The 948,443-nt window shown below is 42.5% G+C and overlaps 2 protein-coding genes, 2 long non-coding RNA genes and 1 other non-coding gene across 12 annotated transcripts; 2 read left to right on the forward strand and 3 right to left on the reverse strand.

Moving 5' to 3' along the window:
• Positions 1 to 94,723: 94,723 nt before the first annotated feature.
• TRNAQ-CUG (transfer RNA glutamine (anticodon CUG)) lies at positions 94,724 to 94,795 on the reverse strand. Its single transcript has one exon. It is a non-coding gene; the product is annotated as a tRNA-Gln (tRNA).
• A 209,446-nt stretch (positions 94,796 to 304,241) lies between these two features.
• On the reverse strand, positions 304,242 to 657,331 carry ZNF804B (zinc finger protein 804B). Of its 5 annotated transcripts, none has more exons than XM_075125868.1 (6): positions 656,421 to 656,505; positions 482,873 to 482,974; positions 482,515 to 482,747; positions 354,909 to 355,052; positions 316,661 to 316,791; positions 304,242 to 312,566 (listed from the first exon to the last, which is right to left on the reverse strand). In XM_075125868.1, the coding sequence occupies exons 3-6, from the start codon at positions 482,665 to 482,667 to the stop codon at positions 308,954 to 308,956; spliced, it is 4,041 nt and encodes a 1,346-aa protein (XP_074981969.1). In that variant the 5' UTR covers positions 482,668 to 482,747; positions 482,873 to 482,974; positions 656,421 to 656,505; the 3' UTR covers positions 304,242 to 308,953. The 5 variants fall into 5 exon arrangements, with proteins under 5 accessions (XP_074981969.1, XP_074981970.1, XP_048692908.2 ...); XM_075125869.1 differs by lacking the exon at positions 656,421 to 656,505 and adding an exon at positions 485,773 to 485,886; XM_048836951.2 differs by lacking the exons at positions 482,515 to 482,747; positions 482,873 to 482,974 and having other exon boundaries at positions 656,421 to 657,331.
• Positions 656,431 to 663,957, forward strand: LOC142071201 (uncharacterized). Its single transcript, XR_012667243.1, has 3 exons — positions 656,431 to 656,516; positions 660,410 to 660,524; positions 663,059 to 663,957. It is a non-coding gene; the product is annotated as an uncharacterized LOC142071201 (long non-coding RNA).
• Positions 663,958 to 664,445: 488 nt separating this feature from the next.
• Positions 664,446 to 823,700, reverse strand: LOC125631407 (uncharacterized). 3 transcript variants are annotated; one of them, XR_007354943.2, is made up of 7 exons: positions 823,450 to 823,700; positions 719,153 to 719,291; positions 715,196 to 715,417; positions 708,254 to 708,486; positions 676,958 to 677,181; positions 675,974 to 676,057; positions 664,446 to 664,533 (listed from the first exon to the last, which is right to left on the reverse strand). It is a non-coding gene; the product is annotated as an uncharacterized LOC125631407 (long non-coding RNA). The 3 variants fall into 3 exon arrangements; XR_007354942.2 differs by having other exon boundaries at positions 675,974 to 676,526; XR_007354941.2 differs by having other exon boundaries at positions 675,974 to 677,181.
• Positions 823,701 to 891,906: 68,206 nt separating this feature from the next.
• On the forward strand, positions 891,907 to 926,773 carry STEAP4 (STEAP4 metalloreductase). Of its 2 annotated transcripts, none has more exons than XM_075125872.1 (5): positions 891,907 to 892,305; positions 915,439 to 915,896; positions 917,723 to 918,250; positions 918,929 to 919,093; positions 921,529 to 926,773. In XM_075125872.1, the coding sequence occupies exons 1-5, from the start codon at positions 892,182 to 892,184 to the stop codon at positions 921,796 to 921,798; spliced, it is 1,545 nt and encodes a 514-aa protein (XP_074981973.1). In that variant the 5' UTR covers positions 891,907 to 892,181; the 3' UTR covers positions 921,799 to 926,773. The 2 variants fall into 2 exon arrangements, with proteins under 2 accessions (XP_074981973.1, XP_048694038.1); XM_048838081.2 differs by having other exon boundaries at positions 892,168 to 892,301.
• The last annotated feature ends 21,670 nt before the right edge of the window (positions 926,774 to 948,443 follow it).

Raw genomic sequence — 948,443 nt, forward strand, 5'->3', positions numbered from 1 at the left:
GGGAAAGCTTCTTTGTTTACAGCCCCAAGCCTCTTTAGCAAGCTTCAGACCTAAAAGCTCCCTGTAGGCCTCTCCAAGGGTCACACTGTGATTACAGACTACTGCCTGGCTTTCTTGCTGCCTCTGAGTCTCCTTCCTCTCAGTTTAGTGGGGGCCAGACAAGAAACAAATTCCATACTATAGACACTCCCCTGGTCAGAATAATAGCCAGTGGAACCCTCTGCCCACATGATGCTAGTTTCTAGGAAGACTGTGTAATGCCTTGTTTTAGGTATGTCCCCTTAACTGTCTCTTGTAGCAATCTTAAAGGAAGGGTACATCACACATTAGCTTAAATGAGGTTTTAACTTAACCCATAACAAGGTTTAAACACCCTCATAATATAAATCATAGTTTTATGAGCAGCTTAGTGTTCGGTCTCTAACTGTAAAGGTGCTGTGTAATATGGAGATACTAATAGTAAAATAGGACTGGGAGAAACTGTTAAATGACAATGCTACGACAGTGAACTGCAGGATTATAAAAGGTTTCCTTTTGCAATAATCAGTTGTATGTTTAAAAGAGTTGTCTTTCCCTCCTCTGCCTCCTAATCCCTCTAACAGAATGGGAGTGAACACACTATTAGGAAAATACTGTATTGTGTATATGTTTTATTTTAGTAAGGCTTCTGACACAGTTCCACATGAGGGTCTTATAAGCAAACTAGAGCAATGTGGTCTAGATGAAATTACTATAAGGTGCATAGGCGCCGACTCCATGAGTGCTCTGGGGCTGGAGCACCCATGGGGAACAATTAGTGGGTGCTCCGCACCCACCGACAGCTAAGCTCCCCTCTCCTTGTCTCCTTCTCCCCCAGTGTGCTGCTTCCCCGCTCCGCTGCCTCCCTCCCAGTGCTTCCCGCCGCTTAACAGCTGTTTGGCGGCACTTAGGACTTTCCAAGAGGGAAGGGAAGGAGTGGGGATGTGGAACACTCAGAGAAGAGGCGGAGAAGAGGCAGGGCAGGGGGGGACATGGTGGAATGGGGGCAGGAAGGGGGGGCTGGGGTGGGAAAAGGCAGGGTGGGGACTTTGGGGAAGGGGTAGAATGGGGGTAGGTCAAGGGCAGGGCCAGGGGTGTGTGTGGGGGGTCAAGCACCCATCGGGGCAGAGGGGAAGTTGGCGCCTCTGATAAGGTGAGTGCACAACTCACTGAGTCTAGTCTTTCAACCAGTAGTTATCAATGGCTTGCTGTCAGACTAGGAGGGTGTATCCAGTGGGGTCCTGCAGGGTCAATCCTGTGTCTGGTACTAGTTAATGTTTTCATTAATAACTTGGATAATGCAGTGGAGAGTGTGCTGATAAAATCTGTGAATGACACCAAGCTGGGGGCGGGGGGTTGCAAACACTTTGGAGGACAGGATTAGAATTCAAAATGACTGTGACAAATTGGAGAATTGGTCTGAAATCAACAAGATAAAATTCAACAAAGTGCAAAGTAGTTTGCTTAAGAAGGAAAAATGAAATACACAATTACAAATGGAGAATTACTGGGTAGGCGGTAGTACTGAAGAAAAGGATTTGGGGGTTATAATGGATCACAAATTGAATATGAGCCAACAATGTGATGCAGTTGTGAAAAAGGCTAATATCATTCTGGGGTGTATTAACAGGAGAGTTGTATGTAAGACACATGAGGTAAATGTCCTGTTCTACTTGGCATTGGTGATGCCTTAGATGGAGTATTGTGTCCAGTTCTGGAGACCACTCTTTAGGAAAGATGTGGACAAATTGGAGAGTCCAGAGGAGAGCAACAAAAATGATAAAAGGTTTAGAAAACTTGACCTATGAGAAAAAGGTTAAAAACAGGGCATGTTTAGTTTTGAGAAAAGAAGACTGAGGAGGGGACCTGATAAGTCTGCACCATCTTGTTTGTAATAGCCCTTAACATAGTTGATCAGTCATTCTCCATGTCCACTGAAAGTAGGACAAGAAGTAATGTGTGGCAAGGCAGATTTAGGTTCAATATTAGAACAAACTTTCTAACTATAACTATAAATGTCTGGAATAGGCTTCTAAGGGAAACTCCCTGTCATTAGAGATTTTTAACAAGAGGTTAGAAAAACACTGGTCAGAGATGGTCTATACTTGATCTTGCCTCATCAAAGGGGTTCAGGATGACGTCTTAAGGTCCTTTCCCGCTCTACATTTCTATGATTCTCTGTAGAAGAGGGAATAATGGCAGCAATGTAGACCCCTGTGTGTCTCTGAAAATGTGAATTGGCTGTAGTACAATATATGTCTTTAAAAACCCTTAATAAAGACAGAGTTTTTAAAATGAACAATCTAACATAAAACAGAACAATCTAAGGGCAGTCAGCTACATACCCTGAAAGAGCCACTCTCTTCAAAATTACAGTATCAGGTGTGTTAATCTGAGCCAGTGACTTTATAGGCTAGCTGGCTGAAAATTCTTTAAGTGCTTTCTAATGGTAGTGGCTTACAGAGCAAATCATAAACATTTTAAAGTTAAAAATAAATCTCAGCACATTCTGGTACCCAAACTGCTTCTGCTGAAATTTTGAAGAGTGCTGTTCACCATCATTTTGTTAATAACAATAATAGCAACCTGTTAAATATCCAAATGCAATTCAGAGTATTGTCAAAATATTATGCTTGATAAAAGATGCATAATAATAATCTAAATATTGCAATACAATTTTTCTAACATGCTTAATTTCAACCACTAATTATTTATATATCATAATATAAACAATATTTTGTTTGATTCTGATGCAGCTGGAAGAGAAAGCAGGGCAGCAAGTGCCTGTCTTAATGATGCTCCTTCTGTTGTCTCTTTAGATATATGCTTTTTTTTCAGTGCAGAGATTGAATACCATATAAGTGTACACTCAGTGTTGGGGTACTGCTCCAAGCGATGCAATTTTTCAGTTATATGAGAGAGAGCGCGTGCGCCAGGTTAGTGCCACTAGAGTTTGTAGACCTGGCTGGTGGGATGGAACCCAGAAGAAAGTTGTACCACGTGGAACAGAGGTACTCTCCCATAGATGTCAATCAAACCAGGATTTCACTCATTGAATCTTGTATGCAATTGCCCTGGTCAAGAAGTCCTGAGATGGTGGGGATTTGACAGACAAAGGATACTGTTGTTCTGAAATATTTATACATTTAATGTCTCTCTGCTTGGAAAACAGGAGGGCTGTGACCCAGAATGGCTGTTATACTGAACCAATATAGAAGATTTAAGAGGGTGCTTTGCTTTCACCTTGAAATGGTCCAAGTCTGTTAATGTACTGTTTTCACTATTTTAAAGCTTGCTGTAATTTTATTTCTTTGGATGCTTGATCTCTCATTATTCCCTCTGATTATAAGTTAACCCTCTCTTACCTCGCCTTTCAACAACATAAGAAGTTTAAAATGTAGAGAAAAAATTAGATATCTTTAATAGAATACAATATGATTACTCAAAGTGCAAAAGTTGACATTCCATGCACTTTGTAATTTGGCCATTTTCAAAGTATATACGAACGGTCAGATATGAAATCCTTCTAAACCATTAGGAATTGAAAGTCCGGCTATGTCACTGGAAAAGCAATTTCCCCTAGCTATGAAATAAAGTTTTGGTTTTGACCTATAATATTGTTGTCACAATTATTTTAATTTGCTCATTTTCTGAACAGGAATGTCCATACGTTTAATTTAATCAATAAAAGAGAAGCAATTTTGAGAAACAGTTGTTTCCTTTACGCTTTGAATGAATGCTAAATACTATAGGGTAATTATTTTTCCAGTAAATTCAAGAAATATTCATCTTATGCCAGCCCTATAGTCAGATAGCACTTTTAGTATCTGATGCTGGCTAAATTAAAATAGTTTTCCATTACTGCCAAGAAAAGTAATAACGCAAATGCCACATACAAGTCCAGTAAAAGATATTTTGCTGTGTGATAATTATGAGAGTGAACTGTGAATTTGAGAATAATAAAACATAGGGATAAATTATGGTCCATATCCTGCTAGAGCAGTTGAACTACAGTTGAGACACGACAAAAGAACCATCTTCCCCTCCCTACAGGAGCAGCTTCATAGGGGCAGCAGCTGTAAATCAGCTTCCAGCATGTGATTGAGAAGAGTTAGGCCAGGTCTACTCTACAAACTTACATTGGCATAACACCCCTGAGTGACTCAATTATACTGACCTGCACCCCTCTACATGTAGACAAGCCCTTAGGCTGATAGAGACGGTGCTGGAAGCTCTAGCTTTCCCACAGAGGGAGTGGGTAAGGACTGAGATCCTCCCGCACTATATGCCAGCAGAGCTATGTTGGTAGGGGGTGAACACTATAAAAGAATACCCAGGGCAGATATGCCAACACTGGAAGAGAAAAAAGCCAAAATGAATGCATTCATTTTGCCTAAATTATGCAATGTAGGTTAGGTGCTACATACCTCAACCAGTCCCACTTCTCACAACCATTCATTAGACCTCCCTTCTCCCAGGCCCTCAAGTTCCTTTCTCCTGGTTCATTAGTCCCTCTGCTGACTGCTGGGTTGTCCCTGAGGGGAACGGGGAGGTGGAGGTGCTGACTATCACCTCTCTGCCAGCTTTGCTTCCAGTACTAAGGAAATCGATTGGGAGAGAGGTTTTAGTTCTGCCCTTGGATTTCTGCCAGCTGCAGCTGCCTGTCCTCCTGCAGTTGCTTCTGAGACCTGGTGTGCTTCAAACATACTTTCAGATTATGGGACACAGCATGTGCAGTGCTTTGCTGTGTTTACAAGGTTAGGGGAAGGAGGCAGGAATAACCTTGGAGACAATTCTATTGGTCCACATTAAAAAGTCAGCCTTTACCAACAGATAAACATAGTAGCTAAGAGACCCCATTCTCTCCCCACATTTAGGACTGGACGTACTTTGTAACAACTTGGGAAATGCTAACTTTTAAATGGTGAATACTGCAGATAAAATAGTTTATTATTTAGTATTTCTGTCTTGCCAGTGGTGTGCCAGGCTATTGAATCCTGTAAGCTTTTCATTCCTTGAAGTTGGTAAAAACAAAAAAAAATACTGCACAGTTACTTACAGTGCAAGGCTTCTGCTTACCAATCCACTATATTTTTGAAGGGCTGTTCTCTGTCCAGTGAAGGAGGAAAATTCTTCCTTAGATTTTATCTACTATGCTGTAATTCTGTAAAGTGATATTAGTCGCTTCATTTCTATGAAACTGCTCATTGGAGTATGCGAAGATGCAGTCTTTAAAAACATAACCTTCAACACCCTCTATAGAAATACAGACCATTTGAGATACTTCCATTCAAAAAAAACCCCTACAGTAATTAATCAGACACAACACTAATATTATAAGTTGCTGTGCTTTGAAACACTACTATAGAAGATTGTAGATTTTTAATTATGGAACATTGGGGTCCATTGTCATTTTTGAACATACCTTCCAAAACACATCTCATTGTGGTACTGCAAGAAACATGAAAGTAGAGATACAGGGTAAAATTTTCATGAGCATCCAAGTCCATTGGGACTTTGAATATTTTTGCCCACAATAAATAATACTTCCAAAATCAACCAGGAAGAATTATTACATCAGATAGAACACATTTCTATCCACTCGATATCCCCACTCTGCCCTGAAAAAAAGAAAATCACAGCTACACAATCTAATATAAGTAAGGTATCCGGTAACTTGAAAGCCTGTATTTTTAAAAAAAACAACCTCCAAAATTCTTCACACAGATTTTTGCCTGTGAAATCGTTTATGTATAATTGGGTTAAAGAAAAGTCTTTTCCCCTCCAACATTTGCTTCTTTGTCCTTTTATTTATTTATTTAAAAAAATAAACTAGGGGGTTAGAGCTGCAGGAACAGAGTTACAGTGCTAATCAACATGGGACTTGAAGTGGAGACACTGGGACTGAATCCTATGCTCTAGAGTCTACCTTCGTTTTTTTTGTAACTCACACTGCGAGCAGTGCAGGATGATCCCGCAGTCCAAGTAAAGCAAGTCTTTAATTAAACATACTGAAAGTTAGTGGAGAACTACAGGTTAATATCTGTTGTCCTACCTGCACCCCTATCTCTGATAGTGCAAATCATCCCCAAATATGAACCATGGAGTATAGCCTCTGCTAAGCATAAGCAGACTAAGCAATTGCTTAAGTCCCAGAGCAGCTCAAGGGTGCCCCTTATTTGCTTTTTATTATGTGTTGTGTTTGGGGCGGGGGCCCAAAATATTTCTGCTTTGGGCCCTCAAAGGGCTAGCACCACCTCTGCCTTGGATGACCTGACTTGCAAACTGCATCCAAATTAGAGGAGCCAGAGAAATCTGTCAGTTTTTGTCATCTGCCACCAACAAAGATGAAATATATATCCATATTACTCAGTACTTCAAAAGCTGCAATTCCCTGGCTTTCATTCACTACATGCACATTCAAGAATAACAAGCTGCACATATACTTTTAGTGAATGCCCCCATAGGACTATAAGCCAGAGAGAAAAACTAAATTGATTTAACTGCTATCAAACTTTCAAAATTTGATCCATCAAAAGCATTCTAACTAAGATTAAAACACCCCCAAAGACTTCCAAAGCTACACGTTCTTTTAGACACAGTGCAGCTTTTTTCCTGCATATCTATATTTTAATCAGCCTCATACAGTATGTTCAGTCCTCCATGAAGGCAATTGAATTCCCAAAGCCAATGGTTTTATCATATTTTTTCCAGTTAGAGAGCTCTGACTAAAAGAAATAATTCCAAGAAATACTGGAAGGGATTGAAAAAATGAAACTTATTTCTGTAAGATCTCCCATTGGTCACAAGACCTCCCCAATTATTTTAAAAACAGCACAGGGAGCTGTAACTGGGGTAGTTTGTTGAAGATACTGGCTGACATAGGAGCTAAGACATTTACAAAACTGCTTGTTTTTGCCAGCTGATGGCCAGCTGTTTCAGTCCATGACTGAGGTTCCCCAGGCAACGGACCATGTCTGCTCCCTGTTACAAAGGTATAAATCCAGAATAACTACCCTGAGTTTAATGAAGTTTCCCCAGATATATGCCTGTGTAGGACTGGGCTCACATGTCCAGCACGTTACTACACCTGAGTCTCAAACCAAGATTCCTGTGATAAGTAGCTTAAACTGTTTTCTCACTGAGCCAGTGGACATGCTCATCTGAGGTAGGAGTAATTATTTATACATCTTACTCTGCCCTTATACATCTAGGGTGTTGTGACAAAGTTCCTGCGCTACCTTGGTGGGTCTTGCGCTTATTGGCGGATTTGCTCGCCTTGGAGCTTCACGGCCGCCATCAGCTTGGCTGTTTTTCTGAATTCACAGCCCAGGTCGACTCCTCCTGTGTCTGACCAGGAGTTGGGAGGATTTGGGGGGAACCTGGGCCCGCCCTCTACTCCAGGTTCCAGCCCAGGGCCCTGTGGAATGCAGCTGTCTAGAGTGCCTCCTGGAACAGCTGTGCGACAGCTACAACTCCCTGGGCTACTTCCCCGGGGCCTCCTCCCAACACCTTCTTTATCCTCACCATAGGACCTTCCTCCTGGTGTCTGATAATGCTTGTACACCTCAGTCCTCCAACAGTCTGCGTTCTCACTCTCAGCTCCTAGTGCCTCTTGCTCCCAGCTCTTCACACACACACCACAGACTGAAGTGAGCTCCTTTTTAAAACCCAGGTGCCCTGATTAGCCTGCCTTAATTGATTCTAGCAGCTTCTTGATTGGCTGCAGGTGTTCTAATCAGCCTGTCTTAATTGTCTCCAGAATGTTCCTGATTGTTCTGCAACCTTCCCTGTTACCTTACCCAGGGAAAAGGGACCTACTTAGCCTGGGGCTAATGTATCTGCCTTCTATTACTCTCCTATAGCCATCTGGCCCGACCCTGTCATATATCCCCCACCTCTGCTCAACACTACAGGGTTGGGCAACTTGGGACATCAGGCAGTGTACTCGTGACATGCCATCTGCATTGCCATGGTGGCTTCCAGCCTGGTGTTGTATGGTGAATTGGAAAGGTTGTAGGGACAGGAACCATCTGGTCACCCTTGAGTTCTTCTCTTTATTTCGCTGCATCCACTGGAGGGGTGCATGATCGGTCACAAGGGTAAACCGTTGTCCCAGAAGGTAAATACGTAGTGTTTCCATGGCCCATTTCACAGCGAGGCACTCTCTTTCAACCACGGCATACTTCTGCTGTCTCAGGAGGAGTTTCCTGCTGAGGTAGAGGATTGGGTGTTTTTCATCTCTGACCATATGCGATAGAACAGCTCCCAATCCTACTTCAGATGCATCTGTTGTAAAATGAATTCTTTGTTGAAGTCTGGGGCTATAAGCAGGTGTTTATTGCAGAGGGCTGTCTGTAGATTCATGAATGCTTTCTTTGCGGCATCTGTCCACTTCACCAGGTCTGGACCCCGGGCTTTTATCAGGTCTGTCAGGGGACTCGCTCTGGTAACAAAATGGGGAATAAATCGTCGGTACTGCCCCACCACACCCAGGAATGCTCGGACTTGCTTGTTCGGATTTGGCCGGGGCCAATTTTAGATAGCTTCTAGTTTGTTTATTTGGGGTTTGACCATGCCCCTTCCTACAATGTAGCCAAAGTATTTAGCCTCAGCTAGCCCTATAGCACACTTGGCTGGGTTGGCTGTGAGACCAGCCTGTCTTAGCATCTCCAGAACCACTTCCACCTTTCCTAAGTGGGTTTCCCAGTCAGGGGTGTGAATAATCACATCATCCAGGTATGCCGCTGCATAACTGGAATGGGGCCATAGGAGCTTGTCCATAAGACGCTGGAAGGTGGCAGGTGCCCCATGCAGTCCAAAAGGAAGAACAGTATATTGAAACAGACCCTCTGGTGTGGAGAATGCCGTCTTTTCTTTCACATCTTTGGCAAGGGGAATCTGCCAGTATCCCTTTGTTAAAACAAGAGTGGTCAAAAATCGGGCATTGCCCAGGCGGTCAACTAACTCATCGAAAGGGGGGTGGGGTATGCATCGAATTTGGATATCTCATTCAGCCGGCGAAAGTCATTACAAAACCTAGTGGTGCCATCGGGTTTGGGCACCAACACAATCGGGCTTGAACACTGACTGTGGGACTCTTCAATGACTCCCAGCTCCAACATCCTTTTTACCTCTGCCTTGATCTCCTCCCTTTTTGCTGCTGGGACCCGATAGGACCTTAAAGTTACCTTTGCCCCAGGGTCTGTGATAATGTGGTGATATGCTTCGGTGGTCCGGCCTGGTTTGGTTGAAAACACGTCCTGGTATCGGTTGATCATCTCAGTTACATCCTTTTTCTGGTTTGGTGTCAGATCAGTGGATATCCTGATCTGCTCCTGCATATTATTTCCCTGGATCAGGTCTCTTGGGCCACTACACATGCCTCTCGTTGGTGCCAAGGCTTTAAGAGGTTAATGTGATAAATTTGTTCTTGTTTCCGGTGTCCTGGCTGCCGCACCTTGCAGGTTACTTTCCCCACGGGTTCAAGCACCTCATAGGGCCCCTACCATTGGGTCAAAAGCTTGCTTTCTGCCATGGGTACCAACACCATCACCCGATTCCCTGGTTGGAACTGTCGGACTTTCACCTGGCGATTGTAATGGGTTTGCTGGGCCTCCTGCGCCTTTTCCAAATGTTCCCGTACAATAGGGGTGACCCGGGTTATCCGTTCTCGCATCTGCAACACATGGTCAATTATATTTCTCCCCTCATTAGGTTCCTCTTCCCAGATTTCTTTTGCAATATCTAGTATGCCATGGGGGTGGCGTCCGAATAATAATTCAAAGGGAGAAAACCCAGTTCAGGCCTGAGGTACCTCCCGGATTGCAAACATAAGGTAGGGTAGTAGGGTGTCCCAATCCTTCCCGTCTCAACTTACCACTTTCCTTATCATTGCCTTGAGGGTTCGGTTAAACCTTTCTACCAGCCCATCGGTCTGCGGATGATAGACTGAAGTTCTCAGGGTATGTATATGGAGCAGCGTACAGAGGTTCTTCATTAGCTTCGACATAAATGGGGTACCTTGGTCTGTTAATATCTCCTTTGGTAGCCCCACTCAGGCAAAGATCTCCACAAGGTGGATTAAGGAGCATGGTTCTGCCCAGTTCCCCAGGTTACACTGCATAGGCTCCTCGGCATTGGGACACTGTGCAGCTATGTGTCCCTACTCCCCGCAGGTGTAACATCTGTATGGAGCCCTCGGCATTCCCCGGTCTCTTGGTTTGGGCAGTCTACCAGCGTGACAACCTTGTTGTAGGTGGAAGGTTCGTTCTGGCTTACCCAGGTGCGAAAGTCTGGCGGTAGTCCTCTCATGTACCAGTTGATGACCAGAACCTCTAGTATCTCCTCTGGACTCCGGGACTCAGTTCGTAATCACTTTCGTGCAAGATGGATGAGGTCATATAATTGGGACCATGAGGTTTTGTTTTCTTGGTACCTCCACTCATGATATCACTGGGCCTGCACCACGGTCGTTACCCCAGATCTGGCCAGGATCTCTGCTTTCAGCTGGGGGTAGTCTGCCGCAGCCTCTTCAGGCAAATCATAGTAGGCCTTCTGGGCCTTCTCACACAGGAATGGAGCGAGGATGCCAGACTGTCCTCTCAAAGGCCAGGAGGTATGCCTCTACATCATCCTCCCGCGTCATTTTCTGCAGCCAATTTTCTGCAGCCACAGTTCAGCTCCATAAGGGCCTTTACTTGGTTTACCAGTTCCTACAACGTAGCCCGGCCTTGAGCAGCCTGGTCTATCAGCAGGCAATTAGTCTCTTGCTACAGCCGCACTGCCTCCTGTTGGGCGGCTGCTTGGACACGAGTAGCCTCCTGCTGGGCAGCCGTAGCTTGTGTCAGTGCCTGCACTACCTCCTCCATTGTGGTGAAAAAAATAAAAATAGACCCTCTTCCCTTTTTTCCCCTTCCAAACACCCTCCTTCTTTCGCCGCACTGTGGATGCCAGATCCCACTACTGACACCAGTTGCGACAAAGTTCCTGCACTACCTGGTGGGTCTTGCACTTATTGGCAGATTTGCTCACCTTGGAGCTTCACGGCAGCCCTCAGCTTGGCCGTTTTCCTGAATTCACAGTCCAGGTTGACTCCTCCTGTGTCTGACCAGGAGTTGGGAGGATTTGGGGGAACCCGGGCCCGCCCTCTACTCCAGGTTCCAGCCCAGGGCCCTGTGGAATGCAACTGTCTAGAGTGCTTCCTGGAACAGCTGTGCGACAGCTACAACTCCCTGAGCTACTTCCCCATGGCCTCCTCCCAACACCTTCTTTATCCTCACCATAGGACCTTCCTCCTGGTGTCTGATAATGCTTGTACACCTCAGTCCTCCAACCGTCCGCGTTCTCACTCTCAGCTCCTAATGCCTCTTGCTCCCAGCTCCTCACACGCACACCACAAACTGAAGTGAGCTCCTTTTTAAAACCCAGGTGCCCTGATAAGCCTGCCTTAATTGATTCTAGCAGCTTCTTGATTGGCTGCAGGTGTTCTAATCAGCCTGTCTTAATTGTCTCCAGAATGTTCCTGATTGTTCTGCAACCTTCCCTGTTACCTTTCCCAGGGAAAAGGGGCCTACTTAGCCTGGGGCTAATGTATCTGCCTTCTATTACTCTCCTATAGCCATCTGGCCCGACCTTGTCACAGGTGTTCAGTAATAAAAGATAGCAGAACACAAATGACTTGTCTTAAGAGTAACATTGCTAAAGATATTAGTAGACAACAAGAGCCTTATGTGACAAAGCACCATGCTATCATATAAAAATCTTGTGTGCCACGGATCCTTGAGTTCCTCCACAGCTTATCAGCATTGTCTCTCTTCAGTTTTGCTGGATTCCCTTGTTAGTGCAGGCTAGTAAGGACAGAATGTGTCTCTTTCTCCAGGAAGTCCTTTTGTTTTCTATGGAAATACGGTTCCTTTTTTACCCAAAGGCATTCAAAGGAACAGGTTTCCATTAGGCCCCAAGTCAGCAAGATGCTTAAAGCAGTGGTTTTTAACCTTTTCATTTACAAAACTCTTTGGAAATTTCAAATGGAGGTGCGGACGCCTTTGGCAGTCTATTGTCTATATACATAGTTGAATTCTGTTCAGTCAGTTTTCAGTCTAATAATTAGACTGAAAACTGACTGAACAGAATTCAACTATAAATGTTGCACAGACTTGGCACACTGAGAAAGGGCATTAAACTGTTGGCTTCTAAGGTAATGACACTTCTAGGTTTTGACTTGTAGATGGGGGTATTCACATACTTCTGATTGATCAGAAAAACAGAATGTCTTTTCTGGAATCTGAAACTTTATTTTCATGGTCACCTTTCGCAGACCCCTTAGACATAGTCTGCAAAGCCCTTGAGGTCCACGGACCACAGGTTGAAAACCTCTGTCTTAAAGCATGGTAGTCGTTCCAGTTCAGTTATGCTCATGCTTCAGGTTGTGTCTTCAATGGAATGGAATTCAGTGAATCTCGGTCTATACTTTTACTGATTGCTGGCTATCAGTGGGTTTTGGCTAAGGTCCAAACACCTTTGAAACTCATAACATTGAAACATGAGTTTTTGTTTGTGTAGCCACTAGACTTCACGGGACAACATGAAATTAGAAAGAAAAAAAATGTAGAATCCAGAGACCTAAAATCATCTTGTATAGGAGAAAGAACAAGGAGTACTTGTGGCACCTTAGAGACTAACAAATTTATTTATTACAGTATTGGAGACTAAATCATGATGATAAAGGGTGTAACAGGGAAGCTGGCTGTGGTCAGTGTAGCTGTGGAGAGAGCTGTAGCACCTGAAGACTTTGAAGTCTGGTTTCAGTGCTCAAGATATTAAGGGGTTTAGTCAAAGGATTAGATTGGATTAGATTGGATTAGAACAAGAAAAGGGTATGGGGAATCAAATTTGAGAAATGAGTGGGGAAACATTACAGGTCTTGTTTCTCTGACGCCTGGCCCAAGCTAGTGCCATCAGTCCCTTGCCTGTAGGATGCCATGCTCACTCATAACATTGAAACACAAGTCATTTTTTGTTATAATAAGAAAGTTTAAAGCCTCTGAACATGATTTGTTTTATGTGACATGGTGCAGCTAACAATCAAATTATATCTTTCCATCTGTGTTTTAAATCCAGCTCTTCTAAGTGACGTTGAATGACACACACGGGTGCAACCTCTGTCGAATGACTTCAGCATGCTTCCCTCAGTTTGTGAGGTTACAATATTTCTGATCAGCACTTTTTAAAAACTAGGAGACATCACAGGAAGACTACAAAATAGAATCTTCAACTACACAAATGCGGTGCTGTTAATAAAAACTCCCCAATAATTTATTTCCACAGGATACAAATAAGCTAGATTCATAGAGTTCCTTAGATTCTTCAGAAGGCTTTTACCTCAAGACCTAGTTTTCTATCAGAAGAAAACTTGTTGTAATAAGTCTTCAGCACTGGGCGTATGAAGAAAACAACAATGGTCAACTTTGCCTAATTATGCTATTTTTTTATGACTTGTCAACTAACACTGTAAAAGGCTACAGATATAAAAGTCAGGAGAAAATTAAATATCTTATATTTCAAGTTTCTTGCTCTTTTGATTAAACTTTTTAATTTTAAATAGTTTTGATTTTAAATGGTGTTTTGATGTCAAATTTGGCCATTTTTTTTTGGTTTGGCCCCTACATCAGAAAATGCATTAATTGTTCATCTTTAGTTCTGAGCAACTGTAGCTCTCAGATCCTGATTCAGAAAAAGCAGAAAAAGATTCAAGGCCCACTGAAACCAATGGGACTTATGCACATGCTTACAGTTAGCCACGTGCTCCAGTGCTTTGCTGAATTGGGGCACCATTGATTTCAATGGGATTTCTGGGTGATCATCAACCCTTCCGAAAAGTGCATAAATACAGATGTAAAGACTGCCTTTAGGCACCCAGGTTTTAAATGTTTGGCTGTAGTCCTTAAACAAATTCCATTGATTTCAAAAAAATTGTGGGTGATTAGTGAACCAGAGGATTTGATTATTTCTATCTAAATAGAAATTATTAAAAACTGAAATAATGATGTAGGCTTGTTGCCGTTCAAATACAAGACAGCACAAAGCTTTAAGCAAGCAAGCAGGCTGGTCTGCCAACGGGCTGCTCCTGTCAGCTTTCCACCCTCTCCTTTATTCTTTCTCCCCCCCCCCCGCGCATTACATTCTCCAACAGATAAAAGGAATACACTGGCTTTGTTTAACATTCTTATTTACCAGTTTCTATCTACCGCATTCCTTGAGCCCAGTCCTGGGAGGCTTCCCACGGTTCATGTCATCTGGGCGAGATTCCAAGGTTCATGCCCTTGAGAGGAGCCGTGTGTGCACTGCTCCTACACAACACTCCGGGTGTGCCCTGAATGTTGCCAAGTGCATGAACCTTGTATGAATGCTACATCGGCTAAGTCCTTTTTTACTATTTTAACCATGCTACAAAACACATAAATGGCTTTTTTTTCTTTTCACTGCATTATCTGGAGATGTGTAAATACATCCAAAGTAGGAAAATCAACCCAAACCTCCAGTTGGTTTGGTGATAGAATTTTAACAAGAAGTTCCCAGCAAGCCCTGGGAGCTCTCCCCAGCACCTTCTTGCGGGCAGCTGTCCTCTTCGGCTCCTAGCAGAAGGCAGGTTGCAATAACTTTGTTGCCCTAATCACTCCTAGGATGAAGTTTCAAGGCCAGGGGTGCAGTGGGTTTTGTTTGGATCTATGCTGTCAGAAGCTGGTACAGACCCTCAGCTGAAAGAGTGAGGGATCCTTCAAGTAAAAACTCTATAGACTTCATCAACAGGGATGTGAAGGAAGTGGATTTTTTTTTGATGTGCATGATTTAGCCTGTATGCCACAACCACTATAAAGCACTTAAGAGATATCCAGCCTGCCAGTCAGATTACTAGAGTGGTTAAATGTTCCCAGCCCTATAATCTGTAAATAAAGGGTATGTGAGGTTATTGAGTTAACTGCTCTTAAATTGTTCTACTTCAAGTGCTGGACTTGTCCTTGCTTTTTCACCCTTAAATCTTTTACTTTATTACCCAGTGAACTGTACCCTTGGAGCAGCTTGTTAACTTTGGGGTCCATATCCTTACCATCAGCATGCAACATACGTTCAGTACTAACACCAAAATTTTCAAAATGGCCTCCAATGTGGTCTGACTATATGAGGGTGTGGTCTGGGCAATCCTCTGTTTGTAACTAAACACGGACCGAAAAATCTCAGCTACAATTATCAGTGCTAGGCAGTATACCCATTTAAAAACAATAACTCAAAAATTGTGTGTGTACTTAAAACAATCATTTCATTTCAAGACATTCTATCAGTTTGGGCTATATTCTCTGTTTTCAGTCTAGGGAATCTCTCTGACACTTTCACTATCTCTAAAACTGGATTAGACTTTTAAAAATAATTTCACATGGAATTGTGCAACTGCAATAATGGAAGCAGAGAAGAGAACCAGATAAAAATTAGGACCTAAATTACACAGCTCAGGTTTTCTGCTACACTTTTTGTCAAAAATTTAACAGAATCTAGTCTAGAAAAGTAGTGGCGAAACTTTGTTGCTATTTAATATGACAAAACTCCTATTCCACATGAGCTTGGGAGTTGAATAAATAAGTCTTCCACCTATAACTGTGTTGTCTTTTACTTTTCAAGGCCAGGACACATGTGATGTTGAAATACACAAACATTTGGATTTTAAAATCTAATTTACAGGATGCAAATCCTCTACCTAGCACTCAACCAAATCAACTAGGCCAGGTTCTGGAAACTTCTGGGGTCCAAGGAGAGAGGAACTGTTCTTTATCCCTCCTAGGCTGCAGCCCTAGAAAGCCCCTACCCTTCCAGGAATCCGTGAGTATGACCCAACTGCATATAGCCAAAAAGCAGCCCATCAGTTAAGCTTCTAATTCTTTCAAATTACTCCCCCTGCATAGAAAATACAATGGGTGTTTGTTTTAGATTATAAATAAGAAGATGTCATGAGAAGGGGAGCTCAGTGCAGCATAGAGAATTTTAATTTCAAGGGACTTCTGCCTCAGTTTATGCCTCTTGGAATTCACATTTCAGTTCCCAAAATCAATTGGATTTTTAAATCTATCACAGTAATGTGAAGTTTTAGCCCTAGCTGACAACCTCTCTTCATTATGGGTGAAATCCACCTCTGTGCAGAAGGTCAGCAAAAGATCAAGGGAGCACTTACATTGGTGTCAAGCTATATTTTGAGAGCTGACTTGAGTGGTGTGTAGGGTTTCTATTGGTTCTCTGCACAGCAATGAGTTTCTCCCTACATGAATAGCCCCCTTAAAAATATCCCAGTACTAAGCAGTAATGACCTGAACTACAGCAGCATCATTACTGTATACTGTGGTGGCATGGGCAGTTACTGCAGATGCTGTAGCACTGTTTATTGAGAGCTGTTACAGATGGGAAGACAGGACTTCAGGTTAAAATCTTATTTGAAACACAGCACCTCTAATAGCTCAGGGCCAGGCTCTCCTGCACTGTAGCAGAAGAAGGGCCATCAGCAGCGAACAGGCAGAGCAGCTGCTGGTCACCTAATCAGGGACAACAAAGTGGTTAGTTTTCAGAGTAGCAGCCGTTAGTCTGTATTCGCAAAAAGAAAAGGAGTACTTGTGGCACCCTAGAGAGTAATCAATTTATTTGAGCATAAGTTTTTGTGAGCTACAGCTCACTTCATCGGATGCTTTCAGTGGAAAAAGTGGTTAGTGTTTTCTGACTATATGAGGGTGTGACAATTCCCAATATTCCCAATGCCAGTGCAGAAGAGGAGCTGAAGGGCAGGTACCCACAACTCTGATTTTGAGGTGAGAATTGGTGTGGTGAGGTAGAATGCAGCAGTCAGCATATGTAAGTAGAATTGCACCACGAACACATGACACTAGTGCTCCATGATCTGTACTGGCCTCCTGGAGTCTAAGGGTTGGTTTTAACCTTTAAAGCACTAAAAAGCCAAGAACCTGTTTACCTGAGAGACCAAGTTATTTCCCTCTGGCATATTGCTGCAGCTGTGATCAGAGAAGGCACTTGAGTTGGGTCTCTATTGGTATATCAGAGACAAAGAGCTGCCATTTTTGTGAAGGCCTCTTGACTTTGGAATTTGCTCCATCTCTTTTCTGTTTCTCCCTTTCCCCTCCCCCCCTCTTGCTCTGGTCCAAAATAGCTTGCATTTCTTGATCATCTGGGCATAGTTCAAAACCCCTCCTTTTGAACAGGCATTTGGAAAGGGTTGAGGTGGCTGGGAGAGAGATGTCTCATTTTTTCTTTTTGGTCACTGGTGTTTAGCTATTGAGGGAAACTGGAATGTTTTCACTGATTTAGACTCCAATTCAGGAAAGCATTAATGCACATACTTAAGTCCATCTCTGCTTAGGAATTTGATCTTGATCTATTTGACTTCATCGGGACTTAGGCTTCTGGTAAGTGGTGCTTAGCTGCTTTCCTATGTAGAGATGCTCTCTTGAATAGGGACATAAGATTTTATTTCTAATTGATGGCAAAGAAACCCAGAGATTTGGAGATATGTTCTTTTTAAGTTTCTAAACCAAAATAACTAAATAATGAAAAAATGAAGAGAAATAAAAATATAATTAACTTATTTAAAAACATTTTATTTCTGTCTAGGGTAAGCCTCACATTTTTATGAAAGTAAATACATTTTAATTTCTACAGCACTTATGGAATGATTTATGAGGAGAGGCTGAGGGAACTGGGCTTGTTTAGTCTGCAGAAGAGAAGAGTGAGGAGGGATTTGATAGCAGCCTTCAACTACATGAAGGGGGGTTCCAAAGAGGATGGAGCTATGTTCTCAGTGGTGGCAGATGATAGAACAAGGAGCAATGGTCTCAAGTTGCAGTGAGGGAGGTCTAGGTTGGATATTAGGAAACACTATTTCACTAGGGAGGTGGTGGAATCTCCATCCTTAGAGGTTTTTAAGGCCCGGCTTGACAAAGCCCTGGCTGGGATGATTTAGTTGGTGCTGGTCCTGCTTTGAGCAGGGGGTTGGACTAGATGACCTCCTGAAGTCTCTTCCAACCTTAATCTTCTATGATTCTATGATTCAACAATCATGGAAAACAGAGTCCCATATTGACCAAAAATAGTAAAATGTATAAAATACATGACAATTGTATGTGGACTGAGAGAACATCTGTCAAATTTCAGCTCCATGCAAATTAAAATGAATAAGTTATACAATGCCTTCTTAACAGGGTTTGCGTAACGTAAATGCCAACAGGTTAACCAGAGTGGCATACCCTTATTATGGCTTGAGTTCTGTACTGTACCTGTACCACCATATCATAGTAGTGAGGTACATCCTTAAACAAGTGAAAAAAGAAAGCCACTAATTTTTCTCTATTCTAATTATCTTTGTTCCTGCGGATTAGAAAATGGAAAATGTAGAAGTCAAGCTGGAGATGGTTCTGAACGCAATCGCCTGCCAAGTTAAGTCTGACAAATGGCAAGTGTGTATAATTAATACTGTCATCTTTCCTTAGACCAAAAGATGACTGCAGTAACTATAGATTGTAATTGTCATCTTTGTCACATAAAATGTGCTATTATTAAGTTCAGACTGAATTTTATTGCTGGGAATGCTCATAAATTGAATGGTCAGTCATTTAAATTACCAAGTACAGAGCTTTGTGGCTTGCTTTAAAGCTACTTTCTAAGACAATGTATTTGACTTTAGACCTCCAGAAACTAATTGCATTTCTTTAAACAGACGTTAGGTTGTAACCTATAAGTGAAGATGTTCTGATAGATGCACTGCATCCCACTCAGGTTTTAAACATCACTGCATTTTAATATCTGTTTTTTGTTAAAAGGCAAATAAAAGACGTGCTATAATGGCAACTTGTAAAATTGGATTTATTGCCTTGCTAGAGGGAAGGGTAGAGACTGGTTTGAAAAGGTGACAAACAAGGTGTTTCCATCTAAGACTAAAGGGAACGATGAGAAATAGACATACACATAGAAAGGAGGGAACTGGGAGACTACGGATACAAAGTCTTTCACCCCAAGGTCACTATATCCTTTTCTTTCTTTCTTTCTTTCTTTCTTTCTTTCTTTCTTTCTTTCTTTCTTTCTTTCTTTCTTTCTTTCTTTCTTTCTTTCTTTCTCTTCTCCTTCCCCCTCAGTTTGCTTAATTTGGTTGGGAGTTGTGGAAATGTTAAAAGGTAACGGTTGTGAAGATTTTAGAGAGTAACAGTTGTGGTGTTATAAGAGGGAAGTTTTTGGTTTGATGATAAAACCCAGTGATATAAATGTAATTATTTGTGCAACTTGGAACAATCACATTGGGTGGAACCCTGGTAGTTAAACAAATTACACAAGGAGGTGAGGTGGCTACTACCACCACTATGTTTTTGTCCCCAAGAGCTTTCATAGCTATTCTGAGGGAAAATGGGCCCTTTTCCCACTGAAATGGTCTGTAAAGGACTGGTGCAGGCAGAAAGCAGCCAGATACTCTGATCTATATTATTCGACTGTTGGCTGAATTAATCAAAGTCACTAAAGGAACGTAAGGAGGTTTTATTGGAGCTTACCTTGACTGTTTCTGACTGTACAAGATGGGAGTGTAATCTGGGTACAGTTGCGTAAAATATAATAACAGCAGTGCAAGGGGTGTTGGGCAAAAGAGAATTTTTGTGTGTGAATCTTTTTGTGTAATTATGTAAGGTTTAAAGGACCTAAAGCAATGCTCATGGTTTGTAAAATCCTGTTTGTAGGTTTAAGATGAATTGGTTTGGTTTGGTTTTTAAATAATGGCACTAAATCCATTTGAATCTTTCATTCAAAGTTGCAAAACTGACAGACACTTTTTGCCAGACACAGGGAACTAGTGTTGTTTGGTATTTAGCATTTAATCCTTAAGGTACCTCAATACTTTATAAAGTTTAATATGTTTTTAAATAAAGACCAAAGTCATGTCTGTGGTGGGAGGCGGCCAGGGTCAGGGGATGGGGGAGACATCTGGATCTTTTTTTCATGTGTGCACAGGAAAAAAGAGAAGGAAAAGGGGAGCAATGATGGGAACACTGAGCCTTGGGTGGCTCTTGGGTGATCCAGACTGTTGCTTTGGTGGGGGTGCATGAGAACTCTGGGCATGGGAGAGGCAGTTACACCTTGTGTGAAAGTCGATGTGGCTAATACAGTGGTTCCCAAACTTGTCCTGCCGCTTGTGCAGGGAAAGCCCCTGGCGGGCTGGGCCAGTTTGTTTACCTGCCGCAACCGCAGGTTCTCCCAATTGCGGCTCCCAGTGACCGCAGTTCACTGCTCCAGGCCAATGGGAGCTGCTGGAAGTGGCGCAGGCTGAGGGACATACTGGCCACCGCTTCCACCAGCTCCCATTGGCCTGGAGCAGCGAACTGCGCCCACTGGGAGCCGCGATCGGCCGAACCTGCGGATGCAGCAGGTAAACAAACTGGCCCAGCTCGAAAGGGGCTTTCCCTGCACAAGCAGCGGAACAAGTTTGGGAACCACTGGGCTAATATAATGTGGTATAGTTGAACTGTGGAGGGGGTGTGCATTTTCCCAGAACATGTGCAGAGTATATTGTAGAAGGGGTAAAAGAAATGCAAACAAAACATGCTACTTAATTAAAATCCTATTAGGGCTCCAAAGGAGCCACAATGGGCTGTGTTTTCTTTTTCAGATGTTTGTGTGTTTTAGAAGCAGGAGTTAAAAGTGAAAAGTAATCAGAACTCTGGTGCAAGTTAATTGTGTCCCTTTAAACACAAAGTCTCTGAGCTGCTAATAGCTTTGGATCCAAAAGCAAGCCAGAAAGCCTCTGTGTGGGTGCAAATTACTTAGCTGATAGGAGAAGGAGAGAACTGCCCATAAATGGCAGGACAAAGGAGCTGCAAATAATAAATATACCTGGTCAGCAAACAAGCTACTTGTAAGCAAGAAGACTCAGATTATGGCCCTCCAGGAAAGGGAGGTGGGAAAACAAGTCAAATCATCTTTAACAACCCTTAACTTTAATTTACAATCCTCTAGTAGCCTTTGCTGGAATATCACCAAACTTGAAAGATTACTGGCAGCTTCCCATAATGCTGCCTTTTCTTCAAACCTCTTACAAGTGGACTTAAGTGCCTCCTTTCCCTGGAAGGCATCCTGTCCCCATGGTCACGGACCTCCTTCCACTACCCATTTACCACAGAGGGTGGGCTCCTCAGCTAGCCCCCATCCCTCTGGGTCCCCTAACACTGCTCCCATTTCCTTCTTAATCTCATCTTAATCTGGAATGGGCCCTGATTCTTCCGTATCCACTTATCCAAAAAGACCATTACCCCAGCTTGCAAGGACCCACAACTACCATCATGAGAGCCTGCCATAGCTGCACAGACTGTTGGGGAAGGGGACTTATGTGGCTTCTACTTACCTGTCCAGTATGATGCATCGAAGTCACGGCACCAAGATGTTAGAGGGCTTTCCCTTCACCCCCTTCCCTGATTCTTATCACACAGACAGCAAGCAGCAAAAGACCAGAAGTCTGAAGCGTAGACAATGCAATGTTTATTGTGATTAGTTTCCAAGCAAGCATATTTCGGGCTTATCTCTATACGCCGATAAAGTCTGTTCCCCCGTGTTCCGTTCCCAGCTCTGACGCTGCAGAGCATTTACCCCGTGTTCCCCTCCCCAGCTCTGATGCCACGGAGTGTTTACCCCATGTCCCCCTTCCCAGCTCTGATGCTGCAGAGCCTTGCCTGTGTCCCTGTTCCCCATTCCTTATTCCCTGTTCCTGTTCCCGTCCCCCCCGCACTTAGCAAACATGATCCAATTTCCCTTCCACTTCCTGTTTGACCCCAGTTTATACAGTAATATTCTCAGCTATACCTTAACCAATCATCTTACTGAAATTTAACTAACCAATCCTAACATATTGTAACATAATTATCTAACTAATTATATCCCACTACCCTAATTAACTTACACCTAGCAAAATTAATTATATAGCAGGCAGAAACAATTAGAGAACCAGACAGATTAACAATAGAAAAGTGGGGGCCATAAAGATAAAACATACAGAAATGAGGGTTTCACAACCACAACCACTGATAAGTGATTTCTTGCCAGACTGGATGCTATAAAACTAAGTGTTCGTTAACCATCCTAAGATCTGTTTCTTTATCTGGTAGTGATAGGCACTATCAGGACAGGATTGTATTCCTAACAACCCAATACCACTTTATTTCAATGTGACTGGTTTGGTATGTGAGGATGTGACCATATACTTCCCAGTTTCTGGCTGCCCCTGCTGCTTAACCAAAGGCCTTAGCCTAAGAACAAGGCCTCAGACTATCCTAGTGAGAGAAGGCCCCTACACAGGTGGACTGTGATTTTGATTCTTTGTTTTTATACCCCTGTAACTAGCTAAGTGATAAAAATACACCCAAGTTCTTAAAGTATAGGCCTTCACAGGCAGGCCTAAATATCTATATTCTAACAATAAGAAAGACAGTGCTTGCAACAAAGAGCTCTTGCCTTGAAAGTTTGAGCTCATCCTATAGCCACTGAAAAGATGCGGATGCAGCTTTTATTTATATATCAGTAAAAGTATTTACCAGCCTAAGAGTAGCCATGTGAAGGAGAAGAGAGTTACCTGGCCAGCTGTCAAAATGGGATTACCATCTATGGGCTGCGTATCAGAGAAAAATCTTATTCTAAAGCTTTATTGCTTTGTTTGTTGTTTCTAATAAAAAGCAAACTTACAGTCAAATGCCAAAAGCAACGGCTATTTCAACAGGACAGCTTACTGATGTACTATGATTATCTATCTCATTAGCCATATTTGCACAAAAGGATTATTCTGCCTTTATCCAATGCATGCTCACAGATTTAGAACACTAAATATTCCCATAGCCAAAGCAGAACTCCTTCCACACACTAGACTGGGGAGACAAACTAAAAGCATTAAATTGGATCCCCAGAGCTTCTCTCTCTCTTTCAGATAAACTCTAAAATCCTTTTGTATTTTTTCCAACAAAATCCCTTGGCAGAAGATAAGGAATTTATGAAAACACTACCCTCTTCAACACATTAATTTTGCTTATTAGACAGAGGTGCTGTAATATGCTCCATTTGAGTAATGGAACTGAATAGTGGCCAGTACAAACACACAATTTACTGTGAACAGCTTGCTAGATTTAGGTGGTAGGATAATCTCCAAGTACAGAACTCAGAGTCTGTTTTGCTAGTTTCAGTAGAAACCGATAGAGAGTCATGATTCCAGCTGGCTCCAAAGGTTTCAATTTAGGGAATCTAACAACAAAACTTAAAACCTCCCTGTTGCCTCCACCAATGTGGGAGTAAATCTTTTTCTGAGACAGCAATAAAAGAACATACTTTTATTCAGACAATGTTTTACAGTCAGTTCCCCTAGCACCATCTCTTTTTCTAGGGCTGATCGGGCTTATGCATTGTGCGCCAAACACATTTAAGAACATAATTCTAGCATATATCCATAACTCGTTGTACTCACGCCGTACATAAATCATACAAGAATATTAATGATAGTGAGTGATCAGTTTTCCAATGATATCTGACCTGACACCTTTTAGATACAGATGGTGACAATAGTGTGTTAAGTGTAGTGAGTATGTCAGGCCTGACAAGAGCTGCTGACACAGAGTAATCAACCACCTGTGAGACACTGTGTCACAGCCACAATGATTTTTAATCTCAGAAAGTGTCTGCATGCAACAGCCCAGAGGCTTAAGTCTTTTCCACACCAGGAAAATGGGTTAACTGCAAGTGCAGAGTCACACCATATTCAGCACCATTTCAGAAGCCATGGCTGAGCCCTAGTTCAACCCTAGTTCCTGAAATAGTTCAGAACAACATTTGGTTTCACCTTTTCCATTCTGGTTTGGCAGCCCCATTGTCTGACATCCAGAGGGTAAATTTTCAGCATACTCAAAGCTTCGGAAGAAAAGAGAGAATTGCGGATTTAAAATAACTGTTTTGCACAGGAATTACACGCAATATATTCATTGCAATTCCTGCCTTAGAACCAGACTACATCACAGTATACAATGTTTTCTGCGAATTTACAGCACACTCAATTACTCATTAAAAATCACAGTTTTTCATGGGAAAGGAATATCTAATGTCTATTTTCCTTAATCCCAGATGAGTAATTGCTCTGGCCCCATTCCTGCTAACTCTTTCTTTTGTGGTTAATTTTACTCACATGAAAGATACATTGAATTCAAGAAGAGTGTTCATGAGAGTAAAGCTAAGGATGTGCATAAGTTTTTGCAGGATCTGGGCTTATAGACATCAAAAACACTTTGGGGTGAGAGTTGTCTGAAAGATCTTCTTGCTAAGGAACTTCACCTTCATGTTCCTTACCTGCCATTGCCTTAGCAATTTTTTCAGTTGACATAACCAACATAAAACATACCTTGTCCACAGAAATACGAGGCTTTTAAAAATGAGTTATTATACTCAACTATGAAAGCCCTTAAGAATCCTTTCAGAAATAAAAAAGAAAAATTAGTCCAAGGAAGAATATTATTTCTTATCTTTATTTTTTTAATTTGAAAGGTAGAATTAAAGGCAAATAGAAAACATAACAAGTCCTTGCCACTTATAAGCAGTAGAACAGCACATTATACCACATGGACTTTCTAAGTATCTTCTGAGAAAGTCGGAACTAGTGCTACCATGGGGATTTACTTTCTCTTGTAGTTTTTGGATTAGACCCTCTTATAAGCTTCAGTTACATTCAAATCCTCTGCCTTGGATGCTGCCTTGAAAATGATAGTGGATTTTTTCTAAAATTAACAATTAACCTGTACGTTTTCTATCAATATAGAGCTGTCAGTTGCAGCCTTCATTACTGTGTCTCTCTTTAAATTTATTGGATAAAATTATTTAAAACCCAGTTTTTCTCCATTTTGGTTGGTAAGTCAGGTCTCCCAGGGTCGGTCTACACAGCTTTGTAAACCCGAATCCGTGGGACTCACCTCTATGGAGCTGGTGTTTCCAAACTTGTGCTTGAGTGTCTTTATGGTGCTGTATTGGAGACCTTGGTTAACAATTGCTGGACCTGAGCTTCTGCTGTAGGGCCGAGTGAAGCTAGGCTTGGCAGGAAGTACTGCCCAGTAAGGCCTGAGTATTGGCCCCTCACAGTCCACTGATTGCTAGTATTTAAACCAGGAAGCCATCGTGAGCAACAACACAGCCTGCTTGCTTCTGCTTCAGACCTGCTTACTATACACCCTAGACTCCATTTTCTGATGTTGGTTTGTCCTCAACTGTTATTTTCCTACCACCTGAAACTTGGTTCCTGACTCCAATTTCCTGGCATCCTGACTTTGCTTTACTCCAACGCTACCATCTGCCTGCCATCTGGCACCAGATTCTGACTTCCTGGCATTTGGACCCAGCTCACTCCTGACCCCACTATTTATCTCCTAAGCAGCTGACCAGGGCCCACTGGCCACCCAGGGCCCGGCCCTGATACTGACCTGGTGGTAGTAGATTTTAAGTTGCTTGACTCGCTGCACTGATTTGTGGTCCAGTGGATCTCCAATGCTGCAACTTTCTTCAAGATTTCATCGTATCCATGATCATTTCTTGCAGTTTGAGGCTATAGCTACACTTGCATACTTCCCTGGGTACCTGTTCCTGTACCGCTAACACATGTACCCCTGCAGAGTGTCCACATGTGCAGAGCTGAGCACAGATACATGCTGTGAACAGGCATATACCTACGTCTACACTGCTGCTTTTCAGTATGTGACAAGGGACATTTCAGAGGTGCAGAGTTCTCTGCATCAGAGGAGATGCTCTGGGAACCTCTTTGCTGCATGTTGCTAGTACTGTATATCATTTTCCCACATTTGTTGATGGCAGCGCCCAGTCACTCGCCCTTCTGCTAAACTGCGTTGGAGACATGGCAAGTATATGTTGATGTGGTTATGCTACTGCTCACTGGGCAAATGTTCATGCAGTGCAGCACTGGATACTGAAGAGAAACGATCCAGAAAAAATTGAGACTGTGAAGACAGCTGACCCAGAGGGGGAATGAATATCCACTGTGGTCCCAAGGAACAGATGTGATGAGTGCTGGGATTGCAATGATATGCCCATGGGTGGATTCTGGTCCTGAGAACCAGTATGTTGCAGTGGGACCACATCTTCTTGGAAACCTGGGAGAATGACCAGAGGCTTCAGAAATTCAGATTGAGGGAGTAGACCTTCATTGAGTTGTGTGAGGAGCTTGTACCAACCCTCTAGCACCAGACATCTCAATTCAGAAACTGGTACCAGTGTGGAAGAGGGTGACTATTGCCTTTTGGAAGCTAGCAACACCTGACAACTACCTGCCAGTTGCAAACCAGTTTGGGGATGGGAAGTCAACTGTGAGGGGGATGGTTGCACAGGTTTATCAATACTGTGATGTACCCAAGCGTGGTTTTCATAACCCAAGTCTCTGAGATTATTGTGGGATTTCAGAGGATGGGGTTTCTGAACTATGTGTGGGCCATCGATGAAATACACATCCCTATGATTTGCCCACCAAAAGAAGAATGTGAATACATGAACCAAAATGGTTACTATTCGCTGGCTCTCTAAGGCTTAGTGGACCACTGAGGTAGGTTCATGAACATGAATGTTGGACACACAGGAAAGGTCCATTATGCCAGTGTGCTCAGGAGGTTGGGGTTGTACCACGGAGGTGAGAGGAAAGGGGAAGAAGGGACTTTATTCCCCTGAAATGACAGTACTATATTTCTGTGCCAACATTTTTCTTGGGGGGGACGCTGTGATGCTGATGGAATAGGGGAGACACTTTATGATACTGTTGATATCAATATTATAAAATTGCAAGGAATCTGACCAGATATGCTGCAAAAATGTTATAATTTGTCAAGTATGATAATCTTGTTTATATGTTTGTATCACCTTTGTATTGTGAGTTACAGATATATATATGGTATATCTGTATTTCCAAACTTGTGCTGTGTTTCTGGGTGATTCCCCCAGACAGTTTGGTATCAGCACTGCCTAGCCTGTTCAGTGGTCCATCAAGGGTCATCAGTTGTACAATGAACCCATTGAAAGGAACCAGGGATACACCTTCTGAGTCAGCAAAGCAAATGGTATGCCTGTGGATAGAGAACTCTAAGGCTTTTCCATGCCATGTACTGTGAAGTTTGGGTTTGGGACAAAGGAAGTACAAGCTGCATGGCAAAAGAATATAAAAGGCATCATCTCCATTTTGTCTTCATTCCTGATTTCTACCTCTGGAGTAACTTTTCTACAAATGAAGCTCTGAACAAAGGACTGAATGACTCATCCAAGCTGTGGAACTTTCAAACCAGCAAACTCATCAATACTGCTAAGAACCTGATATATGGAATTTGAAGTCTCTGTATATATTTGACTGCTTTACCATTTAAAAACTCTCATCTTGTTCTTTCTTTATTCCTTATCATAAACCTTTAGTTTTAGATGCTAAAGGATTGGCTGGCAGTGTGCTATTTTGGGCAAGATCCAACCTAATATTGACCTGGCAATGTGTCTGGCCCTTCAGGGTCAGAAGAACATTTTGTATAGTGAGCAGATTTTAAATAACTTCTCACTTTACAGGACCTAGGTGCTGATTGGGAGCCAGAGAACTGGAATATAATAAACAGTCTGTGTGATTTGTCTATCTATTTATTTATTTGCTTCTTGATAAGCAGTCTGGGGGATTGGAAGTACAGTTTGTGACTAGTTGGTGAGTTTAACTTCAGCGTTAACCACCAGTTTTGGGAATATCTGCTCTCCCTCTTGCAGCCTGCCCTGACCTGGGCATTTTCAGTGAGGGCTCCCCCAAGCACTCATGGTCACAGACCCCACATACCTGCTCCTATCATGGCTCATGAAGCTGTACCGTGATATTGGTGACCCAAGAAAAAGGGAATTCAACTAAAGACTAAATAACTGCAGAATGGTGATGTCATGCACCTTTGGGTGGCTGAAAGCCCATTGGTAATATCCTCAGCCCAGTGTGGATGCCAATGTGGCCAAAGTGTCTCAGATTATTGTGGCATGCTGTGCCTTGCACAACATATGTGAAGCTAAAGGGGACTACTTCCACAGTGAGTGGGCACAGGAAAGGTGTGTTTTTCAAAGCCTGTACAGGCAGCCAGATCCCACCCATGTGCACAGAGATCCTGGTTCCCAGCAGGCCAGGAAAATTCATGATATTGCATGCTTCTACATCATGGAACTCTAAGATGACTTGTGACTGTGCTGAAGGACACTATCGTGATGCTATGGTGCTGCTGGAAAAGCTCAATAGAACATTGCAACACGCTTTCGTTGTGCAATACCTCAGTGGATTTTGATCCCCTGCTGCCGACATTAATGTACTAACTGAAAGCAGACAATTTGAGGAGGACCATCAAGGCTAACACCTTGGGTCATTGTTTTATGCTGAGGAGAGTTTTAATGCACTTTAAGGGCTTCATTGAACAATGTTTTTGTTAGGTGTTCTGTTTCAGCTTGCTTTATGGGGTGTATTTAAGCATTGTTAGAGTAATTTTTAAAAAGCTCTTAAGGTTTGGAAGGGACTTTGTATATTCCTTCTTCACAACGTTTTCTGACACCATTACTGACAGCACTTATCAGGAGCTATGCATGATTACTCCCATGGTTTCCAGAGGTGACTGGTTGGAGTTGGGGGGAGGGGTTGTAAAAGCACTGTTCAGGGTCAGAGATCTTCAGCATGCATTTAGTTTTGTTTCCCTTGTGTGTATTATCACTTAAATCATTAACAAAACCCAAAAGACATTACAGTTAAATTGTCTTCTGTTTTTCATTCCGGTGCTCTGGACAGCAACAGTTATTTCAAAGCTTACTTCATTATCATGAATGCTTTTTTTTTTTTTAAGCATTAGCCAATTCATAGCAGAGGGAGGGAAAGTGTTGTGGAAAGGATGCAATTCTTTGAATTTCCATGGCACTAGTCCTTTAAGAAATCAGTCATGTGCTGTGATTTCTACTACCCCATCCCAAACCTCTGGGAAGTATCTCATTGATCATGCTCAGAAAACAAGGTGCTCACACAAGTGAAGTGAACAGTAATTTTTATTTACATACATACATTAAACATAGAGCTAAAATGGTGTGTAAAAGGAACAAATGAACCAAAAATAACAAGAGTCAAATTCCCTGAGAAGTGGGCAAACATTAACATCTGTGGACACAGCTCTTTGCCTTTCCCCTCCCCCTCTCCCTGAGAAGAGGGGAACAGCTGCAGAATATTGTGCGGGGTGGGGGCAAATGGGAATGTCTCCTGGATGAGGTTTGGGGAATGAACACAGCTTGGGCTACAGGGACTGAATCAGGCTAATTGTTGCCCTTCTGAATGCTCTGGCGGGATCCCAAGAGAGGTTTGGGGTACCTGCAGAGGATGTTATGCTGGGCATCCAGCCTGTTCCACCCTGTGAGGTGGTGATAGGATGCACCACAGGCACTGACTCTTGTTTTTGCTGGCGGTTGCTTTGGAAGAGGTGTGTGTGTTTGGAGGAGGGGAAAGGGACACTCTGCCAGTTTTGGGGGGAGGCTATTTTCAGCATATTTATACACTTCTTTCATAGTCTAATTACTGAATGTGTCTATCATTGCTATCTTTATTATTTTAATAATGATTAAATTGTTATGAACTACATAATTACATTATTATGAATTACAGTATATTAAAATCATTGCAATCATCTACAAGCTCTCTTTACTAACGTCCCAGTTTAAAGACATTATGTCTTACTGTAGCTTTCTGGGTGAAACTGTTAACAATCTTATTCACATCTAGTTCCCTGGTATTGTTTTGATGCACGTTAAGGACAGCTACATTATTCAGTTGCGTCTGTCCCATTGATGACTGGAGATAATTTTTAAGTCTTCTGAAGCTGAAGAATGAGTTCAGGATGATACAGGCAGAGTGAGAAGGATTCTGGTACATGTGCAGTACTCCGGAAACATAGTGCTTCCAGAGTACTGCAAATGACTCCAAGACTCTTTCTTGATGGGTTACAGCTAATTTAGGCACCATCATTTTGTATGTGTAGTTGGGATTATATTTTGCCATGTACGTTACTTTGCATTTAACACTGAATTTCATCTGCCATTTTGTTGCCTTCACCCAGTTTTGTGAGATCCTTTTGTAAGGATTCTCTGCTCCTTGAAATCTTTAAACCACGATTTGAAGACATCAATAGTTCAGACATAGGTGAGGTTTTTCACAGGAGTGGGTGGGTGAGATTCTGTGGCCTGCGTTGTGCAGGAAGTTGGACTGGATGATCAGAATGGTCCCTTCTGACCTTAGTATCTATGAATCTATGAATCTTCGCAGTCTGTTTTGGACGTAACTATCTTGAGTAATTTTGTATCATCTTCAAACTTTGCCACCTCACTGTTTACCCCTTTTTGCAGATCATGTGTGAATGTTGAACAGCATTGGTCCCAGTACAGGTCCTTGGGCACACCGCTATTTACCTCTCTCCATTCTGAAAATGGACCATTTATTCCTACCCTTTGTTTCCTCTCTTTTAATTGGAGTGCCTGGGAATGCTTTCAGGATCGTCTAATGATCCTTAATTCAATTTAATGACAAGCCTTTTGTTATCTTAATCACCCTGCCTCTGTTTAGAAACAAACTCCCTGCCCCAAGGGCAGAAGCTGGTAGCAGCACAGAACTCATCCCATTTCCACACTCACTCTCTGGCTCCTGCGTGCTGAGCACCCACTATTTTTTTCCCATGGGTGCTTGAATCCTGGAGCGCCCATGGAGACGGCGCCGATGGGACCCACCAGCAGCCTGGGTGGCAGGCGGAGGAAAAGGTGGTGATTATTCCCAGAGAGGAGCAGCAGCCAGGGCAGTGGGTGGGCCCAAAAATGTTGTGCCACTAGTTGGACTAGGGACTGCAGGAATGCGTGATCCTCTTCCCTCTGTGCGCGCTCCCATTGCCTGTGCGGTCTCTCCATGTGCAGGAATGACTCATCCTGGCTAAGAGCTCTAGCCTCCCTTCCTCTAAGAAAGTTGAACTTTGGACAGCAGAGGCATATTTGTACCCACAGACCTCATGCGTGCTAGCTTTTACTCACTAGTCTGTCCTTTAGGAACATCCTTCTGAGCTTCAGGAGTGGACGTTAGGGGGTTATAGCACAACAACACACATGTATCCAGGTACAGTTAGAAGTGTAGATGCACCCTAACTGAAGTCAACGATCTTGCTGTCTTTGCACTAGGGATTTACCAGAATTCAGCTGTGTTCCTTTGGCCAGGTAGCAGCACGCTTGTTGTAGGGTTTCTCCCTATAGGTGGCCATAGCTAATACAAGAGATTGTTAAATGTGTTTCCAGCATGGAAAGAAAGAATTAAACACTAAGCAGCTTCATTTGAATTGTGCTTGAACCAAATGGCATGACTTCCATTTCCTGGGAAGTTTTAGGGTAGAAAAATTGAGAAACACAGAGCCAGGAGCTTGGGGGATAGCACTGGTGGTATCTCTGGGCATGAGTCTGGGGACTGAGGCTTGAGCTGCATCCAGACTGCAAAATGACAGACTTGGACATGGGTTCTACTGGCACTCAGGCTCAGACCTAGGGCCCCCTGGGTGGGTCTTTGGACATGGGTCCTGACGGCTTGTTGACCTGAGTCAGAAGAATTTGGGTATGGACAGTGATGGTGGTAGTTGGGCTTAAACTCAGAGGTAAAATTAAGCTGGTACGCCCTGGTACGGTGCGCTGTACTGGGACCGGCTTTCCCAGATGGCAATTTAAAGCCCTAGGGTAGCGGCGGCGGGGCTCCAGAGGGGATTTAAAGGGATTTAAAGGGCCGGGGCAGTAGCCGATGGAGCTGATGGAGCTCAGGGCTCTGGCAGCAGGGCCCAAAGCAGGGCTCAGGTGGGGATTTAAAGGGCTCGGGGCTCCGGCAGCCACTACCACAGCAGAGCCCCAGGCCCTTTAAAGCTCTGCCAGAGCCCAGAGTCCCGGAGTAGCAGTGGCAGCTGGAGTCCCCAGGGCTCCTCAATGATTTAAAGGGCCTGGGGCTCCGCTGCAGTAGCGGCAGCTGGAGCCCTGGGCCCTTTAAATCGCCCCTTAGCCCCGGGGCTCCCAGCCGCCTCTGGTAGCTCGGGGGTGGTTAAAAGGGCCCCGGGCTCCCAGCCGCCACTACCGCAGCTGGAGCCCCGGGCCCTTTAAATCAAGATTTAAAGGGCCTGGGGATTTAAGGCCACGCCTATTCCGGTTGAGACCACGCCTCTTCAGGTTGAAGCCACGCCTCCTGCTCAGGACTCCGGCATACTGGTAAATCCTTTAACTTACTTTCACCCTTGCTTAAACTTGACTCTGAGTCTGTATTTACAGGGCCATGTAAACTTCTGTGGGTTTCAGCTGCCCAAACCAGTTCTGCCTGATTCATAATTTTCTTCCTTCTTCTTCTCTTTTTCTCTTCTTCACTTTTCCCTCTCATCTTCTCTCCTTTTATGTAGATTCTCTTCCACAACTCCTTCACTCCCACTGATAAAGTCCTGTTCTGCACTTTTCCACGCAAAAACATTGCTTCTAAACTTATCCCTGTTCCATCCCTCCATGTTTTCATTTAAAGTAGGGCTGTCAAATGGTTAAAAAAATTAATCGTGATTAATTGCACAATTAATTGAACTGTTAAACCATAATAGAATACCATTTATTTAAATATTTTTGATGTTTTCTACATTTTAAAATATATTGATTTCAGTTACAACACAGAATACAAAGTGTACAATGCTCACTTCATATTTATTTTTGATTACAAGTATTTACACTGTAAAAAAACAAAAGAAATAGTATTTTTCAATTCACCTAATACAACTACTATAGTGCAGTCTCTTTATCATGAAAGTTGAACTTATAAATATAGAATTATGTACAAAAAATGGATTAAAAAATAAAACAATGTAAAATTTTAGAGCCTGCAAGTCCACTTCTTGTTCAGCCAATCACTCAGATAAAGAAGTTTGTTTACATTTGAAGGAGATAATGCTGCCTGCTTCTTGTTTACAATGAAAGTGAGAACAGGCATTTGCATGGCACTGTTGTAGCCGGCGTCACAAGATATTTAGATGCCAGATACGCTAAAGATTCACATGTCCCTTCATGCTTCAACCATCATTCCAGGGGACATGTGTCCATGCTGATGATGGGTTCTGCTTGATAATGTTCAAAAGCAGTTCATTTTCATTATCTGAGTCACATGCCACGAGCAGAAAGTTGATTTTCTTTTTTGGTGGTTTGGGTTCTGTAGTTTCTGCATCAAAGTGTTGCTCTTTTAAGACTTCTGAAAGCATGAGCCACACCCCGTCCCTCTCAGATTTTGGAAAGCACTTCAGATTCTTAAACCTTGGGTTGAGTACTGTAGCTATCTTTAGAAATCTCACATTGGTACCTTCTTTGCGTTTTGTCAAATCTGCAGTGAAAGTGTTCTTACAATGAACAACATGTGCTGGGTCATCAGTGGTGGGTAAAACAGAGCAGGGGACATACAATTCTTCCCCAAGGAGTTCAGTTAAAAATTTAATGCATTTTTTTAACGAGCGTCATCAGCATGGAAGCATGTCCTCTGGAATGGTGGCCGAAGCATGAAGGGGCATATGAATGTTTAGTATATCTGGCACGTAAATACCTTGTGATGCCAGCTACAAAAGTGCCATGCAAATGTCTGTTCTCACTTTCTGGTGACATTGTAAATAATAAGAAGGCAGCATTATTTCCTGTAAATGTAAACAAACTTGTTTGTCTTAGTGATTGACTGAACAAGAAGTAGGACTGAGTGGACTTGTAGGCTCTGAAGTTTTATATTGTTTTGTTTTTGAGTCAGTTATGTAACAAAAAAAAAATCTGCATTTGTAAATTGCATTTTCATGACCAAGAGATTGCATTACTGTACTTGTATGAGGTGAATTGAAAAATACTATTTCTTTTGTTTATCATTTTTACAGTGCAAATATTTGCAATCAAAAATAATATACACTTTGATTTTAATTACAACACAGAAAAGAAAAAAACATCCAAAATATTTAATACATTTCAATTGGTATTCTATTGTTTTACAGTGTGATTAAAACTGCGATTAATCGCAATTAATTATTTAAATCACGATTAATTTTTTTGACTTAATCGAGGGAGTTAACTCAGATTAATCAACAGCCGTAATTTAAAGACATCTCTTCCAGTCCCAGTATGGACAATAAGTCCCCTTTCCCTTGTATCCAACTTTCTTACCCTCCCCTTACAGTTATGTTCCTTCCCTCACCTCAGTTTCCCACCTACAAATAACTTTTCTCTCTGCTCAGTTCATTCTGTCTTCAGATGAAGTTCCCAGAATGTCTTACACATAAAGAACCAAAGTTGCTGATCTCCAAAAACACCATGGCATCAGCTCCTCAAATGCAAGAGATGCTTCAGGGTGCAGATTGTGAACCATGAAGATACGAATGGTTCCTGCATGAGAGTAGAAGAGCAGAGGCAGTACAGAATGGGGTTAAAAGGGAATAAGCATCTTGGGTGTGAGCAGGCAATATGACTGCAGATATTACCCAATCAGCGTGAAAGCGGATTGTAAAACTTAAGTTTTGTCAGACTAACCGCTTTGTGTCTGTGTTAATTCTATGTAAATGCAGAATGCAGGCCTGGCCCTCACACATACTGAGAGTGTCTTTAACTCCAAATTCCTTTTAATTGAACAGTAGGTGACCTGAAGATTGGTCCTTATTTGTCCATATGGTAACTATTGGGCTGGGTTTATCTTCAAACAGCGAAGTCTGATGAGAATATTAGACCCAGCTGCTCTGTACATGTCTAAATCTCTTTTATCCTCTGTGGTTTCCCTATCACAGTGGATAAGACTCTAATGCTCATTGAGAATAATGAACTCTCGTAAAAGAGAATGCTTTAAATACAGGAAGCAGACTGTATGCCACTAATAAGTAGCAAAGCTTGGGTGATATTGTCAGCCTACCACTGTGTATTGTATTCCTTTATTTACATAAAACTAGATTATATGGGGCCTACTTCACCCACCACAGGATGCAAATAATTCCTTTGATCCTGTGGTGGGGAAATTGGGCCCCAGGGCTCAAAATTGCTCTTTTTCTTTTTGGGATCTCTAAGGAAAACTGAAAAAAGAAAGGTTTCAGAGTAACAGCCGTGTTAGTCTGTATTCACAAAAAGAAAAGGAGTATTTGTGGCACCTTAGAGACTAACCAATTTATTTGAGCATAAGCTTTCGTGAGCTACAGCTCACTTCTTCAGATGCTCCAGAGCCTTTTTGGAATGTACTAGTAAGGGGAACTTTTCTACTTGATGCAAGGATGTTAGGGTGCTTGTGTTTAAGCAGAAGCATGTTAGACAATGAACGAAAAAAAGTGTCCTGGCATTTACCTAAGAGTAGTGGAAAGCTGCTGCTGGACATGCTTGGTGAGCACCTACTAAAGATTTCAGCAGAGTCTAATAAAGCCCCACTCCATTTGTAAAATCTTATGGAGCTTGGCAAGCTGATGCTGGGACCACCAGCCTGAGGGGGACTCTAAAGTTTTGTTGTGAGATGTTGCAAAATCCACCAAAAAACCCTGCAAAATTCAGGGACAAGTGAAAATTGTGGCTCTGAAAAAAATTGCAGATACCCTGATGTAAAGGTCTCTCCTTATTTCTTGCTGCAGTCCACAGCTTTCCACAAATCCTAACCCATTGTCCTGAGCCTTTCGGCTATTAGAACTGCACTCTCTTGCAATGCCTTAGTGAATGGATGCCACCTACCACATCCCCCTTTGTAACATGTCCCATTACAGTTCCTGCTATCTCCTGTTCTGTCCATTTTCTCTGTCCTTTCACTGTCTCACTCTGCAGGCCCCTCCCAATTTGCTTTTTCCTCTCTCTCTTTCTCTCTCCCTCTCTCTCTCTCTCTATTCATGTACTTATTTTGCATTCATTTTTCAAATCTTTTGTCTTGTTTTTGTGCTCCCCTAGTGGGCCTGACTCTCATTGTCTTCTTAAGGTGGTGTTTTTTCTGTGAAATCTCCACCATATACAAAGCTGCATTTACCCAGCAGGCCATTTCATTCACTGAATGAGGCAGGGGTCCCGTGGAAAAAAACAGCATGTGCTCATGTAATTAAGGATTGTATCATAATGTATATGCACAAAGAGGCTGAATTAAAGTCATGCAAACAACTCTAATTCTGCCATTTCCTGTTCTGAGTGCTAGACTTTGTAATCTTAACATTCTTTTAACTTGGTTGGGTTGTTTTTGTTTCTACAAGTGTTTAAATGTATACACATGATGTATGTGTGTAAAAATGCAAAAATGTCTATATAGAGTGGCTATAATTACTACCAAAGAAACAAAAAAGGGTAGCATCCCCGAGCTTCTTTAAAAAATAAAAAGCTTTGCAAAGAAAAACAAGATCATGTAAAGATTTAACACAACTCAAAGTCAACACAATTTGGTTTGATACATGACCCTTTTATTTTGCTGCCTTAACACGTCTCCCTCCTGCCAAAACCATTTGTTACCTTTGTCCTTGGGGAAATATGCAAAGACATGCAGTTGCACTCAGTCCTCCCCACTGGAAGTTTTTATTTCAATTCTCTCAGCCTCTATTCTCACCAATCATTTTTCTTTCGTTCTCAGGATCCATTGTTTCCAGTAATTCAGTTGAGCTACAGTAGCCGAGAAAGACTGAGAGCCATTGTGATTTAATGGAAAAAGATCTCTGCAGGCTAATTTTGTTTCAAGCCGCTCTCTGTGAGAGAGTTTGGTTTGCACCCTGCAGACAGTTAAATACACTGAGTAAAGTTTATCGCTAATTAAGCCATATAATAATACTTTTTAATTTTATCTTTGGCAGAAAACGTACTAAAAATGTCAATTCATGTTGATTATAGCTAGTTGGTGAGTTATACAGTGAGGTCCATTTAAGTAAACACATGAGAGTCATCTGCAGCAACTGCAACAAAAATGTAATTATGGAGGCACAACTTCCATTGACTTCAGTGGGGCCAGGATGTCACCCCAGACTAGAATGCAGTTGAGTGTGGCATATAGAAAGAGGATTGGAGAAGGAACAGCCTATGCAGCCTTTGTACAAATCCGGGGTTGACTGGTCCATGGCCCAAGCAATGAACACTACACAGAACAGTCATGTGTACCCTGTATATTCATCCACTCCTCTTCAACAACGAACCACATGTATGAAACACACCAGAGGGGCCAAGAAAAACAGTAGGACAGGGGCCACACTGCAACAGTTAAACTGTTATGGTGGTAGTATACATAGTTTGACTGTTTTGTACTTCCGTTTGTTTGATTTCTTAATATGCACTTTTTTTAAATGTCTTGCTGGCAACTGGTCTGCCTATCAGGTTTTATATTAATTATTATTTTCATATGTGTTTAAAATAAACTGTTTAATTTGCACACAAGGCTACATATATGGGTTTTATTACATGTGTTAAAATAGGACTTCATCACAGTAATTCATAAGCTGTGTATTAGGTACATAACCAGTTTCTGGACCATGCATAACAAACTTCATAAAGCTTCATCACAGTAATCCAGAAATTGTGTGCTGAGGTACAAGAACACTTATCATAAAATGCCTAATAAAATTCCATTAAAATATTCCCGAGATGCCCAGCCCCAGAGAGAGTGGGGTGAGTATGGCCACCTTAATATTTTTTAGACAGACCTGCAAAATGATCCTTTGCTACCCCTAAATGGGGAGGGATAGCTCAGTGGTTTGAGCATTAGCCTCCTAAACCCAGGGTTGTGAGTTCACTCCTTGAGGGGGCCATTTAGGAATCTGGGGCAAAAAAAATTGGGGATTGGTCCTGCTTTGAGCAGGGGGTTGGACTAGATGATCTCCTGAGGTCCCTTCCAACTCTGATATTCTATGATTCTAACAAAATCCTACCATCGGCACACCATGAGAGACAAGGTGGGAGAGGTAATATCTTTCATTGGACCACTTTGTGTTGGTGAAAGAGACAAGCTTTTGAGCCACCCAGAGCTCTTCTTCAGATCTGGGAAAGGTGCTCCCAGAGTCTAAGCAAAATTTTAACATAAGTAGTTAGCACATATTGTAAGGAACCATTCAAGGCAGAATGACCCATTAACACCTCTACAGTCATAGGACAAAAAGCAGGTTACAGATTGTTGTTAGGTTTCAGAGTTGTAGCTGTGTTAGTCTGTATCAGCAAAAAGAACGAGGAGTACTTTGGGCACCTTAGAGACTAACAAATTTATTTGAGTATAAGCTTTCGTGGGTGGGTTGGGTTTTAGCCCACGAAAGCTTATGCTCAAATAAATTTGTTAGTCTCTAAGATTGTTGTTATAATCCATAAATACAGTGTCTCTGTTCAGTCCATCTGGACTTTGATTCTGGCTCTGACCGCTAGACTGGGCTGCATATGTCTCAATCCCAACACTGGGTCAACAGACTCCAGCTCCTGGGGCTTGAGCTATGGTGTTAAAAATAGCTGTGTTGGGACATGGGCCCTGAAGCCTAGGGAGAAGGGGCTCTGGAACAGGAGGGGAAAGGGGGCCATGGCCCCATCACTTTTAAAAGTGGGAGGGCTATGCAGTAAGGCAGTAAGGGTGAGCGATGTGGGGAAGGGTGGAGAGGAGCAACGGGGAGTGGGGCCTCGAGGGAAGAGGCGGCGTTGGGGCAGGGCCTCAGGGAGAAGGTGTGGTGCAAGGCATGGGGCCTGGGGAGAAGAAGCGGTGTGGGGTGGCAGGGTCACAGTTTGGGCGCTGGTGGCCCCCTACCCCCACTTTTAGGGATCTCCTGCTGCTCCTGCTAGAGAAATGGGCAGGTTGGCTTCAGAGCCCAAACTCCAGTCTGAGCCCAAACATCTACATAGCCACTTTTAGCACCATAGTGTGAGTCCCACAAGCCTACTACGTCTGTAGACCTGGGCTCTGAGACTCACTGCTGTGGGCTGTGGCTTCGTGTGTAGATGTACCCCAAGAGGACAAGGACAAATTACTTCTTCCAGTTTGGGTTCTGGTTTATCACAGAAAGGAATGATCATTACTGACTTATAGGTAGAGCTGGTCAAAATGTTTGTGAACAGTTTTGTCATAATTGAAACATTTAATTTAACATTTTTATCTATCTTGACGAAAATTTTCAACAGAAAAACAAGTCAAAACAAATTGTTTTGACTTTTGTGTTTTGTTTGGTTTCTACTTTTATGTTATAGAGTTTTGAAGATGTTTCCAAATTGACTTTTTTCAGCATTTCCATCCCATGACAAATTTCAAAACTTTGAGTTTTTGTTATGATTTAGCATGAACACAATTTTTGAAACGTAGGAATTTCCCTAGGGATGGCAAATCTGTTTTCCAGCCATACTTACTTCTGAGTGGCAAAATAATTTTTATATTAACGTACAAAGATTTCCTCTCTCTCAACCCATCCACTTCCTTGTCCATAGCTTCATTTCTTATATTTCTGCAGTTTGGCCAGATTTCTGCTGTTGGATCTGCGAAGAAGTGGCTCAGAGACTGTGGCGTTTGAGCACTCAGCAATTAAGCTGATAGCTGAGCTCAGCATGAGGGAACAGAAGAAAGAAGATTTAAACAAATCTTCTTTAGAAAAAGTCATATTATAATTTTTTTCTTTTTATTCTCTCTCTCTTTGTGTGATTGTAAAAATAATATTCTCTTGACAGTGCTGGGAACTGAAATTATCTATTTATCCATAGAGTGGGTATGTCTCAAGATCATGATTCAGTGCTGATTTCTAGCGTCCATTCAAGGTCAATGTATTTAAGTCTTTGTTCTCACTCAGTAATGAGACTGCTAATTAGTAGAGCTAGTTGGGAGTTTTCCATCCACATAATTTTCCAATGGAAAATTCCCCTTTTGAAAAATCACAATTTTCCAAGGGAAAATTACAATTTGGCAAAAAAAATTTTTTTTTAAATGGATTTTCTGCCAGGAAAACCTAAATAGTGGCTCCCTGGAAGGTTCTTGTCGATTTCACTTTCTGCCCACAGGGAACAGATTGGAGTTTTTCAGAATTTCTGTCCTGTGAAAATGCTGAGGTTTTTACTTTGTGTCCTGAATCAGGACAATTTCTTCTCTGAAACCTCAGAATTTTCCAAGGGACAGAAATTCTATTTTGTAGCCAGCTCTACCAATTAGTATAGTTGGTGGTAGTTTTCCTTTTTTCCTCTAACATTTTTCTGCATTGTCCATGAATATAGTTCTGAAATGGAACTGGGAGGGTAATGGAGAGAATTTTGGTTAATGTATATTTTGGGGACAGTTAAAGTGGGATACTTGATTGGGACAGAAAAGAATGAAATATAAAATTAAGTTTTTTAAAAGATACAGGATTTGAGGTTTGGTGTGAGGATGGCCTATGTAAGGAAATTATTATAGTGAAATGCATGTTTTTAAGTTTTAGGTAATGAATGGAATGGTGAGTTAAAAGATAAGGAAGAATAAAACTCCAAGGGAGGAAATCCTGATATCCTCCTAGTCTTCTAATGAACAGATAAGCCCTTTTACTGAGAAATAATCTGAGTATGTTTGCATTTTGATTAGCTGTTTGGTTCACAGCCTCAATTATGTAGAGATGAGTGAGCCTGATTCTCTTTATCACCTATACTAGCTTTAAACCTATATAATTACTCTGTCTTGAGTAGAGTTACTCTGATCCTGGGTTAAGAAAAGTTATAATCAGGCACTTTTGTTGCTTCCAAGTTAAAATTTCTATTATAAATCCAGTTTTGATGACCCTGCTAATTTACACAAAACAGCTAATTTGCCTGAAATCTCCTATATCAGTGTAACCCACTGAGGAGTGTATGCTAGTGTAGCCCATAGCTACAGAGCCTAGGCTCACGCTTTAGCTCTCGAGGTTCCCAGGTGAATCCCTGTTGTGTTGGCACACAGGGCAGCCAACCCACTAGGTCTTAGCTTACTGTGGAATTTGTCTGGAAAGTTTGGATTGGCTTTTACCTCCAGGATATTTTCCTGTTGAGCCAAAACAAGCAAACCAAAAGGCTTAGCTCCAAAACAGTTGAACGTAGATACCACAAATTGCTTTTGGTCAGATGGTCCTGATTTTTAGTAGTTTACTAGTTTTCCAGGGGAAATTCTATAGCTAAAAACAGAGGAACTGAGGTTTGTGCATATATATATATATATAAAATAAACTTTGCATAGCCAATGTGTGCTTTATAAAGCACACACAGGGGCTATGCACCTTTTATAAAGGTGTAATGGCAGATGTGCATGATGGGAACAGCTTGGCAGTCTTGAGAATACAGAGAAGAAAATTATACATGCAGGTGGAAAGGGCCTGGGGAGAAATAGGTTGAGTTACACACAAGACTATTTCAGTTAAGTGAAAGTTTTGCTTCTTGTTTTGCTTAGACGAAGATTCTCCTCTAAATTTGGCTCATTGGCCCTGATTCCACTCTCAGACACACAGATGTAAGTCAAGAGTGCCTGAATTGATGCTACAGGATGGTAGGATTTTCCTGGTGTGATTTCCTGATAGCAGGTTGGAGCCCCGCAGAAGCTACAGGTTAATTATTGTTGGTTCACTGGGGGCAGGTGTGGCTCATTAAACTGCATCATCAACATAAAGGAGATGGCAGGGGGCCCTAGTGTCCTGGATAGGCAGTTTCTGAGAGTCAGTATGTTAGGAGAGGCTAAATATTGGGAAGAGTTTAGGCTGCGGTTTGTAAAATGTTATGGTGGAGTTATCTTTTTTGTTAATGAAACTAGCCCCATTGAGGTGACTACTGAGATTTATAACGTGCAGAAAGAGCACCTGCCTAAAGCCCTGGCCACTCACCATCACTTGAAAGTTACACTAACTCTACAAAGAATGTGTCATTCTTATTTAGAGCTAGTGGGAGCCCTGCCAGCCTGCTATGGTCTCAAACAGGTAGGAAAACAGTGTAAGAGAGAATAAAATTAAGCCTACTGCATTCTAGAGGCCTCTGTGAAGGAACAGATCTAACTTACAGCTTTCACATAAGATAACTGCAGTATAGTTAACCAATGAGGTAAGATTAATCTGTGAATGTTCAAATTTTGTTAATCACGTAAACTGATTGTTTTCCATGTGACTTGCTATGTTATATGGGAGAAAAGGGTTACAATATTACTAGAATCTTTCTCCGTTGTTATATAATAGAAAAATGCAATATCCCTGATTGATAGAAAGTGGTACAATAACTGAACTGAAAAAAATCTGCTCCACAAAAAGAATAGGGGCTAGGTGTGGGAGTGGGGCTTCACCACTCTAGATGGGTTTGCAAAGATTTATTGGACTTGGAGCAATCTGCAGTCTAGTAAATTGGCATTTGTGGGGTGTCACAAACAATAATGTACTACATCTTGTACTACAACATACAGATGTCCAAAAGCTATTACAATCCAACCAGAAAGTAATAACACAGTCTGTATGTGAGTGGGAACCAGCAAACTTTTTTATTTTTCTATCTTTTTGTTACTACTATCCAGTGAGGCCCCTACCCAATAAAATTCCAGTGAGTGGAGAAATTAAATTTTCTGCTCCTGCTTCAGCAGCTCCTCTTGTCAGTAATAACTCAAAGGGAAAATAGTGGTATGTTGAGAGTGTATTCTGAAACTTTTTGTGGTTATGATTGCAAGCACTGGCAATAGATGGATGATACTGTAAGAACCTGAGCTGCTCTGTGGTATTACGAATGTGAAGCTGCTTTAAGAATTAAATGTACCTTCTTTTCATCCTAGTTCCATGTGGGTTGGCTTGGTCTCTCTCAAAATGGTACCTGTCACAATTTCCATGCCTGGTTGAGTCTGCCAACCATGACGGTATAGCATTAATGGTGGATGTGTTTCCCATCTCTAGTAACTTGACTGCCTTAGGCATAACCCCCTAGTGTGTGCTGACAGAAGGAGTCTTTCTGCTGATCTAGGAACACCACTTCTCCACACGGCATTGCCTATGCTGTCAGGAGTATCTTCTGTCAGTATGGGTGCATCTCCACTGGAGGTTCTGTTGCATAGCGATGTTGGTAGGGGGTGTGGTTGTTCACACCTCTGATTGGCATGGCTGTGCCAGTATATGTTTGAAGTGTAGACCAGGCCTTACTGGTTGAGTTCTCCTAAAAAGCTCTTGTGCTGGCACAAGATGTAACCCATTCTCATGGAAATCATAATGACATGTTCTCCTTAGAGGTCTTAATGATTACATCCAGTACAGTACTAGTGTTGTGCTAAATAATACTTCCCAAAGCAGTTCCTACAATCATCTTCCCCTTAACCTACAGTAAAACTTTGTTTTAAAAAGTTTAATGTTTAAACCTGTGTAATTGTAACCCCTTTGTAGGTCTCCTGCATGCTCTGTTCAGAGATAACCACATGGATGGTGCTCAATAAGTTTAAAAATTAAACATGTATATGAAGGGGGTATTCAGTTGAAAGCAAGAATGATAAGAGACAAGGGATCTTATTCATTTTCCTATTTAAACTAACTTTCTCCTCCTCCTAGCTAGAGGAAGCACCCCTTGGAGAACAAACTTTTACTAAGGGAAAAGTCAAGTTTTTGCTCATGAAAATCATATTAATAGGGTTGCCAACCCTCCAGGAACTAAAAAGTAATCTTTAATTAAAGATCAAGGAATACCTCCAACCAAAACTGGCAACCCTACATACTAAATATATTGATAGTGTAACACAGCAATCAGGATGTGTAACTTGTGAGTAGGGAAAGCACGAAATGACTTAGTAGCGGGAGCCAGAAGCATTGTCACTTCACGTACAAAAGGAATTACTTTGGGATTTCAAAATCTAATGAAGCCATCAGAATAACTGAAGGAATAATGTCCTAGATCAATGAGACCATTCAGTACTGCAGTGTCCATGAAGCACATTGGTATTAAGATTTTACATGGACAACTAAATTGTTGACTAACATTTGTACGCTAATGTGAGCTTGTTTCCATGTTCCAAAGACTTCCAGATGATCTAAACATTGGAAGAGGCTTTCTTTGGAGAGTGACTGCTGCAGTTCTGTATGTCTAAAATTGAAGAACAGATTAGCTAACTTACTGTACACACAAGATACTCTCAAAATCTCACTGTGAATTCCTGGCTAAGTTGGGGGTGGAGGGGAGGACAAAATATAAATGAGGATTTTCTCTTCCCAGTAGCACTAAAGGACAGTGTTGACAGGGAGGATTCAAAGAACTAGAACCCATCTACTGAAGCAAGGAGATCCAGCTATACTGAGTGTTTGTTAGTTAGATCTCCTACATATTACCAACAAAAACTGTTTGGAAGCAGTTAGGTTTAAGGCATGGTCTACACAGCAAAGTTTTGCTGGTATATCTGTGTCAGCCAGGGGTGTGACAAAACTGCATCCTCTGGGAGACAAAACTATGCCAGCAAATCCCCTGGTGTAGATACAATTATGTGGCCCAAAGTGTGCTTCTGTCAGCATTAGCTAATGTTGCTCATGGAGGTAGTATAGCCATAGCAGCATAACTCCTTCTGTTGACTTATGCGGCTTCTTCATGAGGGGAGTCTCCCAACAAAGGATCTGCAGACAAGGCCCGAGGCAGAGCATACCCCAACCAATAAAATCTTTAAAGGAATGGGAATAAGCTAAAGGGAAAGAATTGTACATTCCTTACCACCTTCATATTGTTTACAACATTGGTGATAGCATGTTCCATAGCGCTTTAACTTCTCTCTCCAACAGCGACCCCAGGTAATATGTACCCAAACTTTATCAAACTTCCACTCTACCGCAGAACCTTAACAGTGACTTCACATGTTTCTGTATGAATAAATAGCAATTCTTTTAACAGATCTGCCCATGTGATTGTCCCACTAGCAAATTCACTCCGGGGGGCGGGCATGGGAGGGTTACAAACTGTTTGCGCTCATCAATATTGCCAACCACAAACATTAAAAATCAAAACTGTATGTGAATTACTATGATCATGTTAGGACCCTACAAATAATGACATTTAAAACAAACATTTAAAATAAAAAGCCTTGAGTTTTTTGTTTGCCTTTTGGATGTTGAGCCTGGGAACATTTTCCAACTTTTCTCTGCATTTGTGAGGGCTAGAAGTTTCTGTCTCACATAATCCCTTGTCTCTAGGAGCTGGGGGGGGGGTTATGTAAAATATCAAGTATAGCAAGAGTCATAATGAAATCTGAATCATGCAGGTTGACACTGGCTTTGGATTGCCACTGTTTCAAAGCCAGAGAATGAAAACATATCTGTAAACCATCTTCGGCATACAGAGTGATAACAGGCAGTGGTGTTGGAACTAGGGGAGCTGGGGTTGCTGCTGCACCCCCTGGTTTGAAATAGTAATAACAAAAAGTGAATACATGGTTTCCATCATCAGTACTCTTACTGTAAAAATTGTTCCAGCACCCCTGATAACAGGTGTACATTGGTATTGCAGGAGCTGCTTCAGCTTTGGGATGCAATAGCCTCTGTGGAGTGGCTCCACTACCATTCTGAGACTGCCTGGGGGCAGTTCCTCTGTAGAACCTCACCGCTTGGTTGCATGTGAGGATTTCACCCCAAGTGATGTCAAGGTCTTGCACAGGGGTGAATTTCACTGCAGTGGACAAATGGGAGTAAATGTTCTCTAAAAGCAAGTTAGTGAGTGAACGCTGATACAGTAAGTTAGTGACAAATGATTGTTTCTTAAAGTAATCCCTAAAGCGCATTTTTATAAATGCCCAGAAATACAGTTCTGTAGGCTCAGCTCCCTTTCCTGCTTCAGCCAGTCTCTATCCCCCAGCTTTCTCTTATTTATCTGATTTCGAGTGTCTTCACCTGCAATAAATGATCTACACTACACCAAGGGTGCTTCTCTCAAGTCTCTTTACTCTGTTTTTTTCCATTGATTATGTTCTGTTCGGCTGCTAACAAAACCTGAATCAATGGTAGGTGCAGATAATTCACCTGCCACTCTAACAATATTCCCTTTGATTTACTATTCACACCCCACAAAGAGAAATCATGATTGTTTTTTCTTTGAGCCAGATTCTCTAACTTCTCAAACATCTCAAGCTATATGTTTGAAAGATTGCTTGCAGCAATTGTTTGGAGAATACCATGTCACTGTTCTTATTGATAGTTTGGAAAAAGAATTTATTACAAATGACTTATTGCTTTCTCACAACAGTAAAAGCTTGTAGATTACTTTTAGATTTACTTTTATGTTATGAATATGGGATGGACGGCAAAAGCTTACACAGCCAGTTACCATAATCAGTCTTGCTTGGGATCTGTATGATGAGCTTGAAAATTAACAAAGTAGTCTGTGTTCCATTTGGGCCTAAAAGTAATCAGATTATTTTTGAGGATTACATTTTATGGAAGGAATTTGACAACTGATAAAAAATCATTGTTTAACAAAACTGTTTAGGCTCATTCTCGAAACCAGCTGAATTATACTTGCTACGAGTTGGGGTGGGGATGGTAGAAAAGGTGATACTAAGTTGCTGTTGCAGTTCCCCAATCATGGGATGGTAGGATGCCAGGCTCATACACAGCATAGGAGAGAACAGCCTGTAGGATGCTCTATCTTTTGTCAGCTGCCAACACCAAACTCCACAGTAGCCTTTTCACCAGCTAGGGATCAACCAGTCACAGAGGCCATATTCCCACCCCCCCTCCTCCAGCCAAACCTCTAGGCCAGAGGCTAGAAGGGGGGTTGTATAAGAACCATTACACCAACTCTATGCTCTCATATTCTCCTATTTTTCCATTAGCCAATTATGTCAGGTGTAAGTCGGCTTGTGCGGCCAGAGCAACATAAAGCAGACTTAATGGGCCAGAGATTCTGGCCCTTAATATGTGCATATGCTTGTGTATTTGTGTGTGTATTTATATGGAAGAAATGGTAGTTTATTGTCAGCAGTTTATCATACTGTTCCAGACATAAATGGGCCAGAAACTCGGGCACTGAGGGTATTCACTTTGTATGGTCCAATAATGAGTCTGCGCTGACCAGGGTGAACACTTATACTTGGTGACATGGTCAAATCCAGCATCCACAGCAATATCCAATCTGTTTTTTGCCAAAAATCTCATGAAATTGTCTTTCATGTGGTATTTCAGCAGAGCAACTGGAATAACGGCTCATGCCTTAAAAGTGGTTTATCTTTCAACGATAAGATACTTGTGGATAAATGATCCAACAAATTTAGCCTATTCATAAATTTTTCATGAACTGATCCCAAGGAAGACAAGGCAGTTGTAGAGAAGCTAAATGAGATCTTTGCATCAGTTTTCTCTACAGAGGATTTGGGGGAGGTCCTCACATCTGAGCCATTCTTTTTAGGTGGCAAATTTGAGGAACTGTCCCAGACTGAGGTATTGATAGAGGAGGTTTTGGAACAAATTGATAAATTGAACAGTAATAAGTCACCAGAACCAGATGGTATTCATCCAAGAGTTTCGAAGGAACTCAGATATGAAATTGCAACATTACTAACTGTGGTATGTAACCGGGGTGAAAGTAAGTCGAGTGACTTACTAGTACTCTGGGGCCAGCTCTGGCCCCCGGAAGGGGCGGGGCCTAGGGCAGAAGGGGCGGGGTTGAGGGGGTCAAAGCCAGCCCCAGCCCACCCTGTAAGGTAAGTACCCCCCCATGGGGTAGCAGCAGCAGCCCGGGGCTCCGGGGGGCTATTTAAAGGGCCCGGGGCTCCCCTCTTCTACCACCTTGGCCCTTTAAATAACCACTGGAGCCCTGGGGAAGTGGTGGGGGTCCGGCGGCTATTTAAAGGACCGGGGCGGCAGAGGCAGCTGGAGCCCCAGCCCTTTAAATAGCCCCTGGAGCCCCCGCTATTCCAGGGCTCTGGAGGCTATTTAAAGGGCCCGTGGCTCCCCTGCTTCTACCACCCCAGTCCTTTAAATAGCCGCCGGAGTCCTGGAGTAGCGGCAACAGGGCTCCAGTGGCTATTTAAAGGGCCTGGGCGGTAGGAGCAGGGGAGCCCCAGGCCCTTTAAATAGCTGCCAGAGCCCTGTACCTGCTACCCCAGGGCTCCAGCAGCGGGGCTCTGGAGGCAATTTAAAGGGCCTGGGGCTCCCAGCTACTGCTGGGAGCCCCAGGCCCTTTAAATTGCCCCCTGGGGAAGCTGGGCTGCCCCAGTACGGTGCACCGGCTCTTGCCGGTATGCTGTACTGGCTTACTTTCACCTCTGTATGTAACCTATTGCTTAAATCAGCCTCTGTACCAGATGACTGTTAGAAAGCTAATGAACACGGTTTAAAAAAAAAGAGAGTTCTAGAGGTGATCCTGGCAATTACAAGCTGGTCAATCTAACTCCAGTACTAGGCAAATTGGTTGAGACTATAGAAAAGAACAGATTTATCAGACACCTACATGAACAATACAGTGGGGAAGAGTCAATGTGGCTTTGGGTGAGTCATGATTTCCCTTTACGAATCTATTAGATTTCTCTGAAGGTGTCAACAAGGATGTAGACAAGGGTGATCCAGTTGGTAGACTGTACTTGGACTTTCAGAAATTCTTTGAAAAAGTCCCTCGCTAAAGGCTCTTAAGTAAAATAACCAGCCATGGGATAAGAGGGAAGGTCCTTTCATGGATCAGTAATTGGTTAAAAGATAGGAAACAAAAGGTAAGAATAAATGGTGAATTTTAACAGTGGAGAGACGTAAATAGCAGCGTCCTTCAAAGATCTGTACTGGGATGAGTGCTATTCAACGTATTCCTAAATATCTGGAAAAAGGGGTAAACAGTGACATTTCAAAATTGGCATAGGATACAAAATTACTCAAGGTAGTTAAGTCCAGAGCTGACTTCGAAGAGTTACAAAGGGGTCTCACTATATTGAGTGGCTGGGCAATAAAATGGGAGATGGAATTCAGCGTTTTTAAATTCAAAGTAATGCGCATTGGAAAACATAATCCTAACTATACATACCAAATAATAGGTTGTATATTAGCTGTTACCACTCAAGAATGAGATCTTGGAGTCATTGTGGATACTTCTCTGAAAACATCTGCTCAATGATAATGGCGGCAGTCAAAAAGCTAGCAGAATGTTAGGAACCATTAGGAAAGGGATAGATGAGAAGACAGTAAATAGCATAATGCCAATATATAAATCCATAGTACACTCGCACCTTCAATACTACATGCAGTTCTGGTTGCTCCATCTCAAAATATATAAGAATTGGAAAAGGTATAGAGAAGAGCAACAAAAAATAACTAGGGGTATGGAACAGCTTCCATATCAGGAGAGATTAAAAAGACTGGCACTGTTCAATTTAGGAAAGAGATGACTTAGGGCTTGTGGAGAGGGAGGATATGGTAAAGGTCTATAAAACCATGAATGGTATGGAGATAGTGAATAAGGAAGTGTTATTTACCCCTTCATATAACACAAGAACCAGGGATCACCCAAGGAAATCAATAGGCAGCATGTTTAAAACAAACAAAAGGAAGTACTTCACAGAATACAGTCAACCTGTGGACCTTGTTGCCATGGGATGTTCTGAAGGCCAAAAGTATAACTGGTTTCAAAGAAGAATTAGATAATTTCATGGAGGATAGGTCCACCAATAGCTATTAGCTAAGAGGCAAGCAAACATGCTAGGTGTCCCTAAATCTCTGCCTGCCAGAGCTGGAACTGGGTGACAGGGGATGGATCATTTGAAATTGCCCTATTCTGTTAATTTCTTCTGATGCATCTGATACTGACCACTGACAGAACACAGTATATTGGCCTAGATGGACCATTGGTCTGACTCAGTGTGGCCATGTTCTGCAAATATTTGTTCACAATTATTTTCTGAATATTTTGGACAAATAATTTTGAACTAACTGGTTTCAATGGGGGTATTCGTGAGGAGTATTCATTACTTTGTTGTGTGATTGGCTACTTAAGTCCTATAAGATTGACTTGTATACCTGATTTGAAGACTGAAAACTTTAAACAGGAGAATAACAAGTGGCGAATAGTGAAAACTCTTGTTCATATACAAATACCTTTCCCATTTATGCATATAGGTTTTGGGACAGAAAACTGCAATTTCTCAGACCCTAGGGCATATAATAACCCGTTCGCATGAATACTCCTGAATAATGTGGCTCAGACATGTTTGATTCAAACAGCTGTTTGCAATCTGCATGAACACTTCTTTTGCAGCATTCACCCAGCTATGAGGGGAACATATTCAAAAATAAGCAAATGATGAAAAAAAGTAATTTTAAAAACATATTTTATAGTATAATAAATTGGCTTAAATTGCAATAGTATAAGTTGGCTGCTTATGTCTTGGATATTTTACTCAACTAGGCTTTGGAGTTAATAATCAGCTGGTTGAATGTATGATGCTCCCATTACTATCTATTCTGTTTCTCCACTGTGTATGTCACAAGGCAGCAGACTACAGATTCTGGGTCAGATTCTGCCCCTCTAAACTCATGCAGTTCCTTTGAATTTAATGGCATTCCAAAGGTGTCATTGAGGGCAGAACAGGACCCTTTATTTACAGCTGGAAGGAATGAGATTTTGGTTTTTTTTGAAGCGGGGGGGAGTTCGTCAATAAATCTTCTAGATAATAAAGTAAAATTTGTGGAAAACCCTATTCTCCTAGTAATCTGATTTCCCCCATCCCTGTAGATTTCTGTGAGGTGTTTATTAAAATGCCACGTAACAACAAAACTATTGAGGAAAGAATTGCTTTAGTGATCACAAATATTCTAAAGGGAGTTCTGAGGGCTTGTGAAAGGCCAACAGTGCTGGAGAATGAGGCTCTCCTTATTTACAGAACACATGCAGCGCAGAGGCAGTGGCTATGCAAGTTTCCTCCTGCTGCCCCAACGCTGTCCCATTGTCAGCAATGCCCTGGAGGGAGCACTTCTGGAAGTGAGGGAACTGTTCAGTTCCAGACCTCAGTGCTGTGACTGCCCATGAGAGTGCCAATTAATAGAAATATGTGGTTTTCGTTGGGGCTGTTGATACTTGTCCCTAAGTATGAGGAACTGGACTGAGAGCAACAAAAAAACCACCCGTCAAATCATAATGACTTTCAGACTTTTCTAGCCTGGGACTTCATTGAGCCAGTGACCCCAAGGCTTTGTATTGCATTATCCATCCTGTGAGCCATCTGGGATGGGGGCTGTATCATATTTTGAAAAGACTAGAATACTTTAAGTACCTAACAGTTTTATTTGGTGAAAATGTTTGTCTAAATGGGATGTTATTAATGACTTACTCATCCTTTGGAAGCTTATTAGGCGTCCCTTCCTGTAGACTCTCTCCCTTATCTAATGCAGCTCAGGTGTGCAATAGCCTTTTAGCCACAACTGCAGTGCCATGACTTTGAACATGCAATTTCCATTAAAAGAGAGGCTACCATTGGCTGGGTACAAACCAGACCAAATCCAAACCTTAGTCCTTTCTACAAAGCCTCAGCCCTGTCTATGTGTGAGAGGGGGCCACAGTTACAATTAATTAGCTTTCCATCAGTCTCACATGCTCACTGGGTAGGGAAAAACAACATTCTCTCTTCTTTGAGTGATTGCTCATGTGTATTCCACAATAGGTGTGCGTGCTCGCCACGTGCACCAGTATCGGAAGTTTCCCCCCTAGAAGTACCCGTAGAGGGGAGCTCCCCCCCCCCCCCGCAAACCCTTGGAGTGGCGCCTACCTGGAGCCAGTGTAAGGGGAGCTGCTCTCTCCTCCCACCCTCAGTTCCTTCTTGCCGCCACTGAAGGTGCATCAGAACTGCTCTGCTCCAGCTTTGCTGTAGCTCATCCCCAGAACTGTTTGTTCATTCAGCATTAGAATCTGTAGTTAGTTAGCTGTTTAGTTAATCAGTGAGCCCAGACCAGGGCATGCCCCGCACCCCGGGGTTTAAGTCGTGCAGCTCTTGTAGGCGTTCTATCCCAAGAAGTGACCCGCACACAGACTGTTTGCGCTGCTTGGGAGAAACCTATATCAGTGAAAGGTGCAAGATTTGCAAGTCGTTTAAGCCTCGGACCAAAAGAGAGACGGTTAGGCTCTGGGCCATCCTGATGGAGTCGGTGCTGACCCTGACCCCGGCACGCTGCTCTGAACCAGTACCTGGCACCATGGCATCAGTACACGGTGACCCTCTGGTGCCATCGACCAGTCGGCACCGCTCCCTGTCCACGGGGCATGCCAAGAGGGCCAGGAAGACTCTCTCTTTGCAGCGGCACTGAGGGAAGTCTGGGACAGAAGCTAGGCCCATGTTGGGCAGTCCTTGATCCCCACCGGGCCCAGGCCTCCGACTCAAGTTGAGCGGAGTAGCCTGGCCCCTTTGGAACAGGCCTCTCAGGATGCCGTCCATGCCTGAAGCCCTCCAGGTGGCCTGGAACGTTATGTCCATGCTGGTGCCTGGAGCGCCGCCAATGTCAGCCCCGCGCTCCAGAGGCAACCTGCCGCTGGGATCTCTGCAGTCGCATCTGGCCCGGTACTGGTCTCGGTCGAGGGAATGTTCCCGATGCTGCTCGGGGCAGAGTCCAGGTGAATCGCCCTCTACGCCGACCAGACTGGCTGGCTGGGTTCCGGCCCGCAGGCACTCACAGCACCACTCATCCTCAAGGAGCGAATGTCGGTGGGACCGTGGCAGGTGTTGCCATTGGCCCTCGTCTCGGAGAGGGTACCGCGGTCGATTATGGCACGGTTGTCGATGCCGTTCCTGCTCAGACTCCTGCTCCAAGTCTCCTCCAAGACATCGCCCGGGCGTCGATCGCTGGTGTTTCGCTGTTGTGGGTCTGCCTGTTGAGGTCATTTGTGGAGCACCTGTTACTGCCGGTACCAGTCCTCCACGTCGAGATCGTGGTCCCGTGGCCATCGTCGATCCCGGCACCGCTGCTCCTCCTGGTCCAGAGACAGCAGCGGATCCTACTCCAGCCCAGTCTCCATTTGTAGCCGTCCTTCGATGCCCCGGACCAGCCAACCCGAACAGCCGGCCCTGCCGGTGCCACAGCAGGTGCAGTGGCACCGAGCGTCATGGCCGGCCCAATGGTACCAGTGGGCACCGTGGCCTCCAGCGCAGTCCCCGGTGGGAGCTCGCTCGGTGGCCAGAGCTTCGGAGGCAACGTCGGCCTCCCTCTCCAGACCCCCGAGAAAGGAGGCAGTGGGACGTGTGTCCTTGGCACTGTGCCCGGAGTCCGACCAGGTGGTGGACCCTCCAGTGCCGGCCAACACCCAGGGCACCGCACCGACCTTTATGCCTTGCCCAGAGGAGGCGATTGCGGCACCGCCCCCCTCTGTCCTGCAGGAGGACTTCAGGGCCCACCAAGAACTCTTAAAGAGGGTGGCAGCAAGCCTCCACCTCCAGGCAGAGGAGATGGAGGAGCCCTCAGACTCCCTGTTTAATGTGTTGTCCCCATCGGCACCAGGTGGGGTGGCCTTGCCTCTCCATGAAGGGGTGGCTAAGATTTCAAATGTCCTGTGGCAAACACCGGCCTTGTTGGCCCCCATCTCTAAGAAGGCAGAATGCAAGTACTTTATACGCACTAAGGGTCATGAGTACTTGTGTACCCACCTGGGGCCCAACTCCTTGGTGGTTGAGTCAGTCAACCGCAGGGAATGGCAAGGTCAGCCAGCCCCGACCCCAAAGAACAAAGACTCTTGGAGACTGGACTCTTTCAGAAGGAAAGTTTATTCATCTTCGAGCTTCCAGTTACAAGTGGCAAACCATCAGGCTCTCCTGGGCTGGTACGAATTCAATCTGTGGGGCTCCCTGCCCAAGTTTGAGGACTCCCTCCAGGAGCGCGATAGGAAAGAGTTCAAGGTGCTAGTGGAGGAAGGGGCAGCGGCTGCTAGGGCGTCCCTGCAGGCAGCCTCGGATGCTGTGGACACACAGTCAATGGCCTCTGCAGTGTCCATGAGATGGGCGTCATGGCTCCTGCTCTCTGGGCTGTCCAGCGAGGCGCAGTCTTCCATGCAGGATCTCCCATTTGATGGGAAAGCTCTGTTTGTGGAGGAAACAGATCCAAGGCTGCATGGTATGAAAGACTCCCGAACGACCCTCCAGACTCTTGGCCTCTATGTCCCAGCTCCGGCAAAACCTAAGTTCAAGCCGCAGCAGACTCCCGCCCAGGCCGCCCTCTTGAAGTATGAGGCTGCCCACAAGAAGCAGTGGGACTATAGGAGACACCCTCAGAGGCAGTCTCGGCCTGCCCCCCAGCCTGGGTCCTCCAAGGGCAAGCAGGCAGGGAAAAGCCTTTTTTGACAGGATGCTCGGGGCACCTCACCAGGGATCCACTCCCAATAAAGCTTCCCTTCTCCAACTGGTTGTGTGCTTTCCTCCCGGAATGGTCGTGGCTAACCTCGGACCGATGGGTCCTCAACACCATCTCCCGGGGTTACACCCTCAGGTTTATTTCCTCCCCGCCCAACAACCCCCTCTCCCCTTAGGGAACCCCTCGCACGAAGCTCTGCTCGAGCAGGAGGTGGGGTGGCTCCCAGGTCTAGGAATGATAGAGGCGGTGTATGAGGGAGTTCATAGGCAAGGGGTATTACTCCTGTTATTTCCTTATCCCAAAGACCAAAGGGGGGTTCAGGCTCATCCTGGACCTCCAAGGTTTGAACCAGTACATGGTGAAACTCAAGTTCCGCATGGTCTTGGCCTCCATGATGCCCTCCCTGGATCCCGGGGACTGGTATGCTGCCCTTGATCTACAGGACGCGTACTTCCACATCCACATATTCGAGGGGCACAAGCGCTTCCTCCATTTTGTGGTGGGACAGAATAATTACCAATTCACGGTCCTCCCATTTGGTCTGTCCGCTGCCCCCAGGGTGTTTACAAAATGCATGTCGGTGGTGGCGGCCTACCTCAGATGGGGGGGGAGGGGCGGGGTCCAGATATTTCCCTATCTGGACGATTGACTTGTCTAAGGCACCTCCCGGTCACAGGTGAGGGATCACGTGGCGCTCCTCCTGTCCACGTGCACCACCTTGGGCCTGTTGGTAAACAATACCAAGTCCATGTTAGTCCCTGTCCAACACATAGAGTTTATCTGGGCATTCCTGTATAGTGCCAGGGCCTCTCTCCTGCCAGACAGATTCAAGACCCTGAAAGGTCTCATTGACTCGGTCACAAGGTTCCCGGTGACAACAGCCAGGGTTTGCCTACAACTCTTGGGTCACATATCAGTGTGCTCAGATGCGGTCCATCACGCCAGACTCAGGATGAGGCCCCTCCAGCTCTGGTTGGCCTCGAAGTTCTCCCAGGCCATGGACAGGATGGACAAGGTCCTCACCATCTGGACTCTGTGATCACCTCCCTACGGTGGTGGTCATCCCCAAACAACATGCTCCAAGGGGTCCCGTTCAGGGACAGGGCCCCATCATTGGAGCTGGTGTCCGATGCGTCGGACCTGGGTTGGGGGGCCCATGTGAGGAACTTTCAGACCCAAGGCCTGTGGTCGGCTCAAGACCTGACCTTACATATAAACGTCAAGGAGGTCAGGGCAGTGCAGCTGACGTGTATGGCCTTCTGCTCGTACCTGGAGGGCAAGGTAGTCACGGTCCTCATGGACAACACAGCCTCAGTGTTCTATATCAACAGGCAAGGCGGGGCCCAAACCTCTGCCCTCTGCTACGAAGCCCTCAGGCTGTGGGACTTCTGTATAGCCCACAATATCCACCTGAAGGCCTTCCACCTACCGGGCTCCTGGAATGAGAGGGCAGATCGCTTGAGCAGGAACTTTTCCTCACAACACCCGGAAGTCCCTCCACCCGGAAGTGGCCCACCTGCTCTCCCAAAGGTGGGGGACTCCCCAGGTCGATCTGTTTGGGACTCGGCAGAACCGGTGATGCCTCTGGTCCAGGCAGCATTGGTACAGGACCCTCATGGGCCTGGCGGTAGCTCTGATGTGGCCGTTGCCACTCCACTCTCCACTCACACACCTTTTGCCCTCCCCAAAATGCTTTGTGATGCTTGCAACAGCGTTAGCAATATACAGTGCTGATCTACCTTCTCAGGGGACTCCCTAAGGGTAGGGGGCCATTGGGTTGTGGCAAAGGAAGAGCCCCTGGCAATTCTAAAGCTGCATGATAAGCATAGTTGGCCAACGCTATCTGCCTAAGACCAGACAAAAGCTGATCACTATGGCCACACCTACACTGCAAACGTATGCCGACTCAAGTTATGTCAGCATACAGCTGCCGTAGTTTGTACATTGCTTATGAGCATGCATATTTGGCTCCTTGTGTTGGCAGTGTGCATACTCATCAGGAGTGCTTGTATTGATACAGAGTGCAGTGCACTCTGGATAGATATCCCATTGTGCAACTCACCACCATCCAGCACATGGCTTTTGGGATGTTTTGGCCGAAACTAATCGTACCAAGTTGACTGTGAGCATGGAGTCAACTTCCTGGTTTGCAACTGTCTCCATCCCATAATGTTATCTGTACCCCACAGTTTTTCACTTTTTCCCCCCAAACTCCCACAAACCCACATTTCCCTCCTCACTGTCAACCTTCTCTGAAAGAACCATGAAGCCTGCACAGCTCTGCACTATTGACATGAGCATTGCAAGCACAGGGTGAATGATCCTGAAGTATTTGCAGAGTTGAAAAAAGAATCAAATGAGTGGGGAACATGATGATTCCTTGGAGGACAGGTTACTTTGGGACATAGAGAGAATCGATTCAAGGTTGTTGTTGGCATTCACAGAGCAGCTGCAGATGGTGGAGGCCACTTCTCGGCCTGAGAAACAAACACTGACCAGTGAGATCCTATGGTAGTGCAGGTTTGGGATGATGAGCAATGGCTGCAGAACTTTTGGATGCATAAGGTTGAGTTCTTGGATCTGTGTGCAGAGCTCACCCCAGCTCTCCAGCACAGGGACACCAAAATTAGAACTGAACTGACAGTGGAGAAGTAAGTGGCGATCACACTGTGGAAACTTGCAACACCAGTTTGAGAATCAATTTGGAGTAGGGAAATCCACCACAGAGGTTGCTGTGATGCAGTCTGCAGAGCCATTAATCACCTCCTATGTGGGTTGTGACTCTTTGCAATGTGCAGGACATAGTGGATAGATTTGCAGCAAATCTGTTCCTGAACTGTGGTGGAGCGATAGACAGAACATACATTCCTATCTTGGCACCAGACCACCTTTCCACTGAGTACATTAACAGAAAGGGCTACTGTTCTGTGGTTATGCAAGTGCTGGTGGATCACAGGGGATGCTTCACTGACATCAGTGTTGGCTGGTCAGGGAAGGTGCAGGGCACTTGCATCTTTAAGAACACAGGCCTGTTGAGAGAGCTGCAAGCAGGGACTTTTCCCCCCAACCAGTGCATTACCATTAGGAATGTTGAAATGCCAGTAGTGATCCAGGGGGACCCAGCCTACTCCTTGCTCCCCTGGCTCATGAAGCTATACGCTGGTCACCTCGACAGCACCAAGGAATGATTCAGCTACCATCTCAGCAGGTGCAGAATGACAGTTGAATATGCTTTTGGAAGATGGAAGGGTTGCCGGTGGCAGTTTACTGACAAGATTGGATTTCAGTGAGAAAAATACCCCAATGGTTATACCTATCTGCTGTGTCCTGCATAATATATGTGAAACAAAGGGGGGAAAGTATTCACAGGGGTGGAGATGGAGTGGCTGTCTGTTGACTTTGAACATCCAGATACAGGGCTAATAGAATTGCTCAGCACAAAGCTATACGGCTCAGGGTGACTTTAAAAGACCATTTTAAAAATGGGCCAAAGTAGTGTGTTGCAGTGGCTCTACATGGCCCTGCTTTTTCTTGACCTGGTAGAAATCATGTGGTGATTGCGGTACATGTTAGAAATATAACATTGTCACTGTACCTGTTAATTTTGTTTTTAATGATACTAAGAGTTGTGAGAGAGGGGACCGCAAACTAGTGGATAGGGGACCGCGAACAGTGGAGTTTGAGAGCGGGATAAGGAGATCCCCCTGCTGAACAAACAAGGTGCAAGTACTAACTTTGGGGTGAGTGAGTTTATTTGGCTCTTCGTATTTTTCTTTCTCTTTCAGATTATTTCAGTTACTTTCAATTATTTCAGTTACTGGTTCAGTTGGGATTGTGTGTCTGAGGATTGTTTGAGCCTTTGTTCCCTGGGTAGGGATAAAAGGGGTAACAAAACAAGGGTGATGTCATGGTAGGGGTCTACTACAGACCACATAACCAGGAAGAAGAGGGGGGCGAGGCTTTTTTTAAACAACTAACAAGATCACCCAAAGTACAGGAATGGTGGTGATGCGGGACTTCAACTACCCAGACATCTGTTGGGAAAATAACACAGCAGGGCACAGATTATCCAATAAGTTATTGGAATGTGTTGGAGACAATTTTTTATTTCAGAAGGTGGAGAGAGCTATCAGGGGAGAGGCTGTTCTAGGTTTGATTTTGACAAATAGGGAGGAACTTGTTGTGAATTTGAAAGTGGAGGGCAGCTTGGGTGAAAGAGTTCATGATTCTAAGGAATGGTAGGAGGGAGAACAGCAAAATAAAGACAATGGATTTCAAGAAGGTAGACTTTAGCAAACTCAGGGAGTTGGTAGGTAAGATCCCATGGGAAGCAAGTCTAAGGGGAAAAACAATAGAAAACAGCTGGCAGTTTTTCAAAGAGACATTATTAAGGACACAAAAGGAAACTATCCCACTGTGTAGAAAAGATAGGAAGTATGGCAAGAGACCATGCTGGCTTAACCAGGAGATCTTCAATGATCTAATAATAAAAAAAAGAGTCATACAAAAAGTGGAAACTAGGTCAAATTACAAAGGATGAATATAAATAAATAACAGCAGTAAGAAGAGACACAATTAGAAAGGCCAAGGCACAAAACAAGATCAAACTAGCCAGAGACATAAAAGGGTAACAAGAAAACATTCTACAAATACATTAGAAGCAAGAGGAAGACCAAGGACAGGGTAGGCCCGTAACTCAATGAGGGGGGAAAAATAATAACAGAAAATGTGGAAATAGCAGAGGTGCTTAATAACTTCTTTGTTTTGATTTTTACCAAGAAGGTTGGTGGTGATTGGACATCTAATGTACTGAATGCCAGTGAAAATGAAGTAAGTTTAGAAGACGCTAAAATAGGAGATGTCTTCCCCCCCAAAATATCCCCCCAAGCCCTACACCCCCTCTCCTGGGGAAGGCTTGATAAAAATCCTCACCAATTTGTATAGGTGAACACAGACCCAAACCCTTGGATCTTAAGAACAATGAAAAATCAATCAGGTTCTTAAAAGAAGAATTTTAATTAAAGGTAAAAGAATCATTTCTGTAAAATCAGGATGGTAAATACCTTACCGGGTAATCAGATTCAAAACAGAGAGAATCCCTCTAGGCCAAATCTTAAGTTACAAAAAGACACAAAAACAGGAATATGCATTCCATCCAGCACAGCTTATTTTACCAGCCATTAAGCAAAAGGAAATTAATGCATTTCTAGCTAGATTACTTACTAACTTAACAGGAATTTTAAGTCTGCATTCCTGATCTGTTCCTGGCAAAAGCATCACACAGACAGACTAACTTTTTGTTCCCCCCACTCCAGATTTGAAAGTATCTTGTCCTCTCATTGATCATTTTGGGTCAGGTGCCAGCGAGGTTACCTTAGCTTCTTAACCCTTTACAGGTGAAAGGGTTTTGCCTCTGGCCAGGAGGGATTTTATAGCACTTTCTGTATACAGAAAGGTGGTTACCCTTCCCTTTATATTTATGACAACAAGTTTAAAATTACTTGGACAAATCAGATATCTTCAGGTCACCAGGGCCTGATGAAATGCGTCTTAGAATACTCAAGGAGCTGACTGAGGAGATATCTGAGCCATTAGTGATTATCTTTGAGAAGTCATGGAAGATGGGAGAGATTCCAGAAGACTGGAAAAGGGCAAATATATTTGCCCATCTATAAAAAGGAAAATCAGAATAACCCAGGGAATTATAGACCAGTCATCTTAACTGCTGTACCCAGAAAGATAATGGTGCAAATAATTAAGCAATGAATTTGCAAACATCTAGAAGATAATAAGGTGATAAGTAACAGTCAGCATGGATTTTTCAAAAAGAAATCACGTCAAACCAACCTGATATCTTTCTTTCATAGGGTAACAAGGCTTGTGGTTAGGGGGGAAGTGGTAGGCAAGGTATATCTTGACTTTAGTAAAGCTTTTGATACTGTCTTGCATGACCTTCTCATAAACAAACTAGGGAAATGCAACCTAGATGGAGCTACTTATAAGATGGGTGCAAAACTGGTTGCAGAACCACTCCCAGAGAGTAGTTATCAGTGGTTCACAGTCATGATGGAAGGGCATAATGAGTGGGGTCCTGCAAGGATCAGTTCTGGGTTCAGATCTGTTCAATATCTTCATCAATGATTTAGATAATGGTATAGAGAGTACACTTATAAAGTTTGCGGGCAATACCAAGCTGGGAGGGGTTGTAAGTGCTTCAGAGGATAGGATTAAAATTCAAAATGATTTGGACAAACTGGAGAAATGGTCTTAAGTAAATAGGATGAAATTCAATAAGGACAAATGCAAAGTACTCCATTTAGGAAGGCACAATCAATTGCATACTGTGATAGACCCAGGCCAGTTGGGTATAGCAGAGTAGCGTTATTGGGATCCAGGAAGTGGGTGTGTAAAGATCCCCCACCCCAGCCTAAGAGGGGGGGTCCACAGGACCGGGAAAAACAAATAATTACAGGGGACAACTAATGAACAACAGGGACAGGAGTGCGGTCAAAGGGTCAAATGAAGGGAACCAGACAGCACCCACTGCTCCTCAAAGGCATCAAGGGAGTCAGTAGATGCCGCCCAGAGGAACTCTGCCCGGATACGTGAACAGACGGAGGATCAGAAATAGGCCCCACAGTCACAGGAAACTCCATCGGCCAACCTCCTCACCCTGGTTTTATAGATGGCCACTTTAGCCAGGGCCAAAAGGAGGTTGACCAGGAGGTCCCGTGACTTAGTGGGGCCATGGATAGGGAGTGCATAGATAAGGGAGGTGAGGGGAAAAGTGTAACCAAAATCTGAACAAAATATTGGTGAGGAGCCGGAATAGGGGCTGCAGCCTGGCGCACTCCAGGTATATGTGCGCCAGGGTTTCCCTCACACCGCAAAAGAGGCAGGTGTCTGGGATTGGGGTGAACCACGCTAAGTACATGCCCGTGAAGGAGCCGCCAACTGATATCCCCGGTGGGCCTCGGGACCAGGGTGGCATATAGGCCGGCCCACCGGGGCTCCTCACCCTCTAGAGGTGGCAGGAGGTCCCGCCCCTTTGTGTCAGGGCAGGATGCGAGGGTGAGGATATGAAGGGTGTGGAGCACAAGTGTGTATGGATGTTTCCTTGGCGCGGTCCGAAAATGGACTGGCTGCAGCTCGTGTAGCTGGCTCATGGTGAAGGGGCAGGGGGGGTCGGTTGGGTCCACGGGGCAGGGGCCCGTTGAAAAGGTCTGGAGGGCCTGGGGTGGGGGGTGGGCGGGGCATGCCCTCTCTTAGGACCCGGTCGAGGTAAACCTGAGCAGCAGGCGGCAAAGCGGCCCTCATCTCCTGAAGTATGTGCAGGGGAGTACGAAGTCTGGAGAGCTCCATGTGCTGAGCGAGCATCAGGGGATCCAGCCAGTCTCCCCGGTCATAGTCCAGGAGGTCTCTGACTCTCGTGACTTCCGCCAGGACCAACCTCTGGTGCACCGAGGGGGACTCTGCCACCTGCACACGGAGCTGAGGGTTGCGTAGCAGGGGCTCCGCAAGGAGATCTTCCCCCACAGAGGCCGCCATGGACCTGATCGCTGTGAACAGTTTCCAGGTCTGGAGGAGGTCCTGGTAGAAGACCGGCAGCCCAGAGAGGTCTCGCGGAAGACCTCTCAGATGGAGATAAAGGAGCTGCCAATCATATCAGAGATCTCGGAAGTGGCACAGGAAGGCATACGCCAGTACGCTCCATGCGGGACTACCTGCACCATAAAGGAGCTTCTGCAGGGCCTGGAGGCGGAAAACATGGACCTGAGTGTGGAGACACTTCAGGCCCTGCCCTCCCTCCTCCAGGGGTAGATGGAGAACCCCTGCAGAGACCCAGTGCAGTCCTGACGAGAAGAACTCCAGAATCGATGGCCGGAGGTTGGCCAGGAAATCCGGGGCCGGGACCAGGGTGTTGAGCTGGTACCAGAACATGGACAGGACTAGTTGATTAAGCACCAGTGCCCTCCTTCAAAGGGAGAGGCACCGGAGTAGTCCTGTCCATCTCCAGAGCCGCTATACGACCCTGCCCTCTAAACCATGCCAGTTCTCTGGCGGAGAGGGATGCGTGGCAGAAAGGTAAACGCCAAGATAGAGCAGTGGACCCACGCTCCACCGGATGGTCTGAAGCGCAGGTCGGAGGGAGCTTGCCTGCCACCAGTCCCCTACCATCAAGCCAGAGCTCTTGACCCAGTTGACCTGGGTTGAGGAGGCTGCCAAGTAGATGGCCTGGCAAGCCTCCACCCGCTCCAAGTCACCTGGGTCCTGGACCATGAGGAGCACATTGTTGGCATACGCCGACAGGACCAGCTGCAGCTCTGGCTCCCGCAGCGCCAACCCCGTCAACCTCCTGCAGAGGAGACAGAGGAAGGACTCGATCGCCAGAGCGTACAGCTGGCCCGACAGGGGGCACCCCGCCATACTCCTTGCCCAAAGCTGACCGGTTCTGTCAGGGTCCAGTTGAGCCTGACCGGACACTCTGCAGAGGTGTACAGCACCCGGAGAAAACCCACAAACTGGGGTCCGAAGCCAAACGCTCGCAGAGTGCTCAGGAGATACCCGTGGTCCACCCTGTCGAATGCCTTCTCCTGAGCCAGGGACAGGAGGGCGCACGACAGACCGTCCCTACACCAGAGTTCCAAGAGGTCCCGGACCAGATACAGATTGTCGAAGATGGTGCAGCCCGGGATGGTGTGGGTCTGGTCTGGGTGGATCACATCCGCCAGCATGGACCCTAGCCGCAGTGAGATGGCTTTCGCTATGACCTTGTAGTCCGTGCTGAGGAGCAAGACGGGACGCCAATTTTGTAAATCACGAATTTATTCTTCGTCAATAAGGCAAGCACAGCTTGCCTGCACGAAAGAGGGAGGACCTCGCCCTGCAAAGACTCGGCCCAGACGGTGACTAGGTCTGGGCCGAGGATGTCCCAGAACACGCGGTAGAACTCCACAGTCAGCCTGTCCATGCCCGGAGATTTATTGGTGGGCATGCGGTGGAGGGCTTCCAAGAACTCTGCCAGAGTGAGGGGCAGCTCTAGCCGGTCTCGGTTGACCGCGCTGACCATCGGGCGTTCATCCCAGAGCACTCTGCAAGCATTAGGATCGGTCGGATCCAGAGAGAAAAGGCCTGCGTAGAAGGCCCGGGCCCTCCCACACATCTCCGCCAGATCCGTGAGGGGGGTGCTGTCCTCTGCTAGGAGGCAGGTGATGTGCTTCTTGGCCCCCTTCTTTTTCTCCAGGGCATAGAAGAAGCGGGAGCCACGATCCATCTTCCAAAGGAGGCAGATTGCGGGATTGAACAAAGGAACCCTGGGCATGATGGTCCTTGAGGGCCTGGAGCTCCTCCCGCTTCTCCCGGCACACCCCACAGAGGGATGGATCCTTGGGGCTGGCGGTCAGACGCCTCTCCAGCTCTAAGACCTCCTGTTCCAACTGCCCTATCACTGCATCCCTCCATCAGCTGGTGCCCCGGGTGTAGTCATGGCAGAAAAGCGGGGCGCGCGCCTTCCCCAGGTCCCATCACCGCCGTGCCGAGGGAAAGGCATGCCGCTGCCCTTGCCAGGCCAGCCAGAACTCCCGGAAGGATGCCACAAAGCCCATATTCTCCAACAAGCTATTAAAATGCCAATAGGCCAGCTCCGGCCTCTCTGCACAGAGAGAGGCCGTCATGGTGGCTAAATGATTGAGATCGGGGCCGGCCGGATGCTGGAGGAGTGGGCCCGCGAAAGGTGGAAACATGATAAGTAGATGCGGTCCAACCAGGAGTGGCGCGACCAATGGGCCTCCTCCTGGACAAAGGTGAACGTCGAGACATCGTCTGGGTGGTGGTTGCACCAGACGTCCACCAGGGAGTGATGGTCGACTATCTCCCGGAGAACGTCCGCGGCGGCCGGGCACTGCTCGGTCCCCGAGTGGTCCTGCTTCTCAAGGGTAGTATTAAAGTCCCCGCCCAGGACCAGGCACTCACGAGGATCCAAGGCGCCAAGGAAGGCGGACGCCTGCTGAAAGAAATGCAGCCTCTCCAGGCCCGATGTCGGGGCATAGACGTTAACAAGGTTGACCACGAGCCTCTCCATATGGACCCGGAGGTGCAGCAGGTGGCCCGGCACAGCCTCGGCGACCCCCAGCACCTCGGGCCGTAGATCGGGGGAGAACAGGGTCGCCACTCCAGCCGTACGAACAGTGAGATGGCTAAAGTAGACCTTGTCCCCCCCATTCCAGCTGCCAGTTGTCTTTGGCAGCCGGATTTGTATGGGTTCCCTGAAGGAAAACCACAGAGTACCCCCCCGCGAAGGAAGGAGAGCACCGGGCACCTTCGAACACCCATCCTACAGCCCCGGGTGTTCAACGCTGCAATGGTGAGAGGTGCCATGAGGAGGCTTGGGGGGATCCTCGCCGGCAGGGATGCTTGTGGCTCCCAATGGGCCGCGCAACGATCAGTGATCTACCCCTTAGGTGAGTAAGGAGTCATGGAAGAGGCGGACATGTTGGTAGGCCGCGGCAGCCTGCTTCCCGGTCCTTTTACCCTCCCCCATGCGGCCCGGAGGATTTGATGGAAGTCCCTCCATCGCTGGAGAGCGAGCTGCACCTTGTTACAGGAGCCCCGGACGTCCTCAAGGAACTCCCGTAGCTCCTCTCGCAGCGTATGGGGGGCCGGGGTCACTAGCCCCCGGCTTTCCTCTGGAGGGACCACTGACACAACCCTGTGGCCCACCGAAACAGGCAGGCAAGGGGCGGACCCCCGATGTGGCGTCCAATGGGCCGGCGCCACGCAGCCCCCCTCAAACCCTGGCTCGATTAGAGGCAGCAGAGGGAAGATAGCAGCCCCTGGTGAGTCGGAACTGGGAAATACAAAGGCCGCTCCCTGGGGGCTATCTAGGAACAAGGAGATGATGGCCCCAGGGGCGGCAATGATATCATGGGAGGTGGAGGGGGCAGGGATGGGGTTGACTTCAGGGGCAGGGCAGGGATCCAGAGTAGGGGCAAGGCAGGGGTCGGTGCAGAGTCAGGGAGAGGGGCAAAGGCAGGATCCTGGGCCCCAATAGCCAGGCCATTGGGAAATGGCCCCTCTCGATTGAGCTCAGAGAGCTGGGGGCGGGGAAGGGGACCCTCCGTGACTCTGGGCTCCGGCACCATGGCCGGCGTAGTAGCCATGGCATCTTCAGTGGGGTCTCCGCCCGGGAAGGAGGTCAGTCGCCCCACGCCCACGAGGGACAGCCCGTGGGGCTCGGGTCCCAGCTGCATGGCGCTGGCAGTCGCCTCGGTAGACATGGCGGCCAACAGCAGGGTGCCACCCGCAGCCGGGTAGATGGAAGAGCCCAGGGAACCCTTGGAGGCGGGAGCAGAAGCAGCGGTTAGGGGAGGGAGCATGGAGAAGGCGGGGCTGAGGTGAGGTCGCTCAGATCAAGGCCCGCTAGCAGAGGCTCGTCTTCCCCCTGGGTGACCAGGGTCAGACCCAGTGCCTCGATTTCCTCATAGATGGAGGGGAGCTCTCCTTCCACCACCCCAGAGGTCTCTCCACCAGTGCCCGAAGTGACGCTCGCCCCGGGGCTCACAGGGGTTCCGGATGGTAACTAGGCAGGAGGGGCTCCATCGGGGGCCTTGGAGGGAAGGGACTCCAATGGAGGGACAGTACTGCCCTCCCGTGCTGCCATGTTTCCCCAGCTGGTACCGGGGGATGGCATGCACCCGCGGGCAAGGCAGAGGGCTCGGCATCAGTGCCCCCCTTTCTGGTCTTCCGGGGGGCTTCCGCATCGGTGGAAAGGAGCGGAGCTCGAGCCTTCTGCTTGCCCCGCTTCCCCTGGACTAGGGCCTAGCCCTCCATGGCATCATCGGCTCCCACTACTACAAGCTGAAATCACTAAAGAGCTAAAATTACTAAGAGCTGAAATCACTGAGCACTGTGTCAAGTAGTGGGGAGCCTGAAGATCTAGAGCGCAGTGGAGCCATTCGTGGATGGGCTGGTGGAGGAGTTCGTGGGACAGCAGGAGGAGTTCGTGGGACAGCTGGTGGAGCGGAGCCGTTCGTGGGACGGCTGGTGGAGCCCTGTGGAGCTGTGGGGCAGTCAGCTTCAGGTCACTTAAGGTGCCCTGTCATAAATATAAAGGGAAGGGTAAACCCCTTTAAAATCCCTCCTGGCCAGAGGAAAAACCCTCTCACCTGTAAAGGGTAAAGAAGCTAAAGGTAACCTCGCTGGCACCTGACCAAAATGACCAATGAGGAGACAAGATACTTTCAAAAGCTGGGAGGAGGGAGGTTTTGCCTAGAGGGATTCTCTATGTTTTGAATCTAATTCCCCTGTAAGGTATCTACCATCCTGATTTTACAGAGGTGATTCCTTTACTTCTATTAAAAGTCTTCCTGTAAGAAAACTGAATGCTTTTTCATTATTCTAAGATCCAAGGGTTTGGGTCTGTGGTCACCTATGCAAATTGGTGAGGATTTTTACCAAACCTACCCCAGGAAGGGGGGTGCAAGGGTTGGGAGGATTTTGGGGGGAAAGATGTGTCCAAACTACATTTCCCAGTAAAGTTGGATAAAGTTTGGTGGTGGCAGTGGAAATCCAAGGGCAAAAGGTAAAATTAATTTGTACCTTGGGGAAGTTTTAACCTAAGCTGGTAAAAGTAAGCTTAGGAGGTTTTCATGCAGGTCCCCACATCTGTACCCTAGAGTTCAGAGTGGGGAAGGAACCTTGACATGGTGGCAGAGTGGTGGGATTAACCTGAAATCCTTTTGAGATCAATTTTGAAAATTTTTGAACCAGAAAAACAGATTTTAAAAAGGAAATATTTTTTTTCCTTTGGGGCTGCTGGAAAGGAGGTCCAACTGAAAGTAACTAGTTTTTTCTCTGCTTTGGGGCCAGAGCAGAGACAAAAGGGGATTATCTCTGTGAATTGCAGGTTTTCTTTGCCTGGGGGCAGAGTAGTTAACCTCCTGTAGGGAAATTCAGTCTTCCCAAACCAGAGGTGTTTTCCCCCCTAAAAGTAAATAGGGGGGTGTTCTACCCATTTGCCTGGAGACAAAAGTGACAGGGGTGTTTTTTTTAGGATTTTGATTTTTTTTTTTTTTTACAAGGAGCACAGGTTTGAAAAGGAATTTTTTTTCCTTTGGGCTGTTGGTAAGCAGGTTTCCAAGTAGTTGGAGGTTTTTTGCTTTGATTTGGGGCCAGAGCAGAGACAAAGGGAATTGTCTTTTTCTGTAGTCGGACAATCAGTATCAGAGAATAGGTATCCTATTCCAGCACAGCAAAATTTTACAGCCAAGTTTGTTTGTTTATTTCTAAACCTCGGGTGTAAAGTTAGTTAAAAACAGAGGTTAGGATGACAGAATCCACGGCTCAACAAAAGCTGGAATTAGCCAGATTTCAGGCTGAGGAAAAACAAAAGGAACATGAAAGACAGATAGAACTCATGCAGCTGGAGAAGGAGGTACAGGAGGCTGCCGACAGGAGGGAAATGGAGGTAAGGAAGCATGTGGAGGAGGAGAAGGTAAAGGCTCAGCAGAATATACCAACAAACCCTAGCAATCCTTCTCCCACTTCCCATCCCAGAAAGTTCCCCACCTTCAAGGCAGGTGATGATACGGAGGCCTTCTTAGAAAACTTTGAAAGGGCCTGCCTTGGGTACAGCATCTCTACCGACCAATACATGGTAGAGCTGAGGCTGCAGCTCAGTGGACCCTTAGCTGAGGTGGCGGCTGAAATGCCTAAAGAACACATGAACAAGTATGAACTGTTTAAATCCAAGGCGAGAGTCAGAATGGGGATAACATCCGAGCATTGTTGTCAGAGGTTCAGAGCCCTAAGGTGGAAACCAGACGTGTCATTTACCTGACATGCCTACCACATTGTGAAACATTGGGATGCCTGGATATCAGAAGCAAGTGTTGAATCTCCAGTAAATTTGCCCTTCCTAATGGAAATGGAACAATTCTTAGAGGGTGTTCATGAGGAAAGATAGATCCAAGGTGGGAAGCCCAAAACTGTAATCGAGGCAGGAGAGATTAGAGCCAGATGGGTGGAGGTGGCAGAGAAGAAGAAAACTGGTCGCAGTTGGAGCAGAGACCAGAAGGGACAACCCCAGACCACACCCTATTACCGGGGGCCGCCCAAGGCCCCATCTACCTCCCAAAGAACCCTCCAGACACATTATTGTCCCACCTCCCCATTCTCCAGCAACTCACCTCGCCCCAGTGACCCGTCAGCTGAACGATGTTTTAAATATAATGAGCTGGGGCATGTAAAGGCCAACTGCCCCAAGAACCCCAACAGATTAGTTCATTGCACCGGAATCACACCAAAGATCCGCAGGCACAGATACCTCCCAGATACCCTTGGAGTGGAGGGAAACTGTGAGTGTGGGCGGGAAGAAGGTCACCGCGTGGAGGGACACCGGAGCACAAGTGTCAGCTATCCATGCTTCCCTAGTGGACCCCAATTTAATCAACCCAGAGATCCAAGTGAGGATTCAACCCTTCAAGTCCAACTCTTTCAAGTTGCCTGTCCCGCACCAGGGCTGGTCAGGAACGTGGACTTTTACAGTCTATGATGATTATCCCATCCCCATGCTGTTGGGAGAAGACTTGGCCAATCATGTGAAGCGGGCCAAGAGGGTGGGAATGGTCACCCGCAGCCAGGCTAAACAAGCCATGAGGCTTAGCTCTGTTCCGGAAACTTCTATCAGGACCCGGTCAGAGGTGATGGACCCGGACCCCAGGCCAACGTCTGCAACAGCAGTAGTGTATCCAGTCCCAGAGACCCAGATGGAACCAGTCCCAGAACCGGAACCAGCAGAACAACCAGCACCAGACCCACTGCCAGCACTGAATCCAGTACTTACAACCTCAACACCAGAGGGCCCCACTGAACCTGAACCGGCAGCAGCCCATAACCATACACAAGAAGCTCAGCCAGAGCCTGAACCCCAACAGAGTGTCCCAGCGGAGAGCGGTTCACAGTCAACGGAAACAGCCCCGTCCCCTACATTGCTTCCAGAGGGACCAAGCATAGGTCCACAATCCAGTGAGGAACTGATGTCTCCAGCATCAAGGGAACAGTTCCAGACCAAACAGGAAGCAGATGAAAGCCTCCAGAGAGCTTGGACGGTGGCACGGAGCAACCCACCGCCTCTCAGCTCTTCTAATCGATCCAGGTTTGTTGTAGAAAGAGGACTTTTATGCAAGGAAACTCTTTCTGGTGGACACCAGGAAGACTGGCATCCTCAGAGACAGTTGGTAGTTCCAACTAAATACCGGGCCAAGCTCTTGAGCTTAGCCCACAATCACTCTAGTGGCCATGCTGGGGTGAACAGGACCAAAGACCATTTAGGGGTGTCATTCCACTGGGAGGGAATGGGCAAGGATGTTTCTATCTATGTCCGGTCTTGTGAAGTATGCGAAAGAGTGGGAAAACCCCAAGACCAGGTCAAAGCCCCTCTCCAGCCACTCCCCATCATTGAAGTTCCATTTCAGCGAGTAGCTGTGGATATTCTGGGTCCTTTTCCGTAAAAGACACCCAGAGGAAAGCAGTACATACTGACTTTCATGGATTTTGCCACCCGATGGCCAGAAGCAGTAGCTCTAAGCAACACCAGGGCTAAAAGTGTGTGCCAGGCACTAGCAGACATTTTTGCCAGGGTAGGTTGGCCCTCCAACATCCTCACAGATGCAGGGACTAATTTCCTGGCAGGAACTATGGAAAACCTCTGGGAAGCTCATGGGGTAAATCACTTGGTTGCCACTCCTTACCACCATCAAACAAATGGCATGGTGGAGAAATTTAATGGGACTATGAGGGTCATGATATGTAAATTCGTAAATGAGCACTCCAATGATTGGGACCTAGTGTTGCAGCAGTTGTTCTTTGCCTACAGAGCTGTACCACATCCCAGTTTAGGGTTTTCCCCATTTGAACTTGTATATGGCCGTGAGGTTAAGGGGCCATTGCAGTTGGTGAAGCAGCAATGGGAGGGATTTACACCTTCTCCAGGAACTAACATTCTGGACTTTGTAACCAACCTACAAAACACCCTCCGAACCTCTTTAGCCCTTGCTAAAGAAAACTTACAGGATGCTCAAAAAGAGCAAAAAGCCTGGTATGATAAGCATGCCAGAGAGTGTTCCTTCAAAGTAGGGGACCAGGTCATGGTCTTAAAGGCGCTCCAGGCCCATAAAATGGAAGCACCATGGGAAGGGCCATTCACGGTCCAGGAGCGCCTGGGAGCTGTTAATTATCTCATAGCATTCCCCACCTCCAACCGAAAGCCTAAGGTGTACCATATTAATTCTCTAAAGCCCTTTTATTCCAGAGAATTAAAGGTTTGTCAGTTTACAGCCCAGGGAGGAGACGACACTGAGTGGCCTGAAGGGGTCTACTATGACGGGAAAAGTGCTGGTGGTGTGGAAGAGGTGAACCTCTCCATAACCCTTGGGTGTATGCAGCGACAGCAGATCAAGGAGCTGTGCACTAGCTACGCGCCAACGTTCTCAGCCACCCCAGGACTGACTGAACGGGCATACCACTCCATTGACACAGGTAATGCTCACCCAATTAGAGTCCAACCTTACCGGGTGTCTCCTCAAGCTAAAACTGCTATAGAATGGGAGATCCAGGATATGTTACAGATGGGTGTAATCCATCTGAATCCATCTGCTGCTGTAATCCAGCAGAAAAGGGACACTTCCAATTTAAATATAAGCTTTTCACATGAGGATTATTAGCTGTGTTTTAATCTACAATAGTCGGGTTAAAAATATCCAATTTCCTTTTTTGTCCTGTGAGTTTACCAGTATTTCTTCAACCATTAGCAAGAGTAATAGCAATTAGTGACACCACTTCACAGCTCACAGCAATTTCAGTTTCAGCCATGCAGGTTTCATGTTTAATGAATCCAAACCCAACTAGGAAGACATGAAATAGAAAATGTAATAATGAAAGAGGAATGGCAATAATACCCCATTACCCACCAAAGATAGATATGATAGGCCTGATGCTTGGGGCTCCCTGGGCTTGGCACAGGACCAGAGGGAAGGGAGTGGGGAGTAGGCAAATTGGCATTATACCACCTTACCAGGTCTCCCTCAGTCCTGGGAGCAGTAGGGGATCAGTTTTGCCCTTTGCACCATTTAAAAAGGAGCCTCTGGGCTTATCTAAATTAGTCCAGCTGGTAGGAGCCCCTAAGAGGGCATTATGCAGCTGGAGAGCGTCAAAGCAAGATGCTCCATAGGGGCAGGGTTGGGAGAGGGCATCATAGCTGTATGGCAACTTTACATCATGTGCAGATTTATACACACTGGGCAAATTCACAGCTGGCTGATTAACCAATTTTCCAGCTCCTTTCACTGGAGGTGCGAAGAAGTGGGCAGGAGAGGCAGAATCTGGCTGTGTGTGTTTAATCCTGAAAAATCTTTACTCACATGCATGGCCCTGACTCATGCTTATAGGTTTACTGAAGTCAGTGTGATTAGATATGTGAATAGGAATCACTCACATGGCAGTAGGTGCTTGCTGAAAATGTTAGTTTTGATTTGTTAAATATTTCACTCCAAAGTGTGCCACTTGATGCTGTCTTTTTCTAAGACTATTAATAGGCTTCTGTTAATTTTCAGGTTTTATTTCCAATAAAAAAAATCTTCTTTTGGAAAAAAGCATTGTGTTTTAATCTGGGATACTATCTCGATAGGGCAAGACCCAGTTGCCCAGGCAACAAACAGATTGCAGACTCTGGTGGACCTACAGGTTCAACAATCCCATGCTTACCTCCCCTTGCAGCTCATTGAGAGCTCAATATCAGGACCTCCCTATACCTTCCCACACACAACATTCCATTTGGCATCAGGGATAAGTGCACTACCCCAACCACGCCACTCTAACGGACATTAAAGACAATCACAGCTTCACATACACTGGTCTAGTCATGTAGCTGAAATGGATATGAAAGTTCTTTCCCCTTAACAAATTAAGAGAACAGAATTTATGAAGTTGTATTAGTTTTTAATGTATTTGTTTTAAAATTGCACAGGGTTTTCCTCTTTTTTTGCACTGATTATGTTATAAAATAAAATTCCATTATTCATCCTTATTAGTTCACAATATATGCTGCCAAGTGCTCAGCAGTTCTGAGAGCAACCAATTACCTGATACTGCACAATCATAGAACTGGAAGGAACCTCGAGAAGTCATCTAGTCCAGTCCCCTGCACTTGTGGCAGGACTGATTATCTAGACCATCCCTGACAGGCGTTTGTCTAACCTGCTCTTAAAAATCTCAAATAATGGAGATTCCACAACCTCCCTAGGCAATTTATTCCAGTGCTTAACCACCCTGACAATTAGGAACTTTTTTCCTAATGTCCAGCATAAACCTCCTTTGCTACAATTTAAGCCCATTGCTTTTTGTCCTATACTCAGAGGTTAAGAAAAACAATTTTTCTTCCTCCACCTTGTAACACCCTTTTACATACTTGAAAACTGTTATGTCCCCTCTGAGTCATCTCTTTTCCAGACTAAAGAAACCCAATTTTTTCAATCTTCCCTCATAGGTCATGTTTTCTAGACCTTTAATCATTTTTGTTGCTCCTTCTCTGGACTCTCTTCAATTTTTCCACATCCTTCCTGAAATGTGGCGCCCAGAACTGGACACAATACTCCAGTTGAAGTCTAATCAGAGCAGAGTAGAGCAGAAGAATTACTTCTGGTGTCTTGCTTACAACACTCCTTGTAATACATCCCAGATGTATTGATGTTTGTTTTGGCAACAGTGTCACACTGTTGACTCATATTTAGCTTGTGGTCCACTATGGCCCCCAGATCCCTTTCCACAGTACTCCTTCCTAGGCAGTCATTTCCCATTTTGTATGTATTGTGGCAGAGCTCCGACCTTGTCCCTGTGGGTCCCACACTTTCAGGCGGCTTATGCTAGCTTCAGAGGCTCACTGCAACCCTCCATGTAGCCCTTCTCTCTTTAGGGCCAGGAATACAGTCTACTGATCCCTTTTCATCATAAGCCAGCAAGGAGGTTGGTGAGAGAACTCCCACAGTCTCTGCTGCTCCTACGGCCTCATGCCAAAACAGTTTAGCCTCCTGTCCTGAGAGGGGCCTATTTTCCCCTCCCAGGAGATGTTTCTGTAGTGGTGGGTTGGGAGGAACCCAGGCCCACCCTCTACTCCAGGTTCTGGCCCAGGGACCCTAATGGTAGCAGCTGTTGGCAGCCAACCTTTCACTGCCAGAGTTGCTACATTTCCCTGGGCCACTTCCCCACAGCTCTCCTGTTTCTTCCTTTTTCACTCTTACCTTAGGGCTCCCTTACCAATGACTTGGGGGTGTTTTCATTAAACCAGCCCTTCAACCACACTTCCTCTCCTCTACCTGACTGGAGTGAGCCCTTTTATAGTATCAGCGGGGCCTTAATTAGAGTCAGGTGGTCACATTAGCTTAATGACCTCACCTGACTCTTTGCAGGTTAATTGGAGTCAGGTGTTCTCATTAGCCTGGGGCAGCCCATGCTCTGGTCAGTAAGGGAACAGAAAACGGTTCATCCAGGAGCCAGTAGACCCGCCTTCTGCTCCTCTGCTGAACCCAACTGGCCTGGAGGCAGACTGCTGCTCCTGGGCCTTAGGCTCTTGCTCCTGCTGCTGCCACCGCTCCAGCTGCTCCCTTGGCTGGGCCAGACACCACCCATCCCCCTTCTCTGTGCAACCCTTCTGCCAGGCTGAGTTGATAGCAGCAAGGGCTGGGTTCAGTACACAGGGGTTCTCTTTCATCAAAGCAAATGCAAAACTGGCTTGAGCCCCCACCCAGTGACCTGGGAAAATCTTACACACACCCCTGGGCGCCTCAAAGAGGCAATACTTCCCCTCTCGCAAGCACAGAGTCTCGGTGTAGCAGAGAATCTTTAATAACATGAGGTAAACGACAACAGCATTAAATTGGGAAAACACCACAACTAGGGTTCATCAACCAAACCATGAGAAAAGACCCACCCCAGCAAATTGGGCCACGTCCTTTCCCTCGGGTTCTTGAGTCCCACAACCCAAACGTCTCTTGAGTCCAGCAATCCAAAAATCACCCAAAGTCCAAAAAGTCCAACAACCCCAAAAGTCCAGCCCCAGAGTTCAAAAGTTTATCTGCAGAGTGTTACTCCCCAGTCTGGGTAAAATGTGCGTGTGGGGGGGGAGAAGAGGTAAGGGGCATGTCAAGGTTCCTTCCCCACTCTGAACTCTAGGGTACAGATGTGGGGACCTGCATGAAAGCCTCCTAAGCTTACTTTTACCAGCTTAGGTTAAAACTTCCCCAAGGTACAAATTAATTTTATCCTTTGCCCTTGGATTTCCACTGCCACCACCAAACTTTATCTGGGTTTACTGGGAAACGTAGTTTGGACATGTCTTTCCCCCCAAAATCCTCCCAACCCTTGCACCCCCCTTCCTGGGGTAGGTTTGGTAAAAATCCTCACCAATTTGCATAGGTGACCACAGACCCAAACCCTTGGATCTGAGAACAATGAAAAAGCATTCAGTTTTCTTACAAGAAGACTTTTAATAGAAGTAAAGGAATCACCTCTGTAAAATCAGGATGGTAGATACCTTACAGGGGAATTAGATTCAAAACATAGAGAATCCCTCTAGGCAAAACCTTAAGTTACAAAAAAGACACACAGACAGGAATAGTCATTCTATTCAGCACAGCTCTTTTCTCAGCCATTTAAAGAAATCATATACACACACATACCTAGCTAGATTACTTACTAAAAGTTCTAAGACTCCATTCCTGTTCTGTCCCCGGTAAAAGCAGCATACAGACAGATACAGACCCTTTGTTTTTCTCCCTCCTCCCAGCTTTTGAAAGTATCTCGTCTCCTCACTGGTCATTTTGGTCAGGTGCCAACGAGGTTACCTTTAGCTTCTTAACCCTTTACAGGTGAGAGGAGTTTTCCTCTGGCCAGGAGGGATTTTAAAGGGGTTTACACTTCCCTTTATATTTATGACACACCCCCTCAAATCTCAGCTAGGGTGAAATGCTGGCTGGGATTTCTTCCTGGAGCTCTAGGAAAAACAGAGTTAATAAGACCTGTAAATATACTACCAAGTACATAAAGACTAACAATATTTTTCACATCTCAAGGACGATTTTAACCAGTTGATTCTGGGAAACTTTCACGGGAGAGTGCATCAGCCACTTTGTTAGAAGCTTCTGAGATGTGTTGGATGTCAAAATCAAAATCTTGGAGAGCTAAACTCCACCGAAGAAGTTTTTTGTTATTTTTTTTGACGGTGTGAAGCCACTGTAGTGCAGCATGGTCGGTTTGCAGGTGGAAACGCCGTCCCCAAACATATGGGCGTAGCTTTTCCAGGGCATAGACAATGGCATAACATTCTTTTTCACTGACTGACCAGTTGCTTTCCCTCTCAGACAGTTTTTTGCTGAGAAACACTACAGGGTGGAGTTCTTGATCAGGTCCTTTCTGCATTAAAACTGCTCCCACACCACGCTTGGACGCATCTGTGGTTACTAGGAACAGTTTGTCAAAGTCTGGGGCCCTTAGTACAGGGTCAGACATGAGTGTCGCTTTAAGGTGGTTAAAGGCCTTCCTGACACTCTTCGGTCCACTGAACGGCATTTGGCTATTTCTTTTTGGTTAGGTCTGTCAGTGGGGCGGCGATTTGGCTGTATTGCGGTACAAATCGTCTGTATTAACCGGCCAAGCCTAAGAAGGATTGAACCTGTTTCTTTGACTTTGGGACAGGCCACTTTTGGATAGCATCCACTTTGGCCTGTAGGGGGCTGATAGTTCCTTGACCCACCTGGTGTCCAAGGTAAGTCACTCTGTTTAGGCCTATTTGACACTTCTTAGCCTTAACAGTTAGTCCTGCCTCCCTTATGCGCTCAAGGACTTTTTGTAGATGTTCCAGGTGGTCTGCCCAGGAATCCGAAAATATGGCCACATCGTCAAGGTAGGTGACTGCATATTCTCCTAATCCCGCTAGGAGACCATCTACAAGTCTTTGGAAGGAGGCGGGTGCATTTCGCAGCCCGAAAGGGAGGACATTAAATTCATACAGCCCGAGATGTGTGGTGAAGGCTGACCTTTCCTTGGCGGATTCATCTAGCGGTACCTGCCAGTACCCCTTGGTTAAGTCCAAGGTAGAGATGAACTGGGCCCGTCCCAGTTTCTCTAATAGTTCATCTGTGCGTGGCATTGGATAGTTGCCTGTGTGAGTTATAGCATTTAGCTTACGGTAGTCCACGCAAAAAAGTATCTCCCCATTTGGTTTGGGAACTAGAACCACTGGAGATGCCCATTCCATTTAAAGTGCTGTTTGTTTGTGACTTCTCGTTAACCACACAGGGATTATGTATTACATTATTCTTAATAATGGTGGAGCAAAGGGGAAAAAACACTTTAATGAAAGGCTATTTATTTATTGAGGGTATGTATATTTATATCTTTTACAGTTATATAATCAAAATGTTTCTAAAATATTGAAAATTAAATGTTTTCATTGATTTTTGTGAGTAGGCCTAACTCAGCATTTAATTAGCAATTTTTATAGCTCTCCCCCTGTCCCCCCCGACATATACACATGGAAATAAGTCTATTAATTTGAATAGTGAGTGCTACACTTTTTTGAAACTGGTATGATGATTATTAGTTTGCTTGCAAGTGGTGTATTCTAGTAACTATTAAGCACTTCATTGCTTCACTTCCATTTGTTTCCTGTGCATTAGGTTACTGACATTTCGTCCAAAATTCCAGAAATTAATTAATCTTATATCCAACATGTAACTTGGACATGGGGTAGGGAAGAAGGAGGGAACAATCCTTTTTCATTTATGGTCAAAGATGATGTCTGAAAAAAGACCAACCCCAAAATAAAACAATCCCAGAGATGTCTTTACTCGTGGAGGGAATATGAATAGGTAGTCCCCAAAGATTGTCTGAGTGGGAATCTGAGACTTCCACAGTGCAAAGTTTCATGGAATATCCAGGTCCCCTTCATCTTAAAGTGATGACGCTATACTTAACATTTCAAAAGGCATTTGTCAGAATTCCTCTTAACAGATTAATGATTATGCTAACAAGCCATGGAATAGGACACATAGTTTAAAAAGATGTGGTAGATGGAAAATTGGGAAGAATAACCACTTAAAAAACGAGGGCCTAAATTGTAAATGATCAAAGCATTCCCTGGCAGCAAGCACAATCTTAAGGCATTTTTATTCTAAACTTATTTTTTAGTAGATGAGAATTATCTCAATCATTTTTTCCTTTATTGTGTATGTAACATGCATGGTTTGGATTGGTCAATTGAAAATAAGAGCCAGATCCTCCTCTTCTGGCTTCTTTGTGATGCTCTACAATCCTAGAAGGGCTGGAAAGTGGACAGATCACGCCACCTGGTAGACATAGCCAGCTCCTACATGAGATCCCTCATTGCCTACAGCCCCCAGCATAGGGAGCTTTTCAGGAATAGGAGTGGTAAAAAGTATTCTTGGTATTTTCTTTGGGAGCCAGCTAGCATAACTTAGAGCAACTCCAAGGCTGCTCTATGCTACATTGTGACCAGAAACATGTAGAACAAGTCTGAGAACCAGCAAGCCACAAACAGTTCCTTTGTGCCACTCATGCCCCGAGCCCACGCTCCTTGCTGCACCATCAGAAACTGGGACCGCAGAGAATTCAGTGGAAGATGTCCAAGTTACAGATGGTGCTAAAACTGAAGACAGAGCAGATACGAGGAGCAATGCAAAGAGATTCAAAAGCATTTTGCTTCTTAAGTGGTTATGGCGTGGCAATAGAGGTTAAATATATATCAATATTAAGAAATACAAAATAAGTCTGGGAGAGGAAGAATGTCAGAGAATATGAAAATCCTCTGGGGTGGTTCTTAAGGAAAATGAGAGCAATCATCTGTCCAGTACGCAACAGTAGTAGAAAACAAAGACACTGGGTTGCATTAATAGGAAGACAGAATACAAAACAAAATATAAGGCACTTGTCAGGCTCCATATGCAGCATTTTGTGCAGTACTAGTTACCTACCAAGGGGAAGAGCTCATGATAAAAGTTCCAAAGAATCTAATTTGAAAAGAAAGATTAAGGGTACTTTTTTTCCACAGAGAAAAGATGTCAAGATAGCATAATAAAACTCTTCAAAATTATAAGAGAGACACTTTTCACACTGTGATAACAGGGAATACAATTTTAAAGTTAGAAATAACTAGAAACAAGCATGTGGAAAGGTACCAAGAAAGGCTACGGAAGTGAAAAATGAAGATTGCTACACTAGATTTGTTTCTGGGAATGAGAGAGATGGGAGCAATGTAAATAGTGGTGTTAAAATAAACTATAATGAGACAATGGATGGCTCAAGGAAGTGTTAAACTCAACTTGTGGAATTCGTTTTTAACATAAAAATTATAAAAAAAAATCATGATAAAAACAGAGAAAGATAAGTAATTCTTGCAAGAGACTTTAGAGTTCAAGATTTTGCAAATGACAGGGATGTAACCCCATGTTCTGGGTGTCCTAAGCCTTTAACTGCCAGAAGCTGGGAGTTCATGACAGGGAATGGATCACTCAATAATTGCCCTGTTCTGTTCATTTCCTCTGAAGCATCTGGCATTGGCCACTGTTGGAAGACAGGATACTGGGCTACATGAACTACTGGTCTGACCCAATATGGCCATTCTTATGTTCTTTCTCCTCTATGGCAGTAGTTCAAGTCACCAGTGACTGGAAGTTGTTACCTCCAGAATGTGAGCTATGTAAAATGAGTTGCTGGTCTTAGTCCAGTTCCTGCACTGGTTACAGTACCCATTGCTCCATATTAGCTTCTCATCCCCCATAGGCAGTCTCTTAAGGTTAGGACTGAGGCACAATGGTGGGGCTGCATGTGACACTTACTGCTCTTGTTGCACCTATTCTGTGGATGAATGGAGGACTTCACCCTGAAAGATTTTCTATTTAGTAGGTACCTTTCACTGAAAAGAAAAGCACAACAAAAGCAGAGCACTTACTGATTTTTTTGGTTCCTAACACTTTTCATGGCATGTTTTTCTTATGAGATTTAAATTGGCACTTTTATTATTATTATTTTTCTAGAAATTAGGGCTGCAACAGGCTGCAGACAAGGAAAAATATAAGCAAATTCTGAACAACCTATGATTTTAAAGATAGCTGATACAAAGTGTACGGTATGGACAAGGCAAAAGGGTATAATTTCCATAATTTTGCACTGTAAGCTTTTTCTGCTCTCATGTGCAGCATCTTGAACTCTAAGGTCTTGCAAGAATAACTGATATTTTTCTAAGTTTTTATCATGACCTTTTTTTTTTATAATTTTGAGGTTAAAAAACAATTGATGTGGTTTAATTTATTGTAGTTAGAAACAGAGAGATAAACTAAAAGCTACTGTTGCTGCTTCCTGAAACTTCAAGAATCACTTGAAAGACTTAGGAACATATCTACTCTCTTCAATTTCCAAATTGTATTGAGATTTTTTACATCTTATTCAAAGGGAAATTGAGGGCCACATTTTTTGATGGAACTCCTTAATTCTCTTGGAAATAAGTTTTTAAAAGCAAGCAGTGCAAAAGCTCAGCCTGTCCTAGAGAAAGGAATGTTATTTCACCTGATGGACTGTCTCTAATGTAAATTGATCAAGGTGAGACCAGAAACAATGGAAGTATATTTAAATAGAAGATAAACAAAGCTCTCAAACTAGCAAGTGGGGGAGATGACCACTTAATAATTCTGAGTGGGGATGGAGGCTGTACCTCCAGGAAGCCATCCTGGCTCTTGAAACAAAGACAATGGACTTTGGGAGATATAAGCAGAAACAGAAAAGCCATTTTAGCATCCATCACCTGAGGGACACAAGACCAGAGCTCTTGAAATCTGAGAAAGATGGATCCTTCGACTAAGGGAACTGATTATATGTGAGAAACCTGCTTAGACAAAGATTGTAACTTGCTGAAGTTAAGTTTTAGTCACTAGAAAGTGAATTTTGTTTTGTTTATAACCTTTATATCTCTTTCACTTTTATTTGAAATCACTTAAACTCATGCTCTGTTTATTCCTGTTTGTTTAAAAACTTTTCAGTGCTGTTATATTGAAGTGACGTGTGGGTCTTCAGTTAACTTACCAGCCTGATGCGTGTTCTGTCTCTTTGGAGGCAGTGAACTTAATAACTTCCATGAGTGTTCAGTCAGAAGGACTGGACACCCCAGGAAGACATCTCTGGGGAACTCAGGAATTGGGGGTTCACTCATTGTTATCTGCAAGGCAAGGTATGGGCTGGCAGAGTCCTGAAGCGTTAGCTGGCCAGGCAGACAAACTGGTGTGTCAGGGCACTGACACATTGCTTTAGCAGCAGCAAAGCTGCGCTGGGTGAGGCAGAGCTCTAACACAGTGGGTTGCAGTTTTTGGGTAACCTGAGTGGGACATCACAATTGTTTAATAATTTGTTTCCGTATTTTTCCTGGTATTGAAGTTAGGCTGACTGGTCTATAACTCCTCAGGTCCTCTTTGTTTCACTTTTATGATAGGTAGTGCATTCACCCATACCCAGTCCTCTGGAACCTCTTTCATCCTCCATGAGTTTTCAAAGATAATTGTAATACTTGTGAGATTGCTTCAGCTAGTTCCTGAAGTATCCTAAAATGAATTTAATCCGACCCTTCTGTAAGCATTTTTGGATTAGAACGTGGATCTGTAGGGCCAGGGATAGCTGATATTCCTACAGTGCTACTGGGAGGCCAAGCAGAGCCACAGCCAGGGAGCATTGTGGAGAGTAGGTGCTACAGGAAGTACCACCCAAGAGACCAAGAGTGACAGTACCTTGGGGCTCTCTGATTGGCCAAGCACCATATTTAACCCTGGCGGGTGCCCCAAGAAGTTGTCTGGACAACCACACAGACTTCTGGCCTGCTGCAACTCCAGACCTCATCTCGTCTCCTGATGTCTGGTCTCTTACTCCATCCTGACCCTGACCCTGACCCTTGCTTATTGAACCCGGCTTTAGAGAGTTCTCTGACCCCTGCTCACCAACTACTGTCCTTGATGTGTGGCCCCTAGACCAGCTGTAACAGCTAGGCTGCCTCCATGATAGCAAGTCTATATCTGGAGGGGGAAAATGTCCTGTCACTTCTGGCTGTTATTCAGCTAGTCTCTCTCTTTCTAGGGTTTGATAGGTGTTGGTGAAGCTACAGGTTGTGTCCTGTGACTTGAAGTCCTGCCCTATACGGCTGTAAAATATAGTGTGTGTGTGTGTGGGGGGGAACTGGATTCACTCTTGGTAGCATGGTTTCAAGTATATGGTATAGTAGAGATACTATGCAGATCTATTCTACTTCCGTTGATTGGAAGGAGGTCGGACTCCATACTGGTATTTTTAGATCTCTGAGAAATCCTTGATATCTTTGTCCATGAAAGGCTGACACATCTCTGAACTCTGGCCAGATGGAGAAGGAGCTGAGGTTGTGTGGCTCCATTGTCTCCACTGGAAATGATACTGCATACTTGCTCATTTCTGAGAGCGATTTCTTGCATGGATTAGTGCAGAGTCTATTTTGTTTCCCTTCCAGCTTAAGGTCTATGTAGGGCCAGAAGTGATCATGTAGTCAGAGTATTTTGGCTCTTGAGCCATCTTTACACTGGTGATGCTCAGGTCTACCTGCCTTTTCAGTAGGATCTGGACCACGTGTTTGACCAAGATCAGGGCTTGGATAAAATCAAATTGGCTGAAATTCAGTGGAGGTATGTTGGTTGGATGGGGAACCAACAGTGAAGATAGAGGTGCTATCTGGTCCCATGTCTGATGGGATATGCCTGAGTTTTGTAAACAGTTTTTTTCAAGCTTGGGGCCTTATTGGATCTCTGAATCCTCCTGGATCTCCAGGAAGAAACATTGGACAATGATGCTTTTATTTACTTTCACTTGACAAGAAAAATACCATATATTTGACCTTTCTTTTCTGATGTACTATAGACCTCTGAACTTGCCTGCACTAGAAAGGGCTTGCCAATATAGCTGTACTAGTAGAGTTATAATGGCAAACACTCTGTGATGGGGTATGTACTCCACACAGTTAATGAAAGAGTTAACTGAAGACAGAGCATAGTTAATGCACCTGGTTGCACCGGGATGGTAAGCCAGGCCCAAATGAAGATGAAGCTCAGTTGGGAGAGAGCTGGGTGGTGAGCATAAAGGGAGGAAGCCAAGATGGGAAGGGGGGTTTCAGGGAAAGTTCCACAGTTTTTCTCTGGTTGTTAGAGAGAGAGAGAGTCCTAAAGAGAGGCAGACATACTGTGAACCCAGGGAAGTACTATAGAAAAGAGCCTGAAGGAAGGTCAATTTGGGAAGAAGTCCAGGAAGGCAGTGAGGTGTCTGAGTGAGCAGACTTTAGCTGCTTACCCTGGGTCCCTGGATGGGAACCCAGAGGGGAGGGAGGACCCAGATTTCCCTACCTGTCTACAGAAAAAGGTGGTACAGAAATGCCCTGACACAAAAGGGAGAAGGACTATTGAGTTTGGAGTTGGGGCTCCAGGGACAAAGCCTGGGGAAGCATCACTCTGCCCAAGAGTGGGAGGACAAGAGCCCAGAAAGGGGTGAAGACTCTGCAGAGGAGTGAGCCTGGATAGGGACAAAGAGTTATGTTTGTTCAAGTTTTGTTTATTGGACTCTGTTTACACCAGAAAGACTGGGACTAAAAAGATGAGCCTGGAGGGCAGAGTCACAAGAAAAGGCAGACCACCACAGGACTAAAGCAGCTGCGGGCAGGGAGCGCTAGTGGAGGAGAGTCTGCTATGTCGTGCCCAGCCATGAGAGGGTGCATCAGCCAGTGAACCAACTCTTCTATACCTTTTTAGAGACACAACTTACACACTGATAAAAAGACTCTTTACCAGTATAGTTCACACCCCTTCTCCAGATGAAAGAAGCTATACGGGCAAAAGGACTTCTTTGATGGTATAGCATGCCTATACTAGGGCTTTTGCTGGTGTAGGGTGATGGGGGTGGTAGGTTTTTTTTACTTTGTACTCCTAACCAACATCGCTATGCTTGCAAAATGAAGTATACACCAGGATTTTTGTTCAAAATCACAACCATTTTCGAATGAATATTGACCTGTTTTCACTCAAAATTGTTCCTTTTTTTTCTATTAAAAAGCCAAATAAAATTTCACGTTTTTTAAAAAGTGAAACTGGATCATTTTCACAAATTCAAATGAAATATAAAACCCTCACATTTCAAATGTAATTGTGCAAGGGCTGAGTGAAATACTCACAATTCATAGTACATTGATTTTAAGGTTAACAGTCTGAGCACATCCAGTGGGATAACCAATCTACTTCTGACAACTGGTTATTCCAGACAGCCCCCTGAGTTTTTCCCTTGGAAACAAAGGCTGCAAGCTGCACTATGCACAGAATGAATAGTAAAGCTGGAGATATCTGTTAAATATGTCTAAAGTTCATTGCCCTGTTGTAATAGATCTAAATCCTAAGGTCCTTATTCAGATATTACTCAGTCCTTACTCTAGCAAACTCTCAGTGTAGTAAAGCCCTGAAGAAAGGCAAAAGACAAAATTTCCAATGTAACAAGTGAATAATGGATCCAGAATTTGGTGCACAGAGAAGTAAGACTCAATACTGAAACTTGAACTGCTGAAGCAGATTGATGCAAACTTACAAAGTCACACTCAATGCAAGCAAGTTCCGATCTATAACAATAAAAAAGCACAGCCCTGGGCCACCATAAATTCAAATATTCAGATTTATAGTGCCATAAACATAACAGGCATCTGCAAGGGATTTTTTGGCAACACTATGATATAAAGCAGGATTTGCTGAAAAACACTATAAAATAAGTAGTGGAACCCTGCAGCAGGACAACACAATAGTAACTTTGCCAACACTGCTAAACTGTAAACTGCTGGAGCAGTAGATTTTCTGTGAAGTGCATGTTCCCAATTATAAACAATGACTTGACTTGTAAGTAACATGGTAAAATTAACAGGTTTTAAAATGAAAGAAAACATTAACCCTCTAGAAAACATTATTGGCAGAATGAGTATGGTATCTTGAATGGAACTGCATAATATCGACTTGTAGTTCTACTACAGCTTCTGATGAAACATTCTCCAAATGTTCAAGGTGAGCTCCACAGCTTGGAGAATAATGCTAAAACAGAGAGGCTCAGCAGGCAATACTTTCAGCCAAACATTCGCTGAACATGTTGAAATGCTACTAGAATATTTTAAAAAAAGAAAAGGAGTACTTGTGGCACCTTAGAGACTAACCAATTTATTTGAGCATGAGCTTGGCTCACGAAAGCTCATGCTCAAATAAATTGGTTAGTCTCTAGGGTGCCACAAGTACTCCTTTTCTTTTTGCGAATACAGACTAACACGGCTGTTCCTCTGAAACCTAGAATATTTTAGTATCTTCTCACCTACAATACTGGCCTCTTGGGCATCACACCTGGGTCGAATGATATTTGCATGTCAACCAGTGAGCATGCCCTCAGCAGGAATATGTTGATGAGCCCTTGTTCTAGGGTGGGACTCCTTATATTTATCAAAATCAACTTGCCATCCTTGTTTTGTTAAACACGAATGTCAGTCATTTCTCGGCCCTTGCAAGGAGGATGCAACAAGCCTTTCCCTCTCTTAGCTACTTCAACACACAACAGCTTTGTCTCTGCTTGGGGGAGCAGAGGGATGGATGCCCCAGTGAGCACAAGGCACTCTGAAGGAGATGAGGCCAAGTCCCTGCCTCTTCTTTCCCCTGGTTCACATAGCTGGCTGGGCATGTTAGCGGGAGCAGTGTGCATCCTCCAGCAGCTGTTGTAGCATTTGGATTCACCCAGAGTGTTACCTAGGGTTTTCAGAACCCAAAGCAGTGGTAACTTAACTGTTTCTCTTCAGGCAGCGTCAGGAATAAATCAAGGGGGACATAGCTCATCCGTCTGCTATATAATTGATACAAACCAGAGTGCTTTCATCTAAAACTACTTTTTTATAAGCTCTTAAGCAGACACACACACACACATGCACTGTCACAGTAGGTTTAGAGCATTTCAAAACATTTATATCTACCTAAAGTCAAAAGATGATTTTGAGGGATCAGTTGCCAGGCTTCAGCTGCCTGCCTTCCATCTAGGCGCTAGGGAATTTAGCTGCCAGATCCTTAGCCAAAGAAAGCTTCCTTGGACTGCTCCAAAGCAAATTCTTTCGCCTAATCTTTTATAGCTAACTCCAAACAAAGCACATAACCTACAGTGGCTCCTAGTGGGTCACCATCGTAACCCCTAGTGGGTTACCAATTCTCCTAATTTCAGCAAAACTACTCATCTCTTATCAAAACATTTTTAGTCATAACAACAAAATAAAACTTACATATCAAAGGTGTCAGTGGCACTCAAGACCAAAATTGGCCATCCAAACATTCCTTCTATTTTCACACTACATTCACTTCTTAGTCCATCCTCCCATTCTGATAGCAGAACTGCAAACATGCATTTATATGGCCTTGCCTCTCAAGGCCTAAGATTTTCCTACTTATGTGATGTTTGGTTTTCAGCTGGCAGTGACTGAACAAACAAAATTGCTTATTGCAGTACTGTCAAATTGTGGGGTACACACAGAAATGCCTAATTCTGGGGTAACAAGAGCACAAGAAAACAGGGGTAGTATTTGTGCCTCTTGAAGAACAATCCCTCCTGAGGCCCAAACTTCTCCTTTAGTGTCTTGAGGAAGTAAATCCAGGTACACACATGCAGGTTAGGACAGGCTGATAAACAAGAACTCCAGCTCATGGAAAATGTTGAGGTTTCAACATTTTGTTTTGCTTTTGGAATGAAAATTAAGACCTTTCAAATTTTTTCATGGAGAAACACACACAACTGAGACTGACCTCAGACTAGCCAGTATTCCAGTGGCTAGGGATCTCATTTGGGAGAGCTGGGTTTAAACCCCTGTTTTAAATCAGGTAAACTCAAACGTAAGTCACCCATATCCTAGGTCAGCAGCCTAACCGCCTGGCTACTTTTGAGAATCTAACTGTCCTCCTAACCCACCATATTCTGACCAGAAATTTTATTGGAGAAGACACTTCTGAGAAATATTCCTGTCAAAGGTAATAAGTTTCCATGAAAAGTTTCAGTTTTGATGAATTGGCATTTTCCAGTGGAAAACATGTTTTGTAGAAAAATTCCCAACCAGCTCTACTCAGGGAAAATGGTCTCTTGTACAGCTCCACAGCCTGCTCCACATTCTTAATGACCGCTTCACTAAACAAATCCTGAACAGGGCTGGCATTCTTAGGTTATGATATAGTATCTTTAAAAAGACAGGTTTCAGAGGAACAGCCGTGTTAGTCTGTATTCGCAAAAAGAACAGGAGGACTTGTGGCACCTTAGAGACTAACCAATTTATTTGAGCATGAGCTTTCGTGAGCTACAGCTCACTTCATCGGATGTGAAAAAGACAATTATTATATCCTTACTCCAATGCTCTACGCACTGTCCAAGGGCTAATAACGCTATAGTTTTGTCTTCATACAAAACTGTGTCTCTAATCCAGATTTGAAGGAATTTTACCATCAACAGACTTCATGGATCTTTTGTGGTTTTGTGCAACATAAAGAACTTGCTTATTTTCCTCTCTGGTATCTCTTAATGAACCAGACTGTAAGGTGGAGGATGCATTCGTCTGCCTGGTTCTGTCTTTTCTCTGCTGTATTGTCAATACAAACCAGAGTTCCTCCAACAGCAATTTGTTTTTCCTGTCTGTCGTTGCTATCAGTGTTAGGCCTGCGTGGTTATTCAATATTCAGGATCATGCTGGATATTAGTTGGATATTTCTTTGCATGCTTATTTCATTTTAAAAAATATACACAAATTCCCAAACACAGGAGGAAAAAACAATAGCAGGCAACTTCTTTGCTGGCAATTTCCAAGCCTGCTTTTCCAGCTGGTTCTGTGGCCACACCAGCTCTGTCTCTCTGCTATTTCTCAGGGCCACTCTCATTATGCGTCTCTTGGTTGGCTTCCTGGTGGCTTTCTGCTGTCTTTCTGCCTCTCTCTCACACAAACACACATAGCTGCAACCAATCAATCCCCTAGCCCCTGTAATTTGCATCCAGTCCTCAGCCCAAGCAGTTTAGCTTCTGGTAGGGCTTGCCATGTGGCTCATTGCCAAGGTGGTGAATTCCTAGTGTTTCCAGCTGTCATTACATAAAGAGATATTCATTTGCTCCTTCCATTGTGTGAAAGAAGGGTGCCCATCAGCTTTAACGTGGTTGGTGATTGTGTATAGCTCAAAAACCAGCTATTAAGACCTAAGTCTAAGAACACTCCCCTCCCCCATCTTGGCTCTGCCCATTATCCCAATGGAGATTAAAATGTTGACATCCTGAATGACTTCTCTCCAGACAGAAAGAAAAGAAATAATTTAACAAAGAACAAATTATGCAAGCTTCACTATTTATATATTTCACTAACAGCAGCAATCACAGCCCTGAGTGACAAATTATACTGAAGTAAATTCTAGCATAGACCAATCCTAAAACAGGATCAGTTGCAAGGGCCTTTCAACTCTGAAAATGCTAGGTCGTGCTCGGTTGGGTCCCCTTTCTTGGCCAATCTTTGGTTTTACAATATTGGCAAATCTGTGAATAAACCTTCTATGGAAGGAGCAGAGACCTACAAGACTCTGCACATCTAGGAGTGTCTGGGATTAGGATTTGTCTACTTTGTCACAGCTTCTTCACTCTGGCTTCCAATTTCCTCTTCACAGCATTATCTTTTGTGCAGTCTTCTTTTGCACAAGAATGATCCAATTAATGCTACTGTTGTCCTGGAGATTTTTTTTTTCTTCTAATGCTGCTGTCAGGCCACTGCAGCTCAGCCATGCAAAAGCCGTCCTTCAATCAACCTCTCTTGGTCAGTATCACCTTCTCTAGCCATTGCCTGACCAACCCAGAGTTCTTGCATCTTGGCTATATTTTTTTCCTTATCCACAGCAGATGTATTTTTCTTTTCCTGTCTTGGTTTTTGACCTGTATTATCCATGAGAGGAATTGCGCCATGAAGAGGCAAGCTGAGTATCTCTGCTCGGAGATACTACCTACCGAACTTCTGCATCCCTTTTGCAACTCAGTTACATTATTTGAGACTTAGCCATCAGGGAGTACAGCTCTGTTTTCTACGTCTAGTGCATGTGACTCTCATGCCATAGCTCATCCAAGTCTAAAAGGAGAGCTGTCCCGCAAAACTTAGTTGATGAGCAATTTTGATTATCTTGCATTTTGATTTCATGGTACAAGTCACCTGCAGCTCGCTCCACCACAAACAGCCAAAGACTAAATGAAAGCAGTATAACATCAAAGCACTTCAAGACCAAGCTAGCTGTGAGATGTTCCAGCAACACTGATCTGAAAAACTCTAACTTGCTTGATAATATCATTGACATTCAATAGCACTGGGATCAACTTAAAAATACCATTTACAGTGCATGGGCTGAAACTGTAGGATATTCCACTCGTCGGCACCAAGACTGGTTTGACAAAAATAATAAGAAAATCCTAGCATTAGTTCAACAGAAAAGAACTGCATTCTGTAACTGGCAAAATGATTCCTCTAACCAACAAAAACTTATCACCTGCTCAAAGCTGAAGTCCAAAGGAGGCGAGGTGACATAAAAAATAAGTGGTGGCAAGAGATGGACTCTAAGATCCAGGGTTTCGTAGATCAGGATAACATAAGCTTCTTTCAAGCAATAAAAGCTATATATGGGCCAAGCTCCAAAGGCCCAACCTGCTTACATTCCCAGGATGGCTCCACCCTCCTCAAGGACAGTGTCGCCATTAAACAAAGCTGGAAGGAGCACTTTGAGAGCCTGCTAAACTGCGAATCCACAGCCTCTGAAGACACCATCTAGTCTATTCCACAACGGTTAGCAATGCGGATCCCCCATCTTCTGAGGAAATCTGGTGTGCCATCACACAGACAAAAAATCACAAGACACCAGGTCCAGATGGCATCACCTGCACAAACTACTCTTCACACTACACAAATCACCATCAGTGGAGAATCCCTGGAAGATGTGAACCATTTTCCATACCTTGGCAGCCACCTCTCCTAAACAGCCAGCATTGACACAGAAATGGAATACAGGATCCGCTGTGCCAGCACACCTTTTGGAAGACTACTCAAACGAGTCTTCCATGATATGGATCTGCAAACACGCATCAAGATCTTGGTTTACAAGTTGTCATCCCCACCCTTCTCTGGGGCGTGAGACCTGGGTAACCTACAGATGACCTCTCAAGCGGCTGGAGTGGTTCCAACAGCATTGCCTCAGGAGGATTTTTAGGATTAGCTGGGAAGTCCGACGCACTAACATGAGCATTCTCTCTGTAGCCAACATCAGCAGTACAGAAGCGCAGGTCATGAAACACCAACTCCACTGGGCCGGTCACTGTGTACATATGGCTGACACTTTGCTCCCAAAGCATGTACTCTTCTCTCAGGTCTGTCAGGGAAGAAGGGTTCACAGAGGGCAGTGGAAGCACTTCAAAGACATAGTGAAAGTACATCTGAAAAAGGGAGGCATCATTCCAACAAACTGGGAGGACTCGGTGCAGAACAGAACACAGTAGTGCCACACCATACACCAAGACACAACTCACTTTGAGGAGAACAGATGTTCTCATGAGACTGAGAAGCAACAAAGGAGGAAAGAAAGGGCAGCCAATAACTATGTCTCCTCCAAGATTACACCTGTCACTTCTGTGGGAAAATCTGTAGGGAACGAATTGGGCTCCTCAACCACTTAAAAACCCACCAATGAACCCCCTTGGCAGACATCAACCTCGCATCAAGGGATAGCCGAAGACAAGTCACCAAACCCATAGGTGAGTGCTAGGTAGCAAAATTGTTCACTATTACCCATGATTCTTGACTTGCTCACCTGAAGACAAATATTTTAGAGCCCCTTTATTGAGAGAGAGAAGTGGTGAATCAGAACTCTAGGGACCTTTTAAAGGAGATATCCACCTATGCCAGGTGTATTGTTGGATGATAAATCATAATTGCAGCGTAGTTGCAGCCGTGTTGGTCCCAGGATATTAGAGACACAGGGGGTTGTTCACCCACAGGTCATAGGGTGTTTTTGTCTTTTATTACCACAAAACTAATGATATACCTGAGATACATGAATGACATTTTCATCCTCTGGACAGACAGCTTAAACTCCCTCATAGATTTCCACCACAACTTCATCAACTATTCCCTATCCATTAAACTCTCTCTTGAACGCACCCACACCAGCATCAACTTCCTGGATACCACAATCACCTTGAACAATGGAACCCTAAAGAGAACCGTATACAAGAAACCCCCAGATCACCATACTTACCTTCACAGATCCAGTAACCACGCCAAACACACTAAGAAATCTGTTTATCTACAGCCAGGCACTCACATTCCACAGAACATTCTCTGAAGACAAAGCCTGGGGTGTACTCCTTAACATACTCAAAACCACCTTCACCAAACAAGAACACTCCACCAGAGAAATAGATAGCAACATGGAATATGCCACCCAAATACACCCAGAGAACCCGCTTCAGTATAGAAATAAAGCCCCCTCTCATTGTTCACTCCTAGTTGTCATCTGTCATCCTACACTGGAACCCATATGGGGTATCATCAAACAACAAATCATACTCGAGGGGGATCCCATCCTGAAAGAAATGCTTCCTGAAACCCCACTTCTGGCCTTCAAACAATCCCCCGAACTCTCCAAGCTCATCATCAGAAGCAGACTCTCCATAAACCAGGATACCCCACCTCAGAGTGCCACCAAACCCTGCCAGAACAACAGATGCAAAACATGCAGACATATCCCCACTGCTACAATGATCAGCATTCCCCACAGCACCCCTTTCAAGATCAACGGGTCCTACACATGCCTAGCACATGTGGTGTACCTCATCCAGTGCACTAACCGTCCCAACAACTATTATAGATGAAACCAGACAATCACTATGCTCTTGAATGAACTCACACAGGAAAATAATAAGACAAAAACACCACATTACCTGTGGGTGAACACTTTTCACAAAGTGATCACTCTATATCTGACCTATCAGTCCTCATCCTCAAAAGAAACCTGCACAACACTTTCAAAAGTGTTCAAGCCTGGGAGCTTAAATTCATTGCTTTGCTAGACACCAAAAATCATGGACTAAATAGAGACACTGGGTTTATGGCTCATTAGAACAATCTGTAACCCACTAACTCCTTCCTTTTGTCCTATGACTGCAGAGGTGTTAATGGGTCACACTACCTTGAATGGTCCCTCACAATCTGTGCTAACTACTGTTGCGAATTATACCTGATAGGTCACGCGCAGTTCGAGTCTAGGCTGAGGCACACGAACAAAGTCCACAACTGCAGAGTTCTCAAAGATATTAAGTTTATTACGCTCGAGCGTGGTGCCCCCCTGCTAGCCAGAAGGGGACCCCGAATGCAGGTTATATAAAGATTATATACCTTTTAGCACAGCATGTAGCCCTCATGCATTGGAAACCTTAGCCAATAGACAAACCCTTTCCTTATCTACCACCTATCCCTGCTAGGTACATTCTCCGTGCTAAACCATTACTTCAGCTACACAACATAGCCCTAAAGCAATGCATCAGTAACTTTTCTTATCAGAATGGGAGGCCCACATCACAAGGCCAGGAGGCAGGGAGTTAGGAACAGAGAAAGAACAGAAACCGGGAGTCGAGACAAGCTGGAAACAAGGAGGAGGGTTTTCACAGGAATAGAGTATCTAAGGAACACTCCACCTGGTGCATGATGTGCTTGCTTTTAGACAATGGTGGGCCCCAAACCCAAAATGGAGTCACATATACTAACTTTTCCTTAACACTACCTAAGTTAGGTATCAGAGGGGTAGCTGTATTAGTCTGGATCTGTAAAAGCAGCAAAGAGTCCTGTGGCACCTTATAGACTAACAGATGTATTGGAGCATAAGCTTTCGTGGGTGAAAACCCACTTCGTCAGATGCATGTAGTGGAAATTTCCAGAGGCAGGTATAAATATGCAAGCATGAATCAGGCTAGGGATAATGAGGTTAGTTCACTCAGGGAGGATGAGGCTCTCCTCTAGCAGTTGAGGTGTGAACACCCAGGGAGGAGAAACTGCTTTTGTAATTGGCTAGCCATTCACAGTCTTTGTTTAATCCTGAGCTGATGGTATCTACACCAGCAACACCATCACAGGACCTAACCAGATCAGCCACACCATCACCGGTTCATTCACCTGCACGTCCACCAATGTAATATACGCCATCATGTGCCAGCAATGCCCCTCTGCTATGTACATCGGCCAAACTGGACAGTTCCTACGTAAAAGGATAAATGGACACAAATCAGACATTAGGAATGGCAATATACAAAAACCTGTAGAAGAGCACTTCAACCTCCCTGGACACACACTAGCAGATTTAAAGGTAGCCATCCTGCAGCAAAAAAACTTCAGACCAGACTTCAAAGAGAAACTGCTGAGCTTCAGTTCATTTGCAAATTTGACACCATCAGCACAGGTTTAAACAAAGACTGTGAATGGCTAGCCAACTACAAAAGCAGTTTCTTCTCCCTTGGTGTTCACACCTCAACTGCTAGAAGAGGGCCTTATCCTCCCTGAGTGAACTAACCTCGTTATCCCTAGCCTGTTTCTTACTTGCATATTTATACCTGCCTCTGGAAATTTCCACTACATGCGTCTGATGAAGTGGGCATTCACCCATGAAAGCTTATGGTCCAATACATCTGTTAGTCTGTAAGATGCCACAGGCCTCTTTACCTATGCTAAACAATCTGTTCCATCATGCATTTTGCTGTGATGCTGGGCGTTCCTTTCCCATACCTGCAGAAGAGCTCTGTGTGGCACAAAAGATTGTCTCTCTCACCAACGGAAGTTGATTCAATAAAAGATATTACCTCATCTACCTCATCTTGATAAATCTCGGATGACATTTGTGAATGGCAGGAGCAAAAGAGAAGGGAGATCAGTATGGAGCAAATGGTTTTTTAGCAGGGCTGCAGGAGTCCGGCCCTAATTCTAACAGCTCATGGAACAGGATGTTCTCCAGCAATGCTGGGATTTTCAGTTTATGATAGAGTGTCTTTAAAGAGTTGCATCTTTATAGCAACATTATCTTGCACAATTTGTCCCTAAATTTGTTGTTGAAAAAAGATACCTTGAGAATGTCGTAGTATCTCAGAGAGGCACTGAAAGGCACATAATTTTAAAAAGTGACGTATTTTCCTTCTTTGTCTACTACTGCCTCTAATTTTGCTATTTACAAATATACAACAATCCAAATGTCATAATAAAAACAAATGTCCTGTGCACATCCCTGTCCTATGGCTATAATAAAATGCAGATCTAATATTCCATCCTGGCTGGAGGAAAAATGCACCCATTTTGTTCAGACTAAGATTCTTAGGTTCATATTTTATTTTCTGATATGTAGAGACCTCAGCAGGCTGCAGTAGGAGGCTTGTGAATACCAGAGCAAGAGCTGGCCCTTTAAATTCAGTCAGCAGCCCATTTTAGCATATAAAATCTGAAGTGTTGTAGAAAATAAAGGTTTTAATTACAGTTGGCATTTCTGAGACTGCTGCTGGCAGTGACCAGCTTGTCAAAATGAGACATCATTTGTGACACCATAACTAAGGCAATGTAAGCAAACAGGACATATTCTCACTCACCCACCTACCCACACATGCTGTCATCCAACCATATATCCTCCCTCGCTCCCCAATCCATCTAGTTCTCTACTCACCCATCCACACATGGTCATCATTGCTTTTGTTATATTCTAAGTGACAGCTATGGTCTCATGTCATAACTCCTAATCTTTTCAGTAGAATAAACTCATTGCAGGCAACTGGAAGCCTGGGTAGGTGTATAGAATGCATTTAAAGCCCTCCATACCCTAAGAATCAACAAGCACATACAGGAAACAGCTGCAGAGCAAAGTTATTTTTTGAGTGTCAAACAGATTGGACAGGGAAGTAGATGCAAACGCAGTGGCTCTACCATAGACTCGAACTCTCTGGGGGTCAGGGAAGGGACTCTAAAACTACTTGACTGGGAGAACTCTGGACGTATTCAATAAGATAATAGAATATCAGGGTTGGAAGGGACCTCAGGAGGTCATCTAGTCCAACCCCCTGGTCAAAGCAGGACCAATCCCCAATTTTTGTCCCAGATTCCTAAATGGCCCCCTCAAGGATTGAACTCACAACCCTGGGTTTAGCAGGCTAATGCTCAAACCACTGAGCTATCTCTTCCACAAACAAGGTCCCACTGAGATTTGAACTCAGATCACTGGATTCAGAGTCCAGAGTGCTAACCATTACACCATGGAACCAGCATATATAGAAAAGCTGGACGAGCACAAGTCCATGGGTCTGGATGCACTGCATCCGAGAGTGCTAAAGGAGTTGGCACACGTGATTGCAGAGCTATTGGCCATTATCTCTGAAAACTCATGGCGATCGGGGGAGGTCCCGGATGACGGGAAAAAGGCTAATGTAGTGCGCATCTTTAAAAAAGGGAAGGAGGATCCGGGGAACTACAGGTCAGTCAGCCTCACCTCAGTCCCTGGAAAAATCATGGAGCAGGTCCTCAAGGAATCAATTCTGAAACACTTAGAGGAGAGGAAAGTGATCAGGAACAGTCAGCATGGGTTCACCAAGGGCAAGTCATGCCTGACTAATCTAATTGCCTTCTATGATGAGATAACTGGCTCTGTGGATGAGGGAAAGCAGTTGATGTGTTCTTCCTTGACTTTAGCAAAGCTTTTGATATGGTCTCCCACAGTATTCTTGGCAGCAAGTTAAAAAAGTATGGGCTGGATGAATGGACTATAAGGTGGATAGAAAGCTGGCTAGATTGTCAGGCTCAACGGGTAGTGATCAATGGCTCCATGTCTAGTTGGCAGCTGGTATCACGCGGAGTGCCCCAAGGGTCAGTTCTGGGGCCGGTTTTGTTCAATATCTTCATGAATGATCTGGAGGATGGCGTAGATTGCACCCTCAGCAAGTTTGCAGATGACACTAAACTGGGAGGAGAGGTAGATACGCTGGAGGGTAGGGATAGAATACAGAGGGCCCTAGACAAATTAGAGGATTGGGCCAAAAGAAATCTGATGAGGTTCAACAAGGACAAGTGCAGAGTCCTGCACTTAGGACGGAAGAATCCCATGCACCGCTACAGACTAGGGACCGAATGGCTAGGCAGCAGTTCTGCAGAAAAGGACCTAGGGGTTACAGTGGATGAGAAGCTGGATATGAGTCAACATTGTGCTCTTGTTGCTAAGAAGGCCAATGGCATTTTGGGCTGTATAAGTAGGGGCATTGCCAGCAGATCGAGGGACGTGATCGTTCCCCTCTATTCGACATTGGTGAGGCCTCCAATTTTGGGCCCCACACTACAAGAAGGATGTGGAAAAATTGAAAAACATCCAGCGGAGGGCAACAAAAATAATTAGGGGACTGGAACACATGATTTATGAGGAGAGACTGAGGGAACTGGGATTGTGTAGTCTGCGGAAGAGAAGAATGAGGGGGGATTTGATAGCTGCTTTCAACTACCTGAAAGGGGGTTCCAAAGAGGATGGACCTCGACTGTTCTCAGTGGTAGCAGATGACAGAACAAGGAGTAATGGTCTCAAGTTGCAATGGGGGAGGTTTAGGTTGGATATTAGGAAAAGGTTTTTCGCTAGGAGGGTGGTGAAGCACTGGAATGTGTTACCTAGGGAGGTTGTGGAATCTCCTTCCTTAGAAGTTTTTAAGGTCAGGCTTGAGAAAGCCCTGGCTGGGATGATTTAGTTGGGGATTGGTCTTGCTTTGAGCAGGGGGTTGGGCTATATGACCTCCTGAGGTCCCTTCCAACCCTGATATTCTATAATTCTATGAAAACTAGAGTATAGAGAAAAAATAGGCTATTCTCTACCTCAGACAGAAGCACTGTACTTATGACCAGATTGTAGCATTTAGACAAAATGTTCAATATTCAATGGGCTCAAAGACTCAGTCTCTTGCTTTCTCTAGCCTGGTGGCTAGGGCTCTCACCTGGGGTAGGGGAGAACTTGGTTTAAATCCTAGCTCTAAATCACATAGAGTGGGGGAAGATTCAAATACAGGTTTCCCATATCCCAGATGAATATCCCAACCACTGGACTATTGGGTATTCTGACACTCACTGACACACACACACATCTATAATAGCCAGCCCCCAACATTCCTAAGCTGCTCACCAGTTGCTGTCTGTCATAAATATAAAGGGAAGGGTAAACCCCTTTAAAATCCCTCCTGGCCAGAGGAAAAAATCCTCTCACCTGTAAAGGGTTAAGAAGCTAAAGATAATCTCGCTGGCACGTGACGAAAATGACCAATGAGGAGACAAGATACTTTCAAAAGCTGGGAGGAGGGAGAAAAACAAAGGGTCTGTATCTGTCTGTATGCTGCTTTTACCGGGGACAGAACAGGAATGGAGTCTTAGAACTTTTAGTAAGTAATCTAGCTAGGTATGTGTGTGTATATGATTTCTTTAAATGGCTGAGAAAAGAGCTGTGCTGAATAGAATGACTATTCCTGTCTGTGTGTCTTTTTTGTAACTTAAGGTTTTGCCTAGAGGGATTCTCTATGTTTTGAATCTAATTCCCCTGTAAGGTATCTACCATCCTGATTTTACAGAGGTGATTCCTTTACTTCTATTAAAAGTCTTCTTGTAAGAAAACTGAATGCTTTTTCATTGTTCTCAGATCCAAGGGTTTGGGTCTGTGGTCACCTATGCAAATTGGTGAGGATTTTTACCAAACCTTCCCCAGGAAGTGGGGTGCAAGATGTGGGGGGGAAAGATGTGTCCAAACTACATTTCCCAGTAAACCCAGTTAAAATTTGGTGGTGGCAGTGGAAATTCCAAGGGCAAAGGGTAAAATTAATTTGTACCTTGGGGAAGTAACCTAAGCTGGTAAAAGTAAGCTTAGGAGGCTTTCATGCAGGTCCCCACATCTGTACCCTAGAGTTCAGAGTGGGGAAGGAACCTTGACACTGTCTTTTGTATGGGTTAAGTATGCCCTGAGCACACCTACTGGATTAGCTACTGCTTGGGAGTTAGGTGGGAAATACCTAGTTTGAAAATCCTGCCGGGACTTCAGTGTGAGTGAGGGCTCTTAGCAGTTCATTAACTGTGGGGTGGTATCAGGATTTAGGCTGCTTTGTGTATGCCCATGAATGGAAATTTAGGCATCCATGGGGATTTAAGCACCTTCAGGGTAAGGCAGAAGATGAGTGGTGGTTTGGTGAATGTCAGTGGTGCCCAAATGTTGGAGTTACGTACCTAAGTCCATTGGTGACTCTGGTCCCTGGTATTTCAGTATAAGTAATAGAGTCTTATGGTTTTATAGCCAGTAGTTCTGGGTTCAATTCCCTACCAGGAAACCCAACCCCAGATTACTATAATGAAGTAATTCTTTAAATCCTAAAGCGAGAAGGGACCATTGTGATCATCTTGTCTGACCTCCTGTATAACACGAGCCATAGAACTTCCCCCAAAATAATTGCTAGAGCATTTCTTTTAGAAAAACAGCCAATCTTGATTTAACAATTGTGAGGGACGCAGAATCCACCCATGACCCTTGGTAAATTATTCCAATGGTTAATTACTCCTCACAGTTAAAAATTTACATCTTATTTCCAGCCAGAATTTGTCTAGCTTCAACTTCCAGTCAGTGGAAGATCTGATACCTTTCTCTACTAGATTGAATAGCCCATTATTAAATATTTGTTTCCCATGTAGTTACTTATAAACTGTAACCAAGTCACCCTTTAACCTTCTCTTTATTAAGCTAAATAGATTGAGTTTCTTGCGTCCAACTCTATAAGGCAGGTTTTCTAATCCTTTAATCATTCTCGTAGCCCTTCTCTGAACCTCTCCAATTTATTAACATCTTCCTTGAATTATGGGCACCAGAACCTGATGAAGTATTCCAGCAGCAGTCACACCAGTGCCAGATACAAAAGTAAGATAACCTCTCTTCTCCTACTTGGGATTCTCCTGTTTATGCATCCCAGAATCATAGTTTGGCCACAGCATCACACTGAGAGCTCATGTTCAGCTGATTATCCACCATAACCACCATATCTGTTTGAGTCACTGCTTCCCAAGATAGTTTCCCCTGTCCTGTATGTATAGGCTACATTCGTTGTTCTTGGATGCATTTATTTACATTTAGATCTGATTCAAATGCATATTGTTTGCTTGTGCCCAGTTTACAAAGCGATCTCAGCATCATTGCCTTATCCTCTTTGCTATTTACCACTCTCCCAATTTTTGTTACCTGCAATCTTTATCTGTGATGATTTTATGTTTCCTTTCAGGTCATTGATAAAAATATAAAATAGTGTCGGGCCAAGAACCCATCCCTGCAGGACTCCGCTGGAAATACACTCCCTCAAAGATGATTCCCAGACCTGAAGAAGAGCTCTGTTAGCTGAAAAGCTTGTCTCTCTCACCAACAGAAGTTGATCCAATAAAATATATTTCCTCACCCACCTTGTCTCTCTAATGATCATGTAGACAAAGGATAAGATGCTCTTAATCCAGGAAAACAGACAGATGGAGAGAACGTTAATTGTAACTGTTGAAAGGTGCTGATAAAAATAATCCTTGCCCGCAGAGAGGCCAGATTGTTTGAACAGCTACCATGTATTTAGGTGAATTGAGTTACTTTAATTAATCTGGACTGTTTTTATGCATGTTTAGAGCTCTTCAGAATGCTTCACACAGTGTTTTAGTGATCAGTGCTAATGCAACAACATTTGCTAAGAGTGTTACATTATATCCTCGCATTTGTGTGCTGTTTAAAAAATTGTCCTGTCACAGAAGGACACTAATGACTTAACAACCTAAAGCTAGCCAGTATGGAAAACCTTGGTGCTTAATCAAGATAAATGTCCTAGTTTCTAATCAATGTATGCAGAAGAGTTATGGTTTTTGCAGACATTAGCTCTGCTTTACATAAATACGTTTTATCAGTGGACAAATGCATCATTTATACAGCAAGGTACCAAAAGCAAAAATTTAGAATTTTAAATAAATACTTTCTACTGTGCTTTACATGGCATATAGAGTGTTTATAGGATGCAGTAAAAATTTGTCACACAGCCTCATGAATCATTCTAGCAAGTCATTGATTTCATGCAAATCAAAAGATTATTTGGCTTGGGAAGATTTGATATTTCTCAACCATTAGCTAGTTTGTTTACTCTCCTGACAAACGTGGTGTGTGACCAGAAATTCTTAAAAACAGTAGTAGGTGTGTGAGTGCTTTGTAAATTTGCCATATCATGTAAACATCAGCAATGGTTTAAAACTATGATTTTTCTTTGCACAGGCTATTGACACAAGGGTACTGTGGCTATCTGTTGCTGTGATCTCAGTGATAAGAAAAAAGAAAAGGAGTACTTGTGGCACCTTAGAGACTAACCAATTTATTTGATATGAAAATCACCAACGGGAACATAAATAAAAGCCTTGGATTTTTGAGACTGGTGTTTTAAAGTGTAAATCAACATATTGTTCATTGGAAGTGAGTATTTCATCAATACCTCTTCATTTTGATTTCAGAATGTTAAAAGGTAAATCACTTTTTGGACCAAGGAGTCTTTGCTGCTGGGATATAAAATCTATAGACCGATTTAAAAGCTTAAAGACATGGGGAACATAATTAATTCTGATGTAACAGAGAGGACTTGTTATATACCCTCTCTTAAGTGAATGTTAGTTTTACTCAATAAAATATCCTATGGGGAAAACCCTTGCCCCACTAAAGTCAAGGAGAGTTTTGACATTGACTTCAGTGGATCTAGAATGTCACCCCTTATCTATGACCAATTCATAGACTCTAGTGGCAATCCCTGTGGTGGGTGCATGAGCTGCGGTAATGGATCCCGAGAGGAAGTTGCAGCTAGTCCTTCTTGGGCAGGATGGAAATTGCTGTAATGTGGGGTCTCTAAGAATACATGGATATAAACAAACAAACAAAAAGGTGGGAGGACTGGGAAACCTCAGGGCTCCATCATCATGTTCTGAAATTTAAGGCAAGAAGCATGTCACTGGGGTGATGAGGAGGGAGATGTGGTTACATGGCTCAAGGACCATGTGTCTAGAGCTGCGTGAAGAACTGACTTTTGGGTTCCCTGGCAATTCCAAAAAATTGGAAAAATTGTTTGGGGTCAAACAATGTTTTGTTTCAATTGTGAGCATTTTAATATTTTTATTTGTTTAAAAAAATTAAACTGAAGGAAATCTGAAACAAACTCAGAGGAAACTCTGATTCAAAACTCTTGAATAAGCCACTTCATCTTTTGGGAATTTTTTTCCCCAGTTGAAACAAGTTGATGAAACTGACATGAATTTACAAACCATTTCAGTGCTGGGGAATCTGCATTTTGCACCAAGATAGAGCTTTGGCTGAAAAATGTCACCCAACTCTACATGTGTCTTGAGTCTGATGAGGTGCTCATTCCCCTGGGCTTTCCAAACTCAGCTTCTGCTTCTTCTCCGCTCTTGAGCCACATCCCTTCTCTGCTCTACTTATAGCAATAGGCTAAGCTGCTAGGGAGCTCCTGCCTCACAGTCTGAAAACCTCTGTGCTAAATGGAAGGCAGAAATCGGGGGTGAAGGGGAGGCACATGACCTGCTTGCCCCCCTTGTATTTCCTCTAGTTTGGGGGGGCAATGCCCGCCCTCCCCCAATCTTTGCCCCTGATATTAACAATAAGACGGTATGTGTGAGTTTGCATTGTACACTTATTGCCAAATACTTCATTCTTCTAAGTTGGTTGCTGAAATAATAGAGAATTAACCAGATCTCGGAAAGAGTGACTGCTAGTGTTCTAACATGGACATGGTGCACACACAAATCAAGGTTTCTGCATCCAAAAATGTAAGCATTAAAAGATGCTTATACAGAATTTTAGGCCCAAGTTCAGCAGTTTATCTGAAACTCCTTTGAAAATCTGGTTTCAGAGTAACAGCTGTTCGCAAAAAGAAAAGGAGTAGGTGCCACAAGTACTCCTTTTCTTTTTGAAAATCTGATTCTGTATATTGTGGACAAGCATATAGTAATTATTTTCCTCTCCTATTCAGAAAGAATACCGCACATAGCCTCCATATTTTTTCTTGCAACTGTGATTAAAATGCAGATTCAATGCAAATTGTTTATAAGCAGTTTAGAAATATTTTAAGTACAAGTTATTTGTATTCCATGCCTTGATCTCCATCCTCAAGACCCTGAAAATTCTGCCATTCGTGCCACTTTCTGTTGTTTGTTTGTTCATCCACACACATTAGTAACATTCCTTTTCTGTCAGTTAATTCTGACTCAACTTCTTTTAATTGAACAGATAGAAAATTTCTCCTGCAGTTTTCTTTTTTGCTCATTATTTGTGAATTACAGGAATTGAAAAAATTGCTATCATGGTTGGACAACACAGGCCACTTTAAAGAATTATTTGTCCTTGAAATGTCTGTTCTTCATATCTGTTTTAATTTCAAAGGTAATGAGAGGTTTCAGAGTAGCAGCCGTGTTAGTCTGTATCCGCAAAAAGAAAAGGAGTACTTGTGGCACCTTAGAGACTAACAAATTTATTAGCGCATAAGCTTTCGTGAGCTTCAGCTCACTTCATCAGATGCATGCAATGGAAAATACAGTGGGGAGATTTTATATACACAGAGAACATGAAACAATGGGTGTTACCATACACACTGTAACAAGAGTGATCAGGTAAGGTGATGAGGATGATAGAAAAGGCGATAATAAAACGCTATACTTACTTATTTATTCAGCTTTAGAGCGAACCAGGACTGAATGTCTGAATAGTCATAACCTTTTCAGTCCCTTAAAGGAAGACATGCATTAAAAAAGAATGTCTGATCAAACCAACTCATTGGGATTGAAAAAGGAAAACCTTGGAAGAAGTCCTATTCTTTTGTATGGCATTGGGATTGAAAAAGGAAAACCTTGGAAGAAGTCCTATTCTTTTGTATGGCCACTGTTCAACAGCACCCAGCTTCCTCTTAAGCTACATATGATATAGGGGTTGAAGTTTCAGCACATTTCTTTCATAGTGTGATTGGAAAAAACAATACAAATAAGAACTGAATTACCAGTAGATAAAGTTAAGATAAAGCTTTTTGAGTGTGGAGAGTTCAACTGATTCTCAGTCCTGTTTGATATTCCAAATGTTTAATCATTTCCAGAAAGGACGATATCCAGAAGCTATTTATGCTCCTATAGGCTTTACAATCTGGCAATGCATGTGTAATACTTATCTTTTTTACACACAGATTGGTATTCAGCAACTTGGCTTTCTCTGTGTGCAAGCGACTGCAGACAGGAAAAGTAAAATCAATGCCCTGGGAAAGAACCTCAGCTGGAATCAGCAGACTTGCATCAACTTCAGTGGATCTAAGCCATTGTTTTCAAATAATACCAGATGGACTTTTAGAGGATTCAGTTTAATAAATCATAGACTGTCATGTCTGTTAGTTGGGTAATGTAATATGTTTAATTGGACCACCTTCTGATGGTGAGGGAGACCAGCTTTCAAGCTTACACGGAGCTCTTCTTCAGTTCTTCAGGTGACCTGCAGAAGAGCTCTGTGTAGCTCGAAGGTTTGTCTTTCTCACTATCAGAAGTTGGTCCAATGAAAGATATTACCTCACCCACCTTGCACTAATATCCTGGGACCAACACGATTACAGCAACACTGTGTACATGTTCTTTCGTTAATATTTGTATTGTTGTAGCATATAGAGGCCCCAGCCCAATTGCACTGGGCATTATGGAAACTTATAACAAAGAGACAGCCCCTACGCCACAGAGCTTACAGTCTATGGCTTTGTCCCTGATTTGTGCACCATGCAGAAGGGATCTAGGAGTCTAATATTGAAAAGTGTCAAGTGTCTCTTGCCAGGTGCTGAACACCCCCTCTCATAACTTCCATTGACTTAAATGGATCTTGGGAGGGGCACTCAGCATACTGCATTGTAGCAGAAGGCAGAAGCCCAGGCCTGGGAGATGGCCCGAGCCTGGGAGGCCTCAGAGAAAAAGTGTGTGAGCCTGGAGGGGTGACCCTGGAGGGCTAATTTCGAGGAGCCCATGCCAAGAGGCCCCTCTACCCCCAGGGATGGAGGTTTAGAGGGGGTGGGGTGTAGCGGGGTGGTCACCTACTCCTGCCTGGAAGGGCTTAAAACAGCCCTGGGACACGGCTGGGGCAGGGGAAAAGCTGGACTGATTAGGAGGCAACCTCAGCTGTGTCTACGCCCCAAGCAGACCATAGCTGGCCCTTATAAAAGGGCTGAGGGCCAGGTGCTGAGAGAGTTCCCTCCATCTGTAGAGGGAGGTAGGCCTGGCTGCTGGGGAGCATACCATAGTACCTGAGGTGGAAATGGGCTGGGGGAAGGCCAGAGGAGTTGGGGAGCTCTGGCCCGGAAACCCCCCAGGCTGCAGGCCTAATAGAAGGCCAAATAGGTACTGGGGTTGTAGAGGGCAGCCCAAGGGGTAGGCAGAGGCAACAGATCCAAACCGCCCTTGCTTATAGTGAGTGGCATTCACACTCAGTCGACCCCAGGGAACGGGGGCTAGTTGAGAATTGGCACTGGCCATAGACGGAGGCGAGGTGGGGATAGAGGGTGGAGGTTCCCTGGGGAGGGGAGACCCAAATCTGTGGGGTACTGCAGGGGGCAGCAGCCCAGGTAAAGGGGTATGGTGGTCCGGGAGGGACACGGGGACCAGCGGCGAGCGGGACACCGGCCTGCAGAAGGCGCTCCGGAGGCTGGAAGAGCTAATTCCCAAGGATGACCAGCAGGAGGCACTGCAGGGGTGAGTCCCGCCACGTTACATGCATGATAAGGCCTTATTATGGGTTTATACTCTACATGGATTGTGAAATTCTATCTCCCGAACAAAATACATCCAAGCATCTTTTTTCCCCCTGCCAGACCAGTCTCCACAGCAAGGACTGGAGTTTGTGGAGGATAAGCTTAGAGTTCTGGGTGAGCTCTCCATGCAACTCAGAGCCCCCCGGCTGCCACTCCCAAACTACAGCACTGCTTCTCCTCAGCCTTGTATCCCCCCCCCCCCCCCCCCCCGCCCCTGCCCCCCACTTGAGGGGACTAATCTCTGACTTTTGCTTTGTACAAAAGGTCTCTGGTGATACTTCCCAAGGTCCATTGTCTGCTTTCTGAAGAGGATGAGTCTCGTTGTCATGAGTTCAGCTGCCATAACAGCAACTCCAATGAGATGACTAAGGGGGGCAGTGTGACCAAAGGAGTCCCTCCGTGCCAAGTGGCAGAGGGCACCCCATACCATAACTCTCGTCAGGCCTGACGCATTCATTGCCCCAACATGCTGCTGTCATAATCTTTCTCTAAGAGGTGTCATGTAAGGTGTCATATGTGAACCAATATTATGCAAGTCATTAATATTATCGCATGATGTGTGCACGGGTGGTGTATAAAGAATTATAGATGTGTGCTGGAAATCTGTTCTTAAAAGATATTTTGCCAGCAGTGCATAACCTCAACCGGTCCTAGACAAAGGAATGTTGTTTCGCCCGTTTTCTTGCGTCTCCGAAGTAACTTGAGTCAGGTAATACCTCAGAGGACAGTGAAAAGTATATCTACGTGTAAGATAAACAAAGCCATTAAGCTAAATGAATGATGGGGAAACGCGCTTAACAATCACAACAGGGGATGGAGCCTGAACCCCCAAGAAGCCATCATTGCTCTTGAAACAGACACAACAGACTTTAGGAAATATAAGCAATGGCAGAAGGCCATTTTGGCATCCATCACTGAGGGAATGATAGGGCAATACATCCTTCAAGCCTTTGAAATGCTGAGTCCTGGAAGGCAAGAGTTGCTGGCATTAATGCAAGTGAGAAACCTGCTTAGACAAAGATTGTAACTTGCTGAAATTAAGTTTTAGTGACTAGAAAGTGAGTTTTGTTTTGTTTTACTTGTAACTTGTCTGTCTTGTTATCACATAAATCTCTCTTGTTTTATTACAAAGCCAGTGTTGTATATTTACTGAAGGGCAAAGTTTTCAGCTAAACTCACAGGCTGCTGTGTGTTCTGTCTCTTTGGAGGCAGCAAACTTAGGAACTTCTGTGAGTATCCAACTAGAGGGACTGGACGCTGCAGGGGAGATGGTTCCGAGGAGACTCGGGATTGTTAGGGCTGTTGGCTGTTACTCCCTGCAAGCAGTAACCAGGCTGGTGGCAGCCAGGGTTGAGGCCATCGTGCTGTGAGCAGGCCGCTGGTGTCAGGACTCTGAGCCAAAGCTGCACAGCACAGAAGCACCCCTGGTTACAGGGTAGGTGTTGACAGAACCACTTACTAGTTTGGGTAAAACCCCAAAGCAGAGAAATGAATGAGAGTATTCCTTGTTTTTCCTATTGATCTTAATATTAAATATTAGTAACAGGAAAGATGAGGAATTTTTCTCATTTTGGAATATACTGGGGAAAAGGAAATGTGCTGTTGGAGAAAATCAGGACATATTTACCTAAGCTCTACAGAGATGGTATTACTCCAAGCCAAAAGATACTGAAAGGAAAGGGGTAGGGCAGGAGACTTCACTGAGACCTTGACTGCAAATAGAATCTATTCTATGGGATTCATTCACAGAATTCAAAAGGTCACAATGGATCTAAAATACAGATTAAAATGTGCTTTTATAAGAGACTTCTGGACAACATCGTTGATAGAGCAATAAGAGAAGAAACAAATTACTTTCCAGACTAACTTAATAGAATCACAAAGAGCCTCATAAGCAAGTGAAGGCCAATTGCCTAGATCTACTTTTTCAGAGTAACATACTATATAGCTTTTGAGACATATCTATAAGCACTGCCCCTGACAGGAGTATTTCAAAGAATGACATCCCTGTGTCAGGCTGGCTGATTGCCTGGCCTATAATAGCCAGATCTAGCCAATCTACATTCTTCACCAGAGACTCTAGGGCATTTCTATGAGATACCGGTAGCCATGATATTTCAGGGCCATAAACAAATTAATATCAACAGCTGCCTGCAAAAGGTGACACCAAAATCTTGATCTTATTCCCTGCTAACACACTGCTGAAATGAGCAATGCCGTTAGACTGCACCACCATCTCTTTCCTTTTCTCTTACAACTTTTTATACATTTTTATTTGTCTGTTCAATTTTTGATAATTGCTGTGCTGTTTCTTTAAATTATTTCTTTCAGGATAAAGAGGATCCTGCTTTAAACCCCACAGTATTTTAGGCTGTTACATTGCTTTTTATATATTGAATGGCTCGTTTTTCACCACAGTGATACATTTATAGTAAATTAAAATTAGATGGATTTAATTTTAAACCAACATTACAAATGCATTTCCTTGTGTATATGAAGTGTAGACATTTTTAGACAAAGCAATATGTATCGTTAAACACATGTACTAAGTATATAAAATATATACAGTTCATGCACTATATTTGATGGGCCAGATTCTGTTCTCACTGAAGTCAGTGTATGTGACACTGAGGGCTTGTCTACACTAAAAATGCGACAGTGCTCAGCGCTCCTGTAGCATTTCAGTGTAGACACTACCTGTGCTGAGAGAAAGGGTTTTCCCACTGGCATAGGTAATCCACCTCCCTGAGAGGCAGTAGCTTGGTGGACAGAATAATTCTTCCATTGACCTAGCACTGTCTATGTGGAGACTTGGGTCGGCATAGCAGCACAGCTTAGGGATGTGGATTTTTCACACCCCTGACCAACGTAGTTAAACCAGTCTAGTGTAGATCAGACCTCAGCAGTGTAAGGTTGACTCACTGTTCTGTAAACTTGGCAAGTATCCCCACCTGGGTGAAACTGAGGAGATAATTAACCAATTCACAAGGTGATTCAGCTCCTCAGCTGAGGACAGCTAAATGAGAGGCAGGAAGAAGAGGGGGAAGGCCAGAAGGAAGGAGCAAAGAAGCTCAGGATTACAGGGAGGTGAGATCTCTCCCTTCTCACCCTGTGCCTTGGGAGAAGGTAAAAGCCTCATGTTGTAGAGGCACAAGGACTTGTCTAGAACACTGTAAAGAAAGCCCTTGGTGCTGAACTTGCCACAGGAGGCTATGAGGACCGTTGCAGAGAAGAATCCAGGGTGAAGAACCACTGCCCTGGGATAGTGTAAATCTAGAATAAATCCACTGACTCCTCTGTATCTATGTTGGCATAACTGTGATCAGAATTGGACCCCATTTGCATATTTCATAGAGTACATAACAGTTTGAAAAGGCCTTTGGGATCTTTCTGGGTCAAAAGCATTGTTTGTACATGGATCTAGTGCACCAAAAGGCTCGCCACCTTTTTTAATCACAATTGCACTCAGCATATGCACCAAAGCTGGAACCCACTCACTGGGAAGGTCTTTTTGGCAGGGCATTCTCCAGGAGATGGCCTTGGTTTTGGAAGTAGCTTCCTTCCTTGGTCAGACAGAACCAGAATTTGTTAATCTTTCATGTATGATGCAAAGATCATCCTTTTTCTCTCTCAGACATTTAGGGTGGATGAGCCAAGAGATTAATGGATTTCTTTGTTATCACAGGGTATTGAGCACCTGTAAAAGTCAGTCAGCTTTACTGTATTTTTTTTAAAAAGGATAGGTGGTGTTTTGTGTTTTATTGAGACTGTTTCCTAGGGTAATATGCATTTGTAGTTTGGCAAAAAGCATTGACAGCACAGGGTAGGAGTCCTTAAACATTAAATGTGAAGAAATAATCAAAAGAAAATATATAAATAGAGCATGTGGGAGAGTGGGCAGGGTGGTTTCCTATGTAAAATTATATGCTGGAATCACTGAGTCCTCTAAGAACTATTGTACTGCAAATCATCATCAGCAAGAACTTGACTTACTCTCTCAGTTTAGAAACTATGGGAAATCATTCAAACATGGTTTCTGTTTCAATAGCTACCAACAGCTGTCAGTGGCTGCATTTCCCTCTTCTTCAAACCAGCCCCATGTTTGTCTCCTTTCTTCTTTCAGGGGCAAGCACATGAGCTGTCCTCCCTCTCATCAGCAAGAGCACAGTGGAGTTATGCAAAACTGTCACTAAGGAACCTAAAACCCCTCCAAATCTCTTTCTGGCTTGGGGTTTCTTAGCAACTGGAAAATCCCTCTAGTGTCACAAACCTCCACCCAGTTTTTAGCAAGGCTCATTTGCCAAAGTTCTTGCTGAGTTTTGTTTTGTGTTTCTTTTGATGGCTGAGTGGGATGGGAGGTGGTTCTGCTTCAATGTGTCAATATGTCAGCTCTGGTCTTGCCTGGCTTTGTGGGAAGACTTGTTGAGGGTCTGTGAGGATGTATTTTGTGAGCTCCGACATCCAAATTGTGGGGGGGAGGGTTTGAACCTTTAACCAAGTTTTCTCTTTATTCAAAATGTTAATTTAGTCATTGAAGTTCAATAAGTGTTAACAGCAAACAGAAAATAGAGAACTCTGAACAGTCTGGCTAAAAATTCCCTAATTACACTCTCTTGGGTCTTGTGGTATCATTTGATTAGTTCCCCAGTGACAGTAGTCTTGCAGGCTAGATAGAACCTGAATTTCTAAACGTAAAGAAAAAGCGGGGTGGGGATGGGCGGGGGGGTGGGAGGGTGGGGAGACAGGACCTGTACAAGTTCAGGCTTTCTTTAAATAAGTGTTTTTAAGGGAGGTGGGAGGAAGCCCTTTTTGGGGGGTCACTTTTAGCATCTTTTGTGCACACCTTCCTTGCTATGTATTACGGGAAATAGATTTTTTTTTCCCTCCCTCATCTTAAGTTCCACTTCTACCATCAGATCTTAACAGAACAATCTTTATGCTCATGCAGGCAAATGTTAATGCCTCCCATGGAAATCAGTAGGTCTCTGTATGGACTCGAGGGCCTGCTTGTGCAGAGATGACTGCAGGATCTGAGCTGAGGAACTGAAATCTAAGGTGGTCATTTCCTTACCTGGTTTATTTTTGGAGGTTACAATACAGTTTTAAAATTGTAAATCAAGATATAATTGTAAGTAAAATTAAAGGCACAAGCACCTCTCAGGATCATCCCTAAAGCAGACAAATGAAACTAGATAATCTTCTGATTATAAAAAAGTTGATTGGATCAGGCATTTAGAATAGCTATGAAAGAGTTGTAATGAACTGTTTCTTTACAACTACTTATGGACAGCCCTCCTTTGTTTGCTTTTACAGAGTTTCACTATGATACCACTGTTCCACGTAATCAAACAACCACATAAAGTGGGATGATTTAATTTGCTATTTCCATTGAATCGGGTTCTGGAAATGGAACAGTTTTCTCTTTCTTTCCTTCACACCCCACCTTTTTTTTGATTAACAAAAAAGGTGGGGGGCAGGGCAACACTACCCCAGACAGAATATCGCTTTGAGTGGATTATTCCAGAAGTGCTAAAATTGCTCCATTTTGCAGTTTTTATTCAGTTTCAAAGTTCATATTTAAAAGGCTTCTCTGTACAAGATAGAATTGTCTGAGGCTGCCTTCTCCCTTTTAAAACGGAGTCCAATTGCTGAACAATGTATCCTATTCATAAAGGGGATATTACGTTTTTCCTAAATACTTCCTCAGGAACATCTATTACCATTCAGCAGTGAATTAAATAAGTTGGAAATTTTCAGAGCCTATATTTTGAATCTTCTGGCAAACTGATAGGCCTATAAATCTTAAATCACTGGGGTTACATTAGATATCTCTAGAGTAGAATCTGTTGCTTGAAAAGTTTTTTCGCCTCTTCTAGTTGTTGTTTTTTTTTTTTTAACTGCAGATGAAACTTGGAAGACTTTTAAAGGCTTTAACTATGATGAGAATAAATAATGGAAGCAGAGCTAGTGAATTTGTTAAGCTCACTCATTGTATGCAAATCTTTTATGTCTTTTACCACCAAAGAATTGCAGAGAAGGCTGAGATGTCATATTATATACAAACAGACATACAAACAACTATATCTTTTGGCAGTGGATTCACCTCTAAAATCTTTGATACTTGTAAATCCTAGTAATGATGACCTGAGAGACATTATTAGTAGATCCTGAATCATAAATTTTATGAAGCTACCCATCAAGAAGCTTCTTTGCTGTCTAGCTTCAGAGTTGGACTGTAAAATCTGGAGAAATGAAATGAATGATGGATAGCTGGGGATGACAGGACAGCTAATTAAAAGATGTACAAAAAAAATCATTACAAGTAGGAAGGGTAAGTGACCAGAGCCTGTAATTCCACCTACATTTTCTGCAGACAATAGAATAAGCAACAGTCATCTGAGCTGAAAGAAGGGGGGGGGGGGAAGGGATTTTGATAATGCAGCTTGTAACAGTGCTTGAAACCTACAATGAATTTAATACCACTGGGAATCAATTCTGTGCTGGATCTGTAAGTTCCTATATCCAGTTTGTCTGATGATTGACAGTCATATCGATGAAAGCATTTCGTGACTCATGCATGATTGATAGCCAGCTATCAGGAGGAAATAAAGCACAACCTTCCTGCAGCCGTAGAACAAAAGAAAAAGATGTTTTTTCTAATCTCCATTAATTTTAGTCACTGATACTGTTTGCTTTCACATTTAGAAAGGCTGGATGTATTTACAAAGACTGAAAGCAGAACTTAAATGAAACAGGCGAAACCCCCTTTGTTCTATGAGAGTCTATGTTGTTTGTGTTCATGCCTCCCTGATCAGTAAGATAGTAACAAACCAGAACAAAGGAGGGGAAGAGCAAGAAAGAAAGCTCAAACCACTAAACATTAAATTGATTGATTTCTGAAGGAAGGCTGAATGTCTCAGGGATACCCAGCTTTCATTAATAGATGGGGTTCAGGTTTTAGTCCAAGTCAATAATGACTGAAAAGTTGTTACCATCTGATGGTTGTAATTGGTGCTCGTGAAGTGAATATCAGTCTCATTTGAGTTTCTATCCTACCCTAGGAGAAAAACCACCTCCATGATCCAACAGCCCCATTGACTCAAGTTGCAGTGGGGGAGGTTTAGATTGGATATTAGGAAAAACTTTTTCACTAAGAGGGTGGTGAAACACTGGAATGCGTTACCTAGGGAGGTGGTAGAATCTCCTTCCTTAGAGGTTTTTAAGGTCAGGCTTGACAAAGCCCTGGCTGGGATGATTTAACTGGGAATTGGTCCTGCTTCGAGCAGGGGGTTGGACTAGATGACCTTCAGGGGTCCCTTCCAACCCTGATATTCTATGATTCTATGACACTGAAACTTTGTTTACACTAGCCCTTTGTTGGCAAAACTTTTGTTGGTCAGGAGTGTGAACCCCCCCCCCCAACTGACATAAATTTCACCGACAAAGGCACTGGCGTGGACTGCGCTACGTCGGTGGGAGACGCTCTCCTCGCCGTTCATTGCGGGTGGTTTAATTATGCCAGCAGGAGAGCGGCTACATGGGGGACCTTACAGTGGCGCTGCTGCAGCGGTACAGCTGTGTCCCTGTAAGGTCCGTACTGTGAACATAGCCTAACTAGCTGGGAGGCTCAGCACAAGCAAAAGACTGAATGGGTCTGGTGAACTAACTTACCCTTAAAAGTGGACCCTTCAAATCAGGATATAGTTGGAGAACATGGGAAAGCTTTACAAGGTTGCTTCTCACACTGTACTTGTTACGTGGTGAGGAAGATTGTTCATGTAGCAACTGTAATTAGCAGTCAAACCAGACAAAAATGAAGGGGGAAATATCTTTAAAGTTTGACATACTCTCTATTTTAATTAAAAATCTCATTCATACTGGTATTGAATTCATGAAATTTATCATGATTCTAGAAATTCTTCCCTTTATTATCTGGACTGCTTTGAAAAATGCATATTTTGAATTTAATATAAAAGGCATAGAACAAAATGAGTTAAGTAGCAAGCTCTAATAGGGCTTGAGTTACTGTGCATTAATCCATACTGGATAAATCCCAAATGGTTTGGTGGTTTAATTCAGTTCAGATAATATTCACCCAGGCCAGGTAAGAGGCCTTTCTAGAGAAGTCACAAAACTCATGACATTTGAAAAAAGTAGTGGGGTCCAGAAAAGATTATTAGGTCCGCTAAGAAGTGAGCAGACTTTCAGCAAAGGTAGGAAACTTTTTTTTTTTAGTAGGGAAGAGAGGTAACTTTCAGAACTTTCTGAAACTCCATAATTGTTCTGCTTTGGTTATCTCTGTGGGCTGTTTGGGCTCACTGAGCTTTTCCAGAGTTTCCTTTTTCCTAATTTACAGAGAATTGTCAGTATCTCTCTCATTGACATTCAGGATACATTTATACTGCAATAGAAAACCCCAGCAATGAGTCTTGGAGTCTGGCTCAATTGATTTGGACTCACAGGCCTTGGGCTGTGAGGCTAAAAATTGCAGCGTAGACCTTTGGGCTCAGACTGGAGCCCGGGGTCCAAGACCCAGTGATTGGGGTGGGTCTCGGACCCCGAGCTTGAATGTATACACTGCAAGTTTTAGCCCGGCAAGCCTGAGTAAATTGACCTGGGCCAGCTGTGGCCATGTTGCAGGTCTTTTATTGCAAATCTACCTTCTGACACTGACCAAGACCTGGGTTAGTGCACTCTAACTCCCCAAAGTAAAATACTTGGCAAAAAGACATTACACGCAAGCATATGCCTTGTGGTTTGTGCTGAGCTGTTGGCAGAAGGAGGTATAAACGGATGTCTGGTTTTTTGGTTTTTTTTTCACCCAGGAATTGGTTTTGATCATATAGACCATAACAGATTGTTGTAATCTGGTACGCTGCACAAGGGGAAAAAATGTTCTTCAAAAGTATATGGGAGGAAGGTTTGTCTTGTGCTTAAAGAACAGGATCTTACACCATGTGTAGTCATTTAGGCCCCAACAATGAACCAAATAGATTAATTTAATCGCATAACCAAATGCCATTGAAATCAATGAGACAAGGTGGTTGGGGTAATATGGAAATCAAAGGCATTTAAGCATATGCTTAACTTCAACACTATGCCTGTGTGCTCCGCTGAATTGGGACCTTATTCCTGTGCAAAATGGGTGTAGAATGACTTGACAGTATTTTATACTCACTGTTTACATGTGTAGATGACTATACCAGCTGCCTTGTGGTAAGAATCTTAGATTATTTTCCTCCCTTTGACACACTCTTCCTATGGGACTACTCTGTACCTTAGTTTCCGCCTCTGTAAAATGGGGATAGTACTTTTCATCCTCTAGGTGAAATGTGGTGGTTTGTTCCTTAACGTTTGTGAGGAGCTTTGAGATCCTCAGATGGAAGGTGCTACACTGGGCAGAGTTTTATTATTGGGTCAGAGTCTCTGCTATGTACTAGCTGCTTTGTGCTGTTCTGAAAAGCAGCCATAAGCCCTATCTTAATTGGCCAGTTACAGTGTGTTTATGCCTGCTTTGTGTTGCCAGAGTGCCACAAGGCAGCCGGAGCATACCCATGACTCTGGCTGAGTATCTTCAACAGCCAATAATAAAAAGCATCTCTGGTTACAATATTTAATTCCACCAGAGGCAAGGGAATTCTTCCTTTCCTTTCCCCTCTTCAATTCAATAACTATTTTTGGAGTTGATTCTGTACTCCTCGTGCATCTCCGATTGGGTGTGTGAAGAATGCAGGATGAGATCCTAAATACATACATTCATGTGTGTGCTCTCTCTCACTCTGTCTCACTCACACAACTATTTTAAACCTCCTAGCTTTCCACTGTGAAAACCAGTGTATGGCAGAAGAGTGGAGCCAATAATAATTATACCATGAAGACACTAAAAAAAAAAGTTAGCCTCCTGTTTACTTTCTAATTTTCCTTAATTGAAAAGACAGTCTTATTGACTGACTGTAATACAAATGAATCTTCTGTGATGCTGCCTTTTGGGAACCCTATAACCGCTAAAGCCAGGATGAGCTTTCACTTTCCTTTCTGTTGAATCTACACTGGCTATCGCTCTTCAGGAAGCTTCTTTGAAGCAGTCGCAGCTATAGGTGAACCTAATAATTTTCTTCTTGAATGAGACACCATATTTAATTTCTAAATAGATAAGTTAAACTTCACAATAAGACACTGTCCTACTTAATTCCAGTAGCTCTTGTGGATACATTAGGAAGACAAACAATGATGTGGCGAATCAGTTCTGATTAGGTACAGTGGGTATGGTACAGTATGTTGACACTATAGTTTGGCATGGAATATTAATAGGCTTGAACAGAATTTGATTTTTATGGACATTTATTTTTAAGCATTTAAAAGTATTGATTTGAATTGCATACTTGTGTGAAATTATGGGGTTTAAGTACTTTTTTCTATTTTATCTATGTACATGTCTTCAGTTGGTGGAAGTGTCAGACAATTACTTAATTATCTACAGGGGGAGGTGTCAGACAATAATTAATGACAGATGTTGATTCAAAAATTCAGAGTTTTATAACCATTAAAACATAAATTGTCAACATCACATGTCAAGATACACAGAGTAAATATCCTTAAATCAAACTCTTAAGTTCTCAAGCAGTATTTTTCTTATTTTACCTTTCTGTAAATTTTGATTTCCTATGGAGTTTTTGTTTGTTTTGTGTATGGTGAAATCAACATTACCAATACAAATCCAATCCTTCCAAGCCTATATAATGTTAACACTAGTAGAAGTCTGAACTGCAGAGCTATGCAGTTCAATCTGTAGAATGAGCTGAACTGTGATACCTAATCTGTACAGCTGCCAAACTTTGGGGAAGCTGAGATTTGGATGTGAATCTGAAAACAAACATCAAAGTCAGACTGAGCAGTGTGGCCTAGTGAACTGAGCACTGGAGTGGGGCTTAGAAGATCTAGGTCTGGCTCTGCTAGTGGTTGCTAGATGACCTTAGGCAAGGTGCTTAAACTCTTTTTGCCTCAGTTTCCCCTTCTGGAAAATGATACTGGCCTTCTTTTGTAAAGTGCATTGAGATCTACTGATGAAAAGCATTCCATAAAAGCTACGTATTATTCTCTCCAGTTAAAATGTGTATTAATCAAATCCATCCTCCTGGCTCTGCTTCTTTTTAAGATGAGTGAGCATGGTGAGTGTTAAAACGATCAATGCAGAGAGCTGGTAGAAAAATGTCAATAAATTTTCATGGGAATTAAAAAAAAAAAATCCACAAAAAATTTGTTTTTCAGTGAAAAACTGAAACCTATTTGGTTTTATTTTTTCCCCAGAAATTGGTATTGGTGAGTTTTAAAAAAAAAAAAACACTGAAAATTTTTACCAAAAGCGTTTCAGTTTTTATTTTGTAGTTGAATTTCAGTCAAAATGAAAAATTTCCATGAAAAATGTTTTGACAATTTTTTTGGGCCACTTCTAGTCATGTCATGAGGAAGGGGGTACCACAAAGTAGAGTAGAAAGTCAGAGGTAAGGAAGAACTAGCTATGAGGAGGAGAAGGAGGGAACTGGAGGGCAGGAATATGGAGCATAGACAGGGAGGTAAGTGAAAGGAACAAAGAACTTAGATACAACAGCAAAAGTCACTTTTGAAATACCATAGGGTTCATCTTGCAAATGCTAATGTGAATAACTGTGTCATAAATATAAAGGGAAGGGTAAACCCCTTTGAAATCCCTCCTGGCCAGGGGAAAGCTCCTCTCACCTGTAAAGGGTTAAGAAGCTAAAGGTACCTCGCTGGCACCTGACCAAAATGACCAATGAGGAGACAAGATACTTTCAAAAGCTGGGAGGAGGGAGAGAAACAAAGGGTCTGTGTCTGTCTGTATGCTGCTCTTGCCAGGGACAGAACAGGAATGGAGTCTTAGAACTTTTAGTAAGTAATCTAGCTAGGTATGTGTTAGATTATGATTTCTTTAAATGGCTGAGAAAAGAATTGTGCTGAATAGAATAACTCTTTCTGTCTGTGTATCTTTTTTGTAACTTAAGGTTTTGCCTAGAGGGGTTCTCTATGTTTTTGAATCTAATTACCCTGTAAGATATCTACCATCCTGATTTTACAGGGGGGATTTCTTTATTTCTATTTACTTCTATTTTTTATTAAAAGTCTTCTTGTAAAAAACTGAATGCTTTTTCATTGTTCTCAGATCCAAGGGTTTGGGTCTGTGGTCACCTATGCAAATTGGTGAGGCTTTTTATCCAACATTTCCCAGGAAAGGGGGGGTGCAAGTGTTGGGAGGATTGTTCATTGTTCTTAAGATCCAAGGGTCTGGGTCTGTAGTCACCTAGGCAAATAGGTGAGGCTTTTTACCAAACCTTGTCCAGGAAGTGGGGTGCAGGGTTTTGGGAAGTATTTTGGGGGGAAAGACGCGTCCAAACAGCTCTTCCCCAGTAACCAGTATTAGTTTGGTGGTGGTAGCGGCCAGTCCAAGGACAACGGGGGGAATATTTTGTACCTTGGGGAAGTTTTGACCTAAGCTGGTAAAGATAAGCTTAGGAGGTTTTTTTCATGCAGGTCCCCACCTCTGTACCCTAGAGTTCAGAGTGGGGGAGGAACCTTGACAAACTGTAATCTCTGACTCTCTTGTGGAATGATGATTTCCAATGAAACATTGAAATAACTTTTAGCATTTGATTTCCTTGTTGGCTTTGTTTAAAAGAATAGTAGCAACACAAAAATGGGAGAAAGATATTGGTGTATTGACCTGAATGTACAATCATTTATCTCGCACATTCAAAGAAACACACCAACACATTGGGGGGGGGGGGGCGGAAGGCCTCCAAGTCTAACGCTGACAGACCCCAGTCATCAGCAGTTGGGATCAAACCTGGGCCCTCTTGTGCTAAATACACAAGCCTCTATTGCCTGAGCTAAAATACACCTCTCTTTTAGTCAAGGCTGTAGCACGGTCATCAATGTGTGCCTGGTCTAGCTACCACGAGAGGAGGAGAAAGAACACAAGCACTGTCTTCCCCTTCAAAGCCACCTCCTCAGGAAATGTTATTTATGAGTCACCAGAAAACAATCATACCCTTGAAATTCAATACAAATATACTGATAACAAAAAAACTGAAACATTTTGGACCTGATTCTCCATTGCCCTGCGCCTTGTGTTGTCTCTTACACCAGTGCAAACGGTATGTAAAATGCTACCAATAATGGTAACTCCTTGCACTGGTATTAATGATTACACAAGGTATTGGGGCAATGGAAGTTCAGGCCCTTTGATTTACAGGGTGTCACTTATCTGTTCTCCTGCTTGCTTTTCTTTGGGGATGGTACAGTATGGATGTAATCAGAATCAGTGATGAATGTTCTCCTCTGCAAAGTTTTCTTACTCCATTTGGTTTTAAATTCACCTCACCATTTTCTTGTTCTCTGTTGGGAGGAGGGTCAACTAATGTTTCAGGTCCACTCTGTCTTGATCATTCCACATCCTTTATTTATAAGGGTAAGTGGCAGTAAGTAATCAGAACATAGTTCTCGTTCATAGCATGAAGAGAGAGAAAAATGTAGGAAACTATTTAAGGTGTGTTGGCTTGGGAGAGGGAACTTTGTGGTTCATTTCTTCAGTGCCTGTTTTGTGGAAATGGTGTGTGCTGAGATACAGAAATTATGCAAAGAAAGTTTTTAAAAAACAGATGATAAATTGTTTCTTCTGAGTTTCAGCCCTTTTCTCTCATACGAAAAAGGACTTGGTCACCTCTTATTTATAGACATTGAAGAAGAATATAAATTACCAAAAAATGAAGTCATGAAGAAAGGGGAGGAGAACAGCCCCAGAAATGTATTCTTGAACACACACACAAAAATTATAAAAATAAGTCTGTAATTTACTGCAGCTCAGAGGCACCAGTAACTAATACACTGGAAATTTACCCATTTTATGCATCTATTTTGTTTGCTTTACTATTCTACTGTTCATAAAAAAGAGCATTTATTTCAGCAACTGTCATGTCACTTGGCATTTATGTGATTTCTGAGCTATGGGTGAAAAATGCACATTTTTTCCAGTTTCCAATTTTTATTGGAAAGTTATTTATTTTACAAACTAATATCAAAGTCATTTGTTCTGTATAACTTGTTTCACTGTCCTATTTTTATTACTTTCATTCTTATCGCTTGAGAATCAGGGTCATCAATCATTTGTTTTTATTTACTTTTAAAATCCTGTTTCCTATGATGGGATGTGTGTTCCATCTTCTTTACATTGGTATCTTAATGTCATTTAACCATTAACTGAGAGATTGAGATTAGTGCTTTTGCCTTACCTCATGTATGGCATGCTTTGGATTGCTCAATGGAGAGTACTCTTTGTTCATCATTACCTTATGCACACAGATTGCCATGTGTCACATTATTTCCCCTCCATTATTATTTATTTGGACTTCACTAGCCCCAGTCAGGGATCAGGGCCTCATTTAGCTAGGTACTGTACAAACACGGAACAAAAACAGGATCCCTATCTCATTTGGGCCTACAATTTAACGTGTATAAGAGGAGACAACAAGAACATACCATAAGTAGGGGAAACAGAAGGTGATCATGAAATGACTAAAAACAGCATGAACCCATGGGTTGTTCCACAGAAGGATTCAAAGGCAGACTAGGAGGTGGTTTGTAGATACTTCTGGGAAGCATGAGAAGTAGAATTTCGGTATTGAGTTATCAAGCGTGGTGGTGGTGCTGCTGCATACCTCTGCATTCCTTAGAGTCCGACCCTGAGTACCCCTTTATTTGATATGTCTTCTGCAGTTTCCACAGCTTGCATCCGATGAAGTGAGCTGTAGCTCACAAAAGCTTATGCTCAAATAAATTGATTAGTCTCTAAGGTGCCACAAGTACTCCTTTTCTTTTTGCGAATACAGACTAACACGGCTGTTACTCTGAACCCTTTATTTAAAATACATAACTATGGGTGTGTGTATACAACCTGTGGCAGCAAGCCAGCCCATGTTGACAATCTTGGGCTTACACTCCAAAAATAGCACCGTAGAAGCAAGTGCTTTGTAGTTGCAGCTCGGGCTGGAGCTCAAGCTCTGATGTCCATCCTTGTCCTTAGGCTTCAGAGCCTGATCTCTAGCCCAAGCAGCAACATCTACATATCTCTTTTTTAGCATGGTAGCATGAGCCTGAGTCTGTCAGCCCAGGCTGGAAGGCTTGCTGATGCAGCTGTGTGTGTGTATTCAGAAATAAAACAATGTAAAACTTTAGAGCCTATAAGTCCACTCAGTCCTACTTCTTATTCAGCCAATCGCTCATACAAACCTGTTTGTTTACATTTGCAGGAGATAATGCTGCCTGCTTCTTGTTTACAATGTCATCTGAAAGTGAGGATAGGCATTCGCTTGGCACTGCTGTAGCCAGGGTTGCAAGATTTTACATGCCAGATGCACTAAAGATTCATACATCTGCTCATGCTTCAACCACCATTCGAGAGGATGTGTCCACGCCAGTAATGGATTCTGTTCGATAATGTTCCAAAGCAGTGTGGACCAATCCATGTTCGTTTTAAGCATCTGAGTCAGATGCCACCAGCAGAAGGTTGCTTTTCCTGGTTCTGTAGTTTTCGCATTGGAGTGTTGCTCCTTTTAGACTTCTGAAAGTATGATCCACACCTCATCCCTCGGATTTTGGAAGGCGCTTCAGATTCTTAAACCTTGGGTCAAGTGCTGTAGCTATCTTTAGAAATCTCACATTGGTACCTTCTTTGCTTTTTGTCAAATCTGCAGTGAAAGTGTTCTTAAAACGAACAACATGTGCTGGGTCATCATCCGAGATCAATATAACATGAAAAATATGATAGAAAGTGGGTAAAACAGAGCAGGAGACATACAGTTATCCCTCAAGGAGTTCAGTCACAAATTTAATTAACATATCTTTTTTTTTTTTTTTTTTGAATGAGTGTCATCAGCATGGACAGCCCTAATTAAAATCATTGCAATCACCTACTAGCGGTCTTCACTAACATCCCAGTTTAAAGACATTACACCTCATTGTAGCTTTCTGGATAACTGTCAGCAACCTTATCTACATCTAGTTCCCTGGTATGGTCCTCATGCATGTTAAGGACAGCTAAGTTATTCAGTTGGGTCTGTCCCATTGATGACTAGAGATAATTTTTATGTCTTCTGAAGCTGGAGAATGAATGTTCCGCAGTTCAGGATGATACAGGCACAATTAAAAGGATTCTTGATAAATTTGCAGTACTCTGGAAGCACTATGCTTCCAGAATACTGCAAATGACTCCAAAATCTCTTTCTTGATGGGTAACAGCTCATTTAGACCCCCAAGTTTTGGATGTATAGCCGGGATTATATTTTGCCATGTGCATTACTTTGCATTTATTAAACATCTGCCATTTTGCTGCCAAGTCACCCAGTTTTGTCAGTTCTCTTTATAACATTTTGCAGTTAGCTCTGGATGTAACTTGAGTAATTTTTGTATCATCTGTAAATTTTGCCATTTTACTGTTTACCTCTTTATTGCAGATAATTTATGAATATGTTGAACAACACTGTTCAAGTACAGGCCCCGGGGGGACACCATTATTTACTTTTTTCCATTCTGAAAATGAACTATTTATTCCTACCCTTTTGTTTTCTATCTTTTAACTGGAGTGTCTGGTAATGCTTTCAGGATCATCTAATAATCCTTAATTTAATTTAATGACAAGCCTTTTGTTATCTTAATCACCCTTAAACTCCCTGCCCCAAGCTGTTAGGAGCACAGAACTTATCACATTCTACACTCAAGCTCCATCTGGGGCTAGGACATGCCCTGTGAGCAGACCTCAGGTACAAAACTATGGCTCGTGGATGCTGAGCACCTCCTATGTTCTTCCGTGGGTGCTTGTTCCCAGGAGCACCCATGGAGTCGGCACCTATGCATGGCTTCTTGGCAGCTGGGCTCCTATGGGCCCCTGCACTGGGGAGCCTGCCAGAACTCCCAGTAGAGCTGGGCAAAGAACAATAATTCCGTTTCAGGGAGGATTTTGAAACTTTGGGAGTTTGTGCTGAATTAGAATGAAACCAAATTTGAAAATCTCAAAATCCTCCAGGAAACAGAATTACTGGTCTCTGCCTGGCCAGTCTCGCAAGCAATAAAATAATTGCTACTTGTGGATACCAAAAGAATGTACTCTTATCTTAGACAATCTTAACAGCTAGATGTTGTCTGTGGCTATGTCTACGCTACCGCCGTAAGTTGACCTACACTACGCAACTCCAGCTACATTATTCATGTAGCTGGAGTCGATGTGCCTTAGGTTGAGTTACTGTGGGTCTACACCGCAGGGGTTGACGGAAGAAAATCTCCCGTTGACGTACCTTACTCTTCTCGTCGGGGGTAGAGTACAGGAGAGCGATCTGCAGTCGATTTGGCGGGTCTTGACTAGACTCGACTCGCTAAATTGACCGCCAGTGGATTGATCTCGGAGTGTCCATCCCCGCTGTAGTATAGACCTGCCCTAATATTCAAGCCAGGTGGTACTGCAGCTTAGGTATAAGAGAATATCTCTGCATGTGTATGTTCAGGATGCAAAAGTGTGAGAGGTTTGAATCCAGTAATCAAATCTCTGGAATAGTCACCATGGTTTCACAGAGTGTGCTTTTCCCATCACCTCACATCCCATCTTTACCAGCATTTTTAAATTTTTACACAAGGCAAAGGGCAGTGGAGAATCAGGCCCCTAGAGGAAGAGACTGTTTTGTTTCTCAATATTGGTCCCTTTATCCAGTTAAAAAATGACTTTTTCAAGTTTGAAGGTAATTCTTCTCAATTCTCCCTTGGCAGAAAGTTGGTGGCTGTGCCATCAAACCTTCTGGAGGTGCTGTGAGGGAAACCATGCCATCTCCTCACTTGCAGGCAGCTCCTACGTTCTTCCCACATTGGTAGCACTCCGTGAGGGTGGAACAACAGCCTATCCACAGCACTCTTAGAGGGGAGGCAGACTGCTTTGCTGGTGTAAATCAATGTGGCTCCACTGATGTCACAGCCAGCATCCTTTAAGGGAAGGTTCCACAAATGGAAGAGGTCACTTGTGAAACCTTAGCTCATGAAAGGCTTGTGGCTTCCCTGAAGCACTTTGCCCTCTGGCACATTTTTGATGGTAAGCCACAGAGAGCAGCAGTAATGAGTCCACCTTCCAACACCACAGTAGCAAAAGATGAGGGGAGACTTACCTACTACACCTCTGACGCCCTTCATGGCCTCCTTGATGCCAGGCCTCTTACCTGTCACCTTTCTTAGGCAGGATTTTACTATATCTCCCTGGAGACGTAGGCTACAGACTCCTGCAATTCACTGATTATCTCAGCAGGTCTGAGTATAGTTCAGCACCTACCATCCTGTTTTCGCATGGGCAATGACCGGGTTCACCAGTGACAAACTAGCCTTCAGAAAGCAAAGCACTATTTGTTCAGAGCTAAAGGATGACAGAGAAAACATATAAACAGCCTCCATGCAGGTCTAGCTTATCAGACAGTCACCCATCAGCCACAGGGAAACCCTGATTGGAACAAAATACTTCAGGCTCTTTCTACAGAAGCTGTGTCACTTGGCCACAGTTTCATGTCAGTTCTTGGAGCGAGTGTGAGTAATTCTTGTCCCTAGGTTAGAGTGGTCACTTTATACCATGTCAATTTCTTTGTATGCCAGGCCTCTTGGACCGGTCAAACCAGTACATGCTCTTTCCTCAGGGGGCGAAACTTCCACAGTCTCATTACCTGCATTAGGAATTTGCATTAATTACTCAAACACCCCCAAAGTAACTTTATCTTCTGCATGAAGTGTTGTTTAGCTCCCTCATTGGACCAGGAATATAATAACTAGCCACCCTATGTTGATTCAACAGTCTTGAATATCCCGTATGTCCACAGCACTGCATGTGTCACACCAACCTTCCCCAACTGCAAAAAAAAAAAAAAAAAGAGGGGTGGGGGAAGATTAAATTTACTTCAAAGGATGGTTGGAAGCCATCTTGGTAATGGAGGAGGGAGGGGAGAAATGTGGGGTAATGGTAGGGATAGGAGGAGGCAGTTGGGGATGGGGAGGTGGCAGGGAAGAAGGTGGGGCGGGGGATAAGGGCAGAGGGGAGAAGACAGTACTCCTGCAGCGGGACTTGGCTTGGGTCGGCAGTGCAGAGGATGCTAGCACAGGAGCTGGCCAAGGGATATCCTGGTAGCTCACTCCATGTTGCCTCCAGGACCATCCATATTGAGTAAAGACTATTCTTCTCCTGGCCCCCTTTTTCCTTGTAATTCCAGCATTGTCTATCTGCACCTTAGTGGTAGTTCTGAGATGCTGTCAGTTTAAGTGGCCTTGTTTCTGACATAAACCAATCCTTTTCTTGGTTACTTCTAAGCACAACTGTGACAAGTCTGAATTACCCTTCCAGCTCTCAAATTGATCACAGGAATAAGCACCAAATGGCTATTGACTGGAAAATCTTATTTGTTGCCTTGGCAGTTTCCAGTATATTTAGAATCTGAAAACTCAGCTTTGGGTTTTCACTGCTTATGACAAGGACAAACCACACCGCCAGTCTGGTAAAAATATTCCAAGCCCTTCATCTTGCATGTGACAATCCAGCAGCAGTGTCTATACCAGGCTCCCATAGCTTGTCCTGCTAGATTACAGAATTTGTGCTCAAGGGCTAATGATGGAGTGAAATCTAATTTGGTAGAGATTACTGTCTCCCAGCACCTTGGGTTGTTAGTGGTGTGACAGAGCTGATTCCTAGCCATGGTATTTCTAGAACTGCATTCCTGTTGCTGTGGTAGAACCCTTTGCACTCATTTGCAGCACTGTGTGGGAAGTCTTCAAACTGAACATGCATTACTTTTTTTGGCTCTATAATTAGAGCCTGGTCACTGGCCTACAAACAAACAAACAAAACTCTGGAGCTATAGTAAATTCACAGAGGCTGCTCATTTGCAAAGCTAGACTTATATTTACCCACAGCAGACAGTCAGACCCTAAAGTCAGGTCTTCTGCATGGGATATCCCCCCTCCTTATAATTTAGTGATGACTCCTGATGTTGAAAGGTGGTGAAGTGCAGTTTTCAACACACTTAATATCACACATACCTTTTACATTAGCTGTCAGTATTTCTTCTTAATCCTTCTTGCTTTCCTTGGCATTTAGACTGTAAACTAGAGAGACAGTTGCAGACCTCGGAATGTAACAACACTGGGTTTACCAGATCAGAACACTGATTCATCGAGTCTGGTATTCTGTAGCCAGCAGTGGCTCTTGCCCGATGTGTCAGAGGAAAGTCAAATACCTCAATTTGTGCAATGTTGTACATATTGAAAATATTCCTTGCAGACCCTGGAAACAACGGCTTATTCCCTAAAGCATGAGATTTGATTATATGTTTGTTTCCTGGGGAGAAGAGGTGAGTATTTAAGCCTTCCAGGCTGCAGATCATGCAATAGATTTAACCTGAGGAATCTGGGGCCTGTGTGAAACAGATTGTGGGATTCCCCTGGCTGAAAAGAGCAAAGCAGCCATAACTAGAGTGCTGTCATATTGCTAACTGGAGCCAAATGACAAATTCACAGGGAATTTTGCCTCTATTTCTGTTCATGAGTGGTCCCTGTTTTGTGTATAGTAGCAGTTTTCTCTGAATCAGAGGGGTAGCCATGTTAGTCTGGATCTGTAAAAGCAGCAAAGAGTCCTGTGGCACCTTACAGATAGACACACTGGAGCATAAGCTTTCGTGGGTGAATACCCAGTTCGTTGGATGCATGTAGTGGAAATTTCCAGAGGCAGGTATAAATATGCAAGCAACATAATTGCTTGCATATTTATACCTGCCTCTGGAAATTTCCACTACATGCATCCGACGAAGTGGGTATTCACCCACGAAAGCTTATGCTCCAATACGTCTGTTAGTCTATAAGGTGCCACAGGACTCTTTGCCACTTTTTCTCTGAATGTTTTCTATGAATGGTTGTAGACTTGTTGTTTGTTTGCAAACAGTTCATATCCCCTGTAGCAGGGAGGTCACCCTGCTCCGGCTCGGAAAGTGTTAAAAGACGGCCCTTGGAGAGGGCTGGGGCTGAAAGCAGCCAAGGGAGGTTGGTTGGGTAGGCAACTGCAGGTGTGGCCACACCCAATTAAGGTCCAGCTGGCCCTGATGAAAGGGCTAGGAGCTAGGCAGGGGGAGGCTCACTCTAGTGGAGTGGGAAGGACCTGGCTGCTGGCTAGAGAAGTGCTCAAACAGAGCAGTGCTGGGTAAGGACAGGTAGAGCTGGGGAGCTCTAGCCAGGCAAGTCCCCAGGCTGAGGTCAGGCTAAAAGGGCCTGTGGTGGTACTGAGGCTGCAGCAGTGCAGCCAGGCTAGAAAAAGGCAGGAGGTTCAAACCCCCTGCCAATGATGAGCAGCCATTTCAGACTATAGTTTTCCCCTGAGAAAAGGGGCTAGATGAAGACTGGCAGTTGATGATCACTGAGGCAAGGTGGGCTTTAGGGAATTGGGGGTTCCCCCAGGGAGGGGAGGATCCCTTAGTGTGGGAGCACTGCTGCGGGGCAGTACCCCAGAGAAGGGGCACCGTGGGCCAGGAGGGATGTGGGGCCTGAACTAAAGGGTGGTTCCAGAAGAAAGGGAGAAGCAGGTGGCAGCAAGTGAGACACTGGCCAGCAGGAGGTGCTCTGAAGCTGAAAGAGCTAATTCCCGGACTAACCAGCAGGAGGTTCCATGCCGGTGAGTGCTCTGCTGTGCTACATCCCCATAACTGAAGCCAAACCAACAATTTTGATTTATTTGGGTTCAAATTGTGCCTATAATCTTGGCGGAACAGATGTTCTCACACTATTTCAGGCAAGATGGTGGAGATTTTGTAGGAACAGCTGATCTCTTGAGATGTTCAGCATTTTGGAAATGAACAGTTCATGAGATTTTGGTGCCATCAGGTCCAAACACAAAACCAGACCCCTTGCTTATGCTGATCTTGGGTCTGGTTCCAGTCACTGCCTTCTTGTTCACCCACTTCTAGAGCTTGGAAAAACTGCTCCGCTGTGGCAAGTTTGGCTTTTGGAAAATCATGATACACCGTTCTGGCCATTGTGAAACTCCATGTTAACTAAGTCCAACGATTTTTTCTTGAAAATACTCAGAAATTCCCATCCTCTTTGGTTAATTTGTTTGTATCTTGTACGTATTACGTTACCGTTGGGGAATTCTGGCATGACATGAAATTTCATATCCAAACCAGTCCTTGCTGCTCTTTTTACCTGGCTATTGTTTAAAAAAAAAAGCTGCATTGTGTTTATGCTATATCTAGAAAGCAGTTAGAGAAGCAGTTAGGCTGCTTTGAAGAACCCTTCTATGATTGTAGAAAGATGAATTAGAGATCCTTGTTCAGGTTCTTGTCCTAACAGAGGAGGTTTAGGGTGGTCTGAGGCAGCTGATGGAGGGAAGAGTATGGGAGATATCCAGGCTTTAGCTGCCTTAGTAGCTAAAAGCCTGAAATATTTGAAAAAGTCTCCACCATACCTGTGATAGGAAATGAGATCAAATTTTAAAAAGAACTTGTGATAAGATAAACCATCTCGCCCTCATTCCATTTTAACCCATTTCATATAAAAAACTGTGAGTTGATAAATAGAATTTTAGGTGCTGAGGACTCAGTTGTGTTCCTTTGGGAGCTGGGGCATAAAGTGATCTCATTCAAAGGGCATAGCAGCCCATCAGAATCTAGCCCTGATCCTCACTCTCCACAGCCATCCTCCAATGATCGCTATGATCTAGTATGTTAGGACCCTGTTAGTGGTGACAATGTTGTTTTACTCTTTGGGTGACTCAAAAGCTGCATAATAAAAGAAGGTGCCAAAATGGCTGCCTCCTGAGCACAAAAATGGTGCCACCAAAATAGAAATACTGAATGTCCCTTCAAATGCAACCCTGAATATTGGAGGCTATGAAATAATGATTACGGCTAGATTGTCAGAGGAAAAGCCACAGAAGTTATGTTTTCGTTTTGTCTCCATTTGCCCTGGATGCCCCAATAGCTGGGCTGGGAGAACATGAAAGCAACTTAAAGAGCTTTGAAGTTGCTCTGAGGATTGGGGGAGCACAGGTGACATAAAGCCAACTTTTGCCCTGCCCCCGCTCTTCCATCCTCTGTGAACAGAGTTCAGCTGCACGTGAGAATGGGGCACTTCATGGTTTTAACCTGCAGTCTACAACTGGGTTTGTTTAGCGGTTATCAACACTCAGTTACACATCACTGCAGTTCTGTTTAGCAACTAAAATTAAATACATTAGTGAAAACAAACCATCCATGAAACCCCAACAGTCCAGCAGACTCTACATGATAAGCAGGGAGCTGAATATTTTTATAGAAGCATTTTCCTGGCTAATTCACTTCCCGGTGTTGTGCAGATGTAGAGTATCAAAGTCTGCCTCAGAACCTTGCTGAAGGCAAAGGCTACTTTATTTCACATTTCTGAAAAGGAAACACATTTCAGCCTTCACAGCACAACCATCAGATTGCAAAATACACAAAAGTCTTGGAATATGTTCCATATGTATGGCTGGAAAGCTCAAAACCAGAGTGAAGAAACGGCACACTTATCTTTTGCAGGCTCCGTTTCCAAGAACAGCACTCACATGAGCTCACTTTTTTTTACCCTTTTCCATTTTCTGCTCTGTGTATGAGCTTGATCTTTCAAGATGCTGAGCACATTCTCTAAAGGTGACAGAGGCCTTTTGGCTTCCAGTGGGAGCTGAAGGTGCTGAAAGGTTCTCCTAGCTTTTCAGGGCGTACCTCACAGGCTTGGGTCCCATGTGAGCACTCTTACTGCTTCCAACAATAAATAGGGACAAAGAGGTCGGGAAAGCACCAACTTTTACTTACATTCACTTGAACCCATTCCCAGGACTCTGAAAGCAGGAGGTTGTTGTATCTTCCTGTGAGTCAGACAGTTCTGGTTGAAAATGGTGGCTCAGGTCATGTCTTCTAGCTCTGCCCATGGTGAGAACCTTCTGCACGTGAATCTATTCCCATTTCAGCAGTGCAGGTGAGCTCAGTTGCCTCCACAGCATCATCTTTGCACCAGACCCTGTGAAGGCCTCTCCATTGGTCTCAAAGTTACACAGGAAAGGGTGATGACTACACAGGATGGGGAACAGGTGGGACTGAAGAACCACTGCCTTGGGAAATTCCTTGGGAAGAGCAATACAATCTTGGGAGGCAGGGGCTCTTCTGTGGTATGGTTTGGGAGCATGGGGAGGCTTTGGGAATTGCCAGGTAGTAATTCAAATGTAATGGAATTATGCCAGCAGAAAATTAGGCCCCACTGGGTGACAAGGTGGTGTGGAGGCTCAAGGCCTCTACGTGGATGATCCAAGATTCATAATGTCTACAATGGTCTCAAGGAATCTATCCTACTGACTTCCAGAGGTTGGGGCAGAGCCCCTTTCCTCCATGAGTAGGTCTCATTGTGAAGAGTTTCTTATGGAGATTTCTTCTGCAGAACCTCCACCAAGGGTTGTCATGGTTTAGGCCTGTAGCAGACTCAGCACAACTTCCAATCAAGCCCGTTTTTAATGACAGAAAAATGCAATCAACAATTCCAGTTTCAACAACAGGAAATATTATGAAAGAAAAGGAAGTAGAAAATGTATTGTTTCCAAAGAATCCCTTCTTCCCTTTATTATAGTTTCTTGGAGTTGCGCAGCTGATCTTGGTCCGTCTTGTCAACAAACTATTTTGGTTATTGTAAGCACAGGATATGTTTATATCCTCATACAGTTGGTCTGTAGGAATGCATATACTAACAGAACAAGAAGACAAAGTTAAACTTTTTAAAATGTTTTTCTGCACTAAGCAATTACTCTTGCTGACAGCAGGACTGAAATTGACAACCACAGGAAACCATAAAGTCAAATGTGGTGCTACAAAAATGCAGTATAAACTGACTGTAAACGAGACCACACCTTCCAACAGTGTGTCACCTTCCATTTGTTCAACACTAAAGCGTGTATTCAGATCTTGTTCCGTATACAGTTGCAAAACACAGAGCAAAGCTAATAGACCAGAACCATCTGTCTGTACTTATTTTGAACCTCCAATCAAAGTTCCTGTGAAGATTTTCTGTTATATTCTTGAAAGGAGTACAGTCAGATAACTTGAGTTCTAAATTTAGGTTCTGTTGGGGGTGGGGGAGGGAAGTTTCAGAAACCTAATATAAACAGAAATGCTTTCTTGAAATTAATACAAAATTCAATCCAAACAAATTGTTTTCCAATATTGCACTGAAGTGTTTGTAACCCAATTGTAACAGCTCATGGGACTCAAAGAGAAACTGACCTTCCACAATAGTGAAACTGACAAGTCTCTCTCTTCTTTGAAAGAACCAGAGAAACAAATATTTAAAAGATTCAAAGGCCCTTAGTTTTTTTTTTTTAATTATGTTTTAATGGTCCAGGGTATAATTAGTAAAATGGCTAATGGAATTGTTTTAAAAATATATGGGGGCAAATTCTCCTCTCAGTTCACTGAGGAAACTTAATTGATTCAGAGATGCCAAACCTTGTGATTAGTGTTTTTATTGAATAGCATGAGTTCCTAAAGCAGTCTCGCAAACTTTCACCCTTTTTCAGAATGGCCACTATCTTCCATTACTTTCAGTGACTCTGACACCAGACAGCTGTTTGCTGACATGGCTACCATCACACTAAAACCTTTCCTTGTGGATAAATATTTTGTTATTGGGTAGGTTTGTGAAGTTAAAAATAGAAAAATCTTAAAAGGACTTCTCTCTACTACTGTAACCTTATTTTATTTAGATTTATAAGAACCACCACCTATGTCACAAACTCCATCTTCTAACTTATTGTTCTTGCATCACAACAAAGGTCCTAGCCTCCGACAAGATGATATGCATGATATACTCTGAAAACTAAACAGGCAGCTTTTGGTCACCTCGTCAAGGCCTCTTCTTCATCATCTTGCCTTCTCCCAAGGTGCTTTGAGGTTTTCGACGTCTCCTACCACTAATCAGTAGATTCCAGGAAGTGTTTTCTCATCAGCTATTTTGTGAAATGCCTTTAGTTAAAACAATGCATCATAAAGTCGACAATAAATTTGCAAAACCAAATCACAACATGTTTTTCATGTGCTGTGTTTTGATTGGACAGCTGCGATCCTTACACCTTTAGAATTCGTTGTATGCCTTTGGCATGATTGGTACCATGTTTGATACCATAACCCCTGAAAATTTAAAAATAATACTGTTTCTGTTTTAAATAAAGGTCACTCAGTGTTGGTGATGTGATTCCAAATCAGAAGAAGAGCACAACAGTTCCCACCCAGAATTTAATAAGGAATCTTGTGTATTGTCATGACAACACCGAGCCCTAGTTGCCTAGTCTTTCTATGCAGACGTATTGGCTCTGATATTATTATTTTATATTTGGTAGTAAAGTGTCAAAATATAGGAGAATTTATCATCACAATCTCGCCATTTTCATGACATTTTGCCTCATGGGATGCTTGGTACTGTATTTATTAGGAAATACTTTGAACTCTATGTCCAGTACATCAAATCTTTTAATTATGTTCTTTAGCAATTTAATACAATGTTTTATTTCATTTATGTATGTCTTATGGTGATCAAAATATCACATGGGTTATTATTACTGAAAGGTGGTATAGCCTAGGTTATTACTATATGGCCTGATTTTACAAGAACTCTACTTATAAAATCCCCTTTGAAACTATGTGAGAGCAAAGAGGTCTCACAGAGGCTTACTGAAAGCTGGCATGCGTAAGGCATGCTTGAAGACAATCTCTCCTCTTGAAGCTGTTCCACTTTATATAAATACCTGAATAGTCATGGATCCAAAGGAAGAGTCATTCTCACTCTATCACCCAGTAGTTAGGGCATTCATCTGGGATGGGGGTGGGGGGACACCTGGGTTTCAATCCCAGTTCCAATGAAGATTTATTCAAAGTGGGACAGCTTCAACAGAAAAGACCGAAATGCATCCCAGAATACCCAATAGTCTGGTGGTTACCATGTGCTGCTCTAGGCATAGGCAAGCTGGGCAGCTGCCTAGGGGAGCAGATTTCTATATAAATGGGTTTACTACTGAAAATTTCCCTCCTTACCCTCTCCCACTGGCTCTCTCTGAGGCTCACTCTCCGCCCTGAAATGTCCATTGCGGAGATGCTGTAGGTGGGAGAGGTCTGAGGGGCATAAGCAGCCTGTAGGTAGGGCTAGATGGGGCTCAAAATCAGAGCTGCCATGCCACCTGCATGCACAGCCCAGCAGCTGGACAAGCCTGGAGTGTCCAAGGGACCCAACATGGTGCTGTGGGGACCATCTGGCCTAAGTGCAGCCAGCACCCAGTGAGTCATCCTCCTCCTTGGCCTGTCCCTCCCTGGTGCCACTGAGCAGAACTGGGGCTGGAGGGAGTGAGACAGAGGAGGATGGGACTGTGGAGGAGGGAACCAGACTTATCTACTGCCAGCTGTGGCTACCCGCGCCACTACACAACTGCCTATGATCCCAGCCTCTTACCCAACCCCCCACAACTCCTCCCACAGCTCCCACCCACCTTCCCTCAACCTCCACCAAACTCCCAGCTCCTGCTTAAATCCATCCAAACTCAGACTACCCCATCCCAAAATAACCCCAACCCCCTTCCCACCTGTCTAATAAACCCACATTCAGAGGAGCCTGCCACAGCAAATCTGCAGTGAGAGCTAATGGGCTGGAGTGAGGAGCTGGCTCAGACTCATGGGACAGGAGCCGCTGCTGTTCGGTAGATGTATATGAGGTAGGCTGGGCTCACTCTCCAATCCCGCACCCCCCGCACACACTCTGGAGAGCAGGGTCTGACAGTTTTCTCCAGCCACCTGTGCCTAGGAGGGTGTAGAATGGAGTGTGTGGGACAGGTGTGAGGAGGGGGCAGAGAGGAAGGGCAGGAGCAGGTGTGAGATGGGTAGTGGGGGAGAGAGGGTGAGTAGGGAAGAGGAGGGGAAGTGAGGGGTAGGTGTGAGGTCGGGAGAGGCAGGTTCACTCTGACCTCAGGAAAGTGCCAATAGCCACACCTCACACAAGTTGCTCAATCTTTATGTTAAATAAACTGTTCTGAGATAAATCCATTCCATTCATGGAACTGAATTGGTTCTGCTTGGTAGCTGATTATGTCCCCCTACTTCCATCTTTTTTGTTGCTATTGGGCTGTCAATGCAATTATACATTAATTCTTTTCTTCCCAAAGACGACAATCTAATAAAGGTTTCATAAATATATAAGAAATGTGCAGAAAAAGGCATCTTTTTAGCCTTGTAAAAAAGTGGTGTTGTGTGTACAGCCATATTAGAGAAAGGTTGGCAATTTTATACAAGAGAAAGTTAAGACTAATTACCACAGACCTCATATTTGGCTTTAGGAGCCTCAGGAGGAGGAACAAATTACAATAGCTTTAAAGATGTCTTGAAAAGCTGATCACATAAATAACGGACCTTCTCCTAACATAGAATACTATGGCTGTTTTTATAAATTCTACATCTTCAGATAGCTGGGACTGTGTTATTTATCTAAGTTGGGGGGGGGGTTTGGATATGGGAATTTTAAAAAAATGTTTTAACATAGCTAATTATGGGCAAGGTTCTGCAAAGCACACTTTATTCACCCTCCAGCATACCCTACTATGGCTCTGACTCGGAAGTCCATCCCTATTCGGTAAGCACTTAAGCATATACTTAATTCCCATTGACATGCTTAAGTACTTTGCTGAAGATGGATTTAAGAACATGTTTTAATAATTTGCTGAACTGGAGCTTATGTGGAAAATCTATCAAACAATTTAAGGGGAGTAAGGTTGGCAGACTCAAATACTGAATTATTTGAGAATTACGTTTCTGTGTGTTACAAATATAGATGAGGACTATTGTTTGCAGTGTTGTTGTAGCCATGCTGGTCCCAGGATATGAGAGAGAGGGTGGGTGAAGCAATATTTTTTTTTTTTTTTGTTGGACCAACTTCTGTTCTGGAGAAAGAGACAAGCTAGCTCAAAAGTTTCTTTCACTCACAGAAGTTGGTCCAGTAAAAGATATTACCTCACCCATATTGTCTCTCTGAGAATTCTTGGAAGAAGTTACAAAGATAATCACCTCTCAGATTATTACAAGGAAGCATGTGAACAGTTTGCATGCACACATTTTAAATCCTCTTTTGTGGTCGTATTGAAAGTTGCATTATATAGAGCATCATGTTTCTCCAGAATCAATTACACTAGAATCAATGTTCGGAGCGTGTGGCTCATGATGATTATCGATCTGTGCTTTGTGACCTTTCTTAGTATTATCTATTGACTCCTTCTACCATTCAGCTATTTTGACTCACAAACCACTTATTCACTAGAGATGTCGATAACCATTCGATTTCACTGTCTGGGTTTCCAGTTAAAAAACAAAAAAAACCAAAAACAACCCCCCTTTAAAATTGAGAGTTGTGCTTACCATCCCCATGATCCTGGGCACAGTGGGTGGAAAAACCTTCCTATTACGACCTAAGGTATTTTTACATCCATTTTGCACTGATGGGTATGTCGACAAAAGTGAGTGAAGAGTCAGGAGGACCCTCATGTTTTTCAAGGAGAAATTACTTATAAAGTTGTTTTTCTTGGTTTATGTTCACAGATCTTTAAAATTTCTGCAAAACTGATCACTTGCAAATATAAAAACACAAGTAGTATTAACGCTTTTTTTCAGAGACTATGCACAAACCTATATCATCTTCCTTTTGATTTGAGGAGTATTAGTCTGGATTAGCCTGTGAAACCTCTGAAACAGAGCCAGAATGGTAGAGCCTGTTGGAATCCAGTTCAGATGATTCACAGTTTTCATTAACTTCCATACTGCTTATTTCTTTATGTAGCTACATCCCTATCTCAATGTCAATCCTGATTCAAATCCCACTGAAGTCAACAGAGTTTTTCCATTGATTTCAGTGAGCTTTGAATCAGGCCCGTTGTGATTAACCATTTATATTATGGTAGCACCTTGAGGCCTCAGTCTCAGCTGGGCATTGTACTAGTTATTGTACAAACACTAGTAGGAGACAGTCCCTGCCCTGAAGACCTTACATTCTAAATAGACAAGAGGTGGGAGGGGAAACAGAGGCACAGAGAGGTTGTAGCCTGATCTATAGATTATGAATAAAAATTCCCAGTTATCACTTTGAGGGTTGACAGGTTCTTGTCCCAAGATCAAGCCCATATTAAAATTATTATATAGTTGGGAACCCCAATGTGCACAGGTGCAACACTCACACTATAGGAACTCTCCTACATTTACAAATTTATTAATACATTTAACAGTGTCATACACACTCTAACTCAGTAAGATAGATCGAAATATTACATACAGTACATCTAAACATCCATACTCACACCATCCCTTGAAGAACAACCTGAAATGTTATCCATTATCTTCCTCATCACTGTCACAAGTGGCCATCTCTGGCCCCTCCCAAGGGCGACATCTCTCTCCTCTACTGTCCTGGGATGCCACTTTTATTATATGTTACATTGACGTTACCATGCCTAATGCATATTCAATAGGGGTTTCTCCCCTCTTCCTTATTTATATTTCCTCCCCTTACCAATGTTAAGGTGGTTTCTATAGGTTAGTGTATTTATGATTTCACCCCATTATCATATACGTCAGTTTGTTGCCATGGCACTCTTGTGGTTGGATGTTCCATCCAAAACCTTCCAGAAGCTGGTATCAGTTCATGTTCTGTGGTTGGCTGATGTCATTATGGCCAAAATCACCCTACATTCTACTTTCAGTTCCCAAAACTTATGAGTTATCTAAGTTTATCTATGCCAAAGTTCATAAGCCTCAAGCCTCATGCTAACTGCTGAAGCCAACGTCTTACAGGATACAAGCCTGTAGGTTCCTTGCATTACTGCTGAATATAATAAAGCAGACTATAGTGCAAAGCAGTGAATATAATAGAGGTAAGCTGGCCCACTGGGCTACAAGGTGAAGTGACTTGCCCAAGATCACACAGCAAACCAGTGGCAGAACTGGGACTGTACCCCAGGAGTCCTCAGCTAGTCTGGAGCATGCTGCCTCTCATTAGAGCAGGCTGATTGACCTGTTGGGTTTGTAAGGTCAGTAGTAATAAGATTTGGTTTGATAAGAGAACTAGCATATTTTAAGAAATCATTATCTCATGGCATTGTAACTAGCTGTGATACTGCTATCTGGAATGTTTACCCATAATGAATATCTATCATAGGGTTTGTTTTTTTGTTATGATCCAGTTTTTAGTTATGATAGAAGTCTTCATGTGAGAGTCACGTGTGTCCTCAGGTCAGGATCTTTCTTAATTATTGAAAATAATGCAAGAACTTCTCATCTATCTGACTCTTCTGGCTAGTAAATACGTTACTTTGCTCTCCTGCTACTTTGTTTCTCCTGGCCGTTGCAAACACAATTTGATCTCTCAGAGAAGAAATGCATTGGCATTTAGATTGTATCAAAGGAAATAAAGTGCTAGGTCTCTGATTTTATTTTATGTCATGTCTTTAATTCTTTTATGCTCCATTGTTCTGTTGAGTCACTGTTATGCAGTTCACATGACTCTCTTTTGTCTCTTTTTGAAAAGCTTTTCTGTATTATAATTAGTGACTACCTTCTGGAGCTGAGTTTTTATTTTGAATATTTTATTCAATTGAGTATTCCATTAACCAAGAGAGAGGCGTGAAGCTGGCAGACATGTTAGACATGAGAGTTATAACAATGTAGTTAGTATTTAGATTTAAGGAATACTTGTAGGATGCTGCATGTTATATATAGTTATACAGTAAAAGCTGTGTTATCTGGCATGCTGAGGGAATAGGGGTGTATGTGTGTGTGCCGGTTAATCAAAAATTCCGGTTAACTAAGAGTTATACTTACCAATGGAATACCAATTTTCAAAGAATTAGAATACAATAAAACGAATAGAGTATAAAATAGTATAGAGGGACTCGCCAGTCTAGTAGTAGTACTGCACTGCAGAGTGGTTTGTTTCTTAAAGCACTTAGGTGTATACGGGTAAAGTTTTCTATACAGTGGGTTACCTTATGACACTTGATATCACTATGGGCAGCGCATGGCGTACACCCAGATCACTAAAAATACACTCAACACTAAAACTATGCTGAACATAATTTAATCTTTCTTTGAATCAGAAGCCACTTCAGGATCTTGCAGTGCCTCAGGATCATCAACATCAATAATCACTGTAGATGTAGAAGATGTAGGCGATTGGGCTGAATCTGTAATGACCCTTTGGGTATGTCTACACTACGAAATTAGGTCAAATTTATAGAAGTCGGTTTTGTAGAAAGCGTTTTTATACAGCCGATTGTGTGTGTCCCCACACAAATGCTCTAAGTGCACGTAGTTGGTGGAGAGCGTCCACAGTACCAAGGCAACTGTCGACTTCCGGAGCGTTGCACTGTGGGTAGCTATCCCACAGTTCCTGAAGTCTCCGCCGCCCATTTGAATTTTGGGTAGAAATCCCAGTGCCTGATGGGGCTAAAACATTGTCGCAGGTGGTTCTGGGTACATATCGTCAGGCCCCCCTTCCCTCCCTCCCTCCATGAAAGCAAGGACAGACCATTGTTTTGCACCTTTTTTCTTGAGTTACCTGTGCAGATGCCATACTTCGGCAAGCATGGAGCCCGCTCAGCTAACCATCACTGTATGTCTCCTGGGTACTGGCAAACGTGGTACTGCATTGCTACACAGCAACAGTTTATTGCCTTTTGGCAGCAGACAGTGCAGTATGACTGGTAGCCGTCGTTGATGTAGTCCAGGGTGCTCTTTTAACCGACCTCGATGAGGTCAGGGGTGCCTGGGCAAACATGGGAATGATTCAGCCAAGTCATTTCCCTTTTAAGTTTTGTTTCATAGCGATTCAGTCCTACCGGCAGTCCACTGTCTTTTAATCTGTAGCCATCAGAAGACGATGGCCAGCAGTCATACTGTACCGTCTTCTGCCGAGCTCCCAGGAGATGATGATGGCTAGTGGTCGTACTGCAAAGTCTGCTGCCAGCAAGATGTATAAAGGTAGATGAAGTGGATCAAAACAAGAAATAGACCAGATTTGTTTTGTATTCATTGTCTCCTCCCTCCCTCTGTGAAATCAACAGCTTGCTAAACCCAGTTTTGAGTTCTATCGTTGAGGTTTTGAGTTCCATCCTTGAGGGGGCCATTCTGTTTCTCACAAAGGCACCCCCTTTGTTGATTTTAATTCCCTGTAAGCTAACCCTGTAAGCCATTTCGTCAGTCACCCCTCCCTCTGTCAGAGCAACGGCAGAAAATCGTTCCGCACCTTTTTTCTGTGCAGATGCCATACCAAGGTAAGCACGGAGCCAGCTCAGATCACTTTGGCAATTAGAAGCACATTAAACACCACACGCATTATCCAGTAGTATATGCAGCACCAGAACCTGGCAAAGCGAAACCGGGCGAGTAGGCGACGTCGGCGCGGTGACGAGAGTGATGAGGACATGGACACAGACTTCTCTCAAAGCACGGGCCCTGGCAATGTGGGCATCATGGTGCTAATGGGGCAGGTTCATGCAGTGGAATGCCGATTCTGGGCTCGGGAAACAAGCACAGACTGGTGGGACCACATAGTGTTGCAGGTCTGGGATGATTCCCAGTGGCTGCGAAAATTTTGCATGCATAAGGGCACTTTTATGGAACTTTGTGATGTGCTTTCCCCTGCCCTGAGGCGCAAGAATACCAAGATGAGAGCAGCCCTCACAGTTGAGAAGCGAGTGGCACTAGCCCTGTGGAAGCTTGCAACTCCAGACAGCTACCGGTCAGTCGGGAATCAATTTGGAGTGGGCAAATCTACTGTGGGGGCTGCTGTGATGCAAGTAGCCAACGCAATCAAAGATCTGCTGATATCAAGGGTAGTGACCGTGGGAAATGTGCAGGTCATAGTGGATGGCTTTGCTGCAATGGGATTCCCTAACTGTGGTGGGGCTATAGACAGAACCCATATCCCTATCTTGGCACCAAGCTGGCGAGTACATAAACCTCAAGGGATACTTTTCAATAGTGCTGCAAGCACTGGTGGATCACAAGGGATGTTTCACCAACATCAAGGTGGGATGGCCGGGAAAAGTACATGACGCTCGCATCTTCAGGAACTCTGGTCTGTTTCAAAAGCTGCAGGAAGGGACTTTATTCCCAGACCAGAAAATAACCATTGGGGATGTTGAAATGCCTATAGTTATCCTTGGGGACCCAGCCTACCCCTTAATGCCATGGCTCATGAAGTCATATACAGGCAGCCTGGACAGTAGTCAGGAGCTGTTCAACTACAGGCTGAGCAAGTGCAGAATGGTGGTAGAATATGCATTTGGATGTTTAAAAGCACGCTGGCGCAGTTTACTGACTCAGTTAGACCTCAGTAAAACCAATATTCCCACTGTTATTACTGCTTGCTGTGCACTCCATATTATCTGTGAGAGTAAGGGGGAGACATTTATGGCAGGGTGGGAGGTTGAGGCAAATCGCCTGGCTGCTGGTTACACGCAGCCAGACACCAGGGCGGTTAGAAGAGCACAGGAGGGCGTGGTGCGCATCAGAGAAGCTTTGAAAACCAGTTTCATGACTGGCCAGGCTACGGTGTGAAAGTTCTGTTTGTTTCTCCTTGATGAAACCCCCCGCCCCTTGGTTCACTCTACTTCCCTGTAAGCTAACCATCCTCCCCTCCTCCCTTCAGTCACCACTTGCAGAGGCAATAAAATCATTGTTGCTTCACATTCATGCATTCTTTATTAATTCATCACACAAATAGGGGGATAACTACCAAGGTAGCCTGGGAGGGGTGGTGGAGGAGAGAAGCACCAGGAGGGGTGGTGGAGGAGGAAAGGAGAAGGCCACACAGCACTTTAAAAGTTTAAAACTTATTGAATGCCAGCCTTGTGTTACTTGGGCAATCCTCTGGGATGGAGTGGCTGGGTGGCCGGAGGCCCCCCCCACCGTGTTCTTGGGTGTCTGAGTGAGGAGGCTATGGAACTTGGGGAGGAGGGCGGTTGGTTACACAGGGGCTGTAGTGGTGGTCTGTGCTCCAGCTGCCTTTCCTGCAGCTCAACCATATGCTGGAGTATATTAGTTTGACCCTCCAGCAGCCTCAGCATTGAATCCTGCCTCATCACGCTGCAGCCACCTTTCAGCTTCAGCCCTCTCTTCAGCCCACCACCTCTCCTCCCTGTCATTTTGTGCTTTCCTGCACTCTGACATTGTCTGCCTCCACGCATTCGTCTGTGCTCTGTCAGTGTGGGAGGACAGCATGAGCTCGGAGAACATTTCATTGCGAGTGCATTTTTTGCCTTCTAATCTTCGCTAGCCTCTGGGAAGGAGAAGATCCTGTGATCCTTGAAACACATGCAGCTGGTGGAGGGGAAAAAAAGGGGGACAGTGGTATTTAAAAAGGCACATTTTATAGAACAATGGGTACACTCTTTCACGGTAAACCTTGCTGTTAACATGACATATGTAGCATATGTGCTTTCGTTCCAAGGTTGCATTTTGCCTCCCCCACCATGTGGCTAGCCCCTCATCCCTCTCCCCTCCCCTTGGCTAACAGCGGGAAACATTTCTGCTCAGCCACAGGCAAACAGCCCAGCAGGAACGGGCACCTCTGAATGTCCCCTTAAGAAAAGCACCCTATTTCAACCAGGTGACCATGAATGATATCGCTCTCCTGTGGATAACACAGAGATAAAGAACGGATGTTGTTTGAACGCCAGCAAACATACACTGCAATGCTTTGTTCTACAATGATTCCAGAGTATGTGCTACTGGCCTGGAGTGGTAAAATGTCCTACCATGGTGGACAGAATCAGGCTGCCCTCCCCAGAAACCTTTTGCAAAGGTTTTGGGAGTACATCCAGGAGAGCCGCGAATGCCAGGGCAAATTAATCATTAAACATGGTTGCTTTTAAACCATGTATAGTATTTTAAAAGGTACACTCACCAGAGGTCCCTTCTCTGCCTGTCGGGTCCAGGAGGCAGCCTTGGGTGGGTTCGGGGGGTACTGGCTCCAGGTCCAGGGTGAGAAACAGTTCCTGGCTGTCGGGAAAACCGGTTTCTCCGCTTGCTTGCGGTGAGCTATCTACAACCTCATCATCATCTTCCTCATCCCCAAAACCTGTTTCCATGTTGCCTCCATCTCCATTGAAGGAGTCAAACAACATGGCTGGGGTAGTGGTGCTGAACCCCCTGAAATGGCATGCAGCTCACCATAGAAGTGGCATGTTCTGGGCTCTGACCCGGAGCAGCCATTTGCCTCTCTGGTTTTCTGGTAGGCTCCTTAAGTTTCATGCGGCACTGCTTCGGGTCCCTGTTATGGCCTCTGTCCTTCATGCCCTGGGAGATTTTGACAAATGTTTTGGCATTTTGAAAACTGGAACGTAGTTCTGATAGCACGGATTCCTCTCCCCATACAGCAATCAGATCCCGTACCTCCCATTCAGTCCATGCTGGAGCTCTTTTCCGATTCTGGGACTCCATCATGGTCACCTCTGCTGATGAGCTCTGCATGGTCACCTGCAGCTTGCCACGCTGGCCAAACAGGAAATTGAAATTCAAAAGTTAGCGGGCCTTTTCCTGTGTACCTTGCCAGTGCATCTGAGTTGAGAGCACTGTCCAGAGCGGTCACAATGGAGCACTCTGGGATAGCTCCCGGAGGTCAATACTGTCTAATTGTGTCCACAGTACCCCAAATTTGACTCAGCAAGGCCGATTTCAGTGCTAATCCCCTTGTCGGGGGTGGAGTAAGGAAATCGATTTTAAGAGCCTTTTAAGTCGGGGAAAAAAAGGGCTTCGTCATGTGGACGGGTGCAGGGTTAAATCGATTTAACGCTGCTAAATTCGAGCTCAACTCCTAGTGTAGACCAAGGCTATGACACATCTTGGAAGCTGCTTTTTTTGAATGAATCTCTGATATCAGCTTGCTTGCTTGTCTTCTGCCTCTTTTGCATAAAAGTAGAGTGCAGAATGTGCAATTGTATAACCTCCTGGGCTGGTTACTAGATTGAAGATTTGTATTGGGAGGTACAGATACAGAAATGTCTGTTGTTAAAGCTTTCCAGTAGATAAAGTGCTGGATAACACAGCTTTTAGTGTGTGTGTGTGTGTGTGTGTGTGTGAATGGATGAAAATAGAATTGTGTGTGTGTGTGTGTATACACTGTGTGTGTGTATATACACACACACACATCTGATGTACATTAGATGTATAAGGCCAAGTACTCCTTGGGATGCTGAACCTAAATTCCATGCTAAGATTCTGTTGTAACAGACAGGAAATTCTGCAGCAACTTAAATGAAAAATTGGATCACAAAAATGAAACAGTTGAAGAAAGTGAAATAATTGGAGAACAACTGGAAATATACTTGTTTGCAGTGTTCATTGAACAATCTGGAATTGACAGAGTCATAAAATAATCAAAGTATATTTACAAATTAGCAAAAAGAAAAAATTTCTAGATTAATCAACTCAGTCACTCTATGAATAGATCACCCAGTTCTACTTAAGATATATTACTGTATTCTTTCTATAAAGGTTGTTTATTCTCCTCACATTGCAGGTGGTTATTTTAACAGTCATTTCTGGTTATGAGCAGAATGTATGTTGTAAATACAGTCAAATTAGTATAGAGTGAGTGAGTCAGAAAATCTACCTGGAGAGAGAAGGAGAGTGAGATATAACTACTACTAGGGAGGATGGGCTGTATCAATAATATTTCTGTTACATTAATGAAAGCTATTGCCTAGAAAACTCAATTAAGCAGCTATTCAGTAGTCTTAGAAACTGTAAAAACTAACAATCCCATAAGGGAAAACAGAAGCAAGAACTTCTGCAATAAACATGAGAATAAAGTAGGGAAATTTAGGATGTACTATCGTCTTCAATACAGTTGAAAAACAGTGAACCTATGCTAAATTGGGTCTTAAAATCTAAACAAATATGCTGAATTTGTTGGAAATGAACAATACACTCCCCAAAAGAATTAGAAAAAGAATACTAGCAGCTAATATTTACTGATGGAAAGAGACTGAGTGACCTGTGATATGCATGGTATAGGGAAGATAGACTCATAGAGGTAAATTTCCCTGTTGGCCAGAAGGCCAGTCCTAAGTTTGATGCACCACTTAAATTCCATGTAAACCTTCAGTTCAGGTTTAGGAAAAAGAGGCTGCGCTAAGTGTGTGCTTTACTATGTAGCTGTCAATTGCATGAAGATGCACAAACTTCCATCTCTAGGGCAAACATTTCAAAGGTGCCTCTGTCCCATTTTCAAAAGTGACTTGGCACTTAGAAGCCTAACCCCCGTTGGCTACAAAAATGCCTAACTCACTTTAGAAAATGGGTCTTAGGCTCCTAAATTATTTAGGTGCTTTTGAAAATTATATTCCTACATGACACAGCTCATCTAGGTCTCTATCTCCAGTGCCTATTATCTGTACCCTGTAATGCTTTTGTCTTCTAAGATCCTAGAGTATGTTCAGGGGTGCAATTTCCATTGCTGCCTTTGAGAGTCTGATTGATATTAGGGGCTAGGTTAGCTCTTGCTGGTACAAGGAGATACAAAGCTGACCCACTGAAGGATAATTTGTATCAAAGTGATTCATTTTAGGGCATATGGGTCGCTGCCCTTTGCCCAATAGTGTCACCCTTCTTTGGGTAGGTAGCTTAAATCCCAATATGGGGTTCGGGCAAAGCCTCACTAGCTAAAGCTTCCATGTGATGAGTTAAATCAGTGCATTTCCTGGCTGCTTTGACCACACTTCCTCTTCTACCACCAGTATATGGCAACATTGTCTGAGGAGGAAACATGATTGCACAGGTATTGCTTAGAGAAAAAGATTTTTTTCATGCAACTCATGGTCAAGAGATCTATGATTGATTCTGGAAAGGGTTCCAAATCTCAAAGGAATGTGAGAGGGCCACACTCATAGCCCTGGGGCATAAGTGGACATAGCTGTACTGAAGTCACTGAAACTGACTGTCATAAATATAAAGGGAAGGGTAAACCCCTTTGAAATCCCTCCTGGCCAGGGGAAAGCTCCTCTCACCTGTAAAGGGTTAAGAAGCTAAAGGTAACCTCGCTGGCACCTGACCAAAATGACCAATGAGGAGACAAGATACTTTCAAAAGCTGGGAGGAGGGAGAGAAACAAAGGGTCTGTGTGTCTGTCTATATGCTGGTTTCTGCCGGGGATAGACCAGGAATGGAGTCTTAGAACTTTTAGTAAGTAATCTAGCTAGGTATGTGTTAGATTATGATTTCTTTAAATGGCTGAGAAAAGAATTGTGCTGAGTAGAATAACTATTTCTGTCTGTGTATCTTTTTAGTAACTTAAGGTTTTGCCTAGAGGGGTTCTCTATGTTTTTTGAATCTAATTACCCTGTAAGATATCTACCATCCTGATTTTACAGGGGGGATTTCTTTATTTCTATTTACTTCTATTTTTATTAAAAGTCTTCTTGTAAGAAACTGAATGCTTTTTCATTGTTCTCAGATCCAAGGGTTTGGGTCTGTGGTCACCTATGCAAATTGGTGAGGCTTTTTATCCAACATTTCCCAGGAAAGGGGGGGTGCAAGGTTTTGGGAAGTATTTTGGGGGGGAAAGACGCGTCCAAACAGCTCTTCCCCAGTAACCAGTATTAGTTTGGTGGTGGTAGCGGCCAATCCAAGGACAACGGGTGGAATATTTTGTACCTTGGGAAAGTTTTGACCTAAGCTGGTAAAGATAAGCTTAGGAGGTTTTTCATGCAGGTCCCCACATCTGTACCCTAGAGTTCAGAATGGGGGAGGAACCTTGACACTGACAAGTTTATAGGAGAGCTGAATTTGGCCCAAAGTATCAACATATCACTGGTTTCTCTAGGAGGGAAAAATAGGCCACTCTAAATGACTGAAGAATCTTCTAGACAGATAAACCTCATCTTCTCCTTCCTCCGCCACACATTTTGAGCTAACAATGACCATCCTACTTCCATTATTCCATTAAAATGATGCTGGCGATTAAAGGGATGCTGCTAAGTAGAATCGGCACCTAGATCAGGAGTGGCCAAACTTACTGACCCTCCGAGCCACATACAACAATTTTCAGAAGTTCGAGAGCCGGGACACATCTGCCAGGCGTCAGCCCCGGGAGAAGCACCTGCCAGGACTCGGGGCTTCAGCCCTGCTCCTGCTGAAGCCCCAAGCCCTGGCAGGCACACCTTATGGAGTTGAAGCCCCAAGACTCCCCTCCCTGCTGGGCAGAAGCCCCTACCGCACCACCACTTTGGCAGAGGTCCCAAGCTCCCCCCTGCAGTATGGTTGGAGAATGGGGGGAGATGTCGGGGAGGGGGGCTCAGCAAGCTGCTCTTTAGCTGTAAAAGAGCCATATGTGGCTCACAAGCCATGGTTTGGCCACCTCTGCCCTAGATGTTACAGACCTTTAATACTTAAACTTTTATTAGCTGATGTACACTTGCTTAGACTCATGTCTTTTTGGTTTAAAAACCTATTGGCTCTAGCTCTGAATCATTTTTAAACAAATCAATCACAGCGTTTAATGTAAGTTCTTTACATAAAACTAAGTATCTAGATTGCATGAGAAGCAATGGTGTTTCTTGACAGACCTGCATCCTCGGCTAACCTCTTGTAGCTTGTACAGAGGAACCACAAAACTCATCACTCTGGTAGAGATCCACTTGGATTCCCAGTTTCAGACCTACGTACTATCAGACAGAATCAAGTCACTTTCCATACACAAAGGATGAAATCCTGGCCCCATTGAAATCAATAGGAATTTTGTCATTGTCTTCACTGGGGGCAAGACTGCATGCAGATTTTTTCACAAGGCTAAGAGAAGGTGGCATTAATATGTGTCACATGGAACCTTGCTGTCACAGGTCAGAGTAATAGCAAAGCTCTCGCTAATTGGCACAAGCTGAAACTTTTAATGTAAAGGAACATCATCCTGGTCAAACTTAGTAGCATCATTACAAGGTGTACAGATCAAAGCTTTCAAAACTGTGAGTCTAAGGTTAGGTGCCAAAATAAATGTTTTGAGATTGTAACAATTTGGCCTCAGTATCTGTAACAGATACTGAAGTCAATAAGGCCTGCAGGTTCTCAGCACATCTGCCCACTTCCATTTAGAGTCCTTGGTGTTGATTTAGGTGCCTAACTTTAGGCACCTGGGTTTAAACATTGGCCATAGTTTATATTTGGGACCAACAATAAAAGCAGCAATTATTTTTGTGCAGTTATTCAGGGAGGAATTGATTTAACAGAGAAACCAACTGCTTTAATTGGGGGAACATTTGCTGCCAGAATATTCATCTTTAGAGGAAAATAAATAGGATAAAGACTACTCAGCTGTTACACTTCATTTAATCTTATTTTAGATGCTCAGATACTCCTGTGATGGGTGCAGTGTAAGAACCTGAACTATAGAACTGAATCCAGGATAATAAGTTCCCTGTATTTTAAGATGTGTTGTAAATGATTTATTTTGTTTTTACAAAAAAAGAACATTTTCTCAGTTACAACAACGTATTTCAGCCCATCTGATAACTGTATTATAATAATGGGATAGCAAGGCTTTTAGATATCTTGTTAACTTGGTCCCAATGTCAAGGACACCAGAAGTCTGCCCAAATTCCTACCAGTGACAGAGGAAATGAAATAGTGTTTGACTGGTAATATTCTGTAGCACAGTTGTGTTCATTTCTCCCACTGACACCTTCTCATCAAGAAGTTACCAAGCATTGCTCATTTGAGCAACAGTACCTCCCCAAAAGCCAATTAAAATTAAATCAAAAGCTTCTCCAGGTATCTGTACAGTGGGTTGGTTGCTGGAGTGTTTAAGATTGATCTTCAGCTGGGTTAAGTCCTCAAGCCAACTTGAAATTTTGGATGAGAGCTAGATCACTGTCATTATCAGGTTAATACTGGGCTGCTTTTAGCTGATGAAAGCTCAGTTATCCAACTGAGGAGCATAGTATAAATGTATATACAATACAGTCAGATCCTCAGCTGGTTTAAATTAGTATGGATACAATTTTCAACAGTGCCTAAGTAGCCTAGGGTAGGATCCATGAAGGGAGTTAGGTGGGGCAAAAGTTTGAAAACTGCTGTGCTAGACAGTGAGCTGCCTAAGACACCCAGGGGAAGCAGCAAGGCCTCCAAATAGCAGCCATGTCTCAGACTGGTCCAAGCCCTAACCCCACACTGGTGATTATGCAGAACAGTAGCTCCAGTGAACTGTGTTCTAACAAGCTCCCCATCTTGAAAGCACAAGGACACATATGCTTTCTTCTAAAAACTCCCACAGTGCAAATTTTAGATTAAAGCATATGCTATTGCAAGGATACACTTAGGAGATATCTCCACCCCTCTCAAATATACCACTTCACCCTCCCCAAGGCAACACGCACCCAACCCAGCTGCCACCAGACATCATGGATGGTGAGTTCAGAGGTGAAACTAAGCTGGTATGCCCTGGTACGGCATACCGGCAAGAACCAGTGCACTGTACTGGGGCAGCCCAGCTTCCCCAGGAGGCAATTTAAAGGGCCTGGGGCTCCTTGCAGTGGCTGGAGCCCCAGGCCCTTTAAATTGCCTCCAGAGCCCCGCTGCTGGAGCCCTCGGATTGTGGCTGCAGGGCTCCGGCAGCTATTTAAAGGGCCCGGGGCTCCCCTGCTTCTACTGCCCTGGCCCTTTAAATAGCCGCTAGAGTCCCACCGCCACTACTCCAGGGCTCCGGCGGCTATTTAAAGGGCCAGGGCAGTAGAAGAGGGGGTGGGGGGGTGGCACTTACCTTACAGGGTGGGCTGGGGCTGGCTCTGACCCCCTCAGCCCCGCCCCAGACCCTGCCCCTTCCGGGGCCAGAGCTGGCCCCAGCATACTGGTAAGTCACTCAACTTACTTTCACCCCTGGGTGAGGTCAGAATTCCTCTGTAAAACTGCAGAGGGGCATGTGATCACAGAGAGGTGGGTTGAGTGGCCCAGGGGCAGGGAGAGGGAAGAAGTGAGTGGGGAACTGTGGAGGGACCTGAGCTGTCACATCAAATGCCAATTCCCTTTGTGATAGACCCATCCCACTCCACGCAAGGGACATCCTCCCCGAAGTCTCCCTCAATTTCCCCTCTCCTCCTGCCGAGCCTTGCATCTCATGTTTGAAGAGACCCCATGGCTCTATGTCCTAGAGCAGCTCAAGTGGCTGGTCTCCCCCAGACTCATCCACAAGTGGAGGGAAGCACTCTCCCATTACAGGACTTGAAACATCGCTGCCCTCTCCATGGGGCTGGTTTTAACCCTAGAAGATCTCATCTTCCGAAAATACGCAAGGGTACCAACAGCCCACTGGGGAAAAAAAAATCAAATCGACCATGTGATAAGATGATTTGCCCTCCTAAGGGCAGTGGTGCCTAGTGGTCAGCCCACTCATGGCTTGGTCCTTTAAGGTTTAAAAGTGTGTGTGTGTGTTGTTGTGTTTTTTTTTTTTTTAAATATACACCTCGGAGTTACTGATAGAGGGGGACCAGACCGGGGAATAAGTGATGGTAGGGAAAAGATCCTGCCCCTGTCTCTTTCAGGGCCCAGAGCCAGGAGCCTTGCTGAGAGGGCAGGGCAAGGCTCACCTCTCACCAAAGGGGACCAACATAAATGCTGCCTCCTCCCTCCTAGCAGGTCAGCCACTAGCAGGAGAAGGCTGCTAAGTGAGGCCAGCTGAGAGAGAAGCAGGTTGAAGTGCAGCCTCCTCCAGGAGGAGAGCTGGGGACATCTGGCTTAAAGAGAGAGTCAATAACTACCTGGTTTCAGAGTAGCAGCCGTGTTCGTCTGTATCCACAAAAAGAAAAGGAGGACTTGTGGCACCTTAGAGACTAACCAATTTATTTGAGCATAAGCTTTCGTGAGCTTATGCTCAAATAAATTGGTTAGTCTCTAAGGTGCCACAAGTCCTCCTTTTCTTTTTAATAACTACCTGGGTTACCCAGGCTCTAGTGGAGCAGTTCTGGGGCCTGGTGTTCCACAAGTGGAATTAAGTGAGTTGAGCCCAGCAGGGTGAAAGATGTTTTGTTTGTGTTAACGTGGGGCTGTTGTTGAAGGGTGTTTCTTTTGGGACTGAACCTTTAAGTGACCTGGCTAGAGGGTTAGGTCTCAGAAGACCCACACAGAGGCAGCCAAGAGGAGGAGGTTACTAAACGGAAGACTCCAGCAAACCTGCATCTAGTCACAAGGGGTTGCCGGCCAGTGAATTGCTTCTGTGCATATAAGACCTGCTCTGGGGCCAGCAGAGCCCTATAACCCAACATCTTCCCCCTGCTGAAAAACATTCAGCTCCAGGACCACACGGCAGCCTTGATCTGGCAGGACAGAGATCAGGTCCCCTCCACCCTCTCACACAGCACCCCGCTTGGCACCCAGCTTGCCACACTAGTAGCCCTGATCCGTGCACTTGAACTGTCAAAAGGGAAGCGAGTCAATATTTTTACTGATTCAAAATATGCTTTTGGTGTGCTGCATGCTCATGCTGGCCTGTGGAAGCAGACGGGAATGCTGACAGCTCAAGGCTCTCCAGTAAAGTACGGGCCCCAAGTTCTCCGGCTTCTAGAAGCAGTGCAACTCCCCTCAGAAATGGCAGTGATACACTGTAAAGCCCATCAGAGGGAGGATCAAAATGTGGCCGGGCAGACAGAGAGGGGAAGCGTGCTGCCACCCTGACATCCCCCCCCAGACTGAGAATGCCCATATGCATGCCCTTATCCCATCAGTGAGGGAGCTTCCAACTCCTCAGTACTCTAGTAAAGAAAAAAAATTAGCTGACAAACTCAGTCTTCAGGAAAAGAAGGGATGGCTCCATTCCCCGGAAGGGAAGGTCCTTCTACCAAAGGGCCTGATCCGGCCAGTATTGCAGAAACTGCACCAGACCACTCACGCTGGCAGGGAAGCACTTATCCAACTAATGGGAAAATACTTCCTAACTTCTGGACTGCGACTCCTGGCTACCCAGGTACAAGCTGACTGTTTAGTCTGCCAAAGAATAACCCCCGACCAGGACATCCAGTGCCACCAGCTGCCCTGGAACCCACTCCAGGCCCCGGACGGGTTGGCAAATAGACTTTACCGAGTTTCCCCGGACCCAAGGGCTCAAATATCTCCTTGTCATAGTGGATCGATTTAGCGGATGGCCAGAAGCCTTCCCTTGCAGTAATTGCACTGCCAGAACAGTGGCCCTCAAGTTTGTTAAGGCGATCATTCCTCGCTTTGGACTCCCCCAGTGGATGGAATCTGACAACGGGACACACTTCACATCAAAAATCATTCAAAGCATCTCAAATGCCTTACAGATCTCCTGGAAACTCCATACGCCCTGGAGACCGCAAGCCAGTGGGGTAGTGGAGCGGACCAATCAGACCCTTAAATGGCATCTCTCAAAAGCGTGCCAAGAAGCCTCCCTGCGGTGGCCTGATGCTTTGCCCCTCGTCCTACTCCGTATCCACGTTCTCCCAAAGGGTAAATTAGGGCTTAGTCCCTTTGAAATTATGTTTGGAAGGGCATGGCCTATGAATGGCACCCCGGTTCTGTCAGGGGAATGGGAGTTGGATAATGGTTTTTTGTCTCAGTATATGTGTTCCCTGTCTGCTGTTCTCTTGTCTCTTCACAGGTATACCAAGGATTCCCAGCCTCTCCCCTTGGACTCTCCCGTCCACTCCTTACAGCCCGGCGACTCTGTGCTTGTTCGTACCTGGAAGGACAAGCCTCTCCAAGAGAAGTGGAAGGGACCCCACACCGTCCTGCTGGTTTCCCACATGGCAGCAAAGGTCGAGGGACACAAGAACTGGATCCCTCACTCTCGTCTGAAGGCAGTACCCGCCCCCTCCTCAGCAGAACAGTGGACTGTCCAACCTGCTGACTCCTCATCTAATTACGATCTCGGGCTAAAGCTACTGTTTAAGAGACCCAAATAGTGGGCACCTTAACGCCAAAATGGGCCCACCCAGGTACTGGAGACCCTGGGTTGGGAAGACTCTGGTAATAATTAATTGGGTAACATTGTTATTCTCTGTATTGTTATTTCCAAACTGTGCATATCGGGAGCATAACTCCTTTGTTTCGCTTGCGCACCATGTTGCTACTTTAACAAGCCTTGTTTTCAGGCTGGGGTTTGTCGTCTTGGCTTGGTGGTTTATTTAGCCTGTTATTGAAACTTCTCTTTCCTGTATTGCTTGTATTAATGGTATTATGCTGTGCAGTATCATGTGTTAGGACCCTTTTGCAAAAGTTAATAAGTCATTCTCTTCAGGGCTATCACAAAGTGCTTATGCAAAGTCCTATTGTAAAGAAATAAGTAGCCCAAGTGAGAAAACTCAGAGCCAAGGCTGTTGAGTGTTCTCAAAGAAGGGAGTTGTTGGGGATACTGGGCATGGCCACTAGGTAACTCGAGGGGATGGAAGACCACGAGTGTCGATGAAGCCCCCTCGCACTAGACCCAAGTGTCCTTGGCCCCCGCACCCGGTGGCACTCGCAGCAGTTATGCTGGGGCTTTTGCAACAATATGTTGCAAAATCAGACTGCCTGAAACTAACAAGGCCAAACAGGGCAGATATGGCAGAATAATGCTGAACAAAGCAGCTTTATATCTATAGTTTAATAGATGGTACAGAGAACAAGGGAACTAGCTGGTAACTGGATTGGCTGGCTATATGGATACTTAGGTCAGCTTGCTATTGGATAAGTATGCTGAAGAAAGGATGTATAAAAGCCTGTGTAACTTCCTGCTCTGCGTGCAGGATTTGAGATTCTATTCTCCCTGTACCTTCTTTGAAGCTTCAAATAAACTTTTCTGCTTCTCCACCCCATTGTTTTTATTGGGTGACGCACACCGGGCAACGAACCCCTGCTGTTGCTTGCCTCTGGCACTGGGTGCCGGCAACATTAAGTTGATGTGATTCATCCTTGACAAATCCATGTGGGGTATTACTTATCACCTGATTATCCTCTAGGTGCTTACAAATTGATTGTTTAATAATTACTTCCAATATCTTTGCAGGTATCTAAGTTAGCTTGAGTGGTATATAATTCCCCAGGTCCTCTTTGTTCTCCTTATTTAAGACACGTACTATGTTTGCTCTTCACTAATTCTCTAGGATCTCACCAGAGCTCTATGAATTCTCAAAAATTATCGCTAATGGTTCTGAGATTGCTTGAGCTAGTGCCTTAAATACCCTAAAGTGAATTTCGTCCGGCCCTGCTGACTTGAATACATCTAACATCTAAATATTCTTTAACTTGTTTTTCACTATTTTGGCTTTTGTTTCTTCCCCCTTGTTAATATTAATTTTGTTAAGCATCTGCTCACAATTTACCTTTTCAGTGAAGACTGAAGCAAAATATGTTTAAACACCTCAGCCTTCTTGGTGTCATGTGGTGCACTTCTTCCCCTTTAAGTAGAAGTGATACACTTTCCTTTGTCATTCTTGTGCTTTTAATGTATGTATAGATCCTCTTCTTATTGCCTCTTTATGTCCCTTGCTAGGTGTAACTCATTTTGTGTCTTACCCTTTCTGATTTTGTCCCTACCCTCTTGCACAATTATTTTGTATTCATCCTTAGTAATTTTGCCATTCCTTTTTGATTCTTAGGTCATTAAAGAGCTCTTGATGCAGTTGTTCTAGTCTCTTGCTATTCTTCCTATCTTTCCTTTGCATTGGGATCATTTGCTGTTTTGCCTTTAATATTGTCTCTTTGAGAAACTGCCACTTCTCCTGAATTCCTTTTTCGCTTAGATTTTCTTTCCATGGGCTCTTGACAAACTCAGAACTGGTAGGTAAAGTTCCCTTTTTTTAAGTCAATTGTCCTTATTTTGCTGCTCTCACTCCTTCCTTTCCTTTGAATCATGAAATCTATTATTTTTGAACATTTTCATCCTAATTGACTTCAGCGTTCAGATTTGCAACCAATTCTTCCCTGTTAGTCTGAAGTCTGAAATGGCTGCCCCTATGGTTACTTCCTCCACCTTCTGAAACAACAAGGTGTTCCCATCACATCCCTAGAACTTATTGGTGGTTTTATGTTTTGCTGTATTACTTTTTCAACAGATGTCTGGGTAATTAAAGTCCTCCATTACTAGCTTGCATGTGATTTGTGTTTTGGATATTTCTGTTATGTGTTCTAGACATGCCTTATCCACCTCCTCCTGATTTGGCGGTCTACAGTAGACCCCTATTATGACATTGCTCCTGGTTTTCCCTTTTATCTTCACCCAAGTTTAAAGCTGTGATGTCCTGTCCCTTTAAATGTTTGAGCACTCCCCCTCCCCAGCTCTAAACCCTCCTTTTCATGTTGGTTTCTGTTTTGCTGCAGGAACAATGAAGTTTACCAACACAGCAGACAGCAGTGTTTCTGTCAGCACCCTCTGTGTCTGTGCTTAGTTTCTTCTCTGTGGGGTCCAGATATAACACTGGCGATGAAGGATTTCTACCACATGAGCAAAGTAAGCAATTGGTGAGGGCTCCAAGCAGCTCAAGGTGCCCCCCTAGTCACTTTTCTATTATGTGCTGGGGGAGGGGAGATTATTCCTGCTTTCAGCCCCCAATGGGCTAGCACCACCTCTGCCCATGAGTGTCCAGCACTGCCTCTGTCTGAAGAGGAAAAACAAGAGGAAAAAAGTTCACTAGAGACACAAGGGGACAGACTGCTGCTTTTTGCTGCTGGGACAGTGAGAGGCAGCTAGCTAAAGAGAGGAGAGTAGGCAACTAAAAACAGAATACAGGAATAGGCGGCTTCCTGGAGTTACTACAAATAAGCAGTTAGGGGCAGGTAAGCTGCCATCTTGGCTGACCTCATGAATCGCCCAAACACCTTAGCCTGCACTGAGGGTCTATAGCCAGCAGAGGGAGCCCAAGTACACCCAAAGGAAGAATTCTGCCATCTGCAGTGTTGGCACACAGCCAGAAGAGGCAGATCAAGTCCAGATAGGAAGAAGACATCCAGGAGGCATGACGTTCAACAGGAGAGCAGTGAAATGGCAACTTTTCTGGGCAGTGTTGATGAGTTTAATGAAACCCACGAATCACGAGTAGAGTACGTCAAATATTTTGAGCAATTTGTAACCTGAACACCACTCCAGATGGATAATGAGTTTCAACCTTGTTGACAGTGATGGCGTATGCACTGCTATGTGACCTACTGTGTCTGGCACGGATATGTATGCTGCCATTATTGCAGCAATGAAGGAAATTTTTTCTGCCCCACTGATAGCAGAACGATAACAGTTCCATCATCATCAACAACAACAGAGAAGTGCAGAGTTTGTAGCACAGTTTGTTGCTGATCTAAAGAAGTTGTCAGACCTTTATCAATTCTGACAAAGATTAAGCAATGCCCTGCCTGACCAATTTGTCTCTGGATTACCCAATGACCAGGTCTAGAAAAAGTTGCTGACTGTATCAGCGCTTCCATTCAACAAGGCTGTTGAGGTGGCTGTTGTCATGGAAACCACAGGATTCTCCAGAATTTAGTGTGAACCTAGAAGTTCACCTCCTGCATCAGTGAGACAGAGGACCATGCAAAAGAAAGGAATTTCCAGGGTCCATTGTGCACAAACTAGGCATGCTGAGAAGGATCGCTGGGCACACCAGGTTATCTCAAACAGTGCCAGAAGAATGGACACATTGCCATGACCTGTCTCTCAGCTCAGTGACCAGCAACAGAGAGTAACTGTCCATCCAAGAAGACACCAATGAAGATTGAACCTAACAAAGGATGGAAGTTGGGAATTCATAATGTGGACAAAGACAAGAGCTCTGCAGACACTGACCAAGATCTAGGACTACAAATGTTGCCAGAAGCTGGAGTCAGATGGCATCTGGGTCACACCCTTGATCAAAGGCATTCCTCCAAGTGTGGAGCTTGATACTGGAGCTGCTGTCTCACGGATTACTTCATTTACCTATCACCAGACTTTGTCACAGGTTACTCTAGAGGAAACCTCTGTAGTATTGAAGACCTATACCAGAGAAATTCCCAATAGGGATATGTGATGGGTTGGATCACAGAAACCCCCATGGGACTGCCACCTGATGTGCCAAGACTACTTCTGCTCCTGCTTTCCTGTCCTGTCAGCTTAGGACTTCAGTGCCCTGCCTGGTTTGAGCCAGACCCACTAGCTTGCTGCAAATCCAGACCCAGGTCTGAACCACGTCCCCTAACAGCTGTAGGCTTAACTGAAAGCATCTTACAGATGTGTTCCTGTCTTTGACACTCAGATGCCCAACTCCCAATGGGGACCAAACCCCCAAGAAATCTGTTTTACCCAGTATAAAGCTTATACAGGATAAACTCATAAATTGTTTGCCCTCTATAACACTGATAGAGAGAGATGCACAGCTGTTTCCCCCCCAGGTATTAATACATACTCTGGGTTAATTAATAAGTAAAAAGTGATTTTATTAAATACAGAAAGTAGGATTTAAGTGGCTCCAAGTAGTAACTGACAGAACAAAGTGAATTACCAAGCAAAATAAAACACGTAAGTCTAAGTCTAGTACAGTAATAAAAACTGAATACAGATAAAATCCCTTATAGATGTTTCAATAAGTTTATTTCACAGACCGGACACCTTTCTAGTCTGAGCACAATCCTTTCCCCTGGTACAGCCCTTGTTCCAGCTCAGGTGGTAGCTAGGGGATTTCTCATGATGGCTACCTCTCTTTGTTCTGTTCCACCCACTTATATATCTTTTGCATAAAGCAGGAATACTTTGTCCCTCTCTGGGTTCCCAACCCCTCCTTCTCAATGGAAAGCACCAGGTTAAAGATGGATTCCAGCTCAGGTGACATGATCACATGTCACTGTAAGACTTCATTACCCACTTACCAGCATACACGTATACAGGAAGACTATATATAGAGTGCAACGTCACAGGATACTCCAGGTGAAAGGTCAATTAGAAGGATAATTGGTCATTTTATCCTTGTACGTGACTGAAGAAAAGCATCCAACATTATTTGGCAAATCTTAGCTTGAGAAGCTCAAGGTGAATTGGACTGAGATCACAGTGATCATGAAAGCATTTCAAAATCTTCAAGAAATACTGGACAGATGCTTCAAGGGTTTTGAAAAAGAACTTGGACAGATGAGCAATATGTCAGTGAAGCTCACTGTTATGTCTGACAGCCAGCCAAAATATTGCAAGCGCAAAGTTGTGCCTTATGCTTTGAAGCCTCTGATAGAAGCTAATTTGGCCAATTTAGTGACCACATGAGTCTTGTCACTGGTTTCACATAGTGAGTGGGCTATACCCATCACTACCAGTGATAAAGAAGGATGGCTCAGTCAAAATTTCTGGAGATTTCACAGTGATGCTGCAGTTTTATTTTCAGACCAGTATCCACTACTTCATATTGAAGATTTGTTCACTACTCTTAGAGGAAGATAGTATTTGCTCATTGCATACTTACAAATGGAGATTGACCTGGCACATGTAAATATCTTCCAGTCCAAAAAAAAAAAAAGCTTATTTTGTTACATGTTGCCTTTGAGTACTACATCAGCACCTGCACTGTTCCAGAAAACCAGGGATGAGATTCTGAAGGCACTGAATGGAATTAAGTGCTTTTTGGATGATGATCTTATTATGAGAAAGAGTCAAGATAATCTTCTTCAAAATTTGGTTGCTGTCTTGCAACATTTGGAAGATCATGGACTGAAAATATATTGACAGGTTTCAGAGTAGCAGCTGTCTTAGTCTGTATCCACAAAAAGAACAGGAGTACTTGTGGCACCTTAGAGACTAACAAATTTATTTGAGCATAAGCTTTCGTGGGCTACAGCCCACTTCATCGGATGCATAGAATGGAACATATAGGAAGAAGATTTTATTTATATATATATACACACACACAGAGAGAGAGAAGGTGGAAGTTGCCATACAAACTGTAAGAGGCTAATTAAGATGATCTATTATCAGCATCATATGATATGATAGCTCATCTTAATTAATTAGCCTCTTACAGTTTGTATGGCAACTTCCACCTTCTCTCTCTCTCTCTCTCTCTCTGGGTGTGTGTATGTGTATATATATAATCTTCTTGTCTTTGCATCACAAACACTCACCACTTCTGAGAAGAACTGTGTGTAAATCACAGTTGCCAACTTTCACACAGTAAACAAGCACCCCGGCTTTCACAATAAGCCAAAAATCAAGGTAATCCCATTTCAAAACAAGCCAATCCCTAAGAACCCCAACTCTCTATGTAACTAGATCCTCCTGGCATGCAGTCTGGGATTGTGGGCCCGCTGTGCACCCATGACTCTCTCCTTCCCCTTGCCCCTGCTTGCTGGGAGCCAATCAAAAAAAAAAAAAGCAGCTACAAGACAAAAACTAGCCAACAAGCAACTCACAAGCCAATTAAGCCCAATTTCTGCAGGGTTTTTTCCATGGGTTTGGCTTGTCTGGTGTAAACAGACCAAGAAGCTGTCAGCATTATCTTTGGAATTCAGAAATTCTGTACCTGTCTTAGTGGTAGACATTTTAGCTTGCTGATGGATCATTGCCTGTTACTTTCAGTTTTTTGGACCAAAACATGAAATTCTATCATTAGCTGTTACTCATATGCAACGACAGGCATCGCTTCTTTCAGCTCATTCCTATACTATTCTATTCCATAAAGGGACTTAGGAATGCTGATGGGCTGTTGTGCCTGCCATGCCCAAGCTCCTGTTAATCCAAAGAAATGTTGGATGAAGTATTCTATCTCAGCTGGATGGATGGGTTACCCATCACTATCATAGATATCAACAAATAAACCACTAAGGATGATGTGGTTTCTTTTGTGAAGATAATCGTACTACAAGGTACAGTGTTGGATTATAAGAATCCCTAGTTTACTTGGCTGATGTCACATCAACCTGAATTATCTGTAATTTAAGGTTGCATTGTATGGGCAATGTGAGTGATCATTCTGAAATCACTTCAGTAAGGTTTTGGAAGCTCTTCACAAAGGTCATTTTGGCATTGTACGGAAGGCCATAGCCCACCATCATGCCTGGTGATGAGGAATTGACAAAGACATTGAGAGAAAAAGGAAGTCCTGTACTATGTGTCAGCAAATTAGCATGGTCGTGGCCCAGCTCATGTATACCCTTGCTCGTGGCCTCCGACTCCGTGGACATGTATTCATGTTGATTCTGCTAGACCTTTAGTAGGTTATATGTTTTTGGTTGTAGTTGAATCCCATTCAAAAATGGCCAGAAATTTTCAGAATGACTTCTATTACAGCTGCCAAGAGCATTGAACATCTCCATACCGTGTTTAGCCAATTTAGTTTACTTTTACCATTAGTGAGTGACAATAAACCTCAATTCTGCTCTGAAGAATTTCAGAGGTTCCTAGCTTCATATGGAACTCAGCACATATGTTTGGCCTCATACCATCCTGCTACAAATGGACTAGCAGAACGCTTTGGACAAAAACCTAAGCATATCCTGATGACTGAAAATAGATTTGTTAGCTCTCAAAAGAAACTGAATAATTTCTTGCTTGTCTGTGGGAATGCAACTCATGCCACTACCCAGCAGTCACATGCAACTCTTTTCTTGAAGTGATCTTTTGAGTACCTTCTATGTCCTGATGTTGTCTCACTTGGAACAAATCCCAAGATATGAAAACTGATTGATGTAAGACTTGTCATCCTTTTTTTCCAAGTAGGAGACTTAGTTTGGACTCACAACTATAGTTGTGGAAATGGGTACCTGGAGTACTTGTAAAATGCATGGAACCTGTTTTGTCTGTGTTAAAACTATCAATGGCATTTTATGGAAATAACATATGGACACATTGCAGGTACAGCAGGCACTAGACTCCAGGGATGTTCCAGTAAGACCTTTTGTTCTTCCAATTGAATCTCCTTCCATTATAAATCCTAATTTTACAACTTGGTGGAAGAAACTTTGGTACCAGATCCAGTTGATTCCTTACCTCTAGTGTTCCTATTGTTCAGAACACTGTCACATCTCCATCACCATGATATTCCAAGAAAGTGTGAAAACCAATTGTGCACTTGAATTTATAAATTAATTAGTTAGTGAGTTGCTAATCCAGGGCAGAATAATCCCTTGCAATTTGAGAGTCTGAGGTAGTCCACCCACAATTTTTAGTTAGATTATATAGTGTTTCATGTTAGCCATGTAAATGATTATCTATCTATTTGGGAAGTTTTTTAAAGTAGGGTGGAGGAATGTGATGTCCTGTCCCTTTAAATATTTTAGCAATGCCCCCTTCCAAGCACAAAACCTCACTTTCTTGTTGGTTTCAGTTTTGTTGCCTGAACAATAAAGGTAGAAACACAGCCATCAGCTGTGATACTATCAGCTTCCTCTGTGTCTTTCTCCTTCTCTGCTGGGTCCGGCTATAACAGCAGCCATCATTTGCCTGTCATATCTATTTAGACTGTAAATTCTTCAGGGCAGCGATGGTCTCTTTCACTATGTTTGTATGAAGACAGTTGTTTGCAAATCACTGTTTGATGGTTTTGCTTTACTGGTCCATAACCTCAAGGACATTCAGTTGCTCACTGACTGCTTTGCATGTGCAGCAAAAAGTTTTGGTTTAATGATCAACGCCACAGCAGTTATGGTCCAGCCTCAACTGGGAAGTATTGCAACTATTCCAGTTGTGTCCATTGACTACATGCCACTCAAGGTCATTGACAAATTTTTGCTACCTAGGCAGTGTCGTTTCATGAGATGCAATGATTGAGAACAACAATTCAGAGTGCACTGATGCAGCCAGTGATGCCTTCAGTATATTTCAGTGATTTCTCTGGAATGAACATGGTGTCAGACTGCAAACAAAAATTAATTTTTACTGTGCCATTGCTATCACACTCCTGTGACTGCAATATGTTGACTACTTATCGATACCACATAAAACTCTTGTACCAATTCCACCTACGATGTCTACAGTGGATAATGGGAATTAAATGGCATGATTTGGTTCCAAACACCCCATTGAAGCATTTATAGTTAGAGTGCAGCTGAGATGGAGTGGTGATATGGGCCATATGTTTGATAGTAAAATACCAAAGACTATCTTTTACTGAGAATGGGAAACTCAAACTCATTTTAGGGGCACACCAAAAAAAAAAAATTACAAGGACACTATCAAGGCCAATCTATGGTCTTCAGTGCACATTCATCTACAATTGTCTTCACTTGTGTGGCTGGAGGTCCGAAACTGGTTTTTGTTCTCATCTCAGGACCTACAAAAACTGATGACTAGCTCATGTAGCTCATCCATTGAACTTGACGGAAGAGTCCATCGTCTTCTTAGGAGTTCATTGTATTAATAAATGTTTCTTTATTATTGAGGGATTATATGTAACGTCTCTATATGGAATATATGACTGATGTAAACACCGAGAAGTGTTACGCACTTCAAAGGACAATTTGAAACAATGTTTCAAATAAGAATGAACTTTTAAAGTTAAGTGGGTTTCCCTGGAAATCCCTCAGGGGAGGTGTGTGCAAATGTATCCTTCTGTTTATGCAAGAACAAGTCATTTGAAGCTTTGCCATGAGGAGGGGCCTTTTGTCTGCTTATCACCTATTACATGAGGACAAGATCAGAGGGCCAAATTATATAAAGAAGTGGCTCGCAAGTGTGTTATAAGCCAATGAGCTTGTATCCACAGAAAAACCCTTTTGTGGGGTTTGAAGGACTGACTCCTACCAGAGCCCTTGTTGGGGTGATCTCTGGTAAGCTTATTAGCATTTGTGTAGGCTCTTATATTGTTTTCATATGATTTTTCTGTAATGCTTTCACCTTAAGAATAGTTGTGCTTGGTTAGGAAAAGCTAGCTCAGAGGTTCTCAAACTAGGGGCACCACTTGTTCAGGGAAAGCCCCTGGTGGGCTGGGCCGGTTTGTTTACCTGCAGTGTCCACAGGTTTGGCCGATTGCAGCTCCCACTGGCCGCGGTTTGCTGTTCCAGGCCAATGGGGGCTGCGGGAAGCGGCGGCCAGCACGTCCCTCGGCCAGTGGGAGTTGCGATCGGCTGAACCTGCGGATGCTTCAGGCAAACAAACTGTCTTGGCCCACCAACGGCTTTCCTTGATGGGCCACGTGCCAAAGGTTGCCAATCCCTGCTCTACACTTTTAAAGGTTCCCAATGGAAGCTACAGCTGTGAAAAACAAATCTGGGAATTACACATGCATTATCTGAGCCAAAACTGAAATGCTACTGGAGAAGATGTGTCGCTTCAGCCTGGTAAAACTACACCACTCCAACACAGCTGCAGAGAATGATGAGAGAGAGCAATCCAGGGCAGAGCCAACACTACAGAAACTGATTTCAAATGTATTTACAGATAGGGCTGTCTCAGTGGCTAATACAAGATACACCAGAAAGAAGAATAGTATTGAGAGCAGACAAAATCACTAGACCAATGTCTATTTTATGAACAATAAAATTTGGCAAAACAAAAAACCCACTCCAGGGACAGCTGGTAATCAGAAATCTCAAAAAGGCTCATTCATTAATGCCATTTACTGACCAAATACAAAATCTGAACAGAGAAAAAAGAAATTGCAGTCCATGTTTTAAATGTGATCACATATTTGAAATGTCTTTATAGCCAACTGAAAGAGCTAATGGTGGTAGGAACAGTGCCTGCATCTCTGTGGGAGAAGCAGGCTCAGACTGATTTCATTACCCTGTAAATGAATGGTCATTTGTTAATTATTATTCTAGCTTCCTGGAGACTACCATGCTGTCAAATGCAACATGAAATCCATGTGCTTTATTACAGAATCTCCAGGTCTCTGGCATGGATTCCCAGCAATAATAGCCAGATACAATACACCTGAGTTATTGCATTGTATAATATAAGTGCACAAATCAATAAATAAAACATCTCAGCATGAGTCTAAACTGTTTCCTTAAGTAAATGGCAAGGATCTACTTTCTCTAAGAGGCTTACTGCAAAACCTTTTTTTTTTTTTTTTCCATGTTGTGTGTACATGTTGGGAAGAGAAATAAAAGGTGTAGTCCCTCTACTTCCTTATGCCACAGGCAGATCAGCCCCAGTTTATGGATTTTTTCCCAGCAACTACTAAAATTAAAACGGGATGTTTGATTGGCCTGTAGTAGTACTGGAAGCATGCTTTCTCTGATCAAAAGTGACAGACAGAAAGGCTTGCCTGTTTAAGACTGATAGATCATATGACTCATCTTCTCCAGTATTAAGGATTTTAGAATAAGTGTATAGAAATATGATATTGCTGGCACCCATTTATCTTGAATATTTTTCATAGGGGAAAAGATAAAATCAGAAGCCTAAATGTTGTCATTACAAAGCAGCTCTATAAAACAGAAAATAAGGGTTAAACAAGGGCTAAATCACCCACAAGCCAGCCAACAAAGCTAGCCAGCTGTATAGGTGGTGGGATGGAGAAGAGAAAGGGCTGTCTCATCTCTGTCCCTTTGGAGCATCATGTAACTGTGAGGGAGCAATCCCTTAGTTTACAGACAGCAATTCTGCCCGTCCTTTACACAGGTTCCACAAGGCAAAGGAGATTTCGGCTTCCTTTCTCCCCCTGCATGTATATACGCCCATGTAAGGGTCAGACAGAATCAGGCCAGTATACTTTTCCCCACGAAGGGTTTTAGAATCATAGAAGATTAGGGTTGGAAGAGACCTCAGGAGGTCATCTAGTCAACACGCTGCTCAAAGCAGGACCAACACCAACTAAATCATCCCAGGCAGGGCTTTGTCAAGCCGGGCCTTAAAAACCTCTAAGGATGGAGATTCCCCCACCTCCCTAGGTAATCCGTTCCAGTACTTCACCACCCTCCTAGTGAAATAGTGTTTCCTAATATCCAACCTAGACCTCCCCCACTGCAACTTGAGACCACTGCTCCTTGTTCTGTCCTCTGCCACCACTCAGAACAGCCGAGCTCCATCCTCTTTGGAACCCCCCTTCAGGTAGTTGAAGGCTGCTATCAAATCCCCCCTCACTCTTCTCTTCTGCAGCCTAAATAAGCCCAGTTCCCTCAGCCTTTCCTCATAAGTCATGTGCCCAGACCCCTAATCATTTTTGTTGCCCTCCGCTGGACTCTCTCCAATTTGTCCACATCCTTTCTGTAGTGGGGGGACCCAAACCTGGATGCAATACTTCAGATGTGGCCTCACCAGTGCTGAATAGAGGGGAATAATCCTACTAATGCAGCCCAATATGGCACCAAGGGCACACTGTTGACTCATATCCAGTTTCTCATCCACTGTAATCCCCAGGCCCTTTTCTGCAGAACTGCCACTTAACCAGTTGGTCCCCAGCCTGTAGCAGGGCATGGGACTCTTCTGTCATACGTGCAGGACTCTGTACTTGTCCTTGTTAAAACTCATCAGATTTCTTTTGGCCCAATCCTCTAGTTTGTCTAGGTCACTCTGGACCCTATCCCTACCCTCCAGCATATCTACCTCTCTTCCCGGTTTAGTATCATCTGTGAACTTGCTGATGGTGCAATCCATCCCATCATCCAGATCATTAATGAAGATGTTGAACAAAACTGGCCCCAGGACAGACCTGTTGGGCACTCCGCTTGACACTGGCTGCCAACTGGACATTGAGCTGTTGATCACTACCCATTGAGCCCGACAATCTAGCCAGCTTTCTATCCACCTTATAGTCCATTCATCCAATCCATACTTTTTTAACTAGCTGGCAAGGATACTGTGGGAGACCGTATTAAAAGCATGTCCACCGCTTTCCCCATATCCACAGAGCCAGTTATCTCATCATAGAAGGCAATCAGGTTGGTCAGGCATGACTTGCCCTTGGTGAATCCATGTTGACTGTTCCTGATCACCTTCCTCTCCTCCAAGTGCTTCAGAATGGATTCCTTGAAGACCTGCCCTGCGATTTTTCCAGGGACTGCGGTGAGGCTGACCAGTCTGTAGTTCCCCGGATTCTCCTTCTTCCCCCTTTTAAAGATGGGCACTGTATTTGCCTTTTTCCTGAGCATTGGGGAGCACTGCAAGATTTCTGAATAGATTCTATTGCTCTCTGTGTAAGGGTGCAACCCCATGCTGCCCCCCAATGTAGAGTTGGAGCTAAATGGTGCAATCTAGCCTTCATTATTCTCTTCATCTCTTACCCAGGCAAACTGCTGTTGAGTAAAGTGGGAGTCAGCCCTCACTATTCATCCTGAGTAAAAGGCCTACCAGAATGCAGAAGAGAAATGATTTTTCTCTTGATGAATTTGATTTAGTCGGGAGTGGAGTGGTCTAAATTTTTCCATCAAAACTGTGGAAAATTGGGTTTTCAATTTTTTTGCTGAAGTATCTGTTTTCTGTGGAAAATTTTGATTTTTTTTTTTTGGTTAAAAAACAATGCCTGAAAACCAAAATATTTTGATTTAGATATGGTGCTACAGTGCTTGATAGGAGTTGTAGTTCAATTTGCCTTATGTCCCCAGTCTCCTTTATGTGTGAGACTCCCCAGCTGGACTACATCTCCCAGGATGCACCACTCCCCTCTCTAAGAGTAGAGACCATGGTGCATTGTGGGAGATACAATCTGTCATATATCTGTCATTATTCCCTTTTGGAGATGGGAAGACTGAGGCAAAGAGATTGTGACATGCCCAAGGTCACAACAAGTCAATGAAAAAAAATCCAACCTAAGAATAGTACCCCCCTAGCCTGACTCCTAGTACCATATTCTGCCCACTAGACCAGTGGTTCTCAAAGCCAGTCCACCGCTTGTTCAGGGAAAGTCCCTGGTGGGCTGGACCGGTTTGTTTATCTGCCACGTCCCCAGGTTGGGCCGATTGCAGCTCCCACTGGCCGTGGTTCGCCGCTCCAGGGCAATGGGGGCTGCAGGAAGGGCGGCCAGCATGTCCCTTGGCCCGCACCGCTTCCCGCAGCCCCCACTGGCCTCGAGCGGCGAACCGCAGCCAGTGGGAGCTGCGATCAGCCGAACCTGTGGACGTGGCAGTTAAACAAACTGGCCTGGCCCGCCAGGGACTTTCCCTGATCAAGCGGCGGACTGGCTTTGAGAACCACTGCACTAGACAATTCCCCAGTAAGTACTGGTCACAGCACTTAGAGTGCTGGATGGCATGGCTGGAACTAAATAGGATTTCAACATTTACAGCTGTATCATGATCAGTGCAATTGGAGACAGAGGGTCCATGTTCTCTGTGGGGACTGTTACTGAGGTGGAAAAAGAGGTAATCCAGATAGTTATACTAGTGAAGAAAAAAGCAGAATTTGGCCCATGCATTCTGCTGAGGGATATTTCCAGCAGTTCTCCTTGTCCTTGGTGGCCAAGTCAAAGACAGTGTCTAAGTGTAGGAAAGGTCTTCAGCTCCCTAGACAGACAGACGACTTTTGCTAGGGACTTAGGCCCTGATCCAAAGCCCACTGAAGTCTTTTCATTGAGTTAATCGGACTCTGCATCAGGCCCTCGGTGAGCTGACAGTCTTGGAGTGAGTGGCTTATAAAAGACTAAATGGAATCAACATGTTTGAAGATATCTGATGCCGCATTAAACCGTGGTGTACATCTACCGACACCTGTGGCAGTGACATTTCAGTAGGGTTGAATTTGGACCCTGGTTTTATTTTTTAATGGTCATACAAATTTATCAGGTGCACTTCAGGATGGGTACAAAAGAGAGAAAGTGAACAATGTGGTCAACTAGTCAATGTCTAGAACTTCATTTCCTTTTACCATATGGGAGATCTTCTCTTCTATTCCCCCTCCTTCCTCTCCTCTCTCTTTCCTCTGTTTAGGGGATTTTTCTCTCATTTTGTAACTTTTCTTTTTACATTAAATATTTTTCAGTAAAAACAATGATGTTCACTTGGAAGTGGTGGCTGGTAGATAATATCAAAGGTTCTCTATGATTGCATTGACTTTCTTGTATATACAGGAGTGCTGGAACAATTTGTGTAGCGGGAGTGCTGAGATCCATTGAACCAAACTGTAAACACTGTATCTGATGGAAGCCACTTCCAGCCAGGGGTGCGGTAGCACCCCGAGCACCCCTAGTTCAGCACCTATGTGTATATATACCTGAAGTCCGTAACCTTTCAAGGATGCCATTTGTTTTATAATTGAGAGCCAAATCCTGCAATCCTCTCTCAATGCCTAATCAGGTAAAATTGGGGTCTTGATCATCCCATCGCATGGCAACATCCATAAGAGGGGACTTTGAGAAGGAAAATCTCACAGAGCCTCCCTTTTCATTCCACTGGGAGTGGGGAGGAAAGGGTTGTCCCCAAACCTGCAGGATTGGTACAGATCTGTGGGAGGCCACTGCTGTCCACATTGAGCCTCTGTGCCTTTCCACCAGTTCTTGTCTCATCCCTAGTCCCTCAACAGTGAGGTTCTGCTGGAGCTGTGCTGTCAGGAATTTGTACTACCTGCAGCTGCTCTCCGGATCCTCAAGGGAGGGGACTCTGCAGATAGTGCAATAAATTTTCCCCCGTTGTATTATCTTTTCATGGGAAAAAGGAGAAAAGATGTACACTCCCCTGGGTCCCATGCCTCCCAGACCTTCAGGAAGAGGGAGACTCATGCACAGAAACTGGCATCTATTAACAGATCTGAGGAGGGACAATCCAGACCTGGGAGTTTTGCCTGAGAAAGGACTGAGTTTGGAAAAAAATACCTCAATAAGTAAGGATCTCAGAATTTGGCCCAAAGGGAGATTTAATTAGGAAGAGACTGAGTAAGGCCTGCAGAATTAGTCCTGAGGAAAAAGCAGGCCTGTATTAATGGGCAGTTAACTCAGAGTTTCCTTATGATTTGGTGTTTTGCAAAAATATCAAATTAACCTTGGCAAAAGGCTGAAACCTTCCATTAGCATTAAGTTTTTGGTTTATGGCTGCACTAGAAGAGCTTTGAAGTTAGCTACAGAGAATATCCTTAGAATGTGCCATAACCATTACTGTATCTGCAGCTTCATCTAGTCAGCATAAAAGTGTGTTAACAGAGAAATGGAGCAGAGAGCATGAAATATGTTGTGCATTAAACTTGATCAGAAATTGTAATTTATAAAGCTTTGAGGCTGTTTAGATTTCTAGTTTTATGAGCATCTATATCACAGTTCTTCGCTACACCAACACCACTGCTAACTCCTCTGGTTGCAGTAAAGGCATTTTTCCAAACCAGCAGTTGATCACATTTGTACCAATTTACAAGGAGAAAAGAGTGATATAATCATTTTTTGTTGATGACCTTTACATTGCAATCCCTGATACAAAGTAATAATTAAAAACCTCAAACCTCCCAATTCCTAGCAGTAAAACATGATGCTTCTTTGTGTATGCCACTGCTTTCCTGCCTGCATATATCAACTAAATGTTAACTATCTTTGCCACCACTAATGAATAAAATGTAGAGTCTTAAGAAGAGCTCTCTGGGGAATGGAGCACAAAATTCCTCCCTTTCTTTGCCTAGGTCAGCTTTAGATGCCTGTTTTTAAAAGAAAAGCAGCAGGAGCACAATCCTAAACTGTTCAGCACAAGTAATCTGACCTGACATTTTGTTGTTCTTGCAACCTCTTTAGCTCAATAAACTTTTCCAGAAATGTAAACTGCTGCATTTAGGCCCTGATCCACTGGCCTTTGAAGTCAATGGAAAGTCCTCAGTTGACTTCATTTGGTTTTTTGCTTGGGCTCATAAAAGGAATGGTAGGACAGATAGATTGGGTGAAGGATAGCGGAGGGCATGAGGCCTTAAAAGTCGTAGACTTCATAGAGTGCATGGCATCCTAGAAGCAACAGCCTGATTCCAAAAGAATTTGAGTGTAAAAATCCACCACAACCAAGCATCAGAGAGAGAAAGAGGCAACACTGCCATCCTGACATAGGCTTTTGGGAAAAGACACTGGGAACAAGGGACCAGATTCTCCTCTGGGTTACGACAGTGCACCACCATGGAGTCTCAGCAGAGTAAATGAGAAGAGAATTTAGCCCGACTTCTGCAAACGTAGTTGTTGCTGTTCCTTCTGGAAAGACACAGTGATGAGTGAGAGCCAGATTCATCATTGCATCTCTGAAGAAAGAGAACTATAGTTTATGCTCTCTTACAGTCAGATTTTATACTGAAATGTCCAAACTAGGGCTGTCAAGCAATTAAAAAAATTAATCACGCGATTAATCACACTGTTAAATAGAATACCATTTATTTATATTTTGGACGTTTTCTGCATTTTAAAATATACTAATTTCAATTACAACACAGAACACAAAGTGTACAGTGCTCACTTTATTTTTTATTACAAATAGTTGCACTGCAAAGAACAAAAGAAATAGTATTTTTCAATTCACCTCATACAAGTACTGTAATGCAATCTCTTTATCATGAAAGTTGAACTTACAAATGTAGAATTATGTACAAAAAAGCTTGCATTCAAAAATAAAACAATGTGAAACTTTAGAGCCTACAAGTCCATTCAGTCCTACTTCTTGTTCAGTCAGTCACTCAGATAAACAAGTTTGTTTACATTCACAGAAGATAATGCTGCCTGCTACTTGTTTACAATGTCATCTGAAAGTGAGAACAGACATTTGCCTGGCACTGTTGTAGCCGGCTTCGCAAGATATTTACGTGCCAGATGCACTAAAGATTCATATGTCCATTCATCTGCCAACACCATTCCAAAGGACTTGTGTCCATGCTGATGATGGGTTCTGCTTGATAACGATCCAAAAGAGTGCAGACCAATGCATGTTCATGTTAAACATCTAAGTTAGATGCCACCAGCAGAAGACTGATTTTCTTTTTTGGTGGTTTGGGTTCTGTAGTTTGCACATCGGAGTGTTCCTCTTTTAAGACTTCTGAAAGCATGCTCCACACCTTGTCCTTCTCAGATTTTGGAAGGCACTTCACACTCTTAAACCTGTAGCTTAAACCTGGGCTGTAGCTATCTTTAGAAATCTCACATTGGTACATTCTTTGCATTTTGTCAAATCTGCAGTGAAAGTGTTCTTAAAACGAACAACATGTGCTGGGTCATTATCTGAGACTGCTATAATGTGAAATACATTGTAAAATGTGGGTAAAACAGAGCAGGAGACATACTATTCTCCCCCAAGGAGTTCAGTAAAAATTTAATTAACACATAATTTTTGAAATTAGTGTCACTTTCAGGAGACATTGTAAATAAGAAGTGGGCAGCATCATGTCCCATAAATGTAAACAAACTTGTTTGTCTTAGCAATTGGTTGAACAAGAAGTAGGACTGAGTGGGCTTGTAGGCTCCAAAGTTTTACAATGTTTTGTTTTTGAGTGCAGTTATGTAACAAAAAAATTCTACATTTGTAAGTTGCACTTTCGCAATAAAGAGATTGCATTATAGTACTTGTATTAGGTGAATTGAAAAATATTATTTCTTTTGTTTATTATTTTTACAGTGCAAATATTTGTAATAAAAATAATAACATAAAGTGAGCACTGTACCTTTGTATTCTGTGTTGTAATTTAAATCAATATATTTGAAAATGTAGAAAAACATCCAAAAGTATATAATAAAATTCAATTGGTATTCTATTGTTTTAACAGTGTGATTACAAATGTGATTAAGTAATGTGATTAAGATTTTTTTAAGTTAATCACGTGAGTTAACTGTGATTATGCAACAGCCTTAGTCCAAACTAAGGACAAATCCCCCTGCCCTTGGAAGTAAAGCTTGGCGTGTTTGTGTAGGAACTACCCAGTCTCTATACCACGTGACTGAAATCAATACATAAGAAATTTCAATGTTCCCTGTTTAAAAAAAATAATATATTAAAGCAAGGTACAACTTAGCCTGTCATCGTATATTGACAAATATTTTCTTCACGAGATACTTCAGTTTTCCTGTTAGCACTACTGCATGTACATAAGAAGAGAGGCCCAAGCCCAATGTGAAAGATGGCTTTACTATCTGCATTCTAGGTACTACCACTACATTTCTGTCCATTGCATTACTTGCTATTTTGTAGCGCTCCCCATGGAGCTTCTTTTCCCACGTTTAACTAAAGCAGCGCAATGTCCTGCATGATCAGGCAACAATGGCACATATGTCTCATACATGCCTAAAAAATGGGGATAGTATCAAGAATACAGCATAGAATATTTCTAGAGAGGATGACTCACTCTGTTTGCCAGCTTTAATCATCAAGGACAACAATAGCCTGAACTTTAAAAGTGCTGCGTGCCTGCAACTCCCATTGTCTCAGCCTCGACAGGCCCAATCCTGTGAAGTACTGAACACCTCCTGAGAGTGCTTAGCACATTACAATTTCCATGGAAGTCAATGAGAGTTAAGTGTGTTCAGGACCTTTGGGGGACCCAGGCCTACTGGGAGAGCAGTTTTCCTTTTGCTGTGCACAGATAATTTCCATTTACACTTATAAGAATTACAGGTGTGCATTAAAGGGAGGATATTATTATAAATTAATTTTAAGGCATTTATACAGTGCTAGAAGTTTTTAGTGTACATTACAAGCATCAATAATATATATCCCTTGTCCTGAATACAGGTTTCAGATTAATGTTTTATGTCTTGTTTAAACACACTAGAAAGGTACAATTTGCTTGTATAGCTTTTATTCCCAACTGCTTATTGTAGCTCTTGACGGAGACATTTCCTGTGCTCCATCAGAGCACTTAGCGAGGGAGCTGTTTAAGTAGCTAATGACATTAATGCAAATGAAGATGCTGTAGCACATTCTTTTACACGTTTTACTCTCTTAAAAGTGAATTTAGGGATTGTGAATGGTGCTGGTTTGACAGGCTTGCAGTCACAAGATGGCTGGCCCCCTCTGATTGAAATAAATTCAGCAGCCCTATGCCAGAGCAGCTGCTCCCAACTGAGCCAATTAAGGGGGCAGGGCTGCACCTAGACTATCAAGGGTCAGGGAGAATTCAGGGAGGGCAGAGTTAGACGGGGAACTGCAGCGTAAAGCTGTGGGGTGGAAAGGTCTCCTGCAGTGGTCCCTGAAGAAGGGAGTTGGGAGTGGGTAAGAAGACCAAATTGAAGGCTTTGGTTTCCTTTGGGAGAAGGCAAGGAAGGCAGGCCAGATCTTGTCTCTTCTCCAGCGGCTCAGAGAGCAGAAAGGGATAGTACCTCAGGGACGAGGGGCTGTGCCCAGTTTAAGGCTGGGGGGGAAGATTTGTTTTTGTGTTTTGCATTCGGAACTTTGTGTTAATAAAACCCAAGGATGAGCAAGACTGCATGGAGTTTTGTTTAAGACTTGTAGGAAGGGGAAAATGGGGGCAGGGTGTTGCAGAGGCACCACTGGCAACAAGCGGTGATTGGGTGAAGGCCACCATGTTACATGAGGAACAAAGCCCTCTATTTAGCCTTAGAATAAATACAGCATATACAAAATGGCAGTGTCATCTTCTTCTTGGTGCCCTGGTAACACCCCTCCACCTTCATGTGGCTTCTAAGGAAAAGAAGGGATTCATTCTCCTTGCCCATTCAGTCCCTGTTCTCTGCTAATTAGGGTTGCCAGTTTTGGTTGGACATATTCCTGGATGTTTCATCACATGACATAATCTTTAACTAAAGATTAATCTTTAATTCCTGGAGACCCCAGGGCAATCCTGGAGGGTTGGCAACCCTAGTAAATACTTTCATGCACTTGATGTGGAGTGCTGCCAACTGGACTGAGACCCTCACTCACTGGACAAAGGCCACCAAATAGCCATTGGATGGCAGTGGCTTGATAAATACTGACTGAGGCTGGATTCAAGCCAGCAAGGTGAAACACTCCCAAGCCTCCATTCTCTCTACACCTGGTAATTAAAGGGCTGGTCTACAGTACAAAGGCTTTGCTTGTACATCTATACCAGAAAAGTCCTCTAGTGGAGATTTAGCTCATACCAGCAAAAGGAGTTCTTTTGCAATGTAGTTAAAAGAAAAGGAGTACTTGTGGCACCTTAGAGACTAACCAATTTATTTATGCTCAAATAAATTGGTTAGTCTCTAAGGTGCCACAAGTACTCCTTTTCTTTTTGCGAATACAGACTAACACGGCTGTTACTCTGAAACCTGTCAATGTAGTTAAAGCAGTTCCCCAAATGACATTAGCTATTCTGACAAATGGAGGTTTTGGGGGTTTTTTATTGCTGGTATGAGCGGCCTCTATGTGTTGTTTTTGCTGGCATAGTTATGTCCATCATGCGGAGAGGGGAGGTTTTTTTCACACTCCTAACTGACATAGCTATGCCAGCAAACCTTTGTAGGGTAGACCTGCCCTTAATGATGCTCCAGCAGAATATTAAATGGAGACAAGATTTTTAGGAGTGAAAAATATTAATACTGCTTATTTTTTATTAAATTCCTAACTCTGAGCACCTACTTCGTACCCCATCTCCCACTGAAGTCCATAGGAGTTTCAGATTATGAGAGCCATTCAGTACTTGGCATATTATTCTGTTTATAATATGCAACATCTAACTCCTTATTCACCCATTTGCCAGCCAGTCACACACACAAAATCTCTGTAGCTCTCAAAAGCTTATGCTCAAATAAATTGGTTAGTATCTAAGGTTCCACAAGTCCTCCTTTTCTTTTTGAAAATCTCCTATGTATTTTGTATAGGCAGGGAAATGCAACATAGTATCAACACCTTGACTCTTTCTGTTTGGCTTTGTTGTGATCCACATAGCTCTAGGGCATGCTTTTGATAAATAAGCAAGACCTAATCCTGTACACACTTTGTGCAAGGAGCTGCCATTTAAATCAGTGGTTGTTCTGTGCATGGAGCACTTGTCTATTGGGCCCTTAATCTTGCAGTGAACTAGGGAGACATTCATTTTGAAGCTGAATGTTCAGCAGGATAATGAAAACATACGGTACATAGATTTCATTCTTCATAGCTCTCTGCAGTGATTCAGGACTTTGTAATCCTCACACCAAGAACAAATACCAGTGTAATGTAGGGAAAAAATGTGTGATGAGAGAAGGTAGGTTTCTGGGAATAATATACAGTGTGGTTTATAAGAAGATTATTAGCTAGCTGTTCAGTAATTTGTTAAAACATTACTATGATATTACAATCATTAAAATAGTTACAATTGCCATTTTGTAAGTCATTAACACAACTGTGGTTTTCTCTATTTTTATTAAAAAGGCCACAGTAATTTGGCAAAAGGTAAATCTGTAAAGTTGTTAAGAGTGACAGCTGTACTAGTAGTCTAAAAATATAAAAGGACAAAATAACTTAGAAAAACCAAATGCGTTAGAATAGTAAATTATAGAATAAACTTCATTGAAATGCTGTAATTATTAAAATTCCAGCATGAAAAAAGGATGTGTATACTGTGCGCATCAGTATCTGTGTAATTAAAAAGAACCCAAAAACTAGTTCTTTATTATTACTGCTCAGTTTATCTGTGTTAAAAAACCTAACTAGTAGGCTGTGAAATATAGCGTAGAGTGAGACCTTTTGTAACGGATACACCCTGTACATAGAACAAGGGTGTTAGTACCTTTTATAATCAAAATAATCCATGCACATGTCATTTTCTTATGCTCTTTATGTATATAGGCTGGCAAAAAGGAAGTCTGCCAATGCCCTGTTGGCCTGAAAAGGCATTTTATGTCAAACAATGGTTGTTGCATCTGTGTGCGCAATCCTAATTGGCAGGGTTTCCTGTTCGGGGAAAAAAATTGCACTATGGAGATTACTCAACATCATTTTTATATCAAAGAAAAACTGTGATAATTGTGTGCAGCCCAAGCTGTCAAACTACCTGCTACTGTTCAAAGCACACTAATCCACTAAGGCCAGGCTTGCATTAAGATCAGCAAAGGAAGTAGACCCAGATCCTTATGGAGTCACAAAAATGACAGATACACATTGCTTCAGCTGTGTGAAATGATTTGCCAGCTGCTTTCATGTTGTCACTCATTGAGTTTCCTTTCTGTTTTCTTTCTTTCCTATTTGGGGGCCAAGCCTTGGCCTGGCTTGCACTCCCTTATACTGACTCCCCATACCACAAGCAGAGAGCTACGCCTTCCCCATCTTCACCCTGAAGGGTGGGAGGAAGGCAGAGAGGCTCCGTTCCCCCCACAACGTGTTAGCTGACAGAGCTGTGCTGCTGCACTCTCTAAAGTACACTGCATCAGGTGTAGGCCCAGCAGGGCCCCTTTGAGCATGATTGGTGGGGTGAGAGGCAGATTGTCACTGTCTGAGTCACAATCTGATTCCTGCTTTGCTCTGGGGCAGCCCAACACTGCACTGCCTGCAGTTGTTACCCACACTGAATGAAATTAAACACGGGGGCAAATTTTAAATAGTGAGGGTAATTAACCATTGGAACAATTTACTTAGGGACATGATAGATTCTCCATCATTTCAAGTCTTTACATCAAGAGATGTTATAGTTAGGGTAACCCTATGTCCTGTTTTGGTCTGCTTCTTAAGCGCTGTCCTGGATGTTATGAGTATTTTGGCAAAACTAGGCATTTGTCCCATTTGCTCTTGCTCTGAGGGTTCTTGTAGGAATGTTCAGACAAAAGCAAATGGAACAAATGCCCAGTTTTCCAAAACACTTGTGATGTCTGCAACTCTCCCCTGGCCTCCTCCAACCCTGGGCTGAGGACATATGCCTGGCCTCCCACACACCTGGGTTGGAGGAGGCCAGGGGAGAGTTGCAGACATCACAAGTTGGCAGGTTGCTCTGCTTGTGGATAAAGCCCCAGCCAAGCTGCTGCCCCCATCTTACCCATACCGGGAGTGCTTCCCCAGCAGTGGGAAATATTTCATGCTGCTCTGGCTGGTGGCTGCCCTCTTCCAGGCTCATTGCCCACCACTGCCCATAGAAGGACCCATGGGACATCTGAAAATCTGCTGCCTTAGGCAACTGCCTAGCTTGCCTACACCTACAGCAGCCTCTGCCTGATGCAACCCCATTTGTATGCCTTCCTGTTTGCAATTAGGTCTGATGTCTGCCCTTTGTCCGATGTGGTACTGGGAACTTCCCTCAGCCAGTTGCAATGCCTCCTTATTATTTCTTCCCTCAGATATTTTCCCAGCACGGAGCACCTTCACAAGGCATGCATTCCATCAACAGTTTACATTGCAGACAGGTTGGAGAGGCCAGTTCCTTAGATGATATGACTCTGTGTGGGGTAAAATACATGTGATGCTCTAAAATGTAACACACCATATAGTTAGTGTTATTGCAAATAATTTTTGTCAGATAGCATGGGCCAAATTTATCCTTGTTGTAACATCAAGTTTCATGCCATTGATCTCTCTCCCACTCTAACTCCACAGGAATAGACCCTTTGGTTATTAATTTTTCTAAGAAGTCTCAATTTTGCCATCATCTTCTCTCTTCCCTCTAGTTGTTTAAGTACTGGGAAAAAGCTTGGCAGAGCCTGAAATGTTATAGAGACTGCGTAAATCTCTGAAATCCCTTTTTAACTCACAGACTCCACATCTGATGCTTCTGATGTATAAATACTGATGCAACTGTGTATTTCTAATATTGAATAGAAGTTTAGTGAGACAAATTAAATAAAATGTCCCTGTATGAATAAATATTGTTCAAAATCTCACTGCTTTTGAGATTAACTTTTATCTAACAGCCTTCTGGAAATGTACTTAACTTCAAAGTAGAGCCAGAATGAGGCTGATATCAAACCCAGAATACATTTCCCTCTTACTGTAAGGCTGCTACCCAGATTGTATTAATTAAACCATTTGTAGAGCTGTATTGCTTAATCTGTTCCCTGCCCTGTCACCAGAATATTTTCTGTTAGACAAAGTCTGGGTGTGAAGCTCTCCCAATACTATCTACTATTGAGGCTGGTCTTCACCAAACCATGAAACTTTCAATTGTGTTACTAAATAGTAAGGGCTAGTTCCTTAGCTGCATCTGAAGTAAACTCTCCATAGGTTGCCACAACTGGGAGTAGGGTTGTAAAGGGGTCCTTTGTGTGATCCTGGTCATCTGATCCTGGGGGTTCTCAGTACTAGGCTAGTACCTGATGGCTGTTCTAAACTGTGCCAGCTGCCAATAGCTTGCTATGGCAGTGAGGGTTTGTCTAGGTATAAGGGAGCTTGGCTAAGTCCTCTCCCATCGCAGCCCCGAGTGGGGGTAGAATAGGAGCAGGTCCATCAGCTCTTTGTCATGCAGGCATCCCCCCTAAGATGGGGAGATCTTCTGAAGGCCAGATCCACCATGTGTGAGGCTGATTGGCACCGATGGATTGGCATAAAGTGGCCAGAACATGTCTCAGAAATTGAGCCAATACTGAGAAATATGGGGATGCCACATGTAACCTTTTGTTGACCCTCCTAGCTTTGAACTTTTCCTTCCTTGCAGTTTTTTGGCCCGAGTATAATATTCTAAAATATTTGGAACTGCTGACTGCTAAGAGGCATGGGTGGTTCATCTTCCCCTGGGTAGTTTTTTCCTTTTGAAAAAATCACAGAATGTATGTGGAGCAGCATGTGCCTGGAGTATTTTGCTTGGACTATTTCATGATACAACAGCACAGAGGTTGCTGGAGGAGAAGACGGGTGCTGGAAAACTGATAAATCCATCAGAAATTATTTAAATATTCAAACTCTCAGTAAAAACTAACATGATGTTGTAGCAAATAATGAATGGTAATAACCTCACTGTGGCATAAACTGAAATGGGAGAGGGAATTTGACTGTGTATCATATTAGAATTGCTTCTGAATCAACAGGAAGCCGAAGGCCTGATTTTTTGCTATGAAATGGCCTGAAACAGAATAGATCAGCATCAATTTCAGCCTTGTCTGGTGAAGGTTAATGGAATAACTTTTTGTGCCATATACAAGTAAGCTATTGAAGAAAAGCAATCCAGGGAGAGTAGCATCACTACTGCTGGACTTAGGTGGATAAAGACCTCTAATCTATCTGCTGAATTAAAAGCCTTCTGGCTTTTAAACCCTGAAATACTCCGGTGTAATGGATCTGTGAATAACTCACTTGAAAAATTAGAAGCGGCTATCACTTCTGATGGATCCTGTGGAAATAAGATCACTAAATAATGAGACAGAGTGTATAGTGTATCACTCCAAACCAGTAGGGGTAACTTTTTATTTGTATATTCTGAACCACAGGCGTATTGGAAGGGAATAGTGCTGTCCATATGTTTCCAGTATTTTTGTTGGTATCTTATAGAAAAAAAGCCATGTCTCATAAAAAGTGAGACATTGATTCAGCAAAAATAAAATAGGAAACAGAATGTTCAGTTGTCAAATCAGCAGTCTAGGCCCTGATTCTTGTGGTGAGTAATACCAATTTCAGTGAGACTATTTGTATACTAAGGTACTACTGAACCTGAATAAGTGTGGCATAATCATGCCCTTGGCATGCACATTACTTCAAATAATACTATCAATTAACTACATTGCATTTTACAGCTAAACCAATAGGTTAATGGATAATTACAACATCTCTATAAAAGAGGTCCTAGCTGACTGTAATGCTAATTTCCTTAATAAATAATACCCTCTGCTTTTCTAATGTGCGTGTTGCGAAAGTGTAACAAAATTATATATGCTCAGCTCCACTGGCTCTTGTTAATTCTTGTTGCATTTGGCCCTTCTGTAATAGCACTGAATGCCAAACATTGGGACAGCTTAGTATTATGCTAGCCTGGTTGTTGGCCCAATTCTCAGCTTAAACGCACCATCCTCAAGTTAAACGTACAATTGGTATTTCTCTGTGCAGGGGCGGCAGGTTTGTAGAAATTTTGGTGGTGCCCAGAACCCCCAGAACGCCCCCCAAAACCCCCTTCCCCCCCGCAAACTCCCCCCACACACATGCCTAAGGCTCTGGGAGTGAGTTTGGTTCAGGGAAGGGGTCTGGGGTTCAGGCGATTGGGGTGCACGAGGGGGTGGGGATGCAGGCTCTGAGAGGGAGTTTGGGTGCAGAAGGGGCAAGAGGTCAGGCTCTGTGAGGGAGTTTGGGTGCAGGGGGTTTGAGGGGTCAGGCTCTGGGAAGGAGTTTGGTGGGGGACAGGGTCTGGGGTGCAGGCTCTCGGATGGGGTTTGGGTGCAGGCTCTGGGCTGGGGCAGAGGATTGGGGTGCAGGAGGGGTGAAGGGTGCAGACTCTGGGCTGGGGCAGGAGATTGGGGTGCAAAAGGGGTGCGGGCTCTGGAAGGGAATTGGGATGCAGAAGGGGTGAGAGGTTGGGCTCTGGGAGGGAATTTGGGTGGGTGCAGGCTCTGGGCAGGGCTGCAGGAGGGGGTGGGTGTGCAGGCTCTGGAGGGAGTTTGGGGACAAAAGTAGGTGCAGTGGAGGGGTGGGAGTGCAAGAGAGAGTTGGGGGGGTGCGGGGTGCAGGAGGGGGTGAGGGGTGCAGGCTCTGGAAGTGGATGGGGGGGGTTCGATGCTCACCTGGGGCACCCCCTCCCGCAGCGACTCCTAGGCGGGGCAGGCCGGGGAGTCTCCTCACGCTGCTGTCTCCAGGCACCGCCCCCGCTGCTTCCCATTGGCCGAAGGGGCGTTTGGGGCGGGGGCAGCGCGCAGCGGCACAACCCCCTCACGCGGGCTGCAAGGACCTGGGGGCAGCCAGGTGGAACCAGGGCGCAGGAAGCCGCTCAGCCCCGCTGCGCTGCTGGGTGGCGGCGGGAGCCCCTGGGGCTGTTTTAAATCGCCCGGGGGCGGCAGGTGGGGCCGGGGAAGCGCGGGGGGAACTTTGCTGGAGCCGGGCCCCTGGGACAGGAATATTCCTGGTGCCCGGGCACCAGGGGCCCATAGAACTCGCCGCCCATGTGTCTCTGTGGTATCGCATTGTATGCCGTAGGCTTGCACACATTCACAGTACTGTGATTATTGCAGCCACCTGATTACAACTTTTGCCACTCATGTTCTTACAAAATTTCCCAGGCAGCTAGTGCTAGGCATGCTTCAGGGCCAGCCTCAAATACTCTCCAGTGTCTCGTTCCTCCTCTACTGTTCCAAGTATTCTCTTTGGTACTTAAATGTCAACAGGTATAAGCATGTGCAAAGAGGCGTGAGGCACCAGTGTGGTCCTGCTGTCACAAAGGATGGAGACTCATTTCATTTTTAAAGTTTTGTTTTAAAAAGATAATTTAATAACCCCAAAAGAGCTCAGATTGATGGTTCTGGAATACAATCTTCTGTTTATAATCAGAACGGGTATAGAAAACACAGAGGCCAGGAGTTTCTATATTCGATATGCTTCTATCTTCACTTTTTTAGCAACTGTCTCTAGGGATGGAATGGAATTCAGTCTCAAAGCTCACAGAAATCTTGGCTTTCCTGACCAGGTTGTCAAAAAGGGGGCCGCTTAGTGCCAATTGTGATGAATGTTCTGCTACAAGGATGGTATTTGCAATTTACTTTGGCTGCTCACTTAAATCTATATTTGGTTGGAACTAGAACTGAGCAAAAATTGGAATTTCCATCCCAGAGGACATTTTGATGTTTCAGTATTTGTTTTCATCCAGAATTGGGACAAAATATTGAAATATCGACACTTTTCACCAAATGAAAAGTTCAGAAAAATTTCTATTCAGAAATGGTAAAATGTTTTGTTTTGGCATTTTTTATTCAAAGTAAACATTTCAGTATTTCTGAATTGAAGTGTTTCATTTTGGTATGTTGAACTGACATCAAATGTTTCATTTCGAGTTGCTTATTACATTTCCTTTCCCCATGGTTGTGCATTGCCTTATGTAGTTCAGGTTCCTCATGCTTTCATTCTTTTCTATGGGGTGGGCTTCCTGGCGAGACAACATCTCCCATGTTGCATCCTCAACCATGGGACTCCCTTGATGCACCATGCCATTTGGTTAGATGGGAGATCACATTGCAGCATGGAAGATTTTATCCAGTTAGGGAGTCTGGCCCATGGGATAGAATGTGGTCATCAAGCATTCATACTCCTATGACTAGGGCCCTACCAAATTCATGGCCAGGAAAAATGAGTCACGGACCATGAAATTTGGTCTCCCCCTGTGAAATCTGTATGGAATAGATTAAAAGCACATAAAAGGACCAGATTTCACGGGGGGGAGACCAGTGTTTCTCAAATTGGGGGCCCTGACCCAAAAGGGAGTTTCAGGGGGTTCACAAGTTATTTTATGGGGGTCACAGTGTTGTCACCCTTATTTCTGTGCTGATTTCAGAGCTGGGCAGCATACCATACCATGCTACTCTTACTTCTCCGCTGCTGCTGGCAGTGGCTCTGCCTTCAGAGCTGGGCTCCCGACCAGCAGTCACCAGTCTCTGGCTGCCCAGCTCTGAAGGCAGCGCTGCCGCCAGCAGCAGCGCAGAAGTAAGAGTAGCAGTATCGCAACCCCCCTACAATAACCTTGCGACACCCCCCACAACACCCTACAATTACAGCACCATGAATTTTGAGATTTAAATAGATGAAATCATGAAATTTACCATTTAAAAAATGCTAGGACTGTGAAATTGACCAAAATGGACTGTGAGTTTGCTAGGGTGCTACCTATGATGCAATGCACCACCATAGGGAAATGCATTTTAATGGTGAGCTGACTCAGATGAAACATTTAGGGTCAATTCAACAAACAAAATATTTCAGTTGGGTAGAAGTGACCTGAAAAAAAATACAAATTGAAATTTTCTGCAGAAAAATGTCATTACTAGTCCTTACTGTTGACATGGCAATCCAAGCTGAGTTTTTATTTATTTATATATATGTGGGCTATGCCACCACTGCTCTCTTAGCCCAGCAGAAGAATCTGTCCTATCTCGGAGCCTCTCCTTCTGCCCCTCCACCCCCACGAACATGATACAGTTCTGTGGTGACCTAGAATCCTATTTTCTACGTCTCCGAATCAAGGAATATTTCCAACACACCTCTGAACAACATACTAACCCACAGAGACCTTCCTACCAACACTACAGAAGGAAGGATTCTGGGTGGACTCCTCCTGAAGGTCGAAACAGCAGACTGGACTTCTACATAGAGTGCTTCTGCCGACGTGCACGGGCTGAAATTGTAGAAAAGCAACATAACTTGCCCCATAACCTCAGCCGTGCAGAACACAATGCCATCCACAGCCTCAGAAACAACTCTGACATCATAATAAAAAAGGCTGACAAAGGAGGTGCTGTCGTCATCATGAATAGGTTGGAATATGAACAAGAGGCTGCTCGGCAGCTCTCCAACACCACTTTCTACAGGCCATTACCCTCTGACCCCACTGAGGGTTACCAAAAGAAACTACACCATTTGCTCAAGAAAATCCCTGAAAAAGCACAAGAACAAATCCACACAGACACACCCCTAGAACCCCGACCAGGGGTATTCTATCTGCTACCCAAGATCCATAAACCGGGAAATCCTGGATACCCCATCATATCAGGCATTGACATCCTGACAGCAGGATTGTCTGGCTATGTAGACTCCCTCCTCAGGCCCTGCGCTACCAGCACTCCCAGCTATCTTCGAGACACCACTGACTTCCTGAGGAAACTACAATCCATCGGTGATCTTCCTGAAAACACCATCCTGGCCACTATGGATGTAGAAGTCCTCTACACCAACATTCCACACAAAGATGGACTACAAGCCATCAGGAACAGTATCCCCGATAATGTCATGGCAAACCTGGTGGCTGAACTTTGTGACTTTGTCCTCACCCATAACTATTTCACATTTGGGGACAATGTATACCTTCAAATCAGTGGCACTGCTATGGGTACCGCATGGCCCCACAGTATGCCAACATTTTTATGGCTGACTTAGAACAACGCTTCCCTCAACTCTCATCCCCTAATGCCCCTACTCTACTTGTGCTACATTGGTGACATCTTCATCATCTGGACCCATGGAAAAGAAGCCCTTGAGGAATTCCACCATGATTTCAACAATTTCCATCCCACCATCAGCCTCAGCCTGGACCAGTCCACAGAAGAGATCCACTTCCTGGAAACTATGGTGCTAATAAACGATGGTGACATAAACACCACCCTATACCGGAAAGCTACTGACCGCTATACTTACCTACATGCCTCCAGCTTTCATCCAGACCACACCACACGATCCATTGTCTACAGCCAAGCTCTACGATAGAACCGCATTTGCACCAACCCCTCAGAGAGAGATAAACACCTACAAGATCTCTATCAAGCATTCTTACAACTACAATACCCACCTGCTGAAGTGAAGAAACAGATTGACAGAGCCAGAAGAGTACCCAGAAGTTACCTACTACAGGACAGGCCCAACAAAGAAAATAACAGAACGCAACTAGCCATCACCTTCAGACCCCAACTAAAACACATCATGTCCAATGCATCATCAAGGATTTACAACCTATCCTGAAGGACGGCCCAACATTCTCACAGATCTTGGGATACGGGCCAGTCCTTGCTTACAGACAGCCCCCCAACCTGAAGCAAATACTCACCAGCAAACACACACCACACAACAGAACCACTAACCCAGGAACCTATTCTTGCAACAAAGCCCGTTGCCAACTGTGTCCACATATCTATTCAGGGGACACCATCATAGGGCCTAATCACATCAGTCACACTATCAGAGGCTCGTTCACCTGCACATCGACCAATGTGATATATGCCATCATGTGCCAGCAATGCCCCTCTGCCATGTACATTGGCCAAACTGGACAGTCTCTATGTAAAAGAATAAATGGACACAAATCAGACGTCAAGAATTATAACATTCAAAAACCAGTCGGAGAACACTTCAATCTCTTTGGTCACTCGATTACAGACCTAAATGTGGCAATTCTTTAACAAAAAAACTTCAAAAACAGACTCCAATGAGAGACTGCTGAATTGGAATTAATTTGCAAACTGGATACAATTAACTTAGGCTTGAATAAAGACTGGGAGTGGATGTGTCATTACACAAAGTAAAACTATTTCCCCTTGGTGATGAAGCAAAGAAACTTGGTGATGAAGCAAAGAAGCACAAGAAGAGATAAAATATAAGAAAAAGAAGTTTAAACTCTGACAAAGGAGTAGGAGCGAATAAGATATGGAGGAATACAAGGATGTAAAGAAATTGGCCAAGAATGCAGTTGCAAAAGTAAAAACAAAGGTCTTTGAGGAACTTTATGCAAGACTTAGGACAAAGGATATGGAAAAAGACTGGCAAAAGCATGGAACAGAAATACCAAAGATATAAAGAAAGTGAGGTTCATCAAAGATGAAACTGGTAAGGAGTTGACTGATGATACTCACATAAAAGTATGTGAAGAGCATTTAAATGATGAAAACCCAGGAGAACTTTCATGTATTGGAGCCTATCACACCAGATGAAGTGACAAATGTTGTAAAAGACATTAAAAATACTAAGGTCCTATGCCCAGATGAAATCCCTATTGAGGCACGGAAAAAGCTTAGATTAGAAGGCATCCATCTGCTGCCATCCCTGTTCTGTTCAATCATGAGATGGGAAAGGACACCAAATGCATGGAGGAAAAGTATCTTGGTGCTGACATATAAGGGAAAAGATAATGCTGGCAACTGCATGAATTATAGAGGTATGAAGCTAAGTCCTACAATTAAACCGTGGGGGAAAGTTATCAAAAAGAGGCTAAGAAGTGAAGTAGGTATTAGCACAAATCAATATGGATTCATGCCAGGAAGGTCGACAATAGATACTGTTTTTGCACTGAGGCAGCTAGTGGAAAAATTTAGAGAGAAAAGGACAAATATTCACATTGTGTTCATTGATCTGGAATAGGCCTTTGACTGAGTTCCAAGAGAAGTCATCTGGCGGTGTAAGAGGGAGAAAATGATATCAGAATTTTATGTGTGGCTTGTGCAATGTCAATATTTAGGACTTTTAGCGGTGAAACAGACAAACTATTAGTAAAGATGTGAGTGCATCAGGGATCAACACTGAGCCCTTTCTTGTTTATCCTCCTCCAGTATACCATCACAGGGGACTCCCAGAAGAAAGCACAATGGCGTATGCTGTTTACAAATGATAATATTTTATTCAGCAAGGAGAAAGATAGTCTAGAAGAGGATTTTGATACATGGGGAGATGTGTTGGAGAGAGACAGACTCAAAATAAGCACAGGAAAAACAGAATATATGGCATGTAATTTCAATAATGTGAACACTGAAGAAGGATCCTTGAAAGTAGATAGGCAGACAATATCGAAACACAAAGTTTCAAGTATCTGGGTTCAAGAAAGACCATATGAGGAATCAGAGTAGCAGCCGTGTTAGTCTGTATCCGCAAAAAGAAAAGTAGTACTTGTGGCACCTTAGAGACTAACAAATTTATTTGAGCATAAGCTTTCATGAGCTACAGCTCACTTCATCGGATGTATTCAGTGGAAAATACAGTGCAGAGATTTATATACACAGAGAACAAGAAACAATGGGTGTTACCATACGCACTGTAATGAGAGTGATCAGGTAAGGTGAGCTATTAACAGCAGGAAACCAGGGGGGGGGAAAGCCTTTTGTAGTAATACCAGTCGGAGAACACTTCAATCTCTTTGGTCACTTGATTACAGACCTAAAAGAGGCAATTCTTCAACAAAAAAACTTTTTAAAAATAGACTCCAACGAGAGACTGCTGAATTGGAATTAATTTGCAAACTGGATACAATTAACTTAGGCTTGAATAAAGACTGGGAGTGGATGTGTCATTACACAAAGTAAAACTATTTCCCCTTGTTTATTTCCCCTCCTACTGTTCTTGTCAACTGCTGGAAATGGCCCACCTTGATTATCACTACAAAAGGTCCCCCTCCCCATCACCCCGCTCTCCTGCTCGTAATAGCTCACCTTTCCTGATCACTCTTGTTACAGTCTGTATGGTAACACCCATTGTTTCATGTTCTCTGTGTATATAAAATCTCCCCACTACATTATCCACTGTATGCATCCGATGAAGTGAGCTGTAGCTCATGAAAGCTTATGCTCTAATAAATTTGTTAGTCTCTAAGGTGCCACAAGTACTCCTTTTCTTTTTACGGATACAGACTAACACAGCTGCTACTCTGAAACGTGCTCTCCCTTACAGATGGACTAATTTAAACTAGTTCCAGAGTTGATCAAGATGAGTTTTGGGATTATGGTGACTAATCTTATGGTTGTGTGGTAGTTGGAAACCTTTACAATGATGCCTCCGTCTCTTTCCATGGAAGACCCCTATAGAACTAGCTGAAGATTCATTCTGAAAGAAAGAATTTCCATATTTGTGCTAATCAGATACAAGGCTAGCTCTTCATCTTAACACGTATTGAAGAGCTTGCTTTAAGATTCCTGCTGAATCAAGTCCCTCTCTTGACTCTGTTTAGTGAAATAGCAAAAGAAGGGAAGTTAAGAGTCTTACTAAAGGGTAAACATTGATTATATGATTACATTCTGCATAACCAAATAATTATGCTACGTCTTACTTAAGACTTTCATATTAAATGAAAATGCAGAATTACTTGAAGTACCAGTATTTTTAGTTTTGCTAATTCGCTGAATTTTGAGCTTGACTGATGCTAACCTTAGAAAATACCCAGAGTAGGTGGATAGGAATCATTCCCTGTGGTTGTTCCTCTTCTCTGGTTCTTTTGTGTGTGCATATGTGGGGGAATTGGATTGGGAGAAAGGAATGACTTAGACAAGACATGAGTAGAACTTAATTAGAATAGTAAATTATTTAACTACTCTACAGAACTCCTCTTTTTTGCACTGAAATTATCCTAATATTATTAGAGCTTTTTGTTTAAGGTCTTCACCCCAGTCTTGAGTAAGGAAAGATGCATAAGCTGTGTTATCACAGAAGTAGACCTGGGAGACTTTGTGTCTTGGTGCCCTTCTGAGATGCAATTCCCCCACTTCTTCTGCTGTATTTCAGGGGATAATAATTTGCTGCTGGCCAGTACCAGCAAAATATAGCTTCAGCTATGCAGGCTTGGCTGTGGTGGTTGGCAAAGAGAGAGCCAAGACTCTATCCATTGTCTGCCCATCCTTGCCCACCTGTTCAAGATAGCTGGCACCCCATTGTCCCCTGAGTTGAGATGTTGTCCACTTTAGCTCTTAATTTCCTATGTACTATTGTAAAGGTAGGGCTCAATTCTCCTTTTGGTTACTCCAGTATAAATCCAGAGTTACTCCAGTGGAAGCAAGAGCAGAGTCTGTCCTCAAAACTGTTATAAAAATAACATAAGATTTTGACTACTTTGGAGAACAGATTTTAGACAGACTTTTGGCATGACAGCTTCCTTTTCTTTTTATTATTTGTATTGTTTATTTATTTATTGCTGTTTAGAATTTATTTTGTCCTTCAGACAAGATAAAATAGCATAAAAATGTCTGGACAGCATGAATACCTTGTCATATGGGCAATAATATATTCTGTTCAGGTATTCCTGATTCATTTTGAGGTCCTAAGTACTCATACAACAATTGCTTCCTCCCACCTCTCTGTTCGGTTACTGCACTAAAATGAGGAGAAGGGATCTTTCCTCATGGGGGGAGGAAAAGGAAGCCTGCAGAGCTTTACTTTACAAATAAAGGAAAGTGACAAGTAACACTTCTCAGATATCTGTGATTTCTTGAAGAGTGCTACCTATATAATTGGCAAAACATCAGATAGAGAATCAAGTGTCTGATGGAGCCTGGAGATATGTAATCTTATATGGAGTGCATGTCTAGATAAAGACTTCAGGATTTAGCCAGAAAATGCCCATGAAAAATAAAGACCAAATCATAGAATCATAGACTTTAAGGTCAGAAGGGACTATTATGATCATCTAGTCTGACCTCCTGCACAACACAGGCCACAGAATCTCACCCACCCACTCCTGTAACAAACCCCTAACCTATGTCTGAGCTATTGAAGTCCTCAAATTGTGGTTTAAAGACTTCAAGGTGCAGAGAATCCTCCACCTATGCCTGTGCCCCATGCTGCAGAGGAAGGCGAAAACCCCCCAGGGCCTCTGCCAATCTGCCCTGGAGGAAAATTCCTTCCCAACCCAAATATGGCGATCAGCTAAACCCTGAGAATGTGGGCAAGACTCACCAGCCAGACACCCAGAATTCTCTGTAGTAACTCAGATCCCACCACAGGCCATTGGGCATATCTACTGCTAATAGTTGAAGATCAATTAATTGCCAAAATTAGGCTATCCCATCATAGCATTCCTTCCATAAACTTATCAAGCTTAGTCTTGAAGCCAGATATGTCTTTTGCCCCCACTGCTTCCCTTGGAAGGCTGTTCCAGAACTTCATTCCTCTGATGCTTAGAAACCTTAATCTAATTTCAGGTCTAAACTTCCCGAAGGCCAGTTTATATCCATTTGTTCTTGTGTCCACATTGGTACTGAGCTTAAATAATTCTTCTCCCTCCGTGGTATTTATCCCTCTGATATATTTATTGAGAGCAATCATATCTCCTCTCAGCTTTCTTTTGGTTAGGCTAAACAAGCCAAGCTCTTTGAGTCTCCTTTCCTAAGACAGGTTTTCCATTCCTCGGATCATCCTAGTCACCCTTCTCTGTACCTGTTCCAGTTTGAATTCATCCTTCGTAAACATGGGAGATGAGAATGGCACAGACAGCTGCACCAGCACAGGAGCCAGCAAACAGAGCTGTAAACAGAGGAGTTTGAGTGGAGTTCCATTGGAGGAGAAGGTATTTACTAACAGGATTTAGGTGGGAAGGCGATGACAGACACAGAGGCAGCAGTGGGAGTGACCCAAGTAGTGGAAGACACAGTGAAGATGACATGACTGCGGTATGTACATGATCCTGGAGGGGGTACCTGAAAAGAGTTTCATCTGCATGAAGTGCCACCTGATAAAGCTGATGGAAGAAAAGATCCGAGGATTGGAGATGCAGGTGGAAACTCTGGGTGAAGTTAGAAGCGGGTTCGAGTGGATGATGGAGCAAAGACATGAGGAGGCTGAAGGGAAAAGCTCAGACTTGCAGATGGAAGCAGGACCAAAGAACTCTGAGGGGATACTGCTGGGTGAGGGAAGTGGACAGTGGAGACCTGATTTAAGAACTCAGAAAGATAGCCGGCAAATATCCTGCACTGTGCTTGCCCTTGCCTTGTAAAAGACTATTCAACCAAAGGCTCCATACAACTACAGTGAGGCTATTTTCCAGCAGTGAAATTTATCCCTGTCCTTCTTTTTAATTGATCTTTTGAATCATTAGTGCAATAGAGCAACTTAATAGCACAGAGAAAAATTAATATCAGTGTCCTGTTTCCTGCCTCCAGGAAGCAATTTAACTTCTTCATGGAAATAGAAACACAATTAAATAAATAAGCAGATTCTACCAGGTTTGTGAAAAAATAATATAGAGTGCAATTAATACCAGCAGGAAACTAGAGATAATGTTATCTTATCTATATCCAATTGCAATCAATTATCAAATATTTATAGGACATTATAAATGGATATCATCCTATCTCTACATGGAATATTCATTACTTATCATTTCTTTCAATACTTAATCCAGCCTGGAAACACAAGCACACTGTATGATATATATATAGTACCAGAATACAAAAGGAGAAGCCAGCCAAAGCTTAAAAGAACTAATATTTCTTGATTAAAATAATGTGGTTGCTTGACATTTCAAATTAAATGAAATCTTCTTGTAGTCCTGCATTGTTAATTCATTTGAAGCCACAACTTTCATCATGAAAATTTCCTGACTATATGGGGTAGGTGCGAGGGGAAGAATGCCTATACTGAAAATCATGTCTGTGTTCTCTTCCTTGGGCACAGTCTTTCGTTCCAAACTAAAAGAACTCAATAGCCTTGCATGAAAATGGAACTCCATTAATGAGGAAATTTATAAGGATAGCCTCAATTCACTGGCTTGAGGGGAAGGGTAGTAAACTATTATTGAGGCATTTACAGGCCAGACTTAAAGAGTTGAGCTCAGATAATGAGCCAGGTCTGTGTGCCCCTGCTTTTAAAGTTGATCTTTTCTTTTATTCTTTCATACCATCAGCCCTATATTTGGCAATCTCTGTGTTAAGAGTTCCTGGGACCTGGCATGGTGGCTTAGGTGGGAATTAGAGCTAGAATTTCACATTAATTATTCATTCTCTCTCTCTCTCTCTCCTGTTCTGCTTTATTGATAAGAACATCTTTACGTTTGCACTTACATAGCACCTTTTATCCAAGGCTCTCACAGTGCTTTACAAGCATTAATTAAAAGGTGCGTCCCCCGTGCAGTAGGTAAACATTACTATACCTATTTTACAAATGAGGATCATCAGAAATAGGGAGGCTGGGTGCTGTATTTTGACTTTTTAAACCAGAGCCTGCAGAAGGTGGTGTGTGGAGAGACTCAGCTACAGTAACAGTGCTGAACTAGTGTAATTGGCTCCAGGAAAATTCGGAGAGCACATGCCAGTGTAGCATGCATCTTTCCCTTCCCCCCATGTTCCATTCCAGTGCTGGGAAAGGGGAAACAGAACCATGGCCCAGCTCCCATTACAGCAGCTTTGGTCCTGCACGAGTGTGTGCGTCCTCACTTCTTAAGCTCCAGGTGTGCAATGACTTAGATTGTGATTGCCCTTTCTGCAGCAGTGCAAGAATGGAGAGAAGTTCTTTACATGCTTTGCCCAATCTTGCACATCCCTGTAGGGCGAGCTACAATCTGTCCACTAATAAGTTGCTGAAAGCCACACAATGAATCAGAGAGAGTCAGAAAGCCCAGGTGTCCAGGCTCCCAACCCCCTTGCTCTTCTCACTTGATATCTTCCCTCCCATGCTGCTCTACAACACCTCTGAGGCCTTGTCTACACTGGCAGCAGCATGCAGGGTATGAGTAGCTACGTGCCTTATTGAAAAGCAGGATATGTTCATACTGCAATGTGTAGCTACATGTGGCAGTGAAAGGCCCTGGCAGGGGGAAGCTAGTGAGGAAAGGCTCCGGCAGCTCCCCACTTTCCCTGCTACAGGGCGGGGCTCGAGCCTTTCTCGCTGCCTCCCACTGCCAGAATCTTTTCCTGCAGTCCAAAAAGCTCTGGCAGTGGGGAGCTGCAGTAACCTGTTGCCTCCCTGCTTCCAGACCCTTCCCCATTACTGGAGCCTTTCCCTGTGGTGGGGAAAGGCTCTGGCTGCAGGGATACAGCAGCTAAAAATAGCATTGTAGACAGGGAGTCACTGCTTGGGAGCATAGGGCGCTGTGTAAATACATACCCTACATACCCTGGCATGTCTTTACTCTACTTGCCTACGCAGTGCCTCACACCTACACAGCAGTTTATACCCGTGCTAGGGGTGTGTGCACTGTACACCATGAGTGACTCTGCAGTGTAGACATACCCTCAATGAGCCATTTGTAGGGGTTGGGAGGATAGGTGACAATTCACTTCAATGAGACTTCTTTGGTGTGACAGATTACCAAGTGCAACAGAACGTTGCCCAACCATTCCCAGCAGTAAGCCCATCTGCCCAGTGCTCCCTGGGAGCAGTGGGTTGTTGACACCTTGTTTATCTTACAAATGCCTGTATAGATTGACTAGTGCTTCTGTGCTCTTGGAGATGAACAGTATTTACCCCAGTTACTGACCATCTTTCTCCTTGCTTTTGTATGCTGCTGCTTCTCAGTAGCACTCAAGAGAAGAGTCAAGTTCACTCTTGCAGAAGCTGACAATTATGGGGTTGCCAGCTGGCATGAAGGGGAGGGAAGCCCAATGTCTTTGGCTTTCTCTGAGGTGTCAGCCTCCAGGGAGTCAGCAGGAGGTGAGGGGAGCAAAGGAAAAAGGTGGAGTGATGTTGTGGGGAGGAGCAGTGAGGGGTGAAGAGATGTGGGATTGGAGAATGAGTGGCTGAGGTGGTGTTGTAAGGAGTGGAAGAAGAAAGGGGAGATCAGGTTATACTTGGACAAATGTGTTAGAGATTTTGGGGGTGCTTAGAAAAAGGAGAGTAGGATAACACTACATGTAGCAAAGATGTTTATAGATTAAAGAAAAGGATGGAAGTGGGACGTGGAAAGAGAGAAAGGAGGGAATAAAGAAAAGGACAAAGGGAGATTATGATTTGTAAATGTTTGTTTTATTTATTCCTGTCCTTACATTGTCTTTTCTGCTGTCCCACTGATGTGGAATTTTGTGGACAGGTCAGTGTGTGGGTTTAGGATCATTTTGCAATGTCGGTACCCGGTTTTACTATAACTCCTTTTGCATTGTAGGTGCTGTAGTGATCTTTGAGGTCTTTAAGAGCCATTGTTGCTAACTAACGTGAAAATCTAATGTGAACATTAGAGCTGGTTGAAAATTTTACAATGGAACAGTTTTTCTATAGAAAAATGCAGGTATGTTGAAATCAAAATGTTTCATAGGAACATGTCTTTTGACAGTTTTCAATGGGAAAAATTGAAACATTTTGTTTTGACACTGTCAAATGTTTTGATTAGGTTTGTTTTGATTTTACATTGTATGAAGCTATTTTAAATATATTACATTCATATATTTAATTTGTGTATGATATGTACCTCTTTAATATAAAAGTTCAAATGAAATGATTCAAAATTAAACATGTTGATGGTCCTAAATGAAATTTTTCAGAATTTTTGTTTCTCGGGAAACTTTAAAATTTTGTTCCAATTCAGAACCAAAAAAAAAAAAAAAAGTCAGAATTTCCCATGGATGGAATGGATAATTTGGTTCCTGACCAGCTCTAGCAAACTTCACAGACTGCCCTTAACACTTGCTGAGCTAGTCAATTTAAATTTTAGGGGGAACTCAAACTTTAACTCTATTACCTCTAGTCGGACCTCCTGTATAGCACAGGCCATAGAACTTTTCCCAAATTCCTGTTTGAACTAGAGGAGTCTCTCGCTGCCATTTTGTTTTTAGGCTTGCAAGCAGCAGACTTGTTACTGACATTCCGCACTGAGCAATGTTATTTGGTCCTGTGCTGCAATTGTGAAATCTGATGTTTTAGGACTAAGGGGCATCTGTTGCCTTTAAAAGAGGCTAAGAACAAAAGGGTTTATTTAGCTTTTTTAGCTGTATCTGAGATACTTCTATTGACCACATTTAGATAAGACTTTGAAGCCAAGGGTATGACATACTACAGTACTAATTCTGTATTAATATGCTTCTTCTTCCTTACATTAATCTCATCAAATGGGGTCCACTTTATGAGCCCTTTCTCCCCAAAGTGCTCTGTTCAATGCTATATCCTCTATCACATCGTATGCTAATATGTTTTCTTTGACGATATCCCTCCATTTCTTCTTGGATTGACCTCTCTTTTTCCTTCAATTTTGATCTGTTGGATTCTTTTAATATGGTTGCCAGGACTGTACTTTACATGATCAAACCATCTGAGCCTGCACTTCCTAATGCTTTTCATTTTTGGGTGTTATTTTGAGTATACCTCTAACATACACATTCCTCATATGAAAAGAAAAGGAGTACTTGTGGCATCTTAGAGACTAACAAATTTATTAGAGCATAAGCTTTCGTGAGCTACAGCTCTCTTCATTGGATGCATTCAGTGGAAAATACAGTGGGGTGATTTATATACACAGAGAACATGAAACAATGGGTGTTACCATACAGACTGTAACAAGAGTGATCAGGAAAGGTGAGCTATTGCCAGCAGGAGAGCGGGGGGAGGGGAACCTTTTGTAGTGATAATCAAGGTGGGCCATTTCCAGCAGTTGACAAGAACGTCTGAGGAACAGTGGGGGGAGGGGTGGGGAGGGGGAAATAAACATGGGGAAATAGTTTTACTTCGTGTAATGACCCATCCACTCCCAGTCTTTATTCAAGCCTAAGTTAATTGTATCGAGTTTGCAAATTAATTCCAATTCAGCAGTCTCTCGTTGGAGTCTATTTTTAAAAAGTTTTTTTGTTGAAGAATTGCCACTTTTAGGTCTGTAATCAAGTGACCAAAGAGATTGAAGTGTTCTCCGACTGGTATTACTACAAAAGGCTTTCCCCCCCCTGGTTTCCTGCTGTTAATAGCTCACCTTACCTGATCACTCTCATTACAGTGCGTATGGTAACACCCATTGTTTCTTGTTCTCTGTGTATATAAATCTCTGCACTGTATTTTCCACTGAATACATCCGATGAAGTGAGCTGTAGCTCATGAAAGCTTATGCTCAAATAAATTTGTTAGTCTCTAAGGTGCCACAAGTACTACTTTTCTTTTTGCGGATACAGACTAACACGGCTGCTACTCTGATTCCTCATATGGTCTTTCTTGAACCCAGATACTTGAAACTTTGTGTTTCGATATTGTCTGCCTATCTACTTTCAAGGATCCTTCTTCAGTGTTCACATTATTGAAAATTACATGCCATATATTCTGTTTTTCCTGTGCTTATTTTGAGTCTGTCTCTCTCCAACACATCTCCCCATGTATCAAAATCCTCTTCTAGACTATCTTTCTCCTTGCTGAATAAAATATTATCATTTGTAAACAGCATACGCCATTGTGCCTTCTTCTGGGAGTCCCCTGTGATGGTATACTGGAGGAGGATAAACAAGAAAGGGCTCAGTGTTGATCCCTGATGCACTCACATCTTTACTAATAGTTTGTCTGTTTCACCGCTAAAAGTCCTAAATATTGACATTGCACAAGCCACACATAAAATTCTGATATCATTTTCTCCCTCTTACACCGCCAGATGACTTCTCTTGGAACTCAGTCAAAGGCCTATTCCAGATCAATGAACACAATGTGAATATTTGTCCTTTTCTCTCTAAATTTTTCCACTAGCTGCCTCAGTGCAAAAACAGTATCTATTGTCGACCTTCCTGGCATGAATCCATATTGATTTGTGCTAATACCTACTTCACTTCTTAGCCTCTTTTTGATAACTTTCCCCCACGGTTTAATTGTAGGACTTAGCTTCATACCTCTATAATTCATGCAGTTGCCAGCATTATCTTTTCCCTTATATGTCAGCACCAAGATACTTTTCCTCCATGCATTTGGTGTCCTTTCCCATCTCATGATTGAACAGAACAGGGATGGCAGCAGATGGATGCCTTCTAATCTAAGCTTTTTCCGTTCCTCAATAGGGATTTCATCTGGGCGTAGGACCTTAGTATTTTTAATGTCTTTTACAACATTTGTCACTTCATCTGGTGTGATAGGCTCCAATACATGAAAGTTCTCCTGGGTTTTCATCATTTAAATGCTCTTCACATACTTTTATGTGAGTATCATCAGTCAACTCCTTACCAGTTTCATCTTTGATGAACCTCACTTTCTTTATATCTTTGGTATTTCTGTTCCATGCTTTTGCCAGTCTTTTTCCATATCCTTTGTCCTAAGTCTTGCATAAAGTTCCTCAAAGACCTTTGTTTTTACTTTTGCAACTGCATTCTTGGCCAATTTCTTTACATCCTTATATTCCTCCATATCTTATTCGCTCCTACTCCTTTGTCAGAGTTTAAACTTCTTTTTCTTATATTTTATCTCTTCTTGTGCTTCTTTGCTTCATCACCAAGTTTCTTTTAGAATAAAGGATTTTGCTTTTCATTCACCCGCAGGTTGCTTAACATGCTCCAATATGAAAAGGAGTACTTGTGGCACCTTAGAGACTAACAAATTTATCTGAGCATAAGCTTTCATGAGCTACAGCTCACTTCATCGGATGCATTCAGTGGAAAATACAGTAACCAGAGTGATCACCTAGGGTGAGCTATTACCAGCAGGAGAGCGGGGAGAGGGGAGGAACCTTTTGTAGTGATAATCAAGGTGGACCATTTCCAGCAGTTGACAAGAACGTCTGAGGAACAGTGGAGACGTTCTTGTGAACTGCTGGAAATGGCCTACCTTGATTATCACTACAAAAGGTTCCCCCCCGCCCCCCCCCCCCCGCTCTCCTGCTGGTAATAGCTCAGCCTTAAGTGATCACTCTGGTTACAGTGTGTATGGTAACACCCATTGTTTCATGTTCTCTATGTTTATAAATCTCCCCCCTGTATTTTCCACTGAAAGCATCCGATGAAGTGAGCTGTAGCTCATGAAAGCTTATGCTCAAATAAATTGGTTAGTCTCTAAGATGCCACAAGTACTCCTTTTCTTTTTGCGAATACAGACTAACACGGCTGCTACTCTGAAACATGCTCCAATATATTTGTCACCGAAAATCCCAAAATTTTTCCAGTCCTTTGCATGTGGTGCTAACCTCATCTTCTCCATAACCAACTTCCTAAAGTCCTTCATGCCTTACCCTGTAGTTTTTGCCACCTTACTTTTGGAGTTACTCTTTGATTTTCTCTGTACTTTTGTTCTAAAAAACATATCTAAGAGGTCTATGTTGACAAGTAAGACCTTCTCCTGCAGTCACCTTGTAGTCTTTTATATCTTTTATTTTTGGCTGGGAAACAAGTCAATCTGGCTTCTAATCCTTCCACTTTTGGAAGTAATAAGTTGTTTATCTGTTTTCATAAAGAATGTGTTGGATACTACTAGGTCATGAGCTTGTGCCAACTGCAATATGCTTTCCACTTCCTCATTTAAAGTTCCATAGCCATGGCCACCATGTACTCCACTCTGTCCATGTCTCTCCATGTCCATTTAATTTGGCACAAATAACTAGTTCCCCATTTGCTGGAATTTGCTGAAGACCAATGTCTAACATTTCCCAGAAACTTGTCTTCTCATCCTCACCAGAGCCAGACTGGGATGTGTTAGCTACGTTTATCAGGTCACATTCAAAAGCCAACTTGATCATAATTAACCTGTCACTGAATCTATTTATTATCACCACTCTTTTTTTTATTGACAGGTTTCAGAGTAGCAGCCGTGTTAGTCTGTATTCGCAAAAAGAAAAGGAGGACTTGTGGCACCTTAGAGACTAACAAATTTATTTGAGCATAAGCTTTCGTGAGCTACATCTGATGAAGTGAGCTGTAGCTCACGAAAGCTTCTGCTCAGATAAATTTGTTAGTCTTCTAAGGTGCCACATGTACTCCTTTTCTTTTTTTTATTATTTATTTTACTACTCCATTTCTTGAGATGGAGGCCCCATGTTGAATTGTTTTGCAACCTTTCCAGTATCTTTGGCTTTCTCCCCTTTTCATATTGTTTCCTGGATGTATGCTATCTGTACCATCCTCCTTTTCAGTGTCTCTGCCCAGCTCATGCTATGACCAGTTACTGTGCTGACATTCCAAATTGACAGTCTGATCTTAGTTTTCTGGGCTTGCTTCTTTAACTGTACACATCCAAAGTTGTACCCTAGCCCTTGCCTACTTTCCATAGTGCTCAGGTGGAGGCACTGTGTGTCATTTCTAGACTAGTCCCTCATTTTCTTGATTCATTTGAGCTCTCATAGTGTCAGTTTATGGCAACATTTTACGGCCTGCTGCCAACCCTTCTCCTTTTTAACTGGGCTTGGGACCAGAGATAGCAGTTTCTGTATTAATACACAACTTCTAATTATATCTTAAATAAGTCAGTTATTCTTTATTACTAATGAAGACTCACCCAAAGTATCTTATCCAGAATATCCAACTTGCTAAATTATATTGGTATGATATACAGTCACAATTCTCTGAGAACATGGGAAAAGATCATGAGGAAAATAATTAAGAAAGAAATGTGGATGCATAGCTGAAAAAGGATAGCTCAATTTGTGTCAGGGCGAAAGAAAATAATTATACAATCACATGTTACTGCTACTTGAACACTAGATAAATTGAGGCAAATTTCTAAGACATATTTTTGTTGGAAAGAGTGATTTTAGGCATGCATTCAATCATATCTGCTGAGAATGCAACATGACAGTATCAGGAAGAGATATAGTATACCATGAAGCTACACAATAGGAAATTACCGGCACAATAGTACTGGTTTTCTTGCTGGGTCCACCTACTATAATTCTGGAGAATACATTTCAAAAGGCTGTGACCTAATAAATCACTTGTTGATTGCACCCTGTTGTGTGACTGCCTTGAACTGGGAGGTGAGGGCCATGTTCCCATATACGCAATGTTTGCTGGGGGTTAATGGAACATTTGTATCTGCTATCTTAAACCCGAATGTTAAGGCACTGGGTGCCACAGCAATAAGCACTAAATAAACATCTAAATGGCATACTTACAAATTGAACTCATGTGTTTCAAGGAAATAAAGTAACTGTGAAAAATATTGTGTTTTTGGTGTATGAATTTTTATACAGTAAAAGTCATACACTTGTATCACTGTCTCTAATCCTTTACATAGTTATTGCTGAAATATAAGAAAAGGGAAGGCTATATTGATTTGACACAGGATGGCAAGACATCAGGCATTATATTTAAGGGGGTATCTTACAGTAATTGATACATGGTTATCCTATATAATAGCAAAGTAGAACTGACCGAATAACTGATTTTTCACTTCACTGTCAATTTTGAGGAAAATTGGGGAAAATGTCAAACCAAATGTTTCATTCAATCCAAAACAAAGCCTTTGTTTGATTAAAAAAAAATAAAATTAAAGGAAACTTTGAAATAAAAAGTCATTCTGAACTGAAAAAATCTAAATATTTAATTTAGAAAACAACAAAATATTTTGAATTTTTGGGGAATTTTGTTTTTTTTTAAACTAACAATTTGGTGAAACTGGTATGAATTTGCAAAACATTTTCATGTTGACAAATCTTCATTTTTTGCCAAAAAGAGTTTCAGTAAAAAAATTTCACCCAGCAATCTTGCCAAGCAAAAATGGCAAACAATGGGCTAGCACCTAAGTTGCTGTAAAACGCAGTAGTTCCATTCAAATCAAATTGAGGAACTGGCCCAATATATTTTGCAGTTGGGTTGAGATTAAGAATAATCCAGCCACCAAGACTCTAGTTTACTACTTTATTCCTCTTTTTGTATGTACCACCTCGAATTAACTCTATGCATATTTAATTATGTTCCTGTAAATTGGCTCTCTCAGTCGACAAGTTTTAATAACTTTGCCCAACATAGTTTATGAATAATTTACGCCTTATTTTATTCACCAGCACACAGAGAACACAAGAGATTCCTATAGGCAGGTCCCCAGTTTATAGGCTTCATCTTGCATTAGCCTTCTTACCCCATCAACAACCAGGACTATAGTTCTTTTGTTAAAGCAACAATGCTCAAAACATAAAAACAGAGAGACCCACATAACTAACTATAAGGACAGCACTACAATTTCTCTGCTACAGCATAAGCACACGCGGGAGAGACTGGTTTGCCAGATTTTATGCAATTTAGTAAGAATGGATTTAAATAAAGTCAGTTTGTGACCTATTTAGGACAAGGCTCTGGGGCTGAAAGGATGGAGAACAAAAAAGTTATTATTTTTCATGTAAATAAATCATTTTTTAAATAGGGTAGGATGAAATTGCATGTATCTAGAAAGAATGGGAAAGTATTTCTGTTCTTTAATTCCTGGTGATTAGTTAATGGTGTGTGGCAGGACACTTATAGTTGAGCAACATAAAGGAAGATGTTCAGATTTTCTAGAGCATGATATTCCATTGGACATGCTGCATGTGTGTGTGTGTGTGAATCTCTCAGCTGGTTGCAGGAGGGATAAGGAATGGTAACTCTTTATATTCATAATTTGCTAATTAAAGGTTTAGCATAGGATTTTGTTGATGTGATACAAGCTGAGGAAATGGAAACAGCATATTTAGATCCACCTTTGGATGGAAAAAAGTCTAGCTCCTGTATCAACAATGTGGTGAAGCAGGTTGATATTAGAGCAAATTAAGTTTTCCTCTTGGTCCTTGAACTTAGAGAGCTTTTATTTATTTTGTTAAAGAGCCTCCGCCTGTAACAGGTTTTGCTAGACTCTCATAGTGCCACTCCATTTACTACTGATATAAAGAAGATCTTGAATCAGATCTGTGCAGTCGCAAAAGCCATTGTGTATTAAAACACTTTGTCCCCCGGCATCTCTTTTTGCAACCTCTATTGTTTGCAATGAGCTAGTTAGCTAACCTTCCTCTGAGGCCAGCACAGACAAAATTCAGCTGGGGATTGTCTGACAAAGGCATGATTGATTACATAATCGTCCCTGTCTGGATATAATGTGTATCACCTATCAATTTGTTCTGTTCCTGCCAGCTAAAGAAGTGAAGGTCCTGACTCCACTAACAAAACAGCTGAAGGTCTTTGGCATGGCAGCAAACCCCTGCTCCAACTATCAGCCTTGGTTGACACCAATTTGTTATATGGATGAAAGAAACCGGGCTTCCTCAGCTGTTGGGCATTAACTAACCAGGTTGCATGTTAATGCTGTACTGCAGAGTAACTCATGCAGGCAAGGAACACAGACCAAAGGCATTTCCCTGCTGCGCTTGAATAGTATCTGTGTCCTGAGTCAGCAATATGGTTCCCAAAGGTTGCAATTTTACAGGATTTAAATACAGGATACATTTAAAGCATGGCAAACACACTTCAAGTTATTTTATGGAGCTTGCATTGCACTCATAACAAACACAGTCTGCCCTGAGGTGTATGGCAATTGGGTGCTTAGGCATTTGAACCCACAAACCAAGAGATATTTCTTAAAGTTGCCACCAGAAAGTCGGAGACATGGGAGGTGAGAGAGGGGAATGCAGGGCAGCTCACAGGTAGGGATTAGCAACATGATCACTGTAGCCCTGTTCAAACTTGGAGTTATTGGCCCGTGTCAGGCTAATCAGCAGCAGACAGTCCTCTACTCTGCAGGGGCCCTGATTGAGACTTGTTTCCTGTGAGATAGACTGGAGCCAGCTATGTTCTCACTGACAGATGGAATTATCCTGTTATTAGAAAGCCAAGGTCCTGTTCCCACTTTCACAGAGCTACAGTTTCACAAGTGTTACGAACTCTCAATTATTTTTATCATGAGTCTCACATTTTGTTTTTCTTAAAACTCCTGGAGACCCGTTATTATGTAAAAATATCAGTTTTCATTAAAAATAAAGTTTCTAGTCCTCATGCTTGTGAAAAAAATCTTGAAAATGTGAAACTTAAAGGCTCAAAAACCAGCTGGCAAATAAAAATAGCCCAACATTTATTATTTTCTAAAATCTTGTGATATTTTAAGTACATCTCATTATTTTTTTCAGGCTTAATTTTTTGTGTGTGTTTAATGTCTTAAGTTGGCAGTCCTGCTGTCCAGATACAGCATATGTTTCAGTGGAAAAGCAGATACAGGCCGCTGATTTGGAGCTGCTGATAATTTTGCTGAAAGGGAAGCATGTGCCAAAGCACAGGGCAAATAAAAATCAATGTTACTTTTTAAAAATTAAAATAAATGTTATCTAAATTGGATTTTTCAGTTTTGTTTTAAAAAATAAAAATTAAATTTGTTAAAAGTTAAATTTGAATTTACAACTCTGTCTGAAAGGTTAAATTCACCATAACTTACTTTAAATAAATTTACTGGACCTTTGTGACTTCTTCAGCTTTAGCTGGCAGCAGCTGAAGCCATGGCTGGAGCCTTGGCTGGGGCTGGGGTGCAGACTGTTCTCACTTTTGAGCCCTGGGCCTCTTACACTGTGGTGTGGTTGAGAGGTATATCTCCTCTTCTGTTCCACAGTGTAGATTCCTAAGGAGTGTAGTGTGGTCCGAGAATCCTTGAGGATGTGGAGAGAAAAATCTGTCTTCTTCACAAAGAGTTTGGCCCTTCAAATTGGAAGTCTGTAGCTCTTTGGGCAATCTAGAGAGGTGTAGCGAACAAACAAACAAAAAACCACAACCCACCTCAGTACCACTGTCATGGAGACTGGGCGGGCAGCTGTAACAGCTACATCCAGTGGTGTCTCTAGGACTGGTCTGGCTATTAACTGACCTTCTCTAAGAATGGTCTGAATCTGTTCTTTTTGTGTTTCCAGTAATGTTTCAGAAACATCCTGGGTTTCCCAAGATTAACAAAATTGTTTTGGCCATGACAGTTTGGTAATTTATGACTTTAAACAGTAATGTTGTCAATGAATACACCATCTTGCGAAGCCTGATCGTATGGAGTTGACTTGGCATTATGTTACTTGCTTCATGCATTAACCACATTCACTATGATGGAGTTGGGTTGCGGATGTTGAAAACAAAGTCTGCCTCTTTGGGAGAGATGTAGGGTTGTTTTTGTTTACACTCTGTTGCTGGTTGGTGTGATGGAGGCTGGCTCTGCCAGATGATTTTGGTAGGATCTAGAATCAGCTCATTAATTGGGAGGACAGTTCTAGATGAAAAGTTCTAGATGTGCAGAATTTCTACCAACTTGTGATGTGTGTCTGCCACCTCCTGTAACTGAGCACTTGTGTTATCATGGGCTCATCTGGAACCCCAGAGGAGTGTCTGTAGTTGGTATCTGTCATAAATATAAAGGGAAGGGTAACAACCTTTTTGTGTACAGAACTATAAAATCCCTCCTGGCCAGAGGCAAAACCCTTTCACCTGTAAAGGGTTAAGAAGCTAAGATAACCTCGCTGGCACCTGACAAAAATGACCAATGAGGAGACAAGATACTTTCAAAGCTGGAGGGGGGACGACAAAGGGTCTGTCTGTCTGTGTGATGCTTTTGCCGGGAACAGATCAGGAATGCTCTTCATAACTCCTCAGAACTTCTGTTAAGTTAGTAAGTAATCCAGCTAGAAATGCATTAGATTTCCTTTTGCTAAATGGCTGGTAAAATAAGTTGTGCTGAATGGAATGTATATTAAGGTTTTGCCTAGAGGGATTATCTATGTTTTGCATCTGATTACCTTGTAAGGTATTTATCATCCTGATTTTACAGAAGTGATTCTTTTACTTTTTCTTTAATTAAAATTCTTCTTTTAAGAACCTGATTGCTTTTTCATTGTTCTTAAGAGCCAAGCATTTGGGTCTGTGTTCACCTTGGCAAATTGGTGAGGATTTTTATCAAGCCTTCCCCAAGAAAGGGGGCGTAGGGCTTGGAGGGATATTTTTGGAGGAAGACATCTCCAAGTGGGCTCTTTCCCTGTTCTTTGTTTAACATGCTTGGTGGTGGCAGCATAGGGTTCTAGGACAAGGCAAAGTTTGTACCTTGAAGAAGTTTTTAACCTAAGCTGGTAAGAATAAGCTTAGGGGGTCTTTCATGCAGGACCCCACATCTGTACCCTAGAGTTCAGAGTGGGGAAGGAACCTTGACAATATCAATGGTTGGGAAGGTGCAGAACACTTAGAATCATAGAATCATAGAATATCAGGGTTGGAAGGGACCTCAGGAGGTCATCTAGTCCAACCTCCTGCTCAAAACAGGACCAATCCCCAATTAAATCATCCCAGCCAGGGCTTTGTCAAGCCTGACCTTAAAAACTTCTAAGGAAGGAGATTCTACCACCTCCCTAGGTAACGCATTCCAGTGTTTCACCACCCTCCTAGTGAAAAAGTTTTCCCTAATATCCAACCTAAACCTCCCCCACTGCAACTTGAGACCATTACTCCTTGTCGTGTCCTCCTCTACCACTGAGAATAGTCTAGAACCATCCTCTCTGGAACCACCTCTCAGGTAGTTGAAAGCAGCTATCAAATCCCCCCTCATTCTTCTCTTCTGCAGACTAAACAATCCCAGTTCCCTCAGCCTCTCCTCATAAGTCATGTGTTCCAGACCCCTAATAATTTTTGTTGCCCTTCAACTTCCTAGATGGGAGTTTTGTTGCATCTGGTACCAAAGAGTTTCTCTATGCCGCTCTTTTAGAGATGGTACGGTAACTGTCCCCTCTCATTAGGGGATGGTACCATCGCCTCAGAGCATGAAGGTGGAAGCCTCTGGTGTGTGGGTGCCGAAGCAGAGCTGACAGCAGGACTTCTCTGTGTCGCTCTTTTAGAGATGGTACAGTAACTGTCCCCTCTCGGTGCACTAGTTGCCCAGATTTCAGAGTAGCAGCCGTGTTAGTCTGTATTCGCAAAAAGAAAAGGAGGACTTGTGGCACCTTAGAGACTAACCAGTTTATTTGAGCATGAGCTTTCGTGAGCTAAGTGAGCTGTAGCTGACGAAAGCTTATGCTCAAATAAATTGGTTAGTCTCTAAGGTGCCACAAGTACTCCTTTTCTAGTTGCCCAAAGTAGAGCTCAGAGCAGCACAGAGCTTACAGAAGCCCCTTGTCAGCGGAGAGCAGAGCTCACAGCAGGAAACCCCTTCTCAGGTTTCAGCTTCCAGAGCTTCCTCTGCTGGTATTGTCCTACCGAGGTGACCGAGATGGCCACACTGGGGAACACCCCTCTGGCTGGCCAGTTGCTCAGAGGAGCCTTTCCAGGGGGAGTCTCCTGGTGGCTGCTGCTTCTTTTTCTCTCTCTCTCTTCTCCTCTTCACCACTCTACCCCTCCGGGGTCAACACCCACCGGAGTCCCCTGCAGACTGAAGTGTTTTCTCTATAGGGAGGAATTTTTACTTCAGCTCCCAGCTCCTGTGAGCCTGCAGTTTTCAGTGTGGCAGGTTAAATCACTTCTGTGAGGGTCTCCCAGGCACAGTGAGTGTCTGGCCATTACAGGAACTGACTCCTGGCAGGAGAGGCACCGCTTGGAGCAGAGAGAGCCAGGCAAGCCCCTGGGTAGGGGGTTGTCATCCTCTAGCAGGGAGGAATATCCTTTTTTTCTTTTTAACTGAAAAAGAAAATAAATTATGAGTCTACTAGATGCCTGAGGGGGGGAATGCCCCCAGACAGGGAAGGAAAGTGAAGTTCTTTTCCTTTTTCTCTTTTCTTTTTAAACCAAAGGAATAAAATAAAACAAAACACTAGCCTGAGTACTTTTAGGCAGAACAAAGGTAACAAAACAAACACTACTTATGCTAATGACACAGATAAGAAAGCGACAACTGCTCCTTCATCCTGAGAAATCCTACAGAGATAGAGAAGTCATTAAAGAATGGAGAGACAGAGAAACATCCATAGTCCAACCCTGCACGAAGGGAGGAAACTCCACAGAAAGATAGTTTTCTAGACTCGGTGACAGCAGCACAGAGATAGGTCACTCCTGGTGTGGTCACCTATTGAGGAGACCAAATTATCTCAAAGACGATGTAAAAAGCTGAGTTTGTGGTAAGGACAAGGGTTCCAATTCATCTAAAGGGACAGAGGTTGGGGTCCAGGCATCAATTATTTGTTGTTAAAGTTCATCTTAAAATATTTTTAGAATAGGGAAGATGTAACATGACCAGTGGAGCTGGAATCAGAGGGTCCATGTTCCCAGAGGAACTGTTTCTGATGGGACAACAGGAAAACTGGGAATGCGGGGAGTTAGGCTGGAAGCAACTCAGCCACATGGACAGAGCTGTGCACAGGGTTTAATGAAGGTCCACTTGTTCAACTTAACCTGCATTCAGCTTCAATCTGCACATGAAACAGTCAGCAACTGTTTATGCCTTCACAGCACAGAGACTTTTCAATATATTATACAGTGTTTATCATGTTTAACTGCCCATATTTATTCTGCGCTTTATCAGTAAAGTTCTGTCAATGGGGATGGGCCCAGTTGGCTTAGCTCTAAAATGACTAGATTTCAATTTAAATGGAGAGTCCGTTTTATGCAAGAGGCAGGGTTACTTTCTTGTGCAAAAGGAAGACTAGGGACACCAAATGAAATCAGGAACTCAGGAATCAGACTTTACTACATTCTTCTGTAAAATATTTTTAGTGATTAAGTTAGTTTATGTTTATGATGAAGTATTTAGAATAATAAAAATCTTGGACTAGGTATTTGTCATTGCTCCATCACCCTCTTTACAGTTCTTCCTAATGTGTTTGCCAACAGCTCCTTGCTCTCTGAAATTATATGTAGGGATCAATCAGGTTGTATACATCAACAGGCAGCCAATAACAATAAAAACGGACTGTCAAATACTCGTCATTTCATTAAAGGGCACAAAACTGATGCACTAGTTCAAAGCCTCAACTCTGAGAAGGCATTTGACAGCATTTCCTTGGATGTTTTATTATTATTTTCAGCCGAAGAAATCCTCAGTTTTGCCCCTAATATTTTTGTGCCTGTAACAATCACACCTGTCTGTCTCAGGGTTCTTATGCCCCTGTACCCCCAAGGCATCTGATACTAGCTGCTTTCGGAGACAGGCTGTGTCTTGGACTAGATGTGTGTTGGATCTGACCAAGTATGGCAATTCCTATGTTCCAATTTGTGTTATCAAAATCCAAGTCTAACAGGACTGATTCATGTAGAATCAGAACCTTTTAAGCATGCAAGAGGGACCAGCCACAGCTGCCCTTTATTCCCCACATTATATCCATTGATCATTAAATCCTGGGCCATCACCCTTGATCACCTTCATCTGCCATTTGAGTCAAAATTCATAACCACAAATATAGGTTTATGCTCTTTGCTGATGACTTGCAAATATATTTAACCTCTTGCCAAAACTCTGTGTCTTACCTATGAGACCTACTCCTTTTGCTGTCTGGTCTTAAAATTAACTAAAGTAAATCCACAATCATTCCTTCTGGAGTCTTCACAAAAAGATACTATTTTCAATTGCCATGGACACCCATATTTAAATGTCTAAGAGAAAAAAAACACCAACATGTGAAGGCTAGCAGGTCACAAACCTGTGGCCATGGGTTCCCAGGACTCTCTGGAACTACTGGAGAAGGAAGCTGGTGGTGAGCTGTAGCTCACAAAAGCTTATGCTCTAATAAATTTGTTAGTCTCCAAGGTGCCACAAGTACTCCTTTTCTTTTTGCTGGTGGAGCTGTAGCTCACAAAGTGTTCTTCCCATGAAGCTTCTGATTAGGGAGATGTCTGGCCCCCCAATTAGCTCAGAGGCACAACTTAAGTCAGAAGAAAGCAAAGGAACATAAGAACCTAAGAATGTCCATAGTGGGTTACATCAATGGTCCGTCTAGCCCAGTATACTGACTTACAACAGTGGCCAGAGCCAGATACTTCAAAGGGAAAGAACAGGGCAATTATCAAGTGATCCATTACCTGTCATCCAGACCCAACTTCTGGCAGTTGGAGGTTTAGGGACACCCAGAGCATGGGGTTGTATCCTTGACCATCTTGGCTAATAGCTAAAGCTAAGGTTTTGTCACGGTTATTTTTAGTACAAGTCATGGACAGGTCAGAGGCAATAAACAAAAATTCATTGAGTCAGTGACTTTTACTAATAATAACTATGCACCCCAGTCCATGACCTCTCAAACTGCCTCTTATAAGCACTTTGATGAGCTGGTCGCGGGTCTGAACAATGATACCTTATGGCATCAGCTGCCATCTATGCACCTGTCATGCCACTCAGAAGTCACCTTACTTTACTTCATAGCAGTTAGGACCAGCTCTAGAGCAAAGAGATTGATTTCTAGCCCTGAACCTACAGGGTGCCTACTTCCATATCTCAATACAATCATCGTACAGGAGATTTCCTACTGCTTCCCTTTGGGGCAGGATCATTATAGGTACAGACTGCTCCACACAGGGTAGTCTCCAAGATTCACTTCATTGTAGTGGCATACTAACCCCGGTACAGTGACTGGACTTTATAGCACTAACCTGATGCAGTACGAGTGAGAGCGCTCCTTTCACTATCCACATTCACCACCCTGGGACACATGACTTCCTAATATGCTGGGGAGCTCACCTACACAACAACAAGGTTCAGGACAAATGGCCTTCCACAGAAATGACCTTCCATATCACTCTTTTGGGGCTAGGAGCTGTCAGGAGTGCCTGTGCACAAACTCTGCCTTTCATCAAAAACAACATACAAAGGTTATGATGGACTTAATGTGACCTGTATGTTTTGTATAAACTGCCAAGGAGCTGCCGGATCTCCTTCCCTCTGGAAGACAGCATTCAAACTTTGGAATTGATGCACCCATCACAATGGACTCATCTCAGCTGTCTGTCTACAAGGGATACAGAACGGGATAACCAACGGGATAACCAACGGGATAATTCAGTTGGAATTTTCTCACAACAATGAGTGTGTACTGAATTCAGAGGTGCTTCAAGATATAGCCACCCTTTGGGGAAACATTCACTGGCAGTTGCCCTCATCTTCCCGGCAGACAGGGTCCGTTTGTATGTCTTTTCCCAGTTTCCTACCCTATCCAAGATTCTATTGAAAATTCAACAAAACAAAGTGAGAGTTACTGTGATTGCCCCTCTTGACTATGACAAGTCTGGCTCCCTTACCTGACGCAGGTGGCAATATGCCCTCCTGTTCCTCTGACGTCAGCCCATTCCTCCCCCGCTCTTTCAAAACAATGGCTGACCCTTCACCCCAACCCATGGGTCCTCCGCCTCCAGGCTTGGATCTTTCTTTGTTCCAAGGCTCAGAAGCAGAATGCTCTGACAAGCTGAAACACATGTTGCAACACAACCACAAGTTGATCACTCCGCATACCTATCTACAAAATGGAAATGACTCCAAGTTTGTACCATTCCAAAGGGACAGACCCGACCTCATCTTTCCTCCCTTTGATTTTGCACTACATTTTAAACTCTCACTCAGTTCCCTTAAGGTACATCTCATGGTGAAAATGGCTTCCCACTTGGAGTTTGCTCAGCCACTAAGGGCATTGGGACTCTCTTCCCCCATGTGACACGACCCGCTCCAGCCTGGGACTTTAATCTAGTTCTCAGGGCTCGGACTAGACCTCCCTCCGAGTCCAGGGCAACTTGTTCTCTCTTACACCTTTCCATGACAACAACATTTCTAATTGCCAGCACCTCTGCTAGGCACATAGGAGAAATAGCGGCCCTGATGGCACACCCATCATTCACGGCCTTTGTCTTTAAAATAAACAAATAAATAAATAAATAATAACTCTAAGGCCATATCCCAAGTTTCTCCCTACTTTTTCTGCACTTTCCATATTCATCAACAGATCCATTTCCCTGTTTTTTCCCAAAACCACATTGTGACAACTGGGAGACAATTGTGCATATGCTAGATATTAGAAGGACATTAGCATTCTACTTGGACAGGACAAAGGACTTCAGGAAATCCCCATAACTCTTCCTTTTGTCCACAGAAAGATCCAAAAGCTCTGTGATATCCCCTCAAAGACTATCCAGATGGGTCTCTAGTTGCATTAATCACTTAGCAAGGGCGCAACTTGCTTCCATCCATATGCACTCCATGAGATCATCTACCTCAATCACACTCCATAGGGATACTCCTATTTCCCCAATCTATAGAGCAATGACTGGGGCCTCTGTCCATACTGTCACAGAACATGCGATCACTGAAGATTTGGCCGCTGACACCATCTTCGACTCCACAGTACTCTCCGTAGTAAAAGAATCTGCTCCGAAGTCCCAGCCTCCAGTGGTGAGTACTGCTCTGGAGTCACCTAAAGTGGAGCACCCATAGGGACACTACTTGAAGAAGAAGAGGAAGTTACTCACCTTGTGCAGTAACAATGTTTCTTTGATATGTGTGTCCCTATCGGTGCTCCACAACCCGCCCTCCTCCCCTCTACTTTGGAGTTCTCTACAGGGCTCTGTGGTAGAGAAGGAAGTGAGGGGGGTTTGCCCGTGCAGTGCTAAATAGCCTCCAGGCAGACCACGAGGGAGGGAGAGCACATCCGCAGGCTCAACGGGACACTGCTACCAAAAATCTCCGATTAGAGGTGCAGCGGCACACAGACACCTAAAGTGGAGCACCCATAGGGACACACATCTCGAAGAACCTTCGTTACTGCACAAGGTGAGTAACTTCCTCATCTAGTCGCTCCTCTTTGGATTGGTCTCCAGTGACAAACCTGTGTTGTGCCACAGTTTTGTTCTGCTTTGCAGAGCAATAGTTCCCCAGGGATTCTAGCACAAAGTTGTATGGTCTTTAGCCCGCCAGGGTTGAGAACATATCATGTGCTGCTTAAATGTCATGTTTTATCTTTTTTGTGAAGATTCAAATGCACTGAATTCAAAAAGTGAAACAGGGTAAGGAAATTCAGTAGCTACAGAAAGTCCTGTCGTTCAAGGGTATTTCCTGCAACCCCTGCTTGTTGGCCAGGGCCTGAGTGTGTCGTCTTACTTCTGCTGATTTTCAACTGTTAGTATATAACCCGTTGGTTATAGCACTCACAGCTTTTCAGCCACATCTTTCAGTCCACTAGAAAACTCCTCCAGAACAAAGTGCAGACAGGAACGGAAAGATTTTTTCTCATTATTATAGTAGTTTCTGTGTAATTTCTTCCACATTTCTGTCTGCCAAGCTGGCTTTTGTTGCCCCAGTGGTGCTTGTGTTTGAGGAATTCCTGCTGCTGCTGTTGCTAAAACCATTTTGTTTCTTCTCTGTGCTGGGAGACTGCTGCTTCTCCTTCTGTTTTTGTGCTGAACTAAGTCCCAGATCTTTTTTTTAACAGAAATGAGACCGGGGATGTTTCTGCCATTGTAAAATCCTATTGTTGAGTATCCTGCTGTTTAAGATGGTGATTTTATGGGGAAAGGGAGCCAGAGCTCAGTGTAAATATAGCTGCTAGCTAGGTCTGCATGCACAAAAAACTTCACTGTGCATCAATTTAAGGTTTCTACACAAATAACATAAAAATAGGAAAAGTTAGGGCACCTAATTATATAAACACCGTATTCTCTCACTCACAGACATACACCTTACCACTAATACAATTATTGTATACCACAGACCACACACTTTGCCCTTAAATCTGCCCTTTCTTGGGATGGCAGTTTTCTAGCATCCTCCCACTACCAATACCAACTTGATAGCCACCATCTTGGCTGATATGCTGGGAACTGAACTGGAGACCTCCAGAGCTAAAAGTATGAGCGGCTCAAGCTTGAACTAAAAAAAGCCAATATTTTGTACCTGAGGTCTGCAACAGCTCAGATCCTCTGTGGGGACACACTCACCAATGGGTTGCATAATTCCTTTGATTAAAGGAAGCTCTTGAACAGCAGTTCAAATACCAGGTGAGCCCCCATTTATGTGATAGCCACCATTTTGGTTGAACTGATGACCTCCAGGGGTAAAAGCCTGAGTGACTACAGCTTGAGTTAAAGCTCTGAGGCTGTAACAACTCATATCCTCGGTGGACTGGCATAGAGGAGGACTTGTGAAACACTCACCAGTGGGTTACACCAACATTACTAGTTTTGGATATTTGGTGTACCAACTGAGTCAACTGAAGATGTATACAGGAGATTCACCACAAAAGGGCATGTTTTGTACTATGGGTGAATAATGTAAAACTATTAATTTTCATGTTTAAATGGATTGATTTAATCTGTAATTGTGTGTATTTCAGAGTTAATTTACCATGACAATTCAGCAATCCCTTTCACTGAGCTAAAAGTTTGTGAAATCATACTTTGTCCAGCATACCAGTGAGAGTAGGGGCTGCTGGAAGGAGGGCATGCCTAGGAGGACAGAGTTAAGGCTGGGGAGCATGGTCTGTGATGAACAGCAGCTGTGGTAAGGTGTGTGTATGTGAGTGAAGGAGGAGAATACATGAACTGTTCAGTCCCCTGTTTTTATGCAGGGATGTTATGTGAATAGCAACATAAACTGTTGCACAACTAAGTTTTTGTGTATGAATACCGTAGGTTTTTTTAATGTCTAAGCTGAAAGCTATACCTATATGGAAATGTAGACAACCCGCACTTTCCTCCTTATTTCCAGCTTCCTCCAGTAGTTAATGGCAGTTTTGGGCCAATCAACTTCCCTGTGGTTAACCACTGGTGATTGTCAGATCCATGGGATAACTCAGTAATTGATCTTGGAGATCTGCCTGCCAGTTTTCATCTTTTACTTCACCTTTTAAGGACTTGAATATGGGGGAAGAGGGGACAGAGAGATGGGAAAAGTGGCATACAAATTCCTCTGATAAACAGACCTTTATTGGGCTAGCTCACTTAAGGGTCTGACAAACTTCCCAAGAATATATATATATTGAGAATATTTAATTGCTGCTTATTAAGTGAGTACCATTTATCCTGTGCACTGAATGAGACAGGGGTCCTGGGTATAGCCAAGGATAAAAGATATCAGGTTTATTTAGGATATAGAGGTGATTAATATTAATATAAGTATTAATTAAGGTAGTAACTCAAAAAATTACAGATCACAAGCCTATAAGACAATATTTTAACTAAAGTAAATGAGTCCTAAAGACTTAATATAAACAACTAACCAGTAAGTGACCCTGTATCACAAGATAGCATGCTACATTAAGTAAGTGTTGCTAAACTGACTACATGTAACTACAAAATCCCTGTTTGTATCAGCTTTTGATATTTTAAGTTAGGCGTATCAGCAGATGTTTAACCACAAAAATGTCATGGTAACTAATTGATGTATATGCTAATATGCTTGAAGTAAATGGCCTAATTACCTATGGGAGAAGAGCACCTCATCATTAGTGGAGTGTGAAAGTGTAGACAACGAGAAGGGGGTTGAAACCTTCATAAATATGTATGAACCCCAGTGGGCATCCGCATAATACATTATAAAAACTGTATCCTGGCTTGTGTGCTGTGGGAAGTGCCAGGATAACCCCCGCTGGTAGTGGTGATGAAGATGAGGATGAAGATAATGACTGAAACTCTGGGGTTCCCTATTAGCAGAGGTAAGTGAGGGCTGAACACTTTGTCCTCTCTCTTGCTTTGTACTATCACTCTACCTGCTGTTGTATTTCACTGTTTGTGGAATTGTTCATCTGCTCAGTGGGTTGGTTAATAAGGGGACTTGTGATAAATTACAATGTTTTTCTTGTGTGTTCCTCAGATCTCTCATTCTAACAATATTGATAACAATCTCCCTGGTGCTGTGGCCGCTCAGAAGACTTAACCCTTATTGACTACTGTGGTCCAAGAGATTGATCAATATGCAGATCCATCAGTTAGGCTATATGTGGAAAAAATAGTATTTGATTATGTAACTGAAGATCTATGTCATAATGCATCTACACAGGCAACCTTAATTCTGACATTTCCTGCCTTTTAAATGCTTGTCTTTGCAACCTTAATAATGTTCTTTTTGTAGTTATCTGGTGTGTGTAATTCCCTAGGTTGTTCAAAAAGCAGACTGAACCCTGCACCAAATTCTATCATGTGGCATCGTATTGACAACAACATGGGTCATCAGAAGGGAAGAACCTTTAGATCTACTGCAGAGACTTCTACCACTTGAGCTAACTGAGTAACGGAGAGCAACAGTACATTGTCACTCTTTATGCTGGCCAGCACTAGAGGGAGAAGGAACACTTTGCCTGTTGGTTGCACAGATATTTGTTGACAGCCAAGGAATGGTGAGGCTCAGGAAACTTGGTTTCTACTTGGTTTCTATTCCAGGTTCTGGAACGGAGTGTACTCTAGTGGGCACAGTATCTTCTGTACATTTCCCCCCTCACCCTATGTTGAGCCCCTTCTGCCTCATTCCCTCCAATCTATCCCTGTCCCAGTTCTATCACATTCTCCTTGCCTAGTTTGTCACAATCACTACTATTCAGGCTTCTTATCCCTGTGGCAATTTTATTGCCCAGCATGTACTGATCTCTCCCCACAGGACTCTCTCTCTCTCTCTCTCTCACACACACACACACACACACACACTCCCAATCCCCAGTCTCCTTGCCCAACCAGTCCCAGTTTCCCCTGTCCCGTCTCGTCATCTGATCTGCGTTTCTCCTGTGAGCCTTGACCTCCATCCTGCAAAATCTCAGTTCCAGTTTCATTCTCCCACCCCACCCCCCTAGTCCCAGGTTCTCCTTACAGGGTCTTTGTCACAATCTACTCTTTTGCCCCTTTTGCATTCAAATTAGGCAGCTTTCTTCTCTACACTGCCACAGGCAAGCAGAGATCATTGAGAGCACAGGAGAGGCAGGCTTCCAGCTCTCAGATCCATTGCCTTCTCCCACTCCTGCCCAGAGCTGCAACTGCATGGAAAATCCTGTTCATTACTGAGTTGGAGCATGCCCAGTGAAGATGGAATCTTCTGGGAATTTAGTGGCTGAAGCTCTAGTTAGCCTCTACTGTGCATGTGCAAACTGTGATTTTTTTAAAAGGCTTATAACTTGGGCAAATTTGGATGGATTTTCATGGGAACAACTAAAAGTTACCTCCCTGATAAATTTCAAATTCCTGCTCCAAATCTTGGAGGCAGTAGAATTTCTTAAAAAAAAAAAAGTCACCAGGATTTTTAATATACACAAAAGAACATATTTTCTCCTAGCCTAATTTTCAGAAGTGACTGAATCACTTTGACTGAAATCTTCCAGAAACATTCATCCTGAGGCAGACAGAGAGAATGGAAAACTTCTGCCCAAAGGCAAAGTTATAACCAACTGACAGCAAGGTCTTATAATGGGAAAATGTCAGAAACCTTAATAATAAGCAATTCTCCCAGCCCCACATATAATAATGATATGGTGTTGCCCCTTCTTTCTGACACTGGTATTCTATTCTGATATCAGTGATGTCTCTCTGCCACGTGGTAGCAGAATGTTGGGGGTCCTGCCAGATAGCTTTGCAATGGAGGAGAAATTAGTGATGTAGAGTTTGGATATATCTAAGTGTAGGTGGTTGTATCTGCACATATACAATGAGCCTGGAACAAGAGGTGGTCAGATGGTATACATATGCAGGCAATGCCTTCTTGCACAAATCTCAGCCCAATACTAATGTTTGGCTCCAAAAGAGCAACTCTGCCTCAAGGATCAGAGACCAAGGCAGACACCAAACTCTCTTGCTGCTCTCATAGCTCTCTCTATCCTGAATGTGGGTTAACCAAAACCAACAGCATGCAGCATGTCTTCCCAAGACTGATCATTGGCTCACACACTACATCTACATTACGAAATTAGGTCGATTTTATAGAAGTCAATTTTTCTGAAGCGATTTTATACAGTCGATTGTGTGTGTCCCCACTAAGCGCATTAAGTCGGCCGAGTGCATCCACAGTACCATGGCTAGCATTGACTTTCAGAGCAGTGCATTGTGGATAGCTATCCCACAGTTCCCGCAGTCTCTGCTGCCCACTGGAATTCTGGATTGAGCTCCCAATGCCTGATTGGGCAAAAACATTGTCACAGGTGGTTTTGGGTACATGTCGTCAGTTGTCAGTCACATCCCTTCCCTCTGTGAAAGCAACGGCAGACAATCGTTTCACAGCTTTTTTCCTGGGTTAACCGCGCAGACGCCATAGCACTGCTAGCCGTCCTCATCAATGGTGTTTTGCTCTCTCCACCATTTCCACTGCAACTCTGCTATCCTGAGAGCTGGAGGCTTCTGCCTCAGGCTACTCTTCCAGCTGGCAGCGCCATGCAGTTGCACCTACCCCTGCCTACCCCTTGCTCCCATGGCTCATGAAGCCTGGACAGAAGAAAGGAGCAGTTCAACTATAGACTGAGCAAGTGCAGAATGTGCCTTTGGACGTTTAAAAGCTTGCTGGTGCTGTTGGCCAGACCTCAGCGCAACCAACATTGCCATTGTTATTGCTGCTTGCTGTGTGCTCCGTAATATCTGTGAGAGTAAGGGGGAGATGTTTATGGCGGGGTGAGAGGTTGAGGCAAATTGCCTGGTGTCCGATTTTGAGCAGCCAGACACCAGGGTGATTAGAAGAGCACAGGAAGGCGCACTGCACATCACAGAGACTTTGAAAACCAGTTTCCTGACTGGCCAGGCTATGGAGTGACAGTTGTGTGTGTTTCTCCTTACTGCAAACCCGCCCCCTTTGTTAATTTTAATTCCCTCTAAGCCAACCACCCTCCCCCCTTTGAAGTAAAGTAACTATTGTTTTGAAACCATGCATTCTTTCTTTATTAATTAAAAAAATTGAGGTAACAGACAAGGTAGCCACTGGTGGTTTTGGGTACATTTCGTCAGGGACCCCCCCCCCATGAAAGCAATGGCAGACAATCATTTCTCACCCTTTTTCCTGGATTGCCCGCGCATACGCCATACCACTGGAAGCGGGAGCCCACTCTGGTCACCGCTGCAGTTGTGAGCATTGTAAACACCTCACATTTGCCCTTGGAGATTTTGGCATATATACCGGCATTACGTCTTTTGGAACTGAGTTCTGATAGCACGGATTCATCTCCCCATACAGTGATCAGATACGGTTCCTCCCATTCGGTCCATGCTGTAGCTCTTTTGCGCTTCTGGGACTGCCTGGTCCCCTGCGCTGATGAGCTCGCCACGCTGGCCAAACAGGCAATTAAATTCAAAAGCTCCCTGGGCTTTTCCTGTGTACCTGACTAGTGCATCTGAGTTGAAAGTGTTGTCCAGAGTGGTCACAATGGAGCACTCTGGGATAGCTCCTGGAGGCCAATACCATCGAATTGCATCCACACTACCCCAAATTCGACCCAGGGATGTCGATTTTAGTGCTAATCTCCTTGTTGGGGAGGAGTACAAAAATCGATTTTAAGAGCCCTTTAAGTCGACCAAAATGGCTTCATCATGTGGACAGGTGCAGGGTTAAATCGACTAACACTGCTAAATTCGACCTAAACTCGTAGTGTAGACCAGGGCTAAGAAAAAGACCTTGGAACACTATACATACTGCGCTCTCTGCAACCACCTGCCCTAACAATATAATGCACATATGCACAGTCTTCTTTAGAGAAAATAATACATTAATTTGTCTAAAGCTCCTATATATAGTGTGTGAATTTGATTCGGTGCTTGATCAAATTTGCACCTTTTCCAGTTCACCGGATGTTATACTGAATTAAGTTTAACAAAAATAATGAGTTATATTAGTTATTTTTTGTTAAATCATGCTACAGCATTATCTGGCACTGACTATACACACAACATGATTCATTGCAGTATGGCAAGTCATCAGGAAAATGGAAAAAATCTATATCCCTCTCTGGAAAATGTGCTTAAACAAAACAGTTGTTTTTATTGTGATGAAAGGTGTCAAAATTGTAGAAGAGTATTACAAGTTATCTTTATGAGAAAGAACAGCCATTGTCCAGGGAATTGGCATATAGGGAGATAAGCCTGCCCTGCGCTGCGTAATCATGCTAAAAGAAAAGGAGTACTTGTGGCACCTTAGAGACTAACCAATTTATTTGAGCATGAGCTTTCGTGAGCTACAGCTCACTTCATCAGATGTTTACCGTGGAAACTGCAGCAGACTTTATATACACACAGAGAATATGAAACAATACCTCCTCCCACCCCACTGTCCTGCTGGTAATAGCTTATCTAAAGTGATCAACAGGTGGGCCATTTCCAGCACAAATCCAGGTTTTCTCACCCTCCACCCCCCACACAAATTCACTCTCCTGCTGGTGCTAGCCCATCCAAAGTGACAACTCTTTACATAATCAAGTCGGGCTATTTCCTGCATAGATCAAGGTTTTCTCACATCCCCCCCACCCCCATACACACACAAACTCACTCTCCTGCTGGTAATAGCTCATCTAAACTGACCACTCTCCAAGTTTAAATCCAAGTTAAACCAGAACATCTGGGGGGGGGGGGGGTAGGAAAAAACAAGAAGAAACAGGCTACCTTGCATAATGACTTAGCCACTCCCAGTCTCTATTTAAGCCTAAATTAATAGTATCCAATTTGCAAATGAATTCCAATTCAGCAGTTTCTCGCTGGAGTCTGGATTTGAAGTTTTTTTGTTTTAAGATAGCGACCTTCATGTCCGTGATTGCGTGACCAGAGAGCTTTCACCCTGACCACACCACACGATCCATCGTCTACAGCCAAGCTCTGCGATACAACCGCATTTGCTCCAACCCCTCAGACAGAGACAAACACCTACAAGATCTCTGTCAAGCTTTCTTACAACTACAATACCCACCTGCAGAAGTAAAGAAACAGATTGATAGAGCCAGAAGAGTTCCCAGAAGTTACCTACTACAGGACAGGCCTAACAAAGAAAATAACAGAACGCCACTAGCGGTCACCTTCAGCCCCCAACTAAAACCCCTCCAACGCATTATTAAGGATCTACAACCTATCCTAAAGGATGACCCAACACTCTCACAAGTCTTGGGAGACAGGCCAGTCCTTGCCTACAGACAGCCCCGCAACCTGAAGCAAATACTCACCAACAACCACATACCACACAACAGAACCACTAACCCAGGAACTTATCCTTGCAACAAAGCCCGTTGCCAATTGTGCCCACATATCTATTCAGGGGACACCATCACAGGGCCTAATAACATCAGCCACACTATCAGAGGCTCGTTCACCTGCACATCCACCAATGTGATATATGCCATCATGTGCCAGCAATGCCCCTCTGCCATGTACATTGGTCAAACTGGACAGTCTCTACGTAAAAGAATAAATGGACACAAATCAGATGTCAAGAATTATAACATTCATAAACCAGTCGGAGAACACTTCAATCTCTCTGGTCACGCAATCACAGACATGAAGGTCGCTATCTTAAAACAAAAAAACTTCAAATCCAGACTCCAGCGAGAAACTGCTGAATTGGAATTCATTTGCAAATTGGATACTATTAATTTAGGCTTAAATAGAGACTGGGAGTGGCTAAGTCATTATGCAAGGTAGCCTGTTTCCTCTTGTTTTTTCCTACCCCCCCCCCCAGATGTTCTGGTTTAACTTGGATTTAAACTTGGAGAGTGGTCAGTTTAGATGAGCTATTACCAGCAGGAGAGTGAGTTTGTGTGTGTATGGGGGTGGGGGGGATGTGAGAAAACCTTGATCTATGCAGGAAATAGCCCGACTTGATTATGTAAAGAGTTGTCACTTTGGATGGGCTAGCACCAGCAGGAGAGTGAATTTGTGTAGGGGGTGGAGGGTGAGAAAACCTGGATTTGTGCTGGAAATGGCCCACCTGTTGATCACTTTAGATAAGCTATTACCAGCAGGACAGTGGGGTGGGAGGAGGTATTGTTTCATATTCTCTGTGTGTATATAAAGTCTGCTGCAGTTTCCACGGTAAACATCTGATGAAGTGAGCTGTAGCTCACGAAAGCTCATGCTCAAATAAATTGGTTAGTCTCTAAGGTGCCACAAGTACTCCTTTTCTTTTTGCGAATACAGACTAACACGGCTGTTCCTCTGAAACCTGTCATAATCATGCTACTGACTCAGAAGCAATCAAGGTTGCCAGCTAAACTGTTTGACAAGTCTGCTAGTGAATCAGATCCTGCTGCTAAGGAAATATCTTTCAAAGCCCAGAATCTAGGTCCTTTGTTGACATCCAAGTAAAAAGAACAATGACTTTTCGGTTGGAGTGTGGTTGGCACAGGCTTAAGCCATTACTGGATTGTTTGATTTGCCACTGTCATTGTCTTTTTTTCAGGTAGGTCATTTCCTCTGGGTTGCTTATTTAAGTGGGTTTTTTTCTTTGTGATTTTTTTTCTGTAAAGCTTGTTTTTGATGGCACTGTATGTAATAGGGGTGGGCTGTCCTGCGCAACATACTGGGTGTAGGCCTTCCCTCTGTGTGCAAATGGAATCCACCAGTCAGCATGTGTTGTGTCCCCCTCCATGCCCCATCCACACAGGAGGTGAGGTTTTTTACAGCCCCGGATAGAGAGACTGGTTCTTTAGCTCAAGCTACAGCAATTCAGGTGGTCAGCTGTGGTTAATCCCCAGTGCTGACCAAGATGATGGCTGTCACCTACAGGCTATGTAGAATTTCTTAAAATGAAACATATAATGGAAGAGCACAGTCCATATCTGTGCTAGTTCATGAAACAGAAGATAGGGGAATACTTTGCAGCTGAGGTGCAAATGTGTTAGAGTGCAGTAAACCTGATTGGGTATATGGTAGTTCTTGCTGGCATTACTTAGGGCCAGACTCTGATTTACTTATTCCTGTTGAGAAGTACCTTAGTCCCATGCTGATGGAATAATGGGTTTCTCAGCATGAGGAAAGGGATCAGAACAGTAGGGGATTCATCTCCATATAGGGGCTAAATTGTGGCTTAAAGTGCAGTCTATGGGCACAGGTGACACATTGGCTATGTGGAAATTGGCACAGGTCTAGTACCTCCAGGAAGCACAATGACACCTGAGATGAAGCCACCATGTATGTCCTCTGAGAGGATGCTGTGTACATATTCCCCCTTTGGTGAAACCAGCTCTGCTGGGTGGAGTGCAGAGAGGGGGACTGTTCTTCTCTACCTCATTTGTGGGGACTAGTGACTGTTGCCTTGAGCTCAGGAAAGTGCAAGGATTGTGATGGTGCCCAGTTCCTGTCTTATGAGGTTCCTTGTGCTTTCTTTTCCACTTCCCTTGCACAGGGCTGGACATAACCTAGTCTAAGCTTTTTGTGACTCTCTGTGTTAAAGGCCTTCTATGAAATGTTATGTTTTTTTAATTATACGTAAGGGCATTGTGTCTAAGTGTAACCCTTCTTCCAGACAGAGTCAGCAGTGACAAGGGCTGGGTTCAATATCTAGGGGTTCCTCTTAACAGCCCAAAACAGATATGGCTTGAGCCCCCACCCAGTAATCTGGGAAAATTAAACACTACCCCTGGGTGCCTCTAAGAGGCAACACTTGCCCACTCTCAAGCACTGTGTCTGTGTATAACAAAAGAAAACTTTTATTAAAAATGGGAAAGCATTAATTTGGGAAAACACAACAACCACTTTCAAAAGCATGTAACCACAATTAAACACCCCCCTCTCCCCAAGTATGTTGGACAGTGTCCTTTGTCCAGTGTCCTCAGTTTCCCACCTTGCCATGCAAAAGTCCTCACAGCTGTCCCTTTTACATGCCAATCCCCTTTTCCTCTGCTGCACATCACATCACTCACAATTGGTTGTCCTTAGCGAAGACCCAGAATTCAGAGGTGCCTTCACATGGGTCCATCTCCCATCCCGGAAAGGGGGCTTGTCAAATAATGTCTGCACGGCTGCTGCCATTGTTACCTCTTCCACTGCTTGCCTCTGCTGCTGCTTGCCACTTGCTGCCACTTCTGCAATTCTATGTTCTGAGGTTCCCTCACTGAGCCCAGCTCTTTCAGATTTCCGCTGTTAGTGATTTCACTGGGTAGTGCAGAACCTCTGTGCTGCTGCCGCTTCTTTATCTTTCACTGCAGCACTGTCCTCATCCCAGCTCTCAGCCCCGAGGCTTGCTCATCAATGGTTTTGGCTCTTTTAATCACTGAATAGCAACAAGCTCCAGCTGAAATAACCCCAGAGGCCCACACTTTCACTAGGCATCCAGATAGTAAAAGAGGCAACAGCATTCAGGTTCTTTGGCATGCCCATGTGCTTATTGTCACCCCAACAGCTTTTAATACAGAAAATGGTGTCCTGTGGGGGTCTCTCGTGCCATGAACTTTGTCTGTGTGCCAAATCCCTTCAAGATTCTGTTCTTTGTTTGGATAGACATTTTTTTCTTGGTTTTCCTTGACTGTTTACAAAATATTTAGAAGGTGGATGGCTCTCAGCGGACCTTATCTTAATTTATCTTAACTAAACTGAATTAAGACCACTTTAATTCTGAATAACAGCATCCACACCGTGATTTAATGTGGTTTAATGAATCCACTTCATATTCACATCTTTAGTTAATTCAGATTAATTTTCTGTGTAACAAACCCTTCTATCATTATTTTGCTATGACCGTAAAAGGCAAAAGTTCAGATGGAACTATGAGGTCTTAGGGCAAAGGTGGGTGAGGCCCATGCACCAGGAATCAAAGTAGAGAGCTGCATAGGAGTTGGCCATTATAGAGGCTAGGACATTCTTCTTTCTTAACAGTGAAAAAATTCTTTCTGAAATAACATCCCCCATTCACTTCCGGGGCAGCTTTGCGGAAACAGAAAATAATTAAAAGCAGCCAATCCCTTGGCAGCTAAAAGCAATGAGTTGGTAGTAAAATGTTTGCCCATACTTTATTGAAGGCTGCTTCTCCATTGTTTAGAGAGATTTGAACTGTGGAATGGCCAATCTTCTGATTTCTAATTAGTTAAAGTTGCAGGAGTAGTTATTGAGGCTTTCTTTCTTTCTTTCTTTGGTCCCCTCTCTCTTTGGCATTTAAATTCTTTTAGTTAAATGTAAGCAATGTGCCAGTAAATGTTCCTTCCTTAAAATATTCTCTTGTTCTGACTCTCTTGATTATGTGAAGAGTAGCACTTGTGTTTCTCAACACTTTATAGCCCTCTTCATTTTGAGTACTAGTAGGTGGATATTTCAAACTTTTTGATTAGAAGAGTGTCAGTGATATATTATTTTCTCATCTCCATATAATCTACCCATTAGAGTAATAACGAGTGGTAATTGAGTATCTTCTCCTTTGGGTGTCCATTGCATACGTACCGTGCAGCTCCCAGAAAATGCTGATTGGTATTTGCAAATGGTCTGTTCTCCATCTGAGAGCTGTAACTACTGGATGCAGCTGCTCGCTGCTTGGCACATTTGTAAATATTTTAAAATATGCATGGTTATCTCTGGTAGATTGCTTTACTTGCAAGATTTACATGTTTTCTCTCCTCCTTTTCATATAATAATTTGCCGCTGTAGTTTCTTTTGTTACTTTATAATGGATTGGAAGAGCCAGAATTTTAGGAACTGAGAATATGAAATTATTGAAATGACTTTAATTCTGATGTTTAGAATTTGAATAATCTCACCCCTGGAGAACTTTTTTCTACTCAATGAGTCAAATTAAAACTCAACACCATTGTGCTCATACGTGTAAACTAGACAAGGAGATTAAAACCTAAACTAATCCATCTAGTATTGCTGAGTGATGTGCAAAAGGTAAATGAAAAATGGAAATAATAAATGATGAAAAGTATTTTTATGAATTCTTTTAGTTTTAATAATCCAATGTGTTATAACACATTTTAACAATTATTTTTACTTTAACAATATCCTTGTGATGGGGTTTATAAAACCCACACTAGAACTGATGGAGTTAAGGAGCAGCTCTGGGCCAGTTGATTCCACCCCCTGCTCCTGCAGAACCTGCTCCAGCTGGAGGACTAGCTTAAAAGGGAGTCAGACAGTTCAGAAGGGGGCAGACAGGGAAGGGAGAGAGACCTACTCTGAGAGCACCAGAAGAAGGGCGCTGCAGATTCCTCTTGCTGGGAGGGAGGGACTGCCTCCTGAGCCATGCCGAGCTTAAAGTTCATTTATTTTCTCCCCTTTGTTATCTTGTTAACAGACTTTGAAGTCTTTGGTGGGAAGGTGAATGTTAGGAAGTGGCCTAGGGAGGCAGCCTCAAGGCATTTCAGCGTACTTTAACCTGTTGCCTTTTACAGGCCCTGGGCTGGAGCACAGTGGAGTGGGAGGACCTGACCTCCTCTACCAACCACCTTTGTTATGGGGAGGACAAAGATCCTCACTTCCACCCCATCCCTCAGAAGTAAGGAGAGGGTGGAGCTGTGATATTCAGACTGCAGTTTGTGAGCCACAAGCAGCTCTTTAATGTGTCTCCTATGGCTCTTTGCAGCACATGAAATTAAAACACTGTGTGATTTAATTATTAGCCAATCTCATAGACTCATAGATATTAAGGTCAGAAGGGATTATTATGATCATCTAGTCTGACCTCCTGCACAATGCAAGCCACCAAATCTCACCCACCCACTCCTGCAATAAACCTCTCACCTATATCTGAGCTATTGAAGTCCTCAAATCATGGTTTAAAGACTTCAAGGTGCAGAGAATCCTCCAGCAAGTGATCTGTGCCCTATGCTGCAGAGGAAGGCAAAAACCCCCCAGTGCCCCTTCAATCTGCCCTGGAGGAAAATTCCTTCCCAACCCCAAATATGGCAATCAGCTGAACCCTGAGCATGTGGGCAAGATTCACCAGCCAGATACCCAGGAAAGAATTCTCTGTAGTAACTCAGATTCCACCCCATCTAACATCCCATCACAGGCCATTGGGCATATCTACCGCTAATAGTTGAAGATAAATTAATTGCTAAAATTAGGCTATCCCATCATATCATTCCTTCCATAAACTTATCAATCTTAATCTTGAAGCCAGATAGGTCTTTTGCCCCACTGCTTCCCTTGGAAGGCTGTTCCAGAACTTCACTCCTCTGATGGTTAGAAACCTTCGTCTAATTTCAAGTCTAAACTTCCTAGTGGCCAGTTTATATCCATTTGTTCTTGTGTCCACATTGGTACTGAGCTTAAATAATTCCTCTCCCTCTCTGGTGTTTATCCCTCTGATATATTTATAGAGAGCAGTCATATCTCCTCTCAGCCTTCTTTTGGTTAGGCTAAACAACCCAAACTTCTTGAGTCTCCTTTCATAAGACAGGTTTTCCATTCCTCAGATCATCCTAGCAGCCCTTCACTGTACCTGTTCCAGTTTGAATTCATCCTTCTTAAACATGGGAGACCAGAACTGCACACAGTATTTCAGATGAGGTCTCACCAGTGCCTTGTATAACGGTACTAACACTTCCTTATCTCTACTGGAAATAACTCGCCTGATGCCTCCCAAGAGCACATTAGCTTTTTTCATGGCCATATCACATTGGCAGCTCATAGTCATCCTGTGGTCAACCAATACTCCAATGTTACTTCTCTGTTACTTCTAATTGATGCATCCCCAGCTTATAGCTAAAATTCTTGTTATTAATCCCTAACTGCATGACCTTACACCTCACTGTGAAGTGAGCTGTAGCTCACAAAAGCTTATGCTCAAATAAATTTGTTAGTCTCTAAGGGGCCACAAGAACTCCTTTTCTTTTTGCGAATACAGACTAATACGGCTGCTACTCAGAAACCCATCCTATTACTATTACTCCAGTTTACCAGGTTATCCAGATCCTCCTGTATGATATCCTGGTCCTTCTCTGTATTGGCAATACCTCCCAGCTTTGTATCATCTGCAAACTTTATTAGCACACTCCCACTTTTTGTGCTGAGGTCAGTAATAAAAAGACTGGTCCCAAAACCGATCCATGAGGAACTCCACTGGTAACCTCCCTCCAGCCTGACAGTTCACCTTTCAGTATGACCTGCTTTAGTCTCCCCTTTAACCAATTCCTTATCCACCTTTCAATTTTCATACTGATCCTCATCTTTTCCAATTTAACTAATAATGCCCCATGTGGCACGGTATCAAACGCCTTACTGAAATCTAGGTAAATTAGATCCACTGCTTTTCCTTTGTCTAAAAAATCTGTTACTTTCTCAAAGAAGGAGATCAGGTTGGTTTGGCACGATCTACCTTTTGTAAAACCATGTTGTATTTTGTCCCATTTTCCATTGACCTCAATGTCCTTAACTACTTTCTCCTTCAAAATTTTTTCCAAGACCTTGCATACTACAGATGTCAAACTAACAGGCCTGTAAGTTACCTGGATCACTTTTTTTCCTTTCTTAAAAATAGGAACTATGTTAGCAATTCTCCAGTCATACGGTACAACCCCTGAGTTTACAGATTCATTAAAAATTCTTGCTAATGGGCTTGCAATTTCATGTTCCAATTCCTTTAATATTCTTGGATGAAGATTATCTGGGCCCCCTGATTTAGTCCCATTAAGCTGTTCGAGTTTCGCTTCTACCTCAGATATGGTAATAACTACCTCCATATCCTCATGCCCATTTATCATGCTACATTATCCCTAAGATCCTCATTAGCCTCATTAAAGACTGAGGCAAAGTATTTGTTTAGATATTGGGCCATGCCTAGATTATCCTTAACCTCCACTCCATCCTCAGTGTTTAGCGGTCCCATTTCTTCTTTCTTTGTTTTCTTCTTATTTATCTGGCTATAGAACCTTTTACTATTGGTTTTAATTCCCTTTGCAAGGTCCAACTCTACTTGACTTTTAGCTTTTCTCATTTTATCCCTACATGTTCTGACCTCAATAAGGTAGCTTTCTTTGCTGATCCCTCCCATCTTCCACTCCTTGTAGGCTTTCTGCTTTTTCTTAATCACCTCTCTGAGATGCTTGCTCAACCAGCTTGGTCTACAACTCCTGCCTATTAATTTTTTTCCCCTTTCTTGGGATGCAGGCTTCCGATAGCTTCTGCAGCTTTGACTTGAAGTAATCCCAGACCTCCTCTGCCTTTAGATCCATAAATTCTTCAGTCCAATCCACTTCCCTAACTAATTTCCTTAATTTTTGAGGATACTTTTACTATGTTATTAACCAATTGTAGTTGATAAATAATAATAATATTTGGTCAGTTGTTTTGTTGTGAGAATAATATATATATAATAGTAAACGGAACAATGAATTCACACTCCTGTGGCTCTTTTGGGTAATGCTGATCGCTAATTTGACTCCTGAACCATGAGGTCTAAGTATCACTGGGGCGGGGACTCTAAAAATGTTGGCTATTGCCAACTTTCTAACTGCTGAAAACTGAACACCCTTGCCCCACCCCCTACCTGCACACTCCTCTCCCCCCTCCCTCCGTTGCTCACTCTCCAGCTCCCCTCCCCCCCGTGCACGCCCCCTTCTCCTGAGACTCGCCTCCTGCCTACAAAGCCAGGCTGGGAGGAGCTGATGTGGAGCCTACCTGCCTGTCCAATCGGGGTACAGTGAGGCAGAAAGGGGGGCTGGGGCACAGTGGGACATGGTGGGGGTTGGTCCCCAGAGCAAGGGGGTGAGGAGGCGTTGGTCTCTGGAGTGAGGGACCAGGGCAATGGGGGCACGGGTTGGGAGAGCAGACAGGAGCCTCCCCCTCCGCCCAGCCGGCAACATCTATTCTTGGAGCCCGTATCGGAAGCCAGCCACTGCTCTTCGTCAGGCTTCAGCAGCTGAGCAGAGAGAAGCTTCTCTGTGTGGCTCCAGCCAGAGCTGCTGCTCTTCCTATCCCCACAGTGGCAAAGGCCAGTTACTGTGGCCAAGTAGCCTTTTCGTGCCCGGTCAGCTGTGCTGACTGGACGCTGCCAGGTTCCCTTTTCGACCTAACGTTCCAGTGAAAAACTGGACACCTGGCAACACTAGCCCATGCTCTGCCCCCAGGCGCCCCCTCCTGCTTCCCAGTCTGCGTGCGGCTCCAGTCCCCCTGTGTGGTGGCCCCAGCTGGAGCTGAGGCCGCACCGTCTGCCCTCCCGGAGCTCTGGGGCTCTGCGACCACACGCCGCTGGCACTCTGGGGCGGGGGGCTAGCCTGCCCCAGCTGGCAGTTCATGTGCCATCTATGGGAGGGAAGTAAACAGGTATTAGTTTGGAAAAATGCCACAAGCAAGATTCACAAACATAAAACCATGAGCAAAACACCAATTCCAGTGTCTTCTGCCTCAGGTTCTTGAGCCCAACAAACAAAAGTTCCTTTAATGTGTCCCTCCCTTCTCCCTCCACCCCACCCCACTCACAATTGTCGTCCTTGGTCAGTGAAGACTCAAGTTCAGAGGTGCATCTGCATGAGTTCTCCTCCCACTGTGGTCGGGGGGAGGGGAAAAGAGGAAGGCACCTTGCTTGCCCTACCACATGGGCACTTGCTCAGGCATAGGTTGCCTGCTGCCCTGATGGCCGCTTGCTGCTCCACCAACTGCCCTGCCAAACTGCTTACTGCTCTTCTGTGCTGCTCTGCTCCCTTGGCTCTCTTACCAACCACTCTGCCAGCCGCCCTGCTGTCTGTCACAGATGCACATTGTCACTTTCTGCTGCCACTTGCCTCTTTACTGTGATCTGTGTCGGTCAGTCACTTGAGGTTCCACACAGCTCTCAGTGATTTTCAGCTCTTAGTGGGGGAATCTCACTGCTGAGGCAGGCTGGGCAGAAACGCTGTCACACAGCATTTGAGGATTTCAGCTCTAGTGATCACTTAACAAATGGAGCCTTAATTAGCTCTGCCTTTGAACAGCGGGGAAGGGCAGGTTAAACAATGCCTAGGACTCTTAGGCAGAGCCCACACCTCTGGGCATGAGCCCACCCCCTCTCACCCTTCACAGGGGTCTGATCGAGTCCCCTGCCTTGCAAGTTCAGTTCAGTTGAGGATGACCGCCTCAATCAGGACAGGCTCAGTACAGTTCTGCTGCCCTTTACTCATTCAATAAGAATAACAACATTTCATTACCCCTGCATTAAAATTTAATTTTTTTATTAAAGCTCATGTTAAAACTATCTAATACACAGGTTAAGGAAAGAGTGGCTGTACATCTGGGTATTAAATTATACAAAAGTACAAAGTTTGGTTTAAAAATCATAAAATACATATAGTACATAAACTGCATATCCCAAATTAGGATTAATAAATTCAGTGATACAGTTAAAAGTGTTAGCATCCAAATATTCAGGCTCATCACTCATAAAAGGTTATACTAAGAGTAGGTTGTGGAAAGTAAATATAGCAATGAGTGCAGATTGTCCATCAGTAACTGAGAATTTAGGATAGGTTGTCCCTCAGTAAATACGATCCATCAGAGAAGTATTTCAGTTACTTTCCTGACTTCACTTCTCAATGGCACTCCAGCACATCTCTCCTAGTATTGCTGATGTCCGGTGATGTGTTCTAAATAGATGTCCCTTAACCACCTGATGGTGTCCGACACCAGGAGTTGCCGTATCAGCTGAGTGTAGCACTGATTCCGTATTCCCGCAACACTCATTTGTTACTGGGGTACCATGCGACGAGAGTGCCGACTAAAGTGATTAGTAATTCAACACCAGCCAAAACTGGTCACTTTGGCAACACAGCACTGTCTGCTCATACCTAGACAGAGTGGGAGTGTTCATGTAAATACAGGTTGGTTCTGAAGCCTTTTCCATCACTCGCTGTCAGGGGAGAGCTCATTCAGAGCCTGCTTAAACTTGTGATTCCAATCATCTGATGATTTTAAAAAAATAAAAATAAAATCAGTTGTCCTGGACTGCTGCACAACCTCTACCTTATTGGTTGGATGATTTTCTGTAGTTATCACAGCAGAAGTTCATCTTGATAGATTTGCAGAAGGAGTGGGTTGTGGATTTAACAATGATAAATCCATTTGTTTTCTAAAGGACTGTCTGCTATCCAGATAAAAAATTTAGTTAGAACCTATAGATATGAGCACATACACTTTATTTTAGTAAGGAATATATATATATAATACACAGACAGAGTATAGAGCTAAAAGACAGCAAAATATTATCATTATTCTACCCTACCCCAAAGATTTTCACAGCCACTTACTACCTAATCTGTATTCACTACTAAAAACATCAAAGCAAAAATAAAATTCTTGAACACTGAAAACTAGAGTTGGATTTTGATGTCTCTCAAAATTGCTCATCATTCTGAGGCTTACCCCATTGTTCAGGATGTTGTATAATTGACTTTCATAGGGAAAATAAGACAAGTTAATTCATATCTTAAATGGATTTCAAGGTTATCTTTTCCTGGACTACCCACTACTCTATGAAAAATATATTTCAACTTCTTCTGTCTCTCTGCCTTCAGGAACTGGAATCAATCTTATATTTCTTAATCTGAATTTATTTCCAGGTCATCAGTTTGGTTTCTCAGTGCTTTACAGTGCTTAGTATTCTTTAGATAACATCATGTCCATCAACTGTTATCTCCATTTTTTTTCAATTTACCTCTAAGCCACTTGCAATCTTAAAGTGCAGATTTCAAACTTTTTATCCACTGTAGCCTGAATTACATCTAACCTTCTACTTTTGTCTCCCAAGTTTTCTCCTATACCTGTTATCATTATTTTAAAAATGTAACTAAGATGTTAAATTGTGAAATAAAAGTCATCTATTATCTTGTACCATTACTTAGAATATAGAATATCAGGGTTGGAAGGGACCTCAGGAGGTCACCTCAGGAGGTCATCCTGCTTTGAGCAGGACCAATCCCCAATTTTTGCCCCAGATCCCTAAATGGCCCCCCTCACAACCCCGGATTTAGCAGGCCAGTGCTCAAACCACTGAGCTATCCCTCCCCCTAAACACAGGCCTTGCTGTGAGCAGGCCTCCCTCAATTTTCTTTTTTGGTGTGTGCAATGAAATTTGACATCTCAGATTAAAGTATTTCATTAATGCCTTCCGGAAACACATATCCATAGTATCTTACTTACTAAGCATATTCTGGCTTCTAACAAGGTATGCCACTCTGCTGAACCCCAAATATTCTACACCTCCATCTCACTCAAACCTGGTGTGTTAACTCACTTGGTTTGCCTGCAAACTTACTGACATAAGAGGTCATGAACCTGAGATTTTTAGCAAACAATATCTCTGCTGAATAACCCCACATCACCATAAGCTTCAACTTTCTTGTTATTTTTTTGTTGTAGTGTAACTCCTATGGAAGTCTTGCGAGATATTAAAGTAAGGGACAGAGAGTCAGGATGTGTGTTTTCTAATGGATTTGTTGTGTAACTGTGATGCTGGCAGGCCAAATGCCAGTTCTTGCTCTGGCTGCAGGCCTTAGTTAAGAACTGACAACCTCATAGCTAGAGACCAGACCAGGTCACCTGTATGTTAGTTTTGCTCAAAATAGGTATTAGAATTATAAGAATGTATTTAGTGTTTAGACTCTATGAAATCCTTGAAAGTTGCTGCATAAATCTCACTTGTAATGTCTGTATTCCATGCTATTAGAAAATATGTAAGGTTTGCTTTATAACTTTGAACATATTTGCCCTAAACCTGTGAACTCAGGCTCTTGACTTTAATGAGACTTCTTGTGCTTAAAGTTAAGCATGTCATGTTCACCTCCAATCCCCAGTGAACAGTCCTGGCTCTGACCTTGGCCTCAGATTTCTGACCTGACTGCAGCTTGACCCTTGGCTTTGGCATTTGGCATCTGACCTTGGCTATGACTCTCACCTTCGATTCCTGATCCTGATGCTGGCTTACTGGGAGTTGACTCTGGCGCTGACCCTTGGCTTTGTTCCCCAGCCCAGATGCCTGCTCCACCCACTAGACCTATCTCCTGCTCTGACTATTAGACCAGACCATCTATAACAACTATTTCAAATAACAAAATGAAAAAGAGTTGAACTGTTTCACAGCAAAATACTATCAGAAGTTTTTTCTTCTTCTTCTCGTAGCTTTAATGTTAAGTTAGGAAAAAAATCAACATTAGAACTTACAGTTTGGTTGCAAGACATTCTGTGACTGATTCATGACTGATATTAACCGAGCAGTTGAAATTATGGAAGTCATATCATAGCAGGCCATGATTATCCAACTTATTTTTTATGGTACCCAAATGCATGCAGATAGTGTCACTATTTATTATGTGTACTGTGTTAGTGTCTACAAGCTCCAGCCACAGATCAGTATCACATCTTACTAGGTGCTGTACAAATACAGAATAAAAAGACAGGTTCTGCCCCAAAGAGATTACAATCTAAGTACAAGGCAAGAGACAATGGGTGCATACAAATATATGGAGAGTACAAGAAAACAATGAGACAATATTGGTCAGCATGACAGGCAGCACTCACACTTCAGCAGTTGTGTAACTGTTGTAAAAAATTGTGGTTTGTTTTTTTTTGGAGAGTTTTAAGGAGGAACTTTGAGGACAATGAGGTAGCATTGCAGATATTTATGGGGAACTCCTATCAAGAGTGAGAGGTAGAATGGGAGAAAGCACAAAGGTACTCGTTTTGAGATTTAACAATTGGCCATTGAGGCTGGCATCATTGGACAATCAGAGGCAGAAGTCAACATCTTAATAGCATGTGAGAGATGGTAGGTAGGGCGGGGATAGGCTTTGAAAAGACAAATTGCTTATATTTGATGTGATGGAGAACGGAGAGCCAATGAGGGGATGTAAATGTACGTGTGACCTGGTCACAGTAATGAGCTAGGAAAATGATCCCTGCAGCAGCATTTTGGCTGGATATGAGTTGGGCCAGATTGCATTTGCCAGGGTTGGAAGAAAGGATGTTGCAATAATGGAGACATGAGATGATGATAGCCTGGGTGAGAGTTTTATCTGTGCAGATAAAGATGAAAGGGCATATCTTAGAGATGTTATGCAGAAAGAATTATCAAGATTTAGACACAGTCAGGATGTGAGGATCTAGAGAGAGGCCCGAGTCAAAGATGATGCCCAGATTACAGGCCTACATGAAAGGGAGGATGATGGAGTTGTCCTCAATGACTAAGAATGGAGGACCTGTGGAAAAGAAATGAGGAATTCTCATGTTGAGCTTGAGCTCATGACTAGGTATCCACAACGAGATGTCATGAAGATAGGCTGAGATTTTAGTTTGGATGGAAGGAGACAGGTCTGGAATATAGAGGTAGGTCTGTGAGTCATCAGCAAAGAGATGGTAATTCAATTTGTGTTTGTGGATGAGATTACCCAGAAATAAGGTGTAGAAGGTGAAGAGAAGGGGACCAAGGATTGCGCCTAATTGAACCACCACAGAAAGTTTGGAGGGGGGGTGAGGAGAATCCTCTGAAGGACATGCTGAAGGAGCAATTTGAGAAGTAAGAGACCCAGGAGAGGACTGAATCACAGATGCCACAGGAGGACAAGGTGTGAAGAAGGAAAAGAAGAAGAGTGTGGTAATCAGTGTTGAAGGTGGGGACATATTGAGGATGTAATTTTATTAAGATAATGTTGAAATAAGAAACGGTACAAAGTTCAAGCATAGAAGTTTCTGGTTGTCAGGGGATAAGGTACAGATTATCAAGGGGTGCGGAATTCGATTTAGGAGCTGGTGGAGTAAGGATTACATAATAATCTGCAATCTCCCCATCTGGGGGTAAAAGTTTAACCGGTCAGAGTACAGACATTGAGATATGGGGGTAAGTTATCCACATAACGGCTATGTTCAGGTGCGGAGTATAGTGAGTGGATACGATGGTGGGGATGGGTCTACCCTCATTTGGTGGGATTTAATGTTCAGTGGGTTTATGGTTCCAGTTCATACGGTCCAATGGGGAAAGCCTCTCAGTCCCTTTCCCACAGTGGGTGCACAATGTCGTACCGGCTCACTCCTCCTGGTACAGTCGGTGGCCGGTGATGTGCTCGATGTAGATGTCCCTGGACCATCGGATGGTGTCCGAGACCATGATGCGCCGCATGAGCCGTGTGTAGCATTGACCGATCCCGCAGGTCCGCAGCACACGCTCGTTACAGGAGTCCCAAGCGCCCAGGGCTCCGATGATCAGGGCATCCAGCTGCACCTCGTAGCCCTTTGCTCTCAGGGTGTCGGCCAGAGGGGCGTATTTTTCCAGTTTCCGAGCTTGGGCTTCTCGGAAGGCCGGGGTCCTGTTCTCGAAGAGGACCGTGATGTCGACGAGGATGATCTTTTTCTGGGCCTCGTCGGTGACAACCACGTCGGGTCGCAGCGGGCTGTCAGTACCGGGGATGGCACAGTTCACGGCAACCTCCCCCAGGCGCTGTGCGATGGCTTTCACCAGGCAATTCTGGATGGTGTTGTGGCGCAGCTACCAGGCTCTGGAGTGGGGCTTGTAGCTGCACAGGACGTGGGGCAGGGTCTCGTTGGAGTAGCCACACTTCCTGCAATGCTTGTCTCGGTTCCCGTGGCGGAAGGCTCCGTTGAGCGGGACGCAGTTGAGCCAGGCGTGGTGGATGAACCGCCAGTTGGCGAAGCGGGTGAAGCTGCCCGGGGCGAGGAAGTGGTTGCTGGCGTCCCACTTGCTGGTCAGTTTGAAGGCTTTTCCTTGATCTGGCTTACGCTTCAGGGCTTCTATGTACAGCGAATGGATGACTGCCTTCAGGGTCCTCTCCAGCAGGCCCCTGGCGCTCGGGGTGACGATGGTGTTGTCCTCAGACCTGATCTGCGGCACCGGGACTCCCAGCTCCTGGCGCTCCTCGCACCACTCCCAGAGGCAGCCGATGCGCTTCCCCAGGCGGCGCATGGCATTGCGGGCGCGGGACCACAGTGAAGCGATGTCGCCCCGTCTCGGCCAAATTCGCCATCTAGGGAACCGCTCAGGAAGCTGGCGGTGTCTTGGTTGGAGGGGGCTCTACCAATCCACTTTTGTGTTGCGTCATGGAGGGCTTTTGCTGCGATGCTCCTTACCATGGCATCGGGACATGTCAGCAGGCGGAAGGCGTGGGTGATCACCGCAATGTCACACAGGTCACCCATGCGGGGGACATTGGCACCGCCATGCCTGTGGGTGATATAGACCAGCTCGTTGCTGGCTCTCTGGGGAAGGAATAACCACTTCTTCACCAGCTGCTGGATGATCTTGTCTGCCTTGTTGAGGGGTACCTTTACCACGGCAGATCCCCTTAGGATGAATGAGATGCGGGGGATCAGGAAGGTGTTCAGGGCGTTTATCTTTTGCCACGGTGCTAGCAGTGAGGTGTTGATCTTGGCGGCATCCTGTAGGATCTCTTGGATGGTGTCCTTGGGTGTCTGTCAGACACGGAAACCCGTCGGTGTGCCAAGGTGTCGGTAGGCCTGCCCCTCTGCCAGGGGGATGATGGGCTCACCCTGGATCTGGAATTCTGTCGCCTGCACCGAGTCCATTTTGCTGCCATCTGTGTGGAGGGATGCGCACTTCTTTGCATTGAAGCGGAGCCCCATCCAATCGGCAGCTCGACTGGTGGCATCTAGCATACGCTGGAGGTTCTCTGGGATGTCTGCGGTCAGGACCAGGTCATCTGTGTAAGCCAGGACGCTCACCCTCTCACCGTGGAGGTTGAAGCCATCTGCGCCCTTGGAGATCGCTCGCAGCAATGGCTCCATGGCGAGGTTAAAGATGATGGGGCTGAGAGGACAGCCCTGCTTAACTCCGCTCCGGATCGGGATCTCGGCGGTCTCCCCTTTGACCGAGCGAATGGTGGTGCTGCGTCCCTCGAACATCTCTTGGATCACACGGAGGAAGTTCTCTGGCATCCCAAACTCCTGGAGCGTGGCAAAGATGTGGTGGTGGGGCATGGACCCAAAGGCGTTGGCCAGGTCGAGCCATGCTACCGTACACTGCCTCCACGCCCTTCTGGCCATTTCGATGATGGTTTGGAGGACAAAGTTGTGTTCATAGCAGCCCTCGCAGGACATGAAGCCTTTCTGGGTGGAGCTGATGGTCCCCCCGCACACCAACCACTCCGTGATCCTTGATGCCAGGCAGCTGGCATAGAGCTTGTACATCGTGGAGCAGAGGGAGATGGGCCTCCAGTTGCTGGGGTCATCCCACTCACCCTTCTTGTACACCAGAACCGTCATGGCCTTCTTCCAGGAGCTGGGAGTCCGGCAGAATTGCTTGCACTGGTTGAAGAGCGTGGCGAGGACCAGGCAGATGGGATCTCGCTTTTTCAGGATGCTGTAGCGGATGCCATCTTTCCCGGGAGCTGTGTTTTTTGTTTTTGAGACTCTGGCCAACACTTCCTTGGGCGTGAAGTCAGTTTCCAGGGCAGTTGCTTCGTCGATATGGGGCAGAGGGCGGAGGCAGTCTGGGCGCAGCGCGCCATACTGGGCTGTGTGGTCGAATGCATCCTTGAAGAAGCTGTAGAGGTGCTCAGATGGGATTGTGCAGTAGGGCGAGGGCCCGTCAAGGATCTCTCTCATGGCTCTCTTTGGAGTGGTTTGCCCGGTACAGCTTTTGGATCCTTGAAGCCACTGCTGAATCATAGCGGCGGTTGGCACCTCTCCTTCTGGCTCCCCTGGTGGTGGTGTTGAGGTTTGGAACAGGCGTTCTGTGGGCAGGCGGGGCGTTTTCCTGGCTGGGACGTCTCCTGGGAGCAGTTTCCACAGACAGTTCTTGAGTGAGCCTGTCTACGAGGAGGCTGAAGTCGTCAAAGGAAGCTGTCGCTTGTAGCTCCTCGGTCCTGGCAGTCTGCCATGGAGTGGCAGCCCTCTCCACCGGCTGCTGGCCCTCAAGGTCCTCGACCTCATCTGATGCAGACTAAACGCTTGCACGGTCGACCTGCAGACTATCTCGTGAGTCACCATTCCCTTCAGTTGGGTGCTGGGGCGGGATCTCTGGTGGGATGCTGGCATTACTAGTGGTCGGAGAGACACGGTCTGGCTCGGGGGTTGCTGGGACACTGCTGGTCCTTCTAGGAGTGGCTGCTGCCTGGGAGGTTGCTGCTGGAGCGTGAGATCTGCCGTTGGCAGCGTCCCGCAGGATGGATTCGGGGGCTGTGCTGGACCATCTGGTGATGAGGGCCCGGTGGTTTTCTGTGGCTCTGGGGTTGGTTCCTTCAGTAATATCTGGAGCTTGCGGAGCAGTCTGAGGCTTGGCACTGGCTCCCTTGGCTCCTGGAGTTTGCAGGGCAGTCTGAGGTGTGGCTCTGGCTCCTCTGGCAGTTGGAGTTCATGGCGTGGTCTGAGGGGCGGTGTTGACTCTTCCAGCGACAGGATCTTGAGCAGCTATGCGCGATGGGGCACTGATCCTTCTGGGAATGGGGACGTGCTGGGCAGGGGGCAAGGTAGTACTGAGTCATCTCAGTCTGGAGATTTGCTTGGCGACGTGAGAGGGTGAGATGGGCCTCCTGCTGGCGAGGACCTGGGTGGTGTTCCCCGCGGCAGCAGGCACCTTCTCGATCGCAGCACCCCGTTGCGCTGGTCTGGCGACGGGGGCAGGCTTCTTGACGGCAGCTTGCACAATCGCTGTTCTTTGTTGAGGCTCAGGAGCGGCAGGCTGGCACGCAGCAGCAGGGCTGGGAGCCGGGGCAGGAGGCTGTGTGGTTCCCTTGGGGCGTTTCCTGCAGGTGACTTGATGCATCTTGCATTGCTTCTGCGTCTCAAAGGGCAGGCTGCAGAGGGCACAGCTGAAGGCGACCCGCTTGCTATGGCATCTCTTCAGGTGCCTGGTGACGCCACCAAGGAGGTGGAAGCTTTGGGGAGGGAAGCAGATGGGGCAGATGAGCACGTCCGCCGCGAGGGGGTACTGCAGGTAGATGGTGTCCTCATTACCTTGCAGTGGGGGGTGCCATCAGCACCAGCGGTATCGCTGGCTGGTTCATCCTGGTGTGGGTGGGTGGGGTCGAGAGGTCTGACTGGGCGGGCATCTGGCAGGGGCCTGCGGTCTCTTTGGGTGATTTCGGAGGCTGGGCAGGCATCTGGCAAGGCGCTGGTGACCCTCTGGGTGGTCTCTGGAGAGATGCAGGTCCCATCAATGGAGATTCCTCTCTTGACGGTGTGTAGAGCAGTGAGAGCACCATCAGCGCCAGGGACCTGGGCAGCTGCGGGGGTGGGAGGTGGTCACCTGAGAGCCTCTTGCAGCGGCAGAGTGGGGGGGGCTCTCCATTGGCGGCTGGTGTTGCTGGAGAGCGGGGGGGCTCTTGGTCAGCAGCTGCTGTACGGCGGGGGGGCTTACCCTCGGCGGCTGGTGCTGCTGGGGAGCGGGGGGGATGTTCCTTCTGGCTGTGATGTCCCGACAGGCTGGCCTCCGAGTGCAGGATCTGTCTGGAACAACATCTCGGAGGGGGTCCTTCGAGCAGCCACTGGTCTTCCTCTTCGTGCTGCTGGTCTGTAATGTCCTGGAGGCACCGAGGACCTTCTTTGTAGTCACTGCTTGAGAGGCCTTCTGTGGAGCAACAGCAGTGGCGGTACACGGAGCAGCTGAGGGTGTCTCAGGAGCAGAAGGAGAATTTTCTTCCAAGGCAGCAGTGGTAGAATATACCTTCAAAGTAGCATCGATTTTTTCAAAGATGGCAGCCGGAGAATCCATCAAGTACTCAGGATATTTTGATACAGATAGATCTAGATCTTCCTTCGCTTCTCTCAAAACCCTCTATTTATCCTTTTGTCAGCACTCTGATATTTACTGTGAAGTTTCCCAAAACTGATGGAGGGAAGCCAAAACAAATGTATCCTCCTCAAGATCCGCTCGACTCAAGTCCATAAGACGATCACCTGGAAGCTCAGGCATGTGAAACGTGGATGGCTCATGAAGCAGAAAGCGGCGTGCGCACGCAGGAGTCATGTAGTTGTTCCTCCTTCACCTGGAGAACCCCCTCACAGAACTCAGGTTATAGCTCCTGTTTTCTAGCTCCGGCTTTGTCCAGGAAGGTCATTAGAGACTTTGGTGAGAGCCAATTCAGTGGAATGCATGGGGTGGAAGTTAGATTGGAGAGGACCTAGGATGAAGTTGGAGGAGAAGAATTACAGGCAGGGATTGCAGACAGTGCATTTAATGAGCTTGGAAATGAAATGGAAATGGAGCAGTATGGGCCAAGGGTGGATATTTTAAGATGGGATTGTCTAAAGTTTGCTTGTATTATTTGCTTGTGAGGGGAAGAGCCAGGGGAGAGTGAGCTTAAGGTGAAGGGTAAGGGAGAGGATGAGAGTGGGCACAAGATTGATCAGGAGATAGGATTGGGATGAGGTCACTGGATCAAGCGGACAAGTGAGAGGAGGAGAGTAGGTGAGAAACTTCTGTGTCCATGACAGGGGAGGAGGAGCCAGTTGTAGGAGAGGACAGGAAGCAGAGGGGATGGGGAAGGTAACATATTTTGTCAATTTTCACTTTGGAGCAATTGGTGAGATCCTATGGAGAGAAAAGTGGAGGCAGGAGGGCGAAAGGTTTGAAGAAGGAATCAAAACTGTTGAAAATACAGCTGGGATTCCAAGGACAGGATTCACTTAGGGTTGAAAAGTATTGCTGTTCAGCTAAGAACACAGCAGAACTAGAGGAGAGAAGAAAATTTGTAATGGAGGAAGTCAGTCTAGCAATGGTGTTTCCACCACAGATGTTCAGCTGTGTTAGAACAGGAGTGGAGGAAGTGGATGTTGGGGATGAACAAAGACTGGGAGTTTGTAGGATGGACCTTTTAATCAGGGGGAAAGAGTCAAAGGTAGAAGAGAGAGAAACATGGAGAGAATCAAGAACCATCAATGGAGCAAAGGGAAGAGAGGGCAAGAGCAGAAGAGAAGTCATTAGGCATTGATGGACTGGAAGTTATGGGAGGACTGAGTGCAGGAAGGAGGATGCTGATGGGTGATGCTGAAAAAAGATCTGATGCTGGTCAGATGAGGGAACTCAGCAACAGATTGTTCAGAAACAGCATGGTTTGGGAAAGACCAAAACAAGTGAATCACCCTTTTGTTGAGTGGCTGAGTTGAACTAGTTCTGCAGCTTGAATGAGAAGATGAGGATGATGAAAGGTGAAGTTAATGAGCAGATGGATCACACACATGGAAGCTGCATTCACCAAGGAATTGGAATGGGAGCCAATAAGATCAATAGCAATGACTCAGCAATTAATCAACTGAGACACATGATCATTTATTTCAGCAGACAATCCCACAATGAGTGGAGGTACAGTAAGCAAGGCCATAGCAGCACTGAGTAGTTAGTGTGAGAAGCTCAGGGACAGAACTGTTGCGAATTTTTCAGTGAAATATTTTTCCAGTGGAAAATACTGATTTCTCTGAAAGGTTTCTCAAGCACAGGATGAAATTTCTGGTAGAAACCAGAGAGAGAGAGAGAGAGAGAAAGAAATAAGCATTCTGTTTCACAAAAAATGTTGAGATTTTGACATTTGTTTTGGTCCTCACCAGAACAAAGTTTTAAAAAAAATTGAAAGAGAGAGAAAGTGCATATTTAATGGTTAGACCCAAGTTCAAGTCTTTGTTCTTCCTTATTCAGTCTTTCTCTTTGTCAGTTGTTGCCATTGGAGTTGTTCTACTTTGTATAAATAAATATATATTTATTGGGTCAGCAAGAGTGATTGACTCTATCATCTAGTAGTTAGTGGGAGATGTAGGGATTTGAATCTGGGTTCTCTCTTTCTGCATATTAGGTTCAAATCACTGCATCTCCCACATCAGAGATGAGTGCGTGATCACTGGGCTCTTGGTTATTCTGGAAGTTAGAGGCGTCTGCTTTTTTGTTGTTGTTTGTTTGTTTAAAGAATATTCATTAGGTCTTGGTTTCACACCACTGCGGAACAGGATTGTAATCTCAAAAAATTTTATTGGATGGGAAAACTCTGTCCCCCGCAGCTCTATTCCCTGAAGCAACAGAGCTGGGGACTCAGGAGCAGGGTGTGGAGGAAAATGGCGGTTGGTCAGTGAGCAAAATTTAGAAAGTAAGTGAATGCATAAATCCTACTAAGGAAGTTTCATTTGGATACAATTTGAAAGTTACAACTTTGTACTTCAGACAAATTTCAAGGAAAAAACTAAAGGAGTACTTGTGGCACCTTAGAGACTAACAAATTTATTTGAGCATAAGCTTTCATGAGCTACAGCTCAAACTGTCATTAATGTGAGAATTTTCAACATCAATATAATTTCCTCTTTCTACATATTATGAGCAAATATGAAAACATTAACAAATGTAACATGAGCCCTTTGTTGGTGAGAGAATAACAATTAAGGTGTCATAAGGATACCTTAATAGAAAATCTTTCCCTCGTTTCACTGTTCCTTTGAGACTGAAGACAGAGATCCGCCTTTTCACATTGGTATTTTGAGGCAGATAATTTGTTTCTTGGGCACTTTGAACACCACCTGTCTCTACTGAAAAATCATTTTGAAAAAAATTATTAGTGTTCTGTTGTGCTTCCTTTTAAAATAAAGAGGTTGAAAAGTTTAATTGACAAGGTAGTAATCATTACATATTCACAGGCATCCTTCATTCTTCACAACTGCCACAATCGAGTAACAATAATTCAGGCCTGCTGTGGGAAGTAATTTTAAATCCATGATGTTTCTCATTTTTCTTCTCTTTTGTTCCCTTTCTCATGTCTTAATGATCTCAAATGAAAACTTATCAGAACAAATGTCCACAAAATTGCTATCTTCTTTTCAACAGTGGGATACACAACGAAGCACACATAGCCCCATGTTTTCTATGCTTGATAGATAGACATTTCCCTTAATTGCCTGCTGTCAGAGATGTTATCTTCTCTTCTTAATAACAAATTATGGATTTTTCCAATAGATGTTTGGTTATATTTTTAACTGTTCACTTATAAGCAAAGCATGTGTTTAAAGCAGATGTCAGTATTTTGTATGATGACTTACCTACTGATAAAGTCACCTCCCATAATTCCAACCCCTTCTTCATGAAGTATGGTGGTGAGCTTTGCTCTCTCTGCTACGGTAACCAGGAAGGCTTACAGGGATTTACTTCAAAACATCCTGGTTATCAGGGCTCCAGCTGTACAGAATAGGCTGATTATTCTGGGTAACTGAGCGACTGGTCTAAGAGAAGGTTACTCTGAAAATAAATGTGCAGCCAGCAAGTCCTTAGTTGTTTTGGTTTATCTTGACACTGGAAATGGTCTTGTTGGCCAAGAGAGTGTGTGTGAGTTGTTGTGCAACTGCTCATCCACTTGAAACAAATTCTCCACAGCCACCAACAATCTAACAAGTCCTGTGGCAATGAGGGACCAGCAAAAGTGACAGGTGATGGGCATTGATAGGAATCATAGTTGTGATCCTGCACATGAGTGGGTCAGGATTTTGGTTGCGTTGACCTGGGATGATATCGTAGTCTGGCAGCATCTTGACTGACTCGGCTACTCTATTCAGGGACATCACAGTCAACCTCAATCTGAGGAGGGGCCTAGAAAAGGTGCCCTAAAAATTGCTCATTCCGAACAGCCCTGACCACCTTCCTGCATCTAGAGGATGTCCCATTATGTGGTCAAAATTCAAACAAGCCTCAAAGTTTATTTTTGTCTCAATGTTGTGATATTGAATGTCTGTTTCTTCCTTGATCATCCAAACCAAACTGATCATCCTGTCAATAGACTGCTGTAGTTGCTTGATAATTTGAAAGATACTGTATTGACACTGAGGTGCTGAGTGAGATACGTCTTGCTGAAGAAGGACAACTGATTGAGGAGAGTGCTGGGTATTCTTTTTTCTGGAAGGGATGCCCACAAAATGAGCCATGCTATTCAGAAGTCGGCTTTGCAAAAGAATATTGTATAAATGCTAAACTGATGAATCTCTGACTGCTTCTGAGAGCTGGCCATTACAGTGTACTGATCACAGCTTTTGCACTAACAGTTACTAACTCTAATGAGGGTGAAGAGGACTTTCATTCCGAACTAAATGACCTGATCTGATTGACTCCCCATAAAGACAAGTTGATTGTTTTAGGTGACTTTAACATTTATGTTGGCCATGATGATGCTACATGGCATGGCATACTTGGCAAACATGACGTTGGCAAGATGAACAGCAATGACCTATTTCTGCTGATGTTCTATGCCAAGCATCATCTAGTTATTACAAACACTGTCTTCTGATTCACCAAAAAATACAAAACGACTTGGATGCACCCTTGCTCACATCATTGGCATCTGACTGACTATGTGTTGGTCCAACAGCAGGACCTATGAGATGTGCTCATAAATCAGGTATTAGGCGAAGCTGATTGTTGGACTGACCACCGTTTTATTCAATCAAAGCTTTCCCTGTCTATTTGGCCAACAATGTGTAAAACCCCATCAATTAAGCATGTAAATATTGTCCAGATGAATGATCTGTCAATTGCCAAACAACATTAAACAGAGCTAACTACTGTTTAGAAATTTTCCCAATGATCAGTGATGACATATCTGCTGAATGGGTATCCTTGTGTGATGCAGTCTATAACATCGTTGTGGTTTGTGTTGTATATATGAAATGCCATCATGCAGACTGGTTCAATGATAATGAGCCTGAAATATTGAATTTCCTTGATGTCAAGCGACAAGCACATGCTGCGCTCTTAGCTGACCTGCTCTGTGGACTGAAAAAGATCAGATATAGTTTGATAATTTCCATTTGTGACACCTACAACAATTGCTGGATTGCAAATGGAAGGACTGAGTTTCCATCACTGACATCCTGGTGAAAGCTGGTTCGATCAGCATCAAAGCTCGTTTGATCTGTGCCCAGAGACGCACTGGCCAGATAATTCAAATGCCTGAGACCTGTCAATCAAAACAAGTCTTGTATTCTGAATTACACTCTGGCAATGGTAAGCATGGAGGGCAGATGAAATGCTTCGAAGACACTCTGCAACAAAATCTGCACAAAGCAAACATTTCGGACTCAACCTTTGAGCAGCTACTGATTGATCATATTGCATGCTACTGCACTGTAAGGGTGGGTGTCCATGATTTTGAAAAGAATCGCATGGAGCAGCTGGAAGCACAGCACCAAGCACAGAAACAACGTGCAGCTCAGTCAACACAACTAGGCAAATGGTTCTGTGGCCAGTGAGGTAAACATTCCCAAATTGGTATATGGAGTCACACAAAGACCCATTAGTACACACTATGACAGTCAACAACATCAACGTGATCAGCATCATCATCAGTGATATAGTCCCTTATAGTTTGAAAAATAAAATCTTCTTATTCCCAGAATTTCACATCTACATTTGTATGTTCATTTGCTCCAGTTTCACAAGGCAATGAATCTCTAAGGGTACGTCTACACTACAATTAGAAGTCTGACTGTAGCACATGTAGACGTTCCTGAGCTAAGGCCTTGTCCACACTACAGAGTTTTGTTAGCAAAAGGCAGCTTTTGGCGGCAAAACAGTGAATGTGTACACACTGCAATGCCACTTTTAGCAAAGAAACACTTCAGTTTTGGTGACAATAGAAAACCACCTTGACAAGACACATAAGGCTTTTTGCAGCGAAGTTAAAAAGACAAGGCATCAATGTAGACGCTGCCATTCGTTATATCGCCAGAACTGGAATTGGCTGATGTGATTGCAGAGCCATTGGCCGTTATCTCTGAAAACTCGTGGTGATCGGGGGAGGTCCCGAATGATAGGAAAGGAGCAAATATAGTGCCCATCTTTAAAAAAGGGAAGAAGGAGATTATGGGGAGCTACAGACTGGTCAGCCTCATCTCAGTCCCTGGAAAAATCCTGGAGCAGGTCCTCAAGGAATCCATTTTGAAGCACTTGTAGGAGAGGAAGGTGATCAGGAACAGTCAACATGGATTCACCAAGGGCAAGTCATGCCTAACCAACGTGATTGCTTTCTATGATGAGATAACTGGCTCTGTGGATATGGGGAAAGCAGTGGACGTGATATATCTTGACTTTAGCAAAGCTTTTGATACAGTCTCCCACAGTATTCTTGCCAGCAAGTTAAAAAAGTATAGATTGGATGAATGGACTATAAGGTGGATAGAAAGCTGGCTAGATTGTCGGGCTCAACGGGTAGTGATCAACAGCTCGATGTCTAGTTGTCAGCCAGTATCAAGCAGAGAACCCCAGGGGTCTGTCCTGGGCCGGTTTTGTTCAACACCTTTATGTTATCTGGACAATGGGATAGATTGCACGCCTCAGCAAGTTCGCAGATGACACTAAGCTGGGGGGAGAGGTAGATATGCTGGAGGGTAGGGGTAGGGTCCAGAGTGACCTAGACAAATTAGAGGATTGGGCCAAAAGAAATCTGATGAGGTTCAACAAGGACAAGTGCAGAGTCCTGCACTTAGGATGGAAGAATCCCATGTACTGCTACAGGCTGGGGACCGACTGGCTAAGTGGCAGTTCTGCAGAAAAGGACCTGGGGATTACAGTGGACGAGAAGCTGGATATGAGTCAGCAGTGTGCCCTTGGTGCCAAGAAGGCTAGTGGCATATTGGGCTGCATTAGTAGGAGCACTGCCAGCAGATCGAGGGAAGTGATTATTCCCCTCTATTCGGCACTGGTGAGGCCATATCTGGAGTATTGTATCCAGTTTTGGGCCCCCCAACTTCATAAAGCATGTGGACAAATTGGAGAGAGCCCAGCGCAGGGCAACAAAAATGATCGGGGGTTAGGGCACATGATTTATGAGGAGAGGCTGAGGGAACTGGGCTTATTTGGTCTGCAGAAGAGAAGAGTGAGGGGGGATTTGACAGCAGCCTTCAACTACCTGACGTGGGGTTCCAAAGAGGATGGAGCTCGGCTGTTCTCAGTGGCGACGGATGACAGAACAAGGAGCAGTGGTCTCAAGTTGCAGTGGGGGAGGTCTAGATTGGATATTAGAAAAAAACTATTTCACTAGGAGGGTGGTGAAGCACTGGAATGGGTTACCTAGGGGGGTAGTGGAATCTCCATCCTTAGAGGTTTTTAAGGCCCAGCTTTGACAATGGGATGGGCTGGCTTTGAGCAGGGGGTTGGACTAGATGACCTGCTGAGGTCTCTTCCAAACCTAATCTTCTATGATTCTGTGAACTGGCCTCCGCCAGTATCCCACAATGCCTGCCACAACTGTTTTGAACTCGGCTGCCCTGCAGGCATGCACCCCTCCCATTTCAAAGCTCCATGAAGTTCTGACAGCTCAGCCTGCTACTCTGCTTGGGGAACAAAGAGCAAATCATTAATGTGGAATGTGGTTGTCTCCCGCATGACAACATGACAAACACAGAGGCAGGCAGGGGAAGATGTGTGTGTGTGTGTGTGTGAGAGAGAGAGAGAGAGTGAGAGAGAGAGAGGAGCTGCTGTCCAGAGCCAGGGAGGGAGGCAGGGGCTGATGTTGGGGGTGTCCCCCTCCTCCTGCCTCAGGACTGGTTGCTTTTGCTGGCTGTCTGAACTTACAGACACACTCACTCTCCCCCAACACACACTCTGTCTCTCTCACATACACCTTGCCCATTCTCTCACACACTCCCCCCCACACACACTCTGTCCCTCCCCCCTCCACACACACATTCCCTGTCACACACTCCCCTTCCTTCCCCCCAAACACTTCAGTTGAAAAGCAGCTGGCAATCTAGTAGGATGCCCATGGAATGATGGGATTGAGAAACCTGCATGATGTGGTGCTGTACCTGCACCATGTGGCATTGCAAACCCTTCCCAAAGCACCCTGCTGCCAGTTGCACAGTGGAATAGCTACCCAGAGGGCACTGCTCTCTGTGTCGAAGCAAGAGCTGCGAGTGTGGATGTGCTCTGCTGACACAAGGAGCATAGTATGGACATGCAACAGTGGTTTAATTAACGCGCAGTGGCATAACTTTTGGCAACAAAACTCTGCAGTGTAGACATATCCTAACTTTGACATAGCTTGTTCGAGTAACAATAGTGGTGAAGCTATCCTGGCATGGATGGTGTCATGCCTAGCTGCCTGAATACAACCCTGCCCAGGACCTGAGTAAGTATTCCGACAGCTAGCCCATGGTGCCATGGTTTCACTGCTGTTGTTATTTGAGCTAGGTATTACTCGCTAGGTATATCTACTTGTGTTGCAATCACATTTCCCAATTGCTATGTAGACATACCCTGAATTTCTAGGCATCTGGAGGTAGGTACCATTTTGCGTTCAGTTCAGATACAGCCCATTACAGAGGAGACACACACACTATACTCCCTCATGGAGATTTCACTTATATTCTTTCTTCTTTTGAGGTTTTCCCTTAACCTAAAATAAGTCATTTAGACTGGAAGCATACGAGCGCTCTTTGTGTGTGTAAAACATAGCACAAAACATTTTTCTTTGCTATTTAAAATTTCTCTAGTAGCACTGAGGTCAAATGTTTCTGCAACCTTTTGTTGGGCTAGACTTATTTTTCTTCTCTTTCTTAATGAGAATTTATGCTCAGATTCCTTGGGAGGCACAGACTTCTCGGAGGCAGCTGCAGTACGTGATGATATTAATCCAGCTGTACTATTCTAGTCTCAGCAGTGTGGGCAGTAGATTGGCTTCTGGGATTTCAGCATGAGAAGTAGTGACATGTGCTACCTTTTGTATTTGCAGTCACCCAGTGAGCAATAACAAAAGGATTTTCCGGCTACATGTGTTTACTGTATTTCAATTTGCAAAAGTAATTTAGGGAAAGCAGTAGCTGGTTAATTGAGCTATTTTAGTATGTTATGAGGGAGCTGACAAGCTCATTTTTATTAATAGGTTTGATGTAACATGATATTAAAGTACATAATATTCTGTTTCATTTGATACATTGCATGAAATCACCCTGACATTAGTAGGAAACGTATTTCACCTTTCATCTTATATAAAATATCAAATGAAATTATAAAAAATATTCTATAAAAATATTCTACAATTGTTGAAAGTTTTAAAATATATGGCATGGCAAAATATCATCTCTTCTCCTGCCTCCTAGCAAGCCCCTGGTGTCATTACTTAGGTCCCATCCTTCTTTCCCCCTCTTTTCTCTCTCCTTCAATCTCCCCTCTCTGTGCAATGATCAAAGTTTAGTTAATGACCAAACAAATCATACATTTTCCAGAAATCCCATCTGGCATCCTCTTGTGGTGCTGGAAATGATTCCCAAATGCTGAAGTAGACGAAATGCATACCATATGGGGACCACATCCTTGTATTGCCTGGCACAAGATAGCACATAGGTTCAATTTTCCTTCTCTTCTTGTCCTGACAGATCATCAGGATCCTCCGTGGCTTCAAGTAATTTAGACTGCACAAAATTTGGGTGCAGATCAAATATCCTTGGGGGGAGGAAATACCCACAGAGGGGGTTTAGAACACCATGTGTTTCAACTTGTGGCATTCCTTACTGATCCCATCATGAGGTTTCCCTCATGGTGATTTTTCTGAGCCTATGGCCTCAAATGATCATTGTAAAGGGAGGGGGACACCTGTATTCACTGCCATTCATCTCCGTTTGCTTTAGCTGGGTTTCCACCATGCAGAAGGACTCTTTTAAAGAGATATTGTAAATTTCAACCTGTTTTGGGGGGAAATGATGCCGTGGAGAGTCTCCTGTCCTTCATTTCTTTGGTACTAATGGACTTTATATGCTACTCCCTGGCAATGTGACATGTAGCTATTGAGTTATGCATTCATTCCTAGTCTGATTTCATATTTCATCCATCACATAGTCCACTACAGTAGATTTCATTTGCATTTACCAAAGTGCCATGTTGTTATGAAAATACAAGATGGTTAAAAGCATCTTGATTGTATGTATGGCAGTATTCAGATGAGCAAAGCACAGATCCAGTCTCCTTAAGAGTACTTGCACTGTAGGTAATCTCTTGCTGTTATACAGGTAAGTGTGTCTAGGTCCCCTGTGTTCAGATAACATTGTGGCATAAAATGCAACTATTTTTACATTTGTTTCACATTACAGTTTATAAAATGTGGAGGCCTTCGGTGAGAACAAGTTGACAGATTTTGAAAATAACAGGCCAGATCCTTGGCTGCTGTAAATCAGTTAATGGAGCTACACCATTTTACTCCTGGACCAACTGCTCTGAAGAACTAATTCGCAGCTACCAATAAAGCATATTGAAATCTACATTTCTGTTTTCTAGACATTTCATAAAACTCTTTCCTGAATGTGGGACTTTTGGAAATTTTGTGCTGTCATAAATTAAAGGGCTAAATTTCCGAAAGACTCTCAATGAAGTTTCTATTTTTGTATCTATAATTCTGAAGGCATTATTGTTTTGATGAGAAGGATAGGAGTTGTTACTGCAGCTGCCTATTATGTGAAAAAGATGCCCCACCCCCTTTTTCTTCCTAGTACAGTTTGGTTTAACTGTGTCTATAAAGTAGTCCAAACCCATTGAGATTTATTATATGAAATGCATGAGCTAATGAGACCTTGTTTTCTACTATTTCATAATATAATTTTGCAATACATAAATAAAATAAAACAAAACTTCTTGGATATACTTTTCCAAGAACTAGCTGTGGGGTTGGCAAATTGAAACAAACAATCCCCAAGAAAATAATATTGTGTGGAAATTTGTGCAACAAAAAGGCTCAACAAAACATAAAAACAGACAGTGCAAGTGATGCATAACTGGCAGGAGTTAATCTCAAAGGGCAATAAATATGCTTGTAGAAAAGGCAAATTGTATATTACAGGTCAGTTGCTGTTTGTTTATGTTTTATTAAACTTTTATACCCAGTTCATACCAGAGATAGGGCCAACCTTCAAACCTTCCTACAGCTCAGATGGGGGAGGCATTGTTCATATCTGGAGTTTTGGCTCAGCCCTTGTAAAGAGAGAAGTCAATCACAAAGTTTGGATCTGATCTTTCCCAAAGTTTTGGAAATATTAGATCTAGAGCCGGCTGAAAAAAAAAATCTGCAGAAAATTTAAAATTTGGGGGAGAAATTTTAATACTGAAAAACTTCATCTGAAAACCAAAATATTTTAGTTTTCAAATGCTGCCATGGTGCTTCATCAGAGTTGTAGTTTGGTTGCCTCATGTTTCCATTCTCTATAGGCCAGGCTCCTAAGCCGGGCTCCCCAGCTGGACTTCATCTCCTATGATGCCCCATGGTCTTCCCTTTTGAAGAGGCAGTCCATGGCCATGGTGCACCAAAGGGGATGTAGGCTAGCTGGGGACAAGGGGGACAAGAGGCAACAGAATTATAACTCTCATGGTGCCCCATGGCAGCATTTGCAAATTGAAATATTTTGTTTTTCAGACATTTGGGTTTTTAAGAAGATATTGATGTTTTCTGTAGAAAGCAGACACTCTTCATGAAAAAAATTAATTGAGTTGAAAACCCAATTTACCTTCAAAAACAGCTTTGACAGAAAATTTTTGACCGGTCCTAGTGAGCGCTGTCATCTTGATTTGGGCCACTCTCTAGTTCTTATTACCAGGCCTGCCCAGAAAATGGAATATCAGTCCCACAAATTTCAGAGTATTTGAGATTTTGATTTGTTCTGAATTGGAACCTTGAACCTAGGAAATTTTCAGGAAAAGTAATATTATGATTCAGAAACATACTTGTTCTGATGCCTGTCCCAGGTCTCCCTCTCCACCAGCACAGCACCAAGGGGAGGGAAACCCCAAGGCTAATGATGAGAGGGGGCAAGAACCCCCTCAGGCTGATGGCAGGAGTGGGAGGGGGAATCCCTGGGCTGATGACAGGAGGACAGCCTCCCTTTGGCCTTCGGGGATCCAGGCAGCCTTCCAGGATGGCTGCCAGGAAGGCAGAAATCCTGGGAGTGCTGGCTCGAGAGCTCGCCACCAGGCAGGCTGTGGAGTTTGAGAAACAGGGAGTCTGAAAGCCCTGGGACTGCCAGCTAACTGAAAGCCAGGGCTTCCAAACTCTTGGCTCCCAGTCAGCTAGCCCAGGAGGACTGCTGAGGAGCCAAGTGGGCAAGCTGGCAGGAATCCAGGCAGGTTTCCATTGGAATGTAATTGATGTTGGCATGTTCCCATGAAACATTTCAATTTCAACAAATCAGCATTTTCCACAGGAAAATTTTCAACCAGCTGCACTTATTATACTTGGTCTTTGCAGTTTTCCCAATGATACCAATAAAGAAAGCATATCCAGAGAAAAGCATAGGGACTCGTAGAAGAATTTATACAAAGATTGCATTTTCTCAGACCAGTAGTGAATCTTTCCCATTATGATAAGGTCCTACCTGGTTCAAACATGCACAAGTACATTTCTTTTTCTACAGGGGAGCTTATTTACAGAAGAAATGTTCCAGTGAGCCAGGCACTTGTGGATATGACATCAGTGAATAACATCTTGTTTCCTCTACTGCTGTGCATATCTGTTCTCTAATGATGAATATTATGGACCATGAGAGGATTGAGAGCTAAAGCAGAAGAGCATTTAGACCATGAGAAACAGGAGGCAGAGTCAAGTCTAAATTAAGATTCTAGTTGTTGCTTTGTTTTGTAATTGCTTTCCTCTTTTGAGAATAATCTTGGACACCGGGGGAAAAAACTAATCTAAAGAAGGTTGCAGCTCAAAAGCAAAATAAAAAAATGCGATTTTAACTGTGGGCCCAATCCGGCAAACCCTCACACAGACCCACATCAACAGTGCCAGTGATCTTAATGGGACTATTCACCTGAACAAAGTTGCTCACGTACACAAGTGTGCAGGATCGAGCACCGACTGTGTATTCGGAAGTGATTTCTAAGGTTCTAGTGGGTAGAAAAGGGAAAATGAGTGAGACAGAAAAAATAAATATGGGGCATCTCTTTGCCACTACTGATGGTATATTTTTCCCAGTTGAAAGGGAAGAAGCCTCAGGGGACTCAACAGTATGGAGGGGCAAACAGAATTGTGTTCAATAATTTATTCTGCTGCTCTCTATACATGTGTGTGTGTGTTGCAGGGGGAGGGGCTGGGAATCAGGCAGAGAAATGCTAGCCCCACTCCTACCTCCCACCCCCGACATTGCTTTCTCCTGATCATGCCAAAACTGTGGAGCCATCGCTTCTCCAAAATGTCCATCCCCCGCCACATTCTACTGCTCCCAAGAGTAGATCTGCAGTCTCCTCTCCATGCACCAATGCCCAGGGGAACACGGGGCTGTAATATTTGCAACAAAATGCACAAAAATGATTCTGCTAAAGCACTACAAGGAACATGCGAGTTTGTCAATCACAAGAGATCTGTGAAAGGAGCTTAAATTGTTATAAAATGGGAAGTAATGTTACAGAGAATGGAAAATAGCTGAAGGATTAAATTAAAACAGTCAAGACTGGAGTAATTGGATGCTCAGTATAGCAGATCCATGTATCTAGGTAGCCAAAAACCATATGTAGCAATCAGCATTACTACTATTCCCCACAGCTTTGCCAACTTGAATTTATTTCTTAAACCAGCTGAAATAGTTTGTAAACTGATTCAGATTACCCAAGTGTGACTGACCTCTTGAAATTTACAGTAACTATTCTTATACATGAGGGGGTTGGTGGAGGAGACAAAGAATTGGCGACTGCTAGTGGCTGTTTTGTCTAATCCTTTATCCCATCAGGTTTTAAACTCAGTGAGGCAGAGGATTTATCCTGAATTGTTTAGCATATTTAAAAGAAAGAAATTATAACATTAGGACTAAAACCATGGAGAAGTCCCTGTATTCAATGGGGGTTTCAAAAAGTTGGAAATCAAGTGAAATATCTCTAATAGGGTAATGACTGTATAGAACCCACCAATTATTTAGTGCCTATACATCATCAATATGGACAGTGCAATTGACAGAAGGGGACTATCTGTGTGTGCTCTACTTCTGGCTTTATAAATGAGAAACAAAGTGGGTGAGATAATAACTTTCATTGGACTAACTTCTCTTGGAGAAAGAGACAAGCTTTTGAACTATACAAAGCTCTACACCAGCGCTACAAATGTCTTTGTACGTGACATAATTAACCCAGCTGAAAGGAATAGTTCAGAATGAGAGATGCTGTTGCTAGCATATTTAAAATTTTACTTTAATAATAGTAATAATTAATATAATAATAAAAATAAAAAAACCTTACCTGTAATGTACAGTTAGATAGAAAAACGATTTGAAAAGCAGAGCACACAGATTAGCCGTAGATGGAAACTTTTCGAATTGAAAAGTGGTTGAAAACATTCTGTAAGGATTAGATTATTTAGAACTTTTGTAGCTCATAAGGATTTGGATTTGTGTATTGAAAATAAAATAATACAATATATTTTCAGATGACCAGCTGTGATAGGCTATTGTCATAAATATAAAGGGAAGGGTAAACCCCTTTGAAATCCCTCCTGGCCAGGGGAAAGCTCCTCTCACCTGTAAAGGGTTAAGAAGCTAAAGGTAACCTCACTGGCACCTGACCAAAATGACCAATGAGGAGACAAGATACTTTCAAAAGCTGGGAGGAGGGAGAGGAACAAGGGGTCTGGGTCTGTCTGTATGCTGCTCTTGCCAGAGACAGAACAGGAATGGAGTCTTAGAACTTTTAGTAAGTAATCTAGCTAGGTATGTGTTAGATTATGATTTCTTTAAATGGCTGAGAAAAGCACTGTGCTGAATAGAATAACTATTTCTGTCTGTGCATCTTTTTTGTAACTTAAGGTTTTGCCTAGAGGGGTTCTCTATGTTTTTGAATCTAATTACCCTGTAAGATATCTACCATCCTGATTTTACAGGGGGGATTTCTTTATTTCTATTTACTTCTATTTTTTATTAAAAGTCTTCTTGTAAAAACTGAATTCTTTTTCATTGTTCTCAGATCCAAGGGTTTGGGTCTGTGGTCACCTATGCAAATTGGTGAGGCTTTTTATCCAACATTTCCCAGGAAAGGGGGGGTGCAAGTTTTGGGAGGATTGTTCATTGTTCTTAAGATCCAAGGGTCTGGGTCTGTAGTCACCTAGGCAAATTGGTGAGGCTTTTTACCAAACCTTGTCCAGGAAGTGGGGTGCAAGGTTTTGGGAAGGATTTTGGGGGGAAAGACGCGTCCAAACAGCTCTTCCCCAGTAACCAGTATTAGTTTGGTGGTGGTAGCGGCCATTCCAAGGATAACGGGTGTAATATTTTGTACCTTGGGGAAGTTTTGACCTAAGCTGGTAAAGATAAGCTTAGGGGGTTTTTTCATGCAGGTCCCCACATCTGTACCCTAGAGTTCAGAGTGGGGGAGGAACCTTGACATGGTGGCACAGTGGTGGGATTAACCTGAAATCATTTTGAGATCCAGTTGAGATTTTTTGAACTAGAAATACAGATTTTAAAAAGGAATTTTTAGGAAGTCCAGAAAGCAGCTTTGAAACTGAAAGCAGCTTGGTTTCTCTCTGCTTTGTGGCCAAGCAGAGACAAAAGGGGATTATCTTGTGAATTGCAGGTTTTCTTTGCCTGGAGGCAGGGTACTTAACTCCTGCAGGGAAATTCACAGTCTTCCAACCCATTGGTTTTTTTTTCTTTTCTTCCTAAAAGTAAATAGGGGGTGTGTGTTCTACCCATTTGCTTTTTCTTTGGGCTGGGTAAGCAGGTTTCCAAGCAGTTGGAGGTTTTTTGCTTTAATTTGGGCCCAGAGCAGAGACAAGGGAATTGTCTTTTTCTGTAGGCTGACAATCACTATCAGAGAATAGGTATTCTATTGCAGCACAGCAAAATTTTACAGCCAAGTTTTGTTTGTTTATTTCTAAACCTCGGGTGTAAAGTTAGTTAAAAACAGAGAGGTTAGAATGACCAAATCCTCAGCTTGGCTACAGCTCGAATTAGCCAAATTTCAGGCTGAGGAAAGACAAAGGGAACATGAAAGACAGATAGAACTCATGCAGCTGAAGAAGGAACAAGAAAGGGAGGCAGAACAACACCAAGAGGCTGCCCACAAGAGGGAAATGGAAGCAAGGGACAAAGAAATGGAAGCAAGGGCCAAAGAACTGGAGGAGAAGGAAAAAGAGAGGAAGCATGTGGAGGAGGTGGAGAAGATAAAGGCCCAGCAGAATATACCAACAAACCCTAGCAATCCTTCTCCAGGTACCACTTCCCATCCCAGAAAGTTCCCCACCTACAAGGCAGGTGATGATACTGAGGCCTTCTTAAAGAACTTCGAAAGGGCCTGCCTTGGGTACAACATCTCTACTGACCAATACATGGTAGAGCTGAGGCTGCAGCTCAGTGGACCCTTAGCTGAGGTGGCAGCTGAAATGCCTAAAGAACACATGAACAAGTATGAACTGTTTAAATCCAAGGCGAGAGTCAGAATGGGGATAACACCCGAGCAGTCTCGTCGGAGGTTCAGAGCCCTAAGGTGGAAACCAGACATGTCATTTACCCGACATGCCTACCACATTGTGAAACATTGGGATGCCTGGATATCAGGAGCAAGTGTTGAATCTCCAGTAAATTTGCCCTTCCTAATGCAAATGGAACAATTCTTAGAGGGTGTTCCTGAGGAAATAGAAAGATACATCCTAGATGGGAAACCCAAAACTGTAATCGAGGCAGGAGAGATTGGAGCCAGATGGGTGGAGGTGGCAGAGAAGAAGAAAACTGGTCGCAGTTGGAGCGGAGACCAGAAGGGACCACCCCAGACCACACCCTATTACCGGGGGCCGCCCAAAGCCCCACCTACCTCCCAAAGAACCCTCCAGACCCCTTATCGTCCCACCACCCCGTTCTCCAGCAACCCTCCTCGCCCCAGTGACCCGTCAGCTGGACGATGTTTTAAGTGTAACGAGCTGGGGCATGTAAAGGCCAACTGCCCCAAGAACCCCAACAGATTACAGTTCATTGCACCGGAATCACACCAGAGGTCCACAGGCCCAGATACCTCCCAGATACCCTTGGAGCGGAGGGAAACTGTGAGTGTGGGCGGGAAGAAGGTCACCGCGTGGAGGGACACCGGAGCACAAGTGTCAGCTATCCATGCTTCCTTAGTGGACCCCAATTTAATCAACCCAGAGATCCAAGTGACGATTCAACCCTTCAAGTCCAACTCTTTCAATTTGCCTACAGCCAAGTTGCCTGTCCAGTACAAGGGCTGGTCAGGAATGTGGACTTTTGCAGTCTATGATGATTATCCCATCCCCATGCTGTTGGGGGAAGACTTGGCCAATCATGTGAAGCAGGCCAAGAGGGTGGGAATGGTCACCCGCAGCCAGGCTAAACAAGCTGTGAGGCCTAGCTCTGTTCCGGAAACTTCTATCAGGACCCAGTCAGAGGTGATGGACCTGGACCCCAGGCCAATGTCTGCAACAGCAGTAGTGGATCCAGTCCCAGAGACCCAGACGGAACCAGTCCCAGAACCGGAATCAGCCGAACAACCAACACCAGACCCCTTGTCAGCACTGAATCCAGTACTTGCAACCTCAACACCAGAGGGCCCCACCGAACCTGAACTGGCAGCAGCCGATAACCCGACCCAAGAGGCTCAGCCGGAGCCTGAATCCCAACATAGTGCACCAGCGGAGAGCGGTTCACAGTCAACAGAAACAGCTCCATCCCCTATATCGCTTCCAGAGGGACCAAGCCTAGGTCCACAATCCCATGAGGAACTGATGTCTCCAGCATCAAGGGAACAGTTCCAGACCGAACAGGAAGCAGATGAAAGCCTCCAGAGAGCTTGGACGGCGGCACGGAGCAACCCACCGCCTCTCAGCTCTTCTAATCGATCCAGAGAATTAAAGGTTTGTCAGTTTACAGCCCAGGGAGGAGACGACGCTGAGTGGCCTGAAGGTGTTTACTACGAAGGGAAATGTGCTGGTGGTGTGGAAGAGGTGAACCTCTCCATGACCCTTGGGCGTATGCAGCGACAGCAGATCCAGGAGCTGTGCACTAGCTACGCGCCAACGTTCTCAGCCACCCCAGGACTGACTGAACGGGCATACCACTCCATTGACACAGGTAATGCTCACCCAATTAGGGTCCAACCTTACCGGGTGTCTCCTCAAGCTAAAACTGCTATAGAACGGGAGATCCAGGATATGTTACAGATGGGGGTAATCCGCCCCTCTGAAAGTGCATGGGCATCTCCAGTGGTTCTAGTTCCCAAACCAGATGGGGAAATACGTTTTTGCGTGGACTACCGTAAGCTAAATGCTGTAACTCGCCCAGACAACTATCCAATGCCACGCACAGATGAACTATTAGAGAAACTGGGACGGGCCCAGTTCATCTCTACCTTGGACTTAACCAAGGGGTACTGGCAGGTACCGCTAGATGAATCTGCCAAGGAAAGGTCAGCCTTCATCACACATCTCGGGCTGTATGAATTTAATGTACTCCCTTTCGGGCTGCGAAATGCACCCGCCACTTTCCAAAGACTTGTAGATGGTCTCCTAGCGGGATTAGGAGAATATGCAGTCGCCTACCTTGACGACGTGGCCATATTTTCGGATTCCTGGGCAGACCACCTGGAACATCTACAAAAAGTCCTTGAGCGCATAAGGGAGACAGGACTAACTGTTAAGGCTAAGAAGTGTCAAATAGGCCTAAACAGAGTGACTTACCTTGGACACCAGGTGGGTCAAGGAACTATCAGCCCCCTACAGGCCAAAGTGGATGCTATCCAAAAGTGGCCTGTCCCAAAGTCAAAGAAACAGGTTCAATCCTTCTTAGGCTTGGCCGGTTATTACAGACGATTTGTACCGCACTACAGCCAAATCGCTGCCCCACTGACAGACCTAACCAAAAAGAAACAGCCAAATGCTGTTCAGTGGACCGGAAAGTGTCAGAAGGCCTTTAACAAGCTTAAAGCGACACTCATGTCTGACCCTGTACTAAGGGCCCCAGACTTTGACAAACCGTTCCTAGTAACCACAGATGCATCCGAGCGTGGTGTGGGAGCAGTTTTAATGCAGAAAGGACCTGATCAAGAATTCCACCCTGTAGTGTTTCTCAGCAAAAAACTGTCTGAGAGGGAAAGCAACTGGTCAGTCACTGAAAAAGAATGTTATGCCATTGTCTACGCTCTGGAAAAGCTACGCCCATATGTTTGGGGACGGCGTTTCCACCTGCAAACCGACCATGCTGCACTAAAGTGGCTTCACACCGTCAAAGAAACTAACAAAAAACTTCTTCGGTGGAGTTTAGCTCTCCAAGATTTTGATTTCGACATCCAACACATCTCAGGAGCTTCTAACAAAGTGGCTGATGCACTCTCCCGTGAAAGTTTCCCAGAATCAACTGGTTAAAATCGTCCTTGAGATGTGGAAAATATTGTTAGTCTTTATGTACTTGGTAGTATATTTAGAGATGCATGTGTCTTATTAACTCTGTTTTCCTAGAGCTCCAGGAAGAAATCCCAGCCAGTGTTTCACCCTAGCTGAGATTTGGGGGGCGTGTCATAAATATAAAGGGAAGGGTAAACCCCTTTGAAATCCCTCCTGGCCAGGGGAAAGCTCCTCTCACCTGTAAAGGGTTAAGAAGCTAAAGGTAACCTCACTGGCACCTGACCAAAATGACCAATGAGGAGACAAGATACTTTCAAAAGCTGGGAGGAGGGAGAGGAACAAGGGGTCTGGGTCTGTCTGTATGCTGCTCTTGCCAGAGACAGAACAGGAATGGAGTCTTAGAACTTTTAGTAAGTAATCTAGCTAGGTATGTGTTAGATTATGATTTCTTTAAATGGCTGAGAAAAGCATTGTGCTGAATAGAATAACTATTTCTGTCTGTGCATCTTTTTTGTAACTTAAGGTTTTGCCTAGAGGGGTTCTCTATGTTTTTGAATCTAATTACCCTGTAAGATATCTACCATTCTGATTTTACAGGGGGGATTTCTTTATTTCTATTTACTTCTATTTTTTATTAAAAGTCTTCTTGTAAAAACTGAATTCTTTTTCATTGTTCTCAGATCCAAGGGTTTGGGTCTGTGGTCACCTATGCAAATTGGTGAGGCTTTTTATCCAACATTTCCCAGGAAAGGGGGGGTGCAAGTGTTGGGAGGATTGTTCATTGTTCTTAAGATCCAAGGGTCTGGGTCTGTAGTCACCTAGGCAAATTGGTGAGGCTTTTTACCAAACCTTGTCCAGGAAGTGGGGTGCAAGGTTTTGGGAAGTATTTTGGGGGGAAAGACGTGTCCAAACAGCTCTTCCCCAGTAACCAGTATTAGTTTGGTGGTGGTAGCGGCCATTCCAAGGATAACGGGTGTAATATTTTGTACCTTGGGGAAGTTTTGACCTAAGCTGGTAAAGATAAGCTTAGGGGGTTTTTTCATGCAGGTCCCCACATCTGTACCCTAGAGTTCAGAGTGGGGGAGGAACCTTGACAGCTATATAAAATAAGCAAACATTAGAAAGTCTGGAAATTAAGTATTTGGCCTATTCCACTCTTCCATATAATTTTTCATCATTCATTCTGACTTCACCTGACCAGCATCTACCAGGCAATCTTACTTTTTGTCTTTTTTTCCCTTCCAATATGGAAATAGGGTATTGGATGCACACCATTGATATTATGTACTATCAAATGTGTAATAAATATTTCACAAGGGATTTAGTCCTTGGGTACCTTAAGATATTTCAGCTTCCTGCCTGTTTTCTCATAGTGTTGTGGACTACAAAAATATTTCTATGAATACAATTGGAAAAATTGATCTGTTTGATGTTGCAGGTTTATGTAAGCATATGTAGTCCTTGCAAATTTGTATTTGTAACTGTATTACTAAAATGCAACTCAACCATGTTGTTAGTGAGGAAGATACTGTGATTCAGTTTTTATAATATATTGTGAATGAATCCTTGAATAAGAAATAGTCTTTTGTAATTAATATTTTTTTATTTTGACTTTGGCACTTTTTTTGCAAAAATAAGGGGGTAATCTTTCAGTTGGTTGGGTGTTGTAAATTGGGCAAGCTAGTAATGGATGATGAAGGATTATATGGGGCTGGTGAAGTGGACGGATCCATTAGCTGCTCATTTGCAAATATTTTCCAATTCAGGATTTTTAAACCATGTCAAATTTTTGTAAAGTGGTTGTTGGGGTTTTTTGTTTGTTTGGTTTTGGTTTTTAGTGATAGCTGGATTCCACTGAAACATACTTTCAACTTTAATTCCTCAGCAAGTCCATGTGGTATTGTACCAGGGTGCATGTGTGTGTGTGAGACCAGTGTTCTTCCCAAGCTGGATATAAGGTAGGGAGTGTCAGAAGGATATGCAAGAGTTTCGGAGGCTTCTATCCACAATGAAAACTTTAAGTAGTTGAAGTTTTGTACCTTCAAAATTATAATCATTTAAAATATCAACATGATGAAAGGCTCTGCCTTTCCTCCCCCCTACACCTTCCTAGCTCTCCCATTTCCCTTCATGTTCCCCAGTCTCCTGTGTCCCCTTCATGCCTTATTAGTCTCCTGCTCATCACTGCGTGTCTCTCCTCCTATCTCCCCTGAAGCACCACCATTCTGAGAATGGGAGCACATTTTCACGTTTGTACCACTCAGTGTGGTCCCCAACCCACTGCCCGCCTAGACCATGTCCCTCCTGGTCACCTCCCTCACTCTCCATGACCCACTTCCAGGCAGTAGAGAATTCAGGCACTAAAACAGATTGGATTTATGCATAGAAGAATTATTATAAGCAAGGCTAGTAGCTCGGCCTATTATTAAGGTTGCCATTATAAAACACTATTTTCAGTTGCTTATAACTTTGCGAAACTTTAACCATGCGGTTTGAAATTTTTCATGCCAGGTGTCTGCCTCAGGCTGGTTTTTTTTCTTTGGCAAACTTCAGCCAAAATAGTTCATCCATTTTCATCCAAGCAGTGGTGTTGTTCTTCACAGCTAGCAAATAGTACTGCATGCAGACTTTTCAGCCTGGCCTCCTTGTGCAATAGATAAATTTTTAAAGAGAGCCCAGCCAAGTGCCTCACAGAATGAAAGAGTGAAGAAGGTGACCTGCAGAAATTATGACTGCAGCTATTTAACTTGCGGTTTTACAGCAATCAAAAATAAACCTCATTGTGTTGTGTGTGGTGAAGTGCTAAGTGCTGAAAGCATGAAGGCTTTGAAATTAAAGTAAATGTCCACAGTCAAAGAACAAGCCTCTTGAGTTCTTCAAGAGAAGACTGAACAGCTTGAATAGCCAGCAAACACTGATGTGGAATACAAGTAACGTCAATAAGAATGCTCGTGAAGCTTCAGATCTCATGTTACATGTCAGGCACGTACAATAGCTGAAAATCTCATACTTCCTGTGGCATTAGATACGGTTACAAGCGGGCTCGGCCATGAAGAGGCAAATAAGCTTAAAGCTATTCCTTTATCAAATGGTATAGTTTTGTGACATATTAATGAAATGGCATTCATGAGCAAGTGAAAGAAAAGTTAAAATGGTGTGAATTCCTAGATCTTCAATTTGATAAATCAACGGATGTTTCAAGCTCAGCACAGTTCTTAGCTTTTGTTGGATATAATTCAGATGATTCTGTGGAGTAAAACATGGTCTTCTGTAAAGCTGGTTAGCCACACAACCAATGAATGTCTCTTTAACATGTTTGTTGAAGCTACCAAATATTTTGAAATTTATTGAAAAAAATGTATTGTTACATGCAGTGACAGTGCCAAAGCAATGATTGGCAAGAACAGGGGACTTGTGGCAAGATTAAAAACAATTATGCTACATGCAATTTGGACCCGTTGCTTCTTATATTGGTTAGCACTTGATGCAAAAGGAATGTTTTGTGAGTTGCATCAGGTAATCGATGAGTCTGTAAAAGTTGTGAATTTCATAAAAGGCTGGCCTCTATCAGCTCGTCTGTTTGCAGCTTTATGTGATGAAATAGGTGCACTTCATAAAAGTCTTCTCTTGCACACTGAAGTGAGGTGACTTTCACAGGGAAAAGTGTTTACCAGACTTTTTGAATTGTGAGCTGAAGTACTTATGTTCCTACAGGATCAAATGTCTCCTTTTGCTATATCATTCAGTGATCCATCTTGGCTTCTTCAGTTCAGTTCTTCAGTTCTTACTTCACTAAGTAAGATGTCTTCAGTCATCTAAATGAGCTGAATATGAGTTTTCAAGGATGGCACAAAAACATAATTGTGTTGGGAGACAAAGTGAGAGCCTTTGGAAAAAAGCTTGGAGCCTGGTCTGTTCAGCTTCAGAATGAAACTTTCTGTCATTTCCTCTGAGAAGCGAGTTCATGAAATTTATTGGCAATGACAAGAGTGTAGACATTGAACAATTAAAAAACATTACGATTGAGCATATACTTAACCTTAAAAAGCTGCTCCAGGTTTATTTCCTTCCTGACAACAAAGAACTTGGCAAGAGATGGATAATTAATCTGTTCAATAAAAGAGTAGTCGAGTCTGCCAAATTTACAGGAAGTCTGCAAGCAAGATAAACTGATCGAGCTTTCATCTGATAAAACACTTCAGTGTTCATTTCCCTCTAAGACGTGTGCACAGAAACATGACTATTCCGAACTTGTAACTGAATCTTTGAAAGTTTTAATCCCGTTCGCAACATCATACTTATGTGAATTGGGATTCTCATCGATGGTTGCAATAAAAACAAAGCAACAGAATAAATTATCCGTGGAAAATGACCTGCTGCTAAGTGTTTTTTCAGTTCAACCCAGCATAAAATAATTAGCTGGTACAAAACAAGCACAAGTTTCTTGTTGAATGACTCTGAAGACTTGTAGTTTGTAAAAAATGAATTCATAGTTTGTTTCTGTGTAAAAATAAACTTTGATCTGGCACACAGATGTTTTTGCTTACCTACAATTGCATTATTCATAATCTACTTAATGATATTTAAGGTAGGGGGGTCACAATTTTTTCAAGTCTTTGTAGTGGGGGGTCACTGTCAGAGTGATAGACTCAAATTACTCAATCTGTTTAGTTTAACAAAGAGGTTAAGGGGTAACTTGATTACAGTCTGTAAGTATCCAAATGGTGAATAAATATTTAGTAATGGGCTCTTCAATCTAGCAGAGAAAGGTATAGCACAATCCAATGGCTGAAGGTTGAACCTAGACAAATTCAGATTGTAAGTAAGGCATACATTTTTGACAGTGAAGGTAATTAATCACTGGAACAATTTACCAAGGGTTGTGGTGGATTCTCCATCCCTGACAATTTTAAATCAAGATATGGCTGTTTTTTAAAAAAGGTATATTCTATAAATTATTTTGGGGAAGTTCTATGGCCTGTGTTATACAGGAGGTCAGACCAGCTGATCACAATGGTCCCTTCTGGCCTTAGAATCTATGAATCTATGAATATGAATACTCAGTCTATATGTACTCAGTCTGAGACCTTTCCATTTGCTTATCCAGGACACCTCATCCAGTTCTGGGATAACACTTCATCCAGTCCTCTGGGATCCAAAACACTCAGTTTGACTTCAGCTTGTCACTCAGATTACTTTAATAGGAATGTAACAGCTTGGATGCAAGAAGCTGATACCGCAATTTCAATTTACGTCACACACAGCACAGTTTATATATATCTTTTCTAGCTACTAACATCTATCTTTCTTGCATATAATGACCAATCGCTTATCAGTTCAGGTGTTTCTGCCTACCTTGTTTATTATAAATCTACTCACAAAACTTAGTAGGGTTGTCAACCCTGCAGGATTCTCCTAGAGTCTACAGGAATTAAAGATTATGTCGTGTAACGAAATCTCCAGGAATTCGTCCAGCCAAGGTTGGTAATCCTAATAGTTAGTTTAGTTAGTTTCTGCCTCCCTTACTTACTACAGCCATACCCACAATAGTGAATTATTTCAGCAATTACTTGTTTGGGCTTGTGCAGCAGTTACTTGTTCAAGCTTGTCTTATCCCAACCTGGCCCTGATCATGTCAGCCAAGCCAGTCCTGAAGTAATTATGTAATTAAAGATTGTAATAATGCACAACGGGACCAAATGAAGGTTTCACAGATATTCTGGCAGTTCCTAACTTCTGAGTGCTTAACTTCATAACATTAATGTTTTTAATGTAGTTTTTGTGAGTGTAAATATAAATATAAATACAATATATAAAATATTATAAATATAAATAAATATTGCTAATGAGTTACTATAAAAGTAATCCTTGGATCTGCTCTATAGGCAAAAGGTCTTCATAAATTAAAACTGTTGACCCGGTGCAGGACTGTTGGGGCCATAAAGCCCTGGGTGAAATAAAACCAATATGATACAAATATTTATATCTGCCTGATATTATTAGAATCTTTGACATTATATGCAGACTCAGGCATTTGTGTCAATTCTCCTTCTTCAGATAATGGGTCTTGGAAATCTCTGGCCCATTGGGAGCGTCTAGTTAGCGGGAGAAGAGGTGCAGCATCCAGGCTCTGACAGCAAGTAGATATGAATTATTTCTGCTGCCTGCATGTTAATAGCAATCTCCCAGCAGGTGAGGAGGAATTGTTTCATATCTAGATGATACGTTTGTGATGGGTTGGACTCCCCTTTCCTGGGTGCCACCTGATGTGCTGGGGTCCCACTGAGCCTGCCTGCCCACCAGCCTGGGTCCCCCGCACTCTGTGCTGCTGTGACAGGCTCTCAAGACCGCTTTCCAGCATACACGCAGGTAGGGACACACCCAGCTGTAGAATCACACAGAATCTGCAATCAGTTCTGTGTGGGAGGGCTCAGGTCGGGGAATTGCCCAGCACTCTGGGGCATGTATCCTCTGGAGTGTAAACCCAAAATTATATTGTCTTTCATTGTATTGAGATTTATACAGTGTAAGCTCATGAAATTCGCCCCCTCCCTCAATGTGGTAGAAGATATGTACACCTTTTTGCCCCCCCCCCCCACGGTTAGGAATTGGACAAACTAGGTTTATAATAAACAAAAAAACAAGTTTATTAACTACAAAAGGTAAATTTTAAGTGATTATAAGGGATAGTAAACAGAACAAAGCAGATTACTGAGCAAATAAAACAAAATATGCAAACTAAGCTTAATACACTAAGGAAAACTGGCTACAAATAATAATTTCTCGTCCTAAATGTTGTTTCAAGAAGGTTGCAGAGTTTCTTGGGGTAAACTGCACTGCTTGCAGCTTAAATCTCCAGGGATTCCTTTTACAAGCTGATCTGATGGATTCACCAAGGGAAGGTCATGCCTGACTAATCTAATCGACTTTTATGATGAGATTACTGGTTCTGTGGATGAAGGGAAAGCAGTGGATGTATTGTTTCTTGACTTTAGCAAAGCTTTTGACACGGTCTCCCACAGTATTCTTGTCAGCAAGTTAAGGAAGTATGGGCTGGAAGAATGCACTATAAGGTGGGTAGAAAGCTGGCTAGATTGTCGGGCTCAACGGGTAGTGATCAATGGCTCCATGTCTAGTTGGCAGCCGGTATCAAGTGGAGTGCCCCAAGGGTCGGTCCTGGGGCCGGTTTTGTTCAATATCTTCATAAATGATCTGGAGGATGGTGTGGATTGCACTCTCAGCAAATTTGCGGATGATACTAAACTGGGAGGAGTGGTAGATACGCTGGAGGGGAGGGATAGGATACAGAAGGACCTAGACAAATTGGAGGATTGGGCCAAAAGAAATCTGATGAGGTTCAATAAGGATAAGTGCAGGGTCCTGCACTTAGGACGGAAGAACCCAATGCACAGCTACAGACTAGGGACCGAATGGCTAGGCAGCAGTTCTGCGGAAAAGGACCTGGGGTGACAGTGGACGAGAAGCTGGATATGAGTCAGCAGTGTGCCCTTGTTGCCAAGAAGGCCAATGGCATTTTGGGATGTATAAGTAGGGGCATAGCGAGCAGATCGAGGGACATGATCGTTCCCCTCTATTCGACATTGGTGAGGCCTCATCTGGAGTACTGTGTCCAGTTTTGGGCCCCACACTTCAAGAAGGATGTGGATAAATTGGAGAGAGTCCAGCGAAGGGCAACAAAAATGATTAGGGGTCTGGAACACATGAGTTATGAGGAGAGGCTGAGGGAGCTGGGATTGTTTAGCCTGCAGAAGAGAAGAATGAGGGGGGATTTGATAGCTGCTTTCAACTACCTGAAAGGGGGTTCCAAAGAGGATGGCTCTAGACTGTTCTCAATGGTAGCAGATGACAGAACGAGGAGTAATGGTCTCAAGTTGCAGTGGGGGAGGTTTAGATTGGATATTAGGAAAAACTTTTTCACTAAGAGGGTGGTGAAACACTGGAATGCGTTACCTAGGGAGGTGGTAGAATCTCCTTCCTTAGAGGTTTTTAAGGTCAGGCTTGACAAAGCCCTGGCTGGGATGATTTAACTGGGAATTGGTCCTGCTTCGAGCAGGGGGTTGGACTAGATGACCTTCTGGGGTCCCTTCCAACCCTGATATTCTATGATTCTATGATCTGTCTTGGCTGGACTCAGCCCCCACCTCCCCCAGCTTAGTTCCTTTGTTTCTTCAGCTGTTTTCAGCAGTCTTCCTTCTTGGGTGGGAAGGCAGTGGAAAAGAGCCATTATTAACTCACTCCTTAGCCTTAAATGGGATTTGCATATGGCGGGAATCTTTTGTTTCCCAGTTTTGACCCCTCACCCCCATTCCTGTGGAAAAGTAACAGAATTTCAAGATGGTATTCTGTACCAGATGACACGATGACATGACCCTGCCGTGTCAAAGCAGCATCCCAGGAAACTTCTCAGGAAGGAGGGTGATTAGTATCTTCAAAGCCCTATTGTCCTTCCTAATGGCCTATCCAGGCTGATTGCATATTGTCTGGTGGGCGTTCCCCAAGAACACACACAGTTGTAATTATTACATAGTCAATATTTCTAACTTCAGATACAGAAATGATTCATGAATACAAATTGGATAATCACATTCAGTAACTCATAATCTTTCCAATGATGCCCCACATGATCCATCTTGCATAAAACATATCTTCATTATGCCATATTCATATCATAATATTTCTATGAAGAATATGGGGCGTAATGTCACAGTGTTCTTTAACAAAAAGTCTGTAATGTGGAGATAGTAAAGAAAGAACTTGGAAGTTTACAGTGTGTTCTACCACCATCCTCTGTTAGATGCAATTTCATTCCTGCCTATGTGTTTGCAGAAAGACAAGGTAGGTGAGGTAATATATTTTATTGGACCAACTTCTGTTGGAAGCTTTCAAGCTTCACACAGCTCTTCCTCAGGACTGGGAAGGAAATCAGTGTGTTTGCAGTTATTCCACCTTACAGTTCCTGCCCTGAAAAGAAGATAAAGTCCTCCATTCTGACCACGAATGGAGATTTCCACTTTAGTTCATTGGGGTAGAGACTGTGTTTCTGGTGCAAAAGTTCACCTGCTTGACATTGCTCTGTGTGATTTAGCTGATGACTGTAACAGTGTATATAGCTATGAATCATTATAGAGTAGCATTTGACTTCTGTAGTAAACTCTTGTGAATCCCAGATGCTCATGAATTATCTCTGCTGGGAGATATGTACTGTACTGACCGGTGTCTACGTGAACTATTGCCCTCTTATCTGATAGACTCAGACCTGCTTGGGACAGTGTGTATGTACTTATCTTACCCTATAGCAATTAACTTATAAAATAAAAGAATTTCTCTAATGCTAGATAACAGTCATACTCTGTTAGCTCAAGGGATGAAGATCTGTGTTCTTGGAGTTTTAATCACTATAAACACTAATGGGGTTTTTAGTCAATGCCCATTTAAGGGGCTTCAGGTTGTTACAAGTGGCCTATTAGAAGTTTTAAAAAAATACATAAAGGAACTTGTAAGGCTAAGAAACAAGGGTTTTATATATCCATAGTACAGCTGGTGAGAAATGACATTTCTGTTTCACATGAAATTCTAACATTTTGAAATTTGTTTTTGTCACGAATCAGGACAACAAATTGAAATGTCAACACTTTTCGTGGATGGAAATTTGTGATTCAGAAACATCAAAATGACCTTGTCAAAATGTTTAGATAATGTAAAATATTATAATGTTAAATATTAAATATTTTATATAGTATAATATAATTTAATGTTAGAATTTAATAGAATATAAAAATCAAAATGAAATGCAGAATTTGGAACAAAATACTCCAAATTATTTTGAAAGTTTTCCATCAAAAATTTATCAAAAGCTATGCGTTCCCAGAAAATATTTTGATTTGATGAAACTGAAATTTGTTCAACCAACTCCATCCTAAAAGTTTTGAAAACTATGGGAGATTACCCCTCCCCAACCCCCCCCCCCCCCAAAATTAAGGAAAGAAGAAGATAAAGTATATAAATAAGCCTTCACTGATTCTTATTTATAACCATGGCCCTGTGCCTAGCACACTTCTGGGTGCTGTAAAAATAATTGATGATGATAACAATGAATAATGGCCAAACAATTGAAAAGTTTGTCTGAGCTTCTGTAAATAAATCTCTTTTACACAACCTGATTCAAGATGGGTTAAATGAACAGATGCTTCAGAATCAAACTGTTAAATGCAAATTTGTTTGAGCTGGATGGATCCAAATTCATTGTTTAGTTTCTGTTCTCACTTGACAGAACCTTGATTCAGAATTTAGTATTTGCTAAATATAACCCTGTGGGTGTACATTCTGTCCGTTTTATCCCAATAAACCAATGGGGAATGCTAATCAGAACGAATCAGGAAGACTCTTTGACAGTGGGCCATTTTTTATATTGAACTGTTAGTTGGGGTGGAGAGGAAGAAGGCGGAGAACAAAAAAATCCTTTAATGGCTTAAAATTGGGGCTATTGATTAATCGCAGTTAACTCACACAATTAACTCAAAAATGAATTGTGATTAAAAAAGTTAATCATGATTAATCACAGTTTTAATCACTATGTTAAACATAGAATACCAATTGAAATTTATTAAATATTTTGGATGTTTTTCTACATTTTCATATAGTATTCTGTGTTGTAAATGAAATTAAAGTGTATATTGTTTATTACAAATATTTGCACTGTAAAAATGATAAACCAAAGAAATAGTATTTTTCAATTCATCTCATACAAGTACTGTAGTGAAATCTCTTTGTTGTGAAAGTGCAACTTAAAAATGTAGAATTTTTTTGTTACATAACTGCACTCAAAAACAGAACAATGTAAACTTTCAGAGCCTACCAGTCCACTCAGTCCTACTTCATATTCAGCCAATCGCTAAGACAAACAAATTTGTTTACATTTATGGGAGATAATGCTGCCCACTTCTTATTTAAAATGTCACCAGAAAGTGAGAACTGGCATTTGCATGGCACTTTTGTAGCGGCATTGCAAGGTATTTATGTGCCAGATATGCTAAACATTCGTAGGCCCCTTCATGATTTGACCACCATTCCAGAGGACATGCTTCCATGCTGATGACGCTTGTTAAAAAAATAATGTGTTAATTAAATTTGTGACTTAACTCCTCGGGGAAGATTGTATATCCCCTGCTCTGTTTTACCCGCATTCTGCCATATATTTCATGTTATAGCAGTCTCGGATGATGACCCAGCACATGTTCGTTTTAAGAACACTTTCACTGCAGATTTGACAAAACGCAAAGAAGGTACCAATATGAGATTTCTAAAGATAGCTGTAGCACTCGACCCAAGGTTTAAGAATCTGAAGTGCCTTCCAAAATCTGAGAGGGATGAGGTGTGGTTCATGCTTTCAGAAGTCTTAAAAGAGCAACACACAGAAACAGAAACTACAGAACTCGAACCACCAAAAAAGAAAATCAACCTTCTGCTTGTGGCATCTGACTTAAATAATGAAAATGAACATGTGTCGGTCCACACTGCTTTGGATAGTTATCAAGCAGAACCCGTTATCAGCATGGACCCATGTCCTTTGGAATGGTGGTTGAAGGATGAAGGGACATAGGAATCTTTAGCGCATCTGGCACATAAATATCTTGTGGCATTGGCTACAACAGTGCCATGCAAACGCCTTTTCTCACTTTCATTGTAAACATTGCAACATTATCTTCTGCAAATGTAAACAAACTTGTTTGTCTGAGTGATTGGCTGAACAAGAAGTAGGACTGAGTGGACTTGTAGGCGTAAAATTTTACATAGTTTTATTTTTGAATGTAGTTTTTTTACATAATTCTACATTTCTAAGTTCAACTTTCATGATAAAGAAATTGCACTACAGTACTTGTATTAAATGAATTGAAAAATACTATTTATTTTGTTTTTATACAGTGCAAGTACTTGTAATCAAAAATAAATATAAAATGAGCACTGTACACTTTGTATTCTGTATTGTAATTGAAATCAGTATATTTGAAAATGTAGAAAACATCTAAAATATTTAAATAAATGTATTCTATTATTTAACAGTGCGATTAATCATGAATAATTTTTTTATTGTACGTTTAATTGCAATTAATTTTGTTAATCGCTTGACAGCCCTACTTAAAATGTAACTAGAATTCACTGCTTTTTTGCCAATTTATAGTTTGCAAATAGTTTCCAGAAACTCATTCCCTTTGGTCTAATTCCATTGCTTCGCTACCTTATAAAAATGTTTGCTGAAACAGTGGGAGTTGTAATATCTGTATTCCTTGTTCTTCTCTTGATTCAGCCTGTTATAGTTCCTGATAATTGCAATTATAGCAGGGATGTTTGAGTCCATATACTTAAAGATCCATTATTGTAGTTTCCATGGCACAGACCTATTTTCTGAGATGTATAATTTGACCATAAACCTTTTCTCAAATCTGAATCTTGACTGACATATTTTTTATCCTGCAAAACAATCTTGGGTTTTTATTTTATTTTGTATTATGGATTATAACTAGCTGATCTTGTGCTGTTAATATAATCCTCCATGCACTTTTTATCTTCATCTGTATAATTTAGAGGGGGGAAATGTAATCTATTCATAGGGCTGACTCCTCTGCTGTTCTGGAGAAGGGACGAGAAGGTGACTATAAACTCCTTTATGAACTGTAAAGTGCATACTGGCAGTCCATAGGGATTGCTATGCTGAATAAGATTTGGGAAGAGCACTGTTTTCTCAGACCACATGCCTCCTGCCCCCAGCCTCTGTCTCTCTTGGCCCCATCCAGAGGGAGTGGAGAGCAGAGGGCATAGAGCCCACTACTCCAGTTTTACACTACCCAAGAATTTTGTTACATCAGTTTCCCTAATCTTGACTGCCCCTTTAGGGCAGCTTCCGGTCTGCATTGAACTGCCTGAGTAATGCAACACAGAAGTTCCCCAAGCCTTATCTTTGAGACCAGGGTTTCTGGCCCAGGGTTCTCTTTGTATATGGTACTTAGTTAGTCTCTGTCCTCTCCCAGCATTGAGAACCTTAGATCTAAGTTGATTTTTCTAAATTGTCTGATATTTCTTTTTGCTGTGTAGAAATTCAATTGTCCCAACTTGCAAGTGAGGATTTCTAGTTTGCTCAATTTTTCCCTGCATTTGTCAAGAGATCAATTTTGCTTTCTAAATTGGACATCTTAATTTGTCCATATCTTACTATTATTGTCGATAACATTGTCTTTATGCTCAACTTTACAGCTTCTGTCTTGTGTTGCTCTTGTGGGTGGTACGGCACTGCTCAACAATTCTGTATCTGATGGATACAGACAAGACATCAGGAATGTGGTTGAACTAGCTGCAGCTTTGTTAATTTAACACATCTGGGAACTATCCCACAATAACTTGTCCAGGTCAGCTGATCCTTCCTTCCATCAGCCAGACCACCTGGGTAAGGGCTGCCCCCTACCTAGCCCTCTTTAACCTTGAATTTTGCTCCATCACTGTTGCTGGGCCCCCACTGCCCACTCCTCCTATGAAGACTGAGAATATGGGGAAAAGGTGTTGGCCCCCCACTGTACCAGATATTAATAGTCCCAACCCCATTCCCCACCTTGTTTAAGGGCCTCCCTTAATCCTGCTTTCAGTTACAGTTGCACTGGGCACCAGCCAAGCTGCAACAACATGAATACTTTATAACCTACCCTGTCCACTGGGTCTCTGGGCTACTGAGGAGAAGGTGAAAAACCCTGTCTGACAGTGAGTGAAGCATTCCCTCCCAGACCTAAAAAAGACAAGTCGCATGGTGGCCGCAGCAAAGACCCCAAAGCAGGTCCTACTCTAATCCTGAATGGACTTGGGTGCAGGAAGAGAGAAAGGCAACAGCTGTAACCCATCAGTGCAGAATAGCACTCACTGGCAGAGGAAAGGTTCCTCCCCTTGGGCTCAATGGGCATCCATTACATTTTTCAAACCAGCCATTCAGCTAGGAAGCTCCCTTTTCTCTGCTGTGCCCCCGGCCCAAAGCTCACGAGGAAGCTGAGCACCCCTGAGAAGGTGGGCAGACGCATGGGGGCAATCCTTATAGGGGTTCTCTTTCCTCTACTGGCCCAGAGAAAACCTCCCCAGTAAACTCAAAGTCTTTAATCTGAGGTGAGAGGCACATGGCAGTTAAAATGGTACAAAATGATGACAGCTGTTTTTGGTAGCAGCTCAGTTGAGTCACACTCCTTCAGTACTTTCCCCTGAATGGCCATTGGTTTCTTCAGTTGTTTCATTTGCCTCTTGTTTCAACATTACTACGCTCTGTAGAGGGTTACATTCATTAGCCAAGAAGAGTAATGTCAGGGTATGCATTTCTCCATCACCTGAGTGTGACTTAGATAAAAATGGGGATATCCTTTTGTTTCAGTCAGCTTTACTCAGTGTTCCTGCTTGGTTTTTCTTTCTCTCTTTTATGGAGCCATCCAGTGGTTATTTTTAAATTAAGCCATCTTTTTTCCCTGAAGACACTTGCATTATTATGTGGAGCGGGAGCTCCACTATAGTTACGACTGCAACCAGCTTTTGAGCTTTCTACGTTCTCTGAGAGCAACATGCTTAGTCTGATTCTCTTGAAATGTAGTATGCCTCATGAGGATGCAGGGTATAGAATCATAGAATATCAAGATTGGAAGGGACCTCAGGAGATCATCTAGTCCAACCCCCTGCTCAAAGCAGGACCAGTCCCCAATGTTTGCCCCAGATCCCTAAATGGCCCCCTTGAGGACTGAACTCACAACCCTGGGTTTAGCAGGCCAATGCTCAAACCACTGAGCTATCGGGTTTAGTCATGCTGGGGTCACTTGACCAGGGATTCCCAAGATACCCCCCAAAAGCCCCGATATTTGTTCAAAGTTTTTACCTTCTCCCCTCCACCCCCACCCCCTGAATTAGGGCTCTGATCAGGCTCAAGGTGGCTTCCATTGCTTGAGTTTCACTCCAGCTAGTGCATGGCATCTGCTAACTCTATGGGAGACCCAAATTGTGAATGTTGTTCCAGAAAAAGTTCTTCTTTTCGGCTCACCTAACTACTCTGTCTGCAATATGTGTACCTGTTAGCAGATGGCGTCAGAGAGCAAGGGAGATTATTTAGAATGTTATTGCCTTTCCAAGTTCCAAGAGAATGTAGGTGGAATGGGAGGAGAACCTGGAAATGTGGGGAGAAAAGGGCATGCGTGGAAGCGGGAGGGAAAAGGTAAGAGAGACGGCAATATTTTTCTCACCAACCTTGTCAGCAGCTCCACACTCCAAATATTTCAAAAGCATGACCAACCCTCCGATCCAATTACTCCATAGTTCACAGGACTGGGGAGGAGGGCACATCTGGAAATCACATATGTGGCCCAATGGAGAGAACACTAGACTGGGACTCAGAAGACCTGACCTCTCTTCCTGGCTTTGTTGCTGGCATGGTGTATGACCTTAATCAGATCACTTCAGCTTTCTGTGCTTCAATTTCCCTACCTAAATGAAATTACACCAGTAATGTTTCTGGGGTTTTTTTTAAATAAAAAACTAGGAAATTAAAGTTCAAAACCTTTGTTAACTCAGATTTAAGGTTGCCCAGTGGAATGTTGCCCTCTTGCAGAATGCTGATTTCAGCAAAACTTCTGAAAACAAGGAAATGCACGGTTAAGGTTGCCCACATAACCTTAACTCTGCCTTCTTTCAGCAATGCCCCAATACGGACCATTAACACATATACTTTTACTCTGCCAAGTTCACAGTTGCCTAAATCTACAAGCTTTTCACCTTCTTTTGCAACCCATTCATAGGATTCTATATAATGCTATCCTTTCACTTATTCACCATTAAAGGCATTGAGAGCTCTCATCTCCCACCTCGCAGTTGGCAATCTCCATGCCAAGAAGACCCCATGTGCACTACTGCTGCCTCAGCCTAGAGAACTGACTACAGAAACTGAGCGTAATGGTTCCCTACAGTTACACATGCACTCCTTTCTTTGAACATATACATGGGAGAAGGGAGTTAGACCAACCCACAGATTTCCTTGTATCACAGTCACAGCTCTGGCATGCTCCTCAAGCTACTCTGTGCTATACTTCACCAAGCTGCTGCAAGAAATCCCTCCTCCACTAAATACAACTACACCTAACACAATGAAGGCAGCTGGAGCGCGCACTAGCAGTTCCAAGTGGCTATTGCTAGCTCCCCAGAATTATCAAGGAGCTACACCTAACACACTGAACATTGTGAGACTTAGTATGTACCTGTTTCTCCAGCAAACAGCACATTAACTATAGATGAAATACTATTACCAGTATTGTGGTAGTAGCTGGATCAACCTGGTCCAAGCACTAAGGGCTTGATTCTGCACACAGTGAGGTCAGTGTAGCAGCTCCCACTGACTTTTCAATGGTACAGGAGCAGGCTTTCTATCCATGGAGCTACCTAATCTAGCTAATTGATCTGTCATATTTATGTGGCCCCCATCACCATAGTATCTGAGCGCCTCACCATCTTTAATGTATTTGTATTCACACGACACCACTGGGAGGTGAGGAAATATTACTATTCCCATTTTTTTACAGAATAGTCACTGTACACTTGGTCAGTGACAATCCCTGACCTAAAGTGTGTACAGTCCAAAAACATGAGTGAAATAGACAAGTGAGTGAGGTAGGGGGAAGGCAGGGCAGTAAGAAACACTTGTTTGATTAAAAAGAAAAGGAGGACTTGTGGCACCTTAGAGACTAACAAATTTATTTGAGCATAAGCTTTCGTGAGCTACAGCTCACTTCATTGGACACATTCAGTGGAAAATACAGTGGGGATATTTATATACACAGAGAACATAAAACAATGGGTGTTACCATACACACTGTAACGAGAGTGATCAGGTAAGGTGAGCTATTACCAGCAGGAGAGCGGGCGGGGGGGGGGGGGGAACCTTTTGTAGTGATAATCAAGGTGGGCCATTTCCAGCAGTTGACAAGAACGTGTGAGGAACAGTGGGGAGAGCGGGGGAATATACATGGAGGAATAGTTTTACTTTGTGTAATGACACATCCACTCCCAGTCTTTATTCAAGCCTAAGTTAATTGTATCCAGTTTTCAAATTAATTCCAATTCAGCAGTCTCTCGTTGGAGTCTGTTTTTGAAGTTTTTTTGTTGAAGAATTGCCACTTTTAGGTCTGTAATCGAGTGACCAAAGAGATTGAAGTGTTCTCCGACTGGTTTTTGAATGTTATAATTCTTGATGTCTGATTTGTGTCCATTTATTCTTTTACGTAGAGACTGTCCAGTTTGGCCAATGTACATGGCAGAGGGGCATTGCTGGCACATGATGGCATATATCACATTGGTAGATGTGCAGGTGAACGAGCCTCTGATAGTGTGGCTGATGTGATTAGACCCTATGATGGTGTCCCCTGAATAGGTATGTGGACACAGTTGGCAACGGGCTTTGTTGCAAGGATAGGTTCCTGGGTTAGTGGTTCAGTTGTGTGGTGTGTGGTTGCTAGTGAGTATCTGCTTCAGGTTGAGGGGCTGTCTGTAAGAAAGGACTGGCCAGTCTTCCAAGATCTGTGAGAGTGAGGGGTCGTCCTTCAGGATAGGTTGTAGCTCCTTGATGATGCATTGGAAAGGTTTTAGTTGGCGGCTGAAGGTGATGGCTAGTTGCGTTCTGTTATTTTCTTTGTTGGGCATGGGGGCATTATTTGAGCTCCCCGCCTCAGGTGCCAAAATGTTGTGGGCTGGCCCTGCTTCTTGGTATGTTGTCCATCGCCCTGTGGTGTCTGGGAAGTTGAGATATCCTATTCAAAATTCATAAATGCCTATTTTTACTGCACTTTGTAGCAAATCTTTAATGGTTTCCTCTTTGTTCCCACCAAATGATTATTTGGCTGGCTGTCTTCTAATCTCAGTCCACACAGAGCTTTTAAAACAAGAAAAAGATCACTCAACTTGTGTAGATCAGTCATGAGGAAAATGTTTATCTAATTGGCATTAATTCACAATACATATTGCACGTCCTTACTAATTCTCACATTTATTTAGAAGCATGATTTAGCACCGTGCTGTGGCGGTAATCTGACTGAATTCAAACAACGCTTCATCAATCTATAGAAGAAAGTGACATAAGCCAATTTAGCCATGTGTACAATAGATAAAACTAACCTTCTCTGGAGGTTTCTATTCTGGGAAAACAATTATGTACCCTGAAAAACCCTATACCTCCATCAGACCTCTAGAGAAAACTTGTTCATTTGGAGGACAGGCTCTGTGAAGGCTACTGCCATTGAATTTGGCTTGTCACTGTATTGATTAAAGGGAGATTATTTTTGTGCTTGATGTTGTGCCAGTTTTTCATGTTATTAAATACCTTCAGTACAGCCTGTATCTCCTGTAAAAATCAATGATTATTTTCCCCTCACTATTTCCATCCAGTTCACAGAAGGGAATGGTCTGTACTCTCCTTGCATTTTTAAAGAAAATTAACATAATTAGAAATAAGTCTATATTTAAATATATAACATAGCTGAGGAGGGTGATTGCTAACAAACAAAGGCACTGCAGATAACAGCTTAGCTTGCAATTGTATGTGTCAGTTAGGTCTTTGGTATTATCCAGAATGATTACCTTACTTATTAATTAGCATTTAAGAAGATTTGGGGCTAATTTTGAGGTAATATAAATCGATTATTGCTCCACTGACCATAATGATAATACACCCATTTATATCACCTGAATATCTGGCCCTTTTCATTCTTTGTATTTACTGTTGCTTGCCATAAATACACATGGGGCAGGGGTGTGGGGGGAACAGAGTAAAGCACTTAATAATCAGGAAAAATGCTTTTAAACTGTGATAAGAACGTGTCTCTTATCCTCTATCTCAATGAATAAGCTTACTAGCAGTGTTACAGGGAACTTGGTGGAACAGGGAGAATAGAGTTGTCCATCTCTGGCCTGCAGGTATTTGAATATTCCATAGTTGGACAGCAGCATCTAGAACAGTGGTTCTCAATCAAGGGTACATGCTGAGGTCTTCCAGGGGGTATGTCAACTCATCTAGATATTTGTCTAGTTTGACAACAGGCTACATAAAAAGCACTAGCAAAGTCAGTACAAACTAAAATTTCATACAGACAATGACGTGTTTATACTGCTCCATATACTATACAGTGAATGTAAGTACAATCTTTATATTCCACTTGATTTATTTTAGAATTATGTGGTAAAAATGAGAAAGTAAGCAATTTTTCAGTAATAGTGCACGGTGACACTTTTGAATTTTTATGTCTGATTTTGTAAGCAAGTAGTTTTTAAGTGAGGTGAAACTGGGGGTACTCAAGGCAAATCAGAAAGAGATACAGTAGTCTGGAAAGGTTGAGAACCACTGATCTAAAATCTAGGTAATGATTCCTAGTTGTGCCACAGAAAGTGTTGTCCACCCAAAATAGTTTGTGTGCTTTGAGCCTCAATATCATCAGTTCATTTCTGACTCTGTCTCTAGACTTTAATTTTCTCCACCATTTGCTGTCAGATGCCTTCTGTGTTACCCATTTAATTCCAGCCTAAGATATCAACCACTATAAGTTGTTTGGCTGTTCACAGCACTACAGTAGGCCTTGGTTCCCGGCCTCTTAACACGTTGTTTTGGGAAGAAAGAGAGAGATGCAGTGAGAACTGACATTGGTGGTTTTCAGTAGTTTAATTGTTGCTTGCATAGCAATGGGGATTGGAAAATGATATTATGCTATGTGACAGCAACCCAGCAGCACAGGGGACAGAGCACCAATACCAGGAGCAATTGCAAAAGCTTGTCTTTCTAACTGAGGTTTGATTGTTTTTGCAGATGCCCATCAAAACAAATGAGTGTTGTCCCTATACTGAGTGCGGTCACTCGACAGTGTATTGCCATTGTGCTTTTACATCTTTGCCACAGAAACCTATAAAGCAGCAGTGGCAAAACATTGTGAGCCTGATGGCTACAAATTGCCAAGTGCTCAAGGGCCAAATTTAATTTGCGAAAATGTGTACAGTTGACATGAATTTATACGTAGCATTGTGTATGTTATTTGTCCATGGACACTATCTGTATCCAAACAGTACCCCAAATGTCAATGTGTGACAGTAAAAAAAACCACAAAACAGTATCAGTATTACCCAACAAGACAGTCCTTCAGAGCATCCTTCCTACAAAAGTCCTGAGTAGAACTGGGGTGGGCTGGAATGGGTTTTCCCATTCTGTGAAAATGTTCAAGGTGTCAAAAATTTTCCCAGTTGCATCAGAATGAAGTCAAGTCCTTTTTACAGAGAGAGCAAGAGCGAGACCAATAGCCTGGTTCGAGCACTCCTCTAGTATGGAAGCAACTAAGGTCCCTGCTCTCCATCAGGTGAGTGAGCTGATTAATGGGCCATGGGTTATTCTGAGGTGCACATGCCCTCTATCGTGTCAACTCAGTATTTTCTGACAAAAAAACCCTATTTTGTCAAAAAATTCCCTACAAGCTCTAGCCCTGAACAAAAGATGGATCATTACTTTTTGCTCCAAATGTCAACACATTCAAGAGACCAGGTGGGTGAGGTAATATATTTTATTGGTCTGAAGAAGAGCTCTGTGTAGCTCGAAAGCTTGTCTCTCTCACCAATAGGAGTTAGTCCAATAAAAGATATCTCCTAACCCACCTTGTCTAATATCCTGCGACCACCATGGCTACAACAACACTGCACACATCAAATTCAAGCTCAGTTGAATCAAAAAAAGGAAAATGAGTTCCACAAGCTGAGGACCCTGCACACAGTCCTCCTAAAGTTTTGGTATGCAGGGATTGTTACCAGAAGTGCTTTAGATTACAAGCACTGGCACAGGAGAACATAGTGAAATATGATCTGTTGGGTACCCAAACTGTGTAGGGCTGTAAAGATCTCAGAAGCAGCTAAAAAATTTGTGCTGCATACAGTGGACTAGTATAACATATTTCTTGGCTGCCCACCAGCTGTATTCTAAATTAGCGTGACACTTCCAGGTGATCTTCAAGGGTCAGGGTCCGTCCTATTTCTGATGTTCACATTCATGTGGGGCAGATAGTGCCCCATAAATCCTTAGTGTGAGCATCCCAAAGCATTTTGGGGCCATGGGGGGTGGGCAGTGTGAAGGTGTGGCACTATTCCTTGCACAAATGCATGATCTTTCCTTTCTAACAGCCCTTAACATATTTGAAAGCTGGTATCAAGTCCCCTCTCAGTCTTCTTTTATCAAGACTAAACATGCCCAATTTTTTAAATCTTTCTTTTATCATTTATTTGCTCTCTGGGCTCTCTCCAATTTGTCCATATCTTTCCTAAAGTGTGGCACCCAGAACTGGACAGAGTGCTCTAGCTGATGCCTCACCAGTGCCAAGGAGAGTGGGACAATTATTGTCTTACATGTGACACTCCTGTTAATACATCTCAGAATGATATTAGCCTCTTTGCAACTGCATCAGATTGTTGATTCATATTCAATTTGTGATCCACTATAACCTCCACATTCTTTTCAGCCAGCAATTTCCCATTTTGTAAGGAAAGGTTACTCACCTTGTGCAAAAAGAAAAGGAGTACTTGTGGCACCTTAGAGACTAACCAATTTATTTGAGCATGAGCTTTCGTGAGCTACAGCTCACTTCATCGGATGCATACCGTGGAAACTGCAGCAGACTTTATATACACACAGAGAATATGAAACAATACCTCCTCCCACCCCACTGTCCTGCTGGTAATAGCTTATCTAAAGTGATCATCAGGTTGGGTCATTTCCAGCACAAATCCAGGTTTTCTCACCCTCCACCCCCCCACACAAATTCACTCTCCTGCTGGTGATAGCCCATCCAAAGTGACAACTCTTTACACAATGTGCATGATAATCAAGTTGGGCCATTTCCTGCACAAATCCAGGTTCTCTCACCCCCCTCCCAAAAACCACACACACAAACTCACTATCCTGCTGGTAATAGCTCATCCAAAGTGACCACTCTCCCTACAATGTGCATGATAATCAAGGTAGGCCATTTCCAGCACAAATCCAGGTTTTCTCACCCCCCCCCCCCCACCCCCATACACACACAAACTCACTCTCCTGCTGGTAATAGCTCATCCAAACTGACCACTCTCCAAGTTTAAATCCAAGTTAAACCAGAACATCTGGGGGGGGGGGTAGGAAAAAACAAGGGGAAATAGGCTACCTTGCATAATGACTTAGCCACTCCCAGTCTCTATTTAAGCCTAAATTAATGGTATCCAATTTGCAAATGAATTCCAATTCAGCAGTTTCTCGCTGGAGTCTGGATTTGAAGTTTTTTTGTATATATATATATATATGAATGTATATATATGACATAATTGGAATATGTTTTATGCTACATATGCCATGTAACATATCTTTGTAGAGGTTATGATCTACTGAATCTATTAATCCTATTTGTATTCATGTATCATTTTTGTGTTTGAAGTTATGAATATTGGCTGTATACTTGTCTGATTCTAAGTAGGTTTTAGTGAAGCAGTTGGTCAGCTTCCTGAGAAAAGACTATTCTCAGTAAGTGCCCAATCAAGAAGCCCTTAAGCCAACAATAAATTTGGAGATGCCAATCCACATCTGAGCTTTCCCAGGAATGTGACTTGGCTGGTAAGGAACTCAGTCATGCATAGACATGTGACTTGCCCAGGTGACTCCAAAAACTCCATTTTGTTGCTGGACTTTGCATAGGAGAGAGGAGGAGGTCCCCACCCACAAGAGAAAGTCTATTTAAACCCCTGGGAGACTCCTCCATTTTGTCTTCAGCTGGCTAAAGAGAGAGCCTCTCCACCCCCAAGGATACCTGAAAGAAACTGGAACAAAGGACAGTAACTACAGAGGGTGTGAGCGATTGCTGGACTCAGACTAGATGGTGACTAGTCTGTAAAAGGAAGCTTACTGGAACTTGTGAGGTTTTATCTGTATTCAGTTTGATTAGACATAGACTTGCGTGTTTTCTTTTATTTTTTTTGGTAATTCACTTTTTTCTGTCTGCCACTACTTGGAACCACTTAAATCCTACTTTCTGTATTTAATAAAATCACTTTTTACTTATTAATTAACCCAGAGTATTATTAATACCTGGGGGGGGGGCAAACAGCTGTGCATATCTCTCTATCAGTATTATAGAGGGTGAACAATTTATGAGTTTACACTGTATAAGCTTTATACAGGATAAAACAGATTTATTTAGGGTTTGGACCTCTTTGGGAGTTGGGCATCTGAATGTTAAAGGCAGGAACACTTCTTAAGTTGCTTTCAATTAAGCCTGCAGCTGTTAAGGGACATAGTTCAGACCTGGGTCTGGGTTTGCAGCAGGCTAGCGGGTCTAGCTCAAACCAGGAAGGGCACTGAAGTCCTAAGCTGACAGGGCAGGAAAGCAGGAGCAGAAGTAGTTTTGGCACATCATGTGGCAGTCCCAAGGGGGTTTCTGTGATCTAACCCATCACAGAGGTGTCCGCCGGCATTGTGATCGTTGATGCTGGTGTTGGTTATCATATGGTCACTGTTGATTGAGGAGTCTCTAGGTCTCTGATATGGTTGGTATCTCCTTCTTTTTGCAGGGGGTGTGTGTAAGTCCCCAAAGTGCAGAGCGTGGCCTGAGAGTCCTTCACTGAATGAAGCACCTCGTCCGTCTTCTGAGAGAAAAGTTGTTCCCAGTTGAAAGGTAAGTCCTCTACTTTTGTCTGGAGTTTTTTTGGTATCCCCGCGGCCTGAAGCCATGAGGCTTGGTGAATTACTACAGGTGTGACTGTCATTCTGGCTGCCATGTCTGCTGTGACTAATGTCACCTGAAGGGCTGTTTTGGATATGAGCTGGCCCTCAGTGACAATGGCCTGGAATTGTGTCTATTTTTCCTCTGGGAGCTCAGATGTGAACTGGGCAAGTTTCCCATAGTTGTTGTAGTCGTATTTGGCCAGTAGTGCTGACTAATTGGCCACTCAAAACTGAAGGGTGCCGGAGGAATATACTTTGTGTCCAAACAAGTCAAGTCTTTTGTGTTGTTTGTCATGGGGTGTAATCCAAATTGTGGCTGTTTGTTACAGTGATTTACTGCCTCAGCAACTGGGGAGTTGGGAGGTGGTGCGCAAATAGAAAGTCTGTCCCTTTGGATGGTAAGTAATATTGTCTATCCGCTCTTTTGCAGGTGGGCGGAATAGAGGCAGGCGTCTGCCAGGCTGTCTCCACAGGATCCAAGATGGCCTTGTTGATGGGAGGGGCAATCTTGGAGGTGGATGTGGGTTGCAGTATTTGTACCAGTTTGGGCTGGTTTGTCTTTACCTCCTCTAGTGAGATGTCTTGGCTTTCTGCGACTCTCTTGAACAGCTCTTGAAACTGTTTAAAGTCATCTGCCGAGGCTGGTGGTGGAGGCATAATCCCCCCATCTGAGGAGGAAGATGAATTGTGTACAGGAGATGTGTCATGGTCCGTACCTAGCTCTGTGTCCTCTCCCCCTTCCTGTGTCTCCGAGGGTTGTGGTGTGGGAGACGCTGGGTTAGAGCGCAGTTCACGTCTATGTGCGGTTAAGCACTGGAATAAATTGCCTAGGAAGGTTGTAGAATCTCCATCATTGGGGATTTTTAAGAACAGGTTGGACAAACACCTGTCACGGATGGTCTTGATAATACTTAGTCCTGCCTTCAGTGCAGGGGACTGGACTAGATGACCTCTTGAGGTCCCTTCGAGTTCTATGATTCTATGATTATATTTTAAATTCTTAAGTGAAGGACTTTGCGCTTGTCTTTATTGAATTTCATCTTGTTCATTTCAATCCAATTCTTCCATTTGTAAAGGATATTTTGAATCCAAATTCTGTCTGACAAAGTGCTTGCAACACCACCGAATTTGGTGTCATCTGTACATTTTATAAGCATACTCTCCACTCCATTACCCAAAACATTAATGAAGATACTGAATAGTAGCAGACCCAGGGCAGACATCTTTGGGACCCCACTAGATATGTCCCCCCCCCCCCCAGTTTGACAATGAACCATGGATAACTACTCTTTGAGTAAGGTCTTACAATCAGTTGTGCATTCACCTTGTAGTAATTTAATCTAGACCACATTTCCCTAGTTTACTTATGAGAATGTAATGTGGGATTGTGTCAAAGGTCTTATTAAAATCAAGATATATCATGTCTACTGCTTTCCACCCATCCATGAGGCTAGCAACCCTGTCAAAGAAGGCAATTAGGTTGGTTTGGTGTCCTTTGTTTTTGATAAATCCATGATGGCTACTCCTTATAATCCTATTATTTTCTAGGATTTTACAAATTGTTTAATAATTTGTTCCAGTATCTCTCCAGGCATCAAAGTAAGGTTGATTGGTCTATAATTCCCCAGGTCCCTTTTGTTCTTCTTTGTAAAGATAGGTACTATGTTTGCCCTTCTCCAGCCCTCTGGGACCTCACGTGTCCTCCATGAGTTCTCTAAGATAATTGCTAATGGTTCCAAGATTGCTTCAGCTATCTAAAACTTGAACTAAATAAACCCCTTCCTGTCTTGCATTGTTAGAGTTAGTGTGACAGAATGTAAGGTTCTAGTACCTGGCAGGGGAATGCAGAGCTACATAGCTGACTCTTCCTGACAGCCAAAGTAGCTGGGTCTCACTAGCATCAATTCAGGAGGATAAAAGTTAGAGAGAAGGGCTGACATAGGATTTTTGAGGGAAAGTTCTGGCTAACGTTTATATTTGTGTTTTAACTTAAAACAAAGAATATTTCAAGGAAGGGGCAGAATTTTGGGCATGTAACCCAATGTGTGTGTGGTGATGGGACCAGTGTGGAGACTGATCTCCTCCACAGATGATGAAATAGGCTTTTACCAAGCTACAGTTGAAAAATAAAACATGAGGCATTGAAATCGCAAGCTTTTTTTGGTACTGGGTTGTTAAGGTACAGTAGATTTTGCTTGGCTTCATGTTGTGCTGAGTTGATGAGGTGTTACTAAGCTTACTCTTCTGCAGTGAAACAAAATGTGTGTCAAAATGTAACTAAATATTCAAAGTTTTTAAACAGCACTAGTTTTTCTTCTCTTCTTGAGCTTGTCTTCTCTTCTGTATTTACTAATTTAAATACACAACTTTGCTGTCAGGAAGGGCAACGAAAATGAAATTGGCAACTGTGCTCCCCAATGTACCTATCCTATAGCTTTCTCATTATCATTTCAGTCTCCGGATTTGGAAGAATCACTGCAGTTGTAAATGCTCTGGAAAATGAACAATTCTTGGCCACCTACTACAAAGAGGGAGAATGCAAATAGTGCTTTGCAGTTACTTGCTGCTTTCGGCTATTAGCTGAAACACATACAGTTACTCAGACATAGCCAAGAAAGGCCACCAAATCTAGAGGATTTGGAAACAAAAGATGTGAAAAATGTGTCACGTTTTTTATTTTATTTTATTTTTAGTGCCCCACCATCGTTACAAAGGAAGCATTGAGAATCCTATAAATTAGATCTGGGGAAAACATATTAGGTCATCAGTCTTTCCTGCTGCTGCCAAAGCAAAAAAATGATCTCTGCAGTATGTTCTGAAATGCATTGTTCATTCTTCCGCCTCTCTTGGGAGATTATTCTACATTCCACACACCTCACAGTTAGAACATATTTCTTAACACTCAGTTTTATTTTTTTTCTCTTCAGTTTAAACCTGTTACTTCTAGTTATAGCGAGACGTCAAAATGGGCAAGCTTAATGTATGAACGGCCAAACTGGGTCCATCTAGCCCAGTATCCTGTATTCTGATCATGGCCAGATGCTTCAGAGGGAATGAACAGAGCAGGTAATCATCAAGTGATCCATGCCCTGTCACCCATTCCCAGCTTCTGGCAAACAGAGGCTTAGGGACACCTAGTGCATTGGGTTGCATCTCTGACCATCTTGGCTAAGCCACTGATGGACCTATCCTCCATGAACGTGGCTAATTCTTTTTTGAACCCAGTTATACTTTTGGCCTTCGCAACAACCCCTGGCAATGAATTCCCAGGTTAACTGTGCTTTGTGTGAAGAAGTACTTCCTTAGACCTGCTGCCTATTAATTTCATTTGGTGACCCCTGGTTCTTGTGTTTTGTGAAGGGGCAAATAACACTTCCCTATTCACCTTCTCCAGGCCATTCATGATTTTAGAGACCTCTATCCTATCCCCCCTTAGTCGTCTCTTTTGCAAGCCGGGCACTCCCAGTCTTTTTCATCTCTCCTCATACGGAAGCTGTTCCATCTCCCTAATCATTTTTGTTGTCCTTCTCTGTGCCTTTTCCAGTTCTAATGTTTCTTTTGTGAGATGGGGTGATCAGATCTGTACACAGTATTCCAAGTGTGAGTGGGTGTATGATGGATTTATATAGTGGCATTACGATATTTTTTGTTTTAATATCTATCCTAACATTCTGTTAGCTTTTTTCACTGCCGCTGCACATTGAGCAGATGTTTTCAGGGAACTATCCATGATGACTCCAAGATCTTTCTTAAGTAGAAACAGCTAACTTAGAGCTCATCATTTTATAAGTATAATTGGGGTTATTTTTTCCAATGTTCATTACTTTGCATTTATCAACAATGAATTTCATCTGCCATTTTGTTGCTCAGGAACCAGTTCTTTGAAGTTACAAAGGGCCAGCTTTTTGTAACCTGTCACAGTCAGTTTTGGACTTAACTGTCTTGAGTAGTTTTGTATCATCTGCAAACTTTGCCACCTCATTGTTTACCCTCTTTTCCAGATAACTTATGAACATGTTGACCAGCACTGGTCCCAGTACAGATTCTTGGCGGACCCCACTATTTATTCCTTTCCATTGTGAAAACTGACCATTTTGGGGTACTCTTACTGTTTTTTAAATTTGAGGTATACATTTAGTTTGACCATCTGTTATGGTGTTATTAAATAGTTTCCATGCAGCTTGGAGGCATTCCTTTTACTTTCCATTGAACTAGCTTCTTCATTTTTGTGTAACTCCCCATTTTGAAATTAAATGCTATTGTTGTGGGATTCTTTAGTATTTCTCCCCCTTATAAGGATGTTAAATTTAATTACATTTTGGTCATTATTATTGAGCAGTTCAGCTACATTCACCTCTTGGACCAGATCCTGTGCTCCACTTAGGACTAAGAATTGCCTCTCCCCCCCGGTGGGTTCCAGGACTAGCTGCTCCAAGAAGCAGTGATTAGAATGTCAAATGTTATTGCTGCATTCCGTCCTGAAGTGACATATACCCAGTCAATGTGGACAGGGCCAGCCCTAGACCAAGTGACGCCCCAGGCGAGGAGCATCTTCTGCATCCCCCTTCATTTGTTAAACTTTGAATACCTTACAGCACCCTGAGCCCAGGACCCTCCAGGCCTGGCACCCCAAGTGGTCACCTGGGTCATCTTCCCCTAAGTCCAGCTCTGAATGTGGGAATGGTCCCCCATTATTATTGGGTTTTCTATTTTTATAGCCTCTCCAATCTCCCTGTGCATTTCACAAGCATGCCACCATCCTGGTCAGATGGTTGTTACTATATTCCTTCTGCTATGCTCTTATTATTCAAGCATGGAATTTCTATCCATAGAGATTTTACGGGACAGTTTGATTCGTTTATGATTTTTATTATATTTGACTCTACGCTTTCTTTCACATACAGTTCCACTCCCACACCAGCATGACCTACTCTGTCATTCTTATGTACTTTGTATCCTGGTATTACCATGTCCCATTGATTATCATTGTTCTACCAAGTTTCTGTAATGCCTATTATATCAGTATCCTCATTTAATACCAGCCACTCAAGTTCATCCATCTTAGTAATTAGACTTTTGGCATCTTAGCAAGCCTGTACACTTTTCTCAAGGTTATCTTGTACGTTGGAATTAGAGCCTTCCTTAAAAAAAGAAAAAAAGAAAAAGAAAAAAAGAAAAAGGACTGATTTTCTAAACACCCACAGTTCCCATTGAAGTTAATGGGAGCTGTGGGTAGTTACCGCACTGGAAACTAGCCCTTATAAAAATCATAAAGAAGTGAATTGAGTGTAAACTAATGCAGTGCTGCAGAATTTGTTAGGTTTGTTATAAGACAAAAATTGAAAAAGTTTAATAAATAAAGTGTTTATTAAGTTATACCAACAAAAGCAGATTATTGGCATTAGAAGTGGCACCTATAACTAGCAAGGTTACTGGTATAGCTTTCCTAGTGTTGACTTAGGGTATGTCTACATAGCAAAGAAAAACCCACAGCTGGTCCTAGCGCCTGGTTTCCAGTCCAAGCCCAGAAGTCTACACAGCATGGGCCAGTCGCAGCTTTTCTTTGCTACTGAGCTCTGTCCTTCAGCTCAAGTGACAGTGTTTCACAGCCCTAGATGCGAAGGTACAGGGCTCAAACCCATCTCACAGTTCAGATGGCATCAGTTCTACATCCTTTACCCAGGAAAGGGGGCCAGAGCTTTCTCTTCCTGTGCGTCAGGCTCTGGCCAGCCCCTGCTCAGAAGTGCAGGGGTTGGGGAGGACTCAAGGAGCATCTCTGCTTTCGCATCTCTTTGCAGTAATTGGACAGAAGCCAAAGGGATAATAGTTGTCCTGCCCTCCTAGCTCCACACAAGCCCTAAGTGTCCCAAAGTGGGAGGAGGTGGGTTGAAAGCAGGCAATAGCACTTTCCTTTTCTCCACATTGTTGTGCAGAGCTGGCCAGGCACAGAGCCTGTACTCCATGGCAGCCCCACAAGAGGAATTCTTGCTGACTCCTCCAGAATTTCTTCTGTGGGATCTAGCTGAGGTTCAGCTAGTGTGACCAGACAGCAAATGTGAAAAATCGGGACTGGGGTGGGGGGTTATAGGAGCCTATATAAGAAAAAGAGCCAAAAATCGGGACTGTCCCTATAAAATTGGGATATCTGGTCACCTTAGGTTCAGCCCCAATTCAGCTCACCTTGCGAGCAGAGGGCTGCAGCTTGCTCTATTCACTTAAAAACTGCAAAATGATAAAACTGTCCATCTGAACTGGTAAGAGACACACATCAGCAATACCTTAGATGTGATAAACGACCCCTTTCCTGGCTATTTGTATTGCTGCACCACATATGCTTCAGGCTTAAATATCATGTGACTATAATACACTGTCTGAAATGCTAGCAGTGAGCCTAAATAAAAGTGTCACATTGAATCACGTTATGAGGGGCCATCCTCCAGACACATCACACTAGGACATGACACAGAACATCTCAATCCAATTCTTTAGCAGTTAAATAAGATTATTTCAGTGTCCTATCATTTCAGACAGGAAAATGATATATTCCTTATTATTTTTTCTCTCTTCTTCTCAGCAACTATCTCTTCCACTCACCCTCTATTCTCCTTCTCCTTAGTGGATTATCCCGTTGTTTATAGACTGCAACCAGTGAGGTTTTCTGGGAGGCAGGGGGAGATATTGGAATAGACCAACGGTTCTTAAACCGTGGGTCGGGATCCCAAAGTGGGTAGCAACCCCATTTTTAGATTTGCTGCAGCCTGGGGCCAAAGCCCTCAGGCTTCAGCCCTGGGTGACAGGGCTCAGGTTACAGGCCCCCCAACCTGGGGCTGAGCCCTTGGGCTTTGGGCCCCCATCCTGGAGCAGCTGGGCTCAAGCAGGCTCAGGCTTCAATCCCCACTCCTGGGGTCGTGTAGTAATTTTTGTTGTCAGAAGGGGGTTGCAGTGCAATGAAGTTTGAGAACCCCTGGAATAGACTAATGCAGAATCAGAGATATTGCAAAGTATGTGCGTGAGGTGGCAATTCAGCAGAAGCACCAGTTTGGGTGGTTCTAGGAACACACCCTCTGGAATCCCTGGGGAAGTTCAGCCTATGATATTGCATGGTAGAGTTACTATTTTGGTGGGGAAGAAAGGAAGATGAAGAAAACGAAATGAAGGGGAGAAGTAGAGTAGGAGAGACCAGAGGAAGGGAAGGATGGATATGAAGGAGAGGAGAAGGGCACTCAGAGCAAGAGAGGGAAATAAAGAATATTGTTGAATATTTAAGACAGAATTTGGACTGCTACACAGTGATGGCACTTTTCTAGCCTAAAGGCAGCTTTGAGCAGTCATGGAGTCTTGGTACTGTTTCTCATCTGCAGAGAGTCCTCACAAATTTTTTCTTGTCTTTGTTTCCCTGATTTTCCATCCAGTCTTCAAATAGCTACTATCAGGACACTGTCCTCCTCAATTGTTCATCAAGTCTTCCTTCAGTCTCCTGAATATGAGCTTTTCTGTGGGAGCAGTAGACAAGGTCCAACAGCTACCTTTGATAGAGCTGCATGAGGGACTGCGGCTTGCAACTGGCAGTCATCCGCCATTCTGAATCTGTTGTTGCTAACGCCAGAGAAGAGAAAGTGTTGGAATGGAGCTAAGAAAATATTTGGGGTACATTTCAAAAAGAAATGTGTGTGTATATATATATATATATTTATATTTATTATATATAAGATTAGACAGTTTTAGACTGTTAATAAATAACAAGAAACCTTTGTAAAGAAGCTATTTTAAAATATTCTCTCTACCTATTAATTTCAAATCTGAAGATTTTTTTAAAATACTCATGAAAAAATTCATGAGAAAGCTTTCATTTGTTTTTTATTGTTGTGTTTTGTTCTGCTCTTCTGCAGTGTGCAATCAATTCTGTAGCCAGTAGTAAAAGAGGACTCAAAAAGGTTAACATTTTTGTACAATTAACACCTGGACCAGGAATAGCCAATTTATATTTGTCTTTTGGCAATGTGCTCTGCGTAAAATGGCACAAATCTACACATTCACTAAGTTCATAACTGTTTTACATATCATGCATCCTGCATTCAGTCACTTAATTCTTCATTTGTGGCAGAATCAAAGTAACAGCAGTCTGCTTTAAGAAGTTGCCTCATTTGAAATTTTTCTGCTTAGAAAGAAACCTGAATGATCACCTATAGAAGTCAGTAAGATTGTTCCCCCCCCCTTTAAATCAAAACTCTTAAGTCAAGAGTGCCTAGTACATTTTGTTTAATGCCAGTGAACAGTAAGGCCTCCTTATAATTTTTCCATGCATTAGTACTAGGTAAGTGCCTTTTTCCATCTGTATCATCCTCTTTAGCACAAATGCCAAAGAACATGTAATTTAGAACAACCTGATTACTGGAGCACTACTAAATCCCTCAGTCATAATAAGGATGGGCATGATTAATCTGTGTTTGAGACTGAAAATGAAAGCAAAAAGTTCTGAAAGCATTCTGTTCCACTGGCAACCTATAAAACATACTATTTCTGTCATAGCACACGTGTATTGGCTAGTCTATTGTTAATCTGATAAAAAACTGTATGTTTGTGTATATCTGTGAGCACATATGATATGTGCACCACCTAGGCCCCTATCTTGCAGCAAGCTCTGAATTCGTGCAGCATCCATCTGCACAGATCAGGGTCAAAGGCTGTAATGCACCCATCTGACCACGTGTACTAGCAAATAACTGGTTGCTGCATGCACATTGCATCTTAGTGGTGTACATTAATTAGGTGTTATCAAATATACATGTATGAGTGCCTGGTTTGAAAACCTGGCCTAATGTGGAAAGGCAAAACATAAAACTCCCAAACAATTTTAATCTGCAATTTCCTATTTTCAGTAGCAATGCCATTCTTTGGAGCCAGCATCTGGGGCCACAGTGCAAAAGTAATCAGAAGTCTTACATTTTTTAAATATGGCTCTAAAAACTTGTATATCTTTGTATCATGACAACCTGCACAGGGGAATGAAAGAGGTCACTGGAGAATGTCAGCGGTGGAAGGTTGTTCAGCCAGAAAGCACAAGCTCCAGTGGGCGTAGGCTAAGAAGTCAGAGACCTGTGTAGCTAAAAGGATCCCGGGTAGTAACTACAGAGCTGGGTTCAAGATGAAACATAGAATCATAGAAGATTAGGGTTGGAAGAGACCTCAGGAAGTCATTTAGTCCAACCCCCTGGTCAAAGCAGGACCAACCCTAACTAAATCATCCCAGCCAGGGCTTTGTCAAACTAGGCCTTAAAACCCTCCAAGAATGGAGATTCCACCACCTCCCTAGGTAACCCATTCCAGTGCTTCACCACCCTCCTAGTGAAATAGTTTTTCCTAATATCCAACCTAGACCTCCCCCACTGCAACTTAAAACCATTACTCCTTGTTCTGTCACCTGCCAACACTGAGAACAGCCTAGCACCATCCTCTTTGGAACCCCCCTTCAGGTAGTTGAAGGCTGCTGTCAAATCGCTCCTCACTCTTCTCTTCTGCAGCCTAAATAAGCCCAGTTCCCTCAGCCTCTCCTCATAAGTCATGTGCCCAAGCCCTCTAATAATTTTTGTTGCCTTCCACTGGACTCTGTCCAATTTGTCTGCATCTTTTCTGTGGTGGGGGGGCCCAAAACTGGATACAATACTCCAGATGTGGCCTTCCCAGTGCTGAATAGAGGGGAATAATCAGTTCCCTTGATCTGGTGGCAATGCTCCTACTAATGCAGCCCAATATGCTGTTAGCCTTCTTGGCACCAAGGGCACGCTTTTGACTCATATCCAGCTTCTCGTCCACTGTAATCCCCAGGTACTTTTCTGCAGAACTGCTGCTTAGCTAGTCGGTCCCCAGCCTGTAGCACTTGGATCTAGTTTCAGATTTTGAACATTCCAAGGTTCTGGGATGCTTGGACTGAGTTTTTGGGTTGGCCCATCTCTAATGACAGGAAAAGCAAGCTAAACTGCCACCAGAATTATTCAGAGCAGTAATATTCAGACCTCAGTGGTTCAGGAGCCAAATTAGCAATCAACATTACCCAAAAGAGCCACAGGAGTGTGAAAAACAGGGGAAATATTGTGTGTGTGTGTGTGTGTAATATATATATATTTATATTGTGAAAGGGTCAGGCCAGATGACTACAGGAGAGTGTTAGAAGGCAGATATATTAGTCCCAGATTAAGCAGGTCCATTTTCCCTGGATAAGGTAACGGGCAGTTCCAGAACAAGAAGGAACTTGCTGGAACAAATTCAGGCAGGCAGGCTAATTAGGACACCTGGAGCCAATTAAGAAGCTGCTAGAATCAATTAGGGCAGGTTGGCTAATCAGGGCACCTGAGTTTAAAAATGACCTAACTTCAGTTTGTGGCATGTGTGTGCGAGGAGCTGTGAGTGGGAAGGGGTAGGACTGGAGGAGGACTGAGGAGTACAAGCATTATCAGACACCAGGAAGAAGATCTTGTGATGACGATAAAGAAGGTGTTGAGAGGAGGCCATGGGGAAGTAGCCCAGGGAGTTGTAGGTGTTGTGCAGCTGTTCCAGGAGGCACTCTAGACAGCTGCAGTCCACAGGGCCCTGGGCTGGAACCCGGAATAGAGGGTGGGCCCAGGTTCCCCCCAAACTTCCCAACTCCTGGTCAGACACAGGAGGAGTTGACCTGAACTGTGGGTTCCACCAGAGGGGAAGGTCTCTGGGCTGTTCCCTGACCTACATGGTGGATCAGCAGAGACTGTGGGGATTATTCTCCTTCCTTTTTCCCATGCTGGCCAGTGATGAGGTTAGCTGAGTGAACGGCGGGTTTGAGCAACTAGCAAAAGTGGCCAAACTGAGGGCTGCCGTGAATCTCTGAGGCAAGCAAATCTGCCAATAAGTGCAGGACCCACCAAGGCAGAGGAGGAACTTTGTCACAATATATATAATTCTCACAGCAAATAAGTTAATAACTTAGTGCAAGTTGATAACTTAATTGGTTAATAACATAGCAAAAGTGTCCTGATTGGTTAATAACTCAGCTGGGTTAATAATTAAATCACACAGTGTTTTAATGTCATGTGCTGCAAAGAGCCGCGGGAGACACAGTAAATAACCACTTGTAGCTTGAGAGCCACCGTCTGAGGATCACTGATTTAGATGATTGTCTTGAGTAAATGTTCTATATACAGTTACATGGCCTGTAGAGTTACATTTCTGGGCTATCTGGGCACCAACACATCATATAAGTATTATGGGGGTACCTACTTCGCTCCATTGTCTCAGATAAATTAGTTCTTTTAAAATTATTAACGAAAGGTCTGCAAGGGTGGCAGAACACATGGAGCCTTTCCACTCCATGTACAATAGCAGCTCTTGTGCTCCCTGAAGTGCCTGGACTGCTAGTGGCTGGCACCGCTAGGGCTGTGTGAATTATAGATTTCTTGGTTTGCTGGCAGTTCCGAAAAATTAAACAAGCACTTAGTTTCAGGTTGACCTGAAAATTGATTTGTTTGACATTTTCAGCAAATGAAAAAGTAAAAAAAAGCTTCAGTTTTTGAGTAAAACAAAACGTTTTGTTCCACCTCAAGTGAAACATTGCATTTGGATTTTGCACATTGTATTTGCGGTTTGTGCATTTTTAAACAAAATTGAAGAAAGTTTGGAAAGGAAAAGTCATCTTGACCCTCAAAAATGAAACATTTCATTTTGAGTACTTCAAAGTGAAATGTTGCAACGCTTTTGGAATTTTGTGTCTTGTGGGTTTTTTTTTTTTTTTGTATGAGCAATTCGGCAAAACCAGCATGAATTTTCAGAACGTTTTGGTGTTCCTGAATCTGTATTTTTTTTTAAATTAAGTTTGGGCTCAAATTTTTGTCTGTCTCTACAACAGTGATGTCAGAGGGTGCAATCAGGTGCCAGAATCTGCAAAGGGAAGAACACATTGTACCGCTTTAGGAGTGTTGTAGCAGGTACTTTTCTCCCATTCACTGGTGAGACTCCTGAAACATTTCCATTCGTGCTGGGTTCATACTTGGGGCAGCTAGACCCTCCCACCACTTACACCACGGCAGCTACACTCTGTGTTTAACATACTAGCTCAATCAGAGCTAGCGTGGGTATGGCTCCTCGAGCTGGATTTTACACTTCCAAGTCCAGTGTAGACACAACCTTAGTTAGGAAGCCTGAGTTCTGTCCCTTGCTTTTCCAAAGTTTTCCTGTGTGATCTAAGGGGTGTCACTTAAAATCTGATTTCATAATTAAGTGCATGTGCCTGATTTGCACACACAATTATCACAGTATTGTACACCAGCTGCATAATTACACAAACATGGGACTAGCCTGGTAGTAACTGTGTGAAAATTAAGTGCACATTGTCACACACATTTCTGCATGCACGTAACTTTTAAAATGAGCCTGTTTATGTCACTCTGCCTTATATTCTGCATCTGTAACCTGGGAATAATAATACTTACCTTCTTTCAGGGGTGATGTGAAATTAAATTCTTTAAAGAGCTTGGATGGAAGGGTTTAGATAAATTAAATATATTACTATATTCCCTCCCTAGATTTATTACTTAGAATTGAAAAGTGCTGGGAAGCCTGGTACTGGACCGTCATCAATTGTTCTGAGGCCTGCAATATACAATGTTGGCGAAAGGCAATTTCACATAAAATGAATCTCATGTACTTTCTCTTTCCATTCTGCAGCAGTTTATTTGCTTATTTGGAGTGATTTAGCTAGCACATGTAGTGTAATATGTGCTCTGAGCACTTTGTAATTAAGGTTTTGGGTATGATGGGAGCTACCTGAGACATTTTAATCTTCAGACAGTTCTGTAGCAGCTTGCAGTAGTTACTTTGAGGGAAAATGTAGCTAACTGTCACATTCGACCACTGGTTCCATTCTTCCAAGACATCAGTAATGAGCTCCACACTGGTCTCTTCTGTACTGCGTACAAAAAAGCCACTCCATCTTGGAATTAGCTCTCTTTATTTTAGCTACACTCAGTTTAGTAGCAGCTATTTTGGAGCTTGTTTAGGTGGTTTTCTAAAAACACTGATGTCATAATTGAAATGATGATTTTAGAGCTTTTAGGTATTTAAATTAACTTTTCAGGGCAGATTTTTGAGATGATGGAACCCAGGCTTCAAGGTCTCACTTGTAGAAAGGCCACCTGGGGAGGGGGCATGGCACCTCCTATGGGCACAGCCCATAGGGTGACTGACCTGGATTTCACAAGTATTCTCCACCAGAAGAATTCCTTTGGAGCCCAAACTAGATTTTAAAACTTCCCTGCCATGAGGTGATATCACTATCTGCCCCCTCTGAATGAATGTCCTCATTGTCTCAGCGGCTCATGTTAATGCTAAGGAGGTTCAATACACACACCCCTGTGTATTTGTGGGTTTTTAAATTTTGTATCTAGTCTGATGTCTAGCAACAAGGCAACAGAGGTGGACCACTGGGTCCAAGAAGAGTCCTGTGTGAATTAAGATACCTGTAACAGAGCTTCTAGAGCATGGACTGCTTGGGGAAGATCATGATGCATCCTCACGTTAAGTCTACTTAAGGCAGTCACTTTCAGCTATAATATCCTCGAACTTCTCTTGCTGAGGGATTATAGCAGATGCTTTAGTTTTCTTCTGTAAGTGAAGGTCATGACATGAAGAATATAATTTTCTTTTGTAATTCCAACTCATTTTAAAAATTGTTCAATTCCAGCTTCTTTGGCCTCGCATTTTATTTTTCTGTTCTTATTGTTTTAGCTGTACTTGTTACTATAGATGTTGTTTTGGTGGCCCAGACCAGAGATATTCACACATATTCCTTTAATGAAACATTCCATTTGTGCATCACTCATTCTTAGTTTCTTTTCACGCTACTAAAGTTTATCAAAAGCAGACATTCTCTACAGAATCTATCTGGCAGATAGAACATTAATGAAATGGTTTCATATTAGCTATGAGCAAAATAGAACTGAAGGTGTAACTGTTTGATAACAAAGAAGGTTCACCTATCTGTCTGGAGAAATGGAAGGTGAGAAATTAATCTGTCATACATTTTGGTAGTGTGTACAGATGCATGTAAGTACCTAACTGAATTATAATTAAAACTGAGAAAATAATTTGCAGCTAATAGTCTATTTGAATTTAGCCTATTCTTGTTGATGAATTGTTCATTAAATGCTTTTTGAATGCATTTATGGTTATACATTATTAACTGAATAATTTTGGCAAATAACTCTTGCTCATTACAATTCTGTAAGCATTTTGGATCTGAACTGCCCCTGCTGAAAGGTCAGAATTTCCATTGACTTCAATGAGAGCAGGAGTACGGCTCATTTGTTCAAAATAATAAAATATGATTCAAAATAACAAGCTGTAGTAATCAGAGTTGACGAAAACTTGGAATTACCAGTGTGACAGGATCCCCCCAGGGTATCGCCTGGGACTGTGGGACTGCTGTGCCCCCTTAACTCTCTCCAGCCTGGGCTGTCTCTCACAATGCCTTGCTAGTGACCAGCAGCCATCCTCTCCCGGTGCTGTGATCACTCAGCATAACAGCATGTGGAGCCCCACACCCGGCTAGGTTGAATGAATGCTCCCAGAGCCACTCATGAATCATGTAGAGAAAGGCACCAGAGCCAAATCCCCGCAGCTCCAAGCAATGTACCTTAGGAATATACCGTCTTGCACTGCTCAAGATGGGCAGTGCACATTTATTAATTGGTTCACCACTTCATCAATGGAAAGTGGATATACACCAGCTTTTGTCAAACCTGAGCAGATTTGCCCCACGATTCATACAAACTCACTGATAAAGATAAACAATTAAACACATTTATTGACTATAAAAGGTAGATTTTAAGTGATATTAAGTGATAGGCAAAAAGTCAGAGTTAGTTACCAAAAGAAATAAAATATAAGCACACAGTTTGAACTCTCAACCCTATTAGACTGGACAGCAACTAGATTAAGCAGTTTTTTCTCACCCCACTAGATATTGCAGTCCTTAATATACAGGTTTGTAAACCAAGGCCAATCTCCTCTCTTGGAGTGTTGTCTTCTTCTCAGTGTCTTGGTTGATTGCAGCGTAGGTGGGAGCAGGAGAAGGGCCAACCATGGGGCCCCTGTGGTCTCTTTTATACCCTCAGTGCCATGTGCTTGGAGAATGCAAGTCCAGGCATGTCTGGGGGCATTGCTGAGTCTACAGGCAAAGTTGAGCAATTCCCCTGGTGTGGCCTCATGCGGGTGAGTCACTGAATTGTAGCTCCTTTGCTGGACTATGGCTGCTGACACCCCACCCAGGCATTGGTTACTCTCCTTGCTGTTGTCTCTGGGAAGCTAATATCTGGCTGATTCCCCAATTTACATCATACTTTAGTTGCAACCATACAACACATTCACATAACTTCATATGCATTGATGATATACATTTATGGATAGAAAAATGACTTTTGGCAGATCATAACCTTTCCCCGATACCTTACAAGGCATGCTTTATATGTAAGATCATGATTATATAAAAATGGAATATTGGGCTACAGGGGGTTCTGCCAAGGTATAGAATGTCACAACCAGTTTGTGACATTTAGATATTTGAGTTTGTTCGTTTGGACCAAAATCATTTTTTTCCAAATTTCCTGTGAACTAGACATTCCAAAAAAATTTCAGTTTGGTAGTACTGACACATGAGGTCTTCAAAACGAAAAAAGGTTCCCTAGGAGTCCAGCAGCGGCTGTGTGAAATTGACATAATTCTTATCAGTCTCACTGCTGCTCAACCCTGTGTATCAGGGATGAAACTGACAAAAATCATGTCAATCTCATGTACAGCTGGTAGGGCTTCCAAGGAAGCATCCACGCCATGTGGACTGCTGTGGACTGGTGACCCTATGGCTTTCAGGACAGCTGGCTGCCTGAAAGTTGGCCACACCTGTGGCCCCTTCCCCTGGGTACCTGGCAGCCCTGGATATCATGGGAACCTGGTTCAAGATGGGGCTCTCTCAGAGTCCCTGGTCCCTGTTAGGAAACCAAACATGCAGGGTTCCATCGGAGCCCTGCCTTTGGTTTGACAAAAATTAGTGAAACCCAGTATATTTCTACCAAATGTTAAAGCTTTAATGAATCGGCATTTTCTGTTTAAACTGTTTCATCAGAAATTTCCCAACGAGCTGCAGTCCTAATCTGTACTACCTCTCTATAGCTGGTCTCTTCTGCTCTTTAAGATGACTAGTATAGTTAATGGACCAGATCTTCAGCTGGTATGGATCAGTGTAGCTCCAGTGATTTCAGTTTGGATTTCAATAAGAGCAGGTCTGAGTCAAAATGATTAATGATTCAGACACAATACAGATAGCATACTGGTTGCATAGGCACATACTGAATAAATCCAATGAACTGTTCAGCCACACTCTACACAGCAAGAGAGATTTTTTGGCAGCCCAAGCATTGCAATAAGTCAAGCAGCTCTGTAAATCCATTCCTTTGTCTGCATTAGAATCAGCCATACTTAGGATCATTTGGGTTTGGTCCATAGTTATCGTAACATGGCAATAATGGGGTACTACGCCTCTTATAACCACACACCACATTGGCAGGCCAGGATTTGGCTGAAAGTGATTATTGAGAGGGACTCTGTACTGATTACTTAAGTTGTACTCTCAGAAATTACTAGATCTGTAAATCTTGTAATGGAAGGGACACACAGTAAAATACTCTCAGTTCTAGAATACAGAAGATATTTTAAGAAAAAGTGTAGTTAAGTTTTGCAAATAGGCAACGATTGAATAAATAAAAACGATGCGGTTACAGAATGTCAGAAACTTGGATATTGCTTTTAATTTTCCAGGCTGCCAAAAGAAACTTTCCTAGGGAATGAGTTGGGGCATGTGTGTATCTGCTTGAAGCCTTTAATGCTACCTTCCTGCAAGATCCCCCAGAGAGTTTTAAAAACAGTGATGGTACATATTAACCCATATATTTTAAACATAAGATGTACGTACTCTTGAATTCTGTTGACCTTAATTGGAATCATGTGGCTAAAACCCATAGCTCAGCATTGAAAATGTACCCCTAGCAACAATCTGCTGAGAATATTTTCTGTTTCCAACCCCAGATGAATAACCTTTAGAAAGAAAAGAGCACAACACATTTAATCCAAATAGTTATTGAATGATCAGTTGGGTAAAAGAGCACGGTGATTCCGTACATTCATTTTATAGTGATTGCACAGCCACACCATCATGATAACAGAGAGCGAGGATTTGCGTTATATGGGGATTAGAAGTTTTACAATATGATTAAAGTGTTTATATATTATACAGCGCTAAAAGGATTTTTCAGGTTAACATTAATATATATGTGCTCTGCCCAGCTGTAATAAGAAGTTTGAAACTAAATTTTTAAAATTAAAGTGACCCTGTTGGTTTTAAATCCACCATGTTTTTTTCAAACATACACGTTCTTTTTGGAAAATGGTCAAAATGCAGCCAACTATGATTGGAGTGTTGTCATACTATCACCTCAGTATTGTTCTCTTTGGTGTTGATGAAAATTTTTACAGTAAAAAAATGATTATTTCCTCTCTCCATTCTGAAACCTAACTATTTATTCCTACCCTTTGTTTCATTACGTTTAACTAGTTTCTGATCCAGGAGAGGATCTTCCCTCTGATCCATGACTGCCTATTTTGCTTAAGAGCCTTTGGTGAGGGACTTTGTCAAAGGCTTGCTGAAAGTCCAAGTACACTCTACCAACTGGACCCCTCTTGTCCACATGCTTGTTGACACCCTGGAAGAATTCTAATACATCTGTTATGTGAATGTCAGCTGGTCCTGGTAACTTACTGCTGTTTAATTTACTGATTTGTTCCAAAACCTCTTCGTATTGACACCTCAGACTGGGACAGTTCCTCAGATTTGTCACCTAAAAAGAATGTCTCAGGTGTGTGAATCCCCCTTACATCTTCTGCAGTAAAGAGTGATGCAAAGAATTCATTTAGCGTCTCTTCAATGGTCTTGTCTTCCTTGAGAGCTTCTTTAGCACTTGAATTGTCCAGTGGCCCCACTCACTGTTTGGCAGGCTTCCTGCTTCTGATGTACTTTAAAAAATGCTGTTTGTTTTTATGTCTTTTGCTAGTTGCTCTTCAAATTCTTTTTTGGCCTGCCTAATTATACTTTTATACTTGAATTGCCAGAGTTTATCTTCCTTTCTATTTTCCTCAGTAGGATTAAACTTCCAAATTTTAAAAGATGTCTTTTTGTTTCTATCCGCCTCTTTTACTCTGTTAGTCATGGGGCAGTTTTTTTGGTCCTATTACTGTTTTTTTGTGGGGCTGAGGGTAAACTTATGGCTTGAGCTTTTCTTATGGTGTTTTTAAAATGTTTCCATGCAGCTTGCAGGCATTTCACTCTTGTGGGTGTTCCTTTTAATTTCTGTTTAACATTTTTGTGTCATTCCTCTTTTTGAAGTTAGATGCTGCTGTGGTGGATTTCCGTGCACAACATTTCATTATTTTACATTATTCCCTGTTCTTCTATGTCTCAGGTTCTGGCTTCGTCTGGATTTAAAAAAAAAATCAGAGTGGGTGATTTTGCAATATTGACAGTCTTCTATGATCAGGAAGAACCATAAATCTTGCAAAAAGCCTACTTAGAAATTTCCAGCACAATTTTATAGACACTAATGGTTGGAATAGTTCAGATGAGGTTTGAACTGAACTCCCTAGTTTTACCCATCCTTAATCTTTCCTCCATGTTCTCTGAAGCCCTTCCCCACCGCTCTCAGGAGTCACTGTGCCTTTTTCATCAGTTATCACAATTGTCTGGCTATACCGAAAGAAGGACAGGAGACATTTGACATGGGTTTAATTAGGCCGCAACTTTATTATTAAATGTCTGGGACTACCAGGCAGATAAAAGTGTACAGTGCAGGTAATCCCATGTTCATTCTGTAATTACCCAGGGGGCTTTAATCAGCTCCCACTCTTTTTCATCCAGGTCCCTACAGCAAATGTATTGCTGGGACCTTACCATACCCAGGGGCTCCCACCAGCTCCCACTCTTTTCCATCCAAGTCCCTCCAGCAAGTCCATTGTTGGGACCTTACCATATGCAGGGGGCTTCCACCAGCTCCTCCTCTTTTCCCATACAGGTCCCTCCAGGAAATCCATTGCCAGGACCTTACCATCCACCCCCCTTGTAGGAGGGTTAAGTTGGGCTATAAGAATTGGGGGTTAGCTCCCTGCCATACCAATCATAGCAGTCCCCAACCACCCCCCATTCATTCCTTTAAAAACCACCTCTTTTAAAGTCCTTTTCCAAGCCATTTATCCGGTCACTGTATACCGTTCCTATGGAGTACCTGCCCTGGACATCCACCCCACACTTAAATAATGAGTTTTGACGTACAGCTTACCTCCCTTCATACTATGCATGAACAAAGCCCTTCCTGAACCCGCCGTGGGGAAGGCAAAAAAACCCCAACTGCACCCAAGCCAATATGGTGGTAAGGGAAAAATTCCTTCCCAGCCACCCTAAAAGGGGCGGCTAGCGTAATGCCCACAGCAGGTCTTGACCAAACCTGGTATTTTACCACATAAAGGGGAGGAAGGGTGGGTCCTGGTTCAGCGTGCTCCATGTAAAGGGAGGCTTCAGGCACAGGGCTGCCCCTTTTAAACCCTGCATTCCTAGCGAATGAGTCAGCGACCATGCTGACCCCTTTTGCAGCAGTTTTCATCTTCCCCGCCCCGCAGCCATAAAGCACAGTTCCCTTCATTCAGCCAGCCAGCCAAATACTGCCCTGCTTAAAGGTGCAGGGCGGTCAATCTCACCTGTTCTTCAGACCTTTGCACACACCCCTATACTAGTTTAATCATTTGTAAATAGCCTTCACTGTCTTTACTCCATTTCTTCACCCTGCTTTTTTCCATTCAGGTCCCCCTACTCACTCTTGGCATTTCAGTCTCTCTCTAGCCCTTATTATTATTTAAAAAAAAAAGTTGGTGGGTCTGGCAGGTTTGAGTTAAAAGGCAAAATTGTTTCCTTCAACTTGCAAGCTCTGATCATAAACCCACAATAAGATGAATCATTTCCAGTGAAAGTCATATGAGAAATAATTATCCCACAAATTATTTAAGAAAAATAATTCTACATTTGAAAAAAATATAATTTCTTTAAGGAATTATATGTATATATTTATATTATACTCCTAGAAGGGAAGCTCATAGTTAAGGATTAAATTTCTAATATCTACATAGGGTAGGACACAGTAGAATAAACATCCTCAGTTCTTTAATTACAGATGGTATTAATAAAAGCATTAAGGATTGTAAGTCACATGGATTTTTAAAAAAAAAATTACTGATAAACTAAAAAGTAGACTAGGGATCAACTTTTTTAATTATGTCAGTGTTCTTCACAGGCAGCTATATTAAATTTCTCAGAAATGGAGACGTATACAAAAGAGGTCTGCAAATCTTCCCATATATTTCAGGACTTGTTTCTTTTTTTTAATATGGGTAGGCCTTAAAAAATCCACGTGACAATGGTGAGTAAAAAGATTTCCCGAGAAGATGACCTGGGAATGATGTACAATTTAAGCTTTTGTATGTTTGTAAAAACAATTTTAAGGTCAAAATTTACAAATGTGGGTATCTAAATTTAGGCACCTACAGAAGTTTAGTCCAAATTTCAGAGGTGCTGCCCATCTGCAATAGATGCTAAAAGTGTTCTGCACCACTTCACAAGAAGCAAACACATACAAGGATGAAAAGGATATTGTTATTATGGGTTTCCAGCAAAGCACATGCTTTTAAATTGTCCACCTTAATATTTCTGTATAAAGTTAAAAGAAAAGGAGTACTCGTGGAACCTTAGAGACTAACAAATTTATTTGAGGATAAGCTTTCGTGAGCTACTTCTCACTTCATCAGATGCATGTAGTGGAAAATACAGTGGGGAGATTTTATATACACAGAGAACATGAAACAATGGGTGTTACCATACACACTGTAACGAGAGTGATCAGGTAAGGTGACCTATTACCAGCTGGGGGGGGGGGGGGGGGAGGAGAGGGGAAGGGAAGGGAAGGGAACCTTTTGTAGTGATAATCAAGGTGGGCCATTTCCAGCAGTTGACAAGAGAGTGCGAGGAACAGTGTGGGGGGTGGGGGGGAATCCCCATGTTAATTCCCCCCCCTACTGTTCCTCACATGCTCTTGTCAACTGCTGGAAATGGCCCACCTTGATTATCACTACAAAAGGTTCCCTCCCAGCCCTGGTCTCCTGCTGGAAACAGCTCACCTTACCTGATCACAGCAGGAGAGTGAATTTGTGTGGGGGGGTGGAGGGTGAGAAAACCTGGATTTGTGCTGGAAATGGCCCAACCTGATGATCACTTTAGATAAGCTATTACCAGCAGGACAGTGGGGTAGGAGGAGGTATTGTTTCATATTCTCTGTGTGTATATAAAGTCTGCTGCAGTTTCCACGGTATGCATCCGATGAAGTGAGCTGTAGCTCACGAAAGCTCATGCTCAAATAAATTGGTTAGTCTCTAAGGTGCCACAAGTCCTCCTTTTCTTTCTCCATACAGTGTGTATGGTAACACCCATTGTTTCATGTTCTCTGTGTTTATAAAATCTCCCCACTGTATTTTCCACTGAATGCATCCGATGAAGTGAGCTGTAGCTCACGAAAGCTTATCCTCAAATAAATTTGTTAGTCTCTAAGGTGCCACAAGCCCTCCTATTCTTTTTGCGGATACAGACTAACACAGCTGCTACTCTGAAATCTGTATAAAGTTAGGTAATGTTCCCCTAACAGTAGCTGAGGTTCCATCTAGCAAACAGTAAAGGAGATTTCCATGTTTCAAGAGAACAGACAGGATGCTGTTCTTTTGTTTTATTGCTTATTTTACCATACATGTGGGATCTCTGCTTGACTGAGATTTAAGTAGTCAAAAACCCTGCTCTGTGGAGTTTAACAATCTACATAGACTATGTTTTTGTGCTTTCACTTTCACTTTGAGCTCTATAGGCCTGAGGTACTGTAGATTATATAGCTGGTTCAGTCAGATGTGTAAATACAGCCTAAACCATTATCTGAGCATCCTGAGTCCTATGTGACTTATTCTGGGGTCAACAAGGCACAATAGTGAGTATTCCTAACCTTTTCGACCTCCCAGATAGGACATATTTTTTTCCTTTTTGTAACAATCCTATAGAATACGATGCCAGGGATCTAATTTTCTATTGAATTCTATAGGGTGGTCTAAAAATATTCTATAGATGTAATCTATTTCCATTAAATTCTGCAGATTTTTTTCCATAGGGGTTTACAGAAATCAGTTGTCTCATGAATGCTTTGCAAATAATTAATGTAATATGTGTACGTTTTACTCTATTTGACCAGCTATAGGATTATGGAAGACTGATCGCTATTTGGAAACTCATTGGTTTGTTCAATTAACAATGATTTATTTATAAATCATACTGATTTGCATACAGCAGTTAGTACATACAGAACTGGTTTATATGCAAAATTGATAAGTACGTTTAATATATTGGTTTGCAAGTGCTAGATTTATTTTGTCTGAAAAATTTAGTGGCTTATAGGAATGAAATATTGATTTTTATGTGTGATATAGTTTGATGTTTGCAAATAGAGCAGGGGCTGCTTGCATTGCTAGTTTAGAGTCTATCAACCTCTTCATCTTGATCTCTGATTTGATGGATTTATAGGGAAGGTCATTAAAAATGACTTTGGGCTGAGTATTCTTCTAAGATGTCTATTTAGGAGCCCTTCTAAACTTATTTAGAAAATAGTTTGGCTATTGTTAAAAGTAGCAGATGTTGAAAATAAAGAGCCATTAGTGCTGTCAGGAGGTTTATTTCTGTCTATAATTGCTGCAATTCATTTTTTTCCAAAGAAAGAAACATCTGAATCAGAAGGTATAATGAAAAGTACTGACAAAGTGCTAGGTCTTTTCTAAACAAGTACAGTGCAGCTCTTCCAGAGCCCAGAGCTTATGCTCAAATAAATTGGTTAGTCTCTAAGGTGCCACAAGTACTCCTTTTCTTTTTGCGAATACAGACTAACACGGCTGTTACTCTGAAACCTGAAGTCAACAGGAGTCTTTCCATTGACTTCAGTGGACTTTGGCTGGGCCTCTGACACCCTGATTCAGCAAAGCATTGAATTATGTTCCAAAATTCATCCTCATTCCTGAAAGCACTTAAGCACATTAAAGGCAATGGATCTGAAGCATGTGATTAAAGTTATACATGTGTTTAAGTGCTTTGCTGATTGAGGATGCTTTACTGAATTAGGGCCCTAGAGAGCAGTTTAGTGCCTCATGGCAAACTATGAAAAACCTATCTGGAAGCAATTCTTGTTGCTATTGCACATAGGACCTTAATTATCTCAGCTGTTCTTGCACTTCTTCCCCACCCCAGTAATCACTCTATTGACCAGTAAAATAATTTCCAGCTAGCTCAGAAATGCTTTGCCAGTTCCCACATATCCCCTGTGTGCAATAAGGTAGGACGGTATCCTGTGCCTTCCTTCAGTAGCTTGAAGAGATACTTGCCCGAGAAAGGGAAGCAGTGTGAAGGACAGGGAGCTGCAGGAAGGGGCCATAATTGTTGGGAAAAGTCACAGTTCTGGAGATTTTCTCAACATTTGCCATTATGCCTCGGTATGACTTCTTTTTTCATGTTTAAAAAATGATTTTCATGACAAACTCACTGTCCTTTCAGTAAACAAAGATCTAGTATGAACAGAAGTGGAATTGTTTCTAAATGATGCTATGGATGAACTGAGAAGAATGTCTGGATCCAAGTTAGGCTTAAGCTAGGCATGAAAAAGGAAACAGATCTAGGATTCAGGTTTGGCATATGGACAGTATTTATTGCATATGTTTAATGTGCCAGTACTCTGAAATAAACCATGCCTACTTGCTGAAGAATTGCAGTACGTGGTGTCCTTTTCTGCTTATTTGAATTAGTATATGCAAGCTCCATTGATGAACACCAGCGAGTTCTTCCAAGAGTAAGAAGCAACGTACAACCTCATATCCATGCATGTGTTAGGTGCTGTGTTCGGATAGCACTTACTCAATGGGCCCTGATCTCAGTCAAAAGCCTCTTTGTAATATAAATAATAATATATAAACAGTTTTCCATTTCAAGCCAGTTATAACATTCAGGGACTGCATATTTTTAGTGGAACTGGTCAAAAATTTCTGAATTTTGATTTTTCAATTTTTTTTTTGGCTAAAATATCAGATTTCAATGGAAAAAAGGGGAAAAATGCAGAAATGTTCATACTCTGATTTAAAGTTTTTCTTGAACATAGTGAGCTAAATACATCCCTGCTGAGACAATTAAGCCAAAGGAGTGACATAAGGAGTTCATTTGGGCCGGTTCTTCTCAAATATATAGACAGATCTCATAGTCTATAGCCTGCAGCCATGTATACACACCCAGAGCAGAATTCAATTCATTGCATTCAATCCTGTGGTACAGTAAACTTTTCTCTATTTTTTGGACTATGCTATGGATCTACCAAAATCCAGCCCTTTGCAAACAACCTGGAAAATGATGTGCTGAAACAGATTACAGAGAGTTATTATCATTGTTTTGTTGTTATTTGTACTGTGATAGTGCTAAGAGGCTTCAATCCCATTGTGCTAGGCATTGTACAAACACGTAACAAAAAGGGAGGCCGTGCATCAAAGCATAAGATGAGACACAACAAGTGGATACAATAAACAGTTTTGGGAAGCACAAGGCAAAAATGAGACTCTTGTGATTAGTGTAATAAACTGCAGTCACAGAATAACAGCTGGCCTAACCACGGTAGGCATCTAGAAAGAGGCAAGTTTTAGGGAGGCTTGAAAGAGAATACTGTAGTGGGCTTTTAGATTTTTATGAGGAGCTATTTGCATTCGTTAGGGATGGCCTGGGTCAAAGCACAAAGGTGTTGGCAAATCTGACAAATGGGTTACCAGAATAATTCTAAAAAACCCTAATTATTTCAGTAGGCAAACAAATTCCCCTAGTACATTGCTCTATTAAAAGTGTTTGCAAAGAACACATCAGTAGAATAATTTTTTAAGGAATATTTATTTTCAGTTCTATTTAAACAACCCACTTTTGTAACACATACTAAAATCTTTAAGGAACATTTTAAGAAATGTCAGCATTATAGCTACAGGTATAAATTCAACATATTTCAATTCTATGGATTAAAATACAGAATATGTTCACATAATTCTGCATTTTACTTTGTTGCTGCCTTATGCTTTACATTAAAAATACATGACTGACACTTTTGATACCATCAAGCCTTTTTATTGAAAAAAAATATTATTGCATTAAACTACATTCCCAGGAATTCATTGATTAAACTAAAAACAAACAAACAAAACAAAAACCAGCTGCATTGCATGTACAATAGTGCAATTCACTTAGCTACTGTATAATATAAAACACTTTATACAGAGAATACAAAACAAAATTACTAGTTTACATATTATACTAGTCAGAGTATTAGTTTTAATATAAACTAAAACACTTTTAAAATCAATCAGGTCAAATGGCATGTTTATGCAAAACTGCACACCAAATGTACACGTTAGGTATTTTACAGAAATGCCTCAGTTACAAAAAAAATAGACGTTTCATCATTGTGGATCAGGGGGCTCAGTTTTGTTATTGGAATTGATGTTTATTGTACAGAATGGATGACACATATCTCTTTGACCAAGGGCCAAAGAATATATAATTATGCTAAAATATGTATTGATTTTGAGTGCAGATACCACACTTTCCCGTGAGATAACATCCCAGCACCACCCACGTACTGTAACTTTCTTTAAAATAATTCTGAGTAAAATCGGAACAGGAGCTTTCCTGCACACATCAGATCTAAGAATGCTGGTATTAACAAGGTATATATGGTTTTAAAAATAACATACTGAAAACCAAAGTGTGGGAATAAATTCAGCAAAAAAGTCATATTGAACTACAACGGTACCAAACATTTTCAAGAAAATCCACCTAAATGCATCAAGGAATCAATTTTAGCCTCCCTTTAAATGCAGCACATAGTGACTATTTTACTTTCACTCTGTTTCTGTTCCTTTTAATCTCTACTTTTCCCATCAATAGCTTTACTTCTGTTTTTCACAGTTCTACTTACTAGGTTTTATTGTTTTAATTTGGGTTTTTGGATATTTGTTTCACAAGCTCGTCCATATTTATCTGAAGGAATGACTTTTTCTTGATTTTTTTCTTAATTTGATTCTGTTTCAATTGTTTAATTTACTTTACACAAACAGGTGATGTGTATAACTAATTTTTTAGATTTTTATAAGCAATCTGATACTATATGGACTACCTTTTTTTGTTTGGTTGATTTTTTTGCTATCATAAATATTTCTTAATTAGTATTGTTGCCTTTAAAAAGTGAAGACTCTGATCCTGAAAAGACTTATGCATATATGCTTAACTTTACAGAAGTGAACAGTCCCATTGAAGTCAGTAGGAGTACTCAAGTGTGCAGAGATAAACATGTGCCTCAGTCTTTGAAGTAAGACCTTGAGGTTCATATGTAAAAATGTATGTGAATTTGCACATATACCTTTGTGCAAACAGTTACTGCAGTTGCATGCACAGTTGGGTATTTAGGCATCTATCCATTTGCAGGTACAATTGCTCAGCATACGCATGCAATTGTGGTAACTACACATGCACACTTTTGCTCGTGAACCTTAGGCAGAGACTGATGCCTGCCGATGTGCCTGCCGATGTGGAGAGGGGGGCACAGTGAGGGCAGCTGGCTTCGGCATTGTTACTGAGCATGCTCAGGCTGTGCGAGCATGCTCAGTACAAGCCACACAGCAAATCTGGGGGGCACATGACCCCTCATTCCCTCCCCCTCACGCGTTGCCGCCTCATGACATATATTTGTAAAATTTAGCCCAAGTCATTTTAATTGGCTTGAAAGGTAGTGCATTCCTGAAGAATCCATAATCTAGTTCTCCTCCTTTTTAATTCGCAAACAGAGTTGAAATAGATACTGAGAATTAAGAATTATTAAGAGCCTGCTAATATGTATTTATACTTACATGGGCGGGGGGAGGCTGATAGATATGTTAACTTCTGCATCTTCTTGAATAAGTTTAATTCATGTTTAAAACCCTTATATATCACTGATTATTATTGGTGGTGAGGTGTTTTTATACCTTGTCTGTTTTTCACAAAAAATGATGTTCCGGTTGAAATGGGTATCATTTAAAAAAAACACAGTTGGTTTACTTTAAATTTTTTTGATTGATTTTAAAGCCCTAATTCAGCCACGCACCTAGGCACACGTTTAAGCCCAGCCTTGTTAACAAAGCACTTAGCACATTTTAACTGCATAGCTACTTTACTAAAGAGAAATAGACTTAAACACAGGCATTGCTGGATCAGGGCCTAAAATGTCAACATTTGCCAGTAGTAACCACAGTGACATGTGAGATATCACACTAATTTCCAGTTTAGTGATTGTATAGTAAATGAATGTGGTTTCTCAGATATCACTGGATGTGGTCACTTAAAATGCTTGCCTTTTTAATAGTTGTGCCCTGTCCTTCCCTGATAATCCATATGCCGTGAGCTCTTCCTAGACCCAGTTTGACGTCATCCCTAAGTCACTCTATAATTACCATTCTTAAAGGAGTTTTATAACCAATAGCCCATCTACCTCCCTTGTTTTGGAGATTATGGAATTTTAAAAATTAAACAAAACTATTGTTGAGCCCCCCGCCCCAGTCACTCAGACTGTCATTTCTCCCCTTCCCCTCCTCCTTTTGTCAGTGTGTTGTCTACATAAGTCCCAAACTAACTCTGAAAGAATGGAATCACTTGCCTTGACATTAATGGATGCTGGATTGGCCCCTCAAATTGTAATCTCTTTGGGGCAGGAAACTTGTCTTATTAGGCTGTAAAATGCCCACTGAACTGTAGTAGCTATAGAATTAGTCCAAAAGTTTCAGATGTGTCTACTAATTTTGGGTACCCATTCAGAGTCACTAAAGACAGGTTTTCAGAGGGGATCAGCTCCCTGGCAAGTGGCTCTCAACATCTCTGAAAATCAAGCATTAGTTGGGTCAAGTTGAGCATCCAGAAATAGTGGCCACACTTGAATGTTGTGGTCTAATAACACTAGACCACTCTGGAAAAATTCATCTGAAGCTGCAGTTTTACTTGATTGTGACTAAATTATTTTCATTCCAGGTTGATTAAAACTAAGTTAAAAAATTCAGCTATAGATTTTGCTTTAAAAACTTGCTTTCTTCTAACCACAGCTACTTTCCTCTCTTTCTACAGCTAACCGAATATCATGAAAAAAAATTCCTCAAAAGTTTGCTATTATATGTATAGGGAATTAATTCTGGGATTGTAGATTATCAACTCTGTACTAAATCCTTTCAAATTCATTATCTTTTTATCCAAATTAACAGGTGTAATCTGTCAGCTGTTTTGTTGGCCAGTGATATTGACAGGCATAGTTGTACTCTTAACTATAACCAAGAACTTCATTTAATACAGAGTATCCAGTGTTCAGTATTAGACCACCATAAAATATAATTGGTTGAGGCTCCGTTGAAGCACATAGATAACTCTAGGTATTTGAGTACTCCCACTGATGTCACTAGAATTACTAATGTGTGAAGGTTGGGCACTTGGTTCACTGCCTTGCTGAATCACAGCCTTAACTTTGAGAATTTTGGAAATTATGTTAGGAACTTCATTGCATGTTCATTGTTTACCAATTGTTTTTTTCAGTCCAGTTTTATTTCACACTGCTGAGAGTTTTCCACTACAGTTGTCAATTCTGCTCTGCATTATACCCATGCATCACTATTCACTTCAGTGGGACTGCATAGGACAGAGGTAGAATCTGGCCCTTCTGGTGAAATTCTGGTTCCCTAACCAAAGACCACATACAGAGAATTATTTGCAAAAGGTAACCGTGTTGATGTTGGGCCTAGCTGAGACCAGTACAACATAATTTCCAGCAAACATTTTCTGAGAAGGGGTGCATATTTTTTTGAGAAAAATATATAGAGATTCTTTGGGCACGATTCTCTAGAGCTCTGTTTGGCAGGGGAGAAAACAAAGCATCAGGGTGTCAGGTACGGTTCCCCACATCTCAAGGCCAGCTCCAGCCCCATTGAAACTTAGAGCTACTGAGTTCTGCCAATATTCCAGAGTGAATTAGTCTCTGCAGAACTAAGTTAGCATTACTGCATCTTTCTAGTTTTAGTTTTCACTTGGTGCTTGTCTCCACTACGGGGAGATTGACACTGCTGCAATCAGTGCAGCAGGGACCGATTTAGCAGGTCTAGTGAAGACCCACTAAATCGATGGCAGAGTGCTCTCCAGTCGACCCCAGTACTCCAGCTTTCAGAGAAAAGTAAAGGAAGTTGACCAGAGAGCATCCCTCATTGATGCAACGCAGTGAAGACACTGGGGTAAGTCGACCTAAGCTACATTGACTCCAGCTACATTATACATGAATAACGTAGTTGGAGTAGCGTAACTTAGATCGACTTACCCTGGTAGTGAAGACAAGCCTTTGGTGGTGTGAAAACTAAATCAACATTCATATTCTGTCAGCCATAACCTTGACTTTTAAATATTGCTGATGTGCCCCTACTACTTCCCTCCGGATGTGTGATTGATTATGAAATATCAGTTTTTCTTCAGATTTTTTTTTGGAGCAAAGGAGTAATAGTTTTGCTAATTTAAATAACTAGAAACCTTGAAAATGTCTCTCAGTCCAGGTAACTGCTGGGTCTAGCTAGAGCAAGAATGGTGGTGAAGATCTTGTCCTTGGAACAATGGATGAATTAAAGGATTCAGATGGAGGGCAGCAGCTGCAGCTGCATTCAGGTGTGGAGTGAATAAAGTAGGGATAAATGCAGTATGTGGCAATGATGGGAGGGTCAGATAGGAAGGGTGGATGGGTGTGGTGGAGACCAAATGCAGTGGGCGTCCTGTCAGTAGAGTAGGGTGGGAAGGAATGATGGTTGGAGCTAATGGGGAAAGTGATATGGGAGTGAAATATGATTCAGAGAGTGGGTGCATGTTGGTCAAGGAAAGATGGCTGCTATGGGGATGTACAGAAGTGGAGACCGCAAAGCGTTGCAGAAGGGTATGGTGGATTGAGGTGACAGAAGCATGATGCTGACTGGGAACAGAATGAACTGCTGGTGTTGCAGAGAAGGCAGATGGTCCTGTGGCAGGCAAAACTTTAAGGTGCTTTGCCAGGAGTTGTTTCTGCATATGCTGCTGGGCTTGCAGCTGAAGTAACCTGTACTTGTCTATTTCATCCGGTGAAAATGTGATAGGCTGTTGAGTTAAAGGAGGGGAGATGGATTTCCTGTACATTTCTAGCTCATTTTCTGTCTCATCACACTTATGCATAGCACTGTCACAATAAGTGTTTACATTTCCTTCCACTCGATGCAAGTTCACGCTTACATCATGTACTTCTTCTTTGGTCTCTGCTGAATTAACAACAGAATATCTATTAGAAGGAAAAGCACCAGGGAAATCATTTGGTACTGGGTCACAGCTTTGTATAGAGGGTTGTACTTCACTAATTAAGAGATTTGATTGTTCCTTTATTGCTGTGTTCCTTTTTATGCTGGGAGCCTGATAGCCTATTCCTATTTGAATTATGTCTTTAAAAAGACAATTATCATAATTAGTGCCTGTTGTACTAATAATATTATTTGTCTGTGAAGCTTCAAAATTGTCTTTCTTTGCACTGCTTTCTAACAAACTGGTTTCATCATTTCTTAAAACATTTTCACTTATATCTAGGGCTTTTTCAGGCATAAGTAACATTGCTATGTCACCTACTGATGATGAAAATTTACTAGCAAAGTGACTTTGTGAGTGATCCTCCAATTCCATTCCACAATTGTTTGAAAATCCCTCTGAACCATGTGCTTGTTCTTGGCTTTTCTTGGATTGCACTCTTTCTAAAAGTAGCCTGGCTGTCAATGACGTTCTCTCTCCCACTGTGTCTTTTGCTGAGTTTTCGGAAGAGCCAACATGAAATTTTTTTGATTGACAATTTACATTCTGCAGATCAAAATGTGTAGATTCTGTTTTTCCTGGTTCAGTGCTGTAACAGCCTTCTGTCTCTTCCTTGCTTTTATTCAAATAATATACTGTTTCTTTTGAGAAGGATCCTGAACTACTGACTGTTGATCTTCTGCAACTAGATGATCTTCCACTGCTTCTTGAATGTCTGGTGGAAGAACTTTTGGAGCGGTGGTATCTTCTATTTTTGCTGTATTTTCTGCCAGAATGTCGGTGTGTATTTCTGCTTTGCTTTGATCTGTCTCTATGGTGTAAACCTCTACGTCTTGAATGTCGTTGATATTTAATTGTATCCCTCTGTGTACAGTTTCTAGTTCTTTGACTTTTACTGTAGAAAAGGTAATCCTCATCTGCATCATCAGAAGAGGAAATAAAGTTGTGCTTTCCGTGTTTACATTTGTGCCTTTCATCTGTCTTGTTTTTTCTTTTACAACAAAAGAGCAAGTGACTTCTACTGTGATCACTTGATCTGTGACTAGAGGAGCTACTTACATAGCTAGTTGAACTGCTAATGGAAGTGTTGGAATAGCTAGAATGTCTGTCAGAAGATGACTTTTGGGAGGATGAAAATCTCCAGTATCTTGTATAAGCTCCACACCCTTCATTTTCTGAATACCTGCTTTGAGAACTTGATTTATAACTAAGGAAACTTCCAATAGAATCTTTTCCACTGTCACTTACATCACTGCTGCACCTAGGCCAGTTTTGAATGGATTTGCAGTTGTTTTGGTTTTCATGTATTTCTTCAGAATAACTTAAATCACATTTTGCAGCTTTATGCTTTTTAGTCCTAGACACACAAGGCAAAAAGGAAATGCTTTCATTTCCACCACTGTGTGTTCTTTCACAGCTATGCAAATGGTGCTTTAAAGATCTCCTAGATGTTCTGGCATGGAGACTTCTTTCTCTGGTATAATCCTTTTGTGAGACATCAAGGAAAACAGGCACTTTGGGTATGTTTTCATTCGAATAATGTGAAATGTACTTTTGACCACTTCCATTCATTTCTTTCTCTGTGTCTGAAACAGCTTTTTTCTGGGCCTTGTTATGGGTTTTGGAACCTTTTGTCTTCTTTGGTTTCAGTGACTGAGTATCTTGTTCCGTTGACATTTGCTTGTCTTCTATTAAACCTGAGGTTTCATTTTCATCTGCATTCAGATTTGTAGGGGGCTCACTACAGTTTTCTGTGTTTGTTTCACGCTCTTTACGATCTCTATGGTTTAGAGAAAGTCGAAAGTCAAAATATAATGGATTACAGCCATAGGAAATACAGGGTGCAGTTTTTGTAAACAAAAGAAGTTCTGTGGGCCACTGAAGGGCAGTGCTCCCGTCTTTGCTCAGTACATGAAGAAATGGCAGTGCTTTGGGCTTCATCTCATTAACCACTGTCTCACTTGGCAGCATTTCTGTGTTTCCGTTCACAGTTCCTGAACTCTCGAAAAATGTCTCTGTCTTGACCACATTGGGATTATAATGCAGCTCACTTGCATATCCCTGCTCAGCTGGGTGTTGTGGTGGGAACGCCGTTAAGAGGTCACTTAGCATGGTATCACTGTGCTTGTAAGGGTTCTGCTGGGTACAAAGATTGCTAGTTTGGCTTGGAGGTGAAATGAGAGTTTCCAACAATTTCTCAGTCTCATTCAACTCACCTTCTTGCGAGCCAGTCAAATCTAAATTTGAAAGCTGCATTTTGGTTTTGCAGAATGAAGGATGAGTGCTGACAATTTCTTCTAATTCCTTATTGCTGTTTTTCTCATTTTCTTTTAGCGTTTTAGTTTTTGCAGCTGAATTGCTTGATGCAATGATATCCATTTGACCTTGTGGGACATTTAATCCTCTATCCACAGTTGCTTTTGTATCCTCACGCAAAACTGTGCAAGACTGACCGCCATCAGGAGTTTGTTTTGTTTTATGGTTAGGTGATTCACTACCATCATACGCTTCTTCAGTGTTCTCACTGAAAACTGATGCTGATGACTCTAACTTTAAATGGGCTTTTTTAGAGAAAGAAAAAGAAACTCCTGTCCTGTGACTAATATTGGTGCCATCTGAGAATGCTTGTGAGGCTTGATTTCCAAGCGAACAGGGTCTCTCGGTATGAGATTGGTGCCTGCTTAGTGTAAGCGCCTGTTGTTTCTCTAACATGCTTCTGGAGCGACTTTGTCCTTCACACACAACCATGCTCTTGGTACCTGCTGTGATTCTGCCATTTTTATCTATGAAAATTCCTTCCTGCAGTTGTTGCTTTTCCACCACCAGGCTGGGAGCTTTAAACACTGGTCTGCTGCCTGTGATGCTATAAATAAAGAAATAAAATGAATGGATTAATTAAATAATTGAAATAAGAAATTATTAACATTTCTCATGCTCAGTCTGTTGAAGGAGGGAGTCATTAATGCTATTGAAAGTGAAAACTATTAGATTGTTTCTATATCCTATAAATGCAATTCACCCCGGCCTAGGCCACCTCTAAAAAAGCAAGAAAATCTTTATTCTCAAAAAGAAAAGGAGGACTTGTGGCATCTTAGAGACTAACAAATTTATTTGAGCATAAGCTTTCATGAGCTACAGCTCACTTCATTGGATGTATGCAGTGGAAAATACAGTGGGGAGATTTATATACACAGAGAATATGAAACAATGGGTGTTACCATACACACTGTAACCAGAGTGATCAGGTAAGGTGAGCTATTACCAGCAGGAGAGCGGGGTGGGGAAAAAAACTTTTTGTAGTGATAAACAAAGTCCCCCCCCACACACATACTCTCCTGCTGGTAATAGCTCACCTTACCTGATCACTCTCGTTACAGTGTGTATGGTAACACCCATTGTTTCATGTTCTCTGTGTATATAAATCTCCCCACTGTATTTTCCACTGAATGCATCCAATGAAGTGTCTGTCCTTCTAATAAGTGACTGTCATAAATATAAAGGGAAGGGTAAACACCTTTAAATCCCTCCTGGCCAGAGGAAAAACCCTTTCACCTGTAAAGGTTTAAGAAGCTAGGATAACCTCACTGGCACCTGACCAAAATGACCAATGGGGAGACAAGATACTTTGAAAGCTGGAGCAGGGAGAAACAAAGGTTCTCTCAGTCTGTGTGTTGCTTTTGCCAGGAGCAGAGCATGAATGCAGGTTAGAACTCCTGTAAAGGGCTAATAAGCAATCTAGTTAGATATGCGTTAGATTCTGTTTTGTTTAAATGGCTGATAAAATAAGTTGTGCTGAATGGAATGTATATTCCTGTTTTTGTGTCTTTTTTGTAACTTAAGGTTTTGCCTAGAGGGATTCTCTATGTTTTGAATCTAATTCCCCTGTAAGGTATTTACCATCCTGATTTTACAGAGGTGATTCTTTTACTTTTTCTTCAATTAAAATTCTTCTTTTAAGAACCTGATTGCTGTTCATTGTTCTTAAGATCCAAGGGTTTGGGTCTGTGTTCACCTATGTGAGGATTTTTATCAAGCCTTCTCCAGGAAAGGGGGTGTAGGGTTTGGGAGAATTTGGGGGAGGGGAAGACGCTTCCAAGTGGGCTCTTTCCCTGTTATGTATTCGTTAGACGCTTGGTGGTGGCAGCAATAAAGTCCAAGGGCAAAAGGTAAAATATTTTGTACCTCGGGGAAGTTTTAACCTAAGCTGATAAAAATAAGCTTAGGGGGTTTTTCATGCAGGTCCCCACATTTGTACCCTAGAGTTCAGAGTGGGGAAGGAACCTTGACAGTGACCAACTGGGAACAAGAATGACTGCATTCGAGATCGGACTTATATGATTACTGGACTAATGGTCTCTTTACTTATGCTTTAAAAATGAGTTTTGCTAGACAAATATCTGTTCTTGCAATCAATGCAGTGTAGCAGAACTAGTACATAATACATCCATGCCAAGCATTGTGGACAGGAAATCAGAGTTTGAGTGAAACTGGAAAATATTTTAACTCAGTACAGGGAAAAATTCTACCTGTGTCTAAAAGTATGAGGAGAGGGAGCATGTGGGGAGTCCATTTATTTGCTTTGCTTCTGACACCACTTAAAACCCACAGAGAGTGGCTCTGCAGGCATTCAGCAGTGGGAGCCAATAAGGAACGTTCTGGGTTAGCATTAGAGGCATGTTCCAGTGCTGTGTGTGCACATGCCCCTCATTTAGCAAAGGGAGCTCCTATGCCATCCCCATGCCATTTATTGTGTCTCATGCAAGAATAATCTCTTAGGGGGGGCAGTGAGTGGCGGTGTTCTTTTCAGGGTGCCGCTCTGGTCAGAGCAGAGGTGCCTACTAATGCTGGTGTGTCAGTATGTATCCATGCATGTGCTAGTAGTAACTTTGAGTCAGCCAGCATTTAGACTCAGAGGGAGCTCAGCTCTTGTGGAACTTGCAATACATTACAAAGCGCTAGCTGTGGCTCTGGTGACAGCAGGACCTCTGTTGATGGCCACCCTTTCCCCAGAGCAACTGAGAGCTGGCAATACGACACCTAACATGGGGGCAGCGATGCAGCACTGTCCTGCCACTCTCTGCACCCATTATTCCAGCCACTGTGGATAGAAATGGCAACTGTTTTTCTTTGCTCCCTATCAAGAGTTAGGGGTAGCAGGATCTTTCTAAAAGCCAATGTATTGGTTCCTTCCCAGCCCAGCCTTGGCCTTACCTCCCTACTTTATCAGTCTGTCTGGGGACGGCACAAAATTTATCCCTCTGCCGTAGAAGGGCATAAAGAGCCTTTTCACAGATAAGTGTATTTCATTTAATTAAGTTGTATGAAAACCCAACTTTACCCATAGTCTATTCCCCTGCAGTCATTCTTAGTAGAGCAGGTCAGGAATTTTTTTCAACAAAATGTTTTTTGACGGAAAATGCTGATTCACTGAAGCCTGATTTGCAGCAGGGTCTCGAAGCGGGGTCGCTCATATCCCACATGAATGCTCTAACCACCAGGCTGTGGCGTCAATGTCTCTCATTCTGTGTCTATGCATTGAGAGGAGGTGTCATTTCCAGCTGGAGCTCACATACACATTCTAGCTTTGACTGAGCTAGCACGTTAAAAATAGAAGTGTCGCTGCAGCGGCTCAAGCGGTGGGAAGGGGGGGCTGTCTAGCGTACTATCCCATCTGAGACACAAGGCACATACTTCAGCAACTAGACCCACCACCCCAGTGCTTAGGCCATTTTTAACTATTTTTAACACTCGAGTTTGATCAGTGGGTGTGTCTCCTCAAACTGCAAATTACAGCTTCCGCTCAACGTGTAGATGTGCCCTAAAACTCTCCTGTTGGAGCTGCTCCACTTTGTATAAGTCACTGAATATTTATGGGCCAAAGAAAGAGAGAGAGATTGATGCCATAGCCTGGTTCAGAGCAGGGGCCTGAAATCCGCATTGTCTATATCCGATGTGAGTGCCCTACCTACTGGAGTATTGGTTATTGTGGGCTCTTGCACTCATGTTTTTTCATGAGGAATTTCAAAAGGTCTCATTTTTGTTCTCCATCGGAAAGAAAACAGATTCTGAAACCCTGAAGTTTTTCATGAAACAGAACTCTTCTTTTTCCATCCAGCCCTAATGCATAGTGCTAAAGTGACATACCTCAACCTTTTACTCCACAAAGGTTACATTGGCCTGAAATCGTTGCATAGTACACCATGAATGTTGTTATTTCCACTGTACTGAAAGCTTGGTTTGTTGTTAACATAAGAATGACAGTTTAATTAACCCATTATGGTCATAGATTAACATGTGTTGGAGGTCTGGGAACAACCTAGTCTGTTGAAGCATTTAGTGTATGTAAGTGTCATTAAACAAAAGAGAGATTTGTCAGACATAAAGGTTTATTAGTATAAACATTGTACTGTACATCTATTATTATCATCAGTTTAACTAACAGTACTGGGTAAATGTAACTGAGCTAATTGCATCTGTTTTTCACTGACACAATGATACTGTCATTTACTCTGGGGAGAAAGTACCTGAATAGCCTAAATCTACTAAAAGTAATGAAAGAGGATTTACAGGCTAAACACAGAGACATTAAGGTCTGTTTAGCCTCTTCCTTTCACTCTCTACAAACTACTAAGAGTTATACTAATCTATTCAAGTCAATTTTAATAAGATAAAATGCTGATATTGTAAAATGATCTTCAACTCACTCAATTCAGAGGCGATTAGATTAACAAGCTGCAGGGGAGAAAACACAAAACCTTCAGATGCCAAGTAATTAATTCAAGGACTTTCAATTTTATGGTTTTCACAAAAGGAACATTTGGAGTCAGTGATAACTGAAAATGGGTTACAGTATATGTGATCTCTGTACATTATAGAAAGCAGGACTAAAAGTTAGAGATTTCTTCTGCGAATGAGGAAAGAGCGTGTTAAAATGTAACATAAATTTCAAATACTTGCCATTCAGACTGCTTCCGTAACTCGGCAAGCCGGTGGAGCTGCTTGAGTGCTTTTTCCTGTTTCTTCTCATCTTTCCATGACTTTGAAGCCACATTTCGAGCAAATTCCCTTTGTTTTAAATCTTTCAGTCGCTGTGTGAAAGGAGTAAAAGGGAAAGGGTTAAATATGTACGGAGCAAATGCATTTCTTCTTACTACATTCCTGTGCTCCTGCTGAAGGTAATGTGCAACAGGAGATAATAAAAATGAGCTTAAAATAGTGTCTTAAGTGAAGATTCAAAATACTATTTTCATATGATGTGACAAAATAACGAAACTGTTTATGGCTGGTCTCACACAGGCTTACATTAGATGCAGATACACACATGCACATCCACTTATGGATGGTATGTGTGGATGTACATCATATATATGAACATTATGCACACACATGCATAGTGAAATCCTTGCCCAATTGAATTCAGTGGAAGTTTTGCCATTGGCTTCAAACAGATCAGGATTTCCCCCATAATATGTATAAATCTACTTGTGTAAACTCATATGTGTTTGTATATAATATAATATGTGGCATAGAGATATTTGTGTGGGGATGCATACTCACATGTGAATAGTTGTGTGTGCATGCATGTGTAGTATTTAAAACTCCAGTTGTAATTGAAGGGGGGAAACGGGTGGCCAAAATATTTAATCAGGTGTCTTAAATCTCTTATGATCAAATTCACAACATTTCTGTATACCTGATATGCCTAGATTTCAGAAAACTAATGCTGAGAAGTTTATAATGAAGCCATATTATATAGGGTCTTTGAATTCTTTGGGTCCCCGGTGTTAATATTTTAATTACAAAGTTTTGCACAGGTGATACTGTAGGAAAAAAAGAAAGAAGCACTCAGCACAAGAAAATGATGACTGCGTTCTTAGGGAATCTGATGATTGTCTAGCTTAGAACTAATAAAAATCTTTAAAACTCATAGGCTGCAGTGCCCATTTATAAGTAGCTTTGATATGAAGCCAAGTAGCCCTTCTAAATAATAGGTGATAAGGCCTTTGACTGATGGGTTCCATTACTGTATACACAGTATTTTACTGGTTGCCAACAACTGTCAAGTTCAACTGGCAGTGGAGTATATTTGAACCAAACGTTGGGGAGGACAGAGACTGCAAGACCACCTCCCGTGACTGACTGGAAAAAAATTCTAATACAAATTACTTTCTCCCTGGCTGCCTTCAGGAAAACATAATGGCAAGTTTCACCCTGTCTTTAAATGCCCCAATTTTCCTTCCCCACCCAGACCTCTCTCTATGTGACATCACCCCCCAGTTCTTCTACTTCCCACAACTCCTCCATTGTCTCCAGCAAGCCCCCTCACTGAAGACTTCTCTACCCTCAAATCTCCATCTGCCTCTGAACCCATAACACACTTTCACTCCCCTGTCTGTCTGTTACCAGCAGGTAGCGCGCCAAGGGACACAGGCCTGAGCACTGCTGCTGAAGGCAGCCTCAGACTGTCTTCATCCTCCACTCTTATGATTCCCCTCCTTCTTCTCTACAGCCCACCAAAAGTTGGTGGATTACACGTTGTCATCTGCCAAGCCTGAAAGTTGGGAGGAAGTGTCCTTTGTCTCTCCTTATATTTATGCCCCAGGATCAGCTGGGCTAAGGAAGAAGTGGAATGCAGTAACTGTGTAGCGGATACTTAATGACGCTATAGTCAATGGCATTAATAGATTTGAGGAATGGAGATAGGGGCTGTCACATCATGATGCTCTAAGGACAAAAGCAGAATAACTATGGAATTGATGGTGGCTGCTGACATCCCACTGCCAGGAGAGGTAACAGAGCTGGCTTACCAAGTAGTATCAGAAGCACTGGTCATGGAAGCAGGGATAACTGTCTTCTAAACCCATTGTGCCAAATCCATCCTTGGAGGTCTTTAATTAAGTTATACCTAGAATGAATGTGGCTAACTGGGTTTCATTCAAAAGCCCTAAGTGTTCTGTGGAAAGTACTCAGAGCTATATTTGAGGGCCACCACTAGGAGTTTCAGACTTAATATTGTAGCATCAGGGTAACTGAATGGAGACTGCAACACCACATAGTCTAAAACAGAGTTTCTCAACCTTTTTGATACCAGGGCCTGGCTTGATACCTTCCTAAACTGTGTCAGGGAAAGCTCAGAGACTCGTGCCAGTGCATGGAATGGTCATTGAAAAACACTGGTCTAAAATAGCCAACACTTTAATGCAATCACAGTCCTCACACAGCAGTGTCTGCCTCCCTATAGCTGGCAATATGTGTTTCAATCCTATTCCCCCTTCTCTCTCCAAACCACACTCACAGTTAACCAAGCTATTGGGGAGGAGGAAGCCCATTACAATATTTATCCCTTTCATATGAAGGGCAAATCTAAAGTAAAAAGGTGCTGAATGCCAGGATCCCATCTGCGTTTTGTAAAATAATAATTAGTATGTATTGTTCAATGATAGATCATATATAGAACCTTTAAAAACAAAGTTAGCCCCTCTCCTTACCAAAAAAAAATGGGTAAAGGGAAAGCCAAGTGGCATTAGTATGGTCTTACTTGAAGCCTATTAGCAAAATAACCATGTTAGTCTTTCCCTTCAGAGCGTCAAGGCTAAAAACTGAGTACAGGGCAATTAAATCTAGTTTTATAGGAAAAATTAGTATTAGTAATAATCTGTCTGATATCGTTTCCCCTTTGCTGAGCAACAGCAAATATCTGAGCCTTGTGGTTCAATTTTCCATTGGAGGAGACATCAGTGACATAGTGTCTGGATATTGTTTTAATTACACATTTCCATGAGTTCTGGAATGGAGGTGGTCACAAACAGCATGCAGGAAAACCTTTTTCCCCACAGAAAGCTCATCCAACAGGCAGCAACTCTTCCTTAAGAATTTATACTAATCAGAGACCAAGTACGACTCTTCTGTTTCTCACATAGTTCCCTCTACCCAGAACCTTTCATGAGTAAAAGTAACAACACATAGCATGTCTTCTCAAGACTGAGCATTTGCTCACGTGCTAAGAAAGAGAGCTTGGAAGAATATATGTAAAAGCACCACCTGGAGACATCTGACATAAGGTGGGGAAAATATAGTAGCACTCCTCCAACTCCACCCACAAATCAAGCCCCACCTACTTGAGACACCAATGTCTCAAAAAATCCCCCCATGGGTTATTCATGAGCAGCTAACATGTTTTTAAATACAAGTTTACCTTGTCCATACTAAGGGCAAACTAGTGATTAACATTGTGTTAGCTGATTAACACATTTTCCAACATGATGCATTTTTTCTGTGGACACCAGCCAGCCCTCACAGTAGGTTGTGCACATTCTCATAATATGATCTTTCCTTTCCTTTCTTACCTGCTTTGAACAGAAATGAATTAGTTAACAATGTTGACATTTAAATTATTGTAACTGAATAAACACTACATAAAGAAAAATGGGGCAATTCACACCTTTCAGAGCTATCATTCCACCCTCTCTGTATTCTTGGACAGATGTCACTGCAGTGGTCACATTTGGGTCCAGATTTTTAAAAGTATTTGGTCATTGCTCCACTCAGCATTGCAAGGCCTAAGTGCCCTAGCTAACTAAATACCTTTTTCAGAAGTGACGTCAGGGACTTAATTGACTTTCTAGGATGTGTCTGTCTCTATGGGATGTCAAGTTTAGTAGAACTTGAAGGTGCTCAGTTGAGCTGCCTGGAAAATGGTATTTCCTTCCCACAGAAAATTTGGATGTTTTTGGATAAACATTTCATTCCAAAATGGGCAGAAATAGCAAAAAATTGAATTTTTTCACGGGAAGAAACATTCCAGAAAATTCCCTTTTGGGTGAACCAAAATGGAAATTGTCAGCTTGCTTCCAGCTGCACGACTCTCCAGGCAGTTGCCTCCCTGTGCTGCTCAATTCTCAAGGGATCTGGGTGCCTGGGCAGTTGGGCAGCCCTAAGAGGCAGCTACCATGGGAGTTGAGGCATCGAGGGTGCCTGGTGTCCATTAAAAGTTTTGTCAGAATTGACACATTCACACAGAACATTTCTATTCTGTGAGATCAGAATCTTCCATTGGAAAAGTGTTCCCCTGGAAATTGTTTGACCAGTTCTAGTGCTCAGTACCTCAGAGGACTGGATATTGAAGTTGCACATCTGCTAATCCCTATTTAAAAAATCAATCCAGCTTTCAATTCCTTGAAAACTAACTGTGCACTTTTCACCCACTTTCTTAGATTTCCCCTTTCCCCCATGCTCGTTCCCCATTTCCCACTGCAGTTTGGCACAGGTATCCTGTGGTGCCCTTCTCTTCTGAACACTTCTCACTCTCTGCAATTTATGATAATACAAATTAATGTGTAAAACAAGATTTTTTTTAACCCAAGAAAGAAACTTCCATTTTAAGAATACTTTAGAGACCAAACTGTAGAATAGATTAGAAAAAAATAAAAACCACATTTTTCTGACATCTCTCCAAACTTAACAAGAACATAAAGTTACTCAAACAATGAAGATCTCATTCTCCACAGAACAATGCAAGAAGCCCTTATTCTTATTAACCTGTTCTACTTAAAGAAAGGGCAAAGAAACACCTTTCAAAAATGTCCTTTGGTGACACTTGCTGTGTTTTAGCTGTCACCATGAGCTGCTCAGTGGCACACATACAGTATTCATGAGGAGAAACAGAAACAGTTTCTACCTGTCAAGGAAACAAAGAACAATGTGAAAGCTAGTACTGTGGAAGCAGGTACTGAAGAGTGGTGCCATTTCACTTCTTTGACAGTCAGGATTATAATCAACAAAGCAAATGGACCAGCACTAAGAATAGAACAACTAAGTGTATTTTTGCTCTCTAATGGTGTACAGCAAGTGTCAATGAAATAGGAAAAAGAACACAAAGAATATAGCTACAATAGACAGGTAGTTGAGAACTCATTCATGAGAGATGAAATCCAAAACTTAGAACAGGTGGACAGAGTCTTTCTCAGCTCATCCACTCCTCAAAATAAAAACTTGCAGTGGCACAGCAGCCATTATATGGTCATCTCAGTTCAGTGTGTGGGCTATATTTGTAAAACAATGGGCCTGCATATTGCAATTGCTGCTGTAACCTACTGATGTTAATGACACGTAAAACCATACTGACATGCACTTGAACAACATAAAAATCATTGTGTACCTAAGTGAGAGTATTGAACCAAACAGGCAAACCTGGCAATTAATATCTATTTAAATGTATAGTCGCATTTTTCATGTAATTAGGTGCTTAACTGGGCATCTAAATTGAGATATGTGTAATAAATTATGATTCACTTAATAGCACTCTAGTGCTTTGTCTTACACCTCCTACAAGTAGCATTACCAAGGAATTATCGATTTTTAAAAAATCTATGTATCACTTTTTCTAATTTAAAATTTTCCTTTGTGTTGAACGTTTACAACATTGAAAAGATGGCTGCCATAATGAAAGTTACTCTTGTTATATAAGCATGGAATATTAAAAACAAAAAATATTCACTATTATGGAAAAATATGAATGATAACACATCTTTGTTATGTTGCAGCCTATATCTAATACTCTTCCTCTTAGAAGCTGATGTGTACTGATTCTCCGCTTACTGTGTCTAATAGCTGGTGTAATAGCTCCATTTATGTCAGTGGAATTACACAGGTGTATATGAATGAGGAATCAGACCCATAGACTAACATTCAAATTATATCTCACAGTCCAAGTAAAAACAAAAAGTCTCCCAAGCCTGTCTTGAGGACCTTTTTATTCTGTAAGACACTGGGCACAGTGCAATGATCTTGCCATAAAGTTACATGGACCTGATTGTATAAAACCTTAACTGGAATTTTACCATTCTTATGTGAAGTGCATCAAGCCAGACAGTGCAAAGCTCTGGCTAGATGTATGTGCTTCAGTGCCTCTGTCCGACCTGCACAAGTGTTTGTGATTGTTGCTCTCTAGTGGCTCATCTGAAGAAAAGATAGAAGTCCTAATGTTGCAAACAGCTAGTGCCAGTTCTCCTTTAGCGATAGTAATAGGGGGCCTGTCTTGTCAGAGTTAAACCTGGATCTATGCAGGAAATAGCTCGACTTGATTATGTAAAGAGTTGTCACTTTGGATGGGCTAGCACCAGCAGGAGAGTGAATTTGTGTGGGGGGGTGGAGGGTGAGAAAACCTGGATTTGTGCTGGAAATGGCCCACCTGCTGATCACTTTAGATAAGCTATTACCAGCAGGACAGTGGGGTGGGAGGAGGTATTGTTTCATATTCTCTGTGTGTATATAAAGTCTGCTGCAGTTTCCACGGTACACAACTGATGAAGTGAGCTGTGGCTCACGAAAGCTCATGCTCAAATAAATTGGTTAGTCTCTAAGGTGCCACAAGTACTCCTTTTCTTTTTGCGAATACAGACTAACACGGCTGTTCCTCTGAAACCAGAGTTAAAGTCCTGAGTTTTATTCCTCAAACTGCAGATGAGTGGTTTAACTACTGTCTGTAAATTTGCAGCCCTATATTGATTAAAACAGCACCACAAAGAAGTAAAATGTATGATTGTATGTTTTTGGCACGTGTCATGGAAAAAAATGAGGAGAGGGGGAGAGAGAGAGAGAGAGAGAGAGAGAGAGAGAGATTGAGATCTCTTTTACCCTGTTCATATAGTATCCAGAAGACGGGTTAGTTTTTCAAAGTATATTTTCAGAATCAGCATTTCAAGGGTATAAATATGACAAATGATATTAGCTGTTAAAAATGAAAGGCTGTCTTAAACTCCTGCAAGAATACCCTGCATCACAAGGTGCGGGGAAGATCTGATCTCCTGATCCCTACCCTAGCTCTCTTTCTGCCCCTGGGGGTGGATCTCTGACCTTCAGTATTCACTCTCTCTGGAGGTTCAGGGAGCACAATGCTGGGGAGGCAGCTGACTATCTCTTTGCCTACACTGCTAGGGGTGATCTTTGGATCATGTTCCAAACAGGTTTGATTGAGCCCCTGCATACAACTGTCCTGGAGATGTCAGGCCAAATCAATCCAGAAGTGGCATAAATGGTGATGTAAGTTATTCAGTGAGGACTAAATTCAGTTCCCCATTTACACTGATGTAAATCTGAGATAACTCTACTGAAATTGGAGTTACAGTGATGCAAAGAGGAGATAAAACAGGAGATTTGGTTCCACTTTCCATACCCACTTAATGCTAAATGGCAAATTAGTCCAAGTTATATTACTGTGTCACTTACATTCTGTTTTTTATCAGTTTACACCCAATCTATACTAGTAATATTTATCATTTTATAATCCGCTACTAGCCCAGAAATAAACCAGGGAAGTGCTTCCACTTTACGCAGTAGTTGGCTGAATTTGGCCTGTCACGTACAATGAGATTATCATGTTTGAAAACGAATCCGCAAATTCGTGGGTTTTATACAAAGCCATATATGTTTTTACTTTTTAGCATACTGATTACTTTGCTCAAAAGCTGGGTCAGTGTCTTCTGAACAAGGTCATAGTACAAGGGTCAAACATTGAAACTAAAAAGACAAGATGCTTTTCAATAATTTTATTCCTTTTAATGGCCCTAAACTATAAGAAGAATATATTGGAACCAATAATATTATTTGCAAATTAACTTCAAACTACAAACCATCAAATGAATATGATAAAGTTACTACAGAACATAATTAGGCTCTATGTCTGAAGCTTACAGTATTAGCTGTCTAAGCAGTGGGGGGGGGGATGAGGGAGTAACAGCAATGAGGGAATTTGCTTTTACCATGGCAACTGACATTCTAAAAATAAAATTGAAAGGCTATTATGTACAGGAATTAACCATGAGAAATGTAACTTAAAAATTAATGCATAATTTTTCATTTGTTTTAATTATAACAAAGTACTATCACAGATTACTTTAAATGTATGGTGGTGATATTTTGTGTGGTAGACTGTAGTACAGTCAACCTTAGCAGATAGGCAATTGTTACACGGAAAGTTTAAAAGAAAGCATGTATTCTCACAAAAGAAATGTTCCAGTTATAATACTAAGTGATAGGAGAAAGAAGAAGAACTCAATTATCAACCATGGCCTGGAGAACCCATCCTGCTAAATGAGATGAGGACCACAGTACCAAAGTGGCTGCCTTGCATATTTCTTCCATAGTCTCTTTGTCACTCCTGGCCCCTTGTTATGGGGCTAGATCCCAGAAGGCATGAGAATACACAACTTACTATGTTTCTTTAGTGCAGGAACTTATCCACTTAATTATGGTGGCCTTCAGAGTCTCCTTGCATCTGAACCTTGGATGAAGGGAGATAAATGTATCCTTAATCTTCCTTAGCACTTGTATATTTCATATAAATTATGAGTTTCATCCTAATCTCTAGCTTATGCCATTTCACCTCCAGATATTCTGCTACAGGACAAGGAGGAAGGTAAAATTACATCATGAGATTGATAGGGCATTAGATTCAATTTGAGAATAAATTCCAAAGATGGTTGAAGAACCACATTATCACGGTGGATGGTGCAGAATTGCTTTGTTACTAACAAAAGTGCACACTCAGGTATATGCCTTGCCAATACAATGCCCACTAAGAAAGCAATCATTGTTGACAGGGAATAATACATTACTAAGAGGTTCATATGGATGCTCACACAGATGTTCAGCCCTGGAATTCATTCTGGAGTTCTGGAATTTCCTGAACAATGGCTCCCATGAGTCTTAGAGAGAGAGAGAGAGAGAGAATATGTCTTTATACAAGTCCCATGGTAGCTATTGAACCTTAATGGAGATATCCATACCTCCCCCGGCCTTGGTTAGCTTCTGCATCTGACCATTGATTCATTCACTGACTATCACCAGCAAGGAATTTGGAGTTGTGGTGCTTTTCCAGCAGAGTCATTTGGCAGGAAGATTGACAAAGAGGTAAACTGGCCAATTCAGCAGCCAAAAGTGTGTTGGTTTGAACTGATAAGCTTGAGAGGTTGTTTTAACATTTAACAGTGTAGGCCAAATCTTGGCCCCCCGTGCAGAGTTTAAGTAAACAGACATTGTGCCAGAGAGTTCCCTGAGGGTTGGGGGTTAAAGAGCCCACTTTGCAGCCACTCTCCGTCTGCTGGAGGCTTTTGTAATTTGTGGATTTAACATAATGATGGAACTACTTTGTCACACTCCTGCCTCTCTTTCTCCCTGGTCCAAACCTAGGGAATGTTTTACATTCATGGAGCACTGCTCTGCACTGTGAGTCCACTTGTTCCAGTAGCGGTTGAAACATTGCCAAACATACAGGTAATATAACCCTCCTTTCTTCTACTTGATATTTCCTCGTTTATTCATCCAAGGATTGCATTAGCCCATTTGGCCACAGCATTGCACTGGGAGGGAGCTCATGTTCAGCTGATTATCCACCTAAAGCCCCAACTCCTTTTCAGAGTCAACTGTAAGTATGGCCTACATTCTTTGTCTGACTTTATGTTTGGCTGTATTAAAATACATGTTTGCTTGTGTCTAGCTTACCTATTCATCTAGATCTCTCTATATTAGTGACCTGTCCTCTGTATTATTTACCACTCTCTACTATTTGTGTACTCTGTAAACTTTATCAGTAATGATTTTACATTTTCTTTAAGGTCATTGATAAAAACGTTAATTAGGATAAGGTTAAGAACCAACCCCTGCAGGACTACACTAGAAATACACCCACTCGATTATTCCCCATTTACAATTACATTTTGAGACTAATCCATCAGCCAGTTTTTAATCAATTGAACGTGTGTCATGTTGATTTTGTATTGTTATATATTCTTAATCTAAATGTCATGTGGTAAGTCTTACAGCAGTCTCAGTACATTTCACCAACACTATTGTCTTATCAACAAAACATATCACCTTTACCCTCCTTTAATTCTTTATTAATTCAATCCGTATCAGCCATTCTATTATTTTGCCCAGTATTGTCGTCAGGCTGACAAGCCTATAATTAACCAGGGCATCCTGTTTATCCTTTTAACATATTGGCACGTTAACCTTTTTTCAGTCCACTGGAACATCTCCAGTTTTCTAAAACTTATTGAAAACCAACAGTAACAGCCTGAGAAGTTCTTGGCCAGCTCTTTTAAAACTCTTGAATGCAAGTTATCTGGACCTGATGATTTTAAAAATGTTTTGCTTTAGTAGATGCTATTTAACATCTTCCTTAATTACTGGTGAAATGAAAAGTATTTAATCATTATATGATATAGCTACATCATCTGGCTTTCCTCAAATATAGAACATAAATATTTATTGAACACTTCTGCCTTTTCTGTATTATTATTGCCATTTCTGCCATTTACATCTAGTAATGAACCAGTACCATTGTTAGGCTTCCTTTTGTTCTTTAATATACCTACAAACTTCTTATAATCCTTAACTCTGCTGGCCATAGAGTTTGATTTATGTCCTTTTGCTTCCCTTATCAATTTTTTCATAGCTCCTGATTTATGTTCATTACTGTCAACTTCCCCTTTGTTTGTTTTATACATATATTATTTTTATAACTACTTTCACTTCATAAGCCACATTAGTATTTTTTTAAACAGTGTGGCCTTTCTTGATTGTAGTTTTTTAGGGCATCTAGTAAAATATTCTTAAACAGTTCCAAATTATCATTCACATTTTTTGTCCATATTCTGTCTCTCAAGTGATTTTGCTCATAATTGTTTTCAGCTTTGTGAAATTGGCCTTTTTAAAATACAAGGTAAATAGCTCTTTGGAGTCTATTCTGTTTATACATAATAAAGGTAATCAAGTCATGATCAGTTGTGCTACTGTTGTGTTTAGGTACATCACTGCTGTAATAATAATGTATATTTTAAAAATCAGCTTCTAGGAGTTCAGCAACTGTGAATGAGTTCTGACTTATTTATCTACAGCTCTTTTCTATCATCTGATCTAATGAATGTATTCGGCTTGACACAAGGAAGGTACACATGGGGCAGCAAGTTTAGCATGATAATCTGTTAATTTTAATCTTGATATGTACATATTTGGGGCAACAATTTACATTCCAATCTTTGGCTTGATTTCAGAAAAAGATGAACAGATGCCCCAATCTTGCAAGGAAAATTCAGTAATGACGTATTCTTCCAATGCCCTGATTTGACCTTTTGACCAACCTTCCAAGCATTCTCCTCAGTATATTGCACTGATTAAAAAAAATGCTGATTTCATTTATGGATTAATTTTTCAAAAACTTTATTCAGCTCCCACTCCTCACCTTTCCTCCATTGCTTTCTGTGCTCCACTGTTCAATAGCCCCTTCCCTCTTTTTGCCCCATTCCCCCCCACCCATCTTGCTCCTCAATTCAGGAGTGTCGCCCTTTGAAAAAAACATAGACAATAGGATTCTTCCTGTACAGTGAACAATGTATTAATTAAACGAGCCCCTTTCATTTTTGTGAAGGTAAACACATTTTAGCCCATGGATTGCTCATTTACTGCAAATATCACTTAGGGTACTGGCTTTCTGCAATTTGGTCTCATAGGTCACATGGTATTGTTTTTGTTGCCTGATGGAGTGACTGAAGGTTTTATTGAGTGAGGGAGAGATTTCTCTGGTGTGGTTTTTTTTTCCACATGAGTTGCAGCCAGGACACTCACAATACACAGAAACCCTTTAAGTACAGGTGTACACACAGGCACCAACTTTCTGATTTTTGCAGGGGTGCTCAACCCCTGCTCTGCCCCAGGCCCTGACCCCACTCCACCCCTTCCCCTATGGCCCCACACCTTCCCTGCCTCTTCCCTCCCCTGATCTGCCCCTGCCCCGCCTCTTCCCACCCCTTTCTGCCCTCTCCCCCAAGCGCACCCCATCCTCGTTCTGCCACTTCCTGCCTCCGCTCCTCCCCCACTCTTCCAGTGCCTCCTGCCCGCCACTGAACAGCTGATCACTGGTGAGCAGGAAGCATGGAGGTAGAGGAGGAGGAGCTTATTGGCAGGGTCAACCAGTGAGTGCTGAACACCCGCTATTTTTTTTCCATGGGTGCTCCAGCCCCAGAGCACCCACAGTCGGCGCCTATGGGTGTACATACACATTAAGTTAGACTGTAAAGTGCAATATGCAAATCCTGCCCAGATCCAGGTCTTTGTCTATACATCTGCCAAAAAAGAGAAAGAAGCCCCCCCATTTTCCTGTTTCAGGGCAGCTCAGGAAAGCACAGAGACTGTATTAAGCTGATCCTCCATCACCAACACCCTAGGAGCAACTCACTGGAAAGCAGATGGCCAGTAGAAAGCAAGCTGCACCCTTTAAAGCCCTGTAGAAAATGATTCCTCCCATACTTCCACTTCATGCTGTGGAACTCGCATAGGCCTCTGGGAGGCAACATCTCTCTCTGTGGCAGAATGCTTCCCCGTGTTCCCCCAACAGTGTGTCTCTGCACAACTTCATCATCAAACGAGTGGTGCCTTAAAGGCACATCTAGCCCCTAACATACACACCAATATATTTAATATTACAAGAGAGAACTGTTTAGTAGCTCTGCAATATGTTTTGCCTCTTCTTAAATTCTTTGCCTTTTACTTGACATAAACACCCTATTAGACAAGTGTTATTCGATTATTGTGTTACAGAGCAACATGGGGTTTTTTTGTAACATTTAAAGTGGATCTTTTGTTTATACAGTGGCATGATATTTTTGAAGTCTTGTTAACTTGCTTCTTAGCCCTGAATTTGAATCCTTTATCATTAAAAGGAAAGATTGTGATTTTATATACTCAGAGCCACAATCCCCTTAAAATATGCACCAGCACAGATTCAACATGGTGACAGTGACTTTATAGCCTTTTGACTAGGTGAGACAGAATGATATAAGTTCTTCATAGATAAGGAGAAACAGGGCAGGTGATTCCTATTCATCTTACCATTGTATTTTCTGAAACAATATGTCATTGCTACTCTATGTATTATTGGTCTAACTCTTTACAATAACCTTGTGCAGCTCTGTGAACTCTGGAAGTGATGAAGTATTGCATGAAAAATACTCTTGGCCTCTAAGAAGATTTTGCTAAAATAATTCTTATGTGTTTCACTTGGCTAGTAGGCCAATGTAGATTGACTGTAATGAGACTTGCGATTTTGCATACCTGTTCTGAGGCATGGTTAATGTTCGTTATCAGTTTCCAGGATAATTTGTTTTACTTTTAATTGGAAGACAAAGTATTCTCAGTGTGCACATACAGGATCAGATTCTGATTACTTAAAATTAAATGGTATTACTCCTGCTTTATTTTCACAGTGGTGGAAATCAGAATCTGGCCCATGCCGTCTATTGATCTGGAGAAGCTGAATGTCTGACATAACTCATGCTCAAATAGTATGAGTGAAAGTAACTACAAAGCCAGAAAAGAAAAGAGGATCACAGGACCTGCTGAGAGAACTGAGTTTTGCTGAGAGGCAAGAATGAAAGTAGGCCGGCAAGGGCCACTAAGGTATACTGGTAAGAATCCTAGAATCCTAGAATCACAGAATATCAGGTTTGGAAGGGACCTCAGGAGGTCATCTAGTTCAACCCCATGCTCAAAGCAGGACCAATCTCCAACTAAATCATCCCAGCCAGTGCTTTGTCAAGCCTGACCTTAAAAACCTCTCAGGAAGGAGATTCCACCACCTCCCTAGGTAACGCATTCCAGTGCTTCACCACCCTCCAAGTGAAAAAGGTTTTCCTAATATCCAACCTAAACCTCCCCCACTGTAACTTGAGACCATTACTCCTTGTTCTGTCATCTGCTACCACTGAGAACAGTCTAGATCCATCCTCTTTGGAACCTCCTTTCAGGTAGCTGAAAGCAGCTATCAAATCCCCCCTCATTCTTCTCTTCTGCAGACTAAACAATCCCAGTTCCCTCAGCTTCTCCTCATAAGTCATGTGTTCCAGTCCCCTAATCATTTTTGTTGCCCTCCGCTGGACACTTTCCAATTTTTCCACATCCTTCTTGCAGTGTGGGGCCCAAAACTGGACACAGTACTCCAGATGAGGCCTCACCAATGTCGAATAGAGGGGAACGATCACGTCCCTCGATTTCCTGGCAATGCCCCTACTTATACATCCCCAAATGCCATTGGCCTTCTTGGCAACAAGAGCACACTGTTGACTCATACCCAGCTTCTCGTCCACTGTAACCCCTAGGTCCTTTTCTGCAGAACTGCTGCCGAGCCATTCGGTCCCTAGTCTGTAGCAGTGCATGGGATTTTTCCATCCTAAGTGCAGGACTCTGCACTTGTCCTTGTTGAACTTCATCAGATTTCTTTTGGTCCAATCCTCCAATTTGTCTAGGTCCCTCTGTATCCTATCCCTACCCTCCAGCATATCTACCTCTCCCCCGCAACTTAGTGTCATCTGTGAACTTGCTGATGGAGCAATCCATCCCATCGTCCAGATAATTAATGAAGATATTGAACAAAACCGGCCCCAGGACCTACCCTTTGGGCACTCCGCTTGATACTGGCTGCCAACTAGACAGGGAGCCATTGATCTAGCCAGCTTTCTATCCACCTTGTGGTCCATTCATCCACCCCATACTTCTTTAACTTGCTGGCAAGAATATGGAGACTGTATCAAAAGCTTTGCTAAAGTCAAGGAATAACACGTCTACTGCTTTCTCCTCATCCACAGAGCCAGTACCAGCTCATACGCAGCCGATGTTAAAGCGCTGCTGCGGCAAAGGCCCCTCCTTAAAGCGCTGCCATGGCAGTGCTTTAACATCGCTGCCCCTTTTGCGCCCCCCCGGCCCCCGTCTGTGGCCCTGCCAATAGGGACCTTACCGACAGGAGAGGGCAAAAGGAGCAGCTGCCCGGGGGTCGGCAATTTAAAAGGGCCAGCGGCAGCAGCTGGAGCCCCAGGCCCTTTTAAATCGCTGCCAGAGCCCCAACGGTGCGGGCCAGGCAGCATGGATGGGCTGGTGGGGGAGGCTGATCCCCCCCAGCCCCACCCCTTCCACCTGAGGCCCCGCCTTTTCCAGGGGGCCCAGAGCCAGGCCCCCGTACCGGTAAGTGTTTAATATTACTTTCACCCCTGCTCAGAGGCAAGAGCAGTCTGAGACTTAGGCTATATCTATACTACAGAGTTAAGTGACTTAAGTTTCATCGACGATCATAAATCGCTGTAATTACATCACTTCTTCATGTTCACACAATGCTCCTTGTGTCGGCGGAGCACATCCACAGTTAGTGCTCCAGCACTGACAGAGAGAGCAGTGCAACGTGGGTAGCTGTCCCACTGTGCAAATTGCCACCTTCTCCTACTAGGAGTTTTGGAAATGGATCGCAGTGCATCATGGGGGTGGGATCACCGTTCCAGGATGCACTTTTCTCCAGCCCATAATTCCAAGGGCTTCTGACTGTGTTTTGCACCATTTTTTGACTGCCCCTGTAAACTTTGCATCCACCATTTCTGCCTGAAAGTGTGGATCCAGCACTGCTCACCAATCTTGTGATAAGCGTAATGAACACAACACAGCTGATCCTGCAGTATTTCATGAACTGCGAATCTGAACAGGAATCTGTATTGCCTGCCCTGCTGTGTACCATGGAAAGAAACAATTCAAGATTGATGTTGGCATTCAAGAGCAGCTGCAGACCATCTCTGTTGGGCTTGGGAAACAAGCATTGAGTGGAGGGATTGGATTGTGATGCAGCTATGGGATGATGAGCCGTGGCTGCTGAACTTTTGTATGTGCAAACCCACCTTCCTCAAACTCTGTGTGGAGCTTGTCCTCACTCTCTGGTGCAAAGACACCAAAATTAGAGCTGCCCTAACAGTGGAAAAGCATGTGATCGCTTTAAGCTGGTAACTCCAGACTGCAAATCAGTTTGGAGTTGGGAAGTCCACCGTGGGGGTTGCAGTGATGCGAGTATGCAGGGCCATTAATCACCTCCTGCTACGCAGCAATTGGATTCCCTAACAGCGGCAGGGCGATAGATGACACACACATCCCAATTTTGGCCCCAGACCATCTTGCGGTAGAGTACATCTACAGAAAGGGCTACTTCTCTAAGGTATTGCAGGCTCTGGTGGATCACCAGAGTTGTTTCACTGACATCAGTGCGTGATGGTCAGGGAACATGCATGATGCACACATCTTCAGGAACACTGGCCTGTATAGAAAGCTGCATGCAGGGACTTTCTTTCCAGGCCAGAAGATTCCAATGGCAAGCTGGACATGCCCATCGTGATCCTGGGAGACCCAGCCTACCCCTCACTCCCATAGCTCATGAAACTGTACACCTTGACAGCAGCAAGGAGCACTTCAACAACAGGCTCAGCAGGTGCAGAACGACTGTAGAATGTGCGTTTGGCAGATTAAAGGGTCCCTGATGCTGCCTTTGTGGCAGATTAAACCTCATTGAGGACAATATTCCCATGGTCATAGCAGCCTGCATAACAATTGTGAAGTCAAGGGGGAAAAGTTTCCACAGAGGATCTCACAGCCGTGTGTAAATCCTGTTGTCATTATGGTGATTTCCAGGGGGAAATCATTATGGAAAATGTCCCTAGGGATGGAGTGCAAGGGGTACTGCGACAGGCTGGGAATGTGAAAGGAATGTATGGTGGGAGATTGGGGAGGGCAAGGAAGTCAGTCAAACACACTTGCAGTACAATCAGGGACCTCAGCATCTCTGTTTGGTCCTCCGTGGATGTCTGCTCTCAATCCTCTATTATCTAATCCTGGCCCTGTCTCCTCTCCTGGCTATCCATATCTAGTTTTTCATTTATTGTTTCTCTCCAGGCTCTGTGCTCACTATTGGCCTGATCTGACAATTGCAGTGCTTCACGAAACATGTCCTCCGAACGCCTCCTTGTTCACCTCCTTATCTGACAGAGGCGCTCCGCTGGTGTATAGGAGCTGGCCCTCAAGGGCACAGCTGCATAAACAAAAGAAACAATCCACAGAATCAGCATTGTGTATGCACTCACAGTCTTGAATCATTAAAGTTACAAACATCTCTTTCTCACTTTCCCTTGGGAAGAACACAGCCTGGCTAGAGCACTAAACATGATGAGTTCTTATTTGGGGGTGGGGGTGGGATGCAAGACAGGACAAAGCGTCTGGGTGGTTTCAGAAGGGGATCAGTACAAGTGCCTAGGGACGCTATTCTGAATACTGGTACCATTTTCCACAGATGGGGTGATCAAAGCTGAAATCATACTACTGAGGGTGGCTGAAGGTGTAAGGGTGCATCTCCTGCATGCGTGTGGCTTCAGACTGGGTCGGTATGATTAGGGTTAGGGTTGCTTTGGTTCCTCCAGAAGTAATTGCTGAGTGGTGAGCAAAGTGTCTTACAATGGAGGAAGAAACAAAGCAGCTCTGCCAAGGAATCTTCAGCAGAGGATTGCAGAGTATCTGCAGAAAAGTTCCCTAGAGAGGACTATGCATTAACAAACCTTTCTGCAGGTCCCTACTGTGCAGTTGCACAGGGCAGCTGCAAACTGTACCTAATGTTAATTTTGAGCCCTTCTCCCACGTGCACCATGTAACAAAACAAAGGACATCTCTACCTCATGTAACCATGCGCAGTTGAAGCAAAATGATTTCTTACTGGAGCACCCCTCTCCTGCTTCAGGCATGCCAGAGCTAGACTGCTGGGACTGGCTAGACCCCTCTAGAGTACAGAAGAGGTCCTGGCTTGCCAGGCCACTGGATGAGCCTGTCAGCTGTGCCACATCCTTATCCAACTCGACTTTCTTGTCCACCACGTCGTCCTTGGGGTTGACTCCACTGGCCGCTGGCTCCAGTCCCCCTGTGTATCCACAGATCTCTTGGTGATGGAGGTGGGGTCACCGCTAAAGATAGCATGCAGCTTCTTGTAGAAGTGGCATATTTTTGGTGCCACACCAGAGCAATGGTTGGCCTCCCTTGCCTTCTGGTATGCCTGCCTCATCTGCTTGATCTTATCACAGCACTGCTGCGTGTCCCTTTCATGCCCCTTCTCATCCATACCACGAGCAATCTGCTTCTAGGTGTCAAAGTTCCTATGGCTGAATTGGAGTTACGACTGCACAGTCTCCTCTCCCCACAGACCCAACAGATCCTGCAACTCTGGTGTACTTCAGGAGGGAGAACCTTTGCTGCAGAAAGCTGGCACGGTCAGCTGGGAAGTTGCAATGTGAACTGTCCATGCTGAGCAAACAGGAAGTGGAATTAAAAAAAAATTCACAGGACTTTAAAAGGAGAGGTACCTGGCTGCGGAGTAGGACAGCGGAGTAGAAAGTGCTTACCAGAGCAGTCATGATGGGCATTGTGGGACACCTCCTGGAGGCCACTTCGGGTGACATAAGCAAGCACACTGTCTGTACTGACATTACGTCACTCTAACTTTATCGCAAAAATCTCTATGCTGCTCGTTGAGGTGGTTTTATTATGTCAGCACAGCAGGAGAGTTAAATCAGTGGGAGGAGCATTGTTGTATGTACACCTCAACCATTTTGTCGACAACAACTGACTTTTGTTGACAAAACTTTTTAGTGTAGACAGGGCCTTATTTCAGTATTGTGGTTACCTTGCAAAGGCGGAAATGATGATGTAACCTTTAGAAATATTTTCAGTAGAAAAATACAGTTGTTGATAACTATATGCAGTAGTAAGTGACATTTTCTTACCCTGTCATCATGAGATTATATCTTCTAGCCATGTTTGTAAAGTGCCTAGCACAATGGGGTACTGGTTCATATCTGGGGTTCATAGGCAGTACCACAATTCAAATAATATATAAAAATAAGTGCTTCTGGTGGGTATTACTTCCTACCCATTTGAACAGCACAAATCTGCAATTGCAGGTACAGGTAGAGAGTAAAGAGAATGAAAATGAATTTTCCACAAGAGTCATTAACATGCATAAGTGAAAGCACATTTATAAATGGAGGGTGGGATGAGATGCCTTTCACCTTCTAAGTCCCTGCTCCAAAGCCCATTGCAGTTCAGTGGAAATCCCTGATTTCCAGGGACTTTGGATCAGGCTCTGTATATTTAGTTATTAGTACAGCAGGTCAGGAACCAGAATTTCTGTTCTGTGGGAAAATGAGACATTTCAAATTAATATTAATATTAATAATTTCAATTATTAATTGGAATTTCTCATTTAAATTAAAATTTTGAAAGATTTTAATTTGAGACCATCAAAACATTTTGTTTCAATAAAGTCATTTTGATTAATTTTGTTTTGACTTTTATATTATATTTACATATAAAATATTATATATGTAAAATATTATATATATATATATAACATAGTATTAATATTAATATTTAAATAATATACATGTCAAAAGGAAATAATACTAGCTCAACAAAAAGTTTCAACCTTGTTTAAATAAAACATTTTGGCACCATCAAAACTAAATGCTTTGTCTTCTTCCTAACACAAATTTCATTTAAATCAACACATTCCTGCAGAACATTTAGGGTATGTCTACACTACGAAATTAGGTAGAATTTATAGAAGTCGGTTTTTTAGAAATTGTTTTTATATATTCGAGTGTGTGTGTCCCCACAGAAAATGCTCTAAGTGCATTAAGTGCATTAACTCGGCAGAGTGCTTCCACAGTACTGAGGCAAGCGTCGACTTCCGTAGTGTTGCACTGTGGGTAGCTATCCCACAGTTCCTGCAGTCTCCGGAAATGAGATTCAAAAGTTTGCGGTTCTTTTCCTGTCTACCTGGCCAGTGCATCTGAGTTGAGAGTGCTGTCCAGAGCGGTCACAATGGAGCACTCTGGGATAGCTCCCGGAGGCCAATACCGTCGAATTGTGTCCACAGTACCCCAAATTCGACCCGGCAAGGCCGATTTAAGCGCTAATCCACTTGTCAGGGGTGGAGTAAGGAAATCAATTTTAAGAGCCCTGTAAGTCGAAAAAAAGGGCTTCATCGTGTGGACAGGTGCAGGTTTACATCGATTTAACGCTGCTAAATTCGACCTAAAGTCCTAGTGTAGACCAGGGCTTAGATTTCAACAAAGCTGCATTTTTCGACAGAAACTGTTCCACTGAAATTTTTTTGATGAGTTCTAGTCCTTAGGCTTTTATGTGGTATTCACGGGAACAGCATCAGACATACTAGATTCAATGGGTATTTACATGAATGTCATCTTCATTTCCTTAGGTATTTCCCTGTAATTTAGTATTCATTAGAGACACTTAAAGAGTCATCATTTTCTTTGATGACTAATGGTGACGTCCAAGTCTCAAGAAATTGCTATGGCAGTGAAATGAAAATTAGTCTTTTTTATTTTTCTCTTGGAGAGGTATGAAAGGATGTTAATTAATATTTCTAACTCACTTTGTCTAATAAATTACTAATTCCACCATTTTATTGCAATCATTGTGACACAGAGACATGGTTTGTTTTTTAAATATTTGTTTCTTCTATAAGTGTCCCTTAAAGACACACTGCACATTTCCTCAAACACAAGAACAGTTGATTAGCATCGCTTTAAAGCTCCACAGGATTCAATTATGCAGCTATGTTATGTATGTTAACCACAACATGGAAGTTACAGATAGTCAAAGTTGGCAAAATATGTCTTACATGCAGATGCTAGGCAGGTGTTCATTGGGCCAGATCCACCTTTGTGTGTACAAATTGGATTAGAGGAAGGGATTCATCACGCAGAGGCAGGGAAGCCACTGGAGAAGGGAGGCCAGCTTTAAAGTTCTGCAAGCATTTGTGCCAGTAAAATTCAATTGCCCACCAAAAAGCTAACCTAATTGAGGCACAAAATTGACCAAAGGAAAAATCATGTTTGGATCTGAACTATTAGTCACTGAAGACCTAGTTCTGATACCGTCCTCGGGCTGGGTAACCTTACTCCACAAGTAACTCCATCAGCATGAATGTGGTTGTTAGATAATGATAACCAATGTGCATCTGATGAAGTGAGCTGTAGCTCACGAAAGCCTCTGCTCAAATAAATTGGTTAGTCTGTAAGGTGCCACTAGTACTCCTTTTCAATGTGCATAAGGTATCATGCCCTCTTTCATTAGTGTTTGCTCAGCTCTACGGAAAACTCTTGTAAAGCCAAATTCAGTGGAGTTGTGCTAATTTACATCAGCAGAGTATTTGGCCCATAAGTGCTTATTTATCCCTCTACTTGGTGCTTTGCCAGGGTCAGTCTGTAAAGCAGTGGTGCAAGAGAAGTGATACTATATGTCTGTTTTCAGACCTGTAAATGCACGTGTTTGACTTTCACACACCACTTATTCACTTAAAATAGTGCACTTTGGACGGATATTTTTATAGGAGCAGTGGCATTCTACATGAGAGTAGTTCAAGGGTATGTTGTACCTCTTTGTTTATTTGTTATCTACATTAAGAACCATTGGTTTAAAAAAAAAGGTATTTTTTGGCATGTACTTTTTTAAAGGGCAGCAAAGCCTATGTGATTCAGCAGCTTAAATAATACCAATGTGTTACTAATAAAACTACCCCAAAGGTTTATTGAAAACAAGGACATTAATCTAAACCTAAACATTTTCTTAGGTCCTTAATGCTTATCCATCTTCTGACAGCATTTATGTCCTGTATATATTAGCATGTCAGAACTGAAAATCATAGAGTGAATGCAGACTGCATGCTCAGGCTCAGATTCAATTGTGAAATACTCCAGGTGGTTTTCCTACTGCAAAATATGATCTCCATTTTATAAGATGCTGGGCACTCTGGCCAAAATACAGCAAAGTACTTAAGCAGGTGCTGATCAGCATTTGAGCAGTCCAATTGATTTCAGTAGGACCTGGGTATTTAAAATTAAGTATGTGCTGTAAGCATTATGACAGGTTTCAGAGTAGCAGCCGTGTTAGTCTGTATTTGCAAAAAGAAAAGGAGTACTTGTGGCACCTTAGAGACTAACCAATTTATTTGAGCATAAGCTTTTGTGAGCTACAGCTCACTTCATCTGATGCTTCATCTGTAAGCATTATGTTGGATTGCAGTCAGAGTGCTTAGCACCTTGCAGGTCAAACCCCATATCAAATGCATACTGTGTATATTTTATGTTATCCAGGAGACTTTATTATAAATACAATTAACATTAGCATGTGCACCTTATTCAGGAAAGCAACTGGGAGAGTGATATTTTAACTACTGATTTTTAATACTTTATTATTTTTCATTTTGTAAATATTTAGTACATAAAGGTGGACGAACAGGGCTAGCTAATTAGGCTGTTATTTTAAGTGGTCTCAAAGTTAAGTTCCATGCTATCTTTCTGCAGATTTTCTAATCTGGCTTCCATACTGATCACTCATGGAACAGAAGGTTCTTGAATTTTTATGTCTGCATCACTGAAATACATGTAATCTATCTAATGTCCAATGCCTTTCAGCTTGGGTAGTCCCTTAGATCTGTGCCGGTTGAGTGCAAAGCAGGGGTAAAGCACTACATCAAATGTCCTTTAGAGCTTCAATCTGTACGTGCCAGCTGAGTAAGCAGTGCTTGCAGATATAGAAGAACTGACTATGCTGAATTTCATTATTTCTTCTTTCATAATTTATGGAAGCAACAGGGCTGGAGACTGCTGAAGTCAGTGTTTGATTATTTAGGTTAAACAAACATACTGCATTTAAGTCTGTGTAGCTGCAGTGAAACCTGTTAATTAGAGCCGGTCAAAAATGTTCTGCAGAAATGATTTGCTGTTGGAAAATGCTGTTTTATTTAAATTGGAACCTTTTGTGGGACTGTGCTGCTGACATTTTATTTAGAAAATAAACTGAAAAAAGTGTTTCAATAAGGTCAAAACATTCCTTTTTCCCTTACTGGATTTGGAATGAAAGGCAATTTTGAAATGCCAGAATTTTGTACAGAATAGAAATTTCAAATTTCCACCAGCTTCACTGTTCATTATGTCAAAAACTGTGGTCAGTGTGCACGTGTTTCTTCATACTGTTCACTGTACATCAGGTGGGGAATTATGAAACTAAACTCAAATCCAAAACAATTGCAACTTTTCAAACCCCAGAACAAGTATTCCTAATCAGACTATCTAGGTTAGGGATGCCTGGTTTGGGGTTTGATTGGCTGCAGATGTGTTAAATTTGAATTTAGCTTCATAATGATTATAGGTGGTGGAGCTTCATCACTGCTGCTATGCTCCATTGTATGTGTGTAAGGATTAGAATCAAGCATCATCTAACCAAACTGGAAGGGTTTGTTTTGGCTGAACTCAAACCAGACACCTCGGGTGCAAGTTCAGTGGTCACCTTTGTTGTCATATTGTGGTATAATGCCATAATAATGTTACCTCAGAAAATCCCTGTGCCATGGGATACCATCCCCAAAATGCAGAAAGAAGCCCCCTACTGGTCCCCATGTGGCTGGCCATTTCCTACTACTTGCATTTCTTCTTTGAAAGGGGAGCTTTATAAAGCCATTGTTGTGATGCTAAGGCTCTGTATATTGTGATGTATTGCTCTATACACATCATCACATTAAGGGTGGAGTTTACCAAACTGTGCAGTTGAACCTAACCGCCTCAGATCTGCTTATCTTGAGTAAAAGTAAAACCTAGCCATGTCATGAAGGCCCTACTCTGGGTGAGATTTTCAACAAGTTATCTAATCCTGCTCCCATTGAAGTAGCTGGTAAAACTGCCATTGACTTCAGCGTGAGCAGAGTTAGGCCAACACTAAGTGCTTTTGAAACTCCCGAACTCTTAGTTACTATGAGGTGCTTGAAGTCAATAGGCGTTTAGCCTAAGGTTATCAGAATTTGTTTCTTGCATTTAGAATTAAGAAGTTAGAATTCCAAGTTGATTTGCAGGACTTTAACTATAACACTCTTATTAGTTGTAATAGGATTTATGCATTTAAAGATTTGTGCAAACAGTTGAAAAATATAGCCCTTCAGATGCTTCATTTATTTAAGTAACCAATGCCCTAGACTGGACGATTTTGTCCATTCTTCCTGCTTGCAAGACAAGTAATAAATTTTCAGTAATTAAAAAGTGTACCCTCAGAGAATACTGGAAAGGAAAATAACACAAACATTAATGTAGAGAACTTCTTCTGACAGACACATCTGATTATTGCTATGCTTTAAATGCAAAATCTGATAATATACTTCTGTAATTCCTTGTATAATGAAATACTTAAGAAATATATTACAGTCATTGGATCATCATTAACAACTATGAAATTAAGTGTCCCGTGGGTTTTTTCCAATTTAAAGAGGGTTAAATTGCTAATTTTCATGTTAATTAGCATTCATTCTGAAGAGAAGCAAACGTAATTCCATAGCATCTAGCATTTAACAATTTAGCTTATCTAGACATTAAATTTAAAGGAAGCTCTGCATTATTTGCTAGAGATTTCTTAAGTACTAATGATTAAGGGAATCTCATTATTCTAACAACATGAAATTTCCAAGGATGAATATTGTTAATTTATATACTTTATCTCTGCATAATAAAAAAGTAACACAGCACTTACAGTGTGGCAGGTGCATCGGTTCTTATTAAAGAACATTGGACTTCATAGATTTGTGTGTTTAAAATAAAATCATTTTGTATGCTGACATTTAGAATTGGAATTTGTTGCCTCAAGACCTACACCTTCACTGAGCTGTGCTCAGGGGCATTTGATCATTCCATTTCTGCTACCCAAATACATGCAGTCACAGTTATAGAATCATAGAATATCAGGGGTGGAAGGGACCTCAGGAGGTCATCTAGTCCAACCCCCTGCTCAAAGCAGGACCAATCCCCAATTTTTGCCCCAGATCCCAAATGGCCCCCTCAAGGATTGAACTCACAACCCTGGGTTTGGCAGGCCAATGCTCAAACCACTGAGCTATTGAAACATCTTCATATAACACAAAAATTAATGCCTCCTTTCTTAATGTTTAAAAAATGAATCCATCGTATTAGTAACTACAAACTGCAGATATTAATTATAAAATTAATTTGAATTGAGGCAAATAAAAGTTATGGTTCAATTTAGTGTTATGCATACTGCTCTCTCTTATAGCATTAGCTGCATACCACCTCTTTTTTTTTTTTTAAAAATGCTGATGTAATTCAGTGGGTGTTTTCCCTTTAGTTACATCAGGGTTTGTGATGTGTCAGAACCTGATGGCTTGTTTCACTACATCATAAATTCATCACTGCTGGATTGCAGTAGGTAGACGATAAGATGCACCATGCAACCCTTCTGGACCATAGCAGCCGTGGTGTAGAGATGATTTGGGAAATGTAGGGACTCTAAACATGCTAATTGAAATAAGTCAAATGAGAGCTCATAGCATGAAGGTAGGATGGTGATTAGGTCAATATAGTATCCAGGAGAAAGAACATACAGACAGCTAGAAGGCAGCAATGCTACTATATATGTCTTTTTTTTTCTCGGGCCCTTATTGAGGGCTCTTGGTGTTTACTATATTAAAAACATACAATTTTGAGCCAATATAAAATCTGTAGTACACTTGCTAACTGACCTGTTTGCCCAAAAATGCAGTTCATCACTGAAATTTAAGGTGCATTTGAATCGCAAGTCAGGAAAATCTGGTGTTCATCTCCAAGTTTCAAAAAACTGTGACATAACCTGGAAGTATTCTAATGCCAGAATAAATTGGATGCCTTTCTTCTTTTCTTCTCCTTTGATTTTTATTTTCTAGCTTCCGTAGCTTAGGTTTGGTGATTTGGGTTTTCCCTTTCATCCAATGCCTTATTAGTTTGACAAACTGACCTTCCTGTCCATAGCTGACAATACAAGGTCTTTCTGACAGGACCTCTTCTCCTATGCTTTCTTCCTGTCTTTCTATCGTATTCTTGGCCTCCTCTTCTGTTTTCTCTATGTCTTTCCTTTTTCACATCTCCTTGTTTTTCTTTTCTTCTTCTAGCAACCTCTTTCTCAGACCCAGTTTCTCTCTCATTCTCTCTTTTTCTTTCTCTTTGCTAACTCCCTGCCATTCTCCTTGCTGCCTTTTGTCTCCCCCCCCCCCCCGGTCCACCACCTTGCTCCTATCCCCATGATCTCTTCATAACCCCATACCTTTCCTTTTCCATACTCTATATCCTTCTTCTCCTATAGTTTCCTGCATTTTACTTCACCTTTTTTTCTGTAGACAAAAGCCTCATTCACTCCACAACTCTGATTGAGTCCCTGAGTAATGTCTACCCAATGAGGCAGTGGTGCTGTTGAAGAAAATGTTATGTGGTCATGTAATTGAAGAATCTATCACAATGCATAAACACTAGAGGGATGAATTAAGATTGCACAGGCAATCTTAATACTGGAATTTCCTAACTTTTGAGTGCTTGACTTTGCAACCTTCATGTTCTTTTAATGAAATTTTTAATGTAATTTCCTATTTGTTTTTAAAAAAAGCAACCCCCCCCAAAATAAAAATTTTATTATGTGGAGCCATACTGATTTCCACATATGTCATCAACCAGGCTGGAACATTTAGATCCACAGCACAGATAGCTACCTCTTAAATTAATGGAGTAACTGGTAGCTGTAATAGGTTGTTATCTTCTGTGTGGACCAGACATTAGAGGGAGATGAAACATAGTGCCAGTGGGTTTCAAAGTTATTTGCCAGGGATTAGAGGAATGTTGACACTCAGGAATCCTGGGTTCTGGCCATAAAGCTTCTCAACAAAACTTGGAAGAATTTTTTAACATGCATGGGTAAAATGATGTTGTTTTCCCAACTTCATTCTGAAAAGTAACTAAACCATTTTTGCTAAAAATTTCCTAAATAGTCAGCCTGCGGCAAAGAGCTGGCAAGGAACATTTCAGCCCAAACTCTTAAAGTATGGCAAAGTTATAAGCAATTGAAAACAAGATCTTATAATAGATAGCGTTAGGCCACCTTAACTATAGGTGCACTGCCAACTCTGCCTCTAAAAAACCAATACGAACCATGCATTAATCAAGTTGTAGTTAAATCTAATTTGAGAACAAATAGGAAGAGTATAAATAATGAATTTCACTTCAGCAACTTCTGGAAGAATGAGAACAATTTTGAGTAGCTTTCACTGTGATAAAGCAATTATGGGAAAGGTAGAGTGAGGAAGTGGAAAGTGTTCAACAAGAAATTACCATATGCCCCAAGGATCATGCATGTGTACTCCTTAGTAATTATTACATTAGGAGCAGAAGTAGCCTCAGTGAGGATGAACAAGAAAAGGCAAATTGTAAGAAAGAAAAAAAGCAAATGAAATGAACAAAATATCAAATACACCAGTGGAAAAGGGGGATTGCAGAGTCAATGTCTGATATAAAGTAAAGACAGGTTTCAGAGTAGCAGCCATGTTAGTCTGTATTCGCAAAAAGAAAAGGAGGACTTGTGGCACCTTAGAGACTAACCAATTTATTTGAGCATAAGCTGCATCCGATGAAGTGAGCTGTAGCTCACAAAAGCTTATGCTCAAATAAATTGGTTAGTCTCTAAGGTGCCACAAGTACTCCTTTTCTTTTTATAAAGTAAAGAGAGTATGAAAATTAAGCAGAGAATATAATGGAGGGCATAAGAACAAGCTACAATAAGAAATGCATCACTTTTACAGTGAGTGAGAGATCAGTGAGTCAGTGATAGCAGAGGAACTGGAATGGCAGACAAATTAGCTTCTACAAACAGTATAAATGAATTCAAAACTTTGGTTTTCACATGGATGAAAACAAGACTGATGCCAGAAACATAAAGAGTATACCATTTCTACGGGAAGAAAAATACATGCTTAAAACAAGGAGCAGAAATATTGAATCGCAATGTAAGAAAACAAAATGAATGAAGACTGAGTTTTTTTAAAAAAATCCCTCAAGGATACAACACAATAGCATTTAAAAAAATAAAGGTATGTTGATGAAGTAGCATTGCCTAGCAAGGCCAGGTATCCAGATCATAATTCTAAAGCATCTTCTAGCGGTTATTTTAAATATCATTGGAAATAAATGAGGTGTCAAAAGGCTAAAAATAAGCTGATGTTGCACTCAAATGGAATAACAGGCCAAAGTTTCCATATTTTGATTTATGTCTTAGAGGTTTCTAGCATGTCTAAGTAGGTGACTATTGTTAATTTTTGTAATCTGAAATAATAAACAAACACAAATAAATAAAGTGTCCTCTAAAGCCCTAATCCTGCTAAAGCAATGCACGTTCTTAACTTTATGCATGTGAATAATTCCATTAAAGTAAGTGGGACTGCCTATGTACTTAAAGTTAAGCAAGTTCGTACATTTTTTATTGTTCAAGACTGGGGATTATTTTGCATACTTACCGTTGCACATGTTATCATTGCACATACATAAAAAGTATTTGCATACAAAAATCTAGTGACTGCTCAAATTGTGTACTTAAATATGTGGTTTGAATGTAAAAATTGGTGCAAATGTAAAATTTGCATTCATCTACTTATGTGCTGCCTACACACCACTATACACACCTACTTAAAAACCAGCTGTTTCAATCTATCTTTCCTATCCCTTACAATTGTATTCTCTATATAACTGCTGTAATAGGAAAGCATTAGTATAACAATGGTTCAGTCTTAGCTTCATAAATGGGATATGAAGAATGGGGAAGAATATTATGTGGGTTTCTATTGATTTCAGTCCAGTTGTGCTGTCTGCTACATGGGTGCAAAAAGTTAATTCAGTCCTGGATAGTTTTTGCACATCTGAAGGACCAAAACTCAATGTCTTTTAAACAGCCCCAATCATTGGTGCTCAACTCACTATACAGGTTGTGACTCTAAGAGCCCCTTTGTGCCAACTAGCATAGGCAAACCCAACACACGGATGTCAGAATATTTAGCCAAACAGCAACTTATAGGCTATTATATAAAAACTGGAAATATGATGATCATGAATATCATCATATGGTTCATGTACAGGCTTTTTTATAAAGAGTTATGTATGTGAGCTGTATTATGTTCTTGAAATATATTTTGGAGGCTGCCCTAGACAAAGGCATGTTGTTTTCCCTGTTTGCCTCTGCCTCCAATGCAAATCGATCAAGGTGAGGCCAGAGATTCATAGACTTTAAGGCCAAAGGGACCATCGTGAACATCTAGACTGACCTCCTGCACATTGCAGGCCACAGAACCTCACCCACTCCTGTAACAGACCCCTTACCTCTGGCTGAGTTACTAAAGTCCTCAAATCATGATTTAAAGACTTCAAGTTACAGAGAATTCACCATGTACACTAGTTTAAACCTGCAAGTGATCTGTGCCCCATGCTGCAGAGGAAGGGGGAAAAAAACAAAACAAAAAAACACCCCAGGATCTCGGCCAGTCTGACCCAGGGGAAAATTCCTTCCTGACCCCAAATATGGCGGTTAGACCCACATCATATGGGGAAGATCTGCCAGCCAGATACCTGGGAAAAAATTCTCTGTAGTAACTCATGGCCCTCCCCATTTTATGTCCCCTCTCCAGCCATTGGGAATTTTTGCTACTGGCAGTCGCTTATGGGCCACATGCCATTGTTAGCAGTCTCATCATACCATCCCCTCCATAAACTTATCAAGCTCAGTCTTGAAGCCAGTTAGGTTTTTTTGCCCCCACTGCACCCCTTTGGAAGGCTGTTCCAGAACTTCAGTCCTGTGATTATTAGGCAGCAATCCCAGGAAACACGGTTGGTAAATAGGTAGCCTGGACACCCAGTGTAAAAATGGGGTGAATTGCAGGATTCCACTCTGAGAGAAGTGCATACCTGTCACTTGGAAGGGATGCCCACAGACAGGGAGAGGTTAAAGGTAAAGCTAACCCTGTTACAGCAACAGAGAGCAGCAGCTGTTGTGCTTGGGCAGCCATGCACAGTAATTGGTTTTAAAGCTGAAAGGCAATTAGCCCCCTTGATAGGAAGGATTTAATCCAAGCTTTTTAGTGTGCCTTTCATGTTCATGAATGGTTAAATTTTCAGGCAGGGCATTACCTGGCCTCCACCTGGTGTTGCACGTACTTCAATGTGCATTTTCTAGTTACAGACGGCAGCTAATCTTTAAATACATCTGCTTAGCCTTTAAAGAGTGTAGCAGCTGCACAACTTCCAGTACTGGAGTTTTCACCAACAAGTCCCATTGACATTAAAAGGAGCCAGCAGTCAAAAAGTGCACAGTTGTATGTGCCTAGGTGACAGATTATGCATGGCATGCACACAAGTGTTAGCATGCATCTGTGTGTTTCGATCAGGGCCAGCTCTAGGATTTTTGCTGCCCCAAGCAAACAAATTTTTGGCCGCCCCCACTTTTTTTGTGCCCCCCCCCAGCTCCCTGACTCCACCCCTTCCCAACCCCTTCCCCAAATCCCTGGCCCCGCCTCCTCCCCCGGGCATGCTGAATTTCCCCCCCTCCATTGCTTCCTGCGACCCCCCCCCAACCCCTTGCCCTAGCTCACCTCCGCTCCGCCTGCTCCCCTGGACACGCCGCCGCTCTGCTTCTCCCCCCTCCCTCTCAGGCGAGGGAGAGGCAGCGCGTTCAGGGGAGCAGGCGGAGCGGAGGTGAGCGAGGGGGAGCGCAGAAAGTAAGGGGAGGGGTAGAGGAACCGCTCCCCGCCCCAGCTCGCCTCCGCTCCACCACCGCCGCCTCCCCCGAGCGTGCTGCCACTCAGCTTCTCCTCCCTCCCTCCCTCCCTCCCTCCCTCCCAGGCTTGCTGCACCAAACAGCTGTTTCACCCACGGCAAGCCTGGGAGGGAAGGGGAGATGCGGAGCGGCGGTGACGCGCTCAGGGGAGCAGGTGGAGGTGAGCTGGGGCAGCGGGGGCACATTTCTAGGGGCAGCATGGCCGGCACCGGAATGCCGCCCCTAGAAATGTGCCGACCCGAACACCTGCTTGTTTTGCTGGTGCCTAGAGCCGGCCCTGGTTTAGATACAAGCATGTGCACAGGTGTAGACTGAAAGATCCTGCCCAAATAACACAAACGTATTCTTAGATTCCAGACATACTAAGAACTGACTGCATTTTCATTAGGGTGATCATCACCAGCTTTAGTATCTCAAAAATTGCAAATAAATACCTGTGATGTCACCAGAAGCCCCAAGATGGCAATACAGCCTTGTTTTTCTTAGTGGCTTATTTGTATCATTATGGTTATTATTATACAATATATGGATCAGATTTATATTTTACAACTTTCTCTTGCTGGTTTCTAAGGAGGCCTTGTTGTTTGCCAAGAATTATATATACAAAATTGGAACTCTCCAACTACTACAGTACTACAATAAATGAATGGATGAATGTTGTGAATGACCTAGAGCAGTGGTTGTCAACTCTGGTCCACCGCTTGTTCAGGGAAAGACCCTGGTGGGCCGGGCCGGTTTGTTTATCTGCCGCATCTGCAGGTTTGGCCGATTGCGGCTCCGACTGGCTGTGGTTCGCTGCTCCAGGCCAATGGGGGCTACAGAAAGCAGCATGGGCGGAGGGACGTGCTGGCTGCCCTTCCCGCAGGCCCCATTGGCCTGGAGTGGCAAACCGCAGATGAAGCAGGTAAACAAACCGTCCCAGCACGCCAGGAGCTTTCCCTGAGCAAGCGGTGGACCAGAGTTGAGAACCACTGACCTAGAGGCATTGAAAGATTTCATTTGATGCCACCAATAAAATGGATATCTCTAACCAAATTTGGTCTCTTTTCTATTGACATATGTATGTAACTAAGGAACTCCCTTTAAGGAAATATGCTGCCTTATATTATTTTCTATTTTACTTATAATGATTTTATATAAATGTGTATGCTATATTTTCAAACAATAGCTTGTATTGCCTTCCATACTAATCCCTTCTTTGAACCAAACCAAGGGTATTTGACCCCTCCAGTATTGGTATACTTTCTATAGCTCCAGTGAAATGGCTTCTAATTCAGTCTATCTTCTTTGCAAAGAATAATGAGAACTCCTTGCAGCAGGGATCATTCACCTCAGATGCTTGGTAGGGAGGCATTGTGGTTTTGTCAAATGGGACACTGCCCAAGCAATTCTGTTGCCCAGGATTCACAGATTCCATAGCACAGGGAAAAAAAGAAATTGCTAGACTTCAAGAATGCCACATACAACTGCAAAAACTCCCTGTTGCATAGCTGGTCAGAATTTTGCCATCAGTGCTGTAATAATCTTCCTTTTCTCTTTGTTACAGGTAATCATTAAAACATGGTGACCTATAGGTTGCTTTGTTTAGTAGCCAGGGAATCAGTACTTGCATAAAGCTGGTCATTTTAATGTGCTAGCAGAGAATTCAAATCCTGCTCTGGAGACACATATGCTTCCCCCCCCAGAAGCTTCTAGAAAATAGTTGGATCCATTACTTGCTGAGAGTGGACCATCATAACAGATCCTTTGCTTCTGTTGGGAGAGTGAAAAGGCCCTGACCCAGTCTGTAAAAGTGGTGATTATTTAGTCCATGATAGAATTGTATTCAATATGGGATGAATCCTGAGGTTGTTATTCTGGCAAACCCACCCCTATTGAACTCAATGGGATTTTGCCTAAGAAAGATGTGAATTAAAACTGAATAAAGACTTGATAATTTGATAACTGTGTTTTCAACCCCAACCTCCAGGCCAAAGTCCAAAATGTACCCACTTGTATGTGTCAGGCCAGAGAGATCAGCTACTTGTAAGCATATGGTTGTTATGATGGTCAAAGGTCCAGGGACCATGAATTCAAGCTCTCAAGAGTACATATTGGAGCCCCTCTGCCCTCCTCTCCTCTCAGAACAATACCAAACTTGATACCAAGTTTAAGAGCAGATAGCTCACGTAGAGAAGCCTTCGGAGAGATGGGAAGGTCTGCACACAACCAGAATTTCCACACTCACTTTATACTAGGATTTGCAGTCAAAGAACTTAATCTTCAGAAAGGGGATCTTCTCCATGTAGGCATAGCACAGTATATCTGGACTATGTAATGGGTAAGACGTTGGTGATATGAACTAACAACGAGATAAAAGAGCTATAGAAATAAGAATGGCTAAAAACTAGTCATAATTACTGAATTATGTATAAATCATATTTGCCTATGCTAGATGGATTTTTGTTAGACGATACTGCAAAAACAGACATTGGTGGAGAACTTGTATTTGATAAAGCTTCTGATAAAGTACTATATGGTTAACTAATGTATAACATTAGGATAGCACACGAGTACAAATTAGTTAAGTGAACAAGGCCAAGCTGTTATGGTTAAACCTTAGAAGCCTTCAGGGATGAGGAAGGTAATGAGTACCATACTAAGTATTAGGGCCAAGACTTTGCACTTTAATGAATGGATAAAATCATAAATGGAAAAATAGCTCATGAATTTCATTTTAGAAAAGTATAATGTTTGGAGATTTTGAGTCAGTAATGATCCAACAAAATCAGTGTTCTACAGAACATAGCAGAGGAGAAGAACAGTAGGATGTATGGCATAATGCTCCATTAAACCATCAACACCTCTGCTTTTAATCACTCCTGTGCTAAAAATACCCTTCTGTATTTTATTTCTCAGTTACTGGATATTACCACAAGCTGTGAAACTGGATCGATTTGCTGGGTTCCCTAGCTCGAATGTTTCACATTATGTTTCCATATCTGGTGTATAGTAGCTGATCCAGTTTGAAAAGGTTGGCCCATGTCTAAGAGACACATTGCCTTGCCTTGATAGGTACTATATACAGTATGTGGACAAACAATACAATTTTCTTTCCTTTGGCTTAGCAGACAGTCTTTCAAGGTAAAAAGCATCTGCAGTATAATGGGCATCCTTGTACACAACAATACTGTAATAGCCTATCTTTTAGTGGTGGAGTAATGTAGAAGTAGTTTGTTTTCTCTATTATTTTCTGAATGGGGCTACTTTGAAAGTTCAGACCCAAATTGATCAGGGTCCTGGTCAGGATCTTTCATACTCTAACTCTGTGCAGCATCAAGTTTATGGCTTCTTGAGAAATTAATTCCATTTGTTGCTTTCTCATTCGAGTGAATGATGAGCCCCATAACATTTGGGGCAAGGACTATTGTTGAAAGAGTGAGTAGCAACCTACAGATGAGAGGTAAGGGAGCAGCAGGGAATGACTTTTTTGTTCATAAACTATCCCTTTGGTCAATTGTAGAGATTTCTAATGAGCTCTGAAGGGTCACTCTTTAATTCAGCTCCAATTAAAGAAGACTGTTGGCTGTGACAAAAGTCTTTGCAGGTGATGGTGTGAGATACACGAAGTGATGGGGAATCTTCCTTTTTATGATAGAGAAACAGAGGATCTGCTCTATGGGAAGGAAATTAATTTGACATATCAGAAACTTTTCATGTTTGGTGACCTACTATAGAAGTTGAAGCAGAGGGGTGTCCTTGTCCCAGTTCTTCTGCAAACTAATGTTACTGGCATCTTGGCATAGGGGTGAAGAAGTGAATGGGCCTGCAGGACTAAATTACCCTTTTCCCAAAGTGAGTAGTTACTTCTGAGCTAATTGAAACACTACTGCTTCTGAGCTATATTTGAAAGGGCAGGGTGGAGGAAATTTGCACTGACACTTGATGTACTATACATGTTGTGCATTTAAGTACAGGCTGTTAGTCCTGAGTACTGTCAATCTGGCAGCTTTCAGAGCACTAAATTTACTTTAAAATTAAAAAGAGTTTTATTGCTTAAACATTATCTTTTATGATGGAAAGCAGCCAAAAAAAAACTGGTCAGTGCATCAAAACGGCAGTTTTATTTTGCATAAATCACAGGGAGAGAGTAGTGTTGGGGGATGTGGGGAGCTTGTTGCTATGTGCTGGGACTGGATCGGTTTGAGTTCAGATACAATCCTGACAAGTGGAAAAACACCGAAGGGGGGATATTTATATTAGCTTCACAGGTTTGAGATCTGAAAATGTTTTTGTTGTATATTATTACATATGTTTGTGTGGATGAATTGAGTGGTGATGTGAAGAACTGCTATTGTGTCCCTAGCCTCTATTTGTCAGAAGCTGGGAATGGGCTGGGAGCCCAGCTGTGCCCCCACCCAGGCTCTCAGCTCCCTGCTCCCGGATGCAGCTGGGTTCCCAGGGGGGAGCTCTCAGTGGCTCCCAGTGTGTAGTGGGGAGCGGGGAGTCCAAGGCGCAGCCCAGCTCAGAGCTGAGAGTGGGGGAGCTGGGCAGGTGCAGCCTGGCAGCTGTCTGGAGACTCCCCACTCACTGAAGGGAGCCTGGCAGCTGCACTGGGACTCCAGGCTCCCTGCTGTGAGCTGCGGGGGCATTTGGGCTCCCAGTGATGGGGAGTGGGGAGCCCAGGAATCAGCTGGGCTCCTGTCAAGGAGCTGCCTGTGGATCTGAGAGCCCAGGCTCTTGGCATCCCACATTGCCCCTCTTAAGTCACTTCTGGTGAGGACAAGCACCACTGACAGAAGGAGGGTAGTGTGGACATAAACCACTGCAGTAATTACTAACATAGGTCAACTTACATTTTAAGTATAGGCATGCCCTTAGTCAACTACATCGTAAACTAGACTCTGACCCAAAAAGTGCTGAGCATGCACCATAAATTAATGGATTAATTTGGTGAGTATTCAGCCCCTCTCAGATTAGTCCCTTTGTCAATAATGTGCCTGCCTTGTAGTTAGAAAGTTGTGAGCTAAAATTCTCTTGAGGTTTTGTCTTGATTAAATATTCTGAATATCTCTCTTCTCTGTTAGATACGGATGACTAAATACTTACCCCTTAATTATCTTTATCACCACAACATTTTCTGCATTTGACTAAATCATTTCAACAAACCTTTTCGTTGCAGAAATAAAACCACATCAGTTACATCAGAAAGTCTGAATGCTCACAGATCTTGGCATGACTTTTCGGGGAACCACTTTGTCTGAACTCTGAAATCTTTGTATGAAATAATAGCACTTTTCCTCTTTGCTGCCATTTTAAATTTACATCCAGTTAAAATCAGTAGCAAAGCAAGATGTCAAAGGCACATCTAGCAAGACAGCAGGCACCAGCTATGGGTTTAGCTAGCATATATAGCAGTGATTAACTTATTACAAAACAAATGATAATAAGCAATTAGAAAGTATTATCTGTTTCCTTAAATGACAAGCTGTGTTGTTCCATAACATCAATTATGGTCTGCATGCAATGCTGTAAGAGCTCCACCCTGAGAAATCATAGAATCATAGAGGTGTAGGAATGGAAGGCACCTCAGTAGGTCATCTAGTCCAGTCCCTTGCACTCAAGGCAGGACTACGTAATAACTAGATCATTCCTGACAAGTGTTTGTCTAACTTGTTCTTAAAAACCTCCAATGACTCAGATTCCACAACAGCTCTAGGCAATTTGTTCCAGTGCTTAACCGCCCTGACTGTTAGGAATTTTTTCCTAATGTCCAACCTAAACCACCCTTGCAGCAATTTAAGCCTATAGCTTCTTGCCCTACTCTCAGAGGTTAAGGAGAACAATTTTGCACTCTCCTCCTTGTAACAACATTTTATTACAGAAAACTGTTATCATGTCCCCACTCAGTCTTCTCTTCTCCAGACTTAACAAACCCAGTTTTTTCAATGTTTCCTCATAGGTCATGTTTTCTAGACCTTTAATTATTTTTGTCACTCCAATTTCTCAAATTTGTCCACCTCTTCCTGAAATTTGGCTCCCAGAACTGAACATGATATTCCAGCTGATGCCTTATCAGGGCAGAGTAAAGCAGAAGAATTCTTGCATCTTGCTTACAACACTTCTGCTGATACATCCCAGAATGATATTCACTTTTTTTTTGCAACAACTTTACATTTATATTCAGCTTGTGATCCACTATAACCCCCAGATCCATTTCTGCAGTACTCTTTCCTAGGCAGTCATTTCCCATATTGTATGTGTGCAACTGATTGTTCCTTCCTAAGTACAGTACTTTGCATTTGTCTTTATTGAATTTCATCCTGTTTACCTCAGACCATTTCTCCAGTTTGTCCATCTCATTTTGAATTTTAAACCTATCCTCCAAAGCAGTTACAACTCCTCCCAACTTGATATCATCTGCAAACTTCATAAGTGTACTCTCTATGCCATTATCTAAGTAATTGATGAAGCTATTGAACAGAATCAGATCCAGTACCATTCCTTGCAGGACCCCATTTGATATGCTCTTCCAGCTTGACTATGAACCACCAATAACTACTCTCTGGGAATGAATGGTTTTCCAACCATTTATGCACCCACCTAAGAGTAGCATCAGCTAGGCTGTATTTCTCTAGTTTGTTTATGAGATGGTCATACGAGATAAAAGCCTTACTAAAGTCAAGATATACCACATCTACCACTCCCCCCCCCCCACACACACATCCACCTGGCTGGTTACCCTGTCAAAGAAAGCTATTGGGTTGGTTTGACATGATTTGTTCTTGACAAATCCATGTTGACTGTTACTTATCACCTTATTATCTTCTAGATGTTTGCAAATTGATTGCTTGATTATTTGCTCTGTTATTTTTCTGGGTACTGAAGTTAATCTGACTAGTCTGTAATCCCCCGGGTTGTCCTTATTCCCCTTTTCATAAATGGTTATAAGACACATGTTTCTGAAGTTGAATCAAAATGTATGCTTTTATTTTTAAAACAAAATGTCTTCTGCTCTTGGTACAGCATGATCAGACTGTACATTGACCATCTGAATCTAAAGGAGGGACACTGGATGTTTGAGAAAGCGCTCCTTCTCTAGGCTGATAATCCGACAATTAGAGATATCATTATCACTACCCATACTCACCCATTATCTTACACTGATGGCAATGATCCTTCGGCTCAACTGGTTAACCCTTGAGAATGCTTAAAACTCAAAAATATGTCACATCTGATTTTTATGAAAAATATTAATTTAAAAATAAGCTCTGTGTTGCATTTGATCATTCCCAGGCTAGCTAGTCTTTAATTTGAGTTAATTTAGATCCTGTCCCTTTAAAAGTATCAACCAGCAAAATGGGGAATAATTGAGTCCTTTCAGGAGCCTGGTCTAAATCTGTTATCATCATAGAACCTCGTCTGTGTTAGATATTAAATAAGAACATTAACATGGGCAGCTTGTTTTCCATGGGTCTGATCGAAAATCCATTGAAGTCAATCTAAAAATTCCCATTGATTTCAATGGACTCCGGATCAGAATCAATGTGAGTGGGTCTGGGACATATGAAAAGTTACTACAAACAATATTTCTAACCATGCCGTTCAACGTTATTTCCAATCACTTTGTGCTGTATTCTTCCTTTATGATGGAATACCAATCACATGCATGACTTTTCAAGTTTACCTGCTTGTGAGCATGGTCATAGGAATTGATGTGGTTGTCAAATTCCTGGTGTTTGTGATACTGCTTGTCACATAATTCACAGTAGAAGTTAGCCTTCACATCCTCCAGACCCTTTGCTGTGGCCTTCTCCTTCTCAGCATAACCCTACAAAGGCAGAGGGAAAGGGTAGCATTCTGTTACTAGTAGTATTGCAGATTCCTGATCTCACACTTAATTAGCCACATTTTACGTTATGCAGTAAGGAGCATTTAAAATGTTAGGTCTGTTCCTAACAGACCGAACTGATGATTCACAAAAATCCGCAAAGATATGAAAATACATTTTGATCTAAAGTTACTGACATCAGACTTTACTGGACATAATTTTTTTCCCAGACAGATTAAGGAAACATTTACTCTCTGGACTAATTACTCTTTCAGCCTGACTTAAATATTATACCGAACGAAGTGCAATAGTACAAGGATGAGGAAAGAGCTAAAAATAATGAGTGGGCCCTTAATCCCTTTACTGGGAAGTAGAACAGTAAAGAGGATACAAATGAATGTGTGGCTACACACTGGATGATAAACCTATTTGTTCCAATATCTTTAGTTTGCCCATTCAGGTGTCTGTTTTTTCATATTATTGCTTAGAGGAAGCAAATTTGTACTATATAGTTGCATACTGGGTCAGATTCTCATTTGTGTTCTGCCCTCTTTACACCACATGAGTGGCTCAGAAGGGCCAGAAAGCAGCTGGATATGGCCAGCAGAGAATTCTCCTGGGGTAGGGGAACTCTCGTCTTGAGCAGATCCTGCACGACTCCTTACTGCGCTCAGCTTCAGCATGAATGAGCTTGCCAGGTGGCTGAAGTACACTGCACTGCAAGTAAACTCAGCTGGCATTCAATCCCATAGGGAGCCTAACCTGTCAGTTTAAATGAACAGCCCCTTGGCTGCGTTGATCTGTGACCAGCACTCCGGACAGCAGAGATCCACCCTGAGAATCAACCAGCCATCACTGGCTCTCTAATGGTCCCCTGCTGTGCTGGGAGGAAGCACAGGAAAGCAGGGGTTGTGATCCATTGTTTTTAACATTTGTTGTATGTATATAGATGGGCCAAGGCCTTCAGAAACAGTGGCCTACAGTTAATCTCCTGAAGTCATATTCAGGCACTTAAACAAATGGCCTGATTTCTAAAGTAGCAGCAGCTCCCAGTGTTGGTCATTTTAAAAGTATTTTATAATATAAATATATATATTATTTTCTACACTATTTTATTTAGGAGCTTTAAAAGCAAACTTCCAACAGGAAACAATTATTTTTAAAAAGTTTTCAAAATATCAATTTGATCTCCATTGTTACATTCACAATGACCTATTTGATGCTATTCATGTGCATGTAATACATTGCCATGTGAGTCATGTAATTAAGCACTTACTGTAATTTTTATACCCATTTTTGGATGGGAATGTGGCACATTACTTTTTATAATGAGGCTTCCACAACTGCACAGAACTGCTGTCTGGTTTCTATGTGCCCTCACCTGGAATGCAAATTTTGAAATCTACATGACAGGCGTTCCAAGGCTTTACTCCATGAAGGTCAGACTTTGCAAGCTTTGAGACTTGAATGTGCATTTTTTTCATAGTAACATGGACATGACCTCTTAGGGCTAGATTCACAAAGGGACTAAGGCACCTAACTGCCACTTTAGGCACCTAAATCACAGAATCAGACCCCAGTGGGATTCATAAAACCCCAGATCAGCTGCCCCAAACTCTGTAGAAAGCTCTAATCACTCAATGCCTAAATTTTTGCAATGAAAGTTCCCTAGGCATCTATATTTCTGCCGGTGCACATGTGCACTCTAGCCCCAGACAAGGTATCTGGATGCCTAAGCCCCCACGTGGTGCATGAAGTGAACCTAGGAAAGATAGGTATTCCTCCATCTAACCTGCCTGTGGGACCTGATTTGGTAGGGGTGTGCTGAGCTTGCCTAGTGGATCAGACTGCTATGGGGAGCTTACACAAAACTGGGAAAAGGGGGTGAGCTCCCATGTAATTTTTAGCCCAGTCATTAAGGTATTCACCTGGGATGTGGGATATCCTCAGTTGAATTCCCTGGAGAGGAAGGAGGGATTTGAATAGGGGTCTCCACACTCTCAGGTGAGTGCTGAACTATGGAAGTCTGATGTGCAGGATCCCTCAATCTTTCCTGTGGAAGCTGTTCCACTGTGGATAAATAAATATAGCATCATTGGCTGAGAGAGAGAGCAAGCACAAGAATGACCCTGTAGCTTGATGATTAGCCCACTCACCTGGGATGGAGAGACCTAAGATCCAGTCCCCCGGCACCAATTATTTTTTAAATTATTTATGCAGGTAGAACAGTGATATTGAGGGAGCCCCACATCAGAATTTAGAGTGTTTAGAGTGCTCTTCTGAGAGGTGGCCGACACCTGCTCAAATCCTTTCTTCCCTTCTGGGGGCAGGGAGGGGAGGAGAGGGTGGACTTCAGCTGGGGGTCTCCCACATCCTAGGTAAGTGCCCTAGCCACACGGCAAAAAGTTCTGAAGGTGGTCATCTTCCTCCTCCTTCCCACCCCCAGCCTCTTGCAAAAAACAGCATAGATGCCTAACTCCAAGATGGGTTTGCAGCTGGGAAGCCCAATCAGAGGCAGACACCTCCATACAGCCCAAACTAAGGCATGGAACTCCCTGAGAGAGGTGGAGCTTAGGACACACCCCTCTCCTATGCATCTCCCATTGGTTATCTGAGGTGAGGATCTGCCTAGCATCCTGGTTTTTATGAATCTCCAGTCTTAGGTGCCTGTCTCCTTATCTCCCACAGTTCATTGTGTAGGCATCAAACTCATCCTTTGTGAATCCCAGGGATTTTCTGGGTGCCTAAAAGTTAGGTGTGACAACGCTGAGTGTTATGCATCAACTTCTGGAGAAGTCTCTTTCCTGAGTTTGTCTACTCTTCATCTGGCCTGGATGGGCTCACTGGGTCAATCTCACCTAATAGTTTTGAGGTCACCATTTAGTTTCCTTTTATTCTCCTATAGGAGCTTTTATCTCTCAGCAGGATAGGGTTCAAATGCCCACGTGGGAATGCTGCTCTGTGACTAGCAGTATGTTTGAAGGTGCGGGTGTGTAGTGGGAAATCTCACTTCTAAACTTTGGCATTCCCATCTCACATGCCCTATGGATGGCAACCCCCAGCCCTTCCTACGAACTTGGACATCCAAGCATCACCAGTGAGACATAGCTGAGTTCCTGTGGCTCAGGTGGCTGAAAAAATTAGGAAGCTCACATGATCTCCCATCACTGAGCAGGCTAATTAATTCTCAGCACTTGTCTGTAAAGCTATTGTAGGAAAATATTCTTGCACTCAAATAGTTAAACTGTTTCATTAGTTATGTGAAATCCACAAAGACCATTAAAAAGCATTTCAGTGATACTTTTTAGCTTTATGTTTCAGACCTATTGTTTTCCTAACATTAATTATTCACTGGGCCGTTGGTATAATTAAAATGCATAAATTAGAATGTGCATGCAATAGCACTAATTATGCAGAGATGCTTTCCCTGGAAGTCAAGTATCGGGGACAACATATTCTTATTGTAAATTTGTAAAAAATACAAGTTTCTGACTCATTGGCAACCAGCCAGAGCATAATTGTTTTTTTTTCTGGTTATGAACTGTCAATTAAATGTTCACAGCTTCATCACTGCGTGCATAGAAGAAGCAGCCTAATTGTTTGAGGTGGGCTACATTATTCTCTCTGAAACACAACTGAAACTGCTGTTCATGAGCATTCTAAACTGTCAACTTCATCTTCTCAGCAGAAATTAATACACAGTTCCCTTACCATTAAGATGTTTTTAAAAAAGCAACAAGGCAGCTTCCAGGTGCATCCAAAGATAATCACAACTACCTCCATTGCCTTCTTGCTTAATTATGCTTCTCCGGCGTGAAAAAAGATATAATTTCCTGCCTGCTTATCGATCAGATGCAGGGAAATTGAATGCTACAGCACATACTTTATAAAGGTCATGGATTTTCTTTCCCCACAAAGGAGTTAAAACTTCCAGCGCAACACTAAATTGTGTATAGTCAAATGAATTTACACTTCCAGACCACTAATACTGTTTCCTCTGTTCTGCAAAAACAATGCTCATGTTTGGGTGCAATAAAAGAATCGTGTGAAGGAAGGCATGCAGAATTATATCTGACATTTCATCTGTTAATATAAAGCCTGATTCCTTCTTAGATCTCTCCTAGGTAGCTCAAGAAAATAGTAAGAAAAAGCTGTATATTATGTGTCTGAGGATCATCAGATTCACTGGAAATGTGTGTCACAACCTAATGAACTTCATTCTGGGTCACAGGGTACGTCTTGGTGAGACGTAGGCGTGATAAAAAAAGCATAAAGGTGAAACTATGCAAGTTAGTGATGCTTGACACATGGACAGTCTGCAGCTAGCAGCAAGTAAAGGAGGTATGATGATGATGCAATCATTATAAGTAGAAATTCTTAGACCCAAAGGGTTAATTACCTAGTGTATATGCTGTATAAGGCTATGGGAATGTGTAAAATATATGTGAATGATTTTCTTGGTAGAAACCTGCAGAGCTGTTCCATTTGTAAAGAGAGTAATTACATTCACATCAATTTAGCCCACAGATGCATATTACTGTAATAAATGTTGATATATTGTATTCATTTACAGTGAATCCATCCATTGTGCATTAGACTGGAAGTGCTTTCACTTAGCAGTTTCTTTAGCTGTTGCTCTTTATTGTGAAAATGCAATTAATGGTATCTGACATTTCATTTTCTAATATAAGGAAAATCAATGAAAAATACTGTGTAACTGAGTTTTCTAGAATGTTCTTGATGACACCTAGTCAATTAGAAATCATTTATTAAATGCAGAGTTTGTAAGAGATATTTAATAGACTTGCATGGCCATTAAAGAATGCTGACCTAGACAATTCTACAAGTTGTTTCTGAAATTGATCACAAATATCTCTGCTCTATCCAAGTGGACTAAGGTGATGAGCAGGTTGGTTCATACAGTGAAACTTGCAAAGGCAGTTTTTTGTATTAGTCTGAGCATTACTATAAATATGTTCTGGTGGAATAAATACAAATTAATGGCAAATTGAAAAAACAGAACAAACAATAAAGACTTAGGCCTTTTTTGTCTAAACATTTCTGAAATTAAATGTAAAAATAGTAGACATTCTGCTTTCAAATTAGCGTTTGTTATTTGCGGTCAACAATTCGGATGAATGTTGCTTAAATGGAGAGCTAAACAAGTGAGGGATTGCTCTTTCTTGAGGGATATAAACAATTGTATCTGGTTTGAAGTGCTGTTACAGCTTGCTGGTTTAAAGGTAGGTATATGTACCACATCAGAGACAAGGGCACTATTGGAGCCATTGAGTTGCTGGGTTATCTTCATGGAGTTGTTCCAATGTTTCATTAAGGAGCAAATCCTCCACCTACTGACCAGTAGGACGAGCAAGGAGGCACACTGGGCAGGTGCATAAGGGTCCTGGGAGGAAGTCTCCACCAAAGTTGTCTGAGCAGCTGCTGCACAGAAACTGCTTTAGCCAATGGTTCTACTGCCCTGTCCCCACAAAGGGAAAGTTCAATGACCAGAGGATCACCCCCCATCCTGATCATGTCTTTTCCCCAAGTGCCTCCATTGCATGCTGTGCCGGCATCTTCTTGAAGCCGTATTGTATAAGGGGTGTGCATAGAAACGTGCCCCACCCCCTTTTACAGTAGAAAAACGCCAGTTCTGTAAATAAGACCATCTCTGTGGAGGCCTGAAGTTGGGTTTGCCCCTAGTTATTTACATTATGGTTCATATTTTCAAGAAATCTTGCATGTGCAGAGGAGCTTGTAGATGGCCAAGGTCTGAACAAGGACATGGATTTAGGCAGCATGCCCCAAACTTCTATTTTGAGTAAGGTGCTTCTGTGTATCATCCAGCTCTAATGCTCATACCTTCACCTATTCCCAGGACAGCTGCAGCTCCGATTATCTCCTTTCCACGCTTCCCCCCCCCCAAGCTACTGAAAAGTATGTTGAAATGGGGTCCAGACAGCTCATTAACTGGGCACAAATAGAAGAATCCCAGAAGTAATACTCATATATTTGGATAACTGTATGTTCTAGAACTAGGCAAATGCTGCAAGTATTGGAATACACAGGAGATGATCAGGCTGGCTGTGTCGGTGTCTTATCATGGACATATCTTTTCTGTGAATTTTCATGGTTTTCCCTGATAAGACCCTCATTTTTTAACCAAAGAACTTTATATGGTCGCAGCACAGGGGATTCTTGATTATAGTTCATCATAATATGGTAAATATGATTTTGATTATTTTAATAAGAATTGCTGGGGAGGCTTACTGGTGTAGATGAGGCAAATAAGCAAGACTGATTCATTAGAAAAAAGAAAAGGAGTACTTGTAACACCTTAGAGACTAACAAATTTATTTGAGCAGAAGCTTTCGTGAGTGTGAGCGGTAGCTCATGAAAGCTTCTGGTCAAATAAATTTGCTAGTCTCTAAGGTGTTACAAGTACTCCTTTTCTTTTTGTGGATACAGACTAACATGACTGCTACTCTGAAACCATTGATTCATTAGAGAATTTCATTTGCTGGCCCTTTACAGCGGTACTAAATGGCCCAGTAGACATTTGAAATGCTGATGGGAGATCATCTCCACTTGCACCACCTCACTTGCAGCTTCCTAACCAATGACTTGCTTATATCTGAGCACACTGGGTTACGTCCTAAGGCTGGAGTGGAATATGCCTAAAACATCGTGGGAATCTGAAAATGCCTGAATCTCATTTGAAAATGGGACTAAGGCTCAGAACTTCAAAGGTATTCAGGCCCCTGACTCCCAGAGGAAGTTAAGGCAAATATAGGAGTTAGGTGCTGATAAGAGCTAGGTGACTAAATGCCTTTGAAGATCTGGGCCTAAGTTTCTTTTGGTACTTTTTGAAAATTTTACCCCAAATCTTGAAGTCCTAACTCAATTCTTACTCCAGCAAAACTTCCATTGACTTCAGTGAAAATTTTACTTGAGTAAGAACTAAGTAAGGACTTCAGGTCTTAGGAATTCATTGTATTGAAAGTATCTACACCTATTGCTTTTTTGAAACTGACCAAATGCTATTGCACATTTCTTTAAATGTAGAACTTCATAGAATCTGTGACTCCCTCCCCTCAGGATATTCTAATTTTCATTTCGTTTCACTGCATCTCTCTTCCTTGGATATCACTTTATTATTGTAGCTTCTGCTCAGCTCATTTCTCCAAGCTTGCTCACAGTCATTTAATGGTGAAAATTTATTGTCTGCACTCTGAATCTATATTACATATTCTACGCTTGTGAGAATCCTCCACGAGAACAAGTATAGAAAGCAATGGTTAGCATTTGACTCCTCCAAGCCAAAGTGTTTCTCTACATTAACTATTTGCATGGACAGTGGGTGGAACCCCCCTCTGGGGCGGTAAGCCCCCAGCTCTGCCCCTTCCACCCGCACCCTCTCTATGCCGGAGACCCGAGAACCCCTACCACCTCCGCCCCCCTGCAGCTGGAGAGTGCCCCCCCGACCACAGGAGCCCCAGGCTGGCGAAAGCCCCGAGCCATCACCCAGAGGAGCCTGGGCTGGCCGAAGCCATGCCGCACCTCCCCTCCCCAGACCCAACCCACCCAGGGGAAATTGGAAATGCATCTGTGACACAAGACACTTTTAGTATGTCCCCTACAGGTTCCAGGGCAGCTGAGAAGGTGGTATGTGCCTCCTCAGCTGCCCTGGAACCTGCATGGGATATAATAAAGCAAAAACTTTGCCACCAAACCTGCAACCAGGGATTCGGCGGCCGTGGCAGCACAGGGGAAGGTAGAGCCTCCCCTGGCCTATAATACCCACCGCCCATGACTATTTGCACTTCACAATGCTCATACAAGGGTGGCAGATACCACTGCAATTTTATAATCAGAGACACAAAGCCAAAGTGCGCCTCATGTTGCCAAAACTAGCATAAAACTTTAGGGGCCAAAGTAAATCCTGGTCTAACTCTTTTGAAAGAAATTGTATTATTATTAATTATTATTATTTATTTTATTTATTATGTAGCAAACAACTATGTTTAAAATGTTGAGAAATCTAGCACTCAAATGTTAGGAGATGCCAGAAGACCCTGTGGAGCTTCCAGCCCCCTATGGACATATTGCTTCATAAGGGCAAGATCTTTGCTCTCACTTTGGTATCAGTCTCAAGAACCTGCTTTGGCTTCAGTGAATTACTTCAGATCTGCAACAGTGTGACTAAGCCCTGGTCTACACTGGGGGCAGGGGTCGACCTAAGATATAAAACTTCAGCTATGCGAATAGCGTAGCTGAAATCGGCATATCTTAGGGCGACTTACCTGGCCCTGAGGATGGCGGCGAGTTGACCTCTGCCACTCCCCCGTCAACTCCACTTCTGCCTCTCGCGAGCTGTAGTTCCAGGAGCGCATTCGGGGATCGATTTATCGTGTCTAGACGAGATGCGATAAATCGATCCCTGATAGATCGATCACTCCCTGCCGATCCGGTAGGTAGTGAAGACCTGCCCTAACTAAGAATATGGTCTAATAAGACTACTCCCTCAAGTCAGGGCAACTTGCATGGGCAGAGATTTGCAGAAGTGAGCTCCTACCTGTTATGCAAAAAGTGCAAACTAAAAAAAAAAAAAAAAGAACGACTGCAAACAGTAGCGACATCATTTACTTCTTTAGAGTCCTGCTTTTGTGCACACTGTTGATCATGACATTATCATCAGGTGTTACCCAGGGTTTTCAGAACCCAAAGCAGTGGTAACTTAACTGTTTCACTCCAGGCAGTGTCAGGAATAAATCAATAGGAACACAGCAATTCTGTCTGATGAAAGATGAAAACAAGTAAGCGTGCTCTTATCTAAAACTACAATTTATTAGATTTAAGCACACAGAGACATAAGCAATAGGTTTAGAACATCCCAAATAATTACCTAGCATCTGAGATGGTATTGAATAATTATGGTAGGTCCGTGATGGCTGGTCGCTTCCCTGCCAGGGAGTAAGGTGTCAGGAAAAAGCTCTCTGAGGATAGCTTCAGAGGGCTGCTCCAAAGTACACTCTGTTATCTAGTCTTAGCCCTGGTCTACACTAGGACTTTAGGTCGAATTTAGCAGCGTTAAATCGATTTAAACCTGCACCCGTCCACACAATGAAGCCCTTTATTTCGACTTAAAGGGCTCTTAAAATCGATTTCCTTACTCCACCCCTGACAAGTGGATTAGCGCTTAAATCGACGTTGCCGGCTCGAATTTGGGGTACTGTGGACACAATTCGATGGTATTGGCCTCCGGGAGCTATCCCAGAGTGCTCCATTCTGACCGCTCTGGACAGCGCTCTCAACTCAGATGCACTGGCCAGGTAGACAGGAAAAGAACCGCGAACTTTTGAATCTCATTTCCTGTTTGGCCAGCGTGGCAAGCTGCAGGTGACCATGCAGAGCTCATCAGCAGAGGTGACCATGATGGAGTCCCAGAATCGCAAAAGAGCTCCAGCATGGACTGAACGGGAGGTACGGGATCTGATCGCTGTGTGGGGAGAGGAATCCGTGCTATCAGAACTCCGTTCCAGTTTTCGAAATGCCAAAACCTTTCTGAAAATCTCCCAGGGCATGAAGGACAGAGGCCATAACAGGGACCCGAAGCAGTGCCGCGTGAAACTGAAGGAGCTGAGGCAAGCCTACCAGAAAACCAGAGAGGCGAACAGCCGCTCTGGGTCAGAGCCCCAAACATGCCGCTTCTATGATGAGCTGCATGCCATTTTAGGGGGTTCAGCCACCACTACCCCAGCCGTGTTGTTTGACTCCTTCAATGGAGATGGAGGCAATACAGAAGTAGGTTTTGGGGACGAAGAAGATGATGATGAGGAGGTTGTAGATAGCTCACAGCAAGCAAGCGGAGAAACCGGTTTTCCCGACAGCCAGGAACTGTTTCTCACCCTAGACCTGGAGCCAGTACCCCCCGAACCCACCCAAGGCTGCCTCCTGGACTCAGCAGGCGGAGAAGGGACCTCTGGTGAGTGTACCTTTTAAAATGCTATACATGGTTTAAAAGCAAGCATGTGAAAGGATTACTTTGCCCTGGCATTTGCGGTTCTGCCTTTGCAAAAGGTTTCTGGGGAGGGCAGCCTTATTTCGTCCTTCATGGTAGGACACTTTACCACTCCAGGCCAGCAACACGTACTGGGGAATCACTGTAGAACAAAGCATTGCAGTGTATGTTTGCTGGCATTCAACCAAAATCACGCGGTGGGAGGAGGCAAAATGCGACCTTGTAACGAAAGCACATGTGCTATGTATGTAATGTTAACAGCAAGGTTTACCCTGAAAGAGTGTAGCCACTGTTTTATAAAATGTGTCTTTTTAAATACCGCTGTCCCTTTTTTTTTCTCCACCAGCTGCATGTGTTTCAATGATCACAGGATCTTCTCCTTCCCAGAGGCTAGTGAAGCTTAGAAAGAAAAAAAAACGCACTCGCGATGAAATGTTCTCCGAGCTCATGCTGTCCTCCCACACTGACAGAGCACAGACGAATGCGTGGAGGCAAATAATGTCAGAGTGCAGGAAAGCACAAAATGACCGGGAGGAGAGGTGGAGGGCTGAAGAGAGTAAGTGGAGGGCTGAAGAGAGTAAGTGGCGGGCTGAAGACAGGGCTGAAGCTCAAAGGTGGCGGCAGCGTGATGAGAGGAGGCAGGATTCAATGCTGAGGCTGCTGCAGGACCAAACCAGTATGCTCCAGTGTATGGTTGAGCTGCAGCAAAGGCAGCTGGAGCACAGACTGCCACTGCAGCCCCTCTGTAACCAACCGCCCTCCTCCCCAAGTTCCATAGCCTCCACACCCAGACGCCCAAGAACGCGGTGGGGAGGCCTCCGGCCAACCAGCCACTCCCCCACAGAGGATTGCCCAAAAAAAAGAAGGCTGTCATTCAATAAATTTTAAAGTTGTAAACTTTTAAAGTGCTGTGCTTAAAGTGCTGTGTGGCATTTTCCTTCCCTCCTCCACCACCCCTCCTGGGATACCTTGGTAGTCATCCCCCTATTTGTGTGATGAATGAATAACGAATGCATGACTGTGAAGCAGCAATGACTTTATTGGCTCTGCAAGCAATGATTAAAGGGAGGAGGGGAGGGTGGTTAGCTTACAGGGAAGTAGAGTGAACCAAGGGGTGGGGGGGTTCATCAAGGAGAAACAAACAGAACTTTCACACCGTAGCCTGGCCAGTCATAAAACTGTTTTTCAAAGCTTCTCTGATGCGTACCGCGCCCTCCTGTGCTCTTCTAACCGCCCTGGTGTCTGGCTGCGCGTAACCAGCAGCCAGGCGATTTGCCTCAACCTCCCACCCCGCCATAAACGTCTCCCCCTTACTCTCACAGATATTGTGGAGCACACAGCAAGCAGTAATAACAGTGGGAATATTGGTTTCGCTGAGGTCTAAGCGAGTCAATAAACTGCGCCAGTGCGCCTTTAAACGTCCAAATGCACATTCTACCACCATTCTGCACTTGCTCAGCCTGTAGTTGAACAGCTTCTGACCACTGTCCAGGCTGCCTGTGTACGGCTTCATGAGCCATGGCATTAAGGGGTAGGCTGGGTCCCCAAGGATACATATAGGCATTTCAACATCCCCAACAGTTATTTTCTGGTCTGGGAATAAAGTCCCTTCCTGCAGCTTTTGAAACAGACCAGAGTTCCTGAAGATGCGAGCATCATGCACCTTTCCCGGCCATCCCACGTTGATGTTGGTGAAACGTCCCTTGTGATCCACCAGAGCTTGCAGCACTATCGAAAAGTACCCCTTGCGGTTTATGTACTCGGCGGCTTGGTGCTCCGGTGCCAAGATAGGGATATGGGTTCCATCTATAGCCCCACCACAGTTAGGGAATCCCATTGCAGCAAAGCCATCCACTATGACCTGCACATTTCCCAGGGTCACTACCCTTGATATCAGCAGATCTTTGATTGCGTGGGCTACTTGCATCACAGCAGCCCCCACAGTAGATTTGCCCACTCCAAATTGATTCCCAACTGACCGGTAGCTGTCTGGCGTTGCAAGCTTCCACAGGGCTATCGCCACTCGCTTCTCAACTGTGAGGGCTGCTCTCATCTTGGTATTCATGCGCTTCAGGACAGGGGAAAGCAAGTCACAAAGTTCCATGAAAGTGCCCTTACGCATGCGAAAGTTTCGTAGCCACTGGGAATCGTCCCAGACCTGCAACACTATGCGGTCCCACCAGTCTGTGCTTGTTTCCCGAGCCCAGAATCGGCGTTCCACAGCATGAACCTGCCCCATTAGCACCATGATGCATGCATTGTCAGGGCCCATGCTTTCAGAGAAATCTGTGTCCATGTCCTGATCACTCACGGGACCGCGCTGACGTCGCCTCCTCGCCCGGTATCGCGTTGCCATGTTCTGGTGCTGCATATACTGCTGAATAATGCGTGTGGTGGTTAATGTGCTCCTAATTGCCAAAGTGAGCTGAGCGGGCTCCATGCTTGCCGTGGTATGGCGTCCGCACAGAAAAAAGGCGCGGAACGATTGTCTGCCGTTGCTCTGACGGAGGGAGGGGCGACTGACGACACGGCTTACAGGGTTGGCTTCAGGAAGCTAAAATCAACAAAGGGGGTGCCTGTACATCAAGGAGTATTTCAGGCAGGACTGCACGGAGGGTTCCAATAAGAAATGGTGCACCTAAGTTATCGTTGTTATTGGAACAAGGAGGTTAGCCTGGCCTCTGATTGATACATGGCTAGATTTACCTCGCTGCACCTTCTCTGTGAGTGACTGCAGTGTGACCTAGAGGAATGAGTCCCCTAGACAGGGGAGGAGGCAAATGAGTACAAAACAAATCTGGTCTATTTCTTGTTTTGACCCACTCCATCTATCTTTTACATCTTTGGCTGGCAGCAGACGGTGCAGAAGGACTGCATGCCATCCACATCTCATGGCTGCTCGGCAGAAGATGGTACAGTACGCCTGCTAGCCATCCCCATCTCTTGCCTGCCTGGCAGAAGATGGTGCAATACGACTGCTAGCAATCCTCATCTCTTGCCTGTCTGGCAGAAGATGGTACAGTACGACTGCTAGCAGTCCGTATCGCCTGCCTGCTCACCATAAGACGGTTCAATAGGACTGACTGCAGGACTAAAGAGAATGACCTGGTCAAGTCACTCCAAATTTAGTCCCTGCGCCCATGTCTGCCCAGGCGCTCCCAGCCGACGCGGCCAGGAGCACCTCGGACACGATGAGGACGACTACCAATCGTATTGCACCGTCTGCTGCCAGAAGGCAAGGGGTTGCTGCTACTGTGCAGCAAAGCCGTACCGCGTCTGCCAGCACCCAGGAGACATAGGGTGACGGTTACCTGAGCGGGCTCCATGCTTGCTGTGGTATGGCGTCTGCACAGGTAACTCAGGAAAAAAGGCGCGAAATGATTGTCTGCCCTTGCTTTCACGGAGGGAGGGAGGGAACGGGGGCCTGACGACACGTACCCAGAACCACCCGCGACAATGTTTTAGCCCCATCAGAGCGCTCCATTGTGACTGCTCTGGACAGCATTCTCAGATGCCCGATTGTTTGCCATTGCTCTGACGCTGGGAGGGGCGCTTACAGGGTTGGCTTCAGGGAGCTAAAATCAACAAAGGGGGTGGCTTTACATCAAGGAGTATTTCAGGCAGGACTTCACAGAGGGTTCCAATAAGAAATGGTGCACCTAAGTTATTGTCCTTATTGGAGCAAGAAGGTTAGCCTGGCCTCTGATTGATACATGGCTAGATTTACCTCGCTGCACCTTGACTGCAGTGTGATCTAGAAGAATGAGTCCCCTAGACAGGGGAGGGGGGGGAAGCAAATGAGTACAAAACAAATCTGGTCTATTTCTTGTTTTGACCCACTCCATCTATCTTTTACATCTTTGGCTGGCAGCAGACGGACTGCATGCCATCCACATCTCATGACTGCTCGGCAGAAGATGGTACAGCACGACTGCTAGCAGTCCGTATCGCCTGCCCGCTCACCATAAGACGGTTCAATAGGACTGACTGCAGGACTAAAGAGAATGACCTGGTCAAGTCACTCCAAATTTAGTCCCTGTGCCCATGTCTGCCCAGGCGCTCCTGATCGACCTCACAGAGGCGACCAGGAGCACCTCAGACATGACGATGACGGCTACCAGTCGTACTGTACCGTCTGCTGCCACAAGGCAAGGGGTTGCTGCTACTGTGTAGCAATGCCGTACCGCGTCTGCCAGCACCCAGGAGACATAGGGTGACGGTTACCTGAGCGGGCTCCATGCTTGCCATGGTATGGCGTCTGCACAGGTAACTCAGGAAAAAAGGCGCGAAATGATTGTCTGCCCTTGCTTTCACGGGGGGAGGGAGGGAACGGGAGGCTGACGATATGTACCCAGAACCACCCGCGACAATGTTTTAGCCCCATCAGGCATTGGGATCTCAACCCAGAATTCCAATGGGCAGCGGAGACTGCGGGAACTGTGGGATAGCTACCCACAGTGCAACGCTCCGGAAGTCGACGCTTGCCTCGGTACTGTGGAAGCGCTCCGCCGAGTTAATGCACTTAATGCACTTAGAGCATTTTCTGTGGGGACACACACACTCGAATTTATAAAACCGATTTCTAAAAAACCGACTTCTATAAATTCGACCTTATTCCGTAGTGTAGACATACCCTTATAGCTAACTTTTACCAAACACACAGCTCATAGTGACCCATACCTGGTCATCACCTCTCCTAACTCCAATAAGCTACTTAACAACAAACATTCCTAATAATCTTAGTCATAATAAGCTTCTATATCAAAGGCGCGCAAAACTTCAGGTTTCCATCCACTTATTTTCTTTCAGTCTCAAATTGTTGACTCTTTTTCTCCCTTCCTCCTATTCTGATTAGCAGAAACTGCAAACCTCCAAATGCATTTGACCTTGCCTCCAGAAGCCCTGCTTGTTCAAATTAACCCTTAACTATGTGGTGATCTATTTTATTAATTCATGGCAGCTGAATACACATAATATGGTTGCAATTAGCTTGATCAAAATCTGGGGTACACATAACCCTCAAATCCAGGGCAACATAATTTTCCATTTAAAGTCAATTCCTTCAATTTGTTCCCCATTTAATTCTCTCTCTTCCTCTTCAGTGATCTTTTTTAAACTTTCTCTGATAAGTCCAGCATTATCAGTTAATCTGAAGAGAGTCAGTCCTTCTCCATTTATCTCTTAGCATTCTAGTTCTTCCAACTGCAATTCTTAAGTACAATACACATTTCAGCACAGCATTTTATAGCCTGAGTGATATTGTATCTCAATGGCTGATACCTGTTTTTGAGCTGAAAACCTACTTGACATAATCTTAAGGTCCTCATACATTTCAACCCAACAATTTGTTCTATGAAAAGAACATAATGAATTTTCCCTTATATGTAGTGTCTTTCATACTCAAGTTAGTGCAAAAGTACTTTACTATAATGAGCTAGATACTGTGAAGTAACTGTGTCGGCAAATGCAGCATCCATTATGCTCTGAGCAATAGTTAGCACACAGCCCTTTTTTAAAGTGCTTTCCTCATAAACTGTAGGCTAATCATATCAAATAGCTTTTTATAGTCCTTAAACATCAATAACTTAAAACATTTACATTCTCTTTCCTTTAAAATAGTTTGATTCAGACATTGCAGATGCTGTAATATTAAAGCCAATTCAAATTGGCCAAGTCAATGCCATAACGGACACTGTCTTGCATCTAATGTCTGTGGGATTTCATTGCTCAGAGCCATGGTGGACAACTTGCACATTTGTGATAAAAGACTTGTCAGCTATTAATAAAGCCATTTTCTTTTTGAATAATATGTCTAATATATTTTCACTCTACTTTGGAAACTTACCTTTAGTCTTAGCATCTCATGTCATAAATTATCATCTCATTTAATTAAATATATGTAGTCCATCTTCTCTTGCACCTTTCCTTTGTAAGGCTGACTTGTCTGCATGTTGTACTAAATTTGATGAAAAACTTTATGAAAACCCAGTATAACTTGTGTATTAGCTTTACACTGCTGCTTACAGAACTTTCTGCAAAAGAAGTGGCCCAAGTAGGGCCCGAAATCTACACTTCCCCGAAGTTCCCCATATAAAAAGGCCCATTTCTAATTTGTGGTCATGAAAAGCTCAAAATGGGTGTGGTAAAGTAATTGAGTAAACTACTCCATTCTGCAGTCCTTTAGGTGGGCAAAATTCTCAGAGGTCAACCAGAGAAATAACATTATTCCTTCCCAAAATTAAAGCATAAGATTTGTTGGAGATCTGATAAAAACTGTAATAGTATTTAAAATGTAATGGAAAGAAAGGGATCTATCCTGGTCTTTTAAACCAAACCGTATCACCAGCTGACATCACCGGCACCTCAGTCAATTAACTTGAATCTGAGTTGCAATCTTATTTCGACCCTAGAATTGCTGATTAACTGCACCATTCTGGTGGTGACAGAATAGAACTCTGTGAAACCCTCTGTTCAAGAGCCCTTAAGCGGAGGAATAATTACCCAATATTGGAGGAAAAGAAAAGACCAACTCTGTCTATCCCTGACAGGATGTGCAGGCATCAAGAAAAACTTATGGTCAAAAGTAGCAATAACAGCTGACAGATTTAAAGGAATCATCATGGACCCTTAATCTTCACCCACTGCCTGGAGAAGATCATTGATCGAGATAACCAAATCAGTCTTTCTGTCATACTCAGGCCTAAAGTGTAATTAAAAGTGATCAAGTAAATCTGAGAACTCCACTTATTGTCTGAGGTTTCTTCACTACCTCCTCCTCAGTAACTTTCCTCTAACAGGGAGATTTAGAGATACGGTGATAACTGAGATTCACAGCTTCAAGAGATGGTTTCTTCAGTGAGGACTGAGAGATAACTTCTTTAAGATGTGCTGGCATTGTACCCTCCTGAAGGGAGGTACTTACAATCGACTCCAATATTAGACTAGATTTATATTGTTTTTTGTTTTTTCCAGATGCTGCCTTCACATCCAGTGTGAAAAAGGGGGCTGGGCTTTACAATGAAATAGACAACAGAAGAATACAAAGAGCTTTGAGTTGATAGGGAGTGTCTGAACTGCTATGTTGCACTCTATCATAGGTTAATGGTGCTTCTTCTTAGAATGATTGGCCATATGGATTGCACTCTTGGTGCACATGCTCCCCATCCATGCAAGATTGGATTCCTCTGGCCAGTGCTGTCTGCTGGGTCTGGCTCTGCACCCAACCTGACATGGTCTCACGTTCCTCATCCAAGAGCAGAGTGGGCCCAGTCAGCCTTCAGGTCCTTCTTACTGGACCTGGCAGCAAGACAAAACCTTTGTAGTGTTCACCAGACACCTCTGAACGCTGTGCTAGCTTTTTAGTGGTAGTTAGTTGTTAGTTAGTTGTGTTAGTCATTTTACCCCATTGGAGAACAAAAAACAAAATGTTGGTTAGCTTTTATTTTAAAGACACACTCTCCCTGTATAGGGACTCTAGCAATATGGCTAGAAGGGTTCAAAATCTGCCTCTAAAGTGAAGCTTCAGTGGCACATAATGATGAACATTCCAGGTGCCTCTTCTGCCTCAGAAAGGAACATATTCCTGAATGATGTTCCTACATTGCTCCTTCTCTAAGCAAAACTCAGAAAGCTAGAGAAGAGTGACTAAAATTATTCCTCATGGGGCAAGCCTCCTCAGACAAAGACAAAGCTAGACCTCAGTCTTCTGGTCTGTCCCTCTTCACGAGCGCCCTGGTGAGCCAAGATACCACCCCAAGCTCCTGAGCTACGTTGACCAACAGGGCCAAGTCACCTGCTTCCATTCCATCACCCACGATCTGTGACAGGAAGGAAAGAGCACCTCTCCAGAAATGAGCCAATGCTGAAGTCAGTGGGAGTTTCAAAGTCAGCCATAATTATGAGAAGGCAAATAAATAAAAAAATAAATGCTAAAGCACAGGCCAACAATTCAGGTGAAGGAAGCATTGTGAAGATTATTAATAATGAGGAAAATGATGAGGGTTTTCTTGAAGGGGCAGACTTACAAGAAATATTTTAAGGGAGGAAAGAATTTTTTTTTTAATCAGTGACAAATTTCCTTCTCCTTTCTGCTATACTTTAAGCAATACAATAATATGGTATCAAAATAAAGGCAGACTTTGGCTGCACTCTTGAATTCATTGGTGCACAGTTGTTAGTTTTAGGATTAACATTGCAAAACACAATTTATAATTTAAGTATCTGCCAGTGTCTGGGGCACAAAGATCCTAAATAAATATTTTGTTGACCAAGTAAAACATACTCCATCCTCATCTGCCCTCAGATGACTAAACTATAAAATGTGGAGCAGCTAATACTATTATAAATACTTGGTTCGGAATATATTATCCAGACAGTAATGAGCACCGCTAGTGGTGCCATAGAGATCTGTGGCTTTGTGAAATGATTCAAGCAGCTGCTTACAGTTTGATACTGTTTCATGAGGCCTCCTGGGGCAACAATTAGTCCCGTGAACTCATTCTGTCCCACATTTATTTACCAAAAGGACTTGGAATGAATGGCAATGTAGGTTCTTGGTCTCAGAAAGATGATCTATCCTTGCTTCTCTCTCTTGAAAAAGGTGTTTCAGGCTCTACCGTCAGGTGTTATAAATATATTTGGAAGTCTCAAGTCCGAGGTTACAAGTATTTAACTTCATACCTTTATATAGAAACTGTCTGCAGAGGCTTTCATTGGTCTTAAATATCAATTGATTTTAAATCTAGCAGTTCTTTTCTGGTTTTTTTCATTTATTTTTAAAATGTGATTCTCTAGTGAATATTAAATACTTTTTTTATTATGGCAGTCAGCAGAAGAGCTTTATAGATTTGATTTTAAATCAAAATTTTCTACCACATACAATCTCCAATAAGTACAGGTTTATAGATCAGTGTACAATTTTATTAGGTAATACATTCTAGAGCACATGCCCTTAATGAATATAAGTGTGTAGGCTCTCTAACTGGTAAATTAATTAAATAGAACTTTCAATGAATTAACAATGAGCAGATATTTCCTTTCAATATTTAAAACCCCTATAGTAAACTGCCCATTCTTGAGTAACGCATAAAACAACAAAACTCTAGTTGTACACTGGCATAATGCCACTGGCTTCACTTGAGTTACTCCTGATTTACATCAGTGTAAATTAAAGCAGAATCTGGCTTAACAGTAACATCCCCTAAACCTAGTTTTATTACTTACCTATTTATACTCATTGTTTGAATTCGGAGTTGGTGTAAGTAAGTTGAGATCTCAGAGAAATGTTGGGGCCATGTTCAGTACATGGTGGTGTACATAACATGTTGGGCTGTGCTGGTTAAAAATGTGCATAATTTGTAAAATGCAGTAGTATAATTTGTATGGTTTGGTATTCAGAAGGTGGGCAAAACAAGCGTAACAGGGAAGGAGTTGATGAGGCCGTGCAGAAGTAAAAGCTTTATCAGATGATGTATAGCAAATAAATGTCTTTCTGGAGGAGAGCTGTTTTATAATGCACTCTGCTGTGAGTTGTTTTTCCTGTTTTGTACTCCCCCACCATGTAAGTTGTCCTGATTTTGCACACCCACTGAATTCCTTATGCAGATTACACACTTTACTACTTACATCTTTTTTATAAACTAACTTAAACTAGTATTTATATCACCACTGAATTTGGTCCATTATATTTAACTCATTTCTGAATAGCCTTCTCCTGTACTAAATATAAATAGCTCATATGACAAAAAGGCATAGACCCATAGATTCCAAATGACCACTGGATCATCTAGTCTAATCTCCTGTGTAACACAGACATAAGGACATAGAATTTCCCTGAAAAATTTGTAAAGTATATGTAACACCGACAGACCCCTGTTGTCGGCAGGCAGGATCGAACCTGGAACCTCTGGAGCTTAGTGCATGAGCCTCTACCGCATGAGCTAAAAGCTAACTCACTGTTAGTTAAGGCTGTAGAGCAGATTCTTTTTAGCTCTGTCTTAAGTGGTCTTGGTGCCACTAGATGGGACAGAACACCACACTCAGAAGGTGTGTGGGTTACACATATATTTTAGAAAAACATTCAATCTTGATTTAAAAATTGATAGTGATGGAGAATCCACCATGACCCTTGATAAACTGTTCTAGTGGTTAATTACCCTCACTGTTAAACACCTATTCTTTATTTCCAGGCTGAATTAGTCTAGCTTCAGCTTCCAGCAAATGGATCATATTATATCTTTCTCGGCTAGATTGAAGAGCCTTCATCTAATATTTTCCCTAAAATTTTATAGATTGTAATCACATTACTCCTTATCCTTCTCCTTGTAAAGCTAAATAGACTGAGCTCCCTGAGTCTATCACTATAAAGCATGTTTTCTAATACTTTAATCATGTTCATGGCTCTTCTCTGAGCCCTCTTTAACACTCCTCTTGAATTGTGGACAGCAGAACTGGACACAGCATTCCAGCAGGAGTTGCTCCAATGCCAGATGCAGAGGTTAAATAACCTGTCTCTCAGAGGCATGCACAAGAATAAAAATGTGGCTGCTTTTGGAGGGGCACTTTCTGTGGCCCCTGCAGCCAGAGGAGCTGGTTCTTCCTGGCTCTTCCTTCCCACCCTCGCAGGCGGAGGAGTTGCCTCTCCTCCCCACCTGCAGCCAGAGGAGCTCACTCTTCCCACCCCAGCCCCAAAGGAGTTCTGTGCCCCTGCTGACTGGTAAATTTGGGATAATTAGCTCATACAAATTCTACTCTGAACCAAATATAGAACTCAAATACACACACATGATTCGAGGTGGAAATAATGGACATTGCCATCACAGAATCTAAGAGCAGACTTTGCACCTAACATAATCCAATGTTGTAAGTACTGTGCATTTTGGAAGGAGAAATAGTGTTATACTGTTTGTTGTGAACCTGATGGCTAATGAATTGCATTTTCATTAATCACTTCAATTATAAATGTATGGCTACTTAATCCAGGATATTAATAAATTGGAATGTAGCAAAGTGCTGCTTTTATTCAAATAAATACTGCAGATTAGTATGAATGCTTAGAGCTCTTGTTTTTAAAGATTTTTTGCTTTTACTGTTACTGCTGAAAAACATCTTTTTGCAGTTTCTTTAGTTTTTATTTAAGCTGTCATAAAAGAGGCTACTTATAATAATATGTGACTTTATGACAAGTTGTATAATTTAATGATCACTACTTTTGTCCCTCATTTTTCAGTTTTAGCGTCTATCCCTGTCGAATAATGAATATCATAATTTGTGGTCGTACCCAAGATAAAATGTGCAGAGGTCAATGAACTGAAGTAATTTTTATCATAGTTACTTTTTTTTAATTCTCTTCATAAAGATCATACTTTAATTCTGGCAAACCTTATCACCACTGTTCAAGATGTACTGTACCAAACCATCACAGCAACAAGCACATACTGGCTTTGCATGCATAATAAACTGTTGCTCTTCCTGAATTTGCTGCTCCTCTCCATTTCTTCACTGGCAAATGTATCACATTCTTGCATGCCGAATAGGATAATGAAAGTAATTTTATGCTGATATTTCCAACAAAAAAAAGATGAACTATACAATAAAATTATCGAAAACTAAAATGACAAAGCAAACAAGATAGCCATACAACAGACACAAAAATGACTCATTTCATGAAAAGAAAAGGAGTACTTGTGGCACCTTAGAGACTAACAAATTTATTTGAGCATAAGCTTTCGGAATAAATTTGTTAGTCTCTAAGGTGCCACAAGTACTCCTTTTCTTTTTGCGAATACAGACTAACACGGCTGCTACTCTGAAATCTCTCATTTCATGAAGTAATTTGCAATTACTCTATTTGGAAACACTCCTCCTGCCCGCAAATATATTGTATATACAACCCCAAGATCTTTTTTATTAAATAATTCACCAACATATATTGTAGAGTGCAATATTGGAGAGTTAATTATATTTCCCAATAATAAGATAGAGTGACAGTAGCAGCTTGTTAACGGTGAAATTACCCCAGTGTAGATGACCTGTACAAGGTCCTGTGCACCACACATTAAAAGTATAAATAGTGCAGAGGGTCTTCTACATTAGGGTGAATTTCATTCATAGTTAGTGTCTGTATGGGACAGATTTGCAAAGTTACTGTAGGGATATATTCCTGAAATAAAGACTGTATATGGTCTGTATATGGTCTGGATTGGATCATTAGGCTTATTAAGCTTATTGTCCCTTTGTCTTCAAACTCTTACAAAATAACCAGAGTAGAATTCTGGATTAGTATTGCAACATGTAGGAATTTTCCCTATTGGTTGGCTTTTATTTTGCTTTCATTGAATTGGGTTTTAGGCATTCTAGTGTGGCGAGTTAGACTGCCTTTGTAAGAGGTCTCCACAACCCTGCAGGGCTGCTGAACTGAATCATAGAATCATAGAATATCAGGGTTGGAAGGGACCTCAGGAGGTCATCTAGTCCAACCCCCTGCTCAAAGCAGGATCAATCCCCAATTAAATCATCCCAGCCAGGGCTTTGTCAAGCCTGACCTTAAAAACTTCTAAGGAAGGAGATTCTACCACCTCCCTAGGTAACGCATTCCAGTGTTTCACCACCCTCCTGGTGAAAATGTTTTTCCTAATATCCAACCTAAACCTCCCCCACTGCAACTTGAGACCATTACTCCTTGTCCTGTCATCTTCTACCACTGAGAATAGTCTAGAACCATCCTCTTTGGAACCACCTCTCAGGTAGTTGAAAGCAGCTATCAAATCCCCCCTCATTCTTCTCTTCTGCAGACTAAATGATCCCAGTTCCCTCAGCCTCTTCTCATAAGTCATGTGTTCCAGACCCCTAACCATTTTTGTTGCCCTTCGCTGGACTCTCTCCAATTTATCCACATCCTTATTGTAGTGTGGGGCCCAAAACTGGACACAGTACTCCAGATGAGGCCTCACCAATGTCGAATAGAGGGGAACGATCATGTCCCTCAATCTGCTGGCTATGCCCCTACTTATACATCCCAAAATGCCATTGGCCTTCTTGGCAACAAGGGCACACTGTTGACTCATATCCAGCTTCTTGTCCACTCTCACCCCTAGGTCCTTTTCCGCAGAACTGCTGCCTAGCCATTCGGTCCCTAGTCTGTAGTGGTGCATTGGATTCTTCCGTCCTAAGTGCAGGACCCTGCACTTATCCTTGTTGAACCTCATCAGATTTCTTTTGGCCCAAACCTCCAATTTGTCTAGGTCCCTCTGTATCCTATCCCTACCTGCCACCGTATCTACCACTCCTCCTAGTTTAGTATCATCCGCAAATTTGCTGAGAGTGCAATCCACACCATCCTCCAGATCATTTATGAAGATATTGAACAAAATCAAGAGAATCATTCTCTTATCAGGTACTTGAACCTTGCATGCAAATGCAATGCAATTATTGCTGGATCATTCCAGCCATGGTATCCAATAGTCTCAGCCAGGTATGTAGTGAGAGAGGCTAGAGCCTCTTAAGGCACAAGGAATTAAGGTCTGGCACATAGAGCTCCTGCAGGGCAAAGCCTAGGAACAGCCACATTTGGGGAGAAAGTATAGGCTGAAGTTTACGCTGTGGTTGTGTTTAAGTTACTAATATAGTCAAGCTCCGGGAGGAGATTAAACTTGGATATTACACAGTATGTATGTATTCTGTTCAGCGCAGGGTAGATATTCCACTGGCTCATAACCTCTTTTATCGAACTCCATTCCAAATTCGGTCCTGACTGACACCTCAAGCAACTATATTGCCTTTCAAAGACAATCATTATGAACTTGGTGCGCATCCTGTCTCACACATCACTTTTCCAGGAGACATCTTAGTTGTTGGGTTGCTCTGTAGTTTAATGGGGAAAGGGTGAGTTTAGCCTTTTTCAGGTTAATTGTTTATACCAATTCCACTTCACAGCCCCATATGACTCAATTCACTCTGTCACCCTGGAGCTGGGGGCTACACGCACAGGGTCACCCTGGACAGGAGTAAAGAAGCATGTCCATTAACAGCCTGTAGTTTTAAAGCAGTAAAAAAGGTCAGCTCTCAGAATGGGAGTGCTAGTTCTGACAATATAAGAACATGTGCCTTGTGTCACCAGAGCATTAAGGTGACTAAGCTCAGAGATTGATTTTTTTCAAGCAGTCATCAAATGTAGTTTAGGTGCTATAAGCTGTACATTTTGATAACACTGCTGTTAAGTCAATTCAAGCAGAACTGGGACAGAAACACTATCAAGCATCATTTCAATAGTCTGTGGCTGTCTTCCAGAGGTGCAAATGTCATTATGCTGTAGCAAAGCAGTCTATGAACTGAGTTAGGTGAACAGCTGTTATCTACACTCAGGAAAATGAGATCAGTGACAATGACTTCACCTGCCTGACTAGTTAAATGCCCTGCCTTTCCACACTGATAACACTTGGCATAATTTGTACAGGGAAAGAAGCATGACTTTGTTTGATCCAATTATAGAACCATAAAAATTTCAGCGATAGAAGCCATACAGTATAGATCATCCAGTCCATCTTGCAAATGTAGGACTGTTTGGTGTTTAGATACATGGTGCATACTGGAGTAAGTAGTATTGTTCTTTTACTATGCTCTTTTCTGTGAGTGTGGCTGGAAGGTTAAGTTGACCAGGGTGTCATATGGATATTAGGGTCTCTAGGACAAAAGATGGCCTAGAGACAGGATCATCAGCTGCTGCTACCCTTTGCTGCAAAGACTGTTTCTTGTCCTCTTAGCTTGTTTTTGGCTGATGATATGTATTTATTGAATAAAGTTTCAGCTTTTGTGTCATTAAAACTCTATGAGAGAATAAGGTGTCTTTTTCGAACGATCCCCTCCTCTGAGCAGTGCAGTGTTACTGAAATAATTGCCTGAATATGGCACATTATTTTAGTCTCTGTTACATCTGTTACAGTAGATTCATTCTGACTAGTTATAACTATCTGTAGGGTAAGTTCTGGTGTAAGCAATACTGTGCTGTATACATAGCATGGGTATTTGGTAAGGTATTGCTGTTTTGTTTATGATCTCATCATTTGATACCAGGACCAGTGTGTAGTAAGTTCCCACAATATAGTAATTCATTAGTCAGTAGATTCACCCATTGTGTGTGCACATTGGTGGAGTCTGCATTATTGTAATACCTCACTCATTTTAGGCACAAAAACGTTCATTAAAGATTAAACTGCAGTAGCGTATTAATTACTGGGGAAAGGAAGTATAGAACCTAGACACTGACCTTCACTACTCAGCCAAGGTATCAACAGACTCCACTTTACATCATCTATTAATAGCTGCAATTTAGTTTTCAAACCTACAAAACTAGTTTATAAAAGGCAGCACCGGCTCATCATTGCAGGGTAGTAATTCAAAAGGAGGTACAAGTGGGAGTTTCCGTCATTGTCACCAAAATGTTATATTCCAGGCAAATAACTACTTTTAGATAATGTTAGGGTTGCAAAGTTGAGCACTTAGTAATTGGGTGCAGAAGTTGATGGCTGATTGCACAGCCTTAATCCTGGCCACATGTACAGGTATACTGTAGTAGTCTTTAACAGCAAGGCCACATGCTATTCCTCACGGGGGGGAAAATCACATACAATATTTTCTACAGCCATCTATGGCTGACTAGGGTACTAAGCCCCATCTTGTTCAAAAAGAGTTCATAAGATTTTTTCTTTAAAATGAGACAAGTCTTTTTTTTAACTCTCCACTCACCAAAACATTGTTAAACCACTTTTGCTCCAACTTTCAACAAAACATTCCTCTTGGGGCAGAGACCAAACTTGGACAATTTCAGCATAAAAAGGTCAATGCTTCTGAAAGTAAAGAATGACTGAAAATGGGAAGGGGTAATGGTAACTCGTCTCAGAGTAGCAGCCGTGTTAGTCTGTATCCGCCAAAAGGAAAGGAGGACTTGTGGCACCTTAGAGACTAACAAATTTATTTGAGCATAAGCTTGCATCCGATGAAGTGAGCTGTAGCTCACGAAAGCTTATGCTCAAATAAATTTGTTAGTCTCTAAGGTGCCACAAGTCCTCCTTTTCTTTTTGCGGTAACTCGTCTGTTTCTCAACCTTTGTGATAGGGGACATTATGTGCTGTATCTGTTTTCTTTCATGTCCTCTTGTATAGGAACTTAGCATTATGCTGCTCTGTGATTAGAATAGATCAGTTCAATAGTCCCTCTTTTCCTGAAGCTTCTAATCAAGAGCAAAGATTGTATTCCAAACAGTAATATTAGTATAGCAAGATATAAGAATGCTCTAGCATCATCCAGCTAACTCTCAGCAACTACATTTATTAGACATTACTGTAAAGTTTTAAAAAGTACCTAAGTCATGTAGGGCCCAGATTCTCAACATATTTAAGTGCCTAACTCCTACTGAAATAGGAGCCTAAGTCCCAATTCATAGATTCCAAGGCCAGAAGGGATCTAGTCTGACCTCCTGTATAACACAGGCCATGGAACATCCTCCAAAACAATACCCGAGTCCAGATCTTTTAGAAAACCAGCCAATCTTGATTAAAAATTGTCAGTGATGCAGTACCCACCACAACATTCAACAGTGCCTGAGGGGCTTTTGGAAATTGGATTTTGGCTCCTAAGTCACTTAAATGCTTTTGTAAATTTTACTAACACAGCTGAGAACAAGTAAAATAATAAGAGCTTAGTTTTGTACCCACTGAAGTGACATTGACTTTAGTGCATACAGGTTTAGGTCTCTAAAGAGACATTAAACAATGGCAAAACTTTTGTTTGAATTAGAGTGTCTATGATTTATGGTAAATACAATTCTACACAACTTTTTACAACTAATGGTCAGCTATGCTAATTTACAGCAGCTGGGGATCTGGCCAAATATCTTTTCTCATAGCAATATCAGTATTGTGTGGCCACATTCACAGAATGTTGGACCATTCAGTGCAAATATCAATTATGAAATACACCAAAAATTAATGCCAGTAGGGAAGAGCTAAAGTTCAATGCAAAAATTCTACCAGACGAAAAAGCACTCATTCTCTCAGAGACGCAAATGCAAAATCAAAAAGGGGGAAAGGTACAGTTAGAACATTTAATGTAACTCAGTAACAAAAGAAGGAGAGAAACAGAAAATCTGGAAAGAATAAAAATAATCTTATTGGGAAAAAGTAGGATGAAGTGCATGATTTATGCCACGAGGACCAAAGGAAACAAATTGCAGTAGACTCAGCTATTTCATCAAACTTCTGAGCATCGACGTGACTCTTTTCTCCAGTCCTTGTGGCACTGTAGAGCATTTGTGTATCTCTATTTTTCATACATTTTTTCTCAGATTTGTTCACATACAGTAATATTTTGTCACTACCCTGCAACTGGAAGTCTTTCTCAAGGGCTTTTTCTGGGACAATTTTTCATTTTACTTTTCCTATATTTTATTCCTTCCTCATATTTTGTTGCTTTCTTTTTATTTGTTCTTGAATTATGTTAACTTTATACCAGGCAGATGTACTTGAAAAGGCATGTTACAAGTTGGGAATTAGTTTTATGGGTAGAAAGTATGAGGAAGATTGCACAGTACCAGTCTGCACTGGCTGGATCACAAATTCCTGAGCACTAACAATACACAACATTAATTTTAAAAATGTGTGTATGAGACCACGATGAAATTCATCACACCCTGGCTATGAAGTCAAAACTATATCCTTGCCACAAACCCTACCCTTCTTCATCCCTCACTCTCCAGATGCCTGGTAAAAGATGAGATGCGACTATATGATAATCGGGTCAGTCCAAAAGGGGAAGAAAGTTATAAATAAATAAATGTTCTGTCTCCAGAAAAATATTATATGCCTGACAGTCATCTCTTTGTTGAGTGGAATTTGGTGTCATTGTAACTGCATGCAATGCCTTTCAGTATTGTGACTTCTGCTTCACCACTCATGAGGCTGATGCATGAGACAGACAAGATCAGAATTCATGAAGAAATAGGATCAATATACTGAATGCTTCTCTGTGGTTTTATATATTTCATTTTATAAAGCCCAATTCTTGTGAAAAACTATTTTTTCCCATTGGTTTACAATATCATTCATTAAAGTGCCTAGCTCCTGCTATGGTTGTATACCTATATGCCCTCACAAAATACTGATAACACCTAAATCAGCAATCTGTGACAAAGCTCTGTCCTTGCTTCCATGGGTCCCGTGTTTCCTGGTGGATTTCGCTAGCCTCAGAGGCTCACTGTGACCCTCCATGTAACCCTTCTTTTCTCTAGAGACAAGGGTCACAGTCTACTGAGCCATTTTCATCATAAGCCAGCAAGGGAGGTGAGGAGAAGTTATCCTTCCTTGCACAGTCTCTGTTGTCTCCCAGTCTCAGTGATTAATTGGGGGGGAGCAAAGGGGGGAGCCCAGGCCCACCCTCTACTCCAGGCTCTAGTCCAGGGACCCTAATAGTATCAGCTATGGTAGCTGACCTTTTAGAAACATGACATGTACAATTCCCTGGGCTACTTCCCCCACAGCAGCACTCACTTCCTCAAGTTCCACTTCACCCTTACCTCAGGGCCTCCTTCCTTGTGCCTGATATGGTGTGTACTACTCAGCCACTCCAACAGCACAACTTCCTCCCACAGCTCCTGACATCCACACCCACCTGACTGACTGGGAGGCTTTTAACTAGTTTCAGCCAGCCCCTGATTGGCTTCAGGTGTCCCAATCAACCTAGCATTCTCCCTGCCTTCTGGAAAGTTCTTAATTGGCCCCAGGTGTCTTAATTGACCTAGAGCAGCTTCCATTTCACTTAACCTGGTACCAGGGATTTGTTTAGCCTGGAGTTAATATATCTATCTCCCACTACTTTTCTATAGCCATCTGGCCTTGCCCCGTCACAGCTCATACAATCGTACTGAAGTAAATATTGAATCTGTGACACTCAGGAGATTAGATTATCAAATTTTCAGGGACTAAACGTTGCAAAATTTCTAAGGGATTAAGCAAATTATTTCCCCCCTTGTATATTCCACAATACTCACCAACTCTATGTAGGGCCTAACCTTGGGCACCTGAGCAAAGCCTTTTACCTTTAGGAATTACGAAGAAGTTGGACATGGGAGAAAGATTCCCCATTTCCAACCAGATGTACAGCCCAGTCGCCTGCAAGACTACACCACATCCACCTGTTGCTATGCACATCTGGGGAGCAGCACAGAATTTGGTACAGTGTTTTTTCTTGTGCCATTTCTTTACATTTGCCCAGATGTTGTGTTATAATGTGATGCATCATGGGTGAAATTCTGCTTCTATTGAAGTCAATGGGAGTTTTGCCATTGAGTTCAGGGGGCCAGGATTTTACCTCATGTTTCATTCCATCAGTGAGATGGAATATATTGTAACATGGCTGACATCATTCCACCTGATGCCTTACAAAGGAACACTTTATCTACGAAATATTATGCAAATGTCTGAGAACTACAGTCTAACCCCCCCCCCCCTTCAGTTCCTTTAAGTAGTAGATTTTAAAGGTTGGTCTTATATACTACTCTGTGTATTTTTAAACTGTAGATAATGATTACAATCCCTCTATAGTGGTTGCTGAAAAGTCTTTCCATAGTTGATTAGTTAGTCAGATATGAACTACTGCACAAAATTCTGATCTGCATCCAAACTCACTTCTCAACAGTACCAGAATTCCAGGGTTGTTATGATCCAGAATTTGGGAGCTGTTGGCTTCACCTATTGGAGAAGTAAGTAGTAGGCATGAAGTTTGGAACTGGATATGAAATTCTCCACAATTCAGAGGCGTCTAAATCTTCAGTGTTGGTTCAGGCCCATCCCTTTTATGGACACACCTGTGTTGCCAAAAGGCATGCTGGAAATCCCTGTTACTTTAAAAATATTTAGCAGTGAATAACAAACAGCATTGTATGAAGTGCATATACAAGATATGGCATCTCCATGGCAATAGTCAAATACCATGTGAAAGAAAGCTCCTCAGTCAGGAAAAAGGCGCATGACATACAGGGTTAGGATGAAGCACCTGATATTGCAGCGCTAGTGATAGTAGAAAGTTATGATAGATAGTTCAGAGCAGCACTTCACTTATGTTTGGAAATTTGAACACCAGATCTTTGAACAAATGGCAAAAGAATCTGTAAACTTTTAATCATCAACAGCCTTTACAGGCCATTACGCAGGTTCCCTCTTCCTCTCCCCGCACTCCTGAGAGAATCCACATAGCAGTGAATCTTCTAACTGCATAGCCCACTGATGGCACAGATGGGCCAAACATCGTTGCGCAGAGAGCTGATCCGCGGCACGCTGCGTAGGGGAAGGGGAGTGAACCTTTTGCATGGCTCCTCAGAACACAGTTGGGTGGTGGAACTGCTCTACGTCCACTGCCAAGTGTCCCTCTGTGGCCTCAGAACTGTCTGGATTTGCCCCCACATGAAATGTAGCCATTTTATCCAAACCGGAATAGAGCATTTGAGCTATTGCTCAGTTCCATTTCCTCACAATCCAATGTTAAAAGGTGATCATTAAATTGTATTGAATGATAATTGCTAATCATAATGGCTAGAATACTCAGGATCACATCTAAAGGCACAGTTTAGCCCATTATGATTAACAATTGCCACTCCTATGAGGCACAATCCACCCTTGCTGCCCTCTTGGACTGGGGGAATTAAATTACTTCAGGTCTTGAGAGGGTGCCGCTTACTCCTACCTAATGCCTACACAGCAATTCTTGCCAGAGAGTAGAAGGATGGCACCAAGATCTTAGTCCCTCTCTGGCCCACAAGCTCAGAGATGAGTGTGCCAGGAATCAGATCCATACCAGATCAAAGATCCACGTAGGTTTTAATCAGTTGTGCAGGGGTTGAAGGACCTTACACTGTCATCCTCCACTGCCCAGTGTTAATTTGATTTGCTTTTCAGTTTAAAGTAAGGCTAAATATTAGCTCAAACAAATCCCAACACTTTCACTATTTGGGCCACTGTAGATAATGCCAGTGAAAGACAAGTCATGCATTAGCCTTAAAGAACGTGGCATTTCATTTTTATTAATCAGGCAGTTTTAATTAAATCGCATGTCATCATTCATTTTGTTCGGCTGCATACAGGATGGTTACAAAAAAGCACAGTGGGGAAGCAGGTAGATTAAGATGGTGGTGACCTACACAGTGGACATTGCTGTTTGAGCCATTGTCTGATTCATTTATCAGTTAACATGGTCTTTTGGTGACTGTTTTAAAAGTTAATAAGCATTATGAACACACAACCCAATTTTTACTCCACTCTACAATAAATAAATAAATGTAGAATCTGCGTATCTTTGGCCGTTCCCTTTGCTGGACATATTCCTGAGGAATACAAAACCCACAGACAGCAAGGAAAAACCAGACTTGGATAAGCACCTTTGTGTATAATGTGACTGAGAAGAAAGAGGCTCTCAGGTGTACTGAGTTCTTTGATAATGAAGCAAGTAACTACTTATGTAACACTCAGTATTATGTATTTTACACAGTGCTGTTAATACAGAACTTTATGCAAACAGATGAGACCATGTGCCTTCCTTCAAGATCAGTGCTATCTATTACAGGCCACATTTTTGCTAGAATCCCCAACTCACTGTCCTTATGTGTGTACGTATACTTTCATAAATAACGTTGCACAAGCACGCATAAAGGCCATATTTTGAAAATTCGGCCCACAATTTTAACGCTTCAGGTCCCCTTATCTAACAGCATTCAATTATTTGTGTCAGTGGTGCTGCAGAATGGTCTTGAGGATATAACTGATTAAATGGCACACCATCTAGCAGTGACAGAGCAAGTGGCGCCTTCAAAGCCAAGGTCGTTAGAAGAACTGTCTGGTTTCCTGAAGAAACTGAAGCCAGAAGCAGCTTTTAAGTTTGCATGGAAATGGATTTAATGTATGAGCACTTGTACTTTAATTAACATAGTGAAGAAGACCCAGCCAATGATCTTTCACTTTTATAACTATTCCTGCAAAATGGAGTTTCTGAGTACTGTGTCTGCTGATCTTGCTAATCAGGATTTTTTTTTAATTTAAATCAGTTGCTGTTGCCTGTTAACACATTAGAAAAAGATATTTAAGTTTACTTTTTGCTACTTGAAAGAGAAGAAATCATTATGATGTGCAACTTAGATTTTTGGGGGTCAACAGGGCCAAAGTATTTCCTGTAATTCTGCTCAATAGAAAGAAGGTCCTGGAACAGCTGTCTCACAGTCCCCCTTGGTTGAAATCATGGTCCCACTAAAGTCAACAGGACATAAGCACAGGCTGAAAGTGAAGTATGTATGTATGTGCTGGCCTGATGTTCTGAGGAGGGATGGACTTCAGCTCATGATCAAGTACTTTCCTGACTCAAGGCCCTTGTTCAGTGCAAGGCAGACAAGGTTAGCCACTATTGTATATCTAAAACTAGATGATGAAAATTGAGTTTGGAGTTAGCCTTGCTTTACAGTGAACTTTGATCAGTCCTTCAGTATTTCACCATTTGCTCTGGGGGAGGGGTGGCCTATGCAAGGCCATGTGAAAATACAAGCAATGTGTCAGCATTTCAATATTTATCCCTAAATGTTTTATTGTGAGGATCGTTTGTTGTTTACCATCCCATGACCAGGAGGCAGGGATTTAGAGCCCGTTATCCATCCTACTTTCTTAGTTATTTTTTTAAACCTTGGAGGTGTTTTTAATTGTGTCTTATCCCCAGAGTTCAATAAACTGTCATATTCTAATACTTTTGCAACCAGATCTAAAGTCTAACATGTACTTTATTTTGTTCCACAGTGAGGGATTATATCATCTTCTGTCTAATTCCTAAATGAAAAATTTGTACTTTTCCCCGATAGCTACAAATCTTTTGGGTATGGTTAAATAAGAAAACATATCAACATTTCTGGCCAGATCAAGATGTTTATGAATGTTAGCTGTCATAAATGCAAAAATACTCCTAAGGGATGGTAATTTAGTGTTTCTTTCTTAGGGGATAATGAGTTTAAACACCATTTGGTAAGTCAATAAATGATCTCATTATTTGGAGACGGATCCAGGGCCTGCTGTTTATTCTGGTATAATGACTTCATAGCAGGGCTAGCACAGTATAGAGCTAAGGAAGGAATAAGCAACATTCTGATTCTTACGGTTTTGGCGTGATGGGTAAGAGATCAGGGAATGCACCGCAATGGGTCAGAGAATTTCACTTATCTCTATGTTAATTTGTTCTCAAATAACTCAGATGAAAGGATGATGTATTATTTTGGGAATTCACTACGAGTGCTGGTGCCTTGGTGAAATGGTAAAGGGAACACAAATAAATAATATTGGCCTACAATTATACGTCAAGTATACAGTCAATCTCACTGGAGAAATTTGCATGTTAGAAAGCCATGATAAGATAGATTGCTAGGTTACTTTTTGTTTCTTATAACCATCTGACCTCCCATACCAGGTTGGGTGGGTGGAATACTGTTAATACCTCCATCTCATCTGCAGACTCTAAATTTCCGAGTTATAAATTTAACTTCATTTATAATGTGCCTGCCATCATAGAATCATAGAATCTCAGGGTTGGAAGGGACCTCAGGAGGTCATCTAGTCCAACACTCTGCTCAAAGCAGGACCAGTCCCCAACTAAATCATCCCAGCCAGGGCTTTGTCAAGCCTGACCTTAAAAACCTCTAAGGAAGGAGATTCCACCACTTCCCTAGGTAACCCATTCCAGTGCTTCACCACTCTCCTAGTGAAAAAGTTTTTCCTAATATCCAACCTACTCCCCCACTGCATCTTGAGACCATTACTCCTTGTTCTGTCATGGTGTCTAGTCCCCCATTGTCTATGCAGATGGCTATTTCCACACCCACAAACGAGCCTATGCAAACATATGAAACTGTTGTTGAGGTTGGCTGAAAATGTTGCCTCCAATATTTTAGCAATAAAGAATTTAACTAGCAAGATAATTATTTAATCTGAAACCTATTAGAAGTTCTTACAACAATTCAGTAGCAGCTTGTGATGTAGTGAAAACAGTGCTAAAACTATAACCTGTCACTTAAATTTCAAGAGTTTTCTTCTCGTCTGCTTGTGAACTCGGTAAGGAAATGTGATCTGGGTCCAGCAGCAGTCAGTCTGCAGCCAGCCAGTCTTTAGTAATGTGTGGTGTTCTAGGGAGCAGCTTGCTTTATCTCTCTCTGTTTTGGGGTTATTGTTCTGAATTCTAAGAAATAAAGTGGTGTTACATTTCAACCTTCCAGCAAGAGTATTTATGTTTTTAGCTAACTTTTCTTTGTGTGCCATGAGCATAACACAGCTCACCTTCACTGGTGTTTGGAAGAAAATCTGGGGATACATTCAAGAAAGGGACAAGTAAAACATTTTTAGTTAATATTTTATTATTGGTATTACGTTGGAGATATTGCCTCCCTAGGAATCATAACTCCTCAATGGGAAAAATGTTTCAGTTTAGTTTTTTCTTAGAATTATATTTGTAGCTTATTTTCTCACCACTTACAGTTTACTGTTGTTACAATAATCTGTTTGTGTATATATCTGTTGTTGTTTTAATAGTGTTTTACATCACATTTGTCATTATTGTGTTAACATTTTAAAACCTCTCATTAAAAGTTTTCATTAAAATGGCAACATCTCTATAAGTTTCTGCTACCTTATATATGCTGTACTGTATGCAACTGTCAAATCAAATTAGCTGAGAAAACCTTTTGATTGTAAGTAGCAAATGACACATTGAAGAGCAAGTCAAATAGTAAATAAAATATTTTTGACAATCTGCGGGGCCAGTTTTTACAACATCACATTCCCTTTACTCGTACTGCAGGAGGCTGTCATATGAAAAATTGTTAGCATCATAAAAGTGGGCATTTTGAGGTCTGTTTCCAAACTAGAGCAGGGATAATGAAAAATCACAAGCTATTTTGCCAAAGGAATAGCAATGATTAGGGTTATCATTGTGTCATTGTTTCCAGCAGCCGGATTGATAATTAGATCAATTGTAATTTGGATACCTAGCCTGCCTTCCTATGTACTCAAAACTTCTATTAATTATTATAGTTTTAGTTAATTAACCATTCACATTCCAGCAGCACCTGAGGAGTCCAGTCAAGATCTGGGCTCTGTTGCAGTTGGCAGTGCACAAACACAGATGAAGAGACAGGTAGGAAAGTTTACAGGAGTTTTGTTTCAAGGAAGAGTGGGCCATTAGAAAACTGTTGCTGATCAGGAACGTATATAATTTGTTGGAATTATAGGGCTAAATCGTGAACGTTGAGGGCTTCCAAAGAGCTCTGCATGGGCACAGGGTTCTGCCTGTGTGGATTTTATTATAAATTCAACCTAATTTAGCATCTCAAAACATGTGTTTGTGCAAACACCTAGTTGTGCCACAGGCGTGGTTAAAACTACAGGTTCAAATGTCAAGATTAAGTTGAGAAGCTTTTGAAAATTTGGCCCCCACAACAGATCAAAGACCTCTGTATCTTAAATTCATGAGAGCAGGGATTTAACATGCTTGAAAACTTTCCCAAAAAGTTGAATGTGGTTTTAAAGCTAAATCTGGTCCCTGTGAGCAGTATATATATATATAAAAAAATTGTTAGGAAGGCATGATTAGAGAGTTTTTCAAGATACTTTTTAGTTCTCAAAGTGCTTCACACCTGACTCCTATATCATGCTGGGGTGGGCGGAAGACAGTTAAACCCTCCGTCTCATCTGCAGTCTCAAAACTTACAAGAGTTTTTAATCTTCATTTATAATGTGTCCATCATCATGGTGTCTAGTCATCAGCTACCTATGCAGATGGCTATTTCCAAATGATAAAAAGGTCTGTGGACCTTAAAACCTATTGTTGAAGTTGGCTGAAAATGTGGCCTCCAATATGTACATTCTGCAGATAATTATGACTATTGTAATGTGAATAATTCCTTAAGGAAATAATAAAATTTATGAACTGTTCCACTGCCAGCCTTACAGTATTGGAAAGCTTGTTAACTAAAGAAATGGAATAAAGATAAATAAGTGTTCTATAAATGAAGATGGAGTACTCATAAAAAAGGAAATTGCATTATCAAGTTTGTGCATTGAAATCCTTCCTGTAACAGAGAAGGAGCCACAAATATTGCTTGCTACTGTATATCAGGATAGACCAAGATTGCATCTTGGTGTCCATTCTAATGAATTACATCTCTTTGTTTGCACAGAGGATGTACAAATTTACGAAGTCATTTCATTGTAGTTTGCAAGAGCTCATACTGCATTGTAATTGTAGGTTTGTGCTCTGCATAAAGCATAAAAAGTCAAAATACTATACAAGAGCATAGCATAAGGTAGTAATAAAAGAGACTACAGTCTCTTTAAAAATGCCTCTTGCTGTGTTTCTCACTAGCACTGTGACCATTTGGGGTATGTTCATTAATCCTCTTGTTTAATATCAGAGAGGAATATTACTTACATTGTATATTAGCAACAGTGCTGAATTACTCTGGATGCCTGCACTCTCATTCCTGTACATGGTGTTCTGTAGCTTAAATCAAGAGCATTCTGCTCTGAGTTGATGTGAAAAGGCTCATCTGGTATTACCTGTATGACAATGAAATGGATTGTATTGTTAATGTACAAGGCATAACCTTACCTGATGACCACTTTTGTAGACCATTAAAGCAATGGTTTAAGGCACATTGTGATTGTGTAAGGTTGTTGGGTTTTTGTGGGGAGGGGAGAGGAGTTGGTTGGTTTGGTTTTTGGTTTGATTTTTCCCATCTAACTTTTGGGTGAGTCCAACATAAACCTTGTAACTGGAATTGCAAAGTACTGTAACAAATAATCCTACAAGATACAGCACACATCAAAAGAGGAAAAAATTCTATCCCTGAGAACTGTGGGAGTAGCTATTGAAATATACATCAAAACAGTCTATTCAGCCACTAAGCTACCACAGTTCTCCCGAATGGTGGAATCTTAGCTGATGATGCTACTAGAATTGATAAATGTACAAGCATCTATACTCTGCAAGGATTGTATTTATTACTTAGTATTGTGGGTCACAGAAACCAAACTATTAATAATAGCTAGTATCCAATTATGTAGTACTACTGCAGTCAATAAAGGTACAATTTTAAAAGTCTATAGATTGTGTCTATACATTCTGTACAAGATTTTAAATACCTATTCATATGCACAGCTACAGAGAGATTATGTAAATGATGGGAAAAGAGGAAACAGTTCATTGCTACTTTTTGCTTTTTCATTATTAAAAAAAAAAGATGTGTTTGAAATTGCTCAGAGGTTTGAAATGCTGTTAGTGGTCTCTGCAAAGATGGCATAGTGGACAGATTGCAGATTAAACAACCAAAGACGATTTAGAAATGAAATGTATCATATGTGTTTGCAATTTAGTACACAGTTATTACCGCATTTTAGGGGAATTTGTGTATGATGGCCAAAAATCTGAGGGTGAAATGTGGGTCAAACTAGACATTTCAAATGAAAAGTTTTTGAATTTTTTGCAGGCAAATTTTAAAATTACACAAAGCTAAATGTTCTATTCAATTTGATTCAACTCAAAAAATGTAATTCCATTTGGTTTTTGAAAAGCAAAAAATCTGATCACAGTTGGACCCTAGCTCAACATGCTAACAACTCAATGTGCTTATGAGAAGGGACTGCTCATTCGCACCCTTAGAAGGGTCACTCCAGACTGGAGTAAAAGCACATTAACAGGGAGGAATAAGAAAGTTTCTATTGCCACTACCTGTACAATGCCATTCTGTCAGTAGAGATTTCATTTTCAGATGATCAGTTTAGCAGCTTTCACAAGCATGATATTTTCTAAAAATTAGAAAAAGTGACAAACACTCCTCCTAGTAATGCCACTATTTACTGCTTGGGTCTAAAATCTCTCCCTTTTACATTATGTATTCTTAATTTAAAAATGATAGACTCATAGGACGTGCCTCATTGCTACCTCAGGGCATGGGTGGCTTTGTCTTGTTAGCTAACACAGCTGTGGTATTAAGCAGATTTATTACATTGATTTAATTATTATCTGAGCTTTTTATATATACTTAATAATATATTATTTAAACACATATGACAATCTTCAAAGAAAAACTGACGTGAAAGAAACTGAGGTCTTTATTGTAGGTCATGCTACCAGCTAATGACCGGCACAGTAAGTTCAGCCTAGGGCTGTCAATCAAGGTGTCCATTGTGTGACCTTTGTGGGTCTGCACATGTGAAAAGGGGACCCCTGGCCAGAGCTAAGAAAGCCTCCGAAGCTTGCTTATGATTATTATTCAAAGTAGCTGTCTGTCTAACAACAGCTCTTGATTAGTTACTTTGTTACTCAACAACAGTTCGGTCTGTATTGATTGGTTACTTTGTTAATATATATACTGTATATTGTTACAAGCTCTTTGGGCTTATCTGTTTGCTGGGTTGCTCCACTGTGACTCTGCCTGACCAACAGAGATTCAGTGTTAATGATTTCATTTCTATAATAAAAGCTGTTGTTTAAAATACATACCAAAGACTCTGGAACTGGATATTTCGAACCAGGCCGGTAGCAGGAGGAAACTGCAAAGGAGCACTATTTCCTGAGAAGGGAATGGCTCAGCAGTGCCCAACATTTCTATTTAAACAGTTAGGAACGATCCTTTTAAACTACTTGGTAGTCAAAATAAATAGACTTTCCTAATAATTGAGGTTGTATGTCAGAGACATTCTTGGTAGGCATCAGGGGCCAAATATATCATTAATGTGACTCCATTGAGGTCAAAAGAGATGAATTTATCCTTTTTGGGTATATTATCTGTTGTTTTAGTAAAGACTAATACAAATTGTTCTCAACCATGCTTAGTTTTATAGGCATGTTACTTTCAAACAATATTACTATATGTCATTCTGTACCATATTTTCATTAACAAATAAACATAACAATATCAGAAATATACTGGGTCACATTCAGCCAAATGCTGAGTCAAATTAAGCAGAGGCATAAACAGATTTATTAAAAAAGATGACTATGAAGATGAGCATGGTATAAGTATCTGAACACAATAGAGTAGGTATATGTTCCTCAGAAAATATCTGACAATCGATAGATGTGGAAAAATGTATCACATTTATATGCCAAAGAGGATTTGTAGTAACAGGTACAAAATAAAGAATTCCATCTCTAATACTATGAGCACCCAGTTCAGTCCTTTTGTAAAATGGACACAAATCCTATTGGCTTGAAGGTGTCACCAATGCATTTGGCCTATTGTATGCAGCTTAGAGTCAAGGCCTGATTTTTCAAAGGTTCCTTAACTCAGCTTCAGCCTGCGTCTGTGCAACTTAGTGCATGTGCAGATCTGCGCCTGCACTTTTGGTGCATGAACATCTGTGCTCACAGGTGATAGACTCCAGCATTTGCATACATGGATGATACAATTTCTTTAATCAAAAACCAGCATCTGCATGTGAAAGTACATCAAGCGTTTGCGTTGCAAGGTGTGTGCAGTCCAGTGTTGTGGGTGGATAACTGGAGGCTGCTTGATGGTAATCAGGATCTAAAAATGTAAAAGAAGGGTACAATAATATAACAAAATTCGGAAAGAACTCATCTTACCTAGGTTTTGCCAGTTCATTTATGCTATATAGTACATAGATCTAGCAGATGCTACACATTTTCTAAAAATCATAAAGCAAAGACACAGATTGCATGAGAATTACTCTTCCATATGGCTTGTATAATATGTACAGTACTGTGCCCAGTACCATGCAATGTTTAAAATATTCAATCACATAACCTTTTCTAGGGCAGTCAGTGATCCTTGAGCAGCTCCATGACTCCAGCCAGAAAAGAAAATATGACCTAATCGAATGTGGCCTTAAAAATCAGTTTAATCAGGCTTCCCAAGCACTCGTATGTATTAATTATAATTGTATGGTTATTTCAGGGTATTTCTACAGGGCAGAATTAAGGTTGCCTTAGGTGTGTATTTCCATACCTTAACTGGTTTTGATTTCTTTGAAACTTAACCTTAACTACAGATTTCCTGGTTACATAATGCTTTGCTTTTTTAAATAATTACAACACCACTGTAATGTTTTTGCTGTAGATTACTGACATGTATTTCAATCTTAACTCCCTCTAAACTTAGGTTTTGTCTGGGAATTTAAATTCTGCTCTTTCATTTAAATTATTTGAAAAGCTGAGCAGAAGTTATTGTAGCAGAATATTGGTTTTAAACATTTGCTTGCAAACAGAAGAATGTAAGAGAGCAGTATGCATTTAATGAAAATGCAAAATTCACCTCAGATGCATCTACCTTAAAAACTAACCTGATTACATTTGTATGACGGGGTATATACTGTACTGAAAAGCAGTATATTGACTGCAGAGCACTGCTATTGAAGGAAGACAATGTACTCTGTTATCATGAATGCAGATGGCAGTGATTGTGAGAGGACAAGAAACTTTTTACTGATTCCATTTATTCTAGATGTAATAACAAAAGGAAACCAAACACAGAACTTTTCTCTGGAGTTGCTCTCAGTGTTCTTATTTGTAATGACTTTTCATTTAAAGAAATACATCCTGTAATGGGGTACTGTTGACCTGAGACTGGAATGGCAACACTACATAAAACACTGTCAAATATTCTGTCTATTTCACAATAGGGCTATTTTGGTATTGGTTTTAAACATTTTTTTTAAAATGTGATTGGTCCTATTTTTCATGTTTGTGTAAAGCCAACTACGCTCACTATCCTACACAGAAATGGAGGTAAAATCTCTTATCACTGACCTCCAAAAGTTTATCTAAAATATCTTTTCTGTGCTCTGTTTCCTATATAATGTCATGACCCTAACACCCAATATCTTAAGACTTACAAGTGCTGAAAATTAAGAATTTCCCCTTCCTCACATTTATTTCTCTGATTAGACACCTTAATTCTGCCTCTAATGCAGCAGTGAATGTCAACTCTTCAGCACTTTAGATCATAGTATACAGCATGGTTAAGAGTGTAGCATTTGCCTAGAACTCTTAACTGGGACTCAAGAGACCCGAGTCATGTTCATGAGTCTGCTACTCTCTTGCTGGGTGACCTCAGAGAAGTTTTCCCTCTGTTTTCCCTTTCTATAATATGATCTTTACCTACTTTGGAACTTAGGGCTCAGTTCTGAAAATACCACCATGAATAGTCCAATTGACTATGCCTCATTGTGGCTCATTTTTAGGATTGGGACTTCTGTCCTACAGTGCATGTGACTCCACATCGGTCCTACATTGTTTCTCATCATCTCTCCAGAACAGAGAAACATGTGCAGTGGAGTGTTCTGTTTTGATGAGTGTGTTGGGGGGGTTAGTTTCGGATTTTTTGGCGGGGGGGGGATAGGGATTAATGTTGCTTGTTTTTTTAAAGATATCCTTCATTTGGACCGGCTACTAACACTTCCCACAGTATGCCAAGCAGTGTCTTAATAAGTGCCTTATGAGGTGGTTTATCACCTGATTTGTTTTATATTCTATCCCTCTGCTAATACAACCCATTACTTTGTTCACACTCTTTACTGGTGTTGTGCATTGTACAAATGGTTTCAATAATCTTTCCACAATACCCCTCACATCATTTTCCTAATCAGTATGCTGGGTAACAGTTCAATTTAGCATATATTCTGTAGTTTGCTTCCGTGCTCCCAGGCTAATTATTTCACATTTTTCTACATTTAATTCCATTTTCTGTCAGTTGGCCCTGTCACCTACACTCTGGTTGCATTGAGCCTCATTATTTCTTCTGCCTCCAATTTTAGTATTATCTGCAAACCTGGAAATTTGCTTTCAATGCCTTCATCTAAATCAATTATATAAACATTATTATGAATAACACAGGTCCCCAAACTGACCTCTGCATTGATTGCAGAAGAATAAGCTGTCAGTTGAATCAAAGCTAACAAATATGTAAGATGATGAGAGAAAAGGTGAGGCAGACTGTGGATAACTTGGAAATAACCATTCCTCATTGTGGGGGTGGAGGCTGGTTGGGGTGGAGAGCGTTTTTATACAGGTGCACACACACACAGACACTCACATAGAATCCCTCTTATACATATCTAGCAATCATCTTTGTTTCTGTGTTTGGCAAACTTGTTCTTCCCTTCAAACCAGTTAGGTCTTTTCCACTTTTGGTTAGTCTAATTCTGACTTCTGCTGGGTGTTAAAGGTACCTTACTGTGTCCGCCTGCAGCCATCTGTTACTGGGGATGGGGAAGGCCTGAGAAGGCTCACTGAGCATCGTCCACACTGAACACGCAGAGCCTACAGGCCAACCCAACTCACTGTGTAACTATAACATCGCTGCTCTTAAGTTTCCACAGGTAACATTTTCAAAAGTGCCTAAGTGTCTTATGCATTTAGGAGCCTAAATCCCATAGTAAGTCAGTGGGACACAGGCTTCTTAATCCCGAGAGCACTTTTCAAAATTTTACCCCAAGTCTGTAAAAAGAACATTTTTGCTTCCTTTGTTTGTAAACTGTACTGAGCTGTGCACATGGATATACAAGTCCTAAGCATTATTACATGGCACATGGGGCTTGCAGCCACTATTTCTGCCCACAGCCTGGAATAACAGCAGCTGGGGGCTGCAATGAGGTGAAAGTTGCCTTCTGGACCACTTCCTGCCCTCCTCAGTTTGACGCCAATCCCATCGATTTCCATGAGAGTTACACATGGGAAAGAATGGCAAATGCTGTTTTGTTGTTGTTGGTGAGATATTTAGATCAGGAGAAGAAATATATATTTAGATCAGGAGGAGAATCATTTAAACAGCAATACTTTAAACAAAATCCACCATTCTCATACCAAAGCCTGCTCTGGAGGGCAACAGTGCAAACTGATCACCAGAGATCAAATCCTGGTACCCTTCCTCAGGCCAAACAGTAACCAATCCTGAACTAGTGTCATTGAAATCAAAGGGTCTTTTTGAGGACCAAGGTGCTATTGTAGATGAATAAGGGTACCATAATAGGATTTATGAGTCCAGTTCTGTCAACCTTGAATTATTTAAGTGGGATTATTCAATGTTTCTAGGACTTTCAAGGTGAATACAGTGTAGGCATGTCAGGTGCAGGGAGAGATCTCTGAATATGATAAATAGTACAATTAAAATGAGATCTATGAAAATCAAACCCTTACACTTCTCAGAGACTTTTCCTTGGGTCATGTCAGATGCTCCAAGATTCAGCATACTATAGAACATCTGTCGCATATTTAACTTGGGCTGTTTGGCCATTTAGATCAAACTGGATATTAGTCTGTACTTCAGGAGGGAGCAGATGCTATTGACCATGTGAGAACTTACAACATTTAGATGCTATCTGAAAAACTGAAATTTTGCCCCTACTATTTTTGATCAAGTGGGATGTTTGCGTACAACTTTGACAATCATCAAAGAAGGCCAGTAGGGAGGTCAATTTCATGCTCTGAGTTAAGAATGGAATCTCTGGAAGTGAAGTAATCTCTATTACCACACTACAGTTGCAGCACTGCATACAAGCTAAAGTCTTGCATTTGAACCTGGGACGTTTATGCTGAGAGGTGAGAGTGTTAATATAACCTTTGGGTGGGCTCGAGTTCACTTCATTGCCCTTCTCCAGTGCCTAAAACCTCTCCAATTCCCATAGAAAAGTAGCTGGAGACCCAGAGTTCAGTCTCTAAGGATTTTCAGCAAGGATTGCACAGGGGCAACCTCCCCACACTCAAGTCCCAAAAGGAACTAAAGAAATGAATGTAATTAAATAACTTTATAAAATCTGATGAAGAAACAAATAATCTAATTTTTCAGCATAACATTTTATAATCCACAGACATTATCTTCACAGTTATACATAGACATAAATAAAGAAAACAAATTAAAATCTGAACAGTTCAGTCCCCACAGAAACATAGTGAGAAGAAACTGAGAGTTCCCAAAAGCTTAGGCTTAGTTCACCTAAGTCTCAGTTAGAATCTTGGATCACCAAATCTATACAGTTTTCTGAGTCTAAAACAACATCTTCCCTCCACTTGCTTGTAGCAATCTTCAGCTGGAATCCACGCAGACTCTTCCTCTGCTGCAATTACTGTTACCCAATCAGCTAACTGACTAACCAACCACTCAGTTAAGTCACAAATGTATAGATTTAAAGAAAACCCTGCTGCAAAATGCTTCGGAGTTAGGGACAAAAGCCTGCTTTCTGCTCCTGGGCTCAGCTTCTCCCAAGTCACACAAGGCACATGGACCTTTGTAAAGCATCTGCCCTGGCTGCTCACACTCCTGGAGTCTGACCCCAGCAACAGGGAACCTATGGGAGCATACCCAAAACTACCACACCCAATTCCAGAAAGTTCTGGATGTGAAGGGCTAAATCTGCCTAGCAACAATGACCCAGACACAACTCACGCCTATCTCCCCCCAGTGGGTCTCTTAAAGAGCTTCTCCCTATTAGGCACATGGATTGCACAAACACGTTAGTTGTACTGGGACACTGCGAAGTTGTAGCCTGAGTTCCACAAAACATTCATTCAAGCCTTTGTAGCTCAAACAGAAATTCATCAAAACCCTTAAAAGCCTCAACATAGGAATTAAAGATGTTTCAATGGGATGACACTTTAGTTGCACCAAATGATTTTTAAATTGTTATGGTCCTATTTGTTCATATATCCTGTCTTTTGGGGGGCCAGATATAAAAGCAGTATTGATTTCTTTCTCATCTCCTACTAAAAATGTATAACATTTACCAACTGATTATATGAAACAGTATGGCAGGGAGCCACTAGAACATTACGTATCAGTTGCAGCTAGAGCTGGCTGACTGCTCGTCATTGAAAACATTATTCAGCAAACATTCCCAGTTTTCAATGAATAATTTATTGAATTTTATTGCTGTCTTTGACCAGTTTTAATTGTAGCCTGTCATGCAGTGCTTGTGTAGCCTAGAAATGAAACTGATAATCCCAGTTTTTGCTAGGGTATCTAGAGATCTAAGGCATCAAACATCACTGGGTCTAGGTTGAAGTTATGAATCCTGCTGTTTTGAGCTTACAATTACTTTACCATATTTATGTATGTTCTTCTCTATTCCTTCCTTTCATATTTTCTTTTCTCTTCCTTTACCTTTTTCCTCTCTTCTTGTTCTTTGTCAACTTTCTGTTACCTAGCAGCTCTGTGTTCTTGGGGAACCAGGGCACAGTACCCAGACTGCTGATTCACGAAAGACCTGCCCCCACAGCCTCTGCTTGAACCAAATCTGCATCAGAAGAAAGACTTACAAAAAGCAATGAAAAGGCAGTGGGAGACACACCTAAACCTCTGGGATAAGGATGACAGAATTAAGGAAACTTCCCTAGCCCCATTTGCATCTAAGATAGGACAAGGAGGCATCTCCCTTAGCATAGAGACTGGAGAACAGAGATTCCAAGGCAAGAACTGCATGGAACTCTGGGACCAGAAAAGCAGGGAAGCACTGCATGATGGGGGATCTCTGCTCCAGAAGTTAATGAGCCCACGCCTGCACACACCCAGCTCAGTAGTTATCAGACCAATTCTAGTAATAAATCCTTTATTGGTATCCAAAATACTGAAGCTCCCTAACTGTACTGTGAGTGCCCTCCAAGAAACTCTGCCCAAAGCCAGGAATGATCAGCTCCCATGTCTAGCCTGAACAAAACAACTTAAGTATTTTCCCTTGTTTAGTCATAAACAAATCTAGTGTTCTCCCTTGAACCATTGTTGTTTCTCTACAAAAACCCCTATCCATGCTCAAGTAAGTGTTCTGATGCCTGGATCCAAAATCTGCATCAGTTCCATTGGGACTTCATCTTCTCCTGACTGATCATGCCAGAGGCTCTGCCTGTCTCCAGCACTCTAGACCCTCAGCTACCACCACCATCTAGGACCGCCGATCAATTCAAGCTTCACAGAGTGGTGAGAACCCAACTCTCTCTCTCTCTCTCAGTATAGCCTTCTGGCCCTGAATTGTGTGATCAGTTATAGTTTTCTAAACCTGACTTTTATAATCAAGTTTAAGTTTGATTTAATGTTATAACTGTTTTGTTTGTTTGGCTCCCCTATGGTTATTAACTGGCAATAAATAACTTTAATGATTAAGCTGGTTGCTTCTCTCTCTCTCTCTCTCCCCCTCCCCCCGCATGGGTATTTTTTGGTTTCTGCATTCGCTCTGCAGCAACGCTCCTCGTATCTAAGCTAAAAGATCCCTGCAGCGACCAAAAATCCTGTGGGGTTTGCTCATCAAGTGGGTTACTACCAGAACAATTGTAACGTAAAAGTGGGAATAGAGACGTGCTGAACCTGGGCCATATGAGAGTGGCAGCTTGGAAGTGCTGCCTGACCCAGCCTGCTTGGGTGTACTCTATTCCGGTGCGGTGCCCAAGCTATATGAGGGTGGCAGCTTGGAGGTGCTGTTGGCCCAGCCTGCTGAGCCCAGGGACATATAAGGGGTCAGCTTGGGAGTGCTGATTAACCCATTCCTCTAAGATGCACTCTGTTAATGTGTTCATCTGATTCTGAGGCTGGAAGAACCCAGCCCTGGAGAACCTCGGGCCTGCAGGATAGTTCCACTGGGAGAGAACTTGCAGCAGGGATAATTAGAGCCCCGTATGAGAACACAAGTGACACAAGCAGTACATTGATAGAAGACAGAATCGCTCCCCCGCCCCCTCCCCCAAGAGTAATCCTAATAAATGAGCATACTCCAAAGTAACAGGCAAAGCTGGTAACACTTTCCATGGTCCCATCTTTAATGTCTTTTCAATGCCCATTTTTCTCTTGCCTGTGCACTGTATATTTTCCCCTCCCTACCATATTTTCCTACCCTTTATTTATTAATATTATTATCGGCCAATCAACGTTTTCTCTGTGAATAGGTCCTTCAGCAAACACTTTTAAATGGATGAATTTCCCCTGTGCTGATGCAGCTCAATGGAGTAAATGCACATTTAAAGAGAGAGTTTCTCTGAGCCATTTGAATTCCCTGTAGGTTATGGGTAAATATTAGTGGTTATATGACTCTGATAGTATAATGGGTCCCTTATGATACCGTGATTTTCTGTAGCCTCTTCACATTAGAATTTTAGATTTAGATTTTAGATTAGATTTTCTGCAGCCTCTTCCCTGCCCGGCCTAGAAAAATATGTGTAGATAGATATACAGAGTATGTATCATAACATCGATGAATGCAAAATAAATGGTACCAACTGGAGGAGGAAGAGAAAACTGAATCAATCAATACCTCCATGCCAAGCTGCATCAGCCCATAGTAAGTCACAAAGACAGCTAACCTATCCAAGTGTAGAAAAAACAGATACAAACCCTGATCCTGTTCCTGGAGGAGTCAGAGTCAAAACAGCCATTCACTTAAACTGAGTAGAAGTGGGATCCTTACATACAAAACTGTCTTGGAATGAGGGTGGAGGGTTTTTTTTTTTTAAAAAAAGAAAAAGTAAAGAAATAATGTATGCTAATGAGCTTTGAACACCACACCCACCCATGCCTTATATGTCCTTCTGTGCAATACAGTTGCCCATGATGTGGTTTACATGCCTATCAAAAAACAAGATGAAAAAATAGATGGCAAAGCCCGTGGCCTCACAATAAATCCTGTAACGAAAGAGAGCAGTTGGAATTACAAAATATTCTTGTCACAATGTTGAAGATGTCGGAGGAACTGTCTTAGATTGAGGTGTCAATAAGATGAGGTTTTGGACTAAACTGATAAATTAAACAGCAATAAATCACCAGAATCAGATGCTATTCACCCAAGAGTTCTGAAGGAACTACAGTTAGTAGGTCTAACTGACCTACTAACTGTAGTATGTAAACTATTGCTTAAATCAGCCTCTGTACCAGATGATGGAACATGACTAATGTAATGCTGATTTTTTAATAAGGCTCTAGAAGCAATCCTGGCAATTACAGTCTGATAAGCCTAACTTCAGTACCAGGCAAATTGGTTGGAACTATAATGAAGACCAGAATTATCAGAGCTATCATGGCTTTTGTAAAGGGAAATCATGTCACATCAATCTAACAGCAATCTTGGAGTACCTGGACAAAGGTGATCCACTTGATGTAGTGAACTTAGACTTTCAGAAACCCTTTGAAAAGGTCTCTCTCGAAAGGTTCTTAAGCAAACTAAGTGGTCATGGGATAAGTGTGAAAGTCCTATGATGGATCAGTAACTGGTTAAAAAGTAGAAAACAAAGGGTAGGAACAAACAGTTAGTTTTCACAATGGAAGGCAATAAATAGCAGGGTCCCTCAAGGATCTGCACAGGGACCTCTGTTCAACATAGTCAGAAATGATCTGAAAAAGGAGGTGTACAGTGAGGTGGCAAAATTTGCAGATGGTACAAAATTACTCAAGAGAGTTAAGTCCAAAGCTAACTGTGAAGCATTACAAAGCAGTCTCACAAAACTGGGTGACTGGGCAACAAAATGGTAGATGAAAGTCATTAGAAAACATAAACCCAATTATACATACAAAATGATGGGTGCTAAATTAGCTGTTACTTCTCAAGAAATAAATCTTGGCGCCATCATGGATAGTTCTCTGGAAACATCTGTTCAGTGTACAGCAACAGTCAAAAAAGCTAACAGAACGTTAATACTCATTGGAAAGATAATAAAATAGAAAATATCATAATGCCAGTATATGAATCCATGGTATGCCTCGAATCCATGCCCTCACCTTGAATACTGAATACAGTTCTGGTCACCCCCATCTCAAAAAGAATATATTAGAATTGGAAACGTTATAGAGAAGAACAACATAAATGATTAGGGGTATGGAACAGCTTCCATATGAAAAGAGATTAAGAAGGCTGGGACTGTAAAACTTAGAAAAGATACGACTAAGGGGGGATATGATAGAGGTCTATACAATGATGAATGATCTGAAGAAAGTGAATAACCAAGTGTTATTTACTCCCTCCTGTAATAGAAGAACTAAGGGTCACCTGATAAAATTAATAGACAGGAGGTTTAAAACAAACAAAAGGAATATTTCTTCACACAGCGCATGGTCAATGTGGGGAATTTGTTGCCAGGGAATGTTGTGAAAACCAAAAGTATAACTGGGTTCAAAAAAGGTTTAGATACATTCATAGAGGATAGGTCCATCAATGGCTTAGCCAAGATGGTAAGAAATGCAACCCAATGCTCTGGGAGTCCCTAAACATGCAACTGTCAGAAGCTGGGACTGGGGAACAGGGAATGCATCACTTGCTAATTGCCCTGTTCTGTTCTTTCCCTCAGAAGCATCTGGCCACAGTCGGAAGACAGGACACTGGGCTAGATGGACCATTGGTCTGACTCAGTATGGCTGTTATGTCTTTATGCAGAGAATCCATATTAAAAAGCCTTTTTTGAATATACAAATGGATAAAAAATATAGCTTCAGTAAACCCATCAACCCAATTCCTACCGACTTCCATCTTTGAGTTAATGTCTGTCGTAGGCTGATTTCCTGTCCAAATTCCTCACCACCATTTTAGAATAACAAGAGTATATACTTCCCTCAGAGAATCCGCTGCATATTTTACATCAAATCCAGTTCATTCTAGGACAGGAATTTAGGAATCACACTTTCTACAAACATGTTAGAACTGTTATGCTTTTGTATTGTTCTGTGATTGTACAGTATCCAGGATGTTAGGATCCTGGTCCGTGACAGGGGCTACTACTTACGGTATCACAAATAACAATGAATAATGATATAATAACTAGATATAATAACAAAGAAGTAGTTTTCAAAAAATTATATGATGGTTCAAGGGAAAGTAATCATATTTGATAAAGATTATTTTGGTGTCTATACATCTGTATTCAATGAAAAAATTATTCATCCAATAAATAAAAGCTCTACTATTCTTACTGTGAAAACATGATGAATGAAGCTCACACTCATGTACCTCAGTATAGTAGTGATTCTTAATTCTCTGATTTTAGGAGACCCCTGATAATCAAGTATATGAATATACCCCTTGTTGAAGTATCTGATTGAGTTAAATGGACTGCAAATTTTCTACACACACACACACACACACACACACACACACATTTTCTACACACACAATTTCACTTCTAGAGAAGTACATAAAAATTCAAATTAGATGTTTCACCAAACACATACTAGTACCTACTTCTCGGTGAACACCATTAAACCCTCTCCCCCGCCCCAAACTCAGATTTAATACAACCATTGCCAGACATTTGTTTTCTATGATTCATTGTTAAGATTTGCTGTATTTGCAGTTCTGATATTTATATTCGTGGAAATGCATCCATCTAATCTTTCTATCATATGGTACATAAATAATACCTTTCTGCGTCACTAGTGCAGTTTTAAAACAATAAATACATCTGCTGTAACATGAAAATTGCACATAGTTTTAGGTTTCAGAGTAGCAGCCGTGTTAGTCTGTATCTGCAAAAAGAACAGGAGGACTTATGCTTATGCTCAAATAAATCTGTTCGTCTCTAAGGTGTCACTCTTGTTCTTTTTACATAGTTTTAGAGAATCTCTTCAGAGTAAAATTAGAGCATTGCACTAGTACCAGCTTATATTAAGACAAATGCTTGTTAAACTGTATTGCTGTATTGCTCATATACAACTCATTATCTGACTCTTGGGCAAATTAACTCATTGGTATAAACATACAATAAAGTATACTCTAGCAAACTGAAAAAACAGCTCATATAATGCTATAATTCTGTTCCGTAGCTAAGTATTGTATACCCTAACGTCGGGCAACATGGTTGAATGTCACAGCTGGACAACACATCACAAAAACAACAAGGAGTCCGGTGGCACCTTAAAGACTAACAGATTTATTTGAGCATAAGCTTTCGTAGGTAAAAACCCCACTTCTTCAGATGGACAGCTGGACAACACATCACAGACATTCTCACCGACATTTCTTATACTGTAGTAAATGACACCCTACAATAGTTCATTCTCTGAACCTCAAAAGGACACGCTCTTCATCATCCAAATATTATTCTATGTATAACCAGTTTAATCTTTACAGTACCTAATTGAAACAATAATCGTGAGGTGTCTAACATATATTCTATGATTATTTAACAAGGCTTTTATACTGGATGACATTAGCTTCAAAATTATAATCAATTTATCGTTCTTCTCTATAATATGGAAAAAAAAGTACAGTACCGGAAAACTACGTAAAATAAATAAAATAAATAAATAAGTATACAGGCCTCAAACCCACACATACTTCTGCTGTACATCTACTGTGAAGAACACAATAGAGAAACAAATCCAGTATAACCATAGGGTCAGAAGACCTCAGGTAAGTTTCTGAATAACTTTCAGGTACCTTTATCATCTGTTAAAAGGACGGCACTGCAGGTATGTAGTTTTTAAACAGAAAGTCAAAATCACAGCTGAAGAGCAGCCCAGAAAATGATAACAGAGCTTTTGCTAGCTCCCTTGCCAAATGTCTGTTGCATTTTTTTGATAGATTAAGTCATGGGAGATTAAGACAGAAGCTTTGCTCAGGGTACCTACCAGGCAAGAGAAAGCAAAATACTCCACTAAATTTGCAATAATGTACCATGTAAAAGCAGAAAAGCTGATTGGCAAAGCAATCATCTTAAAAATGTCCCTGAAGTCTATAAATATAAAACTATTATATTTTATCCTGGATCTCCATGGTATGAAGACACCCCATTAACTCAATCAGAATAAGGACACCAGGGCCATCAGGGTGATAAAGCCGTTTTAATGAAATGCAGACAAAGATTAAAAAGAATTAAAAGTGACAAGTAAAATCCATTAAAGGACAGCCTTTAGCTACTGTAATCAAAGGATTATTATTTACCTTGTCAATGAACAGCTGTGTGCCTATTTTTTCATGCAATACAAAAGACTGTGCCAAGTGTCAAAAAGTCATTATTAATAAGAGGCCTCTATTTTTAATTTATTTGGCTTGTGCATATACATAGATCTCCAAATGAATCATGTGCATAATTTTAGAAGCCAAAACGCTGGGTGCTATTAACCAACACAATTAGCCATAACACTGTGTGCTATTATTGCACTTACAATTGAGCATTATTAGAGAAAGAAAGGACTCATAGATGGAATTAATTGCAATTTTATTTATCAATGCCTGTAACCTGTGTTGTGTCTAAGAGTAGAAAGCACTGGCATATGCAAAAATGTTGTATGTATCACAACGTGGCTTCACTATTTTATCTCTAATTGGCAGCTGTAGTTGATATAACACAAGATTCCATCAATAGTTCCAGGTTGCATCCTGGGAAATACTGTGACAAAGAAACTTCCAGTTCAGAATCCTTGCAATTAATTATTTGAAAATGGAAACTAACATTTAAGAAAACCCACAGAAAATAAAACTTAACTTCTCAAATATAATAGACAAACTTTTGCCCTTACTTATTTGAAGTTAAAGAGGACTTGTATGGTGGCGTAAGTCAGTGCAGAATTAGTCCCCAGACTAATACTTTGCACTCGCACAGATCCTTTCATTTCTGGATTTCAAAGTGCTTTACAAATATTACCAATTAACGTGGAGTAGGCCTTTCAAATGCGGTGGTAAAAATATCAGAGTGGGGTTCCTGATTTGTATCACCTCCTTGACTTTCAAATAAAATTGGCTCAATTTATAAGTAAAACCATGGGGGGCACGTACAGAGGGGCGCGTGCAATGGAGCTAGTTATGTCTCCCTGGTCCTCAGGGCTAGATGCAGTCATGATGCCACTTAGTGCTGCTGCTATAAGAGCTTGTCCATCTGGGAACATTTACTGTTATAATTATGCCTCTATGGGTACAGATATAATTTCCAGCTTGAGGAGACTTACCAGCGCTAGCTTTGATCCAGCTGCTGTGCTAAAAATGGAAGTGTAGCTGTGGTGACATGAGCAGCAGGAGGGGCTAGCTGCCCCTCATACATACCAATCCAGGATGGTAGATATGTACTCGGACAGCTAGCCTCTCCCATCACTCACACTGCCAGGGCCTATGCTTCTATTTTCTTACCAAGCTAGCCGGATTAGAGCTAGCATGAATATCTCTCCTCGGGCTGGAAATTACTCCTCCAGCTCCAGCACAGACATACCCAACATTTATATTGTTACAACTCCCCATGTGGTACTCTGATTCTGGAATAAGAGTGCATTTTTCCAGTATAGGTTATACTTAATAGGAATACTTTAGCTTTTACTGACCATTCATATTTATTCAGCCCTCTGTGCAAAAACACTTGTCAAATAGAGTTCAGATTGCTATTAACATTCCAGTTCTGGAATAAATAAAGCTGTTTGGCCAAACAATATGCACCATTCATGGGGTGACGAGGAGCTAAATCTGAGACAAGAGCATTCGCAAATAAATAAAGTTGCCAGCCTGTCTTTCTGAACCTGTTCAGCTAAAATAAGGATCAGCTTGGACCTTTGTTTAAAACATCAACCAAATCCACATCTGAAATTGTCCAGAGAAAAGTTGAGCTAATTTGTTCACTTGTTGTTTTTCATCTCCCTATCTGTGCAGTCCCTAATTCCAGACAGACAGAATCGAAAGTACTGAAAACCATAGAAAAGACTATTCTTGGAGTATTTCTGGCCATCTGGGAGTAAGAAGTGGTAGTACATTTCTTGAGAGCTCTTGTTCTCAGATTGTAAGAGAAATACCAAGAACCAAAGAGTTAAACTGAAGAAAACTTGAGCTTCATGTTAGATGGTAAAAATGGGATATGTTATGGCGTGAAATTAAAACTAGCTTAATAAACATAAAGCACAAACAAATTTTTGTCAGTGCTTAACATACATCATTACAAGAACTCTCCAAACAATAGAGCTTGTCAGAAAGTAGTAAGTGTTTTGTATTAAATTTTTTGAAAAATATAAAAAAAATGTTCACTTGTCCCCCACGAGTTTTAAAGGAAAATTCTCTGTTTTCTGATGAAAAAACAAAAACTGGATTTTTTTCAATTTTTGAAAACCAAAACATTTTTGGGTTTTCATGGGAACACTAGAACATTTTTCTACAAAAAATTGTTTTGAAAAAAGGCCATTTTTCTTTGGAAAAAAAAAGTGAAAGAAATGTTTTGACCACTTCTACCATATACTTATTGGGTTTAAGCCTCAGCTGTCAAAGATGTAAGACCCAGAACTTGCATCTGTTGTGTGTTTGTCTGAAACAAAAAAGTTTTAGCATATATCATCAAAACAATACCCAAAGTAATACAGCCATCCCCTTGTGCCCCAGGGTTTGTGTCCTATGTCCTAATGTCAGGACTAATAGAAAATATATGCCAAATACAGTGTGTCCCAGATAGTAATTTTATTGTCCTTTCAAAATACAGAATTATTTCGTTCTCGAAATCGTCACACCCTTTGTCAGCAAAACAATGGTGTCACAAGAGATATGATATTATTCAGTTGGAAGGGGCCTGTTAATCTGGGATTATCCCAAGTGCACACAAATGCAACACATTTCTGGATGACTGATGAACTGTGTACAGCATTATCTGTAAGTGGAACAGTCACAATATTCATGTATAAAGGTAATATAATATACTTCACCAGGCTTATGGTCAGAAAAGCAGTCATCATAAAACTATGGGCTAGATTTTTAGCTGGTGTACTCCATCTTAATGAAGTCAGTGGAGCCATGCCATTTATACCAGCTGAGGATCTGTCACAATAAAAGCAGAGGGAATTTTTTAAAATTTCAAATGGCACCCTTCCCGTGGCTTGCCATGCAAATTCGAGTATCGGTTCCTGTTGTTAAACTGCACTTCTGAAAGCCAGTGCAGATGAGAGCACTAATATTTTTGCCCATAAAAAACTCCACAATATGCAGTGACACATCGAGCATGACATTATTTCTTTTGGTAAATAAACATTTCATAGGGACTCACGCTGAAACTTGTTTGCTGGGTATGGTGGCAGTCATTACCAGCTGCATTATTGAAGGGGATGTGCTTTATAGCTTGGCAAATTGCATTGGAATATACTTCCCATTTTCATCATATGGAATTGCTGACTGACATCAGGACATCACCAATACCACAGAGAGCAATTCTGAAATCAGACCAAGAGCATGACATTGATGATCTGATATTAGTGCTAAGCAGCCCAAGATGCAACAACATTGGGGATTTATTCATTTATTTTGTTGCTGCTTCTGCTAAATTGTGGTTTACTGGTAACATCAGTTTTAATAAACAATCATACAAGTGTTTCCGTTCTTTTTCTCATCTATATTCCTTGTCAGCAATATAAAATGTCCATGGCCAGATTAAACTGTGTTAATACTGGATTTATCTGATGCATAAAGTATGTGTATTTATAGGTGCTGGAACTAGAGGTCCTAGGGATGCTGCCGCACCCCCTGGCTTGAAGTGGTTTCCATTCTATACAGGGTTTACAGTTTGGTTCAATGGCTCTTAGCACCCCACTATACAAATTATTCAAGCCCCCCTGTGTGTATTGCGTCTATACGAAAAGGACTGAGTGATTGATAAAGCACAGCTTGTTTACTGAACTGTGTACTTGCCAGGAGCCTGTAAGGTAAATGTGGCATACCTGTAGTGCATACCAGCAGAGGCGCAGAGGAAGCAAAATGAGAACACAAAACTAGAAGGCAATCCAAAATCCTCCTATTAATTCTGAATCTTTATATACTCTTTAAATTCAGGGTTTGTCACTTGAGAAGTTTAGAAAAAGAAGCTGCAGGCCACTGGAAATAACCTTGTTTTCACCAAAGCACATTATAGAACCAATGTTTTCTATAATCTCTCTCCAGTTTAGGAGCTCTCTGTGCTCATATTTTGTCCTCACTGTAATCATTGCTCCAGTGAGTCACAACCTACCATTCCAGTGAATTATTTTCTTCACCATCTGCCTCAGGAGTGGCTGCAGCAGTAGCAGGCTGGAAGATCTTCAAGAAAGACTCTTGGGGGAATTCTCTCTTTTGTTCTCACTTCAATTACTTGTTCTGTGTCTACTGCTATCACTAGGTAAGTGCTATGTTCTTTCCTGTTCCCAATATCTCCCTAACTCTCCATTCCCTGCATTGTGTTTCAAAGCACTCCACTCAATTTGCGCTGGGGTAGAAGAGTTTATTTTTTTTGGTTCACTTATCCCACCCTAGAATGACATGCCCATGGAAGGATTCCCCCCTCCCCGTTTTGAGTTTATCCTCACAATAGCTTTCTGGAGGTCTGTGCATAGTCTTTTCAGAGTGCCTAGAGGAGCTTTCTCATCAGCATTCAAATCTCTGGAGAACAGCTCACTGCAGTGCTAGTTTTTAGTAAGACACATATCCCTTGGCTGTTTGTTGAGGCTCATGCAGTATGTTACACAGGCAGATGTTACAGAGAGCTTCCCACTGATTATGTAGAGTACTAGATTGGAGACTACTGGTTTAACAAAGCTGTAGATTTTTACAGCTTCTGGACGTACATTTGTAAAATCAAAAAATCTCTGTAGCTTCTCCATCTTATGTCTACATCTGTCAGCTTTCCCTAGCAGCTCTGCCCTTCCTCTTTAAAGCAGTAGCAATGCCCAGGAATTATTCACTAAAACCCAAAATAGTGTGTATTTATAATAAATAGTGGGGAAAATGTGCAGTTGTGGGAATTTTTGTTGTGCGGGGAGAGATTTTTTTGCATACATTTTATTACCATAAGTCTTACAGCAGACATTAAGTCTGCTACACCTACTCAATTGTCTACGTTAATCTTATTTTTTATAAACATTAGCTGGAAATGTCTGCAGACCATCTCACTGAGGTTGTTACAGGACGGTACAAACTAGAACTTTGTGCACCACAAGCTAAATCCGGTGCCCACTATAATAAATGAGAATATCTCCACTGACTTTAGCAGACGTTGGATCAGTCTCCAGCATAGCCCACTGGCTGTTATTTTCTGCAACAGCCTGATGAAATGCCTGATAGCACTTCTGCATATGATTGTTCTCTGACTGGGTTTCACTTAAAGATAATGCTGCTGCAGCTTTCCATGAAATAACTCAGAACCTTCAGTCTAGGGTTTCAAAAGTCATCAGTGATTTTGGGTGTCACGAGGTTTAAGTGCCAAACCTGAGTCATTTCAAGGAGCATTGCTATCAGAAACTTCTGAACACACATCCTGTCAAAACCATTCCCCCTCAGCCCTTTAAACCAGTCCTTTCAAAGTGGGCATCCAAAAATCACTAATCCCTTTTGAAAATGTAGGTCTTTATTTTTAATTCTTCTTGTAATTGACCATTTTATATTTAAAAAGCTACTTTCAGCCAAATGACTTTAGCCCCCATTTCTTCAAACAAATTAATAAGCATATGCCCTAACTTTAAGCATGTGAGTAATAAATAGGTCTATTCACATGATTAAAGTTAGGCACATATTTAAATACCTTGCTGAATCCAGGCATATACTAACTCATTTCTAATAATAGCAAAGCAAAATGCAACTTCCTGTGCTAGTTAATGGCAAAATTAGACTATAAACTTAAAAGTAAATAATCTAATGAGAGAGAGGGCCCAGGCAATACAAAATTAAAGAAATAATGAACTAATATGTGGCAAAATAAAAATAATCAACATTGATTGCAAGTTTTTTAAAACATGTCTTAGCATATTCTTTTTATGTTAATAACACCAGTATAAAATTATATTGTGCCATAGTAAAATTGATGCTGCGTTTCTTTTTGTTCATGTGAAAACATTATATTTTATGATCTTTAAAACAATTAGAAAACTATAAAGGAAGAAAAATCATTATAAAAGAAAGTGAACTTGCTAACCCACACCGTGCCTATAAGCTTTTTTAAAATGTCAATCTTTAAACCTTCAGCAAATACCTTCAATCACATACAATAATGTGATAGTAACATTGCCCAGCCTGAAGCCACAGTTAGAGGGAAAATTCTGCTCAGTCTTCTGTAGCCCTGTGCTGCCGCATGCTCAGTGTGGACAGAATCTTGGGAATTTGGTTGTGAGGTTTTAGCAAGTCTTCACTGAGCACATGAAACTGCAGTTTTTCAAAGGTTTATAACTTGGGCAAATTCAGGTAGGTTTTCACAGGGATGGCAAAGCCCACCTACCTGCCAAATTTCACATCTTTGCTCCAAACCATGAGGGAGCTAGAGCTTCTGAAGAAAAGGTCACTAGATTTTACTAGCACTTGCAAAACAATGTATTTTATCTTAGCCTTGTTCTTAGAAATGGCTGGACAATTCTGACTGAAATTTTCCAGAATATCCAGTCTGAGACAAACATTTAGCATGGAAATTTCAGCCTGAACAATTAAGAGTTGGGAAAGTTATAAGCAATGTAAAGCAAGGTGTGACGCTCTGTACCTCAGGGGAACACCCAGCACCCCCATGTTCATCCTTGTAAAATGATTGTGTGGTATCCAATGCAAAGTTTGTCATGTTGGGTGTCTTTGGAAGGCTCATGATGCACTGAGCATTGTTGTTATAGTGATATTATAGTAATTGTTACGGTAATGTTTTTGGTTATAATTTCATGTATATAGTTATGAGGCTGAAAATGTGTCCTCACAGCTTAAAATAAGCCCAGGCAAAAACTCTCCAAGACCAGAGAGGCAGTTCACACCTCATCAGGGCAGATATGAGACAAACCCAGCCCAGCCTCACAGGAACAAAGGATGCTGGCCTAGGCTGCAACAAAAGGATCTGTTTGAGTGAGTCACTCCCGCTTCCTTTGATCAGTATGGGACTGTGAAAGGGAGAGATGTTTACCATACTCTCTCTCTCTCTTCCACCTACATCTACAGACACCACCACACCAAGCGACGGAAGTGGTGATCAAAGGGGAGAGCCTGGCTGAAGAGCAACCAGCCAGCCTGTAGTGAGAAGCATCTACATTTGTAAGGGCAGCGAAAGTGTTAAGATCAGTTTAGAATGCATTTTGCTTTTATTTCATTTGACTAAATCTGACTTGTTATGCTTTCACTTATAATCAAAATCTATCCTTGTAGTTAATAAATCAGTTTGTTTATTCTACCTGAAGCAGTGCATTTGGTTTGAAGTGTGTCAGAGATTCCCCTTGGGATAACAAGCCTGGTACATATCAATTTCTTTGTTAAATTGATGAACTCATATTCTTGCAGCATCCAGTGGGCATAACTGGACACTGCAAGATGGAGGTTCCTAGGGTTGTGTCTGGGACTGGAGATATTGGCTAGTGTCATTCGGTTACACAATCCAAGGAGCAGCTTACATGCCAGAGGCTGTGTGTGAACAGCCCAGGAATGGGGGTTCTCACAGTAGAGCAGGGTAAGGCTGGCTCCCAAAGTCAAGGATTGGAGTGACCTAGCAGATCACTTGTCTGGATAACACCAGAGGGGAACGTCACACAGGGTCGTATAATAGGATATGTCTGGTTACCTTAATAATAGATGGGTAATTATCCATCGTGTTCAATGAGCTATAGAATATATTTATAGTTAAGTGAAATCAAGCCAAGGTCTCTCAGGTTTTAGTAAGACGAATAAATTGGATTTTTGTAAAGCACTCCTAGTTTTCTGTGCGTGTAAATGATGTCCTGGCAGCAGTGGCCTTAAAGGGTCAGTAGTATGTCATTTTCCTCTCTTCAGATGGAAGCTGTCCACTGCATTCGTGCCTCACACATTGTGGTGTTGGCACATCTCTGAGTGCCAGCATTTGCCTTTGTAACTAGCTGTTATCAATAATGTTGGACCTCTTAGAAGGGAATGGGGAGTCTTTCCATTGACTTCCATGGGTATTGGAGCCAGAAGCAAGATTTGGCTGGGTTTGTATCATCCTTGGTATATACTGGCTTTTCTTAAATACCTTATTTTTTAATATTGTTAATAAACATCACCCAGTATTACATCTATTAAACATCACCTCTATAAACATCAGTAAAACATTAGTATTACATCTAATAAACATCACCTCTATTACATAAAAGTTATTTATACTGATAAAGAAACTGCACTCAATATGGAGAACAGCCATTCCTCAACATTTCTGTTTGCATGCATGCTTGCAAATATTGCAAATATGATTATGGTGTAACTAAGTGTCCATTTGGTATTTGAGAACAATATTTGCAAACACTGGTTTTGCAGTATTCATCAAGCTATAATAGTGACCTCTTTTAAAAATGAAAGGATTGTATGTCTGAGCATGTTAAAAACATCTGTCATTTCCTCTGGCAGTAGGGTAAAGCCATTTTATGTCATCAGATGCAGTTTTAGCCATACAAAATCATGTCGATATAGAAACATATATAGTACAGTGCCTGACACAGCTTTATAAAGGAGACATTTACATCATGATGCCATATGGTGTAATTATACAACATATTGATATTAGAACTGGACAGGAATTAGATTTTCTATTTCATGGGAAATTCTGTGATTTTTGAATTTTTTTCCATTCCAAAATGGAACACAGCCAAGAATTTTTGAAACTTGGGTTGATCAAAATGTTTCTTTGATACAATCTAAATGTTTCATTCTGATTTTGTCTGTTTTAATTATATATTACATTGTATAATATACAATTTAAAACCTTGAAACAAACAGCTGTTTTGATACAGAAAATTGAAATGTTCTGTTCCAGAAAAGCTAGATTTTATTGGAATACTACATTCTGTTTTGTTTTGTTTTTTGTTTGTGTTAGGGCTGAGTTCTTGGCCCTACACTATCAATGACCTAGAAGAAAACATAAAATCATCACTGATCACATTTGCAGATGACCTAAAATTTGGGGGAGTGGTAAATAATGGAGAGGACAGGTAATTGATAGTTACTGGATCTCTTGGTTAACTGGGAGCAAGCAAACAATATGCATTTTAATATAGGCAAATGTTAAGATATACATCTAGGATCAAAGAATGCAGGCCATACTTACAGGATGAGGGACTCTATCCTGGAAAACAGTAATGCTTAAAAAGATTTGCAGGTCATGGTCATGGTGGATAATCAGCTAAACATGAGCCCAGTGCAATGCTGTGGCCCAAAGGGGTAATGTAATCCTTGAATTCATATTCAGTGGTATCCTGAGAAGTTGCAGAGAGGTTATTTTACCTCTATATTTGCCACTAGTGTGACCACTGTTGGAGTACTGCATCCAGTTCAGATGTCCACAATTCAACTGTTGATAACTGGAGGGGATTCAGAGAAGAGCCACGAGAATGATTAAAGGATTGGAAAACATGCTTTATAGTGACAAAATCCAGGAGCTCAATCTATTTAGTTTACCAAAGAGATGGGTAAGGGGTGATTTGATCACAGTCTATAGGTACCTACATGGGGAACAAATATTTGATTTAGTGGGTTTTTCAGTCTAGCAGATAAAGGTGTAACATGATTCAGTGGCTGGAAGTTAAAGCTAGACAAATTCAGTCTGGAAATAAGACATACATTTTTAATAGTGATGGTAAATAACTTTTGTAACAGTTAACCCAGGGTTATGGTGCCTTCTCCATCACTGGCAATTTTAAAACCAAAACTGGATGTTTTTCTAAAAGAGATACTCTAGTTCAAGAGGATTTGGGGGTGAGTGGGAGGGAAGGGTGAGAGTTCTATAGCTTGTGTTTATACAGGAGGTCAGACTAGATTATCCATATCCTGTGGAAAAGGATATAATGAAAATTTTATATAAATTTTGTATATTTTAATCTATGTGTTATTTTAATATAGATTAATAAAATACATTCTGCCCCACTGTGGCCCAATCCTTTTAATGGTTAATAATAACTGTATTGATTGCCAATTGATATTAATTAATGGACTGTGGGTAATAGGGTGCCTGTACCAGAATCAGGCTCCACAGAATTAAAACTGACAAATTTAATATCTTGTAGGGAACCACAGGGTATACAGCAAAGACCCTCACACTGAGGGCAAAGCAAAGCTATTTTTATTAAAACAATCAGTAAAGACAGAGACGCTCAAAAGCACATAACCAGATAGCAGTAATACAGTATTAGGGATATCTTTGGTGTCATTCCCTGCATATGCTCAGATACTTATATACTCACATCCTTCTTTGGGAACCTGGTGGTGAGAGACACAGCACCAGTCCTGTCTCTGGCATGCCAAATGAGTCTGATGATCCAGGTTCCCCAATGCCCAAAGATTGATGGTAGATAATGAAGATTTGAACTCTATGTTTAGGTATGTGACCTACCCTGGGAATAGACTGATAATCTCAGATAAATATGAACATTTAAAAGGTTGAAAAAGTGTCAAGGAAATAAGTGTCAGTACAATAATTTCAGGCTGAAAGTGAAGTTTTTTGTAAAAAATTGAGGTATTTTTAACAAAAAAAGATCAATCTTGTAGAAGTTGTCAGAAGAGAAAGGGAAAAAAGAAATAAAATGGTCTGACCCTGGTCAGGCTGAGTTTTTAAGATTGAATTTTTTTAAAAAAAGTACTTTCAGCTTCTGATAGTTTCTTCTATATGTTGCTCCCAATTCTCATTTATTCTGCAACTGTTTTACAATACTCTAGCAGTGTAAGGTCCATAGAATGGGTATGCATTAGAGTGGTGTAAAAGGGCCCTTACTGAGACTCAGGACCTTAATTCTCTTTTACTGATGAGAAAAAAAGCCTAAAAGGAATTTGTTTGTATTTATAACTGGAAAACAAATTTCAAAACAAAACAAATACTTATTAACATATGATCAACATTGCCTGATACAATTAACAAGCCACCGATTCTTAACTTTTACATTAGTATTAACTTGAATAATAAACCCATTTGTATGGGGCACTTTATGGAAGCAAACAGCATTTTAAAAAAATCTACTAATAAAAAGGTCAAGAAATAATTTTTCTCCAATCTCAGGGAAAAAGTGTCCACAGAGATGAAACCAAAGAAATATCTTCCTGAAGTACTTGATCAAACATGGAAGACAACTAATAGACCTCAGGTTTCAGAGTGGTAGCCGTTTTAGTCTGATTACCACGATGGTCCCTTCGGGCCATGGAATTTATGGCTATGTCCACATTTGAGCTGGGAGGTGTGATTCCCAGCTTGAGTAGATGAACATGGACTAGCTCTGCTCGTGGTAGTGTGCTACAAATAGCAGTGTAGCTGAGGTATCATGGGCAGCAACTTGGGCTAGGTGCCCAAGTATGCACCCAGTGGGCCCAGTGAGTATGTACTTGGTCAGCTAGCTAGAGCCACCGCCTGTGCTACCCATGCTACACTGCTATTTTTAGCATGTTAGCTCAAGCAGAGCTAGTGCAGGTTCACCTGCGTAACCTAGGAGTGACACCTCCCAGATCAAACGTAGACGTGTCCTATGAATCTATACCAGCAAATCTGTGCTTTATCTCAGTATAGTAAATCCCACCCCCACTAGCAAAACAGACTATATCAATGAAGGCACACTTCTGAGGTATCTGACCTCTCACACCCCTGACTGACATAGCGATGCCAGCAGATGTCTGTTATGTAGACCTTGCCTAAATTTGGAAATAAGATATGAAAGGGTTACAGAAAACATAAGAACCTAAATTCTTTATCTAAAGCAGTGGTGGCAGCCCTGAATGACTTTGGAGAAGCATACAAGGGACACAGCCAGACTAATACGCCCCTCTGCAGAGAGACGAAGGTGGGGGGTGTCTGGTATGATAATGAGCCAGGCACATGAAAGGAACCTGAAAAGAAGAATAGTGCTGTGAGTCAGGTAGAAGAGGAGGAACGATGACAGGAGACTCCCGAGACTACAAGCGGTGTAACTGATCAGCTGCCTGCAAAGGATCAGAGGGGACAAATGTAAGAGGTGGCTGGCTTTCCTGTAATGACACACAGAGGATCTCTCCAGACTAGATTTTGTAGCATTAAAGACCAGATATGTTATGCAGTTTATTCTTTTCGTTTTCTTTTAAGTTGATCTCTCTCAGTTTTTAATATAGCTTTTCCTACAATCCCTGTGGTTTTCGGCTGTTATTGGGAATGGACAGTTTTGAAGAAGTGAAACAAGCTTTAGCCTGCTGGGGATTCTTGGTCAAAAGGGTCCAAACTAAGGAGTCCTCTGAGGTGTGCTGCTTGCAGGACCATAGTCCACCCAGTGCTGAGGAAACACCTTATGATCACAGATGAAAACCAAGCTGAGATTGGGGAGGGTGATAGTTTCTCATAGCAGAAGTTAAACTTGTAGGTCTACAGTGATTGTTATTATTATGTATATTTCTGTAGAAACTCTAGTCTTAGACCAGGACCCTGTTGTGCTAGGAGCTGTACACGCTCAGAACAAAAGAAATGGACCCTTTCCCAAAGAGCTTACAATCTAAATACAAGACAAGAGACAATGGATAGATTCAGACAGAGAGTTATGTTGGTCACTCCCAAAATGTCAGGAATATATTTTATGTCCAACCTCCAGTACAGCAAAGTGCTTAAGTGGGAGCTTTGCTTTGATCATGTGACTTCAACAGGACTATTCACACACTTCAAGTTAGGCATGTGCTTAAGTACCTTGCTGAATCAGACCCCTAGCAAACAATACTGATGCTATAGCATTTTGGAGCAATACTGTAAAATAGTGTAGTATTAAGGTTAAAAACCACATTAATACATGGTTATGATATATGGTCTCTAACATTCTTTACTAGCTATAGTAAGGGTAGGCAAACTTTTTGGCCTGAGGGCCACATCTGGGTATAGAAATTGTATGCTGGGCCATAAATGCTCATGAAATTGGGGTTGGGGTGTGGGAGCAGGTGAGGACTCTGGGGTGGGGCCAGAAATGAGGAGTTCAGGGTGCGGGAGGGAGCTCCATGCTGGGGTAGGAGGGTTGGGTGAGGGGGGGGAGGAGGAGGGCTCCAGCTGGGGGTGCAGATTGTGGGGTGGGGCTGCGGATGAGGAGTTTGGGATGAGTAGGAGGTTCTCCGGGCTGGGACCCAGGGGTTTGGAGGGTGGGAGAGGGATCAGGGCTGGGACAGGGGTGTGGAGGGAGGCTTAGGGTGCAGGCTCTGGGCAGCGCTTACCTCAAGAGGCTCCCAGATGCAGCGGCATGGCCCCCCTCCAGCTCCTATGCAGAGGCATGGCCATGTGGCTCTGATGCGCACTGCCCCATCCACAGCCACTGCCCCGGAAGCTCCCATTGGCCACGGTTCCTGGCCAATTGGAGCTGCGGGGGCGATGCTTGGGGTGGGAGCAGTGTGTGGAGTGGAGCCCCCTGGCTGCCCCTACACGTAGGAGCTGGAGAGGGGGCCATGCCACAGCTTCTGGGAGCCACAAAGAGACCCTGCTCCCCGGCTGGAGTGCCAGAGCTGGGCAAGCCCTAGACCTTGCTCTCCAGTGGGAGCTTGAGGGCCAAATAAAATGGCTGGCGGGCTGGATCCTGCTTGTGGGCCGTAGTTTGCCCACCACTGAGCTGTTTTCATCTGTGATTTGCTCTATTATTTCTCAGACTTTTGGTAGCAGAGCCCGTTTCAGGAAAATGAAACCAAGCAGAACCCCCTTAAAGGGTGTCATGTGTGTTAAAGGTCAACACATCTAATATATCTATCTTCTGTGCTACCCAGCTAGTCCTTCATGTCCTACTGGGTGCCATGCCCTATACCTAGGGAAACACTGTTATACTATTGTAAGACATACAGGTTTAGGCAGACTGTAACAGTGAGCCAAAGGTTAACATAGAAAAAGCAATGAGGAATTGTATAATTATTATTTGCGTAAGGACATCTATAGACCCAGTGACAATGTATGTCTTGAGGTGTTTGATGACATTATAAATCACTTTAACCCCACAGTTTAATAGTCTTGATGAAATTGTGCTACCTAATAATTTCCGATTGCCTACAAATTATTCTGTGTATTTTGATGTAATCTGAGAAAAAATATTAAAACAGGGAACATTTTACAGTGGGTAGAAAACGTGTTCAAAATTTCTTGGGCTTCCAGTAGTTCTCTCCACATTGTTTGACATCACTCCTTGATTTGTGTGTTTCTGACCTTTTCACTATTTTTTATTAGTATCAGCTTTTAAAATACTGAATACTTTTCTACCTTCAAGAATCAACATTCCTCCCTGTGCACTACAAGACCAGGGAGACCATTGAGTGGAATATTTTTAACTGTAGACTGGAGGAATCAAAATATTGTATTGAATCTCTTTAAATAATGCAGTTTTAAAAGTATATTCAATTTATTAGTAATAAATAATATCTAGTTCTAATATAGTAGTTTTCTTCTGTAGATCTCAAAGTGCTTTACAGAGGAGATCAATATTATTAGCTCCAATTTACAGATGGGAAAGCAGAGGCCCAGAGAGATTAAGTGACTTGCCAGCAGGTTGGGGCAGATCTGGGAATTGGACCCAGGTCTCCTGAGTCCTGGACTACTGTGCTATCCACTAGAATCCTGGAGTGTCATTTTATAACCAGAAAAGTAGCAAGCTACTGACTTTGCTGTACTATGTAAAGAATCTCATTTTATTTTCTTATACAGTTACACCATTTAAGTTCCACAGTAGGAGTGTCGGCAACAGGAAGAGAAGGGTGACAAGAAATAACTATGAGTTCAGCAATGACACTTCAAATGCCTATCAAATCACCAATTATGAATAGCAGTTCTAAAAAAAGGCTCAGGAATTAAATGCAGGAGGGGCATATTTTTGACTAAAGCAATGTCAACAAAATGAGAAGGCGACAGGCAGTGATTCTGACAGCTTGTTGTTATAGAAAACACTGACTTTGATGCCTTATAGAAAGTGTTTATAGAATCATCCCTACCATGATATACCGGACAGGCTAGTAAATTGTATGCAGTGTAGTTGTAACCATGTTGGTCCCAGGATATTAGAGATAGAAGATGGGTGAGGTATTATCTTTTATTGGCCCAACTTCTGTTGGTGAGAGAGATAACATCGCAAGCCACACAGAACTCTTCTTCAGGCTAGTACATTGGTAGTTTAGTACCTACACGTTAGTTGGTTGTCAGTATATCTGTTGTTGATACAATCTGTAGAGACACGTAATGAGGTCCCTGCAGGGCCCTCCTGGCTCCTGCCGCCACTGGGATGAGAAAGTCACACAGAGACCTTAGCGCCGTGCTCACCTGGTGCTTTTATTTACAGGCTGTGCTCCCACCACCCTTCCACCATCCACATAGTCCCCTTCTTACAGTCCACTGGCAGGAGAGAGGGGGCACACCATCTCTCTCTGCTTTCCCTGACTGCCTTTCCTCTACTGCAGCTTCCCTCTTTCCAGCTCCTCTCCCTAGCTTCCTTCCCCTGGGGCTTTTATCCAGCCCCACCTGATGAGACAGCAGCTGTTCCAGCTTCCCCAATCAGGGCCAGGTGATCTACCCAGCTCCAATTCACCTCCCTTAATTGGAGCTGGAGTGACACAGGGTTGGCTAAGCAGTTTTCTGCTTAGCACCCTGTCACAAGACGCCATGGAATCTTGTACAGTTTCCTCATGCAAACTAAGTATGCAAGCATTTTAAATGTTTACCTTGTCTAAAAACTGAACTCTTACTCTAAAATTACATACTGAAAAACAATATTGGGACCAGCTCAGTTAGGTGCTGGGAACATAAGAGGTTTGAAACTTCCTCCACTCTCAGTGGGAGTACAGCACGCAGAGCATCTGGTGCTGGGGAGCAATGAAATAAACACAGATGTTTAAAAATTAAAAATGCAGTGGGACTGTTGAACAGTCCTTTCCAGAAGAGAAGAAGGGGCAGAAAATATGTGCTTTAAATTCAAGGTCTTCCTTCCTCAGTAGAAGACTGCAATACATATTCAAGCCATTATTATTTCTGAACTGGACTACTACTACTTCATACCACATTTGATATCTGATCACCTCACTCTAAGTTGAAAGCAACTTAATTGTCTTAAAGTCAAGAAGCATTGGGGTTTTAGTTGAACTGCTCAGTTTTAAGGCATTGCACAGTCTTGGTCAGAGCTGCCTAGAAAAATTGTTTCCCTGTGAAATTCAGTGCTGTTTTTGCAACTATGCTCCCATACCACAGTGCTTAGCAATAGTACAAAACCTTTAGATAAACTGAGGTCTATTAGTTGTCTTCCATGTTTGATCGAGTACTTCAGGAAGATATTTCTTTGGTTTCATGTTTCATCTCTGTGGTCACTTTTTCCCTGAGAATGGAGAAAAAATTATTTCTTGACCTGTTTATTAGTAGATTTTTTTTAAATGCTGTTTGTTTCTATAAAGTGCCCCATACAAATGGGTTTATTATTAAAGTTAATACTAATGTAAAAGTTAATAATCAGTGGCTTGTTAATGTATCAGGAAATGTTGATCATATGTTAATGAGTATTTGTTTTGTTTTGAAGTTTGTTTTCCAGTTATAGATACAAACAAATTCCTTTTAAGCTCTTTTTCTCATCAATAAAAGAGAATTGAGGTCCTGAGTCTCAGACCATTTTATTTCTTTTTCCTTTTCTTTTCTGGCAACTTCTACAAGATTGTATGATTTTTTTTTGTTAAAAATACTCAATTTTTTACAAAAAACTTTGCTTTCAGCCTGAAATTATTGTACTGACACTTATTTCCTTGACACTTTTTCAACCTTTTAAATGTTCATATTTGAGGTTATCAGTCTATTCCCAGGGTAGGTCACATACCCAAACATAGAGTTTGTTTCAGTATTAGACTTTAACCTATTTTGAGGGCGACTGATTCCCACCCCACACAACTCTCTTCTTTTTCAACCTTCTTCCAGACCTCCCTTGTCCATGAATATCCACACTGAGTGGATCCCTGTGGCATCTGTCCTCTCCTCTTCCAACTCCCCTCTTAAGTCCCACCTCTTCAGTGATGCCTACAAGAAACCACCCACCTAATAATAGCTATAGAGTTAGCTTAGCCTTTTATTTCACTCAGCTGTACTGCAAGGAACCTACAGGCCCATAACCTGTAAGATATCTGCTTAATCAAGTTACATAAGTAAATTAGGCCTATGAACTTTAGCATAGATAAAATGGCCCAACAGTTACTCCAGATTTTGGAGACCTGGGAATAGCTTGTTCAACAGAGGGAGTTGGTACATAATGGTACCAGGCAACTGCAGGAACATTGAACTGATACTGGGCCTGGATATTTCAGGATAGAATCATTGGCAGATGTCTAACCACAAACTTGCTTGAGCAATAGGTGACATATATAATAATGAGTGAAAAGGTATTAATATGTTAACCTATAGGATAAGTGCACCCTGATATGATGAGGATGATACAGTTAAATTCGGACATGGCAGGCTGGGCATCAGAATGAATATTCATGATAGTTCCAGGCCCTAAAATAGGCCAAGCAACGTAGTGGAGGCTAGCTTTCCATCACTGACCTTTCAGGTCTTCATTATCTACCATCAACCTTTGGGCATTGGGGAACCTGGATCATCAGACTCATTTGGCATGCCAGAGACAGGACAGGTGCTGTGTCTCTCACCACCAGGTCCCCAAGGAAGGATGTGAGTATATAAGTATCTGAGCATATGTAGGGAATGGCATCAAATATATCCCTAATACTGTATTACTGCTATCTGGTTATGTGCTTTTGAGCATTTCTGTCTTTACTGATTGTTTTAATAAAAATAGCTTTGCTTTGCCCTCAGTGTGAGGGTCTTTGCCGTACACCCTGTGGTTCCCTATAAGATATTGAATTTGTCAGTTTTAATTCTGTGGAGCCTGATTCTGGTACAGGCACCCTATTATCCGCAGTCCATTAATTAATATCAATTGGCAATCAATACAGTTACTATTAACCGTTAAAAGGTTTGGGCCACAGTGGAGCAGAATGTATTTTATTAATGTATATTAAGATAATGCATAGCTTAAAAAGTATATAAAATTTTATATATTTTCATCATATCCTTTTCCATATCCTTAATCATACTGCATGCCTTTGATTGCAATCTCTTAGGGGCAGGAACTACATATTGCTACATATTACTAGATATTGCTGTGCATGAGCATACAAACAACAACAAAAAATAGTATCCAACCACTCATTCAGGTCACCACACAAGAAGGTTCTCAATTTCCATCTCCACATGGAAATGTCATTGTGTCTCATTAGGAAAGATTGCTTAGAGAACGCAGTGCATCATAATAAAACATACCACTCTTGTAAGTGACATATCATTGAATCATTAATAGAAATCATAAGGAAATTTCTTAATAGGTCTCACAAAGAAGCCATACAAACATCATCTGGTGGTGATCCATAAATGGAGAAAGTAGGCACATTTTCCCTATTGATAGTTTGTAGAGCAACCACTTATTGGCCTATCGCAATCTAGGCCATAGAAGAGATTAATATAATAAAATGGTCAGTAATTTTGAGCAATTTTAAGAACTATTACTTGATCTTCACTGGAACATTGCAACATTTTGGCTTCTCAATCAAACCTTTGAGCTTAACTTCTAAAGCTGGATGAAATTTTATTGACAAAACAGTTTTCTGTCAGAAAATGCAGAGTCCTTGAAATCAAAAATGTTTCTGGGAACATGTCAGTTTCCGCAAGAAAGCACTGAAATTAATCATTTCTACTTTCACATTTTGTTTTGATAATATTGAAATGTTTAGTTCTGATAATATCAATGTTTCATTTCAGTAAGGTAAAATGTTTTAGTGTCAACTTTATCATTTCAATTCATGTTGTTCTTACTTTTATATATTAAAGTATTTTATAATATAGATGTTTTGACATTATTTGTATGAGATGTGTTCATCTTATAGGAATAAAATGATTCAACATTATCAAAACTAAATATTTTCATAGCTGCAAATTCAAGTTTTTGGGGATTTGCATTTTGCAAGAAATTTTATAAGAAATTTAGTAAGAATTACTAGACTTCTTAAAAGATCCAAGGATTTAAATTACTATTTCTTTAAAGATCCTAAATCCTAATAAACTTTTTTCCCCTTTAAACTTCTGACCTTGGACTTACATATCCTAGATACTACAAAAGAAAGAATCTTAGATCCAAATTAGTCTGAGCATCATTAAGAAAGGGATAGATAATAAGATAGAAAATACCATATTGCCTCAATATAAATATATGGTACACCCACATCTTGAATACTGCATGCAGATGTCCCATCTCAAAAAGAGATATGGGAATTGGAAAAGGTTCAGAAATGGGCAACAAAAATGATTAGGGGTATGGAACAGCTTCTGTATGAGGAGAGATTAATAAGACTGGGACTTTTCAGCTTGGAAGAGAGACGACTAAGGGGGGAAATGATTGAGGTCTATAAAATCATGACTGGTGTGGAGAAAGTAAATAAGGAAGAACTAAGGGTCACCAAATGAAATTAATAGGCAGCAGGTTTAAAACAAACAAAAGGAAGTATTTCTTCACACAACGCACAGTCAACCTGTAGAACTCTTTGCCAGAGGATGTTGTGAAGGCCAAGACTATAACAGGGTTCAAAAAAGAACTAGACCAATTCATGGAGGATAGGTCCATCAATTGCTATTTGCCAGAAGCTGGGAATGAGTGACAGGGGATGGATCACTTGATGATTACCTGTTCTGTTCATTCCCTCTGGGGCACCTGGCATTAGCCACTATCAGAAGACAGAATACCCGGCTAGATGGACCTTTGGCCTGACCCAGTATGGCCGTTCTTTTGTTCTTATGATGTTCAGTTGGCACTGGTGCTCTGTCAGCAGGGTTCATTCCTCCTAGATCTTCAAGAGATGCTCTCATATACCCACACTCCCTTACCCTGATCTCTTGAGGAAGCAGTATGAACTCTCACCTTGCCTTGCCTAACCCTTGGGCTCTTAGAGTATGGTGTTTGGATGAGTAGGACTCCTTTGAGACTGAAGAGCAACTATTGACTGTGTGGCAGTTTTGGAGGAAGAGGAAAACAGCTGGAGATTTTCATGCAAGAACATGGTATGACTTCTGCAAATTCTTCTTTCACAGACCTATGGCTCTTGATTTACATTCCAACCCCAGGTTCTATGAGTTGCATATATTAGTGGCTAATGACAGGTTTCAGAGGAACAGCCGTGTTAGTCTGTATTTGCAAAAAGAAAAGGAGTACTTGTGGCACCTTAGAGACTAACCAATTTATTTGAGCATGAGCTTTCGTGAGCTACAGCTCACTTCATCAGATGTATACCGTGGAAACTGCAGCAGACTTTATATACACACAGAGAATATGAAACAATACCTCCTCCCACCCCACTGTCCTGCTGGTAATAGCTTATCTAAAGTGATCAACAGGTGGGCCATTTCCAGCACAAATCCAGGTTTTCTCACCCTCCACCCCCCCACACAAATTCACTCTCCTGCTGGTGCTAGCCCATCCAAAGTGACAACTCTTTACATAATCAAGTCGGGCTATTTCCTGCATAGATCCAGGTTTTCTCACATCCCCCCCACCCCCATACACACACAAACTCACTCTCCTGCTGGTAATAGCTCATCTAAACTGACCACTCTCCAAGTTTAAATCCAAGTTAAACCAGAACATCGGGGGGGGGGAGGAAAAAACAAGAGGAAACAGGCTACCTTGCATAATGACTTAGCCACTCCCAGTCTCTATTTAAGCCTAAATTAATAGTATCCAATTTGCAAATAGAACACTTCAATCTCTCTGGTCACGCAATCACAGACATGAAGGTCGCTATCTTAAAACAAAAAAACTTCAAATCCAGACTCCAGCGAGAAACTGCTGAATTGGAATTCATTTGCAAATTGGATACTATTAATTTAGGCTTAAATAGAGACTGGGAGTGGCTAAGTCATTATGCAAGGTAGCCTGTTTCTTCTTGTTTTTTCCTACCCCCCCCCCCCAGATGTTCTGGTTTAACTTGGATTTAAACTTGGAGAGTGGTCAGTTTAGATGAGCTATTACCAGCAGGAGAGTGAGTTTGTGTGTGTATGGGGGTGGGGGGGATGTGAGAAAACCTTGATCTATGCAGGAAATAGCCCGACTTGATTATGTAAAGAGTTGTCACTTTGGATGGGCTAGCACCAGCAGGAGAGTGAATTTGTGTGGGGGGTGGAGGGTGAGAAAACCTGGATTTGTGCTGGAAATGGCCCACCTGTTGATCACTTTAGATAAGCTATTACCAGCAGGACAGTGGGGTGGGAGGAGGTATTGTTTCATATTCTCTGTGTGTATATAAAGTCTGCTGCAGTTTCCACGGTATACATCTGATGAAGTGAGCTGTAGCTCACGAAAGCTCATGCTCAAATAAATTGGTTAGTCTCTAAGGTGCCACAAGTACTCCTTTTCTTTTTATTAGTGGCTAAGACTCCTCTATGCAGATCTTTAAAATCACCCTCATTTTACTTCGAGACATTCAATTGTTCTTTTTTTTTCCTATTAGTATGCCCCGGTGACCACTGGCATTCATCAGTAGTAATGTCAGACAAAACTGAGCATTCCTTTAAAAAGTCATTTTTATATATTAAAAATAAAAGCGAGAGAGAGAGAGAGAGAACTTCTAGAGCTCTAGCTTTCTTCAGTTTGTCCTCAGTTTATGTTACAGTTGTCCTTGATTTCCATTGCATGAGTTTTAAACCTTTTATTAGAAAAGTGTAGCTATATGTAAGTGTAGAAACACAAACCCTCCCCACACTTTATTTTTTAATCCTCCTTTAAGTAATTAATAAAAGTACTGTTCTTTCAGACCAGAAATCTGAGTATACAATCAAAAGTGACTTACTCCATGTACGCAATATACATTTTGTTAATTAGCTTCCCTCTGGCACCTCAGAACAAAAATCAATTTTTCACTAGATTTTTTTTTCTCTTTGTTGTAATAAATAACATTTAGTAGTTGCTGGAAATGTATTTTGAGATATTTTTATGGAGTACCAAATTAAATGTTTCAATTACAGCTATAGTGAGCTGTTTAGCAAAGATTTGAATGAAACCCTGTGGGCTAACCTTAAAAAGAATTCTTCCGGCCTCTATTTGCACGAACTCTATGAAGATGTGTCAGACTCACAATTTAAATAATCTTTTTTTCCCCAAATGAGCTGAGAGTGATCACATCTCTTTTGTTCAATTACCCCTGTTTCTTTTCGTTTCTCTTCTTCCTATTCCATTCTTCTGCCCAGGCCTCTCTGGAGCAACAGATCTTGATCTAGGATCCATAAGTCCAAGGTCAGAAGTTTAAAAGGAAAAAAAGTTTATTTTGGAAATCTTTTCTCATGCTCTTAGTTTTTCCTTTAGTATCCATCACCATATTATCTATCTAGGCCAGGGGTGGGCAAACTACGGCCTGCATCCAGCCCTCCAGATGTTTTAATCCGGCCCTTGAGCTCCCCCCGGGGAGAGGGGTCGGGGGCTTGCCCCGCTCCCTGTGGCTGCCAGAAGCAGGGGCACGTCTCCCCTCCGGCTCCTATGCATAGGGGCAGCCAAGGGGCTCTCCATGCTGCCCCACTCCCCAAGTGCTGTCCCCGCAGTTCCCACTGTCTGAGAGCCCGCACCTCCGGCCGGAGCCCTCACCCCTTCCTGTACCACAACCCTCAATTTTGCTAGCATTCATGGCCCAGCATACAATTTCTATACACAGATGTGGCCTTTGGGCCAAAAAGTTTGCCCCCCCCGATCTAGGCACTATCAGGCCCTCTCACATTTCATGTTGTTTCGTGGATAAAGTAAGTTCATTCATCACACCATGAGATTGTTCCCCACTCACCCACCCAAGAGCATTTCCCTGTTTGCCCAGTCTCCTGCCTCTGTTCTTGTTACCTTATCCTCCTCAGACTTGATTCTCATATATGGTCATTAGGTATTCTCTGTGTCTGTCAGACTGAAGCCCTGTGAGTGACAAACTTTAGGAGAGGATGTGACAGGGTGCTGTTAGCAGCTGTAAATAGAGCCTTTGGGAAACCAACACACTGGTCACTTAGAGCGCCCAGGTTACTGGGTGTGGTTGGAGTAGGAGGAGATTAGGTAGTTTGAATTGGATTGAAAGATTAGAAGGGATCACTTGCACCTGCAGAGAACATAATGAGCTAATTAGCTCACTAGCTGGATAGCTGGGAAAAGAAGGCAAGCACTATAAAATGCTGAGCCAATTCAAACTGGCCCTGTCAACTCTGGTTCTCCACTTGTGAGGTTACTCCCTTCTCTTCATGTGTCGGTATATAATGCCTGCATCTGTAATTTTCATTCCATGCATCTAAAGAAGTGGTCTTTTCACCCACGAAAGCTTATGCCCAAATAAATCTGTTAGTCTTTAAGGTGCCACCAGACTTCTTGTTGTTTTTGTGGATACAGACTAACATGGCTACCCCCTGATATTAGACAAATTAGATGTCTTCAAGTCACCAGGGCCTGACGAAATACATCCTAGAATACTGAAGGAGCTGACATCTGAGCCATTAGCAATTATCTTCAAAAAGTTTTGGAAGACAGGAGATATTCCAGAGAACTGGAAAAGGGCAAATATAGTGCCCATCTATAAAAAGGGAAATAAGGACAGTCTTGGGAATTACAGACCAGAGAGCTTACCTTCAATACTTAGAAAGATAACGGAGCAAATAAATTAAGCAATCAATTGGCAAACACCTAGACTATATAAGTTGATAAGTAACAGTCAGCATGTATTTGTCAAGAACAAATTATGTGAAACCAACCTAATAGCTCTCTTCGATCAGGAAACAAGCCTTGTGGACAGGGAGGAAATGGTAGATGTGGTATATCTTGACTTTAGTAAGGCTTTTGATCCTGTCTCGAATGACCTTCTCATAAACAAACTAGGGAAATACATCCTAGATGGAGCTACTATAAGATGGGTGCATAACTGGTTGGAAAACCATTCCCAGACAGTAGTTATTGGTGGTTCACAGTCAACTTGGGCATATCAAGCAGGGTATTGCAGGGATCGGTCATGGGTCTGGTTCTGTTCAATACCTTCATCAATGATTTAGATAATGGTATAGAGAGTAAACTTATAAAGTTTCGGATGATATCGAGCTGGGAAGGGTTGCAAGTGCTTTGGAGGATAGGGTTAAAATTCAAACTGGAGAAATGGTCTGAAGTAAATAGGATGAAATTCAATAAGGACAAAGGCAACATACTCCATGTAGGAAGGAATAATCAGTTGCACACATACAAAATATGAAATGACTGTTTGAAAACGAGTACTGTGGAAAGGATCTGGGAGTCATAGCGGACCACAAGCTAAATATGAGTCAACAGTTTTGCCAAAAAAGCAGACATCATTCTGGGATGTATTAGAAGGAGTGTTGTAAGCAATATACAAGAAGTAATTCATCTGCTCTACTCTGAGCAGATTAGGCCTCAACTGGAGAACTGTATCCAGTTCTGGGCATCACATTTCAGGAAAGACATAGACAATTTGGAGAAATTCCAGAGAGGAGCAACAAAATTGATTAAAGGTATAGAAAACATGAGGGAAGATTGAAAAAACTAGATTTACTTTGTCCAGAAAAGAGAAGACTGCGGGGACACATAACAGTTTTCAAATACATTAAAGGTTGTTACAAGGAGGAGGAAGAAAAATTGTTGTCTTTAATCTCTGAAGATAGGAAAAGAAGCAATGGGCTTAAATTGCAGCAAGGGCGGTTTAGGTTGGACATCAGGAAAAAAATTCCTAACTGTCAGGGTAGTTAAGCACTGGAACAAATTGCTTAGGTAGGTTGTGGAATCTTCATCATTGGACATTTTTAAGAGCAGGATAGACAAACGCCTGTCAAAGATGGTCTAGATCAGTGGTCTCCAAGTACAAGATCACTTTTTAAATTTAAGTGCAACCTAGGATCTACCTCAAAGAAAATGTAGAAATAACAGTAATCACAGAAACCCAAACACTCTTGCCCTGCCCCGAGGCCATGCCCCTGCCCCACCTCTTCTTTGAGGCCCTTCCCCACTCATTCCATCCACCCTCTCTCCGTCACTCGCTCTCTCCCACCCTCGCTCAATTTCACCAGGCTGGGGCAGGGGGAGGGGTGCAGGAGGGATTCAGGGCTGGGGCAGGGGGTTGGGGTTGAGGAGGGGATTGGGGTGTGGGAGCAGGTGCAGGAGGGGGCTCAGGGCTGGGGCCTGGGGTTGGGTGTAGGATGGGGTGCAGGCTCTGCGAGGGAGTTTGGGTGCAGGTGGGGGCCCAGAGCTGGGGCATGGGTTTGGGGTGCAGGAGGGGGTTCCGGGCTGGGGCCGAGGGTTAGGGAGGTGTTTGGGGTGTGAGCTCTGTCCTGGTGCCGCTTACCTCAGGCAGCTCCTGGCGGTGGTGCAGTGGGGCTAAGGTAGGCTCCCTGCCTGTCCTGGCCCTGCCCCACTCCCAGAAGCAGCTGGCATGTCCAGCAGCAGCTCCTGGGTGGGAGGGGCAAGTGTCTTTGCATGCTGCCACCATCCGTAAGCACCACCCCCACAGCTCCCATTGGCCACAGTTCCCCATTCCCAGCCAATGGGAGCTGCGGGGGTGGTGCCTGCAGATGCGGGCAACGCACAGAGACCCCTGACCCTCACCCTGTTATTTCTACATGAAGCCCATAACCTCTGTTGGGAACATTAATATTTCAGAATTCATCAGTTTTTTTTAAGCCTTACTCACGTTAGCCCCAGTTGAGGTAAGCAGTGACACCTGCAAATCCCACAGAAGTCAGCGGGACTTAAGCACGTGCGTATGTGCTTCAGTTCTTCCAGAAAGATCCAAATATGAGAGCAAAGAAAAAAGGCTGATTAGAATGTTCATTTATTATTTAATAATGTACTTTTTAAACTAAGAAACAAAAAAATGGCAGACATCACTCTAAAATTGAATATGTCTCTGCAGTCAATGGGCAAGGATGGCACAAATGACACCGTTGTAGGATATCTCACAGATAATAGATGATTTCAGGGAATTCAGTAGCATGAGGAAGAAAAAACTGTCCAAATGATCTTCTCTGAGATCCTTCCTTACCCATGAGCTAAAGAAGACAGAAGATTCTAGAAGTGAATTACTGGCTAGGTGAGTGGTGTAGGGTGGAGGCTTTAATTTTGTGGACATTGGTTCACTTTCTACTGAGATGGAAGCCATTTAAACTATACAGCCTCCTCTCCGCACAAAAGATCTCCTTGGGGACAGGCTGGCTAGAGTACCCAGGAGGGATTAAGCTCACAACAAAAGGGGGAATAGAAAGAGGGAAGATATGAACACAGCACAAAAATCAAGATCTTGGGAACAAAATTAATCAAGGAACCGAAGGACATGAAGAGCAGAAATTCTATACGCCAATGCTAGGAGCCTGGGTAACAAACAAGGGCGACTGGAATTGCTCATTTATTAGCATGAATTTTATCTAGCTGGCATTACTGAAACCTGGTGGGATGATTCCTGGGATTGGAATGTGAAAACTGATGTTTATAAATCATTTAGGAAGGATCGAGTGGGCAAAAGGGGTGTGGGAGTGGCACTGTAGGGGAAAATAAAGGCATTACCTGTTTCTGAGTCACTAACAACTCAGAAGACAGTGATCCTGAATACTCATGGATCAATATCCTAACCGATGAAGCAGAAGATGGGTTACTAGTTACTGACTGCTACAGATCACCAAATCAAACTTGGGAACAGATGACAAATCACACTAGGGAATAGATGACTAGCTCCTTAAGCCCCTCTCTCAAATGTGTAGCTGTGTGATCATGGGGGTCTTCAGTTTGAGTGACATATGCTGGAAGTCTCATGCTGCCTGTCCTAACAATTCCTACAAAATTTATTATAGATGACAATTTCCTAAATCAAGAAGTATTGCACCCAACATAAGGGAATTCTATATGAGACCCTGTCTTGAAAAATAAACGGGAACTGATTACAGGAGTAAAATTTAGTGGTACAAATTAAGTACAAGTGATCACAACTTGATCATATTTATGATCTGCAAACGGATCAAAATTAAAACCAGTAATATATACATGGTGCATTAAAAGGGCCAATTTTAAAAAGCTGAAATCATTTATGATTCAAATCAGCTAGGAGGAAGAATTTAATGAGAAAAATGTGAATGAAATTGGGAATTGTAAAAGAACACTTTACTAGGTGTCCAAACAGCCACAATCAAGAAAGAGGACTATACTGGTTAAAAAACCAACATGGTTTAGAGTGGAAGTGAAGGCAGCTATAAAAATAAGGCGAGTCAACAGCAATGGATATAAATGAGAAGCATAGGCATAGGAATTTTAGAAAACTGATGAGGGAGCAAAGAGACACAAAAAAGACCTATGGTCAACACAGTTAAGGATAATAAGGTGTTCAAGTACACAAAGAACAAAAAGTTTCAGAGTAGCAGCCGTGTTAGTTTGTATCCGTAAAAAGAAAAGGAGTACTTGTGGCACCTTAGAGACTAACAAATTTATTAGAGCATAAGCTTTCGTGAGCTACAGCTCACTTCATCAGATGCATACAGTGGAAAATATAGTGGGGAGATTTTATATACACAGAGAACATGAAACAATGGGTGTTACCATACACACTGTAACGAGAGTGATCAGGAAAGGTGAGCTATTACCAGCAGGAGAGCCGGGGAGGCGGGGAGGAGAACCTTTTGTAGTGATAATCAAGGTGGGCCATTTCCAGCATCTTACAAGAACAGTAGGAGGGGAAATAAACAAGGGGAAATAGTTTTACTTTGTGTAATGATACATCTACTCCCAGTCTTTATTCAAACCTAAGTAAATTGTATCCAGTTTGCAAATTAATTCCAATTCAGCAGTCACGTCTGATTTGTGTCCGTTTATTCTTTTACGTAGAGACTGTCCAGTTTGGCCAATGTACATGGCAGAGGGGCATTACTGGCACATGATGGCATATATCACACTGGTAGATGCGCAGGTGAACGAGCCTCTGATAGTGTGGCTGATGTGATTAGGCCCTATGATGGTGTCCTCTGAATAGATATGTGGACACAGCTGGCAATGGGCTTTGTTGCAAGGATAGGTTCCTGGGTTAGTGGTTCTGTTGTGTGGTATGTGGTTGCTGGTGAGTATTTGCTTCAGTTTGGGGGGCTGTCTGTAAGCAAGGACTGGCCTGTCTCCCAAGATCTGTGAGAGTGATGGGTCGTCCTTCAGGATAGGTTGTAGATCCTTGATGATGCGTTGGAGAGGTTTTAGTTGGGGGCTGAAGGTGATGGCTTTAGTGGCCTTCTGTTATTTTCTTGTTGGGCCTGTCCTGTAGTAGTTAACTTGAATCCTAACAGTGGTATTGGTCCATTACTAAATGGAAATGATGCTATTATCAATAATGATGCAGAAAAGGCAGAAGTGTTTAATATATATATTTCTAAAAAAAAAAAATTGTGGGTCACAGTGGATAATCAGCTGAACATGAGCTCCCGGTGCATCTCTGGAGCCAAAAGGGCTAATGTGATCCTTGAATGCATAGACAAGCAAATCTTGAGTAGGACTAGAGAGGTTATTTTACCTCTGTATTTGGTCTTGGTGTGACTGCAGCTGTGTCTAGTTCTAGTGTCCACAATTCAAGAAGGATGTTTATAAATTGGAGAAGGTTCAAAGAAAAGCCATAAGAATGATGAAAGAATTAGAAAATGTTTTTTTGTGACAGACTCAAGGAGCTCACTCCATTTAGTTTACCAAAAAGAAGGTTGAGGGGTGACTTGATCACATTCTTAAGTACCTACATGGGGAACAAATATCTGATAATGGGCTTTTCATTGTAGCAGAGAAAGATATAACATGATCTAATGGCTGTAAGTTCAAACTAGACAAATTCCATCTGGAAATAAGGTGTAAATTTAACAGTGAGGGTAAAAAGAAAAGGAGTACTTGTGGCACCTTAGAGACTAACCAATTTATCTGAGCATGAGCTTTCGTGTAGCTCACGAAAGCTCATGCTCAAATAAATTGGTTAGTCTCTAAGGTGCCACAAGTACTCCTTTTCTTTTTGCGAATACAGACTAACACGGCTGTTCCTCTGAAACAGTGAGGGTAATTAATTGGAAGAATTTACCAAGGGCCATGGTTGATTCTTCCATAGCAATTTTTAAGACTGGACATTTTTCTAAGATATGTGCTCTAGTTCAAAAGGAATTATTTTGGGGAAGTCCTGATGATCAGTGGTCCCTTATGGCCTTGGAATCTACAAGATCAAACTGGCTATACATTCAATGCTGTACTGCAATGTTAACTTGGCCCTGTTGCACATACATATGATTCATGATGTTTTCTTTGTAGCATGTAAACATTAATGTGCTACTTTGCTGTATAACATCCACATTGGGGCTGAGTTAAAATTTTGATGGAAATCTCGGGACCAATTCACCTCTACTGTAACGCCACTGAAATCATGGCAATTACTCGTGAGCTGAATTTGACCCTCTAACTTTTGGAATGTCCTCATGACTTCTGAGTATTTGATTTCTCCACCCTAACACTGCATTAACAAAAGTAATTATATTGCTGTATACTTGAAATATTACCATACGTTGATAGAAAGTGGTAGCTTTTTCTAAAGCATTGTTATATCTTTCTAATTTTCAGTATAATAAGATGAGGAATGTAAAATGGCTAAAATCCTAGTTAAGTGTTAATGGAACCAAAACTGTGCCACAAGGTTAGAAACACTAAAGAACTATGCTTCATATCAAACACCACATTGAATATGCTTCTAGGCTTTCATTCTGACAATTTAGTTGTTGCTTGACTTATATCTTCTATCACAAAGTTTACATCTGCATACATCTTCCAGCATATAATCATAATAAAAAGTGAATATTGCTGCTAAAAATACAGGATTTTGTTGTGCTAATAGCACAATTGGCTCCTGTGGCAGGAAATTAGACATCACACCCAGAGGAGTATTTTGAGCTATAATAAAATGAAATAAAAAAAACTCTCTTCATCGCTAGTGGCAGAGCCTAATAAAATGGTTCATACTAAATTGCCTTTGATGCATCTGTACGTAGAATTAATTATGCAAGTAATATAATACCTTATCTTTATGGATAATTACAAGAGTAATCATGTTTGCATCTTTTTCATGTGTGAACATTTCCAGCATATGTCATTCTATTAAGCAAAGTATCAAAAAGTGATTAAAATGTTCAGGATCAAACTTTCCTCTCATTATCTTATGTATGTCCAGGTTCAATTAATCAGAAAAGGGATGACTGTAGAAAGTTAAAGGTCCACAAAGATCTTACAAATTCCTACTCACACAATTAGCCTTCTCCTCTATGGAGCTCTGACCAGTTGAGAATTTGCCCCAAAATGCCTGGAATAGCCCATTGGACCATGTGCACAACACATCCTTACTTCCCTCCTTCAACTCCTTCTTCAAAAATCACTTCTTGTGATTAGCCTTCCATTGCTGGCTATAGCCCAGTGGCCACTTACTGCCTCTTGGTCCCTCCTGGTAGCTGGGGGTGTTTCTGTGGCCATTCCACCTCTATTTCCCCTTCAGCCAGGCCCCTTCTTCAAAAATTCAGTCTCCAGTGGTCTTCTAAGCCCAAATTATTTAATTCACTCTTCACAATTCTCCTCAGGCTGCCAACAGATAGTCAAAAACAGAACACAAAAATCCAAAACAAGCCAAGTTTTTCATCAGTTCTTTAAACTGGATGCAGTCCCTCCTTCCACCAGGCCCAGAACATAGTTATCCACTTCCTGCTTCTGGCAGTCTCAACTACTCTCTCAACCACACTCTTTTCTGCAGCTTCCTGCTGCTTTTAGAGTGGTATCACCTGATTCCTCTCAGATGGGGCTGATCTTGTAATCAGGGCTGGCTTAGCCCCAGACTCTCCAGACCTCAGGCAAGCCACCCTGTTGCACTCACAATCCTTCATTCCAGACACTGCCCCCATGCTTTAATAGATCTAATTTATTAATTTTAACCAAAACAAAATCAGAACTAATACAGTATGTACCAAACAAAAGGCAATTTTCTCACGTTTGCCCTCCGCATTCTCCCACCTCCTGCCTTTGTTCATTGTCATCCCTTGCTGTGCTAATTTAGATGGCAAGCTCCTTGAAGTAAGGAGCTGTCATTTTTTATCTGTCTGTAGAACACCATGCACACCTATGGCACTATATAAGTAATGATAATGAGCACACACAGTGACAAAGAGTACACTGTAACATAGCTTCACATGTTGCCTGTATTGATTCAGAAATATATGCCAGTTTTCTAAGACAGTTAGAATGATATGGTTTTTTTTCTTGTTGGTTGACCTCTTACTACGTTCTTTATATAAAGACAAAATATACTATTATTACCTTCTTGATGCATAACTCAGATTTACACATGCTGCTCTTTAGAAATGAGAAGCTAGTTTTGCAGTCAAATAACATCACTAATTATATATATATTTAAATTTTTCTTTAGCCAATGTAACTTAGTTGAATGGGGAAGCCAGGAAGTGGGAAATCCTAAATCCCTATTCTGCTGGAACTTCCCTGAAGTCAGTGGGAGTTATTAATTTCCTCCGCCAGGAGAACAGGACCCTTTGCATCTAAGGAGGTTAGATAAATTCCAATGACCTACATGTCATTAGCTTACATATATACAAGTTCAATTAATTGAAAAGGGAATGACTTTAGAAAGTTAAGGATCCACAAAAATCTTACCAATCTTGACTCATGCAATTAGCCTTATTCATGTGTAATCCCATTAAAGTCTATGAGACTATTAATGTAAATAATGATCACTCATGTCAGTAGAGTTTGCAAGACTGGGTTTGATATCACTAGTTAGTATATTTGGTTGAAGAACCTTAACATTTTCAACAAAAAACTGTTCAACATTTTGAAGGGATTTTTTCAAAATCAAAAATAATTTTTTAAAGAAAAGATTCATCAAAAATTCAACATTCAGCAATGTTACCCAGCTCACCTAGCAAGTGAGCATCCTGAAACTGTTTGGAGTGTATTGCATATGTGTGGGAGGTGAAGCGACAAATATTGTCCATATACAATCTGATATACTAATTATTATCATGTACTTTTATTAAAACAAAGGGAATAATGTTTACTAGACCTGGCCAAAGTATTAGCTGGGAACTACGTTTTAAGGAAATTTAGCTTTTTCTCTCTGTGAATTGTTGGCAAACAGATCACCATTCTTTTATGAACTTGTTATTTGAAACTGTACAATAACTAGCTTGCTGGAATGTATATGAAGTATGGAATGATAGTTGTGAATATTCAGCTGATTATTCAAGTCAAAGTTCACAACACAAATTTGTCACAAGTCACCTAAATCACATGGTACTGTTTCCTTGATTCAATGTCCTAACACTGGCGCAGTTGGGCCAAAGATAGGTTTGGAACCTCTATGCTCTATTGTAGTACAAATAAGGATTAATAATAATTACCTTTATGAAGTACTTCTACTTCACATTGACGTTTATTTAGTCATAAAAATAATTTTGTATGTTGTTTTAGATGTCTTTTGGCTATGGACCCAAAATTCCCTGTTTGTGAATATTCTGGTACAAGTTTTCTTGTACAATTTTGGTAAGATGAGTTTACCAACAGGCAGAATCAAAATCTAAGTGCTCACATCGTCACAAAGAGGTTTGCACACTTTTTGGACAACTTCTGTAGCTATTGTTGAATCTTTGATTCTGTTGCTTTTCAAGGTGGTTGCAATATGAGCCCCAAAGTGGAAAAAGTGATGATAAAGCTCCATGAAAGTAGAAATCCGCAGGGAGAGCCAGAGGGCGAACTGTTGTCCTACTATGTGGACCAGATTTTTCTTTAAAGAAACTTGAACCCCTGCATCTGACTAAGTAGGAACCACAAGCTTTATTTATCAGGACTTTTTCAAATATGCATTTTTTATAACAGCTACAATCAGACATTTCCATTCTTTGCAGTCTTGATATTACAGTTTGACGTGCTATTTTCAAATTGAACAGTGTGATAGTTTTCTGTAAATGTTTCAGAAGATTAGTTTAGTCTTATCATATTCAGCAGCTTAGGGTTTCTTTCAAATAAGAATTGTTTTATGTGCTGACTCTATGCCAGAGAAGCTAGCTAGTGTTTTATTAATGTTTCACAGAGAAGACTCAGTTCAAAAGTGAGACATAAGATATAGATGGCTCTAAGCGCTGAGTACAAAGTGCATGAATACAAAAGATATATAAGCACGTAAACACCACAAAAATGCCTGCTTATTGAGCCAGGTTTGTTTATGACTCATTCCTGAATGGATGGGAATGTACAATGTCCCAAGAACAAAAGTTTGAATGAAAGCATAATAAGTATAAATGTGCAATGTGGCCTAGACACAAGAAATGTCAGAGTAAGAAAGGAGCTTTCTCTGAAGGAGATACAACTGATATATTCAAAATTATATTTACAGCAGTTTATTAATAATATTAATAAAAGCAACAACTATATCTTATATTTATAAAACATATAAATGAAAGGGCTTTACAAATGTTAATCAATTCTCCCAGCCCAGAAATGCAGCCACCTCTAGGGAAATCAAGACAGATGTTCAACCGTGCACAATAACTCTAGTCAACTGTTTAAGGAAGGAAGTGAACAATTCCTTATTCAATTAAATCTGGGGGAAAAGGAGGAACTTAAGTAGGAAGAATGTGGACATCCTTTAAGCATTTGTTTGAAAATTTTCAGGACCTCAGTCTGGGTGAGAGTGAAATTTCACTTCTTTTAGATCTAGGAGTAAATATAATATTTACACCAATGGCAAACAGACAAAACAATTGGAATATTGGGATTTTCAGATATGGAATAGTGAGAAGGATATATGAATAGAGTTGACCAACACTCAGGGTTCTCAGTGGATGAAAAGTTTTGCTGGAAAATTTCCAACCAGTTCTAGACATGAAAGAATGCATAAGGAGTTACTGGGAGACTACAGTACGTGCACAGCCCATTTGAATTATTGTTGCCTAAACTAATAGTTATTTAAATAATTATTTAACAAAGGTGCTTTGCACGATATGTGAGGTATTGGGAATTGCAATGACCATAGGCCTGAATCCCATTTACACTAGGGTCCTTTTATGCCACTCTGTCAATGTAAAGGGCCTGAAACTGGATGCAGATTATGTTGACTTTAAGATCCAGAACAGTGTGAAGTAGGGCCGGCCAGAAAAAAAGATTTCTGTTTCATGAAAAATCCCAATGTTTGATATATGTTTCCATTCTGATGAGGAATGAACCCATGACCTTTAGAAATTTTTCATGAAAAAAGTGAGAGAGAGAGAGAGAGAGAGAGAGACCTTAAGATATTCAATAAGCTGGTGGTTAGCAGTCACCTGAGATGTGGGAGACTCAGGTTCAAGTCCTTGCCCTGCCTGGGTCAGACCAGGTGAATGCCCTAACTGCCAAGCTATTGGTTATCCTGTGCAATCACTTGCTCTGGTTTAGACCAGATATTCCATCCTAGACTTGAGAAACCTTCCCAATGAAAGTTTAATCAAAACTGGTATATTTCCATGAAAAGTTTTGGTTTAGATTAATCAGTATTTTCCAATGAACAAATATTTTGTTGAAAATTTCCCAAGCAGCTCTAGTGTAAAGCTACCTTAGTGTACTTGAGAATTGGGCCTTGTGCGCGATTACTGCATCTTTAAGGTCTGGACCATTCTGGCCTGTCAGAGTTCAAAAGATTTGCCAAGTGGAAGTTGCAGTTGGTGACACATGGATACTGAACTTAAGAAAAAAATGATGCTGAGGATAACTAAAAAATTAGGTTTTTTTAAAGCCATATGGGAATACATATTGTTGCATGGTGTTATTCCTTTTTATGATAACTATTTTCTTCTAAACTTAATGCAAACATCAAAGAGATTTTATTGACTGGTTGTTACAGATGTATTTGAGCTCTCTCTATTTGACACTCACCAGACTACTGTGAGGGGATCCAAATACTGAATTTTTGAGTGCTTTAAGCTTCCAGAGTCTGAACAAAGTCCAGGCACTACTCTTTTCTGGGCACACTCTCGGGATACAGATCCTCTGTCTACCTTCCTCCTAAAAGCTGACACCTTGATGTCAACTGCCCATCCCCTGAGACCAGTGCTGACCTCTCACACTCACCAGTAGCTTGAATATGCCCTCTCTCTGAATTCCAGCCATGAAAGTGCTTTGGATTTACAGTTTCCCTCTTCCGGGGCATGTGATGGGGTAACACAGAACATACAAACAAACAGACTTTGCACAAGACTGTAAACCCCCATTGTTCTTTACTTAATAACACAAGAAATACCCAGAGCTCATTTCCCTGCTTCAGTTTCCTCACTACTGAGTTGGAGTTTAGGTCTTCTAGGAGGTGTCCAGAATCCTTCTGCTTCAGCTCATGGCTAGACTTCTAACCTCTCTCTCTCTCTCTCCTGGATCAGTTTGCTTTCTCTGACCTTGGTTAGTCCAGCAGCTAAACTGGACTCCCCACTACAGAAGTGTTCCTCTCTCTCCTCAAAACTTGTGTCCTGTGTGTCTCCAAAGCCTTCCCCAAGTTCTTAAATCCATGCCTTGTCCTGTTTGGGAATTTTCCACTCTCCAACTAGCAGCCCCCTATTGAGGGGTTGGAGAAAACTCATTCTCCTATGTTCAGCCAACCTCAGATTCCCTAAATTGTCACAATGGTACATTTCTATATCAAGTTTTAGATCTTTGGCAGAGGCAGAGTTTAGCCTTTTTGAAGACCTGCCTACAAAATGGAAAATTGTGTAGCTGTCTGAATGGCACAAGGGAAAAGGATCTTAGTTCTGCTGTCTAGTTTTTCAAAGGACTGCAGTGGGAGATCCCCCTAGGGACAGAGTTTTGCTATCAACATTTTGATAGAACAAATACAATGGTGTTTAAACATACATTACCCACTTACACAGGCTTTGATCCTACAGTTCTTGCACATCTGGGGTGAACACATGGTCCCAATTGAAGTGAATGGGGCCAGGATTTCATTCCTTGAAGAGCTGCAGGATTGAGCCTATAGTTTCTTACTCATACATTTTTATACCCACAATGTGCTTCATTCTAACTGTTAAATACAAAATTACCTACAGTAACATTACCCATTGCATTCACTCTTCCTATGTACAGCAGCACTAGAAGTGTAAGCATCAATGTTCTGATAAGAATGACAGTGTCCATACAACTAAACCTGAGCCACATTGCTTGACAGAGAATCCTGGTAAAATAAAAATTGCATTTTGGATGCAGTTAGAGACTATGTAAATCAGAGTTCTGTTGATTAATATTCTTTAGGATTAGCTTTTGGAATTCCTGGCATTTCAATAGAACATTTTTTATTCATCTGCTAATGCTAGCTGCTAGCCACAGTTAGTAAGACAGTGCTGTAAAATTTCTCAGCCTGAAATATGTGACAGCCAACACATACTCTTTGTTTTAATGTAATATTTCATTTTTGATGAACTACGGAAAAGAGCAATGTGATCTACAGTTGCCCCAAATCTCTTTGAAACCCAGATGTATTTTTACTACAAAGTGTGTGTTTATATAAAATGTTATAATAAAATTAGAAATATGAAATAGATGTTAGAGACATCCCTATAAACATAGGGAACCTAAGCTTGTGTGGTGAGGTATAAAGATGGTGTTGGCATTAATTTAGGAAGGTTGCCTAACTCACAAGTGGTGAAGTCATGAGTGGACTGTGGAGTTAAAAAATAATATACCACACTACATCATCATGTATCTTGTATACATCACATATGTTACAGAAATGATACTTCTGGAATGTTTTACAGAGGTTTTAAAACATTTTATTGGAACTATTTCTTGGTTGCCAGTGCCTTGGAAGCAGATACTGGAGAGCCTGTCCACATGGGGAGTTATACTGACATAGAGATAGCAGTATAATTATACAACTATAGTTTTGCCAGTCAGTGTTCCCATGTAGACAAGTCCTTAATTAATACGACTAAAATTTTCAAAGGGGGCTAAGGCATGAGATGCCCAATTACTATCGAAATGTAATGGTAGTTTGTCACCTGATGTCCTCGGGCTCCTTTTAACATCTCAGCCCATAAGTCTAACATGCACAGGGTTCAGAGGGAGAGGAAAAATCAAACCCAATTAACATAAAACCTCCCCAAATGGCCTAAACAACTTTTTCTAGACACAAAAAGACACACTGGTATCTTGAGCCCCTCGCAGACTAGACACAAATGGTGCTCTGATTAGAGAGCTGGGAATTCCAAAGGGGATAACATTCCTGTGAATAGCCCTGTAGAAATACAAGACACCAGACTTTAGAGATATGACGTTTTAACATGTAGAAAACCGGTCACTGGTCTGGAGCTAGATCTTCTCTGTCTTGGGCCTCAGGCAGGGTAGTTTGAGGTGAAAAATTCACATTTGTGGGGTGAATGAGTAGCTATTTCAAACAGAGGTTGAATGAGAAAAAAGCATATTGGCAGCTATTTGAGGCTGCTCAGGGGGTTGAAACATCAGAGAAAGTCCCAGGAATATGGATTATGGACAGGTGATAAAGTCATAGGCATATGATTACGTTGTTACCACCTGCACATGTATGATGTAGTCTATTTATCTGTAGGTATATAATGCATATGTATATTTTATACCTCTGTATCTAAATATAGGTACAATCAGAGTTTATGTTCTAACTGTATTAAAGTCTAACCAAAAATCAATGTACCTTAGGACTTGGTTCCTTCCTTTCCTCACCGGTGGAAAGTCTACCTAGATTATGGTGTAGTAATGCAAATTTTCTACAAGACCCGCTCCACAGAGGGGCCCAGAACCATCCAGTTCAGCACACAAAGCAGGCAGGGCCAAGGCACATGAGACGCACTAATTCATAGCTCTCCGGGGCAGCCTCTGCCAGCAGAAGTCACATGAACTCATAGCCAGAGTTCAAAGATTGCCAGTGACACCACTGCCTGCTCTTCATCTCAAGGGCAGCTTTGATTCCCAGTGCCAAGTGCATCACCCTGGGCTCGTGGGGGTGAATCAAGCCTGGTAACCCACAGTGCTTTTAGACTGAAAACTTCTCTATAAGTAATTTTTATTCTGATGTGTCTCTCAAAACATTGTGTTCTTACAATATTACGGAAAATTAAAATGCTGGGATAAGATGACATCTTTCTCAGACTGATTGTTGATCATTAGTAGAATATTTAGTGTACTGTGCAGTGTATGGCATGTATCAGCTTCTGGACTCTCAATCCTCCAGGGAGTGTCATGTGGGTCTGAGTCCAAGGATTTGCAATTAGATCAGTTATGGCAAAAAGCTAGTACAACATTCTGTCATAGCAGCATGGTTATCTTTAGTTTACAACAATATAGTGAATCCATGACGTCGGGGACTCGAACCCCAGACGGCACGGTTCGTTGTCTGACCGCAGAGAGACAGGAAACACCAGCAAAGTCCAAGTATAAGCTCTTTATTGAAGAGTGCACACAACAATAGAGAGCAGCCCGTCTCCAAAGAGAACCACCTACCTCTTAGGCAAAACTAACAGTTTTTTATAGACAGGTCTGTCGCGTCACAGATTATTCATGAAGTAGCCCAACCCCCCCGTTTGTTAGTTAAAAGTTCTCTATTATGCATGTATACCTATCCCCTATTGTATATAACTTTTAGCAAGTCGTTATGCCTCCCCAACTTTCTTATCAATCCAGTTGTTGAGCAGGAGACGAGGAGTTAAGAACATACATGAAACAGAAACAGGGAGTGGAGACAGTGTGTCTCCTTCTCTGAACAACCCGTTCTCAGAACACCTGGTACGAAAATGCAGGCCTCCCCTTTTTTCTTACTCCCTGCAACTTAAACAAGTATTCTTTTATTCTATTTATCTCGTTCAGGGACTTTCCCAGCAACCTTTATTGGCCTGACTTTGGTTCGGTTGGCTTAACTGCTTCATATTTAATTTTTCTCACCTAACAATGATATCAGTGTAATAAGACTAACAGCACTGTATCTTTCACATATGAATGCATTGTCACATTTTGTTATGTGGCATAGCGACTTATTGGCTGGAGAGGAAATGGTCCATGTAAAGGGCATTTGCTGATTTTTGCATTTCCTCTTTCTACATCTAAACAAAGATTGATATGCAAATAGTTGTCATAACAAGAAATCTCATCCAGTAAGGTATACATCTGAAGGGTCATGGGCCAAGAGATTTAAAACACAAGCCTCTTCTTAACTAATAGCCTGTGAAGGCTAAGAAAGGTAAATTACTTCATTCAAAATCAACTGCAATATCTATGTACGAAATTATCTGAATCCAATTGAGAGACTGTAGCATAGCCTTCAGTGATGCATACATACTTCAGAAGCATTCTTCAATGATGGAAGGTTGTTTTCCTAAAATAACAGTAGTTAACATTTTCTCTGTTAGAGACCAATAGTAGCCATTAGTAATACTATCAATGGGAGAGATCCTGAAAGTCCTTAACCAGTTTTTGTTCAGTCTTTCTTTGGGCAGAATTCTCTTTGAAGTCAATTAGAGGTGGGCCTGATTAAGAGTTGAGTAAAAGCTAGGTTAAGGATTTTAAAGTCCTTGTATAATTAGGCTTGTGTTTAAAAGAAAGTGATTACTAATACTCTCTGGCCAAATTATGCCCCAGTTACCCGAAGTTCATATCCAGAGTAACTCTGGGGACTTTAGTGGAGATAGTTGAGCTTTCATAGAATCATAGAATATCAGGGTTGGAAGGGACCTCAGGACGTCATCTAGTCCAACCCCCTGCTCAAAGCAGGACCAATCCCCAACTAAATCATCCCAGCCAGGGCTTTGTCAACCCTGACCTTAAAAACCTCTAAGGAAGGAGATTCCACCACCTCCCTGGGTAATGCATTCCAGTGCTTCACCACCCTCCTAGCGAAAAAGGTTTTCCTAATATCCAGCCTAAACCTCCCCCATTGCAACTTGAGACCATTACTCCTCGTTCTGTCATCTGGTACCACTGAGAACAGTCGAGCTCCATCCTCTTTGGAACTCCCTTTCAGGTAGTTGAAAGCAGCTATCAAATCCCTCCTCATTCTTCTCTTCTGCAGACTAAATAATCCCAGTTCCCTCAGCCTCTCCTCATAAGGTATGTACTCCAGCCCCCTAATCATTTTTGTTGCCCTTCGCTGGACTCTTTCCAATTTTTTCACATCCTTCTTGTAGTGTGTGGCCCAAAACTGGACACAGTACTCCAAATGAGGCCTCAACAATGCCGAATAGAGGGGAATGATCATGTCCCTTGATCTGCACCAGTATAGCTGAAAACAGAATATGATTTGCACCAGTTTTGCTGAAAACAGAATATGGCTCTTACACAGGTAAGTAAGTAAGTAAATAAATAAATAAATATTTACTAGGGGCCTATAGAGAAGTCCTTCCTTAACCAATTACCTATGAAGTTAATGGGAGTTCACTTGAGTTTAAGACTTTGCAAAACAGGAGTATAAACCAGATCAACTGACCCATTCTTGTATAAATATTTGTCACTGTTTTGTTATCCCTAGTCAGTCTTTACTCAGTTTTTACTCAGTCCTTACTCAGGTAAAACACCCAATAAAGTCTAAATAAAGATTAAAAAAAACTGTAAGAAATTCAGGATATGACCCTGAGTGAATAGTGTAATAGGGTCATGATATTTCCCAACATGGATTAAAGTTTAATGACTTAATGTAGGACTGACAATACCAAACCAGATCTTCAGCTAGTGAAAACTGGCATGTCTCTGTTAATTTCAGTGGAGTTACTCCAATCTGCTGAGCATTTTTCCTATCCGAAAGCATAGAAAATCAGAATGTTTCAAAGTTGTTCTGACATAATTTATTTGAATTCTATTAATATGTTTATAAAGCACTGATTAGATTAGAAATAATACTGAATTGGAATAATACGGGTGTGGATTTCTTGGAAAATAAATTTGTCACTTGGATCTGCTCTGTGGTTTTTCCAAATTATCATAGCTAATAGGAGCAGAGAATTGACACCATTCTGATATTTAGCCTGTATGTAACCCTAAGTTTCCTAAAATTGATGCTTTTCAAAGTACAATGCAACTCACAAAAAAATAGAAGCTTGTTAACAAGAAAAAAATAAATATAAATGACAATTTGCACAGAGCCATTTATTCAACCTAGGAGTCTAACTCTCTAGATCAAAGTGATAGAAAAGCAATTCTGTGGTGGGAAATTAATAGATCTGAATGAACTTTCCAAGGATCAGTTCATGTGGTTTCTGTGGCTTCTGCCCACTGCAAGTTCATTTGTAAGTGTGATTTCTGTAGAACTGTGCCTCATTTGAAGAACTCCAACCACTTCCTCCATGGAGAACATCTGTCCTCTTACAGGCCTTAGGGATGCCCTTCTTCCCCCCACCTCTCAACCTTACTGGAAGAGGATGGATGCCTAAGACTTGTGGCCTTTCTCTTTCCAGAGAGCAGGTATATAGTCATTCCCCCTCTCAGGTTCAGGAAAGAAGGGACCAGAAAGGGTCTTCCATGGGAACAGGAAGTACCTTTTTTAGAGGTTAGCTGTAACTGACCATGTCTCCTGTGTCTCCTTGCACCAGCTGGTAGCCTGAACAGAATGGGTCAAGCATGGGAACTTGGCAACTCACTGATTGACGGATCCTGAGATGGAGGGATAGAGACATGAACTTCAACAGCCTATCCACAGTTAAACCTTGTGGACCTGGATTGTTTGTTCATGGGATTGGCTCGAACCCAAACCTATCATGACTTTGTGTGAGTTACTCTTCTAGACAAACTTTTGCACATCCCTAAAAATGAATCATTCTCTAAATGAATCTCTGAGCCCAGGGTACCAGTACCTAACTAACCTGGAAGGTGAGCTATTAGGTCTATCTCTAGGAAGCATCTGACAGGAGGCCAAGATTTACATGGCCACTTTAAGGCCTGCATGATTATCCATAACTTTCTTTACACTGTATGAGTAAGTAGAGAGGATTGTATTCATAAGTCTGTTTGCCTCTCCAAACCGTTGACTGATCTTCCACCTGTCTTTCCTAATTAAATATGAAATGTTGCTGGCAAAAAATTCAAATATGTATGCAATGTGTTGTTCCCACAAAAAGGCCTGCAAAATCCTAGCTGAGCAGGCACAATTGCGTATTCATACTTGCACCTCAGGGCAGCTGTGTGGATAACTGCTCACTTAACAGATGCAATTGCTCCATCTGTGAACATGGAATCATGGAGATGTAGGGTTGGTAGGGATCTCAGGAGGTCACGTAGTCCATCCTCCACATGCTGAGGTAGGATTAAGAACTCGATGAGGACACAACTGCTTTGAAAACACTGGATCTAGCAATCTACCTTCTGCTAACAAAGTCTGATGTTGTCCATCCTAGCCACAAAATCTGGCACGTTTGAGACAAAGGAGAAAACCTGGCAAAAATAAATCCAGTGTCACTACTGGAATATTTACAGTGTAATTAGAAAAGAGAGAATTGTGTGGCTAAAAATGGATATGTCCATATGTTTTTTTGTTTGTTTGTTTTTGTCACTTAGCATAATAAGAATAATGCGCCAGTGGCAGAAATGATCGGAGTAGGCTGTACTGATTCCCAAGCCGGTGCTCATTTCTCTAGACCACATTTCCTCAGTCCAGACAGCTGCTCTATTGTATGTCTAGCATCCTCGATGGGCCTTTTTGGTGGGCAGAGACTGCCAGGCTGTAGGGACTCTCTAATCAACTCCTCTCCACCCAGGGGGCGTTCTTAGGGGATAGGAGTTTGAAAGCCACTATGGCAGATCAAGACCATCTGCTGTGCAAACCCTCCTGGGGCCAGTTCTGCTAGCTTCACAGCTGCTTTCCACAGGTAGAGCTGCACAAATCAGCCACAGAAGGGTCAATACATCTGTGACTCTTCAGAGTGACATAAATCTCAGAGTAGTGAAAAGAGAACACAACAGTATGCTTAACTCGCTGTATGAACCCAGTAATAAACTGGGGCATTGTGATTAGGAAAAGCCACAGGAGTGGCACACCATCTTCAATGGCTTAATGCTTACCATGCATCTCTAAGTGAAGCATCAGTGTTTCAGTATAGACAAATCCCTTCTCTGTGTTTATTATGCAGATGGACATGCATGTCTCGTGTAATCATCTTGGCCATCTTCCTAACATTGGGCCAAAGCCTGAAATGTTGAGTCAGTCTTTAACAAAGTCCTAAATTAGACAAAATTGACTGTGAATTTAGAGGGGGGCGGGGTTTCCTTAAATAAAGACAACATTTCAGGATCTGGCCCTGAACTATTAAGGTAAATTCTACCCCAATACATAGCTCAAATAGCTAGGCTCTTGAGGGAGCCATCCTGTGTAATGGAATCCTGCCTTCCAGTCCTTCTCTGGCCTTGAGACTCTGGCTGGGGAGGCACAGGGGAAAGTAATAATGGGATGGGGGAAGATATAATTAAGTGAAGAGTTTAAAGAGAATTAATAGGGAGTCAATTATAGAGGAGGAGAGAGAATTAAGATAGATGCGAGTTAAAGAAAAAAACAACCAAGAAGAATCAAAGACTTGAAGAGAGAGTTCAGAGGGAACTCACGGAGAACCAGGGATGAAAGGAAGTAAAGACACAAAGAGAAAAAAGATAAGGGTTGCCATGGGGGGAGAAGATTTATAATTATGGGGAGAGTCAAGGTGGAAGAGAGGGAAATAAAGAAGGGGAGACAGAGAGAAAAGAAAGACAGTTCAGCAGGAGGCTGGAGAGAATTAAAGGTGAGGTAATTAGTGAACAGAGAGACAAAATGTAAGGGGGAAAGATAGGATGTACTAGAAAAAAAATAAAGGAAATCTGGGAAGAGGGACAAACAAGGAAAGGCATAAAATTGAGGCATTTAGAGAGGGGAGAAAGTGGATTCGGAAAGAGAGAGTATAGAAGGCAGGATGAAAGAGAGATCGGCATAAAACCAGAAAATTGAGCTTAGAGTGAGGGAGGACAGATAGTAACACTTTGGATGGGAAAGAAAAAAAGTGTGAAAACTCGGGAGAGTATAGTGACAATGGGAAGGGGAGAAGAGATAGGTTGCCTAGGGGCATATGGGGAACCAAAGTGGGAGGGGAAGAGGGAAAAAATAAAATACTAAAAGGTAGATAGGCAAAATAACATGGAGATGAAGGTGAGAAGTGAGAGGAGGGGAAAAGAATGGAATGATAAAATGGAAGTAAAATTACACTCAGCTTTAAGATTAGGAGTTTGATTCTTTTCATTCATCTTCCTACCGTTCTTGTCTCCATTATCTGGTAGAAAGGGGGAGCTGAAAGGAGATAGGAAGAAGGTACTTTAAGCCACAGAAGGAGTGAGGATATCTTCGAATTGGTTACGGCCTGGCAGGTATTGGGCACAATAACTTTTCAGCCAGTCAAGCCCAGGGGGCAGAGGTTAAGATTGTTTGTGGCCCAATAGTTGGGGAGCCTGCACATTAGCCTGAACATAGTATTGACCAGCAATTTATTCTCCCCCTTCTTTTGTGCACTGATTAAAATATTAGTGAGAGAACAGACTGCAAGGAAACAAAATGTGACTTTAAAAGAAAAGCATCAAAGCTAAGAACTGTACTCATAAGCAATCAATCAGAAAGCAATCCTATCTCTGCAGAGTGTGAGCGGAATAGAAAATTCTATATGTAAAGATAGTTTGAGCTTCATGTCATACTGCATATGCGCTTGTTGTCAGTAGTCATAAACATCGATAAGGAGAGCTGAGATAGTTCTAGTATATTTAGTATCTCATTTTTATATTTACCCATACAGCGAAGCTTTATAACCATTTTATAGTCAGCAGCAGCAATCTCCTAATTCCCTGGAGTCTGTTCTCAGTTAATTGCACTCATGAGTACAGCTAGTTTAGAATTACTATTCTCCAACAAATCCTCACAACTCCATGGCCAGGCTGTTGCTGGTATGAGTTAGATAATATAAGTTACATTATCACCTTAAAATTCTCATCTAATATCTTAATGGATTTTTAACATTAATCTGCTGAAACACCTTGAATCTCACATACAAAGGAAGAAATAGTAAAATATATTTTAAGGAAAGTTCAAAAAATAGGACGTGAAACTTTGCAGGGAAGGTGCCGGTGATAATCGATGAGCTCTGTTTCTTTTTAAGGCAATGTATCATCTCGACCTGTTGGAGATGGCTAATTCTATTAACCACTGGTTTTATGGATTCTTTCTTAATAACAAGACTAAAAAAAAATGTTTCAAAGTGTCCAGGGCCAGATTCTTAGTTCTGTTGACTTCAGTGAAAGAATGCTGATCTACACCTGCTGAGGATCCTGCCATAGTTGTTTTGAAGGAAGTGGTAGAAGTCTAGATATCTTGAAGTCTGTTCTGTCAGAGATTCTGTTGCTAACTGCCTGAGCTTGAAAACTCTCTTTTTTCTTATACCCTACCAGTTTCTGTGAGGATGTGTATACCATTTCTTCAAATCTGTAGCAGGAAACCAGACAGTAGAAGGATGTGGGAGGCAAAGTTGTTAGTGTTAATATTGTTTCCTTATTCTAACAAAGTCCCGACTACTAGGTGATCACTCTTGTATTCCGCCTTACTGAGTCCAAATGCTCTGCTTGTTGCTATAGAGCCTGCATAAAGGTTTCCACTCTTAATCCAGTGCACCCTTTGGTATAAGATTGTGACTGCCCCTCATGTGCAGGAGAGCGGGCCATGCAAGAACCACTCACAAACGGATCCCCTTGGCTCAGAATGCACATCACTCTGAAGAGGGAAAATAGAGGAGGAGGCTGGGCATGGTCTTGTCTAAAGCACAAACTTACCAGCCAGTGAAGCAGGCCAATGACACTGAGGGAAGCAGGCTGCCCATCAGTGTTCCCCTAAGTATTCCCTCCTGGAGCAGGGCTGCTCTGATCTGCCCTCAATGCAGAGCAGTGGCTAAATGCCATAATTTGGTCCCTAATTAATTACAATTGCAAACCATGCTAAAAGAAATCCTTGGTATTTATATGGGAAATGTGTGGGTTGTCTTTTTTAGTATCATCTCAAATGCTCTCATTTTAACAAGACTTTAACAGTTCACAAATAATAATTGTATTACAATAATGCTTAGACGCTCCCCTCAAGACTACGGCCCTGTTGTGCTAGGCATTGTTCGTAAATACAGAAAGAGGCAGACCCTGCCCTGAAGAACTTGCAGTGTAAGTAGATGTGACAAAGTGTGGAGAAAAGGACAAAACATACAGACAATGTGAACAGTGTGGTAGTTTACAAATGTCATATTTGTTCCGTTATGCGTGGTTTTGTTTATAGGTAAACACTTAAGAAGTACAGGCTAAGCATATCTTGATGCACATAGTCTTTTCTCTTACCTTACAAGACAATTTTCATCTCTCTCACTGCTACTTTGGTGTGTCTCTCTTCTTCACCAACCCTACATCCCTTATGGAGTGCCCAGGTTGTCCTATCCTCTTTCCCCCTATTATATCCTACCAACCTGGTAGCACCACACTGCTGTCCCCATTCTTCCATGTTCGGTCAACGGGCTAGGACTCCCTACTTGACCCCATGTGATGGAAAACATTCACTTTATTGATTAAGGCCTGATCCACAGCCCATTAAATCAATGGAAAGACTTCCAAATGACTTCAGTGGGCTTTCGATTGGGCCCTTAAAAGATAAAGGGCCCTACTCTTCTCCCATTTAAATCAATGGAAGATTTGCAGTTGACTTCTTTGGGAGCAGGAGTGAGCTTTAACTGACAGAGTCTCAAAGGCGCTCCCTTTGCAGTTTAATGCTCTCAGCACTTTTCAGGGGGTGCTCACCACCTCACAGGGTCAGGCTCAAAGTGAGGCGGTGATGTCTAGAAGTGATCACTCAGTTTCATCAGCTTTTAACAGGTGTAGTAGCACTGTCATCTCTAAGTCAGATAATTTTCGCTTTTCCCTCTAGCCTCTTTTCATACTCAATAGCACAGCCTAAAATTAAGGGGACAGTGGACAATTCTGAGTGATTCTCTATTAGAGGAAACTTTTATATTTGAAGGATTTTTTACTTTAAAAATATAATCTAATGTAACCACTAAAAATATTCACAGCTGCATAAAAAAGCAAAGTAGATTGAACAATAGTAGTAGCCATGGTTACATGCATACCATCACTACGCTGTGACCCTACAATTCATTCCTGTGAATAACACAATTATAGTCTAACATAATACAAAATAATCTCAACCAAAATAAGAAAAAAACATAGCACTGTAACAATTTAAATCAACGAGGCGTCTGGCTTCATAATAAAACCAGCACACCCTGCATGACTAATTCAAGTATTTCACATGTACACCTTCAATTTTAGAATCACATTCCAAGCAACAAAATGAATAAGCAGATTTTTTGAAGTAGGAAGTTTACAAATCATTGCAAAAATGGCAAAGAACAGCCTATTTAGGGGGAACCCCCCCACAAAATTAGATTTTCAGCACCAGATGTTTCCATGAAAGAGGATGGCTAAGTAATTATAATTGGAGTCCCTAATTTGCATTGAAGCTTCTTGACTAGTACATATTTCATATTATAACCATGGTGTACCATTGCTCTCTAGCATCCATTGACTATATAAAGCCTGTGGAATTTTCCCAAACCAAATTTTGGCTTTTTTATAACTTACATTGTGTACCAGCAAGTTTACAATATTGTCTTTTATACAGTGTCTTTCAAAAACTGCAGCCCAAAATGCCCTGTAGAGTTAAGTATAGCAGAGGGAAAGAGGCATTGTCAAGGGAGAGAAGATGTTTTGAGACTTAAAAGCCAGAGATAGTCAAGGAAGGAGAAATAGACAGGCAGTTGCTTCAAAATGGCAGGAGGGGCAAAGAAGAGAGTTTTACAGCAACACTGCTAAGTTTGTATGAAGGGAAAGAGAGGGGCCTAGCACTCGGGAGAATGGTAGTGAGGCTGGACTATAGAGAGGTAAAGTCCAGGAGATAAGAGAGAAAATATATAGAGAAGTTTTTGAAAATGAGGGCCACAAGCCTGCAATGACCATCAAATGGACAGATATCTGTGATCTGAAGAAGAACAGTCCTGTGATTAGGACACTAGCTAGGATTTAGGAGACCTGGGTTCAAATCTCTATCCTTCCACAAATTGCCTGTGTGACCTAAAGCAAACCACCTAGCCTCTCCGTGCTTCAGTTCCCAGTCACTAACATAGGAAAGTGCTCTTCTCCCTAGCTCACTGGGGTGCTACATGGATAAATACATTAAACAGTGCAAGGTGCTCAGACATTATGGCAACCTGGACTTCCTAAAATAAGACTGCTGGATCAGCACCTGGAAGAGTGATTTTTGAAAGAATCCCCAATTGAATGCCAAGAGCCCGTGAAAGTGTCTGAGTCCAGGGATGATGGAGTTGTGTTGTTTTGTATATGCGAAAAAGGCAGGCAACAGCATTCACGGTGGAACTGTCCACTGAAGGCAAAAGGAATTCTTCCATTGACTCCTCTGGGCTTTGAATCAGGCGCAAAAAGCTTACTTGTAAGATGCACTTAAAAAACCCCTTGGTCTCGTACACAAAAGCATGGTTTTCTCTCTCTCTAAACACAACACTGCATACTGCAATCTCTGCTCACCTAACAGCACAGCTCATAATACATTTCTCCTACTGTAATTTCTTAGAGCAGCTGAGACGTGTTTATAAGTGAAAAAATAACATCGGGGTACCAATTATGCTCTGAGAGTGTTATCTTCTGTGTGGACCCAGAGAAAGAACCACAAAGCAAAGATGAAGGCATTTGGTTTACATAGCGTAAGGAAGATGACACATCATAAGAGGCTCCTAGGATGATAATACTTTATTAGAAATAATGATTTTTCATAAACATAGATGCCATTCTCTCCATGTTTTTGTTTACAGCACTTTTTGAAATGGAGTCCACCATTTGGAATCTACCAGGAGGAAAGCTAACATCCTTATCGGCTAGTCAGGATTCTTCCCTGATGTGTCTGTGAGCTGGTGGCAGACATTAAGTTGAATTTACCCAATTAGTGGAATCCTGCTGCTGAAGTCATAGGGCCAAATTCAGAAGTGATGTATAAAATTGGATGCAAGGGAATCTAAGGGATAATAAGTTGGTTTAACTTACACATCAAAAGGAATGGAATTGAAGGTATAACGCAAGAAAAGCAACCTCAGGAAGCTGTAAGAAGATGTATGTTAAAATAGCCTCTTCTCCCCCCTTTGCCTCCCCACTTAAATACTTACTTCTGGCTCCTTGGTGGGCGAATTACAGCATTTTAGAGTCCCATACACCCACTTACTGATAGGTAACTCACCTTTGAATTTGGGCCATTGTGTTTGTGAATCTTCCCACACTGAATATTGCCACAGTCACAACTAGAGCTGGTCAGAAAACAGAATTTCCATTCCATGGGAAATATTTCAAAACTTCTTTTTTTGTTCCAAATAGGGACAAAAAGTTGAAATTTTGACATTTCTCACTGAACAGAAATTAAAATAAAAAAATCTGAAAACATTTTGTTTTGAAAATGTCACCAGTTCAGTGTGATAACATTGAAACATTTTGTTTCAATAAGATAAAACATTTCATTTCAACGATTTCAAAACATTATAGTATAAAATATTAAATATAGATGTTAAAATTAATAATACAAAAGTCAAAACAAAATGCAACAATAAAGTAAAAAGGACTCATAATGAAATGATTTTATCTTATTGAAATAATACAGTTTGCCATTTTTGAAATGCACTGAGAAAGTCTAAATGATTTCTTTTGACATTTTCCTTTCAAACTTTGTCAAAATCACCATGTTTCTGCAAAACATTTAGATTTGAAACTGCATTTTTCTTGACAGAAAATTGTCCCACTGAAAATTTGACCAGCTCTAATTACATCTCAAACCAGAACCAGTTGTAATGCCAGCTGCACAAAAAGGGAACCCTTCTTTTGCCCTTCCTTGTGGAATACTGCTAATGCCATCTCAATTAGACGTTTGTCTTTGCGTATCTTGCAATTTTTCATTGATTCCAGGAGTTGCACATGACAGCTGACCCCATTCCCTTTGCTGACTATTGTATCTGCCTAAATTGGAATTCAGTTTTTGCATATCATACACCCCTGTTTGTGAGTTGCCCAGGACAAGACTTGTACTGAAATAACATTACATTTTAAAAAGTCCTGGATGTAGCTTGACTAGTTGGGAGGTAAAGCTTTAAAACTGTCCTGAAACAGCCTCAGAAAATGTTCAGTGCCAAAATCTGGATCTGCTGAAGTGAACAGAACTTGCACTTGTAACTGACATTGGAACTTGGCCCTTCAGTCTTAATTTTAACACATCTGTTTACTTGGCCTATGGTCCAGTCATATTCCCATGGAGTTTTTCCACTGACTTCAGTGGGAGCAGATTCATCCAGAGGTCTTTATAATTGTGGATGCTTCTGTAGTGCTTATTTTATGTGCACAAATGAGAATAAGAATGAGACTCCAAAACTCACTTGTTACCTAAGCCAAGATTTAAGCCTAAATATGATTCAATTTAATATAGTATTATGAAAGAGTTGTTTAATGATGACTTCTACTTGTAGGTCACTGCCATATCACTTACGATAGCTTTTGTATCTTACTTTTAACAAGCACATTCTGAATTAGCGTTTTGATTTTTGTCTTGAATTATTCCCACATATTACATTTTTGTCCCAAAATACAGCTGTAGCCATTTGTGCCAGGCAAAAAGGCATTCAAAGATAAATGAATACTTTAGTGGCTCAAGTGAAAGGCAGTACAAAAAGATCCTAGAGAGAGTGTAAAATTGTTTAATGAATAAACACTTCTGCCTTTATGTATTACTCTAACATTTAAGGGCTACAGCTGTCATGGCTCAATTCCGCGGGATGAATGGGAAGAAATGTTAATTCTTTTGGCAATATTCACAGGCTTGTTAATCCTAGCTGAGGAATTTCCTCTTACAAAAAGTAACCTCTTTAATCAGTCTGGTGGTCTGGGAAGAAGTACAGATGTACTTCTGAACCTCTGGGATGCAACTCTGGCCAGTAGACCTTGCTTAACATGCATTCTCCAGACAACTGTGTGATCCAATAAAAACATGTTTCCCAAATCAAAGCTAACATCTGAGGGCTTCTTTTGTCACTTAAGCCATTCAGAACATCTGGTTCTGACTTGTGAACTTGTAAAATGTTGATATGGGAGTGAATGAGGACAGGTTTATGACTAGAGGCACCACCCTGAATTGAGAAGATTTTGGGGGACTCAGAACAGCCAAGCTGCAGCAGGAATACGAAAGGGGATTCTAGCCTACTCATCGTTGTTACTCCTGGGTCTCTCCAGGACAATACACAATGGATGCACTCTGCATTCCCACCTGTGCCCAGCTACCTCGCTGTGAAGTGAGGCCAGACTTCGGCCCTCACCCTGCCGCTTCCTGTTAGGGAGGGTAGCACTGGCTGCAGCATGTCTGGTCACTGTGCAGGGCCACATGCTGGGATGGTTCCTCTCATCCTCTCCCCACTTTCATGCACACCTGCCCAGGCTGAGCCACAATCTGGCCCTAAACCTGGAGAGACCAAATGCCATTTTCACAAGTTTAGATAAATTAATATGAGTGAAAATGCTTTGAGCCGGGGTCCTAGGAGGAGCCTGCTCCTACTGTGAAACACATGGACATGCATTACTGTGTCTTTTGCTATAAGAATCTTCACATTTATTTACAAATATATTGATGAGTCTGATTTTCAGGCTGCCGAGTCGAGCTGATATAAAAATGTTGGGTTATTTTTAACCATGAAAAATGTTCATCTTTTTTTTCTGCAAGAATTTCAATACTGTTGTAAGCTGGGTTAAAACTGATCTGTGAACAAACACACCCTTCATTTAAGACTGCTGGGAAGGACAGTTAAGGGGAGACACCTTAAACGAGGCATAATGGAGTGTTCCCATTCACTAGCACCGTGTGGGCAGAAGGTTCCACTGGATATTGTTCTGACTGGGGGTGAGCCTGTCTGTGGGTATGTGGGAGGGGGTGTTTAATGGGGAGGGAATAGAGAGTCAGTGGCCGGAAAAAATCCAAGCCGCAGCCTGTAACCTCATTGTAACCCTGGGAGAAGCTTAGCAGAAAGTTCTGGATTGAGGGTGCTGAATAAAGAAGCTTGGGCTGTAAGCAAAACAAGCTATCTCCTGGTTTTGGTTCATCCTGCATTTGAAGAAGCAGGACTTTGCACTTTCCTTGTAAGTAAACAAGACTGCATCAAATAAAATACCAGGCTCCATCATCAATTTCTACTCCCATCTGGAATATCCCCAGGGCCCTGAACTTATAAGGCGACCATATTTCCCTATGCTGAATATGGGACACTTGGTAAAGTTACTCGTATTCAAGTGAGTTCAATGGCAATCAATCAGAACTATGCAGTACAAATGTTCAAATTAACATCAAGTTGACTGAGCCCCCGTTAAAAAGAAATACTATGTAGTTGTATTCTTTTTATTTACCTTCTTAGCCTTAAGGCTTTAGAGTTCACACAGGGAGAGGTGACACATACATAGTCCCATACACGGGGGTGACTGACTGACCTGAACCTCCCTGCCCAGCGCTCTCTGCCTTCCATGCCTGGCTGGGTCTCCAAGACGGACCCGCCTCTCCTGGTACCTGGTGCTGCGTCTTCCCAAGGCAACATGTGGCGGGGGCGGGGGGCACGTCAGGTCACATGCTCCTCTCCCAGATTTTTGCCAGGTTTCACACTAGAATGTGGCCAGCAGCAGCCTTTCGGCACTGTGCAGGAGGGAAGGGACAGAAGCTACTTCCAGCCATGGTGTGTGTGGGGGAGGAGGGGAAGGCAAAGGGGCACATGACCTGGCCCATGATTTGCAGAGCTCATCTCTTCCGCTTCCCTCCGTCCCCCCACCCCCAGCTAGAAGCAGTTTGTCCCTTCCTGCCTGCACTATGTCAAAAGGCAGCTAACATCTCCAGGCTGCTGTTGGCCATTGACATAAGGGCTCAGAGAGGGCTTGCAGGCTAAGATGAGATCCCAGTTGGAGCAACAACTACAAAATGTCTGGACAGATTGGGAAATCCAGCCGAAATGGCAAAATAGATTGAGGTGACCAACAATCTGATTGCCACTGACCAGAAGTTTTCCACAGGATAATGGAGACCAGCAAACTGAGGGGCGGGAGCGCAAACTGGGAATTTGCTAACAGAGATAAACTGCAACAAGGACATAAGGAGCTGAAAATACAGCTGCAGAAGGAAATCAAAGAGTCACAGATCACAGTGGAAGGCAGCCCCCTGGACAAGGAATTGAGGACTTGGTTAAGTGTAGATATTTACAACTGATTTCTATCCTGTTTGTAAACCTCAGAAGCCCAGAAGGGAGAATTTGAGCAGTCTGAGCTCAAATGATGCAAAAGCCCACTGTCTTTGAGGGAAAAGTCTGAGAGGCTTATTTGGCCCAATTCAGCATCAAATGAATGGCTGGCCCAGCTCTGACTGCGCTGCAGAACTTACCTCCACAAAAGAGATTGATGCAAACCCTTCACATGTGGCTTGGAGCTACCATCAATCTCAGCTTGCCAAGGCACAGCTAAAAGCAAGGAGAGGGAAAGAAGAAACCATAGCTGAACTGGCAGAGGACCTGTGGAGATTTGTGTTCCTGGAATACCCAAATACCACAGAGTACATAAGAAACATAAACATAAGAATGGCCCTACTGGGTCAGAACAAAGGTGCCTATATCCCAGTATCCTGTCTTCTGACAGTGGCCAATGCCAGGTGCCCCAGATGGAATGAACAGAACAGGTAATAATCGAGTGATCCATCCCCTGCCACCCATTCCCAGCTTCTGGCTTACAGAGGCTAGGGACATTATCCCTGCCCATCCAGGATAAATTGTCAGTGAACCCAATTTACAAATGCACACCCCGACTTAGACCTCTAGATCAAGATCAATGAAAACAGACCAAAGATACTCCAAAAGGCTGTGGAATTTGCCACAGAACTTGAATCTTTCCTTGCAGCAGTGCACCAGAAGAGGAAGCTGCCACTAGTGAGGAAGATGGAGTCTGAATGCCATGAGTCCTGTAAGTACAACTCTGTATCTAATGTGTATAGGGAAAGGGGGATTCTTATCTGGTTCATGACCTTATTGATTAATTAGAAAAACTGATAAGTTTGGTTTTTAAAAGGGAAACTAGCAAATTTTAAAAGAAACAGTTCAGTTACATGCAGTTCAGTTGCATCACTTGAGCTGACAAAACTGGCCACAAAAAGGATTGTTATAAATGTAAGGCAGGCCAAGACAAAGTGTTACAAGTATATAGGGAAAAGCCTCTCTCCAAGTTCAGGAGATGGGGGAACACCAAGCTGAAGGGGCAAAGCTTGATGGTACAAGGATCATCAACACCACTGTTTTTGTTTAGAGCTGGGCAGTTGAACAACAATAATGGGAGTTTGGCTACTGAGTGTGTAACAGAATCTGTGAAATGCACAGCAATGTTTGACACTGGCTGAAACAACAGTTATTAGACCAGATATGCTAAAACAGCTAAAGAATCAGGGATCCAAAACTGAACAACCTAAAACTGTTTTGTGGGACTACTGACAAAAACCCAAGGGGCTTGTGGAGTTGGCGGGGTGGGGGTGGTGGCTACTCTCAGCAAAGTCTAAGTTCTCCTAAGAGATTTGAGTGGAAGTAAATTCTTTTGTGTTGGGGATGTGAAGACATTCTGACATGTATATTGATGTAAATAGTTAAACTTGCAGCATTTGTAAATTGTTATTTCTTTTGTTTCTGTTTGGGCTTGGTTATTGGGTCACCATTTTAGGCCTCATCAAGGTGGTAAGTGAAGCAAAGGTTGGGATGTTGTTATGAGCTGGGTTAAAACCTCATTGAAACTGATGTCTGAGTGCACCCTTCATTAAAGATTGCTGTAAGGGATGTTAAGAGATGACACTTAAAACAAGGCATAATTTATGCCCAGAAATTAGCACCATGTGGGCAGATGATCCCACTGGTATTGTTCGGAGTGTGTGTGTGTGTGTGTGTGCGTGTGCGAACGTGCATGTGCAAAAAAGTCTGCCTGGGGGAATCGGAGGCAGACAAGAAACATGGACTCAGAGACTGCAAGAAAGCCACGCAGCAGCCTGTAAGCAGGGTGTGATTCTAGAAGAAGCCTAGAGAAAGGTTTTGGGTCAGTGTGCTAGCTGAAAGAGCTTCTTTGTTTACAGCCCAAATTTATCTCCTGGGTTGGGTTCCTCCTGTGTTGGAGAAGGAAGGCTTTGTACATTCCTTGTAAATAAATAAGAGTGCGTCAAAGAAAATACCAAACTCCATCATCAATATCTACTTCTGTCTAGAAATCCCCAGGGCCCTGAATTCTGACTAGCTGCTCGGATCTAAAAGGTGTAACAATACTGAAATATTTTGGCTGAGAACCAATTTTGATTTGGAAATGCTGCCACAGTGTCTCCTAGGTGTTTTAGTTTGGATGTTTCACATTCCCATTCTTTACTATGGGCCAGCTTCCTGGTTGTACTGCATCTCCCATGAAGCACCACAGACAATGCATCCTGGGAATCCCTGACCATGGTGCATCATGGATGATGTAGTCTGGCTGGGGACCCCACTCTGTGGAGAAGAATGAGGACACAAAGCAACTACAACTCCCATGAGGCATCATGGGAAGCATTTCCAGATCAAAATATTTTGGGATTTTTGTTGTTGTTGTTAGTTTTTTTTTGTTTTTGTTTGTTTGTTTTTGACTGTTTCAGTCTTTGAACATTCAGTTTTTCATTGCAAAAATTATTTTTTCCATGGAAAGAAGACACTTTTTGTGAAAATTGTTTTGTTGAAAACCAAATGGTCTATCAAAAATGTACACGTAAATTTGACTAACCTTACTTCTGAGCACCCACTGCTCACATTGACTTCACTGAGAATTGTGGATGCTTAGCAACTCTGAAAATCTGGGTGCTCAAACTGATTTATAAGTTATAAAGCAATATGTATTCCCAGGATTGAGCTCTATTCTAAAAATGATACCAAAGAGAGAATTCAATAGTCTGCAGCTTGTTTGATGCATCTTGTTGTGTGATCTAAACACTGTACTAAGGCATTATAGACGAAGGCTCTTAGTGATTTTGTAAATTTACATAATCCTTTGATATCTTGGTGACCTCAATACCCTGCTGCAGCTATAGCGCTGATGGTCTGCAATAACATTCTGTGTATTGTAAGCTCTTTTCAGGTCTCATATGTACTTTGCATTCTGCACAGTTCTTATGAGCGCTAACTGGTAATTGATATGACTCAGACACTTGAAAACAAAAAGGGACTATCCACTGCCTCTCAGCAAAGATGATGTTTTTTAGGCTTGGCTCAATTGTGAATTATATTGTTGTGGCATACCATTACCTTTTTGTAAGTAGGCAGAAAGCATTGACTTTGGGGGTTGAGCAAAGGAGGCTGAACAAAAATACAGCTGGCCCTGATTTTCAGATGGTACATATTTTCACATTTTCAGATGGTAAGTGTGGGTTACTACTATGTCTTATTTAACTTTTCATGCATTTTGTACCTTTTAAATTAGTGGCCCCTGATATATACAAGATATAATATCACTAGAGAGGTAAGTTGTGTTTTATTTTATCTATCTGTGTTCTTACATTATTACCATATGGCTAGAGAGAGGTTGAATTTGAATTTGAAGCTAGGCCCTAGAGGTGCAGGACTCTGTGTGCTCTATAGAGACCAGAGCCAACCGATCTCTTCTAATTACAGATAAGTCTTTTTAAAATGCTCTGTGCCAATTCTGCTCTGTTTCTGTGAAATCATTAGAGATCCTGATGTATAACTGAGGATGGAATCTGGCCCTCTGTTTTTAGAAAATATTTCAAGGAAACACATTTCCATTACTTTGTTCTTGGTGTATGTTTACACCTCAATAAAACATATTCACTGACATCCATTTTTTAAAAATCTCATTTGTTTTATGCTGCGCTAAAACATGTCTGATATGCATTGAAACGTCAGGAACATTATATGAGAGGGCATGACATCACAAGTCAATGACAATAATTCACCCTGGAAATTTGCATGGGAAAAGAACAGGACTCTCAGAACTGCAGTATGTGCTTTGCCAGCTTGTTATCGTCTCTGTTGTCACAAAAGTGTTGTGCACAGCAGTAATCAAAACAATTGAATTTACTGATTCCTTTGTCTATACAGATTGCTGTAAAAGTGCTATTTTCATTTGAGTTTGCATACAGCTATATTTTCCCCTCGTGTAAGGAAGAGGAAGGATGGTTCAGTGGTTAGGGCAGTAGCCTGGGAGTTGGTAGACCTGGCTTCAACTCCCTGTTACATCCCAGACTTCCCGTGTGACCTTATATAACTCACTTCGTCTCTCTGTGCCTCCTTTTCCCATCTGTAAAGTAGGGGTAATAGCACTTCTCTTCCTCACTGGGCTGTTGTGAGGATACATTAATGATTGTGAGGTACTCGAGTACTACAGTAATAGGGGCCATGTAAGTATCGTGGATAGAGTATCAACTCTAGGTAGAATAGGATAATAAAACCTCTTTGATTACATGCACTTACTATTTCATTGGATGGATTAAATGGACCAACACATTCCATTTTGGAGATTAAAAAATAAAGCTCAAAGCAGCAGAAATCACACAGCATTTTATAGAAATTCCCTTGAACACAGGTCGGCCCATTTACACTCACTTGTGTTTCTACTATCCAATTTTCTCATAGAAACACTGAAACAACCTAATCAAAATGACAAATTAGTGAACCACAGGACCCTTTTCATGCTTTGACAGCCACACTGGTAGGGCAAAACAAGATATGTGCTGATTTATCACTTTATTGAATGTAGAGACACAAAATGCTGATCCTAATAGTATACAAAATAAGCCATTCACCCCTTACAAGCTGTCACTCTATTTATGCATTTCCACTTTTGGATGAAACTTCTCAGTATGTAACTGGCTAAGTGTGACCCCCCCTTAAAAACAGCTACTTAACACTACTAAACTTAACTTGGGCTGTACTCTCTGAAATTTGGAAATACTGGGAGCTCTAGGCTTTAATTAGTTTGAAACTGTCTCTAAGAATTCTATATTCATTTGCATTTGTAGTTAGTACATTTAAGGCCTCAACAGATGTCGGAATACAGCTGGCCAAGTTATTTGTTGTGAACAGAGCTGGCAAGGAACTGGAACTCCTATTCCATGGGAAATTCCAAAATTTAACAACAACAAAATTGCTCCAAAACCGATACAAGACATGAATTTTTGAAATTTCGCACAGAACAGGAATTCCAATTTCCATCTTAAAACAGTCAAAATGACATTTAATTTCAACTTTTTCTAAATGATTCCAAGCTCCTTGAGTTGCCCAGAGCACTGGCAGCCCAGCAGGCATGGAGCAGGACAGCTCGGGGAGCCTGCAAGTCCTGGGAGACCCAGTTCTACCCCCAACAGCAGGGGACCCCAGAAGCCTTTGAAGTCTCTGCTCAGAGGCAGTTTGCCTGGTGGGCTCCCATGGCATTGAAAAGGCTTGGAAATCTGAGGAGTCAGGTGGTCAAACCGGCAGGAAACGAAGCAGGAATCTGATGGAATTTCATTAAAGTCACCACATTCCCGCATAATGTTTCAGTTTGAACACTTGTGGCCAAAAAGTTCCAGTGGAAAAATTTTGACCATCTCTAGATAGGAATAATATTTGTTATGAATTTAGCCCATTTTATGGTTAGTGAGTCATTCATAAACCAATCCTGATTTTCTTTGACGATGTTTATTTGTAAGTATTCTTCAAATAGTTTGGATGTATATTTTTCAAATTCCAGATTGCCACAAACTGCTTCAGCTATTGATTATTTGTTATTATTTGTGATTGGTTACTGAAGTCATGTGTACTATTTCTGATCCCTGATTAGATAAGCTGAGTTAAATGTTCTATGTATGGAAAAAACAAAGAGCAAATGGTGAATAGTACAGTTTATAGAAACACAGGGATAGACCATCATAGGCCTAAATAGGGTAACTGGGGGACAAGAAAGCCACATTTATTCCCTTGTTTTCTCCTGCTCAGATTTTGACTCAATCCACAGGAGAACAGTGGGTACTTGCCTGATACACCCACCCGGCAAGTGAGTGTGGAGACTGAGAAGAGCCCCCATTCATCCCACCCATGCAATCCCTGCCATTCACCAGCCAGGCACACCAAGGGGAGAAAGCTGCTCCTTGAAAAGTGGTTAAATCACTAGCTTCCCCTACCAGACCAAGAAGGGAGGACAGGAGGAATTGTGACTGAGTCATAACTGGAGTTGTGTCAATAATTGATTTTCTTGGTTCACTAGCCAAACAAAAATTAAACATTTTTTTTAATTTTTAGGCAAACCAAAAAAATTGATATTATTTTATGTTGAAAAATAGTTAGTTTTCAAGGTTTTTTTAAAGATTTTTTTAAAAAATAAAATTGAGATAAAATTTGAAATGAAAAGTTGTCTCAAATAAAAATATTTTGATTTTTTTTCCCAAACTGTGTTTTTTTACAAAAACAAGCTGGTGAATTTGACACAAATTTGCAGAATGTTTTGGTTGACTCAAATCTGCCTTTTTCAGTCATAATTTGTCCTCTGGTATGCTCTTTGAGCAGTACAGCTATGTGTTCCCCCTGACTCAGGGCACATTGTTTAGCCTGTACTGAATAACAAACTTAATAGATGGTTTATTAAGCCTCACGGATCTGCAGTGATCCCAAGGAGACCAGGGCCATCTGCACAAAGGCTCTCTGCCTGGGTGTTGACTCTAGGGTACCCTGCTACTCTCTCATGTGTTCCCTAGCATCACAACTGCAGTATCACGGACTCCCCTGCTGACCTTTGTTCCAAACCATGGGAATGCCCCAACTTAGAAGCACCTGAAATAATTAATGCTGCATTAACTGTTGACTAGTATTCCTAACAGTGTCCAGGAGCTGCAAAGGAGAAGGTCCTCACACCAACATGATAAGATTGTGTGAAGGGACTGAAAAAAAGCAAGATTAAAACAGAGTTCACTTAACAACTGAAGAGGAGGTAATGGGAGGAGATGTGTTACAGAGTGACCTCATACAAGCAAAGGAAGAAATGAGTTTTGCTGAATCAGTCCATTAATTCATCTAGCATTTTCCTAACTGTGGCACCAACATGCTGTCAATGGTTTAAATAACTAGTTGACTATGGAACATTGTGAACGGAGAAAATGCCTTCTTAACAAACACAGGCTTAAAATTCCTAAAACAGAGGTTTGATAACCTACATCATTATGTTTGCTTATATGGCTGCATATATTGTTAATCATCACAAAATGATCCAGGCCTTTTTAAAATCAATCAGTATTTGTCTCAATGGTAGTGAAGTCTACAGGTTGGCTACACCATGAATAAAGTAGTATTTCCTTTTGCTGGTTATAAGTTTAGTACATTTCAGTTCATTGACTATCTTCTTTATAACAATTCAAAATATGTAACTGACATTCCAGGTTGATGCATTTGAAAGGTGAGCTGTGATATGTTGATTCTTCAGTTTTCCTTTCCTCCAGTAAAGAATAATGAGCCAAATTCTTCAAATTGACAATTAGGAAATATTTTTCCTCTTGCATTGTCAACCAAAACTAGCACTCTTATCCATTGTTTATTGAGACTTAGGTTTTAATTATAACTTCTAGTGATAATTATTGACCTTCTAAACATACTGTAAACAGACACCAGCTTTCTGTGTTCATCAAAATCCAGGAGATATGTGAAGAACATATCTTTAATATTTATGAACTTGTGTTTAGCTAAATGATAAAGGTACATTTTAGTGTTGTAACATTTCTTACTGCACACTATGCTACTTTTAAACACCTGCACTAAGTTACACAATTAAAGCTGAGAATTCGGAACAACGTTGGCACTTCAGACTTCTTCATGTAAATGACCCTGATGTGATACTTTTGTTAAAGAAAAACAGTCAAAATAATAACAGAAATAAGAGATAGAAAATCCCTGCTGTATAAGATCATGTCCATCCCCCTATAAGTGCAGGGATATTTCCTATAATACATTTCTAATATGCTGCTGGGGCTAATGTTAAATATCTCCAGGCCCAAACCAGTGAGAGTTTATTCTGGTTGCATTAACTCCCCATGTAAAGGGAGTAGAGCACAGATCAGTTTTAGGTAGAAGATGCCTGGCTACCCAAGAAGCTCTGCTGCTATGGAAGAGAGAGGTTCTGGAGAGAAGCATAGAAGTGGCCTTCTTCAGTGGCTGAAGCTTTCATGGCTCACAGATGCCCGAGGTCCTTGAAGGGAGCAATTTTCCGGTACTCTGTGAGATAAACCAGTTTTTTTGTTGCTGTGCTGTGGGTTTTAACAATATGGCCCTTTATAGTTAGTTATTGTCAAGGAATATGCTCAGATAGAAGCTTTCGCAGCTTTTAAGGCAAGAAGGGGACAATTAGGATCATCTAGTCTGACCTGTTGCATAATAGATGCCATAGAACATCATCCACATCAAGTCCAATTACAACTGGTTGAACTAGAGCCCATCTTTTAGACTGACATAGAATCTTGATTTAAGGATTCCAAGTTATGGTGAATCCATTTCGCCACTTGGCAGCCTGTTCATACATAAGAAGGCCCTACTGGGTCAGACCAAAGGTCCATTTAGCCCAGTATCCTGTCTTCCGACAGTGGCCAGTGCCAGGTGCTCCAGAGGGAATGAACAGAACAGGTAATCATCAAGTGATCCATCCCCTGTCCCAGCTTCTGGCATATAGAGGCTAAGGACACCATTCCAATGGTTAATTATTCTCAGTGATAGAAATATGTGTTTTATTTCCAATTCAAAATAATCTAGCTTCAACTTCCAGCCTTTGGATCTTGTTATGTTTTTGTCTACTGGATTAAAGAGCCCTCTAGTATCATATCTTCTCATCATGCAGGTGCTTATAGACGATGAACAAGTCACCTCTTCTGCATCTCTTTGATCCCCTTGGTTCATTGAGCTCCTTAAGTCTCACTGAAAGACCTCTTTTCTAGACCTCTGACTGTTCTTGGGACTCTTCTCTGAATGCTCTCCAATGTTTCAGCATTCTTTTTAAAGGAGGGATGCCAGATCTTGCCAGACACAGTATTCTAGTAATGATCTCACCCATGCCTTACATAGCAGTAAAACTAACTCCCTCCTCCCATTTAATATCCTGTTTATACAGCTAAGAATCACATTGTACCAGCATTGTACTAGCAGCTTATTTGATAGTCCACTGTGTCCCCTAGTTTGATGTATGCTATAGGGCAACCAGATGTCCCGATTTTATAGGGACAGTCTCAATATTCAAGACTTGTTCTTATATAGCACCTGTTACCCTCTGCCTTGTCCCAATTTTTCACCCTAGTGTGCTGAAACCTTCTTCTCAGGGCCCAGCTTTTGACTACTATTCAGCCTAGCTCCTCTGACATCCAAGCCCCAACCCCAGTCTATTGGGAGATCAGAACTTTACTTTGGCAAATCTTCAGAGGTTTGCCAGACAGAGAAGCTGCCTCGATAGTAAAACAGTGAGCTCTACTTCGGCTCCAGCTCTCCTCAGAGACGTCTGTTGCTGATGGGCCTAAGGCATGGTAGGAGGGGTCAGAGAGAAGTGAAGATTTGCAGGCAAATTTGTCTGAGAAGCACAGCTTCCAGGTCTGTAATGGAGGCAGATTTTCTATCTGGTAAATGGTTCACCAGAGTGAGATCCCAATCTGATTTAATCTTACCTCATCCATCAGACCAGGACTTAAAACTCCCGAAGACTGTCATGTAGCAGAGGTGGGTAGGGGAAGGACTAGAGCAGCGAGTCAGGATGGACAGAGTAGTGAGCCAGGCAGACAGCTTAAGAAAATGGAAGAAGCTAGCACTTCTAGGCTATCTGTAAGCTTTTCTTTGCAGAGCTAAATTAGTTTGTGATGAACAAGGGAAATAACTCTTTTTGTGGTAAACTGAAACATTGGAGAGCTGGCCTATGTCTGAGAGTTTGTGAGGATGGACGTGTGGGAAAGTTTAGAGTTTTAGTGACTTGTCCTTTTTTTTGAAGAAAGAAGAGAGTGGCTGTAAGGACCAAAATTTCAAAACTGATTGTTAAATGTTATTTGAAATGTTAGGGACTAATTTATCCAGATGTCATGGAAAATCTAAACTATATTCTGGTCATTAATTATAGTAGATTCAGACACTAAATTCAATCACTGAATTGTGAAAGGGACTTTAATCTTACTTCCAGAGAAAACGACCTTAACCATGCATTTACTACCACCACTATCAAAATGAAACCTACCCATACCACTCTTTGGACTTTGCTTAGTTTACGATGTTCACAGCTTGCTGAGCATTTTGTCTAGATAATACATTATGTCTGTGGTGTTAGTAATAAAGTATTTATACTGTACACATACTATGCGCACGCTGCCATCTATTTACTCTTTTCAGCTGGATGTGTGTGTGAATTATTAACAGTGGTATCCAATGCCATTCTTTGGTAATGAGAATTGTAAACAACATCTCCCTTGTCTTAGAAAATATCAACCAACAAAAAAGATACTATTATGCACGGTATTGTAGTTTCCGGGTCAGCTTTGATCTGTGCCTTGTGTTATTTTGATTTCATCCTGATTCATCTATTTTGAGTGCTACTTGATTCTATGCTTTCATGATCATAGTCTTGCTTGTTTTCTTGTTCTTCCCCTCCCTGCCTTGTCTAGGTTCCTAATGAGCCGTTATACATTTCAGACTTGTAAAGACTGCAAGTTAGGATTGTGAGAAAGAACAGTTCTGATAACAAAACAAGTTATGAGAATGAAGCAACTTGCAAAGCCTTCTGAAGAACGTCAATGACTCATCATCTAAATTATGAACACTGCAAGAAAAAATGTGTCATTACTTTGTGTAGAGGCACAGTGCACATTAAGTTCAATCCATTTAGAAGAACATTAGGCTCTTCACTAGTGCCAGAGCATGCATATAGTATGGCAACACTTTTGTATGGAATGTCCATCCAAATGTGTGGATCCTATGGGGAAAAAACAAGTCTGGAATCAGACCTGCTGCTGCAAGCACTTTTGAATATCTGCCCTAAATGCAAACACATTTACTGGATTTCCTGAGCAAGCAATCTGATGTAATACAGTGCAGAAGAGGTTAACAAACTGAATTTAGACTTTTAGATTTTGAATAAAATATTTAGACTTTGTTAGTTTGAAGTAAAGAATTTACAACAGCAGAAGGACAGTTTGATGAGTCCAGTTTCACAGAAATAGCAGGATGTTTATCATTTGAGTGAAGGTTTGCTAGTTTCAATACCTTGAAATATGTGCACTGATGTTGCTGCCTATATTCTATTCAATGCCAAAAAAGCCTCCACCAACCCCAAACAAAACCTATCTTAGTGGTAAAATCAAGGCTAGGGTTCAGAGCCACAAAAGCAAAGAGCTTTAGAACTCAGACCCCAATCCTGTATGTGGGTTGTGCGCTGCCCTGCATGATTCTCAGTGCAAGAGTAGACCCTATGTTTGTTCATTCTCTCTCTCCATCTCACCCCACTCATTCTGGAATCAGCCCAGCTCCTGGATGTCCACATCAGGCACCCTCCCACATTTCCCTGCCCTACATTTCTATGACTTTATGTGCCAGCCAGTTTCAGACTTCCTGGTGGAGCCAGGATTGTGGGAAGCTGGCACTGTTGCATCCTGCTCCAGACAGACTTTCTACTGCCAGGAACCCACAGCCTGACAGCAATGCATTTAGCTGATAATGTTGAAGTAGTGCAATGAAAATTGCTCTAAGACAGCAGTTCTCAAACTAAGGGGAAGATCTCCCGAGGGAGGCATGGGAATGTGTCAAGGGAGGTGTGAGCTGGGGAGGGTTTTTGGTTTTTTTTTAAGAGTTCTGGCTGTCAGCCCCAGGTAGCTGGGGCTCATGCAAAAGGGCCATGCACACCCGGGAGGTGGAAATAAAGGGGTCAGCCGGAGCCCCATCACCCGGGCTCAGGATCTCCTTCCCCTGCACCCAATCCCTCACCTGGAGGCAGTGGGGCTCCAGTTAGCAGCCCCAGGGTGGCAGCGGCAGGGCAGAAACACGAGTGGCAACGGGACAGTAAGTTTGCTGTGAAAAGTGATGACAAATATAATTTTTCACATTGCCTCCCTTACTTATGAGCTGCTGCTGGCACATCCCTGCCTTCAGAGCTGGGCGCCCGGCCAGCAGCCACTACTCTCTGCTCTGCCTTCAGAGCTGGGTGCCCAGCCAGCAGCCACTACTCTCTGCTCTGCCTTCAGAGCTGGGTGCCCAGCCAGCAGCCACTACTCTCTGCTCTGCCTTCAGAGCTGGGCGCCCGGCCAGCAGCCACTACTCTCTGCTCTGCCTTCAGAGCTGGGTGCCAGTATGTGTAATTGGGAGGGGAGGGATGTAAACAACTATAGACACAAAGAAGGGGGGGCCTGATCAACTAAGTTTGAGAACCACCACTCTAAGAAACACACATCCAGTAGCATCCCTTCTCTAAATCACATGTATAGCATATATGTTTTACTTACATAATACAAAATGCTGCAAGGTAAGGTTGTAGTTCTTGCATTTTATTGCTCTACGAAGTATGCAAGTGAAATGAACTTGAGCCATGTGCCCAGCAATTTATTGTTAGCTGCAATATTTTCTCCTCCGTGCTGCTTCTTAGTTTGCCTTCATTTGTCTTAAAAAGGAAGATAAAGAGAAGTGCCACTTTAAAGCCAGTAATTGTTTCTTAATGGCAGACACTGTCAAATTAGCCTTAGCACCCATCTAACAGAAACCTTTGATGCGATTTGCCCAACTATTAAGGCTATTAGTTGAAACTTGAAATTGATTAATTTTGCCCATTGCATTAACCTTCTCTTGCACGTTCATCAGTTTCTTATATAAAGCAAAGTAAATGCACCTTGCTGTTTAAGCATTTTAAAAACCTGAACACATGTAATCTTGTCATAAGTAGAACGGTACTAATAAGTGGGTGACTAAGACTGCCCAAGAATCTTCATCACTGGCAACTAAAGAAGTTTTGTAATAGACCATATTAGAAAATTAATTTGATATTATATAGCAAATGTAATTAGTAGCAAGCAAGTTTCATATTGCAGATATATGGGGATCTGTGGCCTATAAAGCAAAGATAAGGGGGAAAAATGTAAAGTACCAGTACCAGTGACGCAATATAGGATTTCTGTTTTAACAAAAACTTAATTTATCTAAAGCTCAGTAGACTGACATGCTAGTAGAGAAAACTCGTAACTGGAAAGTAGAAAGATACTACTACAGAAGGGAACTGGAAAACCTGGGACTATATCCAGCCATTATTTTGTAATGTGGAATTTATTTGAAACCAATAGTAGCTCTGCATAAAAACCTAATGGCAGGGTGTGAGTAAAACCTTGAACCTAATGAAGCTGTACAGATCAGTGTTCTGCACCAGAAAAAAAGGTACAGCTTGGATTTCCATATGAGAGCCATCTGTTCAGTTCCTTATGTGCAGATCAGGAAGACATTTCAGTGTAACACACACAAGATATCCTATCCTGAATTCAAAATTTATGTTCTTTATATTTCTTCTGTGTACACAGAAAGTTGTTTGAGATAAAGTTGCTTGAAATGTCATCTCATCTGCCTACTACAATCTCCTCAAGTTACATAGCAAAAAATAAAATGCAGATTTTAGTTTTATAAATTAAGCCTGTAGGACCAAATGTCTGTTTCATCTCGGTAATATTCAACTGGACCGTATATGCAGTGCAAGTGTTCAGGTACTGTGGTCATGAGGGGCATATAAGTACTTGATCTGCAACCCAACTATCCATCCAACCAACAGTTTGAGTTGGGTGTTGAGCCTGTGCATAGTCCAATAATGGAAACAAATTCTCTATTAAGAAATAGCAAAACTGTTCCCTATCAGGCATCACTCACAGACAGTATTTCCAAGATTTCAGCCTGATACATGTTATCCTTTACAGAAAGAGGATGTATCGTAATCACTGTACCATTCACAATCACAAAATGTCACCTTCTTAGCACCCTTTTCTCTGCTTCCTCCACTCTCTTCCTTGCTGCAATCTGTGATTAACACTTGGTGTTTCAAGAGAATACACAACCAGATCTTGCTGTTTTGCTTTCATATTTTTCTTGTTGTTTATCTTGGTTTTTCTCTGAAATTGCTTTTGCTTCTTGGGGACTTGAGAGAAGATCTGTTTTTTAGACAGCATTTTAAAAACAACTTATTTGGGCTTTCTGGCACTTCTGTTTGACAGAGGCAGAGAAATAAGCCAACTAATTTTTACTATCCAGTGACCCACTGCATGTAGTTGAGTAGTAACCTGTAAAAATTAATAGAGTCACGGAGTTTAAACTATCAGCTGTCCTGCTTCCAGCATAGAACTCCAGGATAAAATAAGGGGTAAGGAGGAAGTGTCTTGTGAGTTGTGCTCCTAACAGGGTTTGTTGGACAGGGAGAATTACCAGCAAAGACTGGCATGCTATGATGGTGAGTTTGAATCCTGCATTAGATGGGGGAGGTCACAGCAGAGGATGTGCAGAGTCAGGGTGGACACAAATCCTGCAAGCAGCTGCATGGCTGCTGTTGCAAGAGTTCCATGTTAGCCAGTAGGGGAAGCTGCTAGCAAGGAACTCCAGTAAATATTGTCACAGCTGTGAATACTGAAAAGAACCATCCCTGAATATTTGTGTGCCCTAGGGCGGGGGATGGGACTTTTTTCTGCTGATCACTTGTTTTACTTGTTCAAAGACAAACTGTACAAAGGAGTACCTTACTTACTCATGAACATGCTAGTTATGAGCTGAAACTGTGACGAACTTATGACTATAGGAAGAACCTGGTGGGGGGGGCCTAAAAGACTTATCACCAACTACAGCCCTTGTCAGAATGAGGGGTTAATCTCTGGTAAACTTATTAGCATGCACGTACATTCTTTTATTGTTCTTAATATGTTTTCCTCTGTAATTATTTTACCTTAAGAATAAATGTGCTTGCTTGGAAAGAGCTGTATGGTAATTAACTGTAACAATTGCACTGTTTACCATCGCTGAGGAGAAGAGTAAAGCCTGACTTTGCTGGGAAGGTCACAGTACAGGCAGGGAGCTGTGCACTCTGGAAATATTCTGTTCAGGAGGAAGAGAGACATGACAGAGGAGGAGCAGACCGCCTCAAGTGGGGGCCCTTGCTGGACCACAGAAGGTGGAATACAGATGCAGTTGCCCAGAACTGTGACACTTATGGCTTAGTTTGTGGAAGGATCACAGGATTTCACTTCATATTTAAGTTTCCTGTAGGAATCCCTTTCAGGATTCTATTGTCAAGAAGTGGTGGTTTTTAGTAACAAAATGCATTAGTGGTTCTGTACGTATCACACTGGGAATGATTTTGAAGCAGTCCTGAGGGAGTCATAAGGGATTGTTTTTAGCAAATGATAGTCATAAGGGAGTCCCTTGTGCTATCACTCAAGTGTTTTAGGACTCAGTAGCAGAGAATGTAGAGGTAAAAAAAGCACTTTGGCATCAGGTGTGGTACTAGCGGGAGCATAAGTAGCTGTTGGATGTGTTAAGGTAGGTGATCTACTGATTCCTTGTTCACTTTATGCTAAATGAATTTGTCAATGTGAAATACATCTATTAACCTGCAGACTTTCATTGTTCCTTTATACAGCCCTCTGAAAAGAACATGTATGTGAGGATACAGCTATTTATTAGAGCTGCTTTAGTACGTATGACACCAGTTCTGCTGGATAGAAGATCCAGAAGAGGTTTTGAGGGGGAAGTACTGAGTATCTTGAGGAATGTCAGCAGGAAACATGCTGTTGCTACCAAAACACCAAGCCTCTATGGCACATGCACACTGGTATTTCCCAACCCCACTGTGTTCCCAAATATTTGGAAGTGCCCAAATATTCGCAAAGACATCCCATTGTTTTAAACTGATTGAGTTGTGCTCTCTGACACTGGGTTCACACCAAGTGACTGATATTTTACAAGATATACAGCAATGCTGACCTCCTGTCTACAAGGAACTCCAGTAAATAATGTCACAGCTGTGAATACTGAAAAGAACCATCCCTGAATATTTGTGTGCCCTAGGGCGGGGGACGGGACTTTTTTCTGCTGATCACTTGTTTTACTTGTTCAAAGACAAACTGTACAAAGGAGTACCTTACTTACTCATGAACATGCTAGTTATGAGCTGAAACTGTGACGAACTTATGACTATAGGAAGAACCTGGTGGGGGGTGAAAGTCACCCTTGTGCAGAGTGCCATCTCAAGGCCTAGGCAATATGAAGTCTCACTTAAATGGCATGTAGGCCTGGTGATGGCCAGAGGTGAACTCCACCATGTAGAGGTGGAATGATCCTTTGAATAGTTATCTTCTGTAAAGTTTAAACACAACTAATTGGGGGCAGAAGGAGTCAACTTTTTATAATACAGGTCTAGGAGGCCTTTAGAAGAGAGGTATCTTGTTTGAGAAGGATGAAACCTTTTTGCAGTCTGTAGAATATAAACATCACACTAAATGCCGAATACTTCTTTCTGAAGCTTTCTGAAGCAAAATGTAAAGAACAGTATTCTCCTGAAAAATTTACTGTTTGGTATTCCCTAAGTGCCTGTGAAGTCCCCTTTTCACAGGAGATATAGCTCAGAAAAGATTTATGAAAAGTGGCAGGGCAACATCAAGGCCTTAAAACCATTAATTTAAAGTGACTTTCTCCGTCATTCTCTAGTATAAAGTGCTGAGCAATCATGATTTCTTTTTACTGCTTGCTCACAGTAATATAGTTTGTGTCATTGTACAGTCAGAGTTCCTTGACATTAATTATACACAACTAAGATACACTCTTTTTTTTTTATCTCAACCCCATGAGGGAAAATTGTGTGAAGAGGTACAAGATGCACTGAACAGACTAGCTGTTCTTACTGATTTTCATTTCAGCTGTGCACTTTTTTTAAACCCTGCTTTGAAAGCTTTTTCATTTTCAAAGCTGTAAAGGGCTCAGTGCTACATTCAGAGCTGCTTGCTGTTGGGTGTCTTAAAATATAGGATGATAATGTAGAAAGAGAGTCCCTCTGGACTGTTTACTTCTGTGTAACTACACTTAAATGACATGGCAAGGATAACAATCTGATCTTAACCTAAAAACCACAGTAATAATAAAATAGAACCATATAAGTCAGAGATGAAAAACACCTACAGTATTAGGTCAACAAGGCAGTCTCCTGCCAGTGCAGGATTGCTACATCTGGTATACTCTGCCATGTGAATTTAAACCCCTCTATATTTTTAATTATAATTTCACATTATCATGATTCACCATTATATTAACAGTAGTGAAAAAGGACAGCATATTAAACTAAAATAAATGCTAAAAATGTTTTTAGCAATGTACACAGTTAATAGGACCAAATTCTGTGCTCAGTTGGAGGTATGCAAACACATCAACTTGATTCTGATCTCGCTTATGCCAGTCATAAACTGAAGGAACAGTATTGACTTCAGGTTTCAGAGTAGCAGCTGTGTTAGTCTGTATTCACAAAAAGAAAAGGAGTACTTGTGGCACCCTAGAGACTAACAAATTTATTTGAACATAAGCTTTCGTGAGCTACAGCTCACTTCATCGGATGCATTCAGTGGAAAATACAGTGGGGAGATTTATATACATAGAGAACATGAAACAATGGGTGTTACCATACACACTGTAACAAGAGTAATCACCTAAGGTGAGCTATTACCAGCAGGAGAGCGGGGCTGCGGGAAACCTTTTGTAGTGATAATCAAGGTGGGCCATTTCCAGCAGTTGACAAGAACGTCTGAGGAAAAAGTGGGGGTGGGGTGGGCGGGGGAATAAACATGGGGAAATAGTTTTACTTTGTGTAATGAGCCATCCACTCCCAGTATCTATTCAAGCCTAACTTAATTGTATCCAGTTTGCAAATTAATTCCAATTCAGCAGTCTCTCGTTGGAGTCTGTTTTTGAAGCTTTTTGTTGAAGAATTGCCACTTTTAGGTCTGTAATCGAGTGACCAAAGAGATTGAAGTGTTCTCCAACTGGTTTTTGAATGTTAAAATTCTTGACGTCTGATTTGTGTCCATTTATTCTTTTACGTAGAGATTGTCCAGTTTGACCAATGTACGTGGCAGAGGGGCATTACTGACACATGATGGCATATATCACACTGATAGATGTGCAGGTGAACGAGCCTCTGATAGTGTGGCTGATGTGATTAGGCCCTATGATGGTGTCCCCTGAATAGATATGTGGACACGGTTGGCAACGGGCTTTGTTGCAAGGATAGGTTCCTGGGTTAGTGGTTCTGTTGTGTGGCGTGTGGTTGCTGGTGAGTATTTGCTTCAGGTTGGGGGGCTGTCTGTAAGCAAGGACTGGCCTGTCTCCCAAGATCTGTGAGAGTGATGGGTCATCCTTCAGAATAGGTTGTAGATCCTTGATGATGCGTTCGAGAGGTTTTAGTTGGGGGCTGAAGGTGATGGCTAGTGGCGTTCTGTTATTTTCTTTGTTGGGCCTGTCCTGTAGTAGGTGACTTCTGGGTACTCTTCTGGCTCTGTCAATCTGTTTCTTCACTTCAGCAGGTGGGTATTGTAGTTGTAAGAAGCTTGATAGAGATCTTGAAGGTGTTTGTCTCTGTCTGAGGGGTTGGAGCAAATATGGTTCTATCGTAGAGCTTGGCTGTAGACAATGGATCGTGTGGTGTGGTCTGGATGAAAGCTGGAGGCATGTAGGTAGGAATAGCGGTCAGTAGGTTTCCGGTATAGGGTGGTATTTATGTGATCATTGCTTATTAGCACCATAGTGTCCAGGAAGTGGATCTCTTGTGTGGACTGGTCCAGGCTGAGGTTGCTGGTGGGAGGGAAATTGTTGAAATCATGGTGGAATTCCTCAAGGGCTTCTTTTCCATGGGACCAGATGATGAAGATGTCATCAATGTAGCGCAAGTAGAGTAGGGGCATTAGGGGACGAGAGCTGAGGAAGCGTTGTTCTAAGTCAGCCATAAAAATGTTGGCATACTGTGGGGCCATGCAGGTACCCATCGCAATGCCGCTGATTTGAAGGTATACATTGTCCCCAAATGTGAAATAGTTATGGGTGAGGACAAAGTCACAAAGTTCAGCCACCAGGTTTGCCGTGACATTATCGGGGATACTGTACATTGGTCAAACTGGACAGTCTCTACGTAAAAGAATAAATGGACACAAATCAGACGTCAAGAATTTTAACATTCAAAAACCAGTTGGAGAACACTTCAATCTCTTTGGTCACTCGACTACAGACCTAAAAGTTGAAATTCTTCAACAAAAAACTTCAAAAACAGACTCCAACGAGAGACTGCTGAATTGGAATTAATTTGCAAACTGGATACAATTAAGTTAGGCTTGAATAGATACTGGGAGTGGATGGCTCATTACACAAAGTAAAACTATTTCCCCATGTTTATTCCCCCGCCCACCCCCCCACACACTTTTTCCTGAGACGTTCTTGTCAACTGCTGGAAATGGCCCACCTTGATTATCACTACAAAAGGTTTCCTGCAGCCCCGCTCTCCTGCTGGTAATAGCTCACCTTAGGTGATTACTCTTGTTACAGTGTGTATGGTAACACCCATTGTTTCATGTTCTCTATGCATATAAATCTCCCCACAGTATTTTCCACTGAATGCATCCGATGAAGTGAGCTGTAGCTCACGAAAGCTTAGGCTCAAATAAATTTGTTAGTCTCTAAGGTGCCACAAGTACTCCTTATATTGACTTCAGTGTAACTCCACAGCCTACCTGACTCCACCATTTGTGTGAGTGGAGAATCAAACCTTTTCACTTTAGTACGTTTGCATCTGAGCAACTAGAAATTTATGTAAGAAAAATGTAAGTGACAACACACAGTCTTCCTAACACTTCCTCTGTGCATAGTGAGTTTGGCAAATAGAGAAAGTCGGTTGCAGTCATCATAGCAAATATCTTTCCAGACAAAATAAACAAATGAATGGGAATCCGTCTGTTTTGTACATAGATCTTTGTTTAAATACTTCTGGATAGATATGGTGATATTTTAAAGTAGGATTTCATACACACGCCTTTTTTAAATTTGCTTTGCATGGTTTATGGATCCTCCAGAATTTTTTTTGCTATGAAATTTTTGGGGTTCCACAATTTCTGGATCTCATTTGTAATTAGATTTTTAATTTCAATCTTTGCTTGAATTTCCTGTTTCTTACAATTCTGTACACTTAAAATTTCACACAAAAACATTATGGCAGCAATCTTTGGCAATTCTGACTTGTAGCAAGACAACAGGGAAAGGTAACTCAAGATACAGAAAGTCACATCTTGTGACTGGGCAAGGCCAGATGGCTATAGAAAAGTAGTGGGAGATAGATATATTAGCTCCAGGCTAAACAAATCCCTGGTACCAAGATAAGTTAAATGGCAGCTGCTCCAGGTCAATTAAGACACCTGGGGCCAATTAAGAACTTTCCAGAAGGCAGGGAGAATGCTAGGTTGATTGGGACACCTGAAGCCAATCAGGGCTGGTTGAAACTAGTTTAAAGCCTCCCAGTTAGTTAGGTGGGTGTGGATGTCAGGAGCTGTGGGAGGAAGTTGTGCTGTTGGAGAGACTAAGCAGTACACACCATATCAGGCACAAGGAAGGAGGCCCTGAGGTAAGGGTGAAGTGGAGCTTGAGGAAGTGGGGGCTGCTGTGGGGAAGTAGCCCAGGGAATTGTATGTGTCATGTTTCTAAAAGGTCAGCTACCATAGCTGATACTATTAGGGTCTCTGGGCTGGAGCCTGGATTAGAGGGTGGGCCTGGGCTCCCCCCTTTGCCCCTCCCCCCCGATTAGTCACTGAGACTGGGAGACAACAGAGACTGTGCAAGGGAGGATAGCTTCTCCTCACCTCCCTTGCTGGCTTATGATGAAAATGGCTCAGTAGACTGTGACCCTTGTCTCTAGAGAGAGAAGGGTTACATGGAGGGTCACAGTGAGCCTCTGAGGCTAGCGAAATCTGCCAGGAAATGTGGGACCCATGGAGACAAGGACAGAGCGTTGTCACAATATATATTTGTAGAATTTGAAATATTCAGAAACATGCCAGAGTCCTGATCCTGCAAAGCACTTAAGCCCATGCATAACTTTAAGCACAGGTGTAGTCTTATGAAGACAGTGTGACTACTCAAGATTTGCTGAATCGGGACCTAGGTCAGGAAAGAACAAAAGTAGCCAAGGAAATATGCACTGTGTTTCCACTTCCAAAAGAGGAAGCCAGAGGGGAGCGGGGGTTGCACAAGCCAGTAGCGTTGTATAACTTTAAACCAGAAGTTTGGACAGCCAGAACAAGGGAAACAAGTTTCAAGTTGACAGATACAATAGTTATTGTTACTGCTATTTTAATGGTTTGGCAGCACTTAAGCAGTCCATTTCCTTGCCAGTATACTGCAGTACTAATGCTTGCAAATTTTACTTTACAGGCTTTACAGGCTTCATCCCTCCCTCTTAGGCACAAGGAAGTGCAATTTACATGCTTGCTTCAGTGGGAACAAAAGTGGCTAGGAAGAATTCACCCCTGCAGTGATCAGGTGGCAATACTATGCAGGACAGGGGGGAGTATGATCCCTAGATTGCCAACTCAGGTAACGAGCTAATTTACATGAGGCCTCCAAATCCAAATCCGCAAAGCTGTAGGGTCGTGTCTCTGGAACAGGCATAATGCAGCAATTTTAACGCTAGTTGCAGCTACATTCTATTGTTAGCACACTAGCTCAATCAGAGCTAGCTCAGATATGTCTCCTCAAGCTGGGAATTACACCCCCAGCTTGAAGTGTTGACAGGCGCTGTGTGTATCAAATGTGAGTTGGTGTAAAAATTCCAGTTTGTATAACATTATATATTGTACAGGATATAATGCCTGATTCAAAGCCCACTAAAGGCAACAGAAAGACTCCTTCTGAATTTAGTGGCCTTTTGATCAGGCCCGTACAGAATATACTTAAATTCATATTAAGGCACCTATATCGGTGGCTTGATTTTCAGAGGTGCAATATTTAGACTAGTGTAGAGGTACTAATACTTTAAGGTACATTGAATCTTAATGTTTGGAATTTTATTTGATTAGAGTGTATTACAATTATTTTCTGCAAAAATATAAAGATAAAACAGTAACTTAGTTTAGTATTAGTAATCAGCTGGGTGATTATGCTACAATATTGTATCTTATATTGTGCCAATGTGTGTTGTGTTCTTCCATAGGTAAGTTCTTGCTGACAATTCATGCTTATTTATTAGTTCCTTATATGCTTTATGATTCTAGCATACATGATAAAACTATCCATTTCTAAAAATTTTAAAAAATAGACAAATTCATCACTTACCGTCTTGAATGCACAAATTCCCACTTTGGACAAAAGTACTTCAAAAATAGTCATACACTTCCTTAAATTCTTCAGTTGTTTAGCTAGTGGGGTTTGTTTTCTGTTTTGAGGTATCCAAGTTGCTGCCATGGGGTTGCTTGACTTCCTGTTCATGCTCAGACATTCCAAAATTCAATAACCTGGGGATGTTAGTATCACCGCTGATCAGTGATGGAGGAGGGAGTTTAGTCTGCCTAAAAGAAAAACGTAAGTCAGCTGTTCTTCAACATTGAGTGGATCTATACCTACAGGATACAAAATAAGAATATTAAATAAAACAAACAGAGACCCGCTCAGTATTGAAGAAAAGCTGACTTACCATTTCCTCACAGGTAGACTCATGCTGTAGTGGTGCTAATGATGTCACTTAGTCCATTGCATGCTGGGAAGTCCAAAAAGCCCAAGCAACAACTTCAGTAACCTAAAGCAGAAAAAAATGCAAAGTAATAAACTGAAGAATTTCAGAATTTCATGATTTTGGGGAATTTAGGATACTAAAATAAATTAATAGATTTCAGTATGAGAAAGGACCATTGCAATCTGATCATCTAGTCTGACATCCTGCATAGCACAAACTATAAAATTGTACCAAGTGATTCCTACATCCGCCCCTTACTTTTGGTTGAACTAGAAGATATTTTCATGGAGAATCCACCACATCCCTTGGTAAAAAGGAAAGGAGGACTTGTGGCACCTTAGAGACTAACAACTTTATTTGAGCATAAGCTTTCGTGAGCTACAGCTCACTTCATCAGATGCATTCAGTGGAAAATACAGTAGGGAGATTTATATACACAGAGAGCATGAAACAATGGGTGTTACCATACATACACACTGTAACGAGAGTGATCAGGTAAGGTGAGCTATTACCAGCAGGAGAGCGGGGCTGCGGGAAACCTTTTGTAGTGATAATCAAGGTGGGCCATTTCCAGCAGTTGACAAGAACCTCTGAGGAAAAAGTGGGGGCGGGGCGGGAATAAACATGGGGAAATAGTTTTACTTTGTGTAATGACCCATCCACCCCCAGTCTTTATTCAAGCCTAAGTTAATTGTACAATACCCACATGCTGAAGTGAAGAAACAGATTGACAGAGCCAGAAGAGTACCCAGAAGTTACCTACAACAGGACAGGCCCAACAAAGAAAATAACAGAATGCCACTAGCCATCATCTTCAGTCCCCAACTAAAACCTCTCAAACGCATTATCAAGGATCTACAACCTATCCTGAAGGACGACCCATCACTCTCACAGATCTTGGGAGACAGACCAGTCCTTGCTTACAGACAGCCCCCCAACCTGAAGCAAATACTCACCAGCAACCACACGCCACACAACAGAACCACTAACCCAGGAACCTATCCTTGCAACAAAGCCCGTTGCCAACTGTGTCCACATATCTATTCAGAGGACACCATCATAGGGCCTAATCACATCAGCCACACTATCAGAGGCTCGTTCACCTGTGCATCTACCAGTGTGATAGATGCCATCATGTGCCAGCAGTGCCCCTCTGCCATGTACATTGGTCAAACTGGACAGTCTCTATGTAAAAGAATAAATGGACACAAATCAGACGTCAAGAATTATAACGTTCAAAAACCAGTTGGAGAACACTTCAATCTCTTTGGTCACTCGATTACAGACCTAAAAGTGGCAATTCTTCAACAAAAAAACTTCAAAACCAGACTCCAACGAGAGACTGCTGAATTGGAATTAATTTGCAAACTGGATACAGTTAAGTTAGGCTTGAATAGATACTGGGAGTGGATGGGTCATTACACAAAGTAAAACTATTTCCCCATGTTTATTCCTTCCCCCCTCTCCCTGCGCTGTTCCTCAGACGTTCTTGTCAACTGCTGGAAATGGCCCACCTTGATTATCACTACAAAAGGTTTCCCGCAGCCCCGCTCTCCTGCTGGTAATATCTCACCTTAAGTGATCACTCTCGTTACAGTGTGTACGGTAACACCCATTGTTTCATGTTCTCTGTGTATATAAATCTCCCCACTGTATTTTCCACTGAATGCATCTGATGAAGTCAACTGTAGCTCACAAACGCTTATGCTCAAATAAATTTGTTAGTCTCTAAGGTGCCACAGATCCTCCTTTTCTTTTTGCAGAGACAGACTAACACGGCTGCTACTCTGAAAGCTGTCATCCCTTGGTAAGCTGCTCCAACATTTAGTTATCTTGACTGTTAAATATGTGTACTTTATTTACAGTTCGGATTTGTCAAGCTTCAGCTCCAGCCACTGGATCTTTCTATACTTTTGTCTGAGAGATTAAAGACCCCCTCTACTAGCCAATAATAGGCAGGGCTGTATTGCATGAGTGTGAAACATCATTTCCATTCTCTTTTAGATTAAGATAATTTTGTTACTTGTCAAAATACAGGTTAGAAAGCTCTAAAAATTCAGGGGGGTTCTATATGATTCCCATTTCCTCCCATAAATAATGTAACAACATATAGAAACTGCCTTTATGCCATCAATAGATTATTAAACCAAATTTCCTTCTTTCAAGCGTTTGTTGCCTAGGAGGAAAAACTTAGCACCAGCCTTCTACAGGTAAAATTTGCAAGGCATTGCAGAACAAACACATGTTTCTGAGTAAAGCAGGATTCATATATATGGAACCACTTCACCTTCTTCATCCTGCCCTGAAACTTTGACTAATAGTAATGAAAAAGTTTTATTCCCATAAGTAAACCTATTGCTGTGACTGTTAATCCACAGATTTCTTGAGTACAAAAATATGAAACAGTTATTAATGTATAACACTGAAAACTTTTGCTTGGGTGTCAAGACGTGGCATCAAATACAGACTTCAAAAGAGATGCATGCAAATTATAGTCATTAGTGTTTGAATCTTTTGCAACCAAGATGTTGCAAAAGAAAAATCTCATTAATATGTGGGGTAACAGGAAGACGCACTGTACATGCTCTTTGTCTCCAAAACAGATTAGTTGTTGAACAGTTGAGAAAAATAGAGCCACGTCTGCATAGTTCTTAGTATTCGCTAAAAATGATTGTGTAGAAGTCCGTTCTCATCTTGGCTGATTTTTCACAAAGAATCAGATTATTTGCTGTGTGTACAATCTGGCTTCATGAATTGGACTTTTAACAGGCTGATTGATTTTAAAGGTGAAATCCTAGTTTTTATCACCTTTGCCAAGGGTATTCAAGTAAAATAAATGCCCAAACCTCTCATATCCTTACCTCTCATTGTTCTCAAACATGGCTTTTGTGTAGCAACTCAGTTGTCATGGAGAGCGCCGCTGCAAAGTGACCCTAAAGCCACCATAGGCAGTTATGTGAGTTTCACCCCAGTAGGGACTTGTCCCATGGCATAGAGCCAATGTAGAGTTCCTAAAAAGGGTTTGAATGTTTCCTTTGTTAACAACGCATAGCAACAGTATATTTGTTTCCCATGTCCTTTCACAAAGAGGTTACGAATGTCATTAACAGTATCAAGTGTAAAGGGAGACCTCTCTCCATTTTTAAAAGTGCCTCACAGGTTCGAGAGGGAGTAACTTCGATTACATGAGAGAAATCTTCAAGGAAAACATCAAGAGGATATTTTTATTTTGAGCTTTCCCCTGACTCGAGATAAAACCACCGAATTGCTTTTCATCCTTTATTGAATGAGTGAATAGTTGGGAATTGGTGAGCTTTTCCAAGTCAGTCTAAAGGGCGTTGTTCCCCAGTGTTAGAGAACAGCACTATGATCTGATCTATTTAATATATTGTAGGAGTCTAGTTTACTGAACTTCAATTGGTTTAACAGTAATGTAATAATACACAAAGGGCGGAAAGGGTGGCAAACCAAAACAATTCACATAATTATTTCAGATGAAATGGCAAATAGCTTCTGTCAGGCTCTGCCAGCCATTCCTGCTAGAAAAATCAATTTTCATTCCCTTTTATAAGGTAGTTAGTTTGAAATTAAAAGCAAATAATTAAACTAGTAAATTCAGCATTCTTTACATTTTAGAATGAATAAAATGTTAAACATTTCTAGGGAGCATGTACTGTACATGGTCAGTTGTGACAGGCCTCTTTGGGTCTCTTTTTTGTTCTTTTTACTCTCTCTCTCTCTCTCTCTCTCTCTCCTGGTAACTTGCATGCATGCGGTATTTGACTCTATAAGTGGACTGCTGTAGTGCGTGCCATATAACACAACTAAAGTATCTGCTCGATTGCCCACAGTAGGTGAAGAACATGGCAGTGGCAAGTGTTGTCAGGAGAGAGCAGAAAAGATGCCGCTTATCTGCTGCTTCGTGCTCTGGGCTAGTTGTTGGTTGGTGCACAGACTGAATTCAAACTCCTTATTTTAACATTAAGATTTTAAACGGGTTCCAAGGATCCTGGTTGGTTTCTCATGACCCATCTTCCATTTCTGCCTCTGTATTTATAGGGAGTGAGATTTTTAGTCAGAGTTTTGAAGCAGAGAGGGACAGTCTAGTATTCTGGATACATGATTGGCAGGCAAGAACTTGGAGTTTGAATCTTAGCACTGATACTGAACCTATGGGCACTTAAGCAACTTGCCTAAGTATTCTCCCTATCAGTAATCTCAATTATTTGAAACTTTGTTATCTGAAACATGGGCATGTTGCCCGATATCTCTGAAAGTATCCAGAATTTTATTATAATCCATACTTTTTATTCGGTGTCTCCCATGATTATTTGGATAATCAAGGTCTCACTGCATGTATGTGTTAGGTGATGTTATTGCACAGATAGACTAGGTAATGCTCTTACTTTTGCATTTGCAGGCTCAGGTTTTTATGGAAGATCACCCTTCCATAATTGAGACTACCAAAGACTGTTTCTTCTCAAAGTGGCATTAAGCCTGATCTTTCTCTGTAGAAGTGTCTACAGAAAGGCCCAAGAATTTAGTGGACAATAACACAGAAGGATCTGGTCCCACACTTACTAATATAACCAGTGTTGCACTCACTCGCTACTTACTTATATAGCACCCATTACAGAAGTACGTGAGCAGCTCACATACAAAAATTAACGTATTACAACACCTGGATTTACTTTCCCCATTTTATAAGTGACGAACTGAGGCACAAAGAGACTAAGGACCTGATTCAGCTCCTGCTGGACTAAGTGATTTGTCTAAGTGCGCTCAGATCTCCTGAGTCCAGTCAGTGTCTTAACCACTGAACCACCAATCCTCTCCATTGGGGAAGGTTCTGGGAGACCACTTTGCTTTAAGATATTGAAGATAGACAGACAGAAATGGGCATACCTCCAAACACAAAGCATTTTGGATAGTCTGGCTATTCTGCTACCAGTGCCACTGCATATTTTCAGAAGGGACTTCATATCCAAAGAGACAATCATGCTAAGGTTGGGGAATATCTGCCAGTTACTTCCAAAAATGAGACTTTAGGCCTTGGCACACTGTTCTGTTGAAGCTGAGATATTATTCCTTAAAAACCACTCCTGGTCAGAGTGTACTTACAAGTGTAATTGTAAGTTAGTTTTAATGATGTGCCTGCATAGTTTGGTTTGGTCTTTTGTTATTGTCCAAGCAGGTATTAAAGATCCTGGACAGATTTCCTGGACAGACATCAGGATATGCTTCTACGGGCACAATATTCTGAAGATTCAGAGCAGGCCGCGCAGCGGGGACAGGAGGACGGTGAAGAAATTTGGCAGCATGTGATCTCCAGAAGAAGAAAGGGGAGCGTCCATGTACCAGCAGCACAGATACAGGTAAGCAACCATTTCCATGTTCTCTCCACAGGTACTAATGTGGAGAGTGGACTAGATGATACATCTGAGGGAAGGGAACAGAAGGAGACTCCGCTGATTGGAAGGCATGAGATGCACTGTTCTAGGGATGGGGGTTCCACGACCACCGCTCCCAAGAGGAGGAGGCGGGTGGTGGTTGTCGGGGACTCTCTCCTCAGGGGGACTGAGTCATCTGTCTGCCGCCCTGACCGGGAAAACCAAGAAGTCTGCTGCTTGCCAGGAGCTAGGATTCACGATGTGACGGAGAGACTGCCAAGACTCATCAAGCCCTCGGATCGCTACCCCTTCCTGCTTCTCCACATGGGCACCAATGATACTGCCAAGAATGACCTTGAGTGGATCACTGAGGACTATGTGGCTCTGGGAAGAAGGATAAAGGAGTTTGAGGCGCAAATGATGTTCTCGTCCATCCTCCCCGTGGATGGAAAAGGCCTGGGTAGAGACCGTCGATTCATGGAAGTCAACGAATGACTACTCAGGTGGTGTCGGAGAGAAGGCTTTGGATTCTTTGACCATGGGATGGTGTTCCAAGAAGGAGGAGTGCTAGGCAGAGACGGGCTCCACCTAACGAAGAGAGGAAAGAGCATCTTCACAAGCAGGCTAGCTAACCTAGTGAGGAGGGCTTTAAACTAGGTTCACCGGGGGAAGGAGACCAAAGCCCCGAGGTGGGATACCGGGAGGAAGCATGAGCAGGAGAGCACGAAAGGGGAGGACTCCGGCCTCATACTAAGAAAGCGGGACAAACAACAAGTTATCTCAGGTGCCTATATACAAATGCAAGAAGCCTGGGAAACAAGCAGGGAGAACTGGAAGTCCTGGCACAGTCAAGGAATTATGATGTGATTGGAATAACAGAGACTTGGTGGGATAACTCACATGACTGGAGTACTGTCATGGATGGATATAAACTGTTCAGGAAGGACAGGCAGGGCAGAAAAGGTGGGAGAGTTGCCTTGTATGTAAGAGAGCAGTAACTGAGCAACTGCTCAGAGCTTCGGTATGAAACTGTAGAAAAACCTGAGTGTCTCTGGATTAAGTTTAGAAGTGTGAGCAACAAGGGTGATGTTGTGGTGGAAGTCTGCTACAGACCACCGGACCAGGGGGATGAGGTGGATGAGGCTTTCTTCCAGCAACTAACGGAAGTTACTAGGTCGCAGGCCCTGGTTCTCCTGGGAGACTTCAATCACCCTGATATCTGCTGGGAGATCAGTACAGCGCTGCACAGACAATCCAGGAAGTTTTTGGAAACTGTAGGGGACCATTTCCTGGTGCAAGTGCTGGAGGAACCAACGAGGGGCAGAGCTCTTCTTGATCTGCTGCTAACAAACAGGGAAGAATTAGTAGGGGAAGCAAAAGTGGATGGGAACCTAGGAGGCAGTAACCATGAGATGGTCGAGTTCAGAATCCTGACACAGGGAAGAAAGGAGAGCAGCAGAATATGGACCCTGGACTTCAGAAAAGCAGACTTTGACAACCTCAGGGAACTGATGGGCAGGATCCCCTGGGAGAATAACATGAGGGGGAAGGAGTCCAGGAGAGCTGGCTGTATTTTAAATAACCCTTATTGAGGTTACAGGGACAAACCAACCCGATGTGTAGAAAGAATAGTAAATATGGCAGGTGACCGGCTTGGCTTAACAGTGAAATCCTTGCTCATCTTAAACACAAAATAGAAGCTTACAAGAAGTGGAAGATTGGACAAATGACCAGGGAAGAGTATAAAAATATTGCTTGGGCATGCAGGAGTGAAATCAGGAAGGCCAAATCACACCTGGAGTTGCAGCTAGCAAGAGATGTTAAGAGTAACAAGAAGGGTTTCTTCAGGTATGTTAGCAACAAGAAGAAAGTCAAGGAAAGTGTGGGCCCCTTACTGAATGAGGGAAGCAACCTAGTGACAGAGGATGTGGAAAAAGCTAATGTACTCAATTATTTTTTTTGCCTCTGTCTTCACTAACAAGGTCAGCTCCCAGACTGCTGCACTGGGCAACACAGCATGGGGAGGAGGTGACCAGCTCTCTGTGAAGAAAGAAGTGGTCTGGGACTATTTATAAAAGCTGGACGAGCACAAGTCCATGGGGCTGGATGCGCTGCATCCAAGAGTGCGAAAGGAATGGGCGGATGTGATTGCAGAGCCATTGGCTATTATCTTTGAAATCTCATGGCGATCGGGGGAGGTCCCGGATGACTGGAAAAAGGCTAATGTAGTGCCCATCTTTAAAAACGGGAAGAAGGAGGATCCTGGGAACTACAGGCCAGTCAGCCTCACCTCAGTCCCTGGAAAAATCATGGAGCAGTCCTCAAGGAATCCATTCTGAAGCACTTAGAGGAGAGGAAAGTGATCAGGAACAGTCAGCATGGATTCACCAAGGGCAAGTCATGCCTGACTAATCTAATTGCCTTCTATGATGAGACAACTGGCTCTGTGGATGAGGGGAAAGCAGTGGATGTTTTGTTCCTTGACTTTAGCAAAGCTTTTGACACAGTCTCCCACAGTATTCTTGCCAGTAAGTTAAAGAAGTATGGGCTGGATGAATGGACTATAAGGTGGATAGAAAGCCAGCTAGATTGTCAGGCTCAACGGGTAGTGATCAATGGCTCCATGTCTAGTTGGCAGCCGGTATCAAGTAGAGTGCCCGAAGGGTCGGTCCTCGGGCCGGTTTTGTTCAATATCTTCATTAATGATCTGCAGGATGGTGTGGATTGCACCCTCAGCACGTTTGCTGATGACACTAAACTGGGAGGAGAGATAGATACACTGGAGAGTAGGGATAGGATACAGAGGGACCTAGACAAATTAGAGGATTGGGCCAAAAGAAATCTGATGAGGTTCAACAAGGACAAGTGCAGAGTCCTGCACTTAGGACAGAAGAATCCCATGCACCGCTACAGACTAGGGACCGAATGGCTCGGCAGCAGTTCTGCAGAAAAGGACCTAGGGGTTACAATGGACGAGAAGCTGGATATGAGTCAACAGTGTGCCCTTGTTGCCAAGAAGGCCAATGGCATTTTGGGATGTATAAGTAGGGGCATTGCCAGCAGATCGAGGGACGTGATCATTCCCCTCTATTCGACACTGGTGAGGCCTCATCTGGAGTACTGTGTCCAGTTTTGGGCCCCACACTACAAGAAGGATGTGGGAAAATTGGAAAATGTCCAGCGGAGGGCAACAAAAATGATTAGGGGACTGGAACACATGACTTATGAGGAGAGGCTGAGGGAACTGGGATTGTTTAGTCTACGGAAGAGAAGAATGGGGGGGGGGGATTTGATAGCTGCTTTCAACTACCTGAAAGGGGGTTCCAAAGAGGATGGATCTAGACTGTTCTCAGTGGTAGCAGATGACAGAATGAGGAGTAATGGTCTCAAGTTGCAGTGGGGAAGGTTTAGGTTGGATATTAGGAAAACCTTTTTCACTAGGAGGGTGGTGAAGCACTGGAATGCATTACCTAGAGACTATATGGAATCTCCTTCCTTAAAAGTTTTTAAGGTCAGGCTTGACAAAGCCCTGGCTGGGATGATTTAGTTGGGGATTGGTCCTGCTTTGAGCAGGGGATTGGACTAGATGATCTCCTGAGGTCCCTTCCAACCCTGATATTCTATGATACTATGATCCAATGAATTGTCAATATTTGCATTAATTGGCATTTATATAACTTTTGACAGTTAAACACAGATGGTGAGTGCCTGAAGGCTGTTTTGCTTATGTACATATGCCAGCACTGCGGTATAAGTCATTGGTCTCAAACTCTTGGAAAAACAAAGCAGTGAAAAGTGTCATCTAAATGCAGCACAATTACCTTTACAAGAAACAAGTTCCTTTCAATTTGACAATTGCAAAGCACAAAAAATTACTTTAATATGTTATCCAGCAGCAGTCACTAGCTACCTAAATAGAACAAACAGCATAAAATATAAGAGGGTGTCAGGTCCAATTCCTATGAGCAAGTAACCACATGAAAAAAACCACCACCCCTTCTGGTAGTAATCGGAAGCCCTACTGGGAGGGTTGGAAGAAAGGTTATTGTTCAGATGAGCCTGGACACTGAATAAGATTGGATGTCTTTCTACAAGTTATGATCTAGCTCAGCCAGAAGCGATGGACTTGTGGCAGGGATTACTGTGTGGAATTCCATGGCCTCTGTTATGGAGGAGATCAGACTCCGGGATCATAACAATCCCGCCTGGCCTTCAGACAGAGGAACAACTCTCTTCGTTCTAGATAGGGGAAGTGCTGGTGTCTGTGCTGCACCTGTGGCTAACGTGGACTTCGGGCTCCAGCCGTGTAAATCCAGCGCCTTTCACCACTTCTAACATTACGTATTTTTTAAAATTATTTTAAAAAGTGAAAAGAGCAACTAGCTAAAGCAAGACTGGATAAATATTATCATCTGCGTTCGCAAAACCAGTGCCATTCTGCTCATCAATTTAAATAACTATATGAAGCAATTAATGTGGCCACCCACAATACTCCAAAGTGGATAACAAAGTTAATCAGTCACGCTAGGTAAAATATGCATGTTACAATCCTCCACATCTCTTCGTCACCTGTGCAGCAGCTGACATGCCATAAATTAGCCTCCATACAATAGGACACCATGAATGATTCAAACAGTATATTGCAAAAGTCTAGACACACATCCCCACAAATGTGATATCAGCTGCCTGAGAATTTGCTGTTGAAGTCAGTTACATATTTCCGGTAGGCACGATGGCCCATATGTCTGTCTAGCATAAATACCTCCCGGAAGCAAGTCATCTCTGACAACACCAAATGCTCCTGGCAGCTTGCTAATCTCCCTTTGTCACTTACAGGGATTTTAGTTGTTTTTTCCTTCACCTCATTCAAATCCTTCCCTAAAACTAAAAGTCTTCTGATGTTTTGCAGAAGGGGAGGGAAAGGCAGAAATGAAGTGAGGGGAAAGAACGGTGATAAGAAAACAGTGGGACCATCAAATCTCTCCATGGAATCACATGTTCTTTTTATTGTTCCCCTGGTCCTTCCTCTCTCTTTTGACATTCATCATTGTTTTGTGGCCCTTATTTTTTGTGTCGGGTTGCATTTAGATTGCAAATTCCTTGGAATGGGACCTGTGTTTTACAAAGTGCCCAGTAAAGTTCTGGGCCCTCGAGAGATGCCTTGTCTCACAGTTTTTTAATTAAAAGATTCTTTTAACAAAATATTTTCTACGCAGTATTTTTATTTTTGTTTATTGTGTTTTTCACTGATCCACTAGTGCTGGCACCCTACAGTTTATTTTCAATAATTTTGTAATTATTATTATTATAGGAGAGTCCAGAGGCCTTGATATCAGAGCCACGTTCATTGCTATCAGCACAGCAAAAGTGTGAGCATTGTTATGCCTATAGCATTAATCAAATGTAATTTACCATCTGAAAACTTTATTCATGATGCATGTAACTCAAATTTTCCTATCATTTGCTCTGAATCCCTAATTATGAAATTTGATTTCCATGAAAGTGACCGGCTAATAGCACAGGCTCAAGTCAGCTATAATGTCAATAGGGGTAGTAAGTCAAGGTTCAGCTAGACTCATATGATGTCCCCAAATACTGCTGAAAATAATTGTGGCTGATTAGTATTGAGTACTAAGTATGAACCAAATTCAAGTTACTTATTCTAAAATTATACCCTGCTTCCCTATCAAGGCTCCAGTTCATCAAAGCATTTAAGCATATGCTTAAGCACTGTGTTGAACTGATGGGAATTAAGCTTTATGCTAAGCTTTAAGCATACACTTAAGTGCTTTGCTTGAGTCAGGGCCTAATTGGCTGTGTTTGTGCAGTGTGGAGACTGGGTCCCTGCTCCTGAGTAGGATTTCTTGAAGCTTCTGTAATCTGAATAGTGTGACATTAGGGGTAACCAAAGGAATGAGGTGAGACCACATTGTCTAAAAGTTCAACAGATTTGAATGCAGCCAGAGCCCTCACTCAACAGTGCCTGCCTTTCCTAGACCAGAGAACACCACCTATCATAGAAACACTTCGCGCCATTATCCTGTTCCTGGGGAATATATCAATATCTCCCTTATCCTGGGGAAATCCTGTTCCCTCACATTCTTTCAAGTACCACCCACCAGCTAAGGGAGCGGGGATACGCTAATAATTGTGGTAGACTACTGAGGACTAGCAACACAAGGTCTGAAAAAAAATGGAAGCACCAAGTATTCTCATGTTTTGAGAGCAGACAGGGTAGAAAGCAGCAGAACTGGGAACAGAACATGGAAAGAGGGGTATCCCACAGGGATTGGACTCCATGGTGGTGATGGTGGGGTGGGCATTTGCTTTCCACAGGCTTGTCCTGGGCTGGTGGAAAATGTTTCATCAACAAACTGTTTTTGACAGAAAATTTGGTTTTCAATCAACTTTTTTTAAAGTGCTACTTTCCATGGGAAATGTTGGTTTGTCATAAAAAAACCCAACCCCCATAAAACTGAAAAGAAATATCACTGTGGCATATTGTTTGAGTTGTAATGTGGCTGCCTAGAGGACCCATTCTCCTCTAAGGGGCAAGCTGGATTGCATCTCCAGTGATGAACCATGGCAGCTCAGCAAGTGGGGAAATCCGGAGCAGTAGATGTACATGGGAGATGCAGTCTGCCCAGGAAGTCTAGCCCAGAAAGGAGAATGGGCACATGGGGTAACTGAACTATAGGTTCCATGAGGCCCTGCAATTTTTTGTTCCAGCTGAAAGTGTTGATTTGCCCCTGAAAGTCATTTTTTTACAGAAGAAAAATTCCAATCAGTTGTACTGTCCTCCTTCAAATTTGGAACTAGTAAGAACATAACTTAATGCTGCTCCCATTGGCATTCATTTACACAGGTTTCCCATCTTACATCAGAACCATCAGGCAGGACCCTGTGAAGCCATGTGCACAGGCCCTAGTCTTCCTTAGCTCTCAGACCAACAGACTGGACATCCTAACCCCTCTGTGTAGGGAAGAGAGATGGGCAAACCACAATGGAAAAATCAGGTGCAAATTCAGGAAGTCCAAACACTCTGGGTTAAAGTCCCCCATGCAGGAATAGCACATGTGGTAGTCTGTCACAGAGTGGGCTAGCCCTTTAAAGGGACTTGGGCTCAGCCTCACCTCTAGGGCCAAAATTCGGGGTAGGCGACCCAGGCGACTGCCTGGGGTGCTGGGCTTAGGGGCACCAGGCTTGGGGTGCTCCTTTTGTTGTTAGTGACAAAAGACAAAATAGAATGTTTGAAGTATGTTTCAGGTATTCCATATGTGGATTCATTTTTCACTAACCTCCTAGAATGTTCTGGGCCTTTGCAGAATCTCATGGAACCTTCCAGACTTTCTGAGAACTACATTTTCCTTAAACCTTCTAGAATGTTGTCAGCCACGCCCTCACACATATATAAGGGGCGGGACATTGCCAGTCAGTCAGTTAGATATAAGAACTAAGTGAATGAAGTGAGAGCCCAGCTGAAATATTGTGAACCTTGTTTTATTGTGTAATTGTGAAAGTGTACCTGTGTTTTAAGAATTGAAGCGTGTAAATAGTGATTAAAAAAAATTAAAATTTAATGACATATTTAATGAGACATCAGAGATATCTATCGAACCCCTATCTACATAACAATATAAAAGAAATACTGTTACTACTTTTGCCATGCTTAACCTGTAATGTTTGATGACTTTCTAAAACTGCAGAACATAGTCTTTTGCTCTCCCTAATACTGTCTGTTTTCCCACATAGAAAATAAAAGATGCCCCCAAAGAAGCCTTCAGGAGCTCCGTATAGGAAGCAAAAAGCTCAATTACAATTTAATTTGCAGCAAGGGGCAAATTTGATGGGAAAATATCTGAAACAGAACAGCATAGACCGGGCTTAGGCAGTAGCAATTGTCCCAGTGCAGAAGAAACTGAGGAGCAAAGGGTAAATGATTGAAGTCCTATTACTAAGGAATTAGCTGATTTACTTGAAGATAAGAAATGGAAATGTGAGGAAGCTGATGGAGAAATGTCCAGTTTTCTTGGCAGCATGAAGGAGAGTGCTGATAAAGAAAAAAGTGGTTCACATAAAAGAAGAGAAACGATAAATAAGCATCAGCCTTGCATGATGACAGAAACAGCACACCACAGATAGATACACCACAGATAGATACATCAGATCCTGCTTTATGGCTGGCCAGCCTAAATTCTGCCAATATTGATTGGACAATTTTGAATGGGCTGGGCAAAATCGAAGTTAGAACGTTTCCAGTAAATGAGCAGAAGAGCCATGTCTCCAAGTCACACTGCGAAAGAGTGCTAGAGAATGGTGAGAAACTGAATCAACGTTGGCTAGTTTACTCAGAATCAACTGACCAAGTGTTCTGTTTTTGTTGCAAAATATTTGTCAAGAATGACAAAATGTTGTTTGCACTTGCCGGGTACAATTACTGGCATAACGTAGCTGATGCTCTGAAGCATCATGAAAAGTCACCCAGCCATTTTACAGCCTACTGCAAATGGATGGAGGTCAAATCCAGGCTCAAGCTGCACAAATGCACAGTTGCAGAAAACCAGCGCATTATGAATGTAGAAACCGAGCATTGGAGGAACGTTCTTGAGCGTCTGATCTCAATTACTCTCTTCCTTGCAAAGAATAATTTGGCTTTCCAGGGCTAGTTGGATAAGTTGGTCACTGAACATAATGGTAATTTCCTTGGTTTGATAGAGTTCCTTGGGAAATAGGATGTCATGCATAAGCACCTATGTCGAGTTGTTCGTAAAGAAGCTACGGACCATTACCACAGCAAAACAACTTAAAATGAATTGATTGACCTTATGGCAAGGAAAGTGCTTGACAACATATTGATGTGGCTCGGTAAAGTGAAGTACTATGCCATAATAATGGACTGCACTCCCAACATTAGTCACAGTGAAAAGATGTCATTTACAGTAAGATTTGTTGACGACGAGGATGACTGTATCCAAGGAACACTTTATCTGTTTCTGGACTGTGGAAAAGGCCTAACAGAACTGTTTATGAATGTTTTGAGTAAGAATAAAATAAAGCTTCAGGATTGTCATGTTCAAGACTATGACAGTGGCGTGATCCTGAAGGAAGAAATGGTGATGTTCAGGCAAAAATCCATGCACTGAATCCAAGAGCTTTCTTAGTGCCTTGTGGCCGCCATTCCCTCAGCCAGGTTGTATCAGATGCAGCAGCATCTTCTTTAGATTCAGAGTCTCTCTTCAGAGTACTGCAAAGGATATACGTCCTGTTTTCAGCATCAACTATCAGGTGGAAAATCCTCATAGACAATGTTACAAATCTGACCATGAAGCCACTAAGTAACGTTCACTGGGAGAGCCATATTGACAATGTAAGACAAGTGAGGTAGCAAGTGACTGAGGTTTACGATGCCCTGATGGAACTGATGCAATCGAGTGAAGCCAAGGTCAGAATCTAAAACGAGGCACAATGCCTGGCAAACTGGATCACTGACTTCAAATTTCTCATTTCAGTTATGATTTGGCACCTGTTCTAAGTAAATGTTGGAAGCAAGGCCTTACAAACTCAGTCAATGGACATCACAACCACTACTACTTTGATAAGAAGCTGCCTTGATTTTATTGTGGCCTACAGAGACAATGGATTTGAAGATGCCATCACTGCTGCCAAAGAAATGTCAGAAAACTTAGGAGTTGACCTTGTCTTCAAGGAAACTCATATTCATCGGAAGAAGAGACAATTTGGTTATGAGAGGAGAGATGAGGTTTTGGGAAGCTTGGGAAAAAAATCAAGAGGCTTGTATGATCTTAGTAAGCTGCTGGTGGATGGGAAAAGACTCTTGAACCATTGTACGGATCTTCACCAGATGCTGGCACATGGGGAAGTTTGGACATCAGTGATAAAGACCTCTATGTCGAATTGGACGTCATCCATCACATTTAACAACACAGGAAGCACTCTCCACTCCAAGTTCTCCAGTTCATTCATGATGCAGAGCTGAAGGACACTTTTCTTAATGTGTAGATAGCTTTGAGGATTCTGCTCACACTGCCAGTCACAGTCGTGAGTGGTGAGTGCAGCTTTTCGAAGTTCAGGCTCATTAAAACATATCTTCGATTGACGATGGCCGACGAGAGACTGACATCACTTGCTATTTTAGCGCTTGAAAATGCCATTGGCCAGTCTTTGGATCTCTCTGACGCTGTGCTTCAGTTCACAAGCGCAAAGGCAAGAAAAGCGACCTTTTGAACTAAAGGACTAAGGTTAACATTCTAAGGCTGGTCCACCCAATATTGGTGCACAGTTCAATTTCTTAATGTTAGTACATTTCAGTTATTCTTAAAATTAAAAAGTATCTATAAGCTTAGAGGAAAAAAATATTTGCTTATATATGGCATGAATAAGTACAGATGTACAGATCCTAGTGTGCAAATTTATCATCTTATGACAGGGATAAATCATGCATGCAAATTGTGCATCAGAGTCATGAAATGGGCTACAAAGCAATAAAAACTAAGGTATTCAAAAGTTTAATAAATGGAGGGGTGGGGGTAGTGCCAAAGATGCTCCTCACCTGGAGCACCATTTGGTCTAGGTACAGTCCTGATCATCTCTGCCTAGTTATCTGCATCCCAAGAGAGGGATACGGGTTGGTGGTTGGGTGAGAGGATCAGGCATCACATGATGAAGCTGGGGGTAGTGCTTCCTGCAGAGAGAGAGAGACCTATAGGGAGTAGGTAGGATCTCCTGAAATAAAGTCAGGTGGGTGACAGGTGTACTTGGGTGGTTCTCTATACTGGTTTAGGAAGCCCAAAGCTGGATCCCTGATAGAAGTGATCAGTCAGACCTGTGAGGCCCTGGCATAAAGGTGATTGAGTAGGCCTGGGAAAGGGTCAAAAGAATGTGGGAACCCTGCGCTGAAGGTGAAGCACTGAGATGAATTTGTTTTGTTGGACTTCTTGTTTACTCCCACAAGGGAGGATAAACTTTGCAATTTGGTTGGAGGACTAAATCATTCAGAAGGACTGGAACTGGCCCATCCAAGAACAGGAGATTGAGGTGTCTGAAGCTGGAAGAGGGAAAACTGAGGCACAGAGCACTGGCTACAAAGAGGGTGTAAAGTGACCTTATCACATGCACAATTATGAAATCTGTTGAGAAAGTAAAACAGTTTTAACGAGAATTGAATTTTTGTTTTTGAAAAACAGCCCCATTTAATCTAAAACAACTTTGAATGAAAAATATTGACTAGGTCTAGATAATCTTGACATTGGACAATGTACCTTCACAATTCCAAAGAGCATGCAGAAGCAACAAAAGCAGACGACCTCAGCTTTCTGGTCATTTGAAATGACAGCACCCGAATAGTAGTGGAGTTACATTGCACAGAGTCAATTCAAAGATGCATCTCCTACACATATGAATGAGGCTTCAAATCTGTTAGACTATTTGGTATCTAATAAATACAATGGGAATTCCAATGACCACCCTTATTTCTCAAAACTATATGTTCACATCAGAAATAATTTATATCTTCACATTTATTTAGACTTAGTACTAAATTCTAAGTTATTCCTTTCCCACAGTGTCAACCTACATTACTTTTTAACTGCATGGAAGTATACCTGGCTTACAGTGGAAGTATTATTTCATTAATAAACAATGTTACCATTTGGGGAATTAAAAGGGATTAGTTCTGTCCTGATATTTCCATATTCAGGTATTAGTGCATTAGATACATTTGGCCAGGTGAAACTTAACTTGCTGTGCTTTTTTTTCAAATTGAAACAAGATCTCTGCCTTTCCACATTACTATATTTGTTTTCTGTGCAAGCGGTAAGATAAATGAAAGTCACACCGGTGTCAATTAAAAGTAACTCAAATGTCAAGAAGAGGTATCCATTACAATTGAAGTAAATAATGGAACATAAAATATGCCTGCTTGAAATAGAACAGGTGATCACCAGAAGAAATGAATCAGCTAAATAGTAATTGTTGTGGAGATGATTGTGATATTACAAACAGAGACAAGGACTTCAGATAAGCAATAAGCAGCAGGGTAGATGAACTCTTGAGAAACAAATTTCCTATTCATGAAAGTTTCTCTAGAGGCTTAAAGTTTGGTAAGAACCCCCTCCATCTGACAGAAAATATATACTGTATACATAGAATTGTTTCTTGACTGGATCTTACTTTGAAAGTTTAACAAAACACTATTATGTAAGTAAGTAAATTCATGTTTCTCACTCTCCACCACCAAGTTTTGATTGATGTTCTGAGATCCACAGTTCACAGTCTGAATTTTCTGCCAAGGACTATATTGCCAATAGGCCCCTCTAGAATGCACTGTGGCTTTTGTTTATTTATAATATTATAAATAAATATCCCTCTTCCAGCTTGGGGGGAAACATATGGTACAAACATATAACAGCATTATGTCAACCCAAATAGCAATAATTTGTGTTGAGAGAGGAATCTTCTCTAAAATAACTAAACTGTATCCACCATTTCTGTCTACCAGCCTGATGCTTTTATGCAGCTTTCGTGCTTGGGTTTTTGTTAATATAAAGTATAATATAGTGAATAAAAGATAATATACCACCAATTTTTCCCCACACGGATACATTTTGTTAAAATCACCCTAATTTAAAGGAAGTGTGCTTCACATTGACTTCAATGGGAGTTCACCTACACATGCCAGAGTTAAATTTAGTCCATTCTTCTTTAAATGTAAATGCGAACTTATTATTTAATTTGAAAAGAAAGGGATAAGTGTATAGCATAACACAACTATAAAGAAACTCTTCTGCCAAGGAATACTTCATCCTGTATATGCAGCTTACACACTAAAGGACTGCAATTCAACTGACTTGTTGAAAAAAAATACAAGTCAAACCTGGCTGATATAGTGGCTGAACACACAGGCAGCAACATAGACTCTACTGAATTATAAATGTCATGGTTCAATTCCCATGCCACTGACCAGACTGGGAAGAGTAAAGCAATGGCTAGCAATAGCAGAATATTATCTATTGAAGCATCCTGCATTAATGTCACTGCCTTTCAGTAAAGAGAAATCTGTTCATTAACCTGCAAAACATTCTGCCCTCAGTTACACCACTGCAAATTCGTTATAGTTAGTGAGGTTGTATGAATATGACTGAAGGCAGAATTTGGCTCTGACTTCCACAAAACTAGCAATTATTTTTACTTGAAATAATTAAACTATTATCAACTGTTATGCAAATTCTTCTGTTCCATAAGCATAGGCCACTATCATTTCAGTTACAGGAGCATGGCTAGTAGCTGTTACAGTATAGCCCCTATGACACACAGAGCTGAGCTGGTCTAAAGCTATCCTGGAGAGGGCAGTGATAAACTAGCCAATTACTTACCACATATTGACCATCAATTATATAACCTCTTTTGGAGCTAAACCAGTGGTCCCCAAACTGTGGGGCATGCCCCCTTAGGGGGCTGTGGAGGAATGTTCAGGGGGCATGACAGGGCCCGGACCAGCCCCCAAAAGAGGCAGGGAGGGAGCGCCACACAGCCCTGCTCTGCCCCCAGCCATGGCCCCAGCTCACGGCCCCAGCCCTGCCCCCAGCCTTGGACCCCAGCTGTGGCTTCACTCCTGGCCCCAGCCCTGCCCCCAGCCCCACTCCTGGCCCCGGTCCTGCTCCCAGCCCCAGACTTGCCCCCAGCTTCAGCCGCAATCTTGGCCCCCTTTGTCCTGTCCATGCCCTCCCAGCCGCAGCCCCACTCCTGGCCCAGGCTCATGGGGGGTCTGAAAGGGGTAAGGGGAGGTGTGATGTGAAAAGTTTGACGACCACTGAGCTCAACAAATCTGGTACCCTTATGCGTTTTCCAAGGTTTAGGTACCCACACCAATAAACCTCCTGTGTAAATTCTGGAGAAGACTGGTCAATTCTCAGCTGTTCAATCTAATGGGACTCGTTGTTTTGTCCCTACTGAGTACTGTTGACAGAATCTAAGATTCTGTTTCAATTTATAAAAAAATCAACCTGCTACTTTAAAGCTCACCAGAAAGTCCTGGTAAAGCTGAAGACTTGAAAACTGATGAGAGCAATGAACAGTCATACTCAACAGTGAGTGAAAATGACATACAAAGAAAAATTTAGAATTAACATGATTAGACTTAACAGAAGTTTTGTTATTCGGGGACAGATCACTCCATCTCACCAAAATCCGCAGAAAGCAAGGTTCCTACATGGAGTTTTCTATAAAATCTCCTCCTCCAGGAAGAGGGGCTAAGGTTTGGGGGAAAGAGAAGAGGTCCTAGGGAACTATAGACCAGTCAGCTTAACTTTGATATATGGAAAGATACTGGAACAAATTATTAAACAATCAATTTGTAAGAAGTGAGGATAATAAGGTGATAAGTAATAGCCAACATGGATTTGTCAAGTACAAAGCATGCCAAATCAAGATAATTTCCTTCTTGGACAGGATTACAGGCTTAGTGGGTTGAGGTGGGAAAGCTATATCTTGATTTTAGTAAGGCTTTCGAGAGCGTTTACGTGACATTCTCATAAGCAAACTAGGCAAATGGGGGTCTCAATGAAATTATCGTGAGGTGGGTGCAAAATTGGTTGAAAGACCCACTCAAAGAGTAGTTATCCATGGTTTGCTGTCAAACTGGGGCCCTGCAGGGATCTGTCTTAGGTCTGGTATGAGTCAATATTCTCCATTAATAATTTAGATAATGGAGAGGAGGGTGTGTTTATAAAATTTTTGAACAACAACAAAGTGGGAGGGGTTGCTAGCACTGTGGAGGACAGGATTAGAATTCAAAAGACTTTGACAAACTGGAGAATTGGTCTGCAATCAACAAGATGAAATTCAATAAAGACAAGTGCAAAGTACTGTACTTTGGAAGGAAAAAAACAAAAGCACAAATACAAACCGGAGAATAACTGGCTATGTGGTAGTGCTGCATAAAAGGATCTGTGGATCACAAATTGAATGTAACAATGTGATGCAGTTGAGAAAAAGCCTAATATCATTCTGGGGTGTGTTAACAAGAGTGTCGTATGTAAGACACAGGAGGCAATTGCCCCACTCTCCTCAGCACTGGTAAGGCCTCAGATGGATACTGTGTCCAGTTCCTGGTGCCGTGCTTAGGGATGATGTCGACAAATTGGAGAGAATCCAGAGCAAAGCAACAAAAATGACAAAAGGTTTAGAAAACCTGACCTAGAAGGGAAGGTTAAAAAAAACTTGGCATGTTTACTCTTGGGAAAAAAGGGGGGGAGGGTGTGCAGGGAACCTGATATCCTTGAAATATGTTAAGGGCTTTTATAAAGAAGAGGTAATCAATTGTTCTCCATGTCCACTTCAGGTAAAACAAGAAGTCATGTGCTTAATCTGCAGCAAGGGAGAGTTAGATTAGATATTATAAGAAAAGTTCTATTTATAAGGAGATTTCCAAGGGAGGTTGTGGAAACCCTGTTGTGGAAGTTTTACAAACAGGTTAGACACACACCTGTCAGGGATGATCTAGGTATACTTCAGGGTGGATAAAAATCAATGATTTTTTTAAAAATAAAAAAAATGGATTTTTTTTAATTTAAATTGGATTTTTTGATAAAATGTTTTTTGAGAAAAAAAGCTATCTAAAGATCATTTTAATTAAGATACATTATAGCTCAAAGATATCTCATCATGGAATAGGGATTATAAATTCTAATTCTATAGTATGAGACAATATATTCATGTAATGTTTAAGAAAAGTTTTATAAATGAGTTCCAATAGTTCATGGATTAGGGACCCAATCTTATGGGGTTCCACAGGCTTCTGTATAGATTATTTAGGTTAATCACTCTATCTACCCAGTGGGACTCAGTGCTCAGTCTAGAAGATACCATCAGAGATGTTTAGTTTTGCAGTTCTCAAACTGTGGATTTGTGTCTCTAGAGGTAACATGCTTGTTAACAGCAAAAATGTTTTAAATAAATAAATAAATACATAATATTTCGAGGTGAGAAATAACAGACCTCAACTCTATTGTCCCTCTGCAAATTTGTGTACACAGAGTCAATCCCTTACCTCTCTCTAAAAGTGCAAAGTTTCAGAAAGTTCAATGAATAGAAGATTGCTGTGGGTGGAATAGATCTGGACAAGGAGAAGAAGTCTGGAGATAAATGTGTGAAGTGATGGACATATGCTTTTTTGTTTAAATTTTCTATGTTTGCTGTTGAAGAAAAAAAATCCAGAATATTTAACGTTGTTGTTTTAGTGAAATAAAACAATTTAAATGTCTGTCTGGTGATGTTCTCTTCCTAATACAGCATGGCAAGAAAATCCTCCAAATATTAATGATTAACCTATTGAATTGGAGATAGTTCACCTCCCAATGACTTCATAAATATCTGCTTCAATTACCTTTGGTAAATGAAATAACCAATCATTCATTTTCTGATATAGCTGTAAAACTAATCTGAAAGATTTCAAAATAAATCACTGTTTAAAAATGTGTAATGTGTATCTTCTAAAAATGAAACCTACATCTATCTCTGAGTTGTGAAGAATATGTATTAAGGTTATAACAACCAACAAGAATGCACTTTTACGTGGAAAACCATGAGTAAATCAAGTCTTCCTGACTAGTGATTTAAATCATGATTTAAATCAAATCCACCCTGGTATACTTGGTTCTGCTTCAGTGCAGGGCACTTTACTAAGACCCCTGGAAGCCCCTTCCAACTCTAAATTTCTATACTCTAATTGCAGGAGGCAAGGATCTTTGGTGAAGGCTGTCCCTGAGTTCTACGACCCCGGAGCTGACCTGTACGGACTGCTATGCTTTTCTGGAGCTTTGCCGAGTCATCGTCCCCCTGACAGCTCTGCTCCTCCAGAAGCTGCAAAGCTATCGGCAGCCTCATCTGGATGCTCAATAGCAGCTGCAGTGAGATGTCAAAGGTCCCGCGCTCACTCAGAAAAGAGGCACAGTTTCAACATGTGTTAACAGCCTAGTTTAGATAAAGCACACAGCAGTTTCAATGCATTTTAGCTGGTTGAGATAAACCCTAGAGAGGAACCTAGACCAGCAATGTGTTAAAACGACAAGTCTTATCTACACTAGGATGATAACATGTGTTAGCTGACACTTTAAAAATGCACCTTTCCCCCTAGCATAGATGTGGCCAGAGGGAGTTACATAGATCTAAGTTGTATTAAGATTTCCATGCAGTATACAGCCAGCCTCTTCCCACCCTCTAAACTGAGTGTACCCCGGTGCTCCCTGAGCACCCTCTGAATGACAGCTGCAGGGTTCCAGCGAGGGAGAGGAATCACAGGAACCTCACTCCTTTCACAGTTGTGAAAGGTCTCTCCATACATGGAAGAGCCTTTCCAGATCCAAACCATTAGCTAGGGATGGTCCTGAACCAAAAGCCCAGATCTGAAAAAAAATCCCCAAATTTTGGAGGTGTTAAAAATCTGGATGCAGCGTCAAATTTTGTGGTGTGAGCCAATTTCTGTAACAGCATTCACCATTAGAAAATCAGCCTTCACCACATAGTGGAATCTGAGATGCTGTACTTTGAATAGGAAGTACTGGTATTTTGAAAATTGGTATCCTGTGAATTAATCTCAAGCAAAAAAAATTCTCCCAAGATATTTTCTCCTAACTCCTGTATTAATTCAGCGGGAAGACCTCTCTCTTTTCTGCATCACTTTCTTGACAGATGGTCTCTCTAGTTTTATTTCACCTGTAGAATTTAACCCATAGACCAAAGTGCTTTTTCATTATTTTATTCCTATCTGTTTTCAAAAAAGATGCTGTACACTGAAACTGCCATTTGTCTGAGACTACTAGAAGAAAATATTTTACACTGCATTACACAGATCTCCAATAATTTTTTCAAACTTTTGGATGCCTAAAACTTAGGCTCCTTAATCTATATTTAGTTACCAAAGTAAAAGTGATCTGAAAACAAACCCCCACTATAAATAGGGGTCAGGAGTTCTCACTACCTCTGTAAATCAAGCTACTTTTATTTAGATACCTATATAGGGATTTAGGAACCTAACTTTAGGCACCCAATTTGGAAAATGCTGATTTCATGCTCTAGGGTAGGAGTCTCAAAAAAGCTCATTGTTGGCCTAATTCTGCTCCCATTAAAGTCAATACTAAAACTCCAGTTGAATTCCATTGGTACAGAGAGATCAGCATTGAGTGCTTTTGAGAATCCCATCTCTAGTAGGTTTGTATTATTGCCCAACTGAATACTTTATGCGTTACCTAGGGAGGTGGTAGAATCTCCTTCCTTAGAGGTTTTTAAGGTCAGGCTTGACAAAGCCCTGGCTGGGATGATTTAACTGGGAATTGGTCCTGCTTCGAGCAGGGGGTTGGACTAGATGACCTTCTGGGGTCCCTTCCAACCCTGATATTCTATGATTCTATGATACTTGGTAATATTTGGTAAACAGAAATGTCTAAATTCTATTTTCAGTCATACTGCTTGTAATGCTGGAATAATTTCACTGAAGCTAATGATGTTACTCTGGAATTCTAGAGGTGAAAGTGAGAACAAAATTTGTTCCAAGAATTCCAGTAGGTTTGTATGCATATCTTCCTTTAATATTAATAGGGGTTAATTATTCTGTCCAGAACACAGAGGCTGCACATACAGTGTGCAGGCTTATAGATCAAACCACTTAAAGTATTTTAAGAGAGAGTGCACTACAAAAAGAATAGAAGCTAGATTCTGATAGGACATCATCAAATCAGAAGCAGGATATTGTCCCCTCTTGTCCTATTGTTCCTGTGATTGCCAGGCTGTAGCCCAGCTTAATTGAACGACCCTTACAAATTCCAATTTATAGTACAAGATTAGCTGTTGTGGCTCTCACTTTAATGGTATGCCAACAATCATTATTGCTGTGATTTATAAATGACTCTCACAGGGGCAAGGAGTGCTGTATTAAAAGTTTTATTCCACAAAATGAAATTTAGTGAGCAAGAGCACTGGGTTTTTTTTGGTAAGTGTTCTGCTTTGCAAAAGTCTTTCTTTTTACCAGCTTTCTATTATGTTCTAAGTCAGGGGTGGGCAAACCGTTTGGCTTGAGGGCCACATCTGGGTATGAAAATTAATGGCGGGCCATGAATGCTCATGAAATTGGGGGTTGGGGTGTGGGAGGGGATGAGGGCTCAGGCTGGAGGTGCAGGCTCTGGGATAGGGCCAGAATGAGTTCAGGGTGCAGGAGGGGGCTCCGGGTTGGGGAAGGTGGTTGGGGTGCTGGGGGGGGGGGTGAGGGCTCCAGCTGGGCGTGCAGACTCTGGGGTGGGGCTGGGGATGAGAGGTTGGGGGTGCAGGAGGGTGCTCCAGGCTGGGACCAAGGAGTTTGGAGGGCAGGAGGGGGATCAGGGAGAGGGAAAGGGGTTCAGGTGCAGGAGAGAGTCAGGGATGCAGGCTCCGGGCAGTGCTTACCTCAAGCAGCTCCCAGAAGCAGTGGCATGTCACCTCTCCAGCTCCTATATGGAGGCGCAGCAAGGCAGCTCTGCGCACTGCCCTGTTCACAGGCATTGCACCTGCAGCTCTCATTGGCTGAGGTTCCCAGACAATGGGAGCTGTGGGGGCGGCGCTTGGGGCGGGGGCAGTGTGAGATGACCCTTGGCTGCCCCTACATGTAGGAGCCGGAGGGGGGACATGCCACTGCTTCTGGGAGCCATGCGGAGCAGGGCAAGCTCCTGACCCCATTCCCCAGCTGGAGTGCTGCAGTGGGGCAAGCCCGGGACCCTGCTCCTCTGCGGGAGCTCGAGGACCAAATTAAAATGTCTGGAGGGCCGGATGCGGCCCCTGGGCCATAGTTTGCCCACCCCTGTTCTAAGTGAACCAGTTGTCCTGGAATAAATATTTATCTATTTTAGGGTTTTCTATTGTACCACAGTATCTAAGCGCTTGGCCATTTTCTAAGCAAAACTGTAAATAGACTTAAAAAAATAGATCCAGCAATACCTAACCTATTTCACCATTTCCAATTGCTTCAGGTCAGGCTCTCACAGAGTAAGATACTAATTAACACAAGTAAGAGTGCCCAGAGCAGGCTCTAAATGATTAGAAATGGTTATACAGGGATTGATCAAGATATGTTTATTTTGGTTTATTTACAGCTTCCCTATTACAGTATAATGAATAAGAATGAGAATGAGAAACTTTAACATAGAAACAGAAGTAAACCCATACCCAGTAAGTCAGTACATAAGTATTAGAGTTTAATCTAGTTTATGTTACTGCCTATAAATTTCAATTCAGAAAATATAGGGCCTCTATCAAATGGATTCTGCCACCCTTTCTCACCCTTACTCCTGCCAGGGGTCCCAGTGAGTTCTGTGGCAGAAAGAGACTACTGAATGAGATGAACGTAAGCGAGAAAGTGCTAGTCAGACATGAGTAAGGATAACAGAGTTGGGCCCATTGTGATGAACTACACTAGTTATAGTTACTATAGTATGTATCTTAGCAGTCAGTGGTAAATGCTGTACTGTATTTACTGCACTATCGCAGATATTACACTGCACTGGTAAATCCAAGTGCGTCAGAGCTTTATTGCCCTTAGTAGTACAGCTGAGGCTCACTCCACTGAAGCTAGAGCTTTGCCATTTGAATTCAGTGAGAGCACCACTGTGTTCAGAGTTCTACAGAACCAAGTTTGCTTCTGCAGCTCCCATGGACTTGCTAGGCTCCAGCGCTTCCATTTCATTTTGATCTTTAAATGCATTTTCGACCAGCAGCAACCCCTCATTATGGATATAGCCATCAGTTTTAACATTTTTAGACAATCGTTTTTAACTGACTATATTTTAAAAAAAAAATCAATTCACGACTGAGTGTAATTAGAGATCTCCCAGGACAGCAACAACCACTCTGAAATGTAACCTAACAGGTGTCCTGTGTATAAATAAGCAAAAATGACTGAATTTTGCCTTTACAGTAAAAGAGAAAAACCCAAACGCACCTGAGCAAAAGTTGGAAGAAAAAATAGTTTGTGAAAGAGAAGAAAAACAACTCTATTATTTTATATACTACTTTTTTTTTCTTGCCACTGTTGTACTTTTTCTTACCAACTCATCCTGTGTTTTCTCTATCTCTCAAAATATTCATGAGTCAATATGTGGCACATCCATTGGTAGGGGAACTCTTAATACTTATTTTTATAAAAACCTTGCTTTAACACACTTGAATTTAGAAGCAATTCTTTTAGAAATAGAAATTAACCACAACTGATGCAATGACTTTCATACCCATTGAAATTACACTCTTTAAATATCCTTTAAAGTCTAATTGTGAACAAAAAAACAACTTGTGTTTTCTCTGGACCAAATTCAGCCCTGTCCAAAACAGGTTTAACTCCCAATGAAGACAAGGGGAGTTGCTCCTGTGTCAGTCAGAGTTTGGCCTTAATTTGCCCATGGGCTTAACTGGCCCTCTAACCTTTCACTTTTAGGGTCCTTCCAGTCAATGACATTTAGAGGCATTGCAGATGTGTGCAGAGGCAGAGGGGCTATGTGTACAGAAATTCAGATAAACACAGAAATATTTATTAAGCTTACTGACAAAGGCAATTCAAAGTCAGCTCTTCAGCCTGGGAGCCCAAGTCTCCACCCTCAAGAAACTCCAGGAACCCCTAAGGTTTAGTCTTCTGTTCACAAGTGTGGCAGTAGGCAGTATCAGATGTTTCAGAGAGAGATGTAAGAACCCGGTGGGGGACAGTTATGGAAGAATTTGCCGATAGATAAATGTCTTCCTAGCTGCCATCATTTAGTGGTTGTTATTATTACCATAGCATGTAGGCACTCCAGTCTGGCACCAGGACCCCACTGTGCTAGGCACTGTACAAACACAAAACAAAAAGAAAGTCCCTGCCCCAAAGAGTGTACAATCAGCTTAACTCTGATGCTGCAGGGCACTATATTTTTAATGTTATTCTTTCCAATGTAATTTTAGAGGTCCTCATTATCCATATCAATATCTATTTATTTTTGGAATCTGACTAAGCTCTTCCTCCCAATGACATATAGTGACAATGAGTTCCATAGGTTAATTAGGCTCTCTTGAGAAGAATACTTCTCTTTATCAATTTTAACCCTTTCCCCCCCCCTTTTTCCTGTCAGTTTCAATGTTCTCTTGTTCTTGTCCTGGAGGAAAGGGTAAGTGGGAGCACCCAGCTTACCTTCTCTGTTTCATTCAATAGCTGGTTTTAATTGTCTTGAACTTCGGTAACCAGGTGTTGCAGCATATGCAGCACCTTATGTGAAAGAAAGACAAACCACATATTGACCCGAAGGACCTGAAACACTAGGCGCTAGAAGGTGAATTAAGAATGATCTGTAAGCTTCTAGAATCACATTTTATAAAAGTAGCAGCAAGGCCGGAGGGTAATAAAAGGCAGTCAAACAAAAGATCCGGCAGAAGGTGAATGACATGAGGCAGCAGTCTGACCACTGTTTATTGCCTGCTGGCTAAATAAAATGGGACATAACTTATTGCCCAGTGGCTTTTCTGCCAGTTTGATAACATGCACCAAAAACCAATGATATACCTGAGATAGCATGAAAATATAATTGACCCCTGGGCAGATGACTTAAACTCCCTCATAGAGTTCCACCACAACTTCAACAACCACCACCCACCCACTAATCTCTCTCTGGAACACTCCCACACCAGCATCAACTTCCTGGACAATATGGAACACCTACCACATATCACCACACCTACCACATATCACCACACCACTCCTACCACATATCACCACACCTACATTCTTTCTCGCACACACTCTCTCTCTCTCTCTCTCTCTTGGCCACTGGATGTTGTTCTTGGCTCACTGTAGCCCTTGGTGTGTCTGGAACATAGGTACACAGGGCACTATCATCCATTATCACAACATGTACAAGTGTAAATATTGGATACCAGTACTATTTTCCCAGTAATATAAATCTCCCTAGTAGTTAACTAGTTACAAATGCATTTACTAGTATGTTGGTTAAGACTGCAAGAATCATTCATGACACAGCCTTAGATAAGATGCTACTACAGCTTAATACTGTATTTGGCATCACAGACAATTTACTTATTCTTGGAACAGAATGATCTGTGGTTACAATAGATTATCTCATTGTGAACTGCTTTCATGATGGAAATGTATGTACAGTGTCAAAAAACTAACTCATTATTTGCTGTTGGTTCTGTGTTTTTCTTGAGAAACAAAAATGTTTAACTACTCCTTGATACAGCTGAATAGTTCTCTTCAAAGTAGCAGAATCTGAATTTTAAATATCATATCATGTGATAAAATAATAAAACCATGGCCACATAGGAACTTCAGTCATAGTGGAAACAGAATTCTGATCCTTTTCCAAACTGAGGCTGCTAAGGTGAGCTAAATAAGAATGGCAGTTAGTTATTAGGCCTGTAGGCCTGACCCTAATATGGACTATACTCATTCCATCCAGCAGAGGGCAGTAACACACACACACAAATATGTAGCAGTGTGGATGTTGCTGCTTGGGTGGCAGCTCGGACTCTCATGCCAACCTGACCTGCTGGGTCTGAACTCGGATGGCTAGCCTGAGTGTTCGCCAGAGCTGCAATATCCACACTACTATTTTTAGTGCATTAGATTGGCCCCAACAGCGCGAGTCTGTCTACCCGGGCTGGGAAATATCCCAGCTGCAATAGAGACACATCCTGACAGTTCACAGAAGTTCAAATTTTGCTTCTGACACCAATGTAACAAATCCATGTCTACCTAAGTATCCTGTGATTCTTACGGTGGCTGTTTAGATCTTACTGGAAGCAATGAAGATAGAACAGATTCTCCTGCACAGAGCGAGTGGATGGCAGTATATAGCACATGCCACAGTCCAGCCATTCTGATTCCTTTCTGTAGGTAGAAGTGGTACGCCTACACACTAGCCAGTTCATTACAATATTATTAGGATTCTCTTGTGGAAAATATTTGTTAAAACGTCTCTTGCTTTTTATTGTGGCACTGTACTTATAAATGCAATTTTTATACATGCTGCATGGGTGTAATTCACTAAAAAGTCCTGTCCCAAAAGTTAATTAAATATTTAATACATACTACACTTTTCATCCATTAGTATTCATTTCCAAAAGCACAGGACACCTCACCCATTAAGTCCAGATACATATAATTTATTCTTTATGTGCGCTCATTATTTTCTGTGAGAATATGAGTGTCTACACAAAGCTTTTGTTCAATATCATTCCATGCATAGGCAAATAGGTTTTATAAATAGCACTGCTTCTGTATTTAAAATGTTACATCACGCGGGTTCAGGTTCCAAGCACCTGCATTGTTAGATTGCAAGTTTAAAATCTGTGCCATCACAAGCTGATTCATGAGCATCCATTCAGATGATAAGCTGTCACATAGGAGCCAAGTGCTGTTTTAAAAATAACTTCCTCAGGCACAATCCAAATCTACAGAACTGTCTCATATCTGCGCTTTTCCAAACCTGACTTTCAACAACCCTTTATTACCTAAGAGTTAACTATTTTATTGACTACGTTAATGAAAATATTTGCTTATGAAATTTCATAAATATCATCTTTATATAATGATGGTAATTTATACAGGGCAGATAAACTATTCCTATCTGCAAATTTTTGAGATTTAGGTAGAATTGTTATGCCAGGAAGTAAAGCCTCCTCTCAGCTGATCCTACATTCTATCTCCAGTCAATAATTCCCTAGTGCTAAACATTGGCTAACTATCCTGTGCTAAGAACAAATCAATAAAACTCCTCAATTAATCAATAAAGTGCAGCAAGATGGGATTTCTAAATGTGTAGATTTGACTCACATATTCAGAGTAATGGCAAGAGAACTAGCTCTCTTGTCCTTAAAAGCAGTCCCATTGAAAAAGGAGTAAAACACATAATCTCCCATCTCTCGTGAACGTACTGCACTATCACTAGCCTACTGGGGTGGTCCACACATACATTTTCCACAGCATTGCTGTACAGTCTCTGGACCCCAGCATTTCATGAAATGCGTAATGCAATTTATGGAACCGGAAATGGATGACTTTCCCTTCACTAGATGAGAAGTCACAAATTCCAATCCCTGAAAAGACACTCCAGATTTATCAATATAGAAAGCTTTGTCTAATTTAACTTTCCTTATTACTTTGGGCAGCAGAGGCAGAAAGGGGGAAAGTACACAAACTCGCATCTTTGATCCCTTTTTAAAAAGACAGAATTGGCTACATTTAGCTAATGTAGAACCATTTTCCAATGTGTACCTTTTCACAGTCTGAATAGTATATCAGTGGAAGTATGACTATCTAAAGTATTATTTTCAAAGGAAAATCAATTGGCTGGTTATGGAAATTCTCAAACTGTCCACTGAGGCATCATATAAAAGCTAGCAGTTAATCAAATACCTTTCTATGTTTCTTGGAGTCTTTTCTCCTGTATGTTTGAAGTGAATGCAGCTATCAAGAAAGGCGCTAAACTGACAGCCCTGGATGCTGAAGTTTTTTATTTGTCTGAAGACTGGATGCAACACAAGGAGTGCAATTATCTCTACACATGGAGAGTCCAGGGTGAGAGATCTAGTCAGTCTCACCTTGGTCTATCATATGCTGACACTTCATAAACTAGTGTAGGCTAGTGCTATTTATAATAGTATTATTGGGACACAGACAACTGATGCATTGGCAAGTGAGTTACTAACTTATTTTATATTAAGGGCCATCAATAGGACCACTTGTCCAGTACGGTGCCACTCAGCAGGACAGAGCTGTCACAGGCTGGTGCTAAATGAATAGTCATGAGAGGGCCCTACTGAGCTGCATTGGATTCAGCCACTAATCTAATAGTAAAAGGTTCTATATTGTATTATCAGTCCCTAAGCCATGTAGTTCCCCTTCTGAATCCTTTCTGTGAAAAGTCTTGTTCTGCAAAGTAGGAAAGTGAAGTGCATTCAGAGTGGGAGAAGGACTTTTCAGTGCTCGGGCCTATGAAGGTACAGGCTTTATGGAGCAGGGATACCTCAATCCAAATTGATAATCTGGTCATTGGCAAATAATCAGTTGTTTAAAACCACAAATTATGTACCTCATCTCATGAGAATTGAAGGGTATTTCTAATGGATATGAAATTGTTTGCCAGAGTTGTGCAGGATGCCAGGCAGTCTTCCCTGGCTGCATGTAACCGCTCCACTTGACTTCAGCTGGAAAGTGCTTTCTTCCAGCTGCTGTGTGTGGTCTGTGTTTGTGAGTGAGAGCTACCAGAAATTATGAGTTCACACATGTCAAATGAAAGGCTAAAATTTGTCATACTAAGAGAATGACAGGAGAGAGTCGAGCGAAAGGTCACAAATCAAATGCTGTCAGAAGTTAAATGTAGATGAGTGAATCAGCCACACACAGTTAAATGTAGATGAGTGAATCAGCCACACACAGATATGCCTTACCAATATCCATTGCAATATCCACACTCAAACGTCCCCCACTGAAATATTCTAGACCCATTAACATGATTCCTTTCACAGTGCAAACATGTTCTTTATGCAGTGGTGCCTCCAGAGAAATTACAACCGGAGGGATTTTCTTTCTTCTCAGGAGCACTGTCAGAGGAAATTATGCTAATAAGTCTGCACAGAACCCTTCAAAAACAGGAAGAATGCTCCTTCATGGGAGGAGACGAATGAGAACTCCAGGAGATATTGGTGCTGGCTATTTGTTTTTGCTTCTTGCTCGAAGCACTCTGAGATTATGTTAGGAGAATTTAAACGGTAGAACCAAAAGACAGTTTCCATTTATATTTCTGGCAATTTAGTGTTTGTCAAACTGGAAAACATCCAGATTAATAGAGCTGCTAAACTCAGAAGCATCCGGTTTAACAAATTAGTCTGGACCAAAGAGAGAGAGGTCTGTAGTGCCCTCCGCAACTTTTTCCTGCCTCCTGGGCTGCATACACATTAACCAACTCACCTGTCTAGTAGGGCTTTAGGGCCTGATCCCAAACCCAATATGAGGCTTTCCATTGACTTCAGTGGGCTTAAGATCAGACCCTAGGGTCTTGGTCCTGTAAATAGGAATGTTGCCACTGAATTTAATGGGAGTAGGATCCCTTGGTGAGGGAAAGCTTGGCCAAGATTCCTGGAGTCCGAAATAGGCTGAGAGGGGGGAGACCAGTGGCACAGAATCTGGCAGGAGGAAATCGGTCTCGGGGGCTGAGGGCAGGAAACAGATGTCCTTCTTGAGACCTGCTTTACCACGGCGTTTCAAAGAACAATCTGGAAAGTCTATTTTTAAAGTTAAGAAGGTAACAAGCCCATCAATGTCATCTGAAATCCAGATCTGCAGCAGAGCCTGAGATAAAGGGAGAGGGCAGGACCCAGATAGAGTCCGGTGGGCACAGTAGTTCTACCGAGCACACACTATAGATTCCCTACTGATTTCTATACTTATTTGCACTCCATCTTTTTTGAATAAATAGGGCACATTTAGGGCAGATTGGTTCAAATCAGCAATTTAAATCACCAGCTGGAAAGTCTCAATTGAAATAATAGATTTTAATCAACTTTTCCATTTGTCCTTGAGTTCATTTTCTAAGAAAGGTGCATTCTCATTGGTTGATATAACCATTTAAAACATGTTGATTTACAGCCAAATACAACCTTTACACTAGATTTGGTACATCTTTTTGCTACCTAGGAGATACACTATAGCTGTATACATTCAAGCTTTATATTTTCAGATTCTTATTGATAGTACATTTTATTATCATAGGAAATTGTGAATGTTATTGCTTATTTACTAGATAATTAACTTTTTACTCATAATTTGTGTCAAGCTGCACTTGGATGGTAACTGCAATTTAATTAAACACACAAACCAGCATATACATTTATTTTTATTAGACAAAATAACCTTCAATGTCGTGACTATATAACTTCTCTTATCAAAACATGTTTCACATATACAACTAAATCAGTTAGTGACTTAATTTGATTATTTCAAGTCAGCCTGGGAAAATTTTCAAATATGCCTACTTAAAAGTGACTGGAGCTTACGTTCCGACTTGCCTAAATCTCTTTAAAAAAAGGGACAACAGGTTCCTAAGTTATGTAGGCAGTCCTTCAAACTTTTAAAACTAATAGATCTCATTCCCTCCCTCTTCAGTTTTCATTCGTAGACTGGAAGAGAAAGACAAGATTTTCTGCTTTTTCAACTCCCAATCAATTTCTTAACTTGAATGAATTAGTCCAAATGAAGAACATATTCTTTGTGTGCCTGCAGAAGAGATTACTGCTGTCAAAAGCTGGTTTAGCACTTCAACTAACTCTGGTTACAGGTGCTTAGCTAGTGACTTCCAACAGTTTAGTGATTTGACTTTCTTTAAATCATCCTAAGCAAACATGTACTGCTTAAATTGTTCGCCTCCAGCCCTGAAATTTATTATGGCTGGCATGACTGATGGGTGATTATTAGATGTCCATGTCATAGCTGCATCTCCTTCTTCAGCAGTAAGTCATCTACCCTGGTACTTTGGTTTGAGAATATTGTCAAGAAAATGAGGTAGAGTAAGTGCTTGATCCATCTGCTTCTTTACTGCCTGAACTGTAACGTTGTGGTTTGATATTTCTTTCTAAAATGTCACTTGAAGTTCTTTTGAAACTTTCACAGCATGAGCAATACATCAGCAATCTTTCTGCAGTTTGTCCAAGGCGATGTCCAGGGGAGGTTGTGAAGCCAAAAGTATAACTGGGTTCAAAAAAGAATTTGATAAGTTCATGGAGGATAGGTCCATCAATGGCTTTTATTCCACATTGTCAGGGACTCATTCCTATGCTCTGACAACTAAACCTCTGACTGCTAGCAAATGGCACTGGATGACAGGATGGCTCACTCAATAAATTGCCCTGTCTTGCTTGCTCCCTCTGAAGCAACTGGCCCTGGCCACTACTGGAAGAGAGGACACTGGGCTAGATGGACCATATTGGCTTGATCCAGTATGGCCACTGTTATATTTTTATGGAAATAGGTTCAGTATAGTCAGCATATCTTCTACACTTCTCTTTAGTCCAATGCTGAGTACTTTGGCTGCGATAGTTCCATCTATTTTGTCATGATTTGCTTCACAAAGTGTCATAAGAAGAGGTCAGAGTTCTTAATAATAGCTTAAAATAATCAACCACTGAATTCCATCATACATCTTTGGGGAGAGTTAATTTGGATCCTCCTGCTCTCTTCAGTGCAGCTGAAGCAAAGTGGGTGTTACAGAACTGTTTTGCCATTTCAACAACATTTTTCTTTATTCCTGGAGTGGTATTTAAATCTTTGGCTAAAAGGAGTATCAAATGAGCACCGCACCTGCATGTTATAAGCTTCAAGTTCCCTTCGTTATCTTCTTCTAGATTTCCTCTCACCCTTGCTACATTTGCAGCACTGTCTATAACAAAGCTATGCATTTGATATTAAAATTTTTGTTCACAGTTTGTTATAGTTTTTATTGCTACTTCTTTTGAGTATTCTACTGTATGGGCATTTCCTGATGTATCTATTTTTCATGTAAGATATATAACCCCATCTTCTGTTGTCACAATACTCCACCCAACAATGAATTTCCAGTCAATATTTTTTGCACACTGTTCAATTTCCTTCTCATACACTGTATCTAGCAGCCTTCCAGCAATGTCTGTTCTGCTGCATGGAATGTAGTCAGGTCGTAATGACTGAACCACGCCAGTGAAATGTTTGTTCTGAACAAGATGAAAGGGACAATTTGTTGCATAAATTAAATGAGCAATCTACACAGTCCTGTTGGAATTTGCTGGTCCTGATTATCAACTCATCCATGGTTTAACTAGATGATGAAAGAAGTCTTTTTTTCCCAAATACAGATAATTTTCCATCTGATGTACTAAACAGAATGAAAAAAAAAACAGTTTGAAATGTTAAATATTCATAAATTCCCGCTAAAACTTTACCTTTAAACAAGAACTTTTCACCTGGGATGTTTGATTATACTGAGCAATAAAAAAAAAAATTCACAAGTCCAGCAGTAACAATAAAAATGTAATTACCAAATACTCCCACCACAAACCAACATACCAATTGTATTTTGAGCACAACCTTTTGGAAATTCATAAGTAACTAATCAACCCAAAACACAAATTTATGATGACAATCTAAGTTATCATTTACTAGGATAGTTAGACATGGTAGGCAGTCCATAAGAATGGTGCGAAAATAAATTTACTAACCAGTTGATCCAGATTGTTCAGACATTTTCACTTATCATCCTCGAAGGCATTGCCTTCTAAGGAGCATTTTTCATAATGCTGTCCAGTTCTGCCAATCAAGCCTCGAGTCTCTTTGTTTGCACTATTTATATTTTGCACATGTTCCTTTTTTACTGAGAAGTACAGGAATTTCTTGACATCTTCCCAAATAGGGTATTTTCTGCTACCTGCCACTATGACAGTTATTTTTAACTCAGGTTCCCAGGTGTTGAAAGCAAAAATCTAGAAGCTGCACCGAGCAGAATGTTGTCCATTCATCCTATAGTGTCCAACTTTGACGCCAGTCTTGTTCCTTTCTGGTTTCATATTCTGCTCTTTCCCACTTATTACATATCTCCTCCACCCCACCCCCAGAAAAACAAAAGCACTAACAACAATCCAGAATGTCTGCTTGTGTAACCCACATACTATTTGTATTACAGAACTTTATTTGGTTAGAGGCAGAGGGGGAGACAGTTGAGAAATTAATAGATTTCTGATTATATCTCTTTCTGCAGACAGAGCAAAGCCATTTACTTGAAATGCCCAGAACTGTCCAGAAGCAAGGTCTGCTCATTACTGGGTAGATCAGTGTTTTTCTATGAGCTGCAGAGTAGGTTTCCATGGTAGATGGTGTTGCGGACTGTGCACACCATGTCCTATTTCAGGGTGAGGTTGGGTTGTGATATCACCGTAACTACCATCTATCAGACCCTCCTCAGGCTGGAGGCAGCACAGCTCAGTGTTCAGGAACAAGATGGCTGCCCTCGGACAAAGGGCCAGGCAGACTAATTTCTGGAGTCTATACAGCCGCCCTTGGGTTCACGGCTGTGCGGCCTAGTAGCTGGAGTCAGTACAGCTGCCCTTGGGTTCAGGGCTGTGCGGCCTAGTAGTCGGAGTCAGTGAAGCAGGCCACCACCTAGGGGTGAGGTGGGTGGCAGCTGGGATGGGGGAACCTGGGCCTGTTGGCAGTGAGTATGGTCACGACCCAATCAGTGAGGACCCTACTGCAACACACTGACTTTCCTTGGATGGGAGATACCACTCACCCCACCGCCCTGGGCCACTTCCTACCATGAGTCCTGGAGCTGGAGTCCATTCATCATTGTCAGGGTCTCCTAGCTCCCTGATGTCAGTAGCTTGTTGGGACTCTGATTCCTGTCGGCTGGCTGTAGGCAACCATTCTCTTGTCTGGACATCATGGTCTCTGGTTCCTGCAGTCAGGGCCTGAAGCAGCTCTTGGGCTGGAGCCTCCACCGAGTGTCCTTCCTCCCCAGCAGTTAGCCTAGAATGAGCTCCCTTTTATACTGAGGCTGCAGTTGGAGGATGCCCAGCACTGTCTGAGGGGCGGGACTTCTGCTGCCCATAATATAGGGCTAATTCTATCTCGCCTAGTGCGGGCTATGTATACCCTGTCACAGATGGAATCATAAATATCTATAATTTGATAACTGAGCCAATCAGAGAGAAGCTATAAAATAGGAGTTTGAGATCACCCAGACGGGTGCTCAATGGGTAATCCTGTTGAGATACATGATGGTGTCTCTCAGAGTCTGCTGGGTCCCAACACTTGTGATGACTTTTCCAGTTTCTTGCACCCTGTAGCACAGCCCGCGGGTCCCCACAGGATGAAACCCTTAATACAGCACATTGTGCCAAATTTATAAAGCTTGACCTCAAAAGTTAGATGCTTTTCCCCTGATTCTTTCTTTATATAGAAAAGCAACCTTCAAGTCAAAATTTTTGATAGAGATTCATGGAGTCAGCATACTTTTTATTTAAATGTTTTACGAGATTGTAAATTTAGTCCTTAATATAATTTGTGTTAAATTCAGATTTCATTTTAAACAGGTTTATTTTAAAAAATAAAAATTTACTATAATTTAAATAACAAAATCAGAAAAATCCAATTTAAAAAAAAATCCTGAATCCATTTTTTTTTCAAAAAATCATCAATTTTTATCCACACTGATATTACTGCACACAAATTATTCTCCCCTTGTTTCTCCACCGCCGGTAAATAAATACACCTTCGAGTTAGTTGGATGGGTTATCTTTGATCAACAAGTCTCTAGATAAAAGGCCAAATCCTCAGCCCAGATACACTCCCTTGTTCTGCTGCCATAATCGCAAAACTGGCAGCATAGCTTTAAGGATGGGCTGTGCCTGGGTTTGGGGCATGGCTAAAATGCTGTAGGAGTGCCAATGATCCCTGACCAATGCTTTGTTCCCCAGGGGCCATTTGAGAGTACAAATTAGAGCAGCCCTGAAGCTGCAGTAACTTGTGCTGGAGCTGGAACCAACCCAGCAGCCCTGGGGTTTCAGAAGCTCAGCAACTGCATACAGACCCCTTTGCTCCCCATACATCCTGCAAAAGCCTTGCCTCAAACAAAAAGAGCCCACAATAAAAGGAATATAAGTCTTTATTCTCTTTGATTTCTCCTGGGCAGAATCTACCATATTCATATTTTGCACCCTTAGCTACTTCAGTGATGTGCTCTACAGAAAACCCTAATATTCACTGAGCACAAATGCATAGGTGCTTGTCTAAACGAGATGGAAGTACAGTACAATAGACACTAGAAGCCGAACATAATTTCAGCTGAGAGGAGACCTAGACAATGTGTAATGAACTGTGGTCACATGTACACCAGATTGGTGAAGGGGATGACGAGAAAAAATGGCTTGCAACTTTTCATTCTGTTGTAAAATAGTAATGCAATTCCTTCAGTGTATGAAAAATAGTTTTTGCATCACTGTAATACATATTTCCTAGCTATTGTCTGGAGCTGTTTGCATGTTTAAATATTTATTGTCATCTAAGGTGACATTTCAATGAGATAAACATAACATTTATCTCGTCTAAGAGACAGGAAGACATTTACTCAAGCACCTCCTGGAACTATGAAAAGTAGAAGGTTGGAAAATGAATCCTCTTAGATGGACCGACTCTGCTTTCAGTCTTGAAGTCAAGGGAGTAGCCATAGCTTTCCCATCAGTGGAAATAAGAGCAGGCCTATTCTTTTACCTCCCCATAAACTAGGCATAGGCGTTCAAGCCACAGACAATCACAAATACTGGGAAAATTACTCTGCTTATCACTGGTGACCAAAAATTACTTTTCGAAACAGAGAATGTCTTCAGTGACCTAGTAAAAAAAAGTAAGAGATAAAGTTGATGTACAGGTTAAGTCTGCTGTGTGCTGAGATAGCCTAACGCAAAGTCTGCACTTTATCAGCTTCACTCACTATGTTTATTCTTTTTATCTGTTTGTTTTATAGAAGTTGCAGTATTTGCTTGATAGAGCAACATTTTTATATCATAAATGTTAATTGTTTTGTACGACAACTGAGCATTAAATTATATCAATACAAGGAAGAAAAAACTGTATCTGAGAACAGGCAAAACCCAAGGGATATACTGAGTAATGCAGAATGGAAAGCATTTGTGTACTAAAAAGCCACCCCTGCAATGACACCAATGCCAACTATGCCAGTAAAGCCAAACCCTTGCTGCACATCAACACATGCTAGGTAATTAGTGCTGTTAAGCAAAGTGCAGTATCAACAGATCATGTAATAAATAGTAATCAAGCCAAACTGACTGCTGGAGATTTGAAATAGAGGGGAAAAAAGACCAACAAAAAATAAATTCCAAATGAAAGAAACTTACTAGGTCACATAAATATGAAGCCAAATTGATTGATAGGGAACAGGAACATTAGCAAGGCAAGAAAGCTCCATATACCTGACATAAAAACTTCTAAGCAGACATAACCACAATACAGCATGCAAATGACTTTCATTATTTATAGAATTTGAGACAACTACAGTGTATTGCATACTGCGTAGGCTATCAGATAAGGTACTACGATGTAGAAGTAATATAATATACAAAAGTGGGATAAGCCTACTAGACTCTTAGTGTGATTAAAAAATATAGATTGAATGACTGAGACACAACAGACAAAGTTAATTTGACATAAGAGAACATGCAATTAGACATACTGGGTGACAGAATGTTCGTTATTCCCAGAAAGCCCAAAAGAAAGCAGGAAGTACCAGTAATTTCATGTGAAAGCCTATCATAGTCCTGTACTAAAGGGATGGATTATTATCCAATTATTTGTATGCTTATCTGAATGGAACCTCCTAAATCCTGATCTTTTGAGGTTTGACAAAGACAAATAAATACAGGAACAATGGCATAAAACTCCTGTGTTTATCAGTAAGGGCTTCCAGCCTGCCAGGTGAGAAGGGATTGAAAGATGAGTGTGAGGCAAACCCACAGCCAGACCAGAGCTGCTTACTCAACTGCTATGATTCCCTATTTCCGCTCTTCCCTGAAGTTACGTCACCAGGCAGAGTTCCTCGAGGCCATGTCCAGTGGCTCCCTGGATGCCTTCGAGGAGCAGTAGGTGCTGTCCGGGGTTCTCTGCTCAGCATCCCCTTCTGGCACACTGCTTTTGACTCTGTAACCTTCACTCCCCCATCCCTGTTTTTTTTCATGTGTTGTCCCCATATTTACTTGAGACCTGGGTTCAGTAGCTCCTCCCCTTAGGCTGGGGGAGGGACCTTTAGATGTGGGCAGGCGCACCAGAGCTTCAATAGGTGCCATGACTCACGCCTCCAGTAGAGCCTGCACCCTCCACCTACCCTGGGAGATGCACCCCTGAGAGCGGGGACACAGGCCAGGGGCTGCTCTTGGGATGCCTGGCCCCCAGCCCAGGGCAGGTGGAGGGTCCAGGGCTCCCCACAGCAGCCCAGGCTCTCTGGACAGCTCTTACCACTGCCCTGCTCCAGCTTCTGGACTGTCCAGGGGGTGGGACCTCAGGGGGAAGAGAAGGAGCAGGGGACGGGGCCACAGAGTGGGAAGGACTCCTGTATATGTCCTGTTTTTGCATTTCAAAAAGTGGCCACCCTAGGACATACAGGTACATGGCGGCCACTTGGAGAAGTGGGGAACTGGCCACTGTTAAAAGTTTCGGCCACGTTCTTTGGCAGAGGCTGTTCGTGCCCCATCCCATAACAGAGAAGGAGAGAGAGAGAGAGAGAACAGAGTAGTTGTACTCTCAGTAGAAGCAATAGACAATATAATCACACTATCTCATGGATTATCTATAACTCACCAACATCCTCTAATAAAAAATAGTTCAAAGGAAAACAAATAACATCAGCTCCAGTGTCTGCTGTGAAAGAAAACCCTCTAAAACCTTCCAGGAGAGGAGCGGAGGAAATAAAAGAAAGCTTTTTTGCCATAAAAACACATTCTAAAAGATACCCATGGTATTAATGATGCTTTCCTTTTCTGTTCCTCTGCATCCTAACTGTAACTTCACACTCTCCTTAAAATATAATATAATCAAATGTAAAAAAACACACTCATAAAAACCAAAACAAACAAGTTCTTCCTCCCCCCAGACTTCCACAAATAGCCCTGCTATCCAGGATACAGTCGCCCATTCCAGAGGGATGGCCTGGCATTCCTTGTTTCTAGACGTAAACTTTTGCATTTAGCTGCATTGGAACACATTTTGTTTAAATGGGACCAGGTTAACAATCTACTATCCAGACCACTCCGTATGACTCTCCTGTCCTCACTATTTACCACTCCACCAACCTTTGTGTCATTCACTAATTTTATCACCAGTGACTTTATACTTCCCAGATCATTGATGAAAAAATTGAATCGCACTAGGCCTAGCACTGGTCCCTGCAGAAACCCACAAGAAACACCCATTGGATGATGATTCCTCAATGACCTACCACTTTTTGAGATCGGTTAGTTAGTCAGGTTTTAATCCATTTAACATATGCTTTATTCATATAGTACAGTGCTTTTTAAAAAAAATCCGAATGGTGTGTGGTACAAAGATGATTGTCATCTTTGACTACAGGATGCCCCAAACTAATGGGATATAAATACTCTGCTGTAATCATTCTAAGATAAAAATGCGTGGCTCTCCTTTAAGTTCAAACACTGAAGATTTCAAAAGCTATGGGTTTCTATAAGTATGCTGGATTTTTAAACTCCCTAACTCAAGGGTGGGCAAACTATGGCCGGCGGGCTGCGTCCAGCCTGTCAGACCTTTTAATCTGGCCCTCAAGCTCCTGCTAGGGAGTGGGATCGGGAGCTTGCCCCACTCCAGCGCTCGGGTCGGGGGCTTGCCCCGCTCCATGTGTGCCGTGGCTCCACACAGCTCCCAGAAGAAGCGGCATGTCACCCCTGTGGCACCTACGTGTAGGAGCAGCCGGGGGTCTGCATGCTGCCCCCGCCCCAAGTGCCAGTTCTGCAGCTCCCATTAGCTGGGAACCGTGGCTCCATGTAGGATCCAGAGGGGGGACATGCCACTGCTTCCGGGAGCTGCTTGAGGTAAGCGCCGCCCAGAGCCTGCACCCCGACCTCCTTATATGCCCCAACCCCAGCCCTGATCCCCCTCCTGCCCTTCAAACCCCTTGATCCCAGCCTGGAGCCCCCTCCTGCACCCCAAACTCCTCATCCCCAGCCCCACCCCACAGCTCACACCCCCAGATGAAGCCCTCACCCCTCATACACTCCAACCCCCTGCCCCAGCCTGGAGCCCCCTCCTGCACTCCAAACCCCTTAGCCCCACCATGGAGCCCTCTCCCCCACACCCCAAACCCCTGCCCCAGCCCAGAGACCCCTCACACACACATAAGCCCTCATTTCTGGCCCCACCCCAGAGCCCTCACCCCCAGCCCAGAGCCCATACCCCCTCCCAAACCCCAACCCCCTGCCTCAGCCCAGAGCCCTCTCCCATACTCTGAATCCCTCTGCTCCACCCCCATCCCACAGTCCCCTCCTCTACCCCAAACCTCTCGTCCCTGGCCCCACCCCATAGCCCCCACCTCCAGCCAGAACCCTCACCCCCTCCCATATCCCAACCCCCAAATTTGTGAGCATTCATGGCCCGCCATTTGCATACCCAGATGTGGCCATCAGGCCAAAAATTTGCCCACCTCTGACCTAAATTGTTTGCCATAATTAAATAGCATGAAAGTCAGAGCAGTCAATGCAAACAGCACCACCGTATAAAAAACTAACACTTTTTACTCCAAATGACATCTCTGTTGGAATTTGTTGGTGGAACACACACACCCGTTTCAGAAGACCACTCTCTCCTGCTTCTGAAAAGGATGGAGGAGCTAAATATGGGTCAACAAAGAGCTAAATCAGACAGCTAGATATAAAAGACGACACAGGCACAGATAACAAAGCAAGAAGCAAAATCTACAAGAAACTGTCAGTTCATATAGAAAGAAAAACTCAGCATAAGGAATGAAGAAGCACTGGAAACAAAGCAGCAAATTGGTCAACTTCAGCCAATGAAGGAGGAAAATAATGCAAAAAAAATGAAAATCAATCAGACTATGTCCCAGCTCTGAAAAGGACGTCTGAGATTTAATTTAGTGGCAGCTTCAGTACAGGGGGAAAATAAAATATCCCTAAAACCTCTGTTCTTTTAAAAGAAATATTGAGGGCTTCAAGGTTATGGATCGATGGAGGAACAAATTTGGAAGTTCAGGGTCTTCTGTATTTAAAGGAACACCACCAACACCCAGGTGGATAATAAAAATATACCTGCTAGCCTTTGAAATTATAGGGTTGAACTGAGTTGCAGTGGTGTAGTTGAGACCAGAATCTGCTTTATAATTTTCAATAAGTGTAAGAAAGGAGAAAGCAGTATTGCATTTAAATAGTTCTCTGAAGATAGAAGCTTAAATACAAAAGCAGACAACACATGGATCACAGACAACAGTGCATGACTAAAAAGGATCAGAGATAACGTTATAATTTTTCATACAAAGAGCCAAGCTGTGGGTGACTTCTCCATAGGTGTGAAATGTGGGATAGGCGACAAGGCACCTGCCTTCCACCCTTTTGCCCATCCTCCAAGTGGTTCAAGTGGATTGAACAAGGCAGAGAGGAAATATGGTTGCTCACCCCCAGGGGTGAAAGTAAGTCAAGTGACTTACCGGTACGCTGGGGCCAGCTCTAACCCCCGGAAGGGGCGGGGCCTAGGGCAGAAGGGGCGGTGCTGAGGGGGTCAGAGCCAGCCCCAGCCCACCCTGTAAGGTAAGTGCCCCTCCCCCCTTCTTGTCCTCCTCCCCCTCCCACCAGGGTAGCAGCTGCTAGCAGTCCAGGGCTCCGGAGGCTATTTAAAGGACCGGGGCAGCAGAGGCAGCTGGAGCCCCGGCCCTTTAAATAGCCCCTGGAGCCCCCGCTATCCCAGGGCTCTGGGGAGCTATTTAAAGGGCCTGCGGCTCCCCTGCTTCTATCGCCCTGGTCCTTTAAATAGCCCCTGGAGTAGTGGTGGCAGGGCTCCAGCGGCTATTTAAAGTGTCGGGTCGGTAGAAGCAGGGGAGCCCCGGGCCCATTAAATAGCCGTCGGAGCCCCGCAGCTGCTACCCCAGGGCTCCAGCAGCGGGGCTCTGGAGGCAATTTAAAGGGCCTGGGGCTCCAGCCACTGCTGGGAGCCCCAGGCCCTTTAAATTGCCTCCTGGGGAAACTGGGCTGCCCCAGTACGGTGCACCGGCTCTTGCCGGTATGCCGTACCGAGGCCTACCAGCTTACTTTCACCTCTGCTCACCTCTAAAGGAAAAGAAGGGGGAACTCCCCTCTGATTTTACTAGAGAAGAGACAGCTTCCCCTCTCCCACCCACTCAATTAAGGAGCCAGCCACAGCTGAAATTATTACACTCACCCTAAAAAGAACGAGGAGTACTTGTGGCACCTTAGAGGCTAACAGATTTATTTGGGCATAAGCTTTCGTGGGCTAAAGCCTACTTCATCACCATGAGTTCAAAAATTTCCATCCCACCATCAACCTCAGCCTGGACCAGTCCACACAAGAGATCCACTTCCTGGACACTACAGTGCTAATAAGCAATGGTCACATAAACACCACCCTATACTGGAAATTTACTGACCGCTATACTTACCTACATGCCTCCAGCTTTCATCCAGACCACATCACACTATCCATTGTCTACAGCCAACCTCTAAGATACAACTGCATTTGCTCCAATACCTCAGACAGAGACAAACACCTACAAGATCTCTATCAAGAATTCTTACAACTACAATACGCACCTGCTGAAGTGAAGAAACAGACTGACAGAGCCAGAAGAATACCCAGAAGTTATCTACTCCAGGACAGGCCAACAAAGAAAGTAACAGAAAGCCACTAGCCGTCACCTTCAGCCCCCAACTAAAACCTCTCCAGCGCATCATCAAGGATCTACAACCTATCCTGAAGGATGATCCCTCACTCTCCCATCAAGCTCCACTGACATTAAGAGCAGACAACACATCACAGGAGTGCTCAGCAGGCCTTGGAAGATCAGGCCTTGCGATGGGACATTATACTTCCGTAGTATTTCAGATCAGAAAATGCAAAACATACCTGATGCAAATTATAAGCTAAGAGTCCATTTAGGAGTCACAACCTTGCAAAAATATACTTGCCACACAAAACAGTTGTCGGAAGTGCAGATATAAGTATTGATCCATAACTGTATAAAACATGAAAATATCTACAGTGGAATTCAGCTATTACAAGCATTTAGCATAATTAGACTGCCAGCTTAGAAGCTGCCAGTGGAGAAATGAGACAAGGCATTAGAGTATGCCAAAGTATAGCACAACACAAAATCCCCTGCTCCTTATGTATTACCGAGTGTCCTTAAACCCTACATCATGCCCTCCCTGAGGTTGAAACAAAACCATGAGGTTCCCAGGGTGGAGTTTCTCTGTTAAGTGGGAAAGAGGTTGCAGCCTTGCAGAAGGAAGCACAGCCTTCAAACCCCATCTGAGGCTGAAGATCTGTAGAAAAGGAAACTCCATCTTCACAGATATTGAGAGTGACCACATGAAAGGCCTGCCCCTCCATTCTTCAATGCAGGCTATCAATACTCCACAGCAATGATGCTTCAATCCTCTCATCTCTCTCACAGTGCCAGTGTCCTGTGCTCCACCAAGGGGAGTAAATGGCAGGAAGAGAGTTAATGTGGCTCCTGGTAGCATGATTGTCTAGTGTTTCTGCTGAAAAAGCATCAGGTGTGGAAAGATGCCTGGAGATCACCTATTCCCAACTCCCATCCTGGACCTATGGAGTCCAAACCATGCAGTGCGGTTTGTAGGGGCCTGGGAAGGAAAGAGCATGCTGCTCATGTTCCATTCCCGTTTACATGGTTTCAGAGCCTTTTGTAGCCTTTTCCTTGATCCATTGCTCTCCTCCATGGCAGATTGCAGGATAGGGCCCAAGAGTAGACAGTTGGATTGTTATTTTTGCCTGGATTTAAAGGAAACTGTATGAAGTTGATTTGTTGGGGACTGAGATGCTGAAGGGTTTGAGGGAAGATAAAATGAAAATGAGTACTGTCTCAGACTAGGATCATAATATTTGCATTCGGAAATGAATTACTGGGTCAAAATAAAAAAAGATCTAGGTATTGAAAAGGCAGCACATCTTTTTTATCTGGATGTAGAGAGAGGAAATATGTTATCAAACAAATATGTCTGCATTCAGGAGCTTCCAATTTTTCAAATAAAAGGGGAGCAAGCTGTTTGTTGGTTAAAAAAGGCTGCAGTGTTCTGATCTGATATCAAAATAGATCATCCACATACATCATCTTGAGAGAAAACAGTAAGCGGGGAAAAAATGAATGACAGTACAGATACTATGACTAAGATGGAAAGGCACAAATCACCAGCCAGAATTGTGTATTGTTAAAAGGATATTTCAGTCTGTGATTTATAACCACAAGAATGTGCCTAAGACTTCTCTCAGCATGAGTCAAACAAGTGCAGTTATGCATTTGCAAATACTTAATCAAATTAAATTAGACGAAATAAGACAAATTCATATAGCTAAATATCCCCAGGATAATATTTCTCCCAAGTGCTATACTATACTATTCAGCCTGGGATCTGAATCCACCAAACTTTTGCCCTCTTCATCTCATCACTCCAGCCACCTACTACACCTCCTGAAGTATTCATCCTTCCACACCCCTGAGCCCCTCCCTTACCCCCTCAGTGCCCCATCTTCCCCCTCCAAATCCAAGGCTTCCCTAACTGCCAGTCTGACTGGACGGGAACAACCACAATTAGAAAAAAAATCAAAGTACTTGTTTCCCAGCTGCCTTTTCTCCATTGCTTACCATCCGCTCACTGTAGGAGTAGGAGAAAGAGGAGTTGGTACAGGAGAGCTAACAACAGGAATTATTAGTCGTGGGAGGTCAGGAGGTCCAGTGAAAGGGAGAAAAGCTGAGGATTTGTATTCCCCAGACAGAGAGCTGCAAGGAGCAACATCATGTTCCTGTAGCTGGTGACAGTCATTTAGCAGCCTGCTGCACCCCATCGACCTTCCATCAGGACAGAGCATGACACGACTAGGGGAAACATGTGCCTGCCCTGCCTAGCCTCTGGGCTGGCTTCCATTTCAGCTGAGTTTCATTTCCCTCTGGTCCTGCCCACAGCTTCTGTATGGTGGCCTGTAAGGTCAGGACTACAATCAATCGCAAGAGTAGCCTGCCTGACTCTGCTTCAGCCCTGAACAAACACTTGCAGCAGGGTAGGGTAACTTACCTTTGACCCCTCTGGATTTAGGGTCAGTATCCACAGATCTGCCCCAATCCACTTCTGTCATTGTGAACAGAGAGATGGAGAACTAGCTCTCTCCTGGTCTGTGTAACTACTTGCTCTGCTGAACAGATAAACTTCAAAAGGGGTTTCAGCCCTTTTACTAATGATTGGTATGCCCCAAACTCCAGCAATCTCAATCAACAATTATCAGCTCCCTGACTTCTCCCTTTAAGGTAGGTTACTACATGCACAATACATAAAACCCATGAATATATTAAGTGCACTTCAGATTCTAGTATAGATACTGAAATGACAAACATTGTGCTTTACTGATGTGGGTGTTAACCTGTGGGTTCCTGGCTGTCTATTCATTTGAAAGATAGGAAATCCCAAATTTCCAGCTAGCCTTAATTCTCAGTTCTTCTCGTATGAGTACATACATAAATGTTTAAAAGATAATTTAACCTATCTGCATTGCCATGTCTTTGCTGATTCAGTTATATTTTGCTATCATTGTAGTTTTTATATGTTGCACTGTTTGAAATTATTCTTAACTGCATTTCAAATTATTTAACTGGTGATTTCCAAACCAGATGCAGAGTGAGGCCAGGAAGTGGGGCGGGGGATCATCCCTGAATGACATCATGATGCCTGCCAACCACTGGCAGCCCTCCCTTGTTGGAAGGGCTTCTATTCATCAGTTCCTCCACTTCTAATAAGCATCTTTGAGTTCAGCTGAGATGAAAGCTCAACAAACTTTTCAGAGGTTGTTTTTACCATGTTAAATTTCCATAATTCACTTGCTGCCAACCAGTTGGCAAGAAATCAAGCATAAATTAACCATGACTCTTTGGTACAAAGGAAAAACATAAATTGCTACTTTGGTACAGGATACTGAATTAGGTGCGCAGCAATTATGCAATTCTCGATGGTCATAGTGTGCTTAAAAACGCTAATTAAATATGTAGTCTGCCAGTCAAGCAACTTTTTTGAGTGACAAATGCTCAAAGTGGTAATCAAGCAATATCCTACAAGCAAAGGATCATGCTGGCACTGTATCTGAACAGATTAATTTGTTATAGAACATGAATAGTTTTGGTGGGTGGCAACGGCAAATTTGGCAGACCATAAAGTACTTGTCCTTGAAAAGGCTCCCTATTCTGGGAGAAATGTCATCGAGGTGTGGAAAATTAGCAGAGATAATAATGTTTTAATTGCCAAAACATTTCTTCTATGCATAAGCAGAGCTGGTCAGGTATGTTCCAGAGAGACAGGGTTTCAACAGAAAATGCAGATTCATCAAGCCCAAAATGTTTCACTGAAACGCAGCTGGTTTGAAGAACTTTTGACAAACCAGTCAGGTTTTTGTCAGAAACCTGCCTGGTTTTCTACCAGTTTGCTTGGTACTGCTGTGGGACGCCAGGGCTTGTAGCGTTCATGGCTCCAGGGCAGCCCCACCAGCCCCCACCACACAGATTCTCCCAGGGGCTGGAGACCCAGGGGCTTCCAAAGTCCCAGGACAGATGGCTTCCCAGGCTGCCCAGTTCCCACAGCCTTGGGAGCAAGCTGTGTAGAGTCTGGAAGCCTGGAGAGCCAGCTGGCATGGCAGCCTGGCAGCCCTGGGAAGTCCCAGCTCAAACAGGGCTCTCAGAGTGCAGGTTCCTGGCTCCTCAGCAGGGAGTCCAGGGATGGGCTTCCAAAATCCTCAGATCGGAGGCAGCCCCACCATACAGACTGCCCTGGGCTGAGTACCACAGGGCTTCCAGAATCCTAGGCCAGCTGGGTCCCCAGGCTGTGAATCAGAATAAACTCACATTTTAAAATGCCAAAGTTTCCCACAAAATGGAAGTTCTGAGTTACGACTAGCTCTAAGTATAAGTGTCAAATAGTATCCAATAGATGCCTGTATTTTACGAGTCCAAAGAGGAGAAGCACTGAATTGTGAGTGTAATTCAGGCAACAGAACAAACTAGTGAATAAGTACACATCCTTTGCTCTCTGTGTAATGGGCAAAGGGGGTGTTGAGGGAATATTATGTTTAACTCTATTACACTCCCCCCCTTTTTTTCTCCCTGTACTCAGCTTAACTCTTTGCTGAAATGTAGGCCCCAGTTCTGTATTTTCCAGACTTTTCTAAAGCATTACACAGAGTTAAATCTCAGAGTTATTGTACGTAAAACCCTGAATGTAGGGGTAAAATACTGTTCCCAGTCAGCTTAAGAGAGATACAATTTTTTGGTAAAAAAGGCATTTTAATAATACAAAAGCATTGTAATTAGTATTAGGAATAGTTTTAAGAAAAAGCTATTAGGCAATAAACCTACTGGTGTTCTTTACATAGATTTTGTTGTTATAAATATTTCAGTGTTAGGTTTGACAGACTATTTAGACTTTAGAACACACATACACACACATCCCCCTCTGATCTCCCGTCAGATGTTTTCTCTGTTTCTACAGTGAAGCGTCAAAAGGCATGTGTGCATGTCACAGAGGGACTCCAGGACCTGTGCAGAATTGATTGCCTCCAAACAGCTCGAGTCAACACAGCAAGCAACAGTCCGAAGCTCTTCACACCCAACCGTCATTTCAGTTCCTGACCCAAGAGCCTACTATCTCTTTGGTTATCAAGAAGATATGGGGTCTGCAGACTGCATCCAAAGTGATACAGGCATTGAGATGCGATTCTGCAACTTCCATATTTATAACCTTTTTCCCCTGAGCTCTGATTGGATTAGCTCTCAGATGGTAGATGTGTGGAGGCTTCAAGGCTGCTTGCTTTGCATATAAATCCTCTGTATGGCTTCAGAAACAGCTGTGAAGCATGTCCAGTAACTATCAGATCCCTCCTCTAAAAGGCTCTGGGCCTTTCTAACTAAGTTACGCTGGCACATGTACAGAGACAGAAAGGGTTCAACTAAAACCCATGTCTCCATCCCACTGCTTCTCTCCATTTCTTTGGACTTAAACAAATCAACTACCTTCAAATGCTGCAGCATAATAAGCACTGGGGATTACATCTGCTGGAGAGGCATGACAGAATCTGGAGTCCTCTGGGGAAATAAGGTACAAATCTCCTGGGACCAAATTTATCTTGCCTGTAACTGTATAGACTTAAGTGGATTTACACCAGAGATGTACTTGGCTGCTCCTGAAAGACTAAGACAAGGGTGAATATGATGAGTGAGATGGTACTGTAGTGATATATTATTGAAAAAAAATAACTAATCATAATGAGGTATATAAAGACCAACAAAAAAGAACTGCTTCAAGCTAGAACCTTTGATGTCTGATGTTCTTTGAATAGGTACATAGGGAATAGATTCTTTATATCTGGATAAAACCTCTCATTTATTCTTTAAGACCATTATCCTCACCACATATTTCTTTAGCCTATGATATAGAGCACTATCAAATCCCTTGCTGAAGCTGAGATATGTCTACTTTATTCACCCTTTCTACCAAGCTTATTATCTTGTTAAAGGCAGAAAACAAGTTAGCTTGAGATGGTTAATTTTTATGAATCCATACTGCCTTACTGCATTATCTTCCTCAAAGTGCTCACAGATTGACCACCTTGGTGTTTGTTCTAGTATTTTAACTACTATTTAGAGCCTGTAACTTTCAGGACTTGCATTTTTACCCTCCCTTTCTTAAAAATATGTAACTGCATTTGGTCCCTCTGATACTTTGTCTTGAATTAACAAGTTAAAACTTCACACTGATTGTTGGCTACCAAAAGTCATTCCCATCACAACCTAGGTAAAATAAGTGGATGCCTTCGGTCCAGTTTCTAGGGGGCCATTGTCTGTATCTTGGTAACATTATCACAGCTGATACCTAGGGCTTCAATCTTTCTACTGCCGCTGCCTCTGATTCTCTTCTGTTCAGACTCTGATATCGTGCTGAATATGGTATCTGAGCTCCTGACTGATCACTTCTGTGGATAAACAGATAGCTTCATTTTTCAGTGCTGTCATTCTGACACTTTTTAACATTACTAAAATTCACTTTGAAAAGAGAAAGAAGAGGATGTAGGCAGAAATGGCTATTAATTGAAGTGTCTAAAGATCAACAGACAAGAAAAATATTTTGCATACCTCACCTACCTTCCTCAAAGTTGAGCATTTAATCCTTCCTGAAGATATTGACTCTGAGAGAACTACTGTGGAGGAGTAAGCTGCATTAGAAGACTTGGCTGGCTGAATACTTTCTAGAGGCATCCCAACCAATAATTATGTCAAAATATAACACACTACCTGAGAGGAAGAGAATGCATTAAAAATTTTTAAAACCTGTAATGCACTGGATACCCTCTGAGGTACGTAATAGTGAAATGCTTAAACTGTATGAAAAGTTCATGTATATAACACTTATTAACATTATAAAAATACTCTGTAAAAAACAGCACATATGAAATTTATGTCACGTCATTCAAAACTGTATGGACAAAATCCTGATGTTCTTACTTTGTTTTTTTTCATACATTTCTATCAGTGAGACGTTTTTCTGAGTAAAGAAGGAGTAAAAGCCAAGTAAGCACTCCACAGTCTAGCTCATTGACTTCACGACAAGTTTTTCTTAAGGCATGACGATAAGCTGAGAGCTGAATTGTGCCTGAAAGGCACAGTCCTGCGTGTGTGTGTGTGTGTGTGTGCGTGCGCGTGCGTGCGTGCGTGCATGCCTGCACAGGCATATATATAGAAGAGCCATGATACAGCAGGAGCCCCAAGAAGAACTGTGGCTGGCTGACTGTCCGACTGCACAGGGACTCTTCGTGGAGCACACACTGTACTGACAGCTCTTGCTCCCCTTTGAAAGGAGGCAGCATGCCTTCCACTCTGCGTACGGCAAGCTCTGATCCCCACTGTACAGGGGGTAGGGCCACACCTCCCCCGTTCCCTGTGGGGAGGGTAGTCCCAGTGGCCTTAACAGCACAGCTCTGTGACTGTGCTCCTCAGGCACGTTTTTTATTTACTGAGTAGCTAGACCCTGCACCTGAGTTCAATAGACATTCATGATATAAAGCATCAGAGGAGTAGCCGTGTTAGCCGGGATCTGGAAAAACGGCAAAGAGTCCTGTGGCACCTTATAGACTAACAGACGTATTGGAACATAAGCTTTCGTGGGTTAGTCTATAAGGTGCCACAGGACTCTTTGCCATTCATGATAGAGTTTACAGTAGAGGGGAGAGGCTTCTTTGTGCAAGGCCAGACACAGCCTGGCCCTGCGTAAGGACTTCAGGATTTGGATCATTCTAGACTTCTATGGTGAAAAGGAAATGATTGTCAATAAGCCATAGCTGTCCTCTTGGGTTTAAAATGCAGTAGTCAAGCACATTCAGGTGTTTACAGAATAAAAATCCCTTTGAATGTACAACGAAACTACCCAAGAACATACAAATATAAGATATGACTATATCATGAATGTCTAACTGGAGCACACGTAATCTGCCATTTTTCTGACACATTATTTGTCAACAAGGAACAGAGAGAGAGAGACACCTGTCTCGGAACACTCTTATCCATTCTTGGGAATCAGACAACAGAACATATGAGTTGATTTCTTGACCCATATGACACAGCCACTGTATACAAGGCAACTCAGTGATTCATTTTAATCTGGTGAAGAAAACCGTATTGTCAGCAGGGGCAGCTTGTTAGTACCAATTACATTATTAGTCAAAGTACATTAGGCTGAAGAAGAATTTGTTTAAACTGATGTTTCAGCATTTCTGATTCACTATTCTGGACTGATAGGTTACTTGCAGCATCCAATAATGGCAGAACATTATGTCTTATGGTAGAATGTTATGATGGGTGGACTCAGGGCTGCAGAAATGAAACAGTCCTAACTAAACCAGAGCTGATGAAAATCTACCATCCTTTTGTGGCTGATTAAATTGTGAGACTCAAATGTAGATCACCTACAAGTCCCCAGTACTGTAAAAAACAGGTTTCAGAGTAGCAGTCGTGTTAGTCTGTATCCGCAAAAAGAACAGGAGTACTTGTGGCACCTTAGAGACTAACAAATTTATTTGAGCATAAGCTTTTGTGGGCTACAGCCCACTTCATCAGATGCATAGAATGGAACATATAGTAAGAAGATATATATATATATAGATATATAGATATATATAGATATATATATATATACACATAGAGAGAAGGTGGAAGTTGCCATACAAACTGTAAGAGGCTAATTAATTAAGATGAGCTATTATCAGCAGGAGGAAAAAAAAAACTTTTGTAGTGATAATCAGGATGGCCCATTTAGACAGTTGACAAGAAGGTGTGAGGATACTTAACAGGGGAAATAAAAAACAGAATTTTTGAATCACACGAGTGAAAACATCAATATAATTAATATTATTTTAAACTATTTTCACTACAATTACACCACTCTTATGTCAGAATGAACCTTGAAAATTCATAAACATACAATTATCCCAAATTACAAGCATTTTCTGAAATATAAATTTTATTATAACAGTAATTATCGTATTAGTTTCATCCACCTCACAATCTAACGATGGAAATGGCAAACTTGTGTGCCACGTACTAGATAATAATTTTGATATCATGCAGGGAGCCACGAAACTTGTGTAACGTCAACAGAGCCTGGTTGTCAGCGGGTGGGATCAAACTGGGGAATTCTGGAGCTTAGTGCATGAGCCTCTACTGCATAAGCTAAAAAGCCAACTCTTAGCTAAGGTTGTAGAGCAGACTCAGTTAACTCTCTCTCTTTAAGTGGTCTCCGTGCCACTAGATGGGACAGAACACCATACCCAGACCGTGTGTGGGTTAGACTTGCAAACATCTCCTGCCCCTGGAAAAATCTGGTCTAGTTGGTAACCAAATACCGAATCCCTGAAACATTGTTTCTGCAGGTGTTGGTGTCACACTGCCTTCCATTACGGTATCATACCATAACCACTTTGGAAACATTATATTCAATACAGTGTGCTAAATTTTCACGAAATTAAGCCTTTTAAAAGGCCCTGCTTGTGTGAGGCTTGCTTCTACTGAAAACAATGAAAGTTAGGAGCCTGAGTACCTTTGTGGATCTGGGCCTTTGTGCCAGCGTTTTACACTAACAAGAAGTAACTGTGGGGACAAAGTGTACTTCTAACTACTCAACGTGTACCCACAATTCAGCACATATGGGCACAAGTACTTTGAATTACATTTGAATTCTCAGTGCAAATTGTACCTGCAATTTTTTGGGGGGGAGGGGAGGGTGAGGGGGTCAAATTGTTCCAACAAACCAGAATAAGAACATAAGGATGGCCATACTGGGTCAGACCAAAGGTCCATCTAGCCCAGTATCTTGTCTTCCGACAGTGACCAATGCCTGGTGCCCCAGAGAGAATGAACAGAACAGGCAATCACCAAATGATCCATTCCCTGCTTCCCCACTCCCAGCCTCTGGCAAACAGAGGCTAGGGACGCCATCCCTGCCCATATTGGCTACTATCCATTGATGGGCCTATTTTCCATGAATTCTTTTTTGAACCTGTTATCCAGGATCTGTTGAAAACCTGGACATTTGTGAGACATTAACCTATTTTTCTTTAGGACAGTTATTAGCTGAGCCAATCATGTGTTTTTAATTTGAGCTCTAAGAAGGTAGTAGGAGGTTATTTGTTTTTTTATGTAGCCGTCTTCTGGGGACCCCTATCCTCAAGTATGGTAGTGTCCACTTGATCCTTTCTCCCACTTGGCTGTATCCCACCTTAGCACCAATGGGCACTGATTTCTTTGTGCTCCTTGGGCTGATATCTATTGTGAGACTTCAGCCCAATGACCTCCAGTGATAAATTGCATTCTCAGCCCAGACTCTCTCTACCTAGTGCCAGATGAATAAATTAATATGAAGCCCTATGGTTTTTAGGATATTACAAATCAAAAGAAGTCAAGAACCAACCAAGTTAAAAAAAAACAAACACCATATTAGTGGGAAGGACAAGGTTAATATAAAAAGTATAAGGATAGGAATTCAGTAAAAGGGCAGAGGAACCAAAAGGAGAAGATTATTGAATGAACTGGCTAAACCCCACAAAAATAATCAGATCCTCCCTAAATATTCAAATACCCATACAAAATATGAAAACAGGTGAGTGCAACTCAGAACCTGCCCACGGGTCCCAGGTGGCTGACACACTGTTCTTGTGATGAAGCTTTATAGGATAGGCAGAGCAGAGGTAAGTTTGTCCGGTAAATCAATCAAAGAAAGGCTGTAGGCCTGACGGTGGTGGTGTTGTACCATGCACACCTTTACCTCCAGGTGAGCTTTCACCTGCCTATGCATTGACAGAACAGAATTTTCTTCACCACTGGAGTCCTTTCCTATCTTGCTCAGTGAAATATCCCCAGTATACCCTGGTAAAGCATCAAGACAGATCCCTGATTGGGTTGAGTAGGGAAAAGGCAGCTTTCCCTTGCTTCCAGAGCAAGGCATCCTAATGGGTGAGGCCTGCAAATGATCTTCTTCCTCGGAATATGGAGTCTGGGAGATCTTGCTCTCCCTTTTGAGTCTAGCATGTGACTGATGATTGTGTTAGTTAAGGCACTGGCCTCTCTCACTGCCCTATAATTTCAACAGCCAAGCTGTTTCAGAAACAGCTAGCTGACAGACAACTCCCCCTGGGAAGCCGTGTGCTTCTAGTCGGCTGGGTCTCTCTGGGTGAGCTGCAAACTAGGATTCTCTCACTTACTCTGTCACAAGCAACTCAGGACGTCTGTCTCCATTCTCTTGCTAGTAGCCATCTGCCTTGCCCCAAACACCGAGTCTGTCCATGCTTAGCGCACATCGCTGGGCAGTCTCAGCGATATATAGGCTATCAGGGCTTGCTCTTGATTGCCCTGGCAGGTCATTAAAGCCTCTGGCCTGGTAATCCTTCATTTCCTCTCTCCCACCCACAGTGCTGGTTGGTGTCCAAGCACAAACCAGGCAATTTCAGTTTCTGCAGCCTCTGCAGCGTTCTCTTTGTGAGCTGCTGGGAGCTATATTTCTCAAGCCATCCAAATGGCAAGGGGATTACATTTATGCTTCTGATAGAATTTGTATTTATTTTTATGAGCACCTTAGTTCTGTTGGGGGGGTTATGTAAATAGACTATTTATTGATAATGTCAGTAGACTTCATCTGCTTTTCTCCAGACTATTTGGCTATTTGACAGTAGATTTCAATACTCTGTGTGAATGCACAAGCTTCCATGCTTGAACATATCATGTGATTATATGCTAAGAGGGTCCATCCTAATTACAACTGTTTTCCCTGGAAAGAAAGACAAGTGTAAATTCACTGGTACTATATTTAATCAAAATTGGGTAATATTTTATGTTTTCCTACTAGCCTGGTTTAATAAAAAATGAGTTGGAAAAGTTCAGCTCTCCTTGTCAAATCCAATTCACAGCTTCTTTGACTGCTTTGTGTTTGTTAATTTTGGTTTAGTAATAATTTCACTGGCAAGCCACTGCTTGCTTTGCTTCCTAATCCACTAAATATTTCACACCAAATGTATTCAAGCAGCTTCTGTGTTCTCTTCATACCGGGATTCTCAGATCCACAAAACAGATCAAAGAGAAAGCTACAGCTCTAAACCTAAAGCAAGTTTGCAGGCTAATCTTGTTGCTCTGAAATAGATTTTTTTAAACCTGTATCTTATTGTTGATCTGAAGAGCCATCAGAAATCTCAAAACAGCTGCAGTGTTAGATGAAGCTTTAGAAAAGAAGCTCACTGGCTTCTATATATGGCTCTAAATGTAGGATTCTTAAGATTTAGCACTTCTTTACACGCACATATCCTTGCTTCTTTTGCAGAGCTTTTATGCAGCTGTTGAAGTGTGCATCATACATGTGTAAGCAACTGCAGCATAGACTACATGAATAGTGTGTAGACAAACCAGAAGCTGGCCTGTGTGCAAATTTAAAGAGCCAGGGGTCAGAGAAGGTGATTAGCACTGCCAGCAAGGAGCACCCGTACAACGATCCTCTGGGCTCCTTAGGCATCGTGTCTTGAAAAGGTATGCAAGGGCTGCTCCTAATACAGCAGAGGCATAATAAAGATTTGTGTTTAAAGAAACAAAACAAGCTTTGTAATCCATCTGTTGTCATTACTTTTTAAGAATAAAGCATTATTGTTTAAAAAATGGAAAGGATTTAATTGGCTGTAAAAATGTTGTATGTTATTTGGAGCAAAGTCCATGCAATGTATTACTTGCAAATCATTTTGCCTATTGTAAAATTCAGTACTTTATCTAGCACTATTTTCATTAATATGTATGTGATCTGACTTTCTGGTGAGATTTTTTTTTTCTGTTTACATTATTGTGAGTGACTGTCACATTACCTCTACAGGGATTCTGGCTATTTGTGAGAATGTGAGAAATTCCTGTAGCATTATCCTGTACAAGTGAGCATCACATAAGCTGAAGCTGCCTGGGGTCAGCTTTCACTTCCATGACAGATTTCTTTGCATTTGACCATTTTTGGATGGAGGTTGAGGGGGAGCAGAAAGAGAGATGTTCAAATTGCTAGGTTTCACCAGTTTTACCTCTTTTTACCTGGTTTCTGCCACTTCTCTGGGCTACTTCCCTAACTATTTCATAAATACCAAGAACAATGTAATGCCAAGAACTTTGGGGAAGACAAATATCAGTACAATTTGGCTAACTCACCAACTGTACATTTTCATGTAAATGTATATATAAATATAAATAATGATGTGTATAAGAGGAGAGACACCTACAGAAGTCATGTATGACTGGAAACATAACGGAAGACTGGAGGAAAGAAAATGTGATACCAATATTCAAGAAAGGAATGGAAGAATGATCTTTACTATCTGTTAAAACTAATCCTGATTAAGCAGAAGTCATCAGTAAACATTATCTGTAATGCTCCCAACACTGACACAAAAGTGAACACCAACCCCAAGACAGACTGTTAAAAACCAGGGGACAAACCCCAAATTGATTGTGAGTTCTAAACTTAGATTTCACCAACCAACTGCACCAAGTGCAAACTCCTCAGGCACATTAACAACCTAAACATGGAGTCACAGACAGTCCCCTTGGATACTGTGGTCTGTCTTGCCACCCAGATGAGCGTATCTCTGTGACAGATGGCCTCTTACACCAAGAATGACAGCAGTATTCAGGTTACTCCTAATTCCAGTGGACCAGTAACTTACCCCAGGTCAGTTGTGCCTTAGATCAATGCTTGTAGCCAATTCTATAGTAAACTACATGAAGATTTATTAAATAGGAAAAGGAAAGAGAGAATTATTTACAAGGTTACAGCAAGAAAACATAGACACCCAAATGAGTTACAGTTTTAGGTTTCAACAGGTAATATGGGCTTCTGTAATCAGCAAGCTCTATTTGTCCTTTAGGGCTAACCCAGTCTAAGCAGCTGGGGAGCTCTAGAAACACCTTGTCCTCTCCTTAGAGGCCAAGCAGCATAGAGATACCTAATTGTTTTTGTCTGGATTTTTATCCTCCTCCTGCCATGAGTTCTGAGCTGCAAACTCAGTTGATGGGAGGAGTCTACTTGCATCATTCATCTTCACCAGGAGGAGAGCAGAATAACAAGAGTCTTTAGTCTTGTTGACAATTCTGCAGTCCAGATGTGGGGTGTTTTCAGTTGTAAGATACACCTATAGTCGGTCTGGTCTCCTCTTTTGGAAGGGGCATAACAAATTCTGTAAAAGAGCAGCTCTTCACACTAATTAATGTCCCTCTCCTGTATGGCAAATCATACAGTCATAGAGGCTCACAATACAACCGCATTACAATATGGAATGCAGATATTACAAGTAATGCAGGCAGCAATGCTCAAGCATTTAATGGAGTCTAAACACTTTCTTATCATTCTAATACCTATTTTATCCATAATAACCCACAAGTGAGCCAGACAGATTCCAGCTATGTATCTGTTAGTGTTCAGTTGAGACATGGGGATCTTGGCATGATCTGGCAACTGGCCCACTAGCATCACACTATCAGAGGGCAAAACCAGTTTCTTAGAAAATGTTTGATTAATTGATTAAGTACAATCTAATTAAATCATATATGTTGTAGGAGGCTTGATCCAACTGGCCAGAATGGTTTTAGAAGCTCAGACCGCCATCTTGGAGCCATCCCAGATAATGAATAGATCATCAGAAGACATGGAATATTTAGAGGATGTTTCTGTGAGATGCTGATGCTAAGTATTATGAAACACTTAATGCTCATTCTCTACAATGGCAGTTGATTGTGCTCAGCTCTATAAAGATCAGGCCCTTTGCAACAGAACTCCATTGTCTGTTTAACATGCAAGGCACTCCTTGGGATTCAGGTAAACAACTGGTAGGATTAGGTCCTAAATGAAAAGGGAATGAAGCCTCAAGGGTAAAAGATGGGATGATCTGTTTCTGAAGACCTGTTTACGAAGAGGACAATAGTACATACTGAGGAGCGTTTAGATTCCTAGAGCAAAGGAAATGCTTCTCTGATGGGAGGCAACTGGCATTCTCCAAGTAAGCAGAAGGAATACCAACCTCCTGGGTTCATAATGACAAGACCCATTAGATGGGCTTTAAGGTAGGAAATGAGGGGAGGATGAGGTTTTGCTCGACACTCATAAAAATAGCAAGAATTTTCACGAATTTAATGTAAAGGAAGCAGATTAAATTACATGAAGTAGGAAATGTACTGAAGTATCTACGCACAAATTCAACCCATATGAGAAATAAGCAAGAAAAACTATATGTGTTACCAAAGGATAGAGAAGCATAGCAGGCTGACTGATTTAAATTGGAATGGGGATGGGTACACTCTATATACCAGTGAGCAGAGAGGGAATGGTGGCACTATCTATAAAGTATCTACATTGCCAAATGACTTGAATGCTTTGCTTACAATATGTATATTCTGCATGCCACCTCTCTTTTATCCTCTCCAGGTAATTCATGAATAGACTGTGCCCTTTTGTCTTAGAAAATATTACCTTAGTTTAATTCTTACTGAGAATTCTCTGTCTATAATAGGAAAACATGGCATTTTGAAATATCCTGGGTAATCAAGACAATATGCACGAAGATTAACTATGCTTTAAGTACTTTAGGTCATCCTCTTTTAATCTGATATATTGAACTCAGCCAGGATAAATATTTTTAGCTGTCAAAATTTTCATTCCATTTGCTGTCTTGTTCTGTCTCCGACCTTTTAATCTTTATTTACATTAGGGTTGCCAACCCTGCAGGATTGTCCTGGAGTCTCCAGGAATTCATGATGAATCTTTAATTAAAGATTATGTCATGTGATGAAAGCTCCAGGAATACATCCAAACAAAACTGGCAACCCTAATTTACATATCTTGAGGCTTTACAAAGTTTATGCAACCTGATCACTTTCTCCGAACAGGAGCTATAAATCAGCCTCAGGTCTTTGTGCTTGGGGTTTTAATTTTCTAATGCTAGAAGGCAATAAGCCAGCCAAAATATACCATGAAAATGAACACATTCTGGCTTTTTAAATGACATGTATAATTATATTTTTATTAAAATAAAGTTAAACATTTAAGGCACAAACTTGCATCCCTTACTCATGTGAGTACTCTTTATTCAGGCAAAAAATCCGATTAGAAATTGACATTATAGCTGTGTGTGTGTTGAGGCTGGATGATTCCAGCTGTCACTTGTGTGATCATTGCATGTTTACCCAATGAAAGAATTTTGCCACTATCACTTGAGACAGATCCCAGGCCATCACAATAATATTGTGAATGGAAGTACACTCTACTGTCAAAGGGAGTGTTATGAAATCTTATGTTGCAAAAGAATGTGTACACTCAGAATTTCAGGGCAAAATGAAAAGCAAAGTTATAAAGAGATGCTGTTCATAAAAATGCAGAGCCAACTGAGAAATACACTATGCAGTAATTCAGCATAACTACTGTACTGTAACTGTAAAACAAGAATTTTTAGAAAATGTTGTATTTTGACTGACATCCAAAAAATAACATTCTTTTATATTTCTGTTCTGCAAATGGACCAAAAACAATTGTAAATGAAACTAATGTTAAAGCATGGTGACATTTTGTATTTAATTTTTCAGAGGTAAACAATAGGGGACGTATTGTTTTAAGTATAGTTCACTTCAGCTGACATCAGAGAGAGCATTCAGTAATCAATAACACAAGTCCCCTTGATACCATATATTGTAAAGAAAAATGTTTTGTATAGTTGAAAAAATGAATCCCAATATACGTATTTCCTTTCCAGGAAAATTCAAACAGTCTTCAAACAGAATAAAAAAGCAGTTAATTCCTTTCTACCATATATTATTTTATACAAAAGAAGTTAAGAGAATATTGAAGTTGCACAGTTAAGCACTTCATAGTTGAGAAATGCCAGAATTAAGGCTGAATGTGTATCCTTAATGCCTTGTGTATATTAATTACAATATAGCATGAGGGGTGATCACATTGGGTATGTCTATGCAGCAAAGAAAAAACAATGTCTGGCCCATGCCAGCCAGGCTTGTGGGGCTTGGGCTGTGGGGCTGTTTCAATGCTGTGTAGACTTTCGGGCTCAGGCTGGAGCCAGAGCTCTGGGACCCCCCCACCTCACAGTATCCTACAGTCGGGGCTCCACCCTGAGCCCAGAAGTCTAGGCAGCAATGAAACAGCCTCGCAGCCGGAGCCCCATGACCTCGAGTTGTCTGGCATGGTCCAGATGCAGTTGTGTAGTTCCTGTGTAGACGTACCCATATTTTATGTATTATTTGTAATGCACAGCTCCCAAAGACCCCAATCAGGATCAAGGCCATGTTGTGTGAGGTTATACAACAGAGTGTCAAAGATGTACCTTCCCCAAAGAGCTAATTTATGGGAAAGACATACAGAAAATGATTTACCCATTTATATTGATCAAGAAAAAACCTAGGGTCAAATTCACAAGCTAGCATCTAGTAAATGGGTGGTACAGCAGTCTCAAATGTTAAACTTCATTATCAGTTCTGCAGATTAAATTTATATTGTAAGCTCTTTGGGGCAGGGACCATCTTTTTGTTCTGTAATTGTATCGTGCCTAGCAGGGCTCCTGGGTGCTACTGAAATATAAATAAAATAATAAAAAGATATGATAGTCTGGTTAATGTAAACCCCTATGAAGACACTAGCACTAATTTAATTAGAACAGAATCTATGTCCAACAGTAAATATGAGGTAGTACCAGGGACCATCCCAACAAATTCCAGCCATCTAGGCATTTTTCATGATTTAATATTTATATTACAGTAATGCCCAGAAGCCAGTAGTGGCGCACCCCCGGCAGTGCATGTGGAGCAGGCAGCATGACTCCTGGTACGGGTCTGCTTTTTGGAATTTCCTGTGTTACGTTCTCCAACGGATCAGGGACATTACACTCAGCTCAGTTTTGGGACTCCATTGTGGTAGGTGCTGTATAAATGCTTATGAAGAATCAGCCCTCACCCTAAAGAGCTTGTGGGAGAAAATCTGCACAAAACTGAGCTCTTTTCCTTCACCCATGTCTCCCTTGAACACAACATAGGCTCCAGTCCTGCAAAGTACTCTATGCAGGTGGACCACTTGAGCTCTGAAATGGTGCCAGCATCCACCTGCATGAAATAATTTGCTGGATTGGGAACACAGAATTTAGCCCTTTCCCTCTCCTCTCAAAAATGCTGGGGTCGGGGGGGGGGGGAGCGCATTGAGAGGGTATGGGATGAGGTTGGAATTATTTGTTCAAACGGGAGACAGCTGTGAGGAGGGAAATTTCAGAAAAAGAACAGGCACAAATATGGAACAAAGGGGCACTGTCCTCCGTAGTTAGGAACATTGTTAGAAGACCCTTTTCCAATGTTTCCTCAATCCTACTAAATGAGACAAACTTGTGTATGTGGAGAAGAAGATTTTCTCTGTATTTGGTAGACATATTGGGCTGTCTTAGAGCAAATACATTTGATACCTCCTACAGTCTTCCAGATAATCTAGTATTTGGGAAAGTATCTGGCCTGCAGACTCCATTCCATGCGAATCTCACACTTACAGCAGGGAAACTGGGCTATCCTGACAACTACCCACTGGAAATGCAGGATCATGGAGATCTTTACAAAATAAGACAATGGAGACCAAAAATGGTATATCTCTAGACCTCTATTTGCCTTTTATTCAGAAAAGGAACAGTCACTTCCTGTTAGGACACAACAGCTTCAATCATTCTTTGAATATTTATAATTATCTGAAACAGATCCTTGGAAGCTCAAAGTCTAGTCCAGATTCACCAGGAATACAAAAATGAATAGTATTGTATACTATGTGCATTGTAACTCAGACAATACTTAGAAATGTATAGAAATACTTATTATGCTCCTGAAAGAAGATGTATATTTCCTTAAAGGAAAGGTATGAAATCAAATACATGTGTGTATGGTATTGTTTCCACCATATCTTATGTTATGTCCTTATGTATCTGTTGACAAATTCAGAAAAAAAATACAAAGTTTTTTGTTGTTGTTGTTTTAAAGAAGGAACTTATTTAATCAGAATCGAGAACTATCTGTCTATGCAGCAGCAAAACCCTGTCCAACGCCGTTTAGGAAGCTGACATGATGGAGCCTTCTTTTGTATGCAATTTAGATGGTCCACAAGAAAGAACCCTTCTGCTGCGAACCATAGAAGCATTAGAGTATGGCTTCCGCCTAGGTATCTATCAGAGCAGACCTTTCTTGTGAGTTGATCTGGGTGGTAGCTTTTCAGCTATGGTGTGGGGTTTTTTTTGTCAGAAGATGCTGATTCATTGAAACCAAAACTGTTTGTGGGAAAGGGTAAGTTTTGACGAATTTCCCATTTCAACAAAACTTTGAAAAAAAATTTTGAAATGGTCAAAAAGCTCTGTTTTTTGACTTTTTGAAATGAAAAAGTTCCATTTTTTTAAAAATGACTTTTAATTTAAAGATGTAAATTAACTTATGGTTAAAAAAAGGTTTTAAAAAGGTCAAAATGAAAACGAAACATTTCAATTGAGCCAAATTGTTGGGGTTGGTTTTTGGTTTTGGTTTTTGGATTTGGATTTTCATGTCACAGTTTATTTTTTTTTAGATTTTGCCTTTTTGTCCCAATTTAAGATGGGAAAATTTTCTGAAATTTTGAAAATTCTGGCAGGACAGAAAAAACTTTTCCTGGCTGCCTGTACTTTGAGCACCTCAGCAGACTAGACTTTTCCTATGCAGCTAAATAATCCACGTACTCAAGAACAGTAAACCCTTTCTTTTCTAGAGCACTTTAGACCCAGTCCAGCTCTCATTCAAGTCAACAGGAATACTTCCACTGACTTGAATGGGAGCTGGATCGGGACCTTTAAATTTAGGGTCAACTGTGTCTTTAGGGCAGTGTGAAGCCAAACTTCCCCTGGGAGAATGCACCCTCTGCTATGAGATATCATTTAAAGGGCAGCAGTTTCACTGGCTGATCCATAGTAGAAGTGGAGCCATGACCTCACCTGTCCTGCCCATCCCCAACCACTTTGTGCTGGAGTGCAGGACAGTGGTGCTGGAACTAGAGGTGTTGCTGTGCATCCTGGATTGAAGCAGTAATTACAAACACCAAGCACATGGTTTCCATCATTAGCACTTCCATTATAAAAATTGTCCCAGAACCCCTGGTGCAGAGGCTGCAGTTTTATCACTTTGCTGTTCACAAGTGCAAAGGATGGAATCGTGTGTTCTACCCCACCCTCACTTGAGCGAGCACTAGTTCTGGAGCTTGTATTATTGCTATTATTACTTTAGGGAACAACAGATGTCCACATCTGATAAAACCCTATGAGAAGACACCACAGGTGGAAAACTGTGCATGCAAATTGCTGTAATGTAAATATTCCTGTGCTGCTGACAGACCAGGTGTGACCTCATGCCCAGGTCACTGTGCTCACTGAACACTGACAAATGCATAACTGGAAACCAATCTGGATTGCCTGTGTGTTAGTATTGTTAAAATAGATATTAGACTTGTAAGAACACGTTTAGACTTTATGGAAGGCTTATAGAATGCTACATGCATTAATCATACATATACCTTATATATACCTTACTTATAAGGTAATATTTAAGTGTTTGCTCTGTAACTATAAAAATATTTGCTAAGACCGTAAACCCCCCTCCCGAGTCAGGGGAGAGGCATTGCCAAGTGCGAAATACTAATTTACCACAAGAGATGTCATCTCTTCTTCAACAAAAGAAGGCCTATAGACACCTGGCAAACCATTGTGGAACATCAATGAATAAAATATGTTGTTGATTGCTTCCCTCACACCCATGAAGAGGATACTGCACAAGCCCTTGTCCCATCACAGACTGATCACTGGGGGAAGGGAATAAAATTCCTGTTAAGAAGAAATCATTATCCCCGTGCTGCTTGAACTTTGAGGGGTGAAGAATTCAAAACCTAAGAAAGGGATCCACAGCTGTTTAGTTTAGGTTAGCCCTAAAGGACATATAAAGCTTGCATATTACAGCACCTCCTATCATCTTTTGGAACCCATCACTGTATCTCATTTGTGTGTGTATGTTTACCTGCTTTAACCATGTAAATAACTCTCCTAATCATTTTTTCCTAGTTAACAACCCTTTAGTTAGTTTATTATAAAATTGGCTACAGCTATTGTCTTTGGTGAGAGATCTAGTGTACACTTGACCTGGGGTAAGTGACTGGTCTTTTGGGACTGGGAGTAACCTGAATATTGATGTGATAATTGGTGTAAGGGACCATTTACAATAAAGGTAAGCATGCCAGGGTGACAAATAGACCAAAGTATGCAAGGGGACTGTCTGTGACTCCATGAGTAGGCTGTTACAGTGCTTGAAGAATTCACGCTTGTTACTTGGTTAGTGAAATCTGAGTATAGAACTCACAGACAGTTTGAAGTTTGTGCTCTGTTTCTCGACAGTCTGCGTTGAGTTTGGCACTCACTGTCATGAGCCACTCCAGACAGCTTGACAATTCTGCCATGCATTTAAGATGCAAATAAAAATGGCTTGATGGATGAGTAGTACATCTCATTTCTTTTCAAAATATTTTTATTCATGAACTACAGGACTATGGAGGCTGCTCCTTGTTAAGACAGGGCACTTTCCCCCCTCACAAGTGGTGCTATAATACCACCTAAGCCTGCTCTCTTCCTTAAAACGGAGTCAGACTCGTCCCAGACTGTATGCAATATGCAGGAAAATGAGGGTTGCTGTGCATGGATACTGAAGAGCTTGTCTACATGAGTTCTCTGTACACTCCACCTCCCCGCAGCTCTGCAACTCCCTGGCATGGAGCTGAGTTTATACTTTTTGTTTTCTGTTTCACAGAAAGCAGATGTCTTCCTGGGTACTTCAGTCTAGTGCTTCACTAGTAATGAAAGAGGTGCTGGGGCTCAAGCAATTTTTCTACATTCATAACTGATGCAGCAAGCCCAGAAGTGCCAGGGCTATGAACTACCAAGCCTAGATGTGCCGGGGCTCAGTCCTGGCAAGTGCTGGCACAAGTAAGCACTGCATCGGCCCTCTACACAGCCACCATAAACAGTCTTCTAGGGCTTACAGGCCCCTGAAGACTGTCTATGATTTTGTTTGGATAGGGATCTACGTTCTTTCACTTTCTTGCCTACTCATGGTTTTGTTACATATACTTCCAGAACATTTAGCATTCAGCACACTGTCTGATTTTCATGGTTTCCAGGCCAAATGATGTTTTTTTCCCCTCACTTTCATAGTTGTCAGTCTGCTCATAGTTTTAAGATCATCTAAGGCTGAGTGTGTTTTCTAAAAGGCTATCGTGGTCATCTTCATCAAATTATTGGAAAGGAATGAAAAAAAGCTGCATTAGTCAAAGTGCCAGATTTCCATTTTAAATCCTCTGCCCTGTTGACATAAAATGAACAGCAATGCACAAGATTACCTTAGAAATCTAACAAGGATTGCTTAACTTCTAGAATATCAATCTAACCCAGTTCTGCTAATGCAGCGTTTCTCAAACTGGGGTCCACAGATCTCTGGGGGTCTACGAAGGCACTGCCAGGGGCTCTGTGGCCCACTGATCAACTACTCCCCCTCCCTCTCAGTGCCTCCTACATGCCAGGGAACAGCTGTTCAGTGGCATGCAGGAGGCGCTGGGAGGGAGGCGGAGGAGCAGGGATGGGGCATGCTCAGGGGAGGGGGTGGAAAGAGGTGGGCAAGAGGAGTGGCAGGGGTAGAGCGGGGGTGGGAAGAAGTGGGGTAGGGGGTGGCATCTTGGGGAAAGGGGTAGAGTGGGGGCAGGGGCTGAGGCTGAGCGGAGGGCTTGGGGGTCTGCAAAAAAATTTAAATCAAAATGGGGGTCTTTGGGTTGCTAAAGTTTGAGAACCGCTGTGCTAATGCATCAGCCTTGACAGGTTACTCATGTACAGTATGTAGAGAGTAAATCACAACGGCATCTTGCATTGTAGAGCTATGAACAGAAGGTCAAATTCTGCCCTTACTTTAATCCATACTGAATGTGATTGTCCTATTTGTATGCTTATATCATTTTTTTTAATCTAAGGTTAGGACTATGAACTATGTAACAATTACAACTGTGTTTCCACCTGGGGAACACCCACCAGACAGAATGCAATCAGCCTGGATGGGCCATTAGGGAGAACAATAGGACTTTGAAGATGCTAATCTCCCTCCTTCCTAAGAAGTTTCTTGGGATGCTGCTTTGACACTGCAGGATCAGGTGATCATGTCACCTGGTACTGGACACCATCTTGACTTCTAGTGTTTTTCCACTCAAAGGGGGTGGGGGTCAAACTGGGAAACAAATGATTCCCGCCAGATGAAAATCCTATCTAAGGCTGGGGAGTGAGTTAATCTTGGTTCTTTCTTCACTGAATCCCCACCCACGATAACTGTTGGAAACATCTTAGAAACAAAGACAAAGGGGCAAGGCGGGGGCGGGGGAGTACTGAACCCGGCCTAGGAATGGTATCTGGTCCGTGAATGATATACCTGGAATTTTAAGCTGCAAGGAAGAGCAGTTTGTCCTCAAGAAATTCTGCAACTTGCCTAAGACAACAGTTATGGTGAGAAATTACTATTTGTAGCCAATTTCTTTAGTGTATTAAGCCTAGTTTGCATGTTTGTGTTATTTGCTCAGTAATCTGCTTTAATCTGTTTGCTATCCCTTATAATCACTTAAAATCTACCTTTTGCAGTTAATAAACTTGTTTTTTGTTTATTCTAATGCCAGTTTGTGTAATTCATAACTGGGGAGGGGGGGAAGGGGGCAAAAAGCTGTACATATCTTCCTCCATACTGAGGGAGGGGGCAGATTTCATGAGTTTACGCTGTATAGATTTCTGTGCAGTGCAAGAGAATACAATTTTGGGTTTACACTGCAGAGGAGGTGTACACTTGAGTGCTGGGCAACCCCAGAGCTGAGTCTTCCCACACAGAGCTGATATGAGTGTCTGTGTCCTTTTGCAGCTGGGTGTGGCCCTACCTGTGTGTGTGCTAGAGGAGGCTTGAGGGCCTAGCACAGCAGGACAGGGGGAAGGAGCCCAGTCTGGTGGAACGGGCGGGTTCAGTGGGGCCCCAGTACATCAGGTGGCACCGGGGAAGGGGGGCAATCTGTCATGGCCAGATTCTGCCTTTTTTCATAGATTTTAAGGCCAGAAGAGACCATTAGCCTGATCTCTTGTATAACACAGGCCAGGGAATTTCATCCAGTTACTCTGCATTGAGCCCAATACCCTTGTTGAGTAGCACTTTACTCCATGTATTGCCCTATTCAATTGATGGGGCTAATAGTGGAGTAACAGTGACAGAATCTGTCTCTTAGATTGGCCTCCAGCAGTATTTGGGGTCAGAGTCTGAAATCAATGGCACTACTCACGGAGTAGAGTGTTACTCAATGTTAATAAGAGTGGTAGAATCTGGCCCCAGATAAAAATCTTCCCAAAATGTGTTGAAAGTAAACTAACTAATTAAATAAAGAAATAAACAAAAGAAAATGCAATCCAAGACTAAATATTGTCATGTCACTTGGTACAGTGCAGCTGCCAGGACTGCTGGAGCCCATCAGTTCATTGCCATCTCCTGCTACCACCACAGTGCATCTTCACTCAGAGGTTTTCTCTTGACCAGAGGAGAACGCAAGAAGGCCCTAAATACCGTGCCTTCGACAAAAGAAGAGTACAATTCTGTGACCAAATCACTGAAGTCAATTTCTATGGGAAGAAGTGAAGAAACTGGTTGTAAAAAGGGAGGAAACTGAGGCCTGAGTCACTGGAAAGATTTGGGGGTGATGCAGCGAGAAAAGGGGCACAGTCAGGGAGATCAAATAAAGATTCAAAGTTTGGCTAAGCTCTAACCTCTGGCTGCATATACATATCAAACTGCCTCATTTTTTGAGGGTTGCTCATTAGGGCTGTCAAGTGACTAAAAAAATTAATTGTAATTAATCACGCTGTTAAACAATAATAGACTACCATTTATTTAAATATTTTTGGGTGTTTTCTACATTTTCAAATATATTGATTTCAATTACAACACAGAATACAAAGTGTACAGCGCTTGCTTTATATTTATTTTTGTTTACAAATATTTGCACTATAAAAAACAAAAGAAATAGTTCACCTGCACATCTACTAATGTGATATATGCCATCATGTGCCAGCAATGCCCCATCTGCCATGTACATTGGCCAAACCGGACAGTCCCTACATAAAAGAATAAATGGACACAAATTGGACCCCAAGAATACATACAAAAACATAGAAAAGCCAGTGGGAGAACACTTCAATCTTCTTGGACATTCTATAACAGATTTGAAAGTAGCTATACTTGAACAAAAAAACTTCTGAAACAGACTTCAAAGAGAAACAGCAGAACTAAAATTCATTTGCAAATTTAAAACCATTAATTTGGGCTTGAATAGGGACTGGGAGTGGCTGGCTCATTAGAGAAGTAGCTTTGCCTCTCCTGGAATTGACACCTCCTCATCTATTGTTGGGAGTGGACTACATCCACCCTGATCAAATTGGCCCTGTCAGCACTGGTTCTCCACTTGTGAGGTAACTCCCTTCTCTTCATGTGTCAGTATATTTATGTCTGCATCTGTAATTTTCACTCCATGCATCTGAAGAAGTGGGGTTTTTACCCATGAAAGCTTATGCTGAAATAAATCTTTTAGTCTTTAAGGTGCCACCAGACTACTTGTTGTTTTTAAAAGAAATAGTATTTTTCAATTCACCTCATACAAGTACTGTAATGCAATCTCTTTATCATGAAAGTTGAATTTACAAATGTAGAATTATGTAAAAAAACACCCCTGCATTCAAAAATAAAGTAACATAAAACTTTAGAGCCTACAGGTCCAATCAGTCCTACTTCTTGTTCAGCCAATCACTCAAACAAGTTTGTTTACATTTGCAGAAGATAATACTGCCGACTTCTTGTTTACAGCATCACCTGAAAGTGAGACCAAGCATTCGCATGGCACTGTTATAGCTGGTGTCGCAAGATATTTACGTGCCAGATGCAGTAAAGATTCATATGTCCCTTCATGCTTCAACCACCATTCCAGAGGACAGGCATCCATGCTGATGATGGATTCTGCTCGATAATGATCCCAAAGCAGTGAGGACCCTCAGATGTTCGTTTTCATCACCCGAGTCAGATGCCACCAGCAGAAGGTTGATTTTCTTTTTTGGTAGTTTGGGTTCTGTAGTTTCCGCATCAAAGTGTTGCTCTTTTAAGACTTCTGAAAGCATGCTCCGCACCTCAGATTTTGGAAGGCACTTCAGATTCTTAAATTTTGGTTCGAGTGCTATAGCTATCTTTAGAAATTCCACATTGGTGTCTTTTCCGCATTTTGTCAAATTTGTAGTGAAAGTGTTCTTAAAATGAACAACATGTGCTGAGTCATTGTCCGAGATGCTATAACATGAAATACATGGCAGAATGTGGGTAAGACAGAGCGGGGGACATACAATTCTCCCCCAAGGAGTTCAGTCACAAATTTAATGAATGCATCTTTTTTAACAAACGTCATCAGCACGGAAGCATGTCCTCTAGAAGATGGCCAATACATGAAGAGACATATGAATCTTTAGCATGTCTGGCATGTAAATATTTTGTGACACCAGCTACAACAGAGGATAGATGCACAACAGTTCTGGATTAAAGGAGGAGCCCCGCTGCCCCTGCTGCATATGGGAGCTGGAGCCAGACTAAGCTGATTTTTTAAAAAGGCACATAGTGGTTTTATTGTAAGGAAGCAGGTGTTCTGTGGCTTAACTTGGCATTAGCAAAGTAAAGCAAATGGGGGAATCAGTATATTAGTCCTCATAAATGTCACAATCCCACTTGGGCAACTGAAATGCAGTGGTCTGTGCTTCAGTGCCTGTGGCAAAGCCAGGGCAGCGTAAGGAAGATGTCAGAGTCCTCTGCTGCAACCATTCCGTGCGGCAACCCATTCGAACACGCTTCTGGTACTGTACGCCCACATAGAGCAACACGAGCGATAGACTAGATCCATCAGGGGCATGACATTTCATATCCCTTGGAGGAAAACATAATAATCCATCGATATTAACTGACTGGAAAATGGTCCCAGGCATAAAGGTCCCTCTTTAAGTTGTCAAAACAACCCCCACGGTAAAGCAAATGAAAACACCAGGAACAAAATTACCAGAAGAGCCAATTAATCCTAATCAAGAGCAGTATAAAAATCATACATGACCCTAACTACTATAAATTAAATTCAAAAGAAGGCTTGAACCTGCTTTGGAGCCTACCCAAGATCTCATTAGTCTCAAGATGCACCTTTATTTGAAAAGCCAGTATACACTCAGGCTCCTACCCTAAATGGCAGGCATTTGATATTGCATGGTAGCTGGAAAGCTCTCAAGCATGGATTTCTGTTAAGACAAGAATATTAGCACAATCCCCTTGCTAAGCAAAGCACTAATTTATTCAAATGTCTGACCATATCCTGAGGAAGGATCAGCATTCACAGTTCTGCAGGCATATAGGTCCTCAGGTTGTTCTCAGAGCTGCTGAGAGCTGATAATTTCTGTAAATAATAGTTGCACAGCCATGTCTATAGTTTTCAGTAGCCAGATGGGAAAAAACTACAGACATCAGCACAAAAGGATGGTGAACCCAACTGCGGAGAACAGTCTATTGCGAGATTGCAATTCTAACAATCAAAAGGTCCATTGAGTACAACCCAGAATCTCTTGATCTTCTCTGCAAAAAATGTAGCAAGCTCACCACAGTTTACTATTAGGAAACTAATAGTAGTGAGAATCAGTCTAGGTTAATCAGTGTGACCTACAGAAAAGAGGTCAGCTGGAGGGTTCTATACCTTGTCTATAGCTGAGAACGAGGAAAACCTCCCATGGCCTCAATGTTTACATGGTACAGCAAGGGGCCAGGAAAGCAAGAGCTCCCCATTACAGCTGATAATAACTGTTGTTTAAACATCTACAACCCATACAAAAAGGGTGATTTAGTTGGTAACAGAACCACTAAAAGAACTGCAGAAATCAAACGGAATCAACAACCTACAGGACCAGTCAGAAACAGAGAGACATAGGCATTGATCAGGGGTGAATTAGTAACTTCTATGCTGAAATGCTGATGATCACTGAGCTCAGGTCACCAGCAAAATATTCAGCCGAGGTTGAAAGCCTAGTTTAAGTATATAGCTGGTATTATGGGAGTATTCCTCAGCCCTCCAAGGAAAACCCAGAGTCCATCTCTTCCTTGAAGATACATTCTAACACACCTCCAAAATGACAATAGAGACAAGAATCCTCCAGGATTCCAACAGAAAGAAGTTCTAAGGCGATGAAATGCCTCCAAACAACCTCAGAACCTATGTGCCTGCAGAACTGTGAATTCTGGTCCTTTCTCAGGATACAGCCAGACATTTGAATAAACTTGGCTCAGCTGTTGGCAATCAGGATGAAACATACCTCTATTATTCATATACTAATGAGACACATAACAAAGGGTCATATCAAAACAGAAATCTGTGTATCAGTAAAAGTCTAGGATGCAGGGCAAAGAGTAATAAAGGTGGTCTGTGTCTGGCTGTAGAGAGGAGGGGAGGGTGAAAGGGAGGGGAGAGTGAAAGATGCTTTCCCTCTTACCCTGCACACTTCATGTAAGAACCAGACACAGCACCACTCCCTAAGCACAGAGCAGTGCAGGGACCACTCCTTCCTAATAAGTCACATCAAAGTGGTATGGAGGAGACAGTGATATGGGATGCTGGTCAGCTTCTCTGGTAATGAGAAAGTTGAACCATCCAAAGGGATGGTAAAGTGTGTAGACTCCCCCTGTGTACAGGCAGTGCTGGGAGCAATTGTGACTCATGAGGCAGTATTCCTTTTAGAATTCCCCTTGAGGCACAACAGCTCCAGACCTCCCCCATTGTGTACGAGTGCCTATTTGTCACAATCTGGCCCCAAAGGTACCTTCATCATTGGTCAACAAATCATCTACTGCCAGGGTTCCTGGGTAGAAGGCCTGCAACATACAATGGTTAACACTGGTGCAGTTGCAAATGCTACATGCCGTGATGATTATGAGTCACATTTTTCAGCAGGCAGTAAGCATATCTACAGAATATTTCCCCACAATCCCAGGCAGACCTGATTTTGTCATGTCCCATTTTTATCACTCTAATTTCTAGCATTAAACCATGGTGAGGAAATATCACTGAAAACCCAGGTTCCACTTATATATGATTTCCACTTTGTTTGGGGACTATTGTGTCCCCAGTTGGTCCATATTTCTCACATCTTAAAGGACAATCATTACATATCTGCTCTTTGATAGACTGAAAGGGATGGCTGATGAGGATCACATACTCACATTTTTCTGGGAGATTGGCTTAATTTACTTTAACGTTTCTGCGAGCAAATCTAACTCTTAGCAACAATATGACCTTGGTAACACAGAAAACCAAATACAGAGTATGCAACCTCACGCTATAAAGTTTTAACACTTTGTGCCAATGATATTAATAAAACACGACACATACTTCTTTAGTTATCACATTTTGCAATCTTTGGACTTACTGAAATGTTAATCAAATATGAATTGTGCTCTCAGATGAAAAAGAGACAGAACAAGAATCTTTTATAAGTAGAGCATTTGCAACTTTTCACTTAGACCTGATCCTGCAAACACTTATGCACATGGTATACTTTATGCACAAGTTTCAGAGTAGCAGCCGTGTTAGTCTGTATTCGCAAAAAGAAAGAGTACTTGTGGCACCTTAGAGACTAACCAATTTATTTGAGCATAAGCTTTCGTGAGCTCCGATGAAGTGAGCTGTAGCTCATGAAAGCTTATGCTCAAATAAATTGGTTAGTCTCTAAGGTGCCACAAGTACTCCTTTTCTTTTTATGCACAAGTAGTCTCATTGAAGCCAATGGTTCAACTTGTGCATAAAGTTGAATGTTTGTAGAAGCAAGGAGCCAGTTTGTAGCTATTTCCAAAAACAATGGGATGGGTGAAAAATGTGCCCATCAAAAGTTAGTAGATTTCAATATAATCTACAATTTTACAAGTTAAAAAACATTGTGGGCTTTAAAGAAGAATGTGTACTTATTTGGCATTTCTAATGCTATCATAAACTCAAACATTGTTGCACCATATTTAAAAGATAGAAGACAGAAGCTAATATACAGCATTTCTCATACTGTGAGGCTAAGTATCCCTGAGGAAGCCTTGACCTCTTCCAAAGGAAGTGCAAGCCACAGTAGGAAAAAATCAGAAGGGAGCAATATTTTTCATTTCTTGCTGCAGCATTATTACTGAGGGTTCAGCAAAAGTGGCACAATCTATTGACTACTGGAGATTAAATACATGAATATTATCTACTCAGTAGACAGTTTTGCTAAACTCTACATAGCAATGACCCACCAAAGAATATACAGCCAAATACATCTATTTTTTCTTTCCACATATTTTCCAAGGGAATTCTCCTTCATCTATTGTTAAAATGTTTCCATTAGAGAAAGCCAGTAATTACAGGAAAAATATCATAGTAGTATTTGATGAACCCTACTTCAGGTATACATCAGGGGAACATTTATAGAATTGTATTTGAAAAAGCAGTTCTTGTAATATCATTCCTCTGAAAGACTCATCTTCTGTGAGACAAACACTAACCTCCATCATGCACCCTAACCACTCCATCATTCCGTTACTGAAGAAGAGGGGTAGATCAAACTAACTTTAAAAAAACCTAACTCCCCCTCTGGGCCCTCCAGTGTATCCTATTCTTTTCTATATTCAATTTTTGGACACCAATCAAGCAACTACTTAAGCACGTGCATAAATGAGGTTGTGGTCCTCTGGAAAAACAGTATGTGATCATGTAATTAAACTCTGTACCATCATGTATATGCACAGGAGTACTGAATTAAGGTTTTCTCAACCAAAAGGTTGAAAGAATGTTTAACATGGGCAAAACAAGGTATTCTCCCCTAACTTTGTTTTTCATAATGGCTCAACAGTTTTTGCTGAAACTTGAGATAGAAACCCGGCCTGGAAAATTTCAGCCCAAATGGTTATTGTTTTGCTATGTTGTAAGTAACTGAAAACATGGTTTTATAATGGAAAGTATTAGGCAACCTTAACTATAAGTTTCAGTACCAGCACCACTATAATTCTGGAAGCATTAGTTGCAACACCATGAGTAATGTTGAATTCCATTTTGCACTGAAATTAGGCATTCAACTGCTTCATTTTGTATGAAAATTATATAGAGAGTATCCTCCTCAAACTTACAGTACTTATTCTTTGAGTACAGAATGAGTTTTCTGAGAATTTACAAATCAATCAATCAATCAGTTTAAGTTCAAGTTAATTAAAAACTGGATCCTTTAAAAAATGTAACCTGTGTCAGTGTTTTGTTAGTTTCAAATGACTGTAACAATGGATAATTCAGATACTTTAAACTTTCCATATAGTTAAAATTAATCGAAACCTTATTGAATCTTATTGAAACTTATTCATGGACTATATTTGAAAACAAATCAGTCTGTTATTATTAACAATTATTTTAACAATTATTTTGTCTAATTGTTATTATTAGAGAGGCTCAAGTCAACAGCTCAGGTAACTCTAAAGTGAGGTCATTGTAACATCAGAGATAACCCAACTAATCACCACCCTTCCTCTACAGATAATTTGCAAGCACCAATTCTGTTGGTTGTAATGATTCAGCGATATGAGGGAGACTTGTCCACATATGCCAAGAGTTCTCATTGGCAGATTCCATGGCCAACTGTCACTGTACTTCAAAGATTCTATGGCTGCATGCTAGCTTGGTCAGCAGTGCTTGAAAGGCTCCCCAGAGCACTGCTTCCTTGACCCCATGGCATAGTAAGACAGTACTGCCATGGGAACTGAGGCAGGGAGTGCAATGGGAGCCTTTAAAGAAGAGAGATATTTGGACTCAGGGACTGAGCTTCCCATCGTTCCTTTCACACAGCACCAGTCTTTCAACACAGCCCTCCAAACCAATAAGTCTATTGCAAATTAAGAAGCAGATTCATCAGTACACTTTGGCTGCTTTGTGTTGTTCTGGTGATGCAAAGCAACTGTACATCCAGCTTAACTGGCTTGTGGATTCTGGCCATTTTGCAATGCTCTGGCATACCAGTGAACCTGGCATTAAAGTCTTTAAAAACTGATTTAAGACTTCATATCTTCAAATCAATAGACGTATTGTATGGTAGCATTCACTTTGGGTTTCTTGTTTAGTATTTGAAAATGACATTTATAATAATATTTAAAAACTAAGAAAATTCCTAGACAAAAACCTAAGTTAAGATGGTGTTAAGGTTGAGAGTATGTATTTATAATATAAGGGTAAAAATCATTACAGGGATATTTTAATTATCTCAACAACAAGCATTAAAAACTCAGGAAATTCACAGTTAACGTTACACTTGTAAGAAAATCAAATATGTAAAGTGTTATGCTCTGATACACTCCCAAATAGAAATCCAAAAACATACAGAAATGAAACAAAATATACAGATAGGTTGTCAATGAAAACATGTAATAACCATGAACTAGTTAGCTCAGCAACTGTCTAAAAAAACATGATAACAGCCCAAACAGCTGATATATAGCAGCGGGCCATGAGTAGCTGCATACACCCAATGTTATGCATGCAAACACATTCTTAAACAGGATCAGGAACACTGAGTTCAGGCAGCAAGAACCCAGAAACAGAACAGAAACAAGGAGCAGGAAGCAGGGAGGCAACACACACCAGTCATCACACTTTGCTTCCTTCTCCCACAGAGTTCAGCGGTGCCTGGCTGAAGACACCAGGTGATCCCACAGCCATAGCTTATACTTCTGATTCAGCTCGAGGGGTGGATGCTGGTGCTGTGGTGCAACATCACCCAACTGGCCACATGACATAATCATATGCAGAAAGAGCATCCTCTTCTCTATCTGTTGGCCTTTCAGTAGGCAGTAGATCTCTCTAGTGAACAACGTATTCTCCCTGTGGTTCTTGCCATGCTCTATACCCTGCAGCCCGCAAGATCACATCATGAGTATTGAAAATGCTTCCAGACCCTTGCATAACAGACACTGAGTGTCCAGGATAGAATGTCTGGACACTTCCATGGATATGCTTGTTGAAACTCAGATATTTCCTAGTCAGCTTCAAGGACAGCAATGGGTTGGGATGAACCTTTTCCATCAGCACAGAAAACTTTTTCCTCATAGGTCAGCTGAAAAGCTGATGGAACAGGGCCTCTCCAATATTTTCATGAGGTGTATTCTGAATATTATATAAAGCGTGACTTAATGCAATGGGGAAGCATGTACCTTGACATTCCTCCAGTACACAAGCTACATGCTTCTTCAGAGTCCATGCAGTCTCTCCATTATCCCATTTCCTTGGAGCTGGTATACAGCAGATTTATAATGTACTGTACCAATACTCATCAGAAAGCCTTCAAACTCTTCAAACTGAAAAAGGTGTCCCATTATCTAAAACAAGGCTTTCTGTAGGCCAAAACTGCAAATAAAGTGATTAGGCAAAAATTGAACTCCTTCGAGGTGCTTTGTGAGATTATGAATGCAAAGGGGCAATGTGACTAATAGTCTATAACAGTGTAACCATGCAGTGCAATCGAGGAGCTAGTAACATCCATTTAAGTTCTCTGCCATGGTCTTTTTCCAACAACTGGTTTCAAAGGAGCTGGAGGAAAAGTAGTTCTATGCGTTGTCACACGAGGCTCAATGTCTGAGTGCAGCCCTAGGCCACCAAGCATAACTACAAAGAAGTTCTTTCATCTTCATTACTCCCAAAAGTCCTTCATGAACCACATCCAGGATTGCTTGTCAAAACACTGCTGGAATGATCACTCTGTCTCCTGTGCATAAGACATGTTGAGCAGCACGTCTTCACCATGAGCTCAGAATGAATTTTGTAGAATGTAGACAAAATTTTCTTGTAAAGCACATATCACCTTGCACAGTTCAGCATCTTGAAGAGTGGCATCAGCAGTCCATCCTAAATCAATTGTTGTATCTTTCTGTAAAAAGCATATGGTGCACCATTTCAGTATATGAGCTTACCAACCTAGCAGAATCTCTTGAAAGAGCTTTGGCAAGTAAATGATATCTTCCTTTGATACATACCAAATCAAAGTCATACTTCTGCAAATGAATAATCCACCACTGCATCCTCATGCTCGGCAGGTCAATGAACTTATGATAGAGGCCCAGAATATCATTATGCTCAGGAAGAGTCTTCACAAAGACAAGAATGTCATCCAAATAGCAACATACTCCCTGAATATTATCCAGGAGTTGAGAGACCACTCTCTGAAATACCTTTGGAGCACAGAGTAAGCCAAAAGGGAGTAATTGATAGCAGTACCTCCCAAATGGCATGCTACAAGTCAATAAGAGCTGCAAACTTCCAGCCACGGGTATTTGTCAATAATCAGATTGGTAGTCTAACAGAGAGAAAATCCAGGATCTGCTTACCTGGTAAATTACCTTTTTGAAGGTTGGTAACTGAAACTGCTCACCTTTCACATATTTATTAAGTGCCCTAAAATCTGTGCACTCAAATATCTTCATTCTTCTTATATACGATCACCATGGCTGAGCGCCAATCTGTAGGCCTTCCATCTCCCAAATGATACTATTATCTTTTGTGAGCTGTGCTTCTGCTCAGACCTTGTCCACAAGTGCAGGAGGTACACAATGTTCAGGCAGTACAAAGGTCTTGGCATTCAAATCCAACTGCAGAGAATATGCATATCCCATGGACAAAACACCATCACCTTTAAATAAATTACGGTATCTCTGAATGATACTTTGCGTATCCACTTCTACTCTAACCAGCAAAACACCTGAGTTGTCCTGTGTGAGTTCATGCATAATGCCAAGCTGTAAACATAGACCGTAGGACAATAACGGAACAGCATTCACAGCCATGACTTCAACAATGTAAAATTTTGCAGTCAAGGCTACGCTTTTGTAGACCACAGGGCATACAAGTTCACCCACTGTCTGCAAGAACATCTTGCAAGAAATTTAACATGGTAAAGTAAGAAATACACTGTTAAGGTACCCAAACAACCTTGACTCCACTCGGAAGTGATGCCATAAGGGGAAAATATATAAAAGGAAAGTTAGTCTTTAAAAATCAGTTTAATCTGGATTCAAACATTAAAATGTCAATCATGATCATATGGTAACATTTCTTACCTTACCACTAACCTAAACTCCAAATTTCCTGGGTTTGTAATGCTTGACTTGGGGAGAATTACAATATCCCTGTCATATGTTTTTAGCTTTAATTTACTGAAAATTTTGGCTATTTGGGGGATTCAGAAGCATCCACTGAGAATATTTCCCTTATTCTAAGTGTCAATGGCCCTTTAATGGGTTTCAAGAATGTTTGCCTGTTTCAGAGTGGCTGGCATTGATAGCACAATTATTTTGAGCTAGTTGAATCTGATGGAAAGGCTTCTGAGGCAGAAGGATTGCTCTAAACTTAAGACTCTGGAGTAGTCCTTTTAAGGCTGGCTATAACTTCCAGGGACCGAGAACTTTTTTTTTCAAGGCTGGGAAAGTATAACACACAGCAGAGGGGGCTAGACTGAGCACCAAACTCTAGAACTGTTGTTTGCTGTTGCCTGTCACTCAAGCAGAGGAAAGAACACCTAGCATTCAGCAATTGGTGAGCTGATGGATGCATAATAGCCTTTTGTTCAGTTCGAAAGCCATAATTATTTAACAACAGGTTTTATTTCCTGTTGGAGGTTTGATCTGAATATATATATTATGGTAGCACACGGAAGAGCTGCATATATATGAGCTCTTCCGTGTGCTACCATAATAACAGGCTCTCACACAATAATAATTGTGGTATCATAATGTCAGCTCTTCCATCATTCCTTTGAATGACATTTTTAGCATGACTATTACTTTTTAAATATTGTTTTAAATAACTGTTAGATTTGGAAGGTGACATCTGAAGTGCCACAGGGAAAGGCATTATGTACAATCAGTGATCTGCGGAAAGGGACAAACTGCAGTAAAGTGTGTATGTTTGCAGATAAATAAACTACTTAATACGAAACAGAAAAATAACCATACCCAAAGTGATGTGGAAATAATGGAGACATGATTAGACACATGGTCGTCTCATTTAGTATGTACAAATCTAAAGAAATAAGTACTAGGTCAACAAATGGCAAAATGAATTATACCTTAAGGAGAAATGCTTTTCTAAACTGATTTTTTAAAAGATCTGGATGTTGATAGCGGAAAATAGTAGCAGCTAGGAAAGCAAACAGAATCCTGAGGTATCTAAATAGAAGACGAGAGCACAAATTAGAAAGGGAGTTAATTTTGGCACTGCATAAACAGCTGATGGAACTACACCTAGATTATAGTGCATAATTATGGGTTCCAAGGGCTGTTTAAGCAACTGATTAAAGTAATGAATTACTTCTAAATCATGAGAAGTAGTATGATTCCTTTTCGGGATGGAGAGTGAGCTATATTATTGTCAGCTACTTTCCTTGGCATTCTTTTCACTTTTGTCCTTGAGAGTGATAATTTAACAATACAATAGTTAAAACTCTACTCAATGTGTAACTCATAATACAATGCAAAAATAAACAGCAACTTACCATGATGAGTACTCAGGTACTGTACCATAGTGATGATAGGCATGATATAAGAACATTAATCAAAAGACAGACAGGCACACAAATAATAAAGTAACCAATTATGTATTTGTGATAATTTTTCAGACCCAACAATCCTTTATTTGTGACACCTTTGATTTCCAATACTTTTAGAACCAAATGGATAATACATTGCAGGAAGAATATTGGAAAATTGAAAATGATGTAAAAGAAGACAAAGGCTGAGGTAGTTATGAGGAGAGGGGAAGAAAATTAAGCTTGTAGTTACCACCAACCTGTCCCTAATGATATACACAGAATATTTCCTAGCTATCTAATTGTGTATTTTATACTAGTCTGATCATCATGACATCTGAACAACTATTTCAATTACTACAAATGTCTTCAATCCCCCCTTTCAAGGGTGGAGAACCTTAACCTGCTCTTCAATTCATCCTGCAGCACTAGTTCTGTTTTCCAAAATGGCCCACCTTGCATTCTTATTCCACCCTGAGGTCCAAGCCATTTGACACTGCGTTTTGAGTATGGGTTAAGACAATTCATACCCAATACCCATATCTTTATCTTATAACAATCAACTTATTTTTACTAAATAAAACCATGGATACAGATGACAACCCGCTGAGTCTGAAGATAACTTAGGGCAACCAACTAATAGATGGTTCTCTTAGCCTTTGGATGGTTTTAATTGGTTTACCATCATTATACCTGACAATTGATTCATACAGCAGGATTGCTATAAATCTTGACCAGAGTTTTTCCTGGTTTCACCCTATCTGGGCATATCTGACTACCTTTCAGCACCTAGAGTGTCCTCTCATCCTTACTTTTTTTAAATTTCACACTGTAAAAGCCCAAATTTCATCTGCTCTGACCAGCCCACAGATCCCCACTGCTGTTTATTATCTACTCTAATCTCTTCACCATAAAACAAGAGCAGATTCGTGGTCCTTTCTTCTCCACGGAGAGGCAAGAGAGAGAGAGGAGATGATGTTAAGGAGGAGAATGAGATCATTGTATCCAGCGGATATGCTCAGAAGTGCTCCAATAGGTCCTTGCATGAGCCTTACTACCTTAGGTAGATAGATAGTTGAATCCAAATAAGCCTATGTATTTGCAGTTATTTTGTGAAAAGGAGTACTGTCCATCAATTACTTAGTCAGGATAATCTAAAGTTTTTTCCTGTGAGACCTTACATCAGATTTAACAAACAAATAACATCATAAAAACTTTAAATGCCTGGTTCTAGATAGACTAGTGAAATTCAATAAGTCAGAGGTCTAAAGTTAATTGTCCTTATTATATTTTCTTTCTGCCCTTAGAACTAATTGATACTTTTCAAAATCAGCTCATGGTTTCAAATACATCATATCCAATTTAAATTTTCCATTTGATTGCACACCATTATATTACCTTTCTCAGATGGACAAGCAAAACAAGAATATGATTTGCATGATATTTCTGTAATAAATTATCCAAACCTTTGTGCTATGGATCATTGCCTTTTTTCATCTTTTTTCCTCTTATGTGTTTATTGACTTATATTAGATCTGATTACCTTTACTATGTAAAAAGTAATAAAGCTAGCAAGAATTCACTCAAGTGTATAGTGACATGTCTTTGAAATGCAACCAAAGCGGGAACCAGATTTCCAATATATAAAATCTGCTTATGCTGTTGTGGGAGCTTTCATCCCAAATGGTCTTCAATGAGCAGAAGATTAAACCTCAGCAATGAGAAAGTATAGAGAGCGAGTAAACTAACTCTTTAAAGGCCTGTGCCTACTCCCATAGAAGTAAAAGGGAACTTTGCCATTGACTTCAATTAGGATCAGGCCCTAACAGATGTTCATGAAGATAAATAGATCCAGTTCTGAGGAGTGGTAAGTATCCACTCCGCCTCTAACTAACCTGGGCCCTGAAGCTACACCCCATAAGGCTGTCTGTAAATGAATACAGTGAATACCATGACCAAAGGCATCCTGGCAATGCGCTATTTGCATGGAATACTATAAATGATTCCTATACATCAGGAAATCTCAACAGTTTCCAATGGGAATTTATCCATGTAACTGGAAGTAAAATTTGGCCAAAATATATGAATTTTACTTATCCTCTTACAGACACTACAGCAGTCTATCGGAACATATTTAAAAGCCAGGATGCGTAGCCTGATTCTAATAGTTCTTCCACAGACAATGACCCTTTCAATGTGGAAATATATAAAGAGGGAAGAAACACTGTGCACTAATAGAAACCTCATGGCTCAAGGGCTGCTATAATTCAGATTAATATGACCCTGAAAAATATTCTTTTTTCAAACATAAAGAACACTACTAAGACCTATAAACTAGATTTTTGATCCTGGTTGACTCTTCATTATTTTACATCCACTTTTATTTATTTGTATTCCGGAGGGGTTGGGGTGGGGGGAGAATGCTAGTCAGGGGCATAGCAAGAATAGGTTAGGGGCCCCATCCCCAATTCCAAAATCTAAAATGTTGCAGGCTTTACCATCTTGGAAAATCGGAATATATCCATCCAATCCATAAATACACAAACACAATATGCCGGCTCTCTATACACAGAAAAGTTCTATTTGCACATTTATACAAATTGCTCCCTGGCAGTGATGTAGTGCTAAATTTTACTGTGCAGGAGCCCTGCAGACAAGATCACAAGTTGGTAATTCTGTCACGTGTGAGACAGTCTCCAAAATCTATCTTGGGTTTGGCATAATCTTCAGATAAAGCACCCACATTCAGAACCTAACTAAGATTTTACCTGTTTATCTAATAGAAAATCTGCACAACAGCAATTGTGAGACAAAACAAAACACCCCAAAAACCACAAAACACATGCAAACCCAGCTTTTATATGCCAAACTTTAAACTAAGGCCTGGTCTACACTTGGTGGGGGGAGGATGAATCTAAGTTATCCAACTTCAGCTACGTGAATAACATAGCTGAAGTCAACATACTTAGAACTACTCACCGCAGTGTCATCACTGAAGTAAGTCGACAGCTGACGGTCCCCTGTCAACTCCCCCTGCGCCTCTTGCTCCGGTGGAGTACCGGAGTCGACAGGAGAGTGCTCGGCAGTGGATTTATCACGTCTAGACTAGATGTGATAAATTGACCCCTGCTGGATTGATCACTGCCCGTCAATCCTGCTGGTAATGCAGACAAGCCCTACGTAGCAAGGTATATCCAAAGCACACATATAGTCAAAAAGCGCAGTCACTTGAGTCAGTATTGTGTTACTCCAGTTTCAAATGGGTGCAAATCTACTGGAACTAAATGAAAGGAGCTACACCACTGTAAAAGAGAAGTAATGCAATGGGGAATCAATCCCTAAATCTTTATACCTGAACCCACAATTTTGCCTATGGAAAAACTTGCAATTCAAGCACAAACAGCATTTACTTTGTATTTACCAGTCATGTGCACCAAATGCAAAAAGGTGTTGTCACAAATATACAGACTACTCTTGAAAATGTGGTCTCCATGTCAGAAAAACAAAACATAAGAATCCATACATCCATTCAATTAAAAAAAACCCTATTAAAACAACTATATCCTCAGCATTTTTCGAAGATCACAATAGCTAATCCATTTTACATCAGTCACTTATGATATGTCTGCTTCTATACCATAGAAATGTTACTTGACCAAGATAGAAAGCCAGACTCACGCACATCTGTAACATCATCTAATTACCTCTAAGGGCATGTCCACACTACCGCTGCTGGCCAATCTAAACTACGCAATCTGAGTTAAGTTAGTAGCATAACTCAAGTCAACATATCTTAAATCTACTTACCGCGAGGTACACACTACGCTATGTCAATGGGAGATGCTCTTCCACCTACATTGCTTTCGCCTCTTGTTCAGGTGGAGTACAGAAATGGATGGGAGAGTGCTCTCCCATTGATTGAGCATGTCTTCGCTAGACCAGCTAAATGATGCCACTGCATCAATTGCAGCAGCACCGATTTAGCTCCATAGTGAAGACAAGTCCTAGGATGCACACACTATTCAGATAGGCTTTGACCCTACCCCATGTGCAATAAGGTTCACTGGCATGCTCCATCTACTTTTGGACCACTCCATCACCCAATTTAACTGGCTGATTAGATCAGGTTGACAATGGTTTGTCAAAAAGCTTCATAGGACCTAGAGTGCACCAGTGAATCTAGCCTAGTTAAGAGAAAGACAAGGTGGGTGAGGTAACCTCTTCCATCAAGAGAGGTTGGTCCAACAAAAGCTTTTACCTCACCCACCTTGTCTCTCACATCTGCTGGGACCAATATAGCTACAACACTGCAAACGACAATAGTTAGGAGAAACACATTCTAACAGAGTAAAGAGACTAATTGTGAAATGGGGCCACTCCCCATCTGCCTCCTGCAATCTTCCCCCCAACTTATTCCTCCTCCATCCAACAGGGTTGGGCACCCCTCCTTGTCCACTCCCTGCAAACCTTCCTGGCCTCCTCCACCCCCAAAGCCAAACCTGGAACCTGCTCCCCATCCATCCTCCACAATTTTCCCCCAACCTTCCCCTCCACTGTCCAATTTCCCCCACAACCTCCCACAGCACCTGACCTGCCTCCCACACCCTACATCCCCCACAGCCCATCCCAGCCTGCACCCCCCCACCCAGCCCCCAGCAACCCCAGACCTCCCAGTCCACCCCGCACCTTTCTGGATGAGCTCCTCCCTGTTGAAGTGATGGCCTCAGTATGAGTCCAGGGTGGCAGCAGTGATGGGGTAGGCGCTAGCCGGGCAGCAGAGCCCACAGGGAACAGGCACAGCGAGCAAAGTCCACAGGGAACAAAGGGACAGCGAGAGCTGGCTGCCACCGGGAGCAGCCCATGCTGGGGGCAGGGAGCAGCTGGGGAGGGTATGGGGGCACTCCCCTGCAACCCAGCTGGCAGGAGGTCATTTCCTGTGCCTTTAAGCTGCATGGGGGAGTGCTTAGAATGATAGATATCAGGGTTGGAAGGTCATCTAGTCCAACCCCCTGCTCAAAGCAGGACCAATCCCCAACTAAATCATCCCACCAGGGCTTTGTCAAACTGGGCCACTTGCTGACAGCAGGCCGCTTCTCGCTTCTCAGAGCCATGTCTGCCTATAGACATGTCTGCCTATAGACTTTGTGGGCTCCGGTATGACTGTTCCACTTGCACCATTATAGCTAGGTCCCTGATGCTAGTCAAATAAATCTGCATGGAGACTTAAGGTCTGAGTTTACAATCTGAGCATAAAAATGTTTAAAATTCAGGACCAGTTTTTCCGCCATTGTTTGAAGATAGCTACCCACCCTTGACCAGTTTTAAACAGGTCGACAAAATAAGAGTAATGTTGAGATTTGAAGTACAGCCATGGGAAAAGATTTTTTTTAAATTAATTGTTCTTAATTCTGTTTCATTTCACACTGACAGTTTTTTATTCTCTTTTAAAATTTATAACATTCCTATAAGCAACTTGAATTGCAATGAATAAAATGTTTCAGACACAGAAAGAGAGATCTGAATATGTCAGAGACAATAAGTGTCTGATTTTCAGCAGGTCAGGAAGGAAAATGCATGAACAGAAAATGTGTGTGCATTTACACCATAATTTGCACGTGCAATATCCATGATTGCGTTCAGATAACCATTTATGTGCCTAACTAGTCATTTGTGCAGCAAATACTAGGTGTAATACCACTTAAATTAGAAATGCGTATTCGTGCACATCTTTGCATGCACAATTGCATGCCTGACTTTAGAAAATCAGCTCCTATTTTGCTGTGATTCACCCACCAGGTGGGTGCGGTTTTTGTATTACAGTGGAATCTCAATGATCTAGACTGGCTTATGTCTAATTAACACATAATCAGTATTCACTTTGGCCAGATCTGTACTACTTAGTAACATACTTTTGCTGGTGTGCAAGGGGGTCAGAGAAATAACAAATAGGATAAACTCAAAATGACAAATGAACAGCAAATCCTGAATAAAATAAACTTGGAAATATTTTTTTGAAAACAAAGCAGTTGAATGAGTTAAATTCTCCCCAGCAGCGAACACTGAATACCCTGCCACTTTAGAAGACAGTGCTATAAGAGTTACTCAGAGCCAGATTCAATAAAATCTTCATCCAGCTCCTGTAGCATAAAAGGATGTGGAAACCTTGAAAAATCTTTTTTTTAGGGATTGTGCAACCTTGCCCAGAAGTCAGCAGCATAGAAATTGGGCAGAATTCAACAGAATTTAGCGATCAGTTATGTAGAAATACAGGGCTAAATTCAGAAATGGAGAAGCAAAAAGGGATTATATAAGTAAATTAGTCTTTTACATGGGGCAGAATGTACAAAACAAGGGCCTGATAATAAGAGGAGCTGAACTCCCACCATTCCCCTTGATTTCGGTTGCAAATAGGACTTCCATAGGAATTCAGGTTTCTCAGCATCTCTCAAGCCCTAGCTGTTAAAACAGGTGTAAGTCCCATGGCAGTGGATGAAGGACGGGAGAAAAATAATGTGATTGATGGATGTGGAGTGTTGCACAGTGGAGGCTGCAGAAGCCAATAGAAAGCTGATCACTGACTCAGCAAGCTGCATTTGTGACAGGCAGACAGCTAAAGACAGAGGAAGAGAAAATGCTACCTTTGTAGCTGCTCAGACCACTTCAATAAGAAATTCCAGAGAAGGTCACCTAGATATTCCAGGACAATCAGAACCCTCCCTTCCCTACTCCAATGGGAGAAATATTTTATTATATAAATATATAAAATCTGAGTAATACCTTCAGTGTCTGCCCAAGTAAAATTATTTAATTATAACAATTCCCAGCTCTTATCTAGCACTTTTCATCAGTCAATCTCAAAGCACTTTACAAAGGAGGTCAGTATCACTAGCCCCATTTTACATATGGGGAAACTGAGGCACATAGCAGTGAAGTGATTTGTCCAAGGTCACCCAAGAGGCCAGTGGCTGAGCCAATAACAGAACTCCAGACTTCTGAGGGCCAGTCCAGAGCTCTATCCACTAGGCCACTCGGTGTAAAGGAGACTACTAAAGCAGTATAATAGTACATCAAACATATGCATGAATACTCTGTAAATGATATATTTAAGAAAAATAGATGGCTTACAATATATTTTCAATATCTGTCACATGTTTAAGTATTTTACAAAGCTGTCAGATTTGTAATCTGCTTTTAATAGTGTTAAAAAGCTGCTTAGTCTAATAGCAGCCTTTCTTGAGAGACTGTGACCTAATGTCAGCTTTGATTGTGCTGCAGGAAACGTCTAGACGTGAGCCGTGAGCAGTGCTGGAGTCCTAAAGCAGGAAGCACCAGAATGCAGGCTAATGGGAGGCCCCAGGAGGAAGTAGAGGGGAGAAGAACCACCTGGGGAGTCGTAGAGGGAGCTGGGAGGAAGACAGAGACAATGAGGAAGCTCGGGGAGGCCTAGGGAGCAGGGGATGAGTCCCCGCAGAGTCTGTCCTGTACATGCCTTCCCTCACCTGTGCCTGGCTGCTTTTCTCTGTTGGGGGCTGTGCTGTTGGGGGCCTGGGACCAGCAGAAGTACTGGGATGCTATTTGGGCTCCTAAAATCAGTGCCAAAATGGCATTCTGGAGCATTCCAGCACAACTCAAGTGCTGGTTATGAGTTAAAATAGAGGTCAGGATTAATTTCTCAATGGTCTCGTTAGTCACATTTTGTGGCTTGCACCACAGCTGAATGACTTCCCTCTCCAGCCCTACTGTGTCCACACCCGATTTTGCAGCTTTCACCTTCCAGTCTCTGAGTGACCACTAAACTTCAGTTCCTCTTGCACAGCTGATAAATTCCAGATTGCTGCAAGTTAGACTACTGTGGTACTTACACTCTTTTTCTGACTAATTTACATCCAGTGCTCAACCCACACCACCAAGAGCACTGGTGGATATAGCTCATTTAACTATTGCTGGAAGACCTAATCCTGCTGCCATTGCTCAGTCCTTACTTGGGCAAAACTCTCCTTTACCTCAATAGGAGCTTTGCCCCAGCAATGGCGCTAACACTGGGTCCTTACATTTTACACTGCCATGTATAATTAGAGATATAGTACTGTACACAAACCTATACCCTACTGAAACATTTGATGTGTGAAAAAAATGTTCAGTGGATTTTTAATCCATATTTTATTTTTATATTGATACATTTAGAAAACAATCTAAAGAAAACGCTACATGTATGACAAAGAACCTCAGACTTTGTTTCTGATGTTTATATAGCAGGGAAGACAATAATCTTAGGGGTAAAAAAGCCATTGTTTTAAAATAGTCAAAACCACAATATGCAATTACTGATAGAATTCTAATTTTCTTACAAAATGTCGGTATTTTAAGATAAATGTGTTATTCAGACACCTGACTATTGTGACAATTCAGGTAATAATAAGCAGCATGTATATCTTGTTGAGCAGAATTTCAGTTCCTTTCCTGATATCTATTCACAGCGCTCAGTAGAGAACCAGGAGAATCAGGTCCCCTCAAGGAGTGCAGAACTACAAACCCCACCTGTTCAAAAACCACTGGGGGGGGGGGTGTCATGAAATTAGCTTAAAAATCCTGAGAGTTAAAAAATTATACAAGTAGGGTTCTATTAATTTGCTTTCGAGTGTTTGAGTGTCTAAGATTCACATTTTCAAGCTATTCTCTGCAAACACATCCTAGTTCTTTTTTAAATGAAAGCTGAAATTCTCACGTAATAAACTGATTTCAGCAGCTGGGGAAACACCGCATCTCACAAGACTAGTGATAAAATCACTGGCTACATAGAGTGTGGTCTGTAGTTAAGTCTCGTCTCATCACCCTCCCCAAACTGACGAGCAGGTGCTTTTCTCAGCACTAGAGATCATATGCTGTTCTTTGTCAAAAAAGTGAATCCTCCACTTGAAGTATATGACTTTGTTTGGGAAGTTCCCCGTGGCAGTGGGTGCACCAGGCAATATCTCTCTATGCCCACACTGTACCTGCTAGCATAGTATACCAGCCATTTAGTATAAACCGGATCATCCTCTCTGGAGCCACATGCATAAGGGTAAGAAAAAAGAAGGTAATGTCACATCTTCAGTGCTGCTCCCTTTTCCTGCATGGAGCTTCATGGAGTTTAGTGTGGGGCAACAGACAGAGGATGTGAAGCAAGAGAAGTGCTGCTCCTGTGGGCTTGTCCCTAACAGAATCTGCGGATTTCCACATGGAAATCTGGGCAAGGAGTAATATACTTCAGAGCTGTGATTTTAGTCCCCCCGCTTCCCTCTCTTGGCTCTCTCCCACATGATGGTGAGAGGGGAATGGTTCATCTGGCCCACTGCTAACCACTCACTGTACAGAACACTAGATTCTCCCACTCTTAGACCAAGCTCTGGGCCACAACACCCTGTGTATCAACCATGCCTACCCAGAAGGTCTGACTGAGTTCTTGGATCTTCCCTTGAGAAGTCTGTGTATATAGTGACCAGACAGCCTTCTTATAACCAAAATTCTGTTTATTCTCCCAAATCAAAGTATAGAATCAAAGTATAGAGAGAAAGGATTTTAGAACAAACAGTCTCAACACATCTCTCTTATTGAAGATTTAGCATCCCCGGATAGCAACCTACTCAAGCCTACCATTTCTTCTACCACCAGCTGATTGTGTATCAGTTTGCCTTCCCACAACAGCTCCCCAATGGCTCCCTCCTCTCTTGAGGAGAAAGTCAGTCCCTTATTCTCCAGCCAGGGGTCCTTTGTTCTTTTTAGCTCCCAGGCTTTTGCGCTGCTTGTCAGAGTCAATTCAGTAGGTTCAGCAGTAGGTCGACCCGGAGTCCTCAGAGCCAGTGGCCAGAGGCTGCTCAGGGCAATCTGCTTTCTTAGGCAAAACTTCATCGTGTCACCCCTCTCCTACCCTTTAAAAGAGAGGGTCTCAACCATGGTGCACATCAGACTTTCAGGGTGGGCACAGGAAGCCTTCTGATAGGGTTCCAAGGTTCTAAGGGCAAGCACCAGCTCTCAGTGCTACTCACTCAGATTTGGCATGACCAAATTTGAGAGATTGACATTGTCACCTGGTGCATAGGGTTGCAGTGCCATTCAGGTTTGGCATGGCCACTCTAAGCAGAATATGTCACCTTAGGCAGCTGCCTAACTTGCCTATAGCTAGAGTGGTGTCTGCCATTTTCCCATTATAACCTGCAAGCATTTGCTGAAGGGTTTCTTAGCTTAAGCCACTCGTCTTCCCTTCTGCATGTTTTCCTTACAGACTGCTGTTAAATGAAACCAATATATTCATTTAATAAATATCCCAATAACCAGGTCAACATACAGTATTAATAAATTGTAACAGGGCGGTTCTGCATCCATCACAGCCTCTATTTTAAGGCACTTTAAACAAAAAACTCTTTGGACTATGAATTTTCATGCCCAAATATGAACTTTGTTTTGGAATAGCTGGTAAAATTCCATTTAAAACTGTCCAAGTGAGACAGAACCTCATTGCGGTGTATGCAGTGCACATTAGCACAGTATGTTTCCTATAGGCAGAATCAAGTCTGCTTTAAGAGTTATATTCTATAGCCTTATGGTTAGGGTGCTCACTTAGGTGATGAGAGACTCAGATTTAAGTCCTTCCTCTGAAGTTATTTTTGTGTCGAAGAATCTATCTCTCACTCACCCTTCGAGCAGAATTTCCATCCTGGACATGAGAAACCTTTCTGATTAGATTTTCATCCAAACCAGTTCGTTTCCACAAATCTTTTCAGTTTTGACTACTAAACAAAATATTTTGACTGAAAAAAGTTTCATGAAGTATTGACTAACTCTTGTTTCACTGTATTGACATTGCTGTCTCTAACAGCCCAATAAACCCCCTTCTGTGGAAAAACCCATGGGAGGCAGGACCGGGGGAGAGAAAATTCCACAGGATTTTCTTCATTGAGTTTTTCTAGATTGTAATATATAAGGAGGGCTGGATTTGCCACCTCAGGAAATGTTCAGCCCACAAGCCCAAAATACACTGGTGGCCAGAGCCATCCTTTGGAGGCTGGCAACTTCAGTAGCACCAGATTGTCAGGGGCTGCCTCCATAGCCTCCCATGGAGTTGTACTTTGCAGAAGAGAGTCACAGAAAAGCAAATACAATCTGCGGTTAAATTATCTTTTTTCTTGATCTCCCAAATCTCCCCGTCCAATTGCCCTCCTACCTGGATACATGGAGGGTGAGCTTCAGGGTCTGGTGCGAAAGAAGACAGAGGAAACAGTATCATTGTGGTGACCGAAAAAGCCTCTTCCCACCACTCACCAAACACACTCCATACACACAGGAGGGATTAGAGCCTCACGCTTTAAATTGATATCAGGGCAATGATCCCCCACACCTCCCCATATCTGGGTTGTTTGCAATTTCTTCTGCAGATCAGTGAGCAGCCTGCTTTTGCTTCACCAAAACAAATTATCTCATTTCAGAACATCCTTTTTGTAAAACAATACAATTTAGCTAAAAAGGAAAATATTTCTTCTCATCTTTCTTTTTTAACAGGAATAGGGATCGTCCTCTCTTCCCCTACAGTCTGTCTCTTTCTGTCTGTCTCAGTTCTTATGTGGCCCCTATGAACATGCTCTATCTTGCTTCTGTGTACAAGGCTACCCATTATTCGAAGTAAACTAGCAGGATTGAACTGCTAGAAATACTATGAAACACTGCACCACACTGGTAAAACAATTATTTATAGAAGAATTATTTACAAAAAATATTGTGTTTCATTGCTCTGTGAATAGCAGTAGTTACAAATGTTCAGAGTTGCAGTGTTCATAACTGATCTGCCCAGCACCTTTGAAAGATTCTGTACTTAGTTAGCTTTCTCTGTCTAGAGGGATCTAGACTTAGATGTCATGTTTGCATTCTACAGGGCAATGCTTCCAGACAATATTTTAAACTGCACAGCCCAACAGATCTGTATACTTTCCCACCTGCAGGGAAGAGCGTGGCCAATTTACCAAGGCACCATGTCAACTAACAATGTGTAATAGGACACCTAATTAGAGAGATTTGGTGCAGAAGTTCAGTCAGTGACATTATATATATATTTTTTGATTTTGTTAATAATTAATTATAAGCGTGCATCTTTTCTGGCCATAGCAAATAAGCACGTGTAAGCATTTCCACTACAACCTTCCATCAAAGAATTATAACAACCATAACAATTTGCTTTGGGCTGAAATTTGGCATTCATGGTTTTAGAAATGTGCAGAACTTACATTTTAAACTGGGAACTAGCAAGTTTTTGAAAGGGTTAAAGTGCTTATGTACTCAATTGTACATATATACTTACATTAAACAGATGACATCACATAGTCAACATTTATCTACTGTTGCCACACAATATCACTATCATTTCTCTATATTTAGAATAGGAAATAACTACAGTAGCTAAGATGCTACTGTATGGTAGCAGTTGGTAAATATTTATTTTTTAAAGGTGACCTCTATATTGTACATCATAATATATATTTACCTAAGTGAACAAAGTATGAAGGGCCAGATTCTACCACCCTTATTCACTTCTAAGTAGCGCCCTATTCTGCAAGGAATCCTACTGCACAAACTCAACAGCAGAAGTTGAGCCTCTACCAAACTATTGAGTACAGATGCAGGAGTAGAGTTGCCAGCTTTGTAATATTTAAAAACCGGACACTCAAGCACGAGTTCTGTAACTTCCCCCACCCTTTCCCCGGAGGCTCCTCCCCTGTCCTACATCTTCCCTCCGAGGCTCTACCCCTGCCCCACCTCTTCCCCCGAGGCCCTGCACCTGTTTGCTCCCTGATCTTCCCCACCCTCACCAATCGCTCACTGGTTTTTCTCTCTTCCCCGTACCATCTGCCTGGTTCGGGAGGGATGCACCTGCGGAGCCGGGGCTGAGACAGGAGCTGCAGCCACCCAACACAGGTAGGAGGCAGCCCCAGTAGGCCCGGCGCCTCCCCACATCTCCTACTTGCAGTGAACGGACACTTTCAGGTCCCCTTTTTGACTGGACTTTCCACTCAAAAACCAGGCACCTGGCCATCCTATGCTAGAGCAGCAGTTTTAGTACAATCATATTGGTTACAAATAAATTGTCATAACTGAAACTTAAAAATTGCATCTGTGGTCATGAAGCAAAGGAGAAATAGCAATCTCATGTAGTAGTTAGGTTTTTGTTTTTTGTTTTGGAGCCAGAAACTGCCAGCATTATTTACACTAAGTAATATTTTTTTCTTTGAGGACTCTTTCTCATTATGAGCTGGATCTGATTCTCATCTCACTTACACCAGTTTTATATCAGTGAGACTTTCTGGACTTTACTAGGAGCTCCTGATTTACACCAGTGAGAAAGGAAAATCAGGTTAATTAAATTCAGTTTACTCCTACTAACTGTTTGCTCACCTCAGTCACGATACATGTAATTTATATTATATATCAAGTCTTTTAGAAATGTATTCTTATCCCGAGAGCCACAGGAAATGATTGGCTAGATTTTGATGAAAATGTAAATGTTTCTAAAGGTTAACAGTATGACAAAGTAGCCTGTTTCCCTGATAAATGGAAAAATAGGTACACATTATAATTTTTCACTCAAAAGTGAGACAATTTTACAAAGATAAGATATAAAATCTACTATACAAAGCAATTATATTTTTCATAAAAACTGTCAAATATGAAGCCAATCACCTATATTAAAAGTTTAATAGAAACACACATATTAATATTCAGTGTACAGTAACATACAGCAATCTGTTTGCCCAGTAAGGAACAAATGATAAAACTGTATGGTTTTGTTCCTCTGCATCTCATTAAGCTTCAGGGAAGGTTTCTTGACTTTGTTAGATGGTTGCATTTTCTCCTCAAAATAAATCACATTAACACAAAAGAGGTAGTGAAAAAAACAAATTCAATTAACATAGAATTGAAAAGTAATGCAAAAAGGAGATAAGATTGCACAGGTAACTCTACTACATACAGTTACGACTTCTAAGCTACCAGGAAGATTTGGACTCAAACAAGGGGTTATCTCCTTGCAGGGAAAAAAAATGACCTGACACAAACAATGGATACTTTATACTTGTCTTTGTGTTCCACATGTACATCTTTGAATAGAGATATTAAACGGCAATAGCAGGACACAGTTTACAGTTCTCTGATCCCGCACCCTACTCACAGAGATGCAAGGACCAAACTCGTTCATACCCACAGCCAGTCAGTTTGGGCCAAATCAGAATGGCAGCATTTCATAAACACTTTGCTCATGCATAAATGACTACCAAGGAGCAGGACAGTGAAGAATGAATTCCATAATGTAGCCAGAGGTCACACAGCTGACAAGTATCAAGATAGATTAGGGGAGCGTTAAAAAACAAAAGAAAGACTGACTTTCCAAACTATTATATTTAAACAAAAATAACATTGTAATTTTTTGAGATTAAGTTTCTTCTTTTTGTTTCTTACTTTTTAAATGATCATTGTATCTGCATTTATGTGCACCCACTGTTTGAAACAAGAAGTTGCATAGGCACAAAAACAAATGTGCAGAGTATCACAATTCACAGTGTTATATATAACTGATTCGTAATATATTTGAACTCCCCATGATTTTTAGTTTAAATTAAATAAACATTAACATAGCCTTCTATGATATTAAATAGAGCCTTACTTCAGTGAAGTTCCAATTTTTTAGTTTATCATACATTTTACATTGAAGGTTTTCATTCACGGTAAAATTTTGCCCATTTAATTAAGTGGATTTTTGTCAGAAACGTCACTGGTGTAGCCCTGCTGAGCAAGGATTGAAAGTCTATCAGCCACTCAGTGCAATTTTAAATTCTTCTCTCTATATAGAACTAACAGCTGCCAACATTCTGCTTGCTGTTTGGAAAATGACTGAGCCGGGGAGGGCGATAAGATAAGTCTGCTTGAAAAATAATTTTTTCCCTTTGACTGGATTCAAGTTTTTAGGACTTTAAAACTTGAGTCCATTCAGAAAATCTTGCTTTCTGAAAAAACAGGCTTTTCTCAGGATAGTCATTTCCCTGACATTCTCAGGTATCTTCAAAGGTACATGAGTGCACAGTGTTCCTTTAGACGGAGCTAGAAAATGGACAGGGCATCCGTGATGTGATCACATCTGGTCCACAGTGTAGATCCCAACTGTCATGTTTAACCAATAGCATTCCAGAAATTTTTAATTCTGTATTATTTTATTCAATGCCCAGGGAGCAGGAGTAGCCAGGGGTGCCTTTTTCGTTTCCATATGACTAGAAGATTTCAGTCGAGAGGATCTTGTCTCTGTTATCCAGACCTTTGTCACCTCCACACTAGCTTACTACACCATGTTCTACGTCAGTCTACACTTCAAGGTCACGTGGAGACTGTGGCTGGCGTGCTTATTTAGTTGTGTTTCACAAACAGCATATGATAACTGTGCTCCATAACCTAAACTAGCTTCTAGTTCATTTCCAGGTGTAGATTAAGGTGCTGATTTTGACCTACATAGCCCTTCATGGTTTAGGACCCGGCTACTTTAGATGATGCCTCTCTCCTTACCCTCTTTCCTGACAGCTGATATCAGCTGAGGTGCTTGAGCTGACAGAATATACTGCTGTATCTTTTGTTGTAATTCACATTGAAATCTAACTTGTCTCCCAGAAGCAGTCCAGTAGAGGGATAAGAGGGTTACCTTGTTCAATGAGGTTTCTCATGTCTACTACCTGTCTTGTCCCTCCTTCTATTAGAGGCAGTTAGGTGTCAGCCTGTAAGATTGCACTGGCCAAAGTTCTGTCTCCTCATATATGATCTCACTGGAGGCTGTTCTCCATGGTTATCACATTGCTCTTCCTTTAGGGAAAAATTAGACATGAAGCCCCACCCTGCAGCTTTGGTTATATATGCCTTATCCCTGCACTTACAAGCATAGTGTCCCCTTGCCTTTGGGGCTAACACACAGTCAGGTCAAAACAACTAAGTTCTCAGGTTAATCCACTGTGTGTGGTGCAGCTTTGCTGCAACAGCTTATTTACTGCTCATTTCAGCTCATGTTCATTTACTAACCCCCTGTGCTCATGAGAGTTCCCTTCACTCCTCTCTCTGTTCCGCTCTCAGATCGTAAGCTCCCCTGGCTGTTTCCTCAGAGGCTCTGTCCAAGACTTCTACGCTGCTGCTTCTGTCAGCAACAACCTGTCACCCTGATGAGCTTTCTGCTTTTCATGTCCAACTCCCAGGCTGCCTAGTGGTTGGCTTTCCTCCAAAGCTAGCTCCCAGCCTTGTGCCTTGAGCCTGTTGCTAATTCTCACACACAGCACTCCTCTTCAGCCTTTTCCCCTCTGGATGTCATTCCCTTATCTTGCTCACTAGACATCACGGAGCCCTCTACTGGCAAGATGCTGAACAGGGTCTGAACGATCCCAGAATGATGTAGGAGTCAATCCTTTCCCTCCAGTGCATTCTGAAGGGAGAGGAAGTACCCAATACTGAGCCAAAAGGTTCATTACGGTATTATTCTCTGTCGTCTCAACAGTTTCCAAATGTATCATCTCTACAAACTTAATTAAACCAATACTTATTCCTTCTTCCAAATCATTAAAAGATATTAGATAAAAGTGGACTCAAAACCCTGTGGCACCACTCTACACGCTTACCTAGAAATCAGTAAATTGTCATTCAATACTGACAATTTGTTTACAGTCCTTTAGCTTTAAATCCATGAGACGATCTGAACTAAGCTTTTTTTAAACAACATTTTGAAAGACAGTACAGCAAATGTTCTATTAATGTCTCAGTATATTACTTCTAGAACATTCTTTTCCTCCCTTATTGTTGCAATTTGATCAAGGCTTGATTGTTCTGGTTTGTTGGTTAAAAACCCAAGCTGCTAGTGGCACAGTTAGCTTCTAAGAATTTATGTAACCCATAGTGTACTTACAGATCTTTTCTCTTAATACTTGACTCAAATTCATAAGGATTGGTGGCTTCCCCACGGGCCTTCCAAGTAAAAAACTTTCATAAACACTGTGCTAGCATAAACAACTCTGAAACCTACAATATTCATTAGGTAGCTCCACACATTGGAATTCAGTGAAATGTCTTATAATTAGCATTGGTGGTATTATGGTAATCACACATGATCATCCAAAGCTAATGTATTAAGGATTTCCTTTTAGGAAAGAAAACAGATCTTTCAAGTAATGATATCTATGCTTAATTTTGATAGACATCTGACTATGGTGAAACACTACACCATATTCATGAACGCTTTATTCAGACTAACACTTTTATTTTTATTTTTGTTATCAAATAATAATAAAAATGCAAAATGTTCTCATCGTACATCAGTTTTTGTTATGAATCCACAGAGATTTTGTTCATTTAGAGAAGTTTAAAAAGTCAGTTTCCCATAGGCTACGTCTACACTTATGGGAGCGTTAGAGTGCAGTGGCTACATGTGTAGCTACATGCGGCAGCGAGGAGGCAGCAGGGAAAGGCTCCAGCAGCTCCCCGCTATGGAGTTTTTCACTGTAGCAAGCAAAGCCTCCAGCAATGGGGAGCCTTTGCCCACTGCCTCCCCACTACCTGAGTCTTCCTCTGCAGCTTTCCCCACAACAGAGCCCTTCCCCTGTTGCCAGAACATTTCACTATGGCAGGGAAAGGCTCCAGCAGCAAGGAGGCAGCAGGCCACTACACTGCTAAAAACAGCAGTGTAGATGTGGGAGGCACTGCTTGGGTGTGTAGTGTGCAGAATACATACTATAGGGTTTGGGTGTGTAGGGCACTCTACTCACCTAAGCCATGTCTCACCATGTGCACTGCTACTTATAACCATACTAGTTAGGCATAGAGCCTCTGTACTCTACAAGCCGCCATAAGTGTAGACGTAGCCATAGACATCTTGGGCCAGATTCTGGTCCCTGGTGAAGCCTCTTTATGCCACTGTCCCTGGAACGGCACAGATTTAGGAGTTGCAAAGTTGCAAAGTTTAGGAGTTGCAAAGTTGACACTGAACAACCTTTGCCTCCTCTTTGCTGAGCTGTCCCTTCTGTGTTGTGCTACTTCAGAGGTGCAGTACAGAATCTGTTCCTTTGGACTGTGGTTATGGAACAGATTCTTAGCTGGTGTAAACTGGCCTAGGTCCAATCTGTCAATAAATCTCGCCCACAACATTTGAGAAAGGCAAGTATTTCAGATATCTTCTGGAAACTGTGGGGTCCAGCAAAGAGAAAAGTATGATATACTGAGTATATATTTACTCAGATACCCTGTTTCTATAAAAAGAAAAGGAGTACTTGTGGCACCTTAGAGACTAACCAATTTATTTGAGCATAAGCTTTCGTGAGCTACAGCTCACTTCATCGGATGCATACTGTGGAAAATACAGAAGATGTTCTGAAGTGAGCTGTAGCTCACGAAAGCTTATGCTCAAATAAATTGGTTAGTCTCTAAGGTGCCACAAATCCTCCTTTTCTTTTTGCGAATACAGACTAACACGGCTGTTACTCTGAAACCTGTTTCTATAAAGACTGACAAGGCAGTATTGCAGGGCAGTTTGCCCCTGTAAGGGACTGCAGAGCCAGGGAGCAGCAGGTCCTTGCCTAAGGAGAATCCCAGGAGACCGGTGCAGGGAACCAGCTGATCCTGCTAACCAGCAGCTAATCATTGGCTCTGATTCCCTATAATAGAGGACCTCTCTCCCCAAAGGGGGCTGGGCCAGAAAAGACAAACACTTCCCTGGCTGTCAACAGTGTGGTCCTACTGAGGCTCAAGAAGGGCCGGGAGCCTTGAACTACTAGGGGGCAGAGAACCCTGAATTTAAGTCCAGGTCAGCGCTATCACTGCTGTTATTCTTCCATATTTTTCCATTTGTGTGGCAGAAGAATAAAAGAGCCTGGGCAGAAGGCTAAAACAGAGTTCATAGAGTCATAGAAGATAAAGATTGGAAGAGACCTCAGGAGGTCATCTATTCCAACCCCCTGCTCAAAGCTGACTGCGTGGGGCTGTCTGTTTTTTTGCCCCAAAGCTGGTGGACAAATCCATGATATTACAGCAGGTTACAGCAGGATCAATTAATGAATGTCATTACTGAGGCTTGGGAGTCTGTTGCTATCTATGTACAGTATTGCTATTTGCAGTGTTATAATGAAGTGCCACAACATCTCCATTTCTATCTCCAAATCTGGAGTTTATAATTCAATCAACAGTTTATTAGTCAGGGTATTAATACTAGATGTACAAAGTTAGGTATAATAGAATTGGTAGTTAGATAAAATGTCGCTCAAGCACATAGGAAATAGCAAGCTTCTGTACATTTCAATTTTTTAAAGAAGACGAGAAGATGTTTTAAGAAGGGTAAAGGGTCGATTTTTGACCTGCCTTTTTAATATAGATTATTTGCATTAGAGTAGTAAAGTTGAATCCTAAAATTTCCTGATTATACCAAAATAGGAGGCACATATGAAAAGAGAGAAATTCAAAAGAATTTAGACAAGACACACATAGCAAAAGTCCAATGCAGTTTAATGCCAATGAATGGTAAAATACGGAGTCAAAACCAAGGAAGTAAAACTGGGAAAATGCATGGAAGTGAACAATCATACATCATAAGCCCAGGAGAAAATATCTAAGTATAACTGAGAAAATCTTGGTAACCTTTAGCCTATCACATAAATCCAGGAAATGAGTAATGAGGTATTGGCTTCTATAAGCAGAAGGATAGAATTTGAATCAAAATATGTGATATTGCTACCATACCAAGTAAATGGCAAAGTATGTCAAATGTATTCTATTTTTCTTATCACCTAATCATAGTAAGATTTTTACATAAGCTATTACCAGCAGGAGAGTGGGGTGGGGAGAGAGAAAACCTTTTGTAGTGGTAAACACCCATTTTTCATGCTTTGTGTGTATAAAAAGATCTTCTATACTTTCCACAGTATGCATCCGATGAAGTGAGCTGTAGCTCACGAAAGTTTATGCTCAAATAAATTGGTTAGTCTCTAAGGTGCCACAAGTACTCCTTTTCTTTTTACAGTACTAGAGAAGGTGCCATAGAAAGTAGGAAAAAAGGTAGCAGGTCTCAAAGAATCAAGACTGTAACTCAAAAGTGATAAAGCAAGTTGGGTTTATTCCCCTTATGCAGAAGGAAACTTGGATCTGACCTAAATGAATCTTAAATTTTGGAAGGCAGATAGTTAAAGCTAGAAAATAAAATAAAGAGAATTGAAACCAAACTTTTCAGGGACTGGAGAATGAAATATACTGAAAGTAAGTAGTATTTCAGCAGAGGAAGACAGAAATGCCTGGTGTATGCTACAGAATTAGGTCGGCATAAAGCAGTTTACATTAACCTAATTCTGTAAGTGTCTACACAAAAAAGTACCTCCCACCGATGTAACTTGCCCATTACACCAAGCAGTGTAATGCTTAGGTCGATATAGTTAGGTCAATGCAGTGTCAGTGTAGACAGAGCATTGTTTACATCAACGGTTGCTGCCTTTCAGAAGCCTTCCCACAATGCCCCACAGTCAATTAAATTGGTGCAAGCGCTCCTGGCGAGGACACACGCTGCTGACACAAGGAGTGTAGTGAGGACATGCAAAAGCAATTTAAATTACTACAGTGGTTGTACATTGATGTAATTTAGGTCGACTTAATTTTGTAGTGTAGACTTGCCCTGAGACACATACAGCTGAGTCTTGCTAATCTGTACTTTGCTAAATCACACACTTTATAAGCAGCACAAAAATTAATAGCCTCTCTCCACCTCTCAGCAAAGATTTAATAACTGGAGCTATAGTGAGATCTCATTTTAGTAAGAATATTCCAGTACACTTATAATATTGGGATGACCTGGGTTGGATTAAAATAAAGAAGAACTGATGTTGCTTAGGAAAATGAGAACAAAGCTACCAGTGCCCTTTTAACAGACTGAAGAGAGGACAGAGAAGAATGAGGGGAAATGCAGACACAAGACTGTGTTAAGAACTTGGCAAAGGAATATGATTGGTTGGGAGGAAGAGTCATAAGCATATAAACAAAAACAGGATGGGTACGAGTTTGGCCTGAGAGAGAGAACAGATTGTTCAGCAGAGAAGAACTAGGGGCCAGTATACAGGCAGACTGTTTTATAGCCTGTTTGAGCTCAGAGCAATGGAGTAATTCCAGGGATAAATTTGGACCCTTATTTTCTAGAATAAGATTAACAGATTCATCATTTTTTAAGGCCCAAAGGGATCATTGTGATCATCTTGTCTGACAACCTGCATAACACAGGTTATAGGACTTCCCTGTATTAATTCCAGTTTCAGGTCAGGTAGCTATACTTGAATTAAAGCATGAAACCTTTAGAAAAATCTCCAGTCTAGATTTAAAAATTTGCAGTGATGGAAAATCTAATGCAACCCTTGGTAAATTGTTCCAATGATTAATTGCCCCCACTCTTGAAAATTTGCACCCTATTTCCAGTCTGACTTTTTCTAGCTTTAACTTCCTGTCTTTGGTTCTTGTTATATCTTTGTCACTGGATTGAAGAGCCCTCTGTTATCTATACAATTACCTGGACTTAGCGAAGTCTTTATTTCTTGGAAATTTCAGGTATGCTCTCTTTTTGTAGTTACAGTGAAGTCATAATATTAATAGCAAATCCAATAATGATGCATATTTAAACATCTTTATTTTATTCTTCAAATCTAGCAGATAGAAATAACCATGACATATAGATCCAGCTTCTAAACAGAACTGTTCCTCCTCAAACACACAGTCATATCTCTAAAAGGCTCTTTCATTCATTCAAGACATTATTACTGAAATACCTATCAATAGGTTGTAGTTAACTCTAATAATTTAACATTACATTACTGACTGTTCATCCTATGCAACGTACAAATACCAAACATACACTTTTTAAAAAAAGAAAACATTCTGATTTCTGACAGTATTCATGTAAATCCAAAAGTAACAGGACTACAAAAAGAAATCTGTCCATAAACTAAAAGAACAGACAAACCATAAATGTTAACAAAACAAAAAAAAAACATTGTTGCATAATTGTGAGAGCATATTGTTTCTGATGCCAAGACAGAGTCCATTTAGAAAATGTTTGTTCAGATGGAGCAAATCCATTAGAAAAGGGCCATATCATGAAAGTGAGCAAGCCACCTCTTAGAGGAGTGGAAGTATCAGAAACATTACAGATAAAAGTCTCTTAGTCCACCTCATAAGCACCTAAATATTACAGTAGTGCCCATGAATGACTAGAAAGGAAAATGACAGACATCCCCTACAAGGATAGAATTTTTTTTTAAATGCCTTCATGGATGGGGCTTCTACCATTATCCTTAGGAGTCTATGCCATAACAACATATATCTCAGTGTCAGGAAGTCGTTCCTGAGATTGACCAAAATTGTCCTTTTTTATTAAAATTACATCCCAAGTCATATTCCTCTTCCAATGTGGTAAATATGGCACTGGTACTGTTCTAACTGAAATTAGTGAGCAGAATTCAGCCGTGATACTACAGCTTCCTGAGTATCTTTCATATCTATATACAGTTATGTCACCATCAGTCATTGCTTACCCAAGCTATACATATTTAGGGTTTTTTTTCTTTAAGTCAGTCCATCCAGCCCCTTAATCATTTTAACTGACCTTCTCTGAACTCCCTCGAGTTGATTTTTTTTGTTTGTTTCACACTTTTGGATAAGAAGATGCTGAAAATAAACATTGTATTCCCAGCTTCATAATTCAGTGCCTTCCCTATGCAGCCAAAATTCACAATGGATATGGCAGAAGAAAATAAAGCCAGCCACCAACTCGGATTCAATTTGCTGATGGAGCAATAGTGTTGATGAGAAAAGGCAGCAAGTGAATAGCTAAATTTTCTACATATGTATAGATCATAAGATATAATATCTGTCTTTCCCACCCCTTAGTTTGATGTTTAGTTACTTCCTTGCATCTGTTATATATGCAAGTGTAATATGCTGAGCACTACTTAGGGACCTGTGCATTTTAAGTTTAAAGAGTTGAATTCATTCCCTTCAGCGTTCAGGTCCTGAACAGTTTCCATTAACGCTTTGATCCTGGAAGTACTTGCATGGTGCGCAGCAGAGAACATGAGGCTGTCAGACCCCTGTGTAAGTATGGCAGGCTGCTCACACGTGCACATTAAATTAAGCACTAGGTGTCTTGCTTCCCACTGGAGCAAAAAAGGCAGAGTGTGGGTACATCTCAGAAGACATGCAACAATCCTCATCCTTAGCCCTGCTCTACACTATGAGTTTAGGTCGGATTTAGCAGCATTAGATCAGTTTAGCCCTGCATCCATCCACACTACGAAGCCATTTTTTCTGACTTTAAGGGCTCTTAAAACCGGTTTCTGTACTCCTCCCCGACGAGTGGATTAGCGCTTAAATCGACCTTGCTGGGTCCAATTTGGGGTAGTGTGGACGCAATTCAACGGTATTGGCCTCCGGGAGCTATCCCAGAGTGCTCCATTGTGACCGCTCTGGACAGCACTCTCAACTCAGATGCACTGGCCAGGTAGACAGGAAAAGCCCCACAAACTTTTGAATTTCATTTTCTGTTTGGCCAGTGTGGCAAGCTGATCAGCACAGGAGACCATGCAGTCCCAGAATCGCAAAAGAGCTCCAGCATGGACCGAATGGGAGGTACTGGATCTGATCGCTGTATGGGGAGATGAATCCATGCTATCAGAACTCCGTTCAAAAAGACGAAATGCCAAAATATTTGAAAAAATCTCCAAGGGCATAAAGGACAGAGGCTATAACAGGGACCCGCAGCGATGCCACATGAAACTTAAGGAGCTCAGGCAAGCCTACAAAAGAACCACACAGGCAAATGGCCACTCCAGGTCAGAGCCCCAGACATGCTGCTTCTATGATGAGCTGCATGCCATTCTAGGGGGTGCCCCTACAACTACCCCAGCCCTATGCATGGACTCCATCAATGGACTCTCACACAACAGGGATGAGGATTTTGGGGATGAGGAAGATAAGGAGGAGGAGGAGGTTGAAGCACAGCAAGCAAGTGGAGAAACCATTTTCCCTGACGGCCAGGAACTGTTTTTCACCCTGGATCTAGTACCCTCCCAACCCACCAAAGGCGGGCTCCCAGACCTAGAAGACGGAGAAGGAACCTCTGGTGAGTGTACGTTTGTAAATATAATACACGGTTTAAAAGCAAGCGTGTTTCAATGATTAATTTGCCCTGAAGACTTGGGATGCATTCGCGGCCAGTACAGCTACTGGAAAAGTCTGTTAACGTGTATAGGGATGGACTGGAAATCCTCCAGGGACATCTCAATGAAGCTCTCCTGGATGTACTTCCAAAGCCTTTGCAAAAGGTTTCTGGGGAGGGCAGCCTTATTCCATCCTCCATGGTAGGACACTTTACCACGCCAGGCTAGTAGTATGTAGTCTGGAATCATTGCATAACAAAGCATAGTAGCGTATGATCCCGGTGTTTGCTGGCATTCAAGCAACATCCGTTCTTTATCTCTCTGTGTTATCCTCAGGAGAGTGATGTCATTCATGGTCACCTGGTTGAAATAGGGGAATTTTATTAAGGGGACATTCAGAGGTGGCCGTTCCTGCTGGGCTGTTTGCCTGTGGCTGATCAGAAATCATCCCAGCTGTTAGCCACGCAGTGGTAGGAGGGGTGAAGCAATCATCCCAGGGAATTGGGTCTGTGTGCGTGTGTGTGTGTGTGGGAGGGGGGGAGTCAGTTGGGTTTGTGCTGCACATAAACCCAAAAACCGCAGCCCCTCCTTTTAAATGGCCAACCCATTTTAAAGGGCCAACCCAATGGGTGCTTGGTATGTGAAATGAGGGCACTGCTGTTTGAAACCATTCCCACATGTTAGGAAGGTTAAAGAAGCCAAAAGACTGTGGCTTACCATGTCTGCCTGCAAGCTGAATTCTGTTGCCCACCGGCCCTGTGTGTGTGATCTCTCACACCATACTGGCAGGCCCTCGACATAAGAGGCAAAATGCGACCTTGTAAAGAAAGCACACATGCTATGTAATGTTAACAGCTTGGTTCATCTTGAAAGAGTCTACCCATTGTTCTCTAAAATGTCTCTTTTTAAAGACTAATCTCCCTTTTTTCCCCTTCCGCAGCTGCAAATGTTTCATCGTTCCATGTATCATTTCCGTCCCAGAGGCTATCAAAGATTAGAAGCTGAAAAAAATGCACTCGCGATGAAATGTTATCTGAACTCATGCAGTCCTTTCACGCTGAAAGAGCCCAGCACAATGCATGGACGGAGACAATGTCAGAGTCCAGGAAAACAAAAAATGAATGCGAGGACAGGAAGGACGAGCAAGAAGAGAGGTGGCGTCAATGTGATGAGAGGAGGCAGGATGCAATGCTGAGGCTACTGGAGGATCCAAGTGATATGCTCCGGCGTAAGGTGGAGCTGCAGGAAGGGCAGCAGGAGCACAAACCACCGCTGCAGCCCCTGTGTAACCAACCAACCTCCTCCCCAAGTTCCATAGCCACCTCACCCAGATTCCCAAGAATGCGGTGTGATGCGGGGGGCCTCCGGGCACCCAGCCACTCCACCCCAGAGGACTGCCCAAGCAACAGAAAGCTGGCATTCAATAAGTTTTAGAGTGCAGTGTGGCCTTGTCCTTCCCTCCTCCCCCCCTCCACCACCCCACCCGGTGCTTCCCTCCTCCCCCACCCCTCACGGGCTACCTTGGCAGTTCTCCCCCCATTTGTGTGATGGATTAATAAAGAATGCATGAATTTGAAACAACAATGACTTTATTGCCTCTGCAAGCGGTGATCAAAGGGGGGAGGGGAGGGCAGCTGGTTTACAGGGAAGTAGAGTGAACCAAGGGGGTGGGTTTTCATCAAGAAACAAACAGAACTTTCACACCATAGCCTGGCCAGTCATGAAACTAGTTTTCAAAGATTCTCTGATGCGCAGCGCACCCTGATGTGCTCTTCTAACTGCCCTGGTGTCTGGATGCATGTAATCAGCGGCCAGACAATTTGCCTCAACCTCCCACCCCACCATAAACGTCTCCCCCTTACTCTCACAGATATTGTGGAGCACATAGCAAGCACTAATAACGATGGGAATATTGGTTTCACTGAGGTCTAACCGAGTCAGTAAACTACGCCAGCGCGCTTTTAAATGTCCAAATGCACATTCTATCACCATTCTGCACTTGCTCAGCCTGTAGTTGAACATCTCCTGACTACTGTCCAGGGTGCCTGTGTATGGCTTCATAAGCCATGGCATTAAGTTGTAGGCTGGGTCCCCAAGGATAACTATAGGCATTTCAACATCCCCAATGGTTACTTTCTGGTCTGGAAAGTAAGTCCCTTGCTGCAGCCATTCCCAGAGTTCCTAAAGATGCAAGTGTCATGTACCTTTCCCGGCCATCCCACACTGATGTTGGTGAAATGTCCCTTGTGATCCACAAGTGCTTGCAGCACCATTGAAAAGTATCCCTTTTGGTTTATGTACTGGCTGCCTTGGTTGTCCAGTTCCAAGATAGGGATATGCATTCCGTCTATCGCCCCACCACAGTTAGGGAATCCCATTGCAGCAAAGTCATCCACTTTGACCTGCACATTTCCCAGAGTCACTACCTTGATAGCAGCACATCAGTGATCGTGTTGGCTACTTGGATCACAGCAGCCCCCACAATAGATTTGCCCACTCCAAATTGATTCCTGACTGATCAGTAGCTGTCTGGCATTGCAAGTTTCCAGAGGGCTATCGCCACTCGCTTGTGAACTGTGAGGGCTGCTCTCATCTTGGTATTCTGGCGCTTTAGGGCAGGGGAAAGCAAGTCACAAAGTTCTATGAAAGTGACCCTGCGCATACGAAAGTTTTGCAGCCATCAGGAATCGTCCCAGACCTGCAACACTATGCGAGCCCACCAGTCTGTGCTTGTTTCCTGGGCCCAGAATTGGCATTCCATGGCATGAGCCTGCCCCATTGCCACCAGGATGGCCAAATTGCCAGGGCCCGTACTTAGAGAGAAGTCTGTGTCCATGCCCTCATCACTCTCCTCACCATGCTGCCGTCATCTACTCGCCTGCTTTTGCAGGTTCTGGTTCTGCATATACTGCTGGATAATGTGCATGGTGTTTAGAGTGGTCACAACTGCCGCGATGATCTGAGTGTGCTCCATGCTTGCCATGGTATGGCATGAGCGGGAGAGCAGAGTGGCAGTGGAAGCGGCGGGTGGATGACAATGCTGACAGCAATATGGCACCCGCACGGAAAAAGGCACAAAACGATTGTCGGCCATTGCTTTCACGGAGGGAGGAGCAAGGGGTGGGCTGGCAGCAGACTGTGCTGCTAGCTTACCAAGGTCTGCCAGGAGCACCCATGTCTGCCCAGGCACCCCGACCGACCTCACTGAGGCTGGCCAAGAGCACCCAGGAGACGACGAGGATGGCCACTAGTAGTACTGTACTACCTGCTGCCACAAGGCAATGAGCTGCTGCTGTGTAGCAATGCAGTCCCACGTCTCCCAGCACCCAGGAGACATCTGGAGTACTGTGTCCAGTTTTGGGCCCCACACTACAAGAAGGATGTGGATAAATTGGAGAGAGCCCAGCGAAGGGCAACAAAAATGATTAGGGGTCTGGAACACATGAGTTATGAGGAGAGGCTGAGGGAGCTGGGATTGTTTAGTCTGCAGAAGAGAAGAATGAGGGGGGATTTGATAGCTGCTTTCAACTACCTGAAAGGGGGTTCCAAAGAGGATGGCTCTAGACTGTTCTCAATGGTAGCAGATGACAGAACGAGGAGTAATGGTCTCAAGTTGCGGGGGGGAGGTTTAGATTGGATATTAGGAAAAACTTTTTCACTATGAGGGTGGTGAAACACTGGAATGCGTTACCTAGGGAGGTGGCAGAATCTCCTTCCTTAGAGGTTTTTAAGGTCAGGCTTGACAAAGCCCTGGCTGGGATGATTTAACTGGGAATTGGTCCTGCTTCGAGCAGGGGGTTGGACTAGTTGACCTTCTGGGGTCCCTTCCAACCCTGATATTCTATGATTCTATGATATGGTAACGGTGAGCTGAGCGGGCTCCATGCTTGCCATGGTATGGCATCTGCACGGGTAACCCAGGAAAAAAGGCACAAAACAATTGTCTGCCATTGCTTTCACGGTGGGGGGGGGAGGCTGACGACATGTACCCAGAAACACCCGTGACAATGTTTTTTGCCCCATCAGGCATTGGGCATTCAATGGGCGGTGGAGACTGTGGGAACTGTGGGACAGGGATAGCTACCCACAGTGCAATGCTCCGGAAGTCGATGCTAGCCTCAGTACTGTGGACGCACTCCACCGACTTAATGGTCTTAATGGTTTTAAGTGGGGACACACACAATCGACTGTATAAAATCGCTTTCTAAAAAATCGACTTCTATAAATTCGACCTAATTTCATAGTGCAGACATACCTGATATGCACTCCTCTCTTTGGCCTTACTCCTGTTGTCAAGTAGGAGTAATTTTGCCGTTGTACAGCATTACTCTCATTAATGGAGACCCAGGTTCCTGAGCTCCCTGACCTGCTCATCCCTTTTTACCTTGGGTTTATCGATTACCCTCCTCACCTGCACTACATAGGATTGAGCCCAAAGTGGTGTTCCATGCGTGAAAGGAAAAAAACTCTCTGTACATTAACAACCCCAAATGATGCTGACAATTACAGATCAGGAAACTTTACTCCAACAACTTTGCACATTCAGTTTAGCCAACCACCTGGAAAGCTTCTTTTATAACTTCTGTTCCCCTTTAATGCCATTTTAGTTGTAGTTCCTGGTCAACATCAGCAACACACATGGGCAGTCTCATAAGATGCTTTTTGAAATCTGAAATGTGGAAAGCTTCTTGTACTGAAATGATATATAAGCAGGGTCTGAATGAGCTCTCCCCTGACATCTAGTGATTAGGTGGCGGGAAAGACGCCTGGAGCAGACCATGTTTGCATAGACACGCCTATTCTGCCTACGTGTGAAGCAGATGTAGCCACTTTGCCAAAATGATGAATTTTGGCTGGTTTTGGGTTACAAATCAGTCTGTATTTGAATGCAGGGTAATGAAATAATATTATCCTTACTGTATGAGTAAAGGGCAGCAGAACTGTACTTTGCATGCCCTGACTTGCTAAGCAGGAGATAGGGATGCCAAATTGCAGTGAAGATGAGAGGGGGGAGAGGGACAGGTGTTCCTATCTCATGGTGTGAACTCTGCCCAAAGAGTGCTATATCTCATTTGACCAGCCACTCTTCAGCACTGAATGACAGAGATGATTAGAGTCAATTGAGAGTCCTTGTGTCTGGTTGGTGATTCCCAGAGCTATCATCATTGCTGAGCAGATATAGCTGCTAAGCCTTAGACCTCGTGTGGGGCAGTGAAAGACAACAAAGAGACTGCCCTGGCTGTGAGGCTTCCTGCTGAAATCACTAAGAGCTGGGTGAAGTGGCTAAACCTCAGAACATGGCCTCATGGGAGCAGCAAGCAGTGGCAGTTAGTGACAGCAGTGACCGGCAGCAACAGAGAACCAGCAGCTGTAATGAATCCGTAAATCCAGAGGATGCACCCTCTGACTGGAGAATTGCTAATATAGTTCCTATTTTTAAGAAAGGGGAAAAAATGTTCCAGGAAACTACAGGCCTGTTAGTTTGACCACAATTGTATGCAAGATCTTGGAACAAACTCTGAAAAAAAGGAGTTAAAGACAAAGAGGAAAATGATAATTGGGATAAAATGCAACATAGTTTTACAAAAGGTAGATCATGGCAGACCAACCTGATCTCTTTCTTTGAGAAGATAACTGACTTTTTTAGACAATGGAAATGCAGTACATCTAATCTACCTGGATTTTAGTAAAACATTTGATGCAGTTCCACATGGAAAATTATTAGTTAAATTGGAGAAGATGGGATTTAATATGAGAACTGAAAGGTGGATAAGGAATTGGTTAAAGTCGACTACAACAGGTCATACTGAAAGGTGAACTATCAGGCTGGAGGGAGGTTACTAGTGGAATTCCTCAGGATCTATCTTGGGACCAATCTTATTTAACATTTTTATTACTGATGTTGCACAAAAAGTAGGAGTGTGCTAATAAAATTTGCAGATGACACAAAGTTGGGAGATATTGCCAATACGAAGGCGGACTGGAATATCATACAAGAGGATCTGAATTACCTTGGTACCTGGAGCAATAGAAATGGGATGAAATTTAATAGTGCAAAGTGCAAGGTCATGCATTTAGGGATTAACAACAAGAATTTTGCTATAAACTAGGGATGTATCAGGAGGAGAAAGACCTGGTTGATTAGTTGATTACAGAATGATTATGAGCCACCAATGTGATGTGGCTATGAAAAGGTTGATGCAATCCTAGGATGCATCAGGTGAAGTATTTCCAGTAGAGAGAGGGAAGTGTTAGTACCATTATACCTCATCTGGAATAGTGTGTGCAATTCTGGTCTCCCATGTTTAAGAAGGATGAATTCAAACTGGAACAGGTGCAGAGAAGGGCTACTTGGATGATCCGAGGAATAGAAAACCTACCTTATGAGAGGAGACTCAGAGAACTTGGCTTGTTTAGCCTAATCAAAAGAAGGCTGAGAGGAAATATGATTGCTCTCTATAAATACATCAGAGGGATATATATCAAGGTGGGAGGGGAGTTATTTAAACACCAATATGGACACAAGAACAAATGTCTATAAACTGGCCATCAACACGATTAGGCTTGAAATTAGGCAAAGGTTTCTAACCATCAAAGGACTAAATTCTACTACAGCCTTCCTAGGAGAGAAGTGGAGGCAAAAAACCTAACTGGCTTTAAGATTGAGCTTGATACGTTTATGGAGAGGATGGTATGATGAGACTGCCTACAATGGCATGTAGCTGATCTGCGACTGCTAGCAGCAAATATCTCCAATGGCTGGTGATGGGACACTAGGTGGGGAGGGCTCTGAGTTACTACAGAGAATTCTTTTCCAAGTGTCTGGCTGGTGGGTCTTGCCCACATGCTCGGAGTCTAACTGATCTGTATTTGGGAAGGAATTTTTCCCCAGGCCAGATTGGCAGAGACCCTGTGGGATTTTCACTTCCTCTACAGCATGTGGCAGGGATCACTTGCAGGTTTAAACCAGTGTAAATGGTGAATTCTCTGTAACTTGACGTGTTTAAATCATGATTTGAAGACTTCAGTAACTTAGCCAGAGGTTATGGCTCTATTACAGGAGTGGGTGGGTGAGATTCTCTGGCCTGTGATGTGCAGGAGGTCAGACTAGATGATCATGATGGTCCCTTCTGACCTTAAAGTCTATGAGTTTATGAGCAGCAACAGTAGCCAATGGCAGCAGCAGAGAAGCAGTGGCTGCAGGGGCCAGCAGCAGCAGAGAGATAGCAGTCAATGGTGGACAGCAGCAGCAGCAGAGAGAGGGGGCAGAGAAGAAGTGGCAGCAGGGAGCCAGTTGCAGAGGCAGCAACAGAGATATTGCTCAACATCCCCATGCCCATAGGTGGAAGTGGAACCCTGTGAATGTACCTTTGAACTCTGGGTCTTCGCTAACCAAGGACAGCCAGCTGAGTGGGGTGCAGTGGAGGGAGTGGGGAGTGTCATGTTAAAGGGACATTCATTTGTTGGACTTTCCCACTATAAGGTGGGAAACTGAGGCAAAGGACACTGCCTAATGCACTGTGGGGTTGGGGTTGCTTATGGTTGCATGCTTTTATTGTGGGTGTGGTGTTTTCCTGAACTAATGCTTGGTTCCCTTTCCCTTTTAATAAAAGTTATCTTTTGTTATACACTGACTCAGTGCTTGCAAGTGGGGAAGTATTGCCTTTTAGAGGCATCAAGGAGTGGTGGTCATTTTACCCAGATTACTGGTTGGAGGCTTGAGCCAGTCTTTTGTTGTATTATTAAGAGGAACCCCTAAATATTGAACCAGGTCCTTGTTGCTGCTGACATCACCTGACAGAAGGGATACAAATAAATAGCAGCATATGCTGCAAGAAGACCATTAGACTGTCTGGGTCTTGAGGTGCTCAGATCCTGCAGTTATAAGTATTTCAGAAAAGCCTATAACAATTACATGAGATGGAAGAAAGAACTAAAAGGAAGCAGAGAATTCTTTCTTGTCTAAAGCTAGTTTTATAAATGATTTTTTATGTAACCCTAGTCCTGAAGCATGGCTCAAGGCTTCTCCCTGTTGCCAAATGATATACTAGGAGTGCAGTCCAATACACAAGGAATAAAATAACTATCACAATCCACAAAGTAAACTTTATTAGGTATAGGGAACAAATGATAGCAGATAAGGAAAGAAACAGAACAACAAAATAGCAACAACACATTAAACCCTTCCCTTGCCAACATTTACGGCAGACCCAAACCAACCAGCTCCCTTTCAGCACCTGCCTAGGTAGAGAGTGAGCTGAGAATGAGTTCTTTACTGGGAGATGCAGCACTGTAATCATCCCTTGACTTAAAAGTCACAGGCACAATAAATAGACATGGTATGTCTTACAAGGTCTTCACCCCTAAAAGGATAGTATCCCCCTGCAGCTCCCTGTCCTGGAGTGGGATGGCCACTGACACATCCCCAGAACACAGGACATCCCTTTGTTTGTTCCCATTCCCACCTGTATGACCCCCCCTCTCTGCCACCAACGGCATGACCACACACAAACCATGTATGCAAGGTTATGCCGGTGAGGGCAGACTGACACACACTGCAAAATGGCATCCTCAATGCATGATATCAGACAAAACCATATCTAGTTTTGTATCAGTACTGGACAGGGAAAGGAAAGTTAGGCTGGCACTTGGTAGCACTGATCAGGAATCACTCCTCAGCCTCCAAGGTTGCTAATCTTTGCTGGGCTGACACCCTTCAACAATACAGTAACCACAGAGTTCAAAATTTCCCTTTGGGTAGGAATAGGAAGCTCAAAGGTGACCTCCCAGGCTTCAATGAGTTCTCTCAGCTCCACTCCAACTACAGCCAAAACCAAAAGTAAAACCAAACCCTTTGTCTCGGAATTGTGGCTTATGATTGTTGTTATGCCCGTTTTATGAGGAGTTTGACCAGATGCTGGGCACTGCACCCAGCACAGAACCAACCAGGGTGCAGTATGACCTGGTCAGCCAGAAAGGTGTCCTGCTGGCCCCAGAATCCAGCACGGGGACTGATGGGAGCTAGCGGCAGGCACTGAGTGGGAACAATGAAGTCACTGTGTTGCTGTAACCAGTTCCAGGGGCGTTAGTTGACCCCTCCGATGTGGATGTCTCTACCTCCCTAACACAACACCATATGCATGGCAAAAGGGGAAAGAAGGGAAAAGAAAACAGATGGGAATTACAGACCAGTCAGCTTAACTTCAGCACCTGGAAAGATAATGAAGCAAATAATTAAGCAATCAATTTGCAAACATCTAGAAGGTGATAAGTAATGGTCAGCATAGATTTGTCAAGAACAAATCATGTCAAACCAACCTACAAGTGTCTTAGACAGGGTAACAAGCCTTGTGGATGGGGGGAAGCAGTAGATGGCGTATCTCGCCTTTTGTAAGGCTTTTGATAATGTCTCGCATAACCTTCTCATAAACAAACTAGGGAAATGCAACCTAGATGGAACTACTATAAGGTGGGTGCATAATTGGTTGGAAAACCACCTGGAGAGTAGTTATCAGTGGTTCACAGTCAAACTGGAAGGGCATATCAAGTGGGGTCCCACAGGGATCAGTTCTGGGTCTGGTTCTGATCAATATCTTCATCAATGGTTTTGATAATGGCATAGAGAGTACACTTATAAAGTCTGTGGACGATACCAAGCTGGGAGAGGTTAAAAATGTTTTGGAGGATAGGAATAAAATTCAAAATGATCTGGACAAACTAGAGAAATGATCTGAAGTAAATAGGATGAAATTCTATAAGGACAAATGCAAAGTACTTCTGGGGAAAGGGATCTGGGGGTCATTGTGGATCACAAGCTAAATACAAGTAAACAGTGTAACACTGTTGCAAAGAAAGCAAACATTATTCTGGGATGTATTAGCAGGAGTGTTGCAAGCAAGACACAAGAAGTAATTCTTCCACTCTATTCCATGTTCATAAAGCTTCAACTGGAAAATGGTGTCCAGTTCTGGGCACCACATTTCAGGAAAGATATGGACAAATTGGAGAAAGTCCAGACAAGAGCAACACAAATGATTAAAGGTCTATAAAACATGATCTATGAAGAAAAATTGAAAAAATTGGGTTTTCTTAGTCTGGAAAAGAGAAGACTGCAGGGGGACAGGATAACAGTTTTCATGTACACAAAAGGTTGTTACAAGGAGGAGGGAGGAAAATTGTTCTTGTTAACCTCTAAAGATAGGACAAGAAGCATTGGGCTTAAATTGCAGCAAGGTAGGTTTAGAATGGACATTAGGAGAATCTTCCTGTCAGGGTGGTTAAGCACTGGAATAAATTGCCTAAGGAGGTTGTGGAATCTCCATCACTGGAAATGTTTAAGAACAGGTTAGACAAACATCTGTCTGGGATGGTCTAGATAATACTTAGTCCTGCTATGAGTGCAGGGACTGGACTAGCTGACCTCTCGAGGACTCTTCCAGTTCTACGATTCCATGATTCTACAGCCCAAGGACATGCCATGGTAGGGGATTTCTATCTTGTACATGGTTTCACTGTTTGCACTTGTTCATGAACTTTGTTTTTATTGGATTTTTTTTTCTGAAAGGTCCTGTTGTTACTGATGTTTTTGGTGTGGTAATGACAGGGGGCCTGCCTGGGAATGTGTGAATGTTGTACTTCTATAATACATATTTATAAAGGTTATTTCATCAAGAAAGTTTATTTCTATCACTGTTTCACACCATATGATGTGTATTCAAAATAATAAAGATAAACGCATGCTTGGGACAATTAAGAATTAGTGTGCAAAGACTATCCCTCATATAGTTATCTATAGCAATTCATACTTCAATCTCTTCCTTACATGAAGCCATACTGTGAATAGCTCCCCTCTCATTTCATAAGTGCATTGCATTGCACTAAAATTCCACACCTCTCCCCACAATCAATGAGCCCCCATACAACCTGCACCCACACAAGCCATTCATAAAAGTACTATTCCCCCTCTTCCATTGGGCCATGCAAGTCCATAATGTGAGAACAACCAAGCATCCCAGACTTGTGTAGCCCAAGTGCATCTAGCCCCAGCTGTGGTAGGTGCACGTTTTGGCTGAGTGTACCAATTCAGCAGCCCCTCGCTGTCATAGGCCCATTCAGGGGGAAATGGCTTATCCTGGCATCACAAAGATTGTGAAGGGCACAGCAAGCCACAGTAATGCAGACAACATCAATGGCACTGGCATCCAAATGGGTTTGTAAACATCTCCAAAAAGATTTCACATCGGCTAAAGGCACATTCAGTAACCATTCTTCACCTGCTGAGAGTGTAATTAAACCATCTTTTGCCAGAGCTCTGAAATCAGGGTATGGTTTCAGAAACCAAGGCAAAACGAGGTATGCAAGATCCCCCAGAATAATGGTAGGGACAGTAACTCCATTTATGACAATGTGATTTGGTGGGAATAGTGTCACAGCCTGTCCGTGAATGTAGACTCCTGATCAGTGGAAAACTGATGAATCATGAACTCTTCCAGTGTAATCCACATTGACATTCGTAAACCGACCTTTGTGGTCCATGAGGGGCTGCACAACAATGGAGTAGTACCCTTTGTAGTTTATGTGCTTCTTGAGGACGACAAACTATGGACATGAGTCCCATCAATGGCCCCTGCCACTTTGGGGTAAACCACACACCTGATTGCTACAGAAACTTACACAACCACTTAATCCAAACTGGTTTGCAACAGCTCTCTAGCAGTCTGGGGTAGCCAGCTTCCAAACAGCTTTAGCAACCCACTTCTGAACTGGCAGGGGTGGCCTCATGCATGTGTCTTTATGCTGGAGGGTAAGGACTAGCTGCTCACAAAGCTCTAGAAATGTAGCTTTCTTCATGCAAAAGTTCTGGATCCACTGCTGATCATCTCAGGTCTGCATGGCAATGTGATCCCAACAGTTTGTGCTTGTGGCCCTGCTCCAGAAGCATCGATCTATGTAAGGAGCATCAGAGGCTGTACCGACTGTACTGAGAAACATCAGCCAGTTTGTCTGCCATGTCTGGGTACTCCTCCTCCTCTGCCACCTCTTCCTGCTCCATCATAAGCTGTGTCACGTAACTTTGTTGGGTCAGAAAATGCCACTAAAATGTCCACCAGCATCTCACAAAAGCTCTGCCCATTTCCTGACACAGGAGTGAAAGCTCAAGCAAGAAAGCTCTTCAAAAGGAGCCTTTCCATGTGCTGGATCCAGCAGCTGGGAGCACACAGACCAAAATGGCAGCTCAGCAGGATGTGTTGGCAGGCTGTTCAAACTTCCTGTAATGTGCAGGGTGGGCAATCAAATTTTCCCACAGTGCACCACAGTCAAAGGACTACAGTAGCCACATATTGGGCAGGTGCTAGTGCATCTTGGATATGGCTGGTTTGACTCAGATCTGCATGTTGCAGTGTATGCACCAAAGCCCCAGGTTCAAGCCCAGGTCAGAAAATTCTTAATCCAGAGTTAACAATCACTGTAGATGCTAAAGCCCTGGGTTCTCTAACCAAGGGGCAGCTGACTCAAGTCCCACTCACCCTGGGCTTCCATCACAGTGTAGATATATGCTTAGAGTAATATGTCAAGAACAACCAGCTCAAGAGGGCATTACATTTAGTAGAAACATAATCTCTCTATACAGGTAAATTATCCCTTACAACAAGAAGGATCAAACAGTGAGGAAAATTCATCCGCCAAAAATTCAACCAGATCAACACAAAGAACTTAATATTAAAATATTAGTGGACTTTCACATTATCTATCCTATGCTGGAAATATTCTGTGATCTCTGTTTTCTTATAAACCAGAAAGTGTTGCCCAAATTGTTGGATACACAAACACAATTTCCATATAAGTTTATTTTATTTTTTTGTGTACCTTCAGATGGAATTTGGCCTTTTGTAATTAGTCAGACTAGCGAATTAGCAGAGGAAAATGGTGTATTCGTTGCCTGTTCAGCTTTCCTGTATGAGACAGAATAAAAGTCAAAATAGCTGGAGGCCAGAAAGGGTCTTGGAAGAATCTTAGTTATCTTCAAATGTCTACTTAATCACCCAGTTGCTGCTTCAGGCAGTACAAGGTGCTCTTTCTTTAGCAACTACAGTGCCATTGTGAAACTTGCAGCCGTTTCAGTGAGGATGTGCATTTTACATTAGTTTATACTATTAATTGAATTTAACCTTTGGACAGTAGTTAATCTTGGATGGCCTCTATGGAAACTAGGGAGTGTTGTGACACAGAGAAAGCAGGGATTCTGGATGTCAGGCAGCATGCCAGGTCAAGGCTCCTCATGAGTAAGTCTCAACTGTCTCCACCTGACAGAACTCCCTCCTTCCTTTGGCCTTCCCTTGCAATGTGTCCGGATTCCCCACACAGCCAGTTTGCATACCCTCCCTTGGTAAGGAAACTACTAAGGGAAAGCAAATGCAGGTAAAGCAGGGATAGGGGAGAAGTAGAAAACTAGAACAGATTCCAGATTAGCTCCTGTAGGGTGATGGGGTCACCAGGAAGAGTCAGGTGTACTAAAAAAAAGAGATGAAGGCCCAGTTATCTGGACTTCCAAGTTCACTTTGCATGACTTATAGAGGGGGATTCTTGGCCAGCGTCAAGCATAAGGAGAGGAAGATGATTGTCAGGGGCACAACAGAGCAAGGTTCTGCTACACCCAGTTCTCCACTGGCATGAATGACCTCGCATTAGCAGTGTGAGTTAAAGCTGTACCCCTGAAGCTTTAATTTGCATTGGGGTTGGGTTGGGCAGCAGAGAATCAGAGAGCCAAGACCAGCTACCTGCCAGGTCCAGTGCAATGAAGAATCAATCCTGGAAAGAATCTCTTTTGTTGTGAAGGCGTGAGAGGAAAAAGGAGTGGAGAGAGAGGCAGAGCTCAAGTTAAAGAACCGGGAGAACTGTAGTGAGGAGGGCTGTACTCCTTCCCAGTATTTCAGAGCGGTATGCATAGGGCATGCATACTTGTCTTTGTTGCCCTAAGGATTAACTAAAAGCAACAGCCAAAACAAGCAGATACCGTTCCAATTAGAAATGTTCCCCTCGCCCCACTCCTGGCACACTCCCTCTAATTCAGGGATCGGCAACCTTTGGCACACAGCCCACCAGGGAAATCCACTGATGGGCTGGGACAGCTTGTTTAACTGCAGCGTCGGCAGGTTTGGCCGATTGCAGCTCCCACTGGCCACGGTTTGCCGTTCCAGGCCAATGGGGGCTGCGGGAAGCAGCATGGGCCAAGGAATGTGCTGGGGGGGGGCGCAAGGTTATTTTAGGCAGGTCGCAGTATTGCCATCCTTACTTCTGCACTGCCTTCAGAGCTGGGCAGCCAAAGAGTGGCAGTTGTTGGCCGGGCGCCCAGCTCTGAAGGCAGCGGCCCACCGCAGCAGCACAGGAGTAAGAGTGGCAAAACCGTACCATGCCACCCTTACTTCTGCACTGCTGCCTTCCGAGCTGGGTGGGCAGAGACTGGCAGCTGCTGACTCAGGGCCCAGCTCCGCAGGCAGCAGCGCAGAAGTAAGGGTGGCAATACCACATCATGTCATCCTTACTTCTGCGCTGCTGCTGGCGGCGGCTCTGCTTTCAGCACTGGGCTCCCGACCAGCAGCCGCCACTGTCCAGCTGCCCAGCTCTGAAGGCAACGCCGCTGCCAGAAGCAGTGCAAAAGTAAGGGTAGCAGTACCACAACCCCCCGTACAATAACTTTGCAACCCCCCACCCCACAACGCTGTTTTGGGTCAGGACCCCTACAGTTACAGCACTGTGAAATTTCAGATTTAAATAGCTGAATTCATGAAATTTACAATTTTTAAAATCCTATGTGAAATTGATCAAAACGGACCGTGAATTTGGTAGGGCCCTACCTGTGAATCCTAAACATCTCTTTCAATGGTATGAATACTCACAGCAATTAATTCACAAACAAGCCATAGAACAAAACACATTTGTACAAACCACTCTTCAAAGTGTAAACAAAGAAAAAGTTAAATGTCAAATCTTATTCTCAGATAATCCATGGACAGAATAAAGGGATAGATTTGTTGGATACATTATTCACTATTAATAATTTGAACAGCTCCATCCAGGGATACAGTTGAGATATTGTTACAAATGAAAACGTTCATACTTTCAAAGGATCTTTGATGACTGATGGAATTTGGTTCAGAAAAATAATTAAACTTTTTTATAATAGAAATATTTCACTGTAGACTTTGTCATGTCTCTTTTCCTCTCCCTATTTGCTCCATATGCTTCAGGTTTCTGAACATGCTTTCACCTTTAAATATCTATTTCAAAGTGCAACAGGGCAAAGTTGTCTGTGAACCACAAGTATAGGCTAAGCGAGAGAGGGGGAGGGATAGCATAAGTAAGAACTAGAACCTGAACAACAGCTCTGTAGCTTCTCGTGACTATGCTCTGCCTCCCACACTTCCACTCCCAAAAGACACATTTAACCAAAGCTCCATGGTTTTTACTATTAGCACTCCAGTGCAGTGCTAAGTTACTATTTGGAGTTGCTTATTTTCCTGAGTGCATCTCCTGTGTTGACATATACGGAGATGTTCTACATCAGCATTTAAAATAATTGTGCCAAACTAAAATTCTTTATTTCAACACTGGTAATGATGTTTCTCTCTTAACTTTCCTGATTCACTATGCATAGTGTGCAGGATCAATGTCATAACATAAATAGTAGATATATTTTGTAGGCTCAGAATATTAACATCATGAATCAGAAGTTTTAATTATGACAATACGATTAATCAACTTAGGGCCAAATTCACGCATGGCATAAGTAGGCACAATTCCATTGGCTTTAAATTGATTGTTCACATTGAATTCCACTGGCTTCTTCCCAGGTTGATTTTGACCCACAGACACAAATGGCTTCAGTGTCTGGATAATACCTGGAAGAAGAAGAGTCTTTATTTGTATAAATGTATTCTGCAATAAAACAAGTTTCATGTGAATGCTGCTATGCAGTGAACAAGATAAGTCACATGAGATAGCATCCTGTCACCTGCTTCTTGCAAATCACAAACAAAACATTCCACTTGTAGTTCTGCTAGACAGGGTGTGCAGGAGGCCAGACCTAATACCTGTGTATTTTTAGAAAGAATATATTAAGGCTTCAATATGACATAAGATGAGTGGGTAGTGGTAGTTTTTGAAAAAAACATCTACTAGCTACCCGTTTGAATTGAAAGTTCCTTTTTGGCACCTCTTTCAGCATCTTGATAAATAGGCAGTATATGTTCACTATCACACGAGAACTACTACTGCAATATGTTCACAGTTGTAATTGAGCTATTGTAGTTGATAGTTATTTGATAATCTTATTAAAGGGGCAATTCAGGTTTATCCCATAGCCCCTTCAGTCAACAGCTGGTTTATGCCCTGAAGCACGAGTGTTTTATATCCCATACAAAAATCTTGTCCAATGTAAGTGTGGATGTTCTTCCTATTCATATACATGTCTCATCCTCTTTTAATCTTTCAATATCTTGAAGCAATGAGTTTGATATCTTATGGCAATATGCTGTGTGAAAAGATATTTCCTTTTATCTGTTTTAAAATTAAATATGTTGCCAGTAAACCTTGGTTGCTTACATGTCCACAGAAAGATGAGGAAGTGGGCTCAAGCATGGTTCACTGAGTAAATGAGTTCACTGAAAAATTCGAACCAATATTAATGAGACTGTTTTGCATTAATTACTCAGTTTTAGGGAGTGCCATCTTTTCTGGGTGTATGGCTGCCTTATAACAAACATTTTTACTGCCTTGAGGTCCCATAGGATCCATCATTGTTTAGGGATTTTCCAGATAGCAAAGCCTATTCCAGTAGTGCCTATTGTCATCTACAGCTGGTCATGAGGTAGAATTCTTTTCTTTCTGATTCATATCTCACAAATGTCATACATACCTTTGTCACCTCTACTTCATTCTTCTTCAGGCCAGCTTTGAAATCCATTCAGTAACTACTGCTGAATTGGATGAGATATAATTTCTGTGCTCCACCCTTTGCCCTGGCTTCCACTTCATTTCTGAGCTCCATTCAAGAAGCTGGTAATTATTTACAAACCTTTTATGGATTGAGAGACAGTCTGCAACCCTAGGCATGCCACTGTACGTAAAATCAACTTATAGAAGGCTAACGGCATATTGGCTGCATTAGTAGGAACACTGTCAGCAGATCGAGGGGAAGTGATTATTGCCCTCTATTCGGCACTGGTGAGGCCACATCTGGAGTACTGCGTCCAGTTTTGGGCCTCCCACCACAGAAAGGATGTGGACAAATTGGAGAGAGGGCAATGAAAATGATCAAGAGGTTGGGGCACATGACTTACGAGGAGAGGCTGAGGGAACTGGGGTTATTTAGTCTGCAGAAGAGAAGAGTGAGGGGGGATTTGATAGCAGCCTTCAACTACCTGACGGGGGGTTCCAAAGAGGATGGAGGTCGGCTGTGCTCAGTGGTGGCAGAGGACAGAACAAGGAGCAATCATCTCAAGTTGCAGTGGGGGAGGTCTAGGTTGGATATTAGGAAACACTATTTCACCAGGAGGGTGGAGAAGCACAGGAATGGATTACCTATGGGAGTGGTGGAATCTCCATCCTTAGAGGTTTTTAAGGCCCAGTTTGACAAAGCCCTGGCTGGGATGATTTAGATGGTATTGGTCCTGCTTTGAACAGGGGATTGGAGTAGATGACCTCCTGAGGTCTCTTCCAACCCTAATCTTCTATGATTCTTCTATGATAAGGCTATTGGTGTAAATTGCTAAAGTAAATTCCTCCTGTGCTAATGGCAGGGCTTCCATAGTTGAAGGTCCCACCTTTGAAATTAAATATCCGTGACTCTTTACTAGTGAGCTTGAGGGGCATGACACAAGATATGGCTTTTTTATTTTTTTGTTAGATGTTTTATATATTTATTTTAATTTTGCAAATATGTGCCTACTTGCTATGGAAACAGGTGCTTTGCAAATCATAAAGATAAATAAGCAAATGTCTGAAAAAGTAACTCACCAACTCACTTTTGCTCAGTCCTGCCACACAGGATATTATGCTCTAGCATAAAAAAAATAGGTGGGTGGAATCATGCATACAAATAAATCTGAATATAGCACACATGGGTACAAATGAGAGGACATGCTGTGCACATTCATACTGAACAGACAGGGGGATGGAAATAAAACATTTAATTGTGTTAGTGCACATCACACATTCAAAATTCCTTTCACTGTGATAACAGATCAGTGGGCTATGTCATCAATAAAGTAAAAACTCTGGAAAAGTAACAACGGCAGAGATTACACTGGAGGCACTTAACATTGACAAATTGTGCTGGCATAACAGTTTATTCAGAATGTATTTGGCCATCTTGAGTTGTCTGGGAAAAAATTAGACATTTTTAAGGCAGTTTGAGCTTTCAGATTCTTTGTTCTGCTTCATAGGTTTTTGGATTGGTGGTATGATTCTGACTGTCTAGCAGGAAGAGGTTTATAATACATATTGTAAGATTTTACATATTTTGTCACCAATAAAAATTACAGTCTTTGGTTTATTTGTTGCGTTGCAGAGTGCACTGAGTAAATCAAAACTTGCCTGAAACTTATGCTTCACATCATCCACTTGAGTCTATAATGTGAGTCTCTTATACGATTTTTTCCTAAGTGCTCTGGTAAAAGCATACCCTAATCTCATGTTACTAATCGAAGAAAATCACTTAAAGATCTGATGCTCAATTTACATGATATAAAATACATCAATGTTGTTGCAGCTGAAGTAAAGAATAGATAACTCCCAAATACTAGAAGGTACCTTCCACTGAAATAATTAAATGCAACAAGCACAGAGGGGCCAAACTACCTGTGAAGAAGCTGAGTATGTATTTTTACCCTTCTGCACTTAACCTTATGAGAAGGAAAAGGAAAAATAGCATAAGCAGCTCATTTTTTAAAATGTCCTAACCTGATCTAGGGAAATATAGTTGTGATTTTTCTTGCCTCACTTTTAATTTCTATCTTATCTATGGCCACATGCTTCCCTTTGCTTTGCTGAGGGTGGCAAAGAGAGGCAGGTGAGTCCCCAAATGAGTGGAAGAGAGTGACTGCTGGTTATTGTTCTGTTTGAACAGCACCTAGCACAAAGGGGTCCAGGTCCATGACTAGGTAAAACAAAGAATAAATAATCAGAATAGTAATAACGGCACCTAAAAGCATGCTGCCTATGTCTCAAGACACTGAGAATGAACCTCTTTGCAAAATCCTATGAACTGAAGTCTTGGAGATGTTTTGGAGGAAGAAAAGAGGAGAAGCTGGGGAAACTAACAGTTCAAAAGCTGTCACCCTACCAGGGAGGTGCTGTTGGAGGTTATGAGGAACAAAGAAGCCAAAAGCAGATTGTGATTTTCCCTTTGAAATCCTCTCCTATGCACCACATTTAGCAATACTTTCCTTGAGGCTAGACTAATTCTAATTCTGTTACTGAGTTTGTCACGAAAGCTGTATTGTGAGCCAAACAAAACAGCGGCCTACAGCAATAAAAAGTAAGATTAGCAAATCAAAGCTTACCCAGGTCTTCAGTGAGACTTCCAGGACTGCCAGGATTAAAGAGGCTAGGACTTTTCAGCTTGGAAATGTGGAGACGAAGGCAGGATACGATAGAGGTATATAAAATCATGAGCGGTGTGGAGAAAGTGAATAAGGAAAAGTTATTTACTTGTTCCCATAATATAAGAACTAGGGGCCACCAAATGAAATTAATGGGTAGCAGGTTTAAAACAAATAAAAGGAAGTTCTTCTTCACTCAGCGCAGTCAACTCCTTGCCTGAGGAGGTTGTGAAGGCTAGGACTGTAACAGGGTTTAAAAGAGAACTGAATAAATTCATGGAGGTTAAGTCCATTAATGGCTATTAGCCAGGATGGGTAAGGAATGGTGGCCCTAGCCTCTGTTTGTCAGAGGGTGGAAATGGATGGCAGGAGAGATCCCTAGATCATTATCTGTTAGGTTCACTCCCTCTGGGGCACCTGGCATTGGACATTGTCTGTAGTCAGGATACTGGGCTGGATGGACCTTTGGTCTGACCCAGTATGGCCATTCTTATGTTCTTATTTAATGTATAGAAGAGGCCATCTGGGGAGATAGTGAGACTAATAGGACTGTAGTGCTTTCAGATAACACCTATCTGGTAATATGTTACGGGGGTGACCTTATAATATGTTACGGGGGTGACCTTATAATATGTTACATTAAACTGAAATGATATGACTGCACTGCAATAGGCTTGAGAAACTTTACAAATCACATTTGGTGTGTAAACCTCTTGAAGAACATGCATTTATATAATTTTTTTAAGTTACAAATGTATCTTGAAAAGAAAAAATAATCTATAAAAATACAATATAATTTGGTTGGCATGAACACTGTAGAGCCTATTAACACATGAACTTTAATAAAATCACCCAAATTTCTTTCTGGATATGTAATCTGGCATTTAAAGTGTGCACTTTTGTGTCCTACCACTGAGTAGCTAACTATGGGACTTAGACATCTTATTGAGGCACCCACCTTTGAAAACACAGTATTTACTTTAAAAGAAACTTGGGTGTGTGATTTTTCTCTCTTTTTTATTTTTTGTTTAATTTTCCAAAATATACTTCACATAATGGCATCTACAGTGAGTCTAACCTTCACCCATCCCCAATGGTATCTCTGAGTAGTTCCTTAAATTCTGCTGAGATATTTGCAATATTTTATTTTCCTTTCTAGTCACTTTTGAACAGAATAATTAAAACAAATCATGCTAGTGCAGTTCTAGAAATACCAATGAGCACAACAGAGATAATAGAACCATATATCCATCCATGGAATACCAGACTGGCCACAAAACAGCAGCACTCTAATTGACAGGTGTATTAAACTTCTGCAATATTCAAAGTCTACAGGCAAATTAAAAGAATTAAAAAATATAAAACTCTTATTAAGATAAATAGTGTAAAGTTAAATCAAGTCTCCTGCTTAGACCCATTTCAAAATACAAAAGAGCTAAATACAGTAGTTCTGGAAGATCAAACATTATAGGGTGATAATTAATCTTAGAATTAAAAAATTATATATTATGGAACAATTTTTAAACTGAAAAACAACAATTCATTTTTCTCCATAAAGAATGAACTTGAACAAGATGTAAACTTCCATCTTAAAAGAACTTTTTCTTCAACATCTTTTTTGAGCTACATAGCTAAGGATCAAGGCCATGTTAAGGTTTTCTGGAGCCCTTTGCAAATCAGATCAAAGAAAAGAGCATTAGAGGCATCCTGGTCAATCCATTCATGGTCAATGGATTCAGAAGTGTTCCCTCTCTTGTTCTTTCTAATTTACTTTACATTTACAGCCTGTAATCTTAAACAGGAAAATTTCTTGACAAAAAATGGACCAAGATAAAATACCAAAGGTTTTGTTTTCTAGGTAGAAATAATTTTGAAGTTAAAAAGGGGATTCTTGGCCTCTCTCTCTCAATCCCTCCCTGAATTCTTCTGGATCATATTGGAATTGTGTGGTACAATTCTTTGCCAGACAGGGAAAGAAAAAGCCAGACTGAATATTAGGTCTGTGCTGATGTTGAACTATTTCTTCAGTAAGACAGATTTGCCTTTCACAACAGGATAAAAGAAAGTTGAAGAGAACATGAATTTAGAAGCTGCACCTTTATAACATCATAGTGATATCTTCCTTTGTTAGCATAAATCTGACATTGTCACCCTACTACAGGGCAGTACAGTACATGTATATTAATAAAAAAAAACTACCAAAACAAGACTCTCCAGTGCAGATGCTTCTCCCCCTGAAGAGAGGATGAGGGAACAAACAACACTTGACAGATACGTAGTCACAATGCTTAATGCATTAATGGATGGTGCTCAGACAGTATGGTAATGAGTGTGGTATAAAATCCCATTAATATAGAACAGAAGAGAGCAGAATAGTTTCCAGATTGGTTCAGAGAAACTATTAGAAGAGCATTTTTTCCAGCAGGACAAAAACCTCTTTTCTGCTTTATTTCTGAACACAAAACCAGAATTTTAGGAACTGCGAAGCATTGCACTACCGGAAAAGCAACATGCAGGACTAGACCTTGCCATGCCAAAGTCTTCTAACAAAGAATGTATTTGGCAATGGCCAGACATCCAGCTTACAATTTCTGGCAAATGTACGGTCTGAATTTCAATCTGCATTCCTGTACATATAGAGGTCATAAAGCTAGTGATTTTGTCATGAATGTTCTTAAACATGCTGCCAGGCAAGGATTTTGTAATAATAAAGCAGGTTGAGATATTTGGACACATTATAATAATACTTTGCACTTATGTAATTAAATGTGATACCAAAAGGATAGGAGTCCTCTGATTTCTTGGGACCTCACAAAATATATTGAACATATTTATCCAATAACTTTTTGGCCATTCCAAATCAAACAAAAAAGATTGACTTTTCCTGAACTGTGCCCAGTTGGCTTCTAACAATGGATTTTCCTTTCCTTCAGCAATTTCAGGTTTAAACAAAAGAATTGCAGTACATTGATTCATACCCCATGAAAATTTGAATTCGCCTTTGGGATGAACTTCAGAGCTCAGAATCATTTTGTCCACATGAACAGATAAACTTTCTTTTATTAATAAAGCTAGTAGATAAATGCAGCTATAAAAGTAATCTTCCTTCCCACCAGTTTGATCACATCATTCTCCTCTTTGAATCCTTCCAGTCACTTTTTTTATCTTCTACATCAAGTTGAAGAGTCTGATTCTCAGCTGAAGTAAATCAGTGCAGCTTTGACTTAACAGATCTAAGCCAATGTGCACCAGCAGAATACCTTCACCTTCAAGGCCCTACAAATTTTAACCTCTCTCAACATTTCTGCTGTCCTCATCTCCGCTACCACTTCTGCAACTCTCTTATTTTTCTCCTATCATCTTTTCTGTATCTTTCTCTTACTGTGGTCTCTCATCTTCTGAAGAATGGGCTCAGGGGGATCACGTAACACAAACTGACCAGTGGGTTACTAATGCACAGCATTAAAACACACTGTAGATGCTACATTAATAATTAAAATAGTTCATTGCATAGTGCACCTGGCTGAGCATAAAGCAATTAGAAAAATGGTGTTAACTGTTATGTAGAGAATTTAATGATAATGACTCAAATTTGGGGAAAGTTAGTGCCCTAAGAACGAAATGTATTTTTCAGGCAGTTGAGTGTTAGCTGGCATGCTGCTTCAGGAATATCGCAATACCTGGGTGAGCTATGCTGCGAGTCTCTCTCAATCATGCCTTTTGAAGCTGATCCACTTTTCATAAATGATTAAATAGTTATTGTAGCAAGGACATGCTCTTGGGACTCCCACATCGCAGAAGGGTACACTAGCCACTAGGCTAAAGAGTCACTCCTACTCTCTCTCTGGCTCAGTGACTATTTAATTATTAATACACAATAGCTTCAACAGGAGATACCTGCATCTGAATATCCCATAGCCCAGTGGCTAGGACACTCCTATTGTGTGGGGGGCCCAAGTTCAAATTCTAGGCAGAGGGGGGGAATTGAACCAATGTCTCACACATCCTATGTGAATGCCATAAGTGCTGAGCTAAAGTTTAAAAGGGAGGCAGATCCTTCTCCTGTTTTGTGAATGGCACCTACATTTTCCCCCACACACACATAAAAAATGTGCCCAAAACTATTTGGAGAATTTGTGTCAAATTGTGAATAGTTTTGGTGCTCCCAAAAATGCTTTATTGGGAGGGGGGCAAATTTACTATTTGCTGAAAAAAACTGCACAGCTTTACTTCATAGTTTGCATAACAAGTAACCATTCTTGTTCTCTATGCCACTAGGTGGAGAAAACCATCCAGGTGTGGTCACACTGTTGGGCACTTCAAGTGGCAAGCTCTGCTTAGCACAACCTCCTTCCGCCAAAAGGTTCCTGAGCTTCCTGTGACAAAGCCTTCTCCCTGACCTGATCCTCCATTGCCCAAACCCTTCTGCAGTACGTGTATGACAAGCCCTCCACCATTCCATAGTTGGTCTATGGCCCCCCACAATATTAGAAAATAGTAATCTGGCCTTTCTACTTGTCAATGTATGTGAGCCATGGCTGGCAAGCTCTCACTACTTCCATTTTAGCTCCTTTCAAACACTCCTCCAAAGAAGGCATTATTATCCTGACCTTACAGATTTGACATTATTACCCGTTTGTGGTCTTGCTTGCAGTCCTTCCCCTCAGTGCTGTCACCTAAGCTCACTGGTCTAGCACAGTGAGATTCTCTGGATATTCAAAATGCATAATTTGTTTGAAAATATAGTTTCCACTTTGTGCATATATATGGCAGGGGTGGCCAAACTTACTGACCCACCAAGCTGCATGCGACAATCTTCAGAAGTTTGAGAGCTGGGGCTTGGGGTTTCAGCCCTGCTTCTGCTGAAGCCCCAAGCCCCAGCAGGTGTGCCCCATGGGGCTGAAGCCCTGATACACCCCTCCCTGCTGGACCTAAGCCCCTACCCCACTACCCAGTGCAAGGCAATGGTCCTGAGCTCCCCGCACCCCAATCTGCTGGGTGGCAAATGGGGAAGGGCATGTGGGGGGAGCAGCTTTGGTCACTCCCTGGAGCTTGAGGAGGGAGGAGGAAGGAGGACTTGCTGCCTTGCAGACTGAAGGCAGCAAGCACCCTGGAAAGAGCAGTACTGCAGGCAGAGACCGAGGGATCTGCAGGCTGAGGCAAGGGCAAAGAAGGTGCTGGGGCTGTGGGGAAATGGCCCAGAGAGATCTACAGAGGAGTTGTAGCAAGTGGTTGCCATCTATAGGGTCCCTGGGCTGGGACACGGAGTAGTGGGTTGGCCTAGCCTCCCCCTCCCCCCGCTTGCCACTGAGGAAGTGGCCAGACATTGGACTGCAGTTGCCACTGAGGGAAGTGGCTGGACTGTCAGACTGCGGTACATTCCCCCCCCCCCCCAGAAAGCGGGGAGCATAGAGTGTGGCACAACCAGAGGGCTGTGTCATGAAGAGGACGCCGCAGTCCTGGGAGTGATGTGGGTCCCTGGAGTAGAAGTGACAACGGTGAGATGCCACCAGAAGAGGGTGCACTGGCTAGCAGGGCTGATCCCTGGGACATCCAGCAGGGGGTGCTGCAGTGGTGAGTCACACCCTGTCACACACCCTATCCTTTACTTACACACAATTATATTTGGTAGTACCATCTACCTATCTTCGGTACTTACAGGGCCCCCATTACAGTAGTCTCTGAAAGTGTCTCAATAGTCCTGTGATGTACAGAAGTACTATTAGACCCAATTTACAGATGAGGAACTGCAGCCCAGAGAGGATAAGTGACTTTCCTGAGGTCACACAGGAAAGCTGTGGTGGAGCATGGAATTGAACCTTGGTCTCTTATGTCCTAAACTAGTGCCCTCACCACAGGACAACTCTTCCTCTCACCTTAAATATGTACAATATTAAGCTTACTACTAAAGTTGTGTGGAATTTGCAACTCAGAATCATCCTTTAAAAATAATTGGATGAAAAACTACATGTTCATGCAAGCAAATAAGACTTACTTTCACAAATTTTCCATTGGCACATTTCTTCTTTTGTACTATCTGAATGTCCATGAATATTTTCAGACAGCTTTATGCAAATGCATTTTGCGTTTCAAGTGAGTTAGTTGGACTGGTCATATTGTAGAAGTCACATGGTTGATGCCACAGGGTATTTCTTCTGGTTCCCTGATTGGCTTATCCTAGTATGTATTTCATATGAATCGGCAGAAGCCATTCTTAATCTACTTTCTCCGAGGAAGAGGCTATATTTAGTATGTCCTCTCCAAATCTTATTTAAAAAAATACAGAAAAAAACCCTAAGCCCACATTATCTACTTCTTTTTTATTCTGATAGACAGCTTAGTACTGTACCTTTTACATTCTTCTAGTTCTCTCCAGCTGGTGGGAACTACATTATTGTTGGTTGGTATTTTGCATGTTACATCTTATACTTTTGCAAGGGAAATTAGGGGACCGGTATTTAGTTTTACTGTATTACTGGCATGAATTAACTCCTATAAACAATTAGTTCTGCATTCCAGAATTCCTTCACCATCTGGGCACAGATTTATTGGAGAACAATTTGCGGTTGCTTCACATGTGTGGGCATAGTAATCTCTATGTATGTGCCAGGACCACCTCCCTTGCACAATGTTTACACTATGCCTATTAGACACCCTGTGCCACAGGGTAAAAGGACCCTATGCCTTGGAGTGCATTATGCTCAGTCCTGTATCAATAACAGCTGCATTGACAGCCTTCTCTCCCTCTACTACAATACCAAATATATGTATGTAGATATGTAGTGGTGTTGTAGCTGTGTATACACACACACACAGATACATATTCATATATGAATATATGTATACACATAGCTACATAACACAAGACATCTGCAAATTCCTCCTAATTCTTTGCAAATTGAACATTAAAAATAAGAGTTTTGCTACACTGTTTGACATATACTGAGAATGTCAGATAGAGAAGAAAAATAAATGCATGGCAGAATAAAGTGGTTGCTTTTATCATTGCAAGTGTTATTTAGCAAGCTCCATAAGTGTGTATGGTGCTTTACAAAACATTTAAATACACAAAGCCCCTGCTGGTGCCAAGATCAATTCTGGAAGGACTCTCAGAAGTAATGGCTTTCAAGCAGAGGGTTAAAAGAGAAGAGTGAGAGCCCTTGTATGGGAAGTGGGAGGCTGTTCCAACAGAAGGGGGTAGCATGAAAGAAGGTGCATATCAGAGAGGAAGGAGAGAAAGGAAGCAGTTCTGAGAGGAACGGTTTAATACTAGGAAAATTAAAGTTTATGGCATGTCCCGCAGAGCAGCAGATGTGATCTGAAGATGAAGATAATGAATAGCAGTTGACATTTAATACATGCTTTTTTTAAAAAAACTACATCATTTTGGCTATCCCTTTTCCATCACCACATCTGCCCAAGTTCATGCAATGACTTTCTCCCCTTGTGGTGCAATATTCTACAGCAGTGGTTCTCAAACTAGGGGCGCCACTTATTCAGGGAAAGTCCCTGGTGGGGCTGGGCCAGTTTGTTTACCTGCCGCATCCACAGGTTTGGCCGATTGCAGCTCTCACTGGCTGCGGTTCACCGCTCCAGGCCAATGGGAGCTGCAGAAAGCGGCGTGGGCTGAGGGACGTGCTGGCCGCCCTTCCTGCAGCCCCCATTGGCCTGGAGCGGCGAACCGCAGTCAGTGGGAGCTGCGATCGGCCAAACCTGCGGACACGGCAGGTAAACAAACCTGCCCGGCCCTCCAGGGGCTTTCCCTGAACAAGCGGCACCCCTAGTTTGAGAACCACTGTCTTAAGTAGTGCATAAACCTTGAGCTGGCCTTCTGGCAAAGGTGAATTTTATCCTGGAAGAGCAATTCTACACTGTCACTTCCAAAGACAGTAAGTGGACAATTTTGTCCTTTTAAGCAGAAAACAAAATATCTGAATGTGAATTTTGGATGTACATGACTCCGACCCTCTCCTTTTTCTTCCTGATTGCTGGTAGAGGTCCACACAGTTATACTCCTACAACAGTGCAGGTGTGGGGTCAGCTGGAGCAGCAGTGGCTGGAAGAGAAGGTAAGGGTCTTTTCATACAACATCTTCAAAGACCTACAGTCCTAAGGCACTCAGAGATAGATGGCAGCTGGGTAGCCTATTTTCTTCTGAACTACTGCTATCTACCTACCTAAATTAGAGTTTTATTAAGCTATTGAATACTTTCCCTGATCTCTGTGAGGAATCCTTGTTGACAGTGGATTTAGCTGTATGAGGAAACATTTAAAGAGCCATCCTGACATTCAGAAGATTTAAATGTTAGTACAAATTATACAGCAGCACTATGAACTACTCAATCCATTTGTCAGACACCGTGTGACAATATGCCTGGAGGAATGGAGCATTAATGCCTAAGGCCTGATTTTTAAAAGGTGCTGAGTCTTGTATCTCCTGCTGATATCAAAGGGAACTGCAATGCTTAGTACTTTTGACTATTAGGCCCTGGATGTACAGTAGCTTACATGCCGTTGCCTAAAAAGAACAGTGTAAAGTACAAAATATACATACACTTACTTGAAAAAAACCCTTTGGGTTCTTTTCTTTCTTTGCTGAGTACTTTAAATTACAACTAAACACCATAATTTAAATCACAGAATCAGAGATGCAGGCTGGAAGGGATACTGAGAGGTCACCTAGTCCGGTGCCCAGCAGAGTACACCTAGATCATCACTGACAGGTGTTTGTCCAACCTATTCAGAAAAACCTCCAACGACAGGGATTCCACTTGATAACCTATTCCAGTGCTTAACTATCCTTATTAGTTAAAAAGTTTTTTTCTAATATCTAACCTAAAGCTCCCTTGGTGCAGACTGAGGTGTTCTTGCGTTTGACTTCCTTCAGTGGGCTCACTTTTACATGATACAAATGACAGGTGAGGAACCATTCTTCATACATCAGTATATGGTTGCTTAGGGTTTGTCTACATGAACTTTTAATCTGTGGAAAGCTGGGATGTGAATCTAACCCACACTACCCTGCTGCTCTCTAAGTATCCAGGTGGATCCTGCTGATGTGTACTAACAGTTCTTGCACTTTGATCTACTCCTGTGTCAAAGCAGGATAAGATCAATGAGCACCAAGGAACTGTTAGTGTGCACCAACAGAGTCAGGTTAATGCAAGGTAGATTCATATCCCAGCTTGCCAGAAACTAAATGATTGTGTATATCAACTCTACTTTAACCAGGCAGGCACTTGTGCTAATGATCCTAGACTAGCCTTTGGATATGTAGTTACCATCCTCTGAGGTACCTGAACTGCCTTGTCTTAGAGAGCACATTCTTACTTTGATATCTTGCAGCTTTGCATCCTAAGAAATGTCTGAGCATTATCCATTGGAATGTATCTGTAAACCTTTCATCATATCTATAGATACACTGGACTTTTCTTGGTAATAAAAAGTAGTTAAGTGTTTACCTTTGCTTTCTGAACATCTACGGCAGGCAAGTGATGTTCATTATGAGCATGAAGTTAACTTCCCAGCTCTCGGACACATGAATAAACTAGGCAATATTCATTCTATTGTTGGTTAAGGAACTTCTTTGAGATTGAGGACCGAAGTGCATTCTTTGGCATCAGTGTTAGTAACAACCCTCTATAGACCTATATACTAATTATCGAGGGATCATTCAGGCTGCTATAGCTAAGGGTCTTCCTACATTTCTATTTAAGTCTCCATTTTCAGAGGTCTCAACTCTGGCCCAAATGTTTTCGTTACTGCTCAGAAGGATAAAGAGTCCTCTGATGATGGTGCACCAGATATATATCTACAAATCACACCCTCGCATTCTTAACCTGTACCCTGCAACTCTCCCAGTGGTTCAAATGTAAGTTCTGGTGTCTATAATTTTCCTGCTTTTCTGTCTCACACCACCATGGAGCCTCCTTATCTGTCTGTAGAAAATAGGACCACGGCAAATCAAACCAATGGTACATCTAGTCAAGTACCCTGTCTCTTGAGAGTGGCCGATTTGAAATACTTCAGAGGGAGGGGCAAAGAACACCACAATGTACAATCAGAGAATAACATACTTTAAGTTGCTTCCTACCTTTGTACTCCCTACCCCCATCTGCTTCGGCCTTGCTGACACAACACTAGTTTAGAGTTCCCTACCTCATGTCTGGGCTTTCCGCACCCTTACCTGCTCCTGCCAGTTGGGCACTGGTGTGCAGTCCACTCTGTCCATATTTAGGCTCCTAACTAAAGTCCTGACACAAACCCATTGAAGTCAACAGAAGAGACTCCCACTGGTTTCAGTGAACTTTTGAATAAGCCCTAAGAGACCTTATCATGGAGCAGGTCCTCAAGGAATCAATTCCGAAGCACTTAGATGAGAGGAAAGTGATCAGGAACAGTCAGCATGGATTCACCAAGGGCAAGTCATGCCTGACTAATCTAATTGCCTTCTATGACGAGATAACTGGTTCTGTGGATGAAGGGAAAGCAGTGGACGTGTTGTTCCTTGACTTTAGCAAAGCTTTTGACACTGTCTCCCACAGTATTCTTGTCAGCAAGTTAAAGAAGTATGGGCTGGATGAATGGACTATAAGGTGGGTAGAAAGTTGGCTAGATTGTCGGGCTCAATGGGTAGTGATCAATGGCTTCATGTCTAGTTGGCAGCCAGTATCAAGCGGAGTGCCCCAAGGGTCGGTCCTGGGGCCGGTTTTGTTCAATATCTTCATAAATGATCTGGAGGATGGTGTGGATTGCACCCAGACGACACTAAACTGGGAGGAGTGGTAGATACGCTGGAGGCTAGGGATAGGCTACAGAGGGACCTAAATTGGAGGATTGGGCCAAAAGAAATCTGATGAGGTTCAACAGGGACAAGTGCAGAGTCCTGCACTTAGGCGGAAGAATCCAATGCACCGCTACAGACTAGGGACCGAATGGCTAGGCAGCAGTTCTGCAGAAAAGGACCGAGGGGTTACAGTGGACAAGAAGCTGGATATGAGTCAACAGTTGCCCTTGTTGCCAAGAAGGCCAATGGCATTTTGGGATGTATAAGTAGGGGCATAGCGAGCAGATCGAGGGACGTGATCGTTCCCCTCTATTCGACATTGGTGAGGCCTCATTTGGAGTACTGTGTCCAGTTTTGGGCCCCACACTACAAGAAGGATGTGGAAAAATTGGAAAGAGTCCAGCAGAGGGCAACAAAAATGATTAGGGGACTGGAACACATGACTTATGAGGAGAGGCTGAGGGAACTGGGATTGTTTAATCTACAGAAGAGAAGAATGAGGGGGGATTTGATAGCTACTTTCAACTACCTGAACGGTGGTTCCAAAGAGGATGGATCTAGACTATTCTCAGTGGTAGCGGATGACAGGACCAGGAGTAATGGTCTCAAGTTGCAGTGGGGGATATTTAGGTTGGATATTAGGAAAATCTTTTTCACTAGGAGGGTGGTAAAACACTGGAATGCGTTACCTAGGGAGGTGGTGGAATCTCCTTCCTTAGAAGTTTTTAAGGTCAGGCTTGACAAAGCCCTGGCTGGGATGATTTAATTGGGGATCGGTCCTGCTTTGAGCAGAGGGTTGGACTAGATGACCTCCTGAGGTCCCTTCCAACCCTCATATTCTATGATTCTATGATTTTCTAAAGGACTGACCACACAGTAGTTCTCATTGAAGTTACATCTGCTCAGTGCTCAGCCCTTGTAAAATCAGGTCGCTAAATTAAGCTCCTACATGTTGATTTAGGAGCCTAACTTTAAGCACCTTTTTTTTAAAAAAAATCATGGTCACTAATTTTTAATTTGCAGTAACATTAGATTTTTTTTTCTGGACTGCATGAATCTTGAGGTGTACTATGTTAGGGATTGTTTTATGCACAATGTTTTGCTGATCCATTTGCCACAGCACTGTTGTGTTATACTCAGGTAACTAATTAAGCATCTGTATTGTGTTCTTTGAGTTCTGGAAGGAGCTTGTTTAAATAATTTCACTGGACCAGATCCTTCCCTGCATTAGGGCAGCTTTGTCCTGCTCTGGTGATGCAAAGCAGCCCTGAAGTTTTCTTAGCTTGTCACTGGAGGATTTCTCATGCACAGAGGAATCCTTGGGTAACAAAGAAAAACTGTAGTGGCTCCTGCATCTACCCTCCCAGCTGCTGGTGCAAAGATTATGACAAGGACCATTGGCAAGAGGCAAGATTGTTCCCAAGACTGGCACCCAGACAGCCCTAGTATGTGGGGAGCATAAAGGTAAGTCAAAGCTACCATTGGCCCCTCAGTTAAACTGCATGGAGCTCTCCTTGGCTGTAACTCAGGATGTGGAATTTGTCCCTTGGAAATCTATCTTGTTGGTTTTGCTTTTTTGCAAAGTGTAAATTTCATTGACTTAAAGTTTCTCCCCTGAGCGCGGTGTAAATAATGGTGAAAAGGGGCCTTCATAGAGATGAGAGGGACACAGTTAGGTCAGCAAATTAATTATGAACATAACTTACAGTGTGCACAACTAGTTTCTATTTATTGTTTATTAGTGTTGTTCTAGTGCCCAGAAAGCCCAGGCAAGATTGCAGACCCTATGTAATAGGCATGGGACACACACATGCAAAAACATGGTCCTTGCCCTGAAGACTTTACAATCTGATAGTGATGAGCAGACACTTCAGGTTTGTGATCAGTGTCACATTTGACTCCAGGGCAAGCCATTTTAAGAAGATGACAAATTAAATTAAGGGATATACATAACAATGTGAAGTGCTGCAACTAAAGAGTAATAAGCGCAAAGTAAGAACAACATTAGCAAGACAAATAGGCCAAATGAGAGAAATGCAGGCAGGTGTAAAATGTTACTATGTGGAAAATTTCGTGAATCAAAATTAGTTCTTGGTTCTAGTCCCCAATAATTTAAAAGGTAAAAATGAAAATATTGCTTTAGGTTTCAAAATATTGAACAACAAATATTTGTAATTATATATATACACACATACAGAGAGAGAGAGAGATTTATAATGTCAGACATTGTGAAGTATAAAGTAGATATTTTTTAAAAAAAATCTATGTAAGCTGTTGGAAACTATTAAAGTTATAAATTATAACTGGGGTAAAAATGGGAACGTTTAGGATTTGCATTTTCTCAACTTTTGAAATACCTTGGGATATAAATTCAAGGAAAAGAGGTGACTGGTGGGAATGGGGTAGAAGGTAGATTACAATCTGAGATTTAGAGTCAATAAATAAAGCTACATTTTTATTTGCTGGCTATTATTGTCAGATACCCTCAGCATTTGGATGAAAAAATACTGGCTCCTTAGGGAAAATTCTTCCACACACACTCACCCCTTTTTTCCCCAATTTTCTTGTGATTTTTATATATGCTGCCGGAGATGCTGCATGATCTCTTTACTCAATTTTTTATTATAGTATTTAGGGCCTCATCCTGCCAAAGCTTGCTAACCGCCTCCCCGTCCAGTTTTGGAACAAACCTGGAACTAACACTGTAGAGACATGCTCAGATCTAGAGATTCAAATCCAAATTCCTCCTTGCCACCTCAAATTTGAAAGGATTTAGATCCAGCGTTCTAATTTTGTCTCATGTTTACTATAAGACAAAGCACAACTAACACTAAAGACACCACTGTACATTTAAAAATGCCAAATAAGTAAACAGCTGTTGTCGCAGATATCTACTTTTATTTTCTATATCATTTCCTGAACTGAGAAAGCTTAAATTCCAACCGTATGCGATGAGATTCATGTATTTTTCAAGTATCTGCTAATTCTAGAGAAAATAATCAAACATAAATTGTTAACAAGCTTTAGCTATAAAATTAATGTATAGGAAACAGTTACAATACTTTATGTTTACAGCTAGCATGCTTCAATATATTTCAGCTGTAAGAGTTCTCTGGTTTTATGTCTGCAGCATGAATGTAAAAAAGCTGGCACCCAGCACCAGGATATCAACTGCCTACTCAGAGAATGATTAATTTAAGATAAATAGATGCTGGCTTCAGCCACGCTGATTATATTTCCCATCCTGATGCTGCAGCATCAGTGTTTCCACTCAGAAGTTGTAAAACATATTCAGGAATCATTCTTTTCCACTCACAAATGCATCACAGATATTATCGAGCTTTCTGTACTTTTAGGCTGAACTTAATTTTACTTATGCCATCAGCCAAATAGACACAAACCTTTCCTTTTTATTTTAATTCATAAACTTTAAACTCATGTTATTCTGATTTTTTCCTGTTTGATATCTTGTACAAAAGCAAGAAATTCATACAGCCTAACTCTAAATACAGAAGCATAATTAGACCACTTGAAACAAAGTATTACATAAATTGTAACATAATTATAGCATACTAATTGAAAACATTAGTAACTTGGTAATAGTCAGGCCCAAATGGTATACCCAAATGACAACATCTGCATAGAGTAAACTGAGATAACTTCATGTATCTGTTTTCTACCATCAGGGATCGAATTTTCCCTGTGAAAGAAAGTGAAGCAGAACCTTGCAAATACAATGGTACTCCCAGGACAACTCCTAAATGGGACGGGGGGTGAATCTGCATTGTTGAGGAAGGGCCATTATGAATGTAATACATCCTCTAGCCATATTACATTTCTGAAGGAATCTCTTCGTGACATGATATATTTCACTTCACCTTTGTTCTTGTCTCAACAAGGGTCCCCAGGTCCCTCTCTGGTGTCAAGGCATAAGTGAGGTAGAGGAGATCCATTCATGAAGTGGACCTTGTGCATGTAGATCAAAAGGGCATAGCCTGGCCCATAGTCCAGAGAATTTCATGTTTGTAACATGATTTGTTTTGGGACCCCGTGGAGTGCTGTTTGTTGACAAGCAGGATCTGATGTGGTTTAGATTTTCAGGGGATGGTACTGTAGGTATGGCCATTTCTTGGTATGAGCGCAGCAACAACTGGGAGCTCAGAGGAGAGAGAGAAGAGTGAGTGAACTCCTGTTTAATCGGTTCATTTTGTGTTGCATCTGAAAGCCTGGAAAGTAGGCTGGAAGAATTTGTTTAGGCGAGGTTCTAGTGTATTGGAAATTTAACCATTTCAAAATATAATTTTGCTTTGAGAGTCTTTTTCTTTTATGGTCATCTTTGTAGGTGATACCATGGCAATAGGGAAGAGTTCTCACAGCTAATTTCAGGAGTCTAACTATTTCTGGATCTGACTGTGAACCCCTTAATCCCTGGTGAGCAGTTACTTGCCTAAGTAGTTACATTGTAGTCAACAGACCAGAGCTTCAGCTATGTGTAGGTCTATTGAAGCTCATTAGGGAAAAGGGAGATACTAATTGTTTGCCTTCTACAGTATTAGTAAGTAAACTTCTGTTTTTATTTGTTTTCTTCAAGTGGAGAATTTCATAAGACAAAATCTGTCAAAGGATAAGTGTAAATTATTTAAAATTTACTTTAGGAAACCCAAAACAAACACACATATGTGCATGACTATTATGATGACAGAACCAGAATCCAAAGTTCTCACTTAAAAAAACAAACAAAAAACTTTAAGTTCCAAACTTTACAGATATATTGTGTAGTTACTGACTGTAACTGGTCCCAGCTATGAACTTTAGGAACCACGCCCATGGATGAGAGGGTAGAGTAGTCCTCATGCCCATTTATTCCCTGGCAAAGAGGCTGCCAGAAAGGCTGCCAATTAGTACCAAGTGGAGAGCTGATTTGGGGATATGAACCTCTGGCCACAAGAAATTAGCATGAAGTCAATAAGTCATTTTGTGTAAACTACCAAACAGCCATCAGATGATGGTAACAAATTTCAGCTAAGAATTTCTACTTGAATCCATGTGGGCAAAACTAACTCCATATCAAATTGCTAAAATCATTATCAGCAAGTATTATTTAACTATGTACATGATTTTAATATTTGTTTCCCCCGCCTAAAAAATAATGGAAGCTACATCATGGGAATATGTAACGCTTATGGCCCCTCTGGCCATGGCTCCTTGCCAATGTACTGTATGATGTAGCAGCTGGAATTAGCCAGATTTCAGGCTGAGGAAAAACAAAGGGAACATGAAAGACAGATAGAACTCATGTGGCTGGAGAAGGAGGAGAAGGAAAAAGAGAGGAAGCATGTGGAGGAGGAGAGGGAAAAAGAGAGGAAGCATGCACTGGAGATGGAGAAGGTAAAGGCTCAGCAGAATATACCAACAAACCCTAGCAATCCTTCTCCAGGTACCACTTCCCATCCCAGAAAGTTCCCCACCTACAAGGCAGGCGATGATACTAAGGCCTTCTTAGAAAACTTCGAAAGGGCCTGCCTTGGGTACAGCATCTCTACAGACCAATACATGGTAGAGCTGAGGCCGCAGTTCAGTGGACCCTTAGCTGAGGTGGCAGCTGAAATGCCTAAAGAACACATGAACAAGTATGAACTGTTTAAATCCAAGGCGAGAGTCAGAATGGGGATAACACCCGAGCAGTCTCGTCGGAGGTTCAGAGCCCTAAGGTGGAAACCAGACGTGTCATTTACCCGACATGCCTACCACGTTGTGAAACATTGGGATGCCTGGATATCAGGAGCAAGTGTTGAATCTCCAGTAAATTTGCCCTTCCTAATGCAAATGGAACAATTCTTAGAGGGTGTTCCTGAGGAAATAGAAAGATACATCCTAGATGGGAAGCCCAAAACTGAGGCAGGAGAGATTGGAGCCAGATGGGTGGAGGTGGCAGAGAAGAAGAAAACTGGTCGCAGTTGGAGCGCAGACCAGAAGGGACAACCCCAGACCACATCCTATTACCGGGGGCCACCCAAGGCCCCACCTACCTCCCAAAGAACCCTCCAGACACCTTATCGTCCCACCACCCCGTTCTCCAGCAACCCACCTCACCCCAGTGACCCATCAGCTGGACGATGTTTTAAATGTAACGAGCTGGGGCATGTAAAGGCCAACTGCCCCAAGAACCCCAACAGATTACAGTTCATTGCACCGGAATCACACCAGAGGTCTGCAGGCCCAGATACCTCCCAGATACCCTTGGAGCGGAGGGAAACTGTGAATGTGGGCGGGAAGAAGGTCACCACGTGGAGGGACACCGGAGCACAAGTGTCAACTATCCATGCTTCCTTAGTGAACCCCGATTTAATCAACCCAGAGATCCAAGTGATGATTCAACCCTTCAAGTCCAACTCTTTCAATTTGCCTACAGCCAAGTTGCCTGTCCAGTACCAGGGCTGGTCAGGAACGTGGACTTTTGCAGTCTATGATGATTATCCTTTCCCCATTTTGTTGGGGGAAGACTTGGCCAATCATGTAAAGCGGGCCAAGAGGGTGGGAATGGTCACCCGCAGCCAGGCTAAACAAGCCGTGAGGCTTAGCTCTGTTCCGGAAACTTCTATCAGGACCCGGTCAGAGGTGATGGACCCGGACCCCAGGCCAATGTCTGCAACAGCAGTAGTGGATACAGTCCCAGAGACCCAGACAGAACCAGTCCCAGAACCAGAACCAGCGGAACAACCAACACCAGACCCACTGCCAGCACTGAACCCAGTACTTGCAACCTCAACCCCAGAGGGCCCCACCGAACCTGAACCAGCAGCAGCCCATAACCCTACACAAGAGGCTCAACCAGAGCCTGAACCCCAACATAGTGTCCCAGCGGAAAGCGGTTCACCATCAATGGAAACAGCCCCATCCCCTACATCGCTTCGAGAGGGACCAAGCACAGGTCCACAATCCAATGAGGAACTGATGTCTCCAGCCTCAAGGGAACAGTTCCAGACCGAACAGGAAGCAGATGAAAGCCTCCAGAGAGCTCGGACGGCGGCACAGAGCAACCCACCGCCTCTCAGCTCTTCTAATCAATCCAGGTTTGTTTTAGAAAGAGGACATTTATACAAGGAAACTCTTTCTGGTGGACACCAGGAAGACTGGCATCCTCAGAGACAGTTGGTAGTTCCAACTAAATACCGGGCCAAGCTCTTGAGCTTAGCCCATGATCACCCTAGTGGCCATGCTGGGGTGAACAGGACCAAAGACCGTTGGGGGGGGTCATTCCACTGGGAGGGAATGGGCAAGGATGTTTCTACCTATGTCCGGTCTTGTGAAGTATGCCAAAGAGTGGGAAAACCCCAAGACCAGGTCAAAGCCCCTCTCCAGCCACTCCCCATCATTGAAGTTCCATTTCAGCGAGTAGCTGTGGATATTCTGGGTCCTTTTCCGAAAAAGACACCCAGAGGAAAGCAGTACATACTGCCTTTCATGGATTTTGCCACCCGATGGCCAGAAGCAGTAGCTCTAAGCAACACCAGGGCTAAAAGTGTGTGCCAGGCACTAGCAGACATTTTTGCCAGGGTAGGTTGGCCCTCCGACATCCTCACAGATGCAGGAACTAATTTCCTGGCAGGAACTATGGAAAACCTTTGGGAAGCTCATGGGGTAAATCACTTGGTTGCCACTCCTTACCACCATCAAACAAATGGCATGGTGGAGAAGTTTAATGGAACTTTGGGGGCCATGATACATAAATTCGTAAATGAGCACTCCAATGATTGAGACCTAGTGTTGCAGCAGTTGCTCTTTGCCTACAGAGCTGTACCACATCCCAGTTTAGGGTTTTCCCCATTTGAACTTGTATATGGCCGTGAGGTTAAGGGGCCATTGCAGTTGGTGAAGCAGCAATGGGAGGGGTTTACACCTTCTCCAGGAACTAACATTCTGGACTTTGTAACCAACCTACAAAACACCCTCCGAACCTCTTTTGCCCTTGCTAAAGAAAACTTACAGGATGCTCAAAAAGAGCAAAAAACCTGGTATGATAAACATGCCAGAGAGCGTTCCTTCAAAGTAGGGGACCAGGTCATGGTCTTAAAGGCGCTCCAGGCCCATAAAATGGAAGCATCGTGGGAAGGGCCATTCACAGTCCAGGAGCGCCTGGGAGCTGTTAATTATCTCATAGCATTCCCCAGCTCCAACCGAAAGCCTAAGGTGTACCATATTAATTCTCTAAAGCCCTTTTATTCCAGAGAATTAAAGGTTTGTCAGTTTACAGCCCAGGGAGGAGACGACGCTGAGTGGCCTGAAGGTGTCTACTACGAAGGGAAAAGTGCTGGTGGTGTGGAAGAGGTGAACCTCTCCATGACCCTTGGGCATATGCAGTGACAGCAGATCCAGGAGCTGTGCACTAGCTACGCGCCAATGTTCTCAGCCACCCCAGGACTGACTGAACGGGCATACCACTCCATTGACACAGGTAATGCTCACCCAATTAGGGTCCAACCTTACCGGGTGTCTCCTCAAGCTAAAACTGCTATAGAACGGGAGATCCAGGATATGTTACAGATGGGTGTAATCCGCCCCTCTGGAAATGCATGGGCATCTCCAGTGGCTCTAGTTCCCAAACCAGATGGGGAGATGCGTTTTTGCGTGGACTACCGTAAGCTAAATGCTGTAACTCGCCCAGACAACTATCCAATGCCACGCACAGATGAACTATTAGAGAAACTGGGACGGGCCCAGTTCATCTCTACCTTGGACTTAACCAAGGGGTACTGGCAGGTACCGCTAGATGAATCTGCCAAGGAAAGGTCAGCCTTCACCACACATCTCGGGCTGTATGAATTTAATGTACTCCCTTTCGGGCTGTGAAATGCACCCACCACCTTCCAAAGACTTGTAGATGGTCTCCTAGCGGGATTAGGAGAATATGCAGTCGCCTACCTTGACGATGTGGCCATATTTTCGGATTCCTGGGCAGACCACCTGGAACATCTACAAAAAGTCTTTGAGCGCATAAGGGAGGCAGGATTAACTGTTCAGGCTAAGAAGTGTCAAATAGGCCTAAACAGAGTGACTTATCTTGGACACCAGGTGGGTCAAGGAACTATCAGCCCCCTACAGGCCAAAGTGGATGCTATCCAAAAGTGGCCTGTCCCAAAGTCAAAGAAACAGGTTCAATCCTCTTTAGGCTTGGCCAGTTATTACAGATGATTTGTACCGCACTACAGCCAAATCGCTGCCCCACTGACAGACCTAACCAAAAAGAAACAGCCAAATGCCGTTCAGTGGACCGAAAAGTGTCAGAAGGCCTTTAACAAGCTTAAAGCGACACTCATGTCTGACCCTGTACTAAGGGCCCCAGACTTTGACAAACCGTTCCTAGTAACCACAGATGCATCCAAGCATGGTGTGGGAGCAGTTTTAATGCTGAAAGGACCTGATCAAGAATTCCACCCTGTAGTGTTTCTCAGCAAAAAACTGTCTGAGAGGGAAAGCAACTGGTTAGTCAGTGAAAAAGAACGTTACGTTTGTCTACGCTCTGGAAAAGCTACGCCCATATGTTTGGGGACAGCGTTTCCACCTGCAAACCGACCATGCTGCACTGAAGTGGCTTCACACCGTCAAAAAAAATAACAAAAAACTTCTTCGGTGGAGTTTAGCTCTCCAAGATTTTGATTTCGACATCCAACCCATCTCAGGAGCTTCTAACAAAGTGGCTGATGCACTCTCCTGTGAAAGTTTCCCAGAATCAACTGGTTAAAATCATCCTTGAGATGTGGAAAATATTGTTAGTCTTTATGTACTTGGTAGTATATTTAGAGATGCATGTGTCTTATTAACTCTGTTTTTCCTAGAGCTCCAGGAAGAAATCCCAGCCAGTGTTTCACCCTAGCTGAGATTTGGGGGGCGTGTCATAAATATAAAGGGAAGGGTAAACCCCTTTAAAATCCCTCCTGGCCAGAGCAAAAATCCTCTCACCTATAAAGGGTTAAGAAGCGAAAGGTAACCTCGCTGGCACCTGACCAAAATGACCAATGAGGAGACAAGATACTTTTAAAAGCTGGGAGGAGGGTGAGAAACAAAGGGTCTGTGTCTGTCTATATGCTGCTTTTGCCAGGGACAGAACAGGAATGGAGTCTTAGAACTTTTAGTAAGTAATCTAGCTAGGTATGTGTTAGATTATGATTTCTTTAAATGGCTGAGAAAAGAACTGTGCTAAATAGAATGACTATTTCTGTCTGTGTGTCTTTTTTGTAACTTAAGGTTTTGCCTAGAGGGATTCTCTATGTTTTGAATCTAATTACCCTGTAAGGTATCTACCATCCTGATTTTACAGAGGTGATTCCTTTACTTCTATTTACTTCTATTTCTATTAAAAGTCTTCTTGTAAGAAAACTGAATGCTTTTTCATTGTTCTCAGATCCAAGGGTTTGGGTCTGTGGTCACCTATGCAAATTGATGAGGATTTTTACCAAACCTTTCCCAGGAAGTGGGGTGCAAGGGTTGGGAGGATTTTGGGGGGAAAGACGTGTCCAAACTACGTTTCCCAGTAAAGCCAGTTAGAGTTTGATATTCCAAAGACAAAGGATAAAATTAATTTGTACCTTGGGGAAGTTTTAACCTAAGCTGGTAAAAGTAAGCTTAGGAGGTTTTCATGCAGGTCCCCACATCTGTACCGTAGAGTTCAGAGTGGGGGAGGAACCTTGACTACATCCAAAGTTGAAGGATGGACAAAGCTATAGTGACAACTGCAAGGTAAAGCCCGTTCTACAAGCAGGCTCAATTTGGGCCTCAGGAAGCCTCTATACCTCACATAGTTCCCATCGTTAGAGCCCTGCAACTCTGCAGATATCTACTCTATATCCATGGACCATTTTTGCGGATCGCAGATTGGATGCAAATACAAATTTTGTATCCATGCAGGGCTCTACCCATCATGTACCAGAATTATTTCAAGGGTCAAATTCTAGTCTCAGGTGCATCCATACCAATCTATTTACAAAAAGAAGGCAAAAAATGTGGTCATCTGGCGCAAGAAGTCAATGCATGGATTCAAGTGTTTCAGCATCTCAGATGTCCAATGAAAAAGTACATGAAATAGATAGTAAAATGCCCACTGTAATGTCACATAAATGCCCACATAGACACCAGCATATGCTTGAGTACCATAGGGCATGTGAACATAAGTCAATAAGATCAACAGAGGGGTCAATTATGTAAATCTATAGATCAGAGTATGTTGCTGGTAAAGCATATTGTGAAAGAAGAGGCAGACAACCTTCAACATAAACAGAATTGAATAACATCAGGGGCATCAACTGGGTTAACCATGGGCATAATGAAGGAAGATCTTAGTGGGTTTTTTTTTTATATTACACTCATCAACCTATGAATTCAGGTGCCAAATGCCCTGTCTTGTTATGTCTTCCAATAAAAACAGTCCCTTTATTCACACCAATAGTATATATTTTCTGTATGCAGCAATAATTTCAACAAACAAACCAAAAAACTCTAATCCTGTATCTTGCTGGTGAGAAGGAAGAGGCACATCACTTTTGTAACTTTTTATTTTTGTGAAGCATTCAGCTATTGTGGAGAAAAGTGCCAATATAAGAAACTGTATGGATAGACAGATTGTATAGATAGACAGAAGTTAAGATCAAACCATTAGATTATTAAATAAAAGTCAACAGTATTTTTTCATCAGTAAATGACAAGCTGCTCCTGAATTCACTATACAGGCTATGATTTTAAATACAAATTGTCTTGGCAAACATCCAGATGACTGAGTATCAAATTCAAATATATTAAAGAGAATTGATTTATTTTAAAGATGTGTGAACCTAGGTTTTTTAATTTAACTTCTATGTGTGGAGGGGAGAGAGGGGTTGTTATATTTTTTAAAAGACTGAAGTGTAGCAGTAGCAATATGAAGCTGTGCACTTATGTTTTACACAGCTTCATAAACTGTAGCCCCCTGTATAATACAAAAATTCTCCCTCCATAATTTTCAAGTTGTGCAATTGTTGTTAACAATTCTACACATTTTAAAACACCCTCTGCAGCCACACATCTTAACTGGGGTACTATGGAGTCCTATGAGGCACCACAGAATTGCAATGCCATAAAACTGCAGTCCACGGAATACAGAAAAACCTAACTGATGTGTATTTTGTTGCACAGATATGAGCATGAATGTTTAATAGTTTAGAATTCTTATATTTTATAAAATTTCAAACTTGCCCCGTCACTATTCCTTAGTATGGTCAAGTGATATGTAATATTTTATGTTTTAAAGTTTAAGCCATGTTTAGTTGTGTGGGGAAAAGTCTTATTTTTTAAGATAGGAAGAATATACATTTTGCCACATGGCTAATTTAATAGCATGGACTATTGTGGCCAAAAAGGAGAATTTTTCAAAATGTTACAAGAGAGTGAAATTAGGGGATTATACTGATTATACTAGTCCTTACTCATAAAAGTAGTTCCTTTGACTCCAAAAGGAACTACTAGCAAGAATAAGTGCAGGATTGGGTCCTTATTTCTGAAAGCTAAGATACATTAACAGTGATGTAGTTTCCATATCACAATTATCACAGTTGGGAGCATTATTAATTGTCTGCTCTGTGAATGCGCCTACAGGGAGTTCTAGTATTAGTGGCAGAGAATTGGATGGCAGCACAAATGGATTGGAGATACGCTGCCAGGGAGCTGATGAGGAGGAAATAAAAGTCTAAAAGCTAGTTTGAAGGCAAAGGGTCTCATCCAGATGGTTACGTGCCTCCAGCTGATCTCCTGAAATCTGTGGATTTGAGGGGGTCAAATCCTCTTATTGTGTGTATATGGCAGGGCAGATAAAATCCCTTCCCCAAAGAAAGAATTCAAAGGGAACCCCATGATGGGAACATCAGTTTCCAGGATCTTAGTTAGATATTTTCTGCATAGGCATAGAGGCATAGGCCTCTATTAGGATTTATATTGCAATATAAAATGCTTATTTTCTATAGCCTTCATCCTATTGAAGATGGTAAGATCCTGCAATTATCTGCCAGCAAAGAAAAAGACGACTGTCTTTATGTAAACAGAAAGTCTGTCGGTTGTGCATTTAACTAGCCCTATGATTAGTAGTTTCCCAATATTCCACCATCAAGAGCAGCACAGAGCTCTCTGGATAGCTCACCTCTAAGACTAGCCTGGAGCATGCCTGTACTCTGTTTCAGATTCAGTCTGTTTTTACCCATTAATGTTTTTATGTCAAGTGTTCTAACCATTTAAGCTGATTTCACAAACTGTTACAATAGATAACCATTAATGTCTGGATCACAAATAAGCAACTTTTACTTAGATTGCCAAGCAGGCCAAGGCTTTTCTTAGTGATATTCCAGGAATGCAATACTCAAGAAAATGAGAATATAATAATGGCCATACTGGGTCAGACCAATAATATGCTGTCTTCTGACAGTGGCCAATGTCAAGTGCTTCCGAGGGAATGAACAGAACAGGCAAGCAGAGGGATGTTGTCCATGCCCATTATCAGAGGCTCGGGACACCGAGAGCATGGCATTGCATCCCTGACCATCTTGGCTAGTAACCACTGATGGACCTATCCTCCATGAACGTATCTAACTCTTTTTGATCCCTGTTATAGTTTTGGCCTTCAAAACATCCCCTTGTAATGAGTTCGACAGGTTGAGTGTCTTTTATGAAGAAGTACCTCCTTTTGTTTCTTTTAAACCTGCTACCTATTAATTTCCTTGGGTGACTCCTGGTTCTTGTGTTACGTGAAGAGGCAAATAAAACTTCCTTATTCACATTTCCCAAACTATTCATGATTGTATAGATTTCTATCATATCCACCTTTAGTTTCTTTTCCAAACTTAAAGGAGGGTTGGAATGATGATCTTTTAAGGGAGAGAGTCCCTGTCCCAGAGCACCCTTTATTCCCTAAAATGACAAAACTTGCTTCTGCTATATCTCCTCCTACCCCAATTACCTCCTATCTACAGATTAATCAAACTCCTCCACAGAGTGTGTTGACCCTGTCCTAACTGGTAGGGGAGGTTAGCCAGAGTCATGTTGGTGTAACAGCTGCTACTCCCAGCTGTCAGTGTAGACTCTGGTTGTTGGTAGGGTAAGAATCACATTCACAGCTAGGGAGGGCCAACCTGGATCCATTCTGATGCAGTGATTCCCATTTCTGGCTCCAATTAGAATCTAGTTTATTGGCTTTCTCTAGGGAGAGAGTGACAATATACTGATGCTCCATATCTGACAGTCTATTTTCCACATCTTTCATTTCTCTGTGATCTCTATTTTAGAACCAGTGGCATGCTGCATAAGTATAATCTTGGAGGTGGCCTCCCACTAGTAGCAGTTGCAGAGTAACCTTACTTGGCAAACAAAACCCAGGACATTCATATTTTGCATACCATCTTCTCCTTTTTACTTCCTCCTCCTGTTTTCCTCTCCTTTTTTTCTGTTTCCTGCTCATTTTCTTCCCTTACCCCAGTTCTTCCTTCCCTTTCCCTTTTCTCTTCCCCTTCCCCTCCCTCAGGCACTTCTGCTTTCCACTCCCCTACATTAGCAGACCCAGGATTCTTCCTGCTGAAGTGGTGATGACCCAAAGATCTTCTCAGAATGCTGGCAACTGGAACACATCTCCACAGCTCTCTGTTGTCCAGTTGACAGTCAGTATCAGTTCCCCATTGCAGTTTTTGGAAGCCAGTAGCAGAAGAGGAGGACTAGCTACTGCCTGACTGTCAAAAATGCTTACAGCAAGACAGCACTAGTGGAGGTTCAGACAGCTGAGCAGGCAAAGACAGCTGACTATATCCCAGGGTTATACCGAAACTGGAGTGGTCCCTCAAAACCTGGGACATCCCCATAAATTGTGACATCTAGCCACTTTAAGCAGGTGTGGTGGCTTCCCTGGCACTAGGTTGGAAATATTTATGAAGTCTGGATAATAAACTAAGCAATGAGGGGGCAAATCCAGCTCTCATCTCTGTGAACATAGCAGTTGCCCCAACAGTGAAACTGGCAGTTTCACTATGAAAAGGGGGTGGAGATGGGATTTAGGAGGAGGGGTTGTAAAGGGTGCACATCCCCTATGCAGCAAAGGGCCTAGCATCAAGTGTAGTCAAAGAGTGCAGAAAGGCAAAGAGAGGGGCCTGGGCAGGGTTAGAGCATTCACAGCTAGAGGCTCCAGTCCTCTCACACATGGCAAGAGCCATAATGGGCTATTTCAGCCATAGAACCGAAGTGGCCTTCACAAACAAGATGCAGAGCCACTCTGGGTGCTGGGTAGAGAGGCAAACAGATACTCTGCAGTGATAAATGCCAAGCCTTTTACTTCATCCAAGTGGAGGATCCTAACATTGGGCCCTTAAAATGTAAAATGCCCTCTCCAGTCTCCTTATAGCTAATGGCTGTCGGTTAGTCCCTACTACAGCTTCTGTAAAAGGAAATGATCAGAGGGTAAGATGAGCTTAGAACTCTGAAAATAAAACTAAAAGGATCACAGTAATATCAAACTTGGAAAATCCATCTTATATTGTTGATAACAGTCACCCAGTAGATTTCAAAACAATATGAAGAAGGCACTTGTGCTGTAGTAAACAAGTCATGTTACCAGATCTTCAGCTGGTGTAAATCAGTATAGTACCAGTGAAGTCATTAGAGCTACACCAATTTATATCATCTGAGAATCTGGCCTTTGCTGTCCAAAAATCTGTTTTTTTTTATTTTAAGCCTGATAAAGATTTTTAATTTTTTAGAACTCTATTCCCCTCTCCCTCCTCAGCTAAATTTCCCATTGGCTTTGCTCTGGTGAGTAACTACAAAATACCGTAATTATGCTTTTCACTGAAATCTGATTTATTCCAACCAGCCATCCTGGACCCTGAAAGCAAGTGACACTGGTGCAATCATGCATAATCAAAGTATGTTACATAATAGCACTCCATAGTGAATAAAGCCAGAATTGTTCCTCATAATAGCAGTATGAGGCAAGTGGAAATGAATTGAGTCAAACTGTATGCCACCATAAGAGTTTGCAAACCAAAGAACTGCTGAATAGCCAAGTCATCTGATGACAGTGAGACTACATGATAAGCAGCAGTGTACCACTGCTCAATAGTATAAAGAAGGTAGGCACTGTGCAAGGAGTCCTAAAAATACAGAGGCATGATTTTGGAATTTAATTTGTACTGCGGTAGCACCTAAAGGTCCATGTCAGATCTTTCTTATTAAAATTTCTATAACTGACCCAACAAGGGATGCCTTTTACCATGAACTTGGGAGGGCATAGTTATCTTGTGTTCACCAACTTTAACTGACTCGCTACCTCCTAAATAAACTCTGAGGGCCAGAGCCAATACTAGTACACCCATGGGAGGTTTTGGATTTCAGCTAAACCAAGAACATGGAACTGGGACAAAGCTTCACACCTGTTATCGTGCGAACTCTGGACATTAACTAGGCTATTTGTTTAAGGGTTCCTTAAGCCATTCTTCTATTTTGCAGCTTACGGTCTGAGCACTAAAGTGGAGTTTTCTTTTATAGAGCTGTGCATCTGTGTTGTGTTTATGGGGATTCCTGGGACAGCACAGAGGTGATTCCTCATATTAGAGCAATAAATTAGGTTACTAAATGGTAATATTGTACTAGTGGGTAATTAACTGGGAGTCCTAGGTTGATGAAACCACACCAGTGCACATAAGGTTATATCGGTCTTCCTGTCCTTCTGCACTTCACTATATTGCTCTTACCCCCTTCTGCTTCTCTCAGTGCATTATTTGCCACACATTCAACTAATACACAGTTATACTGAGTGTTCAAATCCTTCTCCACCTTGACCTTTCACTACTGTCCAATCACACATCTCCTTCTGAGTCACTGCCATGTCAGATTTCGCATGTCTAAAACTGAACCTTTCTTCCCATTGTTTCTATATTTGTTGATAAAACAACCATCCTCCTGACACCCAAGATAGCAACCTCTAGGTAATCTTTGACTTCTCTCTTTCCTTTCCCCCCCACTCATCAAGTCCCTGGTATAACTGACAGTTCCCCCCCCCGCCCCTTTATGATATCTCCAGTAGTCATCCTTTCCTCTTTCTCTCCTCCTGAAACACTAGTCCATACTCCAGTCATTTCCCACTGTGATTACTCTAACCTCTCTATTCTAATTCTCCCCTTCTTTGAGTCTCAACTCTGGCTTACACTCTTTCCAAATAACGTTCAGGCATTTTCTTACTTTCAAAGCATTCCACAACTCCACTCCTGCAGCATCTCTGTCCTTACTACCTCCTAAAACTCTACTGTAATCTACCTACACACCACACAATCTTCCCTCCATACTGCCTTTTATCTTAGAGACAGAATATGCTCTCAGGTGCGCCTGCAAAAATCTGGGGTAATTCCACTATATCCATTGAGTTACTCCAGATTTACACTGTGAAATAATAGCAGAACTTTATCCTTAGTGCTCTCTTTAAAGCCTCCCGATTTGCATACATCAAGCCCACTCTCTCTCCTCTTTCCAGTCACTTCTGAAAAACAACCTGTTCTGCAAACCTGCTGGTAATATCAGCATGAGATGCTTTGTTCACTGCACTGTGCCCTTTAGATTGTAAGTACGGATTGTCATTTTTATCAAATATATTCTACCTGTTGTAAAGGACCATGTACAGTTATGGCATTATATGAATAAATAATAATCATAGTGCTCTGTGGGTTATTCTGTTTTTAATATGCATGTATAATCAAAATTTATGAGTGCCTCTAAACAGAAAATTGACACCTTTATAATTCATAGCATGCTGCATATACATTTTAACTCTGAGGTTTGAACCCTACAATTTACTGTACAGCATATGCTATAATCAGAAGCCTAATTTTAAAGAAGCTAATGAAGTCTAATGTCTAATGCATGCTTTTGCCACCACTATTAGCCACATGATAGTAATATAACCATGCAGTAGACCCTCAGAATTATGATCTGACCAGTCAACCATACACCTCATTTGGAACTGGAAGTACACAATCAGGCAACAGAGACACCCCGCCCCGCCAAAAAAGAAGCAAATACAGTACAGTATTATGTTAGCCATAAACTACTAAAAAATAAAATAAAAGCAGCATTTTTCTCCTGCATAGTAAAATTTCAAAGCTGTATTAAGTCAATATTCAGTTGTAAACGTTCAAAAGAACAACCATAACATTTTGTTCAGAATTACAAACATTTCAGAGTTCTGAACAACCTCTATTCCCGAGGTCTTCGTAACTCTGAGGTTCTCCTGTAAGTACATAAAGATGATATCAAAGAAAGCAGTTTTTGTTATACTGTATAATATGAGAGAAGTACTTTTTTATTGTAAGGAGACAGCTCCGACCCACTTTAAATGTTTAAAGGTCTTGCATGTATGACACCGTAATTACTGCATCAGTTATCACTCAACTTGCATGAAGAGACACTAATTAGGATTCGCATACCTGCTCTCAGGCAAGTGGAAGAACAAGTTTACCTGAACAGACCAAGAAAAGAAAGGCAGGTAACTGCATCTCATTCTTACTGATCAGCCTGGTACATTTTCTTGCCGTATTTTTTGCAACTGTTTCAGAATTGAAGTATTAAGCAAAAGAAACAAACAAAATTAGTTGAAACTTTTAGAAAAACTGCTGGTTTTGACAGCCTGAATGTCACAACATAAATTGTTAAACTAATGAGCTACAAACCCTTGTGTGATCCTGTACTGAAAATTACCTGAAAATTACTACTACTTTACACTTATTACCTTAATCATAACTAACTGGCGGCTTTCCTTATTGTTTGTTTAAATTGTTCTCAGAATGTAGAATTTAACTAGCTCAAAACCACTAAAAAGGCTTGCAAATATCACTTTGTCCGACTCACTATCAAATACAATCACTAAATATTTAAATATGTTAAGCTGTTGGGACCCATGATTTTCATCAGAATATTGATCGTTCCTCTGAGAATCCTATGCAGAGAGTAAGCAAAACAATCAGTGCTACTGCAGGGAAATATTTCTGCCTTACCCAGTGGGTGAACCATGGTTTTTTGGGGTGGTGACGGAGAGGTTGGTAAGACTTCATTTGAGTGAACTCTGCACAAACACAAAGATTTCTCTCAGTGACTGAATTTTTCTGCTCATGGGTGCCAAATAAATAAGTGTACATACCATAAATATAACCTCCTTTACTAGAGCCTGAAACATCAGCCTCTTAAATAGACACAGTTGTCCAAGTTCTGCCCTGAATTACCCCCATGTAACCTCACTGACTTCACAAAGGTTCTGCTTGTGTAACTAAGGGTAGAGATTCTCAATGGAAAAGGCCATAAAAATTGTGTATACATAGATGCTTTTTGTGATGTTACAGGTCTGTGGCCTGTAACATTTGAAAAGGATCAATTTCTTCATACATTGACTCAACTATGGTATGATCTCAGATAAATCCAATATATAAAACTAAAGTTTCTTCTACATACACGTTTCAAATGTGCATTTTAACCCCCCCTCCCGCCCCACGTTCTGTGTGGGTTGACCTAACATCTCTCACTTCTCCTCCTTTCCCCTCTCTTCTTCCCTGTCTGTTCTTCCCCCTTCTACATACACTCCTGTGTGTGCACAAACATTCTCCTAAACTACTTCTATGAGGGGAGGTGCCCACTTTCTCATGTGACCTTCAAATCCTTCTCAATTTTTTGAGCCTCACCTACTCTAGTGATCTCACTCTGTGCAGTTTCCACACCATAGGCTGCCAAAACTTAGAATGACAACAAGCTGTGTTCTCTACCCCTTCTGCAAAAAAAAAAAAAAAAGAAGTTAAAACAAAACAAAATATTTTTTCTGAGTCGCTACATCCTCAGAAACAGCCCGATCCACTAACATGTAACTTCTGAAAAGGGCAGAATACTGGTGGTGTGCAGTGATCCATGAAAATGTTACACTTATGTGTTAAGGGTAGAATTTTGTTGAATTTCCCTAAGAACATTTTGATAAATTTCTGTTCCATTCCTTTAGACTGGTACAATTGATGAGAAATGTGAACATCCTGGCTCACAGGCAGTGTAGAGCAAGTTATATTGTATCCTCTGCTATAAGAATCACAGATTTATTTTTCTGATGTATAAAATATGCCTTATTAACATACCTCGGGTGCATGTACAAGTTTAACATACCATTTTTTTACCTCTTATCTAAGATGCAAGAGTAAAAGGACATTCCACAGATATCACCAGGCACTCAAACCTCTCCACTCAAGCAAATATTTTTAAAAAAAGAGATGGATCTTATACTGTGCCCTAATGCGCAACAGAATTGGGCTTTGTCAGATGAGAAAAGGAAGTGAATTTCAGAGTCAAGCACACTCTACTGAGAACACCTTCAAGACATATAAATAAAGGTTATCAAGTGTCTCAGCTAACCTCATCTGCTACTGTAGTATGTGGAGAAAAAGAGGCAGCAAGAACATTATAGATCAAAGTCAATTTACTACCAGAATCTCTTCCCCCAAACAAACAGCATCGCCTCCATTTTATCCAAATTGAGCATCAGTCAGCCAATTTGTTCTCAGCCAACCCCAGTCTCTATTTATCATCCAGTCGTGAGAAAAATATAACAGAATTACGTATCATGTACATACTGATGACACTGCATCTTAAATTATTATTATTTGTTAGTGCTGGCAGAGTGCTTGGCACTGAGTAACCCACAAGGAGTTTACAGTCTGGCTTAAATAAGACGGGATGCAGTGGTAATGGAGGAGGGAGGTTTATGCAAATTAATGTAATGAGAGAGTTTGCTTTCAAAAGCCACACATCATGCTAGTTCCATTAATTCTGTTATATTGAATGGAAGGTTATAAGATCATTTCAGGCATGAACAAGAGTGGGCAAAGGAAGCACTGAGTTGGGCATTGTTGGCAAACTTAAGTGAGGAGAGGTGTTAATTATGCAATAAGAAGCAAGTGTTGCTACATAAGCGGGTTGGAATTTTTCAGAGCTTCATTGGGGAGGAGGAGAACTGTAACATTCTTTTAAATTGTTACATTACTTAGTTTTGGTGAGTCTTGTTTACAAGCTCCTTAAAGGGAGCATGTGACCAGGCCCACATAAAATGTTATTAATGCAGGCACATAATTTTTCTGCACTCCAGCACTCAGGATGGCAGCAGAAGAGGCAACTCTTTGATTATATTGCATGATCTTTTCTAAAAACATTGGGGTAAATTGTGCCTCGGTGTTACCCAGAGCTCCCTGCTAACTGGTATGCTAACTGGTATGCTAACTGATATGATAGAGGAGGCAGAGGATGGGGCAGCATAGGCTTTGTTTCACCTCTTCCCTACCCCTCCTCTATCCAAGGGGTTATACCAAGAAGCCGTACCTATGCTCTAGGAGGTATGACACCCAGGAGTGCTAGTAAAACCTTATTTCCTGGCCCCAGTCAGGACATGGGTCAGGATTACACCAACATCTCACATTACAGGAGTCAGAGTAGTCTGGCTCCAGTAGTTACTGTTAGAGGGATGGCTGTTTTTGTTGATCTCTGTAGAGCTGACAACAAGAGGAAGAAGGTTCCATGAACCATTCTTACCTTGTGTATTCATGCAGGGGCAGGCCACCTGGGTGTAGCTTGCTCACTTTCTTTCCAGTGCACACTGTGCAACTGACAGGATGATAAGGTCCTATGAATGTAAACTTTCCTTCTCTGGCTTTCAAGCGGATTTCTCTGGTTTTGGTCTTGTGCTATACAAACATTAGCAAGGATCTATGAGCTAATTGATGTAGTGATGTAGTGGTGGGAGTCTGCTATAGACCACCGGACCAGGGGGATGAGGTAGATGAGGCTTTCTTCCGGCAGCTCACGGAAGCTACTGGATCGCATGCCCTGATTCTCATGGGTGACTTTAATTTTCCTGATATCTGCTGGGAGAGCAATACAGCGGTGCATAGACAATCCAGGAAGTTTTTGGAAAGCGTAGGGGACAATTTCCTGGTGCAAGTGCTAGAGGAGCCAACTAGGGGGGGAGCTTTTCTTGACCTGCTGCTCACAAACCGGGAAGAATTAGTGGGGGAAGCAAAAGTGGATGGGAATCTGGGAGGCAGTGACCATGAGTTGGTTGAGTTCAGGATCCTGACACAGGGAAGAAAGGTAAGCAGCACGATACGGACCCTGGACTTCAGGAAAGCAGACTTCGACTCCCTCAGGGAACGGATGGCCAGGATCCCCTGGGGGACTAACTTGAAGGGGAAAGGAGTCCAGGAGAGCTGGCTGTATTTCAAGGAATCCCTGTTGAGGTTACAGGGACAAACCATCCCGATGAGTCGAAAGAATAGTAAATATGGCAGGCGACCAGCTTGGCTTAATGGTGAAATCTTAGCGGATCTTAAACATAAAAAAGAAGCTTACAAGAAGTGGAAGGTTGGACATATGACCAGGGAAGAGTATAAAAATATTGCTCGGGCATGTAGGAATGTTATCAGGAGGGCCAAATCGCACCTGGAGCTGCAGCTAGCCAGAGATGTCAAGAGTAACAAGAAGGGTTTCTTCAGGTATGTTGGCAACAAGAAGAAAGCCAAGGAATGTGTGGGCCCCTTACTGAATGAGGGAGGCAAACTAGTGACAGAGGATGTGGAAAAAGCTAATGTACTCAATGCTTTTTTTGCCTCTGTTTTCACTAACAAGGTCAGCTCCCAGACTGCTACGCTGGGCATCACAAAATGGGGAAGAGATGGACAGCCCTCTGTGGAGATAGAGGTGGTTAGGGACTATTTAGAAAAGCTGGACGTGCACAAGTCCATGGGGCCGGACGAGTTGCATCCGAGAGTGCTGAAGGAACTGGCGGCTGTGATTGCAGAGCCATTGGCCATTATCTTTGAAAACTCGTGGCGAACCGGGGAAGTCCCGGATGACTGGAAAAAGGCTAATGTAGTGCCAATCTTTAAAAAAGGGAAGAAGGAGGATCCTGGGAACTACAGGCCAGTCAGCCTCACTTCAGTCCCTGGAAAAATCATGGAGCAGGTCCTCAAAGAATCAATCCTGAAGCACTTGCATGAGAGGAAAGTGATCAGGAACAGCCAGCATGGATTCACCAAGGGAAGGTCATGCCTGACTAATCTAATCGCCTTCTATGATGAGATTACTGGTTCTGTAGATGAAGGGAAAGCAGTGGATGTATTGTTTCTTGATTTTAGCAAAGCTTTTGACACGGTCTCCCACAGTATTCTTGTCAGCAAGTTAAGGAAGTATGGGCTGGATGAATGCACTACAAGGTGGGTAGAAAGCTGGCTAGATTGTCGGGCTCAACGGGTAGTGATCAATGGCTCCATGTCTAGTTGGCAGCCGGTATCAAGTGGAGTGCCCCAAGGGTCAGTCCTGGGGCCGGTTTTGTTCAATATCTTCATAAATGATCTGGAGGATGGTGTGGATTGCACTCTCAGCAAATTTGCGGATGATACTAAACTGGGAGGAGTGGTAGATACGCTGGAGGGGAGGGATAGGATACAGAAGGACCTAGACAAATTGGAGGATTGGGCCAAAAGAAATCTGATGAGGTTCAATAAGGATAAGTGCAGGGTCCTGCACTTAGGACAGAAGAACCCAATGCACAGCTACAGACTAGGGACCGAATGGCTAGGCAGCAGTTCTGCGGAAAAGGACCTAGGGGTGACAGTGGACGAGAAGCTGGATATGAGTCAGCAGTGTGCCCTTGTTGCCAAGAAGGCCAATGGCATTTTGGGATGTATAAGTAGGGGCATAGCGAGCAGATCGAGGGACGTGATCGTTCCCCTCTATTCAACATTGGTGAGGCCTCATCTGGAGTACTGTGTCCAGTTTTGGGCCCCACACTTCAAGAAGGATGTGGATAAATTGGAGAGAGTCCAGCGAAGGGCAACAAAAATGATTAGGGGTCTGGAACACATGAGTTATGAGGAGAGGCTGAGGGAGCTGGGATTGTTTAGCCTGCAGAAGAGAAGAATGAGGGGGGATTTGATAGCTGCTTTCAACTACCTGAAAGGGGGTTCCAAAGAGGATGGCTCTAGACTGTTCTCAATGGTATCAGATGACAGAACGAGGAGTAATGGTCTCAAGCTGCAGTGGGGGAGGTTTAGATTGGATATTAGGAAAAACTTTTTCACTAAGAGGGTGGTGAAACACTGGAATGCGTTACCTAGGGAGGTGGTAGAATCTCCTTCCTTAGAGGTTTTTAAGGTCAGGCTTGACAAAGCCCTGGCTGGGATGATTTAACTGGGAATTGGTCCTGCTTCGAGCAGGGGGTTGGACTAGATGACCTTCTGGGGTCCCTTCCAACCCTGATATTCTATGATTCTATGATTCTATGATTCTAATTTTGAAGAGCAGATGGTTTTAAAGCTTTTCCTAGAAATCAAATGTTATTTAAGATTTTAAAACGTTACCTCTCTAGCTGAAACTTGCAATCTGGGTAAAACCAATATGCACATTTAACAGTTACCAACTGAAGGACTGATCCTACAGCCTTTGGGCACCCAGGCTGTGCCATATGAAATCAATGGTTCCTTCAGGTGAGACAGAAATACATACCCTGAATAGACAGTATGAGCTTTAGAGATAACCAGTGTGAACCATTAAAAGGACCAAACCCTGGCCTCACTGGAGTCAGAATCAATACTCCCACTTACTTCACAGGATGAAAATTTCCCCCCCATATATAAGAGGAGACTTCCAAATCCACATTGCACAGATGTTAGGCTTTGCGCCATGCCTAGAATGTTATCTTTTCCCCTATTTCTTATGGCTGTTGAGGAGAATGTGGGCTGTGATAGCTAAGTTTAGGGGCAGTCCTTTGGTTTATGTTGTATTTTTAAGCTGGCTGGGTGCCCATAGTTATATTTTAAAAATCTGAAGTGATAAACAATAAATAAATAATATAATGCATTACTGAGCAATTAAAGCTGCTACATTGTCCAAGGAATATTAATCCCTGTTCTACAGGGTATTCAAGACACCATAGAGATAAACTGATCTTCAGTAGGGAAGTATACATCCAGAAGGTTCACATATTCAATATTTATTTTGATACTGTTTTCATTTCATAGGGTATGGATATGATTTCAGCATAAAGAGGCACAAGTTTATGATTTTTCTATCGATTATTAATAACTAATAGACATTTTTTTCACTCACCACAGAAGGTAAAACTACCTAAAACAACATCCACATTGTGTATAAATCATTCTGCAATGTTGCAAAGCCCCTCTTAGGTTGTCTATTTGCCATAGAAAATAGCTTAGGATAGATTTACCACTTCAGCAGAAGTTTAAAACTTTTATTCAAAGGCTCTGTGTATAGCACAGATCTTACTTGGTTGAGGTCACTAAACTTCACCTTTCCATTTGAGTTTTGGTTTCCTTTACTTTAAAACAAAATAGAATGAATGCTATATAAGACCATATGCTATACAGATGCATGCTGTGTAACATCCTTACTTCTATGAAGAAACAGCATAGTGTAGGTTTATAAAGGCTGTTAAGCATTTAGACAGCTAGGAAAAACTGGACTTAGCTGCATATTCATTCAGTGACATCACATGGGGTGTGCATTCACCAGTTGATACATGTAAACTGCTTGGGTGTGCATATACACTAATCCATTGTGTGTGCATATTGAATTGTGTATCTACATGACTGGACTTCTTAATTTTATTTTTCTTTTATGAAAAAATAAATCAGGAAAATATTTCTTACTATCTCTAGGCCAACTCCTGATGCTGCTGCCCAGCAAGTGTGGGACCCAGCCAGGCTGAGAGGAGAAGTTACTACCTGGGTAGGGCCCACAGAGCTGCTCCATGGCTGCCCAAGCCTTGCCCACTCCTCAGACTCTTCCCCCACAAACACACTCTCCTACATTGCAGTAAGAAAAGGAGGACTTGTGGCACCTTAGTCTCTAGTCTGCCACAAGTCCTCCTTTTCTTTTTGCGGATACAGACTAACACGGCTGCTACTCTGAAACCTACATTGCAGTGAAGTTCTCAGAGTCACATTGGAAGGAACGCAATGCCTCTCCTACCTAACGTCCCTGAGGGAAGCATCCAGCCAGATGAGTGAAAGATAGTAAAAGAGAAAGTGGCCAGCTACTCTCCCACAGCAATGGAGTCACCTGACCACCTTGAAGTGGAGTCTTCGGCCACCATTGGGGCTTATTGGGATCAAAGAATTTCTCCACTCAGTGGGCAATCAAAGTAGGGAGAGAGCATCACAGGCCTCCTGGAAAATCCTCTGTAATACCCATAAGTGCTGCTTCGAAGACTCACACTAAATCCTCTAATCCAGCGGTTCTCAAACTGTGGGTTGGGACCCCCACTAGGGCTGGCTTAGACTTGCTGGGGCCAGGGGCCAAAGCCCGAGCCCCACTGTCTGGGGCTGAAGCCTGAGGACTTCAGCCTTGGGCAGTGGGGCTGAGATTACAGACTCCCTACCTGGGGCTGAAGACCTTGGGCTTTGGTTTTATCCCCCCCCCCCCCCGCCCGGGGCAGGGTTTGGCCCCCCCACCCAGGGTGGCAAGGATCAGGCAGACTCAGGCTTCGGTCCCACCTCCTGGGGTCATGTAATAATTTTTGTTGTCAGAAGGGGGTCGTGGTGCAATGAAATTTGAGAACCCCTGCCCTAATCCATGAGCTCCCTCCCATCAGAACCACATTTTGCACGGATCTTGTCTAGTAGAGAGCTTAGAACGACATAGTTAAAGGCAATAGTCCACGAGTGAGGAAGCCTAAGGAGCTAATTTAAGAGACACTCTCTCCCTGCTGGAACGCCCCCACAAAAAACATCAGCGTTCAGAGCTTTTCACAGCTCACATCGTTGCACTCCTAAACTACTCCGAAAGTCCCGAGGAACTGGTGATAAGTACAGACCAATTATCTGTATTGTTAACTTTTAAAACACATGCGAATCATGATTACAAAAAACACCACCACAAATTTCCACTGAAAATGTCATTGAAAAATACGTGAAATGGCAGAATTATCAGACTTATGAAGAAGATGCATATTCCTGGCATATATGTTCACTGGGAGATAATTGCCTGGGCTTGAATTTTCAGTACTGAGTGAGATCACAGTCTTTATCTAGGTTATAAATATGAATTTAGACATTTATTTAATTTTTAAAGCAAAACTCCTTCTGTAAAAATGTTCTCCTATCAAAGATAATATGTAAGGAAGTTCTGTTTCTTATACTTTGTAATCGAGTTTCACAAGCCTTCCTTACATGATACAATCTAAGCTGGAAATGCATGCTGCAGATTTATCGCCGATTACAACTGAGAATTTTCTCACCAAGATCAAATACTTCTCTCCAGTTCAGTCTGGGCAGAATATAGATAGAACATTTCTGTTGACACAAATGTACTAAAACTGTTCTAGAGGGTAATGTGGGAAAAATATCAATTGAAAAATTGATAGCAACTTGAGTTGATTAATGTATGCATTGTTTCAGAGCTGCATGCAATCTTCTTGGCAATAATTCTATTTCCCTACTTAAGCCAACTTGCCAATTATCATTATGCATAACTATGAAACTGGGACAAAAAAAACTTTGATGATAATGTTTACATCTCATCTGGTATGCGCATAAATTTAATCTAGTATAACAGAAAACCCAAAAGCTGCCCTTTTATTACCAAAGTAGTAATGGTTATCTTGCGGAGTATAATCATAAACCAAGTATTTTTACACTGTTAACTTCTGAAATGTTTTTTTAAAACATATGAGTGAACAACAGAGCTAGTGGAATACTGCAAATACAGTGTTCATAGATGTTCATTTGAATTTCAAAAATCTGTTTGGTTCAATCATATTAAAGTCCCTATTTATTTGCTGTTCAGGAACATTTGCATGGATGGACTTTTGCATGCATACATGTTTGGGGCATTATTGTTCTTCCTTATGGGGATTACTTATATCCTGCAGTTGGTGAATCAGACTCTTAATGATGCTACACTTGAGGTTGAGGGTTCCAGTTTTCCGCAGGCTCACTTATGTACATCTAGTGGTCTTTGGCAATGACTTTACACTTTGAGGGCAGATTTTGACTCTTTATGTAAACCACAGCTGACTTAGGAACACAATATTGTTTTGCGGTGATGTCCTAGATTGGAGTGGGCAAACTTTTTGGACCGAGGGCCACATCAGGGAATATAAATTGTATGGTGGGCCATGAATGCTCACAAAATTGGGGTTGTGATGCAGGAGGGGGTGAGGGCTCTGGTTCGGGGTTCATTGTATCATTACAATTAATTGTGGATGAAGGAAATGGCCCTTTGCTGATAGCAGACATTGGCTGAAGAAGGTTAAATTGGATTGTAATGCCATGCAAAATGTGTTGAATCCAGTGACAGAATTAAAAACAAACTATGAAGCTGTATATAACACATATACAGGGTTAATAAACGGTATAACAGCAAAGCTGCATGTGGCTAAGAGTGCATTTATACATTTCTAAAGGCCTGTCCTGTTCTTTATGCTTTGCAGGAACTCATAGAAGAGCAGCAAGAAGAACTGAAAAATCGGGAAATCATTTCACCTGTGAAGTTCAGTGAGTGGGCTGCATGATTGTTTATGCTCCCAAAAGGGGTAGAAGTGTTAGAATTTGTAGGAAATACAGCACAACTCAGCAGGAGACAGGAAAACCTCTGGTGTGTAAAATGTCTGAAGTTTAGAAATATCTAGATGTATGTGGGAGTGACTTTACCTAGTTATTGCACCTATGCCTACAAAGGTGCATAGTTTTGTAAGTGTGCTGTATGTTTTCCTTCGGGAGGGAGAGTTTCCTGGCAGGTGGCCACAGTCTACTGCTCCTGAGATAGCTCTCAGAGACTTTTGTCACAGAGGAATGTAAATACCGTTTTCTTTTTTTCTTTTCTGTTGTTACTTCCCTCTGTTTTGTTGCTTTTTGATTATTTTGTAACTTTGATTCCATTTATCCTGCCTTTTCACAGAAGCTGAAGAAGAAACTCTACATATTAGTTTATTTGTTGCAGCTGTTGGTTCATTGTTTGTTCCTTTTTATGGATTTTTTTTAATCAAGAGTTTTATTTTTTATTTCTGTGCCTATAATATTTTCCCTATGGTTTCTATGGCAGACCAAAGAGCAGACCCATTTTCATTGCTGTCAGAACTGCTAAGGGCACACAGCATTGTGGGATGATGTGTTTATGATGAGAGATATACTGGCTATGTGGCCTGTCAGCTACTCACTCACACTTACTTCTCTCAGGGGGATCCCTCCTTTCCAGCAGCCACCATCTATTTCTAATGTCATATACTGTGTGTTGGACAACTGCCTGGCCCTTAACTTGCTTTCTTAGTGTGCCCCATAGTGGTGCTTAGTGCAGGTCCCTCCTTCATGGTGGCCATGAAAAAGAACTTTCTTTGTTCAGGTCCAAAGTAGCTAGCAGCTCCACAGTAAGGGAAAATTGAGAGCTTCCTGTGACCTGACCCATCCCTGCTGTTTTGTACTTGATGTCCATAATTCCACCATCCTCACACCATCTCCTACTTCCTGAGATGTTTTTAAAACTCCCATTGTTGCTACTTGCTACATAGAGGGATGGGGAGAGGAGACAGTTGTAGAGTCCTTATCGCACCTGCTTGTGTGCCTGGGCCCACCTTATATTATTTCTAAGTATGTTTGAATTATTTTTATTTTTTTAACTATTGGAACAACAGTGCATACGCAGACTCTAGCCTCTACCTACAGAATGAGATGTGCATTTTTGAAAATTTAGCCTTTTAGAACTGAGAATTCACTTTGCACATTGGTGAAATGAAGCCACTGTTGAAACATAATATACCAGCCCTTTAACCCTTACTACAAAACAGTACGGGGAAAGGAGGTGAAAAATACTGTATTCAATTGAAGCTGCAGGAAAATTTATCAAAGAAGTTGAAATTTGAGACATTGGATTTAACTCTGTTTTTGCAAAAATTACCAAGGATGTTTTTACTAACCATAAGTAATGTGGTTTATATCTCAAAGTTTGTATCTGAAAACCTTCAAGCTGCATACTGCACACTAACAGCTTTGGCCGAGAGCTGGGAAGAGAACCATCAGCGGAATCACCAGCACCACTTCCTCAAGAAGCCTGAGTTCTCCTGAAAGTTTCATATCCAAGTCCTTACCTTGCTAAGCCTGTGAGACCTGACAAGATGACTTTCTGAGAGGGTTGGCCGCAGATCAGTATCACAGTATATCCGTCACAGATGAAGAAACTACATACAGCGCATGGATCAATGTAATTCATTCAAGGCCATAAAAATCCTCCAGAGAGTGTTACAAATCCCTTGTAAATGCTTCATTTTGTGTTTGGATCTCATTGCATTTAGCTAAGAGATGGGGAGGAAGTCTTGTAGTCAGAAAATTTCCTACCACCAACACATGAAAGGCTCAAAACCTAAGTTATTCCAGCTAAGGTCAGAAAGACTAAATATCTTAATGACAGAAGGGCTTCTCTTGGACAAGATATTTCTCTTCTCTGTTCAGACCACCCATTCTTTTCCATCACCTTGACATCATATTTGAATCTGAAATTTTGTGGATTTCCCACGTTCTTTGTGTCCATTAATAAACCTCTACTGCCTCTAAAACACTGACCATATACAACTCCATGGGTATGTCTACACTACAGAATAAGGTCGAATTTATCGAAGTCGGTTTTTTAGAAATCGGTTTTATATATTCGAGTGTGTGTGTCCCCACAGAAAATGCTCTAAGTGCATTAAGTGCATTAACTCGGCGGAGCGCTTCCACAGTACCGAGGCTAGAGTCGACTTCTGGAGCGTTGCACTGTGGGTAGCTATCCCACAGTTCCCGCAGTCTCCGCTGCCCATTGGAATTCTGGGTTGAGATCCCAATGCCTGATGGAGCTAAAACATTGTCGCGGGTGGTTCTGGGTACATATCGTCAGACCCCCCGTTCCCTCCCTCCCTCCGTGAAAGCAAGGGCAGACAATCGTTTCATGCCTTTTTTCCTGAGTTACCTGTGCAGACGCCATACCACGGCAAGCATGGAGCCTGCTCAGGTAACCGTCACCGTATGTCTCCTGGGTGCTGGCAGACGCGGTACGGCATTGCTACACAGTAGCAGCAACCCATTGCCTTCTGGCAGCAGATGGTGCAATACGACTGGTAGCCATCCTCGTCGTGTCCGAGGTGCTCCTGGCCACGTCGGCTGGGAGCGCCTGGGCAGACATGGGCGCGGGGACTAAATTTGGAGTGACTTGACCAGGTCATTCTCTTTAGTCCTGCAGTCAGTCCTATTGAACCGTCTTATGGTGAGCAGGCAGGCGATACGGATTGCTAGCAGTTGTACTGTACCATCTTCTGCCAGGCAGGCAAGAGATGAGGATGGCTAGCAGTCGTACTGTACCATCTTCTGTCGAGCAGCCATGAGATGTGGATGGCATGCAGTCCTTCTGCACCGTCTGCTACCAGCCAAAGATGTAAAAGATAGATGAAGTGGATCAAAACAAGAAATAGACCAGACTTGTTTTGTACTCATTTGCTTCCCCCCCTCCCCTGTCTGGGGGACTCATTCCTCTAGGTCACACTGCAGTCACTCACAGAGAAGGTGCAGCGAGGTAAATCTAGCCATGTATCAATCAGAGGCCAGGCTAACCTCCTTGTTCCAATAAGAACAATAACTTAGGTGCACCATTTCTTATTGGAATCCTCTGTGAAGTCCTGCCTGAAATACTCCTTGATGTAAAGCCATCCCCTTTGTTGATTTTAGCTCCCTGAAGCCAGCCCTGTAAGCCGTGTCCTCAGTCGCCCCTCCCTGCGTCAGAGCAACGGCAAACAATCGTGCATCTGAGTTGAGAGTGCTGTCCAGAGCGGTCACAATGGAGCACTCTGGGATATCTTCCGGAGGCCAATACCGTCGAATTGTGTCCACAGTACCCCAAATTCGAGCCAGCGAGGCCGATTTAAGCGCTAATCCACTTGTCAGGGGTGGAGTAAGGAAATCGATTTTAAGAGCCCTTTAAGTCAAAATAAAGGGCTTCATCGTGTGGACGGGTGCAGGTTTACATCGATTTAATGCTGCTAAATTTGACTTAAAGTCCTAGTGTAGACCAGGGCCATGTGTGCTACTGAGTCTACTCCACTTCTGCTAAAATCCTCACCAGTACTTTCATATCCCGCCTTTTTTACTTCCATATTTGAAGGTCCTTACATAGCCCCTTTCCCCTAAGAGTGAGGGATGGTGGGGGGCAGACAAACCATTATAGTACAAATCCTATGCCACTTCCCCTCCCCTGAATCAATGTCATATCACCTTCCTCTATACAGACAGAATGCACATCTAGTAGTAGTCTCCCACATATTGCCACGCTCATTATGCCAAAGGACCTTCTACACACATGGAGGAGGGGCTGGATTTGCTTACTGAACAATAGCAAAATACACTAAATAAATACTATGAAAGAATCCAATCTGAGAAACCCTTGTTCACATAGCCATGAAATTTGATAAATGTATTTAAAATATTCACTACTGTTCTCATTTCTGAAAGCATAGCCTTAAGCCTACTGACATTTCATGGTCTGTTAATACAGAACTCTTTAAATATAGAAAAGTACACATTATACATTAAAGACTATGTAGACTCATGCATAATTATACTGTATCAACCTAGGATTACTTAATGGTGCAAATTATAAATATTGAATATTGAAGACTATTGCCATAAAAAAATACCACAAATTACATAAACCTATATCTTTCACAGTTAAATTTTGTTATTAAGTAAAATCACAAATACAATATAGTACAGAAGACATACATGTCTCATGCTCAGAACTTCCCTTCTGAAACTTTAAATCATAACTCATTCCAGGTTATAATGTAGATTACAAGGAAGGTTTCAATCCTGCAAATACTTAAAAGACATGAGTAATTTTACTTACGAATAATAACACTGGAGTAAATTGGAGTTTTGTGTGGGTAAAGTGAGCCAGTCTTGGCCTTGAGTGACCACAGATGTAATTATGTAGGTACTGGTTATTACTCTGTTGTTAAAGTTTGGTTCAATGTTTCCACTTAAAATAGAGATTCTTGGATTAAGTGTAAAAAAATAGTGTTGATGCAATATTCAGATTCAGAAATTAAGCACTCCGAAGTATAGAAATTCAAGACTTAAGCTTACTCCCAACATTAACTCAGCAAAATTACACATCGTATACACTTTATGGTGTATTTTAATAAAAAGCAATGATACATTATTATTTACAGGTAGCACTGAGAGCAAGAAAAGAAAAATAAAAAAACTACTACTTCCTAAAAAACCTTAACTTTTGAATTTTCTGACATCTGAGTGCTTGATTTCTCCACCTCATTTCTTTATACCAGCATTTTCTTTTCCTTTTTGTTTTTTTAAAGGAATAGCACATTAATATATAGATATAGATTTGATTGGTTTGGTGTGATTACAGTCCAATAAAACTTGTAAATTTCTTGAACTAGACCAGGATTAAAGTCAGTGCAACTTAGCTAAGTTTTTATTTAATGATGTTGCTACAAGTGAGAGGAGAATTCTTTATAAAGCTAATTTATCATACACCTGTGTTCCCATCACTTGCCTACTAAGCCATCTCCCCATGACTTAGTCTAATCCAGCGGATCTCAACCAGGGGTCCGGGACCCCCTGTGGTGCCGCAAGCAGGTTTCAGGAGGTCCGCCAAGCAGCACCAGCATTAGACTCGCTGGGGCTCAGGCCAGAAGCCAAACTATTTATTTTTAATTATTTTTTTAAAGTTTCTTGTTCATTGTGCCTGTTCTTCTGTCTGATACTTGTATCAAAACAAAAGTTACTTCTGGGTTCCCAAACAATCTTACATGATTATCTCAAAGGAAGTATATGCTAATGAAAAATAAAAATGTTACATTTATTTCATTTGGTGCCTAGATTCAGAGGACTGGTATCATACCCCACTGTGCAGGGTTGTAGGCTGAAAGAAAGGGAAACAAGTTGAAAACAGAGGGAAATAGTATATTCCAACTATAGATTCGTAGATTCATAGATATTAAGGTCAGAAGGGACCATTATGATCATCTAGTCTGACTTCCTGCACAATGCAGGCCACCGAATCTCACCCACCCACTCCTGCAATAAGCCTCTCACCTATGTCTGAGCTATTGAAGTCCTCAAATCATGGTTTAAAGACTTCAAGGTGCAGAGAATCCTCCAGCAAGCGACCCATGCCCCATGCTGCAGAGGAAGGCGAAAAAATAGTATATTCCAACTATAATTTTAGGGTGCATATTTCCAATTACTTTTTTCCAATTTGAGCACTGATAAATTGAATACAAGGAAAGTTCTACTAAATATAAAATGAAAAGGAGTACTTGTGGCACCTTAGAGACTAACAAATTTATTTGAGCATAAACTTTCGTGAGCTACAGCTCACTTCATCGTCACGAAAGCTTATGCTCAAATAAATTTGTTAGTCTCTAAGGTGCCACAAGTACTCCTTTTCTTTTTTGCGGATACAGACTAACACGGCTGCTACTCTGAAACCTAAATATAAAATGTTACAGTTAAACTATCTCCCACTTAGATAATATTGGATCCTTTTGGGGGAGTGGGTGGAAAGGGTATTCACCACTTTTTACCTCTCTTTATAACTTGGATAGAAATATCATTTTAAATACACCACAAATAATCTATTCATAGAGTTGTAACACCTTGTGCTAGGAATGTATAAATGCAAGAAATGCAGAATTGGGCCTACGTATTAGAATGCTACCAAAGTAGTTTGAAAAACATTTACTATGGATATTAGATAATCTATCATTGAAAAGTAGGAGAAAAAAATCCATATGTGTTTTCTATTTCTCTGTTGCATGGCACATACAAATATACATATTTCATGCACGCAGAGACACAATTCATTTGTACATGCAGTCATAAACAGATAAATTGTTACTGAGGATTTTTACAAGACCTTCTGTTACAGAGTTTTACATGAAATACTGTGAGCTTGATTCTGCTATTACTAGCAGTGATGTAAGCCAGGAGAAGCTCCAATGAAATCAATAGACTCATACTGGTGTGAAACTTGTGTACATGAGAATAGAATCAAGCTCATTGTATAAGGAAAATATATATATATATACACACACACCTCTACCCCGATTTAACGCAACCCGATATAACACAAATTCAGATAGAAAGCGGTAAAGCAGTGCTCTGGGGGGCGGGGCTGAACGCTCTGGCAGATCAGCGCGTCAGCATGTCTGGCTCTGACATGCTGCTCTGAGCAGTGTGTTAAGGGTGCCGGGTTGGGGCCAAGGAGTTGAATAAGGGGCAGAGGGTCTCAGGGGGCGGTCAGGGAACAGGGAGCGGGGGGGGGGGGTTGGATGGTTCGGAGGTTCTGGGGTCAGGGCAGTCAGGGTACAGGGAACAGGGGCATTGGATAGGGCGTGGGAGTCCTGGAGGGGCCTGTCAGGGGTGTGGATAGGGGTTGGGGCAGTCAGGTGACAGGGAGCGGGGGGGGGGGAGGAGTTGGATCGGTCAGGGGTTCTGAGGGGTCAGTCAGGGGGCGGGAAGTGACTATTAATAACGGAAATGCTCAAGGCCAAAGCAAGTTCAATATAACACAGTTTCACCTATAACACGGTAAGATTTTTTGGCTCCCAAGGACCACGTTATATCAGGGTAGAGGTGTATTTTTATAAATATTTAAAGCTTGATCCACAGACTTCCACTGACTTCAAAGGGGTTTGGATGAGGCACTTAGGTCAGAGATCCTGAAACAGTTCAAAAAGTATTAGACTGTGGTGAATACAATACCAGCAGTTTTACTATACTGGTGATAAAAATAAAGCAATGGAAGTAAAATCCCCACATGTGAGGTCTCAGCACCCTGCCCTCTTACACTGTGTAGATTTCAGTTACGTATGGAATTATTATTCAGATGACTCTATTGAATTGTTTTTGAATTATGAAATAAATAGGAAGCAGGGACTTTAATTACAACTGCATTTTCTAAAGTGCAGACTGATACACATCAATTGGGGAAATCTGGCTGTATTTAAGTCAATGAGAGTTTTGCCAGGGACATCAATGGGAACAGGATTTCACTTATTATACACTAGCAGTGTACTATAATTATAAGCTATGTTTATGTTCTCTGAGCTTCAGTATCCATATGTAGTTTACACCTTCAGCTTTAATAGGTTTGTGAATGGAACAATTACATTTCAGTCACTGAACAACTTAAAAATAATTATGTCACCATAATTATTCAGATTAAAGCATTACAAAGAGACCGTGCATTTTAGTCATTCTTATAACTAACAAGCAACAACCGGAATCAGACCTACAGTACCTTCTCTTGGTATGATTCACAGAATCATAGAATATCAGGGTTGGAAGGGACCTCAGGAGGTCATCTAGTCCAACCCCCTGCTCAAAGCAGGACCAATCCCCAATTTTTGCCCCTGATCCCTAAATGGCCCCCTCAAGGATTGAACTCACAACCCTGGGTTTAGCAGGATTCTCTACCTTATTTTTACAGCCATCTTAAAGAAGGGGAACTAGTACCAAACCTGTCCCATGAATTCTTAGTCTTTAAGGTCACCTACCATGTCAGATACTAAGTGGTATAAAATGCCTTTTAGCAACCCAGAAATGTTTTGTTTAAACATCTTGACAGCCTATATTTTTAGCAACCTACCCCCAAACTTGATAAATTCGATATCATCTTCCAGGATTGGTCTTGATAGGTAGTGCTTTTACCCCAAAGTCAAATAGATGCGACATACAAGTTCAGTTTTAACAGACAGGAAAACAAATAAAGGTTGAGCATTCCTCTGTCTACACATTGCATAATCTACTAAGCCAGTATACCTGAATCTGAGCAGGCAAACGTTACAGCGCCTCATCTCACCGGCTAACTTTTCTGTAAAACAAAAAGCTGCTGCAACTCAGCAGTCATCTACAAAAATAACCCCAACAGCTTTCAGTTTGTTTCACCTGGCTACAAAGCGTTAAGGAGGAAATCCCCCCCCCATCAAAGCAACAGAGCCACTGCAAAACCCCTTCATCTCAGCCGCTCACATCACAAATAACTGTCTCGGGAGAAACTTTTCCAAGTGGCACACAGAGGCAGAGTGACAGAAACAGCAGATCTGTGTAAAACACGCAGATGACCGACTCTCGCTCGTGCCTAGGCAGAGCAGTACAGAGACACCCCCTCCTCCCCGCTCCCGGTGCGCGGCTATGTGGTGATACACGATCCTGGTGCGTGTCCCCCCCCCCCCCCCCCCTTGGTGTGTCTACCTGACGGAGTGTAAGGGAATGAGCAATGCCAGTTACCGGGGAGCGAGCGCCTTTCTTGCAGAGCGGTCCCCTGAAGACTCCTTTAATGCCACGGTAGTGCCCGTTGCTGAGATGCCTGGAGCTGATGACCAGGTAGCACGCCATGCGGGTCCGGACGGGCCGAGGACGGGGCAGGGGCTCAGCCCCGCCGTGCGCTGCTTGCGGGGGGGAAACGCGGGCTGGCCCCTGCTCAACACCAGCAGGAGCAAGTGCTACCCCCGCTGGGGACCCCGCGGGCGTGAAGCGGCGACGATCTCTCCCCCAGCGCCCGCCTTACAGCTGCCAGCAGCAGGATGCGCCGAGGGCAGCAGCGGCAGCCCGAGCGCGGCGAGGGGAGCCGGGAAGCGGCCAGTCCGCATGCTGTTCCGCGGGGCTCCGGCAGCTCCGCCAGGAACCAGGGCAGGGCGCAACTTCCAGGCCGGGGGCGGCACCTCGCTAGCCCCGCACCCCCCAGGCGCGGGCACCGGCAGGCGCAAGCCAGGCGGGGGTTTCTCCGCGGCAGCCGGTCCCCATGGCCGGTCCCGCCGCCCGGCGGGGCGCTGCCTGCAGCGGGCTGGCTCCGAGTCCTGGGCACCAAAGTCCTTCAGGTGCCGCCGCCGCTGCGGCCAGCGCCTTAGCGCGGGGCGGGGCGGGGCGGCGCCGGGAGAGCCCCTCAGCCGGCCCGCGAGCGAGGCAGCAGGTGGGAGCTGCCCCTGGCCGCTGCGCTGCCGAGCGGGCTCGGAGCAGCAGGGACAGCGGCGGGAGAGGCGCACACGGGCGGGGGCAGCACGGCCGCGGCTGGCCCCTGCGTAACGCGGTCAGCCTGCGAGGAGCCCCCGAGCGCCGGCACCATCCTCGGCCCAGCTCCTCTGCTCAGGACCGGCACTGTCCTCTCAGCCGCTCCCTCCGTGCCTGTCTCTCCGCCCCCCTCTCACTCCTTCCCGCCCCCCTTCCAGGCTGAAGGCAGCCGCCACAGCTCCCCAGCTGGCTAGGACTGAGCTCCTCAAGCCCCCCGGCTGCGTCCAAGGTATGGTATCAAAGGGGGACACGATGGTCTCCCAGCCATTCCTACCCGATGAGTGGCGCTGAAGTGCAATGGGGCCCTTCCCTGTGAAGCAAACCAGCCGGGAATCAGGCTGCTTGTGGGGGGGTTGGACTCGGGCTGCTTGAGACGGAAGGAAATTCCTCTCTGCAGCCACCTGGTGTAGTAGCCCGGGCCCCCGCAGCCGAAATTAGGCTTTCTCCTTCGCCCTGGCTGTACTAGGGAGGGATGAATGATCGCCGTCTCCCAGCAGCCGAGAAAGGAAGAGATTCCTGCCACTGTTGACTAGAAGCGCAGATTTACAGGGGACAATGATGAGAGAGGCTAAAGTTGCACGTGTCTCACAGTTGAGCAAACTGCCTGGAAATCTTCCCAACTTCTGTCTCTGCCCTTGTCATGATTTCCTTCCGCCGGCCCCCCCTCCCAAAAAAAAGCTCACGAGTTTAGGTGGGTGGTGTCACTTACAACCTAAATAATTTACATAGTACTATAAGCATGAAACGTTTCCTGCATTAGGCAGCTAAAACAGGTTGTCACTTTCCTCTTTGCACGGTACACTCACCATAAATCTCCTAGCTTGCTATGCAACCTGAGCTTCATTTCATCAATGGATAAGCATTGTCTCTGCAGATGAACTATAATTCAGCTAATTCATTAAAAAATAAAGCACGAAGTGTTAGTAATTACCTGTAAGTTGCATATTTGTTTCCAGAATAGTGTTCTATATTTTATATATCCAGTATAAGTAGAAACTGCTTAGGAATCCTCCTTTTACAAACCCAATAAGATCCTCTGTACTTCCAGACATAGTGAATTAAAGTAGTAAACCTGGCAAGTTCTAGTTTAGGAATCTGAAGGTATATATTTCTTTTGCACAAGACAAATGCTGTAATAAGGATATCAAAACTTAGAAGATCATATGGCTGTGACAGTTCAACTGTCTTGCTTTGACTTTCTCAATTAAATAGTGTTGATAAGGTATTCATGTACTACATAATCTTGATTGAACATACTTGAAAACATTTCACGTACTGTATCTAACACTAGATTTAATATATAGATATATACATACATACACATATATACACACACCTAGAGAGAGAACAAAATAGGGCTGACAGCCTTGCAAAATGAGTCTTAAAAGGCAACTTTAGAACATAAAAATTAACTATACAGAAACAATAATATTCTACATTTATGTAGTGTTTTTCATCCTAAAGGATCCTCTATGTTTTTTAAAACTATAGGCATAGTTGAATTCATAGAGAATTATTGAAATTAAAGGATCCTGGGGTGAAGAGTGACAATTAATCACCATACTGTCAGTTATTGGGGGTGTGGGTGGGGAGAAATGCTGGTCAAGCACACAAGTAAAAATGCTATATTTGGGCCCATTAATATTTATATATTTTATATTGGGAAAAGTGACTTGAGTCCATTAATATTTTTATAAAACAAACCAGACTTTGGGACCAAATTGAATTGCATCTGAAAACAATGTCCAAACTATCATTGACTTTAATGGAAGCAGGATTGAGCCACTGTTTTTTAAGTTTCAGAGTAACAGCCGTGTTAGTCTGTATTTGCAAAAAGAAAAGGAGTACTTGTGGCACCTTAGAGACTAACCAATTAGTTAGTCTCTAAGGTGCCACAAGTACTCCTTTTGTTTTTTAAGTGTGGTTCTACTATGGAAAGTGATATGTGCAAATGGTAGTCTGTTACCCAAAAGGCCTGATTTCTGTGTTAACTAAGAATGACATCCTTTTATGCTAGTGACAGAAATGTTTTTACTATTTTTCTCCTGTTAGCACTCCATAGCTAACAGAGCTGTGAGAGTGAGCCAGAAATTATTCTTTCTATGATTTATACAGCTGATTAACAGAATTGTTAACCACATTCCAATGGTAGAGGTAATTCTTCCCTAATTTATTTCTTTGCAACCCTATTTCAAACAATAGCATTGCAAAGATGTAACTTTAGGTAGAATTTTGGCCTGCAGCTTGACTTTCAGATGCAAGGCTGAGTTTGCAGATCTGGCAGTTAGAAAAACATCTTTCTCAGCTGTGAACTGAGTAAATTTGCTTTGTGTGTCATTTATATCATGGAGAATCATTCTCATTTTCCAGATCATGAAAGCAATTTAAGGACCCATCTGAAAGATCCACACAGAAGGCCAGATTCCTTCAATCCATAAAGTGCCATGAACAGCCTCCCACACTGTGGAAGTGATGCAATTCCACTGTGAAGTTAAAGAGAGGATGTAGAGCAGTTCACACCTTTTACACCCCAGAGACCTGTACTCTTTCCACTCTAGAAGGCAGAGGGGTTTGGTGGGTGGCAACGACACAGCTGGATTGGCTAACCCATACCACCTGCTTAGGGAGCTACAGCCTTGAACATGTAGCAGTGGATGTGCAGTAGCTTCACGGCCTGGTAGGACAGGGAGAATATTTTCCTCGTCAAACCTCACAAAGCTTGGCCAGTTCATTCCCCGAGGTTGTGTGTAAGGAACATGTTTGGCCACAGAGTGGAGTGCACAGTACTCATTTTATCCACCTGGGAAGGGCTCAATTGACTCTGCTGTATTTTGATAACTAAAATTCATTTTAGGCTCATTCCAACTTGCAAGATCGGGGAATAATAAATATTACTAACTGGATCTATTTTATGAACAACTTGGTAGATACAATCATGAGGAGACTAATAGTTGTTAAATGGAACAACTAGAAATTGTCAGTCTCTAAACAGTACATCAAGGCTGTGGAGGTACTATGCCATCCTTTCACTAATCACAGGTAATCCAGAATTTTGATTCTTAATTATATTCAAGATACTTTATACTGTCTGGGCCTAATTCTCCACTGCCTTGGACCACATGTTGTCATTTCTAGCTGTGTAAATTGGTGTAAAATGCTACTATTCTGCTTTGGTAACATTTTACACCCACTCTATGCTCCCTTTGCAGATGTGTAAGTGACTTCTCAAGATGCAAGGAAGCAGGGAATCAGGTCATCTGTCTGTAATGTTAATTGGAATAATGAAATGTTCTCCAGCTCATCTGTCCACTCAATTTACATAAGGTTGGTATTATTAATAAGTGCACTTAGCATTTATTACCTTGAAATTGCTTTATAAACATTAATTAATCCTTACAGTCTCTTGAGAGGTATTATTATCTCCATTTTACAGAATCAGATCCTGAAATCCCTATTCAAGCAAAAGTCTCATTGAAGTCAGTTTTGTCTGAATAAGGAGAAGCTAAGACAGAAAGGTTTAGACCAAAATTTTCAAACTTATGTCTGAAGTTAGCTACCTACATAAGTGTTTATCTTCACTGAAAAGTTAACTCAAGTGTTGTTCCCAACTCAGATTCTATCCACACACTTTTAACTCAAGTTAGCTGGCCCCTTAGGAGCTATTGGCTAAATTCCAAGTGAACACAATTCATCAGCAGCTAACATGATCTCTCTGCCATGGGGATGCAGGCTAGTTCCACTCAAGTGCCACTATTCCTCCAGTGCCTTCCCACATTTCCTTCTAGTGCCCAGAAAGGATAGACAAGTCCTCCCATAATTCCCTGGGAAAGAAATGAAAGAGCAGCTCAGTTTAAAGCAGTGCAAAGAATGCCCCCCTGGGATATGCCTCCAGAAATCTTTAGTGCCATACCCGAATGAGTACAGTGAGAGTGTGGCTACACAGCTTGAGTGTTATTTCAGTGTGGCAACTCTCACTCAAGTGAGGCTAACTTGAGAGAGTTAATTCTACAGTGCAGTCATACCCTAAAAGTGATCTGATTTTCATAGGTGCTGCTCTCCTCTAAACATCTATTAAAGCTTTAGGAACCCTGAACTTCTGAAAATTAGACTACATACTTTGGTGCCAAAATATATCTGTAAATGCTTGACTTTAAGCAGCCAAGTTTGATAACGCTGGCCTAAAGTACATGTTACCTGCTGCCACAGAGGAGATAAATATTAAATCTGGGATTAAAATGTTTGAGTTCCTTGCAACTAATTGATGCCCATTACTAGACCATAACCCCAACACCCTTGTATCTATATATTTTTAATATCCTTAAAACAGTGTAGATAAATTAGGTTGTTTTATTCATTGGTTACTGTGGAAACTGACATCACTTTACCTTGGGTGGAGCATTCGGAAATCCACAAGTGCTGACTAGTCAGTTTATATATTATAGCTTGCAATTCATTCCATAGTTGGTAAAATGCCACACTCTGAATGGTGGTTGCGCTAAAGCAGGAGAGTGGTAGGCCCATTTTCCTTATTGGCCCCAAAATCCCACTGACTTTGAGAGGGGTCAGATGTAGTAATTTGTGTAGCTGACTGAGAATTAATTCACCCACTTGAGCTCTAACTCTGCTGTGACATGGAATCTTTTCTGTGGCTTTGGGCAGCCACTCTGCATCAGTTTCCCCATTATTGATAAAAAAAAAAGTGAGATGGTACTTGTTTTACTCACAAGGCTACTGTGAGGACTAGTTAATTAAATAAAAATTTTAATAAGGAAAGTGTTAAATATTACATAGGTAATAGCCACTCAAACTGACCATTTCTTAACCAGCTAAGTACTGAACAGTTAATCATCTATAATTTTCAGAAGAATGCTGAATAAATCCCTTTCACACCAGTGAGCAGTTCAGTTAAGGACTCCACAGCAAAAGCCCAATATTTCCAGTGGGTAAGAGTGTCCACTGATATCATGACCCTTTCCTTTAAGAAGTAGTATTCATTGGTTTCTCATCACTGTTAGTTGTGCTGTGAATTAGGAAAAGCTAAAGAATAATATGTAGCCACTGGTGTGAAAATTGTAGAGAATGACTCCAATGTTACAATTCGGTCCTATCTTTATAGCAAAGAGGTTCTTTATATAAAGATCAGATGTGAAAGTGATGAAGATGTAGTAATGTTTTCATACACTTGCCAGTTTAATATGTTTTTATAAATATTTAATACCTCAATCTCTTTATGAAGAACGAACATACTCTTCATTTCAATATATCTCTTTATATTACATTTGCCTAATAGTAAATTTTATAAAGAAAAGTTCATTAGACAGACATCTGTAAGAGAGGTAACTCAAATTTTGATTTCTCTGTGATGGTCTTTACTCTGTTCAGTCTCCTTGTATTTGCAAACTATAGATGTGCTGATGATCTGGATATCGAAAAACTGCATAAAGCTGCTTTATTATATTCTTGTCCATATGAATGGGGAACTAGAACTGAATGTTAAATGCAAAACAACTCTATTAAAATGACATTAAAGCTTAGATGTAAACAGAAGGAAAGGTTGTCTAAGCTGTTACTCTTAGCTCTCCCATATTATGCAGAGAAAGAAAACTGTGGAAGTACAGGCGAGGCGACATCTCCTCCTTATTCCAGGAAGACTCTGTCAAAGAGTTAAATTAAAATCAGGGTATATTAACCAGCACACCTTTTAAATCTGGTGTTAGGCAGGGGTGTGTCTTTACCCCTGCACTCTTTTTTTGGGCAATGGATTTCATAAGGTAGCATTCCATCAGCTCCATAGGCATTAAAATTGGTGATTTCTTGCTCTCAGACCTTGACTATGCTGATGACGTTGCTCTTTCTAGTTTACAGAGCCCCGATAGGTTTTGCAAGGTACTCCAGCTAATGGAGGAGGAGTCGGCTAACGTTGGCCTACATGTTTTGTGGTCAAAGAGAAAGCTGCACCCATCTAGGATCAGATCCACACATGACTCCAATCTCTTTGAATAATCAAACTGTCGAAGCAGTCTCCAACTTTTCCTATTTGGGTTCTCTACTCACGAGTTCCTCCAACCCTCACATGGAGGTTCTCCACCGGATTGGCATCGCAGCATTTGCCATGGGTCGTTTAAAACCAATAAGGAGTCAACATCATCTTGGCATGACAATCAAGTTCAGGATCTATTCAAGCTGTATCATCTTTGTACTGTTGCGTAGTTGTGAAACATGGACACTATGCTCCTCAGACTGGGCAAACTTGGAGGCTTTTCACACAAAATGCTAATGTCATAAATTGAGCATAAAGTTGAATAATTTCATTTGTAAGGTAGATGTTTATGGTCACTCCAGTCTACAGACTACTGGGGCTATTGTCCACAGTTGGCTTCTTACACTTTTCAGACATGTTGCGTGCATGCATGGCGCAAAATGTTCCAGCGAACACCATTTTACGGGTGGCTTGTAATATCTGGGATAAAATTCTACCAACCAAGGGGTGGAGGCAGCACATAGGTGGACTCCCTATTACATGGATGCATCAAGTCTGCTCTGACATTGGATTCTTAGCCAGGGCAGGTAGGGAGCCTGCCTTAGCCCCGCTGCCCCATGGAGCTGGCAATCCCGTGGGCTGGATTGAAAGCCCTAATGGCCAGATCCAGCCCACGAGCCATAGTTTGCCCTCCCCTGCGCTAACAGATCCTCTCTGGGGCCAGAACTCCCTAACCGTTCTACAGTGGAGCAAAACCTGCCTACACAATAGAATTATGAAGACTTCCCTCCTTTGGATTTTTCCTAGAGGTAAGGGCATTCGATCTCCTCCTCTCCTGGTATTATCTGCATTGATATTTATGTTACATGGTCAAGATGTCACATATTCATGTATCTGCCCTAATATTCACAATATTGTCCCCATTGACTGGCACTGTGTTTTACTTTATCTTGACATTTTAGTCATCATCCATGTTGCCCTGCCATCAGACATCCACAAATTGTCCACACACATAAGTTAGTTTAAAAGGGTACCGCCGAAGGCTCAGGGGACTGTGAACTGGCCGTCGTGCCTGTAAGGTTTATGAAGGACTCAGGAGTCATGTTTGCCAGTAAAGAAGGTGCAGCACTTTTTATTAAGTTCACAAGAACGCAACTCAGGAAAAGGCGTGGAGAAGTTGGTGGAGGAAGAATGCTGAAGATGCAAAGCACATGACTTTTCTGCCACTCCTGTGGCAACAGTTCACGTATATTCCAGCCACAGGAAGCAAACATATCAGTGAAGGGGGACCATCCACTTCTTTATGGGTGGGCACTTCACATGGCAGTTCACCAAGTGCCTCTGGCCAGAGGCCTGAAAATGAGTAAACAACTATTTAGTATGAACACAATAGGAGAAAAGTTAATGTAAAGTCTGCTAAACAGCCACTAATAAATCTGGCTTATGTCTCTCGCCCTCAGCCAGGAACGGACAGAGATATTTTAAAATCTGGAATCAATATACAGCCAAATATAATGTTCTTTATTATGAAAAAGAAAAAGGCTTAAAATGGCCATAAATCTCCATGCCTGTTTATTTCCTGCTCTCTCTCTCCCCCTCTGGAGTGCTCCCCCCACAACCCTGTCAAAGTACCTTTGGTATTCCAGTCCTTGCTTCCCTTTAGCAGTGGCTGTCAATCACACTGAACTATCATTTTGGGGTTGGGGGCATGATATTGGCAAACTTCCACTGAGGACTACATTTAATCAACAAAACTCACATCCACTAAACTAGATGTTTACTCAGGCACCACTTGGACTGCTGCACGACCTACAGCATCTCTATATATTTCTATAGATTTTATTATGCACCACCAGGAGACCACGGTGTTAGTTATGCACGTATCATGGTGACAGCATTTTATCAGTAGTCCTTGATAGTTCATCAGCAGACAACCTTTAAAGAGCTTTTACAAAGAAAGATATCGCACACCAGAGAAATTTTAGGTTGACAGCAGTTTTGCCAGTTGGCGTTCTTCATAATTCTGATACTAATTGAACATGAATATCCCTACATTATTAGTTGTCTATGAAAAAATAGTTTTAAGATTCCTTATTCCTGGATCATTGTAGAATGTCATTGTACCTTGGAGTAGAACAGGGGAGGAGACAGAATTTTGCAATGATGTAAACATTTCAATGATAATTGAAAACAGAAAAACAAATGAGTGATGAGATCAGTGTGTGAAATTCTCCTCTGAGCAGAGGGCTAGAAGAAGAACAGCTCCCCTGTAATTCCAATTTACAACCTCAAAAGATGGCTTAAGTGGACTTCTGCCGGCTTCCTCACAGTGGTGAATTTCACATTAGGTATATTACAGTGACAACTTGCTTTGTGGCCAAGGGTGTCACAGTACTGAAGAGCAAAAGTAAAATAGATGCTTAATTAAATATAAATTCAGTTTTTATTTTTGCAGTAATTTTGGGTTCTAATTATAACACTATAATTTGTAAACAACACATGCTGAGGTTTTGACAGTGAAGTTCTGATGAAACACAGTGTACACATTTTAATTACATACAGTTCTAATAGAGTGAGCACTGCAGCATTTCTGTCATCTTTGAAATGGTAACAAAATGAAAAAAAGTTTTTGAAATATGAGCGTGAAGGTAATGAGATCAATAAATGTCAACTAGAAAAAGTAATCACAACTCTGGAGACTCACTAACCTTTCTACAAGTTCCAGAAATAATAGACTAGCTTGGGATGAGGAATTCTTTAACCATGAGAATCAGATACAATTAGAAGAGGAAAGAGAACCAGGTGAATTTAACTAAATAATTATTTTGTTTTTCTCCTAAGCTCTTCACTAGTCTAGACTTCTGTCTACTCTGGTCTTGAAACCCAAAAGTGTAATGAATAAACATATATGGATAATTTTATTGTCAGAAGTAAAAAGGAAATAGGAGCGTAGCATTTCATATTGAGGGTATGTTTCTGCTCCCATTGAGGTAAATACTAAAAATCAGCTGATCTCCATAGAAATTGTAGGTTCTCAGTACACCTCAGGATCTGGCACTAAATTGGCACCTAAATATAATTTATGCAAACTCAGTATTTGAAAATGAATTAAATAAAAATTAGAAATTGTATGCTATGTTTTAATGCCCCGTGGTAGGATTTAACTTGAATAAGAGAAAATTTAATATTCAAAATGTTAGATTAGATAATATTTGAAATGGGAATATTGGTATTTATTTAATTTTATTAAAATGTGCAAGTGGCATTGAACCTCAGGTGAAAAAGCAAAGAAATAACATTTTGTTAAACCTATGAAGAAAGGCAATAAATTCCTCAACATGAGGCATACAATCTTCTTGAAAACATTAACATTTAATGAAGGAACGTTCAAAATTCACTAAGGATTTATATTACAAATAGATGGATTTCAGGGAAATTTACTTAAAAAAAAAAAAGAAAGGAACAGAATACACAGGAATCAATCCATAATGTAGATAACTTATTAGAGAAGCCCTCTTCTCTTTTCAGAGTAGCAGCCGTGTTAGTCTGTATTCACAAAAAGAAAAGGAGTACTTGTGGCATGTTAGTCTCTAAGGTGCCACAAGTATTCCTCTTCTCTTTGTATCTATGCTATTGAGTCCCACCACATGGTGGTGACAAAAAGGTAGACTGAAGCAAGTATATATTCTCCAAAGGCCTAGGGCCAACTTAAAGGTGCTTGTAGGACAAAAACAAATGCAATTTTTATTTATCATCATTTTCATTAATAAAGTTACTTCTAAATGCTACTGTGTGCATTGAACCTGCCTTGGGACACTGCCAATATATATTTCAATTCTACTGTGCTTGCCAGAGATGATTGTGTGAAAAGCATTCTGCAGATTATGAAAGAGCTCAACATAGAAGCACACACAGTACATGAAAGTGGGATTTTCAGATTCTCAGTTATATCTCTTTTCCCCCTCAGAACATTTTCCTGTTAGAATCATAGAATCGTAACGCTGGAAGGGACCTTGATAAATTATCTAGTCCAGTCCCCTTCACTCATGGCAGGTCTAAGTATTATCTAAACTGTTCTAATTGTCATATGTCCAATTTCCTTACAAAGAACCAGGTGAAAACATAGGCCCCAGTCCTCCAAACACATACTTATTTGCCTACCTTTAAATATTGAGTAATACCATTGGCTGCACTGGGACTATTCACATGAGTAAAATTATGCACATGCATAAGTCTTTGCAGAATTGAGGCTTTAGATTGGGAAGAAGATGTGCAGCTTGTAGGCAACCTGAACCATATCTAATATCAAACTAGTTTCATGCTGAGGTACTCTGTTTTCACTGTGGGACCTCAGAACAGAGAATTATGAAAACAGGGTAAATATGTTCTGGAAATCTGTGATTATTCATTTCAGAGCTAAATAAAGCTATTTTCTCTTGCTCATATTTGCTTGTCAGGTGGCTTTTAAATACTCCTGGCCAGACACTGCTTACATGCTCTTCTATGTTTCTCACACTACATGTATATATTATATATATGTTTTATGTGGGAGAGGCATGGTCAGGGCAAAAATCACAGTGCTGTACCCACGGACAAAGCTTATGCATGTTTTGAAGTCCATATGCAGACACTGTGCTAAGTACAAGAGTAACTTATAATTCACGTTTGAAGATGTCAAGTACAGAAGGCCGTGACAGTGCAAGGACTGCATATGTGAGCAAGCAAATGAGGGAAAACATGGTTGATGGAGAGGGCTAGCTTTACTATTGAGCTGTGTGTTTGCCTCACTGGCAATATGTGGGCAAAAACAGAGTAGTCTCTGAAGACTCATGGTAACTCAAGAAGTACCCCCCTCAGGCCAGGTCAATACATGGACTGTCTGCAAAATATAGATGGTGGGCCAAATTCAGCCTCACCTCAACTCCATTGAATTAGATGAGCTTACTCCATGGATGGATGTGGCACAATGCTACATGAAAGATTAATATGTTGTGTGTTCCCTTATCAATTAGAAGCAGGAGGAAGTTCCCTGGGATAGTACAGTGTGCCACTGTCAGTGTTACAGGCTGGTTGGCTGTTAAGGAATAGTTAAGACGTATCCCATAACTCAGTTTGTCCTTGCTCTCTAGCAGAGCTGGTCAAAATTTTATGAATTATTTTTTCACCCTTTAAAAAAAAAAAAGCCCTTTTCAACAGAAAGACTTTTTGTGAAAAAAATGACTATCAGACTGTTCCATTTTTTGTAAAAATGTGGGCCTTTCATATATTTTTGATATTTTTTCCCAAAATCATTGCAATGTTTGGATTGTTTGTTCATTCACCAAACAGCAGGCTTTCTTGTGTTCCAATATTGTACCTATTCTTAACATAATCTCTCATTTACATCAGTGGCCTTTATCCCACTCTGACCAAGTCAGCCCCTCTTCATATTCCTCCATTGGTTCCCTCTCAGCTCCTGTATCTTGTATAATTTTCTCATCCTAGGGCCTGACTCCCAGGTCTGGTAAGGCCATTTTATGCCACATTAGTGTCCCAAAGAGACCAGAAAAGTCCAGTGGAGAATCCTCCCTGAGCAGGGGCAGTCTACTGACTAAGGCTGCTCTGCTACCTCCTGTGTTCTTACCAGCCCCAGTGTAAAGGGAAAGGGGAGGCACCTAATGCCACTGGTAAAAGACAGGGTTGCTGCTGTACAGGCCCTAATCTGTGCCAGGATTAGGTGGCCTTGAATCAAGGAACTGCAACCAGCCTTCCATCCACATTATCTCAGCTGCGCTCAAAAGGAATGGAGAGCAAATAAATGACTTCCCCATCTCCAGTTTACATTTCTGATTAAGTTTCCCCATCCCACTGACCCTGCAGAGATGGGGAGAGAGCAACTGCAGAGCTAGTCAATAAAGGCTACTCTGACATAATCAGAAACTCATCCCATACACATGGCTTGTTTCCCTCCATGCAGGGAGATAAAGTCCATAGTGGGCAAGGAGTACAGTCTGTCTGTGAGAATCCATCTACTCAAGCCACCTCTTGTGCAGGAGAACACTGGCTCTGCTTGGAGAGGGGACCTTCTCAGCCACAGAGCTGGCTTGCCCCCTAAATGGCATCCTTTCTATATTCAAAACACACTGCTTCAAAGCAGCATTTCAGAGACAGAACCTCAAAGAGAAAACTGTTTGTCAAAACCAAATCAAAAGTGATGTATCTGCCCCACATTGAGCTTAGACCTTCAACCGATAACCTAGTCTGTAAGAGTCTGAACTGTAGCGTCTGTCTGAATTAGAAAGAAGAAAAGAACTGGTTATCTTCTGTGTTCTGTATAGCACCAACCATAAGGCTCTCTTCCGTGGAGAGTGCAAAGCTTCTGTTGTCATGTGGCACTCACCCAAGTTGAACAATTGCATTTTAAAGCAGAGAGAGGTGTTCACGCAAAAGCACACACACACACACGTTAAATCTGTATCTGTGCTAGTAGTCAACTAAGGTAACTGAAGAAGTCTGCTTTGATGTTTTAGCTTTAAGAAATGTTATTTAATAGTGCAATGGAATTATGTTAATCGAGAGTGTCTGCTGTGACAGGTATATATAAGTAGTTAGAATTCTGGAAGCCTAAATACTATTATTTATTTACAGTATGAACAATCACTTTATAGAAGCACCGTGCCTCCCTGACTCCTTCAGGAAAGGCAAGTTCTTTCTGCTGTCAGCCAGGCAGAATGAAGGGGTCAGATGGAGAAAGGACAGCCCTAGCTGACAACTGCAAAATGGAATCTGAGAAAAGTCAGAGGGGTTTTGCCCTACTAAGCGTTGTGGGATCAGGTCCTATACCTAGGCAGATCTGTATAATCATAATATTTTTGGATTTAATTTTGGGAGAGTACTAAAGAAGATCAATTCCTCAAGTTTACCACAAGATGGAGGCACTGTAACTGTCAACCACTCATTAAGCAGTCAGGAAGATGGTGGGTGTTGTACGGAAGACTGCAGGATTTCACAGAATGTATTTAAGAATGCATTCTAAAATAATTATGACATTGCCATTATTTTATTATTAACACATTTCAAATGAACTGTGGGTCATTTTAATATATCAGACCCTTGGGACTGAAATTTGCTACACAGAATACATTATTTGAAAATGTGATAGCTTCAGATTTGCATTTCTGGCCAAAGACTAGAATTAAAAATATCTGTAAATATTGATTCTGCATCTCAGATCTACCAATGTGGCTGGACATGTAAATTCTCTTGATTGACAAGCAACAGCAATCAATGCCAGTGTCAAATTGCTGGCATTTTCCATTCTTCATATGCTTTCCACATCCAAGGTGATTTCCCCCCCAAACTGAGCAACCTAGCACTCAGTATAAAATATAATAGAACAAAAAGCAAGTTGTTCTCTGGTACAGAGATGGTGCTGATTGTGCCGACAGATTTTCGTCGTATGGCTTTAGGCAACGCATCCATGATAATGTTTGCTTGAGCTATCAGCAGATTTTGACACCAGTCAGTCAGTCATAAGGTACAGGACTATTGACTTGCCTATGAGACTTGGATGGAACGGACAGAGTCAAGTCAGGTGGGCTACAGTTGTTTTTCTCTGACAGAGCCCAAAAAGTTGTAATGAGGAGCTGCTCCTCTTCCCTAAAAGCTATCTAGAGTGGGATTACACAGGGCTAAATCGTGTTTTCCTCTCTCTTGATCTATATAAAGCCACTAGAGGAAATTGTTAGACCCCATGTATTACAGTGCTATCAACCCCATGCTGTCCCTCCCTTCTTCAAGAATGAACAATATTGTCTCCTAGCTGTTTTACCGTTTCAGCGGGTGGGGGTGGAATTTGAACTCTGGATGAAAAATAGCTGGCTCAAGATGTACTGGGATAAAATAGAGAGAATACTAATCAGAAAAGGAAAGTATTTTGAGGATCTGGTAGAGGGCATCTGCTTGCCAATAGTTAAGATAGTGTCTCAGGGCCCTATGGATGCTCAAATAAACTATAACAGCTAGAATGTGGCTCTACCTAGCTAAAAATATTCACTCCTTGCTTTGTCTTGCAGACCTGGGCATAGTGATCCATACTTTTTGTGTTCCTAGATTAGATTACAGAAACTGGGAATGGGCAACAGGGAATGCATCACTTGATTACCTGTTCTGTTCCTTCTAGGGTGACCAGACAGCAAGTGTGAAAAATCGGGACGGGGGTGGGGTGTGGGTGTGTGTGTAATAGGAGCCCATATAAGAAAAAGACCAAAAAATCGGCACTATAAAATCAGGCATCTGGTCACCCTAGTTCCTTCTTTCTGAAGCACCTGGCATTGGCCTCTGATGGAAGACAGGATACTGGGCTAGATGGACCATTGGTCTGACCCAGTATGGCCATTCTTATGTTCTTGATTGGGCTACAATGTGAAGGCTATTTGGAAGCTGCAACTGCCCATTATGCTGCAGCCAACTGATGAAAGATAAAGAATAGGTGAGAGAAAATAGCACCGATGCTCTGCATGTTCTCCTCACCCAATTCCAATTTCTATTTAAATTATATTGGGCTAACCATACAATAGAGGAATATTACTATGAAAATTTTGAGTTCAAATAAATACTAACATCAGTTGTGCTTGCCTTTTGTGTTCACTTTCCCACAAACATTAGAGCACTCCAGTTTTTCTAGCACAGTATCTCTTGATTTCTGTAACTAGCCAACATAACACATTTCTAAGTCTGAATATCAGACAACCACAATATGGTACGTGTGCTATTCAAACTGAAAGAAGAGATTCATGAACAATTCTGAAGAACAACAATTCAAGAATTTCAGTATCTGCTCACTAGCATTTTGCAAACAAACATTGGAGGCAAAATTGTAAATCATTCACCTGCAGTGTCATGATCCTCAGAGTACCTAATTTATCTGGCACAAAGTGATCTTGGTGACCGCCTATCTCTGCATAACCGACTGCCACAGCTGTGGCTGATGGGCCCCAGTGTGGGCCCCAGAAGCTCACAAATCTAGGAAACAGAGCAGTCTCACTATGGGGTCCTAGGCTTTGATTCCTGGATACAAGAGATCAGGATGAATGCAATTCTTTCCACTTTTATGATCCAGTGCAAGATTCATATGTTTGGTCATCCCTTCCCCCGTCCAAACAGTAAAATGGGCAACAACTTCATCCTGGCAGACAACCACCAAGATAAATCCTTCAGAGTTCCTCAAAACAATCCCACTCCATTATACTAAGTTTATGCTGATAGAATCATAGACTTTAAGGTCAGAAGGGACCATTATGATCATCTAGACTGACCTCTTGCACAACGCAGGCCACAGATTCTCATCCACCCACTCCTGTAACAAACCCCTGACCTATGTCTGAAAATTCCTTCCCGACCCCAAATATGGCGCAGTTTCCTGCCCCTGAACTAGGGTATCTACTGTCCCACTAGTAACCCAGAGAAGGGTAGTGGAGAGGAAGGGACTTGGGCCCGCCCTCTACTTCAGGTCCCAGGAGCCCTAGGGATAGTGGTAAACCACTTGAACTAGTGCTTCCTTCCCCTGAGCTACTTCCCTCTCCTGATCTTCAGCTTGTGGGGCTTCCTGCCCTCTCTCTCTGCACAAGCCATGTGTCTCTTTACCTAGGGTCTTGCTCTTCTAGCCAGCCATGGCACTTCTCCAAACTCTCCTCTACTTCAACTCCTTCCCCTGGCTAATTGAAGCAGGGGGGTTTTATCAGGTGACTAGCTTCAGGTGCTCTAATTGGCTTCAGGTGCTTTTAATTAAATCGATAGAAACCTTTCTTCCCTCTACAGGGAATAAGGCTTCTCCTCATCCTGGGACTTACATATCTCTCCTATATCACTCTCCTGCTGCCTTCTGGCCAGGCTGTATTACAGCTTGTCTACACGGTGCATTAGCTGGGGTATAAATTCTAGTATGCACTAGTATGTCATGCACTAGCTGTCTGCGCGGATCCCCTGCTGCACACTAAAAGTTCTCTAGTATGCATTTATGTAGTTCCATTTCAAACCGTACTATGTCAATGCACATTAAGGAACTTTTAGTGTGTGCCAGCGGGGTCCACAAGCATGGTTATGGCACATCTACACTACAAACTTTTGCCAACATAAGTTTCATCAGCATAAGGCTCCTGCAGTTAGTATATCACTTGTCTGTGTTCATGCTTGGCTCCCTGCATACTCAGTGCTTGTTTTGATGCACAATGAAGTGCACCGTGGCTAGGTATCCCAGTGTGCAACTGTCCACCATACTGCATGCACTGTCTTTTGTGAAGTTTTGGCAATGCATGATGGGGCAGAAACAAGTTATGCGGGGTGACTGGGATGGCAGGGTCAAATTCCCCATCATGTAACTTTCTCCACTCCATAATGCCATCTCATGCCCATAATTTTTTCACCTATTTTTAAAATCCCACAAACCTGTGCAGAATTTGTCCCGTCTACCATCGCTGACAGGGCATGGAGTCTACACAGCTCTGCACTATTGCCTTGAGCATTTCAAGCACAGGACTCACAATCATCCGATATTTGCAGAGATGCAAGAAGAGCCACAGGGAACATGACAATTTTCTGGAGGGCAGATTGCTGTGGGACATAGCAAGAACCAATTCAAGGATGTTGGTGGCATTCATAGAGTAGTTGCAAAAGGTGGAGCACTGCTTCTGGGCTTAAGAAACAATCACTGACTGGTCGGATCACATCATATGCAGGTTTGGGATGATAAGCAGTGGCTGCCAAACTTTCAGATGCACAAGGCCACGTTCCTGGATCTCTGTGCCGAATTCACCACAGCCCTCCAGCATAGTGGACATAAGAATGAGAACTGCACTCATAGTGGAGAAGTGAGTGGCGATCACACTGTGGAAACTTGCAACACCAGATTGCTACAGATCAGCAGGAAATCATTTTGCAGTTGGAAAATCCACAGTAAGGGCCATTGTTATGCAAATGTGTGGGGTCATTAGTCATCTCCTGCTACACAGGAGACTCTTGGCAACATGCAGGATATAATGGATTTATTTGCAGCAATGGGGTTTCTGAACTTAAGTGGAACAACAGATATCACATATATCCCTTTTTGGCACCAGACCACCTTGCCACAGAGTACGTTAACATAACTATTTTTCTATGGCTATGCAAGTACTGGTAGATCATAGAGGATGCTTCACTTATAGCAGTGTTGGCCGGTCAGGGAAGGTGCAGGACACTTGTATATTTAAGAACACAGGACTGTTCAGAACACTACAAGTAGGGACTTTCTTTCCTGATGGGCAGATTTCCTTTGGCAATGTTGAAATACCAACAGTGATCCTGGGGGACCTAGCCTACTTGTTGCTTATGAAGCTGTAAACTGGCCACTTCAGCAGCACCAAGGAGATAGTCAACTACCAGCTCAGTAGGTGCAGAATGACAGTTGAATGAGCTTTTGGTAGATTGCAAGGGCACTAGCATTATTTACTCACAAGATTGGATCTCATTAAGAAAAATAGCCCAATGGTTATAGCTGTCTGCTGCATCCTGCATAATATCTGTGAAGAGAAGGGAAAGTTGCTGCTGTGTGGAGGGCAGCGGCTGTCTGGTGAGTTTGAGCAGCCAGACTCAAGGGTTATCAGAAGAGCACAATGCGGCACTATACAGCTCAGGGAGGCTTTGAATGAGCACTTTAACAGCAAGCCACAGCAATGTGTTGTGTCTATCTGGCCCCGCAGTTTGGTGGCCCGTTAGGAATGGTGTAGTGCTTGGTGCACATTGTTAGAGGGCTTTCCGGCCACCCTCCTACTTCCCTGGTTCTTGCCACAAAAGCAGCAAAAGACCAGAAGTCTGAAGTGTAGACAATGCAATGTTTATTGGGGTTAATTTCCAGCAAGTGTGATTTCAATCTCCCTACCTACTTCCTGGTTGACCCCAGTTTATATAGTAATATTCTCAGCTATCCCTTAACCAATCATTTTACTGAAATCTATCTAACCAATCTAACATTGTAACAATTCTCTAAACAATTATATCCCACTACCCTAATTAACTTACACCTAGCAAAATTGATTCTACAGCAGACAGAAACAATTAGAGAACCAGACAAATTAACAATAGAAAAGTGGGGGCCACAAAGATAAAACAATACAGAAATGAGCACAACCATTGATAAGTGATTTCTTGCCAAACAGGATGTTATCAAACTAAGTTTTCTTTAACCATCTTTCTCTGGTGGTGATAGGCACTATCAGGACAGGATTGTATTCCTAACAGCCCAATACCACCTTATTTCAATGTGACTGGTTTGGAATGTGAGGATGTGACCATTCGCTTCCCAGCTTATGGCTGCCCCTGCTGCTTAGCCAAAGGCCTTAGCCTCAGAACAAGGTCTCAGACTATCCTAGTGAGAGAAGGCCCATACACAGGCAGACTTGTGATTTTGATTCTTTATTTTATACCTCTATAACTAGCTAAGTGATAAAAATACACCTAAATTCTTAAAGTATAGGCCTTTACAGGCAGGCCTGCATATCTATATTCTAACACACATCTATAAATGTAACAATGATAATGCACCTACTAATTTTGTGGTGCTTGCTGTACATTTATGATTATTACATTGTGTTTGTCACTGATCCAACAAGTTATGTCAAAGTGCATAATCACAAGTTACGTGGGTGCCTTCAATACTGCCAGCCATTCTGCAGCATATATTGGGAACTGTAACAAGTTCAGCACTCACTTCTCACAAGCACCCCGCAGTCTAGTGCATGTGCCTGCAGTCACTCAGTTTGTGGAATGGGGTGGCACCCACCTCTCAATAGCACCCCACATTGGTCTATGGTTTCTTCAGTGGGTCTTCAGTGACTCGGCCCTCCAGCTGAGACAAACACACCATCTGTAGGTGGAAAAGAACAAACCCCTTCCAAGGCATACAGTCTTTATCTTCTCCCAGCCCTGGTATGGGAATGTACCTCTAGGGCTTCCTCCCTGGAGACACTGTCTTCCTGCAGCCCTCCCTGGACTCAGTCTTTACCCAGTCACAGCAGCCGGCCAGCAGCTCTTTCATTACTCCCCTGGTCCCTACCCGCACTGAGCTGTCCATGGTCCTGCTGTTCTTTTAGCAATCCAGGAACATGATCCTCTCTCTTTCAGCTCCAGGCAGCAACTGACTGACTCTGTCTCTGCTGCTCCTTTTTATATGGCCTTCCTGGCTCCTGACTGACTGATCCAGCAGCCCCTCTGATTGACTGTTTCTCCTGCAGCCACTCTAGGCTGCTTGGAGGACTTCTCTTCTGCTCCTCTCTGGGAAGAGGTGTGGCAGGACACTGAGGCCTCCATCAGGGAGCCTCTGGGCCTAATCCACCCTGTGAGAGGAACTAATAAAAATTAATTATTTTCCAAACAATAGAGTTGTATTGAGTAACACTTCAACAAATTCTGTGTAAGTTAAAAGCAAATACATTAAAACCTTAATAAATTATGGAACAGAGTTTAAAGAAGGGGAATTCATGTCCATTTTAGCTGCACATATATCAGCTGTGGCTGTCACAAGTCACTGTACATGAAGTTGTGTTTGTCCTTAATGTCCCCCTAGGTGAAGTGGTAGGCGTAGTGATGTGGCCCCTGGTGCCACATGGAATGTTCAGGGAGTGTAGGAAGATGCTAAAATGGACTTCTCTATGGACTGCAAAGGGAGGCAAGTATGGGATTGTTGAATCTGTAGATCCACAAGAGCCTGCAACACCTGTGTTTGCTTATGGAGAAGCTCCATTATGTCTTGGTGCATCTTCCTTACCTTTTGCAGCTGGGAGTCCTAGGCCTTTCTTCTGTCTGCACTTTCCTTCTACATATAGTCTACAGTATTCATCCTCCAGGCTCTCTGTTTGTGGTCTGATGCAGCACTGGCTCACAGGATCTCTCTGAACATGTTAACCCAAGTCTGCTTCTTTCTCCTCCTTTTCTGACTCTGGTGTTCCGCAGTTGTGGAGAGAGAACCCCTCAAAGCTGTAATGGCAGCAGCTACAGATAAAACATACAGAGGTACCATTGTCAGTATAGTCACAACAGGAAGTGAAAGTTAAGATTCAGAACTCCCTTCTTTGCTCCCCTAAAGTATTAAACACGACATGATTATTGACACTTCTGCGTCAGAGTGCTTGTGCATGGCACCACTCACAGCTCCAGCCATGGTAAGTACAGCCTGCCAGGCATCAGGGATATGAGCAGGGAATTGCCCACTTGCATGAAACTAAGAGTCTAGGGCAACAGTACTGCATACTTGCACCGTTTCACACAGGCAGTGGTGATTTTAACTGATATCTCATTCCTGAAGGTAACAAAGGCATAGAGAGCACAGCTGCTACTGGCATCCCTAAGCTGCCGGGCCTGAATGCTGCTAACCCATTTACTGCAACCCTGCCAAAGTTATCACTCACTGGAGTGGGAAGGGTCCTTCTGGGGGAAGAAATAAGGCTGCCATCCATAGAAATCTTTGGGAGACCATTGCAGAGTACCTCCATGAAAGCTTCTTTGAGATCTCTCAGGAGGATTCAAGGACATACCTGCATACATAAACAAACTGCTCCTTCCCCACTTCCCCTGCCCCTGCCTAACTCTGTCGGGGAATGAGAAGCAGACAACTCTAGCTTTCTTTATTTTACTGCTACTTCTTCTAGTATGAGTAAATTAATGAAAAATCGATAGCTGTGTTGGGGGCTGTCAAGGTTCCTCCCCACTCTGAACTCTAGGGTACAGATGTGGGGACCTGCATGAAAAACCTCCTAAGCTTATCTTTACCAGCTTAGGTCAAAACTTCCCCAAGGTACAAAATATTACACCCGTTATCCTTGGAATGGCCGCTACCACCACCAAACTAATACTGGTTACTGGGGAAGAGCTGTTTGGACGCGTCTTTCCCCTCAAAATACTTCCCAAAACCTTGCACCCCACTTCCTGGACAAGGTTTGGTAAAAAGCCTCACCAATTTGTCTAGGTGACTACAGACCCAGACCCTTGGATCTTAAGAACAATGAACAATCCTCCCAACACTTGCACCCCCCCTCTCCTGGGAAATGTTGGATAAAAAGCCTCACCAATTTGCATAGGTGACCACAGACCCAAACCCTTGGATCTGAGAACAATGAAAAAGCATTCAGTTTTTTACAAGAAGACTTTTAATAAAAAATAGAAGTAAATAGAAATAAAGAAATCCCCCCTGTAAAATCAGGATGGTAGATATCTTACAGGGTAATTAGATTCCAAAACATAGAGAACCCCTCTAGGCAAAACCTTAAGTTACAAAAAAGATACACAGACAGAAATAGTTATTCTATTCAGCACAATGCTTTTCTCAGCCATTTAAAGAAATCATAATCTAACACATACCTAGCTAGATTACTTACTAAAAGTTCTAAGACTCCATTCCTGTTCTGTCCCTGGCAAGAAGCAGCATACAGACAGACACAGACCCTTTGTTTCTCTCCCTCCTCCCAGCTTTTGAAAGTATCTTGTCTCCTCATTGGTCATTTTGGTCAGGTGCCAGCGAGGTTACCTTTAGCTTCTTAACCCTTTACAGGTGAGAGGAGCTTTCCCCTGGCCAGGAGGGATTTCAAAGGGGTTTACCCTTCCCTTTATATTTATGACACGCCCCCCAAATCTCAGCTAGGGTGGAACACTGGCTGGGATTTCTTCCTGGAGCTCTAGGAAAAACAGAGTTAATAAGACACATGCATCTCTAAATATACTACCAAGTACATAAAGACTAACAATATTTTCCACATCTCAAGGACGATTTTAACCAGTTGATTCTGGGAAACTTTCACGGGAGAGTGCATCAGCCACTTTGTTAGAAGCTCCTGAGATGTGTTGGATGTCGAAATCAAAATCTTGGAGAGCTAAACTCCACCGAAGAAGTTTTTTGTTAGTTTCCTTGACGGTGTGAAGCCACTTCAGTGCAGCATGGTCGGTTTGCAGGTGGAAACGCCGTCCCCAAACATATGGGCGTAGCTTTTCCAGAGCGTAGACAATGGCGTAACATTCTTTTTCAGTGACTGACCAGTTGCTTTCCCTCTCAGACAGTTTTTTGCTGAGAAACACTACAGGGTGGAATTCTTGATCAGGTCCTTTCAGCATTAAAACTGCTCCCACACCACGTTCGGACGCATCCGTGGTTACTAGGAACGGTTTGTCAAAGTCTGGGGCCCTTAGTACAGGGTCAGACATGAGTGTCGCTTTAAGCTTGTTAAAGGCCTTCTGACACTTTTCGGTCCACTGAACAGCATTTGGCTGTTTCTTTTTGGTTAGGTCTGTTAATGGGGCAGCGATTTGGCTGTAGTGCGGTACAAATCGTCTGTAATAACCGGCCAAGCCTAAGAAGGATTGAACCTGTTTCTTTGACTTTGGGACAGGCCACTTTTGGATAGCATCCACTTTGGCCTGTAGGGGGCTGATAGTTCCTTGACCCACCTGGTGTCCAAGGTAAGTCACTCTGTTTAGGCCTATTTGACACTTCTTAGCCTTAACAGTTAGTCCTGCCTCCCTTATGCGCTCAAGGACTTTTTGTAGATGTTCCAGGTGGTCTGCCCAGGAATCCGAAAATATGGCCACATCGTCAAGGTAGGCGACTGCATATTCTCCTAATCCCGCTAGGAGACCATCTACAAGTCTTTGGAAAGTGGCGGGTGCATTTCGCAGCCCAAAAGGGAGTACATTAAATTCATACAGCCCGAGATGTGTGATGAAGGCTGACCTTTCCTTGGCAGATTCATCTAGCGGTACCTGCCAGTACCCCTTGGTTAAGTCCAAGGTAGAGATGAACTGGGCCCGTCCCAGTTTCTCTAATAGTTCATCTGTGCGTGGCATTGGATAGTTGTCTGGGCGAGTTACAGCATTTAGCTTACGGTAGTCCACGCAAAAATGTATTTCCCCATCTGGTTTGGGAACTAGAACCACTGGAGATGCCCATGCACTTTCAGAGGGGCGGATTACCCCCATCTGTAACATATCCTGGATCTCCCGTTCTATAGCAGTTTTAGCTTGAGGAGACACCCGGTAAGGTTGGACCCTAATTGGGTGAGCATTACCTGTGTCAATGGAGTGGTATGCCCGTTCAGTCAGTCCTGGGGTGGCTGAGAACGTTGGCGCGTAGCTAGTGCACAGCTCCTGGATCTGCTGTCGCTGCATACGCCCAAGGGTCATGGAGAGGTTCACCTCTTCCACACCACCAGCACATTTCCCTTCGTAGTAAACACCTTCAGGCCACTCAGCGTCGTCTCCTCCCTGGGCTGTAAACTGACAAACCTTTAATTCTCTGGAATAAAAGGGCTTTAGAGAATTAATATGGTACACCTTAGGCTTTCGGTTGGAGGTGGGGAATGCTATGAGATAATTAACAGCTCCCAGGCGCTCCTGGACCATGAATGGCCCTTCCCACGATGCTTCCATTTTATGGGCCTGGAGCGCCTTTAAGACCATGACCTGGTCTCCTACTTTGAAGGAACGCTCTCTGGCATGTTTATCATACCAGGCTTTTTGCTCTTTTTGAGCATCCTGTAAGTTTTCTCTAGCAAGGGCTAAAGAGGTTCGGAGGGTGTTTTGTAGGTTGGTTACAAAGTCCAGAATGTTAGTTCCTGGAGAAGGTGTAAATCCCTCCCATTGCTGCTTCACCAACTGCAATGGCCCCTTAACCTCACGGCCATATACAAGTTCAAATGGGGAAAACCCTAAACTGGGATGTGGTACAGCTCTGTAGGCAAAGAGCAACTGCTGCAACACTAGGTCCCAATCATTGGAGTGCTCATTTACGAATTTACGTATCATGGCCCCCAAAGTTCCATTAAACTTCTCCACCATGCCATTTGTTTGATGATGGTAAGGAGTGGCAACCAAGTGATTTACCCCATGAGCTTCCCAAAGGTTTTTCATAGTTCCTGCCAGGAAATTAGTCCCTGCATCGGTGAGGATGTCGGAGGGCCAACCTACCCTGGCAAAAATGTCTGCTAGTGCCTGGCACACACTTTTAGCCCTAGTGTTGCTTAGAGCTACTGCTTCCGGCCATCGGGTGGCAAAATCCATGAAAGTCAGTATGTACTGCTTTCCTCTGGGTGTCTTTTTCGGAAAAGGACCCAGAATATCCACAGCTACTCGCTGAAATGGAACTTCAATGATGGGGAGTGGCTGGAGAGGGGCTTTGACCTGGTCTTGGGGTTTTCCCACTCTTTGGCACACCTCACAAGACTGGACATAGGTAGAAACATCCTTGCCCATTCCCTCCCAGTGGAATGACCCACCCAAACGGTCTTTGGTCCTGTTCACCCCAGCATGGCCACTAGGGTGATCATGGGCTAAGCTCAAGAGCTTGGCCCGGTATTTAGTTGGAACTACCAACTGTCTCTGAGGATGCCAGTCTTCCTGGTGTCCACCAGAAAGAGTTTCCTTGTATAAAAGTCCTCTTTCTACAACAAACCTGGATCGATTAGAAGAGCTGAGAGGCGGTGGGTTGCTCCGTGCCGCCGTCCAAGCTCTCTGGAGGCTTTCATCTGCTTCCTGTTCGGTCTGGAACTGTTCCCTTGATGCTGGGGACATCAGTTCCTCATGGGATTGTGGACCTAGGCTTGGTCCCTCTGGAAGCGATATAGGGGATGGAGCTGTTTCTGTTGACTGTGAACCGCTCTCCGCTGGTACACTATGTTGGGATTCAGGCTCCGGCTGAGCCTCTCGTGTAGGGTTATCGGCTGCTGCCAGTTCAGGTTCGGTGGGGCCCTCTGGTGTTGAGGTTGCAAGTACTGGATTCAGTGCTGACACGGGGTCTGGTGTTGGTTGTTCGGCTGGTTCCGGTTCTAGGACTGGTTCTGTCTGGGTCTCTGGGACTGGATCCACTACTGCTGTTGCAGACATTGGCCTGGGGTCCGGGTCCATCACCTCTGACTGGGTCCTGATAGAAGTTTCCGGAACAGAGCTAGGCCTCACGGCTTGTTTAGCCTGGCTGCGGGTGACCATTCCCACCCTCTTGGCCTGCTTCACATGATTGGCCAAGTCTTCCCCCAACAGCATGGGGATGGGATAATCATCATAGACTGCAAAAGTCCACATTCCTGACCAGCCCTTGTACTGGACAGGCAACTTGGCTGTAGGCAAATTGAAAGAGTTGGACTTGAAGGGTTGAATCGTCACTTGGATCTCTGGGTTGATTAAATTGGGGTCCACTAAGGAAGCATGGATAGCTGACACTTGTGCTCCGGTGTCCCTCCACGCGGTGACCTTCTTCCCGCCCACACTCACAGTTTCCCTCCGCTCCAAGGGTATCTGGGAGGTATCTGGGCCTGTGGACCTCTGGTGTGATTCCGGTGCAATGAACTGTAATCTGTTGGGGTTCTTGGGGCAGTTGGCCTTTACATGCCCCAGCTCGTTACATTTAAAACATCGTCCAGCTGACGGGTCACTGGGGCGAGGAGGGCTGCTGGAGAACGGGGTGGTGGGACGATAAGGGGTCTGGAGGGCTCTTTGGGAGGTAGGTGGGGCTTTGGGCGGCCCCCGGTAATAGGGTGTGGTCTGGGGTGGTCCCTTCTGGTCTCCGCTCCAACTGCGACCAGTTTTCTTCTTCTCTGCCACCTCCACCCATCTGGCTCCAATCTCTCCTGCCTCGATTACAGTTTTGGACTTCCCATCTAGGATGTATCTTTCTATTTCCTCAGGAACACCCTCTAAGAATTGTTCCATTTGCATTAGGAAGGGCAAATTTACTGGAGATTCAACACTTGCTCCTGATATCCAGGCATCCCAATGTTTCACAATGTGGTAGGCATGTCAGGTAAATGACATGTCTGGTTTCCACCTTAGGGCTCTGAACCTCCGACGAGACTGCTCGGGTGTTATCCCCATTCTGACTCTCGCCTTGGATTTAAACAGTTCATACTTGTTCATGTGTTCTTTAGGCATTTCAGCTGCCACCTCAGCTAAGGGTCCACTGAGCTGCGGCCTCAGCTCTACCATGTATTGGTCAGTAGAGATGTTGTACCCAAGGCAGGCCCTTTCGAAGTTCTCTAAGAAGGCCTCAGTATCATCACCTGCCTTGTAGGTGGGGAACTTTCTGGGATGGGAAGTGGTACCTGAAGAAGGATTGCTAGGGTTTGTTGGTATATTCTGCTGGGCCTTTATCTTCTGCACCTCCTCCACATGCTTCCTCTCTTTTTCCTTCTCCTCCAGTTCTTTGGCCCTTGCTTCCATTTCTTTGTCCCTTGCTTCCATTTTCAGCCGCATGAGTTCTATCTGTCTTTCATGTTCCCTTTGTTTTTCCTCAGCCTGAAATTTGGCTAATTCCAGCTGTAGTCGAGCTGAGGATTTGGTCATTCTAACCTCTCTGTTTTTAACTAACTTTACACCCGAGGTTTAGAAATAAACAAACAAAACGTGGCTGTAAAATTTTGCTGTGCTGGAATAGAATACCTATTCTCTGATAGTGACTGTCAGCCTACAGAAAAAAACAATTCCTTTGTCTCTGCTCTGGGCCCAAATTAAAGCAAAAAACCTCCAACTACTTGGAAACCTGCTTACCCAGCCCAAAGAAAAAGCAAATGGGTAGAACACACCCCCTATTTACTTTTAGGAAGAAAAGAAAAAAAAACCTCTGGGTTGGAAGACTGTGAATTTCCCTGCAGGAGTTAAGTACCCTGCCTCCAGGCAAAGAAAACCTGCAATTCACAAGATAATCCCCTTTTGTCTCTGCTTGGCCACAGTTTCAGCTTTCAGTTTCAACTGCTTTCTGGACTCCTTTTCAAAGGAAAAAAAAAATTTCCTTTTTAAAATCTGTATTTCTAGTTCAAAAAATCTCAACTGGATCTCAAAATGATTTCAGGTTAATCCCACCACTGTGCCACCATGTCAAGGTTCCTCCCCACTCTGAACTCTAGGGTACAGATGTGGGGACCTGCATGAAAAACCTCCTAAGCTTATCTTTACCAGCTTAGGTCAAAACTTCCCCAAGGTACAAAATATTACACCCGTTATCCTTGGAATGGCCGCTACCACCACCAAACTAATACTGGTTACTGGGGAAGAGCTGTTTGGACGCATCTTTCCCCCCAAAATACTTCCCAAAACCTTGCACCCCACTTCCTGGACAAGGTTTGGTAAAAAGCCTCACCAATTTGTCTAGGTGACTACAGACCCAGACCCTTGGATCTTAAGAACAATGAACAATCCTCCCAACACTTGCACCCCCCCTCTCCTGGGAAATGTTGGATAAAAAGCCTCACCAATTTGCATAGGTGACCACAGACCCAAACCCTTGGATCTGAGAACAATGAAAAAGCATTCAGTTTTTTACAAGAAGACTTTTAATAAAAAATAGAAGTAAATAGAAATAAGAAATCCCCCCTGTAAAATCAGGATGGTAGATATCTTACAGGGTAATTAGATTCCAAAACATAGAGAACCCCTCTAGGCAAAACCTTAAGTTACAAAAAAGATACACAGACAGAAATAGTTATTCTATTCAGCACAATGCTTTTCTCAGCCATTTAAAGAAATCATAATCTAACACATACCTAGCTAGATTACTTACTAAAAGTTCTAAGACTCCATTCCTGTTCTGTCCCTGGCAAGAAGCAGCATACAGACAGACACAGACCCTTTGTTTCTCTCCCTCCTCCCAGCTTTTGAAAGTATCTTGTCTCCTCATTGGTCATTTTGGTCAGGTGCCAGCGAGGTTACCTTTAGCTTCTTAACCCTTTACAGGTGAGAGGAGCTTTCCCCTGGCCAGGAGGGATTTCAAAGGGGTTTACCCTTCCCTTTATATTTATGACAGGGTCACCATCACTGTAATGGGAAATACATTTGCACACTTAGGGTATGTCTACACTACGGAATAAGGTCGAATTTATAGAAGTCGGTTTTTTAGAAATTGGTTTTTAATATTCGAGTGTGTGTGTCCCCACAGAAAATGCTCTAAGTGCATTAAGTGCATTAACTCGGTGGAGTGCTTCCACAGTACCGAGGCTAGAGTCGACTTCCGGAGCGTTGCACTGTGGGTGGCTATCCCACAGTTCCCGCAGTCTCTGCTGCCCATTGGAATTCTGGGTTGAGATCCCAATGCCTGATGGGGCTAAAACATTGTCGCGGGTGGTTCTGGGTACATATCGTCAGGCCCCCGTTCCCTCCCTCCCTCCGTGAAAGCAAGGGCAGACAATCATTTCGTGCCTTTTTTCCTGAGTTACCTGTGCAGACGCCATACCAGGGCAAGCATGGAGCCCACTCAGGTAACCGTCACCCTATGTCTCCTGGGTGCTGGCAGACGCGGTACGGCATTGCTACACAGTAGCAGCAACCCCTTGCCTTGTGGCAGCAGACGGTACAGTACGACTGGTAGCCGTCATCATCATGCTCCTGGCCACGTTGGCTGGGAGCGCCTGGACAGACATGGGCGCAGGGACTAAATTTGGAGTGACTTGACCAGGTCTTTCTCTTTAGTCCTGCAGTCAGTCCTATTGAACAGTCTTATGGTGAGCAGGCAGGCGATACGGATTGCTAGCAGTCGTACTGTACCATCTTCTGCCGGGCAGGCAAGAGATGAGGATTGCTAGCAGTCGTATTGTACCATCTTCTGCCAGGCAGGCAAGAGATGAGGATGGCTAGCAGTCGTACTGTACCATCTTCTGCCGAGCAGCCATGAGATGTGGATGGCATGCAGTCCTTCTGCACCGTCTGCTGCCAGCCAAAGATGTAAAAGATAGATGGAGTGGGTCAAAACAAGAAATAGACCAGATTTGTTTTGTACTCATTTGCCTCCTCCCCTGTCTAGGGGACTCATTCCTCTAGGTCACACTGCAGTCACTCACAGAGAAGGTGCAGTGAGGTAAATCTAGCCATGTATCAATCAGAGGCCAGGCTAACCTCCTTGTTCCAATAAGGACAATAACTTAGGTGCACCATTTCTTATTGGAACCCTCCGTGAAGTCCTGCCTGAAATACTCCTTGATGTAAAGACACCCCCTTTGTTGATTTTAGCTCCCTGAAGCCAACCCTGTAAGCCGTGTCGTCAGTCGCCCCTCCCTCCATCAGAGCAACGGCAGACAATCGTTCCGCGCCTTTTTTCTGTGCGGACGCCATACCAAGGCAAGCATGGAGGCCGCTCAGCTCACTTTGGCAATTAGGAGCACATTAAACACCACACGCATTATCCAGCAGTATATGCAGCACCAGAACCTGGCAAAGCGATACCGGGCGAGGAGGCGACGTCAGCGCGGTCACGTGAGTGATCAGGACATGGACACAGATTTCTCTGAAAGCATGGGCCCTGCCAATGCATGCATCATGGTGCTAATGGGGCAGGTTCATGCTCTGGAACGCCGATTCTGGGCTCGGGAAACAAGCACAGACTGGTGGGACCGCATAGTGTTGCAGGTCTGGGACGATTCCCAGTGTCTGCGAAACTTTCGCATGCGTAAGGGCACTTTCATGGAACTTTGTGACTTGCTTTCCCCTACCCTGAGGCGCATGAATACCAAGATGAGAGCAGCCCTCACAGTTGAGAAGCGAGTGGCGATAGCCCTGTGGAAGCTTGCAACGCCAGACAGCTACCGGTCAGCTGGGAATCAATTTGGAGTGGGCAAATCTACTGTGGGGGCTGCTGTGATGCAAGTAGCCCACGCAATCAAAGATCTGCTGATATCAAGGTTAGTGACCCTGGGAAATGTGCAGGTCATAGTGGATGGCTTTGCTGCAATGGGATTCCCTAACTGTAGTGGGCCCATAGACGGAACCCATATCCCTATCTTGGCACCAGAGCACCAAGCCGCCGAGTACATAAACCGCAAGGGGTACTTTTCGATAGTGCTGCAAGCTCTGGTGGATCACAAGGGACGTTTCACCAACATCAACGTGGGATGGCCGGGAAAGGTACATGATGCTCGCATCTTCAGGAACTCTGGTCTGTTTCAAAAGCTGCAGGAAGGGACTTTATTCCCAGACCAGAAAATAACTGTTGGGGATGTTGAAATGCCTATATGTATCCTTGGGGACCCAGCCTACCCCTTAATGCCATGGCTCATGAAGCCGTACACAGGCAGCCTGGACAGTGGTCAGGAGCTGTTCAACTACAGGCTGAGCAAGTGCAGAATGGTGGTAGAATGTGCATTTGGACGTTTAAAGGCGCGCTGGCGCAGTTTACTGACTCGCTTAGACCTCAGCAAAACCAATATTCCCACTGTTATTACTGCTTGCTGTGTGCTCCACAATATCTGTGAGAGTAAGGGGGAGACGTTTATGGTGGGGTGGGAGGTTGAGGCAAATCGCCTGGCTGCTGGTTACGCGCAGCCAGATACCAGGGCGGTTAGAAGAGCACAGGAGGGCACGGTACGCATCAGAGAAGCTTTGAAAACCAGTTTCATGACTGGCCAGGCTACGGTGTGAAAGTTCTGTTTGTTTCTCCTTGATGAAACCCCCCACCCCTTGGTTCACTCTACTTCCCTGTAAGCTAACCACCCGCCCCTCCTCCCTTCAATCACCGCTTGCAGAGGCAATAAAGTCATTGTTGCTTCACATTCATGCATTCTTTATTCATTCATCACACAAATAGGGGGATGACTACCAAGGTAGCCCAGGAGGGGTGGTGGAGGAGGGAAGGAAAATGCCACACAGCACTTTAAGCACAGCACTTTAAAAGTTTACAACTTTAAAATTTATTGAATGACAGTCTTCTTTTTTTTTGGGCAATCCTCTGTGGTGGAGTGGCTGGTTGGCCGGAGGCCCCACCACCACGTTCTTGGGCGTCTGGGTGTGGAGGCTATGGAACTTGGGGAGGAGGGCAGTTGGTTACACAGGGGCAGCAGTGGCAGTCTGTGCTCCAGCTGCCTTTGCTGCAGCTCAGCCATACACTGGAGCATACTGGTTTGGTCCTGCAGCAGCCTCAGCATTGAATCCTGCCTCCTCTCATCATGCTGTCGCCACATTTGAGCTTCAGCCCTGTCTTCAGCCCGCCACTTACTCTCTTCAGCCCGCCACCTCTCCTCCCGGTCATTTTGTGCTTTTCTGCACTCTGACTTTATTTGCCTCCACGCATTCGTCTGTGCTCTGTCAGTGTGGGAGGACAGCATGAGCTCGGAGAACATTTCATCGCGAGTGCATTTTTTTTCTTTCTAAGCTTCACTAGCCTCTGGGAAGGAGAAGATCCTGTGATCATTGAAACACATGCAGCTGGTGGAGAAAAAAAAAGGGACAGCGGTATTTAAAAAGACACATTTTATAAAACAGTGGCTACACTCTTTCAGGGTAAACCTTGCTGTTAACATTACATACATAGCACATGTGCTTTCGTTACAAGGTCGCATTTTGCCTCCCCCCACCGCATGGCTACCCCCTCAACCTTCCCCCCTCTCTGTGGCTAACAGCGGGGAACATTTCTGTTTAGCCACAGGCAAACAGCCCAGCAGGAATGGGCTCCTCTGAGTGTCCCCTGAAGAAAAGCACTCTATTTCAACCAGGTGACCATGAATTATATCTCACTCTCCTGAGGATAACACAGAGAGATAAAGAACGGATGTTGTTTGAATGCCAGCAAACATACACTGCAATGCTTTGTTCTACAATGATTCCCGAGTACGTGTTACTGGCCTGGAGTGGTAAAGTGTGCTACCATGAAGGACGCAATAAGGCTGCCCTCCCCAGAAACCTTTTGCAAAGGCTTTAGGAGTACATCTAGGAGAACCGCGAATGCCAGGGCAAAGTAATCCTTTCACATGCTTGCTTTTAAACCATGTATAGTATTTTAAAAGGTACACTCACCAGAGGTCCCTTCTCCGCCTGCTGGGTCCAGGAGGCAGCCTTGGGTGGGTTCGGGGGGTACTGGCTCCAGGTCCAGGGTGAGAAACAGTTCCTGGCTGTCAGGAAAACCGGTTTCTCCGCTTGCTTGCTGTGAGCTATCTACAACCTCATCATCATCATCATCATCTTCGTCCCCAAAACCTGCTTCCGTATTGCCTCCATCTCCATTGAAGGAGTCAAACAACATGGCTGGGGTAGTGGTGGCTGAACCCCCTAAAATGGCATGCAGCTCATCATAGAAGCGGCATGTTTGGGGCTCTGACCCGGAGCGGCCGTTCGCCTTTCTGGTTTTCTGGTAGGCTTGCCTCAGCTCCTTAAGTTTCACGCGGCACTGCTTCGGGTCCCTGTTATGGCCTCTGTCCTTCATGCCCTGGGAGATTTTCACAAAGGTTTTGGCATTTCGAAAACTGGAACGGAGTTCTGATAGCACGGATTCCTCTCCCCAAACAGCGATCAGATCCCGTACCTCCCGTTCGGTCCATGCTGGAACTCTTTTGCGATTCTGGGACTCCATCATGGTCACCTGTGCTGATGAGCTCTGCATGGTTACCTGCAGCTTGCCACGCTGGCCAAACAGGAAATGAGATTCAAAAGTTCGCGGTTCTTTTCCTGTCTACCTGGCCAGTGCATCTGAGTTTAGAGTGCTGTCCAGAGCAGTCACAATGAAGCACTCTGGGATAGCTCCCGGAGGCCAATACCATCCAATTGTGTCCACAGTACCCCAAATTTGAGCCGGCAAGGCCGATTTAAGCGCTAATCCACTTGTCAGGGGTGGAGTAAGGAAATCGATTTTAAGAGCCCTTTAAGTCGAAATAAAGGGCTTCATCGTGTGGACGGGTGCAGGTTTACATCGATTTAACGCTGCTAAATTCGACCTAAAGTCCTAGTGTAGACCAGGGCTTACTCAAGGTTCCTTCACCTGCATCAGGCTCACCCATGCTCAGCTGCCATGACTGACTGGATTGCAGCATAGCTGGATTCCCCAACTGGATGTCCCCCATTCTCTTCCTCCACCTCCTCCTTGTCCTTGCTGTTCATACCAGGGACCTGTGACTTGGGTTCCTCTGAGATATCCCGGTGGGGTCTCCACCAACCATGGCATGCAGCTCTTTGGAAAAGTGGCAGATCTGCAGCTTGGTACTGGCCTCCCTGGCCTTCTGATACGCCTGCTGCAGTTCCTTCTCTTTCACGCAGCACTTCTGCTGATCCGTGTTGCGCCCATTCTCCTGCATCCCCCATGAAATCTGCTTGTAGATGTCCATGTTTTTCTTCTACAGCTGGTCCATAGCTGTGCTTGCACAGCCTCTTCTCCCCACAGGTCCTGGAGATCCAATATCTCCTGTCTACTCCAGAGTGCATCTGGAACGTGTAGCTGGCATGGTCAGCTGGGAAATTGCACATAACAGTGGAGAGATGCTAGGTGTTCTTGCCAAGCTGGACAATCATGAAAAGACATTCAAAAATTCAGTTTTAAAAGGGGGGCTTCCAGTCTCCATGATCCCTGGACAACAGAATTCAGAATTGTGACCAGAGCAGTGAGTGTCAGGCATTGTGAGACAGCTGCTGGAGGACTGTTAGGGTCAACATAAGTAACGCAGTGTCTACTTTCATGCTGCATCAACCTCAATACATTGACAATGGTTCAACGTCAGATGGGAAGGTGGTGTTACTATGTTGGCATAATGGGAGATTACATCGATGGGAGACAAATTTAAGTGTAGACACATTTACAACTAGGTCAATGCAAGGCAGCTTACATTGACCAAACTTTGTAGTATAGACCAGGACTTAGTGGTGCACACTAGAATTCATACCATGCAGACAAGCCCTAAGCTATACAATTTTACAATCTGGTAAACTGATTCAGCAGTCACATGTGACCTCCCGCTCCTCTGAAACGGAGTTCCATCTAAAATAAATCTGTCAAGCAGCATGGCCAGAGTACAATGTTTGGTTGTACCTCCGCTTCATTTTTAGAAACCTTTTGCCCTGCTTTCCTGGCCCCACAATATCTTAGATTTTTTCATCATATTTATTGCAAGTAAAAATGAAAGTGTCCACAAGGAAAACTGAAATAGAGAAGGAGCTATTTGATGCAGAGCCAGTACTGTCATAGAAGAGAGGATAAGAGGGGACAATGAGGCAGGAAAGCCCCCAGAATATTCAGTACTTCTATTAATTGCTGTTGTGACTATTAGTTATGAGTCCTAACTGGTGGACTCTGTGGTTACAAAATTCTATGTGCTAGTGAAAGGTTCATTTGCTCAACAGCCAAAACTGCAGTGTGCACTATGATGGTTCTGTACAATGCAGAGATACACTTCATTATGTGATAAGAAACTACATACAATAGCAAGAAATTGCAAAAGAGCAGTGAAGATGCAAGGTAGAACCCTGTAGTGATTGCAGGCAATACCTAAATCAAAGATCTAGCACTGCAATTCTTCACAAATGAGGATTAATTTGAATCAATGATCTTAAAGTAATTCTCATTGTCCCTGAGATGATGATGATCAGTCCTGCAGGGCTTTCAAAAGTATACATAGATTGGGTGCCAAATATGATTTCAACTACAGAGCTGCTGTCAGATCCATATTACCTCTTGTTTCCAGTACATTATTAGAAATTGAATTAAACGTAAGTTGCCTCTGATTACACTGCCAGACAAAAAAAAGTCACCTGGTGTGGGAATATAAGTACAGTAAATTGATCAAAGAATTTAACTGAGTGTCTAGAATTAAATTGAAATATTTCCAGTCAGTATTAATCATTTTGCCTTGGACATACCAGCATGCAGCAGTGGTAGTATCAATAACTCTCCTGTGCCCCAGCATATCTTCTGTATAAATATAAAAACCTAATGTATAGAGGTGGTTGGAAAAATTCTAATGAAATGTGTTTTCAGAATTAACCCATTTGTTGAAATCTAACAGATTTGTGGAGACAGTTTGATTTTGACTAAGTTACTCAAGCAGCCAGGCAGAGGTCCTTCAGAACCCTGTCAATCAAGTTTTCTGCCAGCTTTCCCACCGAGCTCCTTGGCATCCTGCCTGGCTGACTGCCTCCAACTTGGAGCCATGAACCCTAGAAGCCCTGGGGTCCCAGACAGACTGCCATGGAGCTGGGGCTCCATTCCCTTTCAGGAAGAATTTCAAATCTTGGGTTTTGCTACAATGAACGAATTGAACAAAAGTAAATTTCAAAATATTGCATTCTTCTGTGAAAGGGAATACCTTTCTCTGCCCAGCTATATTGCTGTATAATTCACCTTCTAGATTACTACACTAGAGCCATTGTGGACTCAAAGTTAAGGCTGGGTCCTATTTAGCACTTAAAGCCTCTGTTTTTTAAATGACACACAGTGTATCTACTAATACCTTTCAGCACTTAATCTGAGTAAATCTTTTCATATTTAAGTAAATCTATGAGCTTTCAAGTTGTAAGAAGTTACAAACTGGCCAAAAAAGTTCACATCCAAGACTTTTGACTTTTCAGGCTCCTCTAGCTTAAAAGCCATAAACTGTAGCAAGTCAAAACAATCCTACATATGAGAAATAGCTGATCTCTCGGGGGGGAGGGGTCAGACAATTTTTTTAATTAACAAAAATGCATTATTCATCATATCTGAATTTTATGCACTGCAGTTAGCAGAAGGAAAGCATTTTCGATACTGGCTACTTCTGTTCTACAAAGCAGTAGGCAGAAGCCTTTTTAAATGGCTTAAGACAGGGATATAAGTCTGCCTTTTGTTGTGTGTCCCTAGTAATGGTCCCTGCATCCAAAATTTAGGGCTATCATAACATATGGGGAATGGATTTAACTAGTCAAGGGGCATGTGTGTTGCTACAAAGGAGATTTTTGACAAAACAGCTTTGTCAAAACCAGGATCTCACAATGTGGAACAAAGCCAAATGCTGAAACCTTGACAGTTGATGAAGAATAGAATTCTTGTTTCTGAGCCAGCTCTACTTAGGATCTTCACAAAAAAGCCCAGTCAACTCAGAGCAGAATCCTGTTCTTTGTGCAGGGAGCCATTTAGAAGAGAAGCCCAACGCTGCCTGTTGTCACAAACCCCAATAAGGTGTGCCCTCCATCTGAAACTGGGAACTAAAATGGTGGAAGGGAACATGTTTTCTTACTCCAGCAGCATATGCAATATGTTGTAGAGGAAGATCGTTGACAAAATAGCAGCTACTTTCATATGTTAAGGGCTGTTATAAAAAGACCTGTGATCAATTGTTCTCCATGTCCACTGAAATAGGGCAAGTAGTAATGAGCTTAATCTGTAGCAGGAAAGATTTAGGTTAGATAATAGGAAAAATCTTTGTAGCTATAAGAATAGTTAAATTTCGAATAGCCTTTTGAGGGAGGTTGTAGAATCCCCATCACTGGAGGTTTTTAAGAACAGGTTGGACAAACACCTGTCCGGGATGGTCTAGGTTTACTTGGTCCGGCCTCAGATGACTTTGAGGTCCCTTCCAGCCTGACATTTTTACAATTCTATGAAAAAGTGAGCTTTATGAAAGCGCCCCTTCCTGAAAGTGGAGCTCTTGAGCCAGCTGGTACATCAAGGAGCTCCAAGTCCCAACAGTCCATCAACTTCAGAAAGTCTGGTGTTTGTAAATGCGGCCATTGCTAGGCTAGGAATGATTTCTTAACCTAAACACTGGGAAATGAATACATGAAAACACTATGTTATATGAGTGTTAAGGGTGGTTTCTATATAACTTAGCACAAACCCACTAAAGTAAGGAAATAAAACTAGGCATCTAACAATATTTAACGCTACTTGTTTATCCGGAGACATGCCTTGTGCCCCTAAAACAAACACTATACACCAGAAACAACACACCACGGCCTAGGAGGGAGTCCAGGCTTCCAGCACATCCTTCCCCAAACTTCAGTGAGTGTGGCTTTCCAGAGACATTCAAACGAGAGTCACATCTGTTTATGGTGGCTGGGAGTTTGCACAGACCAACTTTAATATGCTCCACCACCCATGTGTTTTTGTGTATTAATTACACAAATTAATACAGTGTATACTAACCTCTACTGCATGGACTTGATTGACTGCCTGGTGCCTGCAGACTCCAGGCTGTGTATTTCTCTGTTGGCAGAAAGGCAAGCAGCCTTTATCCATCACTCCATGGGGGGCCTCAGATCTAGCATGCACAATTTAGAGCATAGCTTATTGGGGTGGGAGGTCAAGATACCTTAGAGATGTCCTAGAGACGCATTGAGTCAGCACAAACTATTACAAGTGCTATCATAAACATCAGATATAAAAATAAAACTGTCTTCCCTTGGTAAAAGCCCTTAGTGATGCCCCAAACTGCTCGCCTGCCCCCCACTAATATAGGAATATAGTGCAGGAATATAGAATTGCTATACTGGCCCAGACCACTGATCCTTCTGGTTTGGTATCCTGTCACTGACGGGGACCAATACCAGACGCTATAAAGGCCAGTTAGTGATCTGTTTACATGGTTAATCTCTCTTTACGTCTGAGCTACACATCAATTTTGTACTATTTCAGTTAGGAGTGCAATTAAAAAAAACATCACAATAGTTGTTCTAGTACAACTCCTAGCATTGGTGCAATTACACTGCTAAAAAGGTGCCTTAGAATGGTATAACTTACTCCCTTTTCCATATGGAAATAGCTACACCAGCGTAAACATTCTTATACCAATAAAACTGCATCCCCGCTGGCTGAGAGGGGGAGTCGTGCCATGTTATTTACACTGGTATACTTAAAGCAGTAACACTTTTGTGTTTAGACAAACATTTAGAATTTATTTATATACTGCCTAATGCCACTGTCAACGTCCTTGTGAGGAGTGCCAATGTAGGATTCAGGTCTGTATTTTTGCCTGAGATAGTATTTTATGTTTTGCTTGCCTGTTTGATTTTTTGATACGCATTCATGCTTACTAATATGTGTAAACAAAGGACAAAGACACTGTGTATGTTGCTTCTGCCTAGCCAGATGGGTTTGTTAGTATAATGGGAACAGATAAGAGCAGCTAAAACGTTACTGGGCATGGTGGGAGTATAATATATGGGAGCACACTTTAAGACTGCCTCAACTCCTATCTCAAGGCAAGGTCAAGCAACCAGTTGGGAGGGGCAAGGGGAAATTGGGGGACAGTAAAACACTAAAAGGCCAGAGAAATGCCTGCTCCAGGCTGTAGCATCACCCCTCACTTCTTACCCCTGCCATGGGGTATAAAAGAGGTGGGATGAAGACTCCAGACCCACGACCCCCCAAAACGGAACATGACTATAAATTGTAAGGGGTGGGACTGTGGGTGTGCATTTCAGGTATAATTATGCCTGCTAAGGAGGGGGGGAAGGCACACTGGGAAACAAGGCTCAGTGGCGTCAGGGTTATGGGACACATGCTTGCTGGTAACTAACCCCAATAAGTATCACATTGCCTGCACTTCGGACTTCTGGTCTTCTGCTTTCTTTCTGCATGACAAGAACCAGGGGAGAGAGTGAAAGGAAAGCCCTCTAACAGTCCTTATTGGCCACGTAAATGTGCAATCCTTTCCGGAATCCTCCTAAGCATTTTTGCTCAGTGTGAGAAGGTGGCCCCTTCCTGAGGTGCCCTCCTGAGGCAAGCCATGGCATAATTAGTGCATGTCTCAATTCCCCTTTTCTTCCAGAGCCCCCAATAACTCCACACAGGCTTTCCAAGTATAAATAGCCCTTTGTGGGGTTAATTTATTACAAAAGTGCCACAACTATACTACAATTACTTAGTACAATCCTACCAGTCTCTCTTTCAAGTCCCGACAGCCTATCACCACCAAGTACAACTCAGTATCTCTCACTACAGCTCATGGTGACAGATGTATGGCTCTGCCACCTCTCACCACACAGTATTCAAATATGCAAAGATTTCAATCTCTTTATATTAAAGTATCACTGAAAAAATGTCAAACACTAGTTAAAACTTTCCAGTTACCTGGGTAACAAAGTGTGGGTATTTAGGCTTGAACTCTGCCGTCAAGTACCCTGACGAAACACCACTGGGTCAATGTAAGTGATGGCAGAATTTGCCTCATTCTCTAGCAAATATGACTATTCTGCAAACTAAACAGAGGGGCAGCGGTAAATCAATTTTTAAGTGATTCAGGAAGGATATTGGTTTAAAACATTCTTTGAAAGTCCACCATTTAGAATTCTGAGTCTTTGAAATCGTAAGCCAAATATGAAAATTAAATTGTATTAACGATAACTTAAGCTATTTGCTGATTAAGCAGAAGACAGATGAAGATGAACAAAAGCAGAACAAGCACAGGGTGAAAGAGAAAAATGCAGAACAGGTATAAAACCAGTGGATCACAAAATTACAGCTGAAAGCAGCTAGAAAAACATTATGTAGCCTTCCCAGTACTGCCCTCTCATAAACCCATTATGTATAACTCACTGTCTTGATAAACTACACTTATATTTCCGGTGAAATGTGCTGGGGAACCCCAACATTGACCATGGAACCACTGAAAGTAAAAAAAAAAACCCAAAGCACTCTTTGAGGGCCAACCTTAAAATAATTAGAGAGTGTCCAACTCTTTCTAGGAGACGTTTGTTGAATATCGTTCCAAGAGCACAGCACTATTTTTTTTTAAAAAAAAAAAAAGCTTATATGTCTTTAGTGAGGATAAACCAGACATTTTAGCACAAAACCAAGTATGTATCGCTAAAGTTTCACCTTTGCACATATTCTGAAGTTATTATATAATAACTTCCAGGCACTATGGTAATAGAGAAATTATCTTATATTACCATAGTGCCTGGAAGCCCTAGCCACAGACAGACCCCATTCTGCGAGGCAGTACAGCAATTGTTTGACTTACAATATTAGATTTTTGTTTCACTTGAATTCACTGTAAAGTGGTGTTATACAGTAGGTCTGGATTTATTTACGATTTATAATGAGCTTGTTACATTAAGTGGTTGTACTCTGTACACTGGAGTATTTTTAAGGCTTAATAGACACTGCACTAATAAAGACGAGCACTACACAGGTATATTTTTCTTCTGAAATGGAGCCAATTCTAGGAATAATTCCGCCTTATTTAATTATGATAACACTATCCTAATTAAAATTAGAAAACAGCCTCCAAATACCTTCTGCCTGGAGAAGATCATGTGTGATATTAATACCATAGTAATTTCTTACTCAGTAATTGTACAAGTACAGTAGATGGTTATTAATAAAGATGCCCTTTTCACCATACACACAAATCAAGCCAGTCACTGGAGAGTATAATAAAAATGAACAATTAGAGGTCTCAGAGATAACCACATAATTTGTTAGCTCTTTGTCATCAGTTCTATCCAGTTAAAATATGAAGAATAAATGTGTACAGAATTAAGGAGGCTTTTGTAGACTCTTACGTGAAGATGGGATAGTCGAAGGATGAACACTGCATGCATTCCTCCTGGACAAAAAAGCAGTTCTAGCACCAAAAATTTAATTTAACAGAGAAACATTGCATTGAGAAGGGGTGGAAATTTCTATTGAAAAGTGGATTTGATTGGGCCATATCATGAGCCTGGGAAAGTTTCCCTGAATGCATGTGTGCATTGGGCAACTGGTCTGCAGCTGTTTCTTTTGTAGCAACAGAGTAAGTTATAATCACATATCCATATTATGATAGCACCTACGAGCCCGGTCAAGGATTGTGCTATTCCATACACAGACGAGTGTAGGGAGACCCAGAGGGATGTCCTCCATCCAGTCCTGGCCAAGACCACTCATATCTCTGACTCCAACCAGGAAACACAAGAAAGACAGAAATCAGCAGCTCAGTGACAAAGCAAGACAAGCAATAATAAAGTGAGAACATAAAAAGTTATGGAAGTAGTTAATGAAAATCATAAAATGAAGCTCCACGCTTCCTAGAGCACCTCCAAAGTTGATGGTGCTCATCACAGATTTACCTGCTCTGGAATCTGCATAGCAGGATGTAACCCCTGTCTCTTGACCAATGCAAAGCTCAGCACACAGGACAGTCATTCAAAGCATTCTGTGATGAGGTATCTACTGACTGGGTTTCCCAGAGCCCCCCCCCCACCCCCACACACACACACAAAAGCTGATACAGGGCCAATCAAGTAGAACCACAACCCAGTTTTCTCACCAGGTCTCCAGGGTAGGAAACCAGGCCAAAAAGCAGTGTTGTGACCAGTGGGAGCTGTGGGGGTGGCACCTGTGGGTGCTAGAGCAGTGCATGGAGCTTCCTTGGCTGCCCATGGGCCTAGGGGCCACAGGGACCGGGCGGCCGCTTCCTGGGAGCCACAGTAAGTGCTGCCGGGACCCCGCACCCCAATCCACATCCCACCCCCAACACCCTGCCCCAGCGCAGAGTCCCCTCCCGCACCCACACTCCCTCCCATAGCCTGCACCCTGCACCCCCCAGCACCTCAACCCCCTGCCTCAGCCCTGAGCCCCCTCCTGCACCCCAAACCCCTCATCCCCAGCCCCACCCTAGAGCCCGCAACCCCAGTCGGAGCCCTCACCCCCACACACACACCCTAACCCCCTGCCCCAGCATGGAGCCCTCTTCCACACCCTGAATCCCTCATTTCTGGCCCCACCTGGAGCCCACACCCCCAGCCCAGAGCCCATACCTCCCCCGCATCCCAGCGCCCTGCCCCAGTGCAGAGCTCTGTCCGTACCCCAGATCCGTCATCCCCGGCCCCAGCCAGAGCCTTCACCCCTCTCCCGCACCCCAACCCCCTACCCCAGCCCGGTGAAACTGAGTGAGGGTGGAAGAGAGCACGCGATGGAGGGATGGGGTGTAGAGCGAACGGGTGTGGGGTGTCAGAGAAGGGGTGAGGCAGGGGCGGGCCTCAGGGAAGGGGTGGAGTAGGGGTTGGGGCAGGGGTGTTCAGTTTGTGCAATTAGAAAGTTGGCAACCCTAGTGCAGGTACTTTTAAAAATTACTTTAAATCTGCGTAAGGGGAGAGAGAGCTCTTGTTTGTTTTTTTGGACGAGCAACCCTCATTGCTGGTGAGAGGATCTGACCCTGTAACAGGCATTGGCTCAAATCAAAACATATGGACATATTCAAGTGTGCGCTAAATGCTATAGGTGCTATGCATCTGCTTCAGAAAACTGTTCCATGCATTGTGAGACGAGTGCAAAAATCCACAGGCCCTGGAGTGTTTTCGGTGCTTTGTGGATGCAGTGCATAGCATGCATCCAGAACACCACGCTTCCGGTGGACACACTGCACCGCTGGAGCTAGCATGGGTTCACTGGCATCAGTGCATAGTGCAGTGGTGCGAGTCTCCAAAGTAGGTACACCTGTGGACTGTTTGGCATACACACAGCAGTACACAGTACTAAAATAGGTTACTAGTATATCTGAGATCGTAAAAAAAATTATTATAAATTCTCAAATGTCGTTAGACTTGAATTTAGGGTAATGCACATGTACAATATGGCAAAGTTAAGCCTGTAAATATAAACGGTCATTTCTCAACTTCTGAGCAGAAACCAAGTAACCTTAACATTCTTTTGTCAATAACCTTGCTAATAGATCCAGAAATAGCTTTCTGCAGAAAGCACAAGCTCCCAAAAGTTTTGACTGCTGAAGAAATTTTGGGCTAGATATTCATTAAGGAAATGGCTATTTATTGCGTTAAGCAAGGTAAATCTTGTGTCTACTTCAGGAGAATTCTTTCATCGTCTTTGTAAAAATATATGTTTAGTTGTATATAGTATCTTTGTCTAGCCTAAACTTTGTATTTTGACATTTGAGATATTTACCATCTTTACTGCTGTACATTGCTGTCAGATTACATGTCACGATAGTGAACTCAGAAAAAGGCAGACTAATTTCTTCAGCTTTAACTAATACTATTTATGTCAACAGAAGGATTGCTCTCCCTTAATGATTCATCCCATGCCCCATTTCTGTGAGTAGAAATCTAAGGGCAGGGATCATTCTGTAATAAATGTCAAAAGCATGTTTTATCCAAATAGCTCAACATACTGTACTGACAAAATTTAGTTAGGGATAATTTACACTCTTCAGTGGCCAAAGCAAGCTATGGGTTTTCTCAAATTGCTTCTGTCTATAAAATAAACTCAGTTTGCATGAAGCAGAATTTAGAGCATTATTTCACAAATCTGTCACTGGAGATTAAAGTAATCTTTAATTTACGAATGCTGCTGCCATTTCTCTGTGTTTACTTTGAAAACCCAAGACCAGATTCTCAAAGATATTTAGGAGCCTAACTCCCATTTATTTTGAAGAGTTTGCTCCTAAATACCTTTAAGGATCTCATTTCAAGATTCTGTCATCTCTCATGCACTATAGAGATGTTGACTCCTGCCTTTGACTGACCCTTATAGGACTGGGAGGAACCTTGCATCGAGGCAGGACTAAGTATTTACTAGATGATCCCTGACAGGTGTTTGTGTAACCTGGTCTTAAAAACCTCCAGTGATGGAGATTTCACAACCTCCCTCGGTAATTTGTTCCAGTGCTTAACTACTCTTACAGTGAGGAAGTTTTCCCAAATGTCTAACCTTGCTGTAATTTAAGCCCATTACTTCTTTCCCTGTACTCAGTGGATAAGGAGAACAATTTATTACCCTCCTCTTTATAAGAATCTTTTTACATACTTGAAGACTGTTATCATGTCTCCCCCATCCACAAAGCTTTTTGCTCTGTCAAAGAAGGATATTAATATAGCGTGACATAGTTGTTTTTAACAAATCCATGTTGACTCTTACTTATCACTTAATCTTCAAGGTGTTTTCAAACTGATTGTTTGATTATTTGTTCCATTATCTTTCCAGGTACTGAAATTAAGCTGACTGGTTTGTAGTTCCCTGGGTTCTTCTTACTCACCTTTTCATAGTTAGATACCATATTTGCCCTTTTCCTGTCCTCTGGGATCTCTCCCATTCTTTACAACAGTGGTTCCCAAACTTGTTCCACCACTTGTGCAGGGAAAGCCCCTGGTGGGCTGGGCCAATTTGTTTATCTACCGCGTCCACAGGTTCAGCCGATCGTGGCTCCCAGTGGCTGCGGTTCGCTGCTCCAGGCCAATGGGAGCTGCTGGAAGCGGCGGCCAGTACTTCAGCCCGGCCGGCCAGGGGCTTTCCCTGCACAAGCAGTGGAACAAGTTTGGGAACCACTGCTCTACAAGTTCTCAAAGATTATTGCTAATGGCTCAGTGATCTCTTCAGCCAGTTCCTTAAGTATTCTAGGACATATTTTGTCAGGTCCTACCAATATGAAGCCATCTAACTTGTCTAAGTAATTCTTAGCTCATTGTATCCCTACTTTAGCCTCAGATCTTACTCCATTTACTCCAGTGATGTTCACTATGGCAGTCGCCCAATCACTGCTAACCTTTCTGGTGAAAACTGAAATAAAAAAGGCATTTAACACTTTCGCCATTGCTGCATTTTCTGTTATAGTCTTTCCCTCCTCATTGAGTAATGGGCCTACCCTTTTATTGGTCTTTCTCTTGCTTCCATTGTATTTGTAAAATATTTCTTTTTACCCTTTATGTCCCTAGCTAGTTTAATCTCGTTTGGGCCTTGGCCTTTCTAATTTTGTCCCTACATGCTTTTGCTGGTTTTTTATATTCATCCTTTGCAACTTGTCCTAGTTTCCTGTTTTTGTAGGACTCTTCTTTGAGCTTCAGGTTGTTGAAGATCTCCTGATAAAGCCAGAGTTGTCTCTTATCAAACTTCCCATCTTTTCCATGCATCTGAATAGTTTGCTCTTGTGCCCTTAATAATGTCTCTTTAAAATGTCTCTTTAAAAACTGCCAACTCTTGTGAACTCTTTCTTCCCTTAGACTTGCTTCCCATGGGATCTTGCCTACCAATTCTCTGAGTTTGCTAAAGTTTGCCTTCTTGAAGTCCATTGTCTTTATTCTACTGTTGACAATCTCAGATTGCTCACTTGTTACATGTTACAAATAAGCACCTTTATACTTTCTCCTGCATGCTTGGAAGAATTTATCCATAAACATCTACAATGCTACCTTATTATCCTCCTTAAAACTCTCCTTTGCCATGATGCCTATGAAAAACTTGACAGTGATTAGGCCATTGGTGAGCCAAGACCAGTGCCTATGATGCCAATCAGTATTGTCTCAATGTTAGCTTGTATTCCTCTGTGTCTGTATCCAACTGTTGTCTCTTGTTTTATATTTATATTGTAAACTCTTTGGGATAGGAACCATCTTTTTATTCTGTGTTTGTACAGCACGTAACACAATGAAATCCTTGTCCATGACTACGACTCCTAGGAGCAATGGTAATACAAATAATAAATTACCACAACATAATAAACAGCAATACTATGTTTGGTAAAACCAATTATGTCATTGTGTCCTGCTTCCAGATGCATTGAAGAACTATGCAGTAGTTCTGGTGGAACAGGTTACAATTTCATTAAAGTGAAGGACCACATAAATGCTAATATTTATACAAATACTTTGTTTAATGCAATCTCCACGAAACCCCCATTAAAAAAGCCTGTGACTATCAGTTTGTGTGACTGAGCACAAACATACCACCACATTAAGTGGGAGTTATGCATACATCATAAAGAACCACAGTTTTCAAACATCACTGTTTGTGCATGTACAACTTACAGGTGTGGTTTCTGCCACATGTAGATTTCTTTGCACTCTATCACTTGTGCATCCAAGCATATTTTTCATATGTCAATTCTGTCATCTACATACACAAGCGTGAGTGCATAATAACTATACAGGCAATTTGATAGGCAAACCTGTTCATGTACAAATGGAGCCCAGATTGCAGTCTTCCTGAAGAACCCCTCCCCTCAACCAACAGATTCTTGGTTGAAGTTAGTCTCCACTGCCCACTTGGTTCAGAAATTTAATGAGCTAAATTACTTAAGATATACCATCTCCTCAGCATCTTAGCTACAACAGTCAGCTATTCGCCCCTGTCAAATGTCACCTGATGGTGGCTTTCTGTACTACCAATCTGTTTGGTTGATTGAAGACAAAAATGTTTCAGAATGATCGAAATAAGACAATTAGTATTATAAACATGAGAACTGATCCTACATTGCTTAACAACATCGAAAGTCCCTTTTGTCATTGTAAGGACTGCACAGTCAAGCCCGTAAGACGAAAGAGCTTGGGTTATCCTGCCTTCAGAAAGTTGCCATCATGGAGCCAACCCAGTGCTGAAGAAACCCAAATCTGGAGTGGGTGAACTGAAACACAAACTGGACAGAACCTACATAGGGTTACCTTATCCTGATCACCAATTAATTATGTTTTAATGTTTATATTATTTTATTTTGTGGTAAGTTACTATTCACAGGGGTAAAACCTCCTAAATCTGTTAGTGTTAAGTAGAATAATGATTTTTATGAACCAAACAGATATGCAGGCATGGACAATACACATTATATTATAAACATGTTTCATTATTGTAAGTATCAGAAAACAGATTGTTTTAAAAATGAACATAAGTTTAATATTTTCTACTTCTTTGCATTAAGCATTTCAGTCAGTACCTTTTCCGATTAAATCCAATAAGATAATTACAGAGCACAAAAAGACCTTTTCACCATTTCACCTTTTTTTTTTTAGTAATTTATTCATGAAAACCACAGCAGATGAAAAGACCAGTGTCTCAAAGCTTGTGCTGCTGTGAATGACAGCATTGTGACTCAGCTTACTGTGAAGCTAGCTGCAGATCCTTCTCTCTCTCTCTGTGTACACTATGGTTTCATCTTTTTAACTGACAAAGCAGAGAAAGTGTAAATACTAGAGCAGTCTGGGAAATTGGTTCCTCTTAGCTCCATCAGAAAATTCCAATCTTTCATCAAAACAGTGAATGCCAGAATGCCAACAATGTTCTTGTTATTGGGGTTGTTGCTCTCTCTCTCTCTCGATAAGCCCTAGTAAATTCCTTGGTTTTAGTACTTTCCTTAAAAGGGTAACTAAATTTCAAAGACTAGGAATTTTGGACTCCTAAGTGATCTTCACCCAGGAAAACTCTCCTAATCACTTGCTAACTTTGTGCATGTGATGAATAGCTAGGGACTAACTCAAACATTTAAAGCTGAGCATGTATCTTCAGTTCTTTAAAATTGGGTCCATGAGTGAAGATCTGAGGAGGACATTTTTAGGAAAAAAATCATAGGGTTTTTAGGATCATCATGTAAAGGGCAAAAGTCAATAGAAACAGAGGGAAAAAAGGGGCAAAAATCAAGGCCTGAAATTGAATGGATTCAACTGGGGCAGTATAGATTATGTTTGGCTGAATCCAAACTTCTGGATTTTGGCCCTCAGTGCATCAACAAGTACCCTTTCTGTTCTAAAATCATCTAAAATACCACAAGAAAGTAGGCCAGATATATCTTCACATGGTGCTCTCTGAAGGGTTTGTACATGTTGGAGGTGATTCCTTATAATTACATTAAGGTTAGTATGGAAAAATGCTAGTCTAACCTGCCTGTGAAATGGCCAAGAAATGTGCCCTGTACATTCAGAATCCGGCACATGCTCTTTCTTGGACACACAGTATCAGCTGCCTTGAGACAAACGTGAATCCAAAGGTAAGAAATGTCTGGGAATTAGAAAACCGTTCTTGCCCATTCAAATGGTGCAACAAATCTGTTGGACAGATAAAAGAATGAGGGTTTGATTTACCTTAGCTTTGCACTTTGGGTTATCATTTACACCAATGTGGGAGCAAAATTTGGTCCTTATGTTTCCCAATCCCTTATACATCCTTTAGGCTTACTGTATGCTGGGGTCCAGTTCATTCCTAGTGAAGTTAAGATAGTCTGTGACCGTGCCAACTTCAGCCCAGCTGTCATTGGCCTTTATATGTAGGATGCATTTGTCAAGGTTCCTCCCCCACTTTGAACTCTAGGGTACAGATGTGGGGACTGCATGAAAAACCTCCTAAGCTTATCTTTACCAGCTTAGGTCAAAACTTCCCCAAGGTACAAAATATTCCACCCGTTGTCCTTAGACTGGCCGCTACCACCACCAAACTAATACTGGTTACTGGGGAAGAGTTGTTTGGACGCGTCTTTCCCCCCAAAATACTTCCCAAAACCTTGCACCCCACTTCCTGGACAAGGTTTGGTAAAAAGCCTCACCAATTTGTCTAGGTGACTACAGACCCAGACCCTTGGATCTTAAGAACAATGAACAATCCTCCCAACACTTGCACCCCCCCTTTCCTGGGAAATGTTGGATAAAAAGCCTCACCAATTTGCATAGGTGACCACAGACCCAAACCCTTGGATCTGAGAACAATGAAAAAGCATTCAGTTTCTTACAAGAAGACTTTTAATAAAAATAGAAGTAAATAGAAATAAAGAAATCCCCCCTGTAAAATCAGGATGGTAGATATCTTACAGGGTAATTAGATTCAAAAACATAGAGAACCCCTCTAGGCAAAACCTTAAGTTACAAAAAAGATACACAGACAGAAATAGTTATTCTATTCAGCACAATCCTTTTCTCAGCCATTTAAAGAAATCATAATCTAACACATACCTAGCTAGATTACTTACTAAAAGTTCTAAGACTCCATTCCTGGTCTATCCCCGGCAGAAACCAGCATATAGACAGACACAGACCCTTTGTTTCTCTCCCTCCTCCCAGCTTTTGAAAGTATCTTGTCTCCTCATTGGTCATTTTGGTCAGGTGCCAGCGAGGTTACCTTTAGCTTCTTAACCCTTTACAGGTGAGAGGAGCTTTCCCCTGGCCAGGAGGGATTTCAAAGGGGTTTACCCTTCCCTTTATATTTATGACAGCATTTATGATACGATATACATATTTTTTCCACCATTATTAAAAGTAACTTTCCTGGTATTCAAAAGATACCTTGGCCCACTATGCAGTAAGAGGACAAATGAGTGTGCTAAAGCATTAAAACTAATTTTTTTTTAAGGCAGTGAATGGCAAAATGCAGAGAACATTCAAGCCATTATTTTATAAGTCCTCTTCATAGACTCTCCTTTGAAAGGTAACTATTCTCAGAGGGAAATGGTTCAGGCCGAATTAAATGGCACAAAGCCATTTGTAAAAAAGAAAAAAAAATCTCAATAATCAATTCTGTATCAAAGGGATGAATAGCAAAAGAAAAAGGCAGCCTCAAATAAAAGGCTGTTGCTGATGTTTTAAAGGAAGACTTATTTAAAGCAGTCTTTTAAAGAAAATATTAAGTACTTAAATATACCCAAACTATATTAGAAGTACTACACAGTGTATGTAACAAAAAGATCTTTGCACACTACAGTATGAATTGAAAGAGTGCATGCACTGAAATCTAATTCTAGCCCAGAATAGTCACAGCCTCACGTATTAGATTGTAGGCTCATTATTTCCAGGAGCATGATTGTGGTATTCAAACAGCATATGCAAGTTAAATCTACTGTATGATGAGTTATGATTATTAGGCCAAATGCAGCTCAGTAACACTGGTGTGAATCAGAAGTAGGAATCTTTGAATTAAGAATATTCATTACAAATGTAGCCCCTTTGTACTTTTATGCATCATTCACAAGCTTATCTAAATTTCTTCATATATATTTGTTATTTTATTCACTGAATACATTGGATGAGTAATCGTAAGAATAGGGATTGTTTGTTGATTGTTCACTTAGCCTGGAATTTCCAAAGGCATCCATCTTATACAGGTTTCTTTGGACATCCCAGTCTTAGACTATTAGCCAGTTTTGATGTTGATGTTGTATAGTTGACTACCTAGTCTCATAGTATTGTTTCTAATGCCCAAATAGCTGGCCAAACTTTTTTAAACAGCGAATGGTGAATAATGAACAACAAAGTGAATCAAGAACTTCCGGTATGAACTTTCTTAATGAGTTGTCATTTTTCTAAGGTTTATGAAAATTTTAGGGATTCACAAATTCAATAGTTGCCTGGATTTTAACAAATAAGACTCCACATGTAGCAGGGCTCAGATTCTAAGTGAATTAGTAACTAAGTATTTTACTATTCAACCAATTTTAATTGGAGTTGCTCTGGATTTACACCGTTGTAATTTAGAGCAGAATCTAGCCCACTACCATTTATATTAAATTAACATGGGGCCAATGGATTCTAGCCTTTGAAGCTTTTACATGTGCTTCAGAGTCTAATTTAGCAAGTTATTCTAACAGTTAATAATAATAGTAGTTACATGCAAAGATTATGTAGAATTTTAGGCAAATAGAGACACTTATTCTTTGCTCACAGGGTTTACAAGCTGAAAGGACAGGTGAAACAATATAGCTACAACAAACCAGAAGAAGGTAACTATAGCATTGCAGTGATTTTTAAATTGATAGGCATGTAACAGCATATATTAGTGCAATCTGACCCTTTTTAAACCTCAAAATACTGACTTTTTTATTCTCTTTTTAGAAAAGAGAAAAATTCAGAACAAAATTTAATTCCAGACAGTGACTTGAAGGTTTCAGCTTCAGATTTTAAGTTTTCCTCAACCATGGGCACAATTTGAAATAAGTAAGTGCCACAATTTCTAAAGTAGAAGACTAGATTAGGTAATCCAGTTATTTTGTTTTAAACAAAAAAAAAATTCAAGTCAGAAATGACACAAGAACACTAACTTCATGCCAATTCAGAAAAGCTTTTAAATCCTATAGACTTTTATTTTTATTTAAATAACTAAAAGATGCCTATCCAAGGCTTTAGGTCTCCTAACATAGTTATTAGAATTAAATCAGTATGATCAGTTCAACAAGAACCCAGCCAGATACATACGAAAATTCATTTCCACCTCTTCACTCTTGGAAGCATAGCCTCCATGTTTTCTAAAAACCCCTATATAACCATGCTTTAGTGGGTCACAACTGAGGATGCCAAATTCAGGATGAACTGCTGAGAAATAGGGCAAACAACCCAAAACTGGTGGTTATTCTTTTATAAAATATACCAAACCAGCCACAAAAGTAAACTCCTGTTTCACCACACTGACTAACAAGAAAACATAAAGGCATTCCAGTTCTTACATCACCATGAAAAACACTGGATTCAGAGATGAGTGGTTCTTTACAGCCAGTCTCATCAAATAATAGGTTCTTCTGATCCCAAAGGATGAGCCACACACCCAGGTAAATATATAATCTAGATCTTACCCAAAAATCACACTGGTGCCAATCCTTCTGTATCTAAAATCAAAAGGTTTCATAAGAAAGAAAGAAAGAAAGAAAGAAAGGTAGGTTAGAGTTAAAATTGGTTAAAGGAATCAATTACTTACAGTAATGGCAAAGTTCTTGGTTCAGGCTTGTAGCAGTGATGGAATAAACTGCTGACTTAAGTCAATTCTCTGGAGTACATCCACAACTTGGATGGGTCATTCAGTCCTTTGTTCAGAGCTTCAGTTTGTAGGAAAGTTCCTCCAGAGGTAAGAAGCAGGATTGAAGACAAAATGGAGGTGTTTCCAGTGCCTTTTATAGCTTTTGCCATGTTGAGGGCATCCTGTTGTTCTTACTGTGGAAAATTTCAGCAATGAGATGGAGTTTGGAGTCACATGGGCAAGTCCCATGTCCATGCCCAGTTTCGCTCAGTCATTGCAGGAAGCCATTACCTACACTCCAGACAGCACATTTACATGACATTCCACTCAGTTTAGATGGGCGTCTCCCATGGTCAATTGTCAACCAAGTGTTTCTTAATGAGCCACTTAATTTGAATAGTCCCTTCAAGATGTGCTGGCTAGCTACCTTGTGGGCGGTACCTCAGGAGCAAACATTTGAAATCCAGGTATAGAGCCAATACTTATAACTTCAAATACAAAAATGATACATACATACCGACAGCATAATTGTCACCAGAAAATCATAACTTTTTCAGAGACACCTCAGTTGACAACCTTTGTACAAGACTTGCTGCAAATATATAACAGTGGTTGCAACAATGATCTATATGGTCATATTTATATCAGATAGTGTCACACCCTATCAAACAGAAGGCGTTTTCCAGCATGCTCAGAAAGTCACTGGATTTGGGCTATTTTGAAATAAGTGAAGGAAGAGCTAGTTCCAGAGCTAGGAGCCCTGACTGAGAGCATCTTGCCTGCCTTTTACCACTGGAGTTCCCCCTACTGACCACAGCTGTGGTAGCATGACATGGAAAAGGAGGTGATCCCTTATTTGCACTGACTTCTGAAAAACACAAGTTTTTGTAGTTTTATTCAGTATTTCTAAATATAAAGTAGAGTGGTGACAAACATCAATTGAGCTACTGAAGACTTGTAATAAAACAGCTTTTAACACATTAAACATAAAAGCAATCTTCAGTTTTTAACATCTATTTTCACTAATTCCATCCAATCTACCTGAACATATTACAAAAGGCAATTTTTAACTCTGCTCATACATAAGTACAATGATAAGTCCTGTCATTGTTGCATCTTAAGTATATTTATAAAAATAATGGCTCTGGCAGCTTAATTACATGGAACAAGCTTTTTCTGTAGATTTGTTTTAATTTATAAACCCCTTTTTCAAGCCAAAGTATAACCTGGGACATACAAATAGCTCCAAAAGATGAAGCAATCGATTATTTCATTATGTATTGAAGCCTTGATTCAGTAAGGCACAAGCCTAAACTCCATTGAAACTATTAGTGAAAATAAGTTTTTTTAAAACCGGAAAAACTGGTCTTCTGCTTAATATTTTAAAAACCATTTTATTACACATCTTTAGCCGCTCCGCTAATGTTTGTCAGCACTTTATATTATACTTAGAAAATGCATTTTACTGAATAAAACTGCAGAAACTTTCTGAAGAGCTTACTTTAAATACATCATGCCTAGCACTCACTCAATTCAATTGGGACCGTTGGGTGCGCACCACTTCTGAAAGATCAGGCCACTTTTTAGGTGCCTATACATTGATTTACTAACCACACACATTTTAATAATTTTTTTCTTAGATACAATATGCTTGGTCCAAATATTCACTTGCCACCCGAAGATTCAGCATTCACAATAATACCATATCATTGTAGTTACGTTAAACGTTATTTGTAAATGATGTACAGCAAGCCTAACATTGTAAATGTGTTAGGAGTGCTTCAAATAAGCAGGTAAAGGGAACATTCACCAAGTTATTAATAATTTAACTGTGCCCCTTGTTCTTTTTTGCTGATTCAGAGGGTCACTGATCTCTGCTTGGTGTGATGTCCCAATATGCACTAGGATGATAGAATTTTACGACTACTGATCACTTCTAAATCCTTATAAGAGTTAAGATATTCAAATTATTCTGCTCGCTGGAGTTGGTATAGTCACATCATGAGGATGTTTATACTGAAGTTGACCCCTATGACAATCTGGTCAATTGTTCTTGTAACTGAAATGGCCATAAATTTCTCTGCAGCAGAGGCCAAAATGACCAATTAAACCCAAAGGTCCATTCAGGATCCCGTGTATTGGTGGCAAAGGTCAGACTACATTAAGGACCTAGCCAGAGATAGATCAGGGTGGCACTCAAAGGAAGCCATGTCTCTCTTTGGAATTTGCCATGATGATGATTCAAATTATTATAGCATGTATGAGCCTTAGTCGTGGACCAGGACCTCATTGTTCTAGGAACTTTAAAAATACAAAACAAAACAAAAAACATTCCTTGCCTCAGAGAATTTACAATCCACGTATAAAAACAAGAAATGGATACAAATACAAGGGAGTACAAGGAAACAATGAGACAATATTGGTCAGCATGATAGGTTTTCTGTAGGCATCATTTTGTGGGGAAGGGAAGAGCCAGAAGAGAGCAAGAGATTAAGGAGAAGAGTAAGGGAGGGGATTTGCGTGAGCAATCAAGAGATAGGATCACTAGGGAAAGTTGAAGGACTAGAGGAGGAGGAGAGCAGATGAGAAGGATCACTAGGGAAAGCTGAAGGACTAGAGGAGGAGGAGAGCAGATGAGAAACTTCTGTGTATATGACTGGGGAGAAGGAGGGAAGAGTTGTAGGGGAGAGAAGGAATGGCTACATTGTATTCTGTCAATTTTTTCTGAGAAGAAATTGCCAAGATCCTGTGCAAAGAGAGCAGTGTAGATGGAGGGTTTGAGGTGTGAGACAAGGATGGTGAAGAGACAGCTGGGAATCAATTAAGTTGGAGAAGGAGATTTGTTAAGCCATGAATACCGCAGAACAGAGAGAAGATCATTTTTAATGGGGGAAGTCAGCCTTGTCACAGGATTTCTTAGAAAGATGGTCTGGAGCATGAGAGGAGGAGTGGAGAAAGTGGATGCTAGGTGTGGGCCCGGGTAAAGGATGGCAGGGCAGACCTTGCAATGGGAGAGGGGGGAAAGAGTCAAGGGTGGAGGAAAGTGAAGCATGGAGAGAATCAGCAACCATATCAGTGGAAGAAGAGGAGGAGAGGGCTAAGAGCAGATGAGAAGTCATCAGTGCTATTGGACTGTAAATCATAGAAAGGCCAAGTGACAGGGTGTGCAGGAGGCTGATGAGCAATACTGAAAGAGACCAGGTCATGTTCAGAAACGTAGAACTCAGAAACAGAGAGATCTGAGAGAGCAGTGTTTGGTGAAAACCAAGTCAAGTGAATGGCTCTTTTGGTGAATGGGAGAGTTGAACCAGAGCTGAAGGTTGGATGAAGAGATGACAAGGGCAAGGAAATGTGCAGCTAAGGAGTCAGATGGGTCATCACCATGGAACTTGAAGTCACCAGGAATGAATGTGGGAGATTGTGAAGAGAGAAAGAGAGACAGGAATTGAAATCAGAGAGAAAGGCTGATAGGGAGGAGCTGGTTAGATGGTAGATGACAGCAACATGGAGGAGGGGAAATAAAGTCAGATACAGTATTGCTCAAAAATGAAAAGCTGGACACAACATGAATGGGAGACATGCCCCAAACTCCCACCATTATCTGATCTAGGGTGGAAGTGTGAGAAGGCTTCTTTAAGAGACAACAGCTGCAGAGGCAGTGCCAGAGATCTAAATTTGTCTGAGAGCCAGGAGCCGGAGGGAGCAAGCTATGAAAAGATTATGGATGACTGAGATCTTCAGGAGCTAGCAACAAAGGAGCCAGCAAACAGAGCTGAAAATGGGGGATGGGAGGGCGGTGAGTAGGAAGGTGTGTGAGGCGTTCCCAGCCACTTCCTTCCTTGACAGGAGTTTAGAAGGGAAAGCTATGACATACACAGGCAAAAGTGGTAGTGACCCAAAGAATGGAAGAGACAATGCAAATGGCAGGATGTGGAGAATGTGCAGAATGTACATTATTCTGGAGAGGGTACCTGAAAGGTGCTTTGTATGAAGTGCCACCAGAGAACTGATGGAAGAGAAGATCCAAGGTTTGGAGATGCAGCTAGAAACTATTATTGAGTTTAGAATGGGGATGCGAGCAGATGATGGAGGGACCGAGAGAGAAGGGTGAAGGGCAAATTCAAGACTTGCAGGTGCATCCTGGACAAGAGAACTGTCAGGATGAAGACAATGGCCTATAAAAACCTGTGACAACAAGAACAAGGGGGAGAAAAAGATAATCTGACAAGGGAGAAATAGAGCTGAGGAACAGGTTCGCTGAGTTGGAAAATGAAGGGGAGAGGCAGGCAGTAACAGAAGATGGAAAGGCATAAGGGCAGCCAGGGGGCTCTGCACACTTCCCCCACCCCAAGTACCACCCCTGCAGCTCCCATTGGCCGGGAGTCACAGCCAATGGGAGCTCCAGGGAAGGTACCTGTGGACAGGGCAGCGCGCAGAGCTGCCTGGCCATGCCTCCACGTAGGAGCCGGAGGGGGGGACATGCCGCTGTTTCTGGGAGCTGCTTGAGGTAAGCGCTGCCCAGAGTCTGCACCCCTACCCTCCCACCACACCCCAACCCCTTGCCCCAACCCTGATCCCCTTCCTGCCCTCCAAACCCCTTGGTCCCAGCCCGAATCACCCTCCTACACCCCCAATCCCTCATCCCCAGTCCCATCCCGGAACCCTCCCCCCGCCACACACACCCCAACCTCCTGCCCGAGCCCAGAGCCCCCTCCTACATCCTGAACTCATTTCTGGCCCCATCCCAGAGCCCGTTCCCCCAGCCAGAGCCCTCACCCCCCCCCCGCACCCCAACCCCCAATTTCATGAGCATTCATGGCCTGCCATACAATTTCCATACCCAGATGTGGCCCTCAGGCCAAAAAGTTTGCCAACCCCTGATTTAGTTTAGACTAAATGGAAGGAGAAATAAAAATAGGACTGAAACCAGAGTCCTTGATTTAAAAAAAAAAAAACTTAAAAAAATTGAAGGAATTAGTTAGGAAAGTGGACTGGACTGAAGAACTCAAGCGTCTGAATGTGGAGGACGCTTGGAATTACTTTAAGTCAAAGTTGCAGAAACTATGTGGACTCTGCATTGCAAGCAAGGAGAAGGGTTGTAGACCTAACTGGATGAACAGCATCTCAAACAGGTTATTAAGAGAAAGCAGACAATCTACAAGGAATGGAAGAAGGGAGGAATCAGTAAGGAAAGCTACTTCTTGAGGTCAGAAAATGAAGGGATAAAGTGAGAACTGCCAAAAAGCCAAGCAGAGCTGGACCTTGCAAAGGGAATTAAAACCAATGTTAAAGGTTCTTTAGACATTTACATAAATAGAAAATAAGGAAAGAAGAAGAAGTGGTACTGCTAAGCACTGAGGATGGGGTGGAGATTAAAGATTATCTAGGTATGGCTCAACACCTAAAAATACATCGCCTCAGTTTTTAATAACAATAATGAGAAACTAGAGGGCAGTAGCAGGGTGACTAATGGGAATGAGGATAAGGAAGTAGAAATTACCACTTCCAAGGTGGAAGTCAAACTCAAATAGCTTAATGGGACCAAATCAGGGGGCCCAGATAACCTCCATCCAAGAATATTAAAGGAACTGGCACATGAAATTGCAACCCCAATAACAAGGATTTTTAATTAATCTGTAAATTTAGGGGTTGTACCTCAGGACTGGAGAATTGTACATATAGTACCTATATTTCAGAAAGGGGATAAAAGTGATCCGGGAAATTACAGACCCATTAGTTTGACTTCAGTTGCATGCAAGGTCTTAGAACAATCTTGAAAAAGAGTAATTAAAGACATACTGGTAAACAGTAATTGGGATAAAATACAACATGATTTTACAAAAGGTAGATTGTGCCAGATCAACCTGAGCTCTTTCTGTGAGAAGATACATGATTTTCTAGACAAAGTAAATGCAGTAGATCTAATCTATCTGGATTTCAGTAAAGCTTTTGATACAGTTCCACAGGGGAAATTATGAGTTAAATTGGAGAAGATGGGGATTAATACAGGAATTGAAAGGTGGGTAAAGAAGTGGTTAAAACGGTGACTACAACAAGTCATGCTAACAGGTGAACGAACTATCAGGCTGGAGGGAGGTTACTAGTGGAGTTTCTAAGGACCGGTCTTTGGACCAGTGCTGATGGGCTGTCACATCAGCCATGCCCAAGCTCTAGTTGACCCAAAGAAACTTCGGATGAAGTGTTCTATCTCAGTTTGGTGAATGGATTACCCACTAGTACCACAGACATCAACAAAGAAACTGCTACTTGAGAGTCTGTGGTAGTCCACTCGCAACTTTTAGTTAAATTATATAATGTCTTATGTTAGCCATTCAAACGATAATGTATATATATTTGGGAAGATTTTTAAAGTAAGGTGGAGAAATGTCCCTTTAAATCTTTGAGCGCTCCCTCTTCCCCAGTGCAAAGCCTCACTTTGGTGTTGATTTCAGTTTTTGCTGTCAGAAGAACAATAAAGTCACCAGAGATTTCTATCAGCTCCCTCTATGTTTGTGCCTATCTCCTTCTCGGCTGGGTTCAAATAAAATAATGAAAATGCTTGCGTACCAAAGACAGTGTTATAAAGAGGCCTGCTATAAATTACTTTCTGTTAGCAATTCAACAATCAATGTGATTAGTAGTAGTTCTTTAGGTTTTCATCTAAGTGTTTAAATCTTAAACACAACCCCTAGCAATCATATTCTTTCTTATTAAAAAAAGAACCTGTGAAAAGTGACTTGAAATAGCTAAAATAGCCTTTGAAGTTCTCACATCATTGCTGATCAGGAAAAAGAACTGAAGTGTGATACGTGGAATTTCATCACATTAAAATGCACTGAAAACTTTAAAACCTTGTGGTATGTGTCATAAATGCGAAAGGGTACACAACAAATAAAACTTTACCTGAGGAGAGCTACTCTTTTGAGGAAGAAACTGCCAACCAAACCTGAATTTAACTAAAAAGGAAAAAAAAGCAACAGCCTGCACACACATTTCTGTAGCTGCCTGAGGGATAAGCAGATGAAAAACAAAGCATTTGTTGCAGTGTTAGAACTTTTTGTCCTTTGACAATACTCTTCTCCACAGTCTTTTCAATATGCCTTTTGGAAAAGGTTCATGCAGTATCTAAGCCAAAACATAAAAAGAAAATCAGGTGAAAAATAAATTAGAGTTTCTTTTCAGTGCAATTGCATCAAAAAAGTTTTAAGTGTATGCAAGATGTGACTTTAGGAACAGTGAATGCAATTAAATATAATATCATTAGTACTTCAACTTTATTTGAGGAATTCTCACATTTTTATATTAGGGTTTTTTTTAGTTCCATTCCCCTGTTTTACTTGATGGCATTAATACATTTTCATTAAATAAATATTTAAAGAGCTATATACCTGCCTGCATCTAAATGCTGAGCAGCCTAAAGCATTTGTTAGCCAGCAATCAGTCAAAATAAGTGTGACTGGTTGTTGCATATTAGTCCAGAGCATTAGTCTACTTCTGCTGGCAATGATAAACAATGCAAATAATCTGATCAGCCATTTAGCTAATGTGGGAGAATTAACCAGTCTTGGGGAACATGCATGCACTAGGCATTGTGACAAAGTTCCTGCTCTACCTTGGTGGGTCTTGCGCTTATTGGCGGATTTTCTCGCCTTGGAGCTTCACAGCAGCCCTCAGCTTGGCCGTTTTACTGAACCCACAGTCCAGGTAGACTCCTCCTGTGTCTGACCAGGAGTTGGGAGGATTTGGGGGGAACCCAGGCCCGCCCTCTACTCCGGGTTCCAGCCCAGGGCCCTGTGGAATGCAGCTGTCTAGAGTGCCTACTGGAACAGCTGTGTGACAGCTACAACTCCCTGAGCTACTTCCCCATGGCCTCCTCCCAACACCTTCTTTATCCTCACCATAGGTCCTTCCTCCTGGTGTCTGATAATGCTTGTACACCTCAGTCCTCCAACAGTCTGCGTTCTTACTCTCAGCTCCTAGTGCCTCTTTGCTCCCAGCTCCTCACCCACACCACAAACTGAAGGGAGCTCCTTTTTAAACCCAAGTGCCCTGATTAGCCTGCCTTCATTGATTCTAGCAGCTTCTTGATTAGAACACTTGCAGCCAATCAGCCTGTCTGTCTTAATTGTCTCCAGAAGGTTCCTGATTGTTCGGGAACCTTCCCTGTTACCTTACCCAGGGAAAAGGGATCTACTTAGCCTGGGGCTAACATATCTGCCTTCTATTACTCTCCTATAGCAGTGGGTGCTGTCTGGGGTTCTCTGCTCGGTGTCCCCGTCCGGTTCCCTCCGTCTGACCCTCTGATTGAGGGAAAGAGCGAGAGCCTCCAGCCACAGCCGTTAGTTGCTGTGAATACCATCATTACTGTCTTCTAGGAGGGGTCCTATAATACATGGGTGTACCCCCCTCCCTCCCAACCACCCACCCCGCAGCCGTGCCCATCTTGTCGGGCACTCTCAGGAGAGGGAGGGTCGGTGACCCTGGGCGTGGCACTAGGTAACTCGAGAGGGTGGAAGACCACGAGTGTCGAGGAAGCCCCCCCGCTCTAGGCCACCAGGTAACTCAGGAGGGTGGAAGACCACGAGCGTCGAGGAAGCCCCCCCGCTCTGGGCCTGGGCTAACCTGAACACCTCTCCCTCCTGAAAGCTGTTGTGTTATACCTTCTGATTGCGTTGTTTTGTTGCTAAGTTTTTCTTTATCCTTTTGTACTCTCTGTAACTGTTACAAATAAATTTCTTTTCTGTTTTAATAAAAAAAAAAAAAAAAAAAAAAAAAAAAAAAAACCTTCCCTGTTACCTTACCCAGGGAAAAGGGATCTACTTAGCCTGGGGCTAACATATCTGCCTTCTATTACTCTCCTATAGCAGTGGGTGCTGTCTGGGGTTCTCTGCTCGGTGTCCCCGTCCGGTTCCCTCCGTCTGACCCTCTGATTGAGGGAAAGAGCGAGAGCCTCCAGCCACAGCCGTTAGTTGCTGTGAATACCATCATTACTGTCTTCTAGGAGGGGTCCTATAATACATGGGTGTACCCCCCTCCCTCCCAACCACCCACCCCGCAGCCGTGCCCATCTTGTCGGGCACTCTCAGGAGAGGGAGGGTCGGTGACCCTGGGCGTGGCACTAGGTAACTCGAGAGGGTGGAAGACCACGAGTGTCGAGGAAGCCCCCCCGCTCTAGGCCACCAGGTAACTCAGGAGGGTGGAAGACCACGAGTGTCGAGGAAGCCCCCCCGCTCTGGGCCTGGGCTAACCTGAACACCTCTCCCTCCTGAAAGCTGTTGTGTTATACCTTCTGATTGCGTTGTTTTGTTGCTAAGTTTTTCTTTATTCTTTTGTACTCTCTGTAACTGTTACAAATAAATTTCTTTTCTGTTTCAATAAAAAAAAAAAAAAAAAAAAACCTTCCCTGTTACCTTACCCAGGGAAAAGGGATCTACTTAGCCTGGGGCTAACATATCTGCCTTCTATTACTCTCCTATAGCAGTGGGTGCTGTCTGGGGTTCTCTGCTCGGTGTCCCCGTCCGGTTCCCTCCGTCTGACCCTCTGATTGAGGGAAAGAGCGAGAGCCGCCAGCCACAGCCGTTAGTTGCTGTGAATACCATCATTACTGTCTTTTAAGAGGGGTCCTATAATACATGGGTGTACCCCCCTCCCTCCCAACCACCCACCCCGCAGCCGTGCCCATCTTGTCGGGCACTCTCAGGAGAGGGAGGGTCGGTGACCCTGGGCGTGGCACTAGGTAACTCGAGAGGGTGGAAGACCACGAGTGTCGAGGAAGCCCCCCCGCTCTAGGCCACCAGGTAACTCAGGAGGGTGGAAGACCACGAGTGTCGAGGAAGCCCCCCCGCTCTGGGCCTGGGCTAACCTGAACACCTCTCCCTCCTGAAAGCTGTTGTGTTATACCTTCTGATTGCGTTGTTTTGTTGCTAAGTTTTTCTTTATCCTTTTGTATTCTCTGTAACTGTTACAAATAAATTTCTTTTCTGTTTCAAAAAAAAAAAAAAAAAAAACCTTCCCTGTTACCTTACCCAGGGAAAAGGGATCTACTTAGCCTGGGGCTAACATATCTGCCTTCTATTACTCTCCTATAGCAGTGGGTGCTGTCTGGGGTTCTCTGCTCGGTGTCCCCGTCCGGTTCCCTTCGTTTGACCCTTTGACCGCACTCCCGTCCCTGTTTTTCATTAGTTGTCCCCCGTAATTAATTGGCTCTCCAGGCTCTGTGGATCTCCCCCTTAGGCTGGGGGGGGCTCCTTTCGTAGTGGACGAGCTCCGCCCGCCCACGTCCTGGATCCCAATAGGATTACTCTCCTATAGCAGTGGGTGCTGTCCGGGGTTCTCTGCTCGGTGTCCCCGTCCAGTTCCCTTCATTTGACCCTTTGACTGCACTCCTGTCCCTGTTGTTCATTAGTTGTCCCCCATAATTATTTGGTTTTCCAGGTCCTGTGGACCCCCTTCTTAGGCTGGGGGGGATCCTTTAGTAGTGGGCGGGCTTTGCACGCCCACTTCCTGGATCCCAATAAGATTACTCTCCTATAGCCATCTGGCCTTACCCTGTCACAGCATATAATAGCCAACTGTAAGTGCTACAGAAAGAAAACACGCCTGAAATACCCAATCATACCAGTACACAATATTATCTATAATGTTTGTACATTCTTGAATTTCCTCTAATGCACAGCCTGTTTCCAGCTTTCAGTGATGAGTTGTCTTTTTCATCTGACCAGATCACACGTTAAAATAAAAGACTGCTCAAAACAAGTTTTAATGACTATATGAAAGCTAGAACATACAGCAAGACTTCTTCCTTTCTTAAGCTCATACAAAGCAGTGTAAAAGGAAGACTCAAACAAGCGACAAACTTACTTCTGCTTACACGTTTCATTTACTCCATATCCCACCACTCAAGCTGTAAATTTGCCTCTCCAGGTCTTCATGTTCATGGAGGCTTTAGTCTAAGAATAGCTTCTTCTGTTGCAGGTTCTCCTGATATTTCCAAACTGTCCTTCAAAAGATGAGTAATTGTAATTACTAATACGGTTCTATCACAGAATGTTGAAATATCACATTAGTCTTCACATTATATAGATGCAATTTGTGCAATTTAATAAGATTAACTCATCTTGTTCTCCTTTTCCTGACTCTGCCTGTTTGTCTTTAGAATGTGAGCTCCTTGGAGTAATAAAAAGAATGATTGCTTGACTTTCAGATCCCTGTTTGAGTTTTCAGTGATGACAGAATAAATAGGATGGAGACAAAGGTGACATGACAGAAGCATATCAAAATATCTCATAGTATGGACAATTTTACTTTAATTTTGTAGCACTCTTTAGGAGTGACTTAGCTTACCTTTTACAAATGGAGAAGTGATAGAAACAGGTAAATATTGAATAATTAATTTTCATGTGTTTTCTATAAAAACAGTAGGTTTAATTTCTCCAAATTCTAGTTAGGATTATGTAGGCTTCATTTAACAAAACTTTGTGCTATGCATATTTGTATCATGCTCCCAGCTATTTGGAGGAAGTTAACTGAAGCATGAAAATGACATTTAATATTTGATAGGAACAAAGTAAAAAATATCATCTGTCAGATTATATTTGTATATATATATATATATATATATATATATATATATACAAATGATTATATATGATTATATATGATTATAAGGCACTATTTTACATCTATTACCAAACTCAGTGTGATAATGCAAGTTACAAATTACTCCCTTTTCATTAAAGTTTTTGTTTTATAAGAGGCAGGATTTCTGTTTGCTACAAATACAGGAATTGCTATTTTCACCAGTAGGTGGTGAAAAAACTAGCAATTTTTTATATTCAATACATTACAAAATATGAATGTGATGCGGCAACGTAGCTAATAGCTGGTTTCGATCATTTGAAATTCAGCTGTGAGTGATTTCATATTTGAATATTTTGAAAAAGTGGGATAGAATTATGCAGTTAGAAATAGAAGAGACCTCTTCCATCTTTTCAACCCATCCCCTTGCTAGATCAGTCTGTAATCTCTTAGGGCTGGTCTACACTACTGCTTAAGTCGATGTAACTTAAGTCGCTTGGGATATGAAAAAGACACCCCCCTTAGCAATGTAAGTGACATCGACATAAGCGCTGTCCACACCAATGCTAAGTCAGCAGTGGATGCTCTCCTGCAGACATAGCTTCTGCCTATTGTGGAGGTGCATTAATTATGCCAATGGGAGAGTGCTCTCCCATCGGCATAGTGAGTCTTCACCAGACACGCTACAGCGCACAGCTGCATCAGTGCACCTGCACCGACGTAGCACTCTAGTGTAGACTTGCCTTCAGGAGAAGACATTTCAAATTAATATTTGTCATTACACCTTTGGAAAAAATAAGAGCCACAGAGTGATCATGGGAGGCTAAGAAGCATCACGGACCATGAAATCTGGTCTCCCCCCAAGAAATCTGGTCTTTTGTGTGCTTTTACCACATACTATACATATTTCATGGGGAAGAACAGCATTTCTCAAACTGGGGGTTCCTGACCCAAAACGGAGTTGCAGGAGGGTCACAAGATTATTTTAGCGGATCATGGTATTGTCACCCTTACTTCTGTGCTGACTTCAGAGCTGGGTGACATACCATACCATGCTACCCTTACTTCTGTGCTGCTGCTGGCAGTGGCTCTGCCTTCAAGGCTGGGCTCCTGGCCAGCAGTCGCAACTCTCCAGCTGCCCAGCTCTGAAGGCCGTGCCTCTGCCAGCAGCAGCGCAGACGTAAGAGTAGCAATATTGCAACCCCCCTACAATAATCTTGCGATCCCTCCCCATAACTCCTTTTTGGGTTAGAACCCCTACAATTACAACACAGTGAAATTTCAGATTTAAATAGCTGAAATAATGAAATTTACCATTTTAAAAATACTCTGACCATGAAATTGACCAAAATGAGCCGTGAATTTGGTGGGGCCCTAATCATGGGACTACCCACATCCTTAAGTACCTAGTTGAACTGGGGTCTGTGAGTAGGAAATGAATTCTTTCAGTCCCCACAGCACACACACACACACACACACACACACTTCCTTGCAGCTCTCTGCTCCTTTTTTACCCTATTTTCCCTTTTCTCCTTTTGATACATGTTTCTCTCTGGCCTCTTCCAGCCCTCAAGGCATCACTGTTCATTTCAGAGTGTGCATGTTTTTGACTTTTTATTAAATGGACATCTTTTGCTTCTGAATGAACTATAGCTCTTTGTGAAGCCTCTATAGGTCTTGCTGGGAGTTCTGCTGGTGTTTTTGTGAGTTAAAAGTAGTTTGATTAAATATTACACTTAAATATTACATTTATAATGAATAATTATAAATACAAAATGAAATGAGCACAGCAAATTGATATTTGAAAAGTTTGATACTAGAAACAAGCCATAGTATATGGCTTTAAACAGAAGGTTTGTGTCACTAACAGCAGCAGGAACCAATGATGATTTACATTACACGATAAAAATGATGTGAAAAGAACATCACGGTTGCAAAGTCAAGCACTCCAAAGTTAGGAAATGTCCGCATTAAAGTTGCCTATGCAACCTTAATTCAGCTCCTTTGAATATATGCATTTTGATATACCCTTTAATTACATTATCACACATTAGTCCACCCCCTCTAACACACAGGATGGACCTCATTCAGTACACAGGATGGACCTGCTTTGGGGATGAATCAGGGTTGTGTATTGAAGGAAACCTATCTGTAGGACTCCTGCCTCATTTGTTGCAGAAGTTGGAAGGTGAGTAGTGAATGAAGCAGGGGATTTCAGGAAGAGGAGGGACAGTCTCAAGGTTAAGGCACCTGAATACTGCCCTACAGAACTGGATTCCATCCCTGCCTCCGCACCACAGTGTTGCCATGGGATGCTGGGCAAGTCACTTCAAACCAAACTGTTCAGCATTGCTCACTGTTTGTGTCTTCCTCATTTTCTGGTTACCCAACTAGATACCCTGGGATCTGATATGCAGAAGTGCTGAGCACTCGCAGCTGCAGAAGTGTTGCCTGAACTTTTCCCCAAAAAATTCAGCCTGAGGCAGACACCCAGCATGTAAAATTTCAGACTCAATGGTGAGAGCTAGGCAAAGTTATAAGCAACTGAAAGAACAGCATCTTATAATGAAGACTCAGGAGACATTCATAGGTGCTCCTATCAGCCGAAATCACAGTATTACAGGGCTAACTTGCAATAATCTAATTCATGCCGAACAGTAAATTGATCCACAAGTGATCCCATTGATATTGCTGCAACTGATTGTAAGAAAAGATAGTACTTCATGTAAACTTATCATGAATCAGATTAATAGTTATCCTTGATGTTTAAATCAATTAATCAGCTTACTAATTAGTGTATTTTACCTTATACTTGGGGGATGTGCAGGATAGGTCGGGCATGTTTTATAAAAGTCATCATGGAAGGTAGCTGTGAAGAGGGAGGCCACCCAAAATACATTATTCAGATGCAATAAACAGCATGTCAGACCAGTGGTCATAATTCATAGATCTGAATTTTAAGAAGTGATTTACATGACTAGACACAAATATGATGATTCCTCCACCTAGGCAAAGCACCAGGCAATGAAAAAATAAAAAATGATGGTGTAAGTTGTCGCACTAGAGCAGTAACAAGCTTTTCATTTTTACTTTCTGAATGTGAACTTTGATTTTTACATGTTTGAGAATTTGCAGATATGGAGGAAGGAGATTTTGCCATTTTGACCACTTGAACACCATCTTTACTGTAACTATGACACAGTTTCAGCCTGAGCAAAATCATGTTTTTCTCAGGGTGATGTTTCAGTAAATCATCAATAAATATTGCTATTTATGCAATGAAGCAGTTGGTCCCATCTTCAGTAACAAAATCAAAAATAAAAAGCAAGGTGAACCAGTTGTAATGTGAAAAAAGATCAAAGTTTTACATTTCCATCAGTTTTTCCGGCTGTCAGACTGTTTTAGCAAAGCCATATTTAATGCTTCACTTATGCCTCTACTGTTCCCCTAAAAACTGTCTTCCTCCAAAACTCATGGTTGCACCTGTTGGCTGCATTTTTCATAGATCATTTGAAAAGGCTTTGTCTTGACCTTAAATGGGAAGAATGATCAAAAGTTTTTACCACTGCTCCATAATACTGCTCTGTAATGGTTTTTCATTAGAAAAAATGCTCTCCTTTACTCTTTTTCAGCAGCAGAGGTAGGAAATATTCATGGAAGAAGACCCACGCAAAAAAACCCACTGAAAGGGGCAGAATAATGGAACCTCTTTCTTGACCCTTTTTAGAACAGCTAGGATCCTGAATCAAAGTAATAGAGACCTTACCCTCAGATTCAGGGTGGGGTAAAATATCATACAACCACCCCAGCATGACAGCTAGGAGGATTTAGATGGAGGCATCAAAAGACACAGAAAGAACCCTTCCAATTTCCTGCAGCTGGGGTTGATGGGAGGAAAGGAGAGTTTGGCTTCTTACAACAGAGCCTCCTTCCCTTTCATTCCTATCTACCCATGACTAGATCAGTAGGTTTAATCCTGCAGCTATGTAATGGGGGTTACAAGCCCCATACTGAGCATAGGCAGAAGGGAGAGGAAGGTGTCTCCTGGTTGCAGGCAAGCAGCCTGATCACACTCCCACACAGCAGCCAGAACTGCCAATCATGGAGACAAGCACCCACAGCTGTGACCAATAGAGAAAACAAAAGCTGCTATAAATAGGGTGACCAGATGTCCCAATTTTATAGAGATGGTCCTGATATTTGGGGCTTTGTCTTATATTCCCCCTTGTCCTGATTTTTCATGCTTATTAGTTGGTCACCCTAGCTATAAAGCTGAGAGTCCACCTACTCCCTTGACGACTTTGAGGAGCAGTGGGCGCTGTCCGGGGTTCTCTGCTCAGTGTCCCCGTCCGGTTCCCTTCATTTGACCCTTTGACCGCACTCCTATCCCTGTTATTCATTAGTTGTCCCTCATAATTATTTGGTTTTCCAGGTCCTGTGGACCCCGCCCCTTAGGCTGGGGGGGGATCCTTTAGCAGTGGGTGGGCTTTGCCCGCCCACTTCCTGGATCCCAATATGGCTATAAAGGTGAGAGAACAGAGAGGGAAGAGGAGGCCTGAGATAGCAAAGGGGCAACAGCCCTGCACCAGGCTGCTTCTGAGAAAACAATAAGGAGACAGAAGAAGACTGTAAGCTCTGGAATTGAAGGGCTGATAAACTCAATTTAAGGTGAAGGTCCATGAATTGATCTAATTGAAAACAAACTGAGGAGGGTCAGTTAGGAGATGCTGAGACCCCTAGAAAGATCACACCAAAAGATGATGACAAGATAGTAAACAGCTACATTTTCCAAACCCTGATCCTGGACAAAATAGAGTTAAGAAATGTGTCTGTTTGGAAAGAGGGAAAAAATAAACAAGCCATATTTTTGTAGATTCTCCATTGATTAATGTTCTTTAGTATTTGCTGTTGGAGACATTGGTGTTTTCACAGAGTATTGATTATTCTTCAACCCTAGACACAGTTATTAAAAGAGCCAGTGCTACTGTAGGCAAATATTTCTCATGTCCAACAACCTTTAACCGCTAACAAAAATTGTTTTTGTTTTAATGGACTTTAATTTCTGAGCTACAAGGAAATAGAAAGATCAATATGGTCTGTACTTCTCTAACAATTCCTTGGAGCCAACATATACATTGTGTTAACAGTAGGAAATGTAATAAGTAGATATCCATTCTGACAGCACTTCATTTTAAATTTGATTAAAAAACCCTTAATGATCAAGAGTATATCTCAGAGGTGGAAAAAACATTCAGGGTCCAATCCTGTTGCTAGTGAAGTCTACAGAAGTTTTTCCATTGGCTTCCACAGGAGCCAGACCCAATACAGCAGTATAATCTGTTCACTGATGGACTTCAGAACTACTAGGCAGTGTCGCAAATTGCTAGTTCAAGATTTTGAATTTGTCTCTGCATTGGCCTTACGAGGTTGGTAGTAGCATAAGTCCATACAACTTGATGTGAAATCAGTACAGAAAGCAGTTCACAACAATGTGACAAATGATTAGGGCAGTTCTAAAGTGAATTATTAAACAGAATGATCTAAATTCCTCCCTCAGAGGTCTCTGTGTCGCTCCCATTTAATTCAACGGGTTTATTTTGGTTTCCACTAAAGATAAGACTTGCCATCTTAACCTAGCAAATACCTAAACCAAAACCCCAGACATGAGCTCTTGAGTTCTGAGAGAGCTAGAGGACAGAATCTACACCAGGCTGGGTGGTCCCAATTTGTATATTAGCCAGAAACAAACCGGCAGATTTTTCAGAGTTCAGAATCTGGATCTGAATTTTGCAGCTCTAATCTAAAGGGGCAAGCCTGCAAGAAGCGCATGGGCATGCACTTTTAACATAAGTTATCTGTACTACATGCATTCCTTTGTTTTTTGATACAGAAGTTCAACTGATAAGACATGTTTGTGCAGCAACAATTGTATCGGCACGTCCTCTTTATCATAATTGTGGCAATAGTAGTTTAGCAATAGCATGTTGAAAACCTGACCTCTGTTAGCACATTAAAATTTCACTCTCTGTCTCATGAAATGTTCAGTACTGCATACTGTGCATAGAACATAGCATGAACTATGTAATATTCATTTTGTGCATATATTCTGAAACTTAATTCTGTAACAATGGGCTACACCAGCAGTAATTTCATACAACTATTTTCATGTATAAATTGGCATGAAGATACACTAAATGACTTGCAGTCAGTGCTCAGACAAGACTCTCATGCTTGCATCCCCATTCCGGAGCCACTGCTAGCTTGAAACCTCTGCTCCCCAACCACTCCCCAGGCTAAACTGAGCCAAGAAAGTCTTGCTACACTGCAAGTTGCAAATGAGCCAGAGTTTCCCATTTAGGGCTTTGTTCCCCCTTGTTTATCAGGGCATCAATAAAATGTAGTGGCATAAATATAAAACTGTTCATATAAATTCTGTCCTTAAAAGTGCATTTCTCTCTTGCTATTTTATTCCCCTCTTCATATTATTTTCCGTCTCTCCTCCCATTTTTTACTCTCTCACTATCTCTCTTTTGCTCCCCCTTGTGCAGATCTCCCCCATCTCTAGTTACCCCAATTCCTTTGTTTCCATCAACTTATTCCTACTTACCTCCAGAAGACCTCCATGCCACATCCACTGATCAGATCTCTTCAAGGTTCTGTTATCCGCAGTGAAGATCTCCACCCCCCCATCTGATGAAAGTGGATCTCTTCTTTCCCTACTCCTTAGGGTGTGAAGAAGGGAAAAGTGGGAAGATGAGAATATGCTCCATGAGGGAGAAGACTAATTGAATTTGTATCTCAGATAGAAGAGATTGTTTCTGCCTACTCTTAAGAAGAGAGTCTAGCAGGAGGCCAGAGGCTAGCAAGGAGTAGCTGCTAGCATTGGTCTTAGAGCATAATGCAGTAAAATCTCATTCCATGAGCAAGTTAATGATAGGTAAGAGAGGTGTCATTTGATTCATAAAAATCTATGGAAACATAATTTCAATGGTGTCACCCTTTGTGATGTGGCAACCTTTAATTATACTTTAACAAAGGGATGCACTGACTTTTGTTAATCCCAGGGAAGTGATCCTTGACATGCAAAATTGAAAACATTTATCCATCAAACTAATCAATAGTGTCATCTCCATCTAGGGCACCACTGCTAGACATGTTATCACCCTGATCCTCATCCATGCTGCACTCATACATCTCCATACAAGGCAGGCTTCTGGCCAAACATTTGCATGGTAGTGAGCATCTGGTCTATGCAAATAAGCATTTGTTTAGCTGAAGGATTGATTTGAAAGCTCATGGTAATTCATGCGTACCTGATGTGATCAGGAGATCCTCCAAGACTCAGCTATGCCTGATCGAGGAGGATAGTTTTGGATGTGCTCAATCATCCCAGAGCCATTAAATAGCTTGATAATTTGCCCTTTTGATAGCAGGTATAAATGTGCCCCTTGTCAGTGGAAATTTTTCCCCATTTTTCTGCTTGTTGGAAAACGTCCACCAAAGTAGCTCTGCAAGTGTTGTAATGTTGGTCTTCGAATAGTAAACTCAGTGTACGAATGCCTTCAGTGCGTTTATGGCCTCATCAGTGTCTGTCTCAGCCACTCTGAGCACCTTCAGAGTGAGGAGAGAGTCTTTGGAGGCTGAATCAAAGGCCCTCCAGTAAGATAGTTTGGTCTTTCCAGCCTGCCTTCCAGTAGTGTTACCTCCCAGCAGTGACACGTCTTTTAATGTCCCCCAGCAGCAGGCACAAAAACAGAATCTTGTGGAAGTCTTACCTACCATGTCACAGAGAGCTCTAGAACATCTGTGTCATGTGCAAAAATCCGGAGTTTAGTAGTTCTTTTCTCTGTGGCACTAATGGCATGCAAGATAATTTTAATGTCAACCTTCTCATGGGAACCACGAAGAAACTCCACTGAACAGAGCAAGGCACCAGCTTTGTTATGCCGTGTGATGACAAAACTCTTCCAGCAAGGTAGATTACGCATGTTCCACAAAGTTGTCATGTATGTGTGGCAAACCTGCATTTCACTCAAGCACTTGTACATGAGGCTTTGTGAGAAAATGGCAGCCTTGTGTTCCACTAGCTTACTGTCAGACTTGCTGGTACTGGAAGTCACTGCAACCACCAGTGCACCAGGTAAAGAAGTAATAGAGGTTATGCAGTATTGTTTTTTTCAAGTTTGGCATTGGCATTGATCCCTGAAACCATGTACTGCAGGACAACAAAGTTTAGCAGCTGCAAACAGAGTCCTCACATCAGCGATTTCTTCCACTTTAGCAGCTTTCAAGGATATGTGCTGTGATTCATTTTTGTGGATAGGATTGCTAAAAATTACATTCATATCCCACAGTTCATCTTCAATAAGTGCTTTAAGAGTCTTTCTGCTAAGCATTTGTTCCTCTTCAATCCTGTCCAAAGCACATATTTCTCTGTACTTAGCCTCTGCATTGGCCATAGCCACCACTGTCCCAGCCATCAGAGCCTCTGCGAGGCAATTTATGAACTCCAGCTGAGTCACACAAGAATGCAATGTGTTACCCTCGATGCGATATGCAATATTTTAAGTGTGGGCATCTTTTGGGGCAATGCATCCACTTAACTTTACTTTCCACATAACGTTCTTGCTAAGAGTGATTGCTTCATACAGTTTCCCACCTGTTTCATATGTGTTGAAATTGTGCTTAATGGATGCTTTCGGGCTTCCAGCATACTGCAGAAGAAGCAGGTATTCTTGAAATGCATGCCATGGGACCTAATATAAGGCAAGTATCACTCACAGCTGGAATTTGTCCTGATTACATCAACTGTTCCTGAAGCTCAGTGTATTTTTCTCGCCAAACTTGCCAAATTCAGTGTACAAGTGCACTTCTTATAGCATGGAAGGTGCCACTAAGCATTGTTTTCAACCAGGTCTGCCACAGTGGTGTTCTCTAAAAATTCAGCTACTAGATGGTACTCTTTGTCTTTCCATTGACACCTAATAATGATTAAGACCAAAGTAACAACAAGAATTTTGTACAAAATTACTTTAGGATTGTAATTAATTATGTAATGTAAGTTATGTATCTATGTGCATCCACTAGCCCCTTATGTGAAAGACAGAACAGCTTTAGTTTGCAGGGCTGCCAAATACCTTGTATGAACATTTAATCCCCCTACAAACTGTTTCTAGAGGACAAGACATCAACAACACGGGTAAATACAAAGTAAGTGTGTTCTAGTTGCAGAATCTCTAAGTGTAATGATTACTACTACCTCTGTTTTCAAAAGGGATGCGGGAGGGAAGTTACAGAAAAGCGGGGGGGACTTAATAGTTTTAACCATGCTGTTAACATAATGGTAATGCAAACTCATATTTGGTTTTTGTGACAAAAAAACTAACTTAACATGGAATGCTTCTCCCACTCATACTCCAAAAAAACAGCTAAGTAGAAACATATTTCCCAGCAGAGCAATATCAAACATTTATGCTTTTACAGCTCAGCTTGTGTCAAACATGCAGAATGCAGAACAACATTCCCAAGTTCAGCTTCATGAACAAATTGCTGAAAATGTTTTATACAAACAAACTGGCTTGACACAAAAAATATTAATGATCTCACTGTAATTAATAAAACACAACATTCCATTAAAGCAAAATGGGAAACAACTATTGTGGTTTAACATAGCCATGCTAATAGGATCTGAATGTGTACAATTCCTTAGCTCTGGAACTATGTCAGATTTTTTAATAATGCAGAGCATGCTAACCAAACAGGCCACAGATAAATGTAGGAAAGTGATATCGCTATAACCACTCAAACCCCATTTCTGAAAAGACCTGTCCGTAATACAAGCAGTTCAGCACACTGGGGATTAGAAAAGGAGTTTTCAATAAATTTGCAGTGGCGTGGATGTTAATGTTTATCACTACACAATAATATTACTCATACAGTTTAAGTGGGAATATAAAATGCTTGAGTAGTAATTTGTACATAGAAGACATTAAAATAAAACTTTTTTCCTCTTGTACTGTCACAGTTATTGACAATACACCATGGAAATTTGGGCTGTTATCTGACTCTTGAAAACTATCATTTCCTTCTAGAGTGCTCATGAAAAGAACACTCCTTTATAAAGCAGTAATCTTCTTGAGTTTCTGTAAAATCTACTTTTCCATGTTTCTTTCAGAAGTTACTGTCATCAGCATTATCTTGCAGATAGACATGTTACAGATGCACCAGATAGATGTGAAACCTACCACTGAGTCCTACTAAAGTTAAATTTGTGCCCAGGATGTGATTATAGTGGTGTGATCGGATACATTCATATGTGAATTGAATTAACTGTTATCTGAATTAGCTCCTGTAGATTGTTTTCTCTAGCCATGAGTATGGGGGGAAGGAGGAAGAACCATCAGGGAACTAGTTGTGGCTTCCTAATCCCACGCTGACCAGCCCCAGTGCAGGTTAGAACTACAAGGGAGAAACTAACACTACTCTTTAAGGTCCTTTATTCTAGTGGAAGATCTGGCCTAAGAGAACTTTGTTCCACCGTGTCCCCTCACTTTTTTGCCCCATCCCACCCACAGAATGTCCCCAACAAGCAAAATGTTTACAAACAAGGGCACTTCCTGTTTAGTCTCATCTGAAAGACTCCACGCAGAGCACATGGCACAGCAATAAGTTATTCTGCGTCAGAAGGCTGAAGGGCCCATTGACCCCTCTCAGTATTTGACCTGGTTCAAGAGGGTAATGGAATCTGTGGCATAGGCCACAAGGTCCTCCTGCATAGATTGTACAATGTGTAACCCTGTTGTTTACAAAGACACCTCTTGTAAAAAGTCTGAATTTTCTGCCGCATTATTTGCTGCCCTTCAGTTAGAAAGGAAGAATATGGTTAACTCCTAGAGCAAGATGCTAGAATGGAATCAGCATCTTCCAGTTTGCTTCTGTCAATGGTAACTTATTAATCTTTTCAATTTACAGATAGCAGAGGGCAGACCGTGGACGTTTGCAGTTTTTTGTTCAGATATAGTGAATGTGAGTCTGTGAGAAGGTCATTTATTACGTTACATTTTTCAGGACAGAGGGGTAAAATCTGAATGGCCAAATTCAGATCTTGGTTGCTGTGGTGCAATGCTATTAAAGTCAGCTCAGGTGACCAACACCAAAATTTGGCCCATTATTCCTACAAACAGTGTAAAAGATGTGTAAGAGAATGTTTTTGTTTCCATTAATTTTGGATTTCACATTTGATAAAAACACACTTAATTTGCATAGTAAGGCCTCACTCTAATAAAGCACTAAAGCACGTGTTCAATATAAGCACATGAATAATCTATTGGAGACAGCAGGACTTCACACAAGCTTTAAGTTAAGCACCTGTGTGAGTGCTTTGGTGGATTAAGGCCCAACGGAATTGTCATATGTAGTCTCATCAACAAATCTCTGTATTGACTATAAAAGAAGTCAAGGCTCGGCAAAAGGGGCATGTCTAGTGCTTCCCTGCATCCAAGCACACAAGAGCTGGCAACCTGCATAATTTAGAGCAGCCTTGAGGTTCTCTATCTTACACCAGGAGCCATCCTGGAGCACAGCTGGCCCAAGCTCAGGTGTCTTACAGCAACCTTGGGATGAACCCTGCAGGCTAAGTTGTGCTGTGTCTTTCTCAGCCACAGCCAAAGATCTGGGTCAGAGGCAGATACACTCTGTTGCAACTGTTTAGTTAATGCAAATCTTTTTTGTACCCATCACACAAAGATATGCCAGTGACATAACTTATGAAGTAGTAATAACAGGCACTGCCAATTTCCCACAGGTGCTGTGTACAGAAGATTTATAAAAGCATCTACTTCAAGTATCTGAGAACAGGAAAAGGTATGTGATCAGTGGCTCAGTGCTTAAACTCTGTACCAGACAACCAAATTGCACATGCTTATGTCAGCACTTAATTTGGCTCTAGATTAATAAAAGGATCTAGGTATTGATCTGATTCTTATTAGTGCTTCACACTGCAAATAAAGCCACAATTTCCAATATGCAAGGGCCTGATCCTCTTCCCATTGAATCAAGGGAGTTTTGCTATTGACGTCAATAGGAGCAGCAACAGGCCCATACTTGTAGAGTCCCTTGGTTGTGATCTCTGACTTTTGTTTCTCTGCAGCCAAGAGAGGCTCAATAAAAGCATTATTCAACTCAGTAAAAATAAATCTATTGCCTTGGATTTTATTGCTTTCCTCGTGGTTCTTGTAGGATATTATTCCAGCAAAATCCTATTCTTTGGTCTCCATCTCAGAGTCAACTTGTGACTATTGAAATCACCCTTTTGACTAATTTATATATGCACCTTGACTTATTATAGCATTGTCCTCCCATTCCATCCACTCTTCACCTTTCTCTAAATCATTTAGAAATTGTAAGCTGTTTGAGGAAAGACAGGTTTTGTGTTATTTATTTATATGGTGCATAGATAAAAGGACTCCAGTCCAAACAGAGGGCCCCCAAGGTGCTACCACAAAAGAAATAATCATAGTTAATAAGATACTTCTATTGTGCTTATTTATCTAAGTTGTATGTGTTTGAAAGGCTACTAAGTTTAAAGCTATCAGGATGCAACAGACAAGTTTCTAAAAAGTTTTGTATCTAGTTAGACAGGTACATAACGTTTTAAAAGCTGTGTTGTAGCACACTAGAGCTGTGGGTGAAAAGAGCATTAGACCTCAGATTTCTCACTAATAAAAATCCACGCTTCTGTAGCCAACATGATGTATCATGTTTGGACTAGTATATGAATTACTTTAATGCATCAAATAGAGAGACAAATTAAGGGAATTGGTTTTAAGTACTACTCCCCCTCCATTAGAGCCCAGCATGAGCTTTCTCTATCTTTTATCCAATGCATGATTTGTTTTAATGTTGAATGAGTCATGATACAGTATAACTTTACATTAGGAAAGCAGGATCCTTTCTATTACTTTGGTTAGATAATTTAGCAAGAGATCATTTTTTCCCCTTGTGCCCCAGATTAAGCTCTGACATCAGCTATTTAAATCGAGAAAGTATTTAATACTTAATATATCAAATTAATGCATAGTTTTTTAGCCAATTATCTATGCTCATTCCATATATTAAAATGGTGTTGTGCCCACACTTTTTCCATGGGATTTATGGGCACCTGAAGCTGCCATTACAATTCAGGGGCATGATTCAGCTAAGTGTAGAGTGCCCATGATTGGATTCTCCAAAGCTAGGGAGAATCCTTATTCAGAAATCCCATGTATCCTTTTTTCAGAGGGACATAGACTCTTACCTTAGAATGAGGACACACATACCCAACAGACTGCTGTACAAAACTAGATATGCCAGTGATGGCCCTACATTCCCATTTGTTCTAATTTGTTTAGAATTAGAAATGTTTAAAGGTGTATTATACTCAAAATATACTGGCACTGTCTTACTACCTGGTGGGCTAGAAGGTGGATAGAAAGCTGCCTAGATTGTCAGGCTCAACAGGTAATGATCAACGGCTCGATGTCTAGTTGGCAGCCGGTATCAAGTGGAGTGCCCCAGGGGTCGGTCCTGGGGCTGGTTTTGTTCAACGTCTTTATTAATGATCTGAATGATGGGATGAATTGCACCCTCAGCAAGTTTGCAGATGACACTAAGCTGGAGGGAGAGGTAGATACACTGGAGGGTAGGGATAGGGTCCAGAGTGACCTAGACAAATTGGAGGATTGGGCTGAAAGAAACCTGATGAGGTTCAACAAGGACAAGTGCAGAGTCCTGCACTTAGGACGGAAGAATCCTATGCACAGCTACAGGCTGGGGACCGACTGGCTAAGCAGCAGTTCTGCAGAAAAGGACCTGGGGATTACAGTGGACGAGAAGCTGGATATGAGTCAGCAGTGTGCCCTCGTTGCCAAGAAGGCTAATGGCATATTGGGCTGTATTAGTAGGAGCATTGCCAGCAGGTCGAGGGAAGTGATTATACCCCTCTATTCAGCACTGGTGAGGCCACAACTGGAGTGTCCAGTTTTGGTCCCCCCACTACAGAAGGGATGTGGACAAATTGGAGAGAGTCCAGCAAAGGGCAACGAAAATGATTAGGAGGCTGGGGCACATGACTTACGAGGAGAGGCTGAGGGAACTGGGGTTATTTAGTCTGTAGAAGAGAAGAGTGAGGGGGGATTTGATAGCAGCCTTCAACTACTGAAGGGGGGTTCCAAAGAGGATGGAGCTCGGCTGTTCTCAGTGGTGGCAGATGACAGAACAAGGAGCAGTGGTCTCAAGTTGCAGTGCGGGAGGTCTAGGTTGGATATTAGGAAACACTATTTCACTAGGAGGGTGGTGAAGCACTGGAATGGGTTACCTAAGGAGGTGGTGGAATCTCCATCCTTAGAGGTTTTTAAGGCCCACCTTGATGAAGCCCTGGCTGGGATGATTTAGTTGGTGTTGGTCCTGCTTTGAGCTGGGGATTGGACTAGATGACCTCCTGAGCTCTCTTCCAACCCTAATATTCTGTGATTCTATCATAGATACAGTCCAAAGCCTGCTCATATTGTAGTCCCATTAGCCATCTCATTATGAAAATAACACAATGGTCACTCTTAATGCATGGCAAATCATTTTAGACTGGTATACTGAAAAGATCTCTGCTATTTTTTCTTGTTTCAAATGTAACTGCAAAATCTCTTTTTGCAATTCTTTTCTAATAAATGATAGTTACCATAATGTCTCTCTCTTTCAGATGAGATGTTAAACAGATGTCTTGTGGAACTGTGGCGTTTAAGGATCCCATTGCACTGGAAGACTGAGCCAAGGCACCTTAGCTGAATTCCAGTATGAGTCAGTGTTTCGATTTAACTTAACTCCTACAGTTTAAGGCCCTGATCTTGCAAGGGGAATCTGACTGCACAGAGCTCATTGCAGTATCAGGGCCTAAATGTGATAGGATTCAAGATCTTATTTTTTACTTCCAAAATTGTTAGGACGTGCTGCAGTAGAGTGTCAAACATTTTCATGTGCCTCTTCAGAATGGCTACATTTCAGTAGTGAATGATTTGATTCCTGTACATGTTGTATATACTGTTATGCTGGGTTTGGGTTAAACCTCAGAAACTGGTAGGCATCTCTGCAACCCTTTGTTCAGGATAAAAGTAAGAAACAAGCTTCTTTATGGAAAACTGAAACTATAGGAATCACCACCCAAAACATAGGGCATGCGGGGCTGGTCAGAAAATGAGCTGTGTGGGTGGATGGTGTTCACTAGGTATTGTTTTCTGGGGCTCTGTGTGTGGGTGAGAAGATGCAGTGAGAAACACACAGCACCAGACATAGACGCAGAAGCACTGGTGGTGTGACCCTGAGAAAAAGCTAATAAAACTTTTGGGCTAAAAGCTATGAGCAAATAAACTCTTTCCTGTTGTTTATTCCTGCTGTGTTCAGGGAAATACAACTTTATGCACATTTTGTAAATAAATAGGACTGCATCCAAAAAAACAACAACCTGACTCCATCATCAGTTTCTCCTCTTACTGAGAACAACCTTTTAGACCTTGAAAACCAGCTAGCTGCCCAAGTCAAAAGGGCTAACAGTATATTTTAAACACAAAAGTCTATGTTAGAAGGATGTTACGATGGCAAAGTAAAGTACTCAAAAGCAGAGAAATCTCTAAGATTGCCTGTCCTTCCACTGAGTTTGGTTTTGTCATCTTCATTCTTTAACCATTTATGACTGCAGTTTGCCTAATAATTTGTTAATCTTTCTCCTCAATGATACTGCATTACATAGCTGGGTAAATACAACGTCCCTCAGACACTGATCTAAAGTGATGTCATACTTGAAGAAAATTTCTATTGAATGGAAAAATTCATTGAAAAGGTTATCTTGTGGATTTTTGAGGAACATTTCATTTTGAACTCAGACCTAGCAGCGCAATTCTGCTTCATGTGAAGTGTTTGAAGCAGAAGTAGTTATGTCTTATAAGTTGGGCTATTGTACAAAGGTTTCAGAGTAACAGCCGTGTTAGTCTGTATTTGCAAAAAGAAAAGGAGTACTTGTGGCACCTTAGAGACTAACCAATTTATTTGAGCATAAGCTTTCGTGAGCTACAGCTCACTTCATCGGATGCATACTGTGGAAAGTACAGAAGATCTTTTTATACACACAAACCATGAAAAAATGGGTGTTTACCACTACAAAGGGTTTTCTCTCCCCCCACCCCACTCTCCTGCTGGTAATAGCTTATCTAAAGCGATCACTCTCCTTACAATGTGTATGATAATCAAGGTGGGCCATTTCCAGCACAATCCATGGTTTAACAAGAACGTCTGGGGGGGAGGGGGTAGGAAAAAACAAGGGGAAATAGGTTACCTTGCATAATGACTTAGCCACTCCCAGTCTCTATTCAAACCTAAGTTAATTGTATCCAATTTGCAAATGAATTCCAATTCAACAGTCTCTCGCTGGAGTCTGGATTTGAAGTTTTTCTGTTCTAATATCGCAACTTTCATGTCTGTAATCGCGTGACCAGAGAGATTGAAGTGTTCTCCGACTGGTTTATGAATGTTATAATTCTTGACATCTGATTTGTGTCCATTTATTCTTTTATGTAGAGACTGTCCAGTTTGACCAATGTACATGGCAGAGGGGCATTGCTGGCACATGCTGGAAATGGCCCACCTTGATTATCATACACATTGTAAGGAGAGTGATCACTTTAGATCACATAAACCTGTGAAGTCATAAAGAGAACACATATCCAGTGCAGTAAAAAGATAGGTGCTGTACTTTAATGTCACATGAGAAGGGGTATTCGCTCATTTCTGATAGCTGACCATCTAAAAGTTATTACATAACCATTGTCCGGGGCAGTATTCCTCAGATATATACAAGACAACGGACAACACTCAGATATCCACTCCAAATACATGGCTAATTTTCATCCTCAACACCCACAACAATTTTACATTCAACAACAAACACTTTGCCCAAACCATGGGAACAGCCATAGGTACTAGAATGGCTAATCTCTTCATTGGCCATCCTGGAGGAAGAATTTCTGGACAAATGCACCACAAAACAAATGATATACTTGATACATCAATGATATTTTCATCCTCTGGACAGATGACCTAACCTCCTTCATAGACTTCAACCACAATTTCAACAACCACCACCCATCCAACTCTCTCTAGAACAATCCCACACCAGCATCAACTCGCAGGACACGACCATCAGCTTCAACAATGGAACCCTTCAGACATCTATAAATAAGAAACCCATGGAGTACCACACTTACCTCTACAGATGCAGTAATCACCCGAAATACACCAAAAAAATCTGTTATCTACAGTTAGACCCTCAGATACCACAGAATATGCTCCAAGGAGAAAGTCTGGGATACACATCTAAAACACACTTAAAACCGCCTTCACCAAACAAAGACAGGTTTCAGAGTAGCAGCCGTGTTAGTCTGTATCCGCAAAAAGACTATCAAATTTATTAGAGCATAAGCTTTCGTGGGTCACAGCCCACTTCATCGGATGCATAGAATGGAGCATATAGTAAGAGATATATACATACAGATAAGTTGGAAGTTACCATACAATCTGTGAGAGGCTAATTAGTTAAGATGAACTATTATCAGCAGGAGAAAAAAAACTTTAGTGATAATCAGGATGGCCCATTTAGACAGTTGACAAGAAGGTGTGAGGATACTTAAGGAAATATATTCAATATATGTAATGACCCAGCCACTCCCAGTCTCTATTCAAGTTAATAGTATCTAGTTTGCATATTAATTCAAGCTCAGCAGTTTCTCGTTGGAGTCTGTTTTTGAAGCTTTTCTGTTGCAAAATTGCCACCCTTAAATCTTTTACTGAGTGGCCAGAGAGGTTGAAGTGTTCTCCTACCTGTTTTTGAATGTTATGATTCCTTGATGTCAGATTTGTGTCCATTTATTTGTTTGCATAGAGACTGTCCGTTTTGGCCAATGTACATGGCAGAGGGGCATTGCTGGCACATGATGGCATGTATCACATTGGTAGATGTGCAGGTGAATGAGCCCCTGATGGCGTTGCTATTGTGATGAGCTCTTACGATGGTATCACTTGAATAAATATGTGGACAGAGTTGGCATCAGGTTTTGTTGCAAGGATAGGTTCCTGGGTTAGTGGTTTTGTTGTGTGGTGTGTGGTGAGTATTTGCTTCAGGTTGGGGGACTGTCTGTAAGCGAGGACTGGTCTGTCTCCCAAGATCTGTGAGAGTGAGGGATCATTTTTCAGAACAGGTTGTAAATCTTTGATGATGCATATATACAACCTATCCTGAAACTTGGGTTTGAATAGAGACTGGGAGTGGCTGGGTCATTACACATATTGAATATATTTCTTTAAGTTAATTATCCTCACATCTTCTTGTCAATTGTCTAAATGGGCCATCTTGATTATCACTAAAAAGTTTTTTTCTCCTGCTGATAATAGCTCATCTTAACTAATTAGCCTCTCGCAGCTTGTATGGTAACTTCCAACTTATCTGTATGTGTGTGTGTGTGTGTGTATATATATATATATATATCTTACTATATGTTCCATTCTATACATCCGATGAAGTGGGCTGTGGCCCACGAAAGCTTATGCTCTAATAAATTTGTTAGTCTCTAAGGTGCCACAAGTACTCCTGTTCCAAACAAAGACAATCCACCAGAGAAGTGACTGCATCATGGAATGGGTCACCCAAATACCCTGAGAAAACCTGCTTCAATATAGGGGAAAAAAACCTTCTGACTGCAGACCCCTAGTTGTCACCTATTACCCCACACTGGAACTTAATGGGGTATCATTAAACGATTAAAACCCATACTCAATCTTTCCTGAACCCCTTCTTCTGACATTCAAAAAAACCAAAAAGTCCAATCTCATCAAGCTCATCATCAGAAGCAAGCTTCCCACAGACTAGGCTACACCAACTCAAAGCAGCATCGGACCCTGCCAGAATAATAGATGCAAAACCTGCAGACATATATCCACTGCTACAGTGATCAATATCCCTCACAACACACTTTTCAAGATCCATTGGTCCTACACATGCCTATCACAACCTGTGGTGTACCCCACACAGTGCACTAAATACCCCAACAACAGCTATGTGGGTGAAACCAGATAATCACTACAGTCTCAAATTAACTCTCAGAAAAATGGTAAGAGACAAAAACACCTTATCACCCAGGTCGCAAGATGATCACTTCATATCTGATCTCTCAGTCCTCAACCTCAAAGGAAAACTGCACAACACCTTTCACCAACAGAAGTTGGTCCAACAAAGGATATTCCCTCAACCACCTTCAAAAAGAAAAGGAGTACTTGTGGCACCTTAGAGACTAACAAATTTATTTAAGCATAAGCTTTTGTGAGCTACAGCATCGTGAGATGCATGCATCCGATGAAGTGAGCCGTAGCTCATGAAAGCTTACGCTCAAATAAATTTGTTAGCCTCTAAGGTAACACATGTACTCCTTTTCTTTTTGCGGATACAGACTAACATGGCTGCTACTCTGAAACCTCAACCACCTTGTCTCTCCAATATCCTGGGACCAACACGGCTCAAAACTGCAACTTACAAGAGATGTAGTGTGAAAGTACATTGTAGCTTTTGATCACACTAGCTATCCTCCACAGTGACGTGAGTATCATGCCTTTTCTTCAGTATCAACTTCAAAGTCACCAATAGCTGTGTAGAATTGGACGTAAACTAACATTCTAATTATCCAGTATATGTTTACTTCCCTCAATCAGAGACCCGTTGAATAGTTCCCAGTTACTAGATTTGGTTGAATACCACAATCTGAGGCTACCTCTAGACTAAAAGTGCTACAGCTGCACCAATGCAGATGTGCCACTATAGTGCATCCAGTGAAGATGCTCTAAACTGACAGGAGAGAGCTCTCCCATCAGCTTAATTACTCCACTTCCCACAAGAGGTGGTAGCTCTGTTGGCAGGAGAAGCTCTCCCACCAGTATAGTGCTGTCTACACCGGTCCTTAGGTAGATATAACTTAGGTCACGCAGGGGTGTGGATTATTGACACCCCTGAACAATATAAGTTATACTGAAGTAAGTTCTAGTGTAGACAAGGTCAGAGTGGGCTGATTCCAAGATGTGCCAAAATAAGTTAGGAATGCTCTACTTTGTGCCAGCAGATATAGCTCCTGAGGGCTCTCTCTGCCAGCCACAGTCCCTGGAGAGAAATGCACCCCATTCCTTTTTCTGCCCCAAACCCTCCCTGAAATACCCCAGAACAAGGGAACTCTCAGCTGCTGCCTTAACAAAGCTTTCCTTATGAAGGGCCATGGCTCTACCTCAGTGTTTAACATTCATTCAGATTCCAAGTGGCTGTTCAGTTCAGCTATGTTCATATCTCTTATAACTTGATATTCATGAGTATTCATACAAACAGGTTTTGTTCACACAAATGCTTGCTGAAGGGCTGTTTTTCATATGAATACCTGTACTGGCATGGAAACAAAAGGTATTCACTCATAAACAAGAGTAATTGCTACCCATTATTCACTACTTGTCATCTCTTATTCTCCTGTTTAAGAAGTTGTAGTCATACATTACAAACAGAGAGCCGGATTCTGATACCCTTATTCAAGATGCGTGGCACCATTGACCAAACTGGAGTACTCAGGGTAAAGTACTACTCCACAGGAAGAAGTGTAGCAGAATCTGACCCAGGAAGTACAGCTTATCAATAATACACAGGATGAAAATTTTTCACTCAAACTATGTTGCAGAAGTTTAAAAATCAGAATCAGTTTGTAAACAGCCCACTAAACAGATAAAAAGGGCTACATTCACAGAATGATTTATTTGCCATGAATAATTTGATACACTCTGCCTATTACTTTTCCTTTTTTTTTGAACTGGTAAATATTGCAAGTAACGACATTCCTTAAATAGACACTATTAGCAGATCTCCTACAAGTCCACTTTGAGAGTTCATTTGTGCTATGTAGGTTAAGGCGCTTAATTTGCAGAGTAGTAGAGAATATGCAAACGGAAGTCCAAAGCACTGGAGTAGAAATGAGGAGCATTTTGGAAATATGGGTTTAACTTGCTACAACACTATATTCTATATTTTGTGATGAAAGAGATCCAGGACCTGAACCTGTATGCAGAAGATGAGCACCCACAAATTCTTTTAAAGTCAATTATGTTCAATATCTCTCTGAATCAAACACATTTCCCCACTGTAAATATTCTTAACGTCTTTCTTACAAAGCTGTTATTAATAATCAAAATATTTTTCATATAAAATGGTGCTGGTGAGAAGATGCAGTCCAAACCAGTAAAAGATAAATCTACCCAACAGATGTCTATATGTTTCTAAAAGCGTTCACAATGACTTCTAGAGCTGAACAAATAATTTATTCAGTAACTTTTTCTGTTCATGGGGTGAGCGAAACAGATTGTAATTTTCTCTACTTAGTTAATTGAAATTATTCAACCTTTTTTGCTTGTTTTTTCCTTCAATGTATCATTTTTTATTCAAAATTCTAAATCTGAAATTTGAGTTGTATGGTTTAGTTGTGACTGGTCACAGAAGTCGCATGCTATTATTTCTGTTCCTTGTTCGGTGGAATTCAAGTCTTATAAGCAGGTGCCTGGTGTCAGTTCTTAAAAAAAGTGAATTTGAAGTCTGTTTTTCATGAGTATTTCCGAGTATAACTTTCAGAGTTTACTTTCTCTGAGCATTCCTGTTAGTAAAACCTAGATATATTCATGAAGAGTAGACACAAAGAGGTGGTGCAAATGGCAAAAACAAATTTGAATAATGTTAAAAAAGTGCTTTGTAATAAATATTTGAAGAGGTCTAACGATTTAGTCCACTTTCCCACAAAAGCTAAACTAAATGTCAGAACTGAGTGAACTATTCTGATTACCATTAATTATGTATTTAGACCCCTTTTTGGCTAGTGAAACATTAATGAATTAATCCCGATTTCTGCAAGTGTATTGGTTATTCATAATATTCACCAAGAAATTTGAAAAATAATTTTTAGCCCATTGGTTATAATGCAAACCAAATAGTTGTTATTCATTACTTGTGTTGTTTAGTCACACAAAGGTCATAAGGCATTGTCGCCCAATCAGAGAGCAGAAACAAAGTTTATAAAGTGAATAATGAATCATAGATAACAATGATTTTAAAAATACATTTTTGGAGAAATCATTCATGCCAGTTCAGTGAGTTTCAGGTTAATCATCATTTAACAAATGCCCGGTAGTCACCCAAATACTAAATAACTGAAGCATGGACTTTCCTGGTCTGACTTTGGCCTGACCACTGCCTCAGTTTCTGTCAATATACTGCCTTTTATGATCATGTGCCAGCTTCCAGTGCTTTTAAATCACTGAGAAAAAAGAAAAGGAGTACTTGTGGCACCTTAGAGACTAACCAATTTATTTGAGCACAAGCTTTCGTGAGCTACAGCTCACTTCATCGGATGCATACTGTGGAAACTGTAGAAGATCTTATTATATACACACACAAAGCATGAAAAAATACCTCCTCCCACCCCACTCTCCTGCTGGTAATAGTTTATCTAAAGTGATCACTCTCCTTACATTGTGTATGATAATCAAGGTGGACCATTTCCAGCACAATCCAGGGTTTAACAAGAACGTCTGGGGGTGGAGGGGGTAGGAAAAAACAAGGGGAAATAGGTTACCTTGCATAATGACTTAGCCACTCCCAGTCTCTATTCAAACCTAAGTTAATTGTATCCAATTTGCAAATGAATTCCAATTCAACAGTCTCTCGCTGGAGTCTGGATTTGAAGTTTTTCTGTTCTAATATCGCAACTTTCATGTCTGTAATCGCGTGACCAGAGAGATTGAAGTGTTCTCTGACTGGTTTATGAATGTTATAATTCTTGACATCTGATTTGTGTCCATTTACTCTTTTACGTAGAGACTGTCCAGTTTGACCAATGTACATGGCAGAGGGGCATAGCTGGCACATGATGGCATATATCACATTGGTGGATGTGCAGGTGAATGAGCCTCTGATAGTGTGGCTGATGTTATTAGGCCCTGTGATGGTGTCCCCTGAATAGATATGTGGGCACAGTTGGCAACGGGCTTTGTTGCAAGGATAGGTTCCTGGGTTAGTGGTTCTGTTGTGTGGTATGTGGTTGCTGGTGAGTATTTGCTTCAGGTTGGGGGGCTGTCTGTAGGCAAGGACTGGCCTGTCTCCCAAGATTTGTGAGAGTGTTGGGTCATCGTTCAGGATAGGTTGTAGATCCTTAATAATGCGTTGGAGGGGTTTTAGTTGGGGGCTGAAGGTGATGGCTAGTGGCGTTCTGTTATTTTCTTTGTTAGGCCTGTCCTGTAGTAGGTGACTTCTGGGAACTCTTCTGGCTCTATCAATCTGTTTCTTCACTTCCGAAGGTGGGTATTGTAGTTGTTACCAGCAGGAGAGCGAGTCTGTGTGTGTGTGGGGGGGGGGGGCGTGAGAAAACCTGGATTTGTGCTGGAAATGGCCCAACTTGATTATCATACACATTGTAAGGAGAGTGATCACTTTAGATAAGCTGTTACCAGCAGAAGAGTGGGGTGGGAGGAGGTATTTTTTCATGTTTTGTGTGTATATAATAAGATCTTCTACACTTTCCACAGTATGCATCCGATGAAGTGAGCTGTAGCTCACGAAAGCTTATGCTCAAATAAATTGGTTAGTCTCTAAGGTGCCACAAGTACTCCTTTTCTTTTTGCAAATACAGACTAACACGGCTGTTACTCTGAAACCTGTCATTATGTAAATCACTGAGGTAACTTAGTCCTGCGGCTAAGTCAAAAAAAGCCCACGACTTTCAGAGATAATCTGAGTCCAAAGAGGAAACAAAAACAAAGTCTTCCAGCCCGTATTCTTGTTGGTCATAATCTTTCTTCTCAGTGTCTTTCCTCTCCACCTTAGCCCTACTCTTGTCCTCAGCTTCCAGCTCTCCTGGGCTTCAATTAGTCCCGTCTTCCCTTGTTAACATGCTTCCCATTATGTTGCCTTTGTTTTCATTCCCTCCATCTGGAAAAGTGGACTAAACCAGGCCGAGCCCCAAGGCCCTTAAAGGGTAGCTCACCCTGTGATGATCACCAGAGACATGAATGACAGTGACCTAATCTTGGCATTTTTATTCAAAAAATATTTATGGATCAGAGATTACTTTGTTTCAACAGTTTTAGTTTTAAATTTAATTTAATTTTAAAACGTACCTTTTACCATATTCCCCATATGCCCATAATTAAATGAATGGCCATGGCTGTGTTTGGTACCAAAGATTGAGTTTAATTATTGCTTTGTGCTATGAAAAACATTCATATTTTTGGTGAGAGATAACCGTGCATGGTGCTAAAATTCATCCTCCATAATGCATAGGTTAGCCCCCTGCAGCAGCCAGATAACATTTTTGAAGCAGTTGAGGTACTGAGGGGGCGGCAGTATATTATGAAGCCATTTATATTTTGTCAGATTGTTAACAAGATTTGTGTTATCTGCACCATGCAATAGGACTGTCTCAGCAGAATCCATAATAACTTCTTACTACCCATGCCAAATTGTTGGTGCATTTGGCAAAGAGAGGAAAGGAAACAGAGAATATTACTTACCCCCTTTAGACAGCCTACATGAATTGGAAGTGAAGTGGCCCTAACCCTCTTTATGCTGTAGTTTAATTAAATTCACACTACACCACCAGCCCATCAAACACTTGCATTACCACAGATCTTTAAATATTGTATTTACTAAATTCTTGACGTCAGAACAGAATACATGGTACATACAATTCTGGCTACCAAAAACACATTAGATTATGCTTTTTTTATCAATCCTGCACATGCAGATTACATAAATAACGTCATCACAAGAATGATTGGTTACAATGATTCCATTCTTACCTATCTTTTTAGTCTGAATACTGAAAGATACTATGTACCCTCAATTTCTGTTGCCTTCAGCTGGAGTTCAAGGTACTCAGCACCATGCAGCATCAGGCCCTCTATTGGGAATAACACATGTAAACTATGCCAGTGTTATTAGACCTCTTAAACCTAAATACTGCTGGCACGCTGCCCTAGTCAGGATTTAACCCTTTTTTAAACTAAAAATGTAGTCTCCCCTGCACTTAAAGGGCACAGGCATGCCAAGTGCTGAGCATTCTCCCCTCTAACCTGAAAAGTGTGTGCAGTACTTTAAGTAGATGAGCGCTCCTATCGAGGTCACTGGCACTACACACATGCTTAAAGTGCTCTGCTAAATAGGGGCCAGAGTGCTCTGTGCTTTGCAGGATCAAGCTCAGAGGCAGGAAGTTAAACACTTGCTCTGCTTTGGGTTTCCTAATTTAATAGAATGGAAACAACCAAACAGGCAAACACAGTGTCCAAATAAAGCTAAGAGAAGGGAGACAGAGGTTCAGTAAAACACTCTGCAATTCTATGTATAGCACCAACATCTGCCATCAGGTTATCTGTGGGGGATTGAACACAGGCTCTAAGAGAAATAAGCCTCAAGTGCTTGAGCTAAATGACCATCTTCATTAGCTTACATGCAGTAGCAGACTCATAAACCTCTGTCCATGGTCGAGCCACACACTGCCCCAGCTAGGGAAAATCAGTCTGAGTTTCAGAGGTCCATACCTGTTCAGCTCCACATATGGACTATTGCTTGTAATGCAGCACCCTTGGAAGAGTCATCTGAAAGGAAGGAACACAGACTCTCTGGATCAAAAAGCACAAGCTGCTATTACCTGCATTGACCAGGTCCATTAGCTTGAATGCAGTACCAGATACTTAAACCTCTATACATTATCCAGCCAAGAGAGATGGACAAAGGGACACGCTGTTAGTGTGGGTTACTGCTGCATGGCCTTACACTGTAAAACTTTGGCTCCTTTTACAGGGATAAAGAACACAAATTTCTTTACTTCCTTTATTGTGAGAAATCAGACGAGGAGGCAGACCCCATGGACCTCAGAGAGCGAGCTCAAAGTGCACAGAGGGACTGTCCCCTCCTCACTGCCCTCTTGGCTCTCCCTCTATCCCTGCTGGCATGTTTGTCATTCTCCAAATCATCTCATTCCCACAGCTAAGCCTTACACACATGCAGAATTAGATTTAAAACAACAGTACTGTATTTCCACCAGGATAGATGAATCACATGCTGGGAAGAGCTACTGCTCCTTGGCCCTACCACCTCACAGCCCAGTCAGAGCCCAGACTACACAGGAGATTCTGGCACAGGAGACAGGGCAGGTGGGGGCAAAGTATGCTGAAGAAGCACTGTTCCTCCTTTCTGTACCTCCCCCACCTGATTTCTCCTGGTTTATGGTGTTCTCTACATTTCCATCAGCATAAGTGGAGGGCACCAGACATCCCTAAGCAAGCACTTAAAAATTGTAGGTGTATAAATGTACTTATTGAAACTAAACATTTTCAAAGTTTCCTTAATTCTGTGACTCCAAGATGATGCCATCAGACAATGCTGGTGGAACCATCCAGATCTGTCACTGACTGAGCCAAGAATTACAACTCACCTTCTAAATGAGAGGAAGTAAGAGTGAAACATGACACAGGTGATAAGAAATATATTACTGCATTCTGCGCATGTGAAGACAGCCTGCCACTCCCCACAAGTGAAAGAATATCTCATGACAATAGCAGCCATGGATATTGATTGATTTCAGTAGACAGAGCCTTTTCACCAGAAACTCAGTCGCAAGTTCAAGACTAACTGAAGCCATTTGGTTACTTGACCCCAGTTGGGCTGTTAGTTACAAACCCTTTGCAGAACAGGTTAAGCTTACCATGAGCTTCGTTTTAATTATAATACTGACTTTCACTATGCTAAAGGTAATATCAATGTTACTGAAATAACACCTAGCCATTTTTTTATATGACCATTTTAAAATGTTAGCAAATAACACAGTATAAGTTCCAAAGTCATATTATGGCATTTTCATATATGCCCTTTATTCAAAGAAGTTTATGTTCAGTAAAAGGATTTTTGTGCCAAGATAAAACTAGAGATAGCAATTAAGTAGCTAACTATATCATTTGCTGGTATCATATTACTCTTAGTAAATATTTAAAACTTATTGTGGTAATTGCTTATTAGCTCTATAAATATTGTTGATTTTTAGACTGGTCTAATTCACTTGATAAAAAGCTTGATATGAATTATTCAGTTGCTAAATGAGCCCCATGAGTAAAAATGTAAAATGTAAAAATGAAAAATCTGTTTTTAGATTATGGTTAAGGTTTTCCGCCCCACTCTGGGACTAGAACTACGTATTTCCACACATGAGTTTACAGTGCTTGACCCTAAGGTCCTAGCTCTTTTTAAGACTGTAAGTGTTTCTAAGCACTTGTCTCAGTTCCTTGCATTGATGTGGTTGTATCAGAATTTTCTAGACATTTTTACATGCTGGGGAATACCAGTGGGAGATCCTTCTTCTTTTCTCCTGCACAAGGCAGTAGAAACTTTCAAAGAGACATTCTTCAAAATCCCATCCCCAAGCAACAGCACTTTAAAATTTACTATAAATCCCTGCTCAAGTTCTTCAATTCTTGCTCTCTCCTTTGTTTGTAAAGAAAGCAAGGCAACTTTTCCAAGTGGGATTAATACACGAGAAAGTTCTCTTTTGAATAAGGCCTTATCTTCACTAGAGAGTTTTATTGCTTTAACTATGGCCGTACAGTTAAAGTAGTACAATTCCCGCCACAGCGTGGATGCAGTTATATTGGTAAAAATGTGCTTTAAACCTTTATCACTATTTCCCTACAGGAAAGGAGATAACTCATACTAGTATAAAGGTGCTTTATACCTCTATAGCATACACACTAGGGGTTGTATCAGTCTAACTATATTGGTAAAAACAAAAGGAGTACTTGTGGCACCTTAGAGACTAACAAATTTATTTGTTAGTCTCTAAGGTGCCACAAGTACTCCTTTTATATTGGTAAAGAGTCACACTCCCGAACTGCATAGTTAGACTGGTACACCTTCCTAATGTAGATCAGTCCTAACTCACTCTAGTACATACAGAAAAATCTTGAGGGCTTGTGCTATTGAATCTTGTCTGGTAGAGCAGCTGCAGGTGCCAAAAAAGCCTTGCCACATTGGCACAAAGTGACACTGATAGGTGGATGTGAACTGACACTGTGGAGTCACAGTCATCAGCTGTGAGGAGCTCATGCTTGGCACAGCTGAGGTGGGGAGGAATAGTGGCCGCTAGAGCTCCCTTAGACTCCCTTGATCCTGGGCCAGCCAAGGGACCAAAGTCGCCCTGGTGCAAGTTAGAGCAGCCACAATGTTTCTTTGACTTGCAGGGTATGTCTTCACTGCAGAATTAACCTGGGTCCAACCACCTGGGTCTGGGAATCCAGATTAGCTTAGCCTGAGTGTGAACAAGCCACACTAGAGTCATATCCTGTAGCTGTGTCCACACTGGTGCAGTACCACCCAGGTGGGGCAGTAGGATTTTAGGGGACATATCCCATGGTCCTTAGCTCTTCACTAAGCTGTGCCACTCTATTAATTGTTTTGCAGTGTACAATGTCTGCCCTTCCTGGGCCCCGCATAGAAATGTTCTTAGCCTGCCATCTCGGTGAAGAGCACTTCTAGCTCAACATGCTCCAGATTGCTAATTGTCTCATTTACTTCCTACTGCAAGAAAACATTGCTGGCATATATGTACTATCCTGAAAGACAAACCAATATCCCAAATAAAATAATGGAACAAATAGTGAGAGAAGAAGAAAAAAATCATCCAAAATCCAGAAAAGAATAAAACCATGAGCAATAAACAGCATGGAAAGATAAGAACAGATCTTACCAAACAAACTTAGAGGCTTTGCTGGTGCAGCACGTAACACAACCTCAAAATTAGTAGAGAAAGGAAAATCAGTGCATGGATTTAGGCTTGTCAGAATTTGATTTTTTTAAATATAATTTTGACAGATATCAATATTTATTTTTAAGGATTTTTTCCAATTTTGATCAATTTACATTTTCACAGTTGCACAAAATTATGGGTTTTAAAGCATTTCCCCCCGCAATTTTTATCTATTTCAATTTTCCCAGTAGTGGGAAATTATGGGAGGGTCAGACAATTATTTTGTGACAGCAGACATTGAAATTCATAAAGTTAAACCTTTATAACTGTTAGAGCACCAACTGTCAACATCACATGTCAAAATATACAAAGTAAGTATCCTTAAATCAAACTCTGATAAGGTCTCAAGCAGAATTTTTGTTACTTTGCCTATCTGTACATTTCAATTACTATCGATGGAAGTTTTTCTTCAGTTTGTGTATGCAGTGAAATCAATGTTTATCAACATTTACCAATAAAATTCTAATCCTTCCAACCCAGAATATATTTGAATATAAATAAGGCATTTGAGACAGTGACTAATGAAATCTTGCTCATGAAATTAGTGCGGACTTGGATATGAAGTGTGTCACATGGATTACAGACTGAAAAACTGTAAATAAATGTTTATTCGCACACAAAAAAACTTTGTGAAGATGGAATTAAAGGAAAGTGTCAATAATTTAAAGGGAAAAATTAAGTGTTGCAGTTTTAAAAATGGAACTGATAAAAGGTAGGAAATATGTTAAAGTTAAAATTTAAAGAAAAGGTTTGATTGTAAGGAACTTCACACTTAAGGAATCCTGAACCAATCTAAAGTTCTTATATACCCACTACCCCATGCACCTTTTATGAATAGTACAGAATCTGCGACAAGTACCTTGTATGACAGCTAGTTACTCTAACAATTTATCCTTGGAAATTCAGCCAGTAATCTTAGAATCATTAAGACCCCAATTCAGCAAAGCATGTGCTTAAACTCCATTGACTTCAGCCAGAATGGCTGCTTGTTACATCTACTTTGCACTGGTGAAAATGACTACACAAGGTGCAGGGTAACAGAATGTTACCTATGTACACAAAGCCCTTTGAAATCAACTGGGATTTCTTCACTGTCATCAGAGGGTTTTGGTTCAAGTTCCATATTATTTATAAGTCTTCATGCTTTTGGTGTTTTAGGCAATTGCACTGTTTGTGGAAGAAAATGTAATGTGAAACATGGATTAATATATTTAAATTGGTGACTGAAAGCATAGGAAGTCTAGAGCAGCAGAAATTCTGTATTTTTTTAAAAAGGAGGGTGCTATCTTCTATCAACTGGGAAGTCTTAAGAGAATGATTTTATACAAATATTTCTTGAAAACAGAAAAAAATTATTTAAGAAAAGAAAAGCTAGGCTTGTAATCCTCTAATATTGGGAAACTGAATTACCAGTTACTAGCACACTAGGATATTTTGAAGTAAATTATAACTGATAAAGAGCTGTGTCAAGGTTCCTTCCCCACTCTGAACTCTAGGGTACAGATTTGGGGACCTGCATGAAAAACCTCCTAAGCTTATCTTTACCAGCTTAGGTCAAAACTTCCCCAAGGTACAAAATATTCCACCCGTTGTCCTTGGACTGGCCGCTACCACCACCAAACTAATACTGGTTACTGGGGAAGAGCTGTTTGGACGCGTCCTTCCCCCCAAAATACTTCCCAAAACCTTGCACCCCACTTCCTGGACAAGGTTTGGTAAAAAGCCTCACCAATTTGCCTAGGTGACTACAGACCCAGACCCTTGGATCTTAAGAACAATGAACAATCCTCCCAACACTTGCACCCCCCTTTTCCTGGGAAATGTTGGATAAAAAGCCTCACCAATTTGCATAGGTGACCACAGACCCAAATCCTTGGATCTGAGAACAATGAAAAAGCATTCAGTTTTTTACAAGAAGACTTTTAATAAAAAATAGAAGTAAATAGAAATAAAGAAATCCCCCCTGTAAAATCAGGATGGTAGATATCTTACAGGGTAATTAGATTCAAAAACATAGAGAACCCCTCTAGGCAAAACCTTAAGTTACAAAAAAGATACACAGACAGAAAGAGTTATTCTATTCAGCACAATTCTTTTCTCAGCCATTTAAAGAAATCATAATCTAACACATACCTAGCTAGATTACTTACTAAAAGTTCTAAGACTCCATTCCTGGTCTATCCCCGGTAAAGACCCAGCATACAGACAGACACAGACCCTTTGTTTCTCTCCCTCCTCCCAGCTTTTGAAAGTATCTTGTCTCCTCATTGGTCATTTTGGTCAGGTGCCAGCGAGGTTACCTTTAGCTTCTTAACCCTTTACAGGTGAGAGGAGCTTTCCCCTGGCCAGGAGGGATTTCAAAGGGGTTTACCCTTCCCTTTATATTTATGACAATCTGTATGTTTTTTCAAAATAGACAATGGGTGTTTTGTTGCATCTGAATTCATACTAGAACACTAAGAGCCCTGGCCTCCATATCCATTTAATCAGTCATCAAGCTGTTGCTGTCTTCTGTAGACCACTGGAGACTGGGGAATCCCAGTTTGGATTCTTTGTTCGTCAAAACACTATATCATAGCAGTGAGTTCTCTTATCTATATTTAATGGAATATCTCCCAAAATCTCAGGGTGACTATGCATGTATACAGATCCCTCGGTATTACAGAATGACTGGTAAAAAGGGTATTCTTAGAGGGTCAGATTAGAGATATCAAACAGCACAAAAGCAAAGCAACGAAAGAACACAATAGAAAGAGAGCAGGAAAAGGGATGCTTATAGCAGCATCTTACCATTTTCCATTGTAATTTATAACATATGCTTTGGCTTACCAGGTGTAATTTTTTTAAACATGGTATTTTGAATGCAATAACATGTGCCCATCTTGTATGTATATTGCGTTTCTTATTCATTATAGAATAAGGTGACTGAGAGCAACTCTAAAGGCTGTGCTCATGCCTCATTTAAACATCACAGTCTTCACAGATGAACAAGGTGTTAGACGCTAAAGTGGGGGGGGGGACGACACTCCACAGTCATCCACTAACCAGCAAGAATTATGCTATTCCTGAAGCAACTAAGGTGACAGGGATATACTATTTTACTCACTGACATGTCATTAGGGTGAATCAGCCATGTGCCCCTCTAATTGTTTCTTCCACAGAAATAAAAATTGACTGGAATTGTTGCATTAACAGTTGGGTTCAATTGTCTTAGGTACTGAAGCTTCCATAAAACTTTTGTTTATCTGTGTTAATAGATGATAGGATGCGTGGCACTAATATCTATTGTGGCAAAATACCTTGTTCGCCTCAGTAGGCTCAGTCCTTTTTAGGCTTGGAGACTCAGGTTTGGGGCAAGGTGAATCCTTATAGGTGGCACAGAGTCCTGCTAATCCTCTCCTCAGTCAATCCCTTGTGCTTGTTTTCCTTCCCTTCTGGGGAGTGAGTGCAGCCTCCCTACTGGGAAGGGCTGGTGTCTTTCTGCAAACAGCCTACTGGCAACTTTCCTGCTCCTCTCACTCCCTCACTCTCCCCCTCCTACCACCCAGGGGAGGGTTTAAAAGGTCCCAAGTAGTTGGAGTCAGCGGAACCTAATTGGTTCCCTAGCAACCCCTTTTCCAGCTGAACCTTTTTGCCCCGTGGTTCTCTCTCCTCAGTGGATAGGGAGGGGCCTTTTAATCCCCTGGGACTAATTACTACCCCCCTTTTGTAGCTGTTTGTCCTGGGTTTACCACAATATCTCTATAGCAATCAACTTACTACCAGAAACTAAAACACATTATACAGGAAGTCTGCTTTTTATAGTTGCTAGATTACAGGCGAATTAATGCTAGGTCTCATTCTTGAAGCAGGATACCCATTTCTCTGAAGGCCCCACCCATTACAATCTTTCTCGCACATGCATATGGCATCTGAAGAGCAACATTCTACACATACAATTGTAGGTCCATAAGCCATTTTGAGGTCTCTCTGTGACATTGTGTATACCATCCATTTCACCACTAAGGTCAGGTCAGAATTGAAAACCTGCTTCTGCTATGACCATAAGCGGTACAACCTGTACTGGTCAATGCCAAGTGCTGGGCGGCAGTTAATTAACCCAGAAACTTCAGGAAGTGCCAATGACTTCGGGCTGATGAGTGCCTGAGGAAGGTAGTGGAACCCTTGATGGAGGAAATACAATTCAAAAGGCGGATGAGCAAATTCACGCAGTGTTTTTGCCAACAACATCCACACAGGACAGATTGGGCCCTTCCGCTGTGGTTGATAACCAATCTAGGAGTTAAGAGCCAAAAGGCAGGCAGATGGAAGATCTCTGCATTGGCAACTCCTGCAGCGTAGCTAGTTCCAAATGTAATGACTCCCATCCTTCCTTTGGTCCAAACCAGTGAAGTCAAGAGCGGGAAGCTAACAATGCAACACCTTCATATCAACTGCCCAGGCTGTTGCAGCCAAATCACATGGAGAGACCACTCCATTCTTGCAGGCAACATGGACACAACACAGAAGGTGGCAGTTATGGGTTATAAGCTCTCACTTGATTGGAGTAGAGGAGGGCACCATGGGTCACCTTCGACGGTGGGAGGAATCACTGCATTCCATTGGACAGCCACCACCCGCCACAAAGCCGGGCAGCCCCTGGACTGTTAGGTGCTGATCCACCATGATCTGTCTGCCTCACGGGGAGCTGTGGCACTAGACCAAAAGTTGAAAGGAAAACGGAAACCTGGCACCACGCAAAAATAAGAAACCAACAACTTTCTGGCTTGGAAGCTGGAATGTCAGGACCATGTGTCCAGGATTGACAGACGATGGTGACCTACAATACACAAGCAGCATACAGAAACCAGCTTTGGTAAACCGTGAGCTGTACAAACTCAATGTTGACATTGCAGCACTTCAGGAGACAAGACTTGCAGATGCTGGTTCTGTCCAAGAGGCCAATTACACATTCTTGTGGCAAGGTAAAAGCAATGAAGAAAATTGTCTGCACAGTGTCGGTTTCGCTGTGAAAAACAAGTGGGTAAAGCGCCTAGAAACACCCATTGGGAAGTCAGAATGTATCATCTCACTTAAACTTCAGATGACCATCGGCTCCGTGAACATCATTAGTGCCTTTGCACCAACACTCAAATCTAGCCTCGAGCAGGATACATTTTACAACTCTTTGCATCAAGTCGTCAAAAAAAACCATAAACTGAGCAACTTTTCCTCCTTGGTGACTTTAATGCAAGAGACAGTGCAGACAACAACTCATGGCCAGTTTGTGGACATTTTGGCATTGGCAAGATGAATGAGAACGGCCAACAACTTCTTGAATTCTGCTCCCAAAACCAAATGTACATTACCAATTCATAGTTTACAGGAAAAGATCACCACAAAGTGTCACGGTGACATCCACGATCAGGCCACTGGCACCAATTAGACCTTGTTATCGTCAGGAGGAAAGACCCCTTACTGTAGAACACTCACATGTTCCACAGTGCTGACTGTGACACTGACCACTCCTTAATTATTAGCAAACTGAAGTTTACAGTCAAGAAACTACATAGAGCAAAACCTAGGAGCAAGCCCAAAATCAATGCTATTAACACCAGAAACCAGAGGGAAAGCCAAGACTTTGTGAAGGCTTTTGAACTTAGCATGCATGGGAAGTCATTACCAGAGAAGGCAGAGGAATTTTGGGAAGATTTAAGAACAACAATCCATGAAACAGCTTTAGCTACATTTGGGGGAAGAGACAATCAAAAAAAGACTTGTTTGAAGAAAATGAAGTGGAACTATTACCTCTCATCAACATTAAGAACACAGTCTATCTGGAACACAAGAAGCAGCCAACAGAGAGCACCAAAGTAAGACTACAACATGCAAAATCTCAGGTGCAGAGAGCAAGCAGAAGCTGTGCAAATCATTACTGGATGAAGCTCTGTGAAGAGCTACAGACAGCCTCAGGCACGGGAAACCTCAAAGTCATGTATGATGGCTGAAGAAAGCTCTGAGTCCCACTGTCAACAAGGTTGCCCCTCTCAAATCGCACAGCAGTGAAATAATTACAGATAAAAGCAAGCAGTTGTCTCATTGGCTTGAACACTATTCAGAGCTATTCTCACAAGAAAGAAACATCACCAGCGAATCACTGAACCAAATACCAACTCTACAGATCATGCCAGACCTAGATGTGGAGCCCACTGTAGAAGAGCTAAACAAGGCTATTGATTTGCTATCAAGTGGCAAGGCTCCTGGAAAAGATGGCATCCCAGTGGAAATCCTCAAGCACGGGAAAGACAGCCTATTACCATATCTTCATCAGCTGCTACTTAAATGCTGGAAAGAGTGTGAGGTACCACAAGAGATGTGTGATGCAAACATCATCACTTTGTATAAAAATAAAGGTGAAAGGGGCAACTGCAACAACTACAGCGGTATCTCACTACTAAGTGTAGCAGGAAAAGCTTTCACAAAAGTCATCTTAGTGCACCTACAACAGCTGGCGAATCACGTCTACCCTGAATCACAGTGCGGATTCAGGGCTGGAAGATCAACTATAAACATGATATTTTCTCTGCGACAACTCCAAGAAAAGTGCAGAGAGAAAAACTGACCATTGTACATCGCCCTTGTGGACCTAACCAAAGCATTTGACACAGTCAGTAGAGCAGGTCTATTTGCAATACTAGAAAAGACAGGATGCCCACCGACCCTGTTAAGTCTTATACGTTCATTCCACAACAACATGAGAGCAACTGTCCAGTTTGACGGGTCCACTTCAGACAACTTTGAGATGAAAAGCTGAGTGAAGCAAGGATGTGTTCTTGCCCCTACATTCTTTGGAATCTTCTTCTCAGTAGTCTTGAACTGTGCATTTAAGGAATATAAGAACATAAGAATGGCCCTAGTGGGTCAGACCAAAGGTCCATCTAGCCCAGTATCCTGTCTTCCGACAGTGGCCAATGCCAGGTGCCCCAGAGGGAATGAACAGAACAGATAATCATCAAGTGATCCATCTCCTATCGCTCATTCCCAGCTTCTGGCAAATGGAGGCTAGGGACACCATTCCTGCCCATGCTGGCTAATAGCCATTGATGGACCTATCCTCCAAGAATTTATCTATTTCTCTTTTTAACCCTGTTATGGTCTGGGCCTTCACAACATCCTCTGGCAAGGAGTTCCACAGGTTGACCATGCAGTGTGTGAAGAAATACTTCCTTTTATTTGTTTTAAACGTGCTGCCTATTAATTTCATTTGATGACCCCTAGTTCTTGTGTTACGAGAAATAGTAAACAACACTTCCTTATCTAATTTCTCTACATCAGTCATGATTTTATAGACTTCAGACATATCTCCCCTTAGCCATCTCTTTTCCAAGCTGAAAAGTCCCAGTCTTATTAATCTCTCCTCATATGGACATGAAAGATGGAGTGTATCTCCACACAAGATCAGATAGGAAACTCTTCAACCTGTCCCGAATTAAGTCAAAGACCAAAGTCAAAAAGGTACTAATCAGGGAACTTCTATTCGCTGATGATACTGCCCTCATAGCCCACAATAAAGATCTACGACAAGCACTCATGGACCGCCTTTCAAGTGCCTGTCAGGCATTTGCTCTCACTATCAGCATCAAGAAAACTGTTTATTAGGACAGGGCGTTCTACAAGATCCTTCAATTACTTTAAATGCAAACCAGCTAGAAGTAGTCCAGAAGTTCAGCTATTTAGGTTCTACAGTGACACCAACCTCTCACTGGATGAAGAACTAAATGTTCACATTGGAAAGGCTGCCACCTCCTTTAGCAGACTAACTAAAAGAGGATGGAATTACTCAAAGCTCACCATCAAGACCAAAATGCTAGCTTGTATCCTCAGCCCTCTCATGTATGGTGGGGAAATATGGACAACTTATGCTCATCAGGAGAAAAGGTTAAACAGTTTCCACCTACACTGTTTACACCACATACTCAACACCAAATGGCAAGATAAAGTCACCAACGCAAAAGTTCTTAAAAGGGCAAATTTACCAAGTGTGACAGCCCTGATCAAGCAAAGACTATTGCACTTGTTGGGCCATCTGAATGGGTTGGAAGACAGAAGCATACCCAAGGACATGCTACACGGGGAGGTATCAGAGGGAACAAGAACAACAGGACGCCCCAAGCTTCACTATAAAGACACATGCAAGTGAGATATGAAGGAATTTGGAATTAATCGTGACCAATGGGAAGTCTTGGCAAGTGATCATAACAACTGGCGCCATCATCTCCATCATGGTATCAAAGTCCATGACAGAAGCTGGCTCCTACAGCTTGAAGAGAAAAGAGCCCATAGGAAGCAAGCAGCTTCCAACCAAGATACATACATTTGCAATAATGCAAATCTCAGATTAGATTATTCTGTCACATGAGACATTGCAAACCATCTACATCATAGGCTGCAATTCCCACCATTTCTCGCAGATGAAAGGATGCCACCATTTCACCACTGAATCCATATTTGGGACACTGTGTTATGATGTTTTTGCTGGTTTGGATGTTTTTGCTGCAGTCACACAAAAGGAAGTTTTTGATTTCCCACTTGTGCATCAAGTAGCTGTATCTTGCATGGTTTGTTCAGATGTGATTCAGTGTGGACCAAAGTATGCATGGCAGGTCAAAACTGGGCAGGTGGCTTATTGGGTCAGTGATAATGTGCTTAGTTGAAATGGTGGATGATGTCCAGACACTTTGCTACTCCCAAAGACAAGAGGTGGTCACATGTGGGCCAAAGCAATTTTCTCAATTTCACCCATTGTTGGGGTATGTTGCCCACAACCTTCTTCATGGGAATTTCTAGGTAGTCTTTGCACATTTAAGTTCTTGTTCTGTGGCTCTATCTCGATGGATAGCTACAGGTTTGGTGTTTGCTAATACAGAAAATCACATTAAAGCCGTTGATTTTAAAGTTTCCGTGATGATTCACATGGTCTGATTCAGCTGCCTATCCATAAGTTGGGTCTGACAGTTTCTTGTCCACAGCAGTGCACAGTACCCTGCAACTGAGTACACCAGGACCACGGCTGATGTTCATAGCACTACAGCAGTTGATCCCCAGCTTGTTCATGCTAACTTTAGGATAATATCAAAGTGAGTCTTCACTTTGGAGGCTTCTTTCTTGAAGTGGTCATGAAAGGTGAGTGTGCAGTCAAGAATGACATCAAGGTATGTTGGCTTTACAACATTACAGTGATGAGCCTTTACTGCCTAACATAATTTTTCAGTTATTATATTTCATTAGTGTAGTACTGTGCATAGATGCAAAAATATATTGACTGTTTATTAGTTGTGGTCCCTTCCCAAAATGAAGAGAGAATGAATATAAAACACTGCCATTAAGAAGAACTGTTACTACAAATACTATTGCCAAGTTTAGCCATAGTTTTGATATTGCACAGTTTAGTCCCAATCTAGATTTTTCCAGTAAAAAATCTAAGCTTCTAGTCATTAAATATTCCAAGCATTCCATCAGCCAGCTACACACAACACTATTTGATGGATCTTTGGTGGATCTTTGCAATGAAAAGTAAAATAAATCAGGGTTTCCTGAAGCCAGCCAACACCCATTTTTAACCATGACTGCTTTTGTCCACATTAGATGCTAGCTGTTGTTTAACTATGTACTAATTAACACATTAGCCAACGTGTTTGCTAAAAACATACCACAATTTCCTACTCTTAGTAAAGGCCTTAAAGGTCAAATACACAGCTTGCTTTATGCCTGTTTATTCCCTAGAATGGGCTAAAAGCCTCGAGAATGTGATTTTTCAAAGGAACCTAAGGCCTTGACTTCATTAGAGAAAAAAGGTGTTTTCTTACCATGTGTTAGTCAACACATGATAAAATTCAACTCGAAGCTGAGATTCAAAGGAAAACCCACAAAATGAAGAACAAAGGTGGGAGAACAAAGCGAAGGAGATCCAACAACTCACTGACACCTATGACATGCACAGATTCTTCAACACCACCAAAGTCTTTTATGGTCCCAACACCCAAGGGCTAACCCCCGTCAGATCCAAGGATGGAGCCAACTTTCTCGGGGACAATGAATCGATCAGTACTTTGAAGAGCTACTGAATCATGACTCCAATGTTGACACAGAACCACAATGTGGATTCAGAACATCTCAAGGTACCACCGACATGATTTTCACTGCCTGCCAACTTCAGGAAAAGTGTCACAAGCAACATCGACCTCTGTACATGGCTTTCATCGACCTCATGAAAGCATTTGACTCCATCAATCATGAGGCTCTGTGGAGAATTCTCCTTAAATTTGGATGCCCGCCAAAATTTGTTGCCATCCTCCAACTTCTCCATAACAACATGTCTGTGATGGTCATCAGCAATGGATCCAAAATGGACCTCTTCCTAGTAGAGACAGGAGTTAAGCAAGGCTGTGTCATTGCTCCAACCCTTTTCTCCATCTTCCTTGCTGTCATCTTCCTTCTCATCGATAACAAGCTCCCCTCTGAATTTGACATCCAATACAGAATGGACAGCAAGCTCTTCAAGCTCAATCGTCTTCAGTCCAAGACAAATCTAAATCAGTCATTGAACTCCAATATGCAGGTAACTGTGCCCTGTGCACCCACTCAGAAGATCTTCAAAAAACAGTCGACACTTTCTCTGAGGCCTACAACCAACTCAGCCTCACACTCAACACCAAGAAAACCAGATTACTCCACCAAAAAAGGCTCTGAATCACCAGGATGCTGCTTCTGTAATTCAGATAAATAAAAAGACTCTTGAAAATGTTGAGCACTTCCTTTACCTCAGCACTATCTGTCGCAGAAAGCTGATATTGATGAGGGAATTCAACACCACCTTCAATGCATCAGTGCAACTTTTGGACACTTGAAAAAATGTGTCTTTGAAGATCGTGACATCAAGAATCAAATGAAGCTTCCTAAGTACGAGGTCATTGTTATCCCTGCTCCCTTGTACGCTGCCAAAACCTCGGTCATGTACATTAGACACCTCAAGACTCTTGAATGATACCATCAGTTGTGCCTCCGCAAGATTTCCTAATCAAGTGGGATGACCAACGCACCAACATCAAGCCAAAACCTCCAACAATGAAGCTATGATCATCCACCTCCAACTCTGTTGGGCTGGTCATGTTCTTTGAATGCCAGAAAAAAAACTCCTGAAGCAGGTCATATTCTCACAACTGAGCCATGGCCAACAGATGAGGGGTGGACAAAAAAAGTGTTTCAAAGACACCCTCAAAGCCAATATGAAGTGCAATATTGGCATAAACTTATAGAAAACCTAAGCTCTCGACTGACCAAACTGGAAAATGAGCTTGTGGCAAGGATCCCAGTATTTTGAGATCCAATGGCAATAACAGAAAATGGAGAAATGAGAAAGGAGGAAAGAATGCACCACAGCCTGCCTCAACACTCCATATCTGCCCCTTCCATTGGGAAATGTCTGCCCCAATTCTGACAAGATCTCTGGATCCCAGATGCGTCTCATTAGCCACCTGCAGATCCACCAGCGATAACTGGCAATCATTTTATGGAAGACAATCATCATCAAATTTCTAGGGATCACCACCAACGTGTATGTGTGTAGGGAGCAGGTTTCCTGGTCCTGCTTGCAGGTTGGGGGCTCTGTGGCAAACTATTTGTCTGACTCAGGCTGGAAATAGCCAGTTTAAATTAAAGTGAAGTAAGTTGCACTTGGCTGCCTTAGGGAGCAGGCTGTTTTCTCCCTATGGGTATGTCTACACTACAGAATAAGGTCGAATTTATAGAAGTCGGTTTTTTAGAAATCGGTTTTATAAATTCGAGTGTGTGTGTCCCCACAGTAAATGCTCTAAGTGCATTAAGTGCATTAACTCGGCGGAGCGCTTCCACAGTACCGAGGCAAGCGTCGACTTCCGGAGCGTTGCACTGTGGGTAGCTATCCCACAGTTCCCGCAGTCTCCGCTGCCCATTGGAATTCTGGGTTGAGATCCCAATGCCTGATGGGGCTAAAACATTGTCGCGGGTGGTTCTGGGTACATATCGTCAGCCTCCCGTTCCCTCCCTCCCCCCGTGAAAGCAAGGGCAGACAATCATTTCGCGCCTTTTTTCCTGAGTTACCTGTGCAGACGCCATACCATGGCAAGCATGGAGCCCGCTCAGGTAACCGTCACCCTATGTCTCCTGGGTGCTGGCAGACGCGGTACGGCATTGCTACACAGTAGCAGCAACCCCTTGCCTTGTGGCAGCAGACGGTACAGTACGACTGGTAGCCGTCATCGTCATGTCTGAGGTGCTCCTGGTCGCCTCTGTGAGGTCGATCAGGAGCGCCTGGGCAGACATGGGCACAGGGACTAAATTTGGAGTGACTTGACCAGGTCATTCTCTTTAGTCCTGCAGTCAGTCCTATTGAACCGTCTTATGGTGAGCGGGCAGGCGATACGGACTGCTAGCAGTCGTGCTGTACCATCTTCTGCCGAGCAGTCATGAGATGTGGATGGCATGCAGTCCGTCTGCTGCCAGCCAAAGATGTAAAAGATAGATGGAGTGGGTCAAAACAAGAAATAGACCAGATTTGTTTTGTACTCATTTGCTTCCCCCCCCTCCCCTGTCTAGGGGACTCATTCTTCTAGATCACACTGCAGTCAAGGTGCAGCGAGGTAAATCTAGCCATGTATCAATCAGAGGCCAGGCTAACCTTCTTGCTCCAATAAGGACAATAACTTAGGTGCACCATTTCTTATTGGAACCCTCCGTGAAGTCCTGCCTGAAATACTCCTTGATGTAAAGCCACCCCCTTTGTTGATTTTAGCTCCCTGAAGCCAACCCTGTAAGCGCCCCTCCCAGCGTCAGAGCAATGGCAAACAATCGGGCATCTGAGAGTGCTGTCCAGAGCAGTCACAATGGAGCGCTCTGATGGGGCTAAAACATTGTCGCGGGTGGTTCTGGGTACGTGTCGTCAGGCCCCCGTTCCCTCCCTCCCTCCGTGAAAGCAAGGGCAGACAATCATTTCGCGCCTTTTTTCCTGAGTTACCTGTGCAGACGCCATACCACAGTAAGCATGGAGCCCGCTCAGGTAACCGTCACCCTATGTCTCCTGGGTGCTGGCAGACGCGGTACGGCTTTGCTGCACAGTAGCAGCAACCCCTTGCCTTCTGGCAGCAGACGGTGCAATACGACTGGTAGTCGTCCTCATCGTGTCCGAGGTGCTCCTGGCCGCGTCGGCTGGGAGCGCCTGGGCAGACATGGGCGCAGGGACTAAATTTGGAGTGACTTGACCAGGTCATTCTCTTTAGTCCTGCAGTCAGTCCTATTGAACCGTCTTATGGTGAGCAGGCAGGCGATACGGACTGCTAGCAGTCGTACTGTACCATCTTCTGCCAGGCAGGCAAGAGATGAGGATTGCTAGCAGTCGTATTGCACCATCTTCTGCCAGGCAGGCAAGAGATGGGGATGGCTAGCAGGCGTACTGTACCATCTTCTGCCAAGCAGCCATGAGATGTGGATGGCATGCAGTCCTTCTGCACCGTCTGCTGCCAGCCAAAGATGTAAAAGATAGATGGAGTGGGTCAAAACAAGAAATAGACCAGATTTGTTTTGTACTCATTTGCCTCCTCCCCTGTCTAGGGGACTCATTCCTCTAGGTCACACTGCAGTCACTCACAGAGAAGGTGCAGCGAGGTAAATCTAGCCATGTATCAATCAGAGGCCAGGCTAACCTCCTTGTTCCAATAACAACGATAACTTAGGTGCACCATTTCTTATTGGAACCCTCCGTGCAGTCCTGCCTGAAATACTCCTTGATGTACAGGCACCCCCTTTGTTGATTTTAGCTCCCTGAAGCCAACCCTGTAAGCCGTGTCGTCAGTCGCCCCTCCCTCCGTCAGAGCAACGGCAGACAATCGTTCCGCGCCTTTTTTCTGTGCGGACGCCATACCACGGCAAGCATGGAGCCCGCTCAGCTCACTTTGGCAATTAGGAGCACATTAACCACCACACGCATTATTCAGCAGTATATGCAGCACCAGAACATGGCAACGCGATACCGGGCGAGGAGGCGACGTCAGCGCGGTCCCGTGAGTGATCAGGACATGGACACAGATTTCTCTGAAAGCATGGGCCCTGACAATGCATGCATCATGGTGCTAATGGGGCAGGTTCATGCTGTGGAACGCCGATTCTGGGCTCGGGAAACAAGCACAGACTGGTGGGACCGCATAGTGTTGCAGGTCTGGGACGATTCCCAGTGGCTGCGAAACTTTCGCATGCGTAAGGGCACTTTCATGGAACTTTGTGACTTGCTTTCCCCTGTCCTGAAGCGCATGAATACCAAGATGAGAGCAGCCCTCACAGTTGAGAAGCGAGTGGCGATAGCCCTGTGGAAGCTTGCAACGCCAGACAGCTACCGGTCAGTTGGGAATCAATTTGGAGTGGGCAAATCTACTGTGGGGGCTGCTGTGATGCAAGTAGCCCACGCAATCAAAGATCTGCTGATATCAAGGGTAGTGACCCTGGGAAATGTGCAGGTCATAGTGGATGGCTTTGCTGCAATGGGATTCCCTAACTGTGGTGGGGCCATAGACGGAACCCATATCCCTATCTTGGCACCGGAGCACCAAGCCGCCGAGTACATAAACCGCAAGGGGTACTTTTCAATAGTGCTGCAAGCTCTGGTGGATCACAAGGGACGTTTCACCAACATCAACGTGGGATGGCCGGGAAAGGTGCATGATGCTCGCATCTTCAGGAACTCTGGTCTGTTTCAAAAGCTGCAGGAAGGGACTTTATTCCCAGACCAGAAAATAACTGTTGGGGATGTTGAAATGCCTATATGTATCCTTGGGGACCCAGCCTACCCCTTAATGCCATGGCTCATGAAGCCGTACACAGGCAGCCTGGACAGTGGTCAGGAGCTGTTCAACTACAGGCTGAGCAAGTGCAGAATGGTGGTAGAATGTGCATTTGGACGTTTAAAGGCGCGCTGGCGCAGTTTATTGACTCGCTTAGACCTCAGCGAAACCAATATTCCCACTGTTATTACTGCTTGCTGTGTGCTCCACAATATCTGTGAGAGTAAGGGGGAGACGTTTATGGCGGGGTGGGAGGTTGAGGCAAATCGCCTGGCTGCTGGTTACGCGCAGCCAGACACCAGGGCGGTTAGAAGAGCACAGGAGGGCGCGGTACGCATCAGAGAAGCTTTGAAAAACAGTTTCATGACTGGCCAGGCTACGGTGTAAAAGTTCTGTTTGTTTCTCCTTGATGAACCCCCCCGCCCCTTGGTTCACTCTACTTCCCTGTAAGCTAACCACCCTCCCCTCCTCCCTTTAATCATTGCTTGCAGAGCCAATAAAGTCATTGCTGCTTCACAGTCATGCATTCGTTATTCATTCATCACACAAATAGGGGGATGACTAGCAAGGTATCCCAGGAGGGGTGGTGGAGGAGGGAAGGAAAATGCCACACAGCACTTTAAGCACAGCACTTTAAAAGTTTACAACTTTAAAATTTATTGAATGACAGCCTTCTTTTTTTTGGGCAATCCTCTGTGGGGGAGTGGCTGGTTGGCCGGAGGCCTCCCCACCGTGTTCTTGGGCGTCTGGGTGAGGAGGCTATGGAACTTGGGGAGGAGGGCGGTTGGTTACAGAGGGGCTGCAGTGGCAGTCTGTGCTCCAGCTGCCTTTGCTGCAGCTCAACCATACACTGGAGCATACTGGTTTGGTCCTGCAGCAGCCTCAGCATTGAATCCTGCCTCCTCTCATCACGCTGCCGCCACCTTTGAGCTTCAGCCCTGTCTTCAGCCCTCCACTTACTCTCTTCAGCCCGCCACTTACTCTCTTCAGCCCTCCACCTCTCCTCCCGGTCATTTTGTGCTTTCCTGCACTCTGACATTATTTGCCTCCACGCATTCGTCTGTGCTCTGTCAGTGTGGGAGGACAGCATGAGCTCGGAGAACATTTCATCGCGAGTGCGTTTTTTTTTCTTTCTAAGCTTCACTAGCCTCTGGGAAGGAGAAGATCCTGTGATCATTGAAACACATGCAGCTGGTGGAGAAAAAAAAAGGGACAGCGGTATTTAAAAAGACACATTTTATAAAACAGTGGCTACACTCTTTCAGGGTAAACCTTGAAAGTTAACATTACATACATAGCACATGTGCTTTCGTTACAAGGTCGCATTTTGCCTCCTCCCACCGCGTGAACGGATTTTGGTTGAATGCCAGCAAACATACACTGCAATGCTTTGTTCTACAGTGATTCCCCAGTACGTGTTGCTGGCCTGGAGTGGTAAAGTGTCCTACCATGAAGGACGAAATAAGGCTGCCCTCCCCAGAAACCTTTTGCAAAGGCAGAACCGCAAATGCCAGGGCAAAGTAATCCTTTCACATGCTTGCTTTTAAACCATGTATAGCATTTTAAAAGGTACACTCACCAGAGGTCCCTTCTCCGCCTGCTGAGTCCAGGAGGCAGCCTTGGGTGGGTTCGGGGGGTACTGGCTCCAGGTCTAGGGTGAGAAACAGTTCCTGGCTGTCGGGAAAACCGGTTTCTCCGCTTGCTTGCTGTGAGCTATCTACAACCTCCTCCTCATCATCTTCTTCGTCCCCAAAACCTACTTCTGTATTGCCTCCATCTCCATTGAAGGAGTCAAACAACACGGCTGGGGTAGTGGTGGCTGAACCCCCTAAAATGGCATGCAGCTCATCATAGAAGCGGCATGTTTGGGGCTCTGACCCAGAGCGGCCGTTCGCCTCTCTGGTTTTCTGGTAGGCTTGCCTCAGCTCCTTCAGTTTCACGCGGCACTGCTTCGGGTCCCTGTTATGGCCTCTGTCCTTCATGCCCTGGGAGATTTTCAGAAAGGTTTTGGCATTTCGAAAACTGGAACGGAGTTCTGATAGCACGGATTCCTCTCCCCAAACAGCGATCAGATCCCGTACCTCCCGTTCAGTCCATGCTGGAGCTCTTTTGCGATTCTGGGACTCCATCATGGTCACCTCTGCTGATGAGCTCTGCATGGTCACCTGCAGCTTGCCACGCTGGCCAAACAGGAAATGAGATTCAAAAGTTCGCGGTTCTTTTCCTGTCTACCTGGCCAGTGCATCTGAGTTGAGAGCGCTGTCCAGAGCGGTCAGAATGGAGCACTCTGGGATAGCTCCCGGAGGCCAATACCATCGAATTGTGTCCACAGTACCCCAAATTCGAGCCGGCAACGTCGATTTAAGCGCTAATCCACTTGTCAGGGGTGGAGTAAGGAAATCGATTTTAAGAGCCCTTTAAGTCGAAATAAAGGGCTTCATTGTGTGGACGGGTGCAGGTTTAAATCGATTTAACGCTGCTAAATTCGATCTAAAGTCCTAGTGTAGACCAGGGCTATGTTCAGGGGCTCTTGTGTGTTATCAGTCTGTATTCTAAGAAGCAATGTAGTGTTATACTGCAACCTTTCAGCAAGAGTATTTATGTTGTTATCTAGTTTGTCTGTGTGCTATGAACATAACAGATTTTACCTCATGCTAGTAACCATGTTAGCTAACACATGGCATGAACACACCTTTTATCCTAGTGAATGTCTTGTCTAAAAAAGGTGTATATTTTACCTCTGGGTAACTAATGTGCATGAGCTATAGTTCTGATCTTACCTAGTTTACCTTGTAGTAAAACTAAAGTGACTGGTCTTCAATTTTTTTTACCTCAGAATAGCTCAAGGTGTTAGTTATGCTGAAAATATAAATACACCAAGACAGAGATAGATAATACTCCTGATTACCTGAATAGCATGGGGGACTGGGATTATATTCAGATAATCAGAAGTTGTAATAACCAAAAGGCAGGAGCCCTCAGTCTTTCTAACAGTGGATCTTAACTGTACATGAGAACACTTAACTTTTACACAATCTGATTTAAATGATTTTTTCAAATAGAATATTTCAGATGTATAAATTCATCAATTCCAAGGCCAAAAGGGACCATTGTGATCATCTAGTCTGACATCCTGTATAACACCGCACATAGAACTTCCTCAAAATAATTCCTAGAGCATATATTTTAGAAAAACGTCTAATCTTGATTTTTAAATGGTTAGTGATGGAGAATCCACCATGATCCTTGGCAAATTGTTCCAATGGTTAATTATTCTCACTGGTAAAAATTTACATTTTATTACCAGTCTGAATTTGTCTAGCTTCAACTTCCAGCCATTGGATTGTATTACACCTTTCTCTGATAGATTAAAGAGCCCATTATTAAATATTTGTCCCCCATGTAGATATTTATAGACTGTAAGCAAGTCACTCCTTAACCTTCCCTTTGTTAAGATACTTGAGCCTATCACTATAATTCATGTTTTCTAATCCTTTAATCATTCCTCTGAGCCCTCTCCAATTTATCAACATCCTTCTTAAATTGTGGACACCAGAACTGGACACCGTATTCCAGCAGAGGTCGCACAAGTGCCAAATACAGAGTTAAAATAGCGTCTCTAAAACAACTCAAGATTCCACTGTCTATGCATCCTAGGATCTCACTAGCTCTTTTGGGCACAGCATCACACTTGGAGCTCATGTTCAGCTGATTTATCCATCAGTCTTTCACAGTCACTGCTTCCCATGGTAGAGTCCCCCATCCTGTAAATATGGTCTATATTCTTTCTTACCAGATATATACATTTACATTTAGACATGTTAAAACACAGATTGTTTGCTTGTACCCAGTTTACCAAGTGATCCAGAGTGCTCTGAATCAGTGACCTGTCCTTTTCCTTATTCACCACTCTCCCAGTTTTTACGACATCTGAAAACTTTATCAGTTATGGTTTTATGTTTTCTTCCAGGTCATTGATAAAAATGTTAAATAGCATAGGGCCAAGAATCAATCATTGCAGGACCTACTGGAAATACACCAGCTCAACGACTATTTCACGTTAACAATTACATTTTGAGACCAATCAGTTAGCCAGTTTTTAATCCATCTAATATGTGACTTGTTAATTTTATATCATTCTAGGTTTTTGATCAAAAGGTCGAACAATACTAAGTCAAAGACCCTAAAGAAGTCTAAGTATATTACGTCAATATGTAAGTATAAAAAAATTATATTAAATTAGTTTGACAGAATCTATTTTCCATAAACCCATGTTGATTTGCATTAATTACATAGCTCTCCTTTAATTTTTTATTAATTGAATCATGTATCAGCTGCTCCATTATGTAGCCCAGGATCAATATCAGGCTGACAGGCCTGTAATTACCCAGCTCATCCTGTTTACCCTTTTTACACATTGGCACAACATTAGCTTTCTTCAAGACTTCTGGAACTTTCCCTGTACTCCAAGATTTATTAAAAATCAACATTAATGATCCAGCAAGCTCTTCAGCCAACTCTTTTAAAACTCTTGAATGCAAGTTATCCAGACCTGCTGAGTTAAAAATGTATGTCTTTAGCAGATTCTGTTTAACATTCTCCAGAGATACTAGTGGTATGGACAGAATCCTATCATCACCATATGATGAGACTATATCATCTGTTTTTCCCCAAATGCAGAAAAGAAATATGTATTGGACACTTTTCTGCATTATTATTATTGATAATTCTACCATTTCCATCTAGTAATGGACCAATACCATTGTCAGGATTCTTTTTATTCCTAATATATTTTAAAAACTCATTCTTATTGTCCTTAACTCTTCTGGCTATTGATTTCTCCTTGTGTCACTATCAATTTTCTACAATTCCTACCTTCTGATTTAGGTTCATTACTGTCAGCTTCCCCTTTTCTTCCATTTGTTATATAATATTATTGTTTAAAGTTGTCTTCACTACTCCTCTAAAGACAGGTCTGATTTTTTAATCAGTACAGCCTTCTTCCTTTATTGTGGCTTTTGGGGCATCTAGTAAGTTGGTCTTAAATGATTCCCAATTATCATTCACATTATCCTGATTAAATTCTTCATCCCAGATTTGGCTAATAATTGTTTTCAGCTTTGTGAAACTGGCCCTATTAAAGTACCAAATGTATACTTGTATATAGAAACCAGGAATGAGCAACAGGGAATGAACGGGTCACTTGATAATTACCCATTCTGTTCATTTCCTCTGGGTACCTGGCATTGGCCACTGTCAGCAGACAGGACACTGAGCTAGACTGATCATTGGTCTGACCCAGTATGGCCACTCTTATGTTTTTATGTTCTTATATATTGCTAGTCTTCACTTTATTCTGCTCCCACATTATAAATGTGATCAAGTCATGATCACTTATACTAAAGCGACCATTAATTTTTAGTTCTGTGATCAGTTCCTCTTTATCTGTTAAAACAAGGTCTAATAAAGAAGTGTTGGCTGCAACACTTTTTGTAGTCTGCCTTGGTTACCCCTTTTACAATAAAACCCCAAATCATATGAAACTCAACTGGTTTGGAGAGAGAATGATACCGGATAAGCTTCAGGAGAAATGTGTTGTACCCTGTAAACCTTTCAAAGCTGAACACATTGCAACTTCTGGAGAGGCATGACGTTTTTGAGACTGAGTTCCATAGTTTCTTTTTGGGCTCTGTAAATCACATGAGGTAGTTCTTTTGGATTGACTAATACCTGCACAACACTTGGAGATTAACAAATTTAAACTGGGTTTGTTTTGAATTTTGACTTCAACCCATAGATTAACTCAAATCTTAATGCAAAACCCAAGGAGGACTTGATAATAGACCAAGCCATAACTTTGTAGTGCTAACAGCAGATTCTGACTCCTCCTTAACGGGTATTCAAAGAAGGGAGAGATCACAGGGAGCCTATCTCACTGGGCCCCTGCACAGGCAGCAGCCAGAATCCAGGTGCTTGTGCTTCCTGAGTGCAAAATATGGGTATTAGATCAGCATCAGAATGAGATAATCCAAAGAAGAATGAGTCAGGCTGGCGCTGGGTGAAACAAATACTGTTCCCTGTCATAGAATGCAATCGTTGCCACTGCAGCCTGTACATCTCCAGTACAGAAAAGCAAACTGGCTGCCCCAGCACTCCATAAGCCAGATGTCTTCAGGAAACACCACTGACGAAGTGCCTCTCCTCACCTGTATAAATGCAGAAGCAGCTGTAGGCACATCAGAGGTTTTTAGTTTTCCCTAGGAAACTGAATAAGGCCCAAAAGCCAAATTCAATATAACATAACTCCACATTGCTATAATAAGTGCCAGTCAGGATTGGAGTCCCAGTGTGCTGGGAGCTGCACAAACATATAGAAAGACAAAGGGCTAAATCCACAAAGGTATCAGGCATTGTAGCACCAGACCCCTAGGCTTTCTGCCCCCAGTGGAATCCTGAGCCCTGAGTTATGCATACAAGCTCCCCATACAATCCCCAGGGAGAGGAAGAAGGGATCCTTAGGAGCCATAAAGCTGAGCAGGGTACTGCCTAAATTCGGCAGGAATGAAATGAAGAGGAAAGTGGTGGGGATTAGGCCTAGCTGCTCAAAGATATTTTGACACCTGACTGATGGGTCAGAGGGAGGTGCCCCCCCTTCAGGATTCTCAGCTGTGAACGTTTCCTGGAGTTAGGCATCTAAGTTAGGTCAGCCGCTTATATAGTCTATATCCTAGCACTGTAAATTCAACTGTTCTCACACTGAAACAATAGCTGGGAGATGTGGTTTCAAATCCCTATTCTGCCTGCTGTATAGCAAGGACTTGAAAACAGCTCTCCCACATCCATAGTGAGAACCCAAACCACCCGGCTACAATCTAATTATAGTGGCATTAATAACTTTGCTAGGTTTTCATCCTTCTTACTAGGAAAATACATACAAGCCTCAGAAAGTGAAAGGAGAGATTCCTGACACATACAGTACTATACAATGCCAATCAAAAGATAAATTAAGTTGTACATGAAGCAGAAGAAAATTTCTTGTGACATTACCCTATAGGGAGTGATAACAAAACTATAATTACATTACAAAGAGAGAGGTGAGTTTTCTATATTGAATGTGATGAGAATAAGACCTTAAAATCTTGCAGATGGATGACAGATGACAGGAAATAAAATTAGGTTTACACTAATCTAACATAATGTTAGGCTGCTGCTATTGCTCAAGAGACTAGGGTGTTGTGTATGAAAAAGCTAAAGTGACCAAAATGTAACTGGCAGTAAATTATGATTCACGTGATTTACTGACTCACTGTGACCCTTCGGTAAGTTGTTTTGGGCCCAGTTTTCAAAAGGGCAGCCATGCAACTGCACAAGCAAAAGAGCTCCCACATGTGCACACAATATTCATGATTGTGTACACACACTGGCATGAGAAAATGGCTGGCTATGTGACTGAATGACCCATCAATGGGAGTTTGCCTGAGTAAGGGCTGAGTGAAAACAGAACCTTGGGATTTGGCCCATTCTTTTCATTATAGTGCAAACTTGCAGCAGCTGCAGGTTAATATGTTATATGGATGTGGGTTAACTTTAATTTCAAACAACTCCAGGCTCTCATAGAGCACCCTTTCAATGGGTGGTCCTGAATTATTCCACCTTTTAATTCCTTTTTTTTTTAATTGCTAAGGGTATGTCTACACTACAAAATTAGGTTGATTTTATAGAAGTCGATTTTTAGAAATCGATTTTATACAGTCAACTGCGTATGTCCACACTAAGCGCATTAAGTTGGCGGAGTGCGTCCTCACTACCATGGCTAACATCGACTTACGGAGTGGTGCGCTGTGGGTAGCTATCCCACAGTTCCCACAGTCTCCACTGGAATTCTGGATTAAGCTCCCAATGCCTGATAGGTCAAAAACATTGTCGCGGGTGGTTTTGGGTACATGTCGTCAGTCACCCCTCCCTCCATGAAAGCAATGGCAGACAACCGTTTCACGCCTTATTTCCATGCAGACACCATACCATGGCAAGTATGGAGTCTGCTCAGCTCAGCATCACCACTGCTGTTGTGTCCTGAGTGCTGCTGTCAGCAGACAGTGCAGTATGACTGCTAACTGTCATCATCCACCGCTTCCGCTGCAACTCTGCTCTCCTGCTCTTGTAAATGAGCTCCAGCTAAATAGCAAATTTCACCATGTTGTTGTCATCCATCGTTTCCGCTGCAACTCTGCTCTCCTGGTGCCATGAATCCACTTTGCAGGTCCTCTCGTTGTTCTGAATAAATATCTATTCTCATGGCACCTGTCGTCATCCACTGCTTCCACTGAAACTCTGTTCTCCTGCTTTCCTGCAGACGCCATACCACAGCAAGCATGGAGCCCGCTCAGCTCACCACTGCTGTTGTGAGCATTGTAAACACCTCGCACATTATCCTGGAGTATATGCAGAACCGAGCTAAGAGACACCAGCACGAGGACGATTTTGATAAGGACATGGACACAGACATTCCTGAAAGCATGGGCTCTGGCAACTGGGACATCATGGTGGCAGTGGGGCTGGTTGACACAGTGGAACGCCGATTCTGGGCCTAGCAAACAAGCACAGACTGGTGGGACCGTATAGTGTTGCAGGTATGGGATGATTCACAGTGGCTGCGAAACTTTCGAATGCATAAGGCCACTTTCCTGGAACTCTGTGAATTGCTTTCCTCAGCCCTGAAGCACAGGAATACCAAGATGAGAGCTGCCCTGACAGTTGAGAAGCAAGTGGCAATAGCCCTATGGAAGCTTGCTATGCCTGACTGCTATCGGTCAGTCGAGAATCAATTTGGAGCGGGCAAATCTACTGTGGGGGCTGCTGTGATCCAAGTAGCCAATGCAATCATTGACATACTGTTATCTAGGAAATGTGCAGATCATAGTGGATGGCTTTGCTGCAATGGGTTTCCCTAACTGTGGTGGGTTGATAGACAGAATGCATATCCCTATCTTGGCACTGGACCATCTTGCTAATCAGTACGTAAACTGCAAGGGGTACTTCTCAATGCTGCTGCAAGCACTGGTGGATCACAAAGGACGTTTCACCGACATCAACATGGGATGGCCAGGAAAGGTTCATGACGCTCTCATCTTTAGGAACTCCGGGCTGTTCGAGCAGCTGCAAGAAGGCACTTTCTTCCCAGACCAGAAAATTACCATTGGGAATGTTGAAATGCCAGTAGTTATCCTTGGGGACCCAGTCTACCCCTTGCTCCCATGGCTCATGAAGCTGTACACAGGCAGCGTGGACAGCAGTAAGGAGCAATTCAACTATAGGCTGAGCCAGTGCAGAATGGTGGTAGAATGTGCCTTTGGACATTTAAAAGCTCGCTGGAGCTGTTTGCTGACTAGGTCAGACCTCAGTGCAACCAACATTCCCATTGTTATTGCTGCTTGCTGTGTGCTCCATAATATCCGTGAGAGTAAGGGGGAGATGTTTATGGTGGGGTGGGAGGTTGAGGCAAATCGCCTGGCATCCGATTTTGAACAGCCAGACACCAGGGCGATTAGAAGAGCACAGCAAGGTGCGCTGCCCATCAGAGAGGCTTTGAAAACCAGTTTCATGACTGGCCAGGCTTCGGTGTGACAGTTGTGTGTATTTCTCCTTGATGCAAATCTGCCCCATTTGTTGATTTTAATTCCCTATAAGCCCACACCCTCCCCCCTTCAAAATAAAGTAACTATTGTTTTGAAACCATGCATTCTTTCTTTATTAATTAAAAAAAAAGAGAGATAACTGACAAGGTAGCATGGGTGGGGTGAGGTGGGGTGGGGTGGGGTGGGGTGGGGGAGGAGGGAAGGACAAGGCCACATTGCTAATTGTAGCCACACTACAAATCAAACTGTTTGAATGTCAGCCTTCTGTTGCTTGGGCCATCCTCTGGAGTGGAGTGGCTGGGTGCCCGGATCCTCCTCCCGCTGCGTTCTTGGGCGTCTGGGTGAGGAGGACATGGAACTTGGGGAGGAGGGGAGGCGGATGTACAATGGATGCAGCGGGGGTCTGTGCTCTTGTTGGCTTTCCTGCAGCTGCACCAGATGCTTCATCATGTCCTTTTGCTCCCCCATTATCTTAGTAACGCCTCCTGCCTCCGTTCTTCGCGCTCCTGCCTCTGCTCTTCACGCTCACTTAATGCTTTCCTTGCCTCTAACACTGAATGCCTCCATGCATTCAGCTGTGCCTTATCAGTGCAGGAGGACTGCATGAGCTCAGAAAACATGTCATCGCGAGTGTGTTTTTTTTGCCTTCTAATCTGCAATAACCTCAGGGACGGAGGTGATAGGGGGAGCCTAGAAACATTTGCACCTGGGGGGAGACAAAAAGGGAGAGTAAAATTTAAGATGATACATTTCTGAGAACAAAAGGGAGACTCTTTCACAGTGAATCAAGCAATTCACAGCAGACAGCACACATGCTTTAGGTACAAGGTCGCATTTTGCCTTTTATATTGAGCGCCTGCCAGTATGGTGACACATCACACATGGCTGGGCAATAGAATTTGGTTTCTATGCAGCCACGGTAAGGCAAAGGGTATGCAGGGTTGGCTTCTTACGCGTAACATGTGGGAATGGTTTCAAACTGCAGTGCCATCCTTTCCCATAGCAAGCAATGGGTTGGGTTTCACTTTTAAAAGGAGGGGCTGCGGTTTTCGGGTAGATGTGCAGCACACACCTCTATTTCAACTAGGTGAGCATGAATGATATCACTCTCCTGAGGCTAACTCAGAAAGATATAGACCGAATGTTGCTTGAATGCGACCAAAACCCAGGACCAGGACCATTTGCTGCTATGCTTTCTGCTGCAATGATTCCAGAATACTTTCAGAGTACCTCCAGGAGAGCTTCACAGAGATGTCCCTGGAGGATTCCCGCTCCATCCCCAGACATGTGAACAGACTTTTCCAGTCACTGTACTGGCTGTGAATGCATCCCAATTCTTCAGGACAAATCAAATATTAAACACTATTGCTTTTAAATCCTGTACTGTAGTTACAAATGTGCACTCACCAGAAGTGCCTTCTCCAGCTTCAGGGTCGGGGATCCCGCCTTCAGAGGGTATTGGCTCCAGGGTGATGAAAAGGTTCTGGCTGCCGGGGAGAACAGATTCACCGCTTGTCTGCTGCACATTCTCCTCCTCCTCTTCCTCATTCACAAAATCCTCCTCCCTGTTGCGTGAGACTCCCCCCTTGCAGGTGTCCATGGACAGTGGTGGGGTACTGGTAGGATCCCCTCCTAGAATGGCATGCAGCTGATCATAGAAGCGGCATGTATGGGGCTCTGACCCAGAGCAACCATTTGCCTCCTTTGTCTTTTGGTAGGCTTGCCTCAGCTCCTTAACTTTCACTTGGCACTGCTGTGTGTCCCTGTTGTAGCCTCTCTCCAACATGCCCTGTGAGGTTTTGGCAAAAATATTTGCATTTCTTCGTTTTGATCGGAGTTCTGCCTACACAGATGCTTCTTCCCATACAGCAATCAGATCCAGTGTCTCCCTTTCGGTCCATGCTGGAGCTCGTTTGCGATTCTGGGGGGTCTGCATGGTCACCTGCGCTACTGAGTTCACCACGCTGACCAAACAGGAAATGAAATTCAAAAGTTCCCGGGGCTTTTCCTGTGTAACTGGCTAGTGCATCGGAGTTCAAAGTGCTGTCCAGAGCGGTAACAATGGAGCACTCTGGGATAGCTCCCGGAGGCCAATACCGTCGATTTGTGTCCGCACTACCCAAAATTAGACCCAGCAAGGTCCATTTTAGTGCTACTCCCCTCACCGGGGAGGAGTACAGAAGTTGATTTTGGGACCCCTGTAAGTCGACAAAACGGGGTTGGTTGTGTGGATGCATTCATTTTAAAATGGACCTAATGCAGCTAAATTTGAGCTAACCCCGTACTGTAGATCAGGCCTAAGGGTTTTTGTATTCCCTGATGATGTTTATAAATGTCTTTTCAGGCAAGGCGAAACTGAGGGTATGTCTACATTGAACTCTAAGCCTGGGCTCTGATTCAGATTTCGTAGATTCATAGATTCATATATACTAAGATCAGAAGGGACCATTATGATCATCTAGTCTGACCTCCTGCACAACGCAGGCCACAGAATCTCACCCACCCACTCCTGCGAAAAACCTCACCTATGTCTGAGCTATTGAAGTCCACAAATCGTGGTTTAAAGACTTCAAGGAGCAGAGAATCCTCCAGCAAGTGACCTGTGCCCCATGCTACAGAGTAAGGCGAGAAACCTCCAGGGCCTCTTCCAATCTGCCCTGGAGGAAAATTCCTTCCTGACCCCAAATATGGCGATCAGCTAAACCCTGAGCATATGGGCAAGATTCACCAACCAGATACTACAGAAAATTCTTTCCTGGGTAACTCAGATCCCGCCCCATCTAATTTTGAGCCCAAGCCTCCCTTCTGTCCACACACAAATCAGTCTGACTCAGGTCAGTGAGCACACAAGAGACGGATCCTAGGATCCTGTTCGGGGGGTGGGTCACAGCCTGAGTCCAGCTATGACTTGGGTCCAACCCTTGTCATTTTGCAGTGTGGATGCAGATCAGGCCACAGACCTAGTCAGAAGGTCTGAGTAGGGCAGTATGGACATGTTAGCACTGCTGTAGACACAGGTCCAGCAACAATAATCCCAGGTTTACAATGCAGTGTGGAAACTGAAGCATGGGCTTTGAAACACGTAGTCCACAAGCCCAGGTCCCACAGAACAAGGTTTACAATGCAGTGTAGATGTACTCAGAGTGACTGTTACTTCCTACCACAAAGAGCTTACAATCTATGTATGAGTTATGTGTGTGCACAGCACCTAGTAAAATGGCACCACAGTCCTAACTGAAGCCAGTAGACACTACTAAACTAGTACTGCTACTTATAATAATAAAATAATAATAATAATTAATAATAATTCAATTTCGCTTACAGGGAAACAATGGAATATACTATGCATAAAGTGCTATCAAATGTCCCAACTAAACAGACTGAAATAGAGAAAATAACACTTTTTTTTTTTTGCTAATAGTGTCCGCTTAGCTACACAATCACAGCAGATGAATTGAGCCACACTGTCTTTTTAATAGGCAAAATTATTATGGACTCAAATTGTAACTGAGAAGGGATCAGGCAAGCCCCCAGGATGCCCAGCAGTCATTTGAATAGTTACCTTTCCCAATCAGATTTTGGAGTTGGCTCCTGGAAACTCCCTAATCTGACAGCCGATATATGTTTATTGTATATTGCGCCAAGTTCATTTTACCCTTAAGTGCAATTGTCCATTTTTCTCCAGGAATACATTGTCATTAACTCTTCATTCCGATCCCATAAACGTCTTTCTCTTGAACATTTATTTGAGAGCCCAGCTGTAAACACTTTTTAGGTAATGCATGATATAGGGGAAGGATGGTCTTGCGATTAAGGCCCTGGACTGAGAGTCAGGAGAGCTGCGTTCAGTTCCTGGCTCTGCTAGACTTCACAAAACAGATGAGTACTGAGAAATGATTTGAGGCAGCATGGAAGAAAGTGCAGTCAGCAAAGAGAAAGAGGTGAGCATAGCAGTGAAGTTAAATGTGTGAGTTAAAAGATGAGATGTAAGAATGGCCCAGTTGCAGGCTAACATATTGTTACGTCAGTTTTGCAAAATCCTTTTCACCCACTTGCCTGACGTGAGTACTATATTTTTGATTGGCTAGTAAAATAGCATTCATTTTTGTCATTATCACAATCACGGTAAGAGTAGAGGAGCAGCTTTTGGGTCACAGCTAGGAAATTTTGCATGATTTTTACATAGATGCATAAAAACTGATGGCGTTTTATATGTACTGCCATCTGGTTTTTATAGCTTTTCTTTGCTGGATGTTTTTCTTTTAATGTATTTGCCCCTGGAAACACTTTTCTTTAATTTTGAGCTTGTTAATAGAAAAACTTCTATTACGAACTTTTTAATATACCTAAATTGCTGTGGATCCCCTGTTCAAGAGGGCCTTGTTTCTGATGAGATGGTAAATAAAAATAAAGTTTATAAAAATAATTACTATTAGCCAGATTTTTTTTTGACTGAGCCCCCAAAGCAGAGAATTTTGACTATGCAAAGAATTGACTATGCAGAGAATTTTGGATAACTCTAAAAATCAGTCCCTAAATGATGCTAATGCTGTGATTAGGTCATGAGTCCCTTTGGTTGCACGCTATGGGGGAAGATCATTGACCTTGCTGACATAATGTGCCCTCACTCAGCTCAGGTCTCACAGCCCATGTCACAAACAATTATCATCTCACATTTCTGCCCAGGGCAGCAGGTGCTATGGCTTGACTAGCATATTCTATTCAAACTACAAAGATGTCATTTAACCTTGAATCTGTGCCCAGACTTTGAGGCTGGTGCCTCTACTAATTAGCTATTCCAAATTTAGAAACAAAAATTAATTAGGAAATTCATTGTCTCTAAATGCATGCCTTTACGAAATGTGACAGATCCAGCCAGGTGCTGCTGAGCACCACTTTTGGAAGGCAGGGTCACCTCAAGTCCCGTCAAAGTCGATGGAAGTTGAAGTCACTCAGTATCCTGCAGGATTGGGCTCTTAGAGTGTCACAGCACGTACTTCTCTGCACAACTCTTCTCAGACTCTGATTCCAGTCATGGGGGTTCCCTCCTGTGAACAGGTAGGAGGGGAATAGCTAAGGGGAGTTGTTGGAGCCATCTCTGCATTGCACCAACCACAATTGCCGACTGGGCACACAGAGGAGCAAGCTGCTCCAGGAAAAGGGGTGAAGGACGTTACTCCAAAGACAGAGCAAATAGGGAGCAGGGTAGTAACCCCCTGAATCACATTCATTATCTGTCCTAGTCCGTGGTTAATGCACCTATGCACTGCACCTTACTTAGGGTGGCTTATAAAGTTGTGGCCTAGCCCATAATCATCATTAAAATAATCTTTATTAATTACAGGAACCCATTGCAGCATTAAACAAATGCCAAGTCCCCCATGGATTTTAAATGTAGATGCAATAGCCTAGCAGAAACTTGTAAGAGATGTGAATCGATACCACAGAGATGCAATATTAAAAATAAAATATTGCAGAGAACCCCTCAAATAAAGAAGTTTTTAATTGGTTAATCAATCACTCCCATCCAAATAATAGGTTTTTTACATAGAATCATTAGATGTTTTCTTTGTAACAATGAACAACCTGCCAAATTCTGAGAGTCCCAACTGTGTAAGATGATTTTGCCACAGAGCTGTGCATGATAATTAGGCTTCCATGTAGCATTAGATAATAGACAATGCTAGAATCTATTAAAATATTTATGGCGCTCAGAACAATGGAAGACAATCAAGTACTCAGAAAGGATCTAAACAAATTGGGGAATGAGTAATAATGGCAGATTGAATTTAACATTAGTAAGTGGGAAATAATACATATAAGGAGAACTAATCTAAGATTTCAGCATACACTGGCACTAAGTAGCTGGAACCCTCTGGGGAAAGGACCAAAGAGGTCATAGTGGATTTTTATTATTTACATCCATATAAAACAAGTCCTGATGGAGCAGCCAACGTGCTGACAACAGACTGGGAGAGAGGGATTCAACACAAGGGTGCTATACTGTTTCATGTGTTTGTGTTCGTATACTAACACATAGCTACAGAATGGATTCTTGCCCCCGAAGCCTTGCTTTCACTCTATGTATGAAAACTATTTTCTATTCATCATCTTTCTAGGAAAATTAAACCCTAATACATCCCCATTCATACACACCCATGCCTTTGATCTTCCTCTTTGCCTCTTCCATGCACCACCTTCCCCAGGGTCATTTCCACCCCTCACTCTTGTATATCAGTAATTTGGTGTTTCACTGACATCACAGGTAGGGTAACGTGACTGTGACTGTGTGCAGCCACTTTTGCTGCTGGAAGATGTCCTCATGGGGTAATGGATGTTAGAACATTCATTGGCTCCTACACAAGTGGTCTAGGGTAGACGCCAGATTGCGGGTGGACTGCCAAGGGCCTTGTGCCCACTCTCCAGGCAGCATGGGTGCTTAGTTGGCCCATGTCCCACTAGTGCCAAAGTTTAAACATTCTTTGTATAGTTCAAAGAGGGGCTCTGAATTGCTTTCACATAGGACAGTGGATAACTGCACCTAGAATGTTGCATTGTGAAGGAGGAGATTTCACAGAGGTGCTGAAGAGAGTATATGCTGCATCCCGCCCAAGAGTTGCACGTCAGCTGTCAGACCTGGAAGGCTGGGGCAGTAATCTCACTCACACTGATGTATATTGGAAGTCAGTGGAGTTACGCCAGTGTAAAACAGAGGTAAGTCAGAGGGTAATCAGGGCCCTTGTGCCCCCAGGAGCTCCCACAGAAGCAGTATGCAATCACATCATCACCTACCATGGGCTTCATCACAGTACAAACACTGAGTACTTAATTTGTGGAATTAATTTTTTTAAAATAATGATTTAATCAAATAGTTCAGTGGGATTTAAGAGGAGCCTGCATGAACATCTGCACAAATATAACTCAGAAAGCTAACTCCATTGTAGGAGGAGAGATTGTGCCAAATTAATGACCCAGGAAAGCAAATTCCATGCCAAAGGGAATTAAATAAATGATCATCCTTGGGGTAAAATCAGCAGGCAATTTTTCCCTTCAAAGTTTGCATAATTAGCCAGTTACGAATATATGTGTGATGGGGGATCCAAGAGGGGTCCTGAGCTATCTGGTAAAGAATGTGTCAGAATCAGGTTAGCAGGCCGACCACCATCTGGCAAATTCTACTGTGTCCCTAGATAATGGAGATGGATGATTCATGCCTTCTTCCTGTCCGATGCAGGGCTAGACCCAATCTAGACCTTAAAATTGTAAACCCCATTGAGCAGTGACTGTGCTTTCCTTACTGTCTGTTCAGCACCAGGCACAATGACTGTTCTCAATGAAAATAATAATAATCAATGCCACACCATAAAACCTTTCCCCCGCTATAGTATGTACAGATACTCCTATAATTTATCCTCATTAGTCTAATCTACCTTTAGTATACTTTACATATGTTAACGTTTCGTGTAGTGTTCTCATATTATTATGACTGATTATCAAGAATGCATTGAGTTTAACAGCTAAGCACTCAAAGAAGTCTAACGTTTATATTGTGTGCAAACCACAAGGACAAGAGGGAGGAAGCTTTTGGTGTAAGTGCATGCCTTCAAATGAATACTATTTAAGACAGAATGATCTGAAAACATAGATGAAAGACAACAAAGCTAATGCATATTTGTGATGAGCTCTTTTTGGCTTTCCACATGGTATAAAGTCTGATTTTTATTGTTTTGGTGATGGATACTTCAGCAGCCAAAAGGATATCTAGCTTCAAGAAAGAGACCTGAATGTGATATGTATTTTATTTTTTAATCTCTGCAGTCCAAATATCATTCTATACATGTGAAAAAGGATGAAAGAGTGAATAACAGAGCAAAAGGGTACTGAAGCTAAAACCTTTCATATATGTTTGTGCATATGTAATTTGTAAATATTGATTATTTTATGTAATAAAACCTGCTCCTATCAATTTGACTCTCTGGAGCAGGGAAATTAAACCAGACTTCACAAACCTCCCAGCAATAATTGAATAATGAGCTCAATTAGCAAAGCCACTAAATTATTTAATGAGTTTCATACATATAACCACATTATCTCATAACTTCCTCATCCCTCCTTCTAAGTACTGGAGCTTTTCAGACTAATTCGAGCCAGAGGTCATCATAAGCAATAGGTAATAATCTACAGAAATGGGATTTCAAGGGTAGGAAGTTCATCAGTTTGAATTGAGTTTTTCTGGTAAAAATATACAATTTGCCTTCCAGTCCTACTATGGCTAGCACAGCACAATACAGCCTTTGATATGCACTCAGAAGAGCTAGTTATATAGACCCAAATCCTGACCTCCTCATTCAAGCAAAATTCCTATTCACATCAATGAGACATGATGGGTGAGGTAATATCTTAATGGGACCAACTTCTGCTGGCGAGAGAGACACGCTTTTCTTTTATTCAAGTCTGTACTCTGAGTACATTTCCCAGACCTGAGGAAATGCTGTGTAAGTGTGAAAGTTTGTCTCTCTCACCAGCAGAAGTTGGCCAAGACAAGATATTACCTCACTCAACTTGTCTCACTGATATCCTAGCACCAACACGGCAACAACATACTGCATATTAAGATCAATAAGTTTTGCCTATACCTTGACTAAGGAGTTTGAATTTGAAACAGAGTTTGTCATTTACAGTGTAAGTTGCCCTGCCTTTGTGGTGCAACATTACCAGTGAAATTTATAGGATCAGGGCCTGTATCTGACAAGGTACACCAATTTTATCGTCAAATACATGGGTCCAACGTACTGAGGAGGCAGTGGGAGCTGCAGGGCTGCCAATTATACAGGTTTTCCACTTAGATTGCCGGTTTTCAGACCCATCTATGGGGGAAATATGTCAAACTACAGGACATCCCCCCCTCTGATTGGCTGTTCTTCCCCACCTCCTGGTAAGGGCAACCAATCAGATTTTCGTCACCTCTTAAGGGGCTTCCCCTTCCCACAGTACATGAGCAGACAGAGCTTTCACCTCATCCTCTCCTTAAAGCATTGTTCCTGAAGCACTAAGCCCTCCAGATGGCTCTGCTGCTCTTACTGTCTGGCTCTCAGCACTGCCCTTCTCCCAGGGCTGTAAACAGCAATCCTGCCACCCCATACCAAGGTTGGGGGGGGGGGAGTGGTCATAGACTTCCTGCTGTCTCCCCACCCAGTCCTGGTGTGTGAGAGAAACTTCTTGTTGCCCCTTTCCTGTGAGGGAAGTGGGTAAAGAGATTCTTCTTCCACCTCACCTAGGGAGTGAGGGAACACAACAGCAAGGGAAGAAGCTGAAGCCCAGTTCCAATGAGAACAACAGGGCCAGAAGCAACAGCAGTAGAATATATATGAAAATGTATGTTGGGGCACACAATTGGCGTTGGGATTGGAGGGGCAGATTAAATCATAAGACAGGGGTCTCTGTATACATGTGGGGAGCAGATGAAAACACAAGCACACATCTCAGTGTGTAGGTGGGGACCCCTGCACTAGTAGCAACCACTCTAAAGAGGCCTTGTTTAGACTGGAGATATTTGCCCCAAGGAAAGCCATCGGTGGCCTGCTTGAAACAAGAGTAACTTCTACTGGTGAAAATTGTGGTTTTGCCCATCTGCACTAGAGGATGCACTGGTACAGCTTGATAGCAAGGGAAAATCCCAGTCTAGAAAAGGCCAAGTGTATGCAAATTAAAATATACTTGTTTTTGCCTAAAGAGCAAGGCAGGTAGGGTAGCTGCACCCATGTAACTAAGGGCAGAATTAGGCCCTCTCAGAACAAAATTAGTCAGATGGCTGTGTAAATAAATTTGGTGGACTGCTTCCATTGCAGGCTTTATAATGAGTGTTCTTTGAATTTAGATTAAAACTACACTAGTTCTTTATACCAGTCAAATGTAATTGCATTTCATACTTCGTCATGCAAATAACCACATTTTTAAACAGTTATTGGTGGTGGAGGGGACTTCAGAACTATGCAATTAAGCATTACAGCTGAGAATCAATGACATCTTGGCAATAATTTCTGTGGTAACACAATTTGGAATAAGCAAGCCGTGAGAAGTGCAAGCCACATTACACATTCCAGGGATGTGATTAAATGCTATTGACAAAAAAAAAATCCATTCCATTGAAATTCTCTATATTGATTTCAATTTTTCATTAACTATATTAAAACAATCTGCTCGGTTAGTGCTTAGATATTACAGCGATGGGCACTTTACAGATATTATAGACTCTGGAGTAACTCCACTCAAGTTTCAAATGTAAATATGTGTAGTCACTCAAGATTTTCATCTGGATTATACTGAAATCTTGTATCAGCTGAATAGCCAACAAACAGAAGAAGTAGCAGTTTAGTATAAGAGTTCAGCCTAGCTAATATAAAAGTAGCTCTGCTTTTTAACTTAGATTTCCCACATATGCTGGCCAGAAGGAATTTGACAGTGATGTATTCATTGGAGAAGAAATAATGCAGGAACTATGACCTCTTTAGACTCAATTCACTAACAGTATTGATTTCCTAATGGAGTCTGAAGTGAATTTCAGTTGATTGACATCAAGGAGGAACAAAAATTGTCACTGTACTAAAAAACAAAGCAAAGAGAATGGTAACCTTATTCTGAAACAGGAAGTTATGTGTTGCTGGATGAGAACTCTAGTGTTAACAGTGCATATTCCAAAAGTGTTGTTTATTCGGTTTCCCGGAAGCCACCCTAGTTGATATTTCTTTCTAAGTTTATATAACTCCCCTTCTTAGTCTGTGTTCATTATCTGGAAGACAGCGGCAAAGTTCCAATTATCTAAGGCTAGATACTGTGCTCCAGCTGCTAAATAAATTTCCCTCAGTTTCCTTAGATCAGAATATGAGGGCTCTCCTTTTCTACAGCCAACAAGGAGGTTAGTTTTTGTGATGAATAGGATCATAATAGCCTCAAACTTTATTTTACTATAGCATGGGTCTATATGGAAAGGAAAGGTTTTCATAAAATTGATGAGTGTCTTAGTAGAATGAATGTGTGGGTATCATCTCCCAATGAATGTCAAGTTAGGCCACAGGACTGGTGTGAGCTTACCCCATCCATACAGCTTGCTGAAAAATGCCATTTTTCATTGGAAATTAAAAAAATATGATAGGTTTTTGTTCTTTGGTTTTTCAATTTTCCATGAACAGTTTCTGAGACATATTTAATTTTTGAAACCCATTATTTGATTAAAAAAAAGTTTCTTTCAGAAAAACAAACATATATACCCTTTTTACCAAAAACCAAGCTGAAAGTTAAATAACTGTTTAAGCAAAAAGAAAACTTTTCTTACCAAAATCCAAATAGTTTTACTAAAAACAAAACTACTGAAAAACTGAAAAATTTCAGCCAAAATGAAAATTTTCATCAAAACATTGTTTCAGTATTTTTTGACCAGTTCTACTCATTAGTGCCAGCCAGTCAGTACTAGTAAGCAAGCAAGATTTCTATGACTGAAAACTGTAGACGGCTACTGGCATTAGCAACCTTGTGTGTATAGAACTTATTTCCAACTCTAATTTGCAGCTGTAACTCCTTGAGGTTTTTGCTGATATACTGAAATAACATGTTCTAGAGAGTCCAGTTTTTATATTGTAATGTTTAACCTGAAACGTAGATATTTCTTGCTGAGAAGTATAATTTTCTGAATCTCATATTTTTTTAATTCAAACTTTTTTTTAATGTTCTGGCATTATTCCCTCCAGATTCCTCATCAGGACTTGGTAACAACCAAAAGAGTCCAGCCCAAGGAATCTTTCCAAGATTTTAGAGCTTCCTGAATGCTGGGACAGGCTTAGGGAGTGTAATAAATGCTATGTGAATACTCACACAACACAGACATGTTTTAATTATAGGCATCCATAACTAATAAAGTGCTTTGATTTAAAGACCTGCCAGTAAAAAAGGGACAAAACTAAATTATTACATAAAAAAGCAGCAGACAAAGGGAAAGGAATAAATCTGTCACATTCATTTGTGCTGAGAAATTCTACTTCTACCACCGCCTCCAGCCAAATTACAAGCCGAAGGAGGTAACTGGCACAGACAGATTCTGAACAGAAACTCAGCAGAAATCCCATATTAAGCAAATTAACCCTGTTCCAGGGTTTCTGGTTCATTTACAGAGTTGTGGGTTGTTGGTGTTCTTGCTTTGACGTAACCAAAATAAACCAGAGTAGCAAAGCCTCTGTGAGTATTCCCTTTAGGCATCTAGTGTCTAAACACCAAAACAATGTGTGGTTTGGAGCTCCAGACTGGGTTTTCAGTCTTATCTGGTGGGGTCTCCCTTGCAATGTAACATAACAAGCTTCATTCATTTACCTGAGGTAATCGGGTGCCATGCCACCAAGCCTAGTTTGAACTGCCTGTCCTGGAGTCTAGTCAGCAATCCCTCACCCCCCAGCTTTTTGTAAGGCCCTGAAGAGAGCACAGCCACGTTTAAAGGCTCAGAGTTCAAACTAGGCTTTGCACACGATTATCTCAGGCAAATGTATGAAGCTTGTTACCTGTTACATTGGAAGGGAGAGACTGCCAGATGAGACTCTGAAAACCCAGTCTGGAGCCCCAATCCATATACAACAGGTTACAGGACAGAGCCTTTTGCTAGGGGTACCAGTGGGCAAAGAACATTACATCTCAGGGGCTACCAGTGGACCTATATACCCGCCTCACAGTAACTAAAGAAATAAATGTTTCCATCAGCAGACTTCACATGGGGCAAAGCTAGCCATCACATTCTAGTATCGAACTTCCAGTGGGACATGTATGTCAGCCAAACTTTCTTTCCTGGTATCAGGGAGTAGCCATGTTAGTCTGTATCCACAAAAACAACAACCAGTCCAGAGGCACCTTACAGACAAACAGATTTATTTGGGCATAAGCTTTCGTGGGTAAAAAACCATGAAGAAGTTAGTCTTTAAGGTGCCACCCGACTCCTTGTTATTCTTTCCTGGAAATTTTTATCTCAGCTTGATTAATCTGTCTGAACAATCTACTGCTAATAAAAGGCTGTGATCAAGAGACCTAAAAAAAAAAAAAAGCAGCCAGGGGCAACTAAGGGTTGTTATAAATGCAGCCACAGCCATGCTATTGGGAACTGTCCTTTATATGGACAAGAATACTGATGTGGCAAATGGAATCATTTTGCCAAAATGTGCAACTCTGGAAAGGAAAAGTCCCAGGGCAAACACGTTTACCCTCACAGAAGCAGATTAATACTCACAAGATCTGTTCCTTGGTATGCTGAACACTGAGTCTCCCCAGGATGAGTGGAATGTGGATTTGCTTATTAATGATCACAAAACCATGAGATTTAAAGAGCCATAGGCAGTGTGATATCTTTAAAGTTATAGCAATCTTTAAGAGTTGAAACACTTCACTGCTGAAGTATCTGGCTGATAACCTATTCAGGGAAAAATTGCAAGTATGTGGCAAATCCACCTTGGACTGTGAGTATCAGGATAAGAAAGCATGCTGGAATTTCAGATGGTGGAATTTGACTCACAAGCCATACTGGGCTTTCAGGCAGTGACAAATTCAAATTTAGTGTCAATATGGTTAAAGAAAGAACAAGACATGGCCAAAATATATTTAAAGAATACAAGGATGTATTGGAAGGTTTAGGGTGCTTGTCAAGAAAGCACATCATAAAAATGCACTCACAAGTACCACCTGTAATTTATACACCTTGTAAAGTTCCAGTGGTGTTGAGGGACACAGTAGAAAAAAATTGCATTACATGGAACAGTTGCAAGTAATAACAAAGGTGCAATGACCTACAAAATGGGTCAATTCTGTAGTAATTGTAGACAAACCAGGTCAAGATGAAATAAGAATATGTTTTGATCTGTGAGATATGAATAAAGCAACACTAAGGGAATATTTTCAATTGCCTACAACAGAAGAAATCACCAGCAAGTTAGCAAAGTAGTTTTTGCTACTGTAGTTAGTGTTCACTGTTTTAAACGCCAGTAGTGGATTTTGGCAAATGGAGCTGGATGACAAAAGATTTAGACTCTACGTTCAACACACCATTTGGCAGGCTCAGGTTCACCAAGCTTCCTTTCAGTATCTGTTTAGCTTCTGAGGTGTACCAAAGAGCAATCCAACAGACATTTGAAGGTATCGAAGGTGAATTTTACACAGAAGACTTGCTGGTGTGGGGAAATATCAGATGAGAACAAGATGAAAGGCTCAAGAGGGTTTTAGACAAGTGTCACAAAAAGAACCTGCAACTGAATTACAGCAAATGCAAATTGGCTCTGACAGAGGTAAAATATTTGGGGCATTGCTTGACAAAAGAAGATCTAAAACCTGACAACTCAAAAACTTCTGCAATAACTGAAATGGCCACACTGACCTTCAAGGCTGAACTGCAACCATTTCTTGGAATAGTTACTTATCTTGGGGAATTTATCCCGCACATGTCAACAGTAATAACTTTAAGATACCTTTCAAGATGTCAAGGTTGCCTGGATGCCAGGGAATGAGGTAGTATATGAACACCACTGCAAAATGTATGTGGCGGCATTACTTAAAGGACCCCCAGGCCAAAGTACTTTAATATTGAAGAACTGGTTACTGTATCAGTGGATGCAAATTTTACCAGTTTAGGGGCCACACTGCTACAAAATGGAGGTCTTGTTGCTTATGCCTCTAGAGCTCTGAGAACTACACAACAGAGCTATATCCAAATGGAAAAGGAAATGCTGGCAATAGTATTCGACTGTACTCGATTATAGCAGTTTATCTATGGAGGGGAAAGCAGCTGTGGAAACAGACCACAAGCCTTTGGAGGCCTTTGTACAGTGTTCCACCAAGGATTCAAAGACGGTTGCTAACACTCCAGAAATATCAACAGGAAGTTGGATACAGTCCAGGGAAAAATTTAGCAATTGCTGATGCTTTACCCAGAGCATAAATGTTGCATGGTGCGGGATTAAGTTCAGAGGAAGATGATTTGCAATACATCTCATGATGTCTTATTTGCCTATTTCAGAACAGACATTGAAGGAATTTCAAGCAGCTACAGCAAATGATGTTGTGCTGCAAACCTTAAGATGAACTATTTTGTAAGGAGGGCCAAACAAGAGACCTGAAATGTGGTCAAATTGAGGACATGGCACAATCTTGCAACCAGTCAAACCTTCAGAAACAAAACTCATAAGGAATCAATGCTACCACATGAGGTTGCAAACAGACTGTGGCAGAAACTTGGCGTGGACCTGTTTGAGTTTCAAAGTGAAGATTATCTTATTCTGGTTGATCATTATTCAAAATTCTGAAGTCTGCTTGTTTTAGGACACCACAAATACATCTGTCATCAGACACTGCACATCTATATTTGCAAGGTATGGATACCTGAAGAACTCATTAGTGAAAAGACCACAGTTTTGCTCCAAAGACTTGCAATTGGACTTTATTCACAAAACAAGTAAGTTGCTGCCACAATTGAATGGAATTGCTGAGAGCAGTTCAAACTGTAAAAAGGATTCTTTAAAAATGTAGTCTGGATAACACTGACCGCTATTTTAGCCTGTTAGACTATTTGGAATACACCTACAGGAAATTTAGGCTCACAGGCTCAACTCCTCATGGGAAGATATTTAAGGATCAGATTGCCAACTTCATCACAGATGTTTCAACTCAAGCTGATACAGAGGACAAGCAAAAAAAACCAAATTGAGACCATCAGAGCAGAAATGTTTCTTTGACCAACATGCAAGCCTTTATCACTCCTGGAAAATGGACAGACTGTTTGTATTTGTCAATAAGGAGCATGGAAACCTGCAAAGCTGATAGACTAACACACTGCTCCAAGATCTTATCTTATTGAGACAGAGGAATGAGATGTCAGTTCAAGAAACAGAAATATTTGATGAGCACTCTGATTGTCTTTGTTTATGGGGAGGTGGTCAGGGGATTAGGCCCTTCAACGTGCAAATAGGGGATCGACAGGGGAGTCCGGGTCCCCCCATTCCACTGGCTTCCAGACCAGGCCCCTGTGAGTGCAACAAAAGGGTCTGAGACCCAGGAGGACCTTAGAGATGCCCTCTCTGGGCCACTTTCTACCACCTCACTATTCCCCAAAGTTTGCAGTCTGTAACAAGAAAATGTGGAGGCAGTCAGCTCCCCAGCTGACACCTCTTCACAGCCAGGTGTGGTGTGGTGTGGTGTGGTGTGGTGTGGTGTGGTGTGGTAGCTCTCTTGCTTAGGGCAGCAGCTGCCTCCTCTCATGTCTTGGCTCTCCAGCCATTGTCAGTTCCAAGTCTCTCCCCTTCAGAGGTAATCCACAAACAAAACCAAGGGAATCAACACAAATAATCTGGGTTAGTAAGCAAAAGGGGGAAATGCCTCTCTCTCAGGGTCCATCAGAAGCAGGTCCTCCCATCTCTCAGGGAGGAACCTTCAGGCAGTTGTTGACAGGACAGACCCTGCCTTCCCTCAGCCCTTTTCTCAGGAGCTGTAGGGTAAAGGTCCTTTCTCTTCCCTGGCCTGCACACAAGTGAGCTGTTCTGCTCCCTTTTAACTTTTTCACCACTCTGTGCATCTCTTGCAGGTGTGGCAGGGTGGGGCTAGCTGAGCCCAGAGTTGCTCCTTAACCCCTTGTTGGCCAATGTGGAGTTTGTATACCCATCACAAGCACCAAAATAATTGTGCAGGAAAGGAATGAAAATTTGGAACAAACAGAAACAATGTCAACAGCCAACTGAGAAATTCAAGCAAAACCAGACCAGATTACTGAATCTATTGAGCCTCAAATGGTCAGTTCAAATACAGAAAAAACAGGATACTGATAGTCCTGTTAAAGTGTTCACTGTTACTTCAAAAGTCTCCAGTTATCTTCTTTATGTTATAATAGCAAGCGGGGAACAGCTATTATATTATCTGTGGACTAGTCTAAACTAGAAAATTATGTTGACCTGTTGATTTAATATCACTCAGGGGTGTGAAAAATCCATGCCTGAGCAGTGTAAATAAGACGACCTAACCCCAAGTGTAGACAGCACTAGGTCGACAGAAGAATTCTTCGTTGACCTAGCTACTGCCTCTCAGGGAGATGGATTACCTACGCTGACAGGAAAAGCCCTTCTGTTGGTGAAGATAATGTCTGCACTGAAGTGCTACAGCACTGCAGCTGTGTTGCTGCAGCATTTCAAGTGTAGACCAGCTCTGTCTTGTTTCTTCTTGAGTCTGTTTCTATGTGCTTTTCCTTATCCTTCTTTGCTCTTTTGTCACACACACCCCATATCCCCACAAAACAAAATCCAGCAATCCCCTCTGTCCAGATTCTTAATTTCTGAGCAGTCTTGCATTTGCCTTTGTTTTGCAGAGGGAGATATTCCTGTGCTGGGGTTTGGAGACTGCAATTATGTCAGTCACCTCTTTACATTCATCCTGAATGAAAGGTGATGTTTATGACCAACCCATAACAATAAGGTCTGTGACTGAGCAAGGCCAGATGGCTATAGAAAAGTAGTGGGAGATAGATATATTAGCTCCAGGCTAAACAAATCCCTGGTACCAGGATAAGTGAAATGGCAGCTGCTCCAGGTCAATTAAGACACCTGGGGCCAATTAAGAACTTTCCAGAAGGCAGGGAGAACGCTAGGTTGATTGGGACACCTGAAGCCAATCAGTGGCTGGCTGAAACTAGTTAAAAGCCTCCCAGTTAGTCAGGTGGGGGTGCATGTCAGGGGGAGGAAGTTGTGCTGTTGGAGAGACTGAGTAGTACACAAGCCATATCAGGCACAAGGAAGGAGGCCCTGAGGTAAGGCTGAAGTGGAGCTTGAGGAAGTGAGGGCTGCTGTGGGGGAAATAGCCCAGGGAATTGTACATGTCATGTTTCTAAAAGGTCAGCTACCATAGCTGATACTATTAGGGTCCCTAGGCTGGAGCCCGGAGTAGAGGGTGGGCTGGGCTCTCCCCTCCCCCACTTTGCCCCCTGATTAATCACTGAGACTGGGAGACAACAGAGACTGTGCAAGGAAGGATAACTTCTCCTCTCCTCCCTCGCTGACTTATGATGAAAATGGCTCAGTAGACTGTGACCCTTGTCTCTAGAGAGAGAAGGGTTACGTAGAGGGTCACAGTGAGCCTCTGAGGCTAGCGAAATCTGCCAGGAAACGTGGGACCCATGGAGGCAAGGACAGAGCTTTGTCACAGGTTTAATACAACCCACAACAACTGTCCCCACCTTAGCTTCACCCATTGTCCTGGTGGCCCCTAAAATGGTGAAACCCAGCATGACCCATGCCAAATAGAAAGAAAAGAAACAATTTAACAAATTACACATGAGAAGCCAAACTATTTACATATTTGCAGTGTTTTTCTGTCAGGATATTTTCATATCACAAGCACAATGAATTTTTTATTCCCACCCATATCTCTTTGGGATTTCTGAGCACCTGCTAAATTTCCTTTCAACCACTCAGGAGGGGCCTCTTTCAGTGAGCCCTCTGAAGAACTGCCATTTTCTTCTGTGAAATCTGCTGGCTGAGACAGACTCTTCCTATTTTGTTCTAATGGGGAATTAATTGCTGTCATGACTCGTCAACCCTCAACTTCCACAGCTACAATCTTCATTTCAGGAGGCAGCCAGGCTGAAATCCTGTCTCCCTGATATCTCTTTAGGTTGTGGAATCATACCAGAGCTCCTCTTTTAAAAAAAGTTTCCCTATGTGACCTTACATCATTCAACTTTTTCAATAATTTCTCACAGGAGAACTTGAACTTTTGTTGCGATAAGCCACCAGTCCCTCCAGTCCTTTGAGTTCTTGCATCAGTACTGCCCCCAAGCACTAAGTATTAGCACTTGTGTCTACAGCTATGGCTACATGGCCCCGCAGTTTGGACTACAGGAATGTGAACTGAACCCTGTACTAGCATGGTGGTGAACAGCAGAGAGGCTAACAGAGGGAGTTTGCCTGGGACCTGTCTGAGAGGAGGTATGCTAAAGGCTGCATTAGGGAGGCTATGTTGGTGAGTATCTGCGTGTCTGTTGTGGGGACAGTTTGACAGTTTGACCGCGTGCTTGATTGGTTGTTTGAAAAGTGTGAATTAGAATCATAGAATATCAGGGTTGGAAGGGACCCCAGAAGGTCATCTAGTCCAACCCCCTGCTCAAAGCAGGACCAATTCCCAGTTAAATCATCCCAGCCAGGGCTTTGTCAAGCCTGACCTTAAAAACCTCTAAGGAAGGAGATTCTACCACCTCCCTAGGTAACGCATTCCAGTGTTTCACCACCCTCTTAGTGAAAAAGTTTTTCCTAATATCCAATCTAAACCTCCCCCACTGCAACTTGAGACCATTACTCCTCGTTCTGTCATCTGCTACCATTGAGAACAGTCTAGAGCCATCCTCTTTGGAACCCCCTTTCAGGTAGTTGAAAGCAGCTATCAAATCCCCCCTCATTCTTCTCTTCTGCAGGCTAAACAATCCCAGCTCCCTCAGCCTCTCCTCATAACTCATGTGTTCCAGTCCCCTAATCATTTTTGTTGCCCTTCGCTGGACTCTCTCCAATTTATCCACATCCTTCTTGAAGTGTGGGGCCCAAAACTGGACACAGTACTCCAGATGAGGCCTCCTCAATGTTGAATAGAGGGGAACGATCACGTCCCTCGATCTGCTTGCTATGCCCCTACTTATACATCCCAAAATGCCATTGGCCTTCTTGGCAACAAGGGCACACTGCTGACTCATATCCAGCTTCTCGTCCACTGTCACCCCTAGGTCCTTTTCCTCAGAACTGCTGCCTAGCCATTCGGTCCCTAGTCTGTAGCTGTGCATTGGGTTCTTCCGTCCTAAGTGCAGGACCCTGCACTTATCCTTATTGAACCTCATCAGATTTCTTTTGGCCCAATCCTCCAATTTGTCTAGGTCTTTCTGTATCCTATCCCTCCCCTCCAGCGTATCTACCACTCCTCCCAGTTTAGTATCATCCGCAAATTTGCTGAGAGTGCAATCCACACCATCCTCCAGATCATTTATGAAGATATTGAACAAAACCGGCCCCATGACCGACCCTTGGGGTACTCCACTTGATACCGGCTGCCAACTAGATATGGAGCCATTGATCACTACCCGTTGAGCCCGACAATCTAGCCAGCTTTCTACCCACCTTGGGAGTGCTTTGTTCCAGGTGAGCCTTGAGTGGGCCTGACTGTTATAAAAAGCCAGTCAGCTGTGAACCAGCTGAGCAGCGAACAGCAGAGAGGCTAACAGAGGGAATTTGCCTGGAATTTCACCTGGGGAGAGCCCACTGAGGCTTACATCTTGCCGGCTTCTCTGAGTAGTCACTACAACTCCTGAGGAAGCTCGCAGAAGAAAGGTAATATGGATAGGGAGTGTTCAGCTGTTGTGACCTGCACTGGATGTGCCATGTTTGTCTTTCTTCCACAGGACAGAAGCGACTTTGTCTGAACAAAGTGCAAGCTGGTCTCCATATTGGAAGAGAAGGTTCAAGGTCTGGAGAAACAAGTATCAACCCTGTGTTGCTAAGAGAAACTGAAGATTTCCTGGACAGACGTCAGGATATGCTTCTATGGGCACAACGTTCTGAAGATTCAGAGCAGGCTACGCAGCGGGGACAGGAGGACAGTGAAGAAATTTGGCAGCATGTGACCTCCAGAAGAAGGGGGAGCGTGCATGTACCAGCAGCGCAGATACAGGTAAGCAACCGTTTTCATGTTCTCTCCACAGGTACTAATGCAGAGAGTGGACTAGATGATACTTCTGAGGGAAGGGAACAGAAGGAGACTCCGCCGATTGGAAGGCATGAGATGCACTGTCCTAGGGATGGGGGTTCCACGACCACCGCTCCCAAGAGGAGGAGGCGGGTGATGATGGTCGGGGACTCTCCCCTCAGGGGGACTGAGTCATCTATCTGCCGCCCCGACTGGGAAAACCAAGAAGTCTGCTGCTTGCCAGGAGCTAGGATTCACGATGTGACGGAGAGACTGCCGAGACTCATCAAGCCCTCGGATCGCTACCCCTTCCTGCTTCTCCACATGGGCACCAATGGTACTGCCAAGAATGACCTTGAGTGGATCACTGCGGACTACGTGGCTCTGGGAAGAAGGACAAAGGAGTTTGAGGTGCAAGTGGTGTTCTTGTCCATCCTTCCCATGAATGGAAAAGGCCTGGGTAGAGACCGTCGAATCGTGGAAGTCAACAAATGGGGACACAGGTGGTGTCGGAGAGAAGGCTTTGGATTCTTTGACCAAGGGATGGTCTTCCAAGAAGGAGGAGTGCTAGGCAGAGATGGGCTCCACCTAACAAAGAGAGGGAAGAGCATCTTTGCAAGCAGGTTGGCTAACCTAGTGAGGAGGGCTTTAAACTAGGTTCACCGGGGGAAGGAGACCAAAGCCCTGAGGTAAGTGGGGACGTGGGATACCGTGAGGAAGCACAAGCAGGAGAGCGCAAAACGGGAGGGCTCCTGCCTCATGCTAAGAAAGCAGGACAAACCGCACATTATCTCAAGTGCCTATACACAAATGCAAGAAGCCTAGGAAACAAGTAGGGAGAACTGGAAATCCTGACAGTCAAGGAATTATGATGTGATTGGAATAACAGAGACTTGATGAGAACTCACATGACTGGAGTACTGTCATGGATGGATATAAACTGTTCAGGAAGGGCAGAAAAGGTGGGGGAGTTGCATTGTATGTAAGAACAGCATGACTGCTCAGGGCTCCCATATGAAACTGTAGAAAAACCTGAGTGTCTCTGGATTAAGTTTAGAAGCATGAACAACAAGGGTGATGTCGTGGTGGGAGTCTGCTATAGACCACCGGACCAGGGGGATGAGGTGAACGAGGCTTTCTTCCGGCAACTAACGGAAGTTACTAGATCGCAGGCCCTGGTTCTCATGGGAGACTTCAATCACCCTGATATCTGCTGGGAGAGCAATACAGCAGTGCACAGACAATCCAGGAAGTTTTTGGAACGTGTAGGGGACCATTTCCTGGTGCAAGTGCTGGAGGAACCAACAAGGGGCAGAGCTCTTCTTGACCTGCTGCTCACAAACCGGGAAGAATTAGTAGGGGAAGCAAAAGTGGATGGGAACCTGGGAGGCAGTGACCATGGGATGGTCGAGTTCAGGATCCTGACATAGGGAAGAAAGGAGAGCAGCAGAATACGGACCCTGGAATTCGGAAAAGCAGACTTTGACAACCTCAGGGAACTGATGGGCAGGATCCCCTGGGAGAATAACATGAGGGGGAAGGAGTCCGGGAGAGCTGGCTGTATTTTAAAGAACCCTTATTGAGGTTACATGGACAAACCATCCCGATGTGTAGAAAGAATAGTAAATATGGCAGGTGACCAGCTTGGCTTAACAGTGAAATCCTTGTTGATCTTAAACACAAAAAAGAAGCTTACAAGAAGTGGAAGATTGGACAAATGACCAGGGAAGAGTATAAAAATATTGCTTGGGTATGCAGGAGTGAAATCAGGAAGGCCAAATCACACCTGGAGTTGCAGCTAGCAAGAGATGTTAAGAGTAACAAGAAGGGTTTCTTCAGGTATGTTAGCAACAAGAAGAAAGTCAAGGAAAGTGTGGGCCCCTTACTGAATGAGGGAGGCAACCAATGACGGAGGATGTGGAAAAAGCTAATGTACTCAATGCTTTTTTTGCCTCTGTCTTCACGAACAAGGTCAGCTCCCAGACTGCTGCACTGGGCAACACAGCATCGGGAGGAGGTGACCAGCCCTCTGTGAAGAAAGAAGTGGTTCGGGACTATTTAGAAAAGCTGGACATGCACAAGTCCATGGGGCCGGCTGCTCTGCATCCGAGCGTGCTAAAGGAGTTGGCGGATGTGAATGCAGAGCCATTGGCCGTTATCTTTGAAAACTCATGGCACTCGGGGGAGGTCCTGGATGACTGTAAAAAGGTTAATGTAGTGCCCATCTTTAAAAAAGGGAAGAAGGAGGATCCTAGGAACTACAGGCCAGTCAGCCTCACCTCAGTCCCTGGAAAAATTATGGAGCAGGTCCTCAAGGAATCAATTCTGAAGCACTTAGAGGAGAGGAAAGTGATCAAGAACAGTCAGCATGGATTCACCAAGGGCAAGTCATGCCTGACTAATCTAATTGCCTTCTATGATGAGATAACTGGCTCTGTGGATGAGGGGAAAGCAGTGGATGTGTTGTTCCTTGACTTTAGCAAAGCTTTTGACAGTCTCCCACAGTATTCTTGCCAGTAAGTTAAAGACGTATGGGCTGGATGAATGGACTATAAGGTGGATAGAAAGCTGGCTAGATTGTCGGGCTCAACAGGTATTGATCAATGGCTCCATGTCTAGTTGGCAGCCAGTATCAAGTGGAGTGCCCACAGGGTAGGTCCTCGGGTCGGTTTTGTTCAATATCTTAAATGTTCTGGAGCATGGTGTGGATTGCACCCTCAGCAAGTTTGCAAATGACACTAAACTGGGAGGAGTGGTAGATACGCTGGAGGGTAGGGATAGGATACAGAGGGACCTAGACAAATTAGAGAATTAGGCCAAAAGAAATCTGAGGTTCAACAAGGACAAGTGCAGAGTCCTGCACTTAGGATGGAAGAATCACATGCACCGCTACAGACTAGGGACCGAATGGCTAGGCAGCAGTTCTACAGAAAAGGACCTAGGGGTTACAGTGGATGAGAAGCTGGATATGAGTCAACAGTGTGCCATTGTTGCCAAGAAGGCCAATGGCATTTTGGGATGTATAAGTAGGGGCATTGCCAGCAGATCGAGGGACGTGGTCGTTCCCCTCTATTCAACATTGGTGAAGCCTCATCTGGAGTACTGTCCAGTTTTGAGCCCCATACTACAAGGATGTGCAAAAATTGGGAAACATCCAGTGGAGGGCAACAAAATTGAGGAAACTGGGCTTGTTTAGTCTGTGGAAGAAAAGAATGAAGGGGGGATTTGATAGCTGCTTTCAACTACCTGAAAGGGGGTTCCAAAGAGGATGGATCTAGACTGTTCTCAGTGGTAGCAGATGACAGAACAAGGAATAATGGTCTCAAGTTGCAGTGGGGGAGGTTTAGGTTAGATATTAGGAAACTTTTTCACTAGGAGGGTGGTGGAATCTCCTTCCTTTGAGGTTAAGGTCAGGCTGGGATGATTTAGTTGGGGATTGGTCCTGCTTTGAGCAGGGGGTTGGACTAATTGACCTGCTGAGGTCCCTTCCAACCCTGATATTCTAGGATTCTATGCTGCACTGCAACTCCCGTGTGTAGGTGCAAACTAAAAGGTACTAGTTTGCATTAACATAGTCCTCTTTTAACAGGATTAAGTCCAGGTCTGCACAACAAACTTATATCGGTATAATTATGTCGCTCAGGGATGTGAAAAATCCACACCCCTGAGCAACATAGTATACCAACCTAACCCCAGATTAGATGGTCTATGTTAACGGGAGAGCCTCTGAGGGAGGTAGATTAACTACACTGATGGGAAAAGTTCTCCGGTTGACATAGTAGCGTCTCCATTAAAGCACTACAATGCTGCACCACCACAGCGCTGTACATGAAGACAAGCTCTAAGTTCATGCAAAGTAGGTTCCCTTTTAGTTTCCGTGCCAGCGTCCATACAGTGGAGTTACGCAGCAATTCACACCCCTTAGTCCAAACTGTGGGCCATGTAGACAAGCCATAAAATGTTTCAAAATTGGTAGGCTAGGACATTAATCGTCACAAGAGTGTTTTTCAACTGTGAAAATATTAAATCACACTCTGCTGACCACTGAAATGGTTACCCCTTCTCACTCAACCTATGCAGTGGTTTTGCAATATTGGCAAGCCCACAAATGAACCTTCTGTAATAAGAAGAGTCATAGAAAACTCTGCACATATTAGTGTCTGGGGAATTGGCCAGTTCTGCACAACCTCAGTTTTCCCTTGTGTGTGTGTGAGTGGAAATTCCTCCCTGTACTTTTCCTCAGAACCAGCATTTCCAATATTCACTGGTTCACATTTTGCAAGCATGACTCCCTTTTTTAATTTTTAATTTTTTTAATATCTGCTGCTTGTCCAAAATATTCATCAGATGAACAGAGATCTGCTCCTGTAGCTCTGAATCAGGAATGTTAGCAGTCTAGATTTCCCTCTGCCCCCATGCAAGACCCTGTGTCTCTCAATTGATTTTAACTACTCCCCATCTCTCCTTTGCTAGAAAGTAACCATAGCATGTAGCTGCTATAATGGTTTCTTCCTCAGGAGGCAAGACAACTTGTTCACTACAAAGCAATTATCTACAAACTCTGTCTCACTTGGACCATATCTGTAAAGGGAATTTCCACAGACTGAAGTTGCAAGACATTTTCCCAGGCATTGATTACACAGTTATTAGCTACCATGAAATCCAAAATAATTAGTAGCTCATCCACTATCTCAGCTATCCAGCCTTCTTCCTTGAATTCCAGAAGTCCAATTTTCCCAGTTTTTGGACAGGCACCCTTGCCCAGTCACTGTATCCATTTGAGACCAACGAGGTATTTCAATTTTGAATCCCATATTCTGTAGTTTTTTAGGATGCTGGCATAATAACAGCTATGGTTGAGCTAGTGTAAGCGCTTTCTGTACATTTCACAGATCATAGATCCTATTACACATTCAGTAGCCAATCTCTCATTATTGTTGTTTAACTGTCCAGATCTAAACAAAAACCGCAGGGCTGATCCTTGTGCTTCCAAGATTTGCCTATTCAGTGAGGTGCCTAGGGTGATGAGATGTCCCGATTTTATAGGGACAGTACCGACATTGGGGGCTTTTTCTTATATAGGTACCTATTACCCCCCACCTTCTGTCCCAATTTTTCACACTTGCTATCTGGTCATCCTAGAGGTGCACCCCCATTTCCCAAACAGGCAGAGTGGCTTTAACTAGACACTTATGGTACTGTTGGCCCACCTTTTATTTATGTCCTCTTTATGGCCAATTTTTTTTTACTGTGCCAGCATTTAACTGAACTGCTTCACTTAATTTTTGCATTATTGCCAATTCCTTTGTTTTATCAACTGTTTTATAAACTTTTTTCTATTAGTGCAGATGTCACACAGGATTAGAATCCTCTTTTCCATCATACATTAGACGCAGAGCTGTTCTCAGAGGGCTCATGGTGAACTAGTCATCTTCCTCACTAGCGACTACCTCTTCTTCCTGTGCACCATTGCAAGGAGTGATTCAAGTTCAGTGGCAAATTCCACCGCTTCTCAGAGTGTCTTTGGCTCCATTTGTTCATGCTGAAAATGCAGATCAAGTCCAGCTGAGCATCTATAAATCAGTCCCCTTCCAATGTATCCTGGAAGTCCTCAGTGGTACCTGGTTATACAGGAATACAAGTCTCTGCAGGTCCCCTGCCAGTTCAGATGGAGTTTATTCTTTCCTTCTCTTAGCTCTTAGCTGTGCCCAGCCAGCTCAGATTGATGGCTAACTCAAAACCACATGTCTAGGGCTTGTGTCAGGTCTGGGTGATCCAGTTTATTTTCTTGGAGTTCTGCAGCATCATCAGAGTTGGACCGCCAAGTTGACTGCTAGAAACTCCCCTTTCCATTCCTCTTCCCAGCATTCATTTGGGCTATGATGTTGAACTGAGCCAAATAAGCCTTCCAATAAGTTTTCCCTCAAGGACAGTGGATTTGTGAATTATTTGAGCTGAAACAATCCAACCTCTCCCCTCATATTCTGTGCGTTACAACAGGGTAGGAAACAGTTGTAAATGTTCAGTCTTCCCCAAGTCCTTTAACTGGCCCAATTCCACATCCAGACGACTGACTTCCACTGTGGTCTGTGACCCTTTAATTTCCTTTAGAGCTAATTTTTAACTCCTTAAATCCTTGCTGCAGCTCATCTCTGTTAGCAATTTCTAAGTTGGCCAAAACTTTCCTGGTCTCCTCTACTTCAGGGAAAAACTTCTTGTCAATCAGTATTGTCATTCCAGACTGGAAATTCTTCATGCGGGTTTTCCAGTCTGTCTGGGAGCTTTGTAGTTTTTGCTTCAACAAAGATTTCAGCTCTTCTTTCAGTCATTTTTCAGTCCTTTTTGAGTAGCTTCCAGCTCTTTTTAGATCTTGCTTCAGTTCCTTTTGGCCATCTTTGATTTATGCAATCAGTGACATCATTTGTTCCATCTTGGTTCAACAGGAGTATCGACTCACAATTTCTCTCCTTGGAAACAGGATCCAACATTTAACACCAATGCTGCCATTTTTGATCCACAGTGCCAAACTCAGGTTGTTGCAGGTGTGCCAGTTTGAAGAATAAACTGGTGATAGGTATTTTCTTTGATGCAATCGTGCTTATTTACAAGGAACATACAAAGTCCTGTTTTTCCAAACATAGGAGGAACCAAAAACGAGGGATAGCAACTTTGCTTATAGCCTGAAGCCTCTTTAGCCAGATCCAGACCCAGAAGCCCCCTCTATAAGCTTCTGTCAGGGTAATCACCGTGCTTGCCGGATCGTGTCTGTCTTTGTCTTGCTTCTTTCCAAATCTGTTTCTATGGACTTCTCTGTGGTATCTCTCTCACACACACACATACCCCCTAGCCCTCCAAACAATACCCAGCCAACCCTTCTGCCTAGGCTCTTCAAAATTCTGAGCAGCCTTGCATTTGCCTGTTTTAAGAAGTGTTTGGATTTGGAGACTGCTATTATTTCAGTCACTTCTTTACATTCATCCTGAATGAATGGCGGTGGTTAAGCCCAACTCATAACAACAAGTTTTAAGCCAACCCACAACAATATTCTGCACTTCTATAATGCCTTGTATCTAAAGGTCGCATTACGCTGGTAAGGCTCACTAGTGTGCAGTGCATTCTGGTTCTGTCCCTGACATCCTTCAGATACTGTGTGGACAGGAGGGCTGATGAAGAGTTGGTTACATCACTTTTATGCCAGTTGCAGATTTGTCCATGCTAAGGCAATCCTTTGCTGCACATTAAAGGCAGCTTTGAGGTCCATTCACAGTTCTTAGATGGCACAAAGGATTCTTAGCATAGGCCTGCACCTGGCCCTGGACGTGTTTTGCATTATTTAAGCTTTGTCTATTTCTGTTGGCTTTATTGGAGATCACGTGTCTAAAACCCCATGCCGATTTGAAAGTTCACCTTGAAGTTTGCATTCGTCTCCCTGTTCCTTTGTGACTGTAAACCAAAGCCAGATTTAAAAACCCTGGGCTTGATTCTCTTCTCATTGACACTTATGTAACTCCATGGACTTCAGTGGAGTTTGCACCTGTGTCACTGAGAGGAAGATGAGGCCCCTGCTTCCAGATGTGACTAGTAGATATATTAAACAATTGTGCAAGCTGGGCCCACAATTCTGGGTTCCACATCTGTTGTCACATGTAGTAAAGATGATTGACAGCACACAGGGAGTCTATGCTTTTAATTAGAAATAATCTCACACTTTAATTTATTAAAACCTCTCCAACACATCTCTTTATTTGCAACAATTGATTGTTCCCTCCTGCCTCATTCATTTTATGTACAATCTGCATCACACCCAGGGAAAACATGAAAGCCTTTTAACTGTCAACATAAACATCCTTGCAGTACAGAACAGCAAAAAGGTTTTTGAAGTGAGGGAGGAAGTTTTAGTTTAATATTTAAAATCTATTCTCAGCAGTGCTACAATTCTACTTAGTGATAACAATGATCACATCATATAGCATCACAACCAAACCTGGAGCTTTATAAAACAGTCAGACACATTCTGTATACCAGAGACTTTACAATCGAAGGGGTTGATCCTGACAACCCTTATTTGCACTTCTTACTCCTTCAAGCAGTCCCACTGAAGCCAGCAAGGCTACTCACATGAGTAAGGGTGTCCTGGACCAGGCATAAGACAAGATGCAGGACAATAGTAGAAGTAAGGGAGAGCAAAGAAACTATTGCTAAGAAGAATGATTTAGGCAAAAGTTATTGAAAAAAATGGACATTTATACAAAAAGAGAAATGGAGAAAAAGTAGAAGACTTTTCCAAGAAGACATCCCCATGTATGGCCTTGAGAGGCGATCATATGAAGGGAGCTGGATTAGCAGCAGTATATGAATAGAATGAGACAATTTAGAGCTGTAATTAGGAAGAGATTATGTGGGGCCTAGAAGGTGAGACAAAAGTGAAAGAATGTAAAGACTAGCAATGGAGGAAGATTACTTTGGTGAAGATGCTTTGGAAATAAGAATAGGTGAGAGATGAAGAAAAGTCACAAAGAAGACATTAATAAGTACAGTGAGAAATGACCACGACAAGTAATTTTCCCTGCAGAATTGGAAGCATTTTTAACAGGAATATATTCCACTGATAAAATACACTGTGGACCAAATTTTCAGCCTGGATTTCACCAGGGCTTTTTTGTCCCTGAAATCATTTTAGATTGTAAGCTATTTGAGACAGGGACTGTGTTTTTATACTGTCTGTACAGTGCCTAGCACAATGGGGTCCTGGTCCATGCCTATAGCTCCTAGAATTATGGTCATAAATAATATATTATCATAATTGTAGGTACAGTTAATGGTACAGTTTTGCCCCCACAATAATTTGTGTGTGAAGTTTGGGTCACTTGGACAACTACGTATCAAAAAGCACCCAAATCAGGTACTTTACCATCATCTAGGCATATTTCATGGGCACAAATAACTGCAGACAAAAAATTACACCCAGGATTATTTGAATCTGAAATTTCTGAGAATGAAAAAGGAAGACTTCTTTTGAAAATATGTCCCCACATATTTAATACTAGTACTGTGCTAAATATATTTATTAATTAAAAAACCCTACTAAAAACAATGTAACATTATGCTTCCGTTATTTTGAATGGATCAATTTAGTGGAAAAAACCATGAGATCTTATAGTTTTCAGTCAAACATAAGGTTATATTTGAGTGAAATATGACAGCAGTTTAGGATGGGCCAACTTCCTGCAAGGTGGAGACTCTCTGGAGTTGCCTCAGATATTTGAAGAGACCTCTCTCAAGACCAGCCTTATGTTTTATCTCTTCTTTGGGTTTAGTTTAGATATTGCAAGTACTGGCATCATATTTTCTGAGACATCCTGGATCACCTCATCAGAACTATTCCATATCTATATCAGGACCATAGCCAGTCTATTTCTACACAGCCCTTGAGACTTACAAAGCCTATGGCCCTCTATGTTTCCTCACTGGTGCTGACGTGTACCTGACTTTCCCTTTCAGCTAAGTGCAGATCAGTTATTATCAGCTGTTAGGGAAAGTTCAGTTCTCCAGTCCATTGTGTAAACTAATTGTTTCTCATGTCCACAGGACACAGCCATTTGAAAGTGAGCAATGGGAATTAAAACAGCTGGAGCATAGATTGGATGAGATATACTGCAGACCAGCCTGGACTCTGATCTTCTGTACAAGGATTTTATCTAAATGGGCTGGAGAGCTATGACTGAGGCCAAGTGATATACTCATGGACTAAATGAGAAACCACCTAGCTAAATTAACTTAGCCTGTCTTGCCCAGTTAGTATTCCTTTAACTAATTACGATGCTTTTGTTATTTTTTCCCAACTAAGACAGATCAGCTGCAGGTGGGTGTCTCTTACTTGATCGCTAGCTGAGTTGTCAACTTCTGATGGATGAACTACCTCCCTTTGGTTGTATTTGATTTGCCTTTTGAGAAGGACATTCATGGCTTTCTGAGATACTTGAGATCCCCCTACTGCAGCGCATGTGGATGTAACTTTTAGCCACACCCATGCAATGTAATGTGGAAATATTTGTATTTTGGCTTTTCTTTGGGGAGGATGGAGAGAGAGGGTTCCACTTGCACAACTTGTGAAGGGTATAACATTATTATTATAGGAAGCAATGTTGTCAGGGAATAGGGGACTAATTTATGACTCAGGAGACCTGGATTTTGTTCCTGTCTCTGCTACTGACCTGCTGCATGACTGTGGACAAGACACTTCATATCGCTATGCCTCAGTTACCTCATCTGTAAAATGGGGATAATTATACCTATCTACTTTGTAAAGCACTGTGAAAGCTGCCGTTGAAAACTACTACTTATTATTTGTTACAAAAAGTATTTCACTTTGCCTTATATGAGAGGAGATACTATGGAAGGCTGAATTGAGGTTAAAGTTTGGAGATGCATGGAAGCATAAGAAGGTTGAATTCCTTATAGAAATCAGCAGAGTTTCTATTTGGGCCTGAGGCTTTGTTGGGTTTTAACAGTTCCTGCTTGACTAATTTCCATATGTGTAATAGGGGCTTCCAACTGTGACTGTGTCAGGGCTAAACAAAAATAGGCTTGGTAGCTTACCAAAAAATGGTGCCAGAGAGATGAATCTTTGGTATAGGTCTTGACAGAGGGTATAGGTCTTGACAGACTTGTGTATAAAGTCCCCAAGCCCTTAGTTGGTTCAGTCATTTGACTTTTTTACTGACAGATTTGATTTTTGCTGGGTTCGTTTTCAAGGTATTTTGTGAGGAAGTGACCCACTAACAGCCTAGAGACAGCAGAGAAAAAAACCTAACCTAGTGCATCCAGGATGCAAAGCAATGTAAGTCTTATATTTTAACTTAGCATATGTGTCTGTTTTTTTCTTGAGGGATTTTGGGAGTGACTCTCTTAAAAGTTTGTTACCTTATTATTTCCCTAATAATAATAATATACCTAATAATGGCTACCACACCTTCCCTACTGTAGACTGTACCAGATACATTGGGAGTAATGTTGATGTCAAAAAAAGAGGTCATAACATTAACACTTACAGTGTAACCTGTCAAGATATTTAATCCCCAAATTAAGGTTCTGAATCTATAGGACTAAGGGCCAATTCAGCTCTCACTGAAGCCAGGGGCGGGGGAGAAAGGGGTGACTTCCCATTGATTTTAAGGGGAGTTGGATCAGGCCCTTACTGAATAGAAAGATTTTCATGCTCTTAAATTCTCCTTTGCTACATTGTGCAAATGAAAGAGCATCAGAAAGTCACCAATTACAAAAAGAAAGTGCAACTGACCATGATGACCAGTCTATTGTTCATTGTCCAGGTATAGTGCAAATAGGACTCTGAAATGTTATTAGTAACAGTGATGGACTGTTTTTAAAATATTTTTATTTGGGTTATATTCTTGTAAAAGAGTCATTTTTTTATCATAGAGGAGTGAAGAATTCAGACACTATCTATTAGCATCCACCTCTACTGAATCACCAAGAGCATTTCCTGCAGTACTTTGGTTTTATTTTTAAAGGTTTTTTTAAGCATTGACTAGATCCCAAGTTGCTTAGAAAATTAACACACAGAAGAGCAAAGAAACTGGAAATATGGGGTAGTTTTTGAAGCATGGCTAAAAGTACATTCAAAACCAGAGCAGGAGTGGTAAGTGAAATAGATATTCAGTGATGTTAACTAGTACAACCACAAACTTTGGATCCAGATCACCTTTATTAAGCCCTCCCCACCAAAAATCAGGAGATTTTGGATCTGTGCTTTGGGTTCTGCTCACTGTGGAGGTACGCATCAGCTTTGAAGTTTGAATCCAGATCCTGGTTTGTTTAGTCTCTGTCATACTTAAGAAGAGACAATTGTAATTAATATAAAAGATAATTCAGGACATATCCTGTTGTTCTCTCTGTCTTTCTAGCTCCATGACTGACCAACACAACCCTATCTGTCTTGATTATCATCACTGCACAGGGTCTTTGTGTGGACTACGCCGTTACGGCATGCACTGCTAACTACAGCAGGAGTTGTCAACCTTTTTCTTTCCATTCCCCCCCTCCCTCCCACCAGCATGCTTAAAAAACTCCACAGGCCGCTTGTGCCACAACAATTGCTTTTCTGCCTATAAAACCAGGACCAGCATTAGGGGGTAGAAAGCAGAACAAAAGCCCAAGATCCCACGCCACAAGGGGCTCCATGAAGCTAAGTTACTTAGGCTTCAGCCCCAGATGGCAGGGCTTGGGGCCCCAGGCTTCAGCCCCTTGTGGTGGGGCTTTGGCTTTCTGCCCTGGTCCCCAGCAAGTTTAGTGCTGGCCCTACTTGGTGGACCCCCCTGAAACCTGCTATGGCAGACCCCTAGTTGAGAACTACTGACTACAGTACAGTATAGGGTCATGAGCTGTCTGGACTCATGAAGACTGTTCAGCTGAATGATAGTGATGTCACTTTTTCTTGCTCTATATAAATCCAAATTGTTATAAAGATACTATATATATATATATATATATATATATAATTTTGTATGCTACTCAAAAGAATATAACTATTTCTGCCTTCATTAAGCATCGCTTTAAAGAAATGTCTCCCAAGCAGAAAGCCTGACAAGTAAAACCCTACAGAAGAGATCATCTATTATATTGTGACATTTGAAGGTGGTTACATTTCTCTGGGTACTAGCCAAGTGCCCAGATTGGCTCATCTCTATCTGAAATGAGACGCAGTTATGCATGTCAACTCAATGTTATATGCAATACAAAGCTTTCAATAAACTAATGAAAGATTACTTTGAATATGTAGGATAAATCTATAGACTCAGAACACCTATCTTCCTACCATACAGGGCCTAGAAGAAGAACTCGCAAGTAAAATCTCTCTCTTCAGTCAGGGATAAGAACTGAAAATAGATAAGCAGGTTAACCAGAATTGGGAAGCCTCATTACTTGTAATATACTTCATATTTTCCGTATATAAAGTTAGCAATGAAACAGCTCAAATAATTAATAAATTGTTTACATTAAAAAATTCCACTGTCCATAATTAACTTACATGATCAGACTTCAGGATCAGACCCTTCATTTACTCTCTTATTTATGCAGTAAAATGTTTCTTGAAGACAGAGAAATGACAATGATCGTTTTGCAAAGTGGCTAAAATTCTGAGATGGCAATGTGTGTACAGATTATCACAGAGCATGAATCATACAGATCTTATTATGTGATTATGGAGAAACATTAATTATACAATTACAAGCATCTATGGCAGTGAAATTTAATTAATTATTATGGCTTGCTGAATGCAATACTGTGCTATTAACTACTAACGGTCCACAGATGTGTTCTTTTGATTGAGTGACATTTTAATGTTATGTGGAATGCTAAATTATTGTCATAGCAGATGATAAAAACAGATGGAATAAACTTTATTGAACCCAAGAAGATTTACACTGCCTTAAATTGAACAGTTTGTGTATTTAATCCAGCATTAAATGTTTTGCTCCATGATTATGATTTTCTGCTTGCAAAGAAAGTTTACAAACAAGTGAATACCTACCAGGAAAAGGCTTTTTAAAGGAGTATCTTAAAATGATAAACAATAATGTGATGAAAATAAACCGTGAAAGCTCACTTAATCGCCTAGTGACTCAGCTGCGTTGGGGGAGTTGGGAAGAAAGTGGGCAGGGAGAACTGCCCTAGTTTCTGTGGCTGAGGATGTTATGCCTGTAAAGCAGGAATTGGCATAATGCCTCCAGTAGTACTGCAGGAAGCGTATAATAACGTCCAGCCAGACTTTCTGAAGCTTGTTGTCACAGTAACATCTTCCTCATGATTGCAATGCATGGGGCTCAAGGCCCCAGCTCATCTGGACATAGCCCTTCTGAAATGTTCCGCACTGACTTTGGCAATGCTGCAGCAGGGCAGCCTCTTAAATGGGAGGACTAAACACCCACCACGACCTCTCCCTAAACCCTTTCTGCTTCATTCCACACTCAAGCAGCCATAACTCAGCTTTCAGGTGCACCACTTGCAAGGCCACCATGCGTGGAACTCCCATTGATCCCTACTTTTAACCACAGTGGAAGTTCTGGCCGTGGAGGACCTGCAGACTCTGCCCTACTACTGATAATTAGTTGTCTAAGATTTGAAGGTTAAGGAAAGGGATGTAGCGAACAGCTATTATACTTGAGCTGTATTTGAAAGCAGTAAAGTCTAATACTGGGTTTAGTGAACTTGAGACAAAAGCAAGATGATGGGGGAAAGCTGCCACAACTTAATCACCATATACTGTCTTCTGGGTGTCTATTTTTTCACTTCAAAATGAAGGGCTGATTTATATATATAAGTGTCACACACAAAACATGTTCCCTTCTAAGTGCTGTGGTGGAACATTTCAAACACTGATTACAAATGCGGGGGTTCCAAGGAGTAGGAAATTTCATTGTGAATATATTTATACCTATAATGAGTGTATCTCAGACACACACAAAATCCTTTTTTTTTTTTTTGTTGGATCTGAATCTAGTTAATCAGTTTTTAAAGAAAATACACTCATTAAAAAAGTAAGTGTGGTTCTTTGTGCTCTAGTGGTTTATTTAGAAAACAGAAATAGCCCACTCTAGAGAGTGCATTGGTTAGAGCAGCATGGCTACAGAGTTATAGGTGAATTCTTGGCCAATTTTAGTAAAGATTTTCTTTTGGGAAACAAGTTCATGGATGGGATTCTTTAAACCGAACTCAGTGATAGCCTAACTCTGTTCCCACTGCAATCAATGGCAAAACTCCCATTGACCTCAGTAGGAGCAGAGTTAGTCCAGTGCTAAGTACTGTTGAAGATACCCACATGCTTTTCATGTTCCTTGGTGGTAAACTCTTGGAATGTAGCACATCTGAGGTAGTCAGAAAGAAATGCCAATTAGTTATTAGGAGCTGCCACTTCTCTAGTGATTGGTACAGGACTCATTTCAGATTATACAGAGTGTGAAAATGCTTGTGCACTAACACAATCCAGCCTCATTAGCACCACCAAGAACAAATCTTTCAAGGGATGACTCAGCAAAAACTGCCTCCTGCTTCATGGTTACCTTCTCAAGCCCTGACTTGTATGGATTTTCAGTGGCTTCTTCAACTTTCCGCAGAGTTTGTACAAGCTGGACATGATTTTCACTGAAATAGACTGCTGGGTGGCAGTTTAGGTATGCTGCATGCCTGAGAACTGTGTGAGAAGCAATGCTGTCTTAGTACTTCAGGGAAGCTCAGACTAAGGGATTGTACAAACTATCACTGATGTTGATATAACTTATGTCGCTCAGGGGTGTGAATAACCCACCTTCCCGAGTGATGAAAGTTACACCTACCTAAGCACTGGTATGGACTGCCCTATGTCGGCGGGAAAGACCTCCTGCTGACATAGTTTCCCCCTCTTACGGAGGTGGTTTTATTATCCCATTGCAATAGAGCGTTTTCACCAGATACACGATAGTGGTGCAGCCGCTATAGCGCTTCTAGTATAGACTAGCCCTAAGGGAATCCTCTGGTTTCATATTACACTTGAGTCTCCAGGACCTGAGAAGAGAGTTCCAACTTTAAGTGAATCCAGGAAGGAGCGGGAGAAGGAGATACTAAATCAGCCTATGGGATTTAGCAAGGACTGCCTGTAAATCATTTCACTTGATCCCCACACGGTTAATTAGCCTATAATAAAAGGGGACTTCTCAGCCCAATTTCCATTGCATTTTACATTTCTAACAGTCTTCTTCAGCAATATACCTGGGTCTTTTCGGAAGACCAGCCACCCTTTTGCAATTGCAAATTTTGTATGTTTCTCTATTTTGTACGCTCCACAGGAGAGTGGAGCATTTGATCACTAGAAAATTTGCCCACAGGAAAATTATAATTCCCCAAACTTTTATGGTACAATACACAGAAGCCAGTCTGCATATTATTTTTAAGATGCCCTTCAGGGCCTTTAGCTGAGTACCATAAAGCTGCATTGTGTATAATACTTTAAAATGTTCCTCTAGATAACTAGCCTGTTAAATTCCAGGCCAGTGCACAACTGCGGATATGATGATCTCCCATATCATCGCAAAGCCACTGGAGAGGGTTGTTCTTTTGTTGAAGGATGCATGTAGTGATTTTCTCTTTTGAAAGGGAAGGAAAAAAAGCAGGCTTGTCATTTGATCTAAATGTTATCTGCTGACATAGTAACTGGTCCTCAGAACCACTGTCAGAAGGTTAGTAAGCAATTTAAAAGACCTCTCCTGCTAGCAAATCTATAGGTCTCCTAAGAACAAAGCATTTTGCAAAGAATACTAGACACAAAGAATTTTGAACAGTGTTGATTGATTTCAATCTTCATTGTTGAAAAATTATATTCTGAAGTCAAGTGATCTTGATTTGATTCCTGTGACCCAAACTACCTTGCATCATTCATAATGTACTCTAGACTATTGAGTGGCACTGATAAGCTTTGAAGTGAATCACATCCAGTCCTGTGCAGTTCCAAGGAGATGGGCTAGCAAGTGTAAACTTGAGAATAGGAGATTTTAGTTGGAGAAATTTCAACCCAAATCCAGCCCTCAGTGCCCCAGTCAAGAAGCAGCTAATGGAAGCTGGAGATATGCAGAAGGAATTGTCTTCCTCCCCAACCCCATTGCCCCTAGATTATACAGCAGCTTTTTACTTCCTCAGCCGCAGACATTACTGCAGTAGTGAAGCCGGAGTCAGCTCCGTGCAGCCCCAGTGCAGCCCCTCCATGGTTGGAGAGCATTAGTGGATTTGCTTATCAGTGGATGCTCCAGTCCCATCCTTGTCCCTATCTGCCCCATGCATTAGTACAGGGAATTCTACCCTAGTGCTGATCTCTGCATGTCCCCCATATCCCATTCCCCCTACAGTTGCACTGCCAGGGGCCCCTGAAAAGCCATAAGGATGAGAGCAACCTGACCCTTCATCAACGGCAGAGCTCCCATTGCTATAACTATTAAGTATTTATCTACAAAATTAGGTTAAATTAAATACAGCACTATGACAGAAAAGGAGAAAGATAATAGCTATGCCAAATGAGTACCTCTTGCATTATGCCTTGATGCTCACTAGCCTTGCATCCTCATGAACAGGCAAGGAGAACAAATTTCATAGGATGGGATGCCTCGGACAAAGTTACCATGGGAGCTGGCAGCTAGACGTGCATTTTAGTTGATGTGATGGGGTACAGTGTGTGAGGCACATGTTCAGGACCATTAAGGCCTTTATGGATCATCAGCGCTTTGATCGTCATCGAGAACTGAACCAGAAACCACGGTGAAGAACTGAACACAGGAGCAATGTACTCAGTGTTCCGGTACATTTTGGAGGCAGGAAGGCATATTTTGCATTAGCTGTACCTTCTGGGTGGATTGCAAGTGTAGCAATAAAAAGACAACTCATTAGGAACTCAAGGACCATTCCCCCATCCCCTCCATCATCTCGCTTGAGATAGGAAGGAGAGTGCTATGCCACTTCCAAAGGATTTACTACTCCAGTGCCTCCTGGCATGAATCATGATCAGCATAGAATTATCCTCTCTGTTCCTCTTGTAAAGACACTGTGCCTGATTGCAATCGACTGCTATGTGTGCACGTGCAAGCAGAACGGGGGATGTTCCAGATACTCTACTGAGCTATGTTTGCCTCTGTGTATCAGACTGGAGCGAAGTATATATTGTGAAAATTACTGAAACCAATATGTAATTCTGAGTCACAGAAATCGGAGAAAGAAAGGGGCTGGTAGGCTGGCCCTGGGGTCTGAGTCTTGGGGTTGCAAACAGATCACAGTGAGAGACATGACCATTCTCCCTTTCTATACGGCAAACTACAGTAGAAAGATTAGAATATAAAGTATTGAAAAATTACTCAGATAGTAAGATAGTGCCAAACAGTTTAATCTGCAGCCCCGTACTGTTGGTTGAGACAGATATGTGCAGGAATATAAAGGTTGCCTTCAGTGCAGTGCAATATTGGAGATTTCTGCTAAATATCAGTGTTAACAGAGACAGTCTTTCTTCAGAGAACGTTGGTATGCACTGTCTGTGAGTGAGCATTTCCATAGGAAAAATAAAAACTCCAGAACATCTGGGATGAAGAATATGCAGTGGATACAATAGGCCTAATTCTTGTCTGCATCATCCCAGCTTTGCACTTCCAGATGACTAAGGCATGGACTGCTGCGGCTACGTCTGCATCGGATAGATTAGCGTGCAGTATCCTAGCTAGCTAAAGTTGTGAAGAGGCATTTCTGGCTACTCTTGCTATAGGGGAGTCCAAAAGTAGCAATGAAACCAGAAGCTGCTAAGCAACATCTTGACAATCAGCTTGCCTTGTTGTAGGCCTTCAAAAGAGAGTGCAGTCAAAGCTGCAGCTAAATCCTTGAAGTGCTTTCCCTGCTTTCTACCAGCATCACTTCTGTCTTATCTGGGTTGAGATAACTGGTTTTCATCCAGGTACTTAACTAAGGCCCTGAGACATTCCCCACATAACCCACATTTAATGAGAAGAATAAAATGGACAGCTAAGTGTCAGCAGGATATTGCTGGGCATGTACTACATACATTACAATATATAGCACAATGTTAGGCTATTGGCTATTGATATGTAAGCGAGGGAATGGTCCCGCTATTGTGAGGAACTTTCCTGGCTTATACACTACCCCAGTGAAATGGGCTAGCAAAAGGATCTGAGTCCTCGCTCCCATTTCCTTTACCCAGAGACTTGCCTGACCTCAAGGACTCCCTTTCCACTCTCCCGTGTGGCAGAGTCCTTGTAACTCCAACAAGGCTGGGCCCAGGATTCCTGGGGGGCTCTATCCCCCAACCTTGTCATAGTCACTTAGGGCAGGAGCTAGGGTGTCCTCACTCCAGAGTGCTCTCTCTGCACTGGATGCTTCCCTGACTCACTGATTATTACCTACAGTTCAAAGCAAATACAATTTATTATACAGCAATCAATTTTTAAAAAATGAGGAAAAAATGGGAAAGGTTAAAAGAAAACACATAACCCTGCTCTGTGGCATGGGGACATCACAACCAGCAGTCTCTGGAATGTAAGGGAAGTTCACAGTCTGTTCCTCAGGATGAGGCAGGGGTCGGGGGGGGGCAGTCAGGGAGAAGGGGTGGTTGGATGGGTCAGGGGTCCCAGCGGGGAAGTCAGGAATGAGAGGAGGGGTTGGATCGGGTGGTAGGGGGTGGGCAGGGGTTCCGGGGGCAGTCAGGGGACAGGGAGCAGGGGGTGGTGGATGGGGCAGGGGTTCCGGGGGGACATCAGGGGGCGAGAAGCAGTCAGATAGGGAGAGGGGGGTGGGCCACACCTGGTTGTTAAGGGGAGGCACAGCCTCCTCTAACTGGCCCGCCATACGATTTTGGAAACCTGATGTGGCCCTCAGGCCAAAACATTTGCCTGCCCCTTCTCTAGGTGGCAGCACCCTTCTTCCCAGCGTCACCCCCGCCCCACCGGGGTTATGTTCCCCCTCCAAGTCTGGCCTGCAAGGCGTCTTGGCTGCGGGTGTCTCCCTGCGCTGGGCCCGCTGCGCAGGGTCCCCCTCGCTCTGCCCAGCTGCTCACCGCACCCGGCTGTGAAATGCTCCAGCTCCAGCCCCAGCTCCACTCTGCCTCAGCACGGCTACTGCTGCTACTGGTGCTCTGCCTCCAGCTCCCTGGGCTGCTTCTCTGGCCCCTCTGGCTCTGGTTGCTGCAGCTCTGCTCCCAGAACAGGTCTGCTCTGTGGGCTGCTTCTGCAACTCCGCTCCCTGCACTGACCTGCTCTGTGGGACCCAGGAAGACAGGACCTCCCCAGCCTCCTGACTCCCTGATTAGCCTGCCTACCCTGTCAATCAGGCTGACCTGGAGCATTGACCTCTCCCCCTTGTTCCTGGGGACTGTCAGTCTCAGGGTCCTGATTTCCCATCGACACTTCCCCTTTCTTTGGGTACTGGAAGCCAGCCAGCAAAATACCCCCAATGAGTTTTAGTAAGGGGACAAGAGTCCCCTTACAGATATATCAGCTTTAAGCTCTATTAACTACAGAGGCATAGGAAATTGTTTTGCAGTCCTGTGAAAATGTCCAAGATTTCAAAAAAATTTCCCATCCCACCCAAATTGGGAGAAAGTCAAAATCTCAAACATTTTCATGGACTGAGTATAAAAAAAAATCTAGAAACAATTCATTTTGATGATTTTAAAATCTTTTGTTTTGATTTCAACCTATAATTTTTTTACTTTAATTAGGTTCATTTTTTAAACAAAAACTTGTCTTGAACTGCAAAACAAGTGTTTTTTCATTTAGAAAATGGTGTGAAAAAAATTCCAACAATTTCAAAACTTTATTTTTCAAAAATATTTTGAGTCAAGAAATCTATTTCTTGAGAAAAATTGGCATTTTCCAACAGAAAACAGTTAGTCAAAAAATTCCCAACCCCAACTTTACTGTTAACATTGGTGCCAGCCAGATGTCCAAGTACTGATAAAAAACAGTAGTTCTGACAAATTGAAGAAATGGGATGAACGCCATAAATGAAATTAAATAAGAACAATGTTTAATAGTTTATAGGCAGTAGAAAGAAATTGGTCCCTTTCACAAATAAATCATTGGGGTATGCTATAGCACAGCATGAAAAAGCCAAGTATTAAAACGGATGACTAACTGAATAGAAGAGAAAAATGGCATGTTATAGGGGTCTAAAGGGCAAATGTACTGAGTTGTGTTTATAACAGTATCCTGTGTAAAATAAATCACATTATGATGTGCTGCTGAATGCAATACTAGACATGAATAAATTTTTTACTTATTTTTAAGCCATGCCCTGGAGTATTTTGTTTTGTTTTGGTAGTCACTTTTTTTTAAAAAGACAAACTGGAGAGGATTCAGGGCAACACAACTGATAAAAGATTTGGAAAATGAAGAACGGTTAAGAGATGTGGGCATGTTCAATCTACAGAAAAGGCAGCTAAGGGGAAACAGGAAAACTAAGTACTTGACAGGATGTTATAAAGAGAACAGGAATCAATTAGTCTCATTACTCAAGAAAGGCTGAACAAGAAGTAGTAATAACTAGCTTAAAGTGCAGCAGGGAAAATGTATAACTAGAGCAGTTATATAATGGAACAAACTGCCAGTGGAAGTTATGGCATTTCCATCCTGGAAGGTATTCAAGGCTAGTTTAAGAATAATGAAATCCATCCTACAGAGATGCAGGCAGATGGACTTAGATGACCCAGTAAAGGTCCTTTTCCTCAAAATAATTCCATTATTCTATAAATACTCCTAGGCTTAGCAGTAGCTGCACTCTGATGAACTGTTTTGAGTTTCTAAGAAGAAATTGTGCTGCAATAAATATGAAGTGAAAAAAATAGCTTTTTACCCCAATTAAAAGAAAATGAATGATATTTATGTTATCTTAATTCTGTAAGATGTCTGTTCCTTTTTCAGCTAAATCTACTCAGACTGCAATACCTCCAAGTAACAATTATTTTCACCAGCAAATTCAGAGTTCTCCCATACCTAGAATTAGGACAACTTACTATATGCATCTATCTTGTATATCATTGTTTCCCAAACTTGGGACACCGCTTGTTCAGGGAAAGCCCCTGGCGGGCCAGGCCGGTTTGTTTACCTGCCGCGTCCGCAGGTTCGGCCGGTCGCGGCTCCCACTGGCCGCGGTTCGCCGCTGCAGGCCAATGGGGGCTGCGGGAAGAGGTGGCCGGTACGTCCCTAGGCCTGCACCACTTCCCGCAGCCCCCATTGGGCTGGAGCAGCAAACCGCGGCCGGTGGGAGCCGCGATCGGCCAAACCTGCAGACGTGGCAGGTAAACAAACCGGCCCAGCCTGCCAGGGGCTTTCCCTGCACAAGCAGCATCCCAAGTTTGGGAAATACTGTTGTATATTATACATATGTTTAAGACAAAGTTAAACTGCTAAATACATACACTACTATATTCATAAGCTTCATTTGTTTTCTCATGTTAAGGGTATAAATAGCCACTTGAACATCTTTCTTATTTGCTGAAAGCATTGTTCAGAATTGTCTTACAGGTATATTATATAGCCTGGGAGACAGATAGGGCAGGAAAGAGTGCAGAGCCTGGGGCTGAGTTTTCTGAGCCTGGAAGGTTGTGTGTGATATTGGGAGAAGCGTTCTTTGAGACTAGGTGTGTTGGATGGGAGTGTTGGTTTCAGAATGGAGGGGCTGCTTCTGAGCCAGGGAGGGGATTGGTTGTCAGCCTGGTCTACTTTGGATGGAGCTGAGAGGTATAATTACTGGGACTGTTCAGTATACCAAACCACTAGGGTGTCAGTGGTGTGCCAGATGTACCGTGACAAAGAGGCAAGCAATGGAAGGGGTTCATCAGCTAGGTCCTGGGGGGGCTCCCAATAACCACTTAGACACATGGCTAAGTGAAAAGATATTTTACTAGGGCCAGCTGGAAAGGGAAAGGATGCAAATACCCTATATACAGAAGCTTAAACAATTACAGTTCAAAGTGAGCAATAGCAGTTCTTGTTTCGGTTCCTGGGGCAGTCCAATCAAGAGTTAGGGCTTCTCAAGCCTAGCGCCAGGGGCGCCTTCTCCAGTCCAGTCTATATTCTAAGTAAATAGCTGTTTGCAGGTTTCCAGGCTCGTTAGTGTAGTCCCACCCAGACCTGCACCCAGCTATAACATCAGGCAGTCAGAGACTGTTCCACCTGTGACTCTGCATACAGCTTCTGGGAATTCTGCTTCTATCCAGCTCACTGCTTGCCATGCAGCTGCTGCTTCAGGTTTCCTGAAGCCAGGCACCACTCTCAAACAGAGCCTGGCCACTTCCTGGTTCAGGACCTTTGTCCTGCCCCCCTCCCATCCAGGAGGAAGGTATGGGCAGCGGGGAGGGGGCTGAATGGAGTTCTAGGCCCCTGTTGAAGAGATCAATCAGACAAGTTTAAGAAGATTCTGAGCAGCCAGTGGGACGAGTTGTGCTGGCAACTCTAGTCAATGAGATCATGGACGAACTATGGTATGTATGTGAAAGATGGTGGGGAAGCTGGTAGGGTAAGAGCAGCACTGGAGGAAAAGAGCTGGAGAGCTCTAGAAAATAGGAAACAGAGAATCATAGAATCATAGAATATAAGGGTTGGAAGGGACCCCAGAAGGTCATCTAGTCCAACCCCCTGCTCGAAGCAGGACCAATTCCCAGTTAAATCATCCCAGCCAGGGCTTTGTCAAGCCTGACCTTAAAAACCTCTAAGGAAGGAGATTCTACCACCTCCCTAGGTAGCGCATTCCAGTGTTTCACCACCCTCTTAGTGAAAAAGTTTTTCCTAATATCCAATCTAAACCTCCCCCACTGCAGCTTGAGACCATTACTCCTCGTTCTGTCATCTGCTACCATTGAGAACAGTCTAGAGCCATCCTCTTTGGAACCCCCTTTCAGGTAGTTGAAAGCAGCTATCAAATCCCCCCTCATTCTTCTCTTCTGCAGGCTAAACAATCCCAGCTCCCTCAGCCTCTCCTCATAACTCATGTGTTCCAGACCCCTAATCATTTTTGTTGCCCTTCGCTGGACTCTCTCCAATTTATCCACATCCTTCTTGAAGTGTGGGGCCCAAAACTGGACACAGTACTCCAGATGAGGCCTCACCAATGTCGAATAGAGGGGAACGATCATGTCCCTCGATCTGCTCGCTATGCCCCTACTTATACATCCCAAAATGCCATTGGCCTTCTTGGCAACAAGGGCACACTGCTGACTCATATCCAGCTTCTCGTCCACTGTCACCCCTAGGTCCTTTTCCGCAGAACTGCTGCCTAGCCATTCGGTCCCTAGTCTGTAGCTGTGCATTGGGTTCTTCCGTCCTAAGTGCAGGACCCTGCACTTATCCTTATTGAACCTCATCAGATTTCTTTTGGCCCAATCCTCCAATTTGTCTAGGTCCTTCTGTATCCTATCCCTCCCCTCCAGCGTATCTACCACTCCTCCCAGTTTAGTATCATCCGCAAATTTGCTGAGAGTGCAATCCACACCATCCTCCAGATCATTTATGAAGATATTGAACAAAACCGGCCCCAGGACCGACCCTTGGGGCACTCCACTTGATACCGGCTGCCAACTAGACATGGAGCCATTGATAACTACCCGTTGAGCCCGACAATCTAGCCAGCTTTCTACCCACCTTATAGTGCATTCTTCCAGCCCATACTTCCTTAACTTGAAGAAGAAGAAGAGGTCACAAAAGAGATAATTGCTGTTTTCTCCCACCTTGCCTCTCATGGTGAAGTGTCCCAATTTTTCATTTTGAAAGGAGGAAGGGATGCTCCTTTTTCCTCTCACCTCCCCACCCAAACACTTCCCTGTGATACCTGCAAATGAAAGTCCCATTTTTTCCACTTTAAAAATATGATCAAGCTGCAACAGTGGTGGAATAGTAAGAAGATTGGTGGGATTGCAGATAGCACTTACTCTGGACATGAGCTGCCACTGTGTGAGAACTTTTACAACATTTTAACATCTCCTCTACTGAAAAAACAAGTTTTCTGACTACACTTAAACACCTGGAAGATTATAGTGCTTCCTAGACCTTGTACGGCCTGCATGAAATATTCATATATTTTTCTCTGGGAAAACAGAACATTACTAAAAACTGGCATAAGGGGAGAACAGGTTGCTACATTTCAAAAGTTTTCACTAATTTGGAGTGCCCAGGTTGAGACTAGGGTTGACAATTTGCTAATTGCTGGTAACCTGACTCCCGAACCCCCGCTCTCTGCCCCGCCTCTTCCCCCCAAGTCCCGCACTCCAACTCTTCCCCCCCGAGGCCCAGCCCCCTTTGCTCACTTCTCTGCTCTCTCGCTCCGTCGCTTGCTGGATTCTCTCAAGGAGCCTGCCTGCAGATAGGAGGCAGCCCTGGCTGAGCAGGGGCTGGTGCAGGTTAATGACCCAGTTCCTCCCCTCAGCCCTATGGTAACTGGACTTTTGGTATGGGTGCCATTTAGGGTTGCCGGGTCCCTGAAAACTGGGCACCTGACAACCCTAAATGGAACCTGGACACAGAAGCCAAAAACTGGACTGTCTGGGTAAAACCCAGATGGGTGGCAACCCTAGTTGAGACCCATAGAGAAGTCCTGATTCTTAGAGGTACAGAGCACCTGTAGCTCACACTGATTTCTGTGGGAGTACTGGGTGACCTGTACCTCTTCAAATCAGGATTTTTGTTGTTGTTTTTATTGTTATTACTGTCTGCCCTGAAGTGCCATCCCTCTCCTGGAACATTCAGAGGAGCAATAAGGACCGTTGCTCCTTTAAAGAAACAAAAGCACAGCAGTGTGTTGGAATTAATAATCACTTCAAGGCAAACACAGCACTGGGATGACAGAATAAAAGTAAAACACATTTGTTCCATCAAAAAGAGATAGGGGTTGTACATGAGTTCAAGTACAAGGGATAAAGTCAGAAATGGTTACAAACAAAAGTGAAAAACACTTTCTAGTGACTATGACTTAACAAAACTGTAGTCTTGGTTCAAGGTAAGATTCTTACCACACTTCCTTACAGCCAGATGGCTGAGGACCCTCTCAGTCAGGATCTCTGACAAAGTCCAAACTGCTCAGTTCCTTTGTCTTCTTAGATGAAATATAGAGAGGAGCAAAGAACCCCAAGTTTCTATCATCCAGTTAACTTCCGAAATGCATTCTTCTCAAAGTCCAGTGCCCCTGCTGTGAGGAAAGGTGCCATGGAATCTGATGGAGAAGATTCCATGCTGGTTTCTTCCCTGCTAATGCTTTCTGCAATGCCAATTGATCTGTCCAATATGCTAATGAATGGCCACTTGACTGTTTGCTAATTGTCTGTGACTGCACCTACATGGAGGCTGCAGCCTGTCCTTTGTCTGGAAAAACCCTATTTACCCACTCCCCAAACACATTTTAGTCCCATATTTCCTTCATTTGTACAGTGCTTTCGGCAGTGGCGAATTAATGATTTTGCTGCCCCTAGGCCCTGAAATAATTGCCGCCCCCATATGAACTTGTTTTTAGTTTTTTTACAATTTCGCACCGTCATTGGTGGTTTCAATACGCGCTATGATGGGTAGAATCGCATCATCCATAGATGCCGACTCTGTGGGTGCTCCAGGGCTGGAACACCCACAGAGAAAAGTTGGTGGGTGCACAGCATGCACCAGCAGCTCCCTGCCCCGCCCCCCTGCCCCAGCTCACCTCTGCTCCGACTCCACCTCCTCCCCTGAGCACGCAGCCAGGTCCTGCTTCTCCCCACTCCCTGCCAGCACTTGTGTACGAAACAGCTTCACACGGCTGGGAGGGAGGGGGGAAGAGAGGGGAACGCCACGCGCTCAGGGGAGGAGGTGGGGCCGGGGTGGGCATTTGGGGAAGGGGACCAATAGAGGCAGGGAGGGGGCGGAGCTGGGGCAGGGACTTTGGGGAAGGGGTTGGAATGGGGGTGAGGAAGGGGTGGAGTTGGGACAGGGCCAGGGGCGGGGGGCCGCGAGCACCCACCGGTGCCAGGGGAAGTTGGCTCCTCTGGCTGCTGTTATAAATTTGCCGCCCCTGCAAATTTGTCAGCCTAGGTGATAATATGCCATTGGCTTTGGGTGTTTAATGTACATACTCCATGCAAGAATATTAATGATCAGTGTTTCAGAGTAACAGCCGTGTTAGTCTGTATTCGCAAAAAGAAAAGGAGTACTTGTGGCACCTTAGAGACTAACCAATTTATTTGAGCATAAGCTTTCGTGAAGTGAGCTGTAGCTCATGAAAGCTTATGCTCAAATAAATTGGTTAGTCTCTAAGGTGCCACAAGTACTCCTTTTCTTTTAATGATCAGTGTGTTATTGGCTTACCAATACTTACTCCATACCTAGTAGATATAGATTATGACATAAGCGAATTGGCGTACACTGAACTGGTCAAACAGGAACTCACTTCCTGATATCAGTGAGCCCCTTGCCCTCTTATATTGGGATGCTCTTAGGGTCTCACTGACACAGTAAGAGTAATAAACATGCTGCACATTGTATTTTCAGTATAACGCACCAGAATATACTTCCCTAAGTATATTAGCCATATGAAGTCAAGGGAATCAAGGTTATTTTCATGGGTTTTTTTCTATTTGTATCTTTTCCAAAAGCACAAACAAAGCCAAAAATACAGAGTTCAAGTTATGGATGTTGTGCTAGGGTTTACAAACCCCACACTGGGGAACAGAGGGTCAAGGAATCAGCTCTGGGATCAGAAGGCTCCATCCGACCATGTATTCTGGCTGTGCTTGCAATGGAAGGGGAGCTTTAAGGGGCATAACGCAGCTCACTCAAGGTGGTCAGTGCGATGGAGCAGACTTGCACTGGTAGCTCCTGTAGGGATACAGCAGGAGCCCCATGCTGCCTGGAGCAGACTCCCAAGATGAAACTTCAGGCTGCTGCCAGAGAGACAGCAAAGCACCAGCCTGCGAGGGGAAAGAACACTGGGGAGCATAGAGGCAAGGGGGAGGAAGTGACACAGGGAGCATTGCCCAGGTTCCAGGGCCCTGGAACCTGGAAGAAGTGATAGAGCCTGAGTTCCTCTACTGCCCCCACAGACTTGAGCCACTAGGTGTTACTGCCAAACCACAGACTGGAGCCTCAAGTAGTGACCACTAGGCACCACGCCCCATCACATATTTGCATAAGTATTGGCAGGACTGAGGCCTTCTGCCGTAAGCTCTTTGGGGCAGGGACTTTTTGTCACATCTGTGCACAGTGCCTAGCACAACAGAGATTTTTGTTTGGGGCCTGCAGGCGCCCCTACAATACAAATAAAAATCATAGAAATAGGTGGTCTTCCAGTGTGCCAGCAACCCTCATAAGCTGCCAAAGATAGAGATGAACAGGAAAGCAACTGTGCCATCACTAGAGGAATTCTCCGTTTCGAGAAATCAGTTCCACTAGAAGTTATTGCACACTCACCCACCCACAAATATATTACATACAAAGAATTTACTTTTATTCTTAAACTTCGATTCAGAAAGCAAAGGGGAAAAGTGCTCTGTATGGCTAAAAAACCAGGATGGGCTGTTGTAAATGTATGTTCCATTTGAGTGTCTGTTAACACTCCATCAACCCATATCAGGATATAAACTATACATGTCAACATATGAAAGTCTAAAAGTAAGGTTCAGGGGCCTTGTCCACCTGAGATAATCAGTGTATGTGCGGGGGGTGATAGCTTATGGCGAGATCTCCTGACCCTCCAGGGCGTGGGATGATGGTCAGCCTAGACAATAGCTCCTCAGCTATAGCCAGAAATTTGTTTATAATGTTTTTATTTGATCTAGGAATACATCTGGACAACTGGTTTTAAGGTACCTGCAGTTTGTTTAGCTATTCTTTGGCACAAGAAAAGCTTAAACTATCACCGTATTTGAAAACTAAACAAAAACTGTAAAGCCTATATTAATCCCAAGCTAGTTTTCAATATGTCTAAACTGATTTTCTATAAACTCTTCAGATGAATCATAGAATCATAGAATATCAGGGTTGGAAGGGACCTCAGGAGGTCATCTAGTCCAACCCCCTGCTCAAAAGCAGGACCCATCCCCAATTAAATCATCCCAGCCAGGGCTTTGTCAAGCCTGACTTTAAAAACTTCTAAGGAAGGAGATTCCACCACCTCCCTAGGCAATGCATTCCAGCGTTTCACCACCCTCCTAGTGAAAAAGTTTTTCAAATTATCCAACCTAAACCCCCCCCACTGCAACTTGAGACCATTACTCCTTGTCCTGTCCTCTTCTACCACTGAGAATAGTCTAGAACCATCCTCTCTGGAACCACCTCTCAGGTAGTTGAAAGCAGCTATCAAATCCCCCCTCATTCTTCTCTTCTGCAGACTAAACAATCCCAGTTCCCTCAGCCTCTCCTCATAAGTCATGTGTTCCAGACCCCTAATCATTTTTGTTGCCCTTCGCTATTGAATGCTATTGAATCATTTATGGAAATGGTACAGAAAAAAAACCCATTGATATAAATCCAGTTAATTGACTTCACTGGAATGTTGCCCTTAAAGTAATATATATGCTGAGAACACAAGAAATGTAGACTCAGATTTTCAGTAATGGCCCCTAAATTGGATGCACCAAAATGCTAAGAAACTAACACCCCATCTAAAGTTAATAGGCCAGATCATCAGCTTATGCAAATGAACATTGCTCCACTGAAATCAATGGTGCTGCACCAAATTATACCAGCTGAAGATGTGGACCAGTGAAATCTATAGATGCACTTCTGAAAATCAGGCCCTAGCACCTTAAAGTTGGGTACATAAAATTACAGATCACTGTTGAAAATGTGGCTCTACTGATAATTTATTTTATCTAATTTATATTAAGAGCTTCATTTTTTACAATAAACCATGTCACATGCACATGATTCAGGTGCAGATCTCATACTCACCAGTGGAATCTTGTACACAGCTGGGGAAAAGTCCAAAAAGGATACATTACTAAGTGCAGGGATGTACACAGGTCAACTTCATTCATTCAGCTGTAACTCCCAGCCAGTGCAGATGCACAAGGAATTAATGTGGCAAACAGTTTTTAGTTGGGGTGGAATTTTTTTAAATGAACTCAGGCTTCAGCTACTGATGAAGTTAACAAGAATTCTATCAACTCAGATGAAGACTGCTAGCTGATAGTTCTATTACAATTTCCACTGAAATAGAGTCAGACAAAAAAAGGAAGTAAGGCGTTTTTAAAAGATTTTAAAGCTCTTTATCTCATTTTAACCAATCCAACTTCAGTTCCCATGGAAACAGCAGCCTGAAGACTTCAGCTGAGTTGTTAGAAATTGTGCAGATTCCAGCTGAGCCGGCCAGCTGATCTTTGAAAAGACTGTGAGTTTCCCAAACACCACCTAGTCTTTAGGACCTATTAATCTCCTAGAGCCTGCAATGTTCTAACTATTAACCAAAAAGATTTCCCATAGCACATTTTTTTAAAAGTTAAAATTGTTTACCTGTACTTATAACTTTACTCTTTAAAATGTAACTGTTATTTGAATAAAAGCAAGAGAATACTTCAAGAAGTGCAGTTGAATTTGATACCTCTACTTCTTAGGACACAGGAGAGTCGAGACATCAGAGACACCCTAGGCTTGTACATATGTAGTATCACAATATTAACAACATGGCTCACTTAGATGCTTTTACTTTTAAAGTAATTTTGGCTGCTTTAAGTCTATGCTGTCTAAGCCACTCTTACATTTAAAACAATTATGAGTTACCTAGCTGAACATGGGCTCGATCCTCCAAGCCAATATTCAGATAATGAATTCTTATCCATTGCTGTTAATAGGACAATACAGATAAGTAAGGACTACTGGTGAGTGTTGGGGTTTACAAGATCAGGCTATTTATAAGCTAGCTACTTCTTATGCACTCCAGCTCCTTTCCATAATACTTTCAGTTCCATCTAAATTTCATAGCCTTGATATTATACACAAGTAAGTAATATTTATATGTAATATGCTATTTTCTCTTGAATTTGCATATTAAGAATAGTACAGATATAGCCACAGTCACTTTTTAATGCCCACGCTTCTAGCATTCTACAGCACATGTGTATAGCGTGATATCCGAATGCGGGCTGGATACACAAACCAACCAAATTCCATTCTAGCTGTTACACTATCATGACATATTTTGCATACTGTTAGACTGTTTGTTTTAGACCATATGAACATCACATCCATTTGAATGAGAAGGTGAGCACAAACTACAAAAATCTTTAACAAAAATATGGCAATTAGAATTACAAGAAACTCCATTGAAATAATTGTCTTTAGTCCGCAAATGAAGGAACTTCAGCATTAAGACCATCATAGCATGTTTAACAAAAACAAAGTGAACCACTCATTGAAAGATGGATACTTGAAAGAAAGAGTGGAAGTATCATGGAGCTGCCTAGTGACTTTTGCCTTACCCGCTGGCAAACATCCGGATTGATTTACTTTCTTTCATTCTCTCCATCAGTGGCTGCTTTTGGCTTATTTGAGTGGGAACCCAAACTTGGCCATACTGATCTAATTCTAACCAATGAAGTTCTGGGAGTCAGATATAATATTGTGAAATAGCTTCAGGGCATGATATTTGTATCATATTTTGCTATACGCCTAAATGAGCCTTTGCGTCAGGAGGCCATCAGTGGAGGAAAGGGGGATAGTTTGGGTTCATTGAATATTGCTGCTAGATCCAAACCCAGCCTTCTCATCCCTATACTGTTGTGTCTTGCTTATCATGAGAAATCTTGCGGACTGAGCAATGGTTCATTTTGCTACTTCCCCACCCCAAAAGTAATAGACAAGATAAAACAAGAGCTCTGCATTTGGAAACCAATATAAAAGAAGACCAGAACAAATGAGCTGCTGGGCTTGTTTATCTTATAATAAGACAAAAACATGTGTGTCACCTAAAAATTTTCATTCTCTTGGAAATCTGTGTTCATTGTTTCAGGAGCAGAGGAATAGCTACCCTTCTAAAGGACACAGCTGAAAAGAGGTTTCAGCAATAGCACACACAAATGAGAAACACAGTCAGGATGTAAGGCAGACTTAACAGAAGCTTGCACATGTGGATTTTTTGTTAAGAAGCATATTTGATTTCTTCCAAGCCTCCATGTTAGGGGATTATATAATTGTCAGCACTTATGGAGAGAAGACCGCTATGAGATGTAAGGAGGGGTGTGACATAAAATGTTTGGGGACCACTGCTGTATTGCGTTTATCAAGAGCAGACAAATGCTTCGTAAATTACCTGGAATTCTGGTCTGCAGCAGTCAGAAAAAAGTTTGAATAGCTTCCTATCAATGGAATCAATTGGGGAACTTAAGCTCTTATGCAAGTGAAGTGTGGAGTCTAATATGTTATTAATAGTCCCTGAAATAAGAACATTTTGATGGATCTCAAATCAACATTCAAACCAGAAAAAGAGGCTGGTCTTGTTTTTTGTTTTGTAAAAATAAAAACACACAACCAAAAATCAAAGAAACCTTATGAAATCAAATCCTCAGCAATCAAAATGAACTAGCATTTGATACTTTTAGAAGACAGCACTTTGAAATTTAAATCACTTTGAATCAGAAGCAAATACTGTAAGGTATGCAGAAAACAACGTCCAGCTGAGTCAAGCTTAGCACAGCCCCTGTGGGCATGGCTGCAGGGAAGGCTCCCTTTTGGTTTACCTATGTTGAGCTAATGCCTGTGGACCAGGAGAGACAGAGCCAGCTGTCATGTGCACACAGTCAAGTCAGTGGGACCAGGATTTCACCTAGTGAATCTAGCCACCAGAATGTGCGCTCTGCCAAATGGAGTCCAGTCTTCACTAGAATCTGCACTTCGAGAATTCTCTTCTTTCCTCAAGCAATGAAGTGGACAAAAAGTAGGTGCTAAAATTATGATCTCATATGCAATTTTAAGTTTCTCCCTTAATTATGCAATAGGGCTTCCTTGTTCTCTCATGAGCTGCTAAACAATCTCTTTAGACTTCAACAGTCACTCACAATCACACAGCATAATCTGTGAGTAATACAGAGGTCACCATTAAAAAAGGTCATATTAATTATTAGATAACAGTTAGCTACTGTTGTAGGAATAGCAAAATCCCCCCGGAATATGCGTTTCTTGTATGCAGTAATCTGGCAAATATTTTCATTTTTGTGGTGACCTATATTTGTATAGTATAGAAAAATATATCAGCTGCAGACAGTCTGTGTTTAAAAGCCTACACTCATACCGTAGCATATTAGTGGAATTCACAAGCAGAGACCTACAGTTGTTGATTGAAGAGAAAAATGTGGAGCAATCTTTTTTTGACAGAAATCTTTTGATATGGGTAATCATAAAATGCTGTTGTCCAAAATTGTAACAACTTGGCTTTTGCTGGCACTGTCTTATCCTGGCTCTGCAAATGTCTATCTGTCTGAAAAATAAAAAGGAAGCAGTAAAAGAAGTATGCCATCAAGATCCTGATCCTCTCTTTCCTTTGCTGCCACTCAGCTGCCTGCTCCAATCTGGTGAGGCAGCTTTAAGTGATGGCTTTTAGGAACGTTAAGAATAGGTTCTGAATTAATTTTGAGCCTCAGACCTCTTTAGGTACCATCCATCCTTTGATGGATCTCTTTCTGTCATCACTGAGATTGTTTCTGCTGTAATCCTCCAAGATAAGCACTCATTGATTCATTTTTCAGTGATTCCCCAAAACAATCAGCAGTTCAGGCAATGGAAAGGTTGCTAAATATATGAGACAAAACTTTTCTATGTACTAAATGCAAGAGTCTGCATTAACAGAATGTTGACTATTAAAAATATTAGGGAATTTGTAATTAAAGCTGTAGCAGCAACTAATTGCTCTGTACAAATGTTTAAAAAATTGTTTTTGTTTAATATTGCGTAAGCAAGGATAAATATAGCAAGGCAAAAATAAACTGAGTAAAAGCATGTGATCCCAAATATTTACACAGTGCACTGGGGAGTCATTACTGACTAATAAAACACAGCCTAAGATGTTTCCTCAAAAGGAGATCTGACTCCAAAAAGGTGGTGCCAACATCTTAAGAACATAACAATGGCCATATTGGGTCAGACCAAAGGTCCATTTAGCCCAGTATCCGGTCTTCCAACAGTGGCAAATGCCAGGTACTTCAGCAGGCATGAACAGAACAGGGCAATTATTGAATGATCCAACCCCTGTCGTCCAGCCTCAGCATCTGGCAGTCAGAGGTTTAGGGACAATCGGAGCATGGGGTTGCATCCCTGACTATCTTGACTAATAGCCACTGACAGACCTATCCTAAAAATATAGTTAAGTATTCTGCGTGGGCCAACCTGGAGGCCTGTGGAAGAGCCATAGACCGCAGCAAAGCCAACATATCACCAACAGAGCCATTGGAGCTATAGCCATGAAGATGGGACTCTCCTCAGCTTGCAGACTATTTAGCAGCATGAAGGGGCAGCTTTCTCCACACCACAAAATGGAGGAGTTGCCATTGACTTCAGTATGATTTGACCCTACCATCTAAATATAAAAGATGAGCCAGCAAGTTCAGATAAAATAAGAACATCTCAGAAGCCTCAATCAGAAGTCATACTGAACCTGAGCTGAATCTGTTGATGTGGACACAGAGGTGAAATGAGGACAGACACATGGAATTAAGTGGCAAGCTGCAACTTTTACTAAATTTGAGCACAGAGAGGGATGTTACCGCCCATCACCTATACGTTCCTGTACCAGGCATTTAATTGGTTCTACTGTGGGGATTACAGGGCTCCTTACTTTTTAACCCATAACTTGCGGTGGGCTCTACTCTGCCTACCCCCATCAGGACTCAGCTCACTCCAAATCCCAGTATCTTCCCCAGGGAGAGGGCCAGATAGGGTTTGCCAGATGTCCTGTTTTAGACCGGAATGCCCGGTTGAAAAGGGACCCTGGTGGCTCCAGTCTGCCGCTGACTGGGCTGTTAAAGTCTGGTCAGCAGTGCAGCAGGGCTAAGGCAGGCTCCCTGCCTGCCGTGGCTCCATGCAGCTCCCGGAAGCAGCAACATGTCCCCCCTCCGGCTCCTATGCATAGGTACAGCCAGTGGGCTCTGCACACTGCCCCCGCCCCATGCATGGGTTCCACAGCTCCCATTGGTTGGGAACCATAGCCAATAGGACCTGCAGGGGCGGTGCCTGCAGATGGGGCAGTGCGCAGAGCCGCCTGGCCGCACCTCTGCGTAAGAGCCAGAGGGGGGGACATGCCATTGCTTCCAGGAGCTGGTTGAGGTAAGCGCCGCCCGGAGCCTGCATCCCTGACCCCATCCCATGCCCCAACCCTCTGCCCCAGCCTTGATCCTCCTCCTGCCCTCCGAACCCCTCAGCCCCAGCCCGGAACACCCTCCTGCACCCCAAGCCCCACATCCATGTCTGTACCCCAGAGCCTGCATCCCCAGCCAGAGCCCTCACCCCTCCTGCACCCCAACCCCTTACCCCAGTCCCCTCCTGCACCCCAAATTCCTCATCCCCAGCCCCACCCTAGAATCTGCATCCCCAGCCAGAGCTCTCACACCCCCTGCACCACAACCGCCTGCCCCAGCCCCTGCCCACACTTTGCACCCCTCAGCTCCAGCCTGGAGCCCCCTCTTGTACCCCAAATCCCTCATCCCTGGTCCCAATCCAGAGCCCACAACCCCCAGCCAGAGCCTTCATCCCCATCCCACACCCCAACCACCTGCCCCAGCCCAGAGCCTCCTCCCACACTCTGAATGCCTCAGCCCCAGCCCAGAGCTCCTTCCTGCACCCCAAGTCCCTCATCCTGGCCCCACCCCAGAGCCCATCCCCCCCAGACAGAGTCCTCACCCGCTCCTGTACCCCAACCCCCTGAGCCAGCCGGGGGAAAATGTGCAAGTGACTGAGGATGAGGAAAGAGAGCAACGGGTGTGGGGGGGAATGGAGTAAACAGGGGCGGGGCTTCAGAGATGGGGTGGGATGGGGCAGGGCTTCAGATGAGGGGCAGGGCAGGAGGCATGGCAAGGGTGTTCAGTTTTGTACAGGTAGAAAGTTTGCAACCCTAGGGGTAGAGGATGAAGAAGGGTGGAGTCCTTGGCCTGCAAAGGCTACAAGATCTGACCTCAGCCTGCAAAGGCCATAAGGTCTCACCTTATTGCATGAACCTGAGGCCCATCACCAGTCCCAGGTGTTTTACCCCTGAGACCTGTCCATTTTATCCTTCCTAACTGCACTGGAAACTGGCCATAAGCTGCGACAAACAACCCATGTATCTCAGCTAGGTACTAAGCACATTCCTATTGTGGCATTAGGGTGCTGAGAGGAAGGCAAAAAATTTCCTGATCTTCTGCCAGTTGGCCCATGGGAGAAAAAAATTCCTTCCTGACCCTCAAATGGGCAATCAGCTAGACCTGCAGTATCTGTCAAGTGGAGTTCCCATTCCTAGCTCAGGGTGAGTGGGGACAGGGGGTAGAAGGAAGCTGCTGCAATGGAGCTGAAAGAGGGTCCACATGGAATCCACTCCAGGTTAAATTCTGTGAACTGGGGACTGCTGGGCAATGAGCACCCTGTCCGCCAGGCTGGCCAATGGGTGCCAGAGACTCCTGGGAGGGAGGAGCTAGTGTCCCACAGCAAGTGTCCCGTCCCTTGCTGCTGATCTGTCTCCCTTCACCACCAACCCCATCAAGTCCCCTCCACGCACTGAGGCAGGGGGGTGGCATTTCTGAGGCTTTTACAGACAGACTAGATTACCTTACTAGATAGATGGTGTGAATATATGTTAAAATGGAGTGGTATAAACATACCTCTACTAAAACTCGGCATCAAGATCTGAAATGTCTTAGCAAATCCTTAAGTACTGGGATTTACAAGTGTAGTTGGATATTAAGGGACTGATTCTGGCAATCTTAATCATGCTGAGTAAGTAGTGCCTTACTTCATGAGTGGTTGCATTGAATTCCATTCCACTTAAGAGGGCTACTTTTGGAGTCAGATGCCACTCATTGTCAATAAGGGTGCAAGAATCAGGTCCTAAATGACCAACAGAGTTCTAACAAGAGTTTTGGGACAGACCGTCAGTCGGTGTAAATCAGCAGACCTCCAAGTAAGAAGCTAACTATCTGGCTCAAAACCTCTAGTAAATGAAATAAATGATCAATTTTTCTTAAATGATCATACTCAGGTATCTCATGTGGGAATGTGTCTCTTTGTAGCAGCAGCCAACCTATCTTTGCAGACCAGAAAGAAATCTCTAGGTTTTTTTTCTCCCACTAGAACAAACCATTTCTCAACCACACATTTAAGTGGCTAGATGGTTTCTTTTCAAAAAACCCATCTAATTCGCAGAACAATGCAAACATTTGTGTGACAGCTTGTCACGATATTACTTTTCACTAATGAATGTGCTTAGTTATCTGCTAAATGCAGCCAATCTGAGTAGTATAATTGACACCCATGGTTTTGACAGTCCTTCAGCAACTTCCCTGGGCATCCATGTACTGTAATTGACAAATTACATCTATAATGCAATACGTATACTCCGAAGTACAATAATGGACATTAAAAGCCGGCACTATAATAGGTCTATTACATCTTACATAAATTGTCAAAATAAAGTAGATCCCCAGACAAGATTTTTAAAAAAAAAATCCTGTTGTGGGCAAGAATGTCCAATATTAGGCCTACAGAAGTGAACATTTAAGATGTACTATAAAGGATAGTGCCAAATAATGGAGGGCTTTGAAGCCCTCATTGATTTTAGTAAGTATCACTATGCTACAAAAAGCATCCTATATAAATCGTGCAACATCCTGCTCAAGCTTGCAAATATAATAAAGGTGAGGGACACTGGAGTACTGGTAAGAGACGGGTCTTTATTTCCTGGCTTCAGTCACATGACATAAGTCAGGGTTATATAATGTTATACCCAGTGACGAGCTGCCAAAATCTTAACAACCGGATTCCCTCCTCACCCCACGAGCGGGTCATGGCCCACCCCCGCCCCCCAGGACTCCTGTCCCATCCAACCCCCCCATCTTCCTTGATGCCCCCCCAGGACCCCTGCCTCATCCACCCCCCTCCCTTGTCCCCTGACTGCCCCCAGAACCAGTCAGGAGGGTCTCATGGGCCACCGTAGTGGGTGCCCACCCAACCCCTAAGAGCCAGAGGGACCTGCCGCTTGTTTCCCAGGCTTCCCACGCGAACAGCTGATTCGCGGGAAACCGGTGGGTGGAGAAGCAGAGCGGGGCAGTGCATTCAGGGGAGGAGGCAGAGGCGGAGCAGAGGTGAGCTGGGGCCGGACGCGGGGCGGGGAAGGGAGCTGCCGGTGGGTGCTCTGAACCCACCGAATTTTCCCCGTGGGTGCTCCGCAGAGCACCCACGGAGTCAGCGCCTAAGGTGCCACTTTTGGGCGGTTGTTACATTTAGAAGCCCTTCTAGAACCGGTTGTCCCTCACGGGACAACCGGTTCTAAAAGGGCTTCTAAATTTAACATCCGGTTCCAACGAATCAGTGCGAACTGGCTCCAGCTCACCACTGGTTATACACCTTCTACTAACACTAGTGGTTAATGTTACGGCAACCATTGGGGAGTTCTTCTCTGGCCCTGTCCCCTCACATCCAGGCGTTCTCAAAATCCTTCCAACTCTCCCTCTGCATCTGATCCCCATTACTAAAGAGATATTCATCCTGGCTCTTGTCATCCTGAGCACTGAGATAGTGTGTTATGGTCTGTGGGGATCAACGCAAAGCAGCACCAGTCCCCACCAGAACAACAGATGCAGATATCTCTCCACTGTTATGATGATCAGTACCCACCAGCAGCGTATTAACACCTAGGCTGACAAGGCCTAGGCCTAGGGCAGCAAATTTGCAGGTGCGGCAAATTTATAATAGCAGCCAGAGGCTGCTTCCCCAGGTGCCGGTTCATGCCCTCCGCCGCCGGTCCCGCCCCAACTCCACACCTTCCCTGCCCCCATTCCCCACCCCCTCCCTACCCCTATTGGTCCCCTTCCCCAAATCCCCGCCCCAGCCCCACCTCCTCTCCTGAGCGCGCCACGTTCCCCTGCTTCCCCTCTCCTTCGCGAAGCTGTTTCGTGCACAAGCACTGGCAGGGAGTGGGGAGAAGCAGGACCCGGCAGCGCGCTCAGGGGAGGAGGCGGAGCCGAAGCGGAGGTGAGCTGGGGGGGGGCGGCAATTATTTCTGGGCCATGGGGCAGCAAAATCATTAATCCACCACTGGTACCCACCACAACACTCCTTTCAAGATCCATGGGTCCTACACATGCCTATGGTGTAACTCATCCAGTGCATCAAATACCTCAAGACCAGTTGTGTGGGTGAAACCAGACCATCACTATGCTTTCAATTAACTTGCACAGAAATATGGTAAAAGACAAAAACTCCCTTTCACCTATGGGTGAACACTTTTCACAAAATGAGCATTCCATATCTGACCTCTCAGTCTTTGTCCTCAAAGGAAACCTGCACAAGACCTTCAAAAGATGAGCCTGGAAACTTAAATTCATAACTTTGCTGGACACTAAAAACTTCAGTCTAGAAGAAGATGTCTATGCTGCGCTGGTCAAATGACACATTCTGTAGTGCTGTCTTTAGGAAGGACCTGTCCAAGAAAAAAACTTGACCTATTTTATTTTAATTTCAAGATGTTTGGACCTTCAGCTGTGATTCAAAATATACGTAGAATGATTCTACTTATGACATTATTTTGCTGTTAGTTATATTCGATTGTTTGCATTTAGCTGACAGTATGCTGACAATTTTGTTCTTCCCTGGAAATAGTGTAGTGAATCTAATTTGCAGTCATTCCTTATAGCGGTTGGGTAACAGACTATACTGCTGTGCTGTTGAGCACTCAGGAGCATCTAGCTACATTAGAATGAACACAATGAGGACCTGATTTTTATTTCTTTCTTAATTGAAAGAGCAGAAACTTAGAAAGTGTGGCAAACAGTAAATCCAGGAGAGCCCATTTGGACATGTTTGACAGCACTCCTACTGTCCATGCTATGCTGATGACTTTCCGCAGTTCAGTAATGTTTGATGAGCTTCGCCCAATTTCAACATTTTCAAGACCAATAAGACATTGTAAGAAAACCAAGAACTAAACAGTGCCAGTAGATTATTTTTATTTATATATGAAGCTTCTAAATTTGGGTTTGAGGAGCCCCTGGCTGCACTAACTCATGGCAGCCCATCCCAGACTGCCTACAAGCTGTGGTGCAGTCCAGAAAGCTGTAGCTTGCAAGCTGGGCAACATAGGGCCACCCATGGAAGTCTTAGGCTGTGCCTGCAATGGGGAATTCACCCCCAGCTGCTAGCAGCTCGCATATGTAGTGCACGGGAACCACAGACAGGAGCAGATTCAGTCCTTCATTGTATTAACAGGGCACCTTTGTTGTGTCTTTTTCACTTTCAGTAGTCATTACATTAGAGTAGGAGGGACAGAAAATACAAAATGGAATTCTTTAAATCTGCCAAAATAGTCTGATCTAATGGAATACTTCAGGGTCATACTTTTTTTACAGCTGCATTGAAGTTTACACAAACTTATGTTTACAGCTCAGATATACAAACCCTAAGCTCACATGGTAAGTCATGTGCCATTGGTACACAGCATGGCTCAGTCAACTGCACTGCAATTATCATACAGGAAAAAAAAAACCAACAGCAAAAGTGTAAAAGTTCAAACAGCTCATCTGGTAAAAACCTCACATTATGCACTGTCTGGAAAGTAAACACAAGCTGTAGGGAATTTTCTAACAGATCCAAATAACTGCATAGCTCAAACAAAACAGCAGAAGCACACATTGCAAAAAAAAGTGAACACAGGGAGTAGGACCAGAAAAATGATAAACTTCCCCTATAGGGCCTCAAAACGTATGGTTCATTTTTGAAGTCAGTATGACCCACTTCAATTAAGATGACTGTAGATCAGAAAATTAAGACTGTTTTGTTTATTTCTTGGACACTTTAGCTACAGGATCCTCAATATTTTAAAGGATGTAGATGATACTTTGAGCTGAGAATCTAAAAACTAGTATTATTCTCACTGATTTCTTTGAAGTTGAGGAAAACCTTCCTTAAATTAAAGAGATTCTTTCAAATTATGGGCTGCTACTCTGCCCTGCTGTATTCAGTTTAATATAGTTACTAACATTTTATTAAAAAATCAAAAATGTTGACAGTGCAAGTTATTGTCATACAAAAGTATTAAATAAGAGGGTGGCAAATATAGAAAATTGACAATACAGCACAGTTGAAGCAGTATAGTTTGATTTACAGTAAGTATACTTGGTGTTATGATAGCAATGATTTGTTCTTGATTGGTTCATCCCATTTGGCCTATCATTCCTTAAATAGTTCAGTTTTTATTCCAACACAAGCAGTAAGTCATTTCTATTTTAAATTCTTGTCAACCACCTTTCTATAGTGGAATTTTGTTTTTGCAACCATAGTAATAAAGAACATTATTGATAGCAATTGCAAAAATTCTACATGAGAATCTCTCTCTGTTTAATTCCAGCAAACCAAGACAGTTTTCTAACACTGTAGTAATAGAAATTTTGAATAATATTTCCCTGAAATAACTCTTGCATTCATTTTCTAACATCAGACTATAAGCTTTTGAATTTGGGACAATCCCAGAAGATTGGAAAATAATTCCCTGTACCATTTTTCTGTGAATCTTTGGTCTATTCTGTTTTGCAAGATGGGTATATGAAAACAGATAATCAATTTTCCACTGATATTCTCTCTGCTTCTAGTGACTATTATGTCTTTCCAATCTTCTGCAGAGATTTGCTGATTCATTTCCTTATCCCAACTTAACCTCACATTGTCAATATTGCCCTACAATTCTCTAGAAAAAATGTACATACAACATATTATTTGTTTTTAACAGGGATCTGAACATCTTGTAATGTCTTTATATTGTTCCCTATTGAGGATAAATCCCATTTCACCTTTCCCACTTCTTGTGACTTTATAAGTATAAACTGTGAGAAAACACAACATTTCCTGTCTTTGTAACTTATTGTGCTTGCCATTGTGTGCAGGATTTGAGCTCTGTGTTGTCAAGGATCCAAGACACGGTTGCACATTTATGGTACGTTTACATTTCCAACTGAGGGTGTGCTTCCCAGCTCAAGGAGACATGCTCAAGCTAGCTCTCATCAAATTAGTGTGCTAAAAAGAGAACTTAGCCACTGCAGCATAAGTGGCTAGCTTATGTACCGAGTGATGGGCACATGCTTGAATGGCTCACCATTCATGCTGCAATGGCTACATTATTTTTAGCATACTAGCTCAAGTCGGTCTCCTTGAGCTGGGAAGCACACTCTCAGCTCCTCATGTAGACACATACCCATAGTCTTCATCTGTATTGGGTCTGATTACCCCACACGTCAAGGTAGAGAAACTTATGAGTCCTATTTTACAGACGGGGAACAAACTCACAGAGAGTGAAGTGGCATCCAAGGTCAGACATGTAGTCTGTGACAGAGCCAGGACTTTGAACCCAGCTCTCCTGAGGGCTTGTCTACACGTACAGTGTGCCAATGACACAGCCGCACCGATACAACTGAGCCACTGTACCACTTAGTGAAGACGCTACCTACGCCAGCAGGAAAGTATCTACCATCCGTGTAGATACTCCACCTCCCTGAGAGGAAGAAGCCGCCCCCATTGACATAGCACGGTCTATACCAGGAGTTTGTCACTATAACCGTTGCTCAGAGGTGTGGATTTTCCAACCCCAAATGATGTAGTTATACCGACATAAGTCTGTAGTGTAGGCCAGGCCTGAGTCCCAGTCCAGGGCCTTAACCAAACCCTCCTTCAGCCCTTAGTGTGCTACAGAGTTTAGGAGCACAACCCAGCCCTAGCTAGCTCTGAACACCAACACTAGAAGATGCCCTTGCCCTTTTAATGGGTATAGTCGTTAACTCTGCATGCATCCGATGAAGTGAGCTGTAGCTCACGAAAGCTTGTGCTCAGATAAATTGGTTAGTCTCTAAGGTGCCACAAGTACTCCTTTTCTTCTGTGAGTGTCGCTCACCCTGCCCAGCTCAGTCCTCTACAGTACATCTCAGTACCTTCTGACATTTTTGAATAGCTGCACTGGCTCTCAGAACCAGAATCTTGCACGGAAACACGCTTACAAGTGATCTTGTCAAATTGCTGCTGAATGTTTGATTTATTGAATCTGAAGTGCTGATGGAAGATGCATATTTGAGCCCTTGGAAAGCCTGAGTGGAAAACTGATTAGTTATTTGTAGGGTTTTGGTCTCTATTTATACCTGTCTGCCCCTCAAGCCTTTTTAACTTTTTAAAATAAATCTCTCTTCCTACTACCTTAATGCACGATAGTGTTCTTCTGCCAGGCTGGTCTGTGTCTTAATCTTCAGGTGAACTGGCAGGATTCAAGTCAGAGTTCAGTGCCACTGCCCTCCTTTTAATCCAACAAGATTTGGAGGCCTACCCAGAAAGGCTATTTGGGGTTAGGTGGGGGAAAAGAAGGAGAATGTTGCACTACTCAGATTCTGGTTACAATGCAATTGAACACAATACCCTGACAGCATAAGAAAGTTCATTAAGAAAGATCCACAGCTGTTTCCTGCTTCAAGAGGGCACACAGAAAACTTATCCCTATGCTGTACTGCTGTGGACTCATTTACTGTCTCCTACACAGAGAAAGGAAACAGACATCCCGGTCTTCACTCAGAATTATGTTCGGAGCTCAAGTCCTTCCTTAATAGCAGGAACTACAAACCTCTGAGATGTGTCGACATCAGCATTCACCCAACCTGACAATTTTATTACCATAATTACCCTTTTCAGACAATCAAAATTAGAGGGGATTGGTGAGCTAGGGGAGAAATGAAGGCTGATTTACTGGCACTAAGTAAGGTAAGTGCCGGAATTAACTCACCTATGGACAACACTTAACTCATACATTGTAAACACTGGTCATGGTTAAATCCTAAACGCTCAGGTCTAGGAAGCCACTTTGTGGAAACTCTGCTGCACATAGGGTTGCCAGGTGTCCAGTTTTCAACTGGAAAGTCCAGTAGAAAGGGGACCTGTACAGAAGTACTGATGGGGCACTAAAAGTCCGGTTACTGCCCACCCTGCCACTTCAGAATCACCACATCTTTGTTGGAAGCCACTCCAGGGGCTATGAGACACGAGTGACCAGCTCCGGAGCCACAACCTGAGCTGGGGATCCTATCTGGGGCGGCCGTTTCCCCCCGGGGCAGAGGTGACTTTACAGCACCAGCTCCTGCTTTGCCTCCCTCCCCGTGCCACTTGGATGGGGACTTGGCCCGGCCCAGCTCAGACCAGGGGCTGTGGGAGCAGCGCCCTTAAAGCTCAGGGCATGTGACTCATTATGGAGCCTGGCCTCCAGCTCACACACACAGCGCAGGGAGGGAAGGCATTTTGCCTACCCTGGCCCATCTCGCCTAGACAGGTAGACTGACAACACCCCCCACCCCTCCTATGATCTCTGCCTGCAAACGCCACTGCCAGCCTGGCCCAGGGCGTGGGGACTGGGGGTGCTGGGTCATCAATCCACGCCAGCCCGTTCTCAGCCAGGGTCAACTCCTACCTGCATTTCGTGGGCAGACTCTGCTTCAGCTCCCAACCCAGGTCTGCAGGTGGCAGGTGAGTCCCAGGGGGAGCAGGAAGCAAATGAGTGGGGGGATGGGAAAGGAGTTAGTGCCCGGTTTTAAGTTGGCAACCCTAGCTGCACACTGCATGCTCTCTCCTCCAGTACCAGAACAACTGAGCTTGCCCACCAAGAATCCTTTGCAAGTTCCCATTATACCCTCCCCTCTATTGTCCCTAGGGTAATATGGGAAAGGTGCTCGGAGCAGCAAGAGAGTGTAATGCCCTACTGGAGTGTGTTTTAACAGTTCTTTTGTTTGCTGAAGAGATGAAGAAAAATGGAGATGGGACAGAAAGAGTGAAGTAAATACAGGGATAGAACAAAAAATATATAGTAAAAAAATAATAGTAATGAAAGAGAGAAAGGGGATAAAACCTGAGAAATCACAACCACAGAGAACAAATCTTGAAAAGGAGAGATTAATAAATAAGAGGTAATTTAATGCTGAAAAAAGACATAAGAAACGTAGAAAAAAAGAGGGATATAAACAAAGGAAGAGATGAGATAAATGAATAAAAGAAACAGAGGATACACCATTAATTCACTGGGCTATAGTCATCCCTGTTGAAACACCACTGAAGCTATAGTGAGATGAATATAGCTCATTATATTTATGTAAGTGTTTTGCCAAAGTCTGTAGCAGGCTAAGATAAAGGGAAAATCGGTTGTAAATTCTCTGAGCCTCTTCTCATCGTTTAAAAATCACACATAAGAAAGCTGATAAATTAACACTCTTGCTCTATGTCATTACAGGTGAGGAGGAGTTTAACTACAATGCTGTTTTGAAAAACTGAGCTTTTATTTTCCAAGTTTATTTTCCAACCATCATACACAATTGTGATTTCCAAACAGTGTATTATGATCACAGGAAATTATTACCACTGCGTAAATTATATGAGGACTATGAAACCCAGAGAATGATAACAGGTTTTCACATAAAACTGATTACATTGCTTCACACTCAGAAGTGTAAAACACTTAACAAACAATGCAATGGCTTTTAAGGTGGTATTTATATTCATATAATACAGTAAAATTGGGCAGTTTTTCATACAGATTTCAACATTTTTAACTTCCATTAGAATACAGCAACTCCAGTATTTTCAGACATTGTAGTAAAAAATTGCTTATATAACCACAGTGCTTTTCCAACCATGCTCATGGTTTAATTATTAATAATAATAATAATTATTATTATTATTGATTCAGCACCAACCATATTAGGCACTTTACAGACAGATGACATGATCCCTTTCCAGAGCGTTAAAATCCTGAATTTGATGGAACTATGAAAATAATGATTTAAAATGGACAAAGAGCTATTTGACACTTTCTGTAAACATGTCAGATTTGCATTAAATATTCTGTACTGCAACATCTTGTAGATCACAGAAGAACTTTTCCAAGTTCTTTCAAGAAAGGTTGTGATGCAATAAGATACATTATTTAGGAATCCATTCCTCTCTATATATACATGTGTAACACCTATCAGTATTGATGGCATGTGCACAGAGGGGAAAAAAATAAGGTTAGCTTGGTGATAGCTGCTGCCTAATGTGTGTATATGACACTCTTTTGGTCCCAGGAAATTAGAACAATTAAGGATTCAGATACTTCAGACTCTCCTAGACCTATTTCTGCAGCATCACCTGAGTGTTTACACTGTACACACACAAAAAATGGAATCACCAGCATGCCCCAATCAAGTACCTACATAATTGCATATTCTTACCCTTTGTCCCTCCAGCTCCATCCTCTTCCTGGTGTTTTGTATATCCTTACTTGACTGTCTTTAGTCCATCATCTACAAAGATTTTTTGAGGGGGGGTATCTGAATTATGTGTTTTTTCTGTGACATGCCTATCACTGCTCTGGGAGCTATAAAACAATTTTTAAAAGCCATACTACTTATAGTGATACTATATCATGCAAATCATGAGTGCCACCTAGAGTGACTAGATGTCCTGATTTACAGGGACAGTCCTGATTTGGGGGGCTTTTTCTTATATAGGCACCTATTACCCCCCACCCCGTCCTAATTTTTCACACTTGCTATCTGGTCACCCTAGTGCCACACCATGTACTGCTGTGGTTTCTCCAGACCAACCTAATCAGGTAGTTAGATATACTTTAAAGACTGCTGAGTAGAGCTGGTTGGAAATTTTTTGACAAAATGGGTTTTAATTGGAAAATGCCCATTTGCACAACTGAGACTTTTTTGTAGGAGAAGGTCAGTTTCAACAAAAGTTTAGTCAAAGGTATCTCAGAGTCAGAATGGGCTTTCTAGTCAACAGCAAAGCTAGACCCACCCCAGAATAATTAGTTGGTTTGGGCACTCGCTTGAGATGCAGGAGGCCTGTGTTCAAGTCCCTGCTCCAAATCAGGAATTGGAACCTGAGTTTCCCACACCCCAGAAGAGTGCTCAGGTTCAAATCCCTGCTCTGTCTGATCTGGAGCAGGGATTTGAACTCAGGTGTCTCGCACCGCAGGGAGTGCCTGGCCCCCTAACTGTTGGATACTCTGGAGTGGCTCTCTCAGTCTCTCCTGTTAGAACTGTTCCACTTTGTATAAATATTCCACAGGCCAGAGAGAGAGATGACTCTATAGCCCAGTCATTAGGACATTCCCTGGGATCTGGGAGACCCAAATTCAAGTCCCTGCATCTCCCATATAGCAGGTGTGTGCCCTAACTACCAGTGGGCATTCAGAGGTGGGATGCTGGCTCTTGAAATATTTCATAAGGTCTAAGTCTCACTCTCCTCAATGAAGAACAGGAAATATTTTTAAATCTCAAATATTTTCATGGGATGAGAAAACCGTTTCCTACCTAGCTCCAGCACTGAGCACTCCCAATGCCAATTAAGGGAAAGCCACAAGGCTCAGAGAGGAGAATGGGGGTAGAAAGGGAGCAATATTATTTTTAAGGGATGATTTTTCAAATCAGGCAACGGTTGGGGCCAGGGTGCTGGAAGATTTGGGCACCTTCTGGTGAGTCTGGGTGACTTTTCTCTACTTTTTTTCTGTCACCCACTCAGAAGAAAATGACAAAAATTACCAGAATGCACATAAGACTGTGCAATCAGCCGGGGGCCTCAGGGCTCCAAGATTCCTTATTAAGAGACTCCTTCCTAGCAATTTTCTTCATTATGCACCAAAGAAAGAGAAGGCGAAGAAAATCAGGGGTTTGAACTAGGAGCAAGGAGAGGGAAGATAATAAAGAGAGGGGGAGAAAGAGGGTGCTGAAACTGATACAGAAAGAAAGTGTGGGAGAGAGGTAAAAGGGACAGAATGTTGAAAGAGAGGCTGAGAACTGGGGTGTCGCAAAGAGGAAAAAAGGGAAGAATTAAATGGAAAAAATCACTACATAAAGAAAACAACAAGAAGAGATTGAGAGAAGATGAAAAAGAATAAAAACCAGAAGAGATGCAGCCATCACATTAGGGACAGATGCAAGACTCCATCCTAAATATCTTGGGCTGCAGCCCAAATAAGTTTGGAAACACTATCTTATGTGGTTTCATTGCTGGTTGCCTGAAAGACTTCCTCTCTCCCTGAAAGAGCAAACTGGTTGCTTGAGCTAACAGCCCTAAGCATCAGGGTGCTGTGAGTGAATGGCTGTCAGCGCAGGCCTACCAGTGCCCTGAGTCTGCTGGTCCTCATTGCATCGTGTGCAAGACTCATTTCTTCTCCTAGCTTCTTGCTCAAGGGGGATGTTTTATGGGCCAGGGGTCAGTTGAGCGGCAGATGAGAGCATATCAATATTGACATTAAACATTGTTCAAGGCCCAGAGAATTTGTGACCACTGCTTATAAGTGAGAAGTAAATATATTTGCAGTGTGATGAAGTTTTGCTGGGCTGCCTGAAATGAAACCTGCATGGTCTGATAACTGGACAGGCTGAAATACAGAGCTTCATACAGATCAAAGGCTGATTTAATGGAGACCACGAAAGCCTTTTGAAAATAAATCCCAAGCCCAAACTATTGTACGCCACCGAGCAATCAATTTTTGCGGCCCTTGCTGATTTTTCTTGTCCACAGCCTTTGACTGCAAAAGAACAGCGGGGGTTTCAGCTAAGGAAACTGGACAAATGGCTGCTCATCACACTGTCCTCACATCGTTTTTCTTCTGTCTGATCAGCTGCTGAAAGGGCACCCAGGAGAGAGAGAGTTAAAATGGCGCAAGTCCCGTGCCACTAAGTGAAAGGCTTTGAGTGTTCCTGTTTGCCAGCTGAGTAAAGGAAGTCTCGTGGAAAATCCTGTGTCACGAGATTCACGTCGGATGGCTTGGGCCCCAAAATTATGCCCCAAGATAGTTTTTGAGAAAGGCAATGGTGAATGGTTTCACCACCACCTGACGACAGCCACACTGGAGTGAGGATGCTAATTGAGGCAGTTCTGTCAATTAGACACCCATCACTTCTATGCGCAGCTACTCCTCCCACGTAAGATTTCTACTCAACCCTCCCCATCAGACACCTAGTCCCCCCAAACATTTACCCTCACCATATGGACTCCTCCGTGGTGGACACCTGCCAAGATCTTCCTGGCAATAAGACTTATTTACCCAGGTATGCTCCCCCTCTGTGCTATATGACACACTGCGTGAAAACATGCTGCTCTCCTCTGTAACACAACAGGCCTTTTACACTGAAGGATAAAAAGTGATATTGTAGTAGGATGAGAGCCTGAAACATAAGCCTTTGTATCAGAGTCCTGGTATGAGGCCTGAGATATGAGCTAAAGTAACGGTCAAAACTTTGCTGATAAAAAGTAAAGTCAAGTTGTGAGCAAGAGGAAGGCCCTGCTCACAGAATCTGGAAAGAACAGGGTTGATATTTCAAAAACACACATTCCTAACAGGTGGCAGGCACAGAGCACTCATGCAAACACAGTCCAGAAGGGTGGTACCATAACATCTCAATATCAACACATTCCCCAAAGATAACAGGAACATGCTGACCCATCCTAAAGATAAGGTTAGGATGAGTGTGTCAGAAATATAAAGGGAAGGGTAACCACCCTTCTGTATACAGTGCATTAGGTTTTCTTTGTTTTGGCTTGTAAATTCACTGTGCTGGAGGGAATGTGTATTCCTGTTTTTGTGTCCTTTTGTAACGTTAAGGTTTTGCCCAGAGGAGGATCCTCCGTGTTTGGAATCTGAATATCCTGTAAAGTATTTTCCATCCTGATTTTACAGAGATGATTTTTACCTTTCTTTTTTTAAATAAAATCCTTCTTTTAAGAACACTGATTTTTCCACTGTTCCAAGACTCAGGGGTTTGGGTCTTTGATCATTTTGTAACCAATTGGTTAGGATATTATTCTCAAGCCTTCCCAGGAAAGGGGGTGTGTAAGGCTTGGGGGGATATTTTGGGGGAAGACGTCTCCAAATGGTCTCTTCCCTGATTCTTTGTTAAATCGCTTGGTGGTGGCAGCATACCAGGTTGTAACCTAAGCTAGTAGAAATAAGCTTAGGGGGGCTTTCATGCGGGTCCCCACATCTGTGCCCTAGAGTTCAGAGTGGGGAAGGAACCTTGTCAGAGTGCATAATGAATAGAGATGTTTTGATCAAACCAATACGTACACGGTAATGAGTGGCACCGAGATATGTTAGACGATGGCACCTAGCCATGTCCGAGGGGCAATACGTAACTTGTTTGTATCGGTGTATAAAGTGGTATCTCAGAGGGAGTGTCTTTGGCCACCCTGGTGGGGGTGTGGGAGGGTGGGGATGGAAAGTCCTGCATCCATTGTCACGGGCATACATGTGCTAGTATAACTGTAGACATTGATCAGGGGAGCTAGGACCGTCCTTCATTGACAATAAACCTGACTAAGTGCCTTTGTACCTTAATGGATCATGTGGTCATTGGGCGGTTCTACCAAGGTCTGCTGTGCCCACTGTCTGAATGGAGCTGGAGCAGCACACAGAGGGAACACAAGCTGCCAAACATCTGACTATGGATGTGATCTCCCAGAGCCCAATCTCACTTTCACCCAACTGAAGAGAAATGGGAGCTTCTTGAAGCCTGTTACTCTCACTCCTTCTCATTCACACCAACCTCTGGACCTCATGCCTTCTGTGGTTTCCTGAGGTTAAAATTGCTCCAGAATGCACTGTGTACCTCAGGTCTGAGATAAACATTTGTGAACAACACGTTGAAAGACAACTGTGGAACCACCTAGTGAGAAGCACCAGACCTGCAAGAACCTCTGCTGAATATTATTAACTGTCAACAAAGGGAGTGGACTGGTGCTCAGAATATTTTGATATGTTAAAGGAGATTCAGATGGGTAATTCATTTTCCAGGATCAGATTGTCCACTGTTAATATAGATAATACCGAGCACTGAAGCAGCCATTTATGTCTCCAAAGCAAACATCAGCTGATAATTCTCACCATATCCTGGTGAGGCTGATGTTACCTTACCATCTTTTGCAAACACAGGAAACTGAGGCAGCACCTTGCCCACTGCTACAGAGGAAGTGTCAAAGCTGGGATTAGAAAACTGTTCCTAGTTTCCAAACCCACTGTTCAGACCACACTTCTCTGACTAACTGACTTCCTTACTCACATGAGTAATCTCTTTTGATGTCAATGGTACTGCTCATGTAAGGAGGATGGCTATCCACAACCTCTCCCTGTGACTAGACAAAAGGCTAGTGCAGATGATATTTTCTTTAAAACAGGAAAGAGAAAACTGCCAGACAATTTCCCAACTTCAGTATTGTTAGCTGTTGCTAAATTAACAAAACATCCAGTACGTGACCAAATTATCAAATGGCTAACATACAATTATAGTGCATTTTAAATATCAGTTCTAATTATATTTTCCTTTGACAAAGTAATTACTGCAATCAGAACAATTTTTCACTGCCAAATCTGAGAACAGAAGGTGAAAAAGGTGCATTTAGATTATTTTATAAACAACTGGCTAAACTTTATATAATAAAAATCATAATAGTAGAACAGGTTAAAAATAGACTGGAAAAACTCATATTTTAATCTTATTTTAAGCCATTCACTGATTTGTAATTTACTGAACCTTAACACAAAGCTCATATTTAGTCTTCTTTTCCTCCATTAACTTGCTTTCTTTATATTTAAAATTGCTGGACTGTGTGGATAGGCTAATATTTTTTTTTATCCAAAATGCACATGTGAATAAAAAGGAATCACTCCTCCCCCTGCCTCAACCACACAGGTAAAAAGCTACACAAGACTTAGTTCTAGTACCTCTGCCAAACAAGAATTTAAAATAAAAAACTTTAGTAGTATCTTGCACTGTCCGCACTGTTTTAATCCTCTATACCAGTGTTTCCCAAACTTGGGACGCCACTTGTTCAGGGAAAGCCCCTGGCGGGCCAGGCCGGTTTGTTTACCTGTTGCGTCCACAGGTGCGGCCAATCGCGGCCACTTACTGCAGCCCCCATTGGCCTGCAGCGGCAAACCGCAGTCAGTGGAAGCTGCGATTGGCCAAACCTGCAGACGCGGCAGGTAAACAAACCGGCTTGGCCCGCCGGGGGCTTTCCCTGAACAAGTGGCATCCCAAGTTTGGGAAACACTGCTCTATACAGTGTGTGTTTGTGTGCGTGCCCACGAACACACACACAGTACTGCTGGTTCTAGACAGCATCCCATCTGCCTCTCTGTGGTTGAAGAGGGAGCTAAGTAAAATTCATAGACATCCAGAATTTCCACTAGAACTTCAACTGCAATCTCTTTTTAAACTGTCTCATCTACCTTCCTAGGCAGCCAGCAACTGGAAGAGATGCTACCAGTGTAACTACAGCAAAGTAGCCACTGTGGGAAAAGAATCCTTGACCCCCGCCCCACCCCCAATTTTTAAATGCTTTTTTTCCCCAAAATGCAAAGCAAAGGGAAGAGTTTTCAAAGACACACAGACGAGTTAAGCACCTAACTCCCATTGAAAAGCACTTCAGTGGAAATTAGGTACCTAATTTGTGCTTTTGAGAATTTCACCCTGAGAAAACATGTTAGACACGGATACAATGCAGATACAGATAAGCAAAGGGTTCAATGCATAGCTTATCTGTACAACAAGGCTAGCTGCATATCAAGAGCAGAAGGAAGCAGATCTTAGAACACAACCACTATACAATATAAGAAGAAAGTTTTATTTTTATCTGCTATTTGTGTTTGTGGTACCATTTTTGTTTTTGTTTCAATTGCAGGAGCCAGAAACTCCTTTTTCTTTTTATCCCCCGTTAATATTTCTGTAATTAAAGGATCCTAAATGAGTTTGGAATTAAGCAGTTGCATCCGAGGCCTCTTTTTCCAATGTTCAGCTACTGAGCAACTTGCAACAACCATTAACTCTGAGATTAGCTTGGTGATTTTGCAAAGTGCCCCTGCCCTTTATGGAAAAGTCCAAGACCTCCTCAAGGCCCTACGAGTCCTTTTGCATACATCTAAGTAGTTCATACCCATTTTTGTAAAGAGGGAGGTAACAATGAAATAGAATTCTTAAGCAATTATGTTATAATTGCAGACATTGCTGTTCTTTACCATATTGAAAACCACTGCTCTTGAAGCAGGGGTGAAACTAATATTAAACACTCAGGCGGAAGGGGCAGGGCTGGGGGTCAGCCTCCCCCAGCCAGCCCATCTGCGCTGCCTGGCCTGCGCCGCCTGGGGCTCCGGCAGCGAATTAAGAGCTGTCCCTTTTGCCCCACACCCCACCTCCTGTCAGCGGCCCGGGGGGGTAGGGGCAAAAGGGGCAATGATGTATATGGAGGAGTGTTTGGAGACTATGGCTCAGGTTATTTACTTTGCTTTGCTACAATACCTCACAACAGTAATCAGTTTTCCCGAGTACCTTCCAACTCGTCTCTCAAGTCTGCTTTATTCCCTCTCAGTTAGTACTCCAAACTTTCCTGCTGTGTAGGTGGATGGGAATAATACAGCTTACTCCTCCTTGGGCAGGCTAGTATGGTGCTACCAGGCTGGGGGAGGGGGAAGCAGTATAATACCACCTCAAATCAGGTGCAGTTACAACTTCAGCTCTCCCCTTCTGACAACTTGAACTTATAGGAATGCTAAACTTAATACCCTGAGGTGATATATTAATAGGATTAAACATATTTAATTGCTGTAAATATAGCCAGGTGAACTCTATGGCTCTGGACAGGGAGTACTCTGGATAACGAGCTTAGAGGGAGGAAAAGGAATGCATTAAAGTCAACAGGAGCAGAGTGAAAGGAGGAAAGGAAAGCACACGGCTACAGAAAGACGGAAAGAGATGAAGTGTGACTGAGCAATTTAAGGAAGTGTTTTATGTAACCGTGAAGTCTTCTGCACTAAGCACAAAGAAAGAGACTGAGTAAGCAAAGCCAGGGGAAGGGGGAACTTTTTGTACTGAAACCGCCATAGGCTATAAGAGCTTGGTAAGTGGAAAACTCCCATTGCAACTCCTTCAAAACAAAGAGCTAACATTGGACTGAGGACCAAATAGTTAAATTAGTACTTGAGAAACAGACATTGTCACTACTTTATTACCAGGAGTGAAGTATAAGTAACACTCATTTGGGGCATAAATAAAGGAATGCAAAGTTGCTGGAATAATAACAAAGCAGATTAATAAATAAAAGGGCCATTTTCACTGCTTTTATGGAGTCCTTCATTTTTTGCAAATATTTGAATGTCTGCTTGGTATTTGTGAAGATGTTAATGAATCACACAAGTTTCATGAATTTTAGCATGTTTGAAGTACTCATTCATCATTTGGCGATATTTTCTTTTTCCAAAAATGTAATCTAATCAGAGCAGAAACTATTTGACTTAGCATGTGACTTAGATTACCATTGACCAAGCACACAACATGAACAACAAAAAGAAAAAAGCCCCCAAAAAAATTTCACGAACAGTTCATCTTCACAACGTAAGAATGGCCCTACTGGATCAGACCAAAGGTCCATCTATCCTGTCTACTGACAATGACCAATGCCAGGTGCCCCAGAGGGAATCAACAGAACAGGTAATCACTAAGTGATCCATCCCCTGTCACCCACTCTCAGCCTCTGGCAAACAGAGGCTAGGGACACCATCCCTGCCCATTTTGGCTAATAGCCATTGATGGACCTTCCTCCATGAATTTATCTAGTTCTTTTTTGAAGAACTGTTATAGTCTTTGCCTTCACAACATCCTCAGTTCCACAGCTCATTACATTGTGCATTGTGTGAAGAAATACCTACTTTTGTTTGTTTTAACCTGCTGCCTATTAATTTCATTTGGAGACCCCCAGTTCTTGTGTTATGAGAAGGAGTAAATAACACTTTCTTATTTACTTTCTCCACACCATTCATGATTTTATAGACCTCAATCATATCCCCCCTTAGTCATCTCTTTTCCAAGATGAAAAGTCCAAGTCTTATTAATCTCTCCTCATATGGAAGCCGTTCCATACCACTAATCATTTTTGTTGCCCTTTTCTGAACCTTTTCCAATTCCAATATATCTTTTTTGAGATGGGGCAACCAGAACTGTATGCATATTCACGGTGTGGGAGTACCAGGGATTTATACAGCAGTGTTATGATAATTTCTGTCTTATCTTTCCCTTTCTTAATGATTCCCAACATTCTGTTAGCTTTAGTGACTGCCGCTGCACATTGAGTGGATGTTTTCAGAGAACTATCCACAATGACTCCAAGATCTCTTTCTTGAGTGGTAACCGCTAATTTAGACCCCACCATTTTATATGTATAGTTGGGATTATGTTTTTCAATGTGCATTGCTTTGCATTTATCAACATTAAATGTCATCTGCCATTTTGTTGTCCAGTCACTCAGTTTTGTGAGATCCTTTTGTAACTCTTCACAGTCTGCTTTGGGCTTAACTATCTTGATTAGTTTTGTATCATCTGCAAATTTTGCCACCTCACTGTTTACCTCTTTTTCCAGATCATTTAGGAATATGTTGAACAGCACTGGTCCCAGTAGAGACCCCTGGGGCACACCACTATTTACCTCTCTCCATTCTGAAAACTGATCATTTATACCTAACGTTTGTTTCCTATCTTTTAAATATCTTCTGAAAATTGTTTGCCAGGCTCTTTAGTAAGTAACTAAAAATAACAAATACAGAAATCAAGATTGGTTTGAGAAGGATTCATGAACGGATAAAAGGGCTAAATCTACAATGAATGATTTGACCAGCCTGACCTCCTAGACATCTCCTACAAGCCTAAAAAGTAAAGATAACTGTTGTAAGATATTATTGAGATCATTTAGTTTCTTGTGACCTACAGTCATGAAGTGACACGCAGTGGTTAGTTATTTCAAGATTTATCAGAAGCTTATGATTTATCACAGGCTTGTGATTCTATTTTTTAAGATTAACTAAATGATGTTACATAAGACATTACAAGACTATGCAGTAAATCTTTTGCAATGACTGGGCAATTACCACATGTCAATATGTTAAACAAGATTTGAAACTACGTTTCTTGAAGTTTAAAACTAGAGCATTAGCCTCCTTTGCTACTCCCAGTGCTGTAGATAAAGGCAAGCTTTCACTTTGATACATATAGTAAAAGACTGGGAAAATCACTATATTTGTTAAGATAATTGCTAAGTAAATTGCTTGCATTGTATCCACTGGCTGACAAACTCCTTTTACGCTGCAGTAACTTTTTACTATAATTGTTTTGGTATGATCTAATTGTTTTTAAGATTGTACATGTATATGTAACTGCCAGATTGCTTAAATGCCTGGTTACTTATTTATTGGACAGTTTAAAATGAGCGGTACATTGGGCTGAAGGGTAGTTTAGTTAGATTGCATTATTCTAACCAACCACTGAAAATTTACTCCTTCATTTGAGTCTGTTTTTATTGCTATTCTCTCCTGCCTTTCTTTTTCTCAGATTGCAGCCTCTTCCTCCCACCCAGTCACACACCCTGAATCTTATCTTCCTTCCCTGCCCAAGATAAAATTTGAGGAGGAAACTTCTACGTTCATGGGAGGGAGGGGGGAGAAGAGATCATAAAAATATAGTAAGAAAGGTAAAAATCTAAGCAAATGATTCCCAAATAATTTATATATTCATTTTTATGGTCCAAGCATCAAGAACAACGCATGTGCTGTGGTATCACAAATATGGTTTGAACAGTTTACTGTTCTGGAGCCATCCTTTGTAAACCCAAGTCTCAGATTTAATTGAGAGGCTCTCCTTTACCCAAAGGAAAGAGAGCCTCAAGGTGCCTTGAACAGTTAGAGAGCTCACTGGAGAAATATGCCAATTCTCATTTACTCCTCTTTCTAGGAAGGCCAAAACTATTGGGTTCAGAGTACAGGGATTCTCACTTTGTGTGGTTTGATGGAAGTTTGGTTTTCCTAAAATCCAAAACTCCAAGCAGATCCTGCAAGTCTTCCCAAGGTCTATAAGGAAACGGGCAAGTTTCTGCTTTCTGACCCGCCTCTTTTCCACTAGCCCAAAATTCATGAAATTTTAGGTTTGACTTTCAGTCCAAATATTTTGCAGAGCCCTTTCCCAGTCAGTCCACTGTTCTAAATCCTTTGGGCCACTTCAGTGTTGTTGAACACTATCAAACATCTGTTCTTTACGAGTCTCCCCTCCAAAGTGATGTTTTAAATTTTGCAGCTCTCAAGGCTTCAGTCCAATGTTTTCAACCCTTTAACATCACTTCTGCCCACTCACTCATTCATACACAGAAATGTTAACAGTCATATTTTAAAAATATGAAAGCCGTAGCCGTGTGATTCAAAAGGGAGCTACATAGATTCATGGAAGACAGGTTCATCAATGGCTATTAGCCAGGATGGGCAGAAATGGTGTCCCTAGCCTCTGTTTGCCAGAAGCTGGGATTGGGTGACGGGCATGGATCACTTGATGATAACCTGTCTGTTCGTTCTCTTTGGAGCACCTGCCATTGGCCACTTTCAGAGGACAGGATACTAGGCTTTATGGACCTTTGATCTGACCCAATATGGCCATTCTTATGTTCTTATGATTCTTGTGACAGTTGCAGCAAAAATTCAGCCTTATGTATAACTAATCAGGCTGACACTAAAGATGTTACATAATAGCTAAATTGCAAACAATTTTGTGTTAGTTGTTCTGGTCGCAATATTGAACTGTCCTGTGTTAATTTAAGTAAGAGCAGTTTCTATACTTTGGATTTCAGTGATGAATAAATTAAGTATAACTACTTTAATTTCCTTCACCACTGTTTTTTGATGTTACAAAAAGACCAATTTGAAAGAAAGGAAGAACACAGTAAGTTCTGGCTCAGTAGGATATATACTTGCAGTCAGATCCCTTCTTTTCATATTTCTCATAAATATACAACTGTGTTACCTCCTGCATTTTCCTAATGTCAGAAATTTGAAAATATAACAATCAAAACTGCAGAAGAAAACTAGTGCAATTTTATTGCCATGGTAAAAATCAGAAGCTGGATTCAAAGCTAAGTATTGAACTTCTTTATTTTTCAATTTTTGCCACTTTTGCATATGTGATTCATCATCATCAAAGAGTTCTCTTAAATTGTACATAGTCCTACAACTTAAGTTGTACTGTTGGCTTAAAAAAGAACTTTAGATATTTATGATTAATAATTATAGAAGTGATTAACTTAAAGCGCTGTCCCTGTGACGTAGGGTAGGTAAATATTATGCCCATTTTACATATGGAGAAACCAAGGCATAGAGACTAAGAGTCAGAATGGATACATTGCCAGAGTATTTGCCAAGGCAGGAATGGTTTCTCAAGACATGAAGCTGAGGGAGAAAGACTGTGCAACTGGAATTCAAATACAAATAAATGAGTTGCCATTGATTTCTGGCAACCTATTCTAAATATTATGAAGCACCATTTCTAAATGTTCACTGTTTCATCCCAAGGCATGAAAGTGAGGTGAAAGGTACAGAAACACCAGACCAGAACAAGGCAGCCCCAAATCTGCCCCTTCTAAAGGTAAGAGGAGGGAGTAGTAGTAAAGAAAGTGTTGCTCTGGAGAAGAGACTGTGGTTTGAGGAGTTGGGATTAGGTTTTGCTCACAAGATGGAAGGGGGAAATGGTGTCACAGGCTTGGTGAGAAAAGCAGGTGTGAGAATCATGCATGCCACGTTTGGGAGTGGAGGGACACAGGTAAGGAGGGAAGGAAAGGGCATGTTATCTTCACAAATTCAAGTCCCTGCTGCATAGTAGGGATTTAAAGTTGGGTCTCCCACATTGGAGGCAAGTGCCCTATCCACCGGGCTAAAGGTTATAAAGGCACATACACAGGATAAAGGTCATACAGACAATGTTCACAGCAGCAAAACTGATAAAAAATTTAGAAAACCTGACCTATGAGGAAAGGTTAAAAAACTGGGCATGTTTAGTCTTGACAAAGGAAGACTGAGAAGGGACCTAAGAAGTCTTCAAATATGTTAAAGGGTATTATAAACAGAATGGTGATCAATTATACCACTGAAAGGACAACAGAAATAACTGGCTTAATATATAGCAACGTCAATTAAGTTAGCTAGTAGGAAAAACTTTTAAACTATCAGAATAGTTAAGTGCTAGAATAGGTTACCAAAGAAGGCTGTGGAGTCCCCACCATTTGGGAGTTTTAGAACAGATTAGACACATACCTGTCAGGGTTGGTCTAGGTATACATGGTCCTGCCTCAGCACAAGGGCTAAATTGGATGACCACTCAAGGTCCCTTCCAGCCCTACATTTCTATGATTCACTCTATTTTTCTCTTAATTCTCTATTAATCGAGTCCCATATCAGCCATTCCATTATTTTGACCCAAATCCCATTTATCTTCTTATTCCAGTCTTCTGGAACTTCCCCAGTGTTATTGAAAATCAATATTAATGGCATAGGTGCTGGAACTAGGGATGCTGGGGGTGCTGCCGCACCCCCCTGGCTTGAAGTGGTTTCCATTATATACTGCGTTTACAGTTTGGCTCAATAGCTCTCAGCACCTCCACTATACAAATTGTTCCAGCACCCCTGATTTAATGGTTCAGTAAGCTCATCAGGCTGGTCTTTTAAAACTATTAGAAGCAAGTTACCCAGACTTGCTGATTTAAAAATGGCTACCTTAGTAACTGCTGTTTAACATCCTCCTTGGTTACTGTTGGAATGGAAAGAGTTTCATCACCTCATATATGACATCATCATCGGCTTTTCCCATCACTCCTCCCCAGAACTACAATTTGCAATACAACTGATGCAGACTGAATTAATTTCCTCTCAGTTTCTATCTACCTAAAAATAAACAAAATAGGGCCAGAATTTGATCTTATTTATACTGGTTTAAATCAGGGGTAATCTCACTGAAATCAATGGATTATTCTGGTTTTACTAGTTTATTCCGTGAGCAAGATTAGAATCTGGTCCATGATCTATATTTTCTCCTCAGGCATGAAAAAACAACAACATAGCCTCAGGCACTTACGTATCGCTGTGATACAGGCTGTATAGAACTGGATGGATGGTCTAAGGACAGGACTGGATGTCTGGAATTTCCTGACTTCTAGTCTGGACTCTGACTCCCTGGATGAACATCAGTAAGTCAATAGTTTCCCTTTCTCTAATATGGGGCTAACAGGTTCATGTTTCCTGTCTCACTATCAAATGTAACTCACCAAGACTTCTAAAGCTTCTTAAAAAAAACATTGAAAATATTTCAATATATAAAGAAATAAGGAACTGTAGAGTGACTGGCTTTGTAACTATTTTGACAGAATATATGAATGTTCAATTTCTGACAGATTTCTGGACAAAAAACTGTCCATATATAGTACATACATATGTAACCTTTCTGCCAGGTTCTGTCAGCAGCAGCAAGGGCTGGGTTCACTATCTAGGGACTCCTCTTAACAACACAAAAATAGAATTGGTTTCAGCCCCCACCCAGTAATCGGGGAACCAGCTCTGGCTGCCTCTGAGGGGCAATACTTCCCCACTCACAAGCACTGAGTCTGTGCTATCAGAAGAAAACTTTTATTAAAAGGGAAAGGGAACGGAGTATTAAATTGGGAAAACACCACAACCATGATTCATAAGCATGGAACCATAAGTCAACCCTTACCCCGCAGCATGCTGGCCAATGTCCTTTGTCTCAGTTTCCCAGGGAATGTCTGACAAATGAATGTCCCTTCAACACACCACTCCCCTTTCCCTCCACAGCACCCCACTGAGAGGCAGTTGCCATTGGTCAGCAAAGACCAAGAGCGCAGACGTGCATTCACGTGGGTTCCCCTTACACCACTGAAAAGGGAGGGGGAATTCAGAGCAGAGCCTCTGCTGCTCCTGCCGCCTCTTCAACCATCTTATTGCTGCTGCCGCTGTCTCTGCCACTGCCTGCTGTTCACTGCCCCCTCTGCCGCTGTTATGGCGGCTCACTGCCACTTCCATGATGCCGCCTTTGAGGTTCTACCAGTTCTTCTTCTGCATGATTTCCACTCTTAGAGATTCCACTGGGTAGTGGGGAACCTCACTGCTAGACCAGGCTCTGCATTTTATTTCTATGCAACACTGCCCCGCCCCAGGCCTGAGACTTACTCCCTAGCCCTGCTCATCAGCAAACAGAAACAAGGACTCTCCTTGAGTCCAATTAGCCCTGACTTTAGGCACTGGAGTGGGGAGGGCCAAACAGCATCTAGGATTCTTTAGGCAGAGTCCACACAGCCAGGGTAGGAATGAACAAACATCCACCCATCTTCACTAGGATTTGGCATTTCTACCCCCTACTTAGCAAGTGAGGTTCAAGTTAGGCCGACACCCTCAGTCAGGGCATGCTAGGTACAGTTCTGCTGCCTTTTACTCATACAAGAAGGATAACATTTCACTACCCCAAAAAGAAAAGGAGGACTCATGGCACCTTAGAGACTAACAAATTTATTTGAGCATAAGCTTTCGTGATTAAGTGAGCTGTAGCTCACGAAAGCTTATGCTCAAATAAATTGGTTAGTCTCTAAGGTGCCACGAGTCCTCCTTTTCTTTTTGCGAATACAGGCTAACACGGCTGCTACTCTGAAACCTTTCATTACCCTGGCATTTAAATTTAAAAAATTAAAGCCAATGTTAAAAAATTATATAATACACAGGTTAAGAAAAGAGTGTCTGTACATCTGGGTATAGTGTACAAAAGTGCATTGGAAGCCAAAACTGATCACTTTGGCAAAGCAGCTCTGTCTGCTGGGTTCATGTGCCTGTGCAAATACAGTTTGCTCCTGAAGTCTTTCACCCCAGTTTATCACCAGATGTCAGGGGAGAGCTGATTCAGACCCTGCTTACATCAATCTTATTAGATGGACTTTAGTAATTCTCATGGGGTTGGATCTTTGCAAAACATGAACAATAATGGGAGGTACTGCACAGAATTTTACAGGATTGACAAATAACACAACAAGATAAGCTCTTTTGGAGAAGGAAATAAATTATTTCAAACTAAATGCTATTCACGATTAACAGCACTGCATGTATTGTAATTGTTCTGAATGGTTTTGCAATTCTTACATTCTTGAAAGAAGCAGAAAACAGGATGTATTAATTACACACTATGAATGATTCAACACTTTTAGGTGTTCTTATTATGAAGACTGAATTTTGAAATTCTTTACTGGAGGGCCTAGTTCTTATTCATATGGTGCTTTTCTCCCCATGCTTTTAGAGCTTTGGATGATGTTTTATTATAAAAGTAAAAAGAGAACACCACTATGGGATTTTTGAAAATATTGCACCTGAATATCATATATGAAAATTATTTCAAATGACCTTTAATAATAAAACAAAGGCATGTAGTAGGCTTTTAATGTCTTAAATAATGTTTTACAGTAATATCTTACATTTCTATAGTGTCTTCCATGCTCAAGACTCCCAAAGTGCTTTAAAAACTTTAACAAACTGTTACATACACACAGGATTATATAAATTTTACCAGCCACTGGGGCGGAACAGTTCAGCTATTCAACTGCTCTCAGCAGCTCTGCGTAGCAGTTCTGAGCATGGACTGCAAGGGGATATAGGGAAAGCAAAATATAAAATATATCACTATTGGATAGAACCGGAGTATGGCCGAGGATTCAGTAAGGGCACCACGCAGTGAGGTTCAAAACATCCCACTGTGAGATGTTTGCAGTTGCTGAGATGTAAGGTCCAAGGGGGCTGCCGCATGTAACTCTGTCCAAGCTAGTGGAAATATCTATACTGCAATGTAAGCCCAGGCATAGTGGGACTTGAGTCATCTGCCCCCTTGAACCTAGTTTAAAGCCCTCCTCACTAAGTTAGCCAGTCTGTATCCAAATATGCTCTTCCCCCTTCCTTGATAGTGGACCCCCATCTCTGCTTAGAAGTCCTTCTTTAATCCATACTGTGAATAACCCTCCTCCCTGCATTTCAGGTCATCCATAAGTAGATTGCATGGCACTAAAATATCTTCATCAGTGATTTAGATAATGGCATAGAAAGACTACACTTCTAAAGTTTGCGGACGATACCAAGCTGGGAGGGATTGCAAGTGCTTTGGAGGATAGGATTAAAATTCAAAATGATGTGGACAAACTGAAGAAATGGGCTGAAGTAAATAGGATGAAATTCAATAAGGACAAATGCAAAGTATTCCACTTAGGAAGGAACAATCAGTTGCACACATACAAAATGGGAAAGGACTTCCTAGGAAGGAGTACTGCAGAAAGGGATCTGGGGGTCATAGGGGACCACAAGCTAAATATTAGTCAGTAACACTGTTGCCAAAAAAAAAAAAAAAAAAAAAAAGGAACATCGTTCTGGGATGTATTAGCAGGAATGTTGTAAGCAAGACACGAGAAGTAATTCTTCTGCTTTACTCCACGCTAATTAGGCCTCAACTGGAGTATTGTGTCCAGTTCTGGGCACCACATTTCAGGAAGGATGTGGACCAATTGGAGAGAATCCAGAGAAGAGCAACAAAAAATGATTAGAGGTCTAGAAAACATGACCTATGAGGGAAGATTGAAAAAATTGGGTTTGTTTAGTATGGAAAAGAGAAGACTGATAGAGGACCTTATGATAAGTTTTCAAGTACATAAAAGGTTGTTACAAGGAGGAGGGAGAAAAAAAAAATGTTCTTAACCACTGAGGACAGGACAAGAAACAATGGTCTTAAATTGCAGCAAGGAAGGTTTAGGTTGGACACTAGGAAAAACTTCCTAACTGTCAGGGTGGTTAAGCACTGGAATAAATTGCCTAGGGAGATTGTGGAATCTCCAGCATTGGAGATTTTTAAGAGCAGCTTAGACAAACACCTGTCATGGGTGGTCTAGATAATACTTAGTCCTGCCATGAGTGCAGGGGACCAGATTAGATGACCTCTCAGCCCCTTCCAGTCCTAAGATTCAATGTAAGGAAGTAATTGAAGTATGAACTGCTATACATAACTATATGAGGGATAGTCTTTGCATACTAATTCTTAATTGTCCCTGATCATGTGTTTACTGTTCTTATTTTGAATACATGTCATATGGTGTGAAGTAGTGAGAAATACATTTTCTTGATTAATTAAAAACATGCATTATAAAAAGCACAACATTCACGCATTACCAGGCTGGTCTCCTGCCATTACCACATCAAAAAGACCAGTAACAGGACTTCGCAGAAAAAAATCCAATTTAAATGAACTGCATGAACAAGTACAAACAGTGAAACCCCGTACAAGACAGAAATCCCCCACCATGGCATGTCCCCAGCCATCTCTTCTACTTTCCATTCTGTCCCCATTTGCCATGAATGTGGTGCTGTAGAAGGGAGGTAGAAGCATCCACAGGGGATGGGGTCAATATGGAGGGCTGCATGGACAAGATTGCCTTGCCCAGCTGCTCATGGGGCCAATTGCATGTGCCAACCAGCCATGACATCTTCCAAGCTGCTTCTGGATCGCACCACAGGGTAGCACACCAGGGACAGGCCATGGTGTTGGTGATGCAGCAGGAGTCGCTACTCTTGCAGTCACTACTGATATAAGCCACTCAAACAGCTCTTTCTGATGAGCTCTGTCCTCCTCCCTTAGCCACCATTCCTGTTACAGGAACTGCAAAGCAAGTACCCGCTCCCATGCTGAAACCCTGTCCTCAAGCTGTGCAGCCAGCCTGAGCCTTTCATCTTCCCTGTCACCATGCCTTTCCTCTAGCCACAAGTCCCTCTGTCTTTGGTAACAGACCCGGTTGGCCCTCTCCAGAACTTCAACCATAACTTTACCACAGAAATGCTTTCTCTTGGAATGGTCCATGAAGGTATATTGGCCCAGGCTTGTACTACAGTGTAGGCGAGCTGTAGAGGTCCTGCAGCCAGTAGAGGCTGAGGGGTCTGGAACAGGACAAGACACAGAGGGTTATTGTCAAATAGCTCAGTGCAGGAGCCCAGAAAAAATCCTTGTGAAATTTCAAAGACATAAAATGATACTTCTACAAATTGAACTTCAGTATATTGTGAGAAGGATGCTTCGACCACAGAAGTACCCTGGACATAGCCTGGTTAATCCCAGTAAAAGAGTTGCAGGCACAATGGCAAGTTAAAAATGCAAAGCGACTTTTCTGATTTTAGAAAATTGCAAGGCTACCTGGGCGCGGGTGGACTGCCATCAGTGGCTGTGCTACAAACATTTTTTCTAGGATTTCAGGCCTTCCACATTGTGGAGGATGTAATAGTTCTTGTGATGCCTGACTGGCAAAGGGTGATGTTATTCCAAACTGCTGGTTTATAAAATGGAGTATTCAAATGTGTAGTGATTGAACAACATATCTATGAATAGTGTGAGCTGGTCAGCTACTGAAGTGGACCTGGAAAATACACCCTTACCCCACATATACCCTACCTATGTGGAGTTCCTGCTTCAGGAAAAGTTTACAGCTATCAACACCCAGTATAGGGTCAGAATTCATGAAGGAATCAATGGGATGCTGTGTTAGCTTCCACATGGCTGAGCCTGTTGTGACTATATGCAAAACTCCACAGCCTTCCTCCTCCTCATCCCCAGCACATTGCTGGACAAAATTTCAAACTGAAGTTATATTTGGGACAAATGATTTTGGATTGCATGGACCTCCTCTACTTTCAATGAACTAGATTTGTGAATGGAACACATTTCCCCAAACATATACAGAGTTCACTGTTTCCAGATGTCTCGATAGATAGCAGAATGGTTACAGAGTGGCATGCTTACAGGCATGACAATGTAAGGCTTTTTTTTTAAGAAACAGGAATAGCCCTAGCAAAAACATGTACCTTTGCAGTAAAAACATGCTTTAAAAGGTGTTCTGTACATGTCCTGGTCGCCATTTAGAACTCCATGTGGTTGTGGGGAGGGGAAGCCATCCCACTGGCGTACAATCCATCATTAGCAGAAACACGCTGCTAGCCAGGGCCTCTCATAACTTCTGCATTGGTTCATAGAGAGGAAGTCCCTCCCACTACTGTATTAATAAACACTAAAATTGAGCCAGAAATTTACTGGGCTTAGCTCCTGTCCGCTGAGGGCTTTTCATGGGTCTGTTCCGCAGGGAGTGCCTCAGCTCCCCCAAGTATGGATCCAGAATGTGCTGCTGCTGCTCCAAAGCCCAGCGTGCCTTCACTGTCCCCATTCAGTGCCTGCCACTAGCTCCCATCAACCCCCGGCTCAATTGTGGGCCGGCCGGGCACCATTCTGACTGACCAGATCATCATGGTTTGCTCCATGCTGGGTGTGGTGTCCAGCACCTGCTCAAACTCCTCATAAAACAGGCAAGATTCTGATGAATTGCCCAAGGTGCGGTTCTGGTTCCTTGTTTTCTGGTACTCACTCTTGAGCCATTTAATCTGCTCCCTGTATTGGTTGCCGGTCTGGTAAATTTGCGGAGACACCAGCTTCTTTGCTCTCTGCTGGTATATGCGATCACACCTGGTACTTTTACTGAAGTCCACAGTTTTGCTATTGTTGCACCAGAGTGTCACCAAAATCAGGCTGTGCACCATGAAGTGGCAGGCTTTGCAAAAGGCTTGTTCTGTTCAGTCTCCACTGAAAACACGGAAAGCTCTCTGATGGTGTGTTTGCAGCTTCATGGTCAGAAGACAATGGAAGGGTTAATGCTGACTCACTGAGCTGCTGTGGTACATCAAGGATGGTTGCTTCTGTTTTGACAGAGTAGATTCAAGATTCTTGGGATCGAGAGGACAAAAGAAGTTGGCCCATGGGATTGTGGGGTACTTTGTGGAGGACTCCCAGTACCTGAATCAAGCAGGGCTACGTCTACATTGCAAAGCAATAGGGTTCGAACCCTGGGTTAAGACTTGACCTGGGCTCAGACCCTGGATCCGAGCCCTGGGTTAGAACAATTTGTGTGTGTGTGGATGGAAGGAGGGTTAGGCTTGAGCTTGAGCCTGAGCCCAGGCTTACTTTGCAAATGTAGACACACCCTTTGAGTGCTGAAGGCAGATATATAGTAACTGCTGCATTGGGCAATTATGGCCAAAAGGGAGTTATTAGGGTTATAGGGTTCTCCCTTGTGATCCCTTATTTTTGGAAATGCCTACCTCTTGTACGGCAAGTGACCTCCTCCTCTTCCTCCAAATCTCACTCTTCCATCAATCCTTTCATCAATGATTTCACCCAGGTATTAGCTTCACTTTCAGTTTGAATTGTCAGTTGCTTTGTCGTCTTTCTGAGTCTGATTTCAGTTGCAGGCTCTTTGAAGGAGAGACCAGATGGCAGATCCTCAACTAGTGTCAACTGTCACAGCTGCACTGACTTTAATGGAGCTGTGACAATTGATAACAGCTGAGGATCTGACCCTATATTCTCTTCTACTTGTATACAGGGCACAGCACATGGATGGCACTGACTACATAATAATTTGATATAAAGTGCTGAGGATTTGTCATGTATACTTTTCCTCTGAAGATGGTAATGTGGACTTTTTTCCATGCTGGTGAGCCAAATTCAGGAATACAGGCAAACAGACGTCTACAAGCTCCCACTGAACTTGATAAGAATTTCATGTGCCTACTAGAGGGTAAACATTGGCTCTGAACCTTTTAAAGTGTCATTTACAAATCTGTTAGACCAGTAGGGCATGTTTTCACATTTTATTTTCCTTCAAAACACATGTGTATTTTAGAACCATGAAAATGCCGATGGAGAGGTTAAAGAAAACAGGAGTTTAGCTAGGATATCCTCATTTTGCATTCCTGAAACTCATACATGACTGCTACAAAAATGAAATGAACTGATGCCTTTATACAGTGTGGACTATGCCATTTTGGTATTTAAAAAATAATTGAGGAATTATTAATATTGAAAATGTGGCTACTGTGCATGCCCAGTAATTTTCTCATACCTTTTAAATGTGTACACTGGTATTAACATAATGACCACTGACTGCACACTAGGAATTGATAATATCTCAGAAGCTATAAAGAGCTTAGAGATTAGTCTTTTGAGTACATTATACCATGATAAGAATTTAATAATTTATGAAATACATAACCTATTTCTTGAACACTTTATAGTATCATAATGCCATCTAGAGGTGGTATATCAAAGAGGCACTCAATTTATACATTCACCATCAGAGGAAGAGTACAGTGATGGAGGTCTAATGACCTGTATGCTGTAGATATGGGAAAAACACTGGCTAATAAAAGGGAGCTAGATCATGCCCCCCATATATTTAGAAACCTATGCAAGGGAGCTAGTGGGGATGATAAACTGCAAAGCTGAACACGTGGCATTTTCAAGAACTGTCCTTCTAGTGGCAGTGGTTTGGTGGGGAGCATAAAGTGGACCAACATGCCCTAATCTGAGAATCTGCAGACAGGGCACCCCCAGATCCAGGATTTATCCTGCTTGAACAGCTGCTCCTCCGGATAGCTTGCTGGCTGGCCTGGTAGCACTGCTCTACCAGAAACTGGGCTGAAATTGGCAGATTCCCAATTGGAGCTGGACATGGAAATCTCCATGCTGAGCAGGGAACAATGCCCCAGAACATTCCCTCCCAACCCCGGGCTCAACCACAAAACCTTCCAGAAGAATGTCTCCTCAGAACACACATGGGAGGTTTCTAGGGGCTTTGGGGAGACATGTCAAGGAGCCCCCCCCCCACCACACACACAAACACTTCCTGCGACCAGAGTTACCTACACTCATGTAAGGAAAGGGGACCATCCAATCCACTTTGATTTTAGTAGGTTACTCCCTTGCACTAGATGAATTTCAACTAGGACAGTGTCAAAGAGGACAGAGCACTCCCCAAAGGATCATCTCTCTTGATCCCCAGACCTCCCTATAGTCACCCCACATCTGCAATTCAAGGTTTTACAAAATTGTATAGTTTGTCACTCAAAGGCAATCAAACATGGCTGACAAAAGTGGAAAGAGCAGCAGTTGGGAATCAATATAGGAAATCTCTTTCACACATTCCCATTAATGTGAACACCTTCTAAAATTTTTTTTATGCTGGAGGACAGAAAGAAGGGAGGGAGGTGAAGGGGAGTAGGCATGAGGATGCTGTGGATGTAGGTAGTGGTGGAGACAGGCAGCAGAGCTGCCTGTAGGGGACAATTTCCTGGTGCAAATGCTGGAGGAACCAACAAGGGGCAGAGCTCTTCTTGACCTGCTGCTCACAAACCGGGAAGAATTAGTAGGGGAAGCAAAAGTGGATGGGAACTTGGGAGGTAGTGACCATGAGATGGTCAAGTTCAGGATCCTGACACAAGGAAGAAAGGAAAGCAGCAGAATACGGACCCTGGACTTCAGAAAAGCAGACTTTGACTCCCTCAGGGAACTGATGGGCAAAATCCCCTGGGAGAATAACATGAGGGGGAAGGAGTCCAGGAGAGCTGGCTGTATTTTAAAGAATCCTTATTGAGGTTACAGGGACAAACCATCCCGATGTGTAGAAAGAATAGTGAATATGGCAGGCGACCAGCTTGGCTTAACAGTGACTGACTAAGTCTGCTTATGTGAACAATTTTGCATGAAACACTAATTTCCAAAAAGGCTAATTTTGTCACAAATATTTTGCAAAGCTCTAATGCTATTTCTCTTCATTTTGATATGAGTTAGCAAGTCGACAGGTACTCTGTGCTTAGCAGGGAACAGTTCTGTTCTTTCAAGTAACTTGGATAAATTACAAATCCTTGCATAACTTTTTTTAAAGAAAGGAATTACAAGAATATTCATGCCAGGACATGCCTTTAGTCTAGCATCCTGTCTGAGAACTGCAAATACCAGAGGCTTCAGAGGAGTGATAGCCCTAAGAATTTTTTATCTGTGCTAGTGTAACTGCAGATGCTATTATTTACATACATTCCTACTCTCCTTTGAAACTATACAGATATAATAGATTATGTTTTTCTTAATTCTGGCCAGAGAGCATTTTCTCTCTAATGTTTTTTCAGAATACTTTTGCGCATTTAATTTGCTCACATTCAGAGCCAGATTTTCAAGTGCTCAGCACCCACAATTGGGACAAGGTTTTCAAATGGTACTCTGTGCGTTGAGATTTTTTGAAAATCTGGCCACTTCTTTCGGTGCCCTGAGCTCTCTCAAAAAATCTGGCCCTCAATTGTAGGTGTTGAGTGTCCCTCAAAAATTCTGTAAATAAAACTCCAGCAAAACATTTTTGGGGGTGGAGGGACTCTTTATATTGAGATCTCATTGCACTTCCCCTCAGTCCAGACACAAAAGATATATTTATCAGAACACCAATGTATCAGAGTTTTATAAGCCAGTTGCTTCTCAATTCACAAATCTGGACACACTTGGTCCTATAGTTCAGAATAATAAAAATTTATTTAATTTTAGTTTTCTTGGGGGGTAGCAGGCTGCAGTGTTCAGATTTTGTAATTTAGCTTTATGCTATTTAGTGCTAAATTTCTCAACATGAGTCTGCTCCATGTGCTGATCTTACAAACTGATAATCAAAAGTGACCCCCAAAAAAGTATCTCTGTGACTGATACAAATGGCACCTTAACAGCGCAGAAAATAGAAAGAAAAGCAGCTGTCCACTGCAATGAGAGAGAACTTGTGCATGATATCCCTTGAGGGCCAAATTCTATCATGCCATATTGAATTGATAAGGAATGACAACCACCCCCTAAACAAAGGTAGTGTCATAGTACTGAATAAAACATAAATGAAAGGACGTAGTAACATGAATGGCAGTGAAATATTTCCAGCAAAACCCCAAATGAGGAAGATATCAGTGGAATCACTTGACAATGAATAGAATTGGACTTCATAAGTGAACACTCTTCATGGCAAAAAGAAGAGCGATCATTCGGAAAAAAAATCACAATGACATTACCCTTTAAAATGCCGCAACAAGGGAGTTATAGAGAGAGAGTAATGTAAGGTGGAGTCGCCAGACAAGGAGCTTGAGAGATGAATGACAATTTTCCATTGTTTTTCCAGCTAATCACTTATTCTTCCTCACTCATCTTTCTTCTCATCTCATTCAGATGACATGTCATTCCAAGAGAATTAAGCACTGGGACCCAATTAAAAAGAATCCACAGAAAATTTTGCTTCTTTGTCCCTAAAGCATTATTGGGAATAAATGCGGATCTGATGAAAGGCACGAAGGCACCTTCATTCTAGCACAGGAGGGCACTGTTGCACAATGCTGATTAAATGCACAGTAACTCTTAGTTCTTAGAGTGCCAGAGAATAGGGATAACAAGACTCCCTCAGCCTCAGTATTATTCAATACTCTTGCTGAAGAGTGTTTTGATAAGATTTTGTGCATCTACGACTAAACTCCTTTAGACTGGCTCCACTGAGCTAAAGAGGCCATACACTCAGCAGCGGAGCACATGGGTAATTCCCCCCAGAGCTGCCATACGGCTCCATCACCCCACAGGGAGCCCTTCCCAGCAGAGGGGATGTAACAGGGGAAATCCTGGGGAATGGAGGCATGGCTTGAATGTCACTATTCCCAGATGCTGCAACAACCCCATGCAACAACAGGCAATCAGACACACATTAGAGCAACTCTGGGGTTGCTCTAATCTGCCCCAGGATTTTAAAGTGGCCCCAAGATGGGACAGCATAACGGTGGCATAAGGCCCCTCATCCCCTTGGGCTCTTCACTCCTGTTCTTGCTTTTCTGTATGCCATGATGCTTAATGGTCTTTAGCAGAAAGCCGTGTTGTTGTAGCCATGTCAGTTCCAGGATATTAGAGGTGGATCAGGTAATATCTTTTACTGGACCAATTTCTGTTGGAGAGATAGACACACATAAGCTTTGAACTTCCCCTCCTATTTTGATCTCTCAATCACAGGACACCCTGAATTTGCTTTGAGAAACATTAACAAGTTCCATCAACAGTGGACTCAAAATCTCTCAGCTTGGTCCATCTTACACTTAGAAGTATAACATACACCAGCTTGCGTATTTCAGGTTACATGTCCCCAAGAATGTTTGTCTAGCGAGAATTCATGGACCAATCTGGCAAACCTAGATCATGTATTATTTTCGGTAGAATGTATGATGCTACAAGCTACTCATTTCTTCTGGTATTATGAAATATCAGGCCCAGTCATCCAGCTCTATTAAACATTAAAATCTTTACCCAATTTGCTAATTAAACCTCATGTATTATTTAAGATACATAAATATACTTATGTAAATACCTGCAATACCTCGACTGTGGAAATGTGAAACGAATTTAGGCCCAGATCCACAAAACTCCAACTCAGCTGACCTAATCCCACAAGTGCCTAAACTCACTCACTTAATGCCTAAATTTTCAGGGTAAAAATTCTCCGAGGTGCCTAAATGTCTGCCTCTGGATAGGCGCAATGCTGCATCACTCTAGGCCAGTGGTTTTCAACCTCTCATTTGCAGACCCCTAAAAAATTTTAAATGGAGGTGCAGACCCACAAGGGTCCACAGACCACAGGTTGAGAACCACTGCTGTAAGCACCTATCTTCCACCTAAGCCCCAGGGCGACCCACAAACCTTGAGAAGACAAGCACTCCTCTGCAACTCCTGATCTGCCTGGCTAAAAGTTAAGGTGGGCATCTTCTCCTCTAGCCATTGTGTGTGGAATGAGACAGGTGCCTAACTCATTCTCAGAAACGTAGGTACGTAAGCTGCCTGACTCCAGGCGAGGGTTCCTGGTTGTGGATTGCAAGCAGAGGAAGGTGCCTCCCTGCAACCTGGAATTAAGTGCCTAGCTCCATGAGAGGAATGGGACTTATGACACACCCGTCTCACCAGCATCTCCAACTAGATAGCTTAGGTGGCTCCCTACCTAACATGCTGGCTTTAAAAAATAAATAAATAAATTTTAAAAATTACATTCTAAGGCACCTATTTCTCCACATTCATTGTATAGGAGCCTAGGCACCTCACTAAGGCTTTGTGAGTAGCATTGTTGTTCCTGTGACTTCCTAGGTGTCTAAAAGGCACTCGTTGTGACGCTCAGTATTGCGTTGCCTAAGTCCCTTTGTGGACTTTCAGTATCATTTCACTTATTTTCTTGACAAAACTGAAGAAAACATAAATAAGATAGGAAACGCCTGCAGTTTTTTCAGGCTTGGGCCTAATGAAATCTGATGTGATAAACACCTTCTTGAAATAACTGCATGCATTGTACTAATGTTAGCTAATCTATCCTCCCTGATTCCATAGCTTTCTGGACAGGAAGTCTAAGGGTTCATCTCCAGTGAAAGGGCTATAATGATTTCTAGACTTTTTTCTAACCTTATTTCATATTCACATTTTGTCAGAGGAATTCAACCCTCTGCTGTGAATATTCATGGGCTTAAGTCAAGGGAAGAGTTTATATTAATTATTTCCTGTTCTAACAGCATTCTATGCTATTCCTTTTTGTTCTCATTCCAATAACGTAAAATTCTAAGATTTCAGTGAGCCCTTTATCATCTGGACTCGTTTGACACCAGTGAAGATGTGCCACCTCAGCTATGACAAGAGAAAGGAGCTAGATACTTACTAGCTAGGAGAAGTGAACAAATCACAAGCTTGTAGTAATCAGAAGGCAAATTTTACTAGCCTAATACTGCAGGGAGCTGTCTCAGATTTAAAGGGCCAGCAACCAGTGTAAACCCAAATGAGGAGCTCAGTGATGATGAAGCACTCAGAACGCAGGTCGTTTGTAGGTGAAAGGGGCAAAATTCCTATCTTTTGAGGGCTAGAGATCGGATATCCTATTATGTGAGCTAGGTATATTTTCCTTTGACATCACATAGAATTACTATCCAGATCATTTGTGGATATCATTGATGTCTTTTACTTGAGGCTTACCACCCTAGCATCAGACTTTTTTCTAAACAGTTTTGTCCAATATGAATTAGAGTAAGTGTTTTGTCAACAGTCCTCTCATGTGATGATTTCTATCTCGTACAGGTAGTGGTTGCAGTACAGGTAGTTTCAGTAGCATTCAGGCAGAGGTACTGATTCCCATTGTCATTTTTAAAAAAAGTGTCCCTAACATCTTAACTGCAGAGTCTACAGAAAAAAAGTTAGATCTTCACCCAAGGCTATCCCATGGCCAGCAATATCTTTAGATTATATACACTTATATCCTCCTATTAGCATATTACATAGTGCTATTTATCACATCCCAGCTAATACAATTTTGCTTCTTAACCATACAAAAACATTTCTATATAGACATATATTCCTTTGATAGTCCCTACCATGTGCAATACTATGTTTATTGAAGAGCTGTTAGTCTCAAGTATTATTATAATGGACATTGCAAAGGTGTAGCTCACACTAGTATCTTAACTGTAGAATATTCCCTTTGTTTATTCTCTGAGTGTTGTCTCTTGTAAGATATCACATCTTGTAGAAAGGCTGAGAACTAGGTTACTACTTGTTCTCTTGGCATGCTGGTTTGCTTGAGATCACTTCTTATAGGAAGGCTGTGTGTCCTATCTTTGTAAAGTGTTCTGGTTACATACTGTTGATATATCTCAACTGGATCTTATTTTAGAGAATGTCATCTACTCTTACGGTTGCTAGCTCTTCACTGGGATCTCATTATCCATAATGCCACATTTAAGAAAAGGTCAACAACAAATCAAAACAACATTCAGGTAGATCGATGCCATAAATGAACCTTGAAAAAGAAAATGCACCCTCATACTAGGAGGAAGGAAATTCAGCAGAATTTTTAGGTAATAAAAGTCACCTAAGCCCTGAGAGTGACATTTTTAATTCATTATTTGAAACCAAAGCTTCTAGCTTTATTTAATCTTAGCTGTACCCTCTGAGCTTTGACTGCCGGCACTGAGTATGCTTTAACTACATTTTAAGGTCATTCCTGGACAAAGGCTACCAAATCTAGTGATTACTACTACCATGAATAGGCCCACTGAAATCAGTAGTAAACAGTGTGCTCGGCAGCTATCTGCAAGATAGAAGATGGTTGAATATGACATACTGCAATGAAGACTAATCATCAGAAACAAAATTTCTTAGTATAAGGAAAAAATCTGTGTTTTTAAATTGAATTTCATCTGAACTGCCATCCCTCAAAACAATTTTGTTTATTATTATTTTTAAACTAATTGAGTGTCAGGATCCCAACCAGGGCAATTGGGGTCAAGGGTCAGAGCAAGTGCAAACCTCAGGCTGGCAGTAACTGAGGAGTTCATAGTCAGGTTCTTGGCCAGGGTCAATACCAAGGGTCAGAGCCAAAGTCAGGAGGCAAAGTCCAAATCAAGCCGAGGTCAAACTCAGGAATTCAGGAGCAAGGTGCAGATACGGTCATGGCAACTACAGGAAATCCACACTGTTGCCTGGATACTTTATGGAATGCCCCTTAGGTTTATATAGGGTAGGGAGTTCTAGATACTGTAATATGTTTAGTGAAGATTTCTATAGGATTAACAATTAGCTCCATGCTGATGGAATTTTACAGTCATATTTGAATAACTTCCACTTCAGTTACTTAAAATTTCACCTTTACTTTTTTATCAATTACTGCTAACATATGCAGAAAAAATCCTTTAGGGAAATTATCAATTGCTAGTGGATCTTTTCATAAGACTCTCCAGTGTCACTTGTGAGTTAGGTCTGCTTAATACAATTCTACATCAATAAGATATAAATGGACATTAATTAAATTCATTCCTGATACCTAAGCTGAGCATATCACTAAATTGAAGTAATTAATCAGATCCTCCAAACATTTACCATTATGGTCTAATTTTCAGCAATCACAGATTGGACTAAAACCATTAAACTCTACACATATGACAAAATAGCTGTGAAATCATTTATGACTTCCCGCAGTTTTTCTGATTGTAAGCATCTGGAAAAATGATACAAACCCAGGCTATATTTATCCTTTTTTTGTTGGTTTAAATAACAGTCCCGGAAAATACTCAGATAAAAATCTGATGGTGCCAAAAGGGGAGATGTTTTGCATCCCACCCCACCAGTCCGGTGGCTACTGACACCTCCCTGTGGCCAGACAACTCTCCACCCCCTTCTTCCTTCCCCTCCCCCAGTGCAGACCCCAGCCCACACAGAGGCCAAATTTGCATACAAATTTCAGAGGTGCACGCTCATGCAAAACAAACGGCTGAAAAATATGCACTAATTTTAATGAAAATGTTTCACTACTTTTGCACATCTACCCTTTAAAATCACACTAGATGGTGAAGTGGTTTATGGGGAATGGGGTATAACAGGCCAAAAGCAGGAATTAGAGCAAAAAATAAGCTGCATTTTGATTCCTAGTTGATGTCTGCTAGGAAATTCCAACAGACACTTATTCTGAATGATACACAAGAACCAAAGGGGAAAGACACTTAGAAGTTCAAACCCACAATAACTAATAAAAAAAGATATTCAGTTTTATCAGCTTTGCATTGGTTACCTGTACACTGGGAGCTGGGGTGTGATTCCCAGCTTGCATAGATGTACCCATGCGCTCTCTGCTCAAATTTGCATGCTAAAAAGAGCAGCGTTGCCAGGCTATCACAGGCAGCCTCTCGGGCTAGCTTTCCAAGTACATATGCGGGGGGTCCAGGGAGGTACTTGCATGGAGTGACTAGCCTGAGCCACCACCCATGCTACCCCAGCTACATGCTACTTTTAGCTTGAGCAGAGTGAGTCTGGGTATATCTATGCGAGCTGCGATTCACATCCCCAGCTCCAGTCTAGACATAGCCATACAGTCACATCTGTTTTGGTGGAAGGTATCCACATACATTGTTAATCCATTGCCAAGGTGCCAAAGTCTACTGATAAAGGGTTAATGCAATTTAACCCAATTGCTAAATATGTTCCTGGGGAGAAATCTGGTAGTAACAGACACTCTGTCATGGAGCCCAGTATCGCACTCAACTACCCATGAACTCAAAAGTGACGTAAAGGCATATGTGGATGCACGCAGACCAGCATCAGAAAAGAGACTACACCAGCCACAAAAAGCAACCTCAGCAGACACACCACTTCAGGAAGTTCTAAGTAACATTAGGGCCATACTTATTGGGACAGGGTCGAGCCAGATGGCTACAGGAGAGTAATAGAAGGCAGATATATTAGCCCCAGGTTAAGGAGGTCCCTTTTCCCTGGGTAAGGTAACAGGGAAGGTTTTGGGTTTTTTTTGAAACAGAAAGAAAGTTTATTGGTAATGCTTACAGAATTACCAAAGGAAACAAAACAACTATGCAACAAAACAACGCAATCAGAAGGTATAACACAGCAGCTTTCAGGAGGGAGAAGTGTTCAGGCTAGCCTGGGCCCAGAGCGGGGGGGCTTCCTCGACACTCGTGGTCTTCCACCCTCCTGAGTTACCTGGTGGCCTAGAGCGGGGGGGCTTCCTCGACACTCGTGGTCTTCCACCCCCTCGAGTTACCTAGTGCCGCGCCCAGTGTCACCGATCCTCCCTCTCCTGAGAGTGCCCGGTAAGATGGGCACGGCTGCGGGGTGGGCGGTTTAGGGAGGGGCGGGGTAGACACCCATGTATTATAGGACCCCTCCTAGATGACAGGAATGATGGTATCCCCAGCGGCAACGGCTGGGGCTGGCGTCTCTCGCTCTTCCCCTCAATCAAAGGGTCAGACGGAGGGAACCGGACGGGGTCACCGAGCAGAGAACCCCAGACAGCGCCCACCGCTCCTCGAATGCTTCAAGGGAGTTGGTGGACGCCGCCCAGAGGAACTCCGCCCGGATACATGAATGTACTGAGGATCGGAAAACGGCCCCACAATCGCAGGACGTTTCATGGGCCAACCTCCTCTCTCTGGTTTTATAAATGGCTGTTTTAGCCAAAGCTAGGAGGAGGTTGACCAGAAGATCCCGCGACTTTGTGGGGCCACGGATGGGAAGTGTATAGATAAAAAGGTGGGGGGAAAAATGAAGCCAGAAGCGTAATAGAATATTTGTAAGGAGCCGGAAAAGGGGCTGCAATCTGGCACACTCTAAATACACGTGCGCCAGGGTTTCCCTCACATTACAGAAAGGACAAGTATCCGGAATGGGGGTAAACCATGTCAAAAACACGCCCATGCTCACAGCTCCGTGAAGGAGCCGCCAACTGATGTCCCCGACGGGCCTTGGGACCAAGGTGGAATACAGGCTGGCCCACCGAGGTTGCTCACCCTCCAAAGGTGGCAGGAGATCCCGCCACTTTGTATCGGGGCGGGACACCAGGGTGTGGGCGTGAAGGGTGTGAAGCGTAAGTGTATATAAGTATTTCCGTGGAGCAATTTGAAAGCTAACCGGCTGCAGTTCGTGCAGTCGGCTTGCAGTGAAAGGGTGAGGGGTTTGTTGGGATCTACGGGGTGGGGGCCCGATGGAAAGGTCCGGCGGGCCTGGGGTAAGGAATGGGCGGGGTGCGCCCTCGCACAAGGCTCGGCTAACATAAGCCCGAGCAGCGGGGGTCAAGGCGGCCTTCACCTCCTGAAGCACGCGCCGGGGGGTACGGAGGCTGGAGAGCCCCATGCGCCGAGCGAGCGTCAGGGGATCCAGCCAGTCTCTCCGGTCGTAGTCCAGGAGGTCTCCGACCCTCGTGACTTCCGCCAGGACCAACCTCTGGCGCACCGAGCGGGACTCCGCCACCTGCACACGGAGCTGGGGGTTGTGTAGCAGGGGCTCCGTGAGGAGATCTGCTCCCACGGTGGCCGCCACGGACCTGGTTGTTAGAAACAGTTTCCAGGTCCGGAGGAGGTCCTGGTAGAAGACCGGCAGCCCAGAGAGGTCTCGCGGAAAACCCCTCCGTGAAAGATAAAAGAGCTGCCGGTCATATCGAAACCCTTGGAAACGGCGCAGGAAGGCGTGCGCCAGTATGCTCCACGCCGAACTACGTGCACTATAAAAGAGCCTCTGCAGGGCCTGGAGGCGGAAAACGCGGACCTGAGTGTACAGACACTTCAGGCCCTGCCCTCCTTCCTTCAGGGGTAGATGAAGAACTCCAACAGGGGCCCAGTGCATTCCTGACCAGAAGAACTCTAGAATCAATCTCCGGAGGTGGGTCAGGAAACCCGGGGCCGGGGCCAGGGTGTTGAGCCGGTACCAGAGCGTGGACAGGACTAGTTGGTTAAGCACCAATGCTCTCCCTCGGAGGGAGAGACATCGGAGTAGCCTCGTCCATCTCCGGATCCGCTCTATCACCCCGCCCTCTAAATTTTGCCAGTTCTCCGGCGGGGAAGGATGCGTGGCGGAAAGGTAAACGCCGAGATAGAGCAGTGGACCCGCACTCCACCGGATGGTCTGAAGTGCGGGTGGGAGGGAGCTCACCTGCCGCCAGTCCCCCACCGCCAAGCCAGAGCTCTTGACCCAGTTGACTCGGGCGCAGGAGGCTGCCGAATAGATGGCTTGGCATGCCTCCACTCGCGCCAAGTCGCCCGGGTCCTGGACCACGAGGAGTACGTCATCGGCGTACGCCGACAGGACCAGCCGCAGCTCCGGCTCCCGCAGCACCAACCCTGTCATCCTCCTGCGGAGGAGACAGAGGAAAGGCTCGATCGCCAGAGCGTACAACTGGCCCGAGAGGGGGCACCCCTGCCGCACTCCTCGCCCGAAGCTGACCGGTTCAGTCAGGGTCCAGTTCAGCCAAACCAAACACTCCGCGGAGGCATACAGCACCCGGAGAAAACTCACAAACTGAGGTCCAAATCCAAACGCCTGCAGAGTGCTCAGGAGGTACCCATGGTCTACTCTATCGAACGCCTTCTCCTGATCAAGAGACAGGAGGGCGAACGATAGACCATCTCTCCGCCCGAGTTCCAAAAGGTCTCGGACTAGAAAGAGGTTGTCAAAAATGCTGCAACCCGGGACAGTATAGGTCTGGTCTGGGTGGACCACGTCCGCCATCACGGACCCTAGCCGCAGCGAGATTGCTTTCGCTACAATTTTGTAATCCGTGCTAAGGAGTGGACGGGACGCCAGTTTCGTAGATCGCGGAGGTCCCCCTTCTTCGGCAGCAAAGCGAGCACCGCTCGCCTGCATGACAGAGGGAGGACCCCGCTCTGCAAGGACTCAGCCCAGACGGTGACTAGGTCTGGGCCGAGAATGTCCCAGAACGCGCGGTAAAACTCCACGGTCAGCCCGTCCATGCCCGGAGATTTATTGGTGGGCATGCGACGGAGGGCTTCCGAGAACTCGGCCAGGGTGAGAGGCAGCTCTAGTCGGTCTCGGTCGCCCACTCTGACCAAGGGGAGTTCCTCCCAGAGCACCTCGCAAGCGTCAGGATTGGTCGGATCCGGGGAGAAAAGGCTTGTGTAGAAGTCACGGGCCCTCCCACACATCTCCTCCGGGTCCGTGAGGGGGGTACCGTCTTCCGCAAGAAGGCAGGTGACATGTTTCTTGGCCCCCCTCGTTTTCTCCAGGGCATAGAAGAAGCGGGAGCCGCGGTCCATCTCCCGAAGGAGGCGGATGCAGGACCGAACAAAGGCACCTCGGGCCTGGTGGTCCTCAAGGGCCCGGAGCTCCTCCCGCTTCTCCCGGCACGCTCCGCAGAGGGACGGGTCCTCGGGATCGGCAGCCAGGCGCCTCTCCATCTCTAAGACCTCCCGTTCCAACTGCTCTATCGCCGCATTTCGCCGTCGGCTGGTGCCCCGAGTGTAGTCACGGCAGAAGAGCTTGGCGTCATGCGGAGGGCTGGGGGGGTGGGGGCCTCGTATTGGCGGGGGGATTCAGGGCCCCCGGCGGGTTGCACAGCAACCCATGACTCATCCCGTGGGTGAGTAGATCGCGTCGGAAGCTGCGGGCTCGCTCGTAGGCCGCAGCACCGCGCTTTCCTTGCCCCCTGCCTTCCTTTATAAGGGCCCTTGTGGCCTGGAGGATTTGATCAAAGTCCCCCCATAGCCGAAGAGCCAGCTGTGCCCTATCGCGGGCGCCACGGGTGTGCTCTAGGAACTTCCGTAGCGCATGCCGCAGCTCATGGGGGGGTGGGGTTACAATTCCCGGGGTATTCCCTGATGGGCCTCTTAATACAGCCTCGTGGTCCGCTAAGGCAGGTAGACAGGGTGCGGACCACCGACGGGGCGTCTGACAGGCTGGGGTTATTAAATTCATTTCATGCCTTGGGGTGGAGGGGGATGGCAGGGGAAAAATTGCCACTCCTAATGGGTCGCGGCTAGAAAGTGCAAAGACTGCTCCCTGGGGGGAATCTGCAAAAGGCGGAAAGGAAATAACCCCAGGGGCGACATTAACATTACAGGAGGAGGGACCTTGGGCAGGGGCAGGGGTGGGGGCAGGGGCAGGGGTAAGGCTCTGGGGTGCAGGAGGCAAGCAGCTAAAGGAAAGTGCCTCCTGAGCAGAGTCAAGGGTTAAGGGGTAAGGGAGGGGGCTCCCAATAATGCTAGGTGCTGGCTCCATGGTGGTCTTAGCGGCCATGGCATCAGGTGGTGGACCACTTTCTGCAGGGTGCTCACCCGGGAAGACAATTAGGGGGAGGGAGCATGGGGAAAGGGAGGCTGGGGTAAGGCTGCCCAGCTCAAGGCCAGCCGGCAGCAAATCATCCCCTCCCTGGGTGACCGGGGTCAAATCTAGGGCCTCAATCTCCGCATACACGGGGGAGAGACCAACTCCTGCCACCCCGAGGGCCTCTCCTCTAGGGCCCGCCTCAACGGTCGCCTCGGGGTCCGCGGGGGGTTCGGGTAGCGTCCAGGCAGAAGGGGCGTCCTCAGAAGTCTCGGAGGGGAGGGTCTCCCGTGGAGGGGGGACTCTGCCCTCCAATGCCAGTCCGTCTTCCCCTCCCGACACCAGCGGATGGATCTCGCTCGCGGCCGTGGCGGGAGGCTCGATAGCAGTGCCTCCTTTCCTGGTCTTCCGGGGGGCTTCCGCGTCGGGTGGATGCAGCGGAGCTCGAGCCTTCCGCTTGCCTCGTTTCCCCTGGACTAGGGTCCAGCCCTCCATAGCATCATCTGGGGGCTGGTTAGCAGGGGTCGTGTCGGGGGGCGGAAGCGATGGTTTAGGGGTTCGGGGAGGTAGCGGTGGGGCAACATGAGGGGCGGGGGCTTCTCCTTGGGGAGGGCTCTCTCCTATACCCGATAATATCCTTGCCCCACCCTCCTCCATGGGCTCTGTTGGATTGGTACTAGCGAGGGTGGAACTCCCTTGCTCGCCCGGGCGTTGTAGGGAAGGTATCTCTTGGGCCCGGACGGGAGCAGCGATGGGTCGAGTAGGAGGAGGGTTGGTTTCAGGTGCTGGGCAGCCAGGGGCGTCGGCAGCGACGGGGCCGATGTCCTGCCGGGTCTCGGGGGTTTCGGGGGACCCTCCCCCCCGGGCCAAAGGGCAGTCTCTGCGGACATGCCCCGCTGAACGGCAGAGGTAGCACCGGGCCTCTCCGGTAGAATAAAAGACCCGATAGCGGGCTCCCTGGTAGGGGACTAGAAAGGACCCCTCAAGCGCCTCTTCGTCACGCGCCCCTGCCGGTGGTAGAAGCTGCACTTGCCGGCGGAACGAAAAAATGTTACGGAGGGTGGGGTCCTTGCAGCCCAACGGGAGAGGGCTGATGACAGAAACAAGTTTCCCCAGGGTGGAAAGAGCGGGTAACAGGGCAGCATTGGGTAAGAAGGGAGGAACGGAGGTAAGGACAAGGCGGACGCCCAGGTCTTCTAACGGTTCTAGGGGGACAAACACCCCCCCCCCCACCGTCAGGCCCCTCTCTACCGCCTCCTGGGCGGCATCCTCCGAGGCTAAGAAGAAAACAACCTTCCCATACATCTTGGAGGCCGCCACAATAGCCGTGGGTCCTACCACCTTCGCCAACGCCTGCACGTATGTCTCCACGTGGGGCGAGGCGGGCACCAGGAGGCAACGGACGCCGTGCTTCCTGGTCAAGGCGGGGAAAGGGCCTCGGCTGCTGGTGATGGTGGCAGAGGCGGGGGGGGGCGAGATGACGAGGCGGCAGGTAGGGGAGAGCCCGCCGCCGCCCGGGCATACGTCCTGGGGGCCAGGGGAGGGGCAATCGCGGAACTGGTGGAGGGAAACGCAGGGAGGGGCGCCACGGTTGATGACGAGGCCGCAGCGGTGGGGGCAGCCCCTGCCATGGAGGGCTCAGTGGTTTTAGCGGGGCCCTTTCCTTTCCACCCGCCCTGGCCCTTCCGGCGAACCGGGGGGGGTTTCCTAGAATCTGGGTGGGCGGTGGGTGCAGCAGCAGCAGCAATCACCCTGGTGCCTCCTGCTACCGGTGCCCCAGCAGGGGGGGTGGCAAGTATCTTAACAATAGTGGCAGGGGGGAGGCCTTGGGGGTCGGGCAGGGGTGGTGGTGGGGAAGGGACAACTGATTTTGTGGAAGCAGTCGCACCCCTCTCGTTCCCCGCCATTGTGAGCAGGGAAAGACAGGGAGACACCGGAAGGAGGGGGGGGAGAAAACGGAGTAGCCCCTCCTTCCGCTAGGCTGCGGACAGGAAGAGAAGGAATGCCGAGGGGGGGAGACTGGGAGGAGGGGGGGTGAAAAAAATCGGGGTCCAGTAATAGGGGCAAGTTGTGGGATAAGCAATTATTTCTTCTGTCTGATGAAATCTCCTTCTCCGGCTGTGTTGGCTGTGTTCCAAGGCCTTCGGCATGTTAAGAATGTTGTAAAGTCCGAGCTGCTGGCAAGACGGCTGGGTCTGGGGGTTTCCACTCCCCCCCTCCCGGACAGCAAATCGGCAATCTTCCCCCCCCTCCTCCGGGGGCTCAGCTGGGGCAAGTAGCTGCGCCCGAAAGCAGGCGTGGGGGGGGGCGGGTGCTGGCGAAGGACGTAGACGGAAAAAAAACACAAAAAATGAAAAGAAAAACCAAAAAGCGTCTGACCCGGTCGGGGGGGGACTAAGGCAGGTGCAAAAAGTAAGAAAAATCCGGGCCAGGGGGCTTTAGGAAAGAACAGAAAGCAGATAGCTGAGGAGCAAGCAAAAGACGTTCCGTTTCCCAACAGGGAAGGTTCCAGAACAATCAGGAACCTTCTGGAGACAATTAAGACAGACAGACTGATTAGAACACCTACAGCCAATCAAGAAGCTGCTAGAATTGATTAAGGCAGGCTAATCAGGGCACCTGGGTTTAAAAAGGAGCTCACTTCAGTTTGTGGTGTGGGTGAGGAGCTGGGAGCAAGAGGCACTAGGAGCTGAGAGTGAGAACGCAGACTGTTGGAGGACTGAGGTGTACAAGCATTATCAGACACCAGGAGGAAGGTCCTATGGTGAGGATAAAGAAGGTGTTGGGAGGAGGCCATGGGGAAGTAGCCCAGGGAGTTGTAGCTGTCGCACAGCTGTTCCAGGAGGCACTCTAGACAGCTGCATTCCACAGGGCCCTGGGCTGAAACCCGGAGTAGAGGGCGGGCCCGGGTTACCCCCAAATCCCCCCAACTCCTGGTCAGACACAGGAGGAGTTGACCTGGACTGTGGGTTCACGAGAATGGCCAAACTAAGGGCTGCCGTGAAGTTCCAAGGCGAGCAAATCCACCAATAAGTGCAAGACCCACCAAAGTAGAGGAGGAACTTTGTCACATTATCTAAAGGACACTAAGAAAGTGACAAGAGACTACTTTGTGGCACATGGACAATTAGGCAAGTCAAATGGACTCATGATTAAAGATGATTGCATTGTCATTCCAAATGAAATAAGAAGAGAAATACTAAATCTCATCCATGAAGGACACCAAGGATTAACTAAATGCCATGAGCAGGTCAGACACAAAGCCAGCCTCTTCCCAGTGTTTGTGTTTGGGGGGGCTGAGGTGGGGCAGACAGAAAATTGGGGTGGATGTACTCCCTCCTCCACCCTGCATTTGCCATGAGGCCACACCCTTAGGTTGGAAGCCAGAGCCAGGCAGTGAGGGGTTCTGCCTGCTCACAGACCGTAAGAGTTGCCCTGGCAAGGGGACTGGCTCCAGGGCCGGCAGAGCCTTTGGGAGCAGTGACTGTAGGGAGCAGGGCCCAGGAGCCCAGTCTGGAGTGGGTCAGTCAGGGCCACTGTGGGGAGCCACAGACTCTCCACCTACCCTGGGTGGTACGCCCCTGTGGTCAGGGACACGGGCCACAGGCTACTCTCAGGCCCCCTGGCCCCCTGCCTGGGCTTAATTCTCCACTGCTGCCAGCAGCCACTCTTTCTACTCTGTCTTCAGAGCTGGGCAGCTAGAGTGTGGCAGCTGCTACAGGGGGTGGGGGGAGCTAAGGCAAATTTTGGGATGGCTACAGCCCCTGCAAGTCCTCTTCCCTCCCCACCCCCACCCCTAGTACCACCCCTGGTGGTGGCTGAGTATCAGCAAGGACATAAAGAATAAAGTATCTGCATCTGAACATTGCAGAACTAACAGACCAACACAACACAAAGAACTTTTAACAGCACCTCTACCACACAGAACTTGGACAAGACTAGCTTTATGTGAATTCAGAGGACATCATTGCCTGGTTGTAATGGACTATTTTTCCAAGTATATAGAAATAATATACTTAAAAGACATATTATGTTGCAGTGTTATCGAGGAGCAGAAGTGCATTTTTATTCATGTTGATATTCCAGAACAACTAGTGATGGACAACAGACCACAACTCACTGCAGCAGAATTTAAGTAATTCCAATGATATATGGTTTTGATCATGTTACTGGCAGCCCACGGTACCCACAAATGAATAGAGAGCCTGAGAGAGAGCTGCACAGAGAGTCAAGAAAATCCTACAGCAAGAAGATCCATTCCTTGCTCTTCTGAGCTACAGATCAACCCCACCAGCAGCTACTGGATATAGTCTAGCACAACTCCTGATGGGAAGACAACTCAGGTTCTTTTCCAAAGTTGAACACTAGTTCTGTCTCCAAAGTGGCCAGACATGAAGAGACTGGCCAAATTGGATAAAAATGGAAAAAGAGCTTACAAACACTTTTACAACAGATGTCACTCAGTTGGAGAATTGCTGGGTCTAGAACCTGGTGACTGTGTTCATGTCAAACTGGATGGAGAAAAAGGAGAACTCCAGCTGTCGTAAAGAAAAACAATGATTTGCCCAGATCATGTGTGACCGAGACTGACAGTGGAGTGTTCAACATCTACAGTTTGTTCCTCGGAAAGAACAACCGACAAAGAAAACCCCACAGGAGGCAGATACAGAACAAGAAGAAGATTCAAGGGACTCCAAACCAACCATAGCCAGTCATTGCCACTAATGGCTAGCCAGATCACCAACTTGTTACGCATTCAGGATGTGTAATTAGAAAACCAGTACAATTCAGAGAAGTTTAACAGACTGAGACATACTGAATTTCAAAGAGAGTGTAAATTTTATACATGTTAGGAATATAGGACTTAAAAGGAGGAGATGTAATGGAAAGTTAAACTATATTATGTAGTTCAGCCAATAGGTGGTGCTGTGTGCAACATATATTATTTAAGCTAACCTCAGTCATACCAGGCAGAACATTAAAGATCTTTAGTGAACACATCTGGCATGGATTTCTCTAAGAAGGAAGCTCTGTGGCCACTCCATATGCAGTACAGAAGCCTGACCTGCTAGTAGAAGCATTGCAGCCCACCATATACAAGAAATGAATCACACCCACCACCCTGATAGATTATGGCTGGACAACTACAATGCAGCACGAAGGCATCTGCCCTTAAGATACTCCAGCTAATTCATAACAGTAATACATCTCCTCAGCCACATGAGCTACCATGAGCACATCAAACCTGTCCTCCATTCTCTGCACTGATTTCCCATAGAATATTATTGAGTCAAGTTCAGTCTCAGCCCTTAACCTGAAGGTTCTCAACCTCCTGGGCCCAGCATATCTAACAGCTGCAGGACGAAGTTTCTGGTCAGCAACTCTGCTTCTCTCGCACAATGGAACTTTCCACCACAAGAATAAAGCGTGTTTGTCCAGGAGACAGCTTTCTCGGAGGCTGCTCCTAGACTGTGGAACAAACTCCCATAGAAACTAAAATGACCATGAAACTCACCATCTTTGGCTCTAAGCACAAGGCACACTTCTTTGACCCTGCCTTCTACAGTAAAGACACACAACAGTGTGTACATATTTGTTTTTAAAAATCCTACCGAAACGTTACACTGTACACAGAATTTTCCCCCTGGGAAAGGATGAGAGAGAAAACAAAGCATGATTAACAGATGTTAGTCACATTGCTTAATGCCTAATGGAAAGTGCTCAGATACACTAGTGATGAGTGTGATACAAGAGCCTATATATAATACAACATAGTAGAATCTGAAAATAAAATTTGTATGCATCTTTCTGCAGTTCTGAATTTGTTTTTCTTTTTGTGGTTTTGAACTCGATCTTTATGATAACTGATGGGAGTATAGTTGGTTTCAATACTCTCCCTCACTCAGCGGTAGAATTGCTGGGAGAAGATAATTGATGGATTATTGGACAGTGTTACAAGAAGGTTTGCAATGCTCCTTGTTGCAGAGAACCGAATTATTTGCTTGTCCTTTCCCTTATTGTATTGTCTATGGTTTTCTTTGGAAGGTGAGCATGCTGGAAAGAGGGTAAGCACTCTATCCTGGCTTTTGTTTTCTGCATTCCCAGGTTCTCTTACAATTTGCCTGCTCTGAGTTGCTTTTGGTGGCCTTGATCACCCTCTTCCACCCAAAATCAGCACAAAGGGGCCCTCATGTATTCCCCTTCACACCTCTGCACATAAGGGCTGGCTCAGCAACCTTAACAGCAACACCCCCCTCTCCCTCCACTTTCTGAGTCTGGGTTAACGCTGGAGGAGGAAATTAAGTTGAGGCAGGCTAGGAGAAGGCATGGAGGGATGCACTTGGTATCCCCTCCTGTTGCTTTAATCAGAAAAGATAAACCAATCTGTGGCTGTATTTTTTTCCCCACAGAGCTCCCTTTGGTTCCGCAGGGGCAGCCACAGGCAGGTAAAGTCCCTGGTTGAACAGCTTCAATTGAATCACATTGCCCAAGAGCTAGCGGGGACACAGAAGGTTACTGCTGCTGCAGAGTTCCTGGACTACTGTGTGGATAGCCCTGTCCTCATGTAGGTAACACAGAATTTATGGGAGTCCCTGGGGTTCCCCAGGGGGAAGGGGGTGGCCCTGGAGCTTTTTCTGCAAGATAGGGAAGCAGGACGATGGATGGGCAGTCTCAGTGAGCATATTATTGTAGAAATGGCCTCTGAAGAAGCCTCCCCTTCGGGTTTCACAATGGGCACGGATGAGCTGGCCCTCTCCGAAGACTGTTTGGGTCTGCCTGTACTCATGCTATCTATGATTATGTATATATATTATAGTTGCATCTAAAGGAGCCAGTCAAGGATCATTACTTCGGACAGATCTGTTTTTCCTCAAGTAATTTCCTGTGATGTTAACAGCAGATTGTTGACATAAGTGTGGCTTTGTAGGCGTCCATTCCCACAGGCGATGGTTCTGTTCCCTAGTCCATAATTTTGGTCACCAAAAAAAAAAAAAAAGTTCTCACATTACTAAAATTAGTCCAGTGGGTGACTTCTCTTTCCTGGATCTAGTCATTCTGGTGCAGATGCCTCACAAATCCTTACGAGGCCAATTACATTTAGAGACTTGTGACTTCCTACCATGCTAAAAAAGAACAGGATGTGGGGGGAGGGATCAAATTGATGTAATAAAGGGGACTGTATTAGAGCGATGCACATGCGGAAGAATATGTAACCACTCGGGATTTAACCATAAGCACTAACAGGAAGTGTTTTGGGACATGATTATGAAATTAAATGCCTGATTGTAACAGAGACACAAGGCAGTAAACAGGACTGCTGAGACTTTACTGTAATGTGTCTCAATGTTTGAGCTTCTGAAACCATCATCTCCACCCATACACTCCTAGTATCCACTGTTTGAATTTTCTGGAATGTTTACCTTTTACCAAGTCCAAACACCATAGGTATTGATTCCACTGGACAGGGGATAGAAGGTTCATGAATCTCCTAAAGAACTGGGCACAAGCTACCCTTCTTCTCATCATAAGAATAAGGATTTACCTAGACTGCTTTCAGCACATTCCCAGGATATGGTGACCAGTCAAATATTGATTATGCTATCTTAAATTTTGCATCCTCGGCTATTCTTAAAGGACCTCTAATTCCCGTCACATTGCAGTAGCTGTAAATCCTGACTCCAGAAAAATGTATTTCATGCGAGTGGAATGTCAGCTCAGAGCAAGAAGCAGGAAAGGCTGCACCTAAGGTAATGAGGCCAGACAGAGAACTTGGAAAGAATGAAATAAATCAAATAAAATAACTGAGAAGAAAAAGAGGGAAGAGAAAAGAAGAGTGGAGCAGAAGGTGGTGGATACTGTGAGGACAGGAAGATGGAGGGAAGAGGAAAAGGTGGGGAGAAGAGTTGTCAAGGGGAAAATGTTCATTACAAAGTCAAGGTCAGACACAGGAGCTTTTGGAGAAAGTATGGAGTGGCACAACCCATCTCCTAGGAGTATACAGCAGAACATTTATACAAATGTACACTTCAATCCACGTTGAATGTGTGTCTGACCACTGATGAAATTTGAAAACTCAGCAAGTAACTTTGCAAGTATGGGTTTCTGAAGCTACTGAAGAGCAACAGTTACAAGAAAAAATTATTGCAAAATACTAGCTTTAGGAAGACAAGGCTTACAACACTCAGGCCATGCATTCTCTGTAGAGTTAACACAGGCAATAGGCACCTGGATCTGAGTACCTGAATTAGCTTAGTTCAGGTGTGAGCAGCCACACTGCAGAGCCAGATTCAAGTTACTGCATCTTCACTGGTTCTGCACTCCCCATGTGTATTGCTAGGACCTCTATGGACAAATGCCATGATTCTTTCCCAGTGAATTGTGGGTGAACATGTTTGTCCTTATGGACACATAGGGGAAATCCTGGGAAGACACTGGAGAACAATCTGCGTTTGGGTGATTTAGCCTGGGTCCTCACTGCAAAATGGGTGGGTTACCAGCCTAAGGTGAAAGCAGAACCTGGGCTGTAGCCTGTACCCTTGCAATGCCTGCTAGACTGGGTTGAACAATGTCTATCTGCTTTCACTTGGGTTGGTAACCTGCCTACTTTGCAGTGAGAATGCAGGGAATCCAGTGCTGATTGTCCTCCAAGGCCTCCCCGCAATCCCCCTCTCCCCCCGCATGTCTCCAGAAGGACGGACAAATTCTTCCACAATTCACTGGGAAGAAAGACTCACAGAGCAGCACAAAGAACCATGGGATGTGTTCCCAGACATCACAGCAACACACCTGGGTGAGTGCAGCACCAGTGAGGTTGCTGTAACTCAGGTGGGTATGGCTTTGCAGTATTGCTGCTCACACCCAGGCTAGGCTAACCCAATTGCTCAGATATGGGTACCAATCATCCAGTCTAACAAACACGTATTTTGCCTCTATTTGGCACTGGTGCAACCACTACTGGAATACTGTATTCAGTTCTGATGCCCACAATTAAAGAAGGATGTTGATAAATTGGAAAAGGTTCAGAGAAGAACCACATGAATAATTAAAGGATTAGAAATTATGCCTTGGTGATAAAGAGCTCAATTTAGCTGAGTCTAACAAAGAGGTTAAGGGGAGACTTGATCACAGTCTGTAAGTATCTACATGGGGAACAAATATTTAACCATAACCTCTTCAACCTAACAGAGAAAAACTTAACATGATCCAATGGCTAGAAGCTGAAGCTAGACAAATTCAGACAGGGAAATAAAGGTGTAAATTCGTGACAGTGAGGGTAAATTCGTGACAGTGAGTCAGGTGAGGATTACCTCATCGTGGTCCCAAACTGACCAAGGGAAGAAGGGGTGACTCACTCAAGAATCCAACAGATTCTTTGTTGCTGCCTAGGCCAGTGTCCTTCGTTCCTGTGATGCTGGGCTGGGTTTGTCCCATACCTGCCCTGATGAGGAGTGAACTGACCCTCTGCTTCAGGAGAAGTTTTTCCTGGACTTATTTTAAGCTATGGAGGACACATTTTCAACTTCATAACTATATACGTGAAATTACAACCTATAACATCACTATAACAACAATGCTCAGTGCATCATGAGCCTTCTGAAGACACCCGACATGACAAACTTCGCATTGGATACCACACAATCATATTATAAGGATGAACATGGGGGTGCAGGGTGTTCCGCTGAGAGTTCCACTGAATAACAAGTACTCCTTTTCTTTTTGCAAATACAGACTAACACGGCTGTTACTCTGAAACCTATATTTTGAGAGAAATTCGTAATCCCTAAATCAACTAGCAAATAAAACATTTTGAGATCTACTAATGAAAAGCACTAAATAAGAGCTAGATATTATTTATTTCACTGCTCTGGTAATCTGATAACTATATTTCATGTCTGAAAGGTCATAAACATTATTCTTAAGAGAACCCAGAACAACTTGTACAATATTTAACAATAGGGTTGCAGTATTCAAATGAACTTGTCATTTGTATGATAATTAGCTGAATCACCTCCAATGGCACAAACAAAGCAGTGAGTATCTGTCTTGAAATTGAACTGTAAACTTAAAAGAGAACAGGTAGTATTCCTCTAACGTCCTGAATGTATTTTCAAAAAATCAAAGGACGGTTTTGCATAACCATTTTAATAAACATGTATCTGTGACATAATTAAATTACACCACACACTAAACACATAAACATCCTGAAAGTGACATGACACTTCTCAGAGGTCTGATGACATTAGAAACCACTCAAGCTCTATCCTGGAGCTATCATGCTGTCATCAGAAGTTATTTACCATCTAAGTATAGTTCATTTTGGCATGGTCTTAATATGCATAGTTATCCATGCATTACAAACTGTCTCTGCAATTAATTGTGCTATCACAAACATGGCAAAGAGTCCTATGGCACCTTATAGACTAACAGACATATTGGAGCATAAGCTTTCGTGGGTGAATACCCACTGCTTCAGATGCATGTAGCGGAAATTTCCAGAGGCAGGTATAAATATACAAGCAAGAATCAGGCTAGGGATAATGAGGTTAGTTCAATCAGGGAGGATGAGGCCCTCTTCTAGCAGAAGGGAGGAGAAACTGCTTTTGTAGTTGGCTAGCCATTCCCAGTCTTTGTTTAATCCTGAGCTGATGGTGTCAAATTTGCAAATGAACTGAAGCTCAGCAGTTTCTCTTTGAAGTCTAGTCCTGAAGTTTTTTTGCTGCAGGATGGCTACCCTTAAATCTGCTGTTGTGTGTCCAGGGAGATTGAAGTGTTCTCCTACAGGTTTTTGCATATTGCCATTCCTAATATCTGATTCGTGTCCATTTATCCTTTTACATAGGGACTGTCCAGTTTGGCCGATGTACATAGCAGAGGGGCATTGCTGGCATATGATGGTATATATTACATTGGTGGACGTGCAGGTGAATGAACCGGTGATGGTGTGGCTGATCTGGCTAGGTTCCGTGATGGTGTCGTTGGTGTAGATATGTGGGCAGAGTTGGCATCGAGGTTTGTTGCATGGATTGGTTCCTGAATTAGAGTTACTATGGTGCAGTGTGTCGTTGCTGGTGAGAATATGCTTCAGGTTGGTGGGTTGTCTGTGGGCGAGAACTGGCCTGCCTCCCAAGGCCTGTAAAAGTGAGGGATCATTGTCCACGATGGGTTGTAGATCACTGATGATGCGTTGGAGAGGTTTTAGCTGAGGACTATATGTGATGGCCAGTGGAGTTCTGTTGGTTTCTTTCTCGGGCTTGTCTCGCAGCAGGAGGCTTCTGGGTACACGTCTGGTTCTGTTGATCTGTTTCCTTATTTCCTCGTGCGGGTATCGTAGTTTTGAGAATGCTTGGTGAAGATCTTGTAGGTGTTGGTCTCTGTCTCAGGGGTTGGAGCAAATGTGGTTGTACCTCAGTGCTTGGCTGTAGACAATGGATCGTGTGGTGTGTCCGGGATGGAAGCTGGAGGCATTAAGGTAGGCATAGCGGTTGGTGGGTTTTGGTATAGGGTGGTGTTAATGTGATTGTCACTTATTTGCACCGTGGTGTCTAGGAAGTGAACCTCCCGTGTAGATTGGTCCAGGCTGAGGTTGATAGTTGGGTGGAAGCTGTTGAAATCGTGGTGGAGTTCTTCCAGGGTTTCCTTCCCATGGGTCCAGATGATGAAGATGTCATCAATGTAGCGTAGGTAGAGAAGGGGCGTGAGTGGATGAGAGCTGAGGAAGCGTTGTTCCAAGTCAGCCATAAAAATGTTTGCATATCGTGGGGCCAAGCGGGTGACCATAGAGGTGCCACTGGTCTGGAGGTATATATTGTCACCAAATTTGAAATAATTGTGCATGAGGATAAAGTCACAGAGCTCAGCAACCAGTTGTGCTGTGGCATCATCAGGGATACTGTTCCTGACAGCTTGTATTTCATCTGTGTGTGGGATGTTTGTGTAGAGAGCCTCAACATCCATGGTGGCTAGGATGGTGTTTTCTGGAAGATCACCAACACATGGTAGTTTTCTCAGGAAATCAGTGTCACGGAGATAGCTGGGAGTGCTGGTGGCATAGGGTCTGAGTAGAGAGTCCACATATCCAGACAGTCCTTCAGTGAGACACACAATAGCAGATTTAAAGGTAGCCATCCTGCAGCAAAAAAACTTCTGGACCAGACTTCAAAGAGAAACTGCTGAGCTTCAGTTCATTTGCAAATTTGACACCATCAGCTCAGGATTAAACAAAGACTGGGAATGGCTAGCCAACTACAAAAGCAGTTTCCCCTCCCTTGGTGTTCACACCTCAACTGCTAGAAGAGGGCCTCATCCTCCCTATTTGAACTAACCTCGTTATCCCTAGCCTGATTCTTGCTTGTATATTTATACCTGCCTCTGGAAATTTCCACTACATGCATCCGACGAAGTGGGTATTCACCCACAAAAGCTTATGCTCCAATACATCTGTTAGTCTATAAGGTTTCACAGGACTCTTTGCTGCTTTTACAGATCCAGACTAACATGGCTACCCCTCTGATACTTATCACAAAGATAACATCATATACCAGTCCTATTGAAATTGGCACAACTCTAATGACATCAAAGGAATTACACTAGCATTGAATTTGACCCTATATCTTCATCTGTTCCTACTGCTTGTTCCTCAGTTGTTTACAACAGTAAACAAAAGAAAGGGAAATGTAAAACATATGTGGTCCTGAAGAACTGGCATCAGAATAGGATGTTTTTCATGAAACTTCAGCCTTTAACTCCTTAGTATCAGAAGTTCCCAGCAAGAAGGCTAGTACTGAAAATGAATTTTCCAGGAGTCGATAGCAGGATAGATTACAGACAGTGAGCTAAATACTGTACTGTACATAATCAACAGATCTCTAGTTTGATTGCCTAGTCTGGTTTTCATTATATATCTTGTTCAAAATGTAATTAATTTTTTTTACTATAGCTTAAGTTCATTCATTACATTTTAGCTTCAAAGCTGCTAAATATACAACATAAAATACTAACTGTTGTTACAGCAGCAGAAATACACATTTGTGAGAACTTATAAAGCACAGATATTGAGGGGAGGAAAGCTGCCAAGTGGCCTCCTGCTCCAATATAATTAAGTCATAATACATTAAAAATTTCTGTCCGATATCTGAGTCGTACCAAGTGAGCTGGTTTCAGAAAATTATTATGAAGGAAACTACAGAGCAGACATCAAATCCACGGTGAGATGGTTGGCTTTCCACAAGACATCCCCCACAGTATCCCCATCCAAACACAATAGTATTGCTTTGTGGAATTGACATAAATCCAAATAAAGGTATAAACAGGAGGAGAAAACACCAGCCTTGGCTCATGGACCTTGCTGAATAAACTGTAGGAAAAGACCAGATTGATAGATATGTTAGGATAGTTTATGGCAGCGGTTTGCAACAGGGGGTCCACAGGTGGGCCCCGGGGCTCCACGCACCCTTTCAGGTGGTCCACGGGGCTCTGTGGCTAAAACCCAGAGGCCGAGCCCCAGCACCTCCCATGGGGCTGAAGCCAGGAGCCGTGGGATTGAAGCCCCGATCCCCAGTGCCCCCCACAGGGCAGAAGTCCTGAGCGCATGGACAGAGTTGGGGGGACATGGGGGTGTTGCCCCCCCAAACTACAATGCAAGAGCTTAGGTGAGTCAGGCGGTGTAGGTGACGCTCCTTCCCTGGACCCCGCTGTGCGGAGCTGGATCAACCCCCATGGAATCCTGCCCACCCAGAATAGAAGTCAAACTATACCTATGCCTGAGCACCCCAGCTCAGAGCTCCAAGTTCCCCTCCTCCCGTGCTGGGCCCTAGAGTTTTATAGCACATTGTGGGGGGCCTCAGAAAGAAAAAGGTTGAGAACCGCTGGTTTAGGGGACACCCCTAAGCAACTATTCAAGTCTGGTCTAGGCTGAAAGAAGCTGATAGAGTTTACTATCTGTTCAGAGGTCTTTATGAAATAAGTCAGCCAAATAGCCATTCTCATTTCAGTCTCTCTATTCTGTTGGACATGCAGTCACAAAACAAAAATAATTTGCCCGAATCTGTGAGGTGCTCTGCACCCATTGCTGTCATTGTCTGGTGATGCTCAGCAACTTCCAGAACAAAGCACTTACAGTATCAGATACCATCACAGCTACACAATAGCTCACATCCCATTGCAAAAATGTCCCTTTCTGCACCAGCAAGGGTAGGGCAAACCTTCAAACCCTAGCCTAACTCTGCCCCTGCCAATCATTTTAAGAATTTTTATCAATATTTTATGCCAATTATTTTCTTTCATTTGACTCCTGGTGATGATGCTATTCTAGTGAAACTTCAGTTACAGGTATTTTGGTTTCCACCTGAGATTAAAACACACACACAACTTTAAAACTATCAGACATAACATAAGATACATAACTACCATGAAATATAATTTCAGGGGGTTGTGTAAAACCTAGAGATCACTTTTGTCTAGGGTGTCAGTTATTTTGATTAGGATGCTTTAGCATACTGGCAACCAATGTAGCCTGCAGAGGGCATATTCCAAGAAGCAAGAGAACACCCGTGTTCTCCAGTGTTGTAGCCTTGGAATAAATTTCAAGGAAAGACTAATCAGGAGCACAGCAGTCAAGCCTGGATGTGACAAAAGTATGTATGATTAGGGCAAGATCTACATCCCAAGAAAAACTATTGGATTTTCCAGGTAAGACAGACTTATCAAGCATGACTATTGCCTATGGTCACAACATAGTCATATGCTGACAGAGAAATCAATGACAGGTTTCAGAGTAACAGCCGTGTTAGTCTGTATTCGCAAAAAGAAAAGGAGTACTTGTGGCACCTTAGAGACTAACCAATTTATTTGAGCATGAGCTTTCGTGAGCTACAGCTCACTTCATCGGATGCATAATGCTCAAATAAATTGGTTAGTCTCTAAGGTGCCACAAGTACTTCTTTTCTTTTAGAGAAATCAATGGTGATGACAAATTCCACAGCTGTTCCACCACTGGGAGACCTGACTTATGATTAAGGGGCAACCACCACCAATCAGTATCTCACACTGCAGCATCTCACAACACAGCAAAGACTATAGAATGCCCCAATGGCCACTAGTTAGTCTTTGCTGCATTGAGTTTTAACCAGTTGTCTTTAATCCCAATGAAAAAAAAGTTGGCTGGCAAAGAAACAGTCTAATAGCCAAGAAACAGGCAATAATAGAATTGAAAGTGCTGCATGTAGTGCTGCATTTTGCCATCCACTTACTGTTGTTATCTCAGATCACAGTTTCATAAGATCTCCCCCATTAGCCTTTATGTATGGTTAAGAGTAGAAGAATACTATGGCACCCTATAGGTACAGATGAACAAGTGCCTATGAACACTCCTCCTTTCCAGGAATTATCAGAGCCATTCCAGAACAACCCACCCATTCCCACCAAGAACCACAGCCTCAGACAGACTGGGTCAATGGCTGTTGGAAGATTTAGCCATCAGCAATGGCAGTTTATCAGTGTTGTTGTCGTAGTCCTGTTGGTCCCAGGATATTAGAGAGACAAGGTGGATGAGGTAATATCTTTTACTGGAACAACTTCTGTTGGTAAAGTTGGTCCAATAAAAGGTATTACCTCACCCACCTTGGCTCTCTAGTTCCTTTGCCCCCAGTCTGCCCTGTTTAGACTGTGTCTTGTTCCCCTTCTCAGCTCTCTAATTCATTGTCTTGTGATTGGCATGAATCCCAAGGGAGCGAGTTTGGCATAGCATGCTGCTTCAAAGTACTTATTATAGCAAACAGGAAAGTACTCAAACATCATTGGTGTCCATTCCCTTACTGTGTCAGTTTGATTCTGACAAAAAAAAAATTGTGTCCCTCTCCTCTCCCCCTTACTTCTTAAATGCTGTACTTTCTCCAAAGAGAACAGTGACACCCTTTATGTTCTGGGTCAGTGACCAGGTTGAGCAAGACCAGCGATTTATTTAGAGGAAGGTGACTAGAAAAGTCACCCCCTCTGTCCAAAAGAATGAGCTGTTCCCTGGCTTTTAACATTTGATAGCTCCCCTCACTCTCTGTATATTAGTCTTTGACCTGCATTATCATTTGTTCGACACATTACAAAATGTTGTTTCCTTGGATCTGCAGCTTCAGGACATTTGCGTAACACAGCCACTCTGGACAGTTCCCATCTAGGACTTTTACAAATAAATCATTGGGCAAGAAACAGACCAAAGCCAGCCAACTTTCTGGAGCTTGCATATAGTAATAACTGGGAAATTCCAACAATATAGAAATCACTGGTATATGTTCACAAAACAAAACCTCTATTCTGAAATAATGCCTTGCCAGAAAGCACAGGGGCAGCGACAGAGAAGATTTGGAAGGCTTGGCCCCTACATGGGGGAAATTATGGGCTAAAGCCCCCCAGAAAACAACCTGTTGCTCAAATCCAGTCGACTAGCGGTTATCTTCCGGCACCCTCCTGGCTCCATGGTGAGGCTTCCCAGCAAGGGGCTTGACAGGTGACTGTTGCCGCCTTCCAGCCAGGGTGGGCCATGGACACCTGCAGATCCTGCCACTGAAGGGCTGGAACTGCGAGTAGCTCCGCTGAGTCTGGGGAGGACGCAAGGCCCCATCTCAGGGGGCCCACCCCCACTTTTAAAGGCTCAGGTTCCCACCGGGGCTGTGCCTGGCGCTGGGGCGGGAGGGGCAGGGCGCAGGCCGTTTTGAAGCCGCCAAGTCACTTGCCCTGTTCAGGACCCAGGCAGAGCCCCGCCCCGCCGCGCCTTGGCACCAGTTAGGCCAGTTTCAGGGCCGCTCTCCTGCCCCAGCGCGGGCGGGCGGCCGCGATCAGCCAGAGCAACGCGCTGCCCCTCCCGGCCTGGGCCCAGAGCCCCGCCGCAGGGGCCGGAAGGCCCTGGGGGCTCCTGCAGCGCTGTGTCCGCAGCCGCAGCCCGCTGCCCCGCCAGACCGGGCCGGGCGCCAGGCGTGTGGCGGTGCCAGCATGACCCCTCTCGCCCTGCACAGCCGCGGGGCTTTCCCGGGGGCGCTGCCGGGAAACTCTCACCGCACAGTGGACAGACTTGCAAAATCTCTTCCTCCCCCACCCCCAATCCCCGCTGCTTGATAAATGCTTCCACTCCGCTCCAAGCTGCGAGACGCGGCTCCGCAGCGACGCGATCCAGGCTGGGGAGGCGCTGGTTTGCCTGCCGCAGGCATCATCCCTCACCGAGAGTCGCGGGCGGGGGAGGTAAGTAAGTTTCTCAGGTGTCCCTCGCCTCCCGCAGCTCCAGCGGCGGGGGACTGCTCGCCAAATTGCTGCCTGCCCTTTCTCTCTGAGCCGAGGCAAGTTTTGTTTTTGCCAAGTCTGCACTGCTCAGAGGGCCATGAACTCAAACTTCTACAGTGTCCCGAATGAGCTTGCCCTGACTTTCCCCCGTGACATACATAGGGATGGCTTGCTTCCTTTCTCTTTCTTCTCTGTTAATCACCTTTCACAAAAAATGTTCCTCGCGAAAAGAGGTGATGGATGGGGCAGCACCAGAGATTTGTTGGGACTTTTTTTTGTAAGATAAAAATTAATGGTGGACAGGAAATCAGCTCAGTCTGTTACAGAGTTCATAGTTTTTTAAAAACACAAAATCTGATCCCAAGTTTATTCAGCCTTTTAAAGGTATTCATCATATTTAAAGGAAGTAAGCAAAGCACCCAGAAATACTGCTTTTGTTAAAAAAGTACTGACTAGACTGAAAAAGCAGAGTTTCTTTGTAACTACAATACCAGAAATTTTGTTTTGGATTTTAGCAATCAAAGCAACGACATTCCCATGTTTCAGAGTAACAGCCGTGATAGTCTGTATTCACAAAAAGAAAAGGAATACTTGTGGCACCTTAGGGACTAACCAATTTATTTGAGCATAAGCTTTCGTGAGCTACAGCGTAAGGTGACATTCCCATGGTATTTGATTTTCCTGATCCTGTACTTATAACTCATCAGTTGTTGAAAGGATAGCTAGATACTGCAAATTTCTTTTTCCTTGTGCAGATTCAGCTATGGACTTCATCGTTTCTATGCTCAGAAATCAGTGTTCCAATAATGTATTAATGTTTAAAATGTATATTTTATAGGTTGATATGCAAATGTCTCCATTGTTGCAGAAGGAAAAGGATTTTTCCTTAACAATGACTTGTACCAGACTGTTAATTCAGAGACCACTTGAGGCTGTCAGAACTATTCTTATCTTCGATATATGAAAAATTTCATATTCCCTGTAAACGTGCAATCATATAAAATGTCACTCAAAGTACAGCAGATTTTTTTCAGATTCTTGTTCTTTTATAAAACAGTGCATTCCGTTGAGGCTGTAATTTGTTAATTTATTTTTTTGAGATATGACTTTTCCAAAGTTCCCAGATTTGTTGGTACTAATGATTCAGAATTGCATGAAATTGTAATAACTAAAAAAAAAAAAAGTACTCTTACCGCACCAAAATATTTCAATAGTCTATGTGAAATCAAGTTTACTAGTACTTTCTTCTTCCAGGGTGAAAAGTACTTAACATGTTTGTATAGCAGTGGGCCAGACAGAATGTTCCAATTACTTCCATTCTTAGAACACAGAAGACACGTAGTTGGCTAAAGTAGCTCACTTAGTGACACACAGGAGCATTACAGAGTACTTTAAAGGATGATATCGTAGATCTGTACATGCTCAGCCTACTCTTTTTTTTATCCAAATCCCTTTTCTTAGTTGATTTTGAGATTGTCTTAGGACAAAATGGAAGGCGAGAGCAGCTCTAAAACATACTCACTAACAGAAATGATAGAAAAAACATTTCATGTGAATTTTTTCATTTGATTTTCAAGAAATTTTCTGGATGACACGATTTATTTCAATTTGAAATCAAGTTTTAATTTCATTTTTATTTTTGAAAACAAGCTTTTCCCCCATTTTAGGGTATCCCTCCTCATACACACTTTGTCTTCCTTTATTCTTGTTTGTCACTGAATGCAATAAAAAACAAACAATGTCCAGGAACCATCCTACCCTGCTCCCACCCACACTCCCTTTTTCCACTCTAACTTTTCAAAACTTCTCCAACTTTGGAAAAAAAGTTACCAACTGTCAAACAGAAAAGTGAAATTCAAACTTTGCAAAAGTTACCAAGTTGGAGAAGCTCTGAAAAGTTAGGTGGGGGGGGGAGGAAAGAAGGAAAAGGGGAAAAATGAAAACATATGGGAGGGTGTAGTGATGTGACAACTCACCCGTGCAGCACCTCCTGCTGGTCATCCTGAGAATTAGCTCTTCCAGCCCAGAGCACCCTCTGTAGGCCAGTGTCTCGCTTGCCACTAGCCCCCGTGTCCATCACAGACCCCAGTGACCTTTATCCTGGAGTGCTGCCCCAGCAGTACCCCCACACTCTGGGTCTTCCCGCCCTGGAGAACCCCCAACCCTCTAAACCCACCTTGCCTCAGTCAGTCATCATCTAACCCCTGCTCACTGGGGCAGACTGCAGTGTAATGGCCACTCATCGTTGGCAAGGGGTTAGGACCTGCTGCCTTTGCCTATCCCCGGGCTGCCCCTCTGCAGCCCCAGTACCTTTTTAGGCCTTTAACAAGGCCAGCAGCCTGGGGGTTTACCCGGAGCTCCCCAGCTCCCTTGCCCTATTCCCCAGCACTGCTCTGCCTCAGGTACCCTTCTCTCCCAAGCAGCCAGCTCCTTCTCTCTCCAGAGCTAAAGAGACGCTGCGCTAGGTACCTTGTTCCTAGGCAGCTCGTCCTTCCTACTTCAGGGTTAGAATGAGACTCCTTCAGCTCCTAGCCCGCAGCCCTCTTATAAGGGCCAGCTGGGCCCTGACTGAGCTGGCCACAGCTGTGGTCAGCTACTCACTCAGCTTTTCCCAGCTGCAGCCCTCTCCAGGGCCCCCTTCAGGGCCAGAGCAGGGTGACCATCCCGCTACAAAGGGCAGCCTTAGACATTATTTGTATTATTGTACTCAGTCACTAAAAAGGAGGGGCAATGGAGATGGGGGGGCAAAACTTTTAAATTCTTTTCATCTTTCAAAACTAAAACAAAATTTCAATTTGAAATGTCATTTCAAAATTTCCCCATCAAAAATAGAAGAAAAAAAATCAAAAGTGTTATTTTCCTACAGAAACACATTGTTTTCAATGAAACCTCATTTTTCAACAGGAAAAGTTTCAGCCAAAAAATTTCAGGCTGTATTCACTAAACACACAGAAAAATCCTGCTCTCAAGTGAGGCCAGGGGTCTTTATGCAACAAAATCCATCTGAAAATTAACTATAACACTGGATTTTAAATCACACACACACACGCACCCCAGTTGTAGCTAGGCTTGAAAATCTGTTTTGTGGTAGAGGGCATGTAAGGAACAGCTTAAGATCAATTCCTGCATGGGAGACTCACTATCCATTTATCCACACCTGCCATAATAAAGTGTCTGAACCTTCAGTCATTTTACACACAAAATTCCCATTCACACAGTACTGTTTTTTACTTTGCATTGCAAATGAGGGTGAATTGGAATAATAAGGGTATTGCACCTGATATCACTCCATGAGGTTGGCTAGTCATTCATCATGTTACTATGGAGAGGAGACCTAACTTTCAGAGCACTGTACCTCCAGAACTCCTGCAGGGCTTCGAGCTGCCACCAAAATGCTAAGAGCAGAACAAACCCAAATCAGCATTATGTCTTATGTATCATGTTCTAAAGTGCATGGAAAAAGGAAACGTGGTGTTTCTATAAATCTCTATTGCCTTAGCACCATTATTGGGTGGCAGCAGTCTTCAGAGGGAAGCCACCGTAGTTTCTATTATCTAATTTAAGTAACTCGTGGTCTCTGAGTCAGGCTCATCCCTGGTTTAATTCCACTTATTTCTTTCCACCTGAAATGTGTGAGATTGTGGCAGAGGTGATGCTTTTGGTCTTAGAAGGTTGAAGTTAGTTTAAACCTCGCTAACAGGGGGCTTTAGGGGCTATAGGTACAGTTGTAATGAAGAAACAATGAATGATATTAGAGAATGACAGGGTGGCTGGAAAGCCTTGGTTTATGTGCACAGACACCTTTGTGACTGACCTTATTTGGTCAGGGAAGGAGTAAGAACGAAAAGATTTCTTTCTGATACCTCCAGTCCTTCTGATTCACAACAGATTAAGAAGAAAAAAACCCACAAGCCGTGCTGCAGGAAGTAATTGGTTGTTATTTTGATAGGAAATTTAGATCAGAATAATTTTGTTTTACATTAAACAATGGCATATTTTAAGAGATTATTCTTTTTCTAAACACTCTTCTCAGTCTGCATTTTATTAATCAAAATGACAATTGATTGGGGCATTTTTCTTAATAAAACAGCTCGAATGGTAGTGCTTTACACTGTTGTGTCAGAGACCTGACTACAGTATCTAACAATGGTATTTAAGAGCAAAATTCTCCTTTCAGATTTAAGTGATGGAAGTACTGACTGATATTCTGGTGTCCCTGCTGGAACAGACCTTCCATTAATGTTAATGGGAAAAGAGAATATCAGAATTTAGATTTGCTGTGTGTACTTTAGGAGAATTGTCCCCTAAACATCTGAGCAGTCAAGGTCTGAGAGCAATTCCAAGGCATTGACCCAAATTCTGCCCAAACTGTTTAGCTTCCCTGAAGTCAACTGAGATCCATTGGGTGTAAATCAGAGCAGAACTGAGCTTAGTCCAGCTGCCAGGAGGTAGAAAACAGTGTGCCACATTGCTTTGGGACTGTCCACCTAGACACAGAACTGGGTCATCCTCTGCTGCTGTTTTAACAAGGAGACGCAGGAGGAAGTAAAGAACTGAGTTGTTGTCATAAACATGTTGTTAACATTATGTTACTGCTTAATTACCAACCAGGTATGAATAGCCCTGTCTTCAGCTCTTCTTGTTCCTATATTGTGAGACACCACCTTCAGAATATCCTAGTTCCAGTGATGCCTGAAACTGTTTTGCCGTCCAGCATGTCCAACAGACAACCCCTCTAATGTGTAGTGTCATAAAGCCAGACCTCTAAGGAACTTGTTCAGAGTGTTGACATCACTAATGGACAGAAGAAGATAGATTGTAATAAAATACATAGGGAACTGTTTACACCATTTATCAATCAGTTTTTAGCAAGTGATCTCATTGGATCCAGTGTATTATAATTGCTGCCATATTTATATAAATGGCATGGTTTGGGCTGTGAGAGGTCTAAAAGTATTTATTATTATTCATTTCTCTTCTTGAGTATATTACACTATTTTTGGAAATTGCACATTTTAAATAGTTTTTCTATATATGCAAAATATTTGCAAGTGTTGCTGTTCTGTTTTAGAAAATATATTCAGGGAAAATGTCAAGAATTTCAAATAAGAATTGATTTAACCCTGCCACTTCCTAAATTCCAAAGTAATTCAGGAGTTCTGCAATTTTAGACATACAGATTAAGAGGCCCAGATTATCCACTCCACTTTGTGTTGTGCCTCCAGTGCAAAGTAGTCTGAAAACCAGCACGGTCAGTAACTGAAGGAGAAGCCAAAGGGCATTGAGCCTGCGTAGAAATATAAAGGGCTGGGAAATGAGTGTGACCAAGATTTCCCTGCAGCATTGACCCCTCAGAGCCATTGGCAACTGCCATAATTTAGAGCAGTCTTCAGATGACCAGACCAGTACACAGTGTTAGAAACCTGGATATGGGCAGTCCTGCCTAGTTGTCAGAGCCGGACTTGTGCTTAATGATTGGAGCAGACATCCAGAGCAGGGAAACAGAAGCAAGGGTCAGCACCAGAGTCAGAAACCAGATGCCAAAGCCAAGGGTCAAGGTAGAGTCAGAGACAGAAATCCAAGGCAAAGGTCAGAACCGGGTTTCCTGGAATCAGGGAACACAGGAGCAGGACTGGGAAAAGGCAGGAGCAGAAATTAACGCATCCACAGGCAAATGCTTTGAGCAACCAGTGCCCTGCTGCTGGTTTTAAGAACATATCTGCTGATCCCCTGAGCCAGTTGTGCTGTTTAACCAGTCAGGTGACTGTGCTCTTAAATTGCCTGGGGATTAAGCTAGCAGGTAAACAGACTAGCTGTGGCCTGACACCCAGGAACTCAGGGAAGGTAAAAATGGCTTACACTAGCCACCTTTGCGCTGACACTATGAGCTCTTCAGACACATCCAGGGAGTACAATCATACTATCACACTGGTAGCAGAAATCTTTACAGGTTAGTTTGTTAAACATTTCATTTCTGTAACAACATATTCCACATTCCTTAAAATTAGCATTAAATTTATGTTCATATTCTGCAATCAAGAATTATTACATAATTCCTTTATGGGCACTGCCTACATTAGGTTAAAAGGTGTTGTAAATATGCATTACGTTAAGAAATACCAAAAAGTTACAGTCTGCACTGTCCGGGGAATTTTACAAGAAATGACTCTTATAGTATGATCTGATTGCAACATCTGTTGACAGATCTTTAGTCAGGTCTTTTGGACCAGTGCATTCTCTAATGATTCTCCCCAGCAGGGATAATAAGCCAGAAGTATTGCAGCCGGTTCAAACTGTCTTCCTCACTTTGTCCCTTTGTGGGGTGCCTCACATTTGCAAATGATTCCAAAATCCCTGCTTTCAGCTATACTACCTGGAAAACATGGTTTACAAGGTGTCCCAAAATGCACTGATACAATCACGGTTGTTAGGTAAGCTGTGTGTGTACATACCAAAATGGATTGTCAAGAATGATGTTACTATGTGGACACATAAAATTGCTGCAAGGCCAGGGGATATATAAAACATCTTATCACTTTTTGATTTCATAGTTATAGCAGCATTTGTTCACGCAAGCTTTTCAGCAACTACTTGCAAGGCTGACTGCTAGCCACTGCTTGGGGCTTTTCTTCATTGGCAGTTATTTCCCCAACTCTTCTGTTTGCAAGTATCACAGGTATAACTTGTACTTACTCAGGAGTGCCACCCATCACGAGGAATTTGGGACACTGTACACCAGTTGCAACAATAAGTTAGAAAGAATGTAAGCCAGCAGCTCGGGAGGGTTAGAAAAAGAGAAAAACGAGCCAATCTGACAAACAGCAGAAAAGGAAATCCAGAAAGGAAAAGGTGATAAAGGGAGGCCAAAATGGGCAAAGCTGAACAGAGCTGCATACGGAGGCTTCATATCAAGCTTTGAAAACTACAGAAGGACTCTGGTGGACATAAACAGGGAAAGGGGATCATAGAAGGGAATGCTGAATTGAGAAGGTGCTGCCTTAGTCCATTCAAAACAGAACCTTCAAATGGATGGAAAACAGGGACAGCCCAGAGGATCTCAGTTGTCTTGGTTAGCAGGAGGTGGCTAGATGGTGCCGCAGACCTCAGTTCAAATATTATATTGGGTGACAACATTTCAAGTTTACTTTGTTATTAATCTGGCCAGATTTACATGTAAGTGCTAGAACCAGTCCTTCCTTAAAACTCTGGAAAGAGGAATGATCAGTTTCAGAACAGCCTTGGTAATATTTTCAATGTAGTGATCACTTCTTACAAAAGTTACAGCAGAACTGGGTCTTTGCCCCTCAATTTACCTTGAATCCAAAGTACCCTGAATCTAAGCACATGTTTTGTGGGTGCAACGTGACTGTGATGCAGGCTCTAATGAGAGAGAAACTGGATGAGTTCTTCAAGATTCTGTCAAGGACATAGAAAATAAGCAAGAGGGAAAGAAAGGATTATTTCTTTCTTAAAAATAGTATTTTATCAAAATATGGCAGTCCACAGCATTGTGCAAGCAAGAATGCAGATAAAATGAATGTACTGTAAAATCAGTTCTGGACCATATCCAATGTGTCTTTGATCCTGATCACGTGTTCTGTTTGTTTTGGCAGGCAAAACTCTTGCTTGAGCTATTTCTCTTTTAATAATTCCAACTTGTTCTCCCTCTTTCTCCCACCCTGCAACTTTATATTTTGTGATGGAGAGCCAAGAAACCCCACTGAAGCCTTTCCACAACAGTAGGTAGCCTGCAGTTTAATGTAGTCTATTCATCTGCATTCCAGAAGCAGTAGATAGCAAAGCGGAATGGGCCTGATTTTCCTCTCAATTGCACCAGCACAGAAGCAAGAGTAACTCCACTGAAGTCAACAGTTATCCTCGTGTAGGTGCGAAGAGAATCAAGCCCATAGTATGTTTCCATAGCTGAATGGGTTGTTTTCTGTGTATTGTTCAAAGTGACTGGTTTTGAACCAGCTGTGTGAGTAGTTATCTGGATGCAAGAGCACAGCCAGCTAGCTAGTTCATGGATATGTCTAGCAGTGTCCTACTGATGGACTTTCCAAATATTCTACCAGCTCATAGTTCAAGTCTCTGTAGAGACCAAAATAATATACGAGGATCATAATTCAAACACGTTGCTCACTTGCTCTCACTAACCTGTCTTTTGACAAGTAGAGAATATTATATACATATATAGAGCTATATGTACACCTAAGGCACTTTTAGGATACCCATAATTATAATATTACTGAATATTAAGCACAGGTTGCCCTATTGGCATAGCCCCACATTGAGGGAGCAAGCAGGAACTCCCAGAAGAATTGTTATCTGGTGCACAGGGGATTTGAAAATGTGGGTTTAGGTGACTTAGCCAAGATCCCAGAGCAAGCCATTGGTCTAGTTGTAATAGATCTCCCAACTCTCAGTCCTGTGCTTTAACTAGGCCTCAGACTTCTGGCGGAATCATTTTCTATTCTGTGTGCAGCTCACGGAATTAAATTAGTGCTTGATACTTTTAAGACTCTGAACAGTTTGACAACTCTGAAAGTGCAGAGGAAATAACTTGGCTTTTAGCTGGGTCTTGTGTATTTATGGGAACAGTCTGAGGCAGTGAGATTTGCAGCTTTCTCAGTACTGTGTTATGATTTAGACAACATTAAGCACACCTATTAAGGCCTATACTTCATATATTTGAAGAATCTCCAGACAGCTTTAGTGTTCTCCTAATAAAAAGCAGATGTGGGAAACAGAATACCGGTGTGTTGTCTGTAGTAGGATTTATCATCTCCAACAATTCTTTTGATCAGCTTTGTCAAACTCAGAGCTCTGGACCTTTTTCTGAGAGTAACTGCCCAGGAAAGGACCTCATTTACGTAAAAGTAAATTGGCCAATAATTGGTTATAATATGTTTTTAAGCCTTTGATCCCTCACATTGTTTTGTTCTCTTCTGTGTGGGTTTTATATGAGAAACAATGTAATTCATAGCATAATAATCCAGTTTAGTCACATATAAGTCTCCCAGTTGTACATGAATTAGAAGACAGATTATATAATATATAAATGAGGAGGGCAGGAACTGTTTTTACAATTGTGCACTAATAAAAAACTGAGCATATTGTATTTTTATTTGTGACAAAGTCATATATATTTCAAAATAGTAAAATGATTTTTTTTTACATAAATGAAACTAGCTGTGGGTATTGCATATATATTTTAGGTTGCTTTTTAAACCACATTATTCCATTGTTCTCCAAAATGCATGAAGGTAGTTGATTAAAACACACACGGCAAAATACTTAAAGAAAAATACATTCAAAATGACAGTACTATTCAATATACATGTCATATAAAATTACTCAGTCTCTTTATCAAGTTGCTGGTATAGAATTTAGTTTAAGTGCATTTGGTCAGACAGTTTGTCTAACTTGCATATCCATGGCTATCTTTTTCCCTTTGATAAAATTATTCAGGCCTCAGACATTCCAACACAAACCAAGCATCTCATTACAAGGAGCAGTCAGGGATTACTTCTGCTTGTGAGCATATGCAGGAATCTGTACCGGAAGTGATGAGGCAGGATTTACTTCTAGAGCAAGGGCATTTTGTCTGACTCTGTAGGGCATGGAGGGGGGAAAGACTGCCAACCAAGACAGGTGAATTCCTCAACAAAAATGTGTACTTGTTTATGCAGAAGAGACAGAGTCTAACTGTGCCCAGACACTACACAGATGTGCCTCCGCACAGAGGCCAGGCATAATCAGAGCCCCTGCTCTCCCTGGACCTGCAGACTGTTCTCTTCCAGAGCTACGCTGAATGAAATAACCGCTAGAACCATTCAGGAGAGGCAGAGTGAAGGTGTTGATTTGCAAGGAAGGCTACAGTCCTCACATATGTTGGGGGGTGAAATTTACGTAGGTCGATGTGAATGATGGGACAGTTGATGAACCAATCTGACTGACAGCACGAGTTAAACACTGGACTCCATGTGAAGCTAATAGAGATCAGCAGCTGAGGGTCAACACAGGAGCAACACAATGGACTAAATTACTGGCCGGTCAGTGAGAGTACTTAGTTCCAAGGTGTCAGGAGTTTTTCCCCGTGCTGTTAGGTAACTATAAACAACCCTTTTTAAATTTGAAGGGGTAGATTTGGTTCACAAAGGTGAATCTAGAAAGCAGGTTTGATATGACATTTTTATCATGTCTCCTCTATGACTTTCTGTAAATTTACCCTGACAAACCTCAGGCCATGTCTACACTACAAAATGACGTAGGGTGCAGCTCATCCACTGGTCACCCATCCCCCACACTCCTCCTTCCTTGTCCACCTCCTCCCCCTCACTGTTCACGGTGGGGGTCTGTGACTTGGGCTCCTCCGAAGTATCCATGGCGCTCTTGGGGATGGGTGTCTCCACCAAGGATGGCTGGCATGCAGCTTTTTGTAAAAGCAGCAGGTATCCAACTCCACACTAGATTGATTGTTGACCTGCCTTGCCTTCTGGTATGCCTGTCGCAGCTCCTTGGCTTTCACATGGCACTGTTGCCTGTTCCCGTTGTAGCCCTTCTCCCACATCCCCCGAGCAATCTGCTCATAGAGGTCCATATTTCTACGGCTGGATCAGAGCTGTTCCTGCACAGCCTCTTCTCCCCACAGGCCCAGGAGATCCAATACCTCTTGTGTACTTTAGGCGGAAGTGTATCTGCAGCATGCCGCCAGCATGGTCAGCTAGGCAGTTACACTCAACAATGGAGAGCGGCTAGGTGTGCTCACCTCACCAGAAAACCAGGAAAAGGAATTTCAAAAATTCATGGGGCTTTAAAGGGGACGGGCAGCTGACCCCTGGGCAGAGGAGTTCACAATGGTGACCAGAGCGATCAGTATGGGGCATTGTGGGACAGCTACTGGAGACCAGTAATAGTAAGCATAAGTAATACAGCGCTCACAGTGACACTGTGTTGACCTAACTACATTGACACTGAGTCTACGCCGCCCACAGAGGTGGTGTTAAGTCAGTGTAATGGGGCAGTTACGTCAGCAGGAGCATCTGTCCTCTGGTGTCCGTGCCTTGTCATGGCAGGACAACTTGCGTGCTCTAATGATCCCCAGAGTCTGTGTCGGCGGGGGCTTTTTGCTCCTGGTAGGTTCAACCATGCCGGATTGGTCTGTGGGCGAGGGGCCAGACAAAACAGACACCGTTGTTCTCCAGATTGGGGGTCAGGCATAGGGCTAACAACCCTGTCCCGTAAAAAACAAAATATGTTACGGAAACAGCAACAGAGAAATTAACCATTAATGTATGTGATGGCTTTCGGGAGTCAATGACCTGTATGACTGCCAGTGGTGAAAGCCAAAAGGAAGCCACTGGCATGAAGACTGAAGTGCTCAACACCAAGAGAAAAACGAAACTTGGTTTTTGGAACATACAGACAATGTACGAAGCAGGAAAGCTAGCTCAGGTCAGAGCAGAGATGAGATGCTACAGCTTACACATCCTGGGTGTCAGCGAGAGCAGATGGATGGGATCAGGAAGATTAACAGCAGCCTCGGGAGAAACTGTGCTGTTTTCTGGACGGGATGATGGACAACATCATGAGGGTGTTGCCATCCTTTTGAAGAAGGAAGTGGAGTATTCCCTGCTTGCATGGAAATCCATCAGCAGCAGAATTATGAGAGCCAGACTGAAAGAGAAACATAATAATATCACCCTGATTCAGTGTTATGCTCCAACAAATGACAGTGATGAAGACGTAAAGGACAAATTCTACCTTACACTACAGGCGGAGTTAGAGAGAGTACCACGCAATGACCTAACTATCACCATGGGAGACCTGAATGCCAAGGTCGGTAAGGACAACACAAACAACGACAGAGCAATGGGAAGACATGGGTGTGGCACTGTGAATGAAAACAGAGAAAGGGTTGTTGATTTCTGTAATATGAATGACCTAGTAATCGGTGGAACCCTATTTGAACATTGTGAAATTCACAAGCTGACATGGTGTTCTCCAATTGGCAGAGATAAGAACCAGATTGACCATATCATGATCAATGGCAAATGGCGACACTCACTGACAGATGTGAAAGTGAGAAGGGGTGCAGATGTTGGCAGCGACCACCACCTTGTGACAGCCTCCATCAAGCTAAAACTGAGAAGTGTGAGTCCACCAAACAAGGGACATAGATGTTATGATATTAATAAGCTAAAGTCCCTTGAAATACTGAAGGCCTCTGTTCTGCAGTTAAAGAACAGGTTTCAAGCACTTGCAGACCTTGATGAAGAGGAGGGAAATGCAGATGAGGAGATCAACAAGAAGTGGGACAAAGTAACAGTAATTTATAAACAGAGCAATGAAGCCTGTTTAGGCTACAGGCAGGCGAGAAGGAAGGAGTGAATTACACTCAGCACATAGAACGCCACAGAAACCAGACGAGCCCTGAAGAAAAAAGTTTTAGACACAAAATCCCAGAAGCTAAAGGCCAAATACCATGAGCAGTATAGCAAGGCACACCGGGAGGTCAAACGCCTTGTGAGAGCGGACAAACTGCATTAAATTGATAATCTAGCAACACAAACAGAGGATGCAGCTGCTTGCGGTGAACAAGGAACCGTCTATAAAATAACGCGGCTTATCGGTGGTAAACGGCAGACACCAACAAACAATCTCATCAGGAACAAACAAGGACACCTACTAACAACCGAAAAAGAACAAGAAATGCACTGGACAGAGCCATTTCAAAGAATTGTTGAACAGGGAGCCACCTAAAGAGGAAGCAAACATCCAGGAGGCAGAAGAAGATCTTGATATCAACACAGACACTGCAACTAAGGAAGAGATCATTCAAGCCATCAAATGCTTAAAAAATGGGAAAGCTCCTGGCAAGGATAACTTGAATGCAGAATTGTTCAAGATAAATCCTAAATTAGCAGCATCTATCCTGGCCCCTCTATTTACATCAGTCTATGAAAGGGAAAAAGTGCCAGATGAGAGGACCAAAGGGGTTATAGTGAAAGAAAGAAGGAAGAAAGGAACTCAATGATTGTAATAACTGGCATGGTATCACACTTTTATCTGTGCCAAGCAAAGTATTATGTAAGATCATAGTCCCAGCATATATCAGAGGCAGTTAATAATGTTCTCAGAAAAAAGAAAAGGAGTACTTGTGGCACCTTAGAGACTAACAAATGTATTTGAGCATAAGCTTTCGTGAGGTACACTTCACTTCATCGGATGCATTCAGTGGAAAATACAGTGGGGAGATTTATATACATAGAGAACATGAAAAAATGGGTGTTACCATACACACTGTAACGAGAGTGATCACTTAAGGTGAGATATTACCAGTAGGAGAGTGGGGCGGGGGGAGAACTTTTGTAGTGATAATCAAAGTGGGCCATTTCCAGCAGTTGACAGGAACGTCTGAGGAACGGTGGGGGGTGGAATAAACATGGGGAAATAGTTTTACTTTGTGTAATGACCCATCCACTCCCAGTCTCTATTCAAGCCTAAATTAATTGTATCCAGTTTGCAAATTAATTCCAATTCAGTAGTCTCTCGTTGGAGTCTGTTTTTGAAGTTTTTTTGTTGAAGAATTGCAACTTTTTGGTCTGTAATCGAGTGACCAGAGAGATTGAAGTGTTCTCCAACTGGTTTTTGAATGTTATAATTCGTGACGTCTGATTTGTGTCCATTTATTCTTTTACATAGAGACTGTCCAGTTTGACCAATGTACATGGCAGACGGGCATTGCTGGCACATGATGGCATATATCACATTGGTAGATGTGCAGGTGAACGAGCCTCTGATAGTGTGGCTGATGTGATTAGGCCCTATGATGGTGTCCCCTGAATAGATATGTGGACACAGTTGCAATGGGCTTTGTTGCAAGGATAGTTTCCTGGATTAGTGGTTCTGTTGTGTGGTTGCTGCTGAGTATTTGCTTCAGGTTGGGGGACTGTCTGTAAGCAAGGACTGGAATATCTCCCAAGATCTGTGAGAGTAATGGATCATCCTTCAGGATAGGTTGTAGATCCTTGATGATGCGTTGGAGAGGTTTTAGTTGGGGGCTGAATGTGGTGGCTAGTGGCATTCTGTTATTTTCTTTGTTGGGCCTGTCCTGTAGTAGGTGACTTCTGGGTACTCTTCTGGCTCTGTCAATCTGTTTCTTCACTTCAGCAGGTGGATATTGTAGTTGTAAGAAAAGAGCAAGCTGGTTTTCGGAAAGGGTGTGGATGCACAGACCAGATCTTCAGTTGGCTAGGACTCTATATTAGGAAGCAACCAACAACAACACTGCAGAGCAAAAAGCAGATAAGCAAATCATTAAAGAACTTATATAAGGATTCTTTTCCAAAGAAGTCAATCTTTACCAAAAAAAGAAAGAAAATATTACGGTAGAAAAGCCAGATGTCGTGTATTGATAAACATTTATTTGGCATTCATCCTATAGTATCTGAACACCTAAATAAAAAACTAAAAATAATTCTTGTATGTTTGCTCCCAAGCATTATGTACTGTCATCACATCACCAGACTAACATCACAGAACAAAGCTATGTTATGTTGCCATCTACTGGCTGAACAGAAATATAGTGGCTCTCTAAATAAAATTTACAAACCCAAATCCAAAAATCATGCAAAGTCACCATGGTTTGGAGTTTCATTACAAAAGGCAAATTCTCCAAGAAAGGCTCACAAACAGAGGCTAAAGATCCATAAGAACCTGAAGAGGAATCAACTGTATTTTTCCCCCTTCCTCTCCTGTAACAGGACTCAGGTCCACTTGTTTTTAGCTATCGCTGGGTGAGGGAAAGGCAGTGGCTTACAATCACTTCTTCTCACAACATCTGTTCTTGGTCTCCCCAAGAAAGTGATGGCAGCCTTTTCCTTTGGAACACTGAGAATTAGACATGCGTAAAGATTCCATTTGCTGCTGTGGATGTCAGGGAACTGGCGGTGGCTCCCTGATTCTCTGTACTAGGGACTTGGAAGTTTCCACTCCTTTTGCACCAGAAGCAGACTACATTAGAAAATCTGTCTCAAATGCTGGAAACAATCCTATATTGGTAGAGAATTGGACTGTATAACATCATAGGTTCCGTTCACTGTCTTACATGAATCTGATTAATATTGTTTAAATCAAACTGATTCAGTTTTAGAACAGGATGAAAATGGAAAACCATTTTTAGTGAAAAAAAATAAAAAATTGAAGTCACCTGCATTCTGCAGGTTTAGAAAGATTTTTTTAAAAAATTTAAAAGATTTTGTTTGGAAAAATTCTATTTTCAATTTTTGGGGAGATTCTTCACACTTTCACTTCACACTATCCCTCTCTCCCTTCATTCCCTTTGGCCACTGAAAAAGGGAAGTGCAGGAGACAAAGGGTGAAAAGGAAAAAAACAAACTGAACACCTTCCCTGTGCCACACACACACTTACTTTTCATTTTCTAGTTTGTTTGGTTTTGGGGGAGCTGTGGAGAGTAATTGAAATTTTCTGAACAATTATTTTGAAACTTTAACTTCGTTCTCTTTTTTTCCCCTTCCCAAAACATTTTAAGGAAAGACACCAAGGGATATTTCACATTAAATTACTTTCCCTGGTGTTTTACAAATTATTTTCCTCTGAAGTTTCTCAGAGGAGGGGTGAGCAGACAAGTTACTGAATGACTGAATTGGAATAGGGGGATATATGTGTGTCTAGATTCCAGGAAACAAAAGATTAGATTCCTCTAACACCTGTAAAAGCACCAGCCCATGTAAACATAAGAGGAGTGTTTTTAGAACAAGTGAATTACATCTTCACATTCATTGTACAAATACGACAAATAGTTATAAGAGAGTGTGAAGCTTCCCAATACAGGGCACAATCCTGCAAAGTTTTGAACTCCCTCCTCAACTCCCAGAGCAGTGATTGGGAGACAAGTTCATTATATTAGTGTTCTTCTTGCTAAATGAATATTAACAGACATGAAATGCTGACTATTTTAAAATAGTAGGTAGTACACAAGCTTCCACCTTTCAGAAGACACTGAGCATCTCAGAGGATCAGGCCCTGGCTAACAGCATGAGAATCACTTTAAAATGTATCCAATGATTTTGCATCAAACGTAGACTGTAGAACAGTGATACTCAGACTGAGACTCGTGAGCCACAAGTGGCCCTTTAATGTGTCTGCTGCGGCTCTTGGCAGCACGTGATATTAAAATATTGTGTGATTTCATTATTAGCCAGTCTAAGTTATTAACCAATCAGGATGCTTATACTATATTGTTAATCATTGTAGTTGATAAAATAATAATACTTGGTCAGTCATTTTGTTGTGAGAATAAATGAAACAATGACTTCACGCTCCTGTGGCTCTTTTAGGTAATGTTGATCACCAGTTTGGCTTGTGAATCACTGAGGTCGGAGTATCACTGCTGTAGAACCAGAACAGCATGATAGCTTATGCTACAAAGTAGTTATTTAGCATTAGGTCACAATGTAGCAGAATTCTCCGATAAAATATCTATAATTTAGTGCCCATTTTTATTTATTTATTTATATATTTATAGATTGGTAATATATCTTAATGAATAACATTTAGAGGGAAGTAACTAAATCTATTTCCATGTGATTTTTTTCATTGCTTCCCACTTTGCTAAATCTATTTCATAAGGCTGCAACTCATTTTAATTGAAAGAATAATAAAATATGCAAACCACACAACTCCAGAGTTGTTCAAAAGAAGGCTAAATTTAAAGTGCATATTAATTTTTTCTATACAAGTGGTAGGATGAAACCTGTGTCATTAACTGGATATTAATTATGGCTATTTTGAAAGATTCAGCATTAATATTCCCTTCAACACTAGTGTAAGACTTCATGTTCATCAGCACTTAGGTTTTTTTGTTCTTTTTTTTAGCTAATTACAACAGAACCTACAAGCTCCAACAAAGATCAGAATCACATTGTGCAAGGTGCTGTGCACACATGCAGCACAAGACAGACCCTGCCTTTAAAATCTTACAGTCTAATAGACAAGACAGACAAAGGAAGTATTATTCCCATATGACAGCCTGGGAATTGAGGCACAGAGAGATTAAGTGACTCGGCCATGGTCACACAGGAAGTCTGTGACAGCAGCGAGAAGTCCTGGGGCTTGGTCCTAGAGGATACTGAGCATTCTGTCCCTCATCCAGGAAAGCACTTAAGCAAGGAACAATCAGTTGCATGCATACAAAATGGGAAATGGCTGCCTAGGAAGGAGTACTGCAGAAAGGGATCTGGGGGTCATAGTGGACCACAAGCTAAATATAAGTCAACAGTGTAACACTGTTGGGGGGAAAAGCGAACATCATTCTGGGATGTATTAGCAGGAGTGTTGTAAGCAAGATATGAGAAGTAATTCTTCCACTTTACTCTGCGCTGATTAGACCTCAGCTGGAATACAGTGTCCAGTTCTGAGCACCACATTTCAGGAAAGATGTGGACAAATTGGAGAAAGTCCAGAGAAGAGCAGCAAACACGATTAAAGGTCGAGAAAACATGTCCTATGAGGGAAGATTGAAAAAATTGGGTTTGCTTAGTCTGGAAAAGAGGAGACTGAGAGGGGACATGATAACAGTTTTCAAGTACATAAAAGATTGCTTCATGGAGGAGGGAGAAGAATTGTTCTTCTTAACCTCTGAGGATAGGACAAGAGGCAATGAGCTTAAATTGCAGCAACAGAGGTTTAGGATGGATATTAGGAAAAACTTCCTAACTGTCAGGATCATTAACACTGGAATAAATGGCCTAGGGAGGTTGTGGAATCTCCATCTTTGGAGATTTTTAAGAGCAGGTTAGGCAAACACCTGTCAGGAATGGTCTAGATCAGTGTTTCCGAAACTTTTTCCGCCGCTTGTTCAGGGAAAGCCCCTGGTGGGCCAGGCCGGTTTGTTTACCTGCCGCGTCCGCAGGTTCAGCCGATCATGGCTCCCACTGGCTGTGGTTCGCCGCTCCAGGCCAATGGGGGCTGCAGAAATCGGTAGCCGGTACTTCCCTTAGCCCACGCCGCTTCCCGCAGCCCCCATTGGCCTGCAGCGGCAAACCGCAGCCAGTGGGAGCCGCGATCGGCCGAACCTGCGGACGCAGCAGGTAAACAAACCGTCCCGTCCTGCCAGGGGCTTTCCCTGAACAAGCGGTGTCCCAAGTTTGGGAAACACTGGTATAGATAATACTTAGTACTGCCACGAGTGCAGAGGACTGGACTAGATGACCTCTCAAGGTCCCTTCCAGTCCTATAATTCTATGATACTATATGCTCAACTTTAATCATGTGAATTGTCCCATTAAGTCATGCTTAAAGCAAAGCATATGCCTAAAGCTGTTCTCAAACACCTTATGGGATTGAACCCTGAGCCGCAAGACGATATAGATGTTATTCTTCATGTAGAGTCCTTGATATTGATGTTGTATTAAATTACATCAGCTGATATAGTAAAGTATATTAGTAGGGATTACAGCTAAAGCTGAGGGAAACTCACTAGGTCTTTTGGTCATGACGCTTGTTAGTTTTGATTTTCACACATTCATACTGATTGAGTTGCACTCTGAGTTTTAATTTTGAACCAAATGTGCACAGGAAAGCCAAAACTCAGAACAAAATCAGCATTGCCTGTAGGTTTCTGAGGTTTTGAGATACCCAGATGAACCACCCTGTGAACTTATCACAGAAGACTCATTACAAATCATAAACCCAGAGGTGAAAGTAGGCCGGTACGGGCCAGTACGGCATACTGGTAAGAAGTGGCCACCGGTACCGGGCCGCGGCAGTGCTTTAACGTCGCTGCTCCTTCTCCCCCTCCCCTCCCAGGGCCACCGACGGGTAGGCACCCTACCGGCAGGGCCACCGACAGGGCGTGAGGGGAGCAAAAGGGGCAGCTGCCCCAGGGCCCGGCGATTTAAAAGGGCCAGGGACTCTCAGCTGCCACTATTGTGGCAGTGGCCAGAGCCCTGGGCCCTTTAAATCATCACCGGAGCCCCAGGCAGCATGGCCCAGGCAGCGTGAAAGGGCTGGATGGGGGAGGCTGACCTCAGCCCCACCCCTTCCACCTGAGGCCCCGCCCCTTCCGGGGGCCTGGAGCCAGGCCCCTGTACTGGTAAGTAATTTATCTTACTTTCACCCCTACATAAACCTTAGTCTAGAAAAAAAATTGGGCCAATTCAGCAACAGCTGGAAATTTTACTGAATTTTGCCAAAAAGCCTGGGGGAACAATAGGACTGAAAAGAGGTTAGATGGAAGTCAACTCATTTCATTTCCATATTTGTTCTTTTAACTAGGCAAGTTACAGATGGCTTGTAGCTTCAAAGCCAACTTTTTCCATATCACTTAGTACAGTGCTGTATTCTTGGATTATGTCTTGCAGGAACAAATGTTAAACTACACAAAGTTACCAAACAAGATTTTACAATGTATGATATTTATGAAGACATTAACTACTGACTAATTTATCTCTGGTATTTGTGTGCCATCAAATCACTAAGGTGATAATCATAAGCACTGTCATTTTTCATTATGTCTGACACCCAGTACTTCCTAACAAAAAAAGCTGAATTCTCCTTACTTTATTCATGCAAGTGGTCTCACCGCATGAAATGGGACTAGTTGTGAGAGTGAAGCAAGGGGATTTTGGCCTATCAGCTCTAAGGACCCAATCCTACAAGGTACTGAGCAACTTCAACTTCAGCTTTACTAGGAACTGAAGATGCTCAGAACCTTATAGGAGGCTGTCAGCACCTACTTGGATAGGGCCCTAAATAGTAAAGCAAAGGGAAAAAAAATTATTTTGCAGACTTCCTTCTAGGAAAGAGGAATGGAGCGTTCTAGAAAGGGATGAAAGAGAAAAGAGCCCAGTGTGCTATAGAGCAAGGGTGCCTAACCTGAGCCTGAGAAGGAGCCAGAATTTACCAATGTACATTGCCAAAGAGCCACAGTAATACGTCATCAGCCCCCCCCATCAGCGCCTCCCCTTCCCTCCGTGCACCTCCCAATCAGCTGTTTCATGGCATGCAGGAGGCTCTGCAGGGGGAGGGTGGAGGAACGAGAGCATGGCAGGCTCAGGGGAGGGTGTGGGAAGGGGTGGCGTGGGGGCAGGGTCTGTGGCAGAGCCAGAGGTTGAGCAGTGAGCACCCCCCAGCACATTGGAAAGTTGGCGCCTGTAGCTCCAGCCCCGGAGTCGGTGCCAATACAAGTAGCCGCATATTAACTCGTGAAGCACTCCGGAGCCACAGGTTGGCCACCCCTGCTATAGAGGAAAAGATACACAGACAGCCTTCTTTAAAGGCGTTTTTGGGACCGGAGCCTGCCGCCACTGAAGTCAAAGACAGAATGCCCATTGACTTCATTAGGAACAGGATGGGCCCTGAAATACAGTCATTTAATCATCATTGCTCTCTGACACAAGTCAGTGCAATATTTATAAGCCTATAAATACCTCTTATACTTTCGGCTCCTACAAACCAGTTTATTACCACTATACTATGCCATAGCCAGCCCAAGTGTGATTACTGTCACCCTGAAGAGCTGTAAAAGACTATGTTATCTGTCCTTTGTTTCAGGTGTGGGTGAATTCAGTTATTTAATCTCTCCTACTCCAGTTCTCAAGAATCATATGGCAAGGCCTACATGAGGAACATTTAGTTTTGAGAGTGCTTGGCCTGTAATTGGAGGCATATAAACAGAAAACAATATTTAAGGTCTCTAGAGGTCAGAACATTGCTTGCTGGATCATTTGGGCAAGTGCTTAGCCCCAAACAATCATCAGCAAATTAAATGTTTGGTATTCTGTTTTAAAGAACACTGGAGACACTTTGTAGATTTGTTTCTTATTGCTGTAGCTTTCATTAAATAAAATGTTTATAATATTAATTAATTCTGCATGTCACAAAGAAACAGCCATTTGATTTCCATTCAAATCTCAGTTAGGAAAGGGCATGACTGCCACACAGTTCATTCAGTGCCACCTTTCTGACTTCTTACGGTTGGAGGCTCTGGAAGATTTGAGTGGGATACTGCCATATTTCAAACAAAGTTGATCATCCATTTTATAGTACAGAATATGTTAAAAAAGGAATGTTGCATTTACTATATAGTGGCTCAGAGCAATTAATCAGTATTACACATGCTGCTATTCTGCTTTGAAATATAAGAATATCCACAAGAGGGAATTCTACAGCCTTCCTCCCCTTTGAGTCTCTGTAAAGGGGTTCACTCATCACAGTTGCACTTCCTTAGCAGTATCTGGGAATTAGCTTTCACCCTGTCTTGTACCCCCTTCTGCTAGTTGCTCATACTGTGGCCCCTCTTTCTCTCTGTGCCTCAGGGTATTCCCTCTTTGTGACTTGTCCCTCCAGCCAGGTCACTATATAGTCCTCCCCTTTCAAGGTAACAAAGTCCCATCAGACAAGCTGTCCAAGTGCCACCTCAGACAGACAGTCTTCCGTTTCACATCGCCAGGTCCTGTGCCACCTTCCCAGTGGCCAGTAGGGAAACCCAGGCCCTCCTTCTACACTGGGTTCCAGCTCAGGAACCCCATAACCAGCAGTCACAGTCTGTGCAATCCCACTAATTTCTGCTGTTTCCCTGGGCTTCTTCCAACCCAGCCTTTCTCAGGCTTTCTTCCTCGTAACTTCTCTGGGTAGACCCTTCTTTCAGGGCTAGGATCAAGGGCCTATTCTCCTCCCTGGATGTCCTCTTCACCACCTCTCTGTACCCAGAGAGTAACTGAAGACTCCCTCCCTTTAGCCCTCTTCTGCTCTCATCTTCCTGGCTTTATGCTAACCAGCCTGCTCCTGCCCAGCTGGGCTTCATGATCCGTTAAGCCTGGCTCTCCCTCCAGGTGCAGCCAGGTACCATAACTGACCTCTCAGGCTCACATTAACCCTTTCAGGGCCTGTGGGTTACACACCGCATCACAGTCTCCGAGGACATCAGCAAACCCAACAGAGAGTGATTTTTAAACATGTCCAAAGGAAGTACAATGTAGTATCACATGACAGAGCATACAAATACTAGCTTCTTAGAACTTTCCACTTATGGGTCCTTTTGAATAGGTTTCCTTTGTGAAATATGTATAGATACGTAGAGAAAGGGTGGTAGTTAGGACACTACCAGGGACTCAGGAGACCTGGCGTCAATTCCCTGCACAGCCACAGTCTTCTTGCATGACCTTGGGCAATTCACTTAGTCTCTCTGTGCTTCAGTCCACCGTCAGTAAAATGAGAATAATAGTCCTTTCCTATCTCACAGATGTGTTGAGAGGCTACATAGACTGTAAGCTCTTTAGGGCAAGGACTGTCTTTTTGTCCTGTATTTGTAGAACATCTAACACAGTGGGGTCCTGGTCACTGGGGATCCTAGGTGATACCACAATGCAAATAAAGAATAAAGATAAAAAAGATTGTGAGGCACTTAGATATTACAGTGAAGTGGGTCATATAAATACCTACTAGATCAATATTTATACATTGCTTATAATAGAATTATTATAAGTAAAGGAAATACACTCTAATAGCCTAGTACCTCAGTAGTCCCTTCTCCAGGGATTCTTTCCTAATCAAACACTTTGGCACTGAAGAGCAATAACAATAAAACACTGAGTAGGAGAGGGGAGCTCCCAGCTTGCTCCTTTTGTAATGTCTCTTCTTTGAGTTTTCCTGCAAAGAGCCTCCAGGTTCTGATTTCTGTTGGTACGTTCCCCTTTAACTTGTTTCTGTCAACAAAGTAAGCAGAAATGACCCAGAAACGTGGGGCAAATACTATTCCTTCCTCTCTCTGTATCCTGCCCTCTCTCCCCCTTTTCCCCTCAGAGAAGAGAACTGAAACAGTTCTTCCGCATCTAGGGTCTGCTGGGGGGCAAGGTAGGGCGCTATGAGCCCATGGAGGAGAAATTAACTTTACTTTTCTTTATAAAACGGCACAGTAAGTCCTCTGACAATGTGTGTTATTGTTAGACTTTCCTGTTAAACAGTCCAAGAAACAAAGAGAACTCTAATATACATTTTGGTATAATCAAAGCACCATGCTAGTTTGTCCTTTTCAAAGTATTCCTGTTTTTCCCTATTACTGTTTTTTAGATATGGAGAAAAATTCTTCCAACATGATCCCTCTTGCTGAAAACTCTCCTAATAAACAAGAGACTGTGTGTATTTTTGGAACAGGAGATTTTGGAAGATCTCTGGGGTATAAAATGCTCCAGTGTGGCTACTCAATAGTGTTTGGAAGCCGAAATGCACAGACTTCCAGTCTGATTCCCAAAGGCACAGAGGTGCTGAGCCATGGAGAGGCTGCTCAGAAGGCTGACATTATTATTGTAGCAATTCAGAGACAACATTACAACTTTCTCACAGACTTAACTGAAGTTCTCCATGGAAAAGTATTGGTGGATGTAAGCAACAACCTCAAAATAAACCAATATCCTGAATCCAATGCAGAATACCTTGCTCAACTGGTGCCAGGCGCTAAGGTAGTGAAAGCATTTAACACCGTGTCAGCATGGGCCTTGCAGTCAGGCACGTTGGATGCAAGCAGACAGGTAAGATGAAAGAATAAGAGCTTCTTGTAAATTATATCATATGGCAATTTCTGAACAAAACAGCAAAATACATATAAATAATAGAGAAAAGTATCAGACAAGGTTCAGATGCAACTTCATTATGATCCCCTGTGTTCAGTCAAATAACTAAGCCAAAAAATCCTTTCATGCTCAAATATGATGGTTTGATCTTAGCCTAGAAATAAATCTGTATCCCCAACATTTAAAAAATTGATTTTCCCTGCCTTTTGATCGCACATGTCCCCGACCCTCAAACCACAGGAAGATGTTAACAGAGATCAAAGAAGGGAACTACTGTTATGTATCTACAGTGTTGGGAGGATTTTAAAATCATCTAAAAATGTTAGTAAGTTACAAAAGAGGAACGTTAAAAAGAGGGAGAAGACCAGGATGAAATGAGGGTTGTAGGAAGCTGAAGATGGGAAAGACTAAGGAAAGGAATTGAGAAGAAAGAACCAAAGAATCAAGAGAAGAGGGAAAGAAGAGAGGAAGAAGCATAATGAGGGCACTTGGACAATGCAGGAGGAGAACTGAGACAGAAAGGAATGTAGGGTGGAGAGGAAATATCAAGTTGTATAAATCACACTTCCATTCTGGTTACTTTCAGGTAGTGGATAAGCGTGGAAGCAGATATGTCCCTTCCCACAGAGTTCAGAAGCAAGGCTGGACTTATCCGGAGTTTAGACGTTTTGAGGGGAGGGGCAGGGGGCAAGAAGGGCATGGAGATTCTGATACTTAGGCAGCTTGGGATGGCTGGAGGAACTATGGAGTTTGTTAGCCATCTTCATGGTTCTCTGATCCTTGGTCCACTGTGTGCTGGGGTAGGCCTGAGAAGCAGCTTATTGGAACTTCAGAGGTTACTTTAAGCTGCTCCAGGTGCAACTGTTCCCAAGGGACTGCTCTGGCAGCCAGAAACCATCAGAATTCCCTTACGCCATGTGCTGCCTCAACTGGTCACTTAAGCCATCATTAAACCTGCTTCGTACTGCCAGGGTAGAGCCAAGGATCTGGTGCCTTGTACTCCTGTCCAGGCTTATCTCTGCACAGATGTAGCTCCCTTCAAACTGCACTATGGTCAGAAGCTCCAAAAATCCCCATTATTGTGGATCTGAATGAGAGCAGATTGCCTTATTTCTCCAGACTCCAAGATGAGTACTGTCTTTCCCAAAACACCCCCCGCCCATCCCTTCTGGCTGCCCTGTGCACATGATAATTGGCTGGTGAGGGTACGCTTTTCTATTACCCTGCATACCCATATGAGAGAGGCTCCCTCTACATTGTTCTCAGAATCCTTGAAAAGAAATATTTATTTTAATGACAGGTGATCTATATTCCTATTACCTGTATCCTGATTGCTCTGGGCCCCTTGGGAATCACTGCTTTATATGTGTGGGGCAAAAGTGGATGACTGTGACCATTTGTATAAAATCCTAGAGAACCCTATGCCAGTAAGATGCAATTGTGTTTACAAATTGCTTGACAAAGTTGTCTTCCAAAGCGTGTGCTAAAATCCAACAGTTCTAGCTAAATATCATTGTTAAGTGTATTATATTTTGCTATTTTCATATATATGATTGTTTCACTTTAAACCTCCCACCTCCCCAATGAAAAGGTTTTACCTCTGATTCCGATTCTCAGTAGCAGAATGTTATCGTTTGACCCTTGCATCAAAGACTAGCAAGAAAGCCAATGATTTCTAGAAAGTTTGGAAATACAGTCAACTTAAAGGTCTTATTTTACAGGTCAATAGTAAAAAAGTCTGTCCCAAACATATGTCAAAATAAAGCCCATTCTTTTTGTTGCAGGTGTTTGTCTGTGGAGATGACAACAAAGCCAAACAAATGGTGATGGATATTGTTCGGACTCTTGGTCTTACACCATTGGATCAAGGCTCTCTCTTGGCAGCCAAAGAGATAGAAAATTACCCACTGCAGCTCTTTCCAATGTGGAAGTTTCCCATCTACTTGGCTATTGGCCTAAGTGCATTTTTTTTCTTCTACAGTTTGATCCGTGATGTAATCTACCCCTACATATATGAAAACAAAGACTTATCATTTTTTATTGCAATTTCCATTCCAAATCGGGTCTGCCCCATAGTGGCACTCATCCTTCTTGCTTTGGTTTACCTTCCTGGCATAATTGCTGCAATTCTCCAGTTACACAGAGGTACAAAATACAGTCGTTTCCCAGAATGGCTAGACAAATGGATGCTCTGTAGAAAACAGCTTGGATTAGTAGCCTTGGTTTTTGCTTTTCTACATGTTTTGTATACTCTTGTTATCCCTATTCGCTATTATGTAAGATGGAGATTAAATGTTTACGTCATATCTCAGGTAAGTTTCTGTTCATTTCTCCCCACAACCCATGTATGCTACTATTTTGTAGGTTGAGTTTCAGAATTTCATGTCAAAAGTCATATTTGTATTGATTTTATGCTAGTGAATTTCTTTGTATCTTTGGTGTTTCCTCTAGGCATCTGTATTTCCAAAGATCACTGGTGCTGTGCTTAAATGGGGGACTTCTGATCTCAATCCTCCTTCTGGCTAGTGTAGTGATTAACAACAGGTGCAGAAAAATATTAATTATAAATAATTTTGAGGTACATGTTCCATATTTCTGCATATCCCTTTGAGAGTGGCACATTTACTGACATTCAGAAAGTCATGCCTTATTTTTAAAAATAACCATATTCCCTCAATCATCAATAGGTCTATCAAAATGTACTGTTCACGTTACAAAGCTATATTAATGCTACACTAAGGCTGTATGCAACACTGTACCTGCTGCCTCTGAGTGGCACATGCTATGGAAGGCCCTGCATGCTGGCAGTTCAGGACACCCCACTCTGTTCATGAGACAATCTGGTCTGCTGTTTCAGATTCTTTTAATCTATTTACAAAAAGCCTTTTCAGTTCACCTTAAAGAAACCTCATGTTAAAAGGCATTTTTCTGTCCATTGGAGCTGCAGCTACTGTACTATTAAAGTATATGTGATTTTTTTTCTTCTTCAGATAAAGGACAACAGAACAAATCCATTTAACAACACTACGGGCTGGATTAGTGACTCTTACTTGGCTTTAGGCATCCTGGGATTTTTTCTGTTTATCTTGCTGGGAATAACTTCCTTGCCCTCTGTCAGCAACAGCGTCAACTGGAGAGAATTTCGATTTGTACAGGTGAGAAATATACCTTCTTTCAACTAAAAAACTAAGTTCATGTCCTTTCTCTCTGCTGCATTCCCTGCACTCTGCTGTCAACTTTCGTGTTTCCATGGTAGCTCATGATGGTGGCATTGCGGCCACCACCTACATAAAGTAAAATTAGGAAAACTGAACTTCCAAACAACAAATGAGAAGTTACAATGACAAATGTGTTGCTTTCAGAAGATGGTTGTACAAAACAGAGTGATCAGTTACATCGAGTAAACCCCAGAAATATTCAGCCACTGATTAAAAACCCATGTTCTTTCACTAATGATTTTGACTCATGAAGTATTTACTCCATGTTGAAATTTCAGTTAACATTAGTCTGGAAATTCACTGTGTTGAATAAATTGACAATTATTGTCACTGTGAAGTGCCAACAATATTCAGGCAACATACAAGCAACTATACCATCACTTTTTGCCATTTCATAAAAGTCAATATTAACAATCCATTTTCCCCTCTCAACACTGAAAAAATGTGGTGATTTTCTAAGTGATTGTCATAAAATGATGCACTCTATCTGGCAGGAGGTAGCTTTTCTTTAGACTCTCCCTATAAGCCACCCAGCCTTCCCCCCGTCTTCCCCCCCCCGTGAGATCATAAGCATCTCTTAAAAGGAATTGGGCAAAACATGCCCCATCCCCCAGAACAATCAGAACTATTAGCCAAAAATATGTTTATGTGGGTGAGGGTGAGAGAGTTAGCTCGGATTTCACCGCCGCATTTACCTCATTTTCAAACATAGCAATTGGACATCGTTCAGAGGTCCCAGGGTTTGAAAATCAGGACTTACATATTTGTAGCAGTACTGATGCTATTGTGCATCTGTAAAAGAATGGAGTGTATGATTAAAAGGGTATTGTTCCTTTAAGGGGACAGGCTGGAGACTAAAGCCTGGGAATAATCAAAGAGGCCCTGGCAGGGCTGAGTTCTATAAAAGGAATGGGAAGCAGGGAAGCACGGGAGAAGTAGATGTCAGGTAGGCTGATGTGAATGACAGTTGCTCTCATAGGCACTAGGAGACAGACCTGGAACTGATTCAGAGACTTGGGTATGGACTTTAAGTTTGGGCAGCTTGAACCAGGGCTCTACCAGCTGTTTGTTGTAATGGTTCCTGGGCTGAAGCCTGTTTAAAAGGGGAGATGGTATTTTGTTTAAAAAAAAAAATTTGCTTCTTCTTGCCTGGGCTGTTAAACTGAAATCTATGGCTGCTCCGCTTGGGGCAATCAAGGTGGGGCACTCCAGCAGCGTCACGCTGGGCTGCAAGGGGGTGCTCCTTGACTGCCTGCACCTTTATCGCATCCTAGTCAGATGAGAAGTTTATGCTCCATTTATGGAAAAAAAATTAAGGCTACAAAATGGCTTTAATCTATAAACTGTAAAATGGTTGGTCCACTGAGGTGGTCAGTGACGGAGAACTTTTTGCAGCACAAAGTATCAACATTTAATTCGGTATAGTGCCATCAAGTGCCAGTCTTAGCCAGGCTGAAATTGCCCTGCTCATGTGTACTTGTTCTTTCTGCCTCCTCTTCAGCCCCTTTATGCCTCTGCTCCATCTTTGACTCTTTCCCTCTCTCTGTGTTTGAATTCTCCTGTAAGTCTGTCAGTGGCACTCATCTGGCACTCAACCGCATCATCTGCCCCTACTGCTCACTCGTCCTGACACTGCTTGTCCCACCTACAAAGATGTGGGCTGTCCACACTGCTAGACCTACTTCACCAGATATCAGAGAGCCAGTGGGGCATGTCGCAGTTTGTTTGGCTGCGTTAGCAGCCATCCCTGCTGCTACAAATCCTGCCTCCCCACTCGTGTTGGACACCTATAGGGAGCCTGCCTTTCCTCTAGTGAGTCACCTGTTCTAAGGTCCAGCTCATGTGCAAGCAAAACTGGTAAACTCATGGCACATGATATCATGTGGGTATAAATAGTACAACCCTGGTGACAGTGCAACACTGATTACTGTTAGCACTTGGTTCATAGGAAGCATTGCAGCACTGGTTGGCTTCAATGCACCCATTCTGGGTAACGGGGGGGGGGGGGGGGGAAGTCTCCTATCAAGGAAGCTTTGGTGTATTGAAGAAACCTGAATGATATGAAAACTCTTGTTGGATAATCATTATGGCCTCTAAAGAGCTAGGGCCTCTGGATTAATTTTCACCAATTTTCATGAAAATTACAACCAGCTGGACCTAGGTGTGACCTGGCAAAAATTATCAGAATTGCCAAGCAAACATTTTGAGAAGTAAAAAGCTTTGGTTAAGAATATAAAGCAATTTCACCTAAACAGTCTCAGTTCAGTCCCAATTTTGGTTATATCCCAATAGTTATATAGTTTGTAAATAGCATTTACTGTAAAGTTTACTTTACAATCTTAACTGATGCTCTTTTTTTCCCCTCCCAATAGTCCAAACTGGGATACCTGACACTGATTTTGTGCACTGCACATACGCTGGTCTACGGTGGGAAGAGATTCTTGAACCCTTCAATGTATAGATGGTATCTTCCTGCAGCATATATGCTTTCTCTCATTGTTCCTTGCATTGTCCTGGCCGTTAAATTTGTTCTGATATTCCCATGTATAGAACGACCACTCACACAAATTCGACAGGGCTGGGAGAGGAACTCCAAAGGTTCAAAACAAGCAAATTACAATGATAGCAAGTCAGCAGTATAATCACTTAGTAAACACCCAATCTGTATATCATTGCAATGTCTCAAAAACTTAAATTTTATATTAATGTCCTTTCCCAGTTTTACATGCAGGAAAAGGCAAAAAGGAGGAAACTTTGCCAGGTCTGAGCAATTTATTGATATAAAAAATGACATAGGTCCAATCTTAAACACAAATAAAGCCAGAAGCCACTGGGAATGCTCTGTGACCCATGAGCTGGCTTCATCTCCCTCTCATTCACTTTATAAACTCACTGCTTGTCTGCCCCTTCCCACTCGCCTGGAGTCAAGACAGGAGGAAGAAACTGCCTGATTTCCCTCCTTTTATTAGTATGGAATCCCACTCTGGATATGGCACCACCAGTTGTTAGGCTGGCCCTGCCTGGACCATGGGCAAAGAGGAGCTCAGCTCTTTGATGGCTTTGCTTTCTCTCCATTAACCTCTGTTTCAGGAGAGGTCCTTAGCTACACGCCATGTATACCTTAAAGATAGCTGGCCAAGATTTGTTTGGTTTGTGTACAGAAATTTTACTGTTGGAAGTGGGTGGGCCAGTGGTCCTTGCTACACTGGACTACTGCAAACTCAGGCATCAGGCTGCTGGGAAGCGGGGAAAAGAGAGACTTTTCAAAATCATGGATAAGGAAAGTGGTGTCAGGAAAAGACAGACCTTGGTTATGGTGGTTACAAATGTGTGATTCTCCATGAAGAGTGACCAGTGATTGAGATTGTGATTATGCTGCATTCTCAAGTTAAATCAATTCGTCATTTTGCTTAATATGAATTTGTGGCCAGATTTGTTTAGTCTATGCTTATAATGAGTTATAATCTCTGGTGTAATATGCTGATTTATTGGAATTTTTTGTTATAAGTTCAATAAAGAGGAGGTCTTTTGCTTTCCAAAATCCTGGGGTTCAATATGACCAAGTGTTGCTCAGAAGCAGTTATATTGTGCATATTTCAGTGACACTGAAGAAAATCCTCAAAATAATTGATTTCTGAGAGTAATTTTGGAGATCTTGCAACACAGAAGGACTGTAAATGCTCTATAGATGTATGCTTAGCGACCAAGTCACCTGTGTGTGACAATGCTGCTGATAAACAGGGAGCAGATGGTGAATGATGACTTGGTACTAGAATTGAGGTGACTAGAGAAACCACCAGACCTCTTTGCACTGGGAGGGGAAAGAAAAGAATGAATAATGGATTTTAACAGGAACAGACTTGCTCACCAACTCTTCTGTCGTATCACCACTGTTTCAGAGACAAGATCAACACATACAAATGGGTAATTGTAATAATGAAATGACTAATTGAAATTTCAAATGGGTAGTATCAACCAGGCCAGAATAAACAAAAAAATCATTATCTGACGCTTTCCAAAACCTTTACAATATGGGAGTAATTTTACTCCACTACATCCACCATAAAGATAAAAGTACTTAGCATGTACCTGACTCGTAAAAAAGCGTAGGCCAGAGGGTGGAATGATAAACGAGACAAATGTATTAGTGACTGGCCCAGCCAGATTCCTTATGTCTAGTCTAACACCAGTGTTATCCGCCTGCTAACTACAGCCACTAGTCACTGGTGCAAACTTCATATTTCAAGGTGTATTAAGCTATACATACCATTGGTGCAATTAAGTAGTTTTCTTTCCCCTTTTAACTGATAGGTGAGGGTCCACAGAGGGTCCATTTAAAGTTGTTTCAAATTAATGTTAAGAAATTATTGACTGAAGAAAGTGCAAAAGTCACAGTCCTAGCTCAATGTCCTTTTGGCTAAGTAAAAACACAGAAAAGATTATCCTTAAAATTCAACCCTCTGACACGCCAAGGGTAAAGTGGCTGGCTGTTTGGAGAAGAAAAGCTGAAAACAAAAAAGTAATGGATAAACAGAAATCTTACACACCTACAGTCTAGGGGCAAATTCTGCCTTCAGTAACACCTGTGTCAACAGAGTTACTTCAGACTACAGAGCACAAAAATATTTCCAAGATACACCAATTGCTTGTAATTTCAGGAAATTACTATTAAGAGCTCTGCAAATATAGGTGCAATTTCAGGAATTCCCCTTTCTACCTGTCACTGTGAAACTCCTAGGGAATTATCTCTGGGCTAGAGTATAAACTTCACTAATGAGTGCCAAGTAACAAAAGTCCAGTAGGTTTGATTTACCAAATACAAATATAGTGTGTACTTCATTGCCCCTTGTTTTAGAGAGCAGGGCTCCACAGATGAAAACTTTCCATTGTGCCGGAGGGTGCTTGACCCCTGGCTCTGCCCCAGGCCCTGTCCCCACTCCACCCTTTCCCTAAAGGCCCCACCCCACCTCTTCCCAACCCTGCTCCACCTCTTCCCACCCCGTTCCCCCAAGCATGCTGCGTCCTTACTCCTCCCCCCTTCCTCCCAGCCTCCTGCATGCTGTGAAACAGATGATTGCGGTGGGTGGGAGGTGCAGGGAGGGAGAGAGAAGCGCTGATTGGCAGGGCCGCCGGCGGGCACGAGGGGAGGCGCTGATAGGGGGGCTGACGGTAGGTGCTCAGCACCCACCATTTTTTCCCCATGGATGCTCCAGCCCCGAAGCACCCACAGAGTTGGCGCCTATGCAGGATTCTATGTACAGGGTTCTTTGTGTCAGGGTACTCAATACAAGGCCAAATCCTGTAGTCTTTACTCAGGCAAAACTCCCACTGCAAAGTAGTCCGTCTTAGTACAAAATTACAGCTGCATGATTTCATACAATCTTTGTAATCAGTAAGGGTTGTCACAGATCCACAGGATCAGTGCTATGGCCCCAGCTTTGGAACAGTCTCTGGGAGGACCCCACTCTTTCTTCAGGGTAAGCCGCGCAGCTTCATTGCCTCCTTAGGCCTTCAGCACTCCTGTTTCACATCATGAGCACCATTCAGCAAGTCCCACTTTGAGGCAGGACCCTGAGGAAAACTTGTACAGCCTTAAGGAACAATGCACCTCTGCAAGCACCTGCAGCCACACTCCACCAGCGTTGTGAAACAGTAGGGTTTATTAGTTGACTGGAACACAGCATAGGAAGACTTTGGTTAGTTTAGAGAAATTAAGGTTATAGAACAATCCATTCTGGGTAGCCAGAGCCCAGTCAAGCTGCAGTGAGCCCCCATTATTCAAGCTCTGTCTGTCCCTCTGTCTGATCTCCTATGTCAGACTCCTACATGTGCCCCCGACTGCTTCCCACAGCTGGCCCTTAAATTCCACCTCACCCCAGTTCTTTGTCCCCAAGCTGGAGAAATTCAGCTTGAAGTCCATATCTCTCTGGATCATTGGTTCCTAGGTGTCCAGGTCCAGGCTATTGAATTTGACAATGTCTTCTCAAGAGCTCCATTGATATGGAATCTAAGGCTCCAGAAAGTGAGTCACCCTTTGCACCTGTGTCTTAGCTTGCCCCAGGAACAAACAGTCCCTTTTCACCCACTAGGTCAAAATGCAGCATATAGGGGACACGGAGGCACATATAGGCTTCATTAAAATATTTTTTTTTAATTCCCACTTCATCACACGGGCTAAATAGTACCACCAAATGATGTAAGACCATGGAATATACACTTTGCCTCATGGGAGACTGAGGGTAGGGGGCCCTTTCTATAAAGATTGATATAAAATTTGTTTTGTGACTAGTATATGAACTAAAATGATTCCTTTTTTTTAAAGTGAGACATATTTTTAGTAAGGGTTTGTCTATATGAGGAAGTTAGTCCAGAGTTGCTAGTATGCTTTTAAATTCACACCCTAACTTACTCCCCCTGTGAATGTTCTTACTGCACACTACAACTGCGCTTGAGTAGTTTAGCTTAATGTGCTTCCAAAGTGCACTAAACTACTGCACACAAAGGCACTCTCAATGGTCAGTAAGCGTGTCCACATGGGGAGTTAGTGTGGAGTACCTCCCACACATTACTGCTGTGGCCTTTTTCCGCATGTAGACAAGTCCCGTGATGTTTCAGAGCTGTAGTCTGCAATTTTCTCTTTAGTCTAAGTTATTTTGCATTACTCCAGCTGGAATCAGACTAAAGGAGTAAAGCCCTAGAATCTGATGTGGTCAACCCAATAAAGAATGACATCTTGTTTAGTGTTGGGGATGGTGAAAAGTAATGTGGGTGCAGGCAGCACTAAGGGATTGATCCAAAGCCCTTTGACTGATAGAGTATGGTCCAGGGATGTTTCCTGTAAAAGTTTTTTCAAGTCTTCGCAACGGCCCCGAGTGGTGGAACTGCCCTCCAACAGGACATATTTTTCCTGTCTGAGCTGGAATGATTTCATATCCCGTTGTCCTGGGGCAGAATTATTTTAACTATTTATTACCAGAACATTTTAACAGAAATCGTAATGTGTAAGTATATTTATTTTTCTGTAGTAATCTTTACGTATTTGAACTATTCCACAACAGCTTTAAAACAATAATGATCAGCTGTGTAAAACAGCACCTGTACATTATACATATGGTTACTGGCTGAGTTTTAAATATGCCAAGTATGTTAGAAGTGTTAAAATTAAGAGCATATAAATTTTGGATTGGGTGTGTGCTGTTCATCTCTCAGAAGCCTAGAGAAGCCTTTGTGTGTGTAAGTGTCTAATGCCATCTTACGACTCCCTGCTGTAACAGCACATTAGCTTTCTGACTACACTGTTAAATCCAAATCAATGAATGGGTGCTTTAGAAAATATGAAATGCAGCCCTTTAAGCAATCATTAAAATATAATAGGATACTGGTGAAATTTACAGACTACATGGAGATCAGCACCACAAGCCAGGTTTAGGGTTCATAGCACGGGAACGCTTTACTCTGATGAACAGGGATCAGCATAAGATCTTTTAAAAAAATCTACATACAGAACAGTAGGTGTGACTTAGGTTTGCTTTTGTCTTTTTACCAGTAAATGTTATGAATGTGTTTACGGAATATCTGTTGGAACCAATAAAATAATACTTTTCCTATTAGTAACAAGACCTGAAAACATTTTAATTGCATCAACTGTATGTGGGGCTTGAGACATTTTGGAGTGTCAAGTATGCACCAGAACCCAGTGCTACAGCTGGTACATGGATAATAGTACTGTTGGGACTACAGAGAATTTGGCTGGGTTGATCATTAGTTACATTTGGTTCCACTACCATTACACCAAGAGTCCCACAGTTTGCACCCTATTTTATCCTCAAGCAAGATCTTATGCAGGCTATAAATTGACATCTCTGAAATTCTTCCTAGCATCTGAATTCCTTGGCCAGAGCTTTCTAACCCTTGCTTCTAGGCTCAATACCAAATCCAAATTGTGACTTCTCAGGAGTCTTTCTGTAAAGAACCCCCTTCTCCTGCTTGTCGTGCTTTTCTCAGGGCCTCATTATTGTCACCATCTATTAGACAAGGTGAATTAGAAAAGTGTACCTTGTCCCAAATACAGTGACCTCTTCAGATCCACCAACCCAGATACTGGAGTGATGAGTGGTATAAATAGGTAGATGGAACAATTTTTCTTAACATGCTGCCCCTGATCAGAAACATTGTATTTTTAACCCCTCTCAGCTGCTGTTTGCTAAAATTAGCAAGTTATTAAGTCTTTAACATGCAAGCAATAGCCTCTGTTCATTTCCTTTTTCACACACTCCTAAAGCTTTTCTTTAGTTCAACTTTTTTTCCATTTTATTTGCTTTTGCCCTGATCCGCACTTGTTTCTAACTCTGCCTGGTAAACTGAGCAGTTCTTTCATTAAAAGGAAATCTACAACTCCCAAGAGGTACTTGGGTATCACATCAGTTGGACAAATAGCACATATCTCACTGTTATGGCTTCTCTAACAATGTTCTCGATTTTGGGGGCCCAGAATTGCCCTAAAGATGTGGTATAGACATCTTCACATAAATGATGGCCCAGACAAGACTAAAGCCATTGAACTATTGATTTCTGAGGAGGAAATTTATAAAACACAGCACTACAGAGCCCTGAAAAAATACAATTAATCACTTGTGCTGACCACAGGGGTGTGTGAATCTAATAACTTCTTAGAAGCATGCAAACCCAAACTGACATTTTTAGTTCATATGTGTTCACAGTCCGCCAGGTTTGCTTAGCTTGGGGCTCATTCAGACACAATCCCTCTAAGCACACCTTGTTGAAACTTAATATCCAAGTCTCCTCTCACTTACATGGATTTAAATCAAGAATAATTCTCCTGAAATCAACAGTCACATCAATATAAAACTGGTGCAAAACAAACCATTACCCTTTAGCATTTTACAGTGCCCTTCTTTTCCTACAGTTTTCATGAGTGACCAGCTGCCCCTTTCCTATATCCAGCTCATTAGAGAGTTCACCAAGTATAGTTCCTCTCCCTTCCTGCCTTGACTGACTGGAGGAGAAGACGTCCATGATAACAGGGGATGGACCAAAACTGAAATAAAAGATACCCCAAACTAGATCCAGATTTGAGAACCTGTGATGATATTAGAGTCTCTCTTAAAATATGAAACAAATCAAATGTCTCCCATTTTCATGTTTTATTATCAGAGAATCATAGAAAAGAAGGTCTGGAAGGGACCTTGAGAAATGACCTAATCCTTCCCATTGCACTGAGATAGGACCAAGTATACCTAGACCAACCCTGACAGATGTTTGTCTAACCTGTTTTTAAAATTCTTCCTGCCCCACTTCATTGCCAAACAATGGCTACTTCACTGGTGATTGTCAATCAACTTTGACACTTGGCTACAGGTGTCCCCTTGTCCTCTGCCTTTGAGAAACAGGTGTACCCACTCCCCACACTTGTCTGGTAAACACATTTCAGTCATAATTCCATCTTATGTTCATAACTTTATATATAATGTTGCTATACACATTTCACCCTGATATTATTGATGAGCAAGTTATTGTTTTTCAAATGATACCTCACAAGGAATATTTTATACAAAGATTATTACAGGATGTGTAGGATATGAATATAGGGGTGAATTCAGTCACACCTTAGTGCTGCCCTCACCCACATTACTTTCCAGCATCCCTAACACCAAACAAGATGTTGTGCTTTATTGGTTTGAAAACATCAGATACTGGGGCTCTATTCCTTTAGAAAAGGAGTACTTGTGGCATACCGTGGAAACTGCAGCAGGATGCATCCGATGAAGTGAGCTGTAGCTCACGAAAGCTCATGCTCAAATAAATTGGTTAGTCTCTAAGGTGCCACAAGTACTCCTTTTCTTTTTGCGAATACAGACTAACACGGCTGTTACTCTGAAACCTATTCCTTTAGACTTATTCTAGCTGGAGTAATGCAAAAATAACTCAGATGATTCAGAAAATTGCAAACTACAGCTACCAAACATCATAGGGCGTGTCTACACGAAGGAAAAATCCCACAGTAGCTACTGCAGCTACCTACTCTGCACAATTCCCCATGTGGACACTTACGCCACACTCATTGATTTTAAGGCCAGAAGAGACCATCATGATAATCTAGTCTGACCTCCTGCACATTGCAGAATCTCCCCCACCCACTCCTGTAGTAGACCCCCTAACCTCTGGCTGAGTTACTGAAGTCTTCAAATGATGATTTAAAGTCTTCAAGTTACAGAGAATCCACCATTTACTCTAGTTTAATCCTGCAAGTGACCCGTGCCCCATGCAGCAAATGAAGCCCCCCAGTTCCTGGAGGAAATTCCTTCCTGACCCCAAATATGGAAATCAGTTAGATCCTGAGCAAGACCTGCCTGCCAGACACCTGGGAAAGAATGCTGAGAGCTTGTCTACACAATTAGACTGCAGCAAACTGGAGTGAGACTCTACCTCTTACTAGCCTGCTGTGGTCTAACTGGTCATGTGCACCCTACTGAAGCATGTTAACAATTCTTGATTGTGCTTTGAGCTAGTCCCCTTTCAAAGAGAACTAGATCAAAGCAACTTCAAGCCACATGCTCTTTATTTTCAAGTAGAGTAAAACTAAATAAAAATACATTGAAAACATATTGATGAAGAACAAGTCTTTCCCTTCACATTGCAATGTCTTCAGTGCATCTGGAAATTGCAGTGGTTTGAAGGACAAGAAGAAAGCAATGCAATGTAGCATAGGTCAACTGATGCACTGTATTTACTGTATTTTTGAGATATACAATTTTAGGAACTCCTCAATCCCCAATTAGTTTGTAAAACAGGGGTTCTATTGTAGTTAATACAATAATCTCAAAAATAATTGTCAAAGGGGGTGTTTCTAATGAAGCTCTGTAGGAACTGGTTCCTGGTACCTCGGCCCGTGCTGCTTCCCGCAGCCCCTTTTGCCAGGGATGGCAAACTGCCGCCAGTGGGAGCTGCAATCGGCCAAACCTGCAGACGCTGCAGGTAAACAAACTGTCCCGGCCCACCAGCGGATTTCCCTGACGGGCCACATGCCAAAGGTTGCTGATCCCTGGTATAGACACACCTAATCCTGTGTCTTTGTAGAGGGCTAGACGAGATGATCCTTGCGGTCCCTTCTAACCTTATGGTTCTATGATTCCTCCTGCATTCAGGGAAACAGGACTTTGTAAATAAACAGGATTGCACCAGAGAAATACCAGATTGTCCTCCTAATAGAAAGAACCCACATGACCCCAAATATTGGCTAACCTCTGGAGTCAAAAGGGGTAACAATATCTTCACCGGGAGAAAATACCAGGTACTAAAGGGGTCTTTAATTTAGCAGAGAAAGGCATAACAAGAACCAGTGGATGGAAGTTAAAGCCAAATAAATTCAAATGAGAAATAAGACCCAGATTTTTAACAGGAAGGTTGATTAGCCCTTGGAATAAACTAACAAGTGAAGTAATGAATTCACCATCTCTGATGTCTTCAATTTTAGATTGGATATCTTTCTGGAACATATTCCTTATTCAAAGACAAGTTATTGAGCTCCATACAGTGGTAACTGGGTGAACTTTTATGGCCTGTGTTATAGAGCAGATCATACAAGATGAGCTAATGGTCACTTCTGACCTTAAAAATCTATGAATTAGTCTATGACTGAACTGTGAATATGTAAAGCCCCGTATAAATGCTGAGTATGCTACAAATTAACATACCCTTCATGTACTGTTCAGGGAGATCCTTAAATGGAAAATGGAGATGAGAAAATAGGCCACCTTGTAATATGTATCCAATATTTGTAAACTAAAGAAAAACGGATTTTCCTCTGAGCCATTTAGAAGGAAAACTTTCAACGATCAGTCCAAATGACACTCTTGTTGCTAGAGCTATACCAATATTAATACTTAGTCAAAATAAGCTTTTTTGGCAAATGCAGTAAGTGAAAGGACACAATCGAATCTAAACTACGCAGCTGTTACAAAATAACACAGGAAGTAATTCGATCTCTCATCTGTGGATGAAGGAGGAAGTAAAAGGAAATAAGGTATGTGGAAAGATCAGTCAGTTAAAAACATGATCTTATCCCGAATGTAATAAGAGTTAAAAACAAAACACACCCACACAGTGGCAATTCATAGTCATTGGGCCCTCTTCTGTAATGTGGGACACCCCTGTTCAAATCACTCTTTCATGTCTGGCAGAGGGGGGGTACTGAACTCAGGCGTCCCACATCCCAGGGAGTGCTTTAAGCACTGGGTTAAAGATGTAAATGTAAGCGGGGAAATAGTCCCGCTATTGTGGGGAACTTTCCTGGCTTCTGTACTATCCTGGTGAAGTGGGCTAGCGAAAGGATCTGAGTCCTCACTCCCACTTCCTTTACGCAGTGGCCTCCCTGCCCTGGAGGACTCCCCTTCCACTCTCCTGTCTGGCAGAGTCCTCGTAACCCCAACAAGGCTGGGCCCAGGATTCCTGAGGGGCTCAACCCCCAACCCTGCTGTGATCACCCAGGACAGGGGCTAGGGTGTCCCCACCCCGGGGTACTCTCTCTGCACTGGGCACTTCTCTGACCCAATGACCATTACATACAAGTTAAAGCAAATGCAAGTTATTTAATCAACAATTAATTTTAAAAAGAATAAGGAAAAATGGGAAAGGCTAAAGGAAACACATAACCCCATTCTGTGGCAGGGAACATCACAAAAAGTGTCTCTGGAATGTCAGGGCAGTTCACAGTCTGTTCCTTGTAAGTCTCAGGCCTCCTTCTCAGCCCCTGGCTGTGTTGCAGGGATGCTGTGGGTTGGACACTTGTTCTCGTGATGGACACACGCTCTCGGGCTCTAAGTGGTAGGACCCTTCTGCCCAGTGCCGCCCCCGCCCTGTCGGGGTTATGATCCAAGCCTGGCCTGCAGAGCCTCTTGGCTGAGGTGTCTCCCTGTGCTGGGCCCGCTGCCCAGGGTCCCCCTCGGTCTCCCCAGCTGCTCACCACATCCAGCTCCAGACTGCTCCAGCCCCAGCTGCACCACTCGGTCTCTGCACTGCTGCTGCTGCTCTGCCTCCAGCTCCCTGGGCTGCTTCTTTGGCCCCTCTGGCTCTGGTTGCTGCAGCTCTGCTTCCAGGACAGTCTGCTCTGCAGGCTGCTTCTGTGACTCTGCTCCCAGCCCTGACCTGCTTCTTGGGCTGCTTTTCTGGCCCCTCTGGCTCTGGATGCTGCAGCTCTGCTCCCAGGACAAGTCTGCTCTGCAGGCTGCTTCTGTGACTCTGCTCCCAGCACTGTCCTGCTTCTTGGGCTGCTTTTCTGGCCCCTCTAGCTCTGGTTGCTGCAGCTCTGCTCCCAGGGCAAGTCTGCTCTCTCTGGGCTGTGCCTCTGGCTTTGGGGCTGCAGCTCTGCTGCCAGGACAGGGTCTGCTCTCTCTGGGCTTCTTTTCTGGTCCCTCTGGATCTGGCACAGCTCTGCTCCCCAGCTCAGCTTGAGGCCCTGCTTTCTACTTAGCTCGGCCCCACTCTGTCTGGCCCAAGCAATTCCAGCTCATACAGAGGACGGGACCTCCCTGGCCTCCTGACTCTCTGATTAGCCTGCCCGCCCTGTCATTCAGGTTGACCTGGAGCATTGGCCTCTCCCCATTGTTCCTGGGGGCTGTCAGTCTCAGGGTCCTGATTTTCCATCGACCCTTCCCCCTTTTTAGTACTGGGCACTAGCAACTAAAACACCCCCACTGAATGTTAGTAAGGGGGCAACAGTCCCCTTACATAAAGGTGGCCTCCTCCTCCCCTGCCCCTTACCAATTCTCCCCACCACCACCAAAAACAATCCATTTTTGGATCCAAAAAACCATGTTTCATTTGACCTGAAATAGATTTCTTTGATTTAACCATTTAATCCCCCCCCTTTTTTTAACAATTTTGGATTTGGTTCAACTCAAACTGATTTTTTTTTTAAATTGGAACTGTCAGAGAACTGAAAAATTGGTTATTCAACCAGCTCTAGTTATCAGAGCTCAACAGGTGCTGAGCACTCTTGTCCAGATTTTACCAAGTATTTAAGCCCGTGGTTAAAGTTAAGCACATTTTGCTGGACTGGAACTAGAGTGCTTGAATTAAATTCCAAAAATCCATGCTCTATATTGCGGAAGGACAATATAACTGGAGAAGGGGGACAAAAACCCAGGAAGAAGACAAGGATACAAAACTTGTGAAGGAAAAGAAGATCAAAGCAGCATGGAGTGGAGACGAGGAGAAAAAATGTTTGAATAATGATTTCCGTAATTAAAAGTATTAACTGATGTTTGTTTATTATAGAAATAGCTTGTGGTTTTTAAATTATTAGATTATTCAAATATGTTTGGTGTAGTCATCAATATTTTTGTCTCAGTGATCAAGATGGATGAGAATGTGCTATAACCAAGTAAAAAAGTTTATGGCTGGGGTGCTTGCAGCAAATAAAAGTGCACAGAATTGGACTATACATGTATATTTTTTAACTTTCTTGTAAATCTGTGTGCAAAATGAAGTAAACATGATGGACAATATGCCCCCTTGTGGTGGATGATCATCATTACATTTGATGAGGGAAATTTTTAATAGAACAGTTACAAATACAGTCTGGAGTTCTTCTGCAGATGTGGAACTTAGTCGGTGTAATCATGGAAATCCTAGACAGTGAGGTTTCTTATCATCATAAAACATTTATATCATAATGTAATATAATTTTTAAGTGTCTCTACAAAAAGCAGTTGTGGGAATAAGACAGAACTTGTACATTCTCTCTGCTCCAGTACTGCCCCCCCCCCCAAACTGCATGGCATGTCTCACCCAACTCCCTTTCTTCTTCTTAGTATATCATTGTCACGAACTGGTTCAAGCACTGGCTTTGTCATATTTCAAGCCAGCATCCATTTTGTTTTCACTGTTAAGACACATGCTTCCCGCTGTGGCCCAAATAACTCACTTGTTTTCTTTTACATTGAAAAATTGTGGTAAGCTCTCAACTCCATTTAAAAGCTAAAATGTAAAAAACCCTCAGGCTATGGAAGCCCTTGAGGAAACTTGCTCCCATCGCAATGTGGCAGATGAGAAAGTTTCTTTCTTTGCTTGAATAATCTTTTATCTTTTAAGTGAAAACAAAAAGATCCTTACACACTTCTGCACAAAATCCTGAAATTGTTAGTGTGCCCACACAGAGCCTTGTGGACTTCATTGCCACTCTGTGCAGGCACAGGAGTGCACACATGTATTATCAGTTGCAGGATCAGGATCTTAAGTTTGAAAGCAGCTCTTAAGTTAAGAGCACTTTTCCGAAGTGCTTGCTACCATCATCTGAGTGCCTTGTAGTTCAGGGTACTGTAAAACAGAATGAGGCCAACAAGTCTCTGCTCCTCACTCTCTATAATCTAAAGACATGAGCAGGTGCAATACAGAATACAAAGCTGCATATGGTTATTATACACTAGCTGTAAAGATTCCTGGAGCAGGTAAGTTGCATAAAAATGTATATCATTTTATAATACTATACACAAATAATTATCAGAACTGCTACAATAGGAGTAATATCCTTGAACAGCTTGTAAAAATGCCAGAGCTGAACTTTACAAGGCATATGATAATAGACAGGCCATATGATAGCCTCTTTTTGATTTCTGTTTCATACTATGCATATTTTCAACCATCTGTTGAAAAGGAGAGAAAATAATCAACTATAGGGTATGTATTAATGAAGTATAAAAAGTATTCAGCTACAAAGAAATGGATAAGAAATGAACATCAATGTGACAGTGAACGAGAGTATACCTAACAAATATTATATAAGAAAAATTCATTTAAATAAACTTCATCTGTCCCTGATATTCATATGACCAGATTTTAGAGGTGAATCAAATTATAATTTCCCCAGATATTAGCTATATTTGTCCATCTGAATATGTCTGGATCACATCCCAAATGAAATGAAATGATCAGAGAACGCAGCAGTGTGAAAGATATTATCATGGAAAGCAGACATAATAAGATGCGATAGGTGGGCCACACAGCGTGGCTCACGGACAATAGGTGGACCACAATCATAGCTGAGTGGTACCCACAAGAACAGAAAAGACCACCTGGCCAGCCTCCAAGAAGATGGGAAGATGATATTGTTAAACATTTCGGATGAACGTGGAGAAGAAGGGCGAGAGTGCAAGAAGAATGGCGGACGTGTTGTGATTGGCGCAGTCTTAACGACAGCTGAAGACCAATCGATCCAGGTGATCCAGGTGATATTGTCTGCTAATGACACTCTTTAATTTTCCCATCTCTATAAGCAGTGCTGCCTCTCTGCCTGGCCTGGACATAAATTATCTATCCCTTGCCACACACCCTTCCTCCCAGTGGAGAGAAGATTCTTGTGATTCACATACCAGTAAGCAGAAAAGAAAATCTGGGCTCGGGGAGGGGTGTGACTATCTGGGTGGGGAGGGGGCCAAAACAATTAAAACTGGTGTGATTATAGAGTGGTATTTTGACAAATAAAATTTTCAGAATTTTAAAATATTGTGCGCAGAATTTTTAATTTTTTGGTGCAGAATTCCCCCAGGAGTATACAGAAGTGGGGATTTCATTTTATATCTATGAGATCATAGGCTGACTGGAATCAGTATCTGAAGATGAATCATTAAATAATCTTAATTTTTTTGTGTATGAATTCAGAAACTGATACCATTTTTTTTAAAAAATGAAAGAGCTAGCAGTAAATGACCAAAAATGGCTGTATTAAATATACTAGTGTGACACCTAGTGGACACTTTATTGGAAAGTGATAGTCACATTCTGTAAAGTTTTAGAAGTTCACAAAAATGAGAAATATGAGATAACAAACAGCTGAAGACAGGAAGCAAGAGGATCAACATAAGGAAAGGGGGCTTAGAAAATAGTGGAGAACTGCAATTATACGTGGGAGAGAAACCGAATTATTACAAAAGCTTTAGACAGAAGGGATAATTCTGTTCACTAGAATTGTAGTAAGAGGGTGCTGAAGAGTAAGTTACATGACAGGAGTTATAAACAAATCTAATGTTACCATGTTTGGGGGGCTTTTTTAGCATACCTAGCAATTTCAGTAATAAAAATATTCATAAACATGCAAAATTTATTTCCGAGAGTGTACTATCCAATCAATTGCATGCACACAACTTCCACTGAAGTCAATAAGTTACACGCGCTAAGAATGGGATAAATGAGCCCTCAGACATTTTTCAAAACTACTCCGCATTTCTTTTATCCCTATTTCCCATGGGAAATTTAAAATCAGCAGAGAAAGGGTTAACTGTGGTGACTTGCAGTTCTTCCAGGCCTGCAGCAAGGTAGGCTCTTAGCTTAACTACCACAGGTGAGGAACATAAACAACATGGGGCCAGATTTTTAAAAGACCTTAGTGCATGCTGAGTGCTGAGCACTTAGAAAATTTGGCCCCAACTGTATATGTGTTGGAGGTAAGCCCTTATGAAAATTCTGGCCTGTAGGCATCAAGCTATTTTCACGTTTGTTAGAAAAGGAGCAAGAGCATCTATGAAGAAGGCTACCAAGTTTCATTATGCAACTTTTTTGCCTTTTTTTTTTAATTACTTCAGTTAAAGAAACATGTAAAGCCAGAAGTGATCTAAGGTTTAATATTACAACTAGTATAGCACCTTCCATTGGAGGATCTCAAAGTGTCTATAAAACAATTAAGCTCACAGTATCTCTGAGAGGTAGGTATTTTCTCCATGTTAGACATGTGGAAAGTGAGTCACAGGTATACAATGACTTATCAAAGGTCATAGGTCTGTGGCAGACCCAGGAATAGAAATCAGGGGCCCAGTTCCCTCTGGCCCTGCATTTTTTTTGTATAATCATTTACAGTAAATGCAAAGTGCTACCGAATCTGAATGGTACTCCCTTGCACTGATGTAAATGACTACACAAAGAGCAAGGCAAGAGAGACTCAAACTCCACCTCTGCTAACTCCCATTCCTATGCTTTAACCACTAGACAAAGCTCTCCTACTTTTATAAACTGCCTCTCACTTTAGTTTTGCACAGAGTTGGCAAGGATCCTGGTCCCATTTAACCTAACCAAAAGTGTAAGGAAGTTTGGGTAAATGATTGCAATTTTGACCCTGTTTAAAATCCTCCAAACTTCCAGTAAGAATTGAAGCTTTCTCCCTTTCCCCTAGGAAAATGAACTAGGAAGAAATACACAGATGATGTGCAAAATAAGTAGACAGGAAAATTGTCTTGGCCCAAAATATATAACTCCTCCATTTTCCTTATTTATTTTTTAAAGATGCAGTACAACATCCTTTGGAACCATTAACTTGCAAGTTACTGGGACTCAGAAACGAACTTTTCTGCCTTGTGACCGAAACAATACTTTAGCTTTAATTCAGTTATCTTTGTATAAGGTTGACATTGACCCCAGAGGAGTTTGAAAAGTTATTTAATGAGTGTACAGTGCTTTGAACATGTAAAGCACAAGATACATGCTAACTGTTATTATTTCAGGAACAGCTGATTGTACCTGCTGGCTCCTAAGTCAACAAGGGATAACAATACCACATTATAGGCAGGGCTAGCTATGCCTCCTATTATTAAGGTTCACATCATTCCCATTATCAGACTCTGTTTTCAGTTGCTTATAACTTTGCCAAACATCAACCATTCAGGGTAAAGGTGTACATGCTTGCTGTCTGCCTCTGGGTGATTTTTTTTTTTTTTTGAAAGTTTGAGCTAAAATGGCTCGGCCATTTCTGACAGCAAGGCTAGGGGAAAATACGCTGTTTTCCCCATGTTAAAAAATTCCATAGACCTTTCCTTTGAACTCCTCAGTATTCCATGCGTTGGACCATGGACCTGAAATTTGGCAGGACCTGGCCTTAGCATGGGGAAAGTTCCTTTTGCTGTTAGATGAAAATTCACTCAAATTTGGCCAAATTATTGGCCTTTGAAAAATTGTACAAGCTCAGTAGAAACTTTCAATTTTAGCAGCTGAACACTCCAAAGATTCCATCTGCTCTGAGCATGCTCGAGTCTAGGGTTGCCAAGTCTCCAGGATTGTCCTGGAGTCTCCAGGAATTAAAGATTAATCTTTTTAAAAAAGATTATGTCATGTGATATAATCTCCAGAATGTGTCCAACCAAAATTGGCAACCCTACTGAGCCTCATATAGCTCCTAGTGCTGACCGGATTGCTCATGCGCCATCCCCACAGTGCGAATGAGTACGCTCCACACCCTCACAGCTCCTACTTTGACCAAACTGTGCATCCACTATCCTCACAGAAAGAAAAGGAGGACTAGTGGCATCTTAGAGACTAACAAATTTATTTGAGCACAAGCTTTCGTGAGCTACAGCCCACTTCATCGGATGCTGTAGCTCATGAAAGCTTATAGCTCAAATAAATTTGTTAGTCTCTAAGGTGCCACTAGTCCTCCTTTTCTTTTTGCGAATACAGACTAACACGGCTGCTACTCTGAAACCTATCCTCACAGAGCAATTGAGCGTGCCCCAGCCCAGGGCTATAGGGGCAAAGCTAGATTTTCACTGTAATGGCTATGCTGGTGCCAGGCACCGGAACTGAGAGCAGGAGCCTCTCTCTCCTGTACTCTCAGTGGTCCCCCTGCTGGCATTCAGGCAGCTTGGAGGAGGAAACCAACTGATATAGAATGAGTGGAAGAAAAGGAGTAGATTGGGACAAGGAACAGAAACTATTACTGGCACTGGCTGGGCAAGGAGACGCAGAGCTGGTGGGAAGGGGAAGGCAGAATGGTTGGGCAAGGGGACTGGGTCTCATGGAAGAGACTGGGACTGGGAGAGTGATTCTGTAAACAGATGGGAGAGACTGGGAGCCAGTTGGCTGGTCGGGGAACACTGAGATCGGATGCAGAGTCGTGGGGAGGACTTGATGGACATGAGGACTCTGAGTAGGAACCATTGCTGATGAATCATGTGCGTGTCAACATGCTGGAATTTCTGTTTTTTTCAGTTTGCTTTTTTTAAATGTAGGAAATTACCCACAGAAAACGCTGTTAAAAGTAGTATGAAATCATGTAATTAAAGACTATATTGTAATGCATGCACACACAGGAGCGAATTAAGATTGCACAAGCAAATTTAATTCTGGAGTGTCCTAACTTTTGAGTGCTTGGCTTTGTCACCTTAATAATGCTCTTTTAACATAGCTTTGTGGGTAGTTATTTATAATGTTATTGCCTTCTTACTGAATTTACCTTTCAAATGAATCATTACATCACCTCTCGAGTTTATTCTCCAAGGCAACCCTTGCTATATAAATATTTACACAAACCCACACCCACAGGCCACCAGTCATCTGTTTGCTGGCAAGCAGTTGAAGCAATTGTAAAGGCAATCGGCAAACTTTTTTCAATTAAAAATTTTATGGCTTGCTGTCCAATGCCTTAAATATGCCAGGTAGCCATGTCAGCAGCTCTGACCTTTAATCCCTAATTTCCTTTCTATTCTTGCTCCACAGCCACTTGTACTGTACATCTGGGAAGGACAAATTCCTCACCCAGCTTGCCAGCTACCTTAGAGGCCTAAGCATGCAGTCACCATCCCAGGACAGTCAAGTAAGTTACAAATATAGTGCAGTTTAAGACTTTTAATACAAGGGGGTTTGACGTTAAGGTTTGTATGTGAGCCCATGTCACGTTTAAATACTAATAATGTTGGTTATTGTGAGCAACCATGGTAAGCAAAATTAATATCTCTTGTTAAAAAACAAAACAAACAAACAAACAAAAACAACTCTTGTCTGATGCTAATAGTGCTTCCCTATATAAAAGCTCCTGCCTTTAGAGAATCCCACTTCCCCCTCTTAAGTAGGGGACTCCTCTAGGTTAGTAGTGAATTTACTCTTAACATCTTTCTCTCCTATGTATCATGAAGAACCTAGCAAAATTCATGTACTATAAAATAATAAATAATAATGTTTTGTTTCCCGGGGTAAGAAATTATTTTAATGAACACCTTCTCTTCAGAGAGCGAGCAACGGAGGGCGGGGGAGGGATGGAGTGAGCAGGGAGGGGCTTTGGGGAAGGGGTGGGATAGATCTTGGGTTGTCCTTAAATTAAAAAAGTGATCTTGAGGGTAAACAAGTTGGAGATCACTGTACTAGAGGGACCATACAATACTTTGTTTGAGATTTGCACAAGCAGCAGTTATTAGTTTTAGACAAGTTTATTACTGTCATATTTCAAATGTTAGTTTCTCAGTTGTAATTTTGAAAGGTCGCCATATGAGTAACGATGGGGGCAGATGCCGAGCTTGTGTAAACTGGCTTATTGCCTTTTTTCACCTTGTCCCATTCTGCCTAGAGCAATCTGCCTCCTCCCCTCGGGCCTGCAGTATAAATGTAAAATTATAACAACAACAAAAATGCACTTGAGCTAAAAGATGCCTGCCAGACAAATAATCCATGTGATATTACAGTACTTCATTCCATCTTCCTCACAGCTCCTTTGCCTATATGTTCTCTACCTTAGAGTGCAATCCTGTGAACATTTACTACTGGGTGTATTGTTCATTACCAGGAGTAGTCCCATTACAATCAGTAGTCAGTGTTTGCAGGGTCAGACCCTTAGATTGTAATCTCTTTAGGGTGGGGACGTTATCTTCTTATCTGGTTATATTACATTCTGCACATTTGTGATTTTATATTATTCATAATACAACTTCATTCCTATAAAGCACTTTTCATCCATAGATCTCAAAACACTTGATTCAATGACAAATATTTGCATGGAATCTACTTCATGTGCTGTCTTCTCCCGAGCTGCTACATTTTACCATTTTGTGTTATATAGCATAGGTATTTCATGTAATCTGAAGATTACACTAATGCTCCAGTGTGACAATTTCTTTTGGCTTGGGGCAAGAGAATGATAAAGACACACAATTAACAAAGCTTGGCTTCCTTCAAGATGCACAGTTATGTTTGATATGATCAGCTACTTCAGTTCATACCCAGAGGGCCAGAATTTCAATTGCTCAACACCCACTCTATATTATTCATCATACAACTTCATTCCTATAAAGCACTTTTCATTCAGAGATCTCAAAGCACTTGATTTAATGACAAATAAAGCAGCAGCACTTTAACATGGCTGTGTAGTCGCAGCACCAGTATTGGGAGAGAGTTCTCCCAGCACTGTTAAAAAGCCATCTCCACGAGGGGAGTAGCTACAGCTGTGGGAGCGTGGTTCCCAGCGCTGGTGCACTGTCTACACTGCCACTTTACAGCGCTGAAACTTGCAGCGCTCAGGGGGGGTGTTTTTTCACACCGCTGAACGAGAAAGATGTAGCACTATAAAGTGGCAGTCTAGACAAAGCCAAAACACACAATTAACAAAGCTTGGCTTCCTTTAAGATGCACAGTTATTATGTATGATATGATCAGCGACTTCAATTCATGCCCAGAGGCCAGATTTTCAATTGCTCAACACCCACTGTTGGGGCCAGACTTTCAAAAGGTCTCAACTCCTAGTTAGGCATCTAATTAACCACCTTATTTTCCAAAGAGCTCAACATCAAATAACACCATTGTAACACTTATAGACAGTTTTCCTGAAATCATGTAAAATATTGATTTTATCATTTTTATAAGAGAAACAGCTTCACTAATAAAAGTCACTCCTTTTTCTAAAACAAAATTTGCAACCAGAGTGATCATTACATTGTGGCATGTTCAGAAACATACCTACACATGAAGACAATATTAGATCATCTAAGCAGATTTTCAAGAACATGACTACTGCTCTGGATTCTTATTTTCAAATAAAAGATAATATAAGGAAAAAAGATTTTTTTGGAGTGCACAACTAAGCGTAGTTATAGAACCAATATATGCTGCATATTCAATCTGTGTTCTGTAACTAGGTTTGACACAGATCCTCTTCCAATGCATACAGTATGTACAAGCTAAATTCAGTAAATCATACTATTTGCCTATTGCACACTTTGATATCAATGAATGCTAGTCAAGCATTTTTGTGAGCTAGAGAAATGTTTTGTGAACAACAAAAAGAAAAAAAATACACTAGCTGCATTGTTTCCCAACCACTTTGAAAGGAATGGTGTCATCTGGGTGTGCCCCTTTGCTTGTGTGGTGAAGATATTGTATTATATTGTATCTTTCAGTCTATTGTAGTAAACTTCACAAGATAAACAAGCAATCCCTAGGTGTGTTACTAGCAACATAAACTGTATTAGTCCAAATGGGGCTGTGAGGGTGGAATAATACACTATGAAGATGTGGGCTGATAGCCATGTTTCTAGGATGATCTGGAAGCTGGTTCAGAAAGCCGAATAACCCCAATGGAAAAGTCAAATAGAATTTAAAAGGGATTAAACAATGGGGTTCTATACAAACTGTAATAGAGTTCTTCAGAAATTATGCTAAAAAGACCTGTAGAACTTAAAAGAAAACTATATCCTTTCTTCAGGTATTCTGAACCACCCAATCCTTTGCCTCCGCCAGACATCCACAAAGTCTCGGTTAGTGGGTTTGTTTCGGTACTGGGCAGTCTGGTTAATTAGAGTTCTGCCTGTGTGGTAGTTCATTTAAGTCCCTCTCACCATGAGACTATTCTATGACACTTTGCAAATAAAATCATTCTGATTCAGACCAATCTGTGTGTGTCCATGTGCAGGGTGAAGACAAAGGCTTAAATCTTCTCTCCTTTAATTTCGGACAGTCTTGCTTATTGAGATGCTGGAAGTATTGAAAATTCTTCTTGCCACAACCTGAGTTTTGAACCCATGTCCCTCCTGGCTGGGAGAGCCTGGTGGGAAAGAATTTAGTTCATTGCTGGTAGAGACTCTCAACACATCCTTTAGTTAAATTGTTCAAGCTTAAGTTGCCTTATTTTAAGAGATATGGGACCGCTGGCAGGACGTTGTCTGGGAAAGGCCGTTGTAATTCTGGCAAGACTTTGTAATTCACACTTCTTCTCTAATTCAAAATAATATGGATTTGTTAACCTTCCAGGCACTTTGCAGAGCTCATCTGTTTTCTCAGGCTTCTGGAGAGATGGCAGGGGGAAGAGAGTAATGGATTTCAATGTTGAAGAAAGGGAAGGATATATTTAAAATAACCTTCATTTATCTGTGGTGTATGCATGAAAGGAAATAAACTGCTGAGTTTGTAAATGTATTCTAGCATCTAATTTTTAAAATGCTCCTAGATCACAAGATAGGTGCTTTTAAAAATTAATAATAAATCAAACTCCATAAATAATATGTATACAAGATTTATAATGTGTTCTCAGTTGGATTGATTTTAACTTTTTAAAAATTGTATCATTATTTTAGTTTGCCCGTCCATACTAACTATGAAAAGCCTATTAGAACACATTTTCTTACACTGATCTTCTAAAAACACAGTGATGTGTTGGAGGGAAGCTCTTGGGAACCCCTTGTTAAAATTCCACTGAAGGAAAGATTGGGATGATTTTCTGTCCCTGATTAAGTAAATTCCTCTCTGGATACCGCTGAAACCTCTCTACTAGACATGATGCATACCAGGGGCTCAAAACATAATTCTGCAAAACAAAAAGTTTCTCTTTGAAATACATCAATGTACACCAAGTGTGTGTGGTTACTAGACCAGTTTGCATGACCATGAGGCCACAAAAGGCTTTAGTAGGCCTAGCTTATCCAGACAACCCAAAATCTGAGCCTGGGATTCAGTCTTTTTTATCCACCCCAAAATTCTTTGTCGCAGTTTTTCCCATCCGGCTCCTTCCTCCTGGGTTACAAGCCAGACTGTTGAACAGCATGTTCAGAAGTAAAACTTCACAGTGAATGACATCTGTATTATTTGTTAAGTACTGGAAAACTGAGCTATCTGAAGCTATGGTTTATCTTCCTATATTTGTGCTATCAGCTTCTCTTGGAATTAACTACTTATAATCATAGAGCAAATAACACAACATGCCAACAGATAGGGCCTGTAATATTCATAAAATATAGGCACCTTCTATTTCCTTTACACACAGTACCACCTATTGTGTAGAAAAATGCAAAGTGATATGTCATTATTGTTTTGCCACTGTTTAAACAAGTATGATTATTCTTTGACTTACAATCTATCTAAGGGTTTTGTACTGCCACCTGTAATCTAACTATCTGAATAGGTTCCATGTAAAGTCCCTAATGGACTTTATGGAATCTCTGGCACTTCTCCCTTGTCAATATGCAGATAACACCAGCTTCATTTAAAACAAAAACAACACAAATTGATTTAATAGTCATGTTGAATCATCTTCACAGGATAATTATTTCTTTCCTGCATAATTTAAAAAAAAAGTCACTTTCCAATTAATTGGAACAGTTAAATCTGTCCCTCACCAGAATATAACCAAATGTCAAATCCTCAAATTTTTGTGTGAAAAGGAAGGCTTGTTTTCCGGCCAGTCCTAACTTCACATTCCTGCTGAAGTTCTTTGCATCCCAAATTCCCATGTAAATGCAGCAGCATGTCTTATTATGTTCCAATGGTATAGACTTAATTCACTATAGCAATACCAAAATTCTCAAAAGCAGCCTCTGATTTTGGGTGTCCAGTTTGAAAGACCTTATATATTTAATTGCTAAACACGCACAGCTTTCATGGACTTCAAATGGAGTTTTGGATGCGCTTCTGCAAAAACAAATCATTTCTGTTTTTTCAGAACAAATGTTCATGTTACAAGAATGAAGTGCTGGCCAATAGTGCTGAATGTAAATGTGTGGCTTGCTTTCATCTGGCCTTTCAACCAATTTAGAAAGCATTCATAATTGCTTGTTGTTTCATTGCATGTTGGAATCAATCAATAATTTTTTTTCACTGCTCTCATTTTTTCTTTCTTCTGTTTTTTTGCACTAACAGTTTTCCTTTCCTTATATTTATGGACTCAGTGCTGTGCAGGATAAAAACCACTTGTTAAAAATCTGATAGTACACTGAAAGGAAGCTGGAATGATGTCCTTGCCTCTGATGGAATTTACTCCCCATTTTAGAGACTAACCCATTTATTTGAGCATAAGCTTATGCTCAAATAAATGGGTTAGTCTCTAAGGTGCCACAAGTACTCCTTTTCTTTTTGCGAATACAGACTAACACAACTGTTACTCTGAAACCTCCCCATTTTAGATACTGCTGACTCACCCTGCTAGGAGTGGCTTCTCCTTGGGCTTCAGACTTCTCAGAAACACATTTTTTTACCTTTTTGGAATGCACCAGGTTATATCAGAAGTCATTTAAAAAATCTGCTGAAAGATACTCCAAATGCACCCCCCCAAAATCTTCACCCACACATCTAATTATACAGGCTGAACATTGTGCTATGCTCTTGATAAATTCAGTATAATTTTCAGGAACAGAGTATAAACATTTCCAGCAAATGTACTTAATATAATCTCGTCTGCCAAGTGGTGCTGTTGCCACTTTCCCTGCTAACGTTTGTGAGGATGTGGTTTTATTTTAATAGAAAAACAAATGAATAGATTCCCCTAGTCCCTCAGCTCCCTGAAAGAGCACTCATTTGAACGTAGGGTTTATCATGGGCTATGCTTCTAGGAACCTCTTGTTAAATTATTACCCGCACATCAGTGTAATAATTCATATTTTCTATTTAGATTTATTAGCAAACCAGCCAAATCTACATTCTTCTTCCATATCCCACTATGTTGCCATCTTCTGAAAATTAAGCCTGAAGAAGGAAAAGATTATTAGGAGTTTTCAGTGCTGTGTGCCTTTACACTCTCATCATTGAGACTGCAAACAAGGGTGACAATTGGGATGGTGTTTCTTGAAATCTTGTTACTATGAATATTATATTGGCAGCAGTGTTATCTGTAGGCCAAGATTCTTCCTATGATTCTTCAGTATTATCACAAGCCAAGACTTTTTCTCTGATTATTAAGTATTGTTACATAACTAATGCTCACTCTCCAACGTGATCAATGTATCTTATGTTATATGAGCCAGAAGATTACCAGAAGCTGGTAAATGGCAAGTCATGTAAAGGTGTATACATCTTTTTGTGAGATCACAGAACTATAGGGATGTCGGACTGAAAGGGACCCCGAGAAGACATCAAGTCCAGCCTCTTGCACTGAGGTAGGACAAAGTAACCTAGACCATCCCTGACAGGTGTTTGTCCAAACTGTTCTTTAAAACTTCCAATGACAGGTATTCTACAAACTCTCTTGGAAGCTTATAGTTACAAAGTTTTTCCTAATAGCTAACCTAAATCTCCCTTGCTGCAGATAAAGCCTATTACTTCTTGTTCTCCATATCCACTGAAGGTAGGAGAATTGATCACTTTCCTCTTTATATCAGTCCTTTCATTAACATTTGAAGACTATTATAAGGTCTCCCCTCAGTCTTCTTTTCTCAAGACTAAAGATGCCCAGGTTTTTTTAACATTTCCTCATAGGTCAGATTTTCTAACTCTTTTATCATTTTTATTGCTCTCCTCCTAACTCTGTCCAATTTGTCCCCATCTTTCCTAAAGTGTGGTGCCCAGAACTCTACCAGTGCTGAATAGACAATTACCTCCTGTGTCTTACAAACAACACTCCTGTTAATTCACCCAAAATATTAACATTTTTCACAACTGCATCACATTGTTGACTGTCATTCAATTTGTTATTCGTGAATGCTAATGTTAATATTAAAGATGCTAAAGAATAGACTAGCAAGGATGCTGTAGGTCAGCACAGAACAGCATTGGAAAATCTGCATAGGAAAGCAGGCATACCAAGGTTGAATGAATGGTTGACATGAAGAAGAGCTCTGTGTAACCTCGAAAGCTTCTCTCTCTCACCAAGAGAAGTTGGTCCAATAAAAGATATCACCCACTCTGTCTCTCTAATATACTGGGACCGACATGGCTACAAAAACACTGCATATGAGGTTGAATTAACCTTTTGTATTATATTTTGGACCTTTCACCAGATCTGCCAGTACTATGTCTTGATCTAGGCTTGACCAATAGCCCTTCAACTTTACTCTTTCCATATGACCTGGGAAAGGGGCTGTGATTCTTAATTGTCTGCATGTTAATTTTTTCTAACATATAAACTAAAGAATAAGAGGAGTCACTTCTAGCTTCCTCATTTAAAGTCTCTGATGTCTGGAATACCATTATTACCGCTTCTAGTCCTGTAATATTAGTCTGAATGAATTACTGGAGAACACTGTAGGAAAGAATCAAACTTTAGTAGATATGGGGACATGATAAGTATCTGACTTTTGCAACTGGTACTGTCGGCTGCCATTTTAAATGAGGAGCCTCTTTGTATTGCCAGCAGCTCCCATTCAACTATATACATTCTTTTAAAAACTGTACACTGCTTAGTGCAGGGACTGTCGTCCTATGTGTTTGGAAACTGCCTGCCAGCACACTGTGAGCGCTACTACTGCTTAAACGGTAATTCTAACTCATCATATTACTTGATCTGTTCCCACTCCCAGCCTGATAGCAACAGGTTATAACATGCATGGCCAACCCAGCTGTGGCCACGTGTGACTGCATTGGATAGGGTAATAATTTGGTCTGTTTAAATGAGTACATATTGTCCCAAAAGTCTGGAACCCGCGTAGAGCAAGATGAACTTATTTCTATATTAGATTTTTTGTTTTCTTGGGTATTGATTATGAACAGGGGGATTATTTGCACTTTTATATTCACTGTTTTTCAGGTGTATTTTCATTATTATTCTCAATATTATTACGCATGATTAATATGTTTGATTAAACACAGACCATGAAAGGCTGATAGTCAGAACTTCTTCTTCACAATAGTCTGTTGTCAGTTCTCACAATATTTGGAATTTTTCTTTCAATTCCAGCTCCTGTTGTCCTAAGTGAGAATCTCAGATTTGATTAAAAAAAAAAGTCTCTGGCCTTGATGATTTCAGAGACAGCTCAAAGTTCTCAAACCTAAAGGGTCAGAAACAAACAAAAAATCTAAAGTATATTGTTTTCAAAGGTTTATGCCACTTAAGCTAATCTCATGATTTTGGGAGTCTGGCTCACAGTTTTTGAATGCTTGTGATTACTAATAGTCAGTAATATGCAAACTCTGTTCACAAACATTTTCAAATATGAGATTTTAAAAACATAATACATTTAGCAGCATCTCTTTCTTTTCCTTCCGGGTTTTGAGCCCACAGGTACGTCAGTCGTATTTTCAAGCCTCTCTCTTGCAACCAGGCTAGAAAAGTCCTTTAAAAACATGGTCTCAGAGATTCTCACGTGACTCTAGGAGCTGGAAC

The sequence above is a fragment of the Caretta caretta genome, chromosome 2, assembly GCF_965140235.1.
Source record: "Caretta caretta isolate rCarCar2 chromosome 2, rCarCar1.hap1, whole genome shotgun sequence".
NCBI lineage: Eukaryota > Metazoa > Chordata > Testudines > Cheloniidae > Caretta > Caretta caretta.

What these genes read in the sequence shown, in the direction of transcription:
- ZNF804B (XM_075125868.1), bottom strand. Translation starts at nt 482,667, where the DNA reads ATGAACAGGAAGTCAAGCAACCCCATGGCAGCAACTTGGATACCTCAA. An exon ending in GAATTTGTGCATTCAAGACG is followed by an intron (nt 355,053 to 482,514) that starts GTAAGTGATGAA and finishes CTGCCTTTGTAG; the next exon opens with GGTTATGCTGAGAAGGAGAA. An exon ending in TTACGGAAGCAGTCTGAATG is followed by an intron (nt 312,567 to 316,660) that starts GCAAGTATTTGA and finishes CTTTATTTATAG; the next exon opens with CATCACAGGCAGCAGACCAG.
- STEAP4 (XM_075125872.1), top strand. Translation starts at nt 892,182, where the DNA reads ATGCTTCCACTCCGCTCCAAGCTGCGAGACGCGGCTCCGCAGCGACGC. An exon ending in ATGTTTACGTCATATCTCAG is followed by an intron (nt 918,251 to 918,928) that starts GTAAGTTTCTGT and finishes TTTCTTCTTCAG; the next exon opens with ATAAAGGACAACAGAACAAA. An exon ending in GAGAATTTCGATTTGTACAG is followed by an intron (nt 919,094 to 921,528) that starts GTGAGAAATATA and finishes CCCTCCCAATAG; the next exon opens with TCCAAACTGGGATACCTGAC.